At 45.5% G+C, this 1,153,433-nt stretch overlaps 21 protein-coding genes and 1 long non-coding RNA gene across 40 annotated transcripts; 10 read left to right on the forward strand and 12 right to left on the reverse strand.

Moving 5' to 3' along the window:
• Positions 1 to 535: 535 nt before the first annotated feature.
• LOC106491310 (lysosomal alpha-glucosidase-like) lies at positions 536 to 17,866 on the reverse strand. Of its 4 annotated transcripts, none has more exons than XM_067306602.1 (20): positions 17,606 to 17,866; positions 10,904 to 11,441; positions 10,562 to 10,707; positions 9,500 to 9,665; positions 8,868 to 8,964; positions 7,568 to 7,687; positions 7,252 to 7,370; positions 7,050 to 7,181; positions 6,062 to 6,172; positions 4,932 to 5,045; positions 4,405 to 4,489; positions 3,708 to 3,825; positions 3,292 to 3,425; positions 2,956 to 3,107; positions 2,725 to 2,873; positions 2,262 to 2,403; positions 1,837 to 1,935; positions 1,476 to 1,640; positions 1,194 to 1,340; positions 536 to 951 (listed from the first exon to the last, which is right to left on the reverse strand). In XM_067306602.1, the coding sequence occupies exons 2-20, from the start codon at positions 11,429 to 11,431 to the stop codon at positions 889 to 891; spliced, it is 2,787 nt and encodes a 928-aa protein (XP_067162703.1). In that variant the 5' UTR covers positions 11,432 to 11,441; positions 17,606 to 17,866; the 3' UTR covers positions 536 to 888. The 4 variants fall into 4 exon arrangements, with proteins under 4 accessions (XP_067162703.1, XP_067162702.1, XP_067162704.1 ...); XM_067306601.1 differs by lacking the exon at positions 17,606 to 17,866 and adding an exon at positions 12,636 to 12,666; XM_067306603.1 differs by lacking the exon at positions 17,606 to 17,866 and adding an exon at positions 12,197 to 12,232.
• On the forward strand, positions 15,592 to 30,418 carry MAFK (MAF bZIP transcription factor K). Of its 3 annotated transcripts, none has more exons than XM_067306607.1 (3): positions 15,592 to 15,681; positions 24,245 to 24,324; positions 25,552 to 30,418. In XM_067306607.1, exons 2-3 carry the CDS (start codon positions 24,289 to 24,291, stop codon positions 25,984 to 25,986), a joined length of 471 nt encoding a protein of 156 aa, XP_067162708.1. In that variant the 5' UTR covers positions 15,592 to 15,681; positions 24,245 to 24,288; the 3' UTR covers positions 25,987 to 30,418. The 3 variants fall into 3 exon arrangements, with proteins under 3 accessions (XP_067162708.1, XP_067162707.1, XP_067162706.1); XM_067306606.1 differs by lacking the exon at positions 15,592 to 15,681 and adding an exon at positions 19,344 to 19,638; XM_067306605.1 differs by lacking the exon at positions 15,592 to 15,681 and adding an exon at positions 23,173 to 23,269.
• Positions 30,419 to 33,520: 3,102 nt separating this feature from the next.
• TMEM184A (transmembrane protein 184A) lies at positions 33,521 to 42,400 on the reverse strand. Its single transcript, XM_067306481.1, has 9 exons — positions 42,241 to 42,400; positions 40,322 to 40,546; positions 39,285 to 39,450; positions 38,004 to 38,094; positions 37,837 to 37,912; positions 37,109 to 37,200; positions 36,294 to 36,463; positions 35,978 to 36,175; positions 33,521 to 35,431 (listed from the first exon to the last, which is right to left on the reverse strand). Exons 2-9 carry the CDS (start codon positions 40,544 to 40,546, stop codon positions 35,181 to 35,183), a joined length of 1,269 nt encoding a protein of 422 aa, XP_067162582.1. The 5' UTR covers positions 42,241 to 42,400; the 3' UTR covers positions 33,521 to 35,180.
• Positions 42,401 to 45,640: 3,240 nt separating this feature from the next.
• On the reverse strand, positions 45,641 to 49,410 carry PSMG3 (proteasome assembly chaperone 3). 2 transcript variants are annotated; one of them, XM_067306167.1, is made up of 3 exons: positions 49,055 to 49,410; positions 47,957 to 48,177; positions 45,641 to 46,196 (listed from the first exon to the last, which is right to left on the reverse strand). In XM_067306167.1, exons 2-3 carry the CDS (start codon positions 48,173 to 48,175, stop codon positions 46,044 to 46,046), a joined length of 372 nt encoding a protein of 123 aa, XP_067162268.1. In that variant the 5' UTR covers positions 48,176 to 48,177; positions 49,055 to 49,410; the 3' UTR covers positions 45,641 to 46,043. The 2 variants fall into 2 exon arrangements, with proteins under 2 accessions (XP_067162268.1, XP_067162267.1); XM_067306166.1 differs by lacking the exon at positions 49,055 to 49,410 and adding an exon at positions 48,552 to 48,580.
• A 68,131-nt stretch (positions 49,411 to 117,541) lies between these two features.
• LOC106491312 (uncharacterized) lies at positions 117,542 to 207,088 on the forward strand. The gene is made up of 3 exons (XR_001293757.2): positions 117,542 to 117,608; positions 156,864 to 156,996; positions 207,011 to 207,088. It is a non-coding gene; the product is annotated as an uncharacterized lncRNA (long non-coding RNA).
• Positions 207,089 to 207,263: 175 nt separating this feature from the next.
• Positions 207,264 to 210,529, forward strand: ELFN1 (extracellular leucine rich repeat and fibronectin type III domain containing 1). The gene has a single exon (XM_013950877.2). The coding sequence runs from the start codon at positions 207,450 to 207,452 to the stop codon at positions 209,835 to 209,837; it is 2,388 nt and encodes a 795-aa protein (XP_013806331.2). The 5' UTR covers positions 207,264 to 207,449; the 3' UTR covers positions 209,838 to 210,529.
• Positions 210,530 to 231,750: 21,221 nt separating this feature from the next.
• Positions 231,751 to 615,039, reverse strand: MAD1L1 (mitotic arrest deficient 1 like 1). The gene is made up of 18 exons (XM_067306376.1): positions 614,993 to 615,039; positions 613,537 to 613,690; positions 612,134 to 612,274; positions 610,166 to 610,345; positions 608,555 to 608,679; positions 607,759 to 607,840; positions 606,436 to 606,566; positions 604,996 to 605,110; positions 603,975 to 604,036; positions 574,845 to 574,931; positions 492,864 to 493,008; positions 449,130 to 449,270; positions 421,947 to 422,003; positions 402,971 to 403,059; positions 394,250 to 394,340; positions 359,361 to 359,568; positions 327,457 to 327,647; positions 231,751 to 232,959 (listed from the first exon to the last, which is right to left on the reverse strand). Exons 2-18 carry the CDS (start codon positions 613,684 to 613,686, stop codon positions 232,801 to 232,803), a joined length of 2,154 nt encoding a protein of 717 aa, XP_067162477.1. The 5' UTR covers positions 613,687 to 613,690; positions 614,993 to 615,039; the 3' UTR covers positions 231,751 to 232,800.
• Positions 615,040 to 617,497: 2,458 nt separating this feature from the next.
• MRM2 (mitochondrial rRNA methyltransferase 2) lies at positions 617,498 to 620,328 on the reverse strand. The gene is made up of 3 exons (XM_067306142.1): positions 620,258 to 620,328; positions 619,059 to 619,348; positions 617,498 to 618,267 (listed from the first exon to the last, which is right to left on the reverse strand). Exons 1-3 carry the CDS (start codon positions 620,287 to 620,289, stop codon positions 617,843 to 617,845), a joined length of 747 nt encoding a protein of 248 aa, XP_067162243.1. The 5' UTR covers positions 620,290 to 620,328; the 3' UTR covers positions 617,498 to 617,842.
• A 108-nt stretch (positions 620,329 to 620,436) lies between these two features.
• Positions 620,437 to 625,998, forward strand: NUDT1 (nudix hydrolase 1). Of its 2 annotated transcripts, none has more exons than XM_067306204.1 (4): positions 620,437 to 620,512; positions 622,094 to 622,250; positions 625,129 to 625,274; positions 625,481 to 625,998. In XM_067306204.1, exons 2-4 carry the CDS (start codon positions 622,099 to 622,101, stop codon positions 625,651 to 625,653), a joined length of 471 nt encoding a protein of 156 aa, XP_067162305.1. In that variant the 5' UTR covers positions 620,437 to 620,512; positions 622,094 to 622,098; the 3' UTR covers positions 625,654 to 625,998. The 2 variants fall into 2 exon arrangements, with proteins under 2 accessions (XP_067162305.1, XP_067162306.1); XM_067306205.1 differs by having other exon boundaries at positions 620,443 to 620,512; positions 622,141 to 622,250.
• Positions 625,999 to 630,850: 4,852 nt separating this feature from the next.
• Positions 630,851 to 651,586, reverse strand: SNX8 (sorting nexin 8). The gene is made up of 11 exons (XM_067306552.1): positions 651,439 to 651,586; positions 642,491 to 642,681; positions 640,507 to 640,624; positions 637,298 to 637,419; positions 636,849 to 636,929; positions 635,355 to 635,515; positions 634,839 to 634,971; positions 633,670 to 633,738; positions 632,698 to 632,847; positions 632,145 to 632,294; positions 630,851 to 631,377 (listed from the first exon to the last, which is right to left on the reverse strand). Exons 1-11 carry the CDS (start codon positions 651,584 to 651,586, stop codon positions 631,264 to 631,266), a joined length of 1,437 nt encoding a protein of 478 aa, XP_067162653.1. The 3' UTR covers positions 630,851 to 631,263.
• A 4,349-nt stretch (positions 651,587 to 655,935) lies between these two features.
• On the forward strand, positions 655,936 to 674,876 carry EIF3B (eukaryotic translation initiation factor 3 subunit B). The gene is made up of 19 exons (XM_067306084.1): positions 655,936 to 656,479; positions 661,439 to 661,631; positions 662,244 to 662,363; positions 662,458 to 662,515; positions 663,186 to 663,314; positions 664,381 to 664,538; positions 665,444 to 665,575; positions 665,696 to 665,762; positions 666,370 to 666,416; positions 667,260 to 667,470; positions 668,077 to 668,149; positions 668,689 to 668,811; positions 669,338 to 669,416; positions 670,495 to 670,633; positions 671,238 to 671,363; positions 671,860 to 671,937; positions 672,407 to 672,515; positions 673,052 to 673,170; positions 674,321 to 674,876. The coding sequence occupies exons 1-18, from the start codon at positions 655,936 to 655,938 to the stop codon at positions 673,153 to 673,155; spliced, it is 2,490 nt and encodes an 829-aa protein (XP_067162185.1). The 3' UTR covers positions 673,156 to 673,170; positions 674,321 to 674,876.
• A 3,014-nt stretch (positions 674,877 to 677,890) lies between these two features.
• Positions 677,891 to 698,117, forward strand: LOC106499952 (kinesin-like protein KIF19). The gene is made up of 19 exons (XM_067306553.1): positions 677,891 to 677,911; positions 680,256 to 680,336; positions 682,568 to 682,678; positions 683,587 to 683,674; positions 684,278 to 684,414; positions 684,892 to 685,017; positions 685,753 to 685,947; positions 686,776 to 686,928; positions 687,858 to 687,980; positions 688,711 to 688,864; positions 689,848 to 690,022; positions 691,131 to 691,320; positions 691,919 to 692,189; positions 692,351 to 692,472; positions 693,275 to 693,417; positions 693,961 to 694,066; positions 695,530 to 695,683; positions 696,324 to 696,431; positions 697,045 to 698,117. The coding sequence occupies exons 1-19, from the start codon at positions 677,891 to 677,893 to the stop codon at positions 697,119 to 697,121; spliced, it is 2,535 nt and encodes an 844-aa protein (XP_067162654.1). The 3' UTR covers positions 697,122 to 698,117.
• Positions 698,118 to 699,323: 1,206 nt separating this feature from the next.
• CHST12 (carbohydrate sulfotransferase 12) lies at positions 699,324 to 707,589 on the forward strand. 2 transcript variants are annotated; one of them, XM_067306207.1, is made up of 2 exons: positions 699,324 to 699,377; positions 705,839 to 707,589. In XM_067306207.1, the coding sequence occupies exon 2, from the start codon at positions 705,934 to 705,936 to the stop codon at positions 707,191 to 707,193; it is 1,260 nt and encodes a 419-aa protein (XP_067162308.1). In that variant the 5' UTR covers positions 699,324 to 699,377; positions 705,839 to 705,933; the 3' UTR covers positions 707,194 to 707,589. The 2 variants fall into 2 exon arrangements, with proteins under 2 accessions (XP_067162308.1, XP_067162307.1); XM_067306206.1 differs by lacking the exon at positions 699,324 to 699,377 and adding an exon at positions 699,609 to 699,687.
• Positions 707,590 to 741,005: 33,416 nt separating this feature from the next.
• On the reverse strand, positions 741,006 to 742,328 carry LOC106499958 (QRFP-like peptide receptor). The gene has a single exon (XM_013961619.2). It carries the CDS (start codon positions 742,326 to 742,328, stop codon positions 741,006 to 741,008), a length of 1,323 nt encoding a protein of 440 aa, XP_013817073.2.
• A 13,548-nt stretch (positions 742,329 to 755,876) lies between these two features.
• On the reverse strand, positions 755,877 to 759,129 carry GRIFIN (galectin-related inter-fiber protein). Its single transcript, XM_013961620.2, has 4 exons — positions 759,118 to 759,129; positions 756,997 to 757,076; positions 756,739 to 756,901; positions 755,877 to 756,041 (listed from the first exon to the last, which is right to left on the reverse strand). The coding sequence occupies exons 1-4, from the start codon at positions 759,127 to 759,129 to the stop codon at positions 755,877 to 755,879; spliced, it is 420 nt and encodes a 139-aa protein (XP_013817074.1).
• Positions 759,130 to 827,675: 68,546 nt separating this feature from the next.
• LFNG (LFNG O-fucosylpeptide 3-beta-N-acetylglucosaminyltransferase) lies at positions 827,676 to 841,709 on the forward strand. Its single transcript, XM_067306368.1, has 8 exons — positions 827,676 to 828,075; positions 836,546 to 836,594; positions 837,689 to 837,788; positions 838,018 to 838,171; positions 838,288 to 838,373; positions 838,867 to 839,032; positions 839,665 to 839,750; positions 839,886 to 841,709. Exons 1-8 carry the CDS (start codon positions 827,689 to 827,691, stop codon positions 839,950 to 839,952), a joined length of 1,095 nt encoding a protein of 364 aa, XP_067162469.1. The 5' UTR covers positions 827,676 to 827,688; the 3' UTR covers positions 839,953 to 841,709.
• A 6,928-nt stretch (positions 841,710 to 848,637) lies between these two features.
• On the reverse strand, positions 848,638 to 931,279 carry TTYH3 (tweety family member 3). 4 transcript variants are annotated; one of them, XM_067306069.1, is made up of 14 exons: positions 931,011 to 931,279; positions 888,890 to 889,059; positions 880,924 to 881,035; positions 879,738 to 879,958; positions 878,815 to 878,910; positions 876,153 to 876,225; positions 875,720 to 875,795; positions 867,561 to 867,616; positions 866,209 to 866,301; positions 865,996 to 866,088; positions 865,132 to 865,268; positions 862,903 to 863,079; positions 861,908 to 861,983; positions 848,638 to 854,277 (listed from the first exon to the last, which is right to left on the reverse strand). In XM_067306069.1, the coding sequence occupies exons 1-14, from the start codon at positions 931,131 to 931,133 to the stop codon at positions 854,206 to 854,208; spliced, it is 1,575 nt and encodes a 524-aa protein (XP_067162170.1). In that variant the 5' UTR covers positions 931,134 to 931,279; the 3' UTR covers positions 848,638 to 854,205. The 4 variants fall into 4 exon arrangements, with proteins under 4 accessions (XP_067162170.1, XP_067162171.1, XP_067162173.1 ...); XM_067306070.1 differs by lacking the exons at positions 867,561 to 867,616; positions 876,153 to 876,225; XM_067306072.1 differs by lacking the exons at positions 861,908 to 861,983; positions 862,903 to 863,079.
• A 1,803-nt stretch (positions 931,280 to 933,082) lies between these two features.
• IQCE (IQ motif containing E) lies at positions 933,083 to 967,143 on the reverse strand. 7 transcript variants are annotated; one of them, XR_010885864.1, is made up of 27 exons: positions 967,066 to 967,143; positions 965,875 to 965,922; positions 965,188 to 965,230; positions 964,194 to 964,334; positions 963,754 to 963,885; positions 962,673 to 962,743; positions 961,858 to 961,971; positions 961,113 to 961,163; positions 960,500 to 960,570; positions 960,200 to 960,272; positions 959,750 to 959,799; positions 956,800 to 956,957; positions 956,256 to 956,311; positions 955,727 to 955,935; positions 954,810 to 954,914; positions 953,897 to 953,999; positions 951,543 to 951,638; positions 949,807 to 949,830; positions 948,560 to 948,673; positions 947,374 to 947,504; positions 946,752 to 946,870; positions 945,164 to 945,274; positions 942,054 to 942,190; positions 938,302 to 938,372; positions 935,916 to 936,001; positions 934,708 to 935,351; positions 933,764 to 933,784 (listed from the first exon to the last, which is right to left on the reverse strand). XR_010885864.1 is itself a non-coding variant. In XM_067306713.1 (24 exons), the coding sequence occupies exons 1-23, from the start codon at positions 967,105 to 967,107 to the stop codon at positions 942,060 to 942,062; spliced, it is 2,193 nt and encodes a 730-aa protein (XP_067162814.1). In that variant the 5' UTR covers positions 967,108 to 967,143; the 3' UTR covers positions 938,041 to 938,372; positions 942,054 to 942,059. The 7 variants fall into 7 exon arrangements, 3 of the variants coding, with proteins under 3 accessions (XP_067162814.1, XP_067162815.1, XP_067162813.1); XR_010885863.1 differs by having other exon boundaries at positions 933,084 to 935,351; XR_010885866.1 differs by lacking the exon at positions 964,194 to 964,334 and having other exon boundaries at positions 933,083 to 935,351.
• Positions 967,144 to 967,485: 342 nt separating this feature from the next.
• Positions 967,486 to 976,846, forward strand: BRAT1 (BRCA1 associated ATM activator 1). Its single transcript, XM_067306179.1, has 13 exons — positions 967,486 to 967,687; positions 967,957 to 968,111; positions 968,887 to 969,034; positions 969,987 to 970,359; positions 970,458 to 970,577; positions 971,754 to 971,845; positions 972,112 to 972,230; positions 972,742 to 972,928; positions 973,319 to 973,392; positions 973,943 to 974,042; positions 974,321 to 974,419; positions 975,442 to 975,620; positions 975,868 to 976,846. Exons 1-13 carry the CDS (start codon positions 967,510 to 967,512, stop codon positions 976,597 to 976,599), a joined length of 2,556 nt encoding a protein of 851 aa, XP_067162280.1. The 5' UTR covers positions 967,486 to 967,509; the 3' UTR covers positions 976,600 to 976,846.
• Positions 976,847 to 998,432: 21,586 nt separating this feature from the next.
• Positions 998,433 to 1,006,258, forward strand: AMZ1 (archaelysin family metallopeptidase 1). Its single transcript, XM_067306542.1, has 6 exons — positions 998,433 to 998,736; positions 999,433 to 999,600; positions 1,000,503 to 1,000,631; positions 1,001,006 to 1,001,169; positions 1,001,325 to 1,001,501; positions 1,005,574 to 1,006,258. The coding sequence occupies exons 1-6, from the start codon at positions 998,433 to 998,435 to the stop codon at positions 1,006,135 to 1,006,137; spliced, it is 1,506 nt and encodes a 501-aa protein (XP_067162643.1). The 3' UTR covers positions 1,006,138 to 1,006,258.
• A 6,267-nt stretch (positions 1,006,259 to 1,012,525) lies between these two features.
• On the reverse strand, positions 1,012,526 to 1,059,843 carry GNA12 (G protein subunit alpha 12). Of its 2 annotated transcripts, XM_067306543.1 has the most exons (5): positions 1,059,345 to 1,059,843; positions 1,045,459 to 1,045,674; positions 1,020,909 to 1,020,959; positions 1,020,584 to 1,020,649; positions 1,012,526 to 1,019,883 (listed from the first exon to the last, which is right to left on the reverse strand). In XM_067306543.1, the coding sequence occupies exons 1-5, from the start codon at positions 1,059,663 to 1,059,665 to the stop codon at positions 1,019,314 to 1,019,316; spliced, it is 1,224 nt and encodes a 407-aa protein (XP_067162644.1). In that variant the 5' UTR covers positions 1,059,666 to 1,059,843; the 3' UTR covers positions 1,012,526 to 1,019,313. The 2 variants fall into 2 exon arrangements, with proteins under 2 accessions (XP_067162644.1, XP_067162645.1); XM_067306544.1 differs by lacking the exon at positions 1,020,584 to 1,020,649.
• A 20,075-nt stretch (positions 1,059,844 to 1,079,918) lies between these two features.
• Positions 1,079,919 to 1,127,828, reverse strand: CARD11 (caspase recruitment domain family member 11). Its single transcript, XM_013942000.2, is given in 26 exon segments — positions 1,079,919 to 1,081,415; positions 1,081,956 to 1,082,071; positions 1,082,902 to 1,083,026; positions 1,084,165 to 1,084,344; positions 1,084,921 to 1,085,053; positions 1,086,009 to 1,086,104; positions 1,087,188 to 1,087,284; positions 1,087,693 to 1,087,933; positions 1,089,050 to 1,089,176; positions 1,090,074 to 1,090,275; positions 1,090,847 to 1,090,979; positions 1,091,554 to 1,091,606; positions 1,094,326 to 1,094,429; positions 1,095,577 to 1,095,692; positions 1,096,902 to 1,096,956; positions 1,097,986 to 1,098,165; positions 1,098,649 to 1,098,846; positions 1,099,338 to 1,099,463; positions 1,099,556 to 1,099,708; positions 1,101,673 to 1,101,852; positions 1,103,165 to 1,103,463; positions 1,103,466 to 1,103,490; positions 1,104,144 to 1,104,161; positions 1,104,163 to 1,104,281; positions 1,104,925 to 1,105,137; positions 1,127,762 to 1,127,828. Coding segments are annotated over 26 exon segments (3,507 nt in total). The 5' UTR covers positions 1,127,775 to 1,127,828; the 3' UTR covers positions 1,079,919 to 1,081,210.
• Positions 1,127,829 to 1,153,433: the final 25,605 nt, after the last annotated feature.

Below are 1,153,433 nucleotides of genomic sequence, written 5' to 3' on the forward strand. Positions count from 1 at the left end.
GGCTGGGGGGCAGGATGAGCGGTGGGGTTTGGGGTGGGGAACTGGGGCTGCAGAGGGGGCTGGGGGGCAGGATGAGCGGTGGGGTTTGGGGTGGGGAACTGGGGCTGTGGGGGGGGCTGGGGGGCAGGATGAGCGGTGGGGTTTGGGGTGGGGAGCTGGGGCTGTGGGGGGGGCTGTGGGGCAGGATGAGCGGTGGGGTTTGGGGTGGGGAGCTGGGGCTGTGGGGGGGGCTGGGGGGCAGGATAAGCGGTGGGGTTTGGGATGGGGAGTTGGGGCTGTGGGAGGTGGGACTGGGGGGCTGGGATGGGGGGGCCCAGGGATCAGGGGCTGTGATCAGGGCGCTGGGTTGGGGTAGCTGGAATTGGTGCATCAGGATGGGAGCACCCAGGATTGGGAGCTGCGACGGGTCGGGTGCCTCCTGCCCCACCTGCCCTCGGGGCTGCGGGTGCCCGGGGCCATGCTGGAGCTTGACTCCGACTCCGCCGCCGCCCACCCTGTCCCCGTGCCGGCTGCCTCGCGTCACCACTCCCACGTCAAGCTCTCCACGTGCCTTTATTGCGGATGGGGCCACGGGCACCCCATGGCTCGGCCCCACCACCCGCGCCCCTGTGCCGGCACGCGGCTGTGGGCTGTGGCGGGGGGACGCCCCGGCCGCCAGGCCCCCTGTCCCCGTGCGCACCCAGCCCCGAGGCCCTCGGCGTCCCCCGTGCTGGCGCGGGGCGGTGTGAAAGCGTCGCGGCAGGCCACAGTCCCCGCTGCTGCCTCCTCCGCGGCGGCAGCCCGGCCTCGAGGGCCGGAGCAACAAGCGTCTCCAGGCCGCGGCCCCGGTGGGCGGCTCTCGACAACGGTGCGGGATGGCAGCACCTCTTCTCCCCCGGCACCTGGCGCTCACAGCCACCGCAGGGAGAAGCCCTGGCTGAGGCCGAGGCCAAGGCCGCTCACGGTGAGGACCTGCAGGGTGAGAGGAGATGCACGTGAGCCACGGTCTCAGGAGGACGTGGACACAGCCTGGGATGAGCATCCTTTACCCCACCTGGCTCGGGGGAGCTTCTCCTGGTGCCTCTCACACCAGTTCCCCATCACTACAACCGAGGAAAGACCCAGGAGTCCCCAGCCCTCCTTCATGGTGCCCAGCCCCCTGCTAACCCTGCCACAAGGGCTGGGAGAGGAGGGATGGAGACCCCGGGCCGTACCTGGTTGTCCAGGTAGGAGAAGGGCTTCTCCTGGCCATTCAGGATGACCTTGCTGGGGGGCTGCCGAACGCCAAAGATGCTCAGCGCGTCGATGGTGACGTACGTGGCCTCCGCACTGGCATGGAGGACGGTGGAGGTGAAGACGTTCTGGAGCAGAGGCAGAGACGTGAGCATGAGGCGGCTGTGTGCCCCTGGCGTGGAGCAGACCCGGCCGGGGCTCACCCCACACCGTGGGTACTGCAGCGGGACATCAGCCCCGCTGCCCTCCTCGCTGGGCCCTACCTGTGTGACGTTGAACACCAGGTAGGAGTAGCTGCCCCGCTCGAAGGTGTCCAGACTCTCGCCATCATCCCAGAAGAGGTCACCCCAGGCGGTGGCACTCTGGGACAAGGCCACGATCAGGCGGAGGGGGTTCCCTCGGCTCGCCTCACTGGTGATCCCAGGTTTCTGGGGTCCAAAGAAATGGGCGCTGTACAGCAGGCAAGTGCCCGGGAGAAGGGGTGGGAAGGACCATGTGGTGGGACGGGGGAGTGGAGGCATTACATCCTTGATCTGGTCCCCACTGGGGGAAACAAGACATCCCAGGTAGGGCACGCCCCTGCCCGGAGACCAGGCAGCCAGGCCGGGCAAGAGGGAGCCTCACCTGGGTGGGGAGGATGGCACCCTCCCGGACGTGCAGGTTGAGGTGGTCCAGGGGAGCCGACATCTTCAGCATCTCCCCGCTGCTGTTCACGGATGAGCCCTGGGCAGGCAGCAAGAGATATGGGCATGAGGGGCGGCTCAGACACGGGTCTGGGGCTCCCAGCCCTGCCACACGAGCACGACATCTTGCTGAGAAGAGGCTCTAACCCTTCTGCAGCCTCTGAGAGTGGCAGGTCCTTCCAGCACCTTCCATCGCCCCTTTCCCCCATCCCCTCTTCCCCTGGATCTTGTCTGAGCTCAACCATTGCCACATCTCCCCAAGCCCCCAGGGGCTTTCAATGCACAGCCTAAGATGGCTTCTTCCTTGCAGTGCTGGGAGCAGCTGAAACCTGATGCACTGGCCACTCAGCCCGCAGCGCTCCTCACCGTGTAGAAGTCGTACCACACGCCTCGGGGGAAATAGCCTGTGACCGAGTCCACCCCGGGCTCCAGCACCGGTGTCACCAGCAGGCTCCGTCCCCACAAGAACTGCCTGTCCATCCCGTACGTGGTCACATCCTGAGGGAACCTGGAGTGGGATGGGGATGCTGCTCAGATTGGATGCTTCTTCACCAGCAGCTGCGATCCAGATCTCCTCCAAACTGCCTAGTCAAAGCCAGCTTCTCACCAGCTCTCAGCTGGGGGACGCGTTCATGTCTGCAACCGCAGCGGCCAAGGGCCTGGCTTGTGGGCCCTGGGACAGCAGTGGGGCAGGAGCACAGACCCTCCCGCCGGTTGGTGGAGGTGGCACCCATCGGCCCATGAGAGGGGGTGCCAGTGGCTCGGCTAGGATGGGAGCCAACCCGTGGTCACAGGGGGCACCCAGGCTCCCACATGCCCCGGCTCTTACTCGAAGAACAGGGGCCGGGCGACGGTGTCTCCTTGCAGGTGGGCACGGTGGAAAAGCGTGTAGAGGAAGGGCAGCAAGGAGTAGCGGGTCAGTAGCACGTCCTTCATGGCCGTCCGAGCCGCGGGGCTGAACACCGTTGGGTCTTGAGCCTGTGGGAGACGCAGGGAGTTAACGGCCGCCCCGTCGCCACCCTCCCCTTCCCACCCTGGGGCTGGACATGCTCCCCTCCACCTTCTCGTTCTGGGTGTTGTGGTTCCGGGCAAAGGGGTAGAAGGCGCCGAGCTGCATCCAGCGGGTGCACAGCTCCTCCGAGGTGCTGCCAGAGAAGCCGCAGATGTCTGCCCCAACCAGCGGGATCCCAAAGAGGCTGAAGCTCAGCAGCCCTGCAAACACGCAGGCAGGGATGTCCAGCAGGTTAGAGGGAGTTCTGGGGTCTCTCTGCCCCAGTGTCCCAGGTGGGGGACATCTCTGGATGTCGGGGTGTCTGCCCAGGATGAGCAGAAGGTGCTGGGCACTGCCGGGGTGTCTCCAGGGGGGAAGGACAGTGCTGCGAGACCATGCACCCACCTGGGATGGAGTAATACATGTCCTTCCACTGGCTCTGGTTGTCGCCCAGCCAGTGCCCTGAGTAGCGGCCCTGGCTGGGGAAGGTGGAGCGAGAGATGACGAGCGGGCGCTTTCCTCGGATCTGGACCAAGGCACTGGAAGACAAGGGGAAGACAAGGAGGTGAGAGCAGACCCCAGGGGCTTGCCTCACCCCTGAAAGACTGAGGGACAGCTCTGGCTCCTGCCAATCCCACCACAGCCCTCTGACCCATCCCGCAGGCTGGGAGCAGCCAGAACATCTCCCCTTTGGGCCAGGCGCTCAAATCCAACCATTTTCATGCAGGCCTGGCTGTGATGGCCCCTGACCAGCAGGATCTGCCCTTCTTCCAGCCTCAGAGCTGGCAGGACACGGGTGTTCAAGAAGGGCTTGCGCGTACCTCGCTGTTGCTTTGGCTTCCATCAGCCCGTAGAGGTTGTGAAGGTTGTAGTGCACTGAGATGCTCTGCTTCGCCGAGGCACACACCGTCTTTGCAGAGAGTGAATCTCCCAGCACAGCTGCCAGGGATGGAGAGACACCCTTGACAAGATGTCACACGTGGCAGGGGGGACAGAGATGACACCAACGCATGCAGGCCCCCCACGCTTGCTAGCCCCGGGCCAGGCCTCCACCTGCCTCCGCATGAAGGAGCTGGGCCACCACTGCAAACAGAGCACCAAGGGCTCACTGCAGCATGGGGGAAATCCTCGCTGAGCTACCACTGCCAGAGTTGGTCCTTTCCCTCACCCCGACATAGCCATGTGCAAGCACTGATTTAAGAGCTAAGAACCAGATGGGAGTGTGGAGGTGTTTCAGAAGGTGCACTGTGCTTGGCTTTAAAAATTGAACCCACCTGCACCCCACAGACTCCCAAAATTGCCGGGCAGACAGGAAAACATGCTGGAGAAAGGAAAGCCCCTGTGAGACCATGAGCATACAACACTCGTGTATGGATACCTGCACACACAAGTGTGGATGGACATTTTCAGGGTGTAAAATACAGACATGATGTCTCTTAAAAATAGCTGTTCTGCTCCCGGCAATTTCAGAGCATGCCATACCTATCAACACAGTCTTTATTTCATCTCCCTCCTTACCTGGCATGTACGGTGGGTTTTCGAGGTCTCCTGGGGGGCAGCCTTCTTCAGACCCATCCATGAAGTTGGATGGCTCATTCATGTCCTAAGCAAAGAAAATTAAGGTGCAGTTTCAGGCAGGAGGTTTTATGGATTAGCAGACACTGCTCAGTCCCCTCCAACCCTAAAGATGGCACAACCCAAATTCAGCTTGATGTTGTATTTCCTGCCTGAACCACTGGGGTTTGCAATCCATCCCACACTTAAAAAGCTAGAGGCATCACTGATCCCTCTCTACACCATTCAAGGAGCAGCAAACAGCTGAGCAACTCTTTGCCCAGTGTGCATGCAGGTGTGTCCATGGTGTGGGTATCCTTCCAGCACCCACAATAAATCAAATTGCCAAATGCAATAAACCTGGGGAAGTAGCACTGGAGGGACACACGATCCTCCAGTGACTGGTGAGAGAAACTGCACTGGCTGTGAGCCGAGCTGCATGAGGTGAGCTCCCAGCTGGGGGTAACCCAGGGAGGCGAGGAGGGACTTACGATCCAGAGGCCGTCGAAGGGCACCTGGGCATGGAAACGCTGCAGGTTCTCCAGCCACCACTGATGGGCATCCTGGTTGGAGAAGTCTGCGAACGCAGTGAAGCCAGGCCACACCTGCAGAAAGGCCAGAAAACAGCACGCTCAGCAGACAGACCTCTCATGGGTCACTGCTTTGGGGATGGAGGGCATGTGGGGAGGCCAGTCCAGCTGCGGGAGGAGCAGCCCTTGCTCCCCTGGCCCTACTGCACGTGCAGGGTTGTAAGTGTGCTGAAAGATCAGGGAGTGAAACAGGCAATAAAGCAGCAGATCAGGGCTGACTACTTCAAGTTCCCCATCCTACCGCAGTATCTGAGGATGTTACCATGCTCAGGTGCCCTCAGCGGCAATGTCCGTGCCGCAGCTGGATGAACGGAGGCGTGGGAAGCGAGCGCACACTCGGGGTCACACAGGAAGTCTGTGGCTGAACAAGCCCAACTCTCCTGGGCTGGTTTTTCAGTGCCTTCCACTTGCATAATCACTTACACAATCTAACCTGGTGCTGTGCTGGGAGCCAGTGAAGAGCTGTGATTTCACTGTGCTTTGCCTCACTCCAGGAATTTTAGCTTCAGAGTCAATTAATTTTCCCCAGCGTTTTTAGCCTCTGTTAAAAGTCATGAGACAGCAAGAGACAGCTGGGAAGAGCAAATAGCTTAAAAGATGAAGCAAACTGGAGAAGCATCGCTGTGAATTCGGAATAGTCAGGAGCAGATCCTGAGGCACTTGTCCATCACAGACAACCTCTCCTCACCCCAGAAACAGGAAGGGAGCAAAATCAGATGACCAGGCGCAGTCAGCACCGCAGGCTCTGATCTGTTATGCTCATATGACTTCCACGGGTCCCTGCAGACTCCCGTTGGGGCAGGAACAGACTCTGGAGGTCGGTAGGGAGGCCACGAGGTGAAATATGCGCCCAAGCTAAGGAAAGCTGAGAGGGCTCGGGACAGAGCCAGACTCTGGCAATAGGCCCAGAGAGGTCCCTCAACCACTTGGCTTATCCTCTTGCATTAGGGAAGAAAACCTGGCCCTGCTAATGCCAAACCCTGATAGGGCTGGGATTTCCCCCAGCTGTTCCTAACCAGAGATCATCTTACCTGTCCTATCAGTGGCTGCCCTTGGGTGGTGTTTATGAACAATCCCCGTCTCAAGCCTTCATCAAAAGGCCAGTAGGAGCCGTGAGGGTTGGTGCTGCTGATACCGGGATCCTGAAAACAAATTAGAAAGATAATGTCTTCCCCGATAGATCTTGGCCCCTTCCCCCAGCAATACCAGCGTGATTCAGAGAAGAAGACGAGCAAGTTAGGGTCAGCCGGAGCTCACACACGGCTGCTGTTTTGACCAAGAGGAACAGAAACTTGCTTCAACACTTCCAGGCATACTTTCTAAAATGTCACTTCTGCAAGTACCGAGGACTCGTTACAGTGTTTTGGGGAGGGGGGAACAAATATAAGAAATCATGAACTTATGCAAGAAATGTCAGGTGACAGTAATGCTTGAACAGAGCCATTCAAACAGACCCAGGGAACCCAACCTTTCCTGCCCCCAAAACCCTTTCCCACCCCAGGACCCCCCAGTCTCCACTGCCTCAAGCAAGCAGAACCCACATTCCATTTACAAACACAGGAAAGATGGGAGATCCCAGATGGGTCACAAGATCCCAACAGTTGCAGGGAAATTGAGACTCCTGAGTTGGAGTTAACCAGCCTGACCCACAGCCCTGTTTGTCTGTCCTTGGGGGACAGGGACCCTGGGATCCTTTTATTCCTGAACCACACATGAAGACAGCAGGATAACCTGTCCTGTGTCTCAAGTCGCCCTTGCCATTAGGGGGATTTCCACTTGTACAGCTTATGGACTCCTGCCAAGCACTGGCATGAGCACCGTGTCCAGCCACAGATAAAAACCCTTGGCCCCAGAGCCAGCTAATGCAGTGCGGATGCTAGGCCAGCAGATGCCAGCCGGGGCCATGAGCAGGACCTACACCTCTGGCTTGGTCTGGTTTGCAGCCTGATCACTCAGTCCGGCTCTGAAGTGAAAGACATCCCCTAACCCATGGTAGGAGGGGGAGACTAATTGGAGTACCAAAATCATAACGTAGCGCTGGCCGTGTTTGTGGAGGTCTTCCACCAGTGAGGGGAGGGAGGCAAACTTCTCGGGGTCAAAGGTGAAGTCCCGGTATCCGTCCATATAATCAATGTCATTCCACTGTGCATCCTGCAGGAAAGAGAGGCTCAGAAACACACGTGCAGAGCCCCAGATTTCCTGCAGCGTGCCTTGATTTTACCTGTGGGATCTGGTAATTCCTCATGGCTTTCACAGTCTGCCAGGTTTCATTGCTTGATCCATACCCCCAGCGGCAGAGGTGGAAACCTAGTCCCCAGAGGGGCGGCATGGCCGGGAAACCTGGAGCAAGATAGATGCACCCAAGGGAGGCCAAGACAAGAACAATGTTGTGAAGGGACGGAAGAGGAAGAGTGAAAGAGAGACAGCCATTGACATCTGATGTCCTGGGAGTGTTAGGGATGAGATGGGCTGAAGGTGGCAAGGCGGAGGTGATACGGGCCTGGGATGGGGGAAGGCAGAAGGAGACGGTCACTTACCTATCACCTGCTGGTACTGCTGGATGACCATGTTGGGATCAGGGCCCAGGAAGATGTAAAAATCCAAAACACCCCCAATGGTCCTCCAGGTCAGGGCTGGGGCAGGCTGCAGAGCCACCTCTTCAAAGGAGGAGAGAAAAAGATAGTGAGACCCGGGGGAGCAACAGCACCAAAGGGAGCCCTGAGGCACAGGCTGGGATCAGACAGTGTCTCAGGCAAAGTCAACCTTTGACAGGAGACAAGGAGAAACCCTTGTCTTGGACTCTTCTGACGCTGAATAGGTGTCTGGAGGCTTAAATCATTGCAGCCTGTTGATATCTCCGGTTTATACAGTTAAGAAATTCTCTATTTTAAAAATTTGTTCTATATGCTGAAAGCTGTACCATTCTCCCAACTTCCACTTAAAAGACCAAGTTTGTTCACTGTTTTCCTTCACATCCTCCTCCAAATCCCCTCCTAAGCGCAGACTAAACCGAGAGCTACTTGTATGAGAGAGCGTATGGGATCAAGGGCTTTCCTGGGAAGGGCCTTTCGCATGAGTGAGTCCTCAAACCTCAGCCAGAGCTGATGCCTTTTCGCAGGGCTCTCCTGAGGACTCATCCTCGGGAGCACCACAGCAATAAAACATAGCGCAGCTGGAGCCGAGCGCCCTGGTGTGAGCAGACTCGCAGCCGCGCAGACCCAGATGGCTCCGCGCGGCGGCTGCTGGGAGGAACGCGAGAGCGCTGGTGCCCTCCCTGGTACGGCAGGAGCCTGCCGGAGCGCAGCCCGGTGCTGCTGCCGTGTTATCCGCAGGAGGATGCACACGCAGCTGGATCCCACCTGGCAGCGCCAGGCCTCTGCTTTGCAGCAGCGCATTGCACAGGCCACAGCTGGCATCGGCAGGGCACAGCAGGGACGAAAGCAGCCAGCTTTTGAAGCTGCTATCCCTGCCTGCACCAGGGCCAAGGCACGCCATCGAGCTTTGAGGCAAGGCCGTTTCAGGAGGGCAGGGAATAGGCAGAGACCAGCACGCAAGGGGCTTGCTCTTCTGACAGCAACTCAGCAGCTGGGCGTGTGGTTAAACTGCTCGGCAGTTGCTAAAGAGCCTCACTTTAGCCAGGAAACAGATGGCTAAGCTCAATAACGGAGCCATGAAACCACATCTTTCCCTTTTATGGCTTCCTCTTGCCCCAAGTTCCTGAACCACCCGCTCGGGTCAGCCCCCCATCCGGCCAGGCCACGCTCCGCGACCCGCCAGGGCCCTTCCCCAGGGACGAGTCACAGCAAGGCCGCTGGCTGAGGAGTCCCAAACACCTACCCATCGCGTTGCTGTTGAGGAGGAAAACACCGTGAGCATCTCCACCCTGCTCCATCACCAGGTAGAAGGGGTGAGCTCCATAGAGGTTGAACGATTCCTGCAAGCAAGAGTTGCCTGGTTGAGGGAGCAGCTCCCGGGCTGCAACGCCTGCAGGCTGCGTGGGACCCTCCCGCCCGGGCAGCCCATGCTCAGGGGCTGCTGCCGAGCTGGGTTGGACGGGAGGGAAACCTCCTGCCCAAAAGCAGCTTCGCCGCAACCTGTTGCATGAATGCCAGGGTGGAGCGGAAGGCGCTCGGGGCCTTCAGAGCACTGAGCATTTTGCAATTGCTCTGAAATCCTCCCCTGGCACGTATCTGCCCACCAGCCTTGCTGCAGCTCCGCGTCCTCCCTGGGATGCTGGCTCCGCCAGGGCAGCTGTGAGAGGCCTGGGGAAGCACGCGGCAGCCACGTGCTGCAGCTTGGGGCCCCTTGCTGCGGCCTGCGGCGGCACGGGACGAGCTGCCGCACCGGCCTCTGCCTTCCCCAGCGCTGCTGCCAAGCCCTGGGGCCGTTTTCCCAGGGCTTCTCCCACGCGCTTGATAGCTCCAGCCCCATCCTCGCCCCACGCCCACCAGCGGAGGAGGGAAGGGTACCGTGGGAGCAACGTCCCGGGCCCACAGCGTCAGGGTGCTCCAGTCGAGGCTATGCAGGAGGCTGCTGCGATGCTCCCCCAGCCCGTAGAGGAACGGCGACGGGAGGGCAGTAGAAACCTGGAGAAACTGGTCGGCAAAGATCAAGGGAGCCACGGTGGTGTTGAGCCTGGCAGTAGTGACACAGAGGGAAAGAGGATGAAGAGAGGACGCCGGGCTGACGTTAGTCCATTTGTCCACCAACAATTTACCCATTCTCTCCAGGAATGGCTCGAGGGCCAGTAAAAGCAGTGTATTTCCCACCAGCATCCTCAGCCTGGCCGAGGCAGGTGGGGAATGGACAGGCGCTCAGGTCTGGCTTGGTGCAAGGCATGGCCTGACCTCAAAAGCCAGCCTGACCCAAGCGGCATGGCCTCTCCACGGTCACCAGAAGTTTCCACCAAGGTTATTGTTAACCATCAAAGCAACACAGCGGTGAAGCTTCTCAGCCTGTTGCCGCTGATAAACGGCTTCCAAGTAAAGGATAGACCGCAGGCCATGGCAAACCGAGGGCGAGAAGAGGAGGAAAGGAGCGTGATCCCATGACGCTGCCGAAACACCCTGCCCACAGACTGAGAGGCCTGCCGGAGCTGGCCGAAGACGTGGTGCGGACAAAGCTACAGAAATGACTGGAGCAGCGCAGCAAGGCTAACTGCGGCCCCTTTCCCCCAAAAGCCCAGAGCGCAGCACTTGCTGGAGTTTTGCCAAACAAAGCAAAGCCGCAGCCCTTGGGCGGCCCTTTCCCCAGAGCCACGGGTCCCTCTTCGGTGACCGCCGCGGGGACCCGCACCCCGCGGCTGTGCCTTACGGCACGCGTGGTGTTTGGGAGCTGCACGGTCCCTGTGAGCAATCCGGGCACTGTGCCGGTGCTGCTCTCTGCGGCACAGACAGCGAGGAAGAGCAACTATTGCTCGGAGAGCCCACAGCGTGTCTTCCCCCCGCCAGGCTAAGGAAAGCAGGCGGGAGTCTATCTGGGGAGGGAAGAGGGTCCCCCAAGGGGTCCCCGATGCAAAGGAGGGTCCTTACAGCACCGTGCCCGTCGCCCTGCGCCGCAGCAGCACCCCGAAGGGGTCCCGGGAGAACTCCACGCTGTAGATGGGATTTTCCGCTCTCTTCATCGCCTGGGGAACCTCGAGGGGAACCTCGTACCGGGGGTTGGCAGCATCGGTTATCTGCAAAAGGGAGAAAATATGCTTTGAAGACCAGCAAAGCAGGTGGGCAGAGGGTTGAAGACAGCAACCAAGCACATATGGCAGGAGCAAAGCTGCTGCCAGCCCCGGCTGGAGCAGGGGACCATCACCAGCGACGTGGGACAGCAGCGCAAGGAGCCTGCCAAGGGAGGGTGACAGCGGGCCGGGGGCAGCTCACCTTGAGGTGCAGCCGCGTGTCCGTCTCGAACTCCACGTCCAGGCGCAGCGTCTCGATGTCCCGGGGGTAGTAGGCCTTCTCCCTCCGCACCAGCAGGCCCACCACGCCCAGCGCGGTCTGGTTGAGGCTCTGCAGCGTGTAGCTGGGGAAGTCGCGGGGGTAGAAGCACCAGGGCACCCCCCGCTTGCCGCCCGCCGGCGGGGAGCTCTCGATGAAGCAGCACCCCCGGCTCTCGCAGAGCTCCTGGGTCACCACCACGCGCCTCTCCGGGTAGCAGTCGAAGCGGTGGCTCTCGGGCACCAGGAGGCATTTCGGAGGCGGCGCGGGCACGTGCCAGCCCCTGGACACCTGCCGCAGCACCCACACGGTGACGGCGCTCAGCAGCACGGCGGCCACCAGCAGCCCGCTGCCCACCCACCACGGGGCCAGCTTCCCACGGCAGGCGGCTTTCGGGGCGGCCCCCTCCTCCTCCAGCCTGCACCCCGCCGGCTGCGGGACGGCCGTCGTCAGCTTCTGGTACGACTTCATCTTCCTGGTGCTGGAGCGAGGGGAAGATCGAGGCACAAATGAAGGGACCCGCGAGGGGAGAAGCTCGCCCTACGCTCGAGGACGGCTCGCCCGTGACGAGCGCCGGCGCGACGGATCAGCGTCTCAGGCAGAGCCTCCCTGCCTCGGCACGCTGCCATCGCAATGCTCGGCCCCGTGTCCGCAGCCACGATTCGCGCTGCAAACCCTTGACATTGAAGATGGATTTGCCGGGACCCGCTGCTTGGTATCTGCCTGCGCTAGGGCTCGGGGGACGCTGCCACGCGACTACTCCCCTGCAGCACCGAGGAGGCAAAGCGCCACCAGACTGAAGCCTGCCCGCCACGAAGGGGGTGGCAGAGCGTCCCCCTCAAGCAGTTTTGGCCAGACCCGAATTTATGGGCTGCAGAGTTTCCAGAAGCTGCAAGCAAAACCGAGCGCCCCTCTGCCCGTCACAGCAGCGCTGCCGCCCTGGGAGCCGCGGCACAGCTGCCGAGGTGCTGAGCATCCTCCGCTCTCGCTCGAACCCCGAGGTTTTAGCCCCGGGGAGGGCCGGGTGATGGGATCGCAACCTGCCCTTAGCCTCTGCCTCCCACTGGTAAAAGACAATTTTAGAAACCTCTCAGGCAAAAATCCTCCCGACTCCCGCAAGCAAAGCAGACCCCCCCACTCCTCGCCGGCTGCAAGGAGCAACCTCTAGCACCTTAGATAAGAGACGCAACTTTCTTTCCTCCATCTCCTGCCGAACCTAGAGACGCCCAGACCCACCTCGCCTCCAGCCTGCATGCTGCAAAAGCACAGCAGAACGGCTCGCCTGGAAAAGCAGCTTTTATTGGCAGCCAACACCCCCCCCCCCGCCCGGCTCCCGCACCAAAATGGCTCAGCCTGGCTGGGCCTGGCTGCGAAATGCCCCCGCAAGCGGCAGCCCTTGCCCCACGCCGAGAAACACCCTTAGGCACCAGCACGTTCCCCTCGAGCCGAGCCGAGCCGAGCCGAGCCGAGCCGCTGCGGCCCCGCGGCGGCAGCGCCAACCCGCCGCCGCCGCCGCCGCCGCCCCGCCGCGGGGCCGCCCGGGGGCCGCGGCCAGCCTGGCCCGCAGGCAGGCGGGGGGGGGGGGGGCGGCCCGGCCCGGCCCGGCGAGGCGTCGCGCCCCGGCCCCCCCGCCCGGCCGCCGGGCCCCGCTCCGGCCTGCCCGGCGCTTACATACACGTGTCTCCTCTTGACATTGTGGCTGCGGGCGGGCGGGCGGGCGGCAGCGCTGCCGGCTGCGGCGGCTCCGGCTGCGCCGTAAAGACCCTACAAGGCGCCCGGCGCCTACCGCTCCTCTCTAGTAGCAGCGCCTCCACACGCGCCTCTCCCGGGCCGCTTCTGCCTGCTTTCCCCGTTTTGCTCGGCTCTGCTTGGTTTTTTTTTTACCTTTTTTTCCATCCATCTACATACGTATATATTTATATGCTCGGTGCTGTTATAAAGCCCTGTGGTGGAGAATGGGGGTGGGGGGTGTCAATGAATTTTTAGGAGATTTTCCACAGTCTGGGTGCACCGGGGGCTTTGAAACGCTGCGTGTTAATGCTTCTATCCCCCTTTTTATAGTTATAGCACCTTATCCAGAGCTGTGAGCGAAGCAGAAGCCAGGTTTCTGAATCCTGGATCTTTGAGGAATTGTGGTGCGTAATGTGTTGTGGGTGCAGAGCGGGCAGGCTAGACCTCCAGAATCTGGATCCATGCTTCCTAAAGCAGGAGCCTGTTTGCGTCCGGGTTTCCACCGGAGCTCCTTTTTCCCAGGCACTCCTGTTCACCTGTTTAAATGAATGCATATAATTGCACATTCCCTGCCCAGGATTTCCTGCTCTCAGGGGAGTGAGAGCTTCTCTTTGTTTACTATCAAAGGCCGCCAGAGTCTAAAGTTCAACAGTAAAAGATAACAGACCTTTGGAGCAGAGTTTCTTTCTCCAGGGAATGAAAACAAAAAGTAAGAGCTGTTGCAAACAGGTCAGTTCACCCAGAAACAGAATGTCAGGCTAACCCCTCCCCTCCCCCCCAAGCCATATGCGACAGGTCCAATCCTGCCCTTGCAAAGCTGGGGGAAAAGTCCCTGTGCTGGTCCGCGGCCATGTGAGAGGCTGCGGAGAGAAGCAGTGGGACCCCCATGTGGGATGCAGCCAGTGTCTCAAGGAGGAGCCACAGGTGCCATGGGATGGCTCTGTCGGTGCCGGTGCCGGTTCCCCGTGTGGCACAAGAGCTGGGGAAGGGGCCGTGCCAGGGACCCTTGGGGCCTCCCACCCCTATGACGGCTCAGTGAGCCACCAGCCACCGGCCGTGCTGGAGCCGAACCTTCAATGCAGCAGCGGGGACCACAGGGATGGTGGAAACCTGCCCTTGACCCCCGAGCCTCCCTGCACGCCCCATCCCAGGGACCAGGGCAGCGTTTTAAGCAGAGTCTGCAAATTTTGGAGATGTGAAAGCCAACAGTATTGCAGTCACACCAGGCGGCAGCTTCACGTCTGTAGTCTGGGAGCTTTCGCCAACATAATTAGCTGAGTTCCAAATATTGGGTTTCTTACTGACGGCGAGGTGTGCCTCCCCAGGTCCCTACTCCAGCAAGGGGCTGAGCGGGCACAGCAGGGCTTGCGGCTGCCGTGCAGAAGCGGCTGGCCACGCTGGTGGCTGCGGGCGCAAGGGTGCAGAGCCTCCGCGTGGAGGGGAGACGGAGACGAAGGGGCTCGGTGAGACCCAGCGTGGTCCCCTCCAGCCGGGCGGCGAAGGCTGAAGGAACTGGTTACGCCGGCTTTGCACCCGCTGGAGATTTTCCTCCTCCCCAGTGAACCCCCAGCAGCAACCTCGTCGGCGGCTGCCTTGCACCTTGCAGCTAGCGTTGTGCAAAGGGAGCCGTGCGCGACGGGATCTCACTCCAAGTATTGACTGCAGCCCTTAGAGCTGCTTGAAAGAAGGTGTTTGGCCCTCGGGCTGCAAAGCACAAAGAGCACCGGGCCTAGGCAGACGCGTATGCTCAAATATAGTTATGAACTCCGCTGCAGGAAATGGCAAAGTCTGGTTTTGATAGAGGCAGTTCTTTGTGCGTTTTGGTCAAAAGACTGTGTTATTTCAGCTGAGTACATCTTCTTCATCGTTCTTGGATGCTACTGGTGTCTAAAATACCAACTGCACCATCGAGATTATGGCATTGTTATAGTCGTTCTCGAAATTGTATTTGCAAACAGCAAGTATGTGGAGCATCTCAGCTCCTGCCTCAGTGTACGGGAGGCTCTGGGACCCCGGTGCTGCCCTGGGTAAAAGCCGCTTGTGTAGCTCACGGACAACAGAAAACCTTGCCAACAACGACCACACTTGTAATCAAGCCAGGGAACCAAAATAGCCTGCAATTATCATAGAGAACCTCATGATTTCTAAGACTCGTTCCCTGACTTGGAAAAGTGTGGGGCATGGAAAAGGGGGAAGGTATCATGACCACCGCCACCTGACCCGGCCCACGTGGCCACCCTGGCACGTCACAGCTGCAAACCCACCACACTGCGACGTGCAAAATCTCACGACTTCCCCTCCCAGCTTTGCGCCTCGTCCGCCTCTGACCAGGGCTGCTCTCGACAGCCAGGACCGACAGGTTCAGGAGAGGGGCCATTTCTCCTTGGCGAGCTCCAGGAGAGGGGGCAGGTCTCCTTTTGCCTTAGCGAGCTCACGGATAACGCAGCAACGGGAACCGCACCCGCTGCTTTTGCGGGCCACAGCACCGCGCTGTGAGGGGCACAAAGCAGAAGCGGGGAGGTACAGCGCTGCGGGAGCCCCCAGGCTGCGGGCTGGCGGCCCCGCTGCCTCGAGAGGGCCGCAGCCCGCGCACGCCGGCGCGCGGTGCTCGGCGCTGCACACGGGGAGGGGGAAGCGCCGGGGGCGGTCACGTGACGCCGCAGCGCCCCGCCCCCCCGCGCCCTTCCCCATGAATGAACCGCGTGGGCGTGGCCGGCGCTGACGCGCCGGCGGCGAGGCGGGGCCGGGGGGTGACGCGCGGCGTGACGCGCCATGCCGGAAGCGGCGGGGGCGCTGGTTGGTCGGCGGCGCGGCGGGGGGGAGGGGGGCCGCCCCGCGCTTGTTGTTGTCCGCGGGACTCGCTCGCAGGGAGGGAGGGAGGCCGAGGAGCGTCCCCGCCGCCGCCGCCGCCGCCGCTGCCCCCCGCCGCCGCCGCCCGCCGCCGCCGCCCCCTCCCCCGGGCGCGCGCGCGCGCTCCCGCCGGCACCCAGGTAAGGAGCCGCCTGGGCGCGGCGCGGGCGGCGGGGTGGGGTGGCGCCGTGTCGCGCCGCGCCGCGCGGGGCCCCGCGCTGCTGCTGCTGCTGCCGCCGCTGCCGCCGCCGCCGCCGGGCCGGCAGGCTCGGGCCGACTTGGTCCGGTTCGGTCCGGTTCGGTGCGGGCGGGCGGCGGCGCGGCTGAGGTAAAAGTGCTGAGTCACCATCGCGCGGGGCACGTGGTGCCGCCGCCCCTCGCCCCGGGCCGCGCCGCCTGCCCCGCGCTCGCGCCGCGCCCCGCGCACGTGGCCGCGCCGGGCCGCCGTGGGGCGGGTTGGGGTGGGGTGAGGTGAGGCGGCCCCGGCGGCGGGGCAGCCCCTCGCCGGGGGGAGCTCGCGGGGGTCCCGGGGCGGGGGTCGCTGCGACGGTGCCGGCGTTTGGGCGCTGGCCGCGGCGTTTGGGCGCCTTGGCCGCGGCGTTTGGGCGCGTGGGAGCCCGGAGCGTGGCGAGCGTTGCTCAATCGCCCTCTCCCGCGTGGCCACCCGCGGCGCTGCCCACGGCCCCCCCCCCCCCCCGTCCTCGCGTGGCCCTGGGGAGGGGGACGCGTGGCCCCGCACACCGGCGCGGCCGTGCCCCGTGCTGACAGCCCTCTGACTAAAAGTTGCCAGAAGTTGCCGGCTGCCCCGGGAGGGGATGCTGAATTTGCATGTCAGCGATGCTTTGGTGTTTTTGTTAAAGATTAGTATGCAGCCTGCGTCGGGCTTTGAATGGTTCTTAAAATACATTTGAGGAAACCTGTTGTGACGCTGTGCGCTTGGGGTGCTAAAAATAGCTGCCTTTGTAGTACTGACGGAGCCTGGGGAGCTACGGAGAAGTCGGTGTTGGTCCGAAGATGGTTCTGGTGTGTGCGGACAGCGTATGGTAACTAGGTGTGGTTATTTGTGTTAGTTAGCAGCTCTCCAGCTCACAGCCTCCGTGCGAAGCGCGCGTTTGGATGCTGGGAAGCGGTTATCGAGCGCGAACAGCAGCGCGTGGTGCTGCGGTGGGAAATGCAGGCTCCGTTTCTTATTCTTGTCCCGAGTAGATGGGCTTGAGGGTAAGGGCTCTGCCGGGGAGCGAGCGCTTATCTCCCAGCAGCACAACTTCTCCTCGGATTGGGAGAGAGGGGCGCGCAGCCCTCTGGCTGATCTCGCAGCCTCTGGTCAGGGCTCTCTTTGCAGGGTGGAAACATTGAAAAAAAGGGTAATCTCCAGCCGCCCCGGAGACCACGCCTGTGGGAGGAAAGGGGACCATGACATTCTCCGAATCGGCTCTGCTGGCACCATGGCCACGTGACTGTCTGGTGGATACAGATCAGTTTGGATTTTTAGTCAGAAATGGGGGTGGGGAAACCCTATTCCGAACTCTTCACAAAGACAAGGAAGAAGGTGGCATAAGCTAGAGAAATGTCCAGGCCGCAAGTGAGGGGAACTGAGATCTCTGAACTCTAAAAGTGTTTTACAGTCAATTTGAGACAGACCTCCTTCCTCCTCCTCCTCCTGCCAAGGCTGCTGTGAGTCTGCTCCCCTCCCTCGTGTGCTGCTCTGTGGAGGAGGGGATCTATTTTACCGGTTCTGCTAAAAGCAGGCCATGAGATCTCAAATTAGGAACAAACCCCCTTTGGGCAAAGTTATGTTACAGAAAATGGAAAGGCCTCCGTTTTCATTTTCACCTGGCCGTCCCCTCCTTTCCTAGCTTGGTCCTAAAGCCAAACTGGGGCTGGAAAGAGAGACAGAGCTGTTAGGAAGAAAATGCTCTTGCCTACAAGACGGAAAGTTGCATGCCTTTTGTTGTGTTTTGAGTCCCTGTGAGCTTTGCCTGTATAGAAGCGTAACCCAGCACCCCAGCCCGGATGGCACGTTCCAGTGTAGTACTGTCATGGCTTAGTAGCAAATTAATTTACCTTGTTATTTTCGCACTGATGAAACCGGTGCTTGTTCGTCTGCTCTTTCTCTCTGCTTCCGTGTATACACTGTAATGCAGAGAAACCTTCCTCGTGCAGTCACTTCCTAAATGTGATGGACACTATTGTTGTCCAATAGCAGTGCGCAGCACTGGCAGGACTGAGCGTCGGGAGAATTAACTCTCTTTGTACCTGAAAGAGGTGCTGGGCGACGATTTGGAAGATGTTATTAATGAGGAGATTGCTGCAAGGTTGGGGCACGTGGTGACTTTCATTAGCAGGACATCCTACCAGTCTTTGCAGGCTCTCAACTTGTCAAGGCTTTGCACTTGAGCCTTACTGTGTTAAGTGTTCTTGGCTATATTAGGGCAAGCTCATACCCTGCCTTGAAAGTATTTCTAAACCAGAGACAGAAATTCGCTAGCTTTTTTTTTTACTTGACTGTCAAGGACAACATGCTTTGTCATGTTTTATCTCATTTCTGTGCCTTTGCCCATCTTGGCAATCTGTTGCAGCAAGGAGTTTAGAATGACTGTGTGCCTTTTGAAAGAATAAAACTACAGATCAGCTCGATGCACTCTTATTTCCATCAACATTGAAAAATGATTAATGGTGTGGAATGCACTGCAGAACTTGGTATTGAAAATCTCTAGCTGTGTTCAATGTTTGGGAACTGAAGAAAGGACAGCTGGGAGTGCTGGCCCCCGCGGCAGTTAGGGTTTGTGGGATAAGCTCACTCGCTGATCATTTTTGTAAACATCCAGCTGTGAAATACTTGAGCAGCGCTAGCACTTTCAATTATCAGGAAGTTTCAGGCTCAGCACCCTGTCGAGATGAACAGGCAGTTTCCACTTCTTTCTGAGCTATTGTTTCAGGCTATCTTCAAACTCGGGCAGAGAGTCTTCCAGGCATGAAGCAAGCACAAAGCAATGCAGCACTGGGTGACTATAAAGACTAGAAGGAGGGGTGGGGGGAGGAGGGAGGCGGTAATGAAAGCAATTACCCTGCTGCTAAGCTCTGAAGTGGAGGGACAGATTGCATAGCAAATCCCACTGCTTTGCGATATTACAGGACTCTGAATAGCAATGCTGTTATGTTCCATTATTAGCAATCAGGGAAGATATCTGACTTAATAGCTGGCACGTGGGATCAGGACCAGTGAAGTCAGGAATCCTGATCCCAGTTCTGCCCCTAGGTCTGAGGGTTATTGGTTGCTCTGTGGATCAGCTTCCCTTTTTGAGGGAGAATGCATCTCTAGGCTAGTGATGCTGAGACCTAATTCTGATGTAGCTCTGTCACCGTGTTTTATAAGTGCATGAAGGAAAGAAGTGCTGTATGCTGTGCCTTGGCTATATCAGAACTGTCTTTAGCATACCTTTCCCCTTCAGCCACCACCTCCCCAGAAGTCCAGGGCTTCTGATGTGACACCCAAGTGTACCCTCCTGTATCCTCTGCTCTCTAACCACAGGCTTTCTGCAGCATCTGACTAGGTTGTTTACCAAACCACTGAAGACTGTCTGATCTCTGTCCAGGCTTCCCCAGAGAGCGCCTCAGAGAGCTGTGTCCTGGCAGCTCTCAAATTCGGTCTGAAGGTTCCTGAGTCTGTTCTTTGCTGCTGGATGCTGGTTCCGATCCATAAGGGAAACGGAAAGCTGGCCAGCTGGGTGAGGGCTGTGTGTAGCTCCTCTAGAACAGTAAACAGTGACTCACCCCCTCCTCTGTGTCTTCTCTCTGTTCATGTCAAATATATTGCCTTGCATATGCTTCTACTCTCTGATTCACATCATCAGCCTGTCCCTCCCCTCTCTTATTACAAATTACAAATGAATGACAAGCGTCAGTCTGTCTTTCAGGATGTGTGAAGATCGATAGAGCAGGAAAACAGTCATTGAATGATAGGGGAGGGATGGTGCTCTGCATACCATGCTGCAATGTGCTGGAAATCCAGTCATGCCTCCGAGGGACAGAGGCACAGAGATCAAGATTTAAGCATCTGTAGTTCCCTTCACCTGTCAGATGTGATGTTATCCTTGGTAAGCATATTCATTTGGCTAGCGTTCAGGAGTTGGGACTAACTTGTGGATAAACTAGAAATTTAGGCAACTTACTAAAACAGCTGCTGGGGATTATATACTGCATTTTGGAATGTCTGAGTAGAGTATTCCCTGCATGAATGGCTGTGCTGAATTAAGACTTGATGGCTGAGATCCTCTCTCTGCTTAAACCGAATGCTGTGTTTTTACCCTTTAGAAGTCGTTGCTGGCCTGGCTCAAGGTGAGAGTTGCATGTTTTCAGTTTGCTGTACTTGTCTGAGGATGGAAGCTCGATACCAGTAGGGCTGTCTGCCAGATACTTATGTTGTGGCCAGGCTTGTCTTTCAGTACAGAATGGACTTTAAAATTTGAGTTCATCCACGGTTGTTGGGTGTTAGCAATGACTTTATAGTAATTCCTTAACGTGTAACGTGCTCTGAGAGCCCTGTAATGTAGAAAGTCATTCTGACGTGTTTTCTTTTTTCTTAATTGCAAATTTTACATAGAAAGCTCTGTCCTGCCTCAGGGCACTGGTCAGATTTTCTTTCATCTTCCCTTTCAAAGCAAAGGAACTGGGGATCACTAGATGGACTGAGTTGAGACTATCAGACAAGGCGTCAGCCTGAGAACGCCGGGTTTTTAGGAAGGTGCTGTGAGTGACTTAAGAGTTGCCTCAGAGAGGATGAGGGTGTTGGCAAGACTATCGGTGGATAACTTTATTGTGGAATTACAAGGACTCTTTGTGTAACCTGCAGTCAAAACATTTGTTTTAAGTACAAGCATGGAGCCGAACTGTGAAAGCCTTTGCCCCTTACTGTTGGTATATTACTACTCGCTGTTTTATTTATGTAGCATCCTAAGTGTGTCACACTGCTTACAGAATAAAGATGTAATGCGGTCCTTGTTCCAAAAAGCTTAGCTCCTAATTTTAGACATGATGCAGCAGATGCAATTAAGAAAAGAAGGGCAGAAATAGGGTAAAGACTAAAAGGGTTCTAGTAATCAAATCAGAGTTAGAGTCCCAGAAGACCCTTGTGCAGCATGTTTAGGGGGCACCACTGAATATGACAAGCTTGCAGTGTTATTTACTATTTTGTCATGGGGTTTTGCCTTCTATCTGTGGGAAGTGCCACGCCAATTATATTTACTTGTAGTTGGTAACTGAATAGTCCTAAATAGTCCTGACAAAAAGGACTGTACAGGTGGGAGATGGAGTCAGATTTTAAGTAACTTGCCCGAGGCCACGCAGGATTGTCAATGAGGATTGCAAGTGGTGGTGTATCAGTTTTGGATTAAGCTCGGACCGCACCTGGGGGTTCACCTAGTGCAGAGGTAAGCCTCACTCTGGCGTTCACGTTTGAGTGACAAGCTTGAGTCTATTTGAGCGTTTCTACTTGTACTACCAAATTCGGACCTTAAGAATGGGGGTGGCCCCCATCCCGCTCGCTTTGAAGATGGCCTGGCGTCGTAATTACTGATGGTGGCTTGAATTCCTTCCTCGTGTCTGCGCCAGGAAGGGCTCTGGCATCTCGCCCCAATGAAATAGGATTGATCCCGACACATTTTAGTGGGAAGCCAGTCTGTTTAGAGTGCTTCAGGATGCAAGGAAAGCCATATGTAAAGCACAAGACCCCCGTTAATTCAGGTACCAACCGTGCGCTCGTACCAAACGTGAAGGAGTCTGCGTTGTCCGCGGAGGAATGTGCAGTGTAAGGAGATGTTGCTTTGGCGACACAGAGCAACAGGTGACCAGAAGTGGATTCATCACGTGGAGTCGGAGCAGCTTGTTAACGCCGCAGCGGCGTTGCTTTGGGTGGCAGGCGAGCCCAGACAGTGACCCCCACCGGAGGGAATCTCAACCTTCGGCACTTGTTTTCCACAATATTTTACATTTCTTTCCACCTCTGCGCAGCCAAGCGGCCTGTTCAGTTTTTCCATCGGCTGGTGTAGAAAGTGCTTTGAAGACACATTGGGTGAGGATCAAAAGGCTTTTTGTGTAATCGGTGGGTGTGACTGGTCTGTCGTCGGCCTCCCCCTCCTTTTTGACTTTCCTTTTCCGGTTTAACTGCGCGCGAAGTGCCGCCAGTGGGACTGTAGTGTGCCCCTTTCCTTGTAGGGATGGGGGCGGTGAGGGAGGGGGGATGCCGAGGGAAGGAAGAGTTTCTGATGCTGTGGGAATGTGAGCTCTCAAACTCTGTAAACAGCTGGTGACTCACTGCATAACTATGGCACCAACTGCCTGCAAGGCCCGCGGCTCTGTGCGTGTGTAGGGAGGGGGCTGCAGGCCGTTTCCTTTACGCACTGGCAGCGCTCTGCTCTCCTTAACTCGCTGGGACCGTTTGGCCAAGACGAGGAGCTTTTCCTTCCTCCTTCGTGCTAGTGCGTATGTGTGTGCCTCTGGCCTGGAGGTAGGGGCGGGCGGTGAATACCAAGCGTGAAGGGGAAGCAATGGAGAGGAGGACGGTGAAAGGGCAACGCTGAGATCTGAAAAGGCGCCTGTGTGTGCACGCTCGCAGGAGAGCCTTGCTGCCTGCCGTCGACTCCGGTGCAAAATATGCAGTTTTGCAGCAGCCAGAGGTCAGACGCGGCCTCTTCGCTCGGTAACGGAGGACGCTTTCGTGGGCAGGTGGGGGCTGCGCTAACGGCGAGGGACTGGGTTTTGCGAAGGGTGCCCTCCTTCCCTCCGCTGAGGCTGCTTCTGCTGCCGTGGTGGAGGCAAGGGCTGCTGCAAGTGTGCCCAGGGTGGGGTTTGGTACCGGCAGAGGGGAGGGAAGGACTCTGTGTGATGCTCTAGAAAACGCAGTGCACACCAGTTGCTGTAAGTGGTCCATTCATCACAAAGCATCTTGGCTTGTGCGCTGTGCGGCTGTCCTTGTCCCTCCTCCAGCAGACATGGAAAGCTGTGCTGTCTCAGACTTAAAAATAGAGGAGGCGCCTAAATACGCACCCTAATATCTAGGATAGTATCTTGTAGCTTTGCGTTTACGGGATTTGGTGCTTTTTCTCTCGTCTTGATCTTGATTTTTCTGCAAGTCATATGACAATGAGGTGTCTTGACTGATAAAATTCAAGCGAGAGCAACGCAAGCTGAGCCAGCACCTTTATCCACATGGCTCTTTTGTTCCCACACCCCACCTTTGTCCCCCCCCCAAGTCCCTCCACCCCTTGTTTGCAGATATGAATGAGTTTGTTTACTCTCTGACGACCTCGTGATGTCTTTGCACAGACATGACCTGAAGTCATTATTGCTTTTGGGCTTCTCTGTTTCCATGGTGACTGTCTCAGGGTTGGCTACTTTCCCAAGGTCACCATGGCAACTATCAGAAGGGAATCATGCTTGGGATGCTTTGGCTGGATTTTTCATGAATGATTAGAATGTGTGACACGATGCAGACGTGGGAATGGGGAGGGTTTGGGGTGGGGTGGGGGGAGAGGACTCCCGCCAGACAGGCTGCGCGCTCTGTGGTGCCACTGGGTGTGCAGCCCCCGAAGCCGCCACGGCTGTGCGTCGGGGGCCCTGGCGCGGTGCGGGAGCCAGTGCCTTACGCCCTCTCTGCAGGGTAGCCGAGATGCTGGGGGAGCGATAAGCAGAGGCTGTGATGGTGTCACAGCTGCAGTCGCCTCTCTCGTGGTAGGTACCTGACAGACTGCGGTGCTGCCGGGCTCGTCCCTGGCACTTCTGTGGGGTGAAGGTTTCCGATGGAGGTCCAGGCAGGTAGATTTTCTCCAAAGCGCTGGTCGAAGGGGTGTAGTCACCAGCTAAGGTGAGAGTGAAGGGCAGCGTCTTGACAGAGGACGGTGTCTCTCTCGGTGGACATGCTTCCACGTCACGAGAAATATCAGACAGGTCAGCGCTAATAGCCTGGAGCTGAGAGGATCATGAAGCAACAGCCTTGGTGTGCTGGGAGAGGCAAATGCCTGCCTTGCTTTGTTATCCGGGGGCTTTCATTTCTGCTGTTTGGGTTTTCTAGTAGCGTCTCCTTTGGGTGGGGACGGTTCTGAAAGCAGGTTACGAACTAGGCAGCTTATTTCTGGGTTGCTGATTCAATTTTAAGCTAGGTTAATAATAATCAAAATAAGAATGAAGGGAGTTGTTGTCTTGTGGCTTTTCAGTGCCTTTTATGAGCAGAGGTAACTCTTAATTCAGTCCCTAATAGGCCATTCTGTGTGTCTGGGATTCCTCCAGAGGGAGGTGAACAAGTGATTGGGCCTGAGAGGCCAAACTCTGCTCTTCTCTTGAGAAGAGATGGCATATTGCAAGGCAGTATGTTGTTATTAGCATAACTGTTGTTTACAGACAGGCGCAGGTATCGTTTCCCTCTTTCCAGCCCTGTCTTCCTTGCTTGATCTCGGTGTACTTAAAAGCAAAATATTAGGTATTTAGCATTAAAAAGCAAGGCAGTTGTTGTCAATGCAAGTATCTCCTTCTTCTGTCTGAAAAGGATAAACTAATCCCTGAATCCTTCCCAGGATTTTAAACAGTTGTGCGGTGTTATTTCTTTCAGTGATGTTTTAGAGTTGGGGTTTTGGACTGTGTTGATATCTTTTTTTCCTACTGTTATCTCTGAGATTACTGAAAACCTGAAAATCTTGTTTTATTTTTCAGTTGCAATTTCTGAGCAGTTTTGTCCAGAAGACTGTGCTCAGGTTATGACGACTAATCCCAAACCGAACAAGGCATTAAAGGTAGGGAGAAAGACTGAGTGGGTGATGCTGGGTGGCAGGGGAAGATGTCAAAGAACCAAACTCCATGTGAGGACTGTCATATATGAATATATATATATATATATTTTTTTTCTTTGGAGAGACTCTTGCAAATGGGTGCCAATATAATTTCCCACTATCTACAGGAAAATTCTTGAGAAGACAGTATAGAGGAATACTGGTGATATCTAGACAGAAGTCTGGAGACTCTGGGATTGCATAAATGCTAGAGTATCCCAGTTGTGACCCAAGAGACTTTTGACTATACTAGGTATTGGCAGCATCCTGAAACCAGTGCTCCCAGGCCTGAGAATGCATTACTTCTGCTCTCAGGATTGAGATGAACTGGGGCAAGAAAGTTTCAAGCTGCTTTCTCATAGGTACATGAGACGGTAAACATCTGGGACACACCTGCTCTGTGGCTGTCCCTGTGCACTTTGTTCAGTCTTTGTTGTGGTTTCTTTCTGGTGTCTTGGCTTTTCATTCCACGTATCCTGCAATCTGTGAAGAGACCAAAAAAAATAAAAATAAAAAAGATGTCTTAAGGTTCTGAAAATAATTGTGGCAGCTAACATCCATAAGAAAAAGGCACAATCCCTTGGTGTCTCTCTCATGCAACTTCTCTGGACTTTGCTCCAGAAAAGCAAGTCAGGCTGTGGTCCCGTAAGCCAAGCAGAGTTGGTTTTGGTCAGTGCTTGGATGAGCATCTTCAGTGAAAAGCCACCAGATGCTTAATTAAACCCTGTGTGCCAGTGGCTGTTCTGTTTTTGAGAGTGTCAATGTGTCCCAGAATATAATGAGCATGTGAGGTGTCCCAGCATGGTTCTGAGAAAAGGTGTCATTTTTAGGATTCAGTATAAATTCCGTGTCCTGACACAGAACACACGGAGCACTTCAGTCCACTTTAAGATTTTGAAGGAGATAAAAGTACTGTTTCATCTGTCTGTCAGTTCAAACTGGATGCGTAAGGCTGACTGCTTTTCCTGACTTAAGAGGGTTACCCAAAGCCAGGAGATGTGGTGCTCTGATCTCTGCCGTGTTCTACCCATCTGTGGCCATGCTTTAGTCGAGCATGTGGTCTGTAAAGTGCTTTGGGGGCTCTTTCCAGGTGGGGGGTTATGTTGCTGAGGGGTAGCCTGTCTCCTTTGTCTGTCCAGCGTAGCCGTTCATGTAGGGTTGCTGCTACCCCTGTGCTGTTGGTATTTGCAGGTAAAGGAGGAGTCAGGAGAGAATGCCCCAGTGCTGAGTGATGATGAACTCGTGTCAATGTCCGTACGGGAGCTGAACCAGCACCTGAGGGGTCTCACCAAAGAGGAAGTCATCCGTCTGAAGCAGCGGAGACGCACGCTGAAGAACAGGGGCTACGCTGCGAGCTGCCGCATCAAGCGTGTGACTCAGAAGGAGGAGTTAGAGAGGCAGCGGGTTGAGTTGCAGCAAGAGGTGGAGAAGCTGGCCAGAGAAAACAGCAGCATGAAGCTAGAGCTGGACGCCTTGCGCTCCAAGTACGAAGCACTCCAGACCTTTGCTCGTACTGTGGCGCGAGGGCCTATTACCCCGACCAAAGTTGCCACCACCAGTGTCATCACCATCGTGAAATCAGCCGAAATCTCATCCAGTTCTGTGCCGTTTTCAGCAGCATCCTAGTGCCCTCGGTGGGGGAACTAGCAGCCTTTCAGAGGGGAGGGGAAAAGGCTCTTATGCATTGTTCCAGAGTCCTTGGTCACGTCAAGAATTGGCATTTTAACAGTTCTCTTCCAAAAGTGCAAAAAAGAAAAAAAAGGAAAAAAAGAAAAAAAAAAAAGAAAAAAGAAAAAATAATCTACAAAGGGAACTTAACTGGCTGCTTCTCTCTGGACTCGGTGGCTCCATCAACCTCTCGTGTCCAGGATTTGAGCTCTGTATGCAGTACAAATAGCAAGATCTGCTTCCTCCTTCCCCTGCCTCCCCAACCCCTTCTAGGCCGTGGGCAGCTTTCCAGCTGGGAGAAGATACCCGAGAAGCCTCCGGAGTCTTCATGAATGATGCTCAAGAGCCAGGAAACAGATGGACCGTAGAAATCATCATGTGAGATGAATGTATGGAAAAGAGTTTCCTTTAGTGGCATCCTACTCCCTGTAAGAAAGATCTCCTCTCCCCTCCCTACTTCCATCTGCTATTACGAGGGCAGAGAAACAGGCTTTTTGGAGTGGATTTCATCCTGCCATGAATGGATGGGAGTGGGAGGATGATGGAGACTAATGCTTGGATCTGACCACACCCATTAGGAATAACCTTTTGTTTTCAATCCATGCTGTTAAAATATGGAAAAATATATATTTTACATATTTTAATATGCTCCATTACCTGTGTGGCCTATGAAAACTACATTGCAGCCTCCTTTATTCCAAACAAGTTCCCCAATAGCTCCTTCCCTAAGGTGTGCCTGTGAATTGGGTATATTTATGCAGTTTATTTCTTCCGAATGATCCGCAGTCTTGAAGTAGCAGCTTTTTTTTATGGATTCCCTGAAGCTTAAGGGAAGAAGGCACAGTAAATGCTGTGAAGAGCTGTGTGATGGGGAGGAGTAGGGGAGACAAGGAGGAAAAATCCTGGAAGTATTATTAGAAGGAGGCAGAACTGACTGCAAGAAGGTAGGAGTGTTCTGCTGGGATCAGCGCTATGATAAGGGGTTTATACAGAGTATTTTAGAAAGATGTTTTTAAAGCACTGAAGTGTAACTAGAGGGCAATAGCATAAAGACAGGAAGAGAGAAGTTGTAAAGCCTCCTCTTTGACAAAAGCATTGGTAGGTAAGCAATGACTATCCCAGCTGGAGAGCCAGGCTCACCAGTCTTTGATGACCAGAGAGGGGCTATGGGGTGGTTGGATGGGAGCCGTAAGAGTTTTCCTCTCTGTGGTGTGTCAGGCGCTGAAGTTGGGATCCAAAGAGTACAGTGTACAACCCTCAGTGTTCAGACAACCTGTGTGAATGTGACCCTGAAACTTGACACTTTCTCTTGGGAAGCTGTGAATTATCCCAAGAGATGCACAGAGGGCAGGATGAAAATCAGTGTGTATAGGGGATGATAAAATTGGGATCGAGAAGTCGTGCATATGGCTCTGAGCAGTGGTTTAGAAGAGGGATTTCTGGCTCAGTGATGGGCAGGAAGTGGGAAGCCAAAAGGAGAGATTCTGCTGTTCTGCAACAGCACTGAAAAGACGAATGTTTCCAGGTCACTGTAAAAATAGCTATGTTGGTGTTTGTGTGTTTTTGTTTTGTTTTGTTTTCTTTTTGAACTAGGAAAGAAAAGGGATTGTGAGTTTTGCAGGGCAGGTCAGAGACTTGTGGAATGGACGATGCCTGTTGTCACACAGGTGAGAAGAGAATGAGATTGCTGAAGTTTAAGGTGAGGAGAAGAACTTAGAGGATTTGGGCTCTAGAATAGAAAACAAAATTCACGAGTGTTCTGGACTGAAAGAGAATAATCAAGTTCCACTGTTGTTTTAAAGGACAGTAAACTGGCATCCAAGACCCAGTATAATATGTTGTTCAAGGCTTTGTCTTGTCTTGAATAGCATTAAGTTTAAATTTTAGTGAAGCCCTATTTGTCTTTGGAAGAAGTTGTCAGCTTGCCTTTTTTCTTTTTCTTTTTTTTTTTCCTTTCCCTTCTTCTCTCTTCACCTTGTCATTGGAGTCTCAGGATTTCCCAAGAGGGTCCTTTGTGAAATAGGTTAATGAAAAGAGAAACCTCAGACTTGGTTCTCGTTCAGTCCTCAACATCTGCATTCGTGACCTTACTGAGCCAGAAAGGGTGCAAATGAAACGCTTCCTGAAGGCTTGTTACTCCTGCCAGATCCACGTGTTATGGAGGGGAGCAGGGAGTTTCCTTCAAGTGATTTTTTTTTTTCCAACGTGTAGAGTTTGGACGACACTTAGCGTTACCTCATTTCTCCTCCACTCCCTCCCTATCTCCTAACAGGCAGATTGATGTCCTGTGTATCATACCAGTTATTGACTCCCACAGCAGAAGCTGAGGAAGAGAAAGATGTTACTGTCATTTCCTGGTCCTCTCATGTTCTCCAACTCACAAACATTGGAAACTTTCCCAGACCTTACAGGTGCCTCCAAAAACAGGCAAAATGGAGACTCCTGGCACTGTTGGGGCTTTAAATGAAAACTTTAAAGAAAAAGGCCAGTTGACTTGAAAATGCCCAAATGCTTCCAGTTTTTAAAACAGCTCCAGAGCTCCATAATATTCCTGGCTAGATAGGAACACTCCTCTGACTGTCCTCAGTCCCTGTCAGGGAACTCGGATCAGTTGCTCAGAGGGGGATGGAGGCTGAACTTTGTTCCATGGGGTCTTCTTGCTGTTGGAATGAGTTGAGAAACATATCTTTATGTGGCACTTCCCTTGCGGCCAAGTGTTTCTTTTTCCAGTTCTTGGAAGGGTGCCAAAGGCTTGTCCAAGTGATTGCTAGTTTTGTGCTGGTAGGCACTTAAATCTCTGGTCACTCGATAAAGAACAAGAGGCCTGGGTGTTGTTAAAGCTGTTGATACCATAGCCATGGTAGGTAATCCATATTGGATATCCATAAGGACCACGTGGAAATATTTAAAGAGAGAGAAATATATATATAAATATATAATTATATACATTTTATCGTACAGATTTTTCGTAAAAAAATAATTTTTTTTCCAAGTTTGATACTGTAAATCTTTATTAAAAGAAATTGCCAGTCCAGGGCTCCCTGGGTGGTGACCTGGAGGGGAATGAAATGTCCTGGCTAAACTTCCACAGAGGGATCAGAATTGCAAGGTAATGTGGAGGGAGGAATGACCCGAAAGCTGTTGACTGTGTTGGAGACCCAGCTCCTCCACCCTCCGGACTGGAGGGCCCTCCAGCTTGGGGTTGTCGCATTGCATTCCTCTGGGGTTTGTTTTTTTGTTTTTTTTGTTTTGTTTTGTTTTTTCTCTCCGTCCTGCACTTGCAAGTCTGACACCCAGGGCAAGCGCCACGTGGGGAACCGGTTACTGCCTGCAGAGCCACAAAGGCAGCCCCGGTCAGGAGCGCTTGTTCGGCCCGTGGCGCTCCTCCGCGGCAGTACCTCTTGCTTGTCTCTTTGCTGCAGTAGTTTGGATGCCGGGACTCCCTTCTCTGCCCCTCTTCATTTGTCCCCCTGCCCTCGTGCGGGGTAGGGGCTCTGAATTTGAGCGCTGGAATACTCTCCCCTGGGCCTGGCGTTTCTTGACATGGGAACCGCAGGCCGGGTGGGAAGCTGGAAGCGGCCCGAAGCGTGTCCCTGGGCACCACGGGGCAGCAACAGGAGGGGAGTCTCTGTTCTTGCAGACATATTTGCTGTGCTCTCTGCTGGGAGTGGGGAACCTTTCCCTCTAGGGCAGCTCCAGACCCCTTTGAAGCAAGTCAGTGTCTCTGCTCTCGCCCAGCTCTTTCGTCTGCCCGAGGAGGCTGTGAAGTGCCATCGTAGAGGCCTGGGTGACACCACAGCTCCGGGGCGGCTGGGAGGGGAGGAAGCACTGGCGGGCGAGCTGGCGTGGAGGTGAGCCGTGGCAGGGCTGGGCGTCGTGCTGTAGGAGCGTTCAGGCTACTGGACAACTCAAACCCGGGGAGGAGGAGAAGGCATTTTTTTTCTCTCTCAAATCATTTAAACTTCGTTGTCATGATTGTTTTTATTTAAAAACAAAACAAAAACAAAAAACTTTTGTAATGTGGATTTGTTTTCCTTCGTCTGTATTTCAGTCTGCTGGGGTGTTTCCGTAGATGGTGGATACTTGCTTTCATTTTTTTTAATGATAGAGGTCTTCTGTTTAAAGTTGTTTTTTATCACCAGCTCATTCTATCCTCTGTGGTTACTCAGTAATTTCATTTCAATATTTATTTTTGTGCTGCTTTTTTATTATAAAATAAATTATTGATATACCAAGCAATGTGGATTCCTGTTTGTAAGGCGAATAGCCCTGTGTTTGTGTCCATTATTTTCTCTTGACAGCCACAACGTAATTTATTGCTGTAAATTTAGCTGCAGTGACTGGTTTTTTTTGTACCTTTCCAATAAAGCATTTTCTGGTTTCAGACTTGCCCTGGTGTATGGTCAGCATTTTGGAGCTTGAATTGATCCTCAGTGGAGTGTTTTCCTCGTTTTTTGTCTGTTGTAGCCTGTGCAGTGTACAGCTAACTGTCTGCTGCCATGCTGCCTGTGAAAGATGTATTTTTGGAAGGGAGGCTGGGCTAAGGTGAGCATGATGCCGGCGCAGGGTTTTGGGAGTGTCTGAACTAGTCCAGCGTGCGTGTAGCCAGCTCGTCCTTCTCCAAGCCTTAGTTTGGTGGTGCTTTGATGTATTTGGAATATGCTCAATTGATAACTCTTGTCCAAGCTGCTTGTCCAGTGGATCTCATGTTTAGACCACGTATATCTGTTCCTCCGAACCAGACTGCATCTTAATGTGTAATCACTAGGTATTTATGATAGCAACTTCCTGTGAGCAAGCAGGGACTGATAGTTCAGTAGGCACCTACCTGCAGTCATGATGCCGAGAGCCTGCTGTGCAAAATTACTCTTGTCCTGAAGACCTTGTGCTGTGAGGTCACAGTATTTGAGAGAAACGCTCCCCTCTCTTCTTTGGGGTTGTGAGATATCCCTTCACTGCTTTCCTCTACAACTACTTGTGAATAAACTGCTTAAACCCCTTAAATCAATATTTCTGTTTCTCCCTATTTGTTACACTGGGCCTGTTAAAGAGATGGTACCATGTGCCAGAGAGAGCCTAGGAGCCAAGTTATCTTTAATCCCCTTTCTGAGTGGCCTGTTTCTTTAGGGGACAACTGATGGGAGGGAGAAAACACTTGGCCTGTGCTGGGCTGAGGATCTTGGAGATGGGTGCATTGGCCAAAGCTGGAGTTTGTCTTTATGTAACTTCTAAGTGGAGAGAAGCAGGACTGAGATGGTTTACAGGTAAGCAGGTAATGGGTGATGGGTCAGTGCCAGAAGTGGGGCTGGGAGGGCTTGAGTAAGCAGGGACACTGAGGCAGCCCCGGGGGTTGATTGCAGTCACTTGTGCTTAGCCTGTTGCAGAAAATTAACATCAACTGCTCCAGCTGCTGGGTTGAGAAAAGGCAGTGAGGAGCCAGTGACTGCAGAGAGGAGAGGGAGGTGGGACAGTTGTGACCCTCTGAGGGACAGAGGAGCATTAGCTCAGGTGGAGAAGGACATTAGCAATCAGCCAGGTGGCAGTTTGTCAGTGAAAGGAAAAGTAACCTTCACCGTGCTTAGTAGAGGAAAAGTCCTGTAATTGGGTTGAGAAGAGCCCTGGTAAAACAGACCTGAAAAAGCATGAATCCTACTGTCAGCTGTAGGTCTGATAGCCTGCTCCCCCACAAAGGACCATCAACAGCTTGGCCCAGGGACTTGCTGGTAGGTACTGAACACCCAAAAACCAGAAGCGTCTCTGCCTCACAGCTCCCAGTCTGAGGCAAGAACCAGTGTGTGAAAACACTGGATTCTCTGCGGCAGTAACGGCCACCTTCCCCTGTGCTCAAACACATAGGAAGTGTGGTTGGCCTGAACTCTTGTGGGTACCGATGGCAGGATGTGCCCCGTGAGGATGCCGCCTGATGGCAAGCCTGACATGAGAGAGTTATAAAGCTGCCTGTCCTGAAGCCGGGGTAGGAAGTACCAGCAGCCACAGCCCTGCCCTCAGGGAAAAGCAGAGGACAAGCAAAAACTGGAAAACAAATCTGCTGACCGCTGGAGCCTGCTGCTGGCAGCGAGAAAAGCCTGTTCCTCCAAAGCTGCCTGCTGGCATGGCGCCAGGCACAGAGGCGGGCATGTGTGTAGGTCATCCCTGTGTGTTACCTCCAGCTTTTGCTGTATTTTTAATAAAAAGAAGCTTTTTAGTGTAAGAGCACACGTCTCCCCTGTGTGCTAGGGGAGATGCTCAGCCGAAGACACCTTTAGCATTTCTGTTCTCTCTTGATGCGTTTTGACAGTGTAACAGTCTGAGTGCAGTGACAGTGCCCAGGCTGATCTGCGCGCTCTCTCGCCTATCCCAGAATAAGAACAACCAGGCGGCCAAGCTCACGCCTGCTGGAGAAGGAAGCTTTGCCTGCTGTTGCACAGCACAGCAGCCAGCTGGTGTCCAGCCCAACACGGCTCCTTCAGGCTGCTATCGCACTGCTGACTTGGATGAGTCACAGCTGATTTTTTTTTCTTGTTTTGCTTGTGAGAAAGACCTGTTTTACATATAATACAGTAATCAGGGCTTGACATAAATAGGCAATTGTTATTGTCTGTGGTGGGAATTGCACCTGCTGGCAAGAGCAATGAATGCAGCCCATTATGCACTGGAGTTGATCATTTGTGCAATGAAGTACAACTGCATTTCTTGCTGTGTTCTTGTGCAAGTCTTTATCTCAGCGGCTGCAAGCACACCGACAGATGTGCCATCATCACCTTTGCAGTCTGTCCTCGCCCTGTGAGATGGAGCAGCCTCTGTTCCCTGCAGCTGTGGAGATTCTCCAGAGGCATAGAGAAGACCAAGATGATCAGCTCAGAGACTTTGCTGCTTTGTTGATGGCTGTGTTATAAAGCCGAGCAGCCTCGTCTCCAAGCACTGAAGCTGCACGTCACAGGCACTAGGGTCCTGCTCCCAGAGCCTGAATTTACAGAGTGTATGACTTGTTTATGGATCTAGCCACAGAAAACGTGACAGCAGTCTCACCGGCTGAGCAGGTATGAGCAGTGGCTCTTCAGAGCAGAGGGACTTGTAAGACTGGCTTAGCTACCACCTGCCAGTGTTGTTGATCCCAGTCTTCTGGCATTATAAGATTTCTCTGATAATAATAAATAGACTTTGTCTCATTGCTGCTGGAATCTGTGATCAGCCTGGCTAAAGAGGATTCAACATCTCTGAAGCGCTGTACCTACAGCTTAGGAGAGGGTCGGGTGCAAGGAGGGGAAGAGGGAGCATACCACTGTTTGCGGAGTGAGAAAGAGGAGCACAAAACCCTTGGGAATGCCGAGATGTGCAGGATGCTGCATGTGCAGATATTTCTGCTGCCCCAGCATCAAGAGGCAGGGAGGATACTGAGTTTAAGAGCATCAGTGTTAGAGCAGAAACAGGCAGATTATGGGCTTTGCTCTCTGAGCTAAGAAAGTGAAAACACTTGTTCAGTCCATAGTAGAAATTGCTGTTTATTAGAAAAAAATTCATAAATAAAATAATTTCAGGTTGCAATTTACACTTTGCAGCTCAAGAGCAGGAAAAAAAAACCTACTAGGAGTTGAGTGTAAAATGGCTATAAGCCTTACCCATAGGTTTGTTTGCCACAAGATTGCAAAGCTGAGGTTGTAGACTTGCCCTTGTTCTTTCACTACCCAGCTTCCACCCACTCCCAAACAATACTCTAGCCAGTTCCCAAATGAGTTCCCAGAAATCATCTGATTAACAGCATTAGGTATTAGACTAGCCTGAGGGGAAAAAAAAGAAAAACCCACACAGAGGAAGTTTAACAGAATGCGTGCTCTTTACCACTGTTTGATGGGGGGGAAATCCATCTAGCTCTTCAGTACAGCGTGTCGTTCCCTGCAAGCAGTACTGCCCCCAGCCACGGTGGCAGCGACCAGGCCTGTCCCCACCGACGCCAGCCCAGCTGGTCTCGGCTCCCTCCAGTTGGGCAAAGCCTCCCTCGCAGGCGCACAGAGGTGCCAAGGCCAAGGAATGGCTCGCGTGGAGCCCTAGTGCCACCGCGCTCATGAGTTTCTCCAACATCCACTAATTCTTCTGGTGCTCAGCCCAGATACATGGCCCTAGTGCATCTAGCTACAATACTTGTTTTCTGAATGCAGGGATAGGGACATTAAATAGAAAGGGGTTAGGAAGAACAGACAGTTTCCAGTAAGTACATTCCTACCGCCACCAGTCACAGTCTGGTTCCCTAATAACCACTCCGATAAGGCAACTGGAATCCCTTTTAACTTCTGATCGCTTTGGAGATAAGTCAGTTTAGACATAAACAAGAGGTTCTGTCACCAACAGCTCTCAAATGCAGCTGCAAGACCTTGCTTTAGCCCCGAGCATGGTCCTACCACCACTCCCCAGGGGAGTTACTATTTCAGGCAGCTGCATCCCCATCAGGAGAGAGAAGAGGATGATCAACTCTTCCCCCTTGGTAAAGGTCTTCTACACAACTCCTCAGACTTTTCTGGGGGAAGGGGGGGGGAAATATATAAAAGTAAGGAATAACATCTTTAAAACATTACCGGGTTTTGAGGTGAAGTGAAGTCACCTTCCTGGTCTGTTTTTCTCCACAAGGTCCTTAGAGATCATTTTTACTGAAATCAAGAGAAACTAGAGCAGAACTGTGCTGAGAAAAGCATTCCTCTCAGGCCTCAACACTCTTTGTAGACAAGAGGAGGGTGACGGCAGCGAGTCCGTCTTACAGTGCTTACAGGGATGTTCAGGAGCCTGGTTCATGTCCCTGCACAACATCCCCAGAGTGTGGATAGAGACATGAGACTGGCAACAAAATACCGGCAGTGGGACAGGCAAAGCACAGACCAAGGCATGGGTGCTCAGTCACAGGCACAGGAGCAAAGACAGCCCAATCTCTGATACCAGTAGAGGTAGGATGGTAGAAGCTGGCACTATTTGATTTAACTTTTCCCTCGGTTATTGCATCTTCACTTCAAGAGACTGGCTTTTTGAGGAGATTTATAAGCTATCCTGGCCTACCTCTTTTGCTCTCTTTGTGCTCTGATTAGACCAGGTTGTCTCAGCCTCTAGACAGTTCCCATTTGCATGGCTTTAAGCCTCTCCAGTGTCGCTGTCCCCTCTGGTGTCTCCTACAGCTCCTCGTCTGACAGGATCAGCACTCTTTTCTCAATGTTTTTGCTCTTTCTGCTGCTCAGTCCCTCTGCCTTGGATGCCACGTGCCCGTTTTCCCTGGGCGCTTTGCGCTCTCCCTCTTGCATCGACTGCTGGGTGTACTGCTGGTACGTGGGCGAGAAGTTGTGAATTGCATCCTGCACGATATCCTGGGGGCTCATGGTCTCCTTCAGCCCACTTGAGATGCTCTGCATTGGGGCAAGGTTTGCTGAAAAACAGGGAGAGCAGAAGGGCCAGTGATGAGACAGCAGACACTGCCCACTGGCCACAGGCAGCTGGAGTAAAGGACAAAGACACATTTTGAACCCAGTGATACATTAAAGCTCTGGGACATGGTCAGAGAGGAGCATGCAACAGCCTGAGTGCTCCAAGCTTGTCGACTGGAGGAACATTTTTAGCCTGGTTTCCTTGGAAGTTGGAGATCAAGGCCCCATCAAGGGCCATGTCTCCCTATGAGAAAGAGGTAGCAAGCACTGAGGAGTGGGAAGGCAACCCCAGCTCCATGTTTCCAGGTTGCTTTTAAGAGGATGGACCCTCTCCAGCAGCATGTTCCATAATACCAAAATTCCCCTATTCTGGTCTCTCTTCTTATCCATTCAGTGTGGCTCACGGATGTCACAAAGGAGGAAGGAGAGGAATCTCATGGAATACAAGAGAAGGAAATTCCTCTAGTATTTTTTACCATGCTGTAAGGGGGTTCTCCTCCTTCCTTATTCACCAGTGAAGGAAGGAAAAGAGGAAGAGGAAGAGTTACCTGTTGAATTTTCTTTCTTCTCTCTGTACACCTGGCAAGTAAATGCATAGCGCAGCGCAATGGAGGCAAAAAGCATCTCAATACAGATGATGAAGTTCTGGTAGCCAGCAGACACTGTCCCAGCTCCCACTTCCTTCCCATCAATAATCTGAACTTCAGGGATCACCCCACATTTCTCCAGGATTGCTAGCAGCGTCCCTGTGAGGCGGAGGGAGAGGGATCAGCTCTGGTTGTGCACCTCTGTGTCGCAGGCTGCATCCCAGCCAGCATAGTGCTACGAGAGGAGAAGCGCTGGACACCCATGGCAGGGACCCACCTTGCCAGAAGGAGAGGAAGATGACCGCCTTGATGGTGATGAACTTGAGGACTGGCTCAAATGGTCGCAGGAGATCCATGGTGGCAAAGTAGAAGAGGAAGAGGGCATAAAGTGCCAGGCTGACAGAGAAGTTGTAGATGATGGTGATGTAGAGGTAGCCACTGTGGACACTGCAAAGAGAGAGTGCTGCTGCCCTGGACTGTGGAGAGTGAGTGTGACTGGTGGCAAAGTCACCGGGAGGTGAAGAGGGAAGAAGGGGGAAGTGGCAGGAGAAGCCGCAGCTCCGGCGAGAGGTGCAGACATGCTGGTCACGCTTGGCTATGGTGTTTTCTCGAGGTTGGCAGCCACATGGAGCTGGGCTGGGCAGCAGGGCAGGAGCCGGGGTAAGGCTGGGCTGCCCCGGTGGCTTTCAGGGCTCTCACAGCCAGCAGGAGGTCAGACGCCATGCCAAAGACAGGGATTTTCTGGGAAGCATATGGCTTCATTCCAGGGGTTGGAGAGAGGGCACAGCCTAGCCAGGGAAGGAGAGGCAGGAGGGAGCAGGGGGAACAGCGAGCCCCTGTTGGCCTTTCCTCTGTTAGTGGGACCTTTTTTATTACAACCCGTGGGAGTTTGGTCCCTTGGGCATTCAAGGATGGGGAGTGTTCCCCTGTGCTTCGGGCTGCTTGTGCTCCCACCAGCGGTGGAGCAGCTCCCCGGGGAAGTGCTTGCAGAAGGATGTCCATCTCTGGGGATGCAGCAAGGACCCATCCTTCCCCTTCACCTGAGGAAGGCAAGCGTCCTCCTCCCCGACCCCCCAGGCCCAGCCTCCTCACTTGAAGTCCCCATCGTGGTACTTCCCGAACGCCTGCAGGATGATGGTGACGATGGCCATGAGGGGTTTCACGATGCAGAACTGAAGCGTGGCCTGTGCAGAGGAGAGAGACACCATACAACCCTGGGCAGGAGGACGTCCCGGTGCGCTCCCGGCTGGGAGCAGAGCTTGCTACCCACCAGCCAACCTCTTTGCTCCCAGGACAGAATGACAGAGATGATGGTTTCTCTGCTGCCTTGGCCTGAGAGGGCAGGAGTGACCAACACTACCTACAGCATGAAATATGAACCAGCTTTGGTGTGCAGCCCTGCAGCGAAGGAGCAGGGCTACGCTCCCGGAGCTGCCACAAAAGACAGTGTATCCACTCCCAGGGGTGAGACCTGGTGGCCCTGGGGACAGACCAGTGCCTGAATTCAGCTCGCAGCAGAGCCCTGGAGAGCTAGAAAGCTGTCCGGGCTAACCTGGGCCTGGACAGAGATAAAATCTCAGCTCTGCAGTGGGAGGAGACCCTGACTCAGCAGTGAGTCAGAGGCAGGGACAGCAAGTGCGGCGCCCTGCTGCTGGCCAGGCGCCTGCGGAGCTGGGTGAGCTGCCTCCCTCAGAGGAAAAAATGAAGATCTCCAAAGAGCAGGGCAGCAGAACCCCCTTGGTAAGGCCCCGGGGAAGGGATTCACTCGGAGGTGGCTGCCCAAAGTACCTCGCCCAGAGGGCTCCCTGCCAGGTACCCACCTGCTTGCAGAAGCGCAGGAAGCCAATGGAATAGGACATGCCCTGCAGGCAGCACGTCCCATAAAGGCAGCTGGACCTGGAAGGAAAACCCAAGGAGAAGCCACGGGGGCTGGTCAATGGGGAAAGCAGGTGGAGGGCCAGGGAACTCGTGGCATGCCATGACTTACGCAATGGGCTTCCCTCGGATCTCTGTCATGATGGTGCTCTCCCCGCCGAGGTACTCGAAGCACAGGCTCAGGAAGCTATAAATCACAAAAGCTGGCGAGGCAAGGACAGACAGGATCAGCAGGGCTGATGGAGAACCAGGGGGCTATTACATTACATTGCACATCCCTTTCTGCTCAGATGTTTTCTCACCCACCGCAGCACAGCATCCAGGCAGGGTTTGAGGATTTGGGACATTGGTCAGGGTCTCCATGTGGGTGGGAACTCAGCGAGAGGAGTAGCAGGTCAAATCTGCTTCCAAGCAGAGTCAGACACACAGCCCCATGTGCTCAGAGTGAGCGTGTTGTGTTGCAGACACAGCAGAAGTGCCCTGCACGCACAGACCCTTCATGCAGTGCAGATGCATGCAGCTGAATGTCCCAGCAGTGCTGGTCCTCATGCACAGCCACACAAGGCAAGGCAGAAATGCACTGGCCACAGAGAGTCTTCGTGGAAGGACCTCAGAAATGCCAAAGGGCAGCTTGAGCAGCTAGTGCCCAGCAAAGAGCAGATCGTGTGGTCTTAGGAAGCAAGAAACTGGCTCTGGGATGCTCTCCATAGCTCATCCACAGTTAGTTCACTTCTCCTCCTGCTCAGTGACCTCAACAGAGTTTTCTTAGACCCTATCACTTATTTTTCATGCTCCCTTGCTCCAAACCCAACATAATACACATGCCCACGACACTCCATTCCCCAGTGGGAGGGCAACTCTCACAAGCTTCTCCTGCCCCTCAAAATCTCCCAGCTTCCCCTTTTTGGGGGATTATTTCTTAGGTAAAGCTATGCATCTCCAGATAACTTTGCCTTCTGCTTTAGGTTTTTCTACCTCAAAGGGAGCCAGAAAACCCCTTCCCTGTAAAGCACAAACAGACATTGCACTCCCTCGAGCCTGTGGGCAAGCAGCTGAGAGGCACCAGTCTGTGTCTGTCCATGGGCCACCTCCCTCCCTGCCCCAAATGCCACTAGAGATTCAATTTTGTATGGTAAAAAAAGACATTTGGGCAGGACTGTGAGAACAGGAGTTTGAGGGAGAAGTTCTTGCAGCTCACCTCACCCGTGCGGTCAGACATGCCACTGAATGGCAAGGAAGGGTAAAGCCTCCACATGGAAGAAATGAGAGAGGTGGAGAATATTTACGACTTTGTGAAATCCCAGATGCTCCAGAGACACAAGTAGTGCATCAAGGAGATGAGTCCTGTTTTGCTGTTAGCATTCCTGCCACGACGGCCTCCCCCTGTGCTCACCTTCATAGCAGTCACGCACCGAGTCGAAGTACACATAATACTGGTGGCTCCCAAGGAGGAGGAGGCTGAGCCAGGAGTCAAAGGCATAGACAGGCACGATGAAGAGGATGCGGATGATGTAGCGCTGCTCCTTGGGGACGGTGTAATTCCTCAGGTGCATGTAGATCTGCAAAGAAGGAGACCGCGTCCAGCATGCAGACTGGGGAGGAGGAAAACCCTGCCCTCAGCCTCAGGGCTGCAGGAGGCTCATCCCACGCTGCCTTCCTCTGGCTGGCTTTCCACCCCAGACCCATCTCGGGGAAGAGACACTCGAGCCCATCTCCACCCCAATCCCCAGGGTGATCCTGGCCCCGGAGCACTGCCCACAAGGCCAGGAGGGAGCAGGGCCATGCGCTGCCGGGGAGGGAAGCATCTTGCAGCTGCCAGGACCAGTGCATGCTGCTCTTGGCGCCGAGTCCAGGGCAGTCCCATCCCAGGGACTGGCCACCGCGGGGCTGCAGGCTGAGTTTGGCTCTCGGAGGCGCCCGCGTTGCTCCGGCACAGTCCCGCTGGGTTCAGCAGGGCAGATCCACAGTGACACCAAAAACGTGCCTTCTGGCATGGCAGTTCAGGGCAACCCATGGAGGGCGCCCAGAGGCTCAGATCCAGCACGTTGCCGCATGGCAGGTGAGGGAAGCGAGCGGAGAAACACAGCAGAGCTTCGGGCTCGGCGCTTGCCTCCGGGCAGCGCTGAGGCCCCAGCTCTCTCCCAGCTTGAGGAAGCTCCTGCAGCAGTGTGGCCGGGCAAAGTCCACCCTCCTGAGCTGCAAACACCTGGCTCCCGACAGCAGAGACATCCCCTCCAGAGAGCAACCCAGCCCAGCACTGCCCAAGCTGCAGCCAGCAGCACTAGACCACCAGCCTCGGCATGAGGAAATATTTATCTGGGGCTGAGGGAGGGACAGGAGCGATTGCAGCGAGCCCATAGGCAACCAGTAGGTTTTATCCTAGCGTTAATCCAAGCAGCGAGGGCTTGAGACCCGCGGGGCTGCCGGTACCTGGTGGAAGGTGATGATCAGCGCTGACCACACGAAGAGGCCGGAGACGACCTGCGCCACTGTGGTGGTCAGGAAGAGCTGCCCGCTCTCCTGGGAGGCATTGCGGGCGACCACGAGCAGGGAGCCATCCGGGACGGCGAGGGCCGGGGGGCCAGGTGCTGCGGCCAGCCCGGGAGCCGTGCCGGGAGCCACGGGAGAGGGCAGGGCACGCGTGGCGTTGCTCATCTGCGGGGAGGGGAGAGCAGAAGTGAACGCCGCGGCTGCCGTAGCACGGATGTACCTGCCGTTAGCTTTTCTCCTCCCCAGGCCTTTCGCAGGGCACCCCTGACTCCTTCAGAGCCTCTCGCAAACCAACCTATTCACCACAGCTGGGTCTGCTTCTGCCAACGAGAAAATTCAACCATCCTTCGAGAATGAACCCGTGTTTCTCCGAGGAGTTGTATGTGGTCCTTGCGTCCCCCAAAACACACACTTCTTCCTAGGCTTTCTCCTTCTGCTTGACTCAGGGAAAGATCTGCCTGCACTCGTGCTCCTCTGAATTCATACTCGTGGCTCAGGACCCTTTTCCATCAAGAATCAGAGATTTAAGGGATAAAAATCACCCCTCATCCGTGATCGAAGCGAGTCCCCTATCAATGAGCCATCAAGGCACTGTGGGGACCGCACAGACAGCGTGTGAACACATCGCTGTCTCATAGGGAGTCCAGAAAACACCAAGACCCTTGTGGTCCCCCCACATTTTGGCTCCTTTCCTCACGCTTGGTCTCCTGCTAGGGGTAAACACTGGGACTGCTCAAGAAGCCCAAGGTGCAATATCACCCCAGGCTTCCAGCCAGCAGGCCAACCTCGGCCGTTTCAGGACTGTGGGGGACTCGGGGTCCACCAACAGCCCCAGCAACCCAGCCCAGAGTCCCTGAAGGGCAGAGGCAGCCAAAGGCCCCTCCTGCTGCTGCGTGTGAATTATACGCAGGAGGAACAAGGGAAATGGGGGCCCCGCTGTCCCACCAGGCGAGACCACTCCGCTCTCGCCGTTTGGCGAGGGGAGGAGGATGGCCAGCAGCCAAGACCCAGGCAGCACCTGCTGCCCCGGCGCCAGCGTCCTGCTGCCTCCCTGGGGATGCCAAGGTGCTTTGGCCTCTCTCCAGCTTGCTCACCCGGCGTGTCCTGCAGCCCTTTTGGGTCTTAGCAGCCCAGGAAAAGGCTCTTGTGGGCTCAAGAGCCGCCCTTGAGCAGGTGCTCACCCAACTTGAAGCAGCTCGCCCCAAAGCCTGGTGCAGAGGGTGGCTGGGACGCACCAGCCACCGTGCACCCTGCATCCGCAGGCAGCAAGGAACAACCTGATAATACGCTCTCATTTATAAGGCAGCCTCGTATCTCAAGGCCAAGAGATGCATAAACTGCCGTGTTTGGCCTCTCAGCTAATCTACGGAAAGCTGCTTTCTCTAGAGTATAACAATACTGTTTAAAAAAAAAAAGCCCTGCAACCGGTTCTCTAACAAAATAGACACTTCTCAGCGCATTGTTAATAAACAAAGATTTTAGCTGCTGGGTAACTATCGCCTGGAGGAAAAACTGTAAGCTTGTCCTGGTAAGAGGCAGAAAAACATCTGCCGCAGATAACAGCAGTAGGGAACGACCTCGATGCAATTAAACACGCAAAGCAACCCAAAGCAGGAGCTCCTCGCCGGGCCCCTCTCCCACCCTCCCCCTAGCCCCTGCCTTGCGGGACGGCAAACCGCGCCGGTGCCAAATCCCCCGTGGCACGCACCTGGCGCCTAAAAACACCTCCCCTCCGCCCGCCGCGAGGCCAGGAGCCGCCTGTAAGGGGAGATGCCGGGGCGGCCGGGCGCTGGCGAGGTCCCAGCGCTCGCCCCGGCGCGCCGCGGACGAAGAGCCCCGGCGGGCGACGATAGAGTTACCGAGGCAGCAGGCAGCCGGGCTTCTCCTCCGTGCCCCAGACGTTTGTGGGGTTTCGGGCCCTTTCCCCAGCCACGCGGAAGCAGGATCCGTGGCGGAGCTCCGGCTGGTCTTTGGACGGATCGGTACGGCGTCGGCCCTGCCGTGTAAACATTAACCGGAGGCCGAGATAGCGCGTGGCGCGGGGACGAGGCGAGAGCCCTGCGCGGCCCCGTTTCCGGCAGCTCGCGCGCCCTTCCTCGCCTCGGGGCTGCCCCAGCTTGGCCAGCTCTTCCCACTGGGAAAGGGGAAAAACACTCAACATACAGAGGCGCTGCCCAAGTTTTGTGATAGGGAAGGACGTGCTCCGTGCTAAGCGCTAGACCCTTTTATCCTGTTTGCAGCCCGGGAGCGCCGGCACCGTGCGCGCGCCGCCCAAGACACCCCAACTCCGCGTCAGCGTTTACCGCCCGGCTGCGGCTATCCGGGAGCGAGCGCCCTGGCACCAGGCGCCCGTCCTGGCAGCCTTTCCGTCACCGTAAGGCTCTTAACACGTCGGAGCAAGTCATTAAAAACAAAAGGCTCGGTGCCACTCGGAGACAGGGCTCCCGAGGTAATTAGATCCGGGCTGTGCAAGGTAACCGGGCAATTCAATGCAGCTGAAGGCCCATTTGCTTCCCAAACAAAAGCGGAGGGGAATAATATTAGCTACAGAACTTATCTCCTTGGTGGGGCTGTGCTGGTGCCACAGCTTGGCCATTTAAAGACACCTTGCAGCAGCATATCTGGTAGAGTCTCTGGAATACTAGAGATGCTAAAAGAGCCCAAAACAGGCAAAACCACAGCAGTGACACCTTTGCTTAGGAAGGCCACCTGCGAACAGGATTTTTTCACTTCCTTTCAGGGATTCCCCTTGATGGGCAGGCTGCCAGAGCACAGAGCTGCCCGCCCGGACTCCTGGGTCCCATCCCCTCCCCGCCCAGCCTGCCCCCAGGGCTCCTTGCAAAGCACCCGGAGCAATTCCCCTACCTCGGCGGGGCAGAGCTAGGGCTGGAAACAGCCAGGGAGAAATCCCAAGCGCCCGCAGCCACCCACCAGTGCCTCCCAGTCGCGACGCTCTGCCCCCGAGCTCTCTTCAGCCCCGTGCTGGGTGCAGCCGGCGGGGTGCTGCTGCACCCAGGCTTGCACCCGGCAAGGGGAGAGCTCGCTGCCTCCCGCGCAGGGACAGAGCAACCAGGCTCCCCCCAGCCCGGGAACAGCACTGCCGGCGCGGGAGGGATAACTCTCCTCCTGATCGCTGCCGGATAAAGCCCAGCCACACGGCACTTACCTGCAGCAGCCTCCCTGCACCAACCCCGCAGCACACGCCTATAACAAATAAAAGGCAGAGCAGCACCGAGTCCTCCTTACGGCCTCCCGTGGAGTTCGGGCTGGGGGCACGGGGCTGATGGCGGGCGCCGGGGCGATCTGTGCTCTCCCCTGGCCCTGCGGGAGCCGGGCCGCTCGCCGCCCGCCGCGCACCTGCCTCCGCATCCCCGGCGGAGACTCCTCCTCCGGGCACCTTCCCTCCCCGCGGCCCCCGCGGCCTGTGCCCGGGCCCCCAGCTCACCCTCGGCTCAGCCCCGGGGGCAGCCAGGCTCCGCGGCGGCCGCTTGGGCTTCGCCTCTGACGCGAAAGCGACCGAACCTACCTTTCCAGTCGGCCGCGCTTGGCACCGGCACCCGGAAAGCAAACGCTGCTGGAAGGCCACGGCGCCGCCTGCCACGGCCACCGCGGGCCCCGCGCCCCTGGGCTAGCGCTCTGCCGCCTGCCCGGGCGGCCAAAGCCGGCTTTTTGCTTGTAATTGCAAACTGATCCTTCCCGCAGGAGGGTAACGAGGACTAAAAGGCAGACATCTGGTTGTACAAACGGCCAGGCTCGTACGTCTAATTTTTGGGGCAGATCCACCGCAGAGCAGAGGCCAAGCGTCAGGGCCGACGTTTGCGGCGTTATTTATCGCCCGCAGAAGGGCAGCAAGGTAAGTAAGTCTGCTGCGGAGCATCAGGCGGGGGAGATCTCCGCGTCCTTTCCCCACCTGCCGCTGCGCGCAGATCCCATGACACAGACAACCAGGAAACGACAGCGGTTACCCCGGTCGGCTTTTCAGTAGTAACACTCTTAGTCTTTGGGGCATAGCGGTGGTATACTGTAGCACCATGGTGGAAGATGTGCTCTATCTTCAATTTTCTAGTTAACGTATGATTCTCACAAGTTGCTGAAGCTACAGACACTGTAAGAACACCAGGAATTGGGGAAATGCTGTTCATTTGGTGTCAGAACAGAATCTCTACCAGCAAACCAGGATCAACATTAACAGATTCAATACGCCTCTTCCAACCCTTCTAGACGAAAAAAAAAACCCAAGTGTAAAAGAAGGAAAATTTGGAGTTCTGACAGATGCAAATCTTTGATTCTTGGAAGCACAGTTCGGAAAATTATTTTTAGATGAAATTTCTTGTGAAGGGCAGCTGCAAGCCTGCAGTTTTTGAACTGCTTTTTAAAAAAAAGTTTCATTTCTCATAATGCTTTAAATAATGTAAATAACCCTGAATTTAGAGAAAAGAATCATTTTCTGCTCTTCCACTCTTGGGGGACTTTTCAGCAACAGAAATGATCCAGGAACTGCATCTATGTGGGACACGCACGTGTGTTTTTAATTCTGTTGTTATGAATAGCTCTTGAACACAGCACGGGTCTTCATTGCTCAGAATCTAGATGCAAGGGCAGGCCTCTGTTTGCTCAGTGAAGTTCATAAGTGACAAAAGTGCTTAATAAGTTACTCAAAAATTTACCACTTGGTGTTACTTGTTACAAGAAGAGGTAAAAACCAGACGTGCTTTCCAGACAAATGGCAAAAGTTGGGATATCCAACATTGCATTAACTCACATGACTTCGCACAGCCAACACCTTTTTTTTTTTTTTAATCGGACTCTGGAGAAACAGCCCTGTGTAATCCCCCCACATCCTTCCCTCCCCAAATCCCCTGCAACAGGTACATCAGGACAGGGGCAGCACATTGCAGGTGGTCCAGATATGCTGACTCTCTGATGTGCTGGTATTATATAATATATAAACAGCTGAGATTTTCTTGTCTTTTTCCCACCACTAATTTGGTTTCCTCTCTTCTACCCTAATGTCAGCTTTCATGAAACTTGCAGAGTGTAATTACCTACCTCTCTTTAAAATCTGACTGAAATTGGAGAGTGGGTTCAGAATACATTAGAAAGGGACTGACATAAGGATAAAAGCAGTCATATAGGACTCATTTCCTTAAAAAACAGGCAAGAAAATCTTTCCCATTATGCAGTTGCTGTCGATCTGTGACTGAGGCTTATACTTCAATTGAAGTGATTTTCACACAGCAAAAAAGAAAAATGGTAAAATTAGGATTCATCAATGTTTCTTTTATTCACTCTGCACTGGGTGTTTCCCCTTTGCAGTACAGTGTTTTGTAGTTACAGAGTTTGGAATCTATCACTTATCAGGAAACAAATGCAAAGCTGTGCAGTTTTCCAAATATACATCCCACCCAATGGGATAAAAATAAAATTTCTCTTGTATGTTGAGACAATTGTTCTCATCTAATCACTGGCTGTATGGACTGCAAACCTGTCACAGAAACAAAACCGACAAATGTTCTACACAGTAGAGAAAAATTCATGAAATTTCTCAGCATGTCCAAAACCAGCACAAAGACATTCCATCATTTTCATTTTTTGTCCTTTTAAAAAAGTGGTGATGAGTCATGGACTCAAGATCATTTCCTTGAATCCAGATGGCACAACTTCACCACACTTGGCAACTTCGGATCACTTCCCGTAGAGCTTGTATTCCTTCCACGGTCTTGTCCTTTAAAGCCATGGCGAGAAGGACAGGTTTGTTCCCAGCTTCCTGAGACACAAACGCCACCAGGTTTTTGGCGCAAACATGGACAAGGGGCTGAAAAGCAAGAGTATACAGATACACACCGTTACATTTGGGAGGACCCTCCCACATTAGTTAGCAGACGAGAAGTCCTGCAATGACTTGTTCATGAAGTACGTTGAGAACCTGTCTATACTGGACTCAGTCCTAGCATTCAGTTTGCTGAACGGTTGAAACGTGATTTGAAACAGACATGTAGTCTGTCCGGTCAGCAAAGCCAAACCACGGTACAAGACATTTTAGAAAGCACATTCTCAGCCAGCTTAAAATGGAACAGTTTGAGCCCATGAGTGGTAGACACCCAAACCACCCTGAAACAATTTAACTGGAGCTGCACTTGAATCAAGTTTTGCATCAGTCTGGAAAACTTGGAAAGCCAGTACGGAGATTTTTTCCTTTTGCTAATCCTCCCACCCAAACTACACCACCAAATATCAAATTATATGAAATGCCCTGGATCCAAACACTTCTATTCCCATCACAAACTGATTCATGAAGAAGTCCCTAAGTTCTATTTTCATTTAAAAATTTATTGCTGAACAGGGCATGTTCTGCTGACAAACTCTGGAAAAAAAACCTGCCTCATTTTAGCAATTCTTAGAGACCCTGGAACGGTGTTATATACACAGGCCTTGGACACCATGTGTAAAGTTCATTTTGTTTTGGATTTTAATAGAATAATGAAAATGAGAAATAAGCAGTGAGGCTAAAGGAGGGAAGAAAAGGGTTATAATCTTCTTAATGAGGTTTCTTTAACAAAAACATACAGCTTGTCCAGGTTTCATTTACACTCATGCTCTTATGTATTTTACCTGAAGGATTAGTTTGCTTGATTTTAGCTACCAGAATGGGTCAGAATTTGCACCATCCCAAATGAAAAGCAGAAAGTCAGCTAATTAGTAAAAAGCCTTTTCTTAAAGTTTAGATTGAATAACTTGCTAAAATTATTTAAAAATACTATGTAACAAAGTAAATTAAGGCACCTCCTGTTTCCAATAAAACACACACAAACAGCTTGGGGCAGGCTGGAGTTTTGGGTTTTTTTTGAATTAGCAGACATCACACCAGGGAAAGCAAAGCATCTCACATCTAAAGAAGGAAGGCTATTACTGAAGAAAGAGAACTCTATAAAGAGAAGCTGCAGACAGAATCAGGAACTTGCGTTGCTAGAGTTTTTCTAGTTAAGGTTAGCAAGTAATATTTGACAGCTCCAACCCTGATGGAAAGCCTCATAATCTTGTAGCTCTATAACTTTTTGTTTAATGCTTGACTAGTTGACGCTTTGCAAAATATGTTTTCTTTTGTTTTCTCTCCAGCCTTGAGAAATGGTCGATAAAAACTCATTTTGTTGGAGCAAAACAAATTAAACTTTATCAAGGGCAGGTGCTGGCAGGCACACTTGGGAGAGGGCAACTAAAGTCCATTACGGGGCTGGCACAGGGAAGCAGGGGGAGAAAACGGACTGGGAAAGGAAAACCGATTGGAACAGAAGCCCAAAAAAGGTTATCAAAGGCTCTATGTTTGCTCTTAAATCAACAGGAGCTGTATCAAACCTACTGTAAACATGGCCAAGCACTCCATATCCTGTCGGATACAGAAAGCAGATCCCCAAAACACACAGCGCACAGTTGGCTAAACTTTTGTTACGTTAAAGCGCAAAGGTGCATATTTTTCAGATCAACCCCTCTTCCCTTTTGGCTTTTTAAGATGATTTTACCACTCCGCCAGCTCCGCGGGAGCTCGGGCAGCCCCAGGGCCGGCGCGCGGGTCTTTACCTCGTCCTGGCCCAGCAGCACCCTGGTGGCCAGCGCAGGCCGGCCGAGGCCGCCGCCGCCTGCCCGCCCGGGGTCCAGGTAGACGAGGGTGCCCATCTTGCCGTACTGCGTGGCCACGACGAGGACGGCGTTGGAGAAGGCCGTGCACACCACCTCGGTGGGGACGCCGCGCACCACGGCCGCCCGCTGCCTCGACGTCACCACGGGGCTCGCTGCCATCCCTGCGCGCAGCGCAACAGCGTTGGGTTAGAAACGCGCGACGTGCGAAGCCCGAGCCCGGGCGCTCGCTGCAAACACCCGGGTTAAGTCGGTTCAGGAGCGAAAGGGGCACCCAGAGGCGTCGGCGAGCGGCTGACTGGACAGACACAACCGTGGACACGCAGCGCGCACCCGGGGGGAAAGTCAGCCGCCCCGCGCGGGAGGGCTGAACTACCCCGCACCAACGAGCTCCTCCGGGGCTTCGCCGCAGCCCTCCCGCCGGCCCCCCGCCCTCCCTCCCCCGCAGCCGGGGCCGAAGGGGGTAGACCAGGCCCCGGCCCCGCGGCCGCGTGTGGAAGGAGCCCCGCGGCCTCCGCCGCCCCGCGGCCGCCCCTACCCGCCGCCGCGCCGCCGCCTGGGCCGGGACCGCCCCCCCTTCGCCGCGGCGGAAGCGGCGCCTCTTTCCCCTCCCTCCCTCCCTCCGCCGGCCGCAGCCGACATGGCGGCCGCGCCGCGCTGCACCTCGCGGCCTCCCCCCGCTGCCCGGCCCTGCCCGCTCCCCGCCGTGCGCGGCAGGCGGCTGCGGGGGTTTCGCCGCGGCCCCGCTGCGGGCGGGGAGATCCCCCCCCGTCCCGGCCGCCCCTGGCCGAAACGTGCCGCCTCGGGCCCGGCCGAGGTGGGGAGGGGGGACCTCGGTGCGGACGGGGGGCGGCTCGCTGCGGTCTCTTATTTCCCCCCCCCCCCCCGGGTTTCCGCCTCAGAAGCGCTTCCCGCCGCTCGGGGCCTCGGCGCTGCGGCCTGCTCGAGGCCTCGGGGAGCGCGGCGGCCTGCCGGCCCCGCGGGCGCCTTTGCCCCCCAGCGTAAGGCTGGTTTTGGCGCTGGTGGAGGAGAGGGTCGGACCTGCCTTTTCGCCCGCGTCCTGCCCGCTCCGATGGCCAGCGCCTCGGCGCCGAAACGCTCTCCGCAACACTCCTGTTTCTTGGACAACGCCTGCAGCTTGACCAGGTGGTGGCTGCTGCTCACCTGCTTCATGGGGGGAGATAAACGCCTATTTTATGTGAAGAGTGCAGGAAAAATTACTTATATCTGTCGGTAATAGATATAAGCATTAGCTTCTGTTACTGGCATACAGTTAATCCACTGCTTACTGCAAGATTCTTTTCCATTTTTTCTTTCTCTGATATGGTCATGAATAGTAATTTTGGCCAAATTATCAAAAGCGCTGAAAACTGGGATTTCTTGGACTTGTGTGACTTTCTGCACCTTTGTAATTACTGTGAATAACACATCTAAAATAAATATGCTCCAAACCTTCATTTCTGTTAGTTCTACTTTACCTTCTTTCTGCCATACATAAAACATCCCAGTTCTGGCCGCAACAACAGCACCCTGAATTTTAGGTTGTCTGTTCAGATAATCACTGTTAAAGACTGCGTAATTTGTTTTGGTTTTGCATTAGAAGCTTTAAAACTTCTAGCTAGGATTCTGGGAGGAACACACAGACTTTGTGCTGAGAATGCTTTAAGGCACCATTAGAGAGCAGCAGAGGTCCATGGAAAAGCTTTTAACAGCACAGGTTATTCTTGTGGTTAGTACAAATGGAGAGGCTTGATACTTTTTCGGCACTCCTTGCAATCTGGCAAATACTGTTTTCCAGCACTGTGAAAAACCAACATTCCTCTTTCTTCCTTACCATCATCATGTGAGGCTTTGCCTGTTTGATGGAGATAATGGCAGCTCTAGTCACTAAAGCCTCCTGGCTCTTAAAGATGTTTATTTCTACTGTACCTTCTCTGGAAAATAATTTTACTTCAAGAAACACAAAGGGCCAGATTATTCCTGCCATCCTTGCCAACCTCCATTTTATTTTTTATATGGCAGGAGGATGAAGAGGGTCCGCTCGAGTTCAGACTTAGATGGAAACAGCTCCGCCACCTGTACTTCAGTGTTGTTCATTAGTCTGGGACCAAAGAGTTATTTTTAACACCTTCAATCAGTTGGAAATCTCATTTTGGCATGGAGCTGAGGTAGGGTATAGCAAACTGACTACATCAAGCAGACAGCAGGAGGCAACTGAGCACTGAATCTTCATCACCAAAAATAAATACATTAAAAATGTATATGAGCTGTTACTAAGGAGAAGGCTCCTATTGTCCACGTGACTCAGGCAGAGCATAGAAATTTAAGAATGCGCCATGGCCGATAATGGGACCTTTCCCTTGAGGTCTGTCTGCTTGCCACCTGTTTCTGATCATTTTCTGGCTGAGAAGGACATGTATCTGTACCTATGCTCTGGTTATCTATAGCGCTTTTCATCCACAGATCCCTAATCACATTGCAAACATTATTGCATTTAGCTTCATAAACTCTCTTTGGACATAGGAAATTATTAATACATCCCGTTTTATGGTCAGAGGGAAAAAAGAACAGAGACCAACAATTCAGAGGCCATCAAATCCTTGGCTGGAGATTCTGCAGGAGTCCAGGATCACTTCTTCCGTTCTCATGCACTTACTGCTAAAGAAATGTAAGTCATGTGCATGTCACGATCTCAATTACCGCAGAAAATCGATGACTGTGGAGCCCAATACTTTGACAAGAAAAACTGCCCATAATATTGCAGTTTTATAGCTTTATTATTATTAATCTGAGCATTTTCTTAGTACTCTTCTTTATAAAATGCTTAAGTGTCTCTGTGTGTAGACTGGAAGGAGGCTGCTTTTTATAATAATTGTATTTATCTGAAGTGATTTTATAGAGAAAATGCATAAGATCCGCAGAGCTTTGGAAATGTTTCCCACTTCTCTCGAAAACTAGACACACAGTGTTTCAGGACATCCATTAATAATCCCTGCTCTTGGGAGCGCCTAGCTATCAAAGTGCTGGGTTGGTTTATTAGTTTACAGGTTATTACTTCTCTAGTTTAGATTTCTCTCTTGTATCTTTTATGATGCAGAATATAGACTATGAGCTGGAACCTCAGGTGCAGCCAGGCTCTGTTCTGCGCAACCAAGGAGAGAGGAAAGGAATTAGTTTGCTCCCTGATGCAGGAGCTGCTTGGGAATTATTTTGGCCCGTGTTGTAAATCAGTTACGTGAAGCAGAGCTGCCTTTAAGTACTTTCCTCTGGCCAGAGAACAGCAGAATGCTCCTCTTGCTCTTATTAATACCACAACAAGGTCGGGGGACATGGGTGGTGTGGGGCTGCTGTGCCTCTCGCTTCGGAGGTGAGCGATCTCTCTGTGGAGCCGTTGTTTCAAAGGGGAAGGAGAGATGGCAGAAATTCACCCCAGGGGGTTTTCAAGCAGTTCCCACTGCGAGTCTGAGAGTGGCTGTGTTCGGAAAATGCTCCTCTTAGGGAAACAGAGGAGCACATCCGAGGCTGTTCCCAAAGCTTAGCTGCAGCCCCGCAGTCTGGTCTCCCTGGCTGCTCTCTGCGGGCAGCAGGGAGCTGCTTTGTCACTGCTCGATGCAGAGCGGAAACGCGGCTTTGAACCTGGCTCTCTCTAGGCAGGAGCCAAGCCTGCCAGGGCAGAAGCCAGCTGTTGTAAATGCCTCCTAGTTTCTAGGTCCCAGTGAGGTTTGTGCCTGACATAGGTATGGGACTGCCAAGCAGGACCAAAACTGAACAGTTTCTGCACATGGACAGAAGCAGGACGTTGGGCTTCCAGGGAAGCCTGAGGTCAAACTGTGAGCAACTGAGGAGCTGGACACGTCCAGGGTTAGGTGAGTGCGGAGCAGCAATTTCAGAGTTAAAGCTCTGAGGCTCTCACTTGATGTGCTCGTATTTTGCGGGAAGATGAGGGGCTTCTTGCTCTTTTGTGCGTTGGGGCCTCTTCTGTGCTCCCTAGGATAATGAATAATATCATTTCTTATTCGAAGAGACCAGTCTAAGAACTTTGCTTTGTCCTTAAGTTGTCCACATATCTATCATTGTATGGGACATGTATTTCATTCATTTATTGCGTGAGTAAGAGGAAGGCTAAGCCAATCAATCAGGCATTGCAAATCCACTCTAAGCTATTTTATCTATTGATTGAACCTTGTTTTTGGGGTAGAATTCAGCCTGAACCCCCCCCCCCCAGTCTTTTAACAAAAACTAAACACAAAGCTCAAAACCAAATTGTTCCCTTTCTATGTAGTCTTCAGACTGCCCTTAGGTGCACATTTGAAATTGAAATCCTGAATGTGGTTGCATGCCTGAGACTGTCGAATCATGCTATTGTCTCGTTTTCCTGCATTTGCAACTCAGTAAGGAAATGATATGGGAATGGTCATTATTGTCTGTGCAAATAAGACGTGCCCATGTATCGTCACTAAGATATTTTCCTGCAAAAGCTCAATGTACAGGGTAGGGTTTTGAAACACGGCAGTAAGCCAGCGTGCTCTGGCTGGGCCTGGAAGCATCTAAGTAGTAATTTGACTAGAGCGCTTTGGAAATTTTCTTTCAGTTCTGGCAGTCTATAAATAGAGGAGTACCCCAGCCCTTACACAACTTGGTTGTGCTGTGTCATTTGTGTTTTCTGAGCTGCTGTGCAGACTGGGGAAGGAGGAGTTCAGATCCACGGGACTGGGATGAGAAATGGGCTACCTTGATGCTGGGGGAGAGTTTCAGAAGGGGGCTGCTGCTGAGATTGCAGTACCTGGCAGAAGTGAGGCAAGTCACACCTACACAAAGACTTTGCTGAAAACAGTTTCCTGGGTGTTTGAGCTATGTGTAGTTTACTTATACTCAGTACCTTTAAAACCAGTGGATCCTGCATTTCCTAGCAAAAGGTATCCAGAAATGACTCCAACAGTCACTGAAATGAAAATGACATTTTTGAAATATGTGAAATATATCTCCAGAATAGCTCCAGTCTACCTATAAGAGCTAAAAGAGCACCAGCTACCTAAAAGGAATACCTTGTGAACTCAGTTTGTTGCTGTCTGATGATAATTTTATCCTCGATATTTATCATAAGATAACAGCTGGCTGTGCTGGGCACTGTAGCCAGGGGGTACAGAGCAGAGAGAGTCATCACGATCCAAGATTGAGTTTGAGCCCCGTTTACATAATTTTTGTTTGTCAAGTAACAGCCCTGCATTGATCATGACCATGACAGCGCCTGTGGATGGTATCGTCCATCAACAGATCCACCCTAAGAACAGCAGAAGCGTTGCATTTCTGGAATGGCTGAAGATATTATTTTTCTACGGATCAGAAAAGACAACAGTAATCACCATAAAGCTCGCTGTAGTTTATGCAGGAATTTCTCAGCTGCTCGTGGTGGTCTGTCAGATGAAAGACAGCATGTAAATGGAGTGGATCATAAAAATAATTGTAGCATAGCTTCTAAGAACAGAATTCATATTACTCTTTCTGCTAAGATGCGTGAAAATACAGAAAATGACAACAAAGCTGTTGCAGAAGCAACAAGAGAATATCACGGTATTAGTATAATACTAATAGTGTAGTCGGTTGTATAAATCACTTAATTGTGACAACAAATTAAATAGTGCTGTTTTCTAGAATTCACCCATAGTTAAAATGATGTATCTTGATGAGACAAATGCTTTGTGCACTGCCAGCAATATATTAGCTCCTCTTTCAACTGAGAAAACAATTAAAAACTTGGTTGAAAAGGGCATATTTTCTCTGTAGCCACTGATCCCTAAAACTCTGGAAATAATAAAGTGTTTCTAACAGTTGTTCATTATTATACAGTTGAAAGAGGAAAAATCCATTGTCTCATTATGTTCAAGACAGTTATGAGATTGCACTGGGAATATTTGAAAATGTAAGATGCGTACAGTCAAATGTTTTCAACTTTGACAATGTATCATCATTTGCAGTTGATAATGCTACTGTTAACTTTGGGAGATATCAGTCAGTGCACGCAGTGGAAAATAAGAATAAATATTTGCTTTTAGTTCATATACTGCATAAATAGCAGCAAAGTACGCAGTAGAAAAGTCATGATTTGATTTTGAGGGTTGAGTAACAGAAGTTTCAGAATTACGGGAGATAATTGTTTTGCCGAACTTACTTAAATATGTGGAAACATTCAGGCCTCTCCCAGGGAAGTGGGAGTCTCCTTGCTTTGCAAATGAAACAATAGCAAAAGGATTTGGGGTATTAGAAATTACTTTTGAATATTAGGTGAAGTTTGCCCCAGTCTGATTTTTAAATTCTTTAGGGATGTTGAAGATGGGCATGGTGGAAATGCCTGGTATCCGAATACTTCCTCTTTCACAGTACATTAAATTTTTTTGTCATCTACTCAAAATTAAAATACTCTCCTGTGCTGAAGTTTAGAACATAAAACATTAATTATGCTGTAAATCACAGCAAAGAATGAACAACATATTGACCGTACGTGCCAGGCCTGCGTAAAGACATACCATGACAAGGCAAAAGAATGTAAACAGATCTCCTTCAGCAGTACGTATAAGCTCTCAGATCCCTGTCTTCATCTGCCTACACTAACCTGATTCAGTTACTGTCTCTGAAAAAGTGTGAGATTTTAGGAAACTGGAAGCCTTATTGAGGAACTTATGTACGACATATACGACATTTCCAAGATTGGAAACAGATTGATGAAGAATAGAGATTTGAAAGATTTTGTGAAGCTTGCGTACATGCTCCAGGAATTTGTACTTAGAAATAGTTCAGTGTTTATCTGCAAAGCCTAGTTATCTCAATTTCTTAAAACTTGCAGAATTTACTATGTCTGTTCCTATCTCTAGAGAGTAATAAAATAAATATTTTCTTCTGGAGGCAGATTTAACATTTCAGAAGCCTACAAAATGTTGAGTCGGTTAAAGCTGAGATTTAAATTAAAGTTAATTTCAATTGAATGCATAAAGAATTTTGTGAACCAACATAAAAAATGAAAAAGTACCAAAATTGTTTATAAGTACCATTCTAAGTAATGAACTGAAGTTTTTGATGATTGAATTGTACATTTGATGGGCAATACAAATGTACTCTTAGGAGAAAAATACAATTATACACTGAGGATAATGGCATTAAAATAGATGGCATTAAAATAAAGCATTGTCTCTTATTTTGCAGGTGCTTATCTCCTATTTCTGTCCAAAAAAGATGATCATCAAGAAAAGTGGATAAGTTATGAACTTTTTAAGCTTCATCCTGCAAATAAGGTTTGAATATCCCATAAGGAAATCAATGCCATTTTCCTGCTGTCTCTTCTGTCTCTGTAAGAGATGTCCTGCATAAGTCATCCCCTGCACTTTACTTACAGTTATTCTTTTATTTCTCTAGGTGACTCAAGGCTGAGCTCCCGTTGTTGCTCTTAACTTGATCTAAGCCTCCTTTCCTAGCTTCTCCAAGAGCATTTTGGAACCACTTTGCCCTGAAACCCTGAGATCAGAGGAGAACACTGGGGGATTAGGTTTAAACTTGTTAAACTGAATTAACACTCCTACCACATGATTCTGGCCTGTGCCAGCCCTTCTAATCTTGTTCAGAGTTTAGGATAATTTGTTTAGTAGTGCTGATCAGCTGGAGGTTAATTCAATTGGAGTTTGGTTATTTATTCATGCCCGGATTTGCTAAGTGTCACAGCAGATACATGAGGTCTCTGTTGCAGTTATGAGACGGCTTCATTAGTGTGACGGAGAGTCCATCTGGATGACTTCCTTTCCTCACTGCAATAACTGGCTGTCAGGGCTCTCTCCAGTGGAAGAAATCCTTATATAATGTCTCCCTTTCATTTGTGTCATAAGTGTATTGATTGCAACTTAAAATATACTTCTCTGTTCTGATTGCTGGTTTTGCCAATAATCTTACTCAGGGATCTCAGTAATATTCCTGCTCTATATTTTAAATTGATATTAGAGTTAAAAAAGTACAAATATATTTAAAAAGTAATTTGTTATTAATAATCCAGACTCAAACAGTATTTTGGTCTCAGAGAACTTCTGTTCACTTCAAGGTCCACTTTCCCCATCAGTGAAATGCTGCCAGCTCTGGGGTGGAACACAGTCGGTCTTTTACCCTGTCCAGAATTAACTATACAGAAATGGAAGACAAGAAGGAAGAAGAAAATCGCATCGTGCTAAAATCTCTGGAGGAATTTAGGTTGGCAGAATGTTGTTACTCAAGCTGGAATGTGGCCAGGACACCAGGATTAATGTTAGCACAAAATGCCGCTTGATTGCAAGTGTTCGGATAACCTTGGATGAAAGTCTTATCTGAAAAGAGGCTCTTCTCACAGAATAGGGCTCCCTGATATTGGCTGGGGCTTTGGTTCAAGGTTGACTCAGAGAATTTTTGCTGTTGACTTCAGCAGGTTTTGAACTGGGCAGCTCTTGAATGGGTAACAGATCTCCCCTTCACAGCCTGAAGCACAGCAAATAATTTCCCAGTGAGGATTCTATGCCATAAACCGATGTCTCTTTTTAGACATGCTGTGATTAGATGTTTCCTGATATATCATGCAAACATTACAAATAGGAGCCTGAAGCAATGCTTGTTGGGGAAAGGTCCTAAAGATTAGAAGCCAGGAAAAATGTTCAATATGGAGAAAGCACTGGGCCAAGCCAAGCTCCTGCTGCCGCATAAAAGTGGAATAGCTGCTTATGTCATGCAGTTACTCCTGAGCAAGTGAGACAAGAGTTCACCTCTTCCTTGGTTTATTCTCCCCTCTATATGTTTCTACAGACAGTTCTCTAATACATGTTATGGGCTGGCTGACCTAGGTGGTGCCCAGTGAAAGCTTTGATGATTAACAGCAGCATTAGTCCGCATTTCTTCTCTTTCTCTCCATTTTTCAATTAAGTTGTGAACCTTTTTTTGAGGAGCAACCATTAACTTTCAAGGAGTGAGAAATGTTCCCACATCTTGGGCTTTCTTCAGAAACCCCTGTCACAGTTACATACTGTGAAATATGGTTTCCAACAGGATAACGCTCCTAAAACCAGCTGGGACCTGCATTACAACTCAGCATTCTTTGCAGAGGTTTATTTGTTGTTGACTTGGAAGCCAAGTCAGAGATTTGAGAAGAGACTTCTGCTTATCTACACAACAGCACATCAGGGGTCTCAGCTCTGACACGGAAGCTGGAGAGACCTGGACTACAAGGAAGATGTGTCAGTACCCGTCTTTGTTGCCAGACAAGTGGCCTGCTGGGGTTTGGTGTTCCTTGCACTGGTCCTGGGTTTCACACAGCTGCAAGGTCACAAGGAAGGCATCAAGGGACCATGTGGTGGGCGCTGTTGCTCAGCACTGAGCCTGCTACAAATTATAAAAGGTGCTATATGTGGGAAAAGCCAGTGTTTGTTCCCAAGAGATAGGATCTGTGCCTGGAGGAGAAAGAGCAGTGTGTAACTCACTCTCTACTGGTGATTCCCTTGCCCTGCAGCCACTTCTTTGCAGTAAGACAGGAGCTCTATGCCAAAGGAGCAATCTTGCAGGTTGCTGTATGTCAGCTGCACATAAAATTAAGCTCTATGTGAGTATGTGATGTGCTTTGCTGTTTGTTTTTGAGGGAAAAACCCATCACTGCTGTTATGGGTGTGTGTGTATGTCTGAGTGAATTTGGTCTAGACTGTTTTGTAAGTGGAGCTATTCTCCATCCTACCTGAGCCTAGAGATGTCTCAGGTTTCCCTCATCTTCCATGGGAGCCACTGATCGTCCCATCTCCCCCAGCTCAGCCTTCCCATTCCTCTCCTGCAGTACACCTGACTTGTATATGAGCCAAGATATGATTCCCTCAAGAATTCATTTAATATTTCTTCTCCCTGTCTCCATTGTTTTTCATTTAAACAGCATCTGAAATGCTCAATGCTTTCCCTAACTTTACTTTGACAAGATAATCTTTTAAATTAAACATTTTCATTCTCCCCTCCTTCTATTTGAGGGCTATTGTATAATTCTGTATTTTAAAAAAACAGCAAACAGAGAAGTAATCACAGATGCATTTTGCTGAAGAGAGATAGATGGCCTGACATAAAGGATTGAACATACTATTCTGCAGATATCCCTGCTTCTGACAAAATGGGCCAAATTCATTCTTTGTGTAATTCCACTGGGGATGAACCAGACTCAGGGGCTCTAAGGAAGACCAAGTGCTGACATTTTGTTTCATCGAGTCCCCGGAACATTGAATATGCTCTTGATATGCGAGAGTTGGCTGAAATCTGCAATCAGCTCCACGAGTGCAACTGAATCTGAGTCAGGAGAAGTGACACCTGCGTGATGAAGAAGGGCATTCGTTATCCTCTGTTCAGGTCTGTACCATTCTAGGTGTGTGGACAGAGTTCAGCATGTACTATCTCAAGCAGAGAAGGATCACACAATCATGCTCCAACTTTCATTTCCTGTATATACTTCTACTATGTGCCGGCATCTCAATGCCATACTGACAAGTGCGTAAGCATACCCTGTTATATCTAAATATCTGCTATATACATGTGCATCAGCGAACAGATGCACATTGTCCTTATGAATATGGATGGACCAAAATGTGTAGCACGACCTTTATGTCAGGCTCACTTTCCTTCACATGCCTGTGCTTCTGATAAATCACTACTGTCTTGGGGCCATCTGTGTCAATAAAGCCCAAAAAACTGTTATTGCGGGTAGCAATGGTACAGTTGTGAAATCTGCAGTGTTGTGCCTTTCACACACATATTTTTCGTGCCCCAAAATAATCACAAGACCTTTGAACAAAAGAATAAAAGTCTCAAAGATGGTACAGGAATAGAGAAGGAGAGGCCATAAACAGCCTTCAGCCCCTGCCATCAGAGGCAATATAAGATGGGAAAATGCCCAGATGATCATGTCATGCTGTCACTAGGACCAATCCTTTTGGGGATGGTGCAGTGAAGAGCTACTGAGAAAAATGTTGTCAAAGAGATTTCTGTTGGAAATGTCATTTTGATAAATCAGGCTATATTGTTTTGATCACTCCCCTTTTAAAAGTAACTTTTAGATTGCAGTGTCCTGCTTTGATGACTGTTGGAACAAGGCTGCAGTCTTTCATGTTATATCAATTTTTCATCCACACTTTATTTTACATGGAAAAACAGAAAGCAAAGAAAACATTTGATTCATCTAGCCCACCCATGGGATGTGCTTGTTTTGTGAAAACTTGCAAAATGTTGGTTCCTTTTTCCTGTTTGGGAAAAAAAATGGAACTTCTCATCCTTGTGGAGAAGGGAGAACGAGCTCTGATGAGGCCATCTGGTACTGAGGCCAAAATCAAGGTGCTAAACCAGGGCTGGTACTGAATTGTCTCCTCTTATATCTGAATACAGAAAGGTCTCTTGTTCAGCCATATATTGCTCTGATGTCTTGGTCATGCCGTGGTGTGAAGCAGTAGCACTGTCCCTGGGGGAAGCTGTGCTCCATGCTTGACAGGCAGGCCTTGGGGAGCACGTGCTGAAGACTTTATGCCCTCTGAAACACAACACAGGACGCCTTGTCAGGGATCACTGGCAGAGGCAGTACATCTTGGCATTTAGCCTTCAGGGAACCTGGCACTTCTTGCAATAAATCCTCAGGGAGGGCACTCAGGTGCCCTTGACAGGCGTCTTAAATGGAGAAAGCAGCATATCTTGGCAGGGAGCTGGAAGAAAAGGCAGCCTTGGCAGGTAGCCTTTGTGCAAGGCAAGTGCTTTGCGGTTCTCCTTTAGAAGAAGGAAGCGTGATGCAGTAACAGGTAGAAGGGGTGGATTCAGTCCAGCCCCTTTGGCCTTGGGTCCAAGGTTGGAGCTCCATGTTCCCCCCTAAAACCCTGTGTGGCTTTCACAGATGAGAGGTGAGCCGTCCTCACACTTCTCCATGCTTTCCTTGCTTTGCTTTGTGCCTCAGGCCCCACTGAGGGTTGGTTTTCACCCAAAAGGCAACTGCTTGGAAGAGGAAGGCTGTTTAAGTGAGGTCTCAGAAGCAGGGAAGGCACAAGGTTTCCTCTGAAGGAAGGGAAGCAGGCGTACATTGCAAAACATTCTCCGAGAAGGGGACATGGTCATCTCTGGAGAGAAGTCTTGAGCTCAAGGGGAGGAGCTGGTGCTGTGTGCGGAGGTGGGGAGAGAAGATGTCTCACTTTGGCAGGTGGAAGAGCAGCTGTGGAGGGACTGTGCTCAGAGCTGGGGGCTTGGGTCCTGCTCCACATTGAGCTGGCTGGAGGACAGTGTCTGTGACGTATGGACAAGGCCATCCATCACCCAACCAGAGCACCTTGTAAACTGGGCTTGCAGGCACACAAAATAAACAGTAAAACAGCCAGGCAGAGCAAGGAAGAGGAAAGTGTTGTCATTCTTCATGTGCCATGGGATGAAGGAGGCAGGGCAGCTCCTGTTTCTGGATGCCACAATGATGGTGCTCTGTAGAGCCCACTCTGACTAGAGAAACTTAAGGCTTTCGACCACTTGAAGCCTCTAAGTAGTTATTTAGAAGACCTTTTCCTCATCACAGGTATCTTGCAGCCAGGGTGAGTTACGTCAGGTCAGAAACACCCTCCATTTTGCCATACTTTGAGGGAGTCTTATCAAAATCCTCCCCCTATAATATACATAAAAATGCATATATGTACATACACACACACGCACAATCTCCTGCCACTGAAAGCAAGAGAACAAAAATATTGTGAAAGTCAGCTGGATCCTCCAGAGAGAGGGATGCAAAATATGTATCCAATAAAGCTCTTCTGATGATACCCATAAATACAGAGCTGAAGTGCTGGCCCTGCTGTCCTCTCCAGTGCCATCCCACCAGAGCTGTGTAGCTCACATCCTGAGTCATCCCCAAGGAGAGCAATAGATGTTGTACACTTGAAATGGTTTAATTTCTAACTGGCCCAAGCACAGTTTATCCCTCCTCCATCAAGCAAGAGGAAGATGGAGAATTTTAATATCTTCTAGTGAGATCATGGGACCTCTGAGTCCCCAGCTTTATTCAATGTAGTTGGTGCATTTTACCAGTTCTGTGCAAGAAACTGCAAATATGGGAGAGGTTGGGCTCCCAGATTGCACCGGAAGAAGAAGAGAATGTCAATGCCTGTGTAGATAGCCGACCGTTTTTGTTTTCTGATTCAGCTGTAGGACCTTGAGATCTCTGTTTTCAGCTGTGGGAGACTGTGTTGAGACTTATAAGGTTATAGCAAGGTACTCAAATGGCCTGATTTCCAGAGGCAGTAGTGATGTGTTCTCACTTCAAGAAACAGATCTGCGGTCAGATGCCTTTAATGAGGATCTAATACTTTCTTCAGTTTACCCTGGAAGATCTGAGGTTGCTACAGCCATTCCTTGCCCACGGCCAGCCTGTGTGTTTTACAGGCAAACTGAGGCAGGGAGCTCCCCGGCTCTACTGCCCATCCTGAACCAGTTCTCCCAGCACACAGAGAGGGGTCAGCCCCCAGGAACCTGCTCTCACCACACACCGATGCCTCAGCCACAAGTTGCACTGGGAATGAGATAAACAACTGATGGCTGCTATTGCAGGAGGAGGTCTTTAGAGCACATCCAGCCTCCTCTATGGTGGAGCTGAAAGGCAAGAAAAATCTATAGGGCAGCCTGCTGCTGTGAGATGGCTTTGCTTTGAACATAAACAAGAAATACATTTTCAGAGAGTGTGGAATCCACAAGCACTAAGAAAATAAAATGAGATAATCAGATGGCTGAATTACTAACTCATCCGAGGCCGGTAGGGACTGCAGTAATACAAGTGGTATTATATTGTCAATTTGTATTGTACATTTGGAACAGCAAGGATCATGTTTGTTTGAAATTAAGAATAACCTGGAGGGGGCAAATAAGCCACCAACGTACCACGTAGTTGAGAGAAAGACAATTTATGCTTGGCATTAATCAATACTCCTCTATGTCTTCTAATTGAGTCAGCCCAGCCTTCCTCCAGGATGTGACAGTGACAACTGTATTCCTCTTCGCATTTGATGGATGTAATTGTGCCGCAGCTGTAAATAGAGAAGGCACCAAAAATGGCTTTGGTTTGTCCTCGCGCCGGGGCACAAACCCTGCTGGGCGCAGAGCATCAGTCTGCCGGGCAGGATGTGAGCGCCAGTGCTGTCTGGCCTGGGACAGCCTGAGGGCCTTGCCCATGGAGGGCATCTTCTCCCCAGTGCTCAACTCCCTTGCAAGCCTGAGAAGCAAGCATCTTCTGAACTAAAAAATGACCAACTCTGGTGGCTTTCTCAACAATTTGGCACATGTCCTGTCTCCTAAAATAGTCTTTTAAAAATACCTCAGTGCCAAAGGCACTGAGTGGGTTGATTAGTGCTGCCCAGTGCTTGGGGATCTGCAGCTGAAACATGTTGTTGTTCCTTTTCAGTCCGAGGTCCTTGCTTATATGGACAAATTTTCAACAATTGTTGGATTCATGGCTGGGAAAGAATTGATTGTGGGAAACCAGGGCTTCCATCCGGTATGTGTCCGAGGCAGACCACAGGCACCCTCAACTCCCTTCTCCGGATCTTGGCGCTTCCTAACTGTATTTCTTCTTATGTCCCTCAGCTCTGGCTGGAGGCACATCCAGACTAAGATGAAAGATTTTCCTTTTCCTCCTTGAAATTGCTTCTTGTGTTCTCCACTGAAACTCTTCACTTGTTTTTTGTTGAAGGATGAGTCAAAACCCTGGCCTATTCATATTTCACATCATGTGCACATTAATTGGTACTTTACATCCTAGGGAATCCTTAGGAAGCACCATTTTGGTCTCTTAACAATCTTATTACAAACCCAATTTTTTCCTTTTTCTCCCCCTTCCTTTTTCCTTTTTGTCATAGATAAGATTCAATTTTTTATGGACGTGAATCCATTGCCTGAGGTTTCTCAAATCTCTGCTCTGGGACACGGTGAAATCTTATCTCTGAGGCAGAGCGGGAAAGGAAAAGTACACGGGGGGAACTGTGACTCATGCAGAAATTGAAATGATGAAGCAGAAGCTGCTATTATGAAGACCCAGAGGTGTTCAAAGACCTACTGGTAGAAAAGCGAAAGCCTGGGTTTTTCAGCCTTGAAAGGCTTCTACACTTTCAAGCTCTGAACACCGAATGAGGGTCGCAGTCTGGTGAGCTTTCTGCTTGCCTGCTAAGTCCCTTTGGTGTCAGCAGCAGCGCAGCCGAGCCCAGGACTCCAGGGAAGGCAGCACGCAGCGGATTTAAGCCTGATCAGTAGAAGACCTGTTAAAACTTGAAGTGGTGCTGCCTTCTTCCCCGTGACAGAAAGTTTAATGACTTTTTTCCTGGAGGGGCTGAATCTGAAGGGAGGAAAATGAGGAGATAATGTGCCTGATTTTTCTATTTTGATGAATGAGCTGAAGAAGGCACCTATGTGTCTGTCATCATGAAAAGCTCCTTGTTTTGATGGAGTCTTAATGGATTTTTCAAAAGACTCTTTGAACGGCTCTCCCAGCTCTATTGGAAACAGTTACATTTTGAAACTGGCGCCTTGCCACGTCTATTTATGTTTAATATTGCCTTCAGAAATAGCATCGCTTACATCTTTTTGCAGTATTCAGAGCAGCATTAGTTACATAGGATGATGAGCTGGCCTTGCCTCCGCTGAGCTAGGGAAAACGCTGCAGGGGAACCCAAACCAGCATCAGTCGCCAGGGATGGGTGAAACTCCTGTTTTCCTCTCGCTCGCATTTTTGATACAGCAGAAAGAAAAAAAGATCTGTCCGCTGGCGGGAGAGAAAAGTTTACAGCTCTTATGCTGTTAAGCCCCTTGACATGGAGACTCCCCAGTGCCCAATGTTATCTACTCCAGAGGCCCTGTTAGAAACTTCTCCTTTGTGTCTAACCTGAATTGCTGTTAGTGCAATTTAAACCCCTGACATCTTGTCCTGTCTGCCACAGCCACGGAGAACAGACTGTTCACCTCCTCCTGGAGATTATCTTTTAAAGTCCTTAAAGACTTAGCTGTTAAGCTAGGGGAGAGACAGGGCTAATGTCGCTCCTCTGCCATTTCTTCTTAAGCTAAGTAAAGGGAGCGTTCTTTCCTTGAATGGTACAGAGCTCAAGGACTTGTGTCTTCATAACAGGTAACACCTTTGCCCTGAATCTGCCATCATCCCAGCTCCATTCTGGAGAAAAAGCCATGCCTCCATTCATTCCCACCCTGAATTTGTGCAGTCGATGCCTCCTGCTGAAATGCAGAGCCTTGCTGTTGTCCCCAGTTTGCATTTCACCTCATTTTGGGGGGTCATTTTATACAATTTGTCTAAATCATTTTGAATTCTAGCCCTGTCCCCCAAATGCCCTTGCCATCCCTCCCTGATCGCTCTTGTCTGCATGCATAATAAACCTGCTCCTTCATCTGTCGATCGCGTCTTCAGTGCAAGCACCAGACGGAGCTGGAGCCAGGACAACGCTCAGCCCAGCCAGCGATACGGACCCTGAACTGCTGGTCACAGCCGCTCCGCAGGGATCTCCCACCCCTCTGTGTGTGTGCCCGGGGCCAAGCCTTTTCCCCACATGTTCTTTAACCGAGGAGCCCTGAAACAAGGGGCAGAGGCTCGTAACCCCGGGGTTGCAATGCAGCACCCATTACAGCCTGTGGCTGGGAAGGCGACACAACGAGCAGAGGGCCCTTTCCCTGCAGACCTCCCTCCTCTGTGGTCACGTTCCTGCAGGATGAGAAAGGTGCCCAGTCATGTCCTCGCTCCCGACAAATTCATTATCATGGGCCATTTTTTCCTCTGAAATATCCTGAACTCTGCAAGCGCTGCGGTGTTATCTCTCCCAGTCCCAAATTCTCCTTAATGAGGTTTATCCAGCTTTTCCAGCATGGCTTAACATTGTCCATCCAGTCCAGCCAGAGAAGATCTTTTGTTTTGCTAACGTAATTAATAGCAATAAGCTGTCCATGGTGTGTGGTGATAATGGTATTGATGCTGTAATGCCCTGCAGACAGAGCTCGGGATTTCGAGAAAGTTTCATTCTGTGTACAGTGTTAGCAATTTCCCCAGCTCCCTTCCTGAACAATTTCTCCATTTCACATCCTATGCTGGAATTATGCCTCCCGCTGTTTACATTAAAAATGCATTATACATGTGTTGAAAGCATTGAGTTCTATGTTGCTGGCAAGGATGGAAGCTGTTACGTTTAAGAGGCGCTCTCTTATATTATTATCACTTTTGTTTAATTTAGCAGGATTATTTTCTCTAATTCCAAAGCTGGGGAAAGATTCCTGTAAATATTCTTCCCACTAGCCAATTTCTTTATTGTTTAAACCCGTGCATAAGCTGACTTGCTTATGAACTGCCACAACACCCAGTTAAAATGCTGATTTCTCCCTGTTAGCTTTCTCCTGTGCTTTGGATCAAATATATACAAAGACAAGGTAATGCCGTTTAAAAGAACTCTAAATGGCTTGCTGCAGCCCAGAGGAGTTGTGATTTATGGTAGCAACATAGCAGTACCAGGCTGGGGGGATGTTGAGGTTTCTAAACTCCCCAGAAGAGCAACGACCTAGGAAAATGTGGGATTTAGCATCTCTGCACCTGTAGCGAATAGATGTTCAAAGGCACTGCACCATCCTACAGTTCTATAAATAAGCCTAGGAGGGGTTTTCTGTGGGACTCACTGCTGTCATATCAAAGCACCTTACTGTACAAACAGAGTGTGGCAGGGCTGGGAATTAAACCCACCTCTCTCAGGCCCAGAGCTTTAACTACATGGGCATTTTCCTTCTGGATAATGTAACTCAATGTGGGTAAATCAGAGGCCTGAAATGAAAAGTAGCAAGAGGGGGCCAATACCACAAAAGGACAGAAATGATGACTGCAAGTTGAGCTCAGAGTGTCTGAAGCAAATGAGGTATGAGAGGAAAAGAAGGAAGGAAGGAAGGAAGAAGAGAGGGAAGGAAGGAAGGAGTGAAGGAAGAAAGGAAGGAAGGAAGGAAATATGGCAGTACAAGGGAGATTGCATGGGAATTGCCTCATCTTGGGGCACAGCAATAGCGCATTGGAGTGGGAAGATGCAGTGAGAAGTTATAGGACAAAAGATTAAGGAAGTTAAATCTTTGCAGGAAACTAGGGTTGATTTAATCTAAGATGCAAAGCTATAAGGACCACTGCCTAAAGGAAGGAAAGAAATTATTTTCCTTAATTAGTGACTGAAAAAGCTGTAGCTAATTGGCATAAGCTTTTAGCAGCAAGACCAGCCAGGGTTTGGGACCAGCACAGGACTTGGCAGTGGGCTCGCTAGGTGCCCAGCACTCAGCACCTTGCTGCGGGTGCCCAGCAGCCACAGCCGTCGTGCTTCGTATTCCTGTGGCACTTTGCAACATGACAGAGGGCTTAATCCCGGTGTTAGGAAACTGGCTTCCCGAGGTGAGGAGTGGCAGCTCGGCGGGGACTGCACGATGTCGGGGCTGGCCGTGCAGCGGGGTCCCCTCCTCCCAGGCCGCCCAGGGCGCGGGGGGACAACCCGGAGCCGAGGCCTCTGGCTCACATCTCCTTCCCAGCCTGGCAGCACAGAGGCATTTAGAGACCAGCGTGGGTCGTTGGTGATCCCACAGCCTTCAGGAGTGTAATAACATGTCTCTTAGATCTCTTTAAGCATTTGCCAAGTCACCGCTCTATCCTGAAGGGAAATAACCTTGTGCTGAACAGTTAGATCATCTAGTGCTAATATAACAGGAGAAAGCCTATTAAATGTTATGCTGGAAGGGTCCTTCAGGTCTTGAATAGCTTTTCTCTTTTTTCTTTCCTTTTTTTTTCTTCTTTTCCCCCTCTCCCTTTTCCCCCTTCCCATCCCATTGGTGCGTTAGCCAAGGTAAGGACCAGTCCAGCTGTGGTTGATCTCCGGTCCTGCAGACGGCCCCTTGCCGGGCTGCAACCTCCTCCCTCGTTTCGGCAGAGGTTTCCGCATGCACAGCAGCACGTGGTGCTTCAAGGTGAGAGCCCCAGGGCTTCTCCACTCCCAGCGTTGCCGAAACACTGCCGCCCCGTCAGAGACAGCTGGAGAGAGGCGCATCGAACTCTGCAGTGCGTCCCCCTCGCAGATGCAGCTCCGAGCTCTTTATATTGGTTTAACAACAGAAAAAAAAAACGAGCCTGTTCATTAATCACCTGGCTGAAACACCCAGAGGAAAAGCACCGTATCGACCCCGTGCCTTTCCCCAGCGAGCTGCAGAAAGGCAGATTTGCGGCCTGCTCAGTTGTTAACCGTGGACTTCACCTGCTAACGTTAATGGCAAGAGGCACTTTCCCCCCGCAATCCTAGTTGGATCCAGGGCGCTCTGAAGAGTGAGGAGCGTGAGCAAGCCGCTGGGGTAATCGTCTCGCTGAAATGTAAAGGTGCGTGACTGCTTGCGCGTTGCGATAGATACCTGCGCAACCGGCCCGGGGGAAACATAAGCCACCGTGGAAAGCACAGATCGTGCAATAAGGCAGGACCTTACTTTTGGGCTAAGTATGAGGCTCTTCACAGGGCAGCTTTTTTAACAGCAGGTTCCTTAAATCAACTGCCCTTGTGGGGCACCCCAACGGTTCATGGACCCTACACATCCTCCGGGGCAGGGAGAGGTGCCTGTTGACCCTCTGCGATTAGTACCGGCTCAATTGACTTTACCGTTCTCCCAGTCTCCTCTGAGATGAATGGCTCCGTGCGCTAATCTGGAGGAAAGGCGGCTGCTCCTGAGACGCTCTCACATCCGAGATGCACCAGGCCGGCGAGAGGCAGAGGGGGAGCGACCCTCGCTCCCCTCTCACGCCCCTGCGGGGCAGAGCCCCACGGCAGCCGCCCCCGCCGCCCCCCAGCGCGCCCTCGGCTGCAGCGGTGGTGCAGGACTCCTGCAGGAGGAGGCGTTGAGCTAATCCCCCTGCTGTTACTTCCAGCTGTGAGAGATGCCGGGCGTATCCCAAAAACAGCTCTGCCTGCTCCTGCCTGTCCCACCGTACCATCCCCGAACGGCGCCGCTCCCTGGGGAGGCTTGTCCGCAATTCCCCGTGAGGACTGAGCTAAGCAGCCACTGGATGTCATTATTGCTCCAAACACACACATCCGAGAATCTATTCCAGACTGCCAAAAAAGGTGGCTTTTCAGTATTCCCTAGGGAAAGCTTGAAACGTGCTTCGCGAGGACCGAAAGCCATCCGCTTTCCCCCTGCAGCTCTCGCCTGCACCTCGGCGTGCTGCGGGTCGGGGAGCCCGACCTCGGCAGGAGGCCGTGGTCCTGCGCGACCTCCCTGCCCTTCCCGGGAGCTCCTGCCGCCACCTCGTCCGCCGCCGCCAGCATTGCGGCTGTTTCTGCAGCAGCAGCAGCAAAGTGTCCCGCAGTCACGGAGTGATGCCACCGTAATGGGTATCTGATCCAATAAATCAGAGGGCAAAAGAGATCTGAATCAGGGCACCCTCTCTTGTCCCCCTTCATGCTTCGGATGGGAACTGCAGCTGGCTTGTTGGGCCTGGACTGAAATGCTTTGCTTTAGGTTGTTCGACCCGTCAAAAAGCTTTCCTGCCTTCTCTCTGCCTCGCTTTTAAAGTGAGGTCTGGTCTTCAAAGGAAGCCGAAACCGCGGGAGAAAGTTTCATTTACAAAAGGGTGACATCCTCCCTCTGCCTCCCTTGCTGGGGATTTTCATTGCAATTTTTCCAAATTCAGCCTGATTTTGCCTCTTGGGATTCCCATTTAGTGGCTGACCTGGTATTGAAAATATTTTACCTGGGTCTGTGGGAGAGCCGGCAGAGCTCGGAGGACCAGGGGCTCTGCTGACTCCTGGAGGGGCTGGTCTGGTGCTGGCTCTGGGGACCGGGGTGGCCTTGGCGGGACGGGACGCTCCTCTCCCTGTCCCGCTCCGCAGCCCTGTCCCAGCCCTCTCCCACGCAGCTCTGCTGTCCCGGCTTCCCGTGAGCTCTGCTTATGGTGAATGGGGACAAACTCTTCCCTCGCTCACTGGGAAGTCTGGGGCATCTCTTGCTGTGGGTGAAATGAGGACTCCAGTGGGGAGCAGAGAGCAACGGAGGAGGAGGTCCGACACCGCAGCGCAGCGGGAGAGAAGGAGCGGAAGATCCTCTAGGAAATCCCGGTGAGGTCCTTGCTGGGGAGAGCTTCCATAAAGCCTCACTGATCTGCTCTCTTTCATCTTTATACGCCTGCTTCTAACTTACCCTGTTTCAGCTATATCCCTTTCACTGGCTTTTTTCTTGTTCCACTACAGCCGTAAACCAAGACAGGGAAACACCAGCTGCTTAGAGCCTAATGTAAAGAAATAATCCTGAAATGGCAGAGCTGGGCGCGCGTGAGCTGTGCCTCATCTCTAGCCCAGCCTCGGGGCCCCCAAACGGCTCAGGTCAGCGTCAGCAGCCTCCTCTCCTGGTGCAAGCATTCATTTTGCACCCTTGCAAGGAGCTGCAGCCCGAGGAAAAATCGCACTGCTTAGCCTTGCTCCTAAGTCTGTGCAGAGGAAAGCTCGGGATAGGCCTTGGGTTCATGTCGGCAGACGGAAAGCCATTTCACAGCGCTGGTAATAATGCTCAGCATATGCCTGCGCTCCCCGCTTGTTTTGACTTGGATGTGAATCTTTGCAATCAAAACAATATGACAATTCCAATCACTGCCAATCGCTTTAGGCAGGTGTAATTCAAGCTCTGGCTGCAGACAATTGTCATTTAATTAACAAGGAAAGAGCCAAAATTCTGCAGAAGAGTGAAGAAGGCAAAGAAAAGAGCCTGGGGGAGATTGGGATAATAGTGGAGGATGCCAGCAGATCTGCTCAGACTTTAGCTGTCCGTGCACATGGGTAATGCCGACGTTAATCCCAGCGTCACAGGCAGAGACGGGTGCTTGGTGAGCTGCAGTAGGCAACACAGTTATCCGTGTATTTCAGCCCAGATCATGGGGAACAACTTGAGGACAGCACAGAGGGATGCCCTGTGCAATTTGCCTCTTGATATTGTTACCGGCACTAGGAAATCCTGGACTCTTAACCCTTTTATCCCTTCTTCTTTTCCTTTCTCACCACTTCCACTTCTTTCCCGGTGCAGGTCACACCAGCTCGCAGCCCCCTGGGGCCAGGCTCAGCCCAGGTGCCCACGGCTGCAGCCCCGCTGGGGCGGTGGAGCGGTGCTGGCCCTGCGGCGGGGCAGGATTTGGCCCTGTAGCTCTGCCTTCGCAGCTGCCGACTTGCTAACAGCAATATTGCTTTGCAGCTGGATTGTGTGTGCCTCTGCTTTCCCTGCTTCCAACCCAGACTTCAATTTTCTAAATCTAAAATGAAGTTAATAGGCCCCGTTCCCGCAGCAGGGGAAGCGGTGGCCAGCTAAGGAGGCAGTTCGGTCCCGATTACTGTGGGCAAATTGACCATGTTTCGAAACCACTTTCAGTAGCTCGTTTCCTGGTGTTATAAGGCTTCATCCTCCGTGGCACCTCCGTGCGAGGCTCTCCCCCTCCTCAGCCTCAAAGGAAAGATGCCTCGGCACCCGGCTGCCTGCCCGTGTCCAGAGCTCGCCTTCGTGGAAGGGAAACTGAGGCACGCACTGATCCAGCTCTGCAATGCCGTGTTCGGTGGCCATCGACGGCCGTCTGCGCTGGCTGGTGGCTCGAGGTCCCCGAGCCGCCCCGATGGCAGGGCCTGCTCTCCTCTTAATTTAGTCCTGTCTCGGCAGATGGCTGAGAAACTAAGAACCAAATTTTGGAGAGAAGGGAGATGAAAATCCAGAGGAAATTGCTGACTTCCCGCAGTGCTGGCTCTGAGCTGTTTGATATTGTCTCTTTTTTAGGGTTTGCTTGTTTTAAAGCAACATTAATTGGAAAGATGCTGGAGTGTCAAATAGAAACCACTCCCTGAATAACCTCGCTAATGAGCATGTTATTAAAGCAGGGTTAGGAGCTCCCTAGAGGGCTCTAGCTGGATAGGATTAAATTAAAAAAAAAAAATCATATAAACTTGAGAGAAAATCTCTGTTAGTCTGCAGTGATGAATATAGAAAAGTCCAATGAAAAATGGCTTTGAAAGGTTTAAGCATACAGCTTCCTATCCGCGACTAGCCTTCTCCATCCCTCAGGGCTCGCTTAGGCGGGGAAGGACGTTTTAATGAAGCAAAGGGTGGGGAAGTCGCAGATCAGAGCCTGGCGAGGCTGCTCCCGCGGCAGGGCACGTCTCTGCGCTTCCCGTCGCTCGCCCCCGTAGGCTGGCGAGGCCCGGGTGCCGCCGGGACGGTCGGGGTCTCTGCGCCAGCAATGGGGTGTCTGGGGGATGAAAGCAGCGGAGATGGGGTGTTGCGTCGGGCGATGAGAGGCTGTCCGTCCTCTCCGCCGGGTGTCGCGGGGGGCCGATGCGCGAGCCCTCTCCTCCCCTCGCGCTCGGGCTTTCATCGGAAGAGGACCGCGGCGCACTGATTGCGGGGGAGGCGGCTTTCCTGCGGGGCTTTGACTACCTTGATCCTTGGAGGCGCCAAGCGGTGGTGGCATCTAATATCTCCCTTCCTCTCCCCTTCCTCCACTTGTAGAAGAGCGAGGAGGACACGGAGGCCACCCCGAGGTGGCTGGGGCCGCAGGATGGAGTCACCGTGCGCCTGCCCCGGCCGCAGCGTGGGCTAGGGAGCAGGAGGAGATGCTGGGCCCCCCTCGCCTCTGCTTTTGGGTGGCCGCAAGCACTGGCTGCTGCGGCGGTGTGGTAGGGGGATACTGGAAGGAGAGGTTACGTGGTCCCTGTCCCCATCCCGCCGACTGCGGGGGGTGTGGGAGGGTTTAAGGCAGGAGAGCTGCTCTCATATTGTGAGGGCTGGGATGAAATGCTGTAGCAGAGCTTCCCTGCAGGCGACGAGGACTTCCAGAGCAGCTGTGGCCTTTCCGTGGCTTGCCCTTGCTTCCCAGCCGGAGAGGATGGGACCGTGGTGGGAAGGCCAGCCCAGGCCCAGTGTGAGCCACGGCGCCTGGGGGCTGATTTACTGCGCCTGCAGCCAAGGAGCTTCGTAGCTGGAGGCCGTTCATTGCTCGCATTACTGTGGCTTGTATTTTCGGGGCAAGCTTCGTTGCCTGGGCTGCTCCTGCCCAGATATTTGGGCTTTGCTCACACAAGTGTCTCTTTGGAGACGGTTTTGTCCGCGTGCAGAAGGAGGTGTATTGCTTGCCTTTGCGAAGCACTGTCTGACAGGCTGATGCAAAACATGCCAGCACCAAGCTGTGACTCTAAACAAAGAGAGGGAAAACACTGTATTTTTATTTTCTCTGCTGCTGCAGTGAGTTGGGATTTTTTTTGCTTTCTTGGTTTTTTTTGTTGCTCTTTCTTTGCCTGAGACAGGTATTTGGATTCTCTGTGCTCCCCAAACTCTTCCCCAGGCTGTCTCCAGCAATCAGACAGAGTGACAGCTCTGAAACTCTCCAAGTTAACAAGTTCAAGTGCTGATGATTAACTAGATTCACAAAGTTGATTGGAAAAAAATAGGGATATAAATAAATATTCCTGGAGATATTCCACCCCCTGTAGTCATGAACTTTGAATAATTGGAGGGAATTATGCTGAGTACTAATCAAAAGGCTTCTTTTTTTTTTTAATTTGCTAATTACTGCTGGATTTCATCAGTGTCAGACTCTAATCATCTCAAGACATGTTAATTGACCCTTGGGAGCTGTTTATCTGATGCCAAAAGTTTTAGATGGGGTCATACAAAGAAATGCAATCACTGAGGTTACTTCTCGCCTGGCGTGACTGCCACTCAGCCCGAGCCAAGAGCGAGGGTGGGCTTTGGCCATGTGGAGGGGTGCACTGGCCATCCCGTCACCAGAGCTGCTCCTAGCGGACACTGTGGCTTTCCTCAGCTGGGGATCTTCTCCTTCTTGTGCCATGCACTTCAGCATCCTCTCCACAGGCCTCCTTTTTTCACCTATACAGATATTAACCTCAGCGATCCGCATCCCGGCAGCGCTAACAGTGGCATCCCTCCAGGATGTTGCTATATTCCAATGCTTTTCCTCTTCAGAGAAAAACTGTCTGGAAAAGTTTGTGGCTCTCCAGGGGCCCCGATGTGGAGTGTGCACCTTATTGTGGAAGGGTGTTTGCAAAGAGAAGAGTTTCAGGGAGATTCGGTCCCTTAAAGCACTCCCACCTCTTGTGAAGGGAGCAACCGGCAGGACACGGGCAAGGGGGTCCTGCTGCGCCTGGCCATCACTGGGATGTTCTCGAGGATGGAGGCCTTGGTCCCCCCCGTGGAGTGGCTGCACTGTCTCCTCCTTCCCATGGGGACGAGGCCTCAGGGGCTGGGCACTTTGCAAGATCCGTGCATGCAGCTCAGTCTCTTTCCTAAGCCACGTTATCTTTTTCAGTTATTACCCCAAAATGCACTTCCCTGCCTGGGCGGTCTTCCAGGCGGCCTCATCTGTCAAGTATCCTGATAATTAAAACAGAAGAGGTGGGAATAAATGGGATAAAAGGTGGGGTAGTGTGGAGCAGGGAAGCACGGAGCAAAGGGCTGACTGCTCGCCAAATTTCTCAAGGGCAGGTTTCAGGAATGGCAATGTTTTCATCATATAATGTTTTAATTAATGACCTTGGTATAAAAATTAGGCTTATGCTAATGAAATGCCCTGGAGACAGAATGCTGGGAAGTATCCTCAAAACCGAGGCACATAATATCATACCAGAAGACCTGGGTGATCTCGGCGTGGGTAGTAGAGAAGTGATTAAATCTGAGAGCTCCAACAGTGCAAGGTCGCACACGTAAGGACAGATAACGAGAATTTCTGCTACCAGCTGGGAACTCGGCAGACAAGGAAACACATCTGAGTGACCTAGTTAATGATGGGTGACTACCGCTGTGGAGACATGGCCCAGCCACGGGGACGGGTCTGCCAGGCCCCTGGTACCGCAGCGAGAGGTGGATGTAGATCAAGGCAGGATGCAGAGGAGCATTCCCAGGAGCAGCAGCAGAGTGATGTCCCCATGGCAGGAGGTGCAGGGACACCGCGGATGGGCACCACCAAGCACTGTCCCAGGGTCCCTAAGAGGGCTGGGGCCACCATGTTGGTACCTCCAAGGACAGGGTGCGATGGGGCAGCAGCTGACAACTGGAAATGCTCAGAGAAATGTTCTGTGAGTACTCCGTGAACAAGTCACAGCATGGATGAGTTGATCCTACCCTGGAGGGGCTTTATGCTGACACCGTTCTTCGTTATTCCCCTACAGAAATGACAGCACTGGTATAAAGCACCTTCTGATGGCTCCAGCTGCATCTGTGCTGTATGTATCTGGAAGGAGGAGCTCTTAGGCAGGATCATGTTTCTGAAAGAAAAGAAATGGTGTTTCTGATTTATAAAGGCTCGCTGGTGATGGTAGGAAGTTCAGGAGCAGGGAGCCTCAGGAAAGCTGGTAGCTGGATTCCCCCCAGCTCTCAAACGCATCTTTAAAATGCTTCACTTTGCAGGACGGGGAAATCCCCCCCTTGAGCGCCTTGAGCAGGGGCACGAGGCAGCTGCCTCCTCCGTGCCGCCATGCCCGGCTGCAGCAGCCGGCCTTGCTGCGGGGCCATTCGGCTGCAGACGATACCTGAGCACAGCAGAGAGCTCAAACCGAGATCAAGACCGTGTCCAAGGACCGAGCATTGCAGACGGGCTGCGCTGATGGGATGTTCAGGACAGTGCTGGAGCTGAGCTGCCTTGTTCCACGAGCTCTTCCTCGGCTCAAACGGCTCTGCCTCTGCAGAGAGCCGCTCCTCAGGCAGGAGCCCAGGCTTTGGCCAGAAACATCTCGGAGCCAAGCTCCAAGTCAGGCTGTTTCCAACTCATGTCTAGCGGTAGCAGTAAAAACGCCGTCCCTCGAGTCACGGCCAAGTCCTGTCCCCAGAGCCCCGTGCCTGCAAGCGGGGGCACCGCCAGCCGAGGGGCGCGCGGGGCCGGCAGCGTTTGCCTTGGGGCGCTGATGGGGTGTGCAGAAAGGCACTGCAGGAAGAAGATCTGGAAGCGCCCGGGGACCGGCCAGCCGCACGTGGGGTCTCCCCGGTGCCTGGCTGGCTGCGCAAACCCTCGGGGCAGAGTGGCAGGCCCTGGCCCCCACGTGAGCTCTGCTCCTCCCCTGGGCCCGGGAACATCCTGGTGACAGTGATGGAGGGACCCATTCTCCCGTTCTTGACTGATAATATTTCACCACCTCTCTTTTGTACCCATTTTCATTTTGGTTCCAGGATAATTTGTATCAGTTTACAAAATGTGGCTGTCCTTTTACTGCAGAATATTGCAAACCCAACCACGAAATCTAGACGTTATTGACTTAAAGCATACATCTGGGTATTTTTATTCAATCATCTTCATTATTCTAATTTTCTCATTCCCATCTTCTTTCCCCTCTGTATTACATTGCTGGTTATTGGAGGCGTTTGGAATAAAAATAAACTTTCTGGGTAATATTTCTTAATAAAAAACATCATTTATTACAATTTTTCCCGTTCAGTAAATGTCAAACTCCTTGTTTCATTTGTTATAAGCCTAGTTTCACGTCTTTTCGAGTGAGGGTGGAATAGGTATCTGAACACGAAGACATACGTTCCAGTGTGGGCTGCACCTGGCCGTGGGTGTGCTAACACAGGTCAGGTCTCAGCTCACTGTCAGTGTGATGTGCGTGAAGACCCAAGGTGGAAGGTCCTGGCTGCCTCAGCAGGGGACTAGACATGAAGACCTGCCATGAGCTGCCCACCTTGGAGGCATCTCTTTTCATCATCAAGTTGAGAGGCTGCTTTCTTAATGCGGGCTCAGCTCCTTCCCCTCCCATTCACTTAAATAGTTCCTCTTAAAGTAGAGGTGGAAATGTCTCCAGAAGACACCTGAGTTGTTGTTTACTGCATCACCGTTTCAAGGAAAAGCCTTTTCAGTTAAATACACAAAAATAACTAATGACATTAATATAAACATGTATTTTAACTGCTGTTTAAAGCTGTCACAAGGTTAAAAAAAATAATGGTGCTGCATCCCAAATGCATGGTAATTGTGGCAATTCTCTTTATTAGAGGGTGTCAATCAGCTGGTGATGTGGCTGTGAACAAAATCGCTTTGCTTCTCCAGAGATATTCCCGGCATGGAGCTCCAGGCTTGCTCCTTGCCGCGCCATTTCTTGAGGTCTGTGTGTGCCCGGTGCATCTGATTAAAGAGTAGCTGTGGAAAGGAGAATTGGGCACAGCACCTGCAGTTGCTCATAAGGGCAGAAACAGTTCTGCAAAGCAGCTCCCCATCTCCCTGCATTAAACACACACCAACATTTGTCCAAATTACGTGCATCGCCAGATGATGCTCGCAGGCCACTATGTCGTAGCCCTCAAATGTGGTGTCCAGGTAGTTCAGACAGAGCCTGGGTAGTCCGGTCCTTTCCTCTCCCTTCTTCCCCATTGAATTTATTTCCATTTTTGTTGGGCCAAGGTCTCCATCTCCGCAGCCTGAGCGGGTGTCCCCGGCGGCTCCTGCAGACTGGCCAGACCATCCTGGCTGGCCCCGGGGCACCTCATCTCCCCTCCCTGGCAGCCTCCTGCCTCCACTGTTTCCTCCGTGCAGGCGCGGAGCTGTGCGCCCGGCTCCCCTCGCCCCTGCAGCCCCGAGCGACGTTGCGACGGTGCTGCCGGACACGATTCACCTGCAGCGCCGGCTGCATCGCGCTCCCCTGCACGCACGCGAAGGCACCTGGCACGTCTCTCGCCGCTCCCTGCCCTGCGATAAATGCGCAGTGGCAGGTGCTGTCTGCCCCCGGGGGTGTGCGGGGGGACGACGCGGGAGGACTGCCAGACCCGGCGCGAGGTGCGCCAGTGCTCTCGCTGCAGCGCCGGGAGCCGCGGGCGCCCGGGCATGTCCCCGGCAGTGCCACAGGGAGCGGCGTCCCTATGCAAGGTAGGGACACGGGGCGGCCGGGGGTAATTCTGCTGGAAAGCAATAAGTGCGTATTTGCAGAATCAGGATGTCTGGACACAGGTTGAGCTGCTTATCTGGATTGGTGCATGGAGAAGCTTGGCGGCTGCAGAGCTGGGGGTGCCCCAGACACGGTGCCATCAGCTGCAGCCGGAGAAGGTCAGTCTTGTGCATAAACATGGAACGAGCCTCTGCTTTCCCCCAGAGAGCTTTACCTCCCACAGTCCTCCCTTTTTTGGGCCAGGACTGGGGAACAAATGCCAACATCTGAGCATCTCAGAGTCAATTTGAGGGTGAGAAATGCTGAAATTCCCCAGCTGGCAGAGGGCTTTCATTGCATTTTCTCCTGCTACTTCTGCTTGCAGCTGCTAGGACCTTGCCTGCAGCTTCTGTGGTGAAAGCGATTCTCGGGGAGAGAGGGGTCGCACGCGTCCTCCCCGGCCATGCGCCCATCTCGGCTAGCCTGACATGCCGGCGGCGGGGGCAGCGCAGCTGAAATGAGTGTCTTACCCTCTCCTGCTCTTCCCAGCCTTTGCTCACCAAGGGTGAATCTTTTCTTCTCTTTCCTTCTCCTAGTTTCACTCCCCCACCTTATCCTCTCCTCCTGCTCATCTCCCTCTCTCCCTTTCATCTCCATTTTCCTACTAACACAGTTTTTCCCACATGTACATTATAATATTGGCAGGTAAGACAGGTTTTTGAGCAGAGATTACAGAATTACCCCCGAGTTTTGCTACGTGAGCATCTTTCAGCAAGGAGGGGCAGAGAGACGTGTTTCTGCGGGTTATCGCGCGAGGGCTGGGAATGGTGCTTTGGCCGGCCAGTGGGGCAGATGCCGGCTGTGTTCCCCAAGGTAGGTAAACAGGGGGCAGTTCCTCGTACCCAGGTCTCCTGGGTAAGACCATAAAATCTCACATCCTTCCTGGTCTGTAAGGGCTCAACAAACCAAGAACATGGTTTCCTTGGTCCGAATTTCTCCTTTCCCCAGCCCCTAAGTGTGATGTTGGCTGGTTTACTGCTGTCTCCCAGCAGGGCCTGTAGTTCAGTGACTCTCTGAGGATGTGATAGCAAATTGCTTGGGGACCGCTTTGTGATAAAAAGTGCAATGCAAACAGATAATATCATTATATTCCATTATTAACAGGCTTAAATCCCAAGGATAGGAAGAAGCTCCTGTGGAGAGCAGAGCTATCTCTCAAGCGCTTCTCTTGCAATTTAAAAGCACTCCCTAGCCTGGCCAGGCTAATTGCAGATCTGCTCTCTCCAGGGAGTATAGCTGAGTTTCCCCCTGCTTGAGGCTGGAGCCCTCCCCGCCTGATTAGACTCACCCTGGGGTATTTGGTTATTGCTGTCCATGAGGCACGATGAGGCGTGCTAAAGCATGGGTCCATTTGCACCGCGTCCCGCGTGCCTCGCTGGCTGGGAATCACCTTGCCAAGGGCTTCTCCCTTCAGACCGCGGGGGGTGGTGGCAACTTGTCTCATCGCATTGGATTCTGCTCCTCTCCTCTGTGACTTGCCTTTGCGAGCACGTCTTCATCCCCGGTGGGAAATACAGCTCTGGGTTCCCGCTCGTCTACCTCGGATTAATCCTGGGCTGCGGCCAAGCCTTGCTTTACAAGACGAACGTGTCAGGTCATTGCACCAACCTACTGTGGCCAAAGAAAGGTCAGCCGTGAGCCTGGGCACAGCGCTGGTGTGTCCTAGCTCCAGTTGTCCTCATTTGCCCCTTGCAGAGCATCCTGGGTCCTGTTCCCTCCCGCACTGGGGTTGTGCTCAGCGAGGTTGTCCAGCCTGTGGGACGTAGCCTCAACCTCCACCATGTTCCATTTTCTCACTGTGGTCTCAGCATCCCCACCAGCCTGGGGAGACAACCACACTCCCGGACTGCTGCTCCTGGGGCCACATCCTGCACACCGGCCCCACGACCCCCCCTGCGACTACGCCGGATGCCCTGGGGACACCGCTGTGTCTTCAGCATCAGCCCTGGAGGACATTTCTCTCCAGTCCTGTTCCCATGCTGGTTGGATCCTGGCCATCCCTTGGCAGTTCATTTCATGCCAGACTCTGGGAATTTGCCTGGGGTTCAGCACGGCTGTTGCTGGTGTGAAATGGCTCTGCCAGCAGGACTGCGGTGGGTCCCTGCAGCACGAGTGCGGCCCGCGGGGTCCTGCTGGGGCCATGTGGGGCAGGAGCATCCCGTGGGGTTTCTCGCAGCCTGGGAACACCAAGCAGTAGCTGCTTCACGGGTGTTTCCTCCCTCCTGCTCCGCGCTGCGGCCGGAGACTGGGAGTGAGCGACAGAGCCGGCTCGTGGCCTCCCCCCTCCCGAGCGTCTCCTCTCTGCTGCAGCGAGGACAGCATCAGGGAAGGAGGGGATCGCCCAGCCCTGATCCACCGCAAGCCCCCGCAGAGCGATGCCCTGGGGCAGCCCCCCCTGCCCCTACGAGGGGAAGGTGGCCCCGCTGTCACCTGGCGGAGGCTGGCCGCCGTCTGGCTCGTCCTTCCGTGCTCCTGCTCTCCATCCCCGCCTCCCTCGGCCCTTCCCTTAACACTAATCAACACCGTGCTGGGTAGGTGCCTGGCCCTCCTCCCTCCCCATCTCCTCTCCCATCCTTCTGTGGGTCTATTCAGCCACCTTCTGCTGGGGTGGTTTGAGCTCCCTCCTCAAGATCCAGCGGATGGAGCCACCTCCAGCATCTGCAGCAGCTCAGAAGGGGAATAGCTAATGAGCACTCAGGGCTGGGCCACCGCTAGCGAAAAAACGCTGTGGACAGATGGTCAATCATCACCCGGCTTTATTTATTACTGCCTCTACAGTCCTTGATTGGCCCATATGGGAGAGTCTCCTGGGCAAAGCAGGAGAGTCAGTAAAAACAAAATGAAAAAGGAGAGGAGAATGAGAGAAAGAAAGGCAAAAAATCTTTTCTTAATTAAGTAGAGTGTCCCATCCTTCCGGCTTGCTTTGAGGATTGGAGATTTTCTCAAATTATTTCTCTTGGCTGGAAAGGATTTTATATCCAGATGTTGCTGGAGTAGATGGTGTCTCGACTGGGCTTTTCCATTTCAGTGTCACTTCTGGAAAGAGCTACATTTTCCTGCTGGAGGTCTGAGTTTCTGCTTTGAACGGCAGGTGTTGGGTTGGGGCAGGCAGTGAGCACTCGGAGGCGTGGGGGAAGCCAAGGCCACGCTTTCAGGAAAGCAGGAGCATCCGCTGGCACCGCTGTTCGCTCTGCTGGCAGCAGCCGATCCAACGCGTGAGCAGCGCACCCTGGTTCACATGCTGCTTGGTGCTGACCGGTTTGAAGCCACTGCATTTCCCTTCATCGGTTTTTGTGGTGGGGGCTTTTTCCCCCACTCAGTGTCATTTCCCGGCTCATCTCCAGCTCAGACAAGGCAGGAAATGTATTTTCAATGTATTAATTAAAATGTCTTTGCAGCAGAACATCTGCATGGAGAGCGATAGATCACCGAAGTGTGTGTGCGTGTGTGTTGCAGGCTTCCAGATAACGCATTGCTTTGCATAATTTATTCCAGCCAGCACAGCAATAATTTTCATAGCCTGTGATCTTCAAGTATGCGATTATAAATCAGAGACCTGACTTCATGTGACCCAGGCGTTAGATTATTGCTGGATAATTCTATCAGCAATGCAGGATGCCTGGGTCTCCATCAGCTCTGGTCAAAAGGGTTGGGAGGACTGAGATCAAGCACATTGTTTTGTTGAATCCCACCACGTGGGAGTGATGGGTCTTCTCAGGTATTCGTCCCTATTGTTTGTTTGGGGAGAGGATGGTTTTTGCCAATGAGCATATTCAAATTCCTGACTGCAGAGTTCGTATCTGTTTAGCATGAAAGATAGTAAGATAAGAAACAGAGACTTCCCAGTCAATAAAAGGAAACCTCAGAGGCTTTTTCCATCTTGCTTCTGTCATACTTTGTTGATATTTTAGCTGCAGAGCATTTGACAGCTGGTTGTAAAACTCTTGTTTTTTCCTTTGGGAGAATTAAATGAAGAGCATTTAATTTATCCCAAGGAGGATTCCCCAAATGACCCATGAAACAGGTCCCCTTCTGGCAGCTGGACCGAAACTGGAAGGGTTTGGAGGCCTCCCTGTCTGTGGGAAAGGACTGACTGGTGCGACTGGGGTTGGCGACCAGGAGCGTTGCTCCCACAACGGCTGAGCGATGCTCCTGCCCCGGAATCGTGGGAGGAAGGAGCTTTTCAAGGACCTGGCCTTGCCCACACGCGGCGGAGCCCCTTCCCGCGGGGACAGCGAGAGGGGGAGCCGCGTCCCCAGGGCAGGCGGAGGGAACAGGCAGAGGCGGGCGGCCCGGCCACATCGCTCGCTCCCTGCTGGATCCCGTTACAGGTCAGGACATTGCCAGGCTAACGGTTAATGTCATTAACTGTTGGCAAGTGAAGGCTCCCTCAGCTGCACTGGGGGCAGGCTGTTGCTCAAAGCAGTACAATAATTATGTATAGCCCCGGTAATTATTTTTGTCACATCTTCCTGGCAGGAGAAGACCATTTGTGGGATGGGTTTAGCTACCTTCAGCAACGTGCCTATGTCTTATTTATCCAGAACAATACACTCAGCGTGATTTTTCTGTCTCCGTTTTCCTTTTAACATCATTTTCAGCCCACACTGCTTTTAATTTGGAGAGGTAAATCAAGGTTGGGAAGAGAGGCTGCAGAAATCCTCCAAACTCCCTTTCTCCGAGCAAAATGTCCCCCCAGGGTCTGATGACACCGCTAGCGGCGCGAATAGCAGGTACTTCCTTTCCCAAGGGGGCTGCGAGTCTCGGGAAAGAAAGTGCTATTTTAGCTCGGTGTAGTCACCGCCCGGCTGGGGCTGGTCGTGGGATCTGCTCGAGGTCCGCCCAGCCTCCCCGGCGTCTCCTTCCCTACCTGCGCGCCTCTGAGTCAGCAGCGCTGGGAGCCGTGCGGAGCTGTGCTATTTTGAACGTTGTGTCGGTAAAAAGGAAATTGCCCGAGCGCTGCGTTCAGAGCCTGGCGCTTCGGTTTTGTGTTGATGGAAAGAGAGTTACTCCCCACACTCTTATTTAAGGGCTATAGTCAGCCTGGCTTGAGTCGAATAAAGAAGATTAACATCTTGGAAGTCTCCAGTCCATGGATCCTGGGGGGAAAGCTGGGGGAAAAGAGCTGTACTGTGTGACTCATAGTCTAAATGAATTTCCAGATCTCCTCCTGAATACGTTAGTGTTGGACTGTTTCTCTGGTCAATCTTAAAATAAGAGAGGAAGCTGAGATAATGTCATTAATCCAGGATTTGGCATATGGGATATCTGGATTCCCATCTGAATTTCCAGTTTGCCCACAGCTTACAGTTTTTTCTGCTTTGCGGAGCCAAAGAGTTGAAGTACCCAAAGCTGTGACCTAATCAACCCTGCCTTGTAACTTTACCTATATGTCTCGCTTGTTCTCTCCTTTTACCCCGTCTCCCTTTGGCCTGAAACACAAACGACCCTTAAACAACCCAGCGGCCATGTGCACGAACCAGCCCATGGAGCCAGTCCCCATGGTGGCAATCAGGCTATTGCATTGCCAGTTTTCCTGGTCTGTGTTTTCTTCGGACATCTTAAAAACGCAACCTGCTAAGGTTTCTCTTTCTGGCTTTAGTATCCCTTGTTTATGCATTAACTATAGAGTTACACAGCCTTGAAAGACACACTCTGTTTTGCCCGGGGACAACCTCGGAGACTGTTTAATACATGAATGCTCACTCAAAGGTGTCCTTTCATTTATTGCTTTCATCATCAGCAATCTATAAAAGTTCAGGGCACCTTAGGGAATTGCTTGCTTTAAAGTGTTTGCCTTCGCAGCAGAGCAGCTGCTCCTGGGTGACCACGCGCTTTCCAGCTGCCTCCCAGTGTGGTGGAGCACTGCCTGTCCTTTTGGACTCGTCTTTCTCCCTGATTTTCCTCTGGATCTGCTTGCAGGGTACTTGTCATAACTATTGAAAAGGATATAGTGGCAGTTTGGGAAGAAGATGCTCTTTGAAGAAACAGCTCTTTAATTTAAGGCATGCTCGTTTGCTCCACTCCAGCCTTGGGCAAGTTATCTGAATACTCACAAACCTCCTTTTCTCCACATGTAAAATGGGAGGATGATTTTCTTGGTCAATATTTAGAGACTTTAATGAGCACGTGCCCTGCAGAGCATCCTGCTGAAGCTGGGAGGCAGAGCTCACGGGAGCAAGAGCTGGTTGAGGGCAGACAGTCCAGGATGGAGCTGGGACGGTGCCGTGCCTTGGGCAAACTCCCCTGCCCTCCCTGGGGTCAGCCCCTTCCCACCGCTCTCCCACGCCGGCGGCACTCGTGTCCTGCCAGAGCTGCACCATGCGGGCAGGCGGGAGCTGATGCCACGGTGTGCCCCGCTGAGTCAGGGACAAAAGCCCGGGGATGGCATGGGACAAATGCAAGGGGTAGAGCTCAGGGTGTCAGGACGGGTCTCAAACTCGCACCTTACCCCCATTTGCTCAGAAACACGGTGCCAGAGCACCTCGATCCCCTCCAGAGCAGCCCGAGCTGGAAAGGCAAGCCTCTAACATCACTGCCACTTGTTAGTGTCTGAGACACACCAGTTCTCTCATTCTCTCCTGAGAATAAGCCCAGCTAATCTCAAACCAGGAAGGTTACCGAACAGGGAGCCCTGGGGCTCAAGTCACCAAAGCCCAAGGAGGTTATAAATGGGACTGCATGAGAAAATACTGATGCAAATATGGTCTTAGTTGCAACAGCCTCAGGCCCTGTGAGTGAAGCAGCTCAGGAAACAGGCAGGAGAACAGATATGTATTTTTAGCCTCTCTCATTCCCTCTCTGAAGCTTTAGTAACAGATTTTTTTCACAACAATTACTTTATAGAAAATATCTGCCACCTCGAGCAGCGAGGCTGGGTGGAGGTGAGGCTGCTATAAGCATGGAGAAACCGGAGAGCAGAGAGAAACCCCAGCATGGCTCCTTTCGCCCCCACAGCTCATTCTGCTTGGGTTCGCTCCGTTTCCCAGCTCTGAGCAGCACGTCACTTGGCAGTTTGCTGGCGGTTTGCTCCTGCAGCCCCTTAAAAACAGAGACGAGGCCTGAGCATGCTCCAACCCCCAGATCCTCAAGCACCCCCTCTGCCACCCCGCTCCCCGATAACATGACAGGCAACACGATACCAGGGAGGGGACAATCCCATCCCTCACCGTCAGACTGACACATCTCCTCTGGCTGCATCCTTGGAGGGGCTGGCTGAGGCCAGTGTTGCCTACTTCGCAAACAGCCCTTCTACTCTGCTTCTGAGTGTTTCTGAAACTGCGGAGAGAGGCCAAGAGAAGGGAGCTACAGAGGGGAGCTTGCATTTGCATTGCAAAAGGGACAAAAAGAAGCCATCACAATTTGCATGTTGCTTCTCTCTATTTTCTGTAGTGCCTATCACATCCCATTCAGTGCTGCATCCTCGCTGTCTTGCTGTCTTCGTTAGTGTCTCCTGCCAGGAGCCCTGGCTCTTGCCTGGCAGAACGGAGGTGATTTGTACCAGGTATAGGAGGGGAGGGAAGTGATTTAGGAGGGGTGCAGAGCTCATGGGGGCTGGAAGGAAAAGCAGAAAATGTGGGGAGGTATAAAGTCTCCTGGGAAGCATAGGGGCTGTGTGTGAGCTGTGAACTGCTGAGTCTTGGTGGGGGCTATTTGACTCTAGACTAGGAAGGGGACTGTGCAACAGGGAGGTGATGGTGGGGGTACTTGTTGCAAGTGTCTGAAGTGAAACCCATTTGCAGGTAAATTAGGCTGGATTCTGGGAGAAATGAAGGGCTGGTTGGGGCTGGGACTAGAACTGGGCAGGGGGAAGCCAGCCTATTCTTCCAGTCCGATCTCTTGACAACAGGCGGTTGCTGCATCTGTCCTGCTCGGGACCACAACATAGCAGGAACCTGGGGCAAGGCTGTGTTTGGTAGGCAGGGATGTGTTGTGGAGGCAGTTATTGGGAATAATAAGGAACTTGGTTACAGATGGCACCATGAGCTTGCGATCATGTCCCAGCAGAGTAACCCAGACGCTGCTGGCCTCCAGCAGGCCAGGTGCTCCAAGGGCTGTAACTAAACCATGTGAAAAATTGGGTAGAGACCTCCCTGAAAACCAGGTGCTGTCTCCAAGGCAAGCTTTCCTGAGTAAATAGCCCTTCAAGCCAGTGGGGGCAGCTCCAGTGACAAGCTGCAGGGTAATTCGGCATGTTTAAAAGAAACACCCTCCAAGCTATTCTTGTCCTGTCCCCAGGCGTGTCCCACAGAATCAGCTTTATCTCTCAGGGTGCTGCACAGGCCACTGTGCAATTGCTCTGCAATCTCCCCCATGCGATATTGCGGGATATTCCATCGCATTAGCAAGTCGAACTTGTTTTTACTGCCCAGTGTCTCTCTCTCTATGCAATATTTCACTGTCTCACTGGCTATTATCCTGGCTGCACAAAGTCCCATTGAAATTCATGGTGCAAGTTGCCCATTTGTTTCCTCTGAGCTTTGCAGGGCTATTCTATGCAGCTTTATGCATATCATTTTTGCTATGCAAAGTGAGGGTAATGACTTTACCTGCTCTCTTTCAAAGCACTGAACAAAGCCTGTCCCCATGTTGTGGACTGATTTTTGGAGTATTTATTCTAGGGTCTGGAGAAGGATGAATCAGAGCTCTTAGGGAATGTGCAGGCTGATGCTTTGTAAATAAAAAGAAAGTCATGCTGCATAAACCTGTCTCTGGGGCAGGCGTGTGCTCTCTGTCAACCCTTCCTGCTCAGGATCAGCTTTCAGGGACGGTGGAGAGGGCAGACCTGAGAGGGGGGTGAGGCATCGTGGTGAAAGCCCTGCACTGGGAGCTCTTCTGATGACTCTGGTCTGCTGCATGACCCCCATCAAGTCGTCCAGGTTTTTTGGAAGGACTGTTCACCAAGGTAGGCCTTACTGCCGAGTTAAACCTGCCTTGTGTTAAATGAGGCTGAACAAAAGGGCCCGCACTCAGCCAGGGCTTGCTGCCTGTCTCTCACCTGTTGCCACAGGGACCCTCTCCCCACGGGAGGAGAAAGCCAAGTAGCTTTGCTTCAATGACAGCCCTGGAGCAGCAATGCTCAGTTTGGCCAATGCTGCCGACGAGCCTTGAACCAGCTCTGCCTTTTGAAGGACAGATGTGGGCCCTCATGCTTGACAAGGTGAGAATCCGTCTGCAAAGGGTCACTGGAGATGTTCTAAGTGGACACCAGGAGTGCATTATAATTGAAGGCACAGCAGCAGAGAAAAGACTTTGCTGTGAAGACCTTCAGACCCAGGCTACCTTGCCTTCATCACCATCCCAAAGAAGGCTAAACCTTGAATACCAAGGGCATGTCTTTAATGTCTTAAATGAGGCCCCAAATCAGTGGCCACTTGTGAAAATGAAGGCCAAAATGTCTGTGCTTGGGTCTCTGCAGTGGTAAGAAGGGTAGAGAGAAGTCTTTTCTGTACATTCACTGGTGTTTGGAATTGGCGAAAGCAGGCTGGTTTGATTCTGGACATTGCCCTGACATGCATGGTTTGAAATGTGTGTTTTGTTGGGCTACAACCCAAATCCCAGCTTGGAGATTTGATGTCAGTGTCCCTGGTTTGAAAGCTCCCACAAGCCAAGAGTTATTCACTGAAGAAATTTATGAATAGCTTTGAAAAAACACATTGGAGAATTTCTCATTCTCTTCACGGACAATTTATGTCTGCGAGGAACAAGAGGGAGAAAAAGAGTAAATTCATTAAATAAATTATTCATTGTGAATTATTCACTCTGTTTACTTGCTTGGAGGTCCTCAGGTGGAAGGGGCTATATAGTCTGTGATACATTAGCATGTTAGGGTGTCCAGAGGGACTAAGAGACACCAATGCAGATTTCGGTGACAGTGTAATGAGTCCCAGAGAGCTGCTGTGGAGGACATCCAACCTTTGCTGCACTGAATCTGAAGAAGAAGGGTGAGGATCCCTTATGCTCTATGGGGATGCAGGTACGGTAGGGAAATAGAGATCAGCAACAGCTAGGAGGAGCAGGACCAATTCAAGCCCATTTTCAAACTTTGATGGTCAATGGAAGCAGCATGTGGTGTTGGGAATGGGCCTTCTCTTCTAGAGAGCCAAGCCGCGCTGGGTTGTGATCACCAATGACATCAGGCAGCCCCTTGGCCAGGAGCCTGCCCTGGCTCCAGGTAGGAAGCTCTAATCAGGGCAACTCACGATGCACACCCAGTCTGCACCGAGGCAGTGGGCAGATAGAAATACCCCATCCCCACTGCTGATACCTTTTGCTAGCACAAAAACGACTTTTTCAAAGTTTCAAAGACAGAAATGAAGAAGAAAATAAAAAAAAGGGAAATCTATGGAAATGCATCCAAGCTGTGAAGTCTATAGCAGCTATGATTTGCGATGGATGTGGTTTTAGCACCCCGAAAAATTGGGGCAATGATGTGCAGTAATATTTGTCATCACCACGTCTGAGTGTATTAAACAAAAATGTTCTGAAATACAGCTTCTGCCTGAGCCCGGTAACTCTTTCCCCAGATGTAAATATCGCAGTTGTTTTCCAAACATTCTCTAAATACCATAAGGCCTTAGTCCACTTACAGCACTAACAGCCCGTAAAATGTCATTTTTTGTTTTCTAATTAGCCTGACGATTTTTAGATAGCATTTGACAACAACAACTAAAAAGCATCTAAGGCTGCGAAAAATTATCCTTTGGATGGCGAGTCACCCACAGCCGCGCCGGCGCACCGCTGGGAGCTGCGCGGCGGCTGTTCGGCGCAGCAGCAGCCCCTCCTGTTGCCAGAAGGAAATTCAGCCGTGGGGCAGGCTTTAGTCACCCTTTCCGCTGGGGAAAGCCGCCCGCTCTTGGTGCAGGGTGCAGGGGTGCAAAAGGGAGGAGAATCAATCCACATGGCGGCTGGCAGAAATCGGTGTGAAATTGGTGCTGATGGTGCCTACCGGAGTCCCCACGTGGAGCTGTAAGGCCCAGTGGCAAAGGGGAGGTGGTAAAACTGTCCCTTGGCATCATCGGAGAGTCCAGAGTTGCTCCTGGGCTGCTTTGCACTTACCGCAAGGAGTAGTTGTCCCTCTTTTTCTGGCGAGAGCTCCCTGTCGCGGCCCCCTCTGCACACACCCGCCGTAGGACCAGGGGAGCAGCAAGCACAAACCTCTCAGGAGCCCTAAATGGAGCAAGGCCGATTTGACTTTCACCGGCAATTCACGGTTTACTGTAACAGGCCTCCCTGGGATGGCTTCAGGCACTTGTTATTTTTAAGAGCTTTGAAGCCATTGCTTTTGGGGGAAAAATGTGGTATAACCAAGCGTGCAGGACCTGATAGCCACATCCCGCACCTTGCGTGGGGGCCCCACTAATGCTGGCGTGGGGATATCTGACCCTCGCTCAGGCCCTGCAAAGCAGCAGAGACAAGGCTTTCATGTTGTCACCTTTCCTTCCTGAACTACCCTGTTTTGGGGGATGCTTTCCTTTTGTGGAGGACACCGGGTCGTCATGATCACAGGATGCTGCGACACAAACTGAATCCGGTGTCCAGTCCTGCCGCACTGGGCACTGCACGTGGGGCAGCTCAGTCCTGCCTCGCAGAGAAAAGGAGCCAGGCCAAGAGGGACGTTGCTTGCCCAAGGTCACACCGCATTTCGGATTCATTTATGTCCTTATCTTACCTAACGTCCCCGCCGTTCCGCACAGATAAATGGAGCGCTGCCCAGCCAACGGGCTGTCCTTCGGCCACTATTTCCTCTACCAGGTGACGCTACAAAAGGCAGCAGAAGAGCTCTCATTCCTGTGCCACCTCCACATCCCTGGGAGAAGCAGCCAATGTTTTATTAACCACCCTCTTTCTCTTACCGCTTGTTAAACTAGGTTAGGACTTCTCGAACCTGCTGTGTCAGTTGTCTTGTTCTGCTGGTAAAGGGGAACTGCCAGCGGAGACTCTCCTGACCTCAGACACCTTTATCACAGCATTCCTCCCACCGTCTCGCATAAGCGGATCAGTCATCCAAGCAAGACTACATCTTCTTTTACTCCTTCCTGTCTTTAATAATATTATCAATGTCTGGTTTAGATTTTTACTAAATATAGAGCCAGAGGCTGTAGTGGCGTCACTTCCTCCTCGACAAAAGTGAACAGCTTCCTTACAAATACTTACTTTTTAAAATTCATTTATCTTGATTTGCAAAGAGGTTGTTCCACCAAGAGACCCCATTCCCCATCTCTGCTGGCCTGGCAGCTTCTACAAATGATGCTCTTGTAAAGCACGTCCTTGATGTACAGGAGAGTCTGGAGGTCTGGGGGGCTGCCTCTCCAAAAGCAGCCCTGGGGGGAGCTGAGCATTGCGTGTCAGTGGGCAGGAGACTTGCAAAAAGCCTTTGGAAACCTTCTCTCTGCACGCTGCTGATCTCCATGGCAAAGGCCTGGAACGGAGCGCAGCCCCAGCAGCATCCCTGTCCCCTCCAGGCAATTCTTTGCCCAGCTGCCAGGAGACAGAGCCAGCTCCATGGCTGGCACGAGCCCGCAGCGCGGCGCTGTGGAGCCCGAGCTTGGCGTGTCAGGGGCCTGGCGCTGCCCGGCTGCCCTGCGAGCTGCGTCCTCCTGCATACCGGTGCACCACGGACGGAGGCTGCACCACGGGGCGCCCCTCTCCTGCAGTTAGGAAGGATTTGGCATGCCTTTCCCAGGAAGGGAGATACGACGGTCCAGCGATACGAGCCCTGGGCTCAAGTTCCTTCTCCAAGAAAGGCAGAGGAAGGATTGGGTCTCACACCTCTAGCCTCCCAGTAAGACCTTTGATCCTGGAGCCACCCTCATGATCCCCGAGGCCTGGTGACTGTTTTGTAACTGCATATAACATGCTTATGCTGTTTATTAATTCAAAGCAGTTTCAACAGGAACTTCTTGACTTTAGCACGTCCTATGGGATACGGGAGAAATGAGATATCCCTGCTTCAGGGCTGGAGGGGGTCTCCCATGCTTCATGGGCATAAGCCCAGGTGGCGGGAGAAGGGGAAGGAGAAAGGAAAGGAGAAGGGAAAAACGTATGCTACCCTGAAGACCCAGGCCTTAACCCTCCTGTTCCCAGTTGTCCTTTGTATCGGATGAAGATACCTGCTGCCCTTGCCCCTATCCAAAGGCCCATGTCCCTGACTGCTTGCCTAGTTTCCAGCCATGCTCTTTCGGCTGGGCCAACACCGCTGTGCAGCACGAGCCATGAGGTCTCCAGCTCCTGACACAGGGCAAACGCTGGCCGATGGGTTGCTGTCCCCCAGTAACTCCAGCCCCCAGATTGCTTAGCAGAGAAATCCCTAGAACCACCAACTCGCACAGAAACTGAGCCAGGGCCTTGCGGAGCGGAAGACGCTGGAGCATCTCTCCCTTCCCTGTCCTCCCCGTCGCTTGCGGGTTGCTATTGCGTCTCCTTGGGCGCTTCCCCAGGGCTGCGCGTTTAACACAGCCGAGCGCCGCGCCAGGTTGCCAGCTGCCGTTTGGAGAGGGGCCATGGCCCTGCCTGTTCCCAGGCTGTCTCCCAGCTCTATTACTTCACGCTTCAGGTTTTTTGGCTGTGTTGTTGTTGTGTTGTGGTTATTAAGCTGAAAGGAGTGAAATTTCTCTCCTGCACCCCACCTCCGCTGTCTCCCCTCCACAAATCCCTTTGGGGCTGCAGGGGGGGGATTTGCAGGCCTGGGTAAGTGCTGGGGATGGTTCTGGAGGCCTCAGGCTATCACAAGAAACACGCTGGCCAGCCTTTTCCTGAAACGATACTGCTAGGGGAGAGGGAAGAGCACTTTTTCAAGGGCCGGCTCAGTGCCAGCCACAGTTTAATCACCCTGATGTTCCATGTTGTGTTGCTAAAATAGCATTAAAAAAGTCCCCAGGGAGCTGGGATCAAAGTCTCTGGGCCAAGGAAGGGATGGCCTGGCGTGGGAGGGTCCCCGGGAAGGGCAGGGTGACAGTGTGTGGAGGCGCAGGGGTCTGGGAAGGGCTGAGCACAGGGAGTCTCCGGCAGCTGCCAGGCTGGAGGGTCCCGGGCGCTATGGGGGATGTGGGCCAGGGTCCTGGCCCAGCCCCATCGCTGGCCCAGCGCCGCACCATGCTGTCCCAGTTCTCCCCTGCCTGCCCGGCCTGCTCGCCCAGACCGTGGAGAAGGGCTGAACCAGCCATGTGTGGTCCCACCATGACCTGGCTGGGGATGGTTCAGCCCGGCTGGGCCCAGGTTGGCCCACAGGGGTTCCAGTTCGGAAGGGACTGTCACAGGCACATGGAGACACACACAGACACACACACACGAATACAGATACAGACTCCTGCACCACAGGCACAGCTACACACACTCACTGTCATAAACACACACACACACCCCAGTGCCCCCCGGCATACTCAGACGTGCACTCACACTCACGCACACACACAGATACACATATTCACGCACACTGACATGCAGACACCCTCTTCCCCCCCCACCCCAATCCCACAAGGTGTCTCACACACACACACACACACACACACACACAGAGTCACCCACACTCCCACCCACCCACACTCCCACTCCCACCCATGCACACCCCCTGCCCTCGGTCTCCCCCGCTCTCCCCGCTGCCAGTCCGGCTCTCCCGGAGTGAGTGTGCCGTGACTGCCCAGCCGGACAGATCCGAGCCGGGCCGTACTGAGCCCAGCCGCGCTGAACTGAACTGGCCCGGGCCAAGCCGGGCTGCATCAAGCCAACTCGTGCCGTACCGAGCCGGGCCGGGCCGGGCCGAGCCGGACTGGACTGCACCGAGGCGAGCCGGGCCGTGCCGAACCGGACCGTGCTGGGCCGTACCGAGGCGAGCCGGGCCGCAGCGCACCGTGCCGAGCCACGCCGCGCACCTGCGGCCGGCCCGCACCGCCGAGCCGAGCCGAGCCGAGCCGAGCCGTGCCGTGCCGTACCGAGCCGAGCCGTGCCGTGCCGTGCCGTGCCGATCCGGGCCGATCGCAGCCGAGCCGAGCCACGCCGTGCCGCGCCGATGGGAGCCCCCCGGGCCTGGCAGGGCTGCCCGGCGCCGCCTGCACGGGCAGGGCTCTCCGCCTGACGCAGTGAGGAGCTGCAGCCCTTCTCTTCTCTGAGGCCGACTCCAGCGCTGGGATTTGCTCGGCTCCGGCTGCGTTTCCCTGCCCGCCTCCTGCCCCCGGCCCGCCCGCCTGGAGGGGCGCGGGGAGCCGCAGCCGCGGGTGCGCCCGCCGCCCCTCACCGCGCCTCGGGGCTGGGCGCGCCGCCGAGCGCCGGGAGCCGCCGCCGAGGCAGGTAGGTGCGCCCGCAGCCCCGCCGCAGCCCGGCCCGGCCCCCGCAGCCCCCAGCAGCCCCGGCTCCGCGGCCCCCGGCCCGGCCGAGCCGCCCCCCGCCGCCGCCCGGCCCCGCTGCCGGCGGCGAGCGGCCCCCGGCGGCCCCGGCCAGCGCGGCCCCGCGCGGTGTCTCCCGGCCGCGGCGGCGCCCGGCGCTTCCCGGGAGCCCCCGGCGCCCGGCGAGCCCCGCGCAGCCCCGGGTGGCCGCTCCGTGTCGCCAAACTTTTCGCAGCTGTAGCCCGGGCTGGGACTCGGCGGAGGCTGGTGCGAGGCGGCGGGCGGGTGGGATCGGGGCCCCCCCTCCTCCGCGGGCGGGGTGATCCCAGACCTGGGGGGACCCGCTCTTGGTCCCTCTTTCCCCAGAGTGCGGGGGGGGGGAAGGTGTCGGGCCCGGAGCAGCTCCCCCTGGCCGGGTTGGGGAGCCCCGCTGGCCGCCCGGTCCGTGCGACCCTGCCCGTCGGGGCTCCCAACTTCGGGGTGACCTCACCGCCTACCGCCGAGGGATGCGCCCTCGCTGGGGCAGCCCGGAGAGTCTCTGCCTGCCGCTGGGAAGGTTCAGTGCAACCGTTGCCTCCGGGAAGCCCCTGTGCTCCGGGGGAGGTGCCGGTGCCGGGCGGCCGTGTCCCCCCCGGGCAGGGGGCTTTCCCGAGCTGCGGCTCGCCCCGCATCCTCTCCCCGCCGCACGCCGCGCTGGGGGGGAGCGTTCTCGCGGGGTGCTCCTGGGGAGCCGGGGTGGCCCTGGGCGATGGCGGGGGAGTGGGTGGGGGGCTGTGTCAAAGCCGCTTCCCGGCTCGGTCCCCCCCCGCCGCTCCCCGGTCTCGCCGATCGCTTCTGAATTCCCATGCCGCCGATGTGGACCTGCCTCCCCACATGCTCTCCTTCATGGGCTATTTTTGTCCTCGCGAAACGTGCCGCACATAGAGCTTTAATTAAAGAAAATTAGTGGAGGAGGGTGGTGGCGGTCGGGGGCCCGCTCGCCGCCCGGCCAGGCGAGGGCTCGCCCGTGGGAAAAGTCTCCGCGCTGGACCAGCCCCCGGCCCCGCATCCGCGTCCTGGGCGGGGGATGCGGAGCTGGTGCTGATGCGAACTGGACAGATGGAGGGCTCCTATCGCACTGATTGCTCGGGGGAGTTGGGGGGGTAGATGTTCGCCTCTGAGTCTGAGCCGTTTTCGTGGTTTGAAAAAAAAGCGGGGGGGGGGACGGGGAGGGCGGGGGGAGGAAGCGTGTTTCTGCCCGGTGGATGTGTTTGCGGCGTTAATTATAATGACAGATGTTGCTGTAAAGTTCCGTCTCAGTTACCAAATTTTTGCTAAGCCCAGAGGACGGGGGCACTTGCCAATCGGCGGAGCCTTTGTTAAACAGCAGCCGAAGTTGCCAAAGAATTTTCTTGATTGCATTCTAATGAAGCGCAGATAATGATTCCCCAGCCCTCCCTCGGCCCGGAGCCGGGGGCCTGCAGGGCGGTGTGAGGATGGGTGCCCGGCTCCTTTCCCTGCTTTCGGGGCGGAGGGGACGGGCACGGGGACGGGCCGCGGGATGCTGTCGGCCGGGATGCCGAGGGGCTCCGGCGGCTGTGCCGGCTCCCGGCAGGAGGAGGAGGAGGAGAAGGCAGGGAGGAAGCGCCCTGCCCTCCTCGCGGCTGCGCCCGCCAAGACGGCTCGGGCCGGCTCGCAGGTCTCCCTCTGGCTGCGGCTGCGGCGGGGCCGGGCAGGGCAGGGGTCCCGCTGACCGCCCCGGCTCCCCGCCGGGCTCGGCGGTGCCGGGAAGCGAGTGCTGCCGCCGGCCCGCCCGGCGCGGCTCGGGGCTGCCCCGCTCCCCCTCCTTCCCGGGGGTCCCGCAGGCAGGAGCCGGGTCCTGGCCGAGCCAAGTGCCGGACACTGCGGGAGCGGCGGTGACCTTGGGGACGCGAAGGCGGCCGGGTCCTTCCCCGCCTGCCGGTGCCCGCCGGCGAGCCCAAAGCCCGCGGGGAGCCGGCCCGTCCCCTCGGCGGGGCGGAGAGATGTGGGGCCGGCTCCGACGGGGCGGTGCGGGAGCGGGACCCCTCGCCAAAGCCCGGCCCGGCTGCGCTGGGGGCATGCACACCATGTCCTGCCACCTCCCTCTCCTCCAGCTCTTCCCGGCTCCTCGCGGAGCAGGAGAAACCTCCTGTCTCCACCAGCCCGGAGCTGGCCAGCATCAGCTCTCTTTCCCTAGCACTTCTTGTTCAGGGAGACTGGAGGAAGCTCTCGGCCGCGACGCTGCCCGCTGGGCTGCCCACTCCCACGCTGTGATTTGCGGCCGCAGGAAAACCCGGAGCAGGAGGTGGACCCGGTATCAACAGGCTCCCCCGGTGCGGGGGCACCGGATCCGGCGGGCTCAGCCGGGAAGCGGCCGCACACGCCTTGCCCTAGCCGAGGACTAACCTCCTGCTGCTAGCAAGATGCATTTCGTTGCCAGTTTGCACTGTATTAAATATTTAGAAGTTTGCAGTGGTGAATAAAGCGGTCATTAAGACAAACTGATGGCAACATTTCAAAGGGGGTGGCACCGCCTGTAGAAATGGCATGGATCACCAGGGAGCGGGCAGGGCCCTTCGGGGAGCGTTTTAAATGGTATCACCGCAAATTAATGGTTTGTCACCCTGGCGGCTCCGGCAGCACCCAAATCCAGGCGCTGCTCTTCAAATTTCCGATAGTGTCTTTAAGGGGAAAAAACAGATCGAACCGCCTTGCCTGGCTGGAAATAATAACCTCGTGCCTTGTGCAGAGAGGAGTTTCACCAAATCTCCTGAAGTTTAGCACCTAAAATAACCCCCCCGGCGTGCCCTCCCCGCCCTCCGTGCTAGCAGCCCCGGAGCAGCGCCCCCCGGGCCGCCCCAACCCCCGGCCCAGCGGCGTGTGCAGGCAGCGGGGGCAGCGGCAGCGCCCTGCGGGTGCTCCGGGAACCGGTCCCCGGCCGCAGCGGGAGTGAAGGCACCGCGGGAGGGGGGCAGGCGGAGAGACCCCCCCGCTGGGGAGACGGGGTGATTTAAAGGAAAGGTCGGAGCAGGGCTGAACTTTGGCGGGTGACCCGGAGAAGCGAGCGTCTCCCGGGCTAAGGCGTCCTTCCCGGCTGGGGCAGGGCTGGGGAGGAAGGGGGACAGGCTCGGGGCAGAGGTGCGCAGCCGTCGGGGGGGCCGGTGCCCGGCTGCGGCCCGGCCAGCGCTGCCTCCCCCGCTCGGCCCCGCGGCGACTCGCCCGGGGCGGCGGCTGCGCCTCCGTGGGCCGCGGCTCCCCACGCCCGCGGGCTCGCCGGGCTCGCTGTCTCCGAATTGAGTCAGCTCTTTTGTATGCCGCTTGAATTGGACAGCTGCTTCGTAGAGAGAGGCTGAGATCGTGCCGTGGGTACAGAGAAAGGGAGAAATCAAAGCTGGGGATTAAAACGGGAGAGGAAGCATGGGCTAGGGTTGGGAGGAGAGGGAGAGAGGGAGAGAGGGAGAGAGTGAGCTGGAGGCTGGCCGGGCGGGGGGCTGCAGGGCAGGCGGGTCTGCCCGCGCCCGCGGCGCGCAGCCACTTCGTGCCGGCTGGGGCTGTCCGGGGAGGGGGCGGCGGGCCCGGGCCGCGGGACTCTGCGGGCTGGGAAATCCTCGGAGAGCGAGAAATCAAGCCGAGGCGATGGGCAACGGCACGGCGAAGAGGATGAGGAGGCCGGGGGTGGGGGGGGAGATGCCCCGCATCAGGAGCGCGGAGGGAGAAGCACGAAAAGCCCCAAGGGCGACCCGACACTCCGGTGATGGGCTCGGGAGAGAGCCTGCCCACCGCGCACCGGGGGTTCCCCCAGGCGGGCCGGCGTCCTCCCCACGCCGCCCCCGCGATGGGAGAGCCCCCGTGGCTGCGCTCCCACGCGTGTCCCGGCCCGGCCGCCCCGCCAGGCTGGGGCAGCGCCTCTCTCTGACATGAGAAAGTGGCTGGAAAGGGGCGAGGCGTCACACGCTCTGCCTCCGGGAGGCAGGGAAACGCTGAGGGACCGATGGGAAGGCATGAATGAATGAATCTCCATAAAGAGCCCCAAGCAGCAGGGAGAGGGAGAGAGAGGAGGAGGAAGGAGGAGAGGAAGAGCCGGAGCAGGGCAGGCAGCAAACGTGAAACCGGCAGGTAAGGAGATGCCGGTTCCCGGACCGCAGCGCGGTGCCGGGGCTCCCGGGCCGGCTCGGGGCACAGCCCGGGGTCGGGGCCAGAGGAAGGGCAGGACCCGCCGGGACCGCCGCGGCCGGGCTGCGCCAGCGCCCTGCGCAGGGTCGACCCCCGCCTGGTTTTTTTGGGGGGAGGGGGGGAGATCGGGGGGGTGTTTCCCTCCCTTCCTCCCTCCAAAAGGCGGAATTCCCCAAACTTCCCAGGACGCTGCTCCCCGCGGCCGCCGCGGCCCCGGCCCCGTGTCCGGCGGCTCCGGAGGGGCCTCGCCGGGGCGGGTGCGAGCGGCGCCGGCAGCGGGGCAGAGCCCCTTCCCCGGGGCGGGGGCCGGCCGGGCTGTGCTCGGCGCTGCACGCTGCAGCCGGGCGCAGCGCCCAGGGCAGCGGCGCCCTTCGCGGCCGAGCGAGGCGGCAGCTCCCCCGGCGGGGACCGGCGCCGGCACCTGCGGGGGGCCGTGGGCGCAGTCCCGAGCAGGGCCCAGCCAGCCGGGTGGCAGCGCGACTTCCCCGGCCTGGCATCTAGACCCCATCCCCGGGGACCCCGCTTCTGCTCCGGCCGCCTTTGCCTCGGGGCAGGGAGGGGGTGCGGCGGGGAGCTCCGTCTCGGTCCCCTCTTCGCCGCCACGTCCCTGCCGTGGTTACATAAGGCAGAGACGTGTGTGGCCAGCGCTATCACGGCCCGAGGGATGGGGATTTCGCCGAGGGAAGCCTACAGCTGTGCCGGGCCGGGCCGGCTCCCCACTCTCCGGCTGCACCGGCCCTGCTGCCCGTGGTGAGGCACAGCTTGTCCTGCGCCCTCCTCTGCCGCCCGCCGTCCCCTGCCTGCTGCAGGGATGGTGCCTGCACGTCACGCAGGCGGGGTGGCTGGGGGGGGGACGACAGGTACACACGTAGGTACACGTACACACACCCTTCCCCTGCCCTGCAGCCTGCGCTCTGGCTCTCGCGCAGAGCTACCTTGCACTAACGCTGTTCAGACGCATCCCCGTGCATGTAACGCTCGCTACATGCACGCACAGACACACGCATATGCACGGGTTATTCGATGTAGCAGCCTTGCTCTTGCAGACGTGTCCACTCTCCACTCCTAAGCAATACATGCGAGAAGCGTTTGCACACAAACACACGCGCACGCCACGGTGGGTAACACGCCAGTCGTGCTCTCGCGCCCGCTCAGGCCCACGGGGCAGGCTATGCTGTGGGCGCACTCACGCATGCACACACTCATGCAGAGGTGGGGTGCGCTCTCCGTACATACACATGCGCATGCATAGGTCGTCCTGGATGGCTATGTCTCCCACCTTGCACCAGCTCCCGTCCCTGGGGTTAACAGCGGGAAAGCCGCAGGCCTGGCAGGGCCGAGCAGGGCTGGCTGCGGTGGGCAGCTCTGCGGCTACGCACAGCTTTCCTTGCCCCGACCGAGGTGCCCTGAGCAGGGATCAATAATGCTTTTCTGATTGGCTTCAATTCCCCATTCAAAGTAGTCACTGCATTAGGACTTGATTTTCTCCCCTTTGACTTCTAGCCAGATTAGATTGTGAATTTGGCTGATTTCAAGCAACCGGGGGAGGGAAGAGTCATACAGCGCGCGAGAGAGAACTGAAATATCCTACAGGATCCCCTGGAGGGGAGAGAAATCAGGTCTAAGATAAGAGCTTGTTCTCCCTGTCTGGCTAATGCTTTTCTGTTTGATGATCAGAAAACACAAGATCTAACCTCTCACCAGGATGGATTAACTGTGAAAGGTCAGGCTTTTGGCTTGTTCAAGGTGCAAGGTTTATTATTGTGAGCAATGGATTATTTATTTCAGTTTTCCCATCCTATGCTAAATATAGGATTGCACAGCGCGTGCAAACAGAAAGATATGGTCAGTGCTCCCGAGATTTCCGAGTCAAACTCCGGATGTAACGCTGAGGCTAGAGAAGCTTCAAACCCTAGCTAGGACAGTGACAAGGCACTCGCTCTGTGCCCTGGCCAGAGAAGGTCCAGGGCTGTTCTTGAGATGTCTGTCTCACCTGTTCCTAAAGACTCAACCCCATCCCCGGACAATTTTTTACAGTGCTTTTGTGTCTTCATTTTCTTCATGCATGTGCTGGGCACACCGGGACAGCCATGGGTTGCACCAGCAAAGCCCCATCTCCCTCTAGGACACAGAAACAGGTGGCCAGGGCCCAGGACAACTGCACTGCCCCAGGCTGTGAGTCCTGACCTCCCTGGAGTTTCATTGCTGGCTGCCCCGGGGCCAGGATTTCACCCCCAGTGCTGGCGAGGAAAACCACAGCCAGCACAGCAACCGCCCACAGCCCGCCCAGCTGCTGGCACTCAGTTACGGAGCTGGTGTTAACCCCAGGTGTAGCTAAAGCCCAGGATTAAGCCGTTACTCAGCAAAGGGCACTGTGAAACACAGTGGAGCAGAGGGACTTAAAAGGAGCTGGTGTGGGGCAGGAGAGAGCCTGGGAAAGCACAGATGTGGGGCTGGTGGCTTGGTGCAGGTAGGCTCTGCCTCCTTGGGCTGTTTGTGGGGTAAAGCCAGTGGTGTGTGGGGGCAGCTGGTGTGGTGGTCAGCTGGGCTGGGACATGTGGAGGCTCTGTGGTTGGGGTGGTGGAGGGGAGAAGCTGAGGGAGAGGTTGTGAGGGGGCCTGGGCAGGGCCAGCAGCCCAGTGTGGTGGTTTGTGTGAACTTGTACAGCTGCTTGGGGGAAAAAGCTGATTTTTGGGGCTGCAAGCCCTGGGCCTGGGGAGCCTGCCTGGCAGGCCCTGGGGCAGAGCCCTGGCTCTTCCCCAGCTTTGCATGTAGGTGAGATGGAGGTGTGGTGGTCAGCAGCAAGGTGGTGATGCTGGAGCCTGAGGAGGCTGGTGAGGGAGAGGACTGGAGCGGGACTTGGCGTGGTGGCTACAGAGCCCTGTGTGGGGAGGGTGGCCTGAAGCTGTCTGCAGGTGAAAGAAGGGTGCAGAGCTGTAAAAACAGAGGGGGGATTGCTGGGGGTGACCCAGGCAATGGGGACCTCAAGGTGAAGGGGTTGGAGTGGAGACCCTGAGTCTTACCCTGCATCTGCCACATCCCTGCAAAGTGCTGTCAGCTGGGCTGGCTGGAGTTTGGGGTGAAAAAACTTGAAATATGTGAGATGTGGCTTGCTCAGTGAGATGGTGAATGTATGTATAGCACAGAGCACCAGGGGGTCTGGGTCCCCAAGGCATCCCCGTAATAGTAATAAATAGCACTAGGATAGGCAGTGCGAGGGTTAGCTCCGGGGAAGGGGGCTGGAGCCTCCCTGCATGTGAGGAGCTGGGGCTGGAGAAGGTGGTGGAAGCTGGGGAAGATATCGGCCCATGTAAGGGGGCTGGAGAGATGGGGGAGGAGATCTGGGAGGTGGAGCTGGGAGTTGGTTTAATTAGGACAGCAGCCCAAGAGAAAGCCCTGTGTGTTTAGGAGAGGAGGAAAAACAAACAAAATCTCTCAGTCGGGGGAGGCTTTCAGCCTGCTGTTTGGGTCAGGCCTCTGCACAGCCTGGCACGTTCCCCCGTGCAATGTACTGTCTGAGGTATAAGTCAAGATGACACCATGGCCTGTGAAGTGCAGGTTAGAAGGAAAGCCCTAAGTGGAAATAAAACAGTAGCAAAGTGCCTCTGGGAGCGCAGCATCCCACGTCCCTCCCAGGGGAGCCTGGGCGCGCTCTCGCCTCCGGCCCTTTGGGGAGCAAGTGGCGGTGGGGTGGGAAAGGGCATCCCTGGCGAGGGCGAGCAGCGCAGCGGGTGCCCCGGGAGGGTGCACAGTGCCGGTCCCTTCACCACCCCTCTTTGTGTGGGTGTTTTTTTTTTTCTTCCCCTCTTATAGCATAGCATTTCTTTAGGAGTTGGACGAGAGCAGTCTCTAGCTCACTTGCATTTTGAACTCTGCAGTAATGAGTGTATGGAAATGTATGTGTTTTACTGTATCAGCTGCTGTCAGCTTTTAGCTTTATTACAGTAAGTGCATATTTTTTTTTTTTGTGGGCCAAATTCATTCATTGGATTTAATGGAGTTAAACTGCAGGCAGATTTGGCAACTTGTTTCTGTGTATATCTTTGTAAAATGGACAGGCGGAGATAATAAAATTTTACACTTTTATATGGCATCTTTTATAAAGCATACTGGAAGTCTTTCCATAAATGGCATACATATTTTGCTACAGTAAATGCTTATACCTAAGCATAGGACACTTAATGCTGCTTCTTTTTCCTCTCCTACAGTTGTGTGTGCATCAACTAAGATATGCCTGTGCTATTTCCACATGCTGTTTTCCTTGCGAGTGTCTCTAGCAGTTAAACAATTCCACTGTATTTCTTCTTTCCTTTTGTGGTGTATTTGTTTGTATCTCTTCCTAGAAACCCAGGTGTAGTAAAAACCATAAGCCTTGCTGTGAAGGACTCAAAAGGAGAGAAGAATAATATATTTGAAGCCTCTTGTTGAACACTTGGAGTGCTAGTAAACTGCCCCAGCTGCAAGCACGGTATCTCTGGACCTCTCATGGGTACAAACAACTGCTGTGAGCCCTTTTGAGGGGCTGATTCTTGTGTGTTTTTGTTTGTCTGTTTTTTCCCTTTTCCTGGGATGCCTATTCCCCCGTGTCAAGGTGTGACAACACCAGTTTGCCGGCCTCTTCTGGGTCAGGCTTAGATACTGCTTGCACAGGGCCTTTTCCTGTATAATGTGAGGCAAAGTCACACTTGAGGCCACAGAAAGAAAGGTATTTCTAGAAGTTGGGTTTATTTGTTAATGAAGCATTTTAAGCTTTTGGGGACTCTAAACAAGTTAGGCCCAGACAGTAGTTGCTGGGTGCAGGGAGGGGAGATGGTTGGAGCGCTGATCTAGCTCATTATGCAGCTTTGCAGCTTATCCCGTGGCCATCCCTGCCCCATGTAGAGTGTGTGGATGCATGATATTGAGGAGAGGATATAGATACGCAGGATAAATACAAAACAATTGAGTGACAAGGACATAAATATATCTGAAAAGTCTGGTGACATTAAAATAAATTGTGGGCAGTGAGGTGAGAGATATGTGATGTCAAAGAAACCCTATAATGTTTTTATATCCCTGCTCAGGATTTGCTGAGGTTTCTAAATAATACATTAATTCAATTACACATCCTTAATTAGTGTTTGCTCAAATTAGAGCAACATCATTAATTTACTTTTACTGACTTATTTTATTTTGTTTGTTTTGTGGACTTCATTTTTGATTCTTCCCCCTCTCTGCCTTGCAAGACATGTAGCACACAGCTGTGATGTTCAGGCCATGAACTGCAGCTTCTCTGATAATACTGGACTTGCGTATTATGAATATTTTTATGCTAGCAGACAGCACCACACAGCCCCAACCCCAGAAAGAAGGAGACAAGTGCTGGATGGTTAGTAACAGGCCAGGGAGCCTAATAAAGGCAAAAAGCACTTGCCACCAACTCTTCCTCCCAGGAGCGGAGAAAACATCTCAAGTTTGCAGTGAGCAGGTTGGGATTTACCCCCCCTCCTCATTCCTTCCCCTTTACTTCTTGTCTCTGGCCTGCTTCTCTTCCTCCTGCTGCCCACGCTCTGCTCTCCTCCGTTCGGAGGCGAGCGGGGCCATCTCGGAAGACCCATTCATCACCGCCCGCCAGCGCGAGGAGCCGGCAGCAGCAGCCGCTCAATTGATTGACTGCGGCGGTGAGTGAATTTAAAATCATTACGCTCGTGAGACAGCTTTTAAATATGACGAGATGAAAATCAAATCTGCAGGAAGCTTTGTGAAGCTGTGTCGCCAGCCAGCGCCGGGTGGGGAATCCCTCGCGGCCCCGGGCGTTGCTGGGATCCGGGGAGGCTCTCGTGTCCAGCCCCGCGGGTGTCCCCGAGCCAGCCCGGCGCCCGCGTGTGACGAGGGGGCAGGCTGTGGCGTGGAAGCGTTTTCCTGTAGGAAGGACTCCGTATAAAGCCGTTCATCTGCTGTCTGTCTAACGTTTTGCACAAACTAAGGAGCTGATGGATTAGGAAAACCTTACCTCATCTGGGAGAGGTAGATTGCTGCCCTCCCATTAAAGATGGGGAGGACTTGAAGGTTAAGACCAAGGTTTCCAAGTCTCTACCATCAGTGAGTGCTACAATTAAGACTATTGTCTGTCTCTTCTACTGATTGATAGATTTGATTTTTTTTTTTTGGATGCTTTTCTCTTCAAAAGTGGTTGAGAGCTCTGTGTGTTTGAAGCTCAGCTCTGAAGCATCTCAGCTTTGGATTTGAGCTGTGTGACTTGCTCCGTCTTCCAGAGTGTTTGTGGCAAAACTGAGCATGGACTGTTACAGCTCTCAGCTCTGGTTTTTATAACTCACAGCCTGTTCTTTCTGTTAAAAAGACAAATTCTTACCGTTTCTTACAGCACTGGCTGTTTAACACTCCTTCCTCTCACCACACAGCCTCTGCCGGGTGAATTTGCCATGCAGCAATTCCCTGTTCCTTCAAGTGCTGGTAACTCTCGTGCTCACCTGCCAGTTGCAAAGCGGCTGGTTGCGGAGTGCCAGACGCACCAAGCCTGTCTCTCCTCTGTGCTCGTACAAGTGCAGCTTTTCAAGAATGGTGCATTGAGCAAATGTCACTCCACCGCACCAAAATCTATCAAACAAAATGACAGCAACAGTAAGCATTAATCATCTGGTATCATCAAAATAAAGTCTTTGCAATAGAGTATTGTCAAAGGATAAATGTCTCTGCTTCATCTCATTGCTCGTTTCCATTAAATGCTGCCTGTTCACTGCAGGACTGTAGTAGGAGATGGTAATTGCAAGGCCTGAGTGCTCACCCTGTGACACTTAATTAACTCTTCTCTCTCTGGGCTGGGCAGCTGGTGAGTCTGAGACCAACTCTCCCAGGTGTCTCCCTGGACTTTTGGGGTCTGGGTATCTCTATTCACCATCCCTGTTCAGAGGAGTTTGTCTGGTACTGCTTGAGTGAGAGCAGGAGTGGCCACAGCAGAGCAACTACTGAAGGGGCAGCTCCAGCTCAACTCTTCAGAGCTCTCAAAGTAAACAGAAGTGATTTCAAACCTTTCCCTGCAAAATCCTCAAACCCTCCTCCGAATCAAGAACAACATGAAAAAGGCAATGACTTAAGGAAGGAAAAAAGACCGTAAACCAGCTCTGTGTGCTATTGTCAGGATTTTCTGAACAGCTAACCTAGGGTGTAAAGATACCTGTTCTACCTTGACTACCCCAGGACATGGCTTGAAACCAGAAAAGCCTAGTCCTTGTGCTTGTCTTCCTGCCCCTGCTCAGGGCAGGCAGGTGCAGAAGCTGCAGGTAGCTGTAATAGGGTGACCAGCAGGGCACCTACCAGGGACTGCGGGGCTGTGACTGCAACCGCTGGTGCTGCTGAGCAGATCAATTCTGGGGTTAGGAGGAAGCCCTTGCAGTAATGTTGCTTCCCACTGCCTTCCCTTGGGAGAAGTGCTGAAGAGCTGCTTGCCAGGTCTGGCATGTGGCCGTGGGAATGCAGAGATGCTGTCTAGCCTTGGGAAGCCGTTTCTGGTGGGGGTGAAATCCAGAAGTTCAGCCCTCCCTCCAGTGTTTCATGGCTGGTGTGCATGGTGGGAAGGGAGGGCAGAGCTGATGTGTCCTGCTGTGGTCCAGACCCCCTGCCTGGGGCTTCATCCTTTTTGCCCTGCTGATGTAGTTCCCTTGGGAGAGCTTCCTGGGAGCTGCAGAGCACATCAGTAACTTCTTTGCCTTTCCCATCTCTTTTGATGCTCAGAAATGAGCTGGGTTGTTCTCTGTGCCTGGAAGGGGACTGTGTCACTCACTTGGCCTGGCTCCTATTTACATCGTCTAGGAAAATGCTGAAGCGTGAGGCACAGGAATAACACAACCATTCTGGAGGCCGTCTACCACAGAGGAAGAAAAGAAAACTTCAGTAAATCGCCACATTTCAACAGCTGTCGCAATTCACAAAGGAGCAGAAAACAGACTGTAGAGTTTGTGTAACTGCTTCACATTTAAAGAAAGAAGAAGAAATAAATCTGTGAGCTGCAGTTCTTAAAACTTCCCAGGAAATGCTCATGAGAGAAGCAAACATTGCCATCCAGATCAAATATTGGAGATGTTTTTTTCCACACTGGTTGCTTTTTAAGTTAGTTTGCTAATCTTGAGCTTCACTAATGTAAAGTTCTCTCCTAAATCAAAATCTTTTCTTGCTGAGGAATCATTTGTAGTTTAAATCCCACGTTTGCTTTAAGAAAAAGTCCAAAACTTTCTGCATGGCCTTTTCTCTTCTCTTTCAGTGAAGAATTACTAGCTTCTGTTCTGATTTTTTTTCTCTCTCTTTTTTTTTAACCTCTATCTTAATAACAAAACCAACTGTAAGAATATCATGATGTTGTGTATCTTTTGCTGTTTGGAGAACCCTTGCACTTTTTAATGGCAAACAGAGTAATAGGCTCTTCATTTTAATTAGCTCTGGCTGGGTTGGAAAATAAGTGCATTTCACTTGTGATCTCACTTTTCTCCCCATTTATTTTGAAATGCTGGTGCCTTTATTTTCATCAGGAAAAATCCTAATTGTCATGGCAAAGCCTAATCCACAGAAGAAAGTCAGGATATGAGCAGCTCCTCAGAGCCAAGCATTGTGGGGATCCTCAAAGCCGTTGAGTTCCAGGTGATCTGCTTTTCTGCAAACAGCGTGTAAGGAGACAGCCATGGGGACCAAATAGCCTTCAAAACCGGTTAATGTCAGGGAGCCCTTTATAATGTTACAGGGAATCATGCCCAGAGGATAGACAGCTGTGTTTGGTGGAGAAACCAAGAGCTGAAGTAACATGTCTGGAGTTACCCAGGGAATCAGCGCTGGAGCTTGTGCTGGAAACTAGGTCCTTTGACATCTGTTTCTGCTCTGTTAGACCTGTTTGCCTTCTTTGTCCCTAGTTTTGAAATGCAAGGAAACTTGTGCTTAATTTTAAATGTACTCTTAAATCTGGGTGACGTCAGATTGATGTAAGCATGTGCTGGATCAGGGCCTGTTCTCTTATGCATATGGATGCTCCTGTGCTTACACAGCTGTAAGTGCTTTCCATCTTTAGGCTTTTGCAATCCAAATGAGAGATCTTCCCTCCCTTGCCGTGGATGTGTCCTCTCTGTCCTTGCCACCATGTGCAGGAGCACCAGATCTGGCCTCCAGTGTGAGAATATGGAGGCAAATTGTGTTGAGATTTGCTTATCTGTAGCACATGGGGGACTCCCATGACTCTTTTCTCACTTGAATAGACTCTTAAGCACTGTGCCCTACCTAGCTTTTGAGGAGCTCAAATGAGAGCAACAGGCGTTCTGGTTATCGCTGCATTAATCTCAGAGATCCCTGGAAAAGAGGTGTGTTACCTAGAGTACGGGGGTGGTTTTACTGTGCAATGGCTAAGGAGACCTGGTTCCCTTAGGCCCGTGAACACTGGCCAGCATGGTCACTGCTTCTGGTATTGGACCAGAATCTGTCCTACATCCCTGTGGCATGGCAGAGCCCCGAAGCCCAGCTCCAGTTGTGCTAGGTGCTGTGCAAACCCCCAGCCAAGGCCAGGTCCTGTTCCAAGGGCTCAAAAGGCAGTTTGAGAGGAAGCACGTAGATCCTTGGGGAGTGAAAGGCACCACACAGAGTCTGGGCACTGAATGAAAGCCGGACATGGCTTGGGATGCCCTGAAAGTGAAGGCAAGAAGCTGGCGTTTGGCAAGAGAGGAAGAGGTGAAATAGTCACAGGGACAGGCTAGGATTTCCGCAGTGATGACTTGAGTCGGTGCGAGCCATGCTGGCTTCCCACTGCCATCGATGGAAAGACTGTCCTGGTCCCCCAGTGACAAGTCCTAGCAAAAGGTTCTCCTATGGGAAAGGTGGGTGCTTGGGGATGTATTGCAGAAAGGCTCAGACGGACTGAATATCGCCTGGGCAAAGGTTGCAGAGAATCTTTGGTCAAAGATACTACCCAGTCTACAGCCAACTGGTGTTGTCTGTGGGGATGGGGAAAGGTAGGAGCGGGGCAGATTGGTGGAGGAGGAGAGCTTTGTTATAGCCATGCTGAGCTGAACTGATACCTGTGCTCCTCTGAGGAAGTGGCCAGGGGCTGAGCAGAGATTCCAGTTTGGACAGGAACAAGGATGATGAGCTGCAGAGAATAGCTGAAAGCAGAGCCTGCAGCAAAAACTCCTCAGGGCTTTCTGCATTAAAAGTGTACAATAGCTTGTATGCTGTAAACTTAACGCTGATGCCACAGCAATAAATTTGCCCGCCCCACCAGTGAAGTTTGGGTAGAATTGCTGGGTGCTTTGATCATCGTCCATCAAACAGGAAAGAGTTGATGTGTTTGCTAATGAAGCTGTGGTCTGTGCAGAGCCTCCTGGGACCTGTGGGAGCTGGGCATGATGCCAAGGTGAAAGCCTGAGCATTGGGGTAGGATCTTTTCTGGATCCTGTAGTCTGGGAAATGCCTCCCAGCTGTACACTCTTGGAGGTTTTGGGTCCTGTCTGAGCATTTCAGCAGGGAATTACATGTCAGTCATGCCTTGTCTTCCAGCATCTGAGCTTTCCCCAGAGGTCTCCCATCCATTTGCCAATGTGGCTTGTGCTACTGAACCTCTGCGATCTTGCTGGATCATGGCCCACAGTGATGAAACTGCAGGTGGAAGATGTATTTAAAAAAAAAGTGGTGGGGAGATCAAGTCAGTTCATGGCAATTTATATTAAAATGGGTAGTAATGTATAAACCATTTAAATATTTCATCTGTGCAAGAGCTCTGAAAAAAGCTCGCATTATGCATTAATGTGTAATGAGTGAGCGGTGGTGGTGGCCAAGGCTGTGCTGGCAAGAGGGGACAGCAGCGGGGGGCTCTTGCCCAGCACTGTCGGTCCCCGGTGCTGTGGTCACCCGTGGGGGCAGTGGCTGTCCCCCCTTCTCCTCTGTGGCTGGTTCTTTTGTGGCTTTTGTTTTAAAGTGTTATATTTTAATGTAATTGTCATGATGGCCAGGAAACGGAGTGCCTGGGGCAAGACCTTGCCTAGGATGCTCCAATCCCTTTCTTGGTGGAGGTGGTGGTGCTCCTGGTGGTTCTGCCTTTTCCAGTTCCTGCTTCTTGCCTTTCCTCCCAAATACCCACGGGAAGCCCTGCAGATCTGGGATCCCCGGGCTGGGGTCAGTGGGATTTGCCTAGCAGGGGCTGAAGCCCTTAAGCAAAGATGCCTGTTGTGTCCAGTCCTGTGCACTTGCAAGTAACGGGGGGATTAAATTTACCCTCTAGTTGGTGGGAAACTATCGGTGTCTTAATGGCTGGGGTTTGTGGCTGACACCTGCCTGGAGGCAAGGCCTCATCCTGCTCCTCTCTGCGTGCTGAGCACTCTCTCCGGCGGTGGTTGCTTCCTGGGAGGAGACTGTGACAAGCACTCCCATGGTCCAGCTTGGAGGCATCTGAGAGCATTGCCATTGAGAACCTGGTGACTCTGAAAGACGCTCGAAATAGGCCCAAATTTGAGCTGTACCCACATGACCTTGTGGAGAGTCACAAGGTCACTGGTGTAACAGGGAGAAGGATTTGTCCTTCCATCTTTAAAAATAGCTGTATTTTCTTTAACAGCATTTTCCTCAGGGCTGGGTGCAGCTGCAGAAGGAAAGTGCTGCAGATCCACGGAGCGCTTCCCGGCACACCGGTGAGCCTGTGCGGCACGGCCAGGATGTGCCAGGAGGGAGCAGGGTGATGCCTCGTCCCCTGCTTCACCTAGGCACTTCAAAACCCTGTTTGTCTCTAAATACAAGCCAAAACGGGCAGAAGAACTGTATGGTTTTCTTCTTGCTCCTAAAATATTTAATTTTACTGGCTTCCTATAGCTAGGTTTAAATAGATGTTTCCTCTGTAGAAAATGCTCTCTGATATCACTAAATAGGATTCTGTAATCTCCAGTAGCTAAAGTATTTAGTCAGGGTCCAAGGGTGGTTTTTCTATCCTGACTCGGTCTGTTCTTACTGAAGTGTAGGGTTTCTAGCAATGAGTGATTTGGAGCTTATCGCTCCCTGTATTGCGTTCTGGTGGGAAGTGCTGTGAATACCAGCCCAGTGCTCGCACAACAGGAGAAATGCATGAATTTTTCCACATCAGTAGGAGCTGAAGATTTTGCAAAAGGTGTCTCCAGCTGCAAGGACTGAGATACAGCTCTGACTAAGAGCTATAAGAAGTGAGAAACCTGTGTACAAAATTTAAATAGGGTTTTCGTGTCTCAGAAAGCCATCTATGATGAAGGATGCGTCCCAGGCACTGGCCCGCTCTGACATGCAACAGGTAACCAGGGCTCTCTGGCAAGTGGGCATGAGGGAGATGCTGTGGCTGCTGAACCCCAGGCTTTGTGGCTCTCTTGACTCCTCTAATCCAACTTCAAAGACCTAATTAGAGTGCTCTGGTTTGGATTTGGGTTGTTCTGGGCTGTCTGGAGGCTTGCAGGACACAAATAGGTGCTCATGGGGATGAGTCAGCCCTTGCAGGTCAGCACCAGTCTCCTCAAGGGCCTCTCCGCTCCCTGATTGCGCAGGGAGATCAGGGGTCCTCCCCGGGCAGTTGTCTCCGTTCCTCGTAGGTAAAAGTGACGTTAAAGGTTGTCAAGTGCAGGGATGCCATGGTAACTGCAGCGGCACCTGAGACAAATTGACCATGGCCAGGCAGGTGTAGCCAGGACAGAGTTACCTCCCCAATTACAGCCTGCAGCTGTGCATGCAAAAAGAAAAGGGAAGGCAATAAATAAAATGAGCTTCTGTTTATTGTCCTTAAGGCCTGTCCATTAGGTAATGAAGCAGACAGCTGAAGCTCTTATTAAATAACATTACTTAGCACTTCTGTAGATTTATAGGTAGCAGCTTGTTTAAAACGTAGCTCTGTATTGACCAGGGGCTAAAACCAGCACCTCCTTCTACCTGTGATTTGATTTCTGCAGGAAGATTGTGCTGGTTATTCTGGTAACCAGCAGAGCAGGTCCCTGTTGCACCTCGATCCTTCTTCGCAACCACCGAGCCGCCATGCGAGTCTGGGGCCCTGCACGTAGCTAATAACCACTTGTAAGGCAATACTTCAGCCTTACTTAGGAAAATCATTCAATGTATTCTTCAATGAGCAGCAACATTGATTGAAGTGATATTTAATCCAAGGAAAGTACACGATACATAGTCTAGGTTTCCTCCCTTATCCATCATATAATGCCATTCATGGGGATTAAATATCCCTCCTGTAAATTTGTTTGAGATCAGCGTTGTTATTTGTTTTGCAAATGATCCTGACAGGGATGCTGAGTGCTATTGATTATCAATGGTTCTTTAAAAATTACCATTATACTGCAAGTTCTGAACCTTGGGGGTATACAGTTGTATGATAATGGAAAGGCATTGGTGCGTAATGACACATGCATCATAATAAATTTGCTCTTGCTATGTAATGGAGATCAAAAGGAACATGATTTATGACCAACAGCATTAGCTGTCTGCCATGGTACGTCCAAGGTAACGTGATGGGATTGGCTGGCTGTTCATCAGGGCAAAAAGTAATAATGATTAGGAAAGCGATTTAAGAAAAGATGAAGCAAAACCCTTATTCTGAAGAAAATCTCCTCAAATTTTCTATTAGAGTATGTAAATTGGTGGAGGGATTTTAGCTCTTTATGAATTAGAAAAGCATTCTCCCATGCTCCACTCCAGGAGCATCTATGAAGCGCTGTACACTTAAAAACCATGATACCAAGCTAGAGGAATTCCTGTTTTTTCTAGATATGCTAGAAAGCCTCCATAGTCCTCATGGTCATGACAATGATAAAAGTGAACCTGAAAGCCCTGCATCAGCTGGGTATTTCAATTCATCAGTGCTCTTGAAGCCGATGGAGAATGCTTGTGCTCCATTGTGTCTCTCATTCCTGATGATGGTGCAGACACGGCAGACTCAGACCTCTGCTGAGCCCACGTGACCACTTGCCTTCCAGGCTCTTTCGGTGTTTCTCAGCTCCATGGCTGAGGATTGGAGACCTTGGTATATTTGAGAGGAGTCAAAGGGCTGCTTTGGGCTGAGGGGGCTTTCAGAGTATCCTCAGAGCCTCCCCACCATGGGGATGGTGCTGAGTGCTGTGACCTTGCCCTGGCCACATGCCTTGGGCAGTTCAAGAGGTGCTTTCCATCATGAGATGGCACAGAGGTTTGGAATGAGGATTAGACGCCAGGTCTGCAGTGGGTAAGGCAGGAAGGTGTGTGGCGCGGAGGTGAAATCAGATACCTTTTGCTGTGGCCATTCTATGCTCTTGGCATCCCGCTGCAAATGCCAAATGACGGCAATGCAAATAAGCATTTTCCTCATCATGCTGCTGATCTACAGCAAAGCCCACAGACAGTGAATGCTGGGGTTTGTGCTTCTATATTATCATGCTCAGCAGCAGCTGAGCATGGAGAAATACATGTCCAGGACTGGTGCCAGCAGAAGAGTGTGTAAATCAAAGGGAAGGGAGGAACAGCTTCCCTTCTTCCTCCAGCACCTTCTTAGCATCCTTCCTCATGAAGCCATGCATTGCACCAAAAGTCATCAGACTGCCAAGGTGAAGGAAAAGCCATATTCTCCATATAGACTGCCCAGCAAAGACAGGAGAGCTCATCCATAGATAACTATTCATTTTTGCCGTCTGTTTGTTTGTTTTGCTGTGCTGCAGTGAGGATATTTGCACAGTAGCTAAAATTCCTTTAAAGACCCTCATCTGATAACACGGATCAGGGGCTGACTGATGGGCTGACCCAGGCCTCTACTCTGAGGACAGTCCCAGTGCATCCCCCATATCAGCTCTTACCCCAGCAACTCTCCGTGAAGTCTGCCAGGCTCTGGGAATTGCTCCCTCTGGCCTGAAGTCGGGATGGTGCCCCAGGACAAGGCTGCCAGGCTGTGCCCTGTTGGCCCAGCTCCTCGGGGGAAGCTGGGGATGGCTCAGTGCCTCCCTCCCATAAAGAGGGGGAGCAAAGAGCTCCTTGAGCTGACACCGTGGAAGTGATTCTGAATATAAAGAGTAAATGCAGCCCCCTCCTTTCCCCCCTTGCAAGAGTGCTATCAGTGGAAACGCTGCCCCTTGACTTGCAATAATGTAATTACTTTTCGTGCTGTTTTATCAGCCCAAATTCTCTGCAGGTCATTGCGTGCTGTACCCCGTCTTGTGACCTGTTCACAGCCGTGCTGTGATTCAGGCATAATCGACAGCTACAAAGCTGCTGTTTGTCATTAAGGAAGGGCCAAGCACAGGGGGGCTTTGATTTTCCAATAAAAATGAAATCCCAGGGTTTTGTCAAAGCTTCGGATGTGGGATTCTCTGCTTATAGTGACAGTGTCAAGTGCCGTGTCTGTGCCATCTCTGAATCCGGGGAACGACAACTCAGTTCAAGGCTTATGGGAGGAAAGGGGAGAGATTCCTGGGTTTTGTTGCAAAAAGCTTCCCAGGCAGCTTCGGCTTGGGGTGTGGTAACGCGGGTGGGTTTCCCCCATCCAAACCCTAGGGAGCAAGAGCACTGCATCATGAGTTGTTTTTAGGTAGCCACTGGTTGCAGCGTTAGACCAGCCCAGCGGGACTTGCAGAGCTGCTGGTGGCAGGAACACCTGGGAGTCTCCAATCCAGTGCCCCACTCAAAGCAGGACTCTTGCCTGCACTAAGTCAGGCTGGGTTCAGCTTTGTCTAGCCAGGTCTTAAAAACCTCCCCAGATGGACCTGGTTGGAGGGACTGCTGTTCAGGTCCCTGCCTCCCCTGGGGGAGCAGAGGTACTTGGGGAGCAGATTTCTTCCTGTAACTATGTGGACCTGGATGCGAAGTCTGCTGGCACTGAAGAAAGGCAGGAACTGGGGAGCCAGGGTTTTAGGGGACAAAGGAGAGGGCTGTCCCTTGCTGTTTACTCATCTTCTCTATCAGGCCCAGCTGAAGCTGGATCAACTCACAGAGCTGGTAGGAGACACCCTGATCTGGACGCTAAAGTGCACTTGGCCTCTGCAGAGATGGGCACAGATGTGAACATGCTGGGAAGCAAGATTTTTCCAATGTTAGCTTGATAGGTGGCCTAACCTGATGCCTCTGATCCCAACCCTCCCAGGAGGAAGGCTTCCTCTTCCAAGTACTCCTTAAATAGCAGATATTTCAGAGTGACCTGTGACAGGCTGAATCAGGGGGAAAAGAGCTGGTGTCTGTGTCAGCCCGGCTGCACTTGATTGTCTGGGCCCTAGAGCAGTGGATAAGAGTGTCATTAGAACTGTCATTTTATTAATGATTTGTGGCACAGCCATAGTGGGATGTTGTCACACATATGGATTCTGGGAGGTCTTTTGATGCAGCATTGCATCACATTTTATGGAAAAAATCAGTGCATCAGAGAAGTGTCCTTCAGCCCAGTATTTGGCTAAATCAGTAAATCAAAGTTGATTTGCACAGCAGCAAAGGCAATGTGAACTTCAGGAGAGGTGACTGGGTGACACAGGGGACATGGGGGCTGCACTAGTGTCACTGTGGGCTAGAGCAAGTGGGCTAGGGTGAATGTGGGGAGTCTCTCTATCCCCCCCTGTCCAAAACACCATAGAAATCTGAAGGGTGAAGACAGAACCTGCCTTGGCCTTAGAGGGACTAAAGACCAGCATTGCTGGTGAGCCGAGGGTCAGGACAGTATTTGTTTCTCTTTGGAAGAGTTCAGCTGGAACACATGGATATGTGAGTGTTTGTAGGATCACAGTATCTGCTGTGGCACCACCTTTCTCCACCCTGGGCCATTGCCAGTGAGGACACAAGCACTCGCATGGGGTCAAACTCCTTCCTGCCCCAGAGGCATCTCCCCTTGGTGGTGGGGAAAGTGAGACAGGCAAAAGAAACCTCAAGAGCAGCGTGGTCATGGTTTATAGAGATTTGTAAGAGGTTTAATCCTTGCTTTTAAGAAAACTTTCTCCCTTTGTGTATGTTAGAGTTGACTTCTTTTTTTTTTTTTTCCTCCCCCTTTTGTAATGAAAACCCAAGCGGCATACAACTGCAGAGATCCTGACATTGGAAAGCAGCAGCCAGTGTGCACTGTTCCTTTGGAAAAAGGGATCCATCAAAACAGTTCCTTTTTGTCATGCTCTGATTTTGCCGCCAATGGTTTATTTTTGTTTTTGGCTTTTTTTTCACTGTATTCTTAAAACTTCCCTTTCAGGGCTTAACAGCTTAACCATTTCAAAATCATGCCAAGCGGAAATGTAGCATACGATTTTCTCACTAAACATTGTGCTGATCTCTCAAATGTATTCTGGATTTGTAGAAAAGCTGCAAAAAGATGGGCTAAAAGAGGGTGAGAATTAGCACTCAGATGAGGAGCCAGGTCTTTGCCTGCTTAGGAAAGATCTGGGTAAGCAAACAAAGTGTTCCTCACCACTTTCTTGCTCTGCAGCATCTCATATTGGCATGGTTTACAGCAGGATTGACAGGCAAGAGTGGATAGACTTGTGCTGAGGCCCAGGTTTTGGACACAGCTCTCCACCCTGAGCCTGGTACAGTCTTTATATAGCCCTTAAACATAGGTCTCAGTCCTGGTTACTAGTCTCTGGGATCTGAGTTATGCTCCAAGCTCTGCCACCAGATTCCTCTCTGAGTTTCAGCCAGTCTCTTAACCTCTTTGGGCCTCTATCTCTCTTTCACAAGAAGGGGATAAGAGTCCTTCCTCCAGCAGCAAAAATAGCCTATTTTCTAGGTGGGGGCTCTTTGCGACTCTCCCCTGTAAAACGCCTCTCTCTCCCTATTCCCCCAGTAAAATACAAAGGAGGTTTGATTAACCACCAATGCTAATATGCCACACGTGGCAGGAAAACATTATTACTGGCATGTAATGAATGCTTTGCGCTTGCACGTGTGCTATTTTGACACCCTGAATCCAGCCTACCCTTGGGATGCTGGAGGATTCAGGGCAGGTATGGCCCTGCTCCTGGTTTCCCCTTGTGCTGATGGACCACCTGTGAAGTGATCAGATGCTGCCTTTTGGAGCTGAGATGAGTGTCCTTGGGTCACGGAGACTGTCCTATGCCATGGAGAATTCGGTTGTGAGAAGTCTCTAGTGGCGTCTGCTTGGCTCGTGCTCCCTTGAGACTGTAAAGAGCTGGATTTTCCCAGGGCGGGGAAGGGCAAGGAGCGTTTCTGGAAACGCAATCTTTCTCTTAGTGCTAAAACGGGGCATCACCATCTAATGACAGGTGTGACAGAAGAGGTCACTTTGCAAACGTGCACTCTTTCAGGCTGATGATGTGGGTGGTGACTAGGACAAGAAAAAACAACTTGGTGTTGCAGAGCTGGGAGGTTGGGGTGAGTTCTTTCCAAAGAGAGGGATAATTGAGTTATTTGTCTTCCGTCCCTGGCTTTTTATGGTCATTCACATTAGAAGACCTTTGAGGAGAGGTTCCTCACTAGTTGCAGAAAATGGCCATAGCCGTGAGCTGTGGAGCTGGGCTTTGAATCGCAGCAGCATCCTTTAAAGATGCTCTGAGTTGGAATATGCTCTTTCATTATAGCTCTCAGGCTTGCTGGGTGAAGTGAGGGACAGATGATGATGATGATTAGTAGCTTTAAAATTAATAATGCTCTTTGTAATGCTTAATCTTTCATTAATAATAAACATAATGCACATGCTGTGTTGTATCAAGACTAAGAAATGCCCAGGGTCCCCCAGTGCTGGGCAGCAGCTAGAGATGGTAGTAAGCAGTTCCCTCCCCTCCTTTCTGCTGTTTGCCCCCAATTTGCAGCTGTTTAAGAAGAAGGCCTGTCCCTAGCTCAAAATAACTCAGCTTTGAGTACTACTTATTTACAGATTCCTCCCTGGGGAAAAAAACCCTACCAAATGTCCCTCCTACCCTGTCCTCTTGGTGCGGGCAACCCACAGTTTGGGCAGCTGATACAGCCCGGTGGGAGCTCCATGTTGAGCAAAGGGCTCCCCAAATCAAGCCTGCTGCCTGTTTGATCCCACGGTCAAAGGATGTGGGGAAAAAAGCTTAGCTTGATTTCTGCAAGTCTTTCCTGTGTGAAGCCTAGTGCAGGGGATGGGCCAGATCCTGTGCCCTGTTGGTGCCGTGTGCCTTTGAAACAGCTCCAAGTCCCTGCTTGCATCAGTGAGAACAAGAGCCGAATGTGGCCCCGTGATTTATTTATAAAATTCCTGGGGGGAAGGGGAGGGCATGTGAAGGTCTCTAGGCTGCAGGCGGATGTAAAGAGCGCAGCACAGATATAAACCACAGGATGATAGTGCAAATCAGACACACGCGGGGAAGAGGAAGGGAGGACATGCTCGCTACTTGCAAAACCACTGGCTATTCGGGATGCTGGAAAGGAGAGTTTGGAAGAGAGGGATTCCTTCAGTTCTCTCCCACATCTCCCAAGTAAATCGGTGCCTGCTGACGGGGTCAGTGTGCATGTACCAGTGTTGCTTGGTGCTTTAGCTGATGGTCTCCAGCTGGGGAAATAGTCTGCTTGGAGATGGGGAGCTAAATAGAAATTAAGGAAGCTGGGGGGCAAAATGTCTTGCCGTGATCTTCAAGGAACAGTAACGAGGAACACTTCCTGGCATTGTTTGTGTTGTAGGAAATTTCCTTCCTCCCTTCCTTCCTTTCCAATTAATAATCATCAGGGGAAGGTACTTTCCTACTTTGTAAGGGAACAAACACTGAAGGAACCAGTTAAAGTCATGCTGTTGGAGAGTGTCTGGCTCCGCTCGAGTTGTTTTTCCACTATTTGGGTAAATAAGTTAAGACAATAAGAAGGCCTGCTGAGATATTTGGCAGTGAAATGAATCCCCTGGGAGATCAGGACAATGTTGTTTATTGGTGGGGAGCTGCCTGTGCTTGAGGGTCAGTCTTGCCGTTATGGATAGAGGAGGGAAACAAACAGTGTCTGTTTTAGCACTGGAATCATTGTAAGGAGATACGCCAAGGATCATTAGTGCCACAGCCATCATTATCTCTTGCTCAGATTAGTTTTTTTCCATTTTTCTTTTTTTTTAAGGCAAAAATAATGACTGGTTCCTGTTAGATCAGATACAGACAAAATAATAGCGATATCGCATAGATCGAGGTCTGCAAGATTAAACTTGAAAGGGAGGAGAAATTACAGTTTTAGTCCTGCTTGCTGTTACACCAGCCGGGTGGATAAATGACTCCATATGCAGATAAACAGGGCAAAAATAAAAGGGATGCTCAGGAAGAGATGGCAAGAAAAATAGGAACTAATCAGCAGATTCAACCACAGTAATAATGCAGTAAACATGGAAAATTGCATTATATTAGCTCCTCAGTTTCTCATTGTATATATTAACCACAAAGTCATCAATAGGCAATTCACCATAAAGATGCAGTGCTGCAGACATCCGAGCTTCCTTCTCTCCGGAGAAGGCATTTGTGATGCTAAAGGCGAAAGTTGTCTCTCTAACTGCATAACAAAGAACTGGCTGAAGTCGATCTTGAGAAATGCACATCTCTCTCCAGTTAAAAATGTGCTCCCAGGAAAAGGACAGCAGGTCTATTTGTCCCCCGTGCCCAGGCAGCGCTAGCAGCCACATGCTGAGGCACGGTTTCATTGCAGTCCTGGGATGCTCCCCTGGTGCTGGAGGAAATTGGTCTGCTGCAGATTTTTTTTACTAGTGAACTCAATTTCTAGTTAGTTTAATCTCAGAAAGAATGGCAAGGAGCCGCTGCAGCTTCTTCCCTTGAGTTCAGGTAAAATCAGCATGTTACATTATTTGCAAAGTAGTTTCATCCCTCTGGCTCCCAGTTAAACTAGGAACCGCGCAGTCCTGGGACCCTTGCAAAATATACATTTAGGCTATGTAGTGATTTTGATCATCATACATATAGTAGATGGAAGAAGTTCCACAACTTATTTTTAGAGATTTGAACCAGAAACTTGGGCAATCATAGAAAAAAAGATTTTAAAAAGAAGTCATGATAATACAAAACTGGGAGAAAAGTAGCCCCAAACTTCACATTTAAAATCTTGTTTCTTTGCGCTCTTTCATCAACAGCTCCAACCACAATTAGTGCATAAAGCTACCTACAACCCAGGATGTTGGAAAATTACCGAGAGACAGCCCCATCCTCCCAGCTGCTTGGTGAGAAAGGAAGGATGCACCTTCAGGTACAACCTATTATATTTTTCATCCTCTGTTCCCCGTTTCCATTACACTAAACCTGCTTGTTGCATTGCCTGGGGTGGAGGTGTGAGGTGTTTGCAAGAGGGGAACTTCAGAAGTGCTTATCTAAATCGGCCTGGAGTCATAGATAAGCTCTCAGTTTGGGACCGCTCTGCACACAACAGCTCTCGGCCCTGCTGGCTCTACCTGCCCTGTCTGACTGGGCAGAAGTGGTTGATGATGGTGTTTTCTGCTGTGTTTGCTCTTGGTCTAATCTGCCCCTGTGGAATTTTGTTGTCAAACTCCTATTGATTTTAACAAAGGCAGAATTAGGGCAGCACTGGGCGCTTCTGCATCTAGGAACGATGCAGCTTCGCCTCTTTCCAGCATCGTCACGAGAAAGCGGAGCACGTGCTCGGTTGCGTGACCGTCCCAGGGTTGAGTCAAACATGGCAGAGGGAATCGCTGCATCCCTGGCACTGTAGCGGCCATGCAGGGATCGCAGGAAAGGCTGTGCAGGGCAAAGCTGAGATGGGAGAGAGAAAGCAAAGGCTGGTGAGTTTTTGAACATCTGGCCCAGCATGCCAACTGGATTGTATCTGTCACGTCCATCGTCTTAGGGAGAGATGAGCAATGGGGTCCACCTCCTTCTAACCGTGTAGGCCAGGTTAAAGCAGGCAAGCCTTTTTTCTGTGTTTAAGGTGATGTTTTGCTTTCCTAAATAAGTGATATGGCCTCAGACCAAGTGAGCAGCTAGGAGCTGCTTAATCCTTGGCAACCGGTCAGAGCTGCCAACTGCAGTGTCACAGACCGGGGTTTCTCTTGGACACCCTTTTTTTCTGGGTTGGTTGTTTGCTTGTTTTCTCTCCTGAACAAGTGGCTTGAGGCAATAACATGAATTAGCCTATTTATCCTCTCCGTCTCTGTGTTTACAAATGCATGTGCAGTGGGACTCACTGCCTTCAGTAAAGTCCTTTCTTTTCGCTCCAGTTTCCTCATCGCTGGGCTTGCGTTCGCCCCTTGCAGCGACTGAAACATTTTGGATGCGCAATGAGCATTGATTGCTCTTGTTGTGCCTGGCTTTCCCCTGAGGCCTCTCAGCCGGGGATGTCCAGACTGTGTGAAGTGTTGGGGTCTCGGTGTGTGACATGCATCCCTGGGTGGGCTGGAGGGGAAACCCCTGGTGGGACTCAGCGTCCTGGTGGCTGTGTTGGAGAGCGCCACGCGGGTGGGCAAACGGTGTGGAGTGTGACATGCCAGGGTCAGGAAGGAGCTGCAGATTTCGTGGCTCCAGTGCATCTGTGTTTTCATGGATGTGTTGGCTGGTAGAGACCAAGGTTTCCTCCTCGGTGGGAAGGGCTGGATATGGCAGAGGAGCAGCTTGGACTGAATGTGTGACCGCTGAGGGCTCCTGGAGCAGTGCTGGGCACCAGTCTGACCCGGATTAGTTATGTGGGCACTTTCAGGTGTCTTTTCTGATGAGAAAGATGAGGAGGGGAAATGGGGATAGGGGTCCATGAGGGTGGATGGTGGAGCTCAGGCATCCTGGTGTGCCTCGGGGGAACTGGTTTTGTACCTGTACCCACCGCATATGTGACCCTCGTGCTGATGCACACACGCACATCTCCCTCACACCGGGAAACCCTGTGTTAGCATGGGGAAACATCGGGCAACGCTTGCGTGTTCGATAGCTCACTCCTTCAGAGCACGGTGAGGGCTGAGCGTAATGCCTTTTAATGTTCTTGCTCCTAATTATCCTCTTAATTACTCAGTGAAATGCCCAATAAAACAAATCACTATAATTTCTGTTTTATTCCCTGCCTTTTGCAGTTTACTTAAGAATGGAGGATCCATTAAGGAGGCGCTTTCTCATTAGGGAATACTTTCCGATAGATCATACTTCTAAAATGGTTTTATGTTCCTATCCTGTGTTTCATCCTCATTTTCATTGCCAGTTTGCTAATTACTGACGATGCTTGTGTTTAGGAAGTGCTGCCTCCGTTGCTGCCCATCCCTTTCCGTAAGCTGGTGGTGAAGTCATAGCGTGGAGTTTGCGACATCCCCATGGCAACCGCCTGTGATGTCACTGCTGGGGGTTACAACGCCGCTGGCAGATCCAGGCGAAGGCAGGGATGAAACTGGTGGGCTCTCCCTTCTCTTTGAATAGAGAGACACCAGGACTTGGGAAGCTTTTAAAAATTGCTTTTAGCCTTCCCTTTCTCCCCCAAATTCAGCCCACGGATTCCTCCTGGGGACGCCCAGGGGATGTCACGTTGCACCTGCTGGTGGCCCTGGAGTGGGGAGGGGGATGAGGGTCTCATTTCGCCTGGGATGCTGAGCGCCCGGAGGTGGCTGGGACGCAGGAGCCCCTCGCGTGCCGGATGGGAGCGGCGAGTGGCGCTTCTCCGGCGTCCCCCCGTGAGCATCTCGGCCCTCGGCCGCACCACGCCCGCCGCAGGAACAGCGCTCTTCCCGCAGTCGAGGTAAACTGGGCCACTCGTTTGAGGTTAGATTGATAAATAGGCCGTCTTCGGTGTTTCTGGGTCTCTTGTCGTTGTGCTGGCAGCGCGGCGTGGCGGGGAGGGAGCCGGCTCTGCAGAGCGCCCAGGCGCGGGAGCCGCCACGGGGCTGGGGCGAGGATGCCTGCTGCGGGGTGAGAGGCACCCGCTGCGTTCCTGCCCCTCCAAAAGGGGCGGGAGCTGGCCCTGTCCTGCCTTTCCCACGGACGAGGGGGTCCCGGCACCTCGCTGCACCATCTTTGCTTCTCCATTAGCCCAACCTGTGGAGAGGGCATCTGTCTCAGCCCCATGCAGTGATACCTCGGACCAAAATGAACCCCGGCATCCTGGACTCCCTCAACTCCTGTCTGGCTATGGTTTGGTCCTATTCATTTGCTTTCTTCAGTGATTTTTGCCTAATGTTCACAGTATTAGCACAATATGATGCTATTCATGCAGAGGCAGTGAGTGAGAGACTTGCAGCCACACCTTTCCAACAACGGCAAAATAACCTAAGAATAATCACTTTCCACTTAGGGCAGGAATCTAGATCACACAACGAGCCGACACAAATTAAAGCATTTAAAATGTCAACCCCAAAACTTTCACGTGGAAGCCAACTAACTAATGTTTATGTAATTTACTTAGCCGGCAATAGTGAATCAAGCAGACGGCAGAATCAATCTCTTTATTTTCCTAAGGTAGGAGTAAAAATGATATTTCAAAGGCTGGCATGTCTCGGCTGAGCGGTGGTGAGGAAAAGCAGGCACCGCAGAACATACTGTCCTGTCTCCTGCTTTCTCAGATCATAACTTCTGAGTTGGATTCAATAGAAATAAATGTTCAGTAGTTCCAGTGGTGGCCTTTGGAAACGGAGCTAATGGAACAAGACCAAAAAAATCGTTACAACGTTTTGACAAGCGCTTAAATATTTAATGCTGTGCACAGCAAAACCCAATTGCGGGGAGTTCGCGGCGCACCTGCAGGAAGCGCTGCCCTTTGTTAACAAGAAATCGAGTCCTCCCGTGCGCGCGGGGTGAAAATTAAGCAAATGATATTTGAGCTACACGCTGGTAAACAAGCACTCCCGGCCCCCGGAGCAAAGTGTGCCGGGAAGGGAGAGCGTGGCGGCGGCAGCGGTTGCGTTCCCGTGCCGAGCCGTGGACCCGCGGCGGGATGGGAGCGTGGCAGCGCTCCAGTTCTTGGAGAGAAGCAGCTGAGGGAAAACTCGTGCCGCTGCACAGAGAAGAGGCTGCAGTGATTAAATAGGATCGGCTGAAATCCTTCCAAAGCAGGCTTAAGAATTAAGAGCCATCAATGTCACGTTGAGGGTCACTCGCCGCAGGCCGCCTCCGGCCCGCTGCCACCCGGCACGGCCACCCCCTGCGCCGCTGTACAGCCCCATCCAAGCGTGAGGAGATGCCTCATCCGTTCCGGAGAGCAGCCTGTCTCGGCACAGAGAGCCCTTAGAAAGGTCACTTGTCCGGGGGGGAGGGTTGGGCTGTGCACGCCGAGTTCGGATCCGCTTTGAACTGAGGCGTCCTTAGGGGTGTTGGGGAGAAGGTGGTGGGCGAAGGAAGGCGGCGAACGTAGCCGGCGCGGTTCACGTCTCGTCCGTGCAGGAGGCTGACGCCAGGCGGGTGTCTCTGATCCCCTGCTGGCGGGAGCAGGCTCTCAGCGCAAGCGATGGAAACGGCTCTGAAGCCGTGTCAGTCTGTCGCCCCGGGTGACTTGGAGCGGGGACAAGGCATGGGCTGCCCTCCTGCGAGCGCGAGAGCCTCCCTGCGCATCGTGGCCCCAGGCGGTTTATTTGCTCGCATCTTTGCCTCGTGTTCCCGTGTCCGTGAAATGACCGTGGAGCTGAAAGCCACCGGCCCCAACACTGCTTCTTCATTAGTATTGCGAAGCCGGGGGCCTCTCCGGCTGCACGCAGGCGGCGTGGACGAGCCTTGGAGGGACCGACCTGAGCGACAAACCTCTCCATCTGATCTGGGGCTCCTGCTGGAGGATTCCCCCTCCCTTTTCTCCTTGTTTTCCACAGCCAGGAAAGACTGGTCACGGCAGGGAGGTTTTCGCGCATCATTAGAGTCAAGTGTCCAACGCTGCACAGCCGTCAACCCCAATCAGAGCGAGTTGAAAGGCAGTGCTCCCTTTAATCATCCGGGGATGCTCAGGTTTGGAGGTTGAGCCCGGTGTTTCCCTACACACAGGGAAAAAAGGGGGATGGAGCGACAGGGAAATGATGCCGAGATCAGACCCGTGGCAATAAGAGGCAAAACAGCTTGGCAGGAGGATGAGGCCCTTCGTTTGCTTATTTGTCCCCCGTGAATGACTGGAGGTGGCCTTGGGCCTGCACATGTGTGAGCAGGCCCTGCAGAGTGGCTGCTCTCTGCAGCTGCGGCCTTAAGCAAGAGATTTTATATTAAAAAAAGTTTACAGGCAGGCTAAAGCCACTGGATCTCTCCCTCCACACCTGCCTTTCTGGCATGCGAGTTGAAGGCATCTTGAGCAAGGAGCGATGGTTGGAGGCATCAGAGAATCTCAGGCACTACATCAACCTGCTACTGAGCAAATCCACTTACAACAAGCAAGTTACCCAAAATCCAAGTTACCCTGGACAGCTGTAAATGTGTATCCTCCTGTTCACGAAGTGATGCAACTCCAAATCTATTCAGGCGGCTGAGAGGCACACACGGATGTGGAAAGTATGCAGTTCCCTGCCTCCTAATCCCCACTTCTGTATGCCTGGAGAGCCCTGCAACCAGATAAGGCTGTGATGTTCATACTGCATTTTTTCCTAACCATGTACAACCATGAAACCTTCTGTTTGTAGGAATGCAGCACCCACACATACTACATACATCTCATGCAGATATGGGAAAGACAAACACAGGAAAATCATCACAGAATTACCAACGCACCTGATGGCAGAAAGACCAGTGTCCTTCCAAAACGCTCCTAAATGCAGAGGCACTTTCACAGTGTCCCATGTATCGGAGGTTCTAATACTTATGACTTGTCCAAGGGCAACATTGAAAAATGTCGTGGTTTCTGTCAAAATTGCCTGTGAAAGGCTTGGAGTTTTAATTAAAGGCACTAGATTTTTCAAAAAAAAAACAGATGCTAGAGATTTTTTACAAGAAAGCAAACGTTTTTACAAGAAAATGCCTGACAACATTTTTCCCTACCCTGTCATGTCTGACTCTCTGGCTAAATTGCTTTCTAAGGCAACCCCATGACCCACTCTATTAGGAAGCTCAGCAGCCCAGCTCCTGTGTCCCAGGGGTCCCGTGGGGCGCGTGACACCAGCCAGGCTGAACGAGGCAGCGTATGCCCATGTGCCCTCCAGCAAGCCGTGTGATCCAGGACCATGTGTGCGAATACACACATGACCCAGAGCAAGCACCTAGCCTGGCACTGCATGGGTAGAAAGTGAACTGCAGACACGGCTCTGCCTCCTTAGACCAATGGCAATGCAGGCAAAGGCTTGGTGAAATCCTGCTGTTAACCCCTGAAAACCAGGAAATGTGCTTTTGATGCAATTGGGTGGCATTTTGCCCTTGCTGCTATTTAAGGGGTTGACAGGTCTGAAAGCAGCTGTGTAAGAGACGGCCAGGATATCCCTGTGGACTTTGATTTGGTCTCTGCCTTCATGGCCTTCGTTTTGTTCTTGATCGTGGGTTTTAAAAGCAAGTCTGTGATGGGAGGTGACAAAATCTGGTTTAAGCAGAGTTTTCTTGGCATCAAACATTTGCCTTTTGGAGCTGCCCTCGTATATTGGGTAAACATGAAATTATTCTCTTTGACTGGAACTGATCCTCTGGAGCCATGTTATTCCATTGGGGAGAGGTATTCTCACCAATTTTCAATGTGGATTATTTTTGTGACTGACTGTAATAGTTTCTTTGGCGGTATTAGGGCTTATTATGTCAGGATTTATTTAGGCATGAAGCGATTGGACATGCTGTAGTCCCATAGCTTTCATTTGCATGCTGAAATCTGAAAGGCCACCTCCTCCTGCTCTCTCCGCTGATGTGACAGAAATGGCCTCTCTGCTGCCAGACCCGTCTCCCAAGGTCAGCTTTCCCACATTGCTCCATAACCGCTAAAGGAGCAAATTTAAGGGAAGAAAGTTCATGTATAAAGCTATATAGGTCAAAAATCTATATAGGCAAGCTTCTTAAAACAAGAATGAGGAGAGGACCATGAGGGAGGGATTGCATCGTCAAAGGAGCAGTGCGAGCACCGAGAACTCCTGGACGTTAGCAGAGGGATTAGCTGCAGAAAATGCAAGTGTGGATTAAATGCAGATTATACTGGAGTGATGTTGAAACATTATCAGTGCTGACACATCTAACAAAGGGTTTTAGTCATTTAGGAGAGGAACTGTTGGACCCAAAGTAGTAGTAAACATCGCTCTTCAGGTGTTATTTGTAACGAGGTGGGGAGGCAATGAGTGTATCAGCTAAGGGAATGTGTTGTGGCACTTGATATATCCAGGGCCCCCCTGGAGATATGAACTGCTGGACCTGCTTCTCAAAACCATGTGTATGTGGGATTTTGGCAACCACTTCTCCACCAAACACTGTTTGTGCTCTGCAGGATATTGAAAGTAAAGGTTCACTTAAAACTCATCAGTGCTGTTCAGTGCCAGGTACAAATGAATTGGTAAAACTGTCATTAAAATGTTTGCAGTCCTCTCAGTTTTGTTAATACCTTTAAAAATTGTCCAGGACCTTTGGCTTATGGTGCTCCTGTCTTGGTCTTGAAAAAGGTTTTGGTTTGTGATTTTTGGTCTGTTCTGAGCCAAAGCGAAAGCTTATCTGTACAAGGGCTTCTGGATTATGCCGTCAGATGGTTTCTAGATTTGCTGAGCTTTGCACTTGCAGCTGAACACCTCCATGGGGCACAGAAGCAGGTGCACCACCTCAAATCACTTCTAACTTTGACATGTAGAGATGGATTACAGGTGACAGATTGACTGGCTTGTGTTAATTGAGAAGACTGAGGCACTGAAATTAGGACCTTACTTGCCCCAAGAACTTTTTGTGGTCAACAAAGGGTGATGGGCAATGCTGATGCTCTGAATCCAAAGTTTGGGTCACCTTCTGCTTAGGAAAAAGGAGGTATTTTCAGCCTGCTGAACAGACTAGTCCAGGCGCCCTTACAAGCAGAGGCTCCACAGCAGAGGCGTGTGTGCAGGAGAGGGACGAACTCCTGGCTGCATAAGGCAGTGAGCAAGGCAGATCCTGCACCCTGCACGTGGTGGGACCACTGCCCAAGGAGGCAGCGGGGCACCTGCAGTCTGGCAGGAAGAGCCCAGGGCTGCAAGGAGCAGGGGGCTGTCTGGCCGTCTGTCTCTGGCCGGTGTCTCCCATCACGCGAGCCAGAGCTGGTCTCTGCTGCTTTCGGCAGCCCGATTCCCTGCTCTAGCGAGTGCTGGCTGCTTGGGAGGCAGCAGGAAGAGGAACACTCTGTTCGGCAGCTGCACATTCCATTAATTTAATGAGTTTTTTTTTTTTTTACAAGGCAGATGGTAAAATAGCTATTTTCTGTTGTCTAATAAATACCATCAGCAAGGCAGAAAATGTGCAATCTCGCCAAGTCTTTTCTGATTCCTCACCCTCCTATACTGATACATTCCCCATTCTCTGCTGGGGGCCAGTTGGGGGTGGGTGGTAGGGATGGGAGGGGAGATGGAGACACCAAAGGCAAGTCCGAAACTGCTGGTGGGACGCACGCAGCAAAACCGCAGCCTCCCCTGATTGGGCAGAGCCTCTGTGTCCTGCTGGGAAAGCTGCACTCTGGCAGCCTTTGCCGATCCAATTCTCACTTCATCTGATTGCAGTAATAACAACTCACACAAATTTCCTGCCTCAACCTGAAATCTTCCAGCTCTGCAATGCAAATAATATAATGTGTGATGAGGAGCCCGATGACGGGTATAATAATAATAATAGTGATGATGCCTTTATTCAATGAATGAGTGAATCAAGCAAGCAAAAATAAATGGCATTCAGAGCTTAGAAATCAATAGGAAGAGAAATCAGGAGGAAATGCAGGGGGAATTGCATCTCTGGGGGAGCGCTGTCCTTAGGAATGGCATGAAGGAGAGATGAGCAGAACTCTTCTGCGCTGGGCACTCCTTGTCAGCCCGCATTGCTCCCAGGCTCACTCCTCTTCTGTGATTATATTGCATCCGCTGAGCTGGCTGCTGCTCTCTGTCTGATCCCAGTCTCTTCGTGATCCCTTTGGTCCCCTTGATTTACGGCTCTCATGGGCTCTCTGAATGTGTCTAAGCGGTTGGCAGGCTATGGACCTGACCCTGGGTTGGGTAATAACTTGTCTTTTGTCCCATACCCAGGAGGTTGGCTGTAAAAAAGCTCAAGACATCAATTTTCCTCTCCACCAGGGTGGAATTGCAAACTGATGAGATGGTCTTTGCCCTCATTTATCTCTTCGTTCCCTTTCTCCTCTTCTTTTTGTCTTTCTCTTTTCTCCTTTTCCTACTTCTCAACGCTGGTCTCTTTCTCTCTCCCCCCCCCCCCCAGCATCTTCCCCCATCATTTATCACCCTTCCTCCTCTCTGTACATGACTGTTTCTCCGCTCTCCCCCTTGTACCTTGTTTTCTTTATGCATTTCTTTCCCATCTCAAATCTCCCATCCTTTGCTTGCTGTGCATAGCAGTTTGATATCCTCACCCATAATAATAGCCTGCTAATACTGTAATTCTACCAGAGACCCTTTAAAACCTTAAAGCCTTGGCAGGCAGTAAAACCCACCTTTTGACTTGGTTTCCTCTTTAGCAGGGATTCATTTCATGCAGGATTTCCTTGTGCACAGCTCTGCCACTCACTGTTAGTACAAAAAGGATTAATTCTCGCAACAGGTGAATATGTTTCATAGCTCTGATGAGCAGGATATATTCCCCACTTCCTGCAGGTATATGGGGGATTTAATCATCCAACACGGTGCTTCTCTTTGTCGAGTGTGTGTTTAAAGGGTTGCGTTACACACCCATATCTGCACAAAGATCTCCTGGGGAATGCCCTCTTTCACCAGCAGGGTATTCCCATGAAACCTTTGCAATATCCAAGGGATTCTCCCTCTCTCTGGAGAGATGATGTGTAGCAAGTTTGGAGCTGACACCCTGCTCTCTCAGGTGATGCTGCCATGGGATGAGCTTATTAAATACTCTACCCCAGCATCACCAGTGCCGGTCCCTGCCCTGAGCATCTCAGATGCTTGGGACCTGACTGCTAATTCCTCCTTTGCCTGCTCTGAGGGTCCAGCATGGCTCCCGCCCCTTCTCCCAGGCTATCTGAGAGGTGTCTTTCATAAGCCTAAAGAAAAAAAGAACAAGCTTCCCTTTGCCTTTTCCTCTCTAGCCTCTTTTGATACTGTCTGTGCAGCTTTGTATTGTATTTGAATGTACACAAATCTGCTCGTGGATAAAATATGCAGAGGGCAACACTGAGAAATTGAATCTGACTTGCAATGGCACTGGGAGGTGGCACTTGGTAAACTGAATCAGAATTTTCCTCCCTCTCCCCCAGCACCTCCAGCAGGACCTGCCTAGAAAGTGCCCTATAGTCCTCCCATCCCCAGTACCTTGTGGGCTTGGGAACAGGGGCAGGAAGGAGCTGAGATCGTCTCCTCCCTGTGTCTCTGCTGAGTCCCCAGTGGTGCATGCGGTGTGCAACGTCTCCGCAGCGGTGGCTGAGGGGGTGGTGTCCTGAGTGGGTTGCCAAGTGCAATAGCAATAGGCAGTGAGCAGCCCTCAGAGCCTGTCACCGAACAGGGTAAGTCAGCAAGTAGCTGACTGCCAGTCCTGTTTTTGGGTTGCCAGCTAGTCCCAGGACAAAACGCCGTGGTTTTGTCATCTCCAGTGGGTCACTGAGCTATAGGGCAGAAGATGGCTCTAAGTGGGGAGATAGGACTTGCAAGTCTTCCTGCCAGGTTATCTGATGGACAGCACAGACCTGGAATAATGCCCCTTGCCAGGTTGCCAGCTTTAGACACAGGAGTTGACAGAGGGGGGTAATACAGCATGTCTAGTGCCAAGTATTCAAGAATCTCTAAGCACATTGCCGACGTGGAGCTACAGGGCAGTGTCGCTCTTCCCGTTTCACACCCAGGAACACCGTGGCCCTGAGAAGCTGTGAAGTCTCCTGCCAAATCACACCAGGGACCATGATGTCAGGTTTATTGTTACAAAACCCTGAGACAACAGACTCCTGTGCTCCACTAACAAAATAGTAGAAATTATTAGTCATTTCTGAGAGAGTGATCCAAAAGCTAGTGAAGTCATTGGTCATACCTCCCCGTGAATCCCGTGGCTTTGGCATTACCATTTGAAAGAAAACAAAAATATTTGATTTTGGACTCAGATGCTGCCAAAACCTTCAAAGCTAACAGAGACAATAGCTCCATGATAGAGAACACAGACGAGGGGTCTGAACTGAACTGAGCCTGATCCAACAGAGATTTCACTCTGAACTATATAAATCTTGATAAAGTGACATTTTTCCACAGCAAAACCTATCCAGCTCCACCTGAGACAGGGTCTTCAGCAGGCAGGATGGCCAGAAGGTGAGGAGAGAGTCTGCAGACAGAGAGGGAAGGTATCAAAAGACTGTGATGAGACTTATTACCTTGCTAGTCCAGTCGTGAGGTGTCCTTCATGGGTTGCTGAGTACAGCAATGGTTGCTGTCTGGCCTACTTTCGTCATCTTAATGATTCTCACTGAAACAGTTGTGAAGGGTCAAGGAGTCCTGTTGAAGGAACAAGTGTCTGGGCAGAAACTGTCCCAAGGATGTCTGTGGCCTACTTTATAGCTTGCCGTGGTGCCGATATTCCCTTCAACAGCAGTGTCAGACCAATATTTCATGGCATCCCCTTAGAGCCTGCATCCTGTTGACCAGCAGCAGTGGCTAGCTGGCTTGACTCTAGGATCCAGGTTTGAAAACCAGCATCAAATAACTTCAGCTGCTTTGAGGGTGGTTACAGAGATGATAGAGCCAAACTCTTCTCAACAGCAGTAGATAGCATAATGAGGGGCAATAGGCCTAGATGGCAGCCAGGGAGGTTGAGGTTGGGGATGAGGAAAAAGGAGTTCACTAGGAACGCGGTGCAGCACTGGAACAGGTGACTAGGGAGGCTGTGGGATCTCCATCCTTGGAGGTCTCCAGAACTCAACACACTAAGCCATGGCTGGAGATAATCTTTCTTTGAGTGAGAGGACTCCCAGAGGCCCCCAGCATTTCCGTGGTTCTGTGAAGTCCACTTCTACTATCAACTCACACAGTCCAGCTGGGGTCTAGAGAGCTATGGCTTTTTATCCCAAATAAGGATCTCACTCACAGAGTGATGAAGTACATTAGAGCTTTATCACCATGCTAGCGAGTCCAACCACCTTGCCTAGGCACTTTCTCCCTTCTGATGTGATAGCTGGGACACCTAGAAGTAGTATAATTGAATCTTCTGCTATGTCCAGTGTCAGAATTCAAAAGGGAGCTCACTATGACATCCAAAGGAAAAGGGACCTTCATCTGCCCTTCTCTTCAATGACATACCTGGAACAGACTTGCCAGCCCAAACCATTGTGTTGAGAAGACAGCCAGGCTTGAAATGTCACCTGTTTCTAGCTGATAAGTGAGATTTATTACAGAAAAGCAGGTCTATCGGTCTCTTTGGTCCTGAGGGGACTAGCTCTTCAGCAGAAACAAGCAGAAAGGGCTAGGGGATTTTAACGGAGTTAACTGAAATTTCCACCAGGGAGCTAAACTGTTGGCATTTAGCTGTAGAAGAGAAAATATCCAATTTTGTTTTGGGGGAAAAAAGCAACAAAAACCCCAAGAAAGCAACGTATTCTCAGAGTGGAAGGAGGGACCTCCTGCCACATTGGTTTCCTGCCTGAAAGGAGGCTGCTGTGCCTGGGACAGCACACCTTGTCTGTCGTGGTTACGGCAGATGGACTAGCACTTTGCTTTACTGAAGGATGGTCTGGATAATTGAGGAAGAAGATATTTGTGTGTGTGTTTGTGTATAGGCCATGTACCGTCTGTTCTCTTATTTGCAGAGCACGTACCTCATTCAAGAAATTATCTGGGCTGATATGCGAGGTGGTGTGTCCTGTCTATATTATACTTGCCCCAGAGAAAGAGGAAAGGGTGCATCTTACTAAATACAGACACGGCTGGGTCGATGGCAGAGTGCTGCTAGCCTCCATACTGGAAAAGGCACTGCCTTTAATTCCCCACTGCGAGGGGGACTCCCGTGTTTTGGTTAGTTGGCTGTGGCGCATTTCGTAAGCTCGGAGACACCAAGCGTTACTAGCACAGGAAACCCCAATTAGTTCTGGAGGCAGCACGCCCAGGATTGAATTTGCTGTTATTTCGCTCCCCAAGGCAACAGCGGGGAAACCAGGCTTGAAAATGGCTTGTTTCCATGGGCTGGTGCAGAGCATGCAGCCCTTCGCGTGGTGCTTGTGTTTGCAGGCCCAGGGGCTTCCCAGAGAGGAGCAGAGGCTCCAGGCTGCACCAGGAGGGTATTTCTTTGCTAACAGCTGGTTCAAGAGCTCTGAGCTGGCAGCACTGGTTTAAGGGGTGTGACAACTCCATGGCAGTGCCATAGATAACCACCCAGTTCTGTAGATTAAAATCAGAGTCAGCTCCCAAACCAGCTGTTAAAAACCATCTCCAGCAAGCTCCTTCCTCCTCCGTTTGTTCAGGTACAGACTCCAAAGTCCCCACACACAGCTGTGTCCCCACCTTTGCCAGCCCTTCCCCTAGACAGGTTGGTGGTAGCTTGGTAGCACATTCTTGGTGGCCAAAAAGCTGTTTTCAAGCAGATTTTGCTGTTGGTACTGAGTTGTGCACTGTCCTAAGCTTCCTGCCCAGTTGTCTAAGGTTAGGCTGGACCTGTCCATGAGAATTGCAGAGCGTAGACCCACCCTTAGCCATCAGTTTTCCCCTTCCCTTGCCTTGGTGTTAAACTCTTCTCCCAAATCAGCTTCTGTCAGCTCGCCTATGCTGGGAAACCAGTGAAGCAGAGAGGACGCTTAGTTATAAAATAAATCCTTTAGGGGAGGCAGATTCAGGCCCAGGTGAGATTTCCGCAAGTTCTGCTGAACTTCTGTGTTAAACAGCATTGTCTAACGGTGGTCATTTTGTTGGAGATGCTCCTTCCTGGTAGCAGTGGTACTCACCTGACCCCCCACTGCCAGTCCTGTCCCAGCAGCTGCCTCTGCCCTCGTGCTCCCCACTTCAGTGGCTTTGCTTCATTAACTTCCTGATAAGTGAGAGTTCATCGCTGAGTCTTAAGAAATCAGCGATAATGCTAACCCTTCATGCAAGGGTAAAAATAGTCCTAATAATTTAGGCAATTTGTTAATTAACCTCATTTACTTGAAAGCACAGTGCAAGAAGACTTTGCCACTGTTTTTGTTAAGCTTTTTCCATTCACTTTGTTTGCTTTTCTCTTGCCTTTTTTCTCTGCTCCCAGACATAAACACAGGGACCCAAAACAGTTTAAACTAGTGTAAGCAGGGAAGTGAGTACAAGCGAGGAAAAGATGCTGCGTGGAGAAATGGCAGTGCTGCAGGGAGGCAGGACAGATAGGCTTTGGTACCCAGACTCAGTATGGCATTGCATCATCCACCTGATGGGAAGCAGGTAGTTTCTCTCCATGCTGTCCCTTCCCCGTCCCATTGATTCCTCTGTTCCTTCATCACAGGTAAATGCTGTGACTCATTCAGGATGATGCACAGCTATTTGACAAATGTCTAAACACCTGTAAGAGACAGAGCCTGTCTCTCTCCTGGGTAAGATGGAGCTGAACTCAGCACATTTCAATATTGAGAAGCCACTTTTGTAGAGCTTTTTGCATCTCAGATGAGAATCTCAGCAACACAAGATGGTCACTACTAGGCTTACGGTCCAAGAGGAGCTCTGATCCAGAGGCAGAAGTAGCCAGTGTTTTCTGGCCCTCTTCTGTGCACTTTCCATCCTGGCTGTCTCTGTGTCTCTTGGCTACTGGGAGAAGGAGCGCATGGATGCACTGGGGTTAATTCTGTTAAGCACGTAGTGTAGGGGAAAGACATCCAGAAAAGTCACCTTTCCATCACCCTATTGTCCTCAGCCTGTGCTCTGAAGACTCTGTGTTTGTCCTCGAGTTGTATTCCCCCCATTCAAGCCACTTGATGCCCCATGGAAACCGGCACATTAGGCTCTCCTTTGACCTGCAGGTTTCCCTGTTGTCCAAGGGCTGCAACACGCAAGGCCCCTTTCCCACTTAACACCACTTCCAGCCTCTCAGTTTGCTAAACCAGCCTGGGATCTCCAGAGCAGGCTGGAGTGCCCCAGTCCTCTGCCAGATGGCCATACCCTTCACCTCACCATTCACAGCATCCCCTGCTTGTGCCCAGCTAGACCAGTCTGTATTAGCCCTTACCGTGTCCTTAGACTAGAACCTACTGACAGGCAAAAGGAGGCAGGATAAAATAGGCATTTATGGGGGGGGGAGCTAGGATGGTATGATAGCACAAGGGTCAAGGCAAGGGGACCAGGCAAGGTCTTGCATCCCAAAGGTGTGTCATCCTTCCCTTCTTTTCCTTCCGCCCTTTCCTACCTGTGACACATGACTCCGAGGTGATCTGTGCTCATTCCCAGCAGCTCATTTCCCATCTTGCTGGAGGAGATAGACCATTGCTGGTACCAGACCAGTGCACACACAGGCTCCTGAACATGAAACTCCCAGCATCACCATGCCTCACCATGGGGAGCACTTGCACGCCAGCATCGTCAACACCCACTGGCCAGTCTTCCCTCTCCCCAGATGACTCCTATCCAGAGCAGGACAAAGCAGTGATGTTTTCCCAGGTAGCTATGAGGATTAATTCCAGCACAAGCAAGAGCAGCTGCTTGAAAAGAGCTTGACAGCCTGAACAGCCCAGAATTCGTTTTTTAAGGCAGGGGACTTGATACTAAAGCTGGGAGGAAGAAAGATTTTCACTGGAGAAGGAGCAAGAGGCAGGAAAGTGTGGAAATAAGACATGCTAGCTGATGAAAGAGACGTGCCACGCTCTCAGAAGCGAGGATTTGGGTTAGTTTGCTGTTGCTTGGAGGGCATCAAAGGAGATTTTACTTCTCCAAATCCCCCGATCTGCACAAGTCTTGTCCTGTGGCAGCAAACAGTGGCTCTCTGTGCCTGTTGACACCACGGTCCCAGGGTGAATGGGGCATATCTCTTGCCATACACAGGAGATGCTGGCATCTGTCTCCGTCCGGGAATGGGGCTGTGTGGGGGCAAGCAAGCGCAGAGTCTTGTCTGTCAAAGGACGTTGGAGCCCTCTCTAGGTGCTGAGTTTGCAGTGACTGTTTCTGACTTGGTGAAATTTAGGAGGTCAAACTGTTATAAGGGACAAAGGTTGTCCTGGCTGTTAGGGAAACCAGGGCAGGGCACTGCTCTGAGAGGCACCAGGGCTCATCTGGAGTCCCTGAGAGCGGCGTTTGTCCTGCTGGAGTGGAGCAATACCCGTCATTCAGCAAACCTGCTCTCCTCCTGGGTGAGCTCTCAGCCACAAGGCTGGAGTGCTGCTTCCACAATGTTCACCCTCTGGTCTTCCCAAGGCCTGGGAACAGCCTGGGAACTGCAGCAACAGCATCCCCCAGGCCTGCTGCTGCCATCCCAGCCTGTATGGATGGTGCATGGTCTCTGCACAGATCTGCTCAAAACCCTCATCTTTGCCCCTTGTGCAGCTGTGGCAAATTCGCCCGTTTTGGGGACGGCTGGCGGCTGGGTCCCCTCTGTCCCCCCCCACCCTGAATCACACCAGCACAGCCGACGTACAAGAGTCGCATCTCTCATTCCTTATTCGCATGGGACGCTGAATGAAATATGTCTTCCTGAATTATTTCTGAAGATATTAGATCTTCTCAAATTGTTCATCTTCCCCAGAAATGACAGCTCCCAGGCACCTGGGAATAAGCGGTGCTTTGGAACAATTTCATTGTTTCTATTCAAGGCAACAGGAATTCCTTAGATCTTGACATCAGTCCCCAAACCCTGGCGATGTTAGCATAACCTCCAGACAGTGTTTTTCTTGACCCAGAAAAAGGCTGCGATTTGTTATGAACCATGGGAGACCAGTGTCCTTGTAGTGTGTGTACCCTAATTGTGTGCGGCGCCGTGTGAGCTCCACCAGCAGAATGGGCTGGAATTTTCTTGTCAAAACAGCTTTCCATCAGCAAATGCCACTTCCATGAAATGGGGTTTTGTGTGTGAAATCAAATCAACATTGATTAATTTTCATTTTGGAAAAGAGAGAAAAAAATGTTAAAAATGTCAAGATGCCTTCTTTTTTCATTCTTGCAAGAGCTTCAATTTTTTATCTCTTAATGACCTTTTGTTTAAAGCCTTTGTACTCTATAATATGTATTCAAAAGGGATGGAGCAAAGTGAACTGTTAAATGGTTTTTGAAGCAAAATTTGCCCATTTTCCCCAACTTTTTTTTTTTTAAAGGGAGGCAGGAATTGCATTTCTTTTTTGTCTGAATTTTTGTCTTCTTGCCCTTAACTGAGAATACTTTTCAAGGCTCCCAGCTCTGCCCTAGCTGGCATGTATGAGTCTCTCATGCTATGCTGCGTGCTGCGGGGACTTCTCTGACTCTTGCCTCAACCCTGCTCAAATTACTTTAGCTGCTGATTACTTTTTTTAATGAACATCTCTAGTCTGACTGGCAAAATTGGACCCCTGTCCAGCACAAGGGATCCTTTTCTCTGCGGGCCAACTGTGACGTATCAGACCATGGGTAAGCCACTGAGCTGTCTCACCTCTCCCCAAAGTCCTGACTTCATTAAGAAATGCAGTACGCTAGGACTGCGTGGTGGGTGGACGTGGTCATGGAGAGAAGATGTTGGCCTTCAATGCTGCAGCAACTTTCTTATTTGTACTGTGTAAAATAAGCATAAATCTTCTCAAACCGCTGTGTAGCTCTGGTTGTGTAGTGTACACAAGGTACCTTGCGCACACTTCAGGTGCAAGATTGAAACATGGGAGAGGAATGCAGGGTGCTCGAGCTGGGAGAAGGTGGCACCGATGCACTGTCAGTCAGGGTAAAGCTTTCCCTGCTACAATAGTTTATTTTTAGAAACAATCCATGTTGTTTCACATGCATTAAGATTTTTTGATTTTTTTATCCTAAGGAAAAGGGTTTTTGACCTACACAAAAAAGGTTCGCATAAAGCTTTTACATCCTTCAAAATCATTCATAAAACTTAAAAAAGAAAAAAGGTTGTTTCAAGTGGATTTGAATTGAATGGAGGAAAGTTTTCTCTGTTTTCATTGGTTTTCCTTCCCTGTTTTCTCTTTTTTAACTCTAAGTAAAAAGCAGAGTAGTGGGAGAGAAAGGAGAAAGAATCATTAAAGAAAACAAAACTGAATATTTCTTCTTTCTACTTGAAAGAACTAGAGTTGAACTGGAAAACATTGTTTCAGTTTAGAGAAAAAAGTCAGGAAAAAGTTTTGGCTAAAGGGAAGATTATAAACAATTCTCATGAAAATGCTCTGAGGGAAAATGGTTATTTTGGACCATTTCTATTCACTTCCCCACAGGATGCCTTTAGTTTTATAATAAAAATGTGAGCTGCACAAATTGCAGCCTCCAAACATCTGGGTACCTCCTTGGGAAGCTCTCTGCAACCTCCCTGCCTGCGCTTGTGGAAGCAAACTCCCTGGATGGGGGACACAGAACTGATGTTAGAGCGAAGCACAGTTTTGCTCCCAGCGTAATAGATCCACGTGGAGAGTTTTAACCCCCACATCTGGAATTTCTCCAGGGCACAAGCACTCGCTCTCACAGTTAATGAAGTCTGCTGTCTTAATTGAGTCTATGAGGGACAGTTTCAAAGTCATCAAGACTTTATTAAATCTGCAGCGCTTTCTGTTGCACTGGGCAGAGCTCTCCGTGCATGCATTGCATTTAGTTTTCTTGGCGTCGCATCCCTCTCTGCCTTCCTACACGTATGCCTCTCGCTGGAATTTCTTCTCCCTGCCTCCAGCACTTAAACAGCCGAGCAGCGTTTGTGCGTCTCCAACAAGTAGCCACCGAGCCTGAGAAGCACATTAGCTGCCTGACCTGGTTCCAGCCAGGTGTGAAAGAATTTGGTGGCTCTGGCTCTGTTCCACCTTTTTAGCCCATGTGAGCAGAGGCAGAAGGCTTCTCCTCTCTCCACCAGTTCGCATCATTCAAAACCAGGCTACGAGCGGAGAGAGGCGAGAACAGAACCAATCACCAGGAAAGCTGGGCAGATTAAAAAGCATTTGCTGGGCTTTCTGTGCGAGAAACTGGAGAAAACCCTGCAATTAGCTGTCTGCTGAGCAGGAGGGGATAAAAGCTGAGATGCTCTCCCAGAGTTGTCGGGCGTACGGAGGTGGGGAAATTGCCGACCCAGAACCAGCTGGTCGGAGGGGTGCAACGAGTGTGGCTGACTGAAAGCAGCACTGCTGCTCCCGGGCAGCGGGGCCTTTCTTCTGCCAGTTGCTAAAAGCCTCGAGCCCACCTTTCCGCCCCCCTGCGCTCTCTTGTTTCTTGGGAATGACTGGATACTGCAATCCTGCATTAGTGTTCAGAAAGAAACAGCTGTTCTGCTCCATCAGCTTCACGCATCCGCTCCTTGCACACGCACACACAGAGGCTCCCTTTACCTAACAAACAATTATTTAACAAAGTATGCAAATAGTATAATTACTGTTATTTGTTTAGCTGTTAGAAGTGTTTGAAATGTAAATGTCAACTTTGGGATTTTTGCAGAGTATGTGTGTGTTGTTGTTGGCCTTCTCTCTCAAGTTCTCCCCGGTTTGCAATTTGATGAATTTCTCCTTGTCCTAGAAAAAAAAGCTAATGTGATTTCTTGGCGATTACAGCAGAAGATGTTGAAGTGGGGATTACTCATAGTAACTTCTCTTACTTAGCAGAGCTGAGTGGGAGGCAGGATTCATTACACCGAGCAGAGAAACAAAGGGGAAATGTCTTTCAGCCGACTGCTTTACGTCTGCCGAGGAGACCTCCTTGCCAAAGTGCAGGGTTTCCCCTCCTCAGACACAGAGGTCAGGCAGGTCACGATGGTGAGACCTTTGTAACGGGTTCACAGGGACATGATCCCAGTGTCCCACCACTCCACCATGCAAGGGGGGAGCAGCATGTCTGTAATCAAGCACTAGCTCATGAGGAGGTGAATTTTTCTGTGCTGGAGGCTGGAGAATTAGACTCACGTTACAGCCACCCAGGTTGGGAGCACCTAGCCCAGGTCCAACCTTAGAGCAGGTCTCTGGTGCTCAGAACGATGCATTCCTGGGGTGCACCCTACCACCGCTCTCTCTGGCTAGGATTTTGGTATAAGAAGAGCACTGAGACAGTCAACAGTATATCACAGCCTGTAACTCAGGCAATCAATCCTGGGTTTGTTACCGATGCCAATGCACTTGAGGGCAGGACTTGGGGAGGTCAGTCAATACCGTGAAGATGCTGTTGAGTGTTTTTTTGCAGTCCAGTCTCACCAGCAGGTCTGTGCTGGGAAGACTGTTGCAGACATGGTCTCTGTAGCTGCCAGCATCTCTGATGCTGTTTCACTGCATCCTGTACGCACTGGGGAGGACCCGACCATGCCTTGGTTTAAGACCTTTCCTGAATGCACAGCTCTAAGACAAATCCTCTTGGATTCATCAGTTGGCAGCAAGCCTGCAGCTAGCTTTCTGTTCAATGTCTCTGCCTGGGCTCAAAAACCAAACAGGGAGTTAGAAAAGGGAAAGACTGCATCGTTCCACCTGTGTCCTACCCTGCCTTCCCTTCGTGACTCCTGTCTGAGTAGCATGCTGGGATGTGGAGCTAATGCTTTTCATGTGAATTCTGAGGAGGGAGAGGGAGAGAGGTTCTTATCTCTGGGCAGAATCAGAGGAACTGGGCAGAAAGAGGTAGTAAATACTACATACCTCAGATCTCCTGAGCTGGTGGGAGTGCATTCACACCTTGCTCAGCAGAGCCAGATGAAACCCAGAGCATGTCGCACAGTCAGTTTGCTGACTGCTTGTTGCAGGAAGGGGTTTGGGCCTTGTCCCCACACAGATGTGGCAGCTGAACCAGGTGGTTCCATGCCCAGAGTGGATTTGAGTCCATCAGTATCGATGAGTTCATCCCACGTCAGGTTATTGCTCCAGGAAGAGAAATAGCCCCTGATGCTATATGGCAAACGCCTTGCTACTGCCGTCTCTACCGCTCTATAAGAGGTCACAGTAGCACAATGAACTCGTTTGAAAAGACCAACCTTCTTCAGAGCAGGATATTGGTCACACATGGATCATGTCCAAGGCAGCACCCAAGCCACACATTCTCTTTGGTTGCTGAAGTTTGTTGGTTCTGATTTCTAGAGGTGCCTACTGCCCCCTCTCTGACAGGGATGCCCTGTCACCAGCATGGGCAGCAGCTCCACATCTAAGCAGTTACAGTATTCCCCAACTGGGAGGCTGCGACTCAGCCTGTGCCTGGTCGTGCTCAGGATGGGTCGGGGTATGAGTCTCCACAGGCAGTGGTGAAGCAAAAACCAGGTCCTGTTGCATGGCTGCAGGACAGCAGGGAAGATGCTGTATTGGGTTTCCTGGTGCTTGAGGCATCCCCTCTGCAGTTTGGTGGAGCGTTAGGAGCTGGCAAAGCAGCACCTTGGCTCTGCGGTGTGCAGTCTAAATGCTAGGATTTGATGAGTGGTTCAGGCACATACATTTCTTTTAAATTATGATGTCCATGCTCTTTGGACTAGCTTGTTAGTGACCTGCTCTTGGTCCAGGTACACACAACCACAAGCAAGGCTGCTGGCTCCCTGGACACTGGCACAGACTGTTGGGTCAAGGGTTGAACCAGCAAAGCCACTTGTTTCTTAATTGCAAAGACAGGAATTCAATGACCTTTGGCAGATTTCAAAGCCCAGCAGGCTCATTTAATTGAAACCAGTGATGATTTGTCATGGTATAGGCTCTCTGTATCTATTTAATTCCCTGTCGTTCTCTCAGTCTCTCTTATTCCCTGTTTTTCTCTTTCGTTGTGATCTCATTATGTCTGTGCCTCTCTCTTTTACTCTGTCTCTTCCTCAGCCATAGTACTTTATAGTATGAAGAAGTACCTTAGGATCTATTTGTCTTCGAGGATTTTACGTTTGGCCTGTTTCAGTATTTTCTCTACTTCACATCCATTGTCCAGGATAATCTCTTTCTTCCTGTGCTCAGAGGACCTGCACCCACTAGGAAATTCCAGCTCCAAGAGTAATCATAAATCATGCATTGCTTTGGTCAGTACCCACACGGCACAATGAGCTCCAAACCCCAACTTTCCACCTCTATCAGGTGAAGGTTGAAGCAACATTATCATTCGTATTTAAATTCCCTTGTAGGTGGCAGGTTCAATGCTATTAACATATTTCAATTCAAGCCATTCTTATTTTAATTAGCCTTAAGTAATTAGTTCTAATTCATCACCATTTTTTGCTCTCTGCATATTTTGAGTTATTTACTTGCCTTGCTAAGTAACAATTTGATGTAATTATGTGCTACTCATTCTTTCTATTTACATATGCTCACTCACTCAGATTTCCTCGTTGAAATTTCAACAGATCCTTTGAATTCCCTCTTGAATTGTTTTTTGTGTTGTCAGCGGTGTGGAAATTGTGGGATGGAAAGAGAACTGTTCCTCTTCTCTGGACATCTCGCGTGCCAAAGGCAGTGACATTGCATGTGAGCACCTGGCCTGGCAGTGGGCTGCTCTTGGCAGGGAAAGTCCATTGCCCAGATTTGTTTCTGGGAGTCTGGATTCACATATAAAAGCAGTTTGAGGACTGTATCCAACTAGCTCTCTCTTCCTCTTGGTCTGCTTAATTCTGATGCCAAAGAGACCAGTCACTGTTGCTGCTTCCCTTCATTTTCCTTGCCCAACTATAGACACTTTCAAATGGCCTGGCTTTCTGAAGTGCTGCACCTCCATCCCTCAAAAACTCTTTGCACTTTAAAATAAAGAACAACTATATATTTTAGGCACTTCTGTGTACTTTAAGTAAATTTGTCATGTTTATATGTGGCAATTTCCCATCTGAAAGACACTTTTATCTCAGCAGCCACTTTCCTAAATTCACCCAAGGACCATATTCTTATCTTTATATTCTTTCCTCATGGATTCCCCTTCTTTTAGCACCTTCTCCACAGCTGAGATCCTCAGAGGATCACAGTTCCCTGTGAGGCTATCTGCTGGTTAGCTGGTCTGAAACTACCTCTTTCACCCTCTCGGAGCTTGATTCTGAGAGGCCTTTAACTTGATTTCTTGCAAAAATATGGATTTCATGCTCACACTGAGCACGTGCATACATGTGTGTGTATCCCTATGTAAGGGTCCGGTGGGGGCGACGCCTGGACTCCCGACAGGGACAGATGCACAAACACAAGGCACACTAAGGTCGATACTGAGCGTTTATTACCTCTGCGTCTGAGCGGGGCTTCCCCAGCGATTCCCGGCCGAGGCAATAATGGAGCGGGAGAGTCCCTGGCACCGCTGGGCATCGGTCCATGGCGAGGAACGCCGGGGGGGCACTATACGTGATTTTTGTGTACTATACACATGCGCAGTAAGCACATTGAGCTCGTCACTAATCTCAAGTCAAGCCCAGGTGCAGCGCCGCACTGGCACAGGCCCAGCTACATGGCTATGGGTCAACATGCCCTGCTGATGCTCCTTTTCCCATGGAACGGTCTGGCTAGCTTCCATCGCCTATCTCCTTGACATTCTTCCACACTTTCCCATACACCCTAGTAACTTTTAAGTGCATTATCCAATTCCAGCTGAATTTGACAGAGGGCAGCAGTCTCAAAAATAGTAAGTTCCCTCAAGGTTTGAGCAGACAGGCAGAGGTAGAAGAGAGATGCCCTACTTCTGCTCAGGAAAAAAGCTGCCATGTTGTGCTGAGCCTTTATTAGCTGCTGGAGAATCCATTTGGGAAAGAGCACACATCTCAGCACCCCACCAACAGGAGGAACTTCAATCAGAGCACACACCTTCTCTGGCACCTGTGTCAATCAAGCTCAAGGAAAGCAGGATTTGTAGTTCTGGTGCTCATGGAACTACTTGTTTTTTCAAGTAGCTTTTTCACTGAAATCTTATCAGCCCTTTGAATCCATGTACCATTAGCAAATGCTTCTAGCTTCATGAATATGCACATTCACTATGTGTAGCATTGGCTTAACCGCTCCCATTGAAGTTGATAATAAAACTCCTGCAGACTTCAAAAGGAACAGAGTCAGGCAATGCTAAGCTCTTTGGAAAATCCCACCCCTGGTTGTTATTTTATTTTTGACACTTCTACTCAGGAGCTGTGGGATGGAGCTAAATACTCAAGAATGAGTAAAGAGAAAAAAAGAAAAGATCAAACAGCCGCAAATGAAAGCCCAGATTCTGAAGTAAATATTCAATGGGCCCATCTTTGGATCTAAGACTCACAGTGGGAGCAATTTTCCTTTTGTGTGAGGAAGGGTCACGAACTGCTGCCTCAAGTCATGAATGAGTTGCTGCACACCCTGAACTGGCCTCCATCCATGATATTTTCATAGAGGCCTTCAGTGGAAGTTTACATCTGAATAACACATAGCTTGGGACCTTAAAACTGCGTTGAGGCTTCACATGCCCATGGGTTGGAGTGGAACTGCTTCCTTAAATTCTGCCCCCGCACTTGGTTTTTCCACGTGTAGAAGGGCCTGGAGAGGCACTGTCCCCCTCCTCAGGCACCAGGTTAAAGTGATGACCCAAACCATCCAACTGTTCATCAACTCTGCAAACTAGCAGACTGTGAGTCACTTCAATCCCATCTTAAACTGTCTGTTCCTCCACTTCTCATCTGTTGCACAGGACGCTTTGTCACGATCAGATGATGTGAGAAAAGGAAGCTGCAGAGCTTTACAGTTCTTCAGTGTGTTTTCAAGTGAGTTAAGTTCTCAGGTCTCCATTTTCCCCATGCATTGTGCCATAACCATGGGAAGGTGGATTTACCATCCCGATTTAGCAGAGCACTAAATCATGTGAATTCCTTCATCCAACTGACTTCAGGTGGACATAAGCACATGCTTAAAATTATAACACACATGAGTGATTTCAACTGAGCAGAATTCACTCAATGTAAGCACATATTTACCTGTTTTGCTGAATCAGGGCATGTCCTTCCAGGGACTTTGTGTTTTAGTGTCTGCTATTTTGGTATCTTCTCCTCCTAAGATTATTTCCAGTGGAGAGAACTCAACACTTTCCATTCCAGCAGTATTTTTGGTAACAGTTACTATTTCCTGACAATATGTCTGTATTTTAGGACAAAACCAAATTACATGTTGGAAGCTCCTTTCCTCACTTGCAGTTTCTCCAACACTGCTCATGAATCAGTAACATCAAGACCATAATCTGGAAGAGGCACAATAGAAGCTATATTAAGTTTTATACAGACTTACCATCAAATTACATGCACTAGCTCTTGATCATGTTATTATATCAATCCATTTTTGCCTGTCCATTTGAAAAGAAATTGCTTTTATCTTGATGACTTATTTTTTAATTCAGACCTTGCAAGAATTTTACCTATAGTTTTTATCTAATGAGAGCAGAATTCTCCTACTCAGCTATATTTTGAGTTACTTGTAGTAAAATATGATTTTGTTGTTGCAAAGTTGCATGGATATAAGCAAAAAAGGGCCCTCTCACTGTAACCGAATTTTAATTGTTTTTCTGATTTTTGTCTTTTATTATCTGCTTCTTGAAGTGAAGTCTGTAAAAATTTTGATAGCAGTTAGGACTAGATGCTGACAAGCAGTGACATTAAAAACTCTGACAAATATTTTCTTCTTTTGCTCTCCTGCCTGCTCCCATAATCCAGAAGACTGTAAATTTACAATCCAACTTCTGTGGAGCAGGACCTGTCTTTTCAGTTCAGTAAATCATAGGTAAAATCCCTGTCCCTGACTATAGCATATGATCATTATTATAATACAAATCCTAGGTACTTCATATAATGTCTTCTTCTAGACTGTTTTTTCTGATGATCAATACTTTAGGAGAAAACAGGAGAATCATAATTGTGGTAACTTGCATTATCTTGTATCTTTTGCCCAATTCTCTGAGTACAATTCTCTGAGTACAAAAAGCTTAATTCTCCCTTGCCGTATACCTTGTACAAACTCCACATTGGTGTAATTAACTCTATTTGGTGCAGGACAGCACAGAATTGGGCCTAGTATTATCTTATATTACAGATTTTCCTTATGGTTGGTCATGAAGACCTGGGGAGATTGAAAGAGTCTCCATTTTGGATTCAATACAAATTATTTCCAACTTTTATCCCAGATATCTATTGTTTATAGTTTTACTGCCCAGTACTATTATAGATAACCTTAACACTGGTTTACTTTAAAAGCAGTTGTGGAAAATTATGTTTGACATATTTGACTTAATAGGCTTATTATTAAAAAACCTGTAAAGTTATAATTGCACTTTTTTCTAAGTGCCAAAGAGATCTTGAATATTTGTGGAAATAACCCACAGAATGAGTAGAAATTAGGCAGAAATGATTTCATACAAATGATACATTATCTGCTTAGTTGAAATTTGTATATTTTGTTCTAGATTGCAATTTTGTTCTGAAACTCGTATAACAGCACCTTAAGGGTTGAAGCCATTCAATGAATTAAATCTGTCCCCTAGTGTTTGTTTTTGTATATGGACAAGAGATTACAGCTTTTGTTTTGAACTTCCAAAATCGTCTTCAAGGCAATCGTTATGCTTTTGAATATTTACTTGGTAGTCTAGTATCTGTCCTACACTAGTTAATTCATGTAAATCTAAATAAATGGTTGAAGGCAGGGTGGCATCAGAAATATGGAAATAGAGCATCTGGATAGAAAGGGTTGGGTTTTGCAACATTTCCATTGAAATTATTTTTTTCTGCCAGAGGAACAGATGCAGTGAAAACACAGTCTTATCTGCAGCCCTTCTTGTGGGGAGATTAAATGAGTGAATCATCTATCAAAACATTATTTCATTTGATTAAGTATAGGATATTTATAGCATTTCTAAATATGAAACCAAATCCAGGCAAATAAAGGAACGTTCATGAAGAATGGCCACTCTACGCGGTCTGATGCTTTTCCTGTACCCAAAATGTGTTTAAATTCCTGTTTCTTTACTTAGGTAGAGTGGGTGCAGTTCAGAATGCATTATAGATCATCTGAAGACAGTCTTCTTGTTTGTGTACATTGCACGCGTTTAACAGACTACAGTCCTAATGTTTACATTTTGGACTGATTCTATGGCCAAAAGACCTGTTTGCTTGTAAGTGTCCAGTTGTTTCATATGAGAATAACAATGTTTTCAAGAGTCTGCCTTTTTCTTGTATTTCTATACAAATTCTACCTGGAAAGCCTAAAGAATAAGCAGTAAGATGATGTAAGAATTCATAGCTTGCAGGAAATTACAAGATTTTTGACATTTATTTGCATTTTGAATAGAATGACATTAAGTTAATTTTAAAGTATATTTCAGGTTAATTTAAATCTCATTTGGATATGAATATATGAAAATTATATTATTGGATAAAAATAGAAATGAAAGTCTTGAAATGAAATGTTTGACTTATCAAAGCATTTCTAATTCTTTTAAAATGAGATTTTGCCAGAACTAATACATGTCAGGAGAAATTTCAGTTTTGCTAGAACTCAACTTTCTGGTGGGAAAGAGTTTTAATGTCTGACCGGGAACACTTAGCTGTAAAACCAGCTGCTCCCAAGCTTCACCAAGAATTAAGTGTCTTACAGCTCTTTGAGCACTGGTACTGCTCAATACTGTGATGTTGGGGTTTTTTGTTCTTTTTTGTCTTTTTCCTGACTGAACTGTATCTTCTTATTTAAATAATTCTGTGTTTGTTCTGAAAAATTTCTGTATTTTAATACATATATTTCACTATATGAACTCTCTTATAAGAAGACAAGCCAAACCCTTTTGTCTTACTGCCCCTTTCATGGAAATCTCTTTTGGCCAATTTTATTTGTGATTTTGCCTTTTCCCTTGATTATATATTGAGATCTCTGTTACACTTATCAGTATTCTATCTTGCTTTTAGTTTACAGTGTTTGTTCATAGAGCCTGAAGTCTTTGTATTTCTTTATCAAAGGAGGCAGTTTTTATAACTACATTTTCTTTACATTGTTAGCAATTCCCAGAATTTTCCTGAAATAAGAACCTTTGCTGCTTCTTGTGGGATATAATCATGAGTAATCCTGAGTCATTTAATTTTACATATTCTAAAATATCGTCTCTAAGATGGTCATACTGACATTTGTGTTCTCTATCAATGCAGTATTTAAATCTGAGTTTAATGTTGTGTTTCCCGTTTTCCAGTGAACAAACTGAACCCAAAATATACCTTTATTTGAATCTTTTCTATCAAATATTTGAATGCTAGTATGGAGGATGATTATTGATTTTTCAGTTAAATGAAGTAGTCTTCTGCAGAAATCAATTTTTCTCATATATTCACCAGCTGTATTTAAGAACTAGCATTTGGCTACCACTTCTCAGAATTTAAAATAAAAAAATCTCTCATGCGGTGTCTTTCCTTAGGAGATCTCCAATATTTTACAGTAATACTAGTCTGCTTTTAAATGTAGAAAAATTGAGGCTCAGCTGGAGAAACTTGTCCCAGGTCACTCAATGGCTTAAATAAACAGAAAAAGAGAAAGAGTCGTTAGTGCTATATTTCGTAGGCTGCACCATCATTCTATTAAGTAAATCTGTTCAATTCCAGGAATATAATTTATATTACTAGCCTAGAAGAAGTATGTGTGTGTGTACATGTCTCTAGATAGATAGATAGTATATGTGAGTGTGCATATTTATATACACATTCACATATATTGCATATATATGTATATATAAATATGCACATATATAGTCTATGTGTACATATAATGTACATATAATGTATATATGTGTGCACACATATATATTGTATGCATATAGGGTGTGTGTTGCTGTATATGTATTTATGTACATAAATATTATATATATATATATATATATATATAATTTATTTCCCCTTGTATATCACCTACTGTCTTAAAGGTGGAGAGTGACTTGCAGTGTGGAGTCCAGGCTCTATCCCCTTGAGGTCACAGTGCCTGTCTGGGGTTTCAGACTACCAGACTTTTTCCCAAAACACGTTAGCTGCACAGGCCCTGCACAGTCTATGTTACTTTTGGTATCACACAGTGAATTGGAGGCTTGCTCAGCCCTCTCTTGAACACATTCCAATGAACACCGTGAACATTCCCTTAAATAAATATGATCCATCTTGATTTTCCAGATGAGTCAGGAAAAAGCACTATTTTTTTCTGATAAGAGTAAACCAGTTAGTATATAGAACTGGAAGCCCTGAAGGCATTCCCCTGGCTCCTAAGGGAACTCTTGGATTTTAGCCATCGGCTTATCGTCATCAGCTGCATTTTATGTCTCTCTGGCAGTGGTACACCCCAGGAAGGAGCACAAATCTTTCTTCTTGTGAATTAAAGCCCCCTACTATGGGTAATTAAAAGCCTCCACCTCTGTCTTTAGCCTCAGGAGTTTTATTCCCACTGTTCTTGGATGTTTGCTGGCTTTGGAGAAGGGTGCTGACATACTCTTTGTAATTTAACTGCCCCCTCAGAACCTGTTGCAAACATTTCCTTTAGAAAGCTATTTATGGATGGCAGTCTGCCCATCCTCTGGTAACCTCTCCTTCCATTTACCCCACTATTTCTTCGTCATTTTCTCATGTTGATATTTGAAAATGTAATGTCTGGTTCTTCTGTAGAGTTCCTGTAGCTCCAGTCCTGGGCTTGCACAAATAACCTGGCCTGTGTTATAGTGCAGCAGTGGAAGTTGTAGGGTTTTGACCTGAAGGCTCTGAGGAGTGTATAGATCTTGCTCTTCTGAGAGGACTGAAATTGGCCCCCACTAAAGTCACTGCAAAAATAACTTCATTGTCTTCTGGGGAACTCATAGCCAAAAGCCACTAGAAGACAGTGGGATTGTTTTTGCAGTTGGACTAGCAATCAGACCTGGACAGATTTTGATGTATTAAAAGATGTCTGTCAGCAACAGTGGTATTAGCAAGCCCTCTTCTTCCATAGGGCTCCAGCTCCACTGTAGATTACTATCATTGACCCCAGACCACAGCAACACTGAGACATGGAGCCAGTTGTATCAAGCCTGGGGCTACCCCAAACTGGCTCTCAAGGTTGTAGACAAACCCTTAAAAATGCAAGACATGGCCGCTCAAAAAAGAAGATGGGTACAGCTGATTTCTCAGAACTAAAATGGTGATTTTGGGATGCTCGGAGTATCCCAGGAAAGCCCAGGCTCAGTAAAAGGCTTGATCTTTTTGAAAGGCTACACTCAATTTCCCTTGAGAGACCAGTCAGTCACTGCTTTCCTCCTGGGATTGCAAAATTGTAATTTTCAGGCCAGGCTTTGGAAGGAATTGGATGTAATCTGTACCTTTGGTGTGCCACGAATGAATTAGATGATGTGATCAGGCACTGAAGTGTCCTCGGGTCTCAGTTAAACACTGAGATCACCACAGTATGTGCGTATGACAGAGAGGATTTCTGCTCATCCATCTCCTCCATCCATCTTGTCAGGAGAGCACTGCTTCTCTTGTGTCAGCTCACTGCAGGCATTGGGCAAGTGCTCCTAACGTACCAGTTGCTATGACATTGTGGTGCCACAACTTCGTATACTTTCACCAGAATCAAGGATTGCTTAATTTTAGCAATATAAAGGTTAGGTGCCTAGCCTAAGTTCATCATCTAGACTCCTCCATAGTCGGTGGAGAAAGTTCAACACCTCCAGAATGCAATTCATCCCATCCTAAAGTAGATGTCTAAGACAGGAAGAATGAATCACTCTCTGGGGGATGGTGTGGATCTCTGTTCACTGACGATAAAAGAAGTCTAGACAGTTACCTTAATCTAGACATCCAACTGCAAGGCACCTTCAGCTGTGTGAGATCTAGCTATGCTTTTGAGTCCCTAGAGACAGAATTAGAAACCCCTATTCAAATGCGACTTAGATTTCCCTGCAGCTTTCAAGCCGAAGTCACTTTTGACAATCAGACTTCTTTCTCAGTGAGAGTCGCATGACAGTTTTACCATAACTGAATAGCTTTTTAATGAAATAGTTTTTACCTTCAGTCCCATCTGGGAATTGTCTATGAGAAGTTGATGATGGTTTGAGGAATATTTCTTTCTGTTGCTTGCTGAATCATTGCCACTAATAAATATTGCTCTATGATTTCCTCACAAGGGTCTGTTCCATGTAGATAATATTCAAAATGCAGTCTCCGTTGGTTACTTTGATTGAATATGTGTCACACAGCATGTCCTCCATGAGCAGGAATGCAGCCCTTCAGCTGGTCAGTTGCAAATATTCACATCTGTGAGTTCATTTCTCATGGTCTGAAATTCTTCTCTTATCCTCATTTCCAATGTCATATTTCCTTGCACTTGTCTTCCTACGAGCTCATTGTTAAAGCACTTGTGGAAAGGCAGCACAAGGAAAGGAAAGGGATGAGCACAAAAGGAAAGTGAGAATGCAGCAGAGTAGCAAGAGTGTAAGGAGTTATAGCGCATCCCCTGGACCTTGAAGAAGGAGGCTGCCGTGAACATGTTGCTTTGCAGCTGAGCTGAGCTAAGGGCTCTCATGTCTGAAGAGCAGAGAGCTTCCACTTCCATCATTGCAGTTCCTCAGCTTGCCCACCTTGTCCCATGGAGATGGTCATCACAGGAGCAGAAGCGGCATTGCAGCCCAGAGCATTGGTCTCGGGGATCTTCCTAGGGGAAACTTTGCCCTCCCCACCCCCCGGCATCAGTTGTTCCCCTTTCCAACCGAGTATCTTAGAGCAAAGCCGTCTTCAGCTGGTGTTTTACTGAAGAGAGCGGACTGCGAGCACAGGCAAGCAAAGCATAACATCAGCTCCAAACTGGTGGCCTTGCTGCCAGGGTGCAGATACCTGCTCCCCGTTGGTTGCAGAGTGGATAGATGAGGACAGCAACATTTTGAATGGCTACAATGTGCTTCATGAGATGAGGTGGATGGATGTGGTGCTCAGCTGGCAGGACGGCCTGCTGGAGGGGTACCTTCAGACCATGAGTTTCTGTGTCCAAAGCGTCCATCCAAGGTGAGTTACAAGGAGGAACAACTACTTCTGTTCAGCAGCTCTGCAGAGAAGAATATCTGCTTTGGATCACCTTGAAATATATCAAGATTTAATTCCTTTGATGTATGCTTTCAGATTATTTTTTGCTCTTCCCTGTTTTTAACATATTCATATTAAAAATGGAAACAATCTCCAGGGAAAATATTGAAATGTTTTGACCATTATGGTTAATGCAAAACAAGCCCCTTTTCAATATTCCTTTTGCCCCTGCTTTTTTGGGAGGCCATAAGTTTGGATGAGTCCTGAAATGGATTTTTTGTGCATGAGTAAATTTTCTAGTTGCCAGAAAAAAATAATTTGCCCAGCAATGTTACAGGTGTCTCTTTGCCTCCCCTGCCAAGACATCTGCCTGTTGCTGCCTGCTGGAGTCCTTGGAGGAGTTCAAGCTGAAGCAATTGATACGTTTGATTCTGGGAATTCCCTGGTTCAGCCCTCACTGTGTCAGCTCTGAACAGAGCCTGCCAAAACTCAAGCAAATAGTCAAGAAAAGGTTGAGGTACTCACTGAGCTCAAACTATTGTACAAGAAATACCCTGAAGCAAAAACAGAGCTATGAGACACCATCACACACTCAGCCGCTTCCCCCACCCCGGCAGGCACCATGCCGTACCAGACAAACTCCTCCAGATAGGATCCAGGCAGAGATGTTTGCTTAACACAGCAGCTCTTTGAAAAGGCAAATAAATGGACAGTGAAGCTACACAGACATGTCACTGTGCAGCGATTTCCGTTTAGCATTTACGCTTAGTGCCAGGAAACCCTGACTCATGAATATGAAATCAGAAGGAAAGGAAGAAAGCAGTTGTTCATTATTAGAGCTTCGAACGGAGCATGTTGTGGAAATTAGCATTAAAAAAAATGTAGGTTTAAAAGGAGGGGGGTGGTTTCTAACAGTCCAGTGGGTCTGAAGACCTCAACTCCGCAACCACATGATAATCCTAAGTGGGGTTCTCCCTGCCTGCAGGCTTTGCCCCCTGGTGTTACTGCTGGAGAAGGCCCCGAAACTCGGAGATACCCATGATGAGGCTCTAGCTCACAGAGAGGAGGGAAAGCAGGCCCTCAATATTCCTGGAGCTCCCAGAAATCCTCCAGATTGACACTGGGAAAAACAGTGAGCACAGACAGGGAAGAAGAGCCATTTAATAAGTGTCAGAAATAGAAAAAATAACCAAGAGCAACGTCCAAGGGAAAGGAACAACCTCAGAGGGGAAGTCAAAACAGCTGCAGCAGTTTCAAAGAGAAAGCTCTCATTTAATTGGGCCTTAGTTGGGTGAAAGTAAAGGACCCCAACCCACCGATCCTTCAGCCATGCGGGATGCTCAGCCCTGACTCACAACTGCACTGTGGGGCTGAGGAGCGGCCTCGGTCAGGCTGACACAAGTATGTCTCAGTTTAACGCGAGCTGCCTTTCTTCCAGCCATTTTGGTGGGACACCGTCCTTCTTTTTGCAGGTATTTCCTCTCTCCAAAGATGAGCTCATTCTGCCTTAAGCCAAGCTCACTCCTGGTGCCAGGCCCTGGGGAGGAATTGGCACCTTGTGGTTTTGTGGGTCAGGAGAGCGTTGAGAGGGTGCTATTGCAGCAAGTATTTTTGATGGTATCAGGAAGTAGGAAGCAGGTAGAGACATGTCAGCTTCTACTGCAGAGAGGGGAGGGCTTGATTTGCAAAGCAGCTCTTTGTATACAGCCCTGGGAGAAGCTCAAGGCAGCGAGGAAACATGCCATCTCTGCTATTGTCTTCATCTGAAGCTGCCCAGCTGTGCTCTACAAGTACCAATCTATTTCCTTGCATCTTGGTAATTCCAGCGCCCTTAAAATATTATGAGAGCTAATCTAACGGCATGGGGTATGGAAGCTCTCAGCACTAGTGAAACATTAGGCAGATATTCCAGGCATGAACTGCAAGAGGAGGCGTCCTAAGGACAGCCTCAGTGACAGCCAGGTTGGCAATCACATGCTGGCTTGTGCAGTCATATAGGTGTGAGTGCAAGTGTGGTGGATCTGCCAGGATGCCTTGGGTGCTCCTCACCCACATGGTCCCTCAGTGGCAATGCGTGGTCACAGTTGTTTTGCAGATGCAAACTTTGCCCCTAAGCTGGGCTATGCAGAGCTGCCTGGCAGGACTCTCCTCAACCCCATGCTGGCTACTACAGTTTCAAATAGCTGTTGACAAGCAGGGCACACTTGACGTGAATAATTAAAATACCTGCTGTGCTTTTAAATAGCTCAGAGGCAGTCTTGGAGCTGAGTGTGTGAGCAGGAGGCAGCTACTGTGTGAGCAATTGCTGCTGTCTTTGGAGGACGCCTAAGGAAAGAGGTGGAAAGAGGACTAATATCCGGTGGGAAGTTAAGAGCTTGATGTGCCTTCCATTAGGAGAAGAGCCAGTGTTGGCAGCTTGATCCTGCAGGGGTGCGTGTAGTCTGTACACACTAAGAGGAGACCGACAACTGAAATGGCTCACTTGCTGATGGACCAAAATCTCTCGGCACCAGGCTCTCCCCTTTGGTCCTGCCCTTGCTCCTGCTGGCAAAAAGAGGGGGATGAATGACAAGATGACCTCACAGAGGAAGGAAGACCCTTGCTAAGGGGCTTTTGGGTTTGTGTTTGAAATGCAGCTCTTCGGGAAATCATTTCTCTGTGGAGATCTTGGAAAGGGTGTTTTGGGCTGACACAGGAAGCAGCAGAGCATATCCCGGTGAGGCGAGTCGCTACCGTGGCACAGGCAGCGTCGGACAACTCCCCTTCACATGGATGCTGTGAGCATGCATGGAGCCTGAGGAGCAGGATGCTCTCTCTTTAGCAAAGATGTCATTTTACCAAGATATTCATTAGACACTGAATTGCAAACGGCTTCTACATGAACAATTAAAGAGTTTCCCACAGCTTCCTGGTTGCCGGATTCCCTCTGTTCCTGTGATGCTGTTGCTACCCCCAGCTGCTGCCAATCTTTTATTATGATAGTGCTTAACCCCTGCTGCTGAGGGAGCTGATGGGGCCTAATGCAATGTGGGGACGAATCAAACACCATATTAGTGTCAATGCAGCTGGAGTGCGGAGCTGGGAAATTGTAAATTGTTTCTTCTCTAGAAAAAATGAGTTTCTAGACTGGGAGTGGAGGGGAGATGACATTCCTCATGAAGTAGTTTCAGGTTGATTTGAACAGCTGGGTTGACCATATGCATGTATATGTATATTTTGCTGAGGAGAGCTTGAGCAATTCTAATTTTGGGTCACTGTGAAGTGATTTTTTTTCCTACATTTTTTTGGTTCAGCCATTGATCCCAAAGTTTGGTTATGTTCACAGCTCTGCCATAAATACCTTCAGGGCAGACAAAAGCAGAATTTCTAATAGAAGCAAGAGAAAAAGGCCTTTGGGGGACTGGGGCACAGTAGAGCGAGTAGGAAGGGACGTGTGTGTGGAGAGAGCTTTCCAGCAGAGTGTGAAAGGCAGCCTGGCATCTTGTCCTTTCTCAGGTCTCATGTGAGGAGATCAAGCTATCACCTGGCACCCTCTCCTGTGGTCCTTCGCCCACATAAGGTGAGAGCTCCCAAGATCAACAAATTAGTCTGCTTCTCCCCCCCGATTGCAGAATGTTATCCATCTAAAGATTTCCTTTAATTTAGAGCCATGTAGAGTTTGAAAAGCCCTTCAAGTTCACTTGGGCTGATGAATTGGTAATTGAGTGTACCTGGATGTCGGTGTCGTCCTCGCCTCTCTCTGCATTTGTATCAGTCCGTGTTTGTTTTCCTGAGCTGTAAATCACTCGGAGCTTGGAGAGGCTTTTATCAAATCCTGCTAGGAGCCAGTAGCTTTCCCTTTCACAAATACATTGCTAATGCCACGTGGAATTCATTGGCTTTGCTGCTCATTTAAAAACAATGAGGATGTTATTAAATGAAAAAATTCCTTAGCAACGGTGGGGGGGAAGGCGGAGGAACAGAATTGCTCCTGTCTCTTCAGTGCTTGCTCCTTCAGTCTAATATCTGTCCCATTGATCTCCTAATATGCTCTGCTTTGAAAGCCTGATTTATTGCCCCATGCTCTCTTATCTCTCTGCGTGTCTCAGTCTTTTAGAGAACACATTGTTCTAAGCTTCATTAGCAGCCAGCACGGTCTGCCCGCCTGCCCTCAGCCCAGCCTCCCATGAGCAGCATGTTGCCTCCTCGGCTGCAAGCATTGCCCCTTTCCCTGGAGGATATGGCCTGACCCCTGCCACCAGTGGACACAGGACAAGATTTTGCAGCTGCCCTCTGAAGGTTAAGCACCTGCCTTAAGGGAGTCATCCAGTTTTTCCAGTTATGGCTTATGCGTGTTTGGTGTCCACCTCAGGATGGTGGTGCCTCTTGAGATACCTGGCTCTCTCCATCAGCTGTAGAGCAACCCCAATCAACTAGCCCCAACAAGGGGTTTCGCATTTAACTGGCTAGCAAGGCAGGATGAATTTTACCCTGTGGTCTGATCTTGCCTCCTGGCAGGGAGTGACTCAGAAGATGATGTTTCTGGTGAGCTCCTGAGGAGAACCCCCAAGGCAGGTGATGGGATTACCTGGGGCTGCATGGCCAGGCGTGAGTACTGGGGAGACAAAGTGGGGAGCCAATATTGGCACCCCAGCACCAAACCCACAGATAAAATGCCTGCCCTCATATACCGCTTCAGAGTGTCACTGTCAAGCGTGGGGTGCATGAGCGCATGCTGCTGGGCAGGAGAGAGGTGGTCCATGCACCGGACCAATTCAGCTGTTCAGTCCAGTTGTACTGGCTCTTTCCCCATGTTACCTCACAGGCATGGCTGATATTCGGTCCAGAGAAAGTGCTGTAATGCTGAAAGACTTGGCAAAAGGGAATTTCAAGCAAAAGATTTACCAGTCCTGATGTGCAATTCTGAGGGCCAGTCTGGTCCCAGCTGACTCATCCAATGAGGGAACTGAGACATTGCCACGTGACTTGTACAGCTCATAAGCACAGCCTACATTTTGAATATAGATTATTTTCAATGGACTGTTATGGTGATATTTGCTCAGGGGAAAAATGGCAAATTATTTCCATTAACAAATAAATGTAAGAACTTTGCAATCTGTGTGTGAACATTTCATGAGCATAAAATGAGGTGAAGTTTGCCAAACAGATTATTCATTATGAATTGTTCACTCAGCTCTAATTGCTTGGGTCTAATTGTTGTTAGAAGGGTTGTGTGATGCCTTTGTAATGTGCAGTAAAGGTCAGAAAAGTGCTGGTAAAAATGACTCCGTGATAAGTCAGGTTTTTCCCTAGGTGTAATGGGGACCTACCTGCTTAGTTTAGCAACAGATGTAAATGATACTATTTGAACTCCTGTTGTCACCGTACAGTCCAGATAGCTAACAGAGTGTGAGTTGTGTTTTATCAACACCCACTTTCTCAGCAGAAGAAATAATTAAATTCACATGCAGAACCCCCATCTTCTCATGCGTAGTGCTGTGCAGCTTCCCTACATCTTAGCTAACTACATTAGAAATTACTCATCCCGTGATCATGGATGAGAAAGCACAAGCTAGAAAAGGATCCAGCTTAGCTTTCAGATCTGAGGTGGTAATTGCAGGCCTTGTGCTTAGGAAAAGCACCACTCTTTCTCTGCTTAACCTGACAAACTTTGTCTGGAAATCTAGAGAAACAACCAAAAAGAGAACCCCACTGTCTATCTTTCATCAGCATTTTCTGAAATGGAGCCAGACTTAAAGTCTCGCCTGTTCAGTCTTTCATTTTACAGGATATGTGCCCATCTCAGAAATACCAGGTTATTTGTCCTTCCCATTCCCATAATATTCTCATGTGACATTCACTTTCCTGGAAATCACTGATCCAACATTCACCTACCTGCGTTCAAATACCTGTCATTGTTCTTGTGCTACTGTCCTTCTCTTTCCAATTCAGACATTATATTTCATAACTGACCTCCAACTACCTATTGCCTCCTTGTGAAACTTCTCACCCTTGTCTACCTGATTGATTAGTCTATTATGTTCTCCACTCTCCTGATGACTTACAGATTGCCTGGTATATGTCACAGGCTTGCTTTTTTTCTGTAATATTTATTCTTGGAGTTTTGCAACACCCTCCGGCTACTCTTCTCTCTCCCCATTCACTGTCCTCCACTTGCCTTGCTTGCAAAAGTCTAGTTTGAAAAAAGGAGGAGAAATCTTTTGCAAAAAAATCCTACCTGCCATGAATGCAGACATATACTGGTTAAAAACTACATTTAAGGCACTGCTGTTTTCAATGGGGCTCTTTATTTTCTTTGCATCATTTGGAGGTAATAAAGTGTCACCACATCAGACTGTGATTGGTAGCATGGTTTGGAAGGCAGCTTTCTCTGGAAAATTTCCTCACCTGCATAAATCAATGAAACAGTGACAGATCAGGGAGCAATGTTGTATTTAAGGATGTGTGTAGGTAGGACAGTTTTGCCTTGCTGGGGGAGAGGTCTGGGACTTGTCCCAGATCCATCCATCTCCCCACATTTGTCAAGGTTGTCCAGCTCTCTGATACTGTTCTAGGCTTATCCCAGCTCTGTCCATCACTCTGACGTTTAATTAACTTCCTTGTTCTCCTGGATCTTGCATCGGATTTGTGTTGTCTTTCTGAAATATTTCTTAGGTCACATCTGAATAACAACAGGAGGAATAATGAAATAGTTGTCCCCGATACTGCTATTATTGTTATTATGTTGATGATAATAAAACAAGACATTGAATATCACGATCATGATACTATTACAGTTATTGTCACTTACTCCCCCTATATTGGTTGTCTAGCATCACAGGTGAGCAAGAACTCAGCAATAGTGGTGAGAACAGAGAGCCCTGGCCAGATGAACAAAACTAACAGAGAATAAACAGAAAGGGGTTTGGAGGTGAGGAGTGAGGACAGAAGACAATAAAATCACAATTAAGATTTAAAATCACATTTACAAGACCAATCCCACATGTTAGGATGGTTAAGCTTATTAAAATCTGTCCATGCTGGGTGGCTGGTTGCTGGGAACCTAGCTCAGTGGTGGTGGTAGTGGCTCCTCCCTCCTCCAGGAGCTCTGTGTTGATGTCTGTCTTGTACCATCTGCCTTGGGCATGCTCAGAGCCATCCATCTTCCTCATAGCTCTTTCAGTTCCCATCTGGCATTCATCCCATTCTTCTTACTTTAGTCCCAGGTCCACTTCTAACATCTCCTACAGTCCCTCCTCCACTAATGGGTGGATTTCTTTCTCCTTTGAGTTACTATGTTGAGCAGCCAATCTCATTGCTGGTCCATTCCTTGGATCTCTTCCTTTTCACATCTGGTCCTTGCCTCTCCGAGTCTGATCCATTACCTGAGTAACTAAGCTGTCCCTGGGACAATCGAGCCATCGTATTAATTAAAGCTCTTTTATATGAAACTCCCTCTTACGTTTTCATTTTTCCCTTGCAGTTCAAATACTGGGCTTGGTGACCCACCTTCCAGGATACCTGATGCTGTGTCCAGTGTGCCTCCCAGCCCCTACAGACAACTAGGTGATGTTCATGACTTTAGCAGGAACCAGCAGCAACGCACAGGCACAAAGGTAAGAGGTAACCTTTTCAATTGTATCTCCAGAGCGAAAGAAGTAGGCTGCTGTGCACAAGCAGGTGTGAAACATCTGGGCATGGGAGAGTGTGGATGAGGACTGTATAGATGGAGCAAGTCTCTCTGGGGAGAGTTCAAGTACATGGAAATCTTCCCCAGATACAGAGTGCAGCATTCATTTCCAAGAGGGAAGGCTGGTGCAGATGGAGACAGCAGTTCAGGGTTGTGTTTCTCACGTTGCTGTTCCTGGGGTGACTTCTGGAGGGCCTCTGCTCTGAGCATGGGCTAAGTGTGGACCTTCCCAGGGAAACCCTAAATGGATGAGCTGCTACTGCTGCACTCCTGAAAGTGTGGTATTTATCATAGTAAAATTGCCTTTGCCCAGAGAATTTGGCCAGTTGTCTTAGGGGTGAGCAGGGCTACCAGGACAGCTTGACCTGGAATACTGAGAGTTATTTGGCAGCACGCTTCCAAAAATCATGCTCAAGCCTAATCCATGATTGGAGTGATATGTGTCTCGGTGTGCTCAGCAGGTGATCCCTGGCCATGAAGTGCTCGAGGAGGGCCTGCCACTCAATCCAATCTCCCACATGTGCAAAGAGGGGGAAAAAGTCAAATGTGTGACTAGATCTAAATTCTGTAAATGAGTCCTTTCTTACCATAAGCAGCCCAGAGGCTGTGAGGAGCAAGGACTGGACAGATGGCAAGAGGCAGAATGGGAGATGGTTAAACATCTTGAATTCCCAAGGCCATCCACCTCTGCAGGGTGGTAGCAAGGAATGTAACTTGGCTCCTGCCTGACAGCTTTTAGAAAGAGCAAGAGTAGGGTTCTTTTTTTAAGATGGAATTCATAGTCTCCTGTTACACTTCAAGGAATAAGGAAAAAATGTGTTTTTCCCCAAGGATGAGAAGTGGAATGTATACTTCCATCCCAACTCCTGCAAAATTGTGTTTTACAAAGCAGAAAGAGAACATCAGGTTCACACTGGTGCTGTAATTTAGTTTTCTAAGACCAGAGTTTGCCATGTGTTTCCTGTTGAAATGACTAACTGTGCTGGGCTCTAAGAAATATTCCCCCTCTCTCTCATCTCTACCTTGACACTGTAAAAAGGGTTTTCATCAATCCAGCGAGAGAGAGAGATAACTTTTGTATAAAAGTGCACAGTCCACAGGGTTGGTTTTTTTGGGTAGTGTGTAATTTTTTTTTTTGCACTGTTATTATTTAAAATATGCTTTTTAAGAGGACAAAAGGGAATGGTTTAATGGAAACAAATTTCTATAGCAAAATGCGCAGCTGGATAAAAAAAGATTATTTCTGTTATTGCTTGGGTAGACAGGTAAATTTGGAATTTCAGTACAAAAGGTGTTTAAAAGTGTGCTTAAACTTCTCTTCCATGTGCTGTTGAAATTGAAAAGAATAATTTCAGGAGAAAAACTTTTCTCTGAGCCTCCATTTCCAGCATTGTCAAGTCTATGGCAGCGGTCTTTTCCCACAGCTATTATCTTGTTTTCACCTTTTCTTCTTCTGCATCATTTGTCTTTTTTTGAAGTAAATGCAGTGTGGGTGAAAGGTGTGCAGCTCCAGGGGCTGGCAGGCTCTGCGGACAGTAGGGCTTGAGCTGGTCTGGGAGGGAGGAGCAGTGGTGCTAGAGGTTCATGGACACCTCTGAAGGCCAGAGGAGACAATGAAGGGTGGGAAGGAAAGATGAACAACCTTGCCCAGGGACAGTATTTTTAAAAGCACCCACAAGTCTAGAGCTCCTAAGACCCGCCTTCGGAAGAGACTTTTTAAACTGATTAGGATTGGTTAAAAGCATCACTGAGGGGAAGCAGAGCTTAGGTGCTCGGGTCCCTCCAGGCACACAAAAATCTCAGCAGTGCAGACAGATAGGCAGCAGCGCATGTCCTGATGGATCCAGACCCAGAACCAGACAATGAATTACAAATATGAGTGCCAAAACAGCAGGCTTAGGATGTGAAGGATGAAAGACAGTTCTGTTATTTGAGCTGATCAGCCCTGCATCTCAAAGATGTTTACATCAAAGACTCCTGCAGGGTTTTCACAATTGAGTGTTATACCATTTAGTGTCGAGTTACCAATGATGTAAAATGGGAGTTCCAGAGAACGCCTCATGCCTGCTGCAAAGTAGCAAAAGAAGAGTGTGTTTTGAGAACTATTAAGCTGAATAATTTGGGATTGGTCTCTGTGGACACCGCGAGCAGTAATTGCAACAAATGTTCTCTGCTCCCCACCTTGGTTCCTCCTTCTTCTCTCCCACCCTCTGCAAGGACTGGGTCAAAGGCTGCCAAGACAGCATTACCAATATTGCTCCTTTCCTTGGTAGTTATTGTTCTTTGTGTTCACTTCCCAGAAGCCTTTTCACAAGCAGGAGGCTATTTTCAAGGGTTGCAAGCATTCATCTCAATATACATTTTCATGGTTATTCACCTTGGAAGAGCTGGAGAGGTAATAGACTTTATTAGACCAGTTGAAAGGAGTGCATGAGTGTAATATTGTGCAAGGGGGGTCAGAGGGCTAGAGAGAAAGGTCCTCTGAGATTGCTGCTGAGTTTCTTGCATGAGCTGAAAATTAGATGTTGCTGTTTAGTTTGGCACCATTCTTCATGTTGTGTAGGCTCCACTGAAAACAGCCAGTGCTGAGATCTCCTGCACTGGAGCAGCAGCATTACAGAAGCCACCAAGGCTTGAGGAAGTAAGAGCAGTAGGATTTGTAGCGAAGAGTAATATCTTCAATTAGGTGAAACAGGCAAGCTTGCAGGTAGCCATGCTCACTCACAGCTCTTGGTTGCTTGCTTGAGGAGCACATGCCTGTATGAGTTTGGCGATGGTCTGCGCAAGTGCAGAGAGGTGAGTCCTGGCCAGCTCATGTCTGATGCAGGAGGCTCTGCAGGCAGGTAGCCGGCTGACACCCAATTGCATGAACCCTTCTCCAAATGGTTTCGCACGATGAGCAGATGAATAAAAATCATCTCCTGGGCAATTCACTCCATTCATCAATTAAATTGTTTGCTGCGAACAGTTTGGCCCCATCTAGCTCCAGGATTTCAGCCTTGTAATTTTGCTGGCAGAGGATACCAATGCCATGTCCGTGAAATCTGCCTGCCAATTGCTTCTCCTGCTAGGCATTTTCTAGGCTAACGATTCTGAAAATCTTGCCAGCAGCTCCATCTCTGTCCCTTTCAGGGCAAGCCGCTCAAAGAAAAGATTATAGCAGGAGTTACTGCCGTGTCCTCAGGTTATAACCCTGTTATAAAACAGGCTGAAAAAAAGGGGGGCTGCAAGAAGCACAGAACCACCTGGATACTGTCAGCTTGATTATTTTCTTTCTCATTAGAAAAATTAAAATCCTGGCAAAAGAAATCGTTGCCCTCTCCCAGCTGCATGGTAACCCGCCGCGTGACGTGTGATGCTGGTCGCAGGCTGGCCCCCCACTGCTGAGAGCTGCCTCCCGCGGGGGGGAGATGGGTCTCCCTGCCCACTTCTCCATGTCTTCCTGTGCCATCCGTGAGGTGCTGGCATCGGAGGGCAGGGACGTGAGCCCTGGGCACAGGGCTGCCAGTGCCGCACCTCTTCCCTGCCTCCGTCTCCCAGGCTGCTGGGCTCAAAATCCAGAGATTTTGAGGTCATATCTTCTTGAAACGTCTCATCCACCTCTCTGTCCACCTGCTGACGGTCACTAGAGTCTTGCTTTTCTGTAATATTGTTGACTTTTGAATAGCAACACTTCTGTAAGTGAAAACAGTGATAACAGTACTACTTTTGAATAATGACTTTGACCTCAGAACTCTCCATTACCTTCATTTTACAAGTTAGGCACACTGAGGCATATCTAGAGCCAAATAATCCTGATTGATTGTGGAAGTATTGTCAGCCAGGACCTGCTGCCCTTCAGAGATACTGGTCAATGTTGTGGTCTTCAGTATTCGGGTGACTTGTAATCATTCTCCCTCCAGCAGCTGCTCTGTCCCCATGCTGATGAACCAGGCTAATTTTTATGTTTCAGAAGGATGGAGCTTTACAGTCAGATTTGCTTTAAATCCTTGGGTAAAATTCACTAGCCAGGAGGTCAGACTATTGAACTGTAATGGTGCCTTCTAGCCTAAAAACTCAACAAAATCTTTGGACTACATAACCCCATGTTAAATTCAGAAAATTTAAGCTATCCATGCTGTGGACATAAAGTACGCTTATCTGCATCCGAGGTATTTCTGTGGTTTGAAATTAGGCCACTGTTATATACATAGTATTTACATAGCAGGAAAAGCTTCCAGCTAGGATGAGCTATTAGAGACTGCAATTCATTTCTCAGCCAACGTGGAGGAATCCCCGCTGCTAATAGGCACTGAAACTGGGGGTGAAAGGAGAGCAGGGCCCAGCCTGTGGTGCCAGGGTTGGAGGGAGTTTGGCACCTTGAGGATGCCAAACATCCACCGTGCCTGCCCAAGGACGTAGGGTGTACCTGCCCCGGCTTAGGGTAGATTTTCCCTTCTTCCCAGTCTTTTGCCCATGGGACTTCCCATGCCACCTGCATCGTGTCCTTATCACCCTGCCTCTGGCAAGCAGCAGGACCCACGTGTCACATGGAGTGATGAAGCCTCCTGTGATGTGTAGCCACACAGGCAAGTGTTGCAGAGTGGTGGAGCAAACGGGGCTAATTCCTTCCTGAGACTCTCAAGGAATCGGCTTACAGCCCAGAGCTCTGATTACTCTTTTCTTAGCCTACATAGCGGTAACCACATACACCCTGAAATTACCCGGCTTTTTTTCCAAAGTCCAGGGGCTGGTCTGGACTTACCTGATTGATTGGTGTGAGCAAATTGCAGCCCCAGAGCAGACAGTCATGAAGTCCTCTGCAGGTCTGTGTCTGTAGACACAGACCCTTCTCAAAGAGCAGCCAAATGGGGAGAAGATGGTTTGAAATCCCCGACACGCGGGACAGGAGACATCTTGGTGCGATGCCTGATCCCACCTGACAGGCCAGCGCTGCGGAGCGAGCCTGCTGGAGATAGACGCTGTTGGCCCGTTTCCAGCATGTGGCCATCATGTTGGAGCTAAGAACTCGAACAGACTCACCTGCTGGGATCCTGGCAGCCAAAGCACCTCTGCAATGGCCAGCGAGGGATAAATGCTGTCAGGTGAAACGCAGAGGGAAATGTTTGGCTGATGGGATTAAACTGCGACTCCCACCTGTCTGGGGTGTGAGACAGGGCAACGTGGGCCTCCGCTGCTCCCTCACGCGGTCTCCCACCGCTGTCTGCCAAGCCCACCCCGGCTGGAAATTAAAGTCAGGAAATCAAAGTCCTTCTCCCCACCTCCTGCTGTGCCTCTCAGGCGCTGACATTAACACCGAAATGGCTGACATTAGCTTCGGATGGATTTTAATAACCCCCTTGCAAGCCTGAATTACCAAACCAGTGTGAGGTTCAGCACATGCTGGGAAACCTGGCCGGGAAATATCGATAAGAGGCCGGCTGGCGGGCCGGGGGCTGACCGCCTCATTGCAGAAACTCTCCAGACTGCAGATGCAATGCCAGACCCACCTGAGGGTCGGTGGTGGCTTCTGCCAGGGCCACCCCTGGCTTGGGGCCCCTGGCAGCCGGGTGTCTCCTGGAGAGTGGCTGCTCTGGCATGCAGCGGCTGCAGGAGTCCTTCCACCAGCAGGTCCCTAGCAGGCCTGCGGGGTTGCTGGCCCGGCCTGTGGTTGCATCTTCTGTGCATCCCTGTGGCACCTCTGCTGGCACAAGTGGTCCAGGAGCGAAGCAGCTCGGTCCTGGCAGAACATTCCTCCCCAGGGGCAGGATCTGGACTGCCACAGAGAGGTGGAAAAACTACGCAGTGCCACGTGTGGGAGCATCCCCAACCCTTGGCAGCACTTGCTCTCTGGCGATCAACGTCAAATAAAAGCCTGGGTTTAGCAGAGCCCGGCAAATCGGACGCTAAATGAGATAATGGTTGGCCCAGCTGGGACTGCGGACTAGTGTGTGAAAATCTTGCAAGGAGATTAAAAGGTGTCCCCAGGCAGAGGAGGGTATTTATTTCTTTCTTTGCAGCTGAGATGTACATGGAATGGCACACTGCCGAGGCATGGGAGCACAGGGCCGGTGACCTCCCCGAGCACGTGGGCAGTGCTGTGTCCCCGCCAGGCTGATCCTGGGGATGAAGGACTGTCCAGAAAAGCTGCTTCTGAGACCCAACCTGACACCTCTGATTTCCCCATCCCACGCTGGGCAGGGATTCAGCCTCCTGCTCTGAGGGGCTGCAGAGGAGGTAACACTCAGCACCTTCGTTCCTAGCTCTGCATCTCCTCTGCAAAGGAAATACTCTGGGATCTGAAGTCATCAGGCGCTTTAAAGAGTTTAGGACCAAAACAACTCCTTAAAGAAAGTCTGCACTAATGATTAAATTATATTTAAGAGGCACATTTGTACTAACTAAATGCAAAATAGTTTACATGGCAAATATTTCCCATTAAGCTCATTTCTACATGAAATGCTAACAGATTGAGATTATGACTCTAATGATTATTTTTATTGCTGGTTTGCATTTAAATGGCATAAATTTCCCCCTACTGTTCTCTCTTTGGGTTAAATCAATAAAACCTATTAAGAAGGTTAGTCTTCCTCTAAGATTCCTCCCTCTCTGCTTTCTGTCTCATCTCCACTTATGCCCTTTTTATCCACCCACCATCCGAGATTTTTCAGAGCTGCCTCCAGCATGTTGATGCCCAGGGAGCTTTGAAAATCCCCTGTGGCAGAGCAGAGTGAATCTGGGCTTTGCTGAGCTGGGAGACGACAGAGAAACTCAAGTGCTGCTAGATGGGTCCTTTACTCAACTTTGGCCATATGGCAAGCAGATATATCATGTCTGTTTCCGGATATAACATATCTGGAAACAGATATACCAGCTATACAGATATAACAGATAAAACATTTCTCCTCCTCACCTATGGGCGTTCTTGCTGTGTTCCTTTGAACAGTGGCTGTGGCTCATCTAGTGGGTGCTGGATTTCTGTTTGGAGAGGAGCGATCCTGGTACGTACACAGTGAAAGCCATTAAGACGCTGACCTTTAAATTGGGCTTCTTCCTGATCCTGTAGGAAGGAGAAGGGTGGGGTGCCCAAATCTTATTCATTTTAATGACAAATCCCTCACACGGAGGCTTTGAAATTCTCAGCTTTAATGCAACTGGGCTCACCGTGCCAGGACTTGGCGTTCCCGTGCAGGGGACGTGTCTCTGCTTTCCCTGCACAGTGCTGAGCCCCTATAGATTTGCAGCATCACCCTCAGCTCAGAATTATCTGTGAGCAGCTGAGTGGGGTTCAGACTCCCCATGCCAGGGCAGAGGCACCGGGCCTGGCACAGAAATAACTGCTTTACCGAGGTGCCAGCACGTAGGGGCTTATGAGCTTAGGGCAGCACCAGTGCAGGGATCTCCGTGCTCCTTAATCAGTACTGCTGACCTTTCTTTCCTCCATTACTCTCAGCATCACTTCTTCTAGCTTAATTTGCATAGGTTTCATGTTAGGCATGTTTTTGCTTTATTCCCGTTATCCCATTACCCTGGATAATCAAAGCTGGCTGTAATAGAAACAGCAGAAACACTTTGCTTACCCTACTATTACAAGAGACTCCCTTTCCTAAGTCTGCGAATACCTGCAGTTCTGTGGTAATGCTAATTAACTGTGCATACATGTAGAAAGTAAAGTGAACGACACTGGGATCCTTTGGGATGATAGGGATTAAAGAAAGATAAGATGTTATTCTCCTCTTTCTTTGTGCTTCAGTGTCCCTGCCCTCAGTGGAAATGAGGATAAAATGTAATACGTGGTGGGGGGAGTCGGTGACTCTGGAAGGATGGAGCTGGAAGGAGAAGATTTCTCCACCAGCAAACCCACCGGCTGCACTATGAAATTATTGGTACTCCTGATGCCCTGCTCCTTGTCGCTGCTGCCGGAGTGGGGTAGGATGAGGCAGTTCTTGCTTCGCGTGGGTTCCCAGGCTGCAGAGCCTGGTGGTGCTGGGCAGGGTCGTACACAGGCATCGAACCCTCAGCGTCACAATCGCCCCCGAGTAGCTCAGCTCCAGCATATCTGGGCATATCTGGAGGATGAGGAAAAGGGATCTCTTGGTCTTTTTACCTCTTTCTCTGCCTGGGTCACCAGAGGACTTTCAGAGCTCCAACCCCACCATGATACATGTATGTGTATATACACATATATGTGTGTGTATGTATATATATATATATACACACACATGTATATGTATACACACACACATATGTGTATGTGTGTGTGTGTGTGTGTGTGTGTGTGTGCGTGTATATATATATATATATATATATAGTTGAGGGAAGGGTTAGTGTTTCACCACATGGAAGAATGCCTCTCCAACGCCAATGACTAGTCAAAATATTGCTTGTGCAGATAAAGACCTGTTCCAGCACAGGTACCTGCTCTCTCCAGCATGGCAAAGGGGAGAAGGAGCCCGAAGGGACGAGAGGCAGCACCCGCTGCAAGTTTGGCGCTCATGCCCCATTTACTTTCGCTGCCAGAAGTCGCTGTTGCACTCTATCTATCAGGGTGCTCCCATATCGTTCCTGTATCTTTGGCAGCTGATGCAGCGGGAGTTTCAAAGCAGGCTGAGTCCTGGAGAAAATAAGGAAGGCAGTAATGAGAGATGGACAGTTACCAGTGGAGGGGGCATTCAACGGCAGGACAGGCTGCTCATGCTGTCCCAGTGACCCCTCTTTGCTTTCCATGGCATAGCATCATAGGTTCAGATTCGATACAGCTCATTGCTGTGGATACATGGGGGCAATTTCCCACTGTTTGGATGCAACATCCTCCAAAAGTCTCCCATGAGGTTTCCTTTTGAGTGTCAGCCAAATGAAGAGCGACTTATGCAGTCAGGCATGCGTGAAAAATCATCAGAGCTCATAGCACAGGAGAAATCCCACTCAAGTCCACCCACCTGCTCGTCGCTGCGCTCCGCGGTTCCTCTGTGAGTGCCATCCAAAACGCACCTGCATGGGGCAGCTGGCACTGCCCTGACAGGCACTGACGCTCCTTGGGCACACACGGATGCTCCGTGTGTCCAGACCACTTATTCCTGCCACCCTCATGAAAGTAAGCTTCAGGAACATGGTTATAATACAGCCCCGGTTCTCCCCCGCCCCCGTCTGTGAAATTGTGGAGAAGCTGTTATTTGCGTGCTCTGATAGTCACTCCACCTTTGAAGAAATACTTGTGTTTGGGATTTTACCACGTCTCTCATCCTCCGAGTCTGTCAAGGAGCTTTACATAGTTATGAGTCAGAGAGAGGCATCAGTCGAGATATTCTGCAGCTATAGCCAGCGTCTGGCATGTGTGCGGAGGGGTAAAATTAATGTATATGCGTGCCTATATGCATGCCTTAGTAGTGCCTTGTTCTGTTCACAAGCCTAATGATCAGTAAGGTGCTTCAAAACTGCACCCGGGTTTATAGATGCAGGTTGTCGGTACAAGGAGCTGCAAACACCTTTCGCGGTGCTTGAGCGCTATCCAAAGAGATTTGCTGGTGCAGTCAGGGCCCTGCCTGTTGCACACCAAAGGGCTGAACAGAGCAGGGCTGGTCCTTGCACCGCAAAGGTGCAGGTGCATCCTCTCAGCCCCGCAGAGAGTCCTGAACTGACCTAAACTGCAGCAGGAAAAGAGCGTGTGTGCATGTTTTGGGGGGGGGCTCAGATCTGAGTTCTCGTTAAGGTCAGACCAAAAATCAAGCCCCTTGTCTTATTATCAGCCATCTGAGATATTTTGCTCCTGATCAAAAACAATCTGTGAGCTGCAGATCTAGGACCCCAGGCAGCATCAGCTTTAATTGTAAGAGTGGGTTTGAAAATGAAAAAAAATGAACAAAACTTGCCTTGTAGGAAAGGGTACTTGGGATGGGAAACTGGAAACTTTATCACTGAAGGCAGTTGGGAATTTCTTTTGGTTTTACATAGCTGAGGCACAGGTAAACTTCCTATTAACTTCTCTGAGACAGTTCATAATGATTTGACCCTTAAAATAAGAGGTCTGGAGCTAAACAGCTGGGCTGCCAAACTCCAGCACCAGCCTCTGCCGGTGGAGCTAGAGCAGTATGCTGAAGTAACCTGCGGAAATTGCACTCAGCACCGTTCTGTCTCTTCAACTCCTGACACTATTTTGGAAAAAAAAAAAAAGTCAAAGGTCAGATTCGAGGGGCTTTGTTTCTCTGTGTTTCAAAGGAAACAACAGCCTCGATTTTAGTTGGCACCGAATGATCTGACGAGTACCTGGGGCAGTCCTGAAAACCGACAGGAGACAGGCAGGCAGAGAGCAGCAGACAGGGAGGGAAGGCCGTGTTTGAAGGGCTCATGCGCTAGCCAGGTACTTGCCACCCATCTGCAGGTGTTCGGAGATCTTCTCACCACTGGAGCAGTGATCCGGGAGGAGTGTTGCTTCATTTCTGATCATTAATGCAATGTTCTCCTTCCGGCACTGATATTTCCCTCCGCTGATCTCTGTGCACAATCCATGGGGAACCACATATTGGGAGGTTTGTGCTGAAGATCACAGCACAGTGATAATGAAGTTGTTTTCTTACCCTTTGCATTTTCTGATAGTGCCACTCAGGCTGTTCTCACTCCCCCACCTGTTGCCCAGCGGTCTCTGGTCCAGCATCAGGACTGGCATCTGCAGGAGGCCACGTGGGCTGGGACGCAGTGGCAGGTGGATGCTCTGCGAGTTGCAGGTCAGCATGGGCTGCATGGAGGAAAGCAGGGATAACTTAGGCTCTGGTCACCTGCGGTTTAACCACAGCATTCTGGCCAAATGGTAATCATCAGTGCTGCGGTGCAAACCTCCAGGTAACTTGGTCTCTGGAGTGCAAGACAGTCTCGCAACAGGTCCTGGGACAGAGGGACGTCAGGCAGGGCTGAAAGCTCCTCCATCAGCCAAGGGGCTGACTTTGCTAGAGCAACCCTTGGAGGTCAGGTCCCGTCCGGTGACAGCCCCCACCCTCAGACAAGGGTCATGCAGAGACTACGGCTCTGTGCAGTGATGCATGAAGCAGAGGCTTATTTTCATGAGGCACGTGCTGATTCGGGGAGTTTCTCACTCACTGCATGAGATGTGGCAGGTGCGGCACACGTGTGGGGAGGGAGTGAGGAGGATTAGGGGTGTTTTCAGTCCTTCCTCAGGCCTGCTGGGGAGTAAAGTGACCCAATTCAATAGCCACAGTTGTCTTCAACCTCAGCAGGATTTGGGGCTTTCAGATTGCTGCTGGACTAGGGTCCGACAACAGCTACAGTCCCTGCTCCCTTCTCTGCCCTGGGAGCTGGAAGGCTCTCTGGACAACAGCTCCAGCTGATTTTTTCATTAACACTCAGAAATGCATGTGATTTACTGGGCACAAACCTTCTCCAGCACAAACCTCCATCAGCTGACCCAGCTCTCGGTTCAGCAGTTCCCCTGCTTACAGATTCTGTCCATGGCAATAAGCCACTACAGGCACTAAGCTGTTATTCTTCGTGGAGACCCAGGGCTAATGCAGGTGTCAGTCATGCCACCGCAAGCCCGTAGTAATTGCACTGAGTGGCTGGAGTTGTAGGGGAGTAACGCTAGTGCAAATGGGACCAGGCTCCATCCCAGGCTCTTAACCCTTCCCACCTGTTTGAGCAACAGCAGATAACACTGCCACTTTGAGCAGAGTCCTGAACAGATTCAGGCAGCAGGGCCTGGGTCCTCTCCTGTGGATGTGGTCATGTCTGTCTGCTGTTTCTCCCCATGCCATTTTCTGGCTGATCCCAAGTTCCTCAGTGTCTCCCGGTGTGAGGCCATGTGCAGGTCCTAGGGGTTGAAAGGACAGAGGATGAGGGAATGAAGAGAGCAAATCCTCCTACTTCCCAGCACCAGAAAAGAGAAGAGAGCCCATATCTGTCTGACACAAATGCCTCCCTTTGCTCCAAAATCAGTCCCATAGGCCATGCCTAAGCTCTGGGTGACAGTCAGGAGGAGAGCGGAGGATTAGGTCTGCACCTAGAAGACTGTCATGCAATGGGGATGCTGTTGTGGCTAGCATAGGGGAATTACCTTCCAAGGGGATGCAGGGTTCCTGCCTTCTCCTCTCTGCAGGCTTGGCATCCCTTCATCCCACAAGTCTCAGGCACTTCATTATCCAGAGCCTCAGCATCTCCCCTGAACTGCCCTGCTCCTCTAAGGCCACTGCTGCTGACTCCTTCATTCACACTCAGCTCTTTAGAGCTCCCACCAAGCTTTCCAGCGTGCCTCCAGCCACACAGACAACCCCAGTGCATGAGACCAGCCTCTCTGGAATGGTCCTCTAGCTACCTTCAGGTGACTGAGTTTTCTCCCTGTCTCTCCTTGCTCTGCTCCCCTCTCCGGTCTGTCTTTTCCTGCCATTCTCTCTCCTCCATCTCCCACCTTTCTAGTCACCTGCTTTTCTCCTTCCCTGACCTCACGTCTCCTTCATGAGATGGCTCATGCCTTTGTTTTCTGCAGGCTTCCTCAAGGAAAGAGCTTTTAAATGTCTGCTCTGTGCTCACCTGCTTCGCCCCGGGAGCCTCCATCACTGTTACCATCACAGTCTCAATAAATCCCATGCAAGACAAAGACCTCAGTAAAGCATCGTCAGCCCACCTGTCCCAAGGCAAGCCATAGCTATCAGTCCCAAAAGCCCAGTGGGGTGGATATAGTTATTGCTAGGAAGCTTTTTATTTACCGGGACCTTTCTGACACTCCAGTAAATGTATTTCAGAGCCTGAGAAGTGTAAAAATAAACTGCAAGGAAATCAAGACAGCTAATTAGCCAAAGGTTACTGCTGGGCTCTATGACTGTCAGCCCTTTTGAAGTTCTTCACACAGCCAGATGTGTGCGCAATGCTGCTCCTTTGAATAAATGTCTTGGTTACCAGAGTGGCTTCATAGCTGGATGTGACTAAGCACATGTGAGGCCTGTCACAGCGAGCTGGGCAGGATGCTTGCGTCCCTTCACCTTGCACTTCACCAACACTGAAGAGCATTTCAGCCTGCGGAGTGGCTGACGAGCATTCCCCTTCCCTTCCTCACAGCCCAATCTGGAGACCATGTCGAATCCTGGGAACAAGCGGCAAAGGGAAATGAGGCACTGTCGGTGCCCAGTGCCTCTCAAGTGGGGCTGAGGCCAGAGAGCTGCCTCCACACGATCAAGCCTTCTTGGAAACGGTCCTTCCCTGTTTCACTGGAGGTGCCTTGCTCCCCTGCTGCTGTGCTCACAGCTGGCGAGCTTTCTGGTCGCCAGCTGGGCCGACAGTTTAACTGTCCATCCATGTTAAGAAAATGCCCTCAGGGTGCTGCTGCTTTGGGGTGAAGAGCCTGGGGAACCCCAGGTAAAAAAGATGGCTGGAGCACATTGATGAGCACATCCTGTGCGCACCCGCATTTCCATCGTTCCTCATCATTGGACACCTTCCTGAGGATGAGCATCTTGCATGGGGCCACAGATAATCCAAACACCAGGGTCCCCCCACCAAGAGGCAGGGAGAGGGGGGGACTAGCTGGGTGGAGCTAGCTGGGGCAAGGTGGCCATGCAAGAGAGGTCAAGCAGGTCATGATGGAGGGCTGGGTGGACTAGATTCAGGGTACTGGGTCCAGAGGGGTGTTCTGTTCATATTCGGGAACTCAGGTTGCAAGGAGAGCTCCATAGCAGCTCAGGGCCTCTAAGACTCTGCTTTCATGCCCTCCTTCTCTCCCAGCCCCTGGTCCTGACTTGTTGGAGCTTTCTCCTCCAGTTCTCTGGTTGTCTTGAGACCCAAACTCTGCACAGGGGCTGCGGCTGGCCTTCTGCTCAGGGAGAGTTTGGACGCAACAACCTCGACGGTAACAACATTATTCAGGCTACTCGCTCCCTTCTCCTCTCCAGCTTTCCTCCTCCCCTCATCTACCTCTTTCTGCTCCTTTTACCCTTCCTTTTCCCATTACTCAGCTGGAGCAGTGCTTCCCTCTGCCAGCTCTCGTCCCTCTCGGCAGGTTTCGCCTCTTTTTTGCCTCTCCTCCGGCTTGCCGCACTCCCTCCTGCTTTCCTCTCATTCGCAACACCGTGGGTTCACCCCACGCGGCCTCTCCCGGAACATTAATTTGCTTCACATTTCCTTACAGAACTTACACCACAAGTTGGGGCTTTGTGTGCACATGTGCATGTGTGATTTAATTAAACAAAACACAATAAAACCAGGGAAAACAGAAAGAGACGCAGACAGACAGCAATTCCCCACTCTCCGAGGGCTGAGCCTTTCTCTGCCTGTGAAATCAGCCTTGGTGCAGCTTGCTCCTGTCATCACGCAGGTTTGCTTGTGGGAAACCTTCTGGGTCTCTTGGTTGAGTTTACATCTCTCCGCTGGGACCGTGGGACAGTGGACAAGAGGTGAATCCCAGAAGAGCTGCTGCTCACTTCAAATAAGCCCCGAGATGCTGAGGTGTCTGTGGATGCTCAGATGTGCTGGCCCACCCCAGCCCCTCTCTGCCTTGCTCCTCCCTCCTTCTTCCTCCATCTCGCCTTTCTTGCCTTGCTTCCTTTTTCCCTCTAATCTGTTTGTGCCACTGACATATGCTTTTGTTAGCATCCCTGCCTCCCCATCGTCGCCCTGGCAGGTCTCTCACCTCTGCCTGTGCATGGACATGGGTGCGTTTGTGGGTGTCTCTCTCTTGGAGACTGTTTCTGCTCGCTCTTCCCTGGCTCTGTAAATTTATTCTGTGACTCCATCCTCTTCCATCTAGTCAACCGCTCGGCTGTAAATCTGACAGCTAAAGTGGGTCAGTGAGTATGGAAGGAGGTGGCCCAGGGAAGGGAAGGGAGGAAGCAAATATGAGAGGCCGCGAATGACAGATTATGGGGCCGGTGGCGGGAGGAGGGCAGGAGAGAGAGGAGATGGCGAGGGAGATGATGGTCTTAAAAAATGAAGATTTCAAGGGTTTTTCAAATGCGCACGAAATGCTATTAATGAAATCCTGGCACTCCATATCCTCTCCTTAGCAAAAATACTGAGAGCAGAATTGACCCTCTTGCTGACACCCGCCCCCGCTGCACAAAGCCTGCCCAGAGATATGAAAGATTGAGCTGCGTCATCCTACCAGAGTTTAAAGTCCCTGTGAAATCCTGAGGTCTTGTATCACTGAAAGGGAACCATCTCCAAGGAGGGCAGAGCCTGATTAACGCACTGGGGCTTGCACCCACTCAGTGTGGCAATTGCCTTTTGCACAAATAACTGCCAGCCACCTTCAGGTCCCCATTCACCAGACACCATGCTCCAGAAATGTTGTAGAGCACCGCTCCATGCTTTGAGCCCCTGTGTCCTCAATCCCTTCCTTTTAACTTCAGAGCCACTTCTTTCACATTTGGAGGGCTCCTTCTCGTACCAATGGACTGTCATGGCTGGCTGGTCTGACGCTTATTTAAACAGCAGGAAGACGTGCTGCTCCCCATCCTCAGGGTTACTGCAGTCTGGTGACAGCCATGGTGGCTGTGAGCTGACAGCAGGGAAGTGGGGCAGGTCAAGGAGAACCATCCGTCTGGATTTGGTCTCTTTGGATGGTCTGAATGGCTGTTCATAAGATGCTGATCCTGAGAGCTCACCTCTGTTCTTCTATTAATGCACTGACTCCAGATTTACGCTGGTGTAACGGAGCCAGAGGTTTGTCCCAGACGCTTGACTCCAGTGAGAGGGCTAGCTGAGCTCATTCCCTTTCTGTGCATCCAGGAAACCCTGGCATCCTGCACAGAGAGAACCCAGCAGACACTGAACAAGCTTGCGTGGCTGCTGAGTGCAGCAAGGACTAAACCAAGTCACCCAGCCCTGGAGTGGGAATAACAGAGGTTCTCTGTGTTCCTGCTAGTGATGCAGCAACTCCCTGGGAGCTGGAGAGCTGCGCTCATCCCTGACTCCAGCCTGACTGGTGACTGCATGCCCAGCAGATGAGCACCACAGGCATAATAACATGTCCCAACTTACTCTAGACTCCTGGCTTTCCCAGGCTGAGACTGGCCGGTCACTTAGTCAGAACTTCTTGCTGCGAGAAGTCAAGCCATGGAGCCAGCTTTCCTGGTGTGCGAGCCCCAGCTTGGGGGGAGGAAGGTAAGAAGCTCTCTTGCTGAGCAGAAAACCAAGGTGCCTGTCCACCTTCTTCCCTGGGAGCTCCTGAGCTTGACCAAGGCCTGTGCACAGGGACCCATGGTCCCCCTGCTCTTGTCCTCGCAGACCATGTGTATTCACAGCACAGGAATAAATTTTAGCTGACAACAGTTCTGCAGAATTTCCCGTGCATGCAGCCAATGCACCTGGACCTGTTCCCAGATGTCTCTCCTTATTAATGCCCCCTTAGCAATTTTCTGAGGACCAGCCTCCATCGCTAGCATTAAAAACGGTCCCTTCCTCTTTGATTTATGGATATTAATCCATGCCAGCAGGCAAGAAGCATGACATGTCTACATAATATATTCATTATTAAATTGTTTTTGTTCCTTTCCTTTCTCTTCCACCTCCAAAGCTTCACCTTTCTTATCTCTCTGTAACATTTGAACCTGTACCCTGCACTGAGAAAGACAACTTCCATCATGGAGCAGTTAGCATCCCTTGTTGGGTCAACCTCACTAATCCATGTTTTCTCCCTGGAATGCCAGGCTCAGACTCCTGCAGAGAGAAGACCCTTGTAGACTGATCTCCAAGGATATGGCTGCAAATGGTCAGGACAAATGCTCATGTGTTCAGGGCTGTGGGACACTGTCAGTACCACGTCACTTGTTCTGATCGTAACATGAGGCAGGCCAACTGCATGAGCCTGCTGGCAGCTGTGCCTGAAACAGTGCCCAGGCAGGGATCCAGCAAGTGTGAGTTTCTTCTGCAGTCATTCGGATGCTGGCTCCAGATCAGTAATGGCTAATGCTGTCCAGCCCTCTGATTCAGGGATTGAAACCCAGATAAAATAATGTTAGCTCCACTGGTTCCAGTCTCCCACCTGCTCAAGTTATGCGCCTGGCCCTGGGTTGGCGGCCACCTTCACAGTGCATTGCTGACTTCCACGGTGCCATGCTGTTCCCAAAGTATGTGACAGATTAGATTTAGCAGCCAGCACTTGGCTCCTAGTGAGCTCACTGTACTATGGCCTGGGAAGGGAAGAAAGGAAGAACAACACCTTGGCATGAGGCTGCTTTCTTTTTAATTTCCCATGTCTGGGCTATATGAGAATTCAGCCTGCTCAGCACCCTCTGGACAGACCTCAGCCTCCCTGTGATGCCAGGATGAATGTCAGCCCTGGGCTCCTGAAGGACTAAATCTCAGACCCCCCCCACTCTGAGCATGACCTGTTGCAGGGGTAGCATCCTGCCAGGTGACGGTTATTCCTCCTCCTGTGCTTGGCTGCTATGTTACCTCCTGGCTCTGATGCTTGGTGGTGATGCTCTTCATCCTGATGAGATCCACGCTGCTTCACAGGGCAGTCTCCCATGGCCCTGTTCTCTCCTGCTCTTTTCGTTTATTCTGGTCAGGGAGTGGAGGGTAGGTGGCTTTGGGGGTACTGCCACCACCATCCCTGTGACATCAGGCTCCCTGGGGTTTTTCAAGTGTACATCCTACTTTTTTAGACTCCTGGCAAGCAGAGGAAAGGCAGAGCATGTTGCAAGTGCCCCTAGTGCTTCCACCCACCCAGTTCCAGGCTGGGCTTTGCACCAGGGACACAGCATTGTTCATCACTGTTTCAGGCAGCACGGTTGCTGTAAGACCCTTATCTCCTCCAGTCCTGTTTTTTGCCACCACACTCTCCTCCATCTAAGCCCACATTCCTGCCCCTCCATGCCTGTTGTCATGAAGGACCAAGGGGCCTCCCACACACAGCTTGGTTCACTCCTCCACTAGAGGACTGCTCTTAGCTCTGTAAAGCATCTTCTTGGCTTCCCTTCTGGGAGTTTCTCTGCAACCTGCACCCTTGATCTTACCCATCCCTCTACTTTCAGACCACTCAGAAAGCTCATCACCTGTCTCCAGACCTGCTGTGTGTGACAGCCCTGATGGGAAGGTGAGCAAGTCTATATCCATCTCAGCTGTCCCTCCTCAACAGCCCAGCTCCAAGAAGTCCCTTCAGCTCAGCCCTCAGCCCACCCAGCTGCTGTGGCTTGCATCATCTCTCAGCACAGTACCTTTACATGGCGGGTGTCCGCTGTGAGCCCCAGGGTCTGCACACACCACATCCTCTCCAGAAGCCGTGTTTTTCCTCCTTGCTTGATAGGAATTGAAAGGCAAGATTATCTTTGCAACACAACCTGTCCCATCCCTGCCCCCAGCTCCATCCAGGCTAAGCCAGTGGTTTCTCCAAATCCTGTTACTCTGCAATAATACAACAGTTAGAGGCAGGGTAAGAGGAAAAGAATACAATGAAAAAGTTGACAGCTGTTCTCTCTCTCTCTCTGTCAGCAGCCTGACGTAGATGAACCCCCTCAAAGTACCTCCTTCTCCCTTGCCCATAGCTGAAGGGCTGACTCCTCCTCTGTGCTCCCTGTGCGGCACTGCCCATGCCTCCAGCCACGGCGCTCAGCCTCACACGGCTCCCTAAGACAGAAGCAGCAGGACATTAGCAACTTCAGGAGTTCAAGAGCAGCTTGAAAAATATTTATATTTCTTTTGGTAAAAATGTGTCTGTCCCAGTGGCAATGAGGCTGTTTTTGTTCAGCAGGCCCTTAGCAGTGATTATTGTTGTCTTTCAATTTAAAAACCAGAAGGTCTATTTATAATGTATAGCATATGGATTGAGATTTTTTTGTTTTCTTTAACCAAGCCTTTAAGATGTACTCTCAGTTCCACTACTCACAATCCAGGGAAGCAGAGGCAAAAACCTGTCATCTGCAGACCCCTCACTAGTGCGACAAGAAGCAAAATCTAGTTAAACACAGCTTCCAGCATGAAAGCAATCTAAGCGTGCTGCTATGGGGAGACTGAGCATGGCTGCAGTGATGCTTTGGAAGATGCTGAGTGGGAAAGTTCTGGGGCTGTAGCTGGGATGTGCTTTTGGTGGTGTTGGAGGGAGTCTGGACACAGATGCAGGACACTTGGGGGCATCTATGGTTACTCTGCTGTCTGTCTTTTCCTCTCTGGTCCAAAGCAGAGGTTGATCAGAGCTGACTTTAGCACCACCCGCAGCGCTCTCAGCATGCAGAGCAGGAGAAAAGTCAAGCTCTGGTCTTTGGCCTAGCACTAGCTCCAAGCTGGCAAAAAACCCACTGGGTAGCTCATGCAGGTGGGTGCTCAGGTGAGGGTGAGAAGAACATTAGTCAAGAGATGCAGCAGAGCACTGGTGTGGGCTCTGGGCTGGGCTGACAAGGACTTGCGTACGTAACATGGACAGCTCCACATGCTTTGGGCATTGGCCCAGTGGTCTGCATGGCCCCTTTCAGTGCAATGAGGAGGGGGGATTACTCTGGCACGTGAACCTGAGTGCTAGTCAGCTAGGAGGGATTGCTTTAGTCTGCCAGTATAAGATATTTGGAGAATCCCAGCCAAGGATGCTTTAGGCACAGAAACCTCATAAGGTGCAGGCACCAAACAGCCTGTGTGGCAGCACCAAAGGCTCTGGTTAGGGTGCTATTGAATGCCCCCACATAGGGCATGACCTGCTTTGACATTCTGGCTTTGGGTGCATTGTTTTAGGTGCACAGCCAGCTTCACTCAGTCCAAATGAGGCATTAACATTGGGGCTAAACAGAGAGGAAAAAAGGGTCCCATTTGCATGCGAATGATCTGATTCCCATTGTCCAACCTTCAGCTCACCTGTCACCCAAGGAGCTGCTTGTGGCAGCTTCTGCTGTAGACAGGCCTTCTGCGGGCCAGCTTGCACTGCGTTCCTGGCCAGCCCAGGGCCCTAGCATGCTGCCACCGCCACACTGAGTCTGCTGACTGTTCCCCTACTTGCTGTAGCATATCTCACAATGTCTCTGCCTCTCTCTCCCTGCACAGCCCCTCTAACTCCCACCATTTAGTTATTTTCTTAATTAAATATAGATTATGGCACTGGGAATAAGGGATTATTACTTATTCATAAGCTACTTAGATTTTAAAGCGCGCATGGAGCAGAGCTTATCTGTGTCTCTCTGCATCATTAGCATAGCAAGGGCCAGGGTGAACTCGTATGGCTGCTGGGGCTCTACCCCAAATGTCCTCCGCTTCCTTCCTCAAGGTCTGTACACCTGGAGGAGCCTTTCTCCCATCTCTCCCCTGCTGCCTCTTCTCCAATTAAGGCTTGTCAGCAGTTTCCCAAGGAAATCATTTTTCACTGCCGTCTCCCAAGCTGTTCCAGCTCCTCCATTACACCTCTGCTTTGCCCCCTCCCCAGATTTGTTTGCGTCTCCCTCCTAGCGCCTCCCTAGCCCTCCCGCTGTGCACGCAGCAGAAGCTAGCCCGTCTTGCCTGCCCCCTGTGGAGCAACAGGGACCTATTAGGAGGCAGCTCTGCAGGAGGTGCTTTTCCAAAGTTTTCTAGGAAATTCCTCCCTGTACCTGAATAGACAACCCTGAGAAGCAGCGGTTTCCCAGGCCCCTTTCTCTGCTTTAAATAGTGGAGCTCTCCAACATCTGGGCAGCTATAATCAAAAACCAAAAAGAACCCAAAACCCACCTTTCTAACCTGGTCTGTGCACAGCAGGGTGGAGTCCAGTCTCTGGCTTAGTCCAGCTTTTGCTGTCCCCAGATGGTGCTGTTAATGCTGGCTGCTGAGGGTATTCCCCTGCCTGCCTCTGCCAGTGCTTGGCCGATGGCAGGTCTCCAAGGGGCAACGGGACAGTTCATCACAGGGCAACCTGGAAAGCAGGAGGCAGCATTAAATCCCAGCACTCTCTCCCCCTCTCCATCCCCCTGGAGCTGGGTGACTTGCACCGGGGCAGCGCTGCATCTGCAGCTAGGATGCCTAGGATGCAAGCCTGTCCCTGGGGGGGCTGTGCTGGAGTACCATCGTTTTGCGGCAGGTCACACTGCTCTAACCCCTCAGGGACCATTAGCATTTCCATGGTGCTCCTAGCACTTTGTCCCAGCTCTCCCTGTTGTTTCTGCACCTTTGACGGACAGATATGGCAGCAGAGGGCTGTTTCTGTAAGAGCCAGCCTGGCACCTCCATCCTCCAAGGTCCCAGCACCTCCCATGTGGTTCCTTCCGACTGTTTTAAGGACTCCCGTGAAGTCATGGATAGATAGCCCTGAGAACTAAAAACCTTTTGTCAACAGAGCAGATACAAGACAAGCTGCTGCAAGATTTCTCAGAGCAAAATGATCTTGATAAATTGGAGAAATGGCCTGAAATCAATACACTGAAATTCAATAAAGTGCAAAGTGCTTCGCTAAGGAAGGTGAACTCAAAATTGTGGATATAAAATGGGAAAGAACGGGTAAGCCAGCAGGATAGTGGCTGAGGCCCCAAGCAGCAGAGTAGCCCTCAAACTGAGCAGCAGAAAAATAACCTGATGCTTTAGGAAGGGAAAGAAAAGGTACATCTTGCCAAGAGATGTATTAATAGAGTTTCAGATGGAAGACAGCAAGGTAATTTATTTGGCTCTATTCAGTGCTGGTGAGGCATCCGCTGGAGAGATATATCCAGGTTTGGGCATCACAACTTTAAGAGAGAGGCAGACAAATTGAGAGAGTTTGGAAAACATGCCCCGGGAAGATAGACTGCACTGGGTTTGTTTACTCCAGGACAGAGAAGACTGAAAGGGGGATGTGTAGCATTCATCCACTAAGGAAAAAGTAGTTATAAAGATGATGGTGATCAGCTGGTCGAGGGTAAGACAAGTGGTAATGGGCTTAAATTGCAGCCAAGATATGTTGGGTTAGACATTCACAAATAGCTTTCTAGCAGCAAGGCTGGCTGAGAGCAGGTGCAGGCTGCAAATGGAGTGTGGGAACCCTGTCTAGGAGGTTTAAGAAGGAGGTGAAGAAGCATCTCTTGTGTGCAGGGCTGTTTCATGGAGGACTCCTCCAGAAGGTCCTGCCGCAGTGGCAAGGCTGTGTAAGCTCCCCAGCCCAGGAGGAGCTGTGTCCCTTGGGCCACCAGGCTGAGACGAGCACTTTGCTTCCTACTCTCATGGCCTCTTACCTCCTGGCTGAGGTGCTCCCAACCATGCTTCTGCTCGGAGCATCTTCTGCTGTATCCCTGTAATTTCTGGTCTGTCCTTCCTGGAGCTGCCTAAAGAGCCTATTGTGGGTCTAAGATTGGGAAGAAGATGGAGACGAAGATGAATTTGCAGTGAGCAAATTGGCAGGCTGAGTTGTTCCTATGGCCTGTGGCTCACAGCAACATCTGAGAGGGACCTGGCCAAGAGAACCTACCTGGAAACTTGCTTTGGGGAAAGTTCTAAATCCAGCATGTCTCTGCAGTAATTTTGAATACCCCAGTGCAGGAGACGGGTGCAGAAATCATAAGAACATTTCAGGTTCCTCCAGCAGGCACCCAGCTGAAGGCTACTCATGTCTGCAAGCAGTTGTCTTTCTCGAAGCCTTGGCCAGCGAGTCTGGCAACATCAGGAAGGCAGTCAGAGGCAGCCACAGCGGTGGCAAGGTGCTAGCAGCATATCCCAAGGCTGTTCTTGCAGACAGGAGCAACCAGACAGACATGGGCCAAAGTCGCACATGCACATGCATGTAGTTGGGCTGAAAGCAAATACGCATGCGCACACAGATGGCCTCTTCTCCCATCGCTTGCCCTCGCTAAAGCAATGCACACTTGCTCTTTCTTCCTGCACAGGCTCCAAAGCAATGCATTTTTCTCTCCCTAAACACACCAAGGCAAAGCGTTCATATAAAGCTACATACAGCTACACACACACACACACACACACACACACACACACACGCACGCACATTAAGTTCATCTACTCATGTGTTTCACACCATGGGCTACAATTTTCAGTGAAAAGGCAATAAAAGAAACCAGAGCCGAGTGTCTGTGAGGGCACTGGGCTGTCCAGATGGGCCCTGTGGCCTCAGCCCCTCTGATTCAGTTTTAGGCAGCTGGGGGGCTAACTGCAGCCTACCTCTCCTCTAGATCCATCCCTTTCAGTACCATTTTCAATCATAATTAATGTTTGCCACATAATTACACTGATTTTTAATGTACTCTGAAGGGTGAGGGGGATTTATAGACTGAATGTGCATGCTAGCTTTGGTGGCAGCGCGACCGACGGACCTCACTGAGCGCAAGAGGAGAGTGGCGGGGTCCCAGCTGCACTGCGGGAGGGATGTGCAAGGGGGCTCCACTTGAAAGTCTCGTGTTGCACAGGGTATGTACAAAACTGTTGCGAGGAAGGGCTGGAAATATTTGCTTTCTGGAACACCATCTGCTGCCCCTTTTTTCCCTTAAATAACTCCACCAGCCCTGCTCTCTACCCGCCAGCCCCAGCAAAGCCCAGGAGGGGGAAGGCTGCTTGTTTGCAGAGCTGGCAGCCCTGTTTTCACTACAGTGCACAGCAGGGAAGGGATTTTATTCATTTACCAAGTCACAGTGGGGAGAGGGATTTCAGGCTGACCTGAGCAACCCAGAGTTACGAGCTCTTCGAGCAGCAGCTGAACCACTTCCCTGCTTTGCGCGTGGTAAGAAACCTCTCCACCAGCAAACCGCTCCACCTGTACACTCCCCACTGCGCAGCCAGGCACGGCAGGGCACTCGCTGGTCCCACGCTCCTCATGCCACCAGCTGCTTTGTCATGATCACGTAGAAATGCAAGAGGGACCGATAAGCCTCCCAGGCTAGACAGCCTGCCTTGCGCTTTCTGTACAGCAAACCTGCATGACAAGCCCCAGGAGATACTGCACGGAGGTAGCTATCGGTAGGGGCTGCCCAGGCCCATGAGGCTGTCAAAACTATCAGGATTTGGGTGGCAGCATCAGCAAGGGATTTAAGGACACACTTACTTCTGCTAGCAGCTACCTGGTGGTGCTGGGCTCCAGGCCCAGAGCTGGGCGATGAAGGGGCTTTTGGCTGTCCAGGGTTGCCTGCTGTCTCCTGCATTCGTTGTGGCGGCAGACTGCAGCCAGCAATGCCAAACTGCCAGGCTCCTTCACAGTGATGGGGTGGTGGGAAGTCCCAGCCCCTGCTGGGGATGCTGCAAACAGGCAAATGTTAGAGCAAGGACACCAATGGCTGGTCCCCGCCACTACCGCAGGGCTGCTGCATATTGCAGAATGGCAGGTTGCATTCATGTTGCTGACAACCCCATAAAGCTTGGCAAATACCACAGTGTAAGTCTGTGCTGGTGGCATGCAGTGCCATTGGGGCTGGTGTGCGAGGGGAGGGAAGGAACTTTGCCCGCTCCTGGCAAGGCGCAGGCAGTTCCCAGGCTAGAGCTGGGGCAGCTGCAAGGTGGGTGCTCCTGTGGGGTGCAAACACCGCTGGCAATGGCAATGCCAATGCAGAGGCTCCGTTCGGGCCCCAACCATAATGCCAGGATCAGGCCGGCAGCTCGGCACTCTGTGTGAGCACCAGCAGGCTTTCCTTAGGAAGAGGCATTGCAAAATCATCACCTGCTCATCGCCAAGCTTTCCCCTTGTTGAAAGGGATGTCGCTCATATATTTTTTTTAACTGCGTCTTGTTTTGCATCGTCTGTTAATTACGTGCCCTCCAAGGATCATTCCTGCCTGAGCAGTTCAGAGGAGGCCACACACCACCGGCTCAGCATTGCCCAGACGAGAATGCTGGGACAATTGCGGCTGAAAAGCCGCCTTGTTGCGCACAGGTGTTATTGAGCAGTCACAGATGTTATACATTTTTTCAATTAAAAAACCATAAATTAAAAAAAATAATGAGGCAAGCGCTACACTCGGTGGAGACAAAGGCGCAATCCGTCAGCAGCATTGTGCCGGGCACGCTCGCCGTTCTGGGCAGCAAAGCACTCAGCTGGTCAGACAATGCCGCCCGCCGAACATCTGCGGGGACTTTGTGCGGCAGCGGCGGGGTGCGGAGCATTTTATTTCGGTATTGGCTGGCGCCTCCGTTCCCACTGCTCCCCCTGCTTCCCCGCTGCTGCTTGGGAGAGGTGGCATCACTCATGAAGTTGTGGCCTTTGGCTGGCTACTCCTCGCGTTTGGGTGGACGTAGTAGGAACTGTAAAGTATCCCTTTAATTCGGTTGTGAGCCCCCCCTCCCCTTGGCGTAACATGTTGTCTTCAGGGTTTTAGAGGTGGAGTGCATGGAGGTGGCCCTCCCTTCTGTGTTGTATGAACGCCCTAAATGCAATTATTTGGCTCCTACCATGTCTGATATTATTATTGTTCTTGCTATCTTTGGTACTTTTATGGCCCCATCACCATAGTAACTGAGCATCTCAAAACCCTGTGAGGAGGGAATAATATTATTCCCATTGTAGGGCTGGGAGAAGCGAACAACAGCAAGGCTCCCGAGCTGGAGCCACAGGAGGTCTTGGGCAGCTCCGTCCATGGCTGGGGAATGCAGCTCCTGCCCACGTCCGCAGCAGCTGGGTCTGAGTTTAAGGATCAAAGTTTTGGAGTTATACATCTGAGTCCAGATGATGCTGACCATCAGGGGCTCCATGTTTTTCCAGACCAGGCCCTCCTCTCCTGCCTACTCAGTGGCCCCCAGCCCAGCTGATGCCCCGGAGGCTGAGGGCCACCAAACATTGGCATGATGGTCATCAGAGGAGCCCCAGGCTCAGGTCCCTGCCCTTCCTGGGGACCTGAACCCCACCTCCTCCTTTCCAGGGAACTGCCTCGAAGTCAAGGCTCTGCTCTCTGCCTGGGGGAGCCAAAATGGATGAGAGCAGTAGGGACCACACTTATATAAGCCCTGCTCCCAGGCGGGTGTCCCAGCTTCATCCCATCCCTTCTCTTCCCCCGTCCCATACCTCCCCTGCCAGCCAGACAGCAGCCTCCTCACTCACAGGGTCATACTCCAGCTACTTCGTATTTTAAGCAGCCACCTTACCTCTAGGGCACCCCCCCAGCCATGTCTCCATCCCGCTTCTCTTTGTCCCCCCCACCCTGAGTTGGCTGGATGAAAACATCCCACCGGGAGCAGCTCCCTCTTCTGCTCTTGTTTAGTGCCTCCCCCACTGTGTCCCCATGGGCCACCAGCTGACGGCACCGTTCAAGGCCCTGGCGGGGAGGGGAAGCATTGGTTTGCTCTGTGGAAGCCCTTCCATTTTTGCAGACTATTTGAATGCATATCAGGCCCGTCCCTGCTTAAATGCATCTTTAAATATTGAAAGAAAAATGGAATAGCTTCAGAGCGAGACATGTCAGATTTTCTTCATCTCTGACATATTCCAGAGTAATTTCCACCCTGGGGGTTTAGCCATTTTTCCTGAGAGACAGGTGATATACATTCAGAACAAGGGATTTGAACCAAGGTCTTCCACAGCACAGGCAAATGATTCAACAGGTAGGATAAAGCTGAGGCTGAACTGTCTCATCCCGGCAGTGATTTGTGACGAAGGGCCAGCTCGGAGGCCAAAATCCAGAGCTGGGTGCCTACCTTAGCTCTCCCCGTCTCCGGGTATCTTCTCCCGAGAGGATAAGACTGCTCTGTCCCCACTTCCTGCACTGCCAGGTCGCAGCTCACGGCATAGCCGTCACGTTCACCAATGCGCTGACTCCTCACTGCCTTCTCTGCCTCAGGTCCTTCCTGAATAAAACAAATCTTCAATTATTTTCCTCTGTTTTTCTTTTCCCTTTTGTGCAATATATCATTTCTTAATTAAAAAAATGCCTCGTGGAAGTGCAATGGGCTATTAAATGTTTTGGTCCATAATTAACATCAAACCCCTGACTTAAAATCTTTATGGATTGAATGAGCTCCATTAGCTGTTTCATGAATAACACGACAAAACTCGTGGCGGCCCACAGGATTCAAACCACCCCGCTCCCCTCGCAAACCTCCCAGCCGGGTGCAGGGGGCCCGCTGCTCCTCTCCCTGTGCTGACGCACGCTGGGTGTCCCAGCCACCCCACCGAGAGCAGCAGTAAAACTCCCTGCCAACAGCATGTCCCCCCTTCCCCCAGGAAGGGAATCATGGCCACGTGTCGGCTGGGAGCCCCAGCACTTAGTGCTGGGTGCTCCACACCTGCAGGGAGGGCAGGATGCAACCCTCGAGGGATGGTACCTCCCTGCACCCACCGCTCCGGGTAAATGCAGACTGCGGGGCAAGCAGGAGGGCGAAGATAAGGTGTGGCACCATCCTTCCCTGCTCCCGTGGGAAAGCCGGGAAGCTGGAAATTCGTCTTGTGGTTTTGCAAGCATCCCGGCAGGTCTGAGATGGCACCTGTGTGCAGGGGAGAAAGGTGTCAGGGTCCTGAGCATGGTTCCCACAGCACAAACCTGCTGGGCATCACGCTTCAGCTCGGGGCAGAGCAAGCATGTGGTGGCCGTAGGATGCCACACACCCACCATCTAGCCCCAAATCACTGCTCAGAGTGAGCCTCGACCCTCCTTCAGCCCAGGATGCCCAAAACACAGGTTTGGTGCTGCCCAATTTGGAGAGCCTCAGTGGGTCATCGAGCAGCATTACAGACACGTGGCCCAGACACATCCTCGCTGCCTTCTCCAGCGCACTTGGGAGGTGAGAAGAGTTTAAATCCCCTGTTGATTCTCAGCTTTTGCTATAATAAATTACTTCCATTTCATATGTCTGGATTGCCTTGCAGCATTGGCTTTCAGCAGCAGTGACACATCTCGGGGCTGCTGGCAAATTTCCAGCATTCCCATCCATATGTTAAGGTAGAAATAACATTGGAGCTGAAGTACTGTTGCTTGATACTGCTGGATTATGGATGACCAGCTCTTGTTTGAGCTGATGAATGCAGCTGCCACCTTGCCAATTTATGGTATTATTCCTTCTGGGCATCTCTACTGGCCTGTTCATTACGGCCGTCGGACATAAATTGATTCACTTTCGTATTCTTCGCCTTCTAATATGAAGCTGGAGTTAGGAGATACTGGTGTTCTCATTAGATTTTTCCTCTGCATACTTAGCTATTTGCCTGCTCTTGTTATGCAGTGCTGGACTGTCTTTTGGGCTTTGCTTGTACATGGAACGAGCTGTAAGTTCAAAAAGCCTTGGCCATATTTCACATCCTGGCTGCCACTCAAGTGCCTCATAACAGTGAGGACATCCGAGGCACTCCCTTTCAAAGATATGTGGATGCAGGCTACCTTCATTGCTCTTCTTTTTTTTTCCTTGAGCCTAAAATGAATTTTTACTTGAAAGAAAGGAATCCTGGTCCACCTGGGACAGGGGTCCCACCACAGTCAGCAGTACCACGTTGGCATGGTGGCCAGTCATCCTCCATGATGGCTACTGGTGTGGCCAGTCTTCTCTGTCCGACTCCAGCTCTCAGATGAGGAAGACCCAGGCAAGGCTGAAGGACAGCAGCCGGGCTCTAAGCCACACCACGCAGCAGAGACTCATCTCCCAAGCAACAGCAGTTCGAGGACTGCGCTGCCCCGCAGACACAAGCGAGCAAGACTTGCTGCAGTCGTGCCTGGGAGTCAGGGTGCAGCACAAATGCAACTGGCAGCCTGGGAAAAGAAAGGCAGAAGACTTGGCACCAGGGGCTGTGTTAAAATTAGTCCAAGTCCTGGAGGGCCCCTGTCCCAGTAGGGGAGGGAGCTGAAACCATCTCGCCCCGAGGCAGGGCTCACCCGTCCCAGAGCATCCTGGAGTGAACTGGGGTGATATTTTAATAAGCTGAGTATTAGTAGCATCCCTAGTCCCCTTGAGACTGATGATGGGCAGTGAAGCTTAAAATTAATTGCTTACAGGGTTTTCATCTTTTTTCATTATTTCTTCCCACTTTTTCTTTCTTTTTTTCCCCCCCATCTCAGCTTTACTAAGCTTAAACCAACAGAATATGGGATGCACATCAGGTGAAGACAAGCAGGGTCGTCCACCGGGTCCCTTCCACTCTGCCTTCCTTTGCCAGCCACTCTCCCCAGCCACATGGGGCAGCAGCAAGGATTGCACCGTGCTGCCAAGAGCCCATGGAGAACACAAGGCCTGCGGAGAGTTCAATTTCGGCCACGCTCTTTTAATCCATGCCCAGGAGTGGTATAAACTCACACCAGCACTGCTTCAGTCTAGTGTGCTTCTGCTGAGTCAGCTCCATTTAAACCCTGGCCTTTCAAAAGACCGCAGCTCTCAGAAACGCTGGCCAAGATTTTATGGATAAATATAAAATGAATTAGGAGGCAGGTTTTTAAAATAAAGAATTGCTTTTGGAATCCAGGGGGCAATAATAATTTCTCCTGAGAACACAAAATCTCTTAATCTTTAGCACAACAGTGCACACTCAGCAGCATGCCACAGGTCCTGCCAAATGCAAGTGGATTGAGCAGCACCTCTCATAGACACGTGGGTGGATTGCGGCGCACCGGCTGCTGGCACACCACCCAGCTCAGTTTTGAAGCAGCCCTTCTTCTTTGCGCCTCTCCAGTAACAATAATCCTCTGAGCCAAAACATCTCAAGGCAACTCTATTCACTGAGAAAGTGGACTCGACTCCACCTAATTGTTTGGAGGGGAGAGATTGATTTCACTGGTGTTTTCAGCAAGGAAGTTATCAAACAGGATTCATTTGGACTGTGTCATCTCAGCTTTCTTGCATGGTGTGACTGGGATGCTCTACTCTGTGTGGCAATAGAGCTGCTGAAAGGGAAAGTAAAAATATATATATATTTCGAAGTATTTCTTTTCTGTGAGAAAAATAACCCAGCATGTTGACTTCTGCCCCCAATCTGCCACAAAATCAAATTTCGCTATCTTGGAATTTCTCATAAGCCACAGCGTCAAAGATTTGCCTACTGATCGCTGAAGGAGTACCTCACTTGGGACAGTCCTGTAGCACAGCCACCAGAGGAAAGGTGCAGCAGGGACACGGAGAGGCCAGCTGGGACCTCCGCTGCCACAGCAGATCCACCTGCCCCACGTCAGCCCTGGGAGCTGTTTGCCAGTCTGTCCCTCAACCTGCCAGTGACAGAGCCCTGCCACCTCCTAGGCAAGCCTCTGCCATGCTCCACCAGCCCTGCCCTGGAGCCCTGCTCCACCTTTTTTGTCCTGAGGTCTAACCTGATTTCTCTTGCTGTAATTTAAGCCGATTATTTCTTGTCCTGTCCACCATGAACATAAAGAACAGATTATTCTCTTCCTCTTGGCAGCAGCCTTTTAAGCACTTGAAGACTGTTATCACATCTCTTCTTCCATCATCTCTTTTAGGCTAAATAACCCAGTTCTTTCAATCTTTCTTTGTAGGTCATGTCTTGTAGACCTCTGATCAGTCTCACTGTCTCCTCTCTGCTGTCTGCAGCAGCGCCACCTCCTTTTTGATATGAGTTGCCAATAACAGAATCAGTATTCCAGGAGAGTCCTTGCCAATCATGAATAGATGAGAAGGATTATTTCACGCGTCTTGTAGGCCACGCTGCTGTTCATGTATCCCAGGACACTGCCTTTTGATGCAATACTGATAACTCACGTTCAGCTTGTGACCCACTATAATTTCCAGGCGTTTTTCTAAAGAATTACTACCTATTTTCTGTACGCTTGGTGATTACTAATTTTTTTAAGATGACTAGAAAAAGGCAGAAATGAAAGAATCCTGAATGAAGGTTGCATTCTCTGGAAACCAGCCCATCTTGGTGTCCTGTAGGTCCTCATTCTTGTGGGTTACTGTACTCAAAGCATGTCTCTGGTCAGCCTGGGTTGGACACTGTTCAGATCATGCTGAAGGGGCTTTTCCAGTGATCCTTTAAGTTGTAGACTCCCATTACCTCATCATTTCTAGTGTGATATCTCTTTCATGCGTATGCTTCCACAATCTAAGATACGTGTTTAATGTTGGATAATCAGCACTTTATGCAAATAAGACGAGAATTTATAATTTTGTGCAGTCCATAGTGTACTGGAAAGCACGCTAGAATGGCCTGGTCCCATCCCCTAGGATGCTTACAGTGAGTGGGATGTTTTTCCATGACTTGATTTTTTCATTAGAAACTGGAGGTTTCTGTTCAGAAGGCCTTGCCTGCGAAACGTGGAAAGGGAGTGCCCAAAGCTCGGCGCTGAAGGGACTCAGCCCAGGGACTCCAGAGTCCCGGGGAAGCACTGTAACCACCAGGCCATGGAGTCGATCTCTTGCTCTCCATGAACATTTTAATTGTTTACACGAGGTGGAAGAGCTAAAGTCCCAGAGGTGGGGCAGGACCAACTCTGTCGCTCGGCGAGACACGAGGAAAAGGACGGGAAGGGAAACTCCTGCGCTCCAGTAGGGCCTCTGGGCCAGGGCCCCAGCCCCTCCACCCTCCTGCCTCTCCTCCTGCCCTGCATCTCCCAGCCTCGGTTTTGTTCTTGTACACTTGGACGGGGAAGGTGTCCGGTGGGGGTGACATGCAGATCTCCAGGCGAGGAAGCACGCCCAAAGGTGCTTGGGCTAAAAGACTTGTTTATGATGATAATTACCATAGACTCGCTGCTTGTAATCCAGAGCTAGTACTTTAAACAAACACACAGAGGCAGGAACTGAACCCCATCAATTTTTAAGATGTCAGCTGTTTCATAGGGGAGCTGTAAAGATGTGAGAGACCGGACCTTGCTTTCTCTCTTAGACAGCCCCTGCCAACAGTCTGCTGATGGCAGGTGAATGAGGCTCGTTCCCCTCGCACTGTGTACCAAACCTGTCCAGCAGGCTCCACGGAGAAGTCCCAGGAAAGCTAGAATTGGGCCCAGTGTTAGCAATACTGGGGATAGCAGTGGGAAATTCAACCATTCAATCAAAAGGTACATTTACACGATGATTTAGAGGACGGTCTCAGTGCTGCTGGTTGCAGCTATTCAATCTATGCTTGAAACTGGGCCCAATTCGGCAAAGTGAGTCAGGTTGTGACCGAGAGCATTTCCACACCAAACCCCTACCATGTAGTGGAAGGGCCGGATTTTGGCTAGGACCTGGGGGGGTATTTCCCACTGGAATCCAGGAGTCTTTTGTCCCCAGTTCCCACAGGATCAGGACAGATTGTCGCAGAGCGGGTGTTTTTATGGACTGGCTGCTCTCTCCCTTTGCAGTTCTAATTACATTGTATATTTTGGAAATAAAAATGTCCTTTTTGATGATATCGGTCAGGAAGGCTCTCCAGCACTTCCGAGTACAGAGAAGGGGAGAGGCAAGTGATCAAAGTCAGGCTATAATGAGCTGTCGGAGGCAAGCCCAAGGTCACCCGGGGCAGAAAGGCCCTTGCTGTGCTGGCTCACGATGCTCAGCCAGCTCCTGCTCCCCAGCCCCAGCCCCATTTCACAGTGGTCAAGCATTCGGGACTGCCCGCCCTGAACACGCAATGCTGCAGAGAGACAGTCCCAGCCCCACGGGCACTGTGGTTTAAATACACACAACAGAGGGGACAAATGCTTACCCTCATTTTACAGATGGGAAAGACACATGCCAAGACCAAGGTCTTGCTCCCCACTGGGGTGAACACCTCCGGTTCCTCTCAAAAGGCCAGAAATGCTGCACTGTCTGCTGAGAAAGACATGGTCTTTGCTGCAGGCAGAGATCTAGTGTATCAAGGAGGGTTGATCTAGAGCACTGGGGAGCGGAAATCTAGGGCATGGAGAGATCTAGGCAACCAAGGTGTAGAGATCTAGGGCATGGAGGAACAGAGATCTAGACTGTCAAGGAGTGGAGATCTAGGGCATCAAGGAGGGTTGCTCTAGAGTTTCGAGGAGCAGAGATCTAGGACTTTGAGGAGCAAGACATTACCTATCACTTCCATATGCTCTTGGAGCACTGACATCGCTCCCAGGCTCACAGCACAATGCAGGGACCGAAGGTCATGCAGGAAGGCAGAGATGGGACTGACACCAGGTGCTGGGCACAACCCTGTGTGGCTCAGGGGAGTGGGGGGACAAACTTCCATGAGAAAGCTGTTCCTCTGGGCTCTCCTGAACTCCCTTGCTTATGGAGGTTGTTCAGGAAAGCCCTGCCACAACTGGCAGCACAGGCTCCTCTGAGGGAGGATGCGGAGTCACTTCAGCCAGCAGGAGCAAGCCCTCCTCCCCGTAACAAGCAAAGGAACATCTAAACCAGCAGCAGTAAACACGATCTGTCTAAAAAATAGAGTCATGTTAACAGTTATTGATCTATAACTTTTAACCAATTTCTTTTTTACAATATTGGATGGAGTCCTAATTTTAGCTTTTTATGTTCGGCACTAGGCAAACGCCATTCCATCAGCAAAAAACAGCCCCTGTGGGCCAATCTGTGCCTCCCATTGAGCTGAATGATAGAGGACTGGAACAATATTTTTCGACAGATCAGTTCCTGTTCAGGGTAGCAGTGGCCATTATGCAAATCAAGCTGTAAGAAGTTTAAAAGTCTGGAACCATCATATTTCTTTATTTCATTAACATCAATGCAAGTGGGAGAGTTAATACGGCAGAATGATCCCATTCCAGGGCTTACACAAACGGTCCCCCTATCATTTAACAAGACTGGTGATTTCCGCTAATGGGTGCTCCCGGCAGCTGTACTGGGGGCATTGAGGCTTTTTACACAGCATGCAGCTGAGAGGGGTGGGCGACAAATGTCTCGGAGCAGATTAGCGCGCAGGAATCCTCTGCCCAAGCCAGCAGATGGCTGGGAGGCCCCTGCTTGCTGCAGCAGGCAGATGTCCAGGATGCTGGAGGGACAAGCAGGGGATCGATTACAAGGATCCAATTTCCCGCTGGCTCCTTGGTGATTTTGCTCACCCTGCTCCCCGCAGAGCACCCGCACAAAATCTCTTGCACCCCTAATGCAATTGCATTGTACCAGCACCATCACAAATATATGCCTTCACTGAAACCTCCGTACTCCCACGTACCCCTAACCTCCACCCACTGGTGCGCAGACACACACGTACACCAAAGGAGCAAACCAGAAAGGCTAACATCCCTCTCTGTGGCCCTGTTCAGCTGAGAATATTAGCAGTCAGCTCCCCTTTGCAAATTAGGAAATTGAGGCAGAGTGCTATCATGCCAGCAGGGAAATTGCAGGGTCTTGGGACTCAGCCCTTGCTTTCATGCCTAAAGCTGGGCATCAGCAGCACCCAGCTGGACATGAAGCCAGCCTGCCCTGTGCAGTTCTCTGCCAAGAAGCCAATTCCCTTTCCTTATCACACACCCTATCCAGCCATATAACACACACAAAAAAGACACAGACACATGCACACTCATATATACATATATATTTGCATAGAACTGGACAATAAAGACGCCACACTAATGGATCCCAACACTATAATAGCTCTGCTATAAATGGCAATGTCTTGGAGCATTACTGCTAAAGATTCCACCTTTTAGTGTTGAAACTTTTAATTGATTTTAAAATATGTGATCAATCAGAGTTAATCAGGGAAATATGAAGAAGCTATCGTATGCAAACACACAAAGACAGTATATAAACCACGATTAATGACCGCTTAAACAACAGTAGGAAAGAAAATACGATTATTTATTAGTGTTCATGAACAGTAATGGATAAAGTAATGAAGCAATAATATATGGGTGTGTTAGAAGCCAAACTTTATAACATTTAATAGCCAGTAGCCGTAAGTGACTTTTTATCAGACAGGTCAATGACACAGTTTGGAATAGTCTTTCCAAAGCAAGGAGATTGCCTCCCTCCTCTAAGCACCACCATTGCCCTCCAGTCACTGACAGGGCTAAGGAAGGTGGTCAGTCCCCAGCAAAGGTTGGGGCCGAGCCAAGAGCAACCCCGGGGCCTGGCCCCAAACCCAGGCTTCGTCCCAGGGCCAGGCCATGAGGAGAGAGCAGCTGCTGAAACAGTCAGGGCAGCTACTACCTATGCGTGATCACTCATCCACAGCCTGCCAGGGAGATGGTCTCTTCTCCCAAAAGCTGGCTAACCATGCACAGATGCAACCCGCTGCAAGGTTTTCAAACCTGCTGTGGCTTTAATTTTAAAGGGAGTGATTAAAATCAAGCTGCGGTACTGTGTCCCAGCCTGTGAAAACCAATCCCTCTTGTCTCAGGGCAGCCACTAGCTGAGCCAGAAACCTGCCATTAGTCATTTGCATAGGAACAACACTGGACACGTTCACCCACATGACAAGCACCAGTAAAAGCAACGTGCACTAGCAGCCCGTGCCGAACCATGCCAGGCAGGTTCCCGGCTGGCAGAAGTGATGCACAACCTTACCACAAAGTCATTTCCAAGAGCAGAGGAAGAAATGAAGTGAATTAAACCCAATTGTCTTCAGATGGTTTGGGGTGGGGATGAGGGCAATCTCTACCAGCATCACAAATGAGTGGGCAAAGGAAAGGACTAGAGTTATTAAGCCTGTGCCTGGGCTGAGGAGCTGGTGCACTCGGGCAGGGGAAGGCAGGCGAGTTTTCCACGGAGGCAGCTTGGAGTCCCCTAAGAGGGAAGGTCTCTCTTCGGCCACAGCTCCAGGTGAGCTGTCCAGGATTTAGCACAAAAGACTATTTAGCCTAAGCTGGCTTTATTCACACCCACGTAGCAAGACATTTGCAAGTCCCGAGCTATGCATTACCTAGACACACACTAACCTGTGCCTGCATACACACTCACTTTATGTCCAGCTGCACACATGACCATGCATTAGTGAATACCCAAATACCTTTGCCAGCAGTGCGAGCGCATTCGTGTATACCAGCATCACAAACTCCCAGCACTGCAGCCCTCCCATGCATATGCACAAAACTAGCCACCAGGACATGTACACACAGGTCTACACACCCGTGGGCCTACACACACAGTCTCCCCTCACCCCTGCCTTGTCTGCAAACTCATTTTGCTCTTTACTGTGCTAGACAGACCTTCCCGTGCACCCACTGCAGCACCCGCCGCCCCCAGGGACACGCAGAGGCAAGGCCTGCATCCCCCCCCCCCCAGCAGAGCCCTTTCTCCTTGCTGGCCTTCACTCAGCAGCTTGCAGCTTTGCAACCAAAACCATTCAGTTCCTCTTAATTAAGAAGCAGCACCCCATAATAGCCAATTGCTGCATGGTGCAACAGAGAGGCAGTAAGAGAGTGACTCCTGCAAAGGAGGAAGGGAGAAACCAGAGGAAACTCATCTTGTTACAGCATTTCCTAGAAGTCAAGCACAACCTAAGTCCAAAAGGTCACCAGCACATCACCCTTGCTGGCATCCCTGCAGAACGTGGGGGACTATCTGACTCATGCTCTCCCTCCCCAGAAGCAGCCCTCCTGGCACAGAAGCACAGGTATATACTGGTGGGACAGGCTTTTCTGTAGCTAAATGGGGACCACCAGCCTCGGCCTGGGTCATATTTTAGCACTGCACTTCTACCCCTGTTATTTATACCTCAACTTACAACCTTGCTGGGCTGCTGAAGGCCTAAAAAGGAGCAGACCACAGGCCAGGCCCCCACAGCCATGTCTTCCCTGGGGTTTTGGAAATGGACTGTGGGCATTGCAGCCCCTCGCTTTGAGCCCTGCTCCACGAGCAGCCTCTCTCCCACCAGGACTTGCGGTTCACTTGCAGTGGATGAACACCTTACTCTCACTGTCTCTTTTATTGCCTTGTGTGTTGGCCCCAGGATGTTTTATCACACCAGAGCACATAATACAAATGAAAAACAAAGGGGAAAAGTTTGAATCATTTTTTAATATATTCATCCCTGTGCCAGGGAACAATGATCCATCTGATTAAATTCGCATGCTGGAGTTTATTAAACCAGGTTGGCCTCTCTCACTTTCTCTCTCCTTTAGGCAGGGGCAAGCTCATTAAAATGAACACACTCTGCTCCCTCCCATTCGCAGTCCCCGCTTCATGCCACCTCTGTGTGGCTGCTATCTCCCAGGCATCACCAAAAGTGCAGTTTGCTGATGAACAGGGCTCTGCAATTCAGTTTTCTCTGGCAGCTGAACAGTGTTCAAGCCTTGGGGTGGTTTTTTTGGCAAAGGGTAGGACATGCTTTCAGCCCAAAAGGGCCTCATGGCTGCCATGAGCATCCCCCATCACTGTCAGGGCTGCACAGAGAGGCAGTGGGAAAAGGTCTGCCAAAAATAGAGAAGAGGGAGCTGGGGCAGCAGGAGAGCCCCAGAGCCTAATCACCTCACTCCAGCCCTGGCCATCCTCCTCAGTGGATCAGTTTTCTCATGTTTGTTAGTTGTTGCTTCTCCCATTAAGGTAATTAACGGGTATAAAGCACTTTGGATTCTGCACTAAGAATAAACTTATCTTTAATGCCAAGGTGATGGGTGGGTGTCTCTCCCTACTGCTGTACATGCTCCCGACCAACTCCCCACCTGGGTTCCTGAGCCTGCTGGCAGCCACCCACCCCGCTGCCGGCTCCCCTGGGCCGCCCCAGGAGCGCTGCCAGCCCAACCCAGGCACCCTTGCCAGCTCCCCAGGGGACACATTTCCAGGAGGCCAATATTTGCTGCACCTTCTCTTCCTCCTCAGCAGCCCTTCAGATGCAACCTAAGTCTGTTACACCCTGGTGATAACAGTGGTTTAGGGCATATAATCCCTCCTTTACTTGACTTTGGGTTATTTTGAGCAGGAGATTAAAGGAGATTATCTGCATCACCTGAGATGCTGCACTTTACCCCCTTCCCTCCATCCTGGGCCTCACCCAGGCCCAGGCTACAGAAACCCTCCCTCCTTCCCCCACGCTCAGCCATGCTCCAGTCTCAGAGCAGCTGGCTGCCTGGCCACAGGGCGCTGCCACGCGGCCGTCTGTCAAGCGGCCTCATTTCTGGACTCCTCTTCCTCACCCAGCCACCCTGCAGCATCACACATGCCCAAATCCTGGGCTGGGCCTGGAGACAGAAGGGAGGGAAGAGAGCCTGAGGAAAGTCCTCTGTTCGGGGCACTAGGAGCTCGCTGCAGAAACCACCTGATTCAACAGCAGCCGCTTGTCTCCATGTCCAGAGGATGGAGAGCGGTGCCTGTTCAGAGCATCTCACACACACACACAAACTCACAAAGACTTAGGAAAAGCACTTAATGTGCATTTCATGCTAGTCCAAGGAGGACTTCCTGCCCTCTGGCAGCACCAAGGCACAGCATCACCTGGCTGAGGCAGGGAGCTCCTTTCCACTCACTGGGGATGGATGCTGGACCTCTTGCTGCTGAGCTGGTCTCCAGCTCACTTCAGCCTGGATTTAGCAAAGCATTAAATGCTCCCTTGAATTCCTCCCAAAGCCTTGCTCAAATCAGCAGCTTTGCTGAATCAAGGTCTAAACTGGCAGAGCTACTAGGAATGACCAAGAAAGTTGATTATCTTTCCTAGTCAAGGCAAAGAGGCACTCAAGCATCCTGAAGGTGGGCAGTAGCTACCAAGAAGCAAGGGTTCCCCAGAAAAGCAGACACCCACACATGGCATCCCACAGGGACACATATGACCCATGCGCATATTCATGGCAAGCTCACACCTTCACGGGCTGTTTTTCCTCATTTCAGACTACACCAGGCTAGAATCCATCTGCCACCCTGGAAATTAATAGCAATCATTAAACAAAAAGAGCTGGCAAAAAGAAGCCTGAGGTGAAAAGCAGCTATTTCTGCCAGAAAAAAAATTAAAACTATTTAGACATACAGAAAGTCATTTATTACTGTGAAGTCCTCTCTCCACCTGGGGTTTAAATCTCATTACAGTTTGTCCAAAACAGATGTTACCCTTTTAGCAGTAGATTATTAACGATAAACTCAATTCCTCCAGAGAGGGTGGGTGTGCTGGGTTCACTTGTTTTTTCAACTTGGGTAACCTCCATATGAAATGTTTATGAAAGGACAGGCAATCCAAATCCTGGCACATCTCCCCATCTCTATTGTCTTGGACTCTCCAAAGTTAGCTTTTCCACTTTCCATTTCTTTCAGAGGTCTCGGAATTAGCAGAGAAACACAGCTGCTCAGAGGGCAGCCAAGAAGCAGGTGTTAGGAGACACATGCCTTGTCCTGCACTGGGATTTCGCGGAGGGAAAGGCAGCACGGACCAAAGGGGAAAGGGAAGCACAGGGAGAAGGGCTCTTGCATGTCACTACAGCACGAGTCCAGCAATGCCCATGCCAAGGCATGAACAGGTCCTACTGCTGCCTCGCGGCAGCTGCCTTTCCCCCAGCAGTTTGGCATCAGCCACACGTCAAACAAAACCAGTTTCTCCTGAATGGAGCCTGGCATGTACACAACCCGTTTTTCCAAGCTTTTTTGCTTTTACCTACATGTCTGCTGGCACCATACAGGAGATTCATCAGTTGCTCACACATCTGGGGCAGCTGGATGTCCTTTGGGGGGGAAAGACGGGCTTTGCACATCCCCGCAAGCACACGGGCAGTCCTCAAGCTTAGTGCCCATCAGTGTGGGGAAGGCGAGGGGGGGGAAAATTGGCTGACCTCAGGGAAAACCTGCCACGCAGGCACATGTTTTTTCTGTCTAGATTTAACGTAATAAAGATACCTGCTCAGGGATCTAGGAGCCATATTAACCATGCCGTAAATACAATCAAATAAAATACTAATATGAGCTCCACACGAATATGGCCATCTGGCTGCCCAGACATCTCCCTGACCGTTCCAGCTAGGAGGAAAAACACACCCAGCGCTCTCCAAAGACCCGACCCTATTAAAGAGATGTTCTCACAATGTTCCTTGGTGTGTGCCTGAGAAGTTGTCAGGTTCCAGCTATTTTGGGTCTGTTGAGGGCAAAGCCAATTCCAGCATCTCAGGGCTCTCTCAGAAAACACTTTGCTGGCCATACAATTTCTTCCACACGCCCAGGGAAGCAGCAAGGGCTCTACTGCTGACCACATCCATGACAGCACATTGCTGGAGGGGAGGCATTTCCCCACCACGGCATACCCCAGGCCTTCGGGTCTTATGGCTCATAACCAAAACCTTCATAGAGTCCTCCCAAAGGCAGCCTGTGTACATGCCCATGTAAACCATGGTACTCACTTCCTTGTGTGTATGGGGCATCCCCAAGATGAGTCCACTGCAACTGTCTGCTTCGGCTGTGCCAAGGCATGGCAAAATAACCATGAGACCTGCAGTAGCAGGAGGAAAGGGCTGTAAATCCATGGCTGAAGATAAGCTAATAAACAGCATCTGGGGTAAATAATCATGGTGGGCTCTGCCCTCTGCCAGGGGTACAGTCCCAACAACCTCCCACCCCTCCACCACATCACACGCTTATCTGCACCGAACCCTTTACACTCTCACCCCCATCCCTGACCGAGCTGGACACAGACCTGGAGCACCCAGGTCCACCAAGCCAGCCATCAGCAGGGAGGGCATGGTGGGGCTGAACACCCTTAACAGGGGTCAACAGACCAAGGTGCTTGTGGGGTGGAGTAGTTGCTTTTTGTTAAGTGCAAGTTGAAGGGATGTTATACACTTAGATTCTGCTCTTCAGTCAGAAAGGTTTACCCTTTGCCCTCAACAGCATTACAGATGAACTCGCTAAAGGCTTTTAGCTATCTCAGACTGAGCCATTTGTATGGTTGGCAACACCATGCCTTTAAGCCATTCCACTGTTTCCTGTTCTTCATCAATTCAAGCCTATAATCAGACCCAAAGCACATGAACATTCAAGTGCAAATATCTGATAATGGTACTTTGGAGACATGGACTATTCCAGAGCAATTGTGTCCAGAATCTATCTGCAATCTTCTAGTCATTCCTGGCCAAAAGGGCCATTTGGGGAGCAAGTCCTATAAAACTTTGGGGAAGGAAGGCAAGTGTAAACTTCCACAGTTGAAACAATGGAGATTTGCAGCTTCTTGAAGTGTTTTCCTCTAGGAATACAGCATCTGTTTGGGTCAGGAGATCAGGACATAGGTAGGGCTGGAAGTGTTGTAGGAGACCTGTCTTGACCTAGCAAAGGAGAAGGAGGCTCCTTCCCCTGAGAACCGACCAGCTGAGTTTGTCCCTGGTAGAGCCATGTGCAGGAGTGGGGCATACCTGGTAAGCTGTGCATGGAAGATGATCATGCTTGGTTTCCTCTGCAACACTTACCCAAAATAAACATTACACTGGTTTTGAAAACCTGCCTAAATGATTATTAACCTGCTCTTGGCCCATGCCAAGACAGTCTGCAGCGCTGAGCTAAAATTAGACCCAGGGGCACTGGGACTTGACAGATATCACTACATCCAGTCACCCCAAAAGTGGGCAGCCTGAGGGGTCAGCCCTAAGCTGAGCCCTTTAGAAGAGACCTTCCAGAGCAGAAAAGGCAGATCATAATTTTATGAAATAATTTAGATCAGAATGGATTTCTGGAGGTCTTCTCCAGCACCAACAGAAGAAGCAGGACCAATTTCAAAGGTGAATGAGTCAGGAGAGGATCAGAGGTGTTTGCTTACAGCACAGCCATAGAGCATGCCTATGTGCTGAAAGACACTTGCAAATGATTTGGTAACTCCCTTTTGCCTACCAGGGGGTCAGAGCAGGCAGTTACTAAAAAGTACTCCATGTGCGATATGTTTTCTCGTTCATCTGCCAACATTCAGCACTACAGTCAGCCTAGAAACTGGAACTGACCTAGTCACTGGCCAGAGACCCACAATTTCTCTGGCTTGAAGCCCCTTCAAAGGCAAAGAAAGGGACAGAGGAAAGAGTCCTTTAGAAAATATGACCTTGAGAAGAATTAGAACAAGCAAAACACTGCTGTAGCATAAAGGGGCAGCCATGGTGCTTAGAACCCCTTAATGTCTTTTCTAACACACCTGGCCATTTAACAGCTCCATCACCAGATTTTATTTTGAATAAAGTGGATTTTCCTGTCTGGAATGCAAAGGGTTATGCAGGCCTCCTGAAAAAGTAAGTTAACAAATGAAAACAAGAAAACCTTCTTTCAAATAACAGCAAAGATCTGAGCAAGGATGGCAATGCAGAGACAAGGCACAGCTCAGCTTCTGTCAGTATGTAGGAGCACCAGCAGCTTTGCTTCCCAGCACGGGGCTAGCTCCCTCCATTGTATTAGTGCTGGAAAAACACAGAGGAAGTACACTTTGAACTCCATCACTTTATTTACTGGGAGAAAAGTGGGAGTCCTGCTCCCATACCAGAACTACGCTTCCCCCAGTGTAACTTCAGCATAACTATCCCCTAATGAAGCTGTAATTCAGGCTGGTTATTTCCAAGAAAAAGACTCCATCAAGTAAAGATTAGAGTAGCTCTCTCCCATGGAAACATGCTTTCTTACCGCAACTGTTCTACCTGACTAGAGCTCTTAGTACTCTGTCTACTAAGATCTTTCACCTCCTCACCTTCCTCTAACTCTGACCCTCTAATTGTGCTCCTCGGTTATTTGAGGGCTCACTGCACTGTCACAAGCTGAAGCTGACATTTTCTCTGCTCATGCTGATATTTCAGAAGACTGGTTTAATGCACAGGTAACCAGCTGGGCTTATAAGATCGTTCACCAGGAAGATCATTTATACATTTACTTAAACTCAGCAGAGGATTTTGCTCAGTGGCCCACAGCAGTACGAGGTAGGGGCTGTCATCTCAATGGATCCTAGAAGCAAGGAGGCTGAGGTAGATGTAAATGACTTTGGACTGCAGCTGAGTGAAAAAGCAGAATATCTGTATTTGCTGAAATCCCAAGACCTGACCTGTCTTAAAAGTGTTGCTATTTTAACTCAGAATTTATTTTTCTAAAGAACAAAAAGGTTCCCCAAAACATTCTTACAAACAGGTTAATTTTGCACATTCCCAGATTGCAGTGCTGGCCTCAGTCTGGCCAGTGGGAGAAGGTGGAGACCTTTGAACTATAGCTGCTATTAGACACCACAGCACCTGCAGTTTACAGCTAACCTGGTCTGAAATTAAACATTTTGGTGGAAAACTTCCAACAAAGATAATAAGTTTTCAGCCAAGGGTTTAGCTTTGCAGAAAGTGCATTTCCCACCTGAAAGATTATTTTTCTAGAGAATTCCCCACCCAAACAACTGCAGAGAAAGTTGACTACTGCAGAAACCAGGGCTGGCTGTTCCCCCAGGGAAGGCAAGCCAGGACCAACGGCAACCCTGGCACAGGGAGTGCCCTTACCAGCCAGGGTGCAGTCCCACAGCATCTGAGCAGAACAGGCAGAGCAGGATAGTGACAACAGGGTCCATTGAGAGTCCCAGACAAGGCAAGCCATGAACCAGATCCAGGGTCCCTCCAGGAAGTCCAGTCAAGATCAAAAGGAGATGAGAACCAGAGGCAGCACTTGAGACAAATTACAACATACGTCTGAGGCGTTCATCCAGGAGACAAACTACCTAACACGTACATCTGAGGTTTACCCAGGAGGCAGGACCAGAAGCAGGACTGGAGACAGGCAAACCTATAGCATAGCTCAGGAAAAGACCAAGTGCCCAAGCCTGAGTTTAAATAGAGCTCCTGGGCTCATAGACAGGGGGTGTGGGTGGAGGTCCCAGGTGAGGCTGGTCAGGGCCATTAAGGCCTGTTAGTCTCCTCAGGACTTTGACAAGTTGCAGGTCAGGCTCCCCAAACTGGCATTGGCTTGGCCTCTGATCTGCAAAGTGTGGAGTCCTACGCCTCCTGCAAGGATCCTACAAAATGCTCCAGCACCTAAAGAGAGTCTGTGGACACCAAAGGGCTGTCAGTGTCCTGGACTTTTTTTGACTTGTGTTGCCCTTGATAGGAACAACCTGGGGATAGAAACACTGGTCTTGGGCCACATAGTGCCCATGAGTGTGATTACCTCTATCAATCAATCACCCCCCTATGTAGAGACCAAATATGTGATTTATGTTGATTTCTCCAAAGCTACCCCAGAAAAATGATCTCTTCCCCGTCCTTCACTTGGCTACTTGCCACCTTGTCTGGTCTCTGTCCTCCCAGGTCTCAGTAAAAGCTACCCTGCATGTGATGCTGGGCCCTTACCTCTCAGCCCTTCTCCACCTCTCTGGTTCATTCCCTCTTCATTTCTCTGCAAATCTCAATGGAAAACATATCTCTTCTCCCTTGCATATTTTTCTTAAATAATAAATAATAGCAAGAGAGAACTGTCTGGGATTGACTGGAGAACTCTATTATCTAGCACTGTGAAGCATTTGGGAATAAGGTTGGGATGCACAAAATGCTCTCTAAACCCTATCTGTGGAGGGAATATTAGTAGTGGGGCATCTGGACAGAAAATGAACATGAATTTTATAGGCCTGGGCATCTTTATTATTCAGCATGGTGGTGATGCTAACCAATATCACCCAGCAGGAGGCATGTAATGAATGCCAGGAATATGAATGAGCAAGAAAACCTGCCTGGAAGCTTTCTTTCCGCACCTGACATATACGGAATGGACATTAAGCCATTTAGGGGAAACTTCATCACTAATGAATGTTTTCTTTGCCATCTTAGAGCTGTTTCCTTGGATTATTTTACACATAATGAAGAGCCAAGGTTCATTTTAGCATTTGGTGCCTGTTAGCCAAATTTTCCTTCCCCACCTCTTTGTGTGATTAAACATTTATCATTTGTAATGTATCGCTCCTGTTTCGCTGTGGCTCTCTGCGTACTGGGGCTCCTTCTTTTATTGATAAAATTACCTGGGCAGCTATTAAAGAGGATCTAAGAGAAGAGGAAATATGGCCAGATAGAGATGAAGCAGCGAGGGAGAACAAAGTATGGAGATACGGCAATGCCGAGGAGAGGAGCCCTGTTGTGTCTATGTGTGTATATGCACGCACACACACACACACACGCATGCTAATCTGGCTAGTTGCCTTCACTCAGTAAATCTAATCCACAATTTGAAATAACTCATTCAGCAGAATAACAAAATTAGGAATTGAGTGCCAGGACAGCATATTTTATATGTGCTGCCCAGCTCTCTTTCCCTCTACCTCCCCAACCCCCACAGCTGCTTTGTTTGCTTCCTTGCAGCTGCTGCTCTGGTTTAATTTACTGAGATGCCATTAGTCGGGAGGTGGAAGCAAAAACTTAACAGCCAGCTTGCACTGGTTTTCAGAGCCTTGGCTTTGCATTTTCCTTTCCACCCCCATTGCTCTGGGTTTTCAGCCAGGATGCATTTGATGCTGTCCAACCAGTCCAGGCTGCGGCCTTGTGCACATCTCAAAATCACAGTGGTTCCTCTTTGCCTGTGGGTCCTTGACAAGGACCAGGGCTAGGGGAACAGGGACAAGTAGGAGGGGACAGCGTCACGGGTCAGCATGGATCTACGCTCTTGCAAGGATACTGGAGATCAGAGGTGAGCAGCGTTGGCTGTGGGAGTCCTCGTTGCCAATTTACAGGCCTCAGTAAATCATGTAAACATGCCATCTCAGGTGGCAAGCACCACCACGCTGCCTTGTGAAGCAAAAGGAAAGGGAAATATCCACAGTGCGTAGGTAACTCTTGCAAGGACTGATATTTCCTGCAAGCTCGGGGTCAGTGCCGAATGGGTACCACTGCCTTCCTGCAAACATGGCCTGTTGTTATTGACAACATGGAGCCAGAGTTCAAGATGCCTCTGGTTTAGATTAAATTCGTCATGTCAAATCACTGCTGTTGTCATTTCACACTGGCTTCATGCTTCGCTTTTGCTTCTTTCTAAAGCAGTGAAGAAAAACCCAAATTCTCCATTTTCCTTGTTGGTTTTCACATTAGAGCTGTAGGTGGCTGGTTCCCAGGTTTTCCTAGGAGGGTCTGTGGGAGGCTGGAGAACTGGGAAAAGTACTGTGTGATTGGGATACTGGAAGAATGAAACCACAACAGCTGGGCAAAGAGGAATTATTTAGGCAAGCTGGTTAAAACCCTAGTTTCTCTTACTGGATTTTCTCCAGATATATTCAACTCACCAAACTGGGAGAAAAGACCAGGCAGAAGAAGAATCTCTGCTCTGACCATTGCAGGGAAGAGGCAGGAGGGCTGCTCCTACCGTCTGCCGGAGTGGCGTCCCAAAAGCAGAAAATCAGGGACAGCAGAAGGCTCCTTGGCCAGCCAGCTGCTCTATTTCTAACATGCAAAAATGAAGCCCAAGTTTTCAGAGTAGAAGCAAACAGAAAAGGGGGATTAGAGGGGAGGTAAAAAGTAGAAAAAGGAAGGAGGAGAAACTTCTGGATCTCTATTTTCTGCTGTTAAGGGGATATTAGCCAGGAACCTCTGCAAGTGCCCCCACTCCCATCCTGCCTTGCAGGCTGCTAAGTCCTGGTTGATGTTGTAGCACACATGCACGCGCACACCCACATGCGCTTGCGTTGACGTGATGCTGGGAAGGAGGCTTTCGAAAGCCAACAAGATGAACAATTATCTCTTCCATGCAAAGCAACAAGGCCCACTTTTCCACTCCCCAGTCATGTCCTGGCAATCTAATAAAAAGGGAGATTAGCCCCTCTTTCCTCTCTTGCATCTCCTTAATGCTGTCATTTTATTCACACTTTGCAAAGCAAATAAACCAGCAAATTGCTTGCTTTAATGAGCTGAAATTAAACTCAGGCTGCTGATAAAATGCCTTTTCTCCTTTCTGTTGGTGCAAAGGACTTGTCTGATAGGCAGCATACAGGAAAGCAGAGAAAACACACAGCAGGAACCTCATTGAACGTTTTTGAGTCATTTACAGTCACTCTTCCTCACCCCAGACACCTCCAATTAGACCAGGGAGGCATGTGGGTGATGAGAAGGCTACTGGGGATTAGCCTTGCAAGGTCTGTGGAGGATCTGTCTCTGCTCTTGGCTCACAGGATGGTCCCGCTCAGTTAGCTAAAGCTCTGTGGCACATGCTGAAGCCTACTGCCTCCCAGGGAGACAGTGACATGAAACACCATCTCTTCCAATAAAAAGGTTGGTCTGCCTCTGCAGGGCAATCCCAAACACAAGCTTGCCCAGAGACTGAGCTGATGTTTTGGCTTGGGTCAAAATGGGATTTAGGGGAGGTGGAGTAAGTGCCTACAAAAGAGAAGATGCCAAAATGCATCACTCCTTGCTGCCTGTGTTGTCTCAATTAGGCAGGGCTTTCTCTGCCTGCAGGAGGCCCCCATAACGCACAAGCCCAGAGAGGGAAAGCAAGGAGATGCTTGCACTGAGGGAGAGGTCTATGGGGGCAGCAGGCAAAGAAAGCACCCTCCATGCCGTCCTGAGGGGACAACTGGGGCAACCCCTAGATGATGGCTCTGCAGGCCAGTGCTACCGATCTTTCTTCCACGCCTTTGGGGCAATGTGAGAAGCTACAGACCTGGCTGGTCCCTGTGGTAGGAAAGAACAGGAAAATCCAGAGCCCGCCTCATGATGGGATGGGATGAAACTCTCCGCCTGTAGCACAGCACATCCTCTGGGATTTTCAGCCCCAACAAGGAGAGCTCAGGGCACTTTCATTCAGTCTCTCACACCCCTACAAAGCAGTATCATTATCTCACAGTAATGGTAGAGGAGAGTGAAGCGCAGAGGTTAATTACTTTGCCCAGTGCTGGGAGGCATGTGGCAGCAGACAGCTCTCAGCCGAGCACTTCAGCCCAGCCTCCCCGTCAGCTGGGCAAGCAGCAAGGGGTGGGCAGCCACCCTGCGATGCCCCAGGAGCACGGTCCCTCTTCCCTTCCACGCTGGCTCCGAGACTCAGCTGCACCTGAAATGGGCTGCCAGGTTCTCTTCAAAGAGTCCCAGCAGAGGGACAACATATCCTTGCAAATGTGCTCCTGCTAGTGCAGCAGGTACTGGTCCCAGAGATAAGGGTTACTCACATCATCATTGACAGTAACACTGCAGTGGTACGGGGGTTTAAACTGGAATAGCAGTGTAAAAACAGGCCAAAGCCCAATTTTCTACTTCCAGGAAGAATGAGACCTGAGATTCATCTGCCTTGCCCTCAATATCATCTCCTCCACCCAGACTCCCACTTCTAATAAACTCTTACAACCTGATTTCTCTGAGCTTTCTGCTAAACGTAGCTGAAGCAGGAGAGCAAGCTCAGTAGGCACTGCAGAGCTGAGGAGATGCAGAGAGAGACCTACAAGTACCCAGGCAGGGCCCCCACAGACACATCATCTCCTTAGCAAGTCAAGTCAGTACACCTCACCCACACACATCTGCACACCCGCTGCAGACAGAACAGTCCTCAGGAAAGGTGTACTGCAAATCCTGCCCTTGTAAGGGGCACTGGGGTGTCTGGGGTGTGATTTCCTCCGCAGACCTCACCTTCACCCTGCAGCTGGTGGGGCAGCTGCTGGAGGACAGAGTGGCAGGAAAGTCTCATGTGCCAGAGTGCTGACGTGAGAACAGATCTTGTTATTCATGTAATGTAAACCCAACTGTTCCACCAGGGAATAGACTCGTTCACGATCCAGAAAGAACAAATAAACTGTGTCACTGCTCATTATTACTGGCCTATTTACAGAGGTATAAACTGTGGATGGTTAACAGGACTCTCTGCAGTGAAACATGGTCTGCTTCATATCCTGGTGTTCATGGGTGGAAAAGAAGGACCCGGTTTCTCCAGGACGAGGGCTAGGGTGTAGTGTCTGCTGCTAAATGCCCCTTGACAATCAGCTTTGCGTGCAGGTGAGCATCACCCATCACAGTCCCTTCATTGCCTAGGTGCTGGGAAATGGTTTGGACACCAAGTTCTGGATTTACAAGATTATGCAGATCTAGTGAAAGGCAATTCAAATATAAGTCATGCTCCCATTTCCTTTATGGATGCCCAAGAAACCTCCAGTTCTTACCAGCTATGTTTTCAAGGAGTGATGGTGTTGTCTTCATGGCTTCCTACAGTCTGCCCTGGGACAAGGAATACAGCCAAACACAGCTCCCATTCCTACAGTATGAAGGACTTTCTAGGAAGGCCATGACGTTGCCTCCCGGCTGTGAGTAGCTCCATCTCTCCCACAACTGTACCCCTCCTACTGGCCCAGAGAGCTCTTCGGCAGTAGAGATGTCTGCAGGTGATGTTTTCAACTTCTTGCTGAAAAACAAAACCCAAAAGATACTGAAGATCATGCAGTTCCCTCCTCATCATTTTTGCCTTCCTCTACTTCCTTATTAGAGGAAGTAGAAGTGCTGTCCACAGATATTTATGTTTAGTCAAAAAACAGAAGTTTAATAGAAAACACGAGCCAGGAATTAAAGTATTTTTCTATGGCAAGTGAGGCTGCTGGCAGCCCCAGAGGTTTCTTTCCCCAGAGGTTTGTATCTAGTGAAGGCTCCTCCTGGTTTTCGAACTGGGCTGTTTCTGGCCAGGGAGGGAAGATATTGTCCTCTCTTCTGCAAATACTCACATTATGTCGTTGAAAGGTTGGGAGCCCTCCCTGCCTCTGCTCCTGCACACCCAGGAGGGAGAGACAGGTCCTGGGGACAGGAAGCAAGCACCAGCCACAGACAAGGAAATCGGATGTTGGACAATCGAATTTGCATGTTTTGTGATTAACCAGCGTCCCGAAACTATTGCCCAGGTTCCCAGAAACTGCATAGGCACTTGATGTTGGGCTTTATCACAGATGCTACACAGCAATGCAGTCAGAAAGTCCTTGATCACCTCCATGGTGTCCTTATCATCATCCACTTCTGTGGGCACCGTTGCTATACACACCAGCACATGAGACAGTTAGGATTCCCCTCAGCAAAACTCTGCAGCATCAGACCTACATCAGAGCAAGTTGTCTAGACTTCATCTGCCATCAGCAGAGAGGAACAGACACTTCTGGGGCACCAATCCTCTCCTCCTAAGGTAGACACCTAAATAGGTCAGACAAATTATGCCCTGGATGTGTATTGTCCTCGCCACTGCCAATAACGTGACACTGGACAAAGCGCTCAAAGGAGGAGGGCCTCCACAGTCAACGACCAACCTCCCTAGTGCTGCCAAACATGAATGTCTGTGCTCAAATTAACCAAAGGCTCCTGGAAAGGTAGAAGCCAGATTTAGAAAGCAATCCCCTAACATTAGGAGGGTAGTTGGGCACAGCTTGGCACCTGAAAGCATTGCCAATACCACTAAATGTTAACTGTCTCCCCTTTGTATTTAGTTTGCGCTTTTGTTTTGTGCAGGTGAGCCAAGTGACCAGGCACAGAGAGACAGACCCACAGAGGCAAATGGAGATGGAGGCCAGTGTCGCGATGAGCTGCAAAAAGAAAACAAGGAGATGTACTATAAAAAGTGAGTGGAAGGCTTGTCTCTAAGCCAGAGACTCCTCTGCACAAGCACCTAACTTCATGACTTCCCCCACGAGATGCCACAGGCCTGGTGATGCAGGACCACCCCCAGCCACCCAGGCCTTGGTAGGAGCGCCTGGCCCGCGGCTGCCAAGTACCTTGGGCACAGAGGTCTGCTTTTGCCACAGACACTTCCCTGCTGGCTCCGAGCCATGAGGAGAAGGGAGAGGGGAGAAAAGCTGCTGAAGAAACGCTAACCCACATCCTCCTGGCCCCCACCCCGCTCCCCACTTCCAGCAGACCAGGGAACCCCTTCTCTCTGCTGCCCTTCCAGATGGCAGGTCGCCGGTGGGCCGCGACGTCAGCCCTGTGCATGTGCGTGGCAGCCGTCTCTCTCCTGCACGCTGGCGGGGTGCGGGCAGACTGCTGGCTCATCGAGGGGGACAAGGGTTTCGTCTGGCTGGCCATCTGCAGCCAAAACCAGCCCCCCTACGAGTCCATCCCCCAGCAAATCAACAGCACCATCGTGGACTTGCGGCTGAACGACAACAAGATCAAAAGCGTGCAGTACGCCTCGCTCAGCCGCTTCGGCAACCTGACATACCTCAACCTGACAAAGAACGAGATCTCCTACATCGAGGATGGTGCCTTTTCAGGACAGTTCAACCTCCAGGTGCTGCAGCTGGGTTACAATCGGCTGAGGAACCTCACCGAGGGGATCCTCCGGGGCCTGGGGAAGCTGGAGTACCTCTATCTCCAGGCCAACCTCATCGAGTCCGTCACCCCCAATGCCTTCTGGGAGTGCCCCAACATAGTGAACATTGACCTGTCCATGAACAGGATCCAGAGACTCGACAGCAACACTTTTCGGGGCCTAAACAAGCTCTCTGTTTGCGAACTCTACAGTAACCCCTTTTACTGCTCCTGTGAGCTTCTTGGCTTCCTGCAATGGCTGGAGGCTTTCACCAACATGACACGCACCTATGACCGGATGCAGTGCGACTCCCCACCAGACTACAGTGGCTACTACTTGTTAGGCCAGGGACGGACTGGCTATCGCAATGCTCTGAGCATGCTCTCTTCCCTTTGCACTGGTGGCTCCTACACTGTGATCCCTCGTTTTATCCCTCCCAGGTACCAAGTGACCACAGTGCCCTCTGAAAGCCCGTGCTCCGAAGAGGAGTGCTCCTCTGGTGATGGCACGACCCCACAGTTCTCCCTCTTCACGCCCATTGGTGAGACAGAGGTGCGCCCCAACATCCAGGTGAAGCACCTCAACCACAATTCAGCCGTCCTCACCGTGCAGATCCCCTACCCCTTCAGCAAGATGTACATCCTCTCCCAGTTTGAAAATGGCTTCTCCTCCATGATCACCAAGCTCAGGAAGAAGGAGGAGAACATTACCGTGAGCAACCTAGTAGCACAAAGAGATTACACCTACTGTGTGGTCTCGGTCCACCAATACTCCAAGTACAACCACACCTGCGTCACCATCACGCCCACCAGACCCAACCGCAAGGAGCCAGTGCCCACCCCTTCCACCGCCACTCATTATATCATGACAATCCTGGGATGTCTCTTTGGCATGGTAATTGTCCTAGGCGTTGTGTATTACTGTCTCCGGAAGAGGCGCCAGCAGGAGGAGAAGCACAAAAAGGCCCCTGGCAGCATGAAGAAGACCATCATTGAGCTGAAATATGGGCCAGAAATGGAGACCACCAGCATCACCCAGCTGTCCCAAGGACAGATGCTGGGTGGGGAGACGGTGACCCGCATCCCCTACCTGCCTTCTGCTGGAGAGGTTGAACAGTACAAGCTGATCGACAGCAGTGAGACCCCCAAGGCCACCAAGGGCAACTACATGGAGGTGAGGACGGGCGAGCAGCCCGAGAGGCGAGACTGTGAGCTCTCCTTGCCAGACAGCCAGAGCTCCGTGGCTGAGATCTCCACCATTGCCAAGGAGGTGGACAAGGTGAACCAGATCATCAACAACTGCATCGATGCCTTGAAATCTGAGTCCACCTCCTTCCAAGGGGTGAAATCAGGGGCAGTCTCCACCGCGGAGCCTCAGCTGGTGCTCTTGTCAGAGCAGATTCCCAGCAAGCACGGATTCCTGTCCCCAGTCTACAAGGAAAGCTACAGCCACCCACTTCAGCGGCATCACAGCATGGAGGCGGCCCCCAAACGCTCCAGCACCTCTTCCAGTGGCTCCATTCGGAGCCCCAGGTCCTACCGCTCCGAGGGATCGGGCCACAAATCAGAAGCCAAATACATCGAGAAGACGTCCCCCACCACCGATACCATCCTCACTGTGACACCGGCTGCGGCCATCCTGCGGGCAGAGGCAGAGAAGATCCGGCAGTACAGCGAACACCGGCACTCATACCCTGGTTCGCACCAGGGGGAGCAGCACGACAGCATGGCAGGGCGAAAGCCCTCCATCCTGGAGCCTCTGACTCGTCCTCGCCCCAGAGACCTGGCCTATTCCCAGCTCTCGCCTCAGTATCACAACCTGAGCTACACCTCCAGCCCAGAGTACACCTGCAAACCATCGCACAGCATCTGGGAGCGCTTCAAACTCAACCGCAAGCGGCACAAAGACGAGGAGGAGTATATGGCAGCCGGCCATGCCCTACGCAAAAAGGTCCAGTTTGCCAAAGACGAGGATCTTCACGACATCTTAGACTACTGGAAGGGCGTCTCTGCCCAGCAAAAGTCCTGAGTCCTCACAACAACTCGTGACTTAACACACTAACTGGACCAAAAGAAATCCGCAGCAGCTATTTTTATTCAGACTGTCTTTGAAGCAAACAAAAATAAATGAATCAATAAAAATAAAAGAGAGAACAAATTATGGAGATCTATAAATATTCTATATAATATATAAAATGAAATATTAAAATGTCCTCACGCTGGTGAGGCACACACCAAATTTGAACACAAAGACTTTAAAAATCAAACAAACTGTGGAGTGAAATTTTGTTTCATTTTGTTTTTTTTTTTTAAAAAAAGAAAAAATAGAGCATAAAAAGAAAGTGAAAGAGCAGGCAGAGAGCTGAGGTCTGGCATTTCCCAGTACTGCATTGCATGAGTCCCTATTCCGTGATTTTGTGGATTCTTTGTGAACAGTTTGTGTTCTTCCTTCCTTCCCTTCCAAAATCAACAGCAACAAAAACAGCAACAAAAACCAAAAAAAAAAGACCAGAAGGAGATCCATCCTTTGGGCTGTTTTTGCAAACGGAGTCTTCCAGTTTAGACTTTTACCCGGTCGAAGGCTCGTTCACATTTTTCACTCACTGAGAGGTTTTACCACACATTGCATTGTAAACTGAAGTCATTCAATTGTATAGAGAAAATTTCTATATTTGCAATGTTTGCTGTATAATGAGAAAGAGAGAGGAGAAAAAAAAACAATACTACATCTACTAAAAATATATATATATATCTCTATATATCTATATTCACCTGTTTGTACCAGGTTTTAATCATGGATTTTAGAGAAAGAGATGGAGTTTGGTTTGAAGGACCTTTTTTTTGTAGGTTTGTTGGTTGGTGGGATGAGGGAAAATTTGAGGTGGTGGGGGGGGCTGGGGGGGGGATTCCAAGTGTTTGGGTTCAGTTTCTTCCAATATTTGTCTGCGTCCAAGTTCTGGCCACTTCCAAGTGCACTGAGAAAAAAGGCACATTCCCCTAGGAAAGGTGAATAATCCCTGTCCCTGGGAGCAGTGGGGAGGAGGGAGCAGCCCCACAGAGGTCAGGGAGCCTTCGGGACACATCTTCTTGCCCCCATGCAGCGCTGCTGCCCACCTCCCACTGCTGGAGATGGTGTTTGCTTCGGGCATGAAGCGGAATAGTGAGGAACAAGCCAAACTGGGAGGAAGGAAATAATCCTGCAAAAAACGGGGGTGGGGTGTGTGTGTAAAGCTCCAAATTACACATGCATACAATGCCAAAAAAAAAAAAAAAAAAAAATCACTCTGCTCTTGCCCACCAAACCATGAGGCTCCAAGTTCAAGCCTTGCCCTCAACGCTGGCTGGTACTTGAGGCTGACGAGGCCAAGAGGCAGAGCCGCGTAAAAGGTACCAGCCTGCAAATCGGCATTAACGCACAGCTTATCCTTGCCGTCTCCAGGCCAGCCGCTTTCCGAGGCTGCAGCAGGAACGTGGGAGCCCTGGCCGGTGCGTCCCCGAGCTGCAGCCCGTGCCCGGGCTGTGTCAGGGAGAGGACGGCTGCCCTGTGCTCACCCTGCCAGCACTCCACCGCTTTCGAAGGTGTTTCCAGTCTCAGTCTCTTTGCATGGACATCCTTAGCCCAAGCAGATGAGCACTAGGGCCCAGGAACAAGCCACATTCCATCCTGTTATTTCAATATTTCAAAGTGATTTTGACAGGTATTCTCGCAAAAGGTTACATTTGTTCGGAAAGGAGCTGAGCCAGGCAGACACGGAGCAGGATGAGGAGAGGGCAGGTTCCTTCCCGGCAGTTGTCTGTGCAGACAACGGACCATTAGCAAGGTTTCATAATAAAAGGCAGGCAATTTCCCTAGCAAAATAGTCACTATTCACAAGTAAAGGTGGGTTTCTTCATCTCCTCTAAAACACTCCACATCCTCCCCAGGACGTGCAGCTCCTTGGGGCTGCGTCTCACTCCCAAGGGGAGCTGAGAAACGTTCCTCCTCCCGTCCCGCATGCTGCAGCCGCCCCCTCCCCAAATCTCAGCCGCGGTACCTGCGACAGAGCAAACGCCGAGCCTCGACCACGTGCCCTGCACAGCCTCCCGGAAAAACGGCACTTCACCAGCGGGAAATGGAGCCGCCCGGAGGCAGGTTTCAGGGCGTTCGCCACGCGGGGCTGGGACACCCACGGGCGGTGGCGGGGAATGGGCTGATTTGGGCTGATTTGGGCTCAGATGCTCCAGGCACAGCAGGCGCCGGTCACTCCTGAACGGCCTTGCCCAGTCAGGGCACTCCTGACCCCACTGAGGTCAACACCTGTATCTGCTTTGGAAATGACATCACGGTTGTCTCCAAAGCAGCCACGAGTGATGTCGTAATTAACAGAACATTATGTCTGTCCATAAAGGCAGGAGCGCGGCTCCGGGGAGTTCATCTTTTTACCTGGGGCAAGACATCTTGTTTCCCTCTGCCTCTGCTTCCTCAGCTGCAAAACGCTTCCCCGGGGCACCGAGAGGCTAGGCTGGGTGGGGAGGCTCAATTAATTAATTGCCTGTTTGCAAAGCCCGTTTAACTCCTAGGATCAAAGCCGCTACAGTAATGCAAAGTTGTTAGTGGTATAAAACAGACGGGGCAGATGAAATCAGAGCCCAATTCCGTTTTCACACCAGGATTTCACTAGCCAGAGACCAGTGCAGGAAATGTGATACAGTAGCACTGGCCTTTCTAAATTAAACACTTCCCAGACACAAAGTCCCTGCAGGTACAGAGGAGCAGGCTCGGGAAAGCCCCAGGCCTCTCTGGCTCCAAGGAGAGGCAGCTTGGTACCCCTGTCCTTGGGGCTCTCCGTGGGTTCCTGGGAGCTTTGGCTCGATCCTCAGATGAGCATGCGATGGCCATGCCGCAGAGCACTCTCCGGCCAAAACAGCCCTTTCTCGCTGTCCCTCTGCAGGGACCACCTTGGGCACCTCGGCCAAGCGGCCCAGAGTGCACAGAGGCCACCACGCCGTGTCCTGGCAGCGGTCACAGCAGCAGATGCAATGAGAGCTGCTCCCCTCGTCTCCGCTACCGTACACCACCCCTCGAACGACATAGCTCCAGGTGCTGGCACTTAAAATGAAGAAAAATAACCCCATGGCTCAATGATGGGGATGCAGCAAGAGCAGAGAGCGCTGGGCTGGATGTGCTGCTGTGCAGACCCCTCTGAGGGCATGGGGAGAATTTCACCAGCTGGGATGTTTCTGCTGCTTTTCTTTTTGTTTCTCCTAATCAAATGCCAAAACTCTCGAGTTGCTCTTCCGAAGAGGAAAGGTATTCTGACCGGCCAGTCTGTTCCTATCTGCCCACAGCTCCAAGTGCATCCGAAGAAAGCAGGTGGACCCCACACCCGCAGTGGGAAGGAGGTGCAGGAATGGCTGCAGGTGCCCGCGTGGAAGATGAGCCGGGCTGAGGAGGAGGGAGGCTGGTGCAAAGCTTCCTCCCTTGCTTTCCTCCTCCGGAGCGGGGAGCAGCACAGAGGGGGTCCGCACAGCAAGTGACCCCGGCAGCAGCAACACCGGCTGCCTGGAGGGATTTGGCTCCCCGCTGCTGCAGTGGCCTCGGCTCTGCCACGGGAGAGGGAAGGGGAGCAAAGAAAGGGAAGGGAAAAGAAAGGGAGAGAGCAAGCGAGATGAAAGGTAAAGGAGATGATAGCGTGAGACTGGGAGGCAGGAGGAAGCAGAGGGAGCTGGAGCAGCTGTGCCGGCATGCAGGACAGGCAGCCGTCTCCTGAGAGGCCACCGAAGGCAGCAAGCAGCGCTGCTCTGGGAGAGATTTTAAGAGAAAGCAGTTGTTTCCCTGCAGCGATGAAACAGAAAAGGAGCAGAGGGATCCGGCGCCAGCTCTGCCCTGAGCCGCTCAGAGAAAATTGCACCGTTGGAGGCACCGGGGAGGAGGGGTCCTGCCTGTTCCCAGGATATATTGGCTCCTTGAGAGGAGCTGCCCACAGCCGCCGCCTCTCCGGGCTGCGACGGCAACGTCAACGTCGAGACGCCGTCAGCCCAGGCAGCCCCGAGGGAAGGAGCACCCTGGTCCTACCGGCCCCCAGGGTGGCTGCAAGACACAGCGCCTGGGGTGGGGTGGGATGAAGGAGCAGAGACTCAAAGCCACCCGGGCAGGGCTGGAAACGCAGCTCAGACCTGCGGCCCCGCACAGGCACCGGCCACAGCGCTGATGGGACGCTGCCGCAGTGTCCAACGGGGCTGTGCCCTCCAAAGTTCAGCTGTTTCCACTACCGCTTCCCAGGGCCTGTGCTCCCCACATTCTCATCTATCTGGGTACCTGCTGCAACCCCTGGGCCTTCTCTCCCCTCCTGGCCCTTCAACCGGTCCCACTTTATCCACCCCCCCTCAGTTCACTCTCCTGTTAGCCTGCCCATCACCCTACAGCGATTACTTGGAAACCCCCCTCCCCTGGGTAACACCGTGCTGATAGCCCTGGGGCCATACATAGTGTGAGCGCTGCTGAATTTCCCAGGGTTGCAAAACGGCTGTTGTTTAAACCACCAGTCTTCAAGGGAAGAATCAAGAATTACAACTAAAAAAAGTCCTCCTCTAACTCCTTCCCCAGCATCTCCCATCAAACACGGACAGACTCTTGTTGGAGCGTAAATCAAACCCGCAGCTCAATACTTGCTCCAGGCCAGGGTCCACAAAGGAGGCTGCCACGGATGGCAAAGTCTGTGTCACATCTAGAGCCCAGATATTTTTTTAAAGCCTGTAAATTAGAACAGAAACATATCTCCCTACAGACACACACCACTTCAGAGCCAGCATTCCTGAAGGCACCCACCTGCCTTGGTGCGCAGCCCAATTTTGTCTCCATGCATTTCAAAATACGGCCCATGGGAAGTGCAAAGTCCATGGACAGAAGCATGGGGCTGCCCAAAGGTTGGCATTGCCTGGCGAGCACTGCCTGGCCAGATTTCTGCCTAAGCATAGGAGGCTGGGGAGTGCTTCAGCTGCCACCCCAAAGCAACAGGGAGTTTGAGAAGGGACATGGTAGCCCTGGAGCTGGTGGGCGTCTCCTTATTCATAGCTGATGCGTGTTGGAGGTGTTTCTTCCCCCAGTCCTGAATGAGTCTGCCACAAAAGCGGGTGCAAATCCTGTGGAAAGGCATCCGCTAGGAAACGGAGGAGGCCATGAAGGAGGGAGATGCTCCCCAGCCACCCCACAGACCACAGTGATAGCCAGTCTTTGCTGACCCTGCTCGCATCGAGGCCAATGTTGAAGGGTGCCCCACCTCAGGAGGGTCCCTCTGCAGTTCAGGTGCCTCCTTTACCACCTAGAGAAGCGACGCTACTGCCCCAGAAGTGCAGATGTGTTTGCTGGGCTATTTGCCATGCTGCGAGCCTGGCGGCGGCCTCCCCTTGTCCGTCACTCCAGCTGCTCTGTGGATACAGCCAGGGGTGTCAGTGGTGCAAGCACGATGGCTGGTGGCCACCTTTCCAGGGCTGTTAGTGCCACCAGAGCAATGTCACCTCCAGCCCCGGGAAGTCTCATGGGACAGCCTGCGGCACCTCTTACAAGCCCAGCTTGTCCCCCCCCATAAAAGCTGCTCAGGCTCAAGGCAGGATGGGTTGCTGTTGAGCAGATGTTCTTTAAAGTCCAGTCCATGCACCGGACTTTTCGCCCCAGCCATTTCTAGCCGGTGACTCCTCCAGGCTCTCACTGGTGGCACATGCTCCTGCAGCTCATGGACGGGGCGAAGGAGCACCTGCACAGTCCTGCAGGCTGTGGTTCCCAAACCTCAGAGCTCCCTATGGCCTTGCTGCACCAGCACCCAGAGGATGCCTGGGGCCACCCGGATAGCTGGTGGCAAGCAGGACCCTGGGCACAAGCCCTGGTGGCCCTGGCCAGCTCTTACTGCCTGCATGCTCCTTTACTCTCAGCAGCCCCAGCTCCAAACCTCCCTCAGCACTGCTCACCCCTGCTTCTCGGTCAGCCCTTCATTGAACTGGGGCTGGCTCAGCGAACCGAGACTTCTGTTGTCCAAGGCTTCCCAAACTCATCACAGTGGTGGATGTGGCACTGTCAGAACCAGGAGCCGCAGCCTAACCCCCCCGGTCACTCTTGCACTGCAGCCTGGCTCCCTGTGGAGCTCCTGAGCGATAGATCACCACATTTGAATGAGAAGCAGGCTAGCAGGACTGGGGTGGGGGGACAGCAGGATGAAGGTTTCTGGCGCAGTCACATGAGTCTTTTGGGCAAAGAGGGGGCCGGGAGAGACTGTGGGCCCTGGCTGAGCTCAGTGCCACGCTGCCGGGCCAGCCCCGAAAGCAGTAGATCAGTGAGGGTGATTGAAGGCAGCATGCACTGCGTTGGTCTATTTTTAGCGCAGCCGGCAGAGCAGGAATTTGGGAGCCCAAGTCAGAATTTATCTATATTTTTGAGTGCTCGTCAGGGTGAGGAATGACAATGAGGGGAAAGCGATCCCATCAGCCTGGCCGCGATCCTGCCTGCGCGGCCACACTGACGGCGGGGAGCAAAGGGACCCTGCTGTCCCCAGCAGTGCTGCCGCAGACGGCCTGGCTCCGTGCGGCAGGGAAGGGTGCCGACCTTCTGGGCAATTGCACGGTCCACATCCTTCTCCTCCTGCCCGGGGACATGTACCCCATCCCACTCACGCACCCAGGAGTGTGCTTGGAGGGACGCTGAGCCGGGCTGTTGTCCGTCACCTCATCCCATCCTGTCCATTGACGCTGTCATGGGCAGCGATCACCGTAGCCAGTTTCTGCAGTCACTATTTAGCCCATGTTCTCCTTGTAGCCTCCGTCTTAGCTGACTCCAAAATCTGTGTCATTGCACAGGGGTTTCATGGTCTTTCTTCTTAGCAAGGAAAAATCCATGTCTCACCCATATAAAACCACAAGCTTACCATTGTAGGTCCCAAACTTGTTCTTCCTCAAGATATCTGGAGACAAAATTGTTCTTCAGAGCGATGTATCAGACCTTTCACTTCCTTCATCACCAAATCGCTGCTGCCAGCTGACACTCCAAGGTGTTTAAGCTAGCTAAATCACCGGTGGGTGTGCTCGCCGGAGAAGCCAACCCAATTGCTTCTCCGTGGCTTGTAACAGTGACTTTGCTTTTGCCTGAATTTACTTCCACTCTGATTTTTCACATATCCTTGTATTGTATCTTCTGTTTCACCCCTCCAAGACAGATCACCAGCACCACCAAGAAGCTGGTGCAGGTCATTCGAATGCCACCTTCAGAGTTTTGCAGGGGCAACGTTACCTTTTCCATGGGCTCATTAGAAATCAACAGAGACCATCTCTTAATCCAGTGCTGATCCCAACTCACTTTAGACTTTTGAAACACAAATTCATAGTTTAGTCACACTAGCAATTTTATTAGGAATTCTGAATTCTTTCACTGCAAAACTCTACTGCCCGTTACTTAAACGCAGGAACACTAGGCATGCTGATTCCTACTTTTGTCCCCCCGGTATTTAATGAAGTGAAACTACCTGATCCAGAGGGAAGCTAGTTTTCTAGACACAGTTTCTTCCATGTAAGGGATGAGAACACACAGAAATAGCGGGGATGAGGATTTTCACCATGTGGGGAGAAGCAAAGTAGGATGCTAGGTTTTACACTAGCTTTGCTGCCCTTTAATTTGGTCCAGATTGGGGGTGTAAAAGTGCCTGTTTCCCTCCCTCCAGAATTTCTCTATCCTTCCAGAGCAATCAAAAGAGCCTGCCAAGTCTCTGAGTTTGTGTATGTATGTCTGTTTAATAATTCAATGGGAACATTAATGACACCGGGTGCTTGGTTGTTCCTGCATGTGCTGATGGCCTCTCACATCCCACCAACATCTGGTTTTTCATACTCAGCTCAGCTGTCTGGAAATAGCCATTTGCTGCTCACCTTTACTTGCCTCACCATTAAAGAGCGCATTAATGCACTCCGTCCTTGCTTTCTTTGGGACTAAAAGATTTCCATTTCTATCCTTTATCAGATTTCTCATGGTTTATATCGCTCCTCTTGTCACTATTCAATGCCCTTTTCTAATGAGCTCTTCTCTCCACGTCCATCTTCTCCATTAAGCTATGCAAGCACTGTCCCACACGTTGCCTTACTCATCTCCTGGGCTCTCTTCTGGGTTTGTCATATTTCTCAGCAAGGGTTTCCAGCTGTGAAAGGAAGTGATCAGCCCTGCACAGCAACATCCACTCCTTCCCTCCCCGTTGTCTGTCCTTGCACCTCTCTGTCCTTGCGGCCAGCCCTCCAGTTCCAGCCCCAGTTCACCCCACTGCAGTGTCCAGGCTCAACGTCCTCCTCCATCCTTGCACAAGTCCCTAACCTGCTTCAGCTGATCTTCATGACAGCAAAGGGACTCCTCAAAGTTTCTGTGCTGTATCTGCAGCTTGTCTCTGCTGGTGGCCTCTTGAATCCTTTTCTCTCTCTCAGCATTGCTTTTAAACAGCAGAGCTCTCCTTGGGCATCTCCTGCCCCGCAATCAAGAGCTACACAGCCCATCTGACTGGCAGGCGGCCTCTCTGGGTACCACGAAAGCTGTGATCTCATAAGTAAACACTGGTGCTCTTCACACAATGCCGCTAGATTAATTAATCTCATTCCACATCATTTATAGCCATGCCACAAAGACCCCCATTCCCTGCAGTTGGGACTTAAAATCTGCTTCTCCCAAAGTGCCTCCCTTTCCCACTTGGAAGTTGCATTGCAGTAAGATTTGAGGACCTGGAGCAGAGCAGAAGGCATTGGAAGAGCAACTCCAAGGGGCTGCCAGACACAGCAAATCCCTGGCTAAGCAGCCGCGGGGTGTACGTGTAGGTGAACCATCCACCACTGTCAGTCTGAAATATCCCAGCTGCATTAGGCTCAGTTCAGGCTGACAAAGAGCTTGCTTGCCCAAAAGCTCATCTGTTCTTTTTCCAGCTGTCTCAGGTGTTGTAATAAGAGATATTACCTCTCCATACAAACCTTATCTCAATTATATCCTTAGATCATTCTGGCTGTAACAACACTACCACCCACTACAGAGTTCACACACATACGTCTCTGCCTGGGAAATTCCGGCAGAAACGTGGCAACCCTACGCATGAGAAATCCTTCAAGTGCTGACAGCTGACAAGCCCCGGAGCTGCTCCACAGACTCCTCCAGCCTTGCAGGGTGATCCCTGCTCCTAAAAGACAATCACATGCAGACGCCAAGGCTCTGAGTAAAAGACATGCACTGAGAGACCGGAGGAGGGAGGCTGGGGAGAGCAGGCATGTGGTGTGGCTGCCCCAAGCCTATTTCGATGGTGAAAGTCACTGCCAAGAAGGAGGGCGAGCTGCAAGATCCCGGGCTGGTTTCTGAGCTCCCACAGGTCTCAGTTGCAGTTTGAATTTGGCACTGTCCTAGAGACCAAACAGCAGCTTCTGGCAGAGCCGTCATGAGAGCCTGGGAAAGGCAGGGTGGGAGGTCCTGCAACAGAGCTGGGGGCTACCCCTCACCACCAGAGATGGTTGAACCCTTTTGGCTATGATTGCCAGACTCCCCTGGTCCGGGGGCCTGGGGAAGCCACTGCCCCAGAGTACACTGGCATTAGAGAAGGGAGATGGAACAAATGACCCTGCAGGGTCCTTTCCTGCTGTTTGTTTTCTGGTTTACTTTGTGTTCATGTTTTTAGCAAGCAGTCCAAGTGAACCACAAAGGTCAGATAGGAAGGGAGATGGTATGATCTCTGCCTACCAAGGACCTCACAGGAGAGAAGCCAGAGGACAAGCGCTCTGGAGGAGACTCTCCCTGGCTTGCCTTGGTGAAGGACTTGGTCGCTGATCTCTGCTCCAAAGCCATCAGAAGGGCTGGATCCACCTACTGGGCACAAGGTCTGAGCCAGTCCCATCCGGCCTTTAGCTCAGAGGGGCTTTGCCATCTTTGCAAAGCCGCAGATGTACGTGGCTGGAGATTTACAGGTGAGAAATAGTACTGCAACTGGAGCACCAGGTCACAAAGTCTCCCTTTGGGTAGATGATCTTTTGCCCTTTCCCAAAGAAGAAGAAATCAAAACAGTCCAAGGCATCATAGGAAGGTACCAGCAAGCGAGAGGAAAAGGGAAAGGTTGCAAGAAGTTTCCCCCCCTTAAGAAAGATAAATATGCAAGAGCAAGAAGAAGCCAGAGGTCAAAGTGCCTGTGGGGAACAGATGCGGATGAGATTGATTTTGAGAAGCCTAAGTAGAGCTGGGACAGATGCTGGATCCAGAACGAGTGCTGTTTCAGCCCAGGATTGAGAGGCAAAGGTTAGGACTGAGCTTGCAGAGACCTGGAAACCAAGGGGGTGACTGAATTGTAAGTGGCACTGCATTTAATTGGAGCAGAATGCATGAAACGGGATAATGTAATTGGAAAGGTTATTTAAACTGAGTATTCAGAGGGAAAAATAAAACATTGCAGGGAAAATAATAATGCTTAGCACTTCTAATGTGCTTAGCGTCTTCAAAACCTGGTCAGCCATTAACTGATTGCTCCTCTGCTAAGTCCAAAGGCTAATAAAAAGGGATGGTTCATTTAGTTATTTCACAGCTGAGTTTCTCAATAAGAAATAAGGAAGAGAATGCTGCTCTCTAACATGCTAGCAAATAAACAGTTGGAAGAAGGAAAATACAACAAATTCCCAGCACATTCAGTCAGAACTTCTCAGTCAGCTCCTTCCTTCCTCACCTAGCATTTGTCCAGACCAGATCCAGATGTTACAGGAAACTTGTCCAGAGATTTGGCTCAGGAGCATATCACAGATGGGCCTGATTGCAGCCTTCAGAGCCCAGGTCTCCAGCTGTCCTGAAATTTGCTGTCTCTGGCCTGGGGAACCACCTGTGAGCTAGTCCCCCACACGAGCACATTCTGGAGCTGATGCCAGAGGCCCCAGGGGACACAGGGCTACTCTTCAGATGCACGATTTGCTGTGCAAGATCGGGCACAGCAGCCCGATCAGGCGCCGAGTGGCTGCCTGGACGGTGATGCCTGGGGGACGCCAGCGTGTGCGTGTGCAATCCTGCTGATGGATGGAGCAAGCGATTCATGCTCGGGGGACACACCGATTACCCAGCCTTGCTCTTTCTCATCTTGGCAAACACCACAGCTGGAGGGACCAGGCAGCTCTTCAAACTGCAGTAAGGACTGAGGTATTTTATGTTTGTTTTACTTAAAAAGTAAACAGTTCTTTGTGTTTGATGAGCAAGTGATTTTGTAAACACTGCAGAGAAAACAGACTACGTCGTTGCACCTCAGTAATTTCCATCTTGTTTTCTCGGCGGCAGCAGCAGAAAAGGAGCAGATACAAGCTGTGTCACGCACACTTCCAGATTAGCTGCGGGTAGCTGAGGGTCTGGAGGCTCTTCCCGTTCAGACCAAAGGGCTCTGGTAACAGCAAGCTGTGTAAAACTGCCTGGGACAAGGAAATTCTGATCAGGACAGAGCCTTCAGCCCAGCATGTGTCCAGCCACGACAAGGGCAAGCAATAAATCCTTCGAAGACCAGGTACTGCCAGAGTTTTCATATTGTGCCCTGAGTGCAGAGTCAGCCATTCAAAAATACCCAGAGCAGTCTGCCCAAATCAATCACACCTCCAAATACTGCCCACCACATAGCTGTGGGGCTGAAAACACCTTTTCTCATATTGTCTGTGTTCCCACCAGTAGCAAAGTTCATTTATGCCTAATCTGAAATGGCCATCACTGAATTTCGGTGCTTTGAAAAATGGCTGTCAGCTTGCTTTTTGGATGTATATCATCTCCTGACACAATTTCTCCTGTAACACCACTTTACGATGTTCTTGGCCTTAACAGCTTAGACACCCACAAAATCATAGGCCTCATCATTTGAGAGTTGATGCTCAGTCACGCCAATATAGGCGTCCTTTCTTGGTGCACTGAAACTCCAGGCACTGCTCTGCAAGGCCATGGGTCACCCAGAGACTCTGCATCAGGTCTCCCAGCCCTGTGCTGGCCAGGCATCTCCATGGAGCCCTCCGCCTCGGCTCCACAGCTGGGTCCCACCACCCATCCATGGGCCATGCGAGGCCTCCAGCTCACCGATGATCTTTTCAGGCAGTGGCCGGGAGAGGGCAATGCCTCACACACAGCCGGGCCAACTCCCTGCAGCAGAAAATAGCTCCTAGAAGACACTGGGGCGCTCTTCCTCCATCTCACTGTTGGGTGATCAGACGTGGGTCTTGCCTTTTTATGGAAGAAGTGCACAGTATTTGTCCCTGAAAGCATTCACTGGATTGAAATACAGCCCCCAGAGCAGACCAGCACCCTAAGCTGAACTAGACTCTCCTGGGACACATCAACCAGTAGCAGTGTCATGACCAGACGCCTTTGGTGAAGACAGAGTTTGAAGGAGTTCATGTTCCCCTGTCTTTTTGCCCCAGTCACAGCCTCCTGCCCTCTCAGTTGTGGTTGTGGGGTTCATCTTTTCTTTCTGTTTCAGGTTTCCTTCATTTTAAGTGAAATGTTTCCTGTCTCAGCTCCTAGCATGGCCCCACAAATCCTGTGCTGGAAGGATGAGTCAGGAGTGAGAACAAGAGGATGTGAGCGGGGACTCCTTAAACCCGTGTTACCACCAAGCGTGTCTCCCCTGAGAGCAGTTTTGCCTGAATGAGGCAGACAGGGTCAGGACCTCAATGATTTACAGTGCAGGATGCATCTTCCTGGTTGTCTGAGGGACTCGGGGAAGACGGTGAATGCAGACAGCAGCAGCCTTGCTGTGTCTCTAACACAGCTTTCTGAACGGAGGAAATTTGGGATGCAATGTGCTAATGATGCCATGCTACCTTCTGCTAAATGCTCACGTACAACCAGGCAGCAGATATATGGACTGTGCAAGACACCACTGATTTTCCTCTGCCTGTTCCTGGCATAACGAAGCCCAATGGATGTGTATAAACAAAGAAAGCATCATTCTTGCTGGACCTCATGCATCATTTATATCCATCTTTTCCATGGCACAAGAAACATTTACATATGCCAGCATTAATTCCAAACGCCACTTCAAAGCCATCTCTGTCTAATGAACCCCATGCGCTGTGCACAGCAAATTCCACCCAAAAAATAATTAGCAACACACACCACCAAAGCATTACAAGGGGAACGCAGCACACCACCTGCTGAAGCAAAATGAATGCCTGATTTATTTACTTTTTCCCACTTTTTAGCAAGATTCAGGCTCTGACTCAACACTGTGTTCTCTTCTGGGCTTCGTGGGGTGCTGGGAGGTGTCACATTCCCACTCTGTGTTGTTATGTCTGGATATGGTCCACAGGGTATGGATATGATTGAGTTGTTTTTTTTAATATATTTTCTTAGGTCATGATGGGACAGAGCTGGGCAAGACCCTGCTGTTTTCCCAGTGCTGGGAATTCACAGTGCAGCAGTCTGCAACCCTTCCCCAGAAGTCACAAGGGTGCCTGGTTTGAGGGTGCAGAGTCGCCCCCAAGCCGAGCCTCGGCTGATGGTTGGGAGCAGTAAGGGAAGCACTGAGTCTCACCTTGATCTGATGTGATGGTAGAGCCTTTAACCCCTGATTATCACCAGCCTAACTGGCAAAAAGAGATGGAAGTAAGATCAGGAGACAAAGTCTTGGGTGACCATAGCAGCTAGGGGTATCCTGCACCCCCTGCTCCCTCCCATCCCCTGCAGCACACTGCCCCAAGGCATTCCTGATGTGAACAGCTCAGGGAATGCCTTTATTAAAATCATCTCTTAGACCTGTCTTAGAGCTGTGCAGTCCCACTCATGCCAAGAGGAGCAGCATGTTTTAGCAGCAGGCCCAACGGGGGTGGCAGGAAGGCTGTACACCGGCATTGCCACGGGAGCCCTGGGTTACAAACCACGTGGTAGCGGGACAGCTGCCAAAACTGGGAGGGAGCTGTGGGTGCAGGGGGGGCCGACCTGTGCTGGGGTGATGCTGGGATCCTGGACTCCCCCTAGGTCCTGTCATCCTGGAGCACAAGCAAGATATTCAGTGGGACGCTGGTCTTGGCCAGACACTGCATTTCCAGTGCAAGTCTCCAGCATACAGCCGCGCTAGTCAAAATGTCAGTCTCCGTCTTGCTAGGATGCAAAGGGTTAAACTGCTCTTCCTATGCAAATTAGGCTTAATTAATCCTTTTCATCAGTTGCAAATATACCTTCTGAACCCTATTAAAAACATGAATATGCAAATTCAGACCTTTTTTAATACTCATTTTCAAGGACCTGGAGTCAGGCTTGATTATTCGATTCCCGTTAACAGCCTGTAAAACCTGATGCAAAATTTAATTTCCATTTTAAGTTACCCCCCAAAAAAAGAATCTGTTGGTAATTAAGCTAATTACGGTGTTACACTAAAGAGGAGACAAACAAGGAGGACAAGATCATTCATTACATTTAACAGTGGTTACAGGACCTGGGGACTGTGCAAGGCCAGAGTTAACCGTGAAGTCAGGAAACAGCAGCAATGGAAACAGGGCATGTGCAGGGAGGCTGGTGCTGGTGGAGGGACCTGGTGCCTTCCTCACCCTGGGAACATCTCTCCTTCAACCCCGTGAGCCATCCTCCTTCGGCAGGGTTGGGCCTGGGGCTGCCTCAGCGTAAGGGGCAGAAGGAAGGAGGTGCAGCCGGGCCGAACCGAATGTTGGGGCAGGGAGACATGAGGTCTCCACCCAGGGCAGGAATGAGGTTGTGTTAGACAGTGGCCATGGAGCTGGGGATTCAGGACAACCTGTAGGACACCCTATCTGCCAGTGTAACTGGGGCTAGGCATCCCATGCAGGGCAGATTTCCACCAGCCTGAGCAATTTCATTGCACCAAAAACATGTCTGTGGTGTAGTGGGACAGCTGACTGAATCAGCAGCACATCAGAGGTGACGGGTCCTGTAGGCCTCCAGCTGATATAGCCAGGATGTCCCATTCACCCTGCAGGAGAAGACCCATGACCCCCACTGTGCAGGAGGCACCTACTAACCACTGCTCTTCTCCCGCCCTGCGGTACCTTCCAGTGCTCCTCAGCCATACGAGGGACTGACATACAAGATGTGACCCCCGGGAGCTCATGACAGTGGCCAGCATATGCTAGGAGGTGTAAACCAAACCTCCCTGTCCCAGTTTGGTGATAGGCTGTGTTAAAATGGAGACACCATGCATCTGTTGTGCTCAGATCTGGCATCTCCCCCCTGCAGCCACTGGTGCACCAGGGGGTCCTACCAACACGGCGAGGTTACACACCGGGCCAGCTCAGCCTAGCAGCGAGCGCAGCCAGCTAGGACAAACATCCCTCTGTGGTCACACACCGGGTGCTGGAGAGTCAGGGCCTGGTGGCTCCAAACTGGCTCATCAACCTTCCCCTACCTCCCAGCTCTGCCTGTGTGTAATTAAATAAAAAGTGCTACTATAGACTGTTAATTATGGTTTACCACAGCAGTGATCCCTTAAAATCAGTCATTAGCATGCCTAAGATCTCTTCCGTATTTGGCATATTCTAACGAGTTAGTGAAGTTAACGAGTGATTTGTTAGAGCTATAATCCTTAACGTCACCTTGGGGTTGGTAACTAACTAATGGCAGCACACGATGGCGGGTTGCCTGTCGCCATATCTTTATGGAGGGATGAATCACACGACCTGGCGCTTGGCTGAAAACACACATGGGTGATGCTGGGCCCGCTCCAAGGCCAAAGCTTGATATCTGGAATATTGGTCTGCTGGGCAGGTAACTCTAGCATTGAAACGAAGTCCTAGCATTACCTAAAGACATCCTGCATCTGCAGGATGGATCCACCCAAGAGAGGGTTGTTATCTGGTGAGATTTTAGCAGTCCTCCACATCTCCAGCGTGGCTGCCAGGATGAAGGCCCTGTTCTTGTTGGGTTTGGTTTACTCCCCGCCATCATCTCCTTTGTGAGATTCCTCCTACCCCTCCCAGGACTCACAGCAAGAGGAGCTGTCATTTCAGAGCATGCCAGTCAAGCGTGGCTCTGCTCGGTAACGGCGGGATAAGAGAGGGAGCTGATCACGTACATCCCTAAGGGCTGGAGCGTGACTCCCAAAACAAGTCGAGGAAAGACACATGCACAGGGAGGAGCCAGAAGAGCCTCAGAAGGGAGAAAGGGTGAAGGAGGGACAAGGTGATGTGCAGTCACCCTGTTGCTGTAGCGAGCTGGTCTACCTTTCTCACTCTGTGGTCAGTCAGGAGTTGGAGGCACCTCCAGACAAGCAGCATCGAGGACCTAAGAGAGGTTTGTGCTCTGAGTTTCTTTAGAGAGAGATTGCTTCTCTCTAGTGGTTAGGGGAACAGACTGGCAGACAAACCAGCCACCGTCACCAGCAAAGTGAAGTGCCTGCAGTTGTACAGTGCAAACACTACCCAGTGGATGCTCAGGGAGAGAAGAAAGGTTCATCTTCCAAGCTTCAGAGCCTTTCACCTGCCTGGAAAACATTTTCCATCACGTTGATGCCAGAAGTCTATGATCCCTAGATAAAAGGACTCTGACTCGGTGATACAGGAAATTCTCTAGCAAAGTCCTGTGCTTCATACTTCCTCCTGCATCTGCACCTTCCTTCCCTTTGACCTGTCCAGTGCATCTTGTCAATGGTGTAATATTTTGGGGGGAGTCAGGGATGGCGAATTACCTTCTCAGTCCCTACAGGCAATCAGCTTGCTCCCTGAACCATGAGATACGATTGCCCTTATTATTTTAGATTGCATAGCAGTGAGTCTTGTTAATGGTCATAAAATTATCCAGTCCTTATCTGAAATCCAACAACCGTCTGTGTTTCAAGGACCTCCTGATGGTCTCTGGCTTTGTTCCAGGTTGAAGAGGCATCAGAGGCGACCACGGAGGAAAAAGAGGCAGTGGGAAGATTAAAGAAAAACAACCAAAACCACAACAAGCAACAGCCAACAAAGAGAATTCAAAGTAAAACAAGGAATATTAAAGAGAGCTCAATCAGTCAGCTGGAGAGTTCAAAAAAACACAACCTGTCAAGAAGAGAAGGAAGCAGCATCAGGTAAAATTAGCAACACTAATAACTCATCAGTGCTGGAGCCCCGACCAGGAAACAGCACGGGGAAGAAGAAGGGGCCGGTAGACACTTGATCCCCTCTGGGGGAAGCAGGAGAGAGAACTGACACAGCCTGAAGGAACCGAGAGTCTTGTTTAGATGATTGTTTGGATGGGGACCAAAGACACGGGCTACTCCCAGGGCCTCCAGCTTCCAGGAACTGCCTTTGTGCTCCCTAACCTACATGGCAGCCTTCTCTCTAGTTGTATTTATCTCCCAGGAAGAGCTTTCCTAGCCATCACCTTTCTCCTCAGTGCCAGTAAGGTCCTTCTGCTAGAAGGAGTCAGGGATGGTGGTGGCCTCCAGGCCTTCCCTGCCCCAGAACCACCTCATCTCACCCTTTTCTGCCTCTCCCTCCTCCTCCTCACCTGAGCCACGACCCTTGAGTCTAGGACAGGCCCAGGCTTCCATTTTGTCTCTTGTAGTTGCTTTGAGGGGAAAAAATGCACACAAGCAAGCCTGGTCCAGCGCCTTGGAGACCCAGCCACTGCAGCGGAAGGAGAGCAGGAGCAGCCAGTGGGCTCACCGCCCAATGCCTGGGGCTGCCACCATCCCATTTAGCAAAGGGTTTGACCACTGATTTCTACATAGAACATTTCTGAAGCAAAATCTCTTATTTCTTTTAGTTACCAGACTTTCTAAAGGAAGACTGCTCCACTGTCCTTTCAAATAACATCTAAGAGCCCCCAGAGTACCAAAAAGAATAATAATACCCCTGCAAAGAGAAACAACAAATGGAAAAGCCTCAAGAAGCAGAAGACTGTTTAACGTAACCAAGTTCAAACACAGATTCCCATCAATTTTGCAGCAAACCTGAGTCATGAAATTAAAAGTAGCATCAGCATATTTCCTATTAGCTAGGGTTCCTTTTTCAGAACCGATCATACGTTCCTACCCTATTTTTCTAGACACTTGTGTCAATGCGATATCCTCAGATGCTGTTCAGTCGCTCCTCTTAGCCTGAAAAAGCTTTCCTGTTGGGAAGGATGGGATTTTAATATTTAAAAAAGATTCCAAGAAAAAGCTTTGCTGATTTCTTTTTTCTTTTTAATATCCCTCCACTGATCAGAGTGGGTGCATTTTGTAGCTTTTAAACTTCATGCAACTTTTAGCATCATTGCTATTAAATTCGAATCTGCTGTCACAGCAGGCAGCACGAATGTGATTTACACCAGTGCGGAGAGTGTGCTCTGTCCTCTCCAGCTACTACACTGCCTCGTCAGAAACTCACAGTCGTTAGCTACGATCACCTGGCATCTGACACCGTCATCACATTCCCAACATCTTCTAATAGCTGAAAGCCATAACAGAACCAAACCTGCCTTCGCTGCGTCGTCTCCTGCACCGAGCACCATTGGCTGGCAGGGCCCAGCATCACCTTGGTGATGTCCTAGGAAGGCTTTGCCTCTCTCCCCCGAGGCTTTTTTAGACATGTTCTCCTGTCAGCCCAAGTCGCACCATTTTCAGCTGTCTCTCAGCCCGCTGCTGGGGTTGAGAAGTAGAAAGGGCTGTTGTTGCTCCACGTTTCGTTGGCAGGTTGGAGCTGGCTAAGGGAAGCATTGGGAACCCAACGGCGCAGCTGAGCAGCCGCAGGACACTGAACGGCCATGGTGCGGGCTGCACTAGCTTGGGCCATCCTTTGATACGCCTGGGCCCTGCTCGGCTGTAGAGCAGCACGTGGGGCCAAAGAGGGGTTCCCAATGGGTAATGCCAGGGCCTTCCCTGCCCACCGGCACTGGGAGACCTCCCCTGTGACGGGGAAGCAACATTCCCGTGTTACAGAGCCTGCAGCATGGAAGGGCTCACTGGCTTGTCCCACCGGAGCAAGCAGAAAAGCTGAGCGTCAGAAACGGCATCTCTCCTGCTCTGTTGCTCGCCTGTGCCCAGCCCCATCCCTCTCTGGCGAGAGACGTCCCAGTCGGATGACGAGCACAGCGCAGGTCTCACCTCACCTCAGCGGCAGCTCGGGAGGTATTTGGGGATGACTCCTTGGGAAGACGATGGGGGGACAGTTTCTCAGGAAGGCGATGTGCCTGCCTGTCTGCAGCTGTGCAACACAGCTCCTGTTGAAAATCCTTGCGAGGGCTGTGATCTGTGCTCTGACAGGCAGCGGCTTTCGATCCATGCTGTGGTGAAGGGGAGGGGAGGAGGCCTCCAGTTTGTACCTGCAAAGGACCCTTGCCTGCCCTGACCCAGATAACATGAAGGGCTGTTTGCTCCCTGCCCCTGTGTTAAAGGCTTTTATGAAACCAGCTTTCTTCCCTCTTGCCTTCAGAGATGCTGTCTGCACCGCACTGTGCTGGCCCCTCTGCAGCCAGCGACACACAGGAAAACCGGAGACTTTCCCAGTCCCGAGGCAGGAAGAGCCTGGACCCAGGCTGCTGGCCAGCCTCCAGCGAGGATGTCAGTTGGGAAAAGAGAGACTCCCTTTCCTCCCTGTGCCCTGTTTCTTCCTTCCCACCCCATCCCCAAGCCTGCTCCTTGCTCCTATTCCCCTCCGCTCAGCTTCATGCTCTTGCCCACTTCCCATAGTATTACATGAAGGAGATCCATAATTAATGTCTACAAACCACTGAGCTGTGCCCCAAGTTTTTCCATGGATTGTTCCACAAGGGCTTCCTTAGTCTTTCCTTAGGTCCATGCTTACTTCCAGGACAATTCCTTGGTGCTCATACAAAGGAAAAGCATCGATGCCAAAGGAGTCAGGGAACGAACAGCAGGAGCAAGAGGCTCCAGGTTCATAGGTGCAGCCTCTGAGGAGAAGCCTGAACCTTGGAAGTACCTGCCTTACCCAAGAGCGCTGTTGCTTTCAAGGACCATATGGCAGTACTTGACAGTTCTTTGCCCCTGTTAGATATTTATATATGCACGTAGATGAAAAGGGTTGATCAGTAGAGGAGCAGGGACTCATGAGCAGTTTGAGTGAAGGGAAGCTTCAGGCAACACTGCAAACAAGACAGTGCTCCAACACACACAGTCCCCCAGCCGTGCATTAATAAATCATATTTTACAGCTTATAGCACATAAACCCAGCTAGCGTGTACAGAGACCCAGCAAGCATACGCACACTTGTTAACACTCTTCCCTCTCCCCTCCAACCAACTGCAAATTTATTACTGATCTAAGATTTTCTAAAATGATTTTTTGCAAACAGGGCTGGAGCTTTGCAAGTGACAAGCTGAAGACAGATGGGACTTGTACACCCAGCACCTGGAGTATTTGAAAACCGCTGTACCACCGGTGGCAACCAGTGTCGCTGTTTGTGCTGCCCTGGAGGGTCTGTTGCCTGTCCTCTGCGATGGGGGAGTGCAAGGTGGGTGATGAGCGCAGCAGCAGGGCCCTGCGATGATCTGCTGAGCCCTGGGTAGCTCAGCGCAGAAGGAATAATCACTGTAAAATTCAGCATCACAGTTATTCTTCACAACTCCCTCACGGGAGAGACAAGCATTATAATTACGGCTGTACCGACAGGAGCTGCTACAGCAGCAAGGTTCAGCCATCTGTTTGGGGCTTTATCCTGAATTTGGCGTCAGAGTCGGAACTGAAACTTGGGGATTCTCAACTCCTTTCCCCAACGCCATGTCTTACCAGCAGCGCAGGCTGCTTTGCAACAGTCACACTTTCATGCAAATGCTCCCAGGCCTCGGTGAGAGTCTTAGGGTAGCCTAGCTTCCCAAAAGCCCTGGTTTCATGTAGTGCCCAAGTCTGTTCACTGCCCAACAGCATCACAGTAAGAGCAGGGCAGAGGTGCTGCTTGCCAAAGCAGGACAGCTAGCCCAGCAGCCTCCCCAGCTGTTAGCAGGACCAGCTTCTGCACCACGCAGGCACATCAGGTCAGGCACCCAGCTTCAGGAAAATGCCTCTTCCAGGAGCGTTAGTTTATTAAACTTTGTTGAACGAACCAGTTTTGCTGGAAGAAAAGGGTGCGGCAGGGTAATTCATCTGTGTCTCTCCTCCACACCCAAGGAGTCTCGGAAGACTAGTATTTTTTCTGCACCAACCTATTATCCATTCACTCCTGGGAGGCAACTTTCCAACAGGCAGAATGCTTTTTCCCTTGTCACTTCCCAGCATCACTTCTCGCCTCACCCGTGTTTTGCTAAGATAGAGGGTTTATTGTAAACTTATTAATTACTTCATTTCTCCTGCGAGGAGCCAGGAGAAAAATTTTCAGCAGCAGCCAGGATCTGCTATTGTGTTGGCGGAGGAGTTGAGTGTGGCTGACGTCATGATTCATTTTCTCCATGACTGAGGAAGGTGACTCGCAGTGCCATGTTGCGCATATGAATCAGGCAGCGTTCCCCTGGCACAGCACGCCAGGCAATTCATCTTCCACCAGGACTTCTTCAAGCAGAAGAGAAAACGCCAAGCTTTTGCTGTTGCCTTTCATTCAGATGGCAACACTTCCCTGCAAACCCCTGCAGAGAGGAGGGGCTGGGAAGATGGGGTCTGCAGCCTCCCCAGAGCACACACTTGTCCCACCACTTCTGATCAGTTGGGTCTATAGCAGCTGTTTTCCATGCCCGTAGATACACCGATGAGTCCCAAAGCGACTCCAGTAAGAGCGGCCAGTCCTACAGTCACTGCGAGCTTCTAAGCTAACTTTCTAGTCTGCTTGCTGCTGCCTTCTCTCCAAGCTTAGAAGTAGGTCCTTGGTGATATCAAGAGGAAACCAATACACACAAAAGTTCATAACAAACTAATCTGACAGCATGAATGAGACGGGCCTGGAAAAAATAAGGTAATGATGTCCTCCCTTCTCAAAGCACTACCAGCCTCGGACCATCGATGGGTGATTTGTTACCACACTTTACACATGAGAGAGCACAGAGGCAGCACAGTGTACATCCCAAATAAAGAAGTCATACACTCAGATTGGGAAGTGACACTTTATTCTTAGGATAAAAGAGGTATCTCCATTGCAACACAAAATGTCAGACTTCAGGGGGTGTTCTGTCCTCCACAGAGGAGAGACACTTTCAAGGGAAGGCGGACACCCCCAACAAGGTGGGCAGTTACCCACAGCCTGGTCACAAGCAGCAGGCTAAAACCAGCAGTACAGTGAACACACCTTGAGAAGATCCCTCCCACCATCTTCATTCCTGAGATAACCAAGTGCCCGAGAGTCTTGGCGAGGAACAAAAAGCACGGCAGTGACATCAGAGCACACCATGTGATAGAGAAGTGTCAGAACAGGTATAGGGTCTTCAAAAGTCCATTTACACTTGTGCTTGTCTGCTGAGTGATGGCAGACTAGGGGCTGGCATTCTGGGGCTGAGACTCAGGTAATTAGATAACTTGAAAATAATTTCAATCCTGCTGAGTGATGAGCTATTTGCAATAGCAGGAGGTATTTGAAATGAACCTGCTAACTCATGACTCTGATCCTTCACCAATGCCCAGCTGGGTGACCAACCTCTTAGCTTCTATTAGGAGAGGACTATTCATTAACTGTGGGGCCAGAGAGCACCAGCCTTCCTCAACACCCATGTTTGTCTGTCTGCTGAGGTCCCGATTTGGGGGATCCTCTTGGGAAAAGCTGTGAACAGCAATGCTGTGGCTCCTCAAACCAGCAGTTCCCATCTACTTCCCAGAGAGACGGTAAGACAGTTTGGGGAGTTTAAACACATTTTACAGTTCATGTGTGGGGTTTGGCACAGGAGAGCCCTAGGATAGAGCTAGATTTCCCTTCCACATGAGGGAGATGATGCTTTTCAGAGGAGCAGGAGGAAGCAGATTAGGGAATCAACATAGAAGAAGAGGGGAGAAGGAGTTCCCCAAAAAACAAAAGCCACCCAATGCCATGGGTTAAGGGCGGGAGGGGAAAATTTGTCCTCACTACCTTATGAACACCAGGGGTGAGTCACTATCCTGTCCAGGGGTGCTGCTCGCCTGGCTGGTGGGTGTTGGTGGGACCGGCATGAACTAAGCGATGGTCTGGCGGCTGAAGAGGTCGAGGGTGAGGGCACTGAGGAAGGCTGGGATGCTGTCCTGGCGAAGCAGGTGGAGTTCAATGAGCTCCCGGATGGTTCGAGAGAACTCTGTTTCCAGAAGCTGCATTTTTCCACCAGAGGAGCTGGAGGCCTGAGGGAAAAGAAGAACAAACCCATTAATACGGCAGGGTTTTAATTCACCTCCCACAACGCAGAGAAGTAGCACCATGGCTCTGAGGCCTCCTTCGGTGTGGGTCTGCCTGTAATCAAGGAAACGTTATCTGCTGCAGAGCAGGTGTTCGACGCACAACTTAATTGGGCCGTTATTGAGTTCTGCACTTCCAAAATCTCTGCACAGGACGCCCTGCACAAGCCTCCCTAAATAACAAATGGCACAGCAGGGAAAAGAGCAGCTCAAACATCTTGGAAATGGCCTGTGCAAAGGCCAGGCTCGCACCACCTGCAGCAGAGCAGCCAGTGCAGAGCCAGGGCGCCCACCTCAGGGACTCCATCACCCGCCAGGGCTTGGGTGGCAGGAACTACACCAAAGAGCTTTCTTTCTATGACACTAAGGAGCACTTATCCCTGAAGTCCTTCCTATTCCTGAAGGAGGAAGTGGACGTGTTCCCAACTGACGTAACTCCTTTTGAATGAGCTGCTGATTCACCCCACATCCCTAAAGTGTTTCAAGATGTTTAAATCAGCCCGGCAACGAATACCCAAGAGCTCCAGAGGAATTATTCCAGAGATGCTAATATGAAAATAAGGAAACTCAACATGTGGGAAGACATTACAAATCTCCTGTAACATATAAAACAAGCGAAAAAAAGGCTAAATGCAAGAGATGTAAGGAACGCTTGGAGCCTTTCCTGGCCCTGGAGGCACGAAAGCTGCTTGTTTATTAATAAACATCAAAAACACCACAGTGGAAATGCTAATTCTTTCCCCTGTCATTTTCCTCTTCAAAATGCTCCCACTCCTAATTGTTCTGTACCAGTGCTTCTCCCTGAAGCCCAGCTGGGGCACCATGAGGGCTCCTGCGGGGAGCAGGAGCGGGGCAGACTCCCACCCTACCAAAAGACCCAGAGCTGAGGATTTCCATGGGAAAGGAAGACATGGCTTTACTTGCTAGGAGAGAAGGGAAGTGTTACTCGCCAAGGGCCCCAGGAAACCTGCTTGTTTCTGATTTCATGTTTCCAGGAACCTGGACACATCTGATTATGAACTTTTCATGTATGTGTCACTTCTGATTGCAAAGAGTGCAAGGTACCGAGGATGTCCCTGTCAACCCTAAGCCAGGGAGAAAATCTAAACAAGATTTCAGAGAGGAAAAGCAAATTAACATTGGTTTGGATTCTCTTCCACTTCAGCTTAGTTCATTTTCAGCAACTCCAAAGGATGTTCGGTGCCTTAATCAGTTCCTTAGTGGAGCTACCCTACTTGCTTTCTGTGCATCCAACGTGCCACAGGCTCAGATTAGAGTCTAACTAGGAAAAGGGAAGAAATGGCAGATCATTAGGACACCAGTTTGATGGCACAGCAAGGAGTGTACACCTGCAATCTATCTTAAAGGTTAGGCACAATGTGAAGATCTAGTATAGTTACGAATTAGTACATGGGCTGGGTACTGTCAAAGCAGCACAGGTTTTGTTTTGCAAATCCTCCCTGGATTCAGCTGACGAGAAACATGAGTTTAGGATGAAGGTCCAAGTATTATGAATGCATCGCTTGTGTCTTCAAAGTCAACGCTGAACTGAATTCACCTGAAACAGGAATTCAATCTCTGTATGAAAGACACTGCCTCCTTCTTAGAATTAAAACACTCTTTGGGCACAAAACTAATTTTCTAAGAATTTACAAGTAAATCCATTAATTGGTTTACTAGTTTAATTAATTAAAGTAAGTTCCTTAAGAAATTTAGCATCCACTGCCAGAACATTTGCTTGTGTCTTATGATCTCAGAAACAGAACAACTTAAAATGTTTTAAACTTCTTGTCTGCTTTGAGCTCACAGTTGTCTTGGGTGAAGGCAAAATTTGAATAATTTCTTTTTTATGAGATTAATGGTCATTTCTCTTGACTATTCTTCATAACTGCAGTTTGACCCTTCAGCAGAGGCAGAATAATAATGTTTGCTGAAGTTACATGAAGAAATATGTGCTTTTGAGAGGACTATTACTTCCTATTGCATTCAACAGGACTGTGGTTTCTCTGGGTTGTCTGACAAGCAAGAGAAGCAACACCTTCCCGCTTGGGGTCCCTCTCACCAGGGACAGTCAGAGGGGGCATCCACAGAAGACATCTCGCCCAGGTTTCTTCAGTTCTCCTTCCTAACAAGAACAAGGAGAGCAAGCAATTGTTTCTCTGCTGGGATACGTTTATATGTTAACTCTGAGGATGGATGCCCTTGCAGTTCAGTTCATTCAATTTCACACTGCTTTAAAAAAAAAAACGTTTAGAAACTTGCTTTTTTGGGAGTGTTTTAAAATTACTATCATTGTTACTGTTCTTATTGTTTGTTTTTATTGCTTTTTCTTTTTTTACCCATCTGTTCATAACGTAGCATAGACTGGGATATAGATAGATAGACAGATTTATTGCTGTTGGTGAGTTCAACAGCAGAAGTACCTTTGCAGCATGTGCTTTACAAATAAAGTGATTATAAGAATAGCAATACATTCCCATTAACCCACACGATTTCTTTTCAAAAGCAAGTCTGCACCATACCTGGGACACTAGGTGAGCTGCAGGCAGAGAGCAAAGAGCCAGGGGAGGTGCTGTGGGAGCTGGAGGGAGCAGGGACCATGACAGGGGAGGAGGCGTGCATGGGTGGGCAGGAGAGAGGAGGGAGAGGACACTGGAGGGGATGTTCTGCTGAACGAAATCTGCATGCTCGCTCCCTGGGTGCCGGCTGTTTCATGCCATTTTGGATCAGTGCAGAGCATACCAGTGACACCAGCTTTAAAAAACTGCAATTATGAAAGATACAAAGCTGAAATTTCCAGAGGTTTAAAGCTATTAGGGCACTCAAGTCATCCTCCTCACTGCTCATACCCAGGACTCCCTCCACTCTTTTTTTTAATCAATTTTTAAATTAAAAAGAATCCCAACCCTCAAAGAAAATTCTTGAGCACAACCTCTACTAAAAAGAAGTTACAACTGAGAGCACGTACCAGCTATTCACAGGAACACACTCTGTGCAAGGCAATCTCCATTCACCCCAGCAATGCACCCCTGGGAACAGAAGTCCAGATGAAGCTGAAGGCCTCCCAAGCTCATTCAGGTATGAAATGCCCAGGTGAGGGGCCCAAGCCAGCATCACTCGGACCCACAGGGATAGTCAGTGAGCAGGAAGAGGGCAAGAAAGACAAGAGCATATTCAAAACCAGTTCTAACTACTCTGGGCCCAACACTATTAAAATGTCTTACTCAGACCTACGTGGCTATCGTGTGTTGTTGCTTTCAAAGGCAACTGCCAAAGAAAAAACCAGCAAGATTTGGAGGTGCACTGAATACACAGGGTCAAAGGAAAGGCTGAGCCTGGAAGTCCTCCATCCTCCCTGTAGGCAATGCACACAGGGCTGCACCAAGAGGCAGGTTGGGGACCAACATCACACTTTGATGCCTCTTTCCCACTGAGCTAAGTTAGCCAGCTAAGCACAGTGGTTAATGAGAGATGCAAATATTCCCCCCACACACACACCTCGAGTTTCACCGACCAAGGGGCAGACCAGGATCCTGAAGTTAGTGAGAATACTGTCTCACAGACCTGGAACTTCTCATTCATGGAAAAATCAGGCTGGTACGCTAAATTACTGAGACTCAGGTCTCAGCCATATTTTATTCAGACCTCCAATACTCACAAAAGGAAAGAGATTTCAGCTTTGGCTAAGCTCTGTTGCCAGTTCAGTCTCATTTAAGGCCTATCGGGACCTTTCCTAGAAAAGCAATGGAAATCAATCTTTGCCCGGTGTTACTGCATGCCTGCTTGTGCTGGTGGGTGTATGCGACTCCTGCTACGGATTTCAAGGGTGACACCCTGTTTTCTGCTCATACACTGTGCCACCCTCTAGAGCAATCACATCAGCGAGCCGATTTCACTGCGTTGTGCAACATGAACAAGACAGGTCTATTTACCACATGGCGACATAAACTCGCAGCAGTTGCTCCTAGACCTGCTCAGAGAAAGGAGCCTTTAGTACAATTGCTTTTCCACAAGAATCAAGATCAGCTGCTGCCTGACAGAGGGAAACATCATAAATCTTCCTTTTAACCCAGGAAATTGGTAAATTATTTAAAGCGTTATAGCTTTTATATATACATATATTTTTTTTTGGCAGGCAAAGACTTATATTACAGCTAAAGCTGCATGTGTGCATGCAGTTCTTTGCCAGCCAGGTACCTGGGAACTGGGGTGCCCCTGCCACTTCTTCTGCTCTATGTATCTATCTGTGCAGCAGATGAAGGGTGGGATAGAAAACTAATCATGGAAGGCGCACACCCAAGAGGTGAAGCACTCAGAGTGGAAGCTGGAGGCTCCTCCCCAGTCACCAGATAAACTTTCTACCTGCTTCATTTTCTGCTCAGTGCATCTGCTGCCAAATGCTGGGGGCATTTTCTGTCTAACTGCAGTTTCATCCTGGGTAAGGAAACAACCAGAGCAGAGAAGGGGTGGAGCAGAGAGGCTCCCCCCTCTCTCTTTCTCAGGGACTGCTAAGAGAACCAGTATGTCTGTATTTTAGGAATGGGACAAAGTAGATGCTACCTGGGTTCATTTAACTGCTGCATTGATTGGCAACACGCAGCTCTCAAATAACCACCAGCGTGGTAGAAAAGCAAACCCATCCCTCCAACAGGGACCACCTCAGCAAGGGGTTAGAGCAGCCAATGCTGAAGGTGCATAGGAGCAATGGGCACTACCAACTGTCCTTGCTGAGGGAAGGACTCAAAGCTGGCAGGACGAAGCTAGCAGCGCATGAACTGTAGATGAGGCACTCTCAACTGTTAGTGCTTTGATATAACACAAGCAGGGCTTCTGACTGCATTGATTTTGCTTTGAAGCTGAGATTGTCTTTGCCCCCACGCTGTTATTGCATAGAAACACTCTCTGAAAGCTAAGTCCCAGCATTTAATTTGCTGCTTGTTCCATCAGCTGAGAGGTAGCTATGTCAAAAGTTTGATTGTCTCCTTTGGTCATTTACAGGAAAACATACAGTTCAGAAGTGCACTATGGTCTAGAGACACCAATTCTTACAGTTTCTTGTATACCCTTTTCCTCTTCTTTCTGACATATTTTGGTAGCTAGGAAAAAAAAAAAAGAACAACCTCACTCTGTCTCCAAAAATGCCATCAGCTATAAACTGGAATGAATTTAGTGGAGTGAACTAGAGTGAATTTAGTCATCCAAAGCTTTTAGGATCCTTCTTGAAAGATGCTACTTGAGCATATGACCCAATGTCTTGTAGGCCTTCAGACTCCGGAAGAAGAGTGAGAAAAGGGTGCCTGGGTGCTCCAAAGAGAAGGCTCCATAGGGATGTGTTATCATGAAGAAACATGGAAAAAAGCAAAAGAGGGCTTTAGCATTCAATAGAACTTGAAATTTCACCATTAAGTGGGGATATTCCACCTCAGATTTCCATGTGGAGAAAGCACTGCTATATTTAGGGGTGTGATCCACATAGGATATACAGATGTTCTCCTGCATATTCAAACACACACATCCAAGTGCTGGAATTGGAGTTCCCACATGATTTTTGGTAAGCTGACAAAAGTGACAGTGGTGCTTTGTACCAGGCCAAGTGTCACTTTAAAGCAGCAGGCTCAGCTTGGGAACCTCATTTCAAATACCTCCTCACCGTGACAAAGATTTAGGTCTAAGCCTTTGGCAGGGTAGCCAGTGTGCCTTTCCACCCCTTGGCACTCAGAAGCTTTTGTTTTGCAGATGAAGCTCTGCCGTACTCTGCAGTAGATGATACTTTTCGAGGCTATGATGTATTAGGGGTCAAAACAAGCAAGTGAATCACTGCACAGTGACATTTACCCAGTGAAGGTATTGTGGAGGCTCCATCTTGTCTGCCGAGAGGCTCTGCTCTGCTTATTCCATAAATCACTTTCTGTGCGATGTCCATACACACAACTGCTCTGAATACTGGGGAAACCCTGTGCATGCCAAGGGATGGGGCAATACGGCTGAGACCCCAGGAAGAGCTTCTCTCTGCTCCATTCAGCTCACTGGCCTCCTACGGTGTTACAGCTCTGCTGTGGTTGCACTCACCTAACTCTCCATACCCCAGTTCTTACTGACATTTCCCTTGTCCTCGTGGTGTTCCCAGGCCCTCCTCGGAGCCTTCTGTGCTGCCTGCTAGGATGTTACGTATATCTCCCCACAAGATAGATCCCTTTTGCAATTTGCTTTCACCATCCAAGTCCCTGAGAGCTACTCTTCATAAATGACAGTCATGCCCTCTTCCCCAAAACTTTTCCCCATCAGGAAAAGTCCTCAGGGTCTGCTACACCAAACCATCTCTCAAAAACTCCGCAGTGTGATCATCATTTGTGCCACAAAGCATCTCCCATCGAGTGAGCTGGGCACATTCATGTTCCTGACGGTCCCGGGCCTCCCTGACGGCTTCCCCAACACGCCCACTGTGGAGCCTCCTGCTTGCTTCACCACCCATTAATACGTGTAAATCCTGTCACAGTCCAGCAAACCAATTTGAAAATATGTTTTAAGAAGCTGCCTGCCCTGACCTTTAAAAAGAAAATCTTTTTGTTTCTGCCTCTTGCTTTAGACGCTGAGATTTTTCTAAATGTCAAAGGCCTTCCTGTCCACACATGGCTGTCAGAAGAGGAGAGCCAAAATATAGCCGCAGAGAGGGCCTGGAGCCTCTTTGCGGGATCTGGTGTGCAGTGAAGGGAACAGTCTCAAAAGCAAAGCTGATAAATCAGCATGCTTGTGCGTACCCAACGGGCCACTCACAACAACCCCCCACCCAAGGGAGCCCCCTGAACACGCAGCCAACCAAAAACTCACAAAACTCGACCATCCAGTGAAGAACACCCAAATCAACCCTTCCTGCAGTGAGACGCCAGGCATTTGCTTTTAGGCAATGAGCAGCAAGGCGGAAAACAGAAGAGAAGTTTGATCCCTATGTGCTACCACTTTCTAACACCTATCACCAGACTGGCATTAATATGCATCATTACCTATCTAGAATAAGTGTCTGTCTTCTTCACTGCTGTACCAGAAGGGCTATGCAGTGTGACAGACAGAGAAACAAAGAGGTTTCGTGTGTGTGTGTGCGTGTGTGTGCATGCACACACATGGAAACTGCCTGCTGAAGTTACAACAGTCCAAACAGGAGCTTCTGAGATCTGTGTAATTGCTCAAACTTGGCTGTCTCGGGTGATGATATCATTATCAAAATCCCCCAATTGAATTATGCCTCACCAATCAATCTCTCCTAAGTATCACACACTGCTCAAATATCAGGTCCCCAGGTAGCCACTAAATCACTTTAATTAGAGGCTGTTCTTTTAAAATTAGAGAAATATTAAAAAAACAAAAAAACAAATTGCACCACAAGATGCGCTTATGGCTGGCAATATTTATGAGGTTATTTAACAAACTGTTTACTGGTTTCCTTCTTTCTTTTTTGTGGTAGCTGGCAGGTTTCTGCTAGCCGGTGAGACCATGCTGCTGAGCCTGACACAAAACCTTCCCAACATAGCTCTAACAGGATGTGCAGTTCTTCATCAGTCAAGCAACCTATCTATCACAAATGACCATTCCTTGTCTCCAGCCAAATTTTTTCCCCTATAATATCCTCTCTGTAACTCAAAAGAGGAAGAGTACTTCTTTATAATAATTGCTTCTTGCCAAGACCTCTGACCTCTGTGTTGCCAGCTTGCTATATAAACTGAATTTATGAGGCAGAGAGGGATGGATGCCTGTAAAGGGCCTTCCAGGAAAAGTAATGAAAAAGCTGCTTTTAGCTGCTGAGCAAAGAAAAGAGAGCGCCTGGCAATGCCAAGAAGAAAATTGAAAGCTGGGGTGGGATAGGTGAGAAACAGCCTTGCGTGCACTGAGATTTATAGCAAACACTTCCTTTTTCTTTCTTATTATTCAACAGTGAGATGAAACACAACCCCGCGATGTCTTTAGCACAAGAGGTCAGCTCATATACTTCCATCTTAATCCAAAACATGACCCAGGCACTATATACACGAGTGATAAAACTGATGGGGTCCTGGCTATTGCATCAACTCAGTACCAAAGAAACGCAGAGTGGGGAGCGTTGCATAGCAGTGAGTTTCTCCATACAGCTACTTGTTTTGATGTATGTGAGCTCTCCTGCACCAGCCCCAAGAGATGTAAACAACAGAAAATATAAAAGAAAGCACTGCCATGTGCCGCACCTCCACCTCTCTTGATGCAGGGAAAGCGGTTGGTATTAATCCCAGAGGAGAGTGCTGTGAGCACCGGAGGGCAAGTCAGTGGCGTCTCTCACAAGGCTTCTCCTAAAGGTTACTGCCCTTTACACGGTCAAATATGATGCCATAAAAGAAAGATCAAAGGCTTTAAAATAAAGGAAGCATATTTTTTGGTTCATACTATTACTATTTTATATCTGAATATTCCTATATAGCTTTTCTTCCTGAACGACAGGTCTTTGAACTGCTGTGACTTCACCTATCACTGAGGAGCAACCCCTGGGGTAAAATGTGACAGCTATTATCAGGGTGCATTAATGCTACTTAACAGTTCAGGACAGATAGAGACAAATACATCCAATTTAAATCATAGGGTGGAAGAACTATTGCTCAGTCTGGATTAATACTCATGTATTTTCCAAAAGTGCTTTCAGAGTTTTAAAGGACTAGTACTGAAACTAAAATTCCCTGTCTCATCTGTAGGATGCACTCTGCACCTCCTGTCATTATGCTGTAAATTGTACATCAATATTGACAAAGAGGGAAGAGGGTAACATACATGATTCACCTCTAACATCTGCTTCTGCACCTGCAGGTTCTGCTGGGGATCTCCAATCCAAATATCAAGGAGAACTCACTCTGCAGAGATTTGTTGAGGTGACACCTAGAAATGGTTCAGCTGAACACAAGACTGGTGAGAGTAAATCACAGCAGACTATTCACTTCACAGAGAAGGAGAAATTGCATGAGATGTCCACCCTAAACTAAAGACAATCAAAACCAAATGCAGGGCCTTTATAAACATCAACCAAAAAGGAATGTAGAAGAGAGGAAGGTGCCGGGCTCACAGAATTTTTATAACACCATATTATAAAAATTCAGAATATGAAATTAAGTCTTTAAAGCAAATACCTTGTTAAATAGCTCAAGATCTTCACAAATCAACATCTTTCTTGTACATGCAGGGATGCACTGATCCCCCAGCCACAGGTATACTTTCTCTGACCTACAACCAAGCCCTTCATAAATAGCAGCCAAATGCAAGCTATCACAACTTCTGTCACAACAAAGTACTGCAGAGATGGACTGCTACAGCGCCCAGGCTGCAGCTTTCCTACCATCTGTGAGGTGACCATATTGGACTGGTCAAGCTACAGAGTGAGTAGCTAACAAGCATTAACAACATCTAGCCCATGTGTTCTGTCTAGTAAAATGCCAACCCATCTGTCTGTAACATTAGTGACTCCGTAGAAGCCATATGCAGGATAGACATAAATTAGGAAGAGAAAAATCTCTTCCTTTCTCTAAAATGACTCTGCAGTTGTAGCCCATAATGCTAGGCCCTGGGTGTTAATAAAGTTCTGTTTTCCTGGCCAAATAACAGCCTTATATTTCTTTATGGCCCTGCCACTCAGAGGCAGGTGTTATGACTCTGGTCTGCCCTTGCATTTGTTGAGCATGGTAACTCGGAGCAAAGGAAAGAGTAAGTGCCACTCAAACCAGGTCCCAAACCGCTCTCCCAAGAGAGCCAGAAGCAGACAAACAACGTGAGGGAGATACTAGGGATTGGCAAAGAACCCTGAGCAGAAGAATCCCTAATTTAGAAAGGGAATTTATTTCACTAATCAGTAAAGTTCCTTATTAAATTCCTCTCCATCTCTCTTGCTGGGAGGAGAGCTGGAAGCAAGAGGAGGAGCGGAGAACTGAGGACATGGGCTTCTGGAACATGATAAGGAAGTAACTACAGGAGAAATGGGATAAGATCATCTGTGTGGGCTTTAATTAAGATGGCTTGGTTCCCAAAGTGAGCAGATAGTCCACTTGTGAATTGCAGCTGTGAGCACGAGATCTGTAAGAGAAGATCATGCATCGACAAGAGGCGGATGGAAGTGTGGTGAATTCCAATGGCAACCTTCTGCAAGCTGCCGTGTTGCCTGGGAGATAAGCAACTGCTCTTCCAGAGTGTGCTACTGCTCACCAACAGCAATACTTGTTGGAGCCTTCACTGTTCACTGAGTCATCTCAGACATGCGCCATTCTTCTGCTTAGTTGCTTCTGCATCATGCTCCTGCCAGGAACTTCTGTTTTTCCTTCTCCAGAATAGAAAAAATAAGCAGAAAAAAACAACACTAGCCCCAGCTGAAGTGCATTCGTATGATTCAGGGTGCAAATAGGTCATACAGACTTCAGGACTCTCTAGCTGCCAACTGGAAAACAATCCCCCTCTTTTGGGAGCCGGGTGGCTAGTTTTGCAAGAGATGGGCAGTGAGTGCAAACTGTGGGAGACAGGCTGAGAACGGCTAAACGAACAGATTATATGTGATGCCTGTGAGGCACATCTCACTGGAGGAACTGTCATTTTGCGACACAGCAGACACCAGCATGTGATTAAGATGTTTATCCTCCTCATGTTTTTGGTATCCTTCTGGAAGTCTCATCATGAGCAGGAAGGATGAAAGGCTAAAGAGCTGAACAAGAAGATCCTGTGACCGATAATGGCTCAAGAGACCAATCGTGATATGTTTAATTGCAACCAGCCAATTAGACCTTAGATATGTGACTGCAGGGTGGGACAGTATATGGAGCATGCCTGTTCCTAGCTCATTGAGTTTGCAAGGCTTGTGGGGGAAGAAGTAACAGATGGACCTGATGGCAGATTACAGCTGAAATTCTCATCTTGTTTATTCATTACCATCTTCTAGTTCTTATTTGTCATAGTCTGGCACCCTGGGCAAAAATGCAGGTTTAAACACTACATCAAGGAAAGCAATAGCATATATTAGTCACCTGCACACAGATCCAGTGCACTGCATTACATTCAGCACTATGGAAACTAAGGCCACTGTTCAAACAGGAGCAAGAAGAACATAGCGACAGGATATGGGAGAAAAGTTCATTTGGTCTGACCCTTTTTAAAGAAAATATTAGACTCCTACTAGTCAACAACTGCCTCTTCTTATGCGGCTGTGTGACCTACTCACAATTATGAGCTGCCAAAGCAAAATTTAAGTATTGGCTTTGGAAATAACTTCAGTTGCTCTTGCAACATCAATAACTCATGCACCAAAATTCACAATCTTATTGTGAGTCAAAGGAGACGTTTTTACTGTTTTTGCTTTTGCTGGCTCACAATTTCCTTGTTCCTATGGTTTCTTCATTCAAAATGGCTGTCATCTGCACCATTGTCAACAGGACTAAAGTTAGCAAGAGAGTTGTCACTCCCTGAGGGTCAGAGAAGGAAAGGAAGGTGGTTCCCTTTGAACACAAAATAGGAAAGACACTTTTTTTTTCTTGTGTCTTCAAGACTGAGTTTTGATCCTTAAAAGCTTACAAACCCACTGTGGGGAAGCACATTTCTTTGGAGTGCATCAATATCCAGAAGTCAACATTTATTCTGGGGGAGGAGATGCTATTATTTCAAAAAACTCACCGTTTGTACCTCAACTTCAAGACTTTTGAGTGCATGGAACCGGTGATATCAACAGCTCAATTTGTGGAATGACTCAACAAGACTGGTTGCCCATGGGCAGTAAAGGTCAAAGACTGAAATACTGAGGAAACCAATTAACTGGCCTGTGCAGGTGAAGTATATTTTGTTTTCAGTGAATGGGCTTGTAGTGGTAAATGCAGTGTCAAATGCAGAATCACAGAACTCCTCTCCACTCAAGCAGATAGCTCTGACCACTGTGAAAGGAGGAAGCCCACAGCTGAACAGAGGTTGAAGCTAAAGAGTGAAGGAGTAAACAGGAAGATTTCAGTATTCAATGAAAATGGAGAAGAAATTCCACTGTATCCCTCGAGAGGACACTCAGACCTCTGGGCTACAATGCATTTGCTGAAAGCTTCTGCTGTTGTCGCTTGTGCTGTCATTTGGCACTAAACTCTTGAAGAACATGGGAAGACAGCACTGCTGGTTCTCATGTCTGGATGAACATGCTATTCTTCCTGTAGGGAAAAGGAGAGGTTTTCTATTTAGTGAATGTACCATGTTATAGCAACCTTGGAGGAATCTGCCTGCGGCCTTCACCCTCCCCATCTGACACACATCTGACTGATTGTCTCTTCTTGCTGGTGTTTTCCCACTGATGTGCTGCCATCCGCCAGCCAGCTCCTTTCGCTGGAGGTGCAGGGGGGAAAAGATTTATGCAGGCACCATGTACGCAATTATGAAAACAGAAGACAAGACACCCGGATATCACACAAATTGATGCATTTTTGCTGGCAGGCTTTTTGCATGATCCAGTAACAGCTGTCATACTCCAGCCTGTCTCATCTCAACTCTGCTACCGCTTCAGCATCCTTCCACATCCTTTAAGATAGCTTTCTTCCCTTCCTTCGTGCAGCTTGCTCCAGATGTCACAGCAAAGCAGGCAGTAGCATGGGATGCAAAGGGGAGACAGCATGATTCGTTTTCATAGCAGCATTAAAATGTAATGTTCACTTCTTCAGGCAAGATGCAGCTAATTAGCAATGACCTCGAGGCAACCAAGCTGCTCAACCAGCAATCTCTCCCGCACTCGGAGCTCTTTAAAATTTGCCCTTTCCCTGTGCCAAGTCTTTCAGCAATCTTCCCTAAAGCCCAATTGCAATCTGCAAACATACACATCTACAGTCCATTGCCTTCTGGAGACGGGGATGGGAGTGTGCGCAGCAAAGGTGACACAGCCATTTGAGGAGAACTTGACGTTCATCGCTTCTCCAAGAATGTCCCCCTCCCTGCACAGTGCTAAGGAAATGAAAGGACATGCCTACATGTTTCCCTGTCAGAGCAGCTCCCACAGTGACCTCTGCAGACTGGGAGCCTGTTATTCTCCACATCCTCCTGGTTTCCATCCCTCCATGCTTATGCTTACTTTTGTAAATAGATTTAACCTTTCTAAAATTAAGAGAACAGAACTTCCTTTGGCAGAAATTCAGCTTTAGAAAGATGGAGGAATATAACGTTTTCCACACATTTGAAATCCACAGACTAAAGATGCATGTTAGTCTCTCCAGTGCATGCTGTTCCTGCTCATTATTCTGAATGTTAATACATTAATAGATCCTCTCCTGATTAACGGCTGTACTAGGCTCTCTTTCTAGGAACACATATGGTTCCTTCTTGCCACAATATTGGAAGATAGAGCCAAAATATTTAAACAGTGACACTAATAAAAAAATTTTACCTCTCCACCCCGATGTAAATAACTAAGGCTGGAGCCAACCCTTAGCTCTAAATGCTTCTTATCTTTCAAAAAGTTCTTTGTCATATCTGAACATATTGACTGAGACCCATTTGAAATAATTGGGCTGTCTGTGGTTACGACACTGCAGAAATAAAGCCACTACCTAGTATTCATTCACTCTGCAGGATACTCTTGGTTTGGCTGAGAGGAGCACGTGCTAGTTCGGCACATAACAAAGTAGGGCATTAAAAGCCAGATGTGACATATGGCCTGCATAGCCTTGTTCTACCACAGGGGTAGAGGCAGATCCAGGATGCTGCACACAAGCAGTGTGAGCACGTTTTTCTTCCCCACACCTGGAAGGTCCGAGCACTGCCCTGAACTGAGGACATTTGCACAGGACTCCAAGCGAGGCTTCCCCAGCTGTCTGCACTCCGCAGCATTCATCCCACCTGCTGAAGGATGTGGTAATTGCCCAGTACACAGACCAGAAAAAGAGTGGTGAAAAAATCTGGTAGAGGATATCTGGCTTGTCTTGACTTGCAAGTCAACTTGCCAGTGTTGAATTTCCTAAAAGATCTGTTCTTCTCTCCATTTCTCCACGCTGTCATTACCTTCCCTCTCTGCAATAAGTCCTGTACTAAGCCTACCTGCCCAATGGTACTCAGCTGCTACGATCAACAGCAGTTTTCCACTTTGTGCTGTTGGCACAGTCTTGTTGCTGGCTGAGTGTCGCACAATCCTATTGCAAACAAAACCCTGAAACTTTAAAAATCTCTTTTCATTCCAAGGAGTGAGACCTGCAAGAGGAGGGGCTGCAGGTTTATACCCAGAAAACATTTATCGCTACAGAACTGAAACATGGTGTGAAAATAAAAGCTCTCAAAACCTGCTTTGACACATTCCCAAGCACGCCCAGAGGTGTTCCTGGTACGATACACCTAACAATGCTCTTGAGAATTGTTTTCACAAACAAAAAATACAAACAAAACAGCAAAAGAGCCCAGAAATATTTCTTCAAGTACCTTGAATCTAGGCTATTTGTGCTCTAAATACATTGTAGGAACAACGTAAATATATATTCAGGTATTACAGAAGGCCACAGTAAAAGATCTCAGCAAACAGTGGGTACCTCAGTACACAGCACATATTAAGTCAGCAGGTTTATTTTAGAACACACACCTCTATCCTGCTCAACCAGTCTGCATTTTACCATTCCTTACATGTGTTTTTACACATATAAATGTCCATGAGATACTCGCACTCTTTCTTGTGTAGAAAACGCAAATGGAAAGCAGAAGATGCAGATGAGAAAACAAGAGGATGAGTTTCCTTGGAGGTTTTGTAGACAAAGATGTTTAAATGAAGTAATTTAGAAACAGAAAGAATCTTATGAACAAAGTGCTTTTAAGTGTCGCATTTCACTTGCTTGTTTTCAACTTAATTTGAAGAAAGCCTCAGAGGGAACCGAAACACTTTAGCTGCTGTTTCCTCATTTCTGACATTCCCTGGAGAACTTTGCCAACTTCGCTCACTACGTGTCACCCGCCAAACTTTCAAGAACACATCTACAATAACAAAGACAATTATAAACCCAGCTTGCACATCTCTGCTGCTTTAATTCCTTAAGATCTCAGAAACTTCCTCACTAACATTAGCTCATCATCCTTCTTCATACCACTGACCTGAGCCAGAGGGACAAGAAGAAATGGGCTTTCCACATCTGCAGCAAGTCAATGCCCAAGTGTGCAAAGGGCTCAGCACCCAAGTCCCATTTGCCTCACTTGCTGGAGAGATCAGAACTTTCTCAAACCGCAGGGCTGGAGGAAAATGCGCAATATATGGGATTAGGAACATTTTGCAATAAATAAATAAACCTCACATAGGACTGTAAAACAGGGATGCCCACAATAAATCCTGCAGTGATGCAGCCTGTGGTTATGCTGTAAATACAGAAGCACCTGCAGTTGGTAGTCACTCCAGGATGCAGGCAGAGCCCCGCTAGCAGTGCAGGCTGTGTCAATAAAGGGCACTTAAGTGTGCAGAGGGCTATTAAAGCCCAACAACCAAGCTATTCATCCTAATGACTGCTCCATTCAGGACAAGCTGACACATTGTTCCCACAACAGGACCCTGCAAATGACTTTATTTAACCAGCAAAACAGATTTGTGTTGTTTCTAAAGGCAAATGAATCTCGCTTTGGTTGCACAAGTTCTAAGCTGTGTTTGTTAGTGCCACTAAAAGCATCAGGATGGCGGCTCAGCTGGAGGAGACTTAGGAGACTGAATTTGCCTCGTTCAGTCTCCCATGGAACACATCTGATGGCGAAAACAGGTTCACACAGAAAAACAGACTGGGTTTTAACTATAAGGAAGTTCAACAGTTTTGAGTCTGTTTTTCCCAAATTCTTGATGAGTTATTTTTAATTTAAAGATTTTCAGTGGTTTACCTGTGTGCAGTGAGACTAGGAGATCTTGAGGAGGGGATTTTGAGGCAAAACAGTGCTCTGGCTGGCCAAGGAGATGTTATTAACTCCCATATTGTCACTTTTCAGCACATATATGCCCCATCTTTGGCTGGGCACTGCTCAAAGATGTAATACAAGTACTTCTGTGCTGGAGAGTTTCGTACCTATGAACTCAAGCCAGATGAAAGGTGAATGGGGAAAGAGTCCCCAGAGAAGTGATGCAAAAAGCCCAAGGTCACACAGCAGGGCAGCAGCAACAGGGCTGGGAGCCAAATACAGCTCCTGCAACCCCTCGGGACCCCTCCAACCTGCTGGGCCACACTGCAACCACACAGCTGAGAGACCTCTGGTGCAAACACAGAGGTGGACATAACAAGATGGATTTATTTTTAAGTCACTATGCAGAAATGCACAGTTCTTTACTTTTAGTGCCTGGTTATTTAACTTTAATGCTCTGCTGACGTCATTTCTTCTATGGAATATTATATACGTGTCTATGTACGAATCTACAATATATAAATAGAGTAGATCAGAGGTGACCTTTATGTTTGTGCATGTGGAGATTCATACAGCATGAGGGCTAGCTAGGAGGCTGAAGTCATTAAGATATGTTCTCATCTAAAGTTTCTTATGAATTATTTGTAAGCTATTTTCTCACTTACTTTGTTATAATACTCCCACATACTCACCAAACAGTAAAAATAGCTTAACAGTGAATACACGTTTTGGAAGTCTGTTTGCCTATTTTTCTTTTGTGCAGCAGCTGCTGTTGCCATGCTGTCATTGCTATGTTTTCCCTTTTCTTTTTTTTCCTTTTTTTATAGGGAAAAAAAATCTATTCCCTAAACATGCTAGACTCAGTTCATAGAACAAAATACCTGAGGCAGAGCTTAGAGAAATATGATATGAACAGGCCAGAAGAGCATAGCTTATGTGTAGGAGAAGGTCCCCTAGACACTAATATATACACACCTCTCTGAAAGAGTTAATGAAACTGTGAATACAATTTAGATTGACTATCAGCGAGCTTCAGATAAAAGATCCTCAAAAAAGAGTATTAAAGTATCTTAGAAACTGGGCAGTGAGAGGTAAAGCTCCATGTTGAATTAAAAGTTGATAAGAAGGTAGGAAAAAAAGATTTAAAAGAATAAATGGCCAGTCCCATCTGGAAAATAAGTCAATAAGGTTGCTCAATAAGCTTGTTAGAAGAGTCCATAAAGCTTGACAGTAAAAATTTGGCTCTGTGGGACAGCCCTGAGAAATGTACATGCTCTTTTCAAAAATCAGAGGCCCAAGGTGCAAAATCTGACCTTGTGCTGTGAGCCTCGGACTGGAACCTTCCTCCTCCACTGCCTTTAATGAAGGGTTGTGGGAGTTTCTGCACTGGGGTTCTGGCTCAGCAAACAGGATCTAGAAACAAGTTGCTTTGGGTTCCTCATACCTCCGTTGCCTTTCTGCTCCAAGGGAGTCTGGATGATCCTTCCACACCAGGCCCCTGCCAACGTCCACAGAGGCCTGGGGAGGAGAGCAGCAAGGCGATGACAAGGATCAATAGTTTCAATGCAACAACTGATGGCTTAGAAGACAGAGAAAACGTGAGACGGCAAGATGACTTAGGCAGCTCAGGACGGCAGCAAACTGCGAGGCACTCTGGGAGGACCCGTGAAATTCAGGTCACTGGGCAATGCGGTGGCAGAAGAAATTCAATACAGACAAGTGCAGTGTAGTGCATGTTGTTCTGCTAATTTAAAGGACTCTTAACATGCTGATGGGTTCTGAAATTATGTAACCTCTCTGAATAAAAAGCCAAGTGCCACTGTGGCCAGCTTAAAGACAACTTCTCAGTGTACGGTGTCATTCAAAACAGCAAATAAGATGTCAAAGTAAAATATGTTTAAAAAAAAGGCTAGAAGTACCATGTCATGTTTTTATACAAGTTGAGAGCATGTCCTCTTCTCCTGGGCTGTGAGTCAGCTTCAGTGCTTTCATTACAAAATGAGGAAGAAAGATGAATTAGGTTTCTCTTGGTTGAGGCATGTGCTATGTAACCTGCCTTTTTCCTCTGAAGATGATCTCCATCACTGACTGCATCCCTGGGTCACCAGGAGAGACATTAAAGGCTGGAACAATTTACTGCAGAATTAAGAAGGGCAATAGTAAAATACAGTTGGATAATGCAGTGAATGCTGAACGGGATGCCACACTAGTAAAGACTCTGTTCCTGTATTTCAGGTGTTCTTCAGCTATTACTCTCATTGACTGAGATGGACAAGAGGCACAGAGCACAGAGCTGGATTCAAGATGCCTCTCCACTTCAGGAACGTGTCTGCATTGGCTGCCACTTTCCTGCATGGAAAACCACATTTCCCTAGGTTGAAAGCCCACCAGACCCACACCCTGCGTGGGCACAGGTGCTATTGCTGACTGCAAGCTTAAAGCACAGAATCAAAGAGAAGAGTCCTGCCAGTCACCGTGAATTACTCCCTCCTTTACCCACTTCCCTTCAGCCCCATACTTCAGGGTCTACCAAAGACTGCTCTCCTCATGCTCTGTCCATAAGGAACAACACCTCCAGCCATGCCAGGGGAATCATACAGAGCCACTTAGCTCCAGGATTAAGGCCTGGGAGTCAGGAGCTTCCAACTTTGTTCTTTATTTTGAGTCCCAGCATGAACTACACATGAAGCATCGTTTCTCTGCATCGCAGTATCCTCACCTTGCACTAGAACTAATAACAACTCCTCCACCAAGCAGGCATGCTGTGAGAATCAATTGGTATTTGTAAAGGCCTTTGAGAAGTGTAAGGCACAGTCTGTATGTGAAAATTATTGATATGATTCATTACCAGGCATTCATACTCTATTTATACAACTCCCAGTCTATTACTAAATATTATGTCCATTTGAATATTGAAATCACTGCTGCTAATAATTTCTGCTAATGTTACACTGGTCTTTTGGAGGTGGCTTTTTCTGCTTGAATGGGAGAATTGTGGAGGCAGTGAAAAAGGGAACAAATGCTAGAAGAGGAATTAAAAGGAGGACAACAGCCCTGCATAGGGTTCATGGAAAACAATAAAAATTCCGTTTAACAAACAACTTTGTGCTAACACTTATCTGATTCTTCTTTACTTGCCCTTTCTTCGCAACTGAATCTGTATGAAAATCTGATCTCCATTAATTAAGAATTAGCCCTCTTCTGTGAGATGAAAATGAGCAAACCCAAACGCATTGTCTCTCTCCAGACAGACCACATGGTGTCTGCACAGTGGCCCGAGGACCCCTGCATCCCCTCTCAGTGCCTGGTCTCCTTTTTGCCAAGTGAGGATGCTCCATTGTCAGAACTGCCACCCCCGAACCCTTAATCATCTACTCTGTTTGCCTCCACGCAAGCGTGCTTCCTTCTACTTTGCAATGTTATTGAAAGCAGCGCAATTTGGGACCACTCAAAAAACTCTGTTTCTGAGAAGGGAGAACATATGTCTATACATTATATATTTATTCACACACTGAGACATGATCCTACTCCCAAGACACACACGGTATGTTCAGATTTTTTCAGTCCAGCATGTTTTGCAAATCTGCTCTCCACCCCCTCTATTCCCTAGTTCCACTTTATCAGTATCTTGTTTAAGGGAAATGCTGCTTACTGTAAACTAGAAACGTTAACATCAGGTCAACAGACCATTTATTAAGAAGCAGCTGTGGGAGATGGAGAGATGGAGCATAGCTGTTTTCCTGGCAAAGCTTCTTTCCCTTCCAGTTGAAATATATATTTCTTTGCTATGATCTTTCCACTTGCTCCTTGTGCTGACAAAATGCTGCCAATATCTGCGGTGCAGGAACTCAAGGACAATCAATATTTCACTTGAATCAAATACAATGATTTTTTGTTTTCAAAGCTCAACGTTTTGTAATTAAATGTCTCAAGACACACGGAAATTAAGCGGGGGGCTTCTTTTGTGAAATCCAGGAGGGAGTAGCTCAGAAGTAGAAACCAGAGCAAACCAGCAGTGAAGCCAATAGAAATATGCTGCACCGTTTCTTCTTTTTAATACATTTTTTACAAGAAGTGAGATCTTTGATTACATTTTTGATTAGGAGAGACAGACATGGCCCTGCCCTATGCACAGTTAGAAGGAAAGGAGCCTTTCATGTTCCTAGATATGAGACATCAAAACAGCCATTCCCAACTCTTAAAAGGATCAGACAAAACTGCAGCTCAAACTGTGCCAGGGACTTTGGTGCAGGCAGGTTCCCGGTGGAAGGCAGTCTCCGAGCCGCGAGAAATCATGTGGATGCTGACACTCCTGTTGAGCGTGGGGAGAAGTACAGGGAATTTCTCCCAGGGAAATCCAGCGCGACAGTTTTAAGTCCATTTCAGAATGAGAAGGCGAAGAGCGATGACAGCCATGCTGCAAGGGGAGCAGCCAAAAAGGAGCTCCTGCTCATAGGTGAAGTCTTGCTGCTCCATCAGCGGGCCCAGAGGACCCAGGTAGAGCAGCTCAGTGGGGTAAGCACAGGACCCCGGCAGAGCGCAAACGATATCAGGATTTTCACTGGTATCACAAAGAGGTCAGAGCGTCCCCCTTCTCTCCTCCCAAGACACTCGTGGACTTATTGGACCTCCCAAACCTGCTGATGTTCAGTCACAGGACGAGTACGCTGACAACTAACTCTGCTGTACAACACAACTAGTCTCTGTCTTTAGAGCTGCGGAGAGTCCCACGCTGCCTCTCTGCTTTAGAGGTCACCTTGATTCACTGATAACCTACAACAGTTGAATCGCGCGAACAAGAGATTAGAGTTCTGATCTTGCACGACTCCAACTGAATACTAACAACAGCAGCACAGTGTCCCGGCTTATCCTTAACCATCACTGTGACGACCCTTCATTTGGCTGTGGGATCTGCAAAACCTCAACAGTAGGAATGAGACAGGATAGCAAATCAACTCATCAATTAATTCAGAGTTTAGTTCATCCTGGATTCAAGCACTTTCTCCTGTCACTGCTTGCCAGCATGCATTACAGAAGCAAAAACCCAAACCCTGGACAATTTTTCCAAGATCCAAAGAGTGAGTTGGATCCAAAGCCTATGTTGGTGGCAAATCCAGTGATCATCTTACCAGAATCTGGCCCAGCTGAGCAAACAGATGTTCTGAAACCAGCAGCAGTATCTGAAGCTAGCTCAAATTGCCTGAACTCTTCTCCACATGTCCACAGTCCTGAATACTGACCAGCTACCCTAAATTGTAACAGACTTGCTGGTGCAGAAGCACTCATCTCTCCTCACAAGCAGTCTCACCACCTGCCCATTTCTAATCTTTCTTTACAGAGGAGTGTCCTTAAAAGGCTGTGGCACCATCTCATCCCTGCCATCACCCTCCAGCTCCCCTCTAATTCAGGCTATCATGTAGAGATAGCATTGGTACTGCGCAGCCACCGAAGCAAGGACACCATCTAATCCGGTACGTCTCTATCTGTGGCCTCCATCACTGGCTGGCCTAAAGAAGTGGCAGCAGTAATCAAAATGACATTAAACCGATTCCACGCTCAGACAGATAAGGACAGGTTGCAATGGAGAGTTGTTCCTTTACCCAAGGATTCACCTGACAGGGCTACAGCAGATTTTTATCCTCTTCTTCCTTCCTAATACAACAGTAATGTCAGACTAGGGAGTCCGTGACGTGCCCACAACTCACTCTCAACAGTATGTTGACACCCAGCCCGACATCTACATTAAAGATGAGCATGACCATCACTCAAACACCTGAGCACCTGAGTAAGATAAGTGCTTGGATGAAAAACAGCTGGCTCTAGCTCAGTCCAGACATTACAGAGGTGCTGCTGGCAGGGAGAGGATCTGCCAGAAAATTCAACCCCATCTTCCACTGAAGTGCCTTATCTGTCTGGGAGATGGATAGCCTTTATTTCCTTCTGCACAAACTGCTGCTACTGATATGTACCAGAAGTGGCTGCAAACACTTCTCTGTTTCAGACAAGCCAGGAGGTTGCAGCCTTTTCAGTCAGATGTAGGCATAACTAGTGGGATCCATGCCTCTCTTCCTGACCATATAATTCACATGCACACTCTTCAGCTGGACCAGCTCACAGCAGCCTGTCCACTTAACACAGAGGCAGGTGAGAACACACTGTACCAGGGCGCCCCTTTGTATCGGCTTGCCATTAAGTACGAGATACAGTGCCATTGATTTCAATTAGATTTTTCTTCCTAGCAAGCTCGCTAGGAATACTTAGCCCAAAGCCTGAAGTGTTTCTGAACATCCACCCTCCTTGTTTTTCTACTGCTTTATTGAAGTGTTCAGTATCTAGCCATGTAGGAGACAGACTGGAGGAATGCAGCAATCTGATTTCATCCGGCGGTGTCACTGATGGGATCAGAGCAGCACTGGGAGCGTGGTTATTCTGTCGTGCTTGCGGATTTTTCCTCTGCGAGACATGTAGACTTCTGATTATGTTTGGGGCTTTGATTTCACGAGATACACCGATTTGATGGCTGCCAATTGTTATTTTTTTAATCTTTAACAAACAACAGTGGGCTGTTAAAGCCGCAAACACAGCCACACATAATGATTAGCTGCACAGTGGAAGAAAAGTAAGGTTGCTCCAATATTTTGGCATGAACAACAATGAGATAGATAATTTTTCTGTGAATACTTTCCTGTAAAGCAGCCTTGAGAAAAACCCCAGTAACACCCCAGGCATGTTCGCTCCTCTGGATGACAAAGAAGAAAACACAAATTAGTTCTTTCTACAGACTACGGAAGGTTCCTGGATGTGGTCTCAGAGTTACATTTAGAGGATGAACTCAAGGTAGAGAAGCAGAACGACAGCCAACGTGTCCCGCGGAGGATTTGTACAGACATTTCCTCTTTCCACTTACAACAGGCTGAGATGTGAGCATTTTCGTATGCGAGCAGGGGCCTTCTCATGCCCTCTCTAACACGTCACATATTCCAACTTGATCACTGCAATGCTCTTGCCTTAAGCATAATTCCCTGCTGCCAAATCCTGCCCTAGGTTCCGTTTACCCACATACTGTAAAAGCAGACTAAACCCAAGACCCCAAGCACCAGCTGCCTCCTGCATGGCGCTCCTTGTCGAAGCATGCTGGCCTGGATTCGCATGCTGCTGCGAGGGGCAGAGATGCAAGTGAGAAAAACAAGGAGAAAACGCAGTATCTGAAGGAAACCTTCAAATCCTGCGTTGTGGGGAAAGAGGCACAAACAGGATGCTGCACCAGTGAGTTAATAGGCACTGGACATGTTCAGCTCAAGCAAGCAATAACCCAACCACTCTATATGTAGCCACCTTAGTCCAAATACCACTTAATTTAACACCCAGGAAACAAAATAATGTCTTCAGGGTCAGGTGGGGCCAGCTTCTTAATGGCAGGAGAATTTCACTTCTTGCTGACTTGCCACCCATACTAACGGCCCCTTTCCAAGAGTGCTGACAAGGTGAAAACAGCAGCACACAACTCCAGCCCCAAACAGCGTCCTGGCCTGTGACGTGTGACAAAACCTTCACTCATGAGAAGCTGATAAAGTCGTAATAGCACAGCCCCAACCCAAATGGCCCCCTGCCTGGAGAAGCTTCTGTTAGGTCAGAAATGAGAACAGAAACATTAGAAAAAGATGGGCCACTTCAAAAATGGGCGTCCAGTTCCCCTTGGCTTCAGCCACGCATCAGGAGTGATGCAGAACACCAGGGGAAGGGACTTCCCATCAAAGGTGTACATCACTGTGAATTCAGTTATTTGTGAGCCACACCTGACAAAAATGACCTAGAAGTCCTCCTTTGCTCCTGGTTCCTCTGATGCTGCTGGCACACGCCATAGTGCTAATGAGACCAAGGACAGAAAAACAAAACCTGCTAGCGCTCAGGGCCACCTCAGTGGAGCACCAGTCAACCATCCATACAGTTCATCCTGTTAACAGATGCAGCACACAGGCGCGTGGCCACCCTCTACCTCTCTCTTCTTCCCATCTGTATCTCCAGACTAGCCCCCGTTAATTGCTTAACGCCTCACTGTTTCCACGCAAAGTACCACAAATTGGAAAGACGTCATATGAAGAACTGTGCCGAGTACATCAGGAAGCGGTTTCCGCACCAGCCACGTAGCTGCACCCTGCTAATGGGCAAAGCGCAGAGGCAAGGCTCAATGCGATTAAAACAAGACATGTTCCCACGCTTGCTGGGCTGCCCTGTACACACGCTGTTCCTCAGTTTTTCAGTTTGTAAAATAGAGTAACAGTTGCTGTATCTCACAATGGTCCTGGAAGGCTTAATTCGTGTTTATGAAGTGCTTTCAGATCTAAAATTGGAAGGCATAAGAAAGCACAAGCAGTTATAATAACTGCATTATTACATGCTGTGAAAAAAATCCAGCTTACGTTTCACAGAATTCAGGTCCTTCCTCAGACTAGCTTTATGTCCCTTGACACATGTATTTGACAGTAACCCAAACAGCCTTGATCTTTTATTCCCAGCAGGGTTTTCTTTTTACCTTAATGAGGTCTCTTCTTAATCTCTTTTCCAAAGGATAAGCACGTCATCTCAGCGTAACCAAGTTCTCTGAGCTGCTACGTATCGTTCTGGTTGCCCGACTGGTTCTGCTTCTGCAATATCAGTCTGATAAGGGGTCCGGAGGGGTCAGGAGGAATACAAATGGGATCTCATTCATCCCTTCCAAGACGCCACAGTACCCTCAGATTTGCATACGATATCCCTATTTCTGCTAGTAAGAATGTTCCTGAAATATTTCACTGCTCCTGAGAGTTGTGCCAGACTATTTAGTCACAAATATAGCAGTATTTTTATCCCTCTCATCCATAATGCTTGATCTTCAACCTTATCTCTCTTTCGTAGTGCAGGATACTCCCAGGATATATTCCTGACTACATTTCTGTCTTTAGCCTCCAGTATTTCACTTCCCTTACCCTTACCATTACCAAATCACTCTGAGATCTATAGCCTTGTTGATATTGATTTTCGTCTCTCCCCAGTTCTTCCCTCAGGTTTCATCTTTTTTTTTTTTCTATCATCTACAAACTGCATCGTTTTTATCTTTTGCTATGCTGGAAATCTTATCATGAAAGAGAGACTTTTCTTTTTTCTTTTTTTAATTAGTACTTGGTAATATTACCAAGCTGTGAGTTTATGGCTTTGTAGATCTTATATTTTTGACACTAATTACTCGCCAAGGCTTTTAAAGCAGCATTTCAACATAGCAACTGCCATGACTGTAATTAAGTAAGAAGCAGCAAATTTTTACATTTCAGAAAAAGTCTCTAGCATTCCCGCCCTGTATCACAGCTCAGCCCCTGGTATCACTTCGATGAACGAGACCAGACACTGAGAACATATTACTCTCGACGCACGCACAACACTCCCCAATCTCATCCAAGCACTCTGCTGATGTATTAATAGTTCTGTCAGCACAAAGGATCCACAGGGATTCACCATTTGCCTATTGCCAATCCGAAGAGTTCAGTTAATTTTAGACTCGCAGTTTCTGTTTCTTGTGGGAGAATGTTTCTCCCCCTGTTCATACGCTCAAACCTCAAAGACTCGCTTTGAACCAACTACATGACTGCGCTTGATTTATTTCCTCTCCACCATCTCCTCTCTGGGACCCCGGAAGGAACGTGGGGGGACGTACTGTTATCCATACTGATGCTGGATGAGTTGCCAGGAAGGTACCAGGGCAGCAAGCGCTCTAATGATATGTTTGTAAACTAGCTGTTATGGGGATGATCAATTAAAGACGTCTCAGAGGGGAGAGTTTGATTCCACTGGCCTAATTCATTTTCAAATTACTCCAGGATGCTGCCTTTTACTAATACATTATTTGTTCTGAAACTCCAAATTAAGATTTTATTGCACCATTAATTTTTATGCAGAACTTACCATTAAAATCAATGTTTTCTGCTTAAAACTTGACAGTTTAATATGAGTGATTGTCTGGCCTATTTCTGATTGCTTTAAGGCCTGGGAACAGGCGAGATGAGCATTGGTGTGCTGCTAACTCCGAGCAATGCTTTCATTGCACCTTACCCAAAACCTTAGCACTTCGATCTCAGACCGGTGAAATACCCCTTGGTAACACGTGCGTGTCCAACAGCACAGGCTGCTGCTTCTAACATCTCCCGGGGGACACGGATCCTCCTTCCTCTAACGAGCCAGGGAGCAAAAGGAAAGCGGTCTGGTCTCCCGTGCAGGTCAGCGCAGGTGAGAGCCATCCTCCCTCCCGGCCAGGCAGCGAGAGCTCTGGGGAAAAGCCGGCCCTGGGAACGTCCCTGCCGCACCAGGTCCTGCTGCCGGGAGGGGAGAGCGGCCCGAGCGAGCACGGCGCCGGAGGTTATCACCCTGGCCGCGCTGCCGGCGTGCCGAGAGCGATGCCTCGTTGCTCCTTCTGCTCCTGCAGCTGCCGGTCTCCATCTCTTGCCTCTTGCCCTGTAAATAGGTCACGACAGCGTTTTGTCGTGTCGTGGGCACGGAAAACACCCCAGCTGCCTTCTGAGCCGGGACAGAGACTCCCAGGCGCAACAGTGAGACAAATATTGTGTGACGCGAGCAGGAATGACAACTATTCAGGTGCAAGCGGAGCTGTTTCACGCTACGTTAGGACCACTTCTCACCGATGCCGCCGGAGCGAGCTGCGGTAACGCACCTGTGGATCACTCACACCTCGATTTCCCGGGACAACCCCCTGGGGACAGCGCGTGACACATCGGGGTGCTTCTCCCACATGCACGCGTGCTGTTTGCTGACCACGCGGCTGAGGCTCGGCGGATGCGTACAGGCACGTGGTTTGTTTCCTTCCTAATCTTTAGGACAAGTTACCTGTTTTTTGGGTTTCTCTTTTTAAGACAATTTTGTTTTCTAATTTTGGAGGTGCCTGCAGGGAAGCGGGCAGCAGGTAAGGGACAGGGGAGAATATTCACTGTAATAAATAAAAGAACATTCACCCTCCAGATTCGCTGGCAGGCAGAGGGAATCGGGAGGAAAAAAAAAGTTTGATCCTCTAAAACGAGGCCTATTAAGCAAAACTCTGAATACGATAGCAGTGAGGATCTGTGACAACAGCAAACTGATCCTGCTGTTGGAATATTCATGCAAATAGGAGCAATTTCACTATGATTAAAAAGGCAATTAACTGAAAAAAACGCCAGCAATTGCAGAAGCAGCCTGTGTGTCAGCGAGGCCTCCACACAGTGCTGAACTGACATTTTGCTCACTTTCATATTCCATCAACGAGAGACTCGCTACTACAGCTTGAGAGTAGTAATTACCCCAACTGGAGGCAGATGCTCTTAGAAAGACTCCAGCAAAGTCTGCACCAGCCACTTCACACGGGTGCACGGAGAGGGGGCTGCGGCAGCATCCTGCCTTCTCCACCCCCGCTCGCTCCGCTCCTCAGATGAAAGGCGCCGGCATAAAGAGCATCCACAAAAAGAGCAGGTCCAAACTAAAAATTTCCAGCCTGCAATGCGAAGCGTTCAGGGAACGAAGCGCGGCAGAACTGCGGTGTCACAACCATTGGCTTCTCTGCTGTTTGGTGATGGGACTAAGTGCATTTTTGTCTCTAGGCGCTGCGGTCAGATCCAGAAGGGGCAAATGCTAATGAAAAATCTTAAATTATCAGTGGAATGACCTGCACGTGATGAATTTGCTGGGGAATGGCTACTCCCTCACAAACTAGTGGATGTTAAAAGCAGCATCCCCCGTTGACGCCTCCAGAATAACTCACCTCCGCGCTGGCGCTCCAGTGGAAAGCTGAGGCCTGCGCCATCATCACAGCGCTGACCGGGACACAGGACCGACCGCCGTCAGAGCTCGAAAGCCCCCGTCATCGGACACCACCACACACCCAAAGCATCAGGTGAGCTACCTGCGAAACCAGCGGGCTGTCACCTTCCCAAAGCAAGCGAATAATCACTGCCAGAGCCACGGGCTGTATACAAATAAGCATCAGTAAACTTTTCCCCCGTGGCGGCTGCTCCATCAGCACCCCAACACCCGCGCGCCCGGAGCCACTGCAATATGCATGAGGACTCGATCTTTTTGCAAGCTTCCTCCTCCGCTTGTCTTTGATGATTAACTGAGCAAAGGGCTTAAACTCTGCTCAAGACTTTCTGTGGCTGAGGTATTTTGCAGCTAGTCACAAACTCAAATATATTTCCTGTCCAGTAGATACTGTCTACTCTTGAGAGCAATTTTTATTGGATTTGTAATCCCCCTTTCAGTTCTTTCTCTCCCCTTTCAATATTGGCTTTTAAGCCCTTTACTGGGAGTTCACTTTCTGAAGGCCAACAAGGAACAGTGGACAGAGCTTTTGGGTTTAAAAAGGTATATGCGCCGAATGTTAATGCAAGAGAAATATGCAACTCCCTGACCCCTTTCAATTAAGGTGCCATCTCCATCACATTCAGCTGTCCTGGAAACTTGGATGTGCCATGAAACAAAAAATATAAAAATCAGTGCTTCGAGCTGAAGCCGAGAGAGATTTAACCATTTATTTCCCCCACAGGACCTGTTCTGAGACTTCCCTTACAGATACCCTCTCTCTTGATCAGCAGAGAGAAGGCCTGGCCGGCAGGAGCAATACTGCCTTGGGAAAGCCAACTCCAGTTTGGTTCAGCGCCCAGTGCTGAACAAGGGTGAGCAAGAAATGAAAGTCGAAACCGTGTTCAGCAAAGGAAGAAGGACAGTCATGGAGGGCTGGGTCCCAGCGCAGCACACCGCAGCCTCTGGTACCCAGCGAAGCAGCACCAGAACTTACGGCTGACGCGTGGCCCTGAACTAGGACACAATACGCTCACCGGGACGGGTGTGAAGGCCAAATCCCAGCAATCTGGCGTGTGGCCAACAGCACCTCCCTTTCAGGAGAGAAGGCCGACTTGCAGAGAAGTCAGGCAGGTGAAGAAAACATCCTTTTGGACCTGCTGCGCTGCAGGCTGAGAGAGGTCACGCAAATACGGGAGCACTGGCCCAACCCCTCGTTTTCTCCAAAGCTGCAGAGGCCCCTACGCTCCGAAGCAGCTGATGTGATTGCAGAGGTCTTTGGCTATCCTGTCAGACAGGAATTCACTGATACCAAAGGCAGCAGGAGAGAGGCAGCACGCAGTGTACGGATGAGCAAAGGGAATAGGGAGCAGCTCGACAGGGTGCTCATGGAAAGTATCCCTGTGGCCCCTACCAAGCAAGGTGTTCTTTGCCTTTAACTTAACAATACCTGACTCAGGATCCTTTAGAGGCACACACGCACACAAAGTCATTTTAGACCACTCCAGCAGGTAGAAGTACAAGAATACTTCTGCTTTGTAGCTCTAGACAGAGCTTGGATGAATCAGACTTCTCCTCTCCTCTAATCAAGGGCTCTGTGCGTCCCAGGGGCTCGTGGTAAAACGCGATACCAGCGCTCCAGTTCAGCTCGGTGCTGTAAAGCCTTCTGCAAACTGAGAGGTACCTGATGTTCACCAAGGTGCTTCAGACCTAGCTTAAGAAACGGCACCAAACGAAGGAAACTATCTCACTGGCTTGCTGATCTCCGGAAAAAAGGATCTGAATAAAGCGATGTATGGAAATCCCTTTGTCAAAAAGGAAGAGGAGGCAGCTCTTTTAATTAGCGCCACTGGAGATTGGCCTGGTGAGGCCTTCGCGGCTGAACTGCTGACTGGGTCTGTGTGGCTTGGAGCCTGCTCTGGGAGCAGCAAAACTATGTAACGCAGCAAGGACAACATGAACTCCGTCTTCCCACACCCGCATTATCTCCATTTTCTCTCTTCCTTGGCTTTCATGACCATTCCATTATTATCTCCTTTAGAGGTGAAGAAAAGCTCCTCATGTTTGTTTTTGTTTCTCTCCTTTTAATTCCTCGCTTTTGGCACTGGCCTCCCTGTACAGAATTACGAGCAGGATGTTGCAGCCTCCCTGCATCATTTTGGTTTATGTCTGGAAACATCTGTATTTGCAATTAGAGAGTCAACCGCTTTTATGTCCCTAAATGAGGAGTTTTAATCACCGCCATAAGAAATCAAAGGCTGTTTGGGTAGCGCAACTCAGCGACACAATCCTCCGAGCAGCCGCTCCCTGCAGGGCCAGCCCTACCTGGGGACGGCGACCAGCCTTCGGGAGACATCTCCGGCGTAGGAGCAGGCCCTCCAGGCTTGTCCTCCCCACAGGGGCATTTTCACAACAGTAATTACAGGGAAACGGCGGAGGCTTCCCTGCTGTTCTGACTCCGTTTCAGCGGCTTGCTTTTGCGACGGGGGACTGATCTCCAAGCGCTGGTGCAGGCTTGTGACAACGTCGGCAGGGAGCGAATGGCTGCACGCAGAGGTTTGGCACACAGTGATCCACAGGGGCTTCCCACTGTGCGGCTAGGGGACTCATAAAAGGGATTGTGAGATAATTTAATAAAAGTGGTAGCAGCAATGAGGGCACCAGCCCTTCATGTCTCGCCCTCTTTCTCCGCCATTCCCTGCCATTTCTCCATCACCAGAATTGAGGCTCAGGCCCTCACGCCGAGCCCATTTCCCCTCCAAGTTGCCTGTCTCTGTTCCACGGCCAGTCAGCACCCGCTGATAAAACCGGGTTAACCAAACGCTTGCTGCCACCCTATTCCAGCAGCGCAGGAGAGCTGCTCCGCATTGTGCGACCCGTCATCCACCCCATCTCTGGGGCTTGGACTGTCCTGGGCCTTCTGCCAGCTCCTTCCTCCGACCCGAGACTGCTCCGGGCTTTCCCCTGCCCTTGCTGGAGCGAACTCTGCTTAGCTTCTTGCCTCCACGTCCACTTTCCAAACAAGATCCCTCTCTGAGCAACCCTCAAAGTCCACAGTGCCAGGAAAGGTTATCAGAAAGCAATGCACCTAGACCAACGGTAGGCAGCATTTTGCCCGCTGGCAATTAGCACTGTTGATATAATTTGCATATGTGCAAAATATATTAACCGCATTTTCCGCTCCATCACCCCCTGTGCCTGCACGGAGTCTCTGTCTGTTCCCAGCACTGCTACATGGGTCTTGGGGTAAATGAGTAGCATTTTGTTCGCCTTGCAGTTAGATTTTATGGCACGCTTTCCAGTGACCATTTCTGTTTCAAAAGGAGTGTTCAAAATGCAGCCAGCCCCAGAATTTCTCCTTTAGATTTATGATCTGCTCCTCTGGTATGTAGCTTTAAGTCTTTTTATTTCAACTAGGAATATTTTAAAAGAATAATCTGTATGTGCACGTCAGGGAAAAGAATTAATTATTGCCCTAATTAAAAGGACACTGTTGAAAATAATCTCTCTCTTTTCCTGCTGATTTTGCCCTTTTTCCACGAGTAAGCTTTACATTTTTGCATGTGTATGTTTCTCAAGGAGTTTGAAGTTAACTAGGCTTACTTTATTTATGCAACAGTATCAAGCAGAAGTTGGGCATCAGCAAAATGCACATTAGGAGGATGGCAAAGGCAAACATTAATGATTTTGTGCAGGTCCTAGATAAATAATTATTGTTTTTACTATATATAAAACCCTTGATAATATTAAAGGAGCCTAAAAGGCATTCATTCTCCCCCAGGCTATATTTTAGATTTAAAACTGTAAAACATGTCAATTAGTATTTTGTCATTGCACCATGCTTTAAAACATCAGGCCTAAGATAAACTCTGTCCCCAAAGCATGACAATCCTGCTGTTAGGGGTCTGGCTGTGTCAAGCCACGTCCGAGGTTCAGTTCAAGAGCAATGTGCAGAAGGTGGTGGCACCTCGGACACCATTGACGCGGGGTACGTCCGCACTGCCAGCCTTCCTCCCCTTCTTCCCTGCATCGCCTGCAACGTGCTTGTGCTCTGCCCTGGCCTGAAGCAAACCAGCTGGTTCTCCAGGCAGGGGTACTTGGACGTAAGGGAGCACCGGCTCCGCTGGGCTCTGAAAGGAGGATGGAGACAGCTGGATGAAGCCACCTGGCTCTGCGAGCTGCAGCCATGCTCCAGCACAGCTGTCAAAGATCACGTCAGTAGAGCCCACACAGACCTCTTAGTATTTTGCCATGAGGCAGAGAAAGTTTCTTTAACCACAGTTTTATGGTAGTGATAAACAGGAAGAGATGGGAATTGCATAGGCCAGCCCAATGCTAATTCCAAGGACCTTAGATTAAGCAGGAAAAAATCTGATTAATCACTGGGAAAACTTTGTCACACAAAAGTATCTGACTGTCAGAAAGCTAAACAAGCAAGTCATTTGAAACTAAACAAAAGCTTGGGAACACAGTTCAGGGAAAAACCCTGAACTCATGGCAGGATGAACGAAGCAATCCACAGAGCCCCAGGAGTACATCAACAGCGTGTAAAGGCTCACGTGTAGAAAGACTAGCCAAGGTTTACATTTTAAATCACACAAAACCCACTCTCATACCTAATCTAAAAGGCAATCCTGACCTCCTAATCAAACGGTGCAGCGATTTTTCCAGCAGTAATCAAAGGAGAAAGAAAGAGAAGAAAGGGAACGCCAGACCGCTGCATAATTCGGCGTGTTTCGGCAGTCACCTTTGGTGCATTTCATGCTTGACTGCTCATCTTTCTCAAAGACGGATATGAAAGAGTCTGGGGAAAGGGACACAAGATTATATAATGGGGAGGCAATTAAAGACCACAGAAAACCAAAAGGCAAACCAGCTGCATCTTTCTCTAATTTATAGGAGACGGAGCAGACACTATGATTGATTCACACGTCTCTCATCCTAACAGCGAGAAGAGCAGTAGTGGATGTGTGCTGGTAAGAATGATGTACAGCACGAGAAGTGCCAGCTACGTGGCGGCTGTTGACACAGTGCTTTGTGACACTTCTCTTTCGTCCCAGGGGGATGTTTGTCTGAAACCCATCAGAGTTTAGCAATTTCTCCAAGCATTAATGCTTTAATGAGACACTAAGACACTCTCTCAAAATGCATACTCAGGCCAGGCGTAGAGCTAGCAGTATCAGAGGAATGTCTGCAAGAAGCGGTGGAGTGACTTTAGCAGTACAAGCTCCACGTGCAGATTCAAACTTGAATAAAACTCATTTAGAGTTCAGAGCCAGGAAAATAGGTTCTCTCTTGGGAATTTGCAGTTGATCCTCCTCAGAAAATGCCTTGGAAGAGCCCCCCTTTCTCTCATTTTCCTTCCCAAAATGTTCTTCAGGCAGCTCTTGCTTACCTTATCCACTATCACCCTCCAGGTGCTGAAGGTTCACAGACAAATATGTCAAACGTATGCCTTCCTGGCGTGTTAGTAACTGCTTCCTGACTGGCTTGATCTTCTGTAGAAAACTTAAAAGTGTCATAAACACACTGGTATATTTAATAAGGAGACTGAAAAGACGGGAATAGCCACGGACCAATGTGGTATAGCTACCACTGGAATATCTTTAAAACGTTCTCTGGAAAAATACAGATGATGGAGAAAAGAAACCATGCCCGAGAAATCTGGGTGACTGCCCATAAATCCAGAAGAAAATTAAGTCCCCAAAGCTCTTTAAGTTTATATTGCTCTTCTTGAAATGAGCAATTGAGTAATCAGCTTTAATATTAAACAGTTTGTTCTGAAAAAAAGACAATTCAAGAGATTCTGCCTTCCAGCATCAAGAGACAGTCAGAAAACATTGCACTAAAAAAAGGTAGTTTGGTTATCCCTGAATCTACACATCTAGCTGTGTTGATCATGATAATAAAATACCCCCAAAATCAGGGTTATGCAGTTCTACCTGTCACCTTGCCCTACAGCTTCTCAGCTGGGTATCAGGTGGATTTACAAGGCAGGGAAACAACAGGCCTGGCGGGCTGCGGTAGCGCTGCCCAGCGTGGTGGGCTGCTCTCAACCATGCCATGCGAGCTGCTTGCACAGCAAGTCCATCATCCTGTCCTGAGCGTGAAACACAGCAGCAAGTTAAAAACAAAAACGGAAATGAGACTCATAAAAGACTGGATATTCCAAAGTTGAGCTTATAAATGCTTTTAAGATTGGACAAATTTTTATTCCATATATATATGTGCCTATATATGTATATATAACCTCTCTGCTTGTCAAGCCGAGTTCCTTTTCTCAGCTTAAGTCCAAACAGAGACCTTTAAAAATGACTGAAAGTAGAGTTTCTGTAGATAAACATGTCACTAAATTACAGGGCATTAGATTTAGGACTTTCCAGGCTAGATGCAAGTTCTGGGGCCATTGGGAAGCAATGCATCTTCCTTTCCCAACAGGATGAATTTCTGTTTCTTGCCTGCATGACACTAAGGGGAAGATTTTAAATCAGTTCGAAATAGCAAGCTTGCCTACTGTGAGTCTCGAGCAGTCAAAATTATTCTGGGGGGAGAGAGGCTAGAAGGATAGATGAAGCAAAATATGTTAAGCCGGGCAACTTCTCTTTTTAAAATGGCATCTGTGTGTCCGAGCTTGAACATTTGGACTATTAGCACGAGTCCCAGAGGAGAAATAACTGGGGAGAGCCACTGACTTGCACAAGGGATGCAACCTTCTCATTCTTACATTCACATAGGTGGAACAAACATAACCTCCCATCTCTGGCAAAACCAGATATTTGTAGATATTTTACCTTCAGATCAGTATGACTGCAGCATGTGGATAAACACAACCACACACACATATTTCCTACTCTACTATATACAGTTGACTCAACTAGCAACCATACAAATGATTCCTCCTGTCCTTTTTGTTGTTGTCTGCAGGCACCGCCAGGGTAAATTCCTTTCATTGTGTGTGCATATTTGGGTTGGTAGGAAGGAACCATCCAAACCTGCCAACACATGAGCAGAGCTTCCCCGGAGAGAGTGCAGAAGGCTAACTCTTGGATATTACCTCTTAATGACTGCTGGCCGGGGAGGATGGAGCATGATGGAACAGCGTGTGCAGAGCCTGCAATAAAAGCTGGAGAGGTGGGCAGACCAGAGCAGAGTCCGCAAAAGCGGGCTCTGGCAAGCGCCAGGTGGAGGTCAGCACTGCCGAGGTGTCCGTGCCTTCCCGGTCTTGCCCGCAGCCCTTGTCATCCAGTCAAGTAACACCAGCTGCCTTGTTGTGCTGCTGTAAGCACCTGCTAGCTGAATACATCAAAGAGGATCTCTGAAAAGGTCTGAATTCGTGGGAACCCACTTGAGCCACGCTAAGGTGAGAGAGAAATGTGGAGTGAGGATCCCAGGTTCACAGCAGTTGGGCCACAGGGCTTATGATAAAAGAAGAAAAAAAAGATGCCCAGAGACCATCATTAGACTCCCTGAGAGCCTGTGTTAAGGTCAGAGACACAAAACACCCACAGATCCAGGAGAAACAGCATTTTGTGTCATTCATATTTATAGAAAACCCTGAACCCAACTAGGCCTTTATCAGCAGATTACGGTTTCAGAGGCCAGAGACTTGTGAACTTGAAATAAAAAATATACAGACTTCCCTGTCCCTCTCTCACTCCAGTGGCCTTACAGTAGGTGTACATATCTGATTCAGCTCTTTCTCAGGAGGCTATTAATTTTTGGCTCTGTATGTACAGTTCTATTACAGGCCCATCCATAACCAGCCTGTAGAGCGCTTGTAACATAGCCAAGCAGTGTATTTTGAAAACAAAGGGTAATTGCACTAAGTTCTCAGAGTTAACTTTGCACCAGCATGATATGGCACACTACTGTCCAGAAGAGGCAAAAGCACCGCTGCTCCAAGAGGCCCCTGGTCTGCAAACCACAGCAAGCTGAAGGAGCACAGAAAGCAAATGCTCCCTCCATCCACCATGCCGGACTCCGGGGCCAAGCATCCTGCTCCAGCCATGCGTCTCCTGCGTGGAAAGCAATGGGGAGCTAACCCGTGCCATTCCCCAGCTCCCTCCTCCTTGTCTCCCTGTCCCCTTGCTCTGGGTTTTCATATTCACAGACGCATCCCTCCTGCTCCAGGGAAGTCACAGCTGCAAACGCAGCAGTACCTGCCTGGAATTGAAAAGCTGGACATTACCAAGTAGTCCAGCTCTGCTGACTTATCATTTTGCTATCACCTATGCCTCATTATCATGCAGTTTCTCTCCAGGCCTTGGCTTTCTCACCACCTTCCCCCCCTTCCCGGCCCTGCGCCTCTCTCCCCTTTTTATTAAACATGGGCTAGATGATATCTCTCAGTCCTGCTCTCTCGTCCCCCACATTCCCCTATTGATTATTTCCTTGGAGCTCCTGCCTGCTACTCCCCCAGCACCACGTTTGACCTTCCCTGGGAACAAAACAAAGCAACAATGTCAGTGGATTCTCAGCAACGCAGCAATGAGAAACAGCCACTTCAGCTCACTCCCATTTCACAGACAGAGGGAAAAAGACGGAAAATTTGGTCTGAAAAGCTGCAAAGGAAGAGATCAAAATACAGCGTTCTAACTTAATGGCTCCTGCCTTGCACCGAGCTGACAGCATGCTCTCGCATCACTGATGCGCAGCTCACTCCAAATATTTGCCATGCCCCAATGCACTTCCTTCCCTATTGTATGGAGATGCTGGAGCTTTTTAACTTGCATATTGACTGGCATAGAGAAACCCCGCGAGCTCAATGACATCCTGCAAATTCATCATCACTTGAGCTGCCAAGAGCCTTGTAACAACCATCTCACCTGCTCTTGCAAGGATGACGTTGGCACTACACACTAATGGTCTCAGAAATCTTTTGGATCGACTTGCAGTTATGAAGGTTTCCTGTTCCTAAGGCAAGGTGAATACATAGCTGTGTTTTGCAGAGCACAGGAAAAAAAAAAAAAAAGAGCTTAAGGATCACTTGGGTTTCTGGGAATCAGCAGAGTCAAGGGGAACAACCTGGACTGTTAGAAACGCCCCGTCAACGCAGAGGCCAGCAGAACAGCGGGACCACGCAGAGCTGACAGGAACCATCGCGCTAACACACTGAGTCGGGGGAAAGGGCTCACGCACAAAAGGAAGAACTTTAAATAAAGATGAAGCGGATGCAGTTACATTGTTACAAGGCCAGACAATTCAATCTCCAGTCAGAGGTTACCTCAAGTGAGACCTTTGCAGTGGCCTTTCCCAACCCCTCCATTTCTTACCAGCAGGTCTTTTCATGCTTCAGTATCTAGACTACAAACCCTTAAAGTTTTCCACTTCTTTCCTTACATTTGGTATGTTCACACATTCCTTTAACTCGACGCTGACCTCTCTGTTTCTTGCTCCCTGAGTCCTCTTTGTCACACCTGCGACAGGGTGCAGTCCTCAATGTCCTGCTCCATCACCCTGCCCCTTCCAGGGAATTTTTTCCCCTCCCATAGTCAGCCACTGCTTCTGTGCAAATGATTTCCAGGTCTGCTTCCCACCTCTCCTGTTGTTTCTCTTGGCTCTCTGCTTAGATACTTCAAAAGCATCTCTTAAATATTTTCTTTTAGTCTGGACTCTACTTAATGCTTTTCTGCCATTTTGAATTTGGAAGTGCTCAGCAAATCCCAGCACCTTCATCTTTTTTGCCTCCTAATCCTTCTGTGCTCCTCTTCTCCATCAGTGCTGATAACTGCACTCTGTTTTTGGAATAATCAATATCGTAAAGGATTAGCCCTAACAGTTAATTTATGACTCCTCTGAAATCGAGCTTCCTATGCATAGGGCAGACTCAGCTCGGTGCTAACAGTTCAGCTGTGACACATGGCCCGTTTGGGTTGCTCCCTCCTTGGGGTAGAGGAAGGGACCAGATAAACTCTTGCGTTCTAGCTCTTTTCCATGTTATTCCGTTCTAAATGGCTTTAAAATGACATTATGGCTGGATGTTAACATATATATTTACTGGGTCTGAAAGCCCCCAAACCTGAGGAATAGGCACAGCTGGTGCTTTCTTATGCTAGGAGAAACATCCATGCACAGGCAACTGGTATCACAGAACAACACAAATTAATATTGGAGACTTTCCTGTCAGGCAGCTTTAACCACCACGGGACACATTTCCTCCCTTCCTATGCATGGTCCCCTCCATTTGCCATCTGCCAGGCAAGACCATTTCACAATCAAGAGCATAAAACTGCCGTACGGATACAGAGCCTATGAAGCAGACAATATAAAGTTAGTCCTGGACACCAGAGAGTTGTTTCATTGACTTGAAGTCACCTGGATGCCGCCTGACACCGACCCAATGAGACCACATTTTCAAGCCCTTATGCGGCTGCTCATTTGTTTACAGCCAATTGGCTCTGAACAAGTGCACTTCTGACAGCGAGGAAACGGAGGAGGAGAACGCTGTCGTCTCCAGAAGGCGATTTTATCAGAGGCAGTAACTGAATAGAGCTACAGCTATTGCTGTCTCCTAGGCTCACAGAATTTAAAATTTAGAAAGGTATCCAGGTGACACTATATGATTTAAAAGTTAATTAAACTGAGTGATATAATATAACAGCCCGAGGTGTTTATTTCAAGCTAGCCTGTTTCTACAGCATTTAGAAGGAAAGAATAGGGGGAAAAATCTAATAAAAAAGCTTGTGAGTGTTGCATTAAGAAGTAATCACACTGTTAAATCATTCTGGTTCTGGAGCACTTCTAATAACTTCAAATCTTGGCAATTCTCTCAAGCTTAGGCTCATTTCCATTGTTCTGTTTTCCTCCTTCTTGGAGCTGGCAGGTTTTTCCTTTTAAGAACCCCGCGAGAGATCTGCACAGCCCAGTAGCGTGTGCAGCAGCCTCGGGGCTTTGTGCGTCAGCTATGTCAACAGCTACACCTTTGCTTGAAGGCACGCTGGATCCCTTCTGAGCGCTAATGGACCAGCTGGAACCATACCATCCCTTCCACGCTGTTGCTGGGTTGGAAAAGAAATAGCCCAAAGCGGGGAGACAGCATTGGGGTACACAGTGAGGGCTGACAGACCTTAGCAGAATAAAGAGAATGGCTGAAATGTAAAGGAGATATATATGGGGAAGAGCAGATAGAGCTGAAGGAAACTGGAAAGTTTGGGAGAGATTTGCTTTCTCCTGCAAACCCACTTTTTATAGAACATGCAATGACAAGAGATTATCTACGACAAGACTGAAGTACAAAAGTTTTTGCTCTTCTCAGGAACTCTCCTGGAATGGGAACCTCTCCTACATAGGACCATATCTGTCCCCAAGGCCCCACTGACCTAGAATCCTCTTTTGCAGGATTTTTGTCCCGCGTATCTGCCAATCATCTGACACTGGTCCAACAGCAGACTCTTTTCCCTTTCAGGGATTCACCACCTTTTCTTCTACAGGTTCTAAAAATCTTCTAAAACTTTTGATCTTCAGATCTCAGGGTTCCCCCCTAGCCAAGGACCACCTCTACTCAGCATTGCTTAGAAAACTGCCAAAAGCCATGTGACATAGTGGTTGATCAAAAGGAGAGATGGCGTCATGGGGTGGCACGGTGGGGTAAAAAGAAAGAAAGAAGTTTTCAGTGTCACCAGCACTCATGAAAGGCCCCAAGATATCTCAGAGGGCATTGCACCTATGAGTGCTCCTCTGCATTCAAAGGAAAAGTCCACTTTTCCATAATTCGTCAGGTTAATAAATGACTCCCTCTTCTCCCTACAGCCTCTCCTATTACCAATTCTCATGCAGCGTGCCGGAGCCTCCTTTCACTATTAATACCACTCACTGTGAAATGTAATTACCAGCTCTATCACAAAGCGTCAGGCACATTTATCCACTGTACACACTCGCTGACTCCAGATCACATCAGTCACTGGCAGGCTTGTTCTGACAATGTTGCCCAATGGAAAAAGCATCTGCAAAGGCTCCCAGCTAACTTAGGCCACTTAAGCAGAGTGCAGAACTGTTCTGTGGCTTGAAAATGGGCTAAATAAGCGAACACAAAAACAAGAAGCAAAGAGAGATACTTAATTTAATACAGAGTCATAATTTAAATCCAAAGAAAAGAACAGTGATAGGCAGAGTGAAGTGTCTGGCTGGAGAAGATGGATGAGTAAACACTCTAGAAAGCAATTCAAAATGATCAAGTGAAATGAATGGCTCCCTCCTCCAGGCTGACTCAAGCAAAATCCCTCGTTTGCTTTATGCTTTAACTCTTGCCATTATGTTTTGATTAAAGCAAATACAAAGCTTACTTACTGTCCCTTGCTTGTGGCTTTCTTCTCTTCCTCTTGACACCTTTTAGCAGCCATTCCCTAGCGAGCACACAGGATACCGAGAATTTGGACTGTTCGATTCCTTCCCATTTGGTGAAACAGAAGCTCTCAAAGGGCAGGGACTCAACCAGATATCTACCAGCTTCAGCTTTATTTAAAGATCCTATTACTTGGAAGAGAAAATAATACACATTCTGACTGATGTCCAACTGACTCTTACGTTAAGTGTTTCAAATTCCACGGGGCTAGAGGCAGTCTTTCCTGTCCTGTCTGAATATCGAGTACATGCTTTGAAGGCAGCACCTTCATTACACTCAATATTCTTGCAGCTGTTTAAAAGCAGATAGCCTATGTTTATGATGGGAAACAGATAAAAGCTGAATTTTATTTACAGTTTGGTGTTACCATTTGGCTATGAACAAGAAAATAAAGCCAGAGAAATGGAGCTCAAAATACTTCTGATAAAGTAAAATCAGAATAATCACAATACTTGAAAAGGAATAGAGTGGAACCAAAATAAACAGGATTAGTTATGCTAACTGCTTATCCGTTGGTGTGTTCCTAACTTTTAGACTACAGTGTTGCCACTCATAGACCATCCCCTAGTGTTTTGGACCCTTAGTGGTTTGAATCATCTTTCAAAATTCAAAGTAAAAAGTGGAGCTTCTTCTAGGCTAAGACAACCTCAGAGCTCCAGTCCATGCACTGTAAGAATCCGCATCTTTGACTGCCACCTTCACCAAATGATCCCCAGATACATTTGCCTTTTCATTCTTCCCCCAAGGGGATCTACAGCCTGAGCTCAGTTTCCTCAGTAAGAGCATAAAGCCAGCTAATGACCTGCACACCAGTGACTTCCGTCGCCCAGCAGTTTCCTAGACAGAGCCAGGAGAAAGGTGTCTTGCAAAACAAGAGGAGTTTTGAGTTTTGTTTTTTTTAAGAAAAAGAAACGAAGAAAGAAGAGGAGAGCTTGCAAAAATGTTAGAAGTTCTAAAAAAAGTAGTACTAATCTGCTGAGGATGAGAAAGGAAACTAGTTAAGCATCTTCCAACTAAAATAAAGCATAACTGTAACCTGCTATGGCACGTTTGCCCTACGTGCACACCAAAGCAACATTCAGAATAAATCTCTGTGTTCTTAAAAGTATAATAGCCCTCCCAGGAGCCTGGAAGGATCAGATGTTCCTCTTTCCACACGACTGTTCTCTTCAAGTACTTAACGAATGCAACTGGTAGAAGAGAAGGGAAGGAGACAGCAGAACTTCAAACCTTTCCCACAGTCCCATAATTTTGGTACCACTTTCAATAATGATTAATTCTTGGATCATCTACTTCTAATTTCACACAATAATGATACTTCCTGCTTTGATTCAGGCCTTTTTAAGGATGATGGTGGCAGATGGCAGGCTATAACACAGCATGGCCATACTGCAGTGGAAGCAGGAAGGATTATTAACAAAAATAGTAACTCTTCAAAATCAAAAAGGTGAGGGCCCAAAGAAGAGCTATGATTTTATTTTTACACCTCAAACCAGTTATTTGAATGCATTAAGAATGCTGTAAATATACTCAATGGATATAATGAAAATACATTATTAATTTTCACTCATTATTAATGAGCTTATAAATTCACAAGTGATGGAGCCATGACAGTGTGAGGGAAAGGTCATGAATAATAACTGGAGATGAATAATATATGCACAGTTAGTTTACAGGATCCTATGCTCATATGACTGTAGTGCTTCATGTTTATTTAACCTGGCAGCGCACTGACTTTTTATTCTTTGCTGGATAATAGCAGAAAGAATTGCAGAGACTAGAATCTCTATTAATTCAACGTAACAGATCACAGTGAATAGCTGAACCTTCTGCGGGGAGGCTAACGTAGCCTAACACTAAAGACCAGGGATCCCCTTCTCTTCTCCATCACTGTTCTTCCTCCACGACATCTTCATGCTTCCCCTCATTTGCTTTCCTTGCCAGCGCATGGAGAACATCAGGTTTGGAAAGAGCCATAGCTGACCCAGAGATAAACTCAAGACAAGCTCGCGTGGCAGGTGAGGGTGACTAACCTGAGATCAGTGGAGACACCTCTGGCGGTATCTCAGTTTGACAAACAAGGGGAGGCAAGTCTGGCGCTGTGTGCACATACAGACAACTTTGTTTTGGTTCCATCTGTTAGGACTAATTTGTTAATTATTAAACAGATAATTTATCATTGCTGCCTGCTTGATCTGTGTTTATTACCCACTGTCTGAAGCAAAGGGAGTGCTGTGCAAATAAAGATGGGATTAATTAATAAAGAAAAGTTCAGGCAACTGCGAACTTGCAGTGGCTGCTTCCAGTTGTTATCTAAGCAAAAAGGTGGCTGGGGGATGTGGGAAACATCAGGAATTCAAGTCTCTGAATGTCAAATTTCCTTCTTTCCCCCCACAGACTAACTGCTGCTGGATGATGGAAAGCAAACTCCCTCTGAAGACGTTCACCTTAGCACTTTCCAACCAATTTCTTCCAAGACTGAATCCAGCTACTCCATTAATCACAAATTGTGAACAAGCAGTTCTCCAGAGGGTTTGTTCTGGTCAGTGTCATTGGGTCATTCCCAACTCTATGGACAAGAATTGTTTCACTGTCACCTCATTTGGGAACTCTATAAAGCAGAGTCAAAGCAGCAGATCATCCGTCCTTGGACTTGGAGCAGGGACCCAAGCTCTGCTTTTCTTCTCTCAGCCACTGACTGGCCGGTGCCGATACTTTTCTTCAGGTCCTCACACACTGTCAGATTCAAGTTTTCTTAAGGCTGCTTCAGCAGCTGCTCCCTCCTTATCATTTTAGTTTTAGAAATTTGCACTTGTCATTCCTCAAAGGGAATCTCAAAAGTGGCAGAATAACCAATATGTGTGGCGTCAGCCTCACCCAACCACGTTTTACTGCTACACTGCAGTATGGAGGAGCTGCACTTTGTAAACCTCCAAAACAGATGATAGCTGCTGTTTTCAGAGTTTATTAGATTTATTATTTTTTGGTGAAGGGGATGATGGGAGAAGAGGAGAAAGGGGCTGAAAGTGGTGACAGTAGGAAGCAAGATGCTTTCAGAAGCTTCCTGATACACTGAATCTTGCTCTCCCACATCTGGTACAGTAAAAGGTGAAGGGAAAGACACACCTGGAATCCACCTTACTTCATTAATAAAAGGTGACTGTTCAAACAGGAAAATTCCAAAATGAATCTGACAAAATGAAATGCCAAGGAAAGGACAATGTTTACAGCTCAAGAAAAAAAAAAACTTCCTAAATAAGCCAGCCTGTGCAATAGGCCACAGGCAAAATAAATACCAACATGCATAAACATATAGGAAAGATCCTGAAATGCAGGCACCCGAGAAACCTGAGTAAGTCATTCCCATGCTATCAATTGATGCTAAGAGCCTACATGTAAGTGATAACTTCCAAAGAGCCAAGTATCCAACTCACCACGGTATTCAGTCTTCTAAGGTATCAAGGGAAATCAAAGCAAAGAGATGGTAAGTTATTTGATCAAAGACACTTTTCAGGTTAATGGACAGGCCACAAACAGCAATCATGTCTCCAGCCATGCAGTCTAAAAAGGAGATGCAGCATGTTTGGTTCATGGTAGGAAACGACCTTCCCCATAAAACTTATTCAGCCAGATCTTAAGGGAAATTCAGGTGACCTTTTGGTTAACTGATGCTTTGCTCTACCTCTGTGCAGCTGCTTCTCCACTACCTCAACCACTCATGATCAATTTAACAAGTATTTTGTACAAACAAAAGTTTTCTTGCTACATAAATTAATTATGACAGAGTAAGCAAAAACTTTTTAAAAATGCATGTTTTGATGTGATTGCCTTTTTAATTGGCTCGTTTAACATTTGTATTTAGATTTAATTTTCAACTTGATTATCCTTACCAAAAGGTCAGGCTGCCGGAGACACAAATCAGTCCTGAAGCCTCTAGCATTTGCTACCAGGCCTCCCAAAGGAATCCACTTGGTACTTTTGTGCTCCTACAACCCCCTTTCCCTGTGTTATTACTATTATTTAAGAAAGTAAGATTAAATTTACACCAACAGCAGATGTACTTTTCCTAGCTCTCCATTAGTAATTTTAAAATGAGATGGTGCTCTGGAGCCCTGAGTACTAATCACAGCTCCAACAACTCCTTTCCCTAATGGCCTGAAGGAAATCTCCACCCTACCCCAACTGTCCTTACCCATAAAACAAGCAATGATAACAACCAGCCAGGAAGGTATGCCAGCGATTGGATTAATTATGTTTGGGAATTGCTTGAAAGATGAATGCTACGAGCTGGGACAAACAAAGCTATTGCATTTTCAATCCTGTGACAGTACACACATGGTACACATAGGCTGATGTGATGACTGCCTCCAGCTGCCTCCAATGTAAGGTAAGCTTGCAGACCAATTAGCATTGAAGCACAGGAAAGCCATTTTTCAGCAAAATTACTTAGTTGTTAGTAAAGGCTGCCACAGCTTTCTCTTTCCTACTTCAGAAGAGCCTTATATGTTCTTCTACTGTTTCCCAGTACCAATATTTGCACCATCAGGCACTCTGCTCATCAGCAGTATCCTTGATTTCTCATAGGTTCACAAATTGTGAAGCTCAAAAGAACCGTAAGAATCAGCCAATCTAAGCTGATGAAAAGCACAAGCTAGTGAATTAAGCAAAGCAATTCCTGCATCAGGCTCATAATTGCTAGCTGAGTTAGAACATTTCTTGTACAAGAATATCCCATCTTCATTTAGACACTTCAAAGTGATGGTGAATCCCCCATATACTGAGATAAATAGTTCCAATGGTTAATTACCCCTGTTGAAACAAAAGCATTTCCTTATTTCTAATCTTTCCTGGTTTCCACTTCCAGGCATTTGATCTTGTTATGCTTTTGTCCGATAGATTAAAGAGCTCTTTACTAGCCAAAATCTTCTTCCCATATAGGAACTCAGACTATGATCAAGCTACTTATTAACCTACTCTTTGTTAAGTTAATTAGAAGGAATTTCTTCAGCCTCTCACTGTCATTAGATCTTGAGGTGAGGCAAGAGAAGTAGACACTGCCCAGCAAGGAGTCCACTGCTTTTCAGAGAAAACTGGGCTAAAATAATAATGTAATAAAATAGAGATGCATGTGCTATGCACCTTACACTATCCATCATGTTTCTGCATTAGCCTGTCCTGCCTCCTCTTGTCCCATATAGTCAATGTTGACAGAGATGTTGGAAGTTGGTTTCAGGCTGACCTTGTGCATCTCCTCAAAGATCACTGACCCTGTCTCAACAGAGACAGAAAAGGATAGAGGCAACCTCTGGCATCCCAGGACATTCTACTGGAAAAGCCAACAAGGAGCTCAGTGCTTTTTGTCAAGAGGCTGTGTGCTAAGTTGGCACCAAGGTCCTTTGCCAGCTGTTCTCTCCTCCCAAGGCTGCTCTGCTTTCTCCTGCCTGCATGGCAAATTACCTACACAGTCATCTCTCCTCCTAGTGCTGACAGGAGTTCTTGGATCATTTCTCCTCTCTCCTCCCACTTCTCTCACACACGTGCCTTTTCTTCACTCTCCTCCTTGCCAAGTTGCCTTAAAGTTGCATTTTCTCCCCTCCTTCCTCTCTTCACTCTCTTCGTGGGAAGACTATGGGGTGGGTGCCCTCCTCAGTGTGCCATCTCAACCCACGAGATCTCTCTTCTCCCCAGATCCTGCTCTTAACAAGATTTGATCTTTCTGCTCTATCAGTGAAGCTTTTTAAGTTCTCATCACTGCTGTTAGGTTACATGAATGTACTTCCTATCTGAAATACTCCAAACCCAGGCTCAACACGAACTCCTCCTTTCCAGCCACTTGCAACACTGCTGTCCAAATGTTCAGCCCTGCTACGCTTCTGGGTTGTTGTATATCGGAACAGATTTGGCCTCCACGCACTACTGTAAGCGTGTGCATGCAGCAGCACAACGCCAGGGCAAAACCGCTTTGCTACCTGTGGGATCTCCATGCAACATCTTTCTGTGAGTCACTTGTGGGGAAAGGGAAAGAATGGTGCGAACAGCTGTGTTGTCTCCTTGAGACTGATTCCTCCCACATTTGTGCTGCTTCATGGTCACAGAACTGCATCTTTTCAAGAAGCATCTCCCTCTAACTTATGCTAACCACCAGTTGACTTCATTTATCATTAATCGTTTCACCTCTATGGAATGGAGCGCTGCTGCAGACGTATTTTGATCTGCTCGAAACTGCCTGGTACCAGTGGTTTCGTTATGCTTGTGCTGGTGCTGAACAGTGGCGTGCCAGTTATGACAGAGCATGATGCCCTGGGAGATATTTGGCAGGGAAAACAGTGAGAGAAATCCAATAACTCGCAATGTAAAACTATAAATACAAGACAAGAGGTGCTAAGTAACTTAACAGCATCACACGCCAGATGAATGGGTTTCAGGTGGAGAGAAGGAGGATCCACTCTACGGCACTGAAGGTTAAAGCAGCTGGGAGACAGTAAGCAGGCTGAAGGAATTGGGAATAGCTCATACTGTTTCCCTATCATCTCACTCTCATTTCTGGGAATCAGGCAAACTTGGGATGAAAGGCTGGGGTCACCTTGGTTTAAAGAAAGCAGGAAAAAAACCTGTCAGCAAAGAGCAGAGGATGCATTTAGAAAACAAAAAGTCTGCCATTTTTGCTTTTCTCTGTCTTTTGGTACATTCTTCCACAAACAATAAACTGACATTTAGTACAACCGTTCTCAGCTGTACTTGGGAGACAGTGATTTTCAAACACTGCTTTAGCCTCTTTAAGGGGCAGGACTCAACAGCTGCTTTCTGTGTTTTTTCCCATTATTACCCACAGAGATTTCTCTCTCCTCTAGTAGCAACAATCCTCGTGGCATACTCAAGTGGTTTAACTGGAAGTGAATTCAGTGCTGATAGGAAGGAACTAATGGCAAGCATTAAGGGTGAAATTCCAGTTATCCCCAGAACAAGCGTGGCGAGGCAGGGGAGACAGGATCAGGCGGGCCAGAAGAGCCTAACACGTTTCGACTGCCTGTGGATGGGGCAATCTCAAGTCCCCTCCTTTTCAGATAAGGTTAAAAATGACCACGGTGGACCCTAGACCACTGACTGCTGGACACAAGGCAGTGGTACTTTCCATTTCATTCCTATATCTGCTGCTCAGCAGGAACTAGATAGAGGGGAAAAAACCCTTCTGGAGAGAGAAACTAGTGCTCAGTGCAATGATTTTCTGTCACTACTGACCAGGGTCCAGACCTGGCCTGGTGACCTTTAGGTGAAAAGGTCTGGTCTATTGACTGGTCCTCTGGCAGTGCAAACACCGTGAAAGAACAGTTTTTCCCATCAGTTTGGGTTATGATTTATTGGAAAGGGGTTGAAATTCAATCAAACCAGCATCTCCATCATCACCTCTCTGTGATTTCAACTCAATGCCCTGATAATTTCACCAAGATAATCTGCAAAAAAAAAGCAAATCCCAAACCCAGCGTGATTAGAGACCATCAGGTACATATTTCCATGTGATTACTTTCTGTAATTGGCTGTCAGACCACGAAGCTGCCACTCTCACACGCGGCTGCACAGACAGAGATCCTTTCAGATGCAGAAGAAAGCGAACTCCACCCCGCCGGTGCGGCCAAAACTTTGCCAACCCAGCCAAAACCCCACTGGCGGAGCCCAGGGAGTCGTGGTAAATGCAGGAGGCCATTAAGGAAGTCAGCACGTTTCCCACGGAGGCCTTTAGGCAATAGCAGCATTGGGAAAAGCAAGAAATCAGCTTCTAAGAGTTGGTTCTCACCAGTATTGTGAGTACTCCGGACATAAATTTTGTTATATTAATGAGTCACAGCGGTCACATAAGCTACCGTTCCATCATTTCTTCCTTTCTAATGGCTCCTCCCGGAGATCTAATCTCAGTAAAATGCTGGAGGAGCCTCTCAAACGGCCATGTTTTACTGCTGTCAGTCTATCACTGGTTCCTCATGCCAAAGGGCCACAGGGGAATAATCTCTTACTTCAGAGATCAAAGTTCTGTATTAACGACCGGGAACTGCTGCTCACCCTGATGCAGACCTCCTGAGAAACTTGCTGCCTCTCACCAGCCAGAAGTCTCATTTGTTTATAGCAGCAGCATCAATCTAGTCAACAGCTTCCCGATACAGTCGTTATTTACTGTTTGTTTAGTGCCCAAAATGCAACAGGTATTCGTGAGGACATGACGGAGGCAGAGTCCCTTCCTTGGAAAGCTTCCAGGCTAATAATAGAAAAAAGCCCTGAAAGGAGGTGAATGGGGAATGTATTGACATGCAGGATGGGTCTGGATAGATAAAGTATTCAATTGCTTCTCACTACTCTACTCTCCACAACAGTATTTTACACAGCTTCCTGTATGCATGTAATACGTGCAGTGAGGTGGTTCCTTTATCTGGATGTGGAACAGAGTAGAGAAGGGAAGAAAGACGGCAGTGAAAAAAACAAAGAGCTGGAGAGACAGGAAGGATAAAAAGCTTGAAGACCTTGGGATGTTTGATCACACTAACAGCGTCCAATTTTCACCTGGAACCATGGTTCTTCAAGCAGAACCAGAATGCTCCTGTCCTGGCTTTGTTTTTGACTGGTGGATGTTAAAAATTCAGCAGTTCTCTTTCAACTGCTGCAGGAATTGTCTTATCTCTCCCGTTTTCCTCTGTTACAATGATAAAAGAGTGAGAAAAGTTGGCTAGAGAACTATGAAATTGGCACAACCTTCCCAAAAGAGGACTCCACAAACATGAGGATGTACTTCGAAGCTCTCAAGCATTTTTTTTAAATTTAAGTGCTGAAAAGTGCTTCAGAAGAAGCTCAGGAGCATCTGTCTCTATTTTACACGGGGCAGTGGTCTTCAATCTGTACCTCAACAGACGGCTTACAAAGATTTAACATGAGGTGGCTAAGAAAAGCAAACTGGTTGTCACTGTTGGTTTATATCCACTAGACAGCGTTCATATCTCCATCAGGAAATATTTAGATATCTGTGAGCTGAAAACAACTTACACAGGTTACATCACATGATTTTCAAGCTCAGAGAGGAGCCACAAATGGAAAGCAGGTCAAGTCTTTGGGCAGCCCTGCTTCGCTCTGCAATGACACACTGGAATAACGTTCCCAGGCTACGTGCACCCAGTCTGCACCTCAGCAGTGCGCAGGCAGGTTACGCTGCTGCGAAGAAAATCAACATTTATGACCGTCTCTTAGGCAACTCTATCTTCTACACCAGTCATCTGAACACTTCAGTGTTTACATGGACAGTTCAGGTAAATACAAGATCTGTATGTGCTAAAAAGAAAAGTGTCTCGATTTAGAAAGCCAGATTGGGCTTTCCCAGCAGCCAGAAGCACTTATCTGGAAACTGCGAGATTAAATAACTCCAAAAACTGGGCTTCCATAAAGGAGACAGGCACTATTTCTATTTGGGGTTTATTGACAGCATTACAGGCCACATGCAAGCTGCCTTGTTTTTGCTTGTGGTCTAGGGTTGCCTGTTAAAAACTATTTTAGAAAATATTTAGTGCACTGAAGGCTTGATGAACGCTGGCTGAGAGCAGACTCTGAGCAGAAAGGGCTGGGACAGGCCACAGACCCAAGGGGTCAGAAGCAAGAGAAAACACCGCTACAGTGCAGACAGCCCCATTAGCAAAGACTAGCAGAAAGGGGTGGATAAACATGAAGATTTTTGAGTTTTCTAACAACGACTGAAAGAACTATTGCTTTTTTTAGCAAGGAAATCTGCTCTTTGCAGTGCTAGCATGGTCCCCCCTCTCTCGCCTCCCAGAAATCTTGCTCCCATGAGAGCAGCATCTTTCATGCTTTAGGGAATTGGCTGCTTTCCTAAGACACGTTTGACACTGGAGGGACCCTGGTCAACACGGACATGCTGCAGCCAGCCCTGCCCTGCTCCTGGCATGTGCCAGTAGACTTACCCTCCACAAAGCACAAATCCAGCGCAAAAAGAGGCTGCTGTACATGAAGGGGAGCATGAGCTCATCCAAAGAAGGTGTTGTTTCTGCTGGGATTAGGCAGTGTACATGGAAAGCCATCTGCTGGGAAAGAGCGACGTGCCTGGCCTCGCTGGGATGCCTCCTCCTGTTTGCCACTCTTCTCATCTTTTTGCTGGACTAGTTTCAGACAACTGCCTGGCGCTGGCTGCCGCTCCACAGTGGCACCGAAACCCCATCATTTCTAGTTCTCTCCAACATCCTTTATGCATTCCCTGCCTGATGATTCTCATTCATTTGTTCAGGTGGCCAAATGCCTACCAGTCATGCTATACTTCACCTGGAGTACAGCCGCCTTCCACAGTCACTCGGTGCAGCACTGCCTGACACATGTGACAAGCCCAGGATCACCCACGTAGAGATCTGTGACCACGCTTCGCTCCTACCACTCTGCTACGCAGCTCATGGATGGAAAGAGCCAGCAGAAGAATAATGAAACAGGAAAGAAAGGTATAACTTGAAGAAATTGTACTGCTTCTGCTCCAAACATCACAGTCTACAGCTCACAGCACTTCCCTGGGGCCTATTCCAAATCCATACACACAGACCCGGACATTTCTTGGATAAAAGCTTCCCTGCCTGGGTCCATTACAACTCTAATGAGACCCTTGCTTAAAAGGGAGACTGAGCTAACAGAAGGCAAGGCCAGAGGTTGCATGGCTTAATGGATTCGGGAAGAGAGCTGGGACATCACCAGCCCCCACTGATGTGTGAGCTCCCTCCCAGCAACACAGTCCTCCACTCCCAGGAGAACAGCGGCCTCTGCATTGGCACGTCCTCTCCGGTACGAGTGAAGGGAGACTGCGGCTGTGCACATACATCTCAACCATACGGAAGAGAGAGTGTAACAGGTACCCGTGCTAGCATTTAATGCAGGATACCGTAATAGCAGACAAAACAGACTGTTCAGCTTTTTTGCTCCAAGAGAGCAGTGTGACCCTTCTTGTGTGTCTGGAGATATCTAGTGCCACAGAGTTTGGATAAAGAGGGTCTATAGAAGGGGAAAACAGCAACAAAACGGGAATCCCAATGGTCTACACAGACAAAAGCACACACAGAAGGCAGGGGAACAGCAGATGAATTTCATGCCTTGATGCAAAGACTGCATCTAAATAACATACAACACCACATTTCCCTCCTGGCTTCACTACCTTGCACTTTGAAAGAAATCCATATGGTTAACTTGGCAGCAAGAACATGCCTCCCTGATTTTGACTGAGCTTATGGGAGCCAATAATGTTACCTGAAACTTGGAGGACAGCGTTCCCACCCATCCCAATATTTGTCTAATAAAAGGTCAGCCCTTTATGGCATCTATTTGCAAAATTAAGAGCCTCTCTCTGGCAGCTAAATGCTTGCTTTAGATTTGGAATTACTGTAATTAAAGTTACATTGTGCTCGGATTGGTGCCAATCACTGCAGAGCTCCAGGCACGACCTGCCGTTCCCAGCACCATGCGCCTGGGCGTCCCACTCCATTAGCTCCAGGGAATTAGCTGTCATTAACGAAGAGATGCACACTCCTTCGTGTTGTCAAACCGCAATCAAGCAGGTCACAGGTGAAGAATAAATACTTTCAGAACAAGCCCAATTACACCATTTACATTTCATTACAGAACCTGTTTAATCCACTGATGGGCTCCCAAGTTCTTCTGCCTAATAAACAGCATTTCAGAGGAATTAATAGGCCCTGCAAAACATGCTAATTACACTCTTTTGCATTGCATTTGCAATATTGATTTTAAAGTTGCCACTTCCCCCTCCACCCTCCTTTCCCAGCCCCAAAGCCTCAACTTTCAGCAAAGTACACTCCAACCAACCTAATTACTGGTGAGTTTAGAAGCTAATGCGTCTCTCTTGTCAAAGCTCGGTTCCAGCGAAGGCCAAGCTACAGTGAGGGATTTTCACGTCCATAACTTGTGCAAGTTCCTCCAGACGACCGCTGGAAACAGCTGCTGAATAGCAATTACAGGCAGAGAGCAGGCATCAGCAGAGGCTTTGCCATAGCAACGGCGCCTGGCTGGACCCGCTCCCCAAAGACGCCTCCTCCTCGCACAGACCACAGCAGCGGAACGGGTACGATGACAACACAACCATCGCAATCGCATTTTGATTCACAACCAAACCTATTTGATGCTCTCCTGGGCACTGAACTGTTCAAAAACAAAAGGAAAGTTTATTTTCAAATAGCGGGCCTCAGCTAAACCATTCGGAAGAGAGGAACAAATCAGACATGCTCGCAAAAGCCGCCGTCTGGCTGTTTATTCATCCTGACTTTTTTGCCCAGCTCTTGCCACTGGCTTTTTGTTCCCTTCCTGCTCTACGTGCTCATTCCGCTCTCCCCTCTGCTTCTCTTAAAACCATTTTTTTTTATTCAGTGGGTTTCCTTTCCAACCTCTGACTTTGGACATTGTCTCGGTGGCTGTCCCTCACCATTGTGGCTTTATCCAAAGCTTATTGACAGCTAAACACACCCAGAGGAGGTGACGGAGTGAGGGACAGCAGCGTTTGCAGTGTTCTTGCTCAGAGCCTGCAGCAAAGGACCAAAACCTTCTTAATTCCTTTCTTAACAACAAAGAAGGAAAGAAAAACCAAAGGAAGTCACTCCTGTGTTATCAGAAGATGATAGGATACAGACTGACCACAAGTTGAGGTGACATGAGGGAACGGAGTGGTCTCACCCAGACAGTCACCTCTGATTGGCCCCGCAATAAAAACAGCAGGCAGCAGACCTGAAGAATAAGGCATGGGACATGGCCTAAACAAGAGCAAGTGAAAGGGCCAAAGATCTACTCCTTCATCTACTCCTGCCCCTCAGAAACTTTCTCCAGGAGATAATATGGGTTTCTGAGGGATATGGAAGCAGATGCTGCAAAAATCAGCATAAGGAGCAGTCAAAGCTTAGTGAAGATGACATGCTAATCAGATGCATTGTCTCTTCTCTGGCAAGCAGCGCAACTAAGAAGTCGGGAAGATGAAAGATAGTATATCCCCAACTGTGCTAAGAGCAACACAAGTACAACACATGGCCAAGGACTTCGCCTCTGGTGTACCTAGTTTATGTGAATGCTCATCCAGGAGCAAGTTATTGCACCAGTCAAAACCTTTTTTGTTAGCTCAATCATCCATGTAATCCTCTTTTTGAAACCAAGACCAGATGTTCCCAACTGCTCCAGGTAATCCACAGCACTCACTGGCCTTCCAGCATCTGTTCAGGAAGCCTTATGGTGGAAAGGGCCCACGAGCTTCCCAACACACTCTTTGCAAGACCCAAGATGCCTCCACCCTGCGTGTACACACTGCCTTTGCCACCATGAAGTAGCACATCTGGCACGCAGGAGGCAGCTGTGATAACAACACACGCCAGTAGGAACCCAAGACATGGAGGAAGATTGGTGGGCATCTGGTACCTTTTTATAACATAATTATGGTGTGTATGGGATTTCTTTTCCCTCTCAGAGATTCTAGAGGGATTTAGAAACTTTAAATGATACAAATAATACACTGGGATCACTTTTCCCTCATAAGCACCAAACTGGATTAGTTAGTTATTGTCTGGAAAACATTTTGAAGTATCACTTATGCTATTAATCACACAGTCACCATTTAACATCACTTACCAACACTAGAACAGGCTGGAAAGGGGATATAAGTACCAACCGCATTTTGTTAAACACATGGGGGGGGGGGGCTTTCAGTAGGTACAGTGTAATTACATTAATATTTGCCAAGAATTACCCTGACTCTTATAAAAATGCCACAAGACATCAAAACCTACAAGCAATAATTTTGACTCCTCTGCAGAGCAGACCCTTAGGTAACGCGACACCTCTTACAGCGTGCTTTGCTCACGGCTGGCTCGGAGAAGGGTGCTTCAGAGAAGAAAAAAATTCTGACGTGCTCCCCAGACTTTTACTTTAGGTTATTCATGGCAAGGCTAACTCAGCCTAACCCCGCTTCATTTGCAATGGCAGAAAGGTGAGACCACCTCTAATTTAAAGTGATGGAAAAGCAAACTGAGAAAGAGATATAGCGAGCTGTTTGAAGCTTAGCCCTTTTCCTTCTTAATTATCCATAGAAAGTAACAGCTCACTGTTGCCATCCTCGCTGCACAGGTAAGAGTAAAGACAGGCAGGAGATTTTTACCCAGTGGTTACAATGATTAATGTTTCTAAACAGACATACACTTTGAAAGCACCATTACAGAAAAAAGAAAAGTTGTTGCTTCATATTTTCAGCCCACTATTTTCTCTGGGCATTGAGCCAGTTACTGAAGAATGAGGAAAGTTGCTATTTAAAGAGTTATCTTGAATTGCTAGGTTCAGTAATGAACATGACTTGTTACAGTCCCCTTCGCTAAAATCGGGGCAAATGAAAAAGGCATGGATGAGCGCTCTTCAGAGTGCTCTGTCCTCAATCAAACTCAGAGGAGGAAGCCCAGTGATATGCTTCTGACAACTGTCTCTCCAGCCCAGTTTCCCTGGTGGAACGAGAACAAACTTTACTCCATCACTGCCAGAAGAGGACCAGGAACTGTTCAGGCACAAGTTACCTTTCCTGTCTGTTGCTGTCAAGGAAGATGCAAGATTAATCTGCTGAATTCAAAGAGCAAGACACAGTACCTCTCAGTTTTTATACAAGCTACCAGGCTATATAAAGCTACCAGGCTCATAATTGTGAAATAACACATATTCTACAGGGGATCATGCTGGGAAAAGAAAAGGTGTGAGCTTCCACGAAGCCAGTGTTCCTGCCTCATTAGTTGTTGCATTACCTCTGAGAACAAGTCCTGCCAGAGCTGGGATGCTACACGTATGCCGGAAAGGCTCCTTCCTAGGAGATACTAAACATAAATTGGAAGAAGCTCCTGCAAAACCAGCTTGCAGTCTGCCTGGGCATGGCTAGTTGCTCTCAGTTCTTATAATACCTCATCCTGTCCCCATACGATTTCAATAGTTATTTCACTGTTGGAAGTAGGAGGACAATAAAGGCCATGGATTTTGTTTCCAGCTTTGCCTCAGGAACACCAGTGTTGTGGGTTGTTCCTATAAAACCCACAATTCCAGTGTGACCTCCTGCATCCAGGGTTTTCTGCTATTATAAACTCTGCAAAATAGCATGCTGTGTCCTGCCCATAAGGCAGACAGACAACAGACTGTGGTCTAATTAGAAAAGACGTGCTTCCCACATTCCCTATAAAGCTGCTTCAGCCTAAAACTAAGGACAAATAAATAACTGTCAGGGCTAACAAGCCTAGAATCATAGAGGGGAAAAAATAGGAATCGGATCTTCTCAGATTTCATCTAAGTGATCATGAAGAAAGCATGATAACAACTGTGAAGACACACAAACCCAGTTTCAGTAGAGCCTATTCCTTTTGCACAGATTCAGGCATGCTCCACCTCATAGGCACTGTGCCAACATCTTGGCATTTTTCTACATTTCCCAACTAATAAGAGGCACAAACTGCTACAGGTGATTAATTGGAATATTTGATCAGCAGAAGACGACCTTCTGCATTTTGATGTTCCAGATCAGCATACGATGACATGAAGATCAGGGAAAGAGGAATGAATAGATGAAGATAAGAGTGAGAAGAGGAAAGGAACACAAGGAGATAATCAACAGGGGGACCTGGAGAGAACGACCTAGCAAAGGTGCAGATTGCAAAGCTGGCACTCAGCAGCATGTCTGGTCACATCAGAAACTTGCTTATGAAGTTCTTTGAATAAAAGGTGTTACAGGGATGATCTCCAGGAGCATTCTGTGCCTTACCCACATGGATCACAGTCAGTCATTAAAAAATTCCCGAATCTGGAGCCCTCCAATTTTGCATCCCCTTCCATATCCCCATGGGGGTACACTGACTCAAGACACTCTTCTGACCTTCTTTGAGAGCCAGTTGTGTCACTGGGACCTAGGCTATTCAGTTTTACCAAGCCACTTCCTCACTGTGTTGCTGTGGTTGAGAAAACCCTAAGAATACAGCACATCGATAGGATTAATCCCAAGCGACAGTTTCCAACAGAAAACATGAAGAACAAGCTGGAGTTTCCTAAATTACCTCAGCTTAGTCCCCTCTATTCCTTCCTCAATGACTGAATGACCATGCAGGCATCTGCTCAAAATTCATTTTCATTAATTAATTTTGCCTTTCTGCCCACAGACCTGGGGCAGGGCCTGTCCCCTGGACATCCAGAGGGCGTTCAACTAGTTCACTCTGACAGGGAGCCTGCCTCTGCCAAGCGACAAGGCAGCATCCACTGGGGACGAAGCAGTGCCAGCTCACATGTATCAGTAGCACCGGATGTCAAATGTCACTCCTCGTGCGTGACATGCACTTGACAGAAACACTTATGTTTCCAGTGCTCTCTTTCATTTGGTGAGGAGAGAACATAGGCTGGACTCAAGACCAGGAGGCTGCTCAAAGCTTTTCCCACAAGAACAGTGACAGCAGGAGCCACCATATGGGATGAGACAAGAAGCAACTTTGCCTTAGTCCTTCTGACTGAATAGGACTAATCAGGCTGAACTTGGTGTCCATATGCCGACAACTCAGATCACAGGCTACTTTATCAAGAAACTTTACCCATGAGCTGGCAGGACCATGCGCACATTCGGTGGGAAGGGAGCACTGTCTAAACACTCATACACTCCTAGGTTTCTCCTACACCCCTCTGAAGGCAATTGCTTCAGCTCTGTCCTAGAGGGATCCCTGTCTCTGGAAAGGGGAAGGTAAACACCATGCCTTGTTCCTACCTCAGATTACTGATCAGCCTGGACATGCATCATTTGAATCAGAGAGATATTTATTTATTCCACAAGAAATGTCTCCACTTTGGTGAGACTTTGAAAGACTCAATCCTCCCAAGTGCTGCTCAGCTTCCAAGGGGCCACTGGACATCTCATACTCATGGCTGCACTGTTTTAAAGAGGCAGCAACCTCACTGCAAGTGTTTAGAGACCTTGCTGAGCAGAGATCAGCAAGAGAGCTCCTGTCAAAGGAGCTGGCTTTGCTCTGCCTCAGCTTCTCCTGCTCTTGAGAAAGGCAGCCAAAAAGAGCTGGTCCCAGAGCCTTTCTGATGGAGCTGTCACAGCATGGAAAGGAGTTAGCCGTGGGGATCCTGTGCAATGCGCTCTAGGTGACCCTGCTTGAGCAGGGGGGTTGGACTAGATGATCTCCAGAGGTCCCTTCCAACCTCAGCGATTCTGTGATTCTGTGAGGTGAGGGGACATGACCCACAGAGACATTGGCTCATCACCACACCATGGGCTCAAAACCCTCCAGCATTTCTCCCCTCCAAGTTTGCAGGTACACCAAAGCACCAATCTGAAGCCTGGAAGCTAAGTCCCAGGTAGAAGGTGCAAAATGCACCAATGCAGTAGATTACAGCAAGAGCCCTGACCCAGACTTTGGGTCACTGCAGTTGGTCTCCATGACATATTTGCATTTCTATCCTGTGCTGATGTGGCTAGTTAGGGAGCTTATCCATGCCAGATAAGTTGATTGCTTTTTGCAAACAGCTTATCTGCAGAGAACTGGACTAAACCCAAACTCATTTCACATGGGTCACTGACCAAGAGGGCAGGAAGTAATGACTTCTCGTCGCTGTCTATACAGACTGGATTCAAACCACTGATCTACAGCACAAGTGAAACCACCCAGTTTCATCCCCAGTCTCCTGAGTTAAAGGACACCACCCTCCTACCAACACCACCCTGCTGACTGTGTCAGAACCAGTGGAGCTATTTCACTCTGCAGTGGCTAAAGGAAATTTCCCCTTTCATGGCTCAGTTGTACAGGAAAATCTCAGCAACTGCTCACGTGATTCAGCTATTTCCCTGAATCCTACCAAGCTTTTCTGCAGGAGCAGGCTGAGAAAGCAAAAAAACCAAAAAGACAAAAGGTTTCTGTCCTAAATAAAAACATGTTTAGCTTTGTAAGGTAATAACAAGGCAGAGCAATACGCAGCCAGGTCAAAAAACCCTCTGGAGAGAAAGATCTAGGCCACAAACTCTGATATAAGCCACTGGAATCTGTAGGCATTATCTGAAATTTGTGGGTGAGGACCCTCTGATCGCTGAGCCGGCTGGTTGCTATCCTTTGCTGAGCATTGTTTCTACAGGAATTTACATGTTCATGGGTTGCGGGGAGCAGCTCTAAATTCTCCAAGAGAAAGATGGCATGTGACCAGGACATGGAGCGCTGCGGGCTACCCCGCTACCTTCCCAGTGCACAGAGTTGACAGACTGCACCATGTCTGTGCAAGAGGCACCTACCGATTTGACAGCCAGCATCAGGCTGCTGAGCTGCAGAAGATCCCTTCGCTAATTTGTGCAGAATCTGGAAACCTGGAGAACAGCAATCCATATTTATACTCTCTTGCATCCACTGATGCCACTGTTACAAGTGCTTACTGCTTGCCTATTTACCTCTGCCTCCATAACATGCATGCTAAAACGCCAGTGTACTAAGAGACAATGTTGGCAGACAGTTTTATGGAGGAAAACTCTTTGAGGTTATTCGTCTCTGCCCCCCCCAAGGGAAATCATTTCAAAGTTATGAGCAACAGCATTGCTGAAGAGAACATGCAAAACCTGGAAAACGCATCATTTTATCAACAGGACCAAGGTCATCCAAACCCGGAGATGACTACATTCAATATTAATACCTCCCTTTCTTCAAGCAGGGTTTGAACCTCTTGGTAACCAACGGTTCCCCAGAGAAATGTCTTCCAGTAACTTTGATGTGAACTAATTAAGTTTGCACAGCTAATAAGTGCCATCTGCCTGTCACAGCACTGCCTGAGACTCACAGAATCAGAGAGGGTAGGCTCTCCTCTCGCAAAACACCTGCGGCACCAGCACCTCTCTCTACATCCTCCTGCTTTTCCCAAGCCGGATTCTGACTGGGCAACCGGCAAAGACAACAATTCACCAGGGCACAACTGTGGAGATAACGCCTCAGATGGATGTCTCCCTTCTGACACATGACGATCATATTCAAGCCCCAGTTTATTCTCTTTTCCAGGAACTCCATTTCTTTCTGCTGTTCCAGCCCTAAGCTTTTGTGTACAATATTTTAATGAGGTTCACTCCACTGATACAAAGGGCACATCAACCACACCGCTCAATTTATTTCCACTCGCAGCATCCAAGATCTACTTCTCAAAACGAGTTTGAGAAGATATATTAAGAGTACAACCCCAACTGGTAAACAATGTCCATTTCTGGACTGGCCTCAGCAATCCAATCAGTGAAGGCATTTAAGGACGGTATGTACAATATTGGAAGATGAAATTGCTTTGGAAAAAAAAACCCTCTCCCTGTTTATTTGCCAGATAATGACAGGAGAGACAATGCCAAGCACAGCCAATCTGCCTGAAGGTGTTCAGGGAGACGGTCCTTATGTTGTGGTATTGCTTTAACTCGCCCCACCCTTCGGTTCCACCCCAGCCCCAGCAACACCTCCAGATGTGGCACAACAGCCAGTGCTGCACCATCAGGTAAGCTGGTGCCTCGTTTTTATCTCTCAATACAAAACGCTCTGAACTTTGCACTTTTCAGTCTCTGGAGACAAGGGTATGGTGTGGCGTTTACTTCCTCTTGTAAATACTCACTGTTGAAAACCATTTGTAGCGTAAAACTTCTCTAAGGAAGAGGAGAGGAGCTAATGCTTTGCTGCATTTCCTGTGTCACCCATGGTCTTTCACAACTATTTTTATAGGTACTTTCGAGAAAGATTGGTTGCTGTTCTGCTTGCAGAAATACGCAGATACAAAGTAGAAAGGCAAGACACCTCGGCGAGCAAAACCTGGAAGATTACGCCTGAGTTTGGGAGACCCAGGCTCAATCCCTTGCTGTGCTGGACTCCCTGCAGGGTTTTGCTGCCCACCTTACAAAGGCAGCAACAGCGCTACCCGGCAGGAGCCAGGCGTTTCAGAGATGGCGAGTTACAACAGGATCAGAGCTACATAAGCCCACTAACAGACCCCCCAAGAAACCTTGAGAGGTTCTTCCACCAGCAAATCCAAGCTTTTTCACCACCAGCCCAAAGGACCACTGTTAGTCCCCGCTGGCGCCTGGGTGAGCTGCCTTCAGCGCGTTATCTAATCCCACCTCACGCTCTGCCCCAGCCCTTCCCCCTAGTGAACATCCATATAATAACTGAAAAATCTGACAAGCCTAGCTTTAATCATATTCTAACCCGGGCTGGTATCATTAATCTCGCAGCCACCGATGGGTAATTTAATTAGGGTGCATTTGTAATGAATTACAATCATCATTTAGCACTATTGTTCCTCACAGGAGCAGAGGGGAGTCAGAAAACTGGCACAGTTGATCTTCTTAATTACGCTTGCACATGATGCACGCCACCCCCCAGCCCCAGCCTTTCACTGCTGGTTTTACAGATAAAGGAACGTAAACATCAGAGACCCCACACGTTCAGCTCCGGCAAACGCCTCCAGCGGCGCTCCCCCAAGCAGCCGGATTCGAGCAGCTCCGCGAAACAGGCCCTTTGACAGAGCTGGTGTCAAACGCGGCGCCAACAGCTCCACGCGGAAGCAGAGAGAGAAGAACAAACGCAACATGCAAAGCGCTCATCTTAGCTCTCCTTCTGCGAGAACGTGCAATGCTCTCTATCGGCTACAAACATCTGATATAGACATTAAGGTACAGCCAGACACGCCAAGCGACTAAATGGACGTACTGTAAGTCTAGAAGTATCCCAGCACTGCACCAGGCGTGCCAATGAAGTAGCCACACCGAAGGCTGCTGGTCATTAAGAACGCTCTAACAGAGAGAGAACAATTTGGCTCACAGCTTTAAATCCATCTCTACAAGACAGCGTCAGAAATTCCATCAAAAAACGCTTGTCTCTGGTCAGTGCCTTCGTTGCTCTGTGTGTGACGCGCTGCAGTGAACGCTCACATTCATTCAGACGTGACCCCAGTCTGCGAAACAGGAACAATCTGGTGATGTGGCTGTGAGCCAACCTACCTGCTTGGTATCTCTGTGCAGAATGTGCAGATCCTGCACCATGGAGGTGAGTGGTGGCCTCCTAGCTCTGGTGGCAAGGCCAATCTGCTTTTGTATGAAACTACTCCAAAGAGCTGGCAAATTTTTGTCGTTCTCAGTGAGGTATTTTATACAAACTATAACAGTTCCTACTCATAGGACTGAGGGAAGACAACCTCCACTTCTCCTCTGAGAGGCTGGTCAAGACCCTTCTCTGGGTGTTTTGGATGTCAGTCTTCACTCCGGAGAAAATTTGGTTATCTAGACCACAGTGTCAGCAGGAGGAATGGACATCTCCCAGCTAGGATAGCGTCTGGTTCCTAGTTCTGGCACATCCCTATGAGGAAGGAGAAGTGAGGTCAGATCTTGAAAAGCAGAGTAGAAAACTGAACCAGGTTTCCCACAGTCTGGGCCAGTATCCTAAACTCTGAGTTAGCAGAAGGCAACTTGACCTTGCTTCTCCTCACCTCAACCACTTTCTCTAACTGAGACTTTATGGCAACTCCATCTGAATTGACTAGAAAGTGTCCCAAAGTGTTTTGGTTTTTTTTTAAACTTTGTCAGACATCATGAAAGACTACTTCCTACCCATGTGGAACTTGCCTTTAAATCAAACAATTCCTAGGCCAGGCACAATGCAGTGTTTTTTGGCAAATTTCTTTTTTTAAAAAGGGTTTGAAAAGGAGCTTAACAATTTGGACTGGCAAGCCATGCACAAGGAAAATTATTAAATATATGTGTAAATCCTCCCTGGCAGTATAATATGGTAAGGGAAAAAAGTCGATGTGGCTCAGGGCAGAGGATAATCGTGCCTCTGTGATTTGCTAGTGCTCTTTCCAAGAGTCAACAAAACAGCTGGATAGAGAAAATCTGCTGGAAACATTTTCTTCAGACTTTTCTAAAGATTGTTGATAAAAATATCTCAATAAAAAGGATCTTCAGGATATTTAGCGAGTGCAGAGAAGGAGGTAAAGCACTATCCTCAGTTAATCTGAGCAGGCAACAGGAAGGCCAGCGCACGAAGGAAGAGCTGAGTCCGGCATGGTCAGGAGGTGGGCAGTCGCCACCCCAGAAAGGCAGCCCAGCAGCCAGCGCTGCTGCACATATCTTTAATTTCCTATATTGCGGGTCTCAGCAGCAAAATTTGCTACCAGTGCGAAGTCACTTGGGCTGCTCAAGACAAGAGAGGATAAAGTGGAACTGAGCAACACCTCGCTAATTAGGTCAATGGCTATCCCATTAGCAGGTAAAATTTATCCTATAAAAATATAATGCGAAATAATGCGCGATTTTATTATCTAAACCTGTTAATGGAGTTTGAAATAGTTAGAATCACTTAGAAAGGAGTTAAAAATGACAGTGGATGAGCTCAGGAGGGCTTTTCAGTGAGTAAGTAATGGTGAGCCATAAAGCAGACAACAGTGGACAGTATTGAACAGAAAACAGGGAACAGTCTGAAAAATACAATAATGCAGCTTTTTTAATTGGTGGCTTAAAGTCATCTGAAGCACTGTGCACTTTATTTAAGATAGGCCCAGCGGAGTACTGAAAAGCACTAGAAAGAGGAAAGAGAGAGGCTTCCACAAAAATACACCCTAGAAATTCTGAGAAATCTGTAGGAAGAGAAGAAAACAAGAGGCTCATAAAAGAAGTCTACAAAATATAAAGATTATAAGAAAGGTAAAAAGGGCACTACTGTTTGTTCTGGAAGAGGAGAAGAGGAGAGAACTCAACTGAAAAAATAAAATCTAAGGATTTTAATTTTAATGCAACATATGTGTTAATTAACCTGTGCAACTACTGCTGTAGGAGAGCAGATACACGATATTTAATGAAAATTAGAACAGATAACAACATCCCATTTCGTAAATGGCATTTCTGTCACTTCCATTCTGCTCTCAAGGAAGGGATACGGTCAAAATAAAGCTCCTTTTAACCATGGTATTACCAATGCGGTTCCTGATAAACATTTCATTATGTTTTCCTAAGTCAAGAACCGCTGCTCAGCGGCGGCGTTGCCAGCCGCTAGCTCAGGCAGCAAAACGCTGCTGAGCCAGGTCTTTCCTGCTCTGCCGCTGCGCTGCTTTGAGCACGGGCCAGGCCAGGACCGCATCCAGGCTGCTTTCCCCACCGCCGCGCACAAAGTGCCACTGCGCTTGGGGATATGGCACTGCGGGAAATGCGTAAATGCGTTTGTTGGCTAATTCCATAAAACCCTTCAGATAATATCGAATCTAGCCATTGGAGTCCGCTCTAAAGACTGTGATGCTGGCAAGCTGTAGACATCCTGTAACTTAACATGAAGTTTTAGGCAGACTTGTTACCTGCTGCCATCTCCTAACATTATAACAGCTCAAAGGTATAGGAAAAAAAAAAACCCTACTTATTTAGGGGTTGCTCGCCCAGTGCAGAGTCAGCATTTTTGATCCGTACCATCAGCATTTCTTTGTCAGTCACTCTTCACCTGCTTTCACGCAGCAAGAGAAAAGCAAAAAGTACTTTTTAATGGAAAAATGATTGTAAAGCCACTCAAAATTAGTGGAGGATGCAGATGCAGGTGCAGCTCTCAGCTGCTGCACTTGAAGCTGGCTGCCGGCAGTGTCACTGTAAGGCTGCAGAACCACTATTGCAGCAGCTCGCAGCCCTGTGACTTTCATCCACCCTTAACTTTGTGCAATCCGTACTTTTGAGAGCAGACATCACTCAGGCCTGCTCTCTGCTGGAATGGACATATTTCAGGCATGCAGTGGTAGAAGCAGAGTGTGTTGTGAGCACCTGCTATCCAAAGTTTAATTTTCCCTTTGTAAAGCAATTTTGGCCACCACCCAGTTTGGGTCAGATAATGGGGAAGCAGCCCATATTTGAAACCTCAGCCCTAGCATGAAAACAGTCTTTAATAAACTGTACGTCTGAGGAAAGAAGAATCGGCTGCACAATAACAAGTGATAACCATTGGAAAAATAAGCAAAGCATATGCAGGAGGAAATTCCATTAGAGCGCTAGCCATGCAATTAAAGATGAATGTGGCAAAGCAGCGTGCAAGCAGTTCATGGTGCCGCTGTGACCCCCAGGCCCATTAGCTTTGGAGCAAAGGTAAGCTGATTAGCTCCGGAGAAGGCTGATGGCAGAACTCATCAGCTAAGCTTGTTAGCTGCACACAAAGTTGGTGTACCTTGGAAGCTTTGCAAAGCGATTAGCTTGGGGTGGGATGAGGCAGCGGAGCTTGTTACAGTAGATGAATAACCCAAAGCATCTAATGTGTGGGCAAGAGCTCTGTGTATAGATCCGCATCCACGGCTCTGGCTCAGGCTGACTGGCAAAGGTGGGGAGAGGGGTCTGCCTCCGGTAGAGTGACGGCAGGGGGACACCCCGTTCAAGGTGACAGCGTGTCCTGCCGTGCTTGGTAGGACCTACGGTGGTAGCTGATTTGCACACTGGCATTAAGCCCCCATGGTCTTCGATTCCCTCCTAACTCGCTGCTTGCCATCGCTGAGTGAGCTGAGGAGGCAGGTTCTGCCCCTTTGCCAGCCCAGGACAAGTGCCATCAGCTCTCCTGGAAAAACGTCCTGATCAAATTTTATTTTAAATGCAAACCAGAGGAACTGGATAATTCAGTCCAATGAAAAATGACAACATTTTTCCCTTCCCTTTCAGTCTGCACATGGATACCCTGCAATCTTTCTGGAAGAACAACTCCTTTCTCATTTGGGAAAGCACTCCTAAAGAGGTAGGACTCTCAACATCTCCCTTCTGTGCCAGGGAAGTTCAGCCTTCTGCTTGGGAGCACAAGCCACACTCTGTGCATTATTATAAAGTAAGGGCACCATTTTGGGCTCATCTTTAAATGGGTCATAAACCTTGTAACAAGCTGCTTCAGCCCTCTGACGACTGCACAAGCCTCATTCCACCCTAACAGCTTGCCCACAAGCTGAAGCAAAAACTAAGCTTTGTTATTTTTGCCAATTTGCAGCCAAACCGTGGCTGAAGTCTGAATATGTCGGGTTCTCTTTGCTGTTTTTTTTCTTTTTTTTCCCCCCATAAAACTATAGACTGGGACAAGTATATTAAATATTAAAACTCAAGGAAAATAAATATTAAAAACCCTTTAATCACACAAACAGATTATTTAGGCTACATGTTTCTATCAGGGTATAGAAAAATGTAAGTTAATTCTCTAGGGTACAAGTGAAGAGGGAAAATATCTGCTTTAACTTAACACTTTCTAATTTCCAAGTGCCTAGCTCATTGTGAATGCATGGAGATTTCTTATGCATTCATTAAGTCTGTTTGGTTAATCTGATTTTACATATAACTAAAATAGATGCATAAACTTCTCCAAACTGTCCCAGCATTGCAGCATTATTCATTTTCTGACAAGTTTTTTAAGACTTCATTTGATTAAAAACTTTTCTTAAATTTCCATATCCTGGAGTCAAGGTATCAGATGAGAATCTTTGTTTTTGTTTCAAAATAAAGAAACTTCACAACTGCACAGAAAACGTAATGCAAGTATAACCGACAGCTCAAAACCAGATGGCAAATAAAATTATCTCAAAACATATTGTCATTTTTACATTGCATTTACAGTTTTCAACACTTGAATTCAGCAAGACTGCTGTTCCTCATCTTATGTAGGTTAAAAGTGAGATGCAGCTGTCTGCTCACTCCAAAGTCAAGTATTTACCCCCAGGTAAATCTACTGGAGTAATCACAAACCGACATCGATTTATGTGGATTTTACCAGCTTTTTAGAGTCATTTGAAAACAGAGACTTCTTTTCTGAGATGTGCTGGCACAGCCCTCACTACAACTGGCATTGGCAACATCTCTCTGTTCCCACTGGACCTTTTAATTTGAGCAAATCTTTGGTGAAGATGAGTTGCAAGGCTGGGACCTGCGATATTAAAATTTCCTTGAGTAACACCTCTACTTCCCCAGTTGCTCTTTTGCTGCTTGCAGCCATAAATCTTCCAGTCATGCAGCTAGGCACCCGGACACTTATTACTTTTATTAGATAGGCTACTAGGGCTTTGGGAACTATTAATAATCCATCAGAAGAGACACTGACACCAGTCTCCAGGTACTCAGGGCACAACATCTCTGTGCAACCAGGATGGTGCTGAGCATCATCTGAATGCACGGACAGACGAGATAGAATATCACCCACAGATATAATCTCCCTTCATCCCGTGAATTTATTCTCCCTACTGCCCTTTCTTGAAGAAACATGACAGTCACACAACGAGATTTCTAAAACTAGATATACGTCCCAGGCCCTCAACAGAGCAGCAGTAGGGGCAAGAAAAACTATTTATTTCTCAAGCCTGATATTCATCAGCAACCCCCACCTCTTTGCCCTATTAGCTGCTCCTCCAAAGCAAATGGCACTATTCTCATTCCCAAGCTTGGCTGCACAAAGATCCATTATATATAAAAACATATCTAAATGAAAAAAGCAGCAAAAAGAAATGAGTTTAGACAGCCCCTCCTCTCTGATCTTGACTATAACTATATCCACCTTATGTGAATTCATGGCTGCACATCCTCAGCATAGCTCATTTTACCTGCTAATCTCAAACCCCTCTTCCAGCTGTTCCTCTGTCTCCTCACTCACCCTTCTAGGTTTACATAAATACACTCATTTCTCTGTATCATCAAGACTTTTTACTGTGTGGCTGCACCATAACCTGAGTATCCTACAGCAGCCACAGACACACCTGGCTCTGCTAAGAAAGGCTGCCAGACATTGAAGCCCAGGAGATGGTTTCACCCTTGAAACTGTTGCAGACTTTTTCCCATGCTACCCCTCCAGCCTGGAAGAAGCTTTTGGGAGCAATCCATGCAGACATTAACACATCCCTCTTTCAAATCCTTCCAGACACCCTCCTGCGGAGAATGCCACAAGACTCTGGCAGTCAATCAGCACTGGCAGGTGATGAGCTGCTTCTGTCCCTCTCCCTCTCTCGCTGGCTGCCAGGTCCCTGCTGTGCTTTCGACCTACCTCTACTGCCAATTAACAAACCAAATGAACCAACCACCACAAGTGTAAACTCATGACACTGTGCCAACCATCACCTAATCCATTCGCTATCCTTTCCTCAATACTCCATTAGGTTTTGCTTTTGGACTGTAAGCTCTCCAAGCGAAGCATCTACCTCTACTTATTTTTCATGCAAGGGCCAGTACTAATGTGGTTAATAACAGCAGATAACCTTTGGCTGCTAAAGTATTTGCAATGCTACCCATAAAGCTGTGTCATACCTAGCGAGTTGTCAGAGCGGTAGTATCATTAAATAGCACAAGCACATAACTAATGTACGTAAAATGCTGCAAGAGATACAATCAATAGGTTGGTCGGTGATTTATTCCAAAACTGATGGAAGCAGAGGACTCGGCACTGAGAACTGCTGAAAGCAGGGAAGCAAGGCAGGTTAACTCGCTCATACTGTAATGGTCCTCCTACTGCTTGGTTTGCAATACTAAGCTCTGGCAAAATCAATATATGTTTTTTGAAACTCAAATGACCCTCATGGGCTGGGGAATTTTACTGGCATATTATTGTCCATTTTGTTATCCATCATTAGCACCAGGGGTCTGCTCTGGTGTCCCTAATTCTTCATTTAAGTTTTTATAGAGACCAGTGCTTTTATGAGTACCCTCACTCACTCTCCTAATGAGAGAGAGTTTCTGCCTGGATTTGCAAGCTCTTTTTATTCCTCCTCCTCTTCTTGTTTCACATCAGAGGAACGTCAGGACTCTCACTGCCTAGTGCTAGCTTTGTGTCTGTACTCGATGTTCTCACTGTGCTCACTGGGACCAGCGGGCTTTATAATTAGGAATGAGATTCAAGCAGCATTAAGCACACTTGCAAAGATTTTCTTCAAACCAAAAGGAAACTTTTCCTCATCTTCCCAGCACGGGTCCTTCCACCTTCTTGAGTTCTGCAGGCTAAAGATTATGGCTAAAAAAATAGCAGTCCCCTTCGGCTCCCCACCATAGTGAAGCTGGTTCTTAGGCCATTGACAGAAACCTGCCAACAAATGCTGCAATTCCAGGCTGCAAGTTTCACAGCTTTTTCCCGGTGTTGCATTAACCGACCTCTGTATAGACAACTAGGGACTGCACCAGCTTGTGTCCCCACAAAGCTAATAGACCCGTGATGTTTCTTAGAAAGACGGATCCTCTTCTGCACAGCCACTTCAGCCATTCTGCATGAGAAGGCTTGACCCAGCAAGCCACCAGCTCGCTCCCTGCCTGCTCGCCCTCCCGTCTCTTCATCAGCTCCTGCATTAGGAAGACGGGATCTGTTGATTTCTGCAGTTTCATATAAGTACGAATTGATGAGCTACTTCAGGAAGCTAATATTAATTCCTGGAATAACGTGTCAGGGCTGCCCGGCTGATTACCCCTCATTCCTGTCTGCTTACAAACAATGATTACAGTCTAATCTCAGCACTCTTGGAGGAGCTGTGGAGAGTACCCTTCATCTAGTGTAATTACGTTCCAGCTCCCTCAGAGCTGAGGCTCTTATTCACTCCTAGCATTATCTGCAGACTAATCTAGTCAGCTGGAATGGAGGTAAAAATTACTCCAGAGAGCTGTATTAAGTTCCTGCTCTGGCTCAAAAGCCAACTTAAAGAAACCAAATTGTTTTGTGATGGTCAGACAAAGGCACAGGATGAAAGAGAGACGGATCCAGCACATGGCAAAAACGAGTGTTTGCTGGCACTACTGACAGCCAGGGGTTAGTTTCACACAACTCAACAAGTCCCTGTATCTTCTGCAAGGAATGAGATGCGTAGCCTGCTCTAGTCACTCCAGCCTGCAGCGCGCTCCCACCCATTGCCAGCAGGATCAACACACTGCAGACGCCTCTGGAAGGTCTTTTAAGAAGGGAAACACCTTCCTAGTGGGACAGGGTTATATTGTCTCCCCAAGTTTCCTCCAGACTTCAGTGAGACCTCAGCACAGTATTATTAGGCAGTAAGTGTCAAAACATCATCAGCCTTTCGAATGTGACGGGAAGGCTTAGTTGCTTTCACAACTTTTGTCCTAAATATAAAGCCAGACAAAGTATATTCCTGACTTAATGCTGGCAAAGCTTCCAGGCAACTTCATTTTGCCTCAAACCCACTTCTGGGTAACCATGTACGTCAACACTCCTCTAAATCCATTTTCTGATTACGTTATTTTCTCCAAGACCTTCAAATTATAATTTTGTTATAACTCTGTTTCCCTTCAACATAACTTAATTCTAGAAGGAAGTTAACATTTCTCGTCTCTCCTGTGGAAAACAAACACTATTTTATACCTCCTCTTTGGGCAGACACACCCGCGTCTGAGGCTGAGAGCAGAAACTTGTGCTCCCTGCATCCAGCAGGTGCTGGGATGTGCCAGAACCACTGCGACGGGTACCAGCGATCGCAGCTCAACCTCTCCCAGGACCAGAGAACACATTATGGTTGTTAGCAGAGGCTACAGCTCTGCCTGTTGTTTCTTACTGCTGCTACAGGTACCAGCTAGATGCAAAACCCGGCTCCCCTTCACTGGGGAGATGCGTCCATGAGCAGCAAGCCGCCCTTGTGAAGCAAGGGCAGGTACTGCAAAGATGCCTGAATCGCACTTGGTTTAACTGCAAAGATCTGGAAAGTGAGACATCGCTCCCCAGGGCCTGATCTCCCCGAAGGCAACTTGATACCTGGGCTGCCAAAGGTCCTGTGTTTTAATGAAGTGTTAAATCTAGTTATTCTTTTTTAAATCTAGAAAGATGCTTCTCCTTCCCACAGTGCCGTCACACTGTGCTGGAATTCAGTAAGGAGGAGAGTTAATTAAGTTTGAACAATAGTGTTTAACGACTTCTATTTAAAGCTGTTCATAAAAAAAGTATTGCAAGCCCTTGGATGTTACCTATACTGTTGGAAGCTAACATAGCACCTTAATAGAATAAAACAGTATAGCCCTGCAAACTATCACCTCCTAGATACATCTTCCAGTCCAAGCACAACTGTGGAGCAAAGCATCCACTACTGCCTTATAAATGCTCAGTTTAAATCTAAGTCATATGATGAGAACACCATAAAAATAACAAAATGTCCCTGGATGCAAGAATCAAAATGAGTACTGGCAGCAACACTGTTAAGTGCAATTTCATTTAAAATACTCCTCAGCTGGAGGAGTAATACAGCTGCTTCTAACTTGTGTGGAGCTGTGACCTCGAGGAAAGAGAGAAGAAAAAGCAAAAAGGGCCTGAAGAAATGGGAAATACAGAGGAGGCAACAAATTGAGACAGTCTAGAAAACCAGACAGCAGTCTAACCAAGCAGAATCAACTCTCAACAGGAGGAGCTTAAGAAAGGAACTGAGGATAAGAGAATGGGGGAACAGAGGGTCAGACGTTCTGTTCCACCCATTACAACTTCATTTGTATGTCTAAATACTTACATTCATATGAAGTACTAAACAACATGCACGGAGGTTACACTGACAGATGTGATGGTTTAGGGCCACTTACAGCTCCTGCACCAAAGATACTCCAAGAGTAAAATAGAAACAGAGACTTAGCCATGTCGCTGGTGGATGATAAACACTGGAATTGACAAAGAAATTAATAAGATCATCCAAGGCTGTTCGGCCGTTCAAATATTAACCTAATTTAGCACAAAAAAGGAGACCTATTGCAGCATTAACCTCAGAGAGACCTTTTAAAAACCTCTCCTGGACATGTGTTCACCGTACCCACTTGCCAAAGTATCTTTAATGATTCTCCTCCTACCTGATATTGCAGACCTGGAGGGAACCCCTCTAGGTAACCTGCTTCCTAGACTCACCTCCTCCTTAATGCAGAGACTTGGAGCTGTTAAACCGCAAAAGGAGACAGAAGCATTATTTTTCTTATTCTTGTCTGCAGAGAGAAAGTGGCAAAGACGACTATCCATCACTGCTCTTTCCAAACTTCACACAGCCAAAACGCAAGGACCATACCTAATTTTTTTTCCACAAAGCCATAATAAAAAGACCTGTACTGTGAGTCTATTCAAGCTGAATTTTGCCAACATAATGAATAGAAACATGAAAATGAAGCCTAGTTTTGTCTGTCTTTTAAAGTTAGCAAATGGACATGCTGGAGGGAGTTACAGCCTTCCTCCCCGAGAGGAGATGGATTTCACCAGTCCCCCATAATGGGGACACATATTTACCTTCTTACTGTTAAAGCCATCCTAGGTGTCATTTCACCATATGGCTCTCCCTGTAACTTGGCAATTTTACCCACTTCATAAAATCATCTGAAAGCTCTCATACCACATTTTTTATCCTCAGAGGATCATGAATCACCAAGGCAGGATAATATTTGAGGACCTGAAAGTACTGAAGTTGTTAAAAAATAAATCAGGCTTAAAATTGGATGTGTATGCTAGTGGGCAGGAAGGAGCAATGTTGTAGCCTGACTCCAGAAGGTTTTCAGGAGGGATCCAGAGAATACGAGGCCGGAGAAATTTATTTCTGTAGCAAATAAAACTAAACAAAAAAAAAGACACATCCCCAGGTAAAAATGATACTGCAGGGATAATAAATAGAGAAAACCATTCCCCTCCTATCTATTAGAATTCTCTAAAATTCTTATGGAAAAAATGAATCCCAGGAGATTAGGTTTAATTATTTGGATTTTCAAAAGCCTCTGAGGCAAAGTACCTCCAATAAGGCTCCCTGAAAACTATTTCAGCAATGGAGCAAGGGATAGAGTGATACTAATGCAAATCTAGAAACTAACTGAATAAAATAAAAAGGGAAGTATAACACACGATCTGTATTCAGCGTAGCAAAAGATTACAGTGGAGTCCCGCAAGGACCAGTTTTCTCTAACATATTCTTCAGCTATTTGCATACAAGAGTGAACCGGGATGTGTTAAGACTGCATATGACATTACTGGATTGGGGGGGCATTGTGCTGACCTTGGCTCTTTCACCTCTTCGGAGCACTGAAATGCCTTGCCTTCCTTGTGTGTTATCTTGGGAGAGCTTCACTTTCTTTAGTTACAGAAAATATAAAAATACAGCTCTTTAGCAGTTAAGAAAAAGCCAAAGAGAAAGCACAGAATAATGAAGATATTTACTCTTTCTCGCAAGACAAGAAGGAAACGATACCCAGTGGAACTGAATGGCAATTTTAAATTGATATAAAACCCTCTTTTCTCAAACCCTGAATTCACCTCTAGAGCTCACTGTCACAGGCTGTCCCTCAGATCAAGAGTTCAGAAAAATCCCAAGCCGGATTAGACATATTCACAGTATGCTAGTGATTAAATACATTTACCAAAGCTTACAAAAACATCGTTATGAAGACAGTATGGTAGTTTCTTAGGTAAGGTTACACCACAGTATGCTTTGAAAACCAAAAATAAACCATCTTGCTATGTTTGAACAAGCCTAAAAGCTCCCTCTATCAAACAAGCAATAAAATTAACACTTCAGTAGCAACTTGCACACCAAAACTGGAATGCCTTGACACTAGCAGAGTAATCCCTGAGCCCATTTTGCAGATGGGAAATGAGATACAGTGCAGCAGTCAATGGCAGAGCGGGATTAGAGTCAGGGGATTCCTGGATTTTTTGGCTGTATATTTGCCAAAAGGCTAGTGTAACCAATGACCAACGTGAAACAGGTACTACAGCAAGGCGAAACCTGATGTTGAAGCAGAAAAGCATCCTCAGCTGATCCCTATTGCTCCCCAGGGAGCAAATTCAATCCCGCACCTGGCTGCAGAGGCTCCCAAGGGGCCGTGTCCTGCTCCTGTAGCCAGCGATCACTGAAGAGCTGCACTCATGCCCCCTTCTCCTCCAGCACCGCTGGCCCCGCCACACGGACCACAAGCGAGGAGCAAGCCATCCAACAGCCATACTAACCATTTGACTAGGTCAGTTGCAACGTCAGCTCGATGTCCCAGACAGCAGGCGTATGCCTGGGCTGTGGTTCCAGTGAAGGGGCTGCAGGATGTCTCCGGCAGTGCTGGGAGCCCGTCCTGGGGGATCCCATGTGGAGGACAGAAGAGGGTACCCCTTTGGGGTATGCCTAGGATAACTACAAACACTGTCTATATGACAACTTTCCAAAACCAATCCTGTCAGTTGACTCGATCCCCTAGGGACTTCCATTTGCCTGCAAATATTTACAGGCAGCAGCAATCTGACAAGCTCAGGAAGGGCAGAGCTATCATCTCATTTGGCCCAAAGCATCAGCAATGTCCCTTCTCCCCTTCTACACCAGGTTGTGCCCATAAGTGGACCTTGAAGTTGAGCCTGTCCACTCTCAGCTAGCAAGCAAATGCTCAAAGAGGTACGTGGGTACCTGAGGAAAGTCGGACTGTCATGGTTTCCTCTTCCGTGTCGAGCCAACCCTGTGGCCAGCCACTAGCTCTTTGAGCAATCCAGCCCCTTATGCCTCTCCAGGTGATCACATTTGCTTTGCAAATGTTCTGTCGGACACATGTCCTCCCCGTGAGCTGCACAACCCAATGTCTGCACACATTAGCGTTTACCAAAAAAAAAAAAAAAAGTTTAAAACCTGTAACAGCACGAGGTGTCTCGAGAGTGAAACAGGGGGAGGGAAGGGAGAACCCAGGTTAATAAAAGCTGTTAATTAGAGTCAAATTTGCTGCTTAATGTGCCAAGAACTAGTGAGTTACGAGTTAATCAAGTGTTCTGAATTCCTTAGGAGAGCAATAAACCTGAAGCCTGAAAATGGAAAGAGAAGAAGAACAAGGTCATGGCCTTCAAATAACATGTCTTTAATACCGCTTAACCCTACAGCCCAGTTTGGGAGCATCCTCAAAGAGGTCAAGATTTCCACCATTCTGAACATCCTGTTGTACCACTGATCAACTTAGTGCCTCAAGACTTTCACGGTACAGTCAGGTTCGGAGATTTTTTTATTATTATTTTTATCTGCAGTAGTTAGGACTTCTATAATGTGGGACAAAAGGCATAGAAAATATAGATATCTCTTCAAACCCTTAATTATTGTTTCTGCTGTTCCCTTTCAAAGGATGTTGCAAAAGTCTAAAGCAAAAGGCAGAAATGAAACATGGAAGAATTGGAGAGTATCCACCAAGCCCAGAGTTCAGGATCCTTCATTCCTTGTGCAAGCTCTATGAACATCCCTCTGCACCATGCAGCAAAGGGAGCTAGCACAGCAGGAACTGCCTTAAAGAATATATTAATAAAACCTGCAGAGAAAGGAGAGCAAATAAAGCCTGTCTAGAAATGAAGGGGCTTGGAGACTGAGCATTTCCCACATTTTAAAGCATCTAGGAAAGAGAGGCAAATGATGGGTGATTTTCTTTTGCCATTGAACTATGGAAAGATTTAATCTATTTTCACTCCAATTTACTCTTTGCAAGTCTAGTCTAGATGGAGTACATTCTTCTTCTCTGCAACACACTAGCCATCATTATCGTTTCTCAGTGACTGCTAAGAGAAGAAAAGCTGCAGTTGCTATGGGATCTCTGCCATCACCCAAGAGCTTTCCCGATGGGAAAACAAAAGGAAAACAGAAGATAAATATTTATAGCTCAGATTCCACCAGACTTTCAAACTTCTGCTAAAAGCAGGAGGTATTAAAAACAAAAATCAAATTAAAGAGCCAAAAGTGGATAAGGTTCAGAGATGAGAAGAGACAGCAGCAGTATGAACCCCATATCCAAGCAGACACACAACTCCAATAAAGTTGTTAATCTGCTGAGTATCATTCATCAGTCAATAGCAATTTAACTGGGTCATTTTAGCGGCTCTGGTGAGTTTTTGACAAACACAAACAGGAGCAGGTATGTTCTTTCATCTCAAGAACTTTTGTTCCTTCCAGTGCTCTGCTCCTTCACACAGAGGCTGAACCATTGCTCTTTACAGTGACCAAAGACACAGGGATGCTGATTTAACATGGTACATGGCAGCGCGGGTTGCAGCTGAAGCTGCTGGGCAGGCAGGGTACCTGGAAACAGCATGGCATGGGGCTTCCTCCCAGCTCACCAGGGGCAGGGAGAATCGCAGAGCTGGACTTGGCTTGGGGAGGACACCAAGGTGGGCAGAGCAGCAGCTCCCAGGGAGATGGGAGAACCTGCTTTCTCTCCTCTCCCTCGCATGCTCCACCTTCCTCTTCTCTTCCCTGCACGGATGTTGTTAAAAGCTCTTAAAAGAAAAAATCTTTCCCCAGGGGATTTCTTCTTCTGCCTTGCAACCTCTACTTATTTTAGGGGGCAAATGTGCTATCTGACTGTTGCAGAAACAACGTGGAATTCTGAATTTGGGACTTGGCACAGAATGGAAGAGGAGCAGATGTTCTCAGATATCATTGTAAAATATAATTACCCACAGTTTTGAACACAACAAATGCAACACATTCTTATAATGCAAAACAATGGGAAGTGCCTTCTGTGCCCTTGTAGAAGTCTTGAGCGTTCCTCCAGCCCTTACCTATATATTCCTTACTGTAAGATTTCAGCATTGCAAGCCACCACTTTCAGATTGGTGGGGAGTACGGAGGATTGCTTCACATGTAGCAAGGCAATCTTTTTAGGGCTAATTTTCTTGTTCCTTCCACAACATCCAAGTCCTCAGGGAAACCAGAGCCCAAAGCTAGCCCTGGGTAAAAAAGATTAGTTCCTTCTGCATTAAGATGCTTGTAATGATTCAGCAACTTAAAGCCATCTTTCTACCAACAAGCAGTCTTTGTGGTTCCTCTTTAAGCTGATAGTTCAAAGTGACAAATAAAATAAAGGAATTTGACAGAAGTCATTACCACCTACAAAGCTGTTGTACATTTGTGAGTATAAATGGGTCAATTGTGCCCCAAACTTGCAGTTTTATTCAGCTGGGAGAATAATCCCATCCTTCTTTCTAAAAAGAAATCTACAATTTCGCCTTCCTTAACAAGCACTTCACCTGAAACATTAGCAGTTAAACTAGTAACAGCAAATGCAGTGTCATCCACAGCTCCCAGGTATGACTGTTGCTTCCCGAAAAGTGGCTGAAATCTACTGAGGACAACCCACTCTCTGAAGCAGGACAGTGACCAGCTAGCTCCTATCTGATATCTAGAATACTCGCAACTCCCTTAAAATCTGGCGGTTCCAATAAACACCAAGAGCAATCAATTCTGCGTTCTTGCTGAAAACTGTCACTACACAGAGGAAAACAAACTACAGAACATCTCAGCAAGCAATTTAGGGTCAGAAATTTTTCTTTTCTAACAATTAGTGGAGAGCCTTTGTGTGCCTCCTTCAGCAGCCAACAAGCACAGAGGGAAGCAGAGAGGGTCACAACCTTAATTCTGGACACAAATTGGCTGCTAGTTCTCCACTGCCTAACCTCCGAAAGGGGGAGAGGAGGTTACGGCCACAGAGTAATGAGTGAGATTACACTGCAATCAGGGAACAGAGACATGAGCTGGAGAGATGTGCTGAAGGCAGGGAAAACATTCCTTAAATGAAACCGTTATTGTTCACCTTGTCGCTGCCTCAGTGGATAATCCATGAGACTCTGAACTCCTGCCAATAGCCAATGCGTATACTTCCAGGGCATTTTTTCTGCCAACCAATAATATCCTAGCATATGTGCACAGAAGCCTTCTACTTCTTTGAGCCATGCATATGGGAAGATAGGTTTTCTGTGATCTCTGGGAATATCCTTTCCCTTTCCCTTGTTCCAGTCGAGCCTATATTGTGGTTTTAAAGGATGGTGTTCACTGGGGACAGAGATGAAAGCTGCATTGCTGAAAAATTATAAGCGCAATACGTGACTCCTCAGGACTTTGTGCATCATCAGATTGAGGTTATCAGCAGGACTGAGGGGGGCTGAGGGCAGCTGGGGCCTACCATTTGTTTGGAGGATAATGTGTGAAAGCAAGGAGGGCAAATGCAAATTTGCAGAGGAAAGGCACTCCATTTGCAAGGTGAATTAGAGTTTCCTTCCTTTGAGAATGGGCTCTGCAGAGCCTCACACCTGAAGATAATCTGCTGGTAGCAAAACCCTTCCTGAAGAAAGCTGCAGAATACCAATTCAATGAAGATGACAAGACTATTCTCTTGATTGGACATTTGACCTAGCTTCCATGTTCACAGGTGTTGTATAAAAATACAAGTAGGGCAACAACTGACAACTGCAGCAGAGACTGTACAAGAATTTTGTGGATATTGCCTTGGAATTAATACAATGTGCTTTGAGATCTTAATTCAATAGACTTTGTGTAATGCTGTATTGGCACACAATGACACAGCTATAGTATGTTGTGCTGCTAAATAAATCCCACGCATACTAAGAACAGCAGCAATTTGATCCAAGTCCTATCATTTACACCACTCCGGACATCAACTCTTGCTTCCTTCTTCTCATTAACACTGCTGTAAAGAGGCTGGCCCAAATTTACATCAAATGAATAAAATTACAGAGAAGAATACATTTAATTAACTTATATGCCTGGCCTTCCTTTGCTTTTTTCATCTTTTTTTACCTCTTTTCTTTCCCTCTTTCTTTCCTTCCTTTTTTGGTTGGCAGTTTTTTGTTTCCATTTTTCCTCTTAATTCATCTTCTTTGTCCTTCTTTCTTTGTTGATCTTTCATCTATTCTTTGTTTCAAGTCCAAAGTTCATTGCTTCCCCCCCCTTTTTTTTTTTAAGGTTTGATTCATTTATTCTGCACTTAGGTAAATGATTTTATACAAACCATATAAACTACAAAACTCCCTGCAGAATATCATAACCACTGCTACCATCCGTGTAGGTAAGGAGAGAAAAAAAAAAAAAGTGAAGTTAATGAAGTGCTAAATTAAGTAAGAATCTCTTACATCATGCTTTGAAGCTTGCCAAAATCTGATTCTTCGGATGTACTGCAATGGCAATTTCCTAAGACACAGGTCCTTTGCAGACAAAAGCCTTTAAACTTAACTATCATACAGGAAAAAAATACAGATTTCTCACAGCTGCTATAGCAGAGACCAAGGGAAGAGCTAACCTTTCAAACAACCAGGCCTCGAGTCATGAGACTGTCACTACCTTATGGCATCCAGAACGGTGTGATTGTTCTTGTCTACTAAGGAAGAGAAAGGGAAGGAAGATGAAGGAAGGTATTTACTTTACATATCTTGTCTAAAACACCTGCAGGACTTCAGGCAAATGATCTCTGTTGAAATTCATCATATTGCTCAATCCATCCTTGCTTAATTCATCTCATGGAACTCTTCAATGGTACCCAGGCTGTAGGCTGGCTCTCCACAGAGATGGGAATTACATCCATAATTACAAGATACAGTACTGCCCTAATAATAAATACTGTTCTCTAGAAGTCCCCACTCAGGAGGATGAGTTTTGACCTCTTTTAACAAAGAATAGAAAATAGTTGATAAGAACATTAAAGCAAGTCACAGCTCCAGAAACCATGCATTCATTTGCTCTAAGCATTTTGGCACTGGTTGCAGAAATTAGCTTTTGAGCATATCTCGCTAGTCTGAGTTGGCGTAGCTGTCTGTCCCTCTGTGCTATAGCACAGATTTTTGGGCAACAGCATCTGGAGATGTAGAAGGGGAACTGGAAAGAAGGACAGTTTTATCTCTGCAGCATTCACTTGCTCAGGGTTTCCCCTCAACTTCCATACTAGCCCCAGGGCAAGCAGAGCTCAACAGGTCCATTCCAGACACTGCTGGAAAAATTCAGCTTAGACGTCTTCATGCATCTTTGGCGTCCTCAGGATGGGCCTTCACAATCCCTGGACACGAATGGCTCCTCTTTACAAAACACACATTACCCCCAAAACAACTGGGCCTTGATAAGCTGTTGTTATTGCTCCTCACGGTTCCTTTCAAATGGCACCCCTTGCCCTAAGAGCATCTTTCCTTCTCACAATGGCAGCAGAAGACTGCAGCAGTCTCTAGCTGAGGACATGTTTTCTCTCCAGCACAAATTTGTAGCATTTAACAGCAAACTTTCAATTATCACAGCACATGACCGTAAAACTTGCTCAACTGGAAACATTCAGCTATTTCTAACCTTGCCTTCAGTCATCGTCTTTCTTTTGCCCCCAAAGCCATCTAAAATAATATTCTCCTGGAACCTCTGCACAGTCTGCCTAGCACAAAGTTAAACCATAAGTCAAAATCATTAAAATTATATGGAAATATATACATCTCCTTCAACACTGTACAGGGAACATGGCTCCTAATGGGACATCACTACACATTACTCATAAGGCTGAGAAATACAGCAGTTCCCAAAGAACCAGCACGTTCCCCTCTTTATCCTAGATGACTTATAAGCAGCCATTAGTCTTTTCCTTTTGGGGCTGTGCCTTCCATATTCATAATCTGAGTCCTTAAAATGAACCCCCCCGATCTGGATTCCACCTGCTTGTGAGAAAAAAAATCTTGGAAATATATAGCAACAAGAAACTGGCAGGACAAACTCACACTCCCACTGTGCCAAATTGCAAGTTTAGTAATTCTGTTTTCTTCCCGCTGAGTGGAAGGTGTCATTAGCTGCTGTATTTAGAGCCACGGAAAGATTCTTGGACCAATCCCCAGCCTCTCTCTGAACCAGGTGGCTGATGACCACAGGAGCTCGGTGCAGCTGGGGACCTTCACCTTCATCTTCCTGCAGTCAACACTCCAATTTTAATGGAAAGGAAATAAACTCGGAAAGTAGCACAATATGAAGAGAAACCCTCAGGCTATGTCATCCTCCTCCGGGGTGAAATTCATCCCTGCACCAGGCCCCCTGTAAAGTCTCTGCTCCGTATAAATCACTCTCGGGTGCTTTTAACACAAGAATAGCTTCCCTTCTGGGAGAGGATTTCTCCTCTCAGATAGTCTCTGTGGAGCACCCATTGAATCAAATCCTCATTTCTCAAAGATTAATATAATGATGCAAAGAATCATCCGCTTACTGCGAGACTCAGAGGAACGTACAAAGGCCTTGGAAAATTTCCGCGATCAAGCACATGCGTACCTGGCCTTCGGTCTTGTCCACCAGCAATAATCCTACCCGCTGTAGAGAACTCAGCCTATTCCACTATTCAGAGACCTCCTGCTTATGCAAACGTGCCTGCCCGGCTGCAAATGCCCGCGCTGGCTTTTCTGGCAGCACTGTGTGACAGCGAGGAGGAACAGCAGAGTGGGGTTGTGTTTGCCTGGCAGGATTTCAACTAAATAAATAAATATTTTTATACATATCCATAACTGTAGGTGGTCTTAATGATCCATCCAGAGCGGAAGGGAGGGGGGGAACATGAGGAACTGCCCCTTTCACATGGTGACAGAGGAGCAAAACACCCTGCTGTTCCCAGATTTGTTTTGGATGGTGAAACGAAGACCACCTGCGCTGCCTGAGAATTGGGAAAATTTGTGCAAACACTCATTATTTATAAGATAGCTGTCCACAGGCAAATTGCCTGGAATCCATTTAAGTGAGAAATCCCTGCTCCCTTTTGCAGTTGCCTGGCATAGGCCTTTTCCACGGATATAAAGGGAAGGGAAAAAAAAATCACTTTCATTTCTAATTAATCTTCTGGTATATAATACATTTAATTAGGAAAAAAATCGGCATGTTCTTTGAGAGAGGAGGAAGAAGCCAAAAGTGAGGCAGAAGCTTTGGCGTCTTGGCTGCAGTTCAGGCCTTGTCCTCTTCAAATCTGCTGGAGCAGGTGAGCCTGCAGCCTGCCGTTTTGCTCTTAGTGTTGAGAGCAGTTTGCTAGCAGAGATACGACACATGCACCAAAGCCGCCACAGCTTCGAGGGGCTGCTTTGGAGATTAGGACGGGGACCGTGCATGTACAAACTCGGCTATTTACCCTGCAAAAGGGAAAAGAGAATCTGGGCAGAGACGAATGAGTAAAAAGTATTCAAAAGATACCTTGGGTAGAAATAAAGCAGATTCTTTATTGGACAAAGCATGGGTGAGATAGGTAGAAAGGCCCCAGGACAAGGAGATCCAACACATACATTATCTCTTTGAAATAATAATCAAAAAAGTATACTCCCCAACCCAAATTTCCTAGCCCCTCTCTCCTTCTAAAGTCTCTCTTCCTTGCATTCATTATTAATGCCACCAGGGGTGCAGATTTGCACTCTGGTTTCTGAAAAATTAATTTAATGATTAAAATTTCAGTCCCTAAGTGATGGAAGCAGCTCAGGCAAGCTGGAGATGCCCCTTTGCAGTCTGAAGGCCTTTGGTACGCTGCCCACTTCCTCCCTGCACGCAAAGTCTCCCAGTAGACGCAGCTCAAAGGGGAATGATCTGGTAGGAAAATCTGTTTTTAAGTTAATCAAGTCCTGCTTTTGTGGAGAAGCCATTTCAGTTTAACAGCCTATCAACACTTGATAAAGTGCAGAGAGCAAAACTCAGGTTCTTCCAAGGCTCAAGCACTGATGGCTTTTTACACAATCCTCTGGGTAAGGGAAAATCCCAAAATGAATGTAAATATTAATAAACACTGTGCATCTGTCACTCTTTGGCAAGCTGATTGTAGGCTGAGAGACTTTCAGTGTGGCTAATGAAGTTTTCTATGACACTGCACTTTAAAATGAAAGAATAACAGAGAATGACAGTTTCTTGTCTCACAGTCAAAGTCTATTTTCTCCTCTGCAGCCATGCCCACCAGTGGGAAGAGCAAGAGCCAAGGAACCTGTGAACTGGCGAGGAGAGGCTGCAGGATCGCATAGCCTCCACCGCGGAAGGGGGCAATGTCTCCCCATGCCAGAAAAGCAGAGATCCCAGCTGAAAATTCAGTATCAACTCAGGAGGTGCTTTGCCCAGACAGCAGTGGAGTCACCCTTCCCATCAGCTCTGCATCAGAGGAAGAAGCAGGCAAAGGAGCCTGTGTAATTCTCTATCCTCTATTCTTGGCACCGCTATTTTTGTTTATTTTAAAACAAACGTGAGAGAGAAGTCAGAACTTTCAGCAGCACACGGGGGCTGAGAAGCCCAGAACACTTTTCCAGATTTAGATAGGAGGAGGAGGAGGAATGGCTGGATATAAACTTTGTTCCTAAAATGCTAAGAAGTGGCAAAAATAGAACAAATACTGAAAAATAACTCTCTTTTTCCATGGCACTTTACAAGTGTTAAACCTGTCTAAGTAAAAAACCCAACTAAGCCTAAAAGCAGAAGAAAGTCTGCAAACACCTCCATCCTTGGGAAGCACAGTCTTTCCATTCACATATCAGCGACAGGCTGAGAACAGAGTGGGAGCACTGATAGGATATTCCCTATCAGCCAACACAGCACTGCTTGCACTGCCTTAAGAGGGATAAAAAAAGGACAAAGAGGAAATAGGAAGCACTGCGAGGAACTCTGCTGAAATCCTTTGGATGCAGGAAAACAGCCAAGCTCTGCTACTGAAATCCATCCTCCTCCAAACCGACGGGATTAATGACAGCCCAGATTACACTTCATTGGGGTTGTAAAAACTATAGGAACACAAACTTTCTGCTCAAAGGCAACTCTTGGAAGGACAGAGGATTTGGACATTGTGCTTTTCCTCCTGAAATATTTTATTTAGGCAACATTTCTAAAATCCCTACTGGCTTGTGAATTTTGGGGAAAAACCTCTTTGCTAGCTCCAAAGGATACATGCTGTGCGAATCACCAGCACGGTGCTACCAGGAACAACAAGTGACGCACAGAAGCCTGAAATACTTTTACCGCATTCCCTGACACTTCGCAGGGCAAATGTGCCGAACATTGGTTGCTTGGAAAACCTCACTGCTTTTCTTCCTGAAGACGCTGGCTTTGTTAAGGTTTCAGAATACACGGGCCTTTATATGACACTCAATACTTGAAAGTATTCTAAGCTGAGAGCCTGGATCTGCAGGAGGGCTCGAGCATCGGTATGCGCAGTGCTTGCTCCCTCACATGCTCTCACGTGGCAGCCCTTCCACCGCTGGGACAGGTTAATTCATGAGGGTCTCACTCAGTTCAGGTGATTCTACCGAGCCCACCCTGCACCCAGGCTATTAAGTCCCCCCTTTTAAAGCAGATCCAGAGCAGGACACATCCCACCTTACAGCAGAGTTGATGCCCATCTCATGACACTACCATGCCTTAGAGGCGGTGCATCATGGGGTGCATGGGCTTGATGCTCTGTGCAGAGGAAGGAGGAAATGGAAATGCTGGAACAAGCAGTTTGGCACTGTTTCTTGGCTGGGCTAAAGGCTTATTCCTGGGATGATGCTTTCCTGCAGACTAAGGAAAATTAAATTTAGCACTTTGCAAATAAATAGGTTAAGGCTGAAAGGACACTATTTAGGAATTTACTGCTTACAGCAGCCTCGGAGATTATAGATCCATCACCATCTATTACCTTGCTAGTTACTGCTTCCACTCTGTCTATCTTTCCCACTTAGAGAGTGGTCCTTTCATCAGGTCTTTTTCTGTTCCAGCTTGAAACTGTCATCACTCTAATGGAATTATATGAAGAAAAACAGCTTTGGGCTGCAGTGACTCTGCCAAAAAGCCAAGGACATCTCCTGTGCCTTCCCAGGACAAGACAGTGAGATTCTTCTCTGTCAGAGAAATACACAGCTGTCCAACAGTCTCCTGGGAAATGCGATGAAGGACAGCTGTCTGCACACATGTCCAAAACCTCTGGGCCTCAGCGCGGCTGTCAGCTGGGCCCTTTCTCTCAACACCAGGAAACACGACAGCTTTCACAGTGACCAACAAACCTACCACGGCTGGTAACCTTTGCTGTAGATTCATTGTAGCTACACTGCATACGTCATGAGAACTATTCACTGAACATACCAACAGGAGCATAAACCCCATCCTACCCTGCGCACATCTATTCTGCTATCTGCTTTATATAAAAATCACCTGCAGATATTCTCTTTCCAGATTCAGATACATCCCAGAAATGCAAAGTGACATCTATCATATGAAACATTCTCTAGAGCCTTCCATTAAGACAGACAAACCCTTCAGTTTATGGTTGAAATTTATGTCAGTTCCCCAGAACACGGTTCAAATAATTCCACTATTATCAGCTGTATACTTTTGTTGAAACTGAATACAGATTAGGAACAAATTAAAATTTTCAAGCCTCAGTTTGATATGAGCTGATATATTCCCTCCAAGATATAGGCAGACAAGCTTGTCTTCTTCATCTAGAAGCTAAAGATGCCATCAAAGGACAATCTGGGGAGTTATCAAAGCTGGAGGTCATCCTCAGCTCTCAGCTCCCCTGATTCCTCCGTGAAGGAGGAAGGAGCAAAGTGATTTAGCTATGAATCCTTATAAAATAGATTTGACATAAAATACCTTTCCGTATTTCATGCTCAGAAGATGTTCTCATGCAATTGGCAAGCAAGAAAATACATTAAATCCAAAGTCCTAAAATAGTATTAAGTTACCTGTTCTTATTGCTAACTTTCAGATGGATCTGAATTAAAATTTTCCGCATATAGAGTTAGGACCATTTGTGCACTTGTTTGTATGAAGCAAATGGGAGAATAGGATAGGTTTTTCACCATTTCCGTGTATATGAATTAAGACAGTTGATACATTATTAAATCCTAACACTAATTTATGTCCATATTATGTATTAATTCCTTAAGTATACGGCATGTAAAGAGGGGAGTTGCAAAGACTTGTTCAGTAGCATAGTGTAGGACTCTGCCAGAGTTATAACGACACTCCGTGTAGCAATGCTCTTTCAAAGGCTTTTCAGTTCTCTTCTGCATTCTGTCATTGTTGCACAGATACAGCACCATGGCAAGGATACAAAGATTAACAGATTCATATTACCACACTGACAGAACATGTTATGATCTGGAGAGCCTGGATGGCACATTGTGCCCAAGACCCCCCCAGTGGTGTGAAGAACATCAAATTTCAAGAAATGCCATGTCTGAATGCCTGATGTGCTTCCAATCATCCTCAGCAATAACTGAATATAGTTAGGTTATCTTGAAGCAAAGCAGAAGGTGCACTCACAGAGGAGAGCATCAGTCAATATTTTTGCTTTCCTAAAAGTGGTCTCTCAAAAATAAAATGTAGGAGACATCTGCTTAGTTAAAGCTCTCAGGGAACACCCAAACCTCAAAGAGCTTGGGTTCCTATGAAGAAGAGCTGCCTAACAAGCTTTGAAATATCAGCTCTTATCTTAAACTGGCAAGCTAGTTTGAGAAAAAGCATATTAACTGGCTTATGCAGCCCTAACTTCATGGTTAAGAGCCAGGTAGTAATTGAGCATTTAGACTTTGAAGCATGGTAATAAGGATGACAGAAGGAATGTACAGTTCTGAGTCTATTCTCAGCCCTTGGTGGTGGTCCCTTGGCTGCCACAGGGGAACTGTGACCATGACACTCCACCCTGTGCTCCTCAGTGGTCCCCTACTATATTCCTCCCCACTCAGCTGTCAGGCCTGGTGGGAAATGGCCAACAACCTCGTCAGCCAAACTAAGTTTAGTTTGAAACCTTTTAACTCTGAAATCCCAGATGATAGAAAAACACAATCATTTATATTTACACCACAACATATAAAATTAATGGGAGACATTTATATGAGCCCAGATGTAGACTTCAGATACAGATGATAGATATATCAAGACCACACCACCCATGGGAATCTTTTGCTGTGTTTCAATATTTGCAGACAGCTTTTTATACACACAAACAACACCTCCTCCCTTCCATCACTAATTGTATTTCCTCCCTGGAGGACAGCAAATCTTTTGCCCCAGTCAAGCGCAGGTAGTAGCTATAACTCCCAAAGCAAGAGATAAGTCCTAATTATATTTGCATTTAAACAACGTGCTGCTTGCTCAAGAAAGAAGAGCGGCAGCGGAGAGCTGCCACTCTTCCTGGTGGCTTTGTGTAGGCTGAGCTGCAGGGAGCTGTGCTGCTAATAACTGGGGCAACTTGAAGGCTGGTAGGTGCTTTGCCATATGTTACCAGCTAAATCTCACCTCAGTTTTTTCCTGAAGCTAACTGCTTTTTTTTTTTGGAACATACAGGGAAAAGAGGAAGTATCAGCGCAAAAGTCATCTTGAAGCTCCTTGGCCAATGCTCTGATTGCATTCCCTCTCAGCCAATCTTTGCAGCCAACTAAAAGGAGTCTTCAGGCTTTTCAAAGCTGTCCACGCAAGATCACAAGCAGAGAAGAGGGCCACAAGGATCACCAAAGTTCATGAGATCATTTGTCAACCCAAGAATGGTACAGAAGCTGATGTCATGACACAACGTTGCTGCAGCGCAAACATGCCAGCCCTCGAGCAGACCAGCACCAGCGGAGGAGCCTAGGGCTCACCCACGGCAGCAGAGATGGCCTGTTCCCCCTCCTCAAGTCCAGAGGTGGACAAATAATTCAGCCTAAATCTGATTTTTCCCCCTACACATCCATGCTCTCTTAGCCTTTAAGTTCATGACCACCGATGTGCTGTTCCTGGCACGCACCAGACCTTGCTCCTTAGCTAGCACTCCTGGCAGCAGTGCCCTGGACAGAAAGTCAGAGGTTTTTTCTAAGTAGAGTTTTGTGACTACAAATATATCTAAAACAATAGAATTCAGTCAACAATGTCCCTTTACAGGAGAGTGAAACAGGCAAGATAATAACTGAGAAACTATCAAGGTTGCAACGCACCAACAAAAGGAAGAAACTGGTTTATGATTTCCCGGCTGCTGGTCAGCGAAGCGTGGAGCGGCGCTCACTCCCTCCAAGCCGGCCCCGGCAGGCCACCAGCACGGCCCGGCTTAGCACTAGCAGCGTGGGGGGCAGCCCGTTTACCAAGCTGTGGAAATCCGTGGTACCCAAAAACTCAGGGCTTCTCTCCCCAAAAGGAAGAAAACCTCCACAAGTTTCTGCTCCTTTTCATTCGCAGCTTTGCACATAAAAGCAAGCGAGGAGCGGGGTTGTGGTTTGCTGACACGGCTCTGCACGTTCTGCGAATTCACAAGAGCGCCGGGGAAAACGACAAGTGTGCATCAAAAGCAGCTTTTCAAAACACCCGTTTCATGCGCGCTGTGACGAGGCCTTTGTACTCCCCAGCCTCCCAGACTCGAAGCCATCGCCTTTTCCTTCAAGAGCTCTGATCACACAGACTCTGACTAGAACATTTTTTGAAACTACCTGAGATTCAAAAACAATTAAACAAATGGGAAAGGTTTAATGCCGATAAAAGGTGGCGAGAACCCACAGGGAGCCGGTGCGTGGGCAGGGCAGCAAGCCCGCCGGCCCCAGCAAACCTCCACCCCACGCCGGCTCCGTGGCACGGCTGAGAAACCATTTGCTGCGTCTATTCACCTACAACAGAAGTTGGCGGCACTGGTTATAGCTCCAACGTTTTCATGCACCGCAGAACACTTCAAAAAGCTTCTCAACCCTTCCCGTGAAGTACTGGTAAGATCCTGAACCCAGGGGAGAGGGACAGAAAGCAGAGTGACCCAGTGCAAAGCCGCACAGCGGTTTAGCGGAGGAGACGGGAACAAGCTGCAGGAGGGCTTTGCTTCTGTCCCCTCTTCCATCCATCCACCCGTTAACGCCGCTCCTCTCGCCGGGCGCAAACGCAGGCCCACGCAGCCCTCTGTACGCTGCTCGAACGCAGCGGCGCAGGTGCAGATGCCGTCAGGGTGGTGCTCGGCCCCAGCAAACGCACCTCCGCTCAGCGGGCGCCTCGGTGCCAGGGCAAAGCAAGGTGGCTCGCGCGGTGGCCAGCTGCCCCGGGGCACAGCCGGAGCTGGCACGTGGCCTGCCCGCGCGCGTATGCCCTGCACCAGGCATCCTTCCGAGGCCGCGCGAGCGCTATCCCGGCCCAGATGCTCCGGTTTAATTAAATCCTCATCGGTGTCCTTCTGTGCTCCGTGTTGGTTTGTGAAAGAGCCACTTGTGACTCTCCTTAGGCAGACGGGGGTGTCTCTCCCGTTTCATTAAATAAGAGATATTTTAATGAAGAGAAAGGAGATTTGGAAGGGAGGTGAATCACAAACTTGCCAAAAAAAAAAAAAAAAAAGGTACATTCTAGTAGTTTGGTTCCTGACTGTTCTTGCCGGAGCAGTGAGGCAGCTGCTGGACAGGGCAGGGTCCCTCAGCTGGGCTGGCTGGCGTTTGCTGTGCCCACTTGAATGAGGCCACCAGCAGCAGTGTCTGCAGCGTGGTGGTGGCTGCAGTCAGGTCGGGAGCAGAGTTTGGGGGAACGACTTGAAAGCTGCCCTTTTCCTGTGCCTCCTTCGCTGAGAGAGGGGGGAGGTAGACTGGCGGAGGGAAGAAGGATGGAGACGTAGACCTCACGGCGAGACAAGCATGGCACTGCTTGGGGTGCAAGGAGGGAAACCTCAGGGTACATCAACGACACTGCCATGCCACCAGGGTGGGAGTGAGCAGGGGATGGGAAACGGCAAAAGCACCTCGGTGGCTCCCAGCTGATGGTTACGAAGCAAACGATATGGAAATGCAGAAGATCAGCCTGACTCTAACACAGCTTCTCTGAGCCAACCACACCTGTCCCACCTGAAAACAGGCCTTGTCTTTTGAAGTGAGGGATTGGGCATCTGCATCATCCCACACTAGCACAGTGTCTTCATCCTCACAGCGCTCCAGCGAGAGGCAGGAGTATTATCCCCATCACGCAGATGGGAAACAGAGGCAGAAAAAGAGCACTAACTTTTCTCAGAACAAGGGTTTCAGCTCAGCCTTCTACATCTTGGAAGAATATCTTTCTGTTCAGAAATTCTGCAGTAAAAAGAATACCTACTGTTCGATCTCCCTCAATTCAACTATCCTCGAGGTGACTGGTTTCATTAAAATAAATGAAAAAAATGAAAGAAAAAAAATCCTACCCTGCCTTAGAGGGTAGATATTTGTTCAGGGAAGCAGTAAGAGAGAAGCAGTGTCAGGAGGAAGAGGAGAAAAAACAAACAAACATCAGAGCAGAATAAGATGAAGACAGTAGCAAGAATTAAAGTTAGGTCCTAAAATGAAACAGGCCAGTACAACATCCGAAGCAACATAAAATGTAGGAAGTTTAAATACGGGATTTGATCCTGTAACACCACAGGCTGCTTGACAGCGCTTGGTTTAGAGCTGTTGATTAGGGAAAGTGAAGACGGTTCCTTGCCGACCTTTCCAGGAATTCCAGCGCAGCTCATCCGGCAGCAAGGCATCACACTTGCACCGAAGTGGCAGGCGCCTCCCGGAGCTGCGCAGAAATCAAGTCTCCAGAAACCACATGGGAAAATTGAAAACAAAATATAAAAATAAAATAACTTGTAATTAACAAGAATGAGGAGTTAACAGAGGCCTACAATCTCTAATCAATCTCTCGCTGCCTGGCCTGCTCCACCGATGAGCTCCATTGTTATTTCTGATTGTGTGTGCAAGAGTGCGAGACGGCTGCTGGAAGAATAGCACTCCATCAAAATTGCGATTTCTTCCTCCTCTTGAGACTCATCAAGGGTGAGGAGGAGGAGAGGGGAGAAGATAGAGATGCAAAAAGAAACAAACAGCTAGAACAGGCTTCTCAAAGATACTCTGCCGGGTTCAAGGGGGAAATAACTGAAACTGCAAGTCTGCCAGCATGCGCGCTCCGATCCAAGCTCCCATGGCGCTGTCAGCTGCAAGACCAAACACGAACACTCGGGCAAGCAAAAGTAGTCCCCGTATTAACCAGCCTGCTTGGTCCGAGGCGTGCATAGCTAACGGTGCACCCAAGCCCCTCTGCTGTCGCAGCCGCACTGCAATCTCTGCACCCCCAGCAGATTAGACTCCCCCTTGCACATTTAACCATTCGAGTTCTGTCTCTTCCTTTCAGCTAGTAATTTTTCGGCATCATGTTGTGTTTGAAACATTACCTCTGAGTTCTTTCTTATTTGACCCAGCCTCATTCCCCTCCTCCAGAACAGATGATTGAACTATTACTTCTTGTCCACATAGCTGCCCTACAGGCACATCTCACACATCCTGTAAATGTAGTGGCGACAGGACCACAGGCTACACAAGCAATGGGGCAAGCGAAGAAAGACTGGCAAATTAAGGGAGCAAAGAGAGAAGTGTTAATTTAGTAAATAAACAAAGGAGGGGAAACTTAAGGAAGTCACCTACCTACCTACCTATCTCAGGCTTCTATTTAGCTCCAGTTGTTTCTTTATTGTAAGAACTGCTGTAAGTCCATCTAGCCTAGCATCCTGCCTCCAAACAGCCACCACCAACAGATGTTTAGGGAAAAGAAGCTTAAGAAACAGTAAATATTAATAAGCATGAGGTGATTTGTCGCTGCAGACTGACTCCCACCTTCCAGCAATCAGTGGCTGAGGTAATTCCAGATCTTCAAGGCTCCATCAGGGCCATCTATTCCAGATACCTGCATCCTCATTAATTGTACCATTAGTAACTTTTTCCTTCAATGTTCCATGCTAGTCATCAATCCACAGCTGGTATCTGTCCTTGCACTGTACCCTTCATCTATCCAAGAACCCCTAAACTAGCAAAGCCTTTATTCTTTCATCCCTTACGTTTTGCTGCTATACCGACAGTGAACCACATGAGAAGCACGTGTTAACTCTTCAGGCTGCCTTGAAGTTTTATAGTGATAGTTCCTCTTATACATCTGCAGACCAACTCTTCACGTAACTGCTTAAACAGATCTGAATCAAAGACAGTGTGTGATCACTGGCTGTCAGTTCAGCAGATTGCAGAAAAGCTGCTGATTTTATTACCATATCACTTTTCCAACTGGACACCAATAAAGGTTTTATTTTGCAGCAAGAAGTGCCAGCCTCAGGCCTGGCAACATCTGCGAACTGTGTCATGATGCGTCTGTTTTCATCTGCTGGCTGATATCTTGGGTATTCTCTATCAAGGTAGAAGGCTTACCATCTTGGGGATGCTTTTCTGCAAACCACTGTTGGTGTTTGTGTTTCCATTTGATAGTTTTGGCAGAAAACAACAACATGGGCAAGATCTGGAACGAGACAGAATTCTATATTCTGGAAGACTCGGCTCTGGGGACATAGAAAATAAGGGGAACCAGAAGCTGATGTTCTGTCTAAATGAAGCCTTTTGACTAGGACTGTTTATGGGCTTAGACACATAATACCACAGCTACAAAACAACTGAGCTCCTGCTTTCAGCCGCACCTTGAAGCAGTATGGTCATAAATTAAAAGGATTTCCTCTGCTTTCATTTAAAACTGATTGGCTTCAAATACCTTGACTGGGACCAATTTCTTTAGGCACACACACAAAATAAAGCCCACAATTTACTCTCTCTGCACTGTTTGTTCATTTGTATGAGTGTCTCCAAATCATCTCCTCTTCAAATTTGACCAGTCTCTCTGTTTACCAAAAGCCTTTCTTTGTCTGAAACAATTTTTATTGCCTTTCTAAAGGCCTCGCTCTCTTACTGTCGTTCGGGACCTACCCAGAGACAAGGGTAAACAGCATGATGTACACGCGGCCAAATGACGACATCCTCATTTGCCACGGCTTAATTCCAAGTTAGCTGAACTGATTTTGAGGCTTCACAGCAATGTTTGTTTGTTTTAATAGATATCTTTAATAGATTGTTACAAATGCAGTTCTTGGGTATCTCATGAGTGGCCTGGCCTAGACACAAATCCCAAGCATTATACAGAATGCAAAGTTTGTATTATGGACTAACACATCTAACGTACCAGCAAAAGTAACAGAATATCAAAACTGCCAAGTGACCCAGTAACTGTCAAGTATTACTTTCCCCCCAAATCATCGGAAACTAAAATCCTGGTGAGGAATCTGTACATCACTTTCCACAGCATTTAATTAAAAGAACAAAAAAGAGCAAGCAAGTGTGAGAGCGAGATGTGAAGTCTGAGCTGTGCCTTGCTGCCTACGCACTCGCACACGGAGAGTCTGAACACCACTGGAACATCCTTCAAATTGATGAGCTCATCTGTTGTATCCATAGGGATTGCCAATAAATATTGATATGGTTTCATCGGAATTCAGTGCTCATTTATGGATGTAGTCATTTGTATTCACAGCATGCCATTGCGATTAACCCTTTCACTGAGGCTGTAACTCTAATTAACGTGAATTGGCTGGAAACATACAGCATGTAGATAATATGCTCTAACTACAGTAACAACATACATTACTTGGGAAAACTAAGCATGCCTTTCATCTTCATTTAGCTTTGAAGGAGTTACATTACAGTAGCTACTACTGCATCCCTGCTATTGAAGCCTCACTGAAAATTAAATGCCACCAGCAGCGCTACTGAAATATGCCCTAAAGTTTACAGGCAAACTACAGAAGCTTGTAAAGAGCCAGGGGACTTCTCCGATTTAATTATATAGACCCTGTTCCATAAATTGCTTGAATGGAATAAATACAAATAGCATTCCCTGCTTTGTGACCTCTTTGGGTTAATGAAATGCACACAAACACCCACAGTCAGTTACGGCTCAGAAATTCCACAGCATAAACACACAACCTCGCTGAAAAGCCATAGTCAGGATTCAAGTGTTGGTAGATACATGAGAACCAGCTGCCAGAACTCAGCAGGGAAATACTGTGTTGTTTATATTCCACCACTATTCTAAACTACAGACTTTGGGAATTGTCTGCGATTTACTGAACAGTGAGAAAGGGTCCGAGATTCTGTTGTTCAGGCTCTGATTATCAAATCTGCTTCTTTTACCCAAAGAGGTGTGTGAAGTAAGACAGGCAGAGGAATCCCATGAACCAACAAGCGACCCATCCTTGGATTTGGGAAGTATGAGATCTTGAAACTTCTGCTCTACCTGGTGACATTGAATCCTTCCTCCAGAAATACTTGTGAATGAAGACTTGAGTGAAGGAAAGAAAGCAAGAATACTGTTTAGACAAAAGAATCTACACTTGCCTATTCACTGTCCTTCAGGTAAACTTTTTCTACTGTCACGGCATGAAGAAGATTTTAATGCTACTGGAGACAAACTAAAAAGAAGCCAGCCAGTTCTAGTTCAGGTGGGCAGTATGCAATCTTCCCATATAACCCTCGCCACATATACCATCTCTCCTGCAATACACACCCTGCCTGGGACACAGGAAGAACTGTTACTTGTACTGTCTGGCCATGGCATCCAAAAGAAGTCTCCGGGAGTCTGAATAAGTTTCATTCACTAAACATGTAACAGTACAGGTGTGAACACAGGCCCCTGGAGGTCTTAGAGCTAACAGTATTGCACCATCTCAACAGACAAATATTTTCAGGATTCAAGGACAGTACCTCAAAACAAACAAAGTCTCCCTTCTCCTTGGACAGCGGGCTTTCTTTTCCAGCTGTCATTTGACTCAGTCCAGGAACCTCATAAGGCCAAGTAATATAACTATTTAGGGGATATTTTCCTAGTTTCAAGTTAAGGATCCTAGGCGCTGTCCTATGCTTACTGTCAACTTGCTTTATTTGGTGGGTTTTCTTTGGGGCTCTAAAATTGGCCAAAATATTTGTCTTGTTATGTAAAGAAATAATACTGCAGCATTGTGCATGCTGCACACGGCAGTAGGTCTGTAGAAACAGAACTTCTCCAGTTCCTGCATGTATATTCCCCACCCGCATTGAACTCCTCCAAAATCCGCATCCTTCTCATAAATGAGACTCACCCCAGGGGAATCAGTCGGAAGCAAATGTGATTTTGAGTGCCAATTGTGGTTGCCACGGAAAAGGGAAGAGTTCTCCCACTGATCTGTAAACCTGGGCTGTTGACACTCGAACCAATGTAAAGATGCCACTAAACAGCTTGGTGACTCTAATGTCACGCCTAATTCTCTGATGTGTCAGTCCAACTGTGCTATCTGGAAGATAACACAGAAGAAAAAAAGCACCTATCAAACCACAACCCAAACTCAGACCACCTAGCTAGACCAATGCTGCACGAGATTGACAGCAGACAGACTATTCTTGTTACTCATCTGTGCTGTTCAGATAAATGGCACTTCGCACAAACAAGGATGAGCTCAAAAGAGATTCCGATTTACATGAAGACAAGATGATGACACACAGGCAGGCTAGAGGATAGCAAAGGCAGTAAGGACATCTCTTATAGTGAAGCAAGGATGAAACCTTGATGGCTACATAAGGTTTTATTGCTGTAGTGTATATCATTGATAATAGAAAAAGGTGAATTGTGAGGCCAGATATCTTTGCTATTATGCATATATAGTCTCCTCTCTTTACTCCCGGTTTACTTTGATATATAAGTGGGAGACCAGATGCCAAATCTTCTAAGGCAATTTTTTAAAAGAAGAAAGGATCTTTATTTCCCTCAGAAGGAAAAACTTGTCACGTAGCAGGGGAGCAATGATTTTGCAGTGTAATCACTGAGAAAGAGCAAATACATTCTGGCACGGTGAAAACCAGGAACCCAGAGAAGCAGGTGCAGCAAGGAGCGCGCAGACCTACCTTAAAGAGCAGGCAGTCCCCTTGGTGCTCGGCATAAATCGAGGTGAGTCGATACTGGTTCTCAGTCGTGATGTCAATCTGGTATCCCGTTAGCGTGTAGCACACCTTGCGAAACTCCTGGATTTTTGTCTGAAAAACTTCTTTCAGACGCTGGTTTTTCAGTTCTGCACTTTCCACTTGCTTCTTCAGCTCTAAGTAGGGGAAGAAAACGGGTACTTTGTTATACATCATCAGCACAGAGACCTTGTGTCGCATTTACAGTGCTAGCCAAACTAAGTGAATTGAAAAGGTTAATTACATTTTTAAAAAGTGAATTAAGCAAGCAGAGTAAAGAAACAGGCAAGCTAGATTCCTCTCCTCTTGCCCCCAGAAGACCAAAAGATAATAAACTGTGGAATGAGGAAAACGGATATGTCTTAGTAGGATGAATTTTTCTTTCGCTCGGCCAGTCTTTTAACAACTTACTACAAAATTCAAAGTTATAGCATCTGTTTCCCCCCCCCCCCCATCTTATTTCCTATCTAGAACCCAAGAGAAGGGTATTGTGTTACAGGGAGCAAGAAAGTGGAAAAAATGGTTACAAATGTGCCTCTGTAGGGCTGTGTCAGGAGGAAGCTGGCAATAAGGGAAATCTCCTCCAGTGCACACTTGATTTGACTGTAAGTGCTTCGATCTCAAATTGTCACACTGTCTAGGAATCCCTTAAGATTTGGGAAGGGGCTTTTATTGTTATAAAAAGCCAGAAGAGTACCACTGTCTCCTTCCATTTGCTACCTTAACTGGACTAGTCCCTAGAAGAGAGGCCCTGCGAGACTGCCTGCCACTCACCCCGTGTTTTATTGCCACAAAGGGAGCTGCCAGCACTGTGAATCCTTCAAGACAATACACAACAATTACCATGAATCTTTCACCCAAGGTGCCTTCTGAGTAATTAAACCTCGATTTATCCCCCCATTAATTACAGAGATTGGCTTTACTTTAATATACATTAGAGATCTCTCCCAAGTCAGCCTGTTTTATCAACACTGCAGTCCAGGGCTAGAAAAAAACCTGACTCTTTCTCAAAGCAAATAGACTTCCTCGCTCAGGTATCTCTGTCATTCTGAGGTTTAGGGCTACGTCTATGCAGTGATCAGCGACATAATTGCAGCACATGTAGGCCATATCTCTTTATTTTAGCTAGTTCAGGCTCCAGCACTAGGACAGTGGAAACTTCAGTGCAAGGCGACTGCTTGAGTGTGAAGGAAGGCTGCTGGCTGGCTTATACAGCCCACGCTAAAGTATCACTGTCAGCCAAACTATCTGGACAAAGGTTTTGCTTAAGCATTTGCCCTAATGTGTTAACCTCGGCCTCCCAAGCGCAGTGCATGAAGAACCTAGGAACGGTAACTGCAAGGCTAGGGAAGGCAAGGCACGGACTAGCAGGGCTCCCGTCGGGCTCCCCGCCGAGCGGCCGCTGGCGTGCCGGGAGCAACCCGAGCCTCCCCTTGCCTTTCGCACTGCTTCAGTCGGGCACTCCGCTTGGGACAAAAGGTAATTCAATGTGTTAAGTTCAAGTGCCTTAAATGCCACTGAGGCAGAAGTACTTTGGCCTTAATCCAATTCAGCTTAATCCCTAGGAAAGGACAAGAACTCTTTAACGGTTAAAAAGAACTACATGTCCCTTTACTTCTGAGCGAGAGCATCCACGCAGGCAGAATTAATGCAGGACAACTCCTTACCTTCGGTTAATTCAGCTCCTGCCTGAGCTGCTTGCGTAGACAAGGTAAGAGCAAGGTATTTCCCTCATTCTGGCTCTCCCCCGACCTGTTTCGGCTAACGCTATTTCAGCAAGGGGAGCAAGCCAGCTTAGGAAACATCGTATACCAGTTTGTACATTAAAACACTGCTGTATAGGGAAACCCCCAATTGCTGTGGGAGGCCAGGTAAGTACAGTATTTAAAATCCTGCTCACAAGCCTGAAGGGCTGTGGCTCACATGCTGCACCTTGTCCCAAGCTTGAAAAGGCTCCGTCTTTCCTGGCCACCCACCTCCCCAATCCCACTAAACTCATCACTGTGTGACTACCTCGACCCTTCCTTGGATCGCTACAACCCTTTTCCCATCATCTCAGCTGGGTCTGGTCCTTTGATTAATTGAGTAATCAGCCTCTGAAATCAGGAGGTTAATTGGCGGCTCTGACCTCAATATTCTCACAGTCTTCATTCAGCCATGCATTCCTAAGACAGAACTGTTAAGGACAAAATCATGTATATGAAAGTAAAAATTCAGTAACTACATTGCAGTGGTAAATAATATTTCACCACTGTCAGAGATGGCACTGGCTTTAATATATCTCGGGTGTCCAACAGGGAATTTTTTTTGTCCTAATAAATGCAGCCTAGCCTTGGAAATGTAAATCTGCCTTTCCCTACCACACCTCGGAGGCTGCCTTTCCTGACTTTTATAAACTCAGGAGGCTGATGATGCCCTAACTCATGAACTGCTCAAACAGCTTTCATTATTCAGGACAAGTTAACACCTTTTTCACTGTTTTGCCTTGCAGACTTGGTGCTTGCAGTGGCCATTAGAGGTACCCTGGGCATCTGTTGGATTGCAGCCTTACAGTCCCCCTAACAGCACTAGCGTATTTCGACTACAACCATGTGGATCTGGACTAGCAAGTGATAGCAATTGCTCTCCTCCACTGCCTTCAGGGTAAAAAAGGAAAAACTCTGAATACCATCTGTCTTCTACACAGATGCATTGAGCTTTTTGATTTAGCAAGCCTCCACTATGAGAGTGCATCCTCGCCTCCGGACCCTGCCTTCCTGCCGGTGCGCCGGGCATCCTTTCCCTGTTCTTTGGCAGTTGTGGCGTATTACTGCATCAGCTGTCCTGGCTGAAGGAATTCATCTGCGTGGCAAAACACCCCACGAGAGATGGCTAGTGTCTGCGACCGGTGCAACAGCTGAACCTGGTGACCACAATGTAGACACAGCCCAAACGTGCCCAGCACTGGTCAGAGACAGGATAAAGCCTTGCCATCCACTCTGCAGCTCTCTTAGCAATGCTTTGGCAGTATTTCTTAAGCAGCGCAGCTTGGGGATGGGGCACAAATAAGCACGCAGGTGCAGGCGACACGACAGGAATGCTCAAGTTGCAACTGCCCCCAGTGAAAGGTTCATTGAACCACAGCTATAAAACAGAGATTGCTCTTCCTCTACGCTCAATTAAATTACAGTCATCAATAGTTCAGCTCTAGCAGCTGCTGATGCCTACCTCTTGCAATGTTTGTTTATCCCGTGGAGACAGTCCAACCGGGGCTGCTCCCGAATTAACTCAGGAGAGCACCCAGGGCTGTGACTCCTTTCCCGTTTTCCTCTGAGGGCTTTACTTCCACAAACAAGAAGCCGTGCTGTGAGGAGGAATCACAGAAGAGTAACTTGGTAGAAAGGTAGCCTGAGACTTGGGAGATGTAGGATGGGATCCCATTGCTGAAACAAAGCCACCTAAGCCCATTTGAGAAACCCTTGGGTATTTTGCGTGGCATCCCACCACGCTTCTGAAGAGGAGAGATCTGCAGGTTCTGCGTCATACCAGCCAGCCCCACGGTAGTTTCTCAGACACTTCACCGTGTCTAAAATGGCACAAGATGCCTATATTTAGGCCTCTGAATCCTATCTGTATAGTCCCTCCCCTATCTGCTAATGCACTTCCACGTGACCTCGAATAAATTACTTGGTGTCTCTGTGCCGTGGCTCTGTCTTGTCTATCTTGCAGGTTCCTCGCACCCACACAACTGCACAAACGCTATGTGGACTGACCTGGGGACATTCATTAATCTTGCTAATATTTCCCACACAAAGTGAAGATGTTAAGTTAAGAGGCAGCTCATTGTTTGCTCTGCTTCCCAATGTAAAGATGTGGCTGTGCTAATTCTTAAGCCTTACCTAATACCAATGATTCCCACCAAATTTTTAGCACCGTCAGGAAAAACTATTTTAAAAGCCGTAATTTGCACAGAGTGCAAATCAGCATATTTTAGACAAATGCTTAAGACACAGCTGTAGAGGCAACTGAATAGAGGCAGATCCTATCAGGACGGGTCGAGGTGCATTAATAGAGCAGGTTTCTGATGACAGCATTAGTGTTTCCACCCACTCTATCTACCACCTACAGAACACTGAACGTCCTGATCCTTTAAGATCTTTCACAACATTTGGAGAATTAAGTTTAATTATATCTTTAAAAGACAGTGTTTGAAAACTCCAATCCCTGTATTTGGAGCACTCACTTTAGCTTCTGTATTCGATTCTGTTGCGCTCACACAAAACAGACACGAGAAGTTGCAGGTGTGCTCTGCAGAAATCATGAATGGGAAAGTAACACCATCCACGTCCTTCATCCCAGAGAAGGGATGCCAAACCACCCCTCACAGGCGTACTCACAAAACAAATAAGAACCAAGAAAATGAGCATGAGATTTGGCAGGTTTTGCTTTGGGTTAGGGACAATGATTGCCTGTTTACTTTGCCTGGAGGAAAAAAAAAAGAGAAGAGAAGAGAAGAGGAGAAGAGAAGAGAAGAGAAGAGAAGAGAAGAGAAGAGAAGAGAAGAGAAGAGAAGAGAAGAGAAGAGAAGAGAAGAGAAGAGAAGAGAAGAGAAGAGAAGAACAGACAGAGAGGGAAAATATCTGGAAATCATACTGCAAGGTCTCCTTTGCATACAGGCCAAGTGTATGCACAAAAAGTTGCCCCTGCTGAAGAGTCTGATGGGAAAAAATCCTCTCAGAAAAAATCATTAATCTGTTACAAAATTAATATTGCCAGATTATTAACTTCCTCCTAATGATTCTGCTTCTTGAAACACCTTGTATTTTCAAACACTTACACTGACTTTAATGAATAATTCAAACTATTTTGGATAAATAAATAAAATATGAGTTGGGCTTTTTTGGTCTCTATATTGAAAATGTCACTGCTTTTTATTCCATTGCTTTTATACTCCTTACATCCGAAAATGTTCACAGCTGCCTGGAAATACCACAGCTTTGGCTCTTGCTCTGCATTAGAGTTCAGTTAGGTCAATCAATAGGAATATCAGTCCCTACACTAAAGACGACCAAATCCACCCTTAACTTTTTCCCCAGGGAAAGAGGTGAAACAATGTGGCTTTCAGCAGGCCAAAAGCGGCATGAAATTACAGGTATTGCTAGTCTTTGCCAGGCAAACGTAAATTTGTTCTGCCTGTCCTCCAAGATGCCACAAGCCATGTAGTTGCATTAATTCAGCTGCGATACCAGCTAATATACATCTCTCTCAGAAAGTCCAGAATTCTTTTCTAACTCTTTATTTAATGCTACTTTCCTTCAGTTTCTTTAAGTGTTTGGGGTCACTCACTTCAACACATAAAGGATAAAATATTTCGCACCACACTAATCCCCTTCTCTCTTTGCCTTGCCAGAGTGCCCCAGACAGATGCTGGCCAACATTGCTACGGAGGACACCATACTTCTACTAACCTTGCTCCATTTAAACACAAGACTGCTTCAATTTTGTTTCCAGCCTATAGGAGAGGACGCCAGGACCAGCTCATTTTCACAAGGTCCAAAATGGCAAGAGGAGATGCTATTTTCTCAATTCCAAGAAGCAAGGCCACAGTTGCCCTTTTTGTCTCTCACCTCCACGAGCTGCTTCTCTCCATTTCCATAATGTTGCGCTTGGCATGCAATGTCACCCATCTATCACCCCACCGACACCCTGCAAAACTGTTACCTAATTACACTCTGCTACTGCAGCTCTGTCCTTCCCGTCTGACTCTCTGCAGCTCTAATGCCACCCTGCTGCATCTGAAAGCCTTCGAGTCACCGCTCTGTTCAAACCTTGAGCTGAAATTTTCTCTCTCGGCTTTGGTTTACGACGAACACTGAAAAGAGTTCTGTGATACTCTGCTGAAGGACGCCATATAAAAATAAATTGTATTGTATTCAATAAAGGCTAATGGAAGAGGAGTGGAGCCTTTTCTGATGCAGGCAAGTTTACGACCACTGCTCTCCAGAAATAAAATCCGTTTGCTGCATTTTATGGGTGTGTTTTACACCCCAGGCGGGTGAGGGACGCTGGGTCTGACTGGCACAGCAGCTCCGACCGCGCTTACCCAACCTTGCGGTCTAGCAGCCGCAAATCGCACTTTGGAAAACTTGCAATTTGTGACATTACAACCATGAATTATAACTTTCCTTAAAGGTAAAAACAGTTTTATATTCAACAGACTGCACTGGCTGTTCAATTCTAAACCTAAGTGGTATTTATTTGATCAGTCAACATTAGTTTATTTTTAAACCATGTATGTACCATATGGTTCAATGCACCTCCCAGTCCACTCCTCCAGCCACCCACCTGCCCTTCCAGCAGCTCAGGAGGAGTTTTCAAAGGCTGCATCTTGCAAGTAAATGCCTCCGCTGCCATGGCCAGCTACAGCTCTCACATTGCCCACGAATTCTGTTGACACGTTTGCACTAAGAAAATTTCCTATATATTTATTCTGAAAGCCCCTACTTCAGATAACCCACATATCTTTACAAGGTGCCATTTCTTGGAAAGAAGTCTGTAATTAACCTTCATCCTCAGATAACCTGCACAAAGTGGCAGAGGGCATTAGAGGCTGGGCTAGGGTAAAAGAAGCAGGATATGGGGAATTAGAGACACGAAGCTATGGAAGGGGAGAGGACAAACTTCCTCTTGTATTACCTACACATACTTTAATATGCGTTAGGCTCAACTAACTTTTTTTTCTTCTTCTTCTTCTTCTGATAACCCTGAGATTACAATGCGAGGTTGTAAAATTCACCAGCACGCTTGAAGATGGCCAGCATACAGGATTCAGCCCTGGCAGATGAACCAGCAGTGAGTGAAAGGCTCTTTCCGAGTATCCCAGTGCAGGCACAGCTTGGAGCTTCTCTCCCATTCCTTGTCCTGCTCAGGGCAAAACTGTTTCTGAGCAGGAGACAGCGGGAAGCAACCTGCAGAGGTAACGCTTGCTTCTCCACTCACCCGCCACCCCTGCACCAGGGAACGTGGTGCAGCGGCGTGTAAAGACACCCCAGGTAGCTTTAAAATAGCTGACTTAAATAATAGCAGCAGTCTGCTTGCAGCAATGCAGAACTTGGTGGGCATGGCAAAACTCGCCCCAGATGCAAGATAAATTAACCTCAGGAGAGCTTTTTATTGCCCAAGGTGGACCTCACAAATTAGCATGATGTGGCGCAGACCTTTTGGAAGTTAGGATTGTCTGGGCATAAATTGTGAGCCAACTGTGAAGACAATGTCCCCCAAATGATGATAAAATCTCTTAGCCACATTTCCCTTCCACACAGCAATTACAGACAAACAGTGCTCACAGAACAAAGCGGTGTCAGTTGTAGTTGGAGCCAGTCATTAACTTCAGATGCAAGAAATAGCATCACCTTAAAAATACAAATATACTGTGTCACTTCAGTTTACAGGAAAGTAGTTATCTTCTGCTTCTAGAACAAGTTAGCAAACATTGGGCATAAGTCTTCTGTTTACCAGGTAGGCTATTTCGGAGTTATCAGAAAAAAAAAAAAGAAAAAAAAAGTGATTGAGACTTTTCCTGGGCTATAGTTCAGGGAAGTTTGGTAGCGAAAATAGGGGCATAACTTTTATTCCTTGTCAGAGGAAGCAAAATCACTTCTTCGCTAGGCTGTTTCTTAAAAAAAGGCAGTGGTTTAGAAGCTGCTCAACTGTCTAATGTAAGAATTAATCCTAGGGACTATATAATTAACATATATAATACACACTGTAATTACATGCGGTAGTCTGCAGAACCGTCTAATAGATGAATTTATCCCCGCTCCGATCACCTCCCCTGCACTCTGCCCATTATCTTGTTTCCACTGGCACATCACTACTATTACTACTATCCCAAAACACTGGATGCTATTTAAACCTCCGAACAGCATCAAACATCTGCTATTAAAACAAACACAGAAAAACTGCTCCAGGAATATTTGTTTGTTCCCTCTCAAAATGAAGATTTTTTTGCAGGAATTATAGTCATGCGAATTGCAGGGTGGACGATATTCAGTCATGCATTAGAGAGTGCTTTGCAGTTTATTATCTCATGATGTTCATTGAGGCTACAAATGGGAGCTTTTCACCACTGGCAAGAGGTGATTTCCAGCTTCCCCAGGAGCACAGCCCCTTTGCTCCTACTCCAAGGACCTTCCGTGTTCAAGTTCTGATGCTGAGACTCTCAGAAACGCTTATTTGTCTCTGTGATAATAACCAAAATTATGTTACTTATGGTACCTTGTCCCTCTCTCTCCCCCACATTGCAAAGTCCGCCCTCGCAGTACAAAGATATCCTAGCTTTAGAGGCAGAGGGATTTAAATATAGAATTAATAAACACTTAAAGAGATTCCTGCCATTTCTAAAGCAGCTTTTCAAATGACTCTGTGGTACAGCCCAAATCCAAGGTGGGCTAGGGCACCACACAAGCCGTCTTTAGCTCTTATTCGGGATGCACGGATTGAATGCTAACCCCTGCATCCCCCTGGTTACTCCGAGGGCGGTTGCAAACAAGCACATTTGGCCACATTGGACTAATTCCCTTCCTGCTGCCTCTCTCCTTGACAGACATTACACACCATTACCGGCTCCAGCCCGCGCTTCGGAGACAAAGGCCGGGGCCCCGTCCCCTAGGCCAGGCCGCTTCGCCGAAAGGTCAGGCCGCCGTCTCATTCGTTTCCGCGGCGCAGGCTAATGGAGCCGCTGCCGCTGCGAGCGGCACGGAGGCTCGCCTGCAGGCCGCGGAGGGCCGCGAGGGAAAACGCACACCATTTTACCCAGCCGGCGGGGATGCGAACGCAACCGCGCCGCGGCAGATAAAGGCAAGCCTCTGCAGCACGCCACCTTATTTGTGTTTTTAACGGGAGAAGGTTTGTGGAGCTCGTTTTCGGGCTTTTGTTCTGGAGAAACTAAGCTCTAAAAAGCCTCCACTCGGTACTTCTATTCAATCCTCCTTTTTTTTTTCCATTTATTTCCTTAATAGTGTTTTCAAGTGTTGGCACTGCAAACATATTGCTCTTGGCCTGAAGCCGCTCTTGATGCCAACGAGTCAAAGCTTCCCCAGACCCTCCTTTTTGCTCTTCGTGCTCCTGCAGCCAGGCCCCAGAGGCACTTACTCTGCTCACAAACCATACCAGCCATCTTCTCTGTGCACACATCTGAGCGCCCTGGACCTCCTCTCACAGGACAGCAGGTTCTGCCCTAATTTTATTGGTACATTTTTCACGTTCTACTTCATTTTCTAGCGTCCACTTTATGAAAACAATCCTTTAAAGACGATCTCACTGGAGCTGAACAAAACGCTGGTTCAGCATGGAGCAGCAGAACAGCAACAGGGGAAAAGGGGCTTTCAAATAACAAAACTGCAGGAATGTGACAAAGACATAAGGACAAGTGATCTTTTTTCCCTGGAGCATGAAAGATGTTTGGAAACAGAGCCATCTCCTGGATAACCAGGCTTTCAATGACATTATTCCAGCTTCTGGAGCTCATATTTCCATCGCAGGAGCCAGAAGTGTTACTATGAACAGGAAGAGTTATTTCTCATAACTCTGTGCTAATGCTCTTTAGCTGGAAATGAAGCCTTGAAGTCTCCATGGAATCCCCACAAAGTGTCCCAAGATTGGCAGCACCACCAAAATCATTTCTGGGCAGGGAGACAGGAGAGGTAGCATCTGCCCTCAGCCCAAGAGCTGAGTCTTGTTTCCTGATTCTGAATTATTCATCACATGCTAACTTCCAAACCAGTTCAGTTTTAAATTTTTAAATATTTAATAATTGGGTATTAAATATTCATGTAATTTTATTAGAAATTTTGGAAGTTGGGCACTAAGGCTGTAATTGTTAAGTTCATCATTAGGACTGACTGGCTACTCAGAGAGGTTTTCTAGCTTACTAGAGAAAGAAGGAGGAAGAAAAAATAGGCAAAACAAGTATTTATGGACCTCTCGGATTCTAAATCACAAGACAAAAAGCATACCTGTGCCATCCATTTTCCAAAAAGCATCTCTTCATGAAAAAGTTGAGAAACCTTCTACACTGGGAACACAGTAGAAAGCCCTCTGCTGCAGTTTAAACAGTCTAAGAGTTTCATTTCAATGTTACACAGAAAATGTTTGTCTCTGCCTAGTGTACCTGACTGGTAAAGGGACAGTTGAGAAGCCTCTGTCTACAACATCAACAAGAAAAACATGCGCTTGGTCCCCGTTGTGATTCAGGGAAGACGCAGGGGAAGTATAGCTTAATATGCAGCTTCAACAAGGCAGAGACAGATTCTTCCCTTTTTCTGACTACTACTCCGGTGGGACAACGGGATGTGTAGTTTCCCTTGAGCTGCTCTGACAACTTGAATACATCAAATATCCATGCCTGTTTCTCTCCAAGTAGCTCCTGAATTCCCTTTTTGATTTTCTCTTCCCCTTCTTTTTCAGTAGATGACATCTCTTTAACCCTGATCCATGCTGAGAGCGAGCCCATGTTCGTGTCCCTCTATATTATGAGCGTACATTCCCTACTGTGCCGGAAATTGTACGGTTTACACAAAAGATGACACATAAGCCCTGGAATTATATGCAAATGAACCGATCTATTCTTCACTTCTTACGATTACAACTCTGACTTTCAAACAACTGCATTGAGTAATTTCTGCACCAGCTTTCAAACAAAGGGCATCGCTGTGTTATTAACATCTCACTTTGGCAAGCGGTTTGTCACCTTTCACAAAAATGATCTGAAAAGACACCAGCAATTATTCCCAAGGAGATTATTGGGTGGCTATGTCCCAGCGCAGCAGCTGGAGGCTAAAGTGACATAATATTCACTGGAAAAACCTCCTTCCTCAAGTCAAGGGAACATGGAACAAGTTAAATAAAAAATGAACTGAACTGGAAACAAACATAAAACTAGAGAAAGAGCCAAGCTTGTTCCCTTGGATTTTGATCATCTCTGTACCAACAGTAGGATTACATCTTTAGAAGAAAACTAAAAGGTCCTGATTGTGACATGAGAAGATATGATGTTAACTTTGGAGACTTATTCTGGGAAGAAACTTGGCATGTTACAGACAAAAGAGCCTAAGGAAGAATGACTCAAGCACCTCTTCCAACAATGAAAATCCAGCTGATTTCTAGGTCTCATATATTTGGTTCTTCCAACAGTTTTTAAGCACTGAGAACTAAACTTCTGCAAGACAGACATGTTTTTTCTTTCTAGGATTGCTGTATAACTCCTGCTTGAATCTTATGGATCCCAAGAACCCACATTTGGTTGGCTAATGCTCCCAAGTGGAGTGAGGCAAAGAGCAGAGGCTCTACCTAATTTCCAGGAAACAACTATTAAATGTTCATGGCTCCTGGACAGAAACGAGTCATGCAGTAGGGTCCATGCCCATGCTGAGAAGGACTGAGGGGGCCACTCACCCAAATTTCTCAACAGTAGGGAAAGCGGTGTGGGAGAAGGTGATGTTCTACTGGCTGTGCATTGCTGATAGGTTATTTCTGTTCACATGTCATAACTTTAAAAAGTAGTTAATGGTCTGCCCTCAGGGTTAAAAGTCAAAGGGAAATTTCTTATGAAGCAAAATACTTCTGCTCTTGCTTAACCAGCCTGATACCTTCATATCTGTGAAAAATGCTTTTTGTTACTTTGATGGAAACCTCTTCTAAACCACCATCCATGTTCAGAAATCTCTTCTTTGGATCCAGAGAAGCACAAGGAAATTTGGATAAGCTTCGTGTTTGTGAAGATGGGAAAGAAAGAACAATTGATGCATTTTTTTGGGTGCATTTCATCTACAGTTCTAAGAAGCTTGGTTTCTTACACAATCTATAAACATTTAAAAGAAAATGATTAGCTCTACCTATTTCAAGTCTGGGAAACAGCTGTGCAGTGCATAATGGTTAAAAATTAAGCCATTTTTTGTTTGTTTCTTCACCAACATTTTTAAAAAGTTTCTCCACATCATCTAGAAGGTGTACTCCAGAGTCAGACAACATGTTGCTGCAATATCTTTATGCAAAGCCTTCTGCAAGCACAGGACAACAAAGCCAATATCTAGCAGAATACAGCCAGGGGACAGAAGAGATCCAAGAGCAGGAGAGGACGTGCAATGACTTTGCAGAGTTAATTTAAAGGATAATTCATAATACAAAAAAAAAGGCAGGAAGAAGATTTTCATTGAGAGAAAGAGAAGGAGAGAGAGGGAGGAGGCAGGAAAGATTTCAGGGCTGAGTAAGGCACTCTAAAATGTAAAAAAAAAAAAAGAAAAGAAAAAAAAAAGAAGAGCAGTGGGATTTTAAAGAATGAGAAAGCAATGAGAGATAGGAAAAAATGCAGTCAGAAGACAGCCTTCCATAAGATTATATGGAGCTACCTGCTAAGGACACATTCTGTGGATTCTCAGAGCTCAGCCCAAATGCAGAAGCAAGGCCAGTCCGATTAAAGGATCTTGTCAAATCACTCAGCAGGTTAGAATTACTACTATTTTTAATTCTTGTCAAGTGAGGGAGGTTGATGGAGGAACAAACAGGAGTGGTGACCGATTTCATACCTGCATGTTCAAATTAACTTTAAAATTAAAAATGAGCAGAGCCGCCTGGGAAGACCTTAATTCACAAGAGAATTTTTGTGGGATGATCTAATAAGACAGAAAGCCTTTCTTTTGTAAGGAAGAGATGTTTTAATGACTATAGGTCTTTTTCAGAGCAGGAAAAAAAAACAAAATGACACATTCATGGTATATTGCAGATGGCTCAGTATCTCTTATTTCGAGGTAAGAGCACTGAAAGATACTGGTAAAAGGAACTCTATAGCTTGAGAGTTTACCTAGAGCTCTTGGCATAATTTTGACTGAAAATAATAATAAAAAAATGCTCCAACAGAGGAGTTTTGGGTGGAGAAAAGGGGTGAGGGAAGTAGAAGCATATTCTTAATGAAAATCTCATTTAACAGTTTTTTTGATGTGCTTAAAATTCCACTGAGGTCACCATTCTGGAGAGAGAACAAACTCCTGGGACAAAGGCTGGAAAATCCTGGTAGTCGTGTCACATTTAGCAAGTCAAAGATATGTTTGTATAAGGCTGTGGAGGGCTAAATCCATTTTACATGCTGTATGTATTATTAATTTCTGACAGTGGGCTTAGAAAAACCTAATTCGCTGGAATACGAGCTCCCTTTGAGCAGAGGAAAGCCTTTTCAAAACTCATCTTTTATTGACTGAGTCATTTTTGAGTCAATCTGTCTGCTTTCGGCAAGACAAGAGTTTTAAATCTTCTCTCTTTTTTCCTCCTTTTTGAGTCGTGGCAAGTCTATTAAAACCTGCTAATGTATGCAGCAAGGCCTCTGATTTGAAATGTAATGAATTCTTCAGATAGTGGCAGATTAGGGGGAGAAGACGATAGAAACAGCCAGAGATGCCAAAAAAAGAACTCTCCAGAAGAAGAGGAGGAGAAGGGTGAGAGGGAAAGAGAGTGATTAACCCTTTTTATCCAAAAGAAAATCTTTAAGCTCCATTAATAGAATCAGTTAAAAAAAGCAGAACTGGAAGAGGCAGAGCCTATTCAGGCTTGCCTGGGGCTGAACGAGACTAAGAATAAATGAATCTTTCCTCCTAGACTCTTCTTGTAAGATTAGGTAATTCCCTAAGTGAAAAATGAATAACTTTGAGAAAATTAGCTCCATCCATACAAATAAGGCTTCATATTCCAAACTCGTCACCCAGAGCTTCCCAGGCGAATGCCCTGAAACATTTTTGCTGCTGTGTAACAGATGGTTTCCTCCTCCTCCCCCTTTCTTGGTCTGGTTCCAACCACAGTATCATTCAGGTGATCCTGTTTTAGAACAAAAATGAGCAGTTTTGTACAAATCGTAAATCCTGGTAGTGGAACAAGGCTTGGCAGTTTTATTGTATTTAGCATCTTGGAAGTGCCGGACAAACATTACGCAGTTACACAAATGAGAGGTGAGTGCTGTCTCCATTTTACAGATAGGGGAGCTAAGGAAAAGAGAGTCAAGGATGCGACTTAATTTGACAGCACTGATCTAGTGACAGCCTGGGCTGAGAACGCAGAATCTGCTGAATCACAGCGCAGACCTGTGATATCTTCCTGTTTAACAGCAAAACTCATACTTCAGCCTCAAATTTGATGACTTAAAAAGAAAAAAAAAATCATCTCTACAGCAAAGTTCTAAGGGAACAAAACCTTAGCGATAAAGTGAGAAAAATAGACTCTGATGGAGCACAGGCAACCCAGTGGATTAAAATTAAAATTATGCTCAGCATAACTGATGTAGGTGAGTAAACATGGGGGACTGAGAAACTGGTCCTGTCAGCTTAGTGCCCCTTTGCTAATGACAAGCACTGGCGCGCTTGAACAGCTGAGAAATCCCGAAAAACAGGCAGAATCCTTCAACTTAACATGCAGCATAGCTAAGTCCATGCATGTCTTGAAGGAGAGACTGTCTTTCCCTACAGATGCAAGGCATTCAGTCCTCTATCGTGCAAGTCAAACTACAAAAGAAAAAAGTTTAAAGAAGTGCAAACTTAGCTCAGAAGCTGCTGGAGGCACAGAAACTGTGGAAAGTAGGCATGGGTTGGAAAAAACAGCAGTAGGAAGTCTTTATAGTGGGATTCAGGACACAGGCAAAAGCGTTATCTTGGAGGCCAGCGAGCGATGGGAGTTCGCCTTGCTTTTCAAACTGCTCCCAGGTATCGTCTGCTCTTGCTGGCAGCAACACGTTTTTTTCTGCCCTGGAGAATAACGATGGCCGTATCCCTGTCCCCGCAATCTCCTAAACTCCGGCAAACCCTTGATGTGATTCTCCCCAGCTGGGAAACCGTGTTTTCCTACCTGCTCGTTCGCTTCACAACCCTGATGTCAAGAGCCTCAGAATTCACAGAAGTGAATTTTTACATCTCCACATATTAGTGCTTTCAGAAAGAAGAAGAGGTTACACTTGCTTTTATGTAAGTAGACACAACCGTGACCTTTAGCTCAGTCCCAGCCCTCGGATTCAATAGCTGGCACTCGTCCTCTGCATCAGTAATGAACTAAAGGTCACGGCAGGATGGCAGGGAGCACACTGCGCTGGGGATATACCATTTTTCAGAGCAGATAAGAAACTTTGGCCTGGACCATCACAAATCAGGCAAGGCATTTGCCTGGCAGAGCATTTTTATTTGGAGATGGGGGCAAGCGTGAGGGCTGCAGTATTAACCGCCACGGTCGGTACAAATCCCACTCAGGTAATTGCCTTCTGCCCACTTCTGTCCCTCCTGCGCTTTCAAGTTAAAAGGCACTTCTCGCTTTCTGCCATAAACAAGGTTCCTGTGTGGCACTAAACAGTTGTGATATTTCATGCTAGCCGCGGATGCATTTTCGGGATGGATGAAGCAATCCCTGTGTATATTTTGTACAGCTGTGTGTGGAGTTCACAGAGCACTTTGGGAAGCCCTCAAGAGCCGACGTGCTTATCGCAGCAAGCCCAGCCAACACCGACGGCTGCAGCGGGCCTGAAGAACAGCCTACCCCACAACAGCCCAGTTTTTCTTTTCCAGCTGCAGACCTGCATTGCCCTTATCCAGCCTCCAGATCCCTCCTTCCTCGCCTGTTTGTTTGGAAGATCTTGTTGCTTCTCGACATTGCTTGAACTCCTCCATCTCCCTGACTCCTGAGAGCTCTGAACCCAGTGCAAGCCTTGGTGCAGGACCTAGCCTTTTTGAGCTTGAGACCAGTCCAGGAACAGAGGTCCATGCTGCTTAGTCATCAGAGAGACCATTCTGGTACAGGAAAAGTACATCCTATATATGAACCCTTGACTCCTAGTCTCCAAAAAATCTATACCACATCCAGGGAGCAAGCACACAGGTAAATCTGCTCTCTCGTATTGCAGTTTTTCAAAAGGAAGATTCATTTCATTTTTAGGGAAGATTTCATCTGCTGTTGTGAACTCTTCCCATTGAGGGGTCAACAACACTGAGTGCCACAGAGACAACACCCTACTGGCATGAACATCCAAGACTGCTGGGACAGTTCAGCAAGAGATTTAGGAAAAATATACATTGAGCGAACAAAACAGGAAAGGAAAAAGAACGACACACACTCACAAAAGATCTCCGTGCATGGGATGTGGAAGTAACAAAAAATAGATTTACCCAACTAGGCTAAATCAATGACTGAGCTCTGCACTCGAAGAAAAAGTTATCACTAAAGGATGTGCTATTCACGGTCTCACTTTACATCTGAGAAAAGCCTGAAAAAATCCTCTTGCATTATCCCTGCCTTTACAGATTTTTTTCTTCTCATCTGAGGCTCTGAGTGGGGATTACCCATCAAGTTCCAGTAGCCAAACCACATCCAATCTCATATTTTCAGTTAAAACAGGAAAAAGCTTTGGGCTTTCTTGCCCTTCTCTATCCTATTCCCTCCTCATGGCCACATTCAAAGCATCTAGTTCAAACACCCCCGGGAGCCGGCGCCGAAGCGCGCAGACCGCCGCTGCCGCTTGCCACCCTGCCTCATCGCTGGCTCCCAGCACCAAGCAAACAGGGGCACTGCAAATGGAGCTGGGCTGAGGTAGCAAAAACAAAATACAATACCTTCACGAGAAGGTGAAGTGCAAAACTACAGGCAAATAAAATGCTTTTTCCACATCGAGTTTTTATAGAAACGTGTTTGCTTTTTCAGCTTTTTCTAAACCACAGAAGCCAGAGATGGAAAACATCTGTTCGTTTGTTCAGTCTCTCTCCCACAATGTTTTGATTTAGATATTTTCCTGTAATGCTTGCAACTTAAACACAGCAGAATTGTGCCAAGGCTTTTGAAACAGTAAAGGGATTGGAGTTATTAGAAAAAGTGAAAAGTTAATACAAGTCATTAAAATGAACATATGCAAACTCTAGCATCGCCCTGAAACATTCCAAATCAGAATAGTTGAAAATACTTTAAAAGCACCTTTCCAGCACAGCTAAAATGACCTCCCTATCAGCATGAGATCTGTTTACATATCTTGATCTTTTGGACTCCATAATCTTCCTTCTGGCTTGCCATGTGTCAGTTCTGGCAACAAAGTATTTTAGCTGATACACACATTATCAACAGTTGCTTCCAAAGTTTGTGAGCTGAAAGCAAGGAATAGCTGTTGTACTCTGAGTACTCTTTATTCTGCTGTTCTATTAATTTTATTTATGTGTATTACGATTCCAAAACCAAAGACGTCAATTATCGCTTACTAGGAATTATAAAGCATTGCGTAACTGGGCTTCTGATTTAGTTATCGGCACAAATATACAGACATGCTGTACTAAGAAGTAAAAGATAAAGAAGCCATAAACCAAGGTTTGCATTATTTGCAGTCTCTCAGAGTAAAAAAATTTAGAGGAAAGCTCAAGAGATTTTTATTAATGCCTTAGATGACTTAGAAAAAAGTCACTTAATCATAACATTGTAAACAAGGAAGTTCTACAGCAGTATTTAAAAATATCTGAAATTGTTTCAGGAGCCCTATTGATTTGAATTAGGCAGCTGCATAATCACTGGGGCTGCAATTTTAATGAACATTTCAACAGGAAATGTAGAGCTGATTATATGTATCAAAACAGGAAAGATCCAAATGCTGCAGCTCCTCTTTTTTTGTTGTTTTGTTTATTACGTTAGTACATATATTCAAAACAACCCTAGAAATAACACAGAGCTTACCTGAATGCCCCTCTCTCTTTGGCTGCAGCTTCCTATGCTTCTGGCTGCGACTCTGATCTTTCTGTCTTGATACATGTCATTAGGCACAGCATTTTGAGAAATAATTAGCGACTCAATTGGGTTTTACACTGGATCAAGTGACTGGAAACTAGTTTATGTTGTGCTGCAGTTTTCCGTTAACATATTTTAGGGCATGTTATATATACTTAATTAGCTAATGTTTATACAGTGCTTTCAAGAAATAAAGAACTACGTAAGGGCTAAGTATTGTTATCAGAAAGCAAAAGAACAGCGTTGAGACAGCATGGGCACAGAGAAAGAACAAAAGCTCTGAGAAGCTGAACAACACCTTGTTTACAGAAAGGTTTCAGGACATCTGAGAAAAAATACGTCAGGAGCTTCCAGCATCTAAGCACTAAGAAGAAAACGAAAGGTGTAAAACAAAGGATGCTACAAGGGCACTTAAATGACATAATATTGATGACACAAATGTGACAATAGTGATAACAGAGTCACAAAGGCAGGAGTACCAGTAAAGAAGAAAAACTTTGTGTATACCCAAGCACAAGGCACTGATTATTACTCCCCTAAGGGCAATTTGCAAGATAAAGATTCAGACAGAGTTGAAGGCCTTGATGAAATAAAAATGAATTCATTCCACTTCTGTGAAAATTCTTATACATAAGAGTGGGAACTAATGGAATAACAGCATACCGCTTCCTGTTATTTAGCAGCGAAGGAAGCGAGGCTCTCTTTGCTAAAGATACAGAGCTTTATTGGCTGCATGCTAAACACTGCAAAAGAGAAAAATGTGTTCACCACAAAAGTCATCCTAGCAGAGAGAGGGGAAGGTGCCGAGCTTTCACCAGACTATTCAGAGCATGCAACAAACGGGACACAGCTCACGAAGGGAGGGAGGAGGCCAAATTCTCCTGCCGATCGGAGCAAGGTACCATGCAAGTCCTCTCTCAGAGGGCACCTGAGCCAACTTGGGGTAAAAGATTTTGGAGAGAGACAAAGAAAGCCATAGCTAAATCCACCACAAATGGCAATGAAGAAGCGATGCTGCATCCAGTCAGAAGCTGGAACGGGTTTTCCTCCATATGGGGCAAACATAGGGCACAGTTAATGCTTCAAAGAGTTTCCAGCAAACAATAAAAACAAACAATGCACATAGAGAGCTTCAAAGAGAGCCCTGACTTCCTGTTTTGCTTTTTCCCCCCTCTTTTTTTAATTTGTCTATAACTAAATTACATGATTTCTTTACAAGTCTAATTAAGCAGTTAATTGGTGCTGGTGCCCTTTAGCACCTGGCATTTAAGATTAAACAAATAATAGAGAAAAGTGCACACAGTACCCAGCAATAATTAAGCACAGCAAGAGTTTGTTCCCCCACCTCCCCCCATTTTAACCTATTACATGTAAATCTCTGAGAGTACTTTTCAATCCAGGAGTGTGAGTTTTGGGATCATGCACCAAAAATGTCTGCCTTTGTCACGCAATAGCTCCTTGCTGACGGTCTGTACAACAGATCATCTGCTTCCACTCCTCTCTGACTACATCCTATGGAAAAGTCTTCCTGCTAGTCTTCTGCAAGAAAAGGTGAGCTATATAAAATAAAGTATTTTAAAACAAACAGGCCCTTGGAAAAAAAGACATCCAGAATTTCTGACATTGCTGCAGAACACGGAGTCAGCTGGGGTGAACCTGTGCTATTCATAGGCATTTCCAAGCACTGCCTCCATCCTGGTCGATGCGAGGCGCAAGCTGAATTGCTGCATACAGGCAGTTTAACTCACTGCTCCGAGGAAAAGAGCGACTATTCCATGTGAAGAAAGTCTGATCCATAGACATGTCTGCCTGGGACTTGAGTCACAGCTGGTTTTATATCTGCAGAGCACTATGGAGAGCGTTTGCCCTCTGATCTCAGGCAGCAGTCCTGTTTCCTCAGAGGGCCACAGATTAAGGACTGGACTCAAGTTTTAAGACTTACCCCAAGACTTGCACAGGGCAGTGTAAGGCACCATGAAATGTGAGGATCTGACGAAGCCATCAGGTGGAGGCAGCCCCTGGTGCTCCCGCAGCAAGCCCACGTCGGAGCATCAGGCAACTCCCTGCCTCAGATTCCAGCGGCTGGTGCAAGTCAGACTCTCTCATCTCATACAGCCCCGATTTAAATCTACCTGCGCTAACAAAAGGAGGAGAGGCTTTTAGTACTTCCAGACCTGCCTAAGGGAAGGAACTGCAGGTCAACGATTAGTGACACGATCTCTTTAGACTCTGCAAGCAAGAAAAAGATAGTGTGGAGCCTCATGCCCACCTCTCATGGGTGCTGCGAGCCTTAATTAGTATCTCTAGCATGCTCAGAGACCTTCGGACGGAGGGCGCTACAGAAGTGGAAAATATTATCATCATTATGCTTGCTACCACAAGGGCTGGAATTTGAGCCAGAGACTTCACAGCAGATGGTGAAGTTGCTAGCACGGCTGGCTGCAGTTATAATTTCTCTCATCACAGACTCTCCTTGTTGGAACAGGCTTCACCTCTTGATTTCTGAAGAGCAAAACAGAACCTGCGCTGACAAGACTGCATTGTACTGGTCAGTATTGCTGACACATTTAAACCAGCCAGCACTCAAATCACTGAAAAGTAAATCATCCAAGGGACTCTCTAATTAGAAAAAGCTCCGCTTTCATTGCAACACTTCTCCTGCCTGCCACCGGCAGCCTTCCCCTGAATTCTGACCATTAAAGAGAAGCAGCAAAGAATTAGCCAGATTTTGTTAAGTGTCAAACACTCCGACTCTTGGCTACGCACAAAATAAGGAGAGACATTTTATAGCTCTCCGAGCAAGTTTATACTTTTCTACACACTTTTTCTGTACCTCTTGCTAATTGCTCGTTTGCCTGGCTCACGACACCGTCACTAGGAGAGAACACGGCTATGTGCAATATGCTGCAATAAGTGGGGAAGGTGTCGTTCTAAGTTTTATCCTTATTTATTTCTAACTTTAGGGGTTAGCAGCCTAGGACTCGGAGCTTCCTGAGGCATAGCTAAGATGCCATTAATTTTGAATGTATTCCCAAGCACTGCCAATGTCCTCTCCATTTGGCTTAGGACATCACCTTGCAGAAGAACACTTCAGAGATATGGAAACATCCTGCTTAAAACTTTCCATTTCACCAAAAACCTTCCTACGGACTCAAGAATATAAGTAGTAGCTTGGGCAATGCTCCCCTTCCCTTTCTCTGCTTTTCCAGGTTGTGAAAAGTGAAGGGTCCTCCAGCAGAAAGCAGTACTTTCCACTACTCCTTGTAAGACCATGAGAATCCGAATACCTTCTGCAGGGAGCTTACAAATGCATTGGCTGACCTCCCACGTACTGAGGAGGGGACATTATCACAGAACAGCTTGACCAGGTCTTACTTCAGACGGTGGCTGATGGTGAAAACACCTTCAGCAATGATGTATTTTATCACCAGTTGTCATTTAGCATTTGTTTTCACCACCTTTGTAAAACAAGACAAAAGCTTCCCCCTCTCCAAAATGCTAATTTTAGTGGAGTCATAGCAATATGGCAGTCTAAAAGGGGAATCACACACAGCCATCATTACCGGCCTATTCAGCATATCCTTGCTGATTCTTTCAGATCTGTGCGCTGCCTTTGATACCACTAGCGGTGAGATTTCTGATGACACATTCGCAGTCGCTAGTGAAGGTGGATGCTGCTGCTGCTGCTTCTGGCCCCTCTTTTATGGAAGTCTCTGTTATATTTAACTTAAATACTTCTGCTGCACACCTATGACGGTATCTGATCATCGCAGAGGGTAACTTTACAAAGCTACATACCTACCCAATAACCCCTAATGCTAAAGTACTCCAACAGAATGCATCAAGACTCTTCCCCTGTTCAGCACAGACAAATCTACTTATACAGGCAGAGAACAAAAAGGCAATTCACCAATCTGATTTCAACCAGCTTTTCATCCATCTGATTTTCATCCATCGAGCTGTACATTAGAATGAATATCCTGTTGCCTAATGGAGGCTGGATTGATTTACTGCTCTCCAATGAGAGCTCAAGCCAGATAATCTGGAGCTGAAATGAAGAAAATGTGGCAACGCTGCAATAGCTAGTGAAGACTGCATCAGCTGCTGCCTAAGCTGTACTAGGTAGGTCTGGTTTAGTCTAAATAATGGATTGCTCCCAGATGCTCAGAAACAGCACACCAGAGCATGATGGAGAGGCGTGACTCTCCCCTGGGTTTTAAGTCTTGCTACGGTTTCGCCCCATGCCTTTACTATGGCGTAAAATAACACCAAAAGTGTGAGACAAGACTGCCCAAAAGGCTAGCATCATGCAGACTGCTGCTACCTACTTATTAAACTATGTCGCACTGAAAAAGCTCGTTACAGCAGGCCTCAGCTTTCTGTCCTGCCCACCAATACATTCCAAAAGGGATTTCAAGGTGTTGGCTTTTGTTCAAAGGAGCTGAGGGGTCTGAAGCTTTGCAACTAATTTCCTTCCAGATAGTCCTCCGGAGATCTCCACTATTAACCCCTGGACAAGCTGCCTAGCATATTGGGGCATTAGCAAAACAGGTAATTAGGTTTGAAGACATTAGGTGAGAAGAGCTCTCCTTTCCTATTTACAGTCTTATGTCAGCACCACATTCAAAAGGCAACCAGAAAGTCTGCACATCGTGGTAGGTACCGGTGTCAGTGGCATGATTAAGATGGCAAAGTAATTACAAGTGTCTGCTTTTATACACTGATTGCTTTCCAAATAAATGTTCTCCATTCCAAATAAATCCACTCTGGATTAACATTTCTCCAACTTGCTCACAGCCTCGAATGTATTTGATTAGAAAAGCCTCATCAAAACTCTGCTTGACCATTTTTCAGCACATCACCATTTTTCTCTTCCTCATCAGGAAGAAAAGTGTATCCATTAGTTAACCTTTTCAAACACATTCTTTTTGTAGTCTAATTCAAAGAAGGATTATAAAAAAATCGTCAGACTTGGCATGTGAATAGCTTTCCATGAGCGCAGGGAACAAGCATTCATATATCAGAACATCAGCCTGGGGAGATAAGGGTAGCCGTATATCTGTGTGCTTATCTGAATGCTACATCAGTGCTGTGAAACCGGCATAAACACCAAGGAAAGAATCCATATATTGATGTAATTCTTAGTGGTACTAGTGCATTTGTGTGAATTTGCAATTAAATAAAGCTTTTACCTTTAAAAGGAAACAAGAAGTTAAGGATATAATTCAAAGTCTATCGAGATCAATGGGATTTTTTTCCATTACATTTGAATAAAGCTCCCTCTCTCTACCTCCCTCCAAACATGTCTATTAGAATAATAAGAAATTACCTGAAATGTGTCTGGACTATTTTTAAACAGACTGAGAGACTCTTGATCAGGCCTCAAATTTTTAGTCTGCTTTCAAACTCAACAAATCCAAAGTTCTCTTTCATTCCATGGACAACATTTCATGTATTTTAAGGCACATTAGTCTCAAAGTCATTGAAAATACTACAGCTTCATGTGGGTGACAAATGAACTGACGCAGGAACCATAACTTTGAATCTCTTGACTTTTATGCAATTAAAATATCAACTTAATTGTTAGATCTGTGTAGCTTCTCTCATTTTAATATGTAAATCAGTCTCTATTACTCTATAGCTCAAAGAATGTGTTACTCGGCTTACTTGATTAGGCTGGGAATTGCTGGTCCTGCTGTCACTATGTTTACACTTTAGTGACAAGTTTGCACATCAAATTCACATAATGCAATGTCATCAACTTACTCATCAAATATAAACTTCTTAAATACAGCCGCTGCTCTAGAATATTGAAACAGCCTTATTTTCCTTCATTTACAATCCCTAAATAATCTGGGTAACGTAAAACAAAAATGGGAATACAACTGCAAGACACTGTTTTCCAACAAGACCTTCACAGATAGACGGGTAGGTAATCCAGAAAAACAGCCCATACAAAAGTTATCTTTCAGCTTCTGCTTGTTCGTTGCATATGTTCCCCCTTTAAAATGAGGAGCAAGTAGAGGTACTTTATTTCTCAGTCCCTACGCATTCACCCCAAGTCCTCTGGAATTCAGGTTTAAGAGTCCCTATTTATTCTGTGAAGACAGTCAGATTTCAGCTCCCAGGCAAGTATACTTACCTGGAAACTGAAATGAGGACTCCAGAGAAAAAGAGCAAATTCAGTATTTTTTCCTGTTATGATCCTGCCATAACAAGAGTGCCACCATCTTGGATAGGGCTGAGAGAGACAGCATAAATAAGTTCAGTATTTTCCCATTCATCTTTCCTGAATCCAATAAAGGCTAATCATCCCCAGCCTAGGGGACAGTCACCTAGCCAGCCCAAGGCTTTTTGAGACGGTCTTCTGTAACCTCCGCACCCATTACAAAGTTTCCCTGCTAGATTTCCCCTACTCTGTACTGTGCGCCAAAGCCTCAAGCTTTAATTTCCAGGAGAAACAATGCATTGACAAGATGCAGAGCAGAGATCTGAGGCTCTCCCCCGCCGGAGCGTTCTGCCACGCTGGCAGCCTGGTTTTTCTAATGTCAGGGAAATCGTGTCGGCCTGAATTTGAGACATCAGCACAAGCCTTTCTTCTCATTCCTGCTGATGAATGAAAGAGCATTTTCAATTGTGTACATCCAGAGGCCTTATGGCACATCACTGCTAATCAAAAGCTGCTCTGTGATGCAAAGTACTTTAAGAGGCGGCTCATATCACAACCCCACAGGATCCAAAGGCCAGCGGCAGATAATACCGCGCTTCCTTCCCTTCAGGAGAAACGCTGAACTGAAGAGAGAGCTCTAGCAGGAGCATCCAGACTTTTACCCAGCCACCAAGAAGGCAATAACCCAAATAACCCGAGCCAGACTCCAGCACACAGGCAGGCAAACGCGGCTGCCAGAGCTTCCCGCAATCCGGCCACTGAACAACCTGTTGGTGTCTCTCTGGATGATAAAGCAACTGTCAGCGTGGCAGGACGGGTAAGAATCGTGGCCATGGAGGGTGCTAGCTGCCATATGGCAGTTCCCAGACGGTACAAACGTGATGGATTTGTGAGCGTGTGTGAAGCGGGGGGTTAATACATGGGGAGGAGAAGGTTTCAGGGCCTCTTGCTGCTGACTTCTCACAAAAGCTCTGAATTCCCCCATGGTTATACATACATACATATATATATATGTATGTACACACACAAATAAATAAATAAATATATATATATAAAAAAAAAGAAATATATGTGTGTGTGTGTGTGTGTGTGTGCGCGTGCTGCCTCTTACAAAAGCAGAAAGACCAAGGCCTCCAAGAGCTTCATACATGAACTGCGTGCAAAAGAGGGGCAAGGAGGAAAACTTGCAGCTCTGTTGCTCTCCGTGAAGGATAAGTGCACTCCTCAGAGCAACCTTTGACTGACAGCATGTTTTACAGATTCAGTAGCTACAACAGAACTAAGTTACAGGATTTCTTACAAACCTCTGACTCCTTGAATCGCAGATGTCTTTCAAAAGTCTCAGCAGCGTCTCACTGGCACCTCAGATCATCTAGTTTCACCAGAAGTTGCAGGACGAAGGCATCCTCTGGGATTTATTCAGTCAGCAGCCCCTGTCTGACCACCGACGTCCTGGCCTTTGAGGGCACGCGGAGTAAGCCAGGCTCTGGGGCCGGGCTCTGGTTTAACAGACTTGTGGCACGCTGCCATAAGCAGGACACATTGTTTTCAATAGAATCAGTGCCGTGTGACTTCAGGCCTATGTTATCTCTAAAAAACTTGGGAACCCATCTGGATGACAAAGTGTTGCATCTGGTAAAAGGAATCTTATTTTAACTTAGGAACAGTTCTTTCAGCCCTCTTGAGGTACTATACCTTCATTCAAGCCAGGATACCTGGCCTGAGTTGACTTCAGTAGCGCAGAGCACATACCACCAAAAAGCCATACTCTTGCTGAATCAGAAGGCTTCAAAATATTCTCCTTTTGCAGCCAGGCTGGCCAAATCCCTTGACAACACTGTAAAGTCAAAGGGTTTTATAGATGCTGCCCCTCAACTGCTGTAATGGCGTTAATACTGATATACAGGAGGCACCAACCTGCTTACAGTCCTTTAGGAAAACAAGGCATATTTAGCAACATCACCTCATTATCTATAGTGCTGGGTTGGGACAAAGGGATGTGTGTGATAAGGAAGGAAATCACAGCAAGTTCTCTTTAAACTACCAGCCAATTCCCAGTCTTAATATACTATTCAGGTCCCAGACTGGTCTAAGTATCTTGCAGTAGAGTAACTAGCACCATAAAAACAATAATGATAATAACTAGTGAAGAGGTGAAAGGATTACCCTAAGGAGGCACCACTGCTCAGCTGCAGATTCAGAGCGGGAAGTCAGGCAAGCTCCGAGTGGGTCAGGCACACCAACTCCCAAGGACTGCTGCTAATAATGCCTGTCCTGCGTGCTACTTTCCTCTTTCATTTGCGTTTTGCACATTAAAGCTATGCAACATTTCTGATGCAGGTAGCAGTAGGGAATGGTTTTTTTCCCAACATGAAAATGCAGCCATCTCTGAAGTGAAAGAGGACAGAATTTATCAGCGCATAGCAAAACACTAGAGGCAATGACAGGCTCTTTATAAACTTCAGAGGAAATGAGGATAAGCAGAAGGCAATTACTTTTGCTGAAATACAGGCAAGGCACAAAGGCTAACATCCTGCTCTTACTGACAGTCCCACAGCACTTGAAGACAGCAAATGCCCTGGACCTTCACTTTGTGTTTCTTTAGAAGGAAGGCAAATCCTCCAGTACAAAACTCTCTGGCATCCTCATGGGGAAATGGCCCTATTAGCATCTTGGAGAAGAGTGCCACCTCCTGAACCCCCCCAGGGTTTTAGGAAACCTTTCGGAGGTCCTAAGTGACTAGAGAAGAGTTGCCCTGTCTGCACCCACCTGGCTCAACCTTGCTTTGCCAGCGAGATCCCAGGAGCCCTCGGCACAAAGTGAGGTGCGGGCGCTGCGCTGGCAGGCGTGCACCCACAAACAACTAAGGTCACAGAAAAATCCTTTGGCAGGTGGGCTCAGGTTTTTGTTTGCAGGTGCAGCCCTCACCATGTGTGGATTTCCTACATACAGATGGTAGGAAGCACCAAGGCTTCCAAACACCAACAGCTCAGCCAACTGGGGATGGAGAATGGCAACTTTTAAATTCCATCTGCTCCTTTTTTGTCGCCTTCTGTACGCAGAAACACATTCATCAGAAGCACAAGCATGCTGGGACAGTGACAAATTTCACCATCTCTGACTTGTCACTTCAACAAGATTAGATTATTTTAATATTAATTCATTACCCGATTTAATTCCAATTAATAACTTTCTTACAGGGCCCTGGCCCTGACATGGCAGTGATGCTGGAGACAGCCTCTGCTGAACACCAGGCATAGCATCACTGTTAAGGTCAAACACGTTTTAGAGTGCAGTTCCCCAGGTCTTTGCCAACAAGGTCTCCCTTTTCCTACTTTTTTCTAACAAGAAGAAAGGAACACAGAAACCATTGAGATTGATGAATAACTTTCGTTTCTGGTGAGACTGTGTTCAGGAAAATAGTTCACTTCCAAAATTCTCCATAGACGGTTGACTTCCCCATCTTCCTTCCTGGTAGGGGTGCCAGCCTGGGTCTCAACAGCCAGCCCAGAGAGAGCACTAAAATCACTTCTCTTTCTTACGGAGAGAGTACTCCACTGCACCTATCAGATAGCAATAAATCATGAAAGCTAGTGAAAAAATTGTATTACTACATTCTTTAGTCAGGAACCAACTTCCCTGGGATCACAAATGGAAATAATCAGCACCCAAAGCATTCTTATTTCTACCTAGGCTTAGCTAAAATAGACAAGTCATTACTTCTATCTGCTCCCCATTAGCTGGTACTGCCACCTACCTATTTGCTTGCAACTAAGCCCAAACTCCATCTCTAGAAGTGCCAGAAAAGAAAATCAAGAGGTCCACCAGGACCACACAAGACAAAAAAGAAAGATCTAAACAGAAATGGCCCAGAGGGAAACTAGGAGGGGGAAAGAAAACAACTACAGAACTGAAGAAGAAAAAAAAAGAAAGAAAAAGGCAGAAGTGCAGCCTGAAATACAAAAAGTTGAGGGGAAAAAAGGTGCAAAAGAGTACATGACATACAGAGAAATGCAGAATCGGAACAAATTCCCAGTCTGGGCAGTGCCCCCTCACGCCACCTTCCAAAGCTGTTACAATCTGTACTCCTGTTTCGGAGACAGGAGGCCTCAGAAACCTTCCCCAGATGGCAGCCTGACCTTGGTGCACACGGCGCCGTGGCACAACCCGGACCCGAGGAGGCACCGGGGAAGAAAGGAAACACCCCTGAAGTTAGAGCCCATTCCCGTAATGGGGCTGCCACAGACCTGCCCCATTAATGCTGCACAACCCCGCCTGCAATTTTTATACTTTGAGATAAAGGACAGTAAGTTGTTATAGCTCACGTTGTCCAAACCTCTCCTTTGCAATAGCCCTAGTACCCATTTTAATAGAGACTATTACTGCATAAATGAGAGAAAAGGACCACTGAACCGTGTGGCAAGTTGCCAAGCTGTGCTGCAGCCTCCAGCAGTTATGCTCAAAGAGATTTAAAGTCCAGCATAACCTTGATTTTTAATAGAGTCACATTTAATGAGCTTTAACGTCCACAGTAATAATTTCCTTATTACCTATCCAGGAGTTGGAACCGTGATCAGGAAAAACGTGTTGCACTCCAGTCCAATGAATGAATTTAATAATGGCCAATACGTTATTATCAAAACCATCAACATCATTGTCCTTAATGCCTTTTTTGGTTGCTGGAGTTATAATCCTCTGAACCTTAAGTGTAATTGTTGCAGATCACATAAGCTTGCTGAACATAGCAAACCTGACTGGCTAAAGGCCACCTAAATTCCTTATCTGTGCCAAGAAGCCATCCAGGCTGTATGGCAAAATGTGACAATAAAATCTTACATTTACCGCTACCTGCCAAGAGGCAAAATGCAGACTTATGTATGACCTTTGCTATTTTCTCAGTTTTTCCACACTCTTCTCCTGCTCTGAGAGGGTAGTTCAGTCCTTGATTTTCCTTCATTCCATTTGCCTATGCATGCACTATACAAATGAGACAGATAAGCAGACACATAGGCACTGCAGCTGGCAAAAAGGGCTGCAAGAAAAATTCGAATTCCTCTTATTTTGCACAAAAACAATTCCACAAACTTCACTGAAAACTCGTTCCTTAATAGGCACAACAAGCCTTAATCTTCCAGGTAGCCGATTACCCCACGACAAGCAGAGTCGAGGGAGTTTCTGCCACAAGCCCCATTCCACACCTTGAAAATACACTAAAATGGAAGACGCATGGCAGCTCTCCACTACTGCCGTTCCTGTGGGCAGAGCTGTTGAGAGTTTAAGAAAACAGCGAAAGCTGGAGCTTCCATTTCTTATCCCGAACCAGACAGAGGATAATTTTTCTGGCCATGTGAATCCACTTTGTTAAACCATTCCTAGAATGGCTGTTGCATCCACACTGCAGTTGCTGCATGAACTAAGGAGAAAAGAGGCAATGCAAAAATGGGCGCAGACTGCACAACGTGCTCGGTGAGTTGTCCATTAAACTCACCATGAGCTGCCCCAGCAAGAAGGCCAAACCTGGCATTCAACCGCCTAATTTAAAGCCAGCTCAGATACGCCTACGTAACCTTGCAGTCGCAGCGGCATAACATCCCCCACATCTCTTGCACATCCTAAGTAATGCGCAGAGGCTTTCTCATCAGCCCATGCCGCTGAGTGCTCCTGCAGCAGAACGGAGGGTTTAGGGCTGCTTATGGCAACGTTGCCTGTGCATGACAGTGATGCACACAAGTACATAAATTTCAAGAAAAAAAAACAAGGTCTTCTTATATAACCTGGCTTCCTGTGCACATGCCCTGGTCTCAAAGACAGTCTATCCCCAGGGCTCCTCCATCCTTCAATTTTAGAGCTTTTCCCCCCATTTTGTACATGAACCACTTCCATATGCGCTTTGGGAAGGCAGAGGCCCCTCCCATGTCTCTGATAAATGACTGCTAGAGACTGCAGCCAATGCACGTCCCACCCCACCAGACTCTGCAACTGATGCTCCTTCTCTTCCATTCGAGCTGGCAAACAGAAGCTAGAACGATGTAGCACGGGAGTGGGGCAAAACGAAAAAAAAAAGCACCACATACATGAGAGGCTGGAAACGCACTGAAAACCAGGGAGCTGTTTGTTTGCCTGTCAGAATCAAAGGGAGAAGAGCAAACAGCTTGAAAAATGCATCCCTTATGAGCTAAAGACAAACCTGCTAACATCCCAGCGCAGAAATGCCTCGTGAACAGCTAAAAGCAACTGCACGAAAGGCAGCGGAATAATAATTACGAATAACAAATCACAGGAGGCACGCATGAGAAATGCACTCCCCCCGAAGAAACGGTCTAATTACCGTAGACGATACCCCCGAGAGTTGTTCGGCAACGGCAGAGCCACAGAGCCAACCTCACCTCTGCGTCCCCTCCGCCCCGGGCTGTCACTCTGCCCCGGGCTTACGGGCACCGTCAGCTCTGACTACCTGCAGCATTACGTGCACAGGGCTATTCAGGGGCAGAACCACAGAGGGGGCAGCGAGCAGCAACGTCTCCTGTGATTTTTAAAAACCAGTGACTTTCAAATTGCAATGTAAACACCGTCACCGAAAACTGCTTCAGTCCTGCTGGGATTTTAGACTGGAAGCTCCTACAGGCAAAGATGGCCTTGCTTAAATGTTTGGGAAGTGTTTAGTGCTGATGCATTTGCTAAAGTATCCACCAACATCAGCGACAAACTGTCACTGTAACTAACATCCAGGCAACTCTTCACTTTTATAAGCCACCCCATCTACACATTTTACCATCATATTTTTAAGGTTATATAGTACCATATTCCACTATGAGATGCCAGAGCAAACGCATTCTTAGCAGTAATAAAATACTATCATTTGTGCTACAGAAAAGCAAGCAAGCTGCATTCTGAGAATCTTGGTGCCGTAACAGTGAGAAATGTTTTCTTCCATAGATTTTCTTTAAATCAGTGCTGGGCCGTTTTGTGGATCCCAAGTCTCTGGCACACGTGGCCTTAGAGGAAATCTCTGCCCTCTTAGCTGTATCCAAGGGAGCGTTTTGATCTCCAGACCCTGACCAGGTACGTCCTGCTGGCAACACGACAGGTTAGCTCCCACAGCCCTTCAGCCCTTCGTGAAGGTTTTTTTTTTCATTTTCCTTCTCCAACAAGAATGTTTTGAGGGCAAGTACATGTGAGCGAGTTACAACAGTAAGATCTCTTGGGTCCTGCCACATGACTCAACTCAGCCTTGTCACCTCACAGTGTGGTAGATGATGCATCATATTTTATTGATATTGTTACCTTGATTTACAGAGTCTGAGAGCACATACTGGAGGTGTTGACCTTGGGGTTATTGTACTGAAGGGTCTCATTCACGTATGTGAAAGGAAGAAAGACTGTACTGGAGGAGAGCCACAGATCCTATGAAATGTATTTAGCTTGGTGAAAGATGTATTCTATTTTCATGGAGTATTGAATGTAGCTGTGATTAATGGGGCACATATGTACTGATAAACAATATTAATTTGCTTTCAGCCAGGTCTGAAAAGATTTCAACCACTTGCTTCCCTGCAGTGGTGAGAGTTATTTCCTGCTGTCTGTGCAACGTCAGGGGCTGAACCAGCCCTGGAAGGAAGGAAATATTTCCTCTTAGCCCAATGGCAGCACCAGCCCATCAAGGTTGTTATATTGGTATTTCATTTATCATCAGCGAGTAATATGGATTATTACTATTTATCCACCCAGCTTCAGTACCAAACTGCCATACGATTGCTACCGCACATTCATTCTCTTCTGCACCAAGCCAGCTTTCTTCATTTCCTTCACAGCCGTTCCATCAACTGCACTGTCTGCAATGTCGCCACCTGCTTCTGCAGTCAATTCCTCTGGCAACACGGATGAGCCAGTGCATTGTCACGACCAGAAACTCGCAACCTACCTGCAACTTCTTGCGGTGACTGGAAACTACCAACTCCTTCCAGATTCTCTGGGATAGAGCCGCCTCCTTCCAGCACCCGCACGAGCTCCCGCAGCCGCTCACACTCCTCCTGGAGCTGCTGCTGCTCCTCCTTGCGCTGCTGCTTGGCCAGGCTTGCAGGGTTCATGCTGAAATGAAGAACTTTGGTTTTGCTGGGGTCATAGTCACCCTGTGCAGCAGAAAAAACAGAAGCAAAGTGAATAACCAGTCCAAACTCCAAGTCCACCCAGCTTGCACCACCCTTTGCATGAAGACAAAAAATGTTACAGCAACATATGCAGAAGAAGGGACACCTATGCAGCGATAGTGTTTTATTCCAACAGTTGAAGTCAGCCAAACCCAGGATTGCTTCTCCTCCTCTTGCTACTCCCCCTTTTCCCCCCAAAAAAAGAAAAAAGAAAAAAACCCACTCAGCAGTGCTTGCTCCCTGGCTGACACCTCCATTGTTAAATTTAACTCCAGAAATGAAGTTTTATAGCTGTATTTTAAATCTCCTGGTAGCAGGAGATCATAATGAACACGCGGATGTAGCCTTAAACTACAGCAGGACACCCAGTACTAGCCTGATTTATTACAAGTACGAGCCAGCAATGTCCATATGACTCCAACGCTGGAGTCATTAGCAAGTTGTATCAGCTCGTCCCAAGCAAGTGAACAGATAATTCATTTTATATTTTTTTCTCAGAGGTGAGTTATAGCCGTTTAAATAGTTGAATCCTAAAATAGCAGATTAATATTCCTACAAAGCGAGAGGAAAACACCAATGTTACATTTGTGATTTCAAAGAGACAATTTTCATATAAACTACAGGAAGCCTCACAACCATAAAAGTCGTAAAGCATGTGCTAATCCTGGCTTCCACAGCACTCTGTCCAGCCGAAACCCTATAGCACTGCCTGTAGGAAAAGGCATTTCATATGGTAATATTTTCCCTTCAATTAAATCTCAGGACCTAAAGTGATTTTGTAAACTCTAATTAACCCTCAAGAGCAACATGAGGTAGGTATTAACCCGATTTTGTCATTTAATTTCCATTAAATGATGCGCTCAAATTTTACGCGTGTTTTCAGGCAAACAGAAGCAGAGGCAGACCAGCTTCATCCTGTGCTTTGCTGCCTATGTCGGGCAAAGACCCCAGAAGATCCCACTCCCAACAGCTTTGCGGTCATGGGAAACCCTCCATCCACACTGTGCTGGGAGCGACCTTCTGAAACGGGCTGCCCCGGGGCTCTGACAGCACCCAGGGTCGGTTCAAAAAGGGATTGGACAAATTCCTGCATAAACGGACACCGACAGGACGGGCAGGGACACGGCCTCCATCTCTGGCTGCTAGGAGAGGCCGGGAGGAAGGACTGCACAAAGCGGCCAGGCTCACGCGCTCCCAAAAGAGCATCTTCCATCGCCGCCGTGGCTGGACTGATCAGGGCTGCCGGGGCGTTTTTACATTCGTGCGCAACGCTGCCCGCGGATCTCATGGTGCAGTCCAAGGGACACAGTGTGCTGATTAATCCGCTCAATAAAACGGGGGGGGACCAAACCGGCCACCAGGCGCGTTTCTTAAAAGTAAAAATAGGAAGATGCTCAACGTGGCGAGGTAAAAACCGTTCAGCCTGATCATCCCGTTTCCCGGTACTTCCCTGCCCCTGCAGGATTCACACCGGAGCCCCGGGCTCCTCGCCGGCGCCTTCGGAGCAAAGCCCACGCAAAAACCTCCCCGCTCGCAGCGCAAAATCTCAGCGAGGGCAGCAGGAACGGGGAGGTTGAACATCTCATCTCGCAGCTGTTCCAGTGCCCTCTTGTGGCTCGCGCTGCCGCTCATCCCGTTCGGATAACGCGGCTCGGAGCGAGGCGCCCAGGGCACCCGCTTGTCCCCGAGGGCTCGCACGCAGTGGGCACCGCCAGGGTCCCCGCCGTTCGCCTCTTCCTCCTCACCGGGGCGGCTCAAAACCCCACTCTGCGGCTCTTCCCCCTCCGGGAAGCATCCCCAAACTTTCCTCTAAACCCCCCGTGCTAGGTTTCAGCTCGGCAGGAGCAGGCAGCCAGCGAGGAGCCGGGTGAAGGGGAGAGCAGGAGTTGCTGGAAGAGGCACGTCGGGCAGGAGCCTGCCAGCAGGGTCGCAGCCGGGAGGCGAGCGGCGTGGTGCCTGGGTGCTCGCGGTGGCTGCGTGCTCGCGGGTCCCTGCCACGGCCCCTCCGCAGCCGGCAGGCGTCCGGCTCCTGCTGCCTGGCCGGGCAGACGGGCCCCGGCGCGGAGGAGCAGCAGCCGAAGCGGAGCGCTGGCAGGATGCCTACAGCTATGCAGGCAAAGGGTAAGTGTAATTCGGAGCTGGGAGAAGAAGCAAAGCCAACTCCAAAAGTGTTTTTGGTCAAGAGCATGGGAGCCACGTGCTGGTGGATATTAGCTTAATTCCTGCTTGCATCTACCACCAGAAGGAGAAAATATCCTTTAAAATGCTGCACAACTGGAAACCCTGAACTTCAGTGCAACTGTTTAGGAGTCTGTCTCGACACATTTAATACGTTAGGAAACTGTTACAGCATGGAAAGCATCGATGCACCTGGAAAACAAGGACTGTCAGGGCCACGTTTCCCAGGGAAAAAAAAAAAAAAAAAAAGAGGAGGGTATAGTTGTTCTTCATAACCATATTCTGAGCTACTAATGGGGTGCCTCTCGTGGGAACCCAGTTTGACCACATCTATCTGCAGAAATAGGAAGCAACTTGGGTAGAAATCAGAGGCATGATTTCAAAGCTGATGATCTGTTTAAGTACAGTTTAAAAAACAAAAAAAAAGGGGGGGGGGAAGGAAGGAGGGAGGGAGATCGATCATATCGCCATGTAGATGTCCCGGACAAAGGGACCCACTAAGAAAGGAGGCCTCAGGCACCCCCAGAGGGCCTTAGCCCAAAGAAGTCCCCAGAGAGCTGGGGAAGCTAAGGCACAGAAACCCTGGATACCCTTGTGAGCCTGTGCATCTCCCACATCCAGAGCAGGCTGCCTTCCAGCCCTCTGCTATGTCCATGGCAGGCGATGTATCTTCTCACATCGCCGCAAGCTACGCGGTGTTCAGACCTACTGGAGCATCTGCGAGGGCAGCAACGTCCTGCAGGCCCACGGCAGCTGGGACTTGGGGTCCCTCCTTCATGGAGAGGTTGAGTCCAACAGGCTGGGCCTGGCAGGCGGGCCAGCAGGACCAAGGGAAGAAATAACCCCACCAGCAGGCTGAGAGAAGAGACCTGAAGGACTGGGACCCCACGCAGCCGCCTTGGAGATGTCCAGGAGGGGAAGCAGGAACGCGGCTGTAACACCAGCTTATTAGCTATACCCTCCCCAGAAACACCCTGGCGTTTACAAACACGTTTCCGCACCCAGAGACCTTCCTCCTTGCGCTATTTGCATTTCAGGACTCTCCCTGCTCCCACGTTACAGCGAAGCGGTGCCTCCGCCAGCGTCCCCTGGAGATGAGACCCCCTCACCTCTGCTGGCACCCCACACTGGTGCGCAGCGCAGAGCACCCGCGATGCTACGCTGCGCCGCCGCTGCAGGAGCTCACGCGTAACGGAGGCACGGGACACCGAAAAGATCTCAGGATGGAGGGAAACCAGACGAACCTGGAGACTGCTGCTACCTTCCCTGTCGGGACCACTTTAGCCCATTCAGCACTAGTCTATTTTGCCTCTTTATTTGTTTTAAACAACATCCTCTAAGCCTTTCTATAAAGTGCTGCCGTGAAGCTGCAGTGCTTTGGCTCTTATAGCACGTTCAACCCATTTTTCCTCTCCTTTTATAACATGCACCCTTGAAAAAATCATGCTCAAATTCAACACTAGAACCCAGCCTTATTTTTGGGACTCACCAGCCCTCCTGATAGTGTCAGGGAACGAGTCAGTCCAGAGCTCCACTAAGACAGGCAAATATCTTCAAAACCCCCTGCGATAAAGGCTGTATTTTAGGGCCGTGACAGAATCCATCTCATTTAAAATTTCTGGGAGATCACTAGCATATTTGCCATGCTACTCACATTTTTGGGCTAGGGGCAGTAGCTTTCGCTTTATTCGGCACAGCACAGATCAAACTAGCATATTTCTCCCTACAGCAAAAATATTAGTGCTGCTGGTTTATATTATAGCAACGCCTAAAGAAACCGAGAGAGAGAGGGATCCCAGTGTGCTAGGTACTGTACAAACCCCGTAAGAGCTTTACCATCGAAAGCCCAGACACCAAAGCGTGAAAACATGCTAGGTGAGGGCAGGAGAGCTACAGACAGACGCAGTGTCCAGTTCGAGGCACCTGAGCAGCACCGGGATGGAGATGAAAAGAAATTGTGTCTTCACGGCCCCTTCTGCCAGGCACCGGCCCATACTGCTGCTTTATATAATCACAACACCAAACCGAGCATTGCTCGAGTCTCCAGGGAATTTACGGACATCATACGGATTTTCAAATACACGCAGGAACCTTTCCATGGAAACAGTGCACACTAGAACCAGGTTCAGATGAAAGGGATCAGGTGCATGTGTGTATAACGGCAGACAGCAAAAATCCTATCAGAATTTGTATCGCTGGGAGTGTTTTTTCCAAATTTCTGAAGGCTGGGAGTAACTTAGGTTGGCTCTAGGAACATTCATGGCTGGAAGCCGCTAAATACAACAGATTGCAAAGCAGCATTAAAATCTCGCTAGCATTTGAAGCAAATAAACCCTAATGCTGTTAAGAAACCAGGGACTAAGGAAAGCAAACCTCCTCCTCCTGGAATCCCTTTAGCTCTGGAAAATGTAGATTTCTGTTTTTCTCCATCGACCGTTCTTCCCCCACAATAAATTAGTCTTACTGATCAGGATTTTGTCCTTTCAGCTTTGCAACAGAAGACTCAAAAATGCTATTTCAGATGCTGAGAGAGAAAATCTAAACCAGATTTGCCTGTTTAGAAAATCATTGCTAATCTAGGGCCACTGAAGAGGAAGAACAAGTGGTGCAATTTGAAAGGCATCTCCAGAAGAGATGCTGCCGCGCACAAGCCTCTCTGAACAGGAGCTGGGAATCCCCGAGCAACTGCCCAGGAGCCATCTGCTCCAGATGCTGCTTCCATGCTAAACCAACCTAGGCAAGGAGGTATTTCTTAACCAAGTTAAAAAGCATCTTGCAACAAAACATAATGTATCCTGGGTTTTTCCAAGAACCATGAAAAGTTTGCTTCATGTTTGGAAACGGGGCCTGAATGTCAGAATCAACCACGTCCACTTAAGCTCAGGGTCGCTTTATATAGAAGCATGAGACATTTTGGAGATGTAACCTGTATGTGACCTCCAGACAATCCTTTTGCTGGAAAAACAGTGAAACGCCACTATGTCACCAGTTCGTTCAGGAAATATGTTGGTGTATTGTTCTGCTCACCAGCACAGCACGGTGAGCGTCGCAGAGAGCAAAGATGATGCATTACTGCTGGCTTCCCAGCAGCACCCACTTCCTGCCCTGTTTTTCCCAATACATTTGAAATTTGGCAATTGTAGAGATGCTGAAGAGTAAATAACTTGAACTAGAGTGAACTGCTGGCATTCATTGATTCTTCTTTCAAGGAATAACATTGAGCCAGTAATTCAGATTTGTCAGAAAAATGTACACAGAGCTTCAATTTAAAAGGAAGCAATAAATACCTTGACTGATTGCAACCAAGTCTGGTTGACACTTAGCAGTACAGTGAATTATTCAGTCCTGGAAAGTAAGATGCTAACTAGCTGATTTGGTGCTTAAGGCAGCAAAACCATTTTTGTGCTCTCAAAAAGGCATAGGACATTTTGTAAAGATGATTTGTTGACTCTACCTGTTAATATGTTCCATAATTTGTGAAATAATGTTGTTTTGACGCATAGTCCTCAGCCTTCCATCCACTAGGACGCACACAAGGGAAACTCTCTCATCGACCGCTGAGAAGCACCATCCCACCATTTCTGTCTCCATCACACAGAGATTATATGAAACAGCCACCACAGATACAACAGACAAATACTATCTTAATGCCGTGTACTCTTAGCATACACTGGGACATGGAAGAACCATTTAATAAGGTTCTGGCTATCAGTAAACTTTCTGACAAAAGACTAGAGAAAAGGGAATTTGCAATAGGGCCAATTTGCCATGTGGAACAGGGGTAAAAGCTGAAGTGATGCTACTGCCTTTCCTCCCACTTCCATGCCCTAGCTTGAAAATAAAACACTAAAAAGATAATTGTGCTGATGCTATATGTCATTTTTTTTAAACTCATATTATTGACAAAGAGTCAGTATGTTGGTTTATATGTTAAAAATATAACTCAAAAACTTCCTAAGTAGTCTTCCCATTAGAGAAGAATCAGTCAAGGGACAAAGCAATGAATGAGGGCAGGAATGCTTTAATCTCTGAAAAACAGAAACTTTTCCTTTAGAAGAGCAGTTGTTTAGAAGAACAATGAAAGCTGCCAGCGACAGCACCTGAAAAGGGCTGAACTTATTCTGGCATCTTTTCTCATGACTGTTTGAAAACTGTTTAATCCCAGTTCAGGGACATCTTTCTCCAAGAGCCATAAAAGCTTTTCTCTACACTCAGCTCACTTTCACAGGCCCACAGGTAAGAATAAAGTGCTTAAAACCATGTGACTATTTTACATTTGATGAAACATTCAGAGCTTAACAACTCCATTTAAGATCTATTCATATACTGCAGATATTTTAATTAGAAGGTAGGACTGGTAGCAAAGGGAATAGTCCCAACTATTGTGAATAAGTTGGTCTAACATCACTAATCAAATTAAAGAAGGGAAGTTCCTACGTCCCAGAGAGGCAATGGCTGTCACGACACAGTCAGCAAGAACTGTCAAGGATTTTCAAATGACTTCACATCCTCATAGGCTCTTCCCGTCCAATGCATTAGAAAGCAAAGAGGTCAAAACCCACAGATGAGGCTGACGTGCACTTATCTTAAGTGCCACAGTGTGTTCCTTGCTTTTTCATAGCCTTGATGTCTATCAACCTAAAAAGATTAGAATTTCCGAGCAGTACAATAAATTCTGGCGGAGCATATGGACAGCTGAGTTTAATCGCTACTAGCTTGCAATGAAACAGATTGTGCTTGCCCCTGCTGAGAAAAGGCTCACGACTGGAAGCTCTTCAAGGAAAGGACCATTTCTTCCTTTGTGTGGCTCTCGCACACAGTGAACGCCACCCAAACACAAGCGATACACACTGTTGTTTTCCCAGCTGAGGAATATATTTCCATGCTGACTTCTTAACCAAAAAATTTCAAGAGATTCCCGGACTGAGACATATTATTCAATACCGGGGAACTTAAATAGAAACAATCTAAGGAGCTTAGTAGATTGTATCAGCTTGGAAGGAAGTATGGGTCAATAGTTATCTTGAAAGAACATCCCAAATAATGATTGCACCTATTTGTAGGAGATAGATGGGGAAGTTTCGTAAAGACAGATCCAAAAGGTAGAGCAACAAACAGAGAGATGGCGGAGGGGGAGTGTGTGAAGAGCATCCAACCGGTCAGAGAATGCTCTTGCTTCCATCTGGTACCTGTCGCAGGCAAAAAAATACCTCAAATTGTGAATGCTAACAGGTGGCAGATAATTGGGTGTACACGTGTGTGGGTGAATGTCCAAAATTGAACTTTTGAACCCTCAAGAAGCCTCCTGCTATTTGCTAGCTACCCATACAGGCTGGTTGTAGACGTTGCTAACACCTGGACTAAACTAAAGTGGCACATCCTGAACCCTCCAATTAATAGAGACATGAGACACAACTACCACTTAGGAGGCTGATCACGTGTTGTGATTCTGCACATTGACTATATAGACTAGGAAAACTGTGGGCTTGGGGTTCTAGAAAGAAGAGGTGGTGCCGAAAAGAAGGGTTCCCAAAAAGAAGTGGTCTCAGGAACAAAAGGGGGCTGGAAAGAAGATGAGGATCCTGGCTGAAGGAAAGATCCTGGAAGTGTGGGAAGGTCCTGGAGATCAGAGAGAGGAGTAGAGACAAATGCCAGGGGATGTTCAGGGACCTTGGCTGGTAATGCCTGAGACTAGTAACTGCGAGCAGCGGCAGAGCACGAACCAACACGACTTTCTGCCCAACCTTCTCACACCAGCAGCGATCTCCCTGCAGGGAAGTCACGACATAGAGAACGTAGCGCTGGCAGGGGGGAGCGAGCAAGTGAATGAGCATGTGAAATGATCAAGTAAGGTAGAAGGTCTAATCTCGTTGGTTCTTAAATAAAAGTCACAAATCATTAGATGCCTTCTTTGAACATATTTATCTTACAGTTTACACTTAATGGTATAACATTTACATCAAAATCATTGGTTGTTAGTCCTGCATCAATACCCCTTGGAAATTTTACTCTAAGATGGAGAGCAAAAAAGCAGTGGGAAGGCAAAGACTTTGATTTGTCACCTGAAAGGCATATGCAAAGCCCCCAGCAATCATAGCTTTTGTTGCAGTAGCTCATTAAGTAGAGTCGGTCTGGCCATACAGGTGAGAAGCTTCACCTGATCTACCTTTCTTTTATTTTTACTTTATCAGCTTTTTTTTTTTTTAACTTCTGTTTTTTTCCATTTGGTTATTCAGCTCTCTACTATAAATGGATAGGGGAGGCATTTCTCCACACTGCACAAGGCAGTCTCAGAAAGCTTAATCCTTCCTCAGGAAATGCCATTTTAATGGAAATTCTGCTTCTTGGTTTTATTCTTTTTGTTTCTTTGCTCAGGCTTGTTAAAGTGATTAGAGTAAAACCCAAAGTAAACCGCATCCAAAAGAATTCCCTCTGTACCCAGCACACAAAGCACAGCCCGCTGACCAAGCCCCAGCTCCCTCTGTTACAGCAGATAACTACACCGAGGGATCTTTAAAACCCTTGGAACAGGAACTGTATTAACAAAAACGGATTGCAAAGACAACACAAAGCAAGCTAACAAATAAGCAACAACCACCACCTGCTCCACACAGTTTTGCCAGAATACACACACTTGAAATCAGAAACAGCTGGAAAAAAAGAGAAGGTGCTGGATGTTGTGAGAGGGTCACTTGTTCCCATCACCTCGCATGCCAGTGCCCTGCCTTCTTGCACACATTTCTCTCTCCATCATCTCGGTGTGTACACGTTCAGCACGCATAACCCTGAAACCTGGCAGCAGAAGTTCATTTGGGCCACTCTTTCACCCCTCTCTTAGCCAGTTCTTAGCTCGACTTCTGCTACTTCTTCCCAAAAACACGAAGATCTTTCTTCTGCCCAGACAATAGGACCTCTTGTCCATACACTTCAATGCAAGCAACTCTTCTTCTTGGCCTCCTGAAAACCCACATTATGCCATTCCCAGAATTGCAGAGGTGAAGATATCTCTGTGTTAGCCTGAGTTACGCCTCCTTATCCCCCAATATTCCCTCTACAGTTCCCACCTTTTCTCCAACACATCAGGTTTCAGATTCCTGCCCTCACATGCAACGACATGAAGAATTCCGTCCTGCTTTTTTGCTCCCTGTTACCTTCCCCCACTCTGTCAATAATGCCACCTTCAACACCTTGATCAGACGCTTCTCCCACAAAGACTCCTCCTGTTTTTGCTTCTCCTTCCTGCGCTGATTTGCAAGGCCAGACTACACAAACTCATTGATATTCCTCCCTATGGCCCTCTTCTACCGCAGCATCTACAGCAAATTAGCAATGAGGCAGAGAGGCTGTTGGAGTTGGGATGTATCGCAAACAGAAAGCTCTAATCACCCTAATCGCACTACTCTAATACCAGACCATATCTTTCAGTACAAGTTAACAAATTTTGGGTGCTGCTGCAATACAAGTGAAAAAATAAAAAAGTCTCACCAGTGGTGCTGAAACCCTCCAGGTACAGTTTTAAAAAGCAGATCTTTTCTCTATACACACTTTCAAATGCAACATCCTCTGGAGGATGCAAGACTAATTTGCGTAGAGTAGGGCATGCACATGAGGTCTGGCATGCAAACAACGTGACAAGAAGTTAAGAGCAGGGACAGCTAGATGTCGAATGACATGGAGTTGGGATAATATGGAAGAAAAAAATACATTCAAATGTTCACTCCCCATTTTGATTGTTGCTCTTCACTGTTTCTCTGAAATTGAGAAAAATCACAGTCCATTCTAGGATGGTTTGTTACCAACTACAGCTTTGAATTCCAGGGGCTCTACAGTAGTTTTTTCAAGTCAGCGGTTCCTGTCTTTGCAGAGAACAAAGTCCATAAGAAGCTGCTATTATTTATGCTCTGGTAGCATGCAGGAGACCTATGGTGGTTCGAAAACCTCTTATAAAGACACTGAAACAGAAGCACAGTGGTTCAGAAAAGAGCCCCAAAGAGCTTATAGTTTGAGTTTTAAAAGTTCTTTTTCACAGATAAGAATTAACTTCACAGTAAGAAACACTGGTTCTCATAGATCTGAATTTCAAACAACATTTTATCAAGTTTCCCATACAAATGAAGTCACCTTTGGTTAATAACGTTAAGAAATGTCAGGCCAAATCTAAGTTTTCTAAAGAAGTATATATGGTTTAAAAAAATTTAACCAATGCTTTGCTGCTCTGATGTTTTCTTATTGTGCATGCAACGTGCGCATAAAGAGACTGTACAAACAGACAAGACAGAGAGCAGATACTCAAAGTGAGATTTTTCCTAGCTTTGACTCCAAACCAGATGTTCAGCCAGTCAAAGCTCTCTCTCCCAACAGTGCTCTATAAATCTTCCTTTAGCGTTTCAGTAATTCTGTGTTTCCCTGTAAAGCTCTGTTTTGGAATAAATTCAGAGGGGATTTCAAGGGGAGATCCCAGAGGAGAAAAGAAGCACAAATCTGCTGTGCCAGCCTGGAACCCTCATTATTCAAATATGAAGGGAAGAATTAGAGTGAAGTATGATACCGGAGCTTCCTCTTTCAAGATTTTATGTCTTTTTAAAGGAAAGTAAAACTGCAACGTAATAAGATTTTCCAGGTAATACATCCAATTATGAAAGAGCAAAATCCTCTACAGGTATTTTTTAAAATAATATTGTATATAAAGAAGCATGAATAATTAATAATGGTGTAAGAAGTCACCATCTTCACAAACTGATGGCAGGCTGCATCAAAGTTCAGCTGAGCGTATCTAAGCCTGAAAAGTAAGCAGTGCTGGAGTTGTTGCCAATCCCATTACTTATTTGTAGAGCAAACATATTGCATAGGTTGGTTACTAAAGTTATCCATCACAGCATGATGATGTGAAATTTCCTGAACTCTTCAAATACACTAGGACATTTTGATCCTGTAATTTAATGCATATGAAAGTACTGTTATATGTTCTTGCATGCTTAACTCCAGTCTGCCAGGGTACAAAGCAAACCCTGAACAGCTTCACTGTCTTTCAGTGAAGGTCCACGCGCAGTTTTGGACGTCACACAGAGCTAACCGCTGTCATCAAGCGATTCTCCACCTCACACTGGGAACCGTTCCACTCAAAGAGCAAGTCAAGTCCCCTTCACATCATACAGAAACTGCGACAGTCACAAATGGGTCGCAGAACTCATTTCTGACAGTCTCTTTGAACAGTCGGTCAGCCTCTGAGTGGTTTTTATAGCAAATGGGCTCCAGGATAAACAAGCTCCACTGCAAACTCTTTCAATGAAGCAACTAGCACCAAGCCAAGAAGTACAAAATAACGCACTGAGAGAGGTTATCACCTCCCACCTTCCTTCTGCTTGGGCCAAGCAGAAGATAAAAATGAGAAAAACAAAATGAAACATGCCCCTGTAATGCACTGAGGGAACAAAAGACAAAGCAGAATCCCATTTTTACTTTTCTCTCACAGACACTTTTCTTTCAGTGACACAGTGCTTGTCTTGATACAGCTTCCCCCATGGGATGAGCTGATGGTCCCCAATACCAGCTCCCTGTCTAACAAGGCTCCATGAGGAAATTCCTCTAGTAATGGATAATCTGGTTTTAAGGGGAAGTGAGAGAGCAAGCAGGGAGCTTCCAGCACCTCATAAAAATGTGTATACACATACAGTTTCTTAATTATCCATGTAGCGATCTACATTATTCACTGGAAGGAGTAACTACGGTTTCACTTCAGCTTGTTGAATATGCAAGAACCCTCTTCTGTTTGCTCTGCTCATTCTCAAGCAAGAGGCAGGAGTAGCTCAAACATCCAAACATAGATTCAGAGGGTACATTTGCTTCCAGCTCCTCAGGGCAAACCCACTGTTGGATTTTCCTGCCCTTTTTGCAATTTGACCAGATTAGTTCCTTTACTTAAGCAAGCCACAGGATTCTGGACTTTAAGAACTCTTCTCCCCTTCTCCAGGAGTAAGGGAAGGTACCTCCATTCCCCTTCCTTCTCCCTGCATGGGGATGATTGCCTTTTGGTCCCAGGTTTCTTCACCCAGTTTCCTGAGGGAGATGGACTTTGCTCCCTTGGTTCCCATAGAGAAGGAGTCGCTTTGTGTCCTTTTACTCATTGAGCATTAAAGGTTTCTGCAGACTTGGGATTAACAAACACTAGAGAGGTCCCAGGCAGCGAGAACAGGGCTGTCACACAGCAGCCTGCTGCGCATACAAAGAAACCCTCGACTAGAAGAGTCAGCAATGCAAGGAGAATTAAAAAGCACAGTTAAATAACCCTAAATCCTCATGCATATTTATAAACTACATCGCATCAAAACTAAATCAATACTCCTCACTAGTTATGTATGGCTTGAGAAGTAAGAGCAGGTAGCTTGCTGGGCTTTAGCCATTGTATTGATGACACCCAGAAAATCTCCATCCGCAAATAAATTCCAGGGCTGAGAAAGAGGATTTCAAACCGTAACGTAGCAGGGTACAAAGGACCAGAAGGGAGAAGAGGGGTGGCCACCTACGTCATGCAGACAGCATGAGGAACCTACCTGAGCCTTGTCTACAGAGAAAAGTTTCACAGTTAAACCAGTTTAAACTCTTCTGCTCCCACGACATAGAGAGAAACTTTTCTAACATGAAGGCAGGTTTTTCAATTTATGCTGCACCTCTGTAGGTGACATTAGCTACATCCCACCACCACCACCATTTTATACCAGACAGTAACACATTCTGCGCAACACTGTCCATGCGGAAGACTTATAGCAGTATAATTATCTGTTTAAATATACTTTTTTGGCTTCCACTAGGGAAAAATACCTCTTGGTTGCCAGCAAGGCTTCAACTACAGCCTGTATTTGACCTTGTATTTCAATCTGTTTCTTCCTAAATGCAATATGAACCAAAAATATGGAAAAAGGCTTATGAATGTAATACTGGAATCACCAGCCTGTTAGCAGGATGACTCTGCCGGCATACTAAACCTGCCTTACCTCAATTCATCTCCGACAACACACCTCTTTATTCAAGCTTAGGCTGCTACAAAGTTTAGCTGAAATCAATCTGAAGCTATCCTAAAATATATTTGATAGACACAAAACTGTCCGCACATCAATGCAAGACTTAATGTTCTAAAATACGACTGTCCTGTCCTCTGTTTGATTTTATTAAACCAGTTTTACTTCCCCTTGCTAATGGACTGAAGAGCTACAAGCACAGTTAGCAGAGAAACATGGAAGGGTAATGATTTCAAATTTTACTGCCAGGTTTTCCCAGAATTATGACTATCAGATCAACCTATAAACTGTTAAGACCCTACAAAACATCATTCAAAACATAGTGCGTCCTGCTGTATAACATTCAGGCTACAATTTTATCAACATTTGCCTCTTCATCAACCTGAAATATAACCCTTTTATGAGTGGAAATTGTGAATGAAGAGAAATTCTATTTTGCTGGTGTAAGTACTGGGAAACTCGCTCTTCGGCTTTGTGTAACAACCGTGAGGCAGAGTCCAGGCTTCCACAGCGGCTACCACAACATGCTCTTCAACTGTGAGTTACTTCTTTCCCGTAAAGTTTTAATTAGGTAGCATGTCCAGAACTCAGAAACACAGAGTAGCCGCGCTTGAGAAAGCGCCATCTTTTTCACTTTATTCGTACAGTTTGAGCAAACTTGCAGCCTTTCCACGCTTCACTAACTGCACATTTTTGGATGGTGCCTTTAAGCACACAACCACACTGCTGCCTCTGACTTTCAGGGGCCAAATCAGATTCACTACGGAGGAATGTATTTTTGCTTGGTTAGACTTCTGCAGTGATTATCTGGTCCTTTTTTTTTTTTTTTTTTAATATTTCAGTTACTGTTTTGTTTCTAATGCAGTTTTAATTCTTTACTTCAATTGCAGTATTGAGAGATCCACAGTCTTTCTAAGGAAATAACTTTTTCCCATTAAGTGAAAGGCATTAATTCTGAGTTGCTTTCACAGGCTGAACCCCTAAATGGGCTTTGATGCTCTAGGCGATGTAGAGACCAAAACCAGGAGCTCCTACCTGCAACTGATACTGAAGGTAGCTGAGCTCCTCCAAATTTATCTGCCTGAACCAGCAAAAAGTGGCCTCAAAAATAAGGATAAAAATCTTACTTGCATGGATTTATACATTTATATCCTCCAGCAGGTCAATAGCTGACAAAAGAGATCAAGAGAGGTGATAAAAGAAAAGCACTTTTGATGTCAGTGTTTTTCAGAAAAAGAAAAAAAAATATTTTCTCTAATCACTGTGAAAGGAGTACAAATCTCTGCCATCTTCTTGCTTAACAGAGCTCAGCAGTGTTTACATTTCACTTGAGAGGAAATATCTGTTTCCGTTATTTCGGTGCCCTTTAATCACTCCTCCTCTACTTTCTTCCCCAACTTAAAACACGGAATCAGATGCATCGCCTTGCCGATGTTGGCGAATTACTAATCACCCATTGGCAGGATCGATCAGCACATTTTGCATTTGCTACAGTCAGAATGAGACAGCAATAGCTGGCAAATAGACTGTGAAGACTGAAAAATGAGATTAACTGGCTAGCCCCATCCAGATCAAGTTATCTGCTGCCTCGTTCGCTTTCCGTGAAGCTTCCTGAACGCAGCAAACTGAATCCCCTTAACTCGCAAGGCAGGACTGATACATGGCTCCATTAAAAAAAAAAAAAGATCAGAAAAAGCAAGTAACACAATTTCATGGAAAACAGGTCTTGTCAAATAGACTAGAAGAGATTTCAAGTCTACTTAATTAAGATAACTGTGCTGACATAACAGACTGGGAATTCTGTAAAATATTTGCCTCAGTATCAAAATCACATTTTCTCCCCCCCCCCCAAAAAAAAAAAACTAGCACAATGTGAAATAAGACCGTAGCACTTTTTAAAGGGACCAAAAGCTGATGAACTAATAGCGAAATTTTCTAGTTAATTCCGATGGAGGGCCAAGAGTATGCAGCGTTTTCCTCTAGGAAATAATAAATTTATTATTTTCCTCAGAAAATAATAAATCTTCAGTAAAATATGCAGATAATACAAAGGTCAAATTGTAGCAAACGGCAAAGCTAGCGAAGATAGCTCCGAAATCTGCACAGATTGTGCTGGGCACAGTCATTCCACATGAATTCAAATGCATCATGAGACATCCCAAAGCACAGAATACATACACACACGCATATACATATTTATATATACATCCATATATGCAACACAGCAGACTACTTTCTGGAAAACGATGGCTGTGAAGAGGCTTTCAGCCATGGTTAATAACTAAGGGTTACCTCCAATTTTATGCTGTGGGGGTAAAAAAAAAAAAAGGGCTAGCAAAAATTTTTATGTACCCATGTAGAAAACTGAGCGGGACTAGAGAAACAACATGGTCTCTGAATACAGCACTGATGAGACCACTGCCATGATAACGCCAGTCCAGCTGAGGTGTGCACGCATAAGAGGGCTGTTCAAAATTAAAGGAAAGTTGTGAGACGATTGCCATGAATAATTCATGGCCTGAAAAACATGTCTGACTATGAGAAATGAATAGAAATCAAACTATTTCATTTACTACAGAAAAGGCTGAGGCAATTTGATCAGGGTCTTCAGTGGAAATCTAACACTAGATGGTTCTTTAATCTAGCAAACAAAAGCACAGTGAGAACCCAATAGCTCGTGCTGAAGTCAGTGAACTGGAAATAAGATACATTTTTAATAGGGATGGCTAACCAGGGAAACCAATACATTCTCTATTGCTTAGTATCTTTAAATCAATATTTGGTATTAAAAACAGGCTGTTGACCAACCACAAGTTACTGGATAGAGATTTCTCTAGGTAAAACTGTATTTTTTGCATTATGTAGCAGATCAGACTAAATGAAAACTCTTCTGGCCATAAACCTCTTAATTCAACTCATTCCACTTACTCCAATTCAAAAAAAATTGTATGCTATCCAATAGTTTTACCCATTCCCTCTCATACTGTTAATTCCCCCTCTTCCTTTCTAAGCCTCCAGACAATTCTATAACTTCAGCAATTATTCCTCTTAGACATAACAAGAGCCTAGATGTTATCACTGACAGTTTAATCTTTTCAAGAAGAGTTTTAATTTGTAGAGAAATTATATTAGAACCAGTGCCTCTAAATATAAAAATACTTTCAAATCTATGCTCAGTTTAATATTTCAGAGCAGAGGAGTTGCTCAAATCCTCAGGTGATGGGAAAGAAGAATGAAACTTAACATACAGCCATTGAGATTTAACTTTTTTCTCTAAAGTAAATGTCTTTTCCACTGTTGCAATGACAACTTAAATGCATGAACGCTGATCCATTCAGATGAAATCCATCTCATTAGAAAACTACAGTTTTTAAAAGGGTTATTTGGTGATTAGAGTGCAAAAAAAAAAGAAAACAGTAGCAGGTTTGTTGCATGCCATCTTTTTGGGCCACTGGGTTTTAAATCAGAGAGTCTCCTTTCCGTTGCCACACTCTCAAGTTATCACATAGCTACTGTAAACTTACTTCTCCTGCCCCGCTCTTCCTTCCTTCCAAACCACTCTAGCCTTGCAGTCTTGACATATTGCTGTTCTTAGGAATAAGGCATTTTTTATTTTATTATTATTTTTTAATTGTATTTTTATTTTTTATTGCTGCCCTTAGGAATAAGGCAATGGCAGTGACGTGATGGAGCTCAGCTCTTTGCAGCGAAAGACTCGCCACGCGCAGGAGCACCCGCACCCACCCCACAAACTTGCACCTGCGCTGCCACTCCATGGGGTGGGGATCCTGGGGGCTCTCAAACAGGAGAGGGGAGCAAAGCTAGTTTTAGCACTTCCACTTTCTCGGAGGGATGGCGACGAGAAAAACAAAGACAGACTGAGATATGAAAGCTCAAGAAAAAAAGTCCCAAAACACAAAATAGAAATACACCTTGCTATACGGCCCTCTTTTAGCCACGTGTACTCATTTGAAAGAATTTGTCGTTTTATAAAGATGCTGACATACGTATGTATCTACACACACAGGATGTCTAATAGTTTTATCATATCACTGTCTGATGAGAGTCAATTTTAACATTTTTAATACAAAAAAATCCTCCATGTTACACATTCCTTGTAAAACAAACACTCTGCACACACATTCGTCTTCTTTCTTCAACTGACAGAGCCTTAATAAACTATTTCTCATGCTCCCAGCTCACAGCCTGCTGCCGGTTCACTCATCGATATTACACAGCTGCCTTTTAAAGGCATCATCTGCCGTCCGGTTTTATTGTGCTGAGCGCCTTTGGAGGCAATGGGGCTCCTGAAGGACTGTAGAGTGGACGTGGAATGGGCAGGCAAACGTCTGGAAGGGAGGAAGGTAAATTACGTTTGGAAAGTAATTTACCCCTGTAATCTCAGATTATTGCTGTCCTAGCACGCCCGTGCCACGGTAACAAGAACATGACTGTGGTTCTTCACGTCCTTCGAGCAGAGGTTTAGACGGGTAAATTACGGTTCTGTCCTGAGGAAAGACTTGGAACATGAGCTGGTCTGTTATGAAAACCAGCTTCAGGAGTCAGCTACAAAACTGATCTTTCATAATGGACAAGCCCTGTCCACTAATCTCCACCTTGGTTCTCCAGTTACCTCCTATCCAGTGCTAATAATTCTAATCTATATTTAAAAACCTTAAAAGAGACCGTTAACATGGCTGTCTATATAAAAAAGACAAAATCCCAAACTTTTCCAAGTCCTCAATGCATGCCTGCTTGCTCTGGATCAGTAATGAGCTTGTCCATGTTGAACTCGTGAATACTATTCAATTTTATGAATTCCACCTGGATCTTTACCAACCACAAGCTCCAATTTGCTTTCTGAATGCTATCTCAACTGTAAGAAGCGATCTGTGCTTTCACCTCAGCTGTGCAGCCTGTGTATTGAGTTAAACCACACACAAATGCGCTTGTCTCTCTCCAAAGCTGCTAAATGAGATAGTCTCTTATTCAAAATGAAGTGCTACCAGCCCCCCACTCCTCCCCCCCCCAAAAAAAAACCCCACCACAAAACAGTGAAATCTAGAGTACTGCTCTGCCGGGTGAGATGGTCAGCAAATGTCGGGTCACCAGGGGAGGGACTTTATTTAGCTACGAAGCCTGGTGGGAAAATACACCCGAGGGCAGGGAGGACAACAGTCTCCCAATCTGATCGCTCCACAAGCGCACGGTCCAGTCAGGGGAAACTCCTGCAGGGACCTGCCTATCTAACCCCGATCGACTATCCGAAGAAGGTGAATTAAAATCCAGCTTTTTATATATTACCCCTTACAAGCAAGACCTCACGTATTCAATCTCTAAGCTCTTAGGAAAGAACAGTAGCCAAGAAAACACAGGGACTTAAAGAACAACAGGGAAGTGGACAAACATGACCTATTTTCAAACAAACAAAATATTTTCCATCTCTCTCTTAGGAAACGGGCATGCCCACGCAGACAGTGGGCCCAGCACTGCTTTCAAACTGCTCAGAAGCCTGGATGCTGTGGCGTGTTGCACCACGTCGGATGGGTAGCATTCAACCTTATCGGGCTCTCTCAAACACACACAACTCCTCCAGCAGCTGCGACAGGCATCCCACGAATTGCCTTTGCACAGACACAGGCAGTTAAGGAGAATACGAAGCAAAAAGGGAGCTAGCACAGGGGGAGAGGCTGGGAGCGAAGGGACGGAGGTCATTCCTGTGCAGACTGCAAGTAAAGATCACAGGAGCTGCGCAGACCCCTCCACAGGACCACGCTGTTGCCAGACATCAGCAGATCCCACCTGGGATGAGCAGAAACGCGGTGTGAGCAGAGGGAAAATATTCCAGGCTAGCTTCACAGCGCTCCATCCATTGCAGTCACGTCTACCAAAACCTCCTGAAATCTCCATTCATCACCTCCCTATTTTAAAACTAATCAATACCACTGCAGGACAGCAACTCTCTGTGCAAGCGGAAAACAAGATGGCCTAGAGCCCTTGGAAATGCTGCTTGTTCCTTAGCAGCTTGATACCGGCTCTGCAGCACACGCTGCCGGGGCTGGAGCACTGCCTCAAACGCTGCAGCCGTGGCAAGCGCGCGGCTTCCAGCAGCTCAACAAGCCTGGAGCAGGGAGCAGAGAAAGAACCCCCTCTGCTTGCTTCTCTATGGCTGTGAAAAGTATGTGTACATAGACTAAGTGTTTAATGAAAGGAAATGTCCCTACGCCTATGTTGGGAGAGGAGTGTTGAAAGGGAGAATGGCTACTTCAGAAATATAAAAAGGTACAATCTCCAGCCACGTCCACACACACGGAGCACTTCAGCTGCAATTGGTTTCAAGTAACTTGTAGCGGCCAGGTGGCTAAAAGCTAGAGAGAAAGAGGCTCTGCTCCCGAGAGAGATCTGTGCTTATCGAGCACGCATAACCAAGTGCTATCCAACTACCCAAGCACGGGTGTTAGTGGTTGGCAAGAAAAGCTAGAAAAGAAGTCAACTAACCTAGGCAAGTCGAGACGGAAGGTGGCACAAGTCCAACAGTGGAAGGAAAAGACGAGAAACTACTTCTGTGCCCCGCTGGCCCTGGGAGTTTTTTAGATTTACAGTTCCTACAGTAGATGACATGGTGGTTCAATGTCAGAGCCCGTCTGAATCTTGTCACTACAACAGCTTACTCTGATGCTACTTCTAGAGGAAATACACCCACTGGGAATTAAATAACTTAGCACAGAAAGGCTTTATAATAATTCTGCCCTCTCTCTTGTCCAGTTCTCTTGCCACTAACAGACACATTTAAAATAGCTGAGTAACCACGTATGCTTCTGGGACAAACCATAAGCCTTTGCATTAAGTTTTACCAACCTTGTATGTAAATCGGCATATAAAGCCTGGTAGCCTGTTCCATACTATTCAATTACTAGAGCTGTCATCCATCCTGTGCCTTTCACAGTGATCTGGAGCCCGTAACAGGTTCATAAACAGCTCAGAAGGAAGATGACTGCTGTAGATTTCACTTAACTCCTTATCTATCTGCTTTAAACGGATTAAACGACTGTATCATTAAAATGCTTGGAGTAAGCCTTTGATCATAAACTTCCCATCGTTTTACAGTTATTGAAACTGATCCCTAATGAATCTTATTCTGCCATATTCCTCTGTCTTCTCTTTCCCTCCTTGCTCCCGGGCTCTAACGCAGCCCTTTGCACGCCAGACCGCTGCCCCCCCTTACAGCCCCAGATTGTATCTGCTGATTGCCCAGCCCGAAGGAGTGGAGGAAGTGGAGGAATTTCATTCGAGGTGGGGTCAGGAGGAGAGAGAAAATAATCCACAAGACACAAACCACACAAAACAGTCCTTACATATTCACTGCACAGCTGTGTGACTGCAATTCTTTTACAGCGTCCCTTTCTTCCAGCAGTGGAAGGCCTGAGCAGGCCGTGGCACCGGAGCAAAGAGAGGGAATTTGGGCAGTGTGCTCCGCAGTTCCATAAAGAAAAAGCATCGGTTATTTTCTCAGAAAAGGGGTGAGAAGAAGAAAAGCACTACTGAGATCAGTGAATTTTCTGCCACAAAACACCATCAGATTTAATCACCCCTGACAAAAGGACATGCCAGTTGGGTGAGGTGGCTCTCTGCGGCGTGCAGAGGTGGGGGGACAGCCAAGTTTGTGCTGATGTGTACTCCCCAACACAGTCAGCAGACCAGAGCCACTGTGGCCAACGTCTGAGCACAGCAAGGGTAAAGCTGTTGGCAGATCCTGGAAAAATATCCTAAGGTCAGGTCAGAAGCAACTAGTCAAAATAGAGGGAGATGTAAGGTCAAAATGACCTGGTCCACAAGAAAGAGGGGTTGCTGGTAATCAAGGAGAACAAATGGTCACTGACCTGCAACAGCTGGTAGAGATGGGGCACCACAAGGGTCTCACTGAAGTAACCATTCTGCATTCAAAGTTTTGCTCCAAACTCAACTGGGCTATAAAACCAGTGATTAAACGTAGTCCTAAATCTAGTTCCTCGCACCAGTTTAAAGTCTTTAGAAATCAAAGGAACTTATGAGGGGTCTACACAGAAGGGCCAGCAGAGTGATCATCCAAGCATTAGGATACAAATGACAGACAGATGGTGTCTTTTTATGCATTAGACATTCATAAAAATCCTTTTTAGAAGAGGATGTCAGTGTCAGGTCTCCCGAAACCTTATATATTCTCTTTGAGAAAAAGACATAAAGAGATGTTCCGAAACACTTGAGAGAGTTTTGTTAGGGAAATCCCTTGTCATCGGGCACAACAGAAGGAGCACACCTTAGGAGTTCACATCTGGCTGTCTTTCAAAACATCATGGAAGGACTCCAGGTCAAGTGGCTTTTATCCTTCGATAATCAGCAGACACAAAAGGAAACAAGTTGGTCCTTCTAGTGGCCAGCCATAGGAGAGGAAAAACACCATTCGATGCTCCAGGGGAACTGCATGCCTTTTTCAGTTGTGAACTCCATAAAAAGTCACATGAAAGTGTTAAACTGAATGCTGAAAAACCACACGTTTGATATGGAAGAGGCCTATTATGTCAACTTGTAAAGTCCTTGCCAAAGCAGCACACTGACTAATATTAACCATTCTGTGTTCTAATTATCTTATCATTATCGCAATTTCCCTGATGATCATCCCATTTTTTCCATTTGCTGCTGTTCAGTGGTTTTGAATGATGCAGGCTATATGACTTGGACCACTTCTTTGCCATCCTAGTGTTTCCAAAGAACGTACCAAAGGGTGTTTTATTATCTCACTGTGTTATTCCCTTGTCATATCAAGACACACTTAGTATTTTTAAACAAGAGAATGTGAAGAGGAAGATGCTGCTTTGCTTCTGCCACCTTGAGCGGTTATGCACAGAAACTGGCAGGCTGTGCAAACCGCCCAGATAGCCCAGTGCTGACCTCCCCCAGGGCTCGGTTCTGGCAGCGCCGAGTGCGGTGGCGCTGGCTACGACGGGACAGCAGGACACAGCATCTTTCCTATTGCCCAGCTGGAATGAGACTGCCTTCATAATTGCAGCAGAACAAGAAAGGATTTTAATTTATTTTCCGCTGCACTCCAGAGAGAAAGAGGCCAGATTTACCCGGTGGCCTCACTCTACCCCCAAAGCGCAAATTACTTGCTGCAGCAGATTACACAAGGAGCACATAGAAGCAAAGACACAGACGAGTCCCTTGAACCAAGGAAGCAATCAGCCCTTTCTGCCTCATCACCCTCATGTACATATAGTGACATTTTAATTAGCTTTCCCTATCTCTGACAGACATCCTGGGTCACACAGAGAAACCACCTTTCAATTCCTACCCTTATAAAATTCAGCAGCTAAAAAAAAAAAAAAAAAACAAACAAAAAAACCCACAACAGTCCCTTCTTACCCAAGCAATGCAATTACTTGTCAGACAGTCCTAAGAATCCATTAGAGAAGAGTATATTCTGCATTTGCTGTGGAAATCTCCTGGTGATCTTATCTGCTTCTCAGCTCAAACTCAAAGCTCAATTGTTTTTCCCTGGCAGTACAAGGAGACTTCAAGCAGCATCAAAATCTTTTCAGATGGGGAGAGTCATCTTTTCGTTTAGAATTTAAAAGAGTATGAGAGATTTACGGATAAACTGAAACCATAAGAGGAATGGCTATGGGGCAACCTGCTGCATTGCGAAGGGCTTTGAGTTAACTGCTCCAAGCAGTGAATTCAACATTATCTTGATCTGACCACCTAAAGAAATAAATACTTCAGGAGCAGCCTTGCCCAGTAAAAAATTTTCAAGCTACCATTGAGTAAACTGGTAAGAGGGCATCATCCCTGTAACTGTCTCACACACCTAAAAGGCTCAGTCTCTTTTTGATCCCCTAGAAGCATGCAACATCAGTTAAAGAGCATAAAGTTGAACAGAATGGGCAAGGAGCTGGGATAGCAGTGGATGAAAAGGGGTTCAGGAGGACCACACTGGTGAACTGATCACTAGGACTTTTTGTAGGCTGTCCAGTTTTTCCCTAGGATGATTGAGAGAAGGGTCCATGTAAAAATCTCCAGGTAGAAAGGCAGATTTGCCTTCTAAGTGGGTACTATTAACTGCAGCATCATACTCAGAAGATATCAGAGACCCTGGGAAGGCAGAAAAGCTAAACACTGTACATTCAATCCCTCAAACTACTTGAATCTAGAAGTTAGTCTCTACGTGACACCACAACACAACCACTAGGCAGTACCAGGGAAAATGTTTAGTATTTTATACAATCACTATTCCTTCCCACAATCCATCTGAAAAGGACCGTAAAGAATGTCTGTGATATTGCTACCTCCTTTATTTCAAATTCTGTGAACCTTAAAGGAACAGATTGGCAACTGGTATGGTTGCAGTACGTCCAGGGAAGCACCCGCAGGCTGCAACCTCCATCTCTTCTTCCTTTTTAACAGCTACATCCCTCTCCGCTCTGCTGCCTTCACAGTTCCTCTGACCACTCTCCAACTTAATTCTTTTGAAATAATCTGGATGACGTCTTCCATTGAATGCACATATATCAAGTTATGTCTACATATAAATACAACGGTATGCATTCTAATAATTGTGTGCAAACATACTTATACATGTAATTAAATCCACTGTTATTGCACTTAAAAGTTCAGGTGGCCTCTCCACTGTAATATTAATAACAATTCCCATATATCTAATCATGCTTTTTCTTGCACACTGAACTTATCAACTACAAACTCCAATTCCAGACTCCTAAGGAAATGTCCTTACGGTCAACAACTCTAGCTGTGATGGATCTTGAAGGAAAGCAGTTCCAGAGCTCAGCTCCCTTATGGAGATTGCTTTGCCAACAGCTTTTTACATCCCCCTTCTCATAAAAATGAGAAAATTTCCATAATTACTACTGATTGCAACTGTGGTAGTATTGCACAGAGAAAAAGAACATATCTACTGGAAGACAACTAAAAATACACGAGAGGATCTCTGTGGAGATCATCCATGCTGTGCAGCCTTCATGTTGCTGTTTTTTCAAGCTTTTCATCTCACTAGAGCCAGAAGCACAATGAACCCCCCATTCAAAAGCAGCGTCTTTGTTCTGAAAGGTCACGATCTTGACTGAACATCTTACGGTGTGTCCAGCAAGCACAATATTTTTTTCAGGGGATTTTTATTTCATTTTGAACGTCCTGCCAAAAATGCAAGGAACAGGCACAGCTTCTATATTATTTAAGGATATACACGGTTTAAACATTAATCAGGGGAAGAAGCAGGGTTCCTGATGTGCCAAACCCCCTGCTTGGGTAAACAGAGAGAGAGAGAGAGAGAGAGAGATGTGTCAGATCACCGAGGCACCCTCCCATACCTATTCATCAGAACTGGGCTTAACAGACACATTGCACCACCTCACAAACAGCATTGCTGGTTAAAAAAAAAAAGCGTCTCCTCCGCCACATCTTCAGCTCCACTTCATGCCCAGGCATGAGCGCAGAGCTGACCACCTCCACTGCATGCACTGCAGCAACAGGGAGCACCAAGGTCCCCTCCCCTGCTATTTCATCAAATTCTTCAGGGGAAAGCTGTTTTCTTTCTGTAGCGCTCTGCCTCCTGCTTCGAACAGGCGACAGGTCAGGCTGTTCAGAGAAAAGGGTTCTGGGATGTGTAAGATAACGCAACATCTCCTCGCATATTTGGATCCCCCAGCAGAGGCCACACAAAGAAAAGGAGCTTCTCTGAAGAACACCGCCCTTTCCTTTAGCGGCTCAGTGCAGAGCATCTTCCCTTTCTCTCACATGTCTTTTAGCAATATTGCTACCCCTGCCCACTCTTCATTGTCACATGAAATGGGCAGATTTTCCTCTTCTCCTCCACAAAAAGCCCAGCTAAACTCCAACTCCACTTCTTTTCCATAATCTAGGTAACGCACGCTGGCCGTTTGTCTCGCAGAGACTGAGCCTAGCCGTCCGCATACCAAGTAGTGAAGGAAAAACTCGGCGTTGGAACTTCAGTCTCCTTATCAGAAGGATACAAGCGTTGAAGAACACTACTGAAAAGCTCTGACTTTACGTAGACCAGTGGCAAAAAGCCAGAGCAGAACAGAAGCAGCAGCAAAGACAAGGGCAGCAAGGAACTGTGATCCATTATTTTATTTTAATCAAAAATTCAAAAGTAATTGGGTCATCAAACAAAGGCTGAAATGATAACCAGTAATGAAAAACTAAAAGCCAAATAGGGAGAGAGCTGCGACTTATGGACGTGGTGTTTATTCACAGAAATCAAGGAAAAGTACAAAGCTTCAGTAAACAAACCTTTCCAAATGTTATTTTCCCTAAGGTTCTAAACGACATTTTTGTTTTGTCTTTGTGACATCACAATAGAATTCAAAGAAGCAGAAGAATAATAGAAAACGAAGAAAGAACAATTGAAAACTGATTCGTGCCATCAACAACTACACAGAAAAAACCTAGAAAACTACAAAGGGACAGTCACGCTTCTTAGCATTTCCTGAAACCTTTTTTTTTCCTTTGCAGTGTTATGAATAAGATTAGAGGCACTTGAAAGTGAAGTCTCTTTTTAAAATGGTTGTGTCTAGCTACTCAGCTTGGCTTTCACCGGCAACGTGGTTCTGCAAAATCAGTAAAAGCTTCTTCTTGCACAGGAGCCTTCTGTAGTTGCTACTACTATTTTGTCTATTTTGTCATCTACCATTATATGTTGTTATGGGGGGGCATTTTATAAACAAGACTCTTTGTCTGAAAATTTAATTGTAGCTGAAATTACTCAGGCATTTTCTTACCTCCCTGTTCTTACCATTCAACACTAACAGTGCGGTCTCTCCATCGCCAGGCTTTTTGTTCATGAAAGCCCTCCACATGCCTAGAGGACCAGCACCAATCCCCTCTTTGGTGCAGAAGTATCCCGATCTCCATTTTTACATTTGTCGCCAATTTTTCTACGCTAGCCCAAATGCCATCACGTAAAGCCTGTGCTTTGCATATACCAGTGCAGGGACCTTTGCGGGGGGCCATCCCCCTTCCCCAGCTCCCTTCTCCTATTCACTCCAGCAGTGCAGCGAGTTCTCTGTGCTCAGGTAGCTACGCTGAGCGCAGTGACCTTTCCCTGCTTCAGAGCTGTTTGGGAAAGCCAGTGCTCACCCTTCCTCCCTTCTACTCATTAAATGAGCTGTGCGATGCAACACAACTGCTGATATTTTCAGGGATAGGGGAAGAAGTACATTAATGAATTTATTATGGATTTTTCTCGTTAAATGTATTATGCAAATGTTAATCAGTTTCTGCAGAACTTTGGGAAAGGCGCTGCATGAAATAAACAGATAGAGTGTTGGCTCTGGCAGCAAAACCTAGAGCTTCAGGTGCTTAATATTCAGTGGGCAAATTCCTTAAAAAAAATTTTTTTTAAGGGCATGTTGTTAAAATTTCCCTGCACAAACGCAAATCTGTGCACTCTTGGTCTCTGATGTTAACAAACATTAGCAAGCCTGTACTGTGCATGTCCTTGTTTTATTAGACATCCACTCTGCACATCACATTTATGAGGTCCAGTGAGGCCAAGAAACAACAACTCCTTGAACTGTCTAATGACAAATCTAAGACTTGATAGCATGTTTATGCTTCTCTTCTCTGATCCCAAGGAGAGTTCCCAGTTACTCTTAATTCTAGTAACTCCACTGTATTCAGAATTAACATGCACAAATATTTGCATAGCCTCAGCTAATTGGTGTCATGTAGTCCTCAAAGCTCAGAGCATAACAGGTGCTACCCTCCTTCCACTTTATACCAGGTCTAGGACTTTCTTCAGTATTAAACCCACCTGCACAAGGTAGCAGATGTTTTCTCCCACATAACAGATATAATCCTTTTAGACAGCACAGATTATAGGCTCATTTTGCAGGTAGTTCTTTTCCCTGGAATTCACCTGGGTGAGACTTCAGCGTACACCCTCAGCAGTCTACTGTGAACACCAGACACCTACACAGCAAAGCAGTTTGACCATCGTTTAACCTAACTAGTTCAGGCAATAACAGAAGGGAAGATGTAACAGCAGAGATTTTTGCTCATGCTAACAACTGGAGTACATGCTCGGTGACTCTACGGTGCTGCTTCTCTAATCACTAGCATGTTACAGCCGGTGACACAGCGTCTCCCGTGCTATTGTTATCCACGGTAGCCAGATTCAATCAGTCCAGGTTGCAATCACAGACATCTCACTGTGCGCATATGCTCAAACGTCTCAATGTTCTAGGGAGGCATCGCACAGCTCTGATTTGCCATGAGTGGCTACCCATAATATCTAGGTTTTACGCTTACAGTGAACAGCAGAGGCATTTAGGTCACAGGGAGACTCCTGAAAGTGTCAAGGTAGCTGCAAATGCCTGAAAACGTATTTGCAATGAGGCTGCAAATTGGGAATGCAAATGCCTGAGCCAAATGCCTGTGCTATACTTAGCTATTGGACCAATAATTAATGGCAAATGGTATAAAATTAACCAGGGCGACAAAGACATTTATCACACATAAACTACTTGGTGTTTTGAGCAAAACTGTGGAATGACCCAAAGAGTGGTAGTAAACACTCTCTCTCTGCTGATATACACTTGAGCAGATACACGCTTCCTTACACCAGTGAAAACTTGTTACAGTCTGTTAAATATAGAAGAGATTCTTTGTAAAAAATGAGCAATAAGTCTGATAACACTCAGCATGAGTCTGAGGGAAGGATCACAGATTGCTCTGTTCCACGGCCACTTCCACACATGGTCATGAAGCTCAGTGTAAGGGATGAGTGGGGCAGCACACTTATATGATCTTCTGCAGACCTGAGCTGCACTTTGTGCTTAGTTGATCTTACTTTTATTGCGTCTCCCACTGGACATTCTCAGCTATTCTCTCTTGTAATTAAATCCCTCTGAATTGCACAACAATCTGCTCCTTCAGTGAGGGAATTTTTGCCTTGCCAAAAGCTATACCTGACTGAAGAGACACAAGCAATTTGCACAAGTCCATCCAACAGGCCCTTACTAAAAATAAAAATAAATAAATAAAAAAAGGCTAAACTTGACCACCTGTGGTTTTCAATGAGGGCAAGCTAGGCCACCAAGGCTAATGGACTGCAGCATACACAAAGCGAGAAAAAAGGAAAGGAATTTTGTGAAAGGGAAGGCATCCAGATAATCCAGGAAGATGACTCAGGAGCATTTGAGAGGTCAATTAGGGAACCTTGAAAGGTTGACAATGTCCCTTTAAGTTTTATAACAATGTAAATGATTCATTCATCATTCTTCACTGGTCACATAATGAACAGTTAGACTGTTAAATGACCTCAACTTTGCTTCGGGCTCTTAACTCCAAGCTAGTTACTGCCTGGCCGCCAAAGATCTAACTATAAAATGAGTCATTAATGCTTAAAGAGGAGAAAAGTTCCCTGCCTGCCGTAGGGGATCACACAGAAGAATCTGGGCTTGGAGTACAGCTCCTTGTGCTGATCTGCTGGTCCCTCAAAACGTAACGCCAGGAAAGAGGGAGACTAGGCCAATCACAAAGACTACGAGGAAAAGGGGAAAAAAGAAACATGAGAACACTATACATGCCCCAGCATCCTCACCGTCAATGGACATTTGTCTTCTGGAAGAGGAGAACTTAATAAAGCAGACAACAAGCACCACTCGCTGCACAGAGCTTCCCCTGCAGAGAGCCTCCCGCTTTGGCGAAACAAACCGCCGCGGGTACATGCTAGCTTAGGCAGGCCAACTAATATGATCTAAAGTAGACAAATAGGACAAAACCTTCAGACACCTGCTCTCTTTATTTGAATCGACTTTCCAAGTATACCAGCTACTCTTAATAAAACGATGAAATGGTAATACCTCTGCCTGCAAAACTTGCCTATTTCTTATCTTCAGATCATCACAGCTACAACACAACTACTGCTGGAGTAGGCAAGTGGTTTATACTTTAATTTGTTCAAAAATAACCAATTTAAAGCCTGGAAAAAAACTGAGAGTTAACTTAACCAGATTAATATCTTAAACTTTAAACGGTTGATAACAACAGCTAAGTTAGACATTTAGAATGTAACTACTGGACAAACACTAATGAACACCTTAGAATAAATTAATAAAGTCATGCCAGCATGAAAAATTAGCCACAAATGCCTCTTGTGGCATTAGTTACTCCCAGGCAGTTCCTTTGTGGACACCATAGGATGGAATCCAGTCCCCACTCTTCCAGCGGGGCAATTAGACTTAATATCAGCTTCTAGCCAGCGCTGCCTCTGAGGAGCGTCCCTATACCACGTGCTACCAAACTAGATCCAGCCTTAGAGATCTCATTTTCACACACGGCTTTAGTTGAGACTTTTACTCAGGAGTGCTCTAGGTAACAGAGTGGGCCACTCTAAGCCACCCTTACGTTGAGTCCAAAGCTGAGCTTGGTGTAACAACACCCTGCTGAAAGGCTAGCTCAGGTAACAGAGCCAGCAGAACACTCAGGCCAACACAGTTATTCTGCTGTAGTGCTCAGGGTGGATCAAGTATCCTAAAATTGCACTGCCTTGTGTCTTACAAAAGCACTTCTATTTTGTACTTCCTCTGTATTAAAAAACACCGTGAAAAACTGTGTCCCCCTCCTGCTGTGTAGGGTGGTTTTCAGAGAGATGCTCCTACTCGGAACTAGCTAGTCAGCGCTTTCCTTTCCGAGCTCTTTGAGATAACAGGCAAAATCAATTATTTAAATGTGTATAAATAATATTGCATTTTTATGACTGTTGCTGTTATATTACACACTGGCAGGAAGGCTAACTACAATTAGTTATTCCTGTGACTAGGGGCATCGCACCCAAAGTTGACAAGTTCAGAGTTTGTGCCAAACCATGAGCCTTTTGCACAGCCCAGCTACCCCTGTAGGGTCTCTCCTAGTCCCTGAGATCTCCTAGTTTTTGTGACCCTGTTCATATTTCCTTGACTGCCAGCAATTACATGGGATCCCTTTTACTCAGAAACAAGTAAGAAAATAAAGACCCCTTCCATTTGGCCTCATAACCACACACACACAGATATACGAAGCGATGAGGCTGCTCGCCTGGTTAACAGGCTAGACAATTTTCAAGCCTCAACACATCTTAGTATAAAAAACAGCATCTCCCTGCCTTTTATCTGTACAGATCCACTTCTCTGAGCTCTAACTGGAGTTTTATTTTCCTCACCAACCAGCTGTGAACTAATTATGAGGAGTTCTAACTAGTCCTGTTCCCTCTCCAAGCATATGGATCCAATTAAGTCCAACTGCAGCTGATTTTAATCAATCTTCCTTGAGGCAGCCAAACTTGAAGAATCTCTTCTCCTTCAACACCAAGAGTAGAGGAGAGCAGGAAAAGCAGGAGAGTAGTATTTGCATAAGGAACACTTCACATCCGCTTGGTTGCCTGTAAACACAAGGCTCCTAGCAGTAAGAAATGCTAATTGAACCCTCTTCACAAGTCTTTCCTCCCACTTTATCCGAAAAGCACTGATTTGATGTCTCTTTTGTTCCAGGCCTCAAGTTGCACTTTTACACCAGCAAATCGGGAAGACAGCCCAGATCATTTCAGATAACCCAACAAACCAAACCCTTTACTAAAATCTCAGCAACTCTGCCCAGCATAGGCCAAAGAGTAACAGTGCATTTGCTTTCCCAGATTAAAAAGTATCAGCTTTTTTGGTTTCACTGAAAGAGAGAAGGGTGGGGGAGAGGAGATAAAACTGTTTGGTTAAACTTGCTCTTTTCACATATTAATTGAATTCCTCTCTCAAGTCACAGTTCCAATGTTTTTCTTATGATAATGTCCTGGGTGACGTGGGGGCACCCTCAGCAGGGTGTCATTTCTCTACAATCCCACCATTTCTTGTGTATTTGCAGTCTGAGGGTTTTATTAGCAGTAAATATCTGACCAGTGAGTAATATCCATGCTAAAGTCTTTATATCAGTGAAGGAAAAAATCAATGCAGCCTGCAGCCAGGTGTCAATAGCCAAGAGGTGTTGAAAGAGGGGGGATGTGGCAGTGGAAAGCGTCTTCAGCCATAATTCAAGCTGTCCCCACACAAGGAGAGAATACAAAGAGATGTCAAATGTTATATAAAATGCTGCAGATAGCCATCAATATCTCGATTTCTTTACTTGCTAATACTGAGCTCAGGGAGTGTAAATCACATACCTACCTAACGTAAAAGTACCTTTCAGTGTGCACACTTGCCCTCCGGCCAGTCGGGGTCGTGTAGTTCACAAAATGGCCTATTGGTAATAGCAGCCAGAGCAGAGATGGGCGAAAGCCATGTGCCAATACTCGGATATAAAAGGATGTGACAGGAGGCAAGCATTTTTAAAGCAGAACTTCTTTCCACACATCAATACAGTCAAACCTTGCCAGTTTTGAACTCTGGGTTACCAAAAATTAGCTGTATCCTCTTAGATTTTGTTCACTGCACATGGCTTTGTGAACTAAACAGACTTTAGTCCAGTATGGTTGTAAAAGCAGCCAAAGCCTTATTTCTAAATCTTGCCTCTTCTTCTTCCAAATTCACAACTTTAATACAACTCTCCTATGCACCTTTCATTTAGTAGATACAATTCAGCAAGAGTTAGGGTTTTTTTTTATTTTAAAAAGAAGGAACTGCAGATAAAGATTTGTTAGACATCATCTTCCTACTTTGTCTGATGCCACCCCCTATTTCTCTTATATCTTTATTTCATTTGATGCCATGCTTTTCCCATGTTCGTAATTTCACCCCAGTCTTTCTGTTCAGTAAAATCTTCTTGTTATTTCTGTATGTAAAATTTTTCTTGCCTTTTTTTTCCTTTGTGATAAAGAGAAGTTATTTTAACCCATCATTTCCCAATGATTCCTTTCAGAGATAGGAATAAATAACATGTCAAATTAGCAATGTGACCTTATCTGAGTGTATAATAATATTTTCAGTATATTTTCTCAGCACTGATGGAAGAGGTGAATTTCTAAGCTCATCCTTGAATTAGTGGGTTTGAGCTGTAAGAAATCATTTCCAGTGTGCTTATGAAAAAGTCATTCTAAGCTTGGGCTGTCAAAGTATCTGATATTCCAGGTGAATAAAAAAAATTCACAAAGTTTTATTGGGAAAGTTGATGCTTTACCCTCTGAGGAGTGCTGAAATTTTGACCACTGATTGACACTGACATCTTGGCATTCAGCTTACATACTCCTGTGGTTATGCTCTCCTCCTTACTCACTGTTGCTTTGGAAAAGATGTTTTTGGCAGCCAATCCTCTAAGACACAGAGTGAAATGAGTAGCTAAGGAAGAGCAGAACTACCTCCTGTTAAATAAAGAATTAAAGCCATATCCTCAGCTTTGGCAAAGCAGATGCAAGAGCATGATTACCTTAATTCAGCTCACTAACTAGCTGTTATGGGGACTGGCAGTTTTCCCCTTCCTGGATCTGCTAAGCGAGATGACCACTTTCCTTCGCTACTTCTCCAGCACCTACCTGTTATCTCATGCTTCCCATATAATTTTTTCTCTGCTCTGTCTGCAAGTCATTCCTGTTCTCTCCTAACTCGCTCCACAACGCCCTGATGTGCACAATACCATATTGCAAGAGTGAGCACCATTAATGAACTATCACATAGGTCATGGGGATCCCATGATGAACTATCAAGGCTTTTGTGGTGAACAGTACAATTGCCATTATGTCACCCAAGCCTTCCTACACAGGGAACTAGTAGCTCTACCATAGTATGAAGGTCTCATCTTGTTCCCGACTTGTCACTGTATTACATTTCTACTCTGAAAGCTCAGCTAGCATAATGGTAGCTGCTGCTGCTGATCTCCTCTACAGATGACCAGAAGGCAGACATTAAGCAAGACTACACTGAAGGGTCTGGACCTTTCCTCATTGAAGGTGGACTCTGAAAAGCTTGGGGCTTTGGTATCTCAAGAGTTACATTGTTTGCTGGTATTGCTGAAACTATAAAGTAGAGCATGTCTAGATATCACCAAGAAAATAGGGAACTTCTCTGGTCAGGACTAGGTGGCAAGTCAGCAGCTATTCTGAGACAATGATGACAGATTAAATGTGATGTGAGTGAGCTGTAACCTGTTCTGAAGCCAAAGCTGCTGTTGTGTATGTTGGAGACCTGAGCATCCAAACACCAGCCCAAAGCTTTCATCTCCTTCTGATGACTGAAACCCAATTAAAGGGGAGCCGGGTGACAGGTTTCACACTAAACATGGCTCAGCAGAGATGCTCAGCAGCTCTTAGTTCCCCGCTTTATCAAAGCTGTCACTTTCCCTGTCTGTAGGAATTGGTAATAAAAAAAATTGTGTCTAATAGGTGTCAAGATAAAATCAATGGTCTGTCTGAAATCTGCGTAATTTCAAACCTGCAGGTTTTCTACCATGAAGCAATTTGCACAAAAATGAAAAAAAAAAAAAAAACAAGAGAGAGAGAGAAAGAAAGAAAAATTAAGAGAATGAAATGCTAGAATGCTTGGTTGTTCAGCATATCAGAGAGAACAGCAGGGAGAGATAACACCACTCAGAGCAGGATGGGCTTTGATTAAACAAACAGGCTCAGGTTCCTGCTCACTCCAGCACCTCTCAAACAGGAAATGTTACAAAAGCTTGAAGCCACTCTCGTGCCCCTCTCCACACAGGGAAGATGTTACCAAAATGAAAGCAGCCTGAATAGACAGCCCACCCCACTGCTGCAGGCTTTCCCCTGCCCTCCTTCAGAGTTAGGGCAAATTCACTGATGTATACGGAATGAAAATTTGAAGATCTCCTCCTGCCACATAGGACAGCACTTACCTCAGCAAAAAGATCATGATAAAGTGCCTACAGTAACACCGGAAAAACAACACACTCTTTCGCCCTTCTGATACCACACCTTCTCCCTCTCTTTCTGTGGTCTGCAGACGCTGTCACGTCACCTTCTCAACAGCACTGATGCTTCATGGCTTGGAAAACTCCTACCTAATGAGGCCACAAACTGGCGGCCCCTGTCTCCATTACTGGTAACGGCAATGGAGTTTTCACCATAGACAGACCTCAAATTTTCTTATCTACTACTGGCTGATAAGCCCTGTCTATACATCCACTTTGGCATGAATGAAGTTCCAGACTGAGGATTTACGGCAGTGGAGTTTTCTAACACAGAACATTTTTTAAGGCTCTGAAGATGAAAAAGAAGAGGTTCCAGACAAATGTATTGAAAAAAAGGCAACTGCACTCATGTGATTGGATCTGACACCAAAACACTTCCATAACACGCTCAAACAAAGATAAGGTACGTTGGTGCAGCTTGCGTAGGCTTCCTAAAGCAGCCTGGCCCAGACTGAGGAGAATTTGTGTGCTGTGAGGTTCCCTTTGGCATGTCTAGCAGAATAGCTCTGGTGAACAGATTGTGTCAGGTTCTCCAGCCTTTCTGGAGCTGCCACATTTCCTACCTGCAGTGTTAGTTTCTCCAGTTTCATTTCCAGAGCTCTGTTCTCCCCTTCCAGCTTGCTGCGTTCAGCTTCCAGCTCTTCAATTTTCAGCCTAGAGAGGAAAGGAAAGGTAATAAATGCTATGTCCCTGCATAGTCCCACCACAGACAATCAAGTAAAAAATGAAAACACAAACACTGGCAGATTCTTCCTGTGTTAAATATCACAAAGCTATACTAATGAGATAATTAAAACATATGATTAAAAGATAGAACATTATATGATTAACATAAGATTAAAAGAATGTATAATTAATATATACAACTTCAATATATAGCAAATTCAAATTAGAGACTACCTGAACCAGAGACGGAGTCTGGACCATCATGTTTAATAACCACCAACAGCTAAAATCTCCATGAATGTGTCAAATCTCTTTTTGATCTGATTTATACTTTTGGCTTTCACAACATTCCTTGGCAGAAAGTTCCACAATTTAATTATGTGCTGTATGAAAAATTAGTTCATTTTGTTTTATACTTCACATGTGATTACTTTACTGAGTGCCTGTTAGTTCTGCTATGAAAAGTTGTGAATAACTGTTCCATACTCCCCTTCTCCACTACCACTTTACAGGCCTCCTCTATTATTTCCTGAAGAATCTCAATTTAGTCTTTCCTCACATCAAGGCTTTTCCATATTTCTGCTCACCTTTATTGCCCTTCTTTGTACTTCTGCAAGTTTTATATAGACTTTTTGCTATGGGGAAAGCTAGATCTACAAACAGTATTCAGATGTATTCAGTGCTACAATGAGGCTTTCTGTTTTCTTCTCAATTTCTTTTCTAATAATTCCTAGTATTCTATTTGTCTTTTTGGCTACTGAGCACTTAACTTATTTTCAGAAGATTGTTCACAATAATGTAAGATCTTTTTCTTGAGTGATAACAGGTCATTTAGAGGCCACTACTGTGCAGGTATAGGCAAATGCATTTTTTCCCATGTGCATGGCTTTGCATTTATTGACATAGGATTTCATCTCCCATTTTATCATGCAGCATTATAAGATTCTTCTGCAGCTCCTAACAGTTTTCAATTTGATAAGTTGAATAATTTCATATTATCTCAAATGTTGTCACCTCACTACTCACAAACTTCTCTCTGTGTTGGATAACAAGTTCCCAACAAAAACTGTTCTGGGACCTACTGGAAAACCCTCAGTATTGTGAAGACTGACTGTTTATTCTTTGATTTTCTATATTTTAACTTTCTGTAACATAAACTAACATAAACAGATTAACGGAAGAAAACTACAGCATATTTTATGAAATACAAAGATATTGTCTCTGGCTCAGGAAGTCCTTGAGATGATACTCTAGAGGCTGGGAGATCTTCCTGGCAAAGTATCACAGTAGGTTTGTCCTATTCACATACTCCTCTACGGGCCATCACTGCAAACAGTACACTGGGACAGCCAGCTCTGTGAGGTTTTTATAATCTTACTAATGCAAGAAAGAACCTTCCTTATCCCATCAGAGAAAGCTTCTTTAAGACCTTTGGCTGAAAGTTCTTTGAAAAGTCAAATATATAATATCAACCATATCAGGTTTAGCCAAATGACAGTTGAATCCTTCAGAGAACTCTAGCAGACTTGCTAGGCATGACAAATTACTTTAAAACGTGCAGCAGAACATTTTTGCGTGCATTTAAATACAGAGCACAAAAACCTTAATGTTGCTTCAAGAACCTCACCTTTCGCATCTTAACTTCTTGTGATTAATGGTGCAACTAATGCATATTAACACTGATCTTTGCATCTGATTTTCTCAGGAGCCTTTTCTAGAATATTTTTTAATATTCTTGATAATACTCACTTTTAAATGATCTAAATTAAGCTGAAAATCCTTGTACCATGAGAATAAACAATATGCCCATCTGCCAGTCCAGAAATTATCATGCAACAGAATATTCAGGTGCAGCTACGAAGATACCTCTCCTATTAATTAGGCGTATAAGAGGAAAAAGTTGCAAAACTTTTCCATAGAAGTTGGTTGAACTTCAACATGTTCAGCATAAAAATGTCTGCTTTATAAATATGTAGTTTGAATTGCTTAAATTATTTGTAAGCCTGACCCCTGCTGGTAATTTTCAGATATTATAAAAGTATCATCTGTTTTCATTCTTGGAAGCTTCTAAAATGCAGAGAAGTGGCTTTCAGCATTGTCTAGGCCATTAAAAAAGATCATCAATAATTTCCAGAAGAGATACAAAGCTAGCGGGGATGGAGGGTACTGAAGAAGCAGAAGACTGAAAAGGTCGGAAAACATGGAAATTCAAAATGGAATTAATGCTTTTAGCTGCGTGTTTCTAAATGGATTGCAGAGCAGGCCACGGGAAGAGCAACATTTTCCTCCGAGGAAGAACAGCACAGCAGCTCCTGAAAGGTCAGAACCAGACACCCACGACTCTCACGAGCACTTTCGCCGTACTTGACATGCTGAATTTTAATTTAGAACAAATTTCTCACCAGCCGCCCTCCCAAATAAGCTGCGAGCTTTCTGCCGGCTGCCCACAGAACTTCCTCTCCGCGCGGAGGCTGACACCTGGGCCCCTTACTGCTCGCTAAAAACTAGACATAGCCAGCTCTGGAAAACACTTCGAAAAGATTCGAGACACAATCAAGCTGTAACCAGGGTAGGTTTAAGTGATTATATTTTTTATGGCGCTGGCCTTTCACCCGCCCCGCAGCCGCCTGCTCTTTCGCCATATCCCACCCCGGACACAGGGCGGCGCTTTCTGCCTGGCGCCCCGGGGAAGGTTGGGCAACGCGCCCACACCTGCACCCCTCTTCGAGCTCGGGAGCAGAGAAGCTGCTGGCGGGGACCCTCCACCCCAGCACGGGAGCATCCTTCCCGCGCCGCCTCGACGCTGCTCCAGCAGCAACCAGCCTGCTGCCTCCTCTGGGCCAACGGCTGGGAACATCGCTGCAACCTCTTTGCAGCACCAGAGAGGTTTTTCAGCGCTCACTAGTGCTTTCACTACTTATCCAGCTCCTAACCTATTTTTAACACTGTTAAGTGTCCTGCATCTCCAGCAGGAAAGCACTAAGAACCATTAGCACGCTGTTTGCGGTATTCTGTCTTGGCTTAACGGCCCTGGGGAACACTTCCCAGTGGCTAAGAGAGAGAAGCAAAGGGAAATCCTAGCTATATATAAACACAGCAAAGCATTTGCAGCTGGCGGTTAAGATACGGCAGTCAAATATTGAAAAATATTTACTTGCTTGGCACTCGAATTTTTCGTCTAAGTAAATTCAGGTACAGGGCCAACTCAGCGCTGCTGCTGGATGCTCCGACACGCATAAAGGCAGCATTAGTCTGCACGCAGCCTCGTCCTCTCGCTACCCAGGGACATCCACAGTAAGATGTGCGATGCCTATTTTATCACCAATTTGCATGCCTCGACTTGTTACATATGAAAGTTACTTTCAAGTAGGAAGAACAATCCAAGATAAATTCACATGAGAACAACAAAAAGAGTAAAGAAAGATCTGGGTACTGTATAATCACTTCTCGGTTTAATGTTTTGCCCTGAATGAATGCTGGTGCTCGTTTTAACAGCAGCTTTGTGACACAAGGAAGGAAGAAACATCAGTTACTTTCTAAAATACTGACACCATTCTGAACTTTAGTGATACAGGGAAAATTATTTGGATTAATTTCTGGAAAATTTACCAACTTATTCTATGTACAGAGGTTTGAAAACACAAAAACAAACCGGAAAAAATCTCTTCAAATTTCTGGAAGGCTTTTTCTGTATCAGAGGCAGACAACTTAACCCAGAAGAGAAGCCTCCAAAGGCACAAGGTTAATTCAAGCTGTCTCGGCAGGCTTTCACAAGATCAAATTTAGTGCAGAACAGATAAATTAGTATTTGCTCCAAATGGTGGATTTTCCCATTTCCCAAAACTGAGTTTTATATCGTCTCCACTACATATTTTTGCTGTCCCAAATTGGTAGGGGGAACAACAACAAAAAAACCCTGCAGCTTCAGTAGACCCTTTTTACTGAAATGGCATTTGTGACAACCAGGAGATACCACACTGTGCGTAGTCAGTCTACCAGGCAAGTGCTTAGATGGTGGGCGCTGCTAGAGAGAACGGCCAGACTGCTCCTATTTTAGAAAGGAAGAGGTGAGACAGAAGAGAGGAAGGCGGTGCAACTTTCAACAGCATCTAGGCACTTCCAAAAGTCTCAGTCCACTGCTTTCCTGTGGAGTTAACCCACCATTGCCCCTTTATCTTTTTTTGTTGGCTTTTAATGTTCTCAGATGTGGTACGTGATGGCCTGTAGAGTACTGTGGGTATCAGCCATGAGGGCCTGTCTCGCAGAGGCCCCATCTGTGGTGAGGACATGGCCATGTGGAAAACCTATTGCTGAACAGGAAACTACTGAATGGAGCAGAAAATGCATGTGTTGGGAAGACGCTATTAAGGGATCCAGATGGCACTGAGATGGTGTTAGGAGCAGAGCAGAGAGAATTCCAGCAAGTGTGACTAATAGGCATTGGCAAGGACACGAATTTCTTTTGAATTACTGTAACTCTACCCAGTCACTAAACCCACAGAAAACATTTAGGATTTACTGGGGTTGCAGTCTGACAGTAGAAAGAAAAAGTTCAGATTTGTTCCAGCTGAAAAAGTCCTTCAGCTGTTGCCACAAGTCTTTACTAAAGTTTTTTTCTAAATATATTACTTTTATTTATAGGTTCTGAAACATCAGTTTCTGCACAGCTATCACCATCCCTCTAAAACGTGTTAATGCCTAAATGATCTCTACTTTGCCATACCCCACAGTACCTGAACTCAACAGTTTGACCACTTTTTCTTTTCATAAGATCTGCAGAATATAAACAAATATGATTTCAGAGGCAGCAGCAAGAGGTGTGAGAAATGACAGCATTAGGCCTGGCTTTTATTGTCTCTTCAGAAATGATGATGCTGGGAGAGAGCTTCATATTTAAAGTTATAAAAGGTCTGACGAAAGAGCACTTTGTTCTCAAGAGAAGGAGAAAAACTGATAAAGTCTTTCAAGTTTCTCACTGAAAATTTACTTTCCATACTAAAGAAAAATGAGACAAAAGATACATTTTAAAAAACTCTCATTCACTCACAGGAGGTGAATACAGATTCAAAGGATTAATATGGATTTTTTCTTCCCCTTTATGTCTCTCCTGCTTTTGTTTTCAGAAGTTAGCTTCTAACCATAGGGCGTATATGGAAATGCCTGGAAGCTCACAGTCCTTTCCTGCTTTGCAGGCTCCTCTCCCTGGCTTCTGCCGATTTGGCTCCATTTTTCATATTCCGGCATGACAGCAGCTAACTGGAGAGGCTGGGCTCCGTCCAGCAGAGCAGACGCGTCGTACTGTAGGTTAATGGGATTTCAAATACCATGATAAACTACAATAATGGAAATAACTCCTTCATAAGCTGTGGGATTTCCTTCCCCACTTTCCAATTTGTAAAGTTTGTATTCCTTTTCTCCCTGCTTTCTGCCAGAATTAACTTGCAACAGCTTTCTGCAGAAGGAAGGAAGACCAGTAGAGTTTTGTTCCTAGCTCCTCCTCAGGCGCCAGGTAAAATTGAGTAAGCTGGTCCTGTTGAGGCCCACAATGACACAGCAGGAGGATGAGCGAAGCAAACATAATCCCTAGCCATACTCATCCCTGTTCTCCTCCAAACCTGCTCTGTTCTTTAATCACAGCTACCCAATTCCCCTTTGCTGCCTGGAGCAGAGGCAGCCAGCCTGGCCGCCTGAAGCACTCTGAACATGGGCCGCAGCGAATGGTCCCAAGCCCTGAAGCATGGGGGAAGATGGTGATTTCTCATGTGTTCCTTTGAAAAGGAGCTGTCTTCTGTAAAGAAAACACTTGGCCCAATTTCTTGGCCAATGCACAGAATATGACAGAAAACTCAAAATTAAGCCCAAACCCATCCTTAGACTGCTCAAGTCTGGAACCATAAGAAAAACCCTTTATACAAAGTCAATTCTGCAATGCAGAGAAGCATGTGTGCTGCTGGCTGGAGTGTTTGAGAGATTGATAAGAGACTTGAAGGAGCAACGGTAGCAAACAGTGTGGAAAAAGGAGCAAGACCTGGCTTACTAGCTCTTGAGAAAGACAGTAGAAAGAGAACACTTTGCACCAAATCATTTACTGTTAGAAACCAAAAGAGCTGAGCAGCAAAAGGGTGATTAAAAAGGAAGAAATAAATGCCTTTTAGAACAGTTCTGTAGCTAAATGACTAGCATCAGGGCTTGGGACAGGTATTTAAATCATCTGGTCTACCCTAACAACAAAAAGCAGTTCAGTAAAAAGCGACAGAAAAAACAGTCTGATATTAGATACTGTGTCTGTGGTTTCTGTGCACCCACAGCCTCAGGAGCCTGCAAGTACTGAAATGGGAAAGAAAAGAAAAGACAAAATATCACTGTAAGACAATTCCAGAAGCTTAGCCTCTGCTGAAACAGCTTTCAATGTATTGCTCATGACCGGAGAATAGCTCCACATCATTAATGGCTTTACTGGGAACAGGCCTCTGTTTCTGTAATACTTTTTATGGAGACTTTGACACAATTTCATGAAAGAAGGAGAGAGATGAGATTATTAGTCAAAAAAATTCTTTTCAAAAAAAAAAAAAAGGAAAAAGGGGAAAAAGATTATAGGGGGTTTTAGGGCTTGCTTTGTGCAGAACCCAGCACACAGAGCACCACAATAACGTAACAACTGGGCATTTGTGAGTTCCCGTTGCCCCGGCTCAGGAAACGGACTGTAACTTGGGAAAGCCAGCCATCTCCATCCCCTTCGTCAACATGAAGCAGGCTTAGACTACGTGGCAATCCGGCTCTTTCTCCTTACACACACTGCCCCTGAAGCTGCTCAGTTAATAGATGGCAAATGCTGCTCAGTGAAGATAAATACTGAATAATGAGTCTTGGAGGTGAAAATAAAGAGACTGAACGTCTCCTACATGAAAAGGTGCTGCAGCCCACACCAATCCCGGGAAGGAGAGACTGAAGAGTTACTGTAGAAATACTCTGAAAACCTTCAGCTCCCAGAAGTCAGCAAACAGGATGCTGCTTTTACTGATAGTGAGGCATAATATTAATCACGAGTGATGGGTTTAATGTTGCTGAGGAGGTGCTGAATGGCAGCAGCAGTACAAACATTAGGTTTCAGAGGGTCTAGTGTCCCTTAGCAAAGGAAAAATCTGAATGAGCTCAGGTCCAAACACCCAAGGCAAGCAAAGCAAGTGGAGAAAGGTTTATCCTCCTGAAAGAGGGAAGCCACAGCATGTTGTCCCCTACCAGAACTCAAGCATCTGACAGAATAAAAGAAGATGCCTGCCTTGGCTCTTCAGAACTACTGTACCAGTTTGAGGGAACTACACTCCAGGAGCCAGTCCCTAAGATCAGGTTTACAGCTCTACAATGTATTGGAATAGCTTAGCTGAACATGTGTTATTTTCAAACACCTCCCATCCTGCTGTGGAACTGGGCTTTCAAAGCTGTAAAACAAGCTCCAGAGGCAAAGCACAACAGCAAAGTCATAACATTCAGGCCAGTAATTTCTGCTTTCTGCAAAATACTGTTTTCTGCAAAAGCTAGCTTTCAGTCCTAAGAGGCAGTAACACTTTATAGTGATGGAGCTGAAAATATAAAAGAATTAAGAAGAGAAACTCCAGCCAGAGTCTTACATCAGCTGAGAATAAAAAACTCGGCCTGTCAAGATCTAACTGATTTGCTCAGCTTAAATAAAAGGAACTTTATTAAACGTTTGAAAACAGATGAACTTTTCTGCGCTCAGTATTTATTGTGTCACCTTCTTTGGAATGGAAGCTGTAAATGCTTTAATGAATGAATATGTAGAAAGGTTGTCTAGCTTCACAGTAGCTTTTGTAAATGCTCATGTATCCTCTGCTGAAATGTTGTTTTGTAACTTCTCTTTCACTGAATCACAACAGGTATCCCTCTGCCATCTCCAGCAATGCACCAGGGGAAACATCCCTCTTTTATCTCCAGTGCTACATGCGTGTCGGTACTACAAAAGGTGGATTCTAAACCTCTTTACACACATGCCAACAGATCCTGTATTTACAGTCCAGATTGAGACAAAGAAAGAAACAAACAGCAATGCTGTTTCCACAGGGAAAGAAGTCAATAGGAGAAACAGTGATACAGAAGCCATTGCGATATGAACTACTCGAGTGCAAGGACCCCAAACAGATTTATAAAAAGAGCAGTAGACTCCCGAAAGAGAGAAAAGGTTATAAGGTATCTAAAGGCAGGAAAGATCAGGGACTGGCACTTTCTGTTAACGCTTCATGGATTTCTTACATCCATAAAGGCTGGTAGGAAAGTAAAAAGGGTGCTTGGGAAAACAACATACTGCTTCAGAAATACAGGGAAAACGTGTTCTGATCAATGCTACCATACTGTTCACTGAATAGTAAGCCATCAGTCAGTCTATATATATAAATATATATATAGGCAGTCTGTACGCATATACTTTTGCCATGCATGCACAGAGAGTTTTAACATGATGGGCCCTGTATCTGTACAAGTGCTCTACCATAATATGGCAATAGCAATACTAGCAGACAGTGAAACTAGCCTGGGCCTTTCCCTTCTCACTAGTTCCACAACAAATAGAAGCATCTGCTTCGCCACCTTCTTGCTCTGCCTACCTGAGCGCATCAACTTCCTCCTTAGTGACGAAGACGCTTTGATCAGCTGTGCTCTCTTGAGACTTCAGGACCTTCATCTCCACCTCCAGCTGTAGAAGAGCAGAGGCGTTAGTTCATTCGGTAGTAATGAGGGGTACTAGAGACATGCGAACAGGAGAGGAAGGAGGAGAGAATCACTGCATCCTGCCCAGGTCAGATCCCTCGCGGGACACTGACATGTAGCACAGCTTTTCATGTGCTGAGTGCCAAATCCTCAGTTAATCCTGCTTCCCTTTTTGCACTCTCTTTTGCCTTCCCCAACATTTTCTCCTAGGTAGCTGAGGTATAGAAAGCTGATTTTTTCTAAGTGGAGCTTCTGTTTCTCTTTCAGATATTTCTGCAACCCTTCCCCTCTCGATAAAGTGAAGCAAAGAATTACTTGTATGGAACTAGGAGTCGTCTGGTACCCGAGATTCGGTACTGGCACTTCAACCTCATTTAGCATCAATTCCTCCCCAAAAGAAATGAGCCACAGAGGATTAGGCCGCCTTGCCCAGGACTACTCTGAGACACATACATTGAATCCAAAAGACTGGGGAATATTTCCCACACTTTCCAATATACACTTCTAGCTCAAGCTGCTCGAGTAGGTCTGGTAGAACAAACAAACAATTAAGAATACTTTCTGCCTCTGGCCTTCTTTGAGAAGGAACTCGCAAGAAAGTATTTCGAAACTCTAAAGATATGAAAACTTCTTACCCAGATTCTTTCCTGCTCAGGCTCCCTGGCTGGGGACATGTCTGTATCCCTAATCCAGCTATCGAGACAATGCATAGAGGAGGAAAAAATGGTGTATATTACTTGTTTTTAAACCTCTCTCTCAGAAAATGAACTTTTATGAATTCTAAGCAGAGACAAACTGCTTAGAGGACATGCAATTTCTGTTCCAGCACCTTCTCCCAGCTTAAACTTCTTTCTCACTCATTCTTCAGATATTGCTTGCCTTCTGTCATGTCTTTTAGCACCTGATTACTAATTCCCCTAATAAATCTATGGACGCACACTATACTTTCCACTCAGAGGGAAAACAATAAGCAATCCAACCTTAATTATAAACGCAAAACATATGACCACACAGGGTTCAGTGCTCAGCATTGGGGAAATAATCCATTAATCTACCATTCCCTTCAGCAGCACTGATTAGACTTGTAGAGCAAAATCATACCACACCGGCAAACTCTGTGCAAAGGCAGCAAGAAATTCCCTAGTTTTACAAGGAAGGGGAATGTATAGACATGCACAGTCACACTGCTCAGCCAGAAGGGAAGTTTTGATATAACACCTCTTTGCCCTTCCGCATACAGCAGAAGGGGCAGACAGCACGTGGCAGCACTGTAAGGAGGAAGAGGCAGGAAAGGGTCATTTGGATTATTCTCCCTCCCCTTTCTGGGATCACAGGGACGGACCAGGAGTGAGAGGAAGAGGTTCTCACCAAATTTCTCTCTGTAACCCCAGAGCCCTGCATCCTCCCACTGCCTGTCAAAACCCATCCAGGAAGAGAAGAAAAGCAAAAGCCCACCTGCATCATCAGGCTGTACAAATGTTAATGTATATTAGCTGGCTGATAAGATTATCACAGCCAGAAATGCTTCCCTCAATTTTCTGATTACTGAGCTTATCTCACCCAGCTCAGCCCACCACAGATGGCTGGGGATAAAGCAAGTGCTGCAGATAATTCCAGGAATGCGAATAAAAGGTACCGGGACTGGGAGCAGCCTTCAATTCCAACCTACTTCTAACAGGAAAACATTCATTATAGCTCCTGTTTTCCACGTCTGCTGAAGGCTGGATGTGTTTGTTATTAGAGCTTTGTGCTGCTTTCTGGACTGCATGTGGACAGCATTTGAAGATGGAAGGGCTGGTAAATATGTTATTTATCACAGGCCAAGTGGGCTCAGCCTTGAGTCCAACTGCCACCTGCTCGCTGACAAGGGCAGATAAATCACTGCTGCCTTCTTGGGAGAGAACGGGGAACGGTGGGGCTGGGCTGGTAGTCTGCCGTTGTGATCGGGGGTCTCTTGCGTTTGCTGTATAGAAAGGGGAAAAAATGGAGTGTGTAATGGGAAAAGGAGACGGGAGAGCGAATGCCCACATGCTCAGGGGAACGCTGCAGCAAAAAGCATCAGCGCAGGGTCTCGCTTGATGTACGGTGGTGAGGGATGACTTCCAGGTGCCCTCGGTAACAGCGTGATGAGACTCTGCACCCGGCTTCCAAGAACAGACTGTGGAAGGAGAATGAGGAGGGGAGGGCACAGGGACTGAAAGGGTATTTTAAGTCACTTCTGTGTCCTCCCAACTTTCAAGCACCAAAATCAACCTGGACCATAAATCTGAGGTCCCTGAGGCGAGACCAGAGACAAGGGCGCTGAGTCGACTTCGTGAAACGAACTGGCTCGGACAGCTGCATGTTCGCGCTGACCTGGTTCCCTGAACTATTGGAGAGTTTCAAGTTCAGGCCAAGGCACAGCTTTGTGCCAAGGCAAATTATTACCATCACAATCTCATTAACCTTTTATGAAAACTAGAAGTGAAAGTATTAGATAAATATTTCATTCAAAGAAATGCTGCTTGTTTCCTTTAATTGTTAAGAGTTTCTGGGAGGAAAACCTCACCGCCTGCCAATCTCACAGAGGATATTAAAGATGTTATTTATGTCTTTTTCAGGGCAAAAAAAAAGTCAGTTGAGATAAGCTGAAGCGGCTTATTGTTGGCATCCAGTTCTGCTTTTCTGAAGGCAGTGCAGGCACATAGGGTCCTCACAAAACAAGAATGAAGAGAAGAGCAAAAAGAGCAAAAAATAAGGAATCTGTGGTTAAAAATCTTCCTCTTATTTGCAGTTTCACCTGCTAGAGAGTGACAAGCAGAGGATGATCTTATCGGCCTCCGGTTAGACCTGGCGCACTCGTACCAGCACCAGGCTGCTGAAGACATTGCCACTACTGCCTTGCCTAGCCGGAGAGCCGCAGCAGCTCTGCGCATGATGCAATCAGGAAAGGAAGCAGAGAAAAAAGAATGAAAAACAACAGAAATGAATGAGGAAAAGTAGGCAACAGGAAGGCAGTAACAGGAGAAGTCCAAACCCCTATTCGAGGTGATTTTCAGCGCTTTCTGCAAGTCTACGAGGTGGGGGGGCATTACCGCGGGCTTTCCTCCGACGTAGCCACTCGGGGGGTCTCCTGGGAGCAGGCAACAACCATGAAATGCCTCGCTGCACAGCGGCGAGTTCGTGCCTGCCGTCCGCTCGTCCTCGTGGGGTCGGCTGCAGGCACAGGGCTCCAGAGGGGAGAGGGACAGGACAGCCTTTCCTCTTGTTATTTCTTCTGCCTAATTTCCATCCCATCACTTTGGCTCAATTCGTTTCCAGTCCTAATCTCTCTCGTTCACTAGATGCTGGCTTCACATAGTTCAGCAGGCGGTTTTTTTGGACTAATTCAGTATTTCTGTCTAAATTCTGCCAGTTGTTATCAATAATTTTATGTAAGTGGCTGAGATAGACTTTTGTTGTTGTTGTTTTTGAATACATTAAACTAGTAGAGGCCTTTACCCAGCAGAGTGGGGAAAAGGGCTGCTTAAATCATAGCTCCTTGCTGTATTCCCTCTTTCTGTACCAAATAACCTAGGTCAGGCATAGATCCTTTAGCTCCTCTTTCTGTTGATCTGGCCCTTTAAACTAGCGTCGAGAGCAGAGGGAGAACACTGTCCTATAATTTCTATAGCCATACAGTATTGCACCTCTTATCCCGAAAACTGCACAAGTCGGACGAGGCACCCACACCTCGTGTCGCTCAGGATCAGACCCCGTGCGATGGCCCCACTGTATGCAATATATTAGCAACTTGAAAAGAAGCCAAGCTATTTTAAGTTACCCAAGGTTTTTATGACACTAGAAAGGGCAGAATAATGAGTAATGTCAGAGCTCACGACTTATGAATAAAACACGTAAACAGGTACTTAACATTTTAACTATGTAATGTTCTCTTTTCAGAGTCACTGGAGCCTCTTGCTCTCAACCTAAATTGATCCAATTTATCCAGAACCTTTTCTGCTCTCTTTGACTTCATAGCCATTAATTCCAGTCCAGCTTTACTGCTGTCAATAGAAAGTGATCGTGGTACATCTGGTATTTAAAATAATTTAAAATGTCCACACACACAAATCTGTGCTGCATGCAACCCCCCAAAAAGGTGAAATGCAAATACTTTGTCAAAAATACTGTCATTATTATTTACAAACCAAGAAGGAGGGGGAGGAAGAATATGGAGGGAATTTTGTATAGTGTATAATTAAATGGAATATCTTTCTTCTTTCTGCCTTTACTTTTAAATCTGCCTGGACAGGATTTCAAGATGGTGGTTCTCCTCCAAGTGTTAATGACATAGCAAACACCCACAGCAGTGTAAGAAATGTGCTCCTTTCTGTTTTCCGCTTCTGTAGGAATCATTCAAATATATTTGAGAAGACAGGAGAAACATAAAACTATAAACTCATCTCCTGAAAGCTGGAATAAACAGATCCTTACTTTAGAGATCTGATTTTCTGGCATATTTTTGGCATTTGGCATTTTCGACCCATGTCTGTCCCCTCCTAAACAAGTATTGTGAGTCTATGCAACAGGGAGGACCCACTGCTCCTCCTGCTTGATCCCAGCGGACATTAGTGCTCATAGAGCAGAAGGTTTCCAAAACACCTTGCTGACCTGGCTGCTTACACCCCACTTCCAAAATGGGACTTACCACAGGACTTAAACCTCTAAACTAAATCAGTCACCCTTGAAAATGGTATTTAAGAACTTCTGACAATTTTAACGCACTACCCAAAATAATGACAAAATCTCAGGTGCCCTATTTTAGGTAGTGAAGTTCAGAAAGGTCTCATTATCTAAAGTATTTTAACTCACTGTTCAAGTCAAGATTTGCATGCTGAAAAAAAGGGCTGGTTTATTCACCCATATCATGTACACATATTTCATAGAACTCATGCTGGAGACATATAGTTATTATTTGAATAATCAGTGAATTATAGCAAGGGGCTGATCCAGCAGTCTTACCCTGATGAAGTGTGTCTGCACGTCATTCAGCATTCTTGGAACTGCAAAAAGCAGGAAATGCTGAATCCATTATAAATGTCTAAAGGTTTATTTAACAATGGGCTGATGCAACATCCTTTGAAAGGCTTTCCTCAGCAAAAGAGCTGATTTTAAAAGGCAGAGATAAATAGGAACTGAATTGCATGGATGCAGCATGGAAAGGTGAATTGAGAGGTTGTGTTTGACTACGAGTCTCAACACAATTCAGGAAGCTATTTAAATACATAAATATTTAAATGTATGAAAACCAAGCAGACTTGGAAAGGAAGAGTATGTGCTAAAATAGACCAGAACAAAGAAACGGGACACTGAGCATGACCCATAGGCTGAGGCTTGAAAATAGACAAACTACTGGTCCCCAGGAGCTTCATAGGCCAGTTATTCTAGCAATGCTATTTGTAATTCTCTCCAAAGGATACAGCAGTAAATATGAATCTTACTCACTTCTCTTCCCCTAGACCAGCGCAACAAGTTTGGTGACCTCCTACTCCCTACTGCCACCAGACCATATGGTGCCTGGACAGAAACCCAACATACATAAACACCAGTGAGTTTAATTTGGGTGTCCAGCAACACTACGAGGTAGTAAAACACCATGCTGGCCACTTCCATGAATCATTCTGCTCAGCAAAAGCAGCAGCATCTCTCCCATGCACCCAGCCCACTGGTATGCTGAAGTGTTGTTCTCCCAAAATGTCTGCAGAGAAACACACATGGGAAGGACTAAGCTACATCAGATTTCTTAGGGAAATGCCTGTTCCTCATCTTTAACCTAACCCTTCTTCTAAAAAATAAGACAATATCTGCAATTGAAACAAAATAGGACTTGCCGTTCAGAAATAGGCTAAGCAGCCCAGGATTAGTTGATGCTTTTTCTTGGAGAAACTAATCCTTGATGATACTGTAGAACAGAAGCAATAAAATCAAAGGAAAATTAGATATTCAATAAAAAGTGTTTTAGAACTACCTATTTCACACTTGACTGAAGCAAAAAAAATGTATACATTTTTCCTCTGCAAAGAGAAGGGTTGGCTGGATCAGACTTGCCCAATACCCCACAGTTGCTATGGGTTAATTAATCTGTAACAAACTCAGCATACTTTTATCAATGAGAAGAAAGGTCTAGAAGCAACCTTCCGGCAAACAGTTTCCTAAAAATGTACCCAGGCATATATACTATTATAGACACACACAAACTGGGAAATGGACATATGCTGACTTCTGCTTCTCTCCAGTACAGTCTGGCTTGTGGTTTGTCTCCTCCTGTTGCAGTAAAAGAGAGCAATTTTTCAAGTTTATACTGAATGTCATTCTATTTCATTTCCAAATATAATCTTCCAGAGAGAAGGTTCGCTCGCCCTATTTCCAATCTCTAAAGTTAATACACAAATTTATATTCCTTTCTCCCACTCGCTCTTCTAAATTAAGAGGCGTAATTACTAGGAACGCTTGCTACAAACGAATAAAGTGCCAAGGGAGAAGGAGCTGTCACCGCTGGACGTCTGCGGCATCCACCCGCCTCTCTCCTGCATCCCCCCGAGGATCCTGCTTATGAGGCAGTTTCTATCTTTCCTATTAGCAGGGGTGGCTCACACACGGGAGCAGATGCCAACCCCTTCCCTTCCAGCCAGGGCACTCGTAAGAAACAAAATTACAAAATTAACTTCAGCCTTGGAGGAGCCACCGGTGCTTGCAAGGCTGCTTGCAAGCCCCCCAGATCCGCCTCCTGCCTCTCCTCCCAGCCCCACTGATCTCCCGGGCAGCATCGGGACGCCCGAACGCCGGCAGCGAGACGCAGACCCGCGAGCTCAAAATTCAGCCCCAGTCTCGTCCCGCTCCCCGCTCCCCGTCTCCGGCACCCTCTCAAAAGGAAGATTGATTATTATAATCAGACTTCGCTCTGACACAGCATTTGCATTTTCAAAGCACAGCATAGTCATTAACTAATTCATCTAGCCCAAGGGAGCCCTAACGAGCTTTCACCTCTCTCCCCTCTGATTCCCAATCTGCAGGCAGCCCACAGCCTTCCTTCAAAAACCTCCCTTTCCACATTGTGCTGCCACAAGCCCAGCTTGGTGAAAGTCCAAAGGCCCGTGGGCAGCCAAACTCTGCCCTGCTGCAGAGGCACAACTCCGCTGGTAAAAACCAGCGAGGACGAGCGCACAGACACGCTGTGGATAACTAGTTGCCTTTTGGTTTTCATACATAATCACAAAGGTATAGGGCACTACAGAAAATGGTTTCAGCTATGTGAAATAAGGCTGGTGTCACCTATAGGTGGACTCGGTCAGAGCAGGGGTGCCACACTGACCCTGCTCACCTACAACTAGTCTTTCTCCAGTACAACCCATCCAACGAGCCACGACACTAGCCGCACACTCCACTTCTCCCCCAAATGCCCACCACACACCCCTTTGCCTGAGGACTCCAGCCCCTGCCCCGTTCGATGCTCTTCTCGCATACAGACACCCCCAGATGCCAATGCTCTCCAGCACCAACCTCCCTTGCCAGTCATCGCACCCTGCCTTGGCCCTGTCCCAGCAGCACCGAAGATCCCAGCACCAGCAGGTGCTCCACATAACAGCAGATTATTGTTGATGAGCAATAATGTCTAATTGGAAGTGCTCAACCCATCATTCAGACGATCCATTTCAAATACTCCTGTCTGGAATACTTGAGAAAAATCAGGAGAATATTTTCTTTCTTTTTTTCTTTCTTTTTCACCTCCAACAGCAAATATGGCAGTTACTCAAACGGGGGACAAAATGACACTGATACTGTTACCCTGCAGCAGCACGCTAAGGACTGAGACTCAGGATTTCAAGGACAGGGACAAAATCTTACAGCTTCAAACAACCTGAAAGTCCCGACTGACCCACTCACTATAACACTTGGGACCCTTTTTACCCCAAAGTAGTATATACATGACCATACACTGGCTCTGGAAAGAGCCCTTCCTTCAAACAGGACAGTTTCTCCCCGCTGCTACAACACAGCTAAAATCTGCCGCCCTGGTCACCAGTGCTGACTCCATGTCAACAGCCCGTAACGTGTAACACCATCTGTCACGTCAGTGCCAACTTATGACATTTTAGACAGTTTTGACCTATGATTTTTTGAGCTTGTTTCCCCCACTTTATGCTATATTCGTTTCATCCTTGTACTCTGGGATGGGTACAAGAGATGTCGGTCTGGAAATAAGCAGCACTAGACATTTCAGCAGGATGGAAACCAGCTCAGTGCTCAAGATGAACTAAACTGGAAAGTTTGAGGGGAAGAGGAGCAAATATCCACCAAGCAAAAGAACTGGAGAAGCTGATTTAAACCCATGAGTCTATTCAAGTGTAATTACATATTTCACCTCTCACTTCTAGAGAAAGATGTAAATGTGGAATCTTTTTGCCTCTGCTTTGCTAGCACCCTGTCTGCTCCACGTTCCCGAGTGCTGCCGTGAAATCTCACTGCCGGCATGGCACAGCAAAAAATCCTTGACAGCACCATGTTCCGAAAATCTCTCTTCTGCTCTAAGAGCTAATTCTGAAGAAGGATCACCTCATTTCCATGTTCATTCAGCTCAGAGCCTCTCTGCTGTTATCAGCCCCGCTCCACCACTTCCACAAGCATGTAGATGACTGTTTCCTTTAATTACTACTGAAAGCTCCTCCCACCAGGGAGAGGAAAACAGCTGGTGTCCACTGAGATGAGGAAGCTCCAGAGTAATTAGCCCTAAACAGTTGACACCTCCTACCCATTACTGCTAGTTAGAACTGCAAAACACTGAATAACAGTGTCTTTAGAGAACCTGTCAAGGCTTCTGCACTGAACATGCCACAATCCCATCCGGTGTAGCCAAAGCACTGGTGCACTGAAGTTGGCTGCTCTCAGAAAGAGCACCACACAGGTCACTTCCTTCACACACGAGTAGGCACTTCTGCTAGAAGCAAGTCTTCTAGCAGCTATGATTCAGAAGCAAAGCAGCAAATAAATCTGCAAGGATGTTGTACCTCCTCCATACAAAGTCTGAATAGAGCTTGTTTCCCATTCCTGAAAACATACCCTTGAGGATTTTTTGGAGCATTCAATCACCATATTCTCATTAAATGGTAGTTTGCAGTCCCACCTCTCACCCCCCTCATCAGTTTTCTTGTCAAGAAATCATCACATAACAAATAGTCAGAGAAGAATCTATGCATTTCAGCCGACCACCTAGGAAGAAGATCAAAGGGAAAAGGAAAGAGGAATCATAACAATCATTCTTGCTCCTTAGTACCCTAGCATAAATACAGCAGAATCGATCTCTGCTTAACTATAAGAAAGCAAAGGAGCCTTCGCCAAGTGCTAGACTTGAAAATTGAACTTAAACCTCTTGTTCCAGCTCACGTGGAACCAACTACAGCCCATGCTTCAACATGCTTTTAAGAACAGCTCTCTCCCCTGCCACATCCCCAGCACAATTTTGCAGTTCACCACTGCTGGAAGCACTGTTTTCAGGCACATCTGAGCAGGGCAAGGGAGGGCAAGCTGGGGCCACCAGGCTTTCACAGTCAAGGTGCTTTCTGAATTCCCAGGGATGGGAGGCACAAGGATGGGGCAGGGGAGCCAGTTAGCATGACCTCAACAGGGCCTTCTAGTTTCTGCCTTCCGGAAACAGATGCAGATGCTTGAAGAAGTTGCTCCTGTTCCCCAAACCCTTCTCAAGAACAGCTTGAAAAGAGCAAATTTAAAAGCACTCAAGGGTTTCCAGCTAAATGAGCCATCACGAGGCCCTTTTGCTACCACAAAAAGCAGGTTTTGAATCCATAAGAGGTAGGAAATCTCTGTCCTTATGCCAAAAGCAAAGGTTACATCAAGGGCCCTGCCAAGCCAGCTCTGCCCATTTTAGCCTCTAGGGATTATGCCTGTGGTTCCCTTCTGTTGCCAGCAAGCAATCACAGAAAGAAAAGCAAAAAGCGCTTCCCTCGCAAATACCGTATGTTCAGCGCTGGTGCCAAAACGGAAACCTGGCATTTTAACCTTTGGTGAACGGGTCCCTTGCTGCCACCAACAATAAGCTCCAAGGCTTCATTCGGAGGGGAAGGGAAGGTGTAATAGAGGTGCAGAAGATGACATTAGCACTGAATACAGCATCAACAGGACAGGGCCTGGCAGGAGCTTGATTTTATACAGCCAGTCTTTAGAGGTTAATGAAATATTCATAAATAAGTTAAAATTCTCCTGACAAGCTAGATCCTGTAATACAACAGAGTTGTCAGCCTCAATTAAGCGATTCCAAAAAGGCAGGGCAGTGCCATTCATTATTTACCACGAGCTCACAGGAAAACTTCCGTTCTATGATCTCCTTGTCTCTGCGGATAAATTCGGTTTTAAAGCTCCTCCTGGAGGACTCGGTTGCCCTGACAGAGTGGTTGAGAGAGACCCTCGCCTGCCACCAGCACTGCCATACCTCCAGCATCTAACAGCCAAAGGCAAAAAACACTGGCAATAGGCTCTTCTGTAGGCACTGAGACCCAAAAAGATCGAAAGCAAAACAAATGATGAAGCAAGCTGATTAGGCTGTCAGTGCAAGGACTAAGTCCTGAAACTTAATGCTATTTAAGCTTTTTCCCTATCTTTTTGTATACCCAAAGTCAGCTCTGGGCCAAAAGAAAGGTATCCAGCAATCTGATGTGTGGGCACATCCAGTGAACATGCCCTTAATGCTCCCCTAAATCCAAGGGTAGCTAGAGATCTTCACGTCCTCCTTCATGCTCAGAGCAAATTGTGCCCAAGATCTGCATTTCCCAGAGTCAGATCTCCTAGGACAGTCCTGTTATAATGCTGCTGAAACTTCTAAGGATGGGACAAACTAGAGAAAACTTGTCTCCCTTCCTTGCTGTCAGGCAAGCTGGAGATTAAGGATTACTGTGTCCCATCCTATCATGGGTATTCAACAGATATTTAAAAAGCCTTCCTTTCCCTCTCTGGACATGCGCGAAAAGCACATGTTCCTTCTATGGGTTCTCCAAGCTGCTTTTTAGGCAAGGCAGAAAAAAGGGACAGAAATTCCTGAATCCTAGAGGTATCCAGAAATCTTACCCGATTTTCCCTCCTACCTCTCATAGTGCCAAATATGGCAGTCTCCCAGCCTTCTCCAAGGAGTTTTAGCTCAACTAAACTGAACTGCAGGAGTCCAAGGTAGCCCATGACTTATTACAGACTCTGTGAGGGTGAATGAAGACTGGAAAAGCATTATACTAAAAAGCACATTCATTTTGCCTTTCCTATCTCAAGGCCATGACCACTATGACAAGGCCTCTGACAATATCCCTGTCCTGTCCATTTTATTTCACCAAGTACCTCAGTATAGCTCAGATTTTACACTGACAATAGAGCTGCTCTAATCACAAGCCAGCAGTGTCCTCTGCTTGTGAAAACAACCCACCTTTTCTCCTCTGCTCAACAACTGAGGAAAAAAGCCCTAGTGCTTTCCCCCCCCACCCTCAGTCTTCACTCCAGTTATAATCCTGCAATGCAAAGGTGAGAGTGTTTTATGAACTTTCATCCTATTTCTGAGTTGAAAAGCAGAATTTTCACTATCATCCTTTTCACCAAAAAGCAACTTGCTACGTTTGTTAGTATAGCCCAGGTATTAAGGGTACACCTGCAGCATTAAGGCATTCCCAAATTACAGGCTTGGACTTAGATCATGGTCCATGCATCCCATCTGAGCTTGAACTGCAGTTCTCGTTTGGGTCAGATTATTTTCCCACAGTCCAGCAGTACCGTTCCCATGGGAAGTTCAGAAGAAGGAGAAAACTACATTTTTCCCACTGTCGTGTACAAGTCTTTAACCCCATATTAGCTGTTACAGCCTTCAATGAGAAAATGAAAATGACCCTGCTGAAACCAAACGGTGCTGCCGAGTTCCATAAAGCTTTAATGTTAATGGTTCCAACATCAGGTTCATTTGTGTAGTGGGACTTTTAAACAGACAGTTTATTTCTTTCTAATTTGAAGGAAATGTACTATTTGATCCCATGTGCCTGGCTAGATTTTTAAAACAGAGATAAACCACAAGAATTGACTCACAAAGCATCTTCTGCTAACCTCATTAAAATGGCATTGCACTTTCACATGTTGATATCTCAATGTACTGATCACCTCCCCAGTCTAGAGGCAGTTTGGCAACATTATCTACCAAGGTCCCAGTGTTTCCACAACTCTGTTTGCTCGGCCCACAGCCGCACACAGCAGATGCCTCCAAAGTTGCTATACTTGTAGGTGCACAACAAGAACTTTCTGAGATGGAGCAGGCAGCAGATGCAACACAACCCTCCCAGGCCGTTCACCTATGCTAAGAGAGGACAGAGAAGTTCCTTTTTTGTTCCTGGGAGGTCATATTTCTACACCATGGGGAACAGCAAGGACTAATTTTAATATACCTGTTTATAACAAGCATTGAGAGAGAGCTCTCAGCTAGGAAAAGGAGAAGAGTAGATCTATCTACTCCTATCCCCCCAATCCAGGATTTACTTTACCTGGAAAACCAAAGCTCTAGAGTGAAAACACAGGGAGAACAGTTGAAAAAGGGGTGTCAATGACTCCTGCACACTCACTTTCCCCCTCTCCCAACAAATCCTATTTCTAAATTAACAGAACTACAAAAGAAAGTGAAAAAGGGGATAATATGAACACTGTGAAATATACACAGAACAAAGAAGTATCAAAAGGATATGCTGAAAAATAAAATCATCTGACAGTGAAAAAGGTGTCTCAAACACTGATTACAGGGCCACATTTAAAACAAACAAACAAATCACTAAGGATCCTGGGACAAAAGTTACAAATGCCGTGATATAACGTACTGATAATACAAAGTTGGAAGGCTTTGTCATAGAGGAACATAGCAATACCACAAAGTACAAGCCAGATGACTTTGAAAACTGAAAGAATACAAGCAGAACTGTAATGCAATAGTGCTAGGTCACACAAATAGGGACCAACAGCAAGAACCTCTCCTATAAACTCTTTATCAGTTGGAAACAGCAGAGGAAGGCAAAGAGCTGGGTGGATTAATTGATCACAGGATGAACAGGAGCCATCAGTGCCATGTGACAGTGGAAATAGAAAATGCAATTTTATAATGTAAGAGGTGAAATATCTCCAGTACAGAGAGGTATGTGCCTGTAGAAGACAGTGATGAAACATCACCTGGAATGATGTCTACAATTCTGGTTACTCATCTTCAAAGGAGACATACTAAAATGGGAAGAGGTTTAAAGAAAGCTGCAAGATTCATAAGGAGACTGAAGAGCTTCTTTTAAGAGAAGACTGAAAGAGCTTGATCTGTTTAGCCTAGACAAAGAAAGTGCTGGGAGAGAATGATTGCTCTCTATAAATATGTCACAGCATAAATATGAGGGAGGAAGAAGAGTCACTATAGTTTAAGAAGAACATTAACATGGGAAAAAATGGATATTAACTGACACATATATATTCAGCTGGAATTGGGAAGATTTCTAGCTATCAGAGCAGTCTTTCAATGACAGCAATGGGACAAAACAACCTAAGCTGTTTCAAGACAAGCTTGATAAATTTATGAGCTAAGCTATATGATGTGATTGCCTTAGATACCAGAGGACTGGACTTTATGATCTAAGAGTCTTTTTCCAGTCTTGTGTTCCTATATTATCTCATTCTGGATCAATTTTCTTGCTGTTTCTTTATAACCAGATTCATGTTTTTCAATCTGATTTGAGAACTGGATATTTCCCTAAAATTGCCTTACTAACCTACTGCTGTAATCATGCTCCTGCTCAGCTGAATGCCACGTTAGTCATCTGTCTTGGTTTTGCTAGTCTTGTATAAGATGCTAGGATAAAATCTGTCAAATGCTGTGGACATTTGCTGTCCTCTTTCTAAATCAATTTGGAAATGATGAAACAGACTTTTGAGAGTTGGAGGCTTCCTGCACCAGTCATTTGCCTTCCCCTCCCAACCTGGCGGTTCTATATACGTTCTGGCAAAGCTTCATTTTTATTATAACTATCATGGCTTGGTACTCTAATCCTACATTTAACTGCCATCCCACTGTAGATAATAGAGAAAATGTACATTTCCTTTAATAAGCATCACTTTTATCATGCTTGTGTCTTCTCTGTTGTATTTCTTACTTCATGTTTGATAACTCTTAAACAGGAATTAAATTAGCCATATTGCCCAATTATACAGCTCAGGTCCTTCTATACTAAGGTTCACTTCTTTGATATAATCCCTGTCATCATCTGTAAAGTAAAATTTAACAGTATCTTTTGAACCTTGCCAGGTGTATCTCTTAAGTATCAAATCAAAGTTACAGTTCTTAAAACTTAGGAGGTCTCATGCAGCTACTTGAAAGTAGTCTTTTAGTAATAACCAAAGGGTTTACAAACCGTGTGGGTCTCTTGCTGTTTATATCTTGATGCCTATCATGATTTTTCCAAACTTTTTTCTGACATTTTTCCATGCAGCTTTCCAGTTAACAACTAGTTCCAAACCACATCACGCATCGAGTGTCCCCTGTGTTGATTTTTCCATGTTTCCTCCACACTGTCTTCATTACTTATCTGATAACCATGAACGTAGCTAGCCACTGACATTTAAGTTATTCCTCAGTGCTACGGTTCCATCATATCGAGCACATGATTTGGCTCCCTGACTATTCCTGACCTGCTGCCCTTAAATAAAGGTCTCCTGTTCTTTGTAGAGGGTTAACGAACACTTTCAGTCAAGGCAAGGGGCATTCATCATTTTCATGTTAAGGTCTCTTTATTTCTTCCGTAAGGACACTCAGTTTATGCCATTCATTTTGTGACGGCTACATCCTTGGACTTCAAAACTTCTTTACTCCCTCCCAGCTAAACAATTCTTCCGATTCTTATATCCACCCTTTTTAATCCGCTGGAGGGTGAAATATAATTTGTTCCAATGAGTAGTCTATAGATTTCAGAGCCCACATGGGCCAAGCTGTCTTTTGAAGATGAAAGCCAAAAGATATCCAGAGCACCTCAGGGCAATGAAAATACAGGTGATACTTTTTTAATACCAAGCTCACTTGCCTCAGGGATTAATGATGGAAAAAAAAATCCTGACATGAATGCCCCCTGCTATAGAACCAGACTGAAAGAAAGTGAGAGATCAAGGATCGCAGCTTTGCTTAGATGGCAAGCTTGAGTTAAATCATTTCCTCCTGTCTATAAAGGGAGACGAAAAAGGCAAATGAAAATTAGAAAAACTACCATCCTTTCTGCTTCCCTCCCTCAGGGAAAGAAAGAAAGAAAAATAATATAAAACAAACAGGAAAGCACTTTCCACAAATAATATCTTGGCACGAGTGAAGCTAGCCGTCAGCTCGATGAGCCAGGAGAGTATTAGGCAAGCGTACCGTAAGGAGTAAGATTCCAGGATCACAGAGCAGGAAGGCAGAGGTGTGAGCGCTACGAGTAAGCTCCTGGCACATCCTGGAGATAAAGATATTTGAGCCAGCCTCATTAAAGAAACCTTCCAGTGCTGATAAAATTGCCAGAAAAGCACACACATACATACACAGAAATTGCAGGAAAGAAGGCACCCAAAAAAAAAAAAATCCACAATAAAAAAAACCTTCTTTCAGCAAGTACAAAAAGCAGCAACCTTTTTAAGCCACAAAATCAGGGGATATCTGAGTCATCTGAGCCTTATCAGATTGGAGACTCTGTTATGTGCTGTCTATGAGAAGACCGGGCAGGCACTGTTCACTTGTAACAGGAACACGCTCAAACCATGAATGCAGAAAAATAAATAACTGAAGGGTTAGAAGGGGAGAAAATCAAAGTTTCATTGTTATAACTACACAGCACAATGGTAAGGGTAATTTTTCTTAAATCAGGAAAAAAAAAATTCGAGGTTCAAGTTCCCTGAAGGATATAAAATATTAGAGGATTTTTTTATGGTTGTAATCACAAACTCATTTCTCCAGCCACTACTGGCCGTGTCTAATTAGGGTAAAGTATGTTAATGATACAGCGGCACAGCCCAGAGACGCCTTCAGTTGCGATATTAATTGCATTTAGGGAAAGAAGCATAAATTGTGCTTATACAAGCTAATTAGTATGGGTTTACTAATTAATACTCGAAAGTCAAACTGCCTTTGTCTTGTCAACTGCAATTAGCTGAAGATGTTTAAATTTCTTTTTTTTTTTTTCCTTCTTCCTTCCAGTAGTAAACCGACTCCTAGCTGACAAGCGAGGGAAGCGTGTGCTGGAATAGCCAACGCCGGTTAGCGAAGCGAGCCGCCACGCTGCCCGAGCGCGGGGCGCTGCCGGCAGACCGGCAAACATCCCCTACAGCACGCGCCGCCGGCCTGCTCACACTCTCCTTGCGGACACGCTTCCCTGAAATGGGGCCCTCTGCTCCCAAGGACGCAGCACGCAGATACTCTCTTGTGGAGGCCACCACCCTAACGGATTCATCCCCCGGGGATTTTACTCTTAACTATTCCTATGCAAAGACTGAATTATTTCCCAAGGTATCTAGGAGACGCTCCCAACAGCGTAACTGCAAGAAACCCCACCGAGCTCGTCGATGAGGCTGCGCCGGCTTCAGGCCGCGCCGCCTCAGGCCCCGCGCTCTGGGCAGGGAGGGGAAGCCAGCAGCGCTCCTCAGGGCGGCCGCGGAGCCGGCGCCTCCGCCGAGGCGCAGCCCGAGCAGGCGCGTGTGCCGTCCGCGGAGAGCCGGAAACCTGCCGATGGAGGGCCGATGAAAAGCAATATCCCTGTCTGTTAGCGCCCGGAGCGGCCTCTCCGTGGCCTCCCAGCCAGCGAAGCTTAACGTCAAACTAACGAGAAGCGGATCGCGGGCAAAGAATGGGAAGGGGGAGGAAAAGGCAGGAGAGGCGCCGGGAATCCCAATCAGGCAAGTAACTGCTGGGATGCCGACTTTAAACGAGCTTGAAAATAAGGCCACCCAGGTGAGACGCTGATCTGGAGGGAAAAAAAAGCAAGGGAAGAACAGTTTGCTCGAAGGGAGGGAGGAGACGGCGTAATGCTGGAGGCCCCGGGCAGCCCGCTATAAGGGAAGGGCAGCATCCAAAGGCGACAGACCCCTGCCACCCTTTGGAGAAGACAAAAAGTGAAACATCTTTTCCTCTATCAGGGAGATTTTACTTGGCGAAGGAGGAGAAACATCCACCACTGGTGAAGAGGAGGAGTTATACGGTCAGGTTTTTCTCAAAAGGCACATGAGGGAAAGAGGAAAAACAATCTCCATTCCGCTCTTGGAAGCGATTTTCTTATATTTACTGAACAACTTCAAAATGGCTGAATAAAGCCCCCACCTCAGCAATCTGCAATCCATAGTCCAAAGCTCCACAGAAAATGGCTCCTCATGTGAGACTGATGTAAGCTTTGCAGGGAAGATCACAAGACCTGCAGTTTTCCCCTGAATAACCCTTGGGAATAGGCACCGAAGGCTCCTTTATCCCTCTTCTGATGGATGATGCACAACAGCAATTAATATTTTAACACTGGAAGTTCCAGTTGCTCCAGCTCTCTGCTAGCTTGCTCAATACTATGAATTTTTGAAGGCAGACAAGTAACTCAAAACCCAGGCTTAACGAGCCATGAGGAAAATTTTTGAAGTGTTTTTTTTTTTTTTTTTTTTTTTAAGAATGCACATCAGAACCTTTAAAACATAACAGCAACTTTATGCTCCAATGTGTCCGGTGAGCACAATACAAAGCTCAGCGTGTAGAATTTAAAACTACAACAAGGCAGCACATAATGAGATCAGATGGTAAATAGGATTATTGCAGTTTTCTTTGGAAATAGCAGTTCTGACCTACATCACCAGAGAAGGTGACTAAGCAGGCAAAAATGTTTGCCCACAGTATAAGACCACCCCAGAACTGGAGTCAATTAACGCTCTCATTACAGAAAATTTAACGTTGAAACAGCAAAGAGCATTTCAGCCAAACCAAAGGAAACTAATATAGCAGAGGCACATCAGTTTTGATCTTCAGTGCCTTAGTAGAGCTAAGCAGAGACCTAAAAAGACTAGCATTAGCACTAGAGTTTAGGATTTGGATTTCAGAGCAGGAGTCTGTTTAGTACCTGCTCACTAGCCAGTGATGTATGCCCACCTTTTCATCACTGACAAAATTCATCCAGCATAAAAAAGAAAAAAAATCTACAGAATTAGTGTCCACATTTTTGGTACTGCTCAGGTTTGCTTATGATTAGGAAAAGCTGCACAAAGAATCCCACAACTCGCCCATTTGCAAAAACACTGGTTCACAGAACAGTTTAATGCTGACACCACATGTATTCCCGAACATGAAGAATCATAAACAACAGTCATGAAATTGCATATGAGCCTCCCTACCGGCCTGGTGTGTGGCCTCTGGTTTTTTTTTTGGTCCTTGAAGGAACTGCCAACAAAATAGACAAACCCAGCAGAAAGTTAACAGACATTATAAAAAAATAGTTTGTGGTATATTCTGTCTCATCTGCTTGTCCTTGGCACACCTGAGACTGAATCAAAGGTCCCCAAAGAAAGGAGTTAATTCACTATGGAATTAAATGCTTCCTTCTCTTCCAGAACTGCTAGCAAAGAGAAGGCAAACTGCTAGAAAAATAAGACCATTGCATCTCACCCAACGCTTGTTCCAGGTGAGTATGGAGACTGTTAGCTCCAAGACTAGCAATAGTGATACAAACCTTTGCAATGTTTATTTGCTATTCATATCTAAAAATTTGGAATTGATCCAGTGTTCAAAGGCACTGACCTTTGCATATGTTACTGCTCTGTAAAACAGGAAAAAAAAAAAAAGGAAAAGAAAAAAAGATGAACACTTACCATCTCTGCTCTTTGCTTGTGGTTTCCCACTTCTTCTAGAACTTGAGACAATTGACCCTTTAAGACAAAAAATATAAAACGTAGTCAGAAGTGCATTTTCAGTTGCTGTCTCCATTCCCTGTAATTGTGAGTTATCATAACTCACAGTACTTCAATTCTGGGAGATGTGGACTAAGTAGCACCAAAACACTGCAAAGAATATTGCATATAAAATAACTACAAAACTGGCCACTATGTAAGCTTTACCCAGTATCTTGGTCGTCAGCTTCATTTTATAAGATACTTATAAGATCTAGTTAGTGTCTAAGACATGTTTATGAATGTTAAATTCAACCAAAAAAGCCACCAAGGTCAATGCGACTTTCATTGCACTGAAAAGGAATTACAAGTGTAAGGTCTTATGTCCTATCCACATCCCGTTACATGAGACAATCCTATCCCCAAAAGCTTGCAGTCTAAATATACAAGAAGAGGTTTATTACAGGGAGCAAATCAACTGAATTAGCTCTCCCAAATTTCAGTCCCATGGTCTAGTCAGAGGACCCTGCTTCCTTCCCTTTTCTCTGGAACCTGAAAAAAAAAAAAAAAAAAAAAAAAAAAAGGTCTAGAAACACCTAATATTGCTAAGCTGAACTTCAGAAAAAGGAAGGATTTGTTACACAACTCCTAAAAGGGATGTGTTTAGATAACTTAATGGAAAATGGGGTATCAGATTGATTTTGGCAGCCTCTAAGATTGTTGTGGCAGAATACCTGGGCAAATCCTCTCTGCATCTAAACTTTTGTGAGAAAAGGTCCTAATGCAAGGGTTTAAAAAATAATAAAAAAAAGAACAAAAGAAGAAATTTTAAGAATCTCTAAAAGGGTGGAAATATCTTACAGTAAACCTGTGTAATTTGGGGGAAAAAATGGGAACCTGACTTAGAGGAGGAGCTTTCACATACTTTTACTTATGAAAAAGAATTTAAAAAGAAATCAGCACTTTAGCAATGGTTAAGAGAAACGACATACACTACTTCAGTGCAATTTCTTCCCACGCCTTCTATTTCACCACACTTTTGCTGCCTGCAATCAGCCTTTCTCTGGTTAGCAAAAAGCCTGAAAAATAGTCACAACAACTGATGACAGAGAAGCTAATTTCAACAATGTAAACAAACCCAACAAGAACTAAAAAACTTTCCTACAAACTCACTCATATAATTTCCAGCAGATATTCATTAAAACCCTCCAGGGCCTCTCTAACGATGTCTCTCCACACATGAAATGGGTCTTTTGAGTACAACGCCCAAACCGGAGGCAAACACGAAACAGTTTATTACAGTGAAAAGGAAAACATTAAGCTTTGAAGGGTAACCGCATTGAAACGCAAGCAAACAGAAAACAGCAGTGTTTGGGTTCAGCACAGAACGCGCAGCTTCAGTTCTGAAACCAACCAACCAAACAGGCCAACTATGCAAGCTCTGCGATGATGCGACGTTATTTAAGGAGCAGACACTCACATAAGATGAACGGGGTTTTCGTACGAGCCTGGGACCTGGCAGGGGGAAACGCAACACGCTCGTTGAACACTGCAGGAGGTGCCACTCCCAACCAAACACAGAGCATACGTACAAGCAAGGGAGAAGAAAAAAGGAAATGATCAAAGTTTGATGCTGAAACATCAGAAAACTATAAATTTGCTGATGCTTGGGAAAGATTTTTTTTCCCCACCAGTATTTAAGCAGGTACAACCAGCAGGCTGGAGTCAGAAAAGTCACATGAAGACAAATCAGAGAAAGTCTGCTCAGAGATGCTATCTACGAGATGCTAGTGCAGCCTTTGCACAACAACCTAGGACTGACTGTTTTGGGCAAAAATAAAAACTTTTCAATATATTTACTGGCCTTATCTATAAGAAGATAAATATAACCTTTATATGGGAAATACTGGCATCTCCTAAACTAGATGTAAAGAGACTTTAAGAATTATATATTTGTTTACTGTAGCTACCACTCCTGAATTTTTACATCATTTCTCTGTTCAGTCTCCTGTTAGACTGTACACCCTATCGTCATAGAATAATTTTGATTGGAAGGGCTCAAAGCAGGGTGAGTTACATCAGGATGATCAGGGTCCTTGTCCAGTCAAGTTTTGAATATCTCCAAGGAGGCAATTTCCAAAATGTCTCTGAGTGACCTGTTTCAATCTTTGATCACCTTCATGGTGAAAATATTTTTCCTTATAATATCAAGACAGCATCACTCTGGGAACCTGTTCAACCAGATGACATAAGAACGTTTTTAAGAAGTACAAAGCCTTGATAAAATTCAGAAAAAAATATAAAGAACCCTCATGTATTTCACTTCAGCAAAAGGTTGTAAAAATTTTTGGACGAGAAAGAAAAAATACAAAAGGGATCAGAAAAATCAGAACTACAAGCAAAAAATATTACATAATTTAACTTAAAGTGTATATTATATGTCTTGGGAAAAATAACCAAATGCAAACCTGTCAGACTGTTATGTCAGCGGAGACCTAGAGGCAAACCTGGACAGCAAGTTCAAAACTGCAACATGATATTGGCAGACCGATATGATGTGGAGAAGCAATCAGAGAATAATGATATCATAATGTCTGTTTTCTTTATTGCATTTATTTCTAGGCAGCTCAATGCAAAGGGAAAGAATAGCTGAACTGGTGGGAAATTAGAGAGTAGCGACTAAACTTACTAGATTGCTGGAGGAAACGATTATGAATTTTAAAAGATTTTTACATGTATGGATTGACTACAACTCACAAAGAAGAGCAAAAGGGACATATTTTATGCACTGGGAGCTGTTACAGTACAATCCACGGCTGGGAACAAGAAGGTATTTCCAGCACAGTTGATCCTGCCTGAATTTCAGAGGCCACCGGCCGGCATGCTCGGAGCCGAGCTGGGACCCGCTACCACCACTAGCTAATAGCCAAAACCCAAACACAACCAAGCCCAAACTTCCAGTGGGGTCCCTTCTGCCTGATCTTGCCTGGATGTGAAACAGATGATCTGAATGCTTTATCACACCCAGTCTGTAAACATTAGCCCAACCCCAGACTTTTTATTAGCTTAAATCAAACATTGAACCCAGCTCAGCTGTTAGAGGACAGCTGCTTGCAAGATGATTCACTGCCATATTCCTCCTAGGCCACAAGAATATACAACCTAATCACCAACAGCATGACAGATGCACACAGTTTTAATTATGAAGAAGAAATTAGGATCTGAACTTATCCCCACATCTCACTTAATCAGAGTGCTTGAGAGGAGCTGCCAGCCACCACAGCAAGTTAAGGAAACAGCTGCAGAGATCCTGGGACAGTCCAGAGTGGCAAGATGAACCCTTCATCCCTGCTCACCTGGGGCGTTTATTGGGCAGCCTCAGAAAGAGCTGAAAGAAATCACAGAATCACAGAACGGTTGAGGTTGGAAGGGACCTCGAGAGTTCATCTAAGTCAACCCCAAATATCGTTACATTGTTTCCTATAACTATTCTTTCAGGAATAAACTGTTGGATTTCTTCATTCAATCATCTCTGCCCACTGGCAGCCAAGAAAAACATAAGCAATGGACTGGAGCCAGGCAAGGTGGCTGGAAATGGAGATGGTGAGCAACACCCCTGGACCCCAACCAAAAGCCGAGTCCCAGTCAGGCAGACACGGCAGCAGACACTGGAGCCGTTTGCCAGTCCCATCTCAGAGTTATGTCCTGGGAAAAGCAGTGTCCTACATATATGTAGCTCAAATCCATTTTACATGCTTTTAGACTGAACACGTTCACCTTGGAGTCTTGGGAATTGCTCTCAGTAGGAAAGACTCATGTTGAATTTTCAGACTAGGCATAAAAGTCTTATCTTGAAGCTCCAAGGAAATTCCCATTACTTAATATACATGTTAAATTCCCATGGATCACTGAGCTCAAGGATTAAGAAAACTGATAAGCAAACAGATTTTGAGTTAAAGAATCAGATATACAAATATATGTAAAGTCCATTCTGCCCACCGAAGGCAGCACAACCAGGTAAAAGAAAATCAAATAAGTAGCATAAGCAGAAAAAAAATTCCTCTTAAGTATTCGATTACTTTAAAATTTCAAAAAATGGTTAATTCAAAACATTCGTCTTACATGACAACACAGTCTAATCTATCATCAGTGCTACTGTCTTGCTCAAAAGAGAGATGCAGGAAAGGCAAGATAAACTGTGATCAGTCCCTCTCCACGATGTGGTAGCTCATCACTGGAACAGAAGCAGAAATGGTTCCCAAGAAGAAGACCTAATTCAGCTCCCAAGGAGACATTTCTGAACTGCTCAGCTTGCTTCCCTTCACCAGGGATTCTTCTCCTATACCTTCCAAAAGCAGCAACTGTTGTTATTTCAACTGTATTTCACACTTCACATGTGAGCACAAAGCCCAGAGAAACACCAGGGGTATAGGAGGGACTCCCAGAGGTCAGGGCTGCTGCTCTGCCCAGCTCCGCTCCTCCATCAGCCGTTACCGACATCACCAGAGGAGTCTGGGCAGTGAGGATTAATGACTGAAACTCCGAGCGATCTGTTGATTACAATGCAGGTGGCAACACCGGTGGTATCAACAGCCCCTAACTCTCCTCCAGATGCTGAATGTGAGCCCACTGCCCCCTCCCATAGGCTGCTCAAATGTGAGAATCACTCTCAAAAAAATTAGCTACTCAATCTCTAATGAACAGTCTTTCTCTACACAACAATACCCTCCGTTCTACAAGCAATTAGCAAATAGAGGAGCGCTCTTTGTGAACCTGCATTAATTTACTCCTCAACATTGCGCATTAAATAGCTCGTAGGTACAGCACAGCACAGGAGTAGCAACAGCCAAAGCCATAAAATTAACGCCTGCTTCAAAGAGTTAGGAAAGCAAAATTACGTGCGCGGCATACAGGGATTAAATCAAAACAACCTTGATTTGGAAACAACATTTTAGTCCTATGCTTTCATCAGAAAACATGATTATCTAACAGTCACAACACAGGTACTTTACAAGGAAGAGAAACAAGCAGAACTCTCGCTACCTAGAATTAAAAACAGTCATTTTTATTTTCCTCATCAGGGAGAAATACCTGTGAATATACATGGCCGTTTATTCATTTTTGGGCAGTGCTTTCACAGCTATAAATCCAAACTGCAGGTCCCCAGGAGGAAGGACACTTGTTGGAAGGGCAGGCAGCCCAACATGGGTGAGGAAGAGGAGAGAGTTCAACCTGTAAGAGTTGTAACACAGCTGCAAAACACAGAATACAGCACGCCAAAGCTCAAGATAACCTTAGTAATATTTTACATGCAATAGTTGTGCACAAATTCAAGTCAGCTGTGATGACTGGCAAATTTAGGTGTAATGTTAATTAATAGCGATTTCAAATTAAATAACTTGTAAGACAAATTCTTGTCTCTCCTCTTTGACAAAGTTAACACACAATTTGAATTTACAGGGAAATATGTGCTCCCAATAACAGGCAAATGGAATCTTCTGTGTTTTAATATCACAAATCAGCTTCCTTGTGCTGGCTGCCCTGTATCCCAAGTGTAATTTCACAATAACATATTTATCTAATCTCTTACAAAAGAAGGCACAAGATGAAGCTCTTCTGCTCAAGCTAAATGGCTGGCATATGATGACCTACAACACAGCCCAAGCCAGCATATCTTATCTGATGCCATAAGCTGGAGAAGGAGAAAAACAAAGGCACATCACCTCTTTCCATCAGATTTAAGGGACACAAGCAAAGCATTATGTATCAAAGTTGCAGCTGAGAGATAGAAGACCACCCCAAAACATGGCTGCACTTGGAGGACGATATGATAAGGAAAGCACTGATCATAATGCTTCAGAATTCAATTATGAATGATGAGTTGCATGGGGAATATCATGAGAACATACATAGGGGAATATTATGAGAACATTTTGAAGAGAAGGTAGAAATCACTAATTCCCTCACATACAAAGACATTTTTGTAAAATTCTCGCTTGTAGTGAAAACGGGAGAAAAACTTTGATTTCAAAAAAGCTGCAAACAGCTTACTTGTGGAGGTGGCAGAGATTGTGACAGAAGTAACTTGGCCACTTGCTGTTAGACTTCAGTTTATTTGCATACTGTGTTCCTGCACATTAAAATATTGTGAGAGCTGAAGTGAAATTTTCATTAGTATTCGATCTGAAATCTCACCCATGGGATTCAAATTTCAACAGTTAATGCATGCATTTGCCTGTTTAAAGTTATAGATCCATTTATACCATGGTAACCAATATCTTCTGCCTTCAATCCATTAGCACACCATTACTGCAGAGGGGTAGCAGTCTGGTATTGTTTTAGCATCTCTGAAGCGCACTACAAAATTGCACTGCTTAAATGGTCATTTCTAATTTAAAATATCATTTCGATGCTTTGTAGTAGAAATTGGTGATCTTTCAAGGAAAGTACATCATTTGAGATCACAATTAGTAGCAGAGTTCAGTATCAGACACTGCTAAATAATTTCCAGAATATTTTACAGTTTCAGTTTTGCACTATGCACTGAACTGTTCAGCTTGCTTCCCTTCACCAAGGATTCTTCCCTTTACCTTCCAAAAGCAGCAACTGTCATTATTTCAACTACATTTCACACTTCACATGTAAACACAGACCCTGGAAAAACACCAGGCACAGAAACAGGAGGGACTCCCAAGAGGTCAGGGCCACTGCTCTGCCCAGCTCCTCTCCACCATCAGACATTACCGACACCACTGCTCTTCTCAAGAAAGCTCTCCCGGCTATTAAACCAAATGCACACCCTTAATATAACTTGGAAATAACTTCTACATATAATATTTGGTATAGCTTCAAAAGCATCAAAGATGCCATGGTATTTTACAGGAGTTGCCTTGGAGGAGGAGGAAGAGCCACGTCCCTCTCATGCAAAAGCGGAGGAGAAAACTCCCCAATGACTTCTGAATGAATATCACAAATTTATACACAGCGAAGCAAAGCTCACACCAAATTGCAGAAAAGTTGCAACCAGCAAAACAGAGACCATGTTCTTATTGATATAGTTTATCTTATGTGGACAGCCTTACAACGCAAGGAAAAGTAGGTTTCTCAGGTCACAGCTTACATGGTTTTCCATACAATTCAGTCCTATCACTTCTTAATTTCACCCCAAGCAAGGTCACAAAACACAAGAAACTAGACTGCCTGTAGCAAGGTGTCCCCATACCTCCAAGGGTTAGTACTCCCAGGCATCTGACAGCAAATGGCAACACCCGGGGACTGAAGACTACTGCTTTGTGCAGAGCAGTGAAGGGTGTTTTTCAACGAAAAAGCAAGAGCTGCCTCATATTCGAGAGCCAGTTGTCTACTGGACTGGATGTGCAGTAGTGAAATGCCGCCCCCAAGTGAGAGACAAAAGGCAGCTGGTTAGAAAAATTAATAAAGTATGAATGAAGCAGAAGCACTTGGGTGCTAAACACACACAAAAAAACGACACTGCAAATTAGAAAATTGCCGATGTCATAGTTATAATTACTGAAGACATGGGGAAAACATCTGCACGATATGGGCTCCTGTCAAATGCACTATCAAGATTTACTGGACAAAGCGATAATAACCAAATCCTTCTCTTCCTCTAAGGCTCAAGTACAGACCAATCTCTCTTCTTCTGTTTCAAGAGGCACAGTCACTTAGCAATGTCAAGCATTCCCAACAGCAAGCTTACAATCACAAAATCATCCAGAATGCTCACTGGTCACACTATGAGAAAAAGGTGCAAACAAAATCACGAGGAAGCTATGAGTCTAAGCAAAAACTGCCCATGTTTTTATTGCTTGGCAAGTCACTTGAACTAGCTTAAAATAAGCTGTGTAGTTCTGTAGCAGAGTAAAAGACCTTGCTTTGCTCTCACTCTGCCTAACAATTGCTGAGAGGCCTGGGGCAAACTACTAAACGCTCTGAAACTCCCTTTTTTCCCCCCTTCTAATGTAAAGATAATACTCACTCTGTAAAACAATCCAAAGTCTTGGATTACCAAATCCAGGTAATCTCTGAGAGCAAGGTGCTGTTATTGACAAATTCATAGAACAGTCCACACCACTCAGGCAGTAAAAGGATTAAACTCCATATTAATTGCAAAAGTCAAGCACCTCCATGTTCAGAGGTGGCAGCAACCTGATCTCCCCCATCCTCCAAGCAAAGGCAACCTTTACAACTGCCGCAAAACATAAAACTTGGAGAAAGATTCTGAACATCTCAAGATCTACCCCATCAACACTGTTCTCTTAATCTACCCAACCTACATTGTTAGGCAAGGAACACAGTACCAAAATGGAACTGGAGAAATGGCAAAATACAGAGCAATCACAAAAAAGTATTCAGGAAAGGATGGGTCCCTGGAGATCAGACTGCCCAGCTCCAGAATGAAACACTTATAAGAAAGCAGGTAGGTAGGAAGGAAAATAAGGGGCTTAAGGTCTTACTAGATTTTTCATGTTACAGAAAAGACCAGATTTTCAAAAACATTTCAAAACAAGAGCAAACAGCTGTTGATTTTACACTCTGAACTGCAGCAGAGGTTGGGGAGAGACTGAGGCCGTGCAACTCCTTTCCTCCTGTTTCTCCCTGATGTTTTTCTTCAACACCTTGCTAAGACAGAGCACCAAGACCAAGAGATTAGCACAGCTCTGCCGGGAATAATATGTGTTTGCAGTAGGTCTGCTTCCCTCCATCCTAATCAAATGGTGCTGCAGCCCCCGGAGAGAGAATACATTGCCGAACAAAAATGTGAATTTGCAGCTGCTTCCTCCACAGCAAAGGGCAGCCTGACTGACGAAACTCTATCAAGCCCAGGGCTCCCAGCACGATGCAGCAGAGCAGCACGGCGTCTCCTGTGCACCCAGGAGACCCCAGCTGCTGATGGGCTCTCCAAAGGAGTCATTCCACATCACAGGACTACTCCTCAGAGAAACCTCTGCCACGAATGCACTCTTTGGGGACTCAAAAACATTCCTACCTCTGAGCAGCTGCTGTGTGCAATCTTAGCAGGGAGTCCCTTCTCTTTTGCTGCTCCCCTAGCAAAATTTTTAAGTCAACAGCAGGAAAGTAACCTGGTGTAAAATTTATCCATTGAGGGATGACCACAGATCTCTTGCCAAAAGTAAAATAGATAGTTAATATACTAGGCACTGCAACAAAAGACATTAGGAAAGTATCAGCCCATTCCACAGGGAAACAGAAAAAATGGAAAGGAATACAAGTCATTTGGAGGACACTAAAGAGAATTAGTTTTATTACGGTGTGATGAAATCTCTAAAGCCGAATTGGAGAGATCCCAGCCCCAGACTCTAAAAGGAAGGCAGAGCCTCTGAGTATCCAGTTCTTCATCACTATATAAGCGATCTTCAAAGGAGGTCCTGTAACAAGTGATTCTGGGATTCAGTAGGCACGACGTTTTTTTCAGGTTTCATTGAATTGGGAAGCAGTGCTAAAATCTACTAGCAGAAAACACAGAGCTAATGAGTGCCAAAATCCCTTGCCCTTGTAATAATGTAGGTGGTTGGGAGGGGGGAGTGGTTGTTCGTGCATTTATTTATAATTTTCTGGCAAAATACTAACACCAGCAATTGCATTCTGCCTCCTTTAGGTTACCAGCAGGATGAGTTCAGGGTCCAAATCCGTATCTTGATGAAAACAAGCATTCTCATGCACCAAACCCAGGAAAAGGGAATTTCAAAAATTAAAACTGGCGGCCATATGACAACCAACATCTCTGCCAAATTGTAAACTTTTCTGTCCCTCCTTCCTATAGGCAACATTTTTCTAGCACCACCTCCCTCAATCTAGGTTCTCTTTCTCTCTCTGTCAGCTCCTCCAGCTAGGTTAGATAGCTAGAGGGAAAGAAATGACATTTAGTTGATGAAGTCTGCAAATTAGCCAACAAAAATGTTCACTCTTGTGTTTATTATCCATTCATCAGAAAAAATGGTGGAATTACATCTCTACCTAAAAAAGCCCTTCTAATTTCAGCCCAATGAGTCAGCACTGCTGTATCTCATCACTAAGATGATTCATTGTCACTGCACTTCTCAAAGTCAAGAAAAAGGGTATTCACCCCAATTCACTGTCATCTCATAACTACTCTGGATCCAGGCACTGTGTTTGCCTACAGTATTGTTACTATGGCTTATGTGATCATATTACTTTTAATTTAAATGTATAAAGAGACGTTGTCAATCCACCAACCATAAGGCAGCATTTCCTTTGCAGACAACATTCTTGCTTGCCAAAGAGTACAGGTCTTCACATACCAATAGCTTAAGGGTAGCAATGCATCTAAAGACACATGAGGATGGCCAGCATTTTCTGAGAGAAACATTAGTATTGGTTATGCATTATAAGAAACTTTTCAGGAGAGTTAGAGCCTGAATAGAAATTCAGACAAAAACAGTATAGATGGAAAGGTTCAGCCTCGGGTGAAAGCTTTGTGCATGGATTAGACCCCCACCAGAATAACTTTGGCTGGATGAATCCAAAAATCTGAAGCTAAACAGCAACATAGCTGTGGTTCTATTTTTATACCTGTCTCCTAATATCACAGCCACTTAGGTTAATCTTTTTAACTATTAAAACAACTGTACTGAACAACTCATCCTGACCTTAGCACTCCTGAGTACAGGAAGGCCTCCTCCTCCTCTAAGCTGCCGAGGGCTCTTTGGAAGCTGGCGCTGTGTGTGGCTGGCTTGGGAGAGGTGGCTTTGCGCAATGTGTGCATCTCCCTGTCCTTCTGCACCAACGTGGTCCCAGCAGGACGTCCCAGCACCGCTGCTGAGAGCCACCTAGCAAACGCAACAGGGGGAGTGAAGATCCACACTTAAAACAATATCTGGGTTGATTTTAATCTTGTTTGGTTTCTTGTCCTGGTTCTGCACAGTGCCACTCAGATGGTGTCAGCTCAGACGAAGGTTGGGGAAGGGCTTCAGCCAGCACTGCCCTTGGAAAGGCTTGTGAAATTACAGCCAGCGTATTCTTGGCATCCAGAAGAAGAGTGGGTAAAGTGCCTAAACCTCAAAGGATCTCCAACAAATTTGAAACACTCTTGGAAGCTGCTAGGTAACAATGTTTATTGCCGGGACAAGACTGTCCAATGTTTGTCCTGGTGAAGCAACGCTTGTGTTTCCCTTGATCCTGCGGTGGCAGCGGAGTTTGTTTAGAATCTGTCTCCTCTGCTGAGAGAGTTTTCCCCACCTCTAGTCTGGGTGGATAGCTGGATTTTGCTTAATAAAGCAAACATTACATTTTAAACACAGCTATTACAATTAGCAGGAGCTCGCTGCTCAATTCCTGTTGTAGACAGGGTTTTCCAAATGTCACAGCGTGCTTAGCACAGCTGATTTGCTCTGATGGCTGCTCTAAACGCAGCTGACCTAGGAGGACACAGAATTAAGAATCGAGTCATATCATGGGAAGCGAGAAGAGAAAATGAATAGGATAATTTTCCTCTTTTGCCCTGCTTCTTGATTTTCATTTATTATCTATACAGCACTGTGAGCAAGAGAAGTTTACCACAGAGATTCCCCATTTCAAGTGTGAAGTGTATTCACACATGGAAGCCAAGCAGATACTTCCTAAGAAATTTTATTCTTATGACCTATTCTTATTCTTTATGACCTATTCTCTGGGTCAAGTCCAGCCCTCCAAAAGCGACCAGAAGATATTGCCATCTGATGATTCTCCACTGATGGGCTTGAAAGGAATCAATAATTGAAAAATTGCCCCTTCCTGATTGAAAGTCTCAGTAGAGGAGCCAGAACTGAAAATGGCATGAAAAAAACCAACAGTGGGCTTAAAAAAGTAGGGGGGGGAAGAGGGAGCTAATACTGCTACTGGCTGCTATTATCATTCTGTAGAGAACAGAGGCTCTGACAAATCCAGCAACTTTCAGAGACTCAATTTAAAACAGTATTTGCTTTACAAATTTATTTTAGAAAAGCAAAAACATCCTTAGGGCTTACCAGTAATATACTGCATAAAAAAACCCACAAAATATCCATTGCCAACGCATACCTACCCACAACAAGGAGCTGCTACCCTTGAAGAACACTAGCACTTATGTTTCCAAGCATTGCATAAATCAGTGGTTTTCAGCCTCCTTGCAGACAAGCTTCACTTCAGAAAAGCTGGCAGCGCTCCACACCTCAGCACATCCAACGGAGCCAGCAAAGGTCCGGCCGAGTCTATTAGTACTGGTTTCATGCAACATCTCACCTGCAACGTGCTTGTGCCTCTCACACAACTCCTGTCTCACTGGCTGGGAAACGCTCGGATAAGGTGACTACCCCTCTGCCGTACCCCACGAGGCGCTGAAGATGACAAGCGCCAACTCTGCTCGACAAAAGGAGAAGCCAAAGCACAAAGGTTATGGGCCCCTCGCAAGGCCGCAGAGACAGCCACAGTTTACAATTACCAGGCTATACCACATCAATTTTACACTACAAATAAAGTAGGATTTAGAGGCAGAATTTGCCTAAAGCGTGTTACTGTCGGGGGAAAAAAGTGGTGCTAACAGTACCTTTACCCAAAGATGGTAAAAAATAAATAAAAAAATAAATAAAAAATCTCCCAGATGGAAACGGGAAGCAAAAAAAAAAAGAAACAAAAAAACCCACTATAAACACATTCACTTAACCATCCTCAAATAAAATCAAACCACCCTGCACACCATTGTCATGCTCCTCTAACTCCCTTGAAGAGAAGCAAAACCCTTCCACTTTTATTTGAGAATATATTCAAAATAAACAAACCCCAATGGAATTTTAAACTGACTGTAAAACCTCCAGCAAAAACTCATAAAAAAGCAAATGAACTAGGAAGATCCTCTCTTGGCACACTCTTGGAAAGAAGGATTCACCACATTTCTAATTGACTGCCACTGTGGCTGAAATGAATCATCTATAAATAGGCAGCAAATTCAAAGCAAGCACTTGAAAGAAATAACGAGGTTTTTGTGTTTTTTCTTGTTATTGTTTCATCAGTTGTTGGGAAGGAGGTGGCTAACAAGGTAGAACAAATGTGGGAAGATAAAGAAACAGAAAAGGACTAGAAGGAGGAGGCACTACAAGGGTGTGAAGAAGTTCAGCTGTACAAAGTGCTTAAATACACTTTTTGCCTCCTGTTTTGCAGAGGACTGAAGGGCGAGGAGCGGAAGAAGGCACATGCAACTATGTCGTGGTGTCAACTAGTACCGGTGCCATGCTCCAGTTAAACATGGGCAGAAGTTTATTGCATCTACGGCATGAAGAAACCACTGATCTGCTCTCAGACAGGGTTTTTGCTGAAGAAGTTCATCCAGCCACAGCTGCAGAAGCAGCCCTCAGCCTTAACACGATGATGGAACCACTCCTGTGGGCAAATTGAAGCTGGTGTTTAAATCATGAGTACACAGAAAAAAACCACGCTGGTGACTTGGGAATGCCCTGAAGAGCCTCACATACCCTCAACTCTAAGGCAGCTTTTATGTTATCATTAAATTCTTTTCTGAAAACTCAAGTTCCTGTGGGCCATCTCAGACTAATTTCTAGTATTTTCTACATAATGGATTCAATATGCTATTAAGCACAGTCATTAAAGCAAAGCACTGGCAATGTTCATGCAGCTGTCTTGTGGTAAGAGACATCCAAAACAGAGTGGAATCAAAACTATTAAAGTTAAGCAACCATCCACATCATAAGAAAAGCTAAATACTCATGTCAATGAACAACAAAGCTAGGGGAATCTGAGTCATTCCCAGAGAGAATCTAGTTTCTGGAAAGCATTTGTAGGAAAATTTCTAATAAACTCAATTTTATAATATTAAATAACTACTCTTTCAAAATAATTGGATTTTTTTAATGTGGTCATGGCTGTTGCTGCAACCTGTCCACTCGCTTCCCTCCTCTCTCCCACAGCTAGTCTGATTGCCCACAATAGCCCGTCTTCAGCTTTCCAGCATTCATCAAAGCAGCCAATTTAATTATCCTTTTTAATCACTCCCCTTAATCCTATGCTCCTTCTTTCAAGCCTGAAGGGGGCTCTCACAGAGACTGAGGAACAGAAATCCCTCTGTTTTCTTTTCCCAAGGAGTGTGATTAGCTTTAACGTCCTTCACTACTCCCTTAATTTCCTTCCTCCTGCCTTGTCCAGCCACATGGTAGTAGCCAGTGTACAGTGGGAGCCTATCCCATTCCAACTCTGCATGGATTTACAGTTTTCTCTAAGTAAAATTATTTCCTCCTGTAAAGAGGGGAAGGAGATGGCTATCAAAATGGCCCATAATGCACACTCCTAAGCTGTATCAGTTAATAGTTTCCTTTATTGAAAAAAAGTTTGGAAAGGGTATGCAAGGGGTTAAAAACATCCCTGTGATGATAGAGTGACAGGAGTAGAAAGAGTAAACAAACCATCCTTGCACAGCGTAGGCATGATGTATATTCCGTGGTTGCCAACCATCAGCTTAATTTTCATTGTAAAAACTTGCAGGAGAGTTACTGTGAGGAGAAAGTGCTGGAGTAATCAATCTGGGGCTGAAGCCCTTTGTTTATCCATAAAATAGATACAGCAGAAGGAGAAGAGTATAAAAGTTGCCTATGTTGCTGCATCAGTATTTCTCAATTTTGATCTGAAAGGATTAACTCCAGAGGGAACACTACAGTGGTTTTTTTTTTACCTTAGACATGGGCCTTTCAGTCCTTAGCCCCTCTGCTGAGGCTGCCAGCAAAGATGCTAGAAGGGATGATACTTTTGAGATGTGAGTGTACATCTCTTCTGAGTGAACCAAAAATCAACTCATTTCATGAAAGCAATCCAATAATTCACAAGCACCACTTGCTTTACAAATGCAGACCGACAACGCAAAAGGTGAAACCGTTGCATGGTCCCATTAGCAACCTTTGAGCTTCCTAGCCCCGAACGTCTGTCTAGCAAGACCATACTATAGAAACACAGAAGATCTCCGCTTGGCAAGGAAAGGAGAGAAGTCAGAACATATATACCATGATAATCTCCATTAGTAGCTCCAGCCACAAAGGCACAAGGCATGTTGAATTGCTCCTGCACCCACAGCATGGAATTTGCTGCAGCTGGCGCCGTATTTCACAGGTGCATGCTCGCTGGTGGCTGGGCATCACAACAGGCATGGCTAGCACACACCCAGCTAGCGCGGCATCAAAATTAAACCAAGCGCTAGCACCAGGGTAAGCCAACACAGAGCGTGGAGGTAGCTCCTTCTGTAAATATTTGCAGGTGAGAACTGTGAATACTCTTCTACCTTTCTGTTGGCACTTAAATTTTCTTTCTTGTTAACTAAGCCAAACAAAGCTTGGTTAACAACTTCTTAAGCAAAGCTACAAATTTTCGTCTTCGGCATATCAGGATGGCTGACCTCAGAGAAGAACCAGCTCCTTTGACCACGCTAGGCTGATACCTGCCGAACTGGCTCGAGACTCGCACTTTGTGGAAGAGGCAATATAGGAAGGTTACATAAAATGCACATTCGTTGTATGAACGGCTGGATTTGTGCCCTGCTGCAGCTCCCAGATGCTCGTGACGAGTCTAGCATGACCCCTTTCCTCTCACAATCCCCTCCATTGTTCAGAAACAAGAGCTTCAACCCAGAGCAGGTGAAACACAACTTCTTTATAACCGAAACAAGTATCAGCAATAATTACAACATAACATGTAACATACTGATGGCCTGTAGAAATCAGATACAATGAATCTGGATTTTGTCTGACCTAAAGGAAAAGGTGCTCATTATCTCAAGCAAGAAAATGTCGCTTATGAACGACAAGGTCATGCTGCACTGTGCAGATAAATGTCATTTCTCTGGATAGCTGTAATACACCAATCCACTGTTTTCAGAAATGTATACATACAGCAAAGCAATAGAAAGACTGTAGAATTAGTCCTGGATGCCATGTTATTTTATGCTATGTTATTTTAAGAGCATAAAGTCATCTAGACTTTTTATATAAACTTTTCTAAATTCACACAAGGAACACATCTACGTATGTATATACACCTGTACATGCACTGATTATGTGAATAAATTGCCTGTTCTTTTTGGTAATAAAAAATAAAAAAAAATAATAAAAGACTAATTACATACTCGATATTGTTATGAACATCCACATGAATTACACAGCTATGCATAGGTGTTTCTGGGCTCATCACAGGCCTTCAGGCACTCTACACGAAGTATGATGAGCAGCTCTACTTTATATAGATAACACAATGTGTAATGCTTCCCTACTTTCAACAGCCCTGCACACTGCCATGCTGCAGCTGAGATACAATTAAGTACACTCAGATGATTTTTGTGCAAATGGAGCAGACAAAGCAATTACCATTTAGTAAAAGCGGCTGCTTCAGAGCATGGGTTACCTTCGGCCAAGAGTTTCTGAACTGGTGTATCTCCCCGCAGCGGTCTGTACACGGGTTCGCTTGCCCTCCCATACACGCATGCACAGGAGACAAGTAAGAGAGGGAAGACTGTTTAGCCAACGCTCACGTGTTCCCACCTAGAGAGAGGAATAGTGATTTGTCCCCACAGTCACGAAGATACCACGTCTACTCATCTGTCATACCTTTCTTCACACAGAAGACCACAAACTCTTCAGAAACTAGGAGCCTTATTTCGCAAATATTTACTACTAGGTGTAAGCAGATCCATGGAGGCCAAAGGAACAAGCATTCCATCTAAGGCTGAACATTTGAGCAACCAGGCCAGGGAACTGATATATTCAAAGGCTGCATTTTCCACTAATGAAATGAACTCCCATAAAAAGGGAATAAATTAGATGATTAGGAAGTAAAGAACACTGCATCAGCATGAACCGTCGATAGAATGAAAGTGTTCAGAACACAACTGCCAGAGGTAAGGCTGGTAACTATTAGCTTAGCAAAAGTACATGCCACATGTGGTAAAGATCACTGGTTTGTGGTCTCTTTACCATTACAGCAGTTTCCAACTCTGTATTAGACAGCCTGGACTTTAAGAAAAATCTGGAGCTTGTGGGCTCTAAGGAGATACCCCCACGAATTAATACGGATACAGACATTTGTCATTTCTTTGTGTACATAAATAACATGTGGTGACAGTCTTTACACAAACAAGCCTCAAAAAGCTCTCTCATCATACAAGATATTCTACTAAAATAGCCGCTACAAAATAATTACTCTATACATGTTCATAGTTACCGAATATATCATAGGTTTTTATATACACCAATAATATAGTGTAGCATGTCATCTTTTAAGCTTCATGTTGGCTTTCTTTAAAAATTAAAAATATTTAAGTTAAGCAACTCTTCCAAGAAAGTCAGGTTTCCAAAGAAAAATGAGCTGTTTTTACCATTTTCCAAAAGGAATTAAGTTGATATAGCAAGAACTCATGTTTGAGAGTCTAGTGTGTGAAATGCAGACTAGGGAACACAGAATGGATAAAAATCAAAGCTTTAAAACAGAAATCAGTTCAGTTTTTAACGTGGTCTCAAACAGAACTGCAATTGGAGTGTACATCTGTCAAAGCTAAGCTCACTATAACCATTATAGCCATTTAAACAAATTGAAAACGTAAATCAGCTCAATATGCCAAATCGATGTGCCATGCATCTCATATCTATGTTACTGTCACCACAGTAGGATTCATGACACATGTATTGTACAGTAATACTGCCTGTTTTATTAAACAGTATAAATAAAATTCAAAAGGAAAATGTTACAACTTACATTACAGAAAGACCATGGCTTTCTTCAAAACTTAGGGCTTTCAGTTTGTTTTGCTGAAAAGCTTCTACCAGAATCAAAGCACATTTGACATTAGCACTGATTAAAGCAAATAGATAAATTGCAAAGCCTCTGAGAAAACAGAATTGTTCCTTCAATTTACTTGGACCACCCCTGAAGAAAGGAGATCTTTATCAACAGCTTAGCTTTTATTCACAGCTTGGGTGAAAACCACTATCAGCTGGTTTTTTCAATTTTTCTATTCCCAGTCTTTTCCAAATTTTAGTAGGCTATTCTCATTTAGAGAAAAAAGGGAAAAAAAGAAAAAGAAAAAAAGGGAGAGAACTCCAGCTACCTTCTTTTAAATGCTGCCCTCCAAGGTACAACCGGCAACAGACCCATACTCTAATTTATGACCTTAATACGCAACCAAACAGGGGAAATGGAAAAGCTGCAGCATCTGGATAAGCCAGTTCTTAGGGGACAACAGTGAGAACATATGGGAGCAACTGCAACTTGTAGCTCTGGAGAAGAAAGTATTAGAAGTGAGCGATTATGTGTTTTCTCAAATACAACAATTGCAATCGTCTCTGGCATTTAGGCCCCATGCAACTAACTGTGTGCTTAAGTACTATGCCAAAGTCAGGTTTTTTAGATAATTAGTTCCCTGAAGAAACATCCCTTCTGCTAATGGTGATTGAGGCCAAAATAAGAAAGAACCAACGGGCTTCAAAGAGAAAACCAAAGCAACAACTACTGCCGTTCTAATTGCCGCAATAAACAAAGTATTAAGTGCATTAAAATGGATCTTACAGTTCTTGCAAATTGCAAAGAGCAGGAGTGTTAGGGGCCATAAGTGCACAGGAACAAATATATGCTCATGTTGATTTCTCCAGACACTTTCTTATTTATAACTGTTCGGTAACGGAATTACAACAATACTCTGTAGCTGGAGTCCATAAAAATACATTGGGCAGAAATATATTGAGTCATGTAACGTTTGCACCCCAGATGCTAATATATGGTATTAAGCCCCTGAGTCCAGTCCCAGAAACGCAGAGCGGAGACCTCGCAGCTGAGTCTCTCTGGCAGCAGCTCTGGGATCTGCCATTAGCTCCAATGGGGAAACGCAAGAATTGCAGACACACAGAGAGGCCCTGCAGGGAAAAGGCCAGCTACAGAAAAAGTTTCTAGTGTGTTTTTTTTTTTTAATAGAAAATCACTGTTAAAAACATTAATCCATGTTTCTTATAGGAAACCACCACCATGAATTAAAAGATGACATGAAAACACTTTGGAATACATAGTTTAAATATTCGGCTATGCAGAGATTATGTAATTATTTTGAAATAAAGAAATAAAATAAAAACAAGAAATCTCAGCAAGTTCAGAATGTTTCTTGAGACTTCCAGATAAACACTGTTTGATGGCATTAAAACAAGGCAGAGCTAAGGAATAGCTAACATCTCTGTGCCATTTTTCATATGAAACTACACTGACATGCACTCTTAGCTTTTATTCTTTCCACAAGAAATCTACCTCCTTGTTTCCCCTGGAATTGCCTAAGTTTCCATGAGCTGTTAAAATTTTCACCAGCATGAGAATATTCCTAAGTAATAGCTCTAATAATTAGAAGACACTTAACATCAACCTTACCTCTGTGTGTTTTAACAACTAAGACTGATCCACCAGTACAGTTCAAACTAGGCAAGATGCACTGGCCAGAGAGCACCTCTGGGAAATCCAACAGGAATCAATCCAGTTCTTAGTTTGGAGAGAAATGGCCAGGACTGGCCAGTCTTCCTATCCCTAATCAATGTATTCTCAGGGCGATGAGCCCCAAGAAGGCACACCGCACAGCCCAGGCGCCGGAGGGCTGGCAGTGCTCGGGAGGCAGTTCGGGGCATGGGCACTGCCTCCAAAGGGATCCCCCTGCTTCCGAGAGGGGCCAGGCTGGGTCTCCCAGGGCCGGGAAGCTACGGAGGCAGCTCTGATCATTCACTTCCCAGGATTTCCCAGGCCCGCACACAGACCCCGCTATCAGTCGTGTGGCACAGCAACAACCCAGGCTCTAGCAGAAAGGCCCGCGTGAATAAGAGCGGTGCTGGGTAAAGCCACAGCGCTTTTCAGGTTGAGAGATTCAAAGAGGTTAAAGCTCCGACTTGAATGCAAAATGCAGTTCATCCTGTTTGTGGAACACTTCTCTAACCCTGCAAAAATCCAATTCTGCAATTGTGGGAAAGGACATTGGGAAGTGGCGTAAGCACTGGAGGAACCTGCCCCACAGCCTCCCTACTGCTCCCTGCTCTATCGTCCACACTGCCTGGCTTGCAGTGGCCAGTGACGGAGAGACGTAGGAATATATTTGTACATTTTCCAAGCCCTCTCTTTCAAAAGCTAGCAGCTACCTGTTACTAACCCCATACCCCAAAGATGCTTAATTTGCCTTTTTCCTTCTGTCTTCTGCCTGTGAGGGAAGAGACTTGTTATCACCATGCTATTTGCATCCAAATTTCGTAGCCCTGCTCCCACAGCTGCACACCCGCAGCAGGAGGTGATGTGCACCATATTGCATAAAAGCAGCTCTTTTGTGCGATGCCTTTGTCTGCTGCCATCTGCCGGGGACAGGGACACCATTCACACGCAAAATGTATGCTTGCTTCCTCCTCCATGTAAAGACATCTAATTGCAAATCCTGTATCTCTAGGCACAGGCAAGCAGGATCTCCACTATAAAGCATTTTAAAGCTCTCAGCCCCCTATGAAATGTTCTCCCCCGTCCCATTGTGGTAAATATGACTCATAAACGCACATTAGTTATCTTCTTTTTCCAAAACATCACTAAGAAAGAACCCAATTTTAAGTCTTCTGTAAGAATTCAGACCCAGTTCCTGTGCTTCTCTTGTCCCCTATAGCTAGGTACACTTGAAGCTAATCCAAATTGCTCAGGTCAAGCCTCGTTTGTGCTTGGTTATTCATAATGTCACCAGAAGAGGCTGGAGGAGGACCTGCCCGTCCCAAGAGTATTTTTAGGGTAGAGCAGGCTGGGGGGGGGGTCTTTCTGTTGCTGACATCTATCAATCTCCTTGGGGCTGCAGTGAGTTCCTCCAGACCTAACACTATGAATCTCCACAAGTTGGGACAAAGACACACTCTATAGCCGTGAACTGTAGCGTACCCACATCCTCTAGGATCACACCTAGACAGCGGCTGGATTATACTACCAGGGTCCCACCTTGGCTAGATCTGCTTCGGGCAGCCATCGCCATTTAAAACACACTGATTAGATTCGTTTAAACGGACTGAAACTCTTCAGAGAGCCGAGGCTGCAGGAGTCCTTCCAAAACTCCCTACGTTGTAACACAGGTGATAATTAATATTTATCAGTAGTATAAATTGCCACGTTTGGAGACAGTCAAGACTTATAATCTAGTCAGCAAGAGAACCAGGGGCAGAGTGTCACAGATTACATCTGCATCAGGAGCATGACTTTCAGCAAAATGTTCTTTACTGACCCTCATGATGAAAATTACAATGTCACCCCTTGTTTTTACTGCATTTCAAGCACAAGAAAGCAGCTGAGTTGGGAAATGTATTTTTTTCCCCATACACTTTAATAGCCTATTTCAATTTCTAGCTGAGAGGAGCAAAAGGGTCCTTGAGGCTGCTAGTTGCTGTGCAACTAGTCATTTTTCCTACGGCTTGGCTACAAGCAGCTTGCCATAGCCTAAAGGTCTTAGGCATATTGTCTTAGTTAATGACTTAATTTACTCTATACAGATCAGTGCTGAGACATTCTCATTTCTTAAGAATGATGTAGGCTTGCTTCCATTTAGCTGTGGTCCCTAAGGAACCGTTAAGTTAAATCAATATAAGCCATTCTTAAACTGTCAGAGTTTAAGTGTGCATCCACACACTAAAACCAGTTGTAAAAAAAATCTGTCTTGAGTGGAAACAATGCTGGTTTGTGCAGAACATCTCCCAGTATAGGTAGTGTCATGGACTATTTCTCCTGATCTACTCCACTACTGACTTTCATGACAGATCCAAAAGGGAAAAAAAAAGAAAAATTAATTGTAACTGAGTTTTAGAACTAGCTCAACCAAAAAAAAAAAAAAAAAAAAAATCACAGAAAGAGGCTCTGTTGCAGCACCTACTAGTTTCAAGAGGGAATCCTCTTCCACAGAGTAGGGAGCCCATCCCCTTTAACAAATCACTAAGCCCCTCTGTGGCTTGACTGCCTCATTTGTATTCCAGGTGTTTGAAAGGTGCTCGCTCCAAGTAGAGCCCCTGGCAGGGGTAAAAGGGAGGCGAGGAAACTAATGGCTCCCCGGCTTGACCAGATCGCTACGGTCTGAGAGAAGATGAAACCTGTGAGAGAAGAGAGAACCCAAGACGATCCGTTTTGCAGGACCACCAGGGCACGCAGAGCCCAGCCGGCTCTCCTTTAGAAGAGAAAACAGACGCCAAGGACTGCAGCGGCTCCTGGCAAGACTCAAGTCGACCATAAGATGCCCAAGCGTTCGGGCTCGGGGTGCGATTTAGACAAGGCGTTTGCTTTGTCAGAAGATGATGTCCAGCTCTGTGATGGCTTCAGCAATCAGTGGTAGCTGAGGCGTGGAGCACATTAGCATCATCTCCAGGGGCAGTCTGTTTTCTCCCACATGAGCCACAGACGAGATGCTACGATGACAGCAGAAGCCTGGCCGTGGGAAGTAGATGCCACGCAGGAGTGGCAGCAAAGCTCTAGTGACTGGGATTTGCTCCTTACGGACATCCAAAGCGAGCAGAGTAATCTTTTCCCTGCTGTTTACAGTTGTCACTGAGAAAAACAGTGCACAAAGGCAGGATAGCAACAGAGAGGCAGAGAAAGCAGGCAGAAGAAAGTTGAAAATTAAAACAAACTCCTCTGTGCGTTGCACAGATGGAAGGAAATTTCTCTGTAAAGTTCCCATCATCACAGAAACCCTTGCTTCTGTGCAAAGAAGCAATTGAGCTTTGAGGGGGAGAAGAAACTCAGCAGAGAAGGGATAAAGCAAGCTAAACAAAGCGTGGATCAAAGGGGGGAAAGAAAGAAGGTAAAGTGGAAAAGCACTGAGAGAACAGCTGGATGAGAGACAAGGAAGAACTGTTAACTGCTCAGATAAACATTTTATTGCATCCACACAAATTTTAAGCACGTTCAACACCAGGGTGACTGCTAAGTAACTCACTTTGCAAGGAGCAGATTTGTGCTCAAGAATCAGCAAGGCCCAATTTCCACAACCAGCAGATGCACTGCAGTCATCAGATGCAGGTAAGGTGACAATATTTGGTCAATGAGTTTTGAGGTCACCAATAGAGCCCATGGTGAACAAAAACAGAACATATGGCAATTCATGTGCTGAAACTGCCAGACTCAATTATTAACTGATTAGAGTGCATATGGTGCTCACAGACAGTATAAATCTCTCAATGTAAAAAATGCTAGAGACCATCGAAGGTGTCAGCATGAGCCTTCCTTGCAGATCTCTCTTCATTAAAGTTTCATATGGAGCCAAGTGTGTTGTAATAAAACGGCTATTAATGGAGTTATACTTATGATGATTTCTCTTTTGTGCAGCTGGATATAACTTTTCAAACTGTAAACTCCACATCAGAGCTTTCTCACCACAGCTGCTGCATGAACAGAGGCTCTAGATACGGAGTTTCTTGCTTTCTCATATTTCCCTTGAAACTAGAGTTAATGGGTGCTAAGGTAGTAAAAATTCAGCAAGATAGAGACTAGCATGAAAACTGTTAATGCTGCCAGCGTCAAAATGCAAATCCATGCCACGATATAAATGCAGCTAGGATTCAGTTTATTTTAAGCACGCTGGCCACAGACGAACTCATTCCCTCCTCAGTTCCAAAACACACTTTTAAAAAGATGGTGAGTGACACTTCATTAACCACTTGAAATAGGCTGACATAGCCTGCTTGCTTTCTGAGCCACCATTTCAGATGGCATTTTTCTTGCATCTGCCCCCTGCTTTACATTCAACACTCTGTAAAGTGCTTTATTGAACCTCTACAGACAGATCAACGTTATGGAACAGGGGGCCGGGGCAGGCAGTCCTGGGAAGGATAAAGCAATCGTTCCCAGTCCCAGAGAGGACTACGTGTTTGCATGTTCATGCATAAGAGATCCAGCTTTTCTCATCAGTCATCAGTGAAGGGGATTTAAAGAGTTTCCCACCAGCCTTTCCTTGTCCTCCAGCTCTCTGTCCCAGCAGGCTTTGCTAGGACTATTTCTTATGGAGCAACACCGCAGCTTTAAAGTGATCTGAGATGAAAACATCCTTCCCCATTTCAGTTCCTGGAAAGGTGCTTTTAATCCAGATATCTGTGATCCAAACACAGCGTCCAGCACAGCCGAGGTGGCTGCGCTCGGAGGGAAGGAGGGAGTCTGGGCACTAAGCTGGTGCATCACGTAACCCCACCTCACAGCACACACTAATAAACTCCTCGCGCTCGAACCACCAGAGCCTACAGGCTGCTCTCATTCCCCGCGTTCTTTTAAAAGGCTTCCCACCTTCACTACCTGGATGGGAAGATCACCATTTTTGGAGTAAAGAAAAACATCTGTTTAGAACATCACTTTCTGCTAGTGTAAGTTCCTCAGAGGTGGGGTTGCTGGTAAGAAATTAAGAAATTAAGGCAGCCAGAAGAAACAAAAGAAAAGTGTTAGGGAGTTTTATGACTATCAAAGGACCCTGCTGGGGAACAGAACGAGATTTCAGTAAACGAAGCTCTCAGTAGCAGGAAAAAAAACCTGTGATAAAACACTTCGGGGGAGAGAAATGGTGTGAATTTTAAGGTGTATGAAAAAAAAAATTGCTTTAGCTGAAAGGCAGAAGCTACAAAGCATACCGCACGAAGCAGCGTTTGCCTTCGAGGCTTTAGAGGCCTGTCTAAACGCCAGGCGCTTGCGGACTGCAGCAATGCCTGCCGTTTCCCGCGGAGACGCGGCGCGCCCGGGCTGCGAAAGGACCGCTCCCGGAACAGCGGCACAACGCTCCCAGCGCCAACCAGCCGCCAGAAGCGCTCCTCTGTCAGCATGCCTGCCTTAACCTGCTGCCGCACCTCCGTTCACTACCAAGCCTAATCCTTTTTCACGCTCTAGCCCCCTTAGCCTAGCAAAACTTATAGCATCAGCCCGGCTCAGATCCAGCCCTGGGAACTTTCCTCACTGCTTGCCTGGACTTTACCAGAGCTCAGAAAAGCGGTGCATGTTGCTGCTGTGCTGCCGTGGGCACGCTGCCCGCGCCGGGGCGCTTCGCGGCCCTCCGTCCTGCTCCGCGAGCTGTTTGCGGGCCACCCTCCCAGCCCAGCTCCATCAGGCACTCCTGGGACACCCTAATCCTTCTGCCGCACTTTGACTTAAACATGGTTAAGTTCCTCTTTTCCCTCCCTCCCTCCATGCCAGACACTGTTTATCTCATATCTCCAAAACACCAGAGGCTCCGAATTGCCTCGTTCTTGCAGTCTCCTCTCTTTGGGAGATGAGTCATGCAGGTGTCAACATTTCTAAAATCTGTACGGAGGTGCAGCAGAGCAGGGAGGATGCAGAGCATTACGTTAGATGTTATTAATAGCTGCTATCGACCAGTTCTTTCATCTACAGGCAATGGATTACAGCTGCTGGTCCTGGTGATGAGACACCAGGAGTCCTGCCTGTACCCCAATTTCCCTTTTCAGTTTTCAGATTTTTACCACAGGCACTAGAAGAAAAACTTCCCCCAAATTTTCAAAATAAACTGGCTTCAGCAGTCACCAGTATAGTCAGAAAGGCAAACATGGTCAAGTGAAGCATAAAATTTTACTTTACAAGGGGAATATCAGGTCTTTGAATCCTGCTTCTAGCAAAGTCTTTAAAGGGCTTAAATGTTGACATCACAAAAAACAAAGCTCCTGAGAACAGAGCTCCTTTCTGAAATTTTCCATGTAGCCCTTAATCCATACCCATGAAGGCACACTTAGAACTGGTTATAAATAACAAATGGAGGGTAGGAATTTTGCTATTGCCCAAAGACACCATGCACATTTGACCTTCTATTCAGCGAAGCATTTAGGGAAATGGCCCTCTGTCAATCCAGAGCCACTGTTAGAAACACTAAGAAAACAGGATAAATTAACCACCTATCACTTTCCATCAGTGTCATTTAATCCTGCTCTGTCTGGCATTAAGCAATGTAGCACTCAAAAGTCAACACGAAGGAACTTTGAGAGACACACATTCAGGCAAGTTTCCATTTCATCTGATGCCACTAACTTCTCTATGGGCTTGCCTAAAACTTAACACGACTCCTTTTCTGAGAAACAGGGATGAAGTGATCTAGACCTCTCCAATATTGAGTTCATATTACATTGCTCTGCTTGCACAGCTCTGTCTCCAGAGCTGGACTACGGTCATCAGAGTCAATACTTCCTGACTTAAGTCCCCACCTACCAACAGAAGAAAAGAGCATTTTTAAGGATGACAGAAGCAACTAAAGTGTTTTGTGCGCAGTGGGGCAATCCAGTCTATAGCTTCAACTGGAACCCCAGGAGCATCGATTTCCCAGTTTTACTCCACTTGAATTATGGCATCTATAAATCTATATGATGGTAGAATTAGACAGGAAGAAAAGAAAGCTTTAAGATCACAGACATATTCCAGATATTTCAGTTCAGGACCATAAACCCCACTAGACTACGACAAAATACAATAGAGAAGAGGGGAACTATCTAGCAAATGCATGGTGTCATTGACCTCATGACAGTCATGTTTCAGAATACAAATCTACATAAAGAGAGATAACAATAATAATGTAATTCCTACAAGAAATACTACTTTCTCTGGAAAAAATGTTTTTCTTAGAGAAAACCTGAGTATAAAAAAAATCATTAGTAGTTACTGGTGTTCTGGGGCTTTCAAACCCAATGCCAAGAAATGAAAAATTAACAGCAGACATACTGTACTTCTTCAGCCCATAGCAGCAAAGCTCTTATGAGCACACAAGCACTTATAGCATGTACAGAAGAGACCAGCTATACATGTCAAATAATGAATCACTTGGACTACTCCACAGAGAGGACACCACATCTGCTACATTTCATTGCCCCTTTACTTCCCCTTTAACCTATAGGTACTAGTTCGCACTCCAGCCGTTCGGTACAGCTATGCCTAACACAAAGCAAGTTCATCACACCCCAGAACAGTTACTCTTGGCTTCTGCCAGCTTCAGATGCAGAAAAACAAACTGTGGACACTACCGGCCCTGAAATTTTGAAGTCTGGATTTTGCCAATCTGTCTTCTGTGAGAGCACATCATATCACTAGGCAATTAAATCTTAAAGGTCCTAACTCCTTCACCAGTGGGGTTAGAGAATGATGCCTCTTTATTACCTCCAGCTCAGTGTTATGAGCATGCAACTTCTGCACCATTTCTTCTGCCTCCCGCATTCGCCGGTTCAGCTGGGGCGAGTGCTCCGAAGGTGTCAGCTCACTATCATACGACTCCAGGATTGCTCTCATTCCATCCCGCTCCTGTCAGGAAGAACAGAAATCACCGTTAGGGATAAAGCCCTGACCTCGGTTGGAGAAGATGGATGCTGGAACAAAAGTTTACATTTTTCACTGTTGTTCTTTTAGATGACAAAGAATCCCTAAAAGATGTATACACATCATCTTCATATGGGCAAACCACAACACAAACATGGACACCCAGAGCGCTAATGAAATGTTGCTGATCTGAGAACTGAAAATTTGGACTGTTTTGTGCACATAAACGGCATATCTCTTGCTGGAAAACAACATGCATGCACTTTAACAAGCATATAGCAACTGAAAACAGAGCCTTTGTTTTTCTTAGAGACACCATTCTAACTCGTCATGGCTGGATGGTTTCTTCAGCAAAACGTGTAGTGTAGTACTTGACATTTCTCCTGCCAAAGAGTTCCAGCAGTGAATGAACAAAATTGTGACAACAGAAATGAAACGGATTTGACAGACAACAAAGTGGCTGAGAGCAGATATCCTCTAAAAGGCATGTGACCGACCACTTGTTGAACACTGCCATAGTCAGTGTTTATAATAAATATCTTTTCACCGATTAATGTTTTGTAGAGAACGTGTTTGACTACTTTTGCTATTTGCTGGCAATGATAACCAAGTATTTCAGAGAATAAGGATCCCTCTCCCCTCTCTGAGGGTGTTCATATTGCCAAGCATAAAACTTGGGCTGTAAGCTAAAGGTAAAACTTTTTGCGTGGGCCCCTGGTTGAAATATCTTCTAAGCATTACCAGCTTGACAGCACCTAGCGCCCACCTCCAAGACACTGCTGGAAAAAAAGAATGGGGACAAAGGGCTGAAGAGCATTTCAAAACGCCAGGCATGTTTTAAGGAGATTAGTGTTTACAGTGCAATATGCAGAAACGGATTAGACAGCTGATGACGTGTTTTTATCTTTTGACCATATTGAAGAACCTTGATGTCTGTGAGGCTACAGAACAGGGTCAAAGCAGCACACTGCCCTGGCATAACTCAAAAGAGCAAAAATTCCTAGGAAATCCTATAGCGCTGCCTCCCTTTCATTGCTGAAGTTTGCTATCTCACCCTATTAGAGGAATGCACAAGTGCTCCAGACAAATCAGTTTTCTAGTGTGAATTCTGCCATCACAAAAGTCCAAAATATTATTACAAGATCACCCAGCTTTACAGCTGTTCAGTCCATATCCAGACCAGGTCACTACCACTATATTGAACCTGAAGCATATCATAAACCAAACTTAGTCATGCTGCAATGCTTTGCTGGGATCCTGCTCTCTAGAGAAAATCAGGAATTACTGGGATAGGAAAAAAAGGTCCCTTCCCCTCACCCCCAAGTGAAAAAAAGCTGTATTTCAGACAGTGAAGGTGATGCTAACTGCACAGTTGAGCAAGCCTAAATATGAAGATCGTCTCCCCCTTCAAAACCTAAAGGTCAAACACTGAACATATGCATGGAAAAGGGAAGGAACATTCAAATTCAAGGTGTGAAAACAAGAAGGGGACTGCCAGAGGTGTAGTGTGTTTCAAAGCATGCAATGTATTGAAAGGTCAACCAAGATGGTTGGACTGGTCAGCAGGTAAAGGGACTTCAAGACCAAAGAACTGCCTGAGGCTGAAGGAACTGAGTTAACAGAGAAATAAAAAAAACCAGATTTTAACATGGAACTGATTATTAGCTTCTTGCTCAGGCCTGGCTGAAGAGAAGTCCTACTCCAAGGAAAGAACAGTTTTGCCATAAGCTTTTGAAAGAATTAATGACCTGGCAGACATATGAAAGGAACTACTTTCATGTTATTGCAGGAAGAGAAATCCAGCCATCTCTTTCCGCAAGGAAAAAAGCCACATCTTTCTGTTAGTAAAAAAGCAGCAGTCCAGGATCATTCCATCATTCCTCTCTCTCACCAACACACATGCACCACCCAATCTGCAAACTTCACTCTCCATAAGACAAACTGCCTTGGCTCAGCAGACAACTTTTGTTCCCCATTTATTGCAGAATTATTGTCTAGAACACAAAAGGGAATGTCATGACCGCATTTACTGTATTTATTGGTTTGATCCTTGCATATTGTTGCAATTAGATCTGCAATTACAACATCCTTTCTCTCCCTCTCTCTGTACTACAATCTGCTCCGCTGTCCCAATTTTCTGCTAAGCATCTTTCATCAATGTGATAGTTTAACACAGCAATGTGCTCTCCATTACAGCAGGGCGGTCCTGAAATCCCTACCATATTTTCAATGGCAAACAGGACCCCTGGCAATTCCCAGCACACTTGGCTTCCAATTAACTCCTGAATATTAGGTATTCAAGTCACCCCCAGCAAGATCCTAGTGGTTCCCCGAGCTGTTCAGCTGCAAGGAGGACAAACTTCTGTTTTCATATTAGGATGGGGAAACCTGTAAGGGAACAGGACATCCCTACGGGGTGTATTTTCCTTAAAATTGACTGCAGACCTTGAGTTTCAAAGCCTTTCTCTGAAGAGAGGAGCAAACTTGCCAAGAAAAAATATGCACAGTAAACCAGAGCACAAGCTGTAGTGAAAAAGGCTGCTGAAAAGCTGAAAGAAAGGGCAGTACAATTAAATATTTGATCCTGGTGTTTAGTTCTCATCTTTAATTATTTCTAAATATTAATACTGTAATGAAATCGATTCTCAGCTTCCAACAAGTGGTCCCCAGCTCCATCTTCAAGTTCTTCCCTATCAAGAGCACTTACTGAAAGCTTTTCCCTCCCTCCTAAAGATCTTTGTTAGTTTGGCAGGAAACAGAAACTGTTGTTGAGAAGTCCTCCAAGTAAAAAGATTCTCCAAAATGTAATCTTAATTTCGCAACTGCCACAGTATCTCTACATCCCACACCACAGGATATATACCCTAAGCCCCATCAAAAGCCTCCCCAGGGACTTTAATACATCCTCTCTAACCTTTTTCAAACATCTTCTGCTTTTCTGCTTTATATAAGGAGCGTATTCAGCAGAATTACCAAAAAGCGGTCCCTCTAGGAATTTCTGAAACGTACCCAGCACCAGACACCTTCGCTAAACTACCTCTCAAAGCCTGCCTTTGCAATGACAGCTCACCAAAAGCAATTCCTGCTCTCCTAATGTCCTTACATGGCCATGCTTTCCCTTCCTCTTTACCTTGGCCAGGTTCACGTCAACACAGGAACAGAAATGCAGCTTAATCTAAACATGCCCTAAAAGCACAATAATTGTTTTTGATGTTCATTATAAACCTAGGAAATTAATGCCCCAAAGCAAACTCTGGTGCTACAGCACACAGCTGTGTTTGTTTGAGGAGGCAGAAGTTTGAAAAAGAGGAAGGACAGAGAATTTTTCAAAGATTAAACAGTTTCCCTTCATTTTGCCAGCAGCAGCCAATTCACCAAAAGAATACTTCTCCTAATGTTGCACAAGTAGCCAAAAAGAAAACACGTTTTACAGTCTCAACCACAACCTGGAACTGATCCCATGAAAATCCACTATGTGAACGCACAGGATCCCACCTTTGAAAACCACCCGAAGATCAAGCTTCTCTCCAGTTCTCCTGCCCCCTCCCCTAGTCCTTCCTGCATAAAGCCAAAATTGGACTTTGTTGATAAGCAGCTTTAAGATAAAAGGCAGTTTCTTCCACTAGCATTCATGCACCAGAGGGCTACAAGACTGTTTTAGAAACAGCAGTAACGTAAGCGTGCTCCTCTGGGACTTCTGGGTTAGTTTTGGGGAAAGACCTGAGAGTTGTTAACCTGAACGCTCCCCAGCTATCGCCTTCCCCGCTAACAACCCTCCGGTGGTTGCGGCGCTGCTGCTGCCCGTCTCGGCGTCCGGCCCGTGGCTTCAAGCACACGCATGCTCCCACTTGCATATTGGAAACAACTGGAGAGAGAGTAAGACATAGCAAAAAAATTAATCTAGATAAGGTCAGATGGCATTTTAAACTCAGCCTCTATTCCTGTTGACGCTTGTTAGCCCCTCCTCAAACAGATATATACCGAATTCACTGCAGACTTTCTAATTAGTTAAAGAAAAAAAATCAATAAGAAAGAAATTAAAGTTACAAATCTAACTGAAGTCAGTCACACGCCCAGGGAAAATTTGTTCCTGGGGTAAAGTTTATCTAGTGTCATAATTTTATTGAAATCCTATATCTTCCTATTGACTTTTATAGTTTCAAGCTGGGTGTCAGAGTTATCATTATTAGAGTTTCAGTGTTGCTTGCAGGCCCAAGATTTGGGTTTTTTTTTCCTTTTATAAACAAGCTGTAATTGTCTGTTTTATTGATCAATAAATCTTTCAACTGCCTCTCTTCACCCAGGTTCTATTCTGTTAAGTCTCCTGCACCGGTCTCTGAAAGAAAACATAGGGTTATCGTTTTGGGGTTGTTTTTTTTTTAAAAGAACAGATTGTTTTGTCATCAGCAATGAAAGAGCAGGAATCGCGCTGGTCCGTTCTGATAATGGCTTTTTAATGACACATGCTAGTCACAGTAAAATCTGATTTATTTCCACATGAGTGAGCTTCAACCATTAATCCAAAACCCAAACACACAGCTCACTTGCTCCCTCCCTTCGGCATGGATGAGAGCCTGATGGAGGAGAGAGGCTTGGTAAAGCAGAACCATAATCATATTCCCCCACTCAGGGCCTTTTTGTGGTACAGAAATATTCCTATTCCTAGCACTAGACCAACTTTCTGTTTAACTAATGATAATTTTGGGAGAATGTTAATAGACTGCTTCATTATAGGAAATCAGCGGCAAGACTTCCCCCTCCTCTTCCGCTCCAGACTCCTAACTATAAATTAATGATAATAAGAGAAAACTTCAAAATGAGATTGAACTAAGAATATGGAGCGTCAAATCAAACAGTTGCTATTTGCAATCAGGTCTAATTTAGCCAACTATTCCAGAAATAAAAGAGAAAGATGAGTGCATAACAGAGAGTCCCGTGTTTTTTTTTTTTGTCTAAACTACATACAGACTCATAGAAAGAGGGAGATGGTAACTGGGGCTTGACCAGACATTTAACACTAGTAAAATTATCAACATGAGGTGTGGAAACATACACCAAAATATGGTCAGAATTAATTAAAGGGTACTTAAGTATATTAAATGGTGACAGGACCCACCAAAAATTTACCCTTCGGATACTTCAAAAACAGTCACAACAGTCTCTAGTCCATGAGCAATGATCTTTGACAAATTCACAAATAGTCGCACAGGCCCTGAAAACTAGAAAAAGGAAGAGCTCCAACCTTTCAAAAGAAGGATGGGAGAGAGGAGACAAACTCTGGAAATTACAAATCACTTACTTCAAAACTTTGGCACCTCACAAAGTGCTTGAAGAAAATATTAACAATCAAATTGAAAGCAGCTAGAAAAGAATTAGTGCTAACAACTGAGAATTAATATGAATAATATCGAACCAGTCTAATTTCCTTCTTTGACAGGTAACTTGCCTACTGAATAAAGGGAAAAACTAAATGTGATAAATCTCACCTTCAGGGAGGTGTTTGTCAAAGAGGAGGATCATCTCTATAGTTAGAGGACTGAATTTGTATCAAGGAGATGAAATTCATGAAAGCAAAATGCAGTCCTGCATGTTTTCCCTTCAGGTGATGTAAGATAAGAAGTCTGAATGGCTTCTGCAAGTAGACTCCAAACCTATCACCAGCCTGGCCACCATCAATGGCCAGCTCATCTCAGACAGTGTCCCATCTCTTCCAGCTCTTGCATGGGGCCTCTTGACCTCATCACGCATGCCAATCACTGCACACCAATTGCCTCCAAGCAAAGGCTAAGCTTGGAAATATGATTTTTGAGTATTTCACTTTTCGGGTGCAGAGCATAAAAATTTTCAAATTCATATAAGTAAAAAATAAATAAGTTTCTCTTTGTACTGGCTACCTGAAAAGCCATCTCTGAGATGTATGTATAATCTTTCACCACCATCATCACTTCAGTGTCAGAACACCTTCCAGAATTGCAGTAGCAAGATGAGGAATATGTCACCTGTCTTCCCCTCTACCTCTTTCCAAAGAGAAACATGTGCAGTGGAGTTCTTTTAAATTACATAAATAGCTATATGTTAATGTTAGAAGTCACAAGGGTGGAAGATGGTGAAACACAGGGTGGCCCAGAGCTCCTGGGAAACTCTGTTCCATGTTTTGGAACCAATTCCAAGAAACCTTCTCCTTCCTCCCAATATGGTGCATGAGAGAAATAAAAAGAGAGTAAAGAAAAGTGATTCCATATAGTCATTCTACAGATGGCAAAAGGAAACTAATCCAATCTTACAGGTGTCTTGGTCCTCTATATCAATACTTCTTTTGAAAGCATTAATTATACCAATGGCTACATTGTTAAGCCTTACTTTGTAGTAAGATTATGGTACTTTGTAGTAAGATTATGGTATTTAGTAAGATTATGTTTCAAAGATTATGTTCACATCCTACTATCTCACAGAAAACTGGAAAAGAAGTAAAAACAAGGTGACATCATGATCCAACAAACAGTGCCCAGAAGACACAGCTGTGGCTAAAGCACATTGGTTAGAAATGCCAATTTGATCAGACTCTGCTATTACAGGAAAGCAGCTAGGAGGAGCTATATTCCCTCAGCTCTTGACCCTCCGGGTGTGTTGCTAACAAGTGCTAATCGAGTCTTCCAGAATGGAGAAAAAGCAGAATTCTATTTTGAAGAAAAGCAGCAAAAATAAAACTATCAGAGATTTTTCATATCTGCCTCATCTATAACGGCAACTACTATTACCAGAAGGCAAATGGCTCCCCTTTCTCTCACCACCTTTATCTTTTGTACTTGTCTTTAAACCAAAATTTTCTATTCCCAAACCTCCAAAAAGCTTCCTTGTCAGATACAGCCATTTCCCAACATTTCTCTCTGTGGCTGACCTATTTTCACATTACTTTGCAAATTAGAACTGACTGCAGACACATATGTATATACACACCATTGACTTTCTACTCAAGACCTCAATTAAAACAGCATTTACAAAAAAGCCAGTTAAGTCCATAATAATAAAAACATCCAGCAGTTTTCCCTACCCTTGCACTGACAAGAAAGACATTAAAGAACGATTTTTCAAAATATTCTTACCTCTCAAATATGACTTCCCATATATCAAGCCTCTGCTTGCATTTTTGCCCCTCAAGCCAACATAAGTCTATTGCAGGAGTCTAAGGATAGATTTAACCTATCAAGAAGCCCTTCAGATGTATTGCCTACTGCAATCAAGGTTTATCCAACACAAATAAATTATTTCTTCTTTATAAGTCCAAGTGCCTCCATCCCTGTCTAACCTGAATAGCTGAGAAAGAGGTCCAAGAAACCAATGTATTCTGTAATCGCAAACATGCAGCAAACCAGGAATTAAGCATCCTTATCGCTCTTATCATTTCTCTACAACTGCTGTTCTTCATCACTTTTTCTAATATTCTCATAACGGAGCCATTTTCCTTCTAGGAAATGTATCATATTATTAAGGATGAACATCAGCTTTCCATCCAAGAACAGGGTTGGGAGTCTAGAGAAAATAGCCAAGGGGGGAAACTGCGGCGACAAGAGAACACAGCCAGGCAAAGACTCTGACACTGCGGGAAAGAGGAATGAAGACTGGTATTAAGTGCCAGAAATAGGCACTCAAACACTCTTATTTTCCCAATCATCATTTCCAAAATTTTGGATAGCCTTTGCAATCTGACTGCTCCTTTAGCACACATACATATGTAGGTAGTATTATATGTATATGGCTTATACATAAAAATATATATGCACCTCTTGTATACTCTTATATTCTGTAGGTTTTTGTCCAGATTTATAGTTCTTCCTTTCTAGCTATTGTCCCTCACCTCCAACTCTTCTTTACAGATGGCTCAGCTTTGCCTTATATGCTGGCAACGGACCAGAGCAAATAAATCCACTGCAACTCTTTTAATCCTTCTCTGATAAATCCCCTGCTTACTATCTTCTGGAAAATTGTTCATGGTCCCTAAAAGCCTCATTTTGCTTATAGCATATACATATGCCAGATGACAAGCAATCATACAACTGACACTGTAGCAAACTAAATATTATCTGACTAAAATACCCCTGGGGTCCTCTTGCTTCACAGTGAGTTTAACATGTTTAGTTATGTTTCCTAACCTCCTGCCGCTATAAAATAATTTTATGATTTTTTTTCCATACAACTCCCTTCTGCCGAAATGCTTACCACTGCCTATCTCTAACACAAGCCCATGGCATATTTCTTGCCTCTTCATTCAAGAGAAACTCTTTCTTCCGTTTCCCTGAGCCCTGCTGCTCAAGTGGTGGCATTCCTACGCCAGGGCAAAGCCGCCTTATTTGCCTGCCTCTGTACAGAGCCGCTCTCGGCCTTACATAGTTATCTGACACTGCTCGCACAGCTCACATTTGAAAAACGGCCACTTCCAAAAGAAATTTTAATACCATACCTTACTCAGCCTAGCCACTAGATTACCATCGTTGGCAAGGGAAAGGCATACAGCTGACAGGAAAATGTATTCATCCTTACTTACTGGCAATAGAAACCTAATATTTTATTCATTCATTCAAAAAAAAGAAAAAGCCTTATTCAACCCTGAAAAGAAAGTTTTTGTGAGGCTGCATCAGATTCTTCTATTCTGCCTGTGTCTACAGCACATAAAAATTCAGCCCTACATTCATTCCCTCCCCTCTGAATTCTTTTTCCTGCTGCCTAGTAAGTAACTCCAGATACTGGCCTCAAAATCTCTTAACAGTCAGTTTCTTGCAGTTTTAACTGATAAATATCATTAATGTGGGAGAAAAATAAGGTGAACTGTGCTCTAAGCCAGTGCAGTTATCTTTGCCAAAGACTTTTTCATGGAAGAAGTAGTACACTGAAGGCTCAGCAAGCTCCACACCCAAGTTTCTGGAGCATTAAGAGCGTCCCAGAAAGAACCAAAGCATGAGGGCAAATCTGTTGCAAGGGATTTTGAGAGGACAGACAAATCAGAGGACCAAGTTCATCCATTCAGCTCCATACAGAATGCTAAATTGAACGTGCAAAGTAGTTGCCTGGTCCCCTTACTATGAGTCAGCAATTCTAGAAATACGGCAACTGTGGCTTTTTGAAAATGGTAAACAAAAGGAGGATTTTAGGTAATGCTTCACCCATTTGCATTATTGAGGAATGTAACTAAGTGATTTCCCATATTTTACTTAATTCATAAAATATTCCCTCTACTATATAACTCCAGGACACAAAAGATCAGCAGCTTTAAAAGTTTCAGAAGTTATAAATCACATTACCTCCTCGGTCACCCGTAACACATCTGTATTACCTCTAAAGCATTCTAGCCAGCAGATTAGACACAGCTCCTCACCCCCGCTCCCCAGTTCAATGATATGTCCTTAAAAACAAGATACAAGGCAGTGAAGTCTCTCTATATATTCTACAACAGAGACATCCATCAACAGAATTTACACTGCAAATCATCAATGTGTATCAGAGATTTAATTCCTTCATCTGACAAAATTTACAACTCAGTGTTTAACGTATCTATACAAAAACCCGTCCTGCTCACTATACCTTGGTGTTAAAAATGTGTTTGCCCGTCTGTAACAACTGTTTTGGAAACTTCCTTCAGCTATGACCACCGCATGGGGAACCGCACACAAGCCCACAGCAGTCACAGACCCGCTCTGATCTAGAAGAGCTAAGCAATGGGTAAAATATCAAACCACCTCCATACACAACACCAAAGCCAGTGCCTACCCAACGCTGATGGTCAAATTATTGACCAAAAATCATAAAGCATTCCGAAAAGTACTGGAGGCATAATGTGCAATTTCCATACTACATCAGCCAAGCATAAAGCAAAAGAAAACCTAAAAATATTCTTCTTGAAATGATACTAACCATAAAGGGTCATTTCTCACCCATGCAGTTCTCCCAACAGCAAGACGAGGCTAAGCTGGAGGTTTAACTTGGCAACTCAATTTCAATTCGAGATCCCACCATAGGCTTTTACTCAAGCCAGAATGCAAAGTTAAAAGCTGTAGGCTGCCTTGTCTTCTCTGTAATTTTAACTTGACTTTATCTTCTAAAATGGACAATTAGCTTATTTACTTACAGCCAACAATTTATTTGAGATAAAGCAAGAATAAACCAAATATTTTGAGCTAAAGTTGATTACTTACTTGGATGTGGTTAAAATACTAATTTCACATTATGCAAACCAAGTGGGTTGCATGTTTTAATGTATACCCTTTGAACATTGAATGAATAATCAATGTAGGGCTTTGAGTAGGTGAGCCAACTTCAGGCACTTAAGAAGGTTAAAAACACAATCTGCACCGAGCAACCCCTCCTTGGCTTTTTTTAAGACCAGTTTATTCACTCAGCTTGGAACTGAGTTCAGATGACACCCACACAACACATCTCATTAGCTTAATCAGCAGCCAGCTTCAGGACCTGCTCTCAGACAGCAAAACAAACACCACAAAGCCCAACTACTATTTATCCTTCTAAAAAGCCCTTCTGAAACTGTTTTCTGCATTTAACAAACAGGACCCTGCCACCTCTGCACTTTGGGTTAGCTTCTTGAGCACAAATTTGTAATATGTTGGCACTCAAATCCAGTATAAACTTCAACACAGGCCAGCAGACAAGTATCTCAACCACCACTCTGAATCAGGCCTGGGTTCCCATCCGTCCTGAGGTGTGATGATGTGGTGAGGAACAAAACCAGATGCTGAAGAGGAGGTACGAGGACCATAATAGGCAGATGTAGTGTCATGGCCCTTTACCACCCTTCCAGTCCCATCCTGAGTTTCTGAACTCCAAAAAAAAAAAAAAAAGTACATGTAATAAATACTTCTGAAAAACAAATCTCTCACTAACAACTCCTCCGGATATTTTTATTGTTCATATAAATATCCAGCTTCTTTCTGAACCCTGATAAAATTCTGACCTTGCCAATTTTCTGGTGGCAATGAATCTCATGGCTTTTTCCATTGCTTGAAAATGTATTTTCTTTTATCAGTTTTTAATTTGCCACCTTTCAGCTTCATTGAACGCTTTTGCTCTTGTATTGCACAGACAGGGAAAATAACAGCTCCGTAACAGCTTCTCTAAACCCTTTCATTAGGGTATGTGCTTTCAACTTGTCACCTCTTATTCAACTACTTTTAGGTAAACAAGTCCAACCTTCACAGTTTTCCAGCGCAACCGTTTCCCTGGTCTTTTACATTCTCACCACCCTTTCCTGGCTGCTGCTCTGCAGTATGCTTAGTTGAAGTGGGGTCACCAGCTATAAATCAAGAGAAAGAGCGAAGACGCACCACAAGATGTACTGGCCCCTTTGCCACGTCTTGCCGCGAGGACAGACGCGTCCTCTTGCAGTTCTCCGCTGGCCAAGAAGTTCACGATCCCGACGCTCCTGCAGCCCCCAGCTTCCCACGCAGAGATGACCCACAGGCTCCACGCTGCCAGCTCGGCCGTGTGTGCGAGTCGTCCCTCCCCCCCCAAGCTGTGCTCAGTGCCAACAACGTGGCTTGGCAAGGACCTGCTACTCAACAACGTCAGAGGGTTCAGCTTGTTTGAGAGCAGCGAGAAGCGCTCCCAAACGCTGCTGAGCCAGGGACCGGCAAAAACGCGGTGGGGAGAAGTCAGGGTGCATGGCAGGCAGTCATCCCTTCGGCCAACAGTAGCGGAAACAAGAAGAGGATCCATGTCTACACCTAGAAGAACGAACCTCCAGCCTTTGCTACAACAACCCGCATACACAGGTTTCCTCAAATTTGAAACATTTCTGAAAAGAAACTATTACCTTTACAGATCCTACAGGTTAGCACACCGAGGCCTAAAATTAATATTAGCTGTCACTCAGTGAACACTTTGCTCTTACAGTGTCACAAGAGCGCTAGTGAATTCAGGCAGACAAGGCAACATCCCTCTCTTTTGTTCTCCCTCCACTGGCTCTGCAATATTAAGTCAACAAAATCTTTCCTCAAAACTGCACTGACATCAAGAATGTTATGCTCAAACCATCAGACAAAATGTGAAGCACTGAAGTCAAGCTTCATTAAAAACAAGTGGAAAAGCAGTTTACCAGAAGAAAAACATTGCTTAGTAAATATATTCATTATATATATCTGAAAAAGAATGATGATTAAATGTAAAAAAACAAAACATTCAATATTCAGTTTTAATTAATATTTGACCACAAAATTATGCACACTCTTAATTGTTTACATTGTATTTTCCGCAAAACCACATGGCAATAAAGACCACAGCCACAATACTAAAAAAACCCTACTTTGTTACAAATTAAAATCATCGCTTTGCTTTCTTACTAATAAATTGCCATATATTACAGAACAAAAAGCAATATCACCTCTTCTACTTCTGGGCACAATTTTATTGAAGTGAGTAGAATATGGTACAATCACAGAAGAGATTGTCAAAGGGAAAGACACAGTAAGAGAGGGAAGAAGTCTCCCCCTGCCACATAACATCATGGAAAGAGCTGGAAAACAGCAGGCTGAATTAACAATAAACATGAACTCCTAATTCCATACTGCAACAGATCCATAAAGCAGAGCTTTCGGGATCACTCAGGGGAACTTGGGCTGAAATTTAGCCTTTCTTATTTTCCACAGACCAGATGCACAAGATCACTCAAATCCACCATACCCACAACTACAGGATCTTTAGTTTGCAACCAAGTCCTCAAGAAGGCAACAAAAGGGTGAAAACAGAACCCACTTGCACAGCAATACTTAAGCACACAACGCTCATCAGTAAGTTGGTCATGTCTAGGAAAGAAAAGTCCATTGCTGTGTGTCAGGTACTACTATCAGAGCTATTTTTATTATTATTCTAAATTCAGAAAAATCAAGTTTAAAATGAAGTCATATATCTGATGCTATATTTGGTTCTTTTGCTTCCATTTGCAAAATGCCATCTGTATTATTTAATAAAATGCCTTTCTCCGTAAGTGCCTTACAATAAACCTGGCCAGCATTCAGTTCTGACTTAGCAGAATCTCTCTCTAATACAGCTTTATCTTACCAATGAAGGCTATATGAGATGGTGGCATTTTCAATTTAGTCTATTATTAGCAGTAGGTATTTCACAGAATCACAGAGTCATTGAGGTCAGAAGGCATCTCTGGCGATCATCTAGTCCAGCCCCCCCTGTTCAGGGCAGGGTCAGCTAGAGCAGGTTATTCAGGGTCATATCCAGCTGAGTTTTGAATATCTCTAAGGATGAAGGCTCTACAACATCTCTGGATTTGACCACCCTCACAGCAAAAAAAAGTTTTTTCTTATGTTTAAATGGAATTTCCTGTATTTCAATTTGTGTCCCTTTCCTCTTGTCATTTTGCTGGATACCACTGAGAAAAGTCTGGCTCCATCTTCATATTCCCTCCCATTAGGCATTTAACACAAGGATAAGATCCCCCTGAGCCTTCTCTTCTCCAGCTAAACAGTCCCACTCTCTCAGCCTCTCCTCTTATGCCAAATGCTCCAATTCCTTAATCAACTTCGCTGGACTCACTCCAGTAGGTCCATGTCTTTCTTGTCCTGGGGAGCCCAGCACTGGACACAGCACTCCAGATGTGTCTCACCAGTGCTGAGCAGAGGTGAAGGATCCCCTCCCTCAACCTGCTGGCAACACTCTGACTAATGGAGCCCAGGAGGCTGCTGGCCGCCTTTGCTGCAATGGCACATCGCAGGCTCACGTTCAGCTTGGTGTCCGCTAGGATCCCCAGGGCCTTCTCTGCAAAGCTGCTTTCTAGCCAGTATCGGTGCATGGGGTTACTCCTTCCCAGGGTCAGAACTTCATGTTTCTGTTTGTTGGACTTCATGAGATGCCTCTCTGCCCATTTCTCCAGTTCTGTCAAGGTCCCTCTGAAAAGCAGCTCAACCATCTGGTGCATCAGCCACTCCTCCCAGTTTCATATCATCTGAAAACTTGCTGAGGGCGCACTCTGTCCCATCATCCAGGTCATTAATGCAGATGCTAAACAGCATTGGCCCCAGCATTAACCCCAGAGGAACATCTCCAGTGACCGGCCTCCAGCTGGACTTTGTGCCACTGATCACAACCCTGTGAGCCCTGCAGTTCAGCCAGGTTTCAGTCCACCTCACTGTACCCTTATCTAGCCCATACTTCATCAGTTTGTCAATGAGAATGTTACACGGGACAGAGTGAAAGCCTTGCTAAAGTCAAGATAAACAACATTCACCAAAGTTTGTAGAAAACTTTGTACAAAATTTAAAAAACTTCAGAGGAACATAACCAAATAAAGGAATTAATCTCCAACTGAAGTTTGTGGAATCCATGCGGATGCTAAATGTATGCTTCTGAAAGAATTTACCTATTCATACTTTTTCTTTAACAACAGTTTAATACTATAAATAAAAAAAACAGCAGTGAAACAAGTGAACTTTTTTTTACAGAGAACTTCTCCCCATCTCCTCCTGTGGCAACAAAAGGCAAACAGCTGCTTCCTTTCTCTGTCTCACACACACAGTTCTCACACTGTTATACTAATAAGTTTTCTGACAAGGAAAACTCCAATATTATATACCTCTCTTATTAGCTCAGATCAGAGAGTATGCTGTTAAACCCTGCGGGTACCACACTCTGCAGAGGCTGGTCTCTTTATTTCACAAATCATACGTAATTGCCTCTTTAATATCAGCCACTGAATTGAGTTGAACATGATCATTCTTCTTTAAATTCAACATTCTTGCACTTCAAATATATATATTTCATACTTTAAGAATACTTTTCACAATAAAAATGCTTCAAAAGCTTAGAATTAAGATTATTAGACAATTTAACCCACTGATATGAACAGTGAAGAGAAAAGAAAAGCAACCCCTCCTATGCTCTAGACAGCAATTTCTTTCTCATTATCCACATGAAGAAACAGGGGGTCTTTGAAGCGGCTTTAAACTCTTATGTTTGAAGGAGCAGCATGTGATGGATACGGCTGTTATTTGTAACACTATAGGACAGTGTTATAAATAACATGCTGTTATTTTTAAGCGTTGTGCTGTTTTGCACAACACAGTCCGAGGGACACAGTATCCCACAGCAAATGCTGGCTGTGGGAAAATTTTTCCCTGTGATGTTTGCACAAACGTAGGCAAACGGGTGCTCTTTGCTAGCAACTGTTTGGAGCCTAGTGGAAATTACAGGGTTGGGGATCTGCCCTTGTCTGTGCTGGCATTGCACGTACAGCACTCAGTGAATGCAGATAGGTGGGAATGCTTTGGGCACAGCGGGAGCCAGGAAACGGATACGAACTTGGCAAATTTCAGCATTCAGCACTAAGACAATTCACGTGGCTTCTATTGTGTCTGTTGCCAGAGCACGTTAAACAGTTGCAAAGCGCTGACCAAGGAATGACAGCCTGCCCGTGGTAGGTGGTTAACGCAATCATCGAGCACTTGCTCAGTGTGGACCTGCAGCTCGCTGGAAGGGGAGGACAGTTACTCAACGCCAAGGCTTACTTCCAGCCCGCTCTCCTGCTAAGCTCGCTAACGCTGCGGCATGCTAATGCGTATGCAGTTCTTTCCTCTTTTCTTCTCATCTACAGTCATCCCCTCCATGGTCAGAGCTGATTTAATTCCCACTAAATCATCTCTGGCAATGGATGGCAAGTCCAGCCTTGAATTTCTCCAAGAGGTGTGATTACATCCCTTAGCTTCTCCTCCTTTTTGTGTGTTCTGGAATTAGTGAAGCTTCATTTTTCCAGTTTGCTTTTTAAATGGAAAAGATTACTGCCAAGAGGTGTACATTTCCTATTTCCCTGCCACCTACAGATGAGTCTTGTCTTTGTTCATACCTACTGAACAATACTGTCTCCTGACACATCATCTTTAAGACGTAAATACAGTTGGAGTTTTCACCACGCAGACCACAAAGAAAGATATCTGCACATTATAATCAATTCCTCTTTTGATCTCACTGGTGAACAAAAATAATTGAATTTGGTACCTTATTTAACATCTGTTCACATATTCTTTCACAGGGCTGAGTTGAACATACTCAGTGCTTTTGTCCTCGGTCTGCAGCTCCCACTTTTCAAAATTTTAATCTTTAGTTCATCAATCTAGTACAAGCAAGACACCCTCCAATCTGGAGAAAACTGGAGAACAGATGATTAAGAAAGAAGAGAAATAGGAGGAAAAATACAAGAGAATATATGCAAAAGCAGATATGTTATGAGGACACTGCCTTAAGTAACTCTTCCACTTAACAATATAGATATATAGGGCTACTTCTAAGCTTTTATGCTGTGTTTTTTATCAGTCAGTCTTAAAAGCAGTTTATTACGGAAGTTCAGCATCATCGCTGACCTTTTATGGAAGGTAAAACTGAGGCCCAGCAAGCTGAAGTGACTGTAGTTATTCAGCAGCTTAGAAAAACTGGACTAAAACCCAGATCCCCTCCAAATCTCTGTTTGGGGATCCTTGTATTGATTAGTCATTCTTATCAGCACCAGAAAAATTTATGTCTATCAGCAAAGCACCAGCTCTGTTTAGGAAAGGATTACTAGCACTGCATGCTCACTTCTGAGATACTACCTTTGCTGAAATAGAACCAGTGAAAAGCAAAACCAGAAAGAAAGAGTAAAAGAAAGTATGGATGTTAACAAGCACGAACATCTCCAAAGTGCTTCTGTTACACATGCTCCAAATTCTTGACAGGTCTAAGTCAAGAAGTCGGTCTAATTCCTTCCCAACTATTGTTTTTTACAGAAGAAACGATCAGTTACTGCCAGAACCAGCCAAAATATGACTTTGGATTCTAAGAATAATCCAGGAAGAAAAAACATATAAGAGGAAAATGTGAAAATCAGCTTTTCACCTGTAGCCACTGATTCTTTGTCCTGTCCTTTGTATGAGCAACGCAGCTCATCTGATCCTGCAAAGGGCCCGTTCAGAGAGGTAAACAAGCAAAAAGCTACACACATTCTTCTAGAGTTAGTTTTCTGCTGATTTAGCTTCATGAACTTCATTGGTCTAACAAATACCAGTTCTGGGGGGGGGGGGGGGGGGGGGGGGAACGATTGGAGCATTTAGTTTGAGAAGGGGAGAAAGAAGCGGGGACCAGCCCTTTTGACAGCAACTCGCTGTTGCAGAGGCTCGGCTGTACTGCCAAACTGATCAGCCACCCAGTAGAAAAGCAGAAGTTTTAAATCACACAAACCCAGAGATGACTTCCAGCAGGACAAAGGCAAACATTTCCCTGCAGCCTGTACTTAAACACACCGTCGAGGAAAGACGTCACTCCTGATCTCACAGCTGTAAAAAGCCATCCTTCAGCAGACTGAACAGAACTACATTTGCAGGCTAGCTCATCAAGCTGCTGAATTTATATGCAGCAACAGAAACACGTAAGGATCAAATAAAATTAATTCTGTCTAATAACAAATTAATTGTCCATGCCAACCTCTAATGTCTCCATCATCAAATGAATTTCCATGTTATTTACCCTCCACAACTTCCCCTGGGGAAGGAGAAAGACAGCTGCTTAGATTAAAGAACAAAACAGAAGAGCCTCCTAGACAAAGAATCTTTTCATTTTCTGAATGATTACTCTACTCCAAAACAGCTTATGAGAAATAACGTGTTTTTTAAACAAAAACAAGATGCACACTGCCTGATTTGATGCCACTATTTCATTGTCTCAGAACTGACTACAGCAACTTCTGGACTCGTATAGAAATAATGTTCCTGTTATAAGAAAAATAAATTGTCAACAGACCTAAGATAATGTATTTTTCTCATTTCACATTCTTCAAGGCACAGATCACTGCAGCCCTCATCTTATTTATTGACAATAGGAACATTTTTTAAAAGGCATATAAGACAACAACAAAACCCACTTTACTCTAAAACTAGGCTATAAATTCTTTCAAAACATCAGAAAATGACACATGCTGCTAGATCCCCACTGCTCTTATTTTACAACCTTATTTTAATGCCTCTAAAGCATCCAAAACCTTCAAATTTGACCACACTGAAGAATATCTCTCAAAAGCACCATCTAATGGACCAGTTGTTGGGGGTGGGGGGGGGAGAAAGTCTTCTTGAATACAATTGTCAATGCTACATCCTACTTAAACAATTTACTGTTGTGTCTAAGGACTGCTCAAGATTAGGGAATCAGCTCATAACAAAGAGCTGACACATTTGATCCTGGGGAAGCTCTGGGAAGAGACAGGCTGGAAGGGAGGAGACACCCTCACAGCATACGTGAAAGATACGGAGAAACTTAGGTCTTTGACCTGATCAGCCCAACAGTTCAATATTTTTGATCAGGCAAGCAGCAGTAAAAGATACAAGAGGCCTCTCATTCAGATAAAAGTCCAAGTGCTTTATCACACAACTTAAAGTGCTTACTCAAATGGCATTTTAAATGGTTACTACAGGATAATCTCCCAGTAACTTGTTTCAGTTGTATTAGGATGATCTTCTCTACAGAGACAACAGCAGAATTGTATACACTGTGCAAACTTGTCAGACATACTGTGGTCAGGTGTTACCTGACTATGGAGTGGGTCTACCTAAATTCTGGCCTGAAGGTCCTTGAAGCCACAGAGGAGAGCAAAAACTTGTACACAGCAAATTTACAGGGCATGAACTGGAAGAAATCTTGCAAAAATGAGCACAATCTATCAAAGGGGGATTTTATTTATCCTAGCTGCAATGTTTCTCTAGACAGAGAAGATTAGGAGCAACAGATTCTCTCTTCCAAAGCAAAAACACAACAACTTTTAGTTAAGAAATAAAGCAGATGGTCCAAGCAGATTAAAGAGTAGGTATACCACAATGAAACAACACTGCTGCACACAAATCCCACAGTAATTACAGCTGCAGCAGTATTCCACTAATGATGCTATGCCTGTGAACTGGGACAAATTAACACTGAAAGACACACGCTGGTGTCTTGCAGCCCACAGGAGGGTGAATACAAGGGAGAGACAAACATTTAAGAGAACCACAACAGATTAAATGCTGTAAGGTGCTGGCAAGTAACATGCAGCCCCAACAAGAAAGGAATATGGGGAAGGATGTGATCCTTTCTCATCTGTCCTGGATTTCTGTGAAAATTGATGCTCTCCCTAAGGAATGCACAATGGATCCTTCTCATCCCTCCTGTATTTGTTAATCCAGTTTCTGTAACTTCTTCACCCATGGCCCATCAGATTGCTTCTCACTGGGATGTGACCTCAGCCAAGCTAAACCAGCATTTATGGGCCCATAGGCTAGCTTGGTCCAAGTGTGAACTTCCATCAAAGTCATATCAAACTATAATACCTGCATTGACCATTCACTTCCAAACATCACTGGAACCACCGGAGCAGTCATTCCAAGACTTTACGCCTTATGAACTAAGCCATTGCACAATTTTCCCCACTGAACAGTGGAAGGATTTCTCTATTCTTCTTGATACAGAGAAGGAGCTCAGTGGTGTTCAGCACACTGTCAGCAGTTGAGCAATCTGATTCATGTATTGCTGTGGACACACAACCAGGCAAAGCAAAAGTGCAGTCTGGGCTCTGCTTTATATCCTCAATGCCACCGTGCTACAACTGAAAGTATTGCTAAATTCAAGATGGAGAGCAGGGCGCAGGAATGTGAGCTGAATTTAGGACAAAACCAAGAAAAAGCCATTTGAGACAAAACTATGCTAAAGAGAAACACATTGGTTTCTATCGCCAGCTATGTTCTTCGATGCATTACAGGAGCTCATCTCTCTCTACCGTTCTCTGCCAAAAATTACTAGCCACTAGACTAAACTCGGTTTGGTCAAATTAAGTCAAAAGAGCAAAGACCTGCTACTTAAACTGTAGGCAGAGTGGTAGCAGCACCAGCTGTACTGGGTGCTTTTTCAGCTGTCCCAGCTGCACCAAGAAAAGGGTAGACACGAGTTGTGTTCTTGTGCTCACAGACTCTACTGATCATCCTCCTAAGATTGACCTTTTTGCCCTTTCCTCATCTCATCCCTTTCCTCATCTCATCCCTTTCCTGGTTCTGCTTTTCCATTTGAATCAACCACCAGTTCTATCTCATTCCCGTTCTAATCCCTTGCAAACAGTACCATTATCACTCTCCATAAAAATGTAGTAAGACTCTATGGGTGACAGCTCCCAGGGTCTTTTAAATTTTATTTTGCTGAAAAATAAAATTCAACCTATCTTCTGATATCTACTAGGGCGTTTTCTTCTTCCTTGAGAAGAATTTCCTTGTTTGTGTCAAGATCTAGGAATCTCAAACTCAAACCAGTCCCTGATTTAAGTAACACGACACAATCTACCTTGCATTTTATTTGAAGAGGTGTGGCAACCAGTATCACGAGTAAACAATTTTCAGGCTGTTCAAGCCTGTTGGTGCTGGCTCATTTTCTTCAACCTCTGGGGACAGATGTGCAATTTGTAATGTGGCTTACTGGATGTTATTGATGCTGACTATTTCTGGGCTTCAAGATTTGGCAGGCGGTAAGAATTCTCCTGGTCTGGACCAGTGGAGGGCAATTCAATATTATGTCGTAGTCTGGGTGATGTTAAGCTAATGAAGGTCCTATTCTTTTTTTTAAACTCCCCATGCAAATGTTAATTTTTAATAAACTTTGCCCAAGTAGGATTTAAAGCTTATCTCACAAGACATATTTAGTGCAGTGCCATGGTAAAGTAATTCTGGGAAAAAATATGTACAGCTGAAAATAGGATATTTCTGCATGCCTGCTTCAAGTTCTACCAAGAGTTTTCTGCACAGTGACTCGTCATCAGACTAGTCATTGCACAGGACTGGAATTAATTAACAGTCCAAACTCGTGCCTCCCAGGCATGCCACAGATGAACTTCATTGTCACCAAGACTTCTGCTCTTTGCATCAGTGATGCAGGAAGGCTGGAAGTGGTAAAGAGGGTGGGAAGAGTAGGCAGATTTTGTTTAAACTTTACAGAGCTGGAAAGGTTAATCTGACGCTAACAGGTGGCATATTGACTGAGCACGGGTCTTTAGTAGCATGAGTCTCTCAGATGAAGGAGAAGGGAGCTGAACTGGTGAAAAACATAGATGCCGCGGAGGCTGTAGGCTAGCATGGGACAAACCCTGACAAACGACCAGGAAACAGGAATGCTGTGCTTGGCTATGGTCTGACTGAAGAGGGCTTAAAAAAAAGTTTCTGTTGCTGAGGGACAACACAGAGCTTGTTACATATCTGCACTTGAGACCATATAACTAATTGAAAATAATTAAGCACAACTACATGAATAGCAGAAGGAGAATTCTACGTATTGCTTTCAAAACCTGTTGATAAGTCTTACAATCTACAAGCCCTGCAGCCTTGCATTTTATTCCATCAGAAGTTAATTATGGAAGAAAAAGTTTCAAAAATGTATTAAGAGCTTTCACATATCTAGGGGTCATTTGTACTGGAGACAGAAAAATACATTAACGGGAGAGGTGGTTTAGCAGCTGAGCTTTCTCTGCAACATTCAGCGAGGCAAGTACAGAACTTACGACCTCTCATTTCCCTCATCAGAGCCATTCAGAAAATATTGTCTTACGTAACTGGACCTCTTCAGGGTTTTCATTTGCTGATTTAAAAAATAAATATTAGACTGAAAGAGCCCTGCATCACTTTTTACCACAATACTATTATTGTCAGCAAATATATTCAGCAAGTATATGGAGGTTTCAATGATGCAACAAAAAAAAGTCTGGAGAGATCTCTCAAGCTTCAGGATTCACCTTGTATCTCCACAGTTATTTTAACATGCATCATTGGGAAACGCTAATTCTTTGACTTTGGAAAGCCATCCTTTTCTGTGCATAGGTCATCAACAGATGTTAGCATATAGGCACCACGCTTTTCCCAAATCATTCATGCTGTTTATTGCTTTAGGTTTTGCCCCTTTGCTGACTGTCTTAAGGGGGACACAGAAATTAAAAAACCAAAAATCCAATTTCCATATTAGAAGTCCCTCCCATGCTGCCCTGTTTGTTCTACTTAAGTTCCAGAAATCAAACTAAGCTAAAATTTTAACCAAAATGAAAGCCAAGCGCAGACAGAAAATCTCTTTTCTTGGTATCTGCAACTCCTCCTTTCATCGTATCCTTAAAACCATCTTCTGTTCTCAATATCCACATACATCACCAAGAACCAGAAAATCTGAAGGAAAAGATGCAGAATGAAGGACTTGTGACCCACAAATCAGACTTACAGAGGCACATGAGAATTTTAGTTCTCAAAAAGGATTTATGTTCTCCTCCCAGTGGTAAAAGAACTATTGCATTACAACTAAATATCTCACAGATCCGTATATTTATAGGCTTCAGAAAGGGTCTATTACAAAAAGTAGCAATAGAATATGCATGCAATATCTGAAAAATGTTTTTCCTTTTTCAATTCTTCATGAATAAATCACATTGTCTATGGTAAGAGTGTTCAACCTTAACTACCAGTCACCACTGAAAATGCACATAATCTATTAAACAACTGCAGGTGTTTAGTTGAAGTTTTCTCAGTTAGGTTTCTGATTTTTCTCTCTCTTTTTGCATACTCTTGCTTTTTAATTCCAGTAAAATCTCTCAGATGTGTCACAGAAAAATGTCATTAGATTGATAAAAGATTTAACTTCATTTAAAAAAAAAATAAGGCTACACTAGACATGACTGAAATCTGAGCCTTGGTATGAGCTTAGACCTCAGGAAGGTGGTCTGCTTTAATGCATATAAATAAAAAGAACTGTTTGGTTTTTATGTTACATTGTCGGATTTGAAAAGTTCCCCTCCTCTCCCATCTAGAGCAGATGGATGTGGTTGCTCTCCCTTTTGATGTTTCTCCACAGTATCCATCCTCTCTGACAATCCCCCGGGCTGTGGCAGGTGGAATATGCAAAAGATACAAGTAGTAAAATTTTAGGTAATTAACATAAGACACCTAAAGGGATCTGTCTCAGACGCTGCGTGTTCAGTGCTTTCTGGAAAACAGCATCTTTTAAGATATCTAAGATTGGTTACTACAAACGCTTTGAAAGGTCTTGGTCAAAGGCCAAAATTTCCATTATACTTTTCTCCCCACGTTCTCCTTGAAGCCACCCAGGAAACTGCTTTCATTTTTTGAAAACATCCCCTGTCCCAACTAACTACAGCACAGAAGCTCCTAATCCCTGCCTGGAAAGCCTGGAGTCAGGTGTTTGTGCGACCTGACAAATTTAGGGGGGGTCCTTCACTCCTGGTGACTAGACCTACCCCAAGGGGCTACCATTGCTCCCGTCCTAACAGTAGCCCCAAACTGAGTTATTTCTTAACACAATCTACTGCATGATGCGACTCCAACACCTTCTTAAAACCGACCAGCTGTTTTGACTAAATAAAGAGACCATTGGTTAGCAGAAAAGGTCTGGACCTCTTTATACAAACACCAACACAGCAAAAAAATTTCCTTTGGGCATGTGGCAAGATAAAGTTGAAGAATACTACACGATATATAGAGTAAAAGCCTCCTTCATATGAAGTACAACACAGAAGAAAGGAAATAAAAGTGTAGGTGTATGCATGTGTACATATATATATACACAATGTACAAACACACACACACACATATATATCACTGCTAAGAAAAGCTTGAGAACAGTTCTCTGCTTTTGTTAAACGTTTTCATACTTCCCTAAAACCAATATTGTGCATGTAAAAATCAAAAGTCTGTGTAAGAGAGATGAGCTTTAGAAATTACCTTTTTTTTTTTTTTTTTAAATAAGCATAGGTTCTCACTTCCATTTGCTAGAGCTTCTGAAGGGAGTTTTGGTCCTTCCCAGGGACAGGAAGCCCAGGCAGAGACAGCACAGCATATCTATTCCACTTGTTGCTTCTTTCTTTTTGATGATCACATACATGTTCCCCATCTCCAGCAGTTCCCGATCTCTCGCTGCCTTTGCTGCTGGCAGTTATACCACATTCCCCAACTGCACTCAGCAATAGGATTTACTCAGTGGAGATACTGAAACAATATTGGTTTCCTCCACAATACAAAAGCTAGTATAACATGCTGCTCTCTGAATTATTCAGACCTCTACAGGCCTAGGTAACAAGCCTTTAGCAACATCGAGACACCAGGGACAACATTTTCCCCGGCGTCGTTCAGATGACATTGGCAGAACTACATCAGGGAGAAATTCAGCCTTAGGTCTGCTACATGGTAGCACTTCATCTCGTTCAGCCCCACCAGGCTAGCTCAGGAAAGTATTTGGAATATCAAGTGCAAGAAAAAAAAACCTCAAACACCAAAATCCCAGAGCATCTAACATCCCCTCCACAGCATCTGTTTAGAAAACTGCATTAAGAATTCCTGCGCATGCAAAGAACCGCTTGTGACTTCACAGTGTGGATGGACTCTTGCTTCCCCAAACTAGCTCTCATAAAGGTATTTCCCTCTCCCTCGTCTTTAATTCTTTCACAAAATGTCACATTGTTTTTCAAGGCCAAAGACCAGCCATCTGACATATTAGAGTAAGACCATCATGTTTCGGAAAACGCTAAGAAAAACACAGAAGACCTAAGTGAAGAAAAAGGCTAATGCCAAAGAGATGTACCACAAAGGTCACATGAAACAAAGGGATTCTGGCCTCAATGTTAGTCCGTCATAAGAGCACATTTTGTTTTGCTAAGTCAGTCACTTTGTATTTCACTTGCACGTTGGAAAAATGCTGCAGGAAACAAATCTGTCTTTGACTGCCCTTGGTCCTCAGAAGCTTAATTACCTTCAGTACCCTCCAACCACCTGCACCGCCTTCAGCTACTGAAAGACCTCTTTACCTACACTCAATAATACAGCTGTTGATAGTGTTGTTTAAAAATGCAAACACTAAGGCTTCTCATTTTCCTAAAGCGTGAAACTCCCTCTTGAAACGTAACCTGGGATCAATTTTGCTTCATCTGTTATGGAGTAGTTTTAATAAAGTGTAAAAATGGAAGTTAGTGCAAAAAACTACCTGAAAAAATAATCCTCTGAAATAATGTGAAAATGAAACGGGCAAATAAAAATACAATTGGAGCAGAAAACTGCTACATCCCCTCTCACTTTCCTTACAAGCCAAGTACCGACTCTGCTTGATCATTACAAGAGAAGGCAAAAGTAGATACTAATTCCCACCAAAATCTATGCCCTCCTCATGTTTGCACTCCTAGTGAAACTGTTCATTAGCTCTGCCGAAAACAAGTTCTTATTTAGAACAAGGTAGATTAAAAAAAAAAAAATACATAAAATCTCATTATTTATAAAATTGCTTATGTAAAGATACTACAGTGTGTAAAGTATTAAATTATGCAGTGCAAGATACAACTTTAATAGAGTGAATTATGTTTGGTCAGATCACACGCTACTGAAAATATGCAAAAACTACAGCGCTACTGACTTTCAAATGTCAAGTTACACACACACACACACATATATATATTCCTCATCTTATTATTTTCTACTGTTTCTATGTGTGATAACATGCCCAGTGCTGACACCTCTCCTATTCTCCCTGGCAGACCCTACATTAGCATGTAAATAGCTGGCAGATAGGAGGAAATGAAAGCAAGGAAGAGCTCTTTAATTAACTTTAATCCTCTGAAAATCCATACAGCAATCTGTTCTGACAGTTTTCTACACAGGATCTTCTTAGGAGGTCCCTAAGTGCTGCCTGCCGATCATTGCCAGGCTAGCATGAGGAGAAAGAATGAACAAACCAATTCCGAGGACAATATTTAGACATTTTTCTGCCATTAAATGACGACTGCTGACTGCCATCTGGCATTATCAGAACCGTCATTAGGCTGACGCTGGATGGGAAACAAAGAGCCGCCATAAGCAAGATGACAGCGCTCGTCACACCAGCCAGCCACTCCATCCTCCGCTCCTGGGTGAGAGTGCCAGATCTCACTCACACACGCGTGTGTACACCCATCCGGCAGCCTCCTCAGAGCTCCCGGTGCTATACTGCTATGCCCAGAGCCCCATATTCCTGCAGCTTGCAGGAAACACCAAATCCTCAAGGCTGAAGAGCAAAGCAACTTCATTGTTAGCAAGCTTGATGAGACAGCTACACAGCACCCAGCCCTCGCACCTCGAATTGAGGAGAACGGCACGGACTAAAAAGGAGCAAGCTGAAATCATTCCTCCAATGCAAGTGACAAGCGTTACTCAAAACGCTTCATTACAGGGAATTTCAAACAAGTTTTTGGTGGGTGAAAAATCTATGGGTAAATGGAAGGAGATGCAGTGCCATCGTCTTCGGAAGCACAGCAGCACTGTCAAATAACTTACATACAGCAGGCTAGATCCGTCTCTGGAAGTAGGATGCTGCTGAGTGATGGGAGCTGGTACAAACCTCCCAGAAAGGCCTCCAGTTCCTGCCCTGTGCCCCGTGTGCTTACACAGAGAGTCGACCTGTAAAACTCCCCAAAACGGTGAACAGAAATCACATCCCTGCGGTATGGCAGGGAGCAGCTCAAGAGCACCTGCCACCCCAGAAGTGAGCTGCCGGTCTGTGGGTTTCTTCTGAGCTGTAGGAGGGAACAGCGGAATTGAGAGAGCTGAAGTCCAACAGGTAAATCAAGGAAAGTCCTGACTACGGCACAGAGGCATCCACATGAACAGCTTGGAGAACAGGGGGGCACAGGGAGACAGAGAGACAGAGGTGTTAATAGAGTTGTTCTTTGCTAAGACTTCGCAGCCCATGCAAAATAAGACCTTGAAAAATTTACCTCATGAGATGATATAAAAGGCTGAAAAAGAGGGAGACTAGAAGGGACACTTTTTAAAGTGAATTACCAGCTTTTATAATGCAGAAATATGACCACTAAGTCCAGGAGAGAGACCAAAAATCCACTGAGAAAGTCCAAGGCAGAAGGTTCCAACTGCTGCTCTTAGGTCCCCCCTGTTATTGCCAGCCTAGATTTCCACATCGTTAACAGATGTGTCTTAACAAACATAAATTAAAACAATGCAAAAGGTAAATAAAAATCCATATCTCACCAAGTCTTCTATTCTCAGAGGATTCGAAGAACAAAGACAGACAAGAATAAGGAAAAGATGACCTAGAAAATACAGCATGTCAGAACTCAGACGTACCATTAAGCAAAGAAATTTGTCATACAGCAACAGTCTGTCTCCAGACCTGCTTCAGCAAGTCCAACAACTCGTTCCCTCATTCCTGTCATTTCGTGTTCTCCTGCCAGTTGAACCCACACTAAGTATAAAGACCATGTCATCACGTTCTCCCTCTCCTTCCAATTTTTTTTAATGCTGTACTACCAAGAGCGAGCATTTCATTTCATTCATCATACCAGATTTCAGTGCTACAAGATACAGAAAATGTCCAGCGTGGCAACATCAAAACTTGATGACTTAAGATGCTCAGAAGAATGCATGCTTTTATGAATATGTAAGCATGAATTTCAAGAAAATGAACTTAAACATAACAGGTTCTGGCTAGAGTAAGAGGGAAATCTCTACAGACAGATAAATCACTAAAGATGAAGCTGTTCCTTATAATATTTACCTTACACAAAACAGTCCCTATACATACTAACCACTAATTCACTTTAAACTATGCATTAGGATCATGCATCTTTGAGGCATCAATTCTAATCTGGTCTATGTATTCTAGTAGAGACAAACACCACAAAAGTTGCACTTAGCAGCTACAGAGACAAATAAAAGATGAAATTGGAATAAATTCATAAAAACAGTTTAACTATTTTTCCATGATTAGTTAAAAAATTGCACTCTGGTCATCTGCTAAGAATACATGGCACAGATAATGCCCAAATTATGACCTCTCAGTTTATCCGCCATCTGCCTGTTTCATTTTAAATAAGTATACCACTATCACTTGGACAGTTTATTTGAAAAACCAAGGAAAAACATCCACTAGAGCAATATCCCAGATAAGGTCTAGAGATCTGAAATCCAGATCTGATCATGAAGAACAACATAATCTAGTTCTACATCCTGCCTGCGGGCACACCTTGCAGCAGACTGACTTTCATCTCGCAGGATGGGCAGGAGGCACAGCGACTGATCCAGTTACTTTTCTTTGGCTGCGAGTGCAGTGACTCGTTTACTCATTGCAACAGTGTGAGATCTCGTGAGATGTTAGACAGTTGTACAGGGAGTAGAAAATGAACCTATGACCATGTCAGAAACTGGCAGTGGCAATGCAGGAGCTCACAAGAATATCTATCTAAAGTCTTTATTGAAATTAGAAAGAAAATAAGATGGTGATGTGCATAGAAATTTGTTTTAACATTATCAGTTTCATAAAAAGGATCATCAAGGCAGACATCAAAACACAAAGTCTTGATGCTTGTGTAAAACAAAGAAAGATCATGTAAATGTAAAATATAATGGAGAATTTCAGTAAAAGCCACAGCAACAGTAATATTTATATTTTAATTTGAAGGCAGACAAATTTTCCCCAAAACATACAACACTGAAGTGAACTGAAATGGACAGCTGTACATAGAGAGCAGTTCTTCAAGTCTATGAGAAATCAGAAGCACATGAATGCCTCCTGTGGCTGCTAAACCTAAAAGTGACCCAGAAAGACACAGAATCTGCAGACAAGTTACGCAGGTCCTCTGCTGCATTTTAACCAGAGAACTGCGACAGAGGCAACTAAATTCTTAAAAGAAATTAATCTGCAGTAAAATTATAGAAATATATAGAGAGATATAATACTCTCAAAGCTAGAGTCACCCAAGACCAAAATAACAAAAGTGTTAACAGACAAAAGAAATGTATCATTAAGAACAGCTATTATATAGGAAATTTTAGACAGCAGACATCCTCCCATCTGTTTTGAAAAAGGAGATAAGGCTGTTCAGGGAAATTAGAGTCATTGGCAAGTAAGCTTTACCTGAGCATTAAGAAAATTAGTTGAGAAGGTTCAGAATTACAAAGCATCTTTTTTAAGTGAGTATAATGGATAAAATAGAGATAGATAAGCATAAGCTTTTGTTAAAGTAATTTAAGCCTAACTAGTTACAATTCTTTGAGACAACTCACAAGAGAGCGTGAACTAGTGAATACAGGGTTTTGAAAGTCTAAATAAATGACCAAGCATCCCTCAGATTTATTCATTACATGAGAGTTAAATACCTATCAGGGTAAAAGCTGGCTAATGTGGGAACACGCAATTCTTTCTTACAATGGAAAGCAATTAGTGGCAGGCTGCACTAGGGATTAGAACCAGGAGTTTCATTCAGTATACTTATTAGTCGAAAAAACGGGGGTGAATAGCAAGATGTGTGCTGACAACATAAAATGTTAATGTTAGCAGAGTCTAGAGACAAGAGCGAGGCATTTCGGAGCACCTAAAAAAAATTAATAATGGGGGAACAGCAAAGGTAGATAAGCAGGCTGAACACATGCAAACACAAGTTAATGCGAAGTGGAGGAAAAATATATTAGATTTCACGCAGTGTGCACACAAGCAGCTTTTAAACTACCCATAACCTCCTAGGTATGTGATTTGGATACCCTTTGGGGATATGACATCCCTATGGAGATAGCTAGTCAATCAGGAACTGCAGACAGAGGCACAAAGGGATTCCAGCCTGTGTGTATAAAACCGACCACCACCTCCATAAAAGTACACTTCAGCAACATTATTCCTTGAGAAAATAAGATCCTTGTACTAATGATACTAGATGCTTCCAGGGTATGACAAGACTCAGCAGATGTAGCAAATCAATGATACGCTGATGTTAATATGGTGGCACAGGCGGTGTCAGGGATATACTTTCACACGTGGTGCAGCAAAGGAGTTGATACTGGAAGGAAGGTTATTTTCACATGTTAAAGCCACAGAAAACTGGAGCCTGTGTTGTGGGACTCCATAAAAAACAAAGGGAGCAAGTGTTCTCAGTAAGAGATGTAAATTAGGACTTAACAGCTCTTCCACAGAATTTCTGTATGACTTGGGCTCTTTTCATTTGAGTTCCTCAGTCTCCCATCCTCTCTTATAGTTGAGATAACAGTACTTTCTATCTCAGACAAAAGAAAGAAAAATGCATCTCTAACCATTGAGAAATGCTAAAATATTACGAGTGACAGTGACCTTCAGATTCCAAAAATAGATGGCATTTAACCTCAATTAGTTATTAGCAGTTCTCATAACTCTACCAAACACTGGTATTTAGATATTTATAACAAATTTAACTCCAGACCAAGTTCAAAGACAAAAAACAGAAAGGACAGATAACACTTAACAAGAGGATTTCCCCCCTCCCCCCAAGTTTCTCATCACTACTTCTTGAAGAAAAAGTTGCAAGGAAAAAGAACTTGTTGGTCTGGGTGAATACATCTAGCAATTCCAAAAGTTTTCCCTGAGGAGAGCAGAAGTCTTGCTTGTTACATCTTAACATCGTAGCAAAATGAAAAGATACCATTTCTCTTAAGTTGTATTTGTATGAAAAATGTGAACTCGCTAATTTACATTTAATTTGATTAGCTTTTCTTTTACCACATTTACAAGCTAACTACAAATCAAATCTTGCGATGCAGATCTTTGGATATTTATTTATTCACACAGAGGCACAACCATGACCCTTGGGAACCACCATACCAGAGTAGCTTGCAGATTCTGTGCAGTATTATAAAATCACTCAACTAAGGAATGTTCAACATACAGTCAGGTCTCCTTAAAGTAATGACAAAGTATGACCCCATACCTACCTGGCTGACGTCAACAATAAGTCATTAGTCCTCTGTTATTGTTAATTCAACTGGAAATACTTCAATGTTTCAGGTGCAGTTAGGAGATCCAGTTCCTCCAGCAGCGCATTTTGAGATTACCTCTGACACCGCTGGCTGATAAGGGGGGACAAGTCCGCAGTCTGGCTCCACCACCTCCTTTAAGGAAAACTAACCAGCTGAAAAAGCCCAATTACCTCTGCAGAGAATGAAGTGGTGAGGACAAACACTGACAAAGAAAACCCAAAACACATCCTATATGAAATTTAAAAAGACTTCCTCAGAAGGTCAGGATTTGTTTGGCAGAAGAGAGATTCAGAGAAGTCAACTTTATCTGGTTCCTTAGAGGAACCAAACTCTTCTTAACGTTAGGAAGCTAACTTCAAAAGAGACAGACTCAGTCGCAGAGGATGTGCCAACAGCTACAGGAGAAGGACCTTGAGAACCTCAGCACGCACTAAGCCGTGGCCAGGGCCGGGAGGAAAGCGAGGCAGGGAAAGCATACACATTTTATTCCTTGTGTCTGAATTTCTGGCTTGCTCGCGTTACCTAAGGGAGGGCAATCAGATTTAGAACGTACATTTCAAGTACTTCAGGTTACATATGCCTCTAGAGAGTTAAACTATAAGCCTGGCTATTATTTACAACTGTTCAGCATCCCTTTCAGGGTACTTTCAATAGCTTCAGCAGTTTTCTCTTTAATTCTCTTTTATGCAAGCAAAAAGCTCATGCTGGAATGCAAAGGGCTACAAACATAGCCTCAGGTTAACAGCACATATGATAAATTCATGTGTATAGATACCACATAAGAAACAGGTCAGCTAGCATAAAATGGGGGGGGGGGGAGCTAAATAATGCTTTCTTTTTTTTTTATGATTTATTTGGTAGAAAAGATTTCATTTAAATCCTCTAAAGTGTGATGAACATTCTCCGTTGCGAACAATTCACTGATATATCTGTGAACTGTACCTGGGTGACAGTTATACTACAGGGAGAGAGCAGAGAGACGAGCAAAATCAGACATTCACTGTCTCTTGTCATAGCTCACGCATTCAAAGAGGAGACGGCCATTAAATTAAGCAGTACATTTCTGCTGAGGAGTAGAGAGAATTATTTAGAGGAGTAGGAAAGCAGGCAGTTCACTCGCAGGAGGCAATCGGGAGAGCTTCTGGGCAAAGCTGCACGTATGGGACACCGAGGCAAAGCAAACGAAGTCGCAGATGCTGTGGTGGGATTTGCCACTGCTCCCCGAGTGTGGGTTTGAAAGAGGGCAAGTAATGGCTCAGAGAAAATTAAAAGCTTAGTGGCACAAAACCGCGAGTGAAAGGAAAAAAAAAAAAAAAAAAGATGACTTGTTTATTATTTGCTTCTAGCAAAATACCAAGAGTTAAGATTTACTTTACTTTAAGATAAAGGACTGGAGAATGGCCTTGGCTTAAAGGATTTCAGAATGAACTGGAGATAGGAAGGAAAGTGCTTGCAGAGAGATCCTCCAAGCAACGTGCTCCAGCAAATGGTACCACGCAGCCTTTTGCAAGGGGCTTTGATCAGCCCTGGCCGAGCACTCTCAGGGTTTATGTTCAGAATGGGTTTAAGGGAGGAAGAAGATGGGTCAAGGTTACAGTGGGTTAAAACAGGGAGCGGGAGAGATGTCCCCAGAGTAAGTATTGCCACTCGTTCACATTCACTTTATGCAAAAGGTCAAAAATTCGCTCTCACACAGAGGTTTTCATTTTTAAAATACAACCTAGAGAGGTTCATGAGCACTTTTTTCCCATCGCCAACTTCCTACAAATGTTATCTTAATAAACATCTTCACATTGGAGGGGGATAAAAGGCATTTTGTTTTGATTTCATTATACTTCCTGAAATTGCTTTTTTCTTTCCGTATTTTTTTCTTGTCGTTCAGTTATGGTGGCCCTCACAGAGGGATAATGCAATAATACTTCTGACAAGGTCAGCTTTCCAATAACTTTGCAAATGGCATTTCCCAATAACAAAACCAACACAGCTTTGCTTTTTTGTAATTAATAGAAATGTCAACCCAGAAAGCTGGTCTCCAAAGGCAATATGTTATCAGCTGAAAATTAATTTTTTAAAGCCAAAAAGTGTTACCCTATCTGTAAAACTGAAAATGCAATTTACATAGTAGAACAACTGTTATATACGTGAAACAGAAAACTTCTGTGGTTTATATCAGGTTAGTGCCTCCAAAACTAGGAAAAGCATACATCTCACAGAGGGTGGGGTTTAATTAGGACACATTCAGATACAGGATCAGTTTTGAGAACTGCATATTTTTGGATTGCTAATTCATTCTGCACGTGCTCTGCAAAGGCACACAGCATAGAGCACATACTGAAAGGAATGTTACTTCATATCCATGTTTATCTTTAATTTAAACACTTGTTTAATACACAGTATTAGTTTTTCCCAGCAGCTCTCCCATCCGTGAAAGCAGCAACACCCAGCAGCTGGATTAGGCCCTGGGCCTCCCTGTAGGCTGTATGTCTCCAATGTGAGGCACAGAAGAAGGGGCAGGGGAGCAGGGACTGCTCCAACTACTTTGCAGAGTGGAAGGGAGCCCCCGCTGCTCAGGAGGATGGAGGGAGTATGAGGATCTCCTCTCTAGAAGAGGAATGAGTTTTTGGCCTCATCCCATGCAGGTTGAGCCCATGGGGCTTCAGGCACATTGCCGCACTGGACCCCACCTACCTCCATCCAAGTCCATATATGCAGCCAGGTAGGTCAAAGCTCATTAAATAATGTTGTTGTCGTCTCTATCTGAAATACTACCTAAATAAATGTGCTCATGAAGCTGGAAACAGTTCATTTCTCTTCAGTGCAACAAATCATGGGTCAAAGACCATTTCCACAATGCTCTGAAAAATTCATTTGACTTCTAATATATTCATCAATTTAAGCAACGCTTGACCTGAGATGTTGTGAACATGCGTTGAACAAAACAGTTAGTACTGAACGATACTGTGCCAGGAGCAATCCAAAATTCCTTAATTCACCAGAAAGTCCTTTGGTTTCACAGAGATTTTGGGTCTTCATTCAAAAGGATGCTCCGACTGACTGGTGTCTGAGGAGTGCAGCTGTTCTTACCAGAGGCTCACATCCCATGTTGAAACAAGCTACTGTGCAATTACTTAATTATCTCCCTCTCCCATCCTTTAAAAAAATCCACAGTGATTCAACTTGAAGCAAACCCAGTTAATCCAGTTTTATGGCTGAGAATTAAAATACAGAGAAGTCAGAGATTCAAAGCTGCAGTTCTTGTGGCAATGCCACCAGTCTAAGAGGCAGAGATATTAATGCCTTAGAACCATAAGTATTTTAGGAACACAGAAATGCAAAAATCCCTGTTTTGTGCAGCTTATCCTAGCTAATATTTTAGTGCCTGCTGGTCATAAATCATAGGTCCCTACCCTTAGATGCTGCCCAAGCCCATGTCTAGCTACCTTCCTGAGCCACGTCTTGCTGACAGCCTTTCCCTTGCTCGCTAGACGTAAGTAAGGTTTGTTCTGCCCTACTTCCCTTAACAATAACTCCTTCACTCCACCTATCCATCTTCCTGCTTTCTTCTCCTCCACATCTGTTCAACCATCCTTCATAATCCAGGACTGAGGAGCTAAGGTATAAACGTTACAGCACATGCACCAAGGGAACTATAATTTTGAATTACCTGACTTGGGTGAGTTTAAATTCTCAGCCATAACATTGGATTAACCTAATTTCCTTTTATTGAATACGTTACCTTTAGAAGTCACACAGTCCTTTCTCCCACAGAAATATGAGAACTGAAGGTCAAATACATTCTTTTATGGGTATATTTCTAATTTTCATAATCTAACCTCTTAGCACTGAACATTAATATTTAGTGCTGGAAGGAGAAAGCAGAATCCATTCACTATCCTGGAAAAAAAAAAAAAGTATTTCTATAGCCATACAAAAATATCTCATAAAATAACACACAACTTTCAATTTTACTGCATATTCTGAACTGTGATAAAATTAAAAAAAATTTATACACCTTGCCTAAATAGAAATTACGTCAGATATAACATCAATAAAAGTACAAAGGCTGTCCTTCTGCCTCCACTGCAAAAGCATCTGATACAAAGATAGCAATGAATTCTAGACTTTTATAATTACAAGGCTGAGTAGAAACATAAAAAGGCAAGAGAAAGAATGGCAGGGAACTGACTCCAAAGCAATTGCTAAAATAATTTTTTATGAGTTCTTTCGTTCATGCTCCCAAAAGTGAAAGGAAAGTGAGACCTCTGTGTCACTTCATCTGCCGCTCCCAGGCTGTCTGCGGGAAGGTATGTTCACTCCTGCCAGGTCAAAAGCCCTTAGGTGACTGCGCTCTGCTCTAACAAACCATGCCATCTCCATGTCTCTCTACGGCACAAGCCCTATAGGTACCTATATAGGTACAGAAAGAGGTAGACTATCCAAAGACAGTGAAAGGGAAAATTAATCCACTAGCTCTGAAGAATTAGGGGAACAGCAGATCAAGAACAAATGCTATCATTAGAGGGGATCCAACAGAAAACAACAAGGCGAGGGGCAGACCGCGTTTCCAGCACCTGTAGTGCTCACAGTCGGTGAACAAGCTCATCGTCATTGTGGGGCTGGAGATTCCTTCAACACAGACCTCAATGCGGACAGAAAACTCAGAAACTAAGGGGATCTCTTAGGCTTCAGAAAGGCATTTTGGAGCAGAATAAGAATTTGAGAACTCAACAATCCTGCTACTTTCTGCACTGAGTGAAAAGGTGAATGGTAAACATATGACAGAAATCAAGCAAAGTCAGGAGCTTACGTTAAAAAAGAAAACCAAGCAAGAGAAAAGTATGCACTTGTCTGGGAGCCCACATCACAAAACAGGAATTTCTCCTGTCTTTCAGAAATCTGCAAACCTAACTTGACGCATGGCAATATTTTCCGTTTGGGTTTCAAGATGCCTCCTTCTTCCAAATGGTTTTTGTATACTGCTTCAAAACTGCTACAGATAACCTCTTCTCCAAACGCACCAATTTCAGCTCTTCTTATTTACTTTCTATACAGAATTTCTGCAATTGTATTACCAAATGATATTAGCAGATCTCATGGAACAGCCTATTTCACTTTGTGTTCACTCCATTCTGGAAGACAATTTCCATTTGCTTAATATAGTCGTGATATTTTACTGAGGTAATTATACTCTTAGCTATCAGTAACAATTAAGCCCCTAGACGGCAGTTGCTTAATAAAGGTTTCAAAATAAATAACACATTCCAAACACAGTATATTTAAATGTCAAGCATCCAAGTAAGATCTTGCAATGAATATAATGAAGCATCAAGTACAAATCAGCACAAAGTTAGTCACTGAGTAAAACTCTACTAAAATTGCAATTAGGGTATTGTGGAATTCTGATCAGCAAATTACAGAAGGGACAGCACAGACACTGCAGATGACACTATTTCATGAAACGTTGCCTAGTTTGTGAGATAAACAGGGTGAAGTAACTAACCCCACTTTGTTTCCACAGCTGCAGACCAGAGTGATTTGCGTAACTCAATCAAGACTATGGGTCAAGCTGATAAAACAGATCTGTTGATTTGCATTTTCGGTAGCAACTTTTTGAAGACTAGATTCCTCTAGAGCCAGATCATTCAATTACAAGTAAATAAAATGCAGAATCAGCCAAATTAGAGGGCAGAGATTTTTCTCCAAAAGGCAGAAGAATTGCTCTCAAACTCTGAGATCTAGAGAGCGATTTGGAAGCAGGTGAATAGATCCTAGAAAGCTGTTACACATGGAAGAGGCCATGACAGTTTAAAGGGCCATACAATGCAGGCAGCAAGATAATTAAGAAAGGTGAAGTAGACCAGGGCCAGACATTTAAAAACAAAACAAAACAAAAAACAGAAAGAAAGACAGATGTTAGAGTGAATACTTGAAGAGTCTCTTGTAGAAAATCCACTGCCAGTAGAGAGCAGCAGAGCACATCACCTCCAACCCTGATGCATTTGGGAGCCAGCTGCCAGAGCTCCAAAAGCTGGTTAAGGGAATTAAGAGCAAAACATGACCTAATAAGTACCTGGAAGGCAGAAATGTGGATTCTATTCTCAGCAGCTTCCTTGCTCTACTAGTAACTCTTGGCTTAGTAGCTTTTTGCCACCTTTGCTGGCAAATCCTCTTGCAGGGGCTGGAATCCTTACTACAGCCCAATGGGACAGAAGCTAAGGTCTCCAGGCTTGACATCGCTCCTTCAAGCACAGAAGAGGTCCATGGCTTGTACAAGTCGCTTGCCCAAGTCCCTAAGGTGCTCCCTGCCTGGGAACATCTGGATAAAGACCAGGGAAAGTTATCAAAACAAAGAGCAGGATTTTCTGTTCAATGAATTTTCTACTCTGCATAAACGATCACAACCACAGTCTGCCTCTTTTCAGAGACAGCATTTGTACAGTCTTCAAGGCCCCATGGCCAGATAGCAATTAAACCAGACAGAGGTGGGACTAAAATAATCCTAAACCACAGACTATCTCAGCAAGGATAATAGACAACTCTGATTCTGTTAAAAGACGTCTTCCAAGAACTCTTTCCTTGAACCACCTCTATCTCACCTCACACAGACACCAGGCTATCTGAGATCAACATGCACTGAACAGACTAAGGCAGAAAAACTAACACAAAACTTGAAATTTCCTCAGCCTCAACGGAAAAGGTCTCCAGCAGCAGAATCTTCAAAACCCCTGGATCCCATTTGCTCTCCACAAAATTCAGTATGCTTTATCCAGTGCCCCAGACCTTCTTAGGTAAACTATGAATGCAAAGCCAAATACTCACTATACACTAGCCTGAACTCACGATCAATATAACACCCAGCTAGCAGCGGGAGGAGATTTTTCACAAAAACATCTACTTCATTGCTGACCTGTTAGTCCTAATCCTCAAAAAAAGGAAAAAAAAAGAAAAAAGAAAAACCCTACAAAACACCTTCAGAAGAGGAGTATGGGAATTAAAATTCATGATGCTACCGGATACTAAAAATTATGATTCAGCAGAGACACAAGCTTTACTGTGTATTTGAATTTTCCTCACGTGCTACCCCCATTCACAACCCCTGGTACTCCACAGGCAGTAATTACCTCTTTCACTCTGTCCCCCAGCAGTTAATGATCTTATCTCTTCCCTTGCTATCATCCTCCTCTGCCCATAACTACCAACCAGCTTTTCTCTCAAATTATTGAACTGATTAACATAATCAGGTTAAAATTAAAGGGAACCGTTCTCAATTGAGAAGGCTCCTGAGGCTCTTTCAGGCACAAAGAAGGGCTTCTCTGTCTGAAAGTGCCTCTCTTTCTTTAAAGTATACAAGATGATCTAATAGGTATTACCTCACCCTGCAAAATTTGCCTTGCTGAATCACAGAAGAGGGAGCAGTGGAATTGTTTTAAAATGTATTTATATGTTGGCATAAAAAGGAACACAGATTCCACAGGTTTGTAAAAACCTATAAAGGGGAGCCACGGACAGCAGAGGGAAGGGAATGGCAAGGGTCGGGCTGACAGCAGATAAAAATCACGCGTAAAGCAGCAGCACAGCTGGTGATGCATAAGAAATGACACTGCTTAAATGATACACAAGGAGTCACGAAGTGAATTGAAGGGAGGAAGCATCATTTCTTAATAGGCAGGAAAGAGCATTTGATACTAGCCAGAAGACAGAGGAGCAGCTCAGTCCTGCCCCAAAGCCAGTCTGTCCTACCTGGATGCCGAACACAAAGTGGAAGACCTGAAAGAAGGTCTGTAGCAAGGCATCTGTTGCCAGACTGGCCATTTTTATTTCCATTGAATGCCCTGTTGAGTGCAATATTTAAGGATAAATTTGTACATATCTCAGAAAAAGGGTTAATTCACCTCCTTCACTTGACCTCCCAGAATATTAAGATCTTTCCCTGTACTTTAAAATCATCTACCTCCATGGAACATTTCAGTCTTGTACAGAAAAACATAATGCAGGGCCCAACATGACAGAAAAAGCAACAGCAATATTTTAAATCTTTACTGATTACAAAACAAAGCAGATGGCAAATCAAGTCATGAACTCTGCATCTGCCATGCTTAATGAACAGTTTAATTACCTAGTGCCATTTCGGATGCATCTCTGCCATTGCAGGCTCTGGAAGTCACTTACATAGTTCACACTGATTCTTATGAGGCTATCTCCAGGAACATGTGGTATGAACAGTCAGCTGGAGTTGGTTAATCAGTACTTATTTAATCCCTAACTTTTATGGTGATGGCCTGAATTATGTCTCAATAGAAACAGATTTACTATCAGATCACATGATCTGGTTGAATACTCCAGAAGAAAAATGGATTTTTACAGCCTTTTCTCTTGGTAGCAGAGCACCCAAAGGCAGACAAATGGACAGATAGGAGATAAACAAAGCAAAACAACAAAATTCAGTACAATCAGATTAATTCGTTTGTTGTGCTATGCCTTCTATGAGAGCAAGCGATGCAATTAGGACAGTCTACATTCACAAAGTCTACAATTTGAGAAGCAAATTGCAATCATTTAGAATAAGTTACAAGAAGTAACTGAAACTGTGCTTCACATTCAGAGTTCTTGTATATGCAAAAACACAAGAGCCCCCTGAAGGATCACACAGCAGCTGCGAACAAGCAGGGCGCTTGTGCTCCGGGCAAACCCGCAGCACATGCTATGGGTTGCTGTTACTCACTCTGCAACTTCATGCAGTTATGACCACCCAGCTTTGCGCACAGAAGAAATAACAGCCCTAAGGAATCACTGAACTGCACGAATGCAGATGAAGGGGTTGATAGGCTCCAAGCAAACAACAGAGCTAAGGGATGTTTCACGAATGGGTAAAATACTGAGAAGAGAGGAGAGGGTGATCATGGTAGGAAGATCCGTGCAAACCAGGTTTTGATCCACCACAGCAGAAGGGTTTGGGAACCGCAAAGTGTGCCTTTACTGCTTTTCTCCAGCCTCGGTTCTACTGCAGACTGTCCATTTGTGCCCCCTGCAAAGCTGCCCTCCAGAAACAAATAGACCAGAGCTTTGTTTTCATTAAATACTGACTCAATCTGCTGCTTGCATTCAGAAAAGGTTTTTCAGAAAGGGCTTTTCATTTTGCAACACCTACATGTCATAAGAAATCACAAAAAAGATTCCAATTTTAGTCACTCAGTAGTAGAAGTGACTTTTCTTTTAATAAGCCTGTTTCATAAACAAAGACCATGAGTTCTGTGCAAAGCTCTCAGAAAAGAGAAATACGAGCTTAAGGACAACACAAAAATCAAATACAAAACTGTGTAAGTAAACATAGCATTCAAAGCCAATATAGCAGTAAATCAAACAGAAAAAAGGACATGGAAGATGGAGACTAGGTCACTCCCCAGAATTTCAGATATCTCCCACTAGTGTTGTATTGGAAGTACCTTGGGTAATAGAGCAAAGATGAAAGATTCTGAGCAAAGCCAAAGCAAAAAGACCCCACAACAGGCAGCAGAACCCAGAGTGGAATTCTGACACACAAAAGTAAAGGAACACATCCCTTCAAACATTAATTTCTTTTTCATCACCATCAGTGAATGGAGTGACACTCCAGGAGAGAGCCATCAATGTCTGAAAACCTCCAGGGTGTCCACATCTAGTCTTCATATTTCATTGAAAGCATGCATATCAAAAAATGAGAAGTACTGCTCTGATTTACAAGGACATACAGCAGAAAGTGATTAACTAACAGGTTCTAAAGAGCAGTTTGTCAACAGCAATAGCCACCAGGATACAGCTCCCATCCCAGTCCATTGTCAGAGGTGGAATTAATTGGGGTGGACCACTGCACTAGCAGCGACCACAGCATGTCAAAGACTGAAGAATGCTTGTTCTTTAAGCCTGCCAGGGAAGACATTTACAGTGATTCATAGAAGTATCTTAGACTGACAACTCTGCTAATTCCAATTATTAAGGTAACTGGAAAGGCCCAAGTAAGGTCAAGAAAGCTCAAAAGAAGCAAATGAGGCGAGGAACCAAGCAATGGAGGGAGAAGAGCACTGAAATGGAAATACAAGAGCAACCAAGTAAGACTGAGAGGCTGTGACATATAGAGAATGAACAAGACTAAACAAGTGAGATAGGCAATCTGTGAAAGCCAAAAAACATTGCTTGAAGCTTGAGAAAGAATTCAAGAGCCACAAAGGACAGCTGAGAAGAAATCAGATCAGCAAAGCAGGTACCTCTTGGGCATTCCTGGAGAGCAAGAAGGCGTATTTTTATTACTTAAATGCTGTTATCAAATGAAGAACAGCTCATCCTTTCCAACCCCTTTTTTTTAAGGCACATTCAAGATTTGAGACTTCCAGGTTACAATTTGATCCCAAAGAAAGGATAGTTGTCACTGCATTAAACTTTCACTGTTAAACTTGTCTGATGTCTTTCAGTCCTTATTTGCTTAGCATAAGGGAACAGATTCATTGCCCTACAAGAGGGTCAAATATGGACAAATACAACAATCGCTATCAGAAGCAATAGGGATTCAATCATATAGAAGTCTCCCCCAAATTAGATTTTCACAGTGCTATTTAACAAGACACAAAGATTCAATAGAGAGAGCTCATCTTTTCCATTCTCAGATTACATAGACGGAAGCACAGTCTACTACTGATGCCACTAATTAGATGATTAAATACCATTCTAGGTGATATGCTTTCAATGTAAAATAATTATTTTTAACAGGCAATATATTTGCTCAATCTCATTTTAAATCATAATATCATACTTTTTTAATTAATTGAAATTCCTTCTTCTGATTTCGCATGAGAAGAGCAACCAGTGGGAGAAACAGTGCCAAGGATAGAATACCCAAGTACCATAATACATGAACTTCTTCACAAAGGACCCCTAGCACTCCTTAGATAAAATATAATTTTTCAGAGAACAGCTAAGTCTTTATTCCGTTAAAACAGGTCAGATGAGAAATTATACAGCACACTGAAAACTTACAATGTTAAAACACAAGTTCATTTGCTTTGGTCTCATGAAGGATATTTCAAAGTTTTCCTCTATTCCTCTACTGGGGGGTGGATGAACAGGATAGTAAACAAATCAAGGTTTTTATCTTTTATATAAATTAGAGTACAATCCACCACATGACAGAGTACTGTAGTCTTTTTGTCTAGTAGTTAAGGAAAAGTAATGACATTTTGTGTTCTATGACAAACATGGTTCTGCTGAGGACTGGAAATAAGTTAACAAAGGGAATATTTTAGAAGCCTTCTGAGAAGCTTCCTTCAGGGCCAAACTGCCTAGAACAACATTAGATAGCTGAGACGGTTATGCAAGGCATGATTTTTAATCAGGTGCTGTGCCGCGTCCAACCATGACAGTACCAAACTAGGACAGTATGGAGGGCTAGCTGCTTGCTTGGGGTAAGACTGAGGAGAATATTTTCATTTTCTGCTTCCAAGGAGAGGGTTTGGGCCACCCGTTCAGAAGGCAGTGCCTGCCTCAGTGCATTGAGAAAAGTGACGGCACTTCTTTCTCCTTCTCACTTACATAACCCTTCCTGGCACCAAAATCTGCAGCCAGAAGATCTGAAATAATACCCTCTTGACAACAGCTATTTCATGCTTCAAGAAGACCTGCTTAGCACACCATACATCAGAGTCGTTAGCTCAATACTGACACAGAATTACGCAGAACCGGGTGCAAACAAAATGCTTTAGACAGCGCTGAAAATTAAAGCCTAAAACACTAGCAAGAAAACAGCTCCTTTTCCTCTTGCTCAGATATTCCCATCATGTCAGCAAGAGTTACTCTGGCCAGGTACTTGAGCCAAACAAGTCATTTGTCTAGGAAAGCCATATCAGCTTCTTCCTCCCTGTCTACTGTGATGTGCCCAGCTTCCCTGTGCTGAGCTACAACATACAATCCCTGGTCTTCCCCTTCCTGCCTCTCTCACCCTAACCTCTCACTTATTCGACTCTGAGCACACGTACATACACAAACTTACTTACGTGAGCAGCTCTTGTGTCAGGGAGATGGCTCAGATGAGTGAAGTTTTGCGAGGAGTACTTTTGGAAGGTGAAGTACGTATTATTCTGACTAGAGAGAATTACTGTTCCCTTTGGGAAAAGGATGCTCTCAGAATTGAATATAAACTTTTCAATGCTCTACAGACTTTTTTTTTTGAATTATTGTATAGAATTTCATCATGGAAACATATCTGATATAGGATAATGCAGAATTCTTTGAAATGTCCTATAGAGAGAATCCTCAAATGTATTTTCAATTTACTGGTCTAGTGCCTACCATTACATTCTAACAGACTTTCAGTGTGAGAGGAGGGCGATTCTCTTACTCTCTGTAAATTGTTTTTCCACAGGAAGAGTTGACAAGGTGCAGCCGTTTCCTTCTCTTCAGGAAAGGAGATGAGGCAGTCAGAGCCATTATAAATTCCCCTCAGTGGCTCAAAACACTCTGGTGAATGGATTCAATTCTCTGCCCTCGCACAAATGTCAAGCATGAGACTAAGTCTCATATCACCAACACAGGAGGAGCCGAAATAGGGCGCATGCTAGCAAAGCCTTATGATGTCCTAGGACATTTTTTCTAAAGCAGCTCTGAAGACAAGTGTCATGTCACTGTTGCGGCAGTGCTATGCAAAGACCACAGAACAACTTTGCAGCGTCTGCTGCCGAAGTGAACAAAGAACAACTAATAAGGGCTGTGACAAAAGGAGAGAGACACATGCTTTCCCCAACGCTATCGAGGAACTCACCTTGGTGAGCAGCAGCACGCGCTTCTGCAGTCGCCTGACCAGGGCTTCATGTTGCTCACGCTTCTTCTTCTCATCCAGCAGCTGGCTCTGAACCCGTATTATTTCCTCCTGTAGCTGCTGCCGGGCCTTCTCCAGTATTCTGGCACTAAGAAAGACAAGAGAGGCCTGTGAAATTGCAACCACCGCCTCTTAGACAAACCAGAAACACTTGAGAGGAGAAGCAGCAGCACAACCAACGCCAGAACAGTGGGTTCAGGCCATTTCATCTATATGGCTGCGCCACTGGTACCCGAGTAACTGCAGTCTCATTATCGGCTTATCTCAAAAAAAAAAAAAAAAAAAAAAAAAAAAAAAAAGACTGAGAGAGAAAAACTATCCCAGTGACAGTCTCCTTGTTCAGCACAAAGCAATTACTGGAATCTCATATATACAAGGCAGGTAAATAATTACATATATATTTCAAAATAAACCAATTTGCCTTTGAGAAGATGCCTCATTTTCAACAAACAGAGTAATATCTCAGGTTCTACTGTATCTTTTCATCTTTTCTAGCAAAATAGAAGCAAAACAGAGGTTTAATATGATTTGCTTTGACAGACAGATAATATTTAGCTAGTAATTATAGCCACCACCTGCACATTGCTCTTGCCAGCAACCTCTGTTGGAAGAGAAATGTCTTCTGAGGCCAGGCAATTAGCACTTATTTTGCAATGTGGACAGGACTCTCAATTAAACCAGTATAGCTCGGTCTCCCTTCTCAGCTCTCTGCGCAGCATGACACGGTGAAGGACATTGTTCCATGTATTCTTGGAGATGTTCTCCACGCACATGCACTGGGCAGCCGGTGTGCTGCTGGACACTAATGGGCAGCTGTCCCAAGGCACTCATCGAGCAGCTCGTCATGGATCGAGTACACTGGCAATGCACTTGGGCAACACCGAGGCAAAATGAAATAACTCGTCTGACTGTTGACAGTCAGCTCACAATTAGTGTTACAGGTTTATCCAAGACTACAAAGATGCATGAAGTTTAAGTACTGAAAAAATGAGCAGGACATTAAAAAAGAAGTATTGTGCACAAGTCAAAAACCTTCAAGCAAACTAGAAAGATTAAAACTAACATCTCCAGCATATACTAAAACAGAAGATCTTTGTTTTTCTGAGGGCAAGAACAATACTGGAAAATTTATGAGCATTTCAGAGGGGTATCGTTTATTGTTATAAAATAAATAAAAATGCTTTTAAATAAAACTGCACTATTTTTCAAGTACTGTCTAGATAGATCAGAAAAGGAACACTGTCTTAAAAGATATTCTTAGCCTAAATTACATACCTCCTACGCTGCCAGGTCCCCAAATTGTACTGTTCAGCAAATTTATGTAGGAATCCACCAAAATCCCCAAGCAGCTGTTCCCCTACCTGAAAATCCTTCCCTTTGAAGACAAATATGCACTTTAAAGCACCAGATGAATTAGAAGACAGTATAAAGCTCCAGTTCAATTTGGAACCATTCACAGACCAATTTAATAATCAGGGACTGTGAAATAGGCTCTTCGTTGTTGTATTCAGGTGGGAAAGTTCATCAAGAGGGCTTTAAATCTGCACTTGAAAATTGATAATTTAATTCCTAGAGCACCACTATTACCTTGGTTCTGTTTTAATCAATCAGTTACAAAAGGAAGCTGTGCCCAAGAGCAGTATTTGTGGTGAGGGAGCACGAAAGATGTTTGCCTTTCGCTGAACGCTCCCTTCTCCATCACAACCTCCATAAACAACCCAAATTAAGTCTCGTGGATCCTTAATAGGAAAGACTAGCCTTTTTCTTACTTGGCAATGAAAGGATTCCACAGCATAAAATAAAGAATCAATTCTTGTTGGATTCTACAAAATAAATTTATATTAACAATTTTTCCTAGAAGCTAACATCCAAAAAAGGCAAGTGGCCGATTCAGACTTCTCATCCTGTTAAATACATGATGGAATTATGTGGTATAACCGCAACGTCAAATGTCACAAGCGCACATAAATACTCAGGAAGTATTTACATGCAATGTATGAAAAGCACATCATTCAGGACTGATAGTTGGCAAACTATAAAGTTACCCACCACTGCTTTCCAGCCCATCTGTTGGAGGTTACCATCTTGTAGCACAGTTAGTAAATTCAGGTGTGCTCACACCTAAGCTACTGCAGTTCATGACACAGCATCCTGCTCTAAACATACCTTGAGGGACAATTTAAGCTGACAGTAACTTCCAGCAGGTGGACACAATTTGGGTGACACCTTAAAACGCAACAGCAAGATTCATCACACCATGCCTCTCAAAATCCTTAGCTTTAAAGGTTCATCCTCCTTTTTCTGGGACTAAGACAGGCTTTAAACTGAACCAGCCGATGGACACGTGCCAGCCTGCTGGGTTTGCAGCAGGTCCATCTCCAATACAGGAGAATGAATGGGTGGAAGCAGGTAACTTCAACCACCATCATAAGATCAATTACAGATTATTCAACAATATTTTTTTTAATGCAAAGGGCAAATGTAAGTACAAAACTCCATCAACTGTATTGCAATAAATTAAGTCACAGTATAGAAATCTTACAGCAAATATTTGTTCTGTCAAAGAAACTTAATCCCAATTAGAGTCAGAACAGAAGAAAAACATGCAAACATAGGATTAAATACTACAAAACAGCCAGAATCCCACATTTGACTATTGTGAAACATTTTGATAGGACAATGGAGAGATCTTTTTCCTAATCTCCCAATATTGTGATCTATTTCCATAAATTCTGAGTGCACTGATAGATTATGCCTGAGTTGATATTCAAAATGAAAAACGGGCTATGTGCTAGGTTTCCTTCTTAAAATAATGAAAAATATTTGAGATTCACATCTCATGGAGAGCACAGATATTCAGTCATATACACACTCACTTTTCAAACTGGCGGGGAACATGTGCTAAACACTGTGCTGAACCACGAGGAAAGTTTAGCAAAGGGAGACAAATGGGCAATTTCTTCAGCCATTCAGTGCTGTTTGGAAGGAAAATATTACAGGCCTGATTATACTTTCAGCCTCAGATCAAATGTGATGTTAATGCTGATAAAACTTAAACACCGGAGATGACTATGAAAGCAATGACAATGCTTAACCTTTCTGAACTGAGCCTGTCACCATAGGTTTCTTTGCTATAAAGAGTGTGAAATTCAACCCCCTTGCAACTCTCCACACCATGCCAAAGCAAATTATCGAGATCCTTTCTTCCCCTTTTAGGACAGACTGATTCCAGAGACTGCACGAAGCGCAACACAAACAGAATCTCTAGGAAAAATAAATAAATAAATAAAAAGAAAGTTGTGTTACTCAGTGACACAAAACAGGATTTGAAAGCAGGTACCTAGCAGCAAATACTGCTGTGTTTGAAGTGGGCATCCTTCTTCCATACCGATGACACCTACAGCTTTTCAACAGTAATTGCTCGCTCAAACCAAGCATAAAAAAATTAAAATAAAAAAGCAATGGAAAATTAGACCCAAAGTTCTCAGTTCAACCTAAGCTCAGAGAACTGGCATTTTAAAAAATCTTTGCAAGTTCAAAGTAAACCTTTTAAGCCTTAAAGAGAAAAAGTCATTTCTGTTTATCAGCCTATTAACGCTGCTCGTTCCCCGTCTGAGGGAATGAGATGCCAACATCTTTCTGTTCTGAGCTGTTGAGACACTTCACTTTTTTGCACTTCCCTTCTGTAATCTACTTTAATGTAATCTTAATGACAAAACTTCATTTTCCAGAATGTTCTTTGAAAGACAGAGAACAATGATGGAAGACAGTGAATACTGAAGCTATAAGATACATTTTAATAATCTCCTTCAAGCAGAATTACAAAAGTAGCTTTTTTTTTTTTAAATGATCCATAGAACATACATTTTTTTAAATTGTTCTGTCCCTTCAGTAACCAACTTACCCCCTCCCAGAGGCTTGAAAAGCCACGGGGAAAGCAAACAGGATGCCAGAAGTAGTCTGTGCATCAACCTGGAGGAAAACCAGAGGTCTGCGGCAGTGCGTTAGCAATTAGAAGAGCAACATCATCTGGGTCATGCTGCAGCTCAAGAGAAGATGAGACGCACGCACGTACCCGGGACAACTGTCAGCAGTGAGAACGGTCTCCAGGAGAACGCACTGCGGACCAGGGAGCGTGGAGGTGAACACCACCACAGCAGCACGGAGGGCAGACGCAGTGACAGCGCTATTGCCCAGGTATCACAGAGAAGAGCATCTCGCTGTACTATCAACATCCGCATGACACAGGCCAAAATGAAAAGGTTAGTGCACAAGCTAATGAGGCAAAAAAGGAGCAAGGAAAATTGTCTTGCAGACATTTGGAGGAGGAAAACTATACCTGTGTGTGAGGCCTGACAACCTGCATCCTTCTCAAGGTACCTAACATTTATAAACAGTACACACGAGAGACTCGAACCCTCCTGGCAACTGATAAACAGAGTTTGAATAAAATGTAATTCTTCACTCCATTTCTTCCCCTCCAAGCTGTATAAGCCAGCACTAAGGCACAAATAGCACCAGGATAACTCCATGGTGTTTTCACATTGCCCGGCTGATAGCAGCAGAAAATCCCTGTCCGTGACCTTCCCCAAGAAGCCGCTCTGATCTCCAGTGTCCCACACAGACTTGGTTTCTACCCCCAGTCTCTGCTTAAACTGCCATGATGGGAACAACCACCCCATTATACCTCAGGACAGGAATTAAAAAGGAGAAACAGAAGAGAAAAGAAGACAGAAATAATAAGACAAAAAATAAGAGTTAAAAATAGACAGGTCAGGGAAAAAAAAAAAAGGTGAGGTTTGGCAAAACAGAAAATTTTTCATCTTTTGTTACAAAGGAAAAAAAAACTGGGGAAAAAAAATCAGATGTTCCTGAAAAGACAGGAGGAAAAAAAAGAAAAAGGGAAAAGGAAAAGAGAAAAGCTATCAAAACATTGCTGGAGAAGTTGCCTATATTTACAAATTTAAGGTAGGTAAACAAAAAAAGTAAACAACGAGGAGGAAGAGGAGGCGATTTTAGTGGTAGAGGCATTCCAGCTTCCAAGTCAAAGGTAGAGCCGCTAATTTTTGTTAAAATAAGATTTTTTGGCATTTTATTCTGCTTGCTTTCTTCTTTACATACAGAATTGGGAATAAACTGAAATAGCAGGATCCATCCCCTGATTGCAAACCTTGTGCTATCACTGCAATGTCACAAGTGGAAACTTTGCAGGCCAATATTTCCACTTTACCTGTTGTTTGGTTACTACATTCAGGAGCAGCAACAATACAAAATATTACCATCTTTAGTGGAAGTTACCACACAGACTGTATTTTATGTCAAAGGTTCACCTATGCCTTATTTAGGACCAGACCTCTGTATATTATTATAAAAAAAACTACATGAAATCGTCTACAGAGAGTCAGCAGGAAAACAAGCTTTCTTCTTGCTATTTACTTTTCCCAAGTCTTCAGCAAATATCTGCAAACTTTCTCTTGGTCCACACTTTGCATTTTTTCAAAGACCTTTATATAACTCACCATGATCAGGTTTCCGTAAATCACAAATCATTCAAAAATAAGCAGTTTGTTTGTCACATTGCTGTTCTACATACAAGGAAGTCTTGAATCATACTGAATTTGTAATAAGGAAATAACATAAAGAGAATTATTTTGCTGGTATGGATAGATGAAATGGAGAAGCAGTAGACAGATGTTTGGAGCTTTATTGGTGCTCTGACAATATGTTTTATCTTTGAGACAGTATTTAATTTTACTCCCTAACTAGCAGCATAAATATCAGACTCAGAAATTTAGTATCTTCAAAGTGAACAGTTACAGTACAGAAATAACACAGAAATTTTATGTCCCAGCACTGGTACCATAGCTTTAATTTACTGGCAGCAGTTAGGATTTACTTGAATAAATTTCCATCGGGGACCTCTCCTTCCTTCCCGTGCGAGGTCAGGCTGCGTGCTGCAGGGCCTCCAACTTTATAGCCTGCAACAACCCAGTAGAGTCCACTAAAGGAACATGGCCACAACGTAAAGCCCAGGGCAGACTGTTAAATAAATAAATAAATACAAATAAACCAAACAACGACAGCCCCAAACCAACAAAAACACAAGGAGGTTCTGGATGTTTAATAAACCACTCGCCATGAGACTTGTTGTCATGCTAATAAACATGCTCTCCACATCCACCATCAAGGCAAGAATGAAAGCAATGTCTTAATGTGACAATAAATGGGAAACTTTTCTGGTGTGTTTTGGTTTTAAGTTGAAACACAGTTTGCTGAACACATCCATCCCTGATTTCTGGAAAGTAAAATCTTTTAAGGGTGAGATAACCACAGGTATTCATGTCCTTTTTCTAAGCCTCTAAACCTGAGGTGTTCATAAGGCCACAGCTTCCACTAACGACATTTATGTGGTGAATAAAACCTTTCCTGGTATTTTAGAACCACAGGACCAACACTGCTTGGTGTATGTTTACTCACCTGATACCACTGGTGTCTTAAGTAAAACTGGCAACAGGAAAAATGAAGCTGGTAATTGAACACACAAAGTGATTTATATTGGTTTATACGGTCAAATCTATAAAGAGCTTTTGTATGGCCAAATGCTCGTGGCTGTTGTTCTGAATCAATAACAGATCGGGAACTCTTGCATTCTGACCCAAACTGATTCCCTTTGCAGTGCTTGGTAGAGAAAGCACATAACTAAACATTCTCAGGAAAATGTAAGTAATTAAAAAGCAGGAGTTAAAAACAAGTTCTCCACAATTATTAACATAGCATACAGCCCGCACAGCATGTATTATCTGTCTCTATATCATAATTTTGCATATGGCATTTGGCAATTACAGCAGACAGCTTGTTTTTAAAGAGCACTCACTGATAAGGATTTTCCACTTCCACTCCCAGATAAGAACAATCCTCACCTTACAAGGTAAAAAAAAGCAGTGTCCTTCCCAACACTGCAGAGAAGAGGAAACAAGCCATGATGGGCTTTACCCCAATGGACTGATACACCCAGCCAAGCAAAGATGGACACCAAATTGCTCAATGTATATTACAGAGGGTCATGAATGGAATATCTCGATTCTGGTTGTCTCAGTAAAAAAGCCAGGCTCAGTTGGTCCCCGTTGAGGAGTCTAGTTTTTGATTTCATCATCATACTGACGGTGATGGAGGTCACCTGCAGGCCACATGCCAATAAGGAAAAGTGGGAGCTTCAGCATCAAGAGGTGACAAATGGCTTTTCCCTTCCGCATCCGATTCGCTCCAGCTTTGAACAGTCATCAGAATTCCTGAAATCCTCACAATGCAAGGGAGCAAAGTACTGGAGAAAGGGGGCTGTAATAGGAGGGGGGGAAGCAAGGAAGAAGTTTGAAAGAAAACCTCTTCTCCACCCAGGATCCAAACATCCTCTCTGCAGCTGGCTTTATTTACATCATCTAATTCAAATTCTAACTGCCTCAAAGTGTTATTACACTTTTTTCTTTGAAAACAAAAATCGCAACAACTGAAACAAAACTGAGAATGAAAAAACCTAAAGATTGAAATAATTACTAATCAAAGGAGAGGCCCGTATATGGAATGGTGAAGCCACTGGCCAGCTCTACCCAGTAATTTCTCTTCGTGTCGGCTCTGATGAGTTTTATATTTCTAACATTTCATCAATTTGAATCACCAAATTCAATTTGCATTCCCAGATAAACAGAGCGGGAATAATAAATACCCTCATCTGACCTTGACGTATGAGACAGAAAATTGCCCTCCATGATTTCATTTCAATCTGAACCATAATGAATAATGCAGTTGGCCCCATCAGTTACCAATCTATAATCATACTTGTGGGCTGGATGAACTCACGTTCATGCCTAAATACGATGATGAAAATCAAAACTTCTCACTCTTCTTGTACTACTCCTTTTCTGCTTCTCCTTCACTATACAGACTGAGCCTCTACATCTCTCCATCCCCACCAACCCAACTCTGCCCCAAACATAAGTGTCTGAAGGACCTCAATGTGTTGCATAGTCAGCAAGGGAATTGAGGTGAACACATTGCATAGTCACTTTCTCAACCTGGCTCAGCATTATGAGCATCGTAGAAATTCCCCCAGAATGCTCTAAATCTGTCAAGTGTTCTACTTCCCAGCAAGCTGTCAAGTCACGGGCCACACTCTGCAGCTCTGGTGTGAACAGCAGCAACACAGAACAGACAACTGGTGACATAAACATCAAAAGTGACTAAGAGTATTTCAAATTTCTGTTATACATTCAAACCAGCACTTATGAGAGCAGAAAAGTCATCTGGGAATAGACAACATGAGAGCTGAGGAGCTGTAAAAGATAAAGGGAAAGGACTGATAAATAGGAGTGAAAAAGGAAAATTTGCTTGAAAGAGGGAATGAAGTGAGTAGGAAAATGGTTGTGCTGAACCAACTTGTCAGCAAACAAATATGCAGAAATTCTAGGCTCTTGACAGTTAGATAATAGCTCATCTTAACAAAATAAAGAGGATCAAAGTGTTTAGATGATAAAAACAAAACATTAAACCCTCCACTGCAATATAACAAGTGAGCCCTCATAGACTTGTTACGGTTCATGAAGGTTCTGCAGACCTGTTTGCAATGACCTTTGCCAGTCAGACCTCATTCCCAATGTGCATTACTGTACTCTGCAATGAAATGAATATTGCACAGTCACATTTTTTAATCTGAATTTAAGACTACCTGAATGAACTTACAGGAGTAGCATTTTCTAAAATAATTCTTGCAGAATAATTCAGCCATGGATCCCCACCATAATTCTGAGTAAAATTCAAAGCTATAGCTCAGCATTTCAGCATCAGGCTTTTGTCCATGAAAACCCCTCCAGGTGCTATCAAATGTGCTAACTGTTAGGGAATTGCTAACAGATACTTGTTAACAACAAATAAACCTCCCCAAATTAAGTACTATCCATAGCTCTTACCCATGAGACATTAGCACAAATAAAAGTAAAGGAATGGCTGAAAAGTCACTCGGATACCTGTAACAAATGCTCTGACAGATCACTGTTCTTGGTCTTCCCTTCTCACAAGCACCAGTTCAACTTCATCACTTATCTCCCTCCTCCTTACTGCTTTGAACTGCCATGACTCAACTTACATTAAAACAGTCCACAATAATACAAGCCATATTAAGCACAACATTACAACAGACATGCTAATCATTAAATGCAAAAAGCATACTGGAAAAATATTAAGACTGCAAAGGTCTTAAAAATTACATTACCAAATAAGGTTGTCTATGACACCTGTAACCACGAATCTTCCAAGTGCTGCCATGTCCTTGGGTGTAAACAACATGACATGGTAATACGTGATCCTTTCTACCATGCTCTACCAACAAAGCTGGATTTTCTACTAACTGCAACTGTTTTTTGCATGACCTCTGTCTCATTCGCTGCAGAATTTGGAAGACTAAAGCAGCACGGAAACTGCTGAAAGAGAATCGTCTCAACATTAAGGCAACTGAAGATTTCCCAAAAACCTGGTTCCAATCCTTGCCTATGCCAGAACTCCTAGCTGATACTAAGAATTTTCCCAAGGTAGTCTTTCATGTCTTTCCATTTGGCAGTTCCTAGGGCTCAGCTCGAGAGCACGAGGCATGATTTGCAGAAATGCTGAACACTGACACTACTGCTGAAATCAACAGAAGCTACACTCCAACATATGAAATCTTGGGTAGTGCTAAGTCTTTTGAAAAAGCAAGTTCTAAACACTACATAATAATGGCACCCCAAAATTAGACCACGCTTCCTCATTGGTTTGCTTCTGGTATAACAGGACTAGCGCAAGAAATTGCAAAAATAAATTAACAAATTATTCTGTAGGAAAAACTGAATAGTTGCTCATTAAATCAACATAATCCATCACCTCTGCTCAGAGTGACAGAGGAATCCCGCATGGTACATTCACAGGATGCCAAACTAGGGAAGTGTCAGGCAACTGTAGTTCCAACATTTCCTACCCTCTGAGAGCTTGACCTTGCAACCTGGACATTGACTCCCAGATAGTTATTTTCCACATGAAGCAAATTTTATGGCAACATTGAAAAAATACAACCAAGAACATATATCCAAAAACAAGAATGAGGAAAAACAGTAGAACTACTTGACTGAAGTTACTCAGTTTTAGCTGAAACTGCCCCCAAAACATCCACTGTGGAGTAAGCTTCATCCAGTTAAAAGTTAAACCAGCTTTCACTGTTGTATGAATCCATTTGGGTATGTACGTAAGTAAATACAGACCACAAAGCAGAGAAGAGTTGGTCTCTAGCAATCTGGTCAGATAACGAGATTGAAGGGAATGGGATCTATCCAAGCAGCACAAGCTCAGCTATCAAACTGTGACTACCCGTCCTTCCTTTTGCAGCAGCTCTGCCCCAGGGCAGCCCCACCAGCTGTAAGCCCAAGAAATACTGTATAACTGCACACTACCGTTCTGCTCAGCAGGTATATTTGGGCAGCTGAGCTGAGCAAACTGCTTTCTCACAAATTATTTCCAAGCAGTCACTTCTCCCCATGAAAAGGATGTGCCCAAATGTTACGGACACCAAACCAGACTTACTAACAAAGTCCTGCTAACCCTGCTCCTAAAACTTTCTGTGGATGTTGCTTGCCCCTATTGCCACCCAGAAAACCAAAGCATTATTTGAATCTTCCACTGGCTTGCTGACACTGTTACAACTTATCTGCAGGGCACAGAGACCTACTTACCTCCAATTTCCTTCCCCCAAACTAGCTCAAAAAACCTTTAAACCTATACATGACAACAGGAATAAAGCTGTCACTGTGGAAGGAAGAACTGTCAGAATAACTAAATTTAAAGCTCCGCTACATCAATTCTCTTGCATCAATATTTTCAAATGTTTAATAAAACAATGCTACATGCTATGCAATCTCTTTGCAATGAATACTTTATACAGAAACCAGTCAGGTGGACAAGTAAATAGCCTTTATGCAGTGGTTTCATGTTTCAAAATCACTAGATGAGCAGAAAGGTCAGATTGTTTATTTTGGGGTGAAGTTGTGATATGACAGGGAAGTGAATTTAAAGAGAAGGCAACCAAATTGCCAGAAGCAAAAGAGAATTCAGGAAATCAGAGATACAAAACATTCCTGTGTTGGTTTTTTTGTGGGTTTGTTTTTGTAGCACTCATGAGAGAACATTCATCCATTAACGCACACAAGAACACCACTTTTGTGACTTGATTGACCTAGCAGACAGGCAGCTTTATGGTACGCAACCTCAATCCGATGCACTCACAGGTAAGTCTCTCGCAGTTACACTACTCGCATGCACCACAAGCCACACACAGGCTGTTAACGCTGCTTTGCACGTACCTCTTTACTGGCCTACTCTTCTGAAGTGGTATCCTGAAAGACACAGGGCTCACCCCTTCCTTTCCAAGCCAAACTTCAGCACCACAGAAGTCACACAACAGCCAGTAACTCGAGAAGTGCCCAGGGGCTAAGGTGCCTCAGCTTCCTGTGGGACTGCTTATGAGATGTTTTTAGCATAGTGGTTAATTCAGTGCTCCTCATCTCTCTCTCTCCTGGGGTGTGGAGGAAGTGTGGCCTTCCCCCCCCCCCTTCATGAGTCCCTCTATAGCAAAACCATCACACAATTACAGCCTGCTTCTTGGGATCCACTGCTGTTCGTAAGCATTGCTTCCCATCCGGAGAAGCAAAGATGAGCGTTGTGGTGCTCTCATGAAGCGACGGCATCTGCCAGAACCTGCAGCCACACCAAGATCACTTTTGCTTCATCTGTTTGCTTGCATAGCTCCTTGCCCACAGTGATTTGGGCACACGTTTCTAAAACTGCAACCATTCTTGTTTCCGTTTTACCTTTTAATACACACTTAAAATATTGGCATCATTTCTCACCTAGCCATTTGATGGAGAATAATGAAAATCAGCTCTGATAAGTCTTTACTGCCCAAACTCTCATGCCCATATCAGATATTACTCCGTCAGGTATTCCACAAGTAGCAAAATTGATTTGATGCAGACAACCAGATGTTTAGCTGCACTATATAGTGCTACAGCTGTCTAAGAAGAATGAAAAGAATCATGAGTCTGGAAAATCATGAAGTGCAGGAGAAGGTCAATAAGGAGCTATTGTTCACTGCCTCTTTCAATAGAAGAATTAAACAAATTAATGGAGGGAAATTCATCATGGGCTATTAAATACAAAAAGATATCACCTTCGGCTCGAGAAATCCTTAAGCTTCAAGTTGATGAAAGATGGGAGAAGTATCACTGCACATTTCCTCCTTTAATAGACTTTCCCAAAGCTTTTGGCAGTGGTTCACCACTCTAGATTGATCTTTGATTTAATTGCAAATTTGAGGAAGAGAGATAAGGCTACGGTTTGTTTCCTTTTAATGAACACCAACAGACCTCATCTAGCTTAAATTTTTTACTTTTTCATCAAATTTTCTTGGGTGAGTATGCAGCTATCTAATCTCTTTCAGATATGAGTCATATTCAATTTCCAAACTATAAATTAGTTACTGAAAAAAATTATTTCTATTCTCACAGGTACCACCTGCCAGCTCTTGGCTATGGCCAAATGGTCCAGCTGATCAGCTTCAGCTATCAAAAACCTTCCTTTTAAAAAAGGATAAAAACTTGCCAAAATTTCCTAATAGCTATGGTCTTAATCCTTAGGTATCTACTGTATTTGAACCTACTTACATTCAACTTTTCTCAGCATTTATAATGAATACAGCATTTCTATAAAGAACTGCTTTATTCACTTAGCACTACCTTGAAGGCCAAAGGCCACTGCACAGTACAGCTCCCAGCTCCAAATAGACCATGAGTCTACTCTTCAAAAGGTCCAGCCCCCACAGAGGGCAATGAAATAAAGGATCATGCACCAAAAAAATAAAAAATAAATAAAGAGTGGCTCCACATCACAGGCATCCCACAGACATATAAAGATAAGGTTGATGTGCATTGTCTGTGCTCTTCAGTGGTTATAAAAAGAGGTAGATAGAGAAGCAGATGTTACGGACTAGAACAATCAGACTAATCTGCACCCAGCCCAGCCTCTCCAATCAGGACTCTTCACAGTGCCTGTTTTCATGGATTTCTGTCATAGCGTGAATATGAATTTAAAGCACCATGAATCAACCTTTCATGAAACAAGGCACCAGGAAGAGATCTACTTAGGATCTTCTCACTGGCTAACAGACAGACAATATTCATTTTTGGGGATCTCAAGTGACAGTAACAAGTAAGACTGCCAAAGAAAAACTTCAAGACCCAAATTTTCCAAAGAGCTCTTTGATTAAACATGTATCTAGAGAAACCAAACATGAACTACATCAAATCCAAAGGGCATAAAAAATAACACCATATGTGATTTCATATCAGGTGGCCACCTGCATATAGAGAAAAACAGAAAATTATTCCTATTTTAAAGCTATTTGGAAATGCAGCCCTTAATACACCACCACTACCATTTTCCACAGTGTGATGTGCAGGCAGAGCATTCTTGCATTAAGAATTGATAGCTGTACCAGCCAAAACAAGAAGTTAAGAACATACAACTGGAAAAGGCAGAGACACTTGGCAAGGCTTATTTCTCTATTGCTTTAAAAAGTAGTTCCTACCATGGCTCAATTTTTTTTTTTTTTTTTGAAAGTAGCAAAAAAGATAATGCTTCTGATGTGTTTATTTTTGCCAACCCCATTGCAAAGGAAAGAAGAAAATTTTGCCACATCATGGACAGGAAACAAACGCAGAAGTCCTTCTACCAGAGCATATACAGGCCAGCAAAGCAGATATACAAGCAAAAAGTTGCCAAGACAGAAAGTAAAGACACAATGAACACAATAAATGGGATCCACAGCTCGCTTGTGCTCTGTCTCACTCTCTCTGGAGCTAGCCAACATCCCAATTAGCAGTTCTGGTGCCTCCATCGCCTGCATCTCCCACAGTCAATATAGGCACTTTGGCAGCCGATAGCTCGTCTATGCTCAGCATGCCCTTCGATTGCCACCTGTGTTCCATTATAATCTCCCCTGCTGCCGCCGTTGTACCTGATTAATAAAGCCCATTCGTCCTGTTTATTTCCTTATTGATCCACCGTCCCCTGCATGGAAAAAGGCGTCAATGCAGTTAAGGGCAGCATCTGCTTGGAGACTTCACCCTTCAACCGCTTTCTGAAACCGCATTTTATTCTCACTGGATAATAAGGTTTCGTGGTTAAAAGAGCTTTTAGGTATTGGCATTGTCATAAAATGTTCCTTGTGTCCTACTTCACTGGAGCTGACAAACTCTCCGCTTGCTGTCGGTGGACTAATGAGAAAAGAAGCACTTCTAAAGAGCTCTGGATACTTTTGCATTGCAAAGTGAAAAGGAGAAAGTGAGATATTTCAACAATGTTCCATTTCATTCCAAGTCGCCATAAAGAAGAAAGAAAAAAGGGAATGTTTCTGCACAATCATGGTATCAGCCAAGCAGCTCACTTATTAATCTCTCCTTCCTCCGCATTCCCTGGCTTGGGGGCTTGGAAAGTTGACACTTGACTTGAAAAATGCCAACTCTAAGCAGTTTATTTCCTCTTGAACTTTAAGAGCTGACTGAGACAGAAATGACCTTTAAAAAGGCAGAGTTAGTTCTTGTATGAATTGATAGAAGGATTCTTTGCTTACACAGCACAGCAAGGTACTGAGCAAATCTCCTATGCAAACACCCCTTTCTCACCAGAGGCGAGAACACCTTGTTCCAGTGGTTGTGAGATCCACAAGTCTGGAGAACCTGGGACCTGGTGACCTGGCTTGGCTACATCGAGAGTGGAAGAGTAACTATATTGCAGTCATAAACCAATGATCCTAGATATACAGCATACACCACACCAATACTAGTAACCTCAAGATATCTGATCCATCACAAGAAAGTAGGCAAGGCATAACCAAAGTTAACATACCCACAAATGTGTAGCTAAATCACACCAGACAAGACTACAAAACAGCCACGCAGGCCTGCTGCCAGTGGGACAAGGCAAGATACCAGGACTCCTATTTTTGGATATCTAACTTTTTTTTTTTTTCCGTGCATCAACCTCTGCTCAAGCTGCAGCTAAAGGAACCAATCACTGTATAGCTCATTAACGGTCTTCGATGAAAGGCAGTTTGAAAATGCAAATCAACACGCAACAATAACTACTAATAATACTTTCTGCCACACTAGTAGTCAGAAATGTAACTGGGCAGAATATTCTCGTCTGAGGTCCACCATACAATTAATACTACCAGATGTCCAAAGAAAGGCAATCCAATGATTTTGTGGCAGCAGAGAATAGTCCAGGAGCCTGATAAAGGAAATTCAAAAAGCAAATATCTGGGATACTAAGGGATATGGGAATACACTGGAGACTAATAAGTTTGGTCTGCCTGTATACTAATAATGACACTTACTTGAACACCGTTTGAAGATATAAAGTGCCACACCGACAGGAAAGCCAGAGCCTATACCTGTGCATTTAAGCAAGATGCCCAAATAATACTTCATTCATCCCACATGCTACAAAAGCATTCACCAGTTTCTCACTCCATAAAAAAGACAGACATGGCAGTTTTGATAATGGCAAAATGTTAACACAGAAGGCGAGCAAGCTTCCCAGTGCTGGGCAAAAAAAAAAAGACTGAGTGCTAGGGTTAAAATTTAGAATTTTTTTTCATTTCAAGTTCATTTTCATTTCTAGTCCTGATCTTCACCTACTACACCATGCTGACTCCTAGAAGTAAAGGACCCATAGAGGTCAGAAATCTCCAGTGAGGTACGAAGCATCACCTTCCCACCAACAGCAACGAAATGCTTCCAATCTAGAATCAGCCTGCTTTTAGGCAGAATCATAAATTTAGTAAGGATCCCCCCTCCTTTTTTTTTTTTTTTTTTTTTTTTTTTAGGGGAAGGAAAGTACACATCACCTCACTAAGGCAGACAGAAGCAGCCAGCCTTATATAGGCTAGGTTAATTTATTTGTAATGAATCACATCTGTCAGTACTCCTAAGGTTTAGTATCAGACAATTTGCCATAAGAAAAATTAGAGGGGAAGAAGAGATGGGAAGCAGTAACCTGCTCTCTAGTGAAACGGGAGGCATGACAAAGAACAGTGGACTTCAGGTGGATATTGAGGGGAAATCTCAAATGAGATTTTTGGCATCTTATTGCTAGTGGAAATTCAGAAAATTCCCGCATCTGAAATATATATACACACATACGCAGACAGTACTAACTCACATTAAAAAATAAAATAAAATAAAATAGTTATGGCTGTTTTATCATATATAGTGCCTCAAGAGCAGAATGTATCGGAATTACTTTTTTTGTTTTGTTTTGTTTTTAAATACTGACTGATATCTCTGGTGGGGCTTTTCCTAGGCGTATAATCACTGAGGTCACAGAAACCTGCAATGAATGAGAAAGACTCCAACTTTCAAACTTACTGTACAATGGTCAGTTTAACAGTGTTTAGCCTCCAAGTGCTGCTTTCATGCACAAAATAATACATTTGGAAATCTGACCCTTGTGCATAAACAGGCTTCTTAACATCTATACGGTAATATGAAAACACAAAAATAAAAATTATGCATCAGATGCATAACTACTGCAAAACAGATTCTGTTGATCATAATCCACATCCAACTCAACATTAAAAAAAGCAATAAGAAACTGTCATCTTATTTACACGAGATGTACTTTGAGATTTCTACCTTTTGCCTGAAGGTTTTAATTAAAGCAAGTCAGACACCAGGGCTTTTTTTTCATAGTAAGCCATCTTCCTCATTCAGTTGCTTCAAGGACTCCGCTCTCTATGTTTTGACACAACCTAATCACTTCTATGGGAGCAACCGATAATGTGCAGGCAGATCAGAGGATCTCTGAATGAACCAAGAAAGATAAAGAACTACACGTTAAAGGCGAAACAATTTTACACCCTTCATTCAAGAGTCCATTGGACCTTTGGAAAGACAATAAAGGGAAAAAATAAAGGCATAAATCACAGCAGACTGTGTAAAACTGGAGACTCATGAGTTCAGTCATCAACTGTTTAAGTACTACTTACATGTACGTTCCCAGATTTAAGTTTCAAGAGCGATGACCCTAAGTGAGATAGGGAGCTATTCCATTCTAGTTGGTCTTGGAAAGAGCATGTAGCGAGAAAGAGAAGAACAAAGTGATCAAGAACCCACATTCTGCGCCTCCCTCTGCCGTTTGATTCCCTCCAAGGCAGGAGAGCTTTCAAGCACCATAAATTATTGTCACTCCAGATGTGTTAGTAGAAATGGACCCAGTGACTCTGGGCAAAAGGTGGAGTTTTTGCCAGATTTCACATAATAATCATACAGAAAGAGTTTAATAAAGGATAAAGAAAGGTCAACAGTACCAGGGAAGGCACAATAAATAATCTCTGTATTACTAGTATATTTTCTTAGCTAGGAAAATAAATAAATAAATGAATAAGCAGGAGAGAACACTAAAGTCATGCTTAAAGTGATCAGGATTTTAAGGAAGTTATTTTGTGAACAGAGGAGACGTAGTGATCTAAACTGATAGACTGCTAACCTTCCGAAGATTTTTCTGTAACATGTTATGGATGTTTAATCAAAGTTATTCTCCAGTTAAATAGAAATAGTCAAAATTTTTAAAATAAAACAACAAATCTGTAAGTTTCCAAAAAGGTATTTTAGTTTACTGTAAAGTATCATGCTACAATGGCATCCATATCTAAAAAATTAAATAATTTTCTGATCTATAGCTATTTCCATGACATTTTTAACATCTCAGAGTGAATCTATACGGAGGAATCCACTTTGAATCACTCAAATCACTCTAACAAATGGTTAATCAATTTCAATTGAATTCATGAATCCAATTAGAGATTACTGGTTTCATAGCACCAACTATTAGTTACTGATAGCATATATATTTAAGCGCCTGAGAATGATTTACAAATCCATAGACCTGTAATTACCTGTTACAAACTTCATGCAGCAGTATTTTTATTGAATTAAGTCATTTAAAAAGCCTAATCTACTAAATTTCTCTAGTGCTTTTCTGATATTTCTCTAAATTTAGACAATGATAATCAATTAGTTCCAAGTCCAGTTATGCTTTCATTTTCAGGATCTTGGTGCTCCAATATTTGTGTTTCTAATAAGGCAGGGCAGTGTAATGAAAAACAACCATTTTCATTTTTTAAAAATGTTTGAAAACATTTCTATTGATTGTACATTATTAAAAGAACCTTTTGGAAAACAAGTATAAATTTAATGTTCATAGTTTATCAGTGGTGTTTACAGAATAAAACAGCAGTTTCACAAGTTCATCAAATATTTTTTAACTGCATTTGTGAAATAGCTCATTTCTTACATCTGCGGTGCTGTACATGGTATAAAGAGAAGATTACAGCGAAATAAAACAGACAATGCAGATGCAATCCAACATTTACATTACACTGTACTTTCAAAACAGTACTATTAACCACAGCATAATGAATTCTTGCAAAGCTTACCTGGACAAGTTGACTGTTTGGGTTTTTTTTATTTATTTATTTTACTTACCTGTCATTTTCTACCATCATCAATGGAACAAAGGCAAAACTAAAAGATTTTGTCTGTGGGCTCTTCACAGTGTTTTTTTAAGGCTGAATTCAAGTATTAAACTGAAATAAAAGATTGCACCTGAGACCAAATAAATATTCTTGCCCAGGTTAACTGCACGACACAAGTCAGAGCTGCAGAATTCTAGTGCAACTGCCGCATCTGAGCGCCAACAACTGCGACCGAATGCAGGAACTAACGCCTACCTTCTAGATACACTGAAAGAAATAATATCTTGGGAAATACCACCTTTTGTACCGAACAAAACTAATGCAATTTTCCTTTGATCATCAGACATCTCAGCTCTCTAAACCTGGTCCAGAACACAGAACCGCTACTTGGGTATTTTAGTAACACCAAAGTCAAAACACAAATTATAACTGCCTTAACTTAAGGCACATAGGAGAAATTAATTCACTTTTGCCCAAAAATTGAAACAAAATTTAACCGAATCCTCAGCATTTATTTCAAATATGGGACACGAATTCAGTTTACAGCTTTTACGGCCTAGTTTAGCACATTCTCAAGTTCTACTTTTGTTGAAAATGATTTTTTTTTCCTCCCTGCAACAAAAGTGCTGGCAACTTGCTTTGAACAAACACAAGTGAGTATAAGCTCCCTATGAGGTCTTCCAGCCAGTTGTTAAATAGCAAATAATGCTTTTAGCACTTCGCACATTCCTCCGCAGCACTGGAAGTGCTGCTGCAAAGAAGCAAAGCAAGCAGCCATGCTGGCATTCGCGCCATGAGAAACAGCAAACAGCAAAGCAGCAATACTCAATATTAAAATATTTCCAGTCTTTATCCCACTTTTTTCTTCAAGCTTCTACAAAAAACACTGTAAGCAAACATGTTAAATACAGTCAAATCTATTTATATAAAACTAATTAACAGCGTTCTTTCCACTGACATCCCAAGACAAATCTTGCAGCCTGTAGAGAAGCCTGAAGAGAGAAGAAGCTAATCCATACAGCTGCCTGAGCAGTCTACGCCGGCTTTCATGAGACTCCCCGCTGAATCCTGAAAACCAAGATCAATTTGACATCAACTAATTGTGGTTATTCTCACCATCTTTCTAAGCGAGCGGTACACAGCATTTCTACATGGCACGAAGCTCCGTGCAGTAAATTCTGACCTCGGAAGGCAAAATCAGGATTGCCTCCAAGATTAAGTGCAAGACTTACAGCCCTGACGTTTTCATTAGAAGAAATTAGTGCACTTTTTGCACGAGACTTCAGCTGTATTGACTCCAAATTTTTCTGAAATACTGAGTGTAATCAACTGCCCAGGCTCTGCTAGTAGTTTGACATTTTTAGTATTCACTCTTAAAATTCGATGCCTCCAAAAATAAGGTAAAAACAACTAGTCATTATATTTAACAGCAGAGTAGTAGATCTAAATGTAAATGTAGGGAAAAATGGACTAGAAATAGATGAGACTGTAATAGCTGCCAGTGCCCTGCCTTTAGGAACATCTAATTTATTTTTAAAGGTAGGTTCTAAGTTTCTTGTCTGCTCTACGCTTGGTCCCATAAACTGTGACTATGCTAATATAAAGCTTAGTTTGCATTTAGAGAATAGCTGAGAAATTTATTTTCTATTCTGATCTTCAGGCAAAGTCACTGAACTTCAAGTAACCTTTTTCCACTCTTTTCTGTGTTGCGTACCGCAGGACTGCTGGAGCGGGTTGCCTCTCCTCAGACCATTGCAGATGAAGTTTCAGCCCAAACTGGTACGCAGGAGACACTGACGTTTCCCATTCAGCCACTTCTACTTCCAAAGGACTTTAAAATCCTTTAAATTTGGAGCCCATATGCTTGGGAGGGTCACCTGACAAAATGTAATCTGTGCTGCCTTACAAAGCCTCCAGATACAGTTTGAAAACAAGTGTGAAAATTTCCTATTCATTTAGCACATTTGCTCTGGATAGTAGTGATAATTAACAAGAGAGACGTAAATTATTTCATAACAGACAATTTCAGTGGAAACATCCAGCTGTCCTGGAACTAGTTTGTGTCTAGAATTGGGTATTTTCCCCCCTCTGTTCTGAACATTCCCAAACGTATTCCCTAACCGGTGCACAGCAAGGCGATGGACTGCTTAAGGACAACTCCTACAAAACAGAGCCCATGTGCTGGGAGGGCAGAGAGGGAGTTTTTAAGATTAGCTGTTTTTCATACATGGTAGCTCCTTATTTTCAAAAGCTTCTGTGGTCTCTCTCTTATCACAGCCTGTCCCGAAACGATGGCCTATTAGATTCTTTGCACCTTCACAAAAATTGTGGCAGCCGATCTGTCAAACTAGAAAGCACACCCCTAAAAAGGGGACTGCTCATTGACCAAGTGGCTGTAGCCCTTCCTGTTAATTTGCTACCAAGTATGCATTTTATTCTCTAGCACGAAATATTGGTGTGTTCAGCTATGTACATATGCACATAAAGTCATATTTTAAAGGCATGACATTTATGGAGAAAAGCACAGCTTAGCAGAAAGAAAATTCATGTTTTAAGCGATACCATCTCCACAAGCCCGCAACAGCACTTAGTTAAACATCACTGTTCCACATAGAGTGCCACTGATAGCATTCATCCATGGGCATTTGTGTGCAAAAGTCAAAAGAAAATGACACAACCATTTTTGCTTTGCTTCCATTCAAAATACAGTAAGCCCCAAAAGGAAAGAGGGGCAGCAGTGTGCTAAACAGGGAACACGCTTCCAAAACTGACTCTGAGCCACGACAATTAAAAGAATTAGACAGTGAGCCTTTGAGTCCGGTCAGCGTGAAATTGTTCAGATAAGAAAAAAATCAGTAGGAAATGGCGAAATTTATTTTGTCTTACGTCTATGGCCCCCCCGTACTTTGCCTCCTGGCCTGCACTTAGGCAGTTACTATCGCATTTGGAATCCGACTGTGTTTCACCCTCCGAGCATGGCAATTTCTCTCTAAAAACGGGCAATGCCTCTTCTGAACAGGCAAGCTAGCAGACTTCGGATCAGATGACTTAAACTGCATCTCTTAGCGACGCGTTACAAAGCTCTGCGCTTCATGACTAAGGGCTTTGCCAGACCTGGCAACCTGACCCTGGTTGCTTATCCACTGTATTTCTTCACCGATACAGGGAATTGAAGAGAGACCTTCTGCAAAAAAATAACAGATACATAAAAGTGCTGCTCTCACATGAACAAAATGATACTAGTTGACAGATAGCCACGAAAGCCATCGCACAGTTTGCAAAGGAAATAGTTCTGGTGTTGCGGTTTGTAAGTGCCAGGACAGTAAGACCAAAGTACCTGACCCAAATTAATTCTGTCCTAATGCTTAACTGGCAAATCTCCCAAGCTTGGTATACTTTGCACCTGTCTTCCTGAATTATGTTTCTTGAATTATTTTTTCTGTACATGAAAAACTGAGAAGATTGAAACTGAAGGGTATTTTTTGTTTTGTTTTCAAAAGATTCCTGCCATGCCATATTTAATCTGTGGGAAACAGACCAAAAACAATACTTGGGAACTTTTAAATCCAATACTCAAACTTTTCCAAATGAATACAGAATCTGGTTTAAAATGAAACTTTATTATGTACAGATTCAAGAATTCTCTTTTGATATTTCTTATGGTCAAAAGCAGCAGGCAGTGCAGTCCTACAAAATGAGACAAGAAAAGCTATTTTATACTGAACTGCTAAAAGCCCTCCATATTCACAAGTTTCTCATCTCATTTTTCAAGGAGAATCTCTTATTGCAGAAACATTATGACACCATTTTCTTCTGCTTTCATCTTCGTGAAACAGTACATTATTGCCATGCATAGAGGCTACAGTGCAAGAGCATTAAAACCCAAATAGAGTCATTACAGTGACCAATCAGCTCACATTCGTTTCTAACAAAACTTGGATGCAAATATCTTGCTCCAGACCACTGCAACTCTGAAGCTGCCTTTACTAAAAAATAAACAAACAAATAAGAATTTCCTACTCCACCAGAAGAAAAAGCAACAAGGTACAGATTCCCTCGCAATCTCCCTAAATGGGGAGGAATGGGCAGACAGGCGGTATAGAAAGAACAGAAATGCTGGATCAAGTTAGATCATCTCTACAGTTTTTACACTATATATGACAACTGCTAGTTATACCCATTTAAAAGGGGGAAGGATCTCTGATGCTGTATTTCCAGTGATATATATTTGACCCACAGTAAGTATTTATAAAAAGAGGTTGATGACTATGTAAAGTTAAGAAATGCATGCCTCCAGTGTCACTATATTACACTTCAATCAATCTGAACTTTGAAAACTCAGTACCAAAGATCCCAGTATTATAAAATATGGTGAATATTTCCATAGTATTTTGCAGGCAGGCAGTCATTTGACCTGCACTCTGAGCTAACCGAAAGTTAGGTACCAGCTGTCACCAGACTAAATCGGGTAGACTAGGTCCCCCTGAGACGCGAGGTCTGTAATGAAGGCTCAGTGCCATACTATGATGGCATCTTGCAGCATCAGCAAAAGCTTGTGCACGCTTGCCTACAGAAGACCGCAAACATATCCACTTGTCGTTCTTACCCGAGTGTCCCAAATTCCAAAACACCAGCATAGGTGACTTGTTTTAAGAAATAACATTCTCAAAATGCAGTCCCAACTATCCTCATTTATGATCCTGAGACTTCTTCTCAGCAATCTTGTCTTTATAATGGGATAAGAAGACTGAACTCTTTTGTGAAGCAATTTGATTTCCACAGAGGAAGCATTCTCCAGAAGACATAATATCACTCATTAAATCATTGATGTAGGTGGGGAAAGAGGGGATAAGCTTTCAAGCACCTCAGCTTTTTTTCAATGCCTGAAAGCTTGTCTGCTTTTACCAGGATTAGTAAAAGCTCTAATAAGAGACACTAGCACCACATACAAACCATGCCCCTCTCGCATACTTAGACCAATAAGGTTACAACAACGTAACTCTTGTAAGAGCAAAGCGTCATTATTCTCCTTGATATTTTTCCCACCTTGCCACTCCACTGTGGAAAGGCTTCCTTGGCATTCAACCTTTTTTCCTCCCAGTGGAAACACAGGCAGAACTGCAAACCGATCTCGGCAAGCAGTGACCGCCCTTCTTCCTTTGCAGGGCTGAAAGGCCAGGAGATTGCAATAACACGTGCAGAGGGTCACGGGGGAAAAGTGTTCACTTCCATGAACTAGGAAGGTCTGCCTTTCCACAGATTCATGTTTAGGATTTGATTGACTTTGCTGCGAAGATGATGTGAGCTCTGATGGAAGCTCTACTCATGACTAGGGCGTTTCCACATTACAAAGCATACAGGCTCTCAATGGGTCTTACGACTTCTTGTCGTCTTACAAAAAGAAGAGTCATACCAGGTTTGCACTCTTGCTGCACTTCTTCCCCTCTATCTTTGAGAGCCTTGTGGCAATTATGGAAAATTTGGCCAAAGAATTCAAAAAGTTATTAGAGAGCACACACAAAAGTAGATTTCCCGTGTTTTTTCCCCCCTGAGCAGCCATACACCTTATGCACATGCCGAGGCACTGCTCCACAGGCTTCTACAGCCAAAGCTCAGCCCATTACAGCCCAAGGTTTCAAAAGGCAAGCAGTTACACCAAACTGTTACACTCTGGAAACAAAGTTTTGCTTCCTTTAAAATTTAATTTTTTAAGAAAAAAAAGCTTTAATGAGAAAATCCCTTTGGCAGGCCAGTGTTAGCAGTTTAGGCTGTCTTAGAAAAACTATCGCATACTTTGGCCAAAAACAAATTCAGTGCATTTAATAGGCTTTCAGAGCAGTCACCATTGGAGAGAGGTGTCCGTAAAATGGTCACCTTAAGGCTTAAGAAATCAAAACAGTATTAATATCTCAGGTAACTGCATGTACACAGTCACAAACAGGGATATCTTTAGCCTGAAGCCAGACTTAAGACTGAACAGCAATTTATTTTCTGCTTTACATAATACTTTGAAAACATTTATTAATGCTTGTCTGGTTCTTAAAAGCAAATTCCATCTACAATTGATAAAAACTCTTTTGTGTTTGCCCACTGAAATATTTTGCATTTGTAGATATGATTATAAATTAATTGCAGCAACAACACAAGAGGGAATATTAACAGGTTAGGGCTCTTGTCTGGGATTCAGGAGATCCAAGTTCAAAGTCTCACTGTGCCTCAGGCTTTCAGCTTAACCTCAGGCAATTCATTTAACCTCCTCTACATCTCTGGTACTTATCTGTACAATACTGTATATAATGAGAATGTCACTGTACTTCTTATCTAAGACATTTTTATGATAAACATGCAAAGCATTCTGGCAATAGGATCTATGTGGGTATCTGTAGACATGCAGAGGACTCAAAAACCAAACACCGTGCAAGAGAACGTTCGGGGCACAAAAAAGCCCACAGCTCCCAAAAGCCCAGAAATTGCTATAAAAGAACTGTCACAAGACAGACATAGCAAAGTTTTCTCTCAGTATCAGTGGCCTCAACGCAAGAGTACAATAAATAAGAGAGATACAGGTCTGAGATGTGGACAGCCAGCTCAGAGGGAAAAATCACCTTAATTTCAGATAACATAAGAGAAATGAGAGGAGACAAAACCAGTTAGTTCTGCTCCAGTGTTATGGATGGGGAAATCAGCTATTCCCAGCCATTACAGGAGGGACCATGCCAGAGGGAGCACACAGTAACTATGATTTACGAAGGGGACACAGAGGTGGCGAGGAGCTGGTGCCAGGTAGCGGACAGCACAGCGTTATCTTCGAGAGAAGCATTTATGCTTTCCACCTGGCCCAGTGTGTTGACACACTCGGTAGAATTATTCACAACAGGAAACCTGCAGGCAGCCATGACGGGGGGCTCCAGGACACGGAGAAGGGGCCAGACCTGGACGAAGCCCAGGAAGAAATCTGGCAGCTTGCTGAAAACCTCAGTACTTTCAGTAACCTGTGGGCAAGGATGGCGGCTAATGGCATTTACCATATTTTATCAGATGAAAAAGTCACCGTATGGATCTAGGCCATATATTAAATTTTGCAATATACGGTTCTGATTCAGCAATCTGCTGGGGATAAGGAGGGAACACAAACCAAAGACCTGCACTTCCACTTCCTCGTGGACTTTTCACAAAGCAAACTCTGTCCAGAGATAAGGAGGAAAGGCAGCCAAGAATTGATCAAATGAACTAACGGAAGATGTTCAGTCATCTCACTGGAAATAAACCACTTTATGGAAACGCAGCTCAGTTGAGAGGAAATCTGAACAAATACAAATTCATTTCAAAAGAAAATACTCATAAAAGACCCTCTCCATGGGCAGTAACACAAGCAAGTTGGTTGATAAAGCAAGATTCAGCTGCTAAAGAAAACAGAATTCACATTCACATTTAGTTGGTGGAAATCTACTAGATACCCGAGGGTGATAAGCATTAAACAGTGTGAAATTTTATTACATTTTTCGACTACCTTCCTGGAATTTTTATGACAATAACCATTTTTTGCATATAAACAGCAGGAGCTCCAAAATGTTCATTTTAATTGAAGATGTTCTATGAAATTTTAACATGAGCAAAGACCCAAAGCGCTAAGGTTTCTTCATGAAGAACAACATATCATTTAAACAATGAATTATACCCACATTCATGTTGTGAATGGCTAAGTGACTTAGAGTTTCAAACCCAGCAGGTCCTGAAGTACAGTGAATTTGCTCAGTCAATATTCTGCAGTTGCTTTGAAAATTCCTGAGGCACAGAAACTTGGTTAACTGTCCGTCACGCTGCAGATGGATTTCCTGAACACCCATCTATATTATTAACATTTATATACTGCCACACTTTGCACAGAGTACACACATACTCCATTTTAAAGACTGCCTCTCTCTCCCAAAACTTGCAGGCTATATAACTGTAATCACATTGGGTCAGACCAAATTTAACCTGGCCCAGCAGCAGCAGCAGCCAAAGCAGATGCCTATGGAGAGCGCAACAGCAGGACACAGGCACAGCAAAACTTTCCCAGAATATTCTCCCAGCCTCCAGCAGCTCACACGCCAGAGACTTGCTGAACCAAGCGCGGTATCTTTGCAATAATTGCCCCAGCGTAGTTTTCTTCCATTCATGTTTTCATTCCCTTTTAGAACTTCTACAATATCCTACCTACAGCATGTTGCTCCAAAGCTTAACTACACGCTGTAATGGTGCTTGTTTAAGCCTGCAGGTTTCACTTGCTGCTCTCGAGTTCTTGTACAGTAGACAGACGCATAGAGGAGATTTAGAGTTATCCTGCGTGCAAAAAAGCATTAACAGGGAAGCACGCAAAGGGAGCTGAGGTGATAGAGACGCATGCCCACATTGTGGAGGGACAGACAGTTCTGCCACGAAGCAGGTATCCTACCGATCCACAGCAACTAGAGCATGGAAATGAACAAAGATTCCCTACAAATTAAATTGTTTCGACACTATTTTTACTGGTAGCACACAGACAACAAATCTCAAAAGAAAATCCCAAACCAGATTACAACTGTAGTTTTTTATAGCCCCAAGTATCTGAGAAATGGTTTTATGAGATAAAAGTCAGCAGCTGCATAAAACACCTTTCATTTAAAAGTCAGGATAATAAATGAATATAAATACAATAGAAGGAACAAGGAAAACAAATACAGGCTTGCTGCCCTTAGCCATGCTTACAGCTTAAAAGGGTGGTCGGGGGGCAGCTATAACGTGCAAGAAACTAAACTGCACTTGAAATTAAAGCAAGGAAGATAAATGACAGAAACAGAAAAGACTGTGGGAATAAAATATGTCTGTTTGTAAAAGGATGGGAATAAGTGCAAGGAAGCAGCAGCTCAGACAGGAATGCGAGCAGCTCAAAGACTCCAAAGCAAATGGAAAGGTGATGATAAAAAGAAACTAGCCACCAGTGAAACAAAATGTAAGAATAAATAAATAGATATTGAAATTTGACTTTCAGACAAGACAATGCTGCAGTCATGAACTTGCAAAAGTCCCTTTGGGAGAACAGGAACTCACAAAGTTTAGAGGGAGGGACGTGGTGACAAGAAAAGGGAGGGACAGAGACCACCTGGTGCTTCCTGCTTCACAAAAAAAATTCATCTCAAAGTAACAGTGTACTTACAGAAGTGTTACAGAGTTTCTTTTACAAAATTACAAAGAAGAGAGATCAGGGAACATGCTATAGGGAATAATTCTGCATTGGCAGGATGCACTAACATACCTTAGCACCTGGTTTACCAGGCGCTTCATCCCTCATATTGAATTCCCAGCACAAAGCTTAGTGCAATGTGAATTTACAGGACAGGAGAGAGAAGAGGCTTAAGAAGTCTTGCCCCAAAGTTAATTAGCTCCTTCTCATTTAACTAAGAATCTAAACACAGGACACAAAAAATTCACCCCCGCTTTTATCCCTTTACTTCAGAAGAGGGCGTCTTCTGCTGCTTTGCATCTCTAAGTTCACAAAAGGAAAAACATAGACCATTTTTATCCACTTTAGGTATATCCAAAATAAAAGCTAGAAGGACCAGAAGCCTCTATAAGCAGATGAAACCGGAAAGTTTCCGTAATCCAAACAGGCAGTTTCCTCTACCTCAAAATCTCCTCCGCACCCTTCTCCCCCCACCCCCCCCCCTTAAAAACAAAAAAAAAACATTTTAACAACTTCTATTGATTTTCCTCCTCCTCCTTCAGGGAATATTCACAGATGTGCAAAACCACCTCTAACAGCAACATTAGCTGAAGCAAAAAATGAAATTTACACTTGACTGCCTTCTTCAACAATGTGCAATCACCATTTAATAGGAAAACGGAGCAGAGTGCAAACAGGAAAAGGGAAGGCCCGATTAAAAACCCGCCAGTCATCGAGCTGACGATACCCCCGCTTGCTTAAACACAGCCCGTGGCGAGCGGGGAGGCCCCCAGCCTCGGCGGTGCCCCGCGGCGCCAGGGGAGCAAGGCCCCGGCCCGGCTCGGAGGAGCCCCAGCCCCGCAGCCCCTCCTGAGCACACATCGACCCAGAGCAAAGCGCAGAGGCACCAAGGGAAAATGTGTTCCACCAAGGAGCAAAGCGCTAGCTATGGCGATACACCAACTTGCTTTCCTTTTGTTAAGGAAAACGAGTGCTCAAGCTATGAAGCCGCGCGGGAGCTGGGTGCAAACACTGCTCCGGGTCTGCTACCAGCGACAAGCCCACCGTGGTAGGGCACCCTTCGGTACGCGCCAAGCAACTGAGGAGTCAGGATTACCAGCCCCTCATTTTACCTTGCTTCAAAAACACAGAAAACTATTAACGAGCCCTGAAAGGCTTCAGTGACACATTTCTCACTGCCAATTAGACCTCGGTGATCTGTGGGATGGTTTCTGAAAAGACAGTACTGACACTTGGCCCAACTGCTCAAGCTAGGTTCTCTAAGAACATTCAATTTTCAGCATCGCCCAAAGATTCGTCTTCACTCTCACACCACACTTAAGAGATTGATTTTTTTGTTTTAATTTTTATCATTTGTGTTACAGCTTTGTTATTAACAGACTCTCATTTACACATGTCAGAGGAAGAGAAAAATCACCTAATTAACTGCTTTTCCCATCAGTGATGGAACAGGGAGCTACCAATTTGCTTTCTACTCCTTTCTCTTCCTTATTTTTAAGTGTATGAGATTTACCATTCCCTGTCAGATGTGAGCTGGAAGAATCATTTTCTAATTATCAGGATTTCTCACACACCCACTCTGAATTGTTGGGTTTCTTTTTTTTCCCTTTTAAATTAGGAAAATATTCCATTGAAAAAATATTTTATTTTCAATGGGCTCTGAGAAAAATCTGAATTTCTGTTTAGCTTTTAATTGATATTCACCATACATTATTAATAACAAAACCAAAAGAACATGGCTAAAGCAAACAAGCAAACAGACCTATTTCAATAACTTACCAGTGACCAGAATAAAATGATTAGGAAAAGCCTTTTCCTTTTCTTTAAGGCTAGGAAGAAACATTACCTTTTTATTTTACGAAGTACAGTTTTAATTCCAATATGAGGAAATTAAAAAAATTTTTTTTGTTTGTTTTCAAGTTAGCTCACTGTCTCAGAATAATAAATTACATATTTATGATCAAGTTGGCGCCATGACGCTAGGCAAGCAGAAGGCAGCAAGATCAACACCACCAGCAGATGATCATCTCCAACGGCTATTTACTGGTCGGACCACAGTCCTTTAGAAGTTAATGCCAAGTAATTCAGCCACAGTGGGATGAGTCATTTGACCCTGTGTGGTTATTTAGTACTTTCATAGCATCCGATTCTTATGGCCCTGCAGGTTCACACACCTGCAATGGTTTGGTATCTCGCTCCCTTCTTCCTTGAGCCATTCTGCTGTTAGAAAACACAAGCTGAAGGCACCTAACCCATCTTCTAAACTGAACAAAGTGGCAGACATTCCAGGAGTAAAACCAGCTTTAATTATACATTCTAGCTGAACCAATATATACAACCAGCTCCTTAAGCAGCTGTCAACATGGTAAATTATAAGTAAAACAAAACTGCCACCAGAACAGGCTTCAGAGCAGTGCCTCTGTGACAGTGAGAAATTCCTCTTTGCCCAAGAAGGAAAGAGGGTAATAAGCAAAAGGGCACTGCTAATTTCAAACTCACTCCTGTTTGCCCTTGTAAACTGAAAATACTGATAATCTCAGTCACGTAGATCATAAAGCCACAGTACTAGCTGCAGTCTTATCTGGCTAAACTCAAACTGCCGATCTCTTCTAGATCCCTAGACTGATAATGTGCAAGACTAAGTAACCACTAAACAATCTTTAGAGCAAAAGCTTCCAAGAGAAGTGTCACAGAGAAGGGAATACGCTGCTAACATCTAGAAAACTAAAAGATAAGGATAGGAATTTATCTAACCAGCTGCCTGGGGCAAAACAGCTATGCTCAGATAACTAACGATAGGAGTTTCACTGCCCAACTGCATCATCAGCAGTATCTGTTATTAAAGTCACTGAAATTTGATTACAAGAAAACCGTATGGAAGCAAATAAAGATCACCTCCCCATTTTAAGTGGACGTAGGGAGAACGGCACAACAGGTAACAGTGTCTGACCATGCAAAAGCGCAGCAGTTCAACCCCAACTACTCAGGGCACGTTCCAGCTCTGTGCTTAAGCGATGGGTCTGGCATACAGCAGGGGCAAAACAAACCCCGGAAAGACTCAACATGTGAACACAACAGTATTCATTTTCTCTGCCTGTGAAGAAAAAGAGCAACAAAATCCACATTGAAGCATTCCTGGAAAAAGCGAGGAAGGACAGAAAGTGAGCAGAAATCCAACCCAAGGCTGCAAGCAGCCACAGGAATACAGGCACAGGCACAGTCCCAGCCAACACAAGTCATTCCAGGGGATGTGACAAGAGAAAGAGCTCAAGTGGAGTTCACAACCATTCCAGCCATGTTTTCTCCCTTGAGACAGGTTTAAAAATAAGTAAATACAAAAGTGTTAGGAAGAAAGCTCCAGTTACATATTTTATAATCAGACAGTTCTGTTAAGCCAACTCTCTTGGTAAATGAATTAATTCCTAGGTAAGGGCTCACCTTAAAAATATAACTGTGCTATTCTTACACATCTCATTCCAGCATTCCCCATGGTTTTTGCTGTTGTTGCTGTTTTTCAATAAAAGACAAGTTCCAAATCTCACTTTAATTTTCAGATCCTAGAAGAATACAAATCAAGCTATCTATCTATACCCTTGAAGTTTCAGTATGACCAGCAGGAACAGGCAGCAGTCAAGCAGCATGTTTTTTTGTTTTTTCCCTAAGTGATATGGCTGCTGGAGCATCACAGCTTGCCAAGCACCAGCGGGAATCGGAGCCCAGAGCTGGGACCCCTCCCTTATGCCATGCACAGACCCTGCACAGCAGCACCACGCTGCAACACTTCAAAGCTTTGCTATCCAAACAGAAAAAGATTAACTTAATCTGTAAGAAATGAAGTCAAAACACCAGCATCTTGTAAGTAAAGAGATAATCCTGCTTTGAATGAGGTCCAGGGCAATGACACAGCGGCCAGCAAGTTTTGCATTGGTGCCTACTGCGCTGAGCACAGAGACAATTTCTCTCCTTCATAACACATTACCCTCGAGTTCGTGCACCTGGACTATCACTGTGGCCCCCAAGGAGGTTCCATTACAGTAGCAATATGACAACTTTGACATATGACACATTGCACATGCGTTTCTTTACTTCTTTTATCCTCTACAGAGGAGTATGCAGTTTTAATTCACTACCCATTTTTTGAACTTTCCCAAACAGAATTGTTAAAGTTATCCTAATTATGGAGACTAATATTGAAATACACATTGAGCTGAGAGTAGAAAGCAGGAGATGCATGGTCTTCTCAGATCCAGAAAGAGTCTGTTTTGATCTTTGAACAACGTGAAGAAAACGGTACCTCTTACACAAGTGATCATTAACCTAAGAGAGTTTTGTTCCACATAAAGTGCTGAGATGTCTTTACAAGAATTTTTAGATATCCCAGGCACCAATAATTAGAGTACTGAACACAGCCAGTGAGACCTTGGGTTTCTCTGGGAGGCTACTACAAAGACTTAACAGTAGATTTGATCTCTGTGCCACAGACTATGCAGATGAGCCCGCAAAACTGCTGCCTTTTGTACATCTCAAGACAGAATCACGCCTGAGTAAGCTACAGTATACTATCTCTGTCAAGAAATTGCAGAGGTACACATGAATGAGGCCAGGTTGCCATCCAGCCGGCTGCACTGCAGTCTTAGTCCCAAAATGCGGTAGAATACAACGCTTACCAAGACCACAACAAAGAATTTTGGATTAAGCAAACAATTCAGGAAAACTTCAATGGGTTAAAATCAGCCTTGACCTCCACAGGAGGTTGCGCCATAGCTACAGACTCTTCCAAATGCTTGACTCCAAAAACCAGCATTATCTCTAGCAATATTAATAATCAATTTAAATATTAGTTGTTAACCCAGGAGTTGCTTTGAAGCAAATGTGAAAACACATTGATGACATGGTTTAGTAGGAGAAGAAAAACAAGCTTCATGAAGACAATCATTTCCGAGAGGCTCGATCCAAGATTCAGTACTGAAGGACAATACTTTGATTATTTGAAGCTTGTTTTTTTGTAAAACAACAGGGTAATTATTTACAGTCTTCAACACTTAAAAAATTCTGTTAGAAAAAAAACTACAAATGCTCTTAAAAGACAAGAATTATCACTTATTTAAACAACTTGACTCCTTGCCACAAAGAGAATCCAGACTTTAATACACCTTCTAATATAGGACAAATAAAAAAGCTTCCCAAGGGCTTCTATCTATGTGTAATAAAAGAACAAATTAAACTACATAGGAGGAATAGAAAGGAGTTCTCCCTTCTTCTCCAGCACGTCCGTGAATCTTCCCCTTATAAAACTGCCCTGGGTGGCTGACAATATGATAAGTTCCCAGTCTTGCAGACAAAAATTTCCATTTGTGTGACAAAATAAAACCAAAACCAAGCTGGATACATTCCTGGTGACCTGAAAAGACCAGATGATGAATTTTCAAAATGAACTTCAGCATGCAACAAGGACTTTCATATACCATTTTAAGGGGACTTTCTCCAGTTTTCTAACTAGCATCAAAGTGCTTTCACAGTGCTCTGACTTGAACTTTGTATCATTCAGATTCCAGCCAAGCAGCCAGCCCTCCCCACACTCATGGCATAGAAGTCATAGCTCTTAATCTGTCACCAGAAGACATTTCATAGAAACTTCAGGTACTGATAAGACATCTTATGTTACTAAAATCAGATATGGACTCAAAGAGATTCTTAAATTATGCTATTGTGCTCCTAAAATTCTATTGATCTATATCAGATCCGCCCAAGACTGAATCTTTTGCCATAAGGTATTTTAATAGAATACTTAATAGAATATTTTTAATAGAACTACTGAGTTTTTCTAGAGAACAGAATGAATTTCATAAATACGTCTTCAAAGCTATGAAAACTTTTGCTTTAATTATACTTTTTCTCTTTTAATGCAGCTGATTAAAAAAAACAAAAAAACAAACTATTGCCTATGTGTAAACATAGTTGCATTTCTTCACTCTTCGGTGCATCTTACCAAGCTATCTTTACTCCTCCCAGTCTACCTACTATAACTACTACAACTTGCATCCACCTCCTGTCTCCTCTTCCTGGTCACTAGCTGCAATGTTACACTCTGTTCCGCTTAAAATACCCAGCAATGTTTCACCACCACTGTTTGGAATGATCATTCTGAAAAACATAATTTTAGAAGACATGGTATTAGTTGTTAAGGTGAATCTTTACAAGTGGAAAGCATCATTATTTATTTATATCATGAATTCCACATCCTCATCTCCCAAGCCTGAGTGATCTGTAGTAAAATAATGTATATATAGCTTGGAGCTCCATGATACATGCATGACATGAAAATGCACGACAGCTCTGAGCTGACAGACAGAGAAAGAAGTCAGACACCTACAAAGTTTTCTTCCAGTCTGGTATTAATATAGACAATAAAACCAAATATTACCAAACTAAGACCCAGTCTAAAACTTCTTTAACTATGTCTCCAAATGGAACATGTTCTTTGGATTTTGTTTTTATACTATGCCTGGAAATTTTAATAGAAATGTTATTGTACATTTGAAAACAGAACAAACTTGAGGGATTATATCAAATCAATTCCACTGGGATTTGTGTCCGCTCTAATCCCCTATTCAGTCTCAATCTCATTAACATACCAGGCTTAATTGGCATTTCATCCCTGCATTGTGTCTCCAAAATGAACAAGGTGTAATTATGTTAAAAAGAGCACTTCAACGGTTTTAGTTTAATTCATGTCATTCATCCGCGTCAGAATGAACGCAGATGTTCTATTGCGGGATACAGCAAGAGATGAGCAGCTTTGAAACCACACTTTTTAGTTGAAAACTTTATTTTAAAAAAGTTATTTAAGTGAAACGTAAAACACAGTATTTTCTTCTTTTGTTTCAGTTGCTATACAACACTAACTTTCAAAAGCTGGTTCTGCTTAATTTGATTTTTCATTTTCAAATGAACAGCTGTGTTTAAGTCTAAAAGCCCTTTGTTTAAGCATACAGAGCCCCAGAAAAGGTTTGAACAAAGCATCTTTCTGTAAACACTTGATTACCAGGAAAGGCCTGGCTTTCAAAGTAATCTAGGGGGGGGGATTGCTCTAGGTTCTTTTTTAAAGGAAAAAATTGCATCACTTCTCAGATGTCAAACAACAAAAGCAGCAAATGTTTTACTAATTGCATGGTCTTCTTGTATTCAAGGTAAATAAGGGAAGGCAGAAGAGGGTTTTCCAAATGGCCATTTTCAAAGAATTTACTCCTCTTCCGCAGACCCAGGAACAAACCCATATTAATGAAAATCATGACTAACAGGCATCACACTGTTGCCCGTAAAGAAACACATAACTACAAAAGCAGTTATATGCGGTGCTTTATTCAGGGCCCGGGGTCTCAGGGACTCATGTCCAAAGCTGAGAATCCCAAATCCCCGTTTAACTTGGTTAATATTTATAGTGTTCGGTTACGTAACATAATCAACAGAATTGCTAAGCTACATGATTGTTTCCCATTTATAGTTTCTTCAATTACTGTTGCCAAGATTTACTTATCATTTACCTATTTCATCAGACCGTACTGTACCTAGTTCATCAGACCATACTGTACCTAGTTCATCAAACCGTACTGTACCCAACACCTGCAATTATACCTTTATCTAGTCTATCAAGTATAACCTATTCTGATCAATATAATGTAACAATTCCCCCCTTTGAAAATACTTCAAGTCTTCCAGACTGCAAGGATTTTCATCTTCAGTTCCGCAGATTTCCATATTCTTTGGACCGTCTCAAACTGGTGATTGTAGCTGCGATGAATTATTTCCAATGTCTTCATATCTCGGGGGAAGTTCATGATTCTTCCTGGTAACAGCTTTTAAAATTTTCCCCAAGTGTTGCCGTTCCTTATTAACAATATTTTGAATCAAACGCAACACTCCCATAATAGCTAACATAATAATTATAATTATTATACACCATTGAATTAAAGATGCTACCCAACCAGAGATGTTCAATCCAAATGACTTTGCTAAAGCAGCAACCCAATTATGGGTACTTTCTTCTCTTTCTTCCTCAGTTGCATGTTCAATTTGTGTTAGCTGAGACAAATCACGTTCTACCGCGGCTGTAACGTTCGGAATATGTACACAACAATGATCAATCTTATCTCGTAAATAACCACATACTCCATGTTCTTTTAGCAACAGCATATCTAATGCCATTCTATTTTGCAGGGTCATTTTTGTGGTTGCCTGTAATTGTAAGTTTATTTCCTTAAATCCTTCTTTAGTCACTCTTGCTAGCCTTTCCGTTTGTCCTAACAACTGGTACAACATTTCTCTATTCCGATAAGTACTAATTGGAGCAAACAATGATTCTAAAGCCCAACCTAACTTCACACCGGATGATGGTTCTTGCCAATCATCATCATCCTTTATTTCTCTCTTCATTATCCGTAAATTTTCTAATCTACCCTTAAATGGCGCTTTCTTCCAAATTGGGCAGAGAGTTGGTAACCCTAAAGTTATTTCAGTCACCAACCCATCCAAGGGGAGGTGAGTCGTCCATTGTCCATCACTTGTAACCCAAACTAAATTTCCTATGCTCCTGATCGTAGTTCTACAATCTATTCTCACTCCGAATTGTATTACAGGTTCACTCATTGAGTATTTAATTCCTCTACAGGCACAACCTGTCCTTAATGCAAGGACTACAGGTGGAAAGGTAACTTCACTTTCGGGGTGTCACAAGTGTATACTTTTGTACAGTTCTAGACTGGGTGTTTTTCAGCTAACTTTCTTTTGCATTAGATTTTCTTGTGTTTCCTGTTGTGGCACCTGGATTATTTGTATTGGTTGCATTTCATCTTTTTCCAAATCTTTTAACTCTCTCCTGACTCTGTTTCTTTTCTGCATAGGTTCTGATTTTGCAGTAACCTCTAATGCCCTTTTTCCATAATCAAAACTCTCTTTAATCCAAACAATACAGGTGTAGTTTCCTACATCTGTCTTACTTACATTTCGCAATGATAAAATCATAGTACCCCTTCGTGTATCACTATCCCATCGGATTGTAAACCCAGTTGACAATTTGGACTCATTCTTCTGCCAATAGCAACTAATGTCTTGGATTGAACTTCCCATATCTCCAACAAAATCACAAGTCAAATTTACATCCATTCGTTCTTCTATATGTACAGTAGCATATGTATGTATTATTTGAGTGAAACCATTACTTAATCCTACCCAGCATAGTATTACCAAGATGTAAATCTCAGTTTTGTAGGAGTGATCATTTTTACCCCCCATTGTGATGGTACCTTCTTCACTCTGGTATAATGAATCCAATTATCAATTCCTGCTACTTTCACAGCGGTAAATGTTATCAATAGTACCAAATAAGGTCCATGCCACTGTTCCTTTAAAGGCTCCGTTTGCCAATTTCGAACATACACTTGGTCTCCTGGTTGAATATCATGCACCGGATTCTCCAATGGCAAAGGGCGATTCCAGATGATCGCGGCACGTAAGGCTGTGAGTAATCTGCTTAAAGAAATTATATAACTATAAACATCTTGATCTCCTTGGAGGTGTAAATCTGCACTTCCCATTCCCTTCGTTGGTGCAGTATATGGCTTACCGTACAGAATTTCATATGGACTTACAGACAACCCTTCTCTAGGTTTTATACGAATTCTCAATAAAGCAAGGGGCAATGCCTGTGGCCATTGGATTTTAGCTTCCTGGCATATCTTTTTAATTTGTCCTTTTAATGTTTGATTCATCCTTTCTACCTTTCCACTAGATTGTGGCCTCCATGGTGTATGTAAATCCCAGCTAATTCCAAGCATTTCACTAATTTCCTGTACTATTTTAGCTATAAAGTGTGGGCCTCGATCTGAAGAAATTCCTAAAGGTACCCCAAATCTAGGTATGATCTCTTTTAACAAAGTTTTTACTACTTCTCTAGCTTGATTCGTTCTACAGGGAAATGCTTCTGGCCACCCTGAAAAGGTACATACATATACCAATAAATACTTAAACCCTTTTGATTTAGGTAATTCTGCAAAATCCACTTGCCAATAGTCACCTGGTTCTATTCCCACTTTCAAAGTTCCCATTTGAATTTGTTTTCGTATTACCGGATTATTCTTTAAACATACTGGACACTTCGCATTCACCCCTTTTGCTATTGTTAACATTTGTGCAGATATAATGCTCCGCTTTAAAAACTGCACCAATGCTTCTGCTCCCCAATGGCATTTATTATGTTCAGTTTGTATTATTCGTTTCATAATTGTAGCAGGCACTACTACTTGTCCATTACCTGTTACATACCATCCATGTAAATTCTTCTGTGCCTTTACCAAATCGGCTAATTTTTCATCTTCTTGGGTATAAAAGGGATTTACAGAGAGATGAGCAGTAATCGGGCTTACCTTAGTAGGTATTAGAGCTAATTCAGTCCATACTTGCCGTGCAGCAATTTTGGCTGCCTGGTCTGCCTTCATGTTTCCTTGTGCCACATCGCTGTCATCCCTCTGATGTCCTCGACAATGCATTACAGCCACTTGCTGAGGTAGTAACACAGCCTCTAATAACTGTAAGATCTGGTTCGATATTTAGCCGTCAACAATCCTCTTTCCTTCCATAAAGCTCCATGTATATGTATTATTCCAAAAGCGTATTTAGAATCTGTCCAAATATTCACTCTCTTATCCGTACTCAGTATTAAAGCCCGAATTAGAGCGACCAGTTCTGCCTTTTGCGCTGACGTTCCTGGCATTAATGCCTTTGCTTCAATTACTTCAAGCTTAGTAACCACAGCATATCCAGAATATCGTGTTCCATTCTCAACAAAGCTGCTACCGTCTGTAAATAATGTCCAATCAGGATTTACAAGGGGAATATCTTTCAGATCTACCCTACTGGCGTAAGTTTGTTCGATCACCTCAATACAATCATGTTCCAGCTCGCCTTCCTCTATTTTGCTACCTAAAAATTCAGCGGGATTCAAACATGTTGTTATCTTTAAAAATATATCATCCTGTTCTCTCAATATTGCTTGATATTTCAACATTCTACTGGATGACAACCAATGACCCCCCTTTTGTTCCAAAACTGCAATCACCATGTGGGGCACAAATACTTCCATTTTTGTTCCCAATGTCAATTTTCTAGCTTCTTGGACTAACATTACAGTAGCAGCCACTGCTCGGAGGCAAGAAGGCCATCCGGCACTTACCATATCCAACTGCTTGGAAAAATAGCCCACCGGTCTCTTCCATGATCCAATTCGTTGAGTTAAAACTCCAAGCGCTAGTCGTTGCCGCTCATGTACAAAGAGTTGAAATGTTTTTGTCAAATCAGGCAATCCTAATGCTGGGGCTTCTTGCAGAGCCTGTTTTAAGTCTTGAAAAGCCCTTTTACACTTTAAACTCCAAACTAATTGTGGCTCTTTCAAAGCTTCATACAGTGGTTTGGCTAACAGTCCATAATTCAAAATCCAGAGTCTGCACCACCCTGTCATTCCTAGAAAAGTTCGTAACTCGTGCAAATTTCTAGGTTCAGGGATGGCACAAATCGCTTGTATTCTATTCACCCCCAACCGTCTTTGTCCTTGGGAAATTTCACATCCCAGATATATCACTTTTTCCTGGGCAATTTGGGCTTTTTCCTTAGAAACTCGATAACCGCTCTGTCCCAGTAAATTTAATAACGCAACTGTAACAGTAATGCAGTTTTCATACCTTTCTGTCGCCACGAAAATGTCATCCACATATTGCAACAATAAGTATGCTTTTGATGGTAATTGAAAATATCCTTGCTCCTTCCAATCCTCCAGTTCTCGTGCCAGTTGATTCCCAAATATTGTAGGACTATTTTTGAAGCCTTGTGGTAACCTGGTCCAGGTCAGCTGTCGTTTTCTTCCTGTATCCGGATTTTCCCATTCAAACGCAAATAATTTCCTACTTTGTAATGCCAATGGGATGCAGAAGAAAGCATCTTTTAAATCAATTACAGAAAAGTATCTAAATTGTTCTGCCACAGATGTTAACAATGTATAAGGATTTGCTACTACTGGATGTATATCTTTAACTATTTCATTTACAGCTCTTAAATCTTGAACTAACCTATAATCTCCGTTAGGTTTTCTTATAGGAAATATTGGTGTATTATATTCAGATTCACATTCTTCTAACACATTGTGCATCAAAAATTTTGCAATTAATGGTGCTACCCCTTTCCTAGCTTTTAACTGTATAGGATATTGTCTAACTCTTACCGGTTGGACACCTTCTTTCAATTCTACTATGACAGGTTTTGCTGCTTTTGCTAATCCCGGTATTTGTGTCTCCCATACCCATGGTACTACAGCGTTTTCTACCTCTATTGGTATTGTTGTATTAGCTATTTCTTTTACTATAAATATTCTAGCTATTTCTTCCTCAGGTATCTGCAACTTAGCTTTTCCATTTTCAAATATTATTTTAGCATTAAATCTTGACAATAAATCTCGTCCTAACAAAGATGTAGGACAATCCGGTACATAGAGAAATTCATGATCTAATTCTTTACCCCTAAAATTTAGATGCAATGGCCGCAGAAAGGGCCGTTGCTCTGTTTTTCCTGTAGCTCCTACCACAGTTATCATCGTATCTCCTATCTTTCCTAAACAAGTATTTAAAACAGAATAAGTTGCCCCAGTATCTACCAATAATTGTTTCTCTTCCCCATCAATTTCTATTGTCACTTTTAATCCATCACTTAGTCAGCTACTATGTTGCCCCAAATGTCCTAACATCATTGTTTCTGCCATTGGTGTTCCTCCTACTGAAGTCTGCTGGGCCAAATTCATTTTCACTGGGCACTCATTTTTCCAATGTCCCTGTTGTCTGCAAAACGCACACTGATTTATCCCTAGCTGATTTTGAGGTATTCCCCGCATGCCTCCTACCCTGTATCCTCCTCGACCTCGTCCTCTACTTCTGCCTCTTATTCCTTGATTTACTCGTTGTAACATTGCTAATAATCCTGCCTGATTTCTCTTTGTGGTTTCTTTTTTTTTTCCTATTATTGTACACTTTCCAGCTGATTGCTTCCAAATTACTAAATCTCCTGGGGAAAAAGGAACTTTCACATATACTTTATCAGCCCCCGATATTGCCTCTCGTAAAGGGGCTAATAATACTTTACTGTTTTGCTCTTGTTCCTTCCTCCCTTGTCTTGTTCTTTGTGCAATTGGGGTTTGTTGCGCTTGTCTTGGGCATGATGAATGCCCTGGCGAACCCTTCGGTGTTAACTTAATCTGGATCGCTCCAGTATTAATTGATTCTGACGGTTTTACCGCCTTAATACTATCAGTATCACTATCGTCCCCTGCATCTATATCGGACATCACAGGGGCCGTCGGTGATACTAAAAGTGACACATCCTCTGGCTCTCTTATTGAATTTTGTATTGCCAAACAAGTCATACACTTCTTATTACTTACACATCCTTCACATTTTGTTTTACCTTTTTCAGGATGTACCAACAACATTCCACATTCTCTCTGCATATCTGGATGATTACGTAAATCATAAAATAGACCAACATATGGTGCTTCATCCCATTTTTCAAGTTCTTGACAATATCTCATTAATGGACCTATAACACCCGGATCTAAACTTCCGTGTTCAGGCCACCGGGGTCCATCATACTCATATTGTGGCCACCAATTCGTACAATAATCTATAAATCGACTTTTACTCATACTCTGAAAATATCCCGCACTTTTCCAATGCTTTAATAAACATCCTAACGGAGAATTATCCGGTATTACCATGGTCTTACACATTCACTCCACACACACACACTAAATCTACGGGGTAGAAAACGGAAAGATAGCCTCTGATGGGAAACAAAAGACCAAACCAAACTCACGAGACAGCCACGTATGTCCGTGAGTGCTGGACCTGCGGGGCTTTCGCTCCGTCTGACGGCCAGCGCCTAGGCTTCCACAGACCAGACCTCGAGCTCGTTAGCCCAACCTTGCGTGAATCGCCGTCACGTCTTATTAGGCAGGCACCCAACCAAATATTACAATAAAGCACCTTCGGGCTTACCACTTTGGGACGTCAGGAGCAGCGCAGAGCGGGCGCAGCCGATGGCTCCCCGAGAATTCCTCGGTGCCGGCACGGAGCAAAATCGGAAAGCGAACCGTCAACACTACTCCCGAAGTCCCATCTGGGTCGCCAGAAAACTGTTGCCCGTAAAGAAACACATAACTACAAAAGCAGTTATATGCGGTGCTTTATTCAGGGCCCGGGGTCTCAGGGACTCATGTCCAAAGCTGAGAATCCCAAATCCCCGTTTAACTTGGTTAATATTTATAGTGTTCGGTTACGTAACATAATCAACAGAATTGCTAAGCTACATGATTGTTTCCCATTTATAGTTTCTTCAATTACTGTTGCCAAGATTTACTTATCATTTACCTATTTCATCAGACCGTACTGTACCTAGTTCATCAGACCATACTGTACCTAGTTCATCAAACCGTACTGTACCCAACACCTGCAATTATACCTTTATCTAGTCTATCAAGTATAACCTATTCTGATCAATATAATGTAACAACACTAATTGCCAGCAAATCAACCATTCTTGAATTTTGCGGTCAGATAGGTTCTCCGCTAATACTGATAGTTACTGGACAAGTGGAACACTAATGTAAAATATGCTATTTTAATTAATATTGAGGTTCTACAAACTTACAGAAAATGAGGATGTCAGATGAGAGTCATTTAACAAGGATTCTTTAACCAAACATTGCTTTGCATTAAGAAAAAAAGGCCCAGTGAGGAAATCAAGAACCCAAGTATCTGCCTAGACTTTGAACTTTAACATTCATTTTGGCAGTGCTGAGTTCTCCATTTAAAGGCTCTTGTGAGGAAGTAAATGCACAAATGGAATTCTATTTATTAAAAATTAGGTAAGCTTTAAGTGAATACTGATGAAAATATTTTAGAAATTTATATATACCTACACCTAAGCCTTTTCCTTCTATATTTTCCCAAATAGAAAACAAAAAAGCAAGATCTATTGTATAAATTGTGTAATTCCCTAATTATGTGGCACTGGGTAAATATGAGACAATTTAGAGTAGCAGGTAAATGTGTAATTAGAGAATTAAGATGCATTATTCAGAATGCATAATAACAATAACTGATTCAAAAGTGCATCCAATCAAGCAGCAAACAGAAGTACCTCTACAAGATCAGTGCTACAGTAGGCCATGGTGGCTCTTACTTTGTTACAAATGACTTCAGTATAAAATCCAAATGCACCCTAAAAGTTCATTCACAAGCTGATCTAAAAGATCATTTAAAAGGTTCTGGCCCAAGTCAGTGTGACAAAAATTCTTTATTAAAAACATAGAGACAACATTCATACAAAAATGCTGGGGTCTTTTTAATAGAGTAATAACCAGTTAAGTATGCTTTATCAAAATATGATTAGCATTTGAAAAAAATCACAATGAAAATTCCTCCACAATGTACATATACACAAAGCTCTGCTTTTTTGTTCTCTTCTGAAAGGAAAAAATGTCTAATGTTACTGTACCACTTTCTATGCAAAGGATATAAATTCTAAACTATTTACTAACAAAGAAAACACAAAGAAACTACAAGCACCTCAGGATGCAAACCCTGTGTTTTTAGCCTTCTTGTTTTTTGTTGTTGTTGTTGTTGTTGTTGTTTTAAAGGAAGAAAAAAAGTTAGTCCATCATTATGTGCATCTTTTTATCCGCTATAAAACCTGCTGGCCAATTTCATCTACTACAATAGACAGTAGATGTCTCAAGGATAATTCGCTTCCTACAAGTTTTGTGAAAATAGGCAGCTGATAAGAGAAGAATTGAGAATTCACCAATTCACCCTTAATTCTTTATCCATGAGCTAATCTCTAGTGTTGAATACAGCAGCCCACATGCTGCTATCCAAAATACTCTTTAGGAAAAGAGCAACAGGGGAGAAAAGCATGGTGATTTTCCAGGCTTATGAGGAACCAACAGAAAAAATTACCACAATTTACTTAAAAAAAAATAATAATAATTAGCCAAGATGGATAAATCCATAGGAAATAAAGCTTTCTAATTTTCACTGCTCATGAAACTATTTGTTCGGTCTTTCTGGTAAGAGCTGTTAAAAATATGCGTCCATTCAACATTTGACATATTTAACCCTAAAAATGAATTTTAAAAGGCAGCAGGAAATGCCAAGCCCCAAGCACAGAGACATTTAAGCATATACTTGTTCATCTCATCCAGTTTAAACCCAAGCACACAAGTGGTCCAAGCCTGCTCTGGACTAAGACCTACACTATTTGGAGACAGTACTACACCTCACCTGCCCTTTCCCTGCCTAGTATATGCAGGAGAACTGTAAAAGCATCAAAAACTTGACCAAGAAGATGCTCACTTCAGGTTTATCTTCAAGCAAGTCAGATGTAATATAAAACAAAATGTATTCTTTAATTCCCAGTAATAAAAGTCTGTTTATTTCATTCTACTGCAATTTGGGAGCTAAAACTTATCTCCAGAAATACCACTATGTTTAATATTTGAAACTAACAACATATGACCCTCTAGGCTTGGAAACAAGCCCAAAATCTGATTGGTGTTTTTACTTCAGTATTGCATTTATGACCATACACTGCAGTTATGAATATAAACAGTTTTAAAGCCACCCACTTTTCAAAAAGTTATTTTCCATAATTAAATATTTTTATAACAAAGTTCCCCAGGTCATCTAAAAATGTTTGTTTTTTCCTTTCAGACATATTATCAAAAACATCATATTGTATTAAATAAAAGCATAACCGTTAAAACACAAAATAAGTATCTGAAAAAAATATCACTAATATGATTGTTGTGAACCTCATGAACTTAATAAATAAATAAGCAGGACTTGCATTGCTGTTTTCATTCAAATCAGGGATGCCATAAAACTAAGTAATCTTCAACCCCAGTTGCATATTTCTGTATCTACAATTGCACTTTTTGGCAGAGTCTAGTATTTGTATTGTTAAACTCCCACCTCAGGTCTTTCCAGCAAACCCCCATACACTTCACGACACATCAGTGAAGGGCTATAGTAAGTGGACTGCAGATTTCTTGTCCATGGTACCACACTTCCCAGCAGGTTATACTTTGACCTCCTGATCAACATTAGCAGCAGTGCTTATTTTTTAATGCCTAGGAGCCATAGCCACGAAGCAGAAGTACCTCTACGCAAGACCCACATGCAACAAAATCACAGTCCCCTGTCCTGAAGAACTTACAAACTCACATTTCATCCTCGAACCTGTAGATCCCAGATACCTATTAACTGCAGTGGAAATCATGAGCTAAAATGCAGATCTTGAGGCATGTTCACCAGAAAAATCCTGTTTAGAGTAGAAGAAAAGACTGTCCCCAAAAAAGCTTGAGGTACAGAGGGGGAAACGGAGGGAACAAGGCAGCACCGGCGAGGAATTTTACCATTGCTCAATGATTCAGCCAGCACAAGCCTCCATAACACTTATACAAAGCATCTGAGGGTAATAAATGCGTCTTGCACTCCTGCCCAGGAGATGGGAGCTCGCTCCATCCTCGACGCGCAGTGGGTATACATCCAAGCTGCTACAGAGCACGCGCCTCGTGGCATAGCCAAAAGGGAGCCGTTAGGCATCAACAAGCCCCATTACATGCCCTGAAGCCCACGCACACACCCATCAGATGACAGCGTGGGTGTCCACCACGACAGTCACAAGGCTTGGTGAAAAGCCAGAGGGAGCAGGCGACCGAGCAAAGTCATAAGGCTTGCAACTCGCTCCTGCCCTTGTCTGAAAGTTCATCGAGAAACGAACAGGATCAGCTAAACTGTTCCCAAATGCCACATCTGGGTCGCAAGCTGCCAAGTGAGGCATCCGTTTTAATATAAAGTAGATTTCCATGAAAATCAAAAGCTGCACTGGTTTAGCTGATGAAGAATTAATGAAAGTGCAATAAAGAAGATTTAGATAAGAGATTCCATAGATCAGATCAAAGAAGGTGCATAGAGAAGTCAAGCAAATATGGACTTCAAATAAGAAGTTTAAGCTTGTTCTTTAAATTTCTGACTCTCTAAAAGAGAACTGTCTGGAATACATGGTAAACCAAATGTGAGGGCGTGATAAGTTTTAGATGTACGGTTAGGGAGGCTACAAATCAAGCTTCTTCCCTGTAAAATCGAACAGGCTAAAATGGCATCATAAATCAATGAAGCTAAGTAGACAGGTAAAAAACAGTACAAGAAAGCTCACTTAATACAAAGAAAATGGAAATGAAGAGGACTGGCAACATTAATAAATGCAGTCAAAGAAAAAAAAGAAGAAAAAAGACAAGATCAACAGTTATCTTCAGAAAACACTGAAAACATAGGGAGACAGGATAAAAGGAACAGTTGTGTATGCAACGATAATTTTATCAGGGATAAGAAAAATGCTTCTTTATATAGGTACAGATTGCTCTGCTTGTATATACAGAAGATAAACTAGAATACCACCTATGTGAGCAATCAATTCTCCAGCAATGTTAGGAGGTAGAGCTGGATATTGTATAGGTAACAGAAAAAACTAGGGAAAAGCCAGGCGTACTGAAGGCAGAGAACCACATTCAGATAATTTTCAACTGCTGTTATTAAAAACAATCTCAATCTCACTGCAGCCCCTTAAAATGGAGCAGAAACTGTAACAAGCATTACCTAAGAACTCCAAAATCCTAAATGTCTTTCAGTTCAGTTCAAAGTACAGCATCAGAGTGATGAGATGAAAAAGAAAGACATTATTAAATTATAAAGAAAAATATTTTAGCATCAGATATTTTTAGCAGGAATTGGCAGTAGAAGACACTGAGTTAGTCACAGGTAGCAGAAATATTAGATAATTCTATGATTAAACAGGATCTATGCTAATACTATCTAGGACAAAAATTCAAGGACCTGGAAGAAGCTACCCATAAGTCAGTTTTTAGTTACAGTACTGTGCATATATCTTCTAAATATTTTACTGAAGCTTTCATTATAGGTAATCAAAATAAATCAACAATAGATGAACAGTTGTTCTACACCAGAAAAAACTTCTCTACAGTCATTTGTGGATATAGCAAAAGTGTTATGGATTATGACACGGTCATATTGGTCTTTCCCTCAAATGCACATTAGAGGATGAAATACAACACTCAAAACCTCAAGAAATCAATTACAAGGATATGACATGATGCCTTCAAATTTGGAGTCCAGTCTAAAATTCAAGAGATTCTTCTGAGTTCCTTCATTTCCATGACAGTGCCATGACCAAGACAGAAGCTGCTGAGCAGTACACCTGCTTGTATTTAACCACCCTGCATATTCTGCAAAACACTAAAGATAGAAAGGAAGAACAATCTCCCAGAAAATGGAAGGCACAGGTGCAAAGGCTTTTTGACCATTACAGAAGGACCATTACAGAAGACTGCATCCCACAAGATAATCACCATGGGTGCTCAGTCAGGCCTGCCTGCTGGTGTGATGATCAGTCCTTGCTGAGAAGAGAAGCAGTCTGGTGATTTATAAAGCTTTTCTTTGTTTTCATGCAATGTGTACTATGTCACTAAAATTTTATGAATCTTTTTGAGAAGTGCCAGGGAGAATTTCATAAAATACTTCTTAAAATTTTAATGACACATCAAAATGTTTTGGGTGTTTTTCCCACTGGTATGGAAATCACACTACATTGCTGGGAAGTATGCTTTCATGGTAGTTCTATTATTAAGCCATTATGAAAAAGGTATCAAAGAGTTCAACAAAACTAGTATTTATTTTCTCAAAAGGGAAAATACAAAAAAAAAACAACCTTCAGCATATAACCATGCAAAAACACAACCTAACAGAATATTAACCAAAAATACCCAAATTGGAAGAAATATTGTAGCAACAGCAGAATCTGACAAACTGCAGCATATACATTCTCATAATATGAAAATTCACACGCGTTTAGCCCAGCTGTTACAACCACCCACTGACTTTCTGCTTAGCCATTTTCCAGGTAACTTAACAGCTGGTGTGCTATGAAAGAAAGCCTTTGTTTTTGTATTAGAGCTAAAAATGTGAATTTCTAAAAGCCACTTTTCTTGCTGCATGGGTTTGTGGTCTACAGGGAGAAGCAGCTGAGTTAGGATCTCCAACTTTTCTCCAATGCCACGCTATAGACTCTGAGCAGGAACATTTAGCTGCAGTAGAAGACTTCTGCTGCAGCTTGTTTCCATCAAAACCAAACCACCTGCTCATTAACTGCAGAACGTATAACACCAGCCACACTTCTGTATTTGATACCACCATCATAATGAAGTTTGTTATCGCAAAAACGATGCTTAGAAGTTAAAGTTCCCTCCTTCCCTGAGGTTGTCAGAGAGGGAACCTACGTTACCCTCTCTATGACATATCTGGCTGTTGTTTGTGTCTCCTCCTCACAGGAGCTGGTGTTCTCTGCACTGTCCATATTAAAGACATGCCTCAGTTGTAACAACCTTGAGAAAAGTCCTATATCTAAATTGGATGATGACACAAGTACTGCTGAAAGCTATTTTTTGCTTGTGGCCTTCTTTAAGAACTTTCCTCACCAGTGTCAACAGCCATTTCAATGGTTCTTTGTGAGGACTTTCTCTCAGCGACAAAAGGATCTCAGATGTTTGCAGAGCGTACTGTCGTAATGCTTCATCACTAACAATACTAATATCTTCATGACCTCAGAGCATAAGTCATTTAAGGGAAGAGACTGATCAATCCTTCAAGGCACAAATCACTATGGGAAGAACCAACCAGTGTGGAGGAGAGCTACATCCACTCACCTCTATTGACTTAATGGTGAAATAAAGCGTGTACTCATACACCAGTCTGAAACACTCATCATCAGGTCACATGATCCTAGGAATTGTAAATCAGGTCATTTCAACAGGTACAAGCAGGTACATTGTGAACTCCATCTCCTCATTCCACATCCCTATGTAAGCAGTCCCCTGGGAGAAGTTAATTTCCCCAGACACATCCCCAAGCATCCCATGTCTCCAGTGATGGAGCATGGGCTGGATGAGGTCTCCTGACATCGCAGACAGCTCTCAGACAGTGCCTATATCCTAGGTGCTCTACTGCACTTTCCTATTACAGATCAAGATACACATCAGGAGGAAACCATGAGATCCAGAAGGCTGAAAGCAAGATGCCACAACTACGACAACCCCTCCAGCTCATTGCCCGTGTCTGAAAGAGTGTTTTGAGGAAAGATGACAAACAGGACTAGGCATCTATCAGTGACAGACTGCTCCCAGGACCCGTTAGATAGGAACGCAAATTCACCAGGCAAATAAACATGTGTGCGCTACATACAGCATGTGTAGGTAGGCTTGATGCTTCTGAGAAACGTCAGATCCCCAGTGCACATGCTGCACCACTGAAAGAAAACCACACAGTAAATTGGCCATGGCACACCAGCATGTCAGTAGGTCCATGCACATGGTACAAATATGGGACCACAGCATATGGTCCTTGAGAGCCCCCCTATACCAGGTGCTGAGACCCATCCAGAAGGTCCGTAAGTTACCACTAGTTTAGCTGCCCTTGGACAGAATCATAGTAAGCAACTATAGAGCATTTTTTTCAGAAAGTGACACCTTCCACATTCTCCACGTATGGTTCATTGGTAAGTTGGCAGATAACCTCTAATTAATTGGGTGTTTTACACCTCTTATATTATAAATATGACAACTTAAAAATAAGAATCCCTTGAAACTAGAACCCCTTGAAAATTTTAGTGTGTTAGAAAAAACATTTCAAGAAATCACCATCAATTTCTAGTTTTCTTGATGCTAGCAAGAGAATATTTCTCACTCTCTGTAGTTTTTTTTGTTTGTTTGTTACGCTTTCTTTCCTTTTTCGCCCTGTATTCCTGCCTCCTCTTGTGGCTGCCTAGCACAAAGTACCACACTATTATTTCCCAACACAAGGCACACAGAGTCTTCAGCTTGGCTGGTCTCCTTAGGTATGAACCTACAATCAAGAACAAATAATAATCATAATACAAACAGCTGGATTCATATTCCCCTCCACAGACTGCAAACTCACACATTTTCTGTACAACCAGGTGAACATTGTAAACTTCTTACAGCTAAATGGCGTTTGCGTAAAGAAAGACTGCCTCATGCTGGGCTGATGGGTTCACTTTTGTAGGGCTTATTTATTTGTAGCGACTCTTCTCTTACCAAACCATCATTTTTCCTCTACATGGGGGTGGGAAAGCACAACAGGCAGGTAAAATGGGAAACACAAATACTTTGACTCTTAGATTTAAAGGGTGAAACACAACACCTGTTTGTTCTTGTGAATTCAGGAAGTGCTGGCTTGCTACAATCCCCCTTTCAGTTTATATTATGAAATCCTCAGTGCCTGTTAATACTTAAGTTATGACTTTTGCCTCCTGAAATATTCATCAATCTGGCATTGTAGTTTGTTTGTAAGTGGCATTTGTTTTTTCAATTCTACAAATTACATAAGATGTGATTCCTCATACTATTTCTCAATAATGAGCAGTGACTTAAAAGCATACCAATGTACGGCAGTCTTCAATTCTCATTTCCCGCAACTAGAAAGTACGGTGAGTCAGGCCACACCACTAAAACCCTCCAAAATTCCTTAGAAAGTCTGCAGCCACACGAAGCTTAGACAAACTCTATATGAATGATTTATTCCTATTCTGAAAGCAAGTTGTTTCTTGATTTCAAAATGAGAAATGATACACAAATAGCCTCAGCTCACAACACATAATTCATGCACCAAACAAATTAATTTCATATATTATCCAAGTTTTGATATTTTCCCTTTCTCTTTACTCCTTATTCCAATTAGCCTTTTCAGTTGTCAACTTCATGGGCGGCAAACAGAAAACTCAGAATTACTAATGCATTACCAAAACCAGCCAAAGAAATAAGCTGTCTGAAAGGCAAGCTGCTTGTAGAGAACTGTTAATGGTCTTTGCAACCCTGAAAAAGACAACATGAACTACAGAAGCCTAAGCCCTTCGGCTAAACTTGAGCCAGTAACTCGGTGACAAGGAATTAAGGAACAGATTTTAAAGGGCAATGAAATATTCCAGAAGAGCAGATGAACAAGTGAACACACACACATTTCCCGGGATTGTGCAGACAGTGATAGTTTAGCCTCATTTATCTATTACACTTCAACAACAAAAATATGTAACTGTCAACAACGAAATCCATGACCTACTGTCTCAACACTTTCCCCAGTCTATTTTGAAAACACTGAAATAGTCACGTTGTATAAGGGCATATACAGGAAGACATCTATACATGTAGAAAAACAGATCATCTCAACTCCTAATCATCAGAGCCTTTTCTTAGCAAAGTACTACAGACGAGCATTTCAGAAGAGTCCCAAATTTAAGTATCACTGAAATTCTGGAAGATTTAGGCCTCTAAATTACTTTGATACTTAAAACTTTACCTTATGTTCACAATCTGCTCTAATGCAATTCACATTACTCTGGGCTACAGCTCAAATTCATTTTTCTCTAGCGAGGAACTTTTATCGGCAGTAAAGCGTAAGAGAATAAAACTTGGCCTAATTAGACTGCTCACAGGTTTTTTTTTCTTACAGAAAAAGCACACCCCAGACCTACAGCCGTTTACCCGCAGGTGTATTCTGACTATTCTTATTGTTCCATGAGGAAATTTCACATGAAGGTTGTACAGCAGATCGTCACCATTTTATCGGCTGTGGACTAGTCTATTGTACATGAGTTCAGTGGTCATAAATGTCAAGAACTAATACCAACGGCAAGAGCCAAAGATCATTTGCTTTTTATCATGCAGCTCCACTAATGCTTTGTAAACACTAACCCTATATTTGGGCAGCAACTGTATCAAAGAGATTCCAGATGCCCAGCAGAATCCTCTCAGGATAATGCTAAGATGCTGTTCAGCAAACGTTGAGGATTTGTATGTGGTTTGGGGGGTGACAGGAAAGAGAAGTTGTTTTGTTTTTACAACTTGCAAGAGTTTTTTTCTTCTAAGCATAATGTACCTCTTAATAAACTATTGTCATTGTTCCAAGACTACCCCACTACAAACACTTTTCAGCAAATCTCCTCATAAAATTAGTCACCCAACAGTTATGCCCACAGTTTGTTAAATTTCCTCTGCTCTGCAGTCAACTATAACACAGCTGTGCAGTCAGAATGATAAATACCCCAGAAAAGCATGGAAGAATCCAAGATACACTACTTAATTTTGTTTGCTCCTTAGCCCGAAGCCACTTTCTCCTCTGACAAGAGATTTGATATTGGCTCAGAAACCTCGGATTCCTCCAGGCATCGTGGGAGTCTCAGCCATGCGTGGCACTGACGGGAGGACTACAGCAATCAAGGAAGGACTGTAAACAAACCACATCCTGTTTATGACAGTCGGCACTGAAGAGCCATTTCCCTCCTGCCTGGCACTTCCCAACATGTCATTTGGCATCTCTTCATCGTTTTGGGAGGAAAGCTCATCAGCAAATTCATTTACTGCTAAGAAATGCTCTTCCTGGAGGATCTTTCCTCAAGTGGGACCTATTGGGAAGGGATAGCAGTGCGCACCAAGAGTCGGGATGCTGATGGAACTTGTCTGTTTTCCAGGTGAAAGAATTCAGATGCTTCCACATGAAAAAAAAAAAAAAAAAAGAAACGGGTGAGAAGCTGCAGCTATTCACTGGCCTCTACCACAGCCTTTACAGCAGATGCTGTGTGCTTCAAATGACCACAGGTTATTTCTAAGGGATCCAAGATGCATTTTAGTCTTATGACTATTCAATCCAATCTCTCCCTATCTCTCTCTGCTAAAATATAGATAGCTTAACACAACCTCAGCTCCTAAAAACGGACTATTGTTAGAATGTCCTTTTACCAACCTCAGCAGGAGCTTTTTTCTTTTTCTTTTTTTTTTTGGGGGGGGGGGGGAACTCTTCCTGTTTTCCCAGCTATTTTATCCATAATGCCCAAGGCTGGATTCAGTTTGGCAGATAAAAAGTTGGAATTTTATCTAACAAACTACTTTATTCTCTCGTCAAACAGCACGACACAAAGGATGCATACAATCAAGAACACAATAACATACATTGAGGTCACACTGCACCTGGGGGTAAGAGAAAAGAAAAGCAGCCCGCAGTGCTATCAATCACAAGAGCCTACTCTGTAGCTGTCTAAAGGTGACCTGAAAATGAAAAACAATACTGGGTGACTGTTGTGACTGTTTTAAAAACAAAAAACAATCTTACAGTTGATAAAAGCAGTTTTCAAGTTTAAGAGGGTTTTTTTGTTTGTTTTACACCTTAGAAACAGATCTCTGCTACCATGAAGGACTCAAAGATGACTGACATTACACGAGAGAAACTGAGGCCACAGGCACAAGTCCTCGCTGACCCGGCTGGAAGAGTTTGAGGTTGTCACCTCGCGAGAGCCAACACCGCAAGGGAGGACAGCAACCCTGCTGACTCTGCACAGTGGTGCACAAGGAGTATTTCGACAGACCCTTACAGTGGATCCTCTTAACGCGTTGATAGTATTTTAAAATAAAGACGACATATAACGATCTGCTGAACAACTACAACAAAATTATTGCACAGTTTAAACTCTAGACTTTGGGTCGATTATTTCACTCCAGCACTAAGCAGACATACAAAGCAATGCTGTTTCTTTCGGTAAGCGTTCGGTACCCTTTCAATCTAATAATGATCCATCATGTTAGAGTTCTTTAAAACCAGAAGCATTATTTTTAAACGTACGGAAAACAGCAGGGGGAGATAGGGGGAGAAATTAAGTAGCAGAAAAGTTAACATTATTTAGGCCCTATTTATACACCTTTCACAAGCTAGCCCCAAATATACACAAAGCCCTTTCTTTCCAGGCTTTTCCAGATAGTCTTTAATCAAACTCCCAGCCCTAGAGAAATTAAGAGCAATGTTTAAGTACAACGAGCACTTACACAAACTAGAGCCAATGAATTTATGCTTGAGGAATCTTAAATCTCCAAAAAGACAAGGGGGGGGAGGAAGGGAGAGAGAATCCCAAATATCGCCAACAACACTGCAGAAAGTAGAGACTGTGGATCTAGGATTCAGTCAGAAGTGACTTGATAAAAATAGCCAAATCTCTAGCAGATTTTCTTTACACACACACTACAAAAATCAAAGACTGAGAAGAAATAGCAGTCTCTTCGAAAGAGGTCAGAGCAGGAAAAATGGTGCAGTTCAGCCTGGAAGGGCCGACGAAGGAACCACTTGGGACCTAAAGACTGGAATATGAAAAGAGCAGAAGGACTACATGGAGAACTGGCACCGCATTCGCATCTGCTTTATCTGTCAAACAATTAAGACGGGTCCCCTCTCTTTTCACAGAAAGGCTGAAAAGCCTGCCATATGCATATAACATCTTAAGTAATACAGAAAAGCCAGAGAATATTATTTCTGAAGTTAGACTGGGTAAAGCGAAGTCTGTTAAAGGGCAATTAAGCATACTGCAAAGCAGGCTGGGCGGGCTGCGTGGGATCAATACATCCCGGCTCTCTGTCCCTGCAAGTAACGAATCAATCAAGCGAGTACCTCGCTCTACTCCCACACGGGAAGCAAATCAGTTTACAATTCGGGAATAAATAAATAAATAACTGAAACTCAACACTAGGCAACACCCTTTGCCTCCTCAGTGCCTGATATTAGCAGCAGAGGACTGAGCATCCAAGGGCAGCAGCCGCACCCCGTTAAAAGGGGAAAAGGAGGGAGTCTGATGCCTTTGCGCAGCAATACTCTGCCAGCAACACACACAAACGGGGAAACGTCCGATATAAACAAACATTACTCAAAGGCATACACAAAAGTAGCAATATTATCCTTCTAGTAGCTTAACAAAGGTTTAATTAAAAATGCTTCATCACTGTAGAGCAGGTAGCTAGTGCCAGCCTACGGCTAGTACTCCACTATTAATGAATTCAAAGACCTAATCTAACTTATTTAGAGTGTAGTTACTATCTATATGGCCAGAAAAAAAAAAACCCACACATTTTTAATGGTTACAGAAAGAGAAACCTGTCTACATCCACTTTCTCCAACTTCCCTTCTGCACTATATTAATCTCATCTACCACTGGATTTGGTCTGCTAAAAGCCAACGTTTGATGCAGCTGAACTAGAGCTATCCTCTAGGGAACACACAAAGCCATTAAGTGCGTACCTCCTGTATTGTTATTTCCCCAAAAAAGGGAAACAGAGGCTTAACTTTGCACAAGGCTTTTGTATCTGGCAAGGAAACATAGAGCCTTAGAAAGCAGAAGAAAGGAGAAACTCTGAATTGCTCTTTTATCATAAGCCACCTTTAGAATAATTTGGCAAGGTGTCAGTTCTGGACTTCTTCAGTCCTTTGAGGGAAATTGGAAAGGAATAAAACAACCTGAATTAGCTATACACGATTAGTGAAATCCAGCGATCTCTTGTGAGTTAGTCCAAGGCTCAGAAGAGGTGCAGCAAACACTCAGCTCAAAACACCAGCATAAAAAAGCCTGCTACAAAGCAAAAAGACTCTGAACAAAAACTCCCCGAAGAAGAAAGACTGAATCTGGATTTAGCCAGTGCTTCTATTATTATCCGTCAACTTCTCAACCTAAGGGAAACACCTTCAAATACAATAAATATGTCAATGTTTACTGAGTAGTTTGAATACTTTTTTTTTTTTTTTTAAATAGGAGCTGCATCATTAGTGATGCAAAACCAAACTGAATCAGTACTGCTTGGTCAAAGCCCTAAACCCAGCTTATTTATCCCTATTTGAACTCTGTCTCAGCTTTCCCATCTATAATGTGATAACTTTTGCCAGAAAAGGGATTTCCACACTTAAAACACTTAAACAACTCAAAACCATCCAAATACACCAGGTCTACTCTTTCTTATCTCTCCTTCCTGCTTTCTCCAACCACCTGTTTTTTTTATACCTACTTATTACATCTTGAATTCAATTACATTCCAAACTAATTAAGATAAGAACCACTTTGTGTTTTTGTTAAGCAACAAGAACAAGGAGATCCCTCTTGTCTCTGATGGACTCAGGGTGATAAGGACGCAAAAAGCAACTTAACCACCCCAGAGATTAAGACTAATGTCTTTGGATGTGTACAGCAGTATTGAAGAAGGAAAACTGGAGGGTAGAAGAGCCAGCATAGTGCCATAGGACGTGCAAGGCCTTTCCTCATTTTGTGGGACCAAATACTTTTTTAATGAAAGTGAAGGGTGATTACTATAGCAGACAAAAGTCTTCCAAAATATATGGCATGCACAACAGCGTTTCAGTAAGCTCTCATGCAGAAATCCTGAAACACTTCATTTTGCATCATCTCCCACTGGTCTTCAGCAAGGGCTGCTGTGATAGTGAGGCACCAGTTGCTTTTAGTAGGAATGTTCAAGAGCTCAACTATTTTGGTTTAAGAACTTGAGTAAAACAAACTTGTTCCCACTCCCACTTTCCTCCTACAGAAACAAATTAGATGTCAATACTCAGATGAGAGAGGAGAAAATCCAGCTCACTAGTGAGAGCACCGTTTGAATGTCAGTCTTCAGCCCAGCACGCCTGCGACTGAATAGCAGAACATTTTCACAAAATAATTGGTTTCGATAAGCCTGCCCCCCACCAAAAAGAACAAAACAAAACAACAACAAACAAAAAAAGACACCATTTATTGGTAAAACCTCTCTAGCTAGAACCAAGTTAGAAAGGCCTGCACACACGCACCCAGGCATCTTCCAGTAAATAACAGAAACATCTGTGCAGACGGCATTTTCCTTATTGGGTCCCAAGGATCCTGTTTGCCCCAGGCACCACTTCTCCAGAAATACAACTTACTGTTTTGGGGATTGATCTAATTTTACTGTTTACTGCATTTCATAAATTGCTATTCTGGGTAGAAGTGATTAATAGATATAATTCTATGTATCCTTCTCCAGAAATTTTCCAACACAGTAATCAGAATAAACAAAATGATATTTTCACACAATTTCCTATATTCACATGTTCTTTCTCTGTAAAACAGTAAATGGTAACTTCAGAAGTAACATTTCAATCTCTACTCTAGCATGCAGGTAAGCACACATTTACGAGCTCCTGCAAGAGTTCTAGAGCCTATTTTTTCTTACAACAAAATAACATTTGACATCTAACAAAGCCATGTACATTATCATAAGACTTGGCAGTATTCAACATTTATTTTGATGGAAAAAGCCCAATTTAAACATTTTAAATAGATGCTTATTTTTGGTTGCTGGCACTTAGCTCAGCCCCAATTCCAAGCTGCTTTCAGCTTCCCTTTCTCCCACACGCAGCAGGATCCCGACACAGAGGCAGAACTGAGGCTGCAAGAGAAGCAGCCAGAACCCCAAACCATGCTGGGGAAGACAGGCAAGCACAAGAGCTGCAAAGGGGAGGAGGCAAGGATGCCAAAGAAAAGGAAACATTCACCAGAAACTATAACGCAGATTCAGGGGCGAAAGACAGTGCAAAAATGTATTTATTAAATTGAAAACAAATCCACCCAAGCCTAATTATAGTTACATTTGAAAGATAAGCCTTTCTTTTTCCCTCAATGCCAATTTTTTCCACTCTTAATTTTGTCTGTGCATGAGTCCATTTTTGACATTTCTTACGGTCTTGCTTGAAATAGATAGCAAATATCTAAATTTCCCATTGAGACCACAACCTAGATGTCGTGAAAGAAGCAGTGCTGACATTTTGGTACGTAGCTGAACAGGCAATTTAGAGCAACGGAGAAAGGAATTCAACATTTAAGACTTAAAAGTTAAAGCCAAAGAAATTTAGTCCATAAATATAGAGTATATTTGAGTCCACCCACAGCAGTAGTCTCTGCCTTGCAATTTTCTTCCACAAATCTCTTTATAGTTAGCACCACATCAAGTCTGTTAAGACTCAGGAAAAAAGGAAAAAAAAGGAAAAAAAAGAAAAAAAAAGAAATCAATGGATACATCGTTGGAAGATACAACATGAAATTCTTCATACCAAAATGTCTCTTTTAGCTGCATAGTCATCAGGAAAAAAAGGTTTAAGAAAATCAGTTACGATCTTAACCTGCTCAGTCACAAAATGCATATCAGGAGAAAAATATTATTCTTTTTAAAAAGCTATTATTAAGCAAGTCACCATAGAGGCAGACTTCTTTGCCCATGTGAAATTATCCTATGCGTGTACACAACACCAGGCACTTCTGCTGTCCACAAAACAACTTAGCTAGTAACGCCCAATTTCTCACGGATTTTTGCTGGACATCTGCTAACTCCCCCCACAAAACAATAAATCCAGTCACATGATGACTACAAAAGTCATCATCTACAAATCCCAGCGTATATTGAACAAAACTTTGATCTCCTATGCAAATTCTGGATACACAGATGCTAATCTCAGCTAAAGCATGACACTTTAAAACCAGATAGACTCCACATGAGAATGAACTAGTACCAATTTCCACTGTTCTGAGGGAAGACATTGATAGATGAGTAATCCAGGTAAATTAGCAATGGGATACAAAAGCTTTCCACAGTTAAATGCCCCATACAAACTCCTCCATGGTTAACAGCTTAATTGCCAGGGTAACTGAAAGCAGAATGTTACTCTCAGCATTTATCTTGACACCTTAAAAAAATCCAATAGATCAAATTGATTAAAAACACTTACCTAGGAAAATAAATCTTTGAATAATAGACCTAATTTCAAAATTTTGAACAAATAACTAATGAAAAAATAAATGTGTTTGGCCTTTATATGCATAACAGCTTGTTTGGGAGATTTTCTGGAGGTACTGACCATGTAAGAGTGAAATTCTTCAAGGCGTTGACAAAGAAATCTCAATTACAAACTCAAAATCCCAGAGTCCCTGTTGTTAAATGAGTCACCGATCAAGATGAAGAGACCTACAAATCAATTATGGTGCCGCAGTCAATGGATTAGGAAATTATTATTTAGTAACTACGAGAGGCTCACACAAGACCTCTGCTGTTTGGTCTCTGTTGTACCCCAAAAACTGACAGCAACCCTAAAGAAATCCGATCACAAAGTTCTTCCTTGCTAAGAGATTACAGATGAATAATAGTTGTTTGGCCATGAACAAAGATTGCAATATAAGTCACTGTCCTTCCTGTATCTTTTAAGGAAGGAACTAGTTTCTTCCAGCTATGCTGACCATAACTGTGATAATCAACCAAACTTGCCATGTAACATTTGGTAAAGATGTTAAACTAGAAAGAAAAGTAATATTCATAAAGCTGCAGGAACATCTGGAAAGTAACTGTCTATGAAATTCCTGAACAAACTGCTAATTCTCGATTCTGGATTCACTTTTTCCAAAAGTGACTTGAGCTTGTGACCCTCCAGGTTACAGAACAACCTCCGTTTGCCCACAAAGGCTTCCTACAGTCAGACTAATCATGACCTACCTCACTTGTAACAACAGGCTGGAGCTTTCCGTTGAGCATCCACTCTGTTATGGCCAAGAACAGCTGCCACAGCCGCCCATACCTTCCCTTACCACCCACCTCTGAAAGGAAGCTGCTGATGTCAGGAGAATTATGTTTCTTCGAATGCAGCAGTAGCTGGCAGCTTGCTGAGACTGCACCTCGGAAGAACCGGAATTATGTTAATTGAGCCAGGCAGTAGTGTGAAAAGAGCAACATTTCCCCTAGGACTCGCGGGTTTGACGTGCAAAAGCCTCAGCAGACCGAGTACACGTACACCTCAGGCATGATCCTCTGCACAGGGAGGGCTTGGGGGGGGGGGGGGGGGGAAATCAAGTGTCAGCTTGGGGAAAGAGGAACAAGACCAGTGCTTAATCTTACAAATGGCATCTAAGCATAACCCTTGCTCTTGTGGGGACTCTTCATGCACAACAGATAATAAATTGTTGCGACACATTGCGGATATAATAAAGCCTACTATAAATAACACTCGTCTTCATTTAGAGCAAAATTCAGCACTTATACTTCTGCCAAAAATGGATAGGAAGGAAACATTTCGCCTACTGACTGCCATTCTTTTGCACTGCCTAATAATAAACAGATAAATACTGAAACACAGTATTTTTAAAGAAGTTTAAGGCGTTGGGTTTCTTCCAACACCTGGAGCTTTTGCAGACGCAGGTAAGCATGCCACATTTCTGAGCATCACCAGAGGACAGTCTACAACATACTCATGCTTTACAACAAACCATATGTTCAGTCTATCTTTTTAAACACTTTTTTTTTTTTATTAAGAACTTGGCATGGTCCTATAATTTGAGTTTATATGATCTTGTCTTTAGTGTATTGGCATGTTTTAATGAGCCCTATTAGATGTAAAATGGCCAAAATGTTAGAGTTGATAAGAACCGTTAACATAAATTTGAACCATTATTTATCATAACCCAAAAAAAAAAAAAAAGCAACATCTACAGAACGCAACACCTCATTGCTCCTACAATAAGGTAGCCAATATTCAAACCAGCTTCTAACCGTTCAAATTTCTGCAGAAGAGCTGTTTCTGTAAATACCCGTTATTACCACCTCCTCAAGCTCTCCAGCAATAGAAAGCATTTTCCGCACTATCAGGCTCCACCCCAATGCAGTGAAGGACAAAACCAAGCAACTGTCGAAAATTACACCAAATCTGAGCCTTATTATCACAGTGAACAAGCATCAAGCCAGTAAGACTGCTTCCTACTGCAATCCACGATCAAATTATTGCTATGCTTTTCCATTCAACACTTCAAAAGGTGTTTGTCCATCTTTAACACTAGAGCAACTGAAGGCAGTTTACATTTAATTTTAGCAGTGCACTATACATTAATGATTTGCATATTATCTGGTCACAACCTAGAGCAAAGGATAACGATGAGAAAAAGCTCTTTCTACCACAAATATTAAACACAGCATAAAAAAAAAGTACTTTCTTAAGATTACCAGCCCATATAAGAACTGTAAAGAAAATACCATATGAAACACTGGTAGCATCATTATGAGATACCAAAAATGTATTTAGAAAAGGGCTGTATGATTTCACAGCAATAATTAGTATCTGGACAAAGAGCCAGTGTAAGAAAATTAAAATACCAGATGGTATTTAAAGGCAAAAGGAATTTTATTTTTTTTTAAACCACTAAGCTAGGATTTCACAGTGACTTTCCAAACCACAGAGTGATGTATCAAAATATGTCAGATATATCAAAAACATATCAAGCTCTCTGCAGAAAACATAAGTGAACTTTATACACCAATAGGAGAAAATAAACCACACTGAAGGCTTAAGATTTGGGGTATTTTGCTTGCCATCTTGTGGCTAACTTCACTGCAGCTTTGATCTGTTGTTATCCCGATGGCTCTGTTATCCAGAGAGCTCTGGGAAATCTCACTAACAAATAAACAATACTTTCCCCATCTTCTTCATTTACATTTGTTTACCACTTTTACTTCTCAATTAATAAGAGACCAGATGCATAAATTACTACAAAAACAATCCACACAGGTGTGAGAAGTGCTGTCCAAGGGGTCTTCTGCACTTTATTCAAAACACTTAACGTCTGAAGAAATCGTCTATCCCTGCTGATTTTTACTGTTTCCACATGCTGTTTCGCCAGCAGCAATAACAGTTTTCCAAAGACAAAGGCAACCAGGCACGTATCTGTCAGTAAAGCCTTTAGTTCAACTTGCAGAATCTCATTTGAAATTCAGTGTCAGATGGATCTCCACCAAGATATACACCTATATAACTAATGACATCCTCCATCAATAGATTTCATATCTCTGTAATAACCAGACAGGAACTCATGCATTGAACATTTAGGTATAATTAATCCAAAGAACAAACGAGATCTGAAGCAGGAGAAGAAAGAAGCTTCCTTGGTTTCTCTTCTCCTGAGAATATCACAAATCCTCAGGTGAAAAGGTTATCTCTAAGGAACTCTTATTACTCTCATAACACAGTTTATTACTAGTCTGCAGCATGGTTTTAATATTTTGGCCTGCAATGTACTGAATGACACTTCCTCGCTCTTCTAGTTCCACCCAAGTCCAATGCAAAAACAGAACAAAAACTTTATGAGCCAAAATAGAAAGATGCGTAGATGCTCATTTTCAAGCTATATTAAATAAATAAATAAATAAAAAACCCACACAAATACTAATCAGCTGAATATATTTTTTTTCTTCATAAAAAACTATTCTCAGACACTAACTGAAAACTCATCCAAGGAAATACACCTTTCCCTACTCCTTTCAGGTTTTTCCCCTCTCTATATCATACATCATTACATAGCACAGCTTGGTCAAAGCACGCTCATTCATTTCCATCTTTCCAATATTTAACTAAACCACTCATTTTTAATCATCAATCCATCTAAATAACTTTGCCAGAAGTACAACTAATCTTTTTCATAATTGTAAAAGATGCTAAGAGTCTCCTTTCATCTTCGAGTGAGCATATATTTAGCTAGTTTCCAAATACCTGCTGTAATTTGTTATCCAGGACTGCTTCTTGCCAAAGGCAGTATCCTTCCTGTAATTCAATGACATTCTAAGTAAGGATTCAACAACACACTATACAGTAGTAGTATATCACTCCTTTTAAGATGTTTAAATCATTTCCTGATACCAATGATAGCATTTCTTTGGCCTTTTAAAATACTACTACATACCAGAATTTTTTTGATCCACTGAACACAACACCTAAAATGTTTTTCTTCCTCAGGGTACACAGAGTATCTTTCCAACAGGCTTCTTATTCACTAAAAACTGTTTAAAACTTCTCTAATATGCACTCAAGTAGCTTAAATGATCTAAATCCTTTCGGATCTTGGTGAACTATTATTACTCAATCAGAATTTGTTCTGCCTTCAACTTCCAATCACCTTAAAGCTTAGATTTCACTTATAATACTCATTTTCACTTTAAATATGGCTGAATCAATGGAGCATATGGACCAAGTATAATTACTAAAAATGGAGGCTCTCGCCTTTAATAAAACAATCAACTAATCAAGCAAAAACTCATAAAGCCAACATTATGAAACATTGTAACAACATTATAAAAGACAACAACCTCAGTGTTTCAGAACTTTGACAGTGATGAGAAAAAAAATCCAGCGATGAGCATCACGGGTACTCGTCACACAATGTCACACGATGATAACATGTCACAAAACACAGAAACACATTTCCGTCAAAAAGGAGTTTACGGCTGGGGGTTACTGCGTTTGCCTCTCTCTCCTGCAGACACGCTGTGCCGGTTAGCTAGCTATTAACTCTCTTGTGTGCTCACCTTCAATGCTGCATTTCTTATCTTACAATCCCTATTGACATAAAATCTCTTTCCACTTTGTACCCAGTCTGTCTTCTGATTCTGCCCTATTAACTCACGTCAATAGAGCAAAGGGAGCAAAATAAAGCGGCAAAGTCAATACTCATCCGTTACATTTTTGTGCAACTGTTGCAACGAAGAGGAACAGGTAGGTCAAACCCACAGACGGCTCAGAGAGCTGCCCCAGCCCTCCAGTCCCACTTGGCATCAGATGCCAGCGCAGCTTCCCTCCCCTTGTTGCACGAGCCACAGGGAAGTGGCTGCGTAGGTCCCAAGTTCATCTTCCAAACGAATATGGAACGTCCTGACTATTCAGCAGAGCAAAGACCACATGCTGAAGCAGAAACTACTCTGATCTCTACTGTGCTTTTGAAGACAAGACAGTCGCTCACTGACTGTAAGCTGTCCTTGTTTTAGGGAAATTAAATTCGGGGCGTGATTGTCCAGATAGTCCTACCTTCCTCCCTATTCTTTTTCTGCCCTTTCCACAACTGCACCTTTCTAACTAAATCACTAAGAATCTCTGGGAATAAAGGAATGCATCATCACCGAACACTCAACTGGACAGGATGATCTCTTTTGTTCCCCAATTCCTGCAACAATAGGAACACTAGAGATCTGCAATTCAGAACAGAGAAGAAAGCATTTATCATACAGAATAGAAGAGATTAAAGCATTTCTACCTCTGATTGAATGACCAGAGTATCACATTACCTCTGTTCCCGCTGCTGCAGAGGAAGTGATTGAGCCCTTGCACAGGGGCCATGCTGAGTGAGGAAGGGGGCAAATCCTCGCACCAGAATTTTAATCTCCAGCTCCAGGAGCCAGGAAATCGTTACCTAACGCTGCAGAGAAATGAATGCTACATGTTATCCAGTGGCCTCTCCACTGGTAATTTCTATATGAGATGCACTTTATTTCCAAAGATTGCATAAGGTATTGCAGATCTTTTTAAGTTTCACTGGACAGATGAAGAACTAAAAAAGACAAAAAGAAAGTAATGAAAAAAAGAGGGGAAAAAACACATAACAGTGAACACCAAATTAAGGACAGAGATGAAAGAAGCCCAAGTCAAACCTTCAGCTTCTGCTGTGGAGCAGTAAAATACGATAATTCATCTTGCCAAAATACATACCACAAAAGACATTATTTTGGTACCTTTTATACATCCACAGGCTTAACTCAAGCCTCATTTCTTCTTCATAGTGGACCATGATGGAGGTGCCAGGAAGAGAAAGGAGTAAGATCCTGACTGCTGGGTTGATCCCCAGTCAGAAGGATTTGTGACTCCTCTCCAATTCACGCTAGCTTTCTGCCTTGCAGAACTTACTGTTGCTCCCATAGAGACTCCAGAAGCACAGCTGAGTACGGTGGCAACCACTAGACCTCAGAGCTGGCTGGATAACTGCTTAAAATCCTAAACTCATCCAGTTCCACAAAGGGAGGTTTGGGCTTTCCTTTCCCTCAGATTCACAAGAACAAATTTTTTTTTAAAAAAGATAATTTTCTCCAAATTACACATTAACATTTTCTCCAGATTATAGATTAAGAAACAGGTATAACAACATTCATACATGTAGGAATGCTATAAAAAGAAGGTAGAAGTTTATTCTAAGAAATTCTGTCGTATTTAAAGAAGAAACGTAACACAGCGTAAGCAAAAGTTGGCTACTGTTATCATAAGTTTTACAACACTTAAGGCTTTTTTAAACCACCAATTCCCAGAAAATGGATTTTCATAATTTCACAACCATTTTTCTTAAGTACAAAAGTTACTAGTCCTCAAGCTCATGGAGAAGAACCTCAATAAAATGGCAGGTAAAAAAAGATGCAACATCCACTATTCTGTTGGGCAGAATGTCAGTCAGGAAATAAAAAGACAAGTCTCCCATGTAAAAGGAGAGACTTCTTCCCAACTCCATTCAGTTATGGACAATCATACTAACATACACTGGAGAAGAGGTATAATCAGGCAAAAATAAATAAATAAATAAATAAATCGAATTGTTGAAGTTTCTCCTTCTTATAAATTGTCACAATTTTACTAATTTTTCTAGTCAAAAAATGTCTTCCATAAAGAAATAAGGCAGGCACAATCCGAATATCTTAAAAAAGTAGCAAGTCTTTTAAACAGAAGAATTTTGAGATTTTAAAGAGCAGCAAATTGAGCACCTGTTCCCTCCCCGTGTCTTCAAAATGAGAGTTAAAGGTAAAAATTCAAATGCAACAAGATACAGAATTTCCACAGGAACAAGCACAGTCAAAGTTCCCACAGCAGGAAACAATTTCATGGATGCAGTACAACAGTTATTAAAATAATCTAATACTGCTCTGCAGCCAAGGCTGCTCTAAACAACAGGCTGCAAAAAAAACCCCAAACAAACAAAAAGTAGACTTTTTTTTTTTTTTTTTTTTTAAATCGTGGACATGACTAGTAGCCTGTAAAGTCATTCAAATCTTATATTAAGGCTTAAGGTTTGCGGACAGTGGTTTCCAACACGCTAACTATGTCTCAGCTGGATACCAAGTTTTAAGCAGTTCCACATACAACATTTCGGGTAAACAGCATGAGCTCAATTGCTTGTTCATGAACAACTTGCAAAATGATGAAATTTCAGTTTTAAAGCCTCTGTTGATCTACTGCCAGGTGTCAGGTCACTAATTCTGATAGATTAAATTCTTTTTTACACAGAAGCAGCAAGCCAAACAGTCTCTGCTCTAATACATTTCTATTACGGTAAAGGCTTCAACAAGGCTTGGTTGGTCTCTGTTGCCTTTATGGCTCTTATTCTCTGCAGTGAATACATAAATTCATATAAAGTGACTGGTAAGAGATAAAAGTTTGTGACATATGGACTGAAAGTTGACACTCACAAAAATCATCATAAACATTTTACAGGAACATTTAATATCTGCTGAGCTGTGAAGAAATCAGTGAATAGAACTAACAGGCAATATCACAAGCATCCCAGTTCAGTTTTAATGTCAAAAAGGTAAATTTCTGACCCATGTGGAGATCACATAGACCAGTCTTTTCTTTCTCTGAACACAGAATGGAAGGCTATACACATATTCTCAGTCTCAGGCACATATAATGAAATGCTGTACCTTGCCTCTGAACCCTTCTCCCAAAAAGTACAAATAGAACATAAGCTTGAACATTACAGTTGAAATAATTACCAAATCCTTACACTAACCTTAGTCTAGTATATACGGTATAGGACTAAAAAGAAACAAAGAGCAGGTTTCAAAGTCAAATACTCAAGAGTTAAGAAATGTCAAATATATACTGTTATCCATGAAACCATTCTCCATTAACTGTCTATCTTCCCAAGCTATTTTAGCTTTAAAATGCAGCAGAGGTGAAACGCCTTCCTGAAAGCAGATGTATGAAGCATTTAAACATATGAATTGTGAGGTGCAGAAAGATTAATTGCAATCAATAGAAAAGCTAGGAGGACCACTCCTCATCTCTACCCTTGTAACCCAAACTTGGGTTGGACAGAGTTGGACAGACTACAAAGACTCTTTGTTTACTCCTCACCTAACAAGGGTTGTGTTTAAGAAGATAGGCAGGGAGGTGTGAATGAGTTTCCAATAGCTTTGACCATTTGGCTCAATTTGGAAAAGCAAAAAGTCCTGGCTGATTGCTCAGAGCTTGCAAGAATAATACCAGCACTTGCATATGCCTCTTGCAGCTCAGAAGTTATGAGGACAGATCCATTCATAGCTCTTGGTTAAAAATGAGTAATCAGCTATGAAGGCTGTCAGCTATATTGTATTTAGAATAACTTCCTGAACCCGAGCGTATGAAAATGAAGAAAATAAAGCCTCCCTCTTCCCTTCACATTTGGATTGATGTCCCAAAGTGTAAACCCTGTATGAATGGAAGAAGGAGGACTTTTTTAATAATGAAATTCATTTTCAGTTACGAGAGAATTTTTATTTCTAAATAGTCTTCAGTAAGTAGATGATCCCTGAGTTTCAAGTTAAGCCTTGCAGTGATTTGCAAGGATTCTCCCTGCGCTAAACACATCACCACAGTGGACACTACGTCTTGTTTCTTAGATTTTATGACTTACTGTATTAAAACCAGTTTAAATGTAATAAAGTCTGCAACATTTACAGCTAGAAAATATGGGAGGACAATAAAATTAGCCAAGCATAGAAATAAGGGAGTCTTAAACATCCTCTGCTCATATTCCAGGGACAATATACACAGAACTGGCAGATGCCACAAAATCAAGAGGAATTTAAATCAATTTAAAATTCAAACAACCTTTTCTCCTGCCTACTAGGGTCTCATGGGACATTAACACACACAGGCTTGCTCTTCTGCATTGTTTCCACAGGTTTGCATTCTTGCTTTCTAAAATCTGTTTATGAGTGGTGATGTGAAACATTGACGATGTACTCATCTCTCAAGGTTTCACTCAGCTGTGGCAGGTTTTGCAGTAATGACGTACTTTCCCTCTTCACTTCGCACTCCACCCCTTTTCTGCAGAAGATTGAGCTGGAACATACGATTTTCAGTTTCCTCTGTTTTGTTCTATCTTACCTACTCTCTCTCTCACCTAACAGACATGACCAAAAAGCAGTATGTAAGGCAAACCAGCAAATTCACACTGAAGCAAAACTTAGATTGCAACAACAAATTCTGGTCACAGTGCCAAAACAAGGCTATTCTCACAACTGCCACGCCTGCAGTACGAGCACGCACTGTACCGGAGCCTGGGGTAGGGCATCTCAGCACAGAAGTCCGCTCAAGCACCACGAAGTACTGCTAGGTTCTTCCTGTCCTTAGGGGGGTTCCCACAGTTTTCTTAATAGGATGCTATCTAATGACTGGGACACAGAGCAGATGGAAGCATAACAAAATTTATCCTCACTTTAAGCAGAATGACAAAAATTTAAAATGCTGTTTATGGGCAAAAGTTACAGGAACTGCTAATGGCATATGAATTGCCCTTTAGGAAAGCCCCAGAGAAGCAGCTATAAAGACATGCTTTAGTAAATATTAATCAAAAGGGTTGGTACATATCACTTCCACAAACCACAGGACAGATCACTGACTAGCTTGAGGTCACAGAAGAGTCTTGGGCCAGAACCAGTGTTGAAAACAAGATTGCTTTCAAAGGTCCACTGAGTTTTGAACATTTCTGCAGCCCAGTCTTACACTGACCTCTCAGTTTCCATCCCAACCTCTCCCTCTTCCTGTTTCACTTGAAAAACTTGAATTGACTACAGAAACACTGCATTACAGGCAATAGGCAACAGCATAGATCCTTGAACACTTGGGAAGAACTTAGATAAGAGTTACTGTACTAAAGAGGGGGGGATCCGTGCTAGGCCACATGTAAATACACTGCAGACACACCATTCTCAAGCATCATCAGCCTCCTTCTAAAAAAAATAATTTTAAAATAAGTCCTGTTTTGTCTACTCTAGATCTTCCATTGCTCTCTCAAATTTCCTGCGTGACACCTGATGTGCCTGTAAGCCTCTCCTGACACAGTGATGGTTCCACAGCAGTATAAATCCTGGGATCAGACATGAAATGGCTTCCATAAGTAACAGTGAAGTGTCATGTTCAGTATCAGTGAAATGTCATGGATTTTATGAAGTCTCCAATTCTTCTCATTTTTAAATTAAAAAAACAAAAACAAAAAACCCACACACAACAGCACAATAGAACACACTTTTTTGACAGCTGGAGATTCAGATCATTGGTTAGAAAGACTTGTTTATTTTTGAATCGCAGAGGGGAAATTGGACTAGATATAGCTAAGCTTACTTCAATAATTACCTCCACTACAGTAAAGTCTTGTATTTGGAGATGTAGTTAATAAAAGATCTCTTCTTTTGGGATTCAAATCCTCAAGTCCCAAAGTCCCATTTTAAACAGGTCATGTTTCTAAAACATGGTTTGATATCTTGCAGCAGAGGTAATAATGGTCTTATATTTCACTAAAGTAGGATAACTAGAAGGGAAGGAACTTACTTTTTTAAAAGTGCTCTGAAAAACATGAATTAAAGTAGCCGAACTGATCAAACATGGTAGGATCTGCATTCACTCCTTAGCTTCATTCAATTCTTTAAGCACATGAGAAACTCCTTCGAAGTCTGTGCACAGTAACAAAGATGTCACTCAGAAGGCCACTCACTTTATTTTTAATACATCAAAACCAATGAAGTCTGATGATGTCCAACCAGGGCTCCTGGGTTTACAAGGAGAAGGACACTATAACTTCTGTCAGTCTCAATGATAGCTACACTATCCATGAGAGTTGCCCTACAGTCCTCCTCATTCAGTTCTCATTCAAGAATGAGAACAGTCTCCAGATGACACGGAAAGAAATTACAGAACCTTCTCCCAGCCTCACTCTCCTATATTCAGTTTAAGACCTTGCTTCAGCCTATATTCAGCTCAAGACCTTACTTCAGCATTAATTTAGGGAAGAGATGAATCAATTACCTTAAGACAAAAGAAAAAAGAAATCCAAGTTAATATCTTGCAAAATCTTGCAAAAACTGAAGAATTTCTGCCTTATACTTACATGTACAATTGAAACAAGCTTCATATTTTCTCATTCCAAAGTCTGTCACTGAGTCACAAATTTCACAAGGGAGTGGGAATGAATTTCAAGTTTTCTCTGGCTTTAAGCATTGCTCAGTAGCATTGCTCAATGCTTGCTCTGCAAGTTCAAGAACATCCCTATTCTGCTGTTTATATACAGAGACATGTCCCCCACCTTCAAGAAGCAACCCTGTAAGAAGATACTGCCTAGATGTTCCTCTTCTTTCTTGGACAAAGCTCTCCCTAAGGTTCAGAACAGTCATTTTTATAAACCACCCAAAAGACCACCCAAAAGGTGCATTCTGCAGACAGTAAGTTGCCTGCATACTGGCTTGAGGAGATGACTAGAATAGATTTTGTCTTGCATAAAGGCATTTCTTTGGAGGCATCTGCTATCCATGCAAATAAAAGGTTTCCAAAAGGTCACTGCCAATATAAAATGTAATTAGCTTAAAAACATCAATTATTTTTAGGCAACACTTTGCCTGAGGTTATCTCACTATTGCTTGCGTTTTTACAATCACAGCTCTTATTTTCAGCATATCTTTTCCTCTTGGATGTAATCAAGAAGAAAAAACAGTCAAATATGCTGTTAAATTATGTTATTATCAAGTAGGCAAGTTAGAGACTTACAAGCCATGACTGCACTCTACACCACATAATGATTCTAGGTAACATACCAGCAGATACATTTTAAAAAAAAAATAACAAAAAACAAAAGAGAGACTGTCCTGTTTAATAAGTGAAACAAGCTGCTTTATACTGTCCCATTAACTTCAAACAGTTACTCAAGATTTACATCAGATTTTGCTAAAATACCACCACCCCACCCTGGCCAGTCTCTGCAGCTGACCTTTCCCAGCATCAGCATAGGCCACAGTGCTCACAACTACCAGAGGCGGAAATATTGTGTCTCAGGAAACGTGCTTTATCCTAGAACACATTCAGGCAAATGAAGCAAAACTCATTCAACGGTCATTGTAACAGCAGGTTCAGACTTGCTGCTGCAGCTGAGTGCCTGGAGGAGATAAGTCAAACAATATGATAAAACGATTTTATTGACAGTACAGAAAATAATATTTTCTGTTAATATAAAATTGAAGTTCTAGTCCCTTAATTGCAACTCTGACATATCAGTGCTGAGTCAGTGAATCACAGTGTTTATTGGTATATGGCCCCAGCAAAAGTATGACACATGCTGTATCTACTTTCAAGCTCCTTCTATACGGAGAAAGTTCATATTATTCATCATTTGTGTTATCACAGTATCCAAACCTTTATCATGTATCAAAACAACTCAGTCTCTCTTTTGCACAGATGCTAACGGCCTTTTCCTCTCTTTCGTCTGACATCCCCCTCTGTTCCACACGTGCCCGTTAGCTTCTCTCTCAAATTGTCTAACTGATTAATCAAGTTAAACTCCAAGCAACTGTTCTCAGCCTGCACTTAGCTGGAAGGCTACTGCTTCTACATCAGATCTGAATATTGGCTGTGCGCCCAAATGCATGTCTTTCTTCTAATCCTATCAGTTGGTCTAATAAAAGGTATTACTTCTTCCTACAAACCTTGCTTTGCTGATTCTTTTCGGAATGATCACAGTGCACTCTGACTTCAACCAGCTTCGATTCCTACACTAGTGCAAAACTAGTAACAATGAAAAACAAAGGAATAAGACCCAGAGGAGCAAGTTCACTCAGTAAATTGGAAGGGTGATGCAGCCAGACAACCTGTGTTGCAATTATACCCTCGATGACACAAAGACAAGATTCAGATTCTTTCAACTGGAGGGGATGCAAGCAGCACTGCTCCACACTGCCAGCTACAAAGTGACTTAGGTCTCGCTCCTGTAGTAGATAAAGATGCATCATCATAAACGGTATTTTCAATTTCCAGGAGTCAATTAATGCATTGCACCTTGGTGACAATTTTTACTTCCACTTTCCCTGACGCAAGAAAAGAGGGTTTTTTTCATTAGGATGATCCATGGATATGTGATACTTTGTCAGTAGAGTCTCATTTAACAAAAAAAGGCTGAAAATAACCTCACAGCATTTTAAAATATACACTCTCTTTTATTAATAGTCTATACTTTGGACTCTACGTACTGTAATTACCATAGGCTACATCTGATAATCCCTTATTTGTAGGGCTGAAAAGGGACACATTTTGGTTTATTTCCATAAATACTTCAAAGCCTTTTTCTGACTGAGGAACAGAGCACCTCTTCAGAGGTTATTTCACTCATAGGAATTTGATTTTTGTCGCTTGAATGAAAGGAAAGTTTGGTATTTTTACTCATTTCCACCTCTTAACAGTGAGAGCATGTTTTAAAACCTATGAATATGTGAAGGTTGTTTTAAATATTAAAAATATGTTTAAAAGCAGTACATACATAAAACAGGAAATAAATGAAATTACATTTTGCTAGAACATTGTTCCAAACTCTAACCATGTACAAGCTCTAAGAATTCTTACCAACCATCTAGACCCAAAGGGCCTTCAAAATGTCAGATCCCACTACAATATAGAAAGTAAGATTCAGTATGTCTCATATAGCCAAAGTGAAAAATACTCAAAGTCCATCAGCAACAAAATAATTTGACTCGTTGCCAACAACTCTTCTTAAACCAACGGGCTAGAGTTTTATGTGAAGAAGCACCAACTTTGGGTAAAAATATACAGAGAGGAGATAAGGGACAGGTTCTGTCATGGTCAACCAGCAACACCAGAAGTTCGTGTGCATGTTTTTTTTTCCCCCAGAAACTGCACTGAGCCTATGACTGCTTTAAGAAGCCTTTTTCCCCCTATTCCGATGGGCAAATCTAGGAGGAAAACACCACCACCAAACCTCTAAATGAACTGACAGAAGCAGCAAAGAGACCAAATAAAACACTGGAGATGAAGAACTGCAGTGAGGCTTGGATAAAATGACTGTCTCCTCCTAGGGAGTGTCATATTCCTGCAAAAGAATGAGCACCCTGAGAAATTCTCAGGATCTCTTCCACGCAACAGCGCACTGCTGCACCACTATTGCCAGAAAACACACTGGCTACTGTATTAAAAAAGAAAGACAGAGAGAGAGGAACTGTCTATAAACATCACATTGCTCCTCAGTGATGCCCATGCAAGAACTAAGCGACCCGGCTGACTTTTGGGGTCAACCTTCAAGAAATTTGCTTCAGCAAGAAATCTGGTGGATAAGGATGGAAAAAGGAAGAAACACTATCAGGGCTCAAAAACACCTTTGGTGCCTTTCAAACCCTCAACATACGGCTTTACGTTATCAGCACAATTTCCTGACAAGGCCTTGCTCAGTGTCCCTGTACTCGTCTCCTCCATCCCAACTACTCCTTCCTTAACCAGATGCCTCAAAAGTGCCTGACGCTTCAACGAAAGCCGTTTCAGAGCTGCTGCATCTGAGCTCTCCACAAAAAGAGTTCTCCGAGACAGGCATATTCACATCAACATACTCTGCAGCTTTTTGCTTCTTTCCTTTCATTTGTAAGATTTTTTTTTTTTTTTTTTTAATCTAATTGGTTCCAGAATTTATAATCCTGGTGACAGCACCCCGGCTGCACTAGCCAGAAAAGGTGGAGGAGGAGGGGAGCAAAGAGAAAGCAGCTGCCAAGGCTGCCGGCACCATCTTCCGTTCCAAGCACGCTACTGCAAAGCGCCGGCTAGAAGGCCGGGTGCTGATCTGCCCGTCGTCGCTGACCCACGAAGCTCGGGGTAGCGTACGCTTAGAAATATTACAAGTCAACTTCAGAGTTTTATGCAGACTCAGGGGGGGGGGGGGGAGGGACGGGGGAGGAAATCAGGAATCCAAATCTGAAGTGCAACTAAAACAACCAAATTTGAAAAGGAGAAAATTAAGCAGACAGGAGGGGGGAAAATGCAATTACAGCAGGAAAAAAAATTGTTTCACCATTAGCATTGCACAATAAGAAGGTTTGTCAGGCACCGGTTTAGCCTACACATGTTCACATCCGTCAGCATTTCCATGATAAATCCTAATTTTCGCCATTGTTGATCACATTGAACTAAAACTTGGTATGCAAGTTTTTAGCACAGATGCTCAAATAAATTATGCACATTAGTCATTTAACTTTCAGAGCAGCAAAAGAAAGCTGCTTTTTGGTGGAGGGGGGCTGCAATTTCTGACAATTTTTTTTTCCTTACACAGCTAAAAAAGACAAGGCAGCTTATTTTTTATTTTCCATTAAACTTCAAGCAGTATGTCTTTTGTACAGATAATAAACTTTGATATTAAGGAAATACTTCTATGAACTAAAAAATGCCCCCCAAAACAAGTATCTACTACAGTATTTAATATATTGCACTGTGCACATGTACATACAAGCAAACACAGAGAATACTAAAAAGAAAATATATACTAGAACCACTCCTAATAGCAGGCTGAAGAAGTCGTATGCTACAGCTGACACGAGCTGGATGAAAATTGTTAAACTAGTGATTAGCCATAAGAGCAGAACAAAGTTTACATGCAGATACAATCAAATGGTTGAGACATCTCGGCCAAGACGGTTAATTTTTTAAAGACGAAACAGTATTTTGTATAGTACTTCGACACTACTTCACAGCAGTTGCAAAAACAAAAAAAACCCAAACCCCGCCACGCTACAGAAGGCACGTTTATCTCTGTAAAACAGCTCTGTATATTCTAGCTCTCCCACTCTCCCCAAAGCACTAGGAAGCCATCAATCTGTTTAGAATAAACAATGCCCCGAACGACTTTAGAAAAATGCAGAGTCTTCCATACCCATTATTACAGCAACTGCAAAATAGTATTCAGGTACATGTGAGAGTAAAAAGACAGAAAAGGCATTTTGCATTCTATCACTAGTCCCACTCTGGCTTCTCATGACTGCTCAGGAAAGCTGTAAGGCAGTTATAGCAGTACAAATTAACACAGCGAACGGTTACAAAACCTCGTTTGACTGTTGATGAGTGTTGCGTAAAACGCTTAAAAGAAACTCAAGTTCAAGACTTATGGCCACTACTATGATCTTAAGATACGATATAGAAAAAAAGTGTTTGAGGTGCTGTTGGGGAGGAGAAGGGAACAAAAATAGACATATCTTAACAGGTACAGATAGATTTGAACTAAGGTATTTTATTTGCCTTAGAAATAATTAGGAGGTGCAGACTAGACGGGATATACAGAGCGGAGGTTTGTTTGGTTTTGTTCATACGGTTTTCTGGACCTGAATGTGAGAATGAGAGAGACTCAGGTCACTAAGTTAAGCGATTCTGCGGACCCCAAGCAAACCAAAAGCTTTTCTAGAAATTAAGTCCAGACTTCTCGGCTCACATTCCACCTGATCCATGGAACCATCCTTCTGACGTCAAGGCTGATTTTAAAGAGAGTTTCAAATCAAAGGGCCTTCCTCTTTTCCAACTCACATAAAACTGTTCAAGACTTACTGCCACATTGTAATGTAAATAGAAAACAAATCTCTAAGCACTGTAAAATTTAAAGCCCTGCAATTCCCAGAGCTCTAGACAAAGCTTGGAGATGGGCTGAATTCAATACTTTATATACTAGTACCCATTTCAAAGGAGAATGTTTTTGTGCTGTTGCCTACTGCATAGCTGAGATCGTAATTTCAATAATATACATTACTACTTGGATACCCACAGGATTGTTTAAATCAAGATCTCCAGGGGAGCACTAAAAAATTAACGCTATCATTCACTCTAGTTTTAAAACGATGCACAAAACAACAGTGATGCTAATATGGAGGCTGAGTGTCAGTCACAATCCTGGCACAAGTAAAAATTAAGAAAAGGGTTAGTCAGCTTTTACAATCTTTTTAATCTTTAGAAGTGATCAAAGTACTGAGAAAAAAAAAAGGCATTAAATGGATTCTCTTTGAACGTTCTGGCCTCCAGGAAGCACAGTCAAATAATTAGTACGTGGTAAGAAACCACATACCAATATTTCCACTGGTTTTGCTCTTCAGTTTCCACAGAGGCCCAAGCCGAAAAGATGGCATAAGCATAGCTGTGTCTGTCCAATGTAAATTGTTCTTTAGGTTTTCTCTATGTATTCTCTGAAACGGAACAAGAAGGGCAAAAGAATAGCTGGTTCCATGAGTCCTGGAAATAAAGCAGCCTGGTTTCCTACGGATTTTTCTCTCAAATGGTGAATATTGACTCAGGTAGACTTCCCTTTTTCATACCAACAGGATGAAAACAATACCCATACCAACAACAGTATCACACCGAATGCCATCATACCGCTGAGCCTCTAGAGAATCTGGTAGAGCATAAATTACAGACTGTGACGCTCCTGTGGCATCAGAATAGCATTCACTCGCTATCAGGCTGGGTGAGCGGTGTCTAAGGATGCATGATTTCTGATAGGAGCCTTTTTGTCAATGTGACATTTAAGAGGCTCTTTTGCTTGCAGGATCCTCTGATACCTAACGGGGATGAGCTCAAGTTGCAACAATAGGATTTCTCCCCTGTAGCCAGATGCCCTGTTTTCATTAAGCTTGCTGGAATTTGTTATTTTTGAGCGCGCTAACATCTACCAAACTTGACTGAAGACAACCAGCGAATTCAAAAGTTTAGAGTAGGCAAACTCATCTACTTACACAAGCAAAGCGTGGTAACATAAGCCACACTTCCCCAGGAAATCAGACTAAAAAATGCCACAATCATGAAAAGCAAAGATCTGGGCAACATCCCATGTTTTTTAGAATTGGAAGCAAAAGTCAATGTCTTGGCTAAGTTATTTTTTGCCTTCCTATTTTCTGTTAGGGAGTACTGTATGGCAGAAGAAAATTAGAAAAGCTTTATTTCTACTGACCTATAGTCATGAATAACCCACACACTGCCCTGAAAGCTTACAATCTGGATGTTTATTTGGAAAGAGTAGATTGGTCATTTCATGGGACACTATCAACTACTTTCTGGTACAAAAAAATGCACAAAAGAAATTTTGAAGAAAAGAATGGATTTAGCATTACCTAGTAGTCTTTTTTTTCATAAAATTACTCTATAAACGAATGTAGAACCTGCCAGCAGTTAATACTGCCCTGAAGTGCTGTGAACAAACATTTGTCTGGTATTAGGTACATACACACACCTCCACATATAAATCAAGGTGCAGTGTGCTATATAGATGCACAGGAGAAAAAAATCCCTACCTTGTCCTATATTACACATTAAGTGCTTCTTTTGAACACAAAATAAATCATAAAAATCTATTGAAAAGCCAGCACTTCTCTCTCTGTCAGATAAAAGATATTTCACTGTAATTAAACTTCCATCCAACTTTCCAGAAGATTAGGGGAGAAAGTCTGACAGGCTCCATTTATATTTGTGACTGACGCTCTTTGGGACATGCAAGGAAGAGAGGAGATGGGCAATGGATTTATGACACTTCTGAGCTAACAGCACTTGTGGAGATGGACAGCTCCAAGCTTATTATCACTCATTTATTTTGTTAAAAAAAAAAAAAAAATCCCCACTGCCTAATTCAAAAGCATTTTCTGTTCAGTTTGCAATCTGTGTTCCCCAGCCCTCAATCCTTTGGGTTTTATTTCATTTTTAAGAGATAACGCACATAGCAGGTTGTTTGGGTTAAGTCAGCTTTACCTGATTTAGATGAACAAAGGTGGTAAACAACCACATCTCTGAACAGAACTCTAAGCACTTGGAAAAGGAAAATATTTTCACCACCATATTCTAAGTATCCCTTTTCACATATGAAACTATATGTCAAAACTCACAGCTAGGTTTCTGACACTAGGTGACAGGAATAAGCTATCTGCTCCAAGATCCCTTCCATTTTTCTTTCTCTCTTCATTCTGCTCAAGGTACTACCTTTACCAATGTGTTTCCTTGCACTTGAGTTTCCACAAGATACCTCAGCAGTCCAAGACTGGTATTACACACAGACAACAAGAGCAAAAGTAGAACAAAAGCAGTGATCACACTGGGAGAGATCATGAGCAGCCAGACAACAGCTCACCAAAAAGTATTTTTTTCATAGCCTGCCTTTCAGAGTCAAAGCAAAGACCCACAATAGGGAGGATACCCAACTCAAACCGTAAGCAGTGTCATTCCATCATGCTTAGCCACCTCAAAGGACCACAGTGATAAGGAGGAAAGTTCTCCCTCACGTTTCAAATTCTGGAATGCTTTGCCATGTAATTTGTTTCAGAAAATTTCTCCAGAGACTTCAAATATCCAGACAGGATGTTGAAAAAAAACAAACAAACATGCAACTTTTCTTACTAAAAATATAAAACAAACACATTAGTATCACTACTACATCTTTTTTTTGCAAGACAAAAGCCTGTAGCCTTTTTTGCAGACTCTCCGTAATACAAGTTACAACTATCATCTCTCCCCGAAAAAGAATAGTTCAATCTAGCATGCCTATAACATTACACACATTTTTCCCCCAGAGTGTGAAACTAATGAAGGGTGTTGCAGTGACTGTGTAGTTAAACTGACCCACTAATTAAACACCTTGCCTTCATTAACTTCTCCTAAGCACCAGAGCAGGCACACTTCAAGCTATCAAAGCGGCCCTAAGCCTTTAAGGCCTTTAAACCTTTGGATTGTTATCTTTATTCTACAGTTACAGAGCTCCACGACACTTCCAGCTGTTACTACTGGAAGTATAATTTACTCTATTTACACAACTTGTAGCAATACACTCCAAAACAGCAGTGAGATTCCATCAGGCGGTATTAATGGTGCTTTCAGCTACATTACTCAGCAATACTGATGTTGGGGAGAGGAGGGGTAAATTGCTGCTGCTGCTGTGTTCAGTGGAAGAGTGACCCTCTCTCTCTTCCCCACGTAGCACCACGGGAAGGCTTTCCTCCCTAGCAAGCAGAGCAAGCTCCAAGGGAGCCTACACAACTCAAACGTATAAACAATCACTGTTAAAAGAAATTGATTTAAACCCACTGTTCAGGAAATTCAGTCCTGTGGTTCTGTGCCTAAAAGCATCTAATCTGAGTAATACAGCAAACATGATATGCATCATCATTTGATCTCTGGGAGGCCTTGAAACACTGGCAATTGCACATGTTACACAAACACCGACTGTGCTTCGAAACCCAAAAAACAAAATGGGGCGGGGGGGAAGAAATCAATGCAAAGGCTGAGTTGTAACATAACCTTTTTGTGGTGCAATGACCTTTTATTGCTTTTTAATAATGGAAACATTGGCACTACAGAAGCATATAATAATAAATGGGAAGTAGTTTAAAAGTATGAGACCAAATGGGTTTAGTCAGTTTAGTGAGGCCATATGCCATTTGCAAAACATTGTTACCAGTGTATTTGTACCCCAAAACCCTCCTCTCCAGATCACCTAAAGTACACTGAGAAGCAGCTGAGCTAAATCTGCTCTCCAGTTTTACAGAAACGGATGGGACCTCATGTAGCAAATAGTTCCCTTGCGCCATCTCATGCCGAGTTTGTTTTCTGGAGCCAAGTCCTGTTCATATTCTGCTACATTAGCAATTAGCTCCTGTTTCACTAGCAAGCGCCTCCCCTCATCAAAAAGAAACTGGGACTATTTGTCAGGTTGCAAGACAAGCAGTAACTGGCAAATATCCCTCACCGTCACTAGACAACAATCCGACTGCAGCGTAAAGACAGGGAGAAAGAAGACTCAGCTTGCAAAAAGCCCTTCGGGCACTCCTTCCCCTAGGTTTAAAAGCCCAGTGATGACCCAAAGTACATTCATTGTATAGAGACTGAATAAATACACACACTGGCCATTTGAGGGAGAGGGTCATAGGCACGGTGAAAGTTTGCTAATGAGCTAATACAGCCTTAGACACCCCATCCCTCTCCTGGGCCTTGTCTGGAGGAGAGAACCACAGGCAGACCCAGCTAGCACAGACTAGCTTTAACACCCCACACCAACCTCTCCTACTAAACACTAGATTTTGCACTGTGGCCACAGGTAAGCCAGGACTATCCATGATTCTCTACTTCACTGCCCAAAACCAGATTCAGAAGCCAACTTTTGGTGATGTTCTCTTAAGTATCTACCAACCATTACCTTTAACGAAGAAAATCAAGCCAAGCTTCTTACAGTAGGCAAAAATTCTTTTATTTTTGTACTGCACATAGCTCTATACACACATAACCACCAACTTCAGAAATCAAGCCTAGGACCAACAGCACTGAAGACAAAAGACATTTTCACTAAGGGCAAAAGAACTTGTAGCTGAAAAACAATAGAAAGCTGAATAGCTGCTGGGCTCAATCACTAGAGGGAGTCATAATCACATATTAAGTCACTGTAATACACAGACCATTTTCAACACTATTATGAAACAAAAGAGAAGACCATCAGCTGAATCGGGATGTCATTCAAAGAAAAAGAGAAAATTAGATTTGCTTCCTTAACAAGGTTTTATTTCCAAAGGCTCAAGACTTTCTCCCGGGAACTTTCAAATAATCTGTAATGGAAGGTTTTAAAAATGTATCTTATTGCCTACATCTTAAGACAGAATAAGGTATGTGACAGAAGAAAGCTGAAATTGTCAGTTTTGGAAATGACACACACAGCATTGCATCAAGAAAATGTTAGAATTTTAAATTAAACAGCTTTACAGCCCATTTCACTTGAAATCAAAAAGTAATCTTAATCATGTTTTTATTTTTAAACTAGATTGGCACAATTACATCCAGCAGAAACAGGCACTACCAAAAGGCTGCTTTTTCAACAGACGACTCCCCCTGGCTATTAATAAATTCAGCAAAAGCATTTCTGCAACAGGCTGTGAGAGGCAGCCTGCAAAACCCCAAAATCAATAACTGTTAAACATTACCACCATCCTTTTATTGGTCATTTGATCAATTGTGGGTTTGGGGGTTTGCTTGGTTTATTTTTAATAAATGAAATGTCTTTTTTATATTGCTGGTATTTTTTTCCCCCCCTTTAAACTTCTTCACAAAAAACACAAAACAATTTAGCTGGCTGCACTCATGGGAATTTACACTCGGCTGACAATTTTACAACTGACTAAACTGTTTCACTAATAGTAGCAGCAAACCCCAAGCTTTAAACACCCAGCTTGACTTCTGCCCGTCATTGGTAAGGCGGAGCCCACAGAAGACTCATCTCTTGAACCAAATCTACCACGTACCTCAGGAGACACATTAGCAAATGCAGCGCAAGATAAACTAAGGCTTAAGCAATGCTGAATTACACAGTATTTGACTGCTTTGCATTCAACATGTTTATACCAGAGGTGGAAATGCTGCACATTTCTGTTGCTTAGAGAAGTCAGCTAACACCCTGGCAATGCAAAAAGCCTTTTTGGAAGATAGAGGTATTGCTTTTAAGAGGAACAGATAACCTTTTCCTAATGCAAGGAAATAAAACAGTGTGGGAAACAAGAATATGCGCACCGAGGATGAGAAGCACTGTCTGGCACAATATGCAACTGCGTTAAGAAATCCTACATGTACCCAATGCAGTCTGGAAAGTTAAGCTCTGGCAGACAAATTCATTTCCCTTATGAGATATTCACTCCCACACCAGGGCAAAAGCTTAGACACCCTTTAGTTGTACCAGAATCTAGCCAGTTCCAAATACATACCCTGCTCTATATAAACAGACTGCTCCTCCCAAAGTCTAACAGTACTTTACCACTGAAACTGCAAATATACTTTCCCCCCATCTATACAAACTGGTCCTCTCACAAGCCAAATCACAGTTCTGAGGGCTCTTACTCCCCTCCCACACCCTGATGTCTATTTTACACATTTTGCTTTGATATTCCCTTTCCACAGGAGATGGTCTGGGAAAGCAGCTTACTTTCCCTTGCAAACATTTCAGCTCATAAAATAAAGCTGCATAAACTGTTCACCGCATCCTCCCACAGTTCTTCATCTTTTTCTTCCTGCAAGGATTTAAGCAAGCAAAAACTGATCATCAATATGGAAAAGGCAGTGATAGTACAGAAGGCTCCTTGGAACAGCAGGGAAATCTAAAGAGCCATCCTGTCAGGCTGCAGTCCTTATTTCTTTCCATATACTTTAATATGACAGCATCTTGCTGTACATCCACTGTTGGCATCACTTACCTGTTTGTGATGGTAGAGTTCTGCTCTTTCAGCACAAGCTCCCTTTGTTGCAGTGCCACAATTTGCCTTGAGAGATCATCAGGTGTCCTAAGCAAATAAAACAAAATTGAAACTTTTAATAAAAATCAGTGGTTGAAAGATTATGCTCCATACACGACCACAAAAAAGGCCTCACAAAGCAGCAGACAAAGCAACTGCACCAGGCCAAAGCTGTTGCAGTCCCTTAGAACAACACAGGGTTGCATCCTGTCCGGCATACATAAAAGCCTATTTTATTAAAGCCTTTGCTGTGGGTTGGATGGTGATTACAGCATACAGCATCTCATCACTATTTGCTGCAACCCATAAACCAACTCTAAAGCCTTAGTGTCAGCAAGACCAAACAAATTCTTCAAAGTAAGCAGCATACATAAACATTCATACCTGCTGAACAGACAGCTTGAAGACAACTTTTTTTAAACTTATACATAAGGATAGTTCGCAATCTCCTCCCCTTCCTAGCACTCAGCACAAATACGCAGGGATGAGCAGGCCCAGTGTTATTCCAACTGCCATTCAACTACGGAGCCTCAGTACAGCCACCATCACAGGATCGCTACCAAGAGGGTACGACAACAGTGAAGTAAATGTACACGTAGGCTCTACAGTCCAACAGCTCTGGCGCTGATGAACAACCTGTGACAGTGCACAGGCTCAGCCTTACCATGGGCACGCAGAGTGCTGCGTCCAGACAACTGCAGTGTTCTGTACCAGTGTGTTGATTTTGGAGTCCTTCATACAAACAGTGACTATGGGGCCACTGAAAAAAGATCCATCAGCTCTGGATACCACTCTGAACACCACTCTGATCGTAGTTTTCCTGTCAAAGGTATCTATAGATCCCTTAGCAACCATCCTGCAGATGTCAGGAGCAGATTTACTTTCCATCAAGGCTGGTAACTAATCCTGAAAACTAGTGGAATGGAATCAAGATAACTCTACTTTGGCAGTCCCAGAAACCACTAACCCGCATCAACAGTCTCTGCAGGGAGATGGTTGTCCTCTTCAGAGACCTCTCTTTAAATCACAAGTGTAAAAGAGGTTCAGGTCTAGATGAAGGCAGCTTATAGAAAACCCCAAATGAATTCTCATCTTAAACCTGATTTCAACATGGACAATCTTTGGAGAATTTAGCTGCCAAGTTAACAAGGCTCTGAAAAATGCAGCTCATAATTCACCCAAATATAACAAATTTATCACAAGGCTAGTATCAGGCACATCTCTTGCCATGTTGAGTGCCTCTCCCCAACAGAACTGTTTAGACCCTGCATCAATGAAATAATTGCACAGATTTTTACATGGGCAAAAAAGTATATTTGCCTCAACTTTATTCTCAGATTCTCAGAAATCTGTACCATAGTGTATTAGCACCGAGAAAGAGAGCTGAAATTAATCCAATAGTGAAATGAGATGGTATTACAAAAGCCACAGATTTCTAGTAATGATAGTTACTGACCGATTTCCAATAAAAAACAATCCTCCTCATCTGTTGGGCAATTCACATCAACAATCAGCTTCCAATCTCAGTTTCAGCAGTTGGCAGCTTTAGGTTTGTACTTATTTTTGGAGGATGTTTTATTGGCGTTAGATACTTTTTAAAAAAGTGGAGTAGCATGGATGTAACAGGAAACAAAGCCAACGGGTATCAACCCCTGCTGAAGAAGAGTTAGCTTTCTGTAAAACTAAATCATGTCACATGCTCAGAGACACAGACTTCCCTCGCATGCCCTCTGCTATCATATACCTTTACTGAGACGTCTACATCTCACCCCAGTCGCACACAGTTTGGCAAAAGTCAAGCTTCTTCAGTTCCAAGTAGAGAAACGCCACTGCATGCACAATGAAATTAAATCAGATCAGCTTTCGAATTGCAGAGAACTGGTCAAGCTCCCCAACCACGACAAACATCAGCCAGCCCTCAATGCTGTAAACAGCCACCTCCTTTCAGAAGTTTCTGAAAACGACGGCGCATAAAGAGATACATTTGTCAGCATCCCAACAGTCACTTAACATGTTCCAGCCTTAAGAACCTTTGTCTGATGGGTTAGTTGTACATAAACTTTGCTAAAGTTCCATTCTTTTCCTATTAAACAGATGATATCAAAACTGGTATTAAAAGCCAATAACTCTGCTATCAGAGAATATGTTTGCCACTATAGCTCCCCAAGGCTGCTCGAATCACCACTGCTCATCGAGGGAAGTTTGAAACTCTGCCCTCCCATGAGCATACCGAGAACTTGCTTGAGAGAAGCCACTTCATGTGCTGCCAGGATATACCCCGCAAACCTGTGGGCAGCTTCCTTTGCCACGTGCTGATGGAGCCCATGGAACCACAGAAAAAATAATAATAACAAAAAAGAACCTATGTTTGCATCAGCTGTGCAAAATCCTCTATAAGAAACTACACACATACATGAAGATTCAAGAGCAGGATGTTATTAAAACTGAGTCATATGGTATGTAATGATAAAGATAACATGAAGAGCGAACAATAAGAAGTGGCTTCCAAAGCGTGAATCAAGATGAATCACTGAACTCCAGCTCCTCTCTGCTGGGTAAAACTAGAACCTTCTTTCTGTCTCCCACCAGCCCACCCCGAGACCCTATTTCCTTCTACAACAACCCTTAAGCAAAATCTTCCTTTCCAGGATCTGGGAACAACCAAACAATCAGGTGAGCATTTAATACTAATTTGGAAAAAAGGTTTTTTGCCCTAAAGGTGCAAATTAGTCCAGCAAAGCTTAGGAGCAGAGTAAGGCTGAAGAGGGACAAAATTACTGTTCAACAAAGCTCTTTGACTTCCTTTGAAGTGCACATAATTTGAAAAAGAGCAATTTAAGAGTAATGAAAACCTAAATGAAGGGAAAAATTAACTTAATGGGATGCCCATCCAAGTCATTTGGCTTCACGCAATGAGTTTCAAGCCCCCACTGGCACATTTTATAACTTAACATGAAAAATAGCTTATGCCTTTTTTTTTTTTTTTTTTAAATGCACAAAACTGGCATTTCATAGACATTTGCTAGAATGCTTGGTTGTGCTGTCTTAGTTAAGGACCTATTAGCATTCCATTATAAACTCTGACAGTCAGGCACTTAGAATTAGCTGTTGAAGTAACATTAAACCAAGACTCAGTAAGCAGCTGAGAATTTTTAAAGGAAAAGTAAAAAATGGATTTTTTAAAAAATTTATAATTTATTAGAATGTCAACATCTCATTGCTTCTATAAAACATTTCAAAATTTACAGCAAAGGAAGAGATCTTTGACATTAATTTTTAGCTATGGATCTGCAAGACAAAAGACTAAATAGAAAAAACAAGTACTCAAACAACTCCGTTTTCTAAAAAAAATTTGTTTGAAACTACCGATCTAATGACACACACATAATACTAAATTGCTCAGAATCACCTACTTTTGAAAGTCTCTGAACTAGCACATTTCTATATAGTTTTAACTCAGTACAAATATACAAAGACACACAGAGATTTGTCTGTCTCAACTAAGTCATATTAAATTGAAATGGAACATTCCCAGATTTTTGGCACAGCATTTTAGGTGGATCCACAAACTGTTTTAGATTTGAGCGTAATTAGCTGACAAAGACCAGAAATAGAAGCCTTTACTGAAGTGTTTGTTAACGAGAACCAAGCGTAGAAAGGGAGGACACATCTGCTTCTCTCTCCCTCTTCAATCCAAAAAATCCCCCCCCTCCTTTTTTTGGGGGAGGCAGCCTCACAAAAATGTAAAATCCAGAGTTTGTCCCTTATCTGCTTCTGTATGATGTGCAGAAACACAAAAAGATTTAGAAAGTCTCCTCTCTCCAAAAAGGGCCTTCTCTATTTTTAAACAAGAATTTCGGCTTCTCTTTAGGCTGGAAGGCAAAAGCACCTGAAGAACATACACAGAACAATAACATGACAAAGAGAGGAATTCTGGAAAGGCAGCTGAGTTGTTTTAAGTATTTCTGTGTGATTAGAAAGACCATGGAGCATCTGCAATAGTTTCTTCACGTACATTTGAAGGCAGTTCCCCAGACAGCCTTTTGGCATAGCAAGCTACACCACCGCTTTAACTCCTGTGCCTCCGGTCTGCAGGACCCCTGCCTGGTTCTTATGCTTCACCAGCGAGTCCAGAAGCAGCTCGGTTCCTGTGACGACTCATCCTTCAAGGCTGGAGGGCACACAGCAATAATCACAACGGTACATGCGGACTTTCCAAAATATCACAACATAAGGTCTTTAATTTGGTCACTCCCCTTTACAAGACTAAAGGGGAATATCCCCGCTGAAACCTGGTGCCCGGGCCTGGGAGTTCGAGTCTCACCGTGGCGCTTCTTCCTGAGCTGAAGGTCCCCCCGGGCTCCCGGCCAGACACCTGCACCAAACTGCCAACCTGTTAATGGCTGCGCTGCCCCCTTCTACTGCTGCCTGCGTCGCAGCAAGCCAAACGGTCAGGAAGCTGCTACGCACACTGTTCACAAAAATAATCCAATTCTTCTTATTTCCTACGCAATTAGGACACATTCAGTGTGTGGTGACACTTTAATTAAAAATGTTTTGAAGAGCAATCATTTACCTTTATTCATTCAAATTAAGGCACCAAAAGCTGGCAAAAAAAAAAGAAAAAACACACTAAGGTATATCTTATGCTATTTCTCTAATAAATTTCAAGCTCAATATTCTATGTCAAAAACAAAGCAAAAAGAAGAAATCTGAAGTGTAAAGAGAAAGCAACTGGCAATATCTCAACTTCTGAGTCCCCTTTCCTTTAGAAAATAAATCTCATATTTGTGTGCAGACAGAATCAACAAATTCAATTGCTCCTTACCAAAAAAAGGTCCACATTAACACCCCTGAAGCAGAACAACTCATTTGAAAGAAAGCATTTTTAGTGTGTGTAAGCATCTTGACAATACCAAAGACAAATAATTGATATGTCTCTTAAAACAACTGCAAAGTTATCAATTAATCCAATCAAGCCATAATTTGAAGAGGAAAAATAATGACATAACTATCTTAGATTCCAGTCAATAGACTTTTGTGGTTTTAATAAAAAAGGTTCTTTTCCTCCCAAAGCTATCAATATGGCATCACAACAAATAATCTTTCAAGTTCAATTTCTTCTTTAAAGATATATTTAGGAGTTCAAGAAGACAAAATTAATTTTGGAAAAATCTAACCACTTGGCTGCCATTTTAACATGCCAATCTTCTTCCCCATCCCCACCCCTGCGCTAATAGCAAGCGCAGAACAGACAACCGAAACGCGGGAAGTGCACACATTGCAGAATTCAATTTAACCTTGCAAGTGAAAGGCTTTAGAGACCTCAGGGAGAGGGGATGTTATACATAGCAGTATCAAACTTGTTGATAATGAGATTTGGAAGTTAAGATGAAAATAGTCAGGGATTTTTTAATCTTCACCCAGAAGTCAGGTTATGGCATATTGCATCACATGACATGATTTTTGAGAGACATGATTTTTGGTGAAACAAAAGCAATTTTCTAGAGTTCAATAAGAAAGTGCTGGAGCACATGCAAAAGTTATTTACACAGCAAGGCCAGAGAGCTTTGCCTTTCCAAAAGAGATCCAGCTTCACACAAACCGCCGTTGTAGACTTCCAGGCTCCTCTTCTCCGGGTGCAATTCGGGAGAGCAGCTGAGCCAGTCTAAATGCCTGTTGTCGCTGAAGGGACAATCACTGGTTTTGCTTGGTTCATTTTCTGCCACTAAAGGTCTGATTCAGCTTGCTGAAATTACCCCTTTCAGCAAGAAGCTGTTAACGGGCTCAGCTGTCTTTTCATCAAAACATATCCTCGAGCTCTCATTGAGCTTACAGTGCTACAGTCTGAGAGTCAGGTAACACCAGCCACATGGGTAAAACGAAAGGAGGCTCGAGTGCGAGACGCATGAACTGTCAGGCTGGCTCTCAGAGGCGGTGAGAAATCCAGGCTGTGTTTTAAGAGATCCACCATCACATCATCGTTTCAATTTTTGAGTGGATGAACGCCACCTCTCAACAATTTCTTTTAGCACTGTCAAGACTAGACTTCATTAAGAGTCAAAACTAACCTAAGCTTCAAACAGAGAAAAGGTGCATTACCTCAAAGAAAAGTACATACGCAGCAAGGGAAACAGAGAGTTAACTAGGAGAACAGAATAAGTTATCATGAGCTCCTACTAATGACAAGTACATCCACATACAAGCTCAATTTGTACTGCTGCTAACCCACAGAGACGTCCTTTAATTGCTCTGCTGTTTCACACTACAGCACAAGGCTGACCTATTGGTATGACTGGAGCAAAACACGCTTTGCTCTCCAGCCTCTTCATCTGCCATTCTTTGATTTTTTTGCACAAAAGCTAATCGTAGCATAGATAATGAAAAATATATTATCAGTTCTAGAACTCTTACTTATGCTTGGCGTTGACAAAACAATCAAAAGTATAGTTTGTCACATCCTGGGCTTTGGGTTGACTCTCTCCAGAGTTAAAACCAAAAAAAAGAGTCTTTTTAGTATTACAATACAGATCAATTCGTCCTTGCAGCATGCATGTAGCATGCATTGCTATGCATTACCCCAAAAGAGAAAAAGGAAGAGACATCACGTTTCAACTGTGTTATGACACAGAAGAACTCTAATTAGGATTAAAATGCAACAGCTCATAAGGCAACAATAATCAACTTAATAGCTTTGCAAATATGCTCTGTTTCTTGCATTGTCTATCAAGTGTTCTGTATCCTATATTTTTCCAATATAGGAAAACAAACAGTTCCTAAGGTTTTTCCTTTTGGAGATTATCAAGGGAGCACGACAAACTTATTACACTTACTAAGCCATAGACCTAGTATCTTTGAAGTGCTTTCAAACCATTGGTTGGTAGGATGCACGTAAAACTGTTACTTAAAAAAACTGAGGAAAATCCTTGGTCTTTAGTGACAGAGAACTCCTACAATAGCAGCATCATTCTTCAAGTTACGCAGCACTGTCCAGAACTATTCTCCAATCCCATCTCTTCTAATTGTGACCAGGACTCATCACAATTCTGTTTTTTTAATTTAGGGAGGAAGAGAAAGGCGCACCCACCACTATTTTGAAGAGAGCAATCCTTAAGCAGCTAGGGATTCATTCACAATCCATTTGAAATTCTAAACCAAATTACAGCCTTGTACTATTGAAGACTCAATGACGACTTATGAGGACAACAGGTTTTTTTCTTAACTTTTCAGAAAAATGAACAGAGGTTATAGATCAAACACAAAAAGTTTTAAACATTTAAAGCAGATGTTTTAGCTATCTACCGCCAATAGAACATAAGTAGTAAAACTGAAAGGAATCACAAAGGATTTTCAAAAATGGCTGTTGCTGCTCAAATGCTAGCAGATATCAGCATGTCTTTACAATGAAAGAAGCAAATTTTTTCCCCTCAATCTGCAATTTAATTTAGTGCACCTAATTCCATGTTCATGATGATTTTGAAAGAAAATTCTTTTACTGTATAATTTTGTACCTATTGCCCTTAAGATCTCAAACACAAAATGTAAACACAATTAATAATGCAATATTTTATTTTACTGCAGCAGAAGCAAAAACTGTTTTAAATCTTCTACTCCATCATGAACTTAGTTAATTTGAGGGGAAAAAAACAGCAAAAGGAAAAATAATGTGATGAAATGCATAAAATAAGTTATTTTAGGGAGTCATAACTAGGGTAGTTTTTCCTAGAGTTTCCATTTGTCACCTCAGGAGACAGAACAATCTTTGTGACAACCCAGAGATGTAGCAGAGAGGGCAACAGGATTAACTATTTGCTAGGAAAAAAATGAGGCTTCACAAAAAAAAAAATAATAATAATAATCTAAACAACAGAATTGAAGCAGAACACAAATTATTTATGCTATTCACATGGGTACCCTAAAAAAGCACATTTTCAGACATTTGGATAATTGTAAGAAGTTTTAAGCAAAAAATAATAATAATAATAATACCTGAAAGCCTCAGACAAATACAAAGATATGCTAGCTGGAAGCAAACTCTAACTAGACAGACGTAACTTTCAATGGGATATCATTGCACAGAGGATCATTAGCATTCCTGAAGGAGATTCCAGGCCTACTGCCGGGATTATCTGAGGTTAGGAAAGTGTCCTGACAGCCAAAATGAAAGTAATAAATGAAACTTCCAAATGATCAGTCGCAAGCCTCTCTTGCTAGACTTCATGTCAATGGAAGAAACTAGTTCAGAGACCTGCTCCTCACTAACCGGAGAACCAGTAGGGATTACTGGTTACAATGGAAGGATCTCGCCTAGAGAACTTAACTCTTTAACATTCAAATTAGGCAAGAATGTTCATGCAAACAGATTGTGCAAGAAAGACTCAGAAAATGTTTTTGAACCTCTGCTGGTTCCATCCTGCAGTGGCATTTTTAAGACATTTGAAGACATTTTACTCTGTCCTGTCATAAAAAAAAAAGAATCAGAGCACTGAATGATGATCGTTCCATTGATCTGATACTGAAAAGATTTTTTTTATTTCAGCATTGAGTAGTGTATATGGAAACTACTGCTCTGACAGCAACTGAAACTGTCAAAGCCTGATTGCATTTTAGGGCACTTGTCCTAATTGGTTTAAAGAATCCTAGGAAATATCCATAAATCATATCAGCCCTAAAAAACACAAGACATAAGATTCCTTTCAAAAAACAAAAAACCAAAGCACATACCTTTCTGGCACAACCTTTACCATCCATAATTTGTACAGATAACCAGGGCTACTATCTGATAGCAAGGGGAGTAAAATACTGTAACTAGGATTGGGTACTGGCAAAGTACGTATATTTGATATATATTTGACCATTTTATAGATTTCACAAAACTGATGATCTTGTTTTTTGATACTTGTCTGAGATAATCCTTCAAGGATATCAACTTATTGAAGTTCTTGTATTCTTTTCAATGTCTTTTTTGCTAGATTCCTATCAGCTGAAAAATATCAGCCAGCAGTAGCATAAAATCCCTAATCTTGAGCAAGAGGAAATACTATTAATGATTGTCTGCAAGTCCTTGCAAGAATCTAGATCATATTTTCAGCTGCTTTTTATATAAAGTGATTTATATAAAGTGATCCTATATGTTATTCTTATTCAGATTTGATTACAATCACATACCTCTTCACTTTCACAGCAGGAATGGCCACTTCAAACTGCAACTTTAAACTACAATAAAAGTTATTTGTAACTGGATTTTTTTAACATATATATTATTTTATATGTGTGTGTATATATATTATTTATATATATAAATCCAGTTATAAATAACTTATGTATATATATCATCCAATAACTTCAGTCACAGGCAAATTTATGACAACAGTTCTAGAAAGAATGAAAAGCATACCACTTAGATGTTCAACTGGAATGCTAGGTTCTTCCTTTTAGACAGAAAACTGGGGTTTAAGCCTGTTGTTTCCATTAATTAAAAACTATCTCAACTCAAGCAAAGATTATTTCAAAGCTTTTCACCACAGACGTCTCACCTCTGGCAGAAGCAGAAATTGAAACATGCTGGTTTCAGCAAATGGGGGAGGTTAAAAAACATTACAGAAGTGCAGAAAACACATGGCCCAAAACCACTTATCTTTATCACAGAAACCAATAGTGGAACAAATAAAGTCGAAAATGGTTAAGGAAAGTGCTTGCATGGTCAGTAGCAATATATTGCTACAAGATATTGGTATTAAGAGAGCACAAAGAGGTGTCAACTATAACTGAGGCTCCATTAGTGGTGGATACATCACATGCATATGTACTTCAGGATAAGAACAGATTTCTGCTATCAAACCAGAGTCAAGAAAGGCCTAAATTTTACAGAGTCTAAGGCACAGAGAGCCTGAGTAATCTGAGTATGGGAACCCAAAAAACCCTACAATTCAACTCCAATATAACAAAATCCAACCTCGCATTCATGTAAAGAACATTTGAAGTTACTAACCACAAGAATCATACCCCCAAATCTTTGGTTTCTTATCTTATAGCAAAGCAGTCAAATACCACTACATAGCACTATATTTACGAGTGCCAGACTAGTAAGTTAATTCTGAGACATGAGTTTAAATTCTCCACCATCACTGTGGCTTTTTGCTTGGTCTTAGACTCATGTTCAGGTATCGCATCACTTCCCAACTCTTCCCACTGAGCTCACTTACCATGCAGAGCCTGCTGCTCAGGTACCGATTTTAACAAATTCGCGAGCATATGAGCTTTACTCTCTGTAACCCCCTACCATCTGTCTCATGCCTCCCACTTAATGAAGCACAGTTCTCACTCAGCTGTCCACAAGCCAGCAAGTGAGCTTAACTTCAGGAAAATGAATTACACACGTCCCCAGACACATGTAAATAAAACGAAGAAATTTCAGATTTACAGTGCTGCCTTCAAACCCTCTCCCCCAGCTCAGGGAGGATTAAAAAGGACTTCAAAGAAGCTCGAGTTCCAATTAAAACACTACGACCACCCCAGGGACACAAGAATATTCCTCTGATTAGTGAGATGCGCTCTTTGAACTGTTTAGCTAAAAAAGCTTTCAGAACTTTAAACAAATGGAGTAATATACTCTCATACTTTTTTTTTTTTTTGAAAGTTTCTAAAAATTTAATATTCAAAGTGAAGGACAAATAACATTTCTGATGGAAAGTTTTATGGAAGCCTATTAACACATCAGCTCCAGGCATCCACTAACAACCAGAAACGTACCCAGGCCTGAACGTAGTGGTCCCACCACAAAGCAGATGGATCACAGCATTAGACCAGAAGGGCAGAACCCCAAGAGTCTCCCTGTTGTTACAGGGGTGCTGACACCCCAACAGTACAGCCAAGCAGAGATGGTACAAATTTTCAATGCAGTTTATAAATCAAACTCTCAAAACTACTCTCACTAGAGGACACTTCATTTTGAAATTCTGCTTTCTTTCCTCAACATCCAAATCTCCCAAGCTGCCCATAGGAAGAACCTCAAATCCAAGTCCTTTGACATACAGCACCAATGAAGCAGTTGCCCTCAGCCTTGGCAATATGCACTGATCTAAATAAAATCTCTTCCTATGCTCCCCACCAAAAAAAAAAAAAAAAAAAAACAACAACACAGACTCTCATCCCCCAAAATAGAGTTGGATTACATACTCAAAGTTTTAACACTAAGAAGAATGATGGACATATTTTCCCATACAGGGAAAATAACTGAGTCTTAGAGCATGCCAAAGCAGTCAGTGCTAAGTGGATATAATAAAACTGCCAGTGAAAGCCAAACCCCAATCACCATCATCCATAAATAATGAATAATTCATGTCAGAAGGAAATAGAAGCAGACTTAAAGACTCGTTCATAGAAAGTGCAACTGCTGGAGTGTAATCGCATTAAAGATGTAAACAGTGGCATTTCAGCAATTACTGTTCTCCTTTTGCCAGCTCACTCTCTGACAAACCAGTACATCAGCTCAGCTGCCTGCATCAAGCACAAGGTTCAGAGCAGCCAAAAGCAATTATGATTTCCCTGTGTCTTTGCCACAGGCTTCTGTGACTGGGATTAAGATAAGGACTGGATTGGTGTCGCAAGCACTTTGACACCATCTTGGCTTACTGCTATAATAAAGTTTGTCTCTTTCAATGCCTGAAGCTACTAGGGGAGGCACTAATAAATTTAAACAATCTACACTTTCTAACATTTGAAATGTATTCACAGAAGAAAAAGAGAGCTACCTAGTCTCTTGATAACGAGAAACAAGCTAACATCATTGCTTGACACCATTTTCCACCCTCTCTTGCACACACATTTACCTTCCAGAGCTTATTTCCGCATGCTGTGCATCGCAGCATAGAGGTCTACCCGCAACCAATTACTCTGTCTTTGGTGAAAGGACATTGCGGAACCACCCAAACAACAGTGTTTAAAAAATCCCTTCTGGGATTCTTCTCAATGTCTATCCCACTGGAGATCTTCCCCTACTAGCCCTCTCCAAGATTACGCAGCTTCCTGATCCTGCTCATGGCTGGGGTGATTGCAGGTTTATACAACAGCCTGAGACAAGGTGCATCCAATACTCCCAACTCCTCAGATTCCACTCGAGCTTGGCTGGAGAGCTACTGCAAAGCATTTATAATGCATCTCTGAATGGGAGTCCTAATTACACAATATATATAATGTAAATCCAATGCTGAAGGTGTCTACTTTGCACAAGAGATGCAGTGAACAAATACAAACAAAAACAACCACGAGATAATTTTAAATCACTGGGGCACAGCTACTTCAACTAGCTTCTTTCTTCACAGCTTGTATGAATTCTCAAGTTTTGCTGTTACTTCATGGAGAAAAACTTTAACTGACTTCAACAATTCTGGTTTATAACCTGAGCCTTTGCCTGAGCCTTTGCCAGCTAAAAACATTCTCCAATCTCAGCAAAATCCTCCTTTGCTGAATCATTGCTTCCCTCACAAAACTCCCCACTTCAGGAGCATCTCAAAAAGTGATAGAACTACACATTTCTTTTAGAACTTGATACCTCCACAGTGTTTTCATACGCAATCTTTGCAAAGTCAGGATTAAAAAGAAAACACAAAGGCATATGGAAAGCAAGTCCCCCCAGCTCAAAAGTAACTTTGGAAATGCAAATGCTTAAAGAACACTTGGCTACATGCAGAACTTTTACTCTTTGCAGAGTGAGGTATCAAGTCCAGGATTTCTGAGCTCCAGCAACACCTTTTTCCTACCAGACTTGTAGTTTTTGACAGAAAAAAAATCTGCACACAGCCTAAGACAGTGAGAGAAGACACTTAAAATTTTTATAACTAATGCTTATCCAGTACAGAGGGCTCTTTCTAGGCCTAAGTAAGAGGATAAAGGACACCGACCAACAAGATGCCACATCTTTTTAAGGTCAGCCTTGTAAGGAGATGATCTTTTCAACCAACGGGAGAAACACAGAGAAAGGTTCAGCAGTATGAGCCTCCATGTGAAACCAACACCGCTCTGCCCAGGCATCCGGTTCCCCTCCACACCTACCCTGAAAGGCCAAAGTCAGACAAGCAGATGTGTTCTCCACCAGCCCTCCCTTTCTCATTCAGCACTGTAGGCAAAATCCTGGGGGAGCAGGCACAACCACTGTAGTGAGAGATTCAAATATTCCCTACAAAGATATTTTCTGCAAAGAAAATTTTGTGTTTCAAACCCAGGGAAGTACATCAACAATCACAATTCCCATGTGCACAGAGCCTGTGTAAAACTATTTTTATCAGGTTTAAAATAATTGCTCAAACGTACGGTTTCTCAGAAAGGAGAAACAAGAGCTCCCAATCGATTTTGTATCAGGGCTACTTCAGAAAAGAAGGGGAGAACATAACAGTTGAAACAAATGGTGCCCTCCAAGATCCACCCTTCAGAGAGCACAGAGGCTTTGAATATGTGAAACCAGCTCAACTGTGTAGTTAGTCTCCAAAAGGCCATCAATTACCTAAATTGGCTGTGTGGCAGACAGGAATAAAAATGAGACTGGGTCAAACCAGCTCTGGAAATAGTTGGGGAGGGGGAAAGGGTATATTTCAAAAGAGGATGAGTTTTTAGTCTCTCCTTCTCTCCTCCTCCCCTACTCCCCTGCAGTCGTCATGGCCCAAAGAGACAGCAGAAGAGGATTTCATTAATAAATTTATTTCAACTTTCTTTTCAATGGTGCTAAAAATGTATGCAAATCCATTCATAATTAGGTTTAAAAATTCCATTTCATGGGATAATCAGACTTCAAAAAACTCAATTTTAGTTTTAATCAGATTTTAACAAGGATATTAAGTCCATTTCGTTCAGAAGAGGGAGAAACAGCGAATTTAACACAAAATGTATTCAAGCTTAGCCCTGGAGATAATTAAATAAAATTAATTTGGCAAGGGTTGTCTGTAAATGGAAACGCTCCAGACAGCGGAGCACGTTTCTGAAGGAAACAAAAGCAGCTCATTACTGTACAAACAGCTACAAAGTTCATTGTTCAGGCAGAAGGAAACCGCAGCTCTTCCACAACAGCAAGACAACCTGGGCCTCAAGGTACCTCCAACAAACGCAGCAGTGTGCGGAGGAGAAGAGAGTAGTTATTCCCTTCTGGTTCCAGCAAAGTCCCTTTAACTCTCCTAGCCCAAAAGGACAGAAAACGCAGGGGACATGTACAGATCTAACGATTCCAAATCGACAAGTCCAGAAAAGGTTTAGAAACAATCTAGCAAGGGACAACTCAGAGCTATGAAAACCCACATGTATTTGAGGGGGTTAGCAAGATTCTTGTCACTCCGTGAAAATCCATGCAGTGAATTGGTCCTCATACCATAGATCTGAATCCCAACTTAATACTAGAAGCAGCCCTTTCTCCCTAACGATAGCCATGGACAGAAATGAGTTTTAAAACTTTGGTAACTGCCTTGTGGCCCTTCAGAATCGAAATGTCCAAATAATTTGTAGTGGGAAGAAGGAAGAGAGTTACCTGAAACAAGTTAGTACATAATCTTTAACAAGTTTCTATTCGCTATCCCTTGTTCACTAGCCCTATTCCATTACCTTGTCCTTATTTTTCCCTTATTGCCCCCCATCTTCATGTCTCCTTCATACTGCTCCTTCCTTCTGGAAAAGTGCCCATTTTCAATCCACCAAGCACCACCTCGCTTCCTCTTGACCTCATTTCTCTTATCGATTCATCCCCATCTTGCTTGTCACTAATAATCTCTTCTAGCTCCCTCACCTTATCCTCTCTCCCTCACATTTTGTTTGTATAAGCTCTTTAGCACAGGGAATTTCTCTTATGCTTTCTTGTGAATCATCACAAATGCACGGGGTTACACAAATACCGAAAATATACCTTAAGAAAAATATTAACACTGTGTAGTTAAATGCTCAGAAATCAGGCACATACACAGTTAAGATTGCAAATGACCTTAGCTTTGCCTCCCTATAGCTTGCACAGTCAGGTCCTTCAACCTTATACAGGACTTAGAAGATGTATACTGTTAAGCATTTGCTTAACTATCTCTAAAATGGAGTATTTCCTCACATAGATCATAAAAGGCATAGCATTAGAAATGTACACATGATATCTTAAACACACCACCATCTTAAAATCTTAATCTTTTAATGCTGTGCACTACCAGATATGTCTGACACTAAGTGCCAGCATCATCACATGGTACTAGAGACTGTCCATGAAAGTCACTTATGTCAAATACTTAAACAACACATGATTATAAAACAGAATGGTTGACTCTAAAGCAAAGATAGGGGTTTAACTGGTATCCTCCAAACTCCACTCACACAGACGCACCACGGCTGAAGAGAACAGTACAGGATACAGGAAACAGTAAAATATCTTAGAAATAAAGCTACTGTTTTAAATATTTAACAACAGCCAAAAAGACTGCTGTTGAGAAATAGCAGAGCAGCCATCATAAGCTATATTGGCAGGAATACACATTATTTTCCAAGACCTGTGTCTACCCAATTGGAAGAAAAAGCAAATTTAGAGCACTTTTCCACTCTTCCTCTCTACCAGCCTTCCAAATATATCCATTATTAAAAAGTGCCAACTGCATTTCCCTATGCCAGCTACTTGCAGCCAGGCAAGTTGATAGGTGTTCTGTCACCTTGACAAATGGACCAGCTATCCAGAAGGCAGAAGATGTCTTTGCCAGAGTGACACTGGAAACCATCAGACCTAAATGAAAGGCTTGTCACAAAATGGGCTTGATGCCATGAACCCTGGCTGCTAAGTTTTCAGAAAACCACCTGAAACCACAAAGCTTTAACTCTGGGAATATAAAGAGCACAAAGACAGAAGTGCTATTTTCAAACATACTAGCAAAACTGAGTGAAAAAATTCATAACTACATTAAAGCATCATCTTCCAAACTGAGCCAATAACAGAGCTGTGAAGCAAAGCTGAAAATTGTCCAGGCCAACTGACTGATGAATAGCTGACTTCTCTAACTGAGGAAATTGATATTGAACACATTCACAGTCAAAGACAGCAACCCTGATATCCCCATACATGCCCTCCTAAAAAAAACTGAGCAGGATATCAAGCCCTTACTGAACAACTTGTTGTATACTACAGAAAGAACAATTGCTTCATTAAAGCAGAATATATTTAACTTGGCCACAGGATATAACTCAGGAAAATCCAGTATTTCATATTTGTTCCTACCCAATAGATAGAGCTTCCCTTCATACTCTTCCAGAGAGCTCAGCCTACTATTTGTATCAGAATATCTCTGCAACAGAGTTTAAACAAGTAACTAGAATTCAAAAGCAATTCCAGCAAGAATAACCTACGCTAGAAAGTGATTCTTGTAATAGTTGCCCATTACCCTCCCAAAGAGGCATAGGAAGTCTGCTGACAAGAGAGTTAAGAATAACACAGAGAAAAAGACTGGGTAAAGATGGAGCCAAAAAGGGGAGAAGAGATGCTCAAGATCAGTAAAGACACTTCTAAGAAGGCTAAAACTGCACCTACACTGGAAGATCAGAGCTCTGACAGATCCTCTTTTGCTTTATAGCAAGAGGCAGTAAAAGGTGAGAGATGTTTCAATGCACAGAGGTTTCGAATGCGCTGTTCCAAAGTGGATGGTCCTCTTGCAAGAATGCCATTCTCAACGGACATGACTGTTATAAGAAATACTTCACTGCCAAGAGATGACCAGAATATGCACAGAACATTTTAGCGCCTCAGCAGCCACAGGAGGGAAAAAAAACAAAAAAAAAAACCCACAACAAACAACAAAAAAAAACCAGCACACACACCACACTAGAACTTGCAAAGAAAGTTTAATCAGTTTGCTCCCTGCATTATAGGCCAGTGGCAGGGATGGAGGGAAGGCTCCATATATTTCCACCTCTCTCAGCTGACTTGGCTACAACAAGCAGTGGGCAGCTTTCGTTTTCCTCCCGTTGAGAAGGCCTGGCTCCATTTTCTACATGCTTTTAAGCACCCTAAGTCCACAAAAAGCCTCATTTGAAAACAGCAGCGCTGAAGACTTGATTTCAGCTGCCCAAGTCAGCCCTTAAAAAATTACTTCCAGAAACTATTTCAAGTTTTTATTGAACACAGATCTACTGGGGCCCTATCACCTCCCATCTTTGCTTTCAAAATATAAATCTTTCCAGTTTTCACAGGTCCCGTTCTCTGGATGGCCTAGCTCAGGGTCTGGGCTCATTCAGGCAGCTCACTTCAGGCTGCTCTTTCCAGCCTATGATTCTTCCTCATCGGTTCCGGGAGAACAGACACACAAGCCCACAAAGCCGCATAACGCACTTAACAGCAGAGTACACAGGCACCAAAAAACACTGGGTGGAGCAGCCACACAGAAAAATCAGATCACAAGGTTAAGACAAAATACGCGTTTTTGATTTTGACTCCTCAAACAAATCCACAAGAGAAAAAGGCATCATTTACAGGAACGGTAGCAATTTAAGAATCGCATTTCTATCTGTGCAAGGGTTTACACCTTTGTTACTTATTGTTTCAAGTAAGATAGATTATAACTGAAGGAGTTATAACTCATAACTTATAACAAAGTAAAACATTCTTCTATTTATTCCATGCACCTAATGTACAATGTCTTTCATTTGCAAGAGTTTTCACAAAAAAAAAAAAAAAAAGGCAGGGGGCCAAGTAAGATGGGTTATACAGTCAAGCATAATCAATCTGATGAGAGTTAACAAACTTTCATACTGAAAGTCTTCTTCGTGTCTTGCAAGTTATTCTGAATCCTCTTATCTAGACCAGAATTCGATTGTCTCTGACACTGGATCAGATATGGATTAGTAAGTAATCTGATCCAACATGGCAATTTGTGTGCTGTAATTTATTTTAAAATAACAAAACACTTGTGTAAACACAACTAGTTTGAGGGAACCTTGAGGCACAAACCACTTTGATCTTCCACTGCACTAATATTTCAGGTTCGCTAAGCTCCTTTAACAAATGTTTGAATATATCATGCTGTATTTTTGCTACTGGAAGCCACATTAATTTTTTTCTCTCCAAACAACGATGCATATGCAAATATTTATCTACAAGCATATTCCTTTAATAACACAGCTTGTGAAGAAAGCAAATACAGCCCAGGTAAAGAGATGCTTTGATCAAAAACATTCACTGGCAAAGAGGTCCCAAGGGAGGAAAGATTTTAGCTTAAGGACAGGGCTTATATAATAGTATTACATGGCATTTAAGCTAGCTTGTCAGAGCTAGGAGCATTTTAAAGATGCTGAAAAACCAAACAGTTTAAATATTCATACATTTTCAATCTTCTGCCTCCCCATTCTGATGTTGCTGTGCTAGCTACCATATAAGTACAATTAAAACAGAAAATTAAAACTTTTCTGGCTGATCCAGTAGAGAACTCCCACCTGCACTGATGACAAGACAAAAGCAAATGATAGAAATAGGGTCTTTAGAAGTATGAATCTTTGCTCTAGGCACTGACGACGTTAAGTACTAACCAGCAATAATTATTTTTAATATGCCATCAAGATAACCTGCATCAACTAGGCTCGGAAAAGCTTGTCAAATGATGCAGATCATAGTTGGGTCTTATCTACGCTTGCAGTTAAACTGTTTTTAATAGTTCGCCTCATATTTTCCAGTAAAGTGTATATTTCTCAACACGAGCAAAGCTTAGCTGTTCTCACAGTTCAGGTTCCTGTCCACATCAGTGCCGCTTGTTGTGCAGGAAGAGCGTCACAGCAGAAAGATAGACATGGCCTAATTCTATTATTAAAACATCCTCTCTCCCAACTGCAGCTTCCCATGCTCCAGTATTAAAGAATGCCTGCAATTCCAAACTAAAAATTACTGCTCCATCCTTCACATTCCTGAGCCCATTCCCTTCCCTACTCATTGTACATATGTAGTCATATAAATGTAGGACTGAAAAGAATATCTAGCTTAAGTCATGTCTAGCCCCTTGCAGTTATGAACTCCAGTGATCTCTTTCCTAACCTTATGGAGCTTCCTCTTCGAAGCAGTAGTTTTTATACTTTTGACCCCACTGGAAGCTTCATTCAAAACTTAGTCTTTCTACAGGTTTAGTACCTCCTTCTAGCTGTATTCATGGCAAGGTTAGAGCCAGTTGATCTAAATGCCAATGTTAGCCTTTAGTATAGTTTTTTTTTTCCGCCCTGGTATTGATCCCCCTTTCCTTCCCCTCCCCTCCACCATTTCTATTTCTAGGCAGAAATTATATCACCTGCCAGCTTCACTAGAAGAACAGGCCAGTCCTCCTAGCCACCACTGGTTTAAGAGGCTCTCCAACTCCTACCAGCAACCCTTTTCTGCATTTAATTTCAACTAATCTTTCTCCACCGCTAGAGACAAGAATCCCAAGAAGTGTCTCCCAGGCCACCGACAGAGGCACTTGCACATTTTCTTCTCTGCAGAAGCTTTTCTCCTGGTACATCCCATGTGCGAGAATTAATAGCCAGCCTGCCATAAACAAGTAGCACAGTTCTTGTCCTTCTAGTGATTTCCACTGGATGTGCTACATTTTAAAGTTTGTATTCGGCTCCCAAGTACAGGCAGCCTTGTGTTTTGTATCACTGAATTTTGTCCCACTTTATTCCAATCCTTAGGGTCATTCAGTTCTGCATATCCAGCTTTCATGCATTTATGAGTCCCCTGAACTCAGCATCATTAGTCAAGTTTTTAATCAGCACACACCAACTTTTTGCACCAAAATTACTACTGAAAATATTAAATAAAGTATATTCTAGGGCTAATCTTTGAGGAATTCTATTTATCCTCCCATTTCCTTTTCAACATTACTAAAACTATCCTTGCTTAAACAACTCCTTATGCACCTTATGATTCTTCTATAATTTCCATCTTCTCCCACCTGGTTTATACTTTCCCAAGTAGTTAGTTCTCTTGATCAAATGTTTTACTGATGTTCAGTTAAATAAGATCTATTGTGTTTTCTTTGATAAGAGAACCAATTTTCTAGGCAAAGAAAGCTGTTATGTTAGTTTGGCGCAATCCATCTTGGTACTCCATGATCTAATGATAAAGGTGCATCTTTGCTCTGTGTTCAAAGGCCATGCCCACTAGTACAAGGGAACAGCAAAATATTAGAGTATGAATACTTAATGAGGAGTTTTGTTTTGATTTTATTTAGAAAAGGTCTGTGTATTTTTGCCTTTTGAAAAAGGCATTGCTATCCTGTAAAAAGAGCTTCAATATGCATTTACAGGATCCATTTTTATGTTTTTGTTAAAGTCTCCCAGCAAAAATAAGACTTTGAGGATAGATTAGGTCTAACACTCTGCACATCTACGGGAGAGGGAAGGCACAGCACGTTGACAGCCCCAGCAGAGAACTGAAAAACTGAAGGATGCTATAATGGAAACAGAAAGTTAAAATTAAAAATGAGCTAGAGATTGTAATGGTTATAGGGTGTGTAGAAACGACAAAACAGGAGGCTGAATAAAAATCAAGCATGAGCATTTGAGCCCTCTGACAGTAGCAAACCATCCCCTTACTGATTAGTCTTTGCTATCTAAATGATAATTTCACTTTAAGGCAAGCAGGACTGCTTAATATAAATAAAGTGGCTCTTTATAAAAGTGTCTGTGCTTTGGAAAAGCTTCTCCTTCGCAGAAGAATGAACATCTAAAGTTCAAGCTATTTACATATAATGAGGGTCACTGCATGCTGGGAAGAAGCTACTTTTACCCAACAGTTTTGCAACAGCATCTCTAACACTATTTGCAAGAAACATAGCAGCAACACAGAATGAAGCGCCTGATTGGTGTGTCCCTGGTGGCAAATGGAGTACCTGCTATGCAGAAGAAAACACCAGCACACATTTCTAAAAGTATTCCTGTCTTAAATTTATTGGTTTGGGAAATGCGGCCCTAGTCAAGCTGGAGCAATGCTGTATATTCTGATAAAAAGAGTTAAAGGAAAGAGAAGCAATACTCGCTCGTAAACAAAGGATCCGTTGTCATCCTCACTTCTGAAATAAAGTTCTCATCCCCCGGTAAGAATCCCCCATCTCTTCTACAACTTCATTATTCTCCAGACAGTTCCTGGAGGCCAACCAAACTGTTCTTTGACAAACAAGACGGACAGCACTACTGTTCAAAACTACTGGTCAGTAGTTTTCGCTGGTTCCAGAATGCTAGGTCTGCGCTCCCAGAAAGAGAGTTTCTGCAACTGTTCCCAGGACTTTGAAATGCAAAGCAAGGACGGACACACATTTCTGATGCGAGCTGATTACTTCTTCCTCCAGTTCTCTGATTACATACTATAGCCTCAGTCTGCCTAGTTGCTAGGTGCTCATCCATTATGTTTTTACACACTTCCTATCTTTTCTTTGGACTCAAGACATATGTATTCAAATACATATGTATTGATGTATTCAAATGGAAATAAAGGCATTAATGGCAAAGGCAAAAGGTCACTAACATTTTTGAACAGCAAAGAGAAATACAGTGTTTTTGGAGAAAATTAATAATATTGGCTAGGAAAATGGTACAGCAGGAAACTTTGCCCAGCATTTCAATAATGTACTGGCAGAAACAGATCTATTATATTTAATATTAAGTCTAAGAGGCAGCACATCTGGCTGCCATATTAAAATTAAGTGGATCAACACCCTGAAAATTGCAGAAGACTAAACTCCATGCTAAAGCACAGATCTGACATTGGGCCTCCAAACATTAAGTTTAAATAAACCAATCCCTTCCAATACCTAAAGAGGCCTCAAGTCTCCCAAAATAGCAATCTGAATCCTCTAAAACCTGGAGCTTCAGGTTTTGAACTGATAAAGGAACCGCTCCTCCCACCATACACAAAAAGCATTCTATTAGGGAGAGCTAAACCCTAAGGCACTGTGGAAAGTGAAGAATAATGTAATTTCTAACACAAGACAACAAGATAACTGAAAGCAGAAGAGCTTCGAGCCATACTCCAGCATAAGCTGCATGTCACATTCAATGGGTGACAACCTACTCCAAGAATTCCCCATGTAAAGAATGGTGGCTTCAGCAGACAAAAAAAAATTACAAAACCAATCAGAATTAGTTTTCTGTTGAAACTTCCATTTCAGTTTCTAGAGACAATGGTCCTCCTTGGAACTATTCAGACACTTCTCCCTCAAGATTTTAAATGCTTTCACAGCAATGTTTTAGTCTTTTACACACACAATCTTTAAAAAAAAAAAAAAAAAAAAAAAAAAAACACCACACACAACACCACCACCACCACGCACAGAACATGTAACCCTTCTTTCTAAATAAAGAAAATGATCACCCCCACCATCCCTTCCAGCCCTGGCTGCTCATTCCCACTTCCTTTACCTTGCTTGGAACTAGCATAAGCATTTATGCAAGCACATAGTAAACGTGACCAGGGAACTGATCTGGCTGAAAATTGATCTGTTTTCCATTCTAGAAAACTTTTTGCCATGCAGGACCACCTCTTCCAGCTGCAGTGCTCACAGAACTAAAGCACAAAATAGCAGATAGGACCAGAACATTTTCCCGCAGCAGGCAGTTGAGTCAGGAGCCCGCAGGCAGGCTGAAATCACAGCTAGAATGGCAGAAGTGCTGCAAGTTGAGACTAACTTGTCCTGCAAGAGCAATATGTAAGAGAAATTCTCACGACATTCATCCCCGTGCAGACGTCAGCAGAAATCCTTGTTTTGAGAGATTTTGCAGAATATTAATGTGCTGCATAAGCTGGCCCTCTTCACAGAGTGAATTTTTTCCAATATTTATCAAACCTTCACCTTCATTAGGAGATAAATTTTTTGATGACAAAATAAAGCTTTTGAATAATAACTGTAAAATATAGTATTATGTCCATACAGGAGAGCAGCATATGATCCTTTCATGAGGGTCAGCTAAGACCTCACAAGTGTGAAGGAAAAATTCTCTAACAAGTACAACTTTTTTTGCCTCCCCCCCAACCCTTTTTTAATTAAAGTATTTCCCTATATAGTGTTCATCATCTTTTTTGGTGCCCAGGGAATTCCCACTGTAATGAGACAGCTTGTTTTACATAGGGAATCTTGTCAACAGCCGTCGTGCAATTTTCAATATGTTCACAGATCATAAATTACAATTATTTACATAACTTAGATGCACAAAATGAAGTTTCTATATCCTCATACCATGTTAATTTTCTTCTCCAATTAGAGATCTAGCTCTGAAGTAGGGATTCACCAGCTTAGACACCCCCCCCCCCAAAAAAAATTTTTAAACAAAAAATTAGCATTTAAGTTCAGATCAGCTGTCCACTCACAGAGAGCAGCCAGGATCAAAAGCTCATAACAATCAGATTCATTTCCTGATTGGTGATAAAAAAAAAAAAAAAAAAAAAAAAAAAGAGGGCTACAATAGACTACTCCAATAAAGATATTTGCTCAGGTATGGAGTGATTGTGCCAGAAAGATGGCATTACTAGAACTGGCAGTGCTAACCTTCCGTCTTGTCCTGATTGGTTACAATTAATTAAGTATCCAGAAATGCATATGAGCAATTCAAATTATTTCAGCATGCACCACTTTGTATCTGTCAACAGATTTTATTTATTTCTTTATTTTTTTTTTTAAACCAGCAGTCACTTATTCATAACGGACATTCAGAGAAAGGTAAATTACTACCTTGTGAGAAAGGAGAAGATTGAGCTTCATTCACTACTGGAAAGACATTCAATGCCTTGGATAGAAGAGAGTGCAGAGTAACTAAGCATAGATAATCAAGATTCAAAGAGGAAAGTAGAGAACTCCAATATTCTCCCTTCTTTTCTATTCACCGAAAAAAAAAGAACACTAATCCACCACTAAATGCAGAATCAAGAAATTTGATTCCCTATTCCCTCCCTCTCTCCTCCCTCCCCCCCAGCTCCAAAAGCAGAATCTGCACAGAAGGACTTCTCGTACGGAGCATAGCACCTGTGTAATTACAAATTACAACTGTGCTAACCACTGTACTAAATAGAGATGCTTGCCACTTAATTAGACCCTTTCTTAGAGAGGAAATGCATGCACATTCACACTATCTCCTCTTTTTAATTGGTCTCAGGCATTGCAGGAAGCTAGCCCAAGATTTGTCAGTCAGCCAGCCCACAGATGTTTCCGAAAGAAAACCAGGTCAGCATTAACAGGTTCACTTCTTTGGCTCTAGGCGACAGGTCAGCAGATCAGCGTCTGCCGTCTGCAGTTGGCAGGTTCCACTAAGTGAAAATGGTCCTTAAGCATTGGCCTGAATTCCTGTCAAATCTGCACTTCTCTTTACTGGCCTTGACAGCGAGCACACAAAACAACTATATCAGCTTAATGCAATAGTACCACTGAAGCTAAGTAAATTTACCCTTGCAAACCGAAGGACAACTACAGGTAGTCTCCAAAACTAGGTTTCATTAAACCTAAGAGTCGCTCCAGATTTGTCTTGTACTGTAAGCATCAGAGGACTAAGACTTGCCTTCCAGTATAACTCAATTAGACACAGCTCAAGAAAGCTCAGACCATGATTGGAGCTGCTGAGCAAAGCAGAAGAGTCTGAGCACCCTGCTTCCCCTTCTGATATGTCAGCCTCACCTCCAATTTCCATATTGTATCCCACAACCCTTCAGAAAAGGACAGCTGATCTCTCCATTGCTTTCTTGCCATTCCTTGGCCATAGGAAAAAAGAAAATGATTTTGAAGAGTAATGTGAAAAAATCCTTTGTCCTTATCTTCCACGCACACACCCCTGAGCCGATAGTATTATTTGCAACAGTAAATGGTGCCCAAAAAGGGTAAGACCTATACAGCTATACCTCTGAGACTACTTAAACAGAAGGCCATTATCAATATATTTGATCCCCTTCCTATCCCTGATTACACTCTAACATCAAAATCCTTCAGTGATACAGAGGAATTCTGCTGTATATACACATAGATCTTTGAGCTCAGCAGGCAAAAATGTGAAAAAATCTGAAAGTCCATACTTCTAATTAAAAAAAACAACAACAAAAAAACCACACACATCACACAGAACATTATTATCTATTTTCTCTTCAAAAAATATGCTTGGACTAAAACTCTCTGAAGCTCTGTTGCTTGTGACCCACCTCAGTCAGCCTTCAGAATTTTGCATAACTTTTCAACATAACTTCAGCCTTTCAATACTTGCTATCTTCTGCCACTACAGATAAATAAAAAGAAAATTTAGCATTAACTCCTGTCAGTTGCTATCAGTAACTATTAGTATCTGACTTGAAACCTGCCCGATCTTTAAAACATACCTGAAGCATATCTTTTTGCAACATCCAGCACCCCAGGGTATACCTGTTTAAGGAGAGCACCACCATCTGGCTGACTCAGAAGATGACAAAGGCAGTATGAGCCACAGAAAAGAAGCAACAAAAAAGGCTTTTTTAGATGAAAAGCTCATGGAACAAGAACCTCTATTTTGTATTTGAGTATCTTCTACAAGCTGCAGAAGGGGAAGAAAATCAGAATCGATAACAATGCTGCTCTCAAGGATGTAATTGTAAGGCTTGGGTTGGGGAGAGAAGAATCAGACTTTGAACAACTCCTTGTAAAAGAGAATGAATGAATGAATGGGTGATGGAAATACGAAGTTTACAGAGCTGGTTGGAAAAATCACTGTATTCTATGTCATTAGAGAATCATGCAAATCTTCATACTGCATTACTACCATAAGTAGAAAGAAACGTTACTGGACAAGGAGACACAGCGACTGCATGCATGCAGCATTCAACAGATCTTAAAAGATTTGACAGCAACAACGAACAATTTTCATTAGACTAGCTGATTCTCCTTAAGGTGCTCAGTTGATGGTTTTACAGCAGGCTGAGCCTGCTGGACTAGAGCTCAAATCGGTTTTCTCTGGCAGCAGGAGAAAGGATGCCATCTCGTGGATGGTTTTGCACATTGCCATCAAAATGAACTATCTGCCTCTTGTCACACACCTAGACATCCCACAACCTTTCAAAAACATTTTTCTGTTAAAACATACATTGCAAATGGCAGGCAAGAAACTACCTGGAAACCATCCCTGAACTGACAGCGCAACTCTGAAAAAACAACCAAGTCTGTCAAGGTTTGTCCTGTTCTTGACTGAAGATGGTCAAGAACTCAATTACATAAATACCGTATTTTGTAGAAATACAAACTAGGTCAGTGCATCCTGGAGAGACTGAGTACAAGAAGCTTATTTCCTCAATGTAACTCTTTCCTATTAAAAAAAACCCTACAATAGCCACACAAGAATATCATTCTGAGAGTAAATTCAGAAGTAAGAAAGACTTTCTACTCACAAAATGAGAATTTCAAAAGTTTGGTGTGCTTTTTCCCTTCTACAGATGAAACCAAATCCCACAGCAGTGACTATCAAGTCAAAATGACAGATGACCAAAAAAAAAAAAAATATATCCCTAGCAGCATAATGCTAACAGATACAAAGAGCTCCAAAACATACAAGAGCTCCAACTAGCCAAAATTACATCCAAGATAAAACATAGAGCCAACTGCATCAGAAAATAGGCAGTAGGAAGATCAAGATATCAAGAGGACACATAACCAAACACAAGACAGATCAAATATATTCATGATACATCTACGAGAACCATACATAACTATGGTGTGTATTGTTTTATTATCAGGGTATTGTGCAAGTGTATCATATAGCATTTGTATAAGGCAGGCATAATTCCAAGGGCAAACTCTGGAAAGAACACTGCACAACAGCACCAGAAACACGCCAACGTGTGCTAGAGGTTTAAAAAAAGAAAAAAAAAAGTTGTCTTTGTTTTCCTAGTTTATGGGAGCAAGATGAGGAAAAACCCAAGAATTTAAGTGGAAGAAACTGAGCCGCTAACTGGTTGATAAGTAAGAGAGTCCAAAACTGGCAAACATAAGATCAGTCTTTGAGTAAACTGTTAATGACCGCTTCCCCCCACTAAGGTGCAGCATTATAAAACATTTAGCTCTTTAAGTTTCCAAAAAGAGTCCAGTACTAAAACATTAACACTCCTAAAAGCTGCACCCTCCTTTCCAAGTGTTTTTACATAAAATTACATTCAAAATTACACTCAAAAGCCTGATCATAAGCCAACTGACAAAAAGCCTGCTGAGACCAGGCAATCAGTGAACAGAAGTCGTCGAGGGCAGACAGAAGAGAAGCCCTGTGGAAGTGCTGCAGGAAACAAAAATCATCCTCTCAAAAATCCACAGGCTGTACGTTCTTCCCCTACATTCTGTGTACCAGTGAAGAAAGTAATAAGAAAAGATGAGAAGTCATAATGCATTCCCTTTTTCCTTGCTTATCTAGTTATTAGCAAACAGCATACTGCTCTGGCTCTTTGGGGCAACCATCCAACTTGTTCCTATTTTCTTCTACTCTGAGAAAGGCAATTAACTCCCCTCAAGCTGTCACCAACGGCATGCTCCAGGAACCTGACCGGGACAATGATCTCTCTTTATACTCATCTTCTACGTATTCCTGACTAAAAGCGAACATGCTGCAAGAAGTCTGAACAAAAAAATAAAAAAAGAAAGGGGGGTGGAGAGGGAGAGAGATCACCCAGTTCCATTTGGTGCAATTGCATGCAAAAGGTGATTTTTCTCAAGAGCATTTCCCTTTTCTGTATGAGAAGACACCATTAATAGCACTAAACAATATGGCCCAATCAAAAACTGAACACTTTACAGCGAATATTCCAATTTTAAATGAAGGAGTTATTAGACTTCAACAGGCAGAGTCACTCGGTTCCATTTCTCTCCCACTGTGAAATTACCTCATTAAACCTTTAACAGTTTGAGGTAAGTAAAAAGCTTTTACTCCAGTGCCTGATGGGACAAGTTTTATGAAAAGGATTTCTACTATTTCTGTCCATTCCCTGCTATAGGAGAGTTAGCACAACTCCAAGTTCATCTAAATGCATGTATTCCAAACAGAAGATGGAGCCTCAAGCATACTATCTACTTGCATGCCTCTAGAAACAAGTTTATTATCCCTATTAAACAGAAAACACTGAGAAAATTAAGGGGCTTTCCCCTGTTGAATGCAAATGTCTAGTACATAAAGCAGCAACGTCCCCAAACCAGAAGCACCTATCCAAACACTGTCTCCAAAAAGATCCCAGCAGTGCGCAGACATAACTCCTTTTCTGTCGCTGGGCGCAAGTCGTCAAAGGAACAAAGAAACAACTGGAAAAACTAGGTTCTGCAGTTCATGTTGCAGCACGGGCCTTGATCCAATATTAAAGGTGATCTGTACAATGATGTTCACAGTGTAGATATTTAGAGAAAATAAATCAGTGCTGAAGTGAGACACACAAAAGCATCCTACCTATTCAGAACCTTCTGCAGTAGAACAAAAATGATCAGGAGGAGATACACCACTTCCAGCCCTTCATTACACCGTGTACATACCAGAGACCTTAAAAAATATCTGGCTCCAGATGTCAGAAAGAGTTGTTACATAGCAGTGCACAAAGGCTAGTTGGTTTTACAACTTCTTCCTTCTTCTTTATAAGGAACCAAGAAATTTATTCCATTTCTACCATTAGATAAAGTAAAGACCAGTTGTTAATTCAGTTAAGTGCTTTGGAAAAGTCACAACAACATGATCTGGCAGTTTATTTCAATACCAGATTTCAAAGAAATTGCACTTACAATAAGTTAACACAGGTAACGTTCTTTTCTCTGGACACATCCTAAAATTCTCAAAGCTTACTGATTATACTAGCAGAATCTCTACCTACACATGAATGTAACTATAGGCAAGAATTTCAAAGAATTCAAAAGTGAACCCAGCCTTCAGAGACATTGGTCAAGTTGACTTAGTGAAAAACGTTTGTCAGTTCCCAAAGATACTTTATAATAGTATGCATCTTTTGGCTCTCTTCATATATAATAAAAAGTACCGGAAGAGCTTCCGCAGGAAGATGAGATAGCAAGAGCAGCATGACCAACAAGCTTCAGGTATCGGGGTGACTAAGAGGAAAAGACAGCGGTGTAAAAGTTTTAGAGTAAAAGAGTAAAAGCTCTGAGCACATACCTGATATTTAAGCCAGTGCTCTGGTCCAGTTTCTCCCAGCTTTTTAATTTTCCCAGAAGCTTCTAAGGTGGAGATTAAAAGAAGAGTTAGATACAAAGTACTGTTCTAACAGCTCCTTTCCTGCATAGTTTTATTGTCCATTCAAACTCAGCATCTTTCCTTTTTCTCCTGTGGATTTCATTATCTTCTTATCTAGCATTTCTGTGGCGTCATTCTCCAGCTCTCACAAACAATATTTTCACAGTCACTATAGCTCTGTGACATATGGAACCCACTTTAGTGCTACGCATTATCCAGCCCTGAGAGCTACCACCACTGTACTAGACCTTGGCAGACTAGACTCTTGGTGGGGGGACACTTGTATTTCCAACACAAGTTCTATAGCAGCTCAATATGGGGGCAACTGCCCTCTTCCAGTTCTTCTTACAGCTTCTTTAGTTTCAGTCAATGCCAAATCAGATTATCCAAAACTGATCGGCCATCATTACAGTTCTACAAACGAGCAAGTTTATGCATTTAGGTTAATCTATTGAAAACTCAGTGCATGCTTGCTACAGGGTGGGATGGAAGCAAGACAATTATATTTATTAAAGACCACATTCGGACCCTGCTAGCTTGAGCAGCAATTCAAGCATATATCCTAAGGTCTTACCATATACCTGTTCAACAACACCATGTCTGGGAAGAGCTTAATGTTTTTTTTTTAAAAAAAAAAAAAAAAAAAGCATTTCTAGCAGAAGTAAGGTGAAAGAGACAGGAAGGAAAAGATGACACCACGATGGGATTGTTCATTATAGTAAGCGTTCATTTTGGCTGAATAGTAGATATCCTTCTGTGCTTTTATCCTCCGTTGCCGTAATTCCCCTCATGTTGACATTTAAGTTTAGGAAATGCCTGGTTCAAACCCCCTTAATTACAGCAGATAGCTCAACTAACACAAAACAGAAACAGGCTAAAAGACAGGACAAGCAACAAAGCAAACCCCTATTTACTCATCAACCAAATGTTCCTAGCTCCTCACCTCATTCTCCAATTCCAGGGTCACTAGCTGTGCTTGCACTTTCTCATAGCGTTCCAGCTTCCTCTGCAGACCTTCCACCTCCTCTTTAAGCAATCCATTGTTTTCTTTCATTTCCCTAGGGTGAAAAGCAAGACAACCATTAAGGAACCATGCAATTCAATTCCCTCACACAAACCGAACTTCCAGATACACACACAATTACTAGGGGAGCATAAGACATTGAACAAACATTTCAACATCCAGCTCACTCGCTTCTATAACTTTCACTTCAAAACCACTGCTACAGAAAAAATGCAGCTTTACTGAACTGCATTTTTCCACTGTAGGTGCTGTCCTAACCATGTCCAAACAAACTGAAGTTTTGTATCTGCTTTACTGACTGGCAAAACAGCATGATGAGTAGCAAAAGACTCCTACCTCCGATTTTCAGTTAGGCTGAAAGCAGGGTTGGAACACAGCAAGTAGTAGACACTCAGGGGGTTTAGTACTCTGTGATGACTGAGCAAGTATGGAGACTGCTTATTTACTTTAATAGAGGTGTGTGAGGGTGAAATAAAGCTGTTTAAGAAAAATATGACCTCTAATCTGTTGATATCATGTTTCTGGGAATAAAAATGTGTGTGAGAAAAAAGTTCAAGATAAACAAGCTAAAATGATAATGGAACACCCGCAAGAACAAAGTCAAGAGATTATTTAATTTTAGGGTAAGAAAAAGCTGACAAGATCAGATACTCATGTAATTTAAGCTACTTTTTTTTTTTTTTTTAAGATGCACCTAAAGATGGAAATTAAGTTCCATATTCTAAAAGAGAGGAAAAAAAAAAAAAAAAAAAAAACTTTAAACCAAATTATTTCACATTACATAGGAACTGAATGTTTCAAATTAATTGCCACTTCAGAAACCCAGAAAGTCTGCTCTACAGGGGTCTATATCAGAGTGCTTTATAAATTTAAACAAAAGACTTTCCAAACATTACGATGGTACAACAGAGCTTTAAATAGTGGTAACAATAACTAAGCAATAACCGTTATTACAGAAATGTTCAGCTGTCTTCTCTCTACAGGGATTTCTTTCACAAACCTGTACAGAAAGAGTTCATCGCTATCTTTGAACACTGAATCTTTTCTAATAAATAGATATCACCTTCCAAAATGATCAATACTCATTCTGTGAAGCTTTCATTGTGATCAGGAAGATGACGCAGATCTTCTCAAATCCTATCATCTAGCAACCATCACAACACTGCTCAATTCAGATGCAATATTTATACAAGATATTTAAACTTCTTTCTAAAGTTCCCCATATGGAAGTGCAGTATCACATGCCACACTACAAACCATATTAGCCAGATGCAGGGATTTGAAAGTCCTTATAGTGCAATTGTAGAAGGTATAGGAGAGCAGAAGTGAGCCCTCTCAACAACTGAACCCTTCTTTCACCTGAAGTAGGCATTTTCCTCCCGGAGCTGGCGCAATTCCCGCTCCATTTTTGGAAAGCGGGCCAGTTCTGCCTTCATGTTCTTGACAATTAAAGTATCATGTTCCTGCTGGGAAAACTTCTGTTCCAGATCCTGGAAAACAAGAGATGACAAGAGAACTACTTTGATTAACTCAGAACTCATAAGAACTACCTCTCTGTTGTACTTTTTTAACTCAAATCAATGACTAAAAGTCGGAAGGGACCGCAGGAGGTCATGTGGTCCAGTCCATCACTCAAAGCAGGGATAACAAACATTTGTTACACTTGTAACAGTTGGACAGGTCTCTTCTCAATGCCCTTCTGTTTACTCTTAGTTTCTCGGGGGGGGGGGGGGGGAAATCTCTGCTAACCGTTAGAAGGATCTTCTGTCAACTAAATCAAATCTCTGATTTTCCTGTCCTCTGTCTCTCCATCAATAAACTGCACATATGTGAGAAAGGGCACTCACATGGCCTTGAGGAATTAGGAAGGAGAAGAAACACAACCAAACCTTTTAGCATTATGGTAAACTTTGCTTTTTTTCCCCAAAAAGCCAATAAAATTTCTTTAGAGTTCTACTGCAGTCCGACTCCTGCAATAGTCCTGTTTCCCCCCCTTTCCTTCCCATGGCTCTGACTAATGCAGTGAAGCTGCCTTTCAGTGTAGCTTTACTCTATAGCAACCACAGGCAATGCCACTATTATCATCTGCTCAAAGCAAAGTATCTCTCTACATCTCTCTCTCCCAAAAAGAGAGGAAGCAAATGGAAAAGATACATTTCCACCAACCTACACGTTAATCTCTACACTCACATTTAAGTCAGTAGTTTTGAAAGCTTTGCAAGTAGTTGCACTTTATAAAAGAGCTAACTGCTAACTCCAGAGGAAGTACTTTCCAAGAAGTAGAAACATAACTGTAGCTGCTAGGTTCATCCTCCACTGTTTAAAAAAAGATTGCTCTAGAACACTAATGCATTGGGCTCTGGCACGAGATCAAGTAAAGCATTCATCCAGAGTACTGTATAAGGATATAAATCAGTTCTCTATAGAGAAAGCATAGGTAGATTTTTTCCAACCTATTGATACAACAAAGATGAAGAGTGGCATGCAAAGGTTAATTATGGGTAGCCGTGTCCATCCAACTGAATTTAGCCAACTTCAGTTCTCCCTGGCCACCAGACCAGATTCTTACATGACAAACTAATCTTCTATTTCTATAATAGTCACTTTTTTTAAAACACTATTCTGCTCTTCTATGGAAAAAATTAAAAACTAAAGCTCTGTACAGGCCCCAGAGTTACTTACCTTAATCTTCTGTTCATATTCTGCCAGCAGGGATTGGCTTGCTTGCAGTGTCTGAATTTGCTGACTAGCCTCCTGCCATTTTCTATTAGATGTAGACACAAGAGACATTTAGTACACAGAAATCATGTACTAGGAACAAGCCACATGCAGAAGTATAAACATTGTCAAACACTGCTAATAAAGTATGTTGTAGTATTACAGAAGATTGCCCCAGACTCAGTTTCCCACTCATACTATCTTCCTCTAATTCAGAGGCAGAAAATCCCATTTTTATTAAAAAGATGCACCTTCAGAAACATTCAAAAAAAAAAAATCAAGCCACCTTCACTCTGAAATCAACAAACATACACCTACAATAAATTAACCTAACTTAAACCAGAGCAATAAACAGTGCATTCAAAACTGAAGAGTTGAATACATTAAGCAAGGAAGAACACACTTATTGTGTCTTTCAGCTGCCCCAACTATGATTTATGGCTTGATATTTTTGTACTGTTCAGCCCATAAAATTCAGATTAGCCTTTCCCACCCACCTACCTTCTGTTAACTCTCCAGCATGAACATAAGACACCACTGAGAGATTTTAAGCTTAAGTATTTTTTCCCTCAAGGTAAAATTAAATTGCTCCTCAGAGGTAGTTTCGAACAACCGTTATAAGCTGCACATCCAGATCAAAGAATCCCTTTGAAGAGCAGAAATCAAATGCTGTTGAAAGTTTTCTGAGTGATAGCAGCTGCAGAAGACTGAAGTTTTGTTTGCCTTTTTTCCCCCCAGCAGTCATTCATCCCCTGCTTACTTGTGTTGAACATCCAGCTGTTCCATCAGCTCCTGCTTCTGAGAGTCTTGGCTTGTCATCTGCATCTCTTGATTCATTATATTCCATTGCAGCTCAGATATTTTCCCTTTTAATACAGTGATTGTCTGAATTAGCAAAAAGAAAAAATAAACACATGAGCCAGTGAGTCTCCAAGCTGGACATTATGGACAGTGATGCACCAATATGGACAGTGATGCACCAATATCAAATCCAACTGAAGAGAACAACACTGAATCCAGAAATAATCCTGCAGGCTTGCAAACCTTCACACCTGCAAAGTCACCTCAAAAGGCATGAGAAAATCTTTTAGATGTTTTCATCTGTCACCTAAATTGTCATTTCCATTACCCATTAAGTGGGTGATCTCAAACTGGCATGCAAAAAAAAAAAAAAAAAAAAAAAAAAAAAATCAAGCTTTAAAGCTAGATACACAAGGATATATATTAATGAGTAAAATTATCCCACAACCATTCTGACTAAGTTTTTTTCTAGGTTTCAAAACAGAAAATGCCTGGGTCTTCCTCAGCCAAATAATGTAAGCATTGTCTTCCTTAAAAATACAGACCAGCGGTTTTTTGAATTTAGTTCTAAATGTCTAAAATCTAGAGACCAAGTCATAGGTTTGGTTCAAACAGACATTACTCAGCTCCATTTATCAGAGAGAATATTTTGAGATGTTTAGCTTTTATATCTATAATTATACTTATATAAGGTGCTTTCTAGATAGAGACACACACAGCATTCTTATCCTGGTGTTGATGAATAGGAAATAAAAAGAACATAGAAATAGAATTGCCGCAAGCATTTCACATGCATTTAGTTTCTCTCAAGTGCCATCACTGTCCTCTTATTTCTATCACTGAGAACTGCTATGTTAAATATGTTTACCTGCTTTATCACATAGATACATTACATTTCCAGTGATGCTTAAGCAGGAGGAAGGCTTAAGGGCTTAGTAGCTATTGATCCACAGCTGGTGCAGGAGATCAAATTAAATAGAAGAGGTTACAAATACACTAGCTTAAGTTAGTTACAATGGTATCTGAAAAGTTTGAGGGTTGAGAAGGTTGTCTGTTCATCCAGAACTGAAGCTATTATCCAAGCATTCATCATGCAATGGAACATGTAGGCATTTAAGACAGTTTTGGAAGACATGCCTTGTATATAACTTTGGTCTTATCCACATTACAGTTCCCCCTACTTCCTTGACCATTTTCATATCTTCTTCTTCTTAGCTTACCTTTTCCTCCATCATTTTTCCCCATTCTTTACTCAATGCCATGTAGCCTGACTTCTAAACCTAGATCCTGTCTCTTGCCTTGCACTTCTCTCTCCTCCTCCATATCAACCTGTTCAAGCATTCTCGTCTCTTTGTTAATTAACACAGCAACCTCTTCTGACCTGTTCACTTGTGTCTGGACTTGTTTAAGCTCTAAATTTGACAGTAAGGACACACATCATCAGGATTTATTCATCTCCAGATGATGAACACAGTGATTCCAATTTGTGTAAAAAAGGTCATTTTCAATTCACAAGATCCTCAAAGTCACCTGAAGCTATGAATGGATTAGAAAATTACTCTTTTCTTACTTCATTAGCTTCAGCTAATTTGCTCTCCTTCTCTTGCAGCTTCTTGCTCACTGTTTCCATGCTCTTTTTATAGGATTTGTTCATCTCCATTTGTTCTTTCAGTTTATTTTCAGCTTCTATTTCCCTTTCCTGATACTGCTTTATACGTGTGAGCAGCTCCTGGTTACGGTCAGCCTCTCGCTTGAAAAGAAAAAAAAAAAAATGCAAAGAGATATAAGAAAAAAGTAGCACAACAGTGAGGCTCTTTTCCTTCCCCTGTCTCTACTCCTCCTTACTGCAATTACAGAAGCATCATCATGACACAATGTCACTTAGACCATAGCTTTTTAACCCTTACGCTAGCAAGGTGCAAAATCTCACTGGCAGCAACTCAGTGCCAAGGGAATTAGCCAGGGCAATGGAGTGAGAAAATTAGCAGAGTCTGAATCTCTTAGAGTGAAGCATTAATATTAGAATATAGACATGGATTCACAGACTCCACTGCATACTTTACAGCAGATCAAATAAGAAAACACTTGGTGCTCCCATTTAAAACTGGCCCCTGCATAGTAAATTTACTTTCAGAATCTCAGACCTCAATACTTGGGATAATAAGACAAATTTCCCTTTGCAATCTCTGGAATTTGTACGAGCCTATTTAATGGAAAAGAAACCAAGTTTAAACACAGTACTATCAATGAATACAACAAAACCAGCATTGTATGGGGCCAGGCTTTTCAGCCACATTTGCTCTATTTTTGCTCTCTGACAACCTTTCATACACCATTTCAGTTTATTCCTACCACAAATTGATTAGCACTTATTGAAAAACATGTAGTAAATTGCTTTGCTAATCAAAGCAAATCGAGACACGGATTTACATAGTAAGCAAGGATTATGCAAAGCAATGTGAGGTTCCTAAAACCTTTATCCACATGACTCAAAACACTGAATCTGAGCAGGGTAATTACCACGGTGCTGGATTAGTGCTGCTCCCTTTTGTACCAGTATTTCAAGGGTTTCTGTGACTGACTCAGCTAGATTCTGGTTTGAACTCTTCTTGGCTTAATCCCAAGATCACCTGACTTCAGATGGAACAAGGAATTTAGTCACTGACTCGCTATTTCACAACTATACACTAAATCTGTCTCCCAGCAGTCTTCGAAGAATACAACAAAACGTATTTTCTATTATTTTTAAAAAGATTTAAAAAAAAGTCAGCTGCATATAAAACCTTTATTATGCTACAAAACCCACAGCTCTACTGCTTTTTTCAGTAACATAGTTAAATGAATACATATGGGCATAAAACTAGAAAGCAATAAAAGTTATTAGTCCCTGAGTGAGGTTCATTGTCTTATCAATGCAGGCTCTCTTGTGTGACAGCGCACGGCTGGCACTGCTGTTATTCCAATTAATTACAGTCACACAAACTAAATGTTTGCAGTTGTGCCAGCGGAAGTTTAAAACCATATGGGAGAAAAAGATTTAAATACTTCTGGGAGAAACAAATAACAGCCCCTTTTATTATTGCTACTCATAACAACTTCAGTGCTAAACTAATAGAATCTAGTGGTCAGATCATCAGACAGTCCATCAACCAAACAAGGTGCTAATGTTCACACTGGCTCTGGTTGACATCAGCAAGTAATGCAATGCACTACGAGTAGAACTGTAGAGCAAAACAGTTGGTGCCGGGAACTCAGTGCCCACAAAGTATATATTTCAGGAGTACACTACAAATTAGCTCAAGTCTTGCCCTGAACATCCATTAGCAGTTGGAGAACACTAGGCTTGCTCCTGGAGTGCATTTTCATTTCATCCAGAAGTCTAGTATACACAGTCCGAGACACAGCACAACGCAAACCCAAAGCACAGTACCTGATCAAGACCATACCCCTGATCCAAACTAAAACACTAATGTAGATGCACTACATATGTTCTGATCAAGGCCTATGATATCAAACCATTGGCAGCTGTCATACTCACCTCATAGTTTCTGGCATTAGTATTAGCTGCCTTCTCTAGCTCAATGCGAGCTCTTTTGTGGCTAAGCTCCATCTGCATCTTCTCTCGTTCCACCTGCAGAAGCTGAGATTTGGAATGGATCTGCCCAGCTTGTTCTTCTAACTGGCCAGTTCATATGTGAAGAGGAATATTACACATCATTAACAGCACTGCAGTAACACTCGGTACCATCCAGCTGACACTTGCATAGTATTTTACACAATTACAAGGAAACCATCACCTCATTTGTGTCTTCTCACACAAGCTGCAGATTGGGAAGCTAAGGCCACAAGTTCAACAACATGCTCAGAAGCCCATATCAAATCAATGTTAGTTGGAAACAAGTGAATTTTAAGTTCTTCACTGAGAATTTCTCATCCAACCTCTAGAGGCCTCCTATCTGACCAAATATACTTCTCTACCTAAAAGAGGGTTAATTACAAATTCCCCAAGCCTTATAAAAGTAACAGCAACTACCAAGAAGCAGAGATCATTTTCCCCACGAAATTTAACTGTTGAGCAGAACAGCATGTTTTTCTACAACCTGCTACAACATATTTTATTTGTATGACTGCTTCATACAAAATTATTTTAAAGCACAGATAATATCAATAGAACACCTCACTTCCAAGCAATATACATTCACCATGCATCTAGTGAAGGCTCTGTAACCAGAGATGTACTACAGACAGAAAACGCACAAGCTTTTGTCAGCAATCTAAACGCAAAGGAGACTTACATAAAAAAAGACAACAAGCTTATTTTATACTTAGAGATTTAAATAGAAATTATATCAAGATATAGAATGCAGAAACTATTTCAGTCTAATATAGAGTCCTTACGATCCAAGATGTTATCCTACTACATATAGTATGAACACAAAGCAAAACAAAATCAGAAAGGCAGCCTACAGGAAGAAGTCACAAGAATACATGGATTTTAACAGAAGAGAACAAGGAAGCAAAACTGCTTAGCACATGGAAGCCAAAACACAAGTGGAAGTATGTGTCAAGGCAAAGAAACTTTAAAGAAGAAGGTGAAAAATGGTAACAAGATAATTTACTGGAAAGATACCTGTTAAGCTCTTTGGTTCAGCAGATTGAAAGCAACTTACAATTTAATTTTCTGAGCTTGTATATAGATATAATCAGGAGGGAAGAAATTCAAAGGACTTTCCTTAAATTTTCACAAGACAAATAAGAAAAATTTAAAGATCCCAGAATGTTCACCCAAAGCAAACTTTCCATTACTGAGCATACATGAATAGCAATTTTAGAATGAATAGTCAAGTCTTTATGAAATCAGTCTCGATGTATATAATCGAAAGGAGTTTACATTCATACTGAAGTGCTGCTGCAGGTATGAGCAAGCGGAGGATACCTCACCTGCACCCTCTGCTGGTACTGCATCTGCAAGGAGCTTTGAGACGATCCTGGCGTAGCCAGCCCAGACACCCCCTCCACACGCTGTGCAATAAAGTTGTTGAGGGATCTCAGGGTGGAGAAGACCGTGGTATTATTTTCCAAGTCCTCCATGGCTCTGCAAATACACGGAAAGTTATCAGCAAAACATTCAGAGCAACCTACTGTCTACTGGCTGCTCTATTCAAAAATGATACACTGCCCTGGGTAACACCGAATGCAAGATCTTCCTGTTTACAGCACACAAAACCCAATCTGTTAGTCACTGCTGAGATTCACAGATGACTGCTGGGATCAGTGCAAACCAGAAAACACTATCCAACTGAGGCTGAAGACGAGAGACCTCTCTCTCCTTAGGTCTCCACTGGAAATCGTACACTTTTATTTAAATACATTTTCTCCTGAAACTCAGCCCATAAATTTACAAATAAGAGGTGCGATAAGCTATGCAAGACTGAGTTCTCCCTTCCTATATAATCAGGATAAAGTTGGGGTACAAGTTTGTGCCAGAGGACATCCACAGCACATAACACCAACAAAGCGAACCCTTGCTACTCTTCCTCGTCCCACTTTAAGGGCTGGTGTAGGAAGAGACCTAAACCCACACTAGTAGCAAACTCTGCCTTGTACGCAGCTGTGACCCTGATTCTGGTTTCCAGAAATCACTTTGGAATCCAGCTTTCAATGATGAGACTTCACAAGTTCACAGGCCACTTTCATTAGTGAAATTATGGCTTCATGCACAGACTTTTGCAATTCTTCCTTCAAAGTGGTATTAAAAGGCCAAAGATTTATCAAGCCTGGAGCTCCTCTCAGGAGACTTCAGGAGCCTCGTGCGATCCCTCCGAGGATTTACACCTCACGCAGCCCCAGAACTAGGACCCCAAATCACAACACTGACATAGGGCCCAGAGCTGGTGCAACCGCTGGGCTCATGTGCGATCAGAGTGATGCAGTGGTTACGCTTTACACTGCCGTGCAAAGAGAAGAGAGAAGCACGCTAGCAACAGACCAGCCAAAAAACAAGCGACAGCGTTTATTTGAAGTAAGTGCTTCAGACACAAACAAACTCAAAAGAGAGCAGTGCCAACAGACACGCGGGTCCCAGCAAGCCCGTTCAGAAAACGGGCAGATCCGGGAGAAGAAAAAAAAAAAAGAAGAAGGGGAAACCGACTCGCTCGCCCCCCCGGCCGCAGCACGCCTTCTAGCACCGGCTCCGTGCCGGCAGGCCGCACCGCGCCGCGGTCCCCAGCCCCGGCCCCGCGGGGAGCCCCGGCGGCTGCCGAGGGGGGCGGCGCGGCCCCGCGGGGAGCGGCCGAGCGGGAGGCGCGGGGGGGGGGGGGTGGCGCCGCCTCGCCGCGCGTGGCGGGAGCCGCGGGCCGGGCCGGGCCAGGCCGCGCCGCCGCCGGGCCGCACTCACCCGCCGCAGCCGGCGGCGCGCGCCGCGGCTTGGATCTCCCTCCTCGCCCCGCCGCCGAGATCTCGCGGGAACTCGCGCCCAGCTCCCGCGAGAAGAGCGCCCGCGGCCGCCGTAATGCCGCGAAGACGCGCGCCGCCTACCGTAATGCCCGGCCGGGGTGCCCCAGCACGCCCTACTCTCCCCTCCGCCCCCTTCCCAGGGCTCGGTCCGCCCCTGGCTCCCCCAAACGCTGCCCCGTCCCTCTGCCCTTAGCCCGTCACCTGCCTCTCTCCAAGCCCGCGTGCCTGCCGGTGTTGCCGAGTGAAAAAAAAGCAAAATCCTGGAAAAGATAAATGAGAGCATTAACTCTGATCAGCTGCTGCAGCCCTTAGCAAACCCTCCAGAAAACTCAGCTGTTCTGGATATGTTTCTGAGATTCCCGTTATTCGCTTTTAAAGTATCTGTAAAATGGAGATCTAATGCAAATTGAGAGAGAACTGGGAAAGCTCGTCCCATGGGGCTGTTGTGATCATAAGTTTAAGTGTCAACCTCATTTTACGGGGGGGCGGGGAGAAGACAAGTAACAGTGAAAAGCCAGCAGTCCTGGGTGCCCATTTTGAGACATACTGCATCTAGTTTCATCCTTTTCCCAAAGATTCAGTGTTATGTAGGTCTTCTTGCTGATAGAAGCACAGCTTTTGAGTGGAAACTCCTATTCAAAAGCTGCCTCCAGAAAAGAAAAAAAAAATCCTTTCAGAGAATTTAGATGTCAATATAATGTATCAATATTAATTGCAGATCTGCTGCACAAGCCTCTGCCACATCTGCTGATCAAATAAAAAGCAAGCGTGCTGGACTGACTACAACAAGTGACAAGCCACTAAGCTAGCCCAGCACTGGTGCTTCTGAATAGACCAAGTCTTCTGCTAGGGGAGGAGGCAAGCCTGAACGCCTCTGAAGTGGGTAGGCATCGCTGAGTGACCTGCGACACCACCATCCACCTGGCTCAGACTTGCCCTGCAACACTAGTAGCGCCTCCAAGAAGCTTCTCCTCTTCTCCTTCCCACCAGAGCTTTCTCCTCTGGGAGCGTCAGAAGACGGGAGACCTCGGTGTGCAGCTCACAGCACCAGGAAGCCAGCCACCTTTTCTCTGTGTGCACCAGACCTTAAACATCAGCAAGACATACGCTTTGCCAGAAGGTTTCACAGAGGGAAGCAATCAGTCTAGCAGCGGGGCTCCAGTCCCAGTTCAGATGAGAATTACTGTCAGGGAGAAGGGGGTTGTAGCTGGTCCTCCCATGATGGACTCCTGCTCATACCCTCCAAGTTCAGCCTCCCTGAAGCAATCCCAGCTCCACAAAACTTCTGTTTTCCTCACTTTCTCCTTTTCAGCTCTAGGCTCCCCCCAAACTCCAGGCCTTGTCCCATTTGCTCTTTCTTTCCCTCCTTACAGCTTCTCTAGCACCCAGTCCCATTTCCAGGACCACCCTCGGTGCCCTTCTCCTCCCTCTCCTCGCCCTGTCCCACAGACAGGCATTCAATACTCCTGTCCAGGCAGAACCCATCCTCCTCTCTGCAACTGCAGGCAGAGGAGCAAAAGCAAAAAGCACATGATTATAGAAACATCCTGCTCAGCATAGTTCTTACCGCAAATCAGAGTAATAAAGTTTTCAGATAGCAGACTGCCAAAATTTTTTCCCCAAACACATGCAAATCAACACCCAGCTCCCTAGTTTAGTCTGTTTGGCTAACACTTTCACGCATACTGTTCAGTATAGAGATCCAGAATGGAAAGTTTCAGACAAAGTAGTTAAAACTAGATAAATTTTTAAGCAATTCAAAATGATGTGTCTATAGTGAGAACTATCTGGAAGCTTTAAAAGCAGGCAGTGCCACCAGTCCCTCCGATAACTCATGCCTCACTCAGTCCGATAAAAGAGCTGTTTAATGTAAAAGTTGTCACTTCCAGATAAGATAGTAGCTATGTTTATTTTCGCAAACAGAATTCTAGCAGTTCAACCAATAATTTTACCTGTCTGGGATCCAAGGAACATCTTGCCATTTTACCTAATAAACATCACTGGTGAAATATGAAACATTACTGAAAACACAGGGAAAAATTATCTTCTCAATTGTGATGACCCTCTGTCATTTGCTGGATTTATGAGCACAGTGAAGTAACAGTTTCTAAATATATCATATGCCTTTAGCTAATGCAGCAAAGCCACCAAGCTTTGCAATATCCCAGAGCCAGAGTCATATATTCTGAAAGCCTGCAATATAGATTGTACGTGACAATGCAGATTCTGACATGCACAAAAGTGTTATCTATTTTTACATGTGCTAATAAATTGCACTAGCTATTAAGAAAGACAAAAGAGGAAATAAATTGGCTCAGATTCCCCATGTTGTTCCCTCTCATTTTGGAAACTGCCTTTATGGTTAGTCTCCAATATGACAGCAGTAGCAGTGCAATGATTTTCAAGCACACATATTAAAAAAAAAAAGAAAGAAAGAAAAAAACACTATAATCACTGTTTTATTTTCATTTCCATTACTCCAGCCCAGGAGGTTGCCTTTCAGATTATTCCTCTCCATTCCCGACAGTTTTCTCCACAGGTGAGAGGCTAAATTGGATATCTCTCCTTGTATAATTAGCGGATAAACTCAGTAGGGCACCATCCTGGTTTTATTTTTGTATTTGAAAAGCATTCTTTGTAACAATTACAGCACATTCTCCCAGGTTGCGCTCAACAATGCAACATTTGAAGTTGGGAGTCTTAATGCTGGGGGTTTATTTTAAATACGTGCCAAGTGAAAATTTCCAACCAGTGTCTGATCACCAGTTTGATAATCTGCAATTCTCAGCTTTCATTTCCCTTTGTACTGTCTTGCCAAGTAATAAGATTCAGCAGAGTCCTTCCGGCTGGCCTGAGGCTTTATAGTTCTCACGTCTTGAAACTGCTCCTTCAGTCTGCCTTGAAGAAGGCGGGACTCCTGTCCATCCCAAAATTTACAGAGTAGAGTTCCTTTTGGCTTTAAAACACTCTGAGACAGATTCAGAAGGCCTAAACACAAGTTGATCAACTTCTGATGGTCCAGTTCTTTGATGCCTGTTGCATTAGGTGCCATGTCACTCAAGATAACATCCACCTTCTTTGCAGGAAGCAGACTGTGAATTGTCCTAAGCGTGCCTGGGTCTGTAACGTCAGCCTCTGACAGGAAGACTGCTCCGTCCAGTGGGGAAATGCGCTGAAGGTCAATTCCAAGGACAAAACCAGTAGGGACAGTAGGATCTAAAAACCAAGAGCTGTCGTAAGAATGAATGACACACTGATCACTCTTATTATATAAGGGCTGCAAATGACTTGCATATACCTGAGCTCCATGATATTCACTATGAAAAAATGTATCACCAAGTATGGTCTTCCTGTCCTTCCATAAAGAGTTTGCTGTGCATATCTGGATAGATGGTTTGCTATACGCTAATCCATTTAAAGCATTAAAAGCCAGTTATTCCAGACAAGCAAGGGGTATTTTTGTTGTTTTTTTCTGTTGATTTTTTTGAGACTGGCAATGCAGAAATTCTGGACAATAATACAGACAAGAATGCCTTATCTTATAAATATTAGTGACCTAAAATATGTAAACCGTATGTAATGGTTACTGCCATTATTCAGGAAAGGAAATAAAAATTTAGTAAAGCCAAGTTACCTGCTGGAGGCCACATGAATTTCAGAGGTGGATGAAGAGGGGATCTCACCTAGTCTAGTTCATTAGCCTTTAAATAGTAACTCCCTCCAGCTCAGTCAAGTAGAAGACTTAGCTACGCCTACAGCAGCACCTCATCGTAAGTTTTTGTTTCATAGATATGATTTCTTCAGACCATACGAAGAATTATGCTGCTTTACTATCACCCTAGGGCCAAGAATCTTGAGTTCTTTGCCGCTTGAAATTTCTATCAGTGACTGTGGTGACAGTCTGTACCCACGTACCTTCCCCACGCCACCATCAGCAGAGCTGAACTTTCTCACACACTTCAAAGTGAGCATTACTCCCATCTTGGTTGCCAAGCACGTGCACTTACCAGTGCCTAAGGCATTGACCCTCTCTACAGCAACCTGACTCCACGCACCAGGTGCGGCTCCACAGTCAAGAACAGAAAATCCTGGACGAAGGATACGAAGCTTGTCATCTATCTCCAGTAATTTGAAGGCACTTCGGCAACGGTAATTCTGCTGTTTCGCTGCCTTGACAAAGGGATCCTTCAGATGCCGTTCCAGCCACTGGTGATCTGCTCCCGTTTTTCTCTTCAGGAACGGCACCGCAGTGTGGAAGCGTCCACGCTGCAGAGAACGGCTCACCAAACCCCAGCAGCTACCCAAGAAGAGACATGAGTTAACCGATTGGCACATAATCACTGCATATTTCATAACTCTCTACAGTAACCAATTCTGATCTCCACTATGGTTCCTCCCATTTATCACCATGCTCACCAGCAGCCTTGAACTGGGAATTGTGGAGATTTGAAGCATCGTTAGTTATCTGGTCTAGTGACAATGAAAAAAGCCTTAACTTGGGCCAAGGCCTCATACGCTGTTCCCTGAACAAAGGGGGAAAGGACGATCCCGCTCCTAAGAGCTCTCCATTCCCACACCGGCTTTTGCATTTAAGACTTATAGCAACATTCGCCTGACTTGCAATGGCTCTTACAGAATCACAGAATCGCTGAGGTTGGAAGGGACCTCTGGAGATCATCTAGTCCAACCCCCCTGCTCAAGCAGGGTCACCTAGAGCACATTGCACAGGATTGCATCCAGGCAGGTTTTGAATATCTCCAGAAAAGGAGACTCCACAACCTCTCTGGGCAACCTGTTCCAGTGCTCTGTCTCTTATAAATAACGAGTATCGAAGGGACAGCTAACGAATACGCCAGCAATCTCCAAGGCGAGCTGGCGACCTCCACGGAAGCGGCGGCCTGCGGGAAAGCCCCAGCTAAGCCTGGTGACCAACGTAGGCTGCTCGTTACAGCATTAAGGGACTCCCGGGTTTATAAACCTCCCTCTTTGCTGGCGGGACAGCGTGGAAGCCGAGGAGCTACTGCTCTAAGGCGAAGGGTGACTGCGACGGTTAGTCAAGCGCGACAAGAAGATCTCCGAGCGGCCCCGTCCCCAGGCCCCTCCGCGGCCGCCCCCGTGCCCCCGGCGCTGCCCGCCGCCCGGCTCGCCGCAGTGGGCCGCTCTCCCCCGCGCCGCCGCCAGCCGGCACCGCCGCCGCCCAACGCACCTGCCCCCGGCGCAGGCGCCGCGCCGCGCCATGGCGGCCGCCGCCTCAGCCCGCCCGCGCCGCGCCGCGCCGCGCCGCGCTCCCTCCCTGCGGGGCGGGGACTGGGCGGAGCTGGGGGCGGGGACTGGGCGGGGCTGGGGGCGGGGACTGGGCGGAGCTGGGGGCGGGGCCGCGGGCTGGCGGGAAGGGCCGCTGCTGCCGCGCTGCGCCTGGGCCGTGCGGGGCCTCCTCGGGGCCGGAGCGCGGGGCGGGGAGGTCAGGCATTGCCGGGCCGGGGGGGCGAGGATTTGGGGAGGGGGTGCTGGGGGGCCGGCATTTGGGTGGGGGGCAGGCATTTGGGGAGGAGGTGCTGGGGGGTAAGGGCCTGGGCAGGGGGTGCAGGAGGCCAGGCATTTGGGGAGGGGGTGCAGGGGGACAAGGATTTGGGCAGGGGGTGCAGGAGGCCAGGCATTTGGGGAGGGGGTGCAGGGGGACAAGGATTTGGGGAGGGGGTGCAGGGGGACAAGGATTTGGGGAGGGGGTGCTGGGGGGGCAGGCATTTGGGGAGGGGTGCAGGAGGACAAGGATTTGGGGAAAGGGTGCAGGGGGACAAGGATTTGGGGAGGGGGTGCAGGGGGGGAAGGCATTTGGGGAAGGGGTGCAGGGGGACAAGGATTTGGGGAGGGGGTGCTGGGGGGGCAGGCATTTGGGGAGGGGGTGCAGGGGGCCAGGCATTTGGGGAGGGGTGCAGGAGGACAAGGATTTGGGGAGGGGGTGCTGGGAGGGCAGGCATTTGGGGAGGGGTGCAGGAGGACAAGGATTTGGGGAAAGGGTGCAGGGGGACAAGGATTTGGGGAGGGGGTGCAGGGGGGGAAGGCATTTGGGGAAGGGGTGCAGGGGGACAAGGATTTGGGGAGGGGGTGCTGGGGGGGCAGGCATTTGGGGAGGGGGTGCAGGGGGCCAGGCATTTGGGGAGGGGTGCAGGAGGACAAGGATTTGGGGAAAGGGTGCAGGGGGACAAGGATTTGGGGAGGGGGTGCAGGGGGGGCAGGCATTTGGGGAAGGGGTGCAGGGGGACAAGGATTTGGGGAAGGGGTGCAGGGGGACAAGGATTTGGGGAGGGGGTGCAGGGGGGGAAGGCATTTGGGGAAGGGGTGCAGGGGGACAAGGATTTGGGGAGGGGGTGCTGGGGGGCAGATGTTTGGGGGGTGCTGACCAAGGTGTCAATCATTTGGGGGTGCAGGGGGACCAGGCATTTGGGGAGGGTGCTGGAGGGTCAAGAACTTGGGGAGGGGTGTTGGGGACCATGGATTTGAGGGTACTGGGGGGGGCAGGCATTTGGGGAGGGGGTGCTGGGGTGCCAGGCATTTGGGTGGGGGGCAGGCATTTGGGGAGGGGGTGCTGGGGGGTAAGGGCCTGGGGAGGGGGTGCAGGAAGACAAGAATTTGGGGAGGGAGTGCAGGGGGATGAGGATTTGGGGAGGGGGTGCTAGGGGGCAGATGTTTGGGGGGTGCTGACCAAGGTGTCAATCATTTGGGGGTGCAGGGGGACCAGGCATTTGGGGAGGGTGCTGGAGGGTCAAGAACTTGGGGAGGGGTGTTGGGGACCATGGATTTGAGGGTACTGGGGGGGGGCAGGCATTTGGGGAGGGGGTGCTGGGGGGGTAAGGGCATGGGGAGGGGGTGCAGGTGACCAGGCACTGGGGAGATGATGAGGGGACCAGGCGTTTGGGGAGGGTGCTGGAGGGACACAGATTTGGGGAAGGGGTACTGGGGGACCAGGCGCTTGGGGAGGGGGCGCTGGGCAGCGCGTCCAGGCTTCGCCGGCCTCAGCACACCGGGCCTCGGCCCCGCGCAGGAGCCATGTTCACGTCCCGGCTCTTCACGCTGGTGCTGGTGGTGCAGCCGCCCCGCGTCCTCCTGGGCATGAAGAAGCGCGGGTTCGGAGCGGGGCTCTGGAACGGCTTCGGGGGGAAGGTGCAGCCGGGCGAGAGCATCGAGGAGGCCGCTCGCAGGTGAGGCCGGGGCCGGCTCCCGTGGCCTGGTCAGCCGTCTTCCAGCCCGCCTGCCACATACCCTCCCTTCTCGTCTTTCCGACCACGTCTAAACTGAGACTTGGTCCACTGGTGGCTAGCGGAGTTCGATTTTGGCTGCATAGCAGAATTACAACTTATGTCACTGTACTGCTGGTGCCTTAAATTATAAAGCTGTTGAACAGATGCTACATTTCAGCGGCATTTTTAGTACTGTGTGAAAAATGTCGTCACCAAATACTAGAAATTAATACTAGAAATTATTAGAGCTCCCTGATGAAAGGCACTATAGAAATTCATTATTTGACTGGAGGGAGACATTTTTAAGTCCAAATGCCAAGTAGGAGAATAGAATTTCTCCAATCCAGAGGCAGAAAATACCATTTTTGAGCTGCTTGCACCGGATTATTGCAGGACTTTCTTCTGTTTAGTCATTGAAATTAAATAGCAGATCACAGTGGCATTGCTAAACTCTAAGAACTCCATGCATTGTTCTTTACATGAGTTTTGCTGATACAAAGCGGCACCTTGCCGTCTCCTCGCTTTCTGATGTGTGCCCAAACTTACCTCGCACCTGCAGGAAGTTTAATGCTCAACAGACACTTAACAGCCTTGGGCCTGGACGGTCTCCTGCAACCGCTTGGGTTCTGTGGTGAGCTAACCTAGGAGACTGAAAGGCATCTTGCGCAGATGTGCACGCAACAGTGCACAGGGTTATTTCAAGTTATGACTCTTACACCAGGTCTTTTCATATAATTTATTATCTCCAAGTGGAGGGAGATCAGTCTTGTTACTCAAACCAGGTCTTCATTTGCCAGGCTTAGATTGCCACTGAGTATGGTGTAAATGTGCTGATTTGATTAATTTAGTATTTGATTTGGTAGGTGCACATGCTTATCTGCACAGGCTTAGCCTTGGAAACTGGAGCTGTGATGCATATAAGATATTGGCTGGTAAAAGTTTATGCAGCCTCAGATAGTGCAATGTGCCATGGCACAAGCAGCGTCTGCTGCTCCGGACTGCTCGGCAGCCCAGTCTGCAGCCCTTTCACGGCAGCTCATTTGAGTTTACCGAAGAACTACGAAGGTTCCTGCCGAGGTCAACTGAGTGGGAAGCAGTCCGCGGAGCCGGGGCCGGCCAGGCACGCAGCCCACCTTCCTGGCTGGTAGCCACGCTGATGCACCGCTGCTGCTCCCAGGAGGCAGCTCAGGAGGCAGCTCTCCTCCAGGAGATGTCATGTGGTCCAAATACAGCTTATTTGTTCCAGATCCACACCAGGCCACCTCTGCTCTCTATCAGGCACTGAGGCATTAGGCTCCGGTTCCCTTTTGCACTCTCTCAGTTGGGTTTGCAATGGTATAATGTGTGTGATGTGTCTGTACAGCACAGGCAGGATAGTTAAATGTTAAGCTGAAACATGAACAAAAGCTCCTGTGTCAGCAAGATTTCTATACTCCACTGCGTAAACAACATTCCCTTGAGCAACTAGGCACCTACAGCTCTTCAGCGTCATATCTTACAAGGGGAGCATTTAGCTAGTTCATTATTTCTAGTTTATTAGCTGTTATGTTTCCATTTACTGTATAGGGAGCTGAGCAGTTCACAGATGTATCGAATTGCTTAGAAAACCACAAAAGTGTAATGCTTGTTGTTTAATTATCATAGCTGATGAAATGAGGCTTTTATCTTTGTTGCTGAGAAAACTGCTTCTGTTTGAGACATAAATAGTTTCCCAGGAAGATCAGCTAAAATTAGCAAAGACATTATGTTGGTATATATTTTCAAAGGATGGGATCCATGAAATCGATGCCAAAGCAAGCTGGAGGCTTAAAGATAAATCTCATTACATCTAACAGTAAAGTTACTTTCAAAAATACAACTACAAATTAATTTTGAAGTTGAGTCTTATTTAATTATTAACCTTAACTGAAGATATACTGGGTTTCAAAATATTCATTATTTTTGTAAATGAGAAAAAACATGGAATAACTTCACAACTTCAAATTACGCTGACTTTGTTAGAGAAAGTCCTATGTATGTGAGCATATACAAAGCAAATAATCAAGTCTGCTTCAAGTAGCCCTGCATGGTGATGCAAGGAAAAGAGCTCTTTGGCAACCTTGGGGGGAAAAAAACGTTCTTAAAAATCTTGCCTTCTAGCCTCTCTTTATGCTAAATGTATTTCCAAGAAGCAGAAATGGAAAGTTTAACACAATTGTGTTGTATTTTTATACCACATTTGACTGGGAGATGATATTCCTAACTTTTTATGTGCAAGTAATGTTGCATAAACATGTTACATAAATAAGTTTCGTTAGCCTCAGAAGTAGCTGATTTCGTGGCAAGTACAGACATCCTAAAATTTCCTACCTGCTTCACCACTGTTCTGCAAGATTTAGCTTGAAGTTGGCAAAGCTCTTTGCCTGCCTAAGTATATTTTGGAGTTCTTTAGCTATATCCAGCTGCAGTCTTAATACTTATGAGCATTAACCCATTTCTAACAAATCTCAGAAAAGATCATATGGTAAGGAGTGTAAATGACACTAAACAGTCCATTTTCCTGAATCTTCCCCCTCCTACACAGACTATTTTCTTACCAGTCTCTAGGAACTTGAAATAACACATAAGGCAGACAGTCTGACACTGCTCCGCTGTTGTAGAAGTAGGCAAATATTTTGGTGCAAGCCAGAACACTGTTTTTTGGTGCCTGTATGCTCTGCAGGCTGTGTCCTGCTCTGTTTTACAGGTGCAGCTTTCACCTTTGGTTCATTGAAGTGTTTTGAATGTACAAGTAAAGCTAATGACCGCTTTTTTGTGCTCTCACTGATCGCTTTCATGTCAAGGTCTATTTCTTGTGCAGGGAGCTTCTGGAGGAGAGTGGATTGACTGTGGACACCTTGCAGAAGATGGGGCAGATCACATTTGAATTTGTAGGCAACTCTGAACTCATGGAAGTTCACATTTTCCGGGCAGATGATTTTCATGGAGAGCCAACAGAAAGCGATGGTAGGTGGTTAGGGGAGGGGAAGGGAGGATTTGCATTCTTCTCTGAGCCAGTATTTGCTAATAAAGTAATGCAGAACTATTCATGTTGAAATTCCTCTGAGAAGGGAGGCAGCTGGGCTGTAGACAGAAGCTGTTGATAGACATCCAAAGTCCAGGCAGCAAAAAAGCAAGAGAAAGTTTCACACAAACCTCTTTTTTGCCACCAGAAATGCGTCCACAATGGTTTCAGCTGGATGAGGTGCCATTCAATCACATGTGGGCAGACGATGTCTATTGGTTTCCCCTGCTGCTTCAGAAAAAGTTGTTTCGTGGCTATTTTAAGTTCCAGGGACAAGACACGATCCTGGAGCATACCCTGAAAGAAGTGGAGGAAGTTTAAGAAGAAAACGGAAGCGTTCAAGCCACATGCTGTTGCCCACATTGGGCTAGGAACAGCGTGACTACTCCTTATACTGCTCTCCTTTCTCAGCTCTCTAGCAAAGGAGACTTACTTCCCCAGGGCTTGGCAGATAAAGAAAATGAGGGGTTTTCTCAGTGCAGAAAGAAAAGTAACAAGTTTTTCCATGCTGTGAAGTCCCTGGCTGTGGTATGCTTCAGTGGTTGCTTGATGACAGCCTCCAAAAACTTAGGGTTAACCCTTTCCTTCTCAAGCAGTTTGTTAGGTTTTTCCTTTTTTGTTAGAAATGTCTTTAAAAAAATTAAAAATATTTTGTAAGTAAAAGCATCTGTTGTCCTGTTATAAACTGTTGTCTAGCTCCTAGATTGTTTAAGGGCCTTTCAGTAGTTCTCTTCCTTTCACAAGAACATGAAACAGATAAAGCAGTGGACTATGCTTCTCAAGCTAACAGTAGAATCCATTAAGCATCTTCTCTACATCATTTTCTGTAGTTCCTTGTTCCACATTACTTTCTGGGACAAGGTGAGGCTTCATCGGTGCTATGAAAGCCCTCTGAAAAGTTTCAGTAGGGATCCTTTCAGGATTTTCCCGCTGATAGCAGCGTAAGATTACAGGAGTCAAAACCAGAAGTCTGAGGTAGATATGTGGCATGGTTCAAGCCCTGCCTTCACTCTTCCTTCTCTTGGAGCTCCTGCTGTGAACTTCAACTGTTTTGAGCATTTTGTACTGACAAGCAAAAATATGCTGGACAAAAGCTCGACTTTCAGCAGATCTGTGTTAAGAAGTGGAGTCACCTACAGCTGCAGGCTTTGCTGCATGCCAGCAGCAGGTGATGTATTCAGCACTCAGGTCAGCCCAACTCAGCATGCAGGGCAGTAAAAGCTTAATCAAATTGCACTAGAAATAACACATCACATATGCAACTTCTTATACAAGCTTTTTTTTTTTTTTTAAACACTTTTACAAACACATTTAACACTTACAGATAGAATCTTGGAATGTAATATAGGATTTGTAAACACTTCCAGTCTACCATCTGTTGTAATAGTTCTTTAATTCCTGCATTTGGATAAAGTGCTTCATACATAAGGCTATTTGAGCAAAGCAAAGATACAGGATATTCCAGGCAGGCAAATTGCACACCCTCCGAACAAGATTGTTCCTTCTTGTTTCCCTCCAGCAGTTCTGAATAATTTATACCACTCTAAAATGCTCAGTAAGCCACAGCTAGAAGTCAGAGGATAAGAGTTAACATCTTATACTCTTACCCTTCCTTTTGTTTTGCACACTGACTTATTTACAGGGTTTCTGATACTCACCTCTGCTTCTGCCACAGCTACCCCGTATGGGGTTGTGGTTGTTCTAATAGAGAGAATAGCTTGAGGCAAGTAGAGGAGAAAAAATAAGCACAAGGGGATAGGCAGCTTGTAACAGAATGTAAAACCTTACGGCATGGCAGGAGCGGGAGTCTGGCACCTGACACCCGCTTTGTAACCTTCATTTATTTCCTGGTGGAAATGGTAAATTGCATAGTCAGCGCAAATTACTTCCTCTTTCTGCAGGAGTTCAGGTAGGAAAAAAAGGAAACGCCATCCCCTATTCTGCAGCCAATTCAATCCTTTTATGAAGATGCTTTCACCAGCACTGAATTTAGCCCTAACCATTTGGAAGAGGAGTGACTATTTATTGCTCCTGCTGCAGTTTTGGAGTGATGTGTGTGAAATAAATTCTGTACCCAGCTGGTGATCTTTGTCTTTTAGGAAAAATCACAAACTGAGGATTGTGAATTAGTCTCTTACAAGTTTCAGGAATTACACCCTTGCATGATCAAAGAAGAGTAAAAGCACTGGAATGCAGCAAGGCACTGTTTAAAACACGCTACCATCAGCAACTTAAAAGAATATGGAAGGAGGGGGAAAGAAGCGAGAGATGCATCAAAGATCAAGGTTGTATTGTAAATCCAGTAGGGTGGAAAGCCTTTCACCATCAGGAAACTCTTCCATATTGGTCAGAAAGGCTGTGTGTTACCACTTCAACAGCTTGAAGCAGAGGTAAACTTAGGAGTGAGGAAAACATAGCCCTTTTGAAAGAAAGACGCTTTTCAGGTGAAGTTTCAGGCTCTCAGCTGTTTACTAACCTGGCACCTCCACAACAGATTAGACGGAGACACTGACACAAAGCTTGGAGGCCTTTTCTGTCATTACTATTTTGAACACATGGAAGCCACCACGAGGTCAGGACGTACACGGAAAGCTTCCATTCAAGAAGGCACATTAACTCTTTGGCGCTAAGTCTTAGAGAAGCATCAGTTCATGGATAGGCAGTACACGCTCTTCAGCTAGTCTTCTGGGTTGCTTAGTGTTTATTGCAATCTACTTAGCTACCAGTAATGGAACTAATAACTTCATGAAGTATTTTTCTTACTATTGCTAGATGCTAGGCTCTTTGCTGTAGAAAGCAATAGCATGGAGGTAACTAGTTCTGCTTCCTCTACCTTGGGACTAGGGTAGACAGAGAACTGAAGTCAACTTGATTGATCCCTGCTGCATTCCTCTAGAGCAAGGAAGCTGTACTTGATGCTGCTCTCTGCAAATCTGACAGATCCCTAAACTAAAATGGGAGATATACAGCGAGGAACTCCCTCACACGTTGAAGTAAACACGATACTGCTATTTGCACACTGACCAGTCTCCCAAAAATAAGGTTTGCAAACTAAAGCTTGTATGAAATAGTACATGTATGTGTTTAGAAATGACACAGCTTATAATCCAGTATGAAATAAACTCTGAAAGTGCTATTAGCTGTATCAGCTATGAGAATAGTAGGCCTTTGTTCTCAAAATACTAAATGAACAGAGTGAAAAAACAAAACAAAACTTGTTTCCCTCAAAGAACAAATGGCTGACAATGGAGGAATGGATGTTTTCGCCAATCAGCGCAATTCCAGGTTTTTTATGTCATGAGGTCTACCTATATGTATGTTGTTAGAGTCTCTACATTTGGACTATTGTATTCTTGCTTTAAAAGAGAACAGGAAAGAGGAATTAATTAGTCCAAAGTCTAACTTTTTTTTTTTTAATGTAAAGTCTGAAATTGTAACTTACTTCTAAATGTAAAAAGTGCAACGTTTCTTTCAGGTTAATACTTTGCAAGTGTTCCTACAGAACATATCCCCAGTTGTCTACACCAGCCGGTCAACACAGAAGATCCATCATATAAGATAGTAGATCTTCCCCCAAAACATGCAGTGTTTTCTTAATTAGACTATTCAACACATCAGGCAAAAAAGACTTAATAAGGGAGGATGGGTACTAAGACTAAATAAGCAACTGGCCATGACTAGCTGGCACATTCTAAAGATGCTAGGAGTGAAGTGTTTAAAAATATGGTAAAATGCTGGCAGCACTTTAACCACAAACTTTCTTCCTAATCAATACAAGGTCAAGCAGGAAAAAAAAAAAAAAGTTTTGTGCCATTCTTGAGATGTCTTATTTGTTACTGTATTGCAGAAACATTTCCCTCCCCATCCAGTTTGCTCTGGCCTGTGAACAGAATCTCTTCTACATCATTTTGGAAATCCTCAGGAGAGAGAATCAAATCTGTCACAGGCATCTGCAGTTAATTTGTCTTGCTGGACAAGGCCAATAGGCAGGAGGAAAGACTCAGAAAAGAGTTAACATTTGAACTGCTATAAAAAGCTCTTAGTAATGCATTCTGAACAAGGCCATTATACAAGACACACCGCACTCCTGAAGAAATCCACCCACACTAAGTGCATTTTACCATATTTTGAGATATTTTCTTTATGTATATAAGTATGTGTGTGTATACATATACACACATACATACATATATACACACACACACGTGTGTGTATATATATATATATATATATATATATATATATGGAATGGTTATGCCTGGCTCATGAACTTTGGGAAATAATTTATTATCTTGCTCCTATCTGAAGAAACTAACCCATAATTTCCACCTGGATTAGGAAGCTTTTCATGTTGCACTGAATTTTCTAAATTAAGAAGAAAAAAAAAGACAAAAAAAAATTTTTGTGATTGGAGGATTTAAATATATATCCTGCAAATGGGAAGTTCCCCAGTGGGAAAATACTGTAACGGTTCCAGTTTTATAGCGAGCACTCATCCTTGTTAGTGTGCTTCCTTTTTACCCGCTCAAAACAAATGCTAAGAAGCCAAGTCTCAAATTCCCCTTTGGCAGCTCATCTGGCCCCAGAGGAGTTAGGTTCAGGGGAGTCCTGTTCACGTAGGGTTTTGCTGCATACGTTTGCAGTTTCTTCGCTTACCCGTTTCTCTAGAGAATACGCACGATTTCTCCTAAGATAACAGATGATATGCGAATTCTCCTCCCCCTACCCTGTGCCTCATGAGGGAAAGTCACCAGAGATACAAAGTGAGACACGGAGAATGTTTAGTCCCTTTATCACAATCAGAAATCGTTTTGAAAACCCCATTAACAAGGACAATGCTATTCTTGGAGAGATATAGAACTACCTCTTCAGTTGTCTTCTCTCCTTCACAAAAACACTCCAATACTATCCAGAGCCAGAAAAAGAGAACAACAGTAACATCATGATAAGTACTGGGGTTTTTGCTAATGAATTTTATCAGTACTGTGTCCTAGCCTGCTGGTGTAACAGGATATCTCATCTTTACCAGAGGAAACACCAGCCTTCGGGTTAGCAGCTCTTCAATAGTCCTAAACAACTACTCAACAGAGGGATGTCAGAACCTCCAGAAGAAAATAAACAAGCTAACCTGTAGCTGTACTGCTTGTATAATAAGAGTGGTGTACAATTAAGGAGTGTTTCAATCAATTATTTTCTCATTTATGCCAGGCAAACTCCTCTGAGCTCCTGAACCCAGTCATCTTTGGCCCCAAACTGAAAAATATAAGCAAGTCCCTAGGCTGCCCTGCAACCGTGAGCTAAATCACACTGGCATATAGTCTGCTTAGGCTCAATGGGAAATTGCTGCCTCGCAGCAGCACTGACTCCAACCCAGCAGGGTTAGTGAATCCAACCAGTACGTTCATGTATTCTGCTCTAAGGTCTAGCAGTAAGAAATCCAGACACCTACCAATGGGACTGGGAGTAGCCTTCAGCTTTCCTTATGCACATATACCTCTAACATGTGTCCTCCCAAGCTTAAAAGGCAATCCATATCTCTTCTGTAAGCAAGGGCTTCAGATATCCTGTTCATCTCAGCATCCCAGATGTTTGTCAGCCTATGTGCAGATAAATATTATTGGAGGACTGTTCATACAGATGCAGAGGCATCAGCAACAAGACTGCAGCACTCACTACACCGGTCACATCCTGACACTATGAAGAGTGTCTGCAGGACAGTGAACTCAGACCTGCCCTAAAGCACTTCAAAATTAAGAGATTGTCTTTATATCTGTATATTCTGCCCTATATACAGTCTGTCTAATTCAGAGAGCAGCTCAAAGCAGCAGTATAAAAAAATAGCTGTTTGGAGGATTCATTCTAACATCTGGAGGTAGAGATCCCACCCCTCCCTTGACTGCACTTCCTGCTCCATCCTAGATGCTCAGAGCATTAATTGGAGAAGAAGTTTCCCTCTGGAGGTGACAATGGTGGAGTTGGCATATTGCTAGATCCCACGAAGAGGCAGCTCAGCTTCGGCTTCAATTCATTCCAAACTTTACTCATCTGATTGGGAGAGGAGGAGAGAAAAACAGTACAACATTATGGGTCACTATCTCACCACACTATATTATAGCAGCAGTTTCAGGGTACTCAAAAGCACAACACAGATTCACTGAAGTACTTCGGGGAGGTCCAGTGGATTCAGATTGTCCCTTTCAGACTGGTGCTATAACGCAGCACTCAGCATTATACCGAGCACGCATGGAAAGGAGATTTCCTATATCTTGGACAAATTCTTTCAATGATGGGAAGGAAAAGAGTTGCAGGAGGAGAGACTTCTAATATAACGAATGCAAGAAAGCCTGTACATGGGGAAGTGAGAAGACCATATTTAGAGATGAACAAAGGGAGCTCTTGGATTCAGCAAAAAAAGAAGGGAAGCTCCTCTTTGTCATATAATTTCTAACACAACCAAAAGCAGATCCATCTAGCAAACACATCATTCATTACAGAATAACTAGTTATTTAATGGTTGGGTCTACTTCAACCATTTTTATCATAAAAGCCATCCACAGGTGTGAGAAGAAGAAGAAAAAAAAAAAAGAAAAACACAGCAATTTGCTCTAAGAAGATGCACAGCCTTTTTAAGAGCTAAAGGCCAGCCCTGATCCTCACACCCAGCTGGGAAAACCTTTGATTACTTCTTAAAGGTTATGAAAGACCCCCGCTAGACAGACTATCAGAGGAGGAAGGCCCACAGGAAAAAAAAAGAATCAGTTCAAATTTTCATTCATATTTTGGGAAAAAGAACATAGACCAGGAGAACTCACCTCTTTGTGACCCTGGATCTGGGAGTTGACAAAGGCCCCCAAGATGTGAGACGTGAGAGGCAGATAGATGTGGATGAGCTGTGTCTCCTGATGCAGGCAATACAGAGAAAAGTAATTCCGCAGCTCCATGGTTAGGATGGCATTTTCTTGCTGAATGAAGAGAAACTCAGTGAGATATACTGTCAGGAATAAGGTGCCAAGGAGGTTCATTTGCAGCAAGAGAAAACAGCATTCCTCACCATACTAGCAATGCAAACACATACCAAGAACCTAAAAGGCAGTTCCTGGACCCGTTTCACATGACAGCAACTACACTTTCCATCACACGGATTATTATTTTCTGTACCTCCTGCAAATGACACGCTGCCAAAGAGCCAGAAATAAGTGTTGAAGAAAACAAATACGTTTTTCTTGTAGCACAGCGGGTAGCTCAAATTACCCAAAGTACAGGTTACCCTGTCCGTCCAATGGCTTTCTGCAAATACGACCGAGCTACATAGCGGTATCATTATAGCAGTCCGCTACCATTTGTTCTCACAGGCTTCTGTCCTACCTCCACAATCCGAGACTCCAACTGCTCCACAGATTCTGGTTCCTTGTTCTGCACAGTGGCACTCATCATCTGCTTCTTCATCATGCTGTACTTATGCAATGCTCGCTGGTGCTTGTGCAATACCCCCTTCTCATGTCTTTCACACAGGTCCTTTACAGGAAAAGGAGAACAACAGATATTTCATGGAAGCAGGGCAGGGAGTTAAGACAGTAAGCAAGCAAGCCAAGTGTATCAGGAACACAAACTATTTTAATGGTCATGCTTTAGGTAATTTCTATGCTGCAGACTTTTTCTTTCTGTGTTTTCAAAAGGGTCAAAAAACGTTGGCACCTAACAATTTAAGAAACAAAACTGCTTGGACCCAGACCACTGAGCTTAAGAGGCAATCTGGAACATCACTTATGCCAACAGTTTGGATCTTTATCAAACCACTTATCTTTTGTGCCCTTTTCGATATTAAGTGCTGCCAATTAACAGTGATAATAGCTTGCCAGTGTCCTTCTATTTCTGTCCAGGCCTGGGAACATCAGGAGAGGCTGCCAAGTATCATTTAACTAGGTGCTTCTAAAAATACACCTTTGAACAAAAGACTAATATCAACAAAAACTTTTTCATTTGTAATTGAACCCAGGTCTCCATGGACAAAACAGTAGCTATCCAGCTCAGTGCCCTGACTCAGAAGCAACCAAATCTGGAAAAAGATTAGCTGATCCATATAATTCAAGCACACATATTTTCAATTTCCTTGCAGGGTTTGCTGTTTGGCAAGATCTCATCACAAGATGAGATCTGGTCAGTGAGGCTACAGAGCTAGCTATGGCCAACAGCCACTCCCCTCCCTCTGCCAGATGCCCAGTTTGCCTCTGAACTGTCCTTCCAGACAGTTTTCCATTCAGCTGGCGTTACACCCTCTAAAGAGCACAAGCTTGCTCTAAACAACTTTCTCATTGGCAGAAAAACAGCAGAACTCACTTTATAGGACTGGAGTAAATCCAGGAAAAGGTTCAGCTTCTCCACCACATCATTCTCTTCCTGTTTACCCTAGAAAACAAGGAAAAAGTACATTTTATGTAAGCCTGGCAAGAACCAACATCAGAGTTCTTCACATCCTTACACCATGCAGGCTCTCCACGGTATTCTCCAGGGCAAATCAATGCTTACACAACCGCATCAGGAGGCTTTCAGATGGCACTGGAGAGTTTAGTCTTTAGCACACAGAACAAAGATCCGACTGGAGCAGGAACAGCTTTTCCAACTGACTGATCCTTATAACAAGGGGAGTTAGTTTCACAAGTCCTGTGTGTCAGTCCTTTCAGCTCGCTCTGCCTGGAATTTCTTGCTCTTGCAGATTCCTACAATCTTTCCTCTTTCCTTCTTACAAGATAACTAATCCATTAAATCTACAAATACCTGCATGTTCCCTGTAATAGTTCATGCATCAGAAAGCAGAGGTGAGACAACAAGCTAAATTTCACCACTTTCTTTATTTCTTCACTGAACATTATCTTTTCTTCCTGTATCAAGAGAGCTCTCTGGAGCATAAACTCTGGGGAAAAAATCTGGTCTGACTGATCTATAAAAGCATGCTGAGTGTTTTAACACAATGAGATGAGAAGTGAAAACTATTATTCTTCCTTCCCAGATTGTCATGTTCTCACATTATTCTACCAGTCATTATCACACTGTATAGTTACACAGGAATATGACACTTCTGTCTGAATGACTCTCATGTAATGTTTAGGTGCATGAATGTCAAAATTTGATTCAGAAATAAGTTCTTCTGGATTCTCTGCAGCAGATTAATAGGACAGAATGCAGGACTCAGCTCAGTACAGCAGTACAACTTAACTTTTCCAATAGCCTTTCAAAAGGAAAAGAAAAGGAAAGAAAGCTTTTCCCCCCATTTAAAACACAGTCCATTTTTTTTTCCACCCATCATTCAAGCTTGCACAAGCAGGCTGGTGGTTGAGGATGCGAGTTTGGACTAGAGCCTCCCTGCAAAGACAGAGGAGTAATTCTTTAGTGCCTATGCCCACAGAGCTCAAGATTCACAATGAAACATAAGGCAGCAATGCACCTCCTCCATTTTACCAAAAAGAAGGGGGGAAAAAAAAAAAGAAAAAAAAGCCAGAGGAACTCACCTGCTGCACAGCCTTATCTGCCAGAAGTGCAAATTCAACAGACAGACCCTTCAAGGCTTGTTTCAGAGTCCCCCACGTGCTATTGTTCAAAGCAGCCCAGGAAGGAAGCGGTGTAGTGTCTGAGCCCAAAGCACTGGGAGAAGAGAGAAGTAGTAGTTAAATCTAAGAAAAATTCCACTACGCAGATACGCCAACCTGCAGAGAGCAGTTCAGAGTTTCAAATCTGTCTAAACAGCTCATACTGCAGAGCTACTACTGAACAATCACAAATGCAGTGCTGTGTATATACTGGGGGAAGAGACAATATAATCAGTATCAGCACGTCAAGGTATTGCTATTTTCTTTCCTCTTGCTCTATGGAATGTAACCTTAGAGGAAAGCATGCATTTACTACTTTAAAGGTAGGAAAAACTTCATTACGAGCTACATATTCGCAGGTAAACCTCACAACAGTTTTGAGTTCTGAAGCAACAGTAGAAACGTTCCCATTAGCAAATCCTCTTTCTCCCAACCTACCTCAGTTCCTTTCCAAATATGAGAAGATCTGAGGCATTATCAATGGCTCGAGAAGCTATCCTCTCTGCACGGTCCCGAAGCTTGTAAAAGCTATTATAAATATTTCTGATGAGCTCCCTGCTGGCAGCAAACTGGGCCTGTATGTCAGCTGGAAGGAAGTCCTGAGGAAGCGCAAGAGGGATTACTAGTGGACACATCAGAGGCATATACACATATCTTAACTGTAGGCAGACTGTGTAGTCAGCAGAGAGACAGAGATTTCTCCAGAAGGAATTCAGGCTGTGGAAGCTAGTCTTTTGCCCGGAATGGCACTCTCAGGGAGACACACACTCCGTCACCCTATAAGGACCCTGAAGAGATCAGCTTTGCAACTTAGGTGTCCAAGTCAGATGTCATATGAATACACCTAATTTTCAGGGACTGAAAGAGGCTTAAAGTCAGGGTACAGACAGAATTGGGAAAAATCTACAATTCTACTATGGAGCTGAAATTGGGCTTGTGAGGTTTCAGATTCATAAGTTCTGATCTGAAGCTACTAGCAACTGCCAGTGTGGCAAAGTTAAGCATGTACTGAAAAATCCAGCTAAGCTCTTTTTGACTTATGCATCATTGGTAAGAGCCTGAGTAAGCTCCGATTGCAAAACCTTCTGCTAGCAATGCAGGAACCTGAACAGCAACTCACTCTACAATTGCTCAAACACGGTGAATGTATGTTTAAAAATTGCCATAGCACTAATCACTGGGATAAACAGATATACGGAGAACTTCTGACTAAGAAAGAAATAATAATCTTGCTTTGCACTTTTAACACTACAATCTCAAAGCACCCTGCAACAGAGAAGTGCGGGAACTGAGGCACGAGAGGCAAAGCTACTTGCCCACTCATTTTTTCTAATGTGATACCGATGATCCACACTCAAGGATCATGAAAAGACATTGTACATAAATTGTGAAATCACATACAATTTTTAACCCTTCAGTAGTCACCCTCTCATCTCCTGCAGAGCATAATTTTGCCAATATGCATGGGAGAAGTGATTAAAAGTTCAGTGAATAGGCATTAGTAGTTGGGTTATTTTTAAGTCTTCTATAACAGTCCAAATTACCCTCCCACAGGGAGAAGACAGACATAATGATGGCACATACACATGGGGAAAATACCAATCTAGACACTAGCTTTTAAACTGTGTGGTATGCACATTTGTTTGTTAGGCAAGTACAAGTAATTGCTGAGAAACACGTTCTGAGCAAGATGCATTGTTTAATCTTTATCATATTCATGAACCAACATTTAGCTAGAAATAGCTAGCCCTTAGGAGTCAAATATTTATTTCTGTTTTCTATAAAATTAGAAGTTTAGAAGCCCTTCAAACTTTGGAAACAACTTCCTCCTACTTAAGGTTTCTGTCTATCACCCAACAAACACTATAGCTGATCTACCTGGAGAAGAGAAACATTTAAACCAGAATAATACTTTGTGAGAAATACAGATACCTTGGCTTGGGTAGCTAGTCTGCAAGTCATGAATTCATCTCCCACTCCTTGGACCAATTCTCTTAGCTTATTCTGAACATCCTGGAGAAGCAACAGGATCAAATGAGCATTAAAGAATCAAGTAAAACACAGGCAGTTTACACAGGTCACAGATATATTGCAATAATAAGGCACAACTTAGCACATACAGCTTTATCAGGTTAGGTTTAATCCAAGTAGAAGCATAATATGTATTCCCCTAAGAACAGATATCGTTTTCAAAATATTACACTCTTGGCATTGAATAAAATTATACTCCACTTTCCAGCTGCAGAAATACCTATAGAGAGAAAATGTTCTTCATCATACAGAGCAACAACATGTTGGTCAAAAGCAATTATGAACTCTGTGCGCAGGGCAACAGTTACAGGAGGACACGCAAACTCAGACTATCGCTAACAAGTACTCACTGAGCCACTGAAGGACAGAAAGAGCTTCAAGAGCACGTCTTCTGAGAAAGGGGGATGCCGTGCCACCAGGTTTATAAAACGCTTCAGAGCCCTCCTCCTAGATTCTATGAATTCTCGATCAGCTACAGGAAGGAACATTGAATTTGAATTAATGCATCACACATTACAGATGCTCAGAAGGGGGGGGGGGGGGGGGAGGCACCTAGTCCAGTAATTTCCTTGCACTTATACACCATGCTAAAGTACTGCAAGAAAACCAAAGAATGGCCATCTGTGGTTTGTGAGCTCCCTAAAACAGATCTTTTAGATTGACCACCAGAACAACTTTTCCTTCAAGTCGTTCTTTACATCTTATTGCAATCCTGGAAATACATCCATGCATGCTTACTTCCACAGGACAGGCTAGGTAGGCAGGATAAATAACCAAGTTTAAGGCCTGGAGCCTCTGTTTACAAACTGTGGGCATACAAAGATTTTTCTTCCTCCAAGTCTATTCCATAGGTGGTCCACAGGGGGGATCTTACTCTGTTTGAGAGTCCTGGATGCTATTGCATTGCAGACCACGCAGCCACTCGCAACCGCTTTACCAATTTCAAAGTGAATTATCCCACATCCCTTCATCCCACGCTTTGTTTGCTCATTATTCTAGAGAGCTAACTTCAGAGTGTTTTACCTTCAGCTGCCCCTCCTCCACACTTTTAAGCATTTTGGGGTTTGGGGAAGAAGAAAGGGTTTTTTTAATTGTTTGCTCAAGATCAATGCCCATCATTTTCACATAAGCCTTCAGAAAGTACTTTGAAAAACCTGTGTGGCAATCTGTAGCACATTAACCCAAAGACTCCCTACTTGTCCAGCTAGAAAAAGTTCAATTTGGCTTCCTTCCTGAAACAGGAAGGGTTTCAGTCGGGTGATACTGCAGTTAAGTCTAGGATTCAAAGATCCTAGAGTTTTTTCAGGAAAGATATAAAATTAAACAAAAGTAAATTTGAAGCAAAAGAGAGCAGAAAAGATTGAAAGTAAAGACATAAGCAGACAAAGGGATACCTAAAACTTATCCGTGAAAGAGTCTGTTTTTTGCCTCACTGTTAAGCTAGAGTTTGATTGCTGCGTGCAGTCTCTATAATGATCTCTAGCGCAGCATTACTCATCAAATGGTTTGCAGTCACTGGGGTCACAGATCTTCATTGTGCTTTGTTCACACTTCAGCCTACATACAGATTTTTGAAGTCATCTACTCACTTCCTACATTATCTGCCTCAGTATGCTGCTCTGCTCCAAAACAAGCAGAGAAACTATCAATCTTTCTTCATCTGACAGATAGATGAAAGTAGACCATTATTTAGAGTTAAGTATATAACTTAGTATAAGAGTATGCCGAACACACAGAGCGCGTAGCTTTGCCCATCAGGCTCTGGGACTAAAGAAGAAGAAAGGAAGAGTCACACATCTATATGGATCCATTAAATTCTGAGCCCTGCAATTCCATGTATTAGTTCCATTAACCTACTCAAACAAGAACTACCCATTCCACTTCTTTTTTCCTGTTTGCAGTTTCTATTTAACATGACTTCCTCAGCTTTTCTATATGCAGAATCACTGGACTAAAGGCAGTCATCACCCTCTTTCTTAACACAGCTTTGAAACCGTTTAGGACTGTATACTTAACATAGTTTGGGAACATATCCTATCAGAATTTTTTAAACATCTGTATCTATTGATAAGAAACGCATGTGAATGCATAGAAGTATCAACACACTGGTAACACAAAGAAATAACAATGACTGACAAATAATATGTATTGGTAGCTTCTCCTTCAAGTATCCTCTCTCCGCTAAGATTAACCAGAGAAGGTCACTTTGCTTTAAAGTATTGCATGAAGTTGTCAGCCTGCAAATTCTAGCTGAGAACACTGAATCAGGCCAAATTCAACAGACTGGTTCTTGCAGCCTCAAAACAAAACAAAAACAAACAAACAAAAAACCCCACATTTGACATTTTGCATTCCATCATAAAAAAAATATGACCATGGAAGCTTTTCAACAGTATTATTTTGCTTTGCTCCAGTTCACTATAAACTCTGCTCTGTTCACTGTTTCACAGTTCCTCTTTACTATAGAGATACATGGACTCCTTGACTGAAATCAATTATTTATCTGAAACATGTTAAGCTTAGCAATATGGACAGGAGACAAGACAGTGAAAAGCTTGTTCTTCAGCAGATAAAGCAGAAATCAAGACAGGATTTTATACAGTTATGTAGCATTTTAAATGATAAAGTTTAAAAAAAGTGCCAATATTTCAGATTAATGAAAAATGTATCTGAAGTAGCTCTGATATGCTTCCAGTCTTGAGATACTTCACTGGTTTCTATCCTGACAGTTACAATGTAGTTGAATGAACCAACACACTGATTCCAACCTCAGCTTTTAATTCCTGGTTAGACTAAGCAGATGGACAAGCTCCTTTTTCAGAACAGGAAGCCAAAAAAAGCAATAGCTACTATAAGGCAGTTGGTTTGTCTGCCAGAAAGACACCTTTTTATACATAAACTGAGAAACTAATTACCACTGCCTGCATCATAAGGCTTCTGTGCAAGATAATATTACAATACATAGTGACCTGATGTAGTGGTTCACTTAACATCTCTGTGCTTGCCAGTCCCCTTTAGGTTCACATGACATCGTGACTCTGTACTCTCCCTCTCCCCCCAGTCACTTCTTCTGGAGTTTTAAGCCTTTTAATAGAGATTTTCAACTTCACTGTTCTGCTATAGACGAGTAATGGGATTTCCACAAATGTTTAATAATCTGAGCACTTCAAAATGCAGCACACTACAGCTGTTTGACAGAGCTGCTTGACTCAAAGCATCATAGAACTGTGACCATTGTAATCTATTTTCTTAAAAAAACAGCTGCAACTCTGCCATGCTCTTTTGCCAAGTTACTCCTTAAATCTTGTCAGAAAGGTCATTGGATACTGAATTTCTACTTAGAAAAAGAACACTGAAATTTTAGATTTACATTTTACCTATAGAGGACTTATAGCATTGCAATAATTCACACCTCCAAATTCCATGCTGCAATCTCAGAGTCTTCTGAACAAAACAGAAACAAAGACTTTGTATTCCTTTAAATACATATGTTCAACAGTATCATCCTGATCATGCTTACACCACAACCCCTCCAGTCAAAAGAAAAACCCAGATTTACCTCCCAGCATCCTCTTTGGTGGGAGTGCTGGTACCATACGATATGGAAACTTCTGAAGCAGCATCTCGTGGAACACCACAAAATCATTATATCGCCTGTACACTGAGCATTTGAATCGCTGCAAAAGAGCAAAGGAAAAAATAATCAATACTTAGTTTAGACAGTCAGCAGCACTTCCATAATCACATCCGGAGACTTCAGAAGTGATACATTTCTTATTTTTAGAGGCCATTAGCCTTGGGGGGGGAAAGGAGAGAATAAAAACCTCCAAAGCCAGCCACCTTTCAGTTATTAATATAGATGACATAACTACTTGATGGTGTTCTTCTAACTACAGTCCTTTTGACAATACTCAATACTCTTAAAATGGTACTCTTAAAGTGCTCTAGAGAGCTCCTTTCCTGAAATACTTCAAACCCCTGCTCCAGTTCTTAGGAACTTTCTCTAAAACCATTTTACACCCAAAGGTGGACAAACAAACTTAGATCATGTTAAGCACTAGCCAAAATGACCGACCTTTTAAATGAACCTCACGAAAGAAAAAGAGGGCCTGCTATTGAAGTTAAATCTATAAGGAAAATTTGAAAGTTCCGTTAAAAACTTAGTCCTTAATTTTCCATTTCTTAGATCAAGCTGTAGAACACAGCAGAGAGACTGGTTACTCACTCCAGGAGGAGTTTGGTAGCACCTACAACAGACACTTGAGAGGTAAAAATCATTTTAAAAAACACCACTACTACACATTCCACTATTGGAGCAGCTGATCAGAAGGACTATGCATCATTATATCCATTCTTACTACGTCTGCACTGCACATCATCCAGCACTTCTTGAGGCACTATGCATTTGCCAAAACAACACAACGGGGCATAGAACTGGAACAGAATGGATACAGCCCTTAGGGCCTCCCTCCATCTGCTCTGAAATCTGATGTTGATTTGTTTTGCAGGTATTAGGCCAAGCTATGCTTCTTTTTGTGGAAGTATCATTATACAGCTAGAACTGCAAGAAAGACGACAGCAACTGAAAGGACTTGGTGATAGGCTCCTAAATACAAGACCTAGGAGCCCATCAGGGTCACCGAGTGCAATGTGCTGAAGTCAGAGGCAAACATGAACGTCGTGTCCAAAAGGGCCCACGGAAGCATTCACTCTGCCAGACCTTTCTCCCTCATGAGTCTTTGACAAACTTATGACCTTCAGCATAAAAGAAGCAAAGCCCCAAGCGCCACTACAGGCAAGTGAACCAAACGTCGCTTACTTAACTATGTACAGCATATGTTCTGACTATGTATAGCAGTGACTGAACAACCGATGATCTGGCGGCCGGAGGGATGTAAATTGTTCTTGGTCTACTTTGAAAAGGATAGACCTCCTGCTCATAAACACACAGAAGCTACCAGAGAGCGATTTCACTGGCTTTTCCATAAAGAGGAAAAGATGCATCATCTTCAGTCTCCTCTTATACCAAGAGCAGAACCTACAGATTAGTATTAGGGCAAGTAAACTGGAAATGGCCTAGACTCTTGAGGAGGATTTGCAGTACCTATTTTGTTTATAAAGGATTTTGGTTTAGCACTGCCAATCCGATTTCTTCACAAGCTCTAACTAGACTGAAACATCCAGTATCCTACGCCTACCTGTTATGAAAACATTAAATTTTCAATGTTGTATAGCAGCTTTCATACAGAGCTCAGGTTTCAGGAGAGTCTGCTGGGCTAGCGCTCTTAATACTACCCATTCACTTTGCAAAACTAGCAGACCATGCATCAGCCCTTAGTCAGGAGATGTCCTATACTGCAAATGCACAGGTCAAGAAAGCATATGATACTGCATTTAAAGCAAACCAATACAACTGGCCTACTCAAAACCAGCATCACCCAACACATGTATCAAATTATACAAGACTTCAACAGCAGGACCAGCAACTGTGCGGATGTTCCTAAGAGGACACATTCTCACCAACCAACACTTGTTCACATTACCTTGCTGGAAACCTCATATTCCACATGTTTCAGAAAAAGGCCCTTCTTCTCTGGTATAAGCTCCACCTGCACACTGTCCTTGCTCAATAGCTCTTGTAGGGTGTGGGAAAGCAGCAGTGGATTTCCCTGGGGCGCCTGCATCAGAAACTGTTCCGGTTCCCTCGGTTCATTTACTGGAGGTTTTGCCAAATCTAGAAGACAAAAGGGGGGGAAAAAAAAACGTCCAGAAGATCTCAAGAAGACAAAGTGAAAAAGTAGCCTTAAAATATTCTGTTCCCTCGCTCAGTGCTCCCACAGGACTGTAACGCAACCAGAACACCACTTAAACCACTCCTCCCCCAGGAGGCTACGCTACTTCCCACACGTTTAAGACTTTGGTGCCTCCCTCTTCGCAACACCCAGGAGCGCCACCAATTACACCAAGTCAAAGTCATCTCTACTGAGGAGGAAAAAAAATAAAAAAAAAAATTCCACAGGCCAAATTTGTTCTGTGAATCAGCGAAAAGGCCTGCATTTCCTGCCTGTCCAGCTCCCACCACAGCAGGATCTGCCAAAACGAATGAAACCCTAGCTCAGCACTTCTGGATCCTGCCTAGAACAACTCATGGAAGGAAAGAAAATGTGTTGTTTTACTGCACTGCAGAAATGTAATATATTAATTTCACATGTTATTACAAAGGAAGGAGATACTTCATTTGACATAATTTTATTAAAACCTATAAGAGTATGCTAGAGTGCACAAGGATTATAATAATTTACTATGTTAATATATTTAAGTTCAAGAGCAGGGAAAAAAGGTTCTTAATAAGGGCAACCAATCAGACAAGTTCTCAATCACAGCAAGCTCTGGCAATATCTTCCAAATACACCTCTTCTACTGCTTGTAGCTAAAAATCAAACAGCTTTTTACAGTGACTTCAACCACAGCTGGACAGCTTTGGACACAGCATCCTTAACTAATTCTCAGCAAGATGCAAAAACGAAAAAAGACAGCTCTAAGCCTGGAAGGCAAACTGTCTTAAAGAAGGGGCAAAGATGATTCAGCGAGCTGTCCTACTGAATGACTAATTGCAGCCCACTATCTGAACTCAATTTACTCCATAACTATACATACTATGCAAATGTAAACTAAGCTTACATTGTTTTGCAAAGTAATCCCCTTCCTACCCATTTTACATCTAAGAAAAGACAGAGACAGGGTGAAAAACATGGATGTAACCCAGGAATCTATCCAAGATACCTGGGTTCTGTTTTCCAGCCTGTGACTATCAGATTGCTTCCCCTCTGTACATTCTCTTTAACATGGATACTGCGATCAACCTCTTTTACAAAGAATTTGAATCAAATGATGGAAAATTACCTAGGAAAGCTAGGTATTACTAATTATCCCCCCCTTACAAGTGTTCAGAAGTTACACCACTTCCTAAACACACCTGAAGTTTTGAGAACAGAAAAAGACAGCAACATTATAGAACAAAGAGCCACTACAGAATCAAGAACCATTCCTATAAGCTTGGACACATAGCTCCAAAGGCTGATAACTGCATAAGAAATTCACTCAGGGAAAATAAGGATTCATATCATTAACTCAAAAGCCCTGTCCTCCTGAGAAGAACGTCCCACCTGTTCCTTCATGTGCTCTAGGCCCTGATAAACGGGGAAAACAGTTAATCTCTGATTCAGCAGATACACAGCTTCAGAATAGACTCTTCATTCTCTGTTCCATAAAACGGCTTAAGTAAACCAAACTAAATCCAGGACAAATGACCTTATCCCACATGTCTCATCAGGCTTCGGATTCCTGCTAACGTGACTCAGAAGCAAGTCTTGACACCTCCACTTTAACAGAATAGCATATCACCTACCAACTCCACCTATGCAACAGCTTCTCAAAAAGTTCCAGTTACTTGCCAGAAGTTTGTAGTAAGACAATGCAAGCTAACTCAATGTTGACATGGGATACTGCTGCATAAAGTGATAACACCTCTCCACTTTTCAGGTAGATTCCGAAAGATTTCTGCTGAACTGGGAAAGAAAGGAGGAAAGAAAATTCAGAATACAGATAGTAAGGCAGAAGATTTTTCTAATGTTGTAAAATCCTCCCCCACCTGACCTTTGATGGGGCAACAGGGTACAATAAACATCTGTTATCAAGGGAAGTGTCATAAATACACGCAGGAAAGTGCAACGAAAAGCACAAGACGGCCTCACTCCCCAAAGCAGAGGTTCTCTGGGGGCGCACGCTTGTTGCTCTTGGTTTTAATTGCTCAGACACGTCGGTGAAACACAACATGACACAGGAGATTTAGTTATTTCTACCATTCATACACACACTCTTAAACTCAGTGAAGAGAATACCAGCCCGCTATGCTGCTAAATCACTAGCTCTCATTTCAGAGGAAGTCACGGGAAAGTATTCTCCCATGCAGGGGCTGGCCAAAATGCAACCCACCTGTTTCCTGAGAGAGCAGTGTCAGCCTGCACCAACACGACGCTCCTCCTGCCTATCGAGTCGCTCCTCCCTGCTTTCCATCTTCTTGCCGACCAACGGACAAAACAGGAATCTCGCAGCACAGACTGCTCCCTAAGCTGGGGCTCAGCATCACCCGATAAGCTACTAAAGCTGCCAGTGGGAAAAGATAGGTCTAAGAGAAAAGACTCATAGGATGAACCGTGAATCCTTTGACATTTCATCTGCAAGTCTTGGAACCTGCAGCATGATCCAGACTGTCAGGCAAGTTAATGCTGAGAAGGACTCTCAGATTCATCAGTGATCTGAACCCTCATTACCCTGTAAAACAATTACAGGGTGAAGCCCCATACAGAGATCTAGTCAAAACACAATGCTCCTTTGACAATTCAGCCATGTTCCTCCTTTCACTTGTAATGCTTTGCCAGTTTTCATCAAGTTATTCTCTAAAATTGCTTTCTAGAATTCATCTTCAGGAAATACCTTCTCTTTATCAGCAGTTCCCACATTTGGCTCTTGCCAAAATACTCTGCAACTTCTTTAGATCCCAACCTTGTCTAAATATGATCTTTTAATTGGTATGATATTTCATACAAGTTTGAATAATTATTGTTTAATAGATAAATAAATGCAGGGCATCCCATATCAACAAGACAGCCAGTCAAGGTGAACTTGCACTTGCATCTTCAAACACAGGTCTCAGAGCACAGCAAGATGACCGCTCTAGAAAACACTATCACAGCATCAACACTAACCCTGCAGAACAATATATACTGGAGGCATTCATCAGCCCATTTTTCATTCTGCTGACAAGAGAGTCAATTCAGGAACACCCGCAAGAACCCTGGCCAGGACTGATGGATAATAGTGTGAACTCATTGGTATGAGCTCCTGTGTTCAACCAGTGAAAGGATTTACACGCATTGTAACAAGACACTTAACACTTCCCATCACGCGCTCCCTGCTTGAGGGCAGCTAACTTGGAAAGTATTCCCTTTGGTTTCAGCAAATCATCATCTAGTAAAGGCTTATACACATAGGGCAGTAAGCAAATGAAGAAATGGGGTATGGAATGATCCACTGGAACACAGGGAAGTAGTGACAACGGACAAAATGAAATCAGCTTCTTTGAGAAATTCTGCTGTAGTAAAAGGATAGCTTGCACAATCTGTTGTCCATAAAATACCAGGAAGTAGCCCAGTATAACTGAAAACAAGTTGTTATAAAAGTTTAAATATATATATATAGACACATACATACATATGTAAACAAGCAGACAATAAGACTGGAAATAAAAGTTTAAAGAAGTATAATTTTTATTGGTTGTAAAAGAAAATAACCATGGAAACACTCCATAATACATTATTTTATTCGGTAATAAGTCAAGTAGCCTTTGGACTGAAAGGAGTTAAGAAACTTACCTAGAGAACAACTGAAATGGAAAGCTATGCCGCTCTACGCCACACTCATTTCACCCTTTTGTTGGGGCCCACAGTTCAATACGCCCATTCACGCAACCAGACAGCAGTCTATCCTCCACAGTTATCAGTTTCCTGAATCAAAATATCTACACTCATACATTTATGAAAGCCAAAGTGAAATTTCAAGTCTCTGATTAGTTACAAGCAAGTTTTACATGCAAGGAAGCACGCTCAAAAAGAGAAGGGCAATGCCAGGGCTGGAAGCACAGATAGTAAATCACAACACACATCTTGCCTACGGAAGTTCTGTCAACCAAATTTGGACAGCTTATCTCCACTTTACAGACGGCTGCCACTAACAACTCTTCATTACACCAGCGAGGTAAGCAGCTAAACTTATTAGAAACTCTTACGTAGAAGGTGCCGTAGAATCACATATTACATTAGTAGCAGATTTTCTACAAGGAGAAAAGAATCTGAAAGGAAGTGAAGCCTTTGGGAAGAACAGCTAGGATTTCCTCATCGTTATCACAGGCCGTGGCTTTATGGAGAAGAAGCGATGCCAACTCGCAGGAAAAGCGGAGAAGAGCGAGGACTGTATATTTTTGTACACAGATACCACAGATTTCCCTGCAGCAAAAACAAAGGCTCTGCTACGAACTCCTGGAACAGGGATACTGAAACAGCAGTGTAAATATCATTCATCAGCATTTTCCTTTTCTTTCCATTTTCTCATGAAAAGCCTCAGGAATTATGTAGTAAATCAACTTCAAGTAGATTCCCTCCTCACTTTTTTTTTTTTTTTTTTTTAATTCTTGCATAATTTGAAATCCCCTAAAAGTCAAGAAACAAAAACAGAAGTCCCACAAAAAGTTTTTCTTCCTATTAAGGGCTTCACTTATTTTTTGAGACAACTGGCTGCAACTTGTGTGTTTTAAGAAGGCGTTTAATTTAAAAATATATAATTCTTATCTATAACGGAACAACGCAAAGGAATTGGTCTATTTTGTCAAACAAAGCTCACCGATACACAGATCCGTGTTCAACACGGAAGGGAGGTCCATACTTCTGACTAGGTACAAGCAAAGTCATCACATTTAGTTCCACCCTGGTTGAGAGGTGGAGTGACAGCACCCTTCCTTCTCCCCCACCCCCAACAATTAGTTTGTAAATATAACCTATCCAAAACGAGATAAAATGCACATACTATCATAAAATTAGAAACTGGAAAACAGGCTCTAAAATTTTGTTTTTCTCCTTTAAAACCCCAGCTTTCTCAGTGCAGACGTCAAATATGCATTCTGGGTTGGTTGGTTTGGGGGCTTTTCTTTCTTTGTTTTTGAGGGGTTGGTTCGGGGGGGGGGGTTGTTGGTTTGGGGTTTTTTCCTCTCTCAGATTGCTACCCAGCACTTGGTCTTTTCAAGATGAAGCAGAGAGCTAATGGCACAACTCAAAAATATTCAGATGGAGTTATCTAAGCTTTATTTAATAATAATAATAAAAAAAATCTAACATCTTTGCATTCCCCTACAGCTGTAGATCTCAAACTACTTCTCAAAATATCACGTTCACATACTACAGCAGGGGGGAAAAAAAAAAAGTTATCTCCTTCCAAAGTCACACAGAGTCATACTTTTGTGCCCTGTTCTTTTAACTACGATGTTAGTTCTTCAAGTAATTAATTAAGCAATTTCCCAAGTCCAGGAATACAAAGAGCACATTCCATCTGCAAGACAGCCGCATAGCCACAGTCACAAGCTGTAGCAAACACAATAAAGAGAGATAGAGCTACAAATGGAAGAAATAACAGGATTAGAGGAGAAAAGTCCGTTGAGGAATGTTTCCAAAGACTACAGAGACAAGAAGTCACATCCCGGCTAGGGCAGCTCGCAGCTCTCAGCGGAAGATTGCTAAAGAATTCTTCACAGTCAGCTCTGACAAAAAGGTTGGAAGTGTGAAAATTCAGACTAGCAGCAGCACCCAGCCCCCTTCAGAAAAAGGTAACCTGACTGGTGGCAACATGTGCAGCTGGTTTCCAGGAAATTTCCTCATCTGAAGGTAATTTCCAGGAAGCCACGAGCCCCACAGCTGTATTCTCAACAAATTCACACATATTTCTTTTTACTAGAGCATTCTAGCTTAACTACGTTACAAAACTGCCAAGTTTCCACAATCATCCTTCCTTATTCAGGCCAAGAAAACCCCCTCAGAGGAAAATACCTGGGGTTTTCGTATTGCTTCTCTTCTCCCTTGCACTCTTCTCATCCTCCTAATTACATTAGGGAAAAAACTGATCTATTAAAGTATTAAAAAGATAGTTCTCTGCTCCACCCACTAGAGTCTCCTGATGGTCTTTCCACTTGTTTTATAGCTATATAAAACAGTCTAGCCATATAAAATAGTCTATAGCTAGAACAATCTTCTTCATGTCACATTCTGTTGCAAAGCAATCGTCTTAGCCATTCTGCATACAAACTCACACTTAGAACCAAAAGGTTTTTTTTTTTTTTTGGGGGGGGGGGGGAAATCACATCATCTTTTTGTACCAGTTCCACATGTCTGTAACTGATACATTTCTCTCCACCACGCTGCGCTAACTCATTAAAAACCAGAAGATTCTGGGGAAGGAAGAGCGCTTATGTCCCAGTTCTACTGTCTGCAGCTGGTACCTCCTCTGTACCAAGCCTTCCCGCTGGCTGCGCACACAGTTAAAGATTTACCACTAGACGAAAGGAGACACCCTCCTCCCTCCCCAGTCAACACAGCTGGACTAGCTCCGCATTCACTGCCAAACTGACTCAAATAAGAGGGGGAAAAAAGAAAAAAGAAAAAGAGTTAATACAAGCAACTTTGCAATACTGACTTTAACCTGTTACACATTAACACAATCAAAAACAATAAAAAGGAAAAAGGTAAACTACTTTTAATTCTACAAATACAAGAAGTTAGAATTTTGCAGGTCCTGCACAGATGGGCATCTACAGCCCCCGTCAGGAGTCTCATCATTACGCAGGAAATTTAGATCCTCCTAGAATACTCACTGACAAACTGCTGACCTCCAAAAAAAGTTGAATTTGGGTGTGAAACCCCTAAGATCACTGAATCCAGATCATGATGCTAGAAATAAAAGCATCCCTGCTTCCACAGCAAATTTTTTTCCCTTTTGCCAAGATCATTAGATACTTACTCTCAGCGTTTACAACACATTGTTTGTCAAAGAAAGCCCAACTGTCTAAATAAGGCTGAGCAGAGCAGTTAGAGAAGCACCGTCACCAGTACAGAAGTAAACCAGATCAAAAGCAATCTGTTCAAAGACAGCTCAGTTTCATCTATAAGGCTCCTGAAACAGATGGTAATTCCACAAGAGACATACCTGAACAAGCTCTCTCTTTGACACAGTAGGACATTTTTTCCACAAAGGCTGCTGCTCAATATCCCAATATCTTACATCAGTCCTGGACAGAAATATTCCAAAATAATTTATTTACAAGCATTATCTGCATCAGGAGTGTCATGGGCCTAGCAAAAGAACACTCATATTGGATACTGAAAATAGCCCAACCAAATCGTTTTTCCACGCACAAAGCCTACCCACCTGTAACCTCTAATAGCTTTTCTCTCCAAACGCAGAAAAAAAAACCCACTACCCACAGAGCAATAGTTACCTGTACGACACTATTTAAGAGAGCTTTAAGCGAACGGTATTACTGTTTGCCTCTCAAAACTTTCCTCGGTTTAAACACCACGAGCCTAGCGAGGTGTTTTTTTGCATTTGAAGCAGCAGCTCGCTGCTCCCCGCGGCCCAACGCGCGCTGCGGCCTCGCCGCCCGGTCCCAGCGCCGCGCTGCGCCCGCGCCGCTCGCTCCTGCCGCCGGCACCGCGCTGCGCCCGCGCCCGCAGCGGGAGGGGAGAAGAGAAGCGGCCGCGTCCCGCCCGCGTCGCCCGACCGGCTGCGGCAGCGCCCGGCCAGCTGCTTCGGAACCCCCCCCCCCCCAAACGCTCGGCATGGCACCGAATCCGGTTTAGCAGGCGGGGGGGGGGGGACAAAATATCGCTTCAGCACCTACGAAAGCGCTCGGCTGCCCGGCTCCCGGCGAGGAAGGGGCTCTGGCTGCGAGAGCGTCCCGCTCGCGCGTGAAATTGCGGCGAAAGGCCCCGCTTAAAGATCACCCCCGCGCGCGGCGAGCGGGTCCCGCCGGGGCCGGGCCGGGCCCCCGCCCCGCTCCAGCCCTCGCTGCCAGCGCGCTCCCACGCGGGGCTCCCGCCGCCCGCAGACACCCGCGCCGCGCCGCGCCCCGGGGGGGGGGGGGGGGGGAGAGGGGCGGGCGGCGCCTTCCCTGCCCAGGCCGCGGCGCGGCTGCAGCCCCGGCCCCGCTCCGCTGCGTCCCGCCGCCGGCCCTACCTGTGCCGGCGCCCGCGGGCGGCTCGCCGTCCATCGCGGCGGCGGCGGCGGCAGTCATGTGAGGCCGCGGCCGCCCGCCGCCCTCCCCTTCCTCCACAGCGCCCGCCCGCCCCCGGCGCGGGAGGGGCGGCGACCCGGGGCCGCCTCCCACCGGCCGCCCGCCGCGCCGGGGCCGGGAGGGGCCGGGAGGAGCCGGGGCCGCTCCCGTGGGTCGCCGCAGCGGGGCCGCCCGCAGCCGCGCCACGGCCCACGCGCCCGCCACGGGCCGCCTCGCTCGCGGCGCTCGTGTCCCCGCCAGCGCCGTGGTGCTTCAGCCCTCGCCCCTGTGGAGGTGCTCCGAACCCCGCCAGCGCCGTGGTGCTTCAGCCCTCGCCCCTGTGGAGGTGCTCCGAACCCCACCAGCGCCGTGGTGCTTCAGCCCTCGCCCCTGTGGAGGTGCTCCAAACCCCACCAGCGCCGTGGTGCTTCAGCCCTCGCCCCTGTGGAGGTGCTCCAAACCCCACCAGCGCCGTGGTGCTTCAGCCCTCGCTGACGTGGTACTCTGTACTCTGATCCCCATCAACACAATGATACTTCAGTCCTCGCTGATGCAATGGTACTCAGATCCCCACCAACGCAGTGGTAGTTCAGTCCTCACTGACGTGGTACTCCGTACTCTGATCCCCATCAACGTGGTGGTACTTGAGTCCTCGCCAGCGCGGTGGTACTTCAATCCTCACTGACATGGTGGTACTCTTATCCCCACCAATGCAGTAGTACTCCAGTCCGCACCAATGTGGTGGTACCCTGCTCCCCACCAACATGGTGGCACTCAGTCCCTGCCAACACGGTGGTACTTCAGCCCCCACCAATGCCGTGGTACTCCGGTCCCCACCAGCACGGGAGTATCCCTGGCCTTGTCCTTCTGCGGCGTGAGGTCATGGCCAGAGATTGTGTCACACTGAGGTACTCTTGCGCTATGACGGCACTTCACCATAATGTCCCTGATTAGGAGAAACACTTAAACATACTTCAGTTCTGGGGCCTCGAGGTTACTGGGATTCTGTTCGCTTTCTCACAATAGCAGCTCAAACACTTGAAGGGGTAATAACCTTTCCCTGCTGTTGACTGGATTGCTCAAAGCACTGCTAAACCACTTCAAGATTAATAATAAATCTTTCAGACATCTTAAAGCATAGAAAAACTCAGAAGTGATCAGCTCATGGGCTTGATATAAGCTCTATTCCAAAATCAAATAAAATTTTAGCCAAAAATTGGAAAGGACCACTTTGTCATTCAGGAATGGCTGTTGGGAATGTGAACTTCCAGGCAGATTTCATTATGTGCTGTGAAAAGGAAATAAATGCTAGGCAGTAGTAATTAGACAGACCTTTCAGTCACATGGCGATTGATTTGGGGGAGGACTGTATTTCATATTTCAAGATGGATGAGATACTCCAAGAAAACCTTTTAGTATACTTTCTTTCATAGAGTTGCCTTTTTCCATGGCATTTAATTTTTGCTGCCATCTGGTCATGCAATGAGGATGTTTCCTCTACTCATCATTTTTAATATTTTAGATGCGCATAGATTTTTATGAAGTATCATTGTGGATAAGTCAAAGCTGATACCAATAATTTTCCAAAAGAAAAGCCATTGTAACATTTTATACTATGCCCCAGAAAGAATGCACTAATAAAGATAAACAAAGTAGAAACAAATATTGTCCTATACAGTAAAGCATAGAAATATAAACATACGGAATGCAAATATATTTTCTAAAACTGCATAAAATAAGAATTTCAGACATGAATTACTCTCATTTTATTGCCAATATTTTTTTCACTTCTTATACTTTATTAGTCTGGAATGATATGTTTGACACAAGTAAAATATAAGGCATATGTTTTGCACAGTGGTTTTCCTGAAAACACCATCAAGCAAGCAAGACGCACAAAAATATATATAGACTCTGAATCTCCAAATTAAAATGTTACCAATCCATAATACTACTTTATGTTTTTAATATCCAAAGTATTGGACACACATTCACTAATTAATGCTCCTTATATGCATTAATCTTTGGAAGATATGTAATTATCCTCCTTCTACACATAGAGAACTAAAACACAGAAATTATAAAGTGAGAATTTTTAGGTCTGAGTAATTATGATCATAGTATTTTCCCTTAAAACTTTTCATCCTTCTACAAAGATCTGAATGACCGAGTAATTCTCCTTTTTCTTTCTACCTCTTGCCTCAGCCGCTATTTCGACAGAGATCCCCACAAGCGTGGGTGCAGACTAAAGCTGTTTATAAAATTAAAAAGGCATGGTATTATTTAAGCTGAGAGGCCCTTCAAACTATGTTTATACAGCAGCCGAGTGGAGAGTTTTGCATGCTCAGCATTTCTGAAAACTAAGCGCTACACAATTTTTCGCCTATATAGCATTTTTAGAGAAAATGAATGGAGGAATCAACACGTTCTCATTTAGCTATAGATCTTTGATTGGTCTGCACTTAAGCTAATAAGCATAATTATTTATTTGGTATAAATAAGACATTCTTCACTGAGGATTGTTTTTGCAGTTCATGGGAGAAATCTTGAAATACTGTGAAAGAAATAATTCAATTGCAGAAATAATTTTTGAATAGGGCCCAAAAGATTGTGTTTGACATAAGCTATTTAACTCTTCCTTTTTTGTGTGTGAATGCAGCAAAAGCTTTTGAAAAACCTGTAGCATAAAGAAACGGCAATCACTAGAGAAAGAAAAAAGAAAGGGCAGGTATCAGTAGATTCAGGGTCACAAATGTAATGAGTATGAAAGCACATGATTACCTGAGGCCCCAATCTTTCAAAGGGTCATTCTATGCACATCCTATCAGTATTAGATAAAATTTCATATAAAGCGTAAAAACTGGAGCTTGCTTACTCTTTCAGAATTCAGTTTAGGAATCAGTGCTTTCAGTTCCACTATTCTGAGATCACATGTACTCAGCAAAATGTATGAGGCATTTCTGGTTTGAGACGTGTTACAAGAAGCCATTCCCGCTGAACTTCTTTCTCTGAACTTCTCGTTGATTTTACTAGGAGTTTTGTATGTGGAATATTCCCAGGAATGGGTTGCAGCTGCAGCTACCCAAAATCTCTGGTTGTAGAAGTTGTTCTACTCACCCTGAGATTGCTGAGTAAGGACTGGAAGACAAAGAATAGCAGTGAGAGATAGCAGCACAGGGTCAGGGGGGAAATTTCAATAGAAGAAAGGAAAGGGGGGAGGAGGGGAAGGAAGGAAGGAAGAAAGAAAAGATAAATTAAAAGTTTCTGTAAAGTAAGGAAAAGTGCAAACAGCAGACTATTCAAAGGCAGGAAAGAAGGATCCAGCCTTTAGATCCAGTGTTTAACCAAAGCGATCGTAAAAGTAGTAGTTAGCTTGCAAACAGGAAGAAAGGTAATATGCAGAAATTGTCTATTCCAACAATACAGACTATTGTGAGAGTGGTGAAACATAGGCCAGAGACCAAATACATGGTCTTGGAAGAGCCATGGGATCTTGAGGACACAGCTGGGACTGTGGATTGAACCGCAGCATGTCCTCACCTTGGGAAAAATATATGCTTGCGATGGCAGGAGAGGTAATTTGGCTTTGTTCTTTACATTTGCATGTGTCAATGCGGCTGCAAACCAGGAAGTCAGAGTTTGGTCAACTGCCATGATATAATGTGAAAAAAAAAAAATCAGTGCACAAAGCGCCAGTCTTCGTTTCCATTCATAAGCATTGCCCGTAGTGTAAATACAGCACTGACAAGATCAGCTCAGCCCACTGAATTTGAATGGAGTTAGGGTGACACCTTGTGACTGGCTGATAAAATTACAAAATTACAAATTAAAAATTTCTTTTCTCAAGATTTTATCTAAAGCTGAAAAAACCCTGCAATATGAGATAGGGTCTAAACATATTGTGCTAACCACAGTAGCTGTTTTGCTCTTTTAATGATTTTTTTATGCAGTTCTTAGTCTGTATGTTTTGATAATTTGTTTGAAAGCACTTGGCTAAAACCAGCGTGTAGTGCGCCAGAGTTCACCTTGGAAGCTGAAGCGGATGCGCTGCTCAAGAACTGTTCTGATCCGCTTCCTCTAAAAACGTTATTTTAACCTCAAAACGGTATCCAAAGCAAATTCCAGGTTCTGCCTTTGCAGCCTTTCTGTATGCCGCTTTGGATGTCACCATATTGGCTCCCGTGCTGAAAAAGTGATACTTTACATGTATTTGCATCAGCCTCTCAAGAGCCGGCAGGCAGCGCCGCTGCTGCTGCTGCTGCGCCACGGCCCCCGTCGCGGCCCCGCCATGGCGCCCCCCGGCGCGGCCCGGCGCGGGCGCCGCCACCAGGGGGAGTTGCGCGGCGGCGCGCGCGGGGCTGATGTGGCGGCCGCCGCCGGGCCGTACCATGGCGCGCGCCGCCGCCGCTCGAGGGGGGGGGGAAGGCGCCCCCCCCACCGTGCTCTACCCGCGCCTGAGCACAAGCGCGCGGGTGTCGGCTCGGCACCGCGCGCCTCCCCCTCTCCCATAAGCTTGGTAGCGCCTTCGGGCGAGCCCATGGCGGAGCGTTTGTGGGGGGGGAGGCTTGGACGGGTTTCAGTGTGCTGCCCTGTCATGTCCCCCCTACCGTTCACCAGGGAGACACGCCGAGGTATCCAAAACGCAGGAAGGCCTCATTTGCCGTCGGTGCAGTTAAACGTCACGGTGCCTCCCTCTTTCCAATTTCCCAAAAATGGTTCATCCGAACCCCACCTCGGGAGGCTGGGAGGAGCCGCCATGTTGGACTCAACCACCGCGAGGAACGAAACGGGGGAAGCCGTAACCGTTGTGAGCGGAGAAGAAGCGGAGGTCGCCGCTGACTCCGCGAGCAGCGGGAGGCGAGAAAAACAGTGACCGTCTCCTCCCTCCCCGCCCCGAGCGGCGTGGAAAGAGGGAGGCGCCGCGCGGGGGCTGAGGCGGCGGAGGGTGCCCCCCCCGCCCGTTGGTCGGCGCTGCCGCGCGGTGCCCGCTGGGCCGCGCGCACATGGCCCGGCGGTAGGCGCCTCCCTGCCCCTCCCCCGCTCCTTTCGCCCGTCGCGCTCGAGCTGGGAGCGCGCGGCCGGCGGCGGCCCAGCAGCGACCCCCCCCCCCCGCCCATGCAGGACACCGAGGAGAGCCCGGCGGCCGCCGCCGCGCCCCAGGCCAAGGGGCCCGGCGAGGAGCCCGAGCAGCCGGGCGGGCCCCCCGCGCCGCCGGCAGAGCCGCAGCCGGAGCAGCAGCAAGAGGAGCAGGGAGAGGAGCAGGAAGCGGGCGAGTCTGAGGCGCCGCCGGGGCCCCCCGAGCCGCCGCCGCCGCCCGCCGCCGAGGAGGCCGCCGTCGCCGAGCAGCCCGAGCCGGAGCCGCAGCCGCCGTCCGGCCGCCAGAGCCCCGAGAAGGCGGAGGCCGCGCCCGAAGCCGAGCCTGAGGCCGAGGCCGAGCCGCCGGCCGGGCCCGAGGCCGAGGCCGAGCCGGCAGCCGAGGCCGACGCCGAGGCCGGGCCCGAGCCGCCGGCCGAGGCCGAGCCGCCGGCCGAGTCCAGCGCCGCGGCCGAGGAGGGGGAGGGAGAGGAGGAGGAGGCGGCGCCCGCCGCCCCCGCCGAGCCCGAGGACGAGCTCTCCTTCAGCGACCCCGAGGACTTCGTGGACGACATCAGCGACGAAGGTGCGGCGGGAGCCGGCGGAGGCCGGGCGGGAGGGCGGCCGGGCCTGGCGGGCCGGCGGCGCGGGGGACGGAGGAGCGGAGGCGCCGAGGCCCCAGCCGGAGCGCGGGGAGCCGCCGAGGCGGCCCGGCCGAGGGCAGCGCTGGGGAGGGCACGGCCCCTGCGTGCCCGGGCCTGGCCGGTGCTGCGCCGCTCCGGCAGCCCCGGGACAAACGCAGCGAGCGCCCGGGGGGGCCTGGTGACCGCGTCCTGCCCAAGGAGCTCGTTGTACGGGAGCGACTGCGGCCGGAGCCCGGCAGCTGGTGCGCCCACGGCGGCCTGCCTTCCGCGGCGGTGCCGTGCTGCCCGCAGCGGTTGTGCCAGCCGCGACGTCTCCGCTGTAGCAACGCTTCTGAAGTGCAATTTCTTCTTGTATATCCGTGCGCCTTGCCATGCTGCTTAATCGCTGTTGTTCTTAAATTTACCGTTAGAATTGGAGTATCAATCTGTGGGCTGTCCTGGCAAAGTAGAATCATCAAACTGCGTGCATTCTGTTTGCCTCCACTAGTTAAACTGAATTGTGCAAACAATTTCTAAATCTGTTGATCAGATATTAATGAACTAGACTTCTTTGTTTTTCAACACCTCCAGAAGGAGCTCTGTAGGTGAACAGTGCGGGTTTGAGAAGAGTGACTGCTCAGTAAGAGTTGTCATAGGTACTTTGTGGCAAGAAAATACAAAAAATTAGTTCCGATGTTTGTTTGAAAGTTCAAACTGAAGCTCTTTGAAATGATTGTATATTAACTCTTAAAATGACTGAATCACTGTGTGGTTACAAAAATAATTACAAGGATAACTAATTTTGACATAAGGGAGTTAAAACTGTAATATCTTTATTTCTTCCAGATGAGCCTTTCTTGATAAACTGTCTCGCTTCTTGAAGAGCAGAAGTATTTGTCTATTTTACCAATACTTGTTCTGACATATGGGCTGTCATGGGCCTCTTGTAATAGTTATGTCTGACCTGGAAAGATGTTTCTTACAGCATTTGGTAGTTTGTTCATAAGCTGGTCGTTTCGACTGGCAGTGAAGCGTAGGTGATGTATGTGCCTCTTAGTGTTCCTCTGTTTAGTTTAATGGAAGATCAGGAAAGTATCATAGGTTGAGAAAGCTTTTTTTTTTTTCTCTGAATTCAGTAGTTTGTATATCTCTTCTCACTTGTGCATTTCTTAAAGCCACTTTGGCAAAATTGTCTGCAGGAATATGACTGGATTCTTTTTGTCCAGTCAAGTGTTTGCTTGATATGCTTTGTCTACATTTGGGATGATTATGTTCATTTCTGTCTTTTTTACAAAACAAGGCAGATTTCCCATCCTCACCCTTTCTGTTATTAAGGATGAATCTGATTAACTTTTCAGCTATATGAACAACACCATATTGGTGACCAAATTACAGTGTTTGAAACTGCTGGTTTGGCTTTTCCACATGTGCATGTTACTTCTTGAGCTGTCTTCTTCCTTTCCTCTTACTCTGATAACTCCCCAAGGAGAAAGGCAGTCCATCAGTGTCACTGAGCCAGGGCTATTATAATGCTTATGATAATATCACATTTTTCAGGAATACTTGCACTAAAGCAGCTTTAGGATTGGACCATCTCAGATACGTTACTTTTTTTACTTTTTTCCAGAATGATGGTGGCACCACAGTTCAGATGATAGTAATGATCCTTAAAACTGGCAGCTGAAGATAGCTGTGTACCCACCACACCCTTCTTTTCTGGTGGAATAAGAGCTGGCTAGACCAGCTCTTTGAAGATTTATTCTTCAAAACTCTTTGAAGATTCCTTTGTTCGCAATTGGGAACTTAAGGCAGAAGTGTGGTGCAGCGTAGATATTTGTCTTTCATCTGTTACAGTTCTCATTCAATACAGGTGTATTGTGTGTATTTGCACAAGAATCTAAATATGTATTACCTGGTTGATCTACAAGCCTACAAAGTCTTTTCTGGGAAGTGGTTATGAAAAAAATGACTAATGGAGCCTAAATACATTTTTCCTTCTACTTCTTTGCTTACCTGTTTGTTCCAAATAGTGCTCCTGAAGTTGTTATCATATGTGAACATGTTTATTGGGACTAGTGCTTTTAGCTTCCCGTCAAGATTTTTGATCATCTTCAGTGATCTGTATGGTTTTGTGCTATCAGAATATCTGTTCTTAACTCTGTTTCTTTATGAGCTTTTCCTATGCTTGAGTTTTTCTTTTCCTGTTTTCAGTCTGCTACTCCACTAAAGACTGTATTCTAACTTGTTCCTTAAAATTCACTTCTAGCAAGCCATCCTGCTCTTCACTGATCTTTACGTTGTGCACTGTTCACTGAATGTTTGCCTTATTCTGCAGTGTAAATGAGATCTTAGCCAATCTTGAAGAGCTAGTTAATAGTAACTTCTTTGAACTTGTTTCAAAAATGGATAAAATGTATATTAGACTTGTGAGATAAGTAGTTGACTCTTTCCAAATCCTAAAACTGATTTCTGTTCATAAAACTTCTCCTGTTTCTCATATGCCAGTGCAAATGGGAGAAGTTTGTGGCTATAATCTAAAGTGTGCAGAGTAAGTAAAATGTAGTAACATGGAAGATCAGTCCTTTAACCTCTTCGACTTTTTTTAGTTGCTACTATTAATAGTAAGTTTTCACAATTTCTGAATCTATGGTTTTATTATACAAGTTAACATTGTTCAGCTTTTTATTTGTGGTTTATACATAAACACGGGCTTTTGAGTAACAAGTATTACAAAGGGTAATATTTTGAGTCCTACAGAATCTTTGTGGTGCTAGCATCTGTTTATGTATAAACTTCTGTGAAGCATATTGTCCAAATCAGTAGAAAGCTTCACATGCAATAACCTGTTTGAGTTTAAACTATAGAAGATATGGGTTTTCATTAGGTTGAAATTCAGAGTAAACATTTTTTTTCCACTGCTAGACATTTTCCAGCACTGTTCCGTTATTCTGTTTCTGCTTCTAGGCAGAATAACTTAGAAATCCAAACACAGCAAAAGCCTGGTAAAAATATCTTCAAAATATCAATACATCTAACACTCTTTATCATTTGTTCTCATATTTGAAATGTTTCTACATGTATTTGGTCTTTTTGCTGGGCTGTGAATATGGTCTATAGTCTGACTCTTCAAGTTTCGTCTTTATATTGCATTTCAGAAGTATAGTGGCACACTTATTTTCTTTCTAGTCTTGAATTTTATAGTGGTTGTCATATAAACTTACTGCAGATACACATGTATGGTCACCTATATTTGGTCTATTTACATGGCATGTGTGAAACTTTCTGTCCTTTTGCCTGCATTTCAGCACACTTGGATTTTTTTGTCAGCAGAGTGTCAGTTCTGGGCCATTTAAATACACAAAACTAAAAATATCAGTAAAACAGAAATATTCTGCTGTTTGTAGCTGATGCTTATCTTTAGAACATGATAAGTCAATAATGTTAATTGTAAATTGCAGGGACATTACCAACTAGATCGTAAAAAAGACCCATAATCTAGACAAGGATTAAAATGTACATGTTTGAATAGGATAGCTAGGGGTAGTGTGGGATTTTCTCCTGAAAAGGTTTAAAAGTAACTTTGGGTTAAAGATATTTGGCAGACTATGGGGGTACCTTTGTGCTTAGTGATACTAGCTTGATCCCTTAAAGTGATTTTTGTTTGTTAGCCCTACAGATCAGTACAGCTCCATAGCTGGACAATGTTAGTTTGAGAAATGTTCCAGTTCATACATTACCAGTGGGGTTCAGCTAGTGGATACAGAGTAATCTAATAGAATTAACTTGAGGAATAAAGTAAAGTTAGATATCCCGAACTCTACAGAAGGTATGTCTAGAATTCTACAGCATAAGACTAATAGTGTTGTTGTTGCCACTTCTAATTTTGTGCGCAACCTACAGATGAACTGTGTACGTTTTCCAGGTTTTTTTTAAAATCCCAGTGCAGTATGCGAGCTGCAAGTGCTGAGTTACAGTGTTTCTGAATGTTCTCAGTTCTGTGTTTGTAAAACCTCAACTCTGTTGTAGTAAGATTCTGTTCTTCAAGCAATCCCTTCAGAGTAGAAAGAAACTTGAAACTTACAGTGCAGGGACTGAACAACCTATTGTACCAACAAGTACTCTCTAAATTTATTGGATGGTTTAGGAAAGGGGGGTTAGTATGATTTAAGAATATCCAGAGTATGTAAAGGTGTGTGCTTATATTCATTTGCTGCATGCTTAATATGGCTTTAAGCGTCTTTACTTAAAATAGCTTCACTTTCTTGTTTAATTAAAGGTTGAGGTGGAGCTTGACTTCTCAACCATAATTATGATGATGCTAAGACATGCAGAGCTTCCAGTACAGAAAATAGTTTTAAATTATGCTACAACTCTTGTAATATGAGAGGGAGGTACATGTTACACTTCTTTTTATCAGAGTCATCAGGTTATAATTTGGGTATGTCTAATAGTCAGAGTTTGTATAGTATGTCTTATAGTTGTCTGCTCTATCAGCAGTTCTGAGGACTTCAAGAGTCAGTTCCAGCTCCTGAAACAAGCTAATAGTATGACTGTTGATGTCCTTAATGTAAGGTATATCTTTATGAAAGACTTCAAACTTCAATCAGTTAACTCTTGTCAAGAAACTAAGAAATCATGCCTTTCGGCAAGGAAGTACTATTAGATCACTGCTGCGTGCTAAAACTTGAAGGAGAAAGTGCATGTGTTTTGGAGAATGTGGTCTTTGTTGGAGTGTTCTGTATTCACTTCAGCTATTTCTCTGATAGAGCAGAGTATTCATTTGTTACCAGGATTCTTAAAGCATGTTCCTTAAATTTGAAGTCGTCGTCTTTTCTTGTTGTTACTATTTTTCTCATCCTTCTGTCTTCCTCTTTCATGATGTAGACTGGTGTCTTAGTTTCTTGTGTACCTTTTCTTTGCAGAATTGCTTGGTGATGTACTGAAAGATCAGCCGCAGGAAGCAGATGGAATTGACTCAGTAATAGTGGTGGATAATGTTCCCCAAGTTGGACCAGATCGACTCGAGAAACTGAAGAATGTCATCCACAAAATATTTTCCAAGTTTGGGAAAATTATCAATGAATTTTATCCAGAAGCAGATGGGAAGACAAAGGGGTAAGTCATGATAACTCCTGCTGGAAACACTCTCTGTTCAGGATGCTTTAGTTAGTTTTGAAAAATATATTTCTGATGCTTTGGAAAAAAACATTTTGAAGCGATGTCTGAAGCTGTCTTCAATATATTGTAAATTTTAGCTCTGCTAGGTTGTAAATTAGGTTGTACTAGTGGCAGGGATGAAGCTGAATTATGTTCCACTTCTCTGAAAAAATAAGAGCTGTGTTTTGAGATGTCTGTGAATGAGCAACTACAGCAAGATTTTCAATTTCTAGACACGATCTGTTATTCAGCTGGGAAGAGCTGCATACTTGCCCGATACTAGCTGTCATTGCAGTTCTGTGTTGTGTGAATTTGCATTCACCGCTTATTCTAGCCCATTTACAGAAAGGAAATCAATTTCATTTGGATCTTGCCCATTCAGCTAAGAAGCATATATGTGCATATGGTCAAAGTGAAAACTAATTGGTTTTGACTTTAACTACTTAGGGACAAGAAGTTATTTTATAGATGTTGTGTACTGAATTCAGAGTTCACTCCAATTGTTTCTTTTTTAGTATGAACCTGTTATATAGTCAACACTGAATACACTTTCATATTCCTTTGCTGCAGGTACATCTTTCTGGAGTACATGTCTCCATCTCATGCGGTGGATGCTGTGAAGAATGCAGATGGATACAAACTGGATAAGCAGCACACTTTCAGAGTCAACCTTTTCACAGACTTTGATAAGTGAGTGCAGCTATCATGCATCTTTATAGTTTTTGGGAGTGATTCTAATCAGGAGTATCTGCATCAAGTGTAACCAATCAAATTGCTCTTGCAGGTACATGACAATCAGTGATGAATGGGAAATCCCTGAGAAACAGCCATTTAAGGATTTGGTAAGGTGTTTTTTGTTGGTTGAGGTTTTTTGTTTTTTGTTTTTTTGAAAAAGTGGAAAGGGTATTTTGGCATAATACGAAATGATCACTTCATTGCTGTGTTATTCATATGAAAATAGAAACCAGATATATTAATGGTGTTGATTTAAGTAGCAGCAGTGATCACATGGTCCTGTTCCTCTGTTTTCACTGTCATGAAGTGACAGGAGGAACTTAGTGGTTCTGCTTAGTAGTTCCACAGAGGGTAAAACTTAGAGTAAAGAAGAATTTGACACAAGCCATTTGAAAATGGAATTCTGAAAGTGTCTTATATAATTTTAAATGCTCAAGGCAAACTTCTGTGATTGTTACACCAGCTTTGTAAAATGTCCTGTGAAGAAAGGAATAGTTTAGGAAAAAAAACAAAAAACCCCCTAAGTTTTCTTGGTCAAGAAGTGTTGAGTAGCATCAAAAAATTGGTCCACCTTTATGATCTGTTCTCTTAGTGTCCAGTAACCAGTGGTCTGTATCATTTAATTTCATCTTTCGAAACTTCTTCACAGTGGTAAGACTCCAAAGTTACATGCTCTGTATAAGACAGGCTTCCACCTGCTGGGTGGATATTAATTTGGGGAACTTGTCATCTTAGCCTTTGACTCACTAATGATCTTTTTGCTTCTGTTGCTTGTAGGGGAATCTGCGCTACTGGTTGGAAGACCCAGACTGTAGGGATCAATACAGTGTGATCTTTGAGTCAGGAGACCGAACCTCCATTTTCTGGAATGATATCAAGGAACCTGTTCAAATTGAGGACAGAGCAGTGAGTGTCCTGGAAGTGCTGTGCATTGCAGATACACTGTCAGTCTCCTTCAGTAGTTCTATAATAATTATAATACTTCACCTTTTTCAGTTTAAAAAAATGAAATCCTTTTTTCTATTGTTAAAATGATGTCTTTCTCTCTTCTTCCTCTAAAAAGGAGTGAGATTGCATCCTTTAGAATTAGACTTAGCTGCTTACGTAGAAAAAAATTGTGCTTTTGAAGGAATATGGGGTTAACTTGTCTTTTAGCTGTCCATGAGGCCTGATAGTTTCCCTCTCTGTATATTATAGGTGATTCAGAAAGATTTGAAAACTCAGAGTCAGAGTTTGAAGAGTACTATTTCTCAGTGCTGAATATATGCTTAACTGCTCTTAAGTATGCTGCTTCTAATTGCTTTTTGCCTTTCTGCTGACTGTAGAGGTGCTGAAGAGGAATGGAATAGCTGGTTTGGTATTCGCATATAAAGGGGACAGTTAGTGTACCTGTTTGCTGCAGGGAGTTGACTTCCTGAGAACTGTCTGTTGGTACCCAGGAACTCTTTCTTTCCCATATAACCATTCTGCATCAGCATAGGAAAAAACCTGACTCTGGCGTGGTGAGTAATCTTGTTCATCACCATGGTCATTGCGCCAGGTCTATATTGCTAATACCCTTCCACCTTAGGTGAAGGTCAGGAGCTGTATCTTTGTTCAGAAATTTAGAATGCTTCTAATTTCTGAGAAGGATATGTCCTTACCAGGACTGAAAGCCAAGCCTATTTTCACTGGGTTTAACTGTTTATTACTGTACAAAGGACATCACTATTCCCAGAAAACATTTTTGGTGATCAGTAAATTGAAAAAGCTTCAATTGGCAGTTTTGAACCTGAAGAGTAAGTAGTGTGTATTATGTGCATGAAACTAAACCCCACTCTTTAGTGCAAGCTTTCATTAATTCTGAAATAATGCATTTAGTAAATGGATTCACAAGGTGTGATGCTTCAAGCCACACATGAATTTTTCTTTTCCTGTAGGAATCCAGCATGAAACTAAACCTTTGCGTATACTTTTTTTTTTCTTCCCCCAGCGGTGGACAGAAACCTATGTACGTTGGTCCCCGAAAGGTACCTACTTGGCTACGTTCCACCAGAGAGGCATCGCACTTTGGGGTGGAGAGAAGTTCAAGCAGATTCAAAGGTTTAGTCACCAGGGAGTACAGCTTATTGACTTCTCGCCTTGTGAAAGGTATGGGGTATGACATTCGTTTGGGATTTGGGATCGAAATCATGAAGCGCGTATGTTTGGGTTGCTGTGCTTTCAAATCTCATGTGTATGGGGTCTTCGGTTTCCTTTACCTTTGGAAGTGCTACTTTTCATGTATAAATCTTTTTTTGAATGAGTGACATGCTGCCCAAATTTTTTTTGACTTCAGGAAAAATATTTGAAGAAAATAATCTGGAACAATTGTTTGACAGAACTGAGTGACAAGTCCTTCGAAGACATTATCCCAGGGGAAAAAAAAAAAACAAACTTAATTCAGATGTGATGTCTGTTGTGTTAGATTTTCTAGTTCTTTGAAAAATTTTAATTGAGTAGCATTTTCTATGTCTGTAGTACTAAACAAATTCCTTGAGTTTTCTTTCACATTAGACAGCTCTATACAGAAGGTCAGAATTGGACATGATCAGTCAGATGCATCTTGTTTTGTTAGCTTTCAAACAACAGATACTTGGGAGTGATTTGGTTTTATATTTTATTGTAGTGAAGAGATATTATTTATTTCTAAATGGAGAAAAGCCTAGCATACCTATAGTTCAGGTTAGCAAAGGTCAATGGATGTATATTTGGTTCTAAAACAATAATGTTTTCGTGGCAAAAGTCCATAGTAAGTAACACTGTATTTGGTGACTTCCCATTGCTTTAAAGACTCACACAGAAATCTAGAACCTCTTCAGTTAGAAGGATTTGGGGGAAATACTGTGTCTTGTAAGCCTTCTCCCCCTCTATTCTTATTTTTTCCCTCCTCTCCAAAGGACCCCATTGGAGAAAGTGCTGTTTGAAAGTGCATTGGGTTTGAATATTATTTGGATAAAAACCTGCTTGCGCAAACATGTTAGTTTCAACCATGAAACTAATTATTTCTTTTGTAGGTACTTGGTGACCTTCAGCCCGTTGATGGACACGCAGGATGACCCTCAGGCTATTATCATCTGGGATATTCTGACTGGGCAAAAGAAGCGAGGATTCCACTGTGAAAACTCAGCTCACTGGCCTATTTTTAAGTAGGTTGAGTAACAGCAGTAGAGGACAGACTATATAGAGCAAGTTGTCTTAGACTTTCTGTTTAATAAGAAGGCAGTTACCTATCTAATATTCTTTTCTCTTTTTTTTTATTTGCTTAGATGGAGTCATGATGGTAAATTCTTTGCTCGAATGACTTCAGATACACTCAGCATCTACGAAACACCTGTAAGTTTTTTTTTGTTTTCTTTTTTTTCTTTCCCCTCCAACACTTACTGCATTAGAAGGTCAACCTTTCCCATGGTATTTTAACTGATACATTTTAATAATAAACTTTACAAGAGTTAGGCTTAAAAGATGAGAGATCTATTTCCTCGTCTTTTTCTTTCCTGGGTGAAAAAACTGAAGCTGAACCTGAGAGTAGACTTCACGCTGTGCTTCTAGAAGACCTAGAGAGCTCAATATACTACTTGATAAGAGTCAATAGCATCAGTTATGTGACACTTTCCAATTCTTAATAGCAGATGAACGCCAAAATGCCCAGAAGACATTACAAATTTCATCCTAATCTAATCTGTTTTGCTTTTCTTTCTAATGCAGGCTGCTGTACTCAAAAAAAAAAAAAAAAAAGTACAAAATCCTTTTTTTTTTTTATTTAATTGTGTTATATCTATATTCATAATGCAAAAATATGGGATAAATGATTTCCTAATACTCTAAATTTAGTTTCCTACCTTGTATGGATTCTAATAATGAGGGCAGAGGGCTGTGTATGAGGGCCATATAAGAATGTATTGCTAATTTGAAAATTCCTAATTTTTTTTTTTGTTTTTAGTCTATGGGTTTGTTGGACAAAAAAAGCTTGAAAATCACTGGGATAAGGTGAGTATATTCCTTTGTAAAGATATTGCTTCTCTTTAGTTGTAGTCTTTAGATATCTGGGACTGTATTAGAAGAGGGATCCTTAGACAGTTAAGTAGAGTAAATGGCCTAATATCTTGAAGTGGTCAGATTAGACAAACTGTCAAAAAGGAAAGAAAAATTGTCCTTTTGCTGATGTCCACAGGTGGCAACTTGTGTGCTTTGAAATACTCTTTGTAGTACTGTTTAATCTAGGGGCCTAGCTTGGAAGTCCTGTTCCTTGTGTACAAAACAAACTGGAATGCAGTTTGTTAGGGAATACCTGTTAGGATTTGCCTGTTGGCTTAAAACAGTGTACTGTATACTGCCTGCTGACATGGAACTAGCTTGTTTTATGCGTATCTACACAATAGACACTATGATTCCTGAAACTGTGTTTGATGTACCTTTCTTTAAGGCAGCAAGAAAATTAAGTGTATGTGGGTGCAAGAGTATTGTTTCCAGTGTAATTTAATAGGCGATTTTTTTTGCTCATCAATTTAATGAGTCTGTTTCTTAGACCTGTTGGGATTACTTGATAAAGGAATCCTACCTTCTTTAATGAAATCTGTTGGTTTGATAGCATTGGCCCTATAGCAAGTTTAAATGGTAGTTTAAAAGTGGGTTTTGTTATGATATGTACCAGTTTATTAGTGTTCCCAACTGTTTGTCTGTATTTACCTTTATTATTGAGAGTTGGTATTTGTCTGCAGTTGAGTTGAATCACTTTAACGTTCAGTTACAATATTGAAAATGGTTTCTGCTATTGAAAATGGTTTCTAACTAAAAATTAAAACGGAATATTTCTAACTTTTTTTTGTGTAGAGACTTTTCATGGTCTCCAGGTGGTAACATAATTGCTTTTTGGGTGCCTGAGGACAAAGACATCCCAGCCAGAGTGACTTTGATGCAGCTGCCTTCTAGACAAGAAATTCGTGTGCGGAATTTGTTCAATGTCGTAGATTGTAAACTACACTGGCAGAAGAATGGGGATTACCTGTGTGTGAAGGTAGACAGGACTCCCAAAGGTACACAGGTGTGTGGATTCTGGTTCTGTTCATAAAACTTGTTTTTGTCTCATGCTGACACCTAATTCTCTTACATTACTGTCTTTTAATATAGACAGAAGAGTGTAAATTACATGATGTTAAAGCTATTTTTTTCTGTTGGAATTTGAAGTATAGTATGTGAAGTGCCACATCCACATAATGTTTGCATCCAAGATTTGCTTTGAGTTTACTGGCATCTTGGACTTGTTTTTAAAATGGATGAAGTCTAGACCCCCTCACCTCTCTTTCTACTCAGTTTTGCAGTTGTTGAATCCATAGGTCATGCTGCATAACTTACCATATGTTTATCTGGATTAATTATATTTCTTAACAGTCTGAAAAGGAACAAATTTTTGTGAAGAACTCATGTTATTCTTTATCAGAACAAGAATTTAGAATGTGTTAGGTAATGAAAACCGAAATGAAGCATACTGAATGTAGCTGCTTTCCTCTAGGAAATAAATCTCAAGTCTTTGACTCTCATTACAAGTACTGTCAGGCCAATTGTTTAGTCATCCTTCTATTCCTAGTGATTGAAATTGTTTACTGTACTGCTTCTAGACTGATTAATGAGTTGATCTTGGCCTTCACAGGGGGTAGTGACCAACTTTGAGATATTCCGAATGAGAGAGAAACAGGTGCCAGTGGATGTGGTAGAAATGAAAGGTAATGCCAAGTATTTCCTTACTTTTGATCTTTAACAGTGTTTTAGGCAACCTTTTGTTGTAGACATTTGCACCTTTCTTAGGAACTCCCACCAACACCTGACAGTTGTTAATGATAATTAGGAAGCCAACTCTTTTTGATGAGAATTTTAGTATTTGTGTTGCAGGACTTCTTGTGTAAAATCTGAGACATCAAGCTTTAGTTGCTATTCATGCTTGTAGTTGATTTAAAAAGTGGCAGAACTGAAAGTATCTTATTAATAAAAATGCTAAGGCTGAAGATTAATTTACTTGCTTATCCGAGCATATTCTGTAGCAGATGAAAGAATTTGGAGCCAATGCTTGTGACTATGAAACACTTACTATAAAAAGTCCTGCGTTTGCTTCATCAACCTTTGTTTTACGAGGTAGTCTTTATAGCAGAGTTTGTAACTGATGGTTCCTGTCTTCAGCATCTTGGTTTTCTTTGGCAACTGCTTGAAATCAAAGCTCTGTGTTGTCTTTTGACTGAATTTTGACTCCTCTTTACTTTTGTTACAGAAAGCATCATAGCCTTTGCCTGGGAACCAAATGGAAGCAAGTTTGCTGTGTTGCATGGAGAAACTCCACGAATTTCAGTTTCCTTTTACCATGTTAAAAACAATGGGAAAATAGAACTGATAAGTACGTGACTAAAAACCTGGTGAAAGGTGCAGATATTAAGCATTTTGCATGGCAATAGCCTGGGCAATAGACTCACAGTTGTAGTTTTGCGGTAAATAGTGTGACATTAGGTGTATGCCTAACACTCTGTTCTAGAAATCTGAGTTTCTGGTGACATCTAAACTGTGTTTTCGCTTGAACTCGGTCCAAGATCTGGGAATAAAAGGTTTATTAGCCAGAATAATTTTGTGGCCTTTGGGAAGTCCATGCAAGGCAATAGTACAGACTTAATCAACTCACTTTGGATGTAATTTATGTCCAAGTCAGGTGGTGTGGTCTTCTGATCTTCCTCCTCTTCTTTTTCTGCTAGCTTTGCACGTTCTGATACTACTGGGTTTTGTCTTTAGAAGTGTAGAGCTAATCTTGTTAGGACTGACTTGCAGAGTTCAGAAATATCTTTTGAGCAATGGGTGGAGTTAACTGCTTATGAACTAGTTGATGGCATTGGATTGAGACTTCCTTCTACATTTGTATTGTTTCCTTCCAGAAACATTTGACAAACAGCAGGCAAACACGATATTCTGGAGTCCTCAAGGACAGTTTGTAGTATTGGCTGGCCTCAGAAGGTGGGTATTTCACAGGTTACTGAACAGCACATTCATTTTAAAACAGGAAAAAAAGACTGGAATATCTCATCAAGAAGTATATAGTATCTCCATGAATGTTCTTAACACAAACTTTCATAACTTTGAAATGGACAAAAAATCTTGCATACCAATTCTTTTTTGTTGTTGTTGTTGAATGTCTGCTTATATTAAGGACTCTCTGAAGAGTCTAACTTTAACCTATTGTAATTTGTCAGTTGGATTCTAATAGGTACTTGATCTTGGTGAGGCTTACAAGGGTTTTAATTGCTTGTAAGCTGTCCCAGTTGTGTTATGTACATACTGCTATCACTTTGCAAAAGCAAAGGAAAGCAAGAGATGCAATTTCATGATGTAGCTTAGTTTTCTGTAACTTTTACTTGCTGTTTCTGCTACATCAATCAAGGAATGAATTTTTCAACAAAATAGTGGATATTTAGAAACACTCTTCAGTTGTTTACTTTCTAAGTTAAATATTGACTTTGGACAAATCCAGCTTGTGCCACACATGGCCGCTCTTTTGTGTTTCTGCAGTTGTCATAGCCTTATCTGGGCAATACTTCATAAGACAAAATTGATGTATTGTCAGAGTTATCAAAAAAAAAAATTAACATCAGACCAAGTGAAAAAGGTTTTATTTAATCAGTTGAGTAGTATTTTCACTTCCGTGTTTTCTGAAAAGCCCTGCTGCTCATTTTAGAAATCTATTTTTGTTTTTGATCTTGTTTTCACTACTTAAATATGTCTAAGCATATGGTTGTTGAAACATGGCTGTACCTTAGCTATCGCCTGGCTTCATTATGACTTTAAGAATAGAAACAAAATAGATAAGGGTCACTGAACATAGAAACAAAGATGTATAATGTGTCATTCTTATGTTTCTTCGTTCATCACATTGTTTTAAAGCCACAGAAACACATTTGGGGTATTAGCCTGTTTATTGGTTGTTCTAAAGAATTATCCTTGTAGTGAGGAGTTGTAAAGATGCAGCTTGTGGAATGCCTTTAAAAATCGGGCTATACTAGTATGTGAAACAACCTGTCTTGTTTTGTCTTTGCAGCATGAATGGTGCCTTAGCATTTGTTGATACATCTGACTGCACCATGATGAATATTGCTGAACACTATACAGCTTCAGATGTGGAATGGGATCCTACGGGCAGATACATTGTGACTTCTGTGTCTTGGTGGAGTCATAAGGTACTAACACTTTCTTTTTTTTTCCCCACCGTTCTTACAGAGGTATTGAAAAGGTCTTTTGATTAGGAAGAGAAATTTGACACCTGTCACTCTTCGTATGTCATAACGTGCACCACAGTTTTATCAATTAATCTCTAAGCATTTACCTTTGAGCCATTAGCTTTGTTGGTTATCCAAAATAGGGCAGGAAGGGCAGTTCATGAATCTGAACTGAGTGTCCTTTTTCTGAATTGGTCCATATGGAACAGCAAGATACACTGTGCCTGTCTTACTACTATCACATGGTTCTAGCCACTGCAGTTTAACCCTTTCCTGTACAAGTATAGAGCCTTAGACTTTAGGATATGATAAAGGAGTTGCTAAGTTTCAAATTGTTGTGATCCTCCAGAAGATAACTTCTTGCAAAGCTGTTGTGGAACATCTGAACTCTGATTTTTTTTTTTTTGAGGAACTGGACTTCTGCAGAGAAGGCACTAACAAGAATACCATTGTTCATTTGACTAATAATGCTGATTTTATATAATAGACCTTAAAAGACATGGAGTAAGGTCCAGAGTGTTAAGTTATAGCTTATCTTGACTAAGATGGCTCACTGCTCTTTCAGGTGGACAATGCATATTGGTTATGGACCTTCCAAGGCCGTCTGCTTCAGAAAAACAATAAAGACAGGTTTTGTCAGCTTCTTTGGAGACCCCGACCACCTACTCTGCTCAGTGAGGATCAGATAAAGGTAGTGTATTCCACTGACTGCTTCCACTGACAATGTGGCATACACGGCTTATTTCTTCCTCAGGAGTATGAGATCTGAACTGTTACCAAGTTATGGAATTGCCTTTCTCCCTGGATTTGTGGAAAAACTGCAATATTGCCATATGGGACCTCACTTCTGGGGATGACTGTAGATATTAAGTTCTGTAAGTTCAGAATAGAAATGGTGACCAGTTGTGCTTACTGTTAGGGTCCAGTGAAAAGTTATAAAGAAGAACAGAATCGAACTTAGCTATCCAGACTCCACTAGTTGCATGTTTACAGAAGCATTTACATTATCTATAGTTACAAGCCAGAAATTGCAAATAAAATTATAGTGAAGGAGAGCTGCCTGGAAGAGAGATGTTTTGCAAAAATGCTGAGCCTTCCTAAGCCTACCAAAAGTCACTCTTAAGGAATATGGTGGTTGTGGTTGCTGATCTCCTATCCTAGTTGAAATAAAATTCCCTGTTTTACAGCAAATTAAGAAGGACCTGAAGAAATACTCCAAGATTTTTGAACAGAAGGATCGTCTGAGCCAGTCCAAAGCTTCAAAGGCAAGACACTTTTGGAATCTAATAACGTAGATGAAAATTTTGTAACTTATACCTTGTTATTTTGTAGTGATCGTATGTGAGTTAAATTTCTTATCTTGAATAACAAAACATCTATGCTTACTTGAATCCCATTGTTTAGAGCTAGTTCTAACAGGAAATTCAGACAGAGATGTTGCTGAATTCTCAGCTTAAACAGTAATGAATCTGGAGAGGCACTGGTGATACCTCATTAAGCAAAGGTGCTAAAATTTATAGGGTTTTAGTGACTTGCTGTATTAGCCACTTTTAACTAAAACCTCACCAGAACAGCTTTTTGATTACGTAGGAGAAAGATCTCTTTTGTGTTGGGGGGAAGAATGTTGGTAGAAGGTATGTTCATGAGAAAAAAGTTTGGCTTGTTAACAAATGTATCCCATGTGGATTTGATTTATTGAGGGGATTTATTAACTACATTTTCCTGCCTCTGTAGGAACTGGTGGAAAGGAGACGTACAATGATGGAAGAGTTCAGAAAGTACCGAAAGATGGCACAGGAGTTGTACATGGAACAGAGGAATGAGCGTTTAGAGCTTCGAGGAGGTAAGCCACACGCAGCACTTGTAAAGACTTGTTACTAAATAACTACTACTTGTTACCAAATAACTGCTCTGTTTTGGGAATCCATTCGCTTTTTCTCTCCCTCCATTTCCTGACAAAAACTAGTTTCTTATTCTCTCAGGACTGTTCACTGTCCTTTTTCTCTTGAGTCTCAGCAAATTTGGATTTTGCACAGGAGAAAACTCAGTGCTGGCTACCAAAATTTTTAGTACCTGTGTTGTGTCATTCCCCCCACCCACCCCCCGCCCTTCCCCAGACTAAGCATTGTCTTGACCTTGGGATAAGACTGTAAAGAGGTTTGGGGGTTGCGTTTAACCAAAAAAAATCCTCAAAACCTTATAGTGAGAGATGCCTTGTTTGGCTTTTGGATGTAATGAATTTGGCATGTCCTTGTTCTGATTCAACGCACCAAATACCTATAATTTCCCTGTAGTTTTAAAGAACGTACGTAAGTGCCTCAAAACCTTCCCTGGTTGCCTTGTTCAAGGCATTCAGTATTAATGCTTTCTCCCTCCCAGGAGTGGACACAGATGAACTGGACAGCAATGTTGATGACTGGGAGGAGGAGACCGTTGAGTTTTTTATCAATGAAGAAATTATTACCATTGCAGAACCAGAGTAATCTAATAAAACTGTGGTAAGATAGCTTACCTCTCAATGGAGAAAAATTTCTATACGTTCAGTAGTCTGCTTCAGAAAGTTAGACCTGTTTAGTGCACAAGTGAATGTGTTAACTTCTGACTATTTTATGCTACTCTGTGGCTAGAGGGGGCAAACAAAAGCTTCTCTAAAAACAATCTCAGACTGTTAGATTTGAGCTGTGCTGAGCAGAATGCTGTCTCTATCCTGTCTCGCTAGAGCGATCAAACCCATGACAGAGCCAGGATCAGCTTTTAAACACAGTGCTTTCCAAACTCTCAAAGCTCTGTCAGTAGCAGGAAAAACTTTTATAATTAGTATCAGATAGAAATTTTGCCTTTTGGAAAGATTTCGTGTTGGTTCAAGACTGGACAGTTTAAATACTGTAGTAAAGACCATATAGGAAGTTGACTGTGGACTGATTTAACTTTGAGTAGATTTTTAAATATCCACATGAGTTCTGCTATCACTTTCTAGAAACATTGGTTAGAATTCAGGTAGCAGCAGATTATCACGTATTGACTGTCACTGCTTGTTGTTGAATTTTTTGTTTGTTTAATCCAATGCTTTTCCCAATTTGTGTATTCATACTGTATATTTATATGTCAAAAACAGAGGCTAGTTTCAGCAGCTGATGTAGGAAATGTTCTCTTAGGAAGCTTGAAATTGCTGTATTCAGGAGGGAAAAGATTGTTTGATAGCAAAGGCACTTACATAGGACTTAAAACCTGGACTGCATTCCTGTTCTGTCACAGAGTCTAAGACTTCACTTAGGGAAGAGGAAGGGGAGACTGGAAGCATACCTTCTGCAGCTGTGAGTCACCCTACAGCTCTTAGGCTCCAGATATCTAATGGAGTTGAAGTAAAATACAAACAGTGCACCTCTTGTACATGTCCAAAAACTTAATAGCCTTAGAGTATTTAATACATTTGCATCTAGCTATCCTGGTTTACCATGTCCCATACCTGGGAGGTCTTATATGGAGGGAAGAGGAAGAAAAGCTGCCTACTGTTTGGATTTAAGTAAGCATCAGTTTAAGAACAAGTATAACGCATGCTTGTAACTTTTCACCAGCTAGCATCTGTGGTAAGGTTGAGCTGTTTGTATAAAGCACAGTAACTGACTCATCTCTTTTCCTTTTCTGCAGCACCACCATATCTTGTGCTGAAAAGAGGTTCATTCATTTTCAGAAAGCCTACATCAACTTTGGAATTTTTAATCCATATTCTCGCACTCTGGAAGGGTGGATGCACCAGGTTTTCACCATTTTGACACATTGTAGTGCCTTTAAATCTTGCTGCCTGCTGCAGTGGGATATTGGAAAGGCGCTGCTTTTAAAAAAAATTTTTTTTATGAATTGTTTTTCTTTTTAAATCCACTACTACCAGTATTTACTTCCTGACTCCTGTGCAGTGCTTACCAACTGGCAGTTTTCCACTATTGCCAGTGAGTGAGTTTCATCCGTGCACCTCTGTCTTACACACACACACAATGTTTCTGTTTCAGGACTCTTTTTATGTCCCAAGTGCATGGACAGGTGTTAATTTTTGGGGGGGAAAAGTCAGCAGAACCATTTTTCGTATGATGTGTTTTAGTGTGCTGAAGCAGCACTACAGTGGGCTATATCCTCCTCCTTTCAGATTGGGAAAGGATCTCTCCCTCGATGAGCTGAATATGGAAATAAAAGCAGACCTATACTAAAACCAGGCTGGCTATGCGTTGTTTGTAAGGATTCTTTCCCTGAATCACTAATGTCAAACATACCCTCAGTAATAAGTGTTTGCTATGTTGAATCTGCAGTTGCTTTGGGTTATTTTTTATCTTGGTTCGTCATGGCTATTCTGATTGTTTTTGTTTTTAAGTGATGTTACAACTCATTACAGGTTGACCTGAACTATATTGGAGGGACAGGAAAATGAGTGCATTTCTTAAACCCTCTTACAAACTGATACTAGCCTCAGGAATTATAGAATTAGTTTGAGTCTTATTAATGAGCATTGACTGAAAACTTTCAGAGAAATACTCTCTATATAAATGCCTTAGGCTCCTTGTTGCATATGCATTTTCATGTCTAAAGCCCTCTGTGTTAAGAGGGGAAAAAGTGTACTTAAACCTGGTGGAGCAACTTCTTCATATTCGTGTCTATGAGCAGAAATTCTCTTCTGGATCTAGACAGAGCAGGGAGATTGCCAGCCTGCTGCTTTCCCTTTGAGGGGCAGAGGAGAATGAGGATCTTCACCTGTCTCCTCTCCAGGGCCTGCCAGAGAAATTGCTTGTGAGCCTTCCTGACTCTCTCTTTAATCTCCCGTCTCATTTCAAAATAGCAGCTTCTCTGACAGATCTGAAGTGGAGGGCAGAGAGTAACCTCTGGCAAAGGGTAGCCCCACGCAGCTGAAGGCAGCCAAGGGACAGTAATGTTTCTGCCACTCACTTTTGTCCTTCAGCAAACTTCTGTGATAGCAAATGCACAAAGCCCTCAATTAACTTCCGTGTTCTCTTTGCTGGGAAGGTGCTTCAAAAGGACTGTTTTGCAATGATGGTATTGACTTAAAGTTTCAATAGCTCACTCTTAAACCAGCAAGTGTTTTTCCAAAGTCTGTATTAGTTTCCAGTTTTCTGCTTTTATTCATTCATACTCCATATATACAGAGATATGGATGATTAAAGTTTTGTCCATAATACGTACCAGTCCCTAGACTGGATTGGGGGGGAAAAAAATCTTTGCTTTCTGCCAAAACAATACAAAAGGACTTCTAGCACATCCAGGTATTCTTTAGTAATGGCTTAAACTTCTAGAGCGAAATGATCTAATTACCCTTTGGTTGTGAAGAGCTGTCTTGTAGACCATTTACCAAGAATTTATTAATCGTGAGTTTAAACAGTGTTTTTGTCTACCTCTATGCAATGAAGTTTTAGTAGTCTCTTGTCTTTTATTCCTGGCCATTTTCAAAGCAAAGACATGTAATGCCAATGTTAAATGAATTGAATCCTTCTCTCCTAACACTCTTCTCTGAAGTGTACTAAATGTGTGTCTTGATCATCAGTAAGAAAACCTTGATGCTCCTATAGGAGCTTTGGAAGCCAACAGGACAGTTGTCCTGACCAGCAGTTAAGGCGTCATCTCTAATTCTGGTATTTCTGACACTGTTCACTTAAATTGCTGTCTTTTCTGTAGCATTTCTTATTTTAAATGCTTCTTGCAAATTATGTGCCACAGGAATTGCTTTATGGCTATGTATTTGGTAAACTGGCCTACTTGGCATATCTCAGAATAACATTAGGAGTTGTACTGGGGGAGGAAGCATCCTGTCAGATGGAACCCATGTTGGTTTAATGCTTCAAGTGCTCTGTGCCATGGCTTTCAACCTGTGGTCTGTGGCCCTTGTAAGGGCTTCTGAAAGATGATCAAGAGAAGCAGGTTTCTAAATACTGTATGTAGGGAGGGGAGCAGCAAAAAGCTTCCTACAGCAGTTATACCTCCGCTGAATGCCTTCAAGGGTCTAGAATCTGAAAAAATTGAAGCAGCATTAAGTAGAATAGTCTCATTGTATTTGTCAGTGTCGTCTTTTTAAATATTTTAAATGATTGTTTTTGAATAGCAAGACTAACTGGAACAATTAATATAATCTTGGGTCCTGAAATTGGGCTAGCCTTCACTCCCATAGGCTTTATTTTGAATTTGTAATGAATAAACTTTCTCATGATCTTTTAACCAACCTGCACTCCTTTAATGCAGACTTCATAGAGCAAGTTTTATTCACTTTCTGCACTAAGTTTTAACCTCTTAAGTTCTAGTACTTTTTTGTTAAAGCTTTACTGTAACTTTTATGATGAGTTTTGACTCTTTTATTGTCAATAAATTATGAAGACAAAAGGTAAATGTGTTGTGTTTTTTAAATAAGGCATTAGAATGAATGGACTGACGATAAAAGTACTGAAGGATTGCCTCCCTGAAAGTAAGTTATGAAATGCCACTTCAATGAAGTGGCAATGCCACAGAAATTTGCACTTAGTTTGGGGAGGTAGCAAACTGTTTCCTGACTGTCTCAATAGCTGCTGTTAGTTCTTGTACGAGCCTGGAGGGCTGGGATGCTTCCTGTGTGCTGCTCAGCTCAGCCAAGCATGGGCCCCTGTATCTGGTTGTGCTGTTTGCTCCCAGAGTAGAGGAGAAGTCTGGAGTCCTAGAGGCAGAAAATGAAGGACGTGGCCTGCTCACTGAGGGTCTATGCAGCTAGATTGCACATAGAAACACTAATTTGGGCCACCTGGATGCTTGCAGGTGGGTCAGTTTGCTTGTGCCCTCATCTAACATCCCAGAGCTGCTCCCAGCCCCTGGTATCCTCTTGGTGATTTAAGGGAAGATGCAGCTAGACCCTCTTTTACTCCAGGTGTCCAGTGCAAGGTGCAATGGTCACACACTGCTCCCTGCAGCCTGGTGCAGCAGGGAGCTACTGCAGCCCCTTATCTGCCCTGGAGCCCAGTCCTTCAGTGCTGCCTTCCTCCTGCCGTCATCTCCCACTGGGGAAGCGCATGTGTTGTATCTCTCCTCCTTCCCTTGGGGTAGTCTCTGCTGGCGCTGCCTCTCAACCATTCTGTCTCCTGCCACTGCAGCCTCCTGAAGGACTCCATTGCAATGTGCACATCCCTGGACAAGTCACCCAGCCCTGGCCTAGGGAGAAGGTCAGGAGCCCTGCTGGCATCATCTCCCAGCTCAGCCATGCAGGAGCAGCAGCTCACGGTGAGTCCGCTTGCGTCGGGGGAAACACAAGGGATGGTGAGGGGGAAGCTGGGTCATACCCAGCCCTGTCACCCTCCTGATCTGCTGGGCAGCTGTCCTAGTGCTCCTGGACTTTGTGGCCCAGCTATAGAAAAAGCCCCACGCTTGCGCTCTCAGTGCAAAGCTGGGTGTGATGTAAAGCAAAAGCTGAGTAAAAGCACCCTGCAAAGAAAGATGCATAAGAGGGGAGATGAAGCTGGATGCCCAGGCAGGTGGTGGTTGTTAGTCCTCCTAGAACAGGGGTTTATCTTGTGCCTGTCTTTGTTCCGTGTTTGAGCACTGGAATATTATAAGCAGCCAAGGGCAGCTGGGATTATGGTCCTCTCTGAGTCCTCGCCAGCATCACAGGACTTTGGCATTTCTCTGTGCTCATCAGGGTAAGAGGGATGTTTTGAAAGTCCTTTCTAAGTTTCAGTTTTCAACCCTGTGGCTTTCTTTTAAACTGAAGTATTATGTTCTTCTGTCTTTCACTGTGCTGAAACAGGATGGTGGCAGAGACGGAAACCTCTGCTCAAAGTGAAATCTCTCTTCTAAAATAAAGTCAATAATACCTAGAATACCTTGCATTCCTTTCAATGCAAAAAAAAGAATAAATTCTTTGATGCTTGGTATGACCTTTCTCCACATGCTGCTTGCTTGGGTTTGCTTTTTGTTTTTCCCCTCCGTGGCTAGGATTACTGAAGATAGTGATTAACTGAACTATTCTGGCAGTTAAGGCCGTCCAGGTGAGGCTTGTGCTATCCCCTGCCCTACCGGAGTAGGAATTGTGGTGTGCAAGGTAATGTAATATCTTCCAAAGCTTCTAAGTGACAGTAGAGTTTGGCCCACGGGAATTAAGTGCTCATAACAGTGTCATTCAAATGTATTCAGGCAGATGATGAAGCTAAGATGATTGTTTCATTTTTCTGAATTAAAGATCTAAAGCTAGGGAGCCCATCCTGTATTATGATAGTGAAGGGATGTTACTTTGCTGGAGGTACACAAAAAAACCCATGTACTGGAGTGTTCTAGAGCTGGAGCTGCTTGAGGAGACCCTCGTTAAACTGACAGTTGACTAGACTTAGTACTGAAGAAATAAATTTGGCTCCTATAGAAACTAGTTGCTTGTAGCCTTATAACAAGACTCTTTCAATACTTGGGCACCCTCCTGATAAGACATCATTTAAGTACATTATTTATTGTTTTATCAGGATTAACTATCCTTTCAGGAGCTGTTAAGGAGATGCTGCTGCCCTTTATGAAGGGGAGAAGAGACACAGAAAGGTGAAAGTAGAATTTTTCAAGTCTCTGTTACTCACTGAGACTCCCAAGGACAGCCTCTAGATGTGATTTATATCTGCTATTTCTGCAAAATCAGAAATGGTGGTCTTTTGTGGAGCTAGGCCCCAGGGTCCCACGCCAGGCACACAGCTTTGAGGCTCTGGGACAGCGTGACTCACCCGCGGCTGCTAAGGGAGTCGGGGAGTAAAGCGGAACTCCGGGGTGCCTCAGGATTAGCCCCACAATTGCTTCATTATGCCCCACTGTTTCGCTATTATTTCTCCTATAAATTTACCAAGAGCCCATATATTTCAGCCTGTGCATTATTAATACTGTCGAATGCTGCTTGCGTGTTTCACAAAGTAATCTCTGTGTCAAATTGCCTGTGTTTCAAGATGAGGTAACCTGTTCCTGTATAAAATTAACCTGCTTTGAACTGTATTACAAGGCACTTGTAGTTAATTGCTGCCTTATAATAGCTCCAGTCGTGCAATGAATTCCACATAAACAGACTTCTGTGCACCCCTGGGGATCGGCACAGATCACAGCCAGCTCGCTCTGATCTTGTTCAACAGGTTCATGATGATTGCTGCCTGGGATTAAATGAAATGGGTACTTACTGAAACGCAGTTCCCCTTCTTTGCCACAGATAACTTTAATCAGTGTTTTGGGAACACTTTGTAAGTGTGCTGAGCTCTACAGCTGCCGGTGCCGCGGCGCCCGCTCTCCGGGCGCTCCCGCTGACAGCGGCAACGGCACGGCTGACTTCATCCTGCCGATTTCTCTGTCAATCAGTTTGAGTCTTGCTGCGTGAGAGACAGAAATGGGGGAAGAGGGAGGAAGAACCTGTCAAGATAAAAGCGCAAATCATGGGAGAATTAACAGTTTAAACTTTATAAACTTCCTTAAAGTCTCCAAATCTTAAACTCAAGGTTTTAAGATTGATCATTGGAACTGATGTAGTGAGAAGCAGCAGACGACCCTGGTGCTCGCAGGTAAGTCCGAGCGGCCCGAGTACGTACAAACCGCTCGGCCGTGTGCGCAGGTTGCCCTTCGTATTCGTCCCATCAGCGGAGCCGAGGCGGAAGAGGGAGCCGCCGTCGCAGCCCGCCGGGCGGGCGAGCAGGTGAGGCGCATGTCCTGGCTCAGGCTCTCTGAACAAGCACTTGCTTCTGAATCCTGCAAAACGCTCAGCCTTGCTGCAATGCAGCAGAGATGCAGCTTTTCTCGCAAAAAGCGCTTCCTTTCACCAGTTTTGCATCCCTCACCTCTTGTTTAGGGAGGCAGGGATTACAGAATGTCCTGGCCTACCTTTTCTACATCATTGTGTGTATTTACATACTTCTGTGGCCTTTGTATTTGCCTTTTTTTCCAATGTAAATCCAATTCTTTTCTATCTTGCTTCAGTTGATTTTTCTCTGAAACCTTCCTGAATGCATGCTAACTTTGTGATATCTCTTTTGTCTCCTGTATGCAATACTCTAGTGATAATAGCTTTCAGAAGCACAGGGCGCAGATCGCTCTCTTCCTCTTTATGATTATCTCATGTAATTTTTGTTTAGTGCCTCACTGGTGAAACATCTATTTTTATTTTTATTTTTTTAGCAGTCATTAACCTCACAAGGACGTCAGCTTTATTTTTATGCAGCTTATTCAGACTCATATCATCTGCCCTGGAATCTATTTTCCTCTAATGGAAATCTGGGAAGGAAATGTGCATTACGTTAGTCTGAGTAACCTTTATCTGTGAGAATGACTTTCTCTTAATAATGTAAATAATTGTAATTATGAAAGCAAATGTTAATTGACTGGGCAATTGAAGTCCTTAGGTTTCTTGGAGCATTTTTGGTTACATCATGTTCTTTGCTATTTTTACTCGCAGCTTAACTTACTTAGAGCCACTTCTATCTGCTTATTGGTCCTAAATCAAAATTGACTGTGTTATTGTCTTGTTATGTTTTAACACTTCTGCACAATAGCAAAAGACTTATGCTTTTAGAATACCTGCTAGTTAGACAAGGTGTTAGCCCCAGATTGCTGCTACTGTCTAATACAAAAACAAACTTCAGAGCAGCTGGAATAGAAGCATTCACTAGGATGCATGTATACACTGCAAGCAAAATTTGGACATTGCAAAGCATCAGAGGGGCCCCAAAGTGCTGCAGACCAAATTTCTAAATAAAACACACTGACCTCATTCTCCACACTCTGCTGTTGGCTGGAATGTCACATTACCATGGGCACATGCTTTTGTGTGAGCTTGTCTTGTACATGCAAATGGTGCTTTAGAGTTTGTCCTCAGGATGTGTCAGTTCTTAAGGTCTGAGCTGGATCAGTGAGAGCAAAAGAAGGAAAAAATGGTGTTCTGGCAAGTGAAAACTTGCTGGTCAAAACTAGAGATACTCATTGGAAACTTAGAATTTTGCAGGAAACGCAAAAGAAAAAGAGAAAAATAAGTCTTGACACTTCCAGAATAGCTATGGGCACTTGTCCTAGATACTTGTCTCTCCTGAGCCAGGCACACCAATGCAGTCATTCTGTAGGTCAAGTGGTGGTTGATCTATGCTTTAATTGCTCATCTAATGATGTATCTATCTGAGAGAGAGTGAAAGCTGCTCTGGAGTATAAGGTACATGGTTGTCTGTCCCTTCCCTTGAGGCTTGAACGCCTCCCTGTGGGCTGTTCCAGCAGAGGAGAAAGAATACCCTTCTCCACTGTAATTATGTGGTATGATAATTATGTATCAAAATAGATCCTAAGGGACTGAAAAGAAACAGAACCCATTCTATAACCAGGAAAAAAATAAGGGTGGGAAAAGAGTTACAGCAGGTAAAAGACACAAATGGGATGAAATTACTGCCCTTGAGTGATACAGGTATCTCTATCAGTCTTCCTGCAGGAAAGGCTTTGGAAGATGATGTTGGGCATTTTTGCTCCCAGGAACTTAATTATTCTCCTTCATAGTTCCTCTGCCTGTGTCATGGCTGAAAATAAAACTTAAGAGGTTCTGTCCCCCCTACTTTCATGGGGTTTAATTGGGTGTAATGTCATTGTAACCACTGCAGTTACCCAATGCAGCGACTCTTTCACTGCACAGCAGACCTCTAAAGCGTTTTGCAGCAACTATTAGCTTTCTGATGACAGGCACTGTGAGGTCAGTTATAAACCAAAGTTTACACAGTTTGCCACACAAACCTGTAGTGCAACATTCCTTTGGCCAAGAGATGCTAGCGATAGTGCTACACAAAATCCTGATAGGCCATTAACCAAACCCCAGGCCCATCTGTCACTTCTGCTTCCTTTATTTTATAGACCTACAAAAGACACAAAAATTCTTCTGACTTTGTTTTGTAACAGATGGTTGTGCTGATGGACCCAAGTGAAGATCCAGATGACATCTTGCGAGCTAACAGATCCCGAGAAAAATCATTTGTATTCGATATGGTTTTTGACCACACAGCAACCCAGGTAACATCCTTCTCTCCTTCACCAAAAGCCTGAATATTAGAATTGTTTTCCCTGCTTTGATGAAAGTTTTGGTGGGCGAATAGAACTGTGTCCCCCAGGAACCACATGTCCACATAAAAGATGCTGAAGGAAGGAGGACTATAAGTGTTTTTCTTTCCTTTGTTAGAGAAGGAGGGAGACCTGCAGTGCTTAGTCTGCCCTCTCGCTTTCCCTCTTTGGGATTACCCAGAGGCAACGCATCTGAGCAGAGATCAAGGACCTGGTCTCCTGAGGTCTCTGGTGAATGAGGTCATTGTCGCGTTGTTTGGCTCTTTCGTTCATGCTCTTTCTTTCACTTGTTTTATGGGCTAATGAAGTGCATTTTAGAGCCCTTACTGATTCGTATTTTGCAGATAGATTTGAAGTGCAGTATGAAGATTTCATCAGCGCCTGTATTTTGTGATCCCCATAATGTGCTTGCTTTTCATAAGCAATTCAGGTATCTGTTCTGTTTCACATGAGATTTCAATGCAGCACCTTTGTATGCTACCTGAGACATATTTTTGGAGGCCCAATGGCACTACTCAATAGAAAGGATAAGGTCAGGAAGAGAATGTACCCCCTTCTTCGGCAGACACAAATCAAAAACAAAAGCATTCCCTGGTCAGAGTCAAAGAAAATAATCATGTTTGAGGACATTTATTTTAGCATGCTCCAGTATCTTGCCTGCCTTTAGAAAATTCAATAAATATCTTTGCTTTTCTACTCACTTTGATGAATAGGAATGGTTCAAATGGTTCACAAATAGTTCCAGAGCCCAGGAAATGTGTAAAATATAGTGAGAAAACCACAGTGAATGCAATTAGGTATAGATTATTTGGACAGCTGTTATGCCTGACCAAAAGTTTATGCTCTTTTGACTGAATTAGGAAGAAGTATATGTGTCCACAACCAAAAGCCTGATAAAAGGAGTCATTTCTGGCTACAATGCAACCATTTTCGCCTATGGTCCAACAGGTAAGGTAGTCCCTGTAGTTGTACTGCTCCAGATGGATAAAATATATCTGTACAAATTATAAGTGAATTATAATGCCAGTTAATTGCTTACCTTGAGGACAAGACCAAAGCATTAAAATATCATTCTCACAGGGAAGTGTGGATCTTCTTCAAATGCTAAGGCAAGAGCAAAGCTGTCCTAACTTTGAAAACTCACTTAATTAGGGTGGAATTCAGAGGAGATTTATCTTTCCATTAAAAAGAAGGAGCAGATGAGGGCATCTGTGTTCAAAGCTAGAGACGGTTTGATCTCAGGGGAATAGATGCAGCTGCAGAAAGAGCCTGCTACAGACTACATTAAAATACATTTCTATCCTAGCTCTGAAGATTAGGCAGTTAAACTGTCTACCTACCTGTCCATCTGCAAGTCCTTTTCCTACTCTTTTCAGATGGCACTTGCCATGTCTTTCTGTGGCAGTGTCACTGAGGCAGGGAGAGGCAGGAGTAACTGGACAAAGTTAAGGGAGGAAGGACAGAAATTGGTAGGAAAATGGGCTTCATCCATATTGGAAACTTGCTCATATGGAAGTTGTTCTTTGCTGCTCTTCTTTGTATCTTTAACAGGAGCAGGAAAAACCTACACCATGTTAGGGACAGACGGTGAACCAGGGATTTACATTCGCACTCTTGATGACCTCTTCAGGACCCTTGAAGCTACCACAGAGAACATGGATTACACAGTCTCCATGTCCTATGTGGAGGTGAAGCGGCTGGATGCCTTGGATCCAGACTCTGAGAGTTTAGCAAGCCTCTGGGAGCGGGTGTCCTCGGAAGCAGGGTGTCCAAGGCTGTCCATCACGCAGCATTCCCCTTGGTACTCTTCCCGTACAACAGATTATCGAGTGTACATCCATGGGCCAGGTCTGGGCTGCAGGAGTTTTGTTCAGCCCATAGGTTTCCTATGAGTCTTCAGTCATCTCTATGCTGTGTGCTGGAGCCTGGTGCCAAGATGCTGGGACAAGGGCTAGGCTAGGCTGTCACACCATACAGCCACCCCAGCCCATGACTGAAAGTCGCAGAGCCATGTTAAACAGCATTGCCTGGAAATGAGTTGTGCAGTTTGAATCTTCCCTTCCTCCTTTCCACCTCAAAGAAATGCAGGATCAACTCAACTCCCTTGGCTGATCTAAGAGCCCAATACTACTCTCACACTGACCTCTCTTGTTTCTTACCCTCAGATCTATAATGAAGTGATCCGTGACCTCCTGAACCCATCATCTGGGTTCTTAGACCTGAGAGAGGACTCCAGAGGTAGCATCCAGATTGCAGGAATTACGGAAGTCTCTACTACCAATGCTCAGGAGGTACCTGGGGGTGTTGTCCATGATGAGGAGAAACGGAGGGGTTTTGTGCTCACACGTAATGATACGTGAAAATTTCTTGATGCTTTCCTGTTGCCTATGCCTTCCTCGGTAGAAAGCACCTTGTATAGCAGAACTGTGGTGGGACTGGATTAATGCAATGAATCATTCAGAAAGGACTGAACAGGTAGCCATGTGACTGGTAGAAACCTGTTTGAACCCCACAGCTAACCTCCTGCTAGCTTTACTTCCCCAGAGTGCATGCTGGTTTCCTGCAAGGACAAGAGTGCTTTGATTTGCGTACACATCTTCTGTCAACAAGCCATTTGGAGAAGGAGAAGAAACAATGAAACCTCTTTTGAGCTACACTGATGTGTGCTTCTACACTCTTTTTGATGAATGTGTTTTAGAAAACTATTTGCTGGTTGGGGTGGGATCATCTCATTACTATGTTCTATTATACCATACCTGGCGTGTTGCTTTGGACACGAGATAAACATGCCTCCTGGGAAAAGCTCCAGCTTAACAAACCTGCATTTCCATTATGCTTAGTCATAAGCCAAGGGGGGAAATTGGGAAAATCAATAGCAAAACTCCTGGTAGCATGAGCGGGACCAGAGCTTACATGTGTCCCGGGTGAGGGATTTGGTCTGCTGTTCACTGACTTGGGCTGTCTCTGCAGCGGAAAGACCGTACAGCAGAGCTGCACATGTCTGCATGTTTTTCTGCATCATTTAGATCATGCAGCTGTTAACGAAAGGAAATAAGCAACGCACACAGGAACCTACTGCTGCCAACAAGACGTCCTCCCGTTCACATGCAGTGCTGCAGGTGACAGTGACACAGAAAAGCCAAAGGAAGGAGGTCGGCGAGGAAGTGCGAACTGGAAGGCTCTTCATGGTCGACTTGGCAGGAGCAGAGAGAGCGGCACAGGTGTGGCCCAAGCTCCACAGCTTCTTGTGAGACAAGGCTGGATTCCCTGGCCTGCCGTGCAGGGTCTATCTATGAAAGCATGTCCTCATTTCAGGAGAAACCAAGGCTGTGTCTTTGTTACTTTAAAGCAGTAGTGTTGTAGCTCTGACAACCTAAGAGTATAGGCATGGCAAAGTTTGATGTCAGGGGTAATATCTTTTATTAGACCAACTAATATCATTGGAAAAAAGTAAACTAGCTTTTGGGTGTGCAGCCTTTCTTCAGGTCTGAAAAAGGAGTGAATTTCACAGCTAAATAGAAGCAGAGGACAACTGCTTTGAGTTCTGCTAGACGTGTATTGGCTATGTCTTCAGTGAGAAAAGGCAGGTGGTACCTGTGGAATAGCAGGGATGTCGGTGAGGTGGAGAATAAGGCAGCTCTTTCCTATGGGAAGGAGAAAACCTTGGAACTTGGAGAGGTGATTTGAGTGGGAGAGATCTTATATACCCAGTATTTCTATTGAGACTAGGATTTTTGCTGTGATGTAGCTATGAACCTTAATTTTGAAAATCACTTTTAGAGGAGATTAAATAGCTTTCCTTTAAGAACTCTCCTTTAAGAAATTAGATCAGAGATGGGCCATCTTTTTCAAGAAATGTACTCCACCAGCATGTGTGCATGTCTCAGACTGGGGTTTAGTCCTGCATTTTTAGATTGACTTGCTGGAGGCACTGCTTTGACATTCAAATCCTGACACTGGTGATGCTGCATGCGTTCCCTAAGCATGGGCCCACCATTCTGAAGCTCATGCTTTGTCTGTCTGTTCCTCTCTCCTACCCGCCCAAACAGACCCAGAATCGTGGCAAGAGAATGAAGGAAGGAGCCCACATCAACCGCTCACTGCTGGCTCTGGGCAACTGCATCAATGCTTTGAGCGAGAAGGGGGGGAGTCGGGCCCAGTTTGTCAATTTTCGAGACAGCAAACTCACACGCTTGTTGAAGGTACTGTACACTGCAGGTCAATAAGGAGATTTGCATGTTCATTGCTGATATTACTACCCAAATCAGACAGTGCTTGAGAGCTGACCTTTGTCATTTGTATTTATCTGGTGCATTGTCTTTATCCAGCTAGGAACATTACTCCAGGGTCTTGCATGGGCTTTGCAATGAAATCGGTGCTTGACTTGGACAGTACCATCTCTATAATAAATATATTGTCTTGTGACCTGTGACACTAAGGACAGACCTCCTATAGGGTAAAGGAAATCTTATAGATTTGTGTCATATGTCTTTAATTTCACGAGCAACTAGTGACTTTTAAAGCTTGTAGAAACTTACGACTTAGAATGTTTCATCTCTTCTGTCAGATTTGGCTGAAACTGGCCAATAAATGTGGACATTATTGGGGCAGGAGGAAGAGTGACTGGCAGTGACTGTGTGCTATTATGAGTCTTCTTTCTCACAGGAAACAAGACAGACCACAGATGTGCTCTTTATTATACTGGTTATTTTATGGATCCTTTACGACTTCATACATTAGCCTTACCTTAAGCCTTGGAGCTGAACCTACCACTGTGTCTGCCTGACAGATGCCTTTTCTAAAGGATGAGGCAGGAGAAGGGAGGGAAGAAAAAGTGCCGACTTCTGTTGTGGGTAGAACTGAGAAGCTGTAAATGTTTTTGTGGAAATTGAGATTTTTTTCTTGCAAAAAATTCTTCTTTAATAAAAAGTTAACTACTTATTGATTTTGATGTTGGTGGACAGAGGTCCTAATGAATAGTCTTTTACCTGCACTTACTTCTCTCCTAATCGGAATTCTCCACTAGAATCTCAGTGAACTTCTTGCCGAGTATCCAGCCACTGCGTTTAATGCGGAGCAGTAAGCCACTGTCGCTTCCATACTAAAACATGGCAATGTTGCATTTGTCTAGGACTCGTTAGGGGGGAACAGCAGGACTGTTATGATTGCACATATCAGCCCAGCCAGTACCTGCTTTGAAGAATCTCGAACAACCTTGATCTATGCTTACCGAGCAAAAAACATCAAGACACAGGTAAAGGAGCAAGCAACTCATGAGGGGTGTTTTATAGATTAAAAGAGGACAAAGGGAGAACTAGAAGATCTGATAAATGAAGGAAGCATAAACTTAGGATGGGGGCAGTGCCGCGTGACGTAGAGGCTCAGTGTGAGTGATGAAAGAGTGATAGAGAAGAAAAGCAGATGAAGGGAACGGTCAAAAGGTGGAGGCAAATGAGTAGCACGTGAGAAGAGAAACATGAGGGGCAAAGTGAAGGGGCAGAATAATGGAAAGGCAGAGGATGATGTGCCAGGTACGGAACAAGATGCAGAACATGAGGAATGATGGATGGAGGACAGCAGGAAGGACAGTTGGAGGACAGGGATGACACAATGGGGAGGCTGGGCTTGGAAGAGGACCTGAGTGCCTGCAGGGAGAAGGAATAAAAAGTGGAGTCCTGGGGGGTGAAGAAGAGTGAACAATGGTCTACAACAAGGTTCTTGATCTTTATGACTTGTGGATCCCTCAGTATTTTCCCTGTGGAAGCAAGGACCTGGCTTTTCTCTGTTAGCCTTTGTGGCTCTTCCAGAATCTGTTCAGGGGCTGAAAACCACTAATCTACAGTCTCTGCAAGCACAAGGGCAAATTCCCCTCTGCTCCCCTTCACAGCATTCAGGGCCCTGCCAACTGGAAGGGGAGTTTGGTTTGCCCCCACTGTACCAGTAGTGGACCGTGGGACAAATAATCAGATCTTCTGTCTCGCCAGGTAAAATGTAACCTGCAGAACATCTCCCGCCACATTGACCAGTACACCAGCATCATCGCAGACCTCCACAGGGAGACAGAGCGTCTGAAGGCAAGGATCAAAAATCAGGAAAAGGAGAAAAGTGTAGTCAGCTCTCACCCCAGGGAAGTGCAAGGTAAAGCTAGGGGCAAGAACTGCCCTGGGGAAATCTGGAGGGACGGGGGTGGGAGAGGAGCCGCACAGCTGTGAGGATGCATTGTCGCACTGCTTGGAGCGCAGACATCTAAGGGAGGATGCTGGCTCACGCAACATGTAGAGAGGAGCAGAGCGGAGAGTATGGTCTGGGGGCAGAGGAGGAAAGTAGGAGAGCTGAAGCTGTTCTTCTGTGTGAGCCCGTCTCTGACATGCTATGGGACTCTGGACAATAGTCAAGTCTTCCCGATGCTTAAATGTGATAAATTTAATGTACCTGCCCCTGAAAGAGCTTTAACATCAAGCAGTGACATTTGCTCTGGGAAGTTCTGGCTCCTATAGAGAGGTGACCGAGTCTGTAGCCTGCATCATCACAGGCTCTGCAGTGTCAGGACACAGAGTTCCATTGTATGGATCATTGCACTTTTTTTAAAAAGAAACAACCAAAAAAAAAAAACTTAAAACATTCTTTATTCTGCCCTGAGGATTGTTCCTTTAGTCAGTGAGGCTTACAAGGAATGAAATAAAAATAGTCAAGTTCTCTGATAGACAAGCCCTGAGAAGTATAATAGGCCTCTGCCACCAAAACCCAAAGTAATTTTCAGACAATTTATAGAGGACAAGTGCAGGAAATTGATACTTTTTTTTTGGGGGGGGGGGGACAGGGGAGGGAGGGGGCAGGTGGAAAGGAGGGGAAGAGATGTCCCTGCAGTGCATCCTCCTCTTAATATTCACCCAAGCATCACTGATGAAATCTATTTATTATAGTCTATAATATAATCATAAAGATACAACAGATCTCTTAAGCATATGATTAACTTCAAGAGACTGCAGAATGAAGAGGATTCCTGTGAAGGAATGCCTTGTATCATGTGAACTGGGTAGCTGGCTCCCAGAAAAGGTTCACGGGGACTTGGCAGAGGTTGATCTAGCCTAACATCAGATCAGAAATGTCTTCTTCTGCAGCAGAGATGTACCAAGACTCTGAGGCACACGGTCGGCAAGAAATGAACAAGCTGCGGGCGCAGCTGACTGAGGCTTTCAGGGAGCAAATGGAGTTGTGCCACAGCTTGATGGAGCTGGAAAACACCAACATTGAGCTGCAGGTTGACACCTGCAGGCACCTGCTAACAATCGCAGAGTGAGTAGCTCCAAACTCACTACAAGAAATGCTTATGTTCCACGGTTCCCCTCAAAAAATGATAAAAAGATTTCATTAGGATTATTATACATTTTAGTGGTAAGATCGAGCATGGGCTTGAGAGGTTTACCAACAAGGAGAGAGCAAATGTGGAGCCTGGTGGCATGCAGAGGGTCACTCCTCAACTCACTGAAGCTCTGGCCCTCACAGCGCAAGGGAGAGCCCATGTCCTGCAACAGCTTCCTCCATATATGCATTCCCATGCTGGGGGGATGACAAGGATTTGGTGGTTGTTTATGTCAGGACTCTTCCTGAAGAAAAGACTCACCTAAAACTATGTAATTCTTTATCTGATGTTGTTTAGAATTGATAAATTTCTAACAGACTAGAAAAGCCATCCAAGAGCAACCAAAAGCAGCAGTCTCTAAAATCAGAAGTGCCTCAGATAGTCCAAGTCACTTAGATCCAGGTTTATATGTCTGGAGTCTACCATTTTTCCCCATACCTAGCTTTCAGAGGTATTTAGCCCATAGGAAATAAGGTACCCAAGGATTAAAGGTGGTTTAGGTCCACACAAATCAGCCTTAAACTAAGGCACTACCTTTGCAAGAGGCAATTTCCCTGTGTTTGAAGTGTTTTCCATGCAGCACTGTATTTGGGCATAATTCCGTGTCGGAGACGGCAGCAGCATCCCTTTTTTCTGGACAAACTATGAGTAGGTGTCAGTTCCCTCTTGTTATTGCTAGCTGTACACCTAATGCCAATTTTATATTCCCTTAGGAGCTGGGTCAGCTGTAGCTAAAACAGCCTCCACTGCATTGGCGGTATTCCACAGATGCAATTGTGATGAGGGAAGGAAAAGCGCTATTCTCCTTTCAATGTAAAGACCATACAGGAGGCCTGCTTTAAGTCTCCCCAGATGTGAGGAAGCTAATTGCAGTCTGCTATATGGCTTGCTCAGCTGCAGAGCGGTCTGGACTAATAATTAGTTCTGCTGCTGCCATACAGGAAGAAAGTTGGACAGATGCAATGAAGGGCTATGTCTACGTCATTATTGTTTGAGTTATGTCACTCTGCCCCAGAATTTCATTTCTTTTCTTGCTGGCAGCTGGGAACGAAAGAAGACGCAGCATGTGCGCAAGTCTGACGAGCTGGCAAAGGAGAAGAAAGATGAAAACACACAGGAGGAAGACAGAGAAGTGGAGGGCACAGATTCACCTGAACCTCACGAAGTCATGGTGGCAAGAGAAGAGATCAACCTGCTGCTGGCAGAACAGCGCAGAACAGCTGCCCTGAAGGTGAGGAGGTGAAGGTGCCCTGGAGATCTGACCTCTGCTGCATGGGTGTTTGGGGCAGGAAGCCAGCAGTGTAACTCACGCGAGGTTCTTGTGGCTTAGGGCTAGCACCACGAGAGCAGCGTGGCACCTATGTTGCAGCTGGGCTCCTACATGTCTTGGACTGGTGGAGGAAACAGAATGGGAACACTCAGGTTTACACCCTGCCTCTATATCTGATTTGTTAGGACTATGGCAAATCACAAGCCCTCTGCTTGGGTTTGCCCACCCATAAAATGAGATAATTCTTCCCATATCTCCCCCTTGGGGATGTTCTGAGGGTTTATCACTCACTGGTTGTTCAATATTTTGGTAATTACTTTGAGTAATTACTTTTTGGTAGCTAACACTTAACAGTTGTGAGCTCCTCTATGCAAGGATGATGTCTTTGTGTATATTTGGTTTGACTGAAACATGGTGGCTGCTACCAGAGTAAGCAAAATACTTCTTGTAGGAAATGTTAGTTTAATCTCAGCTGAAGGATGCAGCAGAGGTTTGCTCAGATGCCTTTGTTACGCCAAGAGGCTGAGCTGCCTTGTGAAATCCCCAACTCTCTCTTCAGTTAGAGCTTGAGCAGCACCTAGCACATGCCAAGAAAAAAGCTTCCCAGATGGAGAAGACTTTACCCAGACAAATCACCAGTGAGGATCTGCGGGAGGTGCTGAGACTCCTCTGTAGAGCCCATGAGCTTGAGGTTGGCAACACAGAGCTGCAGGCAAATACACTGTACAAGGAGAATCTATTGTGCCAGAAAGATTTTGTGATCCAGCGACTGCAGCAGCACACGTTGCTCTGTGAAGAAATTATTCAGCAGCAGCAGACGCTGATAAAAGGTAAAATGGCACATTTGCTCCCACTCTGTCATTATCTCTGAGCTTTGTTTTCTGGTGCCAAGCTGGGGAACAACCCAGCCAGAAAACCTTGTTTTACGTGTCATGAATGCACAATTTCTTTAGAAGTGATCCTTAACTTTTCCTCCCCATCTCCACTCCAGCCCAGGACATCCCTGTCCCAGAGATGCTGGCAAAGTTGCACCGCCTGCACTCCTCTGAGCTGGAGGAGGGGACGCTGAACCGCCTGCTTCTGCTACATTCAGTGATGTCCAGCATGCTCAGGGTGAGGCATAGCAGGCCCTCGCATTAAAGAATCCACAAGGCCATAGATTCATAGACCCAAGGCCTGATTGGGTCTTAGTGCCCATCAGGAGCTGCACAGGGCTTTCCTTTATGAACATATTGACTCCATGGAGCTCTGCTCTTCACACCTTCCTTTCAATTCAGAGAAGTCTTAAGGCTTTTAGAGACAGAGAAGGACCCTGCAGGACCGTGCATAAGCCAGCCTGTTCATCCTCTCACTTGTTGCTTTGGATTCGAAAGAGGTGAATGTGGCTTGGTGGCAAACGGCAACCCAAAGGTTATGTGGCCAAATGTGCAACTTTCCAAGTGATTGCTGAAGCAGGCCAAATAGCATCCTATTTGGAGGCCTCTGTCCACAGCATTGGGCACTGAGGTGCTTGGGCCTTGCCAGCAGGAAGGGAAAAGATGCCTTTAAAAACCTGCATGTGTTTTGAGACTGTAAGGGGCTGCCAGAAAAATGCCACAGTCTTGAGCAGGAAATCCAAGTAGCAGTATCTCTTGTTTATTATGACTATCTTGAATGGGGCAAAGAGTTGGGTTTCACTTGGAATAATAAACTTACTGCTAGTCATGTTATATGAGAGATTAAACTACTTTGGGTGCTCTTTCACGGGGGGGTAGGGGGTAGGGTGGAGCTGTTAGCAGGCAGCTGGAACTACTGAAAAGAGCCTGTGGCATCAAGTGTCTTTGTGACCACAGGCTGGGAGCTTGGACTTCGGGGAGGAAATTTTGCAATCTGAAAAATCTGTTAAGGATTCCACAATTCTTCCCTCTTCCTGCAGCCCCAAGACAGCCCTTTTCTGGATCTAACTCAGCCTCTGGATCTAAATAAAGATGAGGTCAGAAAGGGTCTACCTGGGAACATGAAGGATCTTCCCTGTAGAGGGAAGTTTGATATTCCCTCCATCATCCTGGAGTCAGACAGGTAATGGGAATCTTGCTTATTATCAGACCTATTCTCTATGGCATGGTAACCTGGCAATTAATTGCAGAGGTGGTACTGGGGTACTCTGGTTAATGGTGATTACTGCAAGACCAACTTGACAGGTGGTCCAAAGAGTCAGAGACCTGTGGTGAGTACTTGTGGGATCTGGGATGGGAGGAAGAGGCAGAAACCGAAGCAATACAGATATCTCCCTTACACATACTCTTGCTCTCCCTTAACTATAACAGTAAAGCTTTATCTGCCTTGCTTTCCAGAGCCTAGGTCAGAGGCAGTTGGGAAACAACTTATCCCTTTTGTCAGGGTCAGGGGACAAAATCTCTCTCCCTCCTGAGTCCTGGAGTCTTTTCTTGCTGCATCTTGTATTACTGGGTTTACCTGGCTTCTGGCTTTCCTCACAACTTGAAAACTATCATCTAGGTGTGTGGTTTCTGGGATTGCAGTAAGACCATCAGGCTTTCATCTCTGTTGATAAAAGGCCTGTGCTTTCACCCATATTAATGCCTTTGCATATTCTTTCCATAGTGACAGTTACAGATCACCAAAAGCTTCACCCTGTAGGAGAGAGGGAAGTCTGGATACTCATCTCAGCCCAACTTTCTCTTGTTCATCCAAAAACAGAGTTCAGCAGGTCAGTGTGGCGGCAACTGAATTTAAGGCACATTGGTCATGGATAACACTTTCCTCTTGAGATGGCAGAACATGCATAGCAGATAAATGTATTGTACGTAGGGAAGGTAAATCTTGGAAGGCAATAAAATCTATTCCAGGAGCACTGGCCTTGTGTTTAAGGCATGGGATTCACCTAGCAGGCTAGGGCCGAGCTGCTACCTCCAGCCTGGATTTTCCCTCTGCATAAACCACCCAGTCTCCAGTGTACTCAAGGGAGACAAGAGCACCTTCCTAGTTCACAGGGACACAAAAACTGACAGGCTGATACTGGAGTGATGGGAGTTGTAAACAAACAGATGCACCTTGCAACACGTGCTCTGGTGTGAGGGGACCTGTCAAAAATGACCAGCTACTTTTACATTGCTAACTGATCCACTGGGCCTTGATTTGATGAAGATTTAAAGAGACTGATTTCACTTGGCGACCCAGAACAGGGAGGAGAAGCAGGGGCTCATCAGCCTCTTGCTTACAGGCTGACTCATATTGTAGCCGTGGCTTCATACAGATGTACAGACAGGAAGTTTTGCCTTGGTTTCCCCATTCGTAGAAGCAGTTATAATAGTATTTCAGGTGAAGCATAATGTCTTCCAAATGTTTGTGAATACTTTGAAGAGAAGAAGTCTCAAAGCTTTAAATAACAAGCAAATATTGGGTTTTCTTAGATTGCCATTGCTTTGATTTTAACTGAAACCAATGGGTGTTGCTGTAGGAAAGATGACTCCTGGGCTGTGTTCCCCCATCTATCTAGACTTGTATGGGAAAAAATTAGCTGTGGATGTTGCTCTTGTTCTACTGAGCCTGGAGACCTTGAAGGACATTGCTGCCAACACCAAAAGCATTTCCCTCATCGCAGCCAGTCAGCATTCCAGAGCCCAACACAGAGACCTGGGAATCGAACTTTCCTAAGCCCACTCCTCTGAGGAGGATGTGCTCGAACTGAAGTATCTGGAGGCCAATTCCACCCCAGCGTCTCAGGTGAAAGACAATGCAAGTATCAGGAGTTTAGTGTCAGAGTTCCCAGCTGGGGGCCAGCTGTGGTCACCAACCAGGAGAGTGCTGAAGAACCTGAGAGACTGGGAGATGTCTGCTGAGAGGAACACCAGAAAAAAAAGATCTCCCTCTCTTGAACCAGACTTCTACAGGGTAGATCCTTTGTACTTCTTTCTAATGGGAATGGGCTGAGCAGAAGGCAAGGCCCAATAGAGGTAGGGTGGTTTTCAAAACAGAGTAAGAAAAACATGGTACCAGCTGCAGGAGGAAATAAGTTAAATACTCTTGTTCTTCTATAAAGTCATTGACTTCCTGCCTAAACAGGCTGACCCAAACACAGGTGCGAAGGGAATCTTTTTGGTATGATGTGGCAACAATCAGAGGTAAGAGTCTTTGCCACTGAGGTTAACTCAACTTGATGGTGTCTTTCAGATCTCAAAAGCTAAGCATGGGACTCCCTCAAGCCCCAGTATGGATAATGCTTGTGAGAACCACCTGCACCCAGCTAGACTCTTCCAGCTGTCAAAGGCTGCTGGTAGTTCACCCACTGCCACAAAGGTCAAGTTACCTGTCAGCCACCATTCAGGTAGGAGCTGAAGAAGAGCTGCTGGTGAGACCCTGCATCAGCTATGATGCAAAAGTTGGACTGTCATGTGATAAATTACCACAGTAAAGGCTAATCAGAACTATTAGTAAACCAATCCTGAACCATTTTTGTGGTATGGTCTAAATATGCTTTCTTACACATCAAAAGCTATTCCTTGTAGAACACTGCCTCAAATATGTCCCTGTAATCTAGGGGTAAGAATTAGTGTTCAGTTGGGTTCACATGTAACACAAGCTGCTGATCTTGGTCTAGTCATTCAGACAGTCTGACATACAAAATCAGCCTCAGTAAGGAGCCATGACATGACAGGCTGCACCGACTATCGGCTTCAGTTGTTTTGCCTCTATGCAGACAGAATGCCAGGATGAGTTTAGAGGAAGTAGGTACCCAAATCCTATTAAACTGAAGCTAGAATCTTTCCCCATTCTGGTAAGGGATGCTTACTTGCTAATTAATTTTTCTTACAAGTTTGTTTTAAAAAAAATCAATATTGTTAACTTGATTTACAACCATACAGTTTATTTTCTGTAGCTATTAGTGACTCATGCATTGCAAGATATTTTTTTAAACTGTTCTGCTCTCACAGTTTATAATGAAGCTCTCTCTCTCTTTGATAAAGAGGGGAATCCATTACAGGTGGTGCTAATAGACAATACTCCTGCAAGCACTCTTCAGCAGAGCAATGCTGATCATGCCAAAAGACAGGTCCTACAGAAGCAAGTCAAAGGTGAGTACATGAGATATGTGACTGGCTCAAGAGGCACTACTAAATTCTTCAGCACTTGCTCTGTTGCAATCTGAATCTAAGAGCTGGAAGTGCAATGCAAACAGTCCACTTAGGCATACCCATGTGATCGCTTTCCCCTTACAGCCGAGCATTAAGCCTTTCTTTGCAACAGATGATATTGGCAACATTCCAAAATGAGTTACTCTCCATCTCCCTCTTAGCCAAAAATAACCTCTTAAAAGGAGGACATAACATTTTCAGAGGTGTTGATAATCCTAGTCTAATGGACATACAAAGCACAAGGTTTAATCTGAATTAGCTATGTGACAATATACTGCTTCCCCTGAATGGAATTGATTGATGATATATTGCTTCCGCAGTGGAATTGAATGATGATCAGAACATCCCAAATGCCCTTGGACTTTTTTTTAAGGCAGAAGAAGTGCCTTTGCAAAACTCAGTTTTCTGCAGTGCCAGGCCATCTGTCTCTTTCCCATTCTGACTGGCAAGGAGACCCAAACCAAGGTGTTTACTTTTCACTAGGGCTGTCAGATAAGGCACTTCTGTTGATGTGAGAAACTTGATTGGGTACTTCATCTTCCTTCATGTGTAGGGCCTGCAGATGGTGCCAGCAGCCGGCAGAAGCAGCAGTCAGTCACAGCCTTGAGGAACCAGCTGAAAACTAAATAAAAATCACCAGGGGGAGCAGGATTCTCTGTGGGCCCCAAAGGATGGTAATCTTGAGGTTGTTGGAAGCTGGGAAGTGGGTGCAAGGGAGTGTTTTTTAGCTTCTGTGCTGTGATGCTGAAAACAGAGGGGAAGGTTAGCAGAGGTGAGTGGCTTCTTATACCTTGTAGATGTCACCTTCCATCCACCTACCACAAGTATTTTTTCCTCTGTACTGTGCTCTAGCTTAGTTTAAGACACATAGGGTGTTAACAGAGTCCAAGAGAGGAGGAAAGCCTCATTTTCCCAGCAGTGTTGTCCTCCCAGAAGATGTCAGCATAGAGTCCGAATCGCCTTCTTCCCAGGGCAAATGTGTGGACGACGCCTGTGCATCCAAAAGGGTCACTGATTATTAAAGGCAAATGTAAATGCCCTAGAAATACCTTCCCCTTTCTTTCCCGCTGTTTATGTCTGTTGCTGTGAAGCTGGGAGGTATAATGCAGGTCTGGGATGCCGTTTGGGTGAGCAGATGCTTGACTGTGAGAGCAGCCAGAGACTGCTCTAAGTGCTTTTACGTGGAAAGAGCACTTCAGATGGGACTGCAGCAGAGAGAAGAGGCATGGTAATGGGTGGAGACCCTGCTCTGAACTCGCCTGGAGGTGAATGGAGGGCATGTATTTTTCTTTCTTGGAGAAAAAAAATATCTCCAGGCAGCAGTCTTGTTCTTTTAGGGATTCTTTTTTTTCTTTTTTTTTTTAAGCTATTATTTTTCCTGCTTTTTAAATATGCTGCAAATAAAGTGGGTCCTGATCATACCAATGAATGCATATGACTTCATGTCCTAAACAGGAGTGGTTTCTCTCCCAGACCTTCTGCAAAGTATCTAAGATAACAATCTTGGGTGCATTCATGCGTTTTCAAAGGAATCAAGACTCTTTTTACAGCTGCAATACTTGCAAAGAATTCTCTTAAGTGTTCTTTCTGACTTGCTGTGTGACATGGTGCATGTTCCCCACTCCTCTGTGCCTCTTGCTTTGCTACCTGTTAAGGAGATGAGAGAGAGTTCATTCCAGGGATGAGGAAGCTTAAATCACTCATATTTATAAAGTGCCTTAACCCCTCTGATGTGGAATGCAATACAAGTGTGCAGTATTACTGGCTATTTTGACATAAGCCGGCACTGATGTTCCTCCTTAAACAGGAAGAAGCAGGAAGAGGTGCAGTCGCAGAAGCAGGAAAGTTCGGAGAACTTGTCCTCTGGGGTTAACTCTTCCCTATAAACAAAGATATAACAAAGGACACAGAGACAAAATAAGCACAGACTGTGTGAAGGTCCTTCACGAGCAGTGCAGGACCACAAGTGAGGGGAAAAGGGAGTCTTTCCAAATGCGCACATTTCTGCTGAATCGCTGTGAGAAGTTGCCCTGTTCAGAGCTGTTTTGGGCAGAGGCCAGGCCCGCGGAGCCCCATGCGCAGCTCAACGGGAGCTGTGCAGTGCCGTCGGCAGCACGCGATTCTCCGGGGCTTGTCGCAAGGAGCTGCTTCATGTGATTAGCACATACTAAGTAATCTCCCTGCTTATAAAACCTACGTTTGGAGTCTACGTTAATGAAGGTGAAACGTGGGGATGGAGCCTGCGGAGGTGGGGTCCGTACTCGGCACTCGCAGCCCCGGCCGTGCCACAAGCCGAGGCCGCGACGTCCCAGAGCTGCCGCGGGGGCAAGGCCAGCACGGCGCTCCTTTCCCTGCTCACGAAATGGCCTTTTCCCTCCTCCTTATCACTTCTTACGACTGAGAAAAGGGACTTAAAACTTTTCTGCGCTTCCCAAGCAGCAGCTGTTATCCGTGCTGGCTGCGGTCAGCTACCCCTCGCTCCTAGGAAGGACTGTGGGGACTGACCCCCCTCCCCGCCCCGGCGCCGTGTCCTTCTCGCCACGCCTCGCGGCGGCCCCCTCCCTCCCCCGGGCCCGGCCGCCGAGGAAATGGCTTCCCCCGCCCTGAGGCAGCGGGGCCGGGGCCAAGGTCGAGGCCGAGGCCGGGGCGCGCCGGGCGGCGCCGCCAGGGCAGGGCCGGGCCGGGCCCTGCCCTCCCCTGCCCTCCCCTCCCGCCGGCGGGCGGAGCGGCGCCTGCGCCGCGGCCCCGCGGGGACCCCCGTGCCCGGCGTCTCGCGAGAGGCGGCGGCGGTGACGGCCGGGCAGCGGCGGGACGGGGCCGGGCGGCCGCAGGCGGAGGGGGAAGGCGACAGTGGCGCTGCCGCCGGCGCCGCTGCCCGGGCGGGAGGTGAGCGCGGCGCGGCCTCGCCCGGGGGCAGCGCGGGAGCCGGGCGGGGGCTCGCTGAGGCGGCGGCGGGAGGCGGGGGCCGCCTGCGCTCGCAGCCCTGCGGCGAGGGGGGCGCGGGGGGCCGCGGCGAGCCCGGGTTTGGAGCGGGGGCAGCGAGGCAGCGGAGGGTCCCTTCCCCGCGGCGCTGCCGGCGATAACGCGCGTTTTCTTCCCTGTCCTCCAGCACCGGCGCTGCTCCCCCGGCCGGCGGCGGGACGCGGCGGATCCCGGCGCCCGCTGCGGAGCCCCTCGGCCGCCTTCCCCGCGCCAGGTACGCCCCTCACCGCGGCGGCCGGCCCCAGCGCCCGGCCGGAGCGTGTCGGGAGGCCCCTCGCCCGCGGCAGCGGGGCGGCGGCGGCGGCTCGGCTGCGCCTCCCTCCCCGGCGCGGCGGCGGCGGCGGCGGCGGCTGCGCGGCGGCTGGTGCCTGCTCGCCCCCGGGGCGGCGGGTGGGTCTGAGAGCTGCCCTTGCTTGAACTCCGAGCCGTCTGCTTCCCCCCCCCCGCTTCTCGTGCGAGGCCTGTGGCTCAAAACCAGCCCGTCTGACATCCGTGGGGTTTTCGTGCGTGCTAGGCTCAGACCCGTGCTGCGTCCGGGCTCGGGACCTTCTCAGGGCCACGCAGCCACGGGAGCAAAACCGGGAAGCCCTGTCCTTGAGGGAGCGTTTCCATCTCTGGTGAGACGGTGGCTTTTAGCAGAAGACTGAGCGTGACTTAGTTAAAGCGAGTAATTAATTCCGTTTGAACCGTATCGACAAAACTTCAGTACGCAGCTGAACTATAAACAGTAGAAAATGATGCTTAAATAAGGTATTTCCAAGGCAAATATAGACAGCGTGAGTTATGGGGCTCTGATTTCCAGCCCGTTCGGAGAGCTGGTGTTGACACGCAACAAATGTTCCAGGTTTTTGTTGGCCCGAGCTGTAGGCACCGAGGCTTGCTGAGACTCTTCCTGTGTTTGCACGGCCAGGGACGGTGGGTGTGCTCGCAGCCCGCGACAACTATAACGGCTGAACAGAACATGCGTTTGGGGAGCTTCCTGATGGGAAACTTAGAAATATGGTTATTAAGACTGCTTGCAAGTATGTATATTAGAAAAGAGGAGACTGGTGCTGCCAAGCCGGTACAAGCTAAGCTTTGTGACGGTGGTGGGAGGGATAGCTGCGTAGATTAAAACTTTTTTTTGATGGTCTTCTCTAGCGTATATATGCTAAGTTGAGGTACAAGACACAACACAAGCCCTGCTTTTTGCTTACGCTATGCATTTATACCAGTGTAACTGTTGATGTAATTACACGGGTGAAAACTTCCCTAGTCTACACAAGACACCAGATTTTGGAAAGTTGAGGAGAAGCAATTTATTGAATTATGACAGAATACATGAAATACTTTTCTGGTAATTGGTACAGTCTCCATCTGATTTGAATGATGGGAGCCTGCTGCTCGTTCTCCCACACCTAGAGAGAGTAAATAACTTCGTTTCACTTCTCTGGAGCCTGCTTATTCCCTAAGCCTAGCCAGTAACAGGTGTATTCCACTATATGTGGGTAAAGAAGCTAAACGGATCAAATGATTGCTGGTGAAAGAAGTTGCCACAGGAGGAAGCATCAATTTGTATTTCTTTTCTATATAGCTTTTAAAAGTTTTCAGTCTCTTTTTCCCTTGCCCCTTCAGAAGCAGACAAAGCTAAAACAAGCTATCTGAAATCCCGTGTTTCCCATGTGTCGAATGAACAGGCTCTGGAGGGAAGGGGTCTGGTGCTTGGTGCCTGATCTGTGCCTTGTGCTTCCCAGAGGGATTAGGAGGAGTGGGAGAAGGGAAGAGCTGGGAAGATACAAAGCAAGAAGAGATGGAAGCTGCAATGTAGTCTTTGGAGACAGTCTATTTGAAGACCATCTCTGTTCATAGAGATATGGGTACGTACCAGTGCTCCTGGTACATACCCATAGGTAAGTTGCTTTTTTTTCCCATGACGAAGAACATGCCTTTCCGGTTTTGTGAGAGAACGGGTAGAGCTGGAGTTACTTTCTTTTGCAAAGGGCGGCTGGGAGGAAATGCAGTCACTGCGCAGAAACACTGTAGAGAGGAAAGCAGGAAAGAGCCAGGAATTAAGCTGATGCACGTTGTTTGCCCTGAGAACAGTTACAAAGTGGCCACAGAGTACAAATAAGGTTTCTAAATCCTGAAGGACCTGGATCTGCAGTGGCTTTTGCAAAAAGAGCAAAAGGGATACGTTCACCCTTTCTGGCTTTAAATTTGACTGGTCTAGGACCTCAGTGATTTGACAGGACAACTTGTCATGGGATGGGACCCGTGCTGTTGGACCTCCGTGTCTTTTCCAGGCCTGAGATGGGGAGAGTGAGTCATGGATTCCCACCCAGGCCAGGTTCAGTCATGCGATAATCATGTAACGGGGGGCTCCACAGGATGATTTTAGCACTCAGCTTATTTCCCAGTTTGCTAGTCATGCTACAGAGGCAGCTTTGTAGTGGATGCTGGTGTGCGTCCTTGTTGGCTGATGCCCTTGAGCTAAACTTGAATGTAAATTCTTGGCTTCTCAGTGGAGGCTTTTTCTTCTGGTTCTGGCAAGGAGAGGATGAAAGCGTGTTCCCTCTGATGTGCACAGAGACCTCTAATTTGTGCTCTCGGTCTGGTGTCTTTTATGAAGTGCTTGGGAAGAGGGTGTTTCATAATCAGTGGAGTAACTCTGTAAGTAACTCTGTTTCTTGCAGAAGGTGCCTCATGAGGGGAAATTAGGTTGCATTACTGTTCTTTTCCAGAGTTCCCCTCTGGCACTGGTAGAGTTAATGCAAGCATAGTCATTTCGATTCTCTGCTGATCACTGCTGTGTGTCTTGGAAAAGCAGAATGCTCTGGCAGGCCTGTGTGCTGTGTCCTGGAAAGCAGGCTTGAGCCCTTGGGGTGCACTCAGTAAAGCTATGTTATCGTGGTGGCTTTGATGAAGAGCATCCTTCCATTTACCCAAAGGAATGTGTGCGTTGGCATGCCACACACGATGCCTTGGTTGCTTCCGTCACTGCTGAGAGGGCAATTTGTCCACACTGGGGTGGGACAGCCTTGCAGAGATGCTGGCAGGCTGCTGCAGTGCCCGAAGCAGTGGAAGTTGCTGAGTATAGAGAAGGCGAAAAGAGATGCTCTGCTGCTTTCCAGAATTACTGCATTCCAGCCACCCTAAAGGTCTCAAACAGCTTTGGAGACCCAGTGTGCTGGGGATTATGTGCACAGGAGGCACTGTATTCATCCAGAATAGGAAGCAGTCCCTGCCCTGAGCAGCTAGTAGTCTCAAAAACAAGAATGGATTTAGGCAAAACACAAAACCAGAAATGTGCCAAGCAGTAGACTTGGCAGTGTCACTCCATTATCTTCTGTCATTGGGCTGAGATGCTTGGCCTGAAGTGCTGACGCACATATATAATTTGCCCCTTCTTTAACTCCGTACTCATCGTTCTGGGTGATTCTTCTTAGATCTGATCTGTCCTCAGTCTTAACTAATGAAACGTGGAGAATTACTGCTGAGTAATACCTGCCTCTTGCTCCACAGAGCGCAATGTGTTATGTCTGCAGTTCTTCCAGCTCCTCTTGACATGCAGATTAGGAGCCTGAATCCAAGAAACATGGTATTTGGTGTTGCAGTGCAAAGTCACGTGTTAAGTCACCAGCTACACTGAATTTCTGGCTTACCTACCTCCTAAGTGTAAATAAACACACCAAGGTGGAAAAACCCCAAACCTTCAGTTCTGCATTTTAGGTCTTTTGGGACAAACTGAGCTAATACTTTGATATGTGATGATATCTGGTATTGTTCTTCTGTTTATCAGTAAATTCCAGTCTAATGCTTTTGGTCCAGTGTTTGAAACCAGGACTTTGGTTGCTAAAATCTGGCATTCCTGAGGTTTAATCTCAGCCTTGCTTAGACAAGTCTCTTAAATTAAGGCCTCTGTGAGTTTCAAAGGTACTGAGCAGATCTCCCACTGCTCAGTACCTCGTGCATATGTGGACTCTCAGCTTCTTTGCATCCCTGTACAGTGTGGGGCTGGTGCTGTTCGAGAGCTGTGTATGAACTGGCTGGGGAACAATCTCTGTGTTTTGGGGGAAAGAGACCCAGTCCTCATTTTGAAAAGCCTCCTTTCAGGGCTGCTGACAAGTTTTATTTTCACAGCTGATGTTTGTAGGGTTTGTTCTGAGTCATTAGACAGAATGGGGATGTCTGCAGAAAGAGTGGCTCTTGTTTTGTATCTTCATCTGCTTTTCTTATAATCAGGTGTTGGACTATACCTGGAGGGAGGGAAGGGGGGTTTGCAAGGTGACCACTGTTTTATCTGGCTTTTGAAGTTAAAACTTGCAGAGAGAGACTGTGTAAAACAGCAAACCTTGGATTCTCTCTCAAAACATCAGGTAGCTGCTCTTCCCTGTAATGCATTATCCTTCCCTGACTGCCTGTGCCTGCTCCATGATCCCAGGGTGCTTGCTAACTGTCAGAAATGTTAAACCTCAGGACTGTCTGGTCAGGAGCATGAACAGCTTCGTGTTCGTTTGCCAGGCAGGGAGACGGAGGCACAGACGCTAAGTTCAAAGTTAGCAGGTGTAGCCGCTTATTTAGGTAGGTGAGTTTTTGGAAGGCCAATCTGAGATGCCCTGAGTGCTAACTGAGCCTGTAACCACTGATCATCCCCTGGGACAAACCTACAAGCTAAACAGAGTGGGTGTCCTTGGGAGGGGAAACAGATTAAGATTAAATGATTTATTCAAGGTCCTGTGACAGAGCTGGGAATAGATTAGCCAGTTGTCTGACCCCAAGATAAATTACCTTACCTGGGCATGTTACCTCTTTCCTTCCTTTAGGTCTGGCTGCTCCCACCCTCTCTCAGGCACCCAGAGGTACTTCACTCATGGGACAGTCGGGCACTGTCGGCTTTTTCCCTACCTGCTTCTGAAGTTCATGGCTAACTCGGGCAGAGAGCAAGCCTGGTTTGCCAGCCTGTCTCTACACTGAGCCTTTGCAGCAGGTTTCTTCCAGCAGATCTCCCTTGAGGAGCTTGTTGGTGGCAAGGGACTGGGGGTCAGCAAGGAAGTACCAGGTAGCACTAAAAAGATGGGACTAGCTGAAGTAAAAAAACTGCTGCACCACCTGGAAAAGGTGTTCTCAACTCCCTTTGTAACGATTTCCACTTGTCATTGGTGATCAAGAGCAGTTAGGGATGAAACATAAAAGATGTTAAGCCAGCAAAAGAGGTCTTGACTCAACACACAGTCCAGACATGCACAGAGATTTACTAGAGCATCTTTGATCTCAGGAATCATTCTGTTAGAAATAACCATTCCTTTGGATTTCTACTGATACTTGGCTTTTATCAAGGCCGTGTTCCCCTGGTTTTCATAGGAAGGCTCTTTGTCTAATCACTGCTGCTGACACAGTGGAGTAGCTACCAAGAAAGGTCGTGGTGGCGGCATCTACTGGGTGCGTTCACACTGATTAGGTCAGATGGGGCGTTTGGGTCAGTGGTGTCCTCTGGACAGGGGTCTGCTCTGACCTCTGTGGCAGCGGCACCCTCAGCAGCATGTTTGTGTCTTGTTAGGGCCTTTGTTTTCAGCGCAGTGGTAGAGAGCATTTTCATGAGGTACATGAGACCTCAGTGTGATGATAAATGTTAAAACCGTTAAGTGTTAAAATCAAGCCCTTTTTCTTCCTGTTGTGTGCTAGATGTGTTTAAAAATCAAGGAGATCTGAAAGACAGTTGGTTCTGGATATTTTCTATACGTAGCTGCATTTCTTTTAATATTCTCAAACTTTTCTCTGCAAACTTGAGGCCTGGAATCTTAATATTTTATTTTTTTTTTAGTGAAAGCAGAGTGTCTCATGAAATCACATGACTCCAGAAGCTGGAGATTGATGAACAAAACATAGTTGCTATGGAAACTGGTGAAAGTGCAACACATTATATCTTCTTTTGCGCAGAAAATTGGAACTTTCAGTCAGTTACAGGCTGAGCTCTGAGGCCCCATGGAGACCTAAAGATCCAGTCCTAACTCTGTCCCATGGTTTGCGGGACAAAGTGCAGTTTTTTCGTTCTCCTGGACGGAGGAGTTGGTGAGAGCTGGAGCAGCAACTGAGGGCTCTAGTCTGCCCCAGGAATGCTTTGAGATCTGATGTCCCCTTCTGTTCCATTGGAGAACCAGACACTATATTAACACTGCTAAGGGAGGACCTACAAGGGGGGGTCAGGCTTTGTCTCCAAGAGAGTCAGTGCTCTCCGTGTGCTCTTTGAGGGCACCTGAGGTCCACACAGCTCTTCCTATGCAGAACTGGACAGTCAGCCTTGCACAGAGTCTTGATCCTGCAAAGTCATTCTCTCCAAACCAGAGTGCTTGAGGGATCAACTAACTTTATTTCTGGTACCTTTCCAGGCTCCTGGTCTGCAGCACCATGCTGGAACCCAAGCCTTATTCTGCAAGCTGGAGGTGAACCCAGGTGAGAGCCAGCTATCACAGTAGCTGTCAGGATGACCAAAGCACGGCTCCTCCGTCTCTCTGTGGTGCTGGTCTCCATCTTCATGATCCTCCTGATCATCGTGTACTGGGACAATGTGGGAACAGCTCACTTCTACCTGCATACGTCCTTCTCCAGGCCTCATTCCCCAGGGGCCATTCCTGGTATCGCTGAGGGTGAAGATTGGGAAACCTTGCCGGATGTGGATGAATTTTTGGCAAAGCTGCTTAGTTCGAGTGTGAAACGGAACATCTCTATCAGCAAAAAGACAGAGCAGCCACTCCTCCAGGGCTCCAGCAAGCCTGTGGCAAGCAATCTGGAGGAGAATGTGCGAGGCTATGACTGGTCTACACATGATGCCAGAGCCAGCTTGGACCAAGAGAAACTGCAGATAGAGAGGCAAAGAACACTGCGGGAGTTTTGTGCCAATTCTAGCTTCACCTTCCCCACCAAGGAGCGCTCCTTCGATGACATCCCCAACTATGAACTCAACCACCTCATCGTGGACGACCGCCACGGCATCATCTACTGTTATGTGCCCAAGGTGGCCTGCACCAACTGGAAACGGGTTATGATTGTGCTAAGTGAGAGCCTGCTGGACCAGGGAGTCCCATACCGGGACCCTCTGGATATCCCGCGGGAACATGTCCACAACACCAGCACCCACCTGACTTTTAACAAATTCTGGCGCCGCTATGGGAAGTTCTCCCGGCACCTCATGAAGATCAAGCTGAAGAAGTACACTAAGTTCCTCTTTGTACGGGACCCCTTTGTCCGCCTCATATCTGCCTTTCGCAGCAAATTTGAGCTGGAAAATGAGGAGTTCTACCGGCGTTTTGCCATCCCTATGCTAAAGCTCTACTCCAACCATACCAACCTCCCCACCTCTGTCAGTGAGGCCTTCGGGGCAGGCCTCAAAGTCTCCTTTTCTGACTTCATCCAGTACTTACTGGACCCCCGGACAGAGAAGATGGCCCCCTTCAATGAGCACTGGAGGCAGGTTTACCGGCTGTGCCACCCGTGCCAGATAGACTATGATTTTATTGGGAAGCTGGAGACACTGGATGAGGATGCTGCTCATCTATTGCAGCTCCTCAAAGTGGACAGGCTGCTTCGCTTCCCTCCCAGCTACCGGAACAGGACTGCCAGCAGCTGGGAGGATGACTGGTTTGCCAAAATCCCACTGGCTTGGAGGCGACAGCTCTACAAGCTTTATGAAGCAGATTTTGTGCTCTTTGGCTATCCCAAGCCAGAAAACTTGCTAAAAGTTTAAAAGTGATTGAGTGGTGGGTGTGGGAGGGAACATCTGAAATACCAAAAATGTTTAAAGCCGTCTCATTTTTGCTCTTAACTCCCTTTTCCATACAGGTTGGTACAATGGAATCTATTTTTTCTACTGCTTCCCCTTCTGTTTTTGCAATAATGCCAGAGTCCAGGATATTCCAGCCAGGTGTGCATATGCAAAAGATGCCTGGATTTTTCTGTTATCATTGTTTTTCAGGTCTTCTGTTTTTAAACGTCCCGATGTTTTGCAATGGGTCTCTGCCCTCGGTCACTCTGCCAGCTGTGTCCTTCAGTAGCTTTTTATTAATACTTTTTAAAAATTAATATATTTCAGATATTTAATACAAAGTGTGTGTTGTGGCAAAGGAAGGGAAGGAATAAAAAAAAAAAAGTCAAAGAAAAACTGCAAGAAATAATGCATCTGCCTCTGTGTGTTGTTTCAGGGCTGTTTGTTACAGAGGTTTGCAGAGCACCCGAATCTCTTCGGGAGCCGGGTTTGTTGGTGGTGCCTTTACCAGCCATGTCTGCTTGCAGCAGCTCTGAGTTGGGCTCGGGGCAGGCCGGACAGGTCCCAGCCCGGCTCTGGCGACCAGCGCTGGAGGAATACCAATGCCGTGGTGATGCACACTGCTCCGTGGCCTGGTCCCTAGTGCGTTCAGTGCAGCTCCCTCTGGGATTGTATTATATCCACATTGATCCAGAGCTTTAAGGGGATGTGGCAGGGATGCAGATAGTTATCCCTGGAAGAAGAAAAAATGAAAAATCCTTTCGATCAGCGTGTGTCAAGGTGAACTCAGAGTTCGTTTGTCCTCAGAGCACTAGTCACTGCTTGTGACACTGTGTCCTCATCCACTGCGTTTCCGGTTATCCCAAATAACTGATGCAGATTTAATCATCTGCCTTGCTGGGTCCTGCTGCAGGAGTGATGGTTGCCCAGTGCTAGGAGCACATGGGCTGCTTCCCAAAGGAAATTAATGCTTTTAGAGACACTTCTTGTGTCTCATCAGCTGAATCTGTGTTTCCGTCCTCGCTCTGAAGTGCTCTGCAAAAACTGGCTGCTTAGCAGATTGGGCAGGAAGCTCTTTTGGCGCTGAAATTCTTAGTTGTTTCCTTGGGCTGTAGATGGTATCGGTGCTTAATATCAGGCAGGCCTTGGGAGGCCGCCTCATGTTCTAAGCAGACTTCTTTAAACTGTCTTTTTACCCGGTCTCTTTCCAAGTCCATCGGCAGGCATGACTTTCCCTCTCTCCTTGCTCCTCCATCCCTCTGTACACATGCCTCTTCTTTGCATTGCCTGCTCTTACTAGTGAATAGGCTGTATCGCACTTTTTACCTGCAAATTAAAGGTAATAGCTAGTAGTTACGCTAGAAGCAAAGGATCTGTTTCTCATCGTATTCACGCCTCTCTCCTGTAATTTCTGCAGAGATGCTTTCAGTTTGAATCAGCCTGAAGCCACGATCAGGTTCTCGGTGCTTTGCTCTTTACAGCTTGGGGAAAAAGGAAGTTCCTGTTTCTGAGTCATTATTTAAAACTAATAATAGAAAAGTGTTGATCTGTTCAGTTTTTTTTCTTTTTCCAGTTAACAGCTAATTGCTGCAAAACAGAAAGATGTTGAGAATCTCGTCTCTTGTAATTGGTGATCCCGGGAGTCTCTTGGTTCCTGTTACATTTGCATTTCTTGAGGGTGGGTTCATCCTGCTCTTCGAAGATACAGCATGGGTGTTTTCATCTGTTGTCTTTGCAACTTTTTTTTTTTAATCTGAATTTAATTGGTGCTTAGTATTTGCAGACGTGAGCATCTGGGAACACAGCGCAGATGCGTCGCCAAAGACAGCATAGTCTGAGCTGTGCAAACTTCCTTGCAGCTGCTTCCCCCACACCTGCTGCCCCGGCCGCGTCTCCCTGCCCCTCCAATCAATCCTCTGCCCAGGGTGCCGCGCTACGCTCGCCCTGCAAACGGGCCCTTGTGCCCACCGTGTCCGCACCTCGGTTGTCCTGTGCTTCACGGCCGTGGCTTGTCCCGGGCGGAGCGCTGTTGTGATGGTTGCAAGGCAGGAACGTGTTTTCAAGGTCGCCATCGGGATGTAAGTCATTTGGATTGGAGAACGATTGGTTGCAGGGTGTTATCCTTCTAAACCGTCGTCTTTGGCAGCAATGTCCTGGTTGTGCAATTGGCAGAGAACACGTAAAATGGCTGCAAATGCTGCATGGCAGCTGCTGCGTGTGACAGGAGAGCGTATCCTCTGTATTTAAAAACTATATAGCTGCCTTGTGTTTTAAGAGCAATATAAGAAAAATTCTCCCTTTACTTTCAAACCTCAACCAGAGAGGGGAGAATTTGTGCACTGACTCCTCTGCTCCTTCCCCCTGCAAGCTGGGTAAAGGACGGCTCTGGGGTGAACGCCGGCGTTGTGTGCTAATGCCACCCTGTGTCGCCCTGAGCTCTGCAAGGCCCCAGGGGCAAGGTTCAGCAAGCCCCCTGCAAGCTCCCGGTGATCCCAGCACTTCATCAAGCACCCGCAAGCAGGAGGATGCAAGGATGGCACGAGTCTGTGAGGGCTCTGTCTTCTGTGCTCTCCCCCTGCGAAGTCCAGGCTGCGTTTGCAGTTAAGCCCTTGGACCAGCTTGACCATTTGGCCAAACCCTGGTGCTGCTGCCTCTTGCCACATCTCTTGTTGCTGCTCTTGGAGACGCTGGCGGGGAGGAGCAATGCGGCTCAGAGGCAGAGGGTTCCCTCTGCAGTGGATGGCTTCTGGGTTCAAAATAGCTCGTTCCTTGCTGCTCTTTTCTTTTGGAACCTCCTCCCTGTCCTTCCACTGCTGTGAGCGTATTGTTAGGAAGTCAAAGGCGAACGGGCTGCGTAGCACGTTGTGGTAGGACCACTGCGCTGCCAGAACGGGGACAGAGCCTCCGGCTTTGGGAATGTGCATTTTTTGTGGGTTTCTTGCTCTGTTCTGATGATGTACAAGTTGGGGGGGGGGGGAGAGAGAAGGACAAAGAGTTCAAAACCGGCCACGGCTCCTTCCCCCTGGTTTTCTAAAGGAGCTGGAATTCAGTATTTGACAAATAGTGGCAGAAGGATTGGCAAGGCCAGGCAGTATGCATCCCTACTGGACATAAGTCAAAAGAGGGCTGGAAGTCCTGAAGTTTAGATGGTTATGATGCTAGTACTGATTTTATGAAGGATAGAAAAATGCCTTGAAGTGGCCTGTTCACGTCTGCATAAACCTGGCTTTGTCATTTCATGCTCAGCCTGCAAAGTTGTGTCCTGTTCCCTTCCTAACTTTCTTTTCCTTGGTGCTGACTGCTTGCCCAAAGTCAGCACAGTGTCTCTAACCAGGCAGAACAGATGCGCAGATGCAAAAATAACCTGGGGTTTGACCGAGATGTTTCGAGCCAGCTCGAGCTGAGACCAGCCGTAGTGCTTGCTCAGCATCCGAGCCAGAGTCTTCACGCAGCCCTTCTATAGGGTCGGTCCCGTGCTGTACGATGCCGTATTCACTGCCATGGCACGGCGCGCGTGGCCTGGCCCTGCGGCGTCTACCTGCCCGAGGTGGCCTGCGTGCTCGGGGAAGGGCTGCCAGGCTTCGGAGCGGTTTGCTTTTTGAGCAGCGAAGCGGTCCTGCCAGGGCACGGAGCGTCCTTTACGCACGGATACCTTTGCAGCTCGGCAGCTTTTGCTTTAACTGTTTAATTCGCTTACAAGTTAGGAGGATGGCATTGCAGCCCTGTTACTTGCGGACAGCATACCTGGCAAAACGTCACCCTGGGAAAATGTGTGAGGTGAAGTGTTTCGGCTGCGCGTGTTGGATCTCTCAAGGTGGCACCGGGAGGATGGTAGGCAGGGATGAATGGCAGCATTGAAAGGGTGGGGAAGAAAAGGGAGTTTGTTCCCTCTTATGTAAGGCGGACCTCGCTGCGGCCCGCGGAGAAAGCTGGTGACTTGGCAGAGCCGTGTGTGGCTGCGGTGCAGAACAGGGCCGGCGAGGGTGTGCTGTGCGGGGACTCGACAGGCAACTTGCGTCACTCACGTCTGAAGGCTTGACCATGTTGTTCTCGCTAGGAAACTCTCCAGAAGAAGAAACGAAACGGGGGGGGTTTAATAAAGGCATTGCTAGCTGGCTGTTTGAGGAAGAAGAGGGGAGGGCAGGTTGCGACTGAGCCCGGAGCAGGGGTAATGCAGCTTGTGCATCCTCTCCTTGATTAAATCAAACCCGGGATGTACTTTGGAGGTTGGAGCTTGCCCTTGCAGGCACTGGTGGGTGTTTGGCCACACCAGCAGAGCAGTCCCCATGTGCCCCATGCCGGGGGGCTGCGCCGGTGAGCGGTGCCCAGCCTGGGACGGCGGTGGGGGCTCGGGGCCGAGCCTCTCGCTGCAGGCGCCGGGTCTGCGCGCGGCTCTGGGGCGGCAGCGGCAGGGAGCCAGCACCGCGCGGCAGCTCCGTGGTGGCCCATCTGAAACCCATTTGCTGTTCTCGGGTTCTGAGAAGCAGCGGCTGCTCTTCCCAGCTGGACTCGCCACTCCCCCTGGGCTGGTGGCTCCGTGTCTCACGTCACCCGGCGATTCCCTGCACCACCAGGGCACATCGACTCGGGGCAGCAGAGCCGGCTCTTCCTCCATCGTGCCAGCGAGCCCCAAGAAACGGCCAAGCAAGGCACAAGCAAAACCTGCGATCAGCTTTTCTGGCTGTGGCTTTGTGCACGTTCCCCCCAGAATAAAACCTGGAAATGGGGCCCTCCTTGCTCTGCAGCACTCCAAAAACACAGTCGCTGCATCTGAAGGTGTCGCTTCCTCGCCTCTGGAGCGGTGTCGGCAGAGGGAGGGTGGTGGGTCTCTGTGCTGTTTGCTGTCACCAGGTGCGGGGATGTGGTGTCTCACTCGGAAGTGTAGGGAATTCAGGAGCAGAACTGAATTGGTGCTTGGGGCCCTGGAAACCCCTTGAGAAAGCTGCCCTAATATCCGATGGAAAGCAATCAATCACCTTTCTGTAGGCTTTTCATTTCTTTGTAAACTGTTCCATGAGATTAAAAATTGAATTCCTGCCACAGGAATGGCAAAGGCTCCAAAAAAGCCATATGAAAAGAGATATTTTAAAAATAATCTATAGGTGCTAATGGAATAGCCTCCAGGACTGTCCTGGTTCCCAGTGCGACTCCGTCAGACTGGGGCAGGTGAGCAGGCTGTGCAGATGGCTGTCGCTCACCCACTTGTATCTTAGGTTATTGCTTCCCGACTTCTTTTCTTTGGGTTTTCAGCTGTTGCATCCTTGCTTTGGGGATCCTGAGGAAAGCAGGGTGCTGAGAGGGTGCCTTGCAGGTGGTCAGGGACCGAAGCCCATGCTGTGGTGCATTGAGGGGCTGCAGGAGCTTCTCTTGCAGAAGCTGCTGTGGGTACAGATGTGCGCCAAATCTGGGACTCCCGTTGCAGACGTGTGCCCAGCCCGCCGAGCTGCCACGTGATCTAGCCGGGGTTGGTCCAAACCATTTCCCATGTTCCTCCTCCCTGAAGGGACAGACCATATCCGTGAACTCTGAAAACTGGTGAAGCTTAAGATGCCTGCAGGCAGCCCGAAGTGGACTGTGTCCTCCTTGGACTGTGAGGCAGAGATCTGAGGAGCATGTTTTTAATTAGCAGCTCTGCTAGTCGTTTGCTCTATGTCCTGTAGCAAGTTGCTCAAGCTCTCTTCAGTTTGTCCCCCATGAAGGGGGATTGGAGCCACCTCCTTCCTGAAGGGCTTCTCGGTGGGAATTGTGTCCATGGGAGGTCTTGGAGTCTCTGGGTGGAGGCGGTGATACAGAGGTGCCCACCACGGGGGAGCGTTGGTGGGCAGGGCTGCAGCATGCTGCAGGGACAGCCCTGCGAAAACACCTAAATCCAGACTTTCCTCACCGCAGGGTGAGTCTGGAAGCTGTTGGCCTGAAAAGCGTCTGTGTTGACTGAAGAAGCGCTTGCCCTTTGGAGAGCTCGGGGGCTTGTGTGGATCCACGGGCAACACTCGGCTGAGGAAATGCACAAGGGTCACGGCTTTCGCTAGGACTCAGTCCCTGGTCAGCTTCCAGGCAGCTCCAAGAGGTGTGGAGCGTGCCGTCCCCTCCAAACAAGGTGTCTTCCCCCATCTTGGGAAATGCTGAGCATCCTTGACTTCCCGCAGGGGACAGAGAAGAGCGGAGGGGACTCAGCTAAAACGTTCACGAACGTTAAAGGGGCTGTTGCTTTTCACCTCGCGAAGGGTGTCACAGTTTTGTCGCAGGTTCTCATCCTCAGGATATGCTGAATCTGGCTGCCAGCCCTGTCAGACCCGAGTGTTGAGCGAGGGAGGCTTTTCCCAAGCCGCCAGGCAGTGCCTTCCCAAATCTCTTATTTTATCCCCCAGGCAGATGGATCACACGCAGCTTTGGCAAAGCTGCATGTTGTGGCAGAGAGGCTCCAGCTTCAGTGTTTAGTTCTCTGTCATTGCAGGAATTCAAAATGGATGGAAGAAAATGTGATCGGGATCGAGTCTTGTTTTGTTTGGACCCTGGACAGTTCTCTGTGGAAAAATGGGAGGAGTGCAGGGAATAGAGAAGAGCCAGTAAAACGTGTGTCAGAAAGGCAGCGGCAGCCAAAAGAGTGGTCAGCAGGGAGGGGAGCAGAGCTGGGGATGTGCTTCCGAAGGATAAGAAGGGTAGGGAGAGTTGAGGGCATCTGTGAGCAAAACTGGACTGCTAAAAAGTGGGCAAATGCTTCCAAGGGCGAGCAGGAATGCTGGGAAGCCAGGTGCTGTCTTCTGCAGCATGAAACCTGCCTGGTCTGTTTTTTCCAAGAGTGGGAGCAGGGCCAAAGGAGAGAAGATGAGAAATGTTATGGATACTGGAGAGCTGTGTCCTGAAAGCTCATCAAAGTAGAGTGGGCAAAATCCAAGGAATTCTGGTGTGGGGTCGCAGGGTCAGATTATCTGAAATAGGTGTGGCTTTAGGATTGGTGGTGGGACCTTCAGACATAGACCGAACGAGCAGTTATTTAGAAGCAGATTAAAAACAGCACTGGGTTAGGGTACTTCTTGCCTCTGTTGGAAGAGGAAGGCTTGCGGCTTCCCTGGCCCTTGGGCTCCGCACCCAGGGGTGTGCAGGGGTCCGTGCTGCTGTGGCTGCAGCCGTGTGCAGGAGGTCGCCCGCTGGCCACACAACTCGTCCCCAGGTCTCAAAGCAGAGCAGAGATGGACTGGAAGGGCTGATCCTTTTGTTTAAACCGGCAGTATTAGCTGGGATGAAATGCCAGGGAAAATTGTTTTGCAAAAGCAGCAGGGAGAGCTTCTCTCTGCTGCTGCCAAAAGCAGAGTGTTTTCTGCAGGAGAAAAGAAGAACCTCGGCTTTGTCCGTGCTGCGTGCTGGGATCAGAGAGGGGATAGAAGTGCCAGCGAGATGGTGCTGATGACCTTTCGCATGATGCACTGCTGTCTGTCTCCATTTCCCCCCTCTCAACCTTTGCATGCCTTATTGATTTCAGACTGTGTATGTTTGACTCTCGGGTAAATCACAAGTATTTGTCGCCTAGAATAATCATGCTGAGAGTATAAAGCTTTTTACAAAGGCTTCAGTGACCTTTAGTTAATGGGAAATCAATGAAGCAAGTGTATGCAAGCGTTTCCCAAGCGCTGGGTAATGCCGTGCACGGCGGGGACCCAGCTTGGCATAGCACAGACACTCAGTAATGGCTCTGGGCACGCAGGTCTTCTGGAAAAAGGTTCTTATGTCAAGTCAGGATGGCCTAGACTTCTGTTTCGGTCTTGATTATCTTTACATGTGTCTTGGATATAAAGTGTGTGTGCGTATGCGAACTTATGTATGTCTATAAAGTCAGATGTCTGAATCAATCCACAGATCCTGGGCAGGTGGGCACATCTGAAATGCTTAAGTGAATGCAATAAGGTTTTGATAGGGTGAAACACATGCAAGTTTTGCAAGCAGAGGGTTGTTATTCATGATTACAACAAGTATGTTGCAATGGACTGTCAGTTCTAGCATGGTTGCTCCTCCTTATTAACACAGCTTCGTTTTCTTCAGTTCTCCTATCCGCAAGCCCCGTTTGTGTCCTGGAGATGGTTGTGTTGTGTAACCATGAACGGAAAGCGGTTATTGCAGTGGGTGTGGATCTTTCTCCAGCTGCAAGTCCCCAAGCCAGCTTGCTTTTTTTCCCCTGTTCTGAAACGCAGCTACCGTTAACAGCCAAACGGTGACCCAAGCGCACGCGCCACGGCTGCAGCGTGCACCCACCAACGTTCACCGGGGCTTGCAGCATGGATCCGGGGCTTACAGCAACTCCTTGCTTAGGGAGGCTGGAAGTTGTCTCTAATCCCTGCTTCAAAACACAGGATTCGGGATTGCATTGGTTCCTCCTCTGCTCATTTAGACTCCTCAAATCTGAGTCTTCTGGCCCTCGCCTTGTATTCTCAAAATAGCACTGGGTTTGCTTCCAGAGCCTGCCAGCTGCAACAGGAGAAGAATATAGTGTATGGGGGACACTGCAACTCTTGGTGTTGTTTCACAGGTCCTACTGCACCCAGGCATTTCTCGGCTTGATCCTGCATTGCGTACCCGGGTTTTCCTGGGGAAAGCTATGGTGCTAGGAGCCAATCTGGAAACAAAAACCCTTTGTGCGACCAGGACAAACTGCGTTTCTGTTTCACCCCACAGCATGGGGCAGAGGCAGGGCGGCAAGACGAAGCCGGTGTGCATGAAGGCCCTCTTCACACGGTGCGCCTGGGTCAGGTTAGGACCGCGTCCCCCAGCCCAGCCTTCGCTGCAGGCTGAGGCATGGTTTCTGGGAGCACGTTTGTTTGAAAAATATGCTAAGCATTAGTCTTCAGCGAGTGAGAATGTGAATTCAAGATATCGGGGCAGGTTCCAGCTGCTGTTGCAGTTTGCACTTATTACATTTTTTAGAGCTTAGCAAAAGGTCAGTATGTTTGGATGCGATTCCTCACTTTTGGAAAGGCTGCAGGTTTGGGAGCGACGCTTTTCATTTCGTGTGTTAGAGAGAAACAGCCTGCTTGCCAAATTTGCCTCTGGCATTGAGATACTAGCTGAAATCTAGCTCTTGAGTTTTGTCAGGTTTAGTCTAAAAAGACAACTAGGGACAAGGGTTTTCTTTTAAATAATAAACAGGTAAAAGCTTTTTAGTATAATTACGCTGTTGTTGTCAGGGTTAGCTTTTTTTCTGGCTGTGCTGATTGTGAGGAAATTTCCAACACAGCGTCTGGCGATAGAGTTTCTTTGTTGGAACATTTTGGCTAAAATATTCTGCCTGGCTCTTTACAGGGATGCTGTTTAGTGAAAGAGCATACAAAAACTGGCTGCTTTGCTCTTAACTAGGAGCATCATCTATTTTATTTTTTTTTCACTGGTATTTGGTTTGAAGGAGCCTATTAGCACAATACGGAGACTGTGATGCCCCTCGGATGTCTGCAAGTGAAGCATCGTGCCGGGATCCTTTCTTGGCTATTCGGTAGAGCTGCGTATTGCTGAGAATGGAGGGCAGTGGCGGGAGTAATCCCATGAGGACAGGGTTAATGCGTTGGTGAAGGAACAACAGGTGGCCAGACAGGCAGAGACAACCTGTTTTTCTCCCACCTCCTGGACTTCTGCCTTGGGGGGGGAGGTTTAGACCATTTTTATTTGCCTCCGGGATCTCACTCGGTGCCTGTGTTTGTGCCCAACACTGAGCCTGAAAGCAGAATCAGCGTTTTCCCCAATAAAAAGGGAAAATGCACACGTCTGGCTTGCTCCATTCCCTGACCCGGGAAGGCTTTTCTAAAGCCCTTGGGCTACCACAGCTCACTGCGCAGCGGTGGCCAGCGTGGCGCAGGGACGTCGCTCTTCCGAGCCCCTTTTAGACGACTGCCCGAAGAGAGCGTGATCTGGCCGTGTGTTTATTTTTCTTTTTTTTTCTTGTTTGGTCAAAACCAACGGGGGATATTTCCGCCTTCCCCCCACGCAAGAAGAACAGCAGTGTTTGGTTTGGGAAAGGATGAGGTCAAGAAGAGACAGGAAAAGGCTGCCTCATTGTGTTTTAGGCTATTTGATTGCATTTTTGCACCTGCGTCAGCCGTCCGGTGCTGAGAACTGGGGCTTTGCTGAGCTCCCAGGACGGAGCCGTCTGCGAGGAAGCCTCTTCCGCTCTCCGGCTGCGGCCCGTGTTTTACTCCTGGCTCCGTCATCACCCGATCCCTGCCGGAGCTCCGGCATATCCGAGCGGGCCGGTATGGCGGCGTGGCTCGCTGTCCCAGGCGCGACAGAGGTGAATTAAATTCCCAGCAGGACTTTGCGTTTCGGGGCCGTATGGACACAGCCGTGTCACTTCCAGTTCTGCGCTTAGCTGGGAGATGCTCTTGCCTCGTGTGGTACAAAACTGCCTCTGGGATCAGAGCCTTGACCTAAGCAACCGGTGTTGAATTTGCGGGAAGGCAAAGCCATGGCTCCCGCGGCAAATGCAACCCGCCGCCCGGCTCGCAGCTGCTGGGCCTTCCCAAACACGGCCGCAGCACTGAAGGGGGAGAAAACCCCGGGATTAGCTGCCTAAAGCTTTGAACATCGCTGTGACTTCATTCCCGAGGTCTGTGAAGGTGTTTAGTCTTTATGAGTTTTGGGTTTTGGCCAGGAACAGAGCAGAAAGGCCCCCGGGAGCCGTGTCCCCAGCAGCGCCCACCCGGTCCCCTGCAGCTGGCTGCTTGCTGACGGACAGGCCGGCGGCGGGATGTCGTAGCGGGAACATGCTCTTCTCCTTATTGCGCAGGAATTTGGGCTGGTTGGGAATTTGGGCTGGAAGGCTGCGAGGTGCTTAGGACCCTTGCGCAGACCCCCACCCTGGTACCCCAGCTCTCGTCAGGCCGTGGTAAATGCCAGCATCCCAGGGGTTAATCTGTAGGTGATTTTAAGGGCTCCCTTCCTGACTAGTGAAATATTTTTGAGCTTTTTCCCGGTAAAGTTCTCTGCGGGTAAAGAGAGACCTTGCAAAATGAGAGGTTTAAGAATTAAAAAAAAAAAAAAGAGGAAATATAACTTGCAAGTCCTCCTTCTGAATTGTTTAAATAACAGTTTAACCATGTATGTATGCGTAAATGTATTAGAATTGCCTTTGTGTTCCCTTTTCTGAGAACAGAGAGAACTAGGAAAGCTGCTGTATTCCCAGAGCTGGGGTATGTGACTAAGAAGTAGATGCTCAGGGGTTTCCAGCCTTAGTTCTGCAATCAGGTCATGCTCTGATCCGCTTGATGCCTCCAATTTTCCAGAGGTTACAACCTACCAGCTTGTTTCTAAGAATTCAGAAAAGTTCTCGGGCCAGGCAGATACGCAGAAGTCTGGAAAGTGCAGTTTGGGTTTGTGACTGCCACAATTAAATGGTTTAAGTTATTTACCAACTTTGACTGTGGTTATATGGCAAGTTAAGCAAACCTTTAGGTTCCCGCTGCAGGGCCTGTAGGGAGGTACTGACCCAGTAAAAGTCTGCTGTCTCTCGATTTTTTGCTGGACGTCTTAAACAGAGATTTTGGCTGATGCCAGCTCTAACTTTCCCTGCTCTGCCTAGTTTAACGGGTGAAGGCAGGTAGCCCCCGTTCTCCTTCCCTGCTCCCCGCGGAGGCACCTTTTGAAGAGCTGTGGGTGCAGTTTGCGTGTTAGATCCGCTGGTCTCCAACACCAGTTATTAGGGCGGTGTTTAGTCTAGCAGCATTAAAGTTTATATTTGAGCTGGTGGAGCTGGGAGAGGGCTTTAGAGAAACTGGAAGAGAAAAGTTATTCCAAGAAGCTGATAAATTCTCAGTAGCCCCAAGGGCAGTGAGAGAGAGAATAGAAATATGTTATCTAAAGCCCAGGCAAATAAAATATTCTTATTATAACTCCATGGGCACCATGCCAGCTCTCTGTAAGCAATATTTCTCTTTGCATCTCACTTTCCCAGTTAATTGGACATCTACTATTTCACGGTTTCAGCAGGAAACAGCCTGAGTGATGACTTTGGTACCCAGCCCAGCGCTACTGTGCGCTCTCAGAGCCCTGAATTGTGGAAACGCTTCCAGTTGGTCTCTGCTCCTTCTCCAAACGTGCGTCCGAATCGTCGGTGCTTCTCAGGAACATTTCCTAGGGACAACTGCTCTGCAGCACGCTCCTCTACGCAACGTTCGGGGCCCTCCAGAGCGGGGTGGTGGAGGCAGCTCCTCCGTCCCCTGCCCCATGTCGGGCTGGGTTTGCAGCCCCCCAGGGTGACGCTGGCCACCGGGTGACGGAGGGAGCCAGGACCCGTCACCTGGCACCCGCTTCTCTCTCCCAGACTGTTGCAGGCACAGTTCTACATCAAAGTGTCCATGGAAACAGCTAATTTTAACCTAATATAATTTCTCTAGGTTTTTTTTTTCCCAAGGTCTTGATTTTGTAAACAACTCTCTTTACCCTTCCTGCCCGGCTCTGGGGTTTTCCTCACGCGGCCGGGGAGCGCGAACCGAAGCCGGAGCGCGGTTACAGCTGGCCGCCTGGATGCTCCTAATGAATTGTTTGCGGACAAACTTCAGACCTGCAATTACTCGCAGAAATTATTCAGCAAGGCGTTTGGAATAATGAATCCCTTTGAGAAATTTGAGCTGTTTTGCAGGCGGGTTCCAGACAGAGACCGTGCTCATAAGCCGTATTTTTTAAACACATTTTCCCCTCGGTTTGCCAAGCCGTGGAGTTGGCATGGCCTCGCTCTCCGATACCTTCGCGTAGGAGGAAACCGCTCCACCGGGCACACGTGTGACCTGGGACGTGTCCCGAGACGTCCACTGCCGGGTCTGCTGCTCTGGGAGAGCTGCGGGCACGGCGTGCCCCGAGCCCCCCCTCCTCGGCGGGGGATTTGGGGTGCTGTTCTTCCGATCTGGCTGCCCTCGGAGCAAGGCACGGCCTCAGCCGTAGGTGCTCCCGGCAAAGCGGAGCGGTGTAGAACGAGCGGAAACGTCCTATGCTTTAAAGCACTGCGAGGCCCCTCGGCAAAGGGGCTAAAGCTGTGCGAAGGGTCCGGAGAGGCCGAGGGGAGACCTGGGCGCCCGGAGGGTGAGAAGAGGGGGGAAGCTTCCGTGGGTGCGTGAAGGGGAAGCGCGGCGTGCGACGTTTCCCAGCTGCGGGACGAGGCGCTTCTGGCAGGGAGGACGGAAATGATGGACAACGCTGCGCAAGCGGAGACTGCTCAACCCGCGAGTCGCATCCAGGGGCTGGTCGCTGTGGAGTACGGAAACGGGACTTGCCCGCGGGGACTCGGGAAGGCAAGGAGCTGAGGAAAGGGCATTGCTGGCCGCTCAGGCAGCTGCCTTTCAATCCGCCGGCCCTGCCGCTGCCGCTGCCGCTGGCCCATGCTGAAAGCAGCCCAGGGCAGGAGCACGGCTGATTTATCACCGTGCTCGCAGGCACCGCGGGACCCTCTACGCATCCGCTTTTCCGCCAACCCAATCCGCGCAAGTAATTTGAAACTGGCAGCAAGTTTCCCCTGGGTTTGAGCGAGGTGAATGAAAGACGCCGAGCCTGGGGGGGGAAGAGGAGGGTTTCCAGCGTCCCGGCGGAGGCCCACGTGTGCGCCGCTCGGGCTGACGTGCCGCTGGAGAGCTTCGCTGTGTTTTGGAGGAGTGGTGCATGGCTGGAGGCCGCTCAGCGCCCGGGCAGCTGCCCCGCGTGGCTCGCGAGGCGAGCAGAGCGGTGACGGCGAAGCGCTGTCCTCTCCCTGCCCGGGCCTTGGCGTTTCTCTTTAATCAGTGTCCCCGGACCGCTGACGGCACTGATATAACGCAGCCGGCACAACCCGAACGGAGCTCCGCTTCCCCGATAGCATCAAGTCAAACTGAGGGCCCTGAAATCCCCCGTGCTGAGGTGGGATGGGAGCATTTCCCCAGGCTGTCCCTGGTGGGTGCTGCTGCCTTTCGGCTTGCTGGGCCGAGGGTGGTGTTTGCACCCTGGTGCCCTGCGCCTTGCAGCATCCCCAGTCTCACTACGACACTGCAGCAGCCTCTGCCCCTGCGGGAATGGCAGCTGCTCCACGTGGCGAGCGCACGGGTCACACCAGCGTCACGGCAAAGCCTCGCGATGGTGTGCTGAGATGTGATTCAAATGGGTTTATGCAGTTCGATGTAAATCCCGATGAGCATCTAAAAGACTGGGTTACCCGGGGAGTTGTTCTGGCAGAGCTAAGTGGGTTGAAGGTCTCTGACGTTGTGGATGAACTGATATTTTTAGAGCGCGTAGATGAATGGGGATGTTATTTCAGGCTGTGATTGCCAGGATATTTTTCTTATTGCTTATATTGTGTCTAGACTAGTCATGGGCTAGAAACCTCTTTTGCCAGCTGCTGTATAAACACAGGGGCCTCTGCCCCCGCACACCTTGGGTGTGCGATCGCGGGTGCCGCTGAGCACTTCTTGCCAGAAGCATGCAGGGGGGCAGCTCCAGCTCCATAAAACCTGAGGTGACGTTGCCGGAGCACCAGGATCTGTGATCCTAACTCAGTGCCCTGCAGGATGCATCTCCAAGTTGCAGTCCTTCAGAAAGGAAACCTGTGTGAGAGCAAGCCCTTGGGCAGACGTGTTTCTGCAGAACTTGCCATGGTTTCATTGCGGTTCGTGTGCGCTGGGCATGGATTTACTGGGGAGCCACTGGGGGTCTCAGGGAGCACCTACCCGGCCGGTCTCTGCCCCAGCCGGCTGCAGGGTGGCACGGAGCAGCCCAGTACAGCCTGGGCTGCCCTGCAGCAGGGCTTTGTGGCCTTTTGGTGGTTCTGCTCCTCTCTGCATTTGCACACGGGGCAGGGGGGTGCCAAAGATGCTAATTTGCCCCCACAACTCAACATGGAGACAAGTGGGAGAAGGAGCGGGAGCAGGATAGCTAGGTGCCAGGGGTGCATGCCGGCTGGGGTCATGCAAGGCATGGAGATGTGCAGGGGAATCGCGGGGGCAAAAAAAGGGCAGTTCTTTGGTTGGGAGCTGCTAAAATGAGCAGCCAGCGATGCCGTCTGAACAGAAGCTTGCAAACATCCATAGATCACGTGCTGCATGTTTGCTTGTCCCATGCCCTTTGCAAGGAACCAACATATCTTTGTAAATAGATACGTTCTTCTCTAATCAGGCTGCACTGATTGAATATTTGAAGCACTATGGCCACAACCTGTCAGCATGAAGGAGACTGGCTGTGAAGGAAACAGCCTTAGACGTTCATACGCAAATACCTCTGCCTGGAGGTAGAAGAGGAATGCAAATTCACCCGTGTCACTGCTGGGCTGTATTCATCTAGGTTTCCAAATTCCTTATTTCTGACTGCATTTGAAAAATGCCACAAACCTTCCGCAGCCCAGCTCCAAAAGAGGTTAGGCGAAATGGGAAATTCCCTTTCTCATGATGTTTTGCCACCTAGCGCCCACCCGGGGAATCTCAGCCAGCTAAGGGGAAATTTGGGGCCCTTTGGAGTGAAAAGGCGTAAATATTTTAGGAGGATGAGGTGATTTAGGAGACTATATCTAGTGACATCAGTGTGTGAGACTTGTGGAAAGCCAACAGCACTTTAGATGCCTCATTTCTGGCAGCAGAAGTGAGACTCCGCAGTGGTTTCTCTCTCGTAATTCCCATTGCGTCTCTGCAAAGGTGGTGCTGGACGGGGTGGAGAAGTGAGGCGGGAAGGCCCATTGACCTGGGGGACCGTGGTCGCAAAAGGCTTCAGGGTTGTATGTGAAGAGGACCTGCAGCAAGGACAGGGATGGCCCTGGGGAAATGTCGAGGAAACATGCCATGTCAGCCACCGGTGAGCCTGGCTCTGCCTTGGTTCCCTCAGCCTCCAGCTGGCAGCTTGCTCCCGCTCTCAGGAGCCGATCGGGGGGTCAAGCTCAAAAGGGGAAGCCCTCCGCCTCGTTTACAGCTGGCCATGTGCGCATCTCATTGCTCATTCCTTGCCTCTCAGGAGCTGTCTGAAGAGACACTGGTGATGGCTGAGACTCACCTGTGCGTCATGCGCAGGCAGGTTTGTCAGGCATCAAGGGCAGAAGAGCCACGCTACTGACCCAGCTGGACCCAATACCGGAGCAAACTCCCTGCCTGCCTGGAAGGCAAAAACCATCAGCTGGGAAACCAGACCCATGATGGTGGAAAAGCACTCTCCGTGGGTGATGACGGTTTGCAGGTGATGGAGAAATGCCCTGTTGGCCTAGGAGGAGGAGAAGGTGGAAGACAGAAATGGTTTGAAGAATCACAAGTAAGCAAAGCCTGTGAGAATATCTACCGCTTGGTGTAGGTTGAACTCCACGTGGCTCAGGGCATCTCTGAACTTGTGGTCTTTGCTGTTGCCTTTTCAGCCTCGTGTATGAGTGGATGGCAGAGTGCTGGGACCTAGGGCTAGCAGCCTGCTGTAGGACCAGAGCTTCCCCTTCTCCTTGCTGCAGGGCTGTTTCAGTTGTTGCTGCCTCACCACAGAGCAGGCGAGCTCTGCACGGATCTGCATAATTGCTTCCTTTCCTGAATTCCTCTGTCAGTTTTCCTCTGCTTGCAGCACAGCGCTGCTGCAAATCATTGCTCTTCTCGTGCAGTCAGACACAGCAAAGAACAGCAGCCAACCGACCTGCTCATACTTGCTTTTATCAGCATGTGTAAAAAAGCACGAAAGCAATGGGCACATGTGTCCTGTCCCTCTTGCGCTTGTCTCCCGCGGGCAGGGTGCGAGCAGCACATACAGCCGTTCCCGGGGCAGTGACTCTGCAGCTCTCTCCACCCTCAGGTTTCACTGGGAAAGGGGAACTTGGAATGCCATTGCCGGGGGTGAATTCCTGCTGCTACATGATGCAGTCTTAAAAATGGCACTTCGAAAATGCTAAGGCACAAATGTCATGGTGCCTGGGCAATTGCTTGGTGCTTTTCCTAGTTTGCCTAGCGTGACCGACCTCAGACACGAAGTCAGTCTGCAAAATGAGCCTCCCCCAGGCATCCCTCTGGTACAACAGGACATGCATCTGGAGGAGGCTCTGGGGAGACAAGTGCCCAGGGTGGGCACCTTACCGGCAGGGACACCAGGCTGCCGGACCCTGGGGCTGGTTCGGCAGCAAGGATGGGCAGTTGCCTGCACATCCTTCTGGCACTTTGTGCTTGCACTGCCAAATAATCCGATGATGCACATGTCCAATATGACCAAACACTTTGTGCTCACAAGGAGCAGATTTTCAAAGCTATTAGCTTCCTAAATATGCCAGTAGGTGACTAATAGCTTCTAAGTGGACCCTGCTGTAATGGACCTGAGACATACAAAAGGGCTGAGATAAGACGGGAGAAAGCTCAGAGCTTTCTATCACTCTAAAAAAGCTGCAACTCTCAAGTGTTTTGTATGTCTCATGTCTAATAGTTGTTTCTAATGAAAAGGAAAACCTAGAAGAAGTACCTGAAGTATTTCAATTACTTTATTGACTGGGATTTTAAAGTATATGTTATTAAGCCTTGCTCTGTTTTGGTCCTGCAGCAGCTGAAAAACAACGGTCTCGGCAAGTGTTTTCACAACTCCCTTATTTATATTCTGCTAGTTTGCAAAATGCAGTTATGTAGAGTTCAGCTAACCCCTATCTGTTTATCTTAAAACCAGAAGTAGCAAAATATCACTGTAGCAGACACATAAATAATCTTGAGTAGTATCCTTCTGATGGTCTTAAAAGTGCAAATATAAAATTGCAAAACAGACATCATCAATGGCTGGAACAAAAATGAACTACCACTACACACATTTTAAAAAAATATATTGCAGGTTTAAAGGTCATACAAAGTTTTGTCTTTTGCTTTAAAAGCTGAGATATCACAGTAGTCTAGTTCAGAGCAGATATAAGGCCTTTCTTCTCAAAAATAGAAGTTGATATAACTAAATAAATCCATGTCTCTGACCTGTGAGAGACACAAACTGGTGCACTGGGAGGAAGCTGAAGTTCGAAATCACCATGAAGTCATCAGAAAATTATCTTTTCCAACTTGCTGTTATCTCCAGCTGGGAAATATTGTGAAACCTAGAATTTCCTCACATATCCTAGAATTAGGTGGTCGAAGGAACCCATCAAAGAATAATTTAATTATAATAATTAAATGGAATGAGGATTCCAGTATCTTGCTGAGTCATCATAAAGACAATTAGCAACTTATATTCATTTTCATCACAAATCCCTGTGGAAATCCCCCTTTTCTCCTTGAGATTTGGTGCTGTAGTCTTGATGCAAGTGGGCATGTGATGCAGGGAAGTAATTTTGCTGAGGCATCAACTACATTTCAAAGCTGAATTCTAAAAAAAACCTAACCTCTCAATTTGCCAATCTGATATAGGTTACAGAAGCATGGGAATTCAATTTAATGGTCTTTCTTTATAGAGTCTAGAGACTGACTAATTTTGCTGCTGGATTGTTTTCAAGACTTTTTAATTTGACATTACTTTTTAAATCAGAGTGCCTACAGAATGGCACGCAGTGTGATTTAGCGATGGGCTAGGGAACCTGAGCTGGTTCCTGTGGAGCTGGAAGATGACAAGATGTGATAAATGACCGTTTTAGATATTCCAGAATTCACTCTCAGGACACTGACATGTCTCGGTGGCACAATGATGTGCCCAACTGTCACGAGGACTGGGGTCCTAAAAATACTAATAGCTTCCCTGCAGGTCTAGCTAGGTATCACGCTACAGCAACAGACCTTGGTGACGTATGACTTCCCATTCCATTTTGTATCATCTTAGGGATCTCAGCACGCGCTACGTCATGGAGAAGTTTATTATTTCTTCAAGAGCCACAGAGACATGCAATGGTGGAGATTAAATCCAGATATCAAATGTTCCAGGCATATACCCAAAAGCAGCCTTGCAAGAAACCTGGATTAGAGTCAAGCAATTTAGCAGAGAACAATACAGATCTTGCATCTTCTCGTTACAGTTACTTATAAGGTTATCTTACTGAGCGTCTCTAACACAGGAGGTGATTCTCTGGGAGCAAGGTGTGACTATTTGGGAAATCTTTACACATTCTGTGAAACGTGGCAGGAAAAGATAGGATGTGTATTCATTATAAGAAGGTCCTGTTTGACTGTGGTGTCTGCTCCTGTTGAAGGAAGCTGCCTTTGAGGAGAGAGCAGGGATGAAGCAGAAGGGAGGTCTGTGAACTGCAAAGCTGGCGTTCCCATGAGATTGGGGCTCAGGGAAGGGGACTTTCGTTGGAAATCATTGCCGACCTCGGGGATGTGGGGCAGCAAGGGCATGGGAGTCCACTTCTGTGCCAGGGCAGGCGAGGCTGGGTGCTTTGGAGCATGCCAGAGATGAAGTCTGGAGCCGGCAAAGAGCACAGGACCAGACATGCTGGAAGCCCAATGCCACAGCCGAGGGGGAATCCAGCAGGGAGGCCATTACGAAGGCTTTGTGCATGCTGTATGCATGACTTAAATTTAAGCCCTTCTTCTGACTGTGCTCCATGCTTTTTCCACTGTGTGGCTTGAAAAAGAGCTGGTTCAAAGCATCAAAAGCCGTTGCTTAACATTTCTGTTGGATGTTCTCATAGGTCTATATTTCTTGGTTATAAAAGGATAAATGTGCACGTGACATTTCCTAGTTAAAAGCTAACGTGTGGTACCTGTCTTTTAACCAGAAAGAGAATATATGTTTCCTACTTTGCTATTTTCTTTGAAGACAACACAAGGAAATAGCCTGTGGAAGAGGCTCTCTCAGACTTGCTTGCTCTATAGCAGGGAAGAGTCTGTGAGCTGTAGCCAAGCAGCCGGTGGCTCTCTTGGATTTTGCAGGTACTTTTGTGCGTTCTGCATGTTGACAGTCCGGTTGACAATAAATGACTCACATTTAATTTCTTAGTTGTTTCTATTGACACCCAGTAGCTGGTGTCATAATATAACACATTTATTTCAACAGTTTCTTATCAGAGGCTTTTTATGTATTCTTCAAGGACTGCACGTATCATAGTATTCTTATTATCCATCCACTTTCCTATCCTTCCCCCTCTTTGAAGAACTTTTTCCAGATTTGAGATATTTCCCAAGGCTTTTATACCTTTTCATTTTTCCCCTTTTTCCTCATGCCATCTAATTAGTATCATTTTTATAGTGCAAACAGTTAGGCAAAAAGTCCAAATTCGGATCTTTCATTTTTGAATGTATATAGTCAATCTGGCTTTTCAAGTTTTTTTGAGTAAAATTCAGTGCCTGGATTATTATGGGGCAAGAATCTAGTGTTAGAAAAATCCTCTGAAGCAAGCGGTTTTGCAGAACAAATGTTGCGAGTGAATGCCCAGCTTCCTCTGTCACGTCTTAAGAGGGAATCCTAGCTCTCCATTTGCAGACAATCTGGCAGCATATTTGCTACTACTGAGAGATCCAAAGCTGGTTTTATCCAAGCATCTCTGGCCAGGTTGAATGTCATAATAGCTAATTTCTTGAAACTGGAGCTGACAGCAAAGAAGCAAATGGTGACCCCCATTTCTGAATCAGATCTTCTGACTCAGCAGTCTTCCACTGCATCAGCCCCAAAGTGAGAATAGTTTCTGTGCAGTGTAAAAGCCTTGATAACACAGGCTGTCAATGCCTTGGCTGCAAAAGACAGAAAAAAGATATGAAAGAAGGATTCCTCGTGGCCAAAATGAAACACTTCATTCGTCATCCTTTGTTGCTTGTTTGTTGGAAGTTTCACCTCTGCAGCATTTAGTTTTCTGGGTCTCAAAGCATGGTTTTCTCTTGACAGGCTGTTTAAATATTCACCTTCTCTGCCGTTCCCATCCCATGATACTTCAAAACAGAGAAAGGAAAATTTAATCATGTGCAGCTTGGAAGATGTTTTGTTTGAGTGTGTAACAAATGTTTACAGTTTATTAAAGACAGAGCTCTCAGTCTTTGGGAACTTGCATTTCAGCCTCAATTTGGAATAGGTGATAAGGTAATTATTGGATCCTGGTTGCCATGGGGAAGGGAGGAGGGTGATTGCTTTTTGATTGAAGAAACCGAGAGATACCTCCAGCAACTTATTACTAATATACACTCAAGGTGCACCTGACATCTATGCATCTTATGGGGAGCAGCAGTCAGTCAGACTAATGTGTAAGGAGTCAGCTTTAGCAATATCAGTCACTGATGATGAAAGTCGGATTTTCATGGCTGGCCACTCCCATTAAGTTCCTTGAATTTTGGGCAACTGTGGGAGTGGTTCCCGCAAGCACGGCTGATTGAATTTGCAAGCAAGGCCCAGCAGTACAAGGGTACTCAGAAATCAAGCAGACAGCTGGCTACCTACAAGCAGCTGCTTCAGCAGCCCTGGCTACAAGCGTCGGCCTGAGGAAAGCAGAAGCTGACATCTTTCTAAAAAGCCAGATTATCAAACTGGTTTACTGGAGAACAACTCCTGCCTTAAAATTCAAAATTTTTAGACGTAAAGCGGGTGCAGTATCAGGGCTGTTCATGGGGTTGCACAGAGACACCCCAGCTGAACCGCCAGTGTCTGAGGGTTTGGGTCTGCATTTAGTTGGGTCTATAGCTTTGATGTTTTACTGACCACCACAGGATGGTGCTCCCTGCACAGAGAGGAGGTTGGCTCCTCCAGTGGGACAGTGTAGATACATTGGGCTGATTCTTCCTACCCTGTGATAAAGCTGCAGTGATTCCTCTCCAGGAAAGGAGACAGAAATACAGGGGAATGCAAGAGGGGAGCAAGACTCACACCTGGCAGAGATTATTTTCTATCACTTTGATGATCGTTCAGAGTGAGATCCCCACCTGATCCATGGCTGCTAATGTCTGCAAGATGGTCTGCCAACCCTTAATTGCCTTTGAGGAGTCATTGTGACAGCTCAGCCTCGCCAGGGCACAGCTTGGCCTGTGAAAGCAGTATCAAAGACTGGGCAGAGCTGGGTCTGAGCATGTTTTCCAGAGTTTGAGAGTAACAGGGGTAGGAATGGGTATTGATTTGTGGCCTGCTATATCTACTGCTTCTGAAGCTGGATGTTGGGAAGTGTTGGGTGCCTTCAGCTCCCTGTAAGTAGAGATAGAGGTGTGTGGCCTTTTCCAGGAGAGGTGGCCATCCAGGCTGGTGTAGCGCTGAGGTCTCCTCTACCTCCTCCTCCCTCAGAGTCACAGTTATTGTGTGACCACACACATTAACTACCAGAGTGGAAGAGAAGGAGCAGAGGGAGGGAAGGTGGAGGTCCCAGTGGATATTTCTACTGGGGCATCTGCTCTCTTTCTACCCCACTTCCCTGCAGAGCATTGGTGAGGGCTGCACTTGCTGGTTTTTGGTGCAATCGTTGGAAATATGGACTGACTCCTGCCTTGTTCACCAGTTGCCTCCCCAATAATTTAAAGGAGCTCCTGCACTACGTGCAGGTAACTGGTCAGCCTATTTGCTCTGTTCCACTGTGGTTTTCTTCCTTGCTCTCTCTTTCTCTGCTTAGTGCTTCTTGCACTAGAAACAGCCACCAAATAACCAGAATTCTTTGGAGTGACACTTAATTCTCTTATCATCCTTAATGATCAGGCACTGGTGGAGACACATCATAGTAATTGTACTTGTCTCCTCCTCTGATTTTCCTTGTAAATTTATCCCTTGCATTTGTTTTTGGATGGCAGATGTGTTAACGGATGGGTAGTTTCAATGTGTTTATCTTTCTTGAGGTGTGTATTGTGGATATACAAGCAATGAGAAGAGCTAAGCACATAGAAGCCACTTCCGCATTAATGCCAGTAATTCAGAGATTATATATGAGAGAATTCTTGTGATTACGAGTATATTTTAATGTCTTGTATAATGCATTGACTGTCTGGGGAAGAGACAAGAGAAAACCTCATTTGTATAATTTAAACAACTGGCAATAAAAATAGGGGCAAAGAAAGGACAAGTTAAATAACCATGCTTTCAAAGGTATGCAGATAACTTTTCTTGTAGGGCCCAGTCTTTGTAGTGGAGTCTCTGTGGCCCCAGCCCATCCGTTTCTGGCCCAAAGCCTTGGTGTGTGACAACAGCAGAACCAGGCTTCCAGCAGTGTCTCTCCTGAGCAGTGGAAGGACTGAAGGAAGCCAAGGCCCAGCTCAAGCCATGGTACAAGGGAGGGAGGGATGGGGAAAGCACTTGGCATTTTTGTTTTGAGGGGGCCATGGAAAGGATGGCAGGGATTGCCAAAGAAAGTTGTCCTTCCCCTCCCTGGGTGGATGGCAGGCTCTTGTGAGTTGGGAGACGAGACAAATTCCCATTGTTCAGATGTTGGCTATCTTGTTCTTGGAGCACCTACATCTCCTAACGGAGGAGACAGGCCATGTGCTCAACCAAAGGTACTTTATTTATGGTTTTTCTTGCTGTTTCACAGTCTAAGCTGTTTTCTGCTTTATATATGCCCAGCTCTTTGTTCAGGGTCACACTCCATGGTCTCACCCCTTTATTTGCAGATTTCTCTTATTCCAGCACAGCAAGCCAAGGAACAGGAAAAAAGTGTGTAATGTTTCTCTCGGTTGAGAGGTTTTGGGGGGGCGGGGAGCAATAATCTGTCAAAATATTCCCCATGGGCTAAAGGCTGTGTCACGCTATGAAGCTGCTTGACCGACCATGCTCAGGCTTAGCACAAACGAAACACTAGTTTTCTTTCTCACTCTTTTTGACTCCTTCTCACCAACAGAGCACATCTCTACTCCCATAGAGCAAGATATAGACCTTGATCAGAGAGAAATATGATTTTTCATGCCCTAAAGAGCTTCCTGCAATCGCTTTCATTTGCAAACCTGAAAAGAGTCTATAGGTTATAGGCTGTACTTTCATGGTATGAGACCAGGCAGCAAATTCCTCTGGCTGCCTGTCTGTTTTCATGTTTTGCTCAAGTGCTTTGAGTCTGCAGAGAAGAGTTTTAAGATCTTGCTGTTCAGTTGTGTTGTACCCTTGCAGCTAACCAAACCCAGAGAGAGGACAGTGGGCAGGGAGAAGGGCTGCTCTGTGGCCGCCACGCTGCCTGCACCCCTATGCCCCTAACTGCCCCGATTTTCCCAGGTTTCATTTAATGCTCGATGGAGCAAAAGATTCAGGAAAGATCTGTTTGCTGTTGCTAGGAGTTATGGTTTCCAGTTCCGGCACTGTGCCTTGCAGAAGAGCTTTACTGTTTCCGTGACAATTATGGCAGCTTTCTGGCTTCTGGGCTGTCCTGCCTGAACTTCAGGAAGGGAATTATGTAGATGAGATCAGGAAGAGGAATTTTGTTACTTTACTTGAGAGCAAAGAATTTCCCACTGCTCTAGTGTCCCTGCACCATGTCTGTAGATGCAGACACTTGGCTGCAAGTTGTAGAGGTGGGGTTTTTTTCCCCCAGAGGAGCAAGTTTGTATAGATCCATTTCACTGTCCTGCAGTCCGGAAGAGCACGTGTCCTGTGTGACGTGATATTGGTTAAGCCACAAACTTCCTTTCACAGCCTGTGGTCACCCAGATACTCACTGGGTTTTGGAGGGATGAGGCTGTTTTGAACTTGATATGCAAACACTGTTATTGGCTGGGATATATTCCTGAAGTATACAACAAAAGCCCGTGTAGATGAAAACCTATTTCTTCTTTATTACTGTAATTTTTCATTACAAGAGACTGAACCTTGTCAGGCTGCTGCATTGTTCCCAGGAAATGCCAGGCCACAGGAGGGAAGTTAATACCTTTTGCAGAAAGTTACTGAAGGTTTCTCTGAAGGATACAGTTGCTTCTGTCAGGTCCCAAGGGCCCATGTAAAACAAGCGGATGGTTGAAAAATATCTGACCTTGAGACTTGGTGGTTACCCAAGAACATTAATGAGAATCCCACCTTTCTGCAGGGAGCAAAATGAATGCATTGCAGTGCAAACCTCTTGGGAAGCTCTAATGTGGTATTTATTTCAGATACAAATTTGACTATATAAAAATGGCACATTCATACCCAGCCTCATGTGCTGGATCCAGCTCTGACTGGTAAATTAGGAGTAGATATATTAAGTCAATGGAATTATGGCAGGTGATGTGACAGCAGCCTCACCTTGAGAGTATTTCATTCACTGTGGGCTTCTTTCTAATCTCATGCTGTTATAAATCAGAAGTGACTCTGCTGAAGTGAACACTGCTGTCGAAGGAGTGAAAGAGAAGCAAGGTCTGTGGGTTTTCAGGCATCAGATACCATCTGCACCCTCTTTTGCCACAATGAGATTTTGATCTTCAGGCTCAGGGGAACCAGCATCCCCACAGCCTCTTCTTTTGTCAGGCACTCAGGGACTGCTCGGAAGTGAAGGCACCAAAAATGTCTTGGCACAAACTTCTAGTCATGTTTTCATTTCACTGTATGGATGCACTCTGCTGTCCAGGCTGGAGACAGGGCTCAGACAAATCATTGCTTGATCTGCACTTGGAACAAATCTGATTTTCTGTGACCTGTGGGAGAACGTGGTTCTGGAGTCCCACCTGCACCTCCTCCAGGCATCCAGCCAAGGTCCCTCTGCAGGGAGACCCTCGGCTTCCCAGTGGACACCACCTCCCCTCTCTGCGAGGGTGACTACACAGACTTCACACCACTGCTCCTCTTGTGCGACCTGTTTCCGCTCCTGCTCGCACTGGGAGAGGCACAGACTGAAGCTCTGCACCTGCCGCGAGGTTTTAGGAGGTGGCTTGCTGCTGCTTCTCTTTTCCCATTGCATATCTACCTCTTGATAAACTTTTGCCAAAGGCTGTGTTATGTCATTAGCATTTTAAGGAGAGCTTCCCAGCCTTCAGGGAGACTTTAGGAATCAGTCTGCTCTGAATTCTAACTTGCACTGTGAAGCTGCAGAGGAAGTTCTTGTTTTCTCCTGTGTAACTGTGTTACACAGTCCCCAGGAGCAGAACAGTCTTAAAAGACTAAAGTGCTGGCTGGAGACTTGAGAAATCTGGGTTTGGGTCTTAGTTCTGCCAGAGACTTTGTGTGTGACCTGGTTGCTGCAACCCTCGTTTTCTTGAACTGAACAGGGGCAAATGTTGTCCCACGGGGGCAGATACTGGAGTTGTGGTGCTACATCAGTACGGACAGGGGATCTGTAAGACTGTGCGAGCTCCTCCTGGCTCACCCTGCAAAGGAGGCTCTGCCCCCAGGAAGATTCCTGCACCCGCCTGAGGCAGAGATCATGAAATAATGAAACCCGCTGTTGCAGGAGATGAGAAGAAAGGCAGGGAGGTGCCCCCAGCTCATCAGTGCAAGGAGTCTGACAGGCATCAACGTTCACATAGAGGTGGAAGCAACTGGGAAGGTAACTGAGTCACAGCCACATCTCGGCTGACATCTCAGGATCAGGTGCCACTCACCTGGTCATGTATGTTGATGCTGGAAGCGGTCCTCCTCCAGGCACATGGCTTTATGAGCTCCTCAGGCTGTCTCTGGTAATGTGTGCTGCAGATTTAATACCCTTATTAGTTTAGCTGACCAGACCTTTATCATAACAGATTAGCAGGTGTGTGAGAGCTTTAATATGCTTGGCAGTTCTATTTCTTCCCCAGTAATTGCCTTAAGAGGTTTCATTTCTCTGTCTAGATTTTTCCTTTCTTTCAGTTAATTTCCCGTATGTTTTGTCACATTTTTCCTTCCTCGCACTGAGAAATAACAGTTCATGACTTGTGAGCGCCAGATAACGGGATACATCTGCCTGACAACCTATTCAGACAGTTCTTTAATGCAGCAGCCACATTCTTGTGGTGAATAGCTGGGACAAAGAAAGTGTTGACTGAATGAAAATGCCTCAAGCAGAAAAAGAAGGAAGGTGAAGATCATGTGGCACCTGGTGTAGCAGTATGCCCCCTGCAAGCAGCCTGGAGATGGTGGGGCATCACTGACTCGTGGTCAGTAGGTGCTCACAGACCTCCTCTGAGAGAGTGCCGGGGGACGACCGAGCCTTGCAAGCCCAGCCTTGCCGCAGCGATCAGAAATGATGGCTGGTCCTATCTCCCCAGTCTGCAATCTCCCCTGGCCATGTCCTTGGGCCATGGGCTGAGCTGCCAGCGTGGTGCATGGGAGCCAGCCTGGGTAGTGAGCAAGCAGCAGCAGTGGGCCTCTGTGCTGGGAGGCTACCTGAGCCTGTCAAGAGGTCCTGCTTGGCCAGGCGCTGAAGAAATGCCTGCTGCAGGCCCAGGGAAGGGGCTGCTGAGCAGGCAGGCAGGCCCGTGGGACAGTGAGAGCTGGACCGGCGGAAGTGCTGACTGCTCACATCTCTGCAAATTGGACCCAGAGAGCCTAGCACAGTGCCGTAGCGGGGAAACCATGTGTCTGATTAAGGAACGATTAAAGCTTGGCTATTCTAACCTATACTGCTCAAAGCATTTTGTGCGCCACAGTATCTGCCTGTTGTCATAAAAACTCAGAGGACAGAGCAGACATATGGAAGCAAACTGTCCGTTCCTTGATCTCTTAAAAAATCAGCTGCCAAAATATTTCAAATGTACCTTTTTCAAATACAGTTGCCCTCAGATGTTTCTTCTTCAAACTTGCAACATGAACCAGATGTCTTAGGGTGCAACTAGGTAAGAAGAAAAGATTGGGCATAGGAAACATTTGAAATCCAGGATCATGCTGCAGGTCTGTGAGATTCCCCCTTCCCAGTGCAGCAAGAATAATTACAAGTAATCACTGCTCCCTGCTCTGGCAGTTCTAAGCCAACTCTTTACTGGTGTGCTCCAGGCCCTAATTTCTTCAGGGGGCTTCTTGCAATCAGGAAGAGACACCAAAGAAAGACTTTGATTTAGATTCCTCACTTGGAAAAATGTTCTCTGCAGGTGCCAAATCTTTCTGTGGTTGAAATTATTTATTTGTTTGTTTACAAAGTATTATTTTAATTAAAATATATATGCATATGACTACCTCCCACTCTTTAGTGAGCAGTAGCCCTGTAAGGTTGAAGGCACCATTCCTTCCTTTTCTAGGTAAGGCGCTTGCCCTAAGGCAGCTGCCCCTCTGCCCCAGATCAGGCTTTCCCATTTGGTTCAATCTTCACATCCTTGAATCAGGGCAGCAGCCCTGTGGGGCAACCAGGAGGATGTGGTTTGAGCATTTTGGGAGCAGCTCTAGCAGTATGGCAGCAAAGTTGGGCTGTCGCCAGTATTGTGAGAGTATCTTGGCTTTACAGCAGAGCTGTGTCAGCGCTGAGTCCTGGGACTTCAAGGATTTCCCTAGCACCACACCTTGATCTCCTAAAATCCCTCCCAAGCTCATTTCCTTGGTGCTGCCTTCACTATGACATTTTGTTGATGACTGCTTAATTACTGTGGGGCTTGCTGAATGCAGGGCCCTCTTTCCAGGTGAGATGAGACACGAGGTGCAGCTATCCTTTGGGAAGCTTGTGGTCAGCAGGTAACTCAAACCAGTGCTTGTTTGCCTAAAGAGGTGTAGCAGGCGGAGAAAAATGGATGCCATTTCTGTGCCCCTGGGGCTGAACTGACCAGAAGTCACTTTATTCCTGGAAAGTTTAGGAAAGTCTTAGGCAATCCATGTGTCTGCCAGGCATGCAGCACTTTCCCAGGCACTGGCTTGTTCCTGAAGGGCTCCAGGAGTCTCTTTGGTTTTACCTTCTCGTGGTTGCTGTTTTGCTCTCCTAGCAGCCTCCAGCCATTTATTTTCATGCTGGTTATAATCACCCAGGTAGACTGAACCACACTGATTTTTTTTTTTTTCTTAAAAAAAGTTCATGCTGCTAGTTCTTTGGTTCCTTAAAACAGGGACATCATAACACAACCCCAGCAACTCCTGCACTGTTGCTTTCCCCAGTGATTTAATTATTTCAAGTTAGGACAGTTCAAGTGTTTGTGTATAGGATATGCTTTGGAGAGGGAAATGTGGGAAGAGACACAGGAACAGTGCTCCGGGCTGTTAACGATGCAAATAACTCACCAGCCATCTTCCATCCTATTTTAGGTCCCAGCAACAATAAGTATAATATGTAAAATACAGGCAGGAATTTCCCTTTGGAGGAGATTCTTCTTTCTGCAATGAGGGGGATTGTTGCAGTGAAGGTGCTGATCCACTGAGAGGCCTGAAGAACACTAAAAGAAGGCAAGATCTGTTTTTTGCTATTTTGTTGCACTAGAATAGGCACCATGCTCCATCAGCTGGGATTCCTCAGGCATTCGCCCTGCAAGGGACTGAGCGAGCATTTCTCAGTCTGTGCTAGGTCAGCATTAACATGTCCTGCCTCCAGACAGCTGTGTCCCATTAATGTTTTACTGTTGATCAAATTGTGCCAGGTCTGAAATCTTCTCCCCCTACTCTTTAAACCAGGACTCAGACTGTGAGGAACTTTTTTTTTTTTTTTTTTTTTTTTGTGAGGAGGCAGGAACAACTGTACCGAACAGACTATGGGCATGTTCAGCCCAGTATCCTGCTTCAGATGGTGGCACATGTCACGGGAAGGAGTAAGAGTGGAAGTTAGAGTCCCCCTTAAGCTGGGGTGGCATCGTTGCTTCTCATAGCCCTTGACGGCTCTTTCTGCCATGACCTGCCTGATCTCCCCTTGAGCCCTTTTTTCAGCACTCATAACCTCTGGCTGTGAGCTCCAGCTGCAGCACCGGTGTGAGACAAGGTGCTTCCTTGCCTACACACATGCTGTCTAATCAGTTTGTTGGCTTCCCCTGGGTACCTGATTATAAGAAACAGTGATTCATCATTCTCTATACGAGCACTATGTACTAGTCATGATTGTATGTGCCTCTATGATACCTTGTATGAAAGAGTATCTCTTTTTGTATCTCCAGTGATTCGCAGGCAGAAAACAAATCCATAGCATCTTTGAGATATGCTCACAGTACCAGATCAGGCCGTGAGTGGCAACTATAAGTCCTTAGAGCAGCAAAGGGATTCAGGTAAAGCTGTTTTACACATGCTCTTCTGGTAAGGTATTTGCCTGTACTGATTCAAATGGCAAAACAGAGAAGACGGACCTATGGGGATAAGATTGGGACTGAGATGTGTTAGCAGCATTGCTTCCAGGAAAAAAATTGTCCTCGAGGCGTACTCCATCTCCTGCTGCTTGTGGAAACAGTGATTCTGGTGCTAGGATAGTTCATTAAACGTTCCCTTTCAGAAAGTCCTTTTTAATAGTTCTGTCTTCTGGGATGTGGCTGTGTGATGTGAGGGGACATCGAAGTCATTCCAAATAAACGTAAACATCTGTCCCTGAATGTTTCATCCCCAGGTACGGGTGCATACATGCACATTTGGGGGTGCTCTGTTGGTGCCATCCATGTCTGTGAGGCAGTTGCTGGGCCCCAAAGAGACGCAGAGGAGCATTGCTCTGTTGTGGATGCTGGGCTTGTTTGCAGCCATGAACCTCAGATTTGCACTTTGTTGTTGTCACTATGGCTCAGGGCAAAAATATTTCAGTTCATCAGGGTGTCTGCACTTTGGGACTAGCAAAATCATAGTGCTTCTTGGCTCTTTCTTGCTGTTCTGGGGGAAGTCAGCCAGGGCAGTTGAAGACATTAAGAAACACACGTTGCAGACCTATGGTATTTGTTTACTGCATGTTTGCTTTCCTGTTAAAAGTTTAGTAGCCACGGATAGGTGGCACTGTCCCAGGAGTGTCTAGAGATTTTTGCATTTCTTTGGGACTGTGTAGGACTCTCCTACACAGAAAAAATTCATGTTTCCAGTCCATCTGGGCACATCTACAGAGAAATACACTTCCTCAACCACACGCCATGTGTGAGACTTTTGGCTTGAGCTCCTCTGAGAAGATCATCTGTGCTCACTACCCAGAGCTGTGTCTGCTCCTGATTCCTTGAAGAGCCAGAAGTGTTACAGTCGCAGGCATGCCTATCAAAGTGTCTGACATCTGAAATAAGGTGCTTGTGTGGTCTGGAGGACCCTCAGATATCTTACCAGACATAAATATAATGAGACATCTTATCAGAAGGGATAGGGCAGGGGGGAAAGCCATTTTCCAAAATGCAGAGGTTTCGCCTCCGTCTGAGTGAGCATGAGTCACACAGACAGTGCTGGGTTACACAGACCTGTTCAGGTTAATAAAATCACCACCAGAGACTGGGTGGCTCACGGGATGCAGTAGCTTTCATATTGACGTCACTGCTTCTAATTTACCCTTGGGTGATAGTGCCTGAAATTCATTACTACCTGGCAGCTGTTGAGTAAACTGTGCAAAATAAATCAGTGCTCTCCATAGCAAACAGGTGTCTCCAGCACAAAAGAAACCATTCAAATCAGCAGAGCAGGAGGGGATTTTCAGCAGAGATGTGAAGACATGAATGAGCAGTTAGAGCAAGGGGAATTCACAGACAAATAGTGGTAACGATAAGAGGCACAAAGCGATTTCTCTATAGAAATAATAGAGAAGCAGTTAGAGAATAAGGAGAGAGGGAGAAAGTGACTGAGTAGACAAAGAGGAGTTAAACTGAGCAATTCAACTTTATTATAGAAGAACAGGAACACTGAATGAAATTGAAAAGCAATACAGGTAAAAGCGGGAAAAGGAAATGATTTTGCCCAGTAAAAGTGGCACTTGGCACAATTTTGAAGGTCAAGAACTTGGGAGGGCTGGAGAAAGGCAAGGATATTGATATCAGGAAGGAAAGACACAGTCACATTCAGGAGAACCTACAATCCCTTTTCTTTTTCTCTCTCCTTGGAGGGTATAGAGACTTGGGTACGACCCAAGCAACAGCTCATGTGAGCTGAGGAAAAAAATTTCTCCTCTGGGAAATGTTGTAAATGTGGGTTTCTTGCATCATTTGATCCTGGCCATCTTCAGAGCTGCCACACAGGATGGAGCTGGTCTGGCCTTCCTACATTCCTTTCAATGCCTGCGTGCAGCTAATTCGGGGCAGGATTAGATACATTGGTCAGAGCAACGTAGGGAGTTTTCAATATTGTGTCACGTCTGGTCTGTGGGTGGAGGACATCTGTTTCCAGGACCTGGAGTCAGTGGGCATTTGGAACAGCTTTTAATGCTCCTCAGCCTGGCACATTTTTCCAGACCTAAAAGTGTGCCTTGAAAGAGGAAATAAAATCTTCTCAGGCTTTTCAATGCAGGGTACTAAAAGCCCAAGCAGTAGGTACGCTCCTTATCATATATCACCTGCAGAAATGCAGATGCCCTTGTTCTCAAGTCCCAGACACAAAAGACATTCCTCACCTGAAATAAGTCTGGTTAATTGTAATTTCCTTCTTGTTCCACACAGAAAGGGAATACAGATTGCGGATGGCACTGCCTGTTAAGAAGGAATCCTTTGTTTTCTGGGCAAATCGTTAGTAGCATAAAATGTTATTTAACCATCATTAAAAAGGTGGAAATCCTGCTGGGTTGAATGGCTATTTTTGGTTTCTGTTTTTGTGAGCAAAAGGCTCCCTAGAAGTCAGGCAGATACTGTTTGAAACTTAGACTTCCCAGAACATCATTCTGTTGTTCACTAATAAAAACGTCCCCCCTCTTCAAAAGTCTGAGTTCCATTAAATGCAAAATCCTTTGCCAGGAAGGCTGCTGCTTTCATTCTGCTGCTTAGTGAGAGAGCCCCGCTGTGCCAACCTCTGATACCGAAGGAGCTGTGGCATGAAGTATCCTGGTAGCATCAGGAGGCGAGAGACAGTGCGCATCCCCATCGTACTCGGCACTGGACAGGCACAGAGTAAGGGCTGATCTGTAGTTTCATTCCAGTCTTTCGGATTTTTTTTTTTTCCTCCCACCTGTTGCCTGTTCTGGTGTGTTTTGACTGCGAGGTCTTTGGGGTGAAAGTTTCCTTTTGTTATGAATACACATCCAGCGCTCAGTGCAATAGAATCTCAAGCTTTCGATGCTAATGTAATAAAAATATACAATTTATTTATCAAGGCCTCTTTTAAAAGTGATGAAGGAAGAAATAGGTTTTAACCTACTTTTGATCCTCGGGAAAAGAAAGCACTTCTATTCTCTCTTTCCCAGACAAATAGCGTTGCATTATTTGATTCTGATTTTATTAGCTATAAAACACTTTCTATTTTTATTTTCACATGCCATTGACTTTGTTACAGACACGTCTGAAAAAGAGCTGGTTTTCAAGTGCAAATCATGTTAATAGAAGCCTGGTTCTTTCCACTACACCCACAAGAACATAGCTGTAAGAAAGATAGCTGATGCCCAAAGCACATTTTCCTATTGCATTTCCCAGCCCACCTCCAAGGCCACATTATCCCTTCTGATTTCCCAACTGTGGAGCAGTGATGGTTGCTTTAGTACTTCTGGCATTGTCTCTTCACCTCAGCAGAATTTATTTGCATGGCAGAGTGGAACAATACAATCAGACAATGAAATCTCAAGTGGTAAAGTGTGCAAAATTCTCCACTAATACTATTTTTATGATACTGTTCCTAGCGTTTCTTTATTGCTTGCAACTACAATTGACGTATTTGCAGCAGAGAGTGCCTGTTCCAGCCGGACTTTATCAGCACAGGGTGAGCAGCAGCAAGCAGTCAAATCACTGCTGTATTCAAACTGCATCTCTGCTGTAGCGTTCAGAGATGGAGCTGCAGGGGGGGAGAACATTCTTTGGGATATTTATCTATTGAATTATGTGAGTATTGACTGGGCAACAGGTTATATCTAGTTGTCTCCAGTAGAAATCATTTGTCTTGAAACTTGATGTGAGTTAAAATGTCATCTTTTTCTCAGTGTTTTTCCTTCTTTTCTTCCCCGTCTCTGTGTTTTTGAACTGGTGGTGGAAGTGATTAGAAATAAGGTTTTTCTCCATAATTAAATTATCTGGTTCAGAAAGATATCTAAAAAGTCATGAAATGCAGATGATAGAATGAGATGCCCTTCCTGAACAGAATTATAAGGAAGTGTTTTCACTAGAGACAGTGCTTGGAGGTGGATGCTGGCAGGAATTCAAGCTTCTACACTTGTTCTTACTGTCATATTCCCCTGGAAATCTCATTGCAGGGGTGGTGGAGGGTCCTTTCTCTTCAGGCTCCATGGAACTCCGGTAAGAGAGCAGCTCTGGGACTGAGGAATGGGATGCCCCTTCGGACAGAGAGAAGTTAAAGAGAGAGACCATCCTTTGTTGGTATTTGCTCTTCATTTCCTTGGCTGACCTGTAGAGGTTCCCAACAAAGCAGTAGCATATAGGGTTGAGGCTGGAATTGGTGAGACCAAGCCACTGGGCAAAAGGTCTGAGCTGCAGGATCCAGGGAGAAGGAGACACATCCTGCAAAGACTTGGGGATGTTGAAGTCAATCCAGATGTCCATCAGGTAGACGGGCAGCCAGGAGATTGCAAACAGCAGAACCAGCGCCACCACCATCTGGGCTACCTTCCTCCGGATCTTCAGCCTGGAGGCTGGCAGAGACCTGTTCAGGGCACTGCCCTCCTTCAGCTGGTTGCTGTGGCTCCACAGCCGGCGCACTGTGAGGAAGCAGATGACCATGTTGAAGAGGACAGGCAAGCAGTAGAGAGCACAGAAGAGCAGGAAGTTGTAAGCTTGCTTGAGCCTCTCCTGAGGCCAAATTTCTCTGCAGATGGGGAACACCAGGGGCAAGCCCTCCACCACCCCAATCTCATCCCTTCTGTTCATGAAAATGAGGGGCATGCATATCCCAGAGGACAGCAACCACACCACCAGGATGGTGCTGAGAATCCTCCGCTGGGTGAAGAAAGATCGGGCATTGAGTGGGTTGTGCACGCTGTAATAACGGTTCACACTGATGACGGTCAGGCTGAGGACGCTGGCGGAGACTGAGACAGCTTGGATGAAGGGCACTGCCCGGCACAGGAAGTCCCCGTAGACCCATGCTTTGTAGATAAGGTTGCCCACGGTGATGGGCATGCAGACACACACCACCATGAGGTCACACACCGCCAGGTTGATCAAAAGGCTGCGGGTGGCACTTAGGCTGGACACCCGACTCCGGCGCTTCCGAGTGAGCACCCTGATGGACATGATGTTGCCCACGAAGCCCACCACAAAGGACACCAGGTACATTGCAGTGAGGCTGATGGTAACGGGTTCCTTTGCGAAGAGGAAGAGCATCTTCTCCAGCTCTTCCCAGCCCAGCTCCTGGCTCCCATTCCAGAGCCCGCCTTGGGTCTGGTTCTCCTCCTGCCAGAGCTGCACCAAGCCGTAGGAGACCCGGGGGGTGGGGAGGGAGGAATTCATGGCTGACCCCCGCCAGGTGTCACCGGGCTACCGGGGCAGTGCCTGCCGCGCTGCGCTCAGCGATCCTGGCATGTTTAGCTGGAACCAGCCAAGCCTGGAAAAGAGGGTGAGTAGAGAAGGGATCAGAACGGGATCCTGTCAATATTTCCTTTCTCGGGGAGGGCGCCGGATCGGAAATGGCTTCTCGGCAACTTAGTTGAGCCGCGGCTGGGAGCGCCTGGGGAGGGCGGAATGGGCAGCCCGGCTCGGCCCCCCGCGGGCACCGGCACCGGCAGCGGGCAGGGCTCCCCGGGGGTCGGCGGGAGCTGCCTGCCCGGATCGGCGCAGCTGGCGCTTTTGGGGTGGGGAAATGAAATGGGGGCCGTAGCCCCTGCCCCCCGTCTCTTCCCGGGAGCAGCCCCAAGCCGCCGCGCCGCGTCCCCCCTTCCCTCCCGGGAAAGTTGCGTGTCCCGATGCCGGGCTGCCGGCACCCCTGCCCGAGGCGGCCCCGGCCCCCTCCCCACTCCCCTCCCCGGCCCCGGCCCGCGGCGGCACTCACCGGGCGGAGGGTGGGCAACGCGGCCGAGCTCCTCCCGCGGGCGGCACTGCCGGCGGCTCTGCCGTGTGCAGGCAGCGCAGGACCCACTGCCACACACACACACACACACACACACACACACACACACACACACGGCGCCGCTCTCCCGGCGCCCACTCTGCACTCGGCTGCCACCTGCACGGCCCCGGCGCCCCGCACAGACCCGTCACACACGCAGGCACACTGCGCTGCACGCACACACTCCCAGCCCCGCACACCCAGCACCGCACACCGCGCTGCACACACGCACACAGAGCCCCGCACGCACCCCCCGTAGCCCTCCCAGCACTGCACGCACAGCCCAGTGCACGCACAGCGCCTTTACAGACCTGTCCTGCAACCCCACAACCCTTCACACACACCCCTGCGCAGACACCCGCATCCCGCATGCAGATCCCTTTGCAGACCCGACCCCCGCACACACACACCTTCCTCCGTGTGCACGCACACACACACAGAGTGTGCAAACACTTCTTTGCATACACTTGCTGCAGTCACCCCCGGAACATGCACGCACAACCTCCCTTTGCACACACACCCTGCATGCCTCCATCCCTGCCCATGCACCCCCTTTGCACACCCGCACGGAACCCCCTGCACGCACTCTCCCTGCACATGCAAGCACAACCCTCATTTGAACACTCTCCCTCTGCACTCCCACGGGGAGCCCTGCACGCACACCCCCTTTGCACACCCGCACGAACCCCCTTGCCCGCACACCTCCCGCGCAGGACCTCTTCCCCATCCTCTGGGAGCGCTGGCTGTGCCCGGTCCCTGCCCGTGCCGGGTCGGGCTGTGCCGGGCCACGCCAGGCTGTGTCAGGCCGGGCTGTGTCGTGCCGGCTCGGGCCGGGCCGCGGCAGCCGCCCCGGGCCCCCGGTGCCCAGCGCAGCCCGCGCCGGCGGTGCCCGGCCGCCCCGGCCGTGGTGCTGAAGGGACAGCTCCGCCCGCGGCGGGCAGGGACCGGGCAGCGCCGGCAGGGAGGGACTCGGCAGGGGCAGGGCAGGACCGAACAAGGGCCCGGGCAGCATGGGACAGGGCCGGGCAGGTCTCGGGCAGGGCCGGACAGTAACAGGCGGGCTGGCAGCACTAATCCCACAAGGGGGTCTGCTGGGGGCCCTGTCCCCAGCCCAGGGCCTCCCCGGCTGCCGGGCATCTCTGCAGGCTGGCAGGACTGCTCCCCTGTCCTCCTTGCAGGGGAGAAGTGAGAGAATCAGAGATTTGCTATCCCTATTGGGGGCTTCAGGATGGGGTAGTGCCTTGGCAGCACTGTTCCTTCTGCTGGCGGATGTAGCCACAGCTGCGTTACTGTGCTACACGTGCATGTACTTCACTAGACTCTTTCTGATGCATCCTTCTTGTTCTTGCCTGCAGGTTCCTGGCTGTGACCTGCAAGAGGTCCTCTCCCAATCCCAGCAGCACACACTTGCAACAGGAGATCGATGGAGGCATTGCTTATAGGCTGGCTGGCCTGAAGGTATCCATGAGCTGCTGGGCAGGATTTATTTGCTTGCCTTGGAGAAGAAAAAGGATCTTTGGCCCTGGGAGGCTGCGATTTCTGAATGAGTCTTTTATTTTATTTTATTTTTTTTTTAGACTGATTTACACTTAATTAAAAAACATCCAGCTCCTCACCTGACCCCTGCTACCAGGGCTAAAAGAGAAGGCGATGAATAGGCCCACAGGCAGCTGAAGAAATTCAGATGGCCTGGGGATGGGTATGGACTGTCTTGGGTTCAGCTACAACAAAGTGGAGAAATATCCAGGCACCTTAGTGCTTACCCGTATTATAACATCTTATCCATCCTCCTTCCTTTGAGCATTCTAGCAGAGTAGAATAAGCAAGTGGTTAACACCACAGCTTATAGTAATAGGAAACCACTACAGCAATGAGCACTCCAGAAAGAAACACAGCTTTTCATCTTTTCTCTTAAGCTGAAGGCAAGGAATGGGAAGAATTGATCATGAAAAAAGTTACTTGCAAAGGCTGAAAGGCTTGGTTGGGGAACAAGGTTAGTTTGTTAAATGAAGCTTTTGTTAAATGACGCTTTTGACTGGAGGTGCTCGGATGAAGTCAGTCAATCACAGGGGAAAGTGTTTGACAAGAGGAACTGATACATCTGCCTGAGGTGTTTATTTTTTACTTTCTTTCTTGGCCTTCTCGGAGAGAGTGAAGTAATAAACACAGCCCAGGTGGAGACTGGTTGTCATTGAATGGTGAATGTCCTTGATTTCAGTGGGAAACTCTCCATACATTTTAGTGTATTTATGTGGAAGAAGAAAGTAAATACTTCTGGTCAGCCTGATGTGGGATGAAAGAAAGATGAGCAAAGGAGTCACATTTGGGTAGAAAATGTGATCTGGATATAAAGCTCCTCTGCATTAGAATATATTTGCTTTAAGCATGTGACTGTTTATTCCCATATAGTTTTATGTATGCATATTTATAGATCTTCAGAGACAAACAACTTCAACAAACTAATTATAGTGTGCTGCCCAGAGCACAAGGTGCACATTATTTGATGCAGTGAAATGAGTGAATGCTCTCATGGATACCTAAAATCTGCTGTAGTTTCCAGCTGCTCCAAAAGCAAATAGATCTGTTGCAAACAGGCAGCTAGCTAGGGCAGGGTCAAAGCTGGCAATTGGAAATCTGCATGCACCCAAGCCCTTGACAACCATTGCCCAACCTCCCTAAAGCAGGCCTGTCATTGCAAACAAAAAAACAACAGAATGAAGGTGTTTAAGACAAAAATTTCAGTAGAGTATTAACTGAATGCAAGAGAAGAGAGTGAAGAAATGTGCAAGGGCCCTTTAAGCATGTTTTGTCCAGGTAGTTACTTTCTAAATGTCCAAGCTAATAAATACAGTTAATTTTTTTCCATGGACTCTATTTGTAAATTGCATAATTTACCGCTAAGAAACCTTTAAAGTTTAAAATATGAGATTAGATTACTAAGGCGATCAGTGGTTTGATATAATTAGGATACTGACAGTAAATCTGCTTTTGCATCCATTGACACAACTCACAAATGCCAAGTCATCTGTTAACAACAGATCAGGAGGATGTATTATGTGCTATGTAGAGCAGACAGAGAGGACAAGGTTATTGATTTTAACAAGTTCAAAGTCACCAAATAACTCAAGATGCGGAATCTTCAACAAAAAGAAAATGCCGTGCACAGAATTCTCCTTTCACACTGGTTCCCCTCTTACAGAATAGCTTTGGAGCAAAAGCTAAATAAAGCCTACCAGAGCCAGGAACCCAGTCTTCCCCAGCAAGGGTAAAGGGCTGGATTCTGATGGTGCAGCAATGCACACAGAAATAACCCCCTGCTATCACCGGAGTTACCGCTGTGAAAACTGGCTTGAGAGGAGAACTGAGTCAGCCAGTCTGGGGCTTTGCCAGAATCTCAGAAAAACTGACAGCATCTCCCAAGCCTCTCTGCCCGAATCTGCTCTGCCTGCTTCACGTCAGAGTCCCAGGACAGGGTGAATTTAGCATCGCTGGCTCAGCACAACCTCCCCGCTGCCACTGCACTGTGGGGGTGTCCCAGGGCCAGTGCCAGAGCTGGAAGTCATGCAGCCAAAATGATGTGCTCTGACTGTCCCAGGCACTGGGGAGTCACTAGAATTGGTGCAAGTTGAAGGAAATCCTAAGGTTTTTCTAGTTTATGCTGGTGACCAAACTGACTGACTGTGAAAGTGGAAGCGGAGCAGTTCTCAGGTTGTGCACCCAGTAGTTGATCATGTACCTTCCCCACTTAAACTTTCCTCCTTGCTGATTACGAGGGGGACAGCTGGCAGCTGAGCTCCCAGAGGTGTATTCCTCTTGCTGGTGCCTGCCGCAGGAGCAAAGCTGTCCTCGACCCCTTACGGGGTGTCACCTGACCAAACAGCGCTCTGCTTTTGCAATATCTTTCTTAGCTTAATTCTGCTGCATTTCCTGATGTGTCTCAGCTGCCACTGTTAGACCTGACACCCTGCTTTGGGGCAGTGAGATCAGAGGATATATCTACTTTTTTCCCCTGTGCTTGCCCAGCAGATAGATGGGATGGGATTTGGAAGGCTCCCCAAGCTCTTAGATCTGCCCCTGTGCTACGTAGGCTCCTTCCCCCTCTCTCCCAGGGACCCTGCTACTGCTGCCACCTGGACAGACCTTTTGCGTGTTTTTTTAATATTTCATATATACAGAAGTAATACTGAAACTTGTCTCTCTTGGTCGCTCTTGCCATCAGGAGAGAGCTATGGGGTTGCAATTTGCTAATTTGTATCGGACAAGGAATGTGTTAGTTCTCTCTGGGAAATTTTCTTACAAATCTATAACCCAGCAATGAAAGCCCAAAGATCCCCGGTGCCGTCCAGTCCAGGGACCCTCCAAGCCCAGTTTGCTGCTCCCTCTGCTGGTCCCTGTGAGGTCCCGTGGCAGCGCTGCTCTGGCACCACAGTTGCAGTGGGGACACAAAGCTATTTCTGGCACTGTGGCCTGCGTCCAGATCCCCGGCATAGCTCCGGAGTGGCATTCGCTGATGTCAGTGCATTGACGTGCGTGTGAATCCAGGATGAGATAAGAGGCCAACCCCATATACAGCCAAAGACAATGCACAAAAGAAGCCAAGTGCACTTCAGACTCTACGAAAATAAAATCACAAAACAAACAGAAAACAGCTGGGAATTGATGTTTGTTGCTTGTAATTACTCTTAGGAGAGTGAAACCCTTTCTTTTCCCACTATTCTTCTCTCTCCATCAAAGAAGAGAACATTTAAACTATTTCAAGTGTCCTTTTGAGGATTTTAACTATAGAATGTGTGCATTTTTATGCCTGAGAATATTCACTGCTGTTTGTTTTCATAAACAGATATGTGCCAACTTCCTTATCTTCTGTCCTTGTTATTGGAAGCCTTGTAGATTGAGTGCTCTGGAAACGTAGTGGCTGAAATAAAAAGATAATTTTTTACAGAAGAATTTGTCTGGTATGATGTTCACTGACTCAAGAACAATGAAACACCATTTTGGCACTAGCATGATTGAAAGTCTGTCTCTCGGATATCTTTTCCCTTGGATTGTGCAGAAACGCAAGCAAGCAGCAAACTGGGGAAATCCAGAGAAATATAGGACTAAATGGACTAAATTTACTGCTGAAGGGACCCTGTTTGAAAACAGAACCACCAAGTGAATTCAATCTTGTCTCATCAAAAGGAAAGTCACTGAATGGAGACAGACTGCACAACAAAGTAGTTTTTAGTAGAAATCAATGCTGTAGATCCCTAACTCATAGCCCAAATTTACAGACAAGATTTTGAAGTAATACTGAGTTCCTGCTAAGCTCAAATCATCTATTTCACTAAACCTGTCCCATCCAAAAGACCATTTTGTCTTATAACCTGAAAGGTTTTTCAAAGAGGGCCAGTGTCTTCTTGTCATAGTCCACGTAGCTGCCTTGGAAAGGAAGAGGAGCTTGGTGAAAAGATCCTGCTCTAACATCCTGTCTCCGTGACTCAGCTTTTCAGCCAGAGGGGCATGTGTTTGAGGAAGAGTTAACTCAGGAGGAAACAGGGATTTGGTAATATTTTAACTCTGTCTCCTGAAAAAGGATTTCAAGCCTTTGAGAAGTTAACAGAGGCTAGGACTTAGCCGTTGCCCTGAAAACTTGTCTCCAAGAGTGACAGGTGAAAGACCAGGCGCTTCCCTGAGGAGAGGCAGCTTGTGTGCTAGGCAGCCATCTGATATCCTGCCTGCAGCTGGCCCTTCTCCCCTCTGAGCCGCCACCTAGGATCTTTTGAAGCAGCAGTGGGATTTTCTCTTTGTTCATGTCCTGTATGGCCATCTCTTTCTCTTAGTCAATACAGGCACCATCAACCCCACAGAGAAATAACTGGAGCCAGCCTGAAAGTCAAGCCCAAATCAACCAGACTCAGCTATTCGCAGGAACCTGGTGGTGTGAGCAGGTCTGCGGGTCTCCAGTTTCACCCTGCTGTAATGCTAGTGATCTAGACAGTTTCTCACCGACACTACGGAGAAGAGAGGCAGATAAAACAGTGTCAGAGCAGCGGCTGCTGAGGCAGTCCTCCATCCTGATACCTGAATGCTGTAGATTTGCATAACAATCCTGCTGCCATGGCACTCTATACCCAGGTGCAACAGGCAATAAAGAGCTCTTTACATAACAAAGCTGTTTCAATTCCATCAGCTGATTGCCATCTGGGGGAAGTCTCTGACAAAGGCTTTAAATTTGCCACTGTTTGCTTCTTCCCAGCTGCACATGCTTGCAGAAGCTGAGGGGAAATGCACAGAGGCAGGAAGGAAAGGCTCTGAGAAAAATGCTACTGGAACCTAAATATGTTATCATCAAGGAGGAGATTCAGGGAGCAGAGAGATTTTAGGGAATGCAATAGGATTGAGCAAGTTTGTCTTCCTGAGCAAGATGATTTACTCTTAGCCTAGATGGTCCTTTGGAGGTAGCTTTTGAAAACTAGCTGTGACTAGGGTCAGGTTGCAATAAGAATTAGAGCTTGAGTATTTTTCATAAAAAATGCTTGGCAATCAAATGCTATGTGTTAAAAATAAGCCTTTTTGTCTTCTGTGTTCCTAATCAGGAGATCCTTAGGATTTCTGCTACATGGACTCAAAAGGGAGATCAGGTGGGTGGAAGGGCAAGATGTGGCTGTGAGTTTGAATGCTCAACAGCAGTCTGCTCTAATGTTTTGACAAGATAAGAAAAAAATCTGTGAGGTTTTATTTATTTTGGGCACTCTTTTAAAAGGAGTCTTCACAACTAGAGTCATAGAAAATTGGGCTGGCAGGGACTCTGAGAGGCTGCTAAACTCTGTCAGGATCAGTTACAAACTTTTTCTCTCTAGGAAGACTGTATAACTTCTCTTTGTTCAGTGACTCATCTGGAAAGACTCAGGCAATTTGCTGCAAGTACAACCAGTGCTCTCTCATCACCACTGACCACATCTGTCTTTCTGGTTCCAGTACATGTTCACAGCGCAGCTTCAAGAAATGAAGTGTGACAATAGCTAGAGCTTAGCACAAAGGCTGAGGTTAGAAGTTGAAATAACTGCACTTTAGTTCTGCTCCCAGCTTTCAAAACCAGCAAGCTCTTGATGCAATGCATCACATAGCAATTGCTAAACCCTTGCTTTGGGCAGGTCATGTATCAAGGAAGGGAAAGAAAATGAAGGGGTGTTTTTGGCTCTTTGACTATTGCTTGTGCTGCAACATGAAACAAGGAAGCTAAAAGAAATACTAATTAGTAGCTGAGTCTGTAGCAGAGATAACTGTGAACAGGTGATTTGCAATGGAGCCTGTTAGCTCATTAAGCCTCTTTGGCAACATCTGATATATAACAAAGACCCAGGTGAACCAACTTATAAGATACATGGCCAGGACATGAGCTATGGGGCAAGAATGCTAGACTGGAAGCAAGAATATCCAGTCACTGTTTCAGGCCCTGCTTCTATGCTGTCCTGTGATGTATGGCAAACCACAGCTCTGTTCTCTCCTTTTTGTCCTCCTCCTTTCCCTCAAGTGCTTTGGTCTCCCCACTTTTTCAAGGGTGTTATGATACTTCCTTCCCTTTATAGTTTATCTGGATCTCTATGGATGCAAAATGCTATATAAGACCCAGACAGTCCTTATGACTGTGTGTTATGGGACAGAGAAAGTGTCCTGATCTCCATAGGCTGTTGGCTTGTGCTCTAGTAAAGCCAGAAATTTGGTCAGCTTTATTTAGCTTGAAGAAATAACATGATAGACTGTGTTCAGCTGTCGTGGCAAGAAGGTCTTGAACAGACTGCAGAATCAGAGGGCCAATGAACTTGGATCTTGTCACGCTAATTCCTGACATCCTTTCCTTGGGCAGTGGTGATATACAATAACACAAGTGTCAGATAAAGGGGGACGAATTCCTCAACTTCTATAGCAGATTCTTTCTTTCAGAAAATCCATATTCAGGCTACATTTAGTCTCTGCAGCTGGTATCTGCCGCTGTGCATGAAAGATCAGAGCTGAGAGATGTACCTTCCCACTTGAGCCGGCTCTGAGTTAAAGTGGCTTTGTAAAGCTCTCTGTAAATGCAATGAAAGAAATATCCCTCCTCTTTCCATCAGAGACTGTTTTCCAGCTGCAGACTGGGCCTGGCCTCAGAACTGCCTCTCCCCAGCAGAAGCTGTGAATTACTCCTCCTTTCTCCCTGTTTTCTTGCATACCCTTCAGAAAAATGCTGAACACTTGTCCTTCATGTTCTGCACTCCTGTAGGCAAACACTTGTGACTCCTGAGAATTTAAGGAGTTTGACAGCCCACGTATTAAACAAGCAGCCCCCCAGATAAGGACTCGGAAGTGCTTGGACTGCATGGGAAGGAAACTCATTGCTAATAAGCTCTGCTCTTCCCAGCCGCTATTTCTGTGACAGTGTGTTGTGAAAACCAAGGCCTTTGTGGAGGTGGAAAAGCAGAGATGCTGTAGAGTGAGGTTCAGCAACATGCAGACTACACCGCAGCACACAGTTGCTGAAGATCAGTGAAGAGGTGAGGAGCTCTGCAGCCACGTGGCTCTGCACCTCTGTCAGGAGCTGCAGGTGATGCATCAAAACAGGAGGAGAAAGGGAATGGTTAGACAGTTAGTAATACCTCCTGCCCTCATCCGGCTTTTCTTGGTCACAGCTAATCTCAGAACTGTGCTCTAACTATGCACATGTAGCTAAACCACCAGCACTGAAGGCGTTTTTTTTTTCAGAGAGGTGGCCATCTCTCTCTCTCTCTTTTTTTTTTTAAAGTGTAGATTCAGAAAATGAGTATGAGGCAAACAAAACCTGTATAAACACCTCCCTATCTCATGCTTGCCTAGAGGTCTTCCATCGCATTGGTAATGAGTCCTTGCTCCTTTTCACACTGCCTTTCCTATCTCGAGGTGGGACACAGCATCTGATATTCAAGCATCCCTTGCTAAGGCTGGCAGGGAGAACGTCACTCATTCAGATGTCTCCAGGCTGCTGCTCTGCAGATGTGACTGTCACTGATGTGGGGGCCTTTTGCTTGCTGGTCTGTGAAGAAATTGCCAGTGCTTGTTTTTGGCGCATGTGAAGATTGTCAGGAGTGTCAGCGGCACTGAAGGATGCTCTCTGGAGCATCGGCAGGTGCTCCGCAGGAGCTCCGCAGCACTGTGACAGTGCCAGAGGGGACCGTGGCCCTGGGAGTCCTGGCACAGATCAGGCACAAGGGATTATGAACCTGCTTTCCTCTCACTGATCTGGGGACAAGCCAGAGTGTTTCACTTCACTCTGCAGATCCAGTCCAAATGAGGAAAATCAGTTATCAGAGCTAAGACTTCTTGGTATCATCAGTCCAAAGCAGCCATTGCCTTATTTAGTGACTTCTCCAACCACCCTGAGAGTTGCCTCAGTCTCTGATCCTCCTCTGGGAGGAGGAAGATAGACTCTGTGTGGGCTCCTAAATATGACATCTTGGTTTCTCTAGGAGTGGTGAGGAGCACCTGGAGCAGCCCTGAGCTGCCAGGTTGAAGGAGAGTGGGAGGGAGGAAGGACTGTGCAGTCCCAGGACTGCAGACAGTGCAGTCCAGCAAGGGTGCTGTTTTGTCTGGATGGAAAAGGGAGAGTCCACTTGGGAGTAGCCCCATGCAGTGACAGGCCTCCTCCTGCCTTTTTCTCCCTGTTTTGCCTCATAAGATTCATGTGTCCCTCTCCAGTTTATGTAAGCAGTAAGGGCAGCAACGCCTGCTTTATAGGCAGGTCCTGTCCAGGACAGACAGTCTTGATATCCTCCTTCAGTAACTGCTCTCTCTGGAAGCCTTTTAGCCTGGCTCCTGCACTGTTGCTCAGCTGTTCCACAGCAAAGATATAAATTTGGTCTTTAGGTTAGGAAAGGAAACTTCAGATCCTCCCAGGGCTGCAACCCCCTGGCTGGCTCTGCTTCTTCCTCTTCAGAAAGCCTTGAACTCTCCAAAAATACCCTGGGGTGGTTCTTCTCTATCAGTTCCCTTCCCAATTTCAGGCCCCAGGTTGTTAATAGGAAAGCACGTTAGAACTTGAGAGAAGAGGACTGATTTGTTCTTTCCTACAGCCTGAATACCAGTATGTGGTGCCTTTGTGCCATCACTGATGTGCCAAACCACCTCTTGAGCTCCAGAGAGTTTAATTGACCATCACAACTGTGTGGACTCACTTTTCTCTGGAGTTTCTTCTTCAGGGGTAGATGAGAGTGACTGACTTGGAGGGCATCTCCTATTCCCAATAAAACTGTGCAAGGCAACTGTAAACTGTCAGCCCTGCAGTTTTCCTCCCAGAGATGCTCTGCAGCCCCCCAGCAGTTGTAGCCTTGCAAGCCATGTCAGCCTTTCCACCTAGAAATATGGCAAGCTGCAGCTAGGGGCTCTGAAGACCCCTTCACTGCTTGACTTGGGAGTTCCAGTCGCAGGAGGAAGTGGTCGAAATGCTGGTCCCAACGGCAGCACTGTGGATGTCTCAGGAGCTATTGGATTCTTTCTCTGTGCAGATGGTGACTGAGTGAGATCAGCCTCTGGCCCAAGCTGTGGTGAGTGTGTTTGGGAGTCATGGCATAATCTCTGCCACTGCTTGATTTCTTGTGGCATCTCTTTATTTGCACTTGAAATATTTTTGCCTCGTTCATCTGAGGTCCTTTGTACTCATTTCTGGAGTAAATGAAATTGTGGCATATTTCTGCAATTGTGGCTATGGATGGAGTCTACTGCCATATAAATATAAAGTACTACCCTTATAAATCATTTAATCACTTTTCCTCCATAAAAAGCAATCTCTATTAAACCCCAAACAAGCACTAATTAAAAGAGCATTTTTTTTTCAAATATAGTTCAGCATTATCAAATACATGACACAGATACCAGTGGGCCTGATTTTGTCTGATTGTGCCTGTTTTTCTGAAGTGATGGCTATAGCAGACGGTGGAGTTTGTTGAATGCCTGAGTTAGATCATGGCAACTGAAACTTGAGCCAGGCCCTGAGTGACCCTTTCGTCCCAGTGTTGAAAGATTCATTCCAGGCCATAGGAAGTCCCAGACTGAGCAGACATGGAAGTCAGTCCTCTGAGAGCCCCTGGCTGGCATTACTCTGAGGTCTTCCCCATGGAGTCACAGAGATTGGAGACACGAGCACTGAGCCTCGGAAGAAGGACAGAACTGGAGAGTGAGTCACCAGCGATGGTAATCTGGCCTGTCAGACCTTCCTAACTTGAACCAAGATAGCGACCATTTCCAAAGCATATTTTCTGTTCTTTTGGGATGAAAGCAGCACCATTTGGGACCGTTTTATGTTCCCATTGCACTCTTTAGCATGAGAACAGGATGCCTTCCGGTTAGTGTTCTTAATGGTCTGGAAAAATATTACAAACTTTTTAACAGACTCATAAATGTCAACTCTGTGGCATCCTGTGTTGTGGTTGGCTAAGTGGTCACCTCTTCCTCATAGGTCCTTGAGACTATAAATAGAGGGAAGAGTTGGGAATGGCCAATTTAAGGATTGAGAAAAGGCCAGAGCAAAGCTGTGACCTTTTGCTGAGCAGTTAGCAATTTCAGTGATTGCACTCAATAGCAAGGATGTGTCAGGGCTGGCTGGTTACCAAGTAACTTCTCCTTGATGGAAACAGCTGGTGACATGTGATTGTCTTTCCCTATTGCTTTCCATTAGGAATGTGGTCCGTCTTATGTCTAAGGTTCAAAGGAATGATTTGGGGGCAGCTGTAATTGTATTTTTGGAGCAAGTTCCTGTTCAGATTTAATAGTGTGACATTATGCTGCTTTTGATGTCTGTAATTATCACAAAGTAAATATAATGTCTTTTCGCCTCCTGTGGCCTTGTCAAGGAAACAGAAACGTTGCATCTAAGGAAGACGGTAGAAAAGAGAGGAGAGAATAGAGTGCAAGGGATAAGTGGACTGCTTTGAAAGAGGACTAAAAAGGAGGAGAAAAAAGAAAATAGAGCAGAGAGAAATTATAGACTATCTACAGGAAAAATGGCACTTTGTTCATTCTGAACATCAATATCATAATTTCTAGACCCTGATCTCTTAAGATCCTTTCATTTAGACTCCACCTGTATTTCCAGTGCATGGTCCAGCAGTTATGTGTTCCTTTAAGCTTTACTCCTTTTCTGAACCACTGCATCACTCTTGCAGTCTGTCTAATCTGCTTGGAGTTGACAGGATTGAGGCTGAGCAAATATCTCTCAATTGCTAAAAAGAATCTTTTGGAAATATCTTGCAAGTTGAATCTTACCACCCTGATCTGCATATACAGGACCTTCATTTCATGTTAGCCCTCAAAGCAAAAAGGTAGTGAGGAAAACAAGCAAGCCCTGGACTTTGTCCTCTTGCCTCCCAGTTGCCAAGCCTTGCTCATATGCCCCTGGAGGATCACAGGGAAAGAATAACTCAGCTGAGCTGCCCAGTGAATGAAGTTTCAGCAGGGATTTTCTTATTTGATTTTATTGGCAAACATTTTTACTGAGCTCCCAGAAAGAAATGTCCCTTTCTGTCAGTAGCATCCACACCCATTACATTCATCACCATCTGGCCAGCTGAGGACTAGCGCTAACTCATACCCTACTGTTGGGCAAATACAATTTCTAGGATAACATTCAGGTGTTGGACTATTCAAGGCAGGCTTCTACATAAAATGGTGATCTGTCAGGCTGTTGAACAGCAAGGATGATTTGTAGTAGGCCTTCCTACAAATGCTGTTGTGCACCCTAGGATACAGGAGCAGAAAGTCTTCAGTGATCTGGACTACAGCTAGCTATGTGGCTGATGTTGCCTTAGTGTTGTGGTGTGTGATGGGAATGACATTAGGATGCTGTGCTTGGCGTAGCCGTCTGCCGTAGAGGACATGATGGGTGGGGAAGGAGGGGAGATGGTCCCCAGCTGGATCAGGAGCTTAAGGGCGAGTAGGTTGTGAGACACTCCCAACTCCAGTTTCTAAAAAAGGCCCCGTTTGGTGATTTCCACTGAAGAAATGGCAATATCATTCAGAATCTGCAGTTTGGTGATGGATGAAAGATTCTTCTGCCGATGCTTGTACTGCAAGATTTTGTTTTCATCGATGAAAATATGGAAATAGTCCTGGTCAGAGTAGATTTCAACCTGAAAGAGAGACTATGTTAGGGTTACCAGGTGGAAGTCTATGTCCTCACTGGACCTTGCTGCTCCTCTCAGATTTGGGCAAGCATATCTACAGTCAACTTCAAATCCTGCCAGAATGGACACATGCACTGGTCACCTTTCTTGGCCAAATGAAAGAATAATTAAGTTCTTTGCTTAGGGCTAGCAGAAACCGGTGCAAAGCCTAGACTGAAAACAAATGCAGGGCCAGGGGATCATCGCCGGAGCTCTGCATGTCTGCACCAGAATTGTGCAGAAATCAGCAGCAAAACAGGGGACAAAAGAAATGCTGACAGGGATCTTCTCAAACAGCCAAAGAGGGGAGGTTACTGGGTATGGAGCTGGCTGGAAAGGCAGGGTTAGACCTGTGAGGAGGACCATGATTTTGGCAGGGTGACTTTTGTGTGTTCAGAGAGCACAAGTTTATACCCATCTGTACCCCTGCTGATTTGAGCCCAGAGATGCAGTGAGATGGGGAGGGGCTGCAGCTCTTTTCTCCAAGTAGTGGCTCTTCAGGCTAAGGATGGCAGTTTTGCCTTAGAAACCTGTGGAGATATTCCTGAATTACAGCCATGTAACTGAGAGCAGATCCGGGCATCTAGGAAAGGACTGAATCCAAAGAAGAGGGCAGAGTCACTTCTGTTCTACCAGAGGAGACCTGTGGGGTCCACCACGTTACCTGGAACGACTCCTTCGCTTCAAAGGGGAAGGTGTTATTAACTTCTTCCTTCCCCCAGTGGTTGGCTAGGAAGGAGTTGCAGACAATTCTGGAACTGGCAAAGCGAGGGTTAAAGTGGAAAGCGATTTGGTCTCCGGGATCACAGAGAAAATTAATTTCAAACCTAAAATGATGAGAGAAATAAATGATTCAGCCCACGGAGCTGGCCCGTGTGAGATGTCCCCTTGCTCTGAGAAGAGCTGCGGAGAGCGCCCTTACATGCTTGTGCTGGAACTCGTTTCGCCTTTGACGATGATACTCCAGCCAGGACACATCCCCTCTGGGTACAGTGCCTCGAACTGCCAAGAAATAGTGTCAGTGAAACAAAGTGAGAGAGGTGCCCGGCTCCACTCTCCCTTCCACCCAGTCGTCACATGTCTTCATCCCCACGTCACCTCTCAGTTGTCTTTCTCATCCTCTTTCTCTTTCCCTTTAACCCCCCTTCCTGTACAGACACACGCATGCTCTGCGCTTGCCTCTTTCTCACTTCATAAACTCGGTGGTTTTGTTTTTTTCCTCTTTCTCAGGATTTTTTTTTTCCTCCCTGATTCCACCCAGCTCTTCACAAAAACCTTGGTGGCAGCAAATCCCACCTCATCAACTGGATGTTGAAGAAACACTCATTTTGTATCAGCTTAGAGAGAAATGTCAGGGCTCTTATTAAAAAAGAACCTGAATATGTTCATTGTTGACAGGACACAAAGAAGTTCTGCTCCCTCTTCCCCACTTGAACAATACAAAATCTTAAGAGACCTAAGCAGAAAACTTTGTGATGCTTTGAAGAGGGGTTTGAATGGCAAGGTGTTGATCAGAGGAATCAATGTAATGTGGCATCTGGCATGTCCTCACCCCAAGTTACACAGATGACTCTTCCCAAGAGCTCTTTGCCTGATCCCCCATTCTAATCTCTTCCCCCCATCTCCAAGGTTAAACTTGCATAAAATGAGTTGGAAAATGTTCCTTTTTGAATAATTCATAGTCTTAATAAATAAGTCATTTTTATAAGAAGTGCTTGCAATTTCACCCCACCTTTTTTAGCACTCTAATGATCTGATTCCCTTCCCCTCATTAATGGGATCATATTTCTTCACAGGCATCAAGGACCTGTCAGCCAAAGGCTCCCCAACCCCACATCATGCAAAGTTGTCGTTGAAACACAGCCAGCTCACATGAGGACAACGGTTTATAGTTCCTGCAAACGGGGCAAACAATAATGCCAGCTACAGTAAGTAGGGTATGAACAGACCTGATCTTGGGGGCCCAAGGCCAGCAGCTAAAACAGAGGTTCACCCCGTCAGATCCTCACTCTCTTCACCACATGGTGCTCCATCCAGCTTCCCATTGGGAATTAGGACAAAGAGCTGAAATCAGGGATAGATTTTTCTGCAGTGCTTCTACCCAGATACTGGGGGCTAGAGCCCACTTTCTCCACTGCTAGCATCCTTTCTTTAACCCCAGCTTTATCTTCCTCCTTAAATTTTCAGAGTATCTTTCTTAGATCTTTGCATTTCTGAGCATCTCCCTCCCCAAACTTATTCTTCACGCTGGGTAAATCTCTCTAGCCATGGCAGCTTCAAGCCTGGCTCTCCCTCCCAAGAGCTCAGCACTTTAACTCCCCGGTCTCCTTTCTCAGTCACAGTTTCCCATTTCCAAAGCATCCTTGAGATACGTGCATTTTGGAGGCAGGAGCTGAGACACGATCACTGCAGACCTTGTGGCCTCGTGCCCAGCTCTTTCTGGAAGGTGGCCTTAGAAACCCCCATGCTTCCATTCAAAGGCTCTAGCAATAACCTGCTTGTGCCCCTGTGAGATATGCCAGGGTGGTGGAGCTGCCTATAAGGTCTCAAACAGTGAGTGGTGATGCCGGCACCTGACCTAGCTTTACATACACGCGCAGCAAAACACACCACATATGCAGCAAACCACACCACATATGCAGCAAACAGCAATGGCTTCAACATGCAAAGGACGGATGTCTCTACTGCTGAAGCACCGGCTGCATTTTGGTCTCAGCTGAAACCCTCCCCAGCCAGAAGAGCTGCCGTCAGGGCAGTGCTGATCCCCAGATCAGCCCCAGAGGAACTGAGAAAAAAATCCGTCCCGTTGCCTTTTCTCGAAACCCCAAAGCCTAACATAGGATGCACACTGGGTTTAAAATAGCCTGGACTTTCCTGAAACAGAGGGGTAGCACCATCAGTAGCATCCCGGCGTGCTTTGGGATTTCTGGCTCTGCTCGGGGTTTCTCACCCTTACCTGCGTGCTTTCCTTTATCCATCACCTGGCCCCCAGCCGTTACCCGTCAGCCAGACCAGGCTGTGCAGGGTCCTGCCCGTCCCTTACCCGCAATGCCATCTCGCTCGGCTGCCTTTCCGCTCTCGGACCAGCGGGGCTGTGGGGCCAGGAGGACCTATATAGGGGCCGCCTGCCAGGAGACCACGTGTGCAGGATTAGCGGAGCCGGCAGGCTGAGATCTGCTTTTCAGAGTGGGCCTATTGGGCATTGCTGGGAGATGGGGAGCAGAAACCCCCCTCCCTGTCGGGCAGAGTCAGCCTGCTCATGCGTTCGGTGCTAATCCATCCCTTGCGTTGCACCGACAATAGCGGTGGCAACTAAGCAATCCCGAGCCCTGGCGCAACGGGGCCCTGGTGCGCAGCGATGGGGAGGCAGAGGGTTCAGGCTGAAATCCTGGGGCCGGACATGAGGCCATCTGAACCCTCCCTGGGGCGGGTGGGGGCTCCCACAGTTTGGGAAGAGATGCAGGGAGTCCCACCGCTGCGCAGCCCGCAGAGCAAAGCTGGGTCTCAGCAGGCAAAGAGGTGGCAGAGAGGAAATGCTGCGACTCCTGCGGGAGATCAGCCCCCTGACTAGGGTAGGGCTCCAGAGGAAAGCACCTTCTGCCAGACCAAAAGGATTCCCCCCCCCCGTTTTCTTTTTTGCTAGTCCTTTGTGGGACAGACCCAAAATGAGCTGATGCCAGCTCTGTCGCAGCCGCTTTTCCACCTCGCAGTGCCCTCGGGGCTGGCAGGGATTAGGGATGCCGCTGCGCTGAGGTCAGCACGCCCTGGGTCCCGCTCGGCCACTGCCGCTCACATTTCCTCTCTCCGCTGGGAACAATACAGGGATTTGGGACCGGGGCGAGGGTGCCTTTGTCAGATGTTTCCTGTCATGGAAAGGTGCCAAGAAATGGGTACGAATGAAACGAATGATGAGTGTGTCCCTGAGGTGTGGGGAGATGCTCGCAGCAACCCTGCTCGCATTGCAGGCTCTCCTGGCAGGCCGTGCTGCGCCGCGGCTTCCCCCGCTCTGGGGCACCACTCGGCGCTGGGAGGGGAAGGATTAGCCGGGAAGGCAGACGGATGGGGCAGGGAATTTGGCTTTTGAGCAGTTGGGTCCTTTCACCATGAGGAATGGAGCAGACGCGCTGCCTGGGGAGGTCAGGACATCCCTAACTGCGGGTGTCTGCCTGAGTCTGCAGGCAGCCTGAAAGACCAGCTCTGAGAACAGGGCAGATTTCGTCCCCTCTCTTCAGCTCAGCTCTTCGCTCTTCACCCAGTAGTGGAAGCTTTCCTGCTGACAGTTGGTGCGTGCTAATGTGTGGCTGGGCGAAGCAGAGTCAGGGAAGGGAGGCAGCGGGGCACCTGGCCATCATCAGATTTGCTGAGATGAGAAGAAAGGAAATCCATTTTCCCCAGCGTGTTACCTTCCCCCGGTGTGTCTCCTGCCTCCTCGCTGGCAGGCCTGCTGTAGGAGCGAGCCCTCTGTGTGCTGGAGGGGAGGATTTTAATCCCAGACTCACCGGGGGCAGCACTGGCTGGGAGGTTTCCCTGCACTGTGGCTTTCCCAGGCCACCTCCATTTCTTGAAGCTCCCAAGCTCCTGGTGGCTGCAGAGCTGCCAGGGAAGTTGGCCCTCTGCAGAAGGTCACACTGGGCCCTGGTTTTCCATGATTGCCGAGGAAATCCCCGCTCCCAGCTTGCTGCATCTCCCAGGGGTGTCCTGTGCACTCAGCAAGGTCCAGATCCCAGATGCTCTAGGATTGCTGTGCATTTCCTCCTCCTTGCAGGCTAACTGCATTAAAAACACATGCTGTCCTCCATCGCTGCATGGATGAGACTCTGGGATACCCCACATATGGTCCTACAGGAATCCATGGCTTTTGCGGTTAAATCCTTCTTGCTCTGTGGGCCACAATGCTGATGTTATTTAATGTATTTGTTTTGTTTCCATTAGATAAGTGGAACGAGAGCTACTATCCCAGGCTCTGGTGCCCTTGGCAGATAGTTAAAAATGCAATCCAGCACACATACGGGCCAGCAGCCTCTCTCGGGGCTAAAAAAGCCAAGCCCCAGGCGGGGATTTTCCCACTTAGACTCCTACAAAACTGTACTGCTCCCCATGTGAAGGCTCTGTCTCCCGGCCCCTGCGGTGAGCAGCATGTGGGCAGGGCACTGCTGGCACGGAGGTGGTGTCCTCAGTGGCCACTGCCTTGGCACGAGCCAGAGGAGCCTTTTGCTGCCTTCGCAAGTACGTGGCTCTGGTGCCCAGTAATGAGGACAGGGCTGCTTTCACATAAAGAAGGTAAAGCGAGGCATCACCACACGCCCCAGCAGGCGCTGAGGACCTGGCGCGCTCCCCTGCACCGAGAAGCTGCTGCAACGCAGATGCTGCCACGTGCTGGAGCAGAGCAGCACGTCTGTGCTACAGATGGCAGCATTGGGACGCACAAGAGAGCTGAGAGCAAGTGACTGTGAGTCAACCCTCACTGGGCTGCCCGAGCATGCTGGAGATGGTCCTCGACGAGCCATGCATTTTCCCTGCCCACGACAGGAGCCCTAAGCTGCATCTTCACTCCCCAAACTCCCCCTTTCTGCTTACTTCTCCTACCAGCCAGGCAAAGGGCTGCAGGGAGAAGGAATTACTTTTGAGACCCACCACAGTGGTGGGCAAAACCAGATAAGATCTGGGTTGTGCACATTTTGGAAGGAGCAATCTGCAAGCTAAATAATCACGCTGAGTTTAGCTTAATTGTGCTAATGAAATCAGTGGGCTGGGAGAAGGCTGAGGCAGTGCAGAGCAGGTAGGGCAGCTGGAAAGCAGTGAGGAGGCAGCGGGTCATGGTGAGCCATCCTCCTCCTGTGTGAGGCTCAGCAACGGGGCAATGCTGGGCAGAGGCTTCCCTGCAGCAGAGCTCCACCAAGGGAGCTGGAAAATACCACATCAGGGGAGCTGGAAATGCTCTTGAGAAGGAAAAGGGGATTTAGACTGCTCCCATTTCAGAGATGCCGACTTCTGAGGTGCTCAGCACTTCCCCAGAGTCAACGCTTTGCTTCCCATTGGCATTTCAGCAAGAGCAAGGGGCCTCGCTGCAAGAAAGGCTGCAGGGGAAAGACGCAAACACAGGTGTTTCACCAGGGAATGATGGCCGAATACCAACCAGTTTTACGGGTGCATCTTTATTTACATTCTCCCTTTTCTGCCACTGTGCAAGAGCCACTTTAACATGTTTGCTTAGCAAGAGGGAAGGGAGTGCAAAGATGTTCAAAATCTTGGATGCCAGAGGCAACTCTGGGCGATTAGCTTTTAATGGCTTAATGTTTCCTGCTCTCTTCCCAAAGGCCCTGGTTATGTGCCACATGGGTACAGAAAAGGCAGATACAGCCTGAAGTGGAAGGAATGTAGTGTAGAAAAAGAGATGATAAACCGATGGGTTGTTAGTTGCAGGTGATCTTTGTTAGTGTGACACTTTGGTGGTTATCAAATGGCTTATTAGCAGACCTGGTTATTCATTTATCAGCCATTTGGCCAATAATCATCAGACTGGGCATTCATGCACCTTTCCTTTAAGTTGTTATTATCCATGTCCTGCTCTTAGGCATTCATCCCAAAGTCTTTTTTCTGCTACTCAAGGAATGACCGAAACTCTCAGCAAGGAGCTTGGTTCCACACTGCCCCGTGGGGATTTTTGTGCAAGGGCCTTCTGTGCTAAGATGGGTGCATTTTTCTGGAAGTGTGATTGTTTTAATCAGTCTCTAGAGGTCTCCAAACACAAAGAACGGACTCTCAGGAACTGAACATAGTACTTTTATCTACACATTATGCACAAATGTTCTTCTCTTTTTCCTGACTGACTCTGCAGTTTACTCACAGCATGATGCTTCAGTTCCTGTTCAAGTTCAGGTCCTGTTCATCCTGTTCAGATGTTCAGATATCTGTTCAGGTTTTGCTGTGAGCTCTTCTAGGCAAAGAGTGTGTTTTCCTGTCTATACCATGTCTAATTCAATCAAGTCCTGAGGTGAACAGGGGCCTTTGGATACCGCTGCAGTTCGAAGAAGCAGTACTGACAGTGACAGCAGAGATGTAGGAGCAGTACGCGGATCTGAGCCCATCTTGATGCAACTCCCCGACTTGCGCTGTGTGAAGAACCTGTCCTGCGTATGCTTTCTGCACACTGGTGTGTGTCGTCCTTTACCTCGTCCCACCAGCCAGAACCATCAACACACAGATTCGGCTGTGCACGTATGTTATATTGCTGTATATATCCTCTATATTGCTGCACAGCCCTATGCTCCCATTAATATTCATTTGCATACGTACTCACACACATATGTATAGCACACAGGTATAAAGCACCTGCTGAACCTCAGCAATATGAACCAACTGGAGGCCCATGATCACAAATTAATCCACATTACTTAAATGCCCCAACGCAAACAAGCTGGCCTTGAGCTCCTGGCCGGCAGCCAGTGGTGGCTGCTGGGCTCCCAGGTGCCAAGCTGGCTTTGTGCTCAGCGGGCTAGACCTGGGGTGACTTTGTGTTTTCTTCTCTATTAACTTGCTCTGTGGCCTGTTTGCTTCTGTTTTACTTCCTATTTTGTCCAGCCAGCCAGCAACATTGCCAGGGCTGGGGCTGTCTCCTGTCCCTGCTGTCTGCAATGGTTTTGGAGATAACTGTGCCTCTGAACATCTTTGAAGGCACCTCATCTGGCCATTCCTTGCCTCAGGGGAGCACCACGATGCTCTCTTCCAGCGCAAGGATTTTGGCCTCCTCCTCTGTCTCTGGAACTGCACAAACCAGAGGGACCCTCTGGCTTTCCCAAAACCCAGCACTCTTTGTTTTAGGACAAAAGTGTTGCAGAAAAAAAGTTCCATGAAACAAAAGTTAGCATGCAAGCAGAGCTCCCTGGGCCTAGCTCTCCTCAGAGGGTGAGTTCAGGTTATCCCTAAGCCAGATGGGTCTCCCATAGCTTTCCTCCACCAGGCTAGATCAGGGTGTGCAATTTCCCCAGAGGACATGCCTGTGTGAGGCTTCTCCAGACTTGTTTATCTGCCTACTTGCATTATTTATACCTCCTCCACAATGATTTCTGTTCCTCCAGGGAATTTCTGAAGCTCCCCCTTGGAATTAGAATACAGCCCTTGGCTCCATGCATGCCGCCCTCAGGAATCTGTTACCCCAGGAAGGGTTTCGGCACATAACTCAGCCAGCTAACATCGATTCCCTTTCCCCCAGACCTACAGATCAACCTTAGCCGCCTTTCTGGAATTGGTCTGCGTGGGATTGCTCTCTAACTTGGCTGTCTGTAAGGAGCACCCAGAGAGATAGGCCATCTCGGAGCCGTGCCGGGCTGGATGGAGTGACTGCTCCTCCAGGCCTGGCATAGGAGAGCGCAGCCTCTCAAAGGATGCAATCATTTTGAGTCAAATTTCAGTGTAACAGTCTGTGGCATCTCCACATTTCCATAATTTCATCCTGCCATGCTTTATGGTGCTTACCAGAAGAGGGCTGAAGACTCCAGGCAGATCTCTAAGACAAATGAAAATCATCATAAAAATCGCACATGGATCCAATTCTAGAATAGCCTGATGCAACACCCGCTCTGCCTCCCACTCTCTGGGATGCGGATCAGCTTTGCAGTCTGCAACTCTCACACACACTCCTTAAAGAGGCTTCAGTTTAAGTGTTTTGTAGAGAAAGCCCATTGCAACTGCTCAGTCTAAATATTAAGAGGCAGATCACCAGAGACCAAGGAAAGAAAAACATTACACCCTGCAAGGTGGCAAGAGAAACAGCGAAAAGCTAACACCCACAGGCACACGCTGTCACTGTCACGCCTGGTATTGACTGAGCTTCAAGGATGTTGTTAAAGTGTCAACTTCATCACAGTCCCTAACTAGCCGCCAAACCACAGGGAATGGCCTCATCGCTGGAGGTTTCTGTGGTCATCGCATTTGTCAGTTTTTCCATTCTTTGGACTATCATTAGAGTGTCCCACAATCTTCCCAATTAGGCAATAATCCTGGGGAAGGGGAGGGAATGTCTTTTCCCCCAGCAGTCATCTAGGCAATGGCTTGGCTGGAGCTACAGGATATGAAATTCTGCTTTTATGGGTGTTCGCACTCAAGTGTGAAAAGGATCTCGGTTCAGTTCTGGGCAGAGCCATGAACTTCCCTTGCGATTATAGGCAAAGTAACTGCATCTCTTTGAGCACCATTCCCCCCCCAGTGAAACGGGAAGGTGATCCTGCCCACGCTGCCCGCCCACGAGGAGGAGGAAGTGCAACCAAGGCCAAATCTAGGAGCCACTGATGTCCCCAGCGCAGCGCCCATTCACTGATTAGAGTTTTCCTTTTGAGCAGCTTTGAGAGGAGTGAGGATGAAAGGAAACACAGTGGAAACAAAGTATGCCTGGTTTATTTTATTTATGACTAGCCTCCACTTAAAAGGAAACCAGCATTATCAGCTCCAGCACCACCGGGTCAAATGAGTAAATGAAAGAGGAGAGTTTCGTTTATGATCTGGAGCTAGAGTTTGCTCTTATATGGGCATCTCCACCAAGTGTTGCTTGCTGCCACCTTGCTGGTATTTGTGTCATGGGGCCAGCCAGGCTCTACCCTGACACACCGGAAACTGAGCTAGGGTCCTCCAGAGGTGAGAGGCGTGAAAGCGCAGAAAGCAGTTAAGCATGAGCTGTAGCTACCCCTATTTCCTTGGCTCAGGGCAATTGCACGTGCTGCAACACAAACATCTCCATGACCAGCACATCAGTACCAGCCAGTACTCATCTCCTCTATGCTCTTAACGAGCAAGTCTTTTTGAACCATTACTTCATAGTTCCTTGCTTAGTTCCCCAAGGGGAAGGCGTGAAGCCCTGTGCTACATCAAAGCAGGTTGTATTTCCCTTGCCAGTGGCTCCAGTTGGAAAGAGGTGCTGGGTTCAGAGCCCTGCTGTTCTCGATGCTCCTGGGCCCTTACACATCACCACTGCTCAGTGCTCTAAGGTTCAAGCAGAAGGTAAACACACAAACTGGCACGGGTGGTTGTTTATGGCCCAGAGTTCCCAGAGCCAATATTTGATCATCCATAAATAATTGCCCTGTTGTATATGCAGAGACCTGATTTATCCTGCTCCTCTGCGAGACCTTCCAAACTCCCTGGGGAGACATCTGTCTCTTTCTTCCCAGTGATTAATGGGGAAGGAGGAGAGCTGGCGCTGGGCCTTGCCATACTCCTCTGCGCGAGCGTGTCGGTGTACCGAGTGTCCTTTCATGGTGGTCTCTGGCTCAGATCTAAAGCAATGACAGATCCTGAGAAAGGAGAGGGGGGTAAGTATGAATGCTCTCTGCCCAGTTTTAGCCTGGATCTGTTGAATGCCTGGTTCCTAGGCAATGCAGTCAAATTTGCCAAAGGCCCCCCCCCCCCATCCCCCATAGCCTCTATTAAAGTTGCTATATCTTGCCCCCTCTCCAGAAGAGCCATTCAAAAGTTTCCTAGCTGTTTCCCCAGTAAGGTTAGTCTTTAAGGGTCAGTTTTCCTAGGTCTGGGCAGGTCTGACTCTATATCAAATGATTTACTGCCCTAAAATGCAAGGGGAGGACTCCTGCACTCAGCTACGCACACACGTAATAGCATGACAGGCTCTTTCTAATATTGTCCCCTGCAAGCCTTGTGCTGGCTCCTTGGACAGGGAGACCACACGGCAGCAGGCCTGAGCAGGGCACAGGCAGGCCACGCTCCACGTATCAAAGGCTTGGATTCCTCTCCAGGGATCTGTGCGCAGGTTAGAGCCACAATCATGCACACGCAGGTCGGTTTGGAGAAGACAGAGAGGAGAGGGAAGTCCAGAGCTAGGAGGAAGGAGTGAGCTCTTGGGGTATGCTCTATACTGTGTTTCAGAGACCATCAGAGGCTGGTGCATCCCACGTGGTAGAGCCCTGCCAACTCTGGGCAGGTTTCCTGAGGAAGTTTGGTCCTAGAGCAGGTCCAGTTTGGGATCAGATGGTAATCAGCACTGAGGGAGGTACAAAAAGCTTAAAAGAGGAGACTGTCACAAACTTTCCAGCTGGCTGTTCAGCCCAGCCCTGGGTGACCTTTCCTAAGCACGCAAACATGCAAATAATATTTACCCATGAGGAAGAAGTGCCAGCCTCAGAGACAACACAGTACTTCCCAGCAGGCAGGCAGCCCAGGAAGCACCTGCCCAGAAAGCTGCCATCCATCACCGTGCGTCCGTCCAGCTCTCAGGTTTGGCACGATGCTTCAGAGACACTTCTGCCTCCAACCAGGATGTGCAGTTTTGCTTCAGGGCATATCAGCAGTGGGTAGCACTGGGACACAATAGGATAGAGATCATGCCATGTTCCTGGAGCTACCGACAGAAACATGAACTCCACTTCAGGGACTTCTCAAAGGAGCTTAGAGGGTTTTTAGAGGTATCTGTGGAGGAGGAACTCTGGCTTCAGTCAAGGAAAAGGGTTTAGGAATTGAGAGGCTTGCAGCTCTGGGGTCCAGAGCATGTCCTTCTTTTCCGTCTTTGGGCATTTGACCCACTCCTTGCACCACCACTGGTTTCTTCTCTGTAATCTTGCTGCATTGCAGAAGCCGCCTCAGGCTGGCATCTGCCCACGGCACCAATGGTGTAAAGGAACTATGATGTTTGCAGAGGGCGTGGAGGGCCTGCACTCCATCACAGCCCCTGGGGAAAAGGGGAAGACGGCAGGTGGGAGATGGGGATGTGGGAAAAGAATTTGCAGCCCAGTAGGGCCTGTTACATATCTGAAGGGGACCCATACATATCTGCCTCAGGCCACCGAGTCAACTGATCAATGAGCTTGGAGACTTGGATCACTGAGCTTTGATCCTCTCTGCATGGCGTCTGGAGACCTTTCCTATGTAGGACTGGTTGATGGGGAGAAGTGCTCGGTGTTACTGCAACCTTTCAAAGGCAGTTGGGGGAGGAGGATGCAGCTTTCTGCTATTTTGGAGAGAAGGGAGGAAGAGGAAGGGCTGCTGAGAAAGACTGAAACTAGAAAAATGACGACGATGACAAAAAAATCTCCCATTTAGGGAACCAAATGCATTTATTTCCTGATGTGACCAGGATAGCTCAAACTGAGAGTTGCAACTTCAAGTTACTAAATTTCAATGTCTTGCGTCCCATGGCAAGGATAGGCCCTTTTTCAGTGTGAAAGAACCAAATGTCCTACCAAACCCCAGCCCATCTCATTTCCTGACCTGCCTAGGAGCTGGAAGGTTTTTTTGGCCAAATGCCTAAATCCTTGGCCTAGGTCATCTCATCCCATCCCTCCCAGGACCCCTTAAACACGCTGTGGTGTAGGGCTCACTACCAGGAATAGTTGCCTTGTGGTAGCATCCTGGAGTGCAGGGCTGGACCAGGGGAAGCCAAAGAGGCGACTGCTGATGGCATCAGATTTCTGGGACAGCAAAGCTGGGGGAGACATAAGGGCATGTGGTGGAGCTGGGGAATGAAGAAAGGAAAGTATAACCTTCCCCGTAGCCGCATTTGTTGCTGCCCTTCCTGGTCCCCACTCGTCCAGACGCAACAAGCCCAAATACTCCCCCGGGAGCTCTGGTCCTCTCTGCCCCTTTCCACAGCGAGACAGGCCTGACCCCAGTTCCTGCTCCAGGTCCTTATTTGCAGACAGTAAAGTTGTTCTTTTTGAGAAGACGAAAAAGTCAGTCCTTGCCCCAGGGAGGCTGTGGTCAGAGCAAGAAGATGCCATGATATTTGGTTTCTTCTTTATTTTCATATTGGCTTTTACAGTTACAGATGGGCTCCAGCCACAAAGTTTGGAGGCAGGTCCAGCTTCCAATGTCTCTTGACTTGGGTGGAGTTTGAATCCAGGGTGCTGATTCAATCCTTTATTTCTGGTGTTGGATTTATATATAATTTAATTATATACAGTTACAGATATAGCTGTGCAGAGCATGAGAATTTCAGCTGGGGATGTGAGGGACGTTTTATAAATCAAGCAGTTATTTGTGTGAGATTTCAGTGAGAGGAAGGGATATAAACTGGCACCAGGATTGCAGTGCAGAAGGTTGTTAGATGCCCACACGCAGGAAAAGGGTTTAATACAGGAAGGGTTCAGCCCAGACCCATCCACATTCTAACTGAAATCTTCCTGCTCATAGAGCTGATCTCTGATGCAGGGTTGAAGCCCTATCTGCATTTTGGCACCAGCTCAAGAGACATCACAGCACGCTCAGGTGCTGAGAACAGATCTGCGATTTCCACTGCTGACTCTATTTCACTGCCAGTGAAGGAGGTGCGGAGGTGAGAAACATGCTGCTTCTGCCTCAACCCATCTTCTGTGTTCCCACCGTGACAGACTGCTGATTTTCCAACCCCACGGTGACAGCACTGCCCTGGAAGCAGGCGAGGAGGGAAATGCTCATTTACTGCAGTCAGAGGCGAAGCTCCCACGGATGGGGAAGGAGCATTTCAGCCCACACCTCAGAGAGTCTTCTGGTAGCTCTACTTGGCCTGAGCACTTCATCAATCCAGTTTTCTGCTTGATACAGATCGTAGCCTAGGGAGAGGTTACCAGGCCATGGCTCTGCTCTTCACATCCTCTGCTTTTCCTCCCCCTCCTCCTTTATATCTGGCTGCTGGAAGGAATTCTTTTTTTTTTCTGGAGCTTTTACTAAATAGCAAGGGGGTTTCCAAAACATCTGGAATAGTTCATGAAGCTGGAGTGGAGTCTGTTGCTGAGAGTGGAAACAGGGTCATGGAAACAAAGGCACCCTGCTGGATTAATGCTTGAGAGCAGCTCTTGGGAAGGCCTGAGTTCAAATCCTTGCTCCGCTTGCAAAGGAAGGGAGTTGGAAGAATCCAGGGTAGACCCCAGGAGACGTCTGTCCACACCACAAAACCACGGCACACCTCTGGGCTGCTCACAGGGAATCGTGCCTGGAGTAGGTCAGACCAGTGATGCTGATGTCCCGTCCCCTTCGTGCGTGTATGTGGAGCCGGGCTGCGAAAGGCAGGCTGGGCATTTTGGTTTCCCTGTCTCAAAACCTACTCCTACGTCACAGGCCGGGAGGAGGTTTAGAAAGAAGCCAGTATTTCGAAAAGGCCAATAGGGCCCCTCGGGTAATCCGAAGGCTGCCAGTCTGACATCCATCACAGCTGAAATACTGAAACAGCTTTTGTACAAAGCAACATGTAGTTAATTAAAGGAGGAGGGTAATTAATGCCAATCCCAGAAGATGATGAAAATAGATCTCTGCTAAATAACTTCTTCATTTCAGTGGGGTTAGGATTTGGGGTGATAAAGATGATACTGTCAATGTAATAGACCTGGTAGTGTGGTTTGACTTGGCCTGTGGCCATGGTACAAATGAAGGTGGAGTGGAATCTGTTGCTTAGATGGATTGACAAATGCTAACGATGCAAAAACACCAACGCGCACCTGACACGGGTTCAAATCTAGCTGGTTATGGGCTTGGAAATGCAGCTGTCAGTGGGGAGCTGCTGTCATGCACTTGCCTTTCCGGGGGGCTGCACCAAAATTGGTTCTTGAGCCTCCACAGTTTTACCTGTTCAGTGAAAACAGCAAAACCCCTTTGAAAACACTTGTAAATGGCTGTTATAAAATAAGTCAGATCACTCAGCTGAGTGTAGGCCAAAAATGCATTTTTCAGTACCACCACATAAAGAGCCCTATGTCTAGGAATGAAACGGGAAGGCAGTATTTATAGGATGGGAGGCTCTCCCTGTCTTGGCAAGCAAAGAATGTGAAAGTCATGGCAGAACCATGGTTTTCAGCCTTATTTTAGTGGGAAAATCTCTAAAATCTTTCCCCAGCCTTTGTACAGGGAATGTAAGTGAGATGGTTTTTCCAGTCTGACAGACAGAAGTAGGATAAGATCCAATGGGCAGATATCAAAGGGATGCAGCTTCGGCCTGGAAGGAGATAATGAACACTCGGTTCATGTGAAATATTTAAACTGAGATGGGGTGTTTTTCTCCCAGAGAAGTCACAACTGAGTGGGGGCAAAGCAGGGCGGCCTGACGTCCGTGCTGATGGCAGCCACGGGCCACGCTTGCTTATTGACCTGTTTGCCTAAACCTGCGAGAGGACATTTAAGGAGACAAACAGGAGGTGCCTCCTCGCCAACACAGCCATTCCCGCGGTTTGCAAACGTCCTTGCACGCAAAGGCTGTCAGCAGCCGGGACACCCTGTCCCCCTGCAACAACCGCCACGAAATCTCTAACTTCTGCGGGGAAGATTTGGGGGAATTTGGGAGAATGGGTAATGAGGCACGGACCTCCACCTGCCAGCCCACAGCAGGGCTGGGGGGATTTGAACCCTGCTGATGGCCTCAGGCTTTCTGATCCAGGCGAGAAAACAAGCTGTGAAAAAAAGTAAACATGTCACTGAAGTATTTTCCTTGCAGCAGAGTTGATCTTTCCGAGCTCCAAGAAAGGACACGAGGAAGCCGCCATCAGACTTAAGCACACCGGCCCTGACTTCACAAATATTTGAATAACATTTCCTGGGCTTTGCAGCACATGTTTTTCTGCAATAAAAAGAAAAATAATAAAAATACATTTTACAGGACTCTCCCAGGCCCGTTTCCCTCAGGTAACCTTCCTCCCTGCCTTTCTCGGCCCCGAGGTCCAGCAGGAGCCATCACCACTGACTCCAGGCCAGGTTGCGCTTGCTCCCGCCGGGCTGAACCGAACCCCTGCAAGTCCCCCCAAAAATGCTCAACCAGGGCTGCCAGCCCCAGGTGTATCACCCATGGGATACCCATGCTGAGCGCAGCGCCTGGAGACAGCCTGCCCATCTCCATTGCACCCCGCGGACGCGTGCGCAAAGCCGCCGTTGAGGCGGGTGCCGTCCGCTCCGTCCCCTGATTAACGCTCAGACCGGCCGCTGTTTACGTAGGGCCTCCCGAAAGCGCCTTCGCCGTTGTGCTCGCTCTCCTGCTTCCTGCATTTGAGTCCCTTATCGCAGGGTTGTCCCAGGAATACGATGCATTTTATGGGTTGATAAGCTTTTATTGCAGTCAGTCTTATTTATGGGACGTCTGAGCAGAGAGGTGGGGACCCCGTGTCCGTGCAGGGGGAGAGAGGGGCCGGACGTCTCCCCTTCCGCTGGCCCCTCGCTGCAGATGCTCCTGCGTGCATGGAGCGGCCACGGACTCGTGTTGGAGGGGTTCGAGAGCTGGGCTACCGCGTCCCCCAGGGTGTCCGTGTGACAGGGAAATTCTGGGTGTCATTATCCCAGAATCGCTCTTTGCAAAACCTGCGCAGGTTCACGTGTGGACACTGCCACCAGTTTAGACCCGGTTATACTGGGCTCCCTCATGCCCATAACATTCATCAGCGTAGGACAAACTGATAGAGGCCAAGTTCAACGGCACGTGCAGGCAGGGAAAGGCAGCAGCGCTGGGCTTTGCACGGGGACAACCCCAGTTAAAACGAAGAGTGTGACTTAGCATGAGGTGAGAAATGCCTTCCTGAGCCGCAGGCTGCAACGTGGCTCTCGGGAGCGGGGAGCGGCAGCAAAAGCATGGCTCAGCCCCGTAACCTGCCCAAAGGCCTCCTCGGCAGCGCGAGGCTCCCGCTGCTGTCGTCAGGGCATCCCGCACCCGCTCCTGCCTCAGTTTCCCTCTCTTCGGGTGGGCGACAAGACTCGATATCCAGCATACTGGGTATTGTCTGGAGGTCTCACATCCGCTGGGTTTCCGCCGGTGGGAGCTGGGCGCTCCGGGAGGCAGCAGTTCGTCTTGGGAGAGGGCGGCTGTGATCTGCCGGCAGTGGCCGAGCCCTGCACACGTCCATCACAGCCTGTGAAGTTTTCCTACCACGTGGGCCGAGTTGTTTTATTGGTGGCGGTTTGCTTTTTTTTTTTTAGACTCCAGATTAGAAATAAATTACAGTGGCCGGTGATGATTTTGCCAGGTGCTGGCTCCCTCTGCTCTTTAGCTCAGAGGGCGCCTTTGTGTGCGTGTGTGTGCACAAGCGACGAGAAATGATTAAAAAGACTTTATTAGTCCCATGACTGAGCTATAATAGGAAAAACCTGCGTCCTTCCTGCCAGCTACCAGTGCGAGGGGAATATCTTGCCCTGAATACTCTGCGCCTCGCCTGCTCCTGCTTGGAGGACAAGGCTGTGATCACCTCAGAGGGTTTTCTCACCTCCTTTACCCCAACAAATGCCTCGAGATGTAATGTTGGACATGGCGAAGCTGGTACACGGTCTCTTCTGAGCTGTTCACGATACTCCATGTCCTCGCCCAGGCACCCGTGTCCTGGCAGCCGAAATCTCTGCTCAGAGCAAAGCTCCAAGGCGCCGCGCGGGAGTGAAGGCTCTTTCCCTGCAGTTCCCTTCCAAGAGTTTGCGGTTTAACCTACCTCCTGTTACGGAGCTGGTGACCTCTGTCCGAGTGGCTAGGGCAATCCTGAGGCTGCAATTCCCAGAAAGGGATTTCTCCGGAGAGACCTGAACCAATCTTCTCTGCAATCAGCCCTGGAGCTGAGCTGCAGGGAAGAGCTGCACACGCACGGAAAGTGCCTGCTGCAAGCTTGGCCTTCCAGATTTGTCAGTCTGATAAAAGATATTACCTTTCTCCAGGCGTCACCTTGCTCTTACACGAACAAATGCACCAGACATCCTGGGTGACTGCTTCCAGGAAAATGTCTCCGACTTCCGAAACCGCAGATGCCAGCACGTTTCCCTGGCTCCTGGCACAGCTGCAGGGTGCAGAGGGACCTCTCGGGGAGAGCTGCTGTCGGAGGCCAGCTGGACGCCGCAGTGCTGTCCGGCTTCTCCTGTCCCCTGGGTTGTAGCAGGCGTGTGACTGTCCCCAACCCGGCACGACGTAAAGGGATTAGGAGTTTCTGTGACCCGGGGTCTGCTGTAAGACGAGCTTGCGCCCAGAAACACAAGGTTCACTGAGATCAGCGTGTTGGGAAAACAAACAGCCCAAAGTTATTGTTTCTTTCTTCGTAAGAAAGGGCCAGTTATTCAAAGTATTTCAGGCCAGGGGATACAAACTGCAGCCAGTCCTGCAGTCTGCCCTACATACACAAATTCGTTAGGAAGCCCCAGCAATGGGAAAAGGCTGTTTTTTACGTTTCGGATGAGAGCTTTTCTCATCACGACTTCAGCCTGGTTACTCCTCCTGACTGCACCGTGTCCCAGCAGAGCCGACGCTGTGCGTTTCTGCCCTGCCGCCGCTGGACTTTCTGCGGCCAAGCCCAGCGAACAAAGCAGATACTGCAGCAAGGAGAGAAAACAAAGCAGGATGTTTTCTTTCCCCCCCCCGTACCTCTGTGTGCTGGGCAGCCCCTTGGCCAGCTCCGTTCCCACCGGAGAAGTCAGGATTTGAACGCAGCACTGGGAGCAGGATGCACTTTTCCCTGGGCTTGCATCCACTAATTCAAACCGAAGTTGCCAAGCCGCCCGCGAATGCCTCTGTAGGACGGCCAGCACATCCCCTCCCTCCGACAGGAACCGCCGCTGCCGTACACATACACACATACATACGCACTTGCATCATAGCTGCTTTTTAAACTGCGAGGCTTTTGAAGTGAAAGCCAAAGTTTGTTTTTATGTCTGCCTTGTGCCAAGTCCCTTGTTCCGGTGTTTACAAGAGTCTCTTTGGTTAGCAGGAGCTCACCTCGTGTTTTATAAGGACGGGGTTATCTCAGCGATGCTTGCCCATGCTGGCAGGAATTTAGCCTCTTGAGGGCCTAAAATCAATGTCATAAGAGAAACCAAATGACAGCTATTTTGGAAGGAGTCCAGCTCTCTGTTCAGCTGGGGCCTGTGGCTGGGGCAACCAGGATCAGCATTACGTACAGGGGAAGAGACAGCTTTTCAAAAAATGGACATCCTCTAGAAGAAGCAGTGAAAACCTTGAAAAGAGGGCCTTGCGCCCACGCCATCGTCCACCCCACGCGTACACGCCGGCCGCACTGCAGGAAGAAGATGCTCCAGTGGGGCTGACACTGGCCGGAGACCACAGCATCCCCAGAAGACATGGGCTTGCACAGGGAATGACCTTTCCTGCATGAAGCCAGGCTCGTTTTGGGGTGGCAGAGCCAGCTGCAGCCATGAAGCCTTGCTCCCCGGCTTGGCGCAGCCACGGAGGACCGAGGTTACGAGAGCACAGCTTCCCCAGCAGCCAGGATGAGTCATCTCGTGCTCACTGCTGTATTTTTGTGGGGCAGCAGTTTGTGGACACCGCGCTGTCTGCTCGTGGCTTTTTCAGCTGCTTCCCGGTTTTCCCCAAGCCAGCCAGTCAGGCTGGCTCCTTGGCAGAAATATCATGGCTGAGAAGCCGAGCCGGCAGCAGCGAGAGTAGCCAGCATCGCCGGGGGAGCGAGGCAACCACCTAAGCAGCCTGAGCCCGAATTCCTCGCCACGGGCACGGAGCAAAGAGGGCGTTCCAGATTTTGGAAAATCTGGCTTGGAGGATGAAAGCCGAGCAGTTCATGCAGAGCCCTTTCCGCGCCGGCTTTCCAGTCGCGGCTTGCACGGGCTTCCTCGCAGACATCTGGCAGATGGGCCGGCAGGCGAGCGAGGAATGTAATGAGTTGTGCAGATGGGAGGTGCCGCGCTCAGGTTGCAGCCCGTGGGGCAGGGAGGCAGTGTTTTGTTTATAAACACAGGCAGGATGATTAAGATAAGAAGAGGCTGGTAATTAAATTAAATTAAGGCTCTGGAAGTCGTTAGGTGAGCCTGAAAGCATTGCCAGTCACTTTAACTCCTGGTTCTGCAAAAGAGGGGCCATCTGTGATGGAGAGTGACAGGGGACCAAGAGGCCCTTTCGTTGTCACACAGTTGCATCCCCAAGGGGGAGACCGAGGGGGTCAGGTAAAAGGAAAGCAGCAGGGCACCGGCGTGGGAGGGCAGCCGCTGCAGGTGGGGGTGCACAACCTCCAGTTCTCCCCATGCCCCTGGGAACAGCAGCCTCGGAGCACAGATGGGAAGCTGAGGCACAAGAGGACCAAGAGCCCAGATTCCCAGCGGGATTTAGGTGCTGATGGTGCACGGAGGAGCCCAGCAGCCGTGTCAGAAGTCAATGAGGTTGTAAATCCTGCACACCCAGAGGCACCACTGTGGACACTTGGAAACTCCTCGGGAGAGAGGAGGAGCTGGTGGGGGAGCTGAGCGGGAGCTCCCTGAGGAGCAGCAAGTGCCGAACGGGGAAGGCAGCCCCAGACCAGATGGGAGACATTTGTTAGCAAATTTGTGGCAAAACCAGTTGCAGCCTGGGCGAGGAGCAGGACAACAAGTTTGGGGAAAAATGGGGAAGGAAGCATGACAGCTCATGGGTGGTTCAGATGTGTTTGTGTCTCCAGCTCCGAGGGCTGTAGCTGTACATGTGCCAAGCCAGGACCAAGAAGGGGAACAACACTCAGTGGCCGACAAGTCCGTCCTCCCCCGGGCAAGCCCTCCCTGGCCAGGCATGGGAGGTATGACTGCTCCTTTTCTTCAGGGCTAAGGGTTTGTCTAGAGATCCTGTGCCTGTTTGTTTTTCTTTCCTACTTGCAGTGGCCCTGATACACCTCAAAGTCTTAAGCACTTTTCCTGCTGTACAGAGGGAGTAAATTGGTCTTTGGAGTATTTGTATCTCTTTGGGAACAGGGAATCGACTGAGCATACCTGGATAATTGCTGCATTCATTGCAGGCAGCGATGGGGGAGCAGATGCAACTAAAGCATGGGTGAGGAATTTTTCATTGACTGGCCGTGACCCAGAGACTTAAATCTGCTGCCGTCTCTGTCTGGGAACCTGACCCTTTAGTGCAAGATGTAGAAATGTGCTTTTTAGCTTAGGAGATCTTCAGCTTAGTCTTCTGGTGCCAGCCTTTTGCAAAGGGCTATCAGGAAGCCCGGAGGAAATATCAACCACCCTCACAGTAGTAATCACAAGCAGGGTGGTGATTACTTAAAGCAAATAAAGACCCCTCGGCCAGATCCTTGGAGAAGGGAGGAGACTCTGTCCTCACTGAGCAGTTGCAGGGTGACAGTCGGTCGTCCACCTGCAAGGCTAGGTTGGTGGGAAGGTCTTTCTTGCACAGCTGTTGAGGGGAGAGCAGGTAATGGGGGTTGTGTGTGTCTAATTTGGATATTTTATGTCCACTCCTGGTGTACACAACCCATGTGGCTGGGATTTCACTCACAGTTTAACAGAATCACAGAAATGCTGGTGGAAGAGGTCTCTGGAGGTTTCCTGTCCAACCTCCCACTTGGACTACCTCCAACAGCAGCTCAGGTAGCCCTGGCTTTGCTACACCAGGTCATGGAAACCTCTGAGGATGGAGACCCCATAATCTCTCTGGGGAGCCATTCCAGCACTGCACTGCCCTCCTAGTGACAAGGTTTTCCTGGTGTCTGATCCAAACCTCTCAGGATGCAGCCTATGGACATTGCCCGTTGTTGTATCTTCTGCTGCTACCATGAAGCATTTTCATTCACTTACTCATCCATTTAGTTTTGATTCACTGCTGCCTCAGTTTCCTGCTAAGTTTTGCACTATTTATGAGACTAAGGAGAGCAGGAGGGTGAGCTGGGCAGAGCGGCTACATGTTTAGAGCTGATGGGTAGGAAGAACCATGAAAGCCATCGGTCAAAGCAGCCCACTTACATCCCTCAAGCCAAAGCTCTCTGATCACAGTCCAAGACCACGGGAAACCGCTGGCTTGCACCGGTTGCAGAGCCTGGCTGAGCGTCAGGAACGGCAGAGGGAGGTGACATCTCTTCGGGATGCCAACGAAGCAGGAGAGACCACACAGGTGAAGGGGCCGGCCCAGCAAGAAGAATGTGGAAGAGCTATTTTGGGATGGGGGTGCCACCACACCTCCTTCGGTGTGGGGAGGTGCAGCCCACGCGGCGGCAAACTCGTTTCCAACGCGGGTTCGCAGGCGCCTCCGAGAACAGCAGCTGCCTTGTTTGCACGGACAAACCCTTTGGTCGATGCCCCCCAGCCCCCAGCGGGGCCTCAAGCGCAGAGAGGGCCCGGGAGCACCGTTTGCCTTCTCCGGGGTCTCTCCTCCGGGTCCGGGGCCCGCGGGAGCCGCGCCGGGGCGGGGAGGGGAGGGCGGCTGGCCGGCTCGCTGCGAGCCGGGCTCGGGGCCAACATTCCTGCCGCCGCTGTGCAAACAGGCAGAGTTTATGCAGGCAGCTCGCAGCGATGAGGCACAAGTGTGCCAGGGCTTAAGGCTCAGTGTTGGAGGGCTGAATTTAGCTCCCGGCGGCGGGAGGCCCCAGCGATAAGCGGCGCGCTGCGTTTGCAGGCTGGGGGGGGGGGGGGGCCGTGAGCCGTGGGGACATCCCTGTCCCCCGACGGAGCGGGCTGCAACCGCTCCCCCGCGGCTCGGCCCCCGAAGGAGAAAGTCCCCAGGAGAAGCCGCAGCTCCCCAGCGCCGAGGTGGCCACTGACCCGGCATAACGGCGCTAGGCACCCCGAGGGAGCGGGCTAATTCCCAGAGCGCTGGCGGGGGGCACGGGGGGGATTACGTGCAGCCTTCCCTCCTGCTTATCTCCCCAATTAGTCGCCCATCTCCTTTTTCTTCTCTTCAAAGCACTAAGTGCCGTTAATCTGCGAGGGGTATCAATGCCAGGCTGCGCCGGAGACGACGGGCTCTCCCCCGACCCTCACGCACACGCAGCCGTGCACACTAATAGTTTTCGCTACTCTGTCACGGCTGTTAAGGGGACAAAAGCCCTGAGTAATGTGATCTTCTGGGGCCGTTGTCCACTGAGGCCAGGCGCCCCGGGGCCTTTTGAAGGCAGGAATGTGGCCGAGCATGACGAAGGTTGTCCCAGCGATGGCCCGGGCTCTCCCCGCAGCCCGTCCGCGGGGCAAGTTAAGAGCGCGTGAAGAATCGGATGGGCCCGCGGGACCGGGAGCCCCCCGCACCCACCGGTGTCCCTGTGGACACCACGGGGCCTCGAGGGCAGGGAGAGGCAGGCTGAGGCCCGGGGGGCTGCGTGTCGGAGGCGCTGGCGGGGGGCATTCGGCCCCGCCAAGCCTCCCTGCGGTTAAGCCTGCGCGCACGGTGCTGTGCCCCGCTGGGAAGGAGCCCAGCTGCTGTTTTAGGCGCTGCCTGCTGGAGACACTCCAGCCTAGATTTCAAAGCAGCCGGCGGCTCTCTCCTTGGATCAGAGGTGGCTCTGCGGGATTTGGGCAGCTTTGTAATATGAAACAGCGGGGTGAGCCGGGACGGTGCTGCCGGCGGCTCCTGCCATACAAGGGAACGGGATCCTGCTGCGGGCACAGCCCCGCATTCCCCATCCTTCCCCCCGCCCCAGCCCGGGCAGGCACCGCGGCAAAGACCCCGGCCCCACAGCACCTGCTGGCACCCAGGGGTGCAGGCTGGTGGCCGGTAAAGCCACCCCAGCCCTGTCTGCCAGGCACGCACGGCTCCCGGGCAGCGGGGCCGGCAAACAGCGCTGCGACGCGGCCGCAGCTGGGGATCGGGGCACGCACCCTGCACGCTTCGCCCCGTCCCTCCCCGCGCTGCCACAGGTTGGGTTTCTCTCACACTTGTTTTATGCAGTGGGCTGAAACTCTACTCCGGGCGGGAGAAGCTCGATGGAATTTGCCACAGCAGATGGTGGGGAAAAGAGAAAAGGCCAGAGCGCGCTGCCTGCGGGCCTGGGAGCACAATACCCTGGAGGGAGAGCAGGACAAACAGCCAAAGCAACCGGCCTGTAGCACTGCCAGTGTCAGCAGCGTGCGCGGCTGGCCTCCCTTCCCCGTGCACACACTTGCAGGCAAAGAAAAATCCTGTTCCAGATGCGTTTCTCTCTCTTTCTGCCTCTTTGTGTCTTCCCCCTCTCAAACAAAGATGTTTCCCCAGATGCACTGGTCCCAGTCCAAAAGACCCCTTTGTCTTGTCTCTTTGAATTACTTTTTCTTTGTAGGCATTCATCATCCTCCCAGACTCAGCGCTCGATGTCTCGTTATAAGGGAGACAGTGGCTAACGGTGCCAAAACTCTCACAGCTGGGATGCAGAGGGATCTGCCTGAAAAAAAGATGCTAAAAACTAAATCTCAGCCAAGGGAAGACTGAGGTGACAAGTCGGATTGGAGAGATGCTCAAAGGGGCTTCAGGAATTTTGGGGTGATATTAGGATTATAAAGAATAAAAGGCAGAAAGAGCATTTAAGGTGCAGAGCAAGAATTCCCAACCCAAGCGAATCACTTCCCACGCTAAATGTGGCATTGTCCCCCTGTTCTGCAGGCTCACGTGTGCCATTCTTGGATGCTGTACAGATGTGAGGAGCACGAGGGCTGGTCTGGCATGGGCCGCATGCAGGCCTGGATCACAGCTCCTGCTACCCCTTGCTCTAGGTGAGGACCCCAAGGTGGCCGAACCCTGTGCTATGTCCTTGGCTGCCCATGTCTCCCACGCAGGTGGGTCCCTTCTGAGCAGCCAATGCTTGGCCATAGCTGCTCCGCAGTGGCTGCGCGCCCCAGTCTTGACTGCCCTTCTCCTGCTGTGCGAGGCAATAAAAGCATGTGCTTTTGGTCCTGCAGTGTTGCCGCGTTCCTGTGTCTTGCTCCTGTTTCTCCCTCTGTTTTCGCTGCTTGTGTCCCGCTGGCCTGACTGTGTTTCTGCCCTCGAGGTGCTCATTGAGGACACCACCTCGCAGGAAGATTGCCTCTTCTCCAGCCCACCTCCAGCCGTGCTCGCCCCTATGCTGGTGCACCTTTGGCCTCCTACTGTTTCCTGGTCCTTCACCCCAGACCTGAAGGAGCACTTGGGTGCCCACAGGCAAATCTGTTTCTTGCAGCTAGCTTCAGCTGGGGAAGGAAAAGAAATCAGCTCTCCCCGCAGTCCTGCCCTCACTTAGCTTTGCAAGAGGAAATTTTCTTCCAAGTTGCAAGGACTGCAGGACATTTTTGATAAAAGGGAGATATGGAAAGCAAACCTGACCTTTTCAACTGGAGAATGGATATTTCCGCACAAGCCTGTGTCACAAAATACATTGAGTTTTATTTTCCTCCCAACACAGCACTGAAAACAAACATCCAAACCTCAGACTTTGCTACAAAACACAGTTGTCTCTTTAGGCCAACTCTCTATACATTTTTATCCGGTCTGGTCTCCTCGTGCTGCTCCCCTCCTCTCTGTGGGCTTTGGGAGATCAGTGAAATCAGCCTGGGAAGTTATTTTGTTCCCACCAAACACCTTGGCTGGCTGCGGCGTCCTTTTATTGCCGGGATGTCATTCACACTGTGCTTGTTTAACACACATACCAGCTGCCTCTTTTCATGCTACTGCTCTGAGAACGGAGATTCACAAGGACTGAGCTCATCTCGAGTTCACAGGAAGATGGGCTCAGACGGGGACGTGGGATGTGAATCCCCTCGAACACTGCATATATTTGCATCTGCATCTGAATTTACATCCTTTCTCTCATCCCAAGATTCCCCCGTACCAGTGCATTGGGGAAACAGCATGCATTCATCACAAGCTGAGTTTGGGACTTTTTGGTGTGTGTGTTGTTGACTGCTTTCTCTTGCATTGATTTTTACAGCCATGTAATGACCAAGCGAGAACTTTTTCCACTGACCAAAGAGCCTGCTGCATGGTCACTGCGCAAGCCCCAAGCCTGCAGCATCTAGAGTGTCGCCATCCTTGGGCAGCCAGAACATGGCAGATCCATTGAGCAAGCCCTTCCTCTGTCACTTTGACTGTTTTCCCACTTTAGGACATAACAGAAGAACCTTTTAACAACATTTCCTTTGAAAAATAATCCATCTAACTCTGTTTTTGGAAAGTGCTCCATGCTCTGCACAGGAAGAAGTTAATTACTGTCCAGGGGGTGAGGGCGTGTGTTCTCAAATGTTTTAAATGTTTAATTTTCTTGAAAGAAAAACCATCTCTGATCTCTGTTGGATCCTCTCCCTGTTTATACAGAGGGTTTCTATTAGCAGGGCCAACAGTACATCCCTGACCGCCACATCCATGTCCTTTTCTTCTTCCCTCAAAACAGGAACCCCTCCCAAGGGGTGTGTATCCTCCTCTTCATGCGCCTCTCCCCAGGGAGCTCACATGGCCCCCCGGAGTGGCAGTGGGTGTTTCTCCTTCTGGACCCCAACCTAGGGATGAAACTTGCTCTTCCTGCTCACAGCTTTTCTGTTTCTGCCCCCTGCAAGTCCAGAGAGTGGACAGAGGACGGGCTGAGATGGGGCCCAGGGCAGAGGGAGGGGGTATGGGACTGCGGGCTGCCCTCTGCCTGCTTGGGCCCATTCATATTGGCCTACTCGTAAGATGTTTGTCTACCAACAGCTCCAGTTTGGGTGGAGGAGGTTCAACACAAGCTAAACACCCACTCCCTCATCCTTTTCCTGATGTACCTTGGCTTTTACACACTCCTCTAGGTCAGTCCGTTCATCGCCAAGGTGGTTGGGATGACATTCGCTCCTGAGCGCTGGTGGGGGCCAGGAGGATGAGTGAGGAGGGGGATTTACTCCATTCACAGCCCCTTTGGGCAGGAGGCTCTGGACAAAGCATCACCAAGACGTGGGCAGGGAGGGTTCCCGCTCTTCGGGGTGCTTCACGGGGTGCAGAGCGTGTTCAGTTTGGAGGCCCTGGGAAGGTGGGTCATTTTTGTGGGACAGCCACAATTGCCTGCCCGTGCAGTGCCTGGCAGGACACACCGACCCCGCAAAGGCCACCGTGGACCGTTGACTTCCTTCTGCTACTGCTGCTTACCTCGCCCCTGCTGGAACTGCTATCAGGGCATTGTTGAGACTGCTCATTTAGTAATGATGAGAGGACGATAATGAGGATCATCATCAGTGCTGTAACACACATTTGATTTTTAATTTATTTTGATAAGGAAGAGGTGGCGAAGAGGAAGTGCCCTGGAGCAGCCGGCAAGTTGAGCTGTGAGCGGGCCGACGCCGGGGCTTCCTGCAGCTCGGCGCGATGGTGCAGAGAGCACAACGCCAGCAGGCTTCACGGCTCAGGTCTGGCCGCTCGGCCGCAAAGAGCCCTGCGGTGGCTGTTTGCTGGGGAGGAAGACATCCCATTTGCCCAAGCACAGAGCATCTTTCACTCCACCAGCAGTGTCTGGGAGAGACTGGTGCTCGATGCTTTGGGGAGCCTTATTTGGGTTGGGTACCAGGAAATGGAAGAGTCCCAAATTATACCAAATTTCTCTATGGCCACTGTACATGTATTCCCCTCCGCGTTGTTATAGACCCTCCGAATCAATGTAAATCCTGTACAGACATCTCTCTCCCTGATATTAATAGTCTCCTCCTATTGCCTGTCCCTCTGGACTCATTCTTGCTAAATCTGCCCCCTTTCCTTCCCTCCTGCTCCAGCATCCCTTTCAGCACCGTCATCCCACTGCCCTCCTCTTCCTCAGTCTCCCTGCAAAGCTGTTCCCACTGGGAGAAGGGGCTTCCTCTGGCTTGTTCCTGGGAAAAAGGAGAAACAAACAGCGCACTGTGGCATTTACCAGTTTGTGCTGGAAATGGCCTGCAGTTTGGCACCATTGCATCTGGGAGGAAGATGGGCTTGGGATCTGGTCCGCTTCCAGGACCCCTAGGACAGCACGGGCTGGCGTTAAATGAGCGGGGTCCCACGGAAGGGGGGACTTTTTGTTTCTGAGCTTGGAGTGGAGGAGCAAGCTCAAAATCAAACCACCAAGCTGCCCACCTCCAACGCAATGTATTTTGGACCCAAAACATCCATCCTGGGCTCAGGTTGAGCCAAGCTCAGCCTTGCTGCAAGCAAACCAGCCCTGAGCCCTCAAGCCACTCTCAAGGGAAAGGTTGTGCCCCATGAGCATGCACGGACGCAGCCGGCTCTGTGCCGCAAGGAGGACAGCTTCGGAGCAGGAACACAGAAGGAAAAATGGGAGACGGAGAGCAGGAAGAAAGGGTGGGGAAAGGGACACGCTGGAGCACCGGGGCCTGCGCAGCGCTTCGTGCGGCAGCAGCAAGGGACCCGGCGGAGGGTGCTGCTCGCGGAGTGGTTAAAGGCGCCTGGGCCAGGTCAGGGCCCCTCACAGCTTGATTTAGGCAGCGGGGGCGGCACTGACGCTTTGCGACAGGCTCTTGGATGGACGGCGTTGCTGGAGATGAACCAGAATGACTTTATTTTGGAAATATGTCCCAGTGGAGCACTCCAGTGCCCCTCTGCCGGTCGGGCCGAGGGCCGGCCGGGCTGCTGGGACCCGCTGGGCTCGGGAGAGAGCTCACGCTGTCTCGTATCGCTCTGCTGGGAAAGGAGCTGGCTACGAAGCTGGCCAAATATGTGTGCGTTTTCGCTCCCCTCATCCCTTCAGCAAGCTGGAGCCAAAGGCCAATTTCTTTCTTTTTTCTTTCTTTTTCTTTTTTTCCTCTTTCTTTTCCTCTTTCTTGTTTTTCTTTCTTCCATCTTTCTCAGGCATGCTTTTTCGGGTTGAAAGCATGGCGGAAAAGATGCTAATGTGGCCTGTACCTTTTTTCTCCAGCAAAAGCCTGCTCTTGTGCATGTTCCCCCCCTGCCCTGTTTTGCGCCCGCAGCAGCGAGACCCCTCATCCGCGGGGTGCGGGAGAGCCAGGCCGGTGCCCCGGCGCTGGGCAGGCATCGCCCCTGCCCTCCCGCCAGCGGGTGCCAAGCCGGAAAGGGCGTCCCCAGCCCCTGCGCGGAGCAGAGGAAAGGGCCGGGGACAGGAAGGGCAGCGCGGAGCACGCCGGGGGCTGACGCGCGGCCGGCGGCCCCGGCGCGGCGGGGACAAGCGGAGCCGCCAGGCGCCCCACGCACCCCGGGAAGGGCTCCCTGCGGAGGAGCCGGGGCAAGGGCAAGGGCGCCGGGGGGGATGGAGCTGTGTTGAATCCGGCCCAAAATAAACAGCCCTCTGCCGCCGTCCCTGCTGCCCGTCGGTGAAAACAGTCAGCCTGTTTTCCAGGCAAACGGGGAAACGGCGGAGCCTTTTTCCTCTGGCCCCGTTCCAGCGGCGAGGAGCGCTCCAGCATTAACCCGCGCGGCGCGGGCGGGACGGGGCCGCCGGCCCGGCACTGCCCTGTGCTCCCACGGGGATGGGGCAGGTCTCTCCCGCGAGCCCGGCCGCCGCTCCACGGGGCAGCGGGGCTTCGCCTTGTGCCGCCCGTGGCTTTCCGCTCTCCCGCGCTGCAAGGATCGCAGGGAGGCCGGCACGCCGCGGTCCTGCTGCCCTCCCAGTGGCGCCTCCATCACCTTTATTTGTGCCCAACCCCCCGGAGTTGTCCCTTCCCTATGGGGCACGGCAGCCCCGTGAAGTCCCTGTGTGTTTGCACCCCGGAGCCGAGCGGAGCAACGCTGAGTGCAGGCACGCGAGCACCTGGGCCGCAGACCCCGGGGAGCCCACGATGGGATGCCTCCCTACCGGAGGAGCAGCCTAGCATAAATATTTAATAGCTCCAGTAAATATTTAACTTCTCAAACATGAGTGAGGATGGAAAAACTAGACCCTGGCGGGCAACCATCGCAAAGCCCCTGGGTGAGATGCTTCTGAGCGCTCGCGCGGGCTTCTCGGCAGGGCCTGGCTTTTATTAGAAGGATGTACAGAGCCTAACATGAGGAGGCTGTGATCTGCAGTCAACTATAAAAAAAAAAAAAAAAGCATGCCCTTTGCATGAGTCAAAAAAACACCCGCTCCCAATTAAAAGGGAACATCCTCCATCTAAAGTTTATACTGACACTTCAGCTGGCTCGTGCGCAGCATTAAAACCATCCCCTTGAGCATCGCTAGCATGTTTCTGGCAAATTCTGCTCTCACTTGCTATTGGCATTTCTTAACGCTGATGTTAACTTTAACAGAGGTGTTTCTGCCCTCCCCAGATAAGGATGGCACATGGCATATTGCAGAACGTCTCCTCTCTGCTGGTGGAGCAGGTATGCCCAGAGTCATGATATGCCGGCACATCCGTGCTGGGAATGCGTGCAAGGCAAACCTCTAATTCTGCCTCACAAACCTCAAAATTTGATTGCCAGCATAATTTCCTCTTTTTCTGGATGCAACACCGTTTGCTGAGGGAACGCCCCACATGTGCAAGATGTCAGAAAAGCCCTTGTCAGATGTGTCCTGCTGCCTTGGCCCGGCGGTCCGCAATCTCCGGAGAGCGAGGGAAGAGCCCGGAGCTCCATCCCAGCCTGTTTCGCTCTGAGGAGCCAATTCTGTACAGCCAGACCCAGAAACCTTGCCATCTGGTTGGATGTGCCTGTTCTAAGAATAGCGCAGCTAAATATTTGCATGCGGGCCTGTTTTAGCGCTCGGGCTCCCGGAGGAATACGGGCTGCATCTCCGGGGTTTTTAATAGAAGGCAAGCGGGGCCGTGACGCCGGAGGAAGAAAAGGTGTCAGAAAGCAGCGGGTCAGCGGGACGGGGCGGTGGAGCTACGTGAGGGTGAAGAAGAGCTGCCCCGCAAAGGCTCGGCGCGACGGGCCGTGGCAGGGCAATGCCGCAGGAGCGGGGCGCCGCGGCTCGAGGCTTGCGGGAGGCCCGGGCTGGCGCGCGGGAGGAAGCTGGCAGGTCAGCAAGGCAAAAACACGCAGCCTCGTCCTTCCCCCCGAGACATGTCACCCAGTGCAGGTTCTCCGAAATGTGGTTTCCTGATGCAGCAGTTTGATAAATATTTCTCTCTGCTACGCTGCAAAGCACTTAAGGCAGGCTCAGAAGTGGGTTTACTCAAGAGCCACCACAAAAGCAAGAGGATTTGGAGACGAATGTATCTATTTTCCACTTACAAAGATTCTCCTGAAAGCTCCTGCGGAAGCAGACTTTCCTGAAAGTTGTGTGTAAATGCCTGGTGCCCTGCAAAGGCTAAAACATCTCCATTTTCACCCACCTTAAGCCTGGTGCCCACCCACCGAAGCTTCCCATTTGCACCAGTACAAGGGAGAGCAGAATGGCCTTTAATCAGGCCACTGGCTGCAATTTGGCAGGGCTTCCCTTGGTTTCCAGGGGTTCCTGTCTTTAGCCTGCCATTTCTCCAGGAACGGGGCTGTCCTGTCTGTGCCCGTGTGCTGCTGAGGAGAGGGGGACCTTTACCTACTAGGGGTTTTTGGATTTTGCCATATGGAAATACATAATGCCAGCAACTAGACTGCGAGGGGGTGGTTTTCACTATTGAATAAAGATGTGGTCTCGACTGAGAGTAAAAGCTGTGGTTCTCATACAGGTTGATTTGTAGCAGTGAAGACAGCAGAGGGATTTAGTCTTTAATTCAACCAGTGAGCTCATGAGAAACCTAGCTTTTTCCTTAGCTTTCTACCTTAATTTAAGAATACCCTTAAGAATTACTCCAGGAAAGCACTGGGGCCATTCCCAGCTGCTCACAGCCAGATGCGGTACCCTGGCAAGGCCAAGTATTGCATTTCTCCCTTCCTTCTTTTATCCTCCTTTCTCTGGTACTTGCAAACCCCAAATCACCTCGTCCCAAGCTCAGGCACCAACAGCAGGATGGATAGACTGGAGAGACTAAGGGATTTGCCCAGCACACACTGGGAGTCCTGGGCACAGCCAGGACTTCAGCCACCTTCCTTCTCCCAGCTCCAAGTGATTTGCAGGGACTCAGCTATCCCCAGCCAGTGCTCCCATCTCCCGAGCACCACACCTGGCAGGACGAGGTGCCCTGCTGGAGAAACCCAAGTGGAGGTGGCTTGGGACTGCACCAGTCCTGAGCCCTCCTCTGCCACCAGGTTACACCATGACGTGGCTGGGGTTTAGCACCTGGGCTGGTGCCACGCGCTGCTGGACTTCGCCTGCTCCCATGAGCCCTGCGGGCCTGGCGCTGAGGTCCCATCCCTGGAGAGGTCTGGAGGGACCTAAGGGGTTGCACAGCCTTTGCGGCTGACTTGAGGGTGCTGCTTGCAGGAACAGGAGCTCTTTTTATGGACGTGTAGCGCACCAAACCTCCGCGTGCCACCGCCAGAAGATGAACAGGGACCTGTTCCTGGGGGCGTAACAACGGGGAAGAGGTTTCTTCGCCCCATTCAGGAAGAGGCAGCCCCTGCACGCTCCCTTATGGCCTTTTGCCTTTCTTCCTCCCTCTCCTTGGCCGGCAGCCGGACACAAGCCACGCAGCGGTGCGGCACCCTCCCGGCGCCCGCGGCCATCCGCGCGCCTCGGCGCCGTCTCAGCCCCGTCCTCGCGGCCCGGTCTCCCTCCTCCTCCCCCGGAAGCGAGCGCGCGGGGGGACGGCGAAGGTTTCCCCGGCTCTGTGCAGAAATGCTCGAGTGTGTCAAAAGACAAAGCCTGTCCCCTTTGCAACCCACCAGCTGCTGCTGCCACAAAAGCGGGGGAAGGAGGGGGCTGGGAGCACGGGGGGCACTTTGTGACCTGCAAGGAAAAACCTTGAGAAAGGAACAGAATAAATATCCCCTCCTTCCGCCCCCTCTTAACAAGAGGGGACAGAATTAAACACTTTTGTTAAGCGAGGGGCTGTCCCCCACACCAGTTAACACGGCTCCTGCGCCCTGTCCTGGTGTCGGACTTTAACTCACTCTGTGTCGTGTCTTTCTCTCCACGGGCAGAAAATTCAATTAGTCTCGAGCAAATGCCTTCCTAAAGGACACAGAAAACGAAAATAAAGAGGAGAAATCTGCTTTCATCCTGTACAGAAAGAGGCTTTGCGGGGGGAAATACAGATTAGGGAGATAAAGAGGCAGGTTTAAGGCTTTCAAAAAGGGTTCTTTCTTCTTCCTTTCTCTCTCTCTCTCCTCTTTCTTTCTTTCTCTTTCTTTCTCTTTCTTTCTTTCTTTTCTTTCTCTCTCTCTCTGTCTCTTTCTTTCCCTCTTTCTCCCTCCCTCCCTCTTTCTCCCTCTCTTTCCCACAGGCATGATGACCAAATTCTCACTTGCACCACCGCTGAATCGATCCAAATCCCTACGTAAGGACAACAGCATGTTACAGCATTTGCCTTGGTGTGAGTAAGAACCCAAACCGGCCCCTGGTTTTTGCCTGTCTCTACAGCTCCTCCGTTCAGGTACAAACGTACCGAATTACCAGCACCGAGGGTGCAGGGTTGGGGTAAACCTGCTCTTCCCAGGGGTGGAAGGAGCTGGGGAGTTTCGTGGGCTCGCCAAAAGGAAAAGGATGCTGGAAACATGTCCGTGGCGGGATGCTCCTCTTGCATGCCGACAGATGCGGGCATTCCTGCGATTGATGGCACCTGGGAAGCAGGGCAACGTCCCCGAAGGCCCAGCGGGGAGGGGGGATCCCGCAGACCGGCCCACCCCGGGGCGCAGGAGCCTAGTGAAAGGCTTGCGCACGATGAGCCCGTCGGGGCTTCCTTTTCCGAGTGCCAAACCGCAGCAGGATAACCACGTCTCCGCGCCGCAACACGACGCTCCGCGCCTGGGTCCGAGGCACGAGCCGGCGCGGGGCGGCAGCGGGCACACGCGTCGCACCGGGCAACGGCGGGCCCCGCGCTGGGAGGGCGCGGAAGGGCTGGGCGGCTGCTCCGCGGGGCGCTGCGCCGCTTATCGCCAAGGGTGAAACCGTCGGACGTTCCCCGGCGCAGGCGCTTCCTGCCGCTTGATTGCAGATGCTGGTGGCTAATCGACGCTTCCGCTCCCGCCGCTCGCCTCTCGCCGCGCCTCGGGGGCTGCCTGCAGCAGCAGGCCGGCTGGCACGATCCCTTCGCCGGGCTCACCTCCCGTAACCCGGTTCCCCGGCGTTGTTTGTCTTCTCCTCTTCCAACACGCTCGCCGGCTCCCCGTGCAGGGCCGGCTGGCAGCTGCCAGCGCTCCCAAGCGAGGGCTGGTGCCTTGCGGTGCTGCCTGCCAGAGATAAGAACTAATCTCGCTTTTACGGTCTCAGATACAACTCGCAGATCAGAGGCTCTGCACGGAAATCAGAACTGTACAAACACTCACGGGGGAAGGTGGGGGGGGGGGGGGCTGGCAGCACATCGCTGTTATTGAAGCTGTTTGTTGGTTTTTTGCAGGCCTGCCCCTGCAAAGCACCGGGCTTTCTTAGCACCCAAGTCTAGCTCCGACAAGCACCAGGTGCGAGGGAGCACATCCATTGACGGTGCAGAAAAGTTAATTTTTAAACTTCTCTGGGCATGGGGAATTCCCCCTGGGAGCTTCCGCTGAACACTGGCTTTCTCCAAGGTGCGAGGGGGAGACGGGAAGAGATGCACTGTACCAAAATGATGTCCTGATTGCAAACTTTAATGGCTCGCTGCAGTCCTGCACCGAGATTTTAAGGCGTTCAGTGTCTCTCAAGGGAAGGAGGGAAAGAAAAGCCGCAAACAACACAGGAATTGCCTGGAGGGGAGAAAAGCTGGCTGTCCTTGCTTCCAGTATCAGCCACTGCCATCTCTTTAGGTGCACCCAACAGCTGGCGGGCGACTTGTTTTTATCTTGCTCGCTTCTCCCTCCGATGTCTCTCTCGAGCTTCCTGCCACTTTCCCCGGCCACACAAACAACTGATGCGCTTGGCTCTTTCCGCTGGTTGCACTGGCTCCGCTGTCCAGACCACAGGGGAGGACGGACTGGAGCCGTTTCAGGTTGCTTTAGGAGATGAATGCATAGTTGTGGCCTTCCCAGGTTTGCCAGTCGGCAGGAGGATTAGCCAAGTCTCCGGAGTGCCAAGAGGAGAGGCCGTGTAGGAAAGAGCGCGTAGACAGTGGAGTCAGAAAGCAAGAGAGTGGAAGAAGAGGAAAAAAAATAGGAAAAGAGACAGACTGCAGACTCAAAGACAGAAAATCAGCTTGGAGACAGAGGTTTTGGGGTGTGGGTGTGTGTCTTGGCTTTTCCGAGCACTCGCGTCCCCCCCGGTCTTGGCTTGCTCTGTCCGAAAGCTCTGCTGCCAGGCGGGAGCAGCGAAGGAGTGGTGCAAGCGCAGCGCCGCGGCTCCCGCTGTCTCTGCGACAACGGCGGCTGCGGAGCCGCGTCCCGTCAGCGCTGGTTAACCAGTGACTAGCTCGTAGCCCCGAGCTCCCACCGGCTGCTTTCATCTCCCGGCCGACGGCAAGGCCGACTCTTTCTTCGGCAGCTTCCTATGCGACATCTGGACCCTGCGAGCACTGGCGCTGCCGAGCCGGCAGCAGCGCAGCAACCGCGGAGGCAGCAAGGTCCCGGGTCCGGGGAGCGGCTGGGCTCAGTCTCGCTGCTGCCCGCTGCGTCTTCCCAGCACGGACCCAAGGTGCAGTGGCGCTTTGTGGACACCCCGCTGGGTGGCCTGCACGTCCAGCCTCCCGCCCCCGCACGTCCCCCCAGTTTCTCCGGCAGTAGATCATTTCAAGCCCCTTCTGGGGTGGCAAAATGAGCGGCCTTGAGGCAGTGCCGCGCTGAGCTGTGCCTGCCCTTCCGCTGTGCCCCGGCACGTGGCCGGGGTGTGGTAGCCTCGTCCTCTTTCTTCTTAGCCCTTAGGACTCACCAGTAACCCTATTTCCCCCAGCACGCTTTCAGAGGAGACCGACCACGCACCGCCTGAGGCTTGAGCAGTCTTAAGAGAGGGGCTGGCAGACACCAGCTCGTGCCAGACCCCTCATGTCCATCCATGAGCTCATCGTGGCCTTCCCAACCACTGCCCTGGACCCCAGCTCTGCTGAGACCCTTCTCTTCCCTCACTTTAAATATGGCCTTTCCCGCAGCTCTCCCCTAAGCAGGGCTACCCCTTTACCCCGCTCCCAGAAAAGTGCCCACGCCTGTTCCCCTCGTGGTCTGATGAGACAAAGTAGAAAAAAACGGTCGGAGCCAGGAAGAAAGGAGCTGGTCTGGAAATGAATAGAAGCTGCTGGTCAGGCTGCCGCCAAGCAAACAAAGGCTTTCCAGCGTGTAACGGCTTGTCTACGCGGGGAAATTAATTGGAACAGCTTTTCCAAATTAGCTGAATCTGATGATGATAAAAATAATAAAAACAAATAGTGGATTAAGTTAAATTAGGAAAAAGCTGCTTTATTTTGGACCGGGCGTGTCCGCATTCCAGCATACTTTATTCCACAATAGCTGCTTTGCTCGGCTCCTCCGTGCGGGCAAGCCCCGACACCGGCCCCGTGCGCACTCCCGGTCTGCCTCGCAGGGTAATTCTGCCCGCTCGCTCCGCACCGACTGCTGCCTACAGCTCCGCCAGCCCTTCTAGTTCAGCCTGCCATTTTCCCTGCCTGAAAGTCCTCCGGGAACTTGGCCTGGATGATCTTGTGGACTTTTATTTCTCTCCCTCGTCAGTGCCGCTTTTCTCAAGTCTGCGTGTGACCCTGCTGTCTCTGCTCCCCACGAAGCCTCCCAGTCAAATTCGGCATCGTGCCCTCCTCAGACTTCTCTAGGGTCCTTCCTTCAGCACCCTGTCCTTCCTGCTTTGCCTGTAGCCCTGAAAGCTGTAGCCCTGAAAGCCCACTTTGGGGCAGGCAGCTTATCTGCCTTCAGAAGAGCTCCCAAATAACATTTGCGCACACACACACCCCCCCACACACACACCAGATTTATTTTGGATGGGAAAAGATGAGAATTTGGCACGCACACCCAAACAATGACCTTTCTGACCATACTGAATTCACAAAATCTGGTTGCTGGATCCCATTTCACTGCTGTCTCTTCTGCGGGCTGAATCTCCACTGGGGTAAGCACGAGTGACTCAACTGACTGTAAGGAGCCGCATCGGCTTGCATCAGATGAGGATCTCGCCCTTTTTATTAGAAGAAAGACATAATTTTAATTATCTTGACATGTTTATCACTGTGAGCCTGGGCCCGTTATCTCCCCGGGTTCGTTCTCAAATGCGCAGAGCTGGGAGAACATGGTTGTCTTTTATTAAAATCATGCATGAGGTATTCCTGCAGCTGCGCTTGGTGTCAAAGGATAAAAAATGTGCGGAGCGACTTTGCTCGCATTGTGAGCCGCGAGGAGCTGTTGTGCTCTACGGGCCATTTCCTACACAATGGGGCTTCAGCGATTACAGCTAATTTATGGGCCCGCATGTGTTTGCCTTGTCAAACCTTCTTACAGGGAAGGTTTAAAGCCATTAAAAACCGGCTTGTGTTCATTTCCCTCCAACTCGCTTTGCTGCGCGGCCTGCAATGTAAGAGCTGCTGCGCTGCTCTGCATCACTTGGACTCTGGTCCCTCCCGTCTGCCACCGCTCCGGAGCGGCTGGGACTCGGCTGTCCCCCGCCTGTGCCCTGCGAGGAGGGCAGTGGCGACAGTGTCCCCCTTCTCTACCCGCGGGCGCGTGCAGCCTAATGAGCTGTCCGTCGTTACACACCAGGGCTTGAACCCGACTAGCCCATCTCCCAGGCTGGTGTGTCCGCAGCAAGACCCTAACTCTTCCTCTTCTTCCTCGCACTCTCATTTCATTTCTCTGAAGGTTTTTGGTTAACGTTCTCCCTGTATGTTTGGAAAAAACTTAAGACTTTACACATCTGCTTTGCAGTCTGGTGAAGCACCTGCCTGATTCTGCGCCCATCTCTCTCTTAGATTGACCGACGCCAATGCCTGGGCAATGCAGTTCCTGTGGATTTCCTTCTCCCTATTTGAGCAGCTGGACAGTTTATGCCGGACACAGCAAATTCTTGGGGAATCATTATTTGTATTGATTGTTTGCCACACCAAAGTGCTTCGGCACCCTAGGCACGGGGGGCTTGACAAGCACACAGAAAATGAGTCTCTCCCTCCCAGGGCGTTTCATGATCGAAGGACGGAGCAGGAGAGAACCGGGGAAGCGGGGCCTGCCGTGCACAGGCTGCGCAGCGCCGGGCCGGTGGCTCTCCGCGCAGCAGGGAGGACGGAGGTGCCCGGCCGCTGCACGCCGGCCGGCAACCAGCACGGTCCTTGGGGCACCTCTGCAGCAGCAGTGGGGCCGGGGTGACGTCTCCCCCCGCACTGTCACCCTCCCCGTCCCCAGCAGGGCCACTGTCCCTGGGGGACGCCCTGCTCAGCGCCCTGCCCCGCCGGGCTCTCGGTGCTGCGGCAGCAGATGGTGGCCGCGGGGGCCAGTGACCTGTGAAGCCACCAGCGGTCACCCCCTCCGAGCCCCCGTGAGCGCGGGGCCCCGTGTCTGCTTGTCCAAGGCAGCCGAAGGGGCTGGCTCTCGCCCCGCTCGGCTGGCAGGCTTCGTCCCGGCGGCGCTCATACTTCTCTGCCTAGATCACGCCGTCTATTCCCAGGGCAGGAGCCTCCTGCCCCAGCCAGGCTTTCCCCAGCCTGGGAACTTTCCGCCCGGCTTGGCGAGGAAACGGGCTTCTGTCCGGACACCCCACTGCTGACCCCAGCCTCCTCCTCCTCCTCCTCCTCCCCCTGCCCTGACAGCGAAGGCTGCCGGGGAGCAGGGAGGGCGTCTTTCCCCGTATTTCCCTGGTCCATGTGGGCACCCCATTTCTCTCCATCACCCTCCGGGCCCTCGGCTCCCTCTCGGTCCTGGGGATGACGGACGGGCACTGAGGCAGGCAGGCGACACGCTGCTGGCAAATCGTGGTGTGCAGAGCTAGGGGAGAACGAGCCCAGGGTCACGGCGCAAGTGCAAGAGAGCAAAGCCATGCCGTGATGCGTCACGATCAGGAGGAGGCTGGCGAGTCGAATACAGCGACTGGGTTAGTCAGAGAAGAGGGGGAACAGCGTGGCTAACAATTTTTAATTATTTCTACAACAATAAAGGGAAACTAATCTCACTGATCAGGGTGCAAATTTAATTTTCCCCTTCACTCCCTTTCCCATTATTCAGACTAGCACAATTGCTCAGAGGCAGCCTGGGATGCTTTTCCTTCCTCTGGCTGCTCTAGCATGGCAGAGCCTATATCCTTGTATAAATGCCCTAATTCCCACGCTAGAAGAGGAGACTGTCTTGGTGGCATCCTTTCTCATGCATCCTTCGGTTCCCTTATAATGCATTTAAGTGGGAGTACTACAAGTCTCACTAGCACCCTAGGGTGCAAGGCGCTGTACGTATCTGCTCCCCCCCCAAAACAACTCAGGGTTTGTACGCAACAGACGAAACGTAGAGAGCAAACCGAGACACAAGGGAGGGGGCATGAGAGCCCCGTCCCCTTGGCAGGGAGCTGGCGGTGTCCTGACTCGCAGCATCGTGCTTTCTCCGTATTTCTGCAGTAATTCAGCCTCCGCTGCCCTGCAGAGCCTCAGCCAGTGCAGCCTGCAGCAGCGCTGAAGCCCAGGGAGCTGCATCTCTGCATGCCGGCAGAGCCCAGCTCGGCTCAGACCCTGAGCCCCGGCCGCGGGCACGGCCGGAGGCAGCCGGAGCGCTGGGGGAAGCATGGGGAAACGGTGCTGGGAGCGTGCGGAAGCCTTTGCAAAGGAAAATGGCTTTCCCGTTGGAGCAGGATTGTGTTCATAGCTGCGCTCCAGCAGATCTCAGCCTGTCTGTCCGCTCTTTAATTAACTCCAGCACTTGTATGGTTTTCTTTTTTGGGGAAAAAAAGCAAAGCAAAGCAAAGGAATGCAATTCTTGAACCCTGCCGCCTCCACTGGGGTAGCGTGGGTCTGCAGCCCCACGGCTCCCTTCCTCTGGCTCCCTCCCGCAAGGCTGCCGGCGCTGGCCGGGCTCCTCGGCAGACAGATGTGGGCTTCCCCTGGGCCCGCGGCGTGCTCTGCTGTGGGAAAGGCCCAAGCTGCTGCTGCTGCCGGGGGCCGGCAGCGTTTGCGGCTCGGCAGTGGATGGCTCCCACCTCGCAGCCGGCTCCAGGGCCGCAGCGCGACGACTCGCCAAGTGCTCCACGTCCTCCCCGGGCAGCACCTCCGGGGGACGGGGGAAGTGCTTTGTCTCCCTGCTCTCCCCTTCCGAGGCAGGAAGGGCCCCGAGTAAATAAATAAGCAGCAGCTGCTGGCGAACAGGGTCCCAATGGTCTTTTCCCATTCTCCGGATGGCTCCATGATTGTGTCCAGGTGTCGAGAGCTGAGGCCAAGGCTGAGTGTTGAGACACACAGGGACAAATTTGGCACTGGTCTGGTTTAAACATATTGGCTCCAGCAGCATGACTCTGGGATGACCCTTAATATATCTATTGGAAGACAAGTGACAGCCCACAGGATGAGACCATGGTCCTGCTAGCCCACGTTCGGTCTCCAGCAATGGCAGTAGGGGAGGCAATTTTGGGGGAGTTCATGAGACTAGCCACTGTCCACAGGCCACTCTCCTCCCACTGGAGTTGATGTGAAGTGGACATGCTACTGCCCATGGCACTGGCAAGCCCGCTCTCCATCCCTGACACCCCAAGCAGGAGGTGGCCACCACCAGGTTAGTCTCCTCTGAAACTAGTGCTAGCCCTCAAGCTGGAGGGAAAGTTGCTTTGACACCTGGGAAACCAGATTTAGTTTCACTGGGTTTTTTTTTTAGTGCTGGACTGGGCCATCTGAGCACACCCCAGTGTCAGAGGTCCTTTGCGGGCTCACCTCGGCTCTGCTGGAGGAGCCCCCGGGAAAGCCTCATGCTGCTCCCAGGCTGCAGCCCGCGGGAGGGCAGCCCTGGGCACCCCTGGCCGGGGGCAGCACCCACGAGTCACAGCAAGCTTGATCAAATCAGGGAGTGAAAAGGCTCATCGTGTCTCTCATCGCAGATGGCAGGTTGCTGCTTTCCAGCCAAGACCTGGACGGGATCCGTGAGCGGAAGTACAAAGTTGTGGTTTTGCTCGCAGCGGTGGGAGCTCAAGCCCAAGGTGAACAGCATTCGGGTCGCCGCCTGATTTCAGCTCAGGAGACACTCGTCCCACGCCTGCCCAGGCTGCCACCTCCTTTCCAGACACACACGAATTCCCCTCTCTTGCTCCCTGAGCCGTGCCGACTCCTACAGCAGGGACTTTCCCTTGCCGAGACGCAGACGAGAGCCGCCATCCCTCCCTGGGACCAGCACTCCTGCTGCGGCCGCGCAGAGCCAGGAGGGTTCCCAGTGCCCTGTGTCCTTCCCACCGCCCCGGGGACACCCGCCGTCCACCCGGGCTGGGCTGGGGAGCGCTCGCCTCGGCAATGGCACGAAGCCGTTGCCCTGACAGGGGCGACGAATCACCGCCGGGCGCTAACAGCGTCGGGCTCCATAACACACCTGCCACGCCGTGGTTCGGCCGTCCCCTGGACAAGCTGTCCCCCTCCCTCCGAGAGGGGCTCCTTTCAGCCTCCCGTGAAAGGGGCCTGTTTGCACCGTGATGGATTGCCCCTGATTTCAATATCAATGCGGACATCCTCTCGGCGCCCAGCCCGCGGCAGCCTGGTTAGCCGAGGTTTGTTAACAGCGTTCTCCTCCTCCTCCTCCTCCTCCTCCTCCTCCTCCTCCTCCTCCTCCTCCTCCCTTCCCTTGTAGGCCACCTCTCTGCCTCATGGTGTTGGTCCTGGGATGCTGCTTTTCCTTGCAGCAGGTCAGGAGCACAGGAGATGCGTGCGAGGATGAGGAGGAGAGGTGGCCTCGCAGCGGGATTGACAGAGGACAGTCTGACCAGAGAAGGACTCTTAGCACGGGGGCTTCCACCATCCAGCGTTCAGCCCCAGGACCTTGTGGTTGCCATGGTTCCTCCTCTCTCTCTGCTGATCTGAAAAAGAAAAGAAAAAAGATGATCCTTTCTTTTCTCCCAGCCTTTTATCTTGCCCTCTAGGGCTGCTGCTTTCAGGCCCGTGTTGAAGGCATCCATCTCCAAAGGAGCCAGAGGGTGCCATAAATTCAGCTGACCCGGAGCGATGCCACCTGCCCCCACCCCATCCAACAGGGCACCTTTGTAGTTCCTACCGTTTGCAGTTTATGGCCCTTGGACCAGGACTGTTCCCAAGGGTGTTGTCCCCTGCCCCTTGTCCCCAAGCTGGCGACGGAGCCAAGGAGGAGGCACCGCGGACACGTTGGCTGCACCGTGTCTCCGTGCCAGCCTTGCTGGGAGGAAACACCCGCCCTGATCGAGGCAGTGTTGCTGCCCCATGTATTGTGTATCCCACAGGGGAGAGTGATGATTACAGCCCCCTGCTAAATGATGGGGGTTTTTTATTGTTGCCCTGAGTTTTGGAGCTTCTCAGCTAAATTCCCAGCACATTGGCCAAAAAGGTCTCATCTTCCAAGCAAGGTGAAGCATGGCAGGCAGCCTGGCAAGGTTTTGAATGTGCTCTCATAACTGCCAAAATGCAGTTCATTGAGAGCATCTTCCAGGTGTCTTTGGCAATAGAAATCCCCTGCTGGACTAATATCTCACACAGACAACAGAAAGGGCAGAAGCTCTATAGATACCTACCTCCCACACCGAGAAGGTGCAAGTGAAACCATCCCAGAAAAGTACATCCTTCCACACCAGGGGCATTTGGCTGTCATGTGCAGCCAGATCAGAGCTCACACTAAAAGACCGGAAAGTCCCACTGGATAAGGTGAAGAATAGAGATATTAATTACTCAGGCAGCTCTTGCTGGCCCATAGGGCAGTTCCCCGGCTGCTCTGTCTGACTGCACTCTACAGGGCACTTAAAAACATGCCTGTATCTCTGGAAATCTTATAGAAACAGTGAGCCAGCGTTAGCATTTTGTTCCCCCCTCCCATCCCCTTCCCTGGATTTAGTTAAGTTTCATGTCACGGGTAAGAGGAAAAGGAAAACAGAGGGAGAGGGGAAGCAGCACAAACTGTAAAAACAGTGAAGGAATCCTCCAGTTCCCTGGGGAGCTCAGGAATGGGAATGAGGGTCTAAATTTTCCAAAGGGAAGCACCAAGGGAAAAATAAACCCTGCAGATGAGCTGGAGAGGTGAGTCCCTCCAGACGAGGTCAAGACGATCTGAAAGTTCAGAGCTGCCAGATGGCTCTTCCTCTTCTGCAGTCCCCAGCTTTGTCCCTTCGGGGGCCCTGGCTTATGTCTCCCATGTCCTCAGCCAAGTATCTCGGTTTTCTGTGATGGATTCAGTGCTGAACGCTGCTCCCAGGTGCCCAGGTGTGAGACCTCTGAAACACTGGTTTAGCTCCTATGTCCGGGATAGCAGCAGAGCTACTCTGCAACAGCTCTCACCAGGATCCAAGCGATCATTTTTGACTGCATGAACACCCTGAAAAGGACCATCCTTGCATTTGTTAACTGCCATCTGCTGTCACACACAACATAATATGGTGACGCAGTAGACTGTGTTGCTTCAAGACCCCCATAGTGACACCCCGAGACAACAACCGATGTGATAAGGGCACAGCTCAGCTTGCAGCCATGTCGGGATCTTCGTAACGTGGTCCACATGGAATGAGCCAGTGTGGCTCTTTGGGCTCGACTCTCGCCCCACTAAGAGCAGCCGTGCCCGGGGAATTCTTCCGGGTGTTGGCAAACGAGGTGTTGGCAAAGAGTCAGACCCCACCTCTGCAAAGCACTGGGAGGACTGGGGAGGTTACAATTTTCCACTCATCCCTGGTGCTTACAGTGACAGCAGCTGAGACGGCATGGTCAGGGGATCCCTCACTGATATCAGCTCCTTCCTTGACAATCTCAAGTTGTTTGGGACAGGCTGTGTCACCCAGCCTAAAAGCACCAAGGGGCATGAGTGCAGGATTGAGGCTCCCCAGTAAGGCCTGGCCGAGACTTTCCACATGATCTGAATAAATCACAAGCTGTTTGGCTCCTTGGTTTCTGTGGGTGGGGGAGATAAGAAGTATTCAGCCTTTCATCTTCTCCAAGCTCCTGGCTTTCATGTCCATGACAAACACTGAACCAAGGAGCCATAAATCCAGCCCCACTTTCTTATTCCTCATCCCTCCTGCCCTCCTCTGACTGAATGATGCCTTTACTCCTGAACTTCTCATTTCGTTTCCAGCTCTCAGGTGAGGGCAGTTCCCAAGCACCCGGGACAGAAGTAACAGGCAGGCCATAGCTCTCATCTTCAGGAAGGCCACATCTCTTTTAGCTTTCTCAAGTTGCTCCTCAGATGAAAACTCCTAGGTGACTGCATTGCGTGAAATGCATGAGGGAGAAGGATTAGCCTGGGGGCACTCTCTGACCCGGATATGTAGACAGCTGCCTCCTGACCGTAATACCCAAAACACCTTCCTGGCTCTGACGTATTGCTCCTGGTGAAGTGCTCTTACAAGCAGTGAATTGAGGCAGAAGTCCAGATAGAAATCTCTGCAATTTGTAGTCTCCAGGAGCACAAATCCCTGTATAGCTGGTCCCAGGTGATGTACTGAGAGGCCCTAACGAGGAGTAAAACCTGATGCCCTAAAGCCCACGCTTCGGCCCCAGCTGCTGGAGCCTCCTCCCCAGGAGGATCCCTCACGCTGTGCCATGAACGGCTCTTCAGGAACACAAGGGGCGCGACTCCTCACTCCAGTGCTTCTCCCTGGGGCAGACGAAGGGTGTTTGCTGGCTTTTGTCTAGATTTACTTTCAAGGCTGAGGCTGAGCGAACATCTGGGGAAGTGCCAAGCTCTTATTTATGAGACAAGCTTGGAGACCCCTTCTCCGGTGGCGCCGCGGGGGCTGTTGGCAGCGAGGAGAGCAGCTGCGCAGCAAGACGTTGCATCACGGAGGTGTATATAGGTGCGGCCCCTATGGCGGGCTGTTCGTGCCTTGGGGCTACTCTTTACTGCGGTGTCTGACAGATGCTGGCAGGTAAGGACTGGCCGGCAGGATCCGCGCTGTCTGAAACACAAACGCGCACCAGAAAAAGGTGCCTCAGGGTAGGGATGGGTCAGCATGCTGGAGTCTTCTTGACAGCTGGATTTCCTGTGCCTGCGCCAGGTCCCTGCCTCGGGTCTCTCCGCAGCTCCCTGCCTTCTCCATGCAACTGCTGGAGCCTGCTGCTCCCCTAGAGACAAGGAGTCGGTTTGGGTATGAGTAAATCTGGGGTATGGCGAGGGGTCTGCAAACCACCCACAGCATGGGTGGCCTCCCAGGTGGATTCATCCTGGTGCTCCCTCCTGGGCAGGAGCCTTGCAGGCAGCAGATGGGTGGGGGCTTGGAGAAGGGCAGACTGGGTTCAGCCCTGCACCATGGACTGGGTATAACAGAAAGACTCCAGCAGATCTCTCGTATGAAGGTAAAACCCATTACAACCCCAGCTCCTTGCAGCAGGTTGCCCCAGGACCCAGCTACAGGCTGTCATAAGGAAGCTAACCTTTCACGGTCTGAAGCGTAGCATCCTTTCCGCATCAGCTCCGCTGCCTCCCGGACAAGTCGCCATCCACCAGACCACAGGGAACTGAGATCGCAGAAGTTATATCTCCATGGGGTTTCCAAGGAAAGATGTCTAGATCCAATTCACAGTCATTCTGGGAAGAGTTAATAGGGCTGATCTCTCCTCTCTTGCTCTAGAAGTTCCCTACATGTATGGGCTTTTCCTTCCAGCCTTCATATTGTAGCGAGGCAGCCGGTTTCTGTAGCTCCTGCCCTCCCAGTACATCCCTTATGGGAAGTCAGCATGGCTTGCATGACAGATGATGCCAGCTTGCACCACGTGCCCTTCAAGTACTTTTGGCACATTCTGGAAGTGAGTAAAATCCAAGAAGTAAGCACAGGACCAAAACGTTTAGAGATGTCCGTAATATTTTCCTGGGCGGCTTTGTGGCGTGCAGAGCATCAGCGTTGTGGTTAATTGAGCTGTGGTCTCCGTGGCAACTAGACAGCAATAGGAGGAATTATGTATTTACTTTCATTTATAGTGGCAGCCTTCATCCCGAGATTAAAGGGGAAGCAGCCCCTCTCTCCATACACACAGCGTCTGTGGGGTAGTTTCTGCAGTGGAAGAGGGAAGAAAAGGCTGCTTGTTTCTCTAGATGCCCTTTACTATTCAAGCTCCTTCTACGTTTTTTTATTCAGCTGCATCTTATACCAGGCATCAAACAAGCCTCAGACTATTATGTGCTGAAAGCTTTCCCTGCGGAGAGAGCTGCTTGGATCTGCCTTGTGTTTTCCAGTCCATCTCCCAAGTGAGACATACGGACAAGTTAAAACAGGCGCATTTCAGCATGGCCCAGAAGGAGGATGGCGGAGGATTTGCCAGATGCAGAAGCACTGCCTCCCCTCGCTCCCCACCCTTTTCCATGGAAATGGGGAATGCCACTGCTTTCCCAGCTCCTGACCTGGGAGGTTTCTTTCCGTCTGCACCCACCAGCCCCCGTGCAGAGGAGCCAGTCCCACCAAGGGGCAGACATTCGCCCTGGTGGTGCGGGGGCTGGCTGCGGCGTGGGGAAGGGTGGCAGCGAGGGGAGGCTGCGGGAAGCCCTCGCCACCGATGGGAGCGGGGCTCAGAGCGTGGGTGGGGACTCTGCTGCTAATGCGAGCTGATGGGAGATTAGGAGAGATCTGCCCTCAGTCCTCCACAGCAGCTCGGCAGGACCTGCCCCGCTGCTCCCTCAAATCGTGCCCCGGCCCCGAGGCCTCCTGCAATGCTCGGGAGGGTGAGGCGGGCTTCGGACACCTCTTCCCAGGGGGAAATTTTCCCTAACCCGGGACTGGAGAGCTTCTCTGGTAGCCCAGAATGGTACCATGTGGTCCCCGAGAGGTTTACCCCATCCTCAGAGCTGGGCTTTATGGTTTAAACTGGCAGTGCAAAAGGCAAACACTGCTGTCTCTAGCCTGGGGAGGAAAGCAAGGAGCAGGCAGACCCAGGAGAGACCCAGTCAGGGACATGTGGCACCAGCCGAGCAGGACACCCCACGCAGAGCCACAGGGCGGGCGGCTGGGTCGCTCATTCCTGCGCCGCAGTGCAGGTGAAACCTCATGAGAAACCTCAGGCTTAAAATCCAGCAAAGCTATCCCAGAGTTTTGGGACTCTGAAAGCCTGGAGGAACCAGCTCAGAGAGTTTGAGCCCAACCCTGGCAACAGCATTCAGTCACTGAACACAACCAAACAAGGGAGTTTGCAGAAGGAAGAGGTTTAGAGGAGAGGTTGGTCTAGGCATGGAGGCAAAAGGAGAAGAGACAATGCAGAAAAAGAGGGACCAAGAAAAGGGAACTTTGGGGGCCGAAGAGGGTGTTGAAAGGTCCTTTGGAGAAGAGGATCTTCGCCTTTATGGCAAATCCAGACCAGCCACTCAGTCTACAGTTTTGAAAACACCTACTTCTATGGGTGCTCTGCTCACATCGCCTGCTGTGAGATCTCACATCCCTCCCTGATTTTGAGAGGCTATTTTAGTAGCTTGACCCTGGAGCTGAGCTGATTTGGGGTGGGTGAGATAGATAGTCACTGAAAAAAATGTGCCCTTTCAAAGGGAACCAACAAGCTGCAAATTCAGGTCAAATGTAAGTACACGGCTTCAGCCAGAAGAAGTGAGGAAAATCATTTGGAAGATGTCGAAACATCTTGTTTCAACACTTTCAAAACAAGGCATTTTTTGCTTCTTTATTTCAAAACTGCTTTTCCTATTTGAAAAGCACTGCGAGCCAAAAGGAGAAAAAGGGTTAAAAAGGTAAAAGACCCTAAAAAGGGAACAAAATATTGTGGTTTTGGTTGGAGGAATTTTCAGGTTGAGTTGAACTGACATTTTTTTGCATCTCAACAATTTTTTTTCTCCTGTTTTTTTTTTTTCTGGTGTGGCAAATGAACAGAAAAATCCCATCTTGCTGAGCACCAGGCCCACTTTGCCATGCGGCCACCCTCAGAATGACCCTCTTTTGCTCAGAAACCACATTTTTGAACCCCTTGGCTTGCTCTTCTCTGTGCCAAAGTCGAGCTGCAAACGCGGCACCGTGCTGCCCTGTGGTTGAGACACCCCCATGCCTCAGGCTGAAGAGAAAAGCTTAAACTGGGGTAGCAAAAGGGCCGTTGAGCCCTTTCCCCTCCCGCCAGCTGCTTGCACCTAATGGCCTCCCCTCTCCCCTCGGCCCGCAAGCCCGGAGCTCCTTTTCCACTTGGGAAGCCGGAGGCTGGCCGCGGCCGGTGGGGCCGGGGCGAGGGACGGCGCGGAGAGAAAACGTCCCTTTGTCTCAGCCGAAAGCGGCCATGTGTTGCGCTAACGCTCTGTTTGCTGCCGGCGAGCCCACCGCCAGCCGCCTGCTCGGCCTCGGATTAGCGCGGCTATCAGGACACATTTAGATATGGGCGATTTCCTCCGCCGTCGCCGGCGTGGGGGCATGGACTGTGGGAAAGCGCTTCCCAGCGAGCCGAGGCCCTTCCCTCGCCTGCCGTTGCCCATTCCCAGGGCCAGGGCCGGCTGCTAATCGGATTCCCACCGCCCGGCGTGAGATGCGGCAGCGGCCGCGTGACCTTGCCGGAGGTGCGGGGCTGCTGGAGAGCCGTGTGGGAACCAGGGCACGGGAGGCTCCGGCAGAAAGGGGCCGATTTGTCAGGGTTCAATAGTCAGGGCCTTCCCGAAGGGGCCGCCGTGCCTTGCGCGCTCGCATCCCACCTGTAAGATCCCCCCAGCGAGGCTGAGCCCACCGGAGTCGGCAGTGTTAACCCTTCGAGGGCCTGGTTCAGCTGCTGGAAAGGGATCCAGAGGGGCAGAAAGCACGTGGGGGAGGAAGGCGAGCGAGGCAGGCGCGGGGCTGCGCTCGGGGCCGGGTGACCCTGGGACTGCGAACGGGTGAAAAGCCTCCCCTTGCCGGCGGTCGGTTTGGATCCAGGCTCGATCGGCAGCTGCTAACCTGATATCTCGTGGACTTTGTGACGCTGAGCAGGACACAGGTAACCGTGTCCCCTTGCTCCAGACACCTGTCTGCCCTGCCCCAAACCAGGTGCTACGCAGCATAAAGCGCCCTGCTCCATCGGGCTGGTGTCCCCACGCTGTCCCTGGGCAAAACAGCAACGCAGCAAGGTTAAGCGGCTTGTCCACATCTTCCCAGTTAGCAGTTTGGGGGGGATTACCAGGCAGGAGCTCTGCATCCCTGTCCCATGAGCCCTTAAAACGACACTGTTTGCGGGCACTGGTGCAAACGTATGCCAGCCCCTGCCCTGTGCCCTGATCTGCTGCTGGGATGTGCGACTGGAAGTCAGCCTTCACGCTGCCCGGCACAAGGAAGGCACAGCCGCCCTCGGCTTTGCCAGCGGGGTGTAGCTGTGCACGGTGTGAAGGATTTACACCTGCAGGGTGCACGTCTCCCACCGTCCCAGGCGAGGGGCCGCAGCCAGCCTCTGCTGTTCCTCCGCAGCCAAAGCAGCTGGAGAAGCCCCCGGGTACCTTCCTCTGCTCCCCTAGAGACAGGCACCATCAGGACTGGGGGGCGTGGGTGCCCTGGAGAGAGGACACACGCTCTTCTGGCTGGCTGGGAAGGAAAAGAAAGCTGTGCCATAAACCAGCCCTGCGGTGCAGGGTGAGGACACACAAGCTAAGGCCACTGTGTATAGGGGAAGATACGTCTCGGCAGGGTTATTTCTCCCCCTATGGTTTTTGTGGAAGGGTTTTGCATCCAAGGGACTACGGTTCTGGTCCCTCCGTCTTTGTGGCAATGCAGCAAGGATGGTTCAGGGAAACCCTGGGAAAGGCCTCGGGGGCTGGGGCTGGGGCGGCTCGTGGGAATCAGCCGTGATGGAGAGCCACCCCCTGCGGGGACACTTCCAAAGTGAGTGCCAATCCTGCCACCTCCTCCTCTGCCCCCCGCGGTGCCTCCGCGCTCTGCCCGTGCTCCCGCGCCGCGGCCAGGCCCTGCTGACCGGCCCGCGGCTCTCACAGCCCCCCGCGAGCCCCGGCTGCAGCCTCCCTGCTGGGAAGGGGCTATAACTGCTCACGTTCCCAAAGAGGGGAGGAAGCTTGGCAAACTTCGCACTGCTGTGTCGTGCGAGCTCCCAGCACACCTCCGCGGCATCCCGGCCCCCCCAGCCCGCATCTTCTCGCCCGCCTCCTTCTCCTGCCTCAGATGTTGCTATAAAGGCATCAGCGGCAGTAAAGAGGTTAATGTGTGTGCGAGGAGGGGGCGGGGGAGAGGGAAGCGTTCCCATGAACTGGGTCCAAGGCTTTTACAGCCTCCTGAGCAAAGCGGAGCATCTGGCCATCGGGTTCGTTTGCCCCGGAGCAGATGGTGCTGTCCCCCGACCATGCGGCCGGGCAGGGCGGTGATGGGCTTTAGCTGATGCTGAGACCAGAGAGCCTTTTGTCACTGGGAGATTTCACAGGAGTCTCACGGGGGGAGGGAGAGGGCAAAAAAGAGGTAGCTGGGAGGGGTCTGCAGCCCTCGGGCTAAATAGGCTCTTGCTGGTGATTTTAAAAGCCACAGGAGCTCAGTGCTGATCCCTTCCCCCAGAGCTCCCATCTCCCCAGGACACGGCCACGCTGTCAGTGGCTTCCCCTCTGGCTCACGGGCTGTGAGCTGTCACCCCAGCACTTTCCCCTTGCTCCTCTCCTGTGGCAGCTGGTGTCCTGACTGCAGCAGGGCACCGGGACCTCCTGGCTCTCTTGTCCTTGCACGTGTGGGCATTGGTGTGGAGAGGAGAGATCGGTCTGGATTTGGTCATCCTCCCTGGGCACGTAATCTTGCTAGAAGGAGGATGGCAGGTTCAGAGCCACATGTCCAGCATGCTCCCCAGAGAGCCTGGTTCAGCCGGGAGCTCCTGCCATAGGCGCTCTGGTTGTGTATGCACTGCTGAAGGAGAGGCCTTGGAGAGGCTGTAAATGTAGTATCCTCTTTCTCCTCCTTAGGGCTGTGTTGCTGGGCTCAGGAGGCCTGAGCATGCCCCGAAGGCTGCTTTGGGGCTGCACTTCACATACCATAAGGATACACAGCCCAAAACATCTGCCACATTTGCCATGCTCTTGCGTAAGACATATGGTCAAGAACGCTCTTGCCAAGGATGCTGCAAAGAGATTTATGACATGATGGTGTAGCACCGTAACCAGACCTGAACTTAACAGGCTCCTGGATTTCATAAGAGAAATCTTCCTGTACACAGGAGGTTTCCATGCCTGGGGCACAGAGCAAGGCTGGGGCAGACATTCTTAGAGCAGGACCTCAGCATCATATTCAGCATGATGTTAATCATGCCTTTAGGTTCTTTTCTCTCAGTGGTACCATGAAGCGACTCTGTGCCAGACCACAGCAGCTGTGTGACAGCTTGCATCCACCCTTGGTTCCTGGAGCACTTTGCAATCAGCTGCGTGTTTCTTCCAGCCCCTACAAGACCTAATCCTCCACGGCTCCTCAGTAGTGGCACATCAAGCAACCCTTCCTGCCCTCCATTAGCAGGCAGTCCAGCTTCCCTTGGAAAAACAAGGTACAAAGATATGCCCCCCCCTCATCAACAGCAAGCCCTTCCCAATTAACTTCTACATGCAGACAACTCTTGGCCCCTTGTCAGGAGCATTCCCAGCATCTAAAGGGAACAAACAAGCTCCCATCTGCATATCTCCCTCATTAACATGCACTCTCACATCCCTTCATTGGCTCCTTTCCTCTGGGCTGCTCATCGGTTCCCGCACACATTCCTCTCCTCCGGCACCTCCAAGAGGGCTGCAAGCACACCAGCTCTCTGCTCTTGCCCCTTTCTCCATCCAGCCTAATTAATGTCTGGCTGGTTTGTCCTGCATGGCAGAGCCTTGTAGAGCAGCTCTTCCAAAGGATACTGAGACAAAAGGGTCCAGGATTGGTTTGCAAGGGAGTTTCTGGCTGATTAGCAAAGACACGGTAGCACTTTCAGCTCTGCTGGGCTGGTGGCTCAGAGGGATTCAAGGCTGACTGGGGGAGAGAGCAAAAGTGCCTCTCTCTTCCCAATGCCACCCCAGGTCTGGGCCCCCCCCAGGGCACACAGCCCCATGTCCATCCATACTAGAGAATAACCTCATTGCTTATTTCCCTCTGAAGAGAGATTCGAGCTTCCTGATTTACCCCTATCTGGGCTTGCAATCTCTAACAAAATAGCTCTGGGCCATCTCTTCAGCAGCTGTCACATAATTGCTGTTACCAGAGATTTAAGAAAATCCTCACTTTGCTCTTCACACACTAGAGCACTTTCTCACCACGTCTCCCCTGTGAGAGTTGGCAGCGTTCTGAAGTAGGAGCCCTGAAAACAGCCCCCCCCTTCCAAATTTCTGCTCAGAGATTAAGGGTCTGGGGTCCTTTACTTGGATCCATTTTGTCCTCCCTTAGGGGACATGATACCATGACACCAGCTTCTTTTCTCTTCTTGACACCTTCTTCTAAGCGTTCTTAAAACAACAGCCTGTCCTCAACAACACAGGATGTTGTATGAAGATTTTAAAAGATACCACATTGCTGTAGGGTCATGAGGCCTCCTATCCACAGAAGGAAGAAGAGGATCAGCTGTGCCAGCTCCTCCAGGCTTCCTCCTGGGCCTGGCCCCACTGGTGAGGTCTCCCTTCCTGGAGACCTGCAAGTGCTGTCCTTCCTCCGGGCCCACAGAAGTGGGAGAAGAGAGCCGAGGAAATGGCTGAATTTGCCAGTGCCTGGGGAGCCCTTCAAATGTCCCTTTGTTGTCCCAGTCGTCCCACGGAAACAGTGTCTTCCCCCAATCCTTTGCCAAGAATAAAGAGAATTCATGACATCTGTGACTTTGCCAACATTCTCCTCCGCTCTGCAGGTCTCCAAGTTTCCAGGAGGACAGCTGTAAGATATTCTAGGACAGCCTGTATCCTCCAATCTCTCTGGCTTTTCCTACCTTGGCTCCACTATGTCCCAAAGGGAGGACAATGCTTGCACAGATCTTCCTCTGGAAGTCTGTTTACCAGAGGATGGGAACAATTTTCCAGATGTGTTGGAGGGAAGTGGCTTCATCCAGGGACCTGCCCACCGTGTGCTTTGTATCCCCACTAAGACATCTTTTTTCTAGCATGGAGGATGTGTGTGTTCGGCAGCCGGCCCAACTTGCATAAGCCTGGACCTGCTCCCAAACACCTCTGTCAGACCCACATCTGACAAACTGCATGCTTGCACACATCCCGGAGCGGTTCAGCAGCTGCGAGCAGGAGGCCCTGCAGAACATGGAGGAGAACCGTGCAGTGGGACAGACTTGCACATGCCTCCCTGTCGCGCTTCCTGGGCCAGCAAATGACCCAGCTTCTGCATGGACTTTTCCTACTCACCCAAGAACATCTCTACCCCATCCAGAGACAGGATTGCAGGTCACATCCCCTCATTCATCCTGTAAGGCAACCATCCTAGCATCGGTTGCCCACTTGTCTGCCCCATCATCCCCGGAAGCGTTCGTTTTCCCACAAAGCTCAACATGCTTAACCGCACCGACCCACCAAGGGCTCCCTCACAGCCTGGATGAGTGCTTGCTCTTCACAGAAGCTGTAGCAAGAAGGCAGCTTGGTTTAGAAAACTGAGAATAACAAAAGGAAACGAGGCAAGCTCAAGTGCAATAGGAAGCAGCTAGCTGGGTGCTAAAGACAACAGGGGAAAGTCGATAGCAACCAGCTGTAGTGCAGATGCTGAGCAGAAATGAAAGCTGCATCTCCAAGGCCAGACTGTGACTAAACAGCAGATGCAGCCTGAGATGAGTAAATAGGTTTATCACTAAGGGAGGAGGTCATTTGTCACATTAGGCAAAACCAATGTGTCACAAATGGGAAACTGCAAATACTCCATGACACTGTACCCTGGCAGACAGAAACCACAGGCAATGCAGAGGAGAGCAGCCAGGGCAGTAAAGCATTTGGAGGAAGCAAACTGGGCAGGAGGAGAAAGGTCTTGATCCAGCTAGATCCCATGTTTAGGTTTAAGCATGTAAACAGTCCCATTCATGTTCAAGTACTTTAATGTTTTATTGGACCAGGATTTAAAAATGTGATGAAAAGTCTGTGTGAATCCAAAGCAGAGACTCAGCAGAGAGGAGAGGGAGGAACCGATCGGTCAGCACAAGAAGGCTGGAGATAAGGAATCCGTCAATGACTGGTTTGTATCAGCATAACTTCACTGGAGTTACGCAGCTACTCAGCAGAGAAGAGCCAGAAGTGCCTTTACATGGACTAAACACATCCAGTATCTGTACTAAATCAGGCATTTTAATGGGATTGGGAAGGGAAGGGTGCTGACTGCTCTGAGAAGAAGAGACATTAGGATCTCTTTAGACTAGTCAGCGGTCTAGATGTCACCACATCTGCGGGAAGAACAAGGGGATGTGGCAGCCAGGCTCCGCCAATGCTGCCAGCTCCAGGCCTGGACATCCTTGGATGAGCATCCAGCAGCACAAGCTTGGGCTGCAGCACCAAGACAAGGAGGGGTATCCCTTCCTAGGTAAGCACCTGGGAAGCATTTAGCATCCCAATCCTGAAAATCCCTGTGTGCCAAAGGAAAACCTGAGACAGGCAAGCAAGAGTCTCTGACGTTATGAAGAGCTGTGGGCCCTCTCTATGCAGCGCTGAAGAGCACATGGGATGAGATGGAGGCAGAGCCCTTCCTCTCTATTTCTACACTCTTCTCAGAGGTTTTAAGGCTGCTGTTGCTGCTCCTCCAGCGCTCTGGCAGAGCAAAGACAAGATGGTTCCATTGTGTTGCCTCCTTCTTGTACATCCAAGCTGGGCAAGGCCCAGATTTGTATGTGATGTACTAGTTTTCATCACACTCATGGGGTGCGTGTGTATGTGTGTGTGCCTGTGTGTCTCACCCTCTCCGTTTCCACAGACTGACTTGGGGATGCTTGCCAAGGGCATAGGGCTTCCTTCAGTACCTGCTTTTTTATGGATGTCTGAGTACAGAAGAGACAGCCCCGGGAAGCAGATGTCAATACAGCCTCCTCTTCAGAGAATGGTCCCACTGGGCTGCCTGAAGAGCCGTCCATTCGATAGGTCAGAAGTGCCGGTGCCTTTCTGCATTGTCCTAAAGATCCAGTCCCAAGCTGTGCTGTGAGGTTCCCACAGCTGCTCCACAATGGAGACACAACAGGCTCCTCTGGGGACAAAACCTAATCTGAGAGATACCGAAGCTGAGAAAGCTCTTCCTAAAAAAGACACAGTCAAAAGCTCTCGAATGCCCTGTGTCCACTGATACGTGATATGCTCGTCTGCAGTACGGTTACCTTCAGGCAGGCATTGTCTGCCCCGGCTCCCCTGAATGTGACACTTGTTCCCAAATACCAGCAGGGAACAATGTGGTGGGGAAATGTCGGGGGGGACATGAGGAAAAAGCCATTCTATTCCTCCACAGCCTGCAAGTAAATATCAAATGCCAGTGCAAAAGGAGAGGGAGGGAAATGACGAGTGAGAGCACAAAAAGGAAAAAGCCCGCAATTGAGAAATGCCTTAGCGAAACTAGGTCATGGCTATAGAGTGACAGGCAGAAAAGAGGCAGTGTTGGAGGAGGGCGAGGACACACCTCTCCCCGGGGCAGCTTGTCACTGCCGGTGGCCTCACTGAGACAACTCTTGCCTGTGAGGTGAGGAGAAATTGCTGGAGTGTGGTTAGCATAGGTTGCCCAAAGAGGAAGAGGAAGTTTGCAGTCATTTCTCTGTGTCTTTCCAGCTACTCCATGTGGTATTTTGTCTGGGGTGAGATGTTTTGAAGCTATAAAGGTCTCTTATGGGCTCTGTGAACAGCAATGTGGGCCTTTTGGCTAGGGACATGAGCTTTGGCCGATCTCCATCCTTTATCACACAGAAGACAACAGAGCTGCAATGGAAGGGACAACTCCATCTCCAGCACTTTCACAAGGCCCAGTGGTGTGGGAAAAGACTTGCTCCAGAGGAGCAAAAGGTCAGACAAGACGCGAAATGTCACCCAGGGACTAGCAGAAGCACCCTTACCACGGCTGGTGCAGGGCACCCCAAGATCAGAGCAGGGGTTTGAGGGCAGCAGGTGGTGGCAGGGTTGGCCTCGCTCTGCAGTGTTCAAACATTCCTCATGCCACTGTCACCGTGGCAAGAGAGATCAGCTGCCTGGGGGCAAAGAGATTTTGCAGGGTCTCCTGGAGGCCCAGAACCCTTCCAAATTCCCCCAAGCTTCCAGTCCCTTCGCAGGACACACAGAGCCAATAGCCTCTTCCTCACAGACTGCCTTGACGTTGGTTGGAAATAATCTGATTTTCCTTCCTTATCTTCCCTTCCTGCTCCCACTGAAGTCAAATACTCTTCAGCCCCCTCCTTCCTGTAGGCCACACAAGATTTTTTCTTCTCTCAATGTTTCCCTTTGTCCCTTCAAGGGAATCTGTGTCCAGCTGAATGTGCCGCTTGGCCAGTCGGCTGGTCACCATCTCTCTTGTGTCCTCTCACAGATGGGGAGACAGTCCTTTCAGTGTTCCCATGATCCCCGGAGCTCAGACAGTGCAGGCAGGAGTCGGCTGTGTGGAGCTTTATCAAAGGCTTTCTGGAAATCCAAATAAACACTGTCATGAACGCAGTTGCTATCAGCTGTACGTCCTCTTCAAACAGCCATAGAACGTCCCCGTCCTCTTCTCTGTCCAAGGGTGGAAGGAAAAATCAGCTAGCTCCATGTGTTTGTGTCAGCTCAGTTCCCCTCACTCCCCAATACCCCAGCACTACTGGGATGCCCTGACAAGTCTGTGCCTGGGTCAGCTCAACCAGGGCAATGAGGCAAGAAAATAGGATTTTCTACTAGCTCAAGCTCAAGGGCTGACCTAGAACTCACTGACTTTAGAGGCAGTTTTCCCACTGATTTTGTCAGCTTTTGTACAGCCTTTTAACAAATCACTGGAAAAAGCATTAGTCTGACATGGGGGGAAGCAGAGCAGCATAAGCAGAAGGCAGATGAGCTGGTGAAACAAATCTGATGAAGCATGAGGGTTGTAATGCATAGCCTCCTCCTGAAAGAGATTCCTCTTTCTAGAGGTAACTGAAAAAGCATAACCATATTTCAAAGAAGCTGCTCTGGAGAAGTGAAATCTGAGTTTGGTTTAGGTAGTTCAGGACTAATGCACATGCAAGGAATGACACCTGTTCTCACTTCAGTTGGCTTGTTGAGGCAGGGAAGATAAAAGAGGATCCTATCGAGATCCTATACGGTTATGAGATACTGGGGGACAAGGCTGGAGGCATGCCATGTTGTCTCCTTGGGAGTGGAACATGATGGATTGGAAGGGTGGACCATAATGGGAAGTCCTTTAATTTGTGCAGTGACCCATTGAACAAGCCACAGCAGGGCCAAGTGCTGAAACAGCATTTTTGAGAGGCTCATGTGTTGCAAGAGTTGATGGAAGACTTCCTGCAAAGAGAAGGCAACCCAGGAGCAGCCCCATCTGTTGCCAGATGGCCACACAGAAAGGGTGACCCTGTCTTAGAGGATAATGAGATTTATTCTGGTCCTTTTGATAGGACTTCGATTAAGGCTTCCATGCTTGCTAGGGCACTGGCATTCAAAGGGCCGATGGGACGGCATGGAGGACTGAAAGACAAAACTTTTTTGGCTTTGCAGTCAGCACTTTGCCCAGAGATTTATGGATGCTGTTTGTCTTAGAGCAAGATCAGTATGAACATTCAACTGCTTATGACCAGACTGTAAGGCAGAATCCATCAAAACTGCCAAAATTAGATGAACTCAAAATAAACCTCAAGACCCCTGGCATATCAGGAACCCAAACAAACCAGACTGACAGCATTCACTTGGACCTCAGGTCAGCTGGCTGCTCTCCCAGTAGTATGCCTTGCATCCAGAAGATATGATCTCACCACACAGCAGAGCCTGAGATCAAACCACAACCAGGAGGGCAGTCTTTCTGTCTCGTGCTTGTTCTGACAGTGAACCATGGCCAGTTTTGACACTCATTCAAGAAAAATGGCTGTCTTGAATGGACGCAGACACACAGTCCTCGTGTTTTTTGGGTGAGATCCTCAGCCAGGGCAAGCCACCATGATGCCACCAGTGGAGCTACAGTGCTTTACACCAGTGCCTGCCTTAGCTCCTCAGGTATGTTTCTGCCACACTGGACAACCCCTCTCTCTGTGTCAGCAGGGAGAGCTCAGCAGCCAGGACACATACTCTTAAAGGCCTGAAAGTACCCAAACCCTTCTCTCTGTGCTGACGCCCACCGTAGCACATACACACAGCTCTTTCAGAGCAGTGTAGACATCTCCATCCAAGGATGGGGAGAAGAGGCACTCGTAATTCACAAGGTCTCTGATCTGTTATTTCCATTCACTGCATTACCCAAACTTTCAAGAGGTTCACAAACCAAAGGCAACAGTGGATGAGCCAGGAGCTGTTGGAGGCCCTGCTGGAGATCTGGTGTCATCTGGAAATATCCCCTTTGAAATAAAGCTCAGCTGCAAGTGCTGTGAAGTGGGATTTTAACTAAGGAGTCTCCAATAGACCAAATTGACTGCCACCGAACGATTTTAATCCTGTATTGGGCTAGTCAGCCTTTGCCACCTGTATGTCTAAGACAAGAGGAGCAGCAGGAGCACGTGTGCTCACAGCTCTGCCTGCTCACCATGTCCAGGAAATCTTCCCGCACTATTTTTGCAGCAGTGACCTCATTGCTCATATCAGCCTGCCCTTTTCCAGCTTCCTCTCCCTGATATCTGGCTTTTGCCCTGTATTTCCTCATGCATTGAGCAATCACCTTAAGCCTTGCTTCACATTTCTAGAATTCTTGTTTATCTCCCCAGTGCGACGCTGGGCTCTGATGGGGCCTTGCCTTCCTGTCCTGCCTGGCCAGTTCCTCTGTTTACCTATAACACAAATTACAAGGTTTTTTTTACCCAGAGCAACAACTCGGTACCAGAAGAGGTGTTTTCCTCTGTCCTCTCTGCTCAGTTTTCCATGGTCCCAGTCACCTTCTCCAGCATTTACCACCTGCAAAGAGCTTTTCTTCTGTCCTCAGTTTGGTCAGTGTCTAAAATTTCTGCTGCAAACAGTAATTCCTTGCTCGGGAGAGCCTGGAGTATCCTGAAGCCTCTGACTGGTCTCATGCTGGCCACTATTGTTTGCAGGGAAGTATAAACTTCGATCCCGAAGGACATGGAGGGAAATGAAAATCTCCTTGCTGCCCCCACCTCTTTGCGTTCCCCTTGTGACCTCTCTCCCCTTCATGATCCCACACTGTTCCCTCACAAAGAAAGTTCTTCCTGGATTATATTTTAATATCTGCAAAGCCTCAAGTTTGAAAGAAAAACAAATGCGAAACCAGCTCATGAATTTCCTCAATGTGAAAAAAGTGAAACAGCCTCTATTGCTCTTGAGAGATTGTATAGGAACCACATGAATGGATTAGGGTGGCCGGAGCTGACAAACACGCACTCTGTTAGACTGGGGGGATTGAGACATCAGAAGCTCAAACTGCAAAGAGAAGAGACGATCGTGCAGCACAAGCAGAGAGCTTGTCAGCAACCATCTTGGGAAGGCTTAGTCCCTCTTTCCCCTCACATTTCTGATTTGTATCCCTGGCTAGTTTGTGCATTTATAATATATTCCCCTGGTAAGGATGGTCAGGCAGCAGTGCAGAGCACATGGATGTGAACAGCACGGGCAGCCTGGGTATCGGGGCTGGGGGATGGCGGCACCACATCTGCTGATGGGATCCCACCCCAGAAAAGTCTGGCTGGGATCTAGCTGGGAAGCAAAGTGCTGGGAAAGACAGGTCTTGCTGGTCCCTGAACTTTTCTCTTTTGCATTTGAGCCCATTTTGGGCTCTGTGGAGATGACAGCTTGTCTGTGCACAGCCCTTCGTGAGGTAAATGCCAGCCCTGGCTGACCCTGGCTCTGGGCATGGGCACCAGTGGCCCCTGGGAAGTACCGGAGTGTTTTGCTGTTTTGCAATGGATGGGGTTGTTACAAAAGGGAAGCAAGGTGAAAGATAATGATATAATATGGTTTCCTCTTCCCTCTCAGCTGCCAGTTTGAATCCAGCCCTGGTCAGTAGTGGACGGAGGCTGTTCCCTTCGGATGCCTGTCCAGCAGTGTGTGCAAAATGAGCTGCCTGGCTGTATTCCCACTTCCTATGGGGCAGGTGCCTACGTCACCTTCATGGGCTTAGCTCTCTCTGCTCCCCATTCTGGATGAGCAGCTTATTCCAGAATAAAAGTTGTATTATTCCGAGTGTTAAAAACAGGAATACTGTTCTGGAGTAAAGTCCTTTTTCCTCCAGAATGGATAACCCTCTCCCAGGAAGCCAGTCTCAGAATGGGGATTGTAGCTAATTCCCTAGTTAGACAACACTTGAAATACACCCAAAGGAAATGCCTTTGTCATCCGTAGATGTGGTCCTTCAAGGTCAGGCAGATAAAGGGGACGTTGACGGGGCAGAGGATAGCGGTCGTTCTGCCAGCCGTGACAGGAGAGAGCATTTTATTGAGGACTCCTAGTCTCCTCTAAAAGCACAAAGTCCATTGCCTGTCACCCTTCCTGATACGAACCTTTCCAATCCATGGGGAAAGGAATAAGGAGTTTCTTCATTTTATGGTATAGCAGGATAACAGGCAACAGACGCTGTCCGCAAGTCCCAAGGCACCTAGTACAGCCTTTTGATCCCTCACCAAGCTGGTGTCCCGGAGTACCCAGTGCTGTGGCTAGGCAGGGTTATTTTCTCCTCCCCAGCTAGGAAAATTGCTTCTCAGTATTTTGCATGTTTCCTTTTTTGTACAAATAAATCCTGGCCTGAAGAAACACTCTTGGCCAGTCTGGGTATTAGGAGCATCATTCCACATCCCATGGCTGGGGAGTTCCTGGTGGGGCTCCATGGTGAGAAGGCTTGTAAGGGACTGGGGCACGGACATTTTCCTGACATCCATATGTGCTGTTTCTGGCCAGCAGTCCCTAATGTCCGCTGGGCTTTCTAGACACCCTTGTAATACATGTGTGAGAGGAATTTCAAGGGGACTGCCCAAAACCCAAATGAGTGACCAGTGCTGGGTGTCTTGGTGTGAGGTTCCAGCGCGTGGTGGGGAGTTTGAAATTCGTGCTGGGTGGGGCATTAGCCCCAGACTAAATATCATCTGGGGGGTTTGTCTGATGACTGACCAGCCTGGGAAGGAATGTTCTGAACTCTCTTCTTAATGCCTCATGGATTTGTTCCTACTTGTATATGTTTAGGGCTTTAAAATGTTCTCTTCCCAAAGGGATCATCTGTTCTTGGTTAGCTACCATGAGGGCATTCCATGGCTCTGGTGGATTTGAATGGATAGAAGGACTTGTCATAAAAGACTCTTAACTCCCCAAAGGCTTTAACGAAATACATTTTTAATGTTTTAGAAGTGGATCTGAATGCTGCTGAACAACATGATCCAGGAGCAGCTGGGCTGAAATCTATTCATGTTGGGAAAACGTTTCTCTGTGTGCCAATACCGCAAAAGCAAATATTGACTTACAAGTTTTCTATTTGCATTTATGAAGAATTCTTTCTCTCTTTTTTTAAGTATCAGTCCTTTTCACCTGGAGCCTTTCTTCTGGATAAATCATTGTTGTAAATTCCAAAGTTTGTTGACATCCTTGTCCTTAGGGTGTGGGTGTGCTTTTAGTAGCTTTCATGAAAACATAAACAGAAGATCATCTTTGTTGCTGGGACAGAGAATTGCAGATTTTATGGGGGGCTCTGGGTATTTGGATTGCCTGTTTTTCAGTGGTTTCCATATATGCTAACAGGTGATCTCTACAGAGCTAGTTCCTCCTTCATTTCTCTGTCTCCAAATGTTGCGGTATCAGCTTCTGGAAGAACAATATTTAGTAGGTTCCAGCAAAACTTGCGTCTGGTACAGCTGCTGTTACTGAGCCTGGGAGACTGGCATTTGGATGGACTATCTGATACCCGACTGATCTTGTTTCCAGCAGCTTTCCAGCAGAATATAGATACTGTCACTGGAGCATCCCAACCCTGCAAGTCAACTCTCTTACACAAGCCTGCAGATCGTCTGCTCTTAGGCTGTTCTTTATTGCTACTGCCAGCTGGATCAGTTCCCTCCGGCCCCAAACGGACTTGCAATGGTCCCTTGTGCTGGTAGACAGAGCTGCTGTTGGGATATGGCCATGGCTGGGCAGAACGGTTCCTATTTACGAGAGACCAGAAAGCTGACCGCCTTGGGTTGGGAGGGACACAAAGTCCAAGCACACCCCTCGTCTCGGGGGTAGCCAGAAGAAAACGTATCCAGCCACGGACGTAGCAGTGCGGCTGCCACACGTGAGCTGCGCCTCCTCTTGCACCGCGCTGCCTGCCAGCAGGGCTCGCGGGGATATCCTGCCAGCACGGGGGAGGCTAGAGTTGGGCTCGCTTTGAGATTTCTGCTTTGAACTGCGCTGCAATCCCTTCGTACCAATCTTACATGATTGTGCTGAGTCCCCAGAACCAGCGGGATAACGCTTACGAGGCCGAGAGCTCATTCTGACAAGGAGGCCACGGAGCAGTTAATCTTGCTGAGTGTAAAACTTATTGCAGTGACTCTAAGTGCTGGCAACACTCACATGTGAATGAGGGCTGGCTACAGGCTTGCATGAGACTCGTATTTCGCATCCTTCTCACGCAGGCCAGGATGGCAGCTCCTTGCTGATTGCTCTCACCAGAGGCAGTTGTACTGAGGGGCGATGGAGGAATTCCTGCCTGCAGGATCTCCCCTATTTGCAATCACAGAGGGATGAAGTGCCTCCAGGTGTTACAGCTGCTTGCAGGTCGCCCCGGAAGATGCTGCGCTTCAGAGTCAGACTGAGTGGTTCCTATATAAATGTATATAAACTGGTTTTATCTGCCTGCGTAACAGCACAGCCTGGATGAGGACTTCCCAGAGGATGCTTTGGAGCAAGTGTTGCTCCATAGGAAGTGTTGAGCGGACAGGAAGGATAGGGGAAAAAAGGAATGAGCAGCTAATATTAAACCCTGTGCATCCATTGCTGTTTAGAGTGGAGAGTGGCATCGCGGGCAGAGCAGCGGAGGGGTGAGAGGAGGCAGATATTGCATTGTACCTTGGAGAAGACAGTGGCACCCAGAAGAAAACCCTCCCTCCCTAGAGGGGACGTGCTGTGGCCTTGCACTTCTCCTGGGTGGCTGCGTCTCTGACCAGCTGCTTGTTGCAAGCCCATCCTCGGGGAGCCAGACCCTGGGTGATAACGTGACACTGTTGAAAACAGCATCAAAACTTTGCTAGACTTGAGTGGAGTCAGGATCAGCCCCGCTGGGCCTGGTGTTTGGGGCAGCGTACCAGCACCGATAGCCGCGGAGCTGTGTTCACCAGCGCTGCTGGGACAGGCAGGAGTGCCCAGCCAGGCAGCGCGCCTGGGACCCTTTTGAGAAAGAACCGGAGAATTTTTGGCTCCGCACAGCTCCTCTTCTCACCTTGAACTTTCAAGGGAGGGGAAAAAAAAGAGAAAACCACATGCACATTCCACAGCACAATGGAGCCGAGCGCCAGGGCGACGCTGTGGTCCGGGCCCGTCCTCTGAGAACGAAGCCGCTCTACAGGAATACCTGAAGGAGGAAGGCTATAGTTAAACTTCCAGTTCCCCCAGAAGGTGACACACAATGGGCAACCATGCGAAGATGTTTCCTGCCCTCCTATTGTTCCCCTTTCCAGGCCCTGATAAAGCTTCGCGTACGCTGTCCGCTAAAGGACAGACCTTCTAATTATGGCGCGTGGCGAAGAGCTAACCACGTCCCCGTTGTGTTCGTTAGCCTTGGAGCAGTCGCCAGAGCAGCTGGGCGAAGGTGTTTCTAGCAAGCACGTGTTACCGGCAGCATTTCTCGGTCTCATCCCATCGCTTAGCTGGTCTCGCGAGCTGTCCCAGTCCCCCACTCCTCTTCCCCAGTGCCTAGACGGCTTCGATCCTGCCATAGCCTGGCAGGGTGGAGAGGATGCTCCCTGCCTGCTTGCCAGCAAATGTGTAGGACATCTCCCTTCCAGGTTAGGGGACCAGTCCTCAGTCTTCGCCTGCCTTTATTTCCTCCCGTTTCCTGGTCCCAGCTTTTCTCTCCTAATTAAATGTTAAAAACACTTGGGAGCCAAGCCAGGCACGAATCATTTTAGCGGAGCAATTAGCCGATGTGAGCGAGGAACAATTAGCGCTGCACTCTGGAATTCGGCCATTGTGCCTCTCATTGTATGTTTTTGCCTTAAAAGGGGGCCAGCGTGTTGGGAGGAGAGCGAGGGCCCCTGTTCGCAGAGCAGGGCTGACATTTGCACTATGTTAGTCATGCTACATGTCAACATTTTTGTGAGCTTTCCAAAAACAGAAATTCTAATGGGATGTTTTAATCCCGTCTTCACCCCCGCACACACTCCCCCTTCCCCTTTCAACTCCCACCTCCCTCCTCCTCCTCCCAGCCTCTAACACCACCCTCTCGTCTTCGGCTCCCGGAAACTAGGCAAAGTCAGAGCAGCAAAATTCCTATTTAAACTAACATCACATGAAAAATGAACTGTTACTTTTAATCCCTTTTGCAGGGGGAGTGGGAAGGGAGAAAATAAGTTCCTGGGAGTGCCGTGGGGCGGGGGCTTTTGGAGACCAAGGCAAGCTGGGGAAGCTGGTGGGTGATATTGCCTCGTTCATCTACTTTTGACAAACACATCGGGAATCAGAGCTGGAGACCCCAGGGGCAAGGAAGCAGCCAAGAAACTGTGGGGGCCCAGAGAGGACCAAGCTCCCTGGGGGCAGCCAGCATTTGGAAACAGCCTTGGCAAGAGTCTATCGAGGCTGTGGTGACACATGCATCTGCTCGGTGTCGGACGGAGAGGCCGTGCACAGGGAGTGGTGGGAGCTATCGCTGCTGGAAAGTGGGGGGATGGCTCTGACTGAGCCCTGGAGAGGGAGCCACGGTGTGTGGCGGGACGCGGTGACGGTGGACCCACAGCTGGGGACCACGAGGCGATGCAGAGGTGGCGTCTCCAGTGACCTGTTGGCTGCGTGTAGCCTCACACCATGCCAGCGCACAGCAGATGCAGCGAGGACCCAGGCCACGAGCAGATGCAGTATTGCATGGGCCAAGGCGGGCAAAAGAGCATCCCATCTGGCCCAGCTGCTGCTTCGCATGGGGACCTTAAAGTGGGGAGATTTAGGGAGGCGTTAAGGCAGGAGATGAGGTGGAGGAGCCTTGGGAGCAGAAGGGAGCAGCAGCCACCTGGGCTCGTCGCTGCCACCCTGGTGCATGGCCGGGGCTGGCCCCAGGAGAGAGGCCTTGGCACGGCACTGCCTGCAGCTCCGGGCACAGCTGGGGCTCAGCCCAGAGCTAGTTTTGGGACCGGAGGGCCAGCTCGCTCCAGGGGACACCCTGACCTCAGCTGCTCCCTCCCTGGCTGATGCCTCCACTCATTTTGGACAGGACTCGGTACCCGTCTGGCCTCACCAGCGGTTGCTAAACGCTGTGCAGCCCTGCCTTGGGAGAGCCCTAATTCACGGCTGACCAGCATCTGGGAGGGCAGTAGGAGCAATCTGCCTTCGTTTGCTGTTTCTTATGCTCTGCTCCTGCTGGAGACAGGATGCTGGGTTAGCTGGACCTTGGTCCAACCCAGACAACCCAGTCTGAGGTTTTACTCCTGACTCCTCCTTGGGGTAATCGCCAAACCCTTTCACTGAGGTCAGCTCCTGGCTCAGCTCCAGAAAGGCAGTGGGGAGAGAGACAGCTCAGGACAGGAGCGTGAAGAAATCAGAAGCCATAAAAAAATTAGAGGCCAGAAATTAAAGGTCAGGAGCTGCAAGCTGCTCTGATCCCATCTCTGGCTGGAAGGAGCGTTTGGGACAGGCTGGCCATCATTTGCGAGCAATGCAGTAAACTGTAACCTCAGCAGAGCCTCTGGCCCTGCTCGCCAGGCAGACGTGGCCGGGTGCTGTGGCCGGGCGCTGTGGCCGGGCGCCGCGGCTGGCCCACCATGAAGCCTCACACAGGGCCAGCAGCGAAGCAGCACTGCGACCTGCAGCAGGCACCGTGCTGGCACCGCCTGGGCAGCGGGGCCACGCAACGTCCTGCTGAGCAGCTGGGCTTGAGCGCCGGTCACCTCTTGGGAAACTGAGGCACCGGTCGTGGCGTGCGCTGGGCACCGTTGGTGGAGCCTTTGCAGGTCTGCTCGCCTGTCTGTCCAGCTGTCTGTGTGGGTGAGAGCTGACAAAGGCTCTTGCTCAGCAATAGCTCATGGCAGTGAGTGCCACCAGCCAATTAAGCTTTGCGTAATTAACTATTTTCTTTTACCAGCCCAAAACCACATTGCCTGTTAATTTTAAACAGTGCATGATGGCAATACTCCACCCCAGAATGTCTCTCAGACTCACTGTTTTGCTGTCAGGGTGACAACTCCTCGATCAAATGAGAGACTTGAAGCTAGAGATGGCCTGCACCCAGCCTGGCCCCTGCAGCTTGCAGCTGGTGTCTGACGGAGGGGACGGGACCGCCGTGCGGGCTGCGCTGCCTGCCCTTTCCTAGCAGGACTCGCTGACCCTGCCAGTGTAGCCAGGGAAGGAGAGACATCCTGCCTGTTGGCTGGGGTGGGAGGTTTTGGGCTGGAGAGCCTGGCGAGAGGTAAGGACGGGTCCCCAGCTCCCCCAGGAGCTGCTGTCGGGAGGAGAGAGGTGCACAGATTTGGGGACAGCAGGGTCAGTTGGTGGGTCAGATCCAGTTGGTTCACTAGTTCAGGTGCCTTTTCCTTCTTTTTTTACTGTTGCTCCATATTTTTAACATGAAAAATTCCCTCCCCAGAGGAAGAGCCAGAAACCTCCCCTCGCACAACTTGTGCCAGCGAAAGCCCCCCGAGAGCTGTCTCGCCCTCAAAGCCCGGAGAGAGGCGTTAAATCGGCGCGGGATGTCCTGACGCCCTCCTGCTCTGCCCTTCTCTCCAGATTTAACTTCCCTTCCCTGCCGAAGCCGGGCTGAAGAGCGAGCCCCAGAAGCCCGGCCATCTGTGCCGTGCCGTGCCGTGCCGTGCCGTGCCGCGCCGGCCCCGCGCCCCTCGCTCGCTTTCAGGACCGGCGCGCTCGCGGGGCCGCCGGGCTGCCCCGAGCCCATCGCCCCCAGCAACGACGAGGGCTGGAAGCCGGGGGCAGCGGGGCCGTAAACGTCTCCCGCGGGAGAGGAATGCGGCGGCCGGGATGGGGGGGGGGGTCGGTCCCCTCCCGCCACCGCCACCGCCAAAGCCCGAAATTCTTAGACCTGAAGGAGTCACCACTAAATTCCATTCAACTGACAGAAAAGAAATCAAATCCTTTTAAAGAGAGCCCACTTTCCCCACAAGAATGCTCCCTCGGCCTTTTGTTGCAGGGCTTTGCTTTCTCCCAGCGGCTCGGAGGAAGCCGCTCCAATACATTAACCAGTTTAACTTGCTCGTGACCCCCTCTGCCCAGCGCACAATACGGCTCCGCTCCCGCTTTTTTCCCCGGCTCCCTTTCAGGAGCTAAATCCCCCGCTGTTCCCCTGCTCGCTGGCTCTCCCACTCAACCTTTCTCAGGCCTCTGCTTCAGCCCCGGGAAATAATAACGCTTTGCATTTCTATAGCCCCCGGCCTGGTGAGATCCCAACGCGGGCTGCACACGTCTCCGTCCCCCGAGGGGACCCGCGCTCCCTCGAGGCGGAGGGGAAAAGCCGTCTGGTCCGCAGCCACGTCGGGCTGGGGCGATTTGCACAAGGTCCCGTATCAGAGCAGCGCTGGGACAGGACCGGGACGGCGGCCAAGGGGGCCGGGGGACACCGGCCTCGGGGGATGTTTCTCCACCACCGCCATGAAGTCCACCACCGGGAGTCTCCCACGAGCTCCGGGCGCTGGGGTCCATGCTCCCGCGCTGGACGGGGAGGCACGGACACGCTCCTCTCTCTGCAGCCACCAGGACGGTGCTGCCAGGCCCCTCTGCTGCAAGGGCAGGAAGGTTTTGCTTTCCCAGAGCGGCTAAAAAAAATTCAGTACAAGAAAAACGGAGCCCTAGCGCTGGCCCTGAACAGAGGAGTCCTGTTCCCTCGCTCTCACACAATGGGAAGTTAACTAAACCGCGGGACGGAGAGCGCAGCAATCTGCCATGGGGCGCTGCCATTTTCCTAGCACTAATTGATGCAAAGTCGCTTTGTGCTGTCAGAAAATCCAGGGCGGAAAAAGAAAGGGGTGGGGGGCAGGATCACCTCTCCCCAACCTCCCTCCTCCGACGTCTCTGTCTCGCAGCTAGACTGCACGCCGCTCAGGGCAGCGACTGTCTGGCCGTGTGTCAGGCCGAATCCAGTTAAATACACATAACAGTACAATCATCACAAAGTATGCGTTTGACAGAGCTTTTAACCCCTGTCCAACGACGCACAGAAATTGCTCCAAGTGCACAATACAACTTTGTATTCCGGGCGCGGCGCTTCTCGCGGATGACCTAAACACTTTCTTCTCGGGGATTTATTTGCAATCTTTGGTAGTTCTGAGAACCGGTGAGCCTCTGGAGACCACCTAGCGAGCACCGAGGTCAGGCTGCGCGAGGGGAGCTGCGCAGAGGGTTTAAGCCAATTTAAACCAGCCTAATACCGTGTTGCCGCTGAAAGGGTGATGATGCCCCACGACCAGCCTCTCCCTTGTGTCAGCCCAAGGGTGAGTCAAGCCAGCTCACTGCTCCCGTGGAAAACCAACATGGGTTAATTTTCAGTGGGAACGAGCTGTTGTGGCTCCTCTGATGGCTGCCCGATTGCTACGCCTAGTTTTGGGAAGAGGGGAGGCAGTAGAGGGGAGGCTCTGGGTGGTGGGTCCTGGTTCAGCCTCATCTCCTGGGAACCGTGCGGGACACTCTCTTGCCCCGCGGCAAGGAGACAGCGTGAGGCAGGCCAGCGAGGGGCTGGGGCACGGCCACCGCTGCGGTGACGTGGGGTCGGGCAGGCTCTCCAGGGGCCGGGACTCAGCTGGGATGCAGCGGGGGCGCAGGCACGGCCGCTCCGGCACCCTTTCCCCGAGCGGGGGTGGCAGGCAGTGCCTGGCTGCAGACGCGGGCGAGGGCAGAGCCAGGAGCAGAGGCGCCGGCAGAGGAAGTCTGCGGGGACGCGGCCGGCCTCCAGCCCGCTCCGAGCCGCGCTCCGACGGGACAATGCCGCCGAAAGAAAGGCTTCCCCTCCGCCACCGCGGCCGCTGGCACCCCTGGGCTGACCTCGGGCCTCGCCGTCCCCGGCCGGAGCGACCTGGCTAATCAGTTTAGCCGCAGCCCCGGGGACACTGCAGGGCCCTTGTGCCGCGGCCGTCGGCGCCGAGGCTCGGCAGCCCCCGGAGCGCGGCACGGCGCCCGCCGGCGCACAGAGTCCGTATTGTTGCTAGCCGCGTGCCGGCAGTGCTGGCGGCGGCGCCCGCGCGCCCCGGGGACAGCTGGGCCGACAGGGACCCGAACATCTGTCCGCGGCCCTGGTCCCCAGCCACTTCCGAGGCTCCGGGAGCGGGAGAGCAGCTGGTTGGGGAAAAAGTGTATTTCCTCCCCTTTTGGCTCCGTGAGAAAGGCGCTCTTTCTTTATTCAGGCTCTTGCCGAAAGGGCTTTTCAGCTGCCTCTCGAGCTGCGGTTTCTCTGCAATCAGGTTGGAGACAAAAGGCCTCCAAAAAAAAATAAAAAGTCAAGAATCGAATCCAGGGATCTGCAGCAATACTGGGAAGTTGGGAGTGTGGGATTGGGTTCCTGTGTTTGTATGGTCTAATTTCTATTTTTCTTTCGTTACCAGAGGCTCTTTTGGCACGGCAGGTCCCTCCTCCAAAGCTGATAGTGCCATGTGAAGCAAAACCCACATCCACAGCCGCCCTCAGCGTTTCTACCCCAGGGCCACCATCCAAGGGATGACCAGAGCAATGTATAGCCCAAACCAGGGATCGGGCAGACGCCGGGGCATGCCTAAGGCAGCAGTCTCCCTGCTTCGTCCTGCCTGGTATTATGAGCGTTGTTTGTGCAGTGCCCGAGATGAATGGAGCACGTGACGGGAGGAAAAATGCAAATTGGACAAGGTCCCTGCCCAAAAATGTTGCAGCCTCTCATTATGGCATTACATTGCAGCCCAGGCCCAAACCTAAATCAGCCTGACTTTAGCAGATGCAGTGCGCGCAGCCTGGGAGAGGAAACCCAAAGAGCTCGCCACCTAGAAAGACAGAGGATAAGGGGGAAAAGAGGCCCCGAGGTTTGGCGTCAGTAAAATAGCAGGTTAGCGGCCCATCCAGGAGCAGATTTCAATCCAAGCTTTCCTTCCCAGCCCCCACTTCCCCCACTGCCTAGCTGAAAAAACAATGTCTCATTTAGCAGGGTATAATTATAATGGTTAGTAATCACTGGTGGCCTCACTTGGCATGTATATCGTATTTATTTTCAGGAACAGATACCAGAGAGCCTCATAAAATGGGGATGTCGCTGTTATGCAGGTGAGGAAACGGAAGGCGCTCCTCTGCCTCGGACCATGTTTGCCGAGATCTCCCGCTGCCTCCGGTCCGGGTTGCAGACCGCCGGCGGTTCAAGCCATGGGTTACCCACGCGAGGCTTTCCCAGGGCAGAGATTTAGCTCTCCCCACTTCCACCTGTAAACCGCCGGCAGGACGATGAATTCCCCGGCGCATTCCCGCGTGCATCCAGGCTGCTCACGCCGTCTTGCCCGGCAGTCTGCCTGGTCAGGCCGGTCTGCTGTATGGCAACCTCTCAGACACGGCTGTGAGAAAATCTCAGCGCGGCACTCGGTGAACCCAGCTCGGCTACGTGACATCCCCGCGCAGCGCCTGCTCTGCCCCTGCCACAAACCAGGCCGAAACAGAAGCGTGGGGGGCCGAGAACGAAGGCGGCTGGGGAAACCAGCCGGGGTAAAGATTGCTTTGCGGCACTCTCAGGCCGACATGCGGATTTGAAGGCCCTGGGGGGGCTGCGTGCAGTGTTAGCTGGACTGAAGCCACATGGGCAGCTCTGGTGTCAGGAAACAGGGACAACCTGAGCAGAAAAGGTTGTTATGGGGCCACTAGTCAGTGGAAAACACTCCCTGCCCAAGTGTAGGGAGGGATGGATGGGACGCCAAAGGGATGAAGGTTAAGGCAGGGAAGCTGCTTAGTTTCACCAGAAAGAGCAGCTGAAGATGTGCACTAGGGAAATAAGAGCTCAGAAAGAGCCGAAAGGGGGAGATGCAGGCGCTGAAGGTGAAGGGGATGCGTTGCAGGCAAGGGCCGCAGGCAGAGGTTGGCAGGTCTCTTGTGAAGCAGGCGGCCGGTCTGCCCCTCGCCGAGAAACAGTCGAGCAGGCTGGCGTTGGCCTCCTCCGAGCGCCGGGCAGCGCCTGGCCGGGGGCATCCCCACCGGGCCGTCCGCCCGCACCCCGCAGGTCTGGCTGCCCAGGCTCCCGGGAGGCGTTATCCGGATGCCCCCTGGGTTTCATCCGGGCTGTCTGGTCCCTCTGCCGGAGGCAGCCCTGCGTTCAGCCGGCCCCAGGCACCTGGAAGCACTCAGGGCCTGGTACAGCACCCTCTGTGCGGACTCTGCAGCCCAGGGGGACAGAGATGCTCCCTGCGGGGCCGGACGTGGAGGAGACGGGGGCAAGCGGATCGCAGGGTGCCCACGCCTGTCACTCCCCATCCAGCAGCGAGCAGTGCTTCTGGCATGCTGGGGGCTGCAGGGCATGGGCGACCGGGGCACCCCACTGTACCGTCCCTGCCATCCCGTAGCCTGCCCACCACCCCGAGGTGCCCAGCTTAGCCTCCACGGGAGGGAAGGAGGAGCAGGCAGCCCACCGGCACCCTGCCCTGCGCTCCCAGCCACAGGCAGGGCACGGGCATGGGCAGGGGACGGGCAGGAGACAGGCAGGGCGTGAGCAGGCAACAAGCAGGGGACAGGCAGGGGACAGGCGGGGCAGAGCGGGGGCAGGGCAGCGCGAAGGGCCGGGCCGGGGCCGGGGCCGGCGCTGCCCACGCCCCGCGCACACGCGTGGGGGCGGCCCCGGGCACGGCCCGCCCCGGGCGCGGCGGGGGCGGGGGAGCTTTTAAAGGCGGCGGCGGCGGCGCGGCGGGGGACGGCGCTAGCGGCGGCGGCCGGCGGCGGTGGAGGAGGAGGAGGAGGAGGAAGGAGAAGAGGATGCTGAAGAGCTGCGGGAGGAAGCTGCTCCTGTCCCTCGTGGGCTCCATGTTCACCTGCCTGCTGGTGCTCATGGTGGAGCCGCCGGGGCGGCCGGGGCTGGCGCTGGGCGCGGGCGGCGGGGCGCAGCGGGCGCTGCAGAGCCTGGGGGCGGCGGGCCCGGGCCCCGGGCAGGGCCCCCCGGGGCTCCGCAGCTTCGCCGACTACTTCGGGCGGCTGAGCCGCGCCCGGCGGGAGCTGCCCGCCGCCCCGGCCAGCCCCCCGCGGCCGCCCGCCGAGGACATCTCCGCCCGCGACGTCTTCATCGCCGTGAAGACCACCAAGAAGTTCCACAAGGCGCGCCTGGAGCTGCTGCTCGACACCTGGATCTCCCGCAACCGCGACATGGTAAGGGCCGGCGGCTGCTGTGGGGAAACTGAGGCACGTCCCGGGCGAGGGGCGGCTCCTCGGCTCTGGCGGTGGCTTGCGGGGCTGCCGCGGCGGTGCCGGGAGCCCCCCTTGGTCCCCTCCTCCTGCCCCTGTGCCAGCTGCAGCATCGCCCGGGAGTGTGCAGGGCCCTCGGGTCGCCGGGCTGGACCGGCAGGTGTTGGCCGGGCCTCTGCGGCGCAGGGGGCTCGTGGGGTGCTGGGGCCTGGCAAACGCCACCTCCTCTTTCTGCTCCCTGGTGTTGCTGAGCACGAGTGTTGCTTTGAGGCTGTCAGGGTTGATTTGAAGCAAGCAGCGTTTTCAGAAGGGTGAAACGCGGCATTGCCTGCCCGCGGGGTGAGTTTGGGAAGGGGGAGCAGAGTGGTGGAAGGCGGCTGGCTGCCCCTCCGGGTAGCTCGCACACGGTAATCCCTGAATAAACTCAGCTCTGGGGTCTCTCCATCTGAGCAACTTTTATGGAAGAGCTTCCCCCAGATTTCTTTCCATCGGGGAAACTGAGTCATGGTACTGCAGTAGGGGGAGCAACCTGCTCCGCTGATGCCTGGAGTGCCTAGAGAGGGGTCTCGTCCCCGCGGTGCTCCCCGGGAGGTGTCTGGCTGCGGGCACTGGCTTGGTGAGGTAGCGTGGGGTGCCTGGAGGACACCCGGTTTTCCAGCCAGGGTGCTGGGAGAGCTCTGGGATGTGCCGTGGCTCTCTGTTGGGTGCCGAGAGCTGGGAATGGCTGGAGTGCTTGCAGGCTTTCACGGATCTGCTCTCAGATCTGCTCTCGCCTCCAGCTCGCCTGTGCTGGGGACAGTTGCAGCTAGTCTGATCCATGACCGCACTGAAGTCATGCGCTCAGCCTCTTACCCAGTCCTTCAAAGTACTGAAGCAAAATGAGGAGGGAAAAAAAAAAATCCTGTTTCCTTAGGAAATGTGCCATCTGCTCTTAGGACACTCTTTCATCATTAGACAGCTTCCCAAGCAACTTACGGTCCAGACCTTCCCATCCTTCTGTCTTCACGTGTTTCCTCCTGGGCCCTGGCCGGGCCTGGAGTCGTATTTCTCGCTTGTGAACTGTTTCTTAGGAAGTCTGAAGTGGCTGGGGGAGGGAGAGGAGGTGGTTGGGAACCGAACTGTCTGTGCCCTGGTTGACTCACATCCGTAGGACCTTCTGGGCACCCTCCGCTCCTGTGAGCTAGCCCTGAGCACCACTGCTTTTTGCCTGGGATCCGTCCCTTTGCTCGGGTCTCCTGGGCCTGGCAGTAGCTCTGCCTTTTCCCCCTAGTGCAGTTATTTAATGGAAACCTCTTCTAAGCTCTGCTGTCACTGCGAGGGAGTGCAGAGTGGTGGTGGGGGAAATACCCTTTGAGCACCTACAGATGATCCTGGGAATGGCTTTTTTTCCTCTCCTTGTGAGCTCTGGCTTTCTTCTGGGTTTTTTTTGTTTTGTTTTGCCTCGTTTGTCCGTTCGGATTCCCAGAGACCCGAGTCTCGGCTCTCACGCTGTCCCCCTGGGCAAGCTAACAAAGCCCCTTTTCTCCCAGCGCAGAGAAAAGGCTTCGCAGCCTCTTGTGTGGCACTTTCCATGGGAACGGGGGAGCCGGAGCTGGCGGTGTCCAGGTCAGGTTGCCTAGAGATGAGGGCCATGAAGCCGGGGGGGGGTGCAGCCCGGAGAGGTGCCTGCCTGACAAGCCAAGCCGCTGAGTGACGGCTCTTGTACAGCACTTGAGGGACAAGGAGCTTGAGAGCGCGCTGGAGGCGTTGAAAACTCCTGCGGAGCAAAGCGAGGGCTGGGGGGGAGAAGGAAGCAGCAGAGGAGCCCGTGCCGCCGGAGAGGGCGGTGGGAATCGGCTCCAGCCTTCCCACACTGACCTGGCCCCCGTCTCCGGGAAACTGCCCTCCTCCCCGCGGCGTGGAGGGACCAGGCGAGCTTCGGTTGCCCCCTCCCCACGAGGGGCTGCTAATCTGTCTGCCACAGCGTGCCAGATCCCCTCCTGCCAAGTCCTCCTTGGCTGGCTGCTTTGGGGCACCTGGTGCTCCCCCAAACTTGGCTCCTCTCTCGCTTTTTTTTTTTGTCTGCAGCGCCCAGAATCGGTGCCGTGCGGGCTCTCCTCCGTTGCTCCCCCATCCTGGCGTGGCCGTGCGGCTCCTGGATCGCCTCCTTGCCAGCTTCTGCCGGGCCCCTCCGGCTGCTTTTTGCAAGCAATGTGCTGGCTTTGCTCGGGGGGTTGCACCGGGGAGCTGCCTGAGCTAAAACGTCTCTCTTGGTCTGAGTCAGGCCCGTCTCTCCTCATCCTGTTCCTCTCTCGCTGTTTTGCTAGCAGCATTCGGGCGGCCGTGCAGCTTAGCTGGCGCGGGGGAAGTTTCTGCTGAACGACTGAGAATCCCCTTTGCCCAACACAACATCTTGCTCTTTCCCCCATTCCTCCCCCTTGCATCAGATCTGAACCTTCCTCCTAGCTGTTCATTAGCCAAAGAGCAGTGCAGGGAGAAGTGGTGCGTGCACTGGGAAGAAGGAGTTAAATGCAGCAGGTAACCCAAGCCTGGAGCCTGGGTAGATAGGGGGAATAGCTATTGTGTTCTTCCTTGGATATTCTTTGTTCTCCATACAATAGTCCCCGTTTCCTGTGGTTTGTGCAGTCCAAGATACTGCAGCAGCCTAAGGCAATGGGCACCCCCTTCTCCTTCCTGCTTTTCTCTGCACAGTGAGGGCAAATCCTTCTTCTTGCTAAATCTGCTCTTACTTCCCTGCATTGCACAATCCAGGCTGGACAGGCTGCTACTGGAGAAGAGTTATGGAGTTTTCCCTGCTCGCTTTGGGAGAATTTCCAGCTGCTGTTGTCTCAGCATTTGTATCCTTAGGATGTTGGAGTGCAGTTTAGGGAAACTTTGCGCTTGAAAGTAAAAGGGTAATGGGGGGGAATGGCTGTTGCACAGAAATCCTAGGAGCAAGCGGGTCCAAAGATGCTGACTTACTGCTGAGTCTGGTGACTGCAGTGACAGAATTGCATAAGAAGTGTCTGCCGTCCCCAGGGCGCAGGGCACGGTGTCGCCGGCACGCTGCAGATGCCTGCAAGGCAGGGTCGGGTGCGATCCTGCCGGCACGGGGATGTGCTCGCTTCCTCAAGCGCGGCTAGATAATTGCAGGCTTTGAAAAAAAGAGGAAAAAAAAAAAAACCCTTGCTCCTGGCTTGGGAGGAATGTGTTTGCCTTCCGGAGAGCACGTGCCTCTGCGGTGGCAGTTCCCAAATTTTTCTAGCACCTTGGCCAGAGTCCCTGTCCTCGGGGGTAACGGCCAGCAGCGGCGTGCTGTGCACCGACACGCTGCACGTGTCCCGCTTGTGTTCCCGAGGGCTGCGAACAGAGCAGGTAGGACTGGGGCGGCTGGGGCATGCCAAACTTGCACGTGCCCGGGACACCGGGGCCTGCTGAGCCCTGATCACTTCAGCTCACGTCTGTGCGAGGGTCCCTCCCTGCTCGGCATTGGGTGCTGATGGAGGCAGGGCTGTGGGTTGGGGGTGGCGTGTGTGGTTGGGGAGGGGGTGACCGCGGACATGGGTGCTGTCTGAGCACCGGGCAATTCGTTGCCTGCCCCAACGATGCCGTTGTCCTTTGGAGGACTGGATGAAAGGCCGCGGGGTCGAAGCCGGCGAGAGGCCTGCGAGGCAGGAGGGGTGTGGGACCCTAATTGCACAATGAGCTCATTGTTCGCGAGGAGATTATTAAAAAATTATAGCGCTGAAAATTACAGTGGAGGATTCTTCCTCTTACTGGAAAGAGGGGGAGGAAGGGCCTGGGGCCTTTCACGGGGGAAGCCCCCATCCCCGGGATCGCGTGCCCTGCTCCGAGCCCTGGGATCGCCGTGCCAGCCGGGGAAAGCCACCGCCGGGCCGCGCGGGAACGGGGACGCCACCGCGGCGCTCGCCCGCACCTCCCGAGACGGGGTGGGGGCTTTCCCCGCTAACCGCCGCGGCCTCGCGCGGCTGCGGCAGGGCTCGTCTGCAGTAAACATCTGCTGCGGGGGCCAGAAAGCCGGGCAGGAACCTGCTCCGGCAGTGCCTGCTCCTCCTGCCTGCCCCCAGGAGCCGCTTTTCCAGCTGGAGGCCGCCGTTCCCGGCGGGAATTTCAAACCTGCCGCGGCCTGACGGCTCGGCTCAAGCTGCTCTTCGCCTCCTTCCCCTTGCCCAGAGGGGTGAGGTGCCCTCGTTGTCCTTGGGGTTGGGTGTTGTGGTCCCTCCCCGGGTAGCTGCGGGCATCCCGGCTCCTGCTGCGCATCCCTGGGGCTGTGCTGGGCGTCGGGGTACGTGGGGGTGTTGGGTCCCCTCGTGGGGCAGGGAGACGCGGGATTCGTGCAAGCCGGGTCATGAGATGCTCTGACGTGCTCCACGGAGGTTCCTGTTTTCAGCGGGTTCGTTGCTGGGGAAGCCGGAGGCGGAGGCAGCCAACGCTGTCCGAGTGTCGCCCCCTGAAAACCCGCTTTAAAACGCGGCGTAGCTGGGGGGGGGGGGAAGGAGAGGAGGGCAGACCGCTGACCCTCGCGCTGGGCCCGGCCCTCGGGGCGCTTTGCACAGCGCCGCGGTAAGAGCGAGCCGGGAGCTCAGTCGGAGCTGGGGTTTGGCTGCCCAAGAGAGGGGGAAGTGAGTCACCGCGAAAAGGAGAAACGAAGGGGAGGATGGAAAAAAATAAAATAAAATAAAAAGAAGCAGGGCCTCCCTGAGGAAGGGGCAGAGTGGGCTGGCAGCGAGGGCCCCCGAGCAGCTCGGCGGGACGTGGGGCTGGCCATCCCTGCCGGCGGCTCCCGGCCATGCCGAGCCCGCGGCCTGGTGTCTCCTGGCCTGCGGCTGCAGGCAGCGGCGCGAGGAGCCTGGCGGGGTAACTCGGGCCCGCGTTCGTCAGTGGCAGCTATTGTTCGGGGAGGACTTGGCATCCTGTGTTTCTTTAAGTCGCAGTTTTTAGAACAATGAGGCTTCCTGCGTGTCCCCAGGCAGCGGCTCCGGGCGGGCAGCGGCCTCGGAGCCGCCGAGCAGCGGGACCTTCCTTTCCGTCGCCCCGGCCGGGAAGTCGGCTGCAGGGGTGCCAAGGGGTGCTGGTGCTCCTCGGCGCCGAGGACGAGCAGGCAGAGGTGTCGGGGGGGTGAGTGCGAGACGCCAGGCGCCTTCCCCCTGGGAGAGGGGGCAGCGGGACCGGCCCTGCTGCTGTTGGCTCTGGAGGTGCCCGGGGAGGTGGCAGCTCAGGGGTGCTGGGCTGGAGCATCCCGTTCCTCTTACCCTGCTGCAAACCGGGAGCTGCCGCAGACCCGGTGTCCTGGACTGGGCCACGTCTCCTGGTGCGCTGCTCCTCGCTTCGAGGACGCTCTGAAGGCCTTGCATAAAGCAACCCGGGTCAAAATAACAGCTCGAAGCCCACTCTAGGCTGTGCTGGCCGGGCTTTTGCTGATCGCTGCTCTGCCTTGCACCTGGCCAAGCCGCCTGGCTCTCGAGGGGCTCTGAGCCCCAATGCGCGGGGCCAGGGGTGCTTCACCCGGGCGTAGGGGTGGCTGGCAGCCCGGGGAGGACCCGCAAAGCCACCTGAGACTCAGCACGGTCCTGCCCGTGTCCCTTCCCTGCCCCCTTCCTCGCTTTCCCTCACACTCCTCCTCCGGCTGGGGCTTGCCGCGGTGGCTCTGGCTAGCGCAGCCGAGGAGAGCGCCCTGGCTGCGGGAGGAGAGTCGGATCCCCGGAGACAGCTGATCCTCGGCTTCCCCTGACGTGTTTTCTTGTCCCTCTCCTTCCCGGCCCGTTTCCTTCCCCAGGCTCAGCTGACACCTCTCCTCTCGCCCCGCTGCCTTTTGAGCTCTCCAATCCTTTCCTCCGCAGCCCGAAAGCCTGCCCAGGGCCGGGGGGACTGTGCAGGAAGGGCATAGCTCATCTAGAAGAAATGCAGACTAATTAGAGAGAGGCTGTAATTGTTTTGGGTTTAATTGAATTTCTTGGCTGGGTTCTGGCCGCGGTGAGGCGGGACGGGGGTGGGAGGGCGGCGGGGACCTGGGTGGCCGCGCTGGCCCCTGCGGGGCGCAGGGCTGGGTGCAAGCGGTGCCCTTGGGGCCGGGCACGCTGGTCCCGAGCCCCAGCGCAAGGTGCCAGCCCGTCCCCTCGCGTCAGCGGCCCTGGGGAGCTGCCGGGGGAAGGAGCATCTTCAGGATGAAGCCTTTCGACGCGGGCAAGTCGTAAACAATTGTCCCTGGGTCTATTTATAGCAGCTGAGCCGGAGGATTAGTCGCAGGGTTATTTTTGGAGCCGCTGAAGGCGCAGTTGCTGGACAGCGTTTCTGAGCTAATCGAGCAAACGTCTTCTGTCTCGCCTGCCCAGCCTGCGAGCAGCCCGGTCCCCCTCTCCAGCGGGGCTGGATGGGGATGGATCCGGGCACCGAGCATCGCAGGGCGGAAGGCGTCTTCTGAACCGGTGCTTGTGGCAGGGCCTTCCCGGGCGTCCTTGGATGGCCTCTCCTGCCCTGGGTGGCAGCGTGGCCCCGGCAGCAGAAACGAGGATGCGCCTCGGGCCCAGCGCTTGAGCGCGCGCTCGCGGGAGCCTGCTTTCTGCACCTCCTCCCTCGCTTTGTCCCCTTTCAAGCCCAAAGGTCGCTTGTAGCCCCCGTCGCTGGCAGCGCGCCCTCCTCCTCTCCCATTCGCGTCCCTGCTCTTCCCGGCAGCCTCGCCGCGCGGCGACCTGAGCAAACACGGGGGCCGCGCCGGCCCTGCCGCTTAACCAGCCCAGCTGTATGCTAATGCGCAGCGCCGCGCTTAACTCTGCTCGGCTGAGTAAAGTCAGCCCCGCGCGCCCCGCTATTGTCGCCGGCTCCGCAAACAAGCCACGAAACGCAGCGCGCTCCCGGGGCCGCCGGAGTGATGGGTGGCAGCCAGTTTCCAGCTCGCTTGTAATCCATCATCCCAAGAGCCCTGTCCCCGTTTCCCTCCCCGCCGGCTCCTGCCTCCCTTCTCCCCCCCCCGGCCCTTTTGTCTTTCATCTTTTGCCCTTTTGTGCACGTCTGGTTTTTAATAGCGCTTGGCAGCTGGTTGCGGTTTCTCTCCTCCGGCTTTGTTTGCTGCACGCTGATGGATGGAGGTGCCTTTCCCACCCCTAGTCGCTGCTCGTGTTTCTTGTCCCCCCCCCCCCCGCCCCAAGCAGCAGGCCACCGTCTCCCCCCCCCGTCCCCGGTGACATATGCCAGGAATTAGCTGTGTAAATAGAGGAGTGCGGCCAGGCGGCAGCTCAGGTGCTCCCGGGGCAGGTGGGTGCCGCCGGCGACCGGGGGACCTCGCATGGGGACACGTCAGGCTGGCAGGTTAGGGTGCCCGGCTGGCCCCGGCCGCAGCTGAGCACGGCTGGCGGCGGCAGGGCAGAGGGGCCGCAGACGCGTCGTGCCGGCGGCACCCAAGCGTGCTGTTGACACAGGTGAGGGGCCAGTCCCTGCCGAGACACCTGGCACCCGGCCACGGCAAACACCTGCCGCGGGAGGGGAGCTCCCCGCCGGCCGCTTGGCACCGCGCTCGAGCGGCCCTGCGGCGCGTGCCCGGCTCTCCGGAGGAAGGCTGGAGTCCCTCCTCGGGTCGAGCCGCCGCGCGCTGCAGCTGCTGGCAGCGTCGGCCCTTTGCTCCGCTCCCTGGCGCTGGCACCTGCTCCTCTCTGTGCTGGGGACGGCCCTCGGCATCTCCCCGAGCTCCCGTGCAGCCGGGGGCATCTCCCTGCCCTGCTGCCTCCTCGCCGCCGCCACTGCTGGGAAAAGCAAGGGGATGGAGACGCTAGAAAGTGGCTGTGGGTTGAGCCCTGGGGTGGTGAGGCCCCATCGCGGGCTGGTGGTGATGGGGCGCCCCAGGTCATTGCATCTTCCTAGGGAAAGAAGAAAAATCCCCATTAGTTGCTCTACCACTACCAAGGTGGTAAGGTGCCACCACCAAGGAGTTATTAACCTTTTGCTGCCCTTAGGGGGAGAGCCGGAGAGTTGACCTAAGCCTGCAGCCCCCTTTCTAGAGGACACTCACGCTGAGCTGGGCACCCTCATCAGTCTCGGCATCACCTGGATGATGATGGTGATGCCTTCGTCTAGCAGAGCAGCCTTAGCTCTTTGATGCTTCCCCAAAATAAGCTTCGCTCATCTCCTCTCCTCTCCTCTCCCCTTGCTCTTGTCTCCCTCCTCCTCTTTGATATATCTGCACGAACATCTTTGAATGCACCGTCCAACTGGCACAGCTTTCAGTCCACCCCATCCCATCTCTCCCCCAAGCCCACCCCCAGCCGGCTCAGGGATAGGACCCAGCCGGCCCTGTTGGGTTTTAATGAGCAGGAGCAAGTAACCGCTGGCACCTTGTGGGGCTGATCCCTGGGTGCTGCCCCAGCCAGGAGTGCCCGGCTGCGTCCAAGAACAATGCACAACGCCCCATCGGTTCTCAGAGGTGCCTCATCTTCTCTTTCAGACATTCATCTTCACGGACGGCGAGGATGAGGAGCTGAAGAAGCAAGCACGTGAGTCCGTGGCCCTTGCCGCTTTGCTTGCACGGCCTGGCTGAGCACGGCAGCAGGTTGGGCCCCCCTAACAAACCCAGTAGCGGCAGCACAGGGCCGTGCCCGGGTCTCACCCTGTGCCCCCCGGCTGGAGAGAGGCCCTTGGGCACCGAGCGAGTTCATCGCATGGGGCCTGCAGTGTGCCGCTTTGCACAGACGTTCAAAAAGCCCCAGTTCAAACACCAAGCTCAGGGGTGAGGGTCTGTAAAGCAACGGTGTGCGTTGGGGTGCTGGAACTTGTAGAGGGGCCCTTGTGGCACAGGGCATGTGGCTGGGATCTGGCCATGTTGTTTTGAGGCAGGATCTCTTCCCACCAGCGCTAGGAAGGTCTCCAATGCGGTCCAGAGTGTCCGGCCCTAGCTGGGCCTCCAGACAGTGCTAAGGCTGGGGCAGGAAGGGGGGATAACGGCGTGATGGGAGCTCTCGCCACAGGGACCGGCGCTGAGAACGAGGCCGCTTGTTTCAGCGATGGTGGCTAACGCACCCGGGAGCCCCAGCTCGGGACCTGCTCCCTTAGCAGTTATCCCGTCCTCCCTCTTGCAAGCCGCCGGCGGGGAGCGCGGTAACGGGGTGCCTTTGCGCCCGTTCGTCCCTTGGGCAAGCTGGGCTTGCTGGGCAAAGCAGCTGGGGTGTAGGGGACTTCCCCGGGCAGCGCTTCTCCGGCTCCCCGGAGGCTCGGTCAGCTCGCCCTATTCTCCTGATGCAAATGACTCCTTTTCAGGCCGGCAATCAATTCCCTTTGAGCCCGGCTAGCAAATAACAGGTGGCCGATGGTGGGAAAACACAGCCTGAATGGGGCGGGATCCTGGGGAACGCGTCCCGGTGGGAGAAGTCGGCTCGCAGGCTGCCCATCGCCGCCGGCCCCGCAGCGATTCCTTGGCCACGTAGCTGGAAAAAAAAGATATAGCCGAACCTTAGGTCTTCTGCTTCATCCGCGCTCCTTGCCTTAGCTCGGGGGGGACCCAAAAGCTCTGCCCAAAGAGACCTGCCCCCATCCTTACCCCAAAGAGGGATCCCCCCGACCTCCGGGGTTTAACCCCCTGCTCTCCCTGCAGGAAACGTCATCAACACCAACTGTTCGGCTGCCCACAGCCGCCAGGCTCTGTCCTGCAAGATGGCCGTGGAGTACGACAAGTTCATCGAGTCCGGGAAGAAGTAAGCAGCGCCCGGGGCTACCGCGGAGGGGACCGGGATGAGCCCGGCGGGCGCAGGGGGAGGCGATGCTCCCGCGGTGCCGTGGTGGCCAGGCAATGCAATGCCGTTTCCATTCGCCCGGCCCAAATTCAGCACAGGGCTCGGCTGCTGTCCTTGGGAAATGGGGAGCGAACGCCGTTACGGGGGGACACCCCAGCCCGGCGTAACACAGCGCCTGCTGTCGCCCCAGGTGGTTCTGCCACGTGGACGACGACAACTACGTGAACGTCCGCACGCTGGTCAAGCTGCTCTCCAGCTACCCCCACACGCAGGACGTCTACATCGGGAAGCCCAGCCTGGACCGGCCCATACAGGCCACCGAGAGGATCAGTGAAAACAAGATGGTGAGAGGGGCCGCAGGGCAGCGCCATCCCGAGCTGGCTTGGTTCAGGCCGGGGTCCCCAGCCCGGGCGGTGGAGGCAGACGCCGCGCTCACCGCCTTTGCTTCTCTCCCTCCCAGCATCCGGTGCATTTCTGGTTTGCCACAGGAGGAGCAGGGTTTTGTATCAGCCGGGGGCTGGCGCTGAAGATGAGTCCATGGGCCAGGTAAGAGCGTTGGCCTTGCTGTCCCGTAGGGACTCCTGAAGGTGCCAGCGGGGCACAGAGGAGCCACGTCTTTGGGGCTGGACACTGAAATGTGCCCTGCTGCCTTGCTCTCTTGTCTTGGTGAGAGCCTGGGGTTTCTGCAGGGATCTGGAAACAACCTGGGAAGGGACTCTGGTTCCTCTAGCCCTAGTTGCCTCTTAACAAGAGTTGGTCTGGTCTGTGAGGGTGGCTGAGCACTGAAGAAGGTTGCCCAGAGAGATTGTGGAGTCTCTATCCTTGGAGATATTCAAAAGCCATCTGGATAGGGTCCTGGTCAATGTACTTTAGGTGACCCTGCTTGAGCAGGGAGGTTGGACTAGATGATCTCCAGAGGTCTCTTCCAACCTCAGTCTGTGATTCTGTGAAATCTGTGTCCCGCCCTGGACCCCACGAGGTGCCACATCCCCTCTGGGCTCTGGCACGCCGCTCTGCAGCTCCTCGTTGTCTCCCGCAGTGGCGGTCACTTCATGAGCACTGCGGAGAAGATCCGCCTGCCTGATGACTGCACCATTGGCTACATCATCGAGTCCGTGCTTGGGGTGAAGCTCATCCGGAGCAACCTCTTCCACTCGCACCTGGAGAACCTCCACCAGGTGCCCAAGACAGAGATCCACAAGCAGGTAAACTTGCCCCACTCCCTTGGCTCAGCAGCCCCGGAACGGGAGCACGGGCAGCCACGACGGAGAAGAGGCTTGGGGATGGACGGTGCCTCCATCTCATTTTATCCCTTGTGATGCCAACATGCAACAGGCTGGGGGGAGCCTGAGACCAAATCCGGACAGCGACATCTCCGTAGGGGTTGTCTCCTGGCATCTGGTTTTCTCTGGTGCTGGGGGTGAGGGAAGGACGGTGCCTAGCAGCTCACAGCTGGGGGGCAGGGTGCCAAGAGCCCCCCTTCAGAGCTGCTCTCCCCCTGCCCGAGTCACCTGAAAATTTGGCATTCGGGCCAAGCCCTTTGGCTGGGTTCCCTTTGCAGTTTGAGGAGGATTCATCTCGTTTACATTGAGTCACCTAAAAATGAGGCATCTCAGCTGAGGAAGTGCTTCTCATGGGTCGGTGGAGGGAGAAGGGCCTTCAAGCCCATGCTAAGGGGGTGAGGCAGAGGAGATGACCCCCCTGGAGGAGCCCCCCAAGCGTTTGACGGAGTGGGGAATTTCCCCAGCCCCCGAGGGCCTGATTTAACCCCTCCAGCCCCAGCAAGAGCAGCCCCTTGGCCCAGCGGTCGCGTGACCTCCTGTGCTGCTCCCCCCAGGTGACACTAAGCTACGGCATGTTTGAGAACAAGCGCAACTCCATCCACATGAAGGGAGCGTTCTCCGTCGAGGAGGATCCCTCCAGGTGGGTCCGGCGGGTCTCCTGCCGCCCGGCTCCTCGCCGGCGGGGAGGACCCGGCTTGCAGCCGCGCGGCGCGGGGCCGACGCTGCTCCCATGGCAGTGGTGGCCGCAGCTCAGCGCCGCCTCTCTCCTCCGCAGGTTTCGCTCCGTGCACTGCCTGCTGTACCCGGACACGCCGTGGTGCCCCACGAACGTCGTTTACTAGGGAGACGCGTGTCCCCTCTAACCTCGTCCCAAGTTTCCCCGGTATCCGAAGGGCTTGTGGGACCGGTGCGCGCGCGTGCGTGTCTGCGCGCGCGTCCTCCCGGGCCGCGAGGCGGAGGGAGGTTGTTGCTGTGGTAATGCACAGTGTGTGTGTGTGTACTGAAGGCTGCTGTGCGGCCCCTCGTCCCCCGGCCGCCAGGGCTTGCCGCCTCCTCCGCGGCCCGGCCGGGGCAGGCAGGGAGGGACAGGTCCTGAGCACTTACGCAGTCGGCGCAGGGGCCCGGCTGGCTGGCGCGGGCCGAGCTGCTGCCCGGGAGCCGTCGCCTCGCGGTGGCGGCGGCGGGTCCCACGCGGGGTGTGGGGAGCGAGTCCGGGCATCGCCCGTCGCCTCTGCCCGGCCTCGGCTTGCTTTTTTCTTCCTTTCGAATGTTAATTTTGGTTTTGTTTGGTTTTTTTTCAATTTGTGTCTTTCGACCCTCGGCTCTGACCCGCTCCCTTCCCCCTTCCGGCGCGCTCCTAACCCGTCCCCTCTCCTCCTGCCCCAAATCTCAGCAGCTGGGCTCCGGCTCCTCCTTCAGATGAAGGCTCGCGGCCGAGGCCTGCGTTCGCCCGGAGGAGCCGGCGGCGGCCGGGCGCAGGGCGAGAGGGGAGGGAGCGCCGGGGAGGTTTCCCGGCTCCGCGCCGAGGCCGAGCCGGGCCGGGAAGCGCCGCGGCCGCGGCGAGCTTTGGGGCTGCTGCACCGAAGGGAGCCCGCGTGGCGCGTGGGGGGAAGCCCGGGGTTACCGTTGGCTCCATTTGCTGGAGCTCCCGACATCTCGCTGGAATATTTTCAGCAGCATAAGTCTATGCACTATTTATAGAGACTAATTTAAAGACTTTCTATAAATACGGGGGGGGTGGGGAGGGGGGAAGAGGGCTGTTCGGAGAGATGCATCTGTGCCACGTCCACGTGCCTGCTGCCTTCGCGTAGTGCCGGAGCATCTCCCTTTGGTGCAGCGTCCCAGCTCGGCCTCTCGCCCGGCTCTGCCCCCGCCGGGCAGCCCTCCAGCAAAACCAGTGTGGGAAACGCTGCCCCAGCGCGACGTTTCGCCGCGGGCCGGGGAAAGACTTATCCGGGTGCCGAGGTTGGCGGGAAGGGTGAGGGAAGCGGATGCGCAGCTTGCCCCGGGGATGTGCATGCGCTGTGCCGCCAGCCCCACGTGTCCCCAGCACCAGCCTGAGCCCGGCAGACCGTCCCCTCCGGCGCGCTGGGGCTGGCGCTGCTCCCCGGGGGCGAGCGGGCAGGCGGAGCTGGACGTTTCCAACCCGGAGCTGAGTGAAGATAGCCCATAATGGGTGCGTTGTAAATATCTTATTGCGCCAGTATTTTTTTTACTGTGCCTTTTTTGTAAAAGAAAAAAAAAAAAAACGGAAAAAAACCCCCACCACGCGTTGAGAATTATGTAGATTTTAAAATGCTTTTTATACATTTTCTGTGGATCGGAAAAAAAAGAAAAACAACCTTCTGATAATCTGTTTTAAAAGAAATTGCAATGTCCTGTAACTATCACTTACCTTAATTTATATGTTCCAGTATCTGGAATGTCACTCTGTGCTTTTCTTTTTTGTAACTGGGATGTGTTTAAAAGCAATAGATGTTGGGTTGGGGAACCAGCACGGGCCCCGTGTTCTCAGGGACTCGCACCTGACGGCTGCCGCGGGCGCCCCGTGGCAGCCGCCAGCAATAAAGCAGCTTCTTGCTGACCACGGTCACCTGGTCCTGGGCTCCGGCGTGCCTGTCTCCCGCGGTCTTTGCACGCGGGAGAAGTTAACGTGCTCTTCAGTGGGCCGAGCGTAGCGTGTTTTCGTCCCTCCGGTGTTTGCTTTTCGGGTGAAGCGCCGAGGGGGCTGCCTGGGTGTTTTTTCCCACGCCGGGCAGGTTGGCCTGCCCTTTCCATCCCGCGGCGCCGGCATCATCTTCCCGGCCCCCCCCATGGGCTCTGCCGGTGCAAAGGTGTTTTTTTTCTTTTCCCAGGCTTTCGGGGCGGGGGGTGGGCGCGAGCCGGTTGTTCGCACCGCGCTGCGAACAGACGGCGGCAGGCGGCGGCGTGGGAAGGCCGGGGGGGGTCCCGGGGGTCCTGTCCCGCGGCAGGGCTTCGGCGAAGCCGCCCAGCCCTGCGCCACTACCCCCCCAGCCAAAAAAAAAACCCCAAACCCAGAAGTGTTTGTGCTGCAACCATAAGGGTTTCATCCGCAACAGTCATTTTCTCCTTCCGCAGCCCCCGGCCTTCCTCTCCACCCTGCATCTTCTTTTTTTCTTTTTTTTTTCTTTTTTTTTTCAAGGCACACTTACTTCACGGTTTCACTTGAATTTCTCGGTTATCAGGGGTTGGCCACGCTAAAAATACACCCTAGCAGGAAGTGAGCGTGTGCTGAAGTACCGCCACCTCCGCCCCCGAACGCACACGCGCCCGTCGAACACGCAAAACAGCCCCAAAAATACAAATCCCCCCCTGCCGAAACCCACGGCCCCCTCGGCGGCTCTGGGCAGAGCTGGGTGCCAGCGCCGGGTCCTGCACCTCCCCGCTGGGGTGAGCCTCCGTCTGTCTGTCCATCCGTCCGTCACCTGCTGCCCCCCCAGCCAAAAAGCTCCCCAGGGAAAGGGGGGGGGGTGAAAAGGGAGCAAAACCGGTGCCAACAGGGCTCGGGAAGCGGCGCGGGCACCGGACGCGCGGCCCTTCTCCTGGTTTCGCGCTCGCCTGGCCGCAGCGGCCCCGCCACGCACCGGGCGCTTCCCGACAGCCCAGGGGTCCCCCCCTTCCCCAGGGATCACTGCTGAAATCTTTTTTGCAAAATTTTCATGCCTCGCGCCCGTGTGGGCTTGTCCCGGGTGGGACGTGCGCCCGCCGCCCTCCTTGGCAAGGCCGTTACAGCCCCAATTCGCCTTTAAAGCCCCGTCCTCTCCCCACCCTGCGCAGGGCCCAAAAAGTAAGTAAATACACACTTTTTTCTCCTTTTTTTCTTTTCCTTTTTTTTCCTCCCCCATTTGCATGCGGGTCACTCAATACTCCCCCGGCCTTTCTGCAGCTGATGCCTTTCCCGGCCGGCTCGCAGGCGGGCTGCGGCGCTGGCGGCTCGTGGCGCAGCCGCTCGCCCCCGGGGATTCGGGTTTGCGCTGTGCGAGGACGAGCACCGTTCCCGGCACAAATTCCTGCTGCTAACGTGTGCGACTCGAGCCAGGCCGGGGGAACAGGGACGCGACAGGCGATGAAGCAGCTCGGGTGAAGAGTCTCCCGGCACCGCTCGGCCTCGCCTGCTTCCAGCCTTCCTGGCCAGCAAACGGGGTCGCTGCGAGATTTGTGGGAAACGCACATAAACGCAGCCAAATTGCAGCGCGTCCGGCCCCTGCGGCATTTGGGAGGCTTTTGCAGGAGTCTCCCAGCTCCGGCAGAGGGAGAGCCGTTGCCGTCCCGCTCTGCTCCGTCGCTTCCCCAGGGAAGTTGGCAGGAGCTTCGGCACTGTGCGGAGAAGATGGAAAGGACACCCCCCCCCCCCCCCCCGAGTGCGTCCGTGGCACGGCATCACCTGGCAGCAGCATCGCTCCCGCGGCAGCCACCACCACGGCACCGCCGATGCCGTCTCCAGCGATCCCCTTCCTTTTTTTCATCGTCATGCTTTTCCCGCTGTTTCCCATCCCAGCCTCCCTCTCTGGTGGGAAAAAAACCCAACAACCCCAAACCCTCCAAATTCATTTTCCTCTTCCTGACTTTTAAGACCAGCATCGAATCTATCAAAATCAGTCCCCTCCTCTCCTCCCCGCGGCCCCCAGCACCCAGCTGGTTCTGGTTTGCCTCAGCCGCGCCACGGGGACGGTTTCGCTCTCGCAGCCCTTTGGCAAGCGGAGGGCGGCGGAGGCGAGCGGGGCTGAACCGAGCCTCTCAGGAGCAGCTGGAAACGCTTCCCGTTGTGCTGCTGACCGGGAACCGCGAGCCCCCCGCGCCGCAGCATGGCCCCCGTCCCCATCCTGCCTCCTCCCACTCTTTTCCCAGGAGCAGACGTGTCCCCCCCCCCCCCGCCCCAAAAAACCTCTCTGACAGGTCTCCTGGGAGGGGTTTGCTCCATCGCTCTCTCAAAAAAAAAAAAAAAAAAAAGGGTGAATGTGTCACCCTCAGATGAGCACAGAAAAGGGGCTGTTAATAAACATGGGGGGGAGGGGGGATATGGGGTGGCAGGAGCTTTTCCGAGTGTTTGCATCCTCCCGCTGATACGTTTTATCCCAGGTGTCCCTGCAGGGCCCCGCGCGGGTGTCCCATCCCGCCCGCCCTGGGGCAGCCGTGCCCGTGCCCAGCTCGTGCAAAGTTTGCCGGGCTCTGGGCGCTGCAGAGCTCCTCGGCGCCGCTGCCCTGGCTCGGCCCGGCCCGCCAGGCCACGGCGGCTCCACGCAGCGTCCCGGGCACCATCCCGTGCTTTTCCCGAGCTCTTGCAGCAACCGCGCCAAGGCCCGGCCCGTGCGGGAGACGCCGTGGCTGCAAATCGGCCGGCTCAGTACCCCCCCCCGGGCAGGCACGGCAGGGGCCAGCTTCTGTCAGCAGCTTCTTTAGGGGAACACAGGATGTGCCACGGCGCTGGAAACCGGCCTCGCAGTCACGCTTCGCTGTCGCGCTGCCGGGCCAGCGTGGGCGGCCGCGTTCAAACAAACAGCAACGCTGACTTCTGAGAAACCTCCTTTTTCTTGCATTGGGGGGGGGGCAATGCCAATAACGAGCCGCTTGCATCCAGCGGGGCACCTCCCCGGCCTCACCCCGCTGCTGAGCCCGTAGCGGATGCAGCACCTATCTGGGAGGGTTGGAATAAGGCGCCGCTGAGCGAGGGAACGGGCGGTGATTTATGGGGCAAGCGGGCTGGGTCCTGTGATGGTCAGCGTGCGGGAATAGGAAGCAGTGGGAGAAGCTCCTCATCGCCAGCGTCTGGGACACCTCGTGCGCGAAGGGAGCGCCGCTTCCTTCCAAGCCTCCCGCGTGCCGGTGGAGGACCAGCTCCTCTTCTGCGGGGCTGAGTGGGGATCTGCGCCGTGGCGGCCGCGCCGGGCCAGTTTGAGGTGGGGAAGGACCGTCGCGATGGCAGAGCCGAGCACTCTGCAGCAACACGGAGCAGAGAGCAAACGGATGCAGAAGGAAAAGTCTCCGCTGCTCTCCACCGTCTGGTCCTCTCCACAGGGCCACCAAGCTGCCACCCTGGTCCCCCCCCCCCCCCCCCCGCCTGAAACAGCCCTTGCTGAAATACCCTTGCCCGGCGAGGACGTGCCCTTCGTGACCAGCCTCCCAGCGTTCACCCACGTCTCGCTGAAGGGATGAGGCACCCAGACGGGGGCTTTTCTGTCACCTACCAGCCCTGAGCTGAGCCCAACCCGAAAGAGTTCGGCTTGTCCTGAGGGCCCTTGCCCACCTGGGGCCGAAGGGCAGCTGCAGGCCCTTGCCCAGCACCCGGCCCTTGCGCAGCGCTCTGGGCTGGGCCTCCCCGGGAGCCTCAGGCCACCAGGCAGGACTGCGGGGGCTGCACCCACAGCGCTGCTCCGGGGGGGCCCTAACTGCAGCAGGCGCGGGAGAGTGGGTGCAGGGCTTGCAAGCCCCGGGGCGGCAGCAGCACCTCTGCCCTCGCTCCTCTGGCAGCTGACAGCCACCGCCGACGCCTCAGAACGAGCCTTCAGCATCCCCATGTGGTCAAACACATCTGTTTCTCCCTGTTCAGGCTTTTCTTTAAGCTATACAGGCCTAGAGGACTCCTGCCACCGGCCCTACAGCGCAAGGGGAGGCCTCGGGCTCCGGAGAGCAAACTTGGCCTTGCAGCGTGAGCGAGGGCGACGGGGCCAGTCCTCAGCGGCAGAGGTGCTGCAGCTGGCTTTAGAGCAGACAAGGTGCCATTTCAGCTGCCTCCTGGCTTCCAGGGACCTGGGAAACCTGGTGAGTCAGAGCCCTGGCCGGACCCTGCCGAAGGAGGGATGTGAATCAGCGCTCAGGTGCGTCTGATGGAAGAAGCTGGGCAAATCCAGGCCAGTTTGTCAACATCGGCTTCAGCAGCAGTGCGCACACCGCCGGCAGAAACATCACCCGTTTCCCATCGTTTCCCACCCCCAATGGGTTATGAGACGGAGACATTTAATCAGTAACTCACTGGAGTCCCACTCAATACACCGCACCCACGAGTGCTGGATGCCGATTTTCCACCACAGCCACCAACCCCCTCACCCCTCCCAGAGGCAAAGCTCCTGGTGCTCCAGCTCAGCGCACACCCTTTAGCAAAGACATTTGAACGCGTTTCCCCAGGGCATCCGTCCCCCCCTTGTCTCAGAGGGCAGAGATCTAACAGCCCACTACTAAAGGATGATCAGAAGGTGAGGCTGATTTCGATATAGATACTTAATTCTCCCCTCCGTTTCCTCCCAGCACTACATGACTTTTAGAAACGAGCCCTGCTTTGCGCATGGTGGAACAAGGGAAGGGTGTAGGGGGGGGGCATGAAGCCTACAGCTCCGCTGGGAACGTCTGACAGGAAAGCTAGAGCACTGGGAAAGGTCACTGGGCAGGTGGCCTTCTCGTGTTCCCATCTCTGGTGGGAGTCAATAAACCTGGTAAAATATTTACATACCGACCCTGCTGGGAGCTTTGTTTTCCTTCATGCCATCAGATTTTCTTGACTGCTCCAAGCCCTTTGCACCAGAGACCAGGTTTAATCATCTCAGGGGATGAAGATGGAAGACATGGGTTCCTCTTTCAAGGAAAAAAAAAAAAAAAAAAGAGGGGGGGGAGGTAAATCTGTCAATTATTAGTGAGGGGAAGAAAACAGGGCTCTGCTGAGACCCACCCTTAGATCACAGGGGGGGTGAAAGGAGCAGCAAAAAGCCCTCTGTGTTCACGCTCTGTGCTGACGGACAGGGCTCAAGAACAAGGGTGTGGGTGTCAGTCATAGCAACACACACAGAGCTTCAAAGTACGGCATTACCAAAAACAGTTAAATTCTCCCTTAGATCAGGCTGCTCTTCCAAGGAAACAGCACATTTACGTGTGCATACACACCCTCACATGCCGTTTGGGGCAGCAACGCGTGGCAGGATGGCAGCGATGGGACGCGGGCGCCCCGGGACCACGGCTGGCAGGGCCTGCAGGGACACAGGTTGGCTCTGCCGCTTAGTGGTGACTTTCAGGAGCGTCAGTCTGGTCCTCACAGCATGCCCAGGCAATTTGGGAGCTTTCTGCTTCAAACCGCAGACCCGTCAACAGCAGTCAGCGCAGCTGGAATTCTGTCAGGAGGCTTTTCCATACCCCTTCCCACGCCACAAGTATTTCCTCTCCCCCAAAAGCCCTGCTCTCGGGCTCGAGGAAATGCCCCACTCCTGTCCCATCCCATCCCTCGTCCTCGGGGACGAGTTCAAGCATCAGGCCCAGAGTCAGTATCCGGCAGCCCTGGATCTCGTTTGGCTTCACCACGGTTTGAGTTGTCCAAATGCCGACAGCCGCTAAGCACCGCGCTCACGAAGCGGCGGAGGTCGGGGGCTGGAACGGAGAAGGACGGAGGCAGGAAGCAAAGTCCTGGACTTGACTGACAAACAAGCAGAAAACGGATCAAGACAGCCATTTCAGAAAGGTGCGGGCTGTATTTCACTACTGTATAGAGGCGCCGCAGAGTGGGCCGGGGATCAGAGAACAGTACAAACGAAGAACTAAAAAGAAACCTGCAGTAGCCCGAGGCAGAGCCCGGGAAGACAAGGCAGCTCTGAAGTGCACCGGCTCCCCAGGCTTCGAGCATGCCATTAACGAAGGCACGTACATGCATTTCATCTTCTCCTGAAGAGGCATGCCTTTGCAGTGAGGCAGCTAATCATACAGCTCCCATACTGGTTTTCCACATAGCTGTGGTTATACGTGGGCTAGCAAAACCTCTCGCGCTTGCTGCTGCTCAAGAGCAATGTAAATAAAACAGCGGAGCAGGCGCTGGGAGCCGTCACAGCCCGGCAAACGTCTCCGGTGGGCCGATGGACACGTCCCCCAAGGGCTCCAGCGCCTTGCACAGAGGTGCCTGCCAGCCCCGGGGCTCCCCGTTAGGAGGACGACTTCGCGCCCAGCCCCAGCCCGGCTCCACGGCCCCGTTCACGCCTCCCCACTGCCAGCGCATCGCCCTCCCAGCATCCGGCTGCAGGCTGGGGTGAAAGCCAGGAGGCTGCTTAATGCCACTGGCGCCTGGAGGAAATCTCCATATCAACTGCTTTACCTCAGAGGCTTTTTAAAACTGTCAGATTCATTTTAAAAAGTCGTCTTAAAACTGGATTAGAAGACCCAAAGTCTAAGATTTCTAGCAGCAGCCAGATCAGGTTGAGAACTGCAAGCAAAGAAAGCAAGGAGCCCTGTTAATACACATGCACACACCTCATCTCACATAAACATTAGCAGGACTGACACCAACAATATTTTGGCTTTGCAGTATAGCACACTCGTGTTCCTTTTCCTTCCACCCTCTATGAGACCGTATGGCTCTATCACCTGCACTTAGTGCATGGATCTCCAACAGTGTATGAGAGAGAACAGAAATTGGGCCAGGTTTATGAATAAGGGAAGAAATAAGAAAATAAGAGCTAATAAATAGGAACAGTGGTTTTAAGTTGTTTATTTTTAAAACATGAAATCCAAGCTGAATAGAAACCACAGAAATTACATTTAGGGGTTTTTTTTTTGTTTAGTATTTGCAAAACAAAAAGTTACAGTAAAAAATAGCTACATTACAATCAATAGAACTACAGAATTAAAAGGAAAGATACAAAAATGGGCTCAATCCTCTTTAACCCTCACAATTTAAAAACATTTTGGGTAAGTGCAGGAACACTTGAAAGAAACTAGCAGGTCCAAAGTTTAAAAAAAATTATATATATTTATATATTATATATGTATATAAAGTGGTATGATATACAACCATTATGGTTAAGAAGAAAAACAGAAAAGTTACAAAAAGGCCAGGTACATGTTCATCGTTAGGTTTCTGTGCACAGTGTCCAAGAAAAAAAACTTCCCTCTGAATGATGTGAACAAAACTCATGGGGCCTCCCGTTAACAAGGGACCTGAGGCACGTGACGTAAGAGCTGGGCACCCGGACCCAGTGCAGAGGACAATGAAACAAAAGAGCCTTTCTGGGACTTCGGTGACGTCCTGCTCTGAGGACACTGGAGAAGTCATCTTGCGAGATTAGAGGAGGAAGAGGAAGGAAGGACTTTGGAATTGCATAGTGAGGAGCAATGTGGTATCAAATATGCAGAGCACCTAAGAGCTTCATGCTACAGTTATCCTCTTTAGGAAAGGAATATTTTGAACTTTCTGGTTGTACATCAATTTATGTTCCACTTTGTTCATGCATGCACCTGGGGAGGCTGGATGAGAAGCGCCAGCAACCCTCCCCTTCTCGCCCGCAGCTAGGCAACACGCACACCCCCGGCTCGGCAGGAGAGCCCGCTCTCTCCCCTGAAAGAGCAGAGCGCTCGCTCACCCTCTAAAACACCCCAAGCTTCTGTTGGGCCTCCTGGAATGACTAGAGAAGCCATCCATAGCATGCACACAAATAATTTCTGGAAAAGGAGAGTTGTCTGTGATGGAAAAAGCCACCTGGTCAAGGTACACGTTAAGTGTTGTCAGGTCCCCTCTCGCAGGGCATAAGATCTACTTCCTAGTTACTGCCTGACAGAGCTTTCCTCTCCAAGCGAGAGATGTTCACTGAGTTTCACTAGCAGACTCATTTAGTTGAGGAAGGCTCTGGTTTCTCCTTGGTCCCTACGCAGGAAGTATTTCAAACACCCCTCAGTGGTGGCTTCATCTAAAGGAAAACACACTAGCCTACTCTACTCTTAAATCAGGTGGGGCAGCTGTAGTTAGCAAGCCAAGACACTTCTCTCTTCTTCAAAGGGCTCAGTATGCTATTTCAGTTGCTGTTGCTGCTAGAAGGAAGAGAAGGTGGGACCAGAAATAAACATGGGCTTACCCACGCAGGTATCTCTGTACCTTGCTCTTCAGGTATCCATGCACTCCTGTCTACTGTCAACACTGCAGTACCAAAAGTTCCCATGAGTGATGATTAAGCAGCCCGCAGAGAAACAGTTTACTCTCAGAAAGGCTAAACTTTTAATGTGAACACTAAGTATTTATAGGGAACTGCTATGGAAATCCTAACTTAGGATCACTTAAATCCCCATGCACTGTGTCCCCCTCAAAGCACTCAAATGAACACCCTTGCATCTTGGCTGAGATGACTGTACACGGAAAATTAACACCTATCAAATGGAGAAAAAACTTAAAAAGGACAGGAGGGGAAGGGAGCACTCCATCCTTCACATTTGGATACACGGATGTACGCTAAAAATCTTAGCTTGAACCCTTTTATCAGCACATAAAATGAACTCAATTTAATATTACATACAGGATACAAACACTACAGTTATATTCCCAAGACAGCACAAGAAATTCACAGCCAAGTCTTGATTCGATTTCCTTTACAAGTACAATGCAGTCTTGAACACTGGACACGAGAGTCCAACATGCTATTTACATTTCACATTGTGGAGATGTTTGTGTGCTTGAAAGAGTTCTCTGTTCCAAAAGAAATGTCATTCGCACATGATGATGCAGTGGAAATAAACCAAGCCAACCAGACAAGCCAATGACCACATTTGTGCTTCTGAAAAAGTAACATGAAGCGTCTTCACTGAAGCAGTCACCTTCAACCAGACAGGCTGCCTTCCATTTTGCAGTCAGCAAGGTGTCCAGAGGCCAATCTCATCTCCCCTGAATTCTGGACCCTTTTGTTAGCAACCAGTAACATGAATAAAGTTCTGATAATGTCAGCTGGGACACACTGAGTGATATGGCCTTGGCATTTTGTCACATTAAAAATGAAGACACACAATGGAAGAGAGAGAAGTCTCTGCAGCTTTACCTCCTACAGCTTGAAGAGTTTGGACTCCCTCAACCATTAATGTCATCTAGAACAGATTAGTCTTCGCCGGATAGCACCTGCTGTTCACCCTAGAAGGAGGCACAGAGTCTGGGAGATCTTGGCTTTTGAAAGTCTGCTCCACAGACAAAATGTGACCATATGGATGAGACCGATTGTGTCGCAGCCATAGGAATAGGCAAAGGCCATCTGTTCTTCAGAAGATCCGTTCAGACCAGCCTGCAGAAATGCCACACTGTTGCTCAAGGTTCCAGTAAAAAAAATAAAATAAAACAATTTGTCTGTGTTTTTGATCCAGGGCTCTGCACAGCATGCAGCAGGGCAGCAGAGTTCCAGGATGCTTTACAAAAGTGCAATATCCATGTCAAGTAAAGGAAGTGCTGGCTGGACAAAGGTACACAGCTCACACCACAGTCACGTTATGCTGGCCTCCAGAGAGCAAAATGGTTCTCTGTAACATTCTTTCCAGTTATACTTTGAAGTCACAGAGCATGTATCTCCACGTCTGTGCCTTGCTGCAAGCCCCTGAACATTGTCAGAAGTTGCTCTGGGTGTTTTAAGTGACTATACCAAACCTTGGAGGAAGCAGGTCAAGGTGGCTGCTGCATTAGATGCTGCAAACAAAAGGCATAGGCTCCCCCTTATCACTAGCACAGATAATGCCACAATTCAGATCCAACCCTTCCCAAAGTGCAGTCACACACATGTTCAGGATGCATTCTGTATACAGCAATATACAGAAGCACCCGTTCTCATAGGGTTCCCCACACCCCCCGAGCCTTCAAAACGCTTGCCTTCAGTGAGTAGGACCAGGTCAGAAATTTTAGGGCAGCTCCCCTAAAAATGATTGCGTAAGTAGCAACCCGGGCACACGCTTGCAGGGAAAGACGATGGCAGAACAACTGAGTCTTAATAGGGATTACACAGCTCTTGCTTCTTTCTTCAAAGTGAGGTGGAGGTTCAGTTCTCTCCCTGGACAGCAGTTGCATGCTTTGGGCTCTGCAAGCTAACCACACAACATGCTTCCATACACAGGTCTCCTGTTAAGCTTTAAGACAGAGTGCAAAACCGGTGCACGAGCCACACTGCCCCTCCATACAACCTGTGGCTATGTTTCCCTGCCCTTGTTATTTGATAACAGCGAGGTATGTTTCAGTGTGAAGCCCATCAAATGTGTCTGAAAGGCCTACTCAGTCCTGAGCAAGAAAATCCTGCTTTTACGGATTTATGGTGAAGTGCCGAGTTTTCTCCAAAAACTTCTCTTCCTGTCAGCGTGGTACCACGTCCTCCTTTCTTCCTCACTCCTTTGAATGATAAAAGTTGGCCTACAGCTTTTGCAGTCTGTTAGTGGTTTCTGTCTTCTTAATAGGAGTCTCAAAGCTTGCTCTTCCACAGAGCTGGTAACATTTCACAGGAAATACCATCATCCTACTTAGCTATCTGCTAGGAGCATTTCCTACCTTGCTGCAAGAAGGCAACTGACTCGGGTAAAGGCAGATTGGTAGATTTTGTGCCCCAAATTATGGATGTAAGCCCCATACAGCAGACATGGGGATAAACAGATGCTGAGCCTGAACATCAGTGAGGTGAAGATGAACTGCATCCGCCAGAGGCTCAGCTCCGATTTGAGAGATGTTTTCCACTTATTTCCTCTGCCAGTTATTCAATATCATGCTCAGCAGCTATACTAAGATGTCCCTGCTCAGAGAGGTAAACAAAGAAAAGGAACATCATAGCTTCCTTACTGAAAGGCCAGTACTCTACTTCTAACCACCCAAGTGGCAGTCTCCTTTTTTAGTAGGAAGCTGTCAGTGCCCTTTGGAGCACCATTCTTCAGTGGAAAGTACAGCACCAGTGGAGGATGTTGCCCCTTGCAGGCACCCAATTTATCCTTTGCAAGCTTTGTTGTCTCTCAGGTCTTGAAAAATGCCCTAAATGTGCCTTAATATGGTCAGATAGTGGTTAGCAACATGCCTGGAAAAACAAAAACTAAAAAAACTAAAAATAAAAAAATAAAAAATTGTTCCGACAGTCACAATATTTTCAAGATATCATTTGGGTTTCTGATTCCGGAACACAGAGGAAGTATACTGCCCATCTTGTGAATTTGTCAGGACTGAGGCTCCAAAAACCTCTTTCAATGCCAGGTCTACAACCCTGCACCACAAATGATGATTAAAGGAAAAAAAAAAAAAAAAAAAAAAGTGGGGGGAGGAGGAAAGTCCAGCAGAGTTCACAGGTCACTCCTGCAGGGAGAGTTTCCATTTGCTATAAATCTATTGGTGCTTGCAGCCTCTCCCCCTTCTCTTGTAAGCTGACTGTCCCATAAGACCTACCATCAGAGAACTGAAATTTGTTCAGTGCAAAAAAACCCATAAAGACTTACAAGTCTTTTCCTGGAAAAATTTGGCACCAAGTGGGTTGCTGGCTCCTGTTTGATCTGTGTGATGGCCTCACAAAGGCAGCACCCAAAACACCACCTGCAAGTACCTGGGCTTCCCTGATGGAGCAGAGAGGTCCAGTTCAGAGCAATGGACAGGGTAGTTGACTGGTGCTGGGACCCCCTGCTCCTCCTCAAGAATTCACATACTAGATACAGTGGGAAAGAAAAGGCATTGGATTTTTTTTCTTTTTAAAAGATGTCACCAGGGCTGTGGAGTGGTTTGCTCTAAAACAGAGCCCCAGGCTCCCAAATTACAGTGGATATGCAGTGACACCATGGGGCAGGGGTTTCCCTCCTCCCAGACACAGGAGGCTGGACCAGAAGATTCCCACCAAAACATCGTACTGTGCACTGACTTGGCTTTCCCTCCTCGTATGCTATCTGCTTCTTCAGAGTCTGACAGACTGAGCAGCTCTGCTGATCCCTCTGCAGAACTGAAGACGATCTACTACCACCGTTCACCAAGTCGTTCTGGGAAACAGGAGGGGAAAGAGGGGGCAGAAGATATTCACTGACATTTTCTGATAGGGCTACCGATCAAGCTGGCCCCAGGCAGGTGGAACCCAGGATGGGCCGGTAATCTCTCCGTTGCTTGCCTGCACACGCTTGCTCTCTCTCACACACCGGGTACAGCAGGTGAAGGCTTAAATTCAAAAGGGGCTTCCACTCCAATGGACAGGTACCAGGTTAGAGGGGTGGTCTGAACTGGAGAAACAGAAGGAGCTGCACTGGATTTTGGGCAGAACAGCAGGATTGTTCTACGAGGACAGCACAGGGGCACAGCAGTTGGCACATTGTTTTGTCTGACTGCACGTGTAGGGTTTTTTTGCTTTTGCTTTTTCATTTTAATGCACACTGCCAGCATCTGGACGAGGTTGGTTGGTGGCGAGGTATTTGGCTCTCATGCTGGAGGTGTACTAGAGGAAGACAAGACAAAAAAACAAAAACAAACAAAACAGGCAAGTCAGAATGACTAATGTAAACACGGAACCACAGATTACGACCACCTCCTGGCATAAGCTGGTCTGTATTTACAGCGTATCAAGTGCTGGCTTGGTCTGACAAGAAAAGTTTCACAAGTCATGGCGTAGTTGAGTCTGAGTGACATACACTCAGACTGCTGCAGGGATGCTGGCCAGGTCAGTGCAGATGGGTTAATGATTTATCCAAACTCCCTACAGAGAAAGAAATCCAACAGTCATTCAGTCAAAATATTTCACACTTCACCTGAGAGAACAGCAGGAAATGGAAATGATGCAGATGTAAAAACCCACCTCACACCTTCATCCTCTTCTAGTCATGTTGCCTCTTTCAACCATGTCAGAAAAGGAGGTTGAAAAGAAAGCAGGTGAAAAGTACATTGTATTTTAAGCGAACAAGGGCTGCAGAAGACTGCATGCATCACATATGGGCAGCTTGGAAGAAGACTGGGGAAGAACGAATCTGTGTCGAACAATTTACGCCCAAGCAAGAACAGACCCTGCCAGGCTGGAAACAGGCTGCCATCAAACAAGATGATCTTAGCTATCAGTTACTGGATGGTTAATAGTTCACTGTGGCTTGGGATCCAGCCTGTGTACCATCCAATAGCAGTCAAATCTCCAGTTTGGGGATAAGAAGAGAAATTCACAAAGATGAGAAGTCTTTTTTTTTTTTTTTTAAATATATAAAGCAAAGTAATCCAAAACAGTTCCCAGAAGCATCTGAAGTTAACATATGCCATTCAGCTTTGAATATTGAGCTGAAAAGCATGTCGATACACAGCAAAGCAGTAAGAATAAAAGACTTTCCCTCTTTATGCCAATGCGTTCAATGCCTTCATCGTGACCACATTACTGCTTCTGGGATTCCACTACCGTGATACTAGAAACAGGCAGCGAGGACAGACATTTTTCTTCCTCTTTTTATACCAGCTGGAGCTCGAGTAATTCTATAATATCCACATCTTGCTTCCCAAGAGTGCTCTTCAGCATACTGACTTTTTATCACCTTTAAAACTGTACCACATAAAATAGCCTGTTAAGCTGGCAAAGAGCTAATTGAAAGATTGTTTCACACCAGGAGGTGGGATTTATCTTGCCCACGGGGAAAGAACATTAGGAGGCATCTTTAGGCTCTCCAAAGCAAAGCTATCTAAAGGGAGTTTCAGAGAATTAATAGTATTTTAACAATTTGCCTTCAAAGACAGAACTGGGCTGAACCTCTGCCCTACACAAGAGACACATTGCTGCCTTAGCAGAGTGAACCCCATCAGCACAAGATGAAGGTACCTGTGGCTTATTTGCACACTCATCCTTAAGTGTCTTCCATAGTTGGAAAACTTTCTGCAGAACACAGATCTTAATATAAAACTGTGGCCCAGAAATGGCGTCTATATTTAGAAGACAAAGGGTACATTTGTTCTCTCTTTGTAGATGTATTTTTTTTTTTTTAATCAGTGAGAAAGAAAAAGGTAGAAAATGCCAAGCTTAGCCAGTTCTAAGGACTATGTTCTATACAGTTAATTAAATACGATTACTGTTTCAGAAAAATTTTAGGGCATTATTAAAAAATATGAGAATTTAATCCAGTGGGCTCAGGGCGGCTTAGAAGTCAAAGAACTCTCTCATAGGACAAGTGGGCCACCTTTCAGACAAAGCAATGCTGAATTTACCAGCCAAGCATGATGCTAAGATGAGAGGCTTAGAAGGAAAATTGCATTTGATTGCTTGTTTTCCATTTGTATTCTATATGTGAAGTGTGAGAGGAGATGAATATGAACAGAGAATTCCAGTTGCTGAAGTTTTATACCGTAAAAAGTAATTAGAAGAAAAATCTATGATCGTGGAAAGTTATTGTGCATCTTCCTGGACAAATCATACAGGTTCAGCATATAACATGCAGCATCAACTTTCTTTCTTTAGAGGATTAAAATAAAGATTGGCCACTTGATGAACACCATTTCAAAGATGTACAAAGTACACTCAGTGAGGAGGGAGAAGTTGAAGGAATTCACTCCTTCCTCCTCCAAGAAAACATCCCACAGTTGTTTGTGTCACCAAAACAAAGTAATCTGCAACAGGAGATTTGGACAGTCAAGCAGAAGGTATTTCACATTCAAACCTACCTGCAAATCACCATAAGGAACAAACCAAGACTCAGAGTAGTCAGAGTTAGGGCTGATGTTCTCTCCTTAACTTAGGCATTTCGTACCTTTGATCCTTTTCCCATTACAGTTTGAACCAGTTACTGCCTCTGTTAAGGTTTTTTTTTTTTTTATTGCCATGAAAAATATGGTTGAAATCTGGAAGCAGAGAGCTACTGCTTCACTGTGCACCTCTCATAGCCAGTGCAGCTCCAGAAGCACGCACTGAGCCTTCGGTCACTGCATTGATAGTCATCGTATGAACGCTTTGCTCCACAGGCTACTGACACTAGTCCCTCATTCAAGTCCTTCAGCGCATCCTCTGCTGGGAAGCAGAGGAAAGATGCTGTGAATACATAGCTACCCACATCTGAACAGGCCAACAGATGATGATGTATGAGCAGAAGCTTGCCAGATACATGATATGAAACTAAACTGTATTATCTGCACACTTAAAATAACTGAGCCTTTAGCTACTTTAAGAAGAAATTCTAAAGATTTCGAGCATAAACAAAACAATTCAGAGCTAAGGTTGTCTTAGAGTCTACTCTGAGGTAACCCGGATACAGTGCCTCACATAGCCATAGGGTTGTATTTAATTTCCTTTTAAGAGGAGCTTTCATAGAAGGTTACAGAACACACACAGTGGATTCTTCCAGGATTCTGGCCTGCAGTACCCAGGTCCCTGTACATCCTTATTTGCCCTTTTAAAAACAGCACAAAGGAAAGTTTCAACCCATATCTTCCCCACACTGTTGGCTACCCTGAGTAGATGACCCAACAGACTTCTTGTTGTTACCATTTCTTCAGGTGGCTTGTGCTATTCAACACAACACACCTCTCAGTCACTTACCAGTCAGCTAGGACTAACACAGCTGATTGCACACAAGTTTATTTTGGCACTTCTCAAATGAAAAGAAAAAAGTTTCTCCTTCAGGTTTAGGCTTGTCGAGGGTAAAAACTTTCACAGATATGGTTTACCAGCACATACCAGTTATGTGCTTAACACATTTACTCTGCATGCAAAGGAATCACTGGTTGCAAAAACATTAATGAGAAAATCAGTTCATTTTAAAGACCATAAATTTTACCAAGTCCTGTGTACTCTGCACATCATTAGTACTTCACAGCTAACTGAGCTATGCTGGAAGATCACTTACCATGTGAAACCATGACTCCGGGTACAAACTTTAGCTATTTGTGGTTAAAAAAAAACCTCTCTCCAATAAAGATCAAAGCTGTTGGGTTCAAGTTCTTAAAGGCCGATCCACATCTCAAATAACTAGAGCACAGTAAAAACAGAGGGTTTAGTAACATTATGCATGGGAGGTACAAGATGGAGGGAAACAGCCTATTCCAGCCAGTAGGCTCTGAATTCAAAGGGGACTCTAAGTTTTCCAAGTCAGAAGAACAGAGTTTCTGTTCCTTTTGTTTGTTTTTAAAGTCTTGGAAAGAACGCAATGCCTTTTACTTAGCCATGCAACCACATTAAACTCTGGGTGTGACCTTAGGTAAACAAAAGACAGCACAGACTGAGATCAGGTCATGTTTCAACCCAGAGGATATTTCAAGTCCAGAATGAAGGTCCTAGAATTCTTCCCCTCAAACAATATTTTATTTCATAGGATAGACCCATAGACAGTGTTCTAACATCACTACAATACCACCTGTAGGAATAAGAAAGCAGAAAAAACACCAAGAGCTCACACCCAAGAACAGTCTTTGCAAGACTTAAGACCAAAGAACCTTGTGACCCTTCCTGGGGCACTAGCTAGCACCATGCTTTAAGAGCACACACAAGTGTGTTTGCGTTCATGCACCATGGCGGGGGGCATCAAGACACTGGATTCGACAGCATCTCTCCCAGCACATCACAAGGCAGGCAGACAAACGGCAAGAGGCAGCAAGAATGCAGACCAAGCAGCAACATGACAGAAAGGACTCCAATGCAAGGCTAACAAAAGTCCCAACAGGAATTGCAGAAGTGGAGGAACAGCAGCTTTATGGACATGTATTTCTGGGAACAAAATGTAAGATAAGGGTCACTGACTGCATGAGCCAAATGCAAAGGGCCCTCTATTCCAACTGGAACCAACATATTCCAGTTACTCTGCAGCTGTAGTTCCCTTTGAATGAGCACACTGTCCTCGATACCAGATAATGAGTTGCCTGGGAACTCTAATTACATCCTATATTCCACCAAGCTAAAACTAACAAGGCCTAATGCAGACCACCTATACTCTTTCGTTATGCATGTGGCTTTGTCATGGACCACTGCAAGGGAAGAAATACTGGCTCCCTTGGAGAACAGGAGCAACAACAGCACATTAAGAATTCAGACAGTGGAATGATACTAGGAGGGCTCTGTTCACAGAGCCTGGGGGAAATGGAAGGAATGATTTGACACACACAAACAAAACAGAAAAAGGTTTTGAAACAGAATGAAATAGATCTTAGTGCTTGTGTTTGTGTTTCCCTTAGGGAAGTTGTTTTAAAACTTACTCCTTTCTGACTTTAAACGCAAAGATAAAAGGAGAAGCTGCACACAGATCTAACAGGCAGTGAAACAACTCTTTAGGACAGGCCACCATCACCAGCCAGGATCTTTCAACAAATTAAAAATCCTACGGAGGAGCTTAAAACATATGGCAGATAAGTATCTGCGGTTTTGGGCACATGCTGTTATGACCAGTCAAGGCAAACAGAAGAGCAGCAGGGCTTAAGGGAAGCCAAAAGGTTGGAACAAGACAACCAGTCCTGATGGAAAAGCTGCTAGATTGGTTCTTGTTACTTCTAGAAAATGGCTTCTTGTGATGGGAGAATTTCCACCCTGCATTTGAAATGCAAGACAAGTTCTACATTTGAGCATTACTCAGTCCTAAGCATTCAAGCTGCTCTCAAGTGTGGACTCTGAGTTAAAGCAGCCGTGAGTTTGGCTTGCCTTTGCAAGGCATGGACCTCTAACCATCACAACGTGCACCAGAAGCCTTTCCAAGGTTGATACTGCTCCTTGAGTCTGCAGCAGAGCAAAACTGATTAATTTTAACCCCTGGCAGGAGGGAATGGGGTGGGGGGTGCAGAGGGAAGGAACGTGAAGAAATAAAAGGCACTGGCCTGGGATAAACAGTGCAGGGATGAAGGGAGTGGTCTGGAGTGGAGAAAGGGTTGAGCAAGAAGGACCTTTTTTTCAGTACCTGTTCCATTTGCGGGCGCTGTTACCAGTATGTCCGTGCACTGTCCGAGGGCTTAAGCTGCCAGCTCATATGGCTGCTACTGTCCATGGCAGCCAAATACAACTGTGATGACGCAAGAAAGAGAGAGAAAAAGAGAGTGCAGCCTCAACGTGCATGAAAAACACAGTGCAAGCAAGTGAAACGCTGTGGTGTGTGTCAGTGACAAGGTGGGCTCTACAACCCTAAGGGAATAGCCCTGAGGCAAGAAGGAGAAAACAGAAGGAATGAGAGAAGTGGGGAAAAAAACAAACAAACAAAAAGCCAGGAAAAGTAACAGACATACAATGCAGCAGGATCATCACGTCTTAGTTTTCACCATCTGTTCTCAGAAATAAAGCTGTATGGAATAGATCAGCTCTTTCTTTTCTCTATTCGGATGGTTATCCCACCTCCCCCTCCCCAAGAGGGACATGCACATGAGCATCTGTATTTTCTTTTCATCTCTCTCCCTCCACAGACAATTTGCTAAGATCAGGTCTTGCAAGTTCTTCCACCTCAGAATGGTCTCAGCTACCTACTGCTGAGAACTGTATACAAAAATCCCAGAAAAGCCCCCCTCTCTGCTGTCTGCCAATGTGGCAGGACAACAGACGTTTTCCTTCTCTCAACTGCCCACCTATGATCAGTATTTCTCTCTAGAAAACTCATTTATCCTACAGCCTGATCCTTGCTTTGTCTAGGGAGAAGCTCCTGTTGTCTACATGGGAGCAGCGATGTAATCGCCTCCCCCAGCTCCTACACCTCCTTACAGCCCATCCTGATGGCTGCCAAGTCAAGTTCCTCTGAAAAACCTCTCATCTTCATCTCCTCTCAGAAACCAGTAAGGCACCAGGACTCAGATCCTCCCTCAGGGTCATTAATGCAGACAGTTACTGATAAAGCAAGGAACCTCTTGGTAACTAAAGCCCCTGTGGAAAGGAGTGTGCTTTTTCTGAAGCAGAAGAGCTGTAGGGAAAGGGAAGGCAGGACCTAGACACTGAACGAGCATATGCCTCGGCAGTGCCAGAAGGACAGTGCCCTTCCTAAAACAGGAAATGCCAGCAGTAAAGCAAGCGTTTGCCACACTGTACTGTGTGCAACATGTCAGCTCTTCTCCTGAAGACTGTCTGACTGCTGAGAGCAGATAATGCTACCAGAGCTTGTGTTCAGAACACCAGGGATCAGGAAAAACTCTCTATTTCTAAGAAGGCTGCAAGAGGTTTGGCCAAACACAAAGACAAGGATCAACTCTCTGGTTCGCCACTTTGCTCTAAGATGAGATGAACTGGTCATTCTGAAGTGAAAAAATGAATGTGACGTTCCCCCCTCTCCACCACAGTTCCTCCTCCTTCATCCTCCAGTCTCCTCTTCCTCCCCTCATAATGAACTAGAACAGAGCACCACAGAGTATATTTTCTCTACCTATACCCGAAGACTGGCTGCTTATTAAACATGCTACTACTCATCGTCTGTAATCACACCACCAAGTCAGTCAGCACTGCGATGGCATGTTCTCCAAGGTCTGGTGTAAGTAAGGTTTACAGGATCCAGTGAAGGAGGGCAAGACTCCTCTAGTCCTTACACATACATGAAGGCAAGCCTGTATTTTATCCAGCATACAGAAAGGGCTACGAGGCCACTCCAAATACCAAAATCTTCCATGAAAGATTTTTTTTCCTCCATAGGAAATTAAATACAAAAATAGATTCTAAAGAAAGTAAAAGAGCTGTGAAAAAAAAGATTAAAAAATAAATCTCAAAAAAAAAAATACAAGTTTCATCTTATTATCTCTGTAGGGCAGATTAAGGAGAGAGGTTCAGCAATAACTCTGAATTTACTGTTTTCAGAAGTTTCTTTTTAAACTTGAGGAACCAATGTCACAGATAGCTAGTTACTGCATGCAAGTGAATCGTCTTGCTGAAGTCACCCACCAAGATACTCATGCAATTCAGTGGTGGCAGGACTGGGCCCATAGGATTATCAGCGTCAATAAATTTAGTTTTATCATTTTTATAACAATGCCCAAAGTAGCATACTGGGGTTCTATTCTCCATGGCAGGTGAGACATGGCTTGTCTATTTAAAGTTGCTGCCATTTATGGGCCAGATCCTGTTTGGCTGCACAATCAGCTCCCTTCAGAGTATATCGGAGTGGTAAACGTGTATTCCCCAAAGTTGCTGAAGCAGAGAGGAGCAGTGAAGAGAGACTTACTGAGGGAGGTGGGGACTCACGGCCAATGAGCGGGGTATTCTCGCAGCGGGGGTTCTGGAAATTTGCATTCTGGCTCCTAGGAAAGGAAGACACACATGGTAACAGGGGTATGTGCCACACTTCTCTGGGGAAGGTCTCTGACAGTGACATGGGACAGAGCACACGCACCCTCAGATCTACTATAGCAGTTCAGTCTCCCTCCAGGCCAGGTAGGTTCCCTTCTTCAGTTAAGGGCACAAAGCTAGCATTTTTTTTCCTCAGATTAAGCACTGTCTTTATACTCTCACTCTGAAGGGCCCATGTTGGATCATATCAAGTGATTTAAAAAAAGGTTTGTGTGAAATCTGACTCCCTGCAGAGGCAGAACTGCCAAGCTGCAGAAAAGGAGATAAAATAAGGACAAAGTTTAAGAGGAAGAAAAAAAAAACGATGTGTCAGCCCAAAAGAGATGGGCCTTGAACATAGTTGAAGTGTGATCAGGGTGAAGCACTTCTGGAGAAAGCGCTGAAGGTCCCGGCTGAACTATGTAGCTCCATATTCCAACAAACATTAGAGCTGACCCCAAATACTGTGAAAGGACTCAGCCTGCAGGTTTTGTCATGGCTCTCAGTCTCTCAGGAGGCTTAAAATCCCCTGGCAAACCTGCTCTATCTGAAGAATCAAATCTTCTGGGAATCAGAATCATTGTATAATTAGTAGCCCGGACAGCACTTTACCTCTTCTTCTCTGTAGACAGATTTCTAAATCCTGCAGTACGTATTTTTGAGTAAGTTGCCTAATACAACCCTTTCTACTGCAGCACTTTGAAGCAATTCCATTGTCCCAGTAGATGGCAATAGGAAAACATGCCTTCTGACACTTCAAACAGAATCCTTTATCACTTCTGCTGCTTGGTCAGAAGTGCCACCCTTGCAGCAAGTTTTCTTAGCTGCAGTAAAATCAGAGTGAAGCAACCCAGGCAAGCTGCAATATGGCCTTCTTCTTGGGATACTCACATGTACTCTGTGACGGGAGCATTGCTGACTGTGTGTGCTGCTGCTGGAATGCTGGTCTCACTGCCATAACTACTCCCACAGCTATAGAGGCTGGGCATGTGCACTCTGTAAAGATTATCATGTGTTTGTCTATTCCCTTGAGTGGCTGATTCTTCTTCCCCATCATCATCCGAGCTTCTGCAAGAAGGAAAAAAAGTTCCTCCTAGAACCCTACAATTACCACACAAGTGGGGTTTACAGGAAACCATGGTAATCCTAGGAACCTCCCAATCATCTTCCACACCTCCACATTTATACCCATTCGGGATGCCTCAGTGTGGCAGTGTCAAACACAGCCTACATCACAGTGACTCAAACCTCCCACAGGCACCATCTGGATTTTTAGACTGCAAGATCCCCTATGGTCCCCCTACGCTCCTCTCAGGGCTTGGCAGACAGCACAGTTCTGCAACTGCCTAGTCACATAACCAAAGGATGGAGACACGTCCTAAAATAAACAGCAATTTTTTTTTTTTTAATATGTAAAGGAGGCAGTGAGGAGATAGTGCCATGCATCCTACAGAAAGCATCCCTCAAAGCTGCAGTCTGTGCCCTTCCATTTCTTGCAGCAATGTCCAAAGGCCTTTTAAGACCACAGTCTTTCCACTGCTGTAGACCTCTCCAAACTCCCATGATTGTTACACAGGGCCTACTTCAGCTTATAACAAAATTACTGAAATTGGTGGATAGTCTAAATTCCAACATTTTTGTCTAGAGGCTTTCTTCTCTCAAAAATGCCAGGCTTTAAATCAATTCTAATGCAGAACAGTGCCATTTGCCTGCTGGTTCCTTCCACTCTTCCCATAGCATTCTCTTGTCCCTACTCTGTAATGTACGCTATTATTTTATCTCCCTAATTATGGAGCACCAATGTTTGAAATATGTATTAGTGATGCTGAACAAAGATAGTAAAATGTTTTATAGGAAACACTTTGTCGCTTGGGGGGGCAGGGAAAATTGAGAGAGATAGCAGGGACATAGCTGTAACATCTCAACCATCATCTGCAGTTTCTGTACCACAAGGTGGCACTGAAGATTTATTCAGGGAATTACAGCTGGCACAGTCTCTTACAGGCAAGAAAGTATTATATCCTCCACCTCCCTGAGGGAGGCAAAGGAAGAAACGGTGCTCCAGAGAACGCAAGAGGGAATTCCTCAGTTCACAGGAACGGCCTGAGCCTGCTGGGGTTGGCAGGGAGAGCAGGAGTCCACATGGAAGGGAGCACAAGAGAGAAGTCACTGTATAAACCTTTCTTCTTCAAACATGGAGACTACCATCCTCTTCTTGATAATGCCTCTGCCTGTGGAAGAGGTAAGGAAACCAGCCATTTTCTTAAGTGCTATTTTGACACATTTCCAAAGGCCTCCTCTGCGGGTAAAGCAGACCTAGCGGGCCCAGGCTTCCTGCTATTGTTCAGGATATTCCATTTTACTTTCCACCTTGAGCCTGGGCTTAGACCACAAAAATCACATTTAGGATCACAGAAGAGCATTTGCTGCTAAGTCTACTGTTCTTCTACAGGAATAGAAAGCTCACTGAAGCTATGTTGTAGCAGCATGTGGTGCAGCAGCCAGTCAGCGATGCTCTGGGAAGGTTAGCTCAAGGCTTACTGATCAGCCTGGTTACCACCACTAATACTAGTTCCAAACAACTCTGTAGTTATGCAGTCACCACAAATTAGCATGTTTCTCAACTGCCCATGCTATTGCAAACCAGACCATTCCCAGTTCATATTAGCTACGCAAGCCAGTTGCCCCAGTGTGAGCAAAGCCAAGAATGGCAAGACTGAACTACTTCTCACTCCAAATCTCTTCCCCATACTAGAACAAATACCTCATAAAACGATGTAAGAGAATAGGTATTTTACAGAGATAGCACATAGTTCAACCATTACCTCTCTCTACAGCTACAATTATTCATCTCTAACTTGACTCATAGTCCTACAGTGTACTGAATACTCTGCACGCATAATTCCAGTACAATAAGGTTCAGATGTAAAAATCAACCACAGCCAGAGTAAAAGCCAGCATTTTTTTTTTCTGTTGGACCTGTGCTTAAAGACCCTCATCCCTCATACTCCTGGGAGCATATGGGAAAAGAGCTCCAGATGCTCATCGGCACAAATCCAAAAGCCAGTCTTCATTAGGGAAGAGCTCTACAACGCAACAGGATCTAACCCCTCTCTATACCTCTTTTGCTGCCAAGTGTGTGGGATGCTGCACACAATGGAACTGAACATGAGGGCTGTGACAAAGGAGAAGAGAACCAGGTAGATGAGGCCTTCCACTCCATCATAGCAAAAGCCTGTCAGAGCCTGGACGTAATCCTGGAGAGAGAAACAACCAGAGGTTCCTGATCACTAGACAGTTAACATTGATCTCTAATTCAAGAGTCCTTCCCCCTGGACTATCTCTGAAGGAACTCAAGACTTCATAGTCCCTTTTCCAGAGTACGTTCCTATTTTAACCTCAAGAGTTTTTTCACAAGCTGACCCAGCCCTTATTTCCCCTCACAAAGCCCAGCTCAGATACAGAGGTGGGAATATTTCCAACCCCACACAATAAGAAGGGAGGGGGGGGAAAGCCAAGATAAGCCTATCTACCCAACTAAATATATCACATTTTTCATTAAGCCGCTCAGCTCCTCCACTGTGTCCCATTGCCCAAGAACACAAGCATGGACCATTTGTATCTCTGTCTTCAAAGATATAGCTAGGACAACAGTTAGGCCATGCTATCCTGCAGCTTTACATGGGAAAGGCAACAAGCCCAGGGCTATGAAAACAAATTAAAGATCCCTGAAACTTTAATGCTGCAGCTTGTAGATGTATAAAGGCATGCTATCCAGTTTCCTGCACTGATCTTTTAACACTAAAACACAAACCTAACTTGATCCAAATTCCCATTCTTCTTTCTGCTGAAGAAAGTCAGTAAAGCTGTTGTTAACTGCTTTGGAACACCAGAGATCTGAATCTTAAAAATAATCAGCGTGCTAGAGGTTCTACATCCCCTTTGTTCCCCCTCTTAGCTGGAGCCCAGTTACCAAGTACTCACCAAATGCAGACTCCGACAGTCTACTAGAGCTGTCAGTTGCTGCAAGTTGATCTCTGTTGAATTTAAAACCTCCTGGATCCGAGTAAGATACTCCTGTAAGCAACAAGCTAGAGATTATTGCAAGGAAAGAGCTTTGCAGGAGCCGATTTTGAGCTTTGTGCAAGGGTAAGCAAAGCCAGAAAGCACAGGGAGAGCAAGATTGAGGTGAGTTACCTTGGAGGTGGGGTGCTCTCTGCTTGCTGACCGCATGAGTTCCATAACATCATCTTGCATTTCCACCAGAGCCTTGTGACTTCCTGACAGCTTCTACTCAATACAAAACACACAATGTTTCAGTCCTGAGCAGCAATGCAGGCCACATGCACCAACAGAATTCCTGGGAAATAAGACTTAAATCTTGCTCCCAAATATTGAAGCATCATCTGTATGAATGGTACAACCGAGGATGTCTCAACTCTGGAGACAAACTGACATGAGCCAGATGTTCAGTTCCAACACAATTAGGTTTGACTTTAACCAGCCGGGAAAAGTACAGACAGAAAAGAGAGAGGAAAAAAAAGAGGCAAAAAAGAGCTGGGGCCAGTTCAAGGGTTCCGGGACAGAGTGGAAGTGAAAGAAGAGATGCAAAGTATTCATGTTCCCACCACAGAGCACAGTTGGATTTTTCTACCAAACCAAGTATATGAGAAGGAGTTAAAGTTGTTTATATGAGGGTGCAGTCCTCACATCCCACTAAAGCATCCATGGGAATTTCATATGCAATAGCATGCCAGACTGTATACTGAACAACCAGAAATGCAGCTGATGACAACGGTGCCTCATACCACAGATTGAAGTGTTTTCCCCCATCCTTTAAAAGAGAAGACGACATGATTCAAAAAAAACCCCTAAATATAAATTATGAAGCAGCTCGTGTCTACCGAACGGTGGGTGGTGTGGGTTCATTCTGGCCTCTGATACACATGGCAAAAGGTTTGGGATGGGCCCAGGTGCTGTTCCTCAGCCCCCACACAGAAGAATAACATGACTCACATTTACACTTCAGGATACAAAACCTTAAACATCCAAGGGATTTAAGAGGCGTATGTGAGAATCACTCCCTCCCCCACAGAGGTGACTGCACTTGGGGAGTGGAATGTTGCCACTGTTTAACCCAAAAGAACTTGCAAGAGATTCAAAGCAGGCAGTATGTAGTTTCCCACCCTGGCTTTAATTGTGGGTGTGCTGGCTCCATGTCTCTCTGCTCTTAGAAGAGTGCCATGTAAACAGGAGATACCATGAAAAAAGCCATCATCCTCACCACATCACACACAGGCCCCTCTTGGAGCACATCCTCAACCAAAGCTATGCAGGCAGTCAAAAGCGGAAAAAACCCTGCTCGCTGAATCACAGTGCCACCTTTTGCACAGCTCAAAAGTAGCTACCAAACCTTTACCAACACAGGGAGCACTCCCTGAAGTTAATACCTTGTAGCTTGCTGTGCGGTGGCATTAAGTGTTTAACCTATCCCCTTTATGAAGCTGGATGCAGGAGAGGGTGGGGGGAGCCGGGACACTTGCACTCACCTGCTGGAAGGGGTTGGGGTATCCAGCACTGCAGGTAATGTAATAGCGGAGAGTTTCTACCAAAACAAAAGAAAAGAAAGTCATGCCAGGTATGTTGTTCCAGCTTTGCACCTTCCTATGGTTGCCACAAGGGAGGTGTTAAGTTTTGAAAGCAATACACAAAATGAGAATGCAATATAAATGGAATCATTTCCCTCTCTCCATGTAGGATTACAGAGCATGGTTCACATTAGAAAAAGGGACGCAAGCTACCTTTGGGGATAAAAGAAAGGTTGTTTTTTTTTCTTTTTCTTTTTTTAAATAGTGAAATGAATGCTACTTTTCCCACTTACACAGTTAGGCGAGTCATCAAAAAAAAAAAAAAAAGCTGTCTTTAGAAGCCAACACTATCCACAGTATAACAATGAGACAAGATCTTATGCTGGGAGAAGTCCAACTGGAGATTTAATCTCTGCAACTTCTGAGTGTTAGAATATCATTCTATGGTCTCTGTAAGCAACCAGAGGTACCCACTGCTGCCTGGGGTACCCAGCAAAGAGACATCTTAACTTTGAGCCAGTTCAGTTCCCCACCTAGCTCACTACACAGCCATAAAATACTAGCACAGGAGAGGCAGTGGCATGAACCTTTTACAGTGATGTAGATACAGGCTGCTATCAAAAACACCTGCGGAAGCACACCATTGGGCCAAAGGAGGTGCAAATGCACACCCCTATCCTCCCACTACACAGTGCTGAATGTACTGCTCCCTAAATAGACAAGATCACAGGTTAAAAAAAACTTCACAACCCGAGTTTATTCTCAAATTACACTCAAAATTACACTCAAAAGAGAGACTGGTTTTAGGCAGTGTTCTGTAGAAGAACATAAGGAATTATTCTTAACTCAAAAAAGTCATAGCTTTCAGTAAGATAATTTCCTAAAAATGGTATCACTTTGAAAGCAAACAACAACATGGAATCTGCTGGGGGAAGGAAATGAAAAGTAGAACAGATTCTTGTTCTTCTGAAGAATATTAGGGACGAACGAGTAAGTCTGCTTTTTGTCTGACGTCACTTGCATGTAATTAAGACTTTAACTGGAAGGCTTGAATTAGACTAATTATAAGAGTGTGTGTAATTTATTTTGCATCTTTCTTTTGACTTAGGCAAAAAAAGGGTATTTCCTGCATTGATCAGGGATGAAAGCTCTTACTATACATTAGGGTACTAGCAACACGTTATCCTGTTCAAGGGACCTCAGATCATTTGCTTATAATATCCCAAGAGCCTTAATACTTAGCAGTTCTATCAGTAATCACAGTACACAGAAGACCTGGTTGTAAAAGCTGCATCCCCAGCTGCTTCCAGATAAGCAAGACAGTGAAACTGTTCTGCTCGCAGCATCACCTGTTCCCAGGCTTGAAAACATACTTCCACTTCTCCGCACTCAGGGGGTATGAAATCAGTCTGGAGCCCTCATGAGCCCTCTGTAATCCTACACCTGCTGAATGGAGGAAGTCAGCACACGCAAATTCAAAATATCAAGACTTTCCCCTGTCGTTCTCAGTGAGGCTGTAGAGGGAGAGAGTTCTGTGAAAGGCTTCGTCGTCCCAATACCTTCAGATTCATTCTCAAACATTTACAGTTCCTTTTCATATTAATTTTGCTAAGCTGACACTCTTCTATAAAGGGTGAAGTTCACTCAGTAGAGACAACAAAGGCCCCAAAACATACATATGCTATGCCTTGCCCCCCCCCCCCCCACTAACACCTTTTTCCATTCTTTGTAATCTTCTCTCTGTGACTTTCAGGAACGCACGGTCCAGGTTACAAAGGTATTCTAAGCAGCCCCAACTCAGAAATCAGGGAAATGTACAATCACAAGCAAGTGGGATTGTTAAGAAAGCAGAGCTGACTGTATTCCGATTCTGCCGCACTTCCCATAAATACTGCATGCACCTTTCAGCAAGCCTACACACTGGAGACCAAGTGGTGCAACACAGACTGTCAGCTCCTGCACGCTGCCAATGCTACCTGACAGCTGTTATTTATAATTCATTAGCCTACTTTGGGGCAGCTTCTGCCAGCTGCTCCATCTCCCCCCCACCGAATCTTTCTCCAGGATGACTTATGTCTCCCCCTCAGCCAAGCCTCTAAACAGCAATTAGCAAAATCTGGGCATGTAGGAGAGCAGCAAAAACTGCTTTGTGGGCCTCGCTTTGAGCAGACCACACAAACTACTGTGCACAGTTACCGAGCCAAGGAAAGGACTGTTCCTCCCAGGCCCATGAATCACGCAAAATGGCTATGGAAAAATGGGTTAAAGAGCCCCTGCATCAAGAGAAGAGCATAGTAACAGCACTCTGCAGCATCACACACAGTGACCTAAAGGGGGTCTGGTGTTGTCATGTTTTTATTTTAAACCAATGGGTCACTAAAAATTTCTCATAGGCTCCCACAGTAGTATTAAGGTACATCACCTTTATAGTGCATTAAGTTGCATGATATACTGCTAACATATGGCTTCAGAAACTTCTTTTCAGGGCCTTCTGGGTCATTCCTGGTGGGCAGGCTACAGATGAGAGCTCCCAATATCACCACATTTTACAGCTTGTGGGCCCAGTATCAAAGAGCACCTGGTTACAAGTGAAGTAAAAAGCAGTACAGTGAAGTAAGTGTTTCCCTTGCTCCACTCTCTGGGAAGGTAACATCAGCACAGTTGGACTGCGGGAGCAGTGGCACTACAGCTGACAAGTGACACACTCCATACATAAAATGTGCTTTCTAAAATGGCAAAGCCAGGAGGATTAGCTTTACCCTGTGCTGAACAGTGTGCGGATGGCTGTGACGATTTAAAACTAATACTGCAACAGGCAGTGAAGCTGTCTTAAAGTTCACCTGTGCCACAAAGCCTGTAAGTTAGTGAAGTGTGACCCCAGCCTCCATACCACGAGGTGGGGAAAAAGAAGAGAGCAGCAGGCACTGTAACCCTGGCTGGTTTTAAGTCTGGCAAAGGGCTGTCCTGTGACAGCCCTTTGAAAATCTCACATTTCTGTCCAGAAAACAGCTGTACTAACCCTCATTTGAACACTCTAGCCACTCTCTAGAATTACTCTTCTGATGCATTTTCCTCTTAAGGAAAATTCCTGAAGGCCGAATCTAATTTCCGAAACTGGCCTGTGGGAGATGCAGTCCGCAGGAGAGGGGCTGGGTAGGGTCACAGCCGCAGCTGCCTGTGCCTGCTGGTGCAAGCAGCAGTCCTGACCCACTCTCCCAGCGCACAGGAGGTGGGCGAGCAGAAGGCAAGGAGGGGAACCACCCAAAAAGCTTTATTTTTGCAAAGTCTGTATTTCCTAGAAAGGAAAGTAGAACAGCCTACCCAAGCTAGCTTCAGCTGCTAGAATCCACTTATTGCTTCTGCAACCATGGAGACTTACTATTCGTTTCATAAAGCTCAGCAGAATGCAAAAACGGCATTACACGTGCCAAAAGGCAGCAAGGAGGTCTGTAGGGTAAAGAGCAAGCACAAAAACGATTTACAAAAAAGATCCTAGTTTGAAAAAAAAGAAAAAAAAAAATCCCCACACCTTGGACAGCTTTTCCCAGCCATTCTTCATCTCTACCGGGGCGCTAAGCGGCTTCCATTTCCCACATTACACCCAGAAGCGACTGCCTCCCTGGGTTCAGCTACTGGAGAAAGTTGAAGTGTATCACCTGCGGTGTGAAAGGAGGGAGACTCTGGGCCAGCTTATTTTTCTTGCCCAGGTAACACTGACATAACATTCTCCACTAGGAGCCTTGTTTTCCTGAAGTGACAGTCGGGCAGAAAGGGCAGTATCTGCATGACGTTTGTACTTCTCTCACATATGTCACTCTTGTACTGGTGAAATGAGGCCAGTCATCACGAGCTTTCAGCATAGAGCTACTAGCCAGCCCGAGTGTTATCCAGCCAAAGCTTTCTGCTAATCAGCAGTTCAACAAAACCACACGGGGAAACGCAGCTTCTGAATGCCAGCGTCAGCTCAGCAGCACTCTTGAGAGCGCTTCCTTGGAGAAGCTCTTTCCGGTGGTGCCCATTCAGCCCGTGCAGTAACAGCGCAGACAGCACACTCCCTGGAGGGGGTTTCATCCTGACCTTACTTCTGGAGAGGAAAGCGAGGGCATCGGTCCTCAGGTTTATTCCCCTCTGGGCTGCGAAGATGAGAAGGAATCGGCAAGAGGCCAGCCAGGAGGCCGGGAGCGACAAGAACACTTGCTGCTTTATCTGAGGAGCTAAGCGCAGCATCCAGCCTGACAAACTTGGCTGGATTGGAGGTAAAGGGCTCCATTATCCATCCCCTGAGGTTTGCACTTCCCTTCAGATGAACCTCATGTCTGTTCGCAGTGCAGACTTCCAGTAAGAGAATCTGGAGAAAGCTCTTCCTGATGTTTAGACAGATTGCGCCTTTTTGTTTAATTTTATTCAATAAGTCATTTGATAATAACATAATATCAGTGCAAAAGAATGAGACTTGAAGATGGCCTCCTGCTTTGAAAATAAACATCTTGGCTGCACCAAGTCTTTTTACTAGCAGCAGGAGCTGATTATACAGTCACTGTTCAACTCCATTGGCTTTATCTCAATTAATGAATACTGGGCGAGTTAGACACACATATCAGCCTCTTCTGGAAAATGATTTAAGTCACTCCTTCTCCAGGAAATCTGCATTAAGGCTTTCTGCCTCCTCCTTCCCACTCCCTCCTTTTTTTTTTTTTAATGCAGCACATTTTTATCTACAAAAAAAGGACATCTCTCCAGCTAAAAACATGGCAATAACAATGATGCACTTAATTGGATTATTCTCAGCTCCATTAGTTCTATTTAGATTTGTAAACAGCAATTAATACACAAAAAAGGAATATTAATATATTTGTTGCCCAGTATCCAAGGAAAATATGCTGTTATTTTTCTGGGAAATTTACTGTAAAAAGCAAAAAATAAAAATAAACAAATAAACAAAAAACACAGTGCAGATATGCAAACCTGGATCACTCAGTCCTAGTCTGAATGCCAGAGTGTAGGGCTGGAAATATTATAACGCAATGTATTTAAAAACAGTAACAAAATACTGACTGATGGGAAAAGCTGAACCAGCACTGAAACCTCTGGTTGCTTTATGTTTAAGATTAAGGACATAAGAGCTGTTGCAACAAGTAAGAATGAAAGACAGCATCTAGCCCTGTATCCCATACCCTAGCACTGGTCAAAAGCAGACACCTAGGGAAGACTAAAAACAGGCGAGTGCTCTCCCCACCATATTTTTAGCTCAAGAGATTCCCAAGGTAAATGTGCTGTCTATCTATATAATTCTCAATTCTTCTTCCATTGACTTTGAGCCTCCCCTTCAACCCCCACAAAAACTTTCAGAATCCACCATAGTCTTGGACAAGGAGTTTCAGAGCTCAGCTACCTGCTGGAAAGAGCACCATCTCCTCTGGGTTGAGCCAGCTTTATTTGATGTCCCCTTTCTCTGCTTTTGTTTCCTAAGACAGTAACTACCAATTCCTATCCACCTTTCTCCTTGCCACTCATGATTTTATAGATTGGATCCTCTCTTAGTCATCTCTTTCCCAAAATGAAAAGTCCATGGTCTGATGCACTTTGGTGAAACTAGCTGGAGCAATTTTAAAGTGTTTGTCTCATTTATCTACACTGCCATTTATGTTCAAGGGCAACACCCAAAGAGCAGAGGCAGCAAAACAAAATGTGAGGAGTCTGTGCACCAGAACTGGAGACCTTGAAATAGGACAGCTTCCTTTGGGAGGACAGTAATGGCTCTTGCTCTCAGCTCTCTGCCTTGCCTCTCACAAGACTGTTGCTCTTGTTGTATAGATGGCTCAGCTGATCACAAAGCAGCTGCTGCAATTTACAGCCAAGCATATTAAGGGATACCAGCACTTATTTCAGGCTTTCAAGGATGCTTTTAAGGAGCCATTATTGGGATTCAAGTGTCATTGAACAATTCCACACTGAAGTCCTCACGTCATGATTTTCCTTCCTGCTCAGGTGCACAGACACTTCCAGCAATAGGGACCAAGAGCCATTTCCGTAGCTTCCTGACCATAAACTATGACACAGTAGTGAAAATCCACAGGGGAACACAGAACATTTGACCACCTCCCAGCCAGCTGCCTCATATGACAGCAGGCTCAGAAATTAGTTTGATTTCCTTTAAAAAAAAAAAAAAAAAGGGAAGGTGCTCACGAAAGCTAAATGGCCGCCTAACAGCATGGAGCTGATACACCAGCAGCCCATGGAGGAGGCCACCCTTCTAGCTCAAGCCTGTGACACCTGCTCTTCCTCCTCTTCAGCGTTTCACTTTGACCCATTCACTGTCATTTCCGGAGCCTCAACAACTGCTATAGCTGGCAGTGTTGCCAGAACAGAGTCTTAACTCACTAAGAGGAGCTGATCATCCCTGCTGGGGGAAGCAGGAGAAAGGAGAGGAATGTCAGGCCTACAGTCACCACTAGCCTCCTACCAAGCAATACTAATTGTGGAAAAACTGCAGGAGCCAAGCAGTCAAGGCAAATGAAACAGGGAAGTTATATAAAAGGGTGTTTTTTTCCAGTTTCTTAGGGTCAACCTAGTTGTTATCAAACATGCTCCAGAGTTGACTAGGGCTATCAAGTTATTACAGCACACAGCTGGCAGTAGCATGAAGCAGGTGTTTCCCCTTGGCCTCCCTGGCCTGTTCGCTGCCTCCAACAAGACTAGCTGGTACCTGAAGTCACATCTTAGTCATCTTCACAACCATGAGAGGATTCTCATCTTGTGCAGTGTTAAATACTGATAGTCTTCCCTTATTGCATTTCTTTGCTACAAAGACCTCTCCGTATTGAGCTGCCTGACTCTCCTCTCTCCTTCCCAAGAAATCGACAAATAAGGCATTCCAAGAATAAGCTGTAGGTTGGTAATATCAACCCGTATGCACCCTCTTATATGACATTCTGCCTCCAGACATGAACATTTCTTATTGCTTCCAATCCCTGCATCATCAGCCTTAGCTACATACCTAATTCCCTATCAATTACACAGTAAGAGGCAGCATTTGGCTATGTGCAGGCAATGCACTGTATCTTCTGAATGTAAGGCAAAGATTCTCAGATTGCGGCAAATAAGAACCAGAGAAACATAAATGGCTACTTTTACAAACCAGTACCATTGCTTATGTGTTTTTTATCATACACAGAACTAGAGAGGGAATTTCAATCAGGGGAGAGAGAGTAGGGGGAAAAAAGTTTACTTTGTCAGCAAAGCAGAGAAGAAAAAAAAGAAAGAAAAGAAAAAAAACACCTTTCCTTTTTAGCACTTACAGTTATCTCTGCCAGTGGGCAAATGCCTAGCCACATTTCTATTACTGAGACAGTTCTGAATACCGGTTTTGCCCCCTGAGGGCCAAACTGGAGGCACCCCTCATCTCACCAATCACTTCAGTCTAAATTAGGAATGACAAATCTCAAATCCATCAGTGCTTCAGTTGGATGCCACTGTGATGAAGGCGCATTGCTTTAAATGGAAAAGGGTAAGCAAAGGAGTCAAAATACTGCATTTATAATAGAAAAGGAAAGCCATACTTCTCTCTGCTGCTGTTTCAGTTCACTTACCCTTCAAATTAATTTTAAAAATACTCCTATTTATAGCCACCATAGGGGAAATATATCTGTTACCATATATATATATATATAAGAATAAATATATTAGATTCCAGGAATATAGACCCAAGAGAATGTTTTAAAAAAGACAACTCAAACGGCACACTGCTATTGCCACAATTTTGTCATGTAGAGAGCAGTAACAAGATCAAGGATGCTACATTTAAAGAAAAATAATCCAGGGATTTCTGTTGTTCCATCTTATCAGTTATTTCCACCTGAGGGCAAGACAGAAGACAGACTCAGAAAGCTCTTTGACAAAACATACACGTATGTATTTCTGACTGTGGTAGAAATGCTTCTTTGGAAAGAACTTTCCTGGGAAGAAGGCTTTCCAGAGCTCCGCACACATCTGCTTTTCCCAGTGTACCCAAGTTTCTGGGTTCCAAACACAGCCTCGAATTCTCAGCCACTGCCACACTCCTACGTGCTGGCTGGGGCCACACTACCGCATGCCTAAGCCAGTCCCAAGGCAGCACTTACCAGTACTAAGCACTCCATTATCTTCAACCACTTTGGAGACATAGGCATCAGGGTTAATGCAGAAGTCACTGGAGCCCTAGGTAGATGCAAGACAAAAGGGAAAAGGAACATCAAAGAACACCATTATCAAAGAGCAGTTGAGCCAGGTTAACATCAGGGAACCCTCTACTCTAGGGGCATTTCAGAGGCTAAAGTCTCTCATCATCATCCCACTAGCACTGCTTTACACAGCCACAGCAGTGCTGGAATACTAGCTAGCAAACCATGCTACAGAGGAAGAGCTCTGAACATTTCCTGGATGCAACTTATCAAGACAGCTACTTAGAACAAGACACTATAAAACAAGCACAGCATAACATGCATCAGTAGCTTATTCCTGTGTGTGATAAACTTGCAGCAAAGGGTGAGTTGGATTTGGATCAGAGCCACTTACCACAGCAACAGCCAACTCCAGACCCAAGGATCCCCAGCTGACAATCAGGGCAAACACCCCAAGCAAGCACACCCTGTAGAAAACAGATGGCAGATGTAGAGGCTCTAATTCAAGTATCCAGATGCTTTGACAAAATTTATTATTTGTAGTCCAAAGTGATCACCAAACCCAAGAAATTATCAACCACGGTATCTTCAGATAAACCATCCTGCTTTATGTGCCATGGACAGCAGCAACTAGAAAAGCTTATGCCCAGTTATTGGTTCCCACATTATCTGGCATTGCAGTGGTAGTGGGAGGAAGAAGAGGGTGGAAGGAAAGTCTGCTTCTAGCAGAGCATCAGAAAGAAGCCAAAGGTGCAAAGACACAGGGGTGGCTCTAGGGAAGGCAGACTGGCAGAGGGTTTACTACAGTTCTGTCACTTCTACTAGTCTTATTCTGGTCTTTATCTTTTAAGTCCAATGTCATTCAAAGAAAAATATCCCATATCAAAACAAAACCATACTGATCCAAAACTGGGCAAATACCTAATGTTTCTAGGATAAATGAAGTTGTCAGGGTGTAAGCACTGCATGGCTACAGAAGGTGGGAGAAAATAGTCTGTATTAGGACACCTGAGTTCATTTCCAAGCTGCAGGTATCTGAACAGCACCTAAGCACCCCACGTAGCCCAGGGAGAGACACAGGCATCCATAGGCAAACAGTTCAGAGCAACAGTTTACATATCTACTACAGCCATGCGAGTGCATCTCTAAAAGGCACATTTTTTTTTCTCTGCACGCACTTAAAACTTCATTCCGACAGCTGGACCTCATTACTGGCAGAAATAGTGGGAAATGTCTGCTATTAAGCCAAGACAGTCACACAAGGCACAGACAACAGAGCAGAGGTCTCTGTGACATTCAGCCAGCACGCACCAGTGGGAAAGGCCTTTGCACTTCCCCAGCCAGCTCATTAGCTCTTCACCTTTGGCATCAGCATGAGTGCTGGAGATATTTAGGCAAAAGCGCTCCTCAAATCCTTCAGGTATGGGAATACAGACTAATAAGTAATATCATTGTATGCATTCCTATCCTCAGAGTAGAGGGTTGCTCTACCACGGATGCTTTTCACTTCAGGCTTTGAAACATAAGCAGGTTTCTCGCCCCTCCCAACCCCCCAAAGAAAACAAAATAAAAACCTATTTATAACTGAGATATTCTTAATTCAAACCTACTGCAAGCACCTCAGGAGGAAGGGACATGTCTACACATGTCTTCCACTACATTTATGTCTTCTTGCAGACTAGAGCTCTATGGGTCTACATTAAAAAAAAAAAAAAAAAAGATCTATCCCTCAGTTTATCAACTTATTTTAACTCTGAGGAGGCTCTATTCTGTGAATGGATCTGTGGTTTGTCTTGCAGAATTCATGGAAGTTCAAACTAAGCTCTGTGTAGCGCTCTGGAATACGATGGCTAAAGACTTTACTAAGCTTTTTCCGAATGGATGAAGAAATTATCAGTCATGGACCAGCAAGGTTCTGTGGTTTTGTGACATAAGGACATCACAGCTTGGTGCCTTCAGCTGAGCATGGTAATCAGCTCAATACGACACAGTTGTTGTTTTACTTTAAATGAAGATGACTGGGTCAGTAACCAACTGCTTGGCTACAAGATCTAAAACTGGCATTTCACCATCTTGCTTGGCTGTGATACACTTGGTTCTTTATTCCATGTGCTTCCTTTGGGGAATGCCTTAATTTGAACCTCTGACTAACAGGGAATGAGCTTCTAATTTAAACTCTGGGCTTACCATCTGTGCATACACTTGGACTTTTGTCTTTATAACCTGCCAGGTATGAAGTCATCTGGCAAATAACAAGTCTGAATATACATTCCAATTATTAACGGCATCACCATATACCAGGATAAACTCTTGGCCATGTCAGTTGCGATGTTTATGATACAGGTGGTCTTTGCCAAATATGCCAAGCTAAACCAAGCTACAAAACAGGGAGAGGAATAATTTTTCTTGTAATGGGGCCTGAACATGGCAGCATTTGCGGTACGTTTTAAGAAATAGATGTGAATTAATATTGCAGTACCATGGCAACAAGACTCCTCCTCATATCTGTACAAACCATTGCTTGTTCTCAGTTTAACATCTCCTCAGGTGTGACAGCCAAAGGTAAACAAGAGCAGATCGTGACATAAAATGCATGCTACCAGGTTGTGTAACCACATGCAATGCTTATCATCCATTAACCCCTCTCTTCACAACTGCAGAAAATTAAAGGGAGTTTTTTAAAGCCTGTTAATTTAAGGGAAATATTCACAGTAACTGTCTCCCAACTGCTTCCCAGGCAAGCTAAGGCTACCAATGCTACCCAGAGGAAGGCAGACTCTACCCAGATGAGTTCCTTGCCTTTGAAGCTAAAGCAAAGGACACCAGTACCATTGAGTGTTACAGCTCAAGAGCCTTTCTGTGAACACGTATCAGATGTAGCTCTAATGCTACCAAAGAGCTATGTTCTACAAAGTCTCTCTGAATTAAGAAGCAAGTTTAAGCTGTTCAGTCTCAGAAGTCCATGAAATCATCTGACAACAGTCCAGAGGACTAAACTAGCAGGCATTTGCATTCTGCTGGCCTTTCTTGGGCACTATGCCTGGACCAGGACTTACCCCATAAGAATGGCCCTGGAGTTTCTTATAAGCCCAAAGAGCACCAGCAAACATATCAGAACATGAAACAGGAGCAGGCCCAGGTATCCCAGCCACCTGTAGCAAATAAAAAAAAACAACCATAGTCTGAAAAGGAAAACTGGTGTATAAAAGGCTCAGATCTAGTAGCTAGAGTGACTCATAGGAAAAACAGCCTTTTCTTTCTTCAAGTAAAAGCCATCACTAATGATTAATCTACAGAGAGCTCTGAATATTTGCTGGCTCTGGAGTCCAGACAGGTAAGAGCATTCACACAACATGACCAGCATATGCAGTTGTTCAGAAAAGAGATTACTGATCTTATTCTAATGTAAAGGTATATGCAAACTGGACACCATCAGGGAAAGAGTTTAACTTCTTGAGCTTCCTTGACATTTGTTAGAAAACATCCATCCACAAATGTAAAATAACTGAAGCATTTTTACTGGTGCAATACACTCAATGCAATCTTCTATTGAATAAGTTTAATAAAAAGGAATGTTAGGGAGGGGTGTTATCACAAGGAAGCAAGTTCAGTATCCTGCTCTATGTAGTTAACAAGTAGGCCATCCAAACTGCAATGCACAATATAACATTAGGACACTAGAGTAGCTATCTCCATGGGGGTTTTTCTCCAAGCAAGAGAACACAAACCATAGACTTTGTACATTGAGACTAAGTTTCCCTTCAGCTGGTGATGAACATAGTAAAAAAGGTTGTTGCCATGTATGTTTATTTAAACTGAATGCAGTTTTGCTCTAAGAAATGAATTAGCTGGGTGGGCCAAGTGCACCTGCAGTAATGAAAGAAGCCTTTGGCTCAGCCACCCAGAACACTCACATCATTGTTGCAAAACACTGGCCACAACGAATACAAGGTCTGCTACACTACAATATGCTACGCACCTGTACCAGTCATAGAGGTCGATCTGAATTGCCAGCTCCTCCAGAGACAGCTCTTCATTCTTCCAAAAAGGGATCTCAGTTGTTTGCCTAACCAGATCATCCAAGAGACCTTGCAGTTTCTGGACAACATGCAGGTAGTCTGTCTGCTTTGTGAACATCTCCTCCAGGATCAGCAAGTTTGGTTCGACTGTTTGGTTCAGGGCCAATGCGGTATCTAGTACCTGTAGTACAGCAGTTAAAAAAATAAATATAATTTTATTGTTAAAGGAAGTCAAAAGAAGTGGGGGAAAAAAAAAAAAAAAAAAGAAGGATTCATCCCTACTAGCAAGCAATGGACAGTTCATAGATTTCTGTTCCTCTGTCCTAAGTGGCTCAGATTGCTACGTTTCCAAAAGCAACTTCTAAGCATCCATAAACTTGATTGTTTGCAATTAGTCCAATCATGGTATGTCAGCTGAGCCTTAAACACAGGCAGACATTTTGCAGTATGTTACACTGGCTCTTCGGACAAGCAAGAATTCTTATGGCACAGTAACTACCACCTTTCACTCGCCTGCCTGTATCTTCACTTTAATTTAGTTTAAAAGCCATCTTCTGTATCAAGATAGGCAACCCAACAAAACAGCACAGACCTAGAACACAGCCACTAGGGCTGGGAATGCAATTTCCCCCCCCCCCCCCCCCCAAGATTCATTCACCTTACTCCTAAAACAGATTATAAAAATGGCTACAATTAAGTCTAGTGGAGGGCCATTTACTAAAGGCAATGTTGTACCAAAAGATTAGTACCTAGGGCTATCAGGGATGCAGAATGAGACCATGAAAGTCTTTAGGGGTAGCACAGCAACAGCCAATTGTGCTAAAAAGATATTTTACTAAGAGACTTCTCTGCTTTGGCCTCCTTCCACTTCCGGGTGTGGAGTAGTGCTAATCAGAAGCTGTTTTTAAACCAAGTACAATTGCAAAGAGAAGACTTCATCTAACAAGCTGTGTTTGCTTTGATATTTTTAGAAGAGCTGAAGAAAGCAACACTCCATTAATGGAAATTTTAGCACATCTCTAAGATCAGAGTCTAACAAAAAAGGGCAGAATACAAGCACAGCCTGAATCAAGAAAAGAGAGGTGCTAAGGAAATCTATTCATTCGCACACTCCCCATTTGCTAACACGTCTTCCCTCATGCTTACCCGGTCTTGGACACCTGCCACAGTGCGGTTTGCATGGCGTAGCGAGTACGTCAACCGGTGAATGCCATCACTGGTCTCTCCATTCCCATAGAAGCCAACAGCAATTCCAGCACTGCAGACAGAAAAGCAAGAAAAGGTAAGGTTAAAGCTAGAAAGCTATCGATACATGCCCTGCTTACCTCCACAGTACCCTTCGCAGTCTCTTCAGAACCTTCCACAGAAAGGGGAGCCGCATATCTCCACAAAGAGGAGCTGGGGTAGTTATGCTCCCCAGCAACCACTAAAAAAATTTCATCTGTAAACATTCTCCCAGGTTTCCCACGTAGCCATCAATTCTCTGCATAGCATCCACATGATGAACAAGACACACCACCCCTCCTCAACGTGTGCGTTTCATTCATGGTCCAGTAATGAAAGTCTGTTAGAGAACTGTTAGAGAGTTCAGACCTAGTCACGGGGCGATCAGAAATCCAGCCACCAAATTGTCCTCCAATTGCTCCTGCAAGAGCAATAAGAGCTACCCTTGCTATGCCAGGGGTCTCACACCTCCTCTGGACATGGACTAGATTCACTCATTACATTTTCAAAAAACAGGGCACAAAGAGCTCGCATCAAGTACTCGTCCATTGTGGTGGTTCTTCTAGGTCCATTTTCCATGCCCTCTTTCCTCCACTCTGAAAGATGTACAAACATCATCTGTCTTCCCATTAGAAGTGTTTGTGTTGCACTAATTTAGAGTACTGGTAAGCTAGGCTTAAACACTTACTGGGCCTTCTTACAAAAGGTTTATTTATTTTTAAAGCAAGTGAATTTCAAGCTCAGAGACACAACTCCAGCTGCTTAGCAAATTATCACCTATCAGCTGATTTGCCCTAACTATCCACACATATCAATCCATCCCAATTATGAAGTAAACCATATTAGCTTAAGCCTCACTTAAATGAGGAAGACGCTGTAAATGAGTAATAACCTGGAGATTATCTCATGCAAGTCAGCAACAACTCTTCTATTCAGGCATCGCCACAGGAAGGCACAGTTCCTCTTCCCAAGTCCATTTTTCTTAATAACAGAGGAGGAAAGAACTTGTTAAGAGGTCATACAACTAAACTCAGGGCTAACAAATATTACCAAGATACAAATTTCCTATTGACATCTCATGTTTGGCTTCAGAGTACCCAGAGTCTTTTCTAGGATGGTTCAAGACACCAAGGATATGTGTGTGTGGCAGAAGAAAGGGAAGTTTGGTTTTTTTGTATAGACTTAAAGTTATTCCGGATAAGTCATCTAGTTTCTTCACAACAACCTTCTGCCTGGGTTATAGCACTGCCCTTACAGAGGTGGTTTGAAGGAGGTACAAGAAAAGGAAGGATGCAAGCCAAACAACAGCTTTCAGAACAAGCACACGGAGCAACTTGTTTAACAGGAAGGGTCACTGAAGGACATTCAGCACTCCTTCCCCCTCAACCCCAGCCTCTCTCCTAGCAAACGAACCCAAGCAGGCAGGCCAGAGTGGGCTTTGTCTAGATAACAGACCCTCGCAGGTTCTGGCAAAGACACCAGTATGCAGTCCAAACAACTATTTCGGCTGTAGCTCCTTTCCTGCAGGAAGAGGGTGTCCATCCCCCCTTCCCTGGTCTCCTCCACTTCAACAGGATTGAGCAGAACAACATAATTAACCTGGCTGTATTTCTACTTTCTCCTCACACATGCAAGAAATAGAAGCAAAAAAATCACACACTGGAAGCAGAGCAGCTACAAAAATCTGTGTCGGTCTCATGCTTTTTCCAACAATCAAATCTCCATAAGTTATAGAGGGCTTGACCCATAAAAACCTCAGCTGAAGAGTCTTCCAGGGAAAGCAGCCACCCTACATCATAGGCAGAAAAGAGTTGCATACCTGCTACTGCTACAACATTTAGTCCTATTACAAGAATTCAGTCTTTCTTCATGAACACCATTCCTCAGAAGCATTTCCATAATGCAAATGGAACTGATAATTAAAGAGAGAAAAGCCCTCTTCATTCCTCCCCGGTTGCAGCTATTATTGGAGCCAGATACTGCATGCCTAGGATGCAGATTTAGTTAGAAGAAAACACAGAAAGAGATTGGAGATCCACAGCTATGCTCAGGATATGGCAACTCAGCAGCCCATCATGGTAATTGCAAAGCTCTGCCTTCAACTTCCCCTTGTCTTATCAGAGCAAACAAATCCAGACAGACCATTCCACTGTCCAGAGCAGCAGAGTCTAACAGCTGCGTTTGGTGTGTCGACACCAAATAAATTCCAGGATGTTCTTTACATTGAAAATGAGGATTTGACGCCTTCATTTTGCGATTCATTTTTATTCAGCTTTTTTACAGCTTCTAGAACCCTATTCTTTCAGCAAAGGCTTGGCAAGCACCCAAAATCTGCTCGCTGGCTCTCAGTATTCCCAGCACAGTAGCAGTGGCGTGGTGGAAAAGGTTCAGAAACTGCACTCAGAGTGAAGTGGCAGTAGTCGCTCTGTCCTTAAAAGTGAGATGCAGCAAGGTACACAACCCCGTTTACTAAAGGGAACCATTTACAAAGTGCCACCAGCTACAGGCAACTGACTTGAAACTTCTGCCATACCGAGGGCAGAGCCATCGCAGCAGCCATCCTCACAGGCTTCCCGTCCAGCAGCGTATTAATGACCACTTCAGCTGCCCTTAACCGCCTTGGCACAGTCATCATGCCTGAAAGAAAATACTAGAGCAACAGGATTTATGATTAAAGCCCTTCAATTCAGAGAGCAAAGTTCACAATATCATATGTTTCCTGGGAACTACACATAGGATTAATTATTCTCATTACTGGCCAGCAAAGCTTAATTCTGCATTTGTGTCCTGTGCTAATAAGAACCACTTACACAGCCCTTCTTTCTCCTAGGAGCAAGCTTTACGGTTTCATGAGTTTCCCTTTGTGTCACACTAGGGGGAAGGAAACTGTCCCCGAAGCGCAGCAGCGCGTGCTGGTTGCAGCTGCCTGGAGCCATACTGCGACGGAGGGGGCACAGCTGGAGGGCAGGCAACCGGGGAGCTGGCCGTGGGGAAAGAGGAGAGGACTTGCTGTTTAGCTTTCTGCTTGCATTTGGCTTCACCTAACAGTTGTTTCAAATCCCTGCCTACACACGCTACGATGGTACAAGTTGCTATTGTTTAAAGAAGATTTAAGGATTTGCACTTGTTTTTAACTACTTTTTATTTGATTAAAGAGAAACAGAGGGGCTCCTTCTATTTAAACTCACTCTTTTAAACTAAAAATAGATTAACTCATCTTAACCCCACAGTATAAGTCCTTGAGGTCAGGGAAATCACATGGTTTCTTGTACAAACCCTGGAAGGCTCTATAGGCTAAGATGCAGCAGATCTATCTCCCACCACATGATCAAGAGGGGGGGAAAAAAAAAAAAAAAAAAATCACACCATGGGGAAGCCTGCATTTCTGACATGCAGTGTGGGTACTAGACCAGCATTCCTGAACGGCACAGTTTTTCCACCCTAGCACCCTCTGGAAGATACTCTAACACATTTTCAACATTTCCACAAGAAAGCCATCTCCACTTCTGCTATTCTTGTTTCTCCCTAATGCACACATGCACCTCTCTCCTCCATACTGCACACTATCCCATCCTCAATTCTTCCTCTCAAACATACTTTTGCTAGTCTCCTGTCCCTTCCTCTAACCCTATTTCTCCTCCACCTTCCTTCGTGCTAATATTTTAAATGAGAATCTTAAAAATCGATCTGCCTAGCTGGTACGGCACATTTAAAAAGTTGCTCTTCCTGCTCAATGGCCCCAATATTGCATTTAAAAAGCACCTCGGCCGCTCAGTCACCCTGATGAGTTTCAGGAAACCCACATCTGCAAAGTCAAGAAAGCACTGCACTCCTGAGATTCACACCATCGTTGTGGGTGCATGCACACAAACACACACCGGGGAGAGACAGCGCACTTCCGCGAGCCCTTCAAAGAGGTGCACAACCTGGGACAGAACAGCAGCATCCCAGGACTGCTGCATACTCACAGCGATGCAACAGTACGATTTTGAGTACTGCGAGTTGCGTACGTACACTTCACTATCATTTTTCAGCAAGACTCAAGACATTCAAGTCAGGAGGGGGAAAAAAAAAAAAAGAAAAAGAAAAACTCACATTTCCCTCTCTCTTCTCCTGAAAAGTTGACAACCGGATTTCACTGAGGCCACAGCTTTCACATTGTTTGTATGCAAGGCCTTAGGACAGTCCATGATAAAGAGCCAGAATGAAGCAAATCAAGACTAATTCCAAATTACCTTGCAATACTACCCTTGAAAACTGTTTTCTGGATTACAAGAGGTATACATCAAAAGCAGAGGCATTAATCCCACCCAGAGAGCATATTCATGCCTTCTGACAGAGATCTTCCAGTTATAATACATATACACACAGTGAAAACCCCTGTGGGCATCCAATCACCAGACTGAAAAGATGAACACTACCCATTCACATCACATCCTTAGAAATGAATAATCTAACTACAGCAAGTCATCTTTAATTACAGGAACTTCACAAGGAGAGGCCTTTTTAGACTTTGTGCTCTCAGGAGGAATGTTAATTTGTCTGTCTAATTACCACCTTGCACTTTAGCACCAAGAGAAAGTGCTATTACTGGCACTTGAGAAAGCAGGCTTTCACCATCCATTTGTATCCTTTTTTTTTCAGGTATCCCCTCCATGAAACTTCCTATCCACCTTCGGAGCTGAGCTGCCTTCTGGGGATTTTAGTAGCAACCACAGAGATTTGAGGATGAAATTACTTGCAAGACACAGATCAAAACTGTAAGGACCAGAGACAAACTAGGTAATCAAGGAGTAGCTTACACAGGTCATTCCTGCAGCTTTGTGGCTAAGGAGACTGGGGAGACTCATTAAAGATACTATTTTGTTAGACAACTTCTGTTAACCAGTTATGTCTTCCTGCTCACTCAGTATTTTCCCTTTTGCTCACCAGGAAATACTGAGTCATTAGAAAATGGTGATCCACAGCGACAAAGCCAGGACTCAGCAGGATTCACAGTGCAAACAGCCCGCCGGGATTAAGTACTACCTAGATAAGCATGTATTGAGTATGGCTGGACTTACCCAGAGTTAACTAGCTCTCAGCTAGGAAGACGGTAGTCAACATCCACTTCCACTTGGACACTTGGACAGCCCAGCCCAGCTGTTGTTTCGAACTTCTCACCACTTGAGCCTCCAAGCTACCTTGTTTCCCAGCCTTACATACAGCAGTGCAAACTGCCTTGCAGGTCAGCCTGCTGTTACAGACTGACATTTAGAATAATCTTATTCTCCGTCGCTCCGAAACGGAGCAGCATCTGCCAGTCTGGCACCTCTGTTACGTGTGATGCACAGTTAGGTTAGGATATAGCCAGCTGACTAATACTTTAGCTGTTGGTATCTAATTGGGACTTCCTACTAGCGCAGGTTAGAGCCCATGCTCGTAGGAAGCCATATCAGCATTCCCAGCCAGACACTGAACACAGAGCACCAAACAGCACTGGTTCAAATGCTCTGCAGGGTCCAGCTGCCGTGGGACAGGCAAAAAAACAAATGCGGACTTTGCGGGAGAGCAAGCAGCACTTGGACAGCATCTCAGTTACCACAGCCCACAACTGCTCAAAAGCGCCAACTTCTGAACGGAAGTTTAAAAACTAAGAAAAAGAGGACAAGACAAATATTCATGCAATATCCCTGCAGATTCAGGTAGAATCTTAAAATTATGGATACTCCTCCATTTCATACCAGCAAAAACAAACAGGGTACACCACGGACAAAAACAGATGGTTCAGATTTTGAGGAGTCTAAGCAGTTTTCCAGCTTGTGGACAAGACTGGGAGTTGCATCAAGCTTACCAGAATATAAATGCTGACCTTCGAACTTCAAGTTGTCTCCTGCATGCTGCAGGAGACGTGCAGAATACTTTCTTCTCACCCTTCATACAATTAAAAACAAACAAACCCCCCACACTGCAGCAGCTGCCTTAGACACATACACAGCACAACAATAGCTACCAAGAGCCCGTAGCAGCAGCACAACTATAAATAGCATCAGTTAGAGCTTCTGTAAGGAAGGGTTAGGACCACAGTACTTTCAGTGGATTGGAACGGATGTAGTTGAAGCTCTTGAGATCACTAACAAGAAAGAAGAAATCTCAGCCTCAGTCACCTATGCAAGTTGTCCTCTATTTTGCCTTTCCGTTCCAGGCACTTATCTGTGGCCAGCAAGGCATGTAAGAGCTCTCTGCAAAGAGGGCTCTATTTGCCAATACATGAGCTCTCCTCCTCACCACTAAGCCCTGCCTCTACAGGCAAAGCCATCCCCAGCTTGCTAAACTCACAACACAGTCATGTCTGCTCCACTGTTCCAGCGCTTCAGGGTTTTTCTCTTCTCTTAAGTACGTGACTCATCAAAGCAAATATGAGAAAGCATTAATGGCGCAATCTAATCCTTGAACAACCGAGCCTGGCCTTCAAGGAACACGTTCTGCCCCCAAAAGGACGCATTCCAAATCCACCACCTATCGGCAGATAAAGAGAAGTAGTGAGCCATGAGACATGACAAAATGCACTCGTCTCCTCCTTATCTCCTTTCTGGACAGTAAGGCTACTCAAGCTCATCCTCTTGCCTATGCACCCTAGTTAGCACAGTTCTCTCAGACTTCTAATCACACTGTCCACTGTGGACTCACTATGCCAAACCTCACTCAGCCTGTTCAAAAATCACATTAAAGCACGAGCTAATTCCCTTAAAGCAGTTTTGCACAAATGGCAGTACACTTTTTTTCTTTTCTTTTCATCATAACTCTTCTCAAAGAATTTTATGAAAACAGAGGCAGAAAGAAAGGTGATACGTGCTACCTCAATGCTGTACAACTGCATATTTCCAGTCTAAATCAACATGTCTTGTCTGGGAGACTGCTTTCAGACCTGCCACCCCAGGCTGAGGCAGAGGGGGGAAGACTCCAGGTTGTCCTAGTTGCCAATTCCAAGCATCAGTGATTCTTATCTAAGAAAGGCAAAGCTCAAATCTCAGGACATACGTCTTTATTTATGTTAGTCCTTGGATCTCAGAGTCCTAATTTTGCCCAAGACAAAACAAACTAAGCCCAAAGCTCTTTTCAGAAGTCTGCAAACATTTTCCTGCTTTCACTGGCCCTATTGCTATCTTCCTATGAAATGTGATCCTTGTCTGCGTTGACCAAAAAAAACAGAGCAACACAAACATAAAAGCTAAAATCTCTTCATGTAATTTTTTCTGCCCATGTTCTCTACTAATCACTTAACTTTTTGTGTTATTCAGCAATGCTTCTTTTCATCTCACCTCCAAGAGATCCTGTTGTTCAGTGATAACATGAAACGTTGCTGACACTAGCAGCATTACTAGCAACCCTTAGAGACAGCACATTAGTACATATAATGAAATGCAGGAGTGTCTTATACTGACGGTGAGCTCCAAAAGTCCATTTCCAGTCAAATATGAACACTTCCCTCCCCCCCAAAAAAATCTGTGCGTGTCTCTTCATAATCTACTCGCCCATATATTCATTCCTTTCGGACACCAGATTCTAACAAATCCCACCTAGACCTGCTAAATATTTGAACTGTATCCATCCTAGCTAAGTGATGAGCTCCCGAAGACTCAGAGTCCTTGGTTAACCACTTGCAAAGTATCTAAGAGCAGGACATCAGCTATTCCTTTTCATATTGCTCAAACCACTAGGTAGTTCAGCAAGTTGCAGAAAGGAAGAAAATACATTACAGATATTTAAAACATGCATACAGTGAGCAGAAGGAGGGATTACTGCCAACATTCACTAGTCACAAACACAGCGTACCACGTACAAAATACAGGCACAGGATACACCACCTTGAGCAACAGGCAAGATCCCTTTCAGGCAGCAACCTCACCTGCATACGAGGGTGGCGATGATCACACACCAGGCTGTACAGCAGCAGTCAGCATTTAAATGCTCTTCGCTCTTCCGATGGCGGCAGCACAGCCAAAACGAGTAGAACAAGAGGAAGAGGAGGTCCAGAGCGAGGCAGGAAAGAGCAACGCCGCCCAACAGCAACAGGGCCTGGGGAAGGCAAGAACACTGTTGTTACATTTGACCACATCACACCCATAGCAGAGGCTGTTAATCAGGACCCCAGATGCTTGAGGACTTGGCAACAAGACCATCCTGAAGTCCAACCTTGGAAAAAGCTTTTAGCCCTTAGCATGTGGTAGCTTCCCTTTCTCCCCCCTCCCTGCCCCCACTCCACAAAACCAGCTTCTGTATCTAAACCGTAAATAGCTGAGCCATTTTGTCTACCCAAGTCTGCAAACAGGCTAAATGAATCAGGGAGGGTTTCCTCTTTACTCCAGACCAGAGGTCAGCAGATTCGAGGCGGGGAGGGGGTTTTCAGCCAGCTGCCTCTATCTGTGCAGTTCTTTAATCTTCATGAATAAATATGCAGGCTTATTCATTAGAAAGCCAAGTGCATGAGTGGGTTTGAAAGGGGGTGGAATTTGTTATACATGTGTGAGATTGATTTTTTAAAAATCAATCCCCATGCAAAGCTTCTATTCTAGGTAGGCCTAGAATAAATGGTAAATCCCTCCTATACCATCCATATATATAGATAGACCAAAACTAACAGCAAATGCTACAGACACACTGGTTTGAAGTGGTCACAAGCTTAGTTATCTTATTACATCCATTTCTATTCAGATGTTCCCTAGGAGGAAAGGGAAGCAGTAAGTGTGTTTAAGTACATTCCAGTTCCATTTAACTCCATTACAAATTCTTGTCACTCAGAAAATCCTGGCCAAAAACCAAAAATGCAAACCAATTTCATTTCTACAAAAAAAGAAATTTTTTTTAAAAAATCCAGTATCTAACACCAAATCCAGCCACTCTTTCCCACATGAATGAAGAATATTATTTTATTCATCAGCATTTCTGGACAAAGATTGGCTAGTGGTGACAAATGACAACTTATTAAAAATGGCTTAAATATCTGGAAAGGTCCTAAATCATCTCTTGCTGTCTCGATATTGCAAAGGCAAACAGATCTGCATCAGCAAAGGTAAAAAAAAAAAAAAAAAAAAGGGTTTGGGTCCCCCTCCTTTTTTTATTCAGTATCTCTTCTCCTCCCCATGCAGAAATTCCTTAAGCAGCACTTATACACTTTCTCCTCATCCAAACAACCTCTTGGTCCAAGGATTGAAACAAAGAACGCTGCAGTTAAAATATGGCAAGATCCTCGATGGAGGCTGCGAACGTTTCTAGCGGGACCTGGTAGTAACCTCGTCCTCGTAGGCTCTTCTCCCCTCCTCCCTCTCCCTCCATCCAGCTGTTCTGCTCCATAGGTGCTTCCAGCTGCGCTAGCGTTCTGGCAAGCTCTACAAGCCGCACAACACCGCGGCACGCTTTCCAGCCAAGCAAACATCAGCGTTTACACACCGTAGTGCCCATCAACCACACGTAATGAGAGCCACGCTAATTAAAGCTGTCTGCGGCAGAACAGCTCTTCCACGTAGCAGCAAGCCCATTTCGTGGCCTTCCGAGATCCCCTCGAAGCTCACCAAGCGCATGGAGGATGGGGGAGGCTTACAGGTACGACTTTCTCAGATTAAACAGCACAACCTCGGCGTTGTAGGAACGGAGCGCTTTGATTTTTAAGAGGAAAAAAGTGGGGTTGGAAGGGAAAAAGCACTATCCCCCTTTCCCATGATTACGCCAGATGGTGTGTGCACTGTTTGAGTTCCCGAGCAGAAAGAGGCCTTCGAGAGGGAAGCTGTATTCAGAGACCAAACTCTCCCACTTCTCAAGGCCTGCCATGTACAGGCACTCCATACTAATTTAACTAACACATTCTGCATACAAGGCTCCTTGGGGATATTCTTTATTTTTCAAACACTTCAGGCTGCTGTAATACAAAGCTTTTCTACACTGCTTGCCTGCACTTCTTTCTTCACACCCTCAACCTTCCTAAAAGGCATTACCTCGGGAAAGAAGAAGCCAGCTGGAAAGAGCTTCCCATCCACTCTTTATCAGTGGAAAATCCACACTGCAGCTCCAGGTGTAGAGGAACAGCCCCCATACAAAAAAGAAAAGAACAAGACAACTACAGAAAAAAAAAAAAAAAAAACTGCCATGCACCAGACAATTGAAGGGACACTTAAATATACACCTTAATTTAAACATTTAGCCAAAAGGACTTGGCTGGCCAATACACCAAGATCTGTGTTTCATTTTCCAGAGAATATTTGTTTTCCATTAATGGATACATGCCATGACAACAAGTGAAATCATCCAGCAGAGCAGATATTAATCTTCCTGACTGATGACTCAGTTTAGGACCCAGAGACTGGCTGGCAGTGAAAGCCCAGTTGCAACCAAAGATATGCCTGTGCCTGCTTGTCAGGATTAAATGACAGTATTTAAAAAAGGGGGTTGAGGCTGGATAAAATCCTCAGACATTTTATCCTGCAACACTAATTCTGGGACTCGGTTATCCAAGGCCACGCTATCCCGAGTGAATGTAAAATTAAGCACTGGGCCTTTTGCCACAAAAGAGCATCAATTCGTCTTCTAACATTCGCTGAACTATCAGAACCTTTACAGCAAATGATACATGAACTACACTTACAGGAAAATGGAGACAACTTGGAGGAGCAACATTTTACCACTGTGCTGACACTAATGGTAGAAGTGGAGACAGAGCAGTCCCTGAAAATGAGTGTAAATCCAAGTGGTATCAGCCAGACTGGCAGGAGATGAAGCTACAGTGCTAAGAAGCACTTTCAAAATAAAAGTTAACAACAGTACGTAGGGAAGTAACAGTGTGTAGCACCACTAGCTTGGAAAGGCACCATGACACCTGAAAACACTCAATCTGCCTTGTGCAGGGACTGTGCTCGGCAGCCTGCTGCAGCGTTAACAGCCCTTCCCGACTCCAGCATGGTTGCCAGGATTCCCAGTACCTACTCTCCCAATGGGGATAAGAAGCTAAACAAGAAGCAGGAAATATCTAGATCCCCATGCACAGAAAGGAGGCACCATGAGCAAAAGGAACACGGGACATGGCAAAAACAGCCGCCCATATAAATATCCAGGGGCTGGTTAGTGCTGATCAGGCATTCCCAGCAGCTCTCACATGGTGTTAGGGTGCTGATGATATATCCAAGAATGTGTATGCAGGTCAGCCTTCAGTATAGCATCATTCTTGGTCTCTGATATAGATCATCAATTAGTAAGGTGCCTTACGTTATTGTGGATTGACTTAACCAACATACAGCCTTATCTACAGGATGAAAAATCTCCATACAAAACAGTTGGTTTCAGCTCTTTCAGACCACTGGTTCCCAAGCGTGATCCATGTCATTAATGTACCTCTGACCACCACAATCCTGGAAGGCTAATTTTAGCTACTGAAGCTGCGATTAAGGTTAAAATCCACAGATATACTCCATCCCATCCTTCCTCAGTAGGAAGTGCTCCCACATAAGAAACCATCCTTGCAATCGCAAACAGTCACGAAGGGGAGAAGTGGTCTACATAATGACATGAGAAAGGGGATATACAAGATACATTTGAGTAAGTTTCCTTATGAGGGAAAACGTAAAAAATGTAGCATTGTACTGCAGGAGGGCAGTGCTGGACTGCACCCACGTGCAGTGAGGGAGGTTTCACGTTGCGTTGTGCTCCTTGTTCCCACCTGACTGTACAAAGGAGCATTGGCTTGGGGACTCATCCTCCTCGCACCACCACCTCCCCTCTGTCATGAAGTTTACTCAGCACAAGAAGTCTTGGCAGGCCAGACAGGTTTAGAAAGTTAACCTCGAATACACACAAACTCATAACGATCCATGTGTTTATTACTTACAAGTTTTGCCAGTCCCAAGCTATCAAATTTCCAATTATCACACTTCTTGGACCTTAATTGTACTAAAAGCAGCATGGCATAGTGAACAGCTATTCGCACGTAATAGCTGACAGCTATTTCTGAGTAACACTGCTATTTTAGTACTAGTTAGAAAATCCACTAAAACCTCATGAAGAAACTCAGGAGCAAAGCCGAAGGCCTTCAGGTGGTTCCTTAAAAGCAAAACTTCATGCTTTTCATCTCCCATTAATAATTTCAGAACTATTTTAACTTAAACTCAGTAATTTCAGCCCACAGGACAAAATATAAAAATCTAACAGCTATAGCTTTTGAGCATCTGAACAACACAGCTGGCTTAATCATTGCCAGACTGTGAACTGTTTATCGTTTTACCTTAAAGTTAGCTTTTGCCAAAAGAAAGCTTTCCACTCAATCTGCAACTAATGTTCCTTCTGGATTTCCATGCAGTGACTTGAGAATGCGGTAATAAAACAGAGAGAAGAGGTTAAAGGAGTGTGGGAAGAGAAAAATGTTCACCCAGAAGAACAAATGAAGCAAACTGGGCTGCTGCCAAAGGAGCCCTCATATCTATTTATTCCATGAAGGACTGAAGTCTTCTTAGCAAGAAAAGAAACTGTTGTGGGATAAAGTCATGCCTACACTACCTTCTACACCTTTTTTGCAGAGTCTGGAACATCTAAGCAGCTCACGGACTCATAGATCACAAGCAATTACATCCTATCAAACAGATCCCTTTTTAAGGCTGGCCACATGAAAACACTGACCCCTCATCAACTTGTTCTGAACAAGCTGTGTGTTCAGAGACTCGATTTTTCTTTCCATCCGGTGAAAAGTGCTGCATGCGGGAGAAGAGTGTCATTGGTGCACGTCAAGATATTTAAGTGTCTCAGGATGTCATTCATCCCACAGCCACTACAGACGGAAGCAGACTTTGGTAGGGAATGCAGCCAACCATGTATTGGCAAATCTAAATGGAGAGAGGGGAGAGGGGAAAAAAAGGGGGGAGGGGGGAGCAGGGAAAGGATGTGGAAACCACTGCCTGATCTCAGCACTAAACCATCCATATCTCCTCTGCCTGGGGGACAGGCCTTCCCAGGCCAATTACAGTATTCAACACAGTGGAGAAGTAAGGCTGGGCAGGAAACATGTTGTGGAAGAGCCTTTTCCCACGGTACCAAGATGTATTCTCCTTTGTTAAGGATCCCTCGGCAGCAAGGAAGAGCACCATGGAAACAGTGTACAGGTTCCACGGTCTCATCTACTTATACAGACATCTCCCAGAGAAAGCACGCTGTAAAAAAGTGCAGTAGATTGTAGGTATATGTATTAAGAGCAAGCCCACACTGGAACAGCGATATAGGCCAACACTTTGTCTTTAGCTTCTTTAAGCTACTGACGGCGTTTCTCGAAAATGGAAATGCCAAGGACTATGTCATTTTTTTTAATCACCTAAAGGCAATACATCAGATATTAGAGTAAAACATCTCCTAACATGACTAGATTGCTCAAACCTATTTAACCAGGTTGGTTACGTCAGCAGTCTAGCTTCAGCAGTACCGAGACGCTATCTACGCAGGAAGGGGCATTCCTAAGTTAGCTGACATTACAGCTGTGAACTAAGGCTACTTTAATTACAAATGAGTGTTCACACAGAGGTTTAACATAGTTTAACTAGAATGGCTTTAACTCGGTGTAGTTTAATTCACTTTAGCACATTTCAAGTGGTTTAAGTAATCTGTTTTGAATTTATTCCTTTGATTAGTTCAGATTCATTTCTCAAGTGCCCTTGTGCAGGCGACACATGAGAACAAGGCTAGGTCTATTAAAAACTTATCATTTCCTCCATACTGACACTCTGACTCCTTATTTCATAATTAAAGACTTTCAACACTGTCTTCGTATTTGATCCAATTCACAGAAGCCACTAGTGCAGAGGCCAAGGAGACACAGCCTTGCTGATGTTTGGTTTGTTGTAATAACCAATAAATAACACAATCATCACCAGAGTCCTGTTGAGAGCTGTGGTTGAATATATACTGCAGATAAGTCTACACTCCTCACCTTCCACAGGTTACAGAGGGGCAGGTGCTAGCATTCATTAGAGCATCTCATCTCACAAACCAAACTGAAGAGAGTTTGAAAGCATCTAGTACAAAGGATTTGCCCAACAGTTGTGCTGGATTTTTTTTCTGCTCACAAATGCAGATCTAAGCCAGGCTAATCAGCAGTGAACACCGGAGTCCTACTGGGTTAAAATCAAATAACAACCCATTTATTCCCTCAGCTGTTACCAACTCAGCAATCTCCATCTTACACAGCAAGGAAATATTCCCAGAGGTAAGGGGGTCCTCTAAATTGGATGTTCTTATCCCTAGTTTCTCCATAATGCTGGCTGAAAGCCTCTATGCACTACAGTGATGAAAAGAATGAGACACTCTCACCAAATTCAGTTTCCACTGACAGGTCCCCACAGACTAAATCTTTATTAAATGAGGCTTAGCTCAGAACTGGCAGCTTGTCAAATGAGCATTCTCGCTGAAAAGGCGGATTTCCTTTCTGGGGATTCTGCAAATTCCCTTCCAGGGCTCTAAAAAAACGGATGCATCAGTGTTCATGCAGGTCTTTGCCCAAAATCCCAGACCTGCAAAACGTGTACGGAATTCTGTTGGGAATAGGCCTTCAGCTTTATAAGTTTACTCCTCCCAGTTGGACAAAGTTAACTGGATGTTAGCTTTGTTTAAAGGAGAGAATCAAGTAAATATTTGGAATGTTAAAGGGAAGGGCACTGCAAGGATAACTGAAAGGGTTCAGTGGGTCTCCTGCACTTCTTGCATCCACACTCAGCTTGCCCACCACATCCATGACAGATCTGCACAATTTCACCAGACATTCCTTTCCCACAGCAGATTAGCTCACACATTCCTCCCCTTGTGGTCTTCTAGAAGCAGCTTTATTTCCTTGCTTAGAAAGCTGTATCATCCATTAAAGTCTTAAAACCCCATCTTCTCACAAGGTAATTTTCCAGCAAACTGGATAATGGAAAGAAACCCTGTGCTATAAGGGAAGCATGAATTTAATGCTCCTGCAACTCGGGGATAAGCAAGCACTGCCTGCATTACCTGGCTCAAGCCCAAGCGCTGTCTAAACTCCCCTGCCAAGACTATTCCACATGTGCAGTTCTGCCGCGGGAGTTCAGCTCTGCTCTTGCTGGCCTGGAACTCCCTGAAGGCAAGATGCATCATTGCCAAGTTGCCTGTTGCATGCAGATAGAGACAAGGATACGCTTGCACAGCTGAGCACGTGACCTAGGCAGTACTGGTTTATGAAAGAAAAAAAGGAGGGAGGGGGAAAAAAAGGCAGGAAATGCTTAGGCCTGAAGCCCAGTGACTTAATCTAATTTTCCTCCTTCTTTCCTCCCCCTTCTAGTAAGGGGGCTCTCAGAGACAATGCACTTTAGTTAGAGAAAAACCTCCCCCTCATTTGTGCCTATCCTGGCTCACTAGCAAGCAAAGGGCTGGGACATCACATTTTTACCCATCTGTGTTGAACAGACCATGCACACTCTGGAATGGACTCTAAGTTCATGGATTTTCTTTCCAGACTCCAGCTGTAAGGAATCTGTGCTTTTAACAGCTCCTTTCAGCTGTTCTTCTTTTCTTTTTTTTTTTTTTTTAAATTAGATATGTATTCATACTGCTCCTGTGAATTTCAAGAGTTCTCTGCAAAGGTAGGACCTTTCAGTAAAGAGGATCGCATGCACCTCTCCACAACTCCCCTGTTCCTCTGTAGGACCTAAAGTCTGCCCTTTCCAGGACTGCATAGGGAATGGCACAGCCCTTGTGAAGATTAAAACACTACATTTAGGATCACAGCAGCATTACTTGGCCTGCTTAATCATCTCCTCTTATAACAGCTAACCAAATCAGAAGAGATTAACCACTACAGAGTTTGAACACACTGAACTCAACCCTCAAGCTCTGGCTTCCAGAGCAGAAGAGGCCTCAAGGGGAGGGTGCTGCAAGCTGCATGGAGGGTGCAATATTCCATTAGCAGGTAACCATCAATCTTCCTCGAGAGGGGCTTTCACATACCATTTCTATTTGGAAAAGGATACAGAAAGCACTGGGGGAGGAGGGGAAGGAGGGAAGAAGAGAGGAAATGAGCAGAGCCATCCCTCTGTGGAATGGAAAACAAAACAAACTTTTCCCAGTTGTGGAAACTTAGCCCAAATGGAACATCAACCCATCAGCAAAGCCAGCCCATCCCATCAACAGGGATGGTAGTGTTTCCATAAGTATGACAGCTGTAGATAATGTGGTTCTGCATGCTTCTGTCATTATTTCACATTACTTCAAGCTTGCTGGAGTGTCTTCAGCAATACCACATACATTATTTGAGGAGTTTTGCTAGACAGAGGATATTTTTTCAAACTTTTTAATAGCTTATGTATTCAATTGTGTATGAAGCACACACAGATGTACGGCATGAGCATTCTTCAAAACAGGCCTCTCCTTTGGCATCTTCTCTGTGCATCTCGTGACTTGCAGACATATCAAAACAGCTGAAAGGAAAACAGTTGAATATGTCCACTTCCCGTCTAGTCCACGTGACAAAAACACCCCACACCGAATTTCCAGATTTGCTTCCATAGTTTCCACATGAAAGGAGTTCATTTTAGCAGAAGATAAATTTTTAACAACCACACTTGGACGAAAATGATTCTGGAAAGTTAGGAAGGCCTGCTCTTACATTTTTCCACTACGAGGCTCTATACAACATCTCATTCCTTTAACGGCATCACTGTAACCTTCCACCGCCAAATAATTTGGTAGGACTGTAACTGGAATTTGGTACGGCATGCTGATCGGGCACAAAGAGGTGAGGAAACTCACTCAGTGTGAGGAGAAGTAGCTCAATAGAACGGCAACCACCTTACCTTTCTTCCCAAGAACTGTGGGCAAATAATTTATTTCAGTGTGTACTCAGACTTACCACATAACCCTATTTTTAAGGAGATTTTTCAGGCAGAACTATGGTTTATGACAAGACTCAACTGATTTGTAAAGATTTTTTTTTTTTTTTTAATAAAGAACCATAACTGGAAACAAGGAATTAGTAGTATTTGCTATCAGAAAGATTATGAAAAAAATACCCAACTGCACCACAGGAACACAGAAAGTAAGACACCCCAAGAGATAAACATTTTTAAAACAAATTTAGCAAACGTGATCATTGCTGGGCCAGTAGGGTTGTGTGCTTGAATTATTTGCAGAATGAAGTCTTGCCCAGAAAATTCTGAATGACAGCATTTCTGCAGAGACCATTTTAATCCCATTTATGTCTTAGTTTTTTTGCCATACATCCACTGCTGTACACTGCTGTAAACACAAAATAACGTTTGCTGCATTGAAACATAAAAGTGATGCAATATAATTTGAGATTCCAAATTGGAATAGAAACTCCAATATCAAATTGCTACTGATGTCGACTTGAAAAGCAACTTAACATGCCTACTAGCATGTATGCAACTTATTTCACACCATTAACATCATGAAGAGGTCTTTCCCTAAACAGCAGCTATTAGGAAAATGATTAAGCCACAAGTTGAACCATTTTCTAGTATAACTAAGAAGCTCTAGCGCATACTTTGGCATTTGGGGGCACTTGAGTTAAAAGAAAAAAAATCTAATTAGGGAAAAAAGGGATATTCTCCTGGCAAAGACAACAAATCTAACTCAAGTGGCTTCATAAAGCGCTTTTATTAGCACTGAACGGACAAGAAAAGTTGCTATAATTGGGCTTCAGAGTTTATGCTTCAGTGACATGAATAGGCTAGATGAAAGCTACTCAGGTATCTTTAACATTGAGATCCAAGTCCAGTTTGTGCTCAGCTTGCAACCCTGAAGCCAATCTGCAAAACTGAAAGCTAGAAGTGGAACAAAAACAAAAGAAAACGGGGCACTGCATTTGCACTGATATTTGCCCCATTCAGCTTTACAGGCATCTGTCTACACAGCCAAAGCAAGCCAAATGGCTCTTTACAGAGCAAAAAACTTACTGGAGTTCAGAATAGGAATAAAGCCTATTACAGGGTGAGAGGAACGGCGCTCGTGATTACATTAGCAAACTGCGCTGGTATAGCTACACTGATGGCTGACCTCAGCAAAGGGATAAAGAGCAAAATCAAAGGCAGACCAGCCCTAGATCTTTAAAAACTCACAGCCCATTGTGCTACCTCTAGTTGTCCCCTTGACATCTTCCTTAACATATTTTCTATTTAAAGACAGCTTTCATGCAGTATCTCTGGCATGCAGAGGGGCTGCAAAGAACCGGAGAGGGGTAATATTCCATAGGGACAGCTATTTTCTCCTACAAGTTGGGAAAAGAGGAACACAGACCTCTGACCTATCTATTGACTGTGGAACTGAACTGACCTCCTTGCACAAACAATGTGAACATGCCATTTAACCACAGACTATTGACTACAAACAAGTGCAGTGCTCCTCTGCTCGCCATAAATTCACTCCAAACTTTCTCTTTGAAGATACTACAATTGGGGTAAGAAAGGAGGAAATCTCTTCCTTCAACCTAAGCAGCCATGTATTTCCCTCCCCAGAAAAAACTATCATGTGCAGGAAACATTTCCAATCAGAGTCTTCCTTAGTTTTGTTTTTTGGGTTTGTTTTTTTCTGTTGTTGTGTGGTTTTTTACTTTTTTTTTTTTTGCCCTTAAAAAAAAAAACAAAACCAACACTCAGAGACAAAGACAACCAATATTCACTACTGGGAACCTTAAAACCCAGGAAAAAAGAATACCATAGAGAGACTAACAGAGGAAGCAGGTCAAAAAACTATCCAAGCTAGCCAAGACCCACCACAGTCACAGCTGGAGCCTGTGTTTCTGCACCACTGACAAGACTGGGAGCCTCATTAACCACTTCTCCTCTCAGCACCGCAGCCTCTGGAAGGCAAGCTACAGAGCTAAGAAAGGCCTCATGCAGGCTCCTCGCCAAATGCTGAGAAGGGATTAGGGCCTCCGGCAGCTATACTGAAGGGAAATGCAGTTTGAATAGAGATGCTTTCTTTACAGCTTCCTCCATTAAGCAGTGTGGAGCTGCAGATGGTCTTCTCAGAAACCAAGATGAAGTCAGATGCTATTCCCTCCAGAAGGGCATTTTGGCAAGTGGTCAGCATACACATGATTTGCCACTCCACTTCTGCTGTTCAGTTGTCACGTTGTTAAAAAAAGGGGACCTTAATTTAAATTCATGTCCTGAATGCCATTCATGAGAAGAGGGCAACAGGTAACAGTCAATGCACGTATAGATTAAAAAAATGAATAAATAAAAGATGCAGTTATGAGCTAAATACAGTGCCACAGCATGCATTATAGAAGGCATCCCACTCTGAGAAGAGCTGCTCAGACTTGAAAGTGCACAGTTCCTCCATTTCCCAGCATGGTATGGGGAAGAGAGGGAATGGGCTCCTTTCAACTACACAAAGCTGTTTATCTCTATTATAGCTCGTTTGCCTGCAAAGTTGAAAGTTGTCGAGGCCCAGTGGTATACTGGTATTATACAAGGTGTTCAGGGACAAATATGCCTCATTGCTAGCTTTCTTTATGACCAAGTTTGGGGAATATGTAGCATATTGAGCTATTCTGCAGTATTAATAGTTACATCAGTTGAAAGAAGCAGGCATTTGCACCACTTTGTCCTAACACGATTTCTTGTTAGCTGTTCTGCTTTCCCAAGATGGATGAGTCTAGACTAGTAATCAAAGTATTTAAGATGTAAACTAGTATGCACACAGCCCTCCTTCAGAGATCCTTATATCCTGCTCAGGAGAGCAACTGTGGTAGGATTTGTCCCAGAACTCAAGTTCCTGCATAGACATTCACTCATTAATTCTTCTGAACAGCATTTTGAGATTGATTTTACAGGAAAGCTCCCAGAGCTCTTTTAGAGGTTCTGCCTACACTGATGTCATAGTTATATTTAAAGAAGGAATCCCACTAAAGTGGTTTATAACATGCTCTGGCAAGCCAGTGTAGACAGAGCTAAATCCTATTAAGCTACTTAGGTTGCTTTCACCCTCCAAAGTCATTTGTCAACTGCTGGCCCTACACACAGCAGCCAACCAGCAAACTGGTTTATAGAGAGTCATGCTTAAAACACCAAACAAAAAAAATCCATTCACTGCACACACGAGGAAGCAAAACTGGGCCAGTGTGCTGTCCCAATAACCTCCTGGGATCCCAGAGGGTGCAGGAGGCTGGTGATTAGCTTTTCATTACAGTTAGATTGTAACCCACTTGGACTTTATTAGTCAGAGATAAAATAAGAATACCTGTTTTATTCTTTATTAACCTGGAGATGGAGTCAATATATTTTAAAGAATATGTGGATGTGAAGGTAAAGCATACTTTTTAAACAGAGATCAAACTAGTGGGGGAGCAGTGGGAGCCTAACAAGGAAAGCAAAGCATAGTTCAGGCTTCACTCAGCAAGCAAAGGAGCAGGGGGAAAGCAGCATTCTCAGGAACTTGAAAATACGCAGTGTCCTCAAAGATTCATTCCCCTAAGTGTTAAAGACGCACATTTAAAGCTTCAGTGTAGAGTATTTGCTCCACTAAGTCAACAACTTCTCTTACCAGATTTCAGAGACAAACCCCAATCTCACAGATCCCATAAAACAATAGAGAAAGAAAGAAAGAAAGGAAAAAAAAGAAAAGAAAGAAAAAAAAGTCTGGAAAAGACCTCTGGAGGTCAGTGTAGTCCCACCTGCTGCTCAAAGCAGGCCTAGTTTAATAGTCAGATGAGGCTGCTCAGAGCCTTGCCCAGGCAGGTTTTGAGCGTCTCCAAGGACAGAGATTCCCCAGCCTCCCTGAGGCCCAGCACTATGGAAGGAGACTTTCACATGTGATTATGCCCAATTGCCACTTCCCATTGTAACTCATGACTGGTGCCTCTTGTCCTTTTGCTGTGCACTTCTGAGGAGTCTGGCACTGCCTTTCCTAAGACCCTCCTTCAGGTAGGGGAAGGCTGCTCACATCCCTTCACCTTCTTCTCCCAGCTGAACAGTCCCAGGTCCCCCAGCCTCTCCTCCAGCCATCTCAGTGGCCCTCCTATAGACACGTTCCAATTTGTCAACGTTTCCCTTGCTTTGGGAGGTCCAAATCATTATGCAGTTATACAGCATGTATGCCAGCACAGCATGTACAACCGGTGGACTGCCTATGCACGTGACATAGCTGATGACCCCATTTTAGGAGTATTTTTAGCTTATTTGGAGTGCTATGCTAAGCACAAGCCTTCAGAGCCCAGGTTTGCCTCCAGCTGCATGACCTACCACCTCATGTGGTCACGAAGTGCCAGAAGGTGACAGACAGATCTCCCCTCACACCAAAAAGCACAGAGTCACTCTGCGGAAGCAATAAATATAGCAAGTTCAATTTGAGACTGAATGCGAGACTCGATAGCATGGGTGTTATCCCTCACGTGCCTTCTCCTGACAAGGAAACAGCAGCGGGGGGAGGAACGGAGAGGTACATGGAAGGGAAGAGGAAGCAATGGAGAAGTTAACTGCTTCAGACTGAAAACAAGGCACCTCAGGAGTTATTCAGCGAGCCAAACTGCCTTGATGCTTGTGCTTCTCATTGGCTGGCGCCTTCCAGAGCTGCACAGCAACGAGCCGAGCCAGGGAGGTGGGAGGCTGGCAGCACGCATGAGAGCTCCCTTCTCAACCCCTCCTCCTCCGCATGCCCACGAGCAAAGCGTGACAAGCACAGCTAGTGCCTCAGCTCTCCAGCTAATCACAGTATCGATCTCTCCCCCACCAGAGGTCAATCAGGGAAAGACAGCCAAAGCTGGCAGCACCTCAGGAAATGAATGACGGGGTCGATGCAGAGCAGCCACACCAGGTTATTTCAACAAAAACAAGATGGGATGATCCCATCTTCACCTCGTTCCGCAGCTCGGCCTCTCCCTGGCGAGTGGAAGACGGTACTGTAGAAACAAAGGACAGCGGGGAGGGAAGGAGTAAGTTGTGCCCTCGTGCTTGCTCTGACACAGGTCAATCAAGTACTGCCACTAACAAGGCACTAATACTCCTCCAAAGCAGCAGCGTTCAGCACCAGCGCTGCCCTTGTAGATGTCTCACTCCATTAATTTAGGCAAGGGAGAGAGGAAACAGTCACAATAGAGAAGGCGATCCAAACAGCTTCCCCAGAAAAAGGGCTCTCTTCCAGGGTCTAAGACCACGCTGACACTCACAAAGAAAGGCCAAAGCTTCTCACAGAACGAGAAGCAGGAGAGAGTTAAGAAACTGGAATAATGTGGAAAATTACCTGAGCCAGTGCTCCGGCTTTCCACCACGACAGCCACGAAACAGATAACGAAATACGATATGGATGTGGAGGAGGTAAACTGCTTTTAGTACCTGAGCATGACATCTCACATATCTCACAGCAGGATAGTTTTCCTCTAGCACAGCCTCCTAAACCAAATCAACATTAGGTGGAGCAGTAAGAAATTAATCTCATGATACAGTAAGACAAAAGAAAAGTGTTGCAACTGGATAAAGAACCGAAATGTAGACAGGCTGATCTGTTTTGCAGGCTCCAAACAGCTAAGGAGAAAGGTGTAATTTTTTCAGCACAGACTCAAAAATCATTTGTCCCCCAGAAGCACTTGAAGAAACTGCACTCAGAGAGAGTTGAAGCTAAGTGTAAGGACACCCTGAACTCCATTGCCCCACTTCCCAGTAGGCGCAGGAGAAGGCAGCCTTCTAAACCCGTCATTACTAAACAGATGCATCTTTGCAGACAGTATCTAGTCACACAGTGCTGGGTCTCACCTAGCAGAAGTAGAATTAATGAAAGGAAGATGATTAAAAGCCAAACAGCAAAACGAAGAGCCCTATTTCCACTGTTTTTGAAAGAAAGCAAATCGAGGTTAACATACTAAGTGGCCAAGCTGGCCACTGAAAACAGGTGACAAAGACCCACAGCAAGGTCTTCGGGTAGCATTATCAACGCATTAAGAGTGTTACAAGTGAATGCTTGCTACCATCGAGGCCTGTAAATAGCAGCCTAGTCTAAGATCACAGGTAAACTACAAGTGAGTGGCTGGGGAAGCAGCAAGTTTTGGGAAAGTGAGAGAAGGTATTGCAGAACAACAGGTGAACGTACACACCTCCGGCTCTTTTTCAATGATCTGGCTGCTACAAACCTCAGGAGTCCAGTATACACCACACTGTCATCAGCTTTGCCTCTCCACTGGCCAATAACCAAGAAAAATATGCTAGAGGGTGGAAAAGCATCAGTATCTCTCCCTGTTGCCATCATTTGCACAGCTGCAATTACTGCAATGCTTTGTTTATGCAGCTTGGAGAACAGCTACTCGCTTTCCACTATTTTTAACCCAAAAGCTAAACCACTGCAAAAACAGTTATGTTTTATATTACTGTCCCCACCCCAAACTGCCTGTCCATCAGCTGAGCCAGTAGATCAGACTGCACTGAAGCAGATGAGAAGCACTAGCACAGAGTCAAATAGGTAAGTTTGACTCCTGATGACCAAAGCCTGCACTGAAATGAGAGGCCCTCAAGCAATCCACGCTGCCAGCTCTGTTTGGGATAGAGCAAAGAGCAGGCTTAAGATCCTAAGGACACCAACCACAGATTTCCCCCCCACACTCAGCCATTTCTGCAATAGTCATCTCACCAAATATAGGGTAAAAAGTTCCAAGCAAGATAAAAAATAGAGTGCCTTCACCATGCACATTCTTATCAGAGAAGTGGCAGATATTGCCAGCATACCCAGTACAAAAAACATTTAAAAAGCATTAGGGACTAAGAGTACAAATTCATGCGAGAATCAGCCACATCTTTTGTTAGTTTCCTTGAGGGAAGCACAACAGAACTAGTGGTGGAGAACTTTGATAAGCAGACAGCTAAAGATTAGATGCATTCATTATACAAAAGCAGCAGCCAAAACAGTTCATAATCATTATACAAGCATAGTTTTCAAGTTTGTAAGTCATGGTTATCTCCGCATCAACTTGCTTTCACGTCTACAGAAGAGAGTTATGAAGCCTAATTAAGAATGGGGATCTCTCCGGTATTGACACAAAGTACTGCTTTCCACATTAACAACAGCAAACATGCACGAAGGTGCCAGAGATGTTCTCATCTACCCCAGCGTCACTGCTGAACATTTTGCAGCGGAAGGAAGAGTAGAACACCAGCACAAAAAGGCTCTGGCAATTCAGCACTGTGTTGAGTAAGCTTGTTCTCAGTGGACTCAAGCAATCAACATGCCACTGGTACGCTGCCTTAATTGCAGACAATGCTGTACTTCTGTTAAAATAAAGACAGCAAAAGAAAGTTTTTGAAGCAACTATGCTGCCTACTCTTGTTTACTCCTGTCCTGAAATATAATATAATAATAATCCAGGTTTTCCTTCATTCTTGAATCTCATCTTACAAAGAGGCTATAAATCCCTATAATCTTAAATGAGAGTCTGACTTTGATACCCACTACACAAACATTAAGATTTGTTATTTGACTAAGCTCTCCAGAGGTCATCATCTATCCGACCCGACCTGCCAGAGCAGCAAAGCACAGCGAACACAACTCCACCTGAGTGACCAAGTCTATTTTTGCTGCTGCGCTTGAGGAGCAAAGCTTTTCCTCTGATCCCAGCGGCTAAGACCACTTTGGTAACAGTTAAGAGGGGTGGGAGGAAATACCCACACTTAGGATAGACTCAAGCCACACATCAAGTTCATGGAAGTATACATCATGCAAATTACATGTTAAGCTAGTAACATCGATGGCACAGCTGCAAGAATTTCATATTAAAAACCTGCAACTAAATCAAGGAATTCTAATATTCATAACTGAACTTAAAGCTCTACCCTCTGGGATACTGCGCTGTTCTACCGTGCTAAAGAATTTCCCCTTAAAAGATTGCTCACCTCCTTGACAGTCACATTGCTTCTCATTATCTTATCCACAAATCTGAACAAACTCCGGACAAAAATCTAATCAAGTTGGACAAGCTGAAGTGCACAGACTGTTTTTTCAAGTCTTTTAACTGGAGGTCAGTTCAAAATCAGCCTCTCATGTCCCAAAACCCAGTCAGGCTTAAAACAAATAAAGTCTATCATATTTCATATAGGTCCTTGTGGTGTCTACAGTGATGAACATCTTAGCACACCAACCTATTGGTAATACTTACTCTAGTGGAGCATTTGATCTCTAGACAAGCTAGGTTCATCTCTCTCTCCTTTTTTTGCTCATATCTTCAGTGATTTCTCCAGGAACAAAGGTAGCTCACCTGGATTTATAAAGGACATGCTATCCATAGAATTCCATTAATATAATCGTTTCTCAACTCAGGTTTGTTCCTCTGGAAAGCCTGACCACCCCTGAGAACCAACAAAGAAGAAACTATGTAAGAAACTATGTCAAACAGCTATCTATGTCAAACTTATTCTGAATTGCTGTGTACGTCTTCAAAGGTTTTTTCTAGAATATAGTTATTGCCTCCTAGAAGACCATTCTTGTGATGCCAGGACTGGAGATGCATATTTAAAAAAAAAACAAAAAAAACACAAATTTAGTTGCTAATCAACAACATTAATGTCAATTTTTAATGAAGAAGCGAGGCAAGAGACTAACCACTCCAAAGCAAATATTAAAACATCTATAGATTGCCCTTGAGAAGAGCTCATCGTTCATATTTAGACACATTGGTCAGTTCAGTTTATCCTCCAGAGATAGCCTCGGTTTTTCTGTTTGAGGGTTCTTTGATTGTTTTTTTGTTTTTCGGGGTTTTTTTTTGGAAACTGACAAAAACTTCAGGCCATACCCAAGACCTAGATCCTTCCACTATTCCCTAGCAAAGCGGTGTTAAGAAAAACTCATTCCCATGTTGATTAGTTATGAAAATAAGCCATTTACATTTATGTACTTCAAAACAAAGCATTCAAAAGTATCGGCGTATCTTATGATCTTTAAGATACTGCAGCTCTTGAATATTGACCTATATGCTGACATTGTAGGACAGAACGCTTCCAGGTGTTCTGGGTTTTAAATACCATAGGGCAGAACAATGTGACTGGGGTCAAAGCACGCTGTCCAGCCACCTCCCATGTGTGGTCTTCATCCACGTGCCATTCTCCTGTTCTCCAAGCATGTCTGCTTACCCCTAGCACAGGCAGAAGCCATCGCTGTACATGCCATCAACTCCTCAGTATTACATAAGGCATGGACACAGTTCCCAGACTTCACACTCACAAGTTGGCCATACTGAAAAAAAATGGACCATCACCTACAAGGCTACAACACAACACGGGGTGTCAGCCAAACACTAACAACACCTACGAGTACAAGGTGAGGCCATGCCTAGGTCAGCCTAAATGGGGATCCTCCGAAAAAGGATCACTCATATTTGTCAAACACTGTACAACTTGTTACTCTTACACGATCGGATACTCTCATCTACAAATCAGTCGTCTGTGGAAACCTTTATTTGGCCTAACAGAAAGTGTTGTCTTCAATCTGCATCTGAAATATGAAGGCACTAGTAGAAATACCATAAAGTCTTGTTTCCGTATTAGTTGCAAGTCTTACTAGACCCAAAAATCTTACAAGGAGCATACCATTTCTGCCTGGCATCATACTTTCACAGATAACAGGACAGCAAATGATCCCACTAGCCAAATTCCTAACGTTTCAGGAATAATTATTTCTAAGCTAGTGAACAGATAGCCAGAACTAACAAGTTTCCAGCCAGTAAACCACTCCCCATCTTCCTCTTGTCCAGTATGTGCAGCTCAGCTCTTTTCCGATTCAGATTCCAGCAGGAAGAGCTATTTCAACCAGAGCACAGAAATAAGATGCCCAGAATCCCAGACTCACTGGCTCTGTACTACATGAAAAACTAGAAGTACTTGGTAAAAAGGCTACTGATTAAAGGAAGACTCAAACATGCCAAACATCTGAAAGGATATTCCCTCACAGACACTTCAACACATGAAATTCAGTTCCCTTCTCTTTTTTTTATTAAATAAAATCTTTATAAAACAAAAAGAAACTGTTGCTTTGACTGTGTATCCAGCCAGCTTCAAAACAAAATATTCCTGCCCTGTTTCCATTCCAAGTTGGTCCCTGTTGCATATATCCAATACTTTACATATCAGTATTTCTTTCTAGAAACTAAACTCTAAGGAGAATGAAGAGGTGAAGAAGCTTGAGCATATTTATCAAGCTTGACACTTTCTATCAGTACACAGCACTGGGAAACAATTTCACTGATAAATGGATGGGCTGGAACTAGTCACACAGCCCTGTATCTTGCCTTCAAGCTCATTACTCTTTAAAAGAGGTGCAGCCCTGCAAAGGGCTTCAAGAGACAGATAGACCTGCAGAGTAACTTGCAGGGTTTGGGGGGAATGACACTGTAGCTATGTTTAAGGCATGCGATTGAACTTGAACTCCAGGGGTCTAGTTAAGACGTCATTTGTGTTACTGCTCGTCCAGCTGTAAAATGGTATTACATCGCCACCTTAGACATTCAGTGTTAGCACAATATGGCTATCTGTGGTTTCACATGTCATTTCTGAAGCTTTAATACACTTTGTTGGCGAGTTGGTAAACATACACCAATTAGAGCATCAAATTACATATAATCCACTCCCTGCAGAAGTGGAGAATTGATCGAGTGCTCACGTGGCAATCGAACAGTTCAAGACAATGTGAAAGTCATGGAGAGTACAGTCTTCCATGGAGAAAGAAGCAAGGAGAGAACAAGCCAAGAAAAGGATGGGTTGATGCCAACACTTCAGCTGGAGTATTCCCTGCTCAGCTAGAGTTCTGCAGACCATAAAGAAACCAGAAATAAAATGCTATCACAGGCCTTGTGCCACTAGTGGTGCAGTGGTTTGTTCTATCGACTTTCCAAGCCCAGCATTGTTTCCGACTGCAAACCAGAAAGAAGCCATAAAGAGCAGGAAACAGCTAATCTATAAGCCAAACCCAGAAGTGCATTTTTTTCCCATGATGGTTTAAAAACAAACAAACAAAAAATAAAACATGATTTATAAAAAGCTATAGTGTCACATGAAGACAGGAGACAGCCAGAAATCTTTTTACTTATTCTCCTCCTGAATTCTGCCTATTGATTCAACACTCCAAATCATTTCAAAGGGGATATTCAACACAGCCTTGTGCACCTAGCAATTTTCCATCCATGCATTAAACCCCTGATTTTCTTAGCAATCAAGCACCATGAAAGCGCAGCTTTCTTCCTGCCTCACACAAATGGCCATAACCACATTTATCTGCTTTGCAGATATTTGTTTTCTCAGTAACAGACCAAAGTTATGCATTATACATCAAAATGCTTAAACAAAGGTACGTTTGCCTGGGAAAGGGAAATCTTTCCCTATTTTACTGATAAAGGGCAGTTTTCTACGTCAGTGCTGCAAGAGGTACTTAATATCAGGGCCAGAATTAGCCCACACTTCACAAAGCTCTGCTTCTTTCAGCAGCAGCACCTGCTATCTCATTTCCATCCATGTCCAGATACAATCTCTGACGTGGTTGCACAGCGAGGCAGACAAGGGGTACAACAGCTAACCTGGCAAGGAGTAACCGTGTTTCTTGCACCTAGATCAGGTGGTCAATCTGGTCCCCTAGGCAGCCACTCAAATACCCTGGCCTCAGGCGAGCAGGACTGCTTCTTTTAGAGTCAGCGTGACTAGACCTAACGCCATAACCTGACACAGCTCTGCACCGTTGTTGAAACCTGTTCTCAGCCAGGTCAGCTCTTTGATCTGCTCACTGAGCAAGTACAGGGTGCAAAGCAACACATTCCAGCCATTGTGCTGGACATTGTTTCTGCCTTCCCTTATCAACGGCAACACGGACTGCGTCAGACGAAAGTGATTGTGCAACCATGATCTCGGAAGCCATATGCCTGGTGTTCAGAGAGGCATGATTAAAGGGCCTGGAGTCACAAACTTTAAAAAGGATGGGACAGTTGCATTGACTTTTGGATTACCCATGCAGACCCTCAGTTTTAGATCCCACTTACACAAACAAAGGAACAGTGTTAGGCCACAGTTGTGCACTTTTTGTCTATTGAGGTCTTGCCTGAAGATGATGCACATGCAAACATGAATATTTACAGCCTAAGTTTGATTTTAAGTCATGCTCAGTGCGTGAGAAGATAGTACTATCAAGCTTTTTTAGTCTTTGACAAAAGCATTGTCCAACAAGGCACATGCATAAGCAAGCTTTTTGCATGTATTTACTCTAAATGGGTGCGGGAAACAGTTTGTCCAAAGAAGGCAGGTCTGGGTACCCCAGCTGTGATTCAGCAACAACATCCCACGGGAGTTCAGAAGGAAAAGTCTGAGTATGCCATTAAAAAAAAAAAAAAAATCCAGCTTTTCAAGGCTGCAGCTTCATGCTGAATTATGGGCAAACACTTTCACAGAGAAAGCTATTAGGAGACTCTACGCACACAGCTACAGATAATGCCAGGAAACACTAGTTAGGCCCTTGCTCCACGCAAGCCATGCCTTCCTGCAAACACAGTTCAGCTTCAGCATGGCAGCTCTCATACTCTTACATATTATTCACCTCAACATTCTTCAGAGAGCTGTAATAACTTTATTTACCTTTTGTTTTACTTATAATTTCATTGTCAAATAATGGAGTACCTACTAGCTTAGACTTCTACATAGCTTAGGAACTGCCAGGAACAATACACCAAACAAGCAGCACAGCCGCCTTTTGGTGCATTTCAACTGAGCATGCAGTCAGGGAATCCGGGAATCTAATTCAGCTCCAAGCATAGGTTACCTATGCACAGCACATCATCACTTTCTCCTGCTATTATGCAAGCATAACTTACAGTGTGCTTTTCAAAGTCAGGCACGGCCTGCCTCACAGAAGCAATACATGGATGTTAAATACAAATATGCCACACTGTAGAGAAATGATCAATCTTTGAATATTCAGATAGCAAATACAAACCACACAGTGAAGTTTGGACTGCATATAACTATGGTATTTCCTGGGATTTGTATGTACAAACATGCAACCCTCAAGTCAATTTGTTTGCATTGACTTTTACACTTTGGAAGCAACTTTTTGTTTTTAACCACTTCAAAGCTTTTGTTCAACTTGAAAAGAAGGTGGCAACAGTATACTTTCTCCTGGGCCTTCTGAGATACCTAAGCACCCAAACATTGCAACATTAAAAGAAAAAAAAAAAAAAAGTACAGTCATCTCAAATTATTTTTTTTGTTTTAAACAAAAAAAAAAATAGTTCTCTTTCCATCAATTAGAAGGAATAATACATGGCCCACCCTATTTTTCCAGCTTATTAGAAGGAAGAGTCTTTCAAAACATAGCACAAGGGAGGAAACATTTTCATAATACTTTACAGTTCCCAGAACAAAGAGTGACCTCTTCTATTACTAACCCCAGTCTTTGTATGCTGCAGACTTGGACACTATAAAATCCTTCTGCAATTTACAGATGTAAGAGAGGAAGTAGTGACACTTCAGGCAGCAAAAGCTTTCCTATTAAGTCAAGGGATGAAAAATGTGCAAGACAGCAGAATTCTAAGTCACTTGGTCATAATTTTAGCAGGAAACACTCTGCTCTTATCAGCACTACTTCCAGCCACCCCTGCTATGCTAATCCAGTAACTTGCTAACAGTGACATGCCTTTGATAGAGAAGGACATCACGGATAATAAAGTCCTTCGACATTTGTTTTCATAGGCGCTACATCTGGGGAAAGAGTTACTGAGAAGCATCTACTTCTCAGCAGAGCACTACTTGGATCAGTTTTAGAGACAGAAATACAAACACTATCTGCTCTGCCAAGGCTTTAGCTGCCTGGGGCTTTGTAGAGCCCGCTTCTCTTCAACATGTGCCACCCCACCCTGGCCATCCATGCTCTCCAAACCACGTCTGTGTTACGTTGACACAGCCACTGAGCATGCTTATTCCTGGGAATCGCTGCTCCAAGCTGGACCTGGAGCACCAGCGTTAGCTCCAAGATAACAGGAAACGGCTCCCCTGTTGTTACTGTCACACCTCAGCCACCTGCCGAGAACCAGATAGAGGCAAGCCCTAGTCCTGGCACGCCTTCATTTGGCAACGTTGTTCTTTTAAGATCATTTAATACATGATTTGCATACTGCTACCAATTCAGAGGCACACTAAATGCCAACTTGTGTCTAGAAATACCACCCCCACAAGCTAAAAGCAAAGTTTGTGCCTTTTAAAGACACTGACTGCAAATTTGTTTCCCCACTTGTGATCAACTTATCCTTTGCAAATATTCAGATTTTCACCTTGCATTTCACTGGTGAATTTAAGCTACTTCAGACACTTGCGATTGGTATGAAGACTTTCCTCATTTCTCTATCCACTGGAAAGCTATTAATTTCACCACTGCAGTTTTGCATTTCGGAAGCATCTCATCTTCCCAAAGGACAGTCTCACCAAGGTCAGCAGCCCTGTGGCTTTGACCTTGAATTTCTTAAACAGCTGCAGCCTTCCTTCAGACAGTATCAGCAACACCACTCACTGTGGGCAAAATCATAAATAGAAGAAGGAAGTACATTTTCTTTCACATCCTCAAATGACTTAAGTTCCCCACCCACAGTACGGTCAGAGGTGTTTTTGTCTGGTTGGGGTTGGGGGGGGGGGGGGTTGCTGTTGTTGTTTTTTTGTCTCCAGCTAGGTATACTGCAAGTCACATTTCCTTATCTTCTCAAAGCTAGCTTTAGTCTAATGACCACTGCTCGAGATGACTCCTTCCTATGCACGTAGAATCACGTCAGCCCAGAAGCACTGCAGCCAAAGAGCTTACCATTTCAAGTCCAAGATGTTGCACAGCCACCCAAGCAACCTCAAGTGAAAGGCTGCTTCACTCAGTGCAGCCCCCACGAGAGCTCCCCGCCACAGCAGCTATGTCTCACCGACCTGTACGAAGAGCAGCTCGCCTGCGTAGGGCTCTGCAAGCAGTCACAGCTGCGCAAGCTGAACAGCCAGGCTGCACCAGGGAAGAGGCAGCAAGGCTCGTACTTACCAGGTCCTCACGTGATCCCATTAGGAGACTGTGCAAGAGATTTCTAGTGCCTTGAACAGTCCAAATCAGTGAGAAATGACAGACCTCATGTGTCTGAAGGTGATGGATCCAACACCATGCCAGGTGGGGGAAGAGACCCTTGTTAAAGCCTCAGACAAATTATGTCATTTGGCCCCCAGTCCTACCGTTAAGATTCTTGTCTTTATTTCAGCTAATAAAGTGCTTTATTTTTCCTGCAAATCCCTAACCACAGTTTAGGCTCTTTTCTCAAAGTTCTTCACGACTATATACTGACAGGAAAGTGACATATTTTGGATTATATTGTCCTTCAGGGAGATCAGCCAAGAGAGCAGATTTTTCACCCAGTCTTTTTTTTTTTTTTTTAACCTCACATCTGAGGTTAAAAACACAGCCCCCTGGATTCAAGTGGAAATATTAGGAGGGATCCTGCAAGAGAAGAAATCCATTTTAGGTATTGCACAACAGCAGCTGCCTAGTCCATTGACTATTACACAATCATGTACTGCAGCACTTCAAAGTAATATGAAGTGAGGATAGATTTCTGGCCTGAAAACACTAGGAATGGAGTATTTAATCTAGCCTCCCATACAGCACCCAGGCCACAGCCATTTGACAGCAGAGCAGTGAGCAATTCCTGCTACGAACCACCTCTGCAGTTCCTCAGACCTTCGGCCCAGCAAGCCATCGGACATGCACCTTGCGGCGTGGTGCAGTGATTCCAGTAGGTGGGTTGCAATGTCACTAAAGCTGGCCACTTCTATTAAAAAAACGCATTCACCGGTCCTCCAAGGAATGATTAAAAGAGCTTAAAATAAATTGGGCTACTTATAAAAACAGCTTTCAGGGCTGCCACCAGACCCTCATTCTGAAGTTAAAGGTTCCCCCACGCTGAATGCGGGAATACATGGCATCTCCCTACTCCTAGCCTCAGCACCTCTTCTGGCTGTTGCGGTTCCTGAAACGCATTTTCATCACAGAGCAGTACCAGAATTTTGTGCTCAGTTACTTACGTCCTATAACCACCAGCTACTCCCCCCTTGCTTATATTTCTTTTACCATCTTTCAGTTCACTGCTGCGGCTGAATGGCCTTTCAGCTAGTTATCATCTGACTGATGAATCACTTTCTTTAGCCTTAGACTAACCTTCAGTGTTAATACCTATATTTCTCTTCACAGCTTACTTGGTGCTTCAGAAGAGCTGTTTTCAAGTGCGAAGTAACTCGTTACCTGTGCAGATCAGTGGTTTGCTAATTCAGAACAAAGTAGGGTTCACAAGTCTCTAATCAAAAATCCTCCAGTCTGTTTATGAATTCTTATATAAAAATGCCACAGAAGGGAGCCAGGCGGATTTTTTTTGCATTTGAAAGTTGCATATGTATTTTTAAGCTCTAGTTGGTTCTCAGGTTGCACCAGGCATTCAACTTAAACTTAAAATACCTGAAAATTAAGATCCACCCTCCCCTATACGCAATTCTTCTATCCACTCCTTATTGGCAGGTGCTTTAAGCCACATCTGTGAACTTACTTTCAGAGAGCAGCCTAATCAAGGAACACAGAGAAGCAAAAGCTATAAGCTCTGGTATAAGACTGATAGTATCTTACTGAAGCTTATTCTCTAATCAAGTGGGGCTTGCAGACCCCACTAACAACAGCACCAGCTGTGAAAATGCATCCATTAGAGATTCTCTGAAGCTAAAAAAAGACAGCTATGCCCTCCTTAGCCCTATCACCTCTTTCATATTAACACTAGTGACTGTGACCCCTTGCCACAAACTCAGATCAGCTCACTAAACACCACCAACAAGAAAATTAGTTTTGGCAGCAATACAGAATTAGATCTGTTTAGACCAACTGCATTAGATTAGTAGGGAACATTATCTTACTCCCAACCCATACCGAAAACTGGATTTTTGACGTGATACTTTTCAAAGCACTCATGGGCTGGCAGCCTTTGCCTGGAATTCTTCCTCCTTTTGGCAGGTGTTAATACTTCTGGAAAGAGCCAAGCAGTACTTTTGAGGCACTGAAACCACTGAACAATTTGTTACGTCACCTGAACATTGCAAAAAGTGAGAGTAAATCTCTAGAAGGAAGTTTTGAGGAGCCTCAAGATAAGATCCCCTGAAGCAACACAACTGGTATCTGCAATAACTCTCCTATCTTCATGGAGCTTTTTATTGAATGAAAGCAAGTGGTGCATAAACGGCAGAACAAAAGAGCTGGGAATCTGCTCACGCACTCTTACAAAGCAAAGTTACTGTTCTCACTCTATACAGCATAAAACCCATCGTGAGGCCGCTGGCAATAACTGTGAGTGAAGCAGCTCTCCCTTTATGGGCCTGCCAAGAAACTCACAGCACATCCTGAGCCTTTGCTGCAGAGGGGGCTAAAAAGAGAGAAGCTCTTGATTTTCCTTCTTCCTCCCATCATCTTCAACAACAACAAAAGAGCCAACTAACAATCCTACTAAGAAGAGAAAGCAAGCTTGTGCGTGTTTTGAGAAAGTATTTTAACTTAACTCTAAGGACAGTATTAGCAGAAAATGAAATAAGTGCTTTATAACAAACTAAGCTTAGCCTCTCCAGATGGGGGGCAGGAAGAGGTTCATGGAAGCGGAGCAAAAGAGGGAAGGAAGGAAAGGGGGGGGGGTGGGGGGAATGGCTAGAACATGTCCCTGGTGCCTTCAAGGTTTTATCACATTAGTGAGAAAAGACAGTCTGCAGAATTCACACCTTGAGATCAGCAACAGGCTCTTTGCAGGGTTTACCTTGGCTAGCTAACCACAAAGATTCACCTTCTTAAGGCCTTATTATAATAGTTTAAGGACACATCTCATGCACACACACTTGTATGCCCTTCTTCCTCCCCTGTTCTCCCAGTGACAAGGCCCCTAGATGCCACCCAGCTTTCCAAGCAGAATGATCTCTGCACGTACATCACTCTGTATTTACCCTTCTTTGCTCTACTTTAGTGAGGATATTTACATGGGGGGGTTTTACTTTCTTAAGTTCTGTGCCCTTCATCCTTACCAGGCACCAAAATCCTGTTTATGACATGCTGGTGGCTATGGAAGTGATTATATTGTCACAAAATTATACCTTCAGGTGGGAAACATGTAAGTGAAGGAACCAGTACACTTAAAGAACTGATGGTGCAATCCCCATGTAATGACTAGGAGCTTTAACAGCAGCTTCCAGAAGCAGAATCTGACCAGGAGGAACGGCATGGCATCCAAATGTTTTCACTTAGTTTTCTCCTAAAAATCAGATGTAGCATTTTCATACCACTGGCTCTCACTGTTTAATTTTGGAGAGTATCCTAGAGTTGAATAGTACAGTGCCATCTTCCTAGGATCCTGAAAATTCTTCTGTACTCTAAACACTATCTCCTTAGTCCAGTCCAAAGATCAGGGCAAAGGAAGTGACATGACCGTATAACCAAGCTCCATGTCTTTAACTACCCTTTTGTAGATTACTGTCTTCTACAGAGCAAGGATTCAGAGAGCAGAAGCAAGAGAGTCAGTCTCAGATCTGACACACTCGGTGAAATGCATGACTAACCCAGCCTGAGCTATCAGAGCAGGAAAGAGGACGTGCCTTGACTACATAACTCCACTGGAAGTTTATTTACCAGGGGACACAAAGACAGGGGTTATCAAGGTGCTGGCTGGAAATTAAATACATCGCAGCCATGAGCACAGCATAAACAGGTCCTGTTTCTTGCAAGCAGCTGGGAACCAAACAAGACACTTTCTTACCTACAGAGATCTCTCTCAGGGGCACTGGAGGAGCTTAGACCTCTAATGTCAGGATTGCACAGGGTGCAAGTACCCTGACTACAGCATCGATGCTACCATGCTCCAGCCAGCACCCTGCCCTCAAGTGACTGGTGTGCCTCTGAACTGCAGTCAGACTAGAGAACAGCATTAGCCCTCATGAGCCTTATCCAGATCAGAGGATCAAGAAGCCATTTCAGAAATGCTGTAGTAGAACCCAGAGATGCTCACATGATCCAAAACACAGCTGCAAAAGAAACAAGATTCTTATTCCAGTATAGTCAACGTTTTGACTAAAAATACATACATATATAAATAGCTTGAAGTTAACATCAAACTTTGGGGCATTTGATATTACCTTCCTGAAGCATTAGAACAGCGCCGCAGTTTGGTTTCACACGTTTGTTCTCAGTGATAAATACTTTTGTTAGAGCTAAAGCTGAAGGCTACACTGCAGTTTCCACGCCGGTGCTAAGAGCTCTAATGCTCTCAGCCCTTTCTACAGTTAGCTTAAGTCCATTACACATGGAAGAGAGACTGTGCACTGAGCAAGCTCTGACAGTGCAGCTACAGACAAAATACTCAGGATCTCTATTTTTCCAGTAGAACTGACCAGTAATTCATCAGAAGGCAATAGAGAGTCAAACACCAGTTGAGTGCATCCCCAGAAGCGAGTGTTGTATGACCTGAGAAGAGTTTTAGTATCAAAGATGTGGTGGTGTATGTGTTTGTGGTTAGCAAATAAAGAACAAAACAGTCAGTGGTTTTGGTTTAAACGTACAGATGTTAGAAAGAAAGCTCAATATTCACAGAGTCAAAGCAGCAAATTTCATTTCAGAAGGGAAAAGAAATAGACATACCTGGTTTGACCTCAGTGTTCAAGGACTATCCTTAAAACTGGCTCTCTCTTAGGAACTTTAATTTATTGCATCAGGTAATCAAGATTACTCTCAGCTAACCCAACACAAATTAACCAGACATTGTAATTAAGGAAGTGATCAAAGTCCTGCCCACAGGTTATACCTGCAGAACTACATTTCACCTGTTTCAAGGCAGTGGCATATCCAACATGAGGCGCATCACCTCCAAGACTAAAGCTTAGCTGACATCAGCAGAACATGATTCAGATCTGCCCACCAAATGAAGTTGGCTCTGTAGTCCTCTTTGCCACTGGGAGCACATTAACACATGGGCCAATCACAGGCAGAAGATACAACAGCTAGCAAATAGTTATTAGATGTATTTAGGAGCAGTCTTAAGATAAGCAGCAGCCTTCGGGATCAATGCTTTCTTGGGAGCAAAATTAACAGCAATGAAATACCACGGCAGTCAATTCACTCAATTTTAATAGATGCAAAAAAAAAAAAAACAAAAACCAAAAACGATACAAACACCAAAAAGGAGGAAAAGGCACAGGAATGAGACGTGCATGTGACCCAGCAGGCAATTCCCTCAGTAACAATTTCAGTCTTAAGACAGGAGTACAGGGACAAGAAGAATTAACATGCCAGTGGGGGTTAGGGTAACAAAATCCCCATACCTTGCTTCTCTCATCATCTTCTGCTGGGAGAGGGGGAAGTTCACAGCTTGTCCCTTCCTCCCATAGCCTTTACATTGCCTGAGGCTAAAGCTAAGCAGCACTAATAAAAAACAGCAGAGCTACAGTAAAATGTCCAACCTTGTTATTTACACCTCAGCAGAATGCTCCCAGCAGCAACTATCACTTACACTGCTTCTCTAAGAGCTGCCTGCTAAAACACAGGCACTGGAAGCATGTCTTAGATCACCACTTGTCCATGCCGAGAACCTTGTCAGAGGGACAGGACATATTTTATATTCATCACCTACAGTTTATCCTTTAATATTTAAGTGTTTAAAATGCTTTTGAAGAGCCTGTGTTTGAAGTGATTTTAACTTGCAACAGGTCAAGCTGAAAAAGCTCAAAAAAAAAAAAAAAAAAAGTCTGCAGTGATCAAGAGCTTCACTGCTAAGCCTGTTAAAGCACTAAACCTGCCCAGAATCCAGTCTTAAAGGCCAACCAAGAATTTTACCCGTCTCTACTTTTTCATACCTATCAGAATGAGAGGCTGTTATTTCAACCTTGTAAATTTGTTGCTTCCGTTAATTTGTCTAATCAAATGATTCAGCATCTTTTGCCCAACCCCTAAGAATTTTGCTACATATATAAGGAATGGCCAGTGCTCTGAAAAAGTCCACCTTGGAGACCAGGGACCGAGGCCTGTCCCACTGGAGCCTTATGTGCTACTCCGTGTTGTAAATTGACAATACCTCAGACTTGGCAGGGGGAGGAAGAGAAGGACAAACAGAAAACAGGTCATATTTTAAAATACCAAAAGGCACATAGAAAGTGTTTGGCAGTCTATTTTTAAAATAGCACTCTCATCCAAAGTAAGGACTTCTGTTAAGCAACAGAAGTGTCAAGGAAATCATTTCATCCTCACTGGATGTGCTACGCTTTTCACCAAATTCAGACAAAAAAAACCCAAAACACAGATGATCCATTTTTTCCTGCCACCTACTATAATTGAAATGGTTTCCCTCTTATTAAGGGAGCGTGAACATTAATACTTGCCATTATGAATAGAAATGTCTAATCTAGTCATGTGTGGGAACTCCCATTTACTGAAGTCCAAAGCGTTCAGTCTAACCTTACTCAACTTCAAATCCTAACAGAGAAAGCAAGCCTACCTTTTTAATCGAATCTGTCTAAGCAGACCCACAGTCAGCTATCTCTATCCCTAGCCTTCTGCTGGGTCTGTGCCTCTCCGTATTGCTTGCGCTTGACAACCTGTCAGACCAAAGCTAAATGGTGACATGATTTCAGGGTCCACCACTGCATTCACAGTGATAGTTACTATAACTAGAGTTGCAATAGCGTAGAAATAATAGGTCCTTCCCTGAAGTCCTTCTAGCCGTCTCTAGTTCTCCTTCTCAAAAAGATAATGGTACAAGCATTTAACAATACCAGAAGTAACAAAAACTTCTCTCATAAGACATTAGCCATCTGTTGCTGAGGGTCACTCACACAAATTAGTTCCAAAAATTACTTTCCTTCTTCTTCCAGAAATAAGAAGTGATTACAAAATAATGGAGGTTTACTATTGATTTTTTCCCCCCAGAAGACTCAAAAAAGGACCCGGTACTTTTTGTTGCCAAACGGTCAGTCATTCCTTAACCTCCAAACACCAAAGTGAGTATTGTTTGCAAAGCTAGCAACTGCACACGTTACATTCTTATCCCAAAAGTAAAATTCCAAAAGGTGCTAAAGTTTTAAGGGAAGATATTTATATAAGATTTGATTAGACTCTCCCTTCCTTCTGTTTCTCCCCACCCATAAATCCATACTTGCAACTGTGCAGATTTCAAAGCTACCTGGTGATCCCACCTCCCAGGCAAATGTTATAAGCAGGACACTCCACCCTTTCCTCTTAGTTCAACACTAAGATTCATCCAGAGGTCAGGCACCAAGCACTCTCAGCCACTTCCTTCATTTCTATACACTTCCATGTTCTTCACCAAAAACCAAACTGAGTAAGGACTCGCCATATATGCATTTGGGGGAGGAAAAAAGAAATAATAATAACTGATGCAGCATAACTTATTACAACTGCAAACATGCCTAGGCCCTGACAATTACAAGCCCATAGCCCAGGGCGTCATTAAGGAAGGAATGAATTAGTGAGTTTTACCAAAGGCTTTCAAGCCACCATTACAATTCTCAACCAGCAGCAGGACACTTGAAGGACAGCGCGAGCAGGATCGAGCACAGAGAGGGGGACAAACCACCCCCAGCTGATGTCCCCCATCACGTTCCTCTCCAACATGTCACTGTCATTCAGGTCCCTGCCAGTCAGATCAAACCCAGCAGGAAAACACCCGGGCCTTTTGGACAGCTGAATACAAAATAGCTTCCTGAAGCGGTCACAAAGCGCACACCAGCCTCTGAATACCGAGAGGCAGTGAGACAGGGAGCGGGAGACGCTCGGAGCGCTGACTCCACCACTTTCATTCATTCGGTGCCCCAGCCCCCCCCACGTAACAATTACAGCTCGGGCTCAGGCTCCCAAGGAGGCAGAAATTGAAAACACGTTTTCATTGAAGCACAGCTTGAATTTCATGAATTCCATTACTCTCAACTTTCTCAGCATTTCCTGGAGTGAATACTGTAAAATAGGGGAGGGAGGGGGGCAGCAGGCAAGACAGCAGTCACATACCACCCCTTGACTATGCCTGTCGGAATAAAGTATACAGAGGCACTTTCAGCAAGGTAACAACATAAGGATGGACTATTCCTAAGCTGAATAAAATAAGCATATGTTAGTTCAACATAAGTTTAGAGAGAAAGGAAAGTATCACAGGGAGACTGCCAGAGGCTTCAGAACAGTAAGATCATCTGGTACAACTAGCACTTAAGTAACAGGGTTACTGGCACAGTCCAGATGCAAAGTGCTAAAATTTCAGCAACGAAACAGACAGCATCTCTCCAGCAAACTGAAAAATCCTGGCTTTTTTTAGATGTTACAGCAAGTACCAAAACCGTACCAGTTTCTCAGCTACAGTCAACAGCCTCACAAGTAATTTGAGGACACAGTCTAACTGCAAGGGGGAAGGAAAAAAAAAAAAGTCTCAAGAAAAGAGCTTAAAGCATGGTGAGCTCATACTCCGCCACTTATATTATTCAGACATGTACTATTCAAGTCTGATGCAATTACAATTAATTAGCACAGAAAGTAGGTAGCACCAAGGAACGGGTCATTTTTTTTCCACATGCACAGTTGTAGCCCAGTACACTTTGAGATTATTAGAAGTTTGCTAATTTAACACCCTGTGGATAGCTTTGATACTATTATCAATATTCTTAATAGTTCTTTCACATACCGTCTCTTCCCCCTCCCACAACTCGGGCCTTAACTTAAGGAGCATTACATCATTCACGACACTGAGTCTTCCTTGTAACAGACACTATTATGCAACTGAAGTGCCTCCATTTGGGTTTTAGAGTTATTTTGAATTTCAGAGTTGAATAGAAGGCTTGTTTAAATTCTCTGCATGAACAGCAGCATTTTATAGACTGAAAAGGGTGTCCATGCACAGACACCAACACTGGCATAACAACACATCTGAATGTGTTATACGTTTGTGAAACATCCATTCCCCACATTCCAGGTTCCTCTTGTCCAGGAACAAGTCCTACATTGTTAGGACCGATCAGCAATATCTTTCATCCCTAATTTCACACCACAAAGGACTTTCACGCATATGCACGTGTGGCGCCAATCTGAGATGCATTAGCCAGAATAAGCATTTAGCACTAACCAGTGAAATCACAAATCGGAACATGCAGCTCCAGTTAAATAAGGGTGAAAGGCAGCAGATGGGGGGGATCAGCTCTTTTCCCACAACAGGTCTCAGTGCTGATCTTACTATTGAAAAAAAATGCTCAAGTTTGTTAAAAAAACAAGTTAAAAGAAGCTTGGCACACACTGTACCTGCTGAAGCTAGCAACCTGATAATCATGTGAAAGCAGACATTATTCTCAGTGCTATCACCATATCCAAGTGCTTGCAGAAGGGAACTGGTACAAGTACCTTGACCGAGTTACTCCAACTATTGTATCCACATATTGCACGCTAACCTACTTTTTTTTTTTTTTGGCAAGAGAATAGCCTTGCAACCTCAAGCACACTGATGATCATTTTACAAGAACGTGCGCATTTTTGGCTCACCAAACCCTAAAGCTCACAATTATAAGAAATGTCTCAAAGAAAAGTGGCTTGTGACCCAGAAATCTAAGAAAAAAAGAAACAAAAACTTAAAAGTTTGAAATTAAGAGCTTTGTGGCATGGAAGTGCACTGAGTTTGTTCTTTCTTAGTTCATCTCACGTGCAATATATACATACATCTAGATATATAGATATAAATAAAGCATCAGCATGATGCTGCCCCCACAATCACTACTCACAAGATACTTGAAGACCCTTTCACCATGCAGCAACAGTCATTTCTGAAATTTTGGGATAAATGTAACCAGTTTCTAATTTTTTTTTTACTACTGTCATACAATTCATTGTCTCTGCCCCTCCCTGAAGTGAATGGAGGCGGAAGGGGAAGACTTTCTCAGTGATGACTTTTTTTTTCCCCTCCCCTTCTTTTAAAAGGTCATTTGAGTGCATCCCCAGAACTGAAAAAAATCACCATCTTCTAGCTAAAATGAAGAACTGGTAGGATGACATACCCAGAAAGCACAGAATGCCTTGCTGAAAGGGAAGTAAGGTTTATTGAGGGCTTTCAGTTTTGGGTTTTTTTTTTTTCCAGGAGAGGTTTGGGGTTTTTTTCTTTTTTCTGGCAAGCATGTGCGCTAAAGAAGAGGAGATTTGAGACAACTCTCCAGCATAAGACTCAACTCCAAATACTTGGCATCAATGTCTCAAAAGTGAGAATTAGTTTAAAAAGTTTAGTACAGAAGGCAATCCTGATATATTCCAAAGTTACTCAAGTCTCATTTGAGCAAAGAAATTCACAGACATCACATCCCTTCCCCCAGCTATGGGAACTTCATTCAGTTGAAAACAAGCCAAGTTCTCCTGCCCACTCAAGGGGAATGGGAAATCTCAACAGAACTGGTGGAAAGTTTACTACTAAAAGATAAAACAGAAACAAGAGGAGAACTGACAGCCATCAAGAGCTTAGTTACAAGCGAGATGCTGACTCCCCTCCACCTCACATAAATTAACAGTGAGCACCATCTTGCTCAGTGTGTGCCTGCAGCCACTGAAGCTTATTTACTCGATAGCTAAGAATGCAAAAGAACGACTTCAGGAGACAAGTTAACCATCACTGCTTAGTCTGCAGGGTACAAACCCTCATGGGTACAGAAGGGACCCCACAAAGGAGTCACAGAGTTGACCGTGCAAGCTCTATCACGATCCACTCTTACCACATCAACACACATAGCACGAAGCATCTGAACCTCATCCTTTCCATAAATAAGTAAGTGGGTGGTTGGGAGGTGGTGGAAGAGGTGCAAAGTTAGCCTTGTTGTGCAAGAAGATGATGCCAAAGGACTGGAGAGTGATTGTCCACACTACTGTCTCCCGAAGACACACATATGTCAAGAAACATGATGTGACAAATCCCTCAAACTTTCCTCTATCTCATTCTCATTAGATGGATTTTGTTTGCAGGTCAAAAAAGAAACCTAATTCCAACACAAGTAAGAGATCAAGAGTACGGTTTGTGTACAGCTCCTTAATCCACATTCAAAACCTTGGGATTAAGTCAAAGGAAAGCACCTGACTTTCCATCCTTAATCTCCGGAGTCATGCAAGAGGGATATAGACTGCTTAGTGAGAATTTCTCACTTTCTCTAATAAATAAATAAATAAATAAAACACAAAAAAAATTGTTCTATTGGGTCAATGTTTAACCAAAGGCTTTTTGTTAACTTTAAGAGCATGGATTTTTCCTCCTCTAATAAAAATAAAATAAAAAGCATCAAGAATCCAGAAAAAAAGGGGAAAGATGAAGCAAGACTGGACAGATTTGTCTTGGTCCTATTCAGTCTTTTTCCAGAACACCAGTGATCTGGCTTTGCAGTTAGACACCAAGATAAACTTCTTCCTAAGTAGCTATACCATTTTGGTGGCAAACCGAGGTTAGAGACCCCCCATCTTAGTCTTCAGTTCCTGCTTAGCATCCCCTTCTCCAAAGCAAAGGCAAAATACAACATTCTTGAATGTCATCTTCTCCAAACCAATAAGCACTTGAGTGCATACTTGTAGGTGCAACATATAGGCAACATTCACAGGAGGTGGATGCATTATCCAAGATTTGTTAGTACTTAAAGACAGACCAGGAGACAAGGCTTGTAGAAGAGTAGATTTTTAAGAGGACAAATGGTTTCTGCTGGTTTCAGCAGAAGAGACAAGATGCCAGTGGCTGGCCATCACCTGATTAGATAAACACTTTTAACTCTGATTCTACTATTCCAGCTAAGACCAGCATGATACCTTCCAAGCATCGTATGCTGTGAGAAGGTCTCCTGAGACCAGAGAGCTCAGCAGACCTGGCAAAAGCATCTTCTCTGTGAAGGATTAATACTTCCAATATTCTACCCAAATGAAAGGAGCATGGTCTACATCTGTGCACACTCATTTGCATCTTCTTCCCTCCTCCCCCCACAACACATTTCATATTCCTCCAAGTCATCTTTTAGCCCTTTGAGTGTATTTTGATCTGCTAAAATCATACATTCAGAAAAATTGCTCTTCTGACTAGAGTAAGGTAATCTACAGTCAGGGTTTCCAGAAACTGTCAATTCTCAGGAGACCATCCGAAAACGCAGTCCAGCATGGGTCAGCAAAATAGTAAGGCTGTAGACAGAAAACTGGCAAAGGTTGACTTTCTTCCTGTCTGTATACCATATGCTGCCACATGACTGCATGTATGGTCCACAGAAACCCTTACATGTCTTGCTTTGGTAAACCAACCATCAAAAAACGTCTTAATTCTACATTTTTGGTTATTCATTATGCTATACTTCCCTAATATACGCTCTTCCAGATCAAACACGGAGTAGAGGATTCAGACTATAGCACCAATTTGCCGATAAGAGGTATTACATGATTACTCATGTAACCAAGACTGATGAGGAAAGGGAGGAAGGGATTTACCATCAGTTCTTAAAAACCTAAAAGCAATTTCAATTTAATTAAAAAAACATTGGATTCTACTAACCAGGGTCACCTGACCTTTATGGAAATATGAACAAACTAGTGCTACAGCAGGATAGCTGATCAGGCCTGGGAAATGGTCCATCTATTCCTGAAAGAAAACTTCAGTCTAACCCCCTCTAAGAAAGGCACATTACACTCTGACTTGGAGCCAACGAGACAAGAACACGTCATCTAACTTTACTAATACACATGTTTCCAATTTACAGAACGGCTCTTGGTTTCAGAGTTGAAATAAGACGCCAGTACAGTAGAGGAAGTTCTAAAACAATCTCTCTAATCCAAGTTTTTTGGCAGTTTAGTCTCCATCATGTTTCTCCAGCCAAAAAATACTTCCAAAGACGACATTAGCTGTTACGTGTAGGGAAACAGCCTCACAGAGCCAGCAAGTACCTGACAGAATCAATTCCTTGCTGAACCTTTGCCTATAGTTTCAAACACACATGCCTTAGATTAAAGTCTGCAAGTCAAAGGAAGAAAGCATCATTGGGCTTACACAGCACCTAGCAAGCCCTTCGCTGCTGGATTCCCTATAGCACACACACGTCAGTAGGAAAACAATATTACAGCCTGAAAGCACTGACAGATGTATGAAAGGAAACTCCTGGGCAACAACACTAGAGAGACCATCCCAAAAACCAAGGACTACAGCACACCCCCGTTCTTATCGTTGTTTCCTTTAGTGTGGCTCTGCATCTTAATTGGTGTGAATCAATCACCAAGCCTTTTTCAAAGCACATATGGTTGCCGTTGCATCTATATCTGTGCATTATCAACTCTAACTCTCACAGAAAAAGCACTAGGGTGATGCAGAGATGAGTCTCAGAGGCGTGCTGGAGGATTTTGCTTTATTCTGGCCAAATTCACGCAGAATCCATGTATTTACATAGATTCAGCTAGACTTTGCCATTTTTCAGCAATTAAGAAAAAAACAGAAATTCAAGTCAAGATACTTGGTAGCTTAGCTTTTACAGCCTCTTTTGTTCTTCACTGTTTAAGTACACTCAAGCCTCATGGTGTGCTGAGAGCTACAACAAAGCATTGTAGTTTCCTTTTCTGGCAGGACTAAAGATACCCTGTCTCAGACAGATATCCCATTACCTCTTGATGTACTGGATTACAAAGCTACTCAGTTTTTCTGGTCCTTTCTAGCAGGTAACGTGCACACCTCCTCAAGGCTCTTAACCAACTCTGCCCTCAGAACTAAAGCTAATTCAGTGCTATGCAACCAATTAATTTACAAATAGATGTCTTTGCACTACTAAACAGATTAAATTAGCGGCAACAGCACAGTTTCAGAACCACCTTACTGTTCTGTTTAACTGAACTGAAAAGTAAATGGACAGTACTGGTATGATAACCAATATTTATTTGTTCAGCAGCAAAAGGCAGAGAAACCAGAATTGGTATTAGCATCATGCTGTCAGAAGTAACACAGGCTTTGCTCCATTTTTACATTCCCTTCACTCCAGAGTTTGTGACTCACTACACAATGAAAAGGCTTTGCAGAGCACTGCAGTATGACTCAGATGAGAGTACAGCTAGAACAAAACTGTTCATATCAAGATATCTTCAATCCCAATGATTCACGAGAGGGTGAAGAAAAAAACTGGTCTGACAACACCTTCTGCAGGGATGACTCTATGGGGTAAGTCCTTCGAGCAGCACGTGGAAACCAGGACACAAAGGCAGCTCTAAAGGGACTCTGTTCATCAGTATGCCTACCCCACTGGAGAAGAGGGATCACAACCTCAGCTCATTTTTCACTAAAGCTCATCTCCTTTCCCCCAAACAAGCACACAACTAGTTGTACTGATGTCCACAGTTTGTCATGATGACTGAAGTGGAGCACTTAAAGGAAGGGTATATGCATACATTTTTAAATAACCTAGTCCACATAGGAGGATCTCCTCCAGACTTGGGATTAGGTTAGAGCACTGTGCACAAAAGACAGGTAGTAGAAGAAAACAGGAATTAAATAATACTTAGAGATAGTGTTTCAGAGACTGATTCAGGTGAAGAAGGTACATGGTTGAAGCCTGTGGCTGCATCAATCTCAGCCTTTGGCACAACATTGCCACGAGTATTTCTCATGGTCTCAGACAAAAGGAGGAAGCCCCTGTTGGTTGGTACACAATGGACACAGCTGCCTTGAGACAGGCAGGCGCACAGTGGGTGTCCCTCCTGCTCTGAAGGAAGGGACAATATGGGACAGAACACTGTAACTGGTTGTTAGATCTGTGCTAACAGATATGCCCCATCATCCAGGGTCCCAGAAGACACAACAAAGACCTAGACTTCAAAGATAGGCAGTATGTGCTTATCTATGAGCTACACAAGCTTCAGAGAGGTTTCAGGGGACAATAGCTTGTCTGCTGCTTCAGTGGAATAGAGGCTTGCGCATTAGAATAATCCTTAATAGGAAGGGGTAGAAAGCCTATTATATCAGCAAGCCTGCTCACCTGCAAAAGCATGTGGCGCTTCCACAAATGACAAAAACATTCAAATCCAAGCCACCATTCCATATTTCATTAAAATGGGATGTTCAAAGGATGCACAAGTTCAAAGGCTATCATCAAAACACGAGGACAAAAAAAAAATAAAAATAAAGCAGGTCTTAACCAAGAGGTCACTAAAGAAACAGTGTGGTGAAGAAAGCAATGTCTTCCCTTGGTCATGGGTTGGGACATCTTTTCTAGAGAATCAGTGAAGAATCAGGAAGGACATGTTGCTTCCTTCCTCATAACAAACCAGGACCAGAACGGACGCTGAGCCCTGCTGTTCGCTTATTCATGACAACAGTCTAGTTACTCTATGATTTGAAGTCATGGAGACTTAAAGGTATTTTCAGTTTAGTAAAGGTAATCCTTGCTTACTACAGCTAGGGACAGTCTGTCCTTTCCCATCTCTATAAAGCCCCAGTTAGCATCCCCCCCTACTGACCTCTGCTTAGCCATGGGAGAACTCAGATACATCATGCAGCATGACAGCTTGTACTTTGATACTATGGTATCAATCACTAATCAGAAAGAAAAGAAGGAAAAGAAGAGCAAAGGCTGCAAACAGAGTAAGAGATGCAAATTCATAATAAAGCTAATGGAAAAAAGCTAGAAGTCAAAGGCCTTCAGAACAATTTAAAGTACGAGAGAGCATTCAGCTTTACTATTTCAACTCCTGGATTAGGTTTTCATGTTTCATTGCATTGGAATTCATCTGTGTGGCTACAAACTCGAGTCGCAACTCCCAGAAACACAGCAGCCTTGTTATATAACCAACAATGAGCACACTACCGATAAAACCGAATGCATTAGTGGCGCCTATTTGCTATCCCTAGCCAAGGCTGAAACCAGCAAAGCTGCTATTCAAATCTGTCTCTTGAAGGCAGACACTTCAGTAATCCAGACATTCAGTTTTGGATTTGATAAGACATTTTCTTTCGAGCGAATGTTAAGACTTAAAAAGCCATCTACTGCTGTGCAAGAAGTCCTTAATATCACCAAGCAAGGGGAAGCAACTACACAGGAGGAGAACAACAGAAGGCTTTAAGTCCCACTATGATTACTGCAGAAAACATTATCTGACAAATGAAGACAACCCCAGATGGTTGTGAGGAATGCTTTTAAGCAATTTAAGTGAGAAACTGTAGGATATCTGCTGTCCATCCAAAGGTTAACTAGCACTTGTTTCATGATAACATACTCTGAAGAACATCTTTTCATCAACTCTAACTTCTGATCTTTGATACCTCATATCCCTTGTTTTAAAGGCAACTACCCTCTGAGGTCATGGAAATACAGTTAAGCTGCTGTGCAGTATTATATCTGCATGCCTCTCTTGAAACTTCAATCCAAGGGAACTTAAACAAGTGAAGCAATGGAAGCCCAAAACATAAAAGTTAAGTCAAAAGTCTATTCTGTTTATTGGTTTAAAGAGTGTCTAACCACTGCTCTTTAAATATATCTCACACATTTTGCTCTAGCTTCAGCCTACAGAACTGTTCATGTGTTTAAAACAAAAAGTCAAAACATACTGCTTTCCAAAGTATTTCTAATACCTTTTGTTTCTAGGAAAAACGAGAACTGCCTGGATGCCCTAGCTTTTTTTTTTTTTTTTTTTTTGCGCATGTGGTAGGAGGCTGCATATATAGGGCACAGCAAGTATGTTCAGAAAAGCAAAATGGTGTTTTCAAAACCAGAGACTGTGGCAAAACGAGGCAGCAGAGTCACTGCAGCTCTGTTCCAAGATGACAGCAGAGAACACAGATGTTGGAGCACACAGATTCACTCCACAGTCATTTTAATTACCGGGCTAGCCGACCAAGCACAGGATACAGGCTAAGCAGCACAGGGAAAAAAAAAAAAAAAAGCAGCACACAAGTATTCTGCGAGCATCTTCTCATGCACTTGATTTTAACGTAGCTCACATGCACCAAGTCATCTGTTTTCTATCAGGCATGCAGTCGGCTTTGGAAAGGCACGCTCAGCGTCTCCCGAGTCCTGGCGGAGCAGATGCCGAGCGGCCGGATCCCCGAGCAGCCCGCGGTGGCCTGCGCCGTCTGCACAGCGGCAGCGCAGCCTCCGCCAGCGCCAAGCGCTTATTACACCGGGCCGGTGCCTTCAGGGGGGCAGCGGTTGGCAGCGGCGCGGGGCTGCAGGGGGGCCCCCACCTTCCCTTCCAGGGGCCGATTTCGCCTTCCCCTGCGGCGAGCGGGGGCCCCCGAGCAACCCCAAGGGGCTCCGGGCCCGCGCCGTCGGCGGGGCAGGACGGACCCCCTCCTGCCCCCGGCCCGGGCCCTGCCGGGGAGACCCCCGCACCGGGGAGGGGGCCCCCCGCCGCCACAGGGGGTAGGGGAGGCACCGCGCCTAGGGGCTAGAGCTGCCCCCAAAACAGGGCGCTGGGGGGGGGGGGAGGGGGTGATGCCCCCGCCACAGTCCCCAAAACTGAGGGGCACCGGGGGGCTGAGCTCCCACACGCGGGGGGAGCGTGAGTGTGGTAATACCCCCCCACACACAACCCTGTGTGTGCGTGTGAGAGACACTGTGGTAATACCCCCCCACACACACAACCCCTTGTGTATGTGTGTGAAAGTGTGGTAATACCCCCCCACGCATCACCTTGTGTATGTGTGTGAGAGTGTGGTAATACCCCCCCACACACACACACAGCCCCCTGTGTGCCCGTACGCATGGTAAGACCCCCACACAACCGTGGTGCGTGTGCGTGCAGCCTCCCTCCGCATCGCCCTAACCCCGAGACACCCCGGGGCCGTTACACAGACGCCGCGCGCGGAAGTGCCCCCAACACACGCCACCCCCGTAGCCCCGCTCGCCCCCAGGCGGGGCCCCCGCACCCCACGCCGCGGGCCCCAGGCACAGCGCAGACTCTTCCCCCCCCCCCCCAACCGCCACACGGAGCCCGCGCGGCACGGGAAGCGGGGCGGCCCGCGCCCGGCGGCGCCTCACCTGCTGGTACTCGGCGTCGTGCGGGCGGAAGTCGGCGGCGGTGAGCTCCCAGCGCAGGCTGAGGTGCGGCAGGCGGTGCAGCAGGCTCACCCACCAGGGCGGCGAGTAGCTGACGCCCGCCATGCCCGCCGCGCCGCGCCGCCTCCGCTCGCCTCACGCCGACCCGCCGCCGCCGCCGCCGGCCATGAGGCAGCGCCGCCGCCGCCCTCGCTCGCTCTTCACCTGCGCCCCGGCGGCGGCTCGCGGCCCCGCATGGCCGGCGCCCCCGACACCCGCCGCCCGCGCCGCTCGCTCCCTCTTTGTTCGCCGAGAGGCTCCGCCGCCGCCGCGCCTGGCGCCGCCCGCCCGCTCCCCATTGGCGCCGCCGCGGCCCGCCCCGCCTCCCCCCCCCCCCGCCGCCACCGCTGACACGAGCGCGCGCGGCCTCGGCCCGCGGGGCCCGGCCCTGCGTGTGCGAGTTTAGCGCCTGCCCGCGGCTCCTGGGGGTCGCGGCGCCCGCTGGGTCCCTGCTCTGCCGCCGCCCAGGCCAGGGCAGGTCCTGCCTCCCCGGCGTTGGGCCTGCGCCTACGCGGCGCTGGAAGGGCTTCGTCGCCGCACCAGGACCCGTGCAACGGCCTGGAGGATGCCACGGAGAAGCGCCGGGGAGCCCCGGCCGGCTGCCGTGCTGTCGCTGCGCGGGGGACCCACGCGTGCCCGTGAAGCAGCAGCCCCGCCGGCTGGCCTCCCGCGTCCCCGGCTGCCCCACGGCGAGCGGCGGCACCCCCGTCACGGCCACCCTGGGGCGGTGGCATGGCTGCTATAACTCACCCGGCATCACCGCGCTTCACCGAGGGTGAGAGTCCCGGCCAGCGGCATCCACCGGAGCCCGTTCTGCGCTACCGGCCCCCCAAAACACCCAAACCAGACCCAGCCGCCGGGGTTCTGCCTCCCGCGACTCGCTTCCCCGGCCCTTCGCACTCAAACGCGCCCGACTGACCGGAGAACCAGATGAGTTGATGCTCAGCCCCCACAAAGAAGTCACAATTCTCGTTTTTCCAAAAGGGGGAAATTCTGAGAAGTACTGAGGGGTCGAAAGATGCAAACAAGCTCCTCGTGTGATTTTCAAACACGCCTGATCTTCACTGATTTCCTGCAGACGTTAAGCGCTCCAAGTGCTTCATGTTTCACCGTCCTCCCTTCAGACAAAGATTTGGCCTCAACCTGAAGCCAACTAAATTGCATTATTAATTTCAATGCACTTGGAGTTGTTAGCTTGTTTTGTCGACCGCATAAATCAGAGCCGTGAATTAAACACCTAAGCATTTAAGCAAAAGCAGTCCATTACTGCATAACATAACAGAGCATGTGTTGTGCTCTCAGCAGAGCCACCCAGACATTATGACTTACCCAAGGATTATACTCCGACCAGCCTAGAAAATCCTTCCATTTTTTCTAAACAGAACAGAACCAAACTATTTTTAGTCCTAAAGGTAAACTGTATTGTTCCTATTGCAACTGAAATGCATAAAAATATTTGCTGTTTTCTATTAAAAGGCATGGATCAAATCATTTCATTCATGCTCTAAATACATAGTATAGTCTAGCACTAATACAAGAGTTCCTAAACTTTTCCCATCATACAGACCACGTTTTAGTATTTAGACCATCTCGTGGGCCTTCTGCCTCTCCGCACGGTCACGTGAGCCAGACTCTCCTCGCAGCAGCTCTGGGGCAGTGCACCTCAGCCACGGCTCATCTGAAAAGCTGGAAGTGCTTTAAGTATCATTTAATGCAGGCTGGAGTTGGAGGGGAAAAAAGGAACATCCGCATTCTAGCAGTCTTCAAGCAAACGTCTCCCAGGTCAACATCTGAGAATCCCTAATCTAATTAGCTCCATTTAGGATTAGAAACCATTAAAACCAGGCAAAGTTACAAAGTTTTGGAGTGCTGTGTATCCCATTTGTAAAACAAGGATAATACCAATGGCTTTTTTCTCTAAATGGTGGCAGGTGATTAGAAATACATCTCTTTTGCAGGTGAAGCTTTATTACTTTCCCCAAATGCAGCTAGGACTTTACCTTTTTGCACTGCCCTCACTGATATATTTTATAAATAAGGAAAGCAAAAAAGCTAAAAATGGTCTATTTAAAATATTAGGACCAAATAATATATAATATTTTTGCTGATGTTCTGAAATATAACATCGGCTTCAATAGCTTTTGACTAGGACGGGATTTTCATATGAGTATTATCAACATAGCTAAGAAGAAATCTTATCATTCACACATAGCATTAAGACACACGTCAGAGAGTTCACGGCCATGCAATATGCGAACAAGTACAAGATATACGAAGCTACGAGATACAAAAGCTCAACTCCCTCCTGCCTTCTGCAAGAAAAGTTCTCGTTTTTTTTCTGAAGGAGGACGGCACAACCGCAGCCAGTTTTATTTTGTTCCATTTTCCCCTTTCCCACAGTGCCAGCAAGGATGAGGACGAAATCCTCTTAAAACCAAACGATCTGACATATTTCACCTCCGGTTCAAACAACCTTAAGACAAGGAGCTGAGAGACCGCGCTCGGAGCGGGAGATCTCTCTGCGTAAGCCACTTCTGCCGCAGAGTTTGTGCAATTCGGCACATGCAATGCTCCAGGCTGGGGTCTGTCCCGCAGATGTTGCTGCTGCCGTGGGCCTTGGGGCAGAGAAACCCGGCAGGCTGCTGCGCCGGGACCGTTGTCAGCAATACGACGGACACAGAATGGAAGCAGATGCGGCCAGCGCTCAGCACTGAGATCTTGTTTGACAGCATCGATGTAAATCAAACTGAATAAAACGGTTTGGAAGAAATTACAGAAAAAGCTGGATGCTATTAAGTGGGGCTGGAAGCAGCAGAGTATCAGCACAGCAGTCTGAGGCTCCGTATGGGGGCCCCGAGTGGGAGCGGGACCAGCGCTCCGCAGCCCGAGCAGGGCTCGTGTACTTGCCTCTCGCACGTTCGTTTGCAGTGGAGAGAACGGGATAAAATTACAGTAAAGTCAGGATGAGGATTAGAAAGAAACCAAGTCATCAACAGTTTTAATCCCCCCAACATTTATTTATAATGCTGTGGAAGAATATAAAAATGAAGAATATAGTCAGCAACCTAGGAATAAAGGATAAACAACAGGAATTAGCACTAGCCGCCCTTTCCATGGAGGGCACTTCAGCCAGCAGTGTTTGCATTTCTTAGGTGTCTAGCGTCTCTCATTTGATCCTATTCAGGTAATTCTTGATTACATGACAACAAGACAGTTACCAAGGCTCTCATACTTCGATTACAGCAGCCTCTTTCCCTCCCTGCAGAAATAGATACTCTCTGTTTTGCCAAAGCAAAATGAACAAACAAGCCACTGCTGCGATATCCCAGGAATAAAGGCTAACAATAAATCACCCTTGCGTAGAAAGTAGTGCTACAGTCAACCAAAGCAAACTGCAAATGTCAGCTTGTTAGATGATAATCCCGCTGAAAAATAACCCTAAAAGCCATATTAGAGTTTGCTAACTTGCTTTGACATTGGCTTTGCTAAAGGATCACTGCACAAAACACACAGATGAGAGATGTCCAAAATTAAAGACAAGATAAAAAAGACTAGTTTAAACCTGCAAAATAAGGCAAAGGGCGATGCACCTCCCCCAAGACCATCTGACAGTCTGAAAAAACATTCCTAGAAAGGATACAGTTTTTCCACTCTTCTTGAGATTCTGACTTCAGACACCCCCACTGCTGATGTGATACGAGAGCACTTTTTGCTGTAGTAATCCCATACCCCTGGCTCTTCTGATTCACTGTGAGAATGCAGCAATTCAGACCTCAATATACTGTGAAGTTAGGAGTCTTCCCCTGACCGTCAGACCTTCTATGTGTTATGAAGGGCTTTAGCCAACAATACAGATTAAAACAAAAGGCAGCTTGGCACTCCAAGCGCCAGCAGGCGGATGGGTCACCCTCTTGAGGCTGGGGACTAAAGCGTGGGCAATCAGAGGGAGGTCAGTGCGAGCAACGCGTCTCAGCAGCGTTTCTGTAACAGCACCTCGGTCCCGCTTGCCTCTGCCACCCCAGAAACTCTACCCTAAAGTCAAGCTGTGCCTCCTTCCTGCTGAGCTGCACTGCAGCCCCCTTCTTCTCCCAGGGCTTCCGCTGTATCTTTTCGCTGAAAGTCAAAGGAAATAACAAATCCAGGGCTGCTCCCCGACCTCCTGCTGGTTAGCTCCGTCTCCAGCCTCCGCTCTTTCCAACGAAGCCACATCACCAAGGTTGTTCCCGACTGATTTCTCCTCTGAGGCTTTCCCTACCTTGATGGACTTCCCTTGTGTGGAGAAGGCTGCAGAAAGGAACGTGCGTTTTGGTCTTTATTACTTTCCTCTGAAGTCCTTATACGGACATTTGGGTGTAAACAAAAAATATGCACTCTCTAGCTGCGAGCAAGGCCAACGCGTAAAGCTTTAAGCAAACTCAAAGAAATTAAATGAAAAGGTTAATGCTGTCAATTCCTGTCCTGAGGCAATACTCTCTCTCATGTTCTACCACTCTTTTTATACTGCATGAAATCCAGGGAAATGGGTGGAAGATGTGGAAATCCTATTGCAAAAGCACCTGCCTGCTCCTTTCCTTTCCCCAGAGAGCTACACGCAGAACATTCTATTATTTAGTTAATTGCAAAGAAACAATTACAAAGGAACTTGGCAAATACGCTCTAATCACAGCAAGACCCATTGCAGTTCAGTAAGTTCAGCAAATTAGTGAATAAGTGAATATAAAAAGAAAAGAACAACACAGCTCACATTGCACTTTGTTCGTTTGTTTTGTCAGTCATAGTTTCTGTTTAATTATTTAAGATATTTCTTCATAACACTCTAGTACATTTTGTATAATAATGAAGGCTTACCAGCATGGATTTGCAATACTTGGCTATTAAATATCCGCTGAGAGGAGGATGAAAACTGCCAATTCCATGTGTAAATTATAGAGAGTCTGTTCAGGAAAAAATTCCAGGTTAGACAAATAGAAGACTCTGCCACAATTTGCATAAGATACAAATAAGGATTATTGCTAGATAATGACAATGTTAAGCTAATGTTTATGCAGAATGTTATAACTTTATTACAAGCATTTGTAGTCAATCCCTGTTTATTAAAAGCTATTCTAATGATCTATGCATATAACTAGAGGCCATTTAAATATAGCCTTTTTTACAGCCATACTGTAATCAGATGACAGTTTTCACAGTATTTCATTTCTCAACTCATATTACAGGAAAGGCTTTCAAGCTCCATTACCTTATCGAAGCGGAGCCTCATCTCCGCAGAACTGACGCACTGAGACGGGGCAGAGGAACGAGACCCAGGTGAGCTGCTGCCTTGCCCGCAGCGAGGGACACGAGGCAGCCCTTCGCAACGGGCACCATGTCCCTCCTCCCTTCCTGCCAGTCCATTTTGAGCATCAAGATTTTATGACACATCTGTTCAAACTAACAAGAGTAGAAGCCCTAGAGGGGCTTAGGTGGTACCCAGTGCTAAGCGGCTTTGAGGCACGCTGGCAAGAAATCCACCAAATAGTAGGGGAGCTGTTACGGTCTCAGCAACATCTTGAGAGGGGAAGTTTTGTTTATACAGAGCTCCAGTGAGTGGAGCAACATGAACACTTTCTTAGAGACCCAAAAAGATGTATGCACGCAAATGCTCTCAGATCTGAAAAAAGTAATTAGCACAGCCAGACAGTGGGAAGGGCAAGAAGAGCAGAATACAACTTAATCAGTAGAATACAACCCTCCCTACAAAAACCAGCACACAGTTAATGAAAAGAATATATCAACCCTTGCCTTTCAAGGCTATTCCTTCAAGCACAGTGCAGACAAAGTGCTAAAGGTCACACACGAATTAATGCCAATATGCTTCAGACATAGGGTAAGTATTCAGACACGGATCTCGGTGCTGCCTCTACTGGGCAAAGAACCACTTCGGCAAATGCTAGAGAAGCGCCAGCTCCACAAGCACTGAACCCGAGAGAAGCTGGTGCAGCACCAGACCATCAACCATGCTTGAAAACACTCCCCTAATAATCTGGAGCCTTACATGGCCATTTTGCTCTTTGCAAGTCTTAATGATGCCCACAGCACGAACGAGACTTTTTTATTTTTTTGCCTTTAGAAGCGTATGTGGGGAAGGCAATTAGTTAGCTGACAAACCTACTATATGCAGATGCAGAAAAAGCTTGCAAGAATCAAGGGCACTTGGAGTTCAGAAGCCCAGGTATGGCTTAATACAACTAGTGCGAACACTTAACTACTTTCAACTGAATTCAAGACTAACCTGCTCCAAGAAATCATACCAAAATTCTTCCTTTCATGCAGCTTGGCTTACCTCCAGTGTTTCACATTTAAAACTAAAGTTTTTGCTAAGGAAACCAGAGCATATGCCAGTGGAGTAAAGAGGAAAGAATAAAAAAGTAGAAGTTAGAGGAGAACATATTTATCAAACATGAATAGTTTGAGTCTTGTACTGTTATAGCTCTGTTCTAGTCTTAGTTCTACAACACGGACTCTGCTTGATAGTAAGATGACTACAGGATTCCCATGTCTTCACAGCAGTCAGCAGGGTCATCTATTTTATTGACCCTGGTTGATTTTTCCACCTTTATAAAGCAGCATAAGGCTTTTGTCCTGAGACTCTTCCTAAAGGCTTTTTCAGTGGACCTGGAAAGCAATGCATACATCCTAGTTCCTTCCACCAGATCTCTATAAACAGCAACAATAAGCAAGGCAAGGGGGTAAACAGTAAATTGGACAAAGTCTTTGAAATCCTGTAGAGTGCCATCCCCCAGCTGACAACACCCCAAAGTTTCACCTCATCCTCTGCATGCCAGCAGTGCTGCCATGTCCTACCGCAGGGAGAGCTCCGCAGCCCTACTGAGTTCAAACACAGGCTATCTTTATTGCATCCCTCCTACCAAAGGTTTCTGAGAAGTATATATCAATAACCTGGTTAGGCATGTTTTTTGTCCTGCAGGTTATTTTGAACAGTCATCATGATGGTTTGCTTTGAATCTTTTAACTGAATTTCACTGGTTCGGTAACTGGTCAGTGTGACTGTTGCAACCACAAGCAAGCAGCATCACAATACATGAGAAGGCATAAATGAAACTTCTTGTACGCGGCACAAAGCCACAAATACATCTGAGGCAACGGCATGACTTTCAGTTTTAGAACTACTCTGACAGGATTCCTCTTTTGAATAAAACACCAGATGCCAAAACTGAATGCAAAAGTCTATTACCTCCGGCAGTTCCATGAGGCTTTGGTCAAGGAGGCCATTCACTCTACTGATGGGATGATCTTGAACGTATCCTAAAGAGAAATTCCACACTCTACATGTTTAGGAGTTAACTTTTTGCTAACCTCACTGTTTGTCTTGCAGAATGAAAGACACAGGACTAGTCAGAACTGGCTCAGCAAAGCAGTCAGAGGTAGAAGGTCAACCTAGGTGCAAAGCGAGAGCAGGAGCACAGCTCCAATGCTGCACAGGCCAGAGCAGCAATGCAAATATAGTAACTGCAGCAGGAATGCAGGAACAATTAAGTTACAAACTTTAGCTTTATTTGAAAGTTCAGCAATTAGGAGAAAATACATCACAATTCTTTTAACCGTTAAAAGGTCCAAAAATAAATTACATACAAGATTTGCACAGTCCTAAATATTAAAATGATCATAAAAATTAATGGCTCTTCCTTATGTGCCAAGATTAATACTTCTGCATTTCAACTACCTTAAAAGTTGCTTCTGTAGGGATTATTTTTATAGCTATGTAAAAAACAATATGTTTATCAGATTTGTATGCCACAGTCAATATTTACAGGCATAGGCACTTAAGGACAAAAAGAGATCATCAGGAATGGCATTTCATGAAAGTCAGATTTCTATATGCACACGCGATCACCACCTAAACACTACTGTGAATTCCAAAAGGTTTTAAGTAGGCAACATTATCCCATACAGAACTTGCATACTAGCAGAATGGGAAAGTAGGCTATTAGATTAGGTAGGTTACAATGGAGTTTAATTTTAATTCAAGACCTTGACACCCCCACAAGGTTATCAGTGCTTTCTACAGAAGATGTTTTTCAGAAACTGAATGTATTTGTTTAGGGCCTATCTTGACAGGTCTGAGCCACACAGATTTTTATTGTCCTTGCTCCCTGTTGAGTTGAGGGAAGGAAAGGTGCCATTTACTCTGAAATTATATTTTTCTTCCTTCATTGTTCCACACCTCTTCCCAGATGTACAGGTACTTGTATTCAGATACACAACCACAGAATGAAACCTACAGTGTCAATCAGTATTCTTTTCAACATATTTGATTAAAGTATATGAAGAAACAACATTAAAGGCTACTAATATCGTGAAGGTTTCTTTTTCTACTGTATCACACCAAGCTTTTGACATGCACTGATCATATAGCTAGCTTCCAAACTAATATTATGAGCCTGCAGTCCACTCAAGCGAACATCAGATTTTTGGTGGCTGTCAGCAGACGAACTTAGGAAGTTCCAGGCAGATTTTAATTCATTCCAGCAGACGTTTGCTCCTTTTCACCCTGATTTTTCTCTGTGACTTTGGGTCTTACCAAGACGCTCTTCCCTCCCTATCCTGGAACTTGTCTATAGACAGTATTCCTGCTAGCAATATGCTCAGTTAAAATGGAAACCTTTCTACTCTGTTTCTACTTCCTAATACTTTCACAATAGTTCTTTACTACAGCACAGTAAAAGAATGTTGTCTTCATTGTATTTGCCATCCAAGTATTTCCCTACAGGACAACAGCTGTGTAGGTATTTTGTACTAGTCTTGGTCCTGGCACACAGTACACACTACTCTCCCCTTAACGTTTAAGTCCTAAGTTTTAGTTACTCTCTCTGGAGGTATCCATGACAGAACCACGGTTACAGACTTGAAATATTATACATAAGCAACGCAATATAGCTCTACTTCTATTTAGCAAAGTGACTCTTTTTTACAGTGTGACTTTCAGAAAAAGAGGGAAACAGCTCTCAGCTTCTGCCAAGAGGATTTTTTCCCTTTTATTCCTTTATTTTATATATATTTTTTATCCTTTTGCAGATGACAGTCACGTGACTGAAGTAGCAGCAGGAAAAATTTACTCAACGAGAGTGTAAATGACATTCTTCAGACTGCTTTGGTATGGAGAGCTCCCAAAACCGCCTTTGGAAATAGCACAGGCAGCATTTCCACTGATGGGATTAAATGAAATCAGCTGCATTGTGCTGCAGCCATCCAGTTTCCTCTTTGGCTGCAAGTACTGGCATGAACTATGATAAACCTCAGATAGTGCTTCATTGGAATCAAAGAACTGAGACAGCTCTGACTTATTAGTATTCTGCAAAACAGTGATGAAAGATTTTTAATATAAAAAAGAAGGGGTAAAAGGTGATAAAAATCTTATATTTAAAATTGTGCTTGCTGTTTACAAGAGACTTTAGTACTTCTTGATGACAAAGAAACCATTAGAGTCTCCATCAGCCTTCACTGTATGTTTGTAAAATTAAATTCTCCTTCCAGGAAATATCACATAATTCATCCGGTTCACCTTTCAAAAAACATTTTAAGGCTTAGGAAGGATGTTGGCATGATAGTCTGGGCTGTTAGGTCCTCTTTCCAATCAAGAAGAGTTACAATGTGCACACCAGATCTGGAAAGACTACTCTGATCATGTTCTCCACAGCCCTTTCTGTCTTTGTTTTTTCCATGGAGTCTGCTAATAACATTGTCAATTAGTGTTTCAAGGTCTGTTATAAGACAACCTACCACCTTCTGTACCTAAACCATCAAACTCTGTGGACTGGGTTTTGTATACTATGCTCATCCCAATCCACGTCCCTCAGAATATAGCAGTAGTGCCAGTGCTTTCCAGCAGATGAGCCTCATAGCTTCAGTTAGTGAGAGAAGATGGCTGGGCACTGCGAACCCTCTCCCATCCTGTGACTGGACTTACTGTGCACTTGCAGGATAGCTGATGGGTGCACACGCAAAGGCAGCACTGAGAGAAGAGATAAACAAGAGCAAAGCAACAGTAGACTCAAAACCCCTCAGTGCTCAGTGTATGAGCAATCTAGTTACGTAAAAGTTTCGGTCAAACGATGTATGCTAAAACAGGGCATAAAGCAACACATCTCCTACGTCAAGTGTTTTCGCATGTTAGAGATGACCCTGCGTAATCCGCTTGTATCTGTGATATGTAAGCAGAAAAAGCAGTCACAAGGCCATTCTTCACAGAACACTCCTGCTATTACGCACCTTCTCTGACAAATATAAAAAACAGATTACATGATCAGATATTTCAACTACAAAATAGTACCATACAAATTATAGCAAACACACTTGGAAAAACCAATAAATAAAAAAAACCCTGCAGATACAGTAGGCCTAGAATAGCCCTACAAGAGAAGTGGCTTTCTAAAAGCCTTAACAAGGTCTGCACAGACTGTACATATTTAGTATAAAACCCCCAAAGTACATATTAAAATATGACATAATAACATTTTTAAACAGAGAGGACTTTGTAGCAAATACAAGCTATTCCCCTTCACATATGTGAGCTGAAAATTGGAGCCAAGTTATTTTTCGCTTTCCAATTAAATAAAGTATTTTAGTTGACCTGAAACAAAATTACTTTGTTTGACATGAAATAGCTTAAGGTTTTATTGTTTTCATTTAAATTTGGCAATTGAATTTATAATCCTCATTGCAAGACAAAACATTAAAATGTTTTGTTTTAATTTTTTTTAAATCTAAACTTCCTCTGCGTACCATAAGGATAAAGGTAGCAGTCAGTCAGTGGGTTTCAACTATATAGTCTGCAGAGATGACACAAACAGAATGATTTATTTATGGCTGAAATAATGACAAGCATAGACTAATACCCCCCCTTTTTTCCATGCTTGTTATGCTTTGTCTTGGTAGAAACACTTTTGTTTGTGAATCAAATAATTCAAAATCATGAGAGCCCATTACCAAAACTTAAAAGTGGGGATAGTTTTTCTTCATCTGCAGCAGCGGAGAGACGACAACAATATCATCTGAATCGTCTGAGTGAGCTTCATCCACAGAAGGAGAGAGTGTGGGCTGTAGCTGCTTCTGCGAGGACCTGGCTGAAATAATTGCAAAGGAAACAACAGCATCAATAAACAACACTGACAAAAACAAGCCCTTGCGGGAACCGTAATATTCTCTGGGCCATTAAGTTTCCAGAATTACCTACAGTTATGAATAACTTTGATCTATTTTTTCCTGCATGTAACTATTCCCTTTCCCCTTTAATGAAAGAGCATAGCAAGCGTTAAGTTAACATACTGACCACGCGTGATTTGTCTTACTGTCTTTAAATCTTTGCAAGTGGTTACACACCACGAAGTAAAGCAATTTGATACCAAAGCCATCTCAGGTCATAAAAATAAATATTTATTAGAAAGCCAGAAAAGGAAAAAATGACCCAAGCATGCTTAAGCTAAGTGGAAAGGTCATGATGAGAACTTCAGTCAGACATGGATAGAGAAATGGGAAAACAATGAGAAAAAAGATTGACACTCTCAGTGACAATGTCCTTCCTTCTTACATCTATGAAATACCAAAAATATTATTCGCATGCTATATTACCATACTTAACAAGAAAAAAAAATTATGACCACAACATGTATTGCCATTTTCTTTTTCTTTTTCTTTTTTGCTTCTTTGCTATTTTTTGGATGCATGGTTCTATATTCAATTTAATAATATCTCTATGCATCTCATTAATCCAACATCTGAAGAAATGCTCAAGACATGAACAGGTTAGGACATGAACAGCCCTAACAATTGCAGTAAAAACTGAAAAATCAGAGGGACCGAACTGGCACATACAAGACCCCTAGCATCTGATGAGCAGAACCAGCAGCTTTAATTCCCTCTGTAAGAGATCTATGACCTAAATGATGACAGCTATTAATACCAATTTTTCAGCTCCAAGTACCAGTTCTCCTCTTGGTGGAGGATGGTGTTATGCTAGGAGGTATTAACAGCTGTCTAGCGAAATTGGCTTTTGGAGTAATGCACTACACTGGTCATTCTGCAGCTTGGAAAGTACATTAAGCAAGGAGCTTGCTAAACAGCTGAGTGATTTAAAGCTATCAGATTCCTTTAGCTTTAAGTCATGCAGCTGTTGAACAAGCTCTTGCTTCATTCATTCCAAGGCCAAACTTGCACTGTGACCTCTAGATCTTGTAATGATCTTAAACTTTCAATGAAAATAGATTTTGCAATAAGTCATTTAGTTTCACTATCCTTTTGGCATTATTTTGAGAGAAATTGTAAACACAAAAGTGTGTTTTAAAGAGCCTTATATATTTCCTAAATTAAATGCATATAATCCTGCTTTAGCACTGTGGCCTTCTAATATATTGTTTTCATCTGTGTATTTTCTCTGTGTTTAAAAAAAAAACTAACAGAAGACATATAGCATTCAATACTGCTTTGCTTGTCATCAAAACCTGCACTTCTAAAACAGTTTTGAAGACTATTATACAGTTCTTAGAGACTAGTAAAGACATTTTTGCTGCTTCCCAAAAAGCTGAACATATAACAACAATGTAGCCTGTGAAATTCAGCTTCTAGTTTCTTTCTGTCAGAGGAGTGGCAGGGAAGAAGCATATGTCCTATATCCGCACATCAATCTGGAATAAGAGCAGCATTTCTTTCTGCATATTACTGTTCACTTTCTGGATACAACTGTTAACTTAATTTGAGGCTTCTTTGAGATCATAATGAATTTATATATAGCCTTCAACTCTAATCAGTGCGCTGACCTCTTCACAAACACAAAGATAAAGTTGTCACTCTGAAGTATATTAAACTGAAGACGAGGACAAGAAAGTCTCAGACATCAGGAGCAGGGTATAATCTTCAGAGCAATTTGGTCAATATTAAGCTATTTCACATATAATACCTGTTTACTGTTGGAGTTGCATCTTCTGGTTATTGTATCTGCTTCTGGAAGCTCTCTTTACTCATCCTTATTGCTGGTACTACTGGCTCATAAACCTTTCTGAAAATCTGTTATATATGTTTGTTGACTGATGCAGAGAAGATATTTGTGGGCATGACCCAGATTCACCCCCCTTCCCAAATTTCACTTAACTAGAAAGTCATGCGTCTCTCTGCTTCTGTGGGTTGAGCTCATTGTCTGTACAACAGCCTTCTCGCATTCCTCTGTTCCATCCACAGGCTCTCTGTCTGTCACCCTTTTTCTAATTCAGGGCTTGTTGCAGTCCCCTTTCTTTATTCCTCATTCCAGTTGCTCTTGAACTATGAGGTTTTCTCTTTGTCAGGAACCTCTTAGTTTGTCATGAGACCCAGGGCATGTCTGGTGCCTTCCATTTTCCCCTCTGTCCCAGTGTCAAAGATCAGTGTATGGCGTGTTGCTTATCTATTCCTCTTTCCACCACAGGTATTCTCAATTTTTCTTCTTCTTCTCTGGGAGATAAGTCTTTTCAGAGAGAAGCAATAGCTTGTTCAACAGCTGCATGACTTAAAGCTAAAGGAATTTGACTGCTTTAAATCACTCAGCTGTTTAGCAAGCTCCTTGCTTAATGTACTTTCCAAGCTGCAGGATGACCAGCATAGTGCATTACTCCAAAAGCCAATTTTGCTAGAGGATTTTTACATCAATCATGAGCCAGGAATTACAGATGTGGGACTTCTAGTTACCTTTAACATGTTGAAGCCAAATGGATTCAAATGGCAAAAAAACCCTGTTACAACCAACCAAGTTGCAAAGGAGTCATATTTCTTCACAGAGGTGGTATTTATGCTAGAATGCTCTGCTTCCTTTAGTAGGTTTTTCTGATATGTCTTCTGGGAAAGTTTGGTTAAACCATCCAAAGCACCGAGAGTAATAGTTTGCAGAGCTACTTTGGGCTATGCCCCAAAACTAGTGCTTTTAGGCACTCATGCAGTTACAGAAACACACATCCAGTATGCTTCTTCAAAAGCTAAGTTCTACCGTCTTCCCAAAATTTGAAAACATCTCCCATATTAAGAGCAATAAATATAACCCTCTTTGCTCTCAATCTCTCCTTTTTCATATTTACCAGAAGATGACTTCAAGGAAGAAAGGTTGAGTTCTTGTGGTCTCTTCTCTGTCCCTTCTGGTATAAATTCTTCCAAAACATCTTCATTCATCACTTTACTGTCTTCATCATCTGCAATAAAAGTTAGCTTTGGAAACTTCAAGGCTAAACAGTGACAGTGCTCTACTACTAGTGAAAGTATTGCATTTACCAGACAAGCTTCATCTTACATCCTTCTTTGGGTCTTGTAAGTACTTCTTCAGAGGCACAAGGCTTTTTTTTTTTTTTTAATGATTTTTTCTCTTTGGGCAGAATTTCACAATTCATCTACTCTAGATTTAGCCTGAGAATACCAACAATGACTACTGCAGTTAAGCTTAGGCAAAACGGGATGCTGCAGGGGTTTCTTTTCTGGATACCTTCACTAGACAAAACTAAAATCACTCAAAACTAAAACATCTTCAGAAAAAAGTACTATCTACTCCTTCACCAAGAAGTATAACAAGCTCCTGAGTATGGAATACAATAAAGCTTTCTATATGCATTTTCTTTCACTGAAGTGTAACCTCTGTATTCACAACCCAGGCAGATTTGGCTGATTCCCCATCTCATATCCTAGAGGAAAGGCCTAGGCTGCTTACAGCATGCTCTGTTTCTGAGCAAGTCTGCAGGGACTCTCAGCTTCTCACTGACAACAATAAGGCAATGCTTCTCAGGTCACTCTCAAAACTGCTCTTTTTTCCTCTGAGTTGTCCATAAAAGCATAAAATACTCTGCTCTGGATGGAAAAAGCCATTTTCTGTTTATTTTTAACTCCTTTGAAGCTGCATGTCTACAGCTGTCTTATCTGTACCCTTGTTTTGCCTTTTCTACTCAGTACGTTTAACATCCCCTTTAAAGACCCTTTGAATTTAACTCTGTCTTCAGATGGGCAGCAATGCAGAATTCAAGAAGGAAACCAAGCTGCATACAAGCCATTTAAAAAAAAACAAAAACAAAAACAAAAAAAACGACATTTTCCCAGTTCGTAGTAGAGCAGTACTAGCTGGCAAGGTTATCCAAGACCTCATTTTTCCCCCTTACTGCAGTAACTGAAGACTGCTGAAAAACACGACTAAATACAAATGGCTGACTAGAACGGTTCTTTTTACCAGATGTCTCTCCCCTTAAGAAGCTAACTTAGGAAGGTGAAAATGTTCTCAACTTGTCTACAGCTTAGAGCCCAAAACACAGTGGGAAGTACCATACTACAGCTACAGAGCAAGGGGGAGGGCTGAAGAGGAAGTAGAGAGGCCACACAGGGGAACACCATGTTCCTTGGAAAACTACCATTCACCCCAGAGAGAGACCTTCCAAACCACAGCTGTGACAAGCAAGCAAAGCACTGTGAGGAAGCTGGTACCGATACTGTCAAGGCTTCTATTTTTTATTAAGGGACTGCACTTGCCAATATAAGCAATATATCATCAAATTAAAACAACACGCACACAAAGAGTGTAGAAGTGTGCGTGTGCACATGTGCCTGCACATGCAGATATTCTCTTCAAAAATTCTGTGTGCACCCACTCAAAGCCCACACACTTTTGAAGGCAGAGGGAAACGAGATTACCAGGAAGAGGCGATATGAAGACTGAAGAACGTTTCTTGAGTGCTGGTGAGATTGGTTTCTTCTCCCTAATGTTAATAGCAGAATCTGCTTTCTCACTTGTTGCGCTGGAGACAGACAGCCTGCAAAAAGACAAACTACATAGCGAGAGGCACAAAACAGGAATTGCAGTCCGTCTTCAGCGTGTACGCAGAAAAGTTGCTTGTGTTGCTAGTCTCAAAGAGGTAAAAGCTTATTGAATTGAACTCAGACACTGAAGTGAGGAGACTACTGTGTGACTCTCCTTGTAACCATGGCAGTCAGTATTTAAGACTTTCAGAGCAGTAAACGACAGAAGGAATTTTTAAGACAAGAGTCACCATAGACCTAAGAAACAGGCAAATTACTGTACTCTTGCTGAGCTAAGCCACTGGGCTGCAAGCAAGGTTCTAGTCTAGCTGTTCCCTGTTCTTCCTTCACATAACCCTTAACTTTTACATAACAGTTCTTTAGATTCACTTACATGAAGCTATTATAATAGCAGTGAATTTCACAGCAACTGTATTTTTTTTAAAGAGTAGTTATTTTACTAAAGTAAAAACAACCCTGCTATTGCGTTTTGCAGAAATACTTATTCCTGACTTACCTCTCCTCAAGCAGTCCTTTACGTGCTAAGTGAGCCCTGAAAATGGACTGGATGAATGTCACAGTCTCCTCTTCCTCCTTGCAGTCAGAAGACAAGCTCAAAGAGTTTGACCCAGGAGACATGCAGGAGTTCTACAGAGCAATCAGATCAAAGAAAACTGACCTTTTACAAATTGCACAGAAGCTTGACAAAACCTTTGACAATTTTACTCCTGATTGTGGAAATGGTATCAACTGGCAGTAGAGCAAATATTCCCATCTTTAAGGTTCTACAACACTAACTCAGCAGTAATGTGAATGTTATCATCGTACAAGCTTTGAAGCATCTGTATTCAATTAATGAAAGAGTAGACAGCTGCAAGGAAAGCTCATTTATTGTCTGGGAAGGAAACTTTCTAAAGCCATAGGAGGTAAGACAGCCTCTACAAAGGACCTGTTTTTTGCTCGTATCAAGCAGGAGTATTCAGGCCTAATAAACTGGACCAGTTTGCTGAGATTAAAGCGCATGTAAAATGCAACCAGATGGACAACCTGGATGGAGAATTACAAATTAATTTTAGCTCGCTCAGGGTCTAAAGGATGTTCAGATAAGTTGGCAAATGATTTACAGAAACTAAATGTTTAGTTGGCAAGGAAAATTTTTCACATTCAGAGCTGAGCAATCTGGGGAAAGTGTGATGTAACTGAAGACACTGCAAGCCTTTGGCAGAGTGTGCCACATACAAGATTCTTTTACTTTTCAAGCCAAAGATGATTTCTAAATTCTTATTTCTAAAGTTAGGTGATGAAGGTTTGACTATTACTACAATGATTCACTGAACACTTGGATGCAAGTATAGCTTTCAAAGGCACCCCATATTAAGGAGTTAAAGGGTTATTTTGCTAAGCTGATGGGAGAACCCCCCCCCAGAAAAGAGGAGACTTAGTTGCAGTCTATAATGCAAGGAAATTATAGCTTTACTTCTAAAGAAAACTGCTTAGTAAAGACAGTGAAAAGGAAGGCTAGGGAATGAGTTTAATATCTTTCTGGAATTACAACGGCACTGCCAACCAGTGCATTAAAACAAAACCACTGCTTGATTCAAAGAATTAGGCCTGGAAGTATAGTACTTTACATAGTAAAGTAAAAATAATTGGAAAACACTGAGTCAGATTATACCTGGATACACATTCTCCCCAACAATTACCTTGTTTCCAAGACTATGCATGTTTTGAGATTTTGCATCATGCTTCCTGTTACTCAGTAACAGCTTCAGCCGAGCTAAATGTCCTCTGAAAGCTGCCTGAAGCACAACAATCGTCTAGCACAGAAAAAAAGAAATAGATGTTAGCTCCATTGAAAGATGTCAGCTACAAATTAAAATAAGAGTCCAGAGAGAAGAAGTATTATGGAGAAAATAACTGTTTTCCCTGCTCAGGGGGAACTATTTGAGGTCTTGATTTTTTATTTTTTTTTTAACATCTAAGGGACACTCTTAACTACTTCACAGGTATTCTGCCACAATCCAGAAGATCTCCAGTCTGTGAGGGGTAAAAAACCCAGCCCCGTAGACATACAACTCCATGGTTTAAATTTAATCTGGGAAGTTGTACATGATTGATCCTGTCAAATGCAATTAAGTTCTAGCTGCCAACAGTAGCCTATATTTCACAGATATAGCACTGTGCTCCTATTCCCATCTTAGAGTCTGGCTACCCAGCAGGCTTTGTGATGCTATGTTACGATCAGAAATCAAGCCAAGTCTGGCAGACATTGCAGTGGTTATGCTGAACAGAAGTCTTTCCTCTCTGCTGAGAGATTTTACTCGATTCTAATCAACAAAAATCATCTAGCTGTAAAACAGCACATTTGGGTCACATCGCTAGAATTCTTTCTAATTTCTGCAGGCAGGATTTTTAATGTTCTAGAAGAAATAAATGTAAGATACTATGTTGTGTTATTTGAAAAACAGCCTCATCAAAAACTTTATGCAAAGTATTTATCAAAAAGTGACCAGTGTGTCAAATTAAAATTCAGTTTCTCCACAATACTCAAAGATGTTTCACCTTAGCAGAGACTTCAAATTCCTACCTTAAATCTTTCTGAAGGAAAGACGCATCACAGAGAATCTGAAAGCATTATTAGAATTATCTAACACAAAAACACCTTCCTGTCTCTTTGTATCAAATTTTGTTCCACTTTTTCAGAAGCATTCATCCTTCAGAAGGAATCAAGCATAGAAAAGTTGAAACCAAAAGGTGCACGTTTAGACAAATTATCAAACAAAACCAGGATGTCACAAGGTAGATTATGAGTCAATCTGAACAGCTAACATGCTCTTGGTGCAACAGTTCATCTCATAACAAAACCTCTTTAAAAATAAGCTATTTGTTTATGCTTTGATGTAAATTAAATCTGATTTACTATTCTGTTGGATGTCATAAATACACTCACCTCATCCAGAGCAATTTCTTGTTTCTGAAATGGAAAATGTCTGAGTTAGTCACATATATACACGTTTTATGTAACAAAAATTTCCCCAAATGGTTTCATATTTTTCTTATAAATCATAAAAGATCAATCAATTAAAACACACATAAAACAGAACACCTGTCCCATCTTCCCCTGAAAACTCAAACTCCAAACTTAAGAAAGAAAAGCTTTTCATCCTTAAAAGTAGCTTTCTGAAATTAGATCTGTGGATACTTGTTTTCTCTTTAGTTTGATCAGAAGTAATAACATGCCTTTCCTCATGTCCTATGTCTTCTACATGGGAAAAACGCAGCACTATGTTGTTTGCTAATAAAACAATATTTAATGGTAATGCTTTGTCCTAGATCATTTCGTCCTATTTGACTATACCTCAGACCACAAAACTTTCTGTATTGCTGTGGATTTGTGCAAAGGTTAAAGTAGCACAGAATTGAACTTCTCAGTCATACTTAGTTACCGAAGTCAGTCATTTTAGACACATGCTTATGTATAACATTATCTGACCTGGAAGAAGCATAGATACATTATATATATACAGTGTATATATACACTACATGTATTTTATATATATTCCTCCTTATTTCAAGCATTTTATTATTTTCCATTTTCTAACAAATTTTGCTGTTTTCTAAAAGCTTGATACAAGAAAAAAAAAAGAAAACATTGTTTCAGTTCTGAAATGTTATTCTGGTAACTCATAAAAGGAGGTGTGTAGGTGCCTAATATCTGTTTCTCCCCCCTCTTTGCTAGGATTCCAGGTCACATTGCATCTCCTTTCAGGCATCTCTCTCTGCATGGACGTTAGCACTGTGGCACCTGGATGTTTATCATATGTTATGTGAGAAACTCAGCCCAGATGAAAAGGTGTTATCTGAACCGCAACTCCCAAAAATTAGAACAGCACCATTTCAAAAATTCAAGAAAAAGTTCCATTTTTACTGAAATTACAACACTTCTGCATTTGATTTTAAAAGCAATCTCAATGGAAGGTGGACAATGTTTGATTAACACTTTCTTTAATAAAAAAAAATGAAATAAAAGGAAAAAGTCAGGAACTTTAGGACTCAGTACCCCTTATTCTAGCTAGCTTTAGCTATTGCGTTGTTCACCTTTACCCTCAATTAGAAAGTTAAAAAACTTTCCCCAATATAGGATAAAAGCACTGAGTAGCCTGTCCTTCACAGAGTACCCAGGAAGAGGGAAAAAGTCAAACAATTATCATGGAAAGCTTGCATCAGTGCCACAAGAAATCAGTTCTCAGAGAGAGAGACAGAAAGAGAGACAGAGAGAGATCATGAGTCTCCTCTGATGTGGCATGTTAAAGGCCTGGACACATCAGCAACACACTGGGCTCATTAGCGTGAGCTCTGCTCCAGTGCTAACACTGTTGCCAAGGCGCAGTGGACAGGAGCTCCGTAAGAAGAGGCTCCAAGGAGGTAACAAAAGCAGCGCTGCTTCAGCACTGCCGCTGCCTCCAAAGGCCCTCTGCCCCATCCAGATGCCCCCATTCAGCAAACAGCCATCTCACAGCAGCAAGCAACAGAGTCCGAGGGAGCAAGAGCAAAGGAAGGAGCAGTGAGGATCTGAATAAGGTGGTGGAAGAGGAGATGGTGGTAAGGAAGGTGCTTCCTAGACTCTGAAATGACAGCAAGATTGGAGGAGAATATCCTTACCTCTTCCTAATAGGAGAATCTCACCTTGTTTCTGTACGTCTTCCACTGCCTCTGGATGAGTTTGGCTGCTTGCTCCCTCCTGTGATCTTCTTTGCCTTTAAGCATGCAGACCAGTGAAGACTGAGAAGGAGAACCCTTAACTTAGTGCACTGAACACACAAGTTTGAATTATATGAGGTAGGCAGGTTACAACTGACTCAGAGAAATCAACACCAGAAAGTTGTTAAATGCTCATCTTGCCTAAAAGGTGGAAGGAAGTTAAGGAAGCAAATTTTAATTCTGAATAGTGCTGTTCAAACTCATCATCTAGATGACTTTTATAGTAAAAACACATTCCTGTTCCCATTTTAGTTGTTAACAGAGCATGGGAACTGAAGGTTTTCACTTATGCAAACTTCTATTTTTCTAAAACAATGGGAGCTCCCAAAGTGGAACCTACTGGCTTTGTTGATAAGAAATGGTTTGTATGTTATTGACAGACTGACAACTAATGTCAGGATACCTGATTTTGTAATCCTTTCCTGCCAAAAACTAATATTAATCAACCTGGGTGTTTTCTTACATCTCATCCTGGCAGCTGTGGCCCCCAATCAACTGCTTAGCTCACTGATGAGTTGGCCATCATGTGACAATAAGGAGACTGAGAGCTTTGTATAAATTGGCATAATTCTTCTATCTTGAACAAATTAGTTAATTGGAGGAGAAAAGAGAAAAAGAGAGAGCAACCAAGAACAAAACAAGATTTTCTTCTGGTTATTTCTCCCAAGTTGTGGTTGCATATTCCACCTCTGGCCATCTGATCCTTTTGCTTCCTAATGATGACATCCAAAATATATGGTCATCTAAAATTTAAGGCTGAATTCACATCAGTCTCACAACTACTTCCTATAAAAATACTGAAGGACTCTCAAGTGATAATCTTAAAACATTAGTCAGCTTCTGAATCACAGCGGAGCTGGAGAAAGACTTCGCTAGGGAAACAACCCAGGTAGCTCTTAATCTATAACCAGGCAAAATGCCTGAACCAGAGAGCCCAACTGTGCACTTTAACAGAAGTTACGGTGAAAAGACCAAGCTGGCAATTATTAGCCGTGTTCAGCTGTGCCCACTAAATTAATTTTTTGCAGGTTCTCTTAACTTAGGCTTACAAAATGTATCTATGATGGCTACAGAGACCCCCCACACACACTGCTGCAGTTCACACAGGCCTACCACACCACTGCATGAATGCATAAAACGGTTTCTTGCCAAATTGCTGACCATACAATTACATGGCAAAACAACAGAGAACAGTCACTGTTACAACATATGAAGGCTTAGTGAGATTTGAAATTTTTAATACATAATGTCAGTATTAAAAAAAAAACAAAATGCTCACAAAAATCTGCCTGTTTATAGTCACAAAACTAATCGTCTCACCTCACTTGCCAAATGGAAGTTATAACTGCATCTTTAAAAGACTAATTTCATGTGTTGATGTAAAATTCTTAGTAGGGGAACAAGAGATTTTATACAGTCTGAAAAAGACTCTTGATTCTGTGAAAAGGATTTATTTATAACCTTTAAAATGCTGAGTTACAGGCTTAAGTTTAGCAAATGGATCACATTATATTAAAAATGACAACCTACTATTAAAATGAAAAATTGGTAGGAACTTAGTGATAATTACAAATAATGGGAGCATTTCAATAAATGGATGGTTACTGGCCAAGAATATATATAGTCTGCTGAGGAAAAATGCTGTTTATTGGCTGTTTTTTAAAACTCAAGTTACTTGGTATTCAAAACATCATCTAGCATCCATCAGCCTATAACACAAAATCTAAACCCAATTCTCATAAAATTGCACAGTATACCAAGAAACAGCCATCTCTTAAACCAGTGGACATTTTTATTCATATTTCAGTATTATCCATATTTCAGGGTCTATTTATTTTTAAGTACAAAGTGGTCAAAATCCCCAGTAATACTTTTCATCTAGTTTCTAATGAAATGAGACTAATCTGACCATACTGCATCTAAAAGCACGTCTGTCCAACCCTGTTCATCTCCATTGGCCAGCTCCAACTACATTTGACAAGAGGGATGGAAGGTTGCAATGATATCAAGTTTCCTCATATTTCATGAAAATAAGCAGTTGATTAGCAAGGCCCCATTTAAGCCTGCATAGGAAGAATGGCTGCCCTATAAACTTGATTATATTTATTAGATAACAGAAAATCCAGAAAGATGTTATGAATAGCTCAACTCTACAAAAACTTAAATTCAAAGCAGATAAAAAAAGACATATCTACCAGCATCTAGCAGCTACACAGACTTCATCAGCTCAATTTGCAAGATATTAGATGCAAGGGGAAAAAGAATAGCTGTGCCTGTACCTTATTAAGCTTTTCCATTTTATCATCTGCCTCTTGTGTCTTGTCTTCCTCGAACTTTGGTTCTGATTGTCCTACTTTCTGCGTAGGGTTATGGATTTCCTCTCTATGGCAAAAAGATAAGGCAAAGATACATAGAGTTAGAAATTTTTGTTGTTACTGGTTTGAATATATTGACCATATAGTCACAAGGTCAGGATTTTTGTTTTGTTTTGTTTTATTTTAAGGCCAAAGCAGGAAACCGTGCTCAGGATACCATGATACATATATCAGATAGTAACGGACATGGAACATCAATTTTCAAGATGTGATAGCACAGCCTTATGCTAAAATTAAAAAAAAGGCCCAAGGTTACCATGCTACCCTTGATACTATTAATAATGCATCTAGATCTGAACTGATGATTGACAAACATGAAACTGTAGCAAAATCCTGTCTTACAAAGAAATAATGAAATCACTTTTTCTTTTTTTTTGCCACAATTGCATTGGTTTATTACCAATAGTCATACAGAACACATGTAATGAATGGAATGACATATTGACAGGTGTCTAGAAGCAAAGGCTAAAATAAGGTTAAAAAGAAATACAGTTTTTCTTCAGAAAGCGGTAAAAAAAGTCTCTTAGTTCAATATGTCAGCTTTGTTTTTTCCAAATATCTTATTTTATTTGTTTTTATTATAACCCAATCCTCTTGTTTTTCTGCCATACTTTTTAGTCATTCAATTCCTCTAAACACTCTTTTTGGAATTTCTAGTAACTTACTCCATCACAGTCATTATCATTTAAGCAAAATTGCTTCAGCTGCCCACAGTTCAGATGACCTCCTACAGGTTCTGAGCCACTTCAGAAGAGAATTGTACTTTAACAGGCATTTTTTTTGATTTTGAAAGAAACTACTATGCAGAAGACAATACCTTAATGTCTGCTCTTCTTTATTCTTTTCTTTCTTCTTATCCTGCAACTTCTGCAACTCCAGATCTGCTTCAGCCTTAGCCTGCAGTAACTGCTTGATCTCTGATCTATACAGGAATAAGGAAACCTAAGCAATACTTGTGGCATTCATATTTCAAACAAGAGTAGTTATTTTTTTGTTTAAATTTCTAAATAAATTGGCTTGTTCAAATTTGGAAGGTAACTGAATGTTTAATATTTTCTTTTAAACAAAACAAAATGCAAACATACCTTCTTCAGAAACACGGTGTGCTTGCTTTTTGCATGCTCTTGCTATGCATTTTTGTTCAGAAGCGAGTTGGCACAGGAGGCAGAGCATCTTATTAACCACACACAGTTGTGTGCACATCTCTGCTCATGGCCAGATTAACCTGCCTGTCCCTGTGCACTGACACACAGAACTAGTCTAAGCAAAATAAATTGCAAATAAATTGCTTATTGAGGAGAAAAGAAGTCATAGTACCTCAGATGGCAGAAGGCAGACTTCAATGGAGAAAATGGCAGATGAGGACAAAGCTTGTGTTGAAAAAACAAGAAAAAAATTTTTGCAGGAAAACACCTCTAAGAAGTGCTCCATAAATTGATATACAACACTTAATGGCTTTTAAGTGTGGTTGGCAAAAAAACATGCTTTGGAAATGCATTTTAGAAACACATGGAAATTCTGGTTTTCCATCCTCTCACTTGCCCTTTTTCTATATCATAATTTTACAAAGCTGATAGGACTAGTACAAAGCTTTTGAAAGAAAAAAACTGAATGTACCCTCAAGCTTCATCTTTTTGCCGAAAACATGAAGAACTTATTACATAGCTTCATACAGCAATAAGAAATATTTCACACCTAGGAAAGGACAACATCTCAGACAAGACCTGCACTTACTCTTTACTGACTAGGAGATTTTGAAGTGCTTTCCTATCACTGTTCAGTTTCTTCACTAGTCCTTGAAGGTGTTGACATTCCTCACCATGGTCCAGCTGTTGAGAGGCTGAATGACCCAGGTCTACAGAAGGTGAAGATGACACAGCGAGTAACTGTAATGTCTCACTATCTGCTGATGATAGCCTGGCGTTCTCCATGGCATCTACTTTCTAAAGAGGAGAAATTTACACAGAAAAACAAAGTGGAAAAGACAAGAAGAGCAAATTTAAATCTAGCTTAAAATGATTCCACGTGGGCCAAAAGAAAACAAGATTAAATGGAAGTTAATCCTAAAACCTGCATCTATATGTAACAATATGAGGGGAAAAAAGGTGGGGAGGGGAGCATGGCACATATAGCAGTTTACATGTAAAAGCCAAAATGCCCAAGCCTGATATATGGAAGGATTGCATGCCATGAGCACAAGCCAGTGGTTCTGTATTTTCTGCTCTAAGAAGGGTAAGACAGCCACGTGATTTTGATCACTCACTTTTTCCAGTTCTGAAATTCGTCTCACCAGCCTCTGTTTGCTCCACTCACTATAATCTAAACACAGTAACAAAGGTTTAAACATGAAATTAAATCATTGAGTCAACATTTTTCTTGGTTTTTGAAATTTCTGTCCATACAGCAAGACCACCTAAAGACCACTAAACCACAACTTTAAAGATGCAGCAATGAAAAAATAAGAATGGTCTTGAAATATCTAACTTCTTACAAAGATATTTCAGAATTCATTACAAACCAATTACATTGATCAGTTTTTGACAGCTGAAAAACAGCTTGGCGGCGAAACCTTAAATGCTCAAGTCCAAATGAAGGGAGCCGAGGCCTGACTGGAACAGCATCCCCACAAGTCAGAGATCTACTCTTATAAGAAACTCCTCATTCCAACCTTCACCCCTTCTGAATCTCAATCTTTGTCCTAATTCCCTCGTTTCTGCTATTGTAAGGTCCTGCCCACCCTTTCTGAAACATATCTTTTAAATGTATCAAAATCCCTGCCCCATTTTCACCAATTTTTCAGCACATACTTTTTGTTTTATTGGAAGCAGGACAACTGCTCAGTACTCTGTCTAGATCTTCTTTCAGGCTCCGATTCTCATCCTGCAATTCCTTGATGTTCCTGGATAATCTCAGGACAGCAGCATTCAGGGTCTTTAGTCGTTTTTGGGTATCTCTGCCCTCTGTACTTGGAAAAGGGGCCAAGAACAGAAAGTTAACTTAAAAGCAGAAAACAAAGAAGAAATATTAGAAAGAGTGGAGCAGCCCCACTATTCAAGTCAGCTGGCTAAGTTAACTGCCTCATCTCCCTCCCTCATAGCATTTCTCAACACTTGATTAGAGGAATTACCTGTCCTTTTAGGAAAAAACATTCAAAGACCATCTTGTTCAACACCTTCACAATTGTTCTAATTTACATCGACTTAAGAAGAGTTTAAAATTTGACAGGTAACTTATTACTTTAATTTCCTGCCCTGCTCTATTTTTTTCCCTAATGCATAAACAAGGATGTTTGTATGAATTTTATTTGTTTTTCTAACTGTTTTGTTAACCAACTTTATAATGCTTTATCAGTGATCTATGGGCCACAGATTAAACAACACTTCTCTTCAAGCAATGGAGAGACTTCCAAAATCCTGTTCAGGACAGAAAACTTGCTTATGTGCTCCGAATTGCTCTTTCACTTAACAAGCAGATTGAGATTGTGACAGAAAAGGATACACACAAAGGAATAATTCTCAAATCCAACAAAGAAATGTATTTTCAGATAACTGTGAATGCTACTCGAATGTAAAAGAAACCATTCCTGTGAAAGAAAACCCCAGAGAAATTTCTTTCTTTACTTAAGATATATTTCAATCAATGAGAGATTTGAAACAGATTTGGAGAATACAGCTAGCATTGATGTGGTGGGAATGACAGGCACCAGAAAAGGCAAAGCCTGCTAAGTGTTAAAACTGCTTTAAATATATTTCTATGATTCTGCCTTTTTAATTTTCTAATAAAAGGAGGAAGAAATCTCAGCTTCCAGATGTTCAAAGTTGTAAAGTCTGTTCACAAAACAGATTCCTAGTGAGATGAAATACTTGTTCTTTATTACTATGAGAAAGTTCTTAAACCCTCCCTCTAGGGAGAAAGGTCTAAACTAACTCATGGACCTACCTTTGGACAAATGGCACTCCTAATGACAATCACAGAACAGGTTGTGAAGGAATCTTACATCCCATTCACTGGAGCATTTACAAGGTAAAGGGGGAGACGATCTGCAATTAGCATATCAGAATGAAAAACTGGGTCTAATCTACCTCTTGGAAATTAAAGAGTAATGAAATCATTAAAACAAATAAATCTGTCCAAATATCACGGATGACTATGCATAAAGCTGTCCCAGACAGGAGGGAGGAAAAAAAAAGAACAGAAAGTGACAGAACTGATACAAATCATAACCGCGTCACTCACTGCCATTATTTTAGGCTGGTCCAAAACTAAATGAAACAATCATGGAATGGTAGGTAAAGTGGAACAGATTATTTTGAGGGCTTGAAAGGTTGCTCTCTTTTTAAACAACAATTGGACACTACAGCTTCATATATAAATAGTCATATTTCAGTGTAACACAGATAAAAGGAGCTAAATGTCATTTGCTTCAGCTAGAAATAATGTAGACAGGTTATCATGAAAGAAGTGCACTCCTACAACTCTTGCTATATGTCATAGTCCTGACCTTCAACATCACTTGCTATTCCAGCGCTCGACCTCTCAAGAAGAGACTGACAGTCATATAATCAAGAGAGACTGCCTTTACCATTGCTTTTTGAAGCTGTGAATAAATGAGGACAAGGAAGAGACCTGATGACTCATTTTCACCTGTAACTAAATTAAGTGTGATGGCTTTCAGCCTTGAGAGGCTAGTCACCACATGCCTGAGCCAAAAGAGATGAAAAAATTTTAAAACACTGACAAAACAAATCCCAGTTTTTAATCCACAAGAGACAACAGATTAGAGAAACAGAATTAGTATATATAATGATCCATAAAGTGTTCCCATGAGTTTCTATCAATTTAAATAATTACATCCCAAATTAAAATAAAAAATAATTAAAATTAAACTTGGTCACTACAGCTTTACTACAGCTTCACATATAAATATGTATATGCAGTGTCCAAATCAAAATTAAAACTAATTCCCTGTACTTAAAATAATGCTAGGAGGGCAAGCAAATTTTGAAGTACTATGGTATCAAATCTTACTATCCTACCAAGACGCTACTACCCTCTTCTCAGCTGGATTATTAACATTCCCTTGCACAGATGCTCTTACTTTGTTCTTACTGTAATTTTATCTTTTGCCTTTGTGCTTTGATTTTTATTTCTTCTCTAGAGCGTCTCTCACAGCATGTTTGTCCTCATCTCCATCTGTACACCTGCACATCAAAGACAAGCACTACTAGATGTTTTTCTGATGGTGTCTTACTAGCGCCACATATGGATATCTCACAAAAGCTACCGTGAGCAGTGGATCTGTTTCTCTGCACCACAGGAAAATAATTTTTACTTCAGAATAACTTCTTTGCAGCACGCATCCTGAGCATGGTGCAGAACTAACTTATGTGTAGAATACCAAACACCTAATGAGTTTTTTTTTCAATCAACGGTGGTATCAGAAGAGGTTCAAATATTGGGTAAAATAGATGTTTACTTAACAGAGATAAAGTTTCAGAGCTTTTGTGAAATTTTTAGATAGTTTTAGTATTCTTTTCCAGAGCAAGTTACAGTTATCTATCAACAAGAAAAATAATGCAACTAAGACATATGCCCAGGCTGTGAAGCCAACCATGGTAGTACTAAAAAGCAAATCCAGCCATCTAAATGACAAGATAAACTGTTCCTATGTAGTTGCTTTCCATCAGTTAAAGTGGTATACAAACAATATACCAAACACATATACACAAGCATTTGCCTCAAAAAACTTAAACATACTTTTTCCTCATAGTCTCAGATTTTGCCAGGAGGACTTGGAGACGATGAACCTGTGAAGTAGGAAACACAGATTCCATTAAGGAGCTAGCTGTAGGAAGCTGACATCGCTAAAGCAGTGCATCTGTCTGGCAGGTAACAACCAGAACAAGATTTTTTGGGTAGCAGTAGAGGCAATGATGGCATCACTAAAAACTAGGTTACTGTTATGTTGGCATTCATCTAAACACTACACTTAAGGATGCTCATTAGTTTCATTATTTCCCCTCTGTAATTAATACGCTCATCTTTCTTCAAAAAGGCTTTCCAGCTATGGGGACATCTGTGAATAGCTGATTTCCTTAATGTCAGGTGCAGCTGAGGAAACATGTCTAAAACATTCTATTTATACTTCAACTCAACAACTGAACAACTTCTTATCCATACACCTGCTGAAGGCCTTGTCAGATGTACCTCTTCAGAGTAGGTTTCCATAGCTATCCTCATTTCTTCCAAATTAGTGGTCTTCATGTCTGCCTGGAATTGGCTGAAAATACAAGAATGCAAAAATTAGTCCAGCCAGACTAGCAGAGAAGCTTCAATACAAGTTTATAATTTCTGGGTGGTTATAATTTCTAAGATGTTCTCAGAGTTCATTATGATCAGGGTTTAATTTGACTTAAGGAACCAAAGAATACACACTAAAAATAAAATGGATTTCAAATTCCCTTGATTATCTTATCCAATATGAGCCCCTCCCCTCCAAAGTCATACTTGATAGTGTCGTCTTTTTCCTTGCACTGCTGTTTCAGCTTGAGAATTTTCTGCTTTAATGCACTAACCACCTACAGAAAGAACAAAGAGCTCATCAGTCCTATAAGAATCTCAGTTTCCCCGTACAGGTTCCACTTCCCCAAAATCCTGCCCTCTCTTAATAAATTCTACCTAATCAGACATGCTTATTCTTGCATACTTCAGTATTCAGTAAACCATACAGACACCTACTATCCTGCAACAAATAGAACACTAAACAAATCATCCCTAACTTGTATCTATGATTATATAACCAACTTTAAAATATTTACACACAATCATTAAACAAAAACAACTCTGCCTATTACCCTGCTAAATTCAGAGCAATAAATAACAGGAAGAATACTGATGCAAACAGATTCATGATGGTGACAAGACTCTTTAAGTTACTGTTAATTCCAGATTTTTGTTACTGGTTTCTTATCTGACTATAAAAGTAATGCTTACATGCTTCCCTAATTGTTTATTCTTTTCTACTTCACTTTATTTTTCTAATCAGCAGTGGTTCAATTTGGCAAAAGAAAAAAAAAAAAAATCAAAGCATCAAAGCAAAAGCTAGTGAAGAAACAGTTACCCTTCCATTATCAGCCTTCTTTTCTGACAAAACTCGTGCCAGCTCAGAGCCCTGCATGAGAAGACAATAAAGTAAATGACTGACTTTGCTACCTTACTCTACAGACTACTCTCTGTCCACAGATAATTTTCTCTTCTGCTCATCTTCATAATCATTTCCTAGTCTAACAGCTTAAATTCCAAAGTCCCTATGCTCTGTACTAGTGTACTAGTACACTTCTCCCAAGATGTAGAGCAGCACATAGAAAACAACAGGCAGAAGGACTTCAGTGAAATTCACATCTCCTGACTATGATCCTAAATGCTTCTCAGCCTCATCGGTCTGACAATAAGATTCATCCTTTGCTCTCTGGTTCAGGTCTCAGGACTGCATGTATCAGTCACTGTGCAAAAGATTGACTCCCTTCTACTCTCAGGCAAAAACACTCGGAAAGCAGGCCTCTAAAGAGATGGCAATTTAGTTTTACCTTCAGAAATGAAGATTATCATTGCTAAATAAACTTATCTGCACAGCATGGCATGATCTTCCCCTGAACTGAATTAACAGGCGAGTTGGAATGGTGAGCTGAAATACACAAAACAGAAATCACTTCACACCAACTACCTCTCACATTCAAGCTCACCATTCCTAGCAGCCAACACTACTCATTTCTGATATTCAGTGAGACAAAGAAAAGAGGATCACACTGCTCAGCACTATGTTGCCTGCTCTGTATTTTACTCCACAAAAGATAGTTATAACTCACCCTGGAACTATCCAACAGCTGTTCAATCTGTTTATCCTTTCTGTTATTCTCTTCTTCTAGTCGACGGAGTTTTGTCTTCATTCGATCTCCCTCATTTTTCTGAGCTTGTACTGTCTAAAAGAGGGGGAAAAAACAAAAAACAAAACCCCCAAACCAGGTTCATCTCAGAGACAGAAATGCACTGAGTTTGCACAGGGAAACATGTTTTGATGCCAATAACAACCCAATTACAATGGCCAGGATGAAACTAAAAAAAAGGAAAAAGAAAAAGAAGCCATCACTCTGGACCAGGACTGACAGATGAGGGAGGTGACAAAGCAAAGACAGAAGGAAAAGGTTTAATGGAAAGGCAACCTCACCAAAATGATCTACGACAAGCAAGATATTTGGCTACATATATCTTTAGTGTTCGACTGGCCCAGTCCTCCTCTTTCACACACTGCACAAGGACTCAACTGACAAATTGTTAAAACATGACAAGTAACAGCCAGGAGAAAAAACAGGGGTGAGGGCAAAGAAACCAAATGCAAGGAACCTTTTCAGTGTCCAGCTAGGGCCATGGCTGGGGTTCAGGACTGAATATACTTCAAGGCTTCCACATCCAGTACTCAGAAGTATCTATCACACCTTAAGAACAATGAAATTGCCTTAAACAGACACAATTTTAGTTCAGACCTTACATTACAGATTCAGAAATATTTGGTTGATCTCCCCAGTTGTAGGAACCAAAGTATTCTGAACCAATGAGGCCTGGACATCTACAGACGGATGGAGTAGCCCTATGACTTTTACTATATAAATATCAGAGACTGTACCTTTTTCAGTTCTATAATTTCATCATACATATCTTCTTTTTCTTTGTAGTCAGGAGTTCCAGGAATGTAGCCTACAGAAAAAAGGTGTGTACAATAATCAGATTTGAAAGAGGTATTCTTCCTAAACGAAAATCTTACAGTTAAAGGAAAATACTTAGAACAGCATCAAATTGGAAACTAGGCTATTTTTTAAAAGAAGCAAAATCAGTTAAAAATAATATATATTTAAAAATGAAGATGTTACCATATGAACCTTCTGCCAGAGTTTATCGCAAATTTCTCCTAAATATTTCTCTTTTCTCTAGTACTAGATTAAAATATCCATCTTAAGAGAAACACACAGTTCATGGAAGAACATACCTTTCTCATCCCAACAAAACAATTATTTACAAAAGATTTCTAAAAAGTGTCCAGAATATATTTTTCTATTTATTTCTAATATGTGAAAGTTTATAGCCTTTTAGAGTTGCAGAAAGTTACATATTACCAATAACAGTATCGGTGCCAATTTAAATAGAAGTGAGATTTTTAAGTTTACGGTTCTCCTTTAAGGAAAGGAGACCAGAATAAAAGTTTTAATCTTGCTTCTCTAATAAAACTCAATTGATTTCAATATCACAACCACATGACAAAACACTTTCTAGAGAAGAAGTAAAAGGAGTCAATTACACAGAATTTCAGGCAAGCAGATGGTTTCTATCAATGGTTCCCAAACTCTGTTTTGCAAAGTAACAATAAATTCTCTACAGCTGGCCCATGGAACTATATTATGCTTACAATGTTTTCAACTGAAAGTGCATGGCAATTTGCAAGAAATTCTGAAAGCTAATAGCGATTCATTGCTCAAAAAAATTTAGGAACCCCTGTCTTACCTAATTTAGAAACAGGGAGAACCAGCCTGCTGGCAACAGTTCAGTCTCAAAATGTATTCCAAGAATAACATTTTGACACATATATTTTAATACAGGTTAAACTGAAGTGGCTCTTGCTTTAGTAAAGCTAAGTTCTTAAACAAACAATGCTGGGCTTTATATGGAAAACCCCCCCACTAACTTATCTATCATGCAGGTACAGAGCTTACCATTACTAGAAGAACGAGAATGTTTTGGCTTCTTCATTCCTAGAGCTTCCTTCAAATACTCTGGTGTGCTACTGGAAATGGTAGTTCGCACATGCCCCATGTCAACATCTGATTTGAGAGAATGGTTCATTCCTGCCAACAACAGAAATGCAACAAAACAGAAAAATCAAGGATAATTGTGGATTAAATTTGTGGATTTATTCTGAGAAAACACAACACAGAAAGCTCCAGATGCTGTTAATTATTCCCACTATAAATTCCAATGCTCAAGATCAGATAACTCAAACTCAATTCCAACCACCCAAATAAATAATAGTGAAATGAACTCCTACGAAGCCTCTAATCAAATATAAATCCGTGTTTCTTCAGCGTTTATATATTAAGCGGTCTCCAACACTGAATTTTATTCACATAGGCAGATGGAATTTCTATACTGATACCTTGTTTCAGTGATCCCAGCCACATCTGCCTTGGTTTTTTTACAGTTGCACTTTCAAGATGTGCGCTGCCTGCTCCCTGCAGAGACCTCCAAACTGCAGGTTTTTTAGGATACAGTTGTGTGCTAGAGCTGTATGGAGACTCTAATGCAAAAGAAAATACTTCAGCACCGCCTTAAAAAGCTCAATGTTACAAGAATTCTTTCAGTCTTGTGCATCCAGGTTCCCAGACACAGTCCTCTTAATTATAAAAATACAGTTTAACAACATACTAAATCCTGGCTCACACAGAGCAATGTGACATTCACCTAAAAAGCCAAAGGTTAGAAAAAAAAAAAATCCAACTCCAAAAAATGAAGCTTAGAAAGAGGCACAGTAACGTGACTCAACATATGCATAAATATTCACATGTACAGTTTGAATACGCATCCTTAGGATAGTTGCATGCCTAAATTCATATATTAAATTGTCCTTTCAATTAACGTATGCCCAAATGTCCTATCAATGAGAACAATATTTATTGCTAAACAGACAAAAGTAACTTTATGGCTAATAATCCAGTAGCAATTTTCTTGCAGTTATCAAAGACAGAATTGGCCTGACGCAATTGCTGGGGAGTTCCTCACATTACTGCTTCAGGTAAGGTGGTCAGGTTTAAATATTCATGCTAATTCTGCTTTAAATGATTAGTATAGATGCATGTTATATAGGTTAACTAGTTAGTCTTTAAATTATCAAGAGAAGCACAATCAGAAGCAAGGTCACAAAAATCATTGCTGAAATTAAACAGCTATTTCTAAATTCCATCATTTAGACAGGCAAGGGAGCTTCAAGAGAAGGAACATAGATATACATCTATCAGAAGAGCACGGGCATGCATCCTCCTCAACCTCATCACAAGATGTTGTTTCAAATAAATCTTCCAGTTCCCATGTCCCATGGAAATCTATCTTCTTCCGCATAACGGATGCGCAAGAAAAGATTTTGGAATTCTTACTTGGTGATTTTGGAGGCTTGTGAAAAATTTTCTTCTTTAACTTCTGAAAGGAAAAAAAAAAAGTTTCTGTGTATTTAAAGTGTTCCGCTCCTCCAAGATTTTAGCATATTACCTCAAAATTGGCTTAAATCTCCATTTTTAATGGGGACAGGCTGCTCTAATAACACAAAATCTTCTGGTTAGAAGACATAAATTGCAGCATTAAGTATATGCAGAATGAGAGAGATTGAATATGGCCACAGTAACAGTCACCAAAATTAAGGTGATCCTACTGATGTTTTATGCCACAAAGTTGTCCGTTCATGCTTAGAACCCAAAGTACTAAGCATGAGTAGCAGCAAGTCCAAGATGATCGCAGAGTAGAGAATGATCTGTAGAACCACTTAGTTAACGGAAAGATTTATTCAATTCCATTAGAATACTACAAAATGATTACTTAGGGCCCATAACCTGGTAAACAGTGAAACGATGCCAAACAATTTCCAGTCCCCAGTGCTGAGAATTTAGAAGCTAGAACTGCATCCGGAAGTTTCTGTATCAGACTATGTTGTAATAACATATTGTTAGCTCTACTGTCTGCATAATCTATTATCAATCACTAGACATCACGTGGATGTGGTGTGTGCAAAAACATCCTGAGAGGCCTTTTTAAGCATTCATCTGCAGCATGCTGTTAATAAAACTCACCATTTCTGCATCTGATTCATAGGTTATCACAGACAAGCTGTCATCTCCCTGGGAAATAGATACATAAACTGTGATATTTGCCACTCTCCAAGTAATTGTTATAATATATGCCCAGAAAACTTTATTTCCTGTTATGATCATGACAAAGTTTGAGTGCAGTAAATTCATGGGGGCAATCTGTCACTGATTTTGCAAAAAACAGCATCATCTGCTCTAACATAATGTTCTGGGTGACTTAGTCACTTCAGACTTGATCCACAGTGAGACTCGGGCACTCCAGTGCACAGCGTCACAACTGCTGAACTTTGGGGGACCCCATCAGGGGTGCTTGTTCTGCAGGAATTTCTCCAACAGTAACACTCAGTTAAGCAGCAACTCATCCCTCTGTCCACTTCCCCACTCACTTTTTCCCTACCCTATCTATGCTCAGGGAACATAGAGTAAACCAGACTGAAGAAGTGATCTGGCTAAGAAAACCCAAACTAAATAATCAAAAAAAAAAAAATATATATATATATAAAATAAAATAAAAAAGAATAAAAAAGCTTCAGAAATATGCTTAATTTTTCCTCATATTGAGCTAAATTTTCCTGCTTATCAGACATGAGCATACCCACAGCAGAAGGAAAATCAAGAAAAAGCCCGCTTCCCTTTCAAGTTATATGAGCATATTATCTGAAACGCATATTTTCACATGCTGCCGACCCCATGGCGCTTACAGGTACAGCACCGTTCCTCGCCAAAATGCACCTTTGTCTCAGAAGAAGCGGGGAGGGGGCTGAGAAACCCGGCTGGCAGCAAGGGAGCTGGGCCGGACAAGAACCGGGCAGGCAGAGCAGCTTCTCGCGCCGGCTGGGCGCGCAGGTATAGGCCTCGCACACCGCGCGGCTTTAATTTCCTGAGGCAACGCTCCCCGCGGCGCCCTGACAGGTTATTTTGCTATTTTAAAGGGTTTTTTTGTTTTTATCGCACTGGGAGATCGCGTTAGGAAGCAGAGAGAGAAGGAGAGAGGCGGCCTCGAGAGGAGATGGCGCACGGTGAGACCGGCGTAACGGGGCGACGCTGACAACGCGCCGGGAGCGGAGCTGCCCGCCGGGCCCGGGCCCAGGCCCGCCCGTCCGCCCCGCGGCCCCCAGGGCAGGGCAGGCCGGGCCCGGCCGCCCGGGCCCCTCCCCGCCGCCCGCTCCTTACCAGCTCCCCCTCGGCGGCCGCCTCGCCGCCCCCCCGGGCCATGGCGGCGGCACCGGGAGGCCTCAGGGGGCGGCGGCGGGGCCGCCTGGGGCCGCGGCGCCTGCCCCGGGGCAGCGGCGGCCTCGCGCCCGGCACTTCCGGCGCGCGGCTGCCATGGCAACGCGCCGCGCCGCACCCGGCGGGCGGGTGCGCGCGTGCGCGGAGCGGAGCGGCCGGTTGGCGGCGCGTCTCCGCCGCCCCCCAGCGCCCTAACGGGGCCCTGCGCGGCGGCGCGGCCCTTCCGCGGACCTCCAGCGCCGCCGAGCGGCCCCGCGCGGCAGGATGTCCCGCAGGCTTCGCGACGCGCGCTTTGCGGCCGCGGCCCAGCGCTTTACGGCCGCGGCCGGTACGGCGGGTCGCCCCAGGCGACGGAGCCGCGGGACCGGCGACGGCGGCGGCGCCGCCATGTCGTCGTTGGAGGCCTGGTTCGTCGCCCGGGCCCGCCGGCGGTTAGCCATGACCCGCGAGTGCCGCCTGCTGCTGCCGCGCGTCTGCGCCGCCCTGGCCGACCCGCGGCAGCCCGGCTCCGACGACACCTGCCTGGAGAAGCTGCTCGACTGGTTCGGGGACCTCAGCGAGGCCGGTGAGCGTCCGCCGGCTGCCCCGGGCCCGCGGCCGTCCGGCGGGGAGGGAGCCCCCCGCGGAGGGCCGGTCCCTCGGTTGCGCCTGGCATCGGTCGGGGGTGCTTTTCCGTGCTCGGGGTCGGTACGAGGCTTCACGGGAGCTCGTGCGCCCCGGTGAAACCGGTTCAACCCCCTCGGAGCTGGCGGGAGCCCGCTGGGGCTGTGAGGCAGGGCAGGAGTCCCGGCCCTGACTCCTGTTTTCTCTCCCTGGGCAACACTCGGTCGCCAGAGCCGACCTTGAAGCTGGTGCAGGACAACCCCTGCGTGCCCGAGCTCATCACCTCTGTGCTGGCGCTGCCGGAGCCGAGTCCAAGCATCCTCTCCTTTACTCTGCGGTTAGCAGGGTTGCTCGCAGCTTCGGAAAACTGCTTCCAGCACTTGCAGGTGAGTCAGGTGCCTGCTGCCACACGGCTCTTTCCTCCTTCTTTCTTGAGAACACCTGAAAATATGTGTATTTTGCTTGTAGAATTTCTAGCATACATCAGACAAATCAGCAAACAGTAGTATCTTACTGCAGACGTATAATCACGCTATTCCTTTTCAGTTCTCACATAAAGCTGCTGTCTTCTTTCTTCTGTTTTGCAACAACAGTACTAGTGTGGGGCACATCTCATTTTCAGTTCAATAACAGTGTGTGGGACAACAGCATCTCCCAGCCATAACTGCAAAATATTACATCCATGGGCAGATCTCTTAGATTTAAACTGCAATAATGGTTGGGGTTTTCCCTCGGTAGTAAATTGACAGGAAATCTCTCACTGATTCCGTGCAAAAATGAGGGAACGTTTTTAAGCCCTGCTTTATACAATGGCACAGATTTACAGTAAAAACTCAACCTAAGAGGCTGCCTTCAGGGAAGAGATGCATGTGACAAAGCAATCTAATGGAACCAATATATACTTAAATTTTCCCCAGCATCTTGAAAACAAATTTTTCCACTTTATTATAAGTTACACTTTTTAGCAAGAGAAGGCCTCACTACGGTATCGATGCTGAGTTTAAGTATGGGATTCTGAATATTTTCCTCTTTAGTTATACTTTTAGCAAGAGAAGGCTTTGCTACGTTATCGATATTATTGACTCGGGATGACCAAGCAGTCCCTCCGCTCCTCTCAAGGCCCTTTGCTTACTGTTTCCTCTGTGTGTTCTCTGGCCTCAGCAGGAGAAGCTGTTGGTCAGGCTCTTTGGCGAGGATGGGCCTCTGAACAGTGCGATGTGGGAAGATGCATCCGTGCGAAGTGGCTGGGTGGAAGGTGTGCGCAGAATGATGCACCACCAGCCTGCCCTCCACTTCCTCTGCAGTGGTGGTGAGTACTTTCAGAACTGGTAACTCCTGAGATCCTTTGTGCCCCTTCCACTCCAGTCTGTTGTTGAGATGTTAAATGAGATGGACAGCATGAAGACCGCATGCCAGTGTGGTTATTTTCCTTTACTTAAGAGAAAAGTAAACCATTTGTGGAAAAAAGCTGGAGTTATTGAAAGAGGGTTTCTTTGTTAAACTAGTTATATATTTCACTCTTTCTTCAACACTAAAAATGGTGTTTCTGTCGGAGGGGGAAAAAGCATATCTTATGAAATGTGGGATGAAAAGAACTTGTTAGAAACCTATTGTATTCTTATTTGTAATTCTTACCAAAACACTTATTTCGGTATGATTTTACTTCAGAAAAACAAACTAGGGGGTTAGTTTTCTCTATTAATACTCACTCACATTTGCAGTTGCATTGTCCTTATGCAGGTATGTAAGTTTTCCTGCTGCTAATGCCAGGCTTAGATTCCGTGCACGGAGGGGTCTAAAAGACTGAATTGGTATTAACCTATGGAGCACATATGCTCCTGGCTATGTGATGGAAAAGAAGTACTGTTACTGCAGTTCCCTTTTTTTCTTACCAGTCATGTCTGCAGATAGTACAAGCTCCTCCCATAAATATACAGCGAGTGTGCTGTCAACTCTCCTACTATTACTAACATTACATCAAGGGCCTCTTCTGTTCCTGAGTTACTAATATCACCTGAGGTCTGAAAGTAATTCTTCTTTCTTCTTTTTTTTTTTGTTAAGGATGGGCTGACCCTGAGTTGCAGTAGAGACTGCAAAATAAATATAAAAAGAAAAAATACAAATGCATTTAAATCTTTATGATACTTTAATTAGAGTGATATATGGTGGGACTGCAACAAGGCTCTGCCTCACAATAGAAAGGGTTTTCCCCTCTCCCTCTCCCCTCTCCCCCTTCAATGACTTGTTTTGTTTTAACACAGGAGGCATAGATGTGATCTTCACTCTGCAAGGAGATCCCAGCCTGTTTGTGGCTTCAGCTGCCAGTCGGCTTCTGGTGCACATGCTCACCTTCTCTGTAGAGTCTGAAATGACTAAACCTCTCAGTGCGAAGGACTGTGACTGGCCAGTGTGTGCCCAAATGATTATAAAGCATATAGAAGATTCCCTTCAATCCAGCTCTGTCTCTCGAATCAAGCAGTCATTAAAACTGTTAACTAGTTTGTTTGGCAGTTGTCGTGCTCCGTGGACTGAAGTACTTTGGTTAGGTGTAGCAAAGCAAGTAGAATCCTTTGTGACGGAAGAGTCAGTTCAAGCACAGCACATGCTGGCGGATCTTTTGCTTAACATGGCAAGGTGAAGATCTTTTGGGAACTTGGATCCAGTGATGACAAATAGCTGTTTTCCAGTGTGTATATTTATAGGATACGTTATTGACACTTCTTTCTTCCTAGGTCTCCTGTGTTTTGTGACACTGAAGGCAGTTTTTGGGCATTAGTGACATCTGCTCTGGAACGTTTAACCCCTGTACAAGCAGGTTCTTTGGCAGTGGGAATTCTGAGGCTCCACGAATGGTAGGAGTTGCTGCTATGAAATTTTTGCAGTTTGCAGATGTTTCTGCACTGATATGTCTGGTGTCTTTCTGAAAGCTGTTGTTTTCTCTGTATTTTTCACTATGTTCCTTAACACGTAAGACTGGTTGGCAAGACCATGCCCATAGTTAACAAGTTTCAGACACTAATAGTTAGAATAATACAGTTTCAAAGAGAGAGAAATGAAAGAAGTCAGTCATGCTTACAGGTACACACTTGTGTCTTATCTAGAGCCAGCCAGTCTCTCAGGCAGAAATAGCAGACTTGTTTAACTTTATAATGACTAAGTTGATTAAGGTAAACACAGTTTGACTGCCTGTCAAATTCATTATTCTCTCTGTTCAGTTTTCTTTCACAAAAACGGTGACTAGTGAAGGAACGTAAAGTGCTCTCCAAAAGAAATTTGCCATGTGGAGACCTCTGCCAACAGTCATAGAATAATTTGGGTTAGAAGGGACCATTAGAGGTGATCTAATTCAACCTCCTGCTCAGTGCAGGGCTAACTTCAAAGGTAGGTCAGGTTGCTCAGGGCCCTCACCAGTCAAGGTTCAAATGCTCCCAAGAATGGCAATTCCATAAATTCTCTGGGTAACCTCCAGCACTTAATCACTCTCAGTATGAAAAATACTTTCTATATATCCAGTTGGAATTTACCCTGTTGCAACTTATGACCATTGCTTCTTGCCTTATCACTGTGCACCTCTGAGAAGTCTGCCTACATCTCCGTAACTCCCATTTTTACGTGGTAGAAAAAGCATGAAGAAATCATCAGATGTTAAATTAATATAGCAGATATAGATAGTGATTTATAGGTGAAGTAACACCTGTGTCTTTAGCTATAAGGATACTGTTTATTGAGAAGAAATGCATCCCTTTAAACCACCTTTGCACACAATCCCACTATCTCTATTTGCATTGCTTGCTGAGGCTGCTTATAAATTCCAGAGCCATTTCTCCTCTGCTCTTGGTTTAGCCGAGGAAGCTTGGAAGAAGGATTGAATCCTGGTAATACTTTCACTGCTCTTCTGCCAGTTGGTGGCTTGATTAGAAGCCTAGGTGACAAATGCTTTTCTTCTGATCAACATCTGGGGGCACATGGTTTGAGAAAGAACTGAAGCATTTTTGTTTTGTTGTTGACTGCTGTTTCCTCCTTTGAAGCCCACAAGATGTGAGGATCCAGGCACTGACTGTTCTGCTTCAGCCAATGGATTGTATTTTAAGAGCAGCCTCCCAGCCCCTGGAATATGCAGGTACAGTGGTGATAGAAAAGTTAGAGACTATTCTGCTTGCCAGCATTTTTAGTGGCTGGTGGAGGAGGAAGAGTGGAAGAAGTCAATGACAGTACCAGTGGTTTTGGTGAAGTTCAGCATCCTGCTGATTGCCGAGCATTACATTTGAAGGGATATCGTTCAAATTATATCACTTGAAACTCTTGATTAGCTTACATGCTTTAAAATCACTGTCCTTTGTACTCACTAAATAGCCACCTGAGCTCTTCTCTCCTTTGTTCCTCCAGGTTTGCTGGATGAGTCTGTCACTGATCCTGCCACTGTTGAAAGTCTTCTGTCCTCCAAGTCATCTTGTGCTGGTCTCTTGTGTCAGACTCTTGGTCATCTGGAGGAGCTACTGTCTCTGGTAACATTCAGAGAAGATAAAAGCCCAGGGATGAGACTGGTCTTTGAAAGACAGAAAACCAATTAAGATTGGTTGCAAACTTGTGCAGTAGAACTTTACAGAACATGGAGAAGGGTTGAAGGTGGGGGCTTCCATATGCTAAAGAAATCTAGCACACTAGGCTCCAAACAAGAGAACGGAAGACTACTGAGGCTTGTAAAGAAGGGATGAATTTAGTTTCAAATCCACCTTCACAAGCCTCGTTACTCATACGTTACCTCTCCTGCAAATATTGATCCCATGAAAAATGAATTGAACTGCTTTCCCAAGGAGTGATAGGAATCATCTTCCATCTGTGCAATAGTTCTCTGGGAAACAGGAAGATAATTTGTTCATAGCTATCACCCTTGTGGTCCAATAAGAATGGGCACACTAGAAATTGAAGTTTTTGCACGAGTCCTGACCAAGAACTCCTGGTCTGTATGCACATTTGAGACATTTGTTGGAAACTTGCTTTTTTTCCTTCTATTAGATTCGTTTGCCAGTGGATTTACCCTATACATCTTTGCTACGCTCTCTCATGACAATATTACAATTCTGTAATGGCCTCCTAATTCCAGCTTCTCCTCTGGGAAGCAAGATAAGCCAAATCTTGATTGGTTGCTTCAGAGTACAGAGGTCAGCTCTTGATGTCCTGGCTGTGCTCTCAGAGCGGAAGGGTGAGTTAATATTTGTGCTTTAACTTTTTAAAATTTTGGAAATGCTTGACCATTATGTAACTGCAGAATTTACCATTCCACCTCTTCACTGAAGCTTCTGAGCAAAGACTACCATTTCCATTTCTGAAACTTGTTCATTTTTCAATTCCTTCTGCTGTGTTGGTTAGCCTTAATTTTTGTTGATAAGCTAGGGCAGGTAATGCTGTAGCTAAAAAAAAGTTCTAATGAGTGGTTTTGAGAAGTTGGATGTTTCTCCCTTGCTTTCAGGACCATATTTGCTTTCTTCTCCAAAATGCAGTTTTATAATCCTGTATCTTTCAGTATTTCAACAATTGAGTTTTTCCATTCTCTCACTGTTGGACCTTTAGCTATCAGTTTTCTATGTTTCAGGCTGTGACACACCTGTAGAAAGTTTATTTGACATCCTTTTGGCATACCTGGAGAGTCCAAACACTAGTCATACGGTAAGTGTAGGAGCAAGGGCAGAGTCAAGTCTACTTGCTCCACTGGGGTGAAGTTCTGAGAAATAGTCTGACATAGTTGCCTCTTAACATAGTTCATATTAGAATACGTACGAGGTTTATTTTGGTTCTGGGTGGCTTGCAGGTAATAGCTAAAATGTTAACGAGTGAGTAATTGGATGCTTTTGAAAGACAGGAGCCATCACATCTAGGAGTAATGCCAACATACTAAGCTTGACGTGGCCTTTAAGTATCCAGTTGTTGGTGCTAGGGTTTTTGTTTGTTTTGTCAGAATGGCTCAGAAGACAACTGCAAATCAAAACCTGGAGAAACTACCAGTTTATATTACTAACCTGAGAACAGGCATGTTCTAGGAGCTTGCTAGAAATACTGTGTAGGCACCATTTGCTTGTGGCTTACTTCTTAATAACAACAGATATTTGTTTTTCCTGGGAATTTCTCTGTAATGGGAGGATAAAGCAAATTCTATCTAGTGTAAAGGCAAAAAATGCTTCCTCCTGTATTAAAGTAAATCTACCTTATATTGTTTCAGGTTCTGAAAAAGTCATTTCAAGCTACATCCAAATGGCTGGTGTGCTTACCTGAAATGTCCTGCTTCAACAGCCAGTGGCAAACCAAGAAGATTCTGCAAGGTAACAGAACTATTCAAGTTGTGACAAAGAGCAGCTAGCAGCATATATGAAGTCTGCTCTCGCCTACCTTTCCCACTCAGAACACTTACAACTCACCTGCAGTCACATTGAATGTAGTTTTAACAGTGCCTGTAGTGCATTGGAGAGCTCTAGGGGAAGCACACAGCAGCAAAAAAAGAGATTGCATCTGGTAAATAATGTAGAGGCTGTAAAGTGATTGCTTTGATAAAGCTTATTACCTTTCATGTCCATCCAAGCCTGTCACTTGGCTTTTACAGATGTATTTCTGGTGCTGCAGAAGCGTTTGTGCAGTCCTTCCTGGGAAGTACGAGATTCTTCTCTGGAGTTCCTCACCATCCTGATTAAAGGCTTGAGAGGTATGTGTAGAGATATGATGGTTCGGATTGGAGGGGTATGTCTTTTAATGCTATAAAAGTCATTGAGGCTTGTGAAGCATCCTCTAATGTGTAATTGGAGAGAGAAAAAAAATTTATTCTCAGATCATGGTCAAAATCTTCCAAAAGATTAATAAATAAGCTTCTACTACTTTCCTGTTAAACTGATTTCTATGTCCTCCTCAATGACAGTTTTAGTGAATTAAACTGAGATAGGTTGAGACTGTTCTTTAACATATGTCTAAGCAGGTGACAGTCCTTAATGGCAGATAATCCTTTCCCTTTTCTCTGTTTGCTCTATAGTGGAATCTGTTTGGTTCCACTGAACAGGCTGGGGGCTGGGATTTAAGAGGTGCTGTGCTGCAGATCATCTTTTCATGCTTTGGATTAACTACTGATATTCCGCTTTTCCTCAATGCTCAAGCATTGCAGCAGGTAGCACTAAGGCTGTATCAGTTCTTCCACAGTAGCTCTGCTGTGTTGGAAGAGAGGAGGATGTTGTCTACTGCTGTTGTCTCCAGGTCAGAAAGGAAGTATCCAGCACACTCAGCTGTGTTAGCAGTTCACCCCAGCGGCCCTTCTCAGTAGCACTGCTTCAGTTACATCTAGTTTGCTTTGCCAGTGTCTTGAGAACAAGAAGAGAAGACTCCTTTTTCCTCCTTTAAGCAAAACCATTAGTTTGATGGGCTGCAACCATGTCCCTGCTTGCCCAAAGGAAGGGTTTTCTTGCCCCTAGAATAACTGTAAACGGATTTTTCCAAACTTCACTGTTTAACAGGGCTTGACTGGAGGTCACCAAGCTGCTACAAAATGAGGAGCCTGACACAGAGCATCTGTGCTCCTGTGAGCAGCCGCCTGGTCTCTGCAGCAGCTCAGCTCACTGGCAGCTGTCCCTGCAGTCAGTGGGCGTCCTTGTATGACGCAGAGGACTGTTTGCATTGGAAACAGCTTCAAGCTCTGAGAGAATAAAGCCTCACTTCTTTGGATTGCTGTCTTGTTTACAGACCAGGATGAGTTCAGGCAGACTCTCCTCTCTTCGGAGGTGCCGAGGCTTACAGAAGATCTTCTTGAGGACCCAGAGAGTTATGTGCGAGCAAGTGCTGTGACTGCTGCAGGACACTTAACCTTCATTACTTACTTTGCTTCGGAGTCACCTGTCATAGGGAATCAATATAATAAAGAGGTATGATAACTTTGTGTAGCTCACAGCAGCGGAATCAAGCAGAGCGACACATCAGTTTGCTGTTATATTATTTATAACTTTCTTGAAATTATCTGCAGTTTCATGCAGTCAGATTTCACATTTAAATAAGCAGTGACTTAAGTAAGCTACAGCAGTGACAAGGGACTAGATTTTTTACTTACACTATTCTTGTTTCTTTACGTGTTCTTTCCCTCTCTGTGTATTCTCTTTGTCTTTTTGTATTTAGAACACTGTAGAAAAGCTTCAAGAAATCTTGTCTACAGATCCAGAGAGCTTTCCTAGGAGGGCTGCGATCAGCATCTTTACCAGGTGGCTGAGACAAAGCCATACAGGTCTGCTGCAAAATACAGAGCAGTTTGTCTCTAGAGCGATCCAAATTGCAGAGAGCGACTTAGACTGGGAAGTCAGACTTGGTGGTTTGGAACTGGTTGAAGTTTTCTTTGTCCAGACGCTTTGCCGACTTGGCCGTCCTAAATGCCCCTATGCTCCTTTCTCACCTGAATTCACTAGTTCCGTTCGTCAGAATGAGTCGCTGCAGATATTTTGCCGAGTAAAACTGTTTGGCTTTTTGTTTTGTTCTTTGTGCGACTGTGACAGACCAGTGGGTCAGAAAGCCTGTGATATACTGCTTGCCTTAAGATCCAGTTTTTATCCAAGTAACGCCCTGAAGGATTTTCATGAGACTGAAGATTTACCTACGGAACATGGCATTGCTTGGTTACAAAGGACACTAAGGCAAGGTTCTCTGGCCCAGAACATCCTCACAGGCAGTGGTAATGAGGTTGACTTCCAAGATCCAGAGAGCATGCTGCTGGCTTTGGGAACAATAAACCTAGAAGAGCTGCATGATGACCTAAACAAAAGTAGTGACCATGTGGAGAAAAGCCCTCAGTCACTCTTACAGGACATCCTTGCTACTGTGGGGACCGTAGAGGAGAATGAAGCTGACTGCTACTAAAGACATCTTCTGCTTTGAGGGAACAGTGCTTCAAACCATTTTCTTTTGGAGGAGAATTTTTGCTAGTCATGAAGTCTTTCTTGAGAGAGTTTCAGAAGAAGGGCTGCTGTGAATAGAGAAAAGGATTGTTTTGTTATTTGTTAAATGGGTCAGACTTTGATTTAATACAGATGAAAAATTTCTGATAAATGTAGTTTATAATTAACTGTCTGAGCTGTTTTTCAAAGTAAATATATTAAGAAATGCATTTGTTTTGCTTTTAATTTGTACATCCTTTAGGAAAGCACCAGATCTTGCCTCCATGAATAAACATCATATTTTTTTTAAAACAGAAACAAGTGACTGAAAACAAATTATTGCATGCTTCTTTTAAAGCCAGAGCAGATAAACCTTTTCAAGACTGGCTTTAAAAGACATTATTTTTACCTTGTCCATATCCTTATTCTGAAAACAGGGTTCTCAAGTTCCCTGTTGCATTTGGAACAGAAGGTGGCATTTGAGGAATTAAAAGTGTACTGGTTTTATTTATCTGTGGAAAAAAATTTATAATACTAACACAGGAGTTTGATCTCAGTGATGACACTAAAAAGCTGACAGGGTTCTTATTTTATGCTTTTTAAATTGAAGTCAGGAGCAAGTCCCAACTTGTTGAACTCTGTAAGTGCTCCTATTCTTGATTCCTAAAGAACTAGAATAGCTAACTGATAAAAAGAGACTTTGACACCTGCAACTGGTGCATGATAAAATTAATCTCTGCTTAGCTTTGGTAAACAATTAGAAAACAGCAGCTCTAATGAGAATGGCAACACTGTTTTCTGGAGGAAAGATTTGCCAGCTTTTAAGAAGCTCGGGGAAGACTGTAGTTTGTGACTTAATCCAATGACTCTTGTGCTGTTTAAGAAGCCTTCTGTAATGTGAAAAAACAGTACCTTTAGCAGGAGGTCAAACCATACTGTATTCCTTTTCAGTACTGAGGTGTTACTTAGCATCCTGTATCCTCTCTTAGCCTAATATAGAGGCAGGAACACAACACTCATTTTAGCCTGATGGAGGCTCTAGCATTTAATGCAGTTGAGACACTTATTGGTATAATCTCAGCCTTCAGTATTATCCCTGCAGCAGTACACTGGGGTTAGAGGTAGTTTAAGTGTCTTGCTGCTGAGGCTGGAGGTTTACTCCATGCCTTTTAATGAAGTCAGCACGCTTACCTATCACTCTGCACGCAGCTTTATATATGACAAAGCCCTTGGGTACTGTAACAGCAGCTGTTCTTAGGAGGAAGTAGCTTCTGCTACTGATGCATGATTCTACTTGGGCAGCAACTACACATGGCAGAAGACAGAAGATATGAAAAATCAGGCCTCTTTCTGCCCCTGCATTTTGCTCCAAACTTGGGAGGGTTAGTAAAAGAGAAGGGAACTGCTTTTAAAGAAGTGTGGGGTTGTTTGTGGAGATTTAGCAATCCTGTCTGATGAAGGGGTTATAATTCCAAAACTAATATTACATCTTGGCAATAGGGCAGATGATACACTCCAGGAAAGCAGATAAGCAGGTTGCTGAAGGGGATTTATTCTTCCCTTTCAGCACTAGAATTCTTGACATTTGAAGGTTGCATGCTTTAAGAGATTCCAAGGAATTATCGAAATATCATCAAATTGAACAAATTACTTGTTACACAAAGGAGAATCCACTGTATATTAGGGAAGGCTCTTGACTTTCAGTCCTGTTTACATTTAGTGGAACTTTTTTCCTATTTTATATAGGCTGGAATGATAGTGACATTATACAGGTTGCCCAATTGCAGTCCAAAGTCTTTTTTATAGACAGGATGGCTTGCACCAATAAAAGTAAAGTTGTACAACTAAAGGGCCAAACTGGGATGGCTTGTTATCTTTGGAAGAGGAATTAAGGGCGCCTTTCATTGAAAAAAAGGTTTCCACCTCTAGCAATTAAGCAAATCAATGCTGATTTTGCTCTTCTCTTCCTTCTGATCTCACTACATTTCCTTGCTTTATGTTTTCTCTAGTTACAGTAGCAAGTTTTGTTAGTACTGAGCTGCTGGGACTGACATCCTGCACCTGGTAATTGGGAGAAAGCTGAAGAGTTATGAACATCTGAGCAGTGTGAAGAGTAAAGTGGCAGGGAATAGGTCAAGGGAGACAAGAAAAATCCATGGATTCTTTCTGCAGAAAAAAAGATGTCAGTAGGATTTGTAGGCCGAAAGTTTAGCTACCCAGTTTGTAAACAAGCACCAAATGGCTACTAATGTGAATTATCCTACTGTCTTATCCTCAGACATGTAGATGAGCAAGTCTATGAGAGATCAGGACTAGATTTCAGCAAGAGAGACAACTAATGGGATTTGCATTCAAGTGTATGTTTTTCAAGACAATATAATAATTGCCTCCTGCATATTTGACTGCAAAAAAAGCTTACCTTTTCAATTCTCTCCATAATCATCTCTCCTAGACTTGTTACAGCCCTGGGGAAGTGTTACTAAGCTTATGGTCTGATTTCACATTCAGGCACATTTGCTCTGCTCTGGAGCGATATCTACTCTAGGACTCCCATCTTTTTATCATGTTAAGAAATCATGTGCAAGCCCTACCCCACTTATTTATAACACTAACTCATTTTCAACCTACTTCTTACCTAGCAAAGCAATTTTTGCACCTCCATAAGATCCTTATCCCAGCCACACAGCTTTCTGCTGGGTTAGGAATTTATGCTGTTTGGTAATTCTTGCTAAGTATTTGTGATCATGATGTGCCTAAAGAAAGAAGCAGCCTTATTCACAGTCCTGCAAAACAGACTTGTTACTCCAAACACGTCCTGGCATTTGGGACTATGCATACTGAGCATTAAGTTCACCAACTGCTATTGCTGCTCACCAGTTCACAATGTTAAAACAACAGTTCCTCCATAAACTGTGCACACCCAGCGCGCTGCTGTCACACCGAGGACTGGTGGCATAGGGCAGGAGGTGGTCTGCCAGGCATCCAGTTACGGAAAAGGCAGAAAGTTGCAAGCTCCCTTTCTGGGATGGGTTTCTGTGGAAACTGCTGCTTTTACACCCTTAGAACTAGCTGTACAATTCCTGTAGGAGACAGGCACCACAGAGAGTTCTTCCATACACACGAGAGCTGATTCAACCAAAGCCTGTGGCCTTTGCTGTGATTTACTTTAGTGGACAGCAGGAAGCAGGAACACAAGCAGTATCAACACAGAACATCACGGACTAGAAAAATCTAGGTCTCCAATGGCTGATAGTGTGAAATAAGAAAATAATTACAAAGCTTCCACTCTTTTATCTGATAAGGGTGCAATGTAAGCTGTGTTGCCTGATCTGCATGCAGGTATGAAATTCCTAGGGCTGCTTCCAACACATTACAACAAAGCTCTGTGGAAAGGATTTATCCTTTTATTGCTCAGCCTCAAACAGAAGCAGTGGAGAACAAGCATCTTTTTTGTTTTAATATACTAGACATTTAAAAGTTGAAGACTATTCTCTGCCCAATTATACTAATTGCATAACTTAGTCAAAAACAGGCCATAAACGTCTAAGGCTGTTGCTTTAGCTTAGATATATGTGATCTGTGATTACAGATCAGCTCATGCCTTTGAAATTTCTCCTGTCCATCCCTAGTACAAGCTCTACCTTTCAGGACACATTCATGAAGGCTTTTAAAAGCCACTGTGTGTGGCAGAGGAAACTCGTCAAGCAGCTTCGCTGCAGAAGTTCTCAGCAATTTACAATGGAAAAATGTATCAGTAGCAACACCCTTCTAGGCTGCGTCATTTCCCTTCGTGAGCAGTGGTTTTTGCCCTCCGCTGAGAAATAAAGCGCCAGTGAACGCATCCAGACCTCAGCCTGTGTCAGACACGCTTTGCTACAGGCAGCACAGCTCTTGCTTGTAACCTTGCCAGCCACACACCGAGATGGAAGCGGAACAACCACCTTCTTTAAAAGTGTTTTGTCTATGCAGACCAAGAAGGAAATAAAGCCGATGATGTACAACTGTAATGAAAGCGTTAAGGCCACTCATTACAGATGCACGTGCTGCTCGTTGTGGATACACTTATTCCCAGATGGAAGGGGAAATAAACAGTCTGGGTTAAGAGTCCCTGCAATACCAGAGGTGCAATTACACAGCTGTTCTGTTTAAAACAAAGCTAACCTGAAGAAAACCATATTTCAGACCATCAGTAATATCAATACCAAATCTCTGCTCAGAGCACAGCAGCTCAAAGGAATATATTTACCATAAACATAACAGGGCTGGGAAGATGCCTTTCATATTACACTTCGTCACACAGCTGCCTCCAAAACAAACCTATCCAGACCAAGCTGCTGCCCCAGCTCATTCTGCAGTTACGTGGTTGTTATTCTCCGTGCAAAGGCAGGAATGTGCAGCTTGGGACAGAGCCTGGGACCACTCCTTTTAGGGACATTCCTTGGTTAGGTCAGGTTGGGGGGGGTAAAGTAACCTTAAGCAGCTCCTGTAAAGTGTTAGGTCTTGAACAGTGTAGTACCGACCTTTTTCACTTCTATCTTTAGTGCTAGGAAGGTGGGAATTACCCTTAAGAGATAGATACACTTGCAATCTTCCCATTCTCCCATTTCATCATCTCCTGGTCCTCATATTCCCAGTCTCCTTTGACTTGACCCAGCCAAGCTAGCTGCAAAATAAGACCTTGTTAGGCTGTGTTAGCAATCGCACATGCATTTCTCCTAATGCAGACAGGCCCTTATGCAGGCTGGGCAGGGGCGCAGGTGAGCGCTGGAGCCTGTTGCTTTCAAATTCTAACACCGTTTGTGAGCCTGATCTCATGATTACAACTCGTGTCACATGCCCACAACAAAAAGCTGCAGTTAAAAACATGGCAATGGTTGCTAAGTGACAGCATCCATACGGGCCTGTCACCACCATGAGATGAACAGCTGTGGCTGCACAGCAATCCCATCTTGTCCATATCATCGAGAAAAAATGCTGTTCAGCTGAGCATTGGCAGCGAGCAGGATCCAAAGCCACAGTGCCGAAACTCTTTGAATGAAGATGTTTTCACTGCCACCAAGTAACCTTAATTCTGGCCCATCAGACTGTTTATTTCATGCATTGGGTTACAGATGGAGAGTCCAGCGAAAACAAGGCAGAAAAACCTGTTTGAGTCTGTGCCGGGAGCGGAGACGAAGGGGTTGATCTGCCAGCGGCCTCTACCCCGGTAGGAAGCGACCAGCAAAAGTCACCGCCTGGCTTCAAATGCAGCGAGGAGCCCACAAACAGACGTGCACAGCTAAGCACCAGCCCGAACGCCGACCGCGACGCATGTGCTCTGTACGGGTATGTCCAGGCAATCAAACATGAGCGAGCATCTTCGGCTGTCAACATAGTACGTCCCAGTGTGAAACATCCCGTTGGAGTGCATGTGCTCACATTTATTTCAGGCAGCAGTGCTTATGTCTATTAAAGCAAATTATGCCCTATCCTAATGAATTCTCTTTTAGTCCCATCCGTAGAAACCTGTTTCCAGTGCTGGCAGTAACAGCCCTGATCTGCTGATGATAGCTCTAACAGTACACGAGCGCACGCGGCTGCAGTCAAAGCTCATCCCCTTGGATAAAACCAGCTATTGCCTTTGCTCACTATCTCCGTGTCAGTGTATTAAACACTTTGGCTTTGCAAGTTTTGCCAGGTTAAAATGTGAATCTTTTCTCTCTCTTATCTGCAAATGCAGCACTCTTCCTCGCTTTTCTCCTTATTATTGCTTCTCCGCAACCAAGAAGAAAGTGAACAAGCCTCATACTGGCCTCAAAACTCTGCCTCGCTGCTCACGCGGCTCGCAGTGAATACCGCTGAGCAGCCACAGGTCTGACTTCGCAGTAGCATTAAATTAACCGGCTCAAAGGTGGAGCACGCTGTCTGCTGCTCTGAACGGGCGGCACCGTGCTCCGCAAACACCGCGGTGCAGTGCTGGCAGCAGAGCACCCTCGCCTTGCCGTTCCTACGGACGTAGCATCATGGGGGGGGGACTACACACACCCCCCAAACCCCCTCACGTCCTGTCTCTAATTCCCATCGAGAACTTCTGCCCAGTAGGCCTTAGCCTTGCCTTCGCCTGTAGTTTGGGAGCATCTTCTCCAGCCTTTGTTTATCACAATGAGATCCAAGATCCATCTCCATGGAAACGTCTCCACTCAAAGAGTTTCAGCCCTGTAGCTTTGGATCCTGCTGGTGGGTTTTGGCACCATTTTCTTGAAACAGAAGCTTTGGGATGAGATGTGTCAGCGTTTGGGTCTCTACATAACTGGTCTGATTAGTAATAATTGATAACGTGAGCAGCATGCATATGCCTAGAAGTTGCAGGCACACCACAGAGCAGAACTGCACAGTGAGCACAGGGGTTTCAGTGAAGATTTTGGGAGAGTCCCTCTGAAACGTAGAGTGTGTGTGAGAGAAGGCAATGTGCAACACAGCCAGCAGACAACACACATCTTGCAATCCGTGAGCTTGAGCTCTTGGGCTTGGATGGGAGGGAGCAACGGTACCTGTTGCATGCCTTTATTAGCTCCTGTTGCATTTCTGCACCGGCAGTCCATGCAGAGTGCAGCCATCCAGTTATGCACCACTGCTCTGGCTCCTGCAGCTTCCAGGTTGTTTCCGTGTGCATTCCAGCAGGTGCAGGACACCACCGTACGTGCTCTTCAATAGTAAACACACTGCACTTCGTCTCCACACCTGAAATTCGGCAGGATGGTGAGCAGATCTACAGACCAGAACGATGTGGGCAGAGTTGCTGGAGCCTGCGACCATCCACTCTGCACAGCAAAGCTCAGCTCAAGCCTTGTAGGAAGCAGTTGCAGGGCTTGTTTGGATTTGCTTAACACAGATGGCCCGTGGCACAACACCCAGTCCCGCAAAAGTGGCGCAAATCCAGCATGCGAACGCTGTTACCTCCGGAGGCTGCAGGCGTGGGGGCGCACTGGGCCCTTCCAGTGATCTTCCTCCCAGTAACCCCGAGCTCCAATCCTTCAGCTCCATCACTCCCAAAACTAATTCCTGGGAGGGGAAGAAAAAAAAAATTATTTCAGACATGCCTTCCTATTCGTTCATTCCCCACTCAGCTCACCCCATGGCCACACACACTCTTAAACTGCCATATGGGGGGCAGAAGCGACCGGCTGGGAGGAGAACTACCCAAACGGCAGCTGCAGTTGGATGTGGACATAGAGCTGCAGCCTTATAGGAAATCCGGGATTCAGTTTAAACCTCAAACAAGCAAAGGGCAAGACGAAAGGAAGTGAAATAAAAGTCACTCGTGAGACTCACATTTTCACACGCATGTCCCGAGACGGACAAACAGCAGAAAGCACGCTGGCATGCACGAACACCAAACCATAGCTAATAGCATGGACCTGAAGAGCATCAGGTGGCACCTGGGGCAGGAGGGAGCCTCTTCTCACAACACCGCTGGGGCAGATCCTGCTCCCAAGGAAGCTGGAGCCTGCCTTGCTCCTGCTTTCAGCAGCAGTGAGCCCCGAGTGGCCCATAAGCGTGCAGAACATGATTTTATAATCATATTGAAAAAATTTCAGAATAGCAACTGTGCAGAGACCAATCCAGCTGACAGCATTTAGCCTTATCCTAGAGCACAGGCAGAATACGCCAGGCATGAATTAATACCGCATAAGCTGCTCCGTGCTGTGTTTCATGGCTTAATTATAAAAGAGAAAGCAATAATCAGGGGATCTGTAGGGCTAATAAATGTTCTGAGAACACCGAGTGTGACATGAGAGCCACAGCCAGTGCGACAGGACATGAATGCATTTAAAAAGCACACTAATCACACGCGGCGCATTAATTCACAGCTGGTTTCCAACGACAGCACTTGGCCTTTAGCTGCCTTCTTAACATCACTGGGCACAACCGGATCATCACCTAGCCCGAAGCAAAGTGGGCAGTCGTCTACCCGCGAGCAAAAGTCACCGCCTTGCATCCGGCCACGGAGGAGATGAGTCCGGCAACACACACCCGCATTAGCTCAGGCGAAAAGCTCTGCAAGCTGGTGTCTCTCCATTGCCTTATGCCTCCGAGCTCAGCCCCACGCTAAGCCCCGTACCAGCATTCGGAGGGTTCTGGGTCAGTAATGCCGTCTGCCTGGCTACGCAGCGTGATCCACCTCGCAAAGGACAGCACAAGGAGAAAATCAGGCCCTAGGCAAATTCTCCAGTCAGCTCTGCAGTAAAATACTTGAAAGCGCTTCTCTTTCTCAGTGCCTCCAAATATCTGTCCTATCCATCTTGTACTTCATCTCTCTGCAGTTTTTAATGACGCAGACGGCTCGTTGTGGGGCTGTGCCTCTCATTCACAGACCTCCACTTTCAAGCAGATCTTCTGTAAAGGGTACTGTCTACAGTTAGATTATTGAAAACTCTCTAATAAAGCTTAAAAAGGAGATTCCATCAACCAGAACCCCCTGACCTGTGCTATCACACACCAGCCCCAAATTTCTTTTAGACTGAGGTGCCAGTGCAGGAAATCCCCGAGCCCTTTACCAGTGGGTGCCATCAGCAAGATGCTCCTTGGGCTGAAAAGCTGCAGGACTGGTTGTCAGGCAGGGCCACATAAAGAGAAACTTGAAACGCTCCCAAGCTGCTCCTTCTGCCCAATAATTTATTCTCATGGAGACTTTCCTTACTGCAAACTTCTCATCCGCCAGCCCTCTACAAAGGACAGCTCTTCACATTTCTCTGCACAAGGATCTGCTATCAAACCAAAACATTTCAAAGGAAATATCTACTCTTCTTCTCTTCCTAATAATCCCAAATTTAACTATGTCCTACTTAACATCTCCTCCAAAACCAGGAAGCGAGGCTCTGCTGGCCTGGATAAGTGAACTCGGCCGAACCCCCAGGGAATGCACAGACCAGGTACCGGGCGAGTTTAAAGCCCGGGATGGACGGCTCAGACAGCAGCCTCCTTCCTGGCTGCTCCTAAATCCTAACCAGGAGCCCAGAGGCAACAATCCTCAAAATTTTCAGCAGCAAAAATAGAGAACTGCTTTGTACCATCCCCAGATTTTCTATTCCAGGCCAAATTTGAGCACTGCAGTTACATTCTCCTTGCTGTAAAAGTGTATCTGCCCCTTCATCTGCCTCTGTGGCCATATGGGGGTCTGTAACTCAGGCCTCCTCACGGGAATCAGGGACCATCCACACTGACTTCCCACAGAGAAACTTCAACCATGAAATCAGTGGTAAAAAGGGAAGACGACCCTGCATATGGGCACAGCTTGGGGTAAAATAATTTTCCTGAGATTGGCACAAAGACAGATTTGAACAGGCGAATACCGAGATCCCTGGGTGCACAACCCCTTCTCAAGGGTCTGTAACAATGTCAGCGAAAAGTCTTAAACCTGAATAAACCCATGGTGTTAGAAGCTGCCCAGGTTGCATATGGAAGCATGATCTAGCAGCAGATTTGCAAATAAATGGCTCCTCTTCACTTCCCTGAAGACCTTCTGCTCAGTGTTTTCATCTTCATTTAATAGCTGTTCTCCTTTTTTCTTCCCTTATCTTTTCATCCAGCAGCAACTTGCAAAAGCAAATTGCTCTCCGTAATCAGAGAAGGGCTGGGCTCGCTTTGTTTATTTTTTAAACTCTGCGTCACTACAGTAAAGCCAGCCAAAGATTGTTTGCGTTAACACTGTTCCCAAGCCTGCCAACAGAGCTCGGACGGTGCCAGGATGCAGCGGAGAGGGAGACTTTTGCTGGTCCGGCACACTTCCAGCCAGAGCACGCGCATTGCCTTAGGGACGCTGGTGCCTCCAGCCCAGCTCCACTCCATCACCTACCAGAAGGTGCCTGCTGCTCTTTTCTTCTCTTCCACCCCCCTCCTACTGAAGGAAGGAAACCGTCCTTCATTGCTGTTCATCCTAGCTGTTTCACCCAGATATTTGAAGGGAATCACAGAAAAACCTGGGTACTGCACTTGTTGCCGTGCCTCAGAGAGGTTCCTCCCTGGGTCGCGCAGGGCAGGGCAATGGACCGGACCCAAGGCAGCATCCCCGGGTGTATCCCTACCCTGCCAACTTGGGCAGCACCCAGAGCAGCAGCTGGGCACAGGAGGAGCCTTTCTACAGCACCAGTATAATACTCCATAAATATATTATTTTTTTAAGGGTATCATTGTGAATGAATGACACGGAGCATTTCACCTCCCCTTTATCCCCTCTGATGTACCTATTGAGCCAAATCACTCTTTTTCAGGGAGGAAGCACAAAGCTCTTGCGGCCTTATCGGAGACGGTCTTTCAGGCTCTCCCGTTCAAAGAGAATGATTGCTTTAATAATTACTCCTCTCCTGCTTCAGACCTTCTCTCTACCAGACACATAACATCTTGAGCTTGCGGAGAAAGCCAGCCTCTCCCCAGAAGAGCAGCGCACACCGCGTTCTCCCAGTGACTCCCAGGACGGTAACTCTCATTCTCCACCACAAACTGGTTAGTCTCGTTTAACCTCTTCCTTTCCATCACCATTACTATGTCGCAGATCTCACTCTTTGGCTTTTCTACCTATACCCGCCAGCAAATTTTACAGCCACCTCATTTTTGTAGAAGCAGCACCGTGAGACTAGGTTCATATTTTTTCTGCATTCCCTAATTCTCCTCCTTGCACACAGCACAGTCCAAAGGTGAGACAGCTCCTTGCACAGCTGCTCCAGGGCCGAGGGCAATATAGTAATAGTAATACAACCTTAGGCAGTGCTGCCTAAATCTAGGTCAGCGCTTTGTAGTTGGAGAACAGAGAGAGAAGAAGAGATGAGCTCACATCGCTTTGCCCAGGCTGATACTAATATCCAACTTTCTCAAAGTTTGCTTGTGTGCATTTACGCGTTGTGACGGCAGCGTAGACTCCCTGAAACTAAAAGTCACCTCTTCAAAACTGTCCCAAGACTACAAAGACATAGAAATAGCACCATGACTTCCAAATAGGCAAAACTCCAGTAACAGGAGAATATCTCACACCCGCAGCTAGCAATCTGCTACCTGAAAAATAACTGCCCAGGTATTCAGAGTATAATCGCACCAGGAGAGAGTCCCTTGAAGAGCTCTGGGTCAGACAGAAAAGGCAAACGAAGTTGCAAAAGGAAACAGGAGCAGAGAGGGCAAACAATTCGCCTCTCATCACACCACAGGTCAGCGGCACAACCGAGAAGGCCACGGATGCTGAGGCAGAGCCCTCTTCGCCAGACCGGGGCGGCCGACTTACGTGGTCGGGGGGTTGCTCGCGCCCAGCCAGGCATTCAGCAGCCTCGCGTGAACCCGGTTCGATTCACCCAGAGATACCTGACCCAGGTCCGTACCCTCCACGCTCACGCACACCAATACGCCAGTTTGGCCAGCTGGGAGAATAAAGCAAATAAAACCACTGAGCAGGCCAAGTCTGATCCCCAACTTGTCCTCCGGCTGCCCCTGCACCGAGCGGCACAGCCTCCGCTTGCGAGAGCCCTGAGATGAGCAACTCAGGGCTCAACTTCTCCCATTTTTCAGGGTTCCTAAATTGCCTGGGGTCACAACAGATACCTGGGGGCTGTCCTCCAGGAACCATCCAGCACCGCTACAGCCAGCCGGGAAGGATTTAAAGTACACACCAAAACTAAAAGCAGAGTCTGGCCCAAAAGCCAGGTGGGACAATTAGGTCACGTCTCCACATCTAGCAGAAACCATCACGTTTCACCCATCACTGTCCTTGGCTGAAGCCCATCTTGCAGAAAGGCATCTTATCTTGATTGGAAAACACTAACATATGGAGAAACTTTCACTTTCTTTAGTAATTTGTTCCAGCAGCTAATCATCTTCATTCTTAAAAAATTAACGCCTATTTTCTCATTTCAATTAGCCTTGCTTCATTTTGCAGCTGTGGGTTTGGGCCATACCTCTTCTTCCTAGCCTGAGCAGCTCTTGGGTACCTGTCTTTTCTCCTTGTGAAGCTATGTATATATTGCATTTTTTTTCAGCTAAACAACTACAACCTCTTAAGTTCAAATTTTAGGCATCAGTTGGGGATTTTTTTCATTCCACTTTGCACTGAGGACATGGTACTTCATGGGGTTTCCTGCACTCACCCACTGAAGACACACAGGTCTGTTTTTTTTTTATATCCTTCTACTCTGAAGCAACGTATCACGTCTTTGCTAGGAAATACAACTCAGCCTGAACAATGGAGTCTGGAGCACAGTAATGATTGCTGCTGCCTGCTGCAGTTAAAGGCCACTTGTGGTGAACATCACGTCTCTGCTGCGACCAGCTTTAACCACAGCTGAGCTAGTGCTGAGCATCACTGTACCGATGCCTGGCTTTGTCCTGCTCCATCCCAGCCTTCAATCCCTATCTCCAAATCTTTGCACACCTGCCCTTTAGGACTCCTTGTGATTTTCTCATCTGATTTTTGACTACCTCCCCTTCTCCATTCCTTTAGCTTCCTCTTACACTGATCTTCTCTTAATAAAACCACACACCTCCTAAAAGTTAGAGTGAACATTTTCCTCATCAGTCTGTTCCTGGTCTTAATCTTCATTAACCTGTAAGCTCTCTGGGGCAGGACTACCCAGCTCCTCCCCTGTGTCTGCCCAGGACAGTGAGGGCTGAACGCATCATTATAAGAACATTTAATTACAACACATGTTTACCCATGCTGTTTAGTCAGTGGTCTGTCAGCTAAGCCAAGTATTAAATATTAAGTTTAAATGCAATCGGTTTCTTACAAAAAAAAAGGCATTCTTGGAACACAATATATCTGGACAGCATTTTTGTCTGGTTTAGCTCATAGCTTCCTCAGAGCAGGATCCAATTCTATGGGATTCATACTGTTTGGAACAGGCTGATGGTATAAAATCAGCAACATACAAATAGATAATGTAAGTTAATTAATGCCAATAAATTCTAGTTACAAGCAGCAACCAACTAAAACAGCCCAGAGGGCATCTCCTGTGCTTGGGGTATCAAATGGAAAAGCAGTGTGCTCTTGCAAGGCCTTACGACTCAGTCCTGCCCTCCCGTACGCTGAATCGCAGGAAGGTTTCCCACAAAGAGGCTTTGCCAGCAGCCATCGCTGCCAGGTGAAGCTGCTGCTTCTCCTCCCATCCTGATTACGAGAGCAGCAAATAAGGCAATTTTTCAGCAGTGATGCTCTCCGGGCCTTAAGAGCAATGCAGATCCCAGGGACGGCAGGCTGCAGCACACAGTGATTTTCCTGCGGTCGTGCTTGCTAACCCCCTAGCATCGAGCATGGCGATCTCTCCATTTCTACAGCCGCTTCAGCTGGGGGGGGCGTTTCTGCTGGCTCTTGCAAGGCCCTCGCTCGTGCTGGTCTATGGCAGCAGGATTTGTTCTTCAAGGACCACTACAGCTACTTGGGCTGTAAGACATTTATTTTTTAACTTCAGCTTACACCACTTAGGGACAAGCTTGGGTCCCAGCCAGGATATTCTGTTTTCCTTCCACCAAGGGATGGATGAAATAAGTGATCAAAGCACTGGAGGGATTGAAACATAAAAGCAAGAATAAATCAAGGAATGAAGAAATGGGGCTCCACTCCTCTAACATAATTAACCTTTCCAAAAACAGATAATCTTCCCAAATTAAAGGACACCCTGGGACAAAAAAAAATGCATCTCACGTGGGAGAGAGGTACTGAGCGAAGCATCAAGGCAAACGCAAGCACCACTCCCATGGAGGAGCTCTCATCCGTCGCCGGCACAACCACATAACTAGCGCTCCGGTCTCCAGACACCCACAGCGTCATCCACTTCTTATTAAGCGAGGAGATTAAAGGGCTTTCCGTCCTTAGGGCTCCGTCTTGTTGCTCAGCCCTCGGCTCTTTCGGGAAGGCGCTTCCCGGAGAGAGCTCTGGCTTTGCTTGCGCTCGCCTCCCGGGCTCCAGCCAGCCGGAGGGACCTGCCGGAGGCCAGCCGGAGCCGAGGGCTTGCCAGGGGCCGCAGCCACCTTCTCCCGGACCTGTCCCCCCCGGTTTGGGGGGTGACCCAGTCCAAGCGAGTGCGGCCCCCCGCGCTGCCGGGGCCGGGCGGGGGTGCGCGCAGAGCAGGGCGCCCCCCGGCGGTTGCCCCGCGCATCGCCCCGCCGGAGCCCGCGGCGGCGGGAGGCGGCTCTCGGCGCCGCTCGGCGAATCCCGTGGGCTCCCGGCGGAGGGGCCGAGCCCCCCCTTGCTCCCCCTTTTTCCTCCTCCTCCGCCTCCTCCTGCTGCAGCCGCCGCTGCCGGGCTCCGCTCCGCCTCGCCAGCCCCGAGCCGGCGCTCCCGGCCCTGCCGCGCCTCCCCGGCCTCCGCAGCCCGGCCCGGCGGCGGTGAGTCCAGCTCGGGGCCGCCGCGGGGGACGGGGAGAGGGGCGGGGGACGGGGACGCTTCGGGCGGGCTGCCCCGGTGCCGGGGTCCGTGCTCCGGGTATCCGCCCGGCGTGGTGGGGGTCCGTGCTCGGGGCATCCAGCCCCGGCTGCTAGGAGCATCCTCCCCGGGATGCGGGGGTCCGTGCTCCGGGTATCCTCTCCGGGTGCCGGGGGTCCCGCTTGGTGCATCCTCCCCGCGGTGCGGGGGGTCCCGCTCAGGGTCTGCTCCTGGGGCGCTGGGGCCACGCGCGGTGCCGCCTCCTCCCCCGGGTTTGGGTGCTACGGCTGCGCGCAGTGCATCGTCCCCAGGGTTCGGGTGCTCGGGGCCGTGTCGGTGCATCGTCCCCGGGGTTTGGGTGCCACGGCCATGTGTGGCGCCTCCTCCCAGGGTTTGGATGCTAGGGACCGTGTGGGTGCGTTGCCCCCGGGGTTTGGGTGCTAGGGACCGTGTCGGTGCATCGTCCCCGGGGTTTGGGTGCTAGGTGCTGTGCATGGTGCATCCTCCCCAGGGTTCAGGTGCTAGGGGCCGTGTGCGGTGCATCCTCTCCGGGTGCTGGAAGACCCATCCCTTCCCCACATACTGACCTGTGGGATCCCCCTGGCAATACAGGGTTACCTGCCTCCTTCCCCAGTCAGCAGGGCCAGGTGGGTCCGGGTATCCCAGGAGCAGGACCCACTTCTGCAACATTTCCAGAACACGCCTCTTACCGAATAAACCCCCGGGCTGGCAGCGCTGTCTGATGGTTAGGATATATATATATATATATATATATATATATATATATAGGTAGCCATTAAGAAATCACAGGGTTGGGGTCTGGCTTGCCCCAGGCCATACTGGCTTTGTGGCTCCCTGGCAGTGGTATTACCCTGGTGCCCCCTCGCTCTTCTTGGCTGTAAAATGGATGCAAACATCCCCTACCTGGCGGCAGCGCAAATAAAGCACTTTGATTCCTTGGGAAGAGGTACAGCATTACAGTGCATTTATGCTGCATGATCAACCACTTTTATAATGCCCATGCTCAAGGGAATATCTAACCATAGCCATACCTGTTCGTGCATTCATCTGTATGGAAACTCTGCAATTTCTTTCCTGGCTAACGCTGGGGTTGTCTTGCAGAAACCATTTAGTCTGTCTAGACAAGTATGATGAAGAGCAAAGTGCCCAGAGCTGTAAATGATTTGAGCCTGGATATCTCTGCAGGGCTGTCTGTCATATAGTAGTGCTGCTCTCCACTTCTGGGTGCTTTTGGCTCTTTGGTTATCAAATGTGCATGAAATAGCCAGTAGATCACGCAGGTTTGTTTCCTGTAAGAACAAGGAAAAAAGAATGCAGCCATCACACACGTGCGTGGAAGGAGTATTATGAAGTGTTTAACAGGGCTAAAATGAACAGAGAAAATCATATGCCACTAAAAATGATGAATAAATGAGTGGTGAGTGGGAGGAGGGGGAAAGGCATATACATTCATCTTACTTTCTGGAGGGTAGCACAGACCAGTTCATTAATGTTTGTATGGCTCTTAGATATCCTCAAACAGAAGGCACTATAAAAAATAATAGCATTACGTATGAGCATAGAATATGTAAAATCTTTAGAATAGAAGACTGAGACTATGGATAATGTATGTCCTTAATACATATTCATATGAAGAAGGGTGAATTGAAGAGAGCAGCCTTGAACATAAAACGGCATCAAGGGAAAGTGGACGTGTAGGTGTTTTTTAAAAGCCTGAAAACATCTGTCTCCATCTTAGGTACATAATGACCTTTACAAATCTCGTCTTTAATCCTGCAGACCTGTCTGCATGTGAGTTGTCCAGCTGACTTGTCCAAGTAAATGTATTAGAAAGATTAATGTGAGGGTGAATTTCCAGGATTGAGCCTTAAAGGCAATAACGTATCAATCACAGTTGCAGGTAGATTCTCTTCCAAGTAAATGCGTGTGTGAATCCCTGAAGGTTTTCACAGCTCCAGGAATGACTCATTCCCAGAGAGACCACACAAAGCATCTGTTTTAGTGTCACAAACATATTGTGGAGATATTGCATATATACATTACTGGGATCTGGCAGTACCTGAGGCCAGAAGGATCTCATCTAATTTTATGATCTGGAACACACAAAGATCTGATTCATTGCTTTGTGGCCATTTAATGCAAAGTCTCTTAATGCAAAGTTAATGCAAAGCATCAGTCTGTGCAAATGACTGTGTTTAGGTCCCTGAGGAAGGAGCTTCAGTAATGAGAATCTTATTTGTACCAGGGTTAAATGCTCGCATGTCCTCTCTTGTTCCCGTTGCACTGGATTTTCTTACCCGTTGTGAGTTGAACTTCTCAGCCAAGAAAAATCTTTTTCCGTACAGGTCAACAAGTTGGGAAAATTGCTTTCAGGCTGTCTATCTTCTGTGTTATACTGGGGAGGAGAGAGTGATCTAAAAGTAGCAGTAGCAGATAACACTTGCAAATCTTAGGAAAGGAGCTATTAAGCAACTAGGGCATTTATTGATAATTAGCTAATGCTTGTTATGTTTGCTCTGGGCTTTTCATTTAGGTTGACAGGCTATGAATTTTCTGCACTATCGCCGCTTATTTACAGTACAGTGCCTAATTTAAGCAATTAATCAGTTTTAACAGACTTGGCTGATGTCCCTCTGACATCCAAGGAGTCCAGTTAAATGAATCTGTCTCTAAATACTTTGTAAGAGTTGAGAGGGGAAAGAAACCAAATTAACAGTACTTCCATGCATCTGCGGTCTGCAGTGTATACGAGAGAGACAGAGTTAGAAATGACTTACAAGTTGACTTATAAAATAAACAACTTTAGAATCATCGGCTTAAAAAAATATATATACAATCCAATATATACAACATTAGGGCCACATTCCATAAAATCCCAGATAAAACTGTTAGGCACTGGGTGTCCTTTTCTGGACCAGTACTACATGGGATCTGTTCACCGAGGACCATTTCCATCATGTCAGAATATTGCAGTGAACTTGCACGATACTGTACGATATTGCCTTGGCTTTTGAGCACTGCACGCTGTCAGCCCCAGGCGTATCTATCCAAGAAAGCAGTGTCAATATAATGGAGCGCAAATGACATATCTGAGAATTACAAAAAGAATAATTCATAGGTAACTTTCAATTACAGAGAATAATTTATAGGTACCTGATTTGCAAAGAGAATAATTTATGAGTAACTTGCATTGCATATAAAATCCTTTACAGGTTACTGTGACAAAGGGAGTATAGCGACTGCTCAGCTGCGATGTGTTGCGCCTGGAAAAAACACCTCTCTCGGGTCACGGCTGGTGCGGCGCAGCGCGTGCACCCTGGCGCGCCGTCCAGATGGATAAGTGTCTGGCTTAGTTCCCATCCCTTTGGGATTCCCAGCCCCGGGTGGCCCCATCCATGCCCCGCTGGGACCCTGGGGGTTGCCCTGGTGGCACAGCCTCATGTTTTGTACTACGGGGACTGGCATAGCCCCTTCATAGCATCCAATAACAGGGTGCTCTTTTTTTTGGAAAAAGTATAACGTGAGCAACTGACTGCGAGTTGGAATAATAAAATTCAGACTGGAAATAGGATGCTTTTTTAAAGGGGTAAGAATAGAGAATGGAGTGGAATTGTTAAGTGTCTTCATTTGCAGAGCTTTAAATTGGCTTTGCTTATTTTGAGGATTTCCTCAAGTTCAGCTACAAGTTACTGGCCTTTTAAATAATAAGACTTGCTCTATCCTCCGCGGGTCTCACGGGTAAAATTCCATGGTTTGTCTTTAAGCAAGAGGCCTGAAAACTAAAAAAAAAATAGTTTTTTTTTTTTTTTTTGCTTTAAAAATTATGAATCTACCCAGCTTGCTTTAGGAAGCTTTGCTGTTGATTCAAAGTATATTTTATTTTTGTTTTTGTAGTTCCCCCTTGCACCTTGGCCTTTCTTTTTTTTCACTTTGTGATTTCTCCTTCCTGTATACCTGAGGGGCACAAGGAGGCATTGGTGTTTTCACTTCAGCATCACCACCTTGGTATTTTAAACACTGAGAAAAACCAAATGCCTGTCTAATCCAAGCTAATTCCTTGCCGAGGCGCTGCATCAGAGCGTGCAGCATCCTTGACACACAAGCTGAAAATTGCAAAGCCCTTTTGCACTGCTTCAGTTAATGACACAGTATATCCATATATTAGATCGGGTGCAAGTAACATCTACTATAGTTAATGTTGTAAAACGGTTTCCTTTTTAAACTGCTAATGGTGTCCATAAAAATTTTCTGAAACATTAGTTTTCTCTAGTGAAGTATTTCAGAAAATCTTCTTAAGAAGGAAAAATAATCATGTTGGGTTTGGAGAATGTAATGGGTTATAGCTATTCTGTTGAAGGCAAAACCAGGGAGTCAGGGAGCAGGAGATAACTCCAGACCATGTGAATTCCTCTCCTTGAGGTTTCAAACTACTGAGTGCAATCATGGACATCTTTGGGCTTGGTGGATGTTCACAGCATGCCCGTGCTCGTAGATGGGGAAAGCTGGTACGGGGTGAATGTTCCCTTTTAGGAAGCCTTGGGAAACAGTGTATATCCCACAGCTTTGGGTACACACTATATGCCTTGAGAGAGCCTGGGGGAACATACGCCAACAGACTGTGCGCTCATTGTATTCACTGTTGCATACATCCACTCTTCACTACTTCCCATTTAGAAGAGAAAAATCTATTCATTTTCCAACCAGCTCCCCCTCCCGCGTACCCACACTACATTTACTCACCAGGAAGTGCTGGTGAAAGCAGCTTGCGCTTCTCAGAAATCTTCTTTGACAAGAGCAGTCTCAACCTGCACCATCACGGAGACTTTCCTAGGACAGTTCTGCAAAGTACTGCATGAGTCTACAAAGGATCTCCTTGATTTCTTTGGAAGTGGTAGACAGCCAGATCACACCCTTAGTGATTTTAATATAGCTAGTAGTTTCCATGTGTAAGTTCTGCATATCACCAGTATTTCAAGTTTATGCAGAATAAGTGAACTCTTGGTCCTACTAAAGCCCACGGCCAAACTCCTGATGACTTCAGTGGAGCCATGAATCTCATTTTACCCTCCCAAGTCCAGAAGCAAGTCAGAGCTGCAGAGATTTTGGTAACAAAGTGCAAAACAACCTCACCTGAACTCTTGTTTCTACCTGTAAAAATCAGCAGAAGCAATTTGGCAACACAAAGAGGTGGCTGAAAAAGGACTGTAGGTCTTATTTCTAAGCTGCTATTGGATTAGGCCCCCAGTACCACTTCAGGTCCCACTGTGCTGTCTGCAGTCAGGCGTTAACGCTAGCAAAATACAAAGCTTGCAGGAAGAAAAGAAAACTGCTTACCCATCCCCTCTCCTTTGCTATCTACTGGTAGTGCCAAAAAAGAGCTTACAGAATGAGACTTTTTTAAGGACTGCTTATGCACAGAGGTATCTTCCCAGGGGTTACTTGGTTAGATGTAAAGAAATTAAATATTAATTTTATTAGGCTGCCATCTTTCTCTTTTGGCACAAACTACCAGAGCTATCTCTGAGTAACTGAGGAAAGAATTTGGATCCTGTTGGTACTATTTTTTAAATATTGGATTCATCCATATGTTGCTGTTCCCAAGAGCCACTGAAAGTCACTTATTTGACAGAGCTAGGCTTCAGAGCTACTTAAATTATAGACTTAACCAGTTCCTTCTAAAAATATTTCACCTCTTTTTTTTTGCTTTGTTTTCCTGTGGTTACACAGTGTTGTTGAATGGTGATGGTCAGCAGCTTACAGATTTTCTTATGCACCCAGAAAGCTTGTCTGGTTTCTTTTAAATAGAAGATAGTAGTCTTTCCTGGAAACCCAGTGCTTGTGCGTGTGTACATGTGTACTTTCATACTGCTGTACGCAAAGTGATGGAGCCCTTACTTGTGTCAACATCCTGAGACTCAAGAAGAAGCTCATTAAGATTTGTTGACCATTTTTCCAGTACATGCTTTTTTTTCCACAGCATAACTCAAAGGCCTAAAGGCTTTCTCTTTAAGCTACGCATTTCAGACAGTTTCTGGCTTAGACTCCCATAATGGTCATGGATTTCTTGGGTGGAAATGTGTGCAGTAAATACGATGCTCCAGAACGCTTTGGATTCACTGTGCACATACTGACCATGTGTGCAATATCCATATACTGGTCAGTCCTCCTCTGGTATCAGCCTTGCATGCACCGTGGAGTCAGGGCTAGGCATGCACAGTCTTCAGAGCCAGGAGTCCAGATGCTGGTGGCTCAGCCCAAAATACTGTTCCAAAATACTCTAATTCTACTTGGCATGATCTCCTTGCAAAAAAACCAAATGTCTTTGGAAAACCCAGACATACAGTAGCCATAGGAGTAGCTCTTTGTTTCCTCTCTTTCTCTGCTTTCTCCAAGATACCCACTGGGATCTTCATAGGTGCATAAATTGCAATGGGAAATAGAGGTCAGGTGCCTGACCTCTGCAGCCCTGTGGAAAATGCTGGCCTTAGTAGCCTGGAAAGGATATTTCCGGGATGCTATGAATTAATTTCTTTCTGCTGAGGGCTTTTATTTGCTCTTTATTTACCACTTGGCATCACCACCAGCATTCTTGATGCTAACACAGTGTGACATGAAGTTGCTCATGAAGTGACATGATGGCAGTGGACCCATAAGTATCTAGCTAGAGAAGTACAACCAACAAACACCAGTCATGCGTGCCATGTCCCACCTGCACAGCAGGCTGGCCATATCTTGCAGCCTGATGACAGCGCTGTGAGCTAGATGACGACCCGGCTCAGTACCTAAGAGCAAGGATTAAAAGCTTTTAGAGGGAATTGTCAACAGTGCATAGCTGCTTTTATTGGTGTCAGAGTAGTCAGAAGTTTAGGCTTAGGGCTGTCAGATAGTATGCCCTAAAAATAAAGACCAAGATCTACCTCTGATTTTCTACTGCCCTGGATTTCTGTGCCTTTGAGAGCCCCAACACTGGTGAGTTTTAGCTAAAGCAGAAAGGAGCACCACTTCTCAATGACACATGAGGACTAGTGCAGCCAGATGTCTGCAAATACACAGGGATATTTGCCATGTTATTGGGACTTTGGGATGGTCACCAAAAAAAACCCCAACCAACCCCACAAACCAGATTACTTAATCTAGATGTCTGGTAGCAATAATGGAGCTACACATTCTTGGGCACCATCCACTGGTACGTTGCCCAGAAACCAGAGACATACATGCTGATGTAGAGCACACTGCTTCAGCTGTTGTCACACAAAAGCGTAGGGCTCCTGGCCAGCTGCAAGCACAGCACTGCCGACCTCGTGGTTGGGATCTCGGGACAAACCGCTCTGAGAGCAAAGGTTTTTCGCAAGGCCATGTGCCGACGGTTGTATCCACTCCTCCAGGCAGTGCCGCAACCTGTGGGTATCTCCAAAATGCTGCAATGCAAACATGCTCAGGAATTCAGCTTTGGGCCCCGGGCTCTGAAGGATGCTCTGATCTCCACCAACCCAGCCCTGCAGGAGCTCTATGCCAAAGCTTTCTCCAGTGCGGAGAAGCTGTTCCTTTCTGAAGCCTACAACCCCCAGAGAACGCTCTTCTGCACGCTGCTCATCAGGACGGCTTTCGACTGGCTCCTTAGCTATCCCGATGCCCCCGAAGACTTTGAAACTTTCTACCACTCCATGCTGAGGAGGAAGCAGAATTTCTATCGAAAGCACATTTACCTGCAGCCTATAGGTAATGTGGGCTAAGAAAACACGGTGTCTTGACTGAGCTACCCAGAACAACAGGGAGGGAGGTGGGTGGTGCTGAGTACACTAATACCCGTCAGGATCTTCTAAGGACTGACCTGTGAAAGGCAACTGCCACCGTAAAGATAAAGTTGCAATACCAAAGGCTCTGACATGCCTCCAATCCAGAGTCACAAGCTATGATGACAACTGTCAGTAAACGTCTCCTGTAAATGCCATGTTGCCTTTGGGTAAGACATGCTATTAATATATATAGAGAGATAGATATATGTAGGTAAAACAATGCTGGATAAAACGGCAGTTCTGGAACTCCTCATAATTTAAAAGCCCATTTATCTTTGCAATATCCCTGCCAGTTCAAGAAAAATAAACATTCTCCCCCTGCCCTGCAGGTTAATCTTTCTGCACAACTTATCTCAGAGAAAACCTTCCTGGAGCATCTGCTCTGTTACGAGAGATAGCAGTCATTCCTTGAGCAGCTCCTCTGAAAGAGCCCCCGCTTCTCCTTCGATATCTATGTAACCATCTGCAGATGTCTGCCACATCCCATAGTAAGCAATTAACTGCAGAACGAGCCAGCCTCTCTTTTCCCCACTTGCTGCAGCCAGCCCTAGAAAAGCCCCTTCAGACCTCACGGTTCACCCTGCCTTCAAGGAACTGATCACACGGCTTCTCTCCGTAGACTTAATCGAAGGGCCTGCAGGGCTCTCGCTGCTGGATTCCCTCCAAAGCTGCGTCGAGTCTTTCTTCCTGGGCCTCCGCGTCAAGTGCCTTCCCTCCATTCCCGTCTCTTCCATCCACTGCTGCTACCGCCACAGCCAGGACTCGGACCGAGTGCAGCTGCACGCAGGTAAGGCCTGGCGGAGCGGAGCCAGCACGGACATCAGCTTGGCACGCTGGCACGAGCGCTCCCTTCGGAAATGCCTGAAATATCCCTCTGCCGCCAGAGCGGGGAGCGGGGAGGAAGGGAGTGAGAAGGGAGAAATCCTGTTGCTGTGGAAAACCCAGAACTTTGAGCCTGGGAACAAGAATAAAAAACAAAGTGACTTTCATCATATTTTCCTCTGCTGTTTGCACTTATCAGTGGTGTTGTGTTTAGGTCCAGCGCTGCAAAGTGGTTAAATCAGCTCAAAGGGGAAGGGCTGTAGATCTCATGTACCCTGAGCTCTCCCACCTCTTGTCCCAAGCCAAAGTAAATAGTGGCCTGGGTGGCACAGGTGGGGACTTCGCGGGCCTTTCATGTTAGGAAACTGGGGTTCAGGTGTCACGCAGATCCCTAGAGAGATGGGCTTACCGACTGCCAAACTCCTGCTGCACAAACATCCCTTTGGAACAAGTGGTTTCCGGGTACCAGGGGCAGCCTGTGCTCAGCGAAGACCCAGCGCTGCAGCAATGGGGCTGCTGCAGGCCAGCTCTCAAATGCCCGTAGGGAAACTCCTACAGTTCCAGGCACTTATTTCCATGGATTAGTGCTGAATTCACCTGGTGACAAAACGGGAATCTACCCTTAGTTTTTCTTTGGTTTAACTCAGCGCTCAGCATCACCTCGAAGGAGGTTAGGTCTGCTCATACTCCAGTTTGAGGGAAAGGGCCATACAGCAGTGATTCCCCATCCAAGATACCGAGTCCAGCAGCTCTGCCAACCTGCGGCTTGGATCACAGGCTCCTTTCTGTTAGCAGGAGGAAATCTGGCTCTTGCATGCCTTCCAGGGATGCTTCACTTTAATGAACATCTCTCTTGTGTTTGACCAGATGGGATCCTGAATTTCCTGAAGAACAACAAGCCCATGGATGCCCTGTGTGTCCTGGGACTCACGTTGCTGGACCTTTACCCATGTGAGACCTGGAGCTTCACATTCAGCAAGTTCCTGCCAGGACAAGGTGGGATTTGCATCTGATGATCTCCTAGCGCAAGATGCAGAAAAAAAATGTACCAAAAAGCCTTCCCTGGGAGACTAGAAAAGCCAAATCTTATTCGCAAAATTTCATTCAGCTCCCTGATAAGAGGAACTGTGGTTTTTTTTTTTCCCCTCCAATTTAAAATTAGGGGAGTCAGGGCTCAGGCTGCTGATTTAGGCAGAGGAACCTGATGTACTAGAAACCCTTTGGGAAGCACGTCCCGATGCATGCTGCGCAGTGAAATGCAGCGTGCTAAACTGGATTGCGCTACAACAGCTTTCTTTTCACACTACCTAAGGCGAGAAGCAGTCACAAGAGAGCCAGTGCCTCACTTTTGTATGTGCCTCTCTTTACAGAAGTGGGAGTCTGCAGCTTTGCCAGATTTTCTGGGGATTTCCCCCAGGCTGGTTGTAGCAGCTTGACTCCCTTCACGCAGAAGGAGCGGTTGTGCGAAGTCAGCAAGGAAAGCAGAGAGCGGACATTGCCGTTCAGCGCCCTGGAGATGGTGCAGTGCTGTAAGGTAGGACTAGCAACCTCCTGCAGCCCACGTTTCTTGCAATGTAGGATTTATATTTCAGGCCTGGGTAAAACCCACCTCCGCCCTATGGAGCAGGGGTGGTGGAAGCAGGAAGCTTGAGTGATCGTGTGCTGCTGTGATCTTTGCTTTCCCGAAAGGTGATGTGCCACGAGATCTGCCACCTGATGGGGCTGGGGACCTGCCGCTGGCTGCAGTGCATCATGCAGGGCGCGCTGAGCCTCGACGAAGCCCTGCTGCGGCCCCTGGAGCCGTGTCCCATCTGCCTCCGCAAGCTGCAGTACGTCGTGGGCTTCAAACTCGTCGAGCGCTACAGGGTGAGAGACAGACCCACCAGCTCTTCCTGGAGCGGGGGGAAAACAGGGAGCACAGCCGTCGGGCAGCTCGCCCTGAGTCGCAGGGCCAGGCGTGCTGCAGCGGCGCATTGAGCACGAACGCTGCTCTCGGTGCGAGTTGCTAAGAGGCAAAGCAGATGCCTAGATAAGGGGATATATTGTACACGGTCTGTGACCGTCTCCTAGCACTTCACACAATATCTCTTGAGCTTTTGGCTGCAACGTTCACAACAAGGGACAGTGCAACAGTCCTACCCCATTTTACAACTCCAGAAAACAAAGCCAGGAAAGGTGGGCAGATTTCAAGCCAGAGCAAGTGTGCCCAGAGCTGCAGTCAGATGCAGTGATTGCCACCTCCGTGCCCTTTCCTATGCGCCAGCACAGTTTTCTGCCTCTTCGGGGCTGTTGGGAACAGAGAAAAAATATTAGATGGGTTCTTTGCTGCAGTTCCTCTGTTTAAAGATATAAGGAAGGATCCCAACTTATTACATACGTACTCCATAATCAAGGGAGGGTCCCAGACTGATCTTTTGCCTCTCTCCCTGCCTCAAACGGCTAACACCACATTTAGGCACCATCAAGAATAGTGCTAACACTACCTTGGCACTAGAAAGGGGTGTCTGTCTCTGTTGTCTGAAGAGCCGGATTCAGTAGCCAAATGGCTGGTGGATTATAAATAATCCTACCGCTCTCACTCCATAGCCTATCTGCTCCTTGGCTGTAATTTCCCCCATCTGACGTGCCTCATGCTCAGAGACAGGATTTTCCATGGCTGCTTATTTTAAAGCCTGTGGATTGTATCTGTAACAGATCCGTGCAGAATGAGAACAGGGTTGCTGCTCGTTTCATTCGGCTTGCAGTCAGACACTCGCACGGAGGCCCGTCAGAGCGCGTGGCCAAAGAACAAGCTCATGTGGTTTTGCTGCTTGTCCGTGTGTCTACCGCACTGCTGGACCCATCTCTGACTCTGTGGCCGTTTGGCCCTTGCTTATATCTGAGAGATCCCCCAAATTGCCCCGAACACCAGAGGAATAAACAGCAGCCCGACCTGTCAGCGTCCAGTTATTGCTTCCTAGAAGAGAACGGCCATCTGCACTAAGCATTTCTAGAAATGTTGTCCCTTTACAACTGCAGTTAACGCTATGATTAGCTCAGGATCCCGTGGCCACCGTGAACACAAGCCTGAAGAAAGGATACACCTCCCAAATGCCGCACCTGCTTCCTTGACAATGACAAGCTCAGCTAGACAGAGCAAAGCCTGAATAGTCCAGCTGTGATAATCCCCGTAAGGGGCTTCGCTACTGCATCGCGGCAAGAGATGGATTAGATAGTTAAGTAACTAGACAGAAGAGACCACAGAGCGTTTGGAGACTACATCAGATCAGACAGCAAAGTTACTTGCAAACCATGTTTTGAGGGGCCATGGCTGGCCAAGTGCAAGTTTGAAGTCACATTTGGAGAACTAGCAAGAATCCCCCCCCCCCCATAACAGTCCCAGACTGTAATAAATAAGGGAAATGCCAGACAAAACCTCTTCCTCCCAAGAAGCAGATAATGTTGCTAAAGTCAGTGACCACGTCAAGGTTATAGGCAGCAGAGCATGTGGGGCTGGAAACCAGTGGTTAGGTAGGAGGATGAGCCCCCCCCAGTGCACTCAGAAACACGCTGCATTTGGAGCTGCTTACTCCAGTGCGAGTTATCTTGAAAACTGAAAGCAGAACAATTCACGCTGTGTCTCCTCACCACAACCAAAGTTTCCACCTGTTCTAGTTCTGTCTAGCACATACATTATTTTGCAGTATTTGTGGTGGCTGCACTGCAAAAAACCCAAAGCTGGAGCTTGGGTGAGCGGCACAGAACAGCTACATCCTCATCGTGTTGCTGGCAGTATCAGCAGCCTTTCACAAGCTTTCTAGCTTGGGTGCAGATACTGGTTCACCAGAGCTAAATCATTGATATTTGAGGACGAGAGCTTGGCTAAGGGCAAGGTTCCTGTTTTAAGTCTAGCTGATGCCGCAGGGAACACATGCTCTAGCTCACCGCTTTCGATTCTTGGTGGACTGTTGCAGTACAGCTTAGACTTGCTCTCAGGCACAGTGTGGCTGCACTGCTGATGGGGTTACGATACCCCAGGCTGGAAAAATTCCCATGCGGAATCAATCAAATTGGCTTTGCTGAAGATGCACACTCCCGTCAGTGTGGAAAATAGCAGTTTGCTTTAAGAATGCAGCAAACCGGAGGTACCTGTAGGTGCCCACAGCCCGGCGGTCCCTACCTCCACACACGTCTCCATCCCCAACGGTGTCAGCTGCACTGGGAGAAGCTGATGATGATGATGGGTGCAGACTGACCCGGTGCTCAAACTGGAGCCCCGTGAAACGTCAGGCAACAGGTTTTATTCTTAGCGATTTACTTGGTGCGGGCATCCATTTAAAATGCTCCTGCAGGCAAAAATCGTAAAGAGGTTATCCCTTTCCGGTTAGGCACGAGAACAGAAAAAAGAGGCTGCAGCCATAAAAACCCCTCACAACTTCGAATCAAACAAGCCACCCGGAGGCTGAGAGACAGGAACGTTTTCTTGCTTTTGGTAGTGATCTCAGGTGAATTAGCCCCTGCTTTTGACTTAAATAATCCCTCCTCATCTCAGCAGCTTTTTCCTCTTCTTGGGAACTGTGCTTCCTAACAGTTGTGATTCTTCTGGAAATTCACTTGTCTTGGGAATTTTAAGAGATATTATAACGTTATGGGCTGGCTGCAGCTTTCAAAGAGCCCCTTTCCCTCGCCTGCCCCTTTCCCTCGCCTGGTGCCTCCTTTGTTCCCTGAAGGCAGGGGGAGGGAAGGGCCGCTGGAGGTAGGACGAGCCAGGAGGAGAGTTGTCCCTTCACATTTTTTCTTGCCCCGGAGGGAGGGGGCAGGGTGCATTAACTTAGCTGAAAGAGCCCATTTTATTCTCGTATGAAATTCTTCCCTGAGGCTCCATGCACAGACTGAAAAGAGAAACAGGGCCGACTTCTCCCACCCCCTCAATTCGAGCTCTTTATCTTCTCTGTCGCTTGGCTAAAGAGAGCGATAGGGGAGGAGAGGGGGAAGGGAGAAGCGGGATGCTGGGGCGGAAGGGAGCTCCGTAGGGCTGGGGAACTCGGTGCCCGCTGCCGGCACGGGATGGCCTAGGGCTCACCCCGAGCCGAGCGCACGCGGACCCGTCGCAGCACCCAGCGTGTCGGGGGACGGACGGACGTCTCAACTTCATATCCCTTAACTGCCACCACTGCGTTTCTCAGAGCAATCGCAGGGCTGCGCAAAGGTATCAGCTGGGAGCTGTAGAAAATAAAGATAGGGAAATAGGCCACAAGGGTGTGAAAAAGCTGAAAAACACACATAAAAAAACCCCAGCACATGCCAACAAGCCAGACAAAGAGATCACCTTTTATCCGGTGATGACTGAAGTACTGTGATTCATTCCCCAAGGCTTCAGGAATAAATGTGCCAGAAGCAACCCCTTGTATGCCCCATTGTAGCGTTTAATATTTAGAAAGGAAATTGTCTCAGACATTTTCCTTTCATTAATTCTTTCCTGGAGCCCAGCCTTCCCTCTCGTGCATTTCAGCTTCAGGGGCAAAGAGCTGCTCTTAGCAATAAAGCACGCGTTGCCGTAGGAGTTAGTAACACGATGAAACAAGATTCTTCATCTTTGTCTCAGGAACCTTAATACTGACCCAGCTTCCTCCAGAGCGGTACCGGCTCGGCTCTGGCGGAGCTCGCCTGCGCACGGCGGGAGGGAGTTTGTGCTGTTTCTCAGCGGGGCGGATACAGTCCACGTCTCGCTGGGAGGCAGCTCTGCCGCAGACAGGGACTCCGGGAAAAAGAGGGAGCAAAAGGCCCCTGCTTTATAGGGTAACCGGGAGTTGTCTGAACCCACCTCTCCTAGCGGAGAGCGCCGCAGCATCTCAAACCGAGGCGCCCGAGGTGACCAGGTTTCTCCGACAAACCTTGGGAAAGGCATCCCTGTTTTCTCTCCTTCTCTAAAACGAAACCGTTTCTCCTCTCATCGCAGAAGCTCTACGCTTGGACGCAGACTGTGCTGTCCGGCTGGCCAAGGCAAGAGTCGGCAGAGCTGTCGGCCTCCGAGGACCTCCTTCCGTTCAGCTCGGACTCCGGCATGTGCTGCGAGAACGACTCCGAGGCAGTGACCTCCTTGTCCGAGCCGCTGACGCCCGACACGTGCAGCCAGGCGCTCTCCATCGGACAGGAGCTGGAGCAGGACGAGTGCTCGTGCTTGCCGGCGGAGGCGCGCAGCCAGCCGCAGCTCGCCACCCGGCCCGTGGACAGCATCAGGGAGTACGAGCTGTGGCTGGAGACGTGCATTGCTGCCCTGGAGAGGAACGTCTCCGAGGAGGAGCTGGCGCAGGTCGACAAGACTGTGGATGCCCTGGCAAAGTGGGAAATGTTTACAGGACAACTGCCTGCTATGAAGAAGGATCTGCCCTTTGCTAGGGACAACACGGGGCTACGGAAAGTTCTCGGAGACAAATTTTCCTCCCTCCGGAGGAAACTGAGTGCAAGAAAACTGTCCAAAGGGGAATCGTCCCCTCATCGCTGGAGGTGGGAGGAAAACTAGCGTGGGTCTGCCTCAGGTTGGGCCAGCTCTGCTCACACGGCTTTGGTTACGTTATTGCCCCGCTTCTGATCTTTCTCAGCGCAAGTTGTTGCTATCAGAGAAGCAGGAGCTCCCCATAGGAATAAAAGGTGTTTCTTTTTCTGAGATTCCTAATGTATGTTTTTGATGCGACCTGTTGTTCTCTAAGGGCTTTTCCTATGCTGGCCTAAAGCTGCAGTGCAGCTCCAGCCCATGCCAAGTTCTGTGTAGGCCCTTGTATTTTGAGGCCACATTTCACTTTGTCTGAAGGCAGCCAGGAAGGGGATTGTGCTCAATGCTAGACGTGTCCATGCAGGAGCTTGGGTCATCCGAACAAACAGTCCCAGGTTAAAGTAGGGCACCTCTCCTCCATACACAGAGCTCCCCTCCACTTAGCGTTTCAGTCTGCAGCACAGATATGGCTTCTCCCTCCCCTTTGCCCCCATACCAAATGTTCCTCTCTATCCAGGTCTCTTCCCCATCCACCGGTGGCCGGGCTGAGCGCCGCCGAGGCTGCTATGGGCCGGGGGGGAGGCAGAGGACAGGCACAGGGCACGGCGAGGAAAGCCAGGTGATCCCTGGCCGCTGGTCTGCCGTAAAGAATAGCGTTAGCGTGATGACTGTGTTTTGGCGGACGCACAAGGGGATCTCCGGAGCTGCTCCGTTCAAACAGATCCAGGCTTGGAGCCGTGAGTGGTAACTACTCACTTCCTCTGCAGCCTGGCACAGGAGAGAAAAACCTCTGAAAACATTCACAGACTCATTGATTATTAACTCAAAAGGGCACCACACGTAGATCCCTCTCTCTCCACCCTGGAAAGCTGAAACCCTGGCCCTTTCCCTCTTCTCCGGCACGGTAGGTCACCCACCGACGAGGAACGGGTGCTGCAGAGCCTGCCTCGCCACGGCCAGGGCACACGGGGCCTCGCTGGCTATTTATAGCCGGAGCTCAAGAGGCCGACGAGTTTCTGGGCTCCGGGGAAGGAAGGCCGACGGGTTTCTGGGCTCCGGGGAAGGAAGGCCGACGGGTTTCTGGGCTCCGGGGAAGGAAGGCCGACGGGTTTCTGGGCTCCGGGGAAGGAAGGCCGACGGGTTTCTGGGCTCCGGGGAAGGAAGGCCGACGGGTTTCTGGGCTCCGGGGAAGGAAGGCCGACGGGTTTCTGGGCTCCGGGGAAGGAAGGCCGACCCTCTCCAGCCCCGCTTCGCTCAGAGCGCGGCGCTGATAACACTCACGGCGGCCCACGGCCAAGCTGCGGATTTCTCCCACCTAAAAACACCTTTGAATCAGGCGCCGCAGAGGAGAGGCGAGCAGGGAGGGCTGAGCGCAGCTCGGCTGGGAGGAGAGGCAGGATGTTTCCCTGAGAGCAGCTAACGGCTCGGCCTCGCCTCAGCACTTGCCCTGTGCGCTTCAAGGCCGAGAGGGCCACGGCAACCCTGCAGCCTGTTTCTGGAGCGGGAAGGGGGAAGGCTCAGCGGAAGACACCTGAGAAAAGCTTGAGATTAACTTGCGCAGGTGAGTAGGAAAGAAAATCTGTGTTAACAAATTCAGCTGGATTCAGGACACAAAACCAGCTTCACATCACTGTGATTCATAGAGAGAGAAAGGGAGTTCTGCCTTCAGGACGGATGATGGCAATTCCTGGAAACACGTTTTTTCCAGGCTGCGCGCCGGGACGCGCTGCGGCCGGAGCCGCTGCTGCCGCCCCCTCCTGGCTGCCTCCAAGGCAATGGCTTGCTCATCCGAGACATTCTTCAGAGCAGCAGCGATTTTCCAAACCAACCCTGCTTGAATTACAAAGCCACGTACTGCCCCGTACTTGCTCTTTTGTTGCGTTCATGGATTTACTATTTTAAGCAAGGGATTACTTTTTTTGGTCGGCCTGGCTTGCTCTGACTCCATTCTGTAGCGACTCATCAGGCTGAACTTCAGAAACTTTCCAAACAGATGCCGTCAACTCGGGATGACAGTATTGCCACAGGGTTAGAGAGGGGAAGGCCTAAGGGAGAGGCGCAGCTTCCTACCATAGCAAAGGCCAGAAACACTACAGAAAAAGGGGTGGCTATGGAGAGACAGCACAGAAACTATCCCAACTGCCAGCAGAGGTCACAGATGGGAAACTCCTTATATGACTTGCAGTTCTTAGATTCATGATAGCTCTGCTGTGAAAGCTTGAATTTCTGGGAAAGAGTTGTTACTTACTAATAACAGCTATTTTTGATACCATCACTGACAGGATGGTATCACTTACCAGCTCAGCTTGTCCAGAACCGCTCCAGGTAAGGAGTAAATGGGAATGGGAATGCAGAGCTTCGCATACCAGTGGGGGCAGCTCAGTGGGGTCCACATGCAAGACGCAACTTTGTGGTGACAGATGGAAAGCGGCTGTTAAGTCCTTGGGTGGCTGGAGAGGAGAGAGAGCCCATGCCATACCACACTGCAGGTTTTTGCTCACGCAAAGGCACTACTGTGGAGATGGCGACCTTCACATCAGCCAAGGTTTGCAGCACTGCTGCCGTGCACAAGAGCGCAGCCCAAGATGTTTGGTTCCCGGGGTTTGGTGGCTGTTGTTCCCTGGGTGTCTGAACACTGCGCTGCCCAGGAGTTTCTGCTCAAACCCCCAGCACAGGTGTGCAGAGCTACAGCAACCGGCCAGAGTCAACAGCATTGGGGGAAAGCATGGAGAACAAAACACGCAGCTGAGTAGCGCTTAGCACCTGCATTACACAGTCTGCCAGGGTGAGCCAGGACCCTCACCCTTCTCCCCAGCAGGCAGCCAGAGTCACAGAGGAATAAAGTGACTGGCCAAGGTTACGCAGAAAATCAAGGTCACAACCAGGACTAAAGCACAAAGGTGCCATTCCCATCTTTTCTGCGTGGGCCAGAGCTGTAGAGCAGCAGAAAACTGCTGATAGATGAAGAAAAAGTAAAACAAATCAAAGGTAAATGCCTAAACAAGCTTCCGTCCCCTTTGAGCGGCAGTCTTGCTGTTAAGTAAAGCAGGTTTCTGGGGAGATGCGTCTATCAGGAAGGGCACATGAACAGCAGCATCAGTTGCAGCTAGTAAGCTGCTGACTAAGCAGAACAGAAATACAGATGAGATATTTAGGAGTCCTTTTTAGAAGGTCAAGCTGTAAGATCCACCATCTGCAAGGAGGAGTATGCATATGTATACCCAGAAATTACTTGCAACTCAGTAGCCAAGGTCAGAGGGGTGGTTACAAACCGGTCAGGAACAGAGTTTCAGTGTTGTATGCAGCGGGTGGGAGAGCAGGCGCTGTATTATACAGCCCGGCGAGCCTTCTGCGGGAAGGCAGGCAGGGACAGGAGCAGGGCGTCGTGCAGGGCAAGGAGGCTAGTCCCAAAGGGCAGCTGTATCAGCCGAATATCTGCAGAAAGCGGGTGCTAACGCCGAGCAGCTCCTCCTTCCCGCTGCACGGGGCGCGCGTGCCCTCGCCGCGGTGCAGCCGAGGCAGGCGGGCTGCGGCAGAGCTCCGGCCGGCGCAGTACAGCTCCCCTTGCCGAGGGCTCGGCAGCTCTTGCTGGCAGCCTCCCTGCGCAGCCCCCCGGCGTCAGCGCTTTCATTTCTGTGCCTCGCCGCCTGCAAGCATCTTGCCATGGTGGAAGAGAGAAGACCCAGAAATGAACTCTGAACGTTATTACCTGGCTGCTGCCTTCAGGTGAGCCACCAGCAAAACCAAGTAACTCCTTTCCGAAGCTGCCGTTATCTTTCAGGTAACCACTCCTAGAGACATAGTACAACGTGGATTCGCATTAGACTCATCTGGCTCACAACCTTTCCAACACCGCTCCGTCCTGTGACTGCCTCGAGCACCCTCCAAGACCACAGTGACTCCAGTCATACCCCGTCTGTCCCATGCTCCAGGTTACTGGTTTTGAAACAACTGCTGAAGTCTATAATCCTGCACACAGTAGAAATCACAGCCTTTTAACAGCTTAACAAGTTTATAAAGACAAATTCCTACTCTCAAAAATAAACAGGCAAACCATTCCACTCCTACTTGCAAAATAAGAAGTTGCTGGATCTGAAGTGAGCGCAGGTACGATGCAAATATTGTGGAGAAAAAAGAAGAGACTCTTTGCTAGTGAAAACTAGCGGTGAAGCTGCCTGCAATGGCTTGCAAAGGTGGGAGAGGAGAAACTGGTGTCTTCCATAGATGTTTCATTAGCTATATCCAGCACTGATTTACCAATAGACATGACTTCCTCCCTCTCCTGATAATTGTACTTTTAACCAAAGTCTGTTTGTCCTGCACAAAAACTGATGCTTTAAAAGAAAGCCACTATTCAGAAAAATGCCTGAACACTTCTGCAATAAATTCTTCCTCTGCTAACACTGTGCAGCTTCCCAGGATGCCAGCCAGCCTTGGAGAGAGTGGGAAGAAATCTGGTAATTTTTGTTAGTAACTGAAAAAATTTCCTCCCAGGTCTGTACCCAATAAGGTACCAAGAGATACCAGACTGAAGTTGGAAATCACAGGGATTTAATTTCTCTCAACTTTGCTTTCAAAGAGATGTAAAAATTGCTTATGAACATTCCTATAACTCCTGCAAACCTTAAGCGCTCTACACCCCAGCAGAAGTGCAAGCTATGTAGTCCTGCCTACTCTCCATTTTAGAGAAGCCTTTCACTGGGGAAATAGTCACATTTCCCCTTTTACTTTGAGTGTTGGATTATTGAAACTGCAGAAAAGATGCTCTAGTAACAGGCAGGCATCCTGATCCTGGGAGGAAAATTCGAAGCTCAAATACTGGCAGCAGCACTGAGCAGACGGCCTCACCTGCAGAACCGACCGCTTCAGGCTCTGCTCTTGCAGGACGACATCTGTTCAGCTGCAGTACAAAAGGGACAGCTTTGCCGTGTTTAGTGGGATAGTCTGAGATGCGGGAATACTGGCAGGTAAGGAAAAATGGTGTCACTAAGATATCCTGATTCAAGCCTCTCACCAGGTATTTCAAGTCAGTGTTTAAATCCCACTGAGATTAGGGCAGTTCAAACACCTGCTTATGACCACTGAGCAGGGAAAGACTGACCTTGGCTAGACACTTCAGTGACAACACATTTCTTATTTTGGTTAAAGCTTTAGAGATCGAGCAATTTGGACAGCAGAGAAACTCCATTAAAACAAACCAAACCTCAAACAGCTTTGTAGCAGAGAAAAGTGGCACTTTAAAATAACCCCTTTCCCTCTTTTGGTCAAGCATCTCAAAAGCCTGGCTTGGCCCCTGTTACAATTTCAGCAGGACCATAATTCACAAGAATATTTCGGCCCAGAAGAGTTTTCTATTTGCTTTCCTGGGGCTGACCAAAGGGATCACTTGGAGCTGCTGTTGTTCATTCGTACCCGAGTACTGATCAAATTAGCACATATGGGATCGCACTTAGAAGCCTCCTATTACTATATACATAATCTGCATTTGAGCTGACCTTATTTTCAGAGAAGCTGAACACTGACAATATGCATTGGTACCTAAAAGCACTCAGCACCTCTCGGGAAAAATAAACTCAATCATTCCCCAAAGCTTAATGTAGCTGAGAACCTAACATTTCAGAAGTTCAATAAAAAGGACAAGCAACGCTCCAGGAAGTGGTTCAGATCATGCACTTGCCAGCATCACTGACAGCGCATTAGCAGTTTACACAAGAAACAGTTAAGATTTGCAATAAAAATCTGTCAGAGGCGACCTTTCAAAGCACAAGTGAGGAAAGATTAAAGGCATTCCTAAGAATCGGAGCTCAAATCCTGGTAGACCTAGTTGATGCCAGGATAGCAATACTGTAAGAGGAGGCTACTGAGGGCTCTCCAAAGGTCAGTGGGTCTGCATGGTAGTAGGATAGCCCAGCACACACGTAAGCAAGTCTGACAGAGGGGACTGGGCATCAGGAAAAACAAGTGTAGTTCATGGGCCTACTATCAGACCCTACCCAGTGGCAGATAAATCAGTTTAACAACTGTTGCTAGCTAAACAGGCTTACTATCTTCCCTGGCTGGGCTTTCAACATATCAGCACAAAATCTTCTAGCTGCATCTCCCCCTCCACTTCCCATCAGTTCAAATGCCTAAATGAGCTAGTGAAATGCCACAGATGAACAAGTTGCGAGTTTTACATAGGGTGATGTTTCACCAGCCTTCAATTCTTGGACACATTCAGGAAGAACGATTCAGACCAGAACTGGAGAGGTGGGAGATATATAAAGATTACAGAACAAGATTTTATTGCATGATAGCTGTAGTTTCATGCAGTCCATGCTGTAATTTATTCAAAAAGCAGCTTTTTTGCAGAAAATGTTTGAACAAAGCAAAAAAAAAGTCACACTCTAGACTCTGTTGAAAGATATAACCCATAAAGAACAGTATAACAAGTCATGTTTTAATAGATTTATAAAATTCATATATACAAAACAGTAAACTAAGTCACCAAAGCTATAAAATACACTTTTTACACATCACAATATAATTTTATCTAGTACACAGTTTTCATAAATTGAAACTATTACAGCAAGTAGCTGCTTCTATTGTGGATGCTGTTTTGGTGCTAGAAAGACACTTATGTGAGCGGTCTAGAACTGTGCTTTTACTTTATGCATTTTTCACCTTCTTTTAGTTAGTTACTGTTTTTTTAAAGTACTTTCCTGTGAATTGTTAGAAAATTAAGGCTAAACTCAGGCCTTTCCTGCCCAATGCAGTGAACGGGTTTAAAAAAGAATGATATTGCATAGTATGTGTGTTACAATGCATAGGCACCACAGAGCAAGTAAATTGCAGAATAAAGGATAACATTTCAGTTGGCTTCCTATCTACATGATTGTGTCATAAGATAACTTAGTGTTTTCTCAATTTGCTTTCATACATATTGATTCCATAAACAAGACAACTCATCACAAGAGCAATAAATACTAGCCATTTTGTTAAGTGGAGTCCCCGGAAATACTGCTTAATGTGTATCAGCAATTCAAGCTCATTACACGTTCCAGATAACATAACATGTTCACTGGAAAAACACTCTTTATCCTATAGACTGTAATGGCTACAAGGTGAATGGAAGTTTGAACACAAGTTGCCAACCCTAAGTCTACCAAGCACACTTTCCAAGCCTTGCAAACTGCCAAAAGATCATCAGTCTTCCACATCCCCCTCTCTCCCTATCTTCTCTCAGCTTTTGGGCCAATTCACCTGCACACAAGCTCAGCACAAAAGATTTCCGGGAAGCATTAGCAGAGAAGCAGTGCTATTCAAAATCAGTTGCTTCCTTCATAAGAAGCTCTTCCTCAGGTCCTGCTTACCCCCCCAAAAATTTTGCTCTCCTTCAAATTGTACTTTTCATTTAAATAATGAAAACAGTTTCTTGACTAGCCATTCCCCTGAAATACTTCTCACAGTCTGATACCTTGAAGAAAGGTTAAGTAGCTGTTAGCATGGAGTAAGATACATTGTCTGGCCAGAGATCTGCATACCCTATCTTAGAAGGAACTGAGTTTTAGCACCCACTTATAGGCAGATGAAGAGAGATTTCAATGGAAGGGTGTGCAGCTACAGCAGTGGCAGCACACCGCTGTTAACACACACACAGCCAAAAGCTCTCCTGGAGTCAGTCAAAGCATCTGGGGTCAATGCAGATGGCATTTCATTTCAATACACAGTCTTCAAGCACCATCAGCTTTTGGGATCTGTTTCGAAAATAGCTCCCCTCTCTTGCTCCCTTCCAACATACTTTGGCTTTTTACCAGAATGCCCATCTTGGAAGTCAGTGCTGCTCTTTCTTGTCTCTGACTGTGATTACTTTCACATCAGACAGAAGATGAGACCTACGGACATGTGCCAAGAGCTTGGTTGTGATACAGTATGTCAAGCCAGGCACAGAACCACCAGCACCGGCAGTCTAGTACCTCCATACTCCTCCCCAACCCATACGAAGACAAGCATATCAACACATAGACAAACTTTAACACTGCTTTCCAAATGCCATTAGAAAGATAAAAACTTAAAGAATCAAGCTAAACCGTTCAACCACCAAGATGAGCAAAGAGATAGCATCACCTGGTTAGCAGAACAGCAGTTTCAGCTCCAAATATCCTGGCTTTACTCATTTCCATCTATGCAAGAAAAAATTAGTGTTAAAAAAAAAAGTGTCCACTTCACAGCACAAAGCAGAGATCACCCCAGCTAATTACAAAACAGGTAATATCAAAAAGCACTGGGTCTTGCATTGTCTTGCCAATACACTTCCTCACTAAGCTAGACAGTCCTCACCTAGAAATGTGTGGAGACAATATTAATTCAGCCCAAGTCCAGCACAGACCATGCCAGTCAAGACTCTTGTCCTATAATGGACGCTCCCTAGAAATCTGTTAAAAACTCATTTACATAATTAAGGATAGATGTTCTACATTTGCTACTGAAACACTCTACCCACCACTTCCTGTGTTACAGAATTAATAAAGACTATACTGAGGTAAAGAGTTGGCAGTGCTATATGAAATCCCCTGACTGCACCACATGATTTTATACTAGAAGAATAATATAGAAGAGAGTAATAGTAAACCTATAGGAATCAATATAGTTTTCATTATGAGAGATCAAGGCTTAGTTTATGAGACAAACTGCGCTGTATGGAGGTATTCTTGCATATTTTGTTTTTGTCTCAAGTTGGCACGCATCAAATTGTCCACCAAACCAGCAAGTACCACTGAAAATTTGATGACATAAGCAAAGCTAAGTCAGATGTCAAAACTCACCATCTGAAAATCATAGGGGGCTTTTACAGAATTTCTATAATTCTCTGCAGCAGAATTTTGTTTTTTTTCCAGGAAAACTGAGAAGGTACATACATAGAAAAGATGTCAAAATGTGGAACTTAACATCCAGAAAGACAAACATCTAAAGAAGGCAAAGGGCACATTTAACAAAAATGATATTCTGTGGAAGACAATTGTCTATTATTAAAAAAGCTGCTAGTTTCTTCAGTGGTTCCATGTCTATTCCTTTGATTTCTTTTAACTCTAGAATTCTTTGCAAATTACAATAACCAGAACTACTGAATACCTGGAGGGTGGGGGGTGGGAAGTGCTCCAAATGGACTCTTTTTCACACCAAAAACTACTTTGGCTATCCTAGTAGAATGAAGTTTTGGTCTGCAGTGCCACATATAGATGAGCTCTTCCTACACCATTTCACTACAGTTTCTTGCAATTAATACACTTCTTCACTATGTCTGCTTGGTGGGAGGTCAATATTTAGTTAGCTCTGAAAGCCTGCAAAAACAGTCATCTTCAGGAGCTCTTTCATGCTTGTATCATGCCTAGTTCTAGGTTTGACTGTAGCACTTTTAAAATCTAAATATATTTATCAAAATTAACAAGTCAAATAATCTATGTTGCTGTATTGGATGAAATAAGACCAAAACTTAGTGTCAAACTAAACACATCTTCATGAGTTGTAGTGTAAAGTTGAGCAACCAATAATTTCAGTTCCATAATTTTAATATCTTTAACATTAAAACTATATAATTGCTTTAAAGTGACAATTGCCTATTAAATATGCCATTTATACAAAATATTTCTGAAAAAAACTATTCTTCATTTTTAATTCCAATCCACTATCTCAACTGGTAATGCTGTCTAAAAATTAGCCTGTTCAGAAAACGATAGCATCACAATTTGAAGGAATGGTACTGACTGACACTCTATATTAAAGTTTAAAGTCCTGTTTTCAGGACACCAAATACAAAGTAGTGTTTGATAAAAGACTCTCAATAGTTAGTTTTTCTTTTAAAGTTGCAAGAGTGCATAAATCTCCCCTGAACGCACATGCTGCAAGCACTTCCTCCCTTTGTCCTTGCAAGGGACAACACATTTGGAACACCCCCGCCAATGACCTGCGGGTATCAGAGCAGGGGCAGAAAAAGGCCTTCTTTTAAGTAGTTGTTCAAGGCCTCCATCTGATTATCATCCTGCCTGTGACCCATTTCCTGACTAGTCAAATGAACAATAACCCTATAAAGTTAACAAAAAAAGATGTTGTCCCCAGCTGTGTTTACCTGCAAAGTTCTCCAGGATGTCACTTAAAATAAAGTCACCAGTTGTTTCTTCTGAAAGCACTGAGCAATGGATCAAGTCTGTCTTGAGATAATTGTACAACCTAAGCTACTTAAGTTCTGCATTAGTAATTAACCGAGTTACCATAATATGAATTTCTGGCTTTCTTGTACTGCAGCTTACCTTGGAGAAACAAAAACACCCCAAATCTCAGCTGTGGTAAGAAGTAGATCCTGTATTTAGCAGCAGAAGAAATATACCTGCCACTTAAAACAAAACAAAAAAAAAACAACAACCCTTCTCCCTCAAACAGTCATGGGTCAGATCTGTTGCAAGCTTGAGAAGTGCTTGACCTGTACAAAAAGATTTTCTTGATCTTGCGTTCTTGGTGTGAATCACTAATACCAAACCAAAGTTAGACAGAAAACAGAGCCTACAAAAACCAGATTCTACAGAGCCAAAACTACTGATTCCATCTGCAGTCTAGAGCATTGTGTTGAGGCCCATTTTATCAACAGAAAGAAGAAAGGTGATAGTGGGCCTGAGGTCATCAACCTGGTTCCCTAAAACTCTGATTTATTGTGCAAAATTGCCATATCATATAAAAAAAATTCACTAGCAAGCTTGACAGCTCAATAAAAGACATCTCATGCTGTTTCTTTTCCAGGTGCAACAGATTAAGTTACTTAGATAAATATACATTGTATTATTAGCTCTGTTCTTAGTTTTAAATCCATAAGGTGATTAAGGATACAAAACCATAGATGACCATGAAGAGAAAAACAAAACAGGAAATTCCATGCTATGCCTCCCAGGTAAAACTACAGTAGATGCAGACATAAAACTGAGGTAATTCCTTAGAAAGATACAGTTGAAAGGGAATGCTTAACTCATTTGAGAAAACAAACATATTAGCCCATCCAGAGAACTTAGTGAAACAATAAAACTCACAAAAAACTAGGAAATAAAGTCAAATCCCAGTGTCCTGTGTGAAGTGGAGGTCACTACTAGCACTCCAAGAATATTTGAAAGTATTGGAACAATACCTTAGTCTCGAGTCAAGCAAATGAGCTAGCTTAGAGAAGTGAGCCCTCTACAATGAGTAACTGCTTTTTGCATCAATTTGTGTTAAAACGTTTACCTTTTCAAATGTAATAATCTTAAGATTTTTCCCCAGCTGAAGATTGAAGACTCGCATGACATTTTGCCTTCAAGCTTAAAAATGAATAAACATTAAAAAGACAGACTTGGTCCTGGCAAAAATAAGACTTCTTACAAGGAAGCTAATTCCTGTCTAAGTTTGCTAAGTAATGGAAGCTTAAATTTAAATTAGATTTTCCTGTCTGCAACTTTTAACTTGCTTATTACCTCAGTACTATGCGTGTTTTATAACATTATAAAATAGCCACATCTTTTTCACTCTGAAGTCTGCACGAAGCAAGCCGATAGCCTACTACATTAGGAAACTATACACTGATATGAACATCTGCAAACTTCAGAGGAAAAAAATAAGATTCCAGATTTTATCCAAATTAACATGAAAAGACAACGGAACAGGATTTTTTTTAGAACACATTTTCCATGGGATTACCAGCTGAAGTAAAATGTTGCTTGTTTTGACATGCCATTACAGTCTCAAAGGGGATAAGAACTCCAGGGAACCTGCTGACTTTGTATGTGTATAAACAGCCCTTCAGGTTTTATTCTTGGATAAAACTACGACACAAATTGCACAGCAAACTATGTTTAAAAGTTACCTAAAAGATACCACTACAATGTTGAGATAAAAGGCAGATCTTAAGTTTGTCCATGTACCCCACTGTAATAGAAAAGATCTGATATATCTGTACATGGAAAGGCACCTGATAGTTACACGAGTTGAGAAAGCTAGGAAATTAACAGTTCATATAACAACATTATTCATCGCCTCTTGCAACTTTACACACAAACCATTGCCTGAAATGGGCAACTCTAAACTTGACTGTACTCATAATTACATGTGCATTAATACAGGCTAAAGATCCCATTAAGACACAGATTAAGGGCTAATTTTACAGCAAGGTCCTGCTGTCCAAATACATCAGTGCAGTTGTAAAACTGGGATCTCTAGAGTGTTCAGTCTTCCTATAAGGTCAGCTTTCAGGAACTAATCCAGCAGCTGCTGTACTACCAAAACCTTTGCTTAAGAGTTTAATCAGCTTTCATACTTTTGAATACAGATAAAGCCCTGTCATGCGAGATACTGAGCCTTCACAAATGCTGCCAACAGCAGGTGTGAGAGCAGGGCTGAACTGCCATGAAGTACATCTCACTAAAGCACCTGCTGTGCACATACGTGGTCAGATGTTCTAGCACAGGCTGCTTTACCACGGAAGTCTGTTTCCCCATGATGTAACACCCTTTACACATAGTGCAAAATAAACCCTTCTCCGTATCAGCCAGGTCTTAGATTTCCCACCCAATTTACTCCAACATGGGTTTCCTTTATATAGACTATCTCAGACTTTTGCTTCAGGAGACTCATGCAAAACCTTCAGACAAGAGCTGTGCATCCACCTTGAAAAGTGGACTCCAGATCCTCGGCAGAACTGAATGCGCACACAAGATCTGGTTATATACCCAAGGGTTAAGAACGCAACTTTGTTAACATTCTCCAATACAGCTACCAATCTTGTTATGTTTTAGATTAGTTTGATTAATTCAGCACCTCCAAACTACAAAAAAAGGCAGTTTGTATGACTAGCGTCTCTGAAAATAAACATATTCATTTAAAACAAAGTGTCTTCCTTACACGGTTTGTCAGAGAAAAGAAAATTTTCTAAGAAGGCAGAAGGTGGTTATGTTATTTAGTATTCCAAACTAGGTATAGAACACCTACAATGGCCATGTTTCAGTAGTGTTTCTAGTCCAAATGATTCAGTAGCTAACATCAACATTTGACTCCTTCGGCCTATAGCTCCTCTGTTTGGACTGGCTAGTTTACAGCATTCCTGAGCCAAGTAAATAGCATGGGTCCTACACCACATGCAAGGGCCATAAAGAAAGAATAAAAACTTTGATCTAACCCTCTGGCAAATTTTAACAGAATATGGGCTGCTCTCCTTCACTGCAACATAATATCCTTCAGATTCTCTTGAAGGATCGTGTCCTTCACGGCATGAAACACAAAGCGGATGTTTTCAGTGTCTATAGCAGTGGTGAAGTGATGGAAGAGCGGCTTACTACGGTTTCTCCTCTTTCTGTCAAAGCACTGCACCAGATAACGCTGAACATCTTCTAGCCTGTGAGGGTCACCCTTAAAGTCCGAGAAATACTTCTTAATGCTGACAGTCTTTACCTTCTCTACAAGAAGATCCATCTTGTTGAGGAATAGGATAATAGAAACATTAAAGAAAAGCTTGTTATTGACTATTGTCTCAAAAATATTCATGGACTCCACAAGTCTGTTTGTGCGCCTGTCTTCCATGAGAACCTGATCGTATTCACTGGAGGAGACCATGAACAAGATTGAAGTTATTCCATCAAAGCACTGGAACCACTTCTGACGCTGAGATCTCTGTCCACCTACATCCACCATCTTGAAAGGTATTTTTTTAATGATGAAATCATGCTCTACTATTCCTTTGGTGGCTTTTCTAGCCAGCAAAATATCTTGTTTGCTGGGGAAATAATTCTGCAAAAGAAAGAAGAGTGTCAAATGTCTATTGATAGTTAAAAAAAACAAAACAAAGCACAGTATTAAAGTGATAGGAAAAAAAATCAAAAGAGCTTTTTTAGGAATTCACTGCACGATGGACTCAAACTATATCAGGTGAAGAATGAATACTCAACTTCAAAATAACGGACTGTTGACCAATTATCTCAACGCACTGGTAAACAGCCACCAAAAGATTCAGAGACATATGAGAAAAAAAGATATAGGACAAACGTTCACATTTTTATCCTTCAAGCCTCCGATTTTTATGCTGAAGTTTATTTTATCATTATGAAATTCTTGCCCACAATGTTATCGCCAGGTACATAGCATTCAGTAAAGCAGATCTCCAAATCATCACTGAATAATGTTTTTGAAATTGAATTTTTCAGAATTCACCTGCTTTTACAAAGCATATCGTGCAAACTTTAGCAGAAACACTTCTTCCAAGTTCACGCTTCGTGACCAGTAAGTATAGCAACATGTACTACTGCAGGTGGTGGCCCAGCTCACCACTATAGAGCAACTTGTTGTTCAGAAGCTTACTGCTGTTATTATTTAGGAAGATTATTTCCTGTCCTTTCTCCTCCAAGTCTCCTGACAGAGTCATTCGCATTACCGATTTTCCATCTTAAAAGTGATAGTAATTTTTTTTTTTGGTAAGGATTCATTCTGCTACCTTAAGTAGCAGCAGCCAGCAGGTCATCATGAAAAGTGAAGGAGATCCCAAGACTGCACAGAAGGACTAATAAAAGAAGAAAATATGCATAAATACAGCTTTTACAAAATTAGTATCTGCTGTCTGTCAAAAAAAAGAGAAAGAAAGAAAGAGAAAGAAAAAATACTCGTCTTCAGTTTCATAAGGCTGGAGTTTACTATTTCTAGAGTAAAGTATTTTGATGCAGTTATTTTAATGCAATAAAAAAAAAAAGTAGCCTAGATGGGCTATGATTAATGTCTTATGTCCTTGAACTCTTCTGGTCCAAAAAGAAGTTTTGTCTTACCAGCTGACCAATCCGATCCAGGTTATCCAGGAAGTATTTCACCGATTCACCCTGTGGAAAAGGAAAAAGATGGGAACTAAACTTTTTTCTAGGATAGCAATTTAAATTGAATTATAGCATTTTCACCTTCCAACATGTACTGAAGTCTAACATACAAATCTTGGAAATCGAAGTTTTGACAGCATCCTGATATGCTTAAGGAACTGTAATAATAAAAGTACTATATACCTGAGTTCACATCAGCTGTTGGAATGAAGTGGAGCAGCTACAGTATACTACAGAAGTGTAGATAAGGTAGTATTTCTTCTGAAACCAATTCTCTATTACTTCAAGAAATATCAAAGTTTTGAGTAGAGTACTGAATAAATGCTTCAAGTTACTGAATGAATCTTTACAATGAAAAGAAAGTGTTATTAAAGGCAGTTCTTTGCTTTGGCTTAAAGAATTAGTTTTTCCCCTCTATGATGAATGCAGTTAATTCACACTGAGCAAGAATAAAAATGAAATGTATTTATTAGAAGCCAATATATTCTGTTTTTAAATTCCTGACAATGAAGAAAAGCACATCCTAGACTGGTTGGCATATCTGTAGAAAAGTGAAAGATTTAAGTCATCCACAGCTTATTATTATAGTGATAATTTAAGCGAGACTTGTTTGTCCAAAACAAAAAAAACCTTTGAACTCCCAAAAACATCCTGAAGGACTTTTCCTTCTAAACAGTTGACCTTTTAGGCTCAATGGATTTGCTGATGTTGTAGAAGATCCTTTACCAGTTATACTGAAAAGAAGAATATAAGTAATATTTACAAAGAAAATTCATTCTCATGCGAAAAATGTGTAACAGTTTTTTTCAACACAGTTGCTTTTATGCTACACTCAAACCAAGTGCTGTTTTACATTAGTGGATACAAGAAAGCCTGCACATACTTCTGAAAAGTAATAAAACTGTTTCCATGTAGAGGAAGACTTCAACTTTCCTTTTGGAATGCAACTATCCTTGGCAAAAGCCCATTCTCCTTCAAACACTTCCATTTAATTTCTTCAGATGAAGTTGATCTGTTAAGTTAGCATTCTTCACTGTTTAGGACACCAGTCTTGCAGTTGCAGCTGCCTCATAGAAAAGATAAAGCAAAAGCCCTTCTGCTTTCTAATATTTCTAGGCAATGGACACGTTACATGGTGCAGCCCAGGGCCAAGTAATGACCAAATTGACAGTACTTACCCTCACTACATTCCTAATTCAGAATGAGAATATTCTTGTAACATCACCTCATAGATTCAAAAAGCAATAAAAATCCTTAAATCATACACTCTCCTCCGTACCATAGTCTTGAGACAGCAGAACTAAATTATTTCCTTCCAGTGCAACTTCAAAATGAACTATTGCATTGGCACTTTTTTAAAGAATCAGACTGGAGATCAGAGGAGCCAGTGTACTGCACAAGTACACACTTTCAGCATAAGGCACAGACACAAAGGAGCTGTAACTTATCTTCTAACATGTAAAACTGAAGGTGTTTCTTCAGAAAGGAGCCCAAACTTGCATATTTACAAAGAGCTACCATATATCACAAAAGATTTACAGTGGATTGCTGGTAGAAAAAAAAAAAAAAAGACTTTCTGGGGAGGGGAGAAGTTTCCAAAGAACAATTGCTCTAAGAGCTTCCTTACAATCATGAATTTTCATAAGGTGAAAGTAATTTCCTGTATTTTTTGGCACGCTATTGGATCAGAAGAGATATCACAGACCACAGGAATAAGAAGAAAGGTCTTCCTGTAAAGCATTAGTCATATTTAGGAGATGGGAGAGCCCAAGAGGAAAAGATCATTGAAGTTAAAAAAAATAATAATAAAAAAAATCTTATCTATTGTGTTTTGTCCTAGACAATGCCTTTAGATGTGCGACATGACTGTGAATGGGCTGTCTCTGATGCAACTTGTTCTTTTTTCCACCGAGTTGCTTTAAGAGTCCTTGCCTTGTCCATATACCCTCCCACGCTCGGAAGAGGAAACAGCTGTACGCATGTAAACTGCTGGGATACACAAGCAACTTCACCTGATTTATGGCTTGTGCCTCCCCTGTTTCCTGCCTTGCACACACCAATCGTTTTAACATTTTGCATACTTAAAAAGTAAAAAAAGAATCTGATCAGTGTAAAATATATAATCGTTTCTTCAGTGATTTAGGGAAAACAGACAGGCTTAGTTTCCTACAAAGCTCTTCACAACTTGTAAATAAGCCAAACGATTCACTTAAGGAAATTTTAAGCAGTATTTGCGAAACACTTGGACAGCAGGGTAACCAAGTGGGATTGCTGGAACAGGTGTGAACAGCACATGCAGGAACCGACAGAGCCGACGATGCCTGAATACTCTCCTCTAGCACAGAACTGAAAGATATCCAGTACTTAAGTCAAAATATCTCTTTCCAGTCAAAACAACAAAACCCCCACGAGCTCCAGAGGGTTCAGAGCTAAGAATAGCTCAAAACATTAAAGCACACAAACTTTAAGGGAAAAAATAAAAACCAACCAACCACCCGCTACTTCAAAGCCGATTCCCTGATAAAGGCCGTAACACAGGAATACAGTACTGCAGATTCAGTTCCTGCTCCAAGGACACCTTGTGCAACCTTGCTCTACACCTTAAGGCTGATTCACAGGAAAAATTGGTTGCTTTTGAGGAGCTGGGCTGCTCTTGGGGTATTTAGGTTCATCAAGCAGGCATCAAGGAACAACCGCAGACAACACCAATGTCTTGATCAGTAACATGTAATTTATTTAAATGAGGAAGAAAAGGAGACTTCAAGTGTTAGGACTGCTTTGTATCAGTACTTTTATTTAGAACAACTATATTAGCTGAACATTCATTAAACTTCCAGCTTTTTTCCTTTTAAAGTATAGGAAAAAGATAGCAATATTAATTAGATCTAAAACTTAGATTTATTTAGGTGCATACCAAAGTCGCACTTGAATGCAATTTGGAACTCCCTCAACTCAGGAAAAGCATTTATCGTTTACGTAGAGCTACCTCACATGCATAGGGTGTGTACATACATATTTTCCACAAACACACGCACACACGAATAGTTTATTAAAACAGATTTTCCATTTAAGGAAAAATAATATTGAAACCTAAAAGCATCATCTGTCACTCATACGTTAAACATTTTTTTCTCTTGAAGACACTGACCAGAAATAAGCTTTTTTGGCTTTTTCAACTCAAATTCTTTGGGTTTCTCCAAAGTCATCTAGCCATTCACTGGCATTCAAAAGCTGGCTTAGCGATTCAAATGTACTCGTGTTCCAGATCTTAGCTAGTTACTTCTGGCTTACCAGCGTGACTTGCTATAAAAGTGACAGCAAATATAATAGTTAACATTTGCAATTGATTCAGATATTTTTAATATCTTTATGCAGATCGACAATTCACGTTTACTATTCAATGGTTGTAATGAAAATATTTGAAAAAATTTTTGAACTTTATTATCTGTTTGAACTATGATTGCAAGTAGCAGAGTAGAAATCAAAGTAGTCAGTTATTTGTACTATTTACACTGCATTTATAATTAAATACCTAAAGATATCACAAAATGGTGCATTTGCTTAGCACATTTTGGGGACAACAAAAAACAAACAAAAGCCCAAGTCAGATATGTCAATCTGTTGCAGGCTGGTGTATCAAGAAACACTGTAGCAGCTCAGGAAACTTCCCTAAGATCAACCATATGCACAGAAGGTTGTCCAGCTTCTGGCTTTTCAGATTTAAGAAGGATTTTTACTGTATTTCACTCTTGGAACACTATTTCCATTTTTAAAAATATTTTGACAATACTCATAAATAATATTTAGAAACTGAAAGACTTCACTGCGTCTCAACCAGCACTATATTTAGACCTGAAGCACCATTTCCTAACAGTTACAGCAGATAGCTCCAGTAAGTTGAAGTATGTCTGTACTGGGATTTTTTTTTTTTTTTTTTAAACTGATGCTCTATTAGAACATTTTACATTCAAAAATTGTATCAATAAATCACAAGCAGGATGACAATTATCTATTTTGCTGTTGATACAAACCAGCTAGCTATTTTTTCCTTGAGTATAAATCAAGCTGTCAAAAGGCTGCCTTCCATCTATGTCCCGTATTGTCTGGGACAGTGCTGGGGGAGGCGAGAGTAACCTCCGAGTTATGAATTTTACATAATTCAGATACTCCTTTTTAGTACACAAGAGCACAGCATGGACCGTAAGTCTTCCTTAACTTCTTGCTCACCACACAAGAGTTACCACAAACGCTCAGATGATTCATTCTCTTGCTGCTAATCTCTTCTCCCTCCGCAGTACATATCCTCTGAGTAACAGTTTTGCCAACTGGGACCGAGAGGAGGAATAAGAGATGCTGTTCCCATTGTTCGGGGGATGAGTCACTGCACATCTGGGAACTGGGGGGATCGAGAAACACAAACAGGACGCCTAAAATGAGCCCACAAGATCCACAGTGCAGCTTCATGGTTGGATTTTATTTTTTCTTTTTAACTGCCTTACCCGCATTATGAAGTTGGTGAAGCCATAGAAAACAGTACGCTTCGCTTAAAAAGTGAGCAGTGCAGGAGAAAGATGAAAGCTAACTGTAAAAAATATACTCTTGCTCCCTGAAATAATACCCTAGAGCTCTATCTTTTTTTTATCCTAGACTACTTTGAACAAGACAAGTAAAATTTTCAAGGAGCAAAAGCCGCAAAACTAAGAAGGAACACTCATTCCCTTTTATTTTATATATTTTATACTATTTGAGTATTTCCTTAACATTAGCTCCAAATACATTACCATAAAAATGACTAATTGAATTTAACATCTCTGTGCCTTCAGGCTAGATTCATAACACACAAGAAATCTCCCCAGAGAAATATTATAACTAATCTGGCACCGCTTCCTTTGCCATTGACAGACCCATTGTAAAAAGCAAGTAGAAAAAACTTGGGCAAAGTTCCAAGCAGTTTTTAATCCGAGAAAATAAGTGCACAGCAGATCATATGTAGATCACTTTAAAATAGCTGTAAAAATGCAGTAGTAGGAAGTTAGGGTCTGCAAGGCTAGAATTTATCAACTTGCCACTTCAACCCTCAGCCAGTTATTCAAAGTGACAGATGGTTAGATCACAAATGATAATGAAACATACTATTCTCTCATTACCTAAAAGGCTCATTTCAAACTTCTCCTTCGGAAAAAATGTTCCTCTAAATTCTGTTTTAAACCAAGAGACTTTAAAGGGGACCCTCTGTTCCAAATTGGCTTTTTTCCTTTCCTTGTTCCAAGGCCCTTTAGACATAACATTAATTTAGTCCTTCCTGATCATTCTGTCTCTAGCAGCTAAATTTAGAGTGAACAATTTAAGGTAGACCTGTCAGTCTCAGCCTGTTTCAGATGATAAATTAAACCACACAGGAAGGAAATGTTATACCTGAAGGAAGCATATAATACAGATCTAACAAGATTCCCACAAATACAGGAAAATACCAGGAGAAACAGATACTGTAACTATCACAGACTGCATCTGAATCCGCAAGGTGGAAGCAACAGTGACCTGAAAAAAAGAGCAGCAATGTTCCCATCACGCCCTCCATGCACAGATGGTGCAAAACACTCGGAAGCAGGGCTGAGAAATGCAGGCAAAATCCAGAAGACCCCAGAAACAAGACTGAGAATCTCCCAGTGCCAAGCTCTGAGATCTCAAATACGTGAATGCAATAGACTTAAAGCATCGATACATAATTTCCTCCAGAGTTGCCCTTTGTATAAGGTGCTATTTTATTATGGCTGCCAAAGACATGTAGTAACAGAAAACACAGAGCTAATTTGCAAGTAAAATCTTTGTTTTTCAGGCAAAAATACTGGAGACTTCATATCTCTGTATTTCCTGGGATTTTGATCACCTGATGTTTGTAAAGGGTTTGAATGTTATAAATTCAAATGTTTTACAAAAGCAAGATATCCAAGGCAGAGGCCCAAAGGAAGAGCAAGGTTAGGAGCATAGAAGTAGGCTAAGACAACCACAGATTGGTATTTTAAAATATTGGAGAGCATACAAGATCAGCCACTTTTTTTGGATGCTGAGATTAGAAAACAAAATTCCAGCAGCAAAGAGACAGGCAGGAAAAGTTTTTTTTAGTGAGACCTACTCAACATAATGAGCAGCTTAACATCCTGCCACAATAATCCATGTAAACTTTGAATGTGCAGACATGGCTCCATTTTCCCAACGCTGGCTGAGTCCAAGGGAATTAGAAGTCTTAAAAACCCCGAAGAACTAGGTTTAAAATTCTCATGAGGGGCAACTGTAAAGACACCCCCACCCCCCGAAAAAACCCCTGCCAGTTCTTATCCAGCCTCACCGGTAACCGGGCATGGATTTACTGCTGTGTGAACTGTATTCTGTTCTCTGTGAGAGCTCATGAATTCTAAACTACTCTTTTCCAAGGAGATAAGCATGTCTGTGCATGTTAAGAGCTTGCTCAGAAGGATGTTGAAGTAAAACCTAAGCTGCAGCCGAAATGCTTATGCCCATTCTACACCTTAATTCTCTTCTACAAATATTCTACATCCTGTCTGGGCACCAAAATTTACTGGCACAGAACAAAATTTTTTCAGTCAATCACCAAACACTAGGTAGAGACTAACCATATTTAAGCCATACAGAATTCTAACTGTCGAATCTCTCCAATGCTGTTTAACTTCCTCCTTAACAACAGACTGAGCTATTGGCTCCCATCCAGCGGCTCCAGTGCTTATCCAAGTTGCTGCTATCTGTACCCTACAAACACACCAGCTACAAAAAAAGTACTGTTTGGCTCCAAGTTTCTTCTAAAAACTACATCTTCTTTCTACTGCCTAGTAACACAGTGCAGGTACCAGATGTTAAAGTTTGAAAATATTTTAAAAATTCACTCTTTGTCAGCTGAGCACAAAGGGGCAAATGCAAAAATTTTGTTCATCTGACCAACACAGGATGGCTTTCTACAGACTCCTCCTGGCTTTTGATATTGTATGCTTTACGGCATGTGAAAAAAAAAAAAAAAGGTGATTGAATATTTATTTTATTTTCCCCAGAAACTCTAGGCTAATCTGAATGCGTGCATCAGCAATAAGAGCTGTAGATCCCTGTGATCGAGTGGAATTTTAGACTGACATCTACAAAACCCTGTTAACAGAAACAGAGTTCTTGTGGCAAACATGGAGCAACTCCTACATACATTAGCTCCCCATGCAGATACAGACATTTTTACACCAATTAAAAACAGCAACTCTTTTCAGAAGTGTTGCAAGGAAAGAAATTAGTTTTCCTGAAATTCTAGGCATTTCTACACCCACAGAACATAGAGGAGATGAATTACTCCTGATACTATGTTAATAAATCTGTCCACTTGTCTCAAATATGCACACTAGCAACAGAGCCTGGAGGAGCAAGGGAGCTCTCCCTGAACGCGCTAAGGCCGGCTCATTCCACACTGCAAACTTCAAGAGACGTTAGCACAAATCCCTTCCATTTCGATTTTACTCCTACTTTACTATCCCTTCGTGACCACTTTTCCTCCTTCAGTTTTGCATCGACTGGAAGAAAAGCAGGTGCCAATAGCAAAGAAAACAGTACTGGCCACCCACAAAACACTAAGCACAAGTCAGCGCAGTACAAAAGGGTTAAGTTATTGGGGTTGACTCATTTTTCTTTTCCTTTTTTTCTGTTCTAAAGAAATCCTTAACCAGCCTTCGTAGCCTTCCCTGCCTAGCAGCTAGCAAGATTCAAGGAGGAGATGATGGGAGATATACACCCAATTCATAAGGAAGAAACACGGTTACATTTAAACAACAGTCGAAGTCTCATTGCTGTATCCAACATCAGCAGCGTGCCCAGCTCACCCACTCATCCTGGCACGAGGGGACGAGGGACCTAGTCGTAAGTGCCTCGTGAAAGGATTCCTTCCTGTTTCCCTGCCAACTGCCTAAGTGAATCATTGTCTAAAATTACTGCGAGAGCCCTTTCATCTAGGACACCGGAGGTTCTCTGCGAAGCTGAACTAACGCCTGCCAACTCAACTTCTGATTCTGAGCACAGACAGTCAGCTAAAATGCAGAAGGGAAGGCAACTGAAAGCAGTAATCTTGCCACAATTAATAAAATCCAGAGTTGTAAAAGGTGCATCCATAATCCAGCTCAATTACTAAGAAATTATCCTATTTATTCTCAGCAGACAGTCGCCATGCAAAAATGTGCATTTCCAGCAAATGCATCGGAATTCAGAAGCAACTGGATGTTTTTAGCAGCCTCTAGGAATCACGCATAATCACATTAAGTGACCCTAGCCCCATACTTTGTTTTCAGCAGCTCAGCATACAAACCTGAAGCTTGCATTGTTTACAGAAGACATCTGTAGAACTACAATAGTCATTGACAGGAAAATACTACCTTACGAATTAATCTAGTCAGCAGTGCTATCTGATTAAGACTAAATCACAAGTGTACCAGTGAGTTTCCCTTTCAAATCTTATCAGATAAAGAAATGGGAAATAAATATCTTAAATCTTGTGGGCTGAAAAAGCAGCTAACACCAGCCATGAGAGAATGTTGAGCTTGGACTTTTCCATGGCAGGCAGCCAGCTGGAAAGCTAAGCAACTTGAATGCATTTACAGCAGGCATAACCTTGAGTATCTGACAGAATTGTGCTTTCTACTCCACTTTTACACCAATGCATTTGTTGCAAAGTGTCATAATGCTCCAGCATATATGGTTCTGAAAATATCAGCTCAGAAATGTTTTATTGAAATTTGTCTGTGTTCATGTTGTTAAGATGATGATAAAGACTAGAAAGAGTCCATTTACCCCTCATCCTTATTTAAAAGTTTTTTTTAAAACTGATTTTCCCATTTTCTTAGAAACATTTTGTCTGTGTGCAAACAACCAAGAGGTTTTTAAATGCAATGTACATTAAAATGATGAACTTGCAAGATTCAGGAAGCTGCTCAGTATTTGAAATCAGTTAGATTGTAGGTGAAAAGTGGACTGAAGTAAAATGCAAGCTAACTTTTAGTTACACTCAGGTGTGCTATTTAAAAGTTTGTTTCCCTTAAAAGCAACTTAAGTGCGTAGACCCTAGAGTACAGAAAATTATTGCAGCATGCTTATGCTGCTCTTTGAAGTTTTACACCATGCCCATTATCTTCAGTTCTCAATAGGCTAAACTATATCGAATGCAAGATTTGCAAGTCTTTGGGGGATTCCTCAGCCTAGTTTCCATCTATATTTTCAAGAAATATCTCATTTGCCCTAGAAGGGAATAATTACTCCTTTTTCAATAATAGCTTGATATTTGTCAGTTCTAAGAGATCAACCAAATTTGAACTATGAAGTTCACTGTTTTTGTCAGTTGTTACCATGCTTGCTTCCCCAGTGACTTCTCAAATCAGAGTAATTTCACTGTGTTTGCTAGCAAATTTAGTACCAAGAAGCTACTCAACAGCCACATCTTATGGTCTCTCACTCCTTAGATTGACATTGGTATCGCTTTCTAGTATGTTTGACCATCACATGTCCCTGTAAAACTCCTTGACCAGCGATGACAAATTTTTATCATGTCATATGCCAAGAACACTTATTGCATTAGTTCACAGCTGTACTTTGGATCTGTGAGAGAGGGTTTCACTCATGGACTGTCCTCTCTCTAACCTCATCTCTCCTGCTCCAGTGCCAGTGCCAACACAGTGGATGAGTGATAATGAACCTCTTGCAACCTTCAGTGATCTGAAATAGACTTTATTTTCCATTCACAGTTGAGTCAAGTTTTCTCTGTGATCTGATTTACGGTCATTATCTCAAAATACCTTTTACTTAATCATATCCAGTCATGGCATATGAATGATTTCAAATATTCTCTCCCCTACTGTAGGCTGTCATGATGGGAGAAGTAGTTCTTCAAAATGTGCACTTAAACCTTAGTACTACTGATGCTTTAGTATGAAGATTTCCAGTAACTTAAATTTCTTACTGTTTCATTTCAAAACTTGTTCTGAATAAAAAATTACTCAGGATTGCTTTTTCTGCATTCTTCACTTCAGTCCATCCTACTGCATCATTCATATCATTCATTTCACTTATGAAATCAAAATTGGAATGGATTTACCTGGTTATGCCGGGCTGAAAACTACAACTGTTCAGGTGCCGATTCATTAAAAGATCGATCATCCCTGACTGAAGACTCAAAATTCATCACGGGTGAGGTGGGGCTGGTAACCGTATTAACAACTGCTTTAGCAGTCCTATTTTAATGTGCTACTGTGCCCTTTGACACAGTCCTCAATCATCATAAGGCTACTATCTTGAAACTCAGGCTTATTAAAAATAACTTACCATGGAGGAAAATCCCCCACAAGTAATATGAAAGCCATGTATCAAATGGAAAGCTTTATTTTTATTCACTCTGAAATGCATCTGCTTTATACAAATCAAGCACTATAAGAATCTTAAAACTAACCTAAAGAAAATAACTAATATGTTAAATAAGTGATTTGGAATAAGTGATTTAGTTTCCACCCTTAAGGCCTCATCCATATTGGTAATTTCACCAAGCCACCGTGGAAACTGAAGGAGGTTTAACAAAATTCTGCAAACTGTTGAGCAGATTAGGCTATAAAAAAATCCCAGTTAAAGCTCCGGTCTTATCCTACTGAACTGTGGACAGCCATATGATCACACCCAGAGTGTGCAGGACTGGGAGAAAAGACAGGAAAAAAGGGCATAGTAGTTTCTTCTTTCGCCTCCCACCCAATAAATCCACACCTAACACCATTACTAATTCAGTACTGTACTCCGACCAGATTGAATTTTGATGAATCAAAGTCTTAAATACACAGAATTCAGAAATGGAGTTAAATAGGAAACAGTCCATCATTAAACCACCATTTTTTTCAGTTTAAGATTTTACTGAGTTTTCCAAAGTAGAATTAAGTGAGTATCAAGGAAAGCAAGTCAAATTAAGAGGCTTTGGGGGTGGGGTGGAGAGCAGACCTTCTAAGGACAAACACCAGCAGTTTGTTCAGGAGTAAAGCCAAATGAAGCACAAGTCTGCCACAGTCTGAACTGCAGGAATCTGTGTTGTATACAGAGGAGACATTTGAAAGGTGTCAATAAATTACTTCTCAGAGCAACTTGTTTTCCACCTACTCAAACAGAAAATCTTGCATGATGTTTCCAAGACGTTTTCCCCCACCTAAATACTAAGTAAATAATAGAGCAAATTATGTTCACTTCATAGAGCTTAAGTATAGCTGCAAACTAATGAGAAGATAGAGATCATGCTGCCTTCTGCCTTTGTAATAGAGAAATGCTCTCCCAGCTAGCACAGCTTCAGAAACAGAAGCAAGGTAGTTAATTAAGCTTAATCTTCTCCTTTGAGAAGATAAGTTCACAGCTCTGGTTCCTCCATTAATGTTCAATTATCATCTGGTCAGTCTGTGGCAGTATGGAACCTCTAGAGATTTGCTGGAACAATTCCACGTTCAGATGTGTCCTTAAGTCATCTAATTATGAAAGCCTCCATCTCATCACTATAAGGCCACAAGACAAAGTTGCACAGCTATAATTTCAGATAAACTCAAAAATCACAAGTCAAATATGTTTCTTTCCTCCTCTTGCTCACTCCTCCTCCTCTATGCTTAATACCTGTGAAACAGAGTCTTTGGACAATATCCACACACTTAGATACTCTGCAAATGTGGAGCACGAACATTTTAAAAACTATTGAGCATCCTCATGGTACAGACAGCTATTTTAGCATCAGGAAAGATTTATGGAAGAGGAAAAACTGCATGGATGAAGCATCATTAGGGCAGTAAGACATGGCCATGATTCCATGATGCTCTGGCAAGTGCCAGTTTAAGGAGTTTTTGTCTTCTCCACTTGTGATCCCAGCTGCTTGTTGCTTCACTGATGCCACAGTATGTCATTACCTCTGCTGTACTGGCAGTCCTTCGCAAGGTTGCACTGTCTCAGATCAGCTTCCCAATTTACAGCACAGCTTCCAGAAACAGTTGTGCCAACATAAGCAAGAACACAGTGTAAAGCAACATTCCTAAACTAGCATTTCCGCTAAATACTCTATCACAGAACTATAGCCCAAGTTAAGCTCAACCCTAGTATGACACAACGTTCAATGTTTTCAAGTAGAGCAGGCTTAGTAGGGAAGGTAAGATAACACAAGAAAAGTAGGTTACAGAAAGTTAGAATCATTAAAAGAAGTTGCAGCAAAGACACTGAGGTTTAGAAAGCTAGTGAGAATACAGCATAAGCAACTGAGCAGGTTATCAGTGCCTGACAGCCGACCTGCATTTGCTTTTTCAACTTTCTGCCAGGTCCTATCTTTTAAGGAACCTAGGCTCATTAGATGCAACTGGTCAGCACTGACAATGAATTAATGCCAACTTCAAATATCTGTTCTCATTAAAAAACAAAAAAGTAAAAAAATCCAGGAGATATGCCAATGAGACTTCCTCATGAAAACAGACCTAGTTTTTAATTTGTTTTGCTCACTAGCTCATCTATGCTTTTTACTTGTTCTTGAGCCTACATAGCTTACAACAAACTAGCATATACAGAAGAGCCAGAAAGAGTTCATTACCCATTATCCCATTAAAGTCATTAAAGGCCCCTTTGAAAAAGCCAATGTCCCCCAACCCTTAACCTCTTAATTTCCCCCCCCCCCCAAGGAACACTTTAGAGAATTTGGAAAGACACTAGAATCCCCCTCTCTCACTGTATTTATTTTATGAGGGAGGACAGGATCCAGTCATAATATGAAAGCAAGCTGTTTTACTGCAGAGAATGTACAGATGAGGTAGAAAAGGTTGCCTTATAGAATTGGAACTTGCTGAAGCGCACCTTCGGCAGAACTCTTCTGAGCGCATAGTGAGCCATGTCAGGGAATCAGGCTATCAGAAAACTACTGACCTCTTCTTTTATAGTGCCTTTTTTTGCCTAACTCCCTAAAACCAGCTGTAGGGTCAGATGAGCACCAATATCAGAATACAGAAAGTAGCAGGAGCTCTCTTTTCTTTAACATGCTTCTGCCAGCCTTCATTAGATCTTGAAGAAATGCATGTTGCTTCAATACACCAAAAAACTTTGAAAGCCTACATCATCAGAACACAAATATAACCGTTTCCATTCCAGCATGAGGTTTGGGATTGAAGGATTGAATCCAGTCTGCAAGTGGAGCCTTGCACCAGAAACAACATTCTGTAATTATTTTTAAGACTCTAGCATTAACAATGAAATATTAGTGTATATAACCCTGTCTAATGCAGATACTTGCTGCAAATTGAATAAAAGTTACTGTGTCCTCACGCACTACCATGGCTTTAACCTGTGCATATACTCATTACACTATACACGTTCTCTCCCGCTTCAGCACACAGCTTCCAGCAAATTTCAGTGGGAAGCATTTATTCAGCTCCTTTGGTTGTATAAAGAGTGTACCTTTAAACCTACTTTACTTGCTCAGATTTCTGGAACATATTCTCATTACCAGGAATCTCTGCAAGGAGACTAGCTGCCAATTTAAAGTCTCTTGAATTGTTGAGATCCATTTGAAACTTTCTGAACATGGAGACTAAACAGCATAATCAAAAGCTGAAGTCTGCTTACTGGATTGGATTCGTCTCTGCCCAGAACCTTCCTGCACACTAGAAAGGGATAAAGAGATTACTCCAGTGGTTTTTAGCTGCAGTTGGGTACTGGCTCAGACAGCCTGAACTGAAAGTTTCCTTCCTTGTTTCTCACAGCATGTGCCAGCATTTCTTGATGGGAATGCAAAGATTAATTACAGCTGTACTTGCTCTGAACAAATCCTTATATTCAATACAGTCCTGCAAGATTTTAAGTAGTGCTAATTAGGACTTAGAACAACAATTCTGCAAAGACAGACATACTGAGTATTTTTTCTAATTATTTTATGCATAATAAAATTAAAGCTTTTTTGCAGAAGCAGAGTGGCATTTTTTTCGCAAGAGTTAGGAGCCCAAAGGACTCTCTTAGTCTAAGAATTTTAAATTTTATGTTTCAGCGGTATTGCTGAAGGTACTACATGAAATTATAACTGCTACCACATGCATACAGAAAGAGGCAAGGATGAGTGAAGTATTTATTCTATAAGTCTTTCAGGACACCCAGACAGCTCTCTAGTAGGCTCAAGCAGTAAGAGTTAAAAACAAAACATGTTTGCTGTTAATAAAATGCACATGAGTAAGAAGAAATCTTATGACTAGAAGAATGGCAATCATCAGGCAAGATGCAAATGATGGTAATGCATTTTCAACATGGGAGCTGTATCTCTGAAGTTGTTTCTCTCATCCACCTTAACCACACAGTCAAGACTTACTGGCATCGAAGGGCCAAAGGCAAAATCTCCTACAGACAGGCTTACACAGTGCCATAAAAATACAAGGCTTTTTATCTACCTCCAAGAACCTAAAGTTAAAAAGTAGGACCACACAAAGTCTAAATTTCAACCCATTAGAAACCATAGACAGCAGGGCATTAATGAAGTGTATGAATCCACTGAACATTTTATAGACCTTAGAAGTGATTTAGCCCTAAGTTTCTGATCTAAAAAAAAATGTAGATGAGAAGGAAATTGCTATACAGAAAACCAGAACAGTAAGTAGCACAAGTCTTTTCCATTAGTTTTATTCAAAGTCTTGCTTGGTTCCCATATGGTAGGCATATCAATTTCTTTTTAACCACTTATTTATTATGTATGATCTGTTTGTTACTTTACAACCTACCCTCCCTGGTCCATGCAGACTACAATTCTGCTATTGCATTTTGTCATAGTTGAAGACCAGAAGCAATTCACAGCAGGAATCCATTTATTTTTCCACAGAGCACTTAGCACGCTGGGCTTTAATCCTTGGTTGAGACTTCTAGTAGGTACTCAATAAATTGTTGTTCTTATTTTTCCCTTTGCACTATTTTGAAAAGGTCATAAATTATGAAAAATAATCCTGAAGTTATTTCTCTCTAGTAGTAGAAATGATTTAAAAAGAGCTAATAGGTGCTCTACCCACCACACAGCTTTCTCTGTTCAAGAGTGGGGCTATTCTCATGGAGTAAAGGTATCACACAAGCAGATTTTCCTAGAATTCAAAATGATTTTCAATGAAAAATTATTTATGACCTTTGATGCCCTAAATGGTTTTGAATCCAGCCTACTTTAAATGCAAGCTCTTCTTACCTGTTGTTCAATGGCCCTTATGGCAAAACAGATTAAGTGAAACATTCCTTGGTTTAGGTGATAGATAACACCAAAGACATTTCTCAGGTGTGATGAAGGCATTCTCAACTCTGGCTTTTGTTGCAGTTTAGTCCTGAATTTGAATATCAGTGACTGTCATGGCACACCAGAAAGCATACACAGTGCTGGTAGAGCCAAACAGCAAGTTGCTCAAGAATTGTGGTGGCAGCAAGCCTATTTATGTATCTCATTTAAACTTTTATTTTTAAAATACTGCAAATATAATAGGAGCCTGAGCATTTAACTTGCACCATTTGTCAGTTTGTATCTATAGAATATTAGTCAATATTAGCCACAGTTTTGTGTAAAGGTTCCCAGCTGAGTTTTGCTTGATGTTACATCTCAATTTTTAATAAAACCCAAACCATAAGTTACTAATGCTCACCTGCTCTAACAAAAACACCACTTTTGTTTGAGCGTTCTTACTTGAGACTTTGATCTGAAAAAGTTTTCCTGTTTGGTCTCAGAGACAGGATTAGGAGCCAGGGACTGCAACTGCTAATCCTTCCTACAACAGACCAGCCACAATGCTTTGCAGTATTACACTTAAACAAGCAGTTAACTACTTTTGCCATACAAAGATGAGTCAGACTATATAACTTGACCATAAACTTTCAAGGTCTCATGGCTTAGAGGACAGAACTAGAACTAAGAATTTAAATCTGGACCTTTGGCACTTAATTGCCATGCTATAGGCATAAAACCTTACTTAGATATTTAACCAAAGAGAAACATTTTTGTAATTACACCCACCTATAAAAGTCCAAAGCACAACATTATTCAAGCTGCACAGATGAAGTCTACAAGTTAATGATCCTTTAAGTTAAGACATCTTACATTAGACTAAACCACTGTTTCACAACTCTAACATAACTAAACCAGATTAAAACAGGATCGCATTCATGTTATTTTTACAACAACAAACAAGTGGCAGATTTAAGGGAAAGCTTAGGTTATACAGCACTATCATTTCTTAAGTGCAACAACTAAATTCACAACTGGCCTATTTACTTACCTCAGTTTCACAACTAGTTAAAAACAACTCATTTTCATTTACTTTCAGCACTTTAACACTGCATAATGACAAAATATCAAGGCTCGGCAACACGAAGCAGGAGTTTGGTTTGTAGCCGTACTACCAATGCAGTGGTATTCTTTTGAAATTTTCTGGGTCAGAGTGATGTGTTCCATGTAGATCTGGAAAAAAAATCTGCAGAACTTCCTCAGCAGTAATTCAGTTTCACAGGAGTTATGCAAACCAGAAATATCCAAGCAAAGTTCAAAGCAATTTGGCAAAAAGTTACTGCCTAGTTCTAATTACGTGCATTAAATGGTAACAAGATTTCCCATGCTGGCACTTTGAACAGCGTGGCTATTTCCTTTGTACATCTCACTAGCACTGGTCAAGCCCCAGTGGATTTCATTGATGATATGCAAGCTTCACGGCTCAGAAAAAAAGTCATCCTTACAGAATAAGCAATATTCATAGTCTCTTGTGTAAGCTCATATTCAGTGATTTGGAATAGAGTAGTTTATTTTTGTTGTATGGCCAGTTGTATAAGCTGGACTTGATCTGCCACGTGGTATTTCCTGAAGAGCCCTTATCGACTTAATGCACTTGCTAGTAGAGGCAAATTCTCCTGCATTTCGGTGTTGCAGTATACATTTTATTTTGGAAGACGGTAAAATGCTTAGACATGCTTTTAGGGCTAAACCTACTCTGCCCTTAAGTTTTTAAGGCAAACGATCAGTTGGAAAATTTTTACTTAAGGATTCAAGCAATCTCAAGTGCACTGCAGAATTCTGATAAAATAGTGCCCACTACTGTAGATTTCATTTAACATGCCACTTTACTCCTCATGTCAAGTCAGTACTCTGTTTTGCTGCCCAAGTTTTCGGTCTGCCTGGTTTATAGAAGTAGTCAAAGACTGCCACATGTGAATATACCCTCCCACAGGCAGCAGCAGGTATACAGCCTAAGTCTGGATCATCTTACATTACTGTCACACCTGACATTTCTGTACCAGAAGCAAGCTGTTTGGGCAGCAGCTTGCACACTTTGTATCAAGAACTAGTGGGAATAACTGGTGCCTTGCTTCCATATCGCCCAAAATATGCAGCTGGCTGCCTAGGAGGCTTTGAAGTCACAAGCATATCCCTGCATGAAGAAGATGCAGCAAGAAAGATGTACTCATGCAAGGAGCAGGCTCTTAACTGTGCAACATTTCCAACACACTGCATCTGTTCTGTTAGCCAAAATTTAGTTACCTTGATTTATTTCAAGTGCCTGTTTAGAAAATAAACCCACAGTCAACTCATAAGGGAGTCTGACTCCTGTCCTATTACAAATGCCTCAAAAAGACAGAGAATGGTGAATCGATCTAAAAGAAAGGGCCTTTAAAGCATTTTCCAGTCTTCCAACATCCAAGGCTTCACAGGCTCTATGTGACGTATTACTGGAAGTGTTCCATACAATTCCCTGTTCAGAGATCTAAAAATAACTACAGACACAGTAGTAAGTTTGTCTATATTTGCAAACCCCTTACTTCTCTCTCAGGAACCACTACTTCATGTCAACAGTCTGAGTTAATTCTTTGACCTATTAAAACAGTAGAAACTATTTTGTCAGTGCATTGAAGATCAATAATAATAATATCCAGATTAAATTTAAACTGATGCTCTAGTGATGAACCACATATATTTTGCATATTAAGAATAACTGCATTAAAACAGATATTTGCAGCCTACTTGGATGGCCATGTTCTCTCTTCTATATGATTAAGAGTGGGTATGTGCAAATACAAGCCAGAAACTAGCCTGGCTGCATGTGAACAACTGGGCACAAGTGCCTTAACTGCAAATAGGCTTGGGAGTTTAGAGTAAATGGCCCCAATCAATCACACAGGGATGAGAAAATGATTTGTGCTAAAGTAGAAGTTCAAGAACTCTTGAAATACAGTTACAGACTCGAAAGACTTCATATTTTGAAGGGAAGCAGCAGGAATAATTCAAATAAAGATACTGCTCTGACTAAGGGAAGTTAGGATGGGGATGAAAATCAAACAGTAGGTGTATTTTAAAACAAGTGATCTGACAAAATAATATCAATTTTACTGTAAGAATGATTCATGAAGCCAGATAATTCTCTTGAAATTAGCTCAATGTTACCTTAGGTTCTGTTAATAGTGCCAGCACACAATAAATATCCACTCTGACCAAGCTGAAAGTATCACTTTCTTGCTTGAAAGTATCGTTTTCTTGCTTGAAAAGCCCTACTTGGACCATCTTTCTCCATGATTACATGATGCACACCAAGTTGCAAGCAGTCAAAAAGCAGCTGACCTCAGTTCAGTTTTTATGTTTGTTCTGGACACAGTAAAATGAAAGTGAATGGCTTCTTAATGGTAAAGGCACAGAATTGGTGACTTGATGCATGAAACTGGTTGCTGAAAACCCCACCTTTGCTTATCTAATGAAGACAGCAGTTGTTGCTCCTTTTCCTTTCAGAGAAAACTAGTTCTGTGACATCTCATTTTTGCTTGGGCAATGTCTGTGATTTACCATCCTGCTCTAAAGCCCTCACAGTAGAAAGAAACTTGGAATAAATCTGCTGCTATCTCCTGTCACTGTTGGAGAACCACTACGTTCTGTGACTTTGCTCAATATCCTGGACATAGCTTCTCTGGCTGCATGGAAGTGCAGGCCACCTCCCCTCCCCGCCCCCAAAACCCCTACTAAAAATACAGGCTGTCCCTTATGAGCTTTTCCGCCCCTCCCCCCTACATACACTGCTGAGGGCAGCAGCTCTCCAGTGTAAGTAATTGTAGTCTGGTGTAGGCATCGGAAGAACTGAGAGGAAAAAGTCCTGACCAAAGTAATTCCTATACTGGACTCAGTATCTCTTTTATGGCATAAAAAGGAAATATTATTCATGCGTGCAAAAAAGCTTGCAGATTATTGCAGTACATGCCCCTGAACTCCCAAGTATACCCAAATACTTGGTATTAGACTCAAATTGAAGAAACTTCTCTCCTTTCCGCTAAAGCATAAGTAGCTCTTCCGCAATCCCCATTTCCTTTAAACGAGGAAGCCATTCGAAAGGGAATTTGTCTCCATCTGCTGGCAAGGCAGAATGACATTCAGTTGCCCAAAATATCAAAGGCGACTTCAAAAAGAACAACTGCTACAGGACATTTCCAGACAAGTGATAAATATATTCCTGTCTAACATACAGATAGAAAATGGGAGAAGATAAGGAGGGCAAGGGAGATGAGAGAAGAATCGCTTGCTGATTACGAAGGAATTCCTATTCCAATCGTTAAAAACGAGGACAGAGACTTGACAATGTAACTAATCGCACAATGAAGCTTTTGTCGCAGAACTACTTGGCTTGCGCACAAGGAGCGGAGGAGCTTGGGGTGGTAGGGGCAGGCTGGGGAGGGGGGAGATGTTTGTGAAAAGCAAGGGGAATTGGTTAGTCTGCTGGAAGACAGTGAAGCAAAAACAAAACACCCCCCCACACACCCTGCGGATCCACCCACTCGTTTCTGAAGGGCTCAAAGCCCCAGACAAGGATTTGCAGCCAGCCCTTCTAGGCACTGAATATGAAGCAGAAAACAGTCAAATGCCTAAAGGCAGCTTCTGCAGTCCCGGAGAAAAAGCTTTCAGATTGTATGAGGTTATGGTCAGAGTCATTTTCTTTCAACAAGTTTTCTACTGCTACGCCAGTCATTAAGTTTAGCATTACAGACCACAGGAAGACACCTGTACACTGCAGTTTTCAGCCGTAGTCAACCAACCAACACAACCTACTCGCTTTATTTATTTGTACCAAGTCACACAGCTTCCTGAAGAAATAGACAGTTCAAAAGCAGAATAATATAACCCTCAGAAGTCACAACAGTGTTGACCAGAGAAAGTTACTACTGGAGCCAAAATAATAACAGTAATTAAAAGAAAAGTGTTAGTGTTCACTCTAAGACCATGATGAAGAAAATCCGAGTGCGGAGCAAGGTCTTGACTTCAAAACTGTCCAGAAACATTCAAAAAAATCATACCAATGTAAAGCTTCAAATGTTAGATGATGATTTTAAGACTAGTATAAGGATAATAAATTCAGCTTGAACCAAGTACATTCCATTTAATAGCTCACTTAAACAAAATAAGAAAAAGTGCTGATAAGAGCACTTCTTTAGCCTTAAGTAAATCAGTGCAGTAAAGAAATATTTCTCAAAGTCCAATACACCTGTCTTCTATTAATTTACACCAGTCTGTATGCACAGAACATTTAAACTAAATGGTAAACTGAAGGTATGGGCGTATATACATTATACGCAATTATAAATAGGGCAACTCCTTGAATTTTCTGTGCAAAGCTATGAAGTTTTAAAAATATTTTTTAAAGAATTTGCGCTGCTTCTAACCACCATCTACTTGGAGAACTGTAGGTTTACTGAATCTAGAAGTGAAGCATGGAAACATGTTCAAGTTAGAGATGAAGAATTTGTTTAGCCATCAAGCCAAAACTAGCATCTGTATCCATGAAATCAGTCTATTAAATTTGTGAAAAGTTTGCGCAATAAAGTGCTTTTTATTCACAATTGAGGTATTTTCATCCTCTCCTGGTGACACAGCCTGCACGGTAATAACAGACCCCAGGAACTCCAAGTCGTAGCTGCCACAGATGCATGCAACAGGACTGAGTTACAAACAGTATTTTTTTGGTCAACAGTCCAGCGATGTAGCATACTACAAGCTGGGGCCTGCAGCAGTTTCAGCTCCCCCAGTAACATTAAACAGGTTATATGAATGCCAGTCAAAAAGCAGCATGACAGAACACCACCATGGTGCTGAAGATGATAGCGTATTACATGATCTCTTGCATGCCTGTATGCCTGGCTTTTGTGGGGTTTGGGTGTGCTTTTTTTTATTATATTTTGGTATTTCCTGTTTAAATCATGCACTCAAAGCCAGAGAACGCAGAGGTAGGCTTACTAGACTTGGAATGCTATTTATTCAAACCGGACTTTTTTTTTCCAGTTTGATGCAATTTTATTGCTAACCGGTATGGGGAAGAACCTCCCACATGATCCTAATCTGAATCTCTCCTTAAAAAAACAAAACCCTTTCTTTCTCGAACACTGTGTACCCAAAAAATAAAACTCTTAACATGCTGCTGATGCAGTTACTATTGCTTATTATACTGGATCCTCTTAGTATTTGTCTCATGTTAAATTCAAGTTCCCTATGGCAGGAACCATGTTTTTGTTCTGCATTGAACAGTGCTTAGAATTGCAAAGTCTTATTCTGTGGCTACAAATGCTAGAAATTACAAAACAAAAATCTCTCTTCTCTCCCCTGCACACCCTCCCCCCAGTCCCCAGTACTGTAACATGTAAGTTGTTACATTTCTAACCTGTTAGTCTAAGGAAATGAGGTTTATGCAACCATCCTCTGACAATTTTACCAAGTCATTTTACTCATTCTTTAGCCATTTGCCAGTCCCAACATAATTCAGAGACAGATTTCAAAGATATTCTCCAACGAGACTCAAACAGGCATTTAGTAGTAGAGAGAGATGAGTAGCTAAGGGTTGCAACATGAGTTTAACTGCAGTATTAGACACTAGAGAATGCACACGGAGCTACAACATGAGGAAACAGGCCCCAAGAATTTCTCTGCTGACTTTTTTCCATGTCTTCTACAGTTATGTCTAGTAAGAATTTAAGGGGGACTACATGAAGTCATGTTTCTAACATCTATATAACTCATTCAATTAACCACTCAAAGTTTCCAGGCCTGAGAAGCTTTACATTTAACTGTCTTTTTGGAGGGGAAAAAAATGAATGCTGTTTGGGGACAGAACACATGAAACAAAGAATTAGCTATTCTTTAACTTGCAGGTAGAATAAGCTAAAATCATAGGTAAATTGAAATAGAATTAAGAAATCATATCATATCACCTTCCAAGAACTAGTAAAAGTGATATTAAGTTGCACTGATAAGTACCTTGTTCCACTGAACAGGGAAGAAAGAAGAGAAATAGCCAATCGATTGCTTGGTAATTGGAGGTAATCACTCCTCAGATGTTACCACACATTATGAAAGAATATAGCTACAGTCAGGAGTAAAAACACAACAAAAAACCCAACCAACCCAAATAACTTTTTAAAAAATGACTGAAGAAAACTTATTCTAAATCTAGGAATTTAAGACATTTAAGCAGCACCACAGTTTTACTCTCAGGGTAAAGAACTCCAGAAAAAGTAGTACAATACTGACAACTGTAAAGATCAAATAACGAAGCCTTGATAGACGACAAATCCTTACCACTGGAACAGAAATGTTCATTTTAATCTTATTTGTAGCTATTCCATCAATTCCAGTTATTCCTTTTAAATCCAAAAACATGACAGAAAGAATGTTGTCATTTCTGCAGTAAACTTTTTGACATGAGATGTGATTGAATTACACTGTTTATGCAATTAGTTTTTAGAAACTTTACCAAGATCATGTGAGACAGACGATGTAAAGGATATTCTTGCAATTCTGAACATAAAACTACAGTGTAACTCCTTCAGAGAAAACAGACAGTTATTTTGTTTTCCTTCTAAAGCTGCTAAGCAAGTCTTCAAGTGCCATTATTAATTAAGTATGAGTACATGTTTGGAAGAGAAGCAACCTAGTATTAACTCAGGGAAAGAAAAAAAATCAAAGGAATAATACTATAGAGCATAGGTATAGGATGGTGCTCCATTACCCTCAGCGTTATGTTTAACCGCATGCTCTTCTTGAATCTTGAATGTGAGGTGTACAGAAACTAAGATTACTTTAGACTGATTTCCTGCTTTACTGTGAACTGATAAACAGACTTCCACCCACACAATAAGTATCAGTCCCCTATTCCAGGTCTTAAAAGTACACAAACTAATCCCAATCTACAGATTCAAAAATCCTGGCTGAGTAGAAGAGACAGTTGATTAGAATCCAAGTTTTAAGTCCTAAAGCACAGCAGTTTGTTTCTAGTGATTCACGTAGCATTACTACTGATTGCTTAAGAAAACTGAAGAAGAATGAATGTATTTTGGACAAGCCTCCCCTCCACCCCAGTTCTTTTAAAAAGATAACTTTTATAAAGGTTCAATGTCAAGTGGAGAGTCCCGTCCCCACCTCCAATACTGTTGGGTTCATTTTGTTAGAAATCCTAAAATATAAACTTGCAGTCTCAACCACAAAGTAGTAAATTTTCTTCTTTGAGTATTTTACAGATGCAAGTTAGGCAAGGAACACAATTTTGTATCCTTTAAAATGCTTTTAAGCAATGTAACAATCTTTTTTCATTGAAATAGTTGCTCATCTAGTAAATTCATAATAATGCAAGACACAAAAGATATAAAATGCTTAGTGAATATTTTTATTCTTGAGTAACGACCACATTTTGGAGACTTCACAACTTATATTTCGTTCAGTGTATTCTTGAGTCTTGGTTACCTAGCAAAGTGCTATATATAAAAAAAGCATCTCTGTTTAGAGGAAGAAAAAGGAGTAGATTATGAACAGCTGTCAAACATATTCCATACCAGAAACACAGTTACTTTGGCACTAGAGCATGAAAACCTAACAGCAAGAAAGCAAGGAAGATAGCACAATTTTACTCTAACCTCATTGTCATCTTTCAGTTGTTTATCCAAATTTCACTTGCAAACATCAGGATGAAAAGAAACAGTTCAACAGCAGCAGCCTGAATGGGTGTTGCATTCACTTCAGAAGATCTGCATGCAGGAATAGTTTGCCAGCATCAATGCAGTGCAAGCTGGCAGGACTGGAAAGTTACAAATTAAGTGTGCCTTCATCAGTGACCTGCTAAGAACAGACCTACTGAGCTGCTAAAATATTTTTAGTTCAACCAATTCCTGCCTTTTTTGGTTCCTCTTGCTCTTCCAGTTTATCCAGTTGTGCACTTTTCCACTCCCTCTTACTGCCATGTAGTTTTTCAAGTTTGGCTCCAATTACCACTTGTTTCTGCTGCTGAAGTGTTCAGATTTACAGCATTAGCACAACTGAGCAGCATTACTGCTGCTCATAGGACGGCTAACTGTTGTATGTAGCAAGCTATCTTCCAACTGAAGAGATATTTATATGGAGGGAGACTACTTTTTTTTTTTTTTTTTAAAAAAAGACAACTTCATTCACCATAAAGATGGATGTACTCACCAGCTGGTACTCGCTCCGGCGGCTAAAGGCTTCCTTGATTCCCGAGTCCCTCCACAGCGCGCTCAGTGCAGGTACATACAACTGGAAGGTGGCAGGCTCGATAGGCATTCCAGCTTTATTCTCAAATGCCATCAAAAACATTCCATGCTTCTCATTCTCGGTGTACTGCCAAGGGATCCCCAGTTTATCCCGTGCATCAACCAGAACCCTGCAGCCCTAAAGAATGATTCAGATAAGAAAGTCAACGTTAAAAATATTAAACTGTAAAAGAACAAAGTCTCAGAGGTACTTGAAACTCACTTTTTTGGCACTATTCTGGTGAGACCGAACTCAGGAGGGGGTCATCAATATTGTTTATTGCAACACCTTCACCAAAAATAACATAGAAAGCTTACTTATGTAAGGAACCTAGTCACAATATATTTCTGATGGAAAAAAATATTGGCAGCAAAACAAAGACTGTTAGAAATAGATAAAAATAAAGATAAACATCAAATACATAAGAAAAGTGTCTGGGAACTAACGTATGACCCTGCCCTCATAGCTGTAGTTTTAAAAGTAACCCCATGCCTGAAACTGTGCAAGATATAATTCCATATTTTTCTTTGCATTTGGATTTTAGATATCAATAATGATACACTGGCTTTCTCAAGAATTAGATGACCAAAGACCATTAAAAAAACACTATTAAAAAAACATACAGTATATTCCAGTGAAATAAAGTAATTGATTTGTGGGATCTGTCTCAGCATCCAGAATTGAGGAAACGTACTAACTTTCAGCGCAATATGCATCTGTGAATTAGTTAAGCCTTTAGGTAAAAAAAAAAAGTTAGCAATATCAAACTAAGATGATCCTAGAAGCATCTTGATGTAAAGAATGATTTTGACATGATCCACTTGGACTCCATAAACCACAGTTTACGAAAACAAAGCTATACAACTTTGCAGGGTTGAAAATTTGCTCTAAATAAGCATCTTCTGTTGAAGCACCTTCAGTTAAATGGTTACCTCCTGTGCTGAATAGTTTCAGATAGGCAATAGTTATTTCTCAGCAGCAAGCACCATCTTAATAATGGATACAATGTGCCCTTGTGGCCAAGAAGGCCAATGGTCTCCTGGGGTGCATGAGGAAGAGTGTTGCCAGCAGGTCGAGGGAGGTGATTCTCCCCCTCTACTCAGCCCTGGTGAGGCCACATCTGGAGTACTGCGTCCAGTTCTGGGCTCCCCAGTACAAGAGGGATGTGGCACTACTGGAGCAAGTCCAGCGAAGGGCCACAAAGATGATTAGGGGACTGGAGCATCTCTCTTATGAGGAAAGGCTGAGAGAGCTTGGCCTGTTTAGCTTGGAGAAGAGAAGGCTGAGAGGAGATCTTATCAACGTGTACAAGTATCCGAAGGGAGGGTGTCGAGAGGATGGGACCAGACTCTTTTCAGTGGTGCCCAGCAACAGGACGCGAGGCAATGGGCACAAACTGAAACACAGACACTTCCATCTGAACATGAGGAAAAACTTTTTCACTGTGAGGGTTACAGAGCACTGGAACAGGTTGCCCAGAGAGGTGGTGGAGTCTCCTTCTCTGGAGATATTCAAAACGCACCTGGATGCAATCCTGTGCAATGTGCTCTAGGTGACCCTGCTTGAGCAGGGGGGTTGGACTAGATGATCTCCAGAGGTCCCTTCCAACCTCAGCGATTCTGTGATTCTGTGATACATCTGTTAATGGCAGCTTAGCCTCTCAAGCACCACCTAATTCACAAGTAAAATCTGCAGGCTACATTAAACTACTTTTCTCATTTGTTGATCTTTTGGTTTAACCATTTATGAAAACAATAAAACAAAAAATAGAACTGAAGTTCTTTTCCACAGCTATTCACCTGAACCTCCAGATCACAGGACTAATTTTGGGGGCATATTTTAAGCCATCAAAATTGCAAGTATGTCCCTAAAGTGCAGTTTCCCCAAAATGTAAATATTTACAATTTGTCAATGATTATTACTTTCTTTCTATAATGATGCATAGAATATGTTTCCATGATACCCTGAAAAGACTAAAATTGAACATTTACAAACTGAAGTAAATGAAATACCAGACAGAACTATTCAGTACTCTCTGCTCTGCTGGACTGGGCAGAAGCCCACCCTCATGCCAAGTCACAGACTCTAGCCCTTTACCAGTAGCCAGTAGATCTCCTTTATTTGACTAGTGTCAACAAATATAAACACAAGGAAAAAAACAAACAACTTACAAGGTTATCCCTCCGAACTGCAGATGTCTGCGCTACATCTCATGACTTTACCATCGTGGGTGGAATTCAAAGTCAGTGTCACCCCCCACCCCACAGGGAACTTAAACATTAGGTTTTTCCAAAACATTGCAGTAACAGAGACTGAAGGAACATTGCTATTTCTGGCTATGTAAATGGCAAGGCTGCTTCTCACTGGTGAGAAGTAGCATTTATTAAAAGAAAGGGTTAAGTGGACCATTCTCTTGGGCTGGCCGAACACGCAGCAGCCCTCCAGCCCACCTCCAGCCCACACACGCCAGCTCCAACCTCTCACCTGCTTCAGTTCCCAGCTCTAAAGCCATCTCCCTCCCATTTAACCTCTAGCTTTTCTGCCTTGCAGCTCTGCAACTGATTTAACTCTTAACCGTCTTGCCACCACTGCACTCCCTTAAGAGCTTCTCCAATGAACGATGCCAAGATCACATAATTCCCATTAAGATAAACTGGTACTTGGACATCAAACTCTGTACATTTCTCCATACTGTCACTCTGCTTTTACTGCTTCCACTGGGGATATTAAGGATCTCTAGAGACTGTTGTTAAGGAAAGTTTCATCATTTGTTTGGAGAAAACCACAGAACAGGATTTCAATAAAGGGCGTAGTGACAGCTCCAGTCCCAGAATAGTCACTTATCTGCTGGTTACAGCTCCTTGGAAATGCAGGTTTGAACCTCCCTCAGACAAGACAAGGAACTAAACTTAGACCTTACACGAATGTTTTAACTGCCATAAGGTTAACCATGGGGAGCGCACGAGCATCAATGTCTTCCTTGGACTGTTTCAGAGAAAGAAATGGTTGCCGCTAAACCACGTTCAAGGCCTGATCTGGCAAAAATAGGCAGATTCAAATGTAGAGGCATCAGCATTAGCCCGGCCAAAACAGAGGCATATCTAGACACACACAGAAGAACAATTTTAAACAAAGTAGGAAATGGGTTAGTAATGTCCGACGTATATCCAAAGCAAAAACAGCCCTCACAATCAGAATATGTAGAAGAGACCAACTTTGAAATATATATGTAGGAGATCATGAGACACAGCTTTACACCAAAACCAACATAACCAATGTTTCTTCTGGCCCAGCTCTTGGCAGTCAAAAATATTTGTGACTAAGCAAGATCCTGAATAAAGCAAATCCAGACTTAACATTTCTCCATCTTTGCACAACAGTTCTATAAATGCCACAAGCAGATGTCGGAAGGACAAGAAGAAACAGAAATCACTGAATTTAGATGTCACGTATCACCACTCTCATTTCAGAATTACTTGTAACCTTGCTTTTCGGCTGCCACATCGAGAATTTGACAATTCTTGCCCCATTCTGAGTAGGAATTAATGAGCAGTACGAGCTGCCAGAGGAATGGAGCTCTTTTTCTGGAAAGACATTCAAAATGCTTTGCAGATTTCTCCCATAGGAAACAAAGGGAAAATCTGTAATTTTTCGTCTTACAAGGCCACCAAACAGATACCAGTATTTTTAAACTGGATGTAAAATTTGGCAGAAGCCAGGTACCCCAAGGGTCATTTTTCTTGAATTCCATATCATCATGAAGTGAGTCTGTACGAAGTAGAGAATATGTTTATGAACAGGAAGAGTCAAGACTATATTCTGAAATAGTGGGTATGAACACTTTCCACTTGCTTTTTACTGTTTCCCCATACTTCCAAAGTGAATCAAGTCACAGTTCCAATTAGCATCAAAAAGACAGTAACTGAGGTGTTCGAGTGGCTTCTTCTGACTGTGGAAAGGCTTAGCACGAAGGAGGGAAACAGGAGGGTTTAACTAAAAGCCACAGTTTTGCTGAAGCAAAAGATCCAGGCTTTTAAGACTCCTCCTTGGCATTCCCTCTGAAGAAGTCAAAAATACACTAAATCAACTGACCTAAAGTCTAAAAATAAGACTTATCAAATGCACAGAATTTATTACAGCTAGCATCCCAGGAAGCTTAAGTTTATTAACACTAAAGCACACCCTTCCTCACCTCCCCCCAAAAAGTCTCCTGAAGGGTAACGGCAGTCAAAGTGAGGGAAGCTCAGAGACAACCACTGATAATTACCACTGCGCTTCTGGGTTTTCTGTAATGGCTTACCAGATGACATCTTTTTAGGAAGACAAAGGTATTAAAGTGATTTAGAGAGTGAAAAAATAAGGACTGTCATGGGACACGGCCAGTTTTTTCCATAGGCAAAACTGCTTAAAAGTTTGTATGTGCTGCTGATGCCTAGAAGTAAAGATTGCATTTAGAAGATTAAATTTAGTTAAAATTCCCAGAATTTCCACCTATTGTAGAATAAATAGAATAGTTTAATACATTTAATAATAAAATATATCAAAATCAAAGCTAGACTCTGACATCACAGGTACAAATAAAAAAATACCAAGTCCTATTGGACAGACAACCCTCCCTCCTGCACACTAACGGTGACGGTAACACTAGACCACTTTCAGTAGTGTGCATTTCACAGTAAACATTCCCAACACTGTTACGCCATGTTTCTTCTGATTTTCTACTACTAAAAAAACTACCGATTCACTTCTTCACTCAGAAGACTGAATATCACCAATTACTATTACCAAATTGGAACACAGGAAAAAAAACGTAGAAAGAACTTTTGATATGAAATAAGTTTCTGACCAGTTCAACTGATCTATGGGCTTTGTGCAGCAGTCAAAACAGTGTTCAGAAATGGCACAGGTGGAAAAACTTAAGCTTTATAGATAAGGATAGTGTCAAGTATTAGAAAATGGCAAAAGAGCAGCATACTGGAAGATCAGCATCAGTTAGTGAGGAAAACAGGACATTCTCTGTTCTGTTCTTTTCCTAATAATTTTTAACATATTCATGTCACCATATAAATCCTGGGCATGTAAATAACCTGAATGGAGACAGGGTACAACTAGAAAAGGAGTAAAAAAGTATGACACATGTGATCCAACTAATGAAGTATCTTCTATACAAGCAGGCATTAAATAGAGCAAGAATGCCACAGCTTGGAAAGAGACAAATAAGGAGCAATGTATCAGAGATCCATAGAAATTATAAAATGCATAGAGAAGCTGAAATGAAAAAATCATTCCTTTTTTCCCCTCGCTACACAAGTATTAGTAGAATAGCAACACAGTTATCAAGCAGACTGTTAAAACAAAAGGTTTTTTTTCCCCCTACACACCCCACAGTGAGAAAAACTCATTTACATAGGATGTTGGCCAAAAGTATAAACAGACTCGAAAAACAATCAAGACAAATTCATGGAAGAAAGGTCCAAAAAGGCTTATTAAATTACATTCCAGTTATAACCTCTGGCTGAAGAAGTTTCCGAAACCAAAGGATGCCAATAAGTGGAAGAGTATACCAAAGGAAAGTATCACATTGCCCTGTTCTCCTACTCTTTCCCTATGTTGGAGGAAAACACAAGATCCCTGGCCTGACGCAGCACAGCTGTTGCATACTAAGCAGAGTACTTGCTACTCACTAGCAGTATGAAGGTTTTATGGGCACGTGCACAAGTTTTCATTTCTAGAACTCACTAAAATATATTTTGTCTCCTCTGCTTTTGAGAGTGTTCTAGCTTTGGAAAAAAAATCAAGCTTGTTTTGCATTTTTTAAATAATAATTTTGGTGTTAATGATACTTTCCTTTAAATATCTGTATTTCAACAAAGCTGATTTTGTTGGAGTTATTAGAAAGGCGACCACCAGCTAATTTCACTTAAAGCCAGTAATGAGTGCCGATTCATGAAAAGAAGTGTTTGACTACAGTATTTAAAGAACAGTTTGGTAACAGAAAATCTTACATCAGTAGTTATTACACAAAACACAGCATTCATATTTTATATCATTCACATACTCCAACAGTTGAAGGTTTCATTATCCCAAAGATAATCGTAAAAATCCCACATCCTTTGCCAGATGAACTAACTCAAAGGCTGCACGAAAATAACACAGCTAAGCAGCAAACAGACAGCAGAAACAGTAGGTTTGAGGGACACAAGCACATAAGCAAGGGTAGGTTCTTCCAGGCACAAACTGACAATCAAATAGGCAAAAGATTTGATTATTCTAGCAAAGTGTCTAGGGATAACTCGCAGAACTACTTATATCAAGTAGAACAATCTCCTACATTGAACCTTCTCAAGATCATTTTAAGGAAAAACTACTTTGTATGCAACCAGAGACAAGAGTAGATATTACATATGAAGTGATTTGCTTTTACCATTAAATACACTGTTCAGCCTCATACCAAAGTCCTAGTTGTCCAGCATCCCTATCACTTACGTATACTGTTATTACAAGAGAAAGTGCTGAGAAAAAGTAGCCACCTCATTGCTTAATACTGGATCAGGGGACTCCAAATCAGAGCTAATAGGCAATACTGTCATTTCCTGTGGCTGTAAACCAACACTAACACTGCAGTCAACAGGGAGATATTTAAATGCATTTGCTACTGTGTGTTATTCCTTAGCGTTGTTGACAAGAAATCAGCAAAGTCTGGGAGACCGTAATTCAGAGACCAACATAAATCAAGGGTGCTCCCACCTTGGAAAGACATTTCTAATACATCCTTTGTGCAGTGGAACAGTATTAAGTCACGCAGCTGAATGAGCACACGGTTTCAGCTGGACTGGCAAGTCTCTCTGCACCAAAAGAAACTCCAACAGCTTCATGATCACCAGTGCCAATGCAAGAGGAGAAGCAGAATCTCACAGCCATAGATGGATGGGACCAGTCCCTTCAGCAGCAATGCTTGCTGGCAAATAAACATGATAAAATGTAACCTATGTGTATTTTTAGAATGTCTCCTAACATTCTGAAAAAGACATTTTAAAATACAAGTTTTAAAGATGAAGTTTAGTGTTTGTAAATAAAGTATCACACACTTTTTTCAAATTCCACCTGGAACCCTGGGAAGGTGGTGATCACTACTAATAAAGTTAACAGGAAGCCAATCAGATTTTTACTGTCATAAAAGCATTAAGAGGGTCTTTATTTGATCCACCTCCTTCAAATGTTATAATCAAGTAGCAGCAAAGAACACGATGCCATTAAGGATGAGGTCTCATGTACAGAGCAGTCAGTTCAGCAGCTAGGTACCACCAAAAGGAGCATCTTTTCTGGTTCCACCCTCTCCTGTTATATGGCTTTGTCATTTCTCTGAGCCCATGAGTCAATCCAGTGAACAAATCGCCACCAAAAACCTAGTTACTTAAGTAAAAACTAGTTTCTGCCACCTATATTAGTTCACTGTAAGATGAGACAGGCACAAGGGTAAGGGTGGGATCAGCAGCACTTAGCCAACAAAAAGGTTCGACAGTTGTGCATATACTTTCACCTTTCATATATTCCGATACCACCCAGGTGAGAGCAGGGTAAACAGTAAAGATGACTTACCTTGCAGCCCAACATACAAAACAAAAAAGTGTGAACAAAGGAAAAGTGTCATTTACTTAGTCCACAGGAACACAAACATTAAGAAACATTTGGTTTAGCCACTGAATCTCTGAACTGGTAACAGCAGAGATGTCTGCTTGTCTGGGAACTCTGAAAAGAGTCCTTGTCTGACCAAATCCAGCAAGATGACGATAAATGCAGCAGAAGAAAAATAATCTCACTACAAGCTTTACTTACAGCAAGGCACAAAGTAGGGAGACAAGCAAACTCACAGGAGACAACTGGTGGAGTCCGTAAAGACAGTCCTAAGTGAACTATTTCAGAATTACATTAGCAGGTTTTCCATTTCCTGGAGTTATCACACTAATGTCTAGCTCAATTATTTTGTGCTCTCAGCAATGCTGAGATATATTCGTCCCATATATTCATCAGGTTTTGAAGGACAACGTCATACTGCCCTCCTAGCAGACTGCCCCGGTATCAAGCAGACGTGCTTAGAAAGCATCTTCCCTTCATCCAGAACAGAGGGGTCTTCAGTTCTAGGACAAGACCAGTTCATCACCCTCAAGACAGGAGGGGGGGGGGGGAAAAAGCGAGTGAAGGAAATTCATTTGGAAATTCCACAGCATATTCTTTCTTCCTCTTGCTTTTCCTCTTTTTCTAATTTGTATTGATCTTACTTTTTAAAATAAAATGTGCGCTAGTTTGCCTTTGCTCCAAAGTTTTTTTGCAAGCGTTTCTAGTCACATAATTAGAAAATTTCCTTGCCAGTATGGCTTCCAAATTAGTTATAGAAATACATGTATATTCAACCAATTGAATATATAGCAACCTCCCAAATTTAGTCACGCAAGTGACTAAAGTTTTGTCTGGAAAACAAAAGTACATCTATAGTCTCCAGGGACTAACTCATGTTCTGCAAGACTAGTGACTACATCACAAGAGCCCTGTAAGCTCCATTTTGGAAAAAAGAATGAATATTTATCACTCACTATTGACCACTACTTCTCCTCTACTATCCACCATGATGAAGACAGATTGCTCTCTTCTAGCCCAATCAAGAGACACCCAAATGTGAAGAGACTACCAAAGCTGACAGAATTTAGATTTAAGACACACAAAATACACCAAATGGAAATTACTAAATTTCATTGATTGTATGAACCTGGAATAGAAAGACAAACGAGACTTAAAGCTTTTATTGTTTTGTTTTTAAATGATTTTGTGAACACTAGTTTTCATACAAAAAAAGAAAAGCACAGAGTGAAGATGACCAGATTTAAATACTAGTTCTCTCATGGAGCCTTCGTACTTAAACATTAAATTTAATGGGAAAAAAGCTCCTCATTAGCCGCAGTTTCTTGCCATTCCTTTTAAAAGGAGCTGTCTCAGTGGAAGAGAGTGATATTGTCCTGTGACAAACTACTCAAGTACAGCCATATTCCAGCGCTGTAGTAACAGATTGACTGTTATTATTATCAGCTCCTAATGGGTTACTGAATTCATCTGTATGCAAACCCAGGGAAATGCAGAGTCAAGTCAATTTAAACAGTAGCTAGAATTGACATAATGGAAAGACATATTCCCCCTACATTTTTAAGCTATCAGAAGAAATGTGTTTGCATTACAAAGGATTGCCTAAGTAATGTGGTCACTTAAGTGTAGCTTGCAACCCAGTACAGTGATACTCTTTTCCAACTGCTGAGTCTGTCTGTTCTCCAGATCGAAGCCCACGGGTTACAAATGAGTTTTCTCTCCCCCCACCCCCAATTCCACAAGGTACATCTATGTTATAGTCAGAGAGAGTAAACACAATATAAGCACAATCAAGGTATACAGACTACCAGCAGCACTGAAACAGCAGCTGTTGGGGTTTCAGTACTGGCTGCAGAAGTCCAAAGTTCTTCTTAAAATGGACTTCAGCACAGGCTAGTCATTTTGCCAGGCTTTGCTGTTACTCATACTCAAGCCATCAAGAGAAATGCTTTCAGGTATGCCCAGGTGTATTGCAATTACACTCAACCATCCTGTAGATATATCCTCAGGGAGTTCTCATGTTCAAAAATCTTAGTTTCCTCCCCCCCCCCCCCCCCATTCAGAGTCCACAAATGAAGTTACACATTTCCTGCACAGTCCTTTCCTCTGTAATTCCAGGCTTTTCAATTCTATAGTCAGTCACCATGATTCAAGTCACAGACAACAAGAAAACACTCACAGTTGTACTCAAACCTCGAGCTGGACTTATTAATTACGACATGGACATGAGCACTACCAAAAAAAGCCTGAACAGATTATTCTCCAGGCTTTTCAGAGCTGATTTTTCCCCTCTTCAGATTGAAATCTCCCAAACATGCTGGTGCAGGTACCACTCTGGTGCTTGCAGACTGCTTTGTTTGCTTATGCAGCTAAACCAGGGTTGTTGTTTTTTTTTTTTTCAAGCAGCATTTTATTCTCATACTTAAAACAACCAAAATCATTTAGAAAAGGAACATCAGAGCTGCAATTCATCAAGTCCCTAAGCTCTTGAACTGTTATCAAAGGAAGCAAGTAGCAGCCCCTCCCCATCAATTTTGGATGGCATCAAAAGACTACTCCTTCAGCTACTGTTAAGAGGTATCAAAATGCTCAGGTAATAACATTAGCCATTTCTTAGATTTGAAGCTTTAGGTACATAGTTTTCCCGGTTTCTGCATAAAACCAGAGCCATCATCAATTCGCACTGCAGCGGCTAGCCCTGTCCTGTCCGCTTTCCATTTCCAGGTGGGTGTGCTAAAGCCATGAAGGCTGTGTACTCATACCAGAACATTAACACTACTGCTTTTCACTTCAACCATCAAAAAGTCCCAAAGAGTTACTTTGAAACTTAGCCTTGATTAACAAGCAAAACCCTAGTTAACCGATGACTATTTACCTTAAACCAAAGCAAAACTAATGTATTTGAAGACTGCCCCACAAATGCCAGAAAAAGCTAGCAAGGCCCTGAACCATCACCTGCACTAAATGGAAAAGTAAATTCTGGATCACAGATTTACTTAGTTTCAGCATTTTGTTTTTAACTAGGGTTTCCCAAAGTGGGGGATGAGAAATGGAGAGAAGGGGGCAAGGAAAACTCAAGATTAACAAGATACCAGAAAAGTATGAAGCTGCAAATTCAAAAGAAAGTATAAGCTGACACTAAGATCAATTCATATGTATTTCCAAAAAGGTTTCAGGTTCTCTTCTCCGAACCGGTTCATTTGGTTTCCATAAGTTGCATAGCCTGCCCAAATACTATTGCAATAAGCACTTCAGAAATACCAAGTACTGCTGAGAGAATAGTAACCCTCTCTCATTCAGAGAGAAGTTTAGTCATGGTTGGAAAACGAAAATTGACCATTTAATCCCAGAGATTTACACTGCATTTCTAGCTCAGATCTCAGTGTTGTAGAGGCTTAACAAAACCATTATTTGACAGTACTGAGAACTATATGGAAAAAAGGGGCTAAGGGTGCTGGCAGCTGTACTTCGCAAGGTCACGTAGATTTATACACTATTGTATATGATCATTTTTATTTGATGTTGGTCACATACTGTATTATAAAAGTTCATCTTCCACCCTTTCTTATAAGTTGGATATATGATTAAGACAGCACACACAATGTTTAAGTGATCTCTGTTCCATTTAGTGTTAATGGGTGGTCATTTCAGCCTGAATTTTCTGATAAACTGAAAACAACCTGTTTTCCAAATACATTATTATAGAAAGAACGGCCATGAGATTCAACTGGCAATTTATGTTGTCAAAGCAGCAAAATTAATGTTTTTCTACAGAAAAATTGTTAGCACAAAGAAAGCGTTATGCCATACAATTACCCTATGCTACATGCACTAGCAACATCACTGTTTTTCGCAATCTGTCTTATTTGATTTCTCCCTGATGATACGGCAGAATTCTGAGGTGTTATCGCATTTCTTTCAGATGGGCAAAAGGCAAACGAAACATGTTCTGTCTACCTTCTCCCCACACTCCAGTCTTGGACCTCCTTCCCACCAGAAAATGCATTTGGTTTCCTTTGTTTGCTCTCCCCCTTCTGCATACTCCTTCCACAGCGACCATTCCTAAAGCCACTCCCCAAAACCTATGGGTGAAGAATAAACTGTGTGCTTATGGGCAAGAGCCCATTCCCCGCCATCCAAGATCAATAAGAAAAGGAAGAGTCTGACAGATACTGTCCACATACCTAGAAGGATAGCCTGACATAACAGCTCCCAAATATTGATCTACAAGGCCATAACTCCCTTCAAAATAGCCAATCAAATTTAAGTTTGATGACTAGGATGCTTGAAAACGTGTTCAGCTGACCACAGTCCAAGAAATGTTGTAACTATTGGTCTTGAAACCAGAACTCCAGGCTGCTATCTTGAAGACCTGGACTCTTGAACACCTGGATTCTAGTCTAAGTTCTGCAAATTTGCCCAAAGTCATCCAGCAGACAAGTGCTTCAAGTGCATACCTCGGTCTTCCCTCCTACAAGATGGTGATGCAGATACTTGCTTTCCTTTCCAAAGCACAGTAAATTCTACTGCTGAAAGCTCTATACCTTCTGCATATGTAAAATATTGTGATATTTTACCATAGCAAAATTACTTATGCAAATCATAACAAAAAGTCTCATCAGATTTTTCTGTTGTCACAAATCACTTCTTTAAAGCCCTCTGCTACCACTTTAAATCAGTAGTGGTACCAAATGCATAACGGCAGTACCAAAATAAACATTAAGACCTTTAAGATAAGACTCCTTATTTCTAGGTGTTTAGATAAAACCTGTAACACTCTTCTTGCTGAAGAATCTCTTGAATGAAAGAGAAGCTTTTGAGCTTCAACATTCTTACAGTTAATGGGCACCTAATACACTACATTTTCAATTTTTTTCCTGCTTGAAAGGTCCATCCCTTAAAGAACCTGCAGCCATAGGATTTTTCTTCCTTCTTTTCACTCATTTCACTCATTTTGGCATGATTTCATCTTTTGCAATGCTCCTGAAAATGGACTAAAAATGGAAAAGAAAACTAGTCAACAATTTTCCTATTCTCTTCTAACAGAAGCAAAATAATGGAATTATTAAAAACAAGAACGAGTTTTTTTGTGTGTGTACTTAAAGCACATATAAAGCTTCTATTCAAAACAAATCTGAAAATTCAGAAGTAACTCCTGTTACCCTTGACTTGCACACTTTCCTTTAATTTTCCATGAAATCTCACACAGCCTCACAAATCCATGTCCATATAAGAGTGGAGACAGTTCTACAGAATAATACAGGCAGGGAAAAAAACCTGTCTGTAGTAGCTCTTCCAGAGAGAGATTATGAAGCTGAAGAGAGAGAGATTTTTAAGTGAGCTTTTTATGCATCTTCAGGGATTTTCTGAAATATGATCACTTCTCCTAACTGCACTAGGCATCAAAACTTGTTTCCCAACAAGAAATAATATTTGTCAAGGCCGGTTTTCCTCAGCTGCCTGTAGATTGAGGCTCTACCTGCAGACTCTATCAGCAGCCTTTATGTTCTCCAGTCACTAAATAAACACAACACAGCCAGCGCTACAGCGCCTGCACAAGCACTGAACAAAACTTTTCCACAAAGGTACCAAAGCAAAGTTCTTTCGGCCTCAGAGCTACGCTTGATAACATCCTGCGCTACCCAGCTCTAACGACATAGGCTCTCTTGCTTGTAAAGATTTACCAAGTAATAACTATTTACTGCTACAACATATGCATATGGGGAATCTCTTTCTCATCCCATCTCGAGGTACACGTACTCGGGGCACTTCGCAGAGGCATGGAAATTCCTTCTAATGCTGAAGTCTCTCCAGTCCCGACTCAGAGGATGCTCTCATAATGTTTTTTTTCCAGAGCGCAGGCCACACCTATATCCTCTTTCCTCTGGGCTTCCACAAAGCTTTTCTCAATCCCTCGCGCAGGGAAGTTTCCTTTGAAGCTCTTCCTCCAGCCCTTCTCGCGGACAACGCAGACGCGCTGCGGGGGCCCGCGGGGGTGGGAAGGAAGCGGCCCCCCCCCCCCACCGCCGCCCCCGCGGCACCTGCGCCGCCGCCCCCTCCCCAACGAGAGGGCGCGGCCCAGCGACCCCGCGGAGCCGCCGCCCGGCCGCGATGCGCCTGTCAGCGGCCGCCCCGACGGCTGCGGGCCGGGGCGGCCACGGCGCGGGCCTCACCTTGAGGATGTTCTCGTAGATGGTGGCGCGGAACTCCAGCAGCGCCTTCTGGTCGAACTCGCGGCCGTGGATGATCCGCATCTGCTTGAGGAAGGTGGACTTGCCGCTCTCGCCGGCGCCCAGCAGCAGGATCTTGACGAGGCGGCGCACGGCCCGCCTCTCCCGGGCCAGCATCGCGTCGATCTCCCGGCTCCGCCGCCGCGCCTCCCGCTCCGCGTCGCGGCTCCGCTCCTTGCCCTCCCGCCGCGGCTGGTCCCCGCCGCGGCCGGCGGCCTCGGCCGGCAGCAGGCAGCGGCTCAGGGTGCGCACCACGCCGGACATGGCGGCCGCGGGACGGCAGGAGCGCTCACAACGCCGCCGAGACCCCAGCCAGCTCCGGCAGCATCGGGCGGAGGCCGCCGAGACGCTGCGACCCGGGCGGAGGAGGAGGAGGCGGAGCAGCCGCGGCCGGGGGCTAAGGGCCGGGCCCGCCCATTCCCCTCTCCCCGCTCGGCGGGGCGACGCTGCGCCGGGGCGGGGTGCGGCCGCGCAGGCAGGCAGGCCGGCCGGCCGGGGGAGGGGCGGCGGCGGGGCGCGGCCCGCAGGCCCGGCCCGCCGCCCCGCTCTTCTCGGCGGGGCGCGGGGGCGCCGCGCGGCGCGGAGCTGCCCCCGAGCCGGTGCTCAGCCGGCGGCCGCCTCCGGTCCCGCTGAGGCGCGGCGGGGACGGCGCGGCCCCGGCCCCTCAGTCAGGGCGCGCCGCCGCCGCCTGCTGAGGGAGGTACCCCCCGGCTCCCTCCCCCCGCTCCGCCGCTCCGCGTCCCATTGGGCGAGGGGGGTGTCGGTCAAGGGCTCCCGCTTCCAATTGGAGAAGCCGCAGTGGGGGGCGGGGACAAGCAGGAGACAGGGCTCAAGGCAAGGCAAGGCCCGGAGGGACAGCGTGGAGGCGGGGAAAGGGGGAGGAGCTCCCGGGAGGAGGCAGGGCAAGACGCCGGAGCGCCAATCAGAGGAGAGCGGGCCGGGCCGCGGGCGGGGTGATCCCGCAGGAGGCGGGACCTGGGCCTCTCTGTGGGAGAAGGCGAGCTCGCCTGCGAAGGGCGAGGCGTGACGTCACGCCGCGTGCCGGGCCGTTGGTGGCCGTTGGTGGCCGTTGAGCGCTGCCGCGGGACCGGCTGAGGCGGCGGGGCCGTGTTGTCCCCAAGCCCTGACAGGGGCTCAGTGACACGGAGCCACAGCTGTGCTCGTAACGGACGTTTAACTCCCCGAGCAAATCATGTTAACGTGGGGGGATGTGTGATCACAACGTACTGGTGAAGACCAAGTAGCAGGAGTGTCGTTCGGACGTCAGCGTTTCAGAGGTCAAGGTGCATTGAAAGTAGTGAGGTGACAGAAGTGTGTCTGCACTGATATCGTGGAACAACTACATAAAGTCAGGACATTTAAGTATTTGTAGTGTCCTTTTATTTAGCCAATTTGCAAAGCCACATAAAGATTTCTCCTATTCCCTCCCTTTGCAGTTCAAGTGCGCTGGAGGGCCTGGCTGTCCACCCCTCACTGTCCACCCCTGCGCACAAATAACAAACCCCAGGAAGCTTTAACCAGCTGTTCAGAGCAAAGCATTCCTGCGACTGAAAACCATTCACCAATACGAGTGCCTCTCGGCTCGGCCCACCCGCCACGCGCGCTGCCACGTGGTTGCTGGAGAACCGGGCATGGCCATGGAGGCCGCGGAGCAGAAGCCGCCCTGCGGAGGAGGCCCCGCCGCAAATCCCCTCTGCCACAGCAAGGGGACCGAACTAGGACCTCGCTGCAGGCCACAGCCGTGGGTGCAGCGCTAACCAAGAGCGCTGACTAACAGCTGTCCCAGGAAATCGTTCCTGAGCTTTTAGACCTTTATAGGTTACAGCCAACATTTTAAAGGCTACCTGGAGAACAGTAAACAGCCACTGCCAACGGAGAGCATTGGAGCTGTGTCCTCTACTGAAAAGTACTACAACACATGGTTATTTTCTGCTTGAAGTTTAATTTCTTGATTGACGTCAGGTATAATTCCATGTAAAGCATATTGAAGCAATCTAGTGCAGGGCTGATGATGAGGCAGGGATTAAAGTATCAAAGTACACATCTGAAAGAAAATCCCCTTAGTCTCCTGATTAGGTACTGGAGGAAAAAACATTTTTGAAAGCAGCTGGTATGTGATCACCTAGCAGCAGCTGGGATCCCACACCTTCTGGCTACCAAATGAAATCATAAATAACGGACACATGTCCTCCCTTCTACAGCATGATATGATCCCTTCTGTATATCTTCTTTTGTGTCTGCTTCCAGTAACTTATGTCATAACCATCTAATCAAATTTAAGCTTCAACTAGTTAATTCTGCCCCAGGCCTGTACCCACCCCCAAATATTGGGCAACGTATGCTAGCATGTACTGGGCAAAGTGACACAAATGCACCGAACACTGGGGGAAACTAGTAGAATGACTAGGATTTCATAGAGAGGGCTGTTAGGGCCTTAAGTTGCCACAAAAGATGATGGAGTTCACAGATTTAGCAAAAAAAATTAAACAAAACCCTCCAGGGAAGTAAGTATCCAGTGTGACTATTAATCAAACCAAAATGTTGTTGTCAACGCTCTCCCCCCAAACCAAGTTTTTTCTTCTTAGTGAGAGCAGTGACTTAAAAACACCTTTGGGTATTGCAGTCAGGAGGAGAACTGCACAAGGTGCTGCAGTACAAAGCAAGCCATTCACTAAAGGGCAAAACCTTTTTTGAGAAAGTTATTTTCTCTCCCATGATCTTACTCTGATTGCAGTTTTCAAACTCAGCAGCAGCTCGTTCCACTTAGGAAATACTGCTGTAATTCACAAGTTCACCCACTGGATGTCCTCATTGCCCCACAAGAAGCCACTCAGACTAGCAGGATGGAGACAAATAAATCAATCCCCAAACCCCCCATACTCTGTAGGCCTGATTTTCAGAACAGCTGAGCGCTCAGAACTCCCGCTGGAATCCACAGATGCTAAGCAGCCTGAAAATCAGACCCTATATAACTGTGAAGTGCCCAGATTGGTATTTTCTGATTAGCTCAGTTACTCCTGCTTCACTAGCTTTGTCTGGTCTCCATTTGAGGACCTCTTCAGGCTTCTGGGGTTCTAAGGATTTTTGGCAAAGAGTTCAAACAACTGAGAAGACTAGCTCCCATGATAGGCCTGCTGCTTCATCTGTAAGTAAGAGTGAAATTATAGTATACAATAAACTCTGCAGACAAATCAGTTGCCAGACATCCTTAGTTCTTTGCGCATTCATCCATGAAAACAGCTTTCAGTAGCTCACATATAACTGTCAAAAAGGTCCACCCCTCCCTCACTCTCCCACAGCACCGTTGTTGCTTATCTATTCATTCAGAAGCTGTTCTAAAAACAGGACAGAAAATAATTTGTTTACTGTTGTAGAGCTGCAGCAATATACCTTCTGTTGCTCTGCTGAGGGACTAGGTGGAATGTCCCAAATGCATGTGAAGATATCTGTTGATGTTGCTGCAGATGTTTTTCTATGAGCATAAGCAATAGGTGTAGAAAGGCTTGAACGCAGTCTCAACACTTTCCCATTTTCCATTTTCTTACTATCTGCCCAGTTCCACATTTTAAGACTCCCAGTTCATCTGTCTTCTTTCCTCACTTCTTTGGGCTTATATCAAAATCAAAACAATTTATATTAATACAAGCTAGAATAAAATAATACTTATGTTTTCATTTTTCTATTCCTTCTTTTACTTCCTAAGTTCTTTTCTCTATTGCTACTCTATTTTCTCTTCCCCACTCTCTGTTACTTTCTATAACTCTTGTTCTCTTTTTGCTGAGGTGAAGAAATACCTGTACAGCTGTTTCTATTTCTCCTTACTTTGTCTCCCACAGCAAGGAAGAAGGAGACTGAAAGATGGGAGAAAATAGAGGATTGGAGGACAGAAAGAAAGAAGGAATGAGGGTAACATTATTTCCATTTCCCTTATCGGCTACAAAGCAACTGGATTATGAGCAAAAAGATGGGGAACTCTTGGGGTAAAGGTTGGAGCATGAACTTCTGAGGCCTTGAAAAGAGACAGCAAAAGGTTAGAGCTGAAAGGTTATATGACAGATGGAGAAGCTAATGGACAGCTTGTATGTGAAGACCTTATTGCAGATGGAGGTGACATCTGGGCAGCACTGGAAAACGAGGAAGAAGTTACATAAGAAGCCCTAATACCGAATTCCAGTCAGTAAGGCGCTTTTTCTATGATCATTACAGAGAGCCCAGAAGAGGACATGGCCTCATTGATGAATGCTGGCACCAAGCACATGAAATGAAGAGGTCTGAGGTGCCTGGCCTTGGCTCTTTTTACTTGTGTCTAGCCTCACTTGTTTCAGCTTGGGTCAAGCACAGAGGGGAATATATGATTTAGCCTTTGAAAGGGTGCAGAGCTATCATTTCAGCATCTTGAACCTTGTAGTTGACTAACCTCTAATTCTTCCTGAGGCCCCATCTGGATAGTAGCCCATTCTTTACCCAGTCCCATAGCTTATGTGACCCATAGCTTAAAAACTACAATCTGTCCTGTAAAAGCGCATTATCATCAACAGTGGAGGAGGCGCAGAGTGGAGGAGGTGCTATCACTTCAGCTGAGAACGCAGCTGATAGACCCTATAAGTGCTACACAAACTGAATGTTTGCCCATACCTGGGACACTGATATCATTTTCCCAAGCATTGCCAAACACTATCACTGCCAGGAAAAATATTTTGCTTGGTGAAAATGGGAAGCAAATAAAGCAACAGTGAGGATATACCTACACATTGCAGTACAGCACCATGCAACAATGTTGTACCTAGCTCTAACGTAATTTAAACTTCAGAATTTAGGCAAGTACCTGGCTGTCTTAAGACAACAGAAGGATAAAGTATGCATGAAAAGAATCACCTGAGTTGACAAATCACCCACCTTGTCCTTTCTGACCACTGTCAGATGATCAAACTGAGTCAAATGAGACAAAATACTGAACTGTTGTTAGTTACCACAGGGCAGAAGCAGTCCTGGCTTAGCGTGACTTATTTAAAGAGGTTGGTACCCTTGAATTGCTTGTTGTTCATTTAGATAGCAAAGCTTCTAGATTTGAGGATTTATGATCTAAGCTCCTTTTGCTTTTTCTCTGTTGCTGAGACTGTGACTCTCTTTGCTTATCTGAGGAGGTGCTGCAGTATAAATGCACTTCAAGCCCTTACCTAAGCTGGTAGATTTGTAATGTTAAAAGAACTGTATTCTGCTTATAGAATTCTCAGAGGTTTTACATAGCTTTTTCGGTGGCTACCTCTCTCCATATTCTCCATAGCAGACTGAAAAAATAGAGAGGGACAAACTGAACCATGTCTTCCAGGGGAGGAATGAGACAAAAATCATTCAAATAGATCTACTATTTCTAGTAACCTCATTAAGTGTATGGGTTCTTTCCAGTACTAATATATTAGTTTTTGCTAGAGGTATTGAGACCTTGGCTGGACGTTTTCTGCAAGTTTTTATGATCCCTATTGTAATTTGCTTATTCTTTGAGATCCCAATTCTTTGAAGTGGTAGCAGTCTCAACTCCCATGAAGTAAATGAAAACTGAAGCAACTTGGCATCTCCCAAGAAAAAAACACACTTAATAGTGAATCTGGATCTCCACTTTGCCTTTTCCCCTTTTAGCTTTGCTTTAATATACGGCTGAGTTTGGGACACATCTGTTTTTCAGGATCTGGATTTGCCTAACCTCATTGAAACTTCTAACTACGGACATCAAGACATTAAAAGCAAGCCTAGACAAAGAACTAGAGAACCAGGAACAGCCTTGTAACAGTAAGAGTGGAAGAGGAATGGATAACCAAAAAGTGCTTTCAAATTCTAATTTTTTGTTTTCAATATATTCTGATTTTTAATTACATTTTCTTTCTCCATTGTTAGCTCTGTGAGTACAGAAACTGTAGAACGTCTGGTTCATATCTCATGTGAGTTCCCAAACATGGATTCTCTTGCAATGGCCCAGCCACTACCAAGCAATAAAATTGCCAAAGGATGCTGTGAGGCAAAGCATGTCTGCTCCTTTCATTAAATCTGTGGGCACATTTTTTTCTCTTCTATGTGACATTTTCATCTTCTGTCCCACAGAGGATACATTGTTCATATACATAAAAGTATGTGAATTGTGGCCAGTTAATTTTCACTATTTTCAGACTGCTTGACAGTAGCCTGTTATCCTTCATTTCACACCAGCCAACTAGTGGATTAGTTTACTTTCAAAACACAAAACCTCATGTTAATTCCCAAACAATTAATTGTTGGGAGAAGACAAGCATAGTTTTAACCCAATCTGTGACTTTTCCACTGATTTCATGCAATAAGGCACATCATTGTTTAATTCAAGGCATGCCCTGCTAGGTGTCTTGCAGGCTGTAATTTCTTAGTGTAAGGTTATCTTGGTTACCTCCAGGGATGGTGCATCTTGGTCCTGAGAGTATAGAGAGAACAGAAAGTGAGGATCTCCTGAAGATGTTTTCTCAGAGGACACAGAAACGGAGCCCATGGGATCTGAGTGTGGGTTATGTCTCAACAGCTCGTGGTTCTGAGTTCTGAATCTGTGGACATATTCTCAGAATACACAGTGACAGAACAGCTACATGCTGGCTGGGAAAATTTATCTTCAGAGTACCCCCAAAAAACAGCAAAACAATGCAAAAGCAGATAAAAGTCCTAAACGTGCTCAGACCTCTGATTTGGAGTACAAAAGACTGAAGCGATAAGTAGTATGGTCAGTTCAGGCTCATGTTTCGTTTAGATGTCTATGCTATAAAAAGTCATTGGAATACAAGATGAGTAACATTAACAGGAAAGAAATAAGGCAAAATCTCAAAAAGTACCAAAACAAACACAAAAAATGGAGCTCCCTCAGAACAGAACTTATGGTGACTGCTGCCAAGCTATGCCCATTTTTTCTGCATCATTTTTAAAATGACTTTTCATCTGGTGATACAGAGCCAAGTATCTCTATGGGTAACATGTAGCTCCCCAAACTAGTAGGAAATTAGCAAGCCTTAATAAAATTCATGCATGGCTTACTATGGCAGTTCCACATCTGAAGAGAAAACAGATGTTCTCTTTAGTTATTCGCTTCAGGTCCGAAGGAAAGCTGTTGGTTACTGTTGTTTTTAAAAAGGCTGGTGCTGGAAAGGTTACAAATGATGCAATTTTTTACAATATTGCTCCAAGGCTGACCTGAATTGCTGAGGCGATGCTTGCAGATGCCATGTCACCCACTCACCAGCCTCATATTTCTTCACACCTACACTTTAGGACGAATAAATAGAGCTGAGTCCACAGTATTTGCCTGAGACCATTAATGGGCTGGCAGGCCGGGCTTCCAAGTCCACGTGCTGAATTCGTTGTTACATTTCTCAGTATAGGTTTGTTTCGAAGGAAAGGCAGAAGGGATGCACATCAGAGAAGGGTACTATTAGAGATGTCACTAAACAGGTCTCTCGAGGCTTCGGTATGAAGAAGAAAAATCTTGATTCTTTACCTTGTTCACCTGGCTCCCTTCACTTAGCACATGTTGTGCATTCTGCCCACATAATTTTTCAGTACACATTGCAGATGGGCAATCTTTTCTCCTTCCATTTTTATACAAATATTTTCAAGATGTGAAAAACATTGGCACTTACAGTGAGTCTTTGCCATCTGAAAGAGATTGCCACTGCAAACATGTATGAATGCATCCACATATATCTGATATTCAGTTTTCACTTTGCAGATGGGTTTCAAACACAGAGGCTTTCAAAATGCTAATTCATTGGGCTGTAATACTTGCTTGTTCCTCCATGTTTATTCATTGCTCCCTGGATGGGGGGATCCCAAGCTTTCCTTATTCCTCTGCAGCTACCAAGCGGAGATTAACATGAAAAGCAGGTCCCTGTCAACAGAAAAAAGCTCCAAAAGAAAGAACAGCAAGTGCAATAGATCGTGTCCATTGGCTTAATACCCTCGCAAAGTATTTATCTAAACTGTCTTTGTTAGCCTGTGAACGTTCATGGTCTCACAGATAATATGGAAGGATAAACAAACACATGCACACCTAAATGTGACTACTAGCTAATTTAGGAATTATTAGTCTCCAACAGTGGAGAGGGAAAGGATTGTGTCATTTAAAGAAACGACAGCAAATGATGCAAAACCTGGGCAGCAGGAATGCAGAAAAGAGCTGGCAGGAACTAACCAGATGAGTGATCAGCATTTTATTCAGATGGTGTTTCAGCGTCCACCCAGAGGAGATTAAGTATCCTGTTCTCTCAAAGCAGAAAAGGGAAAATAAATCAGGCTTTACCACAAGCAGGGTGGCAGGGAGTTAATTAGGAGTGGAAAAATATATTTCAGTCTGCAAAGGAATAAAAAATGAGCAAATGAAGGAGCTAAAATACACTGAAAACACATTGGAACACACCTGGGAAACAGTGACTGAGATTCTGGCAAGGGGAGTCTGCAGCCGCCAGGGACTGCACACAACAGGTGATTCAGACAGCTCAGTTAAAAACTGCAGTCCAGGAGCCAAATGCTATTGCTCTGACTTGTCATATGAAAGCAGACATTTCCCATATCCTGTCTCATGTCAGATTCTCTCCGACAACGAAGCATATAAAAAAATGGCAAGGTTGCATAAAGAAATAAAATAACCTTCAGTTTCCTCTAAAAGTAGTTTTTAAAATAACCTTCAGTTTCCTCTAAAAGTAGTTTTTAAAATAAAACCCTGCAGATGAAATTAGAGTTTAAACTGAAAATAAATTGTGGAGTAAGTTAGATTCTTATTTTACTGAACACAACCATCATTAAAATCAACAGGCGTTTTTTCCACACCCCGTAGGATTTGCCTCGTAGGGTTTTTGCAAAACTAGAATGTGACGAGTTTTGCTATTAAACACAGAAAACTGCACAAGAAAATTACTGGAAGCCACAAGAAGCAGAACGTTGGTGAAGCTACCATATTGCAACATTAAGTGATTTCCATTAATTACTTAGCACTAAAGCTCAATTAAGTGAGTAGTAGATAATGATACATGCCAGCTACAGTTCTGTGTTGTAGGAGCATGTGCATACGGATACATTAAAGCAGGAGAAACTTTCAAAGGCAACGCACTAGATTTTTTTTCCTTCCCAAACCAAGGCTAAGCACATCAGGGGAGCGTGCCTCTGCAGTCCTAATGAAGATCAGCTCCAAAGGGAGACGTAGGAGTCCCTGCTTCAGTCAGCTGAATGATAATACCACAGCTCGAAGTGAGGCAGGGACTTCTGGTTCCCCCTGGGTTCAAACTGGGGATATTGCCTTGCAGTAGACAAAGTGCTGGACATCGGTTGATAGGTGGCATGTTACCTCTCCAGAAAACAGCATCAGTTCTGCTGTAAGCCTTTCCAAATCTGCTGACGTACCCTTTTTGGTATGAATGCCACAGGTTGCAGGTGTCTGCCTGAGGGGAAGGGCTTCTGTGTGCATTGAGGGCTTCTGGTTGAAATAATTAATTAAATTAATTAATATTTAAGTGACTTTCTGCCACCGGTGAATATCAACATTCTTAGTTTTTGGTAAAAACTGGGAGTCACATTTCAACAGATGTGATTGTAATATATCCAGAGAGCATCCAGCGATGCAAGAGCAGTCTGTGGTCAATCACCATTCCGTTAATTCAGGAGCAAAATCGTGGGGAATGCAGGAGAAAGCAAGCTGGCTTTCAACTGTCTCCACGTTCGTTATTTACATACCAGGTCATTTTGATCTTCTTGTTTGCTTGCAGCTTTGCGCTGACAGGTCCCTGATTCCTAAGGCGATTCAGCCCCTGACGTGAAGCAGAAGAACAATGCGAAGCTCCTGTAAAACAGCAGGGCTCCCCCCTGCTGCTGTCAGAACGCGGGGATTAGATGCAGAATAATGCAGTCCCCGATCAAACCGGCAGCTGTAATTCAACCTCTGGACAGTGCTGATGCCATAAATTTGTGAAGAAAGTGCAGCTCAAGCGATTTGTGAACAAGGGCTGGTGAGTCCAATTGAATTACAGTTGTGGGAGCAGCCGGGATCCCCCTGCACCGAATCATTAGTAATGAGAGCCAGAGAATGATCACTTACGATTTTAATGAAATTGAATTTTAATTTATAACCTTGGCTAGAAGAGAAGGAGAAAGAAACATACAGTGAATATTTGTGGGTGACAGGGCAAAATAAACAGAATGAAAATGCATTCTCCAGGAAGAGACAAGATGACATTTTATCTTCAAAAATATATTCGTATTTCAGCAAATGGCTATGATACAATACGCACTGAAGAAAGCTGTTCTATGTCATAGTTCAGATGATGAAAGAGTTCAGGAATAAAATACACAAATACTAAGTTTAAGACATTTTCTATTATTTTCTCCAATTCATTTATGACACTTTTTGAGCAATTTTTGCAACTGCAGTTTTATTGGACATGAGAATGTGGTAATACAGCCTTTGGAGACACTGCAGTTAAATTTCATGCACAGAAGTTACATTTAAAATGTCACCCATGCCAGAAGGAAGATCTTTGGGAAAAAAACCAACTTCTCAGAGTTGTTTAGCTGATTCTGAAGCTGTCAGAGTCCATTGTTTTGGCCTGAAATCAGCAGAATGGTAACTCCAAGCATTGCTCACTTATTATAATCAAATAATCACATGGACCCTTTCTGAGTTAGTCTTCCAGTTTCAGCACAGAGTGGTTATTCATTATTGAAAGGAAAAGCATAATTGACACTAAATACTGGTTTACATAAAACAATGCTCTTGCAAGTTTTTGAGATATTACTCTACTATTTCAATATCCTTTCTAATATTGCACTAAGTAATTCTACTGGGACCGCAGTAAGGCATATGGATGTTAATAAAAGTGGTTTATGAAGTTCATATCACATTTGGAAATGTGAAGATAGAGGGGAAAATGGAGAACTTTTACTTACAGTAAGGCGTACAAGACATAGGTAAGGGAGTACTCGTGGCTCACAACACAGGCTACACAAGTTTTGCAACTTATAGTAAAAACCTGCAATTCAGGGATGAATAGAAAGATGTGGCATGTATAGTGGAAGATAGTGGAAGACTTGGGGCTTGCAGCGGGGTCACACAAATCAGGCAGAGTACTGGAGAGGTGCTGAAAAATGCTTGGGCTTTTGACTTTACATTTATTTTTACAGAAGGTAAATCAATATCTTCTCACCCCAGTGCACTTGTATCATAAGGCTTAGTGTTACAAGGTGACCGGGGCTTGAACATGTCTCTTCTGAACTGAAAACAGCTTAATCCAAGGAGATTTTTTTCTACAAAATGTCTGAAGCACTGTATTACCTCATTCTACAAGGCAATGGGGCACAATGCAATATTTTATCCTACAACTCTGGACTCAGGGGATAGAAACACCATGCTATTGAAATAGTAAAACATGCAAATTAAGTGGGACTTCAGTGCTATTTGCATATATTAAACTTTTGTTGAAATGAAGAGTATTAAAATGAGATTTGCTATATAAGAGAGGATTGTTAAAGAAACCGGGTAGTTCTACTGGAAGAAACGTTATAAAATAAGTGGCTAATAATGAAGAGTCATTCTCTTCTTATATGTGTCACAAAATTATTTCACATATAAGTGTATTGTCATGCACACTCACATACTCACAGTCACAGGGCCTAATTGATTTTGGAAACCAAAGCTATGTCACTTTACCGCTGGGGGGAGACATCATTCCTTTAGAAAGCTGTAAAACTTCTGCTGGCACAAATGCATTTAAATAAGAAAGGAGAGAAAAATAATCTCGAGAAATACAGCTGTTGGATTTGGTCCAGGCTGGACGCAGTAAATCACAGGTCGTAATAACAATAATAATACGGCATGAATGAAACAGTGCCAGATTAACAAAGATACTTAATGTTTCCACTCTGATCAATACTGCTCAACTGCATCTTATCCAGGATCTGAACCTAGTCCAGGTTAAATCCACCACCAGTGTCTGTGTATTCTCCTCGTTCTACCTCACCCCCTCCCAGTGCTCACAAGCTGCGCTAGCAGAAACCCATTTATGATGTTACAGTCTCAAACTGATATTTCCTAACCCTTTATCTAACTGTGACCTTAAGTGTGACCAAAAAATGTTCCTGTAGATGGCATTATTTTAGTTTTCACTTAACCCCTAGTGGCCTAGTGGCCCATTTTACAATCATTCAATTACCCTGACTGCTACTCAAAAAACCTAGTGAGAAAATAATTATTTGGTACAGCTCAAGGTCATCAGCTGCGGGAGGATACGGATCCATCAGGCAAGTTCAAAGCCACCCTAATCATGCACTGTCGGACAACCGACAAGTGTATGTATGTACTTGAGAGAGGGGGCCAGGGCACTCAGACTCAGCATCTTCTGCTCTAAAATCCGAAAGCTTCTGTGAGTAGAACAAAGAAGCAGTTCTAGTTGAGCTAGCAGAAAAAAAGAGTAATTCCATCCGATGCAGTGTGTGGCACGTTCCCAAGGAGGGTGATGTTGCACACAAGCCTATATGTACACATGCAGGTATGTGGTGCATATGTGCACACAGATGTGTGTGCGCACAGACACAAACAGTCCTACATTCTGCTTAAGTACAAAACAGCATTTCAGCAAGATAAAACACGTGATAAGAAAGAAATTCCTGCGTGAGGGACCCTCACATTTCCAGTAACAGGCATGAACCCATGGAAACTTTCAGCTCAGCTGACTATTTGTGGTTTCTGTTTTGAACTTTATTAATGACACATGCTGATTGCCCTTGCCACCTGCTAGCTGCCTCCTCACTCCTGAATTAGGCTAATTATAAAATTAATGTAGAAAACAAAGCTTTTTTTCACATATGTTTTCGTCACCTCCCCACGCATTTGTATCTCATACCTACAGCTGCAGCCAACCATGGGTTTCCTGTTGTACTCATTGAATGGGGCAATTTCAGAATAAATATAGCTCAAATGCTTATAAATCTCTAGAGTGAAATCCTAGCTACACTGAAAATGGGAGTTTCATCACAGATTTTCATAGGTTTTTCAGGCAAAGTTTTTAAGTTGCTTTTGTTTCTCAGTGAGCCTTGTTTATGGAAAAGAGATGATTAATGTAAACTTACAACATCTGCCATCCTTTGTCTTTTTGTTGACTCAAATACCATTTTCCATAAAGCACTGCACACTACCTGACAGCACTCATCTGGTCTTCCTTGATATTTTAGATGTGTTGCATGAAGTCTGCAAGATCTAGCTTGTAAACAGCGATCGATTAGCAAGGAACTAGGAAGAAGCAGGAAAAAAAACATGTATCATCATCACCATCATCTTCATTATTTTTTACTGAAAAACAAAACCTCATTCTGAAACTGCCTAAGCATGTGTGTATGAATATTCTGCATACCCTTTCATTGTACCTTCTATCTGCATTAGCTGTAGTAACTGGTCTGATCAGTGCTGAGAGCTTTTAAGACATGCCATCTTGGAGAACTAATTTTCAGAAGTGCTCAAAATCCATGATTCTCATGGCTCTCCCTAGGACTTCACATACAGGACTTAACACACTGGTAGAGTCTAATTATCAGAAAATCTCCATACACTATCTCCTATCAGAGAAGGGCATGACTTAGTTGGTGGAAGAACCAACCGTTCTATCATAATAGAAATAGCAAGAGCAAAGAAGAAGAGAAATTCAGATACATACCCCTACTGCACAGTGCAGTTCAATCTTTCTGAGGCACACAAAGTAAATAGTAGTAATAAAATGTGATAGGAAAATCAATTGGAACAAATGAAGCACTGTTTGTGCTGTATTCCAGCTTCTCTGTCCCATTGTTGCTGCTTTGATTAATAAACAGCAATCTGATAATGAGCAAATCAGCTCGGCACCAGGATATGGAGAAGTAAATGCTGCAGACATGCTACCGTGACAAAGCTAAATCTCGCCAGCATGAGCAGTTGTCTTTGGAAAGCTGCTTGACTATTTCAGGCAGCTGGTAAGGGAAAGACCATTACTACAGCGGGGAAGGCAGTGCTTGGAGGGCAGAGCTCTTTGGGAGCGATGCTGTTGTGGGCCACTGGTTTTGATGTTATATTTATAAATGTGCACTCAGAACCAGGCATCAATTTTTCACATTCATTTAATAGAAGTTACCCCACTGGCTTTCTCTAGGGTGAAAAAGTGAAGGCAACAACCAAAAACTGTCTTGTAAAACAGTATTTTAACAATACAGCAACGTTGCTATAAAGGACTTCAACTAGGTCAGAGTAGATAGCCAGCTTAGTTTCTTCTGCTACTTATTTAGACGAACTGAAATTTAATGGAATTGTGTCCATTTATACAAGGAATAAATCTCTCAGCTTACTCTAATCCTGGGTTAGTCTTTATTTCTTACCATGTTTTGTTCTTTCCTGGACATTCTGGATTCCCCTGTGGCCAGGGAGGACATTGCCTTGGGTGTTGTGGCCCTCCCTGAGCACTGTCCTGATGTGCTTCAGCCCTTTCTTAAGCACTCTGTCAGCACTTAGGCACCGAATACTGGTTTGAGAGCGAAGGGATTAAACATGAGCGAGCTTCAGTACCCGTTTCTGTTTCCTTGCTGTTTTGCTAATGCCTTGATAGATGCAATCACTGCAGGCTGTGCCAGAGATCCCTGTTAGTTCCTCACCTCCTCTGTGAGCAAAAATTATCAGATTCACTGACATTTCAGACGGAGAGACAAGGAGAAATGTGCATAATTAATGTACTTTCTGTAAGAGCAATAGTTGTAGAGACTTTAAATCAGAAAAAGAAAACTCTTTTCCAAAGGATTGGATATACCAAAGACTTGTCATCAAGAAACGGTTCCAAGATCTGATTGCTGAACACAGTAAGGCTTTCTACCAACTTGTGAAAGAGAAGTTAATGGGATAGAGAATAAAGGAGAAAATAGTTGCATCTTAGCTTTCAGGTGGAATTCTTCCAGACAGCCCAGGTGGCAGAATGGCTACTTTGCCAGTGCCCTGAAAAGTCAGGATGGCTGCTGCAGCTAAGGGAGGGATTTGTGGAGTGGTAGCTATTAGTGTTTAGACTCCTTTGTAGCAATGAAGTCATCTCTGCCCGAAAATAGCAAGAGAAGCAAGCTGCACCCCAGGACTCTTCCACAATCCATCCCAGATCCTCTACTTTATGCTACCTTTCCATTTTCTATGGTGGGAAAGCCTGGTCCTGGCCCCTGTCCCACTTCCTCATCCCTGGGACAGTAGTACTCCATTCTGCACACACTACTGAGAAGCCTGGAGTCAGCTCGGAGCTCAAATAGCTTGTGAATCCTTTAATAACTTCTAACCTCCTGGGTGCTGTTAACACGGCACCTGGATTGGGTGTTGTGGGTACTCCACTGTCTAGCAGTCCTGTCTTGTTATTTGGCCAGGCACGATGGGGATCCTATGAAAGAATCATCTCCATCTTTGTCCTTCTGTGTCTGCAGTTTGGAAGAAAATCAATATTGCTTTTTGTTGCTAAATTGTCAAACAGCTTTTGATGCTAATATCTGATGAAGCAGCCATGCTGGTGTAGATATTTACTCCCAGACAGTTTCTCTATCACCCACCATCTGCTTCTACAGGGTCTTTTTTTCCCTTTTTTTCCAGTGACTAATGGTGCATTTAACCCCGGAGACCCTGTGATCTGAACATCAGAAAGTTTCTGCAGCAGAGGAACAGAAAAAAGGAGGCGGGGGAGGGAGGGTGGATGAGCTTCCTGTTGTTCTGAACTTGGCTTACTGGTAGAGCTCTCAAATCAAACTAGAAATCTCACCGCTGAAGGCAGCCACCACTCAAATCCTTGATACAGCTGTCAGACTTGAGACCAGAGCAGTTTACATCGATGGGAGCCAGCATCAAGCAGGGGTTATGAGCCAGACCCTGTCACTGATCTGCACGGACAAGCCACATCAACTCTCTGTCCAGTTTCCCCATCTGTACAAAGACGTTAGTGCTCATAAAGAAGCATTAGTTCTATAGATGCAAATTATAGGCATGGGAGGCCTTCTGTTCTCCCTTGCAGGCTCAGAGGCAGAGATCAGAATTTATACGAGAAAGACTCAGGGCAAAGTCCTTGAGAATGGCACAAATTCTTCAGTGCCAAATTCTTCATTCTTCTTAGTCCAGGATGATCCCTGAGGGTCAGGGAGTTTTGTGGAAAGATCAAGCACGATTTCTAGGAGCCCTGCAGAATGCTGTGGTCCCTGGAAGATGAAGAAGGAAATTTCCTGTCACAGTCTTTCAGCGGTGCGTCGGCTGAGTTAGGTTTTCTGGTCAGGGAAGTGTCAGACAGGATGGTTCCACCGGTTCCACCAGGTACTGTGTGGGCAGGTCTCTCACACAGCGGCATCGGTGTAACTCCTGCTATGCCAGGAGGAGTGTGTCAGCCAGTGACTGTACTACCACTACTGCCAGAGCAAAAGAACTATATCCATCATGCTTGCACCAAAAATCACACTGGGATTAGGTCTCCAAAGTCAAAAGGCCATTGCACATTGCATTGATCCAAAAGAGAGCCTCCTTTTTCTCCTGCAGGTAAGTCCAACAAAGCAAAACTCTTTTCTGGAATTACAGTTTCAATTTACACACTTCCCTTAATTGTTTGATGCACGTGACCACTGCACAGAGTAGTGCTCTGATGAAGGATCTGAGGGCAACCCAAGCGTGCTGCCAGCCCTGAATCTGTGTGTTCATTACATGGAGTGGAGAACAAATAAGAACTCTGGCAACTAGGCCAGGCAGGAGAAACAGGGGGAAAAAGTAACTCATAAGAAAATAATCACATACCTCTTGGCTGAAATCTTATGCATCTTTTAATAGTGTACAGCACAAAATAGTGCTGTGTTAAAATAGAAGCTGTGATACTGTAATACGTAAGGACCAATGCCCACTTTGTGTGCAAATGTGTATGTGTGTACATGTGCATACACTGCGTCATGCACAGACGTACGGGCCAGAGACATCCGGGTTAGCAGTCACTTGCAAGTGTTTTGGGCACTTCTCAGAATGGAACAAGAGCAAGGGAGATAGTAACTGCCCCAAGAGGGAACACACATGATAAGCTTCACAGTATAATAGATTAATGCTGAAAGATTTGGAGCAGTCAACTCAAACAGACACAAAACCCTGGAACGTCGCTCTTCCAGGAGTCCCAAATCCCTAGCTGCGCCTTGCTTTTCCAGTCTCTAGAAAACAGCATAATCTGTTTAAAAGTTTCTGCCTTATGTGGCCATGCGGTCAGTGTGTTCTAGCCCACACGACAGCTCCGGGGTTACATACAGCTCTGAATCCGTCAGAACTGAATTCAGCCTACCTGAATACCGTCTGCCTGACTCCGTCCTTGCTATAGAGTCCTCCAGCCTTGAGGACTCCATGAATACAGCTTGGCATAAAAGAATGCAGACACCACTAACGGGCTTACAGGCATTTTTCCAGCTTTGTCAACTACCTCCATTTAGCGTTCATAGGCAAAAGTCTGCTCTGTGTGTGTTCCTGCTCCCTTGCAAATTGTGCTACCAGAGCTGTCGGTGCTGCAGACAGACCGATTGACAGCTTAGCCTCCAGCCAGAACTCTGGTTCAAAAGAATATCAAATCCTGTGTAATAAAGTTTGCATGAAATTTTCACCTGCAACAATTCCCAGATATGCTGAACTGCATGACACTGACTTATCTGCAGTATAGCTTACCTGACTTAACTATATGATACCAGCTTACAACATCGTTTTAGCAGTAGAGATAAACAGAATGTAAAGCCAAATTTAATTTGCTTTTTCTCATGATCATAGAAATTATAGCACATCTGATACCTATAAGCAATTACTTCTATTCATTTGAAATATATAAACATCAAATATAAAATTTCCTTCAAAGAGTGTTTCAATCAAATGATTTAATGGAGACTTTTAAAAATATTTCAACTATAAAAAAATAAAAAACTCAAAACAAAGAATTTTTTCTAAGTAAAAAACTGTTGTGAAATAATGAAAAAGACTATTTCAGTATTACAGAAAAACTTTTAAAATGTTTTAATGTAATATTATGGAAATTAATACATTTTGATGGAAAATTGATTTGGATGAAAACACATTTTCTAACAGAAGAATATTCCATTGAAAAATTTCCCAATTGCATTTTCCAGTGGCCAATTTTTCAATGACATTTTCCAAAGAACACTCTACATCTGAATATTTTCCAACAAGGTCTTGTGAGCTCTTAAAGGGAAGAAGCTGTTTCCAATAACACTTTTTAAAAGCCTGTTACTGTTCTATTCTGTACATCTTTTTACAGAAAAAGTAGCATACCAAATAGTAGGGAAATTGCCCTGACTTTCTGATAACTCCTTGTTTCACTTAAAATATAAATAAAGTTGAGAAATATTCCCAGACTTCAATTAAAACCTTGAGTGACTTGATTTTAGAAGGGATGGATGTAAACATTGCTCACCTCAGCCAGGCATATGCAGCTGGTATCCTGACATGTCTCTGTCAGAGGGCTTGATCTGAACTCTTGACGTCCAAACATGGATTCCAGCTCAAACCTGGGTCCGTAACTTGATTTTTTTTCTCTATTAGATTGAGTTAGATAATTCGTCTGAATTCCAGTGGTACCCATAAATCCAGTCATTGATCACAAACCAGGTACCAAGTGCTGTATAACAATACAAAAAGGCCCAAAGAACACTCCACCAGAAAGCCTGTCAGACCTTTACACTTAGAGGAGATCAGACGGAGAGTCTGCTTTGGGTTCAGTTGTGATACCGTTTACAGCAAATGGAACCATTTCCAGTTTCCATTTCCTTTTCTTCTCCTTGTTTCCAGTTTCTTAACAATATGATCACTACCGAAGGTTGATCAGTAAGATGTCTGTACCTAGGTGGGCATTCGTATATGTGACCAGGAATCAAGGAGTGTATATATTACATTTACATGGGAGGAGGAAAGTGGTTGGTAGCTTAAAGTAATACCTCACAAGTAAGAATTAGCAGAATCAAAAATGATCTACAGCCTAAGTTCCAAGTTTGCACTTCAAGCCTACCACTTGAGGACCTGGAATTCACACACTGATTCCAACACTGACAGGTAAATTCACGTCCTCTTTTCAAGCCTGTAGTTTTGAATATATTTCAAAAGATGCGGAGGTTAATTTATTTCAGTTTAGATGAATGGCATTTGGATCTAGATCAGAAGCATTTCTTCAGCTGGTGGAAATGATAATGGCCCCTTTTGCTCTGGTGCACTTCTGAGAACGTGCTCCTCTTACAGATCTGCTCTCTAAGTTCATATCCAGAAGTCAAGGGAGAATACAGTTTTCAGTCCTTCTCCACTGAATGAAAGAGGGATGAGGGTTATGCAGGCTACACACACAGCTCTGTCAGTGAACTTCACTTAACAGAATTTGGTTGCTTTGCATTAAATGAACTGCCAACCACAATGCCTTACAGTATCTGCAAAGCTGGGAATTTACAGGAGGTTAACTCAGACACCAAGTTGACAAATCCATTCCATGTATTCCCTCCTCTCGTGTTTCACAGAAATAATTAGATCTATTATTATTCTCTGTCTCCATCTCTAGTTATTGATCCCTGTGGCACAGCCTGTGGACATGGACATCATATGATTTGTGTCCTGTGAGAAGTCAGTCCCATCCTGAAGGGATGGGGAGCTGACCTGGCTGACTTTTTTGCTGAAGCAGCTGAGGAATGTTCTCACAGCCACTTCCACTGCTCAGCTGTGGGCTCAAACCTTTCAAAAGATGGGCACCAATAGACCACAAGCTGTTACCCAGGGCTACATTATCAGGACATTAGGAATGTCTGGACAATGCTCTTGGAAGACTTAACTTCTCTAACTGGTACTTATTTTTTGTTGAGCTACAGAGGATCTCTGAAGACACATCCAATGCTTTCTACATATACCACGACTGGTTGTCATTCTTTGCCCTGGAGGGAGTTGCAAATTGTGTATGCAGCCTGCTCCTTGTAGAGATTGCAAAATAGTAGTATCCCTCTGCTTGCAGAGTCCAAGCAGATGGCATGGGGCAAGTAAACAGCTATTCTCTGAGAAGTGCTAGCTATGAACAGTCTTTCAAACATTAATAATGGTAGAAACACAGCAGCAGAAAGTTTAGATGTAAAGTGACATAAATGATTTCTAGAAGGTACCATTAGTTAAAAAATGAAGTGCCTGAAAGTAAAAGAAGAGCAAAAAAGCACAGTCACACAAGCCAACATGAACTGACCCAGTCCACCTGAGAGACATCCACAACATCAGAAGCTCATCTCAAGGACAATGTAGCATCTAATCTAGTGAGGGCAATCAGTCCAGATGTTTTGCTTGGATTCTGTCTTTTTACTACCAGCTGCTGCAGGCTGGCCTGAAGCACCAAGATGGGGGGTTGAGGATGAACACAGAAGCAAAGACAAATTTGTTATAAAATTTGCCTCAGAAGGTAGGGACAGGGCAGGAATGAAGGACTTAAGGATAATGGTATGTACAGCTTTTCATCCGTAGGTCAGACTTTATTGCATTTCAGATCAGCAGTTGTGCAAGTCATTATTATCCAATCATTTTTATTGAATCAATCTGGCTGTGTAGAGGAAAAATTTTAAAAGCCCTAAGAGGTTTAGGAGTCCAACTTCCACTCATTATCAGTGAAACTTAAACTCTCTGGCGACTGAAGTACTTTTCAAAATGGGATGTGGTCTTCTAAGTCATGTACACACTTTTGAAAATGTCACCCTACGTGCCACAGCACAGTGTGATGCTCACTGGTCCCTGCTGTCAGTCATGGCAGAGAGGTCAAGAGGTCATACCGGCTTATGAAATTCTGCTTTTCCTCTTCTCAGAACCATCCCTCCTGTTGAGACCAGGCATGTTGGCAGGAAATGATGTTGCGGAGGAATACAGATTTCAGTGGAGAAACAGAGAAACCTGTTGTCTAGAGAAGGCACCAGAGTATTTTCCCCAAGTAAAAAATGTTAAAAACTGAGAGATGCATAAATGAATACAATACAGAGGCAGAGATAAACTAAATGAAACATTGGCAGACTTGGAAAGATCTGTTGTGCCACTGGGACTTTGGAGTCTACTTTGCTGTAAGTGCCAGGACTACAAAGAAAACCTGCAAAACGTTAAATAAAACTGAGGTTTAGAAGTGAAGGGAAAACTGTCATTTTAACTAATGCCAGGAATAATAGTTATTTTCTTCCCTTCTGATTAAATGATCATGTAAAAACAGGATTACAGAGCTGCTAAGGCTGTCACTGGTAGTGTTTCTATTGCTACCAAACAGCCTTCAGCTTCCTTAATTGAATATGTTCAGAATATCACCTCTGGGCTGGGTATGGGGCACATCTCACTTTTCATATCCTTTAGCCCAATCTTCGTGCTTTATTTCCCCTAAATTCCACTTATTTGGTCTCATCAGCAGTATTAAATGAGGCAAATGCAGTCCATATTTTAACATAATAAATTACCCCAAGCTCCCACTCGAGATCTTTGTCCTTCTCACATGTTATACAGCTGCTGTCCCTGAAGAGATGCTGGTGGGTCAGAAGCAGCAGTGGTGGCAGTGTTCTGATCCACGTCCTACCTCCCTAGCATCTGAGACATTCACTATTAAACACAGCTCCAGTTCCATTCCACACATGCATTCTGCCAGCAGGAAGAGTCCCCAGCCAGCGAGGGTGAAATGGGAGCGCTGGGCACCGAATCAGAGAATTCTGAAAGCCCCAGCTCCACTTTGGTATGTCTTTATGTAACCATAGAGCTCCATTTTATTTATTGTTCTTTATAGCTGATCTTCATCTATCCAGATGGTTTTACGCTGCTCTTCTCCAATCTTGTCTTTTATCGTTCGGATAAGATCTTCAATACTGCTCCATGCATCTGCCTCTACAGAGGCATAAAGACATGGCAGTGCTTCCAGTTCTTTCTCCTTCAGACGGCACATACGTAAAAACTCATCTTCAGTCTCTGGCTTTGGCAATAGTTTCCTGTATCAAATGATCAGACCAAAAATAAATGGCTTACATTTTAAATGAATCTCATAGTCCCAGCTGTCCCATCAAGAATTTATTTTCTACTGATCATGTACAAGCAATAAAAGCAGTGGAGAATACAGCTACTCCAGCTCTGTCCTTCCTCCTGCCCCCCAGCACCTGCTTTGGGGATACACTTTAAGAGGACAGAACACAGGGAGAATGTGTTTATGACCTTTCCTGTTCCAGCTGCATTACCGTAGGAAATGCTGTGGGAGTGCTGAGCATGGAGAAAGTCACATATTCTTCAGTCTCATCTTCCCACAACACTCATTGCTGTCAGGGACAGCAAAAGAATACTAGATTTGGGGGAAATCCTACTTTCTCCTGTTACAAGATTTCAGGGAGGAATCATGAGAGGAAAGAGCGCGCATAGAAGCACCAGCTGAAGAGAGAAGAGGTTCTGTATTTCTCTCAGTGATAACATTATTGGACTCTAGAATTATTCACCAAATAAGACAGAATATCAAATATGCAAAAGATTTGATACTTTACCTGAACCTTTTGATGTTTTTCTCTGAGACTCTGATAAAGAGAACAATAGGATATATCTTGGCTTTGATTAAATCCTTTGTGCAGCTTATTCCAGCTTCCAGCAGACAATGCTTATTCTAAAAACAAAGTCATAACAGTGTCACAAAGGAATAGTCACAGCTATAGACTCTTGAGATAAAGCTATCCGTACCTTATGGGGTCAGCTGAATAGTTCTCCATTTACCATTGTACTGGTTTAAAACCTTTTAATCAAATACACATTTAAAGTCCAAACTCCTCCTACCGGTTTACAGTTGGTCAGTCAAATAAAAGCTAAGTTTAATAGCTTTCCAGAAAGGTTTAAATAGAAATGATTTAATCTAAAGATAAAGAGGATGATAAAATACAAGTTTTACATATATACACAAACACACATACTCGCTCTTTGCTCAGATAGAACATCGACTACAGCTACTTGCCAAAGAAAACAACATCACTTTAATTCTCCTTTTCTCCATGCTGCGCATCAAATTTACTCTACTTGATATGAGATTTCTGTCTTTGACATTGTTATCTTTGTACTGTACACCCCCATGTCTGTGTTTCAGGCTATCCTGCCTTTAGTCTAGGTCCTTGTACCTCTTAGTCTCACACACATTTATATATACTTATGAAATGAAAAGGGACTAAATAAGGGACAAGGCATAGAAAATGAAAGGATATCAATGTGGGTCATCGCAGAGAATGAGTAAGAATATAAAAGGATATGGCTGAGGATGAAAAAGGAAGGAAAAGCAAGAGCACAAATCAAAGCTATTTGGAGGAATAAATAGAAATCTGAGATTGAAAGCAGACAAGAGGGAGAACACGCAACTGTAAACTGGTCCTTCTCTTATTTAAGAAGAAACACACGTTGCAGACAGATTCACAGACAACTTATTGAAGGGATACAGGATACTCTAAGCACCTTGGCAGTGACAGCCTCAATATGGGCAGGTACAATACATTCATACGTGTTCAGATTCTTTTCTCTGCTGAAGATGATAGTCTCTGTCCTTTGCTTCCGTAAGAACTCTTCCTTTGTTAAAATATCTAGAAAGACAAGTGGATGAGGACAAGATCAAGACTACAGCAATAATACACCTAAGAAACTATCCAATAGTAGTTCGAGTAGGATGTAAGAGTGGGAAAGAGGAAGTAAATTCATTGCTGGTCCTAACAGCTGCCTCATTTCTTCCATTTAATTCAATTAAAGCTTAATCTGATCACAGCTGAGTATCTCAGCTATAGCCTGCATCAGTGAGTCCTTGGGCAATTACCACAATACTATCAAGGCATCATATTAAAGCAGTAAATACTAGTCCTGCACCTAATATTACATAGTCACATTTCAGGGCTGGAAAATGCTGAGAAGTGCTAAAAAAAAAAGAAGGTCACTGTGGTATAGGTTCCTAAAACATGGATTTAGTGTTCCAACATTTCTGTTTAAACTTTCAAAAAATTTGGCTTAGGCTGCAATGCGTGATACTGGTACCCTGTGAATTTCAGCTCTGCACCAAAGCTTTTATGTTGCAAGGCAGAGGATATTTATTATAATACTTAACTTTTCAGTTTGTCTGGATAACTGTAAGGACTGTGTACTATGCACTGGGTATTCAATAGGAGTGTAAAAACGAAACGTCAGCTGTGTTTAATGCTGTGCTGTATACAATCCTGCCCTACAGCAGTCACAGTACTGCATATTGCTTTAATAGTAAATACTTAGCAAGGAAGAAAATCAGTCTTTCGAGCACATCAAATGCACAATCTTCACAGCCTTGGACTAGATAGAAGCCTAAAGTCACTCCAGGGAAGATATTCCTCATAATAGCAAATACTAGTCACAATTAATCAAAACTTCACATTGCCTAGATATGCAGTATGCAAACAGTATGCAAACAGAAAGAGCACTCACAGCATTCCAGTCTCTGAGGAGCATCCTAGCAACCACACAGCATACGCAGGGATAATATTCACAAACACAGAACCCCATAACCATGTGCACTGGCTGTTTCAAAAACATCCAGAATATTTCAAACATTCTTAAACAGCAGGATTTATAGCTACACTTCCCTCTGATGCGATATGAAGAGAGCTATCAATTGTGCATGCCCGTGTGTGTGTGTGCATCTGCATGTTTGCGTTTCTAACGCTGAGGGTATACAGTCACGATCCTCCTTTGTATCCTTACCTGGCTTGCACATGTTGAATTCCAGGGCACCTCCAGAGTTGAGGAGCTTCTGTACCAAGGTCTTGGCAAGCATGGTGGGGGTGAAGAGTACGGGGCGCCTGCGCTCGCAGTGGATTGGTCGCACCAAGCTATAAGGGATCAGACTGAGGCGCTTATCGATTTCGCTTTCGGAATCCAAATCTGAGTAAAAAACAAGACATTTATACTCTGATTTCCTCTCCAGCAGTATTTGGAGAAAGAGACAGGAGAAATATGTGCATTTTAATGAGAACTGACATGGTTACTCATACCGGTTCTCCCTTCTCTAATGCCAGGATTGCCTTTTCCATGTAATCAGTAGTATGATGTCCAACCTAATACAAAATAATTCAAGTGTCTTTTGCTTTCAAGAGATTACTTCATAGTTTAACATGCCACTTGCTTGAATTTTCTTATTAGCTTAAGCTAATATAATAATAAGCCTATTAGGTTAACTTACTTTGAGTTAAACCTTTTTGGAGGAAGAAGAAGAGAGAACCTAGGAAGAGCTACCGACCAAATGCAAAGGTTCAGTGTCATGAACTTGTTCGTGAAGGCCTGGCGCTCCAAGCACTTCCAGCAAAAACAGTGTTTTGGTCACAAACACTGTCTAACTTTTGTACAGAGTGGAACACAGAAGCTAGAGATAGGAAAGACTGATAACTGATTTCTTCCCAGCCATGCAATGGCCTTTATATCAGTGTCATGTGTATAAAAGCTATTATTCTATATCCATACCTTCCAGTTTATCAGGCAAGAGCTTTTTTGCTTCAGATGAGGTTCGTGCCAGACCAGAGGGCCAACCAGTGACGATACGGACTCGCTCATTGCTATTCATACGCTTATACTTGTTTTCAGACCTGCTGACAAACTGAAAAGGCAAACAAAGAAATCTGACCCTCATTCCTTACGTTCTTTATTCTCTATGCATTCATCAGCCCACACTTGTTATCTACAAAGTCTGAATTACCTATATCTATCAAAAACAAGACTTCATGGAGCTGTTGACTGAATTCTCAGGCTCTTTAAATATCATAGATCTGATTCAGAGCCTTTGTTAATCCCCTTTGGGAGTTCTTATTTTGTTCTCTGCTCTTAAGCAGCATGTTCTTCTTTCTCTTCGCAGAGCTCTGGTATCAACAGTGCAAGCACTGATGTATCCACAGCAGAGCAACATACCCACTCTGAATAGTAGCACAACAGTTTTACAGATTATACTCAGAGCTCTGCCCCTTCTTTGCTGCACCACTGAGACTCAAAACCTCCTAAATGGCAGATTTTTACACTGAGAGAAATGCTTCATGCTTTCATTCCTCATTCACCCAGCTATTCCTCTATCCAAACATTAATTCATCCTCCTGTATGTTTGCTAACCTTCACAACCATCTTCCTTCATGTGTCTTTTTCATCCTTCACCCCCACACACCCTGTAGCACTTGGAGTCACTGACCTACAATTAAAGTACTATTTTCTGATGGAAGCTCACATCACAGACACTTGGGGATTTGGCCTAGCCAAATGCATGTGTCCTTATGGTTCAGACAAAATATATTTCAGCCCCTGATGGGAGACATGCTTGATTCATCGAGGTTATATTATTAATGGAAGGAATGTACTTAAAAACAAACACCCTACATCTCAAGAGCAGTTGGAAAACACAACCCATTCCTCTTCTTCTTATATTAAATCTCTTTTTGATAGGAAGAAATTCTGATACAGCCTCTATACCTGAGGTGGAGTTTCTGGGGAGATTATGATAGCCTGAGAATATCTGCTATTCAGATCTACTATTTTAGACACCCCATGGGGGATTTGAACTTTATTACCTGTAAGATTTGGCCCAAAAGAAAGCTTGCTCGGGACAGGCGAGGGCTGGTTTTTGGGTCGTTCAGTGGGGCAGGTTCCTCTGGCTGCAGTGTATTCTAGTAAAAATAACATAGGAATTTTTCTTTCTCTCCCTCTTTTTTGTTTTTTAAATTACAGCATCCAAGACACAGAACAAGCAAAAGCAGATATCTGGTATTTCCAATAAAAGGCATAGTAACTGATTAACAACTACCCCAAATAATGCATTCCACAATGTTTTAAACAAACTGTAGCCATAACACTGCCTATGCTGAGAAACATTGCTTCTGCTGCTGTTCTTTCACATTCCTTTCTTCATAGGAGATGGCACTCCAGAGTTTATGAAAGAGGTAATTTCTGTATTGAGAAATTGCAGGCAAAGCTTTTGCTTTCACTAGCATCTCTGCCAGTGATCCCCATCCCTTTGATCAGTGAGGACTGGAGTGCAGGAGGACTGCGTGACACTTAACCTTGATTGAGATCAAATACAAGCAGTGGCTACAGTGTCTCCACAACGTTGGAAGCATATTTGTCTGTGGTCCCAAGGGCTACTAAGAGTTCTAGAAAGAACGTATGGTAACTAATACATCAGAAAGCTAGTTTTTAATTGCATAAAGATGGAATTCTTGGGGCTAAAGAAAGGAAAATCAAACTACTTTCCCTGAGGGGAAAGGAGAAATTGGCAGGGCTGTTGTGCATGAAGACCTGATAATCCCACTTTTCTGCATAGCATGTAGTTTGGAGGAGACAGATATTTCTAATATGGGACAATGATAGCTCTGTGGATTAGCTGCTTGTTCACAGTAGGAGAGAAAGAATTCTGGATATTAGCTCCAAGGACACAGCTTCTTCCTCGTGTAGATGTGAACATATGTTAGAGGCTTACAGGCAGAGAAGAATAAAAGGGATTAACTACCATGCAGAGCAGATATTAGACTTTTAAAGTGTACTCTCTCATAGCAGGAAGGGTTAATAATTTGCTGGAGCTAGGTCCATTGCTGGGGCCAATATTATTTAAAGCAAACATAAGACACCCATTGCCTGGGACAATCAAAACCTACAATGAGAATAAACAGGAATTTCATATAAAATTAACACAAAGAATGACAAGTAGCAACTGAGTCATAGATGGTAAAACGACCTTGTTTATAGGTCCTTACCCGGAGTGCTCGAAGGGTATTATATGAGCTTTCTGTCTCATCCCTGCTTCCTCTTTGCATCAACCGCTGCAGCTTCACCAAAAGAAGTTGCTGGGCTCTGAAAGAAAGAATGGAATCACACAGATCAGGATTATTTTGAAACCACTTGGAAGAAGGCTGGACTGCAATGGGTCTGTGCCCACAGAAAAGATTAAATAGAAATAGCAGTGAGGACTGACTGAATCACATCATAAAGAGGAACAAAATAATGAGCAGGACTGCAGTGCAGTTAAGGAGTAAAGAATCTCCATAGTATGTTTTCCTATCCTTCTTTCTGAGAAACCCACATTATTCTTTCAGGTAACATCTAGAGTCTCCTTTCTAAAACCTAAAAGCTCATACTGCAAAGTAACATCACCAGGCCTTATCCCTAACACTGACAGATACAACTCTTTTGTCATAGCAGTTAATTTTCTTGTTTCCAGAACCGCTACTCCCACTCATGGTCACTCTGCATTACACTCACCTGCTGTAGCTGGGAATAGTCCCTGTTTCCAGATCCCTGTCTGTGAAAGGATCAACTCTGGCACACAACCACTCACACCTCTCCTGATACATGGTGTCAAGAATATGTACAATCTCATCACAATTCACCGACAGGGAACAGCAGTCCAGCTGGCTGGAGATGTTCAGATTCAAGCGGATATGAAATGAGTCCCCTGATGTGATAAGCCCTTCTTCCAGTTCTGACAGCAGCTTCCGGTAACCTGCAGCAATAAAAGAAGGGGTCAAGCATGATCAATCAGTAGTTAAAACCTTGGTATTTCTGCATTCCTGGGAGTCCTGTGGGAGAAGTACACGGCACAGAAATTCTGAGACTCCCCTGAGAAACGGCCTATACTTCTGGAATGCTGCTTAGAACACGAAGTTATGGGTCTGCAGCTTAAAGACACTAATGGGGCATTGCTTTAGGAACAGGTCATGCTGCAGGTATCAGAGTCTGTAAGAAGAATCCCCTTATAGTGGTACATTTAGGTAACCCCAATTTTAATGCTCCACACAGATGAAACGTAAAACAGAAAACTTCTCAGTAAAGATGCAGACGCAGCTAGAGCTCCATCATATAAATACAGCTTGAGTTCTGTCACCTATTTTAATGACATGCTATTTGCTTTATTATTAGCTCTAACTGGCATTCCCACAATCTATATAACATGCTCTATCTGCAGCAAAGTGGTGCTCCAAAAAACTTGCAATATTCTTTACTACTTTTGGAAACATCAAAGAAAATCAAAGACATCACTTCCGGTGTGATCTGTGCAGCTGGAATTCTCTAACCAGCCATAAAAAAGAAAAAAAAAAAGAAAATGTATCTGCACCAGTAAAAAATGGCTTTTGGAGTGTAATTTTTGATCCATAACACCAAATTAACATTACAAGCCAGGAACACTAAAACCAAATTCTGTTCACCATGCATGAACTCCAATTGCTAAAGATAAAGCCACAAAGTTAATAAACAGGGAAACTCCAGCATGTTAATGCTAAATCAAACCTCAGCTTGATAAAGATGATTCAGCTTGCCACATTTTACTATAGAAAACAGTATATAAAAATAAGTGTGAATGTGTTTTGAGAGTCATGTTTTTATTGACCCACCATGCAAGTTCTTCAGATTCCTGAAGTGACAACTGTATGGACTATTTTTGCTTTCAGTTACAGTGCTAAAACCTGGTGCAGTTATATACAGTAGCTATATGTAACATCAGTAGACTTGCTTCAGATTTATACCGGTATAATTAGTACCCTCTCAAAGATATTCTGGTCCTGTTGTTCTCATCCACACCACATCCTATGACAGACCTGAGCCATACTTTTGGTCTTACCTTCATGATTTGGTTTATACTGGAGTGTTACTGGACCACTGCACCTCTGAATTGTCCAGTGAACTTCTTCCTTTGTGCAAGTATCCAAGGGAACACTCTGATTTTCCCCTTTGATGCAGCCCTCCAACTAAATATGAAAGATATATTATTCTTCAGTATGGGTTTAATCTCTGAGTCAATTATACCACTTTTTTATAGCTGCAGATAGTCTTTTTCCTGATCCTGCAATCCAGATACTTTGTTATCAGGATGCAGATATTATGTTTGGATTATTTAATTTCTCTCCAATTAGGAATACTAGCAGGCAATAGAATTGCAGCTCTTTGGCAATCCCAGATTTCTCACTAGGAGGTTGCAGAAGTAGTAGTGCAGGAATGCCATTTTTTCCCCCCAGAGAATTGGGGGGGGGGGGGCATTGGTGGAACATTTCCTTCTTTAATAGCAAAAAGGTTTGGGAACATTGGAAATGAAGGAAAAAGGCTAAGCAGGGAATGACTTAGCAGAAGCATCATTTAACACCGGCTTGCATGATGCTGGGAACAGCTATGCAGCTGTGCAGTCGTTCTTCCCATTCATATTGCAGCTGTATCCATTTCTCTCCCATAACATGCCCAGTCCCAGAATAAGCCACTCTAAGGAATAGTTCAGGAGCTGTCATGCTAAGTTAAGTAGCATGAACCTCCTTTCAGGCAGACTACTACTGGGAAAGTTGAGAGCAACTCCCATTCTAGCATTTCAAAGGGGCAGTACCCCAAGGGACGGCATTAAAGGAAATGGAGTTGTTCTAGTTTCAGTCTCTTCCATTCAGAGTTACTGTAAAGTGCAAAGATGCGTGCATGTTGGCAGAACATAAATACTATTCTCCCATGTTTTCATAGCCAATATCAGATTTTCTTCTGCAAGAGTCATATGCTTTGTCATTAATACAAGATAAAGGAAGAAACAAAGAGGAGTATTTCAGTGAGTGTGCATGCATGCAGGGGCACACATGTCTAATACTGCTTGTTGATTATTTTATACTTACCAGAAGGAGCTGGTGTCCCTCTCGAAGACCTGCTTTCTCTGCAAGTGATCCTGTCTTGACAGAGCTAATAAAGCTCCCTTTGTCATTACCGCCAACCAGAGTAATTTCTGAGTTGAGGCTGTCTCCGTTCAGTGTGACACGCTGGATAGTATAGCAGGAGTTTCTAATGCGACCAACAGATGTGACAGAGGGACGAAAAGGTCTGTTTTCATGAAAGGAAGTAACAGTTAGACAATTATCTCAGCTTTTAACAACCAATCCAGAGTTAAATGTGTGCAGGATAAATGAGACATACAAATGAACTTTTAATGTTACCAAAACACTAGAATATAAGGACTCCAGGAGAAATCTTTCTCATTACTTAATACATTATTCTGGAGAAGAGCATCTGGATACCTTCAGCTGCTCTGACATGACTGTATAACCCAGATGTACAATAGCAACCCACATGTGGCAGCAAGATAACAAGATCATTGGAATACTTTTAAACCTCTGATACATTTTATCTGCCCTGAAGTGTTTGAAATTTTAAGATGACCTTCATTGGATCACAGACTATGAAACAGGTCCAGAATAACATATTATATTGCTGCAGACATAAATAAATAAAGACTTAACATAGTATCATTAGATCTGTGTGTCAAATGACAACCTGTGACATGATATTCCTGCCATTGTATCTTCAGCAACTAATAGATAAATGGGAGAGCTCTACTATAGTAGCCTTTCCCTTCCATCACAGTCTGAAGTAGTTAAACTGGCATCTCAAATACCTTTCCAGAGAGAACTTTCTAAATATGGAGTTGACATGCTCAAGGTCGTAGGCATCCAGGCCTTCTGACTGATGAGAAGAAGAGGAGGAGTACACTGAAGGAGCTCCATGTGAGTGCCTGTCATGACCGTCATCTGAAAAAGGTAACAAAAATAAAACAAGTCCTACCTAGAGTGACAAAGACAAAAAAGGGGAAAGTATAGGTTTAGCTGATTCCAGCCAAAGCTGAATGGGGGAATTCCTAACGCAGAGGAATGGTTAATGTCCACAGACCACGGCAAGGAAGGCCAATCTTGCTTACTAAACCTACCCGTTCACTCTCACAGAACAGCTGAGGTTGGAGGACTTTGGAGACTGTCTAGTCCAACCCCCTCCTCAAAGCAGCCAGCCTGAGGAGATTGCTCAAGGCCTTGTCCAGTCAGGTTTTGAATATCTCCAAGGATGGAGGCCTCCACAGCTTCTCTGGGCAACCTGGTTGTTCCAGTGTTTGACCACCCTCACAGTAGAAAGGTCTTTTCTTATGTTTAAATTGAATTTCCTGTGTTTCAGTTTGCGCCCATTGCTTCTTGTCCTTTAACTGAGAATCAACGAGAGGAGTCTGGCTCTGTCCTCTCTACCCCTTCCCCTCTCAATTTGATGCCTTCCTTATTTTAAGGCTGGTAATCACATCTCATAGTTAAACTATATACATGATGTACTCTTGCTTACCATCTAGCTCCAAAGTATCATATCCGAAGCTGTCATTGTCTTCTTCAACCAGGCTGGAATTAAAAACAAAACATGAGACACTGGAAGAGAGAAGGATGTGCACTTTACACCTTTCAGCAGATTTCATTAAGTTCTGAATGAGGAATCTGAAAAAGGAAGGTGTTGGAGGTGTTGGATAAAGCAGCTGCTCAGATGCAAAAAAATAAGCAATGGTGACTTGCTTGTGGGCCCAGGGAAGAAGTAAGAGGGTGGCAGGAAAACTGTGTGTCAGCCAACACGGGAAGGGCCAGGTGAAGGGGCAAGAAGATTCAGAAGAAGGAAACGTTAGCAGCAGTGAGCAAATGAAGATTTTGCTGAAGGCAAAGGGGGCTGGTGACGGATGGTCTCATCTGAGCGACTTGCACACGCTTCAGCACTGCCGTACAATAATATAATGGTTGCGTAGCACCTGCTGTACACTGCAATATGGCTTTTTTCACTATGGATCTAAAATGTCAGGATGGACATAGTGAATGCAAGGAAAGTGACTGAGGTGCAGCGGGAAAGGAATAATTTATCTGCTTGATTTAAAGTACTTGAAGCGTTTTGTAACAGCTTAATGGTGCCTCACATGGCTACTCAGGTACCTACAGTAACAGAACCGTATGGTGCACCAGGCTTTGCACAGACACTCTTCCTCCACAGCTCTGGACCCAGTCCAGCTCCCACTGACATCAGTCAGCTACAACCTTTCCTTTTAAAGGTGACTAGATTGGTTGGCCTATAAAAACAGTTAAAATGCACCGATTTTTGCCCTTAAAGGGATATTGGGGATGTCCAGCCAAGTGAATTTCACTAGAAGGGATTGATTAAAGCATGTCCTTTAGATACAAAGCTGTTTAAATGACAGCTGCTGTTTTTCCCCATTCAGAATGATTTGCAGTTCTCCTGTGGAGCTGATATTCTGCATATTTGGCTTCAGGTGAAGGATGAATTTTTGCAGCAAGTCTGGGGAGAATCAGCTATTTTTACACTGCATAAGCAAGGAAAGAATACACCTTTTCCTACTGTATTAAATTATTACTTCATTTTTTCACACAAAACAAAATCAGACAAACTGTGAAACCTGAAACTTGGCATGCAAATAACAATTATTTTGGACTATGTTCACAAAAAAGTTTTTTAAAAAACTTAACAGGCTAATTAACTACAGAGAAATACAGAGATTAATTAACTACATTAATGAATTAACTACAGAGAAATAACTTTTGGACATGCTCTAGAGATATTTGACTTTAGCAATTATTAACAAAATAAGGCCATATTCCCACCTTGCTAAGCCAGGGTACCTTCTCCTTTCCCTTGCCAGGGGGAAAGAGCATCTAATATGAGATGTATTTTTAAATTTCAATATCTCTCAGTCTTCTAATGCCTTAACATATGGAACAGGACATAGTCAGAGCTGTAATAACAGTAGGCCACAAGATGAAAAATATCTGCGTAATCTTTACTGCCTTCTGTCATATACTGCTAATATTTAAATGTTCAGGCATGCAAAGGTTTTTCAACCTGAAACATGAAACACAAAAATCAGCAACAAAACAACCCTTTTTTTTTCCATTTTGAATTAACACAATTTATACACAGTTAAAAAGGGCCATGGAGGACAATGCAGGAAGACTCCAAGGAGACTTGAATAGATCACTGCCTAAAACCTCAGCAGCCTAGAAAATTGTGAGGGAGAACTAGTTGAGGATGCTCTTGATGGAAAGCTGTCTTGCAAATACTTACACAGAGAAAGAGAGGTGGAAGTGACAGTCTGCTAGAGATGAGTTTGGTTTGAAAAGCACCAATAAAGATGTAAATCCTTCACATGTAAACAAATTTAAAAGAGTGTTCTATACATGCTTTGTTATTCTTTTTTCCAAAAGGAATGAAGAGATAGTGTTTTGTTTTTATGACACTCTTTCCAGTGTGTATTTGTATCTTCTGACAGGTTTGATATCAGAAATATCTGTTTCTGATACAAACACTGATGCTATTGCCACCAACACCAAAACAGTATTTCCAAGTATCGCAATGCTATAAAACATTTAGAAAAGGGGTCAGTGCCATTTAGGGGATGGTGAGGTAGGCAAGATCTCTCTCCTTCCTGCCACTAATTTCCCCAGCTGACCTGACTTCATTTGCAGGGGAGTACTGGAGGGCCATGACCTAACAGAAGTGGAAGCTGCAGCAGCAGGAGAAACAGAGGCAATAAATCTCTCTCCCTCCATTGCTATGCTGAGATACAGAGCTCTGAGTCCAACAAAAATCCCTCCCACCCTCACCCCAGCACACCCTGCTCCTCACAGATGCTCAGCAACTTCGTTCCATTTTGGCGCTTTGCTGAGGAGGAGGTTTGAGAGAAGGGGACAAGGACAGGGACAGAGACACAGGCAGCATGGGGCTGGCAAGCAAAAAGTGGAGCCGTATTAGGCTACAAAGGTGGAGCACATTCTCTGATAGCGCTGGTGCCTAGTCATTTCAGTATTGTGTGTTATTACATACCCTAGAAAAGGCAATGATGCCATCGTATCACTGTATCATTCACCCCAGCTGAATCATCAGAGGTTCCTGAGTATTTTTTAAAAGATTAGGGATGAAGGTCTGCAGTTCCAAAACGCTCAGGAATGTCCTACTGCCTAATAGGAACTCTCCAACTGGAGACAGACACAAAGACATCGAAGGCACCATTTGCCTCCTCCTTGTGACAACAGGTTCCTGCCATATTTCACCAGCACGGCTACCTACCTGCAATGAGGAGCGTCTTCTTTGCAACGGCGGACTATTGAATCATTTCCTGGAGGCTCCGGGGTGGTAGACATGATACTGTCATTGCGATTTCTCAAGGTTTGCTTTTAAAAAACAACAGTGACAGAAAGGATGTTCATATTAGGTGTGCTATCATTTCTAAACTGCAGAAACGTTAACTTGCTAGCTTGCTAATGGTATTCTGTGCCAAGAAGCACATCCAACAGTAAGAAAAAGTGATTCCAGGCTCATAGAATGCTACATACAAGAGCATTCATATTCATATAGTCCATTGACATAACTATACATATGTTTTCTGTGCTGGCACAGTATCTTTTCCTGTGACCACATGACTGGTTGCTTTACAGAAGAATTTTAACTTTATCCTTCATGTGTGGAGCATATTTTGCACAGCTGGCATACAGTAGGGGATAAAGAATGAGTAAGAAAATTACAGATCTCCATATACTCAATTAACCTAGTACACCAGTTTGGAGACTAAACTCTAGATTTTACCACCATGAAGACAGTGTAATTCATCAAGGTATCCAACAGATATTTCAAAGAATATTCCTAAAACCAGCTAAGCTTATTATGAGAGGCAGGGAGTTCTTCCTTGGCTATTCTTGGGTATAATTTTAATTTCCTGGGGGCAGCATTTCTCATGGTGTTCTAGCAAGATGTTTTGTTCTTTGTTATTAACACTCTGCAAGAGCATTTTCTCTGTCTGCTTGTCCTGCTGTGTCAGTGCTCACACAGGTATAATGGAATATCTGTGTTGGGAGATTATGGGGATACAGCAAACGGGAGAAATGGTTTGGCTATGGTTTGCAGAAATTTCCAACTGTGATCTGCACCCCTTTTCTGACTCACTGTTACTTATAGACTGGAAAGGCATGAGAAAACTCCAAAAGAATTTTGAAAATGCTTCTTAAAATAAATTACAAAGCAGCTTTTAAAGAACATCTCTTCCTTCTAACAGTAAATATTAAACAGCATGAAGAGACAGTGAAAGGTCATAAATACCTTTGAAATATCTTAAAATAAACAAATCAGTTATGTGATTTTGGAAAAGGTTAATAACATGGTTTGAACAATGCTGGTAAAAGGATTAAGGGAGCTTCTGGCAACAGGTTTGAATTTGATCACAGCTGGGATGCTAGTGAAGTGCTAATACTGAGTTGCAAGAGCTCTGAACCACATTCGGAGAGAAGGTCACAGACAGGCAATGGACATCTGAACAATCCTTACAATCTTGCTGACTTCACAGCTGCTGATAGAGTTACTGATGGAAACAGGATTAGAGGAACTAGTGTCTGTGCGGCCATTGCTGGCATCAGCCCCGTCTTCATCCTGTACTCTGACTGCTGCACTCAGATGAGAGACAAAAAAGAAAATGATGTTAGATCACTTTCAATACAGCCTTTCAATTTTGCAATGACACTTAGCATTACCCTTCCATTTCCAATTACCATGTTTCCCTCCTCCTTTACTGGACAGAGGTTTCAGGAAGTGCCCTCTGCTTTCCTACTCTGGCCCCTTTCCCTTCACTTTAAGTTGCCCAATGAAATACAGAAATGCTCACCACACTGGAGACCCTCTTGCCCACTTTCTCTCTTTCAGCCTCTCCTGTATTTTTTTATTAGATCTATGAATACCAATTACCAAATTTAATAAAGATTGTTATATTTATTCATGTTTTAACTTCATCAACTTGATCTGGCAATATGCAACAAGGATGGCTCACTGAATTACGCTCAGACAGATTTACAAGAGGGACTAAGAAGCCTGAGATCTCTCAGCAGCCCCAGGTAGCACACTGTGAATGCTTTTGCAGAATTCTGCTTTCCCTTCCTCAGCACCTCCGATTTGGACTAAGGTTGCACATTCCCTGATACAAAACACACTATTTAATATTCAATGTCTTGGAACGGAAACCATGCCTCCCACCATATTTTGTACAACAGTGAGCATGCTGCAGGACATAACAAATAAAGGAAGTGTTCGCCAAGATGTTGTTTGGTTTGAGAACAGTCTTAGATAAATGAGAGGAATTAGGGGGAGCTCAAACATGAGTATACACCCACTAATTTGATAATTTGGCAGCTGGCTGATGAGTGTGTCAAGAAAACCCCAGCCTTTGCAATGCTTTAGAATAAAAATGAATTCCTTTTTGTTGAATGGCAAAGGGACTCATTAGATAATCACTAGACTGGGGGTCTCTCCAGCTTGAAGGATTTTACCAACAGCAAAAAGAGAATAGTATAATGACTTTTAATACAGACACTATTCTAAGGCCTTTAAAAATTTTATAAACTTAAAGGAAAATAGAGCAAACAGAACACTGAGATAAGCTATGTGTCTGTGGAGGTATCTTTGGATGGAAAGGACAATCTGGTAGAACACTTTACTTCAAATTATGACATTATTCACTACGAAAGAAACTGCCCATTTTAGACACTCAGACTTAGTTAAGAATTTCCCGTGCTGGCATGTTTGTTAAAACAACCAAAAGAGATGGAGTGGAGGAGACAAAGCAAAAGAAAAGGAATAAGGACAGGGGTACTCTTTCTGACCTTGAAACTCTGATGTTTTGTTCATACTGACAGGGGATTTAGCTCTTGGATTTATCTAAAAGAAAAAGGACAAAAAACAAACAAACAAACAAACAAATGCAGGATATTTGCCATACTCTGTAAAACAGATATTTTCACCACTTTTCACTGTTATGCTGCAATATGTATGTCCTCCTTTAAACAACAGAACCCACAATTTAGAAGATATTTAGGTATCTAAATTCCACTGCAATGAATGGCAGATAGCTACCTAACTACCTTAAAAGTCTGGCTCAAATGCATGGCAATTTCCAGATTCTGCTGAGGGAACAAAAAGACAAAAGGTGAAGTAGGTGCCTTGGGACTGGTTTCAGGCAGCTGTTAATACAACAGGCATCCTTTTGGAGTGTGCAATGTAAAAATGCAGCTCTATTGCCATAAGTAATAATGACAGTCAAAGCTCAGAAAGGTTATGTAGGGCAGGGAGAATTCAAATGCACATGAAAGGAAATAGGAGCTCAAAATTCTGAATGTTAGACTGTATATTTTTTACAATTCATGAATATAGTATCAGATAATAGCTGTATGAATGCAGCTAGTCGGTGAAATCAAGGACCTAACTCATGCTACCCTTACTCTTAAGCGAGAAGAAATTGCCATAATTTATTTCTAAATTAGGCAGTTAATTTTGCTCTAGACTCTGTCCATTTTTTTCTATTATTCCTTCCAGCTGATGTAAGCTTTTCCACCAGTGCTTTGTTTTCAGTCTTCAATTCCTTGTGTTGGACTTTGGGCATTATACCTTCTTACCGTTAAGAAGGTAAAGAATCAATTTAATGAAGATGCTTAAAGAATGTGAATGAGCAGCAAAAGCAAGGGGAATACACAAAATGCAGAAAAGGGTAGAAAATGGTCTATGAAGCCTGACTACATCTGCTCCTCAATATACAAATCTTCACAGGGCAATAACTGAGAGCTCATTATCATATGTAAACCTATGCCTATCTTTACAGCACAACATTTTTAGAGGCACGAGAACATGCATTACGTCTCTTAGTTCTAACAGTTCCTAACTATACCATTCCAGCCTCATATTAAGACACACCTGGATTCCCTTTAGGTTCACTCTTCTCTTGAGTCGAGCTTGATCAGGCAAGAAGAATTTGTTGTCTTCTGGAGACTCTTCAGAAGTGGAGGAGTCATCTGCTTCCTGACCATTGGCTTTTGGGCTAGGAGCCCCAAAGGTCTGGGAAATAATGGTAATTGGCAGATTCCGTGGCAAACTCTAAAAATCAGAAGGAAATACTTTACTTCTGAGAAGATCTGGGCACAACTTCTCATGACCTCCCTTTGGTGTAATCTGGTTGAACTGTCTGTGAACCCAGTGCTCCAGAAGCTCATGCAGAACGTTTCCTGTCCCAGACTAGTAACTCAGATTAATTCTGTGGGGATTTCTGTTCACTGGGGCACATTCCTCAGAAGACGTATTTGTAGTTTCTACTCCAGAACAGAAATTCATTGTCTCTCTGTATTTCTTTTCCTTCCACCTAAATTCAAGCCGTGGAACACCAGCCTTTGAGAAGCTATGTGCAAGACACAGCCAACTCAAATCCCATTGTACTAAAGAACTTCTCACAACATTGACATTTAGTAGAAAAAAGTTATTTTTTCACGTAATTCATGAGGGGAATTTAAAAAGTCCCCTCTCCCCTTCGTATTGAAATATTTTTAAGACTGAGTCTTAAAGGTCAGACTTCCTTAGCCCTACCTGGTCATGAAAGTTATTGTCCTTAGAGAGACGTCGGAGTTTGCACTCTAGGTTAACGATGCAAGCCTCTTTCCGAACCACTTCAATTCGGAGTTCATCATTTCTCTCTTCCAGCTCTCGAATCTGCTTCCTGTATTTATCCTTCTCAATCAGACACTGTGAGTACTGTGTCTGAGCCTCATCACGGGAACGGAACGCCTGCAGTGGAGAGGAAAAACCTGTTTTGCACAGAGACAGCAGATACCTTCTCCTCATGGTTTAGATCGTAAGGTCTTTGGAACAGGTACTTCAGAACTGGTGTCTATCCATCAATTAACACAGCAATTAGAACCAAGACCTGCCACAGTATTACCATTAAAAATTATGATGATGGGGGAGGTTCATTTCTAGCTCCATCTTAGTCGGTGGCAATATACTCCAGAGAGCAAACAGAATTACTTGACTCTAATATACAGCCTACAGCAGTTGTTGTTAAGAACTTGGTCCTGTCTGGAAGATGCTACACTGTGGAAACAGCCCAGTATTATTCTGTGCTTAATTACATTTATACAAATTCCGGGAAGCAGTAATTTCTTGTAACTGTTTAATTTTTATGGTATTTTGGGTACAGTTACCCTCAATTCCCAGAAGTGACACACAAGAGATACAGGCTTTTGCTACTAATTTTCCCCCACTTTAAATGCAAATACCTGATCTCGCTCCTTTTCCACCTCCTCTAGCTGTATCATCACAGTGTTCATACGGTGTTTGTACATCTCACAGTCTTTCCCTAGCGTTGAACACTTTAACTCCAAGTCTTCTTTCTCTTCAAGATACTGTAAATGACACACACTGTTAACCACCACTGCTCTCTGAAATCTTTTGGGCACTAGCTTGAGATATTTCTTTCTCTCCTTCCATTTCTCACCTTATCTCTCAAGTCCTCCACATGACGAATCTCCTCTTGGAGATTAAAGATCTTGTTGACCAACTCATGACGATCTTCTAATGCCTCCTTACGGTCATGTTCCAGAATATCCAAAATGGCTTTGTCTGAATCTGGCAAACTTCGCTTGTCAGCCTGAGGAAAGAAGTTTTTAAGAGAGAGTCCAGAGAAAGAAAACAGTATTGTAGGAAAAAAGAAACAAAGACAAGAACAAACAAGAGGAACAGAAAATTAGCATGGTCTTGCAATGGAAAAGCAGAAGAGATGGACATTTGTTCATATTTTAAAATAAAGTCAGAAAAGACAAATAAAGACTGTCTTGCTGTCAGAATGGTTTGATGAAGGAACTGTTTTACTTTTTTTTGTACTGGATATAATTTGATCCATTAGGGATGCAGTGACAATTCTTCACTCCAAGCCCTGCACTCGAAACTCTTCTCTATTAATCAGCTCTCACTGAGCACAAAATTCACCCTTTACTAAAGAGCAAGGCCTAAGAAAACATTCAGGGGAATTTTTAAAGCATGCATAGGTTTTACAGGGCTATGCTCAGTGAATATTAAACATGCCTGGAGTAGCTTGTACCACTGCTTCATTTTCCATAGTGTCCAGAAATACTTTTTCTTTCAGACTTAAAATTAACAAGGTTATTAGAGCAGATTCCAACAAATAAATTGTCATCCAAAATTAACCATAAATGGAAGATGAAAAAGGCACAAAATGCAAGCAACAAAATGCATATTTATTTTTAAAATATGTAGATTAAGGTGGAGATTTCACTGACATTTTCTTTACCTAATAAAGTACATATTTCTAAGACAAATTACCTTTTATTTATTTATATTTTCACTTAGGAGAATACTAATTCAATCCTATTTTTCAATATTTTTAGATTATTTTTCTGTTTCTTTAGGAGTTATAAGACTCTTTCTATTAATACAAGAGATTCTACATGGACTAGAATTCATAGAACCCTCTATACCATGCCCTTTTTCAACCTTTGAATTGGATTTGCATTAGACCCAAGAATTGTTAGGCACTACTAGAGACCACTGCCATATTCTGAAATGCACATATATTGATAATCTTTTTAAAGTGTCACTTTAAAAGGACACAAGCCTTTTCCAGCAAAGTGCCGAGCATTCTCATGTACATCCTAATATTTGGCTAAGCTCTTCACAGTGTAGCACAGTGCTAAATTAGCTATAAGTTAGCCTTTTTTCCCATCGACCCAAACAAAGGTTACTTAAGAAATTTGTACAAGCTACAGCAATCTTCTATGGGGCATTCTGGTAACTAGGGACCACACAAGTACAGAAACCTCTATTACTCTCTTCTTCATCAAGACCTTTTGGCACAGATACGACAATAGTACAAAACAGGGTACATAGACCCACTGTCAGAAATTTCCAGGCTGCCTATTTAAGGCAGCTTTGTAGTGACAGACTGGTACAAAGAACGACAGTGGGGCTAAGACGTGGAATTGAATGCTCAGCAATTAAACAGGTGCACTTCGCATCCTGAAAAAGCCAGTCTCTCATGTACAGCTTCATTTATTAGATGACAATTTTTTTTTGTACAATTCCTCCTCATGCATGCGTTGGTACAAGGAGTACCACAGACAGCTGGGAGCTATACATCCTTCTGTTGTTTCAAACTTTGCACTTATGCTCACTGCAGCTTTGGAGGTAGAGGTTTCACTCAACACTTCCCAGCATTATAACAGGAGCATTTATTGAGTCTGAGGTGAGGAGTGGTAGCAGAGACCATGCTACCTCCTCTTGTTCATAGAGTTACCAGTTTCCCAATTATGGACTGAACTCCCTGTCCCTTATTGAAAGTATGTGGGAGCTGTCACCATCTGCTGCTTCTCTGTCTCACTCTCACAGCCTTGTCCAGACACTTAGATCCTTCAGTGTGGCAGCCAAGGCAGGCTGTGAGGAGATGCGGGGTATGTGAGACAGTATGGGAGGAGAGCGTGGGGGTGCCTGGAGGAGAGGAGTGCTGAAGCCTGCTCGGTCCATCATCTGGGTAAGGAGGAGGCTTAAGTTGAAGTGTCTGGCATTTTAACTTTTAAATGCAGTGACTGGCATTTATACCTGAATGATGGACTGTAACTCCTGGATTTTTGTCTTCATCATCTCATTCTCCCGCTCCAGCTCCAGCACCTGTTCCTTTTTTGGTCGGTTTTCAATATCATTTTTCAGCTTCAGTGACTGGTTCCTCTCCAGCTTGCATTCCTCTTCCACTTTGTTCAAGCGATGCTTCAGCTGGTCAATCTAGAACAGCCAGGGAGCAGTGAAAAGGAGAAGCAGGAAAGCAAAGAAATAATTCTTAGCTGTGGTAAGGACTGCTCTCAAAACAATCTCACTTCGAGGTGAAAACACACTGTCATAGGTGGGAAAAAAAGCTTCAATTGTTACTGCTAACAAGCAGCAGATAACTGGGTGGTGGGGGAAGGGGGGGTGAATGTCCAAAATTGAACTTTTGAACTCTCAAGCAGAAGTCTGCTACTTGCTGGCTACAACTGGTATGGGCTGGCTGTAAATTTTGGTAACACCTGGGCTGAACAAAAGTGGCACATCCTGAACCCTTCAATTAATAAGGAGACATGAGACACAACTACCACTTGGAAGCTGATCATGTGTTGTGATTCTGCATGTTGACTATTTAGACTGGGAAAACCAAGGGCTTGGGGTTCTGGAAAGAAGAGGTGGTGCCGAAAAGAAGGATTCCCCAAAATAAGTGGTCTCGGAAAGAACAAGGTGGCCTGGAAAGAAGAAGATGAAGATCCTGGCTAGAGGAAAGACCCTGGAACTGTGGGAAGGTCCTGGAGGTCAGAGGGAGGAGTGGAGATGAATGTCAGGGGATATCCAGAGACCTTGGCCGGTAATGCCTGAGACTGGTAACTGTGAGCAGTGGCAGAGCATGAACCGACACGGCTTTCTGCCCAATCTTCCTGCACCAGCAGTGATCTCCCCATGGGGAAGTCGAGACCTAGAGAACATAGCGCTGGCAGGGGGGAGCGAGCGAGTGAATGAGTGTGTGAAATGATCACGTAGGGTAAAAGGTCTAATCTTATTGGTTCTTAAATAAAACCCAGCATCCAGATCCACTTGGTGGAATACTCCATCAGTCATTTACTCTGACTTGCCCTTGACACAAGCATGAATTTTATGGCATTTGCAGTATTTCCCTTCCGCTTCCTAAAAGGCCCCAAACTGTTCCAGTGACGTATGTGAGAATTTTTGAATAAACCACGAGGAGCTGAAGCGCAAACCCGGACAACTGCCCCAATATAGTATCAAGCCTGAAAGTGTAAAATTATGTTTTCAGCAAATAATTATGTTTTTAATATTTTGTTTTAAAATATGTTATCTTAATCCAATATAAGTCTGTAAATTATCTACCATTAATATACATCACTGCAGTAGGCATTTCTGTATAGTCATGCCTTCAGTCACCTGGACGAGCCAAACAAATGAAAGCTCCACACCTTCCTACTGAAAGGGAAGGTCTCATTTTGCCAGCTGCCACTGGCATCCTCCGCTGCTGTTTTCTAATTAAAGCAGCCCAGAGCATTTCTCTCACCTCTAACTGGAGGTCTCGGCTCCTCATCACAGCCATATTTTTCTCTTCACTCAGCTGAGCATATCTCATGGCCAGATTGTAGTTTTCATCCTTCACCTTGACCAGCTCATCATTGTAGTTGTTCCTCTCCTCCTTCATCTTGTTGTATCTCTCCTGGAAGGTCAGCAGCTCTATCTTGTTCAATTTTAGTTGCTTTCTCTCATCCTCCAACTGGCGAGACTTAGCCAAGAGTTCACAGCGCTGCACATCTTTTGTCTTTACTTGCTGCTGAAGCTTAATGATCTCATTCATTAGGAAATGGGTAAGGCCTTCATGTCCCTCCTCCACTGAAAATATTTGAACAGCTTATCAACTTCTAATAGAGTAACTCAATACTAGAGTAGGATTCAGCAGAACTGAGTAAGAAACGAACGACCCAGAATATGCACAAAGGGGTAGGTTATGCGTGCGCACGCACACACACACTTACATATCTACTTGGTAACAGTACCAACATTGCACAGCACACTACTACCAGTATCACAATATACAGGCATACTTTATGTCTGGGTGGAGTATGAAGCTTTTACATTTATCTCGTTGCTTCAGCTGAGCTGACAAGCCTGTGAAAATAGCACAAACTTTGTAAAATGAATCTGTACATGTACAATTAACCTGAATGCTTCAAATTTATTGCACATGTGTAGATCATCAGTGTAAGTTCTCAGTGTTTCTTCTCTTGAGACTTCTTGTAATGCCTTTCCATTTGAAGCTCTTCAGCCTCATTCAGACAACTGGGCTGTTTCTTTTCTTTATACCTTATCTATTGCTATCCTTTTTCACCTTGAAGGGGACTGAAAAACTGAGTCTCCCACAGGGCACTGTAGAATGCTACTAGAAGACTAGCTTTTATTACCATTTCTCATCTGAAGAAAAATCAAACCCAGTCTTCAATGTAGTCCTCATTTCAACAGGCTCCTTTGAGACTGATTCTACTCACCAACAATAGTGGAAAATCTCCGTGTAGGCTCTTTCCCTGTCACCAGTTTGTAGAGTTCAGGATAGTAAAACTCCAGGCTCTCCAAGAAAACTACGTAGCCCCTTTGGCCCTTGGTGTGAAGGATGTCCAGCAGTCGGCCTAAGTGGAGCCCACAGAGAAGAGTGAGAGATGACATAACAGCACTATGAGTAGCGTAAGCAAGTACTGTATCCCTGAAGTCAAATCTGTTTAAGGTTTGTCTATGCCACAGCAATGCACTATGGAAAAGCTGGCTGATTAATTGAGTTCAGGGGAACTTATAAAGTAATGCCATCTATCCTTTAAGTTTGTGCTGATTGTTATTCCAAAGGAGTGCAAGCAAATTGGTCTCTGGAACAGAAATTTCAAAAGACGCGGTATTCAGTGCAGCCCTTACCAGGCAGCATTGAAACACGAGGATGGCAGACCCTTCAGCGACAAATCATGAAGCACCGCAGGACAGCTGAGAGCCTACTTTAGGAATGGCAATAGCTGCTGCTTGTTTTAACTGAAATGTTTGGCAGGGCTGTGCTGGGAATATGAGCCCAATGAGTTTCAGCGTGCACAGCACTGGCAAGTATCATTGTTATAAAAATAGCTCTTTTCTGCAGCAGCAGATTCCCCCATCTACATTAGATCTCACGTAAATGAGATACAGGTTTCCCCATCATAACCTGTAATTTGATACGGGCTCCCCCTTAGTTTCAGCAAAATAATACTGTTCAGATAGGGATGCAGATGTAGCCATTTGCGAAATAATTACCTGCTCGGTTAATTTTGGAGGGCAGCATAAGTGAGTTGAGCACTTCATCCTCATCTTGCTCATCAATTACTTTACACTGCCGTAGGTATGGGGTCAGTTTGGCTGGATTGATGTACCGGCTCAGCATGTGACGGTTGCATTCTACGTTCTCCCACAAAGCTTCCTCCTCATCTTTCAATGTCTCCAGGCAGTCATCCATCTCTGGCTCTCCTCCTTAACAAGAAAAACAAAGAGTAAACGAAAATTGAAGAGGCGGGTTTCTATCCTGTTACTTTTTTGTGCTTTCATGTCACATAGAAGGAGTTTAGAATCGCCTCGGATGAGTGCTGAATTTGCCCTGTATTTTTGTATGGAACTGTTTGTACTGAAGCACAGCCAGTCCACAGCTCATCTGGAAAGTGGCAGTTCAGAGAAGTCCTATCTTGAGTCTATGAACTATTGCATATTGCTTTCTAGTGATGAATCTGTAGCTCAGCTAACTCCATGAAGGACTGTACAAGTCAGAGAATCCCTCTTCATAACGGAAGCAATGGTAAAGGACATGGTTTGATGCAGGAAAGGGTATGAATGTATGGAGCTGAGAGCAAAAGCTTGCTACAGGCAACTACGGCTTTCATTCTCACCTCCTTTGCCCTTCTCAGCTGTACTGATTTGAACACACATTTTTTCCTGCATATATGTAATGAGCCAACACATGTAAATGACTTCACCTGAATAACTAAGAATAGCTAATTCACAAGCAAGTACCTCTGTTTGCCTGCCTTCTACAGCTGAATGTGGGACTGACTGACGTGTGGGCATGAATGCAAGTACCTGTGAGTTCTGACCTTGGCTTTCTGTGCATGAGTGGGTAAGTATGAGCATTTTATCACTGAAGTCTGAAAATGTTCTTGACTCATGCAAATATTATCACATGATCTCTGAGTGCTGGCTAAGCAATTTCCTGTCAACTCCCACTCTGTGATCAGCTCATTGAAGAAGGTTGCAGGGCAGGCAACAATGAGGTGAGAAAATTTGTACTAAAGTAAGTCAACAGTAAAGAAACCTTGCAAAAGTCAAACGTGGAATCCTCTCCCTCTTAAATTCTGTAATAAATGTTAAGGTTTGAAACAAGTCTGATCTTTGAATTCTTGCTTTTTCAAGATCTTACAATCCAGGTGGCACAAGGAAGATAAGCTTCTATTTCAAGAGTTGCTTTAGCCCATCAGAGACCACGATATAAGAATGTGCAGTTCTTTGGTCATATGCGAAGAGAGCTGCCCTTTATGAGACTTTGCTGTTAATCAGTAACTAAAGACCTCAAAAGAAATACATTGTTTTTCTTGGACCAGAAGAGTTCAGCCATTGCGTTACAGATTTCTCAGCTTCCAACTTAGGGGCTGCAAAACAGACTGTGTTACACTGAAAATCACCAGGCAGAACCAGCTATTGATCTATATTGCTAGGGGCTATTAACTCCTTCTCATTATGGAAACTAAAAATGCAAGAGCTAGCCTGCTAACTAATGTTTTTGAGATTTCTGCATTTCATTATGATAGAAAAACATAGTCCTACAAAAATGTTTGTTCTTTATTTGGTGCTTTCAAAGACCTTCCTAAGCAGTCCAAAATTCTAGGTTGGGGTTCAATATCTCTTTCATAAAAATTTGGATGGGTTTCTCATATTATGGACAGGTTAGGGGAACATTACTAGGGGGTCATACTGTTATCTCTTTTACTCTGTCCCCCAGAGTTCTTTTCTTTGTAGTTCCACATCCCAGAAACCAGTTCTTTAGCATTTGCTCTGCTGATGGCTTGGAGATTTTAGCACTCCATTACCTGCTATTAAATGGGCCAGGATAGGCAATGATCCTCAAAGGGCAAGGAAGACCAGACCTGCCTGATGGGAGCCAGAATCATAGGGCCATGGCTTTTGTTATAACAAAGTCACTCTGGGCTTATGAACTCATTACAAACTGCATGAAATTGCAAGGGAACAAATCTTACTGAATGCCAGTATTTAGGTGGTAAAGACAACACTGCAGCAATGAACAGCAATAGAAAAGTGGGATGACTGCTAAAGATGAAATAGATTGATCTCATGATCTCATGATTCTCATGAACCTTATTCTCCACCATTATTCTGGAAATAACTCTATTTCACTTCCTAGGTGAATTAACAAACACTACATAATTTGAGAAGCTGACCTTTGGGGAATAGAAAGTAGTAAAGCAGAAGGTCACATAGTGCTTTAGTCATCTTACAGCCACAGCTATTCTACTGCATCTAAAGAAACATGTGTTGTAGGCCCTTTGATTTTGGGGAGGTTACCAGTAAGCTCACATATGGACATCAGAGTGCAAAAGAAACACTTGCCTGAAGTTGACAATTCAAAATCTCTTCTAGTTTCCTGCACTGAACTGGAAATTATTACATTCTCTGTCAGCAGTTCCCTCAGAAACACTAAATGGTTCAAAGAAGAGTTCATTCATTGGTGTAATTCTCAACATGAATACATTTTTTACATGACATTAAAAATACCTTTATCAAATTGCCCCTCATTTACCGGCAAAACATGTCCATAGTGTTATTTTGGGGATATAATATTTAATGGGAAACTAGTAAGTATATTGCATGAGTGGTTAAGAGTTTTAAATGGAAAATAAATTTCTGGCAGCGCACTCTTACTAAATAAAGACTGTTATCAGGAGCAAGCCCTTAAAGATAATATAAGAGGAATAGCCCCTGACTGCTATGTAGGAATTTCAGAATCTTCCTTTTGCTTCCTTCTTTAGATTTCTGCCCTGGAAATGTCCCGCCAGAACAACAGCTAAGTTCTCTCCTAGAACACTGTGCTGTTGCTCATCTGCTCTGAGGGATTACAGCTGGGTAACGTGTAGCATTCTTCTCTTCTCTGGAGCTTGGAGCGTTGCCTCTGCAGTGTTTCTTTGGCCAGACTGATCTAAGAGTATAACCCTCGGCTAACTTCATTGTCTCCTGGAGCTACTCCAGAAACAATAGGAATAGACAGCTGATATTAGTACAGCACCCTTCATAATGACCACATATTTATTTGATTCAGTATGTAATATAATGCTGAATAGGAAATAAAATGCTTGTGATTGGTTGAAATCTCGGTGCACTGGTCAGAAAACAGATCTGACAACTGAAACCCAGTGGGAAACTAATAAAGGTATTACATTAGTGATTTAAATTTTAAAAGGATATTTTTCAGCAGCACATATATTTTCTAGGTATTTAAAACAACTTATTCCCTGTTTCTCTCCTTCCTTCATGTGGTGATATGGCAGAAAAGTTGTTTTCACTTATAAAATCAGGAATGACAGATTAAAAGAGCTTTAAAATGCATAGTCACTTATTTCATTTGATCTTCCTGACCATTATATAGTATCTGATTCCAACACCTCTTGAATTGTAATCTAACACATTCAGAAGTTGTGATATATCATAGAAATGCTATGGTGTCCATTACAAATCACAGGTGTGAAATCACAGACTTGGACCGACTTCAACAGACACTAGCCAAAAAGAAGCAAGAATTGCCACAGCAGTTAAAAAATTGCTCTCCTGCTGCTCCTTTCAGTAGTTAGTATACAAAATAGCTTTTAACTGCAGGAGATCCTAACCCAGGAATAATCTTGGCTAGTCCCATCTATTTCAAAGGTCTCTGCAGATGCAGACAAATAAAAGCGACAATCCCTTTTTACATTAAAAGAAACACTCTAGTCCCCTCATCTCCTTTTCGCTCTCAGGGACTATCCTTCTCTTGGCTGTTAGAGACAAGTGAACCTTTCTATGTGTTTGCTATTTTTTTTTTTGCTATATTTTTCAACTGAACAAATCACCTTGCAGTTAAAGCTATTCTCTGTTCTCACTCAGACTCCGTCCTTTCATATGTCAGTGACACTCTCCACTGATCAAGGGAATAAAGCCCCAGGCTTCAGAACCAGGGGTTCTCTAAAGTGCTCATCACTGGGTTAGATCTAAAGCTTCATTTTTGTGATTCATTTCATGACGGTGCAGAAATTAACCCCTCAGCCTCTTAATTATTTGCATCCCCTTGCTCTGAATTCTCATCAGCCTATCAATCCTGAGAAATCGCCATGCAGCAGGCTGCAAAGGGGGCTTCAGCTAGCTCTGCTGATTTCTTGATATCTCCTTTGTGAAATACGAAAAAGGGTGTTGTCTTCATATGGAGGAGCAGGAGGAAGTTTATTTTGGAAGGGGTGAACTATTTGAATATTCTGGACTTCTGCATTTTTCACAGATGTTCACAGACTGGCAGTATTTAAAAAGAAACCACAACACAGAAAATGTTTGTGTAAATTAGAAGTTAATATAAACACAGCTTTGTTCACTCTAAATGTTAAATATGTATATGTAAAAAATGGAAAAAAATACATGTAAATTATCACACTTTAAAGCAAAAATAGAAACAAAAACATTTTAAAACTGTGTATGTAATTACCCTTAACATTTTGAGGGTATGTTGTATTACATTCTCTTTCTATGCATATCTCTAGATTGCATGGGCCAACGCCCTTTCTCCCTCAAGTTTGTACAGTACCTCACACTGATGAATTATAACAACAGAGTGATTTTCTCAAAAGCTGCATGTATGGATAGATGCAGTTTTGCAATATCAGAACCACAAAACCACAAAGGGATTTAGAGCTATTTTTAATTTTAGAAGAAAGTCAGAGTTTAAAGCATGATAAGGAAACTACATTCCTTTGCATAAGGAGACAGGAGAGCTGTTTTTGCCCTCCTGGTATTCAGAGATGCTGACTACCAAGTTTCTAATTATGCTGGCCACAGTTCTGGATGGTACTGAAAACTAACTTAAAAAAGGTTAAATATTGATTCAGAAGACTAAATTTGCTTACCTATAGTTACAAGTCCATACAGGTATCTAAATCTGGACACCCGAAGAGAGGAAACAAAGTCTATCTGCACTTTATATTCTTTCTACCTCAGTGTCCCCACCTGAAAACAAGGCTGGTAAGAAGTATTTCTATAAAAAGGTAGGACTCATTCATTAGTGACTGCAAAACAGTTGAGACTGCCAAGATGGGAGGCCCCAGAAAAGCATTTATTATTGGCACAGTTTTATTACTTCATATTTTCAAGCCTTAGAACACTTTCTGAAGCCAGAAGCACTGTTGAATAGATTGGGCTGTTTTCCACAGAGGCTGGACATGGAGAGAACCACTCTGCATCAGAACTCCCTCTTCATATAAAAGATTCAACCAGCCTACTGAATGCCACGATTTCAAAGAAATATAAAAGAAAAATATAGAAGCAGAGATACCCAAGTAGTAGAACAGCAGGAAGCTTTAAACATAAAATGGGATTATTTTAGCACAAATATTTTATGACCACTTTCATTGAGTCAATCATCCTGTTACACACAACCTACAAAGAAAAATAAAACCATCACAAGACTTGCAAGGGCTCAGTGAGGTAAAGCTAGATCTTCAGAGAAGCCAGATGATAGTCATAGCTATAAACGTTATTCCCATTTTCTGTGCAGAAAAGAGACAGAAATAACTAAAACGAACTCCCTAACTAGTTCAAAGGACTCTGGAGGCCTATTCATCTTGCTTCTACAAGCAGACAGGGAAAGAAAATTCCCCTCATTTTCATAACTATTACTTCAAGAACAACAGATTGAGAGGAAAAGAACTAAAGAATTCTATCATGTTATTCTTATTCAGTATCCCTGTTCTATGAGAAAAAATGAAAACAATAAAATAAATCAGAGGAGATTTGTCTGTAATCAATACCCCTGTCTCAACAAAAGAGGACCAGAAGAATTAATATTATAGGAGCTCTCCTTAATCACCTCTTCCTTTGCCTTTAGTTACTCTCCTGTCTAAGACCAAATCCACATAAAACTATCCTAGCAAAAGAGAAAAGGTAATAGATAGATAAAGCAAGGATCAATTATTGTTATTGTTAGTGCAGTACATCCAGTGGTTTGTTTAGTACTGCCTAAACCAGAAAACACTGTACGCACCAAAGGCATACTAGTTTTTCGGTACTGAAAGATAATATTGCTTAATAGCTGAGCAATCCTTGCACTGATTCCACACTTTGTAATACACTTAGCTTCTCATCTGCTTTTGAAATTGCATATGAATTTCTATAAAATACCTATCACTTTCTAGGGGACCAACCTGTTTCCACGTTAAAAATGCTGTTTTGTCCAATGAAATATTGATGTGAAAGACCTTAATCAGTGTGCTAGTACTTATTATTATCCTGTAATGATCTCTGCTTCATAAAAGGCTGAGATCTATGCTTTCTCACTGTGCTCTCCATCTGGTGAGAATATCTAAGTCTATGTCCTCCTCATTTCTGCTAGCTTCAGAACTTCAGAGTTCTTATCATATTATCACACAGGAAGGAAATGACTAATTTTGTCTCAATAGCAAACCCACAGCAGATTGTGCTACCCCGAACATGCAACATCCAATCAGATCTGGTTGTAGAACATATATTACCAATAATAAACAAAGAAAATGGAAAAATCCTCCTTTACAAATAACAAAGAAGTGTAGTAATGATGTTTTGACTGTTCTGTCACTTTTTCTCTGTGTCACTCTATTCTCTACATACAGTGGAGATGTTTCTAACTCACTCAAAAACATACCATCTGAGCTCTACTGATAGAGGAGAGACTTTATAAAAAGAGACAGAGGGTGGATTCATCTCACCAACTTTAATTAGGCATCTAGTTTAACTTAGCAATCTAGTTTCTCTGTAGTCGATGGAAAAGAAATGGGTATGTCCAGAACTTCATCTCACCATTTCTGACTTCTACCTTAAAATGCCCTCTAAAGTTTGGTTTCCAGGCTCAACTAGTTGCTTAGATTCCCTCTAGAGTCAACGGGGAGAGATTTGCCCCTTCAGATGGCAATGTCTACACTGATGCTTAGATGGATACTGTTCTGTTGAGTGACAATTAATTGATAATATCTGTGAAAGTAAAGGAGAAATGAGAGAGATGGAGAAAGGAAATGAGGAGAGAGAAAGAAGAGATTTGGGGTTGAGAAACGGAGAGGACAAGGGAAAAGGAAATATAAAAAGGGAACAGGAAAAAGAAGTAAAAAGAGAAAAGAGAAATACATAGAAAGAATGAAAGTGAAGAACAGAAGTGAGATATGGATTATAGTAAAGGCAAAGGGAAAGAATATGGGGTGCAAAGCAAATTAAGGCGTAAAGGTTGTATGCAATAGGAAAGGCCCTGCCACAGATCCTGGCATATTAGAAATTAATGTTAGTTCTGAGCATGCAAATCAAGATAATGGCACAATAATTTAAATAAATAATTTACCACAGGAATGTGGTTAGTGCATCTATTTAAAAGGATTTGCAAAGTAGCAGTGGAGAGCTGAAAAGCCTGACATTTATTAAATGCTTTAATCTACATATCCTCCATGTTGTTACGCATGATGATGAGAAGGACAACAAAAAATCTCTGTGCTAACACGATACAAATATGTTTATATGTTTGGCCTTTTTTTTCTTGAGTGCAGCATTAACTACTGACACAGGCATTTCCTTTCAACTAAAGTGTGCTAAAAGCAAAGATCTAAAAAAGAAGCTGCCATCCTCAGGCTGTCAAGGGCTCATGGTAATGCTGGTCCAACAAATGCTACAAAAGTCATTACTAGGTTCCAGGTTGGTTTTTTCTTGAGACTGACTCTCTGTTTTTATGATTTAAAGAGATTCTAACTAGCTTAGGAAGAGGAGGAGGCCCAACTGGGGGCAAGCGGGTAGTAGTGTGCAATTAGGAGAGTTCCTGCCCTCAGATCTGGAGTCTTGAATTCAAAATTCAAGTCGGCCATACATGCAAACAGCTTTGATGATTGTAGGCTAAGTCCCAGTAAACGTGTACTCACATTACAAAACCCAGCACATTTTCTGGTACAGAGAGCCATGGCTCCTGAGTAATTTGCATAGACTGAGCTATGTAAGAACCTAGTAAGGACAAAGATTCATTAGCTGATCTATACATATGAAACTCAAATAACCCTTGCACATATCGCCTGGTTCTCATCAGTGTTACCAACACTTCACATTCTATTAATGCAATAAGTCACGTAAAACTGAGGAAAAGAAAAAGAAACATAGCTGTGCCATACAAAACTACTACTCATTCTGTTTTTTTAAGAATTTACACTTTCTACAAACTCTTACATTACACAAGAAATAGCAAAAAAACTATTCGTTCAAATATTCAAAGAAGAATGTCTTCCACGCAGTCAGACAACGACTCCTCGTAGGTGATACTCGCATGCCCAGTCACAGGATAATGCAGAGCACATTAGATGGGAGGACTGCACACTAGTTTAACGATCTCCACATTCAGCAACAACGGACGGTAAATGTGTAGGCTGTTCTTTCAAAGAAAAGGCTAAATCCCAGTCTAGAAAACTGTCAGGTAATCTCACTGCAATTCACCATTGCCCAAGAAAATTTGCAAATGATATTTTATATATCAGGCTTTTTAACATCACAGAAAAAGGAGACAGAACCCTATACTAAAAGTCCTACAGCTGAGCGAGACAATATACCCAAAATACAAAGAATGAACTAATAAGAAGCCAACTCTTATAATCCTCATATGAAGATCTATCTTAGCAAACAATAGTATTCCAAACACAAGAAAAATAACAGAAATGCCAACTGCTGCATTATAACATCAGCATATGTTGCCTGTGATGAGAATATGACTCAGTTAATCATCTGAAGTGCATTATGCTAAGATATAATGGCTCCACACCTAGCCCTGTGAAGACTTACCCATTCATGTTTAGCTTTTAATAGCTTATTATCTATTTTGCAGGATCAAACACTGTCCAGTCTCCTAAGGGTGATGACTGCTATCATTTGCATATGCATTTTGTTCATTTAATGTAACTATAGAATTTCAGGTAGATAAAATAGATAACTATACCTTTTTTCATTTTGTAACCTATTTGTAAATACTCCTTTAAAATATACCTGAATTTTAAAGAAGAGACTGTTCTCTGGCACATGCTAGATGGACTGCTGCTTGAAGAATGACATGCATGTCCTACATAACAAGTACCAGTAGTCTTTCCACCTCAAAGTCACTGGAAGAACGGAAATGGCCCTTGACGGCCATTTGATTGGCTAATTGACAATATTCTCTATCCTCTTAAGGTTGCCTAAAGCCACATGAACCTGTCAGCCAGCAGAACACAAAACACACAGCAGAAAACTGGATGCCATTTGACAAAAAAAAAAGTATACAGTAGAGCACAAGCAACTTGGCCTGGGAAGGACAAAACCTCACCAGGAATCAGAAGGAGCTTAGTATTGTATTACTGGAAATTAAAATTTTCCTTTCCCATGGAAATGGCTGTACTTGTTTTATGAACTGACTTCTCCCCCTTATGCTTTCTGGCCACCTCCTCGTTTTCTTGCTCTGTGTCCTGTCCCTTCTTACACTGGTGTAGCGGGACTGTGTCATGTAGCTCCGGAAACATACACCCACCATCCTCTTTCACAAACTTACTGTCTATATATAGTAGATAGAAAGGTGCTGGGGGCTGCCTGACTTCCCCTTTCTTCTGAACAGAGGTTGTGGGTGACTTCTAAATATGACACCACTGTAGAGGAAAATCTAAGAGGAAGTGTTCTTATAGCTACAGAGAGCTGTGCTCTGGATGGAGCAGGAGAGCCAGGACCTCAAACAGACCCTCCCTTCTTGCAGATACTGCAGCTGGGGTCAATTAACAATTCTATGTCACTAAAGAAGCCTCACTGTAAGGTATGCAATCAAGAAAGCGCAGGAAAGCAACCCCAGGAAAACAAAGGGACAAATTGCTTCCCATCCTGCAGGAAGGCTGTTTTAATTCACTTCTGTAGCAACTTAATGTAAAAATTGTATGACTCTTTACTTAATAGGACTGCACTTTACTTCTCTAAACTATAAACTCTGTAAGACTTTGTCCTCCTGTCTTGGGAAGGAGGTAATACCAAATACTTGGCAATTCTCGAATATTTCCTCCCCTCAAAGCATTGCAAGGAACAATTAGGTATCTTTGGTTGCTTTATCCATAACTGAGTCTGTTGCCCTGATGATACAGAATCAGATGCTGCAAAGCTTTCGTGTGGAAAGCTTATCTTGGAAGAATTAACTAACCACGGAAAGAGACAAAACTCTCTTTTTATCAGGAAACTCTGGCCAGTTCAGTTCATGGTTAATATGTATCTTCGGAAAAAACTGAAGGAGCAAAAAACTAAAGTAGAAAGAAATCTGACTATCGCTCTTCACCTGAGTGTTGCTCTTCAGAATAGTCCAACATAAGGAGAATTATGGAGCAAACTCAGGAGGAAGGACCACATTTTATTGAATTCTCTGCTGACTGTGGGAATAAATACTTAGGAAAACTGAAACTGTAATGTGATGTCAGAATCACACTCCACCTGTGAGCATCCTTGTGTTTGAGCATGGCCAGCTGCCATCAATAAACAAGCAAGATTACAAAAGCAAGATTTGCAGGATTCTCTTCCTGCAAATCCTGACCTTTAGGAGATTTTTCAAGATACAAAGGGTGGTAAGGCACCAAACCCAAGTGAAAGTCAGTGAAATTTGTGTACCTTTCTCCTTTCTTATGCCTTGAAGCATAACAATTCCTCGTGTATTATTTGCATCAACTCCATAGCATGAAGTATTGCAAGGTAAACAACACTGCGCAGAAAAGCGTGTGTTTTAATGTGGTGTTGTATTTGAGTATTAAGTAAGGTCACACGCAATATGAGAACTAGCAAATGTCTCCCATACCTATGTATTGATTTCTCCTATTTCTCATTCCTATTCAAGGGCACAACCTGTAATTAGGGTCAGATTTTCAAAGAGCATAGGTGGCATTAGGCATCAAAACAGCCAGATTTTTGCAAGACTTAGTCAAGAGCGTGGGATAATGAATCACAGAGCTGCTGAGTGTTAAGCACTTTTAAAAATCAGCTCTTTCTTAGATGCTTAAATTGAAGCTGAGCTCTTTCAAAAATCTTTCCTTGACTGTAGCGTTCTTCAAATGCTCAGTATTTGAAAAATTGGCCTTTAAAGCTTTTTGAGGTGCTCATTTTTACATGAATAGGAAATGGCTTTACATAGCACTTATAAATCTGGCTGGAAACAGTATTTAAATGGTTCTGATTCTCCAGTATTGTGTAAACTCTCCAACATTCCCAGGGGAAGAGGCCTGACACCATGTGTCAGTGCTCACATGTTCTAACCCTTCTGAATCCATGAAATAAATATTTTGCTAGTGAGCAGATTATGGTAAACATTGCTGATGGATCAATATCTTTTCCACATATTATCTTTGACTACAATTGAAATTTTAAGAGTTAGATGAAATTTTAAGCTTTGAACCCTCTGAAACATAATAAAAGAAGAAAGGTTCTTTCTATATCACTAGCAATATTTCCAGGAGGAGTAAAAAACAAAATTATTTTTCTTATGCTCAAAAATTAATACAGTGTAGAAACTACATGGGATTTTAGATTAGACTCTTCTTCCATTATAATTTGCTCTATTTGTCCTTTTTTTCAAAGCTGATAAGTTCAGCCTTGCAGACTCTATACTGCTGACTCAGCTGACTGAGCCAAAACTCATAAAAATCTATTTAAAAGAGGTCCAATGATTTTATTTTCTAATCATAAATATGAAATTTAATTAGCATCTCACTGCTAACGAAGTCACCATGGAAGACAAGATTGAGGAATCAAGCACAGGGATGGAATGTCAAGCATAAAAAACCCCAACTATTATGCAGAAGCCAGTTTAACTCCTGCTTTCCCCACATTAAGTTTCAGCTCTTTTAAGAATTATGCGCTGTGTTCACAAGCTTCCTTCTTTAATGGCAAGGCCTTTCTATCCTCTGTGGCAGTAATTACTCTAGCATGATCCAGCATCATGCAAAGCATAGAATAATAACAGAGGAAGTTTAACCTGGATTAGAAACAGAGGCAACGTAGAGCAAGTTGGATACGAATTTAAAATCTATTTGGTCATAAGTTAACCAGTTCAAGAAGTGTTTCAAATCCTATAAAAGCAATACACTCACCACCTGAGAAAGGGACTTATATTATTCTCCAGGGTACTGCAAACATCAGAATGATGAAAGGAATTTTTTTTAGAAGCAGCATATGAAGAATTTAAAAGCCTCTTTAAATCAGAAAATATGTCCAGTCTTTTTATTATTAGCATTCCTAGAAGGTGAGTCCTAGGCTGACACCAACATTGACTCTGGCATTACTGGGTGAAATTCTGTCTTCTGTGAGCTACCTCTGCCAGCTTCTTTCTGGAGTTCTTGAGGGGACAAGAGCTCTTGATCTGCCTTTGCCCATCTATGTCTGTATGACAGGGTTGTGTATGACAATCCCTGCACAGCAATGCAGAAGGTCACCTGGGGCAAAGGTGAGGAGAGACAGGCGTTCTTTTAGTGTTGCTCCATGAGATACCTTGGTGAAGGAACACAAAACGCAGAACATCACTGAAGGAGGACTCAGTGAGAAGTGGGCAAGTACCGTGGGAGAGCTCTGAAAGGGATGACAAACTATAGTAACCACAAAACTGTACTTTCTCCTTATACTCACACTGAAATTGTTCACAGCAAATTAGTGTGGGAGGAAGTGTTTACAGGACCTGTCCTGAGAGAGAGTAATTATTAATGATTCCTGGATTGCAAGTAAAGCTTTTGGAGTAATTTTGTGTGTGGGCATGCCCTTTAGTTGATCTCAATGTATTCTCTGGGGTAAAAAAGGTGTTATTAGTGCTGGTCTTGGCTACTCCTGGGTGGATAAGATTTTAATTCTTGTACATTCCCTGATGTGACTTCAAAGCTGGAAAAATTCAGAATGTGGTTGCAGCATTATAAAAACTTATTGCCTTGCAATGTGACAAAACCAGCAGCTCTTCCTCATGATCTGTAATGGAAAGCAGAGGATGTACAAACAAGCAGCGTTCTATGTAGCGTGGCAGAAGTGGTTTGGGGATAGTGAAGCTATTCTGGAAGCTCTGTCAGACTACTTTTCACTTGATGCTCACATAACGCTTTAAAAACACCATTCAGTTTTCACTGCAGGCCCAGCAAGTACAGCAGTATTTTCAGGCAGCTGTAAACATCCGTGGACAGAGTAGGTAAATGACAATCATGTCAAAACCGAGAGCACAGTCCGCAGATTCTGCGGATCAGCTGTCCTGCTATACCTTCAGTATTTCACTCCATCTCTCATCAGCGAGTCTCCCCAGCTGAAGTGACAGTCTCTATTTATACTCTGATGAAAAGCAGCAAGAAGCCTCTTTAAAAACAATTCATTTTCTGGATTCTGTCTTCACTTTCCTCCCGCATATAGCAGGAAAAATGCAGGCTCTCAGAAAGTAAAAAGCTGGAGGGAGAACCATATACCTTATTTTGACATCCTGATCACTTCCCTCCCCTTGAATTAACCCTTTTCTTCCTAGTAACCCTGCCTGCTTAGACCTAAGAAAGCTGTGAGAAGGAAGACGGGGGAATGGGAGTAATGAAAATAGAGCTACCAAAGACAGAATTGACATTTCAGGGTTTCACCTGCTAGGAGTGAAATATGCAGCTTTTACTGCTTTCTGTTGTCAATAAATAAGTTATATGCTTTGAAAACTGGATCCTGTTCAGAGATCTGGGTTTTGAGTCTTCACTGCAGCATAATCACACTTGAATTTCTTAAAAGGGACAGCTCCATTATGGCATCTCTTTGAGGATATCCTGACATGGTTGTTGACAGCAATGGATAGCATGGCACACATAAGGGCAAAAAATGCAATGCAAAATATTACAAGTTGCAGAAAAATGTAATAGAGAACTCTAATATAAAAAAGCCAGACTAAGTTTAAGTAACATCAAAGATCTGACAAAAGCAAATAAACCCCAAAAGCTCATTTTTGTCTTGACACTCCATTACTAACTTGGCTTCTTAGACCTAAATGCTATTGGAAATTTGTTTTACTGCTTAATCACTGTGTAACAACCTTATAGTACTGTAATACAATGTAGTAACTTAGGACTATATAACAGCAGCATTGGCTACCATTTTCCATAAATCACTGAACTGAAGTTTCACCTTTCTGATGTTCATGTTCTTTGTCTTTTAAAAGGTATTAGAAACAAGGGTAAAAACATTGGTAAAATTTGCAAAAAGAGCCCAACTTACCTATGTCCTGTTTTCAAAAGTGATATAGATACATAGCAGCCTATGTTCTCATTAATAGACATGCAATTAAAGATATAAGTATGACACCTTTTGGAGTTTAACAACTTTTGGAAACTGGAAAAAGTCTTCTGCCTCATCTGGCTGCTCATTCCTGCTCTGCAAAGGCAGAGCTGATCCAGCTGAAAACAACCCATTTTTTGCAGGATCTAATTTCAGCTGGATTAGTTTCTTCATCTAGCTCACCACACGACCCTACAAATGCTTGTGTCAACAAAGCACAAAAAGTAGTGCAAAAGCAGTAACAAGCGGCCAAAGTCAGGTCTTAAGAAGGATTGCTGTTAGATGCATAACCACAGTCTCGGGGCTGAAGCTGCTTAGGCACTTTCGGAATGCTGTCCCACATAACTGCAATGAATCAGCAGTTGCAATGAATCTGAAAGGAAAGCAGAGATCTTGCAATATTCAGCCAATACTCCCCAGTACTGTTCCACAAATTCAACAATTTTTAATCACTGAGAAATAGAAGTCTTATCAGAAAAATAAAATTCAGCAAAGTTTCAACTGCAATGAGTTGAAATCTGACCTCAGAAGAGTAAAAAGAAACAAAGGATGTATGTTAAAAATATAATTCTGCCTCTTGCTCTCCTCTAAACTTTACTTAAAATGCAGGGCCAAAATCATCAAAAGTTGCTGCCAATTTGTATTTTTGCCTAACTTTACATTTTTCAGGACAACTTTACATTGTTGTTGAGCACCTACACATTCACTTGGAATGGCAAACAGCCACAATCCAATGCTATCATCAAAATTGACTTGGGAAATGCTGGACATTTTATTAGCAATTATGGTGATGTGGTGAGTTGTGGAGGTGAGGTGAGGTGAGCGAGGACCTCTAACCTGCATTGAACAATTGGGAACCGACATACAAACTCCCCAGCATCTCTACTGCAGTGATGATGTCAGTCACCATAAACAGTGAATTGAGACTTATCCTGATTCAAATTCCTGGAATCGGTCTTTATGCTTCTTTCTAATATTTATGATGTCACTCACTCTAGCAAAGAAAAAAAGGAATAATTTTCTCACTCTCTGATTTGAGGGTCTGAAATGGATAATTCTAGTAAAGCATATTTTTAAAGCATAAAGCAATAACCATATTCTCCTTTTGAATTCCTGTATTCAAACTTCTAGATCTCAGCCAGCAGTGTTGTCATGCCTCTTCTGGGCAGTATGGTCCAGCTGGTGGCTCATACGCCATATCCAACCATCTGAAGACTTACTTAATTCACTGTTTTTTCTCTGAAGGAAATACGGATTGCTGGTTTGTGCAGCGAACAGCTGCATGCCTCCTCTTGGGCTTATAGCCAAACCCAGGGCAGAATGAATTTCTGGTCTGAGACTGCTCAGTTCACTGTCTCCATGTGAGGTGGGGAGAAAGGTGGGAAATAATCCACTTCTAGACATGAAGAGCATAATACAGAACAGCTAGGATGTGGCATTGCACAGCCCACAGGGTCTGATGCTCTGATCTGACTTGTATGGCTGCTGAACGTCTGGGACCACAGAGAATCAATACCGAACCACATTGTCTGAAGAACAGCACAACCACCTTTCTGCACTCAGCTGTATGTGTTAAGCATTCTCCATGAGACATAAAGAAAAGAATGTAAAAGAATCCCCCAGATGAAAGTATTACTTTGTCAGTGAGGTCTAGAAGCTCTGCTAGAGCAAGATGGCCCATGATATCTCTGCTTCTTGACTTTTTTTTCATTTGCCATGCTTGATGCTTCATTCCTCTTAAAATCAGTCACTGAGGGGAGGTGACAGATATCCTCAGTTCTGAAGCGTGCTGTGCAGAGAATTTTGTTAGTTATTTTCATTCGCCTGATGAAACTACTGTGTGGGGGACAGTAATCAGAACCAGAGGAAGAGGGAAGCAAAACAGAAGAGGAAAGGAGATGTAAAACAAGACGACAAGTCAGGCAAGTTGGATGAAAGGGTCAGACTGAAGGTAGAGGGGAGCTGGGATTTCTGGTGAAGACCAAGATGACACCAGTAACAAACCACCCTCTGCCTTTTCTCATGTTCTTTTCCTCACAGTAGTAGAATGTTCAAACTATCTCTACTGTTCCAGTGCCTTTGTGCACAGACCATATTTAGATCTGTGCTGATGACATCAGCTATTTAATAGACTGGCATCCAATGTTCCTAATACTGTCCCGCTAAAATAACTTTGGATTTATGTACGATTATCATGTTATAATGATGCAACTGCAATGAGTTTGAGTTTATCTGCATTGCAGACAGTTCTAAAATGTATCAGGAGCTTGTCATTAACTTCCCAGCCTTCTAAAAGGGCATTCAAATCCTGACCATTTCTGCCTCAGACCTGTCATTTTCCAGTTGTTCTTTGCAGGTGGAAAAGTTCCATCCTTCTCGATGCCTTATTCTCACATGGCTACTAAAGTAACTATCGAGCCAGAGTCTACTCTCCCAGGTGTGCAACCCTAGTTGTCCAGTGATTCAGTGGAGGTTTTACTGTCAATAGCATTTCATCCAGCAAAACTGCCTTATACTGTTCTCGCTGTGGATATGGGCAAGTCACACAAACACCATTCTTTATTGTAACACTCCATATGAAAATGCCCCAAAAGTTTCATTTTTCCTTCTGATCACAGAATTTCAGATTAAAAAAACTGATTCAGTGTTTCCAGCCTTACAGGAAATGTAATTCTCCTTCACTTTTTTTCTAACAACCAAAGCAGAAGAAAAACACACTCTTTTCTGACCTAAGACAAAAGCTTCAATAATTTTTTGTTTCATACTGCACATTCATATTTTTCATGGCATAAATTGCAAAAATGAGAGAATAAAGGACAGAAGGAAATTAAACCTTCTACAATAAAATACATTAGCCTAGAGTCTTCCTGAAAAATATGTAACTGGAAATACAGGAATATGTTACTGGAAGGACAAAACAGGCCAAAAATCTGTTTAAACAAATCATATTGAGATTTATTCTGTCTTATTTTGGCAGAAAGTGTGAAGGGAGATAATACCAGTGTAATGGCAGAGAAGCTTTGCTCTCCCAGGAGAAAAACAGCTCAGAAGTAGTAAAGAAGATGGGAAAAGTTTGTGGAGTTTTATATTTTCAATCAGTGCAAGTCATTAGTGAAATGAATTTGATGATCTCACCACGTACTTCATTGTAAACTATTAAAAACAGATAGAATGGCAACTACTTTCAGAAAAAGCCAAGAAGCAGAGGTGCAGGCAGCAGCTGCTGGATGGATACTGTGATTTGTTCTTGTAAAAGACTGGGATGTACCAGTGGCCTTTGGAGAGGATCCATGGGAAGTTGCAAGCAAGGAGGAAATGTTTCTTAAATACAGACTTCATGCAACAGACCAGGATGGTCAATGAACAGTAAATGTCACTGGTATTTTAACTGAGATGTTAAAAGCCAAAAGCCTTCAAATGATCTTTTAAATGTGATAATCTTTCAGTTGATGATCAAGGAGAAAAGATTCAATCACCAGTTGCACTGCAGTTTAGAAATGAAGTATATTTGCTGTAATCTTTAGAAAAAGAGTTGAAGCAACCTTCAGGTGCTTTCCCAGTTTGCTCAGGATTCAGAATTCACAGAGGGAAACATTTGAAAGGTTTCTTTATTGCTGTTTCAAACCCTGGAGGAACTTGCTTTTGTGTTCAAATATATCAGAAGTGTGTAACAACCTATTAAGCACACTCATACTGATTACAAGTATGGGCACAGCTAGATTAGAAATGTTTATACACATAGAGCCGTAAAAAATGAAGTGGAAACAATCCATTAACTGGTAATGATAACCATATATGTACCGTTAGCATACAGTGTTTGCTGCATTCATGTAGAAAAAATATTGATCCCATTTTAAACAGAAACCCTATGTTAAATTTACTCTTCAGTGCCTCAGTTCCAACCGGAAGAAAATTTGCCAGCAAACAACCAGCACTCAGGGAGGCCCGTGGGAGTCTTTCCATTGCTTCCAGTGAAGCTGTATTCCTTCCCTGAACCTCTAGGAACAGGGCACTACCAGACTCGCGTGCGTAACACATATCTTTATGTAAGGCCAAACTGACCTGAGGGACCAGAACAAACATTTCTGCTAATACTACGCAGTGTTACTTTGTACAGAGAAATTCACTGAGGCAACAATTACTACCAATAATATCACATACACGGCAGTATATACATTTACCCTTTTGACAAAAACAGAATGTTATAACATTTAGTTTGACATTTTGGATAGATTTCCAGTGAGATTTGACAAATTCCTCTTTCCTGTTGAGTTGCTAAACAGATTCACTGAAGTAGACAGCATTAGAAAGTAATGCCCCATCTAGCACTGAAGATAAAGTAGGTTTTGCAGGACTTACATAACAAAAATATTCACTTCACTACAAGTTCAGCAGTGATAGTATACAATGCACAACATGTTGGCAGTTTTTGGTGCTATTAGTAATGTACTTCTATGAGCTGTGGAAAAAAGCTGTGTTTGCTTTTTGTATAAAAAAGTACAATGATTTTACCTGCTGGTAAAATTTCAAATGCAGTCCCCTGTAGATCATTAAGCATGTGAATTTATGGTAGGCCACCGCGCTCACAAACCCCCATCATTCCTAGAGCCCAAATGTTTGGCAGAAGAGTATGAAGGGAAGAGAGGTGTTCAAAATCAAAGTCCAGAAAACACATTTATCTTTAACTAAAGTCAGTGTGACAGTCTCCAGCCATGGAGTAATCCACTACCCACAGCTGGGACACACCATGCCTGGATATATGGCAGACATGCTGTTCTGTCAAATTGCACTTAAAACAGACTGGCACCGTGGTCTCTTATTGCCTGAGAGGGGTGAAAGTGAGAGGGTAACACAGGGAGAGAATACTGACTGGAGAAGCAGAGAAAGAAGCTTTTATTACTTGTTGGATGTGTGCCACAGAGACCAATTATATACATTTGACAGCAACCATTATAATTCCAGAGTCCTTGAACAAATCACAAGCAGAAAGGTTACCTTCCTGAAAATGTTCATCGCCATTAAATTACTGACCCACGCTACAGGGTGAAAGCAGCATCTGAGAGAGAGACTGGGGGAAGGGAGGAGATGGAGACTCCTGTTATATGTACACCTGAGCAAACCCCACCATTTGTTCTGAAAAAGGAATTGCAAACTCACTGCCAACACTATCTCCTCAGCGAAGTGGACAGCATTCCGGGAATGCAGTCCAGACCCTACAGACAACAGTGACAAAAAGCCAGGGCAAAATCGGATATCAGTGGATATCAGTGGAAAAAGTCCCCTCAGCTTGGTAAGGCCACTGATTGGTTTTACCCACCAATGTCAATCACAAGAGCTGGCCCTGTATTCCTTGTTCTTTTATGTTTAGATCACTACAGAGGCTACTTACAAAGAAAGCTACAGTAGGTCAAATTCCACCATCAGTTACACAACCTTAATGACTACACTTAAGGGGAATATCCATATTTCATGACACATTCATTTCTGTATCAAAGAGAAAGTTGATATATCTGCTAAAAAGTGGGTAGTTTGTTCTTTTTCAGTAATATAGACATAATATTGGGAGAAATGGAGATCTCTAAATTTCACTCTCTGTTAGCAAAGTCAGTAATGCCATATAACTGATTAAAAATTTGACCAAGCACCAGTAGAAACTAGGTCATTTGGTATATTACAGACAGCCTCAGTATTACAGCATTACAGCATTCAGATTTCTTCCACATATACACACTTATTTGGATTGCATCCTTGTAGAGAAGGTTCAAATTGCTTTTAATTCTAACAGAGGCGCATGCAGCCAGACTGTTCTCTTCTCATCCATGTTGAAAGTTTATTTTTCTCTTAATTCAGAGTTAAATCTAATTGGAAGTAATCATTTGCATATGAACAGGGAGTTAAACACGAGGTTCTGAATCTCTGTTCTGGGGGAGCACCTCCCAGAATAGGAATTTGCTTGGTAGGATGGAAGGTGTCCAAGCTCTTTCCAGCTGAAATTGTCCTTCTAGACCCAAGGTATTAGAGTGAAAAGAATAATTTATCTCTAGCTCCTGGTCCCCTTGCAACTGGCACTACCCAGCTTCAACAATGCCTGTTTTTAACTCAACCTATGGCAAATTATGAGGATGGAAAAAAAAAGAGAGAGTGAGAGAGAAGAAGAGAGGGAAGTTGTCTCAGCCAATTTGTTCTTGGGAGATACCAAGGCATCACAAAAGAGACAGTACAGGGGGCACAGAATACTGTAAAAACAAAGCACAAGACTATCATACAAGTTTTGCAGAATGACTAAAAGGAACACAAGAACTTTTCATATCACAGGATGAGTTGCAACAGAGTAAGAAAGAGTCATATTAGACCTGTATGAATAAAATGAACCTCTCTCTTATTTTATCATTCTAGGTTTACAGACTTTTCACAAGATCCAGAAGACAAAGATATTATAATGTAGCTGCTTCTGCATTCAGAAGAGAATGCTCATAGCTCAAAGGCCACAGTTTGCTAGCTCTGAATCAGAAAGGATATATTAAAATTGCAAACACAAAATTTAAGCTCCTTTCACCCATAAGGAGATGGACAATTTTTAAGGAGATGGACAGGGCAGATTGTTAACAGAATTCTCCTACATACTAATTCTCTAATTAATTCAGCTGAATTTAATAAGTCATCCTTATTCAGTCCTCAGATGCCCACATCAGAACCTTCCTAGAAATAAATCTTCAGTCTCAATAGTCCTGCTTAAGAATGTGAGGCAAAAAGGCTTTTCATCAAAGCAACTTATTTCTTTGCTGTATCTGGTTCAAAGCTTACAAACTTAAAAAAGCAGTAATACCAGATACTGTTCTTGGATGCAATTTTTAGCCATGTCTGATCTTTGAGACTCACTAGTATATCTAGCATAGAAAAAATGAGCTGTTTCCAGATCCCAGGAGCAAAGTTACTTCCACCACAGCATGACTGTAGGGAACCTGTGCCTCTGAGATCTGAAACTCCAAGGGGATCAACAGGAGAAAAACTACCTCAGTGTCAGAGAAGAAGTCCTGCATTGGTGCAGGACAACTGCAGCTTTATTTAGTCTAGTAAAATGGTTTATGATCAACCAGAAAAAAGTATCTCATCCAGAACTATTTTTACAATTTTCCAAAAACATTTTGGATTGTGCTCTCCCATTTCTCCATCCACACTCACTCCCACCATTATGCTCTTACTCTGCTGCAGCCTACATATTCTGCAAAGGAAAGAGAAGCTGAAAGACTGCAACACTTCCTCCAGTTCCCCTACAGGTACTCGGGGGGATGCTAAGGCAGCAGAGAGTAAGACCGGTGACTCCTTCCAATATGAAGTCAACATCAAGATAAAAAGAGATAGAGAAACCTGGTAGAAGGTTGGGGTAAGGGCTTAGGAAGGAGTGGGATGATAGAAAGAGGAGGGATAGAAAGACCTATGTCAGAGATGGCTGTATTCATAAGTGGAAAGGAAGCTATGGTGTGTTATAGGTGTTAGAAAATTCTGTTTATGAGACAGAGAGAAACAGAGAGAGAGGATGACAGGGTTATTTGCTGTGAATGACCAGATATGAGTGTGAGAATTGGAAGGAAGCTGTGCAAGTATAAGAGGCTGGTATTTTGAGATGGGAAGTTATTTAGCAAATCCTACATGTGTACAAGAGACAAAGGGCAGATCGGAAAGCAGTATGTGTGTGCAAGGACAATTCAGTAGAGAGTGAACACCACTGTGTGTGCAAAATTAACTTGCAGGGCAGCAGTGTATGCTGTGTGCATGAGAAAGGAGATGGGGCAGGAAGTAGGAGTGCGTGTGAGAAGCTAGAGGAGCAATGGGAAAGGGGAACACAAGACAGAGAAGAAGGAAATGACAGAGGGGAAGGAGAGAAGATTAAGAACATGGGGGAGGATGTACAGTCTACTGCACAGGCAAAAAAGAGGAGGGGGAAGGAAGGCAAAGAAAGGAACAAGAGGAACATTTGTTACACAGAAAATATGCTTGATGGAAAACAGACATAAAAAGATGGCGAAAAAAACAATAAGGGACACATCAAGGTTGAGAAAAGACTAAAGGCAGTGAGAAGAACAAATTCAAAGAGAAAAAAAAACAAAGAAGAGAGATTTTATTACTTAATAGAAAGCATAAATCCCCAGTGAAGAGATTTAAAGTAAAGGTTAGGGCACAACATATCACAGGTAGAAACAGAAATTCCCTAGAGGCCACTGCTCACAATCAGTCCTTTCATCTCCCCCCTCTAGACCTCCATTTCAATTCTCCTTCCCAGTGCACGCTTTATTTGAGAACATAGCAGCAGCAGCTACAGCCTGTTTACTTCACTGAACCCTGAGCTCCAAGTATCTGTACATGCAAGGTACAATGAGACCTGTGGAGTGCAAGGAAGGAGCTAACATAACCATTCTCAAAGAAACATCCTCTTGAAAATGAACACAAAAGTGAAAGGTGAAAGTGGAACCTGTATGATTAGAGTCAGGTGCTGTCCTAGCCAACAGTGAGGTGGAGCTGATCCGATAGCTGCTCTCCTTACCTTGGGTGCTCATGAGTGACCGGGCTGTCTTGCTGCAGCTGTTGCAGGCTGAAACTCCCTACATTGCCTCCATGCAGTTGTTACTGTCTCTCTTCAGGAGTCCTGGAGAGGTTATTTGTGCTCTGAAGCTGTTGAAAAGTAAAGGAAATACAAGAAGCCAGACACTCCTTTGCCCTCAAAGTGCCAAAAGTTTAGGAAGAATCAGGAATACAGGATGCAAGCACACCGGTGTCAGAATGAGCAAAGAGCGACACAAAGTAAGAAAAAGTGTGTCAGAGGCTGGGAGGGGCGGAGAAGGAAAATGCAAAGATCTGACAGGAAACCAGACTATAAATCTGCCTAAGGTTTAAAAAAACACATTTCTGCTCCCCAGCGATGCAGCCTGTTTGCAAATGACTCTGCTTGCAGGTGACAGCAGAGCCCTGAAGTACCACTGCAAGCAAATAAAGAGGCACTTCTGCCCCTTCCCCAGGAAGAGCAGAGGGCGAAGTCGGCAGCAGCACAAGCACAAACGACTGGCTCAGACAGAAAAAGGAGGTTATGTCCACGGCCTCACTTCTAGTTCCCCAGGCTTTTAGAGCATGTTTCCCTCAGGCAAAAGGGGACATGCTGAATGTCAGCCTTACGGGTGCTGTGCAGCTCGCAAAGCAGCAGTCCTTGCTTCTCATTGCACATGCTGGCTGGAGAGAGGGCGAGAAGAAAGAAAGAAAGAAAGGACTGTTCTCTGAACAGGAAAGAGTTTCAAGAACAACAGTTTCAGGCAGAAGGAGTTTTGGGGTTTCCCAAGGTTTCAAAGGCTTTTTGGGGAAACATCTATTTGATTAATAGCTGCCGTTGTTGTTAAAAGGGAAGTCAACAAGATTTACTTCATATAAATATTAGATTATTCTACAGCTGAATGATACTTTAAACTGTATTTTACAAAGGGCGAAGACTCCCCACTGACATAAATAGCTGCAGTATCTTGGACCCTGAGATCTTGTGTAGCTTTAATGCTGGACTCTGGGCTCAAGGCCACACATGGGCAAACCCATAAACTGGTGGGTCTCATTGAGGACAGTTACCTGCTAGGTCACAAAACAGAGCTTCCCACCACAGGCAAGCTGGTGAGAGCAAAGTAAAGCAGTCCTTTCCCTCACTGTTCTCCCAGTCTTGCTGGACCAGTATTCACCACCATCACCAGCAAGTTTTAATACTGCTGCCATCTTGCTTAGGGATCCTCAGCCCAAATCACTCACGATGTGCCTGCCACACTTGCTGGTTCTTCTTCTGCTATTGCCTGTTCAACGTCCAGAGGAAAACAAGGCACAGATACTGCTCCACTCCCAGTTACTGCCTAGGCTTTGCCCTTCACACTGGGTGGACTGAGGTGAGGCTTCAAGGGAAGGCTCACTGAAGTCAATAATAGGTCCTGAATGTGTGAGAAGTCAGAAGAAAGATTCCTTGAGGGGTCACATGTGCATCAGAAGGGATGTGTGCGTGTGAGGCTGACTCCGTGGTTGGAAGAAAGCAGCCGTGTATATACATGTATATACACATGTATACATACACATGTATGTGTGTTTATCTCATATGGGAAACTACTAGAGAAGGAAATGCATGAAGACTGGGAATTATAAGCATAAGCGACAAATGATAGAGAATTTAGGAATGTGAGAAGGGAAGAGGCATGATGATGGTAATGGAGTGAGAGAAAGAGAAAGTTAAAAATAGTTGTTAAAGAACAAAGGAAAACACAACGAATGGAAAGTAAGTATAAAAGAACAGTGGAAACACTATCAAAAGACAGGCAGCATCAAAGAAAGCAGAATGGAGGAAGTGAGATGATAGTGAAAAGAAGAAATGTAAGGGAGAAAATATATGGCTCAAAGTGTCATTACAAAAACACTCAAAAGTGTTTACTCAACCGAAAGCTTGAATCCCATGAAGATTAGGAGAAGGCAGAATATATATGCTGGGGGAGCAAAATGTGTGGGGCATCCCTGCTCTAATTCTCCCTTAATTCTCCTTCTAATTTCATGTGTTTGCACCTGTTCTTGGATTGATAAGTTTAGCCATAAGGATGACATTGAAAAGGATTCTGAAGGGCATACTGGTTCTCTAAATGAAGAGCTCAAAAACCAAGGAAGGCAGGAATTTCTCTCTCCCAGTCTCTACTGGACAATAGGAGAACCTGTAATCCCCTTTTTTTGTTTGTTTTTTTTTTTAATAATGAGGGCTACACTGTTATGTACTACTTATACTCTTGTGCAACTCTATCAGAATTCACCTGTGATCAAATCTGTGCACTGCATGTGACAAGGGCAAGGAAAGCTTCCTGCTTTGAGCAGCCAGAAGTCTATCCATGTGACAACTGCATGGAGGAGGGTCTGCAGTTTTTGGCACACGACCAGCACAACTGGGGAAAAGCCATACTTTGCAGAAAAACAGTGAAATACTGATGTAAGAATTGTGGCCTACTTATTCCATCAAAAGTGATATAAGTTGTTTCTTATCCAAGCTTTCTACTGCTTTCATAGAGGAAGCTGATTTGTGCATGCAACTGAGGAACCATTTGCAGCACAACCGGAGTAATTAGCTCTGCTGACAGGAGGCTTTGTAGCTTCACTTCCATTTAAAAACCACAGATCTTCCACACACAGGCCAAGCCACAGTCCCTAATGTGAAAGGAAGAATGTGCTAGAAATTCAAGTCAAAACTCACCAAGTCTTGTTTTAGGTTTTCCCTTCTGTCCTTGAGTTCTTCAGCAAATGGGATAATACCAGCCAGTAGGCTATAAAACTGCCCTCCGGAGTCAAGCAAGGAGTTAGATAGTAGTTGTTCCTCTTTCTGCTTCTGTTCTGCTTAATGCTGTAGATTATAAACAGCTTTCAAAAGGCACAACAACCATTTTAAAGAAGATCACAGATTTGCCTGGGCCCAGAGTGAAGCCTTAGAGACAAAGCAATTATCCAATGAAGCCTGAACAGCTTTAAGGAACCTATCGCTGAAACTCAAAAGACCTAAAAATGTCCTACTCGTAAAGACTTTCCTGGTAAACTGAGATTAGTCAAGTGTGATCCAGTCACCAGTCAAAAACTCAGTATCCACCTTTTTTTTAAGAATTTATAATCTTAATGCCAGGTTTCAGTTTTTAAAAACTCTCTCAAGATATAAAAATGTTATGATTTACGTTATAGTTCCTTGAAGCTGGTAGACTGAGGTGATGTGTTTCACAAATCAGTAGATATTTAGAAAGTGAAGAAAACAATTATGTTCTGTCAGGCAACCAGAAAATTCAAGAAAATCCAGATGATCCACCTAAAATACAGGTATATGGCAAATTGCTGCAGAATTTGAATCAGTGGATTTCCTGATCCAAATGCAGGGTTAGGACCTTGTCTGGTAGAGCTACATATCTTTTAGAGAGCAGCAACAAGAAACAACCCAGAAACAGATATATTAGGAGTTGAAAACTGGGAAGACATCTAAAACAAGCACTGGAAACATGATATGGAGAAAAAGAAAAGAAAGAGCTTTCCTAAACTGTCTGGCTGAAAAAAGAATACTTAGAAGTATGATCGAACTGTCCTTTGTTATTTTACTCCCATTCCATTCTGGGAAGCAAGAGATTTTCCTTTTTTTGTAAGTAAACAGAATTGCCTCAAAGAGATACCTGGCTCTGTCATCTATTTCTTCGTGTAACCAAAACAGTCCACCAGAACTTTTAATTCAGCTAGCTGCCCAGGTTAAGGGGTAATAATACACTTTTTTCTTACAGCTTCTCAGTCTACTTTCAATATACCTGGTGCAGGAAACAATAAATTGAAACTCTGCCTGCAAGGCAACTACCCCTCACATGGAAATGCACCTGGTGGGACACATGCAGTGTATTTGCTGTCACCGTCTTTCAAAGAGACTTCAGGAAAGGAGAGCATTTTTAGTTTCTTCCAATTGCTCTAATTGTTCTAATTCTGCATGATCTGAGCCTGAATAACAAGTATACTGTAAGCCCTTTTATGCTGCTTTACCTTTCCTTCTCCAGGCTTTTACTTTGGGATCCTTGCATAAACAGCCAGCACAATTTCAAAGTTACAGTATGCATTCTGTTAGGGTGATGAAACAGTGGAGAAGACTTTGCATCTTAGAAGTTCCTTCACAGTGTTGCTGGCCTCCTAAGTATTTTGCTCACAGCTACTTCCAAACCATGACATTGTTGTTAAGGTAGCTATAGCAAAAGATTCTCTTTCTGTCTGTGCCATAGGGGTTATGTCAAATGTGTTTATCCAGTAGAAGATTCTCCATGTACACCATGTCTGCCTGTAGAACATCTTTTTACAGAGGTGGTTCATCAGCACTCAGAATGGTAGGCCATAACTCAGAAATGAAGCTGCTAGATATCTTTAAATAGTTGTAGGCTGGAGAGCTGAAAAAAATCAGCAGTTGGAAGCAGAGAAACACTAAGCTGTCCAGCTCTTAATCTGCTGTTCCTCTGCTTCTATTCCATCCTTCTCCCAACAGAGCAATCCCAGTCCATGAAGAGACTGCCCTTGACTCCTTATCAGCGGAACAGTCCTGCAAATCTCTGGATACCAGAAATGCATTTCACAAACTAGTGATCTGAGAATTAATATATTGCATTTCTCCTGGATGTCTGAGCTCAGTAGCATCGTATATATTGTTAACACAACCTTCCAACTCTTTAGAGCAAAGAAACAGAAGTATTAAATATTTTCTACGTTCTACATATTTTATATTATCAACCTTGCTCAACTATCCTTAGAGACTATCACTCTTACTTATAGATGCTCATAATTTATCATTTCTCTCTGGAGATCTGACTTCCAGAACAGTTTTTCCCTATTCAGTTCAGCAGCCTGTGGATAAGCAGTTGTTAGTGTTCATCTGCCTTTTCTAGACATTATCATCAAAAATGCCCCTTGATCTTAAAAAGCAACACACAGGACGGTTTCTTTAACACCTTTGGGTGTAATGGTTTAAAACCGGTAGGGATATGTTCCTACCTATAGGTTTGTGATACACATTTAAACAGTGTTTCAATTGCCTGAACTATGAAATAAGATGACAGCCACGCATATATCAGAGGAAGAACACAGAGCGTAAAATTCTCTCTTTCATTTGGCAATGTTGGGGCTGGTGTATTTTTGCACAAAATGTACGATCTCCATCGACTTGTGCAGCATTATGAGACTTATCTGTCTGTGTCAGCTGTTAGCATATTTGCCCTCCTTTTTATGAGAAAATTAGGTTCAAATCCATTCCAGGAGCTGGGTTCACATCCCACAGCATGGTGAATAGTACCTTGCCAAAAGAACTGCCCCTCTCCACCGAAACAAGTAACTCAGATCTATTCTGCCTCCTCCTGGGGCCAAAGAGAAAAAAGCTGCAGACTGTGACGCTCTTTCCACAGTCAATTTTGTGGCTACTCCAACCATTCCCTTTTCATTAAATGTGTATTATTCATCAAAACTGGGTATGAGCCATAGCTCAGGTCCTTATGCTGATTCTTGTGCTCTTAATTATACGTCAATAGGGCTTAAAATCCAAGTATCTTTAAGCTTTGCAGACAAATAACTTAGTGTCATAGCAAGCAGTGAGTTAGATATTCATATCCATACTCAAGAGATGATGAAACTAAGTTTTGGGGACATAACAAGAGAATATTTGATGCCCCATTAAAAGTGATAAAAAAACAGTTTTTTCACATAAGTTTAATTTTTAAAAATTCTTAGGGACTGCTTTGCAAAACCTGGAAAAAATTAAAAAATTGAAGGCAAACATTTATAAAATAACATTTCATTGTAAAATAAAAGGGGAAAGGGGGGTATCTAATCAATATTACTGTAAAACACAACAACACAGTTCAGAGCATTTACACTGGAAAATATGCTGAAAAATTAATTTTAGTTCAACAACATATTTTGTTAAAAATATGTTTCCAAATAAATTAATCAGTTCCATATCTTATCTTTTGCTTAAAATACAAGGTCATCTTTCCCCACTTACGTAATAACTGCATTGTCAATATGTATTCTGATGGTTATACTGTGAAGGATGACTTTAACGTATCTGCAATCTGAAAGATATAATCTATAGAAATTTAGTAGAAGCAAGGAGAGGCAAGTTACTTATTCTTGCTTGTTTGTTTTAAATTAGAAGATTTCTTGTCTTCTTTATAGGTCAACATTTATTCTAATTAAAATTGTATGTGTATTTTTAATGAAGACAAATTGAAAACAACTGCAGAGTTTTAATGACTCTGCATTATTCTGCATTTCTCCCTTTTTATTCTGTACAGCTTCTATAAATGGTCAGAAGGAAGAAAACTTCCACTAAGTGCTGTATGCCTCACATAAAACATAACATTAGAATTATTTAATAACATAAATGATGCAATACCTCAAACAAGATTAATATATTAATCCATACAGAATAAATGGTAAGGGGATATTTTCCATAGTTTAAATATGATTTAATGAGCAGAGCACAGACATGGAAGTTAAGAACTTCTTAACTTTCATCACGGTTCTTATACAAACATGCTCTGTGGTTCACATAATCTAAGTGTGCTTCACTTTTCTCATCTGTAAAAAGAACCATAAAAAGCTTTGAACTAGAAACTATGATATAAATGAGACATGCCAAAACCAGAACTTGGAATCCCATGTGAACACAGCATAAGTATATGTTATGAGAAGAAGAATAACTGTATTAGGTCAAACCAAAGATCCATCTACCCCAGTATGCTGTCCCAGAGAGTGGCCAATAGCAGAGGTCAAAAGAAGAGTACAAGACAAAGGCCACTATGTAGTGTTATTCCCCACAAATTTTCCAGGCTCCACTACTTGCAGCTCAGGAGCTATTTGCATGTTTGTGACTCCAAACTTGGAATTTTCTTCCACTTTTCTTACTTCGCTTTTTAAAAATATGTAATACTTTAGTAGGCCCTGCAGTTTGTCCCAAGGATCTGTACTGCTGAACTTCCCATTGTGTGGCCATTTACCTTCTTTTTGTTTTGTTTGAACTGGCTTTCTGCTGGTTTCATTTGATGCCTCTTAGTTCTTGTACTGGAAGAGAAAATGAACAATCAGTTCCTTCCCTTCCATTCCATGCCACTCATGAGTTTATACACTTCTATTATATCACTCCCTATTAGCTGTCTACCAGACAGAAAAGTTATAGTCTGCTTGGTCATTGCTTGTTGAGAAACTCTTCCAGACCTTCGTCCTTGACACCTTTCTCTGGACTACTTCCAGTTCTGCAAAAGCAAAAAAAGGAGGGCCAGACACTTCACAGGAATATTTAAAATACTTTATGCCATAGCATAATGATGTTATCTTTCTATTCTTAATTCATTTCCTAATAATTATTAACGAATGCTTGATTTTATGAGCACTGCTGAGCATGAGCTGCTGTTCTCTTATATAATCACTACAACATCAAAATTTCATTCTTGAGTTATAACAATCAGCTCAGAGACCATCATTTTATACGTAAAGCTAGTACTGCATCTCACTCTTGCCCCAATGCCTCACTTCACATTTTTCTGCCCTTAATTTCATCTGCTATTTTATTGTTCACTCAGTTTCATAAGATCCTTCTACAGTTCTTCACAGTAGGCTCTCACCATTATTACCTGTAGTAACTTAGTATCATGAACAAATTTTATTAGCATCCTATTCATCCTGTTTTCCAGATCATTTATGAATATGTTAAACAGCACAGTGCCAGCATGGATGCCTGCAAGACTGCCAAACTCCGTAGAAATTTTAAGGCTAAGTAACCATGCGGATTCTAAAACAATCTCTAATGATGGATTTGAAAACAGATGACATTTATTTTCAGGGTAAGAAGAGATTCAGAAGATAAGAGAAAATACAATATTGAAAAAGTAAGAAGAATAAGCTGACTTCAAGAATTTTGAATATTAGGGGCAAATGTAAGAATTAATTTACGTTAACATTGGTCCAGCAAGCTTTATAAAAAGACAAAATAAATCTTTAATGAATTAACTTTATTATCAATAGAATCCAAATCTGAAAACAGGAAAAAGAAACATATCTTCGAGTCACTGAATGGAACAGAAACTGCATCTTTTCTAACTTTGATGTTCAACCCATCCTTAAGGAAACACACCTCCTCTCTTGCAAAGAAACCACTTCAGGAACAGGACTTGGTTCATTATGGGGGAAACACGGATAAGGTTATGAAACAGGAATTTGCCCCAAAAAACTTGGGTTGGGTCAGTAACTTGACAGAAAAATTATCAGAGATCAGAAGTCAGAATGAGATACTACCATGTAGTTATACCTTAGTTTCTTGAGGTACAACAAAATTTAGCCAACAACTGCATGGATATTCAGCCAAAATAGCAATAACCACTTTTGAAAGCAGAGGTTTGAACATACAATGTGTTGCAAGCAAGAGATGGGAACGCCTGCTAAAGCAGGAGCAGTGTGGACTGGGAAAGAGGGCAGAAGCAGCTGGTAGTGGAGAATTCTTGAGTGGTTTTTAACAGTCTGTTAGACTGAACTGGCCTGCTCTGCTTCTAGCACAGCCTGGAGTTAATAAAAACTGTGAAGTTATACTTGACCAGGATGTGTGATTTCTCTACGACTTGTTGCTTATAAAAGACTTTTTCGTCTTTGGTTGTATTTGTTCTTCCAAGCTTCAATGTTCATTTTCTTTTTAACTGTATAGCTCCCAGGGGAGGGAAGCTAAGCATGCTTGCAGAAGAACTCTTAAACTGAATATAAATAGCAGTCATATATCACTGGAGATTTTACATATGTGAGATTAAACATAACCATAAAATGATATGACTGCTATTTATTGACCCATAAACGAATACCTGGTTTTGAATTTTTAATACTTCTCTTTGAAACAATGGTATAGATTTATGAAAGCCACGATTTCTCACTGCATGGCAACTTTGCATTAGATTATTAAATACTTTTATATCTATATATAGGACTTTTATTTCACTTGATTCCAAAACTCATATACCCAAACAAATTACAGACCATAATCTTTGTTATAACGAGTAATTCACTTGTCATTCATGGAGTTACTTCTGATTCATCTGATGTAATAGAATGCAGATACCACATATCAAAATAAGTAATAGAAATGAAGTAAATATAAACATACACAGACTGAGTCTAGATTTTTGTTTGCAGATCCAAATTGCCACATGATCGTAATAATTTCTTAAATGTATTAAATTAATAGCTAGTGACCTCTTACAAAACTGAAAGTCCAATTTTACTAGACACTGTACTATATACCTGATTTAACAACATATAACACACAAGAAGACTGCTGTGCCTACTGATCCCTGTTCACTCAGAGCAGTACTGTATGCCTACATGTTACATTTTTTGAGGGAGGAAGCATAGAGATGGACACAGTCCCTCCATGTAAGAGTTTAATTTGAAAAAAATGTATTTGTCTTAGATTTACAGCACTGTTCAGTGTTCTTTAAGAGTCTATAAAGTTTTGGAGAAAACAAAGAAACTATAGTGCTTATTTCTGAAAAGAAACAATTATGCATTTATCCTATTTTAGCAGCTACCATTTTATATTAGGATTTAGGGAATTATATATTCCCCCCACAAGTGCTGCATCAAATTCTTATCCTTACATGATGAAACAAACTATATTTCTCTATTGTAATTGCTGAACTATTGAGCTCTTTCTTTACTCCAGTATAATTGAGGAATTTAACCGTGTTCCCCACATTAATCCTGAAGATTTATCCAATATGAAATAGTTCTTTCACCGTATATCACCATATATATCTTATCACCATATAGTCTTTTACTAATTTCATACCTGTTGTTAAAGAGTTGCCTTGCTTTCTTCTGAGAAGTGATGCACATCTTATAGTCCAGGTTGCTGTAATTCTTTGACTGTGCAAAATGTGTGTGTGTGGAGGGAGTGTATCTGCAATACACTGTATTTAACAGCTCACTAATAGGTGATTTGAGTTTTATTTAGCATCATCCACTTAACAAACAAGAAGTAAGACTTCCTTCAAGAAGGGTCAGTAATCCATTTTTAGCTGTGCTAGCCAGTTTCTCAAAGAAAAAGCAAAAAGTGTTTGAAAAATTCTCCTACGGTTTGGGTCTTCAGAGACCATCAAATTGCCCATATGTTGTCATGAAAGCTGAGACGAAAGGTACTGAGAAAACTATTAGTCTTATATTGACACATTAGGGAATTGGTTTCCTGGTAAGTGTTCTCTGAAATCTGCTTTCTATTCTGTTCTGAAGAGCCTGACTCTGGTGACTGTTAGATATAGGATGCTCATAAAATGTAAGGAGAAAGATGAAAGGAGCAGTTGAAAGAGAGAATCTGATTTTTCTCTGGCTTTTAGTTTTAGAAATTGTCTTTTTATATTAAAATTGCTTTCAGTAATAGTACCTTCTTAAATTAAATACATATTATTTGTAATACAGGAATGAATCCAAAAGTAAGTGAGTTAAAAGAAAAACAGGTGGTTGCCCGGGGGAGGCAATGAAATTGAACTGGTTTTTGTGCATGTGATTGTGGGTTAGAGACCAAAAGAGCTCAAGCATTTGGGTTCACTTTCAAGCGAGTACAAAGCTACAGTAAAACATAAAGTCCTTTCCTGGCTCTTTGACCATGTGCAAGCAAGAGCAGTGGGAAGGGTAAAAAGGGAAGGAAACAGAAAGGCTTGCATGTCTAACAGGCTGGAAACCATTACACTACTGCTAGAGAGATGGCAAAACTGTGACCAGCTTTTGAAACTGAAACAAACTGCTACACAAACCCCATAAAGACATCAGCAGATGCTCTCTCATGAGATCCCCTAAAGCAAGCAGTGGCTTAGTATAGGGCTGTATCTGAGTCTAACTTTGTTCAGCAAGATATTTCTGGTCATCTCTTTAATGCGTGTCTGAACTTCTTCACCATTTGTAACTCAGTTAAAATTACTGCTCACTGGAAGATCCCTGTACACTTAAGTGGAAAAGATGCATGTTTACTTTCAAGTGCACTGTAATACAAGCAAAATTAACTTTGGTAAATAATATCCTACTGTAACAGTGAGCATGCATAAAATATTCTCTGCACAGAGAGTTAACCCAGACACAACAGTAATAAAGAGAAGGACTGCAATTTTCTGGAATGTAATGAAGTAATCAGATAAGGATGAGAAAGAGGCTGGAGTTTTTCCACTGGGGTATAACCCCATTCAATTTATCTTTTAATACAGGCGGTCAAGAAAATGTTTCATATTTGGACATAGTCTGTTTGTACAACTACAAGCAAAGTATGCAGGTAATAATGTAGTAAACCAGGCAGCGTTTGGAGACAAAAGAGGAGTTGTTAAGAAGGGTACATGAAATAAGTTACAGAAAACTTAGCTGAACTCTTTGCAAAGACAAATGTACAAGCTGTTGATAGCCAGGATGTGGAGATCTGCTGACAAAAAGTGATCGATCTCTATAGTTCTATATAGACAAGGAAGCAAAAAAGTAATGGAAAAAGAAGGGTGGTGAAATTGTCTTACAACTGACCATTTTCATACATACAGAACACACTTCTGGTCCAGAAAAACTATAACCTGCATGAGAAATACTCTGGCATTTGACGGCTTCATAAAGAAGAATAGAGATGACAGCAAGGAAGAAGAGAAGGCCCTGAACATGGAATCTGCAGAGAATCAAAGGCTCCTTCATGAATAAAGCATCTGAGGTGATGAAAGGACAGAGCACAAAACCAAATCTTGGACACAAAGTGTCTGTGGAATGTGCTGGTGAACAGGTGTAGAAAAATCAGTAATATTGAAAGTACAAATATGTAGACAATGGCAGAGATTTTGCACTGATTTCTTGAAATAGACAAGGAATTAGTTTACATTTCTAAACATAACGCTAGTATTACACTTTCAGCAAAAACTAAGAAATAGGCATTTGCCATAAATAGGAGTACTCTACACTTCTACTGAGCCTTTCACCTGAGGATTCAAGAAATAAGCCTCATATAACATAAGAAGTTAGAAGGCAGATGACCTTCCTAATTTCATAGGTGGGTAAAGTGAGTGACAAAGGCTAAGGGAAACAAATTTGAAAGGCTGGAAGAATTGGCTGGAATTTGGAAGACACGAACAGAGGATTGTCAAAGACGGTGTCAGGGTACAGCATTATTCTTGGAGCAATCTAGAACAATTGCTCAGCCATGTATGAGTTCTGAGCAGCTTGCCGAAGGTAAACGGGAAACTGGGAAGATAGGACAGGAATTCTCATGCCCAGGCTCCACTCAGAGTATGAAATATGCCAATCCTAATTTGCACTAAACGCATATCTATGTTTAAGACCTTAATGGTGTTGTTAATTTGTATAATTAAAAGGAAAAATTACAGATTGTTATCCAAAAAATTATGTAGTCATAGCAATTATTGTTGACATAGATGTGGTCAAGGTAGAATTAGCGATAAAAGTAGTAGGTAATAGTGAATAGATGGCATGAGTAAACTGAATTACAGAACTGGAATTTGTAGAAGTTATGTCAGAATCAAATCAAATATGGCATTAGATTTCTTGCCCTAGGGAAAAACATCAAAGTGGAGGAGGTCTTTTGGGAGTACATTCCTTAATATTCATCAGGATTTTTTAAGTAAACCAAATAATAAAATTATATCATATGCCTTAGATTCCCAGGGATATCCATTGGTGTCACCTATGGATTAATAATCTAATCCACACAGCACCAACCTCAAATTAAAGAATATGTGAAAGAGTGTGCTGGAGCTATCTTTAGTAAATATGTATATGGAATCATTCAAACCATTCTGAGCCCACTGCATGGTGGGCTCTCTACAAATCTCTGTAATGAGAAAAATCTTATAAAGATTCCCTATAAATCTCTACAAATACAAAGACACATCCTGAATAGCCTGGATTTGGGGATTATTTAGTAACAAAGATAAAGACATACACTCATGGAAGTAAAAGGGGTAACTTGTTGTTCCTTAATTTCCATACACTCTCAGGCTGTTCTCATCTAGAAAGGGATCTGGGATAGTCGAGATCCAGGCTTGGCTCCTACTCTTAAAATGGTATGTTTTATTTCAGAAAGAAAACAATACAAATCTGTTTTCCCTACAATGCTTTAATGATGAGAGAAGAGACAAAACAACAGTTACTAGTTTTCCCAAAGAAAAAGGCTCAGTAATACTGACCTACACATGCAGAAAAAAAACAAGACTTGAAATTTACAGAACAGACAGAAATACCAAATATGGGCAAACAAGAAGTGCCCTTATAAGACCTAGTATAATTTGATCTGTATAAAATCAGGACCCAAACTTTTTTCCATATGGGAAACCATTGTGGGTGCCCTAGGGTACTTGGAAGCAAAACAAGTATGATAGCAAGTGAATAAAGGATTAGTAAAGATGAATTGAAAGAAAAAGAAGAGGGACTAAGATGATGATAGAATACTTTCAAGAGACTCTTTGCTGAGTCTAGTCAAAAGTGACAGCCCTGGCTAGAAGCTAAAACTCAAGTGTTCAGAGGGGTGGAGAAAAGTTGAGCTCACTTTTATTTTTTGCTGAGTTGAAAAGTGTCACTTTTCATTTTGCTTTTATACTTGCTAGAGACCATTACTGCTCACCCCATATTGGCTTTCTCTGCCCTGGAGAAAGTAAGTGACATCTGAGAATGCAGTAACTGTGTGGTTTATCGGCCCATTACGTGGTTCCCTACAAAACTACTGCAGGCTTATCTGCAACATTTTAGCTTTATGTCAGTTGGATGAATCAGTGTACCAGGGACAGCTACTTTTGTTTATATAAAATCTCAATAGTTTTACAATAGAGAAACAGGAACACAATGTTTGCTATGACAGGTCTAATAGGAAACCATGATCATCACAGGAGACCTCAGAGGAACTCAGTGTCCTTGAAGAGAGAAGAGGTGATGGGGAAAAGCATCAGGATATGTAGTGAAGTGTGTGCATGGTATAGACACTGGACAGATTTTATTTCTGGCATCAGGCATATACATACTTTTTAGCAGCTCAAAATGTCCCTGTATGCTGTGAGGGGAGAAGATATGGTAATGCAGTAAGGAAGGACTCATTGATTCTTTCTGGCATGAGCCTGAGAGCAAAGAAAGGGGCACTGCAACAGCCAACTGCTTCTTTTTGTGATTACAGACTTAGATTTACCCACTGTGAGACTTTTCATGGAGGAGACACCTTTGAGTATGACAGCACCTCTCTTTTTTCTCATGAATATTCGGCACTCCTGGGGAAGGAAAAAGAAGGAAGATGAGGCAGCGCCCAACTAAACTGCTGGAAGGGTCAGAAGCAAAAGGTAATTAATTCTGCCACAGTGCAAAAGAAGCAGGAGAACATAAGAATAAGCATTGTCCATAGTTCAGTGACTGGACTATACCGGGGCTGTAAAATCAGACATTACAGGATCAAAGCACCAACATAACCTGCTGCTCGGCAGCTATTTTTAATTGAGGTAGCTGGCAATTGTCCCTGGAAATAGTGCACTATTATAATTAAGGAAAAACACTAAAACAAGGTTAGCATTTTAGATCTTGAGTCTGCAAAGACTCATGTGGATTCTTACCTTTCCATACTGTGAACAGTCCTATTAAAGTATCAGCACGTGATTTAAGGCCATTAGTAAGTCTCTTTTTAGGATCAGCATCAAGGTTTGTATTTTTAATCCCATGTTACTCCAGGAATGTGGCTTCATGAGAAAGACATTAGAGGAAATAAGCCATGAAAGCATATTCCAGAAATGCTATGATCCTACAGCCTCTATACAAGCTGGGCTATTCATTAACATTGCTGTTCTCCAAAGTCAACATAGATTAACATACTGCTGCAACAAAGGGCTTCAAGTACTATTGAGAGGTAGATCATTTACACAAATATAAATCTAGAATAAATTTAATTGCCTTCATGTAGTAGCTACATATTTATATTGATATATCTGATATCATAATGTGGGGAAAAGATCTCTGGGTTATTTCCAGGGTTGAATATATCAATGGTATGAAACAGCAAGGTCAAAGCAGGACACAGTGAAGAAGAAAGAACATAAAATATAAACAGCTGTGCAGATCCAGCATTTCATGCAGTCCAGGGGAAGCCATTAGCCACTTGATTATCAATGCAACAGATGTACAGAAATGGAGAGTTGGGTTTTTTTTCCACATGAAAAGTAAAAACACAGCCCTTCAATGGTGTGCTTCTATATGTGGGTTCACTGCCTGAAACAAGATCTATCAAAAAATCCTCTTCCTACTAGATGTCATACATTTCCTCCCCATTGATACAGACCAGATCGGTGCATAAATTAGGTTTTTATTCAGATAGATAATGGATTCAAACATTAAAAAAGCAGTAAAAATGAAAACCTGGAGAATCGAGACTGAATGTTTTTTAAGGTTGACAAATTCATAGGAAGTAGCTATCGATAACAATAAATACCTCTCCATCTCCACAGGCATCTATAGCTTTTCCTCTCGGACCATTGGGAACGCTCCATTGCGACTTGCATCGACAGCATTCATTCTCACACCGATTTTGCTCTCCATATGTGCCGACGACTATCAAAGTTGACCCTTCATGATACGCAGAGGCCTCGCTGAGTATCAGTTACCAGACGCATCGCTAGGGAGCGACATCTACAGATATCCAGCCCCATGTGGTGCCATCCACAGGCACCTCAGCTTTCGCTCTCTGGCCGAGTTTGCTCTGTGCTGCAGCACATTTACAAATCTACTGTGAAGTATTATAAATAATTAAAACTAAATCATTCCTGTCAGAAATAAATGAGCATAGTCCCTTTTGGAATTCAGTATCTGATTTATTTTTATTGCATTCACTTAGAGCATTTTTTAATTCACAGTACCGAGCAGTCCATGCAGAGTATGTCTCCAAAACGCTAGTGAATACTTGTGAGGGCACATCTTCTCTGTAGCCTCATAAAGGAGCAGATCTCTTAGGATGAAAAAATATGTACAGAATACACAAAATTATTAACTAACTGCTTCTTGGTTTCCCATACTATGTTTTCCAATTTATATTATTCTAAATGTCTTTTTTAAAGAATTTTATCTCCATTGTGCCTTTCCACATAGGCACTTGACATACAGAATCACATTCTAATAATTAGAAGTTATCTGAAATATAACTATAGCTAATACACCTTGAGAGACTGAGATTAGCCTAGTTGTTCCCTGGCTTTCCGTATGCTTGTTTGTGAGCATCATAAATAATTTTGCATCTTTTTAAAGTTTCATTTTTTTAGGGTGGGGGTTTCTTTTGGGGGTGTAGGTTATGGCCGCAGTGATCAGGGCAGCTGTTCTTCCATTAATGCTGCTGTTATTGTCATTGTCTGTGCCCCTGATATATTTCCCAAGACAGTCATGATCAAACGTAGAAGAGGATAAATCAGCATATTGCCTCAGAATTATTGCTAGTGATAGAAAGCTATACTGTAAAAAAAACCCTACTGCTTTTTTACTTCATATATTTAAAAAAAAACAGATTATGGATGGAGGCATATGAAAACCTAAAGCCAAATTCCTACATAAAACATTCAAACAACTCCTCAAAATTAATATAATTACATAATCATAATGAGGTTAAAAACTGTACTTCAACTAGTGTTAGCACAAATATATAGGCACCTCTGACCAAATAAATACCTGGAACAACCTTGGATCCTTCTAATCACATTCTTTCCATAACAAATCCAGGTTTCTCTTTGCAGCTCAGTCTCTGACAAGAATGACTCCTATAATAAGAACGAACGAGCTCATTGGTCTTTCTTTACTGGAAGAGTGCCCAAGAAAGTTGGAACGCACAAAGTTATGTGAGAACTATGGGAAAGCAGAGTGCTCATTTCTCTCCTAAGTTTCTTTTCTTATTATTCTGAAGGTTTCAAAGTCTCTGCATATATTTTTAATACCTATGATTAAATTAATTCGTACTGTTCCAATATTAATTATCCTATAAAATGTTGAAACTACTGCAGAGTTATCTTTTGTAAAATTTCTTAGGTATTGATTGTGTGTCAATATTTTAGTTGCAAACACTTTCAGAGATGGAATATTTTAAATCTTTGCTCAGGTTTCCAGGGCCTTTAGTCTCAGAAGTTAGGATGGAGGTAATAAAGCAAAAGCTTCTATTCTATTCTAATCTGTTCTGCTCCGTTCTGTTCTGTTCCATTCTGTTCCATTCCATTCTATACTATGCTTTTCCCAACACTGAAACTGGAGAGGTTTGTAGACTCAAGTCACTCTGCTTTTCTGGTTTAGTTTCCCCATCTGTAAAACTGTAGTGTTTCTGCACCACAAAAATTAGTTGATCTAATCTTGTTACTTTATCACAGCAAAAACATCTATTAAAATGAATGGGATGCAGAATTAGGTATCATACTCTCTAATTCTGAAAACAACTTGCTATCATGCATGGCGTTTCCGATCACATATAGCTCCTTGAAACCCAGGCAAATTACCAATTACAAGCACCCTGCTCCCCAGCATGGATATTTGCACACACAGGCCTATAATCTGCAAAGTGTACTGAGAATCTTGGATGAATTAGACTCTGAGAAAATGTTTTGCCACAATGTCAGGAGTGCAAATGCTCCACAGTGAGTGAAATGGAGCTTTTCTGCTATGCAATAGGGTGTTCTGTATAAGGAGATCCAAAGCAAGGAGTACTCGCTAGACTTAATGTGTGGAGACTGGAGGAAGCATATCATCTACTCTAATTCATGGTGAGAGACAAACTTTTGTATCCAAAGATGTATTCCATCTTCGTGGAAGAGGGATTGAGCTCACTTGAACCCTTCAGCAAAAAATGCCTGCATCACCACCTCGAAAGGTGGGACTTGATCTAGCTCTCACAGATGCCAGAAATACACTTCCCTTGTATTCAATAGAATAGGAGTATGCATTTTCTGAACATGGAGTCTGGCATCTCCTAGAAGGCATTAGATTCAAGGTCTGAACTTATGCACATTATTATTATTCTACTCAAATCATTTTTATGCATGGCCTGGATTTATTTTATTTTTCTAAGCCATTATTTAATGGCAGTGCAAAAACTAAGAAACTAATACAATCACTTCTGCTGTGTACTGCATGTTTATCTGACTGGGAGCGTAAAAATGTCAGAATGCATAAACTATATCAGAAGTGTCATTAGGCCTGTTTGGTATGCAAAAGAGCACTAGAGAAGTTATTTTATTTAGAAGAAGTATATATTTACTCCAAATTACATTTCTCCTGCTACACTTTCAGCACTCAACAGCTAGCTTTTCAAAGATTTTCTTACTGATTTTCATACATTTATAAATAATGCATACCAAACAATTAACAAAGCTCAGATCTAGACTAAGATATAAATATGTACAATAGTTTTAATCTGAGCAAGCTTGTTGTACCTGAGCTTTTAAACAACTTCCAACACTTGAGGTGCCTTCAAGCTCTTACCAGGGAAACAGCTCTGACATCTATTTGAAGTTGATCAATGCTGCAGGGACTGAAATCTTTTACTTCTCAAAGGACCCATGTTTCAACGGATGCTACTCAGTTTTAACCCTGAATTCTCATATACTCGGTCTTCTTTTACTTTCTATTTTATACACAATTTTCATCAGAGAGAAGCAGCTACAGAAAGATCTACAGTGGTCATCTGAGCACTGCACATTTCCTGCATATGTGAACTTTGTCAAGGACTACAATCTAATTTTGGACTTGGGGAGACTTAGAGTTATGTGACTCTGATAGTTAAATTATGCAACAATGTTTGAACCAGTAAGAAGTGAAGTAGAATACAGGACTCTCCATCTGCAGCTAGAGAATCAGCTCTTCCAGCAAATAGGCACAGAGAGAAAAGGGACTTGCTAAGCCAGAGCTTATGCATTTCCTCCAAATAGAGAGACTACAGCCATAACATTCACACAGCTTGAATCCCAAATGTTCACCAAGTCAGAAGCTGAAAGTGAGATCTCCGTAACTAGGACTACTAAGAAGAGCAGCTGGAGCTAGAGGACCAGCTTCCCAGCAAGAGGATGGGATACAGAAGACACTGACTGATGCGTTACACTGAGACTGCAGTCTACTATATTTATTCAAGAATGCCTTAGCCATTAAAACAACAGGATCATGTATTAACACAATCACCATAATAATGCCAGTTCTTCATTATTAAAGAAACACAGTTTAAATCACTCACTCTATTCTTCTATTAAAACATTGACAAAAATCCTCATTAAGTAATCTCTATTTCACAAATGATAGTGACCTCAGTCTTCTGCTGCTATAAGCCTAATTCCATTTAGGGCAATGGGCTCTTACAACCATCAGTTTACACCAAATGAACATTTATCTGATTTTTTATTTTATTTTATTGTATTTCTGTAATGGTGCTTGAAATTAAGATTTTTACTTTGTTTTTTCCACTCTTTTTTGATCATCAGTGTAGTAAATTATGCCAGCAAAATGAGTACAACAGCTTCATCTATGTCCTAAAAACCCATTAACTTTTTTTTAGTGTCTGATTAGAAATTGTGGAGCATTTTGAGGTTGAGAATCCTATTTCAAAGGTCAAACTTGGGCCTATTGATCTAAACTAAACTGACTCTCCAACTCAAAGGTTCACAAAAAAAAAAAACACCCATTGAATTAAAACATATAAGGGAAAGAAAAAAAAAAGAAAAAGAGTCTAGACACACTGGCTACACAATCAAAGGTAAAATAATTTATAGCTAGTCAAAGCGTTTCGGTGACATCTGCAGGCTCTCTTCCTGTAAGGCCCCCATTGTATTCTTCAGATGTAAAAAAAAGCTCATAACTTGAGGCATTCAGCAAGCTGTTGGATATAATTTATCTTGCTCTAATTTATTACAATGTATTTCCATATCACTGTTCTTATTTTAACAAAGAGGTCTTTAAACAAGTAGAACTAAATGTATATTTAATTTATGTCACCCAGTAAAGGATCCTTGAGAAAATCAATTTCCATTTACAAAGGTATCCTGGCAGGTTGGAAGCCCCAGTATTGCAGTATTGTACCTTTTACATCTAGGTTTATGTGACATATATGGTATCATTTCTTCTCCATGATTCCATTACTTTTGGAAAACTATGCTAAAACATCATTAAAAATGTAACTTAAACTGACAAAAACTGGGAAAGTCAAAGTTAGTGCTGATCACTAGCAGTTTTGTTTTGCCTGATGATCAACCATCAGACATTTTCATATTTCTGCCATCTTGTGATCAAGCAAATTTATTCTTTGACTTCACACTCACAACTACTGAGGTACTACCAACAGTACTATTTCTAACCTGCAAAGGCATGCAGCTGCTCCGCACCACTGCTATTTTATTTAATCAGAAATGCCCACCAAAAAAATCTTTTTTTCTTTCCTCTCATCTATATAATTTCTTACCCAAATGACACTATTTAAAGGTCTGTAGTGGGTATCATAATGCTGAACCACTGACAGATTTAAAATCTACTGTTTTGCCAAGTATGGGATTTCAAAATGTGTACCTCATTCTAATAGAGAGCTGGGACTGACCATTTTCTAGTGGTATAAAAAACTTTATTATTATTATTTTTTTTAATTGCATTATACTCATTTGTCTTTCCATGGCCTGGTAAATGGTAACAAGACAATTTGCTTACAGTGGTGGAGAAATATAAAAATAATGCTTGTGAGAAAACTGTAATAAAAAATTACATTAAAAGAATTTTCATTCTAATAACATGGTATAGGCTGAACAAATGCTACTGTCCAGTTGCCATTTACATGGGATGACTTGCAAAACTCACATTGGCTTCCCCAACTCATGAGCTATCCAACCGCTGAAACTGTTCCTTGGAACCACACTTACCTAGAGCCCAGGACCGATAACTGTCACATTAACATGCTTAGACAGCACCAGTTATTCTAGTCCACAAGTGGATGAGCAGCTCCCCCCTAAGCTGATGTACTCAAATACTACAAGATTTCATCTTATCCTTCCCTACCTAAAGTCCACTTCCCCACGCTTGGTTCAAGGAGAGGGATTTTCTTTTGATTTGGTTTTAGATTACAAGCATGGAACCATTACAATCATTCAAATCACTTCAGCCACCATTAACCATCATTTAAATTTCATTTAGAGTGCAGCTGCATTGTACTCACAGTATATGTCTGAATCTACAGACACCAAACAATTCAACTGTAATAAAGCATTCTTTATATGACCCATCATTTCCACAGGAGTTCAATTCAATTTCAGGTTGGGCCTTAATTTCACTCAGAACTTGACACAGAGGAATGTCCTTAATTTTCTATTACTTTTAAGTCTAAACTGGCTATACCTGCTTTGATTCTTTTTCACTGATTAAAAAAATCTTAACTTTGCCCCCCATGAATGACTTTTCATTTTTACGGCATTAAAAACAGAGATCTTGATAAGATAAAGCTCTAAAAAAGCTTGTTATTTTTTCTTAGCAACAATGCAGTTGATTGAAAAGTAAATCCAGGCATGATATGATATTATCTCATTCTTCTGCTTATAATAAGATAATGCTCTGTTGAGGAAACCAACGTACAAGGAATAAAAACACAGTGTGATGCACGCTACTAAGTATAAAAGATGTCTCTGTGTGTGTGGTATGTGTTTGAGTACATGCATATATAATAAAAAGCGGCCGCGAATGACAGGGCTGTAATTCCATCGGGACTTCTGATGACATCATAAACTATGGGAGAGAGGCTCAAGTGGATTGTGTCATCAGCAGAAGCCGAAGCATAAATTACAGCTCTGTAATTCAAGCCTGACTGGCTCTGTATTTCACACGAGATATTGATACCGGTTGCAGGGTCCCTCTCTCTTCCACCCAGAGATTCTGCCTTTGCCCCTACCTCTTCGATAGCTCCCATTGAAGCCTATCCCACTCTAAAACACCCGCCTCCAAGAGTTTCTGATGCTACCTGCCAATCCCTCTAACTACTCTCATTAACAAGTCCTTGTTAAAACCTACAAAAATCTTAGCAGCACCCCCTCTAGTCCTTATTTTTTTCCAAAACATCCAGGTTACCGTTCCCCAGCATTACCTACATTGGTTAAGCTTCTGTCACTGTTTTAGAGCAACTGGAGTGTGAGAGGCTCCCCTGCAATTAGGAGCTGTAGTCAAGACCAGGATCTTGTTCACTGCCTCTAGCTGTGCAGTGATCACCATTTTAGTGCTATTACAGCTTTTTACTCTGCTTCCCTAGTAAACAGGCTTCAAGCCAGTTGATCTTCACTGCTCCTGGTTCTTCTTCTAACATTTCTGGAGAGTTCTGGTATTCTTGCACACAACGTTTCGCAATCAGTGAGCGCAACTTCAGGATGAATACTGATTTGGGTGTATAATGGCATATCCTGGCTTTTTCTGGAACTGCAACGTGCACAACATTGCAATGAATAACCTCCCATTCCCTGAAAGTTTCCCTGAAATACCAGGGTCGTAAAACTAACCACCTCATAGCCTAAGAATGACACAGCTAAGGTTGTCCTTGCAACTTTACTCAGTTGAGTGTGTGTATTACCCCTCATCCACTGTAGTATAGAATTAAAGGTGATTAAAGGAATCAGGTCCCCCGGCTCACTGAAGTTCTGAAGGAGGTTCTTTACCTCCCTCAGAAACTGTTGAAAAGTTCCATTTACCTTTTTTAATTATACAGTCCTTCTGTCTTAAGAATAGATGGTGCTTACTAAAGTCATGTTTGAGCAAATATAATCAAGTCCTTAATTTTGAGTATTTCCTCAAATCCCATTCCCGTTAGTAGGAAATAGGCATGTAATGAAGTGTTTTCTCTGATCTGATGAGGTGTGATATTTACTTTAAAATAATACATGAAAGCAAAAAAGAAGAGAAAATTGTCTCATATCTAAGTACTTTCCTTCTCTGAACTACAAAAGGACTCAGATAGCAGAAGTGAAAATAAGAGGAAGCCAAAATTTTGTGTTCCTTAAGAGCTCAAATAATTAACAGAGGTGAAAAGAAGGAAGGTAAGATTTCTATATGTGGGAGGAAAGTTTTCTCTCAGTTTTTCACAGAAATATTACCCAGACGACACAACTGAAATGCCTATGTTCAGTATAACCATATACTTTTTATTTGCAATAACAAAATGAATGAAATTTGGGAAAAGAAATGACAGTTAAGACAGTGACAGAAGCCACTCCAGTCCATGGATAATAATCTACCCACGTGACAGGAGACATTCACTTTTTGTAATCTGTACCTATGTCAGATGACTGGGATCAGAAAATAGAGGGCAATTTGTTCCTAACACTCCTTTGTTGCACATTTTTAACAAGGTCTTACCTCCAGCAACTCTGGGATTTGAAAGGAGGAGGTATCTCCCTTATACTATATCCCTACATCCCATATCAGACTAAGAGTAAATTCCAGCAGGCCATTAACTGTGTGAGAATCAATAAAAAACAAACAAACAAAAATAAACCCCAGAGGCTGAGCATATAGGATCAGAATTTCCGAGCACTTGTCTGATTTATAGACTCTCTCTACTAATTCTAAACCCAAGCCTGTTATCAGCCCTCAAGCTGTGCAACAGGAATGCCACACAGCCACTAGTCTTTATCCTCATCTTCATCACCACTTCCCCTCTGCCACTTCAATACACTACAGAAGAAGCAAAGACTATCCGCTACTGGATATCACTACAGGCATTTTTACTCATTATTTGAATATTACGTACTTGATCACTGCACACACGTTTGTTCTTAAAAATATAATTATCTTCATGTATCGTTCTTTAATAAGTTATGTCCACAGAAACACACCAAACACACAGAAATCGCAAGGGGCTTGTGTGTTTATGTGTGCGTGTGTACATGAAAAGAACGCACGTCAAAGAAAGAACCATTTTTATAATTTGTCCTGTGGGAAGACTGATTGTTGCAACACAGGACAAGATGATGCTGTGCCACTAAGCAGACCTGCACAATGGTTCCATAATGCAGCAACACTATGTCCAGAAGCGACAACACCAGAAGGAACCACAAGTTGAAAGTTCTCTCATGCAGAGGAGTTGCAAAAGGCTGTCTTCTTCCAAATATAGTATAAGGGTATGGTTTTCCTCTGCAAATTGCTTTGAATAGTTTTGAGAAGTCTGGGCTTCTTGTGAGCAACCCCAGAGCTTTGAAACTTTGTATTTTTGTAACACTGCAGTGGTGATAGCATCTGTGGAACAATGCCATGGCATATGCCACAGAAATATATCACTGAAATAAAACCTACTTCTTTCCACACTGAAAAAATACGACACACATAAATATTTCACATTAGTAATGTCTATGTTCAAAACAGGCAGTTTTTAACTCTGGCTTCTGCAAAGGCAGCTCCTGCTCTCCCTGAACTATTGCAGAGCTGCTGCAGTGTTCATGCTGCAGTTCATCTGTACGGCTCCTTGGGGCCTAAGGCCGGACCCTCTGCATGCACACTGAGGGCAGAGGGGATTTAACCTCTTAGAAGAAGCAGGTAAAATTAATCCCTGCTGTTGATCTACTGAATGCAGAACACTTACATCAGAAATATAGTTCTGTCCATGTAACATACTTCCCCATAGTATTCACAAAAATCTTTGTTTTTTGGGTTTTTTTTTTTTTTAAGTTCTACAGACTGTGGCAACCTTAAGAAATATACCTATCCAGCAAAATTCATTACAGGCAGACCTCAGAGAAAAAAGGCTGTCATGTTTCTTTTGGCATTCATACCACTATAGAATTTATCAAGGGGTCATCAAAATAATTAGCACAGTATTGAGTAATGAAACTCATACAGCACAAATCATCTTCTCCTCCCTAACGTCTGGGTCTCCAAGATCTTACCTTCTCATAGGAAAAAAACAAATCCAAGGTACTCAGCTATGCTGTCCTGTAACACATCAGAAGCCAGCATTTATTTGTGACAATTACTGTTTACTAGAAAGATACTTTTCTATGGCTACAGCATTCAGCACTTTTTTAGCACATGGGCTGCTGAGCCTATACCAAATTAGGTGTCCTGCTGGCCACATGTAGTGAGAAAGGCCCAGAGGGAGAGCTTTTGAAGAAGCAAAGGTGTGGCACTTTAAAGAGGCATTTAACCAAAATGCAAGGGGAGGGGGCAAGAGCCCATTACATGAACTTGCCTCCTTGGTTGTGTAAATATTAGCTGTGTGAATCGGAATAAAAGGTCCATTGTTTGAAAGGATGACAAGTGACAGCTAAAAACTGGGTCAGGATCAATCACCACTTGCATGCCAATTAGAAAATGTTTTCCCCCTTCTCATACAAATATAGCAAATGGCAACGTTTCTCTCTTTTAGACATCTTAACTTTAAATGTCTTTCACAGGATGGCTCATGTTGTGTCTTTACATAAATTGTTTAGTCCTCAGGAGCCCTGCTAATACATCTTAATCCTGAGGTGAACCTCTTCTAAGTCCCAGCTTCACCAACTCTGCTAATACGTTCTAAGCAGTACCACTCACCTTCCACGTAAACCAGAGCTTACAGAGCCTAGGTAGTATGTTTCATTCTGGTTCTGAAGCACTCCCATTTCAGTCCTCAACTGCTTCTTCTTAACTCTCACATTTTAAAACATATTTTGGGGCTA

The sequence above is a fragment of the Apteryx mantelli genome, chromosome 16 (genome assembly GCF_036417845.1).
Source record: "Apteryx mantelli isolate bAptMan1 chromosome 16, bAptMan1.hap1, whole genome shotgun sequence".
In the NCBI taxonomy this organism is placed as follows: domain Eukaryota; kingdom Metazoa; phylum Chordata; class Aves; order Apterygiformes; family Apterygidae; genus Apteryx; species Apteryx mantelli.

Coding starts and splice junctions, on each gene's coding strand:
- CHST12 (XM_067306207.1), top strand. CDS start 705,934: ATGACCAAAGCACGGCTCCTCCGTCTCTCTGTGGTGCTGGTCTCCATC.
- LOC106499958 (XM_013961619.2), bottom strand. CDS start 742,328: ATGAATTCCTCCCTCCCCACCCCCCGGGTCTCCTACGGCTTGGTGCAG.
- MAFK (XM_067306607.1), top strand. CDS start 24,289: ATGACGACTAATCCCAAACCGAACAAGGCATTAAAG. Junction 24,325..25,551: donor AACCGAACAAGGCATTAAAG/GTAGGGAGAAAG, acceptor TGGTATTTGCAG/GTAAAGGAGGAGTCAGGAGA.
- LOC106491310 (XM_067306602.1), bottom strand. CDS start 11,431: ATGAAGTCGTACCAGAAGCTGACGACGGCCGTCCCGCAGCCGGCGGGG. Junction 5,046..6,061: donor GGCAGCCACTGATAGGACAG/GTAAGATGATCT, acceptor GCCTTTCTGCAG/GTGTGGCCTGGCTTCACTGC. Junction 952..1,193: donor TCTCCTACCTGGACAACCAG/GTACGGCCCGGG, acceptor CTCACCCTGCAG/GTCCTCACCGTGAGCGGCCT.
- SNX8 (XM_067306552.1), bottom strand. CDS start 651,586: ATGTTGGTGGGGAGCAGGGTACCACCACATTGGTGCGGACTGGAGTAC. Junction 636,930..637,297: donor TTCTGTCCTTCAGTGGCTCA/GTGAGTACTTGT, acceptor TTGCTTCTCCAG/GATGTTCAGAATAAGCTAAG. Junction 632,848..633,669: donor ATTTACTCCAGTCCTATAAA/GTGAGTTCTGCT, acceptor TTTCCTGTAAAG/GACCTGTGTGAAAGACATGA.
- BRAT1 (XM_067306179.1), top strand. CDS start 967,510: ATGTCGTCGTTGGAGGCCTGGTTCGTCGCCCGGGCCCGCCGGCGGTTA. Junction 974,043..974,320: donor AACCAAGAAGATTCTGCAAG/GTAACAGAACTA, acceptor TGGCTTTTACAG/ATGTATTTCTGGTGCTGCAG. Junction 974,420..975,441: donor CCTGATTAAAGGCTTGAGAG/GTATGTGTAGAG, acceptor TCTTGTTTACAG/ACCAGGATGAGTTCAGGCAG.
- GNA12 (XM_067306543.1), bottom strand. CDS start 1,059,665: ATGTCCGGCGTGGTGCGCACCCTGAGCCGCTGCCTGCTGCCGGCCGAG. Junction 1,020,650..1,020,908: donor TGGATCGGATTGGTCAGCTG/GTAAGACAAAAC, acceptor TTCTTTTATTAG/TCCTTCTGTGCAGTCTTGGG. Junction 1,019,884..1,020,583: donor GCTGGCTGCTGCTACTTAAG/GTAGCAGAATGA, acceptor TTTCTTTTGCAG/AATTATTTCCCCAGCAAACA.
- MAD1L1 (XM_067306376.1), bottom strand. CDS start 613,686: ATGGAGGACTTGGAAAATAATACCACGGTCTTCTCCACCCTGAGATCC. Junction 612,275..613,536: donor AGTACCAGCAGAGGGTGCAG/GTGAGGTATCCT, acceptor TGAACTGGCCAG/TTAGAAGAACAAGCTGGGCA. Junction 449,271..492,863: donor GCGTGCTGCTGCTCACCAAG/GTGAGTTCCTCG, acceptor TCTTCCTGACAG/GAGCGGGATGGAATGAGAGC.
- LOC106499952 (XM_067306553.1), top strand. CDS start 677,891: ATGCAGGAGCAGCAGCTCACG. Junction 684,415..684,891: donor TCTCCATGTCCTATGTGGAG/GTGAAGCGGCTG, acceptor TCTTACCCTCAG/ATCTATAATGAAGTGATCCG. Junction 694,067..695,529: donor CCAAAAACAGAGTTCAGCAG/GTCAGTGTGGCG, acceptor GGTGTCTTTCAG/ATCTCAAAAGCTAAGCATGG.
- NUDT1 (XM_067306204.1), top strand. CDS start 622,099: ATGTTCACGTCCCGGCTCTTCACGCTGGTGCTGGTGGTGCAGCCGCCC. Junction 622,251..625,128: donor ATCGAGGAGGCCGCTCGCAG/GTGAGGCCGGGG, acceptor TTTCTTGTGCAG/GGAGCTTCTGGAGGAGAGTG. Junction 625,275..625,480: donor AGAGCCAACAGAAAGCGATG/GTAGGTGGTTAG, acceptor TTTTGCCACCAG/AAATGCGTCCACAATGGTTT.
- PSMG3 (XM_067306167.1), bottom strand. CDS start 48,175: ATGGCAGCGAGCCCCGTGGTGACGTCGAGGCAGCGGGCGGCCGTGGTG. Junction 46,197..47,956: donor TGCTGCTGGGCCAGGACGAG/GTAAAGACCCGC, acceptor CTTGCTTTTCAG/CCCCTTGTCCATGTTTGCGC.
- EIF3B (XM_067306084.1), top strand. CDS start 655,936: ATGCAGGACACCGAGGAGAGCCCGGCGGCCGCCGCCGCGCCCCAGGCC. Junction 663,315..664,380: donor TTCAAATTGAGGACAGAGCA/GTGAGTGTCCTG, acceptor TTCTTCCCCCAG/CGGTGGACAGAAACCTATGT. Junction 672,516..673,051: donor GCGTTTAGAGCTTCGAGGAG/GTAAGCCACACG, acceptor TCTCCCTCCCAG/GAGTGGACACAGATGAACTG.
- IQCE (XM_067306713.1), bottom strand. CDS start 967,107: ATGGCCCGGGGGGGCGGCGAGGCGGCCGCCGAGGGGGAGCTG. Junction 956,958..959,749: donor TCTGAGACTATGAGGAAAAA/GTATGTTTAAGT, acceptor CCCTTTTCCAAG/TACAGAGGGCAGAGATACCC. Junction 945,275..946,751: donor CTTCATATCGCCTCTTCCTG/GTAATCTCGTTT, acceptor CTTTTATTGCAG/ATGATGAAGACAGTAAAGTG.
- LFNG (XM_067306368.1), top strand. CDS start 827,689: ATGCTGAAGAGCTGCGGGAGGAAGCTGCTCCTGTCCCTCGTGGGCTCC. Junction 838,172..838,287: donor GGATCAGTGAAAACAAGATG/GTGAGAGGGGCC, acceptor TCTCCCTCCCAG/CATCCGGTGCATTTCTGGTT. Junction 839,033..839,664: donor AGACAGAGATCCACAAGCAG/GTAAACTTGCCC, acceptor TGCTCCCCCCAG/GTGACACTAAGCTACGGCAT.
- MRM2 (XM_067306142.1), bottom strand. CDS start 620,289: ATGGCGCGGCGCGGCGCCTGCGCCGGGGGCAG. Junction 619,349..620,257: donor GGCGCCTGCGCCGGGGGCAG/GTGCGTTGGGCG, acceptor CTTCTTGGGTAG/CTGCTGGGGTTTGGTGAGCC. Junction 618,268..619,058: donor GGTCAATGCCTTAGGCACTG/GTAAGTGCACGT, acceptor CTTGGTTTTTAG/ATCCTACTGTCCCTACTGGT.
- TTYH3 (XM_067306069.1), bottom strand. CDS start 931,133: ATGGCGGGCGTCAGCTACTCGCCGCCCTGGTGGGTGAGCCTGCTGCAC. Junction 878,911..879,737: donor GACCTCTATGACTGGTACAG/GTGCGTAGCATA, acceptor TATTTGCTACAG/GTGGCTGGGATACCTGGGCC. Junction 866,089..866,208: donor GAGAGCACCCCACCTCCAAG/GTAACTCACCTC, acceptor TGTTGCTTACAG/GAGTATCTTACTCGGATCCA.
- ELFN1 (XM_013950877.2), top strand. CDS start 207,450: ATGGCAGGTCGCCGGTGGGCCGCGACGTCAGCCCTGTGCATGTGCGTG.
- GRIFIN (XM_013961620.2), bottom strand. Junction 756,902..756,996: donor ACGAGTTCCAGCACAAGCAT/GTAAGGGCGCTC, acceptor TCATCATTTTAG/GTTTGAAATTAATTTTCTCT. Junction 756,042..756,738: donor AAGCGAAGGAGTCGTTCCAG/GTAACGTGGTGG, acceptor TCTCTCTTTCAG/GTTGAAATCTACTCTGACCA.
- TMEM184A (XM_067306481.1), bottom strand. CDS start 40,546: ATGAGCAACGCCACGCGTGCCCTGCCCTCTCCCGTGGCTCCCGGCACG. Junction 36,464..37,108: donor TACCACGATGGGGACTTCAA/GTGAGGAGGCTG, acceptor CTCTCTTTGCAG/TGTCCACAGTGGCTACCTCT. Junction 35,432..35,977: donor GAAGAAAGAAAATTCAACAG/GTAACTCTTCCT, acceptor CCTGTTTTTCAG/CAAACCTTGCCCCAATGCAG.
- AMZ1 (XM_067306542.1), top strand. CDS start 998,433: ATGCTGCAATGCAAACATGCTCAGGAATTCAGCTTTGGGCCCCGGGCT. Junction 999,601..1,000,502: donor CCGAGTGCAGCTGCACGCAG/GTAAGGCCTGGC, acceptor GTGTTTGACCAG/ATGGGATCCTGAATTTCCTG. Junction 1,001,502..1,005,573: donor AACTCGTCGAGCGCTACAGG/GTGAGAGACAGA, acceptor CTCTCATCGCAG/AAGCTCTACGCTTGGACGCA.